The 1,101,187-nt window shown below is 39.6% G+C and overlaps 2 protein-coding genes and 10 pseudogenes across 5 annotated transcripts; 9 read left to right on the forward strand and 3 right to left on the reverse strand.

Annotated features, from left to right (window-relative positions):
* Window positions 1-18,649: 18,649 nt before the first annotated feature.
* Window positions 18,650-23,218, forward strand: LOC137239392 (ubiquitin carboxyl-terminal hydrolase 5-like; annotated as a pseudogene).
* A 276-nt stretch (window positions 23,219-23,494) lies between these two features.
* On the forward strand, window positions 23,495-24,588 carry LOC137239398 (ATP-binding cassette sub-family F member 2-like; annotated as a pseudogene).
* A 15,679-nt stretch (window positions 24,589-40,267) lies between these two features.
* Window positions 40,268-44,032, forward strand: LOC137239403 (ubiquitin carboxyl-terminal hydrolase 5 pseudogene; annotated as a pseudogene).
* Window positions 44,033-44,869: 837 nt separating this feature from the next.
* Window positions 44,870-45,408, forward strand: LOC137239406 (ATP-binding cassette sub-family F member 2 pseudogene; annotated as a pseudogene).
* Window positions 45,409-75,490: 30,082 nt separating this feature from the next.
* On the forward strand, window positions 75,491-784,586 carry LOC137236981 (trypsin-1). 4 transcript variants are annotated; one of them, XM_067760092.1, is made up of 4 exons: window positions 75,491-75,697; window positions 76,623-77,268; window positions 443,168-443,554; window positions 784,075-784,586. In XM_067760092.1, exons 2-4 carry the CDS (start codon window positions 76,995-76,997, stop codon window positions 784,428-784,430), a joined length of 1,017 nt encoding a protein of 338 aa, XP_067616193.1. In that variant the 5' UTR covers window positions 75,491-75,697; window positions 76,623-76,994; the 3' UTR covers window positions 784,431-784,586. The 4 variants fall into 4 exon arrangements, with proteins under 4 accessions (XP_067616193.1, XP_067616192.1, XP_067616191.1 ...); XM_067760091.1 differs by lacking the exon at window positions 75,491-75,697 and adding an exon at window positions 76,104-76,262; XM_067760090.1 differs by lacking the exon at window positions 75,491-75,697 and adding an exon at window positions 76,326-76,556.
* On the forward strand, window positions 203,423-206,688 carry LOC137238764 (NADH-ubiquinone oxidoreductase chain 5-like; annotated as a pseudogene).
* LOC137238765 (NADH-ubiquinone oxidoreductase chain 4-like) lies at window positions 211,493-216,788 on the reverse strand (annotated as a pseudogene).
* LOC137240611 (lymphokine-activated killer T-cell-originated protein kinase pseudogene) lies at window positions 289,590-291,206 on the forward strand (annotated as a pseudogene).
* Window positions 290,801-292,701, forward strand: LOC137238767 (zinc finger protein 436-like; annotated as a pseudogene).
* A 102,637-nt stretch (window positions 784,587-887,223) lies between the features above and the next one.
* Window positions 887,224-887,324, reverse strand: LOC137238974 (U6 spliceosomal RNA; annotated as a pseudogene).
* A 79,878-nt stretch (window positions 887,325-967,202) lies between these two features.
* Window positions 967,203-967,296, forward strand: LOC137238988 (U6 spliceosomal RNA; annotated as a pseudogene).
* Window positions 967,297-978,530: 11,234 nt separating this feature from the next.
* Window positions 978,531-1,087,720, reverse strand: l(3)80Fj (lethal (3) 80Fj). Its single transcript, XM_067760093.1, has 4 exons — window positions 1,087,566-1,087,720; window positions 1,087,394-1,087,496; window positions 1,086,375-1,087,336; window positions 978,531-986,482 (listed from the first exon to the last, which is right to left on the reverse strand). Exons 1-4 carry the CDS (start codon window positions 1,087,683-1,087,685, stop codon window positions 979,670-979,672), a joined length of 7,998 nt encoding a protein of 2,665 aa, XP_067616194.1. The 5' UTR covers window positions 1,087,686-1,087,720; the 3' UTR covers window positions 978,531-979,669.
* Between the last annotated feature and the right edge of the window lie 13,467 nt (window positions 1,087,721-1,101,187).

Consider the following 1,101,187-nt stretch of genomic DNA (forward strand, 5'->3'; position numbering starts at 1 on the left):
ACCAGGGTTGACTCTAGAATGCGTTTGTACAATATGGGTATCAAACGAAAGGTGTTAATAAGTGTTTTTAAACGGAGTGAGCCTTAGTTCTATAGGTGGACGCCTTTTCGGAATATCGTTATAAAAGTGGACCAGGGTTGACTCTAGAATGCGTTTGTACAATATGGGTATCAAACGAAAGGTGTTAATAAGTGTTTTAAAAGGGAGTGGGCCTTAGTTCTATAGGTGGACGCCTTTTCGGAATATCGTTATAAAAGTGGACCAGGATTGACTTTAGAATGCGTTTGAACAATATGGGTATCAAACGAAAGGTGTTAATAAGTGTTTTAAAACGGAGTGGGCCTTAGTTCTATAGGTGGACGCCTTTTCGGAATATCGTTATAAAAGTGGACCAGGGTTGACTCTAGAATGCGTTTGTACAATATGGGTATCAAACGAAAGGTGTTAATAAGTGTTTTAAAAGGGAGTGGGCCTTAGTTCTATAGGCGGACGCCTTTTCGGAATATCGTTATAAAAGTTGACCAGGGGTGACTCTAGAATGCGTTTGTATAATATGAGTATCAAATGAAAGGTGTTAATGAGTATTTTAAAAGGGCGTGGGCCTTAGTTCTATAGGCCTTTTCGAGATATCGCCATAAAGGTGGACCAGGGGTGAATCTAGAATTTGTTTGTACGATATGGGTATCAAATGAAAGGTGTTAATGAGTATTTTAAAAGGGCGTGCGCCTTAGTTCTATAGGTGGACGCCTTTTCGAAATATCGCCATAAACGTGGACCAGGGGTGACTCTAGAATTTGTTTGTACGATATGGGTATCAAAGGAAAGGTGTTAATGGGTATTTTAAAAAGGAGTGGGCCTTAGTTCTATGTGTGGACGTCTTTTCGAGATATCGCCATAAACGTGGACCAGGGGTGTCTCTAGAATTTGTTTGTACTATATGGGTATCAAATGAAAGGTGTTAATGAGTATTTTAAAAAGGAGTGGGCCTTAGTTCTATATGTGGACGCTTTTTCGAGATATCGCCATAAACGTGGACCAGGGGTGACTCTAGAATGTGTTTGTACGATATGGGTTTCAAATTAAAGGTATTAATGAGGGTTTTAAAAGGGAGTGGCCCTTAGTTGTATATGTGAAAGCGTTTTCGAGATATCGACCAAAATGTGGACCAGGATGATCCAGAACATCATCTGTCGGATACCACTAATTTATTTATATATGTAATACGACGAACAGTATTTCTTCCAAGATTCCAAGGGCTTTTGATTTCGCCCTGCAAAACTTTTTCATTTTCTTCTACTTAATATGGTAGGTGTCACACCCATTTTACCAATCTTTTTTTTAAATTATATTTTGCGTCAATAGACCAATACAATTACCATGTTTCATCCCTTTTTTCGTATTTGGTATATAATAATGCCTTTTTTTTTCATTTTTCGTAATTTTCGATATCGAAAAAGTGGGCGTGGTCATAGTCGGATTTCGGCCATTGTTTACACCAATACAAAGTGAGTTCAGATAAGTACGTCAACTGAGTTTAGTAAAGATATATCGATTTTTGCTCAAGTTATCGTGTTAACGGCCGAGCGGAAGGACAGGCGGTCGACTGTGTATAAAAACTGGGCGTGGCTTTAACCGATTTCGCCCTTTTCCACAGAAAACAGTTATCGTCCTAGAATCTACGCCTCTACCAAATTTCACAAGGATTGGTAAATTTTTGTTCGACTTATGGCATTAAAAGTATCCTAGACAAATTAAATGAAAAAGGGCGGAGCCACGCCCATTTTGAAATTTTCTTTTATTTTTATATTTTGTTGCACCATATCATTACTGGAGTTGAATGTTGACTTAAGTTACTTATATACTGTAAAGATATTAACTTTACTTTTAAAATTTGAATTTAAAAAATTTTTTTTTAAAAAGTGGGCGTGGTCGTTCTCCGATTTTGCTAATTTTTATTAAGCAGGCATATAGTAATAAGTGTAACGTTCCTGCCAAATTTCATCATGATATCTTCAACGACTGCCAAATTACAGCTTGCAAAACTTCTAAATTACCTTCTCTTAAAAGTGGGCGGTGCTACGCCCATTGTCCAAAATTTTATTAATTTTCTATTCTGCGTCATAAGTTCAACTCACCTACCAAGTTTCATCGCTTTATCCGTATTTGGTAAGGAATTATCGCACTTTTTCGATTTTTCGAAATTTTCGATATCGAAAAAGTGGGCGTGGTTATTGTCCGATATCGTTCATTTTAAATAGCGATCTGAGATGAGTGCCCAGGAACCCACATACCAAATTTCATCAAGATACCTCAAAATTTACTCAAGTTATCGTGTTAACGGACAGACGGACGGACATGGCTCAATCGAATTTTTTTTCGATACTGATGATTTTGATATATGGAAGTCTATATCTATCTCGATTCCTTTATACCTGTACAACCAACCGTTATCCAATCAAAGTTAATATACTCTGTGAGCTCTGCTCAACTGAGTATAAAAACGTATGGAAGAACATGAGTCAAATGATAGTAACGGCGTTATTATATATAACGCAAAGCGACGCGAGGAGTCACTTTCACCCAAGTGAAACCAAATTCGTATCATATGAGAGCATTCATTCACATTCAGACTCTCGGTGACTGGATGATTGTCTTACTTTTTTCGTATTGTGGCGAATATTAACACCGCTAAGGGATACTATCATCTCTAATCCAATACTAAGCAGTGACTTGCATGCACATCAAAGGGTCAATCATTATGTCTATATACATATATGTCCATACAAGCAGCGGAGAGCACAAACACATGTATATATCTGAGATACTCCCAAAAGTAAGCAATCGTCTGTGGAAGTATCACTCACATATACACGCGCATATGAGAAGCTATAACGTGCATCTGAGTTATAGCTGGTAAACAAATAGTAAATTCTAGAAACGCCTAGAAATATGGAAACGAGGAAACCGAATAGTATAAAAGCAGCGCCAGCTGAGGCATGGCAATCAGTTTGATTTAAGCACGCTATCTGTTGAGCAGTAGAAGTGTTATTGTGAAGTACTTTAAGAAAGCCCATATTGCATTATTGAATAGTGGAGTTATTTATTCAACAATTTAGTGATTCAGACGTTAGTAGAAGTTTGCAAATAACCGGAATTGCACTAAATTCGTTACAGTATTATATAGCGACGCAAAGTGTCACGAACATTCATTTTTGCTGTCAAAATATTCACTCGCTTCTGGGTCGCGTTTGCTTCATTCACTTAACTTTTTAATTGCCGTTTTTTTAAATCATTTTTGAGTAAATAATGAACAATCTTAACATTTCGTGAGAAAAAAGATTGAAATTTTCCATAGACAGCCGATGAAGGTTATATTTAGAGCTTCGTTCAATGTGGATGCATACTTCGTAAAATTTTACAGGAATAAAAGAAAGCCAAACCTATAAAAATTATAGCCAGGGACCCAAACTGTTAATCCTTTTGTAAGTCCGCCAGAAAAAATTATTGGTGGTATGGCCTGGAAGGTTCAATGTGGTCATATTAAATCGTTCCCGAGATCGTCCAGCTTATACCTTAATGGTGCTTGTTACTGGAACATGCCGTTTATATGACAAGTTTTTAACCGGACTTTTACGAGTCAACACAAAAAAAAAAAAAACACTATTAAAATGAGTCACTGATTATAACCAATAGTTATACTATGGTTTTGTCACTGTCTTTCCTCACGATTCTTATTTTCTTAGTTTTATGTCAAACACTAATTCTGAGTAACTGATATTGTTTTTGTTGCTTTTTCGGCCTTTGAATTGTAATAATTTTAATAATCTTAAGCGAGCTCTAGGCCACACATTACATAAAATACACACACTTGTTGTATATATTTAGCGATATATTTAGGTCGAAATTTCGATTTTAATTTGAAATCATCTTCAGGACTGAAAAATGTTGTTATAATATTAAGAAATAAACACATAAAACCAAATTGCACAAAAGTATCTAATAATATACCTACATTCTTAACTAATCCTAGTCGACTAACTTAATATTTACAGTCAAGAACAGAGGAATATGAACACAAAAAAGGTAAACAATTAGAAACACCGCTATGGTAAACAAAATTTGATACAAACAACAATACATGAAATGGTAAAATGTATATGTACATATATATGTATAAGAGAAGCTTCCAAATAAATAAGTATAATACAAGACGAAGATGAGGATAAAAAAACGAATTGATGGGTCTCTCAGCATTTCTGGCTGCTGTGCGTGGGCAACTCCACCGTAAGTGCCGGCCTTGAAATTCATGCGAGTTTCATTGCGAGTGCCGATAATATACAATATCTCTAAAATTTAGCGTTTATGATGTGATTTTTGTTGTTGTAGTGTCCCAAAGGTTTACAATGCTGAGAAAGAGCTGTTTGGTTGTCATTATAGTGATCGCGATTTTTAATATTGGATTTGTGCACGGAAATCCTCGTTTTTAGTCTGGTAGTGGTCCCAATATATACCTTAGGGCAAGGTGCCTGGGATCTGTAACCGTTGCATTCAGTTTTGTATATAACGTCGGATTTCTCGTATTTTCCGATCTTACTCTTCGGGTTGCTATATGTTTGTTGCAAAGTGTTGTGATATTTGAAGGCAATTTGAAAAATTTCCCTGTCGTATAGATTTGAATATTTGATTCTGTTAGATAGGCCATGTACGAAAATTGCCGATTTATATATCCTTTCGTGCGTAATTGTTTTGTTTTTACTCGTTTCGAAATGATCGCGTAGGTACCGATTAATTAGATGAGTGGGAAATTCATTACTTTCTAGGATTTTTCTTATTATTTCTTTATTTTTCGCGTGGTACATCTCATCACTGATTGAGAGGACTCTTGCCGTATTAACTATTGTTGTTTTGTCATCCTTGGAATGAAAATTCAACAATCTCCCGGAGGCTGTGGGTTTTTATACCAATCAAATGAAAGGATGTTATCTTTTCTTACAACGAACTGTCTATCACTCTCAACTTCTACTGTAAATTTTATGGACTTGTTGTAGGAATTTAGTTCGACCAGCATTGCCTCTATCGCGTCAGTTCGCCCAATAGCAAAAAGATCGTCTATATATTTACTGAGAAGGCGTGGTGTATGGGGTGATTTTTCTTCAAATTTGCATAGTAATTCTCCTATTACGATGTCTGCTATAACCGGCGATGCGGGCGACCCCATAGGCATTCCCGCACGTTGTTCGTAAACCTTGTTGTTACATTGGGGGCTTGGATATCATAAGTGGTTCCAGGCTCTGGATCAGGGACTGTTATCAGTCTTAGACCGGCTATAGTGACGAATGTCATGCGTTATTAGTTATCATGTCCTGCACGAGGTGCCCCTGCTTCTACGGATAATGGCGGATATAGAGAGGACAAATCGATAAAACCCGCACCCCTGAGTCATTGTGCCGAGCACAGGGGAGGGAGGACTCTTTAAGAGTGAAGATCGCTACACAACGGTGACGAACTGGATTGTTTAGGGCTTTTCATTATTGACATTAGGTAGGGTGAAACCTGCTCATGCACCTGCTCACGTCCCGTTAAATCCGTGGCGGGTCTCAAGGTACGTTCCGGCTCCGTCACCGTTAAGTTGGTGGTGTAAGTGCGGTTGAAAATTTTCCCGCTTTGCGTCCGGTCTGGCTCTGAACGCATTACCCATAAGGTAATGCGTCGAAGAGCGGTTTTGATGGAAATCCGTCAAATCAATATTCAACACTCTAACGCGGCTCCCGCAAATTTTTTGCTCTGCCTTGAAAAAGGCGGAGTGGATATAGTCCTTGGCCAGGAGCCGTGGCTGAGTAGTAACGACAGTAAGATGGAAATTTCAAAACCTTGGTGCATGGGGAGGCAAGTAGGCCTAGATCCGGTGTGCTTGTTAAATAAGAGATTAAAGCTTTTATTCTCTCTAATTTCAGCAATGCTGACGTAACTACGGTCTGCCTCGAGCGAGGAAGTAATGAAATGTGGGTGGCCTCAGCGTACATACTCCACGGAAACGTAGAGGGACCACCACCTGCGATTCTGGGCGAAATCACCGCTGAAGCAAGGCGGAGAGGTGTTGGCGTGATCATCGGTGCCGATGCTAATGCCCATCATAGCATCTGGGGAAGTTCGGATAGCAACACTAGCGGTGATTCTTTATTTACTTTTATTGTAGATGAGGGACTTCGTATATGTAATAGGGGGAATGACCCGACTTTTTTTATTGCGGTAAGGGAGGAGGTCCTGGACCTCACCCTCGTTAGTAGAGAACTGGAAGGTCGGATATCTGGTTGGAGGGTTCTCAACGAGCACTGCTTCTCTGATCACCGATATATTCAGTTCTCGGTGAACGAAGAACGTCCCGGTAAAATATCTTTTAGGAACCCTAAAAGTACTAACTGAGACTTCTATTGTAGGAAGCTGGGAGAGCTATTGCCTGCGGCGCCTACCGTTAGTTCGGACCTGTCCGAATCTGAGATAGACGTTCTGGTGGAAAACTTTACCTCGGCAAGCAATAGCGCCTTTCAGCTGTCCTGCCCATTGAAAACTTACAGGGGGAAGAGCAAGCCGCCCTGGTGGTCGGATTCTCTTGACGACCTAAGAGCGTCCAGTCGGCGGCTCTTCAACAGAGCCAGGAGGAGTAAATTACCCTCGCACTGGGAGCTATATAAAGTGAGTCTTGGGATTTATAAATATGAAATAAGGATAGCCAAGGGGGATGCATGGCGAAGCTTCAGCGAGAATGAAGAAGCCTGCAATGAATCCGCGAGGGTTAGGAAAATTTTCTCTAGGAATCCCACTCCTCTGGGGTATCTGAGTTATGATGGTGGGGACTGGTCGATGAGTAGCGAGGAGTCCCTAAACCTTTTACTGCACAATCATTTTCCCGATGTCCCAAGAGCGCAGGGATCTTCGCCTGCATGGTCGGCGGTCGGTGGCCATGAAGAAGTGCCTGCCGTTCCATTACGGGAAAGTCAAATAACCTGGGCTATAGGGTCGTTCAAGCCCTATAAGTCTCCAGGCCCGGATGGAATCATTCCTGCGCAACTTCAAAAGTCTTTGGGGATTTTCTGCCACTGGTTGGCCATCATCTATACTAACTGCCTCAGGCTTAACTATATCCCGGAGTCTTGGCACATGGTTAGGGTTATTTTCATTCCGAAGGCCGGCAGAAGCTCTCATGTATCACCTAAGGATTTCAGGTCAATCAGTCTCTCGTCGCTTCTTCTTAAGATGTTTGAGCGGTTGATTGACCTGTACCTACGGGAAAGGATACCTCGGGGGTTACTGTCGGCTTCACAGCATGCGTACTGCAAGGGCAGATCGACGGAAACGGCTCTCCATTCGATTGTAAAACAAATAGAGGGGTCCCTAGAACACAAAGGGTATGCTCTGGGTGCGTTTCTAGACATCGAAGGGGCTTTTAACAATGTCTTACCGAGGGCAATCGAAAGAGCTCTGGTGGGTTTAGAAGTCTAAGCGGCTGTGGTTGAAATTATTATTAGCAAACTTCTGTTTGGCAGAATTGTCGCAGCGGGGTGTGGAGGGGCCATAATTAAGAGGAAGGTGTGCAGAGGCACGCCACAGGGGGGGTGTCCTATCTCCTTTCTTCTGCGTTGTGGTAGTCAACGAGCTTCTTGTGGAGCTGGAATCCAATGGTTGTCTGGTAGTTGACTATGCAGATGACCTCGCTATCCTAGTCAGAGGCAAGTTTCTGGGCACCGTGCGCGATGTTCTGCAGGGCTACCTGGATACTGTGCTAGGTGGGCTGAATCATGTATCATGGATTGGCGGTCAACCCGGGAAAAACGGAATTGGTTCTATTTACAAGGAGATATAAGGTGTCCGATTTCAGAACTCCCTCGATTGAAGGGGTACCGTTGGTACTTTCTGATAGGGTTAAATATTTGGGGACTCTCGCCAGGTGTAGTACACTGGCTTTATGGGATGGTGGTCAAACCGATTCTGCTATATGGGGTGCTGGTCTGGTGGAAAGCACTGTACACGGCGAGCACCTCCAAAATGTTAGTGTCAGTGCAACGGACGGCGCTCTCAGAACGACACCTACCTTGGCACTGAACGTCATGCTGAACATATACCCAGTAGATATTGCGGGAAAGGCGGCCGCGGCAAGGTCGTTGGTCAGACTTCGTGGTATGGGATATGGACTTTCTGACCGCGGACACTCTAGCCTTCTTACCAGTTTCGACTTTATCCCGGACAGAGCGGATTATTGTATGCCGATAACTGCCCCCTATACAACCTTCACCCGAGTCTTTCCACCGAGAAAGGAGTGGCTAAATTCAAGCCGCAAGTTTAAGTTGGCTGATCACTGCAGTGTATTCCAAGCGGAAGTTGCTGCGATTAAGGATGCGATGGATGGAATGCTATCCAGTGGTACTACGGTTAGGGAATTTCTACTCTGATAGCCAAGCGGCTATCAATGCCTTGAGCTCAACTATAGTGCGATCGAGGGTGGTCTGGGAGTGCCTGATCTCGCTTGCGATTGCATCGAACTATTTTACAATTAAGATTATCTGGGTACCGGGCCATAGTGATACCCCGGGTAACTGTCAAGCGGATCTCTTAGCCCGCATCGGTACAACTGAACCGGATGAGGATGGCTGTAGGGATTTCGGGATACCGCTGGCCACCTGTGGATTGCTCCTCCATAGCTGGGCCTCGAGTCAGCTCAGCAAACGTTGGGCGGACGCCACGTCTTGCAGGGTAGCAAGATCTTTCTGGCGGAAAGTGGATGGCCTGCTGAAATAATTGGGTTCACTAAGGCTCACCTATCAATGATCATTGGGGTTTTGACAGGGCACTGTCCTATGGGTATCCATGCGGTACGTCTCAATATACTGGAAACTCCATCCTGCTGCAGCTGTATGGAGGATGATGAGGTGGAATCACCAAAAAACTTTATGCTTGATTGCCCAGCTTTTGCCAGAACTAGGCGAAAGTACTTCGGTCGTGACTCACTTTGATCTCCCGAGGATTTATGCAAAGTTGAGATCGGTTTCATTTGGAGCTTTTTCGTTGCTACCCAACGATTCTCCAAGTAGCTAGATCTAAGTCACCGTTATTTGTGGTGTATGTGGTATCACAACGGATCTTCGTGTTGCCCAAGTGAGCTATCCTTCTCAGGGCAGCTACCACCTAACCTAACCTGTTGCTAAATTTAAAATATATATTTTCTTTGAAACAAAACCGTACCACTTCTAGAAAAAGTTATTTGGTTAAATTTGTGTGCATTTTGATAATATTCCATTTTGACGCAATGTTTCTAAAGCATGATCTACCGAGATGCTGGGGAATAATGAGACCACATAAAACGATACCAGGCTCTCGTCGTCAAATATATATGAGTTCTGAATTTTATTTTTGAAGTCAATCGCGTCTTTAACATTATATTTTGAGGTTTTTGTTACATTCTTTTAAATATTTACAGCAAATTTGCATAAATTGTACAAAGGTGAATTAATAGATGAACATATCGGTCTCAGGGGAATATCTTCTTTATCAATCTTCGGGAGGCCATACAATCTCGGTGCATTAGTTGTCCTACTCAAAAGACAATATTTTTCTTTCATATCTATCATTTTATTTTTAAATAGTTTATCAACAATTTCATTATTTTTGTCTTGTAGTTTGTTAGTAGGGTCCCGTTTTAGTACTCGATACCTTGAAATGTCAATGACTATGCTTTGTAGTTTTGCTTCGTAATCGGCCTTTTCCATAATAACAATCACGCTTCCTTTGTGCGCGTTAAGAACCAACAACTGTTTCATATTTTTAAGAAACTCCTTTGCCGACTGTAGGGTATTCAATATAAATTTATCTCTCGCGCTAACATCTGTATTTTGAGGTGGTCCCGTATTAATATCGTGAAATTGTTTCGCTCAATTTCTTGTTGTTCTTTGTCTTTAATCGTCTGTATACATTCTTCGCCATCTGCAATCATTTTAAATAAACGAAGGTCTTTCATTTTGTTGGCAAAGAAAATGTTGGGCCTAGTGGGAGAATCCACTGTACGTCGATGGGTATATTGGTTTGTGTGGTATTGCAAAACCATTGCGGTACGCTTTTTATGTTAAATAATTATTTTTGTTTTTCTCTTTATCATATTTGCTCGTTTGTATTCGTTTAATTTTTGTTAGATTTTGCGCCAAGACTTTCTCAATTTCGAAAAATATGGTCGAATCTGCGACTTTAAGTTCTTGTTATAAAATACTTTTAAATGTATTTACCTCTCTTCTTTTTTTCTTCTGTAGTTCATGCTGACTAACTTAATATTTAAAGCCAAGAACAGAGGAATATGAACAAAAAAAGGTAAACAATTTGAAACACTATGGTAAACAAAATTTGATACAAACAACAATACATGAAATGGTAAAATGCATATGTACATATATATGTATAAGAGAACCTTCCATATAAATAACTATAATACAAGACGAAGATGAGGATAAAAACGAACTGATGGCTGGTTACTGTTCTGCGTTATCAGCTGTCTGTATGCGTGGGCAACTCCACCGTCAGTGTCAGACTTGAAATTCAAGCGATTTTCGTTGTGAGTGCCGATAATATACAACACCTCTAAAATGTAGCGTTTATTGTAATGTGATTCTTGTTGTAAAATTTTCACATAATAAAAATCTGGAGAGTGTCCCAAAGTTTTACAATGCTGAGAAAGAGGTGTTTGGTTGTCATTATAGTGATCGCGATTTTTAATATTGGATTTGTGCGCGGAAATCCTCGCTTTTAGTCTGGATTTAGTGGTCTCAATATATACCTTAGGGCAAGGTACCTGGGATCCGTAGCCGTTGCATTTTGTATATAACGTCGGATTTCTCGTATTTTCCGATCTTACTCTTCGTGTTGCTGTATATTTGTTGCAAAGTGTTGTGATATTTGAAGGCAATTTGAAAATTTTCCCTGTCGTATAGACTTTAATATTTGATTCTGTTAGATAGGCTATTTACGAAAATTGCCGATTTATATATCCTTTCGTTCCTAATTGTTTTGTTTTTACTCGTTTCGAAATGAGCGCTTATGTACCGATTAATTAGATGAATGGGAAATTCATTATTTTCTAGGATTTTTCTTATTATTTCTTTATTTTTCGCGTGGTACATCTCATCTCTGATTGAGAGGACTCTTCTTATAACTATTAATGAAAATTTAATAATCTCCCGGAGGCTGTGGATTTTTTATACCAATCAAATTTAAGGATGTTATCTTTTCTTACAACGAGTGTGTCGAAAAATAGCAACTGTCCATCACTCTCAACTTCTAATATAAATTTTATGGACTTGTTGTAGGAATTTAGTTCGGCCGGCATTGCCTCTATCGCACCAGTTCGCCCAATAGCAAAAAGATCGTCTACATATTTACTGAGAAGGCGTGGTTTATGGGGTGATTTTTCTTCAAATTTTATAGTAATTTTTCCATTACGATGTCTGCTTTAACCGGCGATGCGGGCGACCTCATAGGCATTCCCGCACGTTGTTCGTACACCTTGCTATTAAATTTAAAATATCTATTTTCTTTGATACAAAACCGTACCACTTCTAGAAAAAGTTCTTTGGTTAAATTTGTCTGCATTTTGATAATATTCCATTTTGACGAAATGATTTCTAAAGCATGATCTACCGGGATGCTGGGGTATAATGAGACCACATCAAACGATACCAGGCTCTAGTCGTCAAATATATATGAGTTCTGAATTTTATTTTTGAAGTCAATCGCATCTTTAACATTATATTTTGAGGTCTTTGTTATATTCTTTAAAATATTTACAACAAATTTGCATAAATTGTACGGAGGTGAATTAATAGACGAACATATCGGTCTCAGGGGAATACCTTCTTTATGAATCTTCGGGAGGCCATACAATATCGGTGCATTAGTTGTCCTACTCAAATGGCGATATTTTTCTTTCATATCTATCATTTTATTTTTAAATAGTTTATCAACAATTTCATTATTTTTGTCTTGTAGTTTGTTAGTAGGGTCCCGTTTTAGTACTCGATATGCTGAAATGTCATTGACTATGCTTTGCAGTTTTGCTTCGTAATCAGCCTTTTCCATAATAACAGTCACGCTTCCTTTGTCCGCGTTAAGAACCAACAACTCTGCTATTTTTAAGAAACGTCTTTGCGTACTGTAGGGTATTCAATATAAATGTATCTCTCGCGCTAACATCTGTTTTTTTTTAGGTGTCCCGTATTAATTAATTGTGTGAAATTTTTCCGCTCAATTTCTTGTTGTTCTTTGTCTTTAATCGTCTGTATACAGTCTTCGCCATCTGCAATCCTTTTAAATAAAGGAAAGCCTTTCCTTGTTGTTGGCAAAGAAAATTGTGTGCCTAGTGGGAGAATCCACTGTACGTTTGTGGGTATATTGGTTTGTGTGGTATTGCAAAACCACTGCGGTACGCTTTTTATGTTAAGTAATTGTTTTTGTTTTTCTCTAAGTTTATGATATTTGTTCGTTTGTATTCTTTTAATTTTTGTTGTTAGATTTTGTGCCAAGACTTTCTCACTTTCGAAAAATATGGTCGAATCTTCGACATTAAGTTCTTGTTGTAATTTAATTTTCAGTGTATTTACCTCTCTTGTTTTTTGCTTCTGTATTTCATGCTATAAGGTTAAGGAGCTTATTTGCTTATTTGTTAAATAATTCGATACTAAATTTGTTGTTTTATTTGAGATTCTGTTATTGTTGATGTTACAGTTGATGATATAAACTATGTTCTTAGTGGCATTGTTAATGAAGTTTGGTATAATCCCATTCTTTCTACATCTAACAAAGAACTTGATCGACTCCGTCAACCTGCTATGTTGTTGTACGTTGTGCTGATACTATTTCGTACATTTGTTGGTTTTATTTATATACTTATGTTTCAGATTTCCGTAGATGTTGTACGTGTTTTTGTTGTTATGGTGTACTCTCCGTCCCATAATTGATATTGTTTTTGTTGCTTTTTCGGCCTTTGAATTGTATTAATTATAATAATATTAAGCGAGCTCTAGGCCACACATTAAATAAAATACACGCACTTGTTGTATATATTTAGCGATATATTCAGGACTGAAAAAATGTTGTTATAATATTAATAAATAAACATATAAAACCAAATGCACAAAAGTATATAATCATATACCTACATTCCCGACTACTCCTAGTCGACTAACTTAATATTTAAAGTCAAGAACAGAGGAATATGAGCACAAAAAAGGTAAACAATTAGAAACACCGCTATGGTAAACAAAATTTGATACAAACAACAATACATGAAATGGTAAAATTCATATGTACATATATATGTATAAGAGAACCTTCCATATAAATAAGTATAATAACAGACGAAGATGAGGATAAAAAACGAATTGATGGCACTCTCAGCATATCTGGTTACTGTTCGACGTTATCAGCTGTCTGTATGCGGCTGTCTGTATAGGCAACTTCACCGTCAGTGTCAGACTTAAAATTCATGCGATTTTCGTTGTGAGTACCGATAATATTGTAACGAATTTACTGCAAATCCTCTTATTTGTAACCTTCTGCTAAGTTCGAATCACTAAAGTGTTGAATAAATAACTCCAATATTTAATATTGCAAAATGGTCTTTATTAGACTACTTTCAAAATCACACTTCTATTGCTCGAAAGATAGCGTGTTTAATTAAATCTGATTACACTGCTATTGCTCGCTAGATAGCGTCTTATATCCGACTGATTCTCGTGCCTCTACTGTTGCTGCCTTTTATAGTGTTTGGTTGCCTCGTTGACATTTCTAGGCGTTTCTGTTCTAGAATCTACGAGTTGGTTATCTGCTATAATTATAACTACAGATGAACATGTATGGCTCTCAAATGCCCGGGTATTTGTGAGCCGCACTTCCACAATCATAATTGCGTATCTCAGATAAGATATCTGCATGTGTTTGTGCGTTGCTTCTCCGCTGCGTGTACGTAAATATGTGTAGACATAATGATTGATTCGTTTATGTACATACAAGTATAGCAGCTTGCTTTATTGTTGTTGTGGTTTTATTTACTTAGTATCAGATTAGTAATGGGAGTATCACTTAGCGTCACTAATATTCGTCACACTGCGCTCCACCTAATTCTGATCGTCCGATCAGACAAATCTCTCGATGGAACCGCTGCTAGCCTCTCCAAATGAACCACCCTTCTTTTTCGTGGTTTCCTAATTGTTTATATACGGTAGATGACATCACTGACCCTCTTTACACCTCTGTACGGTCCTTCCCAACTGCACCAAAATTCGGATGGAACACCTTTCCGCCGGTGAGGGTTGTATAGCAGTACCAAATCTCCCTCCCGAAAACCTTCCGAATTATTTTTCTTGTCGGAGCTGTGTTTCATCTTACTACTCATATACCTAGGCCTCGTATAATCAGTATCGTTCCCACGTTTCACAAGAGTAGTGCCCCACGGCTTGAAACTACCCTCGCATTCTTTCTGGGAAATTCGTTCCTTCGTTTTTGTGCGTATATTTCGTTTTGATAATGCCAGTGCTTCTCTCGCATGTACTTTTGATTTCATTTTATTTGGCCCATTCGATCCATCAACCTTTGCCTTTGACTTTCGTGGTCTTTGTCGAGTTTTCTCTACCATTACTCGATTAATACTGAACCTTTTCTACAAACTGAAGTTAAGTGGTATATCCTGGTTCTTATAACGCATAATCCTTCTCTGCATGTCGATCCTGATGTCATGGTCAACTAAAAAGTCCACTCCCAATATGACTTCATCAATAATCTCCGCTACAACGAATTTGTGTAGAACCATGACCTTCCCAATTAAGACTTCACAGATCACTTCTCCCAGGACTTGGTTATACTCGCCAGTGACCGTACGCGACCTTGCCTCAGGTAATGGCTTTACTCTCCTGTAGACCAAATCAAATCGAATCAAGGAATGAGATGCGCCCGTATCTATAGTCAGTAGACGTTCCTTGCCATCCACATTCCCTCTGACGGTAAGACTGTTTGATTTCCTTCCAATTTGCGACACAGATATCACAGAACATTCAATAGCTGGGGCAAGTTTTCGATCTTTACATCTGACTCACTCTTGCTTGTCTCCTCCAGCTTTGCGTTTAAGGCCACCCAAGTTGTAACTACCAAGACCGGTGCTGCAATGACGAGCAATGTGCCCTGGCTTTCCACACTTAAAGCATTTGACTGCATCATTATTCTTCTCTTGCGTACTCTTCAACGCTTCCAAAATTGTGTCTACCACCTCTGGTCTTTCTACTTCGTCTACTGACGTCTTCTCAAATTGAAGCTTGAATACCTCGAAAGGAACAGAGCCGTCAAAAGAGTTTTTACCTTCGGATTGCTCGCTGGAACAGCTGGGCGGTTTAGTTGTAACTGTTGCATAAGACCTTTCAACCCTTCTATCTCTGCATCAATTTTGTCCTCGAGTTGTAAAATTTTTTCATCCTGCTCTTCCAGTTTCGCAAAGAGCTGCGATGATACCTGTTCCGAAATTCTTATAGATATTCCAAATATACGTGCCTCTTGCGCTTCCAGTTGAGATGACATATATGTCTTCTGTTCTTCCATTTGAGATGACATTCGCTATGCCATTTCTGAAAAGTGCGCCTCCTGTGACTCCAGCTGAGATGCCATTGTCGATGTTTGTGCAGATATTGTGCTCGTCACTGTCTCCGGTGTTTTGTTTTTTTCTTCCATTTTTGTTTTTGTTTTGTCGCTATCATAATGAAAGACATACTCATCGTCATTGATTCCTTCAAATACCATAGCTACAATTAGTCGTTTTTGTAGCTGGGATTTATCGTCAAAAGTAGCCAATCCACGGACTTCCAACTCCTCCTTCAGTTGCTGGATCGTCAATTCACTCAACTTTGACATGCCCAGGTTGTATTCGAAGTCTTCGGAATTTACTCAGCAATTCCTCTTCTGACACCAACTGTAAAGAATTTACTGCAAATCCTCTTATTTGCAACCTTCTGCTAAATGGTCATATGCGCGTGTATTTGTGAGCGACACTTCCACAATTATAATTGCGTATCTCAGATAAGATATCTGCATGTGTTTGTGCGTTGCTTCTCCGCTGCGTGTGCATACATATTTGTAGACATAATGATTGATTTGTTTATGTACATACAAGTGTAGCAGCTTGGTTTACTTGGTCACTTATATTCGTCACAATATACAACACCTCTAAAATGTAGAGTTTATTGTTGTATTATAACTATTGTTGTTTTGTCATGCTTGGAATGAAAATTCAATAATCTCCCGGAGGCTGTAGGTTTTTTATACCAATCAAATGTAAGCATGTTATCTTTTCTTACAACGAGTGTGTCCAAAAATAGTAACTATCCATCACTCTCAACTTCTACTGTAAATTTTATGAACTTGTTGTAGGAATTTAGTTCGGCCAGCATTGCCTCTATCGCGTTAGTTCGCCCAATAGCAAAAAGATTGTCTACATATTTACTGAGAAGGCGTGGTTTATGGGGTGATTTTTCTTCAAATTTGTATAGTATTTCTTCCATTGCGATGTCTGCCATAACCGGCGATGCGGGCGACCTCATAGGCATTCCCGCATGTTGTTCGTACACCTTGTTATTAAATTTAAAATATCTATTTTCTTTGATACAAAGCCGTACCACTTCTAGAAAAAGTTCTTTGGTTAAATTTGTCTGCATTTTGATAATATTCCATTTTGACGCAATGATTTCTAAAGCATGATCTACCGGGATGCTGGGGAATAATGAGACCACATCAAACGATACCAGGCTCTCGTCGTCAAATATATATGAGTTCTGAATTTTATTATTGAAGTCAATCGCACCTTTAACATTATATTTTGAGGTTTTTATTATATTCTTTAAAATAATTACAGCAAATTTTCATAAATTGTACAAAGGTGAATTAATAGATGAACATATCGGTCTCAGGGGAATACCTTCTTTATGAATCTTCGGGAGGCCATACAATCTCGGTGTATTAGTTGTCCTACTCAAAAGACGATATTTTTCTTTCATATCTGTTCGGCCTGGGCGCGTCTGAAACTGGCAGTGGGTAGGCGCACACGGATCGATCTCGGAATGGATGGGTCACTCGAAATAAATAAAGCAGAACGCAGAGAGGATTTCCTCGTTATAAAATAATATTTAATTCGAAAGTGAAAAAAAATATACAATAGATATAATGTTACCTTTAGGTCGAAAGTGATGACGGTGATCGTGGGCGATGTGTGCTGGTTGGCGGGCGATCGAAAAAGAGGCCGGTTGTCCCGTTGATGACAACCGCTAAGCCGCGATAAAGGTCCTCTGGTGTTAAGAAGGGGAAAGCCACACACACAATCACCCCCACAGATACGTGCATGGGTGCAGACAACCTGCACACAAACATGCATGTGTATGAAACGCATGCATGTGCATGCATGCACACAAATGCGGGCGTGAGAGGGTTGGTGGTTGGAAGTGTTATTAAAACATTAGGGAGGTGCGCCGTCAATCAAGTAAAAGTTAGGCATTGGGCCTAAACATGCCGCCCCCTTGCGGTACGCAACCTCACACTCCTCCAAGGATCACCGACCGTAAAGAAGAGGAAAAAATAAAAAACTTTAACTAAATTAACCTAACGACGGCCAGTCCGCCGGCTTGGCAGCACGCACGATGAGTTGCATAACGTGCATGCTTGATTGCTGATGCCTCGGTCATTCGCCACTCTTCCCGTCCTGGTTAGAGGTTGACGAGCCATCGTTGCCTAAAGCTAGGGATAGAGCAAAGCAGTAAGAAGATATATGTACATGTTGATATTTCTTGCCGTTTAAAGAAAGCCTCCATTTATTTCAAAAAAAAAAAAAAAAAAACGTACGATTTAAATGTATGAACTTAAATAATAGGCTGACATGTCGAAGACTTCAGACTGGTTAAGTGTGAAACAAAAGATTTTTTTTTCACTCCATCAAATTTATATTGAATATCAAACATGGAAATATGCTTGAGTATTTAAATAAAAATATAGCATTAGTTGAGCAAACTCACAACATAAATACGAGGAACAAACATAATTCAAATTGCCGTTTTTTAGAACTGAAATTGATCCACAGAATATTTTCTACAAGGGTCTGAAAGCTTACAATGATCTGCCTTTGGATGTAAGAAGTTGCAAGCAAATAACAGTATTTAAAACAAAATTATGTGAAAATTGTAAAACCTTAGCTATAAGATTAAAAAACTGTAATATATTCTAATTTACGAATTAGGCTTCTGGCCGTAATGAATAAATAATAATAATAATAATAATAATAATAATAATAAAAATAAAAAGTAACCCCTAAAGTGTAGTAGTACCCAGCCGATTATAGGATTTTAATTTTTAATTGGGTTTAACTGAATGAGCTTAGGAAGATGCAAAACCTTTTCAACTATCTCCTGCGGGAAAGTCAGATCAGCTGGGTTCCCGAGAGCACCCACCCAAATATAGCGCTCTGCGCGAGCAGGGATCCGAATGAGGGCGGCAAAACTCCTGGTGTTATCACCTCGGCGTACACGTCGGCGCCAAGAACCAGCCGGATCGGTGTGGAGGCATACAACTCTGGGTCTGCCAGGCGGATATGTTCATATGGAGTCGCCGTGCTGAAGTCGATGCAGTGGGATGGACTGACGCGCTGAAAATCGCGGATGCACACCGCGTAGATCATCACCGTCTTGCTGTTGCCGTATTTCTCGCGGAATCGGATAAAACAGCCGAGCTCTCCGGCGGCGTGGGTGGTCGGCAGTGATAAATCCTGCGCCAGGCTGCGGTCGATCGTTGTGCGGGGGGAACATGCATCAATAAGTGCACGAAGAAGATGTAATCGCACCCCGGCTTCCAGATTCACGACCGCAGTCGGCGTAAAACTAGCCATCGGTCACAAAGTGGGACTCGAGGTAGTGTTGCTGATGGGATTACCATTACGGAATGTCGTATGGAGAGGTAGCTGGCGCGGCCGTGGGCCAGTCTACGCTCTTGGTTGCTGTCATTTTAAGTGGAGTTCCCCGTACGTTGTCGCTGGCGTGGCCGAACAGCCAGTCGACGTTCGTGGCTGATTGGATGATTCCGCGTGCGTCCTTTATTGAGTGAGCGGGAAGGCCGTGGTTCCGCGCCACTCTGGCTCCGTCTTTCATGGGCTAACAGGGGTCGGAACGGCCGTGGGTTCGATCCCCCCATGTACGGTTGTGGCGACTTTGTGATTGTTTCCGCCTGGTGATTTTCCGGTGCGTCGCGATAAAATGCTGACTCAGAAGCGTGAACGAATCGGATGTCGACCGTCATATGGAGGGCACAGCTTGGGGTAGCGAGCGGCCTGGCGCTCGGTTATTTTGCGCTACGATGCGTAGCGAGTAATTCTATGCAGAGAATATGGAAGAAAAACAAAAGGAAACGCGTTTACTTATTATGACTGTGGTACGCGTTCGGTGGCGAGTGGTAATTGTAGTAGGGTGATGGATATTTTCTCTGTTGCTGACTTTTTCAGAGTAACGGCGTTATTTTGTAAGGTGAATGAGTTTATTTGCCCTTTTGCTTTCGTAAAGTAGGCCTTACATGTGGAAATATCGTTTAAAGATCACAATAAAACTCCTAATCGGCTGAAGATTTCCGATCTGACGTGTCAGAGTGGCTTGCTACACGACGGTTTTGTATATGCACGTTGCACGTACCATTATGCTAAATGGTATGTGCCACCCTGTCGCATGTTTCTTTTTTCAGCTGATAGAGCTGATGTGATGAATTCTAATTAATTTATAGCCGGAGAATTTATATGTAGGTATATAGTTTTGTCATTGGCATAAGCTAGGGCCATAGAGAGAGCTGAATTTTTTTCATTTCGGGACCTTTTCATTTCGGGACCTTTTCATTTCGGGACTCTTTAACTACGGGACTCGGATTTTTTGTACCGAAGCCTTAATCATGACTGTGTGTGATGTTTGTTGTTGAAAACAACAAGTCCTGCCCCCAGAACCAAGCAGCACGGACGGCAACAAAATCAAAAAATAAAAAAAAAATGTTGTTGTTGTTTGCTGTAAGTGAGGGCATAATTAATTTTGAAGGAGGTTTTTGCCCTTATGTTTGTGCGTAAGTATGTGTTGGGACTGCCCGAGGCGTCAGTGTTGGCAAAAAAAGCGATCCCGATTTAGTTCCGCTTGCGGGTTTTCGGTACCAGCGTGCGTCTTTTAATGCATCACTAAAAATAGTGAGGGCCGAACAATAGGCACATAGGTATGTATATATACATACGTTGGTTATACGTGTACCAACAGCCAGTGCACGGACTTTACCGCATTGGGATATTTATCTACTTTTGGACCCATTTTACTTTTCTACTACTTCTATCATCAAATCCCCAAAATCTACAAACATTTCAATCGATTCGCAGTGAAGCTGAACAGACTCAAAACAAGAAACAAATTTGTTTATGAAATAAATGTCGTAAATGCGCACGCAAATAATTTTTTAGCGCTATTGTCCGTGTGAATAATCTTCCGAATAACATGTCCTCATCGGTTATTTTGTGGCAGTATTTTTGTACATTGGAAAATTGTTGTTGTAATTGGACGTTGTGGCAAAGTTTCGTGAGTGTTTATAGCTCGAAATACACAAAAAAGGCAAGTATCATAAGCTATGTATCTACACATTTACATGGATTTTGGTTTTGTTTGCAAATTTTTTGTTGAGAGTGTGATTTCCATGAAATGTGCTTTATTTCGTTTTGACAACAAATTATGAATTGTTTTGTACAAATAAAAACTGTAATTTTGTTTTCCTACCAAAATCTACCAACTAATACTATTTGTATTATATTTTTCGTCTACCAACATTTTGCCTTTGAAAGTCCGCGCACTGGTACCCAGCAGCAACGACCAAAAAGTTGAACATTCAAACATACAGATGTATAGAAATAATGTGAACATTCAAACGTACAGATGTATAGAATATAAGTTTCAATGGTATCGAAACAAACGGGAAGCAAATCGACCGATTCACTGATTCTCTTCTCCGTTACTTCATTCTTTTGAAATTTACGGCGCGTGGGCAGCGTATGCTATTTGTCGACGAGAAAAAATTGGTAAGTAACTTTCATATTTTCTTTTATTTCTTATTATAAATTAATTTTCTTGTATTTTCCCATTATTAATTTATTTTATTTTATTTTTCAGGTGGAAAGGGCCAGGACACCGGGATGATTGGGGTTTTTGCTAGTTTTTCTGTTTTTTAGGTTACCGGCATCGCAAAAGGGGTGCTCCAACTGCGGCGTCGGCCACACTTCCGTCAGTTGTCACACTTTTGCGATGCCCATTGATGGTTTTTTCTGTATTTTCAGGCTATCTACCGCGGCTTGCCACAGAGAACAGCCTGAAAAATCGGAAAAAATGTAAATTAGGCGAAACGCAATCTGCAGGACCACAACCTGCTAAAAAATCTCATTTGATTGACAATTAGAAAGAATTTTTTTTTTTTTTTGGTTTCACTGACGCGTATATCTTAATTTGCTGAGTAATTGCAAAAATAATAAGGTTTATAGCGCTTTATTTCCATTAGATGCATACGTTGTACAACAACATTTTATTGTTGTGCACGAATATTCTAAGTAGAAAGCGGTGGAATTGCTATAAAAACATTTAACAAAAATTCGATTACCCAACGAAAATACACAGATCTATAAGGATGAATGTGTCTACTCGTATGATACACCGGAAACTCGCACGGCTATACGTTAGCTAAAGCATCTTTCTTAATTTTGGCGTAGCTTATGCTAAACCGCTATGTTGAAAGGACTGGTACTGCAGTATTTTTACATATACATCGCATTAAAACCACCCAAGGATGGTGCGGTTAGTGGTATTGGCGCTGGTGAAGGTGGGCCAGAGCGCAAAATAACGCGATGGGCCCTTGGCGTAGATGGTGGCTATAATGATGAGACGAAAAGGAATGATATTAAGGATACCTTGAGCATTATCGTAAGGCCTGATTTGTGTAGGAAATTGCAATACCCTGCTGAACAATTATCGCTAATTGTAACACAAAGCGTTGCAGCATTACTGACGCCGTCGGGTATCCAACGATTCGGATACGTTATTGTAGCTAGATGGGGGAAAAATATACCACCATCGGGTTGGAAATGCGAAAAGTGTGATTTAAAATAATGTGTGGTTAAATTCAACTGATGGTTCAATATTGTGTGGACGTAAATTTTTTTTTCGGCGGCTCAGGGGATAATGATTATGCTGCTGAGCATTACCGCGAAGTGGGCTATTCTCTAACTGTAAAATTAGGTAAAATTTCAGCTGATGGCAAATCTGATGTTTTTTTCATATCCTGAAGATGATATGGTTATTGATACGCATTTAGAAAAAAACATATAGCACACTTGGCATTAATATGACTGCTAAAATCAACGAATAGGCGAATGGTCGTGGTTGACAGAAGGTGATGGTGAGCTCCAACCGCTTGCTGGTCCTGGTTATACGGCTATGCGGAATTCGTGCTATATCATTGGCATGATGCAGGCAATATTCACTCTCCCCGATTTCATTAAACGTTATGTGGGTGAAGGTGTTGACAAATATTTCAATGCAATGATCCAGCCTGTCGCCTCCACAAGCCTCACATGGGAATGTCTTTCCCGGCACATTGGATATTTTTTTGTGATTTCAAGATACAAATGTTCAAGTTAGGAAATGGTTTGTGATCTGGTAAAAATAGCAGCATTTCGCAAAATTCACTCGGTTCAAAGTGTACAGGCATTTGATCGGCAATGTTCAAAAATGTTATTGGAAAAAATCATCCCGATTTTAGTACAAATAACAAAAAGACGCCTATGGCTTTTATTTACATCTCATCAACGGAACTCACGCCATGAAAAGGTCCAGTGGATTCGCTCACCATCAACTTCGAAGAGCGTGTGGAATGTATGATTAATAAAAAGGTGAAGTATACACGACGTGATGAGTATTGTCTGCTACTACAAATCCCACTGGAAAAGGCTACGAATTTTGATGAAGTGAAAGAAGAAAGTGGAGCGTAAGAATGCTGCGAGTGCAACCATAAAATGCCACTGCACGCTTGCTTCGATCGCTTCTTAGCATCAGAAGTACTTGATCAATTCTATTCATCTTGTTGCAAATTGTGTGACAAACCCTAAAAAACAAAAACTTCAAGCAAAAACCAACGTTGCTATTGGAAGTATACCAAAAATTTTATATCACCAAGCTTGGACTTCAGCTGACACGAGTACTTACGCCTGTGTTAATTTGAAGCACTGCTACTCACCGAAGTTGATGAGCTGACAAAGGATTCTCAACCTGCCTTACGTCTTACAATGGGAAGGTATGGTAAAAACATATGTACAGTTCGTTAACTAAATGTCTTTTGTTTCATCAAGGAGAATTACAATTCCGTGTTAAACAATATCTTTACAATGTTTCCAATTACACATGGTGGCCTGTGCCGAAGATCGTCTACGTTAGATGACAATAGCCTTGCTGGAAGTACAATTTATCCAAACGTAACTTCATTACCACCTACGCATACACCAAGCCGGGAAATGGTTATCACTGCATACCGAACACCAAGCAGTTATAGCGACTAACAAATTATCTAGGCGTGGTGGGCAGTTAGATAGGGAGATAGTGCGGCGCGCTCAGAATCTGGTGTTAGTCGGGCATTCGCATGAGCTACCCAAGTATGGAGATAAAGTGAGTGAGTTAACTAGGTATTTATAAATTTAACATCCAATTTAAATTTTTACCGCTGTATCTCGTTACTCGCCGATGAATTGTAACCAAGATATCCTCCATTCTTCCGCAGATAAATCTATACGAATTTATAAAAAAGTGTCCGACAAAGTGCGTTTCCTTCGCATTTCGGTTTGGGTTTGAGGACTTATTGCGAACCTTTTTTCATCTTTTCTATATTACGAGTCGGCAGACATATTCGTATGCTCATTTCGCATTCTCAAATTCCTTCTATGGGGTTTCATAAAATGCATCAATTCCTACACCGGTTATTATGGGGAAGGATTCAGTTTTCGTTACCCTGATAGCACTCCATATGGCTCTATAACAATTTATAGTTTGGTATAGATGTAGATACGAGCTTCACTTCTATTCAACTTCTGGATGCAGAATTGGTACCAACTTCTGGTGTGATGCGTAAAGGTTCACATTTACCTATTGCATGCTGTCATTAGCATTTGCATGAATTACTCGACTTGGATCCAAGTCCATTAGAGTATAGATACCTGAATTCCCAGAAGTTAAAGAGAAGTCAGAAATGGGAAAAGTTATTGGACGCGACAATTGATGATCCTAACAACAACTTGGATCTGGTACCAATCGATGCCTTGGCTGCTGCTATTAATGATTTTGAAGATGGCATGGTGTTAGATAGTCTCGATATCCGAATGATCGATGAGGTTGCTGAGGAAATTTGGAAAATGAAACTAAATGGAAGGGTAAGGTTCTGGATTTTAAAGTGCATTTTCAAAATGAATTTGCCAATGAACCTATTTGACTTACATTCGTCAATTTTATTGATTTGATAAGAGCAGCACATAAGGGAGGGGGGCGGGGGTGGGGTTGCGTGTTCTTGTTCGGTGAAGCGATAATTATATGAATCTATCAATCCCTTCTTAACTATGAGTGACCCCTCTTTACCATATTTCCTTAATCCGGTTCACCATTTAAGAGCTAGTGGCCACTAAGCACTTAGGTGATTGAATGTTGAATACAATTTGATCACTATTTTTGAATAAATGACTTGGAAAATTTCAAATTATATTCATAAACGTTTTTTCCTCAGAGAGAGAATGGCCGCATTTAAACCATTTCTTGGATTCTCCAACAACCCATTAAAATTGCGGCCATTCTTCAGTTAGTGTCTGCATGAATTTCAGAATTAGTGCGTAGAACAAATATCAGCGTTTTGTACGTTGTTCGAGAAAACTAGCAATTATCTGAACTAAAATCTTGATTGCTAAACTTAACAGATATGAACGATATTTGTTTGTTCAAATTTCGATAATTATCTGTAAATTTATTACGTTTGGGCTATTGTCTAAAATTGCCCCTTTGTGAAGCTTATTAGGGCGGTATTTCTCATAAGGAGTGTCATGAACTACTGCAATTTATAATGGGCCGAGTACATTTATGTTATGTGGCAAATAGATGATCTGCTTTAGGGTTCTGGCGTCCTCGCTCGGGGTGAGCGAGTGAATTTTGGGTTAGATTTTTGTTGAAAATTTAAAATATAGAATGGGCTGAATGCCCTTATGTTCCGGTGGCAGATAGCGGATCTGTGTTAGGATTCTGGTTGGCCTCGTCTTTGTTTTCTGTGGCGGTAACCGATCTGCATTAGGGTTGGTTGGACTCGTTTCGGGTGAAAGTCTGTGAGGGGGGGGGGGGGGGCGTGGGGGTTACTCGATAGGAAGGTGGAATTTGGAAAGAGGGAGGAACGGAGAGTTATGAGGAGCTTTTGGGCTTCTCGCAATCCATCTCCTCCGTTGGAAGAAGGATCAGTTTGACCAAAGGTCGTCTGACTTGACCCTTCTCGGTTATGAGGTCGACTACGCGAACTCGGTTATCTTCGCCGGGGTGTACGTTGACGACTCGACCCAACCTCCATTCGTTTGGAGATAAGTTGTCCTCTTTGAGGACAGCGAGATCTCCCACTTTTATATTTTGTTTGAGATGCTTCCACTTCACTAGTTTTTGAAGTTCTGATAGATATTCCACCTTCCATCGTTTGCAGAAAGTGTGGTGGAGGGCTTTGAGTTTCTGCCACCGATTGATCATCGAAGCAGAGCTCTCACTCGCATCTGGTTCTGGCGGAGCCAGTAGGTGGCTGCCCGTTAGGAAATGTCCTGGGGTCAGTGGTTCCAGGTCCGTTGGGTCATTAGATGACGGGCTCAGCGGTCACGAGTTCAGGCAAGCCTCGATCCGGCAGAGAAGTGTATGGAATTCCTCGAATGTGAATTTGGGTGGTGAGGCTATCTTCTTGAAGTGGCTTTTAAAACTTTTCACTCCGGCCTCCCACAGCCCTCTCATATGGGGAGCATCCGCAGGGATGAAGTGCCACGTTAGATACTGGTGGATGTATTTGGAAATAGTCATATCTCTGGTGTCAGAGATGAAAGTCTTAAACTCCGCTCGTAAAGAGCGTGAAGCTCCGAAAAAATTTGTACCGTTGTCGGAGTACATATTCTTTGGACATCCGCGTCTAGAGATAAAACGGGCAAATGCCGCTAAAAATGATGGGGTACCGAGGTCACTAGTGGCCTCCAGATGAATCGCCCGTGTGGAAAAACACACAAAGAGGCAAACATAGCCTTTGGATAGGCGACACCCCCTGCCGCGGTAGCTTTTGATTTCGAAAGGCCCCTCGAAATCTACCCCGGTATTGGTAAAGCGCAGGTAAAAGTAGTCCGTTCGCAGGAAAGGATACCCATAAGTTGGGACTGCGCCTGGTTTCGGTGAATGATACAGGTTTTGCAATTGTGGATGATGGCTCTGATCATGGTTTTGACATTCGGTATCCTGTATTGGGTTCGGATGAGACGGAGCATGGGCTGGTTCTCGCCATGAAGGGAATCATGATGAAACATCATGAATGTAAGGCGAGACAGCCTACAATTGTAAGGCAAGATGATCGGATGACGCTCGTTGTATGACATGTCTTTTGAAGCCCCTAGACGCCCCCTGTTCTAATAATATCATCTTTGTCGATGTATGGGTCGAGTGACAGTATTACACTATTTCGATCAATAGGTTCCTTATTTTTCAATTTTAAATATTCTGTACCGTAAAATTGTTTCTGACAGACTCGTATTAATGCTTAAGTCGTTGCTTAATCTCACCGGCTGAGATTATACACGACTTTTCGTGGAACATTGCTTTAGTTTTACGATTCGTTCTTTTATAGAATCTCCTAATATAGGATAGAATTTTCAAAGCCCTGGGCAGATTTGAAAATTGGTATAGAATATCTATTTGATCTACCCTTGTCGTGGCATATGTTTGTGCCCTCTTCTCCTCAACGGACGTTATGTATTCGGTGTCTTGTGCTGGCCAGTGGGAATTGTCTTCTTGCAGCCAAGAAGGTCCCTGTCACCCCAACGAATTCTTGACCAAATCTGGTGCAAGTAGTCCTCTGCTTCCTAGATCCACTGGATTAGATTCCGAGTCCACGTGAAGACAGTCCTTGCTACCGACCATATTGATGATCTTAGTTATTCGGTGTGCGACGAAGGTCGACTAGGAACAGGGCGGATAAGAATATCCATGCGAGTACGATGGTTGAATCCGTCCAGAGGTGAACTTTTGCTGGTCCCAAATGAATGTTTCGGAATATTTATTCCATGATTTCTGCGAGCAGCACGGCGCCGCAGAGTTCTAAACGTGGTAGCGAGATGGTTTTCACAGGAGCTGCTCTAGTTTTTGCTAAAAGTAAGTGTATGAAAACCTGATCGTCTCTTTTCACGCGCATGTATACCGCTGCCGCATATGCTTTCTCGGAAGCGTTGTGAAGTTTTCCCACCGTTCTAAGGTAGTTGGGGAGACCGGCTCGTCCCACCCGGTGCCTTCTAACCAGATATTCTGCATTAGGATTTTTTCCACTATGACCATTGGTGCAAGCCAGCCTAAAGGGTCGAAAAGTTTGGCTATAGCGGATAAGATTGCGCGTTTGGTGATATTCTCGCCATTCTCTAAAGCTCCTGCTTTGAAGTAAAACATGTCTGAGTGCGCGTTCCATCGTATTCCGATTGCCTTCACCGAGCTAGCCTCTTCGAACGCTAGGAAGTCCTCGCTGAGCAGATCCGTTTTGGGGATGTCCTGAAGGATTTCCTCACAATTTGATGTCCACTTGCGCAATGGAAAGCCAGCTGAGTGTAATGCTTCGCGAATCTCGTTTCTTGCTCTGATGGTTGACGCTATTGTATGTCCTCCAGATAAAACGTCGTCGACATATATACTTTCTCGTAATATACCCGCTGCTATTGGGTGGGTATTTTCTACACCATCAGCCAATTGCAGAAATGACCGTATCGCGAGGTAGGGGGCGCAATTTACACCAAATGTGACAGTCTTTTGTTCGTAAAAGCTGATGGGTTCTTTGGGGGATGTTCGATGTACAATTCTTTGAAAGTTGGCGTGAGTATCGGTCACCCAAATTTGCCTTAACATCTTTTCTATGTCACTATTAAAGACTAAGCGGTACAGTCTCCAACGTACAATTAAAAAGGGCAAGTCTGTTTGGAGTACTGGACCTGGGTAGAGTATGTCGTTTAGACTAATGCCATTTGCCGTTGGACTTGACGCATTGAACACGACGCGCACCTTGGTAGTGGTACTTTCCGCCTTTACCACGGCGTGATGGGGCAGGAAATAATTATCCGAATCGTCGGATGGTATATTATTCTTGATTTTTCTCATATGTCCAAGCGTTTCGTATTCTGACAACACCCGAACATACTCTTTCCCTAACTCTTGGTTTTTCAGTAATCGCCCCTCATTTCTGAAGAACTGTGAACATGCGCGCTTTAGGGACGGTCCTAATTTAATATTCTCAATGTAATCCTGCCTAAATGGTAGCGAAACTGGATACCTCCCATGTTCATCACGTTTTGTCGTTTCCTTAAATAACTGTTCACAATACCTTTCTTCTTCATTAAGCATTTTATTTTTGGGAACATTTTCTACCTCCCAGAAAGCTTTTAATTGGTTGTCCAACGCAACCTCGTTTTAAAATGACACGATGCTCTTCGTTGGACTCGGTGCTTCTATTCGACCGGTTAGTATCCAACCGAACACTGTCTCTTGGGCCAGAAGTGTATTAAGTACATTTTTTTTCAGACCGCTCATTATAATTTGGGGATATGTGTCTCCATCAAGTATGAGGTCTACATCTTCGTTAACGTAGAACCTCTTTTCTGCCAGAAACAAGTCTGGGAATGCCAGCATAGTCATGGTGTTGATATGGCAGAATGACAGATTCCCAGTAAGTTTGGCTAGAATCAGAACTGGAGTAGTCAAGCTGAAGCATGGATCCACAGGTGAACGTAATTTGATGGTGGATGCCTCTCTAACAAGTGCAGATACTGCATTGGTGATGCCTGACACTTGGGCATGCATTTTCCTCGCAGGCAAATTGATTCTGCGTTTCAGTCTTTCTGTCAAGAAAGAATATTCAGACCCTGAATCAATTAATGTCCGCGCGGAGAAGTCGGTACCATTATGGTGAATGTGTATTCGAACAGTTCCTAATAGCACGCCTGTGCTGGAATTTGCATGACAGGATTTTACATTCTGGTTTGCAGATTGTCGCGCCTGTGCTGATGTTGTTGGGATATTATCCGCATCTTTGAAAGGATTGCGTACAGCAGTTTGCTGAGATGTATCCGCATGCAGGAGCGTGTGGTGACGATAGTGGCATTTGGAACAGTTGTAGGAACTGGTGCACTTCGTCACGGTGTGTCCTGGGGATAAACAATTCAGCCAGCCACTTGTGGATTTTATAAATTTAATCCTTTCTACTGGGGTTAGCTCGCAAAAGCGAGAACAATTTCGTAATCTGTGCTCAGGGGATTTGCACATTTTACAAATTGATTTAATTGTTTGCTTTGATACTTTTGTTTGAAAAGCACCAAGTCTTTTCGTAGGGGTTTCTGTCGATTGTAGCGACGTGTTTGGTTTTTGCACTTTCGAAGTGGCATGCCCTGTAAAACCAGACACTGTTTCAAGTGTCTGAAACCGATTAGAAAGGAATTTATCCATATCCTCCCACTTGTATATGTCAATTTTATGGTCTATATTTGGCTCCCAAAGAGCCAACGTGCTCTCTGGTAACTTGGTTGAGCAGGGATAAGTGAGGATTGCATCTCAATTGGAAGTGTCAATTTTGTGGCATTTGAGGGCGAAATACAATTATTTATATCATTTTGCAGCTTTTTTATTGAACTGCCACACTCACTTTCTACCTTTTTTAAGTTAAATAAAATTTGTGTTCTCGTATCTTTCACACAAGTTTTTCCAGGCCATCTCGAAACCTTCATTGGTGAGAGGGCATTTTTTAAAGATGTCTTTTGCTTCGCCCTGCGTTTTGTTGTTGATATAGAATAACTTTTCCACCCCTTTTAAGCTAGAATTGTTTATATATATTGCCGTGAATAGGTCACGAAAAGTTGGCCAAGACAGATAACCCCCTTTAAAAACTTCCGTGTCGCAAGCAGGGAGGCGAATTTTATGCCCATGACATGCATGCTGACATGCTACGCGGTTTCGTGTTCGTCGCCAAGCCTAAAGGCTAGGGGCCTGCCAAAATGCTGTCCCCAGAATACCATCTATATAATGAGGCGAAAGTACTCCCCATTAGGAAGATAAATGAAATGCTAACCAAACAGTTTCTGTTGAATACCCAGAAACCTGAAACTGGTCGGTCCTCTGTCACTTGGTCATTTTCCCTTACCACTCACCTTCACCTAACCTTTCCGCGCACAAGCGCAGCACCAACATCAAACTAAAAACTTTCGCCCTCCATTATGAAAAGATCTAAAATTTTCATCCAAACATAATTCTGATAAATTTTAATGTTTCACTAAAAACACTCACCAAGTTACTCTTCTTATCCAATGGCGACGCTGCAGTTGAGTAGCTGAAACAAAAAAAAAAACTCAAACATACATATGTGCCTATGACCACACTCAAGGTAGCTACCCTCAAACACTCAGCCAAGATCACTCGCTGTTGATCTTTGATAATGAGTGCTTTGGTAGTATCAAATCTACCAGCGTGCTGATAAAATGCTAAGACAACAAAAATAGTGTATTCTACCAAAAAATGTCTTTGGTGCGGAAGGCCATTAACGTTCATAATCTTGGGTGTGTGAGGTTAACAAAGATTATATTGGGATTGACATGCCAATAATCATAAAAAAGTAGGTACAAAAAATATATAAAAAAAAATGGCAAAAATTTAAAAATTTGGAAATTCTAATTTGGTGCTAACATAGGTAGCAGAAACCATGTGCAAAAGAAAAATGTGTATAGGGTAGAAGATGGAGATATAAACATACCAAGAAAAATTAAATGTCCAACTGACGAACAAAATGAAAAAAGGAAGAAAACGGTGAAAAAAAAGAAAAGGTGGAGGCGAAAGTGTCACCATGAACTTATAGAATATAGTGTTAACGTGAAACCCAAAAATTACACATTTTCGAAAGAAAAATGCTTGGCCCCTGAAATATAATGCTCCTTTTTGTCCATTTCCTACCAACTAATTATGCCCCTTATGACAATGTTTGCATAACAATTGTAATAACATAAAACAACATATATAAAAACAATAATATTATCCGATGTGATGCCGGAAAGCTCCTCCCTCCGCCGGTGTTTGTTGTTACTTGTCTTACCGGAGTATGCGAACGTAGTCCCAAAAATATGCAAATGTAGCTACCAGCTTTGTTGTGATTTTTGCCATTGTTTTTCCCTATTGTCGTTTGGCGAAAATCGTCTGGTACCCTTTTTTCTTGTCGTATGTGTTGACGTGGCTGTTGTTGTGGTTGCGTCTCAATGCTGCCGGTGAAAAGTGCTATCGATGTTGCCAATTTTTGTGTTTTTGCAGTTGTTGTTGTGGTGTGCGCATGCAACGAATTAAATATAATGTAGTGTTTGTGGGTGTGTGTGGTACTTGTTGTTGGGCGGTATATCGCCAATAAAAAATAGGCGATGGCTGTGGTTGTTGTTGTTCTTGCACGACACCGCCGGTGCGAAATTTTATGTTTTAAGTTACCAAGTTCTTGTAGATATATACAGGTGGTGGTTGGTGTTGAATGAATAAAAATGAAAAAATATATGTGGTTGTTGTGTGGTTTTTCGCGCCGTCTAAGTGAGCAAATGGGTGGTGTTGTTGTAGGCGTGCTGTGCCGTCTGTTTAAAAGGTGATGCAGTTGTGGTTGTTGCGGCCGTGGGTTGCCAATATAAAAATGCTATAGTGGTTGTTGTTGTGGAGCGCGCTACCAAATTAAAATTTTAGTGTAGTGCGTGGCAGTTGTTGTTGAGCGGTATGTCACCGAAACCAGCGCCCAGTGGGTCTTTTCCAACCGAGATTAAATTGTGTGCTCTTTCGCAACATATGCTTGCTGGAAACAGCTATCCCTTTTTACGTATCGCGGAAACTTTCGACGCGCACCAATTTTTCAAAATTGCGATTAAATTCGCGCACTACAAACTGTGTGTAATTTTTCCCCTTCTTATAGCCACCGCCGTGGTAGGAAACGTTACCCAGAACCGGAAAATTTTTACCATCACATGCCAAATTTTCTTTTCGGCTTTCCCGTATTTCCCATCTATACCATCAGGCACTCATACATTCACACGCTTACCGCTCCACAAAATGAACACTTACACAGATACATTTTTTGGTTCGTGCCTTGACCGCTCGCACTGACGCATTCACACGCTCATAGCCTTACACACATACACATCCCCATACATAATACAGAACAAAACAAACACATAGGTGCATGGCATTCATCAATGTTGCTAGGTTGTTAGTAACATAGTGACTGCTGCTAACAACCTGATTCCAACGCGCAACATCTTATTTCCGCTGCAACATTGTGTCTACTGTAGGTACAATATTGAATGTTGTCAATACGTGATGTCATTAGATTAGTGGCAACATTGCGGCTAAGACACGGAATTGGACACAAACCACATAAATACATAGACACATATACACGCTGCCACTCATTTAAGCCAGTATGGAGACAGGCTGTCGTTACAGGCTCGTAACCGCCGATGGTGCCTGCACTATGGAGCGTGTGCGTAGAAAATTATAACGCAGCCTGTTAAGTATTATTTTCCGCGTCCAACGTGTGGCCTCGACTCAATGCGGGGCCTATTTTTTTCACGGCTTTAAACTTTTGTTCTGTTTACTTACAAACTAAATCACTTGGCTAATGCTACTACTTAAACCTATATCACAGGTGCTACTCTACATATCTAATGGTAAATAAAATATCACAGATAAAAACTAAATTAAAAATATAAAAAAAAAAAAAATAAAATAAAATATCACGGTTAGCCGAAAAATTATGAAAAAAAATTTTATGAAGTAAAATATCACAGATGGCGGAAAAATTATAAAAAAAATTTATAAAAAAAAAATATCACTGATCCTGTAGTTAAGTAGGTACAATAAATAAATAAATAAAATAAAAAAATAAATAAATGCAAAAATAATCAAATAAATAAAAAGGTAAAAAAAAAATAATAATAAAAATAATTTAATAATATAATCACATATGTCAATAAATTAATAAATACAATTCGTCAATAAATAAATAAATAAAATTACTAGCACTACAAAAAACATTAAACTATTTTGTCTTTAGCGTGGTATACGCCGATCCTTTTCCCATTACTATCGCCAATTTCACACATCGAGTTCCCGATTACATTTAAAACTATACATTTGATTTGTTTCGGGACTAACTTGGACCTGTAATTGTCAACTTGGGAGCTTTGTTTGAAGTTTCTGCGGTATACCACTTGTCCAATCTAAAACTTTACATCTCTACTTCTAGTGTCATATGTCTTTTTACTCCTGTCATGGGCCAACTTCAGCTTTTTCATGATTTTGTCTCTGATGAGCTGCATTCTATCGCTGGATGCTTCTATTTCACAATCAACATCCTTAACCGCCGCCAACTTCCGGTATAGCTCGTATGATGCAGCATGCTGTATCATAGGCATACCGAAAGAGGCAAAATAAGGCGGAGTGTGTAACGCTGCGGAGGGCAAATGCAGCATCGCTGATGCATTTGTCCCAATTCTTTTGATTCTCCTTTATAAAGGATCTAATGATCTGCAGAACAGATCTATTCACCCTCTCCGCAGCATTACCCTGTGGCGAATAAAATGCCGTTTTTATGTGTTTGGTGCCATACTTTTCCAGAAAGTGGTTGAAAACTTTTGACACAAACTGCTTCCCATTGTCTGAGTGGACATACTCAGGCACACCAAACACATGGAAGACATCCCTCTCCAAGAACTAAACGACTTCCGCTGAAGTTCCCCTTCTCATCGGTTTTAAAACCACAAACTTCGAGAAATGATCTAAACACACGAAGACAAACACATTACCATCACTAGAACGTGGATAAGGACCCATAAAATCAATGAATAAACGTTGGAAAGGTCGCTCTGTGAGCTTTTGTTTACCCATCATCGGTTGTTTGAAAACGTTTTGTGTCTTGTTGATTTTGCAAGATTCGCATACATCTGTGACCATTCCTGGCCAGTTTTGCGTATACCGCCATGCCCAGCAGATGGTGAGCTGTGAGACGCCTCTACCAGCCCCGGTCGCAATTCCAACGGTACCCAGAGTTTCCAGGTCTGGTCCGCTAGAAGATCGTCCCCCCTGTCGAATTGCGTCCGTTTCTAAACGTAACCGTCCTATATGTATAAGTCTGGTAACTTGTCCTTGTTCTCGGTCACCGTCTTTTTCAGCTCCGTATACTCCTCCGACTCGAAGCACGATGCCTCGAGACACACGTCTATGGCTCTGTCGTTCGTCAGGATTTCGTCCATGTGCATTCGTGAGAGTGTGCCGGGAACCACGGTTTGAGCACCTTTTCGATGTTGAATATCGAAGTCATAACCCTGGAGTTTCAAACTCCACCTTGCCAACTCCCAGAAAGATCTTTCTGATTGATGGGCCATTTGAGGCTGGCATGATCAGTTATGATGGTGAGCGGGGTTCCCTCCACGTAAGGTCGGAATCTCTTGACTCTCACGATGGCGGCGTAGCATTCAAGTTCCCTAATGCTGTAATTTTTCTGCGCCTTATTTAATTTTGCCGAAACGTAGGCAATAGGTCTTTCGTTCTGGTTATCGTCCAGCTGAAAGAAAACCCCTCCCACTCCGTCAGTCCATGCATCACATTGAATATAAAATTTTTTGTTGAAGTCAGGATGTGCGAGAACCGGTGCAAAAATCAAACTCTTCTTTAAAATTTCAAATGACTTCATTGGTTCGTCCGTCATTGCAAATTTCTTTATTTTGTCCGTTTTGAGGCAGTCGTGCAGCGGAGCTGCAATTGTGGCGTAGTCCTGTATGAAACGTCGGTACCAGACCGACATACCCAGGAACTGGAAAGTCCCTCACAGCTGTCACTTTATTGGCGTCTGTCTTAATACATCCATCCCCGACTACGTATCTTAAATAACGAACCTCTTTGAAACAAAACTTGCTTTTTTCGACATTAATCGTTAATTTGGCCTCGCGAAGACACCGAGCGACCTTTTCCAACAACCACACATAAGACTCGAAATCTACCGAACACACTAACAAATCGTCCAAATAAACAAAAACACATTCACGTCAAGCGGCCGGAAAGACCTTGTCTATTAGACGACACATTCGTTGTGCTGCATTATACAACCCAAAAGGCATGACAGTAAATTGGTATAAGGGTCAGCCAGGGACAGTGAAGGCAGACTTTTCACGTGATTTCCTCTCGAGGGGAATCTGCCAGAAAGCATCCTTCAAGTCGATTGCGGAAATATATCGTATATTTTGTAGCCGGCTGAGGATTCCATCGATGTGGGGAAGGGGTAGGCATCCTTAATTGTTCCTTCGTTGACTTTGCGAGCGTCCAGGCACAGACGGTTTTTCGTCCCTTTTATTACCAGTAATACCGGTGAATTCCAGCTGCTGTTGGACTCCTCGATCACTCCCAAGCTTATCATACGATCTAACTCTGCGTAAATTAGTTTTTGAATAGCTGGTGAAATCGGGTAATGGCGCTGCTTTACTGGCAGATTCTCGTCAACGACCTCGATGACGTGTTCCTCCTTATCTGTTTGTCCTAACCCCAATACCGCGAAGGACGAGAATCGGGCCTCTAAACGCTCCAACATTGCATTTTGCTCCGGCGTTAAAACGTGCTGCACACCGTCGAAAGACAAGTCGAGGACGAACTTTTATTTGGTTTTTGTGCTTCTGCCGGGTTTTTCACATAGTGATCCACCGGCATACCGCACGAAAAACACAACATCAAGTGGAAGGGAGAAGCAGAAAAGGAATTCACAGTCGACTTAGACGCAGGACTAACAGAAGGACGAACACTATTGGGGTTGGCTGTGGTTTGGTGTTGGGGTAAGTATTGGGATTGGTGTTGGGGTGGGCGCTTAGGCTTCCTATCAAAAGCTTCGACTTTTGTTTCCCCTAACTGCTCTGGCTGTTCAAAATGAATTTCATTAACGACCCTCGACCTACTTTTATTTTCTTTAATAAGCTTTTCGACTCTGTTGCATTCCGACTTGAGCTCCGCCAAGGAGTCCATTTTTATGGCGAAGGTCAAGTTGGCCAGGTACGGTTTGAGGTTGCCCCTGATTATGCCAACCAATTCCCTCTCAGGGATCCTCTTCCGCAAAAGGAACGTCAGGTTGTGGACTTCGCTATAAAATTCGTCGAAAGCTTCTGCGGGCTGCTGTTTCCGTTCCATTATGTCACGGCTTATTTCATAGTCGGACTCAGCAGACTTGAAGTGGCTTAGCATCTCGGCCTTCAGCTCGAAGTAGCCGAAATCGGGCTCATCTGTATGGTCCTCTAGGACCTGCCAATACCACTTCAAGGCACCCCCGGAAACCAGACTATGAAAGTCCGTGAAAAGCTGGAAGTAGGAAATAATGTGTTGCTCCCGCATGCGTTCAACCCGAAAGATGAAGCTTTCGACGCTTATACCCTTATCGGTCCCATCAAATTTGATGTGCCATTTTTCCAAATCCAACTTTTTCCACCTTGGAGGGTCACTACCATCTCGCTCAGTAATCCGACTGCCACTCGGAATGCCGAGGCTCGGGCGTGGATGCCACAGCGGACCGATGTCCCACCGCGTGACTGGATGCCTCCATCTCTGCCCCGCGACCACCAAGATGATCGACATTGGTCTTGATGCTTCGCACTTCACCCGCCATTTGGACCACCAAATGTTGTTGTTGCGCCATCATCGCTATCATGCGGCTCATCTGTTCAACATTGGTTGCATGCTCATTAGCGTCGGTGCGAGGAGCATTTAGGCAGCCTTGAACCATTGCTGGTGCGTTTCGCGATGGAACATCGCCCCCCTGTGCACCCACGCTCTCGCAATCGGACATTTGGCACACCAAATCGATTTTCTGCCAGAAGTTCAAACTGTCCCCTGTCTCGTTAAAGGAAACTCCGTTCGCGAAATAGACCCTAAGCGGACGTTCAGGGCCAAACGATCCAAAAATCCGCGACGCGCACCTAGTAAAATAGTCCGTAGGGACGAAGTCTATGGGCCGCGGAATCCCCGTGTCAGTTTGTGAGAAAAGTGAACCAGCAATCTGGTTTTCAAGAGCCCTGGCACGACTCCTTGTAACACGCCTATTGGAATCTAAAATTCCCAATCCCCCAAAAGGTCTTTCCTCCTTATTTGTCCCGGCTTTGGTCAGACATTCACTGTCTGCAGCGGCAACAACTTTTTACCAAAAATCCAAAAAAACGCGAGAAGAATGAAAAAATAAAAAGAGCGAACTAGAGATTTTGTCCCGGACACCCTAATACCTCCCAGGATGCGATATTCCCGCCGCAACCCAAAAGGTAAAAAAAAAAATTATCCGAAAAAGAAAAAAAATGAGATGCAAAGAAAATATTCCGGTAAAACAATCTGTTTGTATTTGCAGATCCAAATAATAAAAAAGTAAATATAAGATAAACAATAGGTCTAAATTCACCCAAAACCCAATAAAAAAAATGTATAAATACGGGATATTAAATAATCGATATAAAAGTTACAATAAATGTATATAAAATTCAATTCAATTATTAAGTAATATGTTTGTGTGTATGTCTGTAGGTGTATTGTATTTCAAGTAATGGTGTATATGCAACAAAAAAAAGGATTAAATTTTATGCCTTAAATGGCTAGCAAGCTGATTCATAAAAATTGACCCCAAACCAATAAAAAATAACGGGGGGGTGTATATAAAAAGAATATTCAAATTCGAGGTCATAACAAATTATAAGAAAAAATGTAAATAGGAAAAATGCTCCAGAATCCCGAAATAAAAAAACCCAAAAGTACACCGCTAATTATTCTTTGAATTCTTGAACAACTATCAAAATATTAAAATTAAATAAAAATAACAAAGTTTGATAGTATTCAGGCACTTTGTTAGTGGTTGTGTTTGTAGTGGAAAACCCAAACCCAAAAATTTTAAAACACAGTTTCAAAAAAAATGTTTGGAAACAATCCTAATAAGAAAATAATCAGTAAAATAAAAAAATAACAATTGTTTATAACCTCGAAACTTCAAAAATATTAAATTTTGAATTTGAAATAAAAAGTTACCAAATGAAATTTAATGTATTTGTATTGGTGTCCGTGGTGCTGCCTTGGCGAAGGTTCAGTAAACATTAAAGATTCATGAGAGTGCATGAAGAAGTAGATACATTTAAATTCAATTCAATACAAAATACCTACGACTAATAGGAAAAGTGTCTGAACTCGAATAAAGAATTAAAATTTGTGGGGCCGCCCTAATGTAATATTATTAATAGGAGCTAATTCTAAATCCTAAAGATACAAATTCAAGCAAAATAAAATAAGAGGGCGAACAAAAAAAAAATCAAGAACCCTAATCCCTGACCTACCGCAACCGCTCATAGGCTGACATGTCGAAGACTGCAGACTGGTTAAGTGTGAAACAAAAGATTTTTTTTTCACTCCATCAAATTTATATTGAATATCAAACATGGAAATATGCTTGAGTATTTAAATAAAAATATAGCATTAGTTGAGCAAACTCACAACATAAATACGAGGAACAAACATAATTTCAAATTGCCGTTTTTTAGAACTGAAATTGATCCACAGAATATTTTCTACAAGGGTCTGAAAGCTTACAATGATCTGCCTTTGGATGTAAGAAGTTGCAAGCAAATAACAGTATTTAAAACAAAATTATGTGAAAATTGTAAAACCTTAGCTATAAGATTAAAAAACTGTAATATATTCTAATTTACGAATTAGGCTTCTGGCCGTAATGAATAAATAATAATAATAATAATAATAATAATAATAAAAATAAAAAGTAACCCCTAAAGTGTAGTAGTACCCAGCCGATTATAGGATTTTAATTTTTAATTGGGTTTAACTGAATGAGCTTAGGAAGATGCAAAACCTTTTCAACTATCTCCTGCGGGAAAGTCAGATCAGCTGGGTTCCCGAGAGCACCCACCCAAATATAGCGCTCTGCGCGAGCAGGGATCCGAACGAGGGCGGCAAAACTCCTGGTGTTATCACCTCGGCGTATACGTCGGCGCCAAGAACCAGCCGGATCGGTGTGGAGGCATACAACTCTGGGTCTGCCAGGCGGATATGCTCATATGGAGTCGCCGTGCTGAAGTCGATGCAGTGGGATGGACTGACGCGCTGAAAATCGCGGATGCACACCGCGTAGATCATCACCGTCTTGCTGTTGCCGTATTTCTCGCGGAATCGGATAAAACAGCCGAGCTCTCCGGCGGCGTGGGTGGTCGGCAGTGCTAAATCCTGCGCCAGCCTGCGGTCGATCGTTGTGCGGGGGGAACATGCATCAATAAGTGCACGAAGAAGATGTAATCGCACCCCGGCTTCCAGATTCACGACCGCAGTCGGCGTAAAACTAGCTATCGGTCACAAAGTGGGACTCGAGGTAGTGTTGCTGATGGGATTACCATTACGGAATGTCGTATGGAGAGGTAGCTGGCGCGGCCGTGGGCCAGTCTACGCTCTTGGTTGCTGTCATTTTAAGTGGAGTTCCCCGTACGTTGTCGCTGGCGTGGCCGAACGGCCAGTCGACGTTCGTGGCTGATTGGATGATTCCGCGTGCGTCCTTTATTGAGTGAGCGGGAAGGCCGTGGTTCCGCGCCACTCTGGCTCCGTCTTTCATGGGCTAACAGAGGTTGGAACGGCCGTGGGTTCGATCCCCCCATGTACGGTTGTGGCGACTTTGTGATTGTTTCCGCCTGGTGATTTTCCGGTGCGTCGCGATAAAATGCTGACTCAGAAGCGTGAACGAATCGGATGTCGACCGTCATATGGAGGGCACAGCTTGGGGTAGCGAGCGGCCTGGCGCTCGGTTATTTTGCGCTACGATGCGTAGCGAGTAATTCTATGCAGAGAATATGGAAGAAAAACAAAAGGAAGCGCGTTTACTTATTATGACTGTGGTACGCGTTCGGTGGCGAGTGGTAATTGTAGTAGGGTGATGGATATTTTCTCTGTTGCTGACTTTTTCAGAGCAACGGCGTTATTTTGTAAGGTGAATGAGTTTATTTGCCCTTTTGCTTTCGTAAAGTAGGCCTTACATGTGGAAATATCGTTTAAAGATCACAATAAAACTCCTAATCGGCTGAAGATTTCCGATCTGACGTGTCAGAGTGGCTTGCTACACGACGGTTTTGTATATGCACGTTGCACGTACCATTATGCTAAATGGTACGTGCCACCCTGTCGCATGTTTCTTTTTTCAGCTGATAGAGCTGATGTGATGAATTCTAATTAATTTATAGCCGGAGAATTTATATGTAGGTATATAGTTTTGTCATTGGCATAAGCTAGGGCCATAGAGAGAGCTGAATTTTTTTCATTTCGGGACCTTTTCATTTCGGGACTCTTTAACTACGGGACTCGGATTTTTTGTACCGAAGCCTTAATCATGACTGTGTGTGATGTTTGTTGTTGAAAACAACAAGTCCTGCCCCCAGAACCAAGCAGCACGGACGGCAACAAAATCAAAAAATCAAAAAAAAAATGTTGTTGTTGTTTGCTGTAAGTGAGGGCATAATTAATTTTGAAGGAGGTTTTTGCCTTTATGTTTGTGCGTAAGTATGTGTTGGGACTGCCCGAGGCGTCAGTGTTGGCAAAAAAAGCGATCCAGATTTTGTTTCGCTTGCGGGTTTTCGGTACCAGCGTGCGTCTTTTAATGCATCACTAAAAATAGTGAGGGCCGAACAATAGGCACATAGGTATGTATATATACATACGTTGGTTATACGTGTACCAACAGCCAGTGCACGGACTTTACCGCATTGGGATATTTATCTACTTTTGGACCCATTTTACTTTTCTACTACTTCTATCATCAAATCCCCAAAATCTACAAACATTTCAATCGATTCGCAGTGAAGCTGAACAGACTCAAAACAAGAAACAAATTTGTTTATGAAATAAATGTCGTAAATGCGCACGCAAATAATTTTTTAGCGCTATTGTCCGTGTGAATAATCTTCCGAATAACATGTCCTCATCGGTTATTTTGTGGCAGTATTTTTGTACATTGGAAAATTGTTGTTGTAATTGGACGTTGTGGCAAAGTTTCGTGAGTGTTTATAGCTCGAAATACACAAAAAAGGCAAGTATCATAAGCTATGTATCTACACATTTACATGGATTTTGGTTTTGTTTGCAAATTTTTTGTTGAGAGTGTGATTTCCATGAAATGTGCTTTATTTCGTTTTGACAACAAATTATGAATTGTTTTGTACAAATAAAAACTGTAATTTTGTTTTCCTACCAAAATCTACCAACTAATACTATTTGTATTATATTTTTCGTCTACCAACATTTTGCCTTTGAAAGTCCGCGCACTGGTACCCAGCAGCAACGACCAAAAAGTTGAACATTCAAACATACAGATGTATAGAAATAATGTGAACATTCAAACGTACAGATGTATAGAATATAAGTTTCAATGGTATCGAAACAAACGGGAAGCAAATCGACCGATTCACTGATTCTCTTCTCCGTTACTTCATTCTTTTGAAATTTACGGCGCGTGGGCAGCGTATGCTATTTGTCGACGAGAAAAAATTGGTAAGTAACTTTCATATTTTCTTTTATTTCTTATTATAAATTAATTTTCTTGTATTTTCCCATTATTAATTTATTTTATTTTATTTTTCAGGTGGAAAGGGCCAGGACACCGGGATGATTGGGGTTTTTGCTAGTTTTTCTGTTTTTTAGGTTACCGGCATCGCAAAAGGGGTGCTCCAACTGCGGCGTCGGCCACACTTCCGTCAGTTGTCACACTTTTGCGATGCCCATTGATGGTTTTTTCTGTATTTTCAGGCTATCTACCGCGGCTTGCCACAGAGAACAGCCTGAAAAATCGGAAAAAATGTAAATTAGGCGAAACGCAATCTGCAGGACCACAACCTGCTAAAAAATCTCATTTGATTGACAATTAGAAAGAATTTTTTTTTTTTTTGGTTTCACTGACGCGTATATCTTAATTTGCTGAGTAATTGCAAAAATAATAAGGTTTATAGCGCTTTATTTCCATTAGATGCATACATTGTACAACAACATTTTATTGTTGTGCACGAATATTCTAAGTAGAAAGCGGTGGAATTGCTATAAAAACATTTAACAAAAATTCGATTACCCAACGAAAATACACAGATCTATAAGGATGAATGTGTCTACTCGTATGATACACCGGAAACTCGCACGGCTATACGTTAGCTAAAGCATCTTTCTTAATTTTGGCGTAGCTTATGCTAAACCGCTATGTTGAAAGGACTGGTACTGCAGTATTTTTACATATACATCGCATTAAAACCACCCAAGGATGGTGCGGTTAGTGGTATTGGCGCTGGTGAAGGTGGGCCAGAGCGCAAAATAACGCGATGGGCCCTTGGCGTAGATGGTGGCTATAATGATGAGACGAAAAGGAATGATATTAAGGATACCTTGAGCATTATCGTAAGGCCTGATTTGTGTAGGAAATTGCAATACCCTGCTGAACAATTATCGCTAATTGTAACACAAAGCGTTGCAGCATTACTGACGCCGTCGGGTATCCAACGATTCGGATACGTTATTGTAGCTAGATGGAGGAAAAATATACCACCATCGGGTTGGAAATGCGAAAAGTGTGATTTAAAATAATGTGTGGTTAAATTCAACTGATGGTTCAATATTGTGTGGACGTAAATTTTTTTTTCGGCGGCTCAGGGGATAATGATTATGCTGCTGAGCATTACCGCGAAGTGGGCTATTCTCTAACTGTAAAATTAGGTAAAATTTCAGCTGATGGCAAATCTGATGTTTTTTTCATATCCTGAAGATGATATGGTTATTGATACGCATTTAGAAAAAAACATATAGCACACTTGGCATTAATATGACTGCTAAAATCAACGAATAGGCGAATGGTCGTGGTTGACAGAAGGTGATGGTGAGCTCCAACCGCTTGCTGGTCCTGGTTATACGGCTATGCGGAATTCGTGCTATATCATTGGCATGATGCAGGCAATATTCACTCTCCCCGATTTCATTAAACGTTATGTGGGTGAAGGTGTTGACAAATATTTCAATGCAATGATCCAGCCTGTCGCCTCCACAAGCCTCACATGGGAATGTCTTTCCCGGCACATTGGATATTTTTTTGTGATTTCAAGATACAAATGTTCAAGTTAGGAAATGGTTTGTGATCTGGTAAAAATAGCAGCATTTCGCAAAATTCACTCGGTTCAAAGTGTACAGGCATTTGATCGGCAATGTTCAAAAATGTTATTGGAAAAAATCATCCCGATTTTAGTACAAATAACAAAAAGACGCCTATGGCTTTTATTTACATCTCATCAACGGAACTCACGCCATGAAAAGGTCCAGTGGATTCGCTCACCATCAACTTCGAAGAGCGTGTGGAATGTATGATTAATAAAAAGGTGAAGTATACACGACGTGATGAGTATTGTCTGCTACTACAAATCCCACTGGAAAAGGCTACGAATTTTGATGAAGTGAAAGAAGAAAGTGGAGCGTAAGAATGCTGCGAGTGCAACCATAAAATGCCACTGCACGCTTGCTTCGATCGCTTCTTAGCATCAGAAGTACTTGATCAATTCTATTCATCTTGTTGCAAATTGTGTGACAAACCCTAAAAAACAAAAACTTCAAGCAAAAACCAACGTTGCTATTGGAAGTATACCAAAAATTTTATATCACCAAGCTTGGACTTCAGCTGACACGAGTACTTACGCCTGTGTTAATTTGAAGCACTGCTACTCACCGAAGTTGATGAGCTGACAAAGGATTCTCAACCTGCCTTACGTCTTACAATGGGAAGGTATGGTAAAAACATATGTACAGTTCGTTAACTAAATGTCTTTTGTTTCATCAAGGAGAATTACAATTCCGTGTTAAACAATATCTTTACATTGTTTCCAATTAAACATGGTGGCCTGTGCCGAAGATCGTCTACGTTAGATGACAATAGCCTTGCTGGAAGTACAATTTATCCAAACGTAACTTCATTACCACCTACGCATGCACCAAGCCGGGAAATGGTTATCACTGCATACCGAACACCAAGCAGTTATAGCGACTAACAAATTATCTAGGCGTGGTGGGCAGTTAGATAGGGAGATAGTGCGGCGCGCTCAGAATCTGGTGTTAGTCGGGCATTCGCATGAGCTACCCAAGTATGGAGATAAAGTGAGTGAGTTAACTAGGTATTTATAAATTTAACATCCAATTTAAATTTTTACCGCTGTATCTCGTTACTCGCCGATGAATTGGAACCAAGATATCCTCCATTCTTCCGCAGATAAATCTATACGAATTTATAAAAAAGTGTCCGACAAAGTGCGTTTCCTTCGCATTTCGGTTTGGGTTTGAGGACTTATTGCGAACCTTTTTTCATCTTTTCTGTATTACGAGTCGGCAGACATTCCTATGCTCATTTCGCATTCTCAAATTCCTTCTATGGGGTTTCATAAAATGCATCAATTCCTACACCGGTTATTATGGGGGAGGATGTCAGTTTTCGTTACCCTGATAGCACTCCATATGGCTCTATAACAATTTATAGTTTGGTATAGATGTAGATACGAGCTTGACTTCTATTCAACTTCTGGATGCAGAATTGGTACCAACTTCTGGTGTGATGCGTAAAGGTTCACATTTACCTATTGCATGCTGTCATTAGCATTTGCATGAATTACTCGACTTGGATCCAAGTCCATTAGAGTATAGATACCTGAATTCCCAGAAGTTAAAGAGAAGTCAGAAATGGGAAAAGTTATTGGACGCGACAATTGATGATCCTAACAACAACTTGGATCTGGTACCAATCGATGCCTTGGCTGCTGCTATTAATGATTTTGAAGATGGCATGGTGTTAGATAGTCTCGATATCCGAATGATCGATGAGGTTGCTGAGGAAATTTGGGTTTGCGAAAATGAAACTAAATGGAAGGGTAAGGTTCTGGATTTTAAAGTGCATTTTCAAAATGAATTTGCCAATGAACCTATTTGACTTACATTCGTCAATTTTATTGATTTGATAAGAGCAGCACATAAAGGAGGGGGGCGGGGGTGGGGTTGCGTGTTCTTGTTCGGTGAAGCGATAATTATATGAATCTATCAATCCCTTCTTAACTATGAGTGACCCCTCTTTACCATATTTCCTTAATCCGGTTCACCATTTAAGAGCTAGTGGCCACTAAGCACTTAGGTGATTGAATGTTGAATACAATTTGATCACTATTTTTGAATAAATGACTTGGAAAATTTCAAATTATATTCATAAACGTTTTTTCCTCAGAGAGAGAATGGCCGCATTTAAACCATTTCTTGGATTCTCCAACAACCCATTAAAATTGCGGCCATTCTTCAGTTAGTGTCTGCATGAATTTCAGAATTAGTGCGTAGAACAAATATCAGCGTTTTGTACGTTGTTCGAGAAAACTAGCAATTATCTGAACTAAAATCTTGATTGCTAAACTTAACAGATATCAACGATATTTGTTTGTTCAAATTTCGATAATTATCTGTAAATTTATTACGTTTGGGCTATTGTCTAAAATTGCCCCTTTGTGAAGCTTATTAGGGCGGTATTTCTCATAAGGAGTGTCATGAACTACTGCAATTTATAATGGGCCGAGTACATTTATGTTATGTGGCAAATAGATGATCTGCTTTAGGGTTCTGGCGTCCTCGCTCGGGGTGAGCGAGTGAATTTTGGGTTAGATTTTTGTTGAAAATTTAAAATATAGAATGGGCTGAATGCCCTTATGTTCCGGTGGCAGATAGCGGATCTGTGTTAGGATTCTGGTTGGCCTCGTCTTTGTTTTCTGTGGCGGTAACCGATCTGCATTAGGGTTGGTTGGACTCGTTTCGGGTGAAAGTCTGTGAGGGGGGGGGGGGGGCGTGGGGGTTACTCGATAGGAAGGTGGAATTTGGAAAGAGGGAGGAACGGAGAGTTATGAGGAGCTTTTGGGCTTCTCGCAATCCATCTCCTCCGTTGGAAGAAGGATCAGTTTGACCAAAGGTCGTCTGACTTGACCCTTCTCGGTTATGAGGTCGACTACGCGAACTCGGTTATCTTCGCCGGGGTGTACGTTGACGACTCGACCCAACCTCCATTCGTTTGGAGATAAGTTGTCCTCTTTGAGGACAGCGAGATCTCCCACTTTTATATTTTGTTTGAGATGCTTCCACTTCACTAGTTTTTGAAGTTCTGATAGATATTCCACCTTCCATCGTTTGCAGAAAGTGTGGTGGAGGGCTTTGAGTTTCTGCCATCGATTGATCATCGAAGCAGAGCTCTCACTCGCATCTGGTTCTGGCGGAGCCAGTAGGTGGCTGCCCGTTAGGAAATGTCCTGGGGTCAGTGGTTCCAGGTCCGTTGGGTCATTAGATGACGGGCTCAGCGGTCACGAGTTCAGGCAAGCCTCGATCCGGCACAGAAGTGTATGGAATTCCTCGAATGTGAATTTGGGTGGTGAGGCTATCTTCTTGAAGTGGCTTTTAAAACTTTTCACTCCGGCCTCCCACAGCCCTCTCATATGGGGAGCATCCGCAGGGATGAAGTGCCACGTTAGATACTGGTGGATGTATTTGGAAATAGTCATATCTCTGGTGTCAGAGATGAAAGTCTTAAACTCCGCTCGTAAAGAGCGTGAAGCTCCGAAAAAATTTGTACCGTTGTCGGAGTACATATTCTTTGGACATCCGCGTCTAGAGATAAAACGGGCAAATGCCGCTAAAAATGATGGGGTACCGAGGTCACTAGTGGCCTCCAGATGAATCGCCCGTGTGGAAAAACACACAAAGAGGCAAACATAGCCTTTGGATAGGCGACACCCCCTGCCGCGGTAGCTTTTGATTTCGAAAGGCCCCTCGAAATCTACCCCGGTATTGGTAAAGCGCAGGTAAAAGTAGTCCGTTCGCAGGAAGGGATACCCATAAGTTGGGACTGCGCCTGGTTTCGGTGAATGATACAGGTTTTGCAATTGTGGATGATGGCTCTGATCATGGTTTTGACATTCGGTATCCTGTATTGGGTTCGGATGAGACGGAGCATGGGCTGGTTCTCGCCATGAAGGGAATCATGATGAAACATCATGAATGTAAGGCGAGACAGCCTACAATTGTAAGGCAAGATGATCGGATGACGCTCGTTGTATGACATGTCTTTTGAAGCCCCTAGACGCCCCCTGTTCTAATAATATCATCTTTGTCGATGTATGGGTCGAGTGACAGTATTACACTATTTCGATCAATAGGTTCCTTATTTTTCAATTTTAAATATTCTGTACCGTAAAATTGTTTCTGACAGACTCGTATTAATGCTTAAGTCGTTGCTTAATCTCACCGGCTGAGATTATACACGACTTTTCGTGGAACATTGCTTTAGTTTTACGATTCGTTCTTTTATAGAATCTCCTAATATAGGATAGAATTTTCAAAGCCCTGGGCAGATTTGAAAATTGGTATAGAATATCTATTTGATCTACCCTTGTCGTGGCATATGTTTGTGCCCTCTTCTCCTCAACGGACGTTATGTATTCGGTGTCTTGTGCTGGCCAGTGGGAATTGTCTTCTTGCAGCCAAGAAGGTCCCTGTCACCCCAACGAATTCTTGACCAAATCTGATGCAAGTAGTCCTCTGCTTCCTAGATCCACTGGATTAGATTCCGAGTCCACGTGAAGACAGTCCTTGCTACCGACCATATTGATGATCTTAGTTATTCGGTGTGCGACGAAGGTCGACTAGGAACAGGGCGGATAAGAATATCCATGCGAGTACGATGGTTGAATCCGTCCAGAGGTGAACTTTTGCTGGTCCCAAATGAATGTTTCGGAATATTTATTCCATGATTTCTGCGAGCAGCACGGCGACGCAGAGTTCTAAACGTGGTAGCGAGATGGTTTTCACAGGAGCTGCTCTAGTTTTTGCTAAAAGTAAGTGTATGAAAACCTGATCGTCTCTTTTCACGCGCATGTATACCGCTGCCGCATATGCTTTCTCGGAAGCGTTGTGAAGTTTTCCCACCGTTCTAAGGTAGTTGGGGAGACCGGCTCGTCCCACCCGGTGCCTTCTAACCAGATATTCTGCATTAGGATTTTTTCCACTATGACCATTGGTGCAAGCCAGCCTAAAGGGTCGAAAAGTTTGGCTATAGCGGATAAGATTGCGCGTTTGGTGATATTCTCGCCATTCTCTAAAGCTCCTGCTTTGAAGTAAAACATGTCTGAGTGCGCGTTCCATCGTATTCCGATTGCCTTCACCGAGCTAGCCTCTTCGAACGCTAGGAAGTCCTCGCTGAGCAGATCCGTTTTGGGGATGTCCTGAAGGATTTCCTCACAATTTGATGTCCACTTGCGCAATGGAAAGCCAGCTGAGTGTAATGCTTCGCGAATCTCGTTTCTTGCTCTGATGGTTGACGCTATTGTATGTCCTCCAGATAAAACGTCGTCGACATATATACTTTCTCGTAATATACCCGCTGCTATTGGGTGGGTATTTTCTACACCATCAGCCAATTGCAGAAATGACCGTATCGCGAGGTAGGGGGCGCAATTTACACCAAATGTGACAGTCTTTTGTTCGTAAAAGCTGATGGGTTCTTTGGGGGATGTTCGATGTACAATTCTTTGAAAGTTGGCGTGAGTATCGGTCACCCAAATTTGCCTTAACATCTTTTCTATGTCACTATTAAAGACTAAGCGGTACAGTCTCCAACGTACAATTAAAAAGGGCAAGTCTGTTTGGAGTACTGGATCTGGTTAGAGTATGTCGTTTAGACTAATGCCATTTGCCGTCGGACTTGACGCGTTGAACACGACGCGCACCTTGGTAGTGGTACTTTCCGCCTTTACCACGGCGTGATGGGGCAGGAAATAATTATCCGAATCGTCGGATGGTATATTATTCTTGATTTTTCTCATATGTCCAAGCGTTTCGTATTCTGACAACACCCGAACATACTCTTTCCCTAACTCTTGGTTTTTCAGTAATCGCCCCTCATTTCTGAAGAACTGTGAACATGCGCGCTTTAGGGACGGTCCTAATTTAATATTCTCAGGGTAATCCTGCCTAAATGGTAGCGAAACTGGATACCTCCCATGTTCATCACGTTTTGTCGTTTCCTTAAATAACTGTTCACAATACCTTTCTTCTTCATTAAGCATTTTATTTTTGGGAACATTTTCTACCTCCCAGAAAGCTTTTAATTGGTTGTCCAACGCAACCTCGTTTTAAAATGACACGATGCTCTTCGTTGGACTCGGTGCTTCTATTCGACCGGTTAGTATCCAACCGAACACTGTCTCTTGGGCCAGAAGTGTATTAAGTACATTTTTTTTCAGACCGCTCATTATAATTTGGGGATATGTGTCTCCATCAAGTATAAGGTCTACATCTTCGTTAACGTAGAACCTCTTTTCTGCCAGAAACAAGTCTGGGAATGCCAGCATAGTCATGGTGTTGATATGGCAGAATGACAGATTCCCAGTAAGTTTGGCTAGAATCAGAACTGGAGTAGTCAAGCTGAAGCATGGATCCACAGGTGAACGTAATTCGATGGTGGATGCCTCTCTAACAAGAGCAGATACTGCATTGGTGATGCCTGACACTTGGGCATGCATTTTCCTCGCAGGCAAATTGATTCTGCGTTTCAGTCTTTCTGTCATGAAAGAATATTCAGACCCTGAATCAACTAATGTCCGCGCGGAGAAGTCGGTACCATTATGGTGAATGTGTATTCGAACAGTTCCTAATAGCACGCCTGTGCTGCAATTTGCATGACAGGATTTTACATTCTGGTTTGCAGATTGTCGCGCCTGTGCTGATGTTGTTGGGATATTATCCGCATCTTTGAAAGGATTGCGTACAGCAGTTTGCTGAGATGTATCCGCATGCAGGAGCGTGTGGTGACGATAGTGGCATTTGGAACAGTTGTAGGAACTGGTGCACTTCGTCACGGTGTGTCCTGGGGATAAACAATTCAGCCAGCCACTTGTGGATTTTATAAATTTAATCCTTTCTACTGGGGTTAGCTCGCAAAAGCGAGAACAGTTTCGTAATCTGTGCTCAGGGGATTTGCACATTTTACAAATTGATTTAATTGTTTGCTTTGATACTTTTGTTTGAAAAGCACCAACTCTTTTCGTAGGGGTTTCTGTCGATTGTAGCGACGTGTTTGGTTTTTGCACTTTCGAAGTGGCATGCCCTGTAAAACCAGACACTGTTTCAAGTGTCTGAAACCGATTAGAAAGGAATTTATCCATATCCTCCCACTTGTATATGTCAATTTTATGGCCTATATTTGGCTCCCAAAGAGCCAACGTGCTCTCTGGTAACTTGGTTGAGCAGGGATAAGTGAGGATTGCATCTCAATTAGAAGTGTCAATTTTGTGGCATTTGAGGGCGAAATACAATTATTTATATCATTTTGCAGCTTTTTTATTGAACTGACACACTCACTTTCTACCTTTTTTAAGTTAAATAAAATTTGTGTTCTCGTATCTTTCACACAAGTTTTTCCAGGCCATCTCGAAACCTTCATTGGTGAGAGGGCATTTTTTAAAGATGTCTTTTGCTTCGCCCTGCGTTTTGTTGTTGATATAGAATAACTTTTCCACCCCTTTTAAGCTAGAATTGTTTATATATATTGCCGTGAATAGGTCACGAAAAGTTGGCCAAGACAGATAACCCCCTTTAAAAACTTCCGTGTCGCAAGCAGGGAGGCGAATTTTATGCCCATGACATGCATGCTGACATGCTACGCGGTTTCGTGTTCGTCGCCAAGCCTAAAGGCTAGGGGCCTGCCAAAATGCTGTCCCCAGAATACCATCTATATAATGAGGCGAAAGTACTCCCCATTAGGAAGATAAATGAAATGCTAACCAAACAGTTTCTGTTGAATACCCAGAAACCTGAAACTGGTCGGTCCTCTGTCACTCGGTCATTTTCCCTTACCACTCACCTTCACCTAACCTTTCCGCGCACAAGCGCAGCACCAACATCAAACTAAAAACTTTCGCCCTCCATTATGAAAAGATCTAAAATTTTCATCCAAACATAATTCTGATAAATTTTAATGTTTCACTAAAAACACTCACCAAGTTACTCTTCTTATCCAATGGCGACGCTGCAGTTGAGTAGCTGAAACAAAAAAAAAAACTCAAACATACATATGTGCCTATGACCACACTCAAGGTAGCTACCCTCAAACACTCAGCCAAGATCACTCGCTGGTGATCTTTGATAATGAGTGCTTTGGTAGTATCAAATCTACCAGCGTGCTGATAAAATGCTAAGACAACAAAAATAGTGTATTCTACCAAAAAATGTCTTTGGTGCGGAAGGCCATTAACGTTCATAATCTTGGGTGTGTGAGGTTAACAAAGATTATATTGGGATTGACATGCCAATAATCATAAAAAAGTAGGTACAAAAAATATATAAAAAAAAATGGCAAAAATTTAAAAATTTGGAAATTCTAATTTGGTGCTAACATAGGTAGCAGAAACCATGTGCAAAAGAAAAATGTGTATAGGGTAGAAGATGGAGATATAAACATACCAAGAAAAATTAAATGTCCAACTGACGAACAAAATGAAAAAAGGAAGAAAACGGTGAAAAAAAAGAAAAGGTGGAGGCGAAAGTGTCACCATGAACTTATAGAATATAGTGTTAACGTGAAACCCAAAAATTACACATTTTCGAAAGAAAAATGCTTGGCCCCTGAAATATAATGCTCCTTTTTGTCCATTTCCTACCAACTAATTATGCCCCTTATGACAATGTTTGCATAACAATTGTAATAACATAAAACAACATATATAAAAACAATAATATTATCCGATGTAATGCCGGAAAGCTCCTCCCTCCGCCGGTGTTTGTTGTTACTTGTCTTACCGGAGTATGCGAACGTAGTCCCAAAAATATGCAAATGTAGCTACCAGCTTTGTTGTGATTTTTGCCATTGTTTTTCCCTATTGTCGTTTGGCGAAAATCGTCTGGTACCCTTTTTTCTTGTCGTATGTGTTGACGTGGCTGTTGTTGTGGATGCGTCTCAATGCTGCCGGTGAAAAGTGCTATCGATGTTGCCAATTTTTGTGTTTTTGCAGTTGTTGTTGTGGTGTGCGCATGCAACGAATTAAATATAATGTAGTGTTTGTGGGTGTGTGTGGTACTTGTTGTTGGGCGGTATATCGCCAATAAAAAATAGGCGATGGCTGTGGTTGTTGTTGTTCTTGCACGACACCGCCGGTGCGAAATTTTATGTTTTAAGTTACCAAGTTCTTGTAGATATATACAGGTGGTGGTTGGTGTTGAATGAATAAAAATGAAAAAATATATGTGGTTGTTGTGTGGTTTTTCGCGCCGTCTAAGTGAGCAAATGGGTGGTGTTGTTGTAGGCGTGCTGTGCCGTCTGTTTAAAAGGTGATGCAGTTGTGGTTGTTGCGGCCGTGGGTTGCCAATATAAAAATGCTATAGTGGTTGTTGTTGTGGAGCGCGCTACCAAATTAAAATTTTAGTGTAGTGCGTGGCAGTTGTTGTTGAGCGGTATGTCACCGAAACCAGCGCCCAGTGGGTCTTTCCCAACCGAGATTAAATTGTGTGCTCTTTCGCAACATATGCTTGCTGGAAACAGCTATCCCTTTTTACGTATCGCGGAAACTTTCGACGCGCACCAATTTTTCAAAATTGCGATTAAATTCGCGCACTACAAACTGTGTGTAATTTTTCCCCTTCTTATAGCCACCGCCGTCGTAGGAAACGTTACCCAGAACCGGAAAATTTTTACCATCACATGCCAAATTTTCTTTTCGGCTTTCCCGTATTTCCCATCTATACCATCAGGCACTCATACATTCACACGCTTACCGCTCCACAAAATGAACACTTACACAGATACATTTATTGGTTCGTGCCTTGACCGCTCGCACTGACGCATTCACACGCTCATTGCCTTACACACATACACATCCCCATACATAATACAGAACAAAACAAACACATAGGTGCATGGCATTCATCAATGTTGCTAGGTTGATAGTAACATAGTAACTGCTGCTAACAACCTGATTCCAACGCGCAACATCTTATTTCCGCTGCAACATTGTGTCTACTGTAGGTACAATATTGAATGTTGTCAATACGTGATGTCATTAGATTAGTGGCAACATTGCGGCTAAGACACGGAATTGGACACAAACCACATAAATACATAGACACATATACACGCTGCCACTCATTTAAGCCAGTATGGAGACAGGCTGTCGTTACAGGCTCGTAACCGCCGATGGTGCCTGCACTATGGAGGGTGTGCGTAGAAAATTTTAACGCAGCCTGTTAAGTATTATTTTCCGCGTCCAACGTGTGGCCTCGACTCAATGCGGGGTCTATTTTTTTCACGGCTTTAAACTTTTGTTCTGTTTACTTACAAACTAAATCACTTGGCTAATGCTACTACTTAAACCTATATCACAGGTGCTACTCTACATATCTAATGGTAAATAAAATATCACAGATAAAAACTAAATTAAAAATATAAAAAAAAAAATAAAATAAAATATCACAGTTAGCCGAAAAATTATGAAAAAAAATTTAATGAAGTAAAATATCACAGATGGCGGAAAAATTATAAAAAAAATTTATAAAAAAAAAATATCGCTGATCCTGTAGTCAAGTAGGTACAATAAATAAATAAATAAAATAAAAAGATAAATAAATGCAAAAATAATCAAATAAATAAAAAGGTAAAAAAAAATAATAATAAAAATAATTTAATAATATAATCACATATGTCAATAAATTAATAAATACAATTCGTCAATAAATAAATAAATAAAATTACTAGCACTACAAAAAACATTAAACTATTTTGTCTTTAGCGTGGTATACGCCGATCCTTTTCCCATTACTATCGCCAATTTCACACATCGAGTTCCCGATTACATTTAAAACTATACATTTGATTTGTTTCGGGACTAACTTGGCGCTGTAATTGTCAACTTGGGAGCTTTGTTTGAAGTTTCTGCGGTATACCACTTGTCCAATCTAAAACTTTACATCTCTACTTCTAGTGTCATATGTCTTTTTACTCCTGTCATGGGCCAACTTCAGCTTTTTCATGATTTTGTCTCTGATGAGCTGCATTCTATCGCTGGATGCTTCTATTTCACAATCAACATCCTTAACCGCCGCCAACTTCCGGTATAGCTCGTATGATGCAGCATGCTGTATCATAGGCATACCGAAAGTGGCAAAATAAGGCGGAGTGTGTAACGCTGCGGAGGGCAAATGCAGCATCGCTGATGCATTTGTCCCAATTCTTTTGATTCTCCTTTATAAAGGATCTAATGATCTGCAGAACAGATCTATTCACCCTCTCCGCAGCATTACCCTGTGGCGAATAAAATGCCGTTTTTATGTGTTTGGTGCCATACTTTTCCAGAAAGTGGTTGAAAACATTTGACACAAACTGCTTCCCATTGTCTGAGTGGACATACTCAGGCACACCAAACACATGGAAGACATCCCTCTCCAAGAACTAAACGACTTCCGCTGAAGTTCCCCTTCTCATCGGTTTTAAAACCACAAACTTCGAGAAATGATCTAAACACACGAAGACAAACACATTACCATCACTAGAACGTGGATAAGGACCCATAAAATCAATGAATAAACGTTGGAAAGGTCGCTCTGTGAGCTTTTGTTTACCCATCATCGGTTGTTTGAAAACGTTTTGTGTCTTGTTGATTTTGCAAGATTCGCATACATCTGTGACCATTCCTGGCCAGTTTTGCGTATACCGCCATGCCCAGCAGATGGTGAGCTGTGAGACGCCTCTACCAGCCCCGGTCGCAATTCCAACGGTACCCAGAGTTTCCAGGTCTGGTCCGCTAGAAGATCGTCCCCCCTGTCGAATTGCGTCCGTTTCTAAACGTAACCGTCCTATATGTATAAGTCTGGTAACTTGTCCTTGTTCTCGGTCACCGTCTTTTTCAGCTCCGTATACTCCTCCGACTCGAAGCACGATGCCTCGAGACACACGTCTATGGCTCTGTCGTTCGTCAGGATTTCGTCCATGTGCATTCGTGAGAGTGTGCCGGGAACCACGGTTTGAGCACCTTTTCGATGTTGAATATCGAAGTCATAACCCTGGAGTTTCAAACTCCACCTTGCCAACTCCCAGAAAGATCTTTCTGATTGATGGGCCATTTGAGGCTGGCATGATCAGTTATGATGGTGAGCGGGGTTCCCTCCACGTAAGGTCGGAATCTCTTGACTCTCACGATGGCGGCGTAGCATTCAAGTTCCCTAATGCTGTAATTTTTCTGCGCCTTATTTAATTTTGCCGAAACGTAGGCAATAGGTCTTTCGTTCTGGTTATCGTCCAGCTGAAAGAAAACCCCTCCCACTCCGTCAGTCCATGCATCACATTGAATATAAAATTTTTTGTTGAAGTCAGGATGTGTGAGAACCGGTGCAAAAATCAAACTCTGCTTTAAAATTTCAAATGACTTCATTGGTTCGTCCGTCATTGCAAATTTCTTTATTTTGTCCGTTTTGAGGCAGTCGTGCAGCGGAGCTGCAATTGTGGCGTAGTCCTGTATGAAACGTCGGTACCAGACCGACATACCCAGGAACTGGAAAGTCCCTCACAGCTGTCACTTTATTGGCGTCTGTCTTAATACATCCATCCCCGACTACGTATCTTAAATAACGAACCTCTTTGAAACAAAACTTGCTTTTTTCGACATTAATCGTTAATTTGGCCTCGCGAAGACACCGAGCGACCTTTTCCAACAACCACACATAAGACTCGAAATCTACCGAACACACTAACAAATCGTCCAAATAAACAAAAACACATTCACGTCAAGCGGCCGGAAAGACCTTGTCTATTAGACGACACATTCGTTGTGCTGCATTATACAACCCAAAAGGCATGACAGTAAATTGGTATAAGGGTCAGCCAGGGACAGTGAAGGCAGACTTTTCACGTGATTTCCTCTCGAGGGGAATCTGCCAGAAAGCATCCTTCAAGTCGATTGCGGAAATATATCGTATATTTTGTAGCCGGCTGAGGATTCCATCGATGTGGGGAAGGGGTAGGCATCCTTAATTGTTCCTTCGTTGACTTTGCGAGCGTCCAGGCACAGACGGGTTTTCGTCCCTTTTATTACCAGTAATACCGGTGAATTCCAGCTGCTGTTGGACTCCTCGATCACTCCCAAGCTTATCATACGATCTAACTCTGCGTAAATTAGTTTTTGAATAGCTGGTGAAATCGGGTAATGGCGCTGCTTTACTGGCAGATTCTCGTCAACGACCTCGATGACGTGTTCCTCCTTATCTGTTTGTCCTAACCCCAATACCGCGAAGGACGAGAATTGGGCCTCTAAACGCTCCAACATTGCATTTTGCTCCGGCGTTAAAACGTGCTGCACACCGTCGAAAGACAAGTCGAGGACGAACTTTTATTTGGTTTTTGTGCTTCTGCCGGGTTTTTCACATAGTGATCCACCGGCATACCGCACGAAAAACACAACATCAAGTGGAAGGGAGAAGCAGAAAAGGAATTCACAGTCGACTTAGACGCAGGACTAACAGAAGGACGAACACTATTGGGGTTGGCTGTGGTTTGGTGTTGGGGTAAGTATTGGGATTGGTGTTGGGGTGGGCGCTTAGGCTTCCTATCAAAAGCTTCGACTTTTGTTTCCCCTAACTGCTCTGGCTGTTCAAAATGAATTTCATTAACGACCCTCGACCTACTTTTATTTTTTTAATAAGCTTTTCGACTCTGTTGCATTCCGACTTGAGCTCCGCCAAGGAGTCCATTTTTATGGCGAAGGTCAAGTTGGCCAGGTACGGTTTGAGGTTGCCCCTGATTATGCCAACCAATTCCCTCTCAGGGATCCTCTTCCGCAAAAGGAACGTCAGGTTGTGGACTTCGCTATAAAATTCGTCGAAAGCTTCTGCGGGCTGCTGTTTCCGTTCCATTATGTCACGGCTTATTTCATAGTCGGACTCAGCAGACTTGAAGTGGCTTAGCATCTCGGCCTTCAGCTCGAAGTAGCCGAAATCGGGCTCATCTGTATGGTCCTCTAGGACCTGCCAATACCACTTCAAGGCACCCCCGGAAACCAGACTATGAAAGTCCGTGAAAAGCTGGAAGTAGGAAATAATGTGTTGCTCCCGCATGCGTTCAACCCGAAAGATGAAGCTTTCGACGCTTATACCCTTATCGGTCCCATCAAATTTGATGTGCCATTTTTCCAAATCCAACTTTTTCCACCTTGGAGGGTCACTACCATCTCGCTCAGTAATCCGACTGCCACTCGGAATGCCGAGGCTCGGGCGTGGATGCCACAGCGGACCGATGTCCCACCGCGTGACTGGATGCCTCCATCTCTGACCCGCGACCACCAAGATGATCGACATTGGTCTTGATGCTTCGCACTTCACCCGCCATTTGCACCACCAAATGTTGTTGTTGCGCCATCATCGCTATCATGCGGCTCATCTGTTCAACATTGGTTGCATGCTCATTAGCGTCGGTGCGAGGAGCATTTAGGCAGCCTTGAACCATTGCTGGTGCGTTTCGCGATGGAACATCGCCCCCCTGTCTCGTTAAAGGAAACTCCGTTCGCGAAATAGACCCTAAGCGGACGTTCAGGGCCAAACGATCCAAAAATCCGCGACGCGCACCTAGTAAAATAGTCCGTAGGGACGAAGTCTATGGGCCGCGGAATCCCCGTGTCAGTTTGTGAGAAAAGTGAACCAGCAATCTGGTTTTCAAGAGCCCTGGCACGACTCCTTGTAACACGCCTATTGGAATCTAAAATTCCCAATCCCCCAAAAGGTCTTTCCTCCTTATTTGTCCCGGCTTTGGTCAGACATTCACTGTCTGCAGCGGCAACAACTTTTTACCAAAAATCCAAAAAAACGCGAGAAGAATGAAAAAATAAAAAGAGCGAACTAGAGATTTTGTCCCGGACACCCTAATACCTCCCAGGATGCGATATTCCGGCCGCAACCCAAAAGGTAAAAAAAAATTATCCGAAAAAGAAAAAAAATGAGATGCAAAGAAAATATTCCGGTAAAACAATCTGTTTGTATTTGCAGATCCAAATAATAAAAAAGTAAATATAAGATAAACAATAGGACTAAATTCACCCAAAACCCAATAAAAAAAATGTATAAATACGGGATATTAAATAATCGATATAAAAGTTACAATAAATGTATATAAAATTCAATTCAATTATTAAGTAATATGTTTGTGTGTATGTCTGTAGGTGTATTGTATTTCAAGTAATGGTGTATATGCAACAAAAAAAAGGATTAAATTTTATGCCTTAAATGGCTAGCAAGCTGATTCATAAAAATTGACCCCAAACCAATAAAAAATAACGGGGGGGGGGGGGGGGGGGGTGTATATAAAAAGAATATTCAAATTCGAGGTCATAACAAATTATAAGAAAAAACGTAAATAGGAAAAATGCTCCAGAATCCCGAAATAAAAAAACTCAAAAGTACACCGCTAATTATTCTTTGAACCCGAACAACTATCAAAATATTAAAATTAAATAAAAATAACAAAGTTTGATAGTATTCAGGCACTTTGTTAGTGGTTGAGTTTGTAGTGGAAAACCCAAACCCAAAAATTTTAAAACACAGTTTCAAAAAAAATGTTTGGAAACAATCCTAATAAGAAAATAATCAGTAAAATAAAAAAATAACAATTGTTTATAACCTCGAAACTTCAAAAATATTAAATTTTGAATTTGAAATAAAAAGTTACCAAATGAAATTTAGTGTATTTGTATTGGTGTCCGTGGTGCTGCCTTGGCGAAGGTTCAGTAAACATTAAAGATTCATGAGAGTGCATGAAGAAGTAGATACATTTAAATTCAATTCAATACAAAATACCTACGACTAATAGGAAAAGTGTCTGAACTCGAATAAAGAATTAAAATTTGTGGGGCCGCCCTAATGTAATATTATTAATAGGAGCTAATTCTAAATCCTAAAGATACAAATTCAAGCAAAATAAAATAAGAGGGCGAACAAAAAAAAAAAAAATCAAGAACCCTAATCCCTGACCTACCGCTCAAGTAAACATAAGATCAAATATGTACAAAGCAAAAGTAGGTCATAAAAGCAAAAGAATTTACGTGTATCTGAAAACAAAAGTTATGTATGTAAGTGCAAATGTACGTGTTAAGTATTTGAAGTCACACGGCAACTCTATCAGCCCTTGGCATTCTTGCTTGTTTTCCTTTGTGCTACTATTTGCTACTTCTCAAACTGCACTTATGTACTTATGTATAAAACAATAACCTTAGCTGTACCCTATATGAACCTATGTATATACGCACATACATATATATGTATGTGGACAACTATGTACTGGAGATTTGCAAATAAAATTATTATACGGAGAGGCGTGAATCAGAGAAGACGTTCCTTTTTCTTTACTCGGTAACATTTGGCATTCCTTGCGGGGATACAAGCTCGCGACCTTTGAAAAGTCATAGGAAAAATCACGGCCGTATAATTAACTTAAAAAATAAAGGCCTTTCGAACGATTCTTGTGTAGATTACACGCAGATTATTCGCAGGTATCTACACTTTGCTCTACCCAAGCTACGTACATTCCAACAATGCGATAATTGCTGCTCTACACATAACGGATACATACTGTGGAAATATCACGTGATTCTAATTGGATATTTTTATACTTCAAGCTTGAAGCAACATTTTAGCTCTACGCCGGTATTCTGGAAATTTTTTGCACGTCCACAAAGCGGTACATAGCACCATGAAGACTTTAATAAAGCAACAAACATGTGTTGCAAATTTAATCATGAATTTCATGGCAAATTTACGCAAAACAGCCAAAACCAAGCAAACCAAAGGATTCTTAATCGGTCGTCGTTCGCTGCTTTGCCAATACTGGGAAAAATATGTAAAGGGGTACGATGACGTATCAAGTGCTGCTGAAGACGCCACAACCAGTGAGCTGGCTCAACCGATTTTGGATGCTTACATTGAAATCGAGCGTATTTACACGGAAACATTAGGAGAGCTGAACGACATGATTGAGGCAGCAACTAATTTTCTACCATTTTAGAGTCACAGAATGCGACAACAACCACGCCACTTGACGTGCAGTTAAGTCAAAGACTACCACCAATCAAAATCCCACCGTTTGACTGCTCGTTTCTACGTTGGTATCCTTTTAAGGATTTGTTTACATCAATTGTTATCCAAAGTCGAAACCTATCCAACACGCAGCGCTTACAGTACCTAAAGGACAGTCTCACCGGTGAAGCTAAAACCTCATTGGATAATATCGCAACAACAGACGCTAACTTTACTGTAGCTTGGGAGCTCCTAGAACGCAAGTTTGACAACAAGCGGATCATTATCAATGCACATCTCACCGAAATAATGACACTGACACCAATTCGGAAGGAATCAGCTGCGAGCTTGCGATCATTAATTGACAAGGTCAATGCATCGTTGCGTGCATTGGAACAACTTGGGCGTCCAATTGCACATTGGGACGATTGGTTGATCTATACGGTTGTACACAAATTGGACAGTGCCTCGGTGCGTGCTTGGGAGCTATCTATTTCTGCCAAGAAAACACTTACAACCTTTGAGGAGTTTCGCCAATTTATCGAAAACCAAACCAAATCATTAGAAGTTACGCAAAGTTTTTCGGACTCTAAGCCAAACAGTCTACCATCTAAGGACGATCCGAAATCGAAACAGCCGAGTGTGAAGACGTATCACACCACCACATCAAACTGTCCTTGCTGTGCGGGCAAGCATTACTTCCTTTTATGTACAAGTTTTCGAAACCAAACGCCACAACAGCGCTACAAGGTAGTACAACAGTCGAAACTATGCTCAAACTGCTTACGACCGAATCATAAGTGCCAACAATGCCCTTCAACCGGCCGTTGCCAAAAGTGTAATTTGACTCATCACACAATGCTCCGTGAGTATTACACGAATACCTCTTCAAATCAGTTCAGCTCTATGCCACCTAACTCAAACAAACGGCCGATATCTACACACAACGCATCAATCGCCCAGGAGACTTCATATGATATTCCTTCAGTGCTACTCGGCACAGCATTAATTGAAGTAAGTTCTGACAGCGGTCACACAATGGTGTTCCGTGCCTTACTAGATAGCGGAGCCGAAGCAGCGTTTATCAGCGAGTACGCTGTAACCCAATTGAGGTTACTAATGTCGCCGCTGCCCATACCATTAAATGGTGCAAATGGCGAAAGATTGACCACAACGACTGGCTCGGTTGAGTTCACGCTACACTCGACTACATCTACATTTGAAAAGCGTTGCCATACGCTTGTATTACCACGCGTGGGAAACCCATGTTCATCCGTCAGCAGACCTCCCGAGCAATTCACAACCTTTTGCCAACTTGAGCTTGCTGATCCTAACTTCCATATGTCTGGAGCTATAGACGTAATTCTAAGTGCAGGTGACTATGCTGCTATCATACTTAACGATATAAAACATTGTCCAAACTCAAACATAATCGCGCAAAAAACACAATTAGGATGGGTCATCTTTGGTAGATTGCCAACACAAGACAGTCCTTTCCTCAAACCCGCTTATGATTGTTACTCCTCTCGTTTAGAGCTTGACGAGCTTATTCGTCGGTTCTGGAAGCAAGAAGAGGTAACGGTTCAACAAACCCTCACCAACGATGAAACACTTTGCAATGCCATCTTTGAGCCAACCACCCAACGCACTGCAACAGGTCGGTATGCGGTACGACTTCCTGTCAAAAATGAGTCGCATCTCACTGAACTCGCATCAACTCAAGGAGCTGCACTATCCCTTTTGATGTGTGCTAAAAGACTCCAGCACAACAACTAAGCTACGCGTAGTGTTTAAATCATCCAAGTGCAGTGAGTCAGGACTGTCATTGAACGATTGTCTGTACACCGGTCCAAAATTACAAGGTGATCTCGCCTCTATTGTTTTGAACTGGCGAAGGTACCGTATCGCATTCACAGCGGATATTGAAAAAATGTACAGGCAAATACAGGTTCATGCCGACGACGTTGACCTGCAACGCATTTTATGGAGATATGACGACCGGGAGCCAGCTTCAACCTTTCGCTTGTTAACGGTTACTTATGGCACCAATTGTGCGCCGTTCCTTGCGATGAAGGTGCTGCAGACGCTCGCTAAAGACGAAGAACATAGATTCCCACTCGCTTGCAACACTCTACGACAAGAATTCTATGTCGACGACGTTCTGTCTGGTGGTGAAACCATAGCTGGCGTCAATCAACTCAGGAGCGAATTACAACAACTTCTGCTAGCTGGAGGATTCAAGCTTCGTAAGTTTAACTCAAATTGTCCTGGCGTTCTTTATGAAATTGACCCTACCGATCGTGAGGAGAAGGGCTCCCATGAGCTTGGTATGGAAACTGAATCCAAGGCACTAGGAATTGTTTGGATGACACACGCTGATAGCTTCACTTACAGCATAAAACTCAACCCTGTCGATCGGCGGGTCACCAAACGAGAATTCCTCTCGGATATCGCTAAGTTATTTGATCCGCTGGGGTTTCTGTCTCCAGTGCTTATCAAAGGGAAAATATTATTTCAACATCTTTGGACCTTTGGAATCGAATGGGATGAGGAATTGCCTATTTCAATCCAAAGCGAATGGGATTCGCTTTGCAAAAAACTACCGAACTTACGCACTCTAAGAATTCCACGCTGGATACACACATCTGGCAATACCACTTCGCTGAAATACCATGCATTTGCAAATGCATCGACACAAGCTATTGCCGCGGTGGTGCACTTAAATGTGGTTTCGGAACTTGGCATACACATAACACTGCTTATAGCTAAAACTAAAGTAGCACCACTTAAAAGGATGACCATACCAAGGCTTGAACTCTGCGCTGCCCTTCTGGCATCCAAGCTTATCGCGAAGGTTCAGGAAGTACTTAAACTTCAAAAAGTCGCCACATATCTTTGGTCCGACTCAACCACGGCACTTGGCTGGATCAGATCCGATCCCGGCAACCTGAAAGAGTTTGCGTGCAACAGGGTAACTCAAATCCATGAAATTACGTCTAATGAACAGTGGAGATATGTGCGCACAGATGACAATCCAGCTGACTGCGCATCGAGGGGAATATCGCCGAATCAGCTAATAAACCATATACTCTGGTGGACTGGTCAACCATGGCTACGCTCACCTGAAGACGGATGGCCACAACTGAACCCAGGAACTCCTAATACACTACCAGAAACTAAATCTGTTAAAGTGCTAAACACGCAACCGGCTGATGTTTCCATTCTCGAAAGGTATTCGGATCTTGATAAGGTGCTTGTTATAACGGCCTGGTGTCAGCGTTTCATTGCTATTACCCTTGGGTGGCCACACTCCACAACACCATACTGCCTATGGACTGAACGCTACGCCGCGCTGAAATCATGGATCAAACGAGTACAGCAAGAAGAGTATACCATTGGAGTGGGACAGCTACGTGCAAGCAAGAGCATAGAGAAAAAGAGCAAACTGGTTAGCCTAGATCCCTTTCTGGACTCAGAAGGTATATTACGTGTTGGTGGGCGGCTCAAAAACGCTGATTTATCATTAAACGAGCGACACCCAATGATTTTACGAAAAAACAGCAGCTTAACTGTTTTACTCTTTAAACATGCACACAAACAATTACTCCATGCTGGAACGCAAGCGACACTGAGCCACATCAGACGACGATTCTGGGTGATAAACGGCCGCGATGCAGTCAAAGGTATAATCAGGAATTGCCTGCCTTGTTTCCGACAGTCCTGTAAACCACAGACGCAGCTGATGGGCCAATTACCCGCTCCTAGATGCAATATTTCCGTACCATTTGGGCACACCGGTGTGGACTACGCAGGTCCATTTCATATCCGTACTACCAAGGGGAGAGGGCATCGTGCATACAAAGGATATGTAGTCGTACTGGTCTGTCTAGCAACAAAGGCCTGCCATCTAGAGCTTGTCAGAGACATGACAACCGAATCATTTACCGCTGCGCTGAACCGATTCATTGCTACGAGGGGACTCTGCACCGACATGTACATCGATAATGGTACCACCTTCATAGGCGCCAACACCCTTTTGGTCAGCGAAAGAAAAGCTCTGCAAGCACAACTTAGAGCAGCTGCATTATACACATCGCGTCGCGAAATTAACTGGGACTTTATACCACCTGCTGCTCCAAACTTTTGGGGGCTTTGGGAGGTGGCGGTGAAAAGCATGAAGGTGCATCTGAAGCGAGTAGTTGTGACCACTACATTGACATTTGAGGAGTTTTACACAGTCTTAAAACAAATCGAGGCCTGTTTAATTCGCGGCCATTAACTGCCATAACGGACGATCCCAACGATCTCACGGCGTTGACTCCGGGCCACTTTTTAATCGGCAGAGCCTTAACCAGCAACCCAGGGGCGTGTTCGCTCAACGCCAAGATGACTCACGTAAGCAGGTGGAAACAATTAACACAAATGTACCACGATTTCTGAGCACGGTGGTCGAGCGAATATTTACAAGGGCTTCAAGCGAGAAACAAATGGCAGCACCAACAAAGTGAAATAGCCATCGGACAACTCGTGTTGATACGAGATGAACGGTTGCCACCTACGCAATGGCCCTTGGGTAGAATAGTGGATATCCATCCGGGGTCAGACGGCATCGCTCGAGTCACTACTGTCAAAACAAAATCAACCACCCTTAAACGACTAATCACCAAACTCTCGATCTTACCTTTTGCAAATAGTATAGCAGACGGTGGGCGGTCTGTGTTAACATGATTTCGTCCCAGTTTCGGACGAGGTGGGCGGAATGTTAAGTATTTGAAGTCACACAGCAATTCTATCAGCCCTTGGCATTCTTGCTTGTTTTCCTTTGTACTACTATTTGCTACTTCTCAAACTGCACTTATGTACTTATGTATACAACAATAACCTTAGCTGTCACTTATATGAACCTATGTATATACGCATATACATATATATGTATGTGGACAACTATGTACTGGAGATTTGCAAATAAAATTATTATACGGAGAGGCGTGAATCAGAGAAGACGTTCCTTTTTCTTTACTCGGTAACAGGACGTTTGTGACGTTCTTCATGCATGTACATATGTTCGTTGCAATCTGTTTTTATTTTTCTGATTTGCTAATTCCTCTTCTATTTTTGCAAGAGCAGGAATCTGTGCTAACACATGTATATACACTTAAACAGTTGTATTTTGACAATTTTTAATGTTTCACTCAAAACACTCACCAAGTTACTCTTCTTATCCAATGGCGCCGCTGCAGTTGAGTAGCTGAAACAAAAAAAAAAAAAAAAACTCAAACATACATATGTACCTATGACCACACTCAAGGTAGCCACCCTCAAACACTCATCCAAGATCACTCGCTGGTGATCTTTGATAATGGGGGCTTTGGTAGTATCAAATCTACCAGCGTGCTGACAAAATGCTAAGACAACAAAAATAGTGTATTCTACCAAAAAATGTCTTTGGTGCTGAAGGCACACTAACGTTCATAATCTTGGGTTTGTGAAGCTAACAAAGATTATATTGGGATTGACATACCAATAATCATAAAAAAGTAGGTACAAAAAATATATAAAAAAATGGCAAAAATTTAAAAATTTGGAAATTCTAATTTGGTGCTACCATAGGTAGCAGAAACCATGTGCAAAAGAAAAATGTGTATATGGTAGAAGATGGAGATATAAACATACCAAGAAAAATTAAATGTCAAACTGACGAACAAAATGAAAAAAGGAAAAAACGGTGAAAAAAAAGAAAAGATGGAGGCAAAAGTGTCACCTTTAACTTATAGAATATAGTGTTAACGTGAAACCCAAAAATTACACATTTTCGAAAAAAATTGCTTGACTCCGGAAATATAATCCCAGCAAACACAGTTTCTAACGTTAGAGAAATATTGTAGTTTTTCATTAGAATTCTAATGTGTTCTCTAATGCATTTCGAATCGAAAAATAGGTTAGAGAACTAGGATAGAATTCGACCGTGAAACGATTCGAATAACACTAGAAATGCGATGTTATGATTATTGTTACAGTTATCGATTATTTCCACGACATGATCGGTCATCCTTAGTGTTATACAAACATAATAAAAATAGTGAAAATTTGCGTGGAAATATTATAAGCTGCGAAAGAAGTTTTTCTTTATTTATAATAATAATTACAAGTAAGTGAAAATGGATCAAAAAAAGTTAAAAAGGGAAAGCGAGCAGATTATTGAAGTGCTATTTGAATGGCATGAAGAAAACGCTTCCTCATCCGTACCTCAAACCAATGGCGAGCTCAATCCTGGGGAAATAAGTGGAAGCGAAAATTTTAACACTGAAACTAGTACTGAAAACTGTGAAACAGACTATAGGATTTTGAATTATTTTTACTTTATTATAATTTATAAGCTTATAACCAAATAAAAGTACTGAAACAGTGAAAATTTCGCTGATTTTAAATAACTGAACTTAATTGCGCATCAGTTCAAAATTCTCATTAGAAACCCATTAGCAATTGACGTTAGAATTCGATAAGAATTTAAACCCTTTTCTCGATATCGAGAACGAAGTCCCCTTTTTGTAGAGAATGCTATAATTCGCGACAGTTTCGCAAATCTTCCCCTAACCTTTACCTTAGAGAAATACATTAGCATTCGATTCGCCTTCTAATCGTTTTCTAACCTAAATGTTTGTTGGGATGCTCCTTTTTGCCCATTTCTTACCAACTAATTATGCCCCTTATGACAATGTTTGCATAACAATTGTAATAACATAAAACAAAATATATAAAAACAATAATATTATCTGATGTAATGCCGGAAAGCTCCTCCATCCGCCGGTGTTTGTTGTTACTTGTCTTACCGGAGTATGCGAACGTAGTCCCAAAAATATGCAAATGGAGCTACCAACTTTGTTGTGATTGTTGCCAGTGTTTTTCCCTATTGTCGTTTTGCCAAAAATGGTCTAGTACCCTGTTTTCTTGTCGTATGTGTTGACGTGGCTCTTGCTATGTTTGCGTCTCAATGCCGCCGGTGAAAAGTGCTATCGATGTTGCCAATTTTATTGTGTTTTTGCAGTTGTAGTTGTGGTGTGCGCATGCAACGAATTAAATATAATGTAGTGTTTGTGTGTGTGTGTGGTACTTGTTGTTGAGCGGTATATCGTCAATAAAAAATAAGCGATGGCTCTGGTTGTTGTTGTTGTTGTTGTACCAAGTTCTTGTAGATGATTCAGTTGTTGTTCTTGTTGTGGTTTGTGCCGTCAGTTATTGTAGACCGACGTTGCCGGTGGAAAAATGTTGTGTGGGATGTTACCAAGATGATGTAGTTGTTGAGGGCGGTATGTCGCCAATATAAAAATGTATACAGGTGGTGGTTGGTGTTGATTGAATAAAAATGAAAAAATATATGTGGTTGTTGTGTGGTTTTTCGCGCCGTCTAAGTGAGCAAATGGGTGGTGTTGTTGTAGGCGTGTTGTGCCGTCGGTTTAAAAGGTGATGCAGTTGTGGTTGTTGTGGCCGTAGGTTGCCAATATAAAAATGCTATAGTGATTTTTGTTGTGGAGTGCGTTACCAAATTAAAATTTTAGTGTAGTGTGGGCGGTATGTCGCCGAAACCAGCGCCCAGGGGGTCTTTTTCAACGGAGATTAAATTGTGTGCTCTTTCGCAATATATGCTTGCTGGAAAATGCTATCCTATTTTATGTATCGCGGAAACTTTCGACGCGCACCAATTTTTCAAAAATGCGATTAAATTCGCGCACTACAAACTGTGAAATTTTTTTTTCACTTTCGTTTAAAAGCGCGCACTTCACTTTTGACTATCACCACTAGACTTGCACTGGACACTGTTAAAACAAGACTTTGGCCCGTTGACTAAATTTTCCCCTTCTTATAGCCACCGCCGTGGTAGGGAACGTTACCCAGAAACGGAAAATTTTTACCATCACATGCCAAATTTTCTTTTCGGCTTTCGCGTATTTTCCATCTATACAATCAGGCACTCATTCATTCACACGCTTACCGCTCCACAAAACGAACACCTACACAGATACATTTTTTGGTTCGTGCCTTGACACGCTCATAGCCTTGCACACATACACATCAACATACATAATACAGAACAAAACAAACACATAGGTGCATGGCATTCATCAACGTTGTTAGGTTGTTAGTAACATAGTGACTGCTGCTAGCAACCTGATGCCAACGCGCAACATCTTATTTCCGCTGCAACATTGTGTCTACTGTAGGTACAATGTTGAATGTTATCAATACGTGATGCCATTAGATTAGTGGCAACATTGCGGCTAAGGCACGGATTTGGACACAAACCACATAAACACATAGACACATATACACGCTGCCACTCATTCAAGTTAGTATGGAGACAGGATGTCGTTATAGTAGCTCTCCCAGCTTCCTAAAATACAAGTCCTGGTTAGTACTTTTAGGGTTCCAAAAAGATATTTTACCAGGACGTTCTTCGTTCAACGAGAACCTTATGTATCGGTGATCAGGGAAGGAGTGCTCGTTGAGAACGCTCCAACCCTATGTCCGATCTTCCAGTTCTCTACTAACCAGGGTGAGGTCCACGACATCGTCCCTTCCCGCAGTTACAAAATTCGGGTCATTCCCCCTATTACATATACAAAATCCCTCATCTAAAATAAAAGTAAATAAAGATTCACTTCTAGTGTTGTTATCCGCGCTTCCCCAGATGTTATGGTGGGCACTAGCATCGGCACCTACGATCACGCCAACGGTGATTTCACCCAGTATCGCAGGTGGTGGTCCCGCTACGTCCCCATGGGGCACGTACGCTGAGCCACCCACATTTCATTACTGCCCCGCTCGAGGCAGACCGTGGTTACGTCAGCATTGCTGAAATTGGAGAGAATAAAAGTTGTAATCTCTTTTTAACAAGCACACAGGATCCAGGGCTACCTACCTCCCCATGCACTAAGGTGTTGAATTTACCCTCCCTAATCCAGATCTCTTTCCGCCGTTACTACTCAGTCACGGCTCCTGGACAAGGACTATATCCACTCCGCCTTTTTCAAGGCAGAGCACCAAATTAGCGCAAGCCGCCTTATTTTTTGCCAGCCTGGCAACCTTGGTGCATGTAAGGAAAAGTTTCTGATCGATCTTCTATATTCTGAAATTTGTTCAGTTTTGTGTGACGCTATATTAATATTTTCAAGTTAACAGCATTAAATATAGCCACATTAAGGGAGGCCTTTGGAGGAAAAGTTGTCTACATCCCAGCATGCGTATATGAAAGGGAAGTCCACGGAGACAGCCTTTCATGCAGTTGTCCCCCAGATCGAGAAATCCTTGGCGCTAACGGAATTCACACTCATGGTTTTCCTCGACATTGAGGGAGCTTGTAACAAATACGCCCTCTGCGATAACTGATGAACTAACCGGCTTGGGCTCGATTCGGGGCTAGTGAAACTTGTACAGCAGTTACTGTTGCGAAGAAAGGTTCATGCCGACCTAGCGGGTTCAACGGTGGTGTGGGCTGCCACACTTAATTAGCTCTTGGTTCCTCTTGAGAAGGAAGGATGCAGCAAGGTAATCGCACATGCCGATGACCTCGCCCTGTTAGTTAGCGGAAAGTTTCCGCAGACACTATGCGATATAGTGCAAACTAATCTGAGACGCGGCCACCGTGGTGTGATGGTAGCGTGCTCCGCCTACCACACCGTATGCCCTGGGTTCACAACCCGGGCAAAGCAACATCAAAATTATAGAAATCAGGTTTTTCAATTAGAAGAACATTTTTCCAAGGGGTCGCCCCTCGGCAGTGTTTGGCAAGCGCTTCGGGTGCATTTCTGCCATGAAAAGCTCTCAGTGAAAAATTATCTGCCTTGCAGATGCCGGTCGGAGTCGGCATAAAACATGTAGGTCCCGTCCGGCCAATTTGTAGGGAAAAGCAAGAGGAGCACGACGCAAATTGGAAGAGAAGCTCGGCATTAGATTTCTTCGGAGGTTATCGCGCCTTACATTTATTTATTTATTAGGCTGAGACTGGTGGAGGCATGGACCAGGAGTAGAGGTCTATCGGTTAATTCAGTCAAAACTGAACTGGTTTTGTTCACAAGGAAATATAAGATTCCTGTGTTGCAGCTGCCGGTGCTAGCGGGTACGAACCTGACGCTTAGGGACTCTGCCAAATACCTAGGAGTAATTTTCGATAGGAAACTATCCTGGAGGGAAAACGCTCAGGGGCGTGTGAGGAAAGCAACGGTGGCACTGTACAGCTGTAGGGGAGCTGTTTCACGAAGATAGGGTAATCGCCGGATATTACCCTGTGGCTCTACACTGCTGCGATAGGAACCTATAACAAAAATTTGGTGATGATTGAAGTGTCGAAAATACGTTTCCATAGCGAACATACACACACACACAAACACACACAGAATTTGATTTTTATACAAATAGATGTAGACTGAAGCTAAAAAAATTTTTTAACGGCGGCAGATTACTAAACGTCCAAACGGCAGAACAGCCAAACTTAACAATGCAGTCAAACTTTAGGTGTTAAAATAACTTAAGTTTGTACGGCAGCCACAGCTCTGAAAAATCCCATTTGTAGGGAAGGTGCCACGCCCCTTTTTTCCCAATTCCACAATTTACTGGAGGCGTTCGGACTTAGCGTCATATAGCTCCTTACCGATTTTCATTATCCTACCGACTTACTTACTACACCCAGAGATATGCAGTATGATATATTCCATTTGTATTTGAGGTGCCACGCCCCCTTTTTCCCAATTCCACATTTTCTTGGGGATGTTAAGGATTGACCTCATAAACTCCTTACTGAATTTCAATGTGCTGGCATGTATACCTTCAAAGTTATGCAGTATCAAAGATTCCATTTGTTTGCGAAGTGCCATTCCCCTTTTATATATCGCAATTCTTTTTAGCCTAAAACCTTCCCAAAATTTGGTGATGATTGAAGTGTGGGAACTACGTTTCCATAACGAACATATATACACACACACACAGATTCTGATTTTTATATATATAGATAATACTTTTTGTACAAATGTTATACTTTACCAGTCGACCATTTTCGTTTTGTGTCCATTTTAAATAAAAAATAAATAAATAGAGTGCTGAAGATTTGTTTGACGGATTTCCATCAACACCACTCTTCTTCTGCCCCCATCCTAGGCGGATTCGCTCTCATAGGCTAGGAGATCCTCCTCCCTACCAATGTCAGTAATGACACTTAAAACACATATAATTGGGACGAGCTTATCCCGCACAATATGTACTCTTACAATTCGACACTACACATGTCAATGAATTATTCCCCTTTTGAGCTTGTATTTGGCAAACCATGTGCAATACCGAATGAAATAGTAAACACTAAAGAAGAAGTGTACAATATAGACAGTTATTTCAATGAGTTAAAACTAAAGCTTAGATATGCACATGACAATGCTGCCAAAAACTTGCAAGAAAGAAAATTAAGGGCTTAAGAAGGACAAAAAAAAGTAAATAAAGCAAATATTAAAGCCAATGATTATGTTTACTTGAAAACAGCACTGTAACTAATTTTGGGAAATTTTGCTTATTTGAAACTTTCTGCTAACGTTCGAAACGCTAAACTGTTGAATAAATCACTGCAATATTCAGTATTGTAAACTGGTATTCATTTAGATTACTTTTGGAGTACTACTTTACAATTATACTACACAACCAATAGCGTGTTTAAATCAAAACTGATTCGTTATTACTCAGCTTGCGCTGCTTTTATACCCTCTGTTGCCTCGTCCGCATATTTCTCCAAAGGTCTAGACGTTTCACCTTATAGAACACTTGTATCACCTGCTTGGTAATTCAGTTATATGTGTGTGTATGTGTGAGTAAGAACTTCGGCTGATGATTACAGGTGTGTGTGTGAGATATCTCTTCACTTCGAGCTACTGGTTATGTGTGTGCATGTAGTTCTCGTCGCCTTCCACGTATGTGTATAAATGATGATTGATGTGTTCATGTACACAAATTTAGCTAGTTTTCTTGTGTACATGTACATAAGAGTGGCTGCTTCATGTTTTTGTTGTTGCGTGATTATTTAATAACAGCCTAGTGATGTTGACATTCGGCCTTAATGCCCAAACTTAGGAAAAAAAAATTTAAAAGTTTTACTAGCCGTAAAATGCTGTTAGTATCATTTTGCATTTTCGCAGAATTATAGTTCTTAATATTATTTTAGATCTGAGGAAAATTCATTACCGAACACTTTTCTTTTAAAATGTTGCTTACAGCCTTATTAACACAAATTTGGCAATATATTTATAACACGTCACAACATTATCATTATAGATATATAAGTGCAATGTACGAAAAATTTACAAAAACTCTAAATGGGCCGTACTTTTTTATTAAACTCTTCACAAAACTTTTAATATCAAAGCAAACAAAAACAGCCTCCGAGTTTAACGAAAATTTGGCAAAACATTGTTTATATGACACTAACTCTTTTACAGTTGCTTACGGCAGACGATATTTGCATATGTAAAGGTAGTGTAATGATGCAATATACCGGACAGGTGACGTCAATATTACAAAATGGAGTTGCATTTGACAGTGGTCGCCCTCCTATATTAAAGTGTAGCTTATTGACGTTTTTGCAGCACTGATTTTTTCAATATCATAAAAAAATACTGTATTAATAAATAAATAAATATATTATAACCTCCGAAGAAATTTAAGGCCAAGCTTCTCTTCCAAACAGCATCGTGCTCCTTTTAATTTTTTCTACAAATTGGTGGGACGAGACCTACTTGTTTCACGCCGAATTCGAACGGTATCTGCAAAGCAGATGAGTTTTCAGTGAGAGTTTTTTATGGCAGATATACGATCGGAGTGCTTGCCAAACACTGCATAGGGGAAACCCCAATTAGAAACATTCTCTTTTAAATAACAAAACTTGTTCCTAAAATTTTGAGGTTGCTTTGCCCGGGGCGTGAGCCTAGGACCTTCGGTGTGGTAAGCGGAGTATGCTAACATCACACCACCGCGGCCTTTCTGTAATATGAAGTCATGTGCAGGAAAATAACGCCTGCGGTGTATTTCCTTTTGTGGGAGGGTTTTCCTGCGAAGAAATGGAAAAGTGTTAGTTGATGGAACTGAAAAGCTAGATCTTCAGAATATCACATTGTCCACAACTAAGGAATATGAAAACATACTGCTGACGTCAGTGAGGTGATTTTCAATCTGCATTAACAACATGAAAATGAGAATGCGTCACAGGAGGCTTGTAATACGATAACTCGGGATTGACGTATTATACGGTCCAAAAACCCATTATATATCTATGTTAACTAAGCGGTGAGGTAGGCTCATTGAACAGAAAGAATTGGCTGGTGTAAAAATAGCTGCAGAGGTTTTACAGCAACAATGCTTCAACAAATCAGAGCTATTAGATTTACCTAATGGGAAAAAATCTTTCCTCTTCCCGCTCTTGCTCTTATCCAAGTTTAACTCTCAGTTATATATTTTATCTTATTCTTCATCTTCCTGTTTACCTCGTTTTACTACTTTGCCTTAAATCATCACCTTTTTTTTACTTTTACTCTCATTCTACCTCTTGTTCTCTTTACTTTTCCGATTTCACTCCAACTTCCTCTACTTTCTGTTCCCATTTCCTTTGTTTTCTCTTCTCTTTTCTATAATTTCTCTGTTTCCAATGTGGATACATGTAGAGTTTAGTTTGTTCCGCATATATCATTACTAAGGTAGTACAGAAGCAAAAATTTTGTCTCAGTAGTACTTTAAAATTCAACACTGGATTATGAAGGACTTAATTTTTTTTTCTTGTACTACTGACTTAACCTGTGCGGTTTTATTACGTCATGAGTAGTGTGTTCCAGCTTACATAATATTTAATGTTCGTGACATTACTCTTTAAATCAGAGCCGGCCAAAAGTTGCACATTGTGCAATTTCAGTTCGTATTTTCACACAGACACTAACGATGTGCGATCACGATCGTTTGTTTTCGCTTGTCACTAATTAAAATCAACAGTGAATGCAAAAGGAAAAGTCCATGCTCTTTTTTGGGCACATAATAAAAACAATATACTGCAAGGTTAAAGTGACTTTTAATACGTTTTAGTTAGTATTATTAAGTTTCTTTGAACATACATATTAATATTGACAATTTAAACATTAATAATTAATAACAATTAATTAGTTATTAATAAATATTGACAATTCAATATAAGTACCTTTTTGTACGTTCTACTTACTTAGTTTTATTAATTTTTATACATTTTTTTTTATTGAATAACTTTATGTTTTGAAAATATATATTTCTATCTTTACATTTACTTTGTTTTATAGTTCATTCTTAATGAAAAAGTGATTTTTTTAAGTAAACTTTGCATTGAAGAAACACCATACCTTCTTTTATAAAAAAGTTTTATCTGGCTAGCCCGACCTCCGCGTTCTTAGTTATATGAGTATAAGTAAATATTGTTAGGATTAGCTTGAAATCAAATAACCAGAGTCCTTTTTAATTTCGAACTTCACAGTCCACATTTTCTTTTAGCACACTGTGTGGAGTTGTCACTCAATTTTTACACACACTTATGCAATTGTTTTAGTATTTGTGTGGCCGGCTCTGCTTTAAATGTATCTCTGATATATATGGGCACCAGAGGTCTGCTTTGAGTACTATTAAAATTAGTACACTTAGTAATGAGCCAAAAAATTGTGTCTAAATGTGTATTTAGTCAAGTACAGACAAATACTATGAGTGACTAGCACATAAAATAGAAAACACATACGAGTGCCCAGCAACACGTATGTCACATACATATATGACATTGTTGAGTATAAACTGAAATCATAGTCGCTTTAACTCAGTATCATGTTGGTTTCGTGTGTAATACACTGTATACTCCGTTTAATATCGGTTTTTCTTTAGCGCTGTATTCAGTTTAGTTTCGTGTACATCATTGTTTACTATATAGTTTGGCAGCTTAAGTAGAGGTTATGTTGCGAATAGAGTGGAAGGCAGTGGACTAGGCAGTCGAATGTCATATAATGAAGGAATGGTGTTCGGAGATTTTTCAAAGTTAAAAAAAAAATGATAAAAGCTTTAATATAAATAAAAATATTGTTTTAATAACAACAAAAATGCCATATATATTCTGTATACATAAATTTGTAAGTATTATCTCACTTGAAAATTTGAATTAAATAATCTAAAGTTTTGTTTTGAAACTGAGTCGAGACCTGTGCGTGTGAATGTGCGAATTTTCACCGATCAGCTGTTAGTTGCGCTACTTGGTAAAATTTAGAATGGTGTACATCGTTGCGTTGCTAGCGTCAGAAGACTTGTATGACTATGTTCATTTTATTGTACTAATAGTCATACTGATTCAAATTAGTGTTTTCGTATAACACAGTTGACTTTCTTGCTCAATAAGACAATTGAGTACTGAACTGCTTCGTGGCTTATGAGCGGTTATTCATTTTACTAAGCATGACTATGTTAATGTGTTTTAGTGGATATAAGTGCTTGATATTCTTTGTTTGTGTACTCACTAATACAAATTTTGTGGTTAGTCCACTATTAACCTTAAAACATGAATAATTGCAGCTCACTGATCGGCACACACGCTGGGTCTCACCCAAACATAGACTTCCTTACTTGTTGATAAGGAATTTTGGGATGGGTGTTTAGTTAAAAATTTTATTGCAGTACATATTATTTGTCCCGTTTTTGGAAGTTAGTATCTAGAAAAAATTGAGCTCAAGGTTGGATTTTTACAGTTAAATGTGTATTTGATTTGGGTTTTATTTGTCAATGTTTCGACTTCAGTCTGAAGTCATCCTCAGGACTGTTAACTTAGTTATTGCAGTATATAGACAACATATATTCGCCGTTTTTTCATATTTCTTCAGTATATTAGTATTATCATTCCAATCTAAAACCTATCAAGTTGAGATTGCCTTATTAAGAGTAAATGAATTTTAGTTCCTTTGTTTAATACAAAGTTCAACATGTTTTGTGCTGTGAATAGTTCAGTTTTCATAACAATTTTTTACACAATTAATTAAAATGTTCGTTATTTGTAATCTTTTACAGCCAAAATCCGCAATCCTTCTAGATATTAGCAATGAGCCGGTCGGATAATCGGATATACAAGATATACAAATGGGTCGGATAAATTCGACAACATTTTTTTATATTTATATACATATGTATATTTTCGAATAAATTTCAATAAATTTTTGTAGCCATCATAGCCTTATATCAAAACTAGATTTGCCAACTCAACAGATTATTTTAAAGGGCCAGTGTCGCCATGCTTATTATAACTCCAATGCAGATTTTATATTGGACGTTATATAATTCACTGTAAATTAATGCGTAAAAATTGGAATACTACTCGTTAAATGCTTTTATGAAAGTAAATGATTAACTTAATTAGTACATTAAATCGGACATGTAAAATGAATGACACGCCAAAAAATGCATAATATGAAAATATTGGTCATTTTATTTTTGGGTTTAGTGATATTTGCATATCATTCTCCAACAAGTGGAGAATCTTACCATTCAAAAGAAAAGGGGGTAAATTCCTCAATAATTTTAAAGACAAATAGAAGGGGTAAATTCCTCTTCGATGCAATATTCCGAGTTAGCGTAGGACTTTCACAAGCATTTGGCTACGACGGAGAGGAATATTCTGATTACAATGACGATATTAATATCAAAACATGTGAATGCGGTAAGTCGCTGATCACTTTTTAAAGTGCCTCTAATTATTAATGCGGGTTGACTCAGTTTTTTCTATACGTTTCCTCCGGTTACCATAAATTTCATCGAAAAAGGGACCAGCATTTGTTCTCCTTTATTGGTACACAAGCAATGTAATCAACAACCTGATATATGCTTTCGTATTTAAAAAAAAAAAACGCAGTCATTCAAAATGTGTGCGATCGACCTATCCCAACAGCAAAGTCGTAAACTAAAGTTTTGTTAACAATGACATGTCTCAGACATTCTGTTGAAAAGGTGTACGACCCTCAGCGATATCATTAATAAAGTCGTATCTCGGAAAGCCTGCTAAACAGCTATGGAATCGTAACATACGATAAGGGATCGAAAACTTATTTCACTCAAGCGATAAATATTAGGCTATCCAACTATTTAAAAATAATAATAATATATTATAGATCCAGAGAGTACGCGGTGACCCTAGTTCACATAGTTCATTAATCCCACACACCGTTTCGGAGCTATTGTGATTTAAAAAACGGCATTCGATCACGGATCGTAAGTTACGATTCGGCCCCTGCGGTCCCATTTTGAAAATTTCCAGTTGGGAAAATTTCTAGTTGTTATTATTTATTAAATTTATTTCCATTTTATTTTTATTTTATAAAATAGTGTACCGATTAAAGTTCTTTGCGAACTTTGAAAAGGAAATATATTAAATTAAATGCGTGTCTCTTCTGTCAAAAAATGTTTTTTTTTTGTTTACGTATAACACAAAAATGGCTTCATCGAAAACAATAAGTATTACAAATTTATATTGCTCAACGTATTGTATTTTTACATTTCTAGCACCGACTGATAACAAAAAGAAAACTTCGAGGACCTTATTTTGCGCACAAACTCCAATTCTTGATGCTGTTTGGTTTTAATAAGCAGATTTAAAAAAAATTACATATGCTGCCGCTGAAGTACATGTGTGAAGACTCAGTAAATTAAGAATGCAATTTTGCAAGTCTTCGGTACATTTTCCGGTATTGCCATATTTATAGATGCTAACTTTTTCCCAATACGGAAATTGTAGTTCTTTATCCGTTAATCGTTGTTACCAATACAAATATTTCTTGTTTCAAAGTTCTTAGTTTTTATACAAGTTTTTTAAATTTTCAAAGCTACGTACCTTACATGGCTTAATACCTCTTTGTGTTGTGTGTGAAAAAATTATATATACGAAAATGACCACTTTCAAAACTATTTCCAAAAAATCCTCTTACTTTTTGTATGTCACTCCAATACACAAACTCTTAACATAACACAAATATTTGAAATTATTTATAAAATACACAACAATTTTGAATTTTAAATCTTTGAAAATGTTTTTTTCTTGTACATGCATTAAAAAAAAAAATAATAAAGAAAACCCTGCAAAAATGCAAACTTAAATTTTGCGAATCATCTGCCGTAATTGTTTGTAGTTTCCAATAAAGCGGTGTCACTGAAAATGACCAGCGGCTCTTTCGTGGTCGTTATATATAGACCGGTACCGCTTTTGTAGAAAACCAAGCCTTCAACATTTGGTTATCACCTTCTGAAATTTCAATCGCTTTTACAGTTAAATTAAATTTAGAAACTATATATAAGGTGAGGCGACAAGCCATCCACATAAGTATGTGATGAAATTTTTATTTGTCAAAAACACCTTCTTTGCCCGCCTTGGCGTTAAAGTCGCCTAGCACGACTTTTGTATCATGGCGGGGCAGTGCTTGTATGTGCGTTTTAATCGTTCATAAAAAGCGTCTTTCACCCCATCGTCTTTATCCTCTGTCGATGCATAGGTGCAGATGAATGATATATTAAAAAATTTTGCTTTTATTCGGATAGCGGCAAAACGTTCGTCCACAGGCTTGAACGCCAATACTTGGCGACAAAGTCTTTCTCCCACCATGAATCCAACGCCGTAACTGCGCTTATTTGTAAGGCCATTCCAATAGATGTTACAATTTTTAATCTTCTTCCTTCCTTGCTTCGTCCAACGCATTTCTTGGATGGCGGTGATGTCAGATTTTGCTTTGATGGGGACATCAACCAGCCCGACATCTGCACCAATCCTATTCATGAAGCGGGCGTTCCAGCTGCATGCCCTCAAATCATTATCCTTCAAACGTTTGCATTGGTCGTCATCAGTAAAATGTTGTCTTTTCATCCGAGGGTTGTTTTTTCCTTTTAGTGGAGTGTGGTTTGACGTGGCGGGTTCCAAGCCCAGCGCACAACCCGCTCAGCGGGGATGAAAGTATTATTTGTACGTTTATATAGCGAGCCGCTTGATCTAATGGTGGACAGACGCTGCCAATGAAAGAACCCCCAACGAGCCCCTAAACGAGTATATCAGAGTCGCCTAGCCAGGTTGTCACCTTCTCATATTAGCTCACCACTAAACAGATGTAGTGAGACACCGGAAGTAGTGAGCTGCTTGAACCGCATACAAAAGAATAGCTCTAGCCATTCCCAGGTGAATGGCGGTCAGAAGCTTTCCCCACTTTCGCGGACTCTTACACACCACTCCACCCTCCCCAAAACCAAACGATTTACCGCAATCGCGGCAGTTCCTCTACACTCTGTTAAAATTGTGATACGATACAGAACGTAACTCGTCAAAACAATATTGTCTCTCACACGATCAGTAATTTAAACGTCACGGTTGCCACTGTGATCGATTTGGACCAAAAACGGCTTTGGATTGGATTGGAATGGTTCCAATCCCGCTTAGTCCGTTGGTCCCTTTACCAAAAAGATTCTAATTCTTACTGTGGTAAAAATGCTCAGCACTGCCCAATAATTTGGTCCATTGAGTGTCGATATATCTGAAATCGATTTTCACTAACCCACATCCAAAAATAATTGACTTTAGTGCAATTCTTACCACATTTGCGAGAAGTGTCGCATGGCAAAAATTTGCTTAGAAACAAGGAAAGTTTCGGATTTTAGGGCGAAAACTGTTCGTTGATTCATGATGAAACAACGGAATTATCAGGAAAGAAAGGCTCGGCCCAAACCCCTCGAAGGTATGTGGTGCCTTGTAGTTTTTTTCTTCCACCTTCTGATGCGGCCAATACGAAGGGCGACGAGTTGACTGGATTGAAAACTAAATTAAAGATTACCTCTTATTCGTTTTGTATTATGGGCGCATGCCCTCCCCGCATTTATATTCAGGGTATGTATTTGGCCCCACAGACGGGAAGTTCAGCCTACACAATTAAACTTCTCCTAATGATATGAGGCTGATTGACTTTGCCTGTGCTCGAAACATGGTCATATCCAGCCAATACAAAAAAAAAAAAAAAAAAAAAATAACAAAAAAATTATAATCCAGGGGAAAACAAAATAAAGTAAGTGAACAGCGAGTAAAATGCCACATAACCGCACCATCCTAAGGGAGGAGGATCCCTGCAAACTCAGCAAACCCCAACCCATCAAATCAGCCAACGGCAGCAAAAGCTATCGCAGACCCAAGCTGCCCAATCCCAACTTCACGAACACAACATGAACAAAACTCGCTACTAAAAACTCCCTCAAACTCGAAATTCCCAATCTCTGCTGGGAGCGCTGGAAGTGTTGAGCAGCAGATAGAGTTTCTCCAGCAACAATTGTAACTACTCTATAGTCAACAACAACAAAAAGTCCACAACCCACCCAAAAAGTCACTAGCCCGACTCCAGCAGCCAACGAATGGAAGAACGTACTACTCTCTAAACGCCAACGTGAGAGTACAGAGTAAAAAAAAAACAGGCCAAGTTCGAACAATATTGGCTTGGTAAGCGCCAAGTAGATGCCCCAGATACGGAAAATAGCTTTGCCGTTCTTGAAGACGGAGAGCAAGCCAACCCAAAGAGAAAGAACTGAAACCTCCCACAATTTTCGTCGACAAAGTCAGTAATATATCTCCAATGATGAGTTTATTACAAGAAATTGCCCCAAACTCGTTTCACCTAAAGCTAATAGGTAACGAACAAGTCCAAGTCCAGGCATCATCTCCCGATGTCTACAAAACTATCGTGACCCAATTAGAACTAAAGGACACATAGTTCTTTAGATATAAATCAAAACAAGAACGTTCATTTAAAGCAGTTCTTAAAAATATGCACTTCTCGATAGATAACAAAGAAATCGTAGACGCACTCAAAAATTGTTGCCACTCCGTTACTAACATATGGAACATGAAGCACAGAATCACCAAAAAGCCGCTACCTATGTTCATAATGGAGCTCAAACCTGACACCAACAATAAAGAAATTTACGAAATTAAAAGTCTCTTACATAAAAAAATTGTATTCGAGCCCCCACACCCAAAGTGTGAAATACCCCAAAGTACTAACTGCCAGCAAAATAGGCATACGAAATCGTACTGCCGTCGAAAACCGATATGTATAAAATGTGCTGGTAGCCACATGTCTGCAGAATGTAGTCGCAAATCCAAGTCTGATGATGTCAAATGCGCTTTATGCGAAAGTAATCACCCAGCCAATTACAAAGGATGCGCGGCCTATAAAAACTTACAAGACATAAAATACCCATCACTGAGAAAAAAAAACTCACCCAAATACTGTTGACTTACATGGAAAAGAGAAATCCAATCAAAAAGTTGCATTCTCGGGCCAAGCCATCCCAACCAGCAACACCATATCGTATGCTCAAGCCTTAGAAGGGCCCCAACCCAGATCAAACTTACAAAACATAAAATACCCATCATGGAGGAAAAAACTCACACAAGTACTGTTAGCTCACATGGAAAAGAGAAATCCAAGCAATAAGGTGCATTTTTAAGTTAACTCAACCCAACCAGCAACACTCTATCGTATGCTCAAGCCTTAGAAGGGCCCCAACCCCGCTCAAACTCTAGCACTGCTAACTCCAATAACGTAGACGTATCTACCCCAACCCAAAAGGGTAATGAAATGCGGGAAATGATCGCTCTATTGAAACAAGTTATGCAGAAAATCACAACAATGATTATACTTCTTGTCACCCTAACTACTAATAACTGTTCACCCACGACACCTTAAAGATCACTATACGCGACCCCTTAAAGATCACTACCAATGGCCTTTCCAAGCATTTACTTGAAGTAGTGAGTTAAATTAGTTTATATGTATACATATTTCAAATAACTAACTATAACTTACTGTTCCTCCATTTTATTTAATATAATATAGCAGCTCTTTCTGAGCGGTTCGCGTCAGCTCCCTTCTGAGCACCTTTCGTAAATTATCGCGCATATAATTATACATATCACCTCTTAATATCAAATATGTAACTATAACTCTTAAGATCGTTTACTTAATGTTTTACACTGTACATTCGTTTTGTATAAGACATACTATTTGTAAATATACTGCTATTTGCTATTTAGTCTGTTTAAATTGCTCAATTTGTAGACTATTAAATAAAAAAATAAAAATAACAAAGTCCTGCTTTACTCAGCCATCATAAAACCCATTTGGACATATGGAATACGACTATGGGGAAATGCAGCAAACTCAAACATAGAAATTCTCAAAGATTCCAATCGAAAACCCTTAGAATGAATTGCCATTATGTGACTAACAACCAGCTACACAGGTATCTAAAGGTTCCAACTATAGCTGAAGAAATCAAAAGGTATGCTATTTCAAACAACACGAGGCTTCTAACTCACCCCAACCCATTCATTCTAGCCCTGTCAGCAAGAGCACCTAGTTTCACGCGCTTCAAAAGAAAGTCAATCGCGGATCTTCAACACTGACGAATTCATGCCCACCAAGTTTATTAAGTTGTATTAATGAATTCTTAAAAAAAAAAAAATAAATAGATGCACTACTGAGTGCAATCCATCCATGTCCACCCAAGTTTATTAAGTTGTATTAATGAATCCTTAAACAAAAAAATGGATGCACTACTGAGTGCAATTCATCCATGCCCACCAAGTTTATTAAGTTTTATTAATTATGAATTACTTTTAAAAAACCACAAAACTGTTAAATGTATTCTATGTATACAGTTGGAAAAATATATTGCATGCTAAAAAAAAAAATCCAGAACGATGTCCATGCATAAAAATATACCTTATGTTACATGGCTGTCCCTCGATCGAAATACTTGCAATCAGATCGACCACGTTGCGATAGACGGACGGCATACCTGCAGTGTTTTAGAAGTGCGCACGATCCGAGGACCTAACATCGACTCGGACCATTATTTCTTCGCTAAAACCAAGGAACAAAAAACACAAGGAAAGCTAGACGTCGAAAGGCTGCAATTGCTACCGAATTCCAATGATTTAGCAACACGACCCCCACACCTGTTCTCTGAGAGCACAACTCAACCCGACGGCATGCAGGAGCAGTGGGAGCATATCTCCAAAGCACTTCGTACTGCCGCCGAAGAAAAAATGTGTTACCGGCGACTGCGGAAAAACAAGTGGTACGATGAAGAATGCCGCGTTGCAACCGAAAGAAACAACGCTGCCTACAAGGCTACGGTAAAAGCGAACGCAACAGGAGGAGTATGTGAATGCTATAGCGAGTTGAAAAGGGAGCGATGCGCCTTTTTAGGAAGAAAAAAGCAGAGGCAGAAAGGCGTGAGTGTGAGGATCTTGAGCTACTAGCTACAAGAAATAACGCTCGAAAATTTTACCAAAAAATTCGGCGACAGACGGAATCCCGCAATCGATGATGATGGAATAAATGTCCCCCACCCGATTATGAAGCAGTCAGAATAGCAATAACCAGATTGAAAAACAACAAGGCCCCGGGCGCTGATGGATTGCCTGCGAAGCTATTCAAACACGGCGGCGAGAATTTGGTAAAGCGCATGCATTTGTTGCTTCGCAAGATATGGTCGGACGAGTGCATGCCCGACGATTGGAATCTAAGTGTTCTTTGCCCAGTCCACAAGAAAGGGATACTGCAAACTGCGCCAACTATAGCGGAATCAGCCTTATTAATATCGCATATAAGGTCCTATCAAGTGTATTGTGCGAAAGATTGAAGCCCACTGTGAATCGGCTGATTGGGCCTTTTTAGTGTGGCTTTAGACCTGGTAAATCTACCATCGACCAGGTTTTCACAATGCGCCAAATATTGAAAAAAGAACCGCGAAAAAAAATCAACACACATCACCTCTTCGTCGATTTTAAAGCCGCTTCGAGAGCACGAAAAGGAGCTGCCTATATGCCGCTATGTCTGAATTTGGTTTCCCCGCAAAAATCATGCGGCTGTTAAAAATGACGTTGAACAACACCATCATCTAAGTCAGAATGGGGAAGGACCTCTCCGAGCCATTCGAAACTAAAAGAGGTTTCAGACAGAGTCACCCCCTATCGCGCGATTTCTTTATTTTGATGCTGCATAACTTGACCGCTCTGGAAGAAATATTCTATAAAAGCGTGCAATTAATGGCATATGCTGACGACATTGATATCATCGGCCTAAACACTCGCGCCGTTAGTTCTGCTTACTTCAAACTGCAAAAGAAGTACCTGCTGCCATCGAGCAAAAAGTGAGCGCAAAGGCGCCTTGGAAACCACGCTACTGTTGGCAGCCAAGTCGAAATCTTGCCCTGGGGGGCGCCAAATGCTCCACAAAGCAGAACTTCCTGGATGTTTTGTATTTTTGTTATAACGGACATCTGGAAAAAATTTTCTATACTAAAAAATGCATGCATATATCAGGAGCATTTACGACAGGTTGTGGAATAATTGAAAATATATCTATATCTTTTTTTTTTCTCACGTTCAGCGTTACGGTGGGAATTATTAAAAAATGCTTTAACAAAAACTGTCAGACGTGAATCTGAAACACGATGGAGCGCCAGAATACAAGCGGTTAGCGTGATCGTCGATGGGCTAAAGATTGTAGTAGAATACTTAGAACAATTAGCAGACGACACTAACACCACAAGTAACACCAGAAGCGGCGGCCACGGTGGTGTGATGGTAGCGTGCTCCGCCTACCACACCGTATACCATGGGTTCACATCCCCGGGCAAATCAACGGCAAAATTTTATAATTATTATTATTATTTATTGTTAAAATATAATCAAAATTACAAATTAATCTAATTTATATGCACTAGCTACCAGGGCTATCGGCTTAAACAGGTTTAAAGTTTGATTGAAGGCATCACGTATTAGATATTAAATGAGATGAAAAATGTTTAGTTCTTGAAAAAAATTTGACATTCTTATAATATTCTGTTCGGAGAGAACAGATAGAATATGGATTTGGTCTGAGTCTCCGAATGTTGACGAACGTATGGCGGATAGGCCAAGACAATGTAGAAGTAAATGGCATATGGTTAAGCTGTTGTTATTGCAGAAGTTGCAGATGGCTGCGGAGTCTTTGTTATGTGGTGTTGGTGAGTCAGATGTGTATGACCCAGCCTCAGGCATACAAAGCATCGATTCATCCAGGTTTTATGCGCAGGTGGGAATTTAAAGCTCTCGAGTATATTTTTATTTATTTATGTTGTACTAAGCAGATTGTACCTGTGGAGGCACGATTTTAAAGCAAGTTTTGCGGCATTGTCAGCTTTTTGATTTCCGAGTATGCCCGAATGTCCAGGGATCCACATTAGTTTAGTTTATGGTGTATTTTTAATTAACAGTTGTTGCAGGTGGAATATTGGGCCAGCCTGTCATTGTATGTTTTTTGCAGCGGTAAACACTGATTGACTGTTCGTGCATATTAAGGTCTTTTGCTTACTTTTTACGAGATTTAGCGCTGAGACTATGGCCTGCAATTCGGCGTCGAATATGCTAGCGTAATCCGTAAGTATTCCGTGAGAGAGGGTTTTTCCATTTTCGTTCGTAACTGCGAATGCAGTGCCATGGCTTTGCTTGGTGCCATCTGCGAACAGTAGGTTCCAGTCGCTCTCTTTCAGCGGGTTTACAATTCCCAAGAATGCTTGCTTATATATAGTACTGTTGGTGCTCTGCTTCTTTAGTTAACAAAGATTTTCGATAAACATTTGTGAATCAAGTGCCCAGGGTGGTAGCTTGGTTTCCTGGATTGTCATTGGAGCTATTTGTAAACTTAAAGTATCTGCGGGCCCTTTTATCTCGCCTAAGGCTGACTTATGGGTCAATGGTCGCTTTCTTCTGTCGAGTAATTTAAGTTCATGGTGAAGTATGTGAGTATTGTTGCAAAATAGCTTGTATATTATACGAATTCTGAGATAGTTAGTGCAAACTTCAATTGCTTGAAAGCCTCCTTCGGCAAGCAAGTTTTTGATAGGTGTTGTCCTAAATGCGCGTAGACTTCTCGGTACTGCAGCGTGGAATGGTGCTGTGATTTTATTAATGCTAGACTTCGTACATTTACCGTATATTTTTAAACCGTAATCTATTTTGGATTGGATTATTGATTTTGTTATATTATTTGGGAGTGTTCGAGAGAAAAGTTCTTTGAAAGCTTTATGGACCTCTACGCGTTGACGATGGCGAGTACCGAAGAAGATTTAATGAGGAGCTGTACGAGCTATACGCAGATATCAACATAGTCCAGGGAATTAAAACGCAGCGGCTGCGCTGGCTAGGCCATGTTATGCGACTGAAAGATGATGCTCCCGCCAAGAAAATGTTTCTATCGGAACCCGCCTATGGAAGCAGAGGTAGAGAGCGGCCCCACTCTGTTGGAAGGACCAGGAAAACGATTTAAACTGCCTTGGTATGACCAATTGGCGCCGGTTGGTGGAGCGAAGGAGCAACGGGCGTGCCTTGTTTGGCGGCCATAACCGTTTAGACGGTTAAGCGCCAATTAAATAAGTAAGTTTGTGTGCACAAAGCTTTTCCTTGATGACAAGTATTTTACAATGGTAGCTAGTTCACTTCTTAGTTTAATACAGTAGTGCTTATAGCTAAGTTTATTGTCAAATATGACACCTAGTATTTTTATGTTATTTACATTGGCTATGTTGTTTATGTTATATTTGATGTTGATGTTATTACAATTATGTTTTCTACAAACATGAAGGTGCTTACATTTCTCAAGGGAATGTGAGCACCTGAGTGTCGTGACCATTCCTCTGAAGATTCTAAAGCCGTTTTAAACGAAGTTTCGATATCACTTTTTGTCTTATTGTTGGATATCGAGAATAAGTCATCGGCATACAAACAGTATTTAATGTTACGTTGGAGGTTCATGATTTTGCCAACTCCTTCAAAGGCTATTAAGAAAAGGGTTACAGAGAGTGGAGATCCTTGGAGGATTCCATTGTGTTGAGTGTAAATGGAAGAAATGTGGTTGTTTGCCTTGCAGCGAAATTTTCGGTTACTTAGAAATGATTTATTATAGTTAAATATTTTGGGTCCCACTCGCCACTCTTGAAGTTTCCTGAGGACCATGTGGCCTCAGATCTTGTCAAAAGGGTTGGCAATTGATTTTGGCAGTACAGATGAGTGATTTTTTGAGGAAAATTGTTTGGAGAGATAATGGTCTAAGAAAAGTAAAGCATCTAGCGTGCTGACGCCGGCTTTAAATCCGACCTGAAATGATGATAAATGTTTTTTGGTTGTTAAGAACCATATTAACCTTTTTGATATAGTTTTCTCCCTTATTTTGCTCATACATGATATTAAGGAAACGGGGCGGTAACTTTCTATAAGCGAGGGGTCTTTTTGTGGTTTCAATATAGGGACAACTATAGCCATCTTGAAGCTTTGGGGGGATAATTCCGGTGCTATATATTGAATTGTATAGTTGAAGTAGTCTTTGTTTACAAGAATTAGGGGTATGCTTCAGCATTTCATAATTTATTTGGTCAAACCCAGGTGACTTTCATTTGCATGTTTTTAAAGCCGACTCGATTTCCGAGAAATTAATGGCGTTTTCAAGGTAGAGAGCAAGCTCGTCAGTTGTGTCCGCTGCACGCATGTGTGGAATGCTGTGCGCGGAGGCTATGAGCTGTGGCGAAAAGTTGGAAGTTTCGAAAGATTTTCATATTTTATGTGCAAACTCTGATGAAATTGATAGTGGATTTGTGATGATAGTGTTATTTATCATTAATGAGGGGATATCATGGGGACTGTATCTTCCCGTGAGAGTTTGTATTCCTTTCCATATTTTTTGGGTAGAGCAGGTAGGGTTGAGTTCTTTAGTGAAATCTTCAAAACTTTTGGTTTTTGCTTGTCTCTTTTCTCTGTTAAATCGAGCGTTGCACTTTTTGTAAGTTATCAGAGAGTCGAGACTAGTCATTTCGTAGCTTGTTCAGTTCTCGAGACCACCATGGGATATTTCTTGACGCTTTTCGCGGGTTAGTCCGATGTATTGCTAAGTTGGTTGCCTCTCTTATAGCCCTTTGAGTTATTGCGGCTTCTTTATTTGGGTTATTGTTGTCGAAGTCGGGTAGAAGCTTGTCATTTAGCACTTTTACAAATTTTTCCCAGTTGGCTCTCTTAGTATTATATCTAGAAGGTCTGGTAGGGTTGGGAGGATTCTGGGTGGAGATTGCCAGGGAGAAAACTATCGGAAAGTGGTCGCCGTTATGAAGATCTAGAGTATAGCAGGTTATAATGGGAAGTAGTTGTGGTGAACAAATGGTTAGGTCAACGTGTGTAAAGGATTTATGGGTGGAGAAATGTATAGGACTGTTGTTATTAAGGACACATAAATTCGAGGCTGGGATAAAATCTTCAATTATTGTACCTCGGTGTTTAGCGCTTGGTGACCCCCAGAGAGGGCCCCAGCCATTAAAATCACCGCATATTATATTTGATTTGGTTGGATATATGCAGAAATTATGGTGATAGGGTATTGAACGTTGAATTCTACTGCAACTGCTGATATGTTGGAAGTAATGTTGACTCTTCTATGTTTAAGGTTTCTGTGAATTAATATGCCACCACCTTGTTTGGCGAGGCCGATGTTATGGAATTTATGGAAATACGTTATGTACTGCTTTGGGCAGTATGATGAGTGGGTGTGTTTGATATGGGTTTCTTGTAGGCCATTCGTGGTTTGCGATCTTTTAAAAGGGTGCCCAATTATAGGTAATTATTTTGATAGCCTTTGATATTCCACTGGAGAATATCAACAACCATTAATAATATTAACTTTACTATTAGATTTATGTTCTTGCGAAAATAGTCTATATTTCGGGCTCTGGGAGCTCGCATTTTATATCGTTTTGTGTTTTAGATATTGAGGTTAAAAGAGATTGAACTATTGTGTTAGGTTGAGTTGGTTCAATGTGTGTGTTGTTGTAGGGATGGTGTGAACGAAGGAGATTTGAGTATGGAGTAGACGAGGAGGAAATGGTAGGGGCGGTTGGGGTTTCAGTGATCGTTGTTACTATTGTTTTGACTGCAGTTCATGGAGCTAACAGGTAGGGTGGTTGCGGATTGAGCGTGAGAAACAGTAGAAATATTTGTGGGTGAGTACATTCTGTGTTGTCCGTTTGATTTTTCTGAGAGAGATTGAGTAAAGAGATAATATTTGTAGAAGTGTGGGAGTGAGTGTGATTAGAGAAAAGAGTTTGAACTTTAGGTAAAGGGTCGGAGTTAGCAATCAAAGAGTTGGTAGTGGATTGGTGAGGTGATGGGAGTTAAGTGGCTGAGCGGTAGCGGTGGAGTTGTCAGCTGAAGATGTTGAATCGGGTTTGCTGAGAAAGGGAGAAGGCTGCACTGAGCCCAGAATTGCTGAGTAAGATTGTGATTGAGTTGAATTAAAGGGATTTTGCTGTTTATATAATCGTCTTGCTTCAACAAAATGGCATTTGTTCTGTGTTTTTATTTTTAATATTTATTTCTCTTGGAGGTATTTTTGGCAGTCTCTTGCTGAGGCGGGGTGGGGTCCAAAATAATCTGGGCACATTGCGCGTTGGCATGGTTCTTTGCTGTGAGGTGGAAAATTGCAGGTTTCACAGGTAGTGTTGTTTTTGCATCTTTTCATGGTGTGACCCAGTAGTTGGCATGATCAGCATCGCATGGGAGTGGGGAAGTATTCCTCAACTCTCACTGAGTACCATGCTATGTCAATAGTGGGGGGAACTTTATTTATTATTTATTTAATATTTCCTCCTCGTCTGTATGAGCTAAATTTTTATCGAAAATGGTACCCTTGCAAGTATTCAAGGAGTCGTGGAAGGCAATAGATACGGAACATAGGCCACCAAAGCTCTTGCAATTAATAAATTTATCCGCGACGCTTAGAGATTTTGTTAAAATCAGCAAGCTTTCATCGCGTAGAATACTTACTGAAAGGTATTCGATGCTTATGCCTTGGATAGCTTTTTGTTTGTCAAAGACACTGTACTTTCACAGAGGGTTAGCCTCATCAGTGGATTTGATCACAATGAATTTCGGGTCATTGCAGTGATTATTGTGTGTCACTTTTGATAGTGGTCGGAATGGGGCTTTTGTATTTTTTTTTTCTTTTTGCCTTCGGGGAGGTTGACATACTTTCAGAAAGTATGTCAAATCGATTCCCCGAAGGAATCGTGGACCATTTACCCATATACAACACTCAGTGATATATTTTAGTGTATGATATAAGCTGGAGTAATTTAGTTTATGTCGAAAAACTAATTGAAAAGCACGTGTTTGTCACACTTATGCCCACGAAAATTTGTTCAACTACGGATCACACTTGCTTAGCACAACTGCACTGAAAGAGTTAGTCGGTGACTGATCAAAATTTTAGAAATAAGGTTTTTCAATTAGAAGAAAATTTTTCTAAGCGGGGTCCTCCCTCGGCAGTGTTTGGCAAGCGCTGCGAGTGTATTTCTGCCATGAAGAGCTTTCAATGAAAACTCATCTGCTTTGTAGATGCCGTTCGGAGTCGGCATAAAAACATGTAGGTCCCGTCCGGCCAATTTGTAGGGAAAACGAAGAGGAGCACGACGCAAGTTGGAAGAGAAGCTCGGTCTTAGATCTCTGCGGAGGTTATCGCGCCTTACATTTATTTTTAATTTTCATTTAACACCAGAAGTCAAGCGACAGTTCTATTGCAAAATATACTAACTTTTAATTTCATAACATTAGTTCATTTCTGGTATGAAATCTTAGGAGGATTGATCGTGTGCAGCTCAGATTACAAGATGAATTTTAGGAAAGCACATCTTGATCTAAAAACATTAGCGACTGAACTATCCGAAATTCGGGACACTCTCTTTGAAGAAGCAATAGAAAAAGCGAAGTATCTTTGTGAAAAATGGGATATTGATATAGTAAAACGTGTAAGACGGCAAATGCCCGGGTAGAGATGTTGGTCTTTCCGCAGAATGTGAAATTTCTCGCGTTATGAAAAATGTTCTCGATCGTCTCAACAAGGAATACGCACAAGATTTACACCACATGATCTTAATTTAAGATTTGGATTTCTCTTAGGCGTTGGAAATTTGTTAAACAAGGATACTAACGACGAATAAGAACTTGGATTAATTTTGTAATACAGATTTTGACGGAACAGAACTTTTTCTCAAATTTTTGTGAAAAATTAACTGCTATTTATACTTTCTCCAACCTTTTGCTGCGCAGAGCTGAGAATGCCGTGCGACAGTGATCGCACGTTGCATATTCTGCTGTTGCTAAATCAAAGCATTTCGCAACACAACGAAATTTGGCTATTTCGTTGTGTTGCGAAATGCTTTGATTTAGCAACAGCAGAATATGCAAAAGTTGCTGACGTTGTAATGAACTGTGGGAATGATTTGGCGACACCGACGGGTGATATGTTCTACCTGTTGGAAGTGGTGACGATATGTGTGTGTGGCAAATACCTGTGTGCGCAAGGTTGCTTACGCAGCGCGCGTGTATTTTATTTTCCAGCTGTGGGAATTTCTAAATGGGCAGCGGATGAATATGTTAACTCTTCCCTCCTCAAAGATCCCGCAGATTTGGCGACTGAGATTTGTCGTGTTGTTCCCTAACCCGAAAGCTTCTGTTTGGTAGTGATATCTTAAACTCAGGAATTTTGATACTTGACGTTAGCTCCCTCCAGATTACCCATATGAGAATAGTGACCAGAATTAATATTACAAATTCGGAGGACATCACTAGGTCTGTCTTCCTTCCAAGAAATTGCAAGAGCTTAATGTTGCTTATAGTCATTTCCTGAACAAGGTTGATGTCCATTGCTAGGGTCTTATTCCTGATGTTGGTTAGAACGTGTGGTAGGAGCTGAACTGCTGTTCTAGTTATCCTCCAGTAATTTCGGTTGTTAGTTGTGACGGACTCGTTGTTCATCTGTAATATAAAAGAACCAAGGATATGACTCAAGGTTTTACCTGACCCTATGCTTTCATTGAAATTGTTGGGGTAAATTGTGTCTTCCTTGATGATTTCGATCGAGGGCTCGTTGCAGGTAAGGCAACGACAGCTGGCTTCTCCCTCTTTAATGAGTCGAGGTAAACAATCCTCTGCCGCTGATAAGTGTAACGAATTTTGTTCGCAAATCATAGCTGCGGTAAAATGCAAGCAGCTTCCTTTGACGCCGTACGTCTTTAATTTCAGAGCCTCGCAATTCTCGAAGGTGCGCCTTTATATTTAATAGTTGCCAATTTAGCATATCTGTCGTTGAATCGGGTTAATTTAGATTGATGATAGCTTGCTCTAGTCGGCCAATAATTTTGTCGAATTTTTCCAGATCTATAGTATGAATGAGTTTAAAATTTCCATCTATGATCCATCCGTATCCCTCGCGTATCGTTACAATAAGTTACTCGATGTTGAATATATCGTAATCTAGCGCAACAGCGCAGAGGTGGATGCTGTGGGTTTAAATTATGTTTTCGTGAACTTACATACTTTTAAATATTACCCGCAATAAATTCTTATACATAAGCTAGTAAAATTAATAACAATAAGGTATAAGAATTAACATTTCAGATGCTTGGTTTTTTTATGGCTTACTTGTTACAAAAGTTTTCAAATTTTTTTATTGGTTGTGTACTTTTACATATGGTTTGCATGCTTGTAATGGAGCAAGCGTCAATTGCTTTAATTAATAGTTTTACAATCTTTGCTAAATTAAGCTTAAAAGCTAATGCCTTTTTATTTTATTTTGTTTTTTTCTTTGAGAAAGGATACATTGGATTTGTAAAATGACTGGGGTCGTTAGGTTCATTGGGCTCATTAGGTTCATTGGGTTTATTGGATTCATTAGGTTCTTTGGATCAGACCCAGGAAGGCCATGGTTGATGCAAAGGATGTAATAGTTGCATGTTGTATTCAAATGGGACCAGTATAACTCATTTACTGGTAACTGGGACAACCTCAAACCGTGGACTTGCCACACTCTAAAACTTTTGTATGAAATTAAGATTAAAATGGAGGTAAATTCCTGTTGAAATAATTTGGTGTGAAAATACCCATTTTTTGTACGTTATCATGTTGAAAATAAAAAAATGGATGATATTACTATAAAAAAGTGTAATATTTTGATTTACACCCATACACCCAACCATAGACAAGACAAGTAGGCCCAAAGCTGTAAGACAGATGGACCCTAATAGCGAGGTAGCAACTACCTCGAAAGCTGCGAGTCAGAGGGAAGTTCCAGCTACGGAAGTAGGAGATAAGCCAAAGGGAGATAACGCTAAGACTCCGGCTTTCTCGGAGGTGCTAAAGGGAGTTAACGCTAAGACTCGGGCTTTCTCGGAGGTGCCAAAGGGAGATAACATAAAGACTCCGGCTTTTCCCGAGAAGGTGAGTGATGTGGCAAAGCAGTGAGAGCTTATTAGCTTAATACTTAATATGATGAGGGAATAGTCAAGTAAGCCCCTTCCAACCTTTGATTCGGGGGGATGGTATAATGGTGTGAAAATGATAGCGTGCGACAACATCGCGAGCTTGCGGTGGCTGGAGGAAGTGGTTTCAAACCTCCAAAGGCAAGGCACGAACACGCGGTTTGAGGTGGTGGATAAAGCGCAAATCTCCACGGTCTCAAAAGTTAAGGTATGGATACCACGCGTGATGAAGACGGAGTATACACTGCGACTTCTGTAGAATCAGAATCCCAACATACCGACACAGGATTGGAAGGTACTCACTGTATCTCGGCCTACCGAGGAAGGTCAGATCTACATCTTCCAAATAAACAAGCAGGTGGAGGACATTTTGTACACGCAGCTTGCCAAATGTCCTTTGGCACTGGCAAAATTTACATGCGACTTAGGAAAGAAGTCCCGAGGATAAAAATCTTAACACGCTAGAGGTTTGCGAAGTCGAAAAGTACCTCAAAAGCCTAAGGGGAAAAAGACAGGCGGAGGTCCCCGACGTCACCACTAAGGTGTTAGAAGGGGACCAACCGCCAAATGGTGCTGTGACTCGCACAGAGGAACACCCGGCACAACAGTTACGAGAGCCTGAAGGGAGCCTCGAATACTCTAAACCAAAAGGGAAAGGGGAGGAATACGACGTGACGACGAAGGTGCAGGAGGGGGACAAACAGCCCAATGGTGCTGCGGGTCCTACAAATAAACCTCCAACATAGTAAAGTGGCGTCGAGCGAACTCCTCCTGACAATTGAGGAGGGTTCGTTTGACGTGGCGCTGATCCATGAGCCGTGGCTCTCATCGGGAGGAAAGGTTTCTGGACATATCGCGCGCGGGTTTGGCGTTTACTACGCGCAAACGGAAGGACGGGTCCGAGCTGTAGTAATGGTAAGGAAACAGCTGAAATCATATATGCTGCCTAATTACACCACTAAGCACCTCACAGTGGTGGCCGTTGACCAAAAAAATAAGCGGGCATTTATCCTGGCGTCCTGCTACATGGCCCATGCTGCGGAGATTCCACCTATGGAGTGCAAAAGGCTAGTACAGGAGGAAGGGCGAAAAGGGCGGTTGGTCATAGGTGCAGATGCAAATTCGCACCACAATGCGTTGGGAGGAGCAGTTAGGAACGAGAGAGACGAATCTCTATTTTGTTACATCGTGCAAACCAATTTGCATATAGCCAACAGGGGAAATGTCCCCACATACATTGGTCCAACATCCAGCAATGTTCTGGATATTACATTGAGCTCCGAGCGTGATATATCAAAGTATGATTGGATGGTTCTTCATAGACCATCCTTCTCCGACCATGCGTATATCAGCTTCAACATCCCCCTAAAGAGGGTAGAGAAGGGGGGAACCGTTAGAAACTCTATGTCAACGAACTGGACTAAATTCCAGAAACAGGTAGAAACAAAGCTGGGAGAACCCAAAGAGGTTGCCAATGTGGAGGAACTGGAGGAGTCGAATGAATTCCTAACAAGGACGCTTATGACTGCGTATAACAAAGCTTGCCCTCTAAGAAGATTCAGAGGAAAAGCAAAGCCGCCGTGGTGGAGCAATGAGCTGAGTCTTCTAAGAAGACAGGTAAAAGAAATGTTTAGGCTCGCAAAGACCGCGGAAAGCGAAACGCGTCGGGACGTGCACAGGGATCTATTGAGGATCTACAAGCGAGAAATTTCCAGAGCGAAGATAATCTCATGGAAAAGTTTCTGTACGGACATAGGAGTGCTCCAGCGAAACAGCACGGTTGAAAAAAGTCCTTCCAAGGGGAAACAATAAAGAAATAGAACGGGGAATGGTCACGCAATAGTGAGGAATCCCTTGAGGTGCTTCTCGACACATATATCCCATTGGGAGACGATTTAGAAGAGCCAGCAGATATCACTCACACTTCGATCACGGAGCGGGTAGTGCGGGGCTTGGTGATCGATACCAAGATCGAATGGGCAGTGAAAACGTTTTGTAAGTTTAAATATCCGGGCCCATACGGTATATTCCCGGTCATGCTACAAGTTTCAAGTACGGCGGTCGTGGAATGGCTTGAAATAATATTCGATGGGTACATAAGGCTGAATCATGTACCGCACTCTGGGAGAACTGCTCGTGTAGTTTTCCTACCAAAAGCGGGGAAGATCGGTCACGTGTATCCCAAAGACTATAGACCCATTAGCTTAACGTCATTTCTGCTCAAAACCTTTGAGAGGCTGATAGATGTGTACATAAAGTCCAACGTGGATGAAAAGCTGCTCTCCACAACACAGCATGCGTACACCAAAGGTGTATGCTTTAGGAGTCTCCTTGTACATTGCCGGGGCATTCAGTAATGTTTCTAAATGGGCGATTATGGATGGTCTTAATTACATTAAAGTACATCTCGCATTAATCAGATGGATCGGCTGCAGGAAGATTACATCACAATGGAGATTGTACGAGGCAACCAAATCAGTGGACAAGGGCACGCCGCAGGGAGGCGTGCTATCACCTCTGCTGTGGACGCTAGTCATCAACCAATTGCTCAGGCGATGCGATGAGGGACCCGTAAAACTTACGGCTTACGCAGATGACGTTGCAATTGTCATAAGTGGAAAGTGCCTTCTAACGATTAATTCTTTGGTGGATCGGGCGCTTCGGGATATATACCTGGGCGTCTAATGTCGGGTTGAAATTCAATGCGGAGAAGACGGATATGGTATTGTTTACAAAGAAGTGCAAGGTCCCAAATTGAACCAGGCCTAAGTTAGGAGGGGTGACTTTACAGTAGAAACCTTGCACCAAATATCTAGGAATCATCCTAGACAGTAAGCTGTCATGGAAGCTTAACGTGGAGGAGAGGATGAAGAAGGCTTCAACGGCACTTTATGCATGTAAAAGAATGCTGGTGTGTACGTATGGCCCCCTCATTGTCATTGGGTTTTTACAGTGATTGTAAGCCCTATTCTAAACTATGGAGTTCTTGTTTGGTGGAAAGCCACACAAAAAACAACATACCTCAAAAAATTAGAGGGTGTATTCAGATTATCGATGCTTAGCATTACGAAAAAAACCCCGACGGCTGCACTGTATGCCATTCTGCACATTCCACCTGTAGACCTGGTAGCAAAGAACATAGCATTAACAACTGCAAACAGGCTCGGTGCCTCGGGCAGCGTGAGCGCCGACCGTATGGTCATAGTAGTATAGCGTCATCAATCACAAGACGAGCAGACTACCTGATTCCTTATCTGCGCTTCGAGGGAGATCTTAAGGCCACAATAGAGGTGGACGGTTGGCGCAAGGGTGCGTAACTGGGGGACGAAGCCATACATGTATACACAGATGGTTCCAAAGTAGTGGAAGGAGTAGGGTCTGTGGTATACTGTGCTAATCCGGAAATAAGCAGACCCTAAAAGCTGCCGGATTACTGTAGAGTTTTCCAAGCGGAAATATTAGCCGTAACCAAAGCACTAGAAACCCTGGAAGAGAATAGCTTAAGCTTCAACCGTGTTAACTTTTATATTGACAGTCAAGCTGCAATTAAGGCAATAATCTCGCACAGCACAGCATCTAAATGGGTGTTAGAGTGTAAGCAGTCTCTAGAGAGAATCGGAACAGGGAGAAGCATACATCTGTATTGGGTCCCAGGGCATATGGGAATAGGTGGGAATGAAAAGCGGACGAACTAGCTAAAAAGGACGCATCCCTTGAAGCTTGCTCCGTAGGCGTCCCAATTAGACTGGGCGAGATTAAGCGAAGGCGAGAGGTGCACATGATCGACCAAGCGGGAGAGGCGTGGGTTCAAGCGCGGGGCTGTAAAGTGTCGAAGATTATGTGTAGGTCTTACAATCTTAAACTGACAAAGTTGCTTCTATCATTAAAAAGAGAGGACTGTAGACTCATGACGGGTATTCTGACTGGACACTCCCTTCTGGCCTCACATGCCTTTAAATTAGGCTTGGTTAGTGATAGCAGATGTAGGAAGTGCGAGTTGCAGGAAAAAACGATCGAGCACGTTCTGTGCTCGTGCCCTGCACTTGCCAGGCTAAGACTCCAGCTATTGATACAGCTGTCCTAGGAAGCTTCTAGTATTTTCCAAGAGGACGGAGTTATTTAAAACATAGGTTCTGGTTTTTGATAGGATTTTTCTGTTTTGGTCGTTAAAACAAACTTCTGGTAACACTACGGACTCAATCAGTCTATGTGAGGTCCTCATGGACCGGCCAGCTCAATCTAACTTAACTTTGATTTACACCCGAAAATTACGTAGTTTTACGCCAGAAGTGTGCAAAAGAATACATGCTTTGTAGTTTCGCACAACAATGTGTAAATTTCGGTTACCTATTATCGTATTTTGCCTCAGGTAACTGTAAATTTTCATTTTCGGTGAAATCGTCGCGTTTGTCACCTCGTGGTGGAAAAAAAGTGAATAAGCTTTAAAATATAATTATATATGGGTGAATAAGCTATAAAATATATGTAATTATAAATAAATGTGTACAAAGCAGTTCTGCTAATTAAGGAGTTATCATTTGCATTTATATGCGCATAGGGAACTGAGTTCCAATTTTTTTGAATGTTTGTTTCCAAAATGCAATAAAAAGTTTTCAAGCTACAATGCCTATGCATTCCATTTTTCAAAAAAATCATTCTGCTAAAGACGCCGTGGTTGAAGGTGTCGCCACTGTGTACCACAAATTCAATTGTTCGACGGCTTCTTGCGACTTTTTCGCTACAAACATACAAGAAGTATATTCACATATTAAAATTAGGCCCTTAGTGTTTAAAAACGCGCCCTTAGGGTGTAAATATAAGCAACTGGTGCGTACAATTTTTGGCATATAGTGTCTAAAGTATTACACATTTTTTGCGTAAAATTAAAAAAGAGATTTGTAAAAATAAAGTTGTGTAATATTACACATTTATAGTGGTTAAAATGTAACCTACAATTTTTATAGTAAATTTACGATTTTCGCTTTAGAGTGCAGATCCTAGCTTGGCAGGATCGTGGTAATTCCTCGATGAAAAGTAAATTTTCGGTGAACATATGTTGCATAGTGTATTCAAATAATATGTTCAAATTATGAGAGTTTGCAACGCCCGACCCCGAAAGTACGAACTTGCCACCTCCTATTCTGGAAGAAACCCTTGGCAAGTCGGTTCAAAGAAGGAGCAATTGCATCAAAATATGTTGCACAGTGTATTCAAATAAAATATTCAAATTAAAAAAGCTGGCAACGCCCCGACCCCAAAAGTACCAACTTGCCACCTCTTGTCCTGGAAGAAACGCTTGGCAAGTCGGTTCAAAGGACACGGTATGCTTGAACTATGTTTTATTCCGAAGTCATACTATCTCGTTTTTTTTGCGGATTCCTTCTTTGTGAGTTAAATTAAGGTCAGACATAAAAGTTTACGAAAATTCCCCGATCGCTTTTTGAGAAAATTGCATTTTAGTGCATCATCATGTAATATGAATAACACTGCTTGGCAGTGAAAATATTCTCTTTACGAGATATACCTCAATTCGTTGGTCTAGTTGAGCACATAAAATCTGCATACTTAGGATTTCTAATAGAGCCTCAAATTTTGGATTTAGGGATCAAAGACCCCTTTTTTATAGGTTGATTCATATATTATTCTACAAACACAACAACAGTATACAAACTGTTAATTTGTAAAATTTCATATATATGGCTTGTACATAATTAGCATGGATGAAATGTGCAACTTATTCTTTGCACTGAATCAGCCCAATTACGCTAGGCTGATTTAAAAATAGAAATTTCAACTTTTATTCAAGAATTCAAACGGGGAGCGTTTGGTGTAAAGCGCACAAAAAATAAATTTGCTAGACCACCGGTGGACCTTACCCCTGAACAAACCATCGATGCTAATGCAGCAAACACGTGAACAGGTATAACCCACTGCACAAATTCGATTTCAGCCAGGCAACGATGGGCTCTTAGTCACAGTATGCGAACCAAAGTATTATCTACGTATTACAACAGGCCGTACTTACAAACAGTGATGATATTCATATGCATTGCAAAATAGTCGAATCTAAAAGGACTGAAATAATCTAGAAAGCATAATTTCGGTTGTGAAAAAGGCAATAAATCCATTTCCTTCTAATAATCACAAGGGTTTTAATATATCCACTGGTAGAGCAGCTTCGTCTGAAGTTGCAGACTTCCTTCTAAACGTCGTGTCAGTGAAGAAAAAACAGAAGGTACCTTTTATTGAAAATGTTTCTGCGGCACCGGGTAGTTTTGAAAAACCGAATAAGTGGAATATAATTTCCAATTTTTCCTCTCAGTGTGCAAAAAGGAAAATTTGAAGTAAAGATGGAAGCAAAACGGCTTTGATTAAGAAGGAAAGAGCTGTTTTTGGAAGGCTTTTGGGTATAGCTACAAAACAAAGTAGATATTGAATTTTGTCCCACTTTTCCATTAGCTCCAGTACCTCCAGCATTATTTCAGTATTCGGGAGAAATTAATCGTACCGAAAAATCAGCTTTGGCAAAACTTTTGACATCTCGCGACAACCCAGTGTGTCCCCCTTTTGTTAATAAGGATATAATCGACGGTTCCTCTTTTTTATATCATCTTGGAACCTCACTCCCACAAGCATGCGGAAAGTTGGTCGAATCCATCTTGCAAAGAGTATATAGCACTTCGTCAACAGAAATTCATCTAGTCATCGATAGATACTTTCATCCATCTATCAAAAATCTTCAAAGGCAGACGCGTAAAGAATTTGACGTTCCATTGACTATACGTGGCCCGCTTCAACCACGACCAAATGACTTTTTAGCTAGCTTGAAAAATTTTCTTTTTAAATAATCTTAGCAACTCATTGCGAAAATGAGGAAATGGCGGTTGTTCTGCAAGACAAGAGAGCTTTCATAATAGTTGAGGAACAGTGCTTTTCGTTTTCCGTTTCAAAAAACCATCTTGTTAAAAAAGTGGAAGGAAATTTAGAATGCCAGCACGAAGAGGCTGATACCAGAATAATGTTTCATATATCAAAATTGGTGTGATGGTAGCGTGCTCCGCCTATCACACCGTATGCCCTGGGTTCAACGCCCGGGCAAAGCAACATCAAAATTTTAGAAATAAGATTTTTCAATTAGAAGAAATTTGTCTAAGCGGGGTCGCCCCTCGGCAGTGTCTGGCAAGCGCTCCGATTGTATTTCTGCCATAAAAAGCTCTCAGTGAAAACTCATCTGCCTTGCAGATGCCGTTCGGAGTCGGCATAAAACATGTAGGTCCCGTCCGGCCAATTTGTAGGGAAAAATCAAGAGGAGCACGACGCAAATTGGAAGAGAAGCTCGGCCTTAGATCTCTTCGGAGGTTATCGCGCCTTACATTTATTTTTTTTTTTATATCAAAATTGGCGCCCAACTCAAAAGTTCTCTTAAAAGCATCGTACACTGATGTTCTGATTATTTTACTAAGTATTTTATACAAAGTTCCTGACAAGCAAATTTGGCTGGCTTGTCCTCAATCAAGGAAAAAGAATCGCATCCTAGATCAAGAGTGCATATAGTGCTCGGAGCTAGCCTCCATCCTTGGTTATACATTATTCTTAGCTCTGCCAGCATATCATGCTTTCACTGGATGTGATTATACAGCGCCGTTTTTTAATCGAGGGAAAGCGAGGCCTTATAAAATTTTGGAAGGTAATACACTTTTTCAACAAGCGTTCGCTTCTCTGACTGATCCAACCGATGTATGTGATGAAAAAAATATGGAAGTTCTACAAGAATTCACTTGTAATATGTATAATGTGAAATGCTGCGCCAGTGTTCACAATGCAAGGTTACAAATTTTCCAAAGGATGTACGGAACAACAAAAGATAATGAAAAATGTATGAAGAAAATTAGGGGCTTTGACTCAAGTACTATTCCACCATGCTGGAAATCCCTTAAGCTAAATTATTAATGACAGCTTACGTCAGTTCCATATGGCTAAACGCGACTGAATCAACTTGTGTTAAGTTTCCTGTGGAAGAATGTGGTTGGTTTAATGAATTTTTAAACCACGCTGGATCGACGGTGAATCGGTACCTCTTGATGTTGATGAGGTGTTGAGATTTTCTGTAAACAGTTTGGAAAAAAACGTGGAGACTGAAGACTTCGATGAAATAGTGTTGGCCGGAGATGAATCTGATATAGAATAAGTACTTTTCGCAAATGTGATCTTTATTGGCATTGCAGCTCGCTAGGTAGGGAAAATTGGTTTTCATATGCATATAACTATATAACAAAGGCGCAGACTAATGTAAACATTTTTTCTTTAATTTACGAATACGATGAAATAACCAACATCATCGTGTTTGAAATATGCAGTTTTTTCCTGCCACGTGTATGAGAAACTATGAATACACTATGCAACATATTTTCGCTGAAAATTGACTTTTCATCGACGAATTACCACGATCCTGCCAAGCTAGGATCTGGCAAGTCTACAGTTTGAATTTGCCCCAAATACCACTAAATGAGTTATACTGGTCCCATTTGAATACAACATCCAACATGTTTTTTGCAGTGGGCTCCTGGACTATAAGTTGGTTAGTGATTAGTAATCGTTAGTATATTAATTTTTAATTTTAGGCTGGAAGGCTCGTGTTGATCCCTTTTAGCCTTAAGCGTTGATGATTGCAAATGACCCACTCATGGCACGAGTGACTTCACATTAACTAAAGCGATAGAGACCCCATTGTAGAGGTGAACAACCACTTGATTGGGCTTTTGACACCTTCTCAACTGCAAGATAGAACCTGCATCCTGGACCACCGCCTTTTGACCAATGTTATCTTAGACTTTCTTGGCGTCAACTGTTTGGAATTGTTTACCACTTTCAATTACAATAGTTGCATTTCTATTTTCTGCAATATATTTTATATATTGGCTTATGTTTGCCTTTTATTTGTTGGCTATAAATACGCCATCCCCGGATTCAAAGTTTCGGGGCTCTGTACCCTAGGCTTAAGGGTTCCTTGTTTCTTTCTCATGCAATACCAAGGCTTTTATATTTTCATGGATTGTCTCCCTAAAAATTTCCAAATTTTGATAGTTTGTTATAGCTGTTCTTTTAAAAAATATATCAACCGGTTTTTTCGTAGTTACAGAATGTATAGAGTTATTGTATCTGTCCACAGCGATGCACACCCGTTCCTTTGGAGAAAGTATACTATTATCTGCAGCGATGCAGCGATATATCTCAATTATAGTTGAGTGCAGTCTTTCTACCTGCCCGTTTGCCTCACTTCGCTGTGTTCGAGTTTCTATACCAAGAGACCTAATATAATTCAATTCGAGAGGGGACAGGAATCTTCTCTCGTTGTCCATCACTAATACTCTTGGTACTGAAAAATAGTGTAAAACATCTGTTAACTTTCTACGGAGATAAATTGAAGATTTATTTTTGAATGGAAAAAATTTGGCAAATTTTGAGAACTTATCGATACAGCTTAAAAATGTCTGCTTCTCGATCTCGATATTTTGCTTTGCTGGGTGCCTGTCGTATTTATTTAATTTGCAGACGTCACACTGGGCGACGTATTCCCTAATCTGCCTAGCCATAGTCGGAAAATAATATCTTTCAAGGATTTGCCCCCTATTTTCCTTGCAATTCCTGTGTGCTCGGCAGTGCTCCTGTTCAATGATGTTAGCAATTCTGTCTGATCCTGTGACGTTTTCGACAACTCGCTAAACCTATGGAACTTGCTAATATAAATGTTCTGCAATAAGTAGAGGAATACTTCCGGGATTTTTATCCCATTTACAACATTGACATTTTCATTGTGAAAAAACCTGTTTTGCTTATATCAGATTCCTTTGTGGTTATTTGGTGGAACCCAGAATGATTGTATAATATCTAGACTTACCTAAACTGCATAAAGTTGCGTTAATATCAGGAATAAGGTAGGTATCGGGAATGGTTACGGCGTTTAGCATTTTATAATCAATAACCATACGGTATTGTTTCTCAACGTTTGGTTGAGTTTTTTTGGGACTGCCCAGATCGGGGAGTTATATGGGCTCTTTGATTGTCGGATCACGCCTTCTTCTAATAACTCTTTGATTTGCCTGTCGACCTCTCCTATCATGCAGGATGGGTATGTATATTTTTTGCAATAAATCGGATCAGGTGTTAATGTCTTGATTTCTGCACGGACACTGGTGTCTATTAATTTCTTCCAATTAATGGGCAGGAAAAGATCCCCGAATTTCTCTATAAGATTGCTGATTGTTGATTGAATAGTTCACTTGGCAAGATACGCGAGCTTAAGGGGGTTTTAAATTCATTAATTTCTAAAATATTGTTTTTCCTATCGACAATAGCTCCGATATCTTTTAAGGTATGGTCACCTATTATCCTGTGAAAAGAGCTTAATCTCGGAAGCACAAAAAACGTTATTCCCTCTCCCAGCCCTCACTAGGGTGGCCACCTTTTCGTTGGTGTGAGGGCTTAGCCGAACTCCATAGCGCCCGACTATGAAGCGGAACTGTTTAGGACTGGCATCTACGCCATTTCGCCTCATAGGAGGGCGGCGGGATGTCGGTATCTAAGAAGTGCCAACCCCCTAATCCAGGGTGTTATGAGGACTGTGCCTATTTTACGATTTGCAGCCAGGGAATAAATTTCGGCTGTATTCGAACTGAGCCTTTCCGATACCGGGACACCTCGGGAAGTATTAATGGCCTTACCATATTAAGGGGCGCTGCGCCCGTATATAATACTGGACCGCTGTAATAAGGACGGAGATAAGAGGAGGACTGAGTCGCAAGCCAAGGACGACAAATACGAATTAAGCAATGCGTCGGACTCGGGGAGCGAGAGTAGTGCTGATTCAATGAACTCCGTGTTGGAAAATCATACTAATGAATACGGCGTAGAAGAGTGGAGAAGGGTACGGAGCAGAGGAAGTAAAAGAGCTCTTTTGCAGTACCGTGCAGCACTAAGAATTGTTCAGCTCCTGGGAGCAGTGGTCGACCCAACAGAAGTGGAGATCGAGCGCTGGGAATGGGCCCATGAGACGGTGGAAGTAGGTCTAAGGCAGTTCAAAAGGTTTGCTGCGAGAAATCCTCGTTTCTGCAGCCGATACGAGGAACGTGGTACAATGGTGTGAAGAAGGTGGATAAAGCGCAAATCCCCACGGTACCAAAAGTTAAGGTATGGATACCATGTGTGATGAAATCGGAGGATACACTGCGAATTCTGCAGAATCAGAATCCAAACATACCGACACAGGATTGGAGGGTACTTACTGTATCTCGGCCTACGGAGGAAGGTCAGTTCTATATCTTCTAAATAAACAAGCAGGCCGAGGATATATTGTACACGCAGCTTGGCAAAATGTCCTTTGGTACAGGCAAAATTTACATGCGACTCGGGAAGTCCCGAGGATAAAAACCTCAATAAAATAACTTTAAAAATTAAAATAAAATAAATCTAAAAAATAAAAATTTATAAAATTTATAAAGATTTATTATATGAAACAAATTATACTTCATCCAACCATTCATGCAAGCTTTCAATTAAAATACTAATGATTATGCTACCTTTGCACAGTTAAATTACTGCGGCCATTAAACATTTTTCATTGGGTAGGTTAGACTTTAAAAATAACTCAAAAATACATGTTTTTGTTAAACAGGTGAGTAACATATTTGCCGAGTTCTTTATGTAAATTTTCCATTACTTATATATATATAATTTAATCATTATTTCTTTTTAAATAAAATTACAAAAATTTTTTTATAAAAAATTAAAATATAAATAAATAATATTTCAATAAAATAAATTTGAACAAAATTAATAATAATTGCTAATTCGAAGCATATATTTTAATAATTAATTTATTTTGTTTATAATAATTTACAAGATCGCGGGTTTGAATCGAGCTCAAGGTCTAACAATAATTATTTTATCATTATTATTGTTATGATACATTTTTCTTAATTGAAAAAACTTTTTAAATTAGAATATAAGAAAGAAAAAATTTAGACAACTGTCAAAGCTCGTCGTATAGATCCATTTCAGGAGCTGCTAAATTCCTTCATCGGAAACGTTTAGGCGCCGCTGCTATAACGATTCAGCTATCACAGCGGTTGTTTGTTTGTCTTCATTATTTCTACTTATATCCTGGTTCTTGCCAATTGATATTCACATCACTGCGACATCTGTTGCAGAATAGGTGTGAAAATTGGACTTGTTTGATGGCAATGATGCCATAGTGTCATATTTTATTGACACTTTTGCTCCGTTCTCTGGTATGTATTAACAATTTTTGTTGTTATATCGGCCTACTGATTTGTAAGATCGCGGGTTTGAACCGAGCTCAAGGCCTAACAATAATTATTTTATCATTATTATTGTTATGATACATTTTTCTTAATTGAAAAAACTTTTTAAATTAGAATATAAGAAAGAAAAGCACGTGTTTGTCGCACTTATGCCCACGAAAATTTGTTCAACTACGGATCACACTTGTTTAGCACAACTGCACTGAAAGAGAATTAGTCGTTGACTGATCGAAATTTTAGAAATAAGGTTTTTCAATTAGAAGAAAATTTTTCTAAGCGAAGTCGCCCCTCGGCAGTGTTTGGCAAGTGCTCCGAGTGTATTCCTGCCATGAAGAGCTCTCAGTGAAAACTCATCTGCTTTGTAGATGCCGTTCGGAGTCGGCATAAAAACACGTAGGTCCCGTCCGGCCAATTTGTAAGGAAAATGAAGAAGAGCACGACGCAAATTGGAAGAGAAGCTTATTCACATTACATTTATTTTTTATTTTTATTTAACACCAGAAGTGAAGCTACAGTTCTATTGCAAAATATACTAAATTTTAGTTTGATAACATTAGTTCATTTCTGGTATGAAATCTTAAGAGGATTGATCGTGTGCAGCTCAGATTACAAGATGAATTTTAGAAAAGCACATCTTGATCTAAAATCATTAGCGACTAAACTACCCGAAATTCGGACACTCTCTTTGAAGAAGCAATAGAAAAAGCGAAGTATCTTTGTGAAAAATGGGATATTGATATAGTAAAACGTGTAAGACGGCAAATGTCGGGATAATCGGGTAGAGATGTTGGTCCTTCCGCAGAATGTGAAATTTCTCGCGTTATGAAAAATGTTCTCGATCGTCTCCAACAAGGAATACGTACAAGATTTACACCACTAAATGATCTTAATTTTAGATTTGGATTTCTCTTAGACGTTGGAAATTTGTTAAACAAGGATACTAACGACGAATAAGAACTTGGAATAATTTTTTAATACAGAGATTTTGACGGACCAGAACTTTTTCTCCAATTTTTGTGAAAAACTAACTGCTATTTATACTTTATCCAACCTTTTGCTGCGCAGGGTTGAGAATGCAGTGCGACCGTGATCGAGCGTTGCCTTGACTTCCCACGGTTGGCTATTTCGTTGTGTTGCGAAATGCTTTGATTTAGCAACAGCTCAATATGCAAAAGTTGCTGACGATGTAACGAACTGTGGGAATGATTTGGCGACATCGACAAGTGATATGTTCTACCTGTTGAAAGTGGTGAGGATATGTCTGGGTGGCAAATACCTATGTGCGCAAACTAGCTTACGCAGCGCGCGTGTATTTTATTTGCCAGCTGTGGGAATTTCTAAATGGGCAGCGGATGAATGTGTTAACTCTTCCCTCCTCAAAGATCCCGCAGATTTTGCGACTGAGATTTGTCGTCTTGTTCCCTACCCCGAAAGCTTCTGTTTGGTAGTGATATCTTAAACTCAGGAATTTTGATACTTGACGTTAGCTTCTTCCAGATTACCCATATGAGGATCGTGACCAGAATTAATATTACAATTTCGGAGGACATCACTAGGTTTGTCTTCTTTCCAAGAAATTGCAAGACCGTAATATTGCTTATAGTCATTTCCTGAACAAGGTTGATGTCCACTGCTAGGGTATTATTCCTGATGTTGGTTAGAACGGGTGGTAGGAGCTGAACCGCTGTACTAGTTATCCTCCAGTAATTTCGGTTGTTAATTGTGACGGACTCATTGTTCATCTGTAATATAAAAGAACCAAGGATATGACTCAAGGTTTTACCTGACCCTATGCTTTCATTGAAATTGTTGAGGTAAATTGTGTCTTCCTTGATAAATTCGATCGAGGACTCGTTGCAGGTAAGGCAACGACAGCTGGCTTCTCCCTCTTTAATGAGTCGACGTAAACAATCCTCTTCCGCTAATAAGTGTAACGAATTTTGCTCGCAAATCATAGCTGCGGTGAAATAGATCACTACGCTTGCCAAGTCAAGCATGTGATCGTACGAAAAAGATGATGAATACAAACATAAATAATAAAAACCAACAACAAAAACAAATTGAAGGAAAAGAGATGAGGTCAAATGCTAAAAGCGGCGGTAACAACAAACGCCGAAGAGAAAAACAGGGCGAGAGAACTTACTCCCTGAGTCATCTAAACCTGACGGCGGAAGAACTTGCCCTTTTCGAGGAGCATGCCAGAGACGACGATGACCAAACGTCCGGGAGCGAGACGGTGAAAAAGGTAAAGAAGGACACGGCAACCAGACTCCAGCGCCAGAGTGGGCAGAGCACCACCAAGACGGTCAGCGAGGACAAACAACACCACGTTGGGTCAATCACCACCGTGAAGAATGTCATGGCCAACAAAAGTGAACAGCACAGTGGGCACAGCACCACGAAACCAGAGAGCAGCGCCAAACCACACCACGGTGGGTTAATCACCACCAGTGGGCCAAGCCGAGCAGAGGCTAAGAAGAGCGATAGGAGCCCGGAAAAGGGGTACCCATCCACCCAAGAAAAAAGCACACTCAGCTACAGCCACTGCGAAAACCGGCAAAGAAGAACCCGAGGGGATAGGGAAGAGCAGCGGGAGAGTCGCAAACGCTCACCCTCTAGAGATAGGCATCGACACAGCAGCAGAGAATCAGCGGCCAAAAGACATCTGGGTGAAGAATGTGACCGCGAGTACCCAGGGGGACGAAAACGATCCAATCCAAGGGACGAGAAGGTCGAGCGAGACAGAGGAAGGAAGAGGTCATACACGGGACATGAAAGTCGTTCGCCGAATAAGAACGCAAATGCCAGAGCAAGGTCATCGTCGTCCGCGGACTCTGGCACAGAGCGGCATCATGGTGCAAGCTGGCCCGAACTGGGAGAGCCAGGTGGCTTTGACGACCCTAGAAGAATCGGGCTAAGTGGAGCGGGTAAGAAGTGGTATCTTCGGTACCTAAAGCAAGGAAGGACTCCGGACAGTACACGCGAGAAGGCACTGCAGCACATGAGGCCAAGTAAGAAAAACCCGCCCGCCCGGAAATCAGGGCGTGGCGAGCGAGAAATGGCGAGGGGCGAGCATGCATCGCATCACCGCGGGTCATATAACCGCGGGCACCAACAAAGCCGTAACAACAAACAGAGCGCTCCCGCTGACAACCTGAGAGGAGGTCAGGGAAGACGGGAGGATGCACCACAGTCCAGGGGACAGAGGGCTTACCCCACACCTTCCACCTCGCGTAGGGCGAATGCGCCGCCGCCAGCACCTGGTGCATCAACTTCACAAGTGAGGCCAAGAATGCAAGGCTACTCGGATGCTTTAAAGGGCATACGAATGGCGGTGCTTCCAAGGCAATATCCGGCGGAGGTCCTGAGCCAGGAAGAGCTGACGCGGCTGCAGGATACCATAATGATTGAGGTATCGAAGGGTTGGGGAAAGCAATCTCTGGCCTTCTGCGGTGTATATTTTAGACCAGGACTACTCCTTGTAGACTGCAAGGATGAGCAAACAGCCGAATGGCTGACTAATATCACACCAACTCTACAGGGTTGGGAGGGCCCTGCCCTTATTACGAGGAAAGGGGATGATATACCACCGACGCATACCGTCACTATGTATCTCCCCAGGAGCAATGATCAGGAATTCGCGCTTAAACTGCTGAAGGCACAGAACACATTCTTAAATGTCGCGTTGTGGCGTATAATCAGCAGCAGTGCCGAGGAGGGAGGCCTACGGGTAAACGTAGCTATCGACGAGGCATCATTTATAAAAATAAAAGAAGCTGGTTTCAAGGTGAACTACCGGTTTAGCTTTGTCCCGGTCAGACCCTGGAAACAAAAAGCCCCAGCTAGTGTGGAGCAAACCCACTCACAATCGCAGATCACTGGGGAGCAAATCCCAGAGGCACCAACAACATCCACCCAGTGCCCAGCCAGCGTCTCCTCAGCCATAGGCGCAACACCCGGGTTAATCACCGGTCAGGAGCCTACGCAAACGCAACCTCCCTCAACACAGGAGCTACTGGAAGGGCTGAATTTAGAGAACCTAGGTTTAGAGGACAAAGGAGAGGAAACCCTGCGGCTGTCCGGTGAGGACGAGCTGTTAAGGTTTCAGCTCTGAACGACCCACACACAAAGGTTGCCCAGATCAACCTGCACCATGCTAAGGCTGCTTCGGCAGTAATAGCACGCAGGTTCGCCTCGGAAGATCTGGGCATAGCACTCATCCAAGAACCTTGGGTGTATAAGGGTCAGGTGAGAGGACTAAAAGAGAGAAATAATAAGGTAATTTGGGATCTTTCTCAGGAAAGACCAAGAGCGTGTGTAGTGCTTAACAATTCCATTAACTACTTTTGCATTACAGAGTTTATGAGTCAAGACCTCGTAGCAGTTCAGGCGGTGATGGAAATACAGGGAGAGCCAAGGAACATCGTCTTCGCAGCGGCCTATTTTGCGGGAGATAACCACGAGGTCCCTCCAGAGGGTGTGAAGAAACTGACGGAATATTGCAGACGGGCAAAATTACCGTTAATTATGGGATGCGACGCCAATGCGCACCACGAGGTATGGAACAGCTCAGACACCAATTCAAGGGGTGAGTGCGTTCTTGAATTTATTATTAGTAATGACCTAAGTATATACAACGTTGGGAATTCACCAACCTTCATCACTAGGTCTAGAGAGGAAGTCCTGGATATAACCCTGGGTAACGATTTGGCTGATGAGCTGGTCTCGGGATGGGGGGTTTCCTCTGAACCCTCCATGTCGGACCATCTTATTATCCAGTTTGTCATCGGGGCTATACCTCTAGAAGGACCACCAAAGCGAAATCCCAGGAACACAAACTGGGATATGTTTAGAAATACAATACAGGAAAATCTTGCCACTATAGAGAATAGGAACAGAGGAACAAGTTATATGGAATTAGAGATCAGGGTTAACAACTTCAACAGTGTGATTATTGAAGCGTATAACTCTAGCTGTCGTGAATCAAAGGGCCCAGGGAGTAAAACCCCCTGGTGGTCGAGGAAGCTCCCGGAAATGAGGAAAACCGTGCGCAAACTCTTCAACCAAGCGAGACGCACGGGAAACTGGGAGCAGTACACAGCAAATCTAACAACATATAACAAAGAGATTAGGAAAGCTAAAAGAGAGAGCTTCAGGAGATTTTGCGAGGGCATAACAGAAGTTCCAGAGGCAGCAAGGCTTCATAAAGCCCTAGCCAAGGACCAAAGGGAGACGCGATTATCGATGAAACTCCCCGATGGAACCTATACAAGGACAGAGGAGGAAAGAGCACATGCCCTGCTTGCAGCGCACTTCCCGGACGCATCCTCGGAAACCTCGCCGGAGGAGGTTCGAGAGGTAAGACCGACACCCACAGATTGGAACCTCGCCAAAGAACTCTTCAGCGACAGCACAGTTAAGTGGGCAGTAAGGTCTTTCCAGAGCTACAAATCTCCGGGAGTGGATGGCATATATCCAGCCTTTCTGCAGCAGGGAGAGGAATTGATCCCACACCTGGCCAGGATTATGAGGGATAGCCTCGCACTGGCATACATCCCAACAGTGTGGAGAAGAGCAAAAGTGGTCTTTATACCTAAAGTGGCAAAAAAGGACTACTCTAGCCCAAAGTCCTTTAGGCCTATAAGCCTGACATCATTTGCTCTGAAAGCAATGGAGAAAATTGTAGACCACGAGATCAGATCAAAGGTTCTCGATAGAATGCCACTACATCGAGATCAGCATGCATATAGGACAGGCAGGTCGACAGAAACTGCATTGTATCAACTGTCCACAGAAATCCAAAGTGCGTTCGAGTGCGGGGAGATAACGCTATGCGCATTTTTGGACATAGAGGGGGCTTTCGACAACACGACACACGAAAGTGTGAATCGGGCACTCGAGAGAAGAGAGATACAACGTCCAATCCGTATGTGGATAAACGCCTTATTGCGTACGAGGACTGCCGAAACCTCAAGTGGGGACGGTACAGTAGAGATCAAAACAACGAAAGGATGTCCGCAAGGGGGCGTCCTGTCACCCCTGCTGTGGAGCCTGGTAGTAGATGAACTTCTACAGAGGCTCTCAGAAAACGGAATCCGATGTCAGGGGTACGCGGATGATATTGTTATCATTGTAAGGGGCAAATTTGAGAGCACCCTTTGCGACATAATGCAAAGGGCATTGAGGCTAACGAAAGAATGGTGTAATGAGGTAGGGCTAAGTATCAACCCTAACAAGACATCCATTGTGCCCTTCACCAGGAAAAGAAAACTGGAAGGGATTAGGCAAATCACAATGGAGGGAGTACAGATGGAGTACACGACTGAGGTGAAATACTTGGGAGTCACGTTTGACTCTAAGCTCTTATGGAGGAAACACGTCGACAATACCATATCAAAGGCTACAAGAGCAATAATGGTGTGCAGACGTATTGCAGGAAGATCCTGGGGATGCAGCCCAAAGATCCTAAGATGGATGTACACTATGATAGTGAGACCTATCATAGTGTACGGAGCAGTTGCGTGGGCATCAAGGACAACCATGTTGACCGTACAAAAATCACTCACGAAGCTTCAACGCTTAGCGTGTGTCTGCATTACGGGAGCTATGCGAACATGCCCGACGGCAGCAATAGAGGTGCTGATTGAGTTAACGCCTCTACATATAATAATTGAGCAGGCAGCCAGGAGAACTTTAGTAAACATAGCTAAAGAGGGATATGGAAGAGGCAAAGTGATACAGTCACGGAGCATGGCAAAGCTGCAGGAGCAGATTCCACTTATCCAACTTCCCAGAGATGATACGAGGAAGATAATTAAGTTTGAGAAGCGCTTCAAAATAGAGCTGGGGAACAAATGTACGTGGGACACTTCCAGGATTGAAGCGCTTCACCAGGAACACACCATAATATGGTACACCGATGGCTCGAAGACACCGGAGGGCATAGGAGCGGGGATTGTCGGCCCCCGAACCAAAATATCCCTACCACTCGGAAAATATCCGAGCATCTTCCAAGCCGAAGTTGTTGCCATAAGCCGGTGTGCAGAGATAAACTTACAGCGGGGATATACCAACGAGAAAATCGCTATACTCAGCGACAGTCAAGCTGCACTCAAGGCATTATCATCAGTTGAAATTAAATCATCAACAGTCCTTGAGTGCGTAGAGAGGTTAAACAGTCTAGGAGTTAATAACACCATCAGTCTAGCATGGGTACCTGGACACAGGGGAGTGGATGGTAACGAGCGAGCGGACGATCTTGCCAGGTTGGCAGCGGCCGGAAAGCCAATAGGTCCCGAGCCTATGGTCCCAATAGGGTCACATACAATAAGGGAGGAATTTAGACAAAAGGAGGCGTGCCTCAGAGAACAACACTGGCGTGAAAGTCCAGGACTTCGGCAGGCAAAGGCACTAATAGGAGGGTACAATTCAAAGCGATATAAGGCTATGATTAATCTCCCAAAAATTAGCCTTAGGATTTTAACAGGTATACTCACAGGTCACTGTAGGCTAAATAGCCATATGCATAAATTGGGTATATCGGCTAGTAGCCTCTGTCGATTCTGTGATGCCGAAGATGAGTCTGCAGAACACATCCTGAAGGAATGTGATGCAGTCGCGAGACGAAGGCTTAGGATCCTAGGATCATCCAAATTAGAAAATAGTCACATACATTCTCTGAAGCCAAGAACCATTCTGGATTTTATCAGAGAACTCGGCTTGGATGAAGTGTTGTAAAGAGAATGAGGGCACAATAGACCAATAGGTCGCAGTGCTTAACCTCACAACATCTATCTATCTATCTATCTAGCTGCGGTGAGATGCAAGCAGCTTCCTTTGACGCCGTACGTCTGCTGTTTGTTGACCAGGATTGTTGGGTAATTCAGTTCCACTTGATGCCCAAGTTGAGTAACAGCTCGATCGATTAGATGATTATATCTTGATTCCATTACTTTCGGAATTGACAACACGTATATTAGAAGGGATCCGTTGGTATTGCTTTCTGTATTCAATGGCCTCGATTACGTTGCTGTATCGAAGGACCTCAATCTAGCTGATGAGTCGATTAAACTATTCCTTACTTAAGAGGTTGGTGTTAACCACACCAGCTTTGGTCATTTGGCAAGCGCGGACAAGCTAGTGAATGTTTTCCTTAGGATGATAATCTTAACTTGAGTTTCTTGTAGGGTGTGGCCGAACTTTGTGCGTCCTTTGACGTCGTTTGTTGCAGAGACGACTTCGTTGATCACCTGCAACAACACGTAAGTGAGTCGTTTTAAGTATTCCAGAATTTACCTGATATTGTTGCTCGTTGTTGTTTATAACGGTGTCTTGCCTTCGAAGGATCTGGTCCTAATCGGTTGCATCTGGCGAGCCGGCGATCCATTTCCATGCCGACCCAATCCATTTGATCGAACGCTTTGGTTTGGTCATTTCAGAGCCTCGCAATTCTCGAAGGTGCTCTTGCAATTAATAAATTTTTCCGCGACGCTTAGAGATTTTGTTAAAATCAGCAAGCTTTCATCGCGTAGAATACTTACTGAAAGGTATTCGGTGCTTATGCCTTGGATAGCTTTTTGTTTGTCAAAGACACTGTACTTTCACAGAGGGTTAGCCTCATCAGTAGATTTGATCACAATGAATTTCGGGTCATTGCAGTTATTATTTTGTGTCAGTTTTGGTAGTGGTGGGAATGGGGCTTTTGTATTTTCTTTTTTCCTTTTTGCCTTCTGGGAGGTTGACATACTTTTAGAAAGTATGTCAAATCGATTCCCCGAAGGAATCGTGGACCATTTACCCATATACAACACTCAGTGATATATTTTAATGTTTGATATAAGCAGGAGTAATTAAGTTTATGTCGAAAAACTAATTGAAAAGCACGTGTTTGTCGCATTTATGCTCACGAAAACTTGTTCAACTACGGATCACACTTGTTTAGCACAACTGCACTGAAAGAGAGTTAGTCGGTGACTGATCAAAATTTTAGAAATAAGGTTTTTCAATTAGATTAAAATTTTTCTAAGCGGGGTCGCCCCCCGGCAGTGTTTGGCAAGCGCTGCGAGTGTATTTCTGCCATGAAGAGCTCTCAATGAAAACTCATCTGCTTTGTAGATGCCGTTCGGAGTCGGCATAAAAACATGTAGGTCCCGTCCGGCCAATTTGTAGGGAAAATGAAGAGGAGTACGACGCAAATTGGAAGAGAAGCTCGGCCTTAGATCTCTTCGGAGGTTATCGCGCCTTACATTTATTTTTTATTTTTATTTAACACCAGAAGTGAAGCTACAGTTCTATTGCAAAATATACTAACTTTTAGTTTCATAACATTAGTTCATTTCTGGTATGAAATCTTAAGAGGTTTGATCGTGTGCAGCTCAGATTACAAGATGAATTTTAGAAAAGCACATCTTGATCTAAAATCATTAGCGACTGAACTCCCCGAAATTCGGGACACTCTCTTTGAAGAAGCAATAGAAAAAGCGAAGTATCTTTGTGAAAAATGGGATATTGATATAGTAAACGTGTAAGACGGCAAATGCCCGGATAATCGGGTAGAGATGTTGGTGTTTCCGCAGAATGTGAAATTTCTCCCGTTATGAAAAATGTTCTCGATCGTCTCCAACAAGGAATACGTACAAGATTTACACCACTAAATGATCTTAGTTTTAGATAAGCAAGGATATTAACGACGAATAAGAACTTGGATTAATTTTATAATACAGATTTTGACGGAACAGAACTTTTCCTCCAATTTTTGTGAAAAATTAACTGCTATTTATACTTTATCCAACCTTCTTCTGCGCAGGGCCGAGAATGCAGTGCGACCGTGATCGAGCGTTGTCTTGACTTCCCACGGTTGGCTATTTTGTTGTGTTGCGAAATGCTTTGATTTAACAACAGCTTAGTATGCAAAAGTTGCTGACGATGTAACTAACTGTGGGAATGATTTGGCCACATCGACCGGTGATATGTTCTACCTGTTGAAAGTGGTGACGATATGTCTAGGTGGCAAATACCTATGTGCGCAAAGTTGCTTACGCAGCGCGCGTGTATTTTATTTGCCAGCTGTGAGAATTTCTAAATGGGCAGCATATGAATGTGTTAACTCTTCCCTCCTCAAAGATCCCGCAGATTTGGCGACTGAGATTTGTCGTCTTGTTCCCTACCCCGAAAGCTTCTGTTTGGTAGTGATATCTTAAACTCAGGAATTTTGATACTTGACGTTAGCTTCCTCCAGATTACCCATATGCGGATCGTGACCAGAATTAATATTACAATTTCGGAGGACATTACTAGGTTTGTCTTCCTTCCAAGAAATTGCAAGAGCTTAATGTTGCTTATAGTCATTTCCTGAACAAGGTTGATGTCCATTGCTAGGGTCTTATTCCTGATGTTGGTTAGAACGGGTGGTAGGAGCTGAACTGCTGTTCTAGTTATCCTCCAGTAATTTCGGTTGTTAGTTGTGACGGACTCGTTGTTCATCTGTAATATAAAAGAACCAAGGATATGACTCAAGGTTTTACCTGACCCTATGCTTTCATTGAAATTGTTGGGGTAAATTGTGTCTTCCTTGATGATTTCGATCGAGGGCTCGTTGCAGGTAAGGCAACGACAGCTGGCTTCTCCCTCTTTAATGAGTCGAGGTAAACAATCCTCTGCCGCTGATAAGTGTAACGAATTTTGTTCGCAAATCATAGCTGCGGTAAAATGCAAGCAGCTTCCTTTGACGCCGTACGTCTGCTGTTTTTTCACCAGGATTGTTAGGTAATTCAGTTCCACTTTATGCCCAAGTTGAGTAACAGCTCGATCGATTAGATGATTTTATCTTGATTCCATTACTTTCGGCATTGACAACACGTATATTAGAAGGGAGCCGTTGGTATTGCTTGCTGTATTCGATGGCCTCGATTACGTTGCTGGATCTCAATAGACCTCAATCTAGCTGATGAGTCGATTAAACTATCCCTTGGTGTTAACCACGCCAGCTTTGGCCATTTGGCAAGCGTGGACAAGCTAGTGAATGTCTTCCTTAGGATCATAATCTTACCTTGAGTTTCTTGTAGGGTGAGGGTGAGCCTTGTGCGTACTTTGACGTCGTTTGTTGCAGAGACGACTTCGCTGATCACCTGCAATAACACGTAAGTGAGTCGTTTTAAATATTCCAGTATTTACCTGATATTGTTGCTCGTTGTTGTTTATAACGGTGTCTTGCCTTTGAAGGACCTGGTCCTAATCGGGTGCATCTGGCGAGCCGGCGATCCTTAATGTTGCTTATAGTCATTTCCTGAACAAGGTTGATGTCCATTGCTAGGGTCTTATTCCTGATGTTGGTTAGAACGGGTGGTAGGAGCTGAACTGCTGTTCTAGTTATCCTCCAGTAATTTCGGTTGTTAGTTGTGACGGACTCGTTGTTCATCTGTAATATAAAATAACCAAGGATATGACTCAAGGTTTTACCTGACCCTATGCTTTCATTGAAATTGTTGGGGTAAATTGTGTCTTCCTTGATGATTTCGATCGAGGGCTCGTTGCAGGTAAGGCAACGACAGCTGGCTTCTCCCTCTTTAATGAGTCGAGGTAAACAATCCTCTGCCGCTGATAAGTGTAACGAATTTTGTTCGCAAATCATAGCTGCGGTAAAATGCAAGCAGCTTCCTTTGACGCCGTACGTCTGCTGTTTTTTCACCAGGATTGTTAGGTAATTCTGTTCCACTTTATGCCCAAGTTGAGTAACAGCTCGATCGATTAGATGATTTTATCTTGATTACATTACTTTCGGCATTGACAACACGTATATTAGAAGGGAGCCGTTGGTATTGCTTGCTGTATTCGATGGCCTCGATTACGTTGCTGGATCTCAATAGACCTCAATCTAGCTGATGAGTTGATTAAACTATCCCTTGGTGTTAACCACGCCAGCTTTGGCCATTTGGCAAGCGTGGACAAGCCAGTGAATGTCTTCCTTAGGATCATAATCTTACCTTGAGTTTCTTGTAGGGTGAGGCTGAGCCTTGTGCGTACTTTGACGTCGTTTGTTGCAGAGACGACTTCGCTGATCACCTGCAATAACACGTAAGTGCGTCGTTTTAAATATTCCAGTATTTACCTGATATTGTTGCTCGTTGTTGTTTATAACGGTGTCTTGCCTTTGAAGGACCTGGTCCTAATCGGTTGCATCTGGCGAGCCGGCGATCCATTTCCTTGCCGACCCAATCCATTTGATCGCACGTTTTGGTTTGGTAATTTCAGAGCCTCGCAATTCTCGAAGGTGCGCCTTTATATTTAATAGTTGCCAATTTAGCATATCTGTCGTTGAATCGGGTTAATTTAGATTGATGATAGCTTGCTCTAGTCGGCCAATAATTTTGTCGAATTTTTCCAGATCTATAGTATGAATGAGTTTAAAATTTCCATCTATGATCCATCCGTATCCCTCGCGTATCGTTACAATAAGTTACTCGATGTTGAATATATCGTAATCTAGCGCAACAGCGCAGAGGTGGATGCTGTGGGTTTAAATTATGTTTTCGTGAACTTACATACTTTTAAATATTACCCCCAATAAATTCTTATACATAAACTAGTAAAATTAATAACAATAAGGTATAAGAATTAACATTTCAGATGTTTGGTTTTTTTATGGCTTACTTGTTACAAAAGTTTTCAAAATTTTTTATTGGTTGTGTACTTTTACATATGGTTTGCATGCTTGTAATGGAGCAAGCGTCAATTGCTTTAATTAATAGTTTTACAATCTTTGCTAAATTAAGCTTAAAAGCTAATGCCTTTTTATTTTATTTTGTTCTTCCTTTGAGAAAGGATACATTGGATTTGTAAAATTACTGGGGTCGTTAAGTTCATTGGGCTCATTAGGTTCATTGGGTTTATTGGATTCATTAGGTTCTTTGGATCAGACCCAGGAAGGCCATGATTGATGCAAAGGATGTAATAGTTGCATGTTGTATTCAAATGGGACCAGTATAACTCATTTACTGGTAACTGGGACAACCTCAAACCGTGGACTTGCCACACTCTAAAACTTTTGTATGAAATTAAGATTAAAATGGAGGTAAATTCCTGTTGAAATAATTTGGTGTGAAAATACCCATTTTTTGTACGTATTCATGTTGAAAATAAAAAAATGGATGATATTACTATAAAAAAGTGTAATATTTTGATTTACACCCATACACCCAACCATAGACAAGACAAGTAGGCCCAAAGCTGTAAGACAGATGGACCCTAATAGCGAGGTAGCAACTACCTCGAAAGCTGCGAGTCAGAGGGAAGTTCCAGCTACGGAAGTAGGAGATAAGCCAAAGGGAGATAACGCTACGACTCCGGCTTTCTCGGAGGTTCTAAAGGGAGTTAACGCTAAGACTCGGGCTTTCTCGGAGGTGCCAAAGGGAGATACCATAAAGACTCCGGCTTTTCCCGAGAAGGTGAGTAATGTGGAAAAGCAGTGAGAGCTTATTAGCTTAGTACTTAATATGATGAGGGAACAGTCATGTAAGCCCCTTCCAACCTTTGATTCGGGGGGATGATATAATGGTGTGAAAATGATAGCGTGCGACAACATCGCGAGCTTGCGGTGGCTGGAGGAAGTGGTTTCAAACCTCCAAAGGCAAGGCACGAACACGCGGTTTGAGGTGGTGGATAAAGCGCAAATCTCCACGGTCTCAAAAGTTAAGGTATGGATACCACGCGTGATGAAGTCGGAGTATACACTGCGACTTCTGTAGAATCAGAATCCCAACATACCGACACAGGATTGGAAGGTACTCACTGTATCTCGGCCTACCGAGGAAGGTCAGATCTACATCTTCCAAATAAACAAGCAGGTGGAGGATATTTTGTACACGCAGCTTGCCAAATGTCCTTTGGCACTGGCAAAATTTACATGCGACTTAGGAAAGAAGTCCCGAGGATAAAAATCTTAACACGCTAGAGGTTTGCGAAGTCGAAAAGTACCTCAAAAGCCTAAGGGGAAAAAGACAGGCGGAGGTCCCCGACGTCACCACTAAGGTGTTAGAAGGGGACCAACCGCCAAATGGGGCTGTGACTCGCACAGAGAAACACCCGGCACAACAGTTACGAGAGCCTGAAGGGAGCCTCGAATACTCTAAACCAAAAGGGAAAGGAGAGGACTACGACGTGACGACGAAGGTGCAGGAGGGGGGCAAACAGCCCAATGGTGCTGCGGGTCCTACAGATAAACCTCCAACATAGTAAAGTGGCGTCGAGCGAACTCCTCCTGACAATTGAGTAGGGTTCGTTTGACGTGGCGCTGATCCATGATCCGTGGCTCTCATCGGGAGGAAAGTTTTCTGGACAAAGCGCGCGCGGGTTTGGCGTTTACTACGCGCAAACGGAAGGACGGGTCCGAGCTGTAGTAATGGTAAGGAAACAGCTGAAACCATATATCCTGCCTAATTACACCACTAAGCACCTCACAGTGGTGGCCGTTGACCAAAAAAATAAGCGGGCATTTATCCTGGCGTCCTGCTACATGGCCCATGCTGCAGAGATTCCACCTATGGAGTGCAAAAGGCTAGTACAGGAGGAAGGGCGAAAAGGGCGGTTGATCATAGGCGCAGATACAAATTCGCACCACAATGCGTGGGGAGGAGCAGATAGGAACGAGAGAGACGAATCTCTATTTTGTTGCATCGTGCAAACCAATTTGCGTATAGCCAACAGGGGAAATGTCCCCACATACATTGGTCCAACATCCAGCAATGTTCTCGATATTACATTGAGCTCCGAGCGTGATATATCAAAGTATGATTGGATGGTTCTTCATAGACCATCCTTCACCGACCATGCGTATATCAGCTTCAACATCCCCCTAAAGAGGGTAGAGAAGGGGGGAACCGTTAGAAACCCTATGTCAACGAACTGGACTAAATTCCAGAAACAGGTAGAAATAAAGCTGGGAGAACTCATAGAGGTTGCCAATGTGGAGGAACTGGAGGAGTCGAATGAATTCCTAACAAGGACGCTTATGACTGCGTATAACAAAGCTTGCCCTCTAAGACGATTCAGAGGAAAAGCAAAGCCGCCGTGGTGGAGCAACGAGCTGAGTCTTCTAAGAAGACAGGTAAAAGAAATGTTTAGGCTCGCAAAGACTGCGGAAAGCGAAGCGCGTCGGGACGTGCACAGGGATCTATTGAGTCTCTACAAGCGTGAAATTTCCAGAGCGAAGATAATCTCATGGAAAAGTTTCTGTACGGACATAGGAGTGCTCCAGCGAAACAGCACGGTTGAAAAAAGTCCTTGCAAGGGGAAACATAGACCAGGGACTAATAAATAAAGAGAACGGGGAATGGTCACATAATAGTGAGGAATCCCTTGAGGTGCTTCTCGACACACATATCCCATTGGGAGAAGGTTTAGAAGAGCCAGCAGATATCACTCACACTTCGATCACGGAGCGGGTAGTGCCGGGCTTGGTGATCGATACCAAGATCGAATGGGCAGTGAAAACGTTTTGTAAGTTTAAATATCCTGGCCCATACGGTATATTCCCGGTCATGCTACAAGTTTCAAGTACGGCGGTCGTGGAATGGCTTGAAATAATATTCGATGGGTACATAAGGCTGAATCATGTACCGCACTCTTGGAGAACTGCTCGTGTAGCTTTCCTACCAAAGGCGGGGAAGATCGTTCACGTGTATCCCAAAGACGATAGACCCATTATCTTAACGTCATTTCTGCTCAAAACCTTTGAGAGGCTGATGGATGTGTACATAAAGTCCAACGTTGATGAAAAGCTGCTCTCCACAACACAGCATGCGTACACCAAAGGTGTATGCTTTAGGAGTCTCCTTGGACATTGCCGGGGCATTCAGTAATGTTTCTAAATGGGCGATTATGGATGGTCTTAATTACATTAAAGTACATCTCGCCTTAATCAGATGGATCGGCTGCATGTTAAATTGCAGGAAGACTACTTCACAATGGAGATTGTGCGAGGCCACCAAATCAGTGGACAGGGGCACGCCGCAGGGAGGGGTGCTATCACCTCTGCTGTGGACGCTGGTCATCAACCAATTGCTCAGGCGATGCTATGAGGGACCCGTAAAATTTACGGCTTACGCAGATGACGTTGCAATTGTCATAAGTGGAAAGTGCCTTCTAACGATTAATTCTTTGGTGGATCGGGCGCTTCGGGATATTCATACATGGGCATCTAATGTCGGGTTGAAAGTCAATGCGGGGAAGACGGATATGGTTTTGTTTCCAAAGAGGTGCAAGGTCCCAAATTGGACAGGCCTAAATTAGGAGGGGTGACCTTACAGTAGAAACCTTGCACAAAATATCTAGGAATCATCCTAGACAATAAGCTGTCATGAAAGCTCAACGTGTAGGAGAGGATGAAGAAGGCTTCAACGGCACTTTATGCATGTAAAAGAATGCTGGTGTGTACGTATGGCCCTCTCATTGTCATTGGGTTTTTACAGTGATTGTAAGCCCTATTCTATACTATGGAGTTCTTGTTTGGTGGAAAGCCACACAAAAAACAACATACCTCAAAAAATTAGAGGGTGAATTCAGATTACCGATGCTTAGCATTACGGAAAAAACCCCGACGGCTGCACTGTATGCCATTCTGCACATTCCACCTGTAGACCTGGTAGCAAAGAACATAGCATTAACAATTGCAAACAGGCTCGGTGCCTCGGGGCAGCATGAGCGCCGACCGTATGGCCATAGTAGTATAGCGTCAACAATCACAAGACGAACCGACTACCTGATTCCTTATCTGCGCTTCGAGGGAAATCTTAAGGCCACAATAGAGGTGGACGGTTGGCGCAAGGGTGCGCAACTGGGGGACGAAGCGATACATGTATACACAGATGGTTCCACAGTAGTGGAAGGAGTAGGGTCTGCGGTATACTGTGCTAATCCGGAAATAAGCAGATCTTATAGGCTGCCGGATTACTGTAGAGTTTTCCAAGGAGAAATATTAGCCGTAACCAAAGCACTAGAAACCCTGGAAGAGAATAGCTTAAGCTTCAACCGTGTTAACTTTTATATTGACAGTCAAGCTGCAATTAAGGCAATAATCTCGCACAGCACAGCATCTAAATGGGTGTTAGAGTGTAAGCAGTCTCTAGAGAGAATCGGAACAGGGAGAAGCATACATCTGTATTGGGTCCCAGGGCATATAGTTGGGAATGAAAAGCGGACGAACTAGCTAAAAAGGACGCATCCCTTGAAGCTTGCTCCGTAGGCGTCCCAATTAGACTGGGCGAGATTAAGCGAAGGCGAGAGGTGCACATGATCGACCAAGCGGGAGAGGCGTGGGTTCAAGCGCGGGGCTGTAAAGTGTCGAAGATTATGTGTAGGTCTTACAATCTTAAACTGACAAAGTTGCTTCTATCATTAAAAAGAGAGGACTGTAGACTCATGACGGGTATTCTGACTGGACACTCCCTTCTGGCCTCACATGCCTTTAAATTAGGCTTGGTTAGTGATAGCAGATGTAGGAAGTGCGAGTTGCAGGAAAAAACGATCGAGCACGTTCTGTGCTCGTGCCCTGCACTTGCCAGGCTAAGACTCCAGCTATTGATACAGCTGTCCTAGGAAGCTTCTAGTATTTTCCAAGAGGACGGAGTTATTTAAAACATAGGTTCTGGTTTTTGATAGGATTTTTCTGTTTTGGTCGTTAAAACAAACTTCTGGTAACACTACGGACTCAATCAGTCTATGTGAGGTCCTCATGGACCGGCCAGCTCAATCTAACTTAACTTTGATTTACACCCGAAAATTACGTAGTTTTACGCCAGAAGTGTGCAAAAGAATACATGCTTTGTAGTTTCGCACAACAATGTGTAAATTTCGGTTACCTATTATCGTATTTTGCCTCAGGTAACTGTAAATTTTCATTTTCGGTGAAATCGTCGCGTTTGTCACCTCGTGGTGGAAAAAAAGTGAATAAGCTTTAAAATATAATTATATATGGGTGAATAAGCTATAAAATATATGTAATTATAAATAAATGTGTACAAAGCAGTTCTGCTAATTAAGGAGTTATCATTTGCATTTATATGCGCATAGGGAACTGAGTTCCAATTTTTTTGAATGTTTGTTTCCAAAATGCAATAAAAAGTTTTCAAGCTACAATGCCTATGCATTCCATTTTTCAAAAAAATCATTCTGCTAAAGACGCCGTGGTTGAAGGTGTCGCCACTGTGTACCACAAATTCAATTGTTCGACGGCTTATTGCGACTTTTTCGCTACAAACATACAAGAAGTATATTCACATATTAAAATTAGGCCCTTAGTGTTTAAAAACGCGCCCTTAGGGTGTAAATATAAGCAACTGGTGCGTACAATTTTTGGCATATAGTGTCTAAAGTATTACACATTTTTTGCGTAAAATTATTTGTAAAAATAAAGTTGTGTAATATTACACATTTATAGTGGTTAAAATGTAACCTACAATTTTGATAGTAAATTTACGATTTTCGCTTTAGAGTGCAGATCCTAGCTTGGCAGGATCGTGGTAATTCCTCGATGAAAAGTAAATTTTCGGTGAACATATGTTGCATAGTGTATTCAAATAAAATGTTCAAATTATGAGAGTTTGCAACGCCCCGACCCCGAAAGTACGAACTTGCCACCTCCTATTCTGGAAGAAACCTTTGGCAAGTCGGTTCAAAGAAGGAGCAATTGCATCAAAATATGTTGCACAGTGTATTCAAATAAAATATTCAAATTAAAAAGCTGGCAACGCCCCGACCCCAAAAGTACCGACTTGCCACCTCTTATCCTGGAAGAAACGCTTGGCAAGTCGGTTCAAAAGACACGGTATGCTTGAACTATGTTTTATTCCGAAGTCATACTATCTCGGTTTTTTTGGGGATTCCTTCTTTGTGAGTTAAATTAAGCTCAGACATAAAAGTTTACGAAATATCCCCGATCGCTTTTTGAGAAAATTGCATTTTAGTGCATCATCATGTAATATGAATTACACTGTTTGGCAGTGAAAATATTCTCTTTACGAGATATACCTCAATTCGTGGGTCTAGTCGAGCACATAAAATCTGCATACTTAGGATTTCTAATAGACCCTCAAATTTTGGAGTTAGGGATCAAAGAACCCTTTTTTATAGGTTGATTCATATAATATTCTACAAACACAACAACAGTATACAAACTGTTAATTTGTAAAATTTCATATATATGGCTTGTACATAATTAGCATGGATGAAATGTGCAACTTATTCTTTGCACTGAATCAGCCCAATTACGCTAGGCTGATTTAAAAATAGAAATTTCAACTTTTATTCAAGAATTCAAACGGGGAGCGTTTGGTGTAAAGCGCACAAAAAATAAATTAGCTAGACCACCGGTGGACCATACCCCTGAACAAACCATCGATGCTAATGCAGCAAACACGTGAACAGGTATTACCCACTGCAAAAATTCGATTTCAGCCAGGCAACGATGGGCTCTTAGTCACAGTATGCGAACCAAAGTATTATCTACGTATTACAACAGGCCGTACTTACAAACAGTGATGATATTCATATGCATTGCAAAAGAGTCGAATCTAAAAGGACTGAAATAATCTAGAAAGCATAATTTCGGTTGTGAAAAAGGCAATAAATCCATTTCCTTCTAATAATCACAAGGGTTTTAATATATCCACTGGTAGAGCAGCTTCGTCTGAAGTTGCAGACTTCCTTCTAAACGTCGTGTCAGTGAAGAAAAAACAGAAGGTACCTTTTATTGAAAATGTTTCTGCGGCACCGGGTAGTTTTGAAAAACCGAATAAGTGGAATATAATTTCCAATTTTTCCTCTCAGTGTGCAAAAAAGAAAATTTGAAGTAAAGATGGAAGCAAAACGGCTTTGATTAAGAAGGAAAGAGCTGTTTTTGGAAGGCTTTTGGGTATAGCTACAAAACAAAGTAGATATTGAATTTTGTCCCACTTTTCCACTAGCTCCAGTACCTCCAGCATTATTTCAGTATTCGGGAGAAATTAATCGTACCGAAAAATCAGCGTTGGCAAAACTTTTGACATCTCGCGACAACCCAGTGTGTCCCCCTTTTGTTAATAAGGATATAATCGACGGTTCCTCTTTTTTATATCATCTTGGAACCTCACTCCCACAAGCATGCGGAAAGTTGGTCGAATCCATCTTGCAAAGAGTATATAGCACTTCGTCAACAGAAATTCATCTAGTCATCGATAGATACTTTCATCCATCTATCAAAAATCTTCAAAAGCAAACGTGTAAAGAATTTGACGTTCCATTGATTATACGTGGCCCGTTTCAACCACGACCAAATGACTTTTTAGCTAGCTTGAAAAATTTTCTTTTTAAAGAATCTTAGCAACTCATTGCGAAAATGACGAAATGGCGGTTGTTCTGCAAGACAAGAGAGCTTTCATAATAGTTGAGGAACAGTGTTTTTCGTTTTCCGTTTCAAAAAACCATCTTGTTAAAAAAGTGGAAGGAAATTTAGAATGCCAGCACGAAGAGGCTGATACCAGAATAATGTTTCATATATCAAAATTGGCGCCCAACTCAAAAGTTCTCTTAAAAGCATCGGACACTGATGTTCTGATTATTTTACTAAGTATTTTATACAAAGTTCCTGACAAGCAAATTTGCCTGGCTTGTCCTCAATCAAGGAAAAAGAATCGCATCCTAGATCAAGAGTGCATACATTGTTCGGAACTAGCGTCCATCCTTGGTTATACATTATTCTTAGCTCTGCCAGCATATCATGCTTTCACTGGATGTGATTATACAGCGTCGTTTTTTAATCGAGGGAAAGCGAGGCCTTATAAAATTTTGGAAGGTAATACACTTTTTCAACAAGCGTTCGCTTCTCTGACCGATCCAACCGATGTATGTGATAAAAAAAATATGGAAGTTCTACAAGAATTCACTTGTAATATGTATAATGTGAAATGCTGCGCCAGTGCCCACAATGCAAGGTTGCAAATTTTCCAAAGGATGTACGGAACAACAAAAGATAATGAAAAATGTGTGAAGAAAATTAGGGGCTTTGACTCAAGTACTATTCCACCATGCTGGAAATCCCTTAAGCAAAATTATTAATGACAGCTTACGTCAGTTCCATGTGGCTAAACGCGACTGAATCAACTTGTGTTAAGTTTCCTGTGGAAGAATGTGGTTGGTTTAATGAATTTTTAAACCACGCTGGTTCGACGGTGAATCGGTACCTCTTGATGTTGATGAGGTGGTCAGATTTTCTGTAAACAGTTTGGAAAAAAATGTGGAGACTGAAGACTTCGATGAAATAGTGTTGGCCGGAGATGAATCTGATATAGAATAAGTACTTTTCGCAAATGTGATATTTATTGGCATTGCAGCTCGGTAGGCGAAAATTTGTTTTCATATGCATATAACTATACAACAAAGGCGCAGACTAATGTAAACATTTTTTCTTTAATTTACGAATACGATGAAATAACCAACATCATCGTGTTTGAAATATGCAGTTTTTTTCCTGCCACGTGTATGAGAAAATAAGATTACCCTTCATGCAAAATTTCAGGTTGGTAAAAGATGTAACATATAGTGCACCACCTTTGAACCGATTTGCCAGGGGTTTCTTCGAGGATATGAGGTGGCAAGTCGGTACTTTTGGGGTCAGGGCGTTCCCTGCTTTCATAATTTGAATATTTTGTTTGAATACACTATGCAACAAATTTTGAGGCAATCCGACTTGCCAATAGTTTCTTCCAGGCGTTACCAGTTCTCATAATTTGAACATTTTATTTGAATACACTATGCAACATATTTTCGCTGAAAATTGACTTTTCATCGACGAATTACCACGATCCTGCCAAGCTAGGATCTGGCAAGTCTACGGTTTGAATTTGCCCCAAATACCACTAAATGAGTTATACTGGTCCCATTTGAATACAACATCCAACATGTTTTTTGCAGTGGGCTCCTGGACTATAAGTTGGTTAGTAATTAGTAATCGTTAGTATTTTATTATTAGTAATTTTTGTTTTTTTTAGTATTTTAATTTTTAATTTTAGGCTGGAGGGCTCGTGTTGATCCCTTTTAGCCTTAAGCGTTGATGATTGCAAATGACCCACTCATGGCACGAGTGACTTCACATTAACTAAAGCGATAGAGACCTAACTGTAGAGGTGAACAACCACTTGATTGGGCTTTTGACACCTTCTCAACTGCAAGATAGAACCAGCATCCTGGACCACCGCCTTTTGACCAATGTTATCTTAGACAATAGTTGCATTTCTATTTTCTGCAATATATTTTATATATTGGCTTATGTTTGCCTTTTATTTGTTGGCTATAAATACGCCATCCCCGGATTCAAAGTTTCGGGGCTCTGTACCCTAGGCTTAAGGGTTCCTTGTTTCTTTATCATGCAATACCAAGGCTTTTATATTTTCATGGATTGTCTCCCTAAAAATTTCCAAAATTTTATAGTTTGTTATAGCTGTTCTTTTAAAAAATATATCAACCGGTTTTTTCGTAGTTACAGAATGTATAGAGTTATTGTATCTGTCCACAGCGATGGACACCCGTTCATTTGGAGAAAGCATACTATTGTCTGCAGCGATGCAGCGATATATCTCAATTATAGTTGAGTGCAGTCTTTCTACCTGCCCGTTTGCCTCACTTCGCTGTGTTCGAGTTTCTATACCAAGAGATCTAATATAATACAATTCGAGAGGGGACAGGAATCTTCTCTCGTTGTCCATCACTAATACTCTTGGTACTGAAAAATAGTGTAAAACGTCTGTTAACTTTCTACGGAGATAAATTGAAGATTTATTTTTGAATGGAAAAAATTTGGCAAATTTTGAGAACTTATCGATACAGCTTAAAAATGTCTGCTTCTCGATCTCGATATTTTGCTTTGCTGGGTGCCTGTCGTATTTATTTAATTTGCAGACGTCACACTGGGCGGTATTTGGTGGAACCCAGAATGATTGTATAATATCTAGACTTACCTAAACTGCATAAAGTTGCGTTAATAACAGGAATAAGGTAGGTATCGGGAATGGTTACGGCGTTTAGCCTTTTATAATCAATAACCATACGGTATTGTTTCTCAACGTTTGGTTGAGTTTTTTTGGGACTGCCCAGATCGGGGAGTTATATGGGCTCTGTGATGGTCGGATCACGCCTTCTTCTAATAACTCTTTGATTTGCCTGTCGACCTCTCCTCTCATGCAGGATGGGTATGTATAGTTTTTCAATAAATCGGATCAGGTGTTGATGTCTTAATTTCTGAACGGACACTGGTGCCTATTAATTTCTTCCCATTAATTGGCAGGAAAAGATCCCCGAATTTCTCTATAAGATTGTTGATTGTTGATTGAATAGTTCACTTGGCAAGATATACGCGAGCTTTAGGGGGTTTTAAATTCATTAATTTCTAAAATATTGCTTTTCCTATCGACAATAGCTCCGATATCTTTTAAGGTATGGTCACCTATTATCCTGTGAAAAGAGCTTAATCTCGGAAGCACAAAAAACGTTATTCCCTCTCCCAGCCCTCACTAGGGTGGCCACCTTTTCGTTGGTGTGAGGGCTTAGCCGAACTCCATAGCGCCCGACTATGAAGCGGAACTGTTTAGGACTGGCATCTACGCCATTTCGCTTCATATGAGGGCGGCGGGATGTCGGTAACCAAGAAGTGCCAACCCCCTAATCCAGGGTGTTATGCGGACCGTGCCTATTTGACGATTTGCAGCCAGGGAATAAATTTCGGCTGTATTCGAACTGAGCCTTTCCGATACCGGGCCACCTCGGGAAGTATTAATGGCCTTACCATAGTAAGGGGCGCTGCGCCCGTATATAATACTGGACCGCTGTAATAAGGACGGAGATAAGAGGAGGACTGAGTCGCAAGCCAAGGACGACAAATACGAATTAAGCAATGCGTCGGACTCGGGGAGCGAGAGTAGTGCTGATTCAACGAACTCCGTGTTGGAAAATTATACAAATGAATACGGAGTAGAAGAGTGGAGAAGGGTACGGAGCAGAGGAAGTAAAAGAGCTCTTTCGCAGTACCGTGCAGCACTAAGAATTATTCAGCTCCTGGGAGCATTGGTCGACCCAACAGAAGTGGAGATCGAGCGCTGGGAATGGGCCCATGAGACGGTGGAAGTAGGTCTAAGGCAGTTCAAAAGGTTTGCTGCGAGAAATCCTCGTTTCTGCAGCCGATGCGAGGAGAAAGAAGCGTCGAATGGCAGAATGAAGAGGCAACGTTCGGCGAACGTGGTACAATGGTGTGAAGAAGGTGGATAAAGCGCAAATCCCCAGGGTACAAAAGTTAAGGTATGGATACCATGCGTGATGAAGTCGGAGGATACACTGCGAATTCTGCAGAATCAGAATCCAAACATACCGACACAGGATTGGAGGGTACTTACTGTATCTCGGCCTACGGAGGAAGGTCAGTTCTATATCTTCTAAATAAACAAGCAGGCCGAGGATATATTGTACACGCAGCTTGGCAAAATGTCCTTTGGTACAGGCAAAATTTACATGCGACTCAGGAAGTCCCGAGGATAAAAACCCCAATAAAATAACTTTAAAAATTAAAATAAAATAAATCTAAAAAATAAAAATTTATAAAGATTTATTATATGAAACAGATTATACTTCATCCAACCATTCATGTAAGCCTTCAATTAAAATACTAATGAGTATGCTACCTTTGCACAGTTAAATTACTGCGGCCATTAAACATTTTTCATTGGGTAGGTTAGACTTTAAAAATAACTCAAAAATACATGTTTTTGTTAAACAGGCGAGTAACATATTTGCCGAGTTCTTTATGTGAATTTTCCATTACTTATATATATATAATTTAATCATTATTTCTTTTTAAATAAAATTACAAAAATTTTTTTATAAAAAATTAAAATATAAATAAATAATATTTCAATAAAATAAATTTGAACAAAATTAATAATAATTGCTAATTCGAAGCATATATTTTAATAATTAATTTATTTTGTTTATAATAATTTACAAGATCGCGGGTTTGAATCGAGCTCAAGGCCTAACAATAATTATTTTATCATTATTATTGTTATGATACATTTTTCTTAATTGAAAAAACTTTTTAAATTAGAATATAAGAAAGAAAAAATTTAGACAACTGTCAAAGCTCGTCGTATAGATCCATTTCGGGAGCTGCTAAATTCCTTCATCGTAAACGTTTAGGCGCCGCTGCTATAACGATTCAGCTATCACAGCGGTTGTTTGTTTGTCTTCATTATTTCTACTTATATCCTGGTTCTTGCCAATTGATATTCACATCACTGCGACATCTGTTGCAGAATAGGTGTGAAAATTGGACTTGTTTCATGGCAATGATGCCATAGTGTCATATTTTATTGACACTTTTAACACGTAGGTCCCGTCCGGCCAATTTGTAAGGAAAATTAAGAGGAGCACGACGCAAATTGGAAGAGAAGCTTATTCACATTACATTTATTTTTTATTTTTATTTAACACCAGAAGTGAAGCTACAGTTCTATTGCAAAATATACTAAATTTTAGTTTGATAACATTAGTTCATTTCTGGTATGAAATCTTAAGGGGATTGATCGTGTGTAGCTCAGATTACAAGATGAATTTTAGAAAAGAACATCTTGATCTAAAATCATTAGCGACTGAACTACCCGAAAGCAATAGAAAAAGCGAAGTATCTTTGTGAAAAATGGGATATTGATATAGTAAAACGTGTAAGACGGCAAATGTCGGGATAATCGGGTAGAGATGTTGGTCCTTCCGCAGAATGTGAAATTTCTCGCGTTATGAAAAATGTTCTCGATCGTCTCCAACAAGGAATACGTACAAGATTTACACCACTAAATGATCTTAATTTTCGATTTGGATTTCTCTTAGACGTTGGAAATTTGTTAAACAAGGATTCTAACGACGAATAAGAACTTGGATTAATTTTATAATACAGAGATTTTGATGGAACAGAACTTTTTCTCCAATTTTTGTGAAAAATTAACTGCTATTTATACTTTATCCAACCTTTTGCTGCGCAGGGTTGAGAATGCAGTGCGACCGTGATCGAGCGTTGCCTTGACTTCCCACGGTTGGCTATTTCGTTGTGTTGCGAAATGCTTTGATTTAGCAACAGCTCAATATGCAAAAGTTGCTGACGATGTAAAGAACTGTGGGAATGATTTGGCGACATCGACAAGTGATATGTTCTACCTGTTGAAAGTGGTGAGGATATGTCTGGGTGGCAAATACCTATGTGCGCAAACTAGCTTACATAGCGCGCGTGTATTTTATTTGCCAGCTGTGGGAATTTCTAAATGGGCAGCGGATGAATGTGTTAACTCTTCCCTCCTCAAAGATCCCGCAGATTTTGCGACTGAGATTTGTCGTCTTGTTCCCTACCCCGAAAGCTTCTGTTTGGTAGTGATATCTTAAACTCAGGAATTTTGATACTTGACGTTAGCTTCTTCCAGATTACCCATATGAGGATCGTGACCAGAATTAATATTACAATTTCGGAGGACATCACTAGGTTTGTCTTCTTTCCAAGAAATTGCAAGACCGTAATATTGCTTATAGTCATTTCCTGAACAAGGTTGATGTCTACTGCTAGGGAATTATTCCTGATGTTGGTTAGAACGAGTGGTAGGAGCTGAACCGCTGTGCTAGTTATCCTCCAGTAATTTCGGTTGTTAATTGTGACGGACTCATTGTTCATCTGTAATATAAAAGAACCAAGGATATGACTCAAGGTTTTACCTGACCCTATGCTTTCATTGAAATTTTTGAGGTAAATTGTGTCTTCCTTGATGAACTCGATCGAGGACTCGTTGCAGGTAAGGCAACGACAGCTGGCTTCTCCCCCTTTAATGAGTCGACGTAAACAATCCTCTTCCGCTAATAAGTGTAACGAATTTTGCTCGCAAATCATAGCTGCGGTGAGATGCAAGCAGCTTCCTTTGACGCCGTACGTCTGCTGTTTGTTAACCAGGCTTGTTGGGTAATTCAGTTCCACTTGATGCCCAAGTTGAGTAACAGCTCGATCGATTAGATGATTATATCTTGATTCCATTACTTTCGGCATTGACAACACGTATATTAGAAGGGATCCGTTGGTATTGCTTTCTGTATTCAATGGCCTCGATTACGTTGCTGTATCGAAGGACCTCAATCTAGCTGATGAGTCGATTAAACTATTCCTTACTTAAGAGGTTGGTGTTAACCACACCAGCTTTGGTCATTTAGCAAGCGCGGACAAGCTAGTGAATGTTTGCCTTAGGATCATAATCTTACCTTGAGTTTCTTGTAGGGTGTGGCCGAACTTTGTGCGTCCTTTGACGTCGTTTGTTGCAGAGACGACTTCGTTGATCACCTGCAACAACACGTAAGTGAGTCGTTTTAAGTATTCCAGAATTTACCTGATATTGTTGCTCGTTGTTGTTTATAACGGTGTCTTTCCTTCGAAGGATCTGGTCCTAATCGGTTGCATCTGGCGAGCCGGCGATCCATTTCCATGCCGACCCAATCCATTTGATCGAACGTTTTGGTTTGGTCATTTCAGAGCCTCGCAATTCTCGAAGGTACTCTTGCAATTAATAAATTTCTCCGCGACGCTTAGAGATTTTGTTAAAATCAGCAAGCTTTCATCGCGTAGAATACTTACTGAAAGGTATTCGGTGCTTATGCCTTGGATAGGTTTTTGTTTGTCAAAGACACTTTTGGTAGTGGTGGGAATGGGGCTTTTGTATTTTCTTTTTTCCTTTTTGCCTTCTGGGAAGTTGACATACTTTTAGATAATTAAATAAAATTTTTCTAAGCGGGGTCGCCCCTCGGCAGTGTTTGGCAAGCGCTGCGAGTGTATTTCTGCCATGAAGAGCTCTCAACGAAAACTCATCTGCTTTGTAGATGCCGTTCGGAGTCGGCATAAAAACATGTAGGTCCCGTCCGGCAATTTGTAGGGAAAATGAAGAGGAGCACGACGCAAATTGGAAGAGAAGCTCGGCCTTAGATCTCTTCGGAGGTTATCGCGCCTTACATATATTTTTTATTTTTATTTAACACCAGGAGTGAAGCTACAGTTCTATTGCAAAATATACTAACTTTTAGTTTCATAACATTAGTTCATTTCTGGTATGAAATCTTAAGAGGATTGATCGTGTGCAGCTCAGATTACAAGATGAATTTTAGAAAAGCACATCTTGATCTAAAATCATTAGCGACTGAACTCCCCGAAATTCGGGACTCTCTCTTTGAAGAAGCAATAGAAAAAGCGAAGTATCTTTGTGAAAAATGGGATATTGATATAGTAAACGTGTAAGACGGCAAATGCCCGGATAATCGGGTAGAGATATTGGTGTTTCCGCAGAATGTGAAATTTCTCCCGTTATGAAAAATGTTCTCGATCGTCTCCAACAAGGAATACGTACAAGATTTACACCACTAAATGATCTTAGTTTTAGATTTGGATATCTCTTAGACGTTAGAAATTTGTTAAGCAAGGATATTAACGACGAATAAGAACTTGGATTAATTTTATAATACAGATTTTAACGGAACAGAACTTTTTCTCCAATTTTTGTGAAAAATTAACTGCTATTTATACTTTATCCAACCTTCTTCTGCGCAGGGCCGCGAATGCAGTGCGACCGTGGTCGAGCGTTGTTTTGACTTCCCACGGTTGGCTATTTCGTTGTGTTGCGAAATGCTTTGATTTAGCAACAGCTCAGTATGCAAAAGTTGCTGACGATGTAACTAACTGTGGGAATGATTTGGCGACATCGGCAGGTGATATGTTCTACCTGTTGAAAGTGTTGACGATATGTCTGGGTGGCAAATACCTATGTGCTCAAAGTTGCTTACGCAGCGCGCGTGTATTTTATTTGCCAGCTGTGGGAATTTCTAAATGGGCAGCGGATGAATGTGTTAACTCTTCCTTCCTCAAAGATCCCGCAGATTTGGCGACTGAGATTTGTCGTCTTGTTCCCTACCCCGAAAGCTTCTGTTTGGTAGTGATATCTTAAACTCAGGAATTTTGATACTTGACGTTAGCTTCCTCCAGATTACCCATATGCGGATCGTGACCAGAATTAATATTACAATTTCGGAGGACATTACTAGGTTTGTCTTCCTGCCAAGAAATTGCAAGAGCTTAATGTTGCTTATAGTCATTTCCTCAACAAGGTTGATGTCCATTGCTAGGGTCTTATTCCTGATGTTGGTTAGAACGGGTGGTAGGACCTGAACTGCTGTTCTAGTTATCCTCCAGTAATTTCGGTTGTTAATTGTGACGGACTCGTTGTTCATCTGTAATACAAAAGAACCAAGGATATGACTCAAGGTTTTACCTGACCCTATGCTTTCGTTGAAATTGTTGGGGTAAATTGTGTCTTCCTTGATGATTTCGATCGAGGGCTCGTTGCAGGTAAGGAAACGACAGCTGGCTTCTCCCTCTTTAATGAGTCGAGGTAAACAATCCGCTGATAAGTGTAACGAATTTTGTTCGCAAATCATAGCTGCGGTAAAATGCAAGCAGCTTCCTTTGACGCCGTACGTCTGCTGTTTTTTCACCAGGATTGTTAGGTAATTCAGTTCCACTTTATGCCCAAGTTGAGTAACAGCTCGATCGATTAGATGATTTTATCTTGATTCCATTACTTTCGGCATTGACAACACGTATATTAGAAGGGAGCCGTTGGTATTGCTTACTGTATTCGATGGCCTCGATTACGTTGCTGGACCTCAATAGACCTCAATCTAGCTGATGACTCGATTAAACTATTCCTTGGTGTTAACCACGCCAGCTTTGGCCATTTGAAAAGCGCGGACAAGCTAGTGAATGTTTTCCTTAGGATCATAATCTTACCTTGAGCTTCTTGTAGGGTGCGGCTGAACCTTGTGCGTCCTTTGACGTCGTTTGTTGCAGATACGACTTCGCTGATCACCTGCAATAACACGTAAGTGAGTCGTTTTTAATATTCCAGAATTTACCTGATATAGTTGCTCGTTGTTATTTATAACGGTGTCTTGCCTTTGAAGGACCTGGTCCTAATCGGTTGCATCTGGCGAGCCGGCGATCCATTTTCATGCCGACCCAATCCATTTGATCGCACGTTTTGGTTTGGTCATTTCAGAGCTTCGCAAATCTCGAAGGTGGCCTTTATCTTTGATAGTTGCCAATTTAGCATATCTGTCATTGAATCGGGTTAATTTAGATGGATGATAGCTTGCTCTAGTCGGCCAATAATTTTGTCGAATTTTTCCAGATCTATAGTATGAATGAGTTTAAAATTTCCATCTGTGATCCATCCGTATCCCTCGCGTATCGTTACAATAAGTTACTCGATGTTGAATATATCGTAATCTAGCGCAACAGCGCAGAGGTGGATGCTGTGGGTTTAAATTATGTTTTCGTGAACTTAAATACTTTTAAATATTACCCCCAAGTAAATTGCTTTACTTAATAGTTTTACAATCTTTGCTAAATTAAGCTTAAAAGCCAATGCCTTTTTATTTTATTTTGCTTTTTCTTTGAGAAAGGATTCATTGGATTTGTAAAATTACTGGGGTCGTTAGGTTCATTGGGCTCATTAGGTTCATTGGGTTTATTGGATTCATTAGGTTCTTTGGATCAAACCCAGGAAGGCCATGGTTGATGCAAAGGATGTAATAGTAGGGGAGCCGACTGCAAAAAACATGTTGCATGTTGTATTCAAATGGGACCAGTATAACTCATTTACTGGTATCTGGGACAACCTCAAACCGTGGACTTGCCACACTCTAAAACTTTTGTATGAAATTAAGATTAAAATGGAGGTAAATTCCTGTTGAAATAATTTGGTGTGAAAATGCCCATTTTTTGTACGTATTCAAGACAAGTAGGCCCAAAGGTGTAAGACAGATGTGCCCTAATAGCAAGGTAGCAACTACCTCGAACGCTGCGAGTCAGGGGGAAGTTCCAACTACGGAAGTAGGAGATAAGCCAAAGGGAGATAACGCTAAGACTCCGGCTTTCTCGGAGGTGCTAAAGGGAGCTAACGCTAAGACTCCGGCTTTCTCGGAGGTGCCAAAGGGATATAACACAAAGACTCCGGCTTTTCCCGAGAAGGTGAGTGATGTAGCAAAGCAGTCACTGACTGTAGCGCTGGTTGATCGTAGCAGGCCTTTCGGACAAATGACTGCTGAAAGGTGGAGATCTGTAGAAATGGAAGTTATTAGCTTAATGCTTAAGATGATGCGGGAACAACAAAGTAAGCTCCTTCCAACCTTTGATTCGGAGGGATGGTATAATGGTGTGAAAATGATAGCGTGCGACAACATCGCGAGCTTGCGGTGGCTGGAGGAAGTGGTTTCAAACCTCCAAAGGCAAGGCACGAACACGCGGTTTGAGGTGGTGGATAAAGCGCAAATCTCCACGGTACCAAAATTTAAGGTATGGATACCATGCGTGATGAAGTCGGAGTATACACTGCGACTTCTGTAGAATCAGAATCCCAACATACCGACACAGGATTGGAAGGTACTCACTGTATCTCGGCCTACCGAGGAAGGTCAGTTCTACATCTTCCAAATAAACAAGCAGGCGGAGGATATTTTGTACACGCAGCTTGCCAAATGTCCTTTGGCACTGGCAAAATTTACATGCGACTCAGGAAAGAAGTCCCGAGGATAAAAATCCTAACACGCTAGAGGTTTGCGAAGTCGAAAAGAACCTCAAAAGCCTAAGGAGAAAATGACAGGCGGAGGTCCCCGACGTCACCACTAAGGTGTTAGAAGGGGACCAACCGCCAAATGGTGCTGTGACTCGCACAGAGAAACACCCGGCACAACAGTTACGAGAGCCTGAAGAGAGCCTCGAATACTCTAAACTAAAACGGCAAGAGGAGGACTACGTCGTGACGACGAAGGTGCTGGAGGGGGACAAACAGCCCAATGGTGCTGCAGGTCCTACAGATAAACCTCCAACATAGTAAAGTGGCGTCGAGCGAACTCCTCCTGACACTTGAGGAGGGTTCGTTTTACGTGGCTCTAATCGGGGGGAAATGTTTCTGGACATAGCGCGCGCTAATTGCTCGACATGCTGCCTAATTACACTACTGAGCACCTCGTAGTGGTGTCCGTTGGGCAAAAAAATAAGCAGGTATTTATCCTGGCGTCCTGCTACATGGCCTATGCTGCGGAGATTCCACCTATGGAGTGCAAAAGGCTAGTACAGGAGGAAGGGCAAAAAGGGCGGTTGGTCATAGGCGCAGATGCAAATGCGCACCACAATGCGTTGGGAGGAGCAGATACGAACGAGAGAGGCGAATCTCTACTTTGTTACATCCTGCAAACCAATTTGCATATAGCCAACAGGGGAAATTTCCCCACATACGTTGGTGCAACATCCAGCAATATTCTGGATATTACATTGAGCTCCGAACGTGATATATCAAGGTGTGATTGTATGGTTCTTGATAGACCATCCTTCTCCGACCATGCGTATATCAGCTTCAGCATCCCCCTAAAGAGGGTAGAGATGGGGGAACCTTTAGAAACCGTAGTTCAACGAACTGGACTAAATTCCAGAAACAGGGAGAAGCAAAGCTGGGAGAACCCAAAGAGTTTGCCAATATGGAGTAACTGGAGGAGTAGAATTAATTCCTAACAAGGACGCTTATGACTGCGTATAACAAAGCTTGCCCTCTGAAAGCAGAGGAAAAGCAAAGCCGCCGTAGTGGAGCAATGAGCTGAGTCTTCTAAGAATACAGGTAAAAGGCTCGCAAATACCGTGGAAAGCGAAGCGCGTCGGGACGTGCACAGGGATCTATTGAGGATCTACAAGCGTGAAATTTCCAGAGCGAAGAGAATCTTATGGAAAAGTTTCTGTACGGACATAGGAGTGCTCCAGCGAAACAGCAAGATTGAAAAAAGTCCTTGCAAGGGGAAACATAGTAAAGGGACTAATAAAGAAAGAGAACGGGGAATGGTCACGTAATAGTGAGGTATCCCTTGAAGTGCTTCTCGACACACATTTCCCATCGGGAGACGGTTTAGAAGAGCCAGCAGATATCACTCACACTTCGATCACGGAGCGGGTAGTGCCGGGCTTGGTGATCGATACCAAGATCGAATGGGCAGTGAAAACGTGTTGTAAATTTAAATCGCCGGGCCCATACGATATATTCCCGGCCATGCTACAAGTTTCAAGTACGGCGGTCGTGGATTGGCTTAAAATAATATTCGATGGGTGCATAAGGTTGATTCATGTACCGCACTCTTGGAGAACTGCTCGTGTAGCTTTCCTACCAAAGGCGGGGAAGATCGGTCACGTGTATCCCAAAGACTATAGACCCATTAGCTTAACATCATTTCTGCTCAAAACCTTTGAGAGGCTGATAGATGTTTACATAAAGTCCAACGTGGATGAAAAGCTGCTCTCCACAACACAGCATGCGTACAGCAAAGGCAAGTCGGTAGTCACCGCATTGCATAGAGTGGTAATAAGTATAGAGAAATCCCTAGAATATAAGGAGTATGCTCTAGGAGTCTCCTTGGACATTGCCGGGGCATTCAATAATGTTTATAAATGGGCGATTATGGATGGTCTTAAATACATTAAAGTACATCTCGCCTTAATCAGGTGGATCGGCTGCATGTTAAATTGCAGGAAGATTACATCACAATGGGGATTGTACGAGGCCACTAAATCAGTGGACAGGGGTACGCCGCAGGGAAGGGTGCTATCACCTCTGCTGTGGACGCTGGTCATCAACCAATTGCTCAGGCGATGCGATGAGGGACCCGTAAAACTTGCGGCTTACGCAGATGACGTTGCAATTGTCATAAGTGGAAAGCGCCTTCCAACGATTTGTTCTTTGGCGGATCGGGCGCTTCGGGATATTCATACCTGGGCATCTAATATCGGGTTGAAAGTCAATGCGGAGAAGACGGATATGGTCTTGTACTGTATGCCATTCTGCACATTCCACCTGTAGACCTGGTAGCAAAGAACATAGCATTAACAACTGCAAACAGACTCGGTGCCTCGGGGCAGCGTGAGCGCCGACCGTATGGCCATAGTAGTATAGCGTCATCAATCGCAAGACGAACCGACTACCTGATTCCTTATCTGCGGTTCGAGGGAGATCTTAAGGCCATAATAGAGGTGGAGTTTGGCGCAACGGTGCGCAACTGGCGGTCGAGGCGATACATGTGACACATATGGTTCCAAAGTAGTGGAAGGAGTAGGGTCTGTGGTATACTGTGCTAATCCGGAAATAAGCAGATCCTACAGGCCGCCGGATTACTGTAGAGTTTTCCAAGCGGAATTATTAGCCGTAACCAAAGCAGTAGAAACCCTGGAAGATAATAGCTTAAGCTTCAACCGTGTTAACTTTTATATTGACAGTCAAGCAGCAATTAAGGCAATAATCTCGCATAGCACAGCAACTAAATGCGTGTTAGAGTGTAAGCAGTCTCTGGAGAGAATCGGAACAGGGAGAAGCATGCATCTGTATTGAGTCCCAGGGCATATGGGAATAGATGGGTATGAGAAAGCGGACAAACTAGCTAAAAAGGACGCATCCCTTGAAGCTTGCTCCGTAGGCGTCCCAATTAGACTGGGAGAGATTAAGCGAAGGCGAGAGGTGCAAATGATCGACCAAGCGGGAAATGCGTGGGTGCAAGCGCGGGGCTGTAAAGTGTCGAAGATTATGTGTAGGTCTTACAACCTTAGAATGACAAATTTGCTTCTATCATTAAAAAGAGAGGACTGTAGACTCATGACGGGTATTCTGACTGGACTCTGCCTTCTGGCCTCACATGCCTTTAAATTAGGCTTGGTCAGTGATAGCAGATGCAGGAAGTGCGGGCTGCAGGACAAAACGATCGAGCACGTTCTGGGCTCGTGCCATGCACTTGCCAGGCTAAGATTTCAGCTATTAGGAGTGATACAGCTGTCAGATCTAGAACCAGCAGGGGGTTTAACTCCTAGGAAGCTTCTAGTATTTGCCAAGAGGACGGAGTTATTTTATAACATAGGTCCTGGTTTTTATTTATTTATTTATTTTTTGTTTAAGCCTTTGGATTACAATTCTTACAGACTAGAATATAAAATTTACTTAAAAATATTAAGAACAATATACTTATGGTTCCGTATGAATCCAACTACTTATAGAACTGAATACAATGTTATCAAAAAATTTGCTTTAGGGAGCGACAAGTCCAAAGCAACTGTGCTACTCAGGGAGTCAAACTCACGAATAGCGCGATTTATAGGCGCATTATTAGCACAGTTGGTTATAAAGTTATCACCATAGAAAGGATAAAAATTCCGGAGAGTGCGTTGCGGGACATTGAAATCAATCTTTTCCAACAAACATGGACAGTCAATGGACCCGTTAATAATGCCATACGTTAAGGGTAAGCAAAGTATGGATCTACGACTTTCAAGAGACTTCAAACTTAAGAGCATAAGACGAGCCGAATAAGAAGGGATGGGTTCTCAGAAGTTTAACGGCCGAAGGGCGTATTTCAGAAAAACTTTCTCTATTCTCTCAATTCTGTTTATAGCTGTAATATTACTTGGTCTCCAAATAAAAGCAGCATATTCTAAACGAGACCTGATAATATATAGAGCAGTTTCATAATATAGGGATCAGAAAATTTCGAGCTATTGCGTCTAACAAAACCAAGCATGGAGTATGACTTGGAAGTTATGTAATTTATATGGCTGGTAAAAGAAAACTTAGTATCAAAGATAACGCAAAGGTCCTTAATCTCACTAACGGATTGAAGATCACAATTAGATATACTATATTTTGTAAGATTACTTGGTCTCCAAAAAAAAGCAGCATATTCTAAACGAGACCTGATAAGTGATGTATAGAGCAGTTTGATAGTATAGGGATCAGAAAATTTCGAGCTATTGCGTCTAACAAAACCAAGCATGGAGTATGACTTGGAAGTTATGTAATTTATATGGTTGGTAAAAGAAAACTTAGTATCAAAGATAACGCCAAGGTCCTTAAATTCACTAACGGATTGAATATCACAATTAGATATACTATATTTTGTATTCAAAATTTTAACGGACTTAGACAAGGTCATTTGAAAACATTTAGACGTGTCAAAGACAGACGATATTTCTCGCACCACAGATGTAGCTTATTGATGTCGTTTTGTAACATCACGGCATCCTCTGGTGCCGGGTTTTGGTGATAGGGTTTTTCAGTTTGGTCGTTAAAACAAACTTCTGGTAACACTACGGACTCAATCAGTCTATGTGAGGTCCTCATGGACCGGCCAGCTCAACTTAACCTATGCTTGATTTACACCCGAAAATTACGTAGTTTTACGCAAGAAGTGTGCAAAAGTATACATGCTTTGTAGTTTCGCACAACAATGTGTAAATTTCGGTTACCTATTATCGTATTTTGCTTCAGGTAACTGTAAATTCTCATTTTCGGTGAAATCGTCGGGTTTGTCACCTCGTGGTGGAAAAAAAGTGAATAAATTTTAAAATATAATTATAAATGGGTGAATAAGCTATAAAATATATGTAAATATAAATAAATGTGTGCAAAGCAGTTCTGCAAATTAAGGAGTTATCATTTGCATTTATATGCGCATAGGGAACTGAGTTCCAATTTGTTTGAATGTTTGTTTCCAAAATGCAATAAAAAGTTTTCAAGCTACAATGTCTATGCGGTACATTTTTCAAAAAACTATTATGCTAAAGACGCCGTGGTTGAAGGTGTCACCACTGTGTACCACAAATTCAATTGTTTGACGGCTTGTTGCGACTTTTTCGCTACAAACATTCATGAAGTATATTCGCATATTAAAATTAGGCCCTTAGTGTTTAAAATCGCCCTTTTAGGGTGTAAATGTAAGCAACTGGTGCGTGCAATTTTAGGCATATAGTGTCTAAAGTATTACACATTTTCCGCGTAAAATTAAACAAGAGATTTGTAAAAATAAAGATGTGTAATATTATACATTTATAGTGGTTAAAGTTTTGCCTACCATTTTGGTAGTAAACTTACGATTTTCGCTTTAGAGTGCAGATCCTAGCTTGGCAGGATCGTGGTAATTCCTCGATGAAAAGTAAATTTTCGGTGAACATATGTTGCATAGTATATTCAAATAATATGTTCAAATTATGAGAGTTTGCAACGCCCCGACCCCGAAAGTACGAACTTGCCACCTCCTATTCTGGAAGAAACCCTTGGCAAGTCGGTTCAAAGAAGGAGCAATTGCATCAAAATATGTTGCACAGTGTATTCAAATAAAATATTCAAATTAAAAAAGCTGGCAACGCCCCGACCCCAAAAGTACCAACTTGCCACCTCTTATCCTAGAAGAATCCCTTGGCAAGTCGGTTCAAAGGACACGGTATGCTTGAACTATGTTTTATTCCGAAGTCATACTATCTCGGCTTTTTTTGCGGATTCCTTCTTTGTGAGTTAAATTAAGCTCAACACTAAAAGTTTACGAAAATTCCCCGATCGCTTTTTGAGAAAATTGCATTTTAGTGCATCATCATGTAATATGAATTACACTGTTTGGCAGTGAAAATATTCTCTTTACGAGATATATCTCAATTTGTTGGTCTAGTCGAGCACATAAAATCTGCATACTTAGGGTTTCTAATAGACCCTCAAATTTTGGAGTTAGGGATCAAATACCCCTTTTTTTACAGGTTGATTCATATAATATTCTACAAACAAAACGATAGTGTACAAACTGTTAATTTGTATAATGTTATATATATGGCTTGTACATAATTAGCATGGATGAAATGTGCAACTTATTCTTTGCACTGAATCAGCCCAATTACGCTAGGCTGATTTAAAAATAGAAATTTCAACTTTTATTCAAGAATTCAAACGGGGAGCGTTTGGTGTAAAGCGCACAAAAAATAAATTAGCTAGACCACGGGTGGACCTTACCCCTGAACAAACCATCGATGCTAATGCAGCAAACACTTGAACAGGTATAACCCACTGCACAAATTCGATTTCAGCCAGGCAACGATGGGCTCTTAGTCACAGTATGCGAACCAAAGTATTATCTACGTATTACAACAGGCCGTACTTACAAACAGTGATGATATTCATATGCATTACAAAAGAGTCGAATCTAAAAGTACTGAAATAATCTAGAAAGCATAATTTCGGTTGTGAAAAAGTCAATAAATCCATTTCCTTCAAATAATCACAAGGGTTTTAATATATCCACTGGTAGAGCAGCTTCGTCTGAAGTTGCAGACTTCCTTCTAAACGTCGTGTCAGTGGGGAAACAACAGAAGGTAACTTTTATTGAAAATATTTTTGCGGCACCGGGTAGTTTTGAAAAACCGAATAAGCGGAATATAATTTCCAATTTTTCCTCTCAGTGTGCAAAAAAGAAAATTTGAAGTAAAGATGGAAGCAAAACGGCTTTGCTTAAGAAGGAAAGAGCTGTTTTTGGAAGGCTTTTGGGTATAGCTACAAAACAAAGTAGATATTGAATTTTGTCCCAATTTTCCACTAGCTCCAGTACCTCCAGCATTATTTCAGAATTCGGGAGAAATGAATCGTACCGAAAAATCAGCGTTGGCAAAACTTTTGACATCTCGCGCCAACCCAGTGTGTCCCCCTTTTGTTAATAGGGATATAATCGACGGTTCCTCTTTTTTTATATCATCTTGGAACTTTACTCCCACAAGCATGCGGAAAGTTGGTCGAATCCATCTTGCAAAGAGTATGTAGCACTTCGTCAACAGAAATTCATCTAGTCATCGATAGATACTTTCATCCATCTATCAAAGATCTTCAAAGGCAAACGCGTGAAGAATTTGACGTTCCATTGACTATACGTGGTCCGCTTCAACCACGACCAAATGACTTTTTAGGTAGCTTGAAAAATTTTCTTTTTAAAGAGTGCTTCGTGAGAATCTTAGCAACTCATTGCGAAAATGACGAAATGGCGATTGTTCTGCAAGACAGGAGAGCTTTCATAATAGTTGAGGAACAGTGTTTTTCGTTTTCCGTTTCAAAAAACCATCTTGTTAAAAAAGTGGAAGGAAATTTAGAATGCCAGCACGAAGAGGCTGATATCATAATAATGTTTCATATATCAAAATTGGCGCCCAACTCAAAAGTTCTCTTAAAAGCATCGGAGACTGATGTTCTGATTATTTTACTAAGTATTTTATACAAAGTTCCTGACAAGCAAATTTGGCTGGCTTGTCCTCTATCAAGGAAAAAGAATCGCATCCTAGATCAAGAGTGCGTACATTGTTCGGAACTAGCGTCCATCCTTGGTTATACATTATTCTTAACTCTGCCAGCATATCATGCTTTCACTGGATGTGATTATACAGCGTCGTTTTTTAATCGAGGGAAAGCGAGGCCTTATAAAATTTTGGAAGGTAATACACTTTTTCAACAAGCGTTCGCTTCTCTGACTGATCCAACCGATGTATGTGATGAAAAAAATATGGAAGTTCTACAAGAATTCACTTGTAATATGTATAATGTGAAATGCTGCGCCAGTGTCCACAATGCAAGGTTACAAATTTTCCAAAGAATGTACGGAACAACAAAAGATAATGAAAAATGTATGAAGAAAATTAGGCGCTTTGACTCAAGTACTATTCCACCATGCTGGAAATCCCTTAAGCAAAATTATTAATGACAGCTTACGTCAGTTCCATGTGGCTAAACGCGTCTGAATCAACTTGTGTTAAGTTTCCTGCGGAAGAATGTGGTTGGTTTAATGAATTTTTAAACCACGCTGTTTCGACGGTGAATCGGTACGTCTTGATGTTGATGAGGTGTTGAGATTTTCTGTAAACAGTTTGGAAGGAAATGTGGAGACTGAAGACTTCGATGAAATAGTGTTGGCCGGAGATGAATCTGATATAGAATAAGTACTTTTCGCAAATGTGATCGTTATTGGCATTGCAGCTCGCTAGGCGAAAATTTGTTTTCATATGCATATAACTATACAACAAAGGCGCAGACTAATGTAAACATTTTTTCTTTAATTTATGAATACAGCCATGTTGGTTATTTCATCGTGTTGGAAATATGCATTAATAAATAATCTCTAAACCGTATGCGAATATAATCCTTAGTATTAAATCCTTTTGAAATAGTGCAACAACTGTGAATTTAAAACCTGAAAATTTTTTTTCCTGCCACGCGTATGAGAAAATAAGATTACCCTTCATGCAAAATTTCAGATCGGTAAAAGATGTAACATATAGTGCACTACCTTTGAACCGACTTGCCAGGGGTTTCTTCCAGGATAGGAGTTGGCAAGTCGGTACTTTTGGGGTCGGGGCGTTCCCTGCTTTAATAATTTGGATATTTTGTTTGAATACACTATGCAACAAATTTTGATTCAATCCAACATGCCAATGGTTTCTTCCAGGCCTTGCCAGCTCTCATAATTTGAACATTTTATTTGAATACACTATGCAACATATTTTCGCCAAAAATTGACTTTTCTTCGACGAATTACCACGATCCTGCCAAGCTAGGATCTGGCAAGTCCACGGTTTGAATTTGCCCCAAATACCACTAAATGAGTTATACTGGTCCAATTTGAATACAACATCCAACATGTTTTTTGCAGTGGGCTCCTGGACTATAAGTTGGTTAGTAATTAGTAATCGTTAGTATTTTATTATTAGTAATTTTTTTTTTTTAGTATTTAAATTTTTTGTTGGAAACGCTTTCCTCTTTTTTTTCTTTTTCTTTTTGTTTTTTATGTGTGCCACGAAGAGTGGTGTATAATATTAAAATTTCATTAAGCATTATTTGCTTTGAGATATGTTGTTCAAAAAATTTTCTTTGCATGGGGAGGTAGGCTGGAAGGCTCGTGTTGATCCCTTTTAGCCTTAAGCGTTGATGATTGCAAATGACCCACTCATGGCACGAGTGACTTCACATTAACTAAAGCGATAGAGACCCCATTGTAGAGGTGAACAACCACTTGATTGGGCTTTTGACACCTTCTCAACTGCAAGATAGAACCTGCATCCCGGACCACCGCCTTTTGACCAATGTTATCTTAGACTTTCTTGGCGTCAACTGTTTGGAATTTTTTACCACTTTCAATTACAATTGCATTTCTATTTTCTGCAATACGTTTTATATATTGGCTTATGTTTGCCTTTTGTTTGTTGGCTATAAATACACCATCCCCGGATTCAAAGTTTCGGGGCTCTGTACCCTAGGCTTAAGGGTTCCTTGTTTCTTTCTCATGCAATACCAAGGCTTTTATATTTTCATGGATTGTCTCCCTAAAAATTTCCAAATTTTGATAGTTTGTTATAGCTGTTCTTTTAAAAAATATATCAACCGATTTTTTCGTAGTTACAGAATGTATAGAGTTATTGTATCTGTCCACAGTGATGGGCACCCGTTCCTGTGGAGAAAGTCTACTATTGTCTGCAGCGATGCAGCGATATATCTCAATTATAGTTGAGTGCAGTCTTTCTACCTGCCCGTTTGCCTCAATTCGCTGTGTTCGAGTTTGGTATATTTCTATACCAAGAGACCTAATATAATCCAATTCGAGAGGGGACAGGAATCTTCTCTCGTTGTCCATCACTAATACTCTTGGTACTGAAAAATAGTGTAAAACGTCTGTTAACTTTCTACGGAGATAAATTGAAGATTTATTTTTGAATGGAAAAAATTTGGCAAATTTTGAGAATTTATCGATACAGCTTAAAAATTGCTGCTTCTCGATCTCGATATTTGTATTGGTGTGCGTTGGATATGTGGCTTTGCTGGGTGTCTGTCGTATTTATTTAATTTGCAGACGTCATACTGGGCGACGTATTCCCTAATCTGCCTGATCATAGTCGGAAAATAATATCTTTCAAGGATTTTCCCCCTATTTTCCTTGCAATTCCCGTGTGCTCGGCGGTGCTCCTGTTCAATGATGTTAACAATTCTGTCTGCTACTGTGACGTCTTCGACCACTCGCTGAGTGATCTTAATCCTATACCTATGGAAGTTGTTAATATAAATGTTCTGCAATAAGTAGAGGAATACTTCCGGGATTTTTATCCCATTTACAACATAGACATTTTCATTGTGAAAAAAGCTGTTTTGCTTATATCAGATTCCTTTATGGGTACTTGGTGGAACCCAGAATGATTGTATATCTAGACTTACCTAAACTGCATAAAGTTGCGTTAATATCAGGAATAATGTAGGTATCGGGAATGGTTACGGCGGTAAGCCTTTTATAATCAATAACCATACGGTCGGTATTGTTTCTCAACGTTTGGTTGAGTTTTTTTTGGACTGCCCAGATCGGGGAGTTATATGGGCTTTTTGTTGGTCAGATCACGCCTTCTTCTAATAACTCTTTGATTTGCCTGTCGACCTCTCCTCTCATGCAGGATGGGTATGGCTAGTTTTTGCAATAAATCGGATCAGGTGTTGATGTCTTGATTTCTGCACGGACACTGGTGTCTATTAATTTCTTCCCATTAATGGGCAGGGAAAGGTCCACGAATTTCTCTATAAGATTGTTGATTGTTGATTGAATAGTTCACTTGGCAAGATATACGCGAGCTTAAGAGCTTAAGGGGGTTTTAAATTCATTAATTTCTAAAATATTGTTTTTTCTATCGCCAATAGCTGCGATATCTTTTAAGGTTTCGTCACCTATTATCCTGTGAAAAGAGCTTAATCTCGGAAGCACAAAAAACGTTATTCCCTCTCCCAGCCCTCAATAGGATGGTCACCTTTTCGTTGGTGTGAGGGCTTAGCCGAACTCCATAGCACCCGACTATGAAGCGGAACAGTTTAGGACTGGCATCTACGCCGTTTCGCCTCATAGGAGGGCGGCGGAATGTCGGTGACCAAGAAGTGCCAAACCCATAATCCAGGGTGTTATGCGGAACTTACCTATTGGACGATTTGCAGCCAGGGAATAAATTTCGGCTGTATTCGAGCGGAGCCTTTCCGATACTGGGTCACCCCGGGAAGTTTTGATGGCCTTACCATAGTAAGGGGCGCTGCGCTCGTATATAATACTGGACCGCTGTAATAAGGACGAAGATAAGAGGAGAACTGAGTCGCAAGCCAAGGTCGACAAATACGAATTAAGCGATGCGTCGGCCTGGGCAGCGAGAGTAGTGCTGATTCAACGAACTCCGCGTTGGAAAATCATACAAAAGAAAACGGAGTAGAAGAGTGGAGAAGGGTACGGAGCGGAAGAAGTAAAAGAGCTCTTTCGCAGTACGGTGCAGCACTAAGAATAGTTCAGCTCCTGGGAGCAGTGATCGACCCAACAGAAGTGGAGATCGAGCACTGGGAATGGGCCCATGAGACAGTAGAAGTAGGTCTAAGGCAGTTGAAAAGGTTTGCTACTCGGTTCTGCACCCGGCACGAGGAGAAAGAAGCGTCGAATGGCAGAATGAAGAGGCAACGTTCGGCGAACGTGGTACAATGGTGTGAAGAAGGTGGATAAAGCGCATATCCCCACGATACCAAAAGTTAAGGTATGGATACCATGCGTGATGAAGTCGGAGGATACACTGCGAATTCTGCAGAATCAGAATCCAAACATGCCGACACAGGATTGGAGGGTACTTACTGTATCTCGGCCTACGGAGGAAGGTCAGTTCTATATCTTCTAAATAAACAAGCAGGCCGAGGATATATTGTACACGCAGCTTGGCAAAATGTCCTTTGGTACAGGCAAAATTTACATGCGACTCAGGAAGTCCCGAGGACAAAAACCTCAATAAAATAACTTTAAAAATTAAAATAAAATAAATCTAAAATTAAAAATTTATAAAATTTATAAAGATTTATTATATGAAACAGATTATACTTCATCCAACCATTCATGCAAGCCTTCAATTAAAATACTAATGATTATGCTACCTTTGCACAGTTAAATTACTGCGGCCATTAAAAATTTTTCATTGGGTAGGTTAGACTTTAAAAATAACTCAAAAATACATGTTTTTGTTAAAAAGGCTAGTAACATATTTGCCGAGTTCTTTATGTAAACTTTCCATTACTATATATATATATATATATATGTATATATACTAATTTAATCATTATTTCTTTTTAAATAAAATTACAAAAATTTTTTTATGAAAAATTAAAATATAAATAAATAATATTTCAATCAAAATAAATTTGAACAAAATTAATAATAATTGTTAATTCGAAGCATATATTTTAATAATTAATTTATTTTGTTTATAATAATCTACAACATCGCGGGTTTGAATCGAGCTCAAGGTTCTAACAATAATTATTTTATCATTATTGTTATGATAAAATTTTTCTTAATGGAAAACATTTCTTAAATTAGAATATAAGAAAGAAAAAATTGAGACAACTGCCAAAGCTCGTTGTATAGATCCATTTCGGAAACTGCTAAATTCCCTCATCGGCAACGTTTAGGCGCCGCTGCTATAACCATTCAGCTATCACAGCGGTTGTTTGTTTGTCTTCATTATTTCTACTTATATCCTGGTTCTTGCCAATTGATATTCACATCGCTGCGACATCTGTTGCAGAATATGTGTGAACATTGGACTTGTTTCATGGCAATAATTCCATAGTGTGATATTTTATTGACACTTTTTCTCCGTGCTATGGGATGTATTAACCATTTTTGTTGTTATATCGGCCTACTGATTTGTAAGATCGCGGGTTTGAATCGAGCTCAAGGCCTAACAATAATTATTTTATCATTATTATTGTTATGATACATTTTTCTTAATTGAAAAACATTTTTAAATTAGAATATAAGAAAGAAAAAATTTAGACAACTGTCAAAGCTCGTCGTATATTCAGCTGTCACAGCGGTTGTTTGTTTGTGTTCACTATTTCTACATATATTCTGGTTCTTGCCAATTGATATTCACATCAATCGAGCTCAATTAATTGAAAAAATTTTTTAAATTAGAATATAAGAAAGAAAAAATTTAGACAACTGCCAAAGCTCGTTGTATAGGTCCATTTCGGGAACTGCTAAATTCCTTCATCGGCAACGTTTAGGCGCCGCTGCTATAACCATTTTTTCAATAAAGAAACATTTTTCATAACAATAATAATGATAAAATAATTATTGTTAGGCCTTGAGCTCGATTCAAACCCGCGATCTTACAAATCAGATGGCCGATATAACAACAAAAATTGTTAAAAAAATACGATAATTTACTTTAAAGGTTATCCCTTAAAATATTAAAATTTTTAAATTTATTTATTAACAAAATAAATAAATAAATAAAAAATTACTAAATAAAAAATATTTCTAAAAAAACTTGACATATTTTTAAACGAATAACATTTAATTTCTAATAATCTATTCAAATTAATACATTATATTTCATAAATTATTAACTCTTATAAAATCGAGATTTGTTTAGGCCGATAAGCTAAATATCTCGTACCACCCTAATGCGCACTTTTTATTGTCTAACCGTTGCACAAAAATGCATGTTAGGGTCCCAAGTAAGGGGAAACTGAACGAAAAAGCCTATGATCGGCCCGTCCTATATAAATCTTAGTTACTTTCCGTTTTTCTTTCCTTTTTGACTTTCACGAACTGCAGTCAAGAGCAACGGAGCAACTACCACATCGAAGGTAATTTAAAGTTAAATACATACCTTTCATATTTTTATAATTTATTATATAAACATAATAAAACCAACTGTAACGAATTTAAACTAATTTATTTTCATTTTTGTGTCTACCGTCTCATTCCCATAATGGACTCATTCCGGAGCATAAGCCCGTAAAGAGTGCCCCGGCTTGACATTTGGCCCATCTCCCCATAGTAAAGCGAACCAGCACATACCTGAAATACAGTCCACAACAACGGAATTGCTATATTGCTAAACCCGGCTTAACACAACAACTTTTTTCGTCACTACAATACATCACCATATTCATAAAATCAAAGGTACGTGGGTGTTCAATTGCACTAAGATATTTTTGAGATAATTAAATAAGGTTTTGTGAGAAAATTTTATTCACGAGTGCGTGGAAAACAGACAACGTTTTTTTAGTGTTGAGCAAGTGATTTCATTTTTTGTGCAACAGAAGTGTGCTAGTGTTTGTTTTAGTTAAAAGGTGGCACGCAGCATCTTTGCAAGTATCCCCCCAACAAAAGGTAAGAATAATCGATGCAGAAACGGATTTTTGGTGCATTGCTTTTTCATTTAACATAACTAACATAACATTTACTCCACAAACACTGCACTCAGATTTCATAACCACACTTTTTCGTAAACATCTCACGTTTTTTTCACTTGACTTTTTAAATTTGTTGCACAAAAAGATTACTTATCTTGAAAACACATTGGTAGTACATAGTACAACATTATTAGGCACGTATTTTTTTTGTCAACATAAATACAATAAATAATAGGATAATTTATAATATACACATACTTATATACATTTTACGCGCATTTGCTATATAAACAATAAAATATTTAAAAATCCAACAAAAACAATTATATTGTATCGGCTGACTGAAACTTGTCGTTTGGGCCAAATTCCTTCTTAGTTCCTCTTGTCACTGCCTTGGCCATTTCGTAGTAAATACTACTAAACCACCAGCTGTTCTCAACCATCTCAAACATTTATATCTTAAGCTGTCCATACATTATTCTCCAAAATTGCTGAAGCAGTAATTGACTATGAGACAGATAACAGCGCCACAAAAGATGCCAACAAGCATACTCTTTTGATACAACAAGAAGAGTTGAAAGGCATGTGGCAGGCTACCAAAAAGGCTTCTGACGATTTAGTGAAACAAGAGGATTTTCAAAAGAAGATAATAAGGCCGTAAAAAAGAAACACAAACTATCCATGAATAGTTATATAAAATGTATGTCTGCTATAACGGCCCAATTAGAAATCCTGAATAAAGCAGAAAGAGAGAACCTGGACAGTCAACCCGGAAAAAGACCGAACGCAAACACCATGTTCGCCTAATTTCATGCGAGACAGAGGTTTTTAAAAGTGACTATCTCTCTTGGCCATCTTTTCGAGACATGTTCCCGGATATATATATACTAAAAACTAGGACCCCGATGGGGTTGAAAAATTATGTCATCTCACCAACAAAACCCAGGGTGAAGCCAGAGATATAGTAAAAAAATGTCCTCTAACAAATGAGGGTTTTATTATGGCCTGGAAAAACTTGTGCGAGAGATACGAAAATAAGCGTATCCTCGTAAATGCGCAATTAAACATTATTTTCAACCTTAGTCCAATTGAAAGTGAGCGTGGTAGCTCCGTAAAAAGACTGCAAAGAGATATTAACGATTGCATATCATCCCTCACGTGTCCCCAAATTGATATTTGTAATTGGGATGCAATAATTATTTATCTCTGTTCCACAAAATTACCAGAAAATACTCTGGCACTTTGGGAACAAACCATCGAACAAAAGAGTAGCTTGCCAAAATGGGAGGATATGGACAAGTTCCTATCTAGCAGGTTTAAAACCCTGGAAATATTATACGGTTTGAAGGGTAAGGTGAAGGCACAGAAGCCGCAACCTACACGTCACGAAACCCCCCCCCCCCCCCCCCCCCCCCCCACCCCCCGAAGAAACTTGGTACACTCCAAGCAAGTGTAGCCAAGTTCATTTGTAAAATGTGCCGCACTAATGATCATAAGTTGCGCACCTGTTCACGTGTTTTAAAGCTTACACCCAAGGATAGATTAAACTTTATAAAAAAGGAAAATGGCTGTCTTAATTGTCTAAGTTGGGACCATACTGTGTCGATGTGTATAAGCGCATACAATTGTAATAAATGCCACTCACGACATAACACGCTCCTACATCTGCAGACAAATCAGCAAAAGACAACTGCACATCGGAATTCATCATCGGAACAGCATTATTCCGACGATATACCCTCGACTTCCAAGCAGGCCCAAACTAATCGGGAGAAAAATATATCCGCTGAGAAGCAAATAAATACTGTAGTGTCTTGTCATGCGAATGCTACTTCCGGCGTGCTTCTCGGTACGGCACGCGTCAATATCCACATCAATGGCACAGATTTTTCCGCTAGGGCACTTATCGATTCTGGCTATGAGTCTTCCTTCATTACTGAACGACTCAAACGCAGAATCAAGCGTCCGGATAGAAAGATCCGAGCTCAAGTTTCGGGCATCACAGATTCCAGCGTTGCGCAAATTAAAGAAGCATGCAACATAGACGATCGCCAGTTGATCCAATATTCCGCATACATGCCACGGTGCTAGTTTTAGCCAAACTGACTGGTAATCTGCCATCCTGTCATATCAGCGCTATGACTGTGCAGGCATTTCCAGATTTAGTTCTAGCGGATAAAAGGTTCTATGTAAACGAAGAAGTAGATCTGATATTGGGAGGCGATTTATATCCCAAATAATTCTTAGCGGCCTAAAGAAAAATGTAATGAGCGCGATTTTGGCACAAGAAACTGTGTTTGGCTGGATATTAACCGGCCGCACAGAAGCACAAAATCCAACCAATAACACAGTAGCGTATCATAGCAAAGTTACCTTAGATAAACAACTATCGGCTTTCTGGGAGTTAGAAGACATCCCTGCAAATAAAGCTATGAGCGCAGACGATAAATTTGGTGAAGATTTATTTGAGAAACCTACGCAAAGGCACGAAGATGGAAATATATCCCCTTCCAACAAGAATTTCCTGCAATTATATGCTTAGGCCCTTCTCTTAAAAGAGCGTGCTCTCAATTCTTCCGAAATGACACACGGCTTCCAAAAAATTTTGAGTTGCAAAAAGAGTACACAAGGGTTCTAAGCGAATATGAGACATTGCGACATATGTCAAAAATTGGTTGGAGCATATCAGCAGATGCAATCGACAACTATTTCCTACCACACCACGCTGTCATAAAAGCCGAAAGTACCTCCACGAAGGTCCGTGTTGTCTTCAATGCCTCTCGCCCGACGGCTAATGGTAAAAGCTTAAATGACATTTTACTTCCGGGTCCAATACTTCAGGCAGATCGTCCAATACTTATTCTACGCTGGAGATTCTATTAATACGTGTTTAACTCAGACATCGAAAAAAAGTTTCGACAAAAATGGGTGAACAATGATGATACCAAGTATCAGCGTATAGTTTTCCGTGCCAGCCCAAAAGAACCTACTAATCTATATGAGATAAAAGCGGTTACATTCGGTATAAACTGCGCACTTTATCTCGCGATACATTGCTACAATTAGCAGACGATGTCGAAAGCTCTCTCCGTGTGGCTTCCAACATTCTGCGAAAATGTATGTATGTGGACCACGTGTTAGCGGGAGGGCACACAATCTAAACAACCATAAATGCAAGAGACGAAATCACTGAAGCTCTAAATTCAGCAGGATTTCCTTTACGAAAATGGACATCCAACTGTGAAGAAATTCTGAATGACATCCCTAAGCAACATCTACTCAGTGAGGACTTTTTGGCATTCGAAGATACCAGCACAGTAAAAGCTCTTGGAATACGATGGAACGCGCATAGCGACTTATTTTACTTTACCGCAAGGCCATTGGAAACAGACCAGGAACTTACAAAAAGGGAAGTACTATCAGCCATCGGCAAACTCTTGGACCCCCTAGGATGGCTCGCGCCAATAGTAATCATAGCCAAAATACTTATGCTAAGTATTTGTTGGAAGGTACGGGTTGGGATGAGGTAGTTTCGACCACAACGCTGGAACGCTGGAAGAACTTTACTCAACACTACCATGAACTAGACAATATCAAGATTCCGCGCTGGGTGTATTTTTCGCTGGGAGACAGCATCGAACCCCACGGTTTCTGTGATGTGTCTGAAAAAGCCTACGCAGCCACGGCTTACCTCAGGGTCAATAAAGATGGCAACGTTTTTGTTAACTTGCTTCTAGCAAAAACCAACGTAGCCCCTGTAAAAACGGTATCACTCCCTAGGTTGGAACTCTGTGGTGCCGTACTTTTGGCGGAAATGTTGAATTCAGTCATCAACAACCTCAACATAGGGCAGGCTGAAACGTATTTTTGGACGGACTCAACAATCGTTTTGGAGTGGATTCGAAAGCCGCTATGTTCATAGTCTACATTCGTCGCCCATCGCTTAACGAAAATAGTCGAAAAAATGGGAATTAGAAATTGGCTACATCTGAAGTCAGCTGCCAACCCAGCTGACTTAGCCAGCAGAGGGTTACCGGCGTATGAATTGATAAAAAAATCTTTGTGGTGGCAGGGGCCCTCTTGGCTACAAGAGGGCGAATCCCATTGGCCTATACAAGAGGGCAACTACGACATAACAATAGAGAAAACAAGTAAGGAAGGCTAAGTTCGGGTGTAACCGAACATTATATACTCAGTTGAGAGCTATGGAGACAAAATAAGGGAAAATCACTATGTAGAGTAACCCTGGAATGTGTTTGTATGACATGTGTATCAAATGGAAGGTATTAAAGAGTATTTGAAGAGGGAGTGGGGCATAGTTCTATAGGTGGACGCCATTTAAGGATATCGCCATAAAGGTGGACCAGGGCTGACTCTAGAATTTGTTTGTACGATACGGGTATCAAATGAAACGCGTTAATGAGTATTTTAAAAGGGAGTGGGCCTTAGTTCTATAGGTGGACACCTTTTCGAGATATCGCCCTAAAGGTGGACCAAGGGTGACTCCAGAATTTGTTTGTACGATATGGGTATCAAATGAAAGGTGTTAATGAGTATTTTAAAAGGACGTGGGCATAAGTTCTATAGGTGGACGCCTTTTCGGAATATCGCCATAAAGGTGGACCAGGGGTGACTCTAGAATTTGTTTGTACGATATGGGTATCAAATGAAAGGTGTTAATGAGTATTTTAAAAGGGTGTGGGCCTTAGTTCTATAGGTGGACGCCTTTTCGAGATATCGCCGTAAAGGTGGACCAGGGGTGACTCTAGAATTTGTTTGTACGATATGGGTATCAAATGAAATGTGTTGATGATTATTTTAAAAGGGAGTGGGCCTTAGTTCTATAGCTGGACGCCTTTTTGAGATATCGCCATAAAGGTGGCCCAGGGGTGACTCTAGAATTTGTTTGTACGATATGGGTATCAAATGAAAGGTGTTCATGAGTATTTTAAAAGGGCGTGGCCCTAGTTCTATAGGTGGACGCCTGTTCGAGATATCGCCGTAAAGGTGGACCAGAGGTGACGCTAGAATTTGTTTGTACGATATGGATATCAAATGAAAGGTGTTAATGAGTTTTTGAAAGGGCGTGGGCCTTAGTTCTATAGGTGGACGCCTTTTCGAGATATCGCTATAAGGGTGGACCAGGGGTGACTCTAGAATTTGTTTGTACGATATGGGTATCAAATGAAAGGTGTTGATGATTATTTTAAAAGGGAGTGGGCCTTAGTTCTATAGCTGGACGCCTTTTCGAGATATCGCCATAAAGGTAGACCAGGGGTGACTCTAGAATGCGTTTGTACAATATGGGTATCAAACGAAAGGTGCTAATGAGTATTTTAAAATAGAATGGGCTTAGTTCTATGGGCTAATTTATTTATATATGTAATACCACGAACAGTATTCCTGCCAAGATTCCAAGGGCTTTTGATTTCGCCTTGCAGAACTTTTTCATTTTCTTCTACTAAATATGGTAAGTGTCACACCCATTTTACAAAGTTTTTTCTAATATTCATATTCAGTTTATTCATATTCATATTCAGTTTATTCAGTCTATGATTTACATCTTACAGACTAGATATAGAAATTATAAAAAAACAAGTAAGGAAGGTTAAGTTCGGGTGTAACCGAACATTACATACTCAGGAGCTATGGTGACAACATAAGGGAAAATAACCATGTAGGAAAATGAACCGAGGGAAACCCTGGAATGTGTTTGTATGACTTGTTTACCAAATGAAAGGCATTAAAGAGTATTTTATGAGGGAGTGATGCTTAGTTCCACAGGTGGACGCCGTTTCGAGATATCGCCATAAAGGTGGACCAGGTGTGACCCTAGAATTTGTTTGTACGCTCGCTAATTTTTATTAAGCGTACATATAGTAATAGGAGTAACGTCCCTGCCAAATTTCATCATGATATCTTCAACGACTGCCAAATTACAGCTTGCAAAAGTTTTAAATTACCTTCATTTAAATTAAAGGTATTAATGAGGGTTTTAAAAGGGAGTGGTGGTAGTTGTATAGGTGGTCGCCTTTTTGAGATATCGCCATAAAGGTGGACCAGGGGTGACTCTAGAATGCGTTTGTACGATATGAGTATCAAATGAAAGGTGTTAATGAGTATTTTAAAAGGGAGTAATTCTTAGTTCCATAGGTGGACGCCGTTTCGAGATATCGCCACAAAGGTGGACCAGGGGTGACCCTAGAATTTGTTTGTACAATATGGGTGTCAAAAGAAAGGTGTTAATGAGTTTTTTAAAAGGGAGTAATCCTTAGTTCCATAGGTGGACACCGTTTCGAGATATCGCCACAAAGGTGGACCAGGGGTGACCCTAGAATTTGTTTGTACAATATGGGTGTCAAAAGAAAGGTGTTAATGAGTATTTTAAAAGGGAGTAATCCTTAGTTCCATAGGTGGACGCCGTTTCGAGATATCGCCACAAAGGTGGCCAGGGGTGACCCTAGAATTTGTTTGTACAATATGGGTATCACAAGAAAGGTGTTAATGAGTATTTTAAAAGGGAGTAATCCTTAGTTCCATAGGTGGACGCCGTTTCGAGATATCGCCACAAAGGTGGACCAGGGGTGACCCTAGAATTTGTTTTTACAATATGGGCATCAAACGAATGGTGTTAATGAGTATTTTAATAGGGAGTGGGCCTTAGTTCTATAGGTGGACGCCGTTTCGAAATATCGCCATAAAGGTGGACCAGGGGTGACTCTAGAATGTGTTTGTACGATATGGGTATCAAATTAAAGGTATTAATGAGGGTTTTAAAAGGGAGTGGTGGTTGTTGTATAGGTGGTCGCCTTTTCGAGATATCGCAATAAAGGTGGACCAGGGGTGACTCTAGAATGCGTTTGTACGATATGGGTATCAAATGAAAGGTGTTAATGAGTATTTCAAAAGCGAGTAATCCTTAGTTCCATAGGTGGACGCCGTTTCGAGATATCGCCATAAAGGTGGACCAGGGGTGACCCTAGAATTTGTTTGTACAATATGGGTGTCAAAAGAAAGGTGTTAATGAGTATTTTAAAAGGGAGTAATCCTTAGTTCCATAGGTGGACGTCGTTTCGAGATATCGCCATAAAGGTGGACCAGGGGTGACCCTAGAATTTGTTTGTACAATATGGGCATCAAACGAAAGGTGTTAATGAGTATTTTAAAAGGGAGTGAGCCTTAGTTCTATAGGTGAACGCCGTTTCGAAATATCGCCATAAAGGTGGACCAGGGGTGACTCTAGAATGTGTTTGTATGATATGGGTATCAAATTAAAGGTATTAATTAGGGTTTTAAAATGGAGTGGTGGTTGTTGTATAGGTGGTCGCATTTTCGAGATATCGACATAAAGGTGGACCAGGGGTGACCCTAGAATTTGTTTGTACAATATGGGTATCAAAAGAAAGGTGTTAATGAGTATTTTAAAAGGGAGTAATCCTTAGTTCCATAGGTGGACGCCGTTTAGAGATATCGCCATAAAGGTGGAGCAGGGGTGACCCTAGAATTTGTTTGTACAATATGGATATCAAAAGAAAGGTGTTAATGAGTATTTTAAAAGGGAGTAATCCTTAGTTCCATAGGTGGACGCCGTTTCGAGATACCGCCATAAAGGTGGACCAGGGGCGACTCTAGAATTCGTTTGTGCAATATGGGTATCAAACGAAAGGTGTTGATGAGTATTTTAAAAGGGAGGGACCTTAGTTCTATAGGTAAACGCCTTTTCGAGGTATCGCAATAAAGGTGGACCAGGGGTGACTCTAGAATGTGTTTGTACGATATGGGTATCAAATTAAAGGTATTAATGAGAGTTTTAAAAGGGAGTGGTGGTAGTTGTATATGTGAAGGCGTTTTCCAGATATCGACCAAAATGTGGACCAGGGTGACCCAGAACATCATCTGTTGGATACCGCTAATTTATTTATATATGTAATACCTGCCAAGATTTTAAGGGTTTTTTATTTCGCCCTGCAGAACTTTTTCATTTTCTTCTACTTAATATGGTAGGTGTCAAAACCATTTTATAAAGTTTTTTCTAAAGTTATATTTCGCGTCAATAAACCAATCCAATTACCTCACCATGTTTCATCCCTTTTTTCGTATTTGGTATAGAATTATGGCATTTTTTTCATTTTTTGTAATTTTCGATATCGAAAAAGTGGGCGTGGTCATTGTCGGATTTCGTTCATTTTTCATACCAAGATAAAGTGAGTTCAAGTAAGTACGTGAACTAAGTTCGTTAAATATATCTCGATTTTTGCTCAAGTTATCGTGTTAACGGCCATGCGGAAGGACATACGAACGACTGTGTATAAAAACTGGGCGTGGCATCGACCGATTTCGCCCGTTTTCACAGAAAACAGTTAACATCATAAAATCTATGCCCCTACCAAATTTCAAAAGGATTCGTTAATTTTTGTTCGACTTAGGGCGTTAAAAGTATCCTAGACAAATTAAATGAAAAAGGGCGGAGCCACGCCCATTTTGAAATTTTCTTTTATTTTTGTATTTTGTTGCACCATATCAATACTGGAGTTGAATGTTGACATAATTTACTTATATACTGTAAAGATATTAAGTTTTTTGTTAAAATTTTACTTTAAAAAAATTTTTTTTTTAAAAGTGGGCAGGGTCCTTCTCCGATTTTCCTTATTTTTATTAAGCGTACATATAGTAATAGGAGTAGCGTTCCTGCCAAATTTCATCATGATATCTTCAACGACTGCCAAATTACAGCTTGCAAAATTTTAAATTACCTTCTTTTAAAAGTGGGCGGTGCCACGCCCATTGTCCAAAAGTTTACTAATTTTCTATTCTGCGTCATAAGTTCAACTCATCTACCGAGTTTCGTCGCTTTATCGGTCTTTTGTAATGAATTATCGCACTTTTCCGGTTTTTCGAAATTTTCGATATCGGAAAAGTGGGCGTGGTTATAGTCCGATATCGTTCATTTTAAATAGCGATCTGAGATGAGTGCTCAGGAACCTACATACCAAATTTCATCAAGATACCTCAAAATTTACTCAAGTTATCGTGTTAACGGACGGACGGACATGGCTCAATCAAATTTTTTTCGATCCTGATTGTTTTGATATATGGAAGTATATATCTATCTCGATTCCTTTATATATGTACAACCAACCGTTATCCAATCAAACTTAATATACTCTGTGAGCTCTGCTCAACTGAGTATAATTAGATATAGAAATTATAAAAAAAAATAGTAAAAAATTATAATATGCATTGATAATAGCTAAAGAAAGTATATGCATAATAATAGAAAAAAGTTAAATTAAATATCTAAATATAAATGCAAAAGTATTTGGGACTTGAAAACATCCCTCGACTGAGAGAAATCAATATTTAGCCATCTCGAAAGTTTATTGAATTCTGCGAAGAATAGGATCGAAAAGGACATAGTTCATTCTGAAAGAGGCCACATAAAAAGGTAGGGAAAAACAAAGTGATCTACTGGGCACATTGAACGTGGTTTTCCCGAGCAAGTCAGGGCAGTTTACCAAACCTGCCACGAGATCAAACACGAACATAAGCCCGTGCAGGGTTCTTCTAGAGTGCAGGGGTTGCAGGTTAATCAACGTACACGGAGACACATAAGAAGGCAGCGGATCCACGAAATGAAGAGATCCAAGCCCAAACCGAACAAATCCTTTGAACCCTTTCAATTCTAGCCGCATGACAGCTTTAAATAGGGTTCCAAATAATAGAAGCATACTCGAGCTTTGAGCGAACTAAGGAAATATATAAAGTCTTCCTGGTATAGGGATCCTTAAAGTCCTTAGCATAACGACGCAGGAAAGCAAGGTTTCTATAAGCTTTCGGAAGAACATAGCAGATATGATTAACAAAAAAAAAATTAGTATCAAATACAACACCAAGATCAACAAATTCGTTGACTGCATTCAAGAGACTGCTTTCTAAATAGAAATGTGAGACAAAATTATTACTGGACTTCGAGAAAACATGTGAAAACATTTTTTAACGTTTAGGTAGAGCATGTTAGTATTACACCAGTCAACTAGATTATTCAGGTCACGCTGCAAAAGGAAAACATCTGATGGACTATCAATCCTACAAAAGATCTTCAGGTCATCAGCATAAAGTAGAAAATTGGAAAACTGAAAGCAAGCACCAATGTCATTGATAAAGAGAACGAAGAGCGGCCCAAGGATACTACCCTGAGGAACCCCAGAGGTTGCCACAAAAGTGTGCGACTTACAATTCTCAATATCAACACAAAGGGATCTATTAGACAGATAAGACTTCAACCAACTCAAGAATTCCGAATGGAAACCTATGAACTCCAATTTCTTCAGTAGAAGCTGATGAGACACCTTGTCAAATGCCTTGGAAAATTCTGTATATATGGTATCCACCTGCGAACCGACTTTAAAGGCTGATATGCAAAAGTTCGAAAAAGAAGTCAAATTAGGGCCGTGGAGCGACCAGAAACAAACCCATGCTGGCGCGGATCTATAATGCTCTTAACAACAACGAAAAGTTTTTCCTTAATAATTATTTCGAAAAGCTTAGAGCTAACTGAAAGCTTAGCAATGGGTCTGTAATTAGAGACATCATTCTTATTTCCAGACTTAAAGATCGGCGTGATTGACGCGGACTTCCACCTGTCAATAAATAATCCAGAAGATAGAGAAAAATTAAATATGTAGCAAAGCGGAATGCATAAAGTTGAGCTACAATGCTTCAGAACAAATGCACAAAGTCCATCAGGATCACATTTTAGCGAGGGCTTTAACATGCACATAGCTTTACTGACATCCTGCACAGATAAAGACAGTGAACCGAAATCTATGCGTTCAAATAAGTATGCGCTAGAGCGGAGGGTATCCTGAATAGTAACTTCATCTTCGAAATTAGATTTGAAAAATTCTGAAAAAAATTCAACAGTGTCATTTAGAGACTGTGAGCAATTTTCATTGTACTTCATGCAAATAGGAATATTGGAAGAACCACGCTGGGACCGAATAAAATCCCAAAATGCTTTTGGATTTTCTTTCAACTCCGATTCTACCTAACTCATATACTGATTATATAAAAATTTATCAAGGACATTGAACTCCTTCACACTGTTTAAATACTGATCTCTAAGAGCAGAATTCGAAGAATCAGCCTTGTACAATTTTTCGTATTTATTACGTTTGTTTTTCAACTTTTTGAGAGTAATATTGTACCAAAGTAATTTATGTATTTTGGGGACTCGCCAAGGCACCTTATCAGAAAAAACCTGAGCCAACGTCCCCAAGAAAATCTCGAAACAGACACTAACATCATTAGACTGCAAAATAGTTTCCCAGGGTATATCACCAAAAGTATTATTTAGTTCACTAAAGTCTGTTAACCGAAAATTAAAAGAATGGTTACTTAGACCCGAAGAGATCGGGATGGAATCAATATTAAAAAGGGTAATGACGAGCGGAACATGATGCCTATCAGGTTCTCACAACGGAAAAATGCTTTCAGAGAGGCTAAAAATCGAATTCTCATCAACAAAAACAAGATCCAAAAGCTTAGCAAGTGCATTAAATACATTATTAATTTGAATGAGATTACAACTTAAGAGGCTATCTATAAAATTTATATAAAGAGTACGCGTAACATTAGCCGGAAACATAATACCATTATTTTGGAGATCTAACCAAGTAAAATCGGGTAAGTTAAAATGCCCGAGTATACAAAAATGAGCATCACAGTTAGCGATTCACTTGGAAGCTACCACAGATCTTAGTACCCCTACGTTTTTGGCTGCCCTTGACAGATTTATCGGCAGACGAGGATGTCCGAAAAATATTTACTATGACAATGGCACTAACTTTCTCGGAGCTGCCCGTCGTTACGATTCGAATTTAAAGCGCTTATCGCAGAAACGAGGGATAAAACTATAACTAGGTATAGCCATCAAACGCTTTCGTGGCATTTCATTCCTCCTGCCTCTCCACACATGGGAGGATTGTCGGAGGCGGGAGTAAAAAGTTCTAAAACCCATTTTAGGAAAATGGCAACGGGGCACAAGCGCACCTACGAAGAGCTTACTACCATACTGTGCCGAACTGAGGGGGTGTGTGGAATAACGGTACAACTCAAAAAAAAAAAAAAGTGAAAAACCTTAACAATACAGGTAAAAATAAATTTATAATAATCCTACTTGGTAAGATTTTAGATAGTATGATTCTTTGATAAGAAAAAGTAATAAATTTTATATATGCATAATTTTATTAGAAAATGGATGATTTCTTTTTTTTTGAGTTATACCGTTATTCCATAGATCGAATATAAAATATTTTTTTGAGGTACTTTATTAAGAAAAATAGTAGATATATTAATAAATAAAAAAAAATAAATAAATGTAAGGCGCGATAACCTCCGAAGAGATCTAAGGCCGAGCTTCTCTTCCAATTTGCGTCGTGCTCCTCTTGATTTTTCCCTACAAATTGGCCGGACGGGACCTACATGTTTTATGCCGGCTCCGAACGGCTTCTGCAAGGTAGACGAGTTTTCACTGAGAGCTTTTCATGGCAGAAATACAATCGGAGCGCTTGCCAGACACTGCCGAGGGGCGACCCCGCTTAGAAAAATTTTCTTCTAATTGAAAAATTTTATTTCTAAAATTTTTGATGTTGCTTTGCCCGGGAGTTGAACCCAGGGCATACGGTGTGATAGGCGGAGCACGCTACCATCACACCACGGTGGCCGCAGGTTAAATACATTATATTCTATTATTTAGAAATGCTTATAACTATTTGTTATTTCAATTTTTGTTGTTATATCGGCCTACTGATTTCTAAGATCGCGAGTTTGAATCGAGCTCTAGGCCTAACAATAATTATTTTATCATTATTATTGTTATGATATATTTTTTCTTAATTGAAAAAAATTTAAATTAGAATAGAAGAAAGAAAAAATTTGGACAACTGCCAAAGCTCGTTGTATGGATCCATTTCGGGAACTGCTAAGTTCCTTCATCGGCAACGTTTAGGCGCCGCTGCCATAAGCATTCAGCTATCACAGCGGTTGTTTATTGGCCTTCATTATTTCAACTTCTATTCGGTCCTTGCCAATTGATATTCACAACACTGCGACATCTGTTGCAGAATAGTTGTGGAAATTGAACTTGTTTATGGCGATGATGCCGTAGTGTCATATTTTATTGACACTTTTTCCCCGTGCTCTGGGATGTATTAACAATTTTTGTTGTTATATCGGCCTAGCGATTTGTAAGATCGCGAGCTTCAATCGAGCTCAAGGCCTACCAATAATTATTTATCATTATTATTGTTATGACATATTTTTTCTTAATTGAAAAAATTTTAAATTAGAATAGAAGAAAGAAAAAATTTGGACAACTGCCAAAGCTCGTTGTATGGATCCATTTCGGGAACTGCTAAATTCCTTCATCGGCAACGTTAAGGCGCCGCTGCTATAAGCATTCAGCTATCACAGCGGTTGTTTATTTGCCTTCATTATTTCTACTTCTATTCGGTTCTTGCCAATTGATATTCACAACACTGCGACATCTGTTGCAGAATAGTTGTGAAGATTCGACTTGTTTATGGCGATGATGCCATAATGTCATATTTTATTGACACTTATTCCCCGTGGGAATTTAGCAGTTCCCGAAATGGATCCATTTGTTATTTTTAGCAATCTTTTGTTTTTTACTACTTTTATCATTTTTAAACTTTTTTCTATTTTTAAAAATGGAGTTCTCTGTCTGCTTAGTCGGTTTTGAAACCACTTCAATTCTTTTATTTTTCAGTTCTTTCTGGTCTACGACATTGAATATACTTTCATACCATTTCGATGCTTCACTACTGCAAAATTTTATTAGAGCGTTATACCGTTTTTTCCACAAATGAAGCTAATATCTTTGTTTAAATACCACTATTATTATTTAAGATTAATATGGTATGTGTATGTAATCGTGCTCTTTTTATTTATTTGATTTATGGAAAAACGGTACAACTCGACTTATACCATTATTCAAAACATCCCCTCAATTGAGGGATGCCTCAATCCCGCCCAATTAGCCCATCCTCAAACGAACCCACTGACCTGGAGCCTCTAACCGCAGGCCACTTCCTAGTAGAGGGCCATCTGTTAGCTCAGCCGGAACTTGATTCCAACGAGAATCCTGCCTCCGTAGTAAACCGGTGGCAGAAACTTAAAGTTTTACACCAACACTTCTGCAAGCGTTAGAAAAACGAATATATTTTTGAGCTACAAAAGCGCAAAAAAAAGGAAATATCCCAAGACAAATATAAAAACTGGGGACCTTGTAGTAATAAAAGAGGACAATCTCCCTCCTAACGAATGGCGATTAGGCCGAATAGCCAACGTCCACCCTGGTCCCGATGACCGGGTTAGAGTTGTCGACATCACAACTGAAAGGGGCGAAGTGACGAGGTCACTTACCAAGTTGGTTTTACTTCCACCGGATAACACGGAAAAGCCAGAAGAAACAGACCCACCGCTCTCGTTCCTACCTAACGAGGCTCTTTAGGAACACAACGCAGAAGGAAGAACCAATCTGCCACTGAGAATACTCGTTATATATTCATGTAGTTTTGTTTGCCCGACATAGATGAACAGAACTGTGTTTTAGTCACTATGAACCAATATTTTATTTGACGTAGAAAGTTTCTTTTGAATGGAAAAAATTTGTTGAAAGTTTCTAAGAAATATGCGAGAAATACGCCATTAAAAGCCTAATTTAAATTTTTTAAGTTAATGCTTGGAAATCCGGATTGTTTCATATCCTTCTACTTCCTCATAAAAAAGGGTCAAATCGCGATTAAGGAATATTTTTCTTAAAATATCACACACAAAATTAAATTAATGTCTTAGTGAAAACAAACACGAAACCTTAATAGGCCTAATAAAACCCTGTGTATCTTCATTTTTAACCAGTTTATTTAATGTTGCGGTATTACATGCTTAGTATGTACCTATGTATTAATGTTTTGAAATAACAGACCGATGATAGTACTTGGTTTTTTTTCTTAACAAATGGACACCAATTTAATTCGATTTACAATTAAAAATTTTCATCTAAGCGTAAAAAGCATTTGTTGTTAAAAGTACTGGCATACACATACAATATTTGTCTCATTAGAAATAGCGTCGACCACCGTGGTGTGATGGTAGCGTGCTCCGCCTACCACACCGTATGCCCTAGGTTCAAACCCCGGCAAAGCAACATCTAAATTTTAGAAATAAGATTTTTCAATTAGAAGAAAATTTTTCTAAGCGGAGTCGCCCCTCGGCAGTGTTTGGCAAGCGCTCCGGATGCATTTCTGCCATGAAAAGCTCTCAGTGAAAACTCATCTGCCTTGCAGATGCCGTTCGGAGTTGGTATAAAACATGTAGGTCCCGTCCGGCGAATTTGTACGGAAAATCAAGAGGAGCACGACGCAAATTGGAAGAGAAGCTCGGCCTTAGATCTCTTGGGAGGTTATCGCGCCTTACATTTATTTACTTTTTTTTTTTTAGAAATAGCGTTGGGGTTTTTTCCGTTAAATTGTGTGTGCAATCCTAATTTTTGCAATTTTAATTCGAAACAAATACCTATCTGTATATTGTTATTTTTTAGTTTAAATCGGTGCGAGGATAGTACAGTCGAATGACACTGCATTTTACGTCTAATCCTTGCTTGAAATAAGAATATCAGCGCCACGGCTGCGAAGCGCCAAGGCCACCGCTTCGTAGAATGGACCATAGGTGAAACAGTAACCAAATACAATAAATAATAAAAGTAAATGTACTTGAGCGATGATAATATTTTAGTTACATGACCAGATTTCCAATGGTCCAATTCATGACCGAGCACCGCCAATACTTCTTCATTGGTGCAACCTTTACCCTTGTCTTCCTCTTTCAAATCAGCATCATCTGGTTTACCTTTGTTGAGTAGTAATGTATCAAAAAGTACAATACACCTGGAGTTCAACAATTCATAGAAGTATGCATTACTCTGTGATGAACGTTTTGAACATTCCACAACATGTAATTTCTTTAATGGAAATTTTTGCGTAGCGGCAAGATCTTCAATAGATTGACGTAGTGGTCCCTTTTCTAATGGTGTATACTTATCGAATACAGGTTACACCTGTAAATACCCATAACCAAACAAAGAATTGGTCGCCACTATTTTGTACAATCCAAACTTATTATTTCTTGAGCAATTTTTGTTGCAAACACATACAGCATCAAAGGTTGATGCGAGTTATTTAACTGACGAGAACACAGTACTCCTTGGATTTTTCGTCTATTGGCACTTTAATACAATCACATATCCGTCATTTTAATACACGGGCACTCAAACTGCACAATTTAATGTTAGGTCATAGTCATATTTGCTACCACATTTTGTATTATCTATATAACAAAATTACCAAGCGAAATTTTCGACGCCCGAGACAAATCGTCCAATCTCTCGCCACCCGACCGCAGTAAAAAAACCGACTCAAATAATTTTTTAAGAGTTATAACCGAAACCTTTTTTCAGGAAAAATGGGTCGCATCCGTGCATTAAAACAGCATGCTGAGGGTTCATCAAGCCTGAAAAAAAGTGCCATATTTGTGAAGAAAATCACCCATACGTCCGTGCCCCATATACCGTGCCAAGACACCAGAGGAATGACTACGCGAAGCCCCAAAAGGGTCATTCTCTGGAAATTGTCTGGCTATGGACCATTTCACTAGGGAATGCACAAGTCAAGGGAAATACCGTCGGTGCGGTAAGAAGCACCACTCAACTCTCCACCTAGAGGACAACAACGAAGAACTAAACCTTCTTTGGGAAGCGCGCAGCAAACCTTGGAGCACGCAAATAGCCGAAAAAGAAGACGACGACGTAATCTCTTTATACGCCTCGGATATTGGAACGGAGACCAGGCCTCTTCGTCCTGAAACCCAAACAAATCACGACGTATTTCCGTCCGGAGCGGAGACACGGCCTCTTCGCCTGGCCCTTACCAGGGGATTGGAGATTAGGTCTCTCCGACCCCGCTTACAACACGAACGCCAACATCCTACCCGACAAAATAAAGTCACCAAGCGCGGAGTGGAGTCAAGGCCTCTCCACCTGCATCGACAGCAACATGGGAAGTGTATAAGTAATTCACGCCAGCTTCATAAGCCGACAACCTTTCGCAACGGTCTAATAGGACAACACACAGCCAGTCAACCAACATTGCGGCTAACTCTCGCGATTGCACCCACCGCAGTGGCAAGAGTAGAAGCCATGGGACGTCTCCACGGGGAAAAGTGTCTATAAAATATGACACTATGGCATCGTCGCTATAAACAAGTCCAATTTTCACAACTATTCTGCAACAAATGCGCAGTATTGTGAATATTAATTGGAAAGATCCGAATAGAAGTAGAAATAATGAAGGCAAATAAACAACCGCTGTGATAGCTGAATGCTTATAGCAGCGGCGCCTAAACGTTGCCGATAAAGGAATTTAACAGTTCCGAAATGGATCCATACAACGAGCTTTGGCAGTTGTCCAAATTTTTTTTTCTTCTATTCTAATTTAAAATTTTCTCAATTAAGAAAAAATATGTCATAACAATAATAATGATAAAATAATTATTGTTAGGCCTTGAGCTCGATTCAAACTCGCCATCTTACAAATCAGTAGGCCGATATAACAACAAAATTGTTAAAACATCCCAGAACACGGGGAAAAAATGTCAATGAAATATGACACTATCATCGCCATAAACAAGTCCAATTTTCACAACTATTCTGCAACAGATGTCGCAGTGTTGTGAATATCAATAGGCCAGAACCGAATAGAAGTAGAAATAATGAAGGCAAATAAACAACCGCTGTGATAGCTGAATGCTTATAGCAGCGGCGCCTAAACGTTGCCGATGAAGGAATTTAGCAGTTCCCCGAAATGGATCCATTTGTTATTTTTAGCAATCTTTTGTTTTTTACTACTTTTATCATTTTTAAACTTTTTTCTATTTTTAACAATGGAGTTCTCTGTCTGCTTAGTCGGTTTTGAAACCACTTCAATTCTTTTATTTTTCAGTTCTTTCTGGTCTACGACATTGAATATACTTTCATACCATTTCGATGCTTCACTACTGCAAAATTTTATTAGAGCGTTATACCGTTTTTTCCACAAATGAAGCTAATATCTTTGTTTAAATACCACTATTATTATTTAAGATTAATATGGTATGTGTATGTAATCTTGCTCTTTTTATTTATTTGATTTATGGAAAAACGGTACAACTCGACTTATACCATTATTCAAAACATCCCCTCAATTGAGGTATGCCTCAATCCCGCCCAATTAGCCCATCCTCAAACGAACCCACTGCTGGAGCCTCTAACCGCAGGCCACTTCCTAGTAGAGGGCCATCTGTTAGCTCAGCCGGAACTTGATTCCAACGAGAATCCTGCCTCCGTAGTAAACCGGTGGCAGAAACTTAAAGTTTTACACCAACACTTCTGCAAGCGTTAGAAAAACGAATATATTTTTGAGCTACAGAAGCGCAATAAATGGAAATATCCCAAGACAAATATAAAAACTGGGGACCTTGTAGTAATAAAAGAGGACAATCTCCCTCCTAACGAATGGCGATTAGGCCGAATAGCCAACGTCCACCCTGGTCCCGATGACCGGGTTAGAGTTGTCGACATCACAACTGAAAGGGGCGAAGTGACGAGGTCACTTACCAAGTTGGTTTTACTTCCACCGGATAACACGGAAAAGCCAGAATAAACAGACCCGCCGCTCTCGTTCCTACCTAAAGAGGCTCTTTAGGAACACAACGCAGAAGGAAGAACCAATCTGCCACTGAGAATACTCGTTATATATTCATGTAGTTTTGTTTGCCCGACATAGATGAACAGAACTGTGTTTTAGTCACTATGAACCAATATTTTATTTGACGTAGAAAGTTTCTTTTGAATGGAAAAAATTTGTTGAAAGTTTCTAAGAAATATGCGAGAAATACGCCATTAAAAGCCTAATTTAAATTTTTTAAGTTAATGCTTGGAAATCCGGATTGTTTCATATCCTTCTACTTCCTCATAAAAAAGGGTCAAATCGCGATTAAGGAATATTTTTCTTAAATATCACACACAAAATTAAATTAATGTCTTAGTGAAAACAAACACGAAACCTTAATAGGCCTAATAAAACCCTGTGTATCTTCATTTTTAACCAGTTTATTTAATGTTGCGGTATTACATGCTTAGTATGTACCTATGTATTAATGTTTTGAAATAACAGACCGATGATAGTACTTGGTTTTTTTTTTCTTAACAAATGGACACCAATTTAGTTCGATTTACAATTAAAAATTTTCATCTAAGCGTAAAAAGCATTTGTTGTTAAAAGTACTGGCATACACATACAATATTTGTCTCATTAGAAATAGCGTCGACCACCGTGGTGTGATGGTAGCGTGCTCCGCCTACCACACCGTATGCCCTAGGTTCAAACCCCGGCAAAGCAACATCAAAATTTTAGAAATAAGATTTTTCAATTAGAAGAAAATTTTTCTAAGCGGAGTCGCCCCTCGGCAGTGTTTGGCAAGCGCTCCGGGTGCATTTCTGCCATGAAAAGCTCTCAGTGAAAACTCATCTGCCTTGCAGATGCCGTTCGGAGTTGGTATAAAACATGTAGGTCCCGTCCGGCGAATTTGTACGGAAAATCAAGAGGAGCACGACGCAAATTGGAAGAGAAGCTCGGCCTTAGATCTCTTCGGAGGTTATCGCGCCTTACATTTATTTACTTTTTTTTTTTTAGAAATAGCGTTGGGGTTTTTTCCGTTAAATTGTGTGTGCAATCCTAATTTTTGCAATTTTAATTCGAAACAAATACCTATCTGTATATTGTTATTTTTTAGTTTAAATCGGTGCGAGGATAGTACAGTCGAATGACACTGCATTTTACGTCTAATCCTTGCTTGAAATAAGAATATCAGCGCCACGGCTGCGAAGCGCCAAGGCCACCGCTTCGTAGAATGGACCATAGGTGAAACAGTAACCAAATACAATAAATAATAAAAGTAAATGTACTTGAGCGATGATAATATTTTAGTTACATGACCAGATTTCCAATGGTCCAATTCATGACCGAGCACCGCCAATACTTCTTCATTGGTGCAACCTTTACCCTTGTCTTCCTCTTTCAAATCAGCATCATCTGGTTTACCTTTGTTGAGTAGTAATGTATCAAAAAGTACAATACACCTGGAGTTCAACAATTCATAGAAGTATGCATTACTCTGTGATGAACGTTTTGAACATTCCACAACATGTAATTTCTTTAATGGAAATTTTTGCGTAGCGGCAAGATCTTCAATAGATTGACGTAGTGGTCCCTTTTCTAATGGTGTATACTTATCGAATACAAGTTACACCTGTAAATACCCATAACCAAACAAAGAATTGGTCGCCACTATTTTGTACAATCCAAACTTATTATTTCTTGAGCAATTTTTGTTGCAAACACATACAGCATCAAAGGTTGATGCGAGTTATTTAACTGACGAGAACACAGTACTCCTTGAATTTTTCGTCTATTGGCACTTTAATACAATCACATATCCGTCATTTTAATACACGGGCACTCAAACTGCACAATTTAATGTTAGGTCATAGTCATATTTGCTACCACATTTTGTATTATCTATATAACAAAATTACCAAGCGAAATTTTCGACGCCCGAGACAAATCGTCCAATCTCTCGCCACCCGACCGCAGTAAAAAACCGACTCAAATAATTTTTTAAGAGTTATAACCGAAACCTTTTTTCAGGAAAAATGGATCGCATCCGTGCATTAAAACAGCATGCTGAGGGTTCATCAAGCCTGAAAAAAAGTGCCATATTTGTGAAGAAAATCACCCATACGTCCGTGCCCCATATACCGTGCCAAGACACCAGAGGAATGACTACGCGAAGCCCCAAAAGGGTCATTCTCTGGAAATTGCCTGGCTATGGACCATTTCACTAGGGAATGCACAAGTCAAGGGAAATACCGTCGGTGCGGTAAGAAGCACCACTCAACTCTCCACCTAGAGGACAACAACGAAGAACTAAACCTTCTTTGGGAAGCGCGCAGCAAACTTTGGAGCACGCAAATAGCCGAAAAAGAAGACGACGACGTAATCTCTTTATACGCCTCGGATATTGGAACGGAGACCAGGCCTCTTCGTCCTGAAACCCAAACAAATTACGACGTATTTCCGTCCGGAGCGGAGACACGGCCTCTTCGCCTGGCCCTTACCAGGGGATTGGAGATTAGGTCTCTCCGACCCCGCTTACAACACGAACGCCAACATCCTACCCGACAAAATAAAGTCACCAAGCGCGGAGTGGAGTCAAGGCCTCTCCACCTGCATCGACAGCAACATGGGAAGTGTATAAGTAATTCACGCCAGCTTCATAAGCCCACAACCTTTCGCAACGGTCTAATAGGACAACACACAGCCACTCAACCAATATTGCGGCTAACTCTCGCGATTGCACCCACCGCAGTGGCAAGAGTAGAAGCCACGGGACGTCTCCACCTTGTCAGAGCCCTCATTGACGCCTGCTCACCAAATACAATCATGCCATCCGATTTGGCATATGAATTAGGATTAACCCCGTCCACGATCAGTGATCAAGATAGCTGTACTCTGCGTCAAGAGAAGCATGGCCAAAAAATAAACGTATATCCACATACGCTACCCTAGTCCCATGTTATCAGAGGGTGTCGCCAGGGGGCAATCTGGACTCGTCGATAGCCAGCAGATACACCCACATTCGGCTGGCAGACCCTCAATTTTATAGGTCGACGCTTAGTTCTTGGAGCGAACATCTACCGATAAATCTTATTACCTGGCCTCCTACCGACCACATTCGGACCTCTTCTAGCCCAAAGCACGATATTTGGGTGGGTACTCTCCGGAGTCACCAATTTCAAAATTTTTTTTAGCATTAAATTTAAGGTTTTATAAATCATTTCTTTTTTTCAAATAATGAATATTATATGAGGCGACTAAACGCAAAACCTGATATTTTAAATTTTTGAATTAATATTTAAATTGCGACAATATTGCATCGCCTATGCCACATTCTTTTTTTTGATAAAGACATATTGGATAATGCAATTGAATTTAATCCGCGTATGTTTTCTTATATTCTAGTTTTACAACATTCACAGCTTTCGAAATGGTAGTTTCTGTGGCTGCCCTATACACATATGTTTTCTTGCTGCAAGGGGGCCGGGATGCTTAGGCCGATAAGCTAAATATCTCGTACCATCCTAATGCGCATTTGTATTGTCTAACCGTTGCACACAAATGCATATTAGGGTCCGAATTAAGGGGAAACTGAACGAAAAAGCCTATGATCGGCGGGTCCGATATAAATCTTAGTTACTTTTCGTTTTTCTTTCCTTTTTGACTTTCAAGAACTGCAGTCAAGAGCAACGGAGCAGCTACCACATCGAAGGTAATTTAAAGTTAAATACATACCTTACATATTTTTATAATTTATTACATAAACATAATAAAACCAACTGTAACGAATTTAAACTAATTCATTTTCATTTTGGTGTACTTTGTCTCCCGTCTCATTCCCGTAATGGACTCATTCCGTAAAGAGTGCCCCGGCTTGACAAGATTAATAATATTATTATTAATTATTTAATAAACCCTGATACACATGGTACAAAAAATTAATTTTTCTTATTAAATAAAAAATTTTCAAATTATTTCAATAATATTTCACAATACAAATAAATTATAATTAAATTTATTTTTTCATTAAAAAATGCCCAAAACACTAATTTGTATAATTAATTTTTATATAAATTTAATATTATAAATTTAATATTAATACTAATAAGCAAATCATAAATAAATAATTATTAGATTCAATTTATATTGATTTGCACAAAAATCAATTTAAATGAAATACTTTACTTAATATGCTTTAAATTGTCATTCTAGATACACCTTCCGATACATCTACTATGTTACGACTTCTCTTACTTTAGAATAAGAGCGACGGGCGATACTTTAGAGCTAAAGTCAACTTTTTTATCTTCAAATTTTACAACCAAATCCAATTTCATTAAACATTTCAAACTTAAATTCATTTAAATAATTTTATTGTAACCCATTTCTACTTAAATATAAGCTACAACTTGATGTGATATAAATTTAAATACAAATTCTTGAAAATTATTATTCTAATAAAATATTCTAACAACGACGGTATATAAACTGAAAACTAATTTAAGTGAGGTACATCGTGGACTATCAATTCCTCTGAATAGACTAAAATACCACCAATTTTTTAAGTTTCAAGAACATAGCTAATACTACCTTAATGAAAATCAACTACATTTTTTATAATAGGGTATCTAATCCTAGTTTAATAATAAAATTTCTAAGAATAAATAAAATTAAATTTAAAAATTATTATAAATTTAAAATTTCACTTAATAAATCTATATATATTTTTAATATATACCTTTCATCGAAAAATGTTTACTTGTATTATTTGTATAACCGCGAATGCTGCACAAATTTAACCAATACTAAATAAAATTACTAATTCCAATTTTAATTGATTACTGAGAATAAAATTTAAAATATTAATTATTAAATTAAATAATAATTCATAGAAATATTTACATATAAAATAAATTTATAACAAAAAAATAAGCCAAAATAAAACTTTATATTCAAATATAATATTTATACAAATCATAAATATAATTAATACATATTAAATCTAAATAATGAAAATAATTTATTTAAATTATAAAAATAAAAATTGCGAAAATGATCAATAATTCTTGAATTTTGGATTTTGTAAAAAAAAAATTTTATATTTATAAAAAATTAAAAATTTTAAAATTAAATATTTTAAATTAAAAATTAATTTTAAAAATAGTAAATAATCAAAATTAAATTTTATTTTTTTAATCAACTAATTATTTTCAAATAAATCTAATATAGTACTTAGCTTCCCGCAAAAATTTTTCCCATACATTTATTTAATAATAATGTTAGAAGTTTTACTCCTTTGAATAAAAAGACAGAGTCTATTTTGATGTTTACAAAGCAGTGGTTTAATGAGAACTGAAAGTTGTGTCTTTACATTACGAACTTAGAAACTACAATTCAAAGATTCATAGAAAAACGAAAAACGTATAATGTTGCCAGACTGGAGAATAATAAAGTATTTGGCTTATTCTTTCAACACTTCTTCTTAAGCAAATATCTTTATAAAATTAAGCAAATATATTTAATTAATTTAATCCAAGAGATTTTACAAAGTTGCAATGATTTTGCTTACTAAGACTTTTAGTTAAAATGTCATTTTTATTAGTTGAAACATATTCTAATTTAATTTCATTTGACTCTACTTTTTCTCGTATAAATTGGTATTTTATATCAATGTGTTTAGTCCGCTTATGATGAATGGGGTTACGTGCTATATGTTGCGCACTAATGTTGTCACCGTATATGATCATCGAATTTCTACTGTTATACCCAATTTCTTTAAGCAATCTGTTGAGGTAGACTACCTCTTTTGCAGCCGCTGATAAGGCTACGTATTCAGCCTCGGTGCTGCTTAAAGCCGTTACATTTTGTTTTGTTGAAGCCCAAGAGAAAGCACTGCTTCCTAAGTAGAATACATACCCTGAATATGACTTTCTATCGTTTGGATCATTACCCCAATCTGCATCAGCGTATCCCTACACGGGCTCATCAGACTTGCGGTATACGATGTTTAAATCTGACGTACCTGATAGATATCTCAACATGTGCTTTGCTGCGGTTTCGTGCTCAACATGTGGGTTTGTGTTACGTTAAGAAAGCTTGCTTACAGCGTGCGTAATATCAGGTCGACTAAGCACTGCTAAATACATAAGAGAACCGATTAATGATTGGTATTCTGTAGTATTTACCTTTGAACATTTTTTGTCTTGACAGCCCACTTGGAAACCTAGATCGAGTGGAGTTGCGACTACCCTAGAGTTTTGCATGCCATATTTTACAAGAACGGTTTTGACTTTTTCTGTGAAAAGTGAATCGCGCCTCTGTTGCCCTCTCGCTGCACTTCCAAACCAAGAAAGTATCGTATAGCACCACCAACTTGCATGTGAAATGTAAACGCTACCTTCTTCTTCTTAATTTCAGCTATATCGCTTGCACCTAGACCCATGATGATTAAGTCATCAACGTAAACTGCGATATAACTATATTCCTGCTGGTTTTGTTTAAAATATAAGCAGCGCTCACTCATGCATCTTTTAAAAGCGATGCCTTTTAAAACTTCGTCGAGCGTGTTGTTCCAAGCACGTGCGGTTTGTTTTAGCCCATAAATCGTCTTTCGTAATTTTAGTACTTTATTTGGATATTGTTTGCTTATAAAATTTTCGGGTTGCTTCATATAAACATCTTCATGAAGCTCACTATTAAAGTATGCATTGGAAATATCCCCTTGATGTATATATAATTGTTTCGCCTTCTATAGTTTTTCGTGAATGAATGATCCAAAAACGTTTGCGGATAAATGCTGACGTTAGTTGGATACACCCATGGAGTGTTGATTTATGAGCAAAATCAATGAGAAGATGTATAAGTCGATGATTTTTTGGAAGGATAATTGGATGTCTTTCCTGGTAAGGCAATTGCGATTGACTTAAACGGCCTCTCACACGAATAATTTTGTTATCGTCCAGGAATGGTATTAGGCTGAAAAGGTCACTTTTATTTTGCACCATTTCATGCTTGGCTTGCCCCTTAATTTCGCCATAATAGCATTGGGTTTGAACAATTTGTACCAGCCGAATGAGACTATTTTGCAACTCCGTGGCTGTTAGTGGACTTCGTAATCGAATTTCCGAAGGATTTGTGAGATTGTATTTAACTCGTAATAGCATGGCTGTGATCCTTAATAAACGAGTATAAGATGAGTACCGCTCAAACAAGGGCAGTTTCTCATTGGCTACAATGGCCACGTTGACCATGTGTTCGACGTCTTCTTCATCCTCCAAAAAGATCCAATCCGAGGCAGGCCAGGTTTCTTTCGGATTGCACAACCAAGTGGGGCCGTGCCAATATAGATCACAATTTATAAGCTGTATTGCTTTCAAGCCTCTTGATGAATGGTCGGCGGGGTTTTCATGCGTCGAAACATGATGTCATTGTTTCAAATACGATTCGGTATGAATGAGCCCTACGCGATTTGATACGAATACAGGCCATCGGTTTATGTCGCCCCTTATCCAGGACAAAACGATGGTGGCGTCAGTCCAATAGTATACTTTAATTCGGTTCGCATTTATGGAAATGTGTTTAAGTACCCATTTGACAAGTTTTATGCTTAAAACTGCTGCACATAGTTCGATACGAGGAATACATATAGGTGGTTTTGGGGTTACCTTAGTTTTGCCTGTGATAATATTAGTATGGTAGTTACCTTGAGAATCTTGCACGCGTAAATATACATTGGAAGCATACGCTTGTGTGGAACCATCACTGAATGCCGGAAGTTTTACAAGTTTGGTTGTGGAAGGTGAATAATTTAGCCATCGTGGAATTTGAATTTCGTTTATCGCTTGCAGATCGCAGACCATCTGTTCCCACTCAAGGATCAACCTCTTTGGGAGTTGTTCGTCCCACTCTAAATTGAATAAGCACAGATGCTTCAAAAATATCTTGGATGTGACAATGATCGGATTAATCAAACCCCAGGGATCAAAAAGTCTCGATATCTGAGAAAGCACAGAACGTTTTGTAACACCCTGTTGGATCTTTTTTCGGTACCAAAAATAAAGGACTGTTATAATTTGAAAAACTGGGTTCGATTAAATCATTCTGTAATAGGTTTTCGACTTGTTTATTTATTTCTTCGCGTTGTGTGTATGGCAAACGGCAATTTTTAATATAGACAGGAGTTTTGTCTGTTAATCTAAGTTTTTGTTCGTAGAAATTATTAAGCGTCATTAAGTCGGTTTTTAATGCAAAAATATCAGAATATTTCAAACATAAATCAAGTAATTTCTTTTTAGTGTAAGAAGGCATTTGTTTTGCCAAAATTGATTTAAGCTCTTCTATGCGTTTTGAATCGATAGGTGTATCATTTATGCGATAGACATTGAAGTTTTTAATGCCTTCAGTTTGAATATTGAAATATTTTACGTACTTGACCTCGTCGGTGGTGTTGATAACTTTTATTATTGGATTTTTTGTATCAACGATACATTTTGCTGTGAAAACACCGTTACAGAGTTCCTGAGAATCTACAAACTAAAAACACGAAAACCTCGCATCTTTGTGGAATTACAAGAGTATTTGTTGAAGTGCTATGCAAAATTGAAATATTTACCTTTTCTGTCCCTTGTCCGAATGTAGTTGTGTCATTAGCATAACTGATTATGCACTTGTTAGTTTTTAGAAAGTCTTTCCCTATTATACCGTCCGAAGGAATATTAAAGTTGTCATTGACAACGTGAAGAGTCAGAGGAAAAAATGTATTTGATGCAATTATACTTGTATTAGTTGTTCCTAGTGTTGTTACCGTGTCTGTTGTTACGCCTGTTATATTTATTACGTTACTATTGTTTACTTCTACATCGTTTGCCAAACTGGAAATTTTTATTAGTGAAATGTCTGCCTGTGAATCTACTAGAAAAGAACATATTTTATGTGAATCGCTACAAGCGACTTCGACGAAATCGGAAAAATTTCAATTTAGACAATATATTGATTGAGAAGTATTTAGTCGAATTGCTCCTGCTCCCTCAGTGTTCGCGCCTGAGGGGCTTCGGCATTTAAATAACGAACATTGGCTGAGTTTCTAGAATTTGAACCCTGATTATTGGAATTTCTGTTATTTCCGGACCGATTATTATTCCTATTGTTGGAATTGCTATTGCCTCTATTGTAATTGCGATTACTGCCTCTGTTATAATTGTTATTTCGGAAATTTGTATTATTGTGTTGCCTATTTGCGTTATTGTTAAATCGAAAATAACTATTGTTGTTGTATCTGAAATTACTGTTGCCTCTGGAATTTCCACGGAAATTATTATATCTTATTGGACGTGACCGAAACGCTAACACTTGCCGCTCTTTAACTTCCTGTTCTCGCTCTATAATCATTTTCGCTACTACGTCTTTTGAATATTTGAAGGTTGTTGACGCAAGGATTGATTTCACCATATCTGACCTACTATTTAATCTACAAACGCTAATGATTTGTTCAACTGCCATCTCATGGCCTTCGTCATACCTTCAATGATTAGACATCGCTCTAACGAGTCAGAAAGCTCTTCTACCTGCTTTGAAATCTCTGAAAAATTGTTATTTGTTACTCTTAAGGCTGCGATTTTTCCCGCGACAACTTTCGAGTGGTCTGGCCTAATTTCACTACATAGCGCTTCTTTAATTTGGTTGACTGATTCTATATGCGTGGGTAGGGCTTCGCGAGCTTTGCCTTCGAGCTTGGATTTTAAAAATGCAATAAAAGTGGGAGCTAAATTTTCGTTAGAGAATACTTCCATTAATTCAACTTTATTTATAAACGAGCCAAGTGCTAACGGGTCTCCACTGTAGTTGTCTCGCATAATCGAGGCACAAGTATTAATAAACGATTTTTCTCCTCGATTGTGGCCATGGTTGTAATGTTAAGAATCGGAGTTACAATAGAAAAACTAGAATTTGGAATTACAGGTTGATCAGTAAATCCTAAAAAGTCTGCACTCAGGGATAATTTATAATTATGTTCACTTGTTAAGGTATCAGTTGACGATGCACTTGAAGATGAATCAGAATCAGAATTATCGGAATCTAAATCTTGTTCTGAGTTTTTGGAATCTAAACCTTGCTCTGAATTTTTGGAACTTGAACCTGAATGTGAATTTTTAGAAACTACCTTCCCGTTTCTTAGGTCCATACGTATTGAAACGAAAGGACGAAATATTATGATTTTATTGAAACAAGATATCTGGAATTTGTTTATGAAGATTGAATAGGGATTGAATTTAAAGGAAGTTAAATTTGAATGAGAGGATTATTCGAGAATGGATTATGCTTGATTAGAGAAGTTATGCAGAATTGCAAGACAAGTGGGTTTTGATAGAGTAAAGCTGAAAGAATTATCCGATAATTTAACGAAAACCTGAATTTTGATTATAGAACTGATTTAAGTTGAGCTCAAAAGGAAATTATGAAAGTACTTTTAAAGGAAATTTATGAAAACATAAGGAATTTGTGAAAGTATGTATTTTTGAAAGCTTTTAGATTTTACAATACAGTTGGTTAGCGAATACTTATTGCAGAAAGTTGGAATTTCGAATTTGAAATGAATGGTAAAATTATAATTTTTAATTGAATTTTTATTATTTAAATGCAAAGATTAAAGAATGGCAAATAATTTCATATAAGGCCTGAAACGGACGCACCGCTTTTATCAAAATTGTATGGTTTTATTTTTATAGATACGGGTGCACCGCATCTTTTCAACATTCTAATATAAATGTCCTCGGACGCACCGGGATTTAAAAAAATTTATGTCATGTTTATACGCGGACGCACCGCGTTAAAATCAAAAAATATTTGGTTTTCCACGGAACCACCGTTTACGCAAAAAAAAAATCTCTTTGGTTTTTTACGGAACCACCGCTTTAAGAAAAATTGTAATCATATTATTAAAAAATTTTAGATATTGAAAATTAACATTTTTTGTTTTGATTTAATTTAATTAATTAAGATATGTTTGTAAGTATTGTATGTTTTGAAAAATATTTGACAATTGAAGAATAGTTATATAAAGAAAATTGAAAAATATTATTTTATAACAAAATGAATAGTAAAAATTTTCTCACACCATACCAATTGCTGCTGACCTCGATTGGTTGCTTGCTGTACCTGTTGTTCAGCAGCTGGTGCTGCTGTTCTGCTGCTGCTGTTGGATGGCGTGGCTTACTTTTTCCGCTATTTTTTATGTACGGTGGTTTGCCGTTATGCTGGTGGCGTGGCTTGTGCCGTTACTAAAATGGCGTGGCTAGTGCCGATTTTCTACTGAATTTAGTACAGTTTATGCCAAAACTAATATCTAATTTTTACTCTTTCTTTTTTTTTTTGAATAATATTATTTCTGCTTTGATTAGTTCGTTGTATTATTAATTTTGAAAATTCTAATTATTTCCGTCTTTTATTAAGTTTTTATATTATGCGTGTATACTGTTTCTCCTAAATGTTCTTATTTGAATCCATATAAAGATTTATCATTTTTCACTCAGTAGCCACTGCCAAAAACCACCGCCACTGCCATGTACCATTTTTTGTTGATTTCATAAAAAATTTACTTTTTGCGAATTTTTAAATGTGTTAATATTTTTTTTTGTTGATTTTCTGATTTTAAATTTTTTTGTAGATTTTTCTCAGTTTTATAGATTTTTTGTAATGGTTTTAAATTTTGTATTTTTTTTAATGGGGTTTTTTTTAAATTTTTGTATTTTTTTTTTGTAGATTTTTTTCAAATTTTTTAAAAAATTTTTTTTTGTAATGGTTTTCAATCTTTTGTACTTTTTTTGATTTTGAACTTTTTGTGCTATTTTTGATTTTATATTTTTGTAGAATTTTTAAACTTGTATTTTTTTGTAGATTTTTCAATGTTTTAAAAATTTTTTTTGAAGGGTTTTTGTAAATTTTGTATTTTTTGGTATTTTTTCAAATTTTTATATTTTTTTTGTAATGATTTTTAGTGTTTTATATTTTTTTGGTATTTTTTTTTGATTTTAAACTTTTTTGTAGATGTAGTTTAAAATTTTTCTGTATCTGTTTTTTTGTAATTTTCGATTTTATAAATTTTTAGAAATTTTTGCAAATTTTTTTATTTTAATTAATTCCGCATATGTTGGGAGGTTTTCCTCCTTCCGGCCACTCACCGCATTTACAGGGCTTCGGCCCACGGTCGCCATATTGAGGATCCATATTCGGATCCTGCAGAAACGTTCTGCGCGCACTTCCCACTGTTTTCCTTCTAATTTCTTTTTATTAAAACACAGTTTAATTTCCTTTAGTTTCTTTAATATAAAAAATATAGTTTTTTATATATAAAACACAGTTAATTTCCTTTTAGTTTCTTAGTATGTAAATATATAGTTTTCACACGTTCGGGTATAACTTTTAATTTCTTTAAATGAGCGTGATCTAACTTTCTTTAAAAATCGCGTTGTATCAGGTTGCCGGTTCACTTCAAACTGAAAACTACCGCTAACGCAACTCTGTAGCTCGGCAGTTTTTCTTTACGTTGCTTAGCAACGAAATTAATGATGGTGTCGAAATAAATCATGGCGTCGAGCAACGGCAGTTTCAGCCAATCAGAAACTCTCCGAGTTGCTCGACTTTAACAATTTTAGTGATGCCAAGTGCATCTGATGTATGGATGCATCTTGCACATTTCTAAAGAGGGTTGCCGTCTACAATTTATTTTAATGCAATTTACTATGGCACTACACTGTTGTTAACTTATATTCAGTAACTTAACCATCTGCATTGCGCCAAAATATTCGTTGGTATTCAGAATATTCTTCTTGCATATCTATACAACGAAACATTTTTTCAATATCGGCCGTAATTACATAAACATGCAGACGCCAGTTCAATAAAACAGCTGGTAGGTCGTTCAAAAGGCGAGGCCCACTACACAGAATGTTGTTTAATGATTTCCCACAAGAAGACCTGGCTGACGCATCAAAAACAATCCGACACTTTGTTGTCAAACTATCTTCCTTCATCACGGCGTGATGGGGCAATTTACAACACGAGTAAGATGGTTGATTGTTGTAAAGTTGCAAATGTTGTTCTTCGTTAGTCTGAACAGACATTATTTGATTGAGGTCGAAAAATTCTTTAATTGTTGCAGTGTATTGGTCTTGGACCTTGATGTTATTGTTAAACTTACGCTCGAGTAAATAAAAACGATTAAGTGCATTTTGCCGAGTCTTGCCTAACGTCAAATTCGAGTCAAAATGCGTATTCAATGGTAAGCGTACTAAGTATTTTCCGTTTGCCTGACGAATTGTAGACCTGCAATAGTATTCTTGACACCATATCTCTTCTGGAGTATGTTGTTCTTCAGTTGGAATACTTTCAAGTGCATTGAACTTCTTCACGAGCGCATCCAAATCTTCCAAGCAAATGTGCGAACAGTTTGTTGTACTGCTAAATTTATAAGGGGTTGAAATTGGTATCGCCTTACCCGATATAATCCAACCAAATGCTGTTTGTTGGGCGATGGGCTCGTCGCTGCGGCCCTTTCGTAGTCCTTCCATTATCAAATCCGAAAAAAGGTCTGAACCAATAAGTAAATCAAGAGGTAGTGATCGATAAAATTCCGGGTCTGCCAATTCGAGATCACGTAAGTGAGGCCAATCATGATATGATATGGTTGTGATTGGTAAATTCTCCGTAACGTTTTTAACGATTGAAGCTGTGACGTCTAGCTGGAAGTTTGCAGCAATTCGTGATTTTATTGTAAATTGTGTGATATATCTTCCAGATGTTTGCTGACCATTTGTTAGTTTTATGCTAGTTTTGGTGGGACAGCGTTCCAATTTAAGGGTGTCTGCAGCTCGCTCACTGACTAGAGCTCCGGTGGAGCCTTGATCGATTAACGTGCGCAATAAAACTGTTGAGCCGTCATGACGGGTAACCTTAACCACTGCTGTGGGTAAAAGTACATTTGGTTTAGAAGTGAACATGATTGCGTTGGACAGTAGTGGACTGATTTCGGAGCTAATATTATTGGTATTAATAGTACGCTTATGTGATGACGTGGTAGACGACGTTGCTGCAGTATGTGAAAAAGATGATGGATTGTTTATGGTTTGAGGAAAATGCAATAATGTGTGGTGTCGTTTGCCACATTGTTGGCAGTTCCGATTGCTTGGACATGTGGAAACCAAGTGTGTGGAACTAAGACAATTGACGCAAAGCCTGTTGGTGTCAACGATAGTTTTGCGTGCAAAACAATCCATGGCTAGAAATTTGGGACAACGTCGAGTTATGTGACTCTCTTTACACAAGATGCAACTAATGCCTTTGCTATCAATAGAGCTAGAAATGTGGTTAACCCTTGAATTACGACTAAATTTTAATCTTTGAGTTGGTTGTGAAGGTAAACTCAACCTTTGCTGTGCCGCCGATTTTGAATCACTATTATTTGATTTTAGCTCAAGGAATTCGAGCGTCCGATAGCGAACCTCAATAAAATCGCAAAACCTTTTGAATGTTGGAATCTCTTTGGAATTCCCCAATTCCTGTTCCCAAAATTGATTGGTTTCCCTAGGTAGTTTACTAATAAGAAAGTGTACAAAGACTTGATCGCAGGCATCGACATCGACCTTTAAATTGCGTAGTGTACTAAAACACGATCGGGACGTGTCGATTAAATGCTTTAACTTAGTCGAATCTTCCTTGGCCACGATGGGTTGGCAATAAAACAGTTGCATACAATGTGCATTACTAAACGAACCTTCGCGCTGTTCGGACGTGTTTCTAAGCGCTCGCTTGTGTTTTTGTAAATTCTAAATCATTTTTGATTGTTTTTGCTTTAGTTCAATACGTAATACAAAATGCCGTGTATTTGTGGAAATAGGGTCGATCGCGGTCAACCTAAAATTCAATGCGCTAAGTGCAGTGAACTTTTTCATTTGCATTGTACCGGTGTTTTGCCTACCGATCTCGAATATTTGAGTGAAACCAATAGTGCTTATTATTGCAAGGTTTGTGCATGTGAACGACGTCGCTCTATTCGCTCGCCACCCCCCACTGTCAGTGCTACATCAACAATAAATACAACTGAAAATACAGTAATTGATTTGTCTGCGCTGTGCAATGACTCAATTGTCGATGCTGTAAACAATGATAATGAGCGAAGTGTTGCTAATAATGTTAATATTGAACAAACACTAGTATCTTTAGTGAGTGAAATTAACCTGCTTAAAGCTAAGAATGCAGAGCTCATAACCGCACTGAAGTTATCACTCGACGATGGCCATCGTTTGCGTGCTCAAATTAGCGATTGGCAAGCAGAGATTCGCTCTGATTTTAAATACCTTAATGACAACAACACTGCTGTCGCAAATGATGTGAAAGTCTTGAGAGAAGATTTTGCGAAGTTTCATGTTAAACAGCCATTGCCTTTGAACAGCTTTCGTTTTCGCTCTTTGTCTGACACTCATCTTCATGGCGCTTCATCAACACATTCTAACATACATAGAACATCATTAAATATTAATGAGATAAATTCTGCTCCTGTATCTAAAGCGGTGGTCAACAGCATTGGTCGCGCTAAAGCTAGTACCTATGCTTCTTCTTTAGTTAAAAATAATAATAACAATGACACGCACAACAAAACTGCAAACAATACTACATTAAAAACCAATAACACAAAGCATGCTGTTGAGTCACAGTATGTTGATGAGGGTAATAAAGGCAAACGTGCAGGTGTTAGCAAACGTCGTAAGAAGTCGACCACAGTGGGTTCGTCAGCTGCATCTACATCAACTTCTGCATCTACATCAACTTCAACATCAATTTCTGCTTCGACAGTGGGCTCATCACCTGCATCTACGTCAACTTCTGCATCCACATCAACATCTATTTCTGCTTCGACAGTTTCCGTGGTGCAACCTGTTGGTCCTAGGGAGGTGACTGCCGTTCCGCCTCGCAGAGCAATTTTTGTTTCTCGGTTGCATGCTTCATTGACTGTCGATGATATTTCAAATTATATATGCTCTAAACTTAATATTAATAATTCTAGTGTTGAAGTTTTCAAATTTAACTTTAAATATGAAAGGGAAATTTCATCTTTTAAAATAACTGTGCCACACCTTTATGTTGATAGTGTTCTTGACAGTTCTTTTTGGCCGGAGCATTCTGTGGTGCATTTGTACAAGAGAAATACCAATATAGTGCCAAAAAACTCTATTACCTTCACCGCGGGTACAGCAAAAAAGTAGTCACCGACTCACTCTCTATAGTCGTTCATTACCAAAATGTTCGTGGTTTACGATCTAAATTAAATACCTTTTTTCTTAACAGTTTCGCTTTTACAGCGCAGGTTGTTGCTTTCACCGAGACCTGGTTAAAACCTGACAATTTTAACGCTGAGCTTTTTTCAAGTAACTACGTCGTTTACCGGCGTGATCGTATATCTAGAGCAGGCGGTGTTCTTATTGCTGTGGACTCAAGTCTTTCATCCGAGTTGCTGTTGTCGGACAACGCATTTGATATTGAGTTTATAGCAGTAAAGATTTCAATGCGATGTTTTAACTTATATATTTGTTGCTCATATATTCCGCCCCGGTCGGATATGTATGTTTACAATTGCCATAATTTAGCTATTCGAAACTTGTACTCTCAGTTGCGAGACAAAGATCGCTTAGTCGTTCTTGGTGATTTCAACTTACCCTCGGTAAATTGGATTAGCTTGAGCGACTCAAACACTTTGACTCCCACCTGTCAGCATGATTTCGTTAAGACTATTTTAGATACATCTCTCGTACAGATCAACAATGTTTTAAATTGTAAAAACAAGATTCTTGACCTGGTATTTGTGGATGAATCAGTGGGTATTGCTCTCAATCGTATTTCTCCTTTATCTTTTCCAGAAGATCCCTTACATCCTACGCTTGAAATAGAAATTGATATTATTCAGCCCCCTATGGAGCTGTGCTTTACAAAATTAAAATCTCGATCCCGCTCAAGATGTTTTTATAAGGCGGACTTCATAAAACTCAACGAATTGATTGCTACTCATGACTGGTCAGATCTTTATTCGAGTAAGGACGTCAACTCAGCGACTTCATTATTTTACGGTATTCTTGATGGCTTCTTTGAAAGCTGTGTCCCCCTTCGATGTGTTAGTGCTGGAACAAGTAAACCACCTTGGTTCACAAGACAACTTATTAGACTCAATAATGTTAAATCTAGGCTTTATAAACGTTTCAAGAGATCAGGATCGTCTGCCGATTTTTCTAAATATTCGGTTGCTCGTTGCAACTTTCATTGTCTAAACCAACAATGTTATAAATTGTACTTAAGCAGTTGCAAATTTCAATTTTTCAACAATCCGAAAAGATTTTTCAGTTTTGTTAATTCCAAGAGGAAAACATCTGGTTTTCCAGCTACTTTTTCTTTTGGTTGCAAGAATGCTAGTTCTGATAATGATATTGCGGAATTATTTGCAGAATTCTTCAGGTCGACCTACTCATCTAAACGTTTTCAACCCGGTCAACACTCCTACAACTTGGAAAGTTTTAATTGCATTCCTAATCCAGTAATTGATAAGAATACTGTTCTTCAGAGCCTTCTCGGTTTGAAACCGATTTTTTCTCCGGGTCCAGATGGCGTTCCTAGTTGTGTACTCAAATACTGTGCAGTTAACTTATCTGAGCCGATACATAAATTATTCCAATTATCTGTGGAATCTGCCACTTTTCCATTGATTTGGAAGAAATCATTTATTATACCTTTACACAAAAAAGGTAGTAGGTCTAGTATCGAGAACTATAGAGGTATAGCTAAGCTTTCAGCTATTCCCAAAACATTTGAGCGAATAATTACATGTCAACTTCAACACATGTGTAGCTCCATATTATCGCCCTGCCAGCATGGGTTTGTGCCGCGTAGATCAACTACTACCAACTTGCTAGAGTTTACTTCTTTTGTAATGGATGGATTTTTAAACAATAGGCAAACGGATGTGATCTATACCGACTTCAGTAAAGCGTTTGACTCTGTCAATCATGAGCTTTTAGTTTACAAACTTGATTTACTTGGATTTCCAAAGCATTTGCTTGCATGGCTCGAAAGCTATCTCGCGAATCGGACTCAACAAGTTTTGTTTAAAAACAGCTTTTCTAGGTTGTTTGATGTAACGTCTGGTGTGCCTCAGGGTAGTCATTTGGGTCCGTTACTTTTTACCTTGTTTATAAATGACTTACCACAAACTCTCATACATTCCCGAACTCTTATGTATGCAGATGATGTTAAACTTTGTTACTCATACTTGCCTTCGGAGTCTTCCCGTGTGGAGTTTCTTCAGGCAGACTTGGACTCATTTCAATGTTGGTGTACTGCAAATTTACTAGTTTTGAATTGCTCGAAGTGTAAACTAATGACATTTCACCGAGTGAAGCCAAGTTTGACATCGTATACGTTAAACAGCACGCCTTTGGAGCGTATATCTGTCGTAAGTGATCTAGGCGTTCTTTTTGATCCTAAACTGACTTTTAATACGCATATCTCATCAATGGTAAGCAAAGCAACGGGTATACTCGGTTTTGTGAAGCGATGGGCTAAGGAGTTTAATGATCCGTATCTGACTAAGACCCTCTACACATCGTTGGTACGACCAATCTTAGAGTATTGTTCGTGTGTCTGGTGCCCAGGGTATCAAAACTTTATAAAGCGTATTGAGTCAGTACAGAAGCAATTCATTATATTTGCACTACGTGGTCTTAACTGGGATTCTAGTGTGAATTTGCCACCATATAGAAATAGGCTTCTCCTTATAAATCTGCCAACTTTAGAAAATCGAAGAACTTTACTCGGGGTAATGTTCATTCACAAGCTCATTATGGGCGAGATCGACTCATCTGATCTTGTTAGTCGACTAAATTTTGCTGTTCCTGGTAGAACGTCCAGGCACTTTGTGCCTTTTTATTTACCACTTTGCCGGCAAAATTTTGCCAAAAATAATCCACTGCGAAGTTGGTGTTCGCACTACAACAACTTGTATAACTGCATCAGTTTTGAATGTTCGTTTTCCGAGTTGCATAATTCAATACTGTCACGTCTGGCCTGATATTTTGTACTTTCTTTCCTATGTATGGTTGAATTTAAATATTTTTAATTATAACATTAATTTTATGTTTTATATATCTTAGTAGTCGACCGCATTGTGTCTGTGTCGACTTTAATCCAAATAAATTAAATTAAAAACTCGGGGATTGTTGTAACGACCCAGCAGAGTTTCCCATGTAAGGTTGTAGTTATCATTTGTCAACGGCAACTTCATAATGTCGTCATCAAAACCAATAGGCCAAGCAAGTCGGAGATAATTGAACTTTTCTATGCTAGCGATTTGAATGTTATTATGAATCAAGCGGAGATATGCATCGTGGAATGCAGGCCAGTCCTTGTAGGAACCGCTAAAGCTTGGGACTGTTAACTTTGGTAATCGAACGGCCGGTGATATTGTCTCGTTGCGTGCAATCTGTTGGTTATTCGATTTGGTTTGATCCGCAGTAGGCATAAATGTAATGGGGTATTTAGTTTTGAATGCTTCAACTATGTCACTTCGAGCCGATACATAGAGCTCCTCAAAATTAGTGGCGAATTCGTTGGCATAATAATCATGCTCAGTATCGAGGTCCGATCGAAGAAGTTTTACGTGATTTTTCTCGAATTTGTGGTAGCACTCAGTCAAGGTGGCAATTCTAATTTCAAAGTACGTAATGGTTTTTCTCGATTCGGGATCCTTTTTAAAGTTTTTGAGGGCACTTTCGACTTGGCGTTGCAGGTCCAGCTGCATAGTATAAACTTCTTCTGGTGACATCTCGTTCCTCATTTCTAGAAAAAACTGAAACCCTCAAGCACTCAAGCAACAATAAGCACACACTGACATCACAGCGGTCACTTGAAAGCAGGCTTGCATAACCAACGAACCGATATCATTTCGTTACGATAATCAACGTTAATAAACGAAACAAAGTCATTTCGTTTAACGTTAATTAACGTAACGAAATGATATCGGTTCGTTGGTTAAGCATGCCTGCTTGAAAGTCAACGAGTTCAGCACGTAAAAGACGCCGATTTGTTCTCGATGTATCACTATTGTTGTTTCCAGGTAAAACACTCAGCCTTGTTGTTATGGAATGGATTATGGCTTCAATGCCCTTCACGAATGCCAATGTCAAACGTATGATGATATGTTTGTAAAATGCCTCACCCGGGGCACCAAAATGTTTGTGCGCAACTTGCAAAGATAAAACAACAACACGTTTTAAGTCCAATGGTTGGTTTATTAAATTTATTAAATTTGGTACAGAGTAAACTAATTTATTTGCCTACAGTAGAATGACGACTGAGTTTTACTGTTTTTCAATTATCTCCGCTAGCTGTGCAAAATGAGCTTATGATTATCCAAAGTATATGTACATAAGCACACACATATAGCATGTTAAGAGAGGTGCATTTATCCGCGATGAGAACTCTATCCGCCGCTGCGTTTTACGTGTTGTTGCTGCATGGCGCTCATTCCTATTTTGGTTAATTTGGCAAGTTAGGGTACGCTCACACATGCCGCCCCCTATGCCATATCCATGGCATACGAAACTTCTTTGTGCTTAAAAGTCCGACTCCCCGAACAGGTGTGATAGAGGCTTGTCAGTGGATGTGGGCTAGTTCTAATGTTCTATTTGGTGTCATCTGCTATGGAAGGAAGGAAAGGGTATTCAGAGTGTGTTCTAATTTGAGTGCTCATAGGGTGTTTCAATGGGCAAGCGGCAAATTTTTGAGACGCAACGTTTGTAACTTCCATTGTTTGTGCGGACGGTGACAACGCGCACTAAGCCGTCGCTTCCCGGATGGGTGTCGATGACGAGATCATTCACTTTCAAGTTTGGTTGTTGGTTGCGCCACTTTGGCCGGGATTGTAGATGACTAAGCCAATCTGAAGACCACCGCTTTCAAAACTGCTGAATTTGTTGCTGTAATTTAATATATTGACGAGTAGGTGATATTTCTAAATTTGCTGGTTCGGGTGGAGCAAGTTACGAGTCGCCGATCAAAAAATGACCGGGAGTCAAGACGAGCAAGTCGTCACTATCTGATGTTAGTTCACACAGCGGTCGAGAATTCAAGCACGATTCAATCCTGCCCGTACTGTTGATAGCTATTCAAACGTGAGTGGAGTACCATTGCAAATATGTTTAAGATGATGTTTTAGGGACTTTACATTCGACTCCCCACATCACTTTGCAGGGATTCGCGGAATTTTTGTGCTTGTAATTTGAGTAGCCGTGAAATTTTTTCCACAGTCACTATACAAATCGTGACAAAGACCACGGCGACCAATAAATCGTTGCAGAGCGCACAGAAAATCATAAGTTGACATAACTGAAACTGCTTCGATGTGGACAGCCTTAGTTGTTAAGCAAAGGAAAATGGCAATGTAGCCTTTATATGTAGTGTGATGCTTTAAGGTCGATGGCTCCCGTGTAATCGACGCCTGTGGCTAAAAATGGACGAACGTTGATAGCAACTCTTGCTTGTGGCAAATCACCCATTAACTGTGTCGAATGTTGCGGCCTCTGACGAAAACCACAGACGATGCATTTTTGATGAAAGCAGCCTTCTGCAAATCTAATATCACGCCTTTCTATGACTACACATTTTTGGCGAACCGATACGACTTTCTGTACAAGAATATCCCACAAATGTATATTCTTTACTATTGGCAGCAAACTTGCTTTTAATGGTTTTATCTAGTGCAAAAACCCTTGACTCTAAAACTCGTAAATGTTTGGCTGAAGGTTTGCGTTTATGCCACACTTCAAATGGTATACTATTATTAAGCGCTTGCGTTGGACACCGATTACGGATATACACTGCGGTTTGAACCGCCTCTGATCACAAGAGCTCGTCTAGCTTTGCATGAATTAATAAACTTTTTGCCATATCTACGATTGTGCGGTTCGCCCGCTCTGCAAGACCGTTATGTTGGGGTGTGTATGGCACTGTTAATTGTCTTTTAATTCCGCATTTTACCAAAAAATTATCAAATTCATTATTTATATATTCCCTGCCATTATCACTATGCAAGGCTTTTATTTTACTACCGGTTTGGCACCCTACATATTGTGACGAATATTAGCAACATTAAGGGATACTAAGCAGTCACTTGTATCTACATAAATGAATCAATCATTATGTCCACACATATGTACGTCACGTAGCGGGGAGAAACGCGCAAACCCATGCATATATCTTATCTGAGATGCTCACAAAAGTAGGCAATCACTTGTGCAAGTTCACTCACATATACACGCGCATATGAGAAGCTATAAAGTGCATCTGTAGTTATAGCTGGTAATTTTATAGCTGGTAACAAAGTTAAATTCTAGAAACGCCTAGAAGAACGCGAACGAGGAAATCACAGAGTATAAAACGAGGTAAAGCTGAGAATTAGTAATCAGTTTGATTTAAGCACGCTAACTGTTGAGAAGTAGAAATGTTATTGTGAAAATATTCTAATAAAGACCAGTTTACATTATTGAATATTGGAGTTATTTATTTAACAGTTAAGTGATTCGAACGTTAGCAGAAGGTTGCAAATAAGAGGAATACCACTAAAATTCGTTACAATATGGTTTAAACTCCTTGAACTTTTCAAAAACTTAATTTTTATTGTGCATAAAATAAACAAAAATTTTACTGGAATACTCGTCGATGAAAGTGACGAAATATTTCTTGCCACCTAACGATTTGACGTTCATGGGGCCACACACATCCGTATGCACAAGTTCAAGTTTGCTCTTCGATATTCTCGCATTTGTTTGCGTAAATGGTAAAGCACATATCTTTGCTTGATTACACGTTCCCACGGACACACATCCGTATGCACAAGTTCAAGTTTGCTTTTGGATATTCTCGCATTTGTTGGCGTAAATGATAAAGCACATATCTTTGCTTGATTACACGTATCGCGCACAAGATCACTGTCATATATTTGTTTTAAACTTTGCATATTTAAGTGACCAAAGCGATTATGCCACTTTGCAATTAGTGAGCTATCATTTAGTAAACAAACAATATTTCTTTTCTCTTCATTCTGATATACATATAAATTGTTTACTCGTTCTGCTTGTAGCACTGTTTGGTGTTTCTTGTTTTGTATTATTGCATGTAGATATTGTCGAACTACTGTCGAATACTGCGCTGCCTTGCTTACCAACAGAAAATTCATAAGCAGAGATGGGACAAACAACACATCATTCAACACAATTTTATTGTTTTCTATTTTTAGCAATACTGAACCTATTCCAGATGATTCTGTAAACTTATCTGCTGCTAACATGACATGAGAATTCTTTTCAGTATACGATGTAAACAAATTGCTTCGGCACTCACTTGCACGATGACCTTATTTTTGACAATTGAAACATTTCCACTTAAAACGCTGTTCGTCTTTTTCTTTTTTACTATTTACTTTGGCTTCATTCTTGTCGCTGTTTGTACTACCATAGTCATGCCGCTTTTGTGTCATGTTTTTACTTGTATGTGCGTAGGCTGCTTGTGTGCATTCTCGATCATCTTTTTATTGCCTTCGCGTTCCCTCTTCTAAAATTTTCGACTTCACTACGTGGAACATCGGCAACTTGTCGCGCGTTTCAATAGCGACAACGAAGTTCTCCCATGAATTTGGAAGGCTTGAAAGCAACATTATGACTTTCAACTCGTCATTTATTTGAATGTCCAATTCGGCTATTTTGTCGACTGTTGCCACAAACTCACTTACATTCCGTACTACATTATCGCCTTGTTGCATGTTTAAGCGTAACAGCTTTTGATACTGCTGAACTTTTTTCGCTGGACCGACTGGCAAATGAATGTCGCGCAATTTTTGCCATGCCTCTGCCGCTGTTATGCACGTATTTATGTGCATTTACTGCGTCGGTTTTACATTTAAAATTAAACATGCCAAAGCCTTTTGATCTGTGGTTTCCCATTTAGGGATTTCTTCGTTGGTAGCATTTTCTGCTTTTTCATACTTTCCGCATACAACGTTCCACAATCCGCCGTAATGAGTACACTTCGTATGGACACTGACCACACGTCATAGTTGTCATCCCCCAATTTCTCTATTTGGAGGTGTAAACTCTTTTTGTAATTTTTTTACGCGTATTTATTTCGCAAGTACGTATGTATGTATTAAAAATCAAAACTTTTTCGATCTATTAACGCGATCGTTTTATTGTTCACGCAATTAATTAATTTAATTTAATAGAGTTCTCGAATTCACTTTGGACTCTGGGCCCATAACCTTTGTTAGAAGTTTTATTCCTTTGAAATAAAAAGAGTCTATGTTTACAAAACAGTAATTTAATGGGAACTGAAATTTGTATCTTTACATTACGAACTTAAAAGATACAATTCAAGGTATCATAGAAAAACGTATAATGTTGCCAGACTGGAGAATAATAAAGTATTTGGCTTATTCTTTAAACAAATAAAAAATATAAACTGAAAATAGTCAATAATTCTTAAATTTTAATTTCAAATAAATAATTAATAATTAACCCCTAATTAATTATTAATAAATATTTAATAAAACAAATAAAATTTATGAAAATGATCAATAATTATTAAATTTCAGTTTCAAATAAATAATTGATAATTAACCCGAAATTAATTATTAATAAATATTTAATAAAACAAATAAAATTAAAAAATGATCAGTAAATGACCAGTAATTTCTGAATTTTAATAAAAATCCAATTTATAACAAAATATAAAATAAAAATTTATCAATAATTTAAAAAAATCTAAAATTTCTATATTCAATAAAATAAAATAATTTAATTCTAAATTATAAAAAATTAATACTTTAAAATAATAAATAACTATATTTAATAATTAAAATTAAACTTTTTTTAATCAATTAATTATTTTCAAATAAATAATCTAATATAATACATGCTTAGCTTCCCGCAAAATTTTTCCCAAAGATCTATTTAATAATAAAACATATAAACTATGAAAATGATCAATAATTCTTAAACTTTAATTTAAAATAAATAATTAACAATTAACCCCAAATTAATTATTAATACATATTTAATAAAACAAATAAAATTAAAAAATTATCGTAAATAATCAGTAATTTTTAAATTTTAATAAAAATCAATTATGTAACAAAATATAAAATAAAAATTAATCAATAATTTAAAAAATCTAAAATTTCTATATTCAATAAAATAAAATTATTTAATTTTAAATTATAAAAAAATAATACTTAAAATAATAAATAACTATTTAAAAATTAAAATTAAATTTTTTTTTTTAATCAATTACTTATTTTCAAATAAATAATCTAATATAGTACTTAACTTCACGCAAAAAGTTTTCCCATAGATTTATTTAACAAAAAAATATAAACTATGAAAATGATCAATAATTCTTAAATTTTAATTTCAAATAAATAATTAATAATTAACCCCTAAATAATTGTTAATAAATATTTAATAAAACAAATAAAATTTAAAAAAATTATCAGTAAACAATCAGTAATTTTTAAGTTTTAATAAAAATCAATTTATAACAAAATATAAAATAAAAATTAAATCTAAAACTTCTATATTTAATAAAATAAAATTATTTAATTTTAAATTATAAAAAACTAATATTTAAAAATAATAAATAACAAAATATAGTACATAAAAAATTTAATTTAATAATCTATAAAAATCAAATAAAATTTATAAATAAATAATTTAAAAATTTTAAATTTCATTATAATACAAATTTTTAAAAATTATTATTTTTCATCATACCTAAGAGATATACTATAGAGATCAATAAATATCTATATATATATAAATATTTAATATATTGATAGATGCATATAAATTTTGTCCAAAAAAACTCTAAAATTCTGAAATAGATATTATTTCTGTGAAATTTGATTATTATTATTATAATTTATTATTAGAAATTTAATAAATTAATATATTAAAAATAAATAACCGATATACATCTATATTAAAGTTGTGATTTTAACTCTCATACCTATATATATTGTATTATATATTTTGTTATCTAAATAAAAAAAATTTAAAATTTTACAAAAACCGATTGTAATTATTTAATAAATAATATATTTAAAATAAATTTCACACAATTTAATAATTTTAAAAAAGATAATTTTGTATTCTAAAAAATACAATAAAAATCCGTCTATTTGAACTTAATGAATTGTCTGAAAGGATAAATAATGTAATTTAATTACACTCATTATGTTTAATAAAATTAAACTATTCCTAAAAGTATCAACAACTAAAATATAAAATGATAAGCGAATAAAGCTACTGGGTTCATACCCCCTTTATAAAGGTTATAAATCCTTTTCTTGTTAATTTTTAATAATTCTGCAAAAATTATATTTTTTTCGATATTATTAATAAGAACAATAATTACAATTTCATCAAATTCTTGATTAAGAGCTTGAATAGGTATAGAAATTAATTTATTATCTTTTATACCGCTAATAACATATAGTAATAATAATAATCTAATATCTACAGAAGCTTCTTTAAAATATTTCTTAATTCAAACAATTGCATAAGCAATTTTATTATTTTGTATTATTATGATATACCTAAATATTTTATTAATACAAAACGATTATTTATTTAGTAAACGAATTTTTATTTCTTCTTTATTATTAAAAAGAGGTACAGCTCCTTTTCAGTTTTGATTTCCAACAATTATAAAATGATTATCATGAAATAATAATTTAATTTTAAGAAAATGACAAAAAATTGCCCCTATGATATTAATTTCTTATGTAATTGATATCAATTTTACAAATATTATTAATATATCAATCATCACTGGTTCCTTAGGAGGATTAAATCAAACATCTTTTCGAAAATTAATAGCCTTTTCATCTATTAATCATTTAGGATGAATATTAGCAGCAATACAAATTAATGAAATATTAGGAATTACATATTTCTGGTTTTATTCATTATTATCATTTAGAGTAATTTTTTTATTCAAAAATTTTGAAATTTATTATATAAATCAATAATTCAATAAATTTTTTAATTAAAAAATTTTAAAATTTATTTTACTATTAAATCTACTATCTATAGGAGGGTTACCTCCATTTATTGGATTTTTACCAAAATGATTAGTAATTCAACATTTAATTGTAAATAATCAATATTTATTAATAATAATTATAACAACATTAACATTAATTACATTATTTTTCTATCTACGATTATGTTTCGCTGCATTCATATTAAATCATTATGAAAATAATTGAATATTTTTAATAAAATCAAATAATTTTTTTATTAAATGAATATTGATTATTTCATTTATTTAAACATTTACTTTAATCTTAATTTCTATAATTCATCTTCTATTCTACTAATATTTTAAGGTTTTTAAAACTAATAGCCTTCAAAGCTATAAATATTAGTAGACTCTTTAAGCCTTAGTAATTTAATTACTCCTTTAGATTTGCAATCTAATATCATTATTGACTATAAAGCTTTAATTAAAAAGAAATATTCTTATAAATAGACTTACAATCTACCGCCTAAAATTCAGCCATTTAATTATATTATTTGATCTATCCATTCATAAGTCGCATTTAATCGCGACAATGGTTATTTTCAACAAATCATAAAGATATTGGAACATTATATTTTATTTTTGGAGCTTGAGCAGTAATAATTGGAACTTCATTAAGAATTATTATTCGAGCTGAATTAGGTCACCCAGGAACTTTAATTGGAAATGATCAAATATATTATTTAATTGTTCCATTAGAACAATGTAATAATTTTCTTTATATTTATACCAATTATAATTGGTGGATTTGGAAATTGATTAGTACCTCTTATATTATGAGCCCCTGATATAGCATTCTCTCGAAAAAATAATATACGTTTTTGATTATTACCTCCGTTCCTTACATTATTACTGATTAGTAGCATAGTAGAAAACGGGGCTGGAACAGGTTGAACAGTATACCCCCCTCTTTCATCTACTATTGCACATAGGGGAGCATCTGTTGATTTAGCTATTTTGTCTTTACATTTAGCTGGAGTCTCTTCTATTTAAGAGCAGTAAATTTTCTTACTACCGTTATTAATATACGATCACCAAGTATTACATTTAATCGCATCCCTTTATTTGTATGAGCAGTAGTATTAACTGCTCTTTTACTTCTTCTACCTTTACCGGTACTAGCAGGAGCTATTACTATATTATTAACAGATCGAAATTTAAATACTTCATTTTTTGATCCAGCAGGTGGTGGAGATTCTATCTTATATCAACATTTATTTTGATTTTTTGGTCGTCCAGAAGTTTATATTTTAATATATGTGTTTTGTAGTGCGATCGGTTAAAAAATGTATATATGTATTTTTAGTTGAATTTTCCTTTTTCCATAGGCTAATCCGATCTAACCGCTGATTAGTGCAAATGAAACATTCCTTTATTTTTCTCGACGTTTCGCTAAAACTTTTTTAGCATCTTCAGGGGCATTTTTATTTTATTTGAAAAGAAATTATAAATGTAAGTTTTAATTCAAGAGGCCATTACAAACATACCTACTTGGCAGATACATACATAGACATTCGCGTAGATACATATATAGACATATAACATAGTCAATAGACTCACAATATATAATTTAAATTAAAAATTGCACAATTTTACATTAAAAAAGTACACTTATTAAACATGAAAAACATAAAAATAAAAATATTGGTACCACCTCTTGTGGTAGTGTTGTCAATACTAAAGTCTAAATTCTTTTTGTGTATCATGTAAATATAAAACATATGACGAAGCTATTTGATCCGTATCTTCCTTCTTATTTATTGTTTTATCTCTTTTTTGCAGTATCCTAAGGCTTTCCAGTGTGTACCTAGTTTTTTCCCTCTTTTCTTTGTCTAAAATTCTTGTGTTGGCAAAATCAGCTGTGTGTCCAGTGTCTGTTATATGTTGCGATAGGGCGGTGCTGTTTTTTTTTGTTTTTTGATGTCCGCTTTATGTTCTGCTAACCTGGTACCCAAGGCTCGCTTTGTCGTTCCAATGTACACTTTGTCGCAGCTTTCGTTTTCTTTTCCCTTACATTGTATTTCGTAAACAACATTGCTCTGTTGTTGGATATCGATGGCACTTTTTGTTTTTGTATAGACTGACGACAAAGTGTTGTTGGATTTGTATGCAAATACGATGTTCTCGTCTTTCTTAAATTTGGGGTCAATGTTTTCGCTCAGCTTAGGTATGTAAGTGACGCTATAGTATTGTTTGACAGTGTTAGCTGTATCTTTGGTTTCTTTGTTATGGCTTTGCACATTTATTTTCGCAAGTTTCGTTTCAATTAATTCGCTTGTTAAGTGTTCGGGATAGTTGTTGTTCTTCAGGATCGCTCTGATTTTCTTTATGTTCGCCTGGTGAAATTGCTTATGACTTATTGCTAATATTTTGTCTATTAGATTGTTGGCAGTATTTATTTTATATTTTTTGGGTTGTGATGAAAGATAATTTATGAGCCGTCCAGAGGAAGTTGGTTTGGAGTGCCAGTCTAGGAGGAGTTCTTGGTGTTTTCTATAAATGCGTACGTCCAGAAAAGGGATGCTTTCATTTTCTTCCATTTCAAAGGTGAATTGGAGTTTAGTATGGTACTTGTTTAGAGTTTTTAGGACTATATGCACGTCATTTCGTTTGATGATTGCCAAAATGTCGTCAACATATTTTGCTATGAATTTAATGTCAATATTTTGTTTGGATTTTAGCTCCTAGAGGGTATTGTCCAGTAGATCGTCCATCACGCAGTCAGCTGTTGTTGGGGGAAGGGGGTTTCCCATGGGCATTCCGAAGATCTGGGAGTAGAGCTTATTATCATACATAACGTAGTTATTGTCCTTGAGGCAAAAGTCAAGCATGTCTTGAAATTTATTTTTTGGGATATTTGTCATATTTTTAATCTTGTCCCATTTGTTCATTATGATCCTGGTTGCTAAATTCGTTAGTAAATTGGTAAACAGAGACACTACATCAAACGAAACTAGTACATCATCTTCACACACACACATGTTCAATCATTTTTCTTTAAGCTCAAACGAATTTTTGATATTGTATTCTTTGGATATTGTTTGCGTCGAAGGTTGTATGTTCTTTTGTTTTCAGCTTTCATATTCAAAATCTGCTTTTTTGCATGTTGCCTAGCCTCATCTCTCATATTTAGGTATTTTTTCGAATTTCTTCTTCTATTAAATTTTTGATATTAACGTCGTCGCTTGTTCGCATCTTAACACCTGTCAACAACTCGAATGGGGTCATGTCGATGCTTCGATTATATGTGGAGTTAACGATTTGCTGTACCCTGTCAGTGTACTTATACCACTTACTTAGATCGTCTTTGCTTAGCTTTGATAGAACGCTTGATATAACGCCATTCAATCTCTCCACTTGGCCATTAACACGTGGAAGCCCAGTGGTTATTTTGAAATGCTGGATGTTTTCGTCTTCGCAGTATTTTCGAAAATCGTCAGACGTAAATGCCGAACCACGGTCCGAGATAATCTGAACGGGGTTACCAAACGTCATTCTCTGTAATTTTAAACGGCTAATTGCTTCTTGTGCTGACGTTGACTTGGTAGGATATAGCCAACAAAATTTTGTAAAGGAATCGATAACGGCAAATATGCGTTTGTACGACTCTTTGGTAGACTCCAACGGATCGAGGAAATCTATATGGTACGTATGAAGCGGTGTTTCACCCTTGTGTAGCGGATGAAGTTCCCCCTCTTGCTTGCCTAACTTTCGGTTTGAGACAATGCAAGCAACACAGTTAGCTATATGCTTTGGAATGAAAAACTCTCGACAAATCAGATCTTTAGTTTTTCTCACGGCAAAATGGCCCTTCTCGTGTTCACGTCTAATCACGTCTCGTTGCATACACTTCGGTGCTACCACTACCTCAGTGTCGTCGATCAATTTGTGGAGAATACCTTAATTTTGGAAATAGTCGTTGTACGTCTTCTTCTCTTGAATAATCTCAGTAATAGCTTTTAATTCTTCATCTTGCTGTTGAGGGCGTCGTAACGAGCTTAGTAAATCTACATCACTTAACTTCATAATCTGGTAGCGGCTTAAAGATCTATGTGCCTCATTAGAATACCCTTGCGATGTTCTACCTGGTAGCCGTATTCTTTAAGGAATAGGATCCAACGCGCTACTCTTGTGCTTAAATCCTTTTTCTCCAACGTTTTCGTAAAGCCATTACAGTCAGTTACGAGTTTAAAATGTAAACCAAGTAAATACACACGAAATTTTTTCAATGCTAATATTTCTAGTTCATAGCTTGAGTATTTACGTTCTGCGTCAGATGTTTTCTTGCTCATGAAATATATAGGATGCAATTGATTATCGTCAGGAAATTTTTGGAATAGCACAGCACCATAACCGTCTATGGATGCGTCGGTATGGACTTCAGTCTCATACTGTTGATTAAATATACCTAGTACCGGGTTTTCACTGAGTACTTTCTTCAGTCTGTCGAATGCTGTGATTTGCGTCTCCCCTATTACGAACTTTTGATCTTGTTTAGTTATATCTCTAAGCGGTTTAGCGATGACAGAAAACCCAGGAACGAATTTTCTAAAATACCCCGCAAGGCCTAAAAAGCTTTGCAACTGCTTGATATTTTTTGGTATTGGAAACTTAAACAAAGCGTAAATTTTGGAAGGAGATGGGTCAATTTTTTGACCCTCAATTGCGTGACCAGAAACTCTACACGCTTTTTCAAAAAATTACACTTTTTCAGATTGATTACTAGTCCATAGTCTCTACATTGATTTAGTACTTTCTCTAAATTACACAAAGCCTCGTCTTCGCTTTGCGCAGGGATAATGATGTCGTCGATGTAGGGTAGTGCGATTCCCTGTCGAGATAAATCACGGAATATTGCATTAACGTGCCTTTGGAACACACACGGAGAGTTTGACAAACCGAATGACACTTTACAAAATTGATATTGTTCATTGTTCGTCACAAATGCCGTATATTTTTGACTAGGTTCAGAAACTGACACGTGAAAAAACCCGATTTTCAAATCTATGGTACTAAAATATTTTCGCATTTTGAAGCCTACCGTAACATTGACCACAAATTTAAGAGACACGAGAACATCGTATTCGCATACAAATCCAACAACTCTTTGTCGTCAGTCTATACAAAAACAAAAAGTGCCATCGATATCCAACAACAGAGCAATGTTGTTTACCAAATACAATGTAAGGGAAAAGAAAACGAAAGCTGCGACAAAGTGTACATTGGAACCACAAAGCGAGCCGTGGGTACCAGGTTAGCAGAACATAAAGCGGACATCAAAAAACAAAAAAACAGCACCGCCCTATCGCAAGATATAACAGACACTGGACACACAGCTTATTTTGCCAACACAAGAATTTTAGACAAAGAAAAGAGGGAAAAAACTAGGTACAGACTGGACAGCCTTAGGATACTGCAAAAAAGAGAGAAAACAATAAATAAGAAGGAAGATACCGTTCAAATAGCTTCGTCATATGTTTTATGTTTACATGATAAACAAAAAGAATTTAGACTTTAGTATTGACAACACTACCACAAGAGGTGGTACCGATATTTTTATTTATATATAGTCTATGTATATATCGGCGCGTGATTACCATGTAGGCATGTTTGTAATGGCCTCTTAAATTAAAACTTACATTTGTAATTTCTTTTTTCACCAGAAAATAAAATGGAAATGCCCCTGAAGATGCTGAAAAGTTTTAGCGAAACGTCGGGAAAAATAGTGGAATGTTTCATTTGCACTAATCAGCGGTTAGATCGGATTAGCCTATGGAAAAAGGAAAATTCAACTAAAAGTATGTTTATATTTTAATTTTACCTGGACTTGGAATAATTTCCCATATTATTAGATAAGAATCAGGAAAAAAAGAAATCTTTGGTTCTTTAGGAATAATTTATGCTATAATAGCAATTGGATTATTAGGTTTTATTGTATGACCTCATCACATATTTCCAGTAGGAATTCTTTCCCGATGAAATTTTTTATGAAATTTTATTTTAATATCTTTACACAAAGAATTCAAAACTTTATTAGGACCAAAAAGTTACTCAGGATCCACTTTTATTTTTATTTCATTATTTTCATTAATTTTATTAAATAATTTAATAGGATTGTTTCCATATATTTGTACAAGAACTAGACACTTAATTTTTACATTAACTATAGCACTACGTTTATGAATATGTTTCATAATTTATGCTTGAATTAATAATACTCAACATATATTTACTCATTTAGTTTCTCAAGGAACACCAAGAATTTTAATATCATTTATAGTTTGTATTGAAACTATTAGTAATATTATTCGACCAGGAAATTTAGCAGTACGATTAACTGCTAATATAATTGCTGCCCATTTATTATTAACTTTATTAGGAAATGCAGGACCTTCTATTAATAATATAATTATATTATTGCTATTAGTTAGTCAAAAAAATGATTTTGAGATAAATATTGTAATGATATTAATTATATTAGCAACTATAACTAAAAGAGCTCAAATTCCTTTTTCTTCTTGATTACCTACAGCAATAACTGCTCCTACTCCTGCTTCTGATTTAGTACATTCTCCAACTCTTGTATCTGCTGGAGTATATTTATTAATTCGTTTTAATATTTTATTATCAGGTTCTTTATTAAGATGTATTTTATTATTATTATCTGGATTAACTATATTTATACCTGGATCAGGTGCTAATTTTGAATTTGATTTAAAAAAAAATATTGCTTTATCAACTTTAAGACAGTTAGGTTTAATAATAAGTATTTTATCAATAGGTTTTATAAAATTGGTTTTTTTCATCTATTAACTCATGCTTTATTTAAGGCATTGTTATTCATATGTGTAGGTGCTATTATTCATAATATGAATAATTCTCAGGATATTCGTTTAATAGGGCGGTTAAGAAGTTTTATACCTTTTACTTCAAATTGTTTTAATATTGCAAATTTAGCTTTATGTGGAATACCTTTTTTAGCTGGATTTTATTCTAAGGATATAATCTTAGAAATGGTTTCTATAAATTATTTTTCAACTGGTTCAACTGTATGTTATTCATTTCGTTTAATTTATTAATCAATATTTGGTGAGTTAAATTGTGGTTCTTTAAATATACTGAATGATGAAGGATGAATTACGCTTCGAGGTATAATCGGATTAGCAATTATAAGAATTTTAGGGACTAGAATATTAAGATGATTATTATTTGTTACTCCTTATATAATTTGTTTACCTTTTTATATAAAATTTATAACATTATTTATTTGTTTTTTAGGGGGGATATTAGGTTATTTAATTTCTAATGTTTCTTTATTTTATTTTAATAAATCTTTAAATAATTGTTTAATTATTAATTATTTTTGTTCTATATGATTTATACCTTATACTTCTATTATTAATTATCCTTTAGTATTAGAAAATATAGCTTGTAAATCTTTTGATCAAGGTTGATCTGAAGTTTTAGGTAGTAAACATTTATATAATAATTTAATTAAATATTCTCAATGACTTTTTGTTTTTCATAATAATAATTTAAAAATTTATTTAATATTATTTATTTTATGAATTATTATATTAATAATTGTATTATTAATATTTTATTCAAATAGCTTAAATTTAGAGTATAACATTGAAGTTGTTAAGGTAATTATGTATGTAGTGAATAAGTTATAGTAATAATAATGAAATTTATAAACAAATTTTTTTAATTTTACAATGAAAATGTAATGTTTTTATTAAACTATATAAACTATAGAAGTATAAATTGAATTAAACCATTAAAAGATAAAAGATAGCAGCTTTTTCTTGATCATCTTACTTCTTTAATTGAAGTTTATGATCTCATTTTTATCATTAACATGATAGGCCTCTCTTTGGCTTCAATTAATAATATAAATAAAGGTATAAATGTTACCTAAGGTTAGGTCGAAACTAAATGCAATAAAATTGCTTCATTATTCAAGGTAGATTGAAGATAAATACTTTTTGAATGCAAATCAAATGTTATTTTTAACTACAACCCTATTATACTATATAATTATTTTGATCAATTTAATATTCCTTTATTTCATTCATGATAAAGTCCAATAATTAAAATAAATGTAATTGAAGTAATAGTTCATATAAAAATATTGGATAATTTAATAATTATAATTATATTACATTTATTTAAAAAAATTTAATTGAAGCAATAGTTCATATGAAAATATTGGATAATTTAATAATTATAATTATAGGTAAAACTAATGCAATTTCTACATCAAAATTAAAAAAATAATGGTAGTTATAAAGAATCGTAAATAGAAAGGCAATCGTGATGATGATTTTGGGTCAAGTCCGCATTCGAATGGTGAACATTTTTCTCGATTTCTTAGGATTTTTTGATAAAATAGATGATATAATTATAATAATTGTTGTGATAATTATAATTAATATTATTACTGTTAAAATTAAATAAATTATCTATACTACTGTTATTAGTTGTTATTTGTAGTCTTTATAATTGGAAGTCAAATATACAATTATATTATATAGATAAATAAATTATTAATTTCCTCATCAATAAATTGAAATATATAATACTTACTAGTCATACAATATCTACAAAATGTCAATATCAAGCAGCTGCTTCAAATCGGAAATGATGATTTTTTGAAAAATGATAATTCAAATGACGAATTAGGAAAATTAATAAAAAGGTTTTTCCAATTAATACATAAATTCCATGGAATCCTTTTGATATAAAAAATTTAGATCCGTAAATAGAATCTGCAATTGTAAATGGGGCTTCAATATATTCATAAGCTTGAAGAATTGAGAAATAAATTAATTCCTAATAAAATTGTAAAAAATAGTCCTTGTGTAGTTTGTGAGTAATTATTTTTTATTAATCTATGGTGAGCTCATGTAATTGTTACACCTGATGTTAACAGAATAATAGTATTTAATAAATTAATTTGTTTATTGGCCGTTAATGAATAAATATATATATTTTTCTGTTGGTGAGCTCTAGGCCTCTTTTAAATAAAACAACTCGGTTCGAATAATTAAATACATACAAGCAACAAACCGAGTTGTTTTATTTAAAAGAAGCCTAGAGCTCACTAACAGAAAAATATATATATTTATTCATTAACGGCCAATGAACAAATTAATTATGTCAAAACGGAGAGCACACCGAGAGGTAAACGGCAACACAAACGTTTACAAAAACATCAAAAATGGTTACAACAACAAAACCAAGAGAAGTATTAAACAATACCAACGCAACACACAGCAAATCGCGAGAATATCAGAATCAACAAAGTTCCTGGAGAGATGTAGGAGAAATAGAGTTCCACCGAGTTTCATAACCAATGCAACCAAAACCATTCTTTACACTATTAACAACAATATCAATAGCCACAAAATACCAACAAAACTATCGAACACCGTAAATACATACATGGAGAGGATCGGGTACAAACTTTTAAATTTACTAATCACAATAAAACATGAAATTCTACGGCGAAAAGGAAAAGAGGTAAATAGGTTAAAAACACTAATAACACAATCCCTTACAACACACGATGCCACGGCATTCTTTAAAAGCGAAGAGCTTTTGACGAATGCTCTCAAGAACAACATGAAAAATACACAGGTGAGCAAGTACGAACATCTAAAGCAAAAACAAGAAAAAAGTTTTAACATTAGGGTGATACCTGAATATATATGTAACACGACGGATATACAAATACCGACAAATATCATGTGGCTTCTTTCCCTTGGTCCCAAACATGCTCTGCCCACGGTGGTTAAAGAATTCCCGTTATTCAAATTGATAGCAGATGGGGAAAATCACATTCAAACTATTAAAGAAAAAGATAAACAGGAAATCGAAAGGAAAAACTTGACGGCACTTCTACAGAACCACATTAACAAAACAATAATTTCAGCTAGAGACAAATTCACGGTAGACACACTGCGCGCCACCAAACAATTTTTGAAAAAGAATGAACAAATCTTAGTTCTCAATGCAGATAAGGGAAATGTCACAGTGTTAATGGACAGAACTGAATACGACATAAAGATGCAGAAAATTGTTAATGATATTTCCATGTACAAAGTATTAAAACGCGATCCTACCAATCAGCTTCAAGGGAAAAACAACGATATAGTAGATAAATTATACAACAACAAGGTCATTGATTTAAAAGAAAAGGTTAGTCTTAATTGTAAAACTTCCTATCCCCCCCCCCCCCCCCCCCCCCCCCCCCAAGCAACAAACCGAGTTGTTTTATTTAAAAGACGCCTAGAGCTCACCAACAGAAAAATATAAGTATTTAATAAAGGAATTTGAAAAGGATTAAAAGGTTTAATTCCTATAGGTGGTCATGAAATACCTAATTGAATTGATGGGGCTAATCTTCTATGAAAAAAGCTCAAAAAAATGATAAAAAAAGAACATTTCAAGGACTTCACACTTTATCTGTAACACTAGGAATTCGATGAGGAATAATTTTATTTATTTTATCAGAAAATACATTTTTTTATAAGTTTTTTGAGCTATTTTTCATAGAAGATTTGCCCCATAAATTCAATTAGGTATTTCATGACCACCTATAAGAATTAAACGTTTTAATCCTTTTCAAATTCCTTTATTAAATACTATTATTCTGTTAACATCAGGTGTAACAATTACATGAGCTTATCATAGATTAATAAAAAATAATTACTCACAAACTACACAAGGACTATTTTTTACAATTTTATTAGGGATTAATTTATTTTTCAATTCTTCAAGCTTATGAATATATTGAAGATCATCATCACGATTACCTTTCTCTTTACAATTTTTTTTAACTACAATTATTTTTTTAATTTTGATGTAGAAATTGCATTAATTTTACCTATAATTAAAATTATTAAATTATCCAATATTTTTATATGAACTATTGCTTCAACTAAAATTTTTTTTAAATAAATGTAATATAATTATAATTATTAAATTATCCAATATTTTTATATGAACTATTACTTCAATTACATTTATTTTAATTATTGGACTTTATCATGATTGAAATAAAGGAATATTAAATTGATCATAATAATTTTATAGTATAATAGGGTTGTAGTTAAAAATAACATTTGATTTGCATTCAAAAAGTATTTATCTTCAATCTACCTTGAATAATGAAGCAATTTTATTGCATTTAGTTTCGACCTAACCTTAGGTAACATTTCTACCCTTATTTATATTATTAATTGAAGCCAAAGAGAGGCCTATCATGTTAATGATAAAAATGAGATCATAAACTTCAATTAAAGAAGTAAGATGACCAAGAAAAAGCTGCTATCTTTTATCTTTTAATGGTTTAATTCAATTTATACTTATGTAATTTATATAGTTTAATAAAAACATTACATTTTCATTGTAAAATTAAAAAAATTTGTTTATAAATTTCATTATTATTACTATAACTTATTCACTACATACATAATTACCTTAACAACTTCAATGTTATACTCTAAATTTAAACTATTTGAATAAAATATTAATAATAAAATTATTAATATAATAATTCATAAAATAAATAATATTAAATAAATTTTTAAATTATTATTATGAAAAACAAAAAGTAATTGAGAATATTTAATTAAATTATTATATAAATTTTTACTAATTGAAACTTCAGATCAACCTTGATTAAAAGATTTATAAATTAAAAAGGTCAACAAATTATATAAGGAGTAACAAATAATAATCATCTTAATATTCTAGTCCCTAAAATTCTTATAATTACTAATCCGATTATACCTCGAAGCATAATTCATCCTTCATCATTCAGTATATTTAAAGAATCACAATTTCACTCAACAATTATTGAATAATAAATTAAACGAACCAGTTGAAAAATAATTTATAGAAACCATTTCTAAGATTATATCCTTAGAATAAAATCCAGCTAAAAAAGGTATTCCACATAAAGCTAAATTTGCAATATTAAAACAATTTTAAGTAAAAGGTATAAAACTTCTTAACCGCCCTATTAAACGAATATCCTGAAAATTATTCATATTATGAATAATAGCACCTACACATATAAATAACAATGCCTTAAATAAAGCATGAGTTAATAGATGAAAAAAGCCAATTTTTAAAACCTATTGATAAAATAATTATTATTAAACCTAACTGACTTAAAGTTGATAAAGCAATAATTTTTTTTAAATTAAATTCAAAATTAGCACCTGATCCAGGTATAAATATATTTAATCCAGATAATAATAATAAAATACATCTTAATAAAGAATCTGATAATAAAATATTAAAACGAATTAATAAATATACTCCAGCAGTTGCAAGAGTTGGAGAATGTACTAAATCAGAAACAGGAGTAGGAGCAGTTATTGCTGTAGGTAATCAAGAAGAAAAAGGAATTTGAGCTCTTTTAGTTATAGCTGCTAATATAATTAATATCACTACAATATTTATCTCAAAATCATTTTTTATAAATTCTAAATAAAAAATAAATCTTCACCTTCCATAATTTAATATTCAAGAAATAGCTAATAAAAAAGCAGCGTCACCAATATGATTTGATAATACTGTTATGCATTATAAGATTTAAAATTTTGAAAATAAATTCCTAAACAATAAGAGACTAATCCCAACTCAACCTAATAAAATTCAAATTTAATTAGGAGAAATAGCTAATAACATTATTGATATAACAAACATAAAAACTAATATAATAACACGATTAATACTTAATTCATTTATTATATATTCCTTTCTATAATAAATTAAAAAAGAACGAATTATTTTTACAAAACACATAAATAATAATCTTATTCAAACAAATAAAAAATTTATAACAATTCTAAAAGGATTTAATCTAACAATTTCTCATTCCAAAAAATAAATTAAATCTTTTAATAAAAAATTTAAACTTATAAAAAAAATAAAAATCTAAAATTAATTAATAATAAAAATCCAATATTACAAATAGATAATTTTTTCACAATTTAAAATGATCACATCATATCATTGACATCACAAATCAATATTTTAATTAAACTATTTAAATTATTTTAAAATAAAATTATACATATATCTCTTTTTAAAATCAATATATTTAATGGAAATCAATGTAAAAATAAAAGGAGATATTCTCGAATTTTACCTACTCTAAAAGAATATAAACCAGAAAATTTTTTCCATGCTGAGTATAAGCATATAAATACAAAGTGTAACAAACCCCAAAAAAAGATATTAATGATAATATAATTATACTTAACCAAGACTATTTAATAATTTTATCTAATAAAGAAATTTCTCCTAATAAATTCAATGATGGAGTAGCAGATATATTACAAATACACAACAAAAATCATTATAAAGTCATTCAAGGTATAAAATTAATAAACCTTTATTAATTAGTAATCTGCGACCACCTAATCGTTCATAGGTAATGTTTGCTAAACAAAATAAACCAGATGAACAAAGACCGTGCGCAATTATTAATACATAAGCACCAGATAATCCTCAATAATTTAATGTTAAAATACCTCTTAAAACAATTCTTATATGGGAAACAGAAGAATAAGCAATTAAATATTTTAAATCAGTTAGACGTAAACAAACTAAACTAATCAAAAATCCTCCAACTAATCTAATTCTAATAAAAATATAATTGTACTTAAATCCAATAAATTGCAGAAATGAAAAAAATCGTAATAAACCATAACCTCCTGATTTTAATATAATTCCCGCCAAAATTATTGAACCTGAAACAGGAGCCTCTACATGAGCTTTACGTATTCATAATTGAATTAAAAATATAGGTATTTTTACTAAAACAACATCATTAATGATAAATATAATAACTCATAATTAAATAAATATTTATATAAGTTTTTATAAAAATTGTTTCGAGCTCTAGGCCATGTATATGTAAATTGAAACACCAAAAATGCTTGTTTTACATATAAATTTTATATTTGTCAAATTTATTTTTATCAGTTTAATTTTATCGATATTTCGATTTCAAACTGAAATCATCTTCAGGACTGAAAGGCATGTAAAAACAAAAACATATTAACACATAAAACATAACAACATTCCATAATTTTTAACTTACACTCTTGAGTGCACCTAATCGACTAATTTAACAAATCTTAAAATAAACAAGTACAAGGGAAAACGATAAACAAAAAAGTAAACATCTAAAGAACCGTAATAATAAACAAATTTTTACATAAACAACAATACGTTAAATAATATGCAGTAAGTGGCGCTCAGCACATTAGCGTTGGGACAGCGTATTTGGAACGACACTTTTCTCACGAGGAATTGTAGTTGTTGTAATCAACCGACGATAGGCTGCCGCGCAGCCTTCTACATCTGCCTTAAAATTTATTCTTTGATCTCTTGGTGTATTGATAATATGAAGCATTTCTAATGTGTATCTTTTGTTGTAATGCCTCTCTTGTTGAATTACTGCTACGTTGTTTAAATCTGGAGAGTGCCCGGTTAGTCTGCAATGTTGTGTCAAAGCTGTTTTATTATCATTAGCGTGGTCCCGATTTTTGATATTAGATTTATGCGCGGAAATCCTTGTCTTTAGTTTTGATTTTGTAGTCCCGACATATACTTTATTGCATACGTGGGACCCGTCGCCGTTACATGAAATTTGGTATATTACGTCAGATTTCTCGTATTTTTCGATTTTGTCCTTTGTGTTGCTAAAAATTTGTTGAACGGCATTGTTGTAAGTGAAGGCCATTTTGAATTTTTCGTGGTCATACATATTGGAATATTTTAGCCTGTTGGACAGTCCAGGGACATATACGGACGTTTTATATATTTTATTTCTATTATTATTTATTCGATTGGTACTTGATTTTTCAAAATAATCGCGGATATAACCTTTTATGAGATATATCGGAAAGTCGTTGCTTTTAAGCATTTTTACAATAATCTCTATATTTTTATTATGGTATATTTCATCACTGATGGTCAGCACTCTTCGAATACAATTTTTTGCTGTGTTTACTATAGTTGGTTTGCTGTGTTTCGAGTGGAAATTAATCAATCTGCCTGACGAAGTAGGTTTTTTATACCAGTCAAAGTATAGTTTCTTGTATTTTCTTATCACCATAGTGTCTAAAAATGGTAGCTGGCCATCCTTTTCAATTTCATGGGTAAACTTTTTTGATTTATTATAACTGTTTAAGTTCGTCAGCATATCCTCTACAGCATCAATTTTTACGACGGCGAATAGATCGTAGACGTATTTAGATAAAAAGCGGGGTTTATTAGGAGAGTCTTCCTCGAATTTACTCAGTAATTCATCCATTACTAAGTCTGCAATGACAGGTGAAGCTGGTGACCCCATTGGCATTCCCTACCGCTGTTCATATATTTTATTATTTGGTTTGAAATATCGGGTTTCTTTAATGCAAAATCTCACAATTTCCAAAAACAATTCTTTACTAATACTGGTTGGGCTTTTAATTGGTTCCATTTAGATGCTATAATATCCAAAGCATGGTCGACTGGAATGCTGTGAAACAAGGAAACCACATCGAACGAAATCAGACGATGAATCGTTTATATAAGTATCTTTTACCTTGATTTTGAATTCTACCGAATCTCTAACATTGTACTTCGAAATTTTTGTTAGATTTTTGAGAACATTAACAACATATTGGCATAACTTATAAGACGAGGAGTTAACAGACGAACATATAGGACGCAGGGGTACGCCTTCCTTATGAATCTTGGGAAGACCATATAACCTTGGAGCGTTTGCCGTTTTACTTATTAGACGATATTTCTCCTTCAAATCAATTATTTTATTTTTAAATAGTTTCTCAACAATTTCGTTATTTTTATCCTGTAACCTATTGGTAGGGTCACGTTTTAATACGCGATAAGCCGAAATATCATTCACGATTTGTTGTATTTTCTTGTCGTAGTCTGATTTGTCCATCATAACTGTGAAATTCCCTTTGTCGGCATTCAAAACTAATAAATTTTTATTTTCTTTGAGAAAATTTTTCGTTTGGTGTAGTGTGTCTAAAATAAACTCGTCCTGCGCGTTGTTTTTTGACTTGTTTAAGTGATCTCTTATTAATGTGGTAAAATTGTTCCGCTCAATTTCTTGCTCTTCTTTCTCTTTAATAGTCTGTATACAGTCCTCTCCGTCAGCTATCAGTTTAAATAGTGGAAACTTATCATTGGTTGTTGGTAACGAGAACTTTGAACCTCAGGAGAGTAGCACTGTGTGTCTGTCGGTATGTTTGTGTTTGTCGTATTACAAAGCCATTCCGGCACGCTTTGGATATTAAGCGATCGTTTTTGAACGTCTTTAAGCCTCTCGAATTTGTTGGTTTGTATGTTCTTTACCTTCGTTTCTAAAATATGTGTTAAGGTTTTCTCACTTTCGAAAAATGCGGTCGCGTCTTCCGTATCAAGTTTTTGTTGTAATTTATTTCTTATGCTATTTACGTCGACGATCTATTCGCCATCGTAAAAATTGATGCTGTAGAGGATATGCTGACGAACTTAAACAGTTATAATAAATCAATAAAGTTTACCCATGAAATTGAAAAGGATGGCCAGCTACCATTTTTAGACACTATGGTGATAAGAAAATACAAGAAACTATACTTTGACCGGTATAAAAACCTACATCGTCAGGCAGATTGATTAATTTCCACTCGAAACACAGCAAACCAACTATAGTAAACACAGTAAGAAATTTTATTCGAAGAGTGCTGACCATCAGAGATGAAATATACCATAATAAAAATATAGAGATTATTGTAAAAATGCTTAAAAACGACGACTTTCCGATATATCTCATAAAAGGTTATATCCGCGATTATTTTGAAAAATCAAGTACCAATCGAATAAATAATAATAGAAATAAAATATATAAAACGTCCGTATATGTCCCTGGACTGTCCAACAGGCTAAAATATTCCAATATGTATGACCACGAAAAATTCCAAATGGCCTTCACTTACAACAATACCGTACAACAAATTTTTAGCAACACAAAGGACAAAATCGAAAAATACGAGAAATCTGACGTAATATACCAAATTTCATGAAACGGCGACGGGTCCCACGTATGCAATAAAGTATATGTCGGGACGACAAAATCAAAATTAAAGACAAGGATTTCCGCGCATAAATCTAATATCAAAAATCGGGACCACGTTAATGATAATAAAACAGCTTTGACACAACATTGCAGAGTAACCGGGCACTGTCCAGATTTAAACAACGTAGCAGTAATTCAACAAGAGAGGCATTACAACAAAAGATACACATTAGAAATGCTTCATATTATCAATACACCAAGAGATCAAAGAATACATTTTAAGGCAGATGTAGAAGGCTGCGCGGCAGCCTATCGTCGGTTGATTACAATAACTACAATTCCTCGTGAGAAGAGTGTCGTTCCAAATATGCTGTCCCAACGCTAATGTGCTGAGCGCCACTTACTGCTTATTATTTAACGTATTGTTGTTTATGTAAAAATTTGTTTATTATTACGGTTCTTTAGATGTTTACTTTTTTGTTTAACGTTTTCCCTTGTACTTGTTTATTTTAAGATTTGTTAAATTCGTCGATGAGGTACACTCAAGAGTGTATGTTAAAAATTATGGAATGTTGTTATGTTTTATGTGTTAATATGTTTTTGTTTTTACATGCCTTTCAGTCCTGAAGATGATTTCAGTTTGAAATCGAAATATCGATAAAAATAAACTGATAAAAATAAATTTGACAAATATAAAATTTATATGTAAAACAAGCATTTTTGGTGTTTCAATTTACATATACATGGCCTAGAGCTCGAAAAAATTTTTATAAAAATTTGCAAAATAAAGGCCGAAATAGAATAAAAGTATTTATATAAGAAATAAAAATTTAAATTTATAAAAGTATTATATAAATAAAAAATACTAATTAATATAGGTAAAGAAACAAACAAAGTATAAAATAATAAATAAATTGCAGCTTTTAAACGCTCAGGTTGATAACCTCAACCCAAAATCAAAAATAATATAAGAAATAATCTACTTTCAAAAAATAAATAAAATGTAAATAAATAATAAATATTGAACTAAAAGTTAAAATTAAAAATATCAATAAAATTAAAATATTTAATAAAAATAAATTCTTATAATTATTTCATTTACTAATTATCCAACTAGAATTTAATATAAGGACACAAATCCAAACTCTTAATAAAATTAATCCGTTTGAAAAAATATCTATACATAAAATATAAGAAATATTTATAAAATAATTAAAACTAAAATTAATTAAAATTAGTATAAATATTATTAAAAATAATAGTAACTGAACCATTTGTAACTAGCATTATGCATTATGCTCTTCCATGCCAATGCGTTTTTATGCATATACCGACCGCACACATTCATATTGCATTCATATTACAATATCGACCCACATAAATTATGTTCACCCCAACACAGCGGGATTTCACCATCACATACAAATGCCGACGGCAAGACCCACATCTGATTACGTTTAACTGGCACATTGACCAATTCGTTAATAGCGTGACTGAATGTCAATAACAGTTTGTCAATGTGCTTGCCAAAATATTTATGTGTACATAATGACAAATATCTAAAATTAGTTCAAACTAATATGCTGACACAGAATATATGTAGATACCTTTACCTTGTAAGTATTAGTGTAATTACGTATGTGTAAAATAGGAAATTGTGTATAAAAAGAAAAACATTTCTTCAATAAAGACAATCAATTTTTAACGCTACTCATCAGCGTTCCTCGTTCATTTATTGTAAGTTTTACATGGCGATCCTGCCAGTTCGGCCCTTAAGCATACAATTTACTTAACAAGCGAAAATTGCTTAAACGATCTGACTGATCAGAGATCCTGCAAATTTTTTTTTTTTGTTTGTATAAAAAAGGGAAAAAGGATCACGCGTTGTAACGCGTACAGCAGTAGTGCTAGAATACTGCATTCCTCCTACCGATCCAGTAATTTAAAAAAAAAAGGATATAAATCAGGATCCAGACGATGAATTAAATGGCGCCCCTCTGCAGAAGAATCAAATGCTATTGCATTATCCAACAATACAGGACAACCAAATGCCATTGCAAAAAACTTCAAGCAACAACAATAGCTACAGATAGACAAAGCATAATAGAGTGGAATATTATCATAGATGGACAAAGCATAATCAAGCAGAATGACAACATCAGCAAACCGCGGATATTTTGGTAAGGGCAAAACAACGTTCTGACTGGCAGCAAGTTTTATAAGTATATTTAAGTTTAGAATCAATTGAGCGGCCTTTTGTTTTTGCGATTAGGAATTTTTTTTAAAAAGTAGGACTAGTTTAATTGAAAGGAAGTTTGAAATTTTAAGTTAATTCTTTTTTATTAAAATTTAAAGAAAAACGTTGAAAAAAAAGTAAGGAAATATAAGGAAAATTAAAATATATTTCAAATATTTTGTTAAAAAAAATCTGTTCATTATGAAAGAAATTACATCTAATTAGGCAAGCAAATTGGAATGCTCAGGTCGTCCTCATAAAACCCCTTAAATGTGGAATTTTTTTATGCTTATTGATGTTTTCCCAAGATAGAAATGAACAAATTTATGAGGCACCATCTGAAGAAAAAATAAAAGCAAAAAAATCGTACAAATGTATAAACAAAAATACCACAATAAAACCAGAAACGATAACAAAACATTTAAATATAATCTTAGAAGCACTAAATAATATAGGACAGATGATCAATACAGTAAATCACATACTCACCAAAGAGCACCAAAAAGAAGCCTTCGAATTTTTTTTCCAACGTTCGGGACAAATTGGTATCTTTATTAGCGAGACACAAGATAGATATAACCATACCAACCGCAGTAGAGAAAAAACTTCAGGTTGATTTTAGCTCAATTTTATCGGAACTTTCCCGTAGCCGGACCCCATCACCTTATTTGAGCCAGACTCCGTCCTTGGAAGAACAAAAGCCATTACATATACCAAATATAAACGTCAAAATGGCACAAACAGTAGTAGAATTTATCAAAACCGCTTCATCAGTGCTACCAGAATTTGATGGTAAGCCTGAAAATTTGCATAGGTTCCTAGATGCCCTTGATATCCTCGACCAAATCAAGGATAATCACGAAGCCTTAGCAATAACGATGATAAAAACAAAACAAAACGGCACAGCAAGAAGTTTTTTTTAGCAATGAAAGTACAATTGCACAAATAAAGCTAAAATTAAAAACTGCAATCAGTGGCAGTTTTGACAGCAAAACTCCTGAATATCCAACAGCGCAGTAAAACCGCAAACCAATACATTGCGGAAATAGAAAAAATGACTAAGTCATTGGAGGGAGCCTATATCTCGGATGGACTAAATCCAGACTTGGCAACCAGATATGCTACTCAAGCAGCAGTCAAAGCCATGTGTAAGAACTGCTTAAATGATAAAGTGAAAATTATTATGCAAGCGGAAACTTTCACAACAATGAACGATGCGATTTCACAAACAGCTGCACGGGAATAACAGGCAGCTCAAACACTATTTCGAATATAAGACATCAAAGTCAATACCGGAGTAATTTCCGTGGGGGTTACCGAAATAGTAACTACGGAAGTTATAGAGGCAGAAGGTTCAGACCACAACCAAGGTATAACAATACCACAAGACCAAATAATAATTCCCAAAGGGTCGCAACACAAAATGGAAAATAGAAATTATAGCCAGACACGTAACGTACGCAACTGTAAAATATGTGTACTAAATTTACACTTAAATAGCTACGTATCCACTAAAGCGACTCTAAGTAACTCAGTTTCAAACCTCCTAGTAGATACAGGAGCAGATATTTCAATCATAAAAAAGAATCAAATAGATAATCATACACAAATAAATACAACACAAATAATAGATTTAAAGGGCATAGGTCAAGGCATAACGAGCACATTAGGCACAGTCAAAGCGGACTTAAAAGGTGATGGCCTCTTAATTTATCATAAATTTCACGTCGTAGAAGACGACTTCCCAATACCATGCGATGGAATCGTAGGTTTAGACTTTATAAAGAAATATAATTGCATTCTAGATTATGGCAAAACAGAGGATAAACTAATCTTAAGACCATATGATTTCCCCCAAACAATAACAATGCACCTGACAAATTGTCTGTCCGTTAATACAATTACGATCCCTGCTAGATCTGAAGTCGTTAGACAAGTCACAGTAAACACTGATAATAAGAACATCTTCATACCCCATCAATAATTATCTGAAGGCATTTTAATAGCAAACACAATCACAAATAAAGACCAAACTTTCGTCAGAATTATCACCACAACTATTCAAAATTACAAAATTAATATTGAAAATTTAGATGACTATAGTATATATACACTAATTGAAACAAGCACACACAATAAAAATAGTAATGATACAGAAAAATTAAAAAGACTAACCAAAAACTTTCCAAAATTTGTCAATTCTCAATTAACATCATTATGCATAGAATTTATAGACATATTTGCACTAGAAACAGAACCAATTTCCTCCAATATATTTTATAAACAAAAACTTACTTACTTACTTAATTGGCGCTCCTTCGCTCCGCCTACATTTACATAAAAAACTCTAGATTGCCTCAGACACAAAAAGGGGAGATAAGCAAACAGGTTAATAAGTTGATCGAAGATGACATAATAGAACCCTCCACATCAAAATACAACAGCCCAATCTTATTAGTCCCTACAAAACCACTTCCGAGGCATACAGAAAAATGATGGAGATAGGTTGTTGATTATAGACAGGTCAATAAAAAGCTAGCAGCGGATAAATTTCCACTCCCAAGAATTGATGCCATTCTGGACCAACTTGGAAGAGCGAAATATTTTTCATGTCTAGGCCTTATGTCAGGTTTCCATCAAATATAATTAGACCCGTACTCTAGGGATATAACTTCATTCACAGCCGAAGACGGCACAAACAGATTTAAAAGGCTACCGTATGGATTAAAAGTAGCACCTAATTCGTTCCAAAGAAAGATGACATTAGCGTTCGCAGGCCTCAAACCTTCCCAAGCATTTCTCTACATGAATGATTTGGTTGTATTAGGTTCTACTGAAAAACAAATGTTAATAAACTTAAGAGACGTGTTCTCCACCTGTAGGAAATAAAACCTAAAATTACATCCAGATAAATGCCTATTTTTTAGCCACGAAGTAACTTACTTATGACATTAATGCACAAGCAAGGGAATATTACCCGACCCAAGCAAATTTCAAACAGTTCAAAACTATCCAACACCAAAAAGAGCAGATGAAGTTAAAAGGTTCGTAGCGTTCTGCAACTATTACAGAAGATTTGTACCCGAACTTCGCAGAATACTCAAGAAAACTAACTAGGCTTTGCAAAAAGAATGTTTCCTTCGAGTGGACGGAAGAATGCAAAAAAGCTTTTGTCTACCTAAAGGAAGCATTAATTAGTCCAAAACTTTTACAATACCCAGATTTCAATAAAGAATTCTGCATAACAACAGACGCCAGTGGGTATGCTTGCGGAGCAGTCCTTAGCCAAGAACACGACGGCAAAGAATTACCAATTGCTTACGCTATTTGCTAAATGCTAGATCTTTCACAAAAGGTGAAACTAACAAAGCTACAATAGAGTAATTCTTTGTATTGGCCATAGTCTATGGCAAAAAATTCCTAATTAAAACCGACCACCGCCCTTTAACATGCCTTTTCTCCAAGAAGAGCCTTTCATCTCAGTTAACACGAGTAGGACTCGATTTAGAGGAGTATGATATTGAAGTGGAGTACATTGCTGGAAAATATCACTACGTCGCGGACGCATTGTCTCGCATTAACATAAAAAACTTAAGACAAATGTCAGTGGAAGCATGCAAAGTAATAAAAGGCGCAACTTGTTCTGATCTAGCAGCTAAAAATACTAAAAATAATATTAAATATTAAAAAGTCACACAAGAGAACCCCAAAATATATGAAGCGCTAAATAAATTTGAAGTAAAAAGACATGTCAGGCTCGTTCCCGGGAAAGTTAAAGAAATTTTGCATAAATATCACGACGATCCTATTAGTGGTGGCCACCCAGGAATAAATCGCATGATAAAGAAAATGAAGCAAAAACAACTGCATCCACTGCAAAACGAATAAAATTAATAAACATATAAAGGAACCAATGACAATAACGGATACACCTCCGAAGGCTGTTGATATTGTACAAATCGATACGGTCGGACCGTTACCAAAATCGATAAATGGAAACGAATATGCAGTTACCTTTATATGCGATCTAACCAAATACTTGGTAGAAATCCCAATCCCAAGCAAACATGTGATAACAGTTGCTAAAACTGTATTCGAGAGCATTTCATTTTGACTTATGGTTGCATGAAAACAATCATAACAGATATGGGAACCGAATATAAAAATAGCTTATTCGAATAACTGTGCGAAATGCTAAAAATTGAGCATAAAAACTCAACACCATACCATCATCAGACTTTGGGCACTGTAGAGCGTAGTCACAGATCGATTAATGAATATGTACGTTTATACATATCCAGTGACAAAGATGATTGGAATGAATACCTCAGGCATTTCGCGTACTGTCACAATACGACGTCATTGACCGTACATGGGTATTGTCCTTTCGAGCTTATATTCGCGAAAAAACCCCCAACCTACGAACTTCCAGCCCAGTGTATAATCACGAGGCACATGATAAAGAAATAAAATACAGACTACAAATAGCGCAGCAACGAGCTAGGAAATTAGTCCAGGAGGCCAAAGAAAAACTAAAAACAAACTATGATAGAAGTAGATAAAGTAAGGAAATAGGTATAGGTGACCTAGTGTTAGTTAGAAATGACCCGGGCCATAAGTTAGATAATAAATATAAAGGACAGTATAAGGTAAAGAATATTTATGAAAACAACAATTTCAAATTAATATCACGTAGAATAGGAAATAGTGATAGGAACAATAAAGATAAGGAAATAATATTCCATAAGAATAGGCTTAAACCAATATAAAATATCTGCTAGTAACTCACACAACTTAACAAACAAAAAAAAAAAAAAAAAAACAAAAGAGTTTCAACATAAGCATCCCACTTTACTTGTAAAAAAAAAAGAGGACAAAACAAAAGCCAATAGAATATGTTCAAAACAAAAATCAGCATAATAGATACATATGTAAAGAACATGTAAACAAACAAAAGCAAAGAACACATAAACACACATATCCCTTTTGGCATCAAGTTACCATTACCTAATAAAGTGTGACCACAAAATGATTAAATATTAAAGAATATTTTGTAAACACAAGCGGATTTTAAGTGGGTCGACACACTTGAAAGTCGATTGTGTCAAACGAATTTCAATAGGTAACATGATACAATACCTCAGTCACAATAATAACTATACAAACACGCCAAAGAAGAAAAAAAAACAAAATAGCATGATATAAAAAAAGGAAACAACGAAAGTCAGCATATTAAAAACAAATGTAAACTAATGTAAACAAATAAAACCGGCATAAACAAACTCACTACTGTCAACATCAAGAATACAAACGCAATTATAATTTTTTTAAACTCAAGCAAAAGTCAAGTGGGTCATTAAATCTCTGGAATAGTCACATACAATTGTCTCCAATTAAATATGAGTCTTTCTAAGGTGGATGGTGTAGCATTATGCATTATGCTCTTATATGTCAATGCATTTTTTATGCATATATAAATGTTGACCTCACACACACGATCCACATAAATTATGTTCACTCCAAAACAGCGGGATTTCAACATCACACACAAATGCCCACAGCAAGACACATATCCGGTTGCGTTTAACTGGCACATTGACCAATTCGTTAATAGCGTGATTGAACGTCAATAACAGTTTGTCAATGTGCCTGCCAAAATATTTATATGCACATAATGACAAATATCTAAAATTAGGGCAAACTAATATGCTGACACATAATATATGTAGATACCTTTAGCTTGTAAGTATTGGTGTAATTACGTATGTGTAAAATAGGAAATTGTGTATAAAAAGAAAGGCATTTCTTCAATAAAGACAATCAATTTTTAACGCTACTCATCAGCGTTCCTCTTTCATTCATTTCAAGTTTTACATGGCGATCCTTCCAGTTCGATCATTAAGCATAAAATTTGCTGAACAAGGGAAAATTTCTTAAACGATCTGACTGATCAGATCCTGCCAAGTTTTTTTTGTTTGTATAAAAAACGGGAAATCGGATCACGCGTTGTAACACGTACAGCAGTAGAGCTAAAATACTTTAACGCGTATAGCAGTAGAGCTAGAATACTGCATTCCTCCCACCGATCCAGTAATTAAAAAAAAAGGATATAAATCGGATCCAGACGATGAATTAAATGGCGCCCCTCTGCAGAAGAATCAAATGCTATTGCATTATTCAGCAATATAGGACAACCAAATGCCATTGGAAAAAACTTCAAGCAACAACAATAGCTACAGCTAGACAAAGCATAATCGAGTGGAATATTATCACAGGTGGGCAAAGCGTAATCAAGCAGAATGACAACATCAGCAAACCACGGATATTTTGATAAGAGCAAAACAATATTCTGACTGGCAACAAGTTTTATAAGTATATTTAAGTTTAGAATCAATTGAGCGGCCTTTTGTTTTTGCTTAGGAATTTTTGATGTTGTTTTTATTTTTATTTTCGGCCTTTCAAAAGTTATATCAAGAAGAATTTCCGAGCTCTAGGCCACACATATATATTAGTAATAAAAATGCAATTGATTATACCATATATGTTGTATTTATTTATTTGGTCGATTTTTTTCATTTGCATTGTACCGGTGTTTTGCCTACTGATCTCGAATATTTGAGTGAAACCAATAGTGCTTATTATTGCAAGGTTTGTGCATGTGAACGACGTCGCTCTATTCGCTCGCCACCCCCCACTGTCAGTGCTACATCAACAATAAATACAACTGAAAATACAGTAATTGATTTGTCTGCGCTGTGCAATGACTCAATTGTCGATGCTGTAAACAATGATAATGAGCGAAGTGTTGCTAATAATGTTAATATTGAACAAACACTAGTATCTTTAGTGAGTGAAATTAACCTGCTTAAAGCTAAGAATGCAGAGCTCATAACCGCACTGAAGTTATCACTCGACGATGGCCATCGTTTGCGTGCTCAAATTAGCGATTGGCAAGCAGAGATTCGCTCTGATTTTAAATACCTTAATGACAACAACACTGCTGTCGCAAATGATGTGAAAGTCTTGAGAGAAGATTTTGCGAAGTTTCATGTTAAACAGCCATTGCCTTTGAACAGCTTTCGTTTTCGCTCTTTGTCTGACACTCATCTTCATGGCGCTTCATCAACACATTCTAACATACATAGAACATCATTAAATATTAATGAGATAAATTCTGCTCCTGTATCTAAAGCGGTGGTCAACAGCATTGGTCGCGCTAAAGCTAGTACCTATGCTTCTTCTTTAGTTAAAAATAATAATAACAATGACACGCACAACAAAACTGCAAACAATACTACATTAAAAACCAATAACACAAAGCATGCTGTTGAGTCACAGTATGTTGATGAGGGTAATAAAGGCAAACGTGCAGGTGTTAGCAAACGTCGTAAGAAGTCGACCACAGTGGGTTCGTCAGCTGCATCTACATCAACTTCTGCATCTACATCAACTTCAACATCAATTTCTGCTTCGACAGTGGGCTCATCGCCTGCATCTACGTCAACTTCTGCATCCACATCAACATCTATTTCTGCTTCGACAGTTTCCGTGGTGCAACCTGTTGGTCCTAGGGAGGTGACTGCCGTTCCGCCTCGCAGAGCAATTTTTGTTTCTCGGTTGCATGCTTCATTGACTGTCGATGATATTTCAAATTATATATGCTCTAAACTTAATATTAATAATTCTAGTGTTGAAGTTTTCAAATTTAACTTTAAATATGAAAGGGAAATTTCATCTTTTAAAATAACTGTGCCACACCTTTATGTTGATAGTGTTCTTGACAGTTCTTTTTGGCCGGAGCATTCTGTGGTGCATTTGTACAAGAGAAATACCAATATAGTGCCAAAAAACTCTATTACCTTCACCGCGGGTACAGCAAAAAAGTAGTCACCGACTCACTCTCTATAGTCGTTCATTACCAAAATGTTCGTGGTTTACGATCTAAATTAAATACCTTTTTTCTTAACAGTTTCGCTTTTACAGCGCAGGTTGTTGCTTTCACCGAGACCTGGTTAAAACCTGACAATTTTAACGCTGAGCTTTTTTCAAGTAACTACGTCGTTTACCGGCGTGATCGTATATCTAGAGCAGGCGGTGTTCTTATTGCTGTGGACTCAAGTCTTTCATCCGAGTTGCTGTTGTCGGACAACGCATTTGATATTGAGTTTATAGCAGTAAAGATTTCAATGCGATGTTTTAACTTATATATTTGTTGCTCATATATTCCGCCCCGGTCGGATATGTATGTTTACAATTGCCATAATTTAGCTATTCGAAACTTGTACTCTCAGTTGCGAGACAAAGATCGCTTAGTCGTTCTTGGTGATTTCAACTTACCCTCGGTAAATTGGATTAGCTTGAGCGACTCAAACACTTTGACTCCCACCTGTCAGCATGATTTCGTTAAGACTATTTTAGATACATCTCTCGTACAGATCAACAATGTTTTAAATTGTAAAAACAAGATTCTTGACCTGGTATTTGTGGATGAATCAGTGGGTATTGCTCTCAATCGTATTTCTCCTTTATCTTTTCCAGAAGATCCCTTACATCCTACGCTTGAAATAGAAATTGATATTATTCAGCCCCCTATGGAGCTGTGCTTTACAAAATTAAAATCTCGATCCCGCTCAAGATGTTTTTATAAGGCGGACTTCATAAAACTCAACGAATTGATTGCTACTCATGACTGGTCAGATCTTTATTCGAGTAAGGACGTCAACTCAGCGACTTCATTATTTTACGGTATTCTTGATGGCTTCTTTGAAAGCTGTGTCCCCCTTCGATGTGTTAGTGCTGGAACAAGTAAACCACCTTGGTTCACAAGACAACTTATTAGACTCAATAATGTTAAATCTAGGCTTTATAAACGTTTCAAGAGATCAGGATCGTCTGCCGATTTTTCTAAATATTCGGTTGCTCGTTGCAACTTTCATTGTCTAAACCAACAATGTTATAAATTGTACTTAAGCAGTTGTAAATTTCAATTTTTCAACAATCCGAAAAGATTTTTCAGTTTTGTTAATTCCAAGAGGAAAACATCTGGTTTTCCAGCTACTTTTTCTTTTGGTTGCAAGAATGCTAGTTCTGATAATGATATTGCGGAATTATTTGCAGAATTCTTCAGGTCGACCTACTCATCTAAACGTTTTCAACCCGGTCAACACTCCTACAACTTGGAAAGTTTTAATTGCATTCCTAATCCAGTAATTGATAAGAATACTGTTCTTCAGAGCCTTCTCGGTTTGAAACCGATTTTTTCTCCGGGTCCAGATGGCGTTCCTAGTTGTGTACTCAAATACTGTGCAGTTAACTTATCTGAGCCGATACATAAATTATTCCAATTATCTGTGGAATCTGCCACCTTTCCATTGATTTGGAAGAAATCATTTATTATACCTTTACACAAAAAAGGTAGTAGGTCTAGTATCGAGAACTATAGAGGTATAGCTAAGCTTTCAGCTATTCCCAAAACATTTGAGCGAATAATTACATGTCAACTTCAACACATGTGTAGCTCCATATTATCGCCCTGCCAGCATGGGTTTGTGCCGCGTAGATCAACTACTACCAACTTGCTAGAGTTTACTTCTTTTGTAATGGATGGATTTTTAAACAATAGGCAAACGGATGTGATCTATACCGACTTCAGTAAAGCGTTTGACTCTGTCAATCATGAGCTTTTAGTTTACAAACTTGATTTACTTGGATTTCCAAAGCATTTGCTTGCATGGCTCGAAAGCTATCTCGCGAATCGGACTCAACAAGTTATGTTTAAAAACAGCTTTTCTAGGTTGTTTGATGTAACGTCTGGTGTGCCTCAGGGTAGTCATTTGGGTCCGTTACTTTTTACCTTGTTTATAAATGACTTACCACAAACTCTCATACATTCCCGAACTCTTATGTATGCAGATGATGTTAAACTTTGTTACTCATACTTGCCTTCGGAGTCTTCCCGTGTGGAGTTTCTTCAGGCAGACTTGGACTCATTTCAATGTTGGTGTACTGCAAATTTACTAGTTTTGAATTGCTCGAAGTGTAAACTAATGACATTTCACCGAGTGAAGCCAAGTTTGACATCGTATACGTTAAACAGCACGCCTTTGGAGCGTATATCTGTCGTAAGTGATCTAGGCGTTCTTTTTGATCCTAAACTGACTTTTAATACGCATATCTCATCAATGGTAAGCAAAGCAACGGGTATACTCGGTTTTGTGAAGCGATGGGCTAAGGAGTTTAATGATCCGTATCTGACTAAGACCCTCTACACATCGTTGGTACGACCAATCTTAGAGTATTGTTCGTGTGTCTGGTGCCCAGGGTATCAAAACTTTATAAAGCGTATTGAGTCAGTACAGAAGCAATTCATTATATTTGCACTACGTGGTCTTAACTGGGATTCTAGTGTGCATTTGCCACCATATAGAAATAGGCTTCTCCTTATAAATCTGCCAACTTTAGAAAATCGAAGAACTTTACTCGGGGTAATGTTCATTCACAAGCTCATTATGGGCGAGATCGACTCATCTGATCTTGTTAGTCGACTAAATTTTGCTGTTCCTGGTAGAATGTCCAGGCACTTTGTGCCTTTTTATTTACCACTTTGCCGGCAAAATTTTGCCAAAAATAATCCACTGCGAAGTTGGTGTTCGCACTACAACAACTTGTATAACTGCATCAGTTTTGAATGTTCGTTTTCCGAGTTGCATAATTCAATACTGTCACGTCTGGCCTGATATTTTGTACTTTCTTTCCTATGTATGGTTGAATTTAAATATTTTTAATTATAACATTAATTTTATGTTTTATATATCTTAGTAGTCGACCGCATTGTGTCTGTGTCGACTTAAATCCAAATAAAAAAAATTTAATTAAATATTTCGATTTCAATTAGAAATCATCTTCAGGGACTTGTGAATGCACCTTGTCGACTAATTAGTATGTGTGGCCTAGATCTCGGAAATTCTTCTTAGGAATTTTTTTTAAAAAGTAGGACTAGTTTAATTGAAAGGAAGTTTGAAATTTTAAGCTAATTCTGTTGTATTAGAATTTAAAGAAAAACCTTGAAAAAAGGAAGGTCTAATAAAACCCCTTAAATGTGGAATTATTTTATGCTTACTGATGTTTCCCCAAGATAGAAATGGACAAATTTATGAGGCACCATTTGAAGGAAAAATAAAAGCAAAAAAATCGTACAAATGTATAAACCAAAATATCACAATAAAACCAGAAACGATAGCAAAACATTTGAATATAATCTTAGAAGCACTAAATAATATAGGACAGGTGATCAGTACAGTAAATCACATACTCACCAAAGAGCACCAAAACGAAGCCTACCAATTTTTTTTCCAACGTTCGGGATAAATTGGGATCTTTATTAGCGAGACACAAGATAGATATAACCATACCAACCGCAGTAGAGGAAAAACTTCAGGTTGATTTTAGCTTAATTCTATCGGAACTTTCTCGTTGCCGGACCCCATCACCTTCTTTGAGCCAGACTTCGTCATTGGAAGAACAAAAGCCATTACATATACCAAATATAAACGTCAAAATGGCACAAACGTTTCATCAGTGCTACCTGAGTTTGATGGTAAGCCTGAAAATTTGCAGAGGTTCCTATATGTCCTTGATATCCTCGACCAAATCAAGGAGAATCACGAAGCCTTAGCAATAACGATGATAAAAATAAAACTAAAAGGCATAGCAAGAAGTTTTATTAGCAATGAAAGTACAATTGCACAAATAAAGGTAAAATGAAGAACTGCAATAAAAGGCGAGTCAGTGGAAGTTTTGACAGCAAAACTTCTGAATATCCAACAGCCCAGTAAAATCGCAAACCAATACACTGCGGAAATAGAAAAAATGACTAAGTCATTGGAGGGAGCTTATATCTCGGATGGACTAAATCCAGACTTGGCAACCAGATATGCTACTCAAGCAGCAGTCAAAGCCATGTGTAAGAACTGCTTAAATGATAAAGTGAAAATGATTATGCAAGCGGGAACGTTCACAACAATGTACGATGCGATTTTGTTAGCTGACCTAATCATGTGAAGACGATTTCATAGCTTAAAAAGGGACATTAAACGGAAATGTGAAACTTCTCAAGACCAAAATAATGACATATTATTTTAAAAATCGGACGTCAAATAACCAAGTTACAACGAAAAAACCTTTTAGGCTGTATTTCGAAGGATCAAAAAAAATTTAAAAAAATTTTTCCGAAACCCTCTCAACATAATCTTCAAATTTAGGGCGGATATAAGCAACCTTTTTTTCGACCCAGTCTAGTGACCCCCTATCGTGCGATTTTTTTTTTGATTCTGGAGAAAATTATACTAGCTGCAGAACTTAACCGCACTGGAACAATATTCTATAAAAGCGTGCAATTACTGGCATATGCTGATGACATTGATATCATCGGCTTAAACACCCGCGCTGTTAGCTCTGCTTACTCCAAACTGAAAAAAGAAGCGGTAAAGATGGGTTTGATGGTGAATGAGGACAAAACGAAGTACCTGCTGTCATCGAGCAAAGAGTCAGCGCATACGCGCCTTGGCAACCACGCTACTGTTGGCAGCCATAATTTCGAAATAGTAAAATACTTCGTTTATTTGGGAACCAGCATCAACACTAGCAACAATATCAGCACTGAAATCAGCAATAAATGCTACTTTGGACTAGGTAGGCAATTGGAAAGTAAAGTCCTCTTTCGGCGAACGAAAATCATACTCTAGAAGTCACTTATCGTACCCGTCCTGCTATATGGGGCAGAAGCATGGACCATGACAACAGCAGATGAAGCGGCTTTGGGAGTGTTCGTGAGAAAAGTTCTTCGAAAAATTTATGGACCTCTACGCGTTGGGATCGCGAGTACCGAAGAAGATTTAATGATGACCTGTACGAGCTATACGCAGACATCAACATAGTCCAGCGAATTAAAACGCAGCGGCTGCGCTGGCTAGGCCATGTTATGCGAATGAAAGATGATGCTCCGGCCAAGAAAGTGTTTCTATCGGAACCCGCCTATGGAAGCAGCGGTAGAGGGCGGCCCCCACTCCGTTGGAAGGACCAGGTGGAAAAGGATTTAAATTCCATTGGTGTGAACAAATGGCGCCAGTTGGCGGAGCGAAGGAGCGACTGGCGCGCCTTGTTGGACGGCCATAACCGTTTAGACGGTTAAGCGCCAATTTAGTAAGTAAGTAAGTATGTAATTATCTGAAGTCATTTTTATAGCAAACACAATCATAAATGAAGACCAAACTTTCGTCAGAATTATCAACTATTCAAAATTACAAAATTAATACTGAAAATCTAGATGACTATAGTATATATACACTAATTGAAACAAGCACACACTATAAAAATAGTAATGATACAGGAAAATTAAAAATACTAACCAAAACTTTCCAAAATTTGTAAATTTCCAATTAACATCGTTACGCATAGAATTTATAGAAACAGAACCTATTTCTTCCAATAATTTTTATAAACAAAAACTACATTTACATAAAAAAATATAGATTGCCTCAGACACAAAAAGGGGAGATAAGCAAACAGGTTAATAAGTTGATCGAAAATGACATAATAGAACCCTCCATATCAAAATATAACAGCCCAATCTTATCTAGGGATATAACTTCATTCACAGCCGAAGACGGCACATACAGATTTAAAAGGCTACCGTATGGATTAAAAGTAGCACCTAATTCGTTCCAAAGAATGATTAAATTAGCGTTCGCAGGCCTCAAACCTTCCCAAGCATTTCTCTACATGGATGATTTCGTTGTATTAGGTTCTACTGAAAAACAAATGTTAAAAAACCTAATACTATTTTCACACAGACGGCTTATTGAATAATAAAGGCAATTTTCTACATTAAGACGCTTATTGAGCTCAATCTTCCCTACAAAATTCGAATCTATTATTATTTCATTAGTAGCTAATCGAATGCCTAATGAAGTCAAAAGCACAATGCAACTCTGTTGGTAGCGTTCCGCTTCCGTTTCCGCTTCTTAGTTTTTGGTGTGGTCAGTGCTTAAAAATGTCATTTGTCAAAGCAAATGTCATTGTCTGCATGGTGGAACGGTACAAGGTGGCCGCATCGAACAGCTGATTATAACGTTTTTTATTTGATTTGATACATCAACTACCGGCGCAGTACGATTTTGACATTTGTCCATCGAATTTACAAGTACATGGAATTTTTTTTATTTGTAGGTATGTCACCATGCTTCCACCTTGTGTCGTTCCGCCATGATTGTCTGTCTCATCCTTCATACTAATCGAGCAGTTACTTCTGTGTGAAAGCAAAAAATTTACGATTTCATTAGCAGGTGAAATGAGATCATTAAGTATCTGTGTGAAAACAGTATAAGAGACGTGTTCTCCATCTGTAGGAAATACAACCTAAAATTACATCCAGATAAATGCCTATTTTTTAGCCAGGAAATAACTTACTAGTGACATAAATACACAAGCAAGGGAATATTATCCGTCCCAAGCAAATTTCAAACAGTTCAAATCTACCCAACACCAAAAAGAGCAGATGAAGTTAAAAGGTTCGTAGCGTTCTGCAACTATTACAGAAGATTTGTACCCGAACTTCGCAGAATACTCAAGAAAACTAACTAGGCTTTGCAAAAAGAATGTTTCCTTCGAGTGGACGGAAGAATGCAAAAAAGCTTTTGTCTACCTAAAGGAAGCATTAATTAGTCCAAAACTTTTACAATACCCAGATTTCAATAAAGAATTCTGCATAACAACAGACGCCAGTGGGTATGCTTTCGGAGCAGTCCTTATCCAAGAACACGACGGCAAAGAATTACCAATTGCTTACGCTATTTGCTAAATGCTAGATCTTTCACAAAAGGTGAAACTAACAAAGCTACAATAGAGTAATTCTTTGTATTGGGTCATAACCTTCTTCAGACCATAAGTCTATGGCAAAAAATTCCTAATTAAAACCGGCCACCGCCCTTTAACATACCTTTTCTCGAAGAAGAGCCTTCATATCAGTTAACACGAGTAAGACTCGATTTAGAGGAGTATGACTTTGAAGTGGAGTACATTGCTGGAAAATAAAACTACGTCGCGGACGCCTTGTCTCGCATTAACATAACAAACTTAAAAGAAATGTTAGTGGAAGCATGCAAAGTAATAAAAGTCACAACTAGATCAGCAGCTAAAAATACTAAAAATAATATTAAAAATAAAAATGAAGAAAGTCACACAGAGAACCCCAAAATATATGAAGCGCTAAATATATTTGAAGTAAGAAGACATGTCAGGCTCGTTAAAAGTAATTATACTGCAGTAGGCAAATTTATAGAAGAATGTACCAAGGTTCTCAAATATCTAAGAATAACACTAACCGCAGAGGTTGTACATGTGACAAATCCCGGGAAAGTTAAAGACATTATGCACAAATATCATGACGATCCTATTAGTGGTGGCCACCCAGGAATAAATCGCATGATAAAGAAAATCAAGCAAAAATATAGCTGGAAAAACATGAGAAGTGACATAAAGAAATACGTAAACAACTGCATCTACTGCAAAACGAATAAAATTAATAAGCATATAAAGGAGCCAATGACAATAACGGAGACACCTCCGAAGGCTTTCGATATTGTACAATTCGATACGGTCGTACCGTTACCAAAATCGATAAATGGAAACGAACATGCAGTTACTTTTATATCCGATCTAACCAAATACTTGGTAGCAACAGTTGCTAAAGCTGTATTCGAGCATTTAATTTTGAAACAATAATAACAGATATGGGAACCGAATAAAAAAATAGCTTGTTCGAAGAACTGTGCAAACTGCTGAAAATTGAGCATAAAAATTCAACACCATACCATCATCAGACTTTGGGCACTGTAGAGCGTAGTCACAGAACGTTTAATGAATATGTACGTTCATATATATCCAGTGACAAAGATGATTGGAATTAATACCTCAGGTATTTCTCGTACTGTTAAAATACGACGTCATCGACCGTACATGGGTATTGTCCTTTCGAGCTTATATTCACGAAAAACCCCGCGACCTACGAACTTCTAGAAGAAAATAAAATAAGCCCAGTGTATAATCACGAGGCATATGATAAAGAAATAAAATACAGACTACAAATAGCGAAGCAACGAGCTTGAAAATTAGTCCAGGAGACTAAAGAAAAACAAAAAACAAACTATGATAGAAGTAGCTACACTGAGGAAATAGGTATAGGTGACCTAGCGTAAGTTAGAAATTACCCTGGCCATAAGTTAAATAATAAATATTAAGAGTAAATAAGGTAAAGAATATTTATGAAAACAAAAATTTCACATTAATATCACGTAGAGTAGGAAATAGTGATAGGAACAATAAAGATAACGAAATAATAGTCTATAAGAATAGGCTTAAACCAATATAAAACATCTGCCAGTAACTCACACAATTTAACGACAAAAAAAAAAAAAAAACAGTTTCAACATAAGCATTCCGCTTTACTCGGCAAAAAACAAAAAGAGAACAAAACAAATGCCAATACAATAGGTTCAAAACAAAAATCAGCATAATAGATACAAAAATATATACAAATCCATTTTGGCATCAAGTTACCATTACCTAGTAAAGTGTGACCAGAAAACGATTAAATATTAAAGAATAATGTGTATACAAAAGCGGATTTTAAGTGGGTCGACACACTTGAAAGTCGATTGTGTCAAAAGAATTTCAATAGGTAACAAGATAAAATACAATACAATCACAATAATAAATATACAAACACGCCAAAGAAAAAAAAAAAACGAAATAGCATGATATGAAAAAAAAGGAAATAACAAATTAAAATTTGTAAACTAGTTTAAACAAATAAAACCGGCATAAACAAACTCACTACTGTCAATATCAAGAATACAAAAGCAATTATAATTTTTTTAAACTCAAGCAAAAGTCAAGTGGGTCACTAAATCTCTGGAATAGTCACATACGATTGTCTCCAATTATATATGACTCTTTTTAAGGTGGATGGTGTAGCATTATGATTATGCTCTTCTATGCCAATGCATTTTTTGTGCAAATATAAATATCGACCTCACGCACACGACCCACATAAATCATGTTCACTCCAACACAGCGGGATTTCAACATCATATACAAATGCCCACAGCAAGAACCATATCCTGTTACGTTTAACTGCCATATTGACCAATTCGTTAATAGCGGAACCGAACGTCGATAACAGTTTGTCAATGTGCCTGCCAAAATATTTATATGTACATAATGGCAAATATCTAAAATGGGGACAAACTAATATGCTGACACATAATATATGTAGATAACTTTAGCTTCTAAGTATTAGTGTAATTACGTATGTGTAAAATAGGAAATTGTGAATAAAAAGAAAGGCATTTCTTCAATAAAGACAATCAATTTTTAACGCTACTCATCAGCGTCCTCTTTCATGTTTTCAAGTTTTACACATTCAATTAAAATTTTTTATAAAACAAATAGGAAATACAAAAATTAATATAAAAATAAATTTTAACATTATAACAAATTAAAAGATTGAAAATAATCATTACCATAAGTTCGAATTAATGAAACTAAAATTGAAAGACCTAATACCCCTTCACAAACTCTAAAAGCTAAAAAGAAAATTCTAAAAAATATTCTAGAATCTATTAAATTTAAATATATAACAATTTAAAAAAAAAACCCAAAAAATATATTTTAATCTCAACAATATTTATAACTAATGCTTACGATTAGAAAGAAAAATTAAAAGTTTAATTAAAAATAAAATAAAAGGTAATATATAAAATTATTAGCATTTGTTTTAATTGCTATTGGTCTTATAAATCAAAGATAATTTTTTTAACTTCAATAAAAAAGAAACTTCTTTATGATTAATCTCCAAAATTAATATTTTTATAAACTACTTTTTGTATCAAGTATCTTTTTTGTTTTCACGTTAATTTCCAGATTAATTTTCATTCAAATAAATCACCCATTAGCTATAGGATTAATGTTACTCATACAAACATTACAAATTTATACATTAACAGGAATATTATATAAAACATTCTGATTTTCTTATATTTTATTTTTAATTTTTTAGGAGGAATATTAGTATTATTTATTTATGTTATTTCACTAGCATAAAATGAAATATTTTCATTATAAATTAAAATAACAATTTCATGTATTATAATATTTATTATTATAATAATAATTTTAATTTTCTTAGATAAAACTTTTATCGTAAATTAATAAAAAACAAGTAAGGAAGGTTAAGTTCGGGTGTAATCTAATATTACATACTCAGTTGAGAGCTATGGTGACAACATAAGGGAAAACAACCATGTAGGAAAATGAACCGAAGGAAACCCTGGAATGTGTATCAAATGAAAGGCATTAAAGAGTATTTTATGAGGGAGTGGGCCATAGTTCTATAGGTGGACGCCGTTTCGAGATATCGCCACAAAGGTGGACCAGGGGTGACCCTAGAATTTGTTTGTACAATATGGGCATAAAACGAATGATGTTAATGAGTATTTTAAAAGGGAGTGGGCCTTAGTTCTATAGGTGGATGCCGTTTCGAAATATCGCCACAAAGGTGGACCAGGGGTGACTCTAGAATGTGTTTGTACGATATGGGTATCAAATTAAAGGTATTAATGAGGGTTTTAAAAGGGAGTGGTGGTTGTTGTATAGGTGGTCACCTTTTCGAGATATCGCCATAAAGGTGGACCAGGGGTGACTCTAGAACGCGTTTGCACGATATGGGTATCAAATGAAAGGTGTTAATGAGTATTTTAAAAGGGAGTAATCCTTAGTACCATAGGTGGACGCCGTTTCGAGATATCGCCATAAAGGTGGACCAGGGTTGACCCTAGAATTTGTTTGTACAATATGGGTATCAAAAGAAAGGTGTTAATGAGTATTTTAAAAGGGAGTAATCCTTAGTTCCATAGATGGACGCCGTTTCGAAATATCGCCATAAAGGTGGACCAGGGGTGCCCTAGAATTTGTTTGTACAATATGGGCATCAAACGAAAGGTGTTAATGAGTACTTTAAAAGGGAGTGGGCCTTAGTTCTATAGATGGACGCCGTTTCGAAATATCGCCTTAAAGGTAGACCAGAGGTGACTCTAGAATATGTTTTTACGATATGGGTATCAAATTAAAGGTATTAATGTGGGTTTTAAAAGGGAGTGGTGGTTGTTGTATAGGTGGTCGCATTTTCGAGATATCGCCATAAAGGTGGACCAGGGGTGACCCTAGAATTTGTTTGTACAATATGGGTATCAAAAGAAAGGTGTTAATGAGTATTTTAAAAGGGAGTAATCCTTAGTTCTATAGGCGGACGCCGTTTCGAGATATCGCCATAAAGGTGGGCCAGGGGTGACTCTAGAATTCGTTTGTGCAATATGGGTATCAAACGAAAGGAGTTAATGAGTATTTTAAAAGGGAGTGGGCCTTAGTTCTATAGGTGGACGCCTTTTAGAGGTATCACAATAAAGGTGGACCAGGGGTGACTCTAGACTTTGTTTGTACGATATGGGTATCAAATTAAAGGTGTTAATGAGTATTTTTAAAAGGGAGTGGGCCTTCGTTCTATAGGTGTTCGCCTTTTCGAGATATCGCCATAAAGGTGGACCAGGGGTGACTTTAGAATATGTTTGTACGATATGGGTATCAAATGAAAGGTGTTAATGAGTATTTTAAAGGGCGTGGGGCGTAGTTCTATAGGTGGACGCCTTTTCGAGATATCGCCATAAAGGTGGACCAGGTGTGACTCTAGAATGAGTTTGTACGATATGGGTATTAAATTAAAGGTATTAATGAGAGTTTTAAAAGGGAGTGGTGTGAAGGCATTTTCCAGATATCGACCAAAATGTTGACCAGGGTGACCCAGAACATCATCTGTTGGATACCGCTAATTTATTTATATATGTAATACCTGCCAAGATTTTAAGGATTTTTTATTTCGCCCTGCAGAACTTTTCCTTTTCTTCTACTTAATATGGAAGGTGTCACAACCATTTTAAAAAGTTTTTTCTAAAGTTATATTTCGCGTCAATAAAACAATCCAATTACTTTACCATGTTTCATCCCTTTTTTCGCATTTGGTATAGAATTATGGCATTTTTTCATTTTTCGTAATTTTTCATACCAAGATAAATTGAGTTCAAGTAAGCACGTGAACTAAGTTCATTAAAGATATGTCGATTTTTGCTCATGTTATCGTGTTAACGGCCATGCGGAAGGACATACGAACGACTGTGTATAAAAACTGGGCGTGGCATCAACCGATTTCGCCCGTTTTCACAGAAAACAGTTAACATCATAAAATCTATGCCCCTACCAAATTTCAAAAGGATTGGTTAATTTTTATTCGACTTATGGCGTTAAAAGTATCCTAGACAAATTAAATGAAAAAGGGCGGAGCCACGCCCATTTTGAAATTTTGTTTTATTTTTGTATTTTGTTGCACCATATCATTATTGGAGTTGAATGTTGACATAATTTACTTATATACTGTAAAGATATTAAATTTTTTGTTAAAATTTTACTTTAAAAAAGTTGTTTTTTTAAAAGTGGGCGTGGTCCTTCTCCGATTTTGCTAATTTTTATTAAGCGTACATATAGTAATAGGAGTAACGTTCCTGCCAAATTTCATCATGATATCTTCAACGACTGCCAAATTAAAGCTTGCAAAGTTTTAAATTACCTTCTTTTAAAAGTGGCCGTGGCACGCCCATTGTCCAAAATTTTACTAATTTTCTATTCTGCGTCATAATTTCAACTCATCTACCAAGTTTCGTCGCCTTAGCTGTCTTTTGTAATGCATTATCGCACTTTTTCGGTTTTTCGAAATTTTAGATATCGAAGTGACTTCGTTTCGTTTATTAACGTTAAGATCGTCAAATTAACGTTAATTTGACGTTCTTAACGTTAATAAACGAAACGAAATGACTTCGTTTCGTTTATTAGCGTTGATTATCGTAACGAAATGATATCGTTTCGTTCGTTAAGCATGCCTGCACCACAGCAGAGAGAGACGCCGCCATAAGGTGCGACAGGGCACAGACGCCAAATACTAACGGGATCCGTTTAACGGAATGCGGCCGGACCGTTAAAGCCCGCCACCATAGACGAGGATACCGCAAGATAATCTAAGTGAATTTGCAAATGAAGTATACAGACACGTTTTCTTTTATATTATAATCAATAAAATGAAGTAGTATATTAAATCGATTTGCAAGGTGCCCCTTAAATACAAATTTATTGTAATACCGAAAAAGCAGATGACGGAGGTGGTGAGCCGAAGACACTAATCCTTCCGGCCGCAAACGAAACCACGACCGGGGGTAAACCACAGCAGTACCCACTGCAATTTCCTCCACGGAATACGCGACCCGCGCTGTTTAAGCCGCCTCCATCCCCATTAGACGGCGGCAATTCGTATGCGCAGCCGTGCGCGGTGAATGGAAAGGCGAACGAACACCCACCACTGCCATCTCGCATGAACAAGATTCCATTCGCTAGTCAAGTAATATTAGCCGGCAATCGCGGACGCGTTCCTGTTTTAACGTGCCATTAGCATATATATATATACATTTATAATATATATTTTTTTTAGTGTAGAAAATGTGTTGAAGTGTTAAAGTTTTAACAAAATTAAAATATCTTTGTTGAAACTAATTTATGATTATTAAAGAATTTAAGAAATTGAAAGATTTATAACGTTTAAGAAAAAACCTAAATCTTTTATTTAGTGAAGAGTGTGGAGAAGAGAGACCCAAGTTTGTTCATGGTCCTTCGCAGCCATCTTTGTCCCGCCCTAAAAATTAATACAAAAAAAATTTTTTTTTTATTAATCGAATCTTCGTTCGTAAATAAATAAATAACAAATACAAAAAATTAGTGCAGTGAGTGCATAAAAACCACACATTTTTAAACAAAATTTAAATAAATTTAAAAATTATATAAATCAAAGCTTCACAAAAACTACAGTGTGTGCTTAAAAATATACGTATCTATACATACAAAAAACATATAACTATAAAGTAAAAGTGAAAGGACGGTGTGTGGTCAAAATATACACATATCTATAAAAAACAACAGAAATAAGAAATCTACGAATAAAAAGTGTAAAATCTGTTTATATATACACACAAAAAAATTGCAAAAAAATTTATATACATATGCACTTATACATTTCCAAAAAAAAAAAAAAAACAAAAATTTTTTATTTAAAAAAAAATTAAGTTTTAATAAAAGAAGAAATTTATTACTTAAGAATTTCAAAAGGAAAAACATTTTTGGTAATCAAAAAATCATATAAAATCAACTTTACAAGAAGCCAAGCAGCAGCAACAGCAGCCAGCTAATCAATCATCAACAAGCGACCAGGCAACAACAACACCATAAGGAGCAGCATAAAACATACAGGAATCGGTGAGTAGGCGGTTTTTTTATTTTTCATAAAAAACATAGAAAATAATAGAAATTGTTTCCACAAAAGTTATATTATTTTTGTAAACTGCAAAAACATATATATATATATCCACATATATACATGAATATTGTGCAAATTTTCTTACCGTTGGTTTTACTGCAACCTTTTTGCAACCAAAAATTGGTAGAAAATATTCCGCTATACCAATTATATATATATATATATGTATACAATTTTCTAGTGGTATTTAACCAACAAAAAAATTGCAGTTTACTTGCCTACTCAAACCCACTGTGCAAGAACAACATCAGCAAAAATTTCTTCTACAGCTAAGTTTACCGTTGTTCGCACAGAGCGTTGAACTTGGCGATACAGTTCAATTTCCAAGTCACTTTTGCTGCTTCGCAGCGTATGTACATACATACATATATGTACAAATAATTTCAAGTTGCTTTTCCAGCATTCGTCCTTCTCCACTCAAAGAACATCATACGTGCTTACTCACATGTCCAAGTCGCTCTTCCAGCGACGTTCTCCCAGCACGTATAGCTACATTATAACGAGAGTTGTTACTGCTGATCAAATTTCTCAACCACTCTCACTATAGCAATTTTTTCATCTTTCTTTGCTGCATTCTCCCAACAGTGCAATCAAGCGCACTCAGCTTCACAAAAGAAACGCGACATTAAACCGACGAAGAAGTGAATCAAAACAAACTCTGTTTGTAAACAAAAACAGAGCAGCTCCTTTATTCACGTGCATACGTTCGCACAAACAAACATATATACATACGTTTATATATTGCGCATGTACATCTGTACTTATTCTAGCGCATACAACTAAGTTTGAGATATATTCGTCCCTATAGGAACTTTCAAAAAAAATATTCGTACAAACTTCAAAGTACATATTATTATTTTCTAATATATACATGCATACATATATATACCAATAATTTACAAATACACGTTTATTTCCACACGTATATTTACACGTATGTATAAGTGGAAAGTGTTTGTGTGTTTTTTTTTTTATTTATTTTTTTTTTGGTGTTTTTGTCAAAACATTATAAAATTTAATTCAGCATTTCGCGAATTTTAATCCTTTAAGGGGCGTCCCGTTGTCCGCGCTTGACTTAAAAAAAAAAACACAAACACCACCACCAATTTAAATTCCCTTTTTAAATTTTCTGTGGCACGAAGAGTACTTCCATCTTCGAAATCTGCGAGCGTTCCTTGAGCGGACAAATATTTTATTCGGTTTTTTTTTGGTAAAAACCAAAAAGTTTGCGTAAAATGCCTCAGTCCCTCAAAAACGTCCGAAATCGGGACAAAACAAAAGGTGGCCCAAAGGAAGAAACGGCCAAAGAAAGGTCAACATCCCCCCGCCGGAAATCCAAATCAGTTGACCCACCCGCGCAAAAGTTCATCACGGAAAGTGACAATCTGATGAAATACTGTGCAAAATTTAAATAAGGACTGATTCATGATCACACTGAATCATATCTCATGATAAAGGATAAATCATTAGATGATTATTGGGCACGGCTTCAGTCGGTTTACGATCTGGAATTTTCGAAACCAGACGAAAGTTTCCCTGAAGACTTCAAAAGTTCAGTACAAGGCAAACAATGCGCCTGCCTTGATATGTGTGAAGTGACAAAAGCAAAGATTGCTTATCAACTTTCGTTGATCAAAATGATGGCAACGCCGAGTCCAACACTCCGCGTGGAACAGCCCTCGGCGGAGGCAAATATTTACCTCAAAGTCCCAGCATGCGACACGGAGACCTTTTATGGTGGCTATGAAGAATGGCCCTCTTTTCGTGATATGTTCACAGCGGTGTACATTAACCACCAAAGGCCCTCCCGTGCCCAGAAATTGTACCATCTCCGGTACAAAACGCAAGGCAAAGCCGGCTCCATCATTAAACAATATCCGTTGAGCAATGATAACTTTGACCTTGCCTGGGAAGCTTTACGGTCACGATACGAATTGACAACCAGATCAAATCCTTACTGACCCTTTCCAATATTCATTCCGAAAACAGTGAGCAACTTCAGAGATTGCTAAATACAATCAACAACTGTCTATCCGTCCTTCACTCCCAAGAGGTTAGGACAGACAGTTGGGATCCGATTCTGGTGTACATTTGTTCGTCAAAGATCCCCGAAACAACCCTGCCACGAACGATCTCTCTCTTCTCGAAGAAATCTACCCTCATGGTCGCAAATGAACGACTTTCTCACCTCGAGATATGAAGTCGTTGAGAGATTCAAAAGGCTTCAACCAAGCAAACAAAAACCAGTCGCTCATCAAAATTCTGCGCAAAACAGGTCCTTCAACAGGACGCAAACCCTTGTGGCAGCATCTAAGAAGGAAACTGGCCAATGTTGCAACTCCCCGCACCTTATTAGATTCTGTCCACGATTCAAACGAATGTCTGTGCAAAACCGGACACAATTCGTAAAACAAGCTAAGCTGTGTACAAACTGCCTTAGCGGCACTCATATCATTAATGAGTGCACGAGCAAGTGGTCATGTTCGACATGTCATCAACGGCATCACACGCTGTTGCATGCGATCCCACAAGCTCTCCACCCCGCGAACGAATGCACCAAACGTGCAGCACACAACTGCTGAGTCAATATCTCCTGTTCGAAGAACGCAGAATAGGTGCGATTCTAGCGAACTACCGTGTTGTTCAAAACTCGCACCGGTTCAATCATTGCATGCAGCCAATGATAACCATATTCTCCTTCCTACTCTATGGTCGCAGTGGAACACGAAGAATAATTATTTCAACTAAGGGCCCTAATCGATCAGGGCTCGGAAAGGACTTTAATTTCCTCGAAAGTTCAAAAATGGTTGAAACTTCCATTCGAACATTCAAAGTTCGGAATCTCTGGCATGGGAGGACAGACAAGTCGTACAAAAGTCCCCCAAACTTTGTCCTTTGACACTGGTTGCATCCAAAGCCATGAAAAGGATAAAGGCTCATGCCATTGTGTTGCCGCAAAAGACAAAAAATCTGCCAACATCCACCATTAGTCGAAAAATCTGGCAGCAGTTCCAACTCGTTGAGCTCGCTGATCCTAGTTGCCACATACCAGGTCAGAATGACATGGTCACTGGCAGCGACATACTTCCACAAATTCTGCTGGAAGGTATAAAAAGGTGTGCGGTAGCATACTTGTGCAACAAACCATTTTTGGTTGGATTCTCAGTGGTCCAATAATTGAAAATATTGTGTTATTCTCGATACAAGTCCAAATATCAAACGAGACACTCCGTTCTCAATTGAGAAAATTTTGGGAAGAGGAGGAAATGCCACAAGCTCCACAGATATCCCCCGAGGATCAAGCGTGTGAGCAGATATATCAACAACCACGACACGTGCACCAAACGGTCGATACGTTGTGCGACTTCCATTCAAGAAAGAGTTTCCAGAAAAACTCTCCCTCCGCAAATCCCGCCCGGCTGCTCTGCAGCAGGAGAGATCGCTTCAGAAAAGGGGCGACTTAGGTACAATGTACAACAATGTGTTGCAAGAATATCTCGACCTTGATCACGTGGAATATACCAACCTATGCGAAACAACTTCGAATGGCAAGGTCTTCTCATTCTACTTGCCACATCATGCGGTATTCAAACCTGATAAGGTCACCGCCAAAGTTCGTGTGGTGTTCAACGCCTCAAAACAATCTGGGTCAGGCAAATGCCTGAATGACGTTTTATACACTGGTCCAACTCTCCAACCAGATCTCATGCTACTAATTCTACAGTGGCGCCTGCATAAGTATGTGTTCAATGGAGACATTGAAAAATGTACTGTCAGATCATCATACACGAGGACGACAAAGATTTTCAACGAATCCTATTTCTCAAATCGGCCAACTCCAATGTTAGCGAATTCAATCTAAAAACGGTTGCATTCGGCGTCAATTGTGCACCATATCTCGCTATTCGTACGTTGCATCAACTATCCGATGACACGAAAGAGATATTCCCGTTGGCTGCAACTATCCTCAGGACGCAAACGTATGTCGACGACATCCTATCAGGAAGTCATACCATCGATAATGCCACTGAATCACTCGTTCAAGTGATAAAAGCTCTAAAATCAGCTGGTTTCATACTAAAGAAATTAACGGCTAATCACCCGGCCATATTAGAACAGTTTCCGAAGAAAGATCTTCTATACTCTAACTTCTTGAAATTTGTGAGCACTTCCAATAGCAAAACTGTTGGCATTCGATGGAACGCGCTCACGGATAAATTTTCATACACCATTCTGCCGGAACACACCCCAAATGCGGTCACAAATCGACTAATTTTATCTTCTGGTGCAAAACTTTTTGACCCGGCAAGATGGCTGTCGCCAGTAATGATCCAGGCCAAGATGCTTCTCCAAGAAATCTGGCTGGATGGCAGCGATTGGGATGAAAGCGCCAAGCCCGCAACATTATCAAAATAGCAATATTTCGCAGAGAATCTGCCAGCCATTTGCCACATCGAAATCTCTCGATGGGTTAATGTCGTTCCAGGGCAAAATACCCATATCCACGGGTTCTGTGATGCTTTGGAAAAAGCATATTGCGCAGCGATTTACATCCGCACACATGTGGGCAACCACACAAAACTGGCTTCAACTGTTCGAACAAAGCTCGACTTACAAGCATGCAACACATTCTTATGGTCAGATTCTGAGATTGTACTAGCATGGCTAGAAAAATCTCCATCGACCTGGAAGACTTATGTCGCCAACCGTACCTCTCAAATTCGAGAATATCTTCCTAGCAGCACCTGGCGCCATGTATCTAGCCAAGACAACCCTGCTGATCTTGGCACACGTGGTTGCAGGCCGCATGATTTGGTAGGCCCCTCCCTTTGGTGGCACGGACCACAATGGCTTTCTTGCCACATTTCAGCATGGCCAAAGCCGAAAAAAGGTAGCGCTTCTCCACCCGAGAAACGCAAGGTCGAAGCATATCACGCACTCGAGGAAGAGGACGATATTCATCAACGTTTCTCCTCATACTATCGAGCTCTCCGTGTGATTGCATAAATGTTCCGCTTTGCGAACAATGCCTGCAACAAATCAAAATCGGTGGCAACAACACATAATCCCCATCTGACCCATAAAGAGTTGCAACATACAAAAACGCGGCCATTTCGGGGCGGAAAAGAGCGCCCTACAAAAAAAGATGCCAATAAGCAAATGGGGTTCCCTTCTGGCTCTTTACCCATTTCTTGATGGATACGGACTCCTACGTATCGGTGGAAGACTGGAACATTCTATAATGCAATAAAACGAGAAGCATCCAGTAATCCTTCCTCCGGATTCAAAGCTCTCCCAGTTGTATCTAGAGTTTTTACACCGCCTCTTCTTCATGCAGAAATACGGTTAATGCTCCAAATGGTGAGGGAAAAGTACTATATACCAAAACTAAAGCCTCTTATAAAGAAATGCATTTTTCAATGCAAATGGTACACGCTTTTCAAACAGAAAACGCGCACGCAAATAATGGCAGCTCTACCACCTGAGCGCTGCAATTTCTCACTCCCCTTTTCCACAACAGGAGTAGACTTTGTAGGTCCATTCCAAATAAAAGCATCGGTTCTGAGATCGACCACTACCATAAAAGGGTACGCGGCTGTGTTCGTCTGTTTTTCCACAAAGGCAGTACACCTCGAGCTATGCTCGGACCTTACTACCGAAGCATTTCGAGCAGCATTCGCTCGATTCGTTGGCAGACGAGGTTATCCCTCAAAAGTGATGAGCGACAATGGTAAAATGTTAATTGGCGCTCAACGCGCACTCGAACGCGACTTCGTTAAATTTCTTAACGAATGCTCCGCGGACATTGTGCAGAAATATGCCCCCAGGGAATAAACTAGCAGTATATTCCACCCAGTGCTCCTCATATGGGCGGCTTGTGGGAATCCGCTGTAAAAAGTTTTAAAACCCGCTTCAAAAAAATCGCTGCTCCCACAAGTTTACATTCGAAGAATTCACGACGCTGTTGGTACGTATTGAGGCAGTTCTAAATTCGAGGCCTCTAACCCCAATATCCCAGGAACCACCTGACTTCACAGCGCTTACTCCGGGCCACTTCATCCGAGGTGCACCGCTACTAGCCATTCCTGAGCCAAACGCGGAAGACCTCTCCTGGATAAATCGATGGGAAAAACTAAAATCGCTTCATCACCAATTCAGTCGACGCTGGAAAGAGCATTATCTGAAGGACCTTCAGAAACGCTATAAATGGCAAACGCCACAGCGAAATCCTCAACCAGGCGACCTCGTCGTAATTAAAGAAGATTCGCTCCCACCCACCGAGTGGCGTCTGGGACGAATCGAGAATGTTTGCCTAGGCCCTGACAACCATATTCGGTTTGTAGAGGTTCGCACCAAAAATGGGCTTGCCATGCGCCCCTTAGTTGAACTGTATTTCCTTCCAATGGAGCACTCTTCGAGCACAGCGCTATAACTTATATACATTTTCCTTGTATAATTAACTTTCAGTGTTAACTTTCCGTTTATCAACCGCTGTATCCAACTACTTCTCGTTTTTCTGTCTGCTCTTATACTTCCAGGACGACACCCATCTGGCTCCCACGGCAGAGACCGACAGCTGCCTTCAGTGTCGGCTCTGCTACTGCTACCACGCGCAGCGGATCGAACAAGAGAAGAAACCAGGGCAACCCCTAAACCCGAACCAACGGCCAAGCGCATGATGGCGCGCACCCCAGCAAGTCGGAAAACGGCGAAACACTGCCATTGGCACCTTAGATACCCCGCGCCTTACCAAAACTACAGAAGGTGCTTACTAGCACCTCCCTGCAGGGCGGAAAGGAAGCTTAAGCCGCCTCCATCCCCATTAGATGGCGGCAATTCCTATGCGCAACCGTGCGCGGCGAATGGAAATGCGAACGAACACCCACCCCAGCCATCTCGCATGAACAAGATTCCATTCGCTAGTCAAGTACTAATAGCCGGCAACCGCAGACGCGCTCCTGTTTTAATGTGCCATAAGCATATATATATATATATATACATTTATAATACATATTTTGTATAGCGTAGAAAAAGTGTTGAAGTGTTAAAGTTTTAACAAAATTAAAATATGTTTGTTGTTCGGCCGGGGTGCGTGTGCTTCTGGAGGTAGGTCGGCGCACCGGGGTCGATCTCAAGCAGAATATGCGTGTTGGAAATAAATAAGCGAAGACGAGATTTCTCGTTATAATTGGATGTTTTATTGGATGTTATACAATTTAACAATATTACCTTTTGAACAGTTGTATGAAGCGGCGGAGATCGTTGGCGGCAGATGCGTGCTGTACGGCAGTCGGAATCCAAGAGAGCGGTTGTATAAAAAGCTACAACCTTTTACCCGCAAAATCCTCCGCTTTGGAGGGGAAAGGCACCCACACATCAACCCCGACATGCATATGCATGAGTGCTGACAAAAAACATACATACACGTGCATGTACATGCATGTGGCGGTGATGGTGTGGCTGGTTATAATTAAGTCGAGTATCGATTCGCAGAGTTGCATTGGGGGGATCGCAAACAGATGCGGAAAAGTTAGGCATCCTGCCTAAACATGCCGGCCCCCCTTGCGATACGCAACATCGTTTTCCGCCACTGACCTCCGCTGAAACGAGAAAAAAATGAATACAAGACTTACACACTAAACTTAATCTAAATGATGAGTTCGCCAGCTGCGCGGGTGGCCGGGAATCCTTCCCGACTTGTTCAGCATGCCACCTAAGCTAGGATGAAAATAAACATTAGAAGTGGAGGAAAGTGAATATTTCTTGCCTTTGATTATACATAAATCTTAAATATAGAAATTCAGAACGTAATATATGTATAGTCGATGGCCAGTAAGGCTGGACGAAGAGGTCTCCGTTCTAGAATGGCACCATTTTTTGTTATTCTTTGGTTTTTGTTGTTCCGGATGGAGAGGACGAGGCCTCCGTTCCAGATTTGCAGTCCTTTGGTTGGACGAAGAGGCAGAGGTCTCCGTTCCATACTCGCAGGTTTTTGAAGTTTCTCTGGGCTGGACGAAGAGGCCGAGGTCTCCGTTCCAGCGTCTAACGTATCGCGTCGCTCTCGGGGCGACTGTGGCATTTTTGGATGTGTTAGGGCGAGCGGTCGTGAGGTTGGTTGGGTGAAGCGCGTTCTCGCTACCGTGCGTATATATTATAAATTATGTATTATATTATTATTTAGTGCTGTCGGAATGGACGTGATTTCGAGCAGCTCATGCACGTTAAACAAAACTCGTAGGATTGCGGTGTGTGGGAGGTTGGAACGGACGTGGTTCCAAGCCACCCGCGCAAAACTACTTGTTTTGGTGATAAGCGTGGGAGGTTGGAACGGACGTGATTCCAAGCCACCCAGCCAAAATTATTGCTTATTTATTTAGTCAGTAGATATTTTATGATTGCGTGTTGGCGGTGTCTGGAAGCGAAACTTTTCTATTCCGCGCAACGGAGTTGCGATTTGTAAAGATAAACTGTGATTTTATAAAAAAGGTATATTAAAATAAGTAGATCAAGTGCCAAGTGCTCTTCACGACGGGTTCTATCTGCCTGTACCTTTATGCTACATGTTAAGTGCAACCCTGTCGTGTGCTTATTGGTCAGCTGATAACTAGTGTGGTGAGTTCGTAGAGTGAATATTTGTATATGTATATACCTTATGTATTGTTTCGTTGCACTAATGCCGTAGAAAAAATTTACTTTATCTCATTTCGGGACCTTTTAATTTCGGGACTTTTTAATTTCGGGACTGGATTGTTTTTGTCCCGAAGCCCTTACTCTGACAGTTTGTGATGTTTGTCGTTGAAAACGACAAATCCTGCCCCAGCCAGAAAAAAAAAGCAATACCGACAGCAAAAAAATCAAAAAACCAAAAAAAAAAATTTTTTTTTGTTTGGTTTTTTTTTCTTTTTGTGGATGAGAGCATAGTTATTTTTAAATGAGGGTTTTGCCTTTATTTTTGTGCGTAAGTATTTTTTTTTGGACTGCCCGAGGCGTCAGTATGGGTAAAAAAATGCCGATCCCTATTTTGTGGTTTGCGGGTTTTCGTTACCCGATTGCCTCTTCTGATGCAACACTAATATGATATACCGAACCAAGTAGGCATACATACATACATATGTACATACGTTGGTTACAAATATGCCAACGGCAAAAAGACAAAGCAAATGAACATTCATTTCGTGTAGAGAATGGAATTGAAGTAAACGGTAAATAATTTTGCCGTTTCTTCATTCATTTCATTTTTATGCGTGGCTGGAGTAAAAGGGTAAGTAGACGATGATTTTTAATTTACTTAATACTAATCATCTTCCTTTTATTTATTCTAGATTAGCTTTTATCAAGTTTGGAATACGGTCTTGCCTCTTTCGGTACTGCAGTTATCATTAATTTGGAACCTTCATTTACTTGGAATTACGCCGACTGGTCGATAGGTAAAGAGAAAAACTGCAATTTTGGAAGGTACATTCTCTACCCCTAGTGTGATATATTTAGATTTGTATCCATACATCTCCCCGGGTTATTGCATTATATGATCGAATTGTATTGTTTTAATGGATTTCATGAAGCGCTGGAATGGTGGACAAGGGTATAGTGTATATATGTGCGCTGTAATCGCACGAAAAAATGCTTAAATTTAACTTGGCATACCACATCTTATATTTTCAAGTTATACATCAATCCCGAAGGGAAATGCGCAACTTATAAAGTCCTTGGTGTCACACGTTTTTTTTTTTTTTGCGACATGTCATAGCTGCGTAGGCACGTCTAAATTGTTAACCTGGCACTTTCACCATAGATAATTAAGATCTCTTGCCATATCATACATGATATATACATTAATTTTAGATTGTGAAGATTGGTATGCTTTGGAGTGCAACAGATTGAAAGAGTGTCATGCTGCTGGCCAAGAAAAAGAATTTTCTTTCGCAGCGGCGCTAGAAGAATCGTACTTCACAGATGTGATAAGCAGAAGCTCTGATGGATTTGATTTATCATTTTTTCAATACATTTGGGTGCATATTTGAGTTTACTTACTAGTGGTGTTATTCGTACATATCATGTAATATGTTCGTAATGAACATTTTTTAGTTCCATGTGCACTGTATGAAGTACGAAAGATGCGGGATATTTATGGACGGATCTCTACTGCACATGAAATAGTAAAGGATAAAAAAGATTCATTTTGCGAAATGGACTACATGAGTAAACGGAGCACAATTGATCAAAATTTGGAACAGTTAGTTGTAGACATACCAGCATATATATTGATTATGGACAATCTCTCTGACCGAGTTTACGAAAAGTTGGGTTGGAAGGAGTTTAAGTTCTGTTTCAAATTAACAACGAGCCAAATCAATGGCGTAATTGTTAAGCTTTTTGATCATAGGTCTACGCTTCGTGATTCCATTAGCAACGTATGTAAGCTGGTGCAAAGTCACGAATTTACACAATCACTTATCGATTTAGGACTCTTGGAATCTTTTAATGTCTTAGAGCATGAGCTAAAGTTAGCCGATCAAGATAATAATATGGAGGAAGATACCGAGAGTTTAACGATGGAACGTAAACACTCATATGATTACAAAAATGTTAAATTGAACTTGACAAAACATTTGTGTGAGCCACCCATTGCAGTGAAAAGCAATTTATTGAAAAATGCTTTACGACTTTTGCATTCCGCACAACTAGTTGATGTGGAATTCGAAATTCACACTAATATGCAGAATAATGTACTGCTGTCTGGCATAACCATATTCGATAAGGACCTGAAAATATCTAGCAAGTGGCCATTTAGTGAGACTTAATAGAACATACTCATAGGATTCATGGGTTTCGTCACCTAACATAACTAAATTTTAACGGAGTGCGAATGCAAACCCTTTTGACCTTTTTATGCAGACTTCCTTACTTTATATAGCTTGATGGATATGTATAAACATGCGTTTAGTCCTTTATATAAAGGCATACGCATTAAGTCATACGTTTTCACAATTTGTATAAATGCAAAGCTTAGTATGTAGAAGTTCATCTTCGTGAAATAAACAGAAAAATTTTGCGTTTAAATGCCATTCTAAAGCGTATATTGTTTAAACATTCTTAACGAATTTCTTAGAAATCAAGTCAAGATCTTGTTCTTGTATATATCTCATATCGAATTGATCTATACAAAAGATAATTACCTTTCCAGTTTAACTTTAAATATTTTCTGGTTGTAGGTACGAAATATTAACTCTAGCGACGGATCTGTATATCTGTACATGCGTTTCTTTTCGATCCCACAATAGTTTTCCTCTTTATTCTATATTTAATGTTTGAGCACATTTTACATTTGTTGTAAAAATGGATATATGTACATTAATATATTTTTTAAACTATTTTATATCATATTTCTATTCCGTATTATGCAGTATGAGTTGATATATGTATATTGTTTGAAAATTTAATATATTTTTAGTTACATATGTGTATCAACACAGAATTTGTTTATAGTGTAAAATCTTATTTCTTCATTGATGTCTACAATTTTTGTGGTTGCATTATTCTGCTTTGCTGCTGCAGTTGTTTTTTTTTTATTATTAAACGTGGCTATTAGGTGGCGGTTTTGGGTGTCATCCTTCGTGTGGCTCCTCTCGCCACTACCAACTAAGGGAAACTTTGCGCCAGTCTGCTACTTCCCCCCACCAGTGGTAAGGGGTAGCAGATACTGCGTGAAGTAATATAATGAAGTGATAACCCCTTTTTTTTGTTAAACCTCGTTCAATTCTGGCACTTCCCCCCACCAGTGCTAAGGGGTATCGGATCCTGTTCGAGGTACGGGAAATATCCACCCAGTGGTATGCACTCCCGATTTCAACGACCTTTTGTAAGTCTGGTACTTCCCACCACCAGTGGTAAGGGGTACCGGATACTGCTTAAGGTCAGGGAACCTTTTCCTTTCCAACTTTTTGTTTGTTTTGTTTATGGTGAACCTGTTGCACACCCTGATGCCCGTTGCCCAGATATGTGTCAAATCAGCACTGGAAAGTAGCCGCAATGCTATGGGACATAGGTTTTTTTGTTTGGATAATCCGACTCCATGCCCTGTTTGAAGCATTGAGACGTATTTGGCACTCCAGTTGCGCGATGAGCAGGTGGTGGAATAACCCCTTTTTTTCTTAAAACAGGTAGATACATTGGATTTGGGAATCTTGCACGAGCAGGGCGTAAACTATCGGGAGCGTTTGGCGGGTCGTTGACGACGAAAGCATGGACCGTAAGTAACGCTCAGTCACCCCGCCAGTCAATTAATTGATTAAGTAATTAATTTTTAGGTAAGCGGAAAACGGGGTTTGAGCGAGGATTGGAACCTATGGAGGTTTTAGGGGTGACGATTTTGGACGGTCAGCTGATGCTGTTAATGAGGTGGAGAGGGATGGGAGAGGCCGAATGGGTGCCGGCTAAAGAGGCCAACGTCATCTGTCCGCAGATAGTGATCGCCTTTTACCAGGCGCGGCTCACCTGGGATGATGACGAGGCTGTCACCTCAACAAGCGGCGACCTGGCCGAGTAGGGTAGCTTCGTAATCCCCCGTTTTTTTTTTTGTGATGACCGATTAAGTACAAAAGTTGAATGTGATATGTGTTTTGGATTTTGAAAGATCGCGACAATAGATCTAAGGTTTAATTAATTGTCTTAGTGACAAGCAGCATCTGAAATTTATTTTGATCTGAAATAAACATATTTTTTGCCGAACGCGGCTTCATTGAACTTAAGTTTTGTTTTGGTGACAAAATAGCGGCCCAAGAGATAGCGAAAGCCTCCTGGCTCTGGGTCAACCGAGGGATGGGGTTTTAATTTATTTCCAGCAAGGTGGGGACATGAGCAGGGTCCTCGATAGAGGTTGAGCGCACCTTTTTCAGGATCGTTCATGCTCTATAATAAGATTAGAAGGAAGACTTGAGCTAGGTTAGAGCAATGCCATTGTTGTGAGTCGGAGACTCAATATCCTCACAAAACACCAGTCACTGGGCAGGATAGCGTACGACTGGATGCCGTAAATTGAAGAATGGGGTGCCGCAGCAAAAGTTCAGCAGATACCGGTTACCGGAATTTCGAGGACGATAAGGAAACGAGGGTGAGTATGATTTTGATCTTTTACTAAGATAGCTTAATCGATGTATGCCGAGCTGGTTATTACTGATTTTTTTGATTTTACTGGGTGTCGCTGGGTTCAGTTGGCCTCGTGCCTGTGGCCGAGTGGTAGTATATGCTGTGGCAGATCGGTACTGCGTTAGGGTTCTGCTGTCCTCGCTCAGGGGGGGCGAGTGAATTGTGGGTTTGCTTTTTGAAAATCTAGAGATAATGGGCCGAAGGCCTTTGTGGTTTGTGCAGATAGCGAATCTGCGTTAGGGCGTTTCTGGTATCCTCGTCAGGGGATGACGAGTGGATGGGAATGGTTTCTTGTGTCCTCGCTCGGGGTGAGCGAGTGAATTTGGGTTGTTTTTGTCAAAAATTAGGAAAAATAAGGGTTTGGTGGCAGATGGGCTATCTGCATTAGGGGGTTTTCTGTTGAGGGGGCCCTCGGTTAGTATCGTTAAAGCACATAGAAAAAAATGTTTTTTTTTGTTTGCGAGCTTTTGGTTAGCTCTCCCGCGTCTTCGTACGTCTCGCTCCCTTTCCCCATTGCCCATTAGTAGTCAGGTTTAGGATTCCCCCCGGTAGACTCGGCACGAGACCGGGGGTAGAGAATAAAATAAAGGTGTAGGATCGCGCTCCGGTACACTCGCACCATCACGAGACTTGGGGGTTGATTATGATTAGGGCCTCGGGAGAGACACAAGCTTAGGGATAGAGGGACACGAAGACGCGGTTTCCTTAATAGGCTTTCTATGATATCACCAACCGTGGGCCTCTCTATGTAGTCGGGGGAAATATAATTTTGGGGTTTGGTAAGGCGGAATTTGGCCCCTTACATTTAATCCTCCTTGTCGTGGGACGGAAGGAGTACCAATTTCGTAATTGGTTTAGTTATTTGTCCCTTGTTCGTATGAACGACAACAACACGCACACGGTTATCAGAGCCTGGGTGTGTGTTGACGATTCTCCCCATTCTCCACTCTAAGTCCGCGGGTTTTAGATTAGATTGTGGATGTTTCCACTTGTATCGTTTCTGGATCTCGGTGAGATATTCGGTTTTCCATCGCTTGCAGAAAGTGTGATGGAGGGCTTTGAGTTTCTGCCACCGATTGATCATCGAGGCCGGGCTCTCGCTAGCATCCGGCTCTGGCGGGGCCATTAGATGGCTGCCAGTGAGGAAATGACCTGAGGTTAGTGGCTCTAGGTCCGTTGGGTCATTGGATGCCGGGATGAGCGGCCGCGAGTTCAGGCATGCCTCGATGCGGCACAAGAGGGTATGGAATTCCTCGAAGGTGAATTTGTGTGGTGAGGCTATCTTTTTGAAATGGCTTTTGAAGCTTTTCACTCCAGCCTCCCACAGCCCTCCCATATGGGGAGCGCCCGCAGGGATGAAATGCCACGTGAGTGACTGGTGGCTGTACTTTGAGACAGCGTTCTCTCGCGCTTGTGAGATGAAGGTCTTGAATTCTGATCGTAAGGATCGTGACGCTCCGACAAAGTTCGTACCATTGTCGGAGTACATATTTTTCGGGCATCCGCGCCTCGATATGAAAAGGCAAATGCCGCTAGAAATGATGGTGTGCTGAGGTCAGTAGTGGCCTCCAGATGAATTGCTCGTGTGGAAAAACATACGAACAGGCAAACATAGCTTTTGGATAGTCGACACCCTCTGCCGCGGTAACTTTTAATGTCGAAGGGTCCGGCGAAGTCGACTCCAGTATTCGTGAATGCGCTGCTGAATGTCGTGCGTTCGCGAGGGAGAATACCCATAAGTTGGGTCTGAGCACGCTTTCGGTGTATAGTGCAAACTTTGCAATTATGAATGGTTGCCCTAATCATGGTTTTGATGTTAGGTATCCAGTATTGGGTGCGTATCAGACGTAACATGAGTTGGTTTTCCCCATGCAGACTTTGCTGATGAAACATTAGGAGTGTCAGACGGGATAACCGGCAGTTATATGGGAGGAGGATTGGGTGGCGTTCATTAAAACCTAAGTCCTTTGACGCCCCGAGTCGCCCTCCTACCCGAATGATGCCATGTTGGTCTAGATAGGGATTAAGTGAGAGTATTGTACTTTTCCCTGCAATTGGTTTTCCGGCCTTTAGATCATTATATTCGGAACTATAGTGTTGTTTCTGATAGATTTTAATTAAGAGTTCGGTTACTGATTTGATCTCATCAGGGGAGGTTAAAGGTGACTTGAACTGAAGGGATTTTTTTGTTTTGGGGTGAGTCGTTCGGTAGAACCTCATAACGTATGAGAGCACCCGTAAAGCCCTAGGTAGGTCTGAAAAACGTTGGAGAACATCGGTAGTATTTACTGTTGTTGTTGCGCAGGTCTTCGCCCTCTTTTCCTCTACGGAGATGATGTAGTCATTTTCTTGTGCTGGCCATTGGGAAGTGTCTTCTTGCAGCCAAGAAGGTCCCTGCCACCACAACGAATTGTTGACCAATTCAGACGCCGGTAATCCTCTGCTACCTAAATCTGCTGGGTTAGACTCTGAGTTCACGTGCAACCAGTCCTTATTTCCGACCATGTCGATGATCTTGGTGATCCGATGTGCGACGAAGGTTGACCAGGAACAAGGCGGTTTCCTTATCCATGCGAGGACGATCGTTGAATCCGTCCACAGGTGAACTCTCACTGGTCCCAATTTAAGGTTCCTGAAAATTGATTCGGTGATTTCCGCTAACAGCACGGCTCCGCACAGTTCCAATCGCGGAAGAGAAAGAGTTTTCACTGGGGCTACTCGGGTTTTGGCTAGAAGCAGGTTTGTCCAGATGTCGTTATGCGTTTACACGTGCATTTAAACGGCTGCTGCGTAAGCCTTCTCGGATGCGTCACAAAATCCATGGATCTCGATGTCGGTTCCTGGAGAAAAGTTGACCCATCTAGGTATCCTGATTTTATCGATTTCATGGTATTGGTCGGTGAAGGTTTTCCATCGTTCTAGCGTACTGCTCGATACTGGGTCGTCCCAAGCGGTGCCTTCTAACCAAATACTCTGCATGAGTATTTTTGCCACAATAACCAATAGCGCAAGCCAGCCTAAAGGGTCGAAAAGTGTGGCGATAGCGGATAGGACTGCTCGTTTGGTGATGTTTTCGCCATTTTCTAGGGTTCCTGCGTTGAAATAAAATACGTCTGAGTGAGCGTTCCATCGTATTCCCAGGGCTTTTACCGAACTAGCCTCTTCGAACGCTAAGAAATCCTCGCTGAGCAAATCCGTTTTGGGGATGTCCTTTAGAATTTCTTTACAATTTGAAGTCCACTTGCGTAATGGAAAGCCAGCTGAGTGTAGGGCTTCGCGAATCTCGTTTCTTGCTTTGATGGTTGACGCTATTGTGTGTCATCCAGATAAAACATCATCTACGTACATACTCTCTCTTGGTATGCTAGCCGCTGTAGGGTGTGAATTTGCTACGTCGTCAGCCAGTTGTAGGAGTGTTCTTATCGCGAGATATGGAGCGCAATTCACTCCGAAGGTAACCATCTTTAATTCGTAAAGACTAATAGGGTCATTCGGGGAAGTGCGATGCACAATACGTTGAAATTTGGTGTGATTTTCGTTCACCCAAATTTGTCGATATATCTTTTCGATGTCGCTATTGAAGACGAAACGGTATAGTCTCCATCGTAAGATAAGGATGGGTAGATCGGCTTGTAGAACTGGGCCTGGGAGGAGAATATCGTTCAGGCTATTACCGTTGGCCGTAGGGCTCGATGCATTAAATACTACGCGTACCTTTGTAGTGGTACTTTCCGCTTTAATAACGGCGTGGTGGGACAGGAAGTAATGATCCGAATCGTCGGATGTGATATTCTTTTTTTCTTTCTTTTCTTATCTTTCATCTTCATTTAATATTTTATTTTTGGGTACATTTTCTACTTCCCAGAAAGCTTTGAGTTGGTTGTCTAACGCAACCTCGTTGTAGAAAGACATAATGCTCTTCGTTGGATTCGGTTATTCGATACGACCGGTTAGTATCCAACCGAACACTGTCTCTTGGGCTAAGAGTGTGTTTAGCACATTCTTTTTTATACCGCTCATTATAATGTGGGGATATATGTCTCCGCCAAGTATGAGGTCTACGTCTTCATTGACGTAGAACCTCTTGTCTGCCAGAACCAAATCTGGGAATGCCTGCATAGTCATTGCGTTGATATGGCAGGATGGGAGATTCCCAGTGAGTTTGGCTAGAACTAGAACGGTGTAGTCAGGTTGAATCAGGGGTCCACTGGTGAACGTAATTCGATTTTGGACGCTTCTTTCACCTGCGCTGACACCGCATTTGTGATGCCTGAAACTTGGGCATGCATTTTCCTCGCTGGCAAATTGATTCTGCGTTTCAGTCTTTCTGTTATAAAAGAACATTCAGACCCAGAATCAATTAATGCCCGCGCGGAGAAGTCGGTACCATTATGGTGAATGTGTACGCGAGCAGTTCCTAATAGCACACCTGTGCTGGAATTGGCATGGCAGGATTTGACATTCTGGTTCGTAAAGGAAGGTGGTTGTCCCGATTTCTGTCTTTTCCGTGCCTGTACCGAAGTTGATGGGATATTATCGGCATCTTTGAAAGGGTTGCGCACCGCCGGTTGCTGAAGTGTGTCCGCATGCAGGAGCGTGTGGTGACGAGAGTGGCATTTGGAACAGTTGTACGAACTGGTGCACCTCGTCACTGTGTGTCCTGGGGATAAACAATTCAGGCAGCCATTTGTGGGTTTGACGAATTTAATCCTTTCTACCGGGTTAAAGTCGCAAAAACGTGAACAGTTGCGTAATCTGTGCTCCGTAGATTTGCACATTTTATACATTGATTTTGTTGTTTGCTTGATTACTTTTGTTTGAAAAGCACCAAGTCTTTTTGTAGGGGTTTCTGGCGACTGGCGCGACGTCTTTGACTTTTACACTTTAGAAGTGGCATTCCCTGTAAACCCAGACACGGTTTCAAGTGTCTGAAAACGATTTGACAAGAATTTGTCCATATCCTCCCACTTGGATATGTCCGTTTTGTGGTCAATGCTCTGCTCCCATAGAGCCAACGTATTCTCGGGTAATTTTGTCGAACATAAATAAGTAATAATCACATCCCAATTTGAAACGTCAATCTGATGTGTTTTTAAGGATTCTAAACAATTATTTATGTCGCGCTGTAAAGTTTTGATTGAGTTGCCGCACTCGCTATCTATCTTTTTTAGATTAAACAAAATTTGTAGTTGTGAGTTTACGAGAATCCGTTTATTCTCGTATCTCTCACGTAGGTTTTTCCAGGCTGTTTCGAAGCCTTCATTTGTCAAAGGACATTTCTTGACAATGTCCTTTGCCTCACCTTGGGTTTTTTGGTTAAGGTGGAATAACTTTTCTACCGGTCTTAAGCGACTGTTATTTTTATAGATGGCCGTGAACAGGTCACGAAACTTTGGCCAAGATAGGTAGTAGCCCTTGATTACCTCAGTATCGCAAGCTGGCAGGCGGATACTGTGTTCGCGCGCGCGTTCTCCCTCAGGTTTGACTGCCCTATCTTTTTCCTCCTTCAATTTGGCTTGAAGTTCAGCCATGTTCGACATGCATCGCAAGAATACGGCATATGCCGCTTTATGCTTGATCTTTACCGCTGCAATTTTCTTTGCGTCGAGCGTGTCAGAGCCAAGCAACTCCTCTAGAGCGTTCTCTGCTTTTTCCCACTTGGCTTGCAACTCTTTTTGCTGTATTGCAAGAGTGTGTACAGTGTGCAGAGCCGCATTGATATCATTAAAATCGGCCTCGAATTCGATTATTCGATCGGCCAATCTAATGTAGCAGTCCATGTGCATGGTTGAAAAGTGGAGAACGAATTAACCACGGGATATAAAGCTTGAAAACCTGAGCGAATCACCCAATCAACAACTACTAAAATTACGCAAAATTTATTTATTACTCTTAATTTGTATATTTTTGTTTGACTTTGCAGGTTATTTGTGCCTTAAAACAGAGAGCAGGGGAGAGCAACACCGATGTGTACTGTGTAAAGTAAAGAGGGGCCGCTCGCCACTTCAACCTTCAATTTTGTTATAAAATAAGTGCGCGCGTTGATATAAACTCGACGAAAAGTGTGAAACCGTGAAATAAATCTTATGCAATAAAGAACAAAACTGTGTAACAAGATTAATTAGAGAAATTAGTGAAAATAATAGTGACGCAAAAGAAATAGAATTTTGCCGCAGTCGAATGGCGTGAATTTTTTTGAAAGTGAGGTTATGTGCACCTCTTCCCTGTGCTTTGTCTGGAGAGCCTTACTGCTGGTGGAGGGACAGACCAGATAGTCATAAGGAATCTTAAACGACGTCAATGCAACACGTTTGCACTTATTTTCCTTTTTGGCACTACACAGTTTTTTCACACTTTTCGCGGTTAACTACAATCACGAATGCACTTTAGATCGATTTTTCGCACTTTTATTTATTATTTTAACCAAAAAAATGTGGCAAGAAATATTGCACTTACTCTGGCTTTTTATGGCGATTTATATAGTGGTGCTTATGTGGCAAGATGGCTTGATGTGTTGCAGTGGCTTTAGCTGGCTGTCGCTTGCTCAGTGTTTTTGCAAGATGTTGTTAGTCAATTGTAGTGTATCACCACAATAATTTACCACCAAAGTGTATAACCAAGCGCGCATATAATGGTTTTGTACGGATGTGGACTGGATATAGGTACTGTATTCCAAATTCCTGGTGAGGATGGACCAAATGTTCGGCCGGGGTGCGTGTGCTCCTGGAGGTAGGTCGGCGCACCGGGGTCGATCTCAAGCGGAATATGCGTGTTGGAAATAAATAAGAGAAGACGAGATTTCTCGTTATAATTGGATGTTTTATTGGATGAAGATAATGTTATACAATTTAACAATATTACCTTTTGAACACTTGTATGAAGCGGCGGTGATCGTTGGCGGCAGATGCGTGCTGTACGGCAGTTGAAATCCAAGAGAGCGGTTGTATAAAAAGCTACAACCGTTGACCCGCAAAATCCTCCGTTTTGGAGGGGAAAGGCACCCACACATCAACCCCGACATGCATATGCATGAGTGCTGACAAAAAACACACATACACGTGCATGTACATGCATGCACATGCATGAGTCGGTGATGGTGTGGGTGGTTATAATTAAGTCGAGTATCGATTCGCAGAGTTGCATTGGGGGGATCGCAAACAGATGCGGAAAAGTTAGGCATCCTGCCTAAACATTTGTTGAAATTCATTTATGATTATTAAAGAATTTAAGAAATTGAAAGATTTATAACGTTTAAGAAAAAAAATCTAAATCTTTTGTTTAGGGAAGTGTGTAGCGAAGAGAGACCCAAATTTGTTCACGCGCAACCGTACATACCATCGGGAATAACAGCACCAGCCATCAATTATACATCTCAGCTAACTGAAGCACCCATCACCGACCAAGTGCGGGAGTGGTCAGTAAATTACGACGGTGGGCGGGACCCGTTAGCGTTCATCGAACGGCTAGAGGAGTTAGCCGAAGTGTACGCGCTTAACGTGGATCGCCTGCCCGAGCTACTAGAGGGCGCCGGGCTACATTGGTTTCGCAATAATAATGCGCACTAGGGAAGGTGGACAAGCTTCAAACAGGATTTTTTATGTTTCTTCCTGCCATTCAGGTATTGCGAGCGTCTCGAGGTTGCCGTATGCCAACGAAGGCAGCATATCAGGGAGAAGTACAAGGATTACGTGCTATCGTTACAGAGCTTGATGAGACACGCAGGGTACACCAGCGAACAGCGGCTTGAACGAATCTTCCGTAATAGCCACCCCAATTACCTACTTTGTATCCGTCGGAAGGATTTCGCCAATCTCGCAGAACTCTTAACCCTTGCCGAGGAATACGAAAGCATACACGAGGGCTATCGAAGACCGCAACCTGTACCCAACCACCACCACAACCACCGAACATACCGCACCACTCGCCTCCAGGCAATCAGAGATTCGACTCCAGCAACGTAAGCAGGAGGTCCTTGTCTTGTGCCTCCAACGTCAGGGAAATGACAGAGGGCTTCACGGAGAACAAGGCGCGGTGAGCCGAAAAAACCCAGCGCCGAATCGACAGTAGCAATGTACCAAGAGCAGCGCCGCCTTTACGCCGTAGCCAGGCTCGGCGCGGAATCAGCCGAGGCGGTCATCGAGACAGGGGCATCGAGAAGTTTCGTTTCGAGCAGCTTTGCAGAACAGGTGGTAAACTCTGGGAGCAGAGAAATGGTGAGAGTGGCCATCAATATAACGGCGGCATAGGGGACTAACAACACAAACTTCGACGCACTGCTACAACAAAAACAACAACGCTATAAGGACTAAGGTGCGCCTCGGAGAAGCGTCACACCACCCAGTTTTACACGTCATGCCCGGAGCAATCGATGGCATCACACTGGCCCTAGATACGCTAGGGAGCATAGGAACCACCATATCCTGCGGAGGACGTCACTTCGCGCTATTCAGTCCAGTCACACATCACCAGCCGAGCCGACACAGATCACGGAGGTTGTAACGCCACCAAGCGAGGACAATAATAACATAGATGATAGGATCAACGGTGCCTACGATGAGAGCATGAGTGGGGTGACGACAATAGCCGAGCACAGGATTGTCCTGACGGACGACCGCCCTATCAAGCAACGTTACTTCCCACGCAACTCAGCTATGCAGACCATCATCAACAACGAAATTAACGAATTACATCAGAAAGAATGCATCGAGCCATCCTGTAGCCTACACAGTGCACGAATCGTACTAGCCAAAAAGAAAAACCGGAAGTGGAGGTTTTGCGTGGAATATCGGCAACTCAACGCCCGATCCGTACCTGACGCGTACCTCTTACCAAGAATACAACATATACTGGACAAGCTACGGCGAGCAAAGTATATCAGCAGCTTGGATTTGAAAAATAGCTACTGGCAAATACTTATGCCGTCCGGCCTACACTCCGCACCTGCAACGTTCCGAAGAGCGCTAGATTAGGTTATCGGACCGGAGATGGAACCCTACGCTTTCGCATACCTCGATGACATAATCATCATAGGATCCACCTTGGAGGAGCACATTCGCAACTTGAAGGAAGTAATGCTACGACTGCAGCGCGCCAACCTCCGAATAAATCCTATACCTAGGACACGTAATAAGTGACAGGGGAATTCACACCGACCCCGAGAAATTTGCAGCCATCAAAGACCTGAAACCACCAACGAACGCGAAAGAGGTGCGTCAATATCTTGGTATAGCATCTTGGTTCGTGCCCGACTTCGCCACGATCAGCCAGCCATTCACAACCCTGCTGAAAAAGGGCAAACACTGGAGGTGGGGGCCGAACAACAGGAAGCCTTCGAGGTCTTAAAGGAAAAACTCACGGAAGCACAGATACTTGCCTGTCCGGACCTCACCAAGTCCTTCACCTTACAAGCTTTCTTTCATTGGCGTTTCTGGTATAGAACTAAAATGGTTTCAAGACTTCCTAATTAACAGATACCAAAGAACAGTGATTGGAACTTCCGTATCGGATAAAAGGGAGGTACCTGTTGGTCTACCTCAAGGGTCTGTGCTGGCACCCATACTGTTCAATATATATATTAATGATATAACTAGCTCCATTAAGCGATGTGAAATAAAATTGTTTGCTGATGATACATTGCTGATGATAAGTGGGAACAATATTACTGAAATATATGCTAAGCTGCAAGAAGATCTTAACAGCGTATATGGTTGGTTATGCGTAAACAGACTAAAAGTGAATGTCTATAAAACGAAATTTATGGTTATATCTAGACGCAATTTTCAAAACAGTGAGCTACAAAACTTAAATATAAATAACGAACTAATTGAAAAAGTCAGCACCATAAAATACTTGAGAATAAAAATATATGATAAGCTGAATTTCAACGAGCACGTGGATTATACGGTAGGAAAAATAGCGAAAAAGTTATATTTTAGACAACGAACCTGCAAATATTTAAATAGAAGGTATAAAATCATCGTCTACAGATCTATAATCGAAGCACATTTTATTTAGTGCCCAACTATATTTTTCATCTTGCGAGATAGTCAAATATAAAAGCTACAAAAGCAACAGAACCGAGCTATGAGATTCATTCTCAAAAAAGGGTATGACACATCTATCAGAGACATGCTATGCTCTCTTAATTGGCTTAGCATTAGACAGCAACTTTTTTATTATACCATAAATTTTATTAAAAACATAATAGAAGCAACTTTGCCTACGTATTTGAGGACTAATATAATATATGTAAAAGATATGCACTCTGTAAATACTCGTAATAAAAATGATTTTAATCTGCCGGCTTATACAACTGAAACAGACAAATGTAATCTGTATTATAAAGGTCTTAAATCCTACAATGAACTACCGAATGATATTAAATCATGTAATTCCAATATATTTAAACAAAAATTGTACAATTATTGCAGAACACTACCAATTTAGTGCTGGACAGGCGGGCTTCCATAGCATCGATAGAAGTGCAGCGAAACTATACTGCTATGTAGCGCCAAGACTTCCAAGCTCTTGTACGCATACAAAAAAGGTTGCCGAAACACATACTGAAACGCATCACTCGATTAAGTCAGTGCATCGCCATGCAGATGTTGCCTTCGCACTTTACTAACATGCGTAAAATGCCTACATACTACACAAGCACAACACTTTGTTCGCATGATCTGGAAGTCTCCCATCCATAATACTCCAAGGTAGGACATAGATGTAATTTTCTATATTGCATAGTCCAGAAGACAATTATAAACATGTAAAATAGATTCAAGTTAGGCTTAGGAAAGCCGTAATAAATAAATACATTACATTACATTACAAACGGACGTAAGCAATGTCGGGCTGGGTGCCGTAGTGACACAGGACTTGGAAGGCGGAGAACGCGTGATCGCCTACGGCAGCAGGAAACTCAACGAGGCGGAAACCAACTACTCGCCCACCGAGAAGGAATGCCTCGCGATCGTCTGGGGAATACGCAAGATGCGACCATACTCAGGTACCGATTCAAGGTAATTACGGACCATATGTCCCTAAAGGGGCTAAACTCCATAGTGCCCCGGCCGTGTAGCACGATGGGCCTCGGAGCTTCAGCATCACACCTTCGACATCGTGTACAGGAAAGGAAAGATGAATCTGGTATCGGACGCACTATCAAGACAGCCACTGGAGACCCAACGACTGGCAACGAAAACAGAGCGACCATGCAAGTTGTGGCACAAGCGCGTGAACAAAGTGCACACTAACCCAGAGAAATATGCTGACTACATAATACAAGAAGGACAACTGTACCGCCATATTCCCTGGCGGTCACACGATGAAGAAGCGGTCCCTTGGAAATTGTGTGTGCCCACACCACTGCGACAACGAGTATTAGAAGAAACCACGATATCCCAAGCGCTGGCCACATGGGCATCCGCCAGATGGTAGCGCGAATTGCCAACCGATACTACTGGCTCGGCATGTTTCGGGACATCAGTCGTCGATACGTACGACAGTGCGAGTCTTGCCAGAAGTACAAGGAAGCACAGCAAAAGTCGGCTGGAAAGATGCTCACACAGGTGGCCCAAGAACAATTCGCCACGGTATGCGTCGATTTCATCGTACCACTCCCACGATCCACACACGGGAACACGATGCTATTAATATTTTTCGACCGCTTCAGCAAATGGGTGGAACTGATCTCCATGAGGCGTGCTACAACCTTCACCACGCATTCAGAGAACGCATCCTCGCACGATTTGGTCCTCCCAAGATAATAATATCGGACAACGGCGATCAGTTAACCAGTATAATGGGGCAGCGTTACCTCAAAGAAATGGGGATACGAAAATTCACGGCGCCCTACATCCCGCAAGAAAACACAACGGAACGGGTGAATAGAACAGTCAAGAGAATCATAGCACAACTCACCAGATCACAGCACAACAGATGGGAGGACCTTCTCCCACAGATGGAGCTGGCCATCAACACCAGTGTGACCGCGTCCACAGGATACAGTGCAGCCTTCCTCGTACAAAGGCGGGAACGCGACTACCGGGGGCATTGTTTGACGAGGTCAACCTGGGGACGGGCACAGCTACCACCATGGCAGAAGATAAATCCGACAAAATGCAAGAGGCATTCAGAATAGTGAGGCAGAATATGGAACGAGAGGCGGCAGACCAAGCACGGCACTACAATCTACGGCGGAGAAAGTGGACCTCCGTAGTCGGCGAACTAGTGCTCGAAAAGGAACAGCATCTCTCCAATCCTAGGATATGTATCACCAGTGATACTCAAAGTATGAAAAACCAACGGCGGGAAGGAAAAAACGGTCAACATTGCGGAACTAAAGGCATATCATGCAGCAGAGACCATCGCGAGAAATTAAAATAAATTCCAAAAAAAAAAAAAACTAGTAATTAATATCGAGGGGAGGATAGGCAAACATCGGTCATTCTATCGTAAACCAAAGAGCTGCCAACAACGTTTTCTTTTGCTACGAATATCTTCTGTTCAACAATTTTCAACGGAGAACTAGAACGCTAAACTAACCAACAGCGTCAAGCGTATGCGCCAGCGCTACGAGGAGGAGGAGGAAGCGAAGCGTCCTAGGGTTGTACTGCTGGAAGGAACTACAGGCGCCGACGTCAACAACATTCGCGCAACTACACGTGCAAATACGTACGCTGACGTCGCACGCACGACTACACCAGCAAACACTACTGGCGCCGACGTCAACAACATGCGCGCAACTACACGTGCAAACACGTACGCTGACGTCGTACGCACCGCTACACCGTCAAACACTACAGGCGCCGACGTCAACAACATGCGCGCAACTACACGCACAACTACACCGTCAAACACTACTGGCACTGACGTCCACTAAACGCGCGCAACTACACGCGCAAACACGTACGCTGACGTCGCTCGCACGACTACACCGGCAAACTCAGCAGGCGCCGATGCCAAAACACGAACACTGAATCAGCCGCAGCCGCAACTTATGCGGGTACCAACATCACATGCGCAGCGGAAGCAGCCACACGGGCAACCGAACTTATAGTACGAACCACACGCATGTCGAAATGGGAGGAAGCCGCGGCCAAGGCCCAACAGCCACTCTAAATAGGATAGACGTGGAGACAGGGCAGTTGCCGGCAATCATCGAGCTTCCCTCGGGTGAGGAGACAGCTCCACGAGAACAACAACGGTTGCCGGCAATCATCGAGCTCTCCTTGGGTGAGGACACAGCTCCACGAGAACAACAACAGTTGCCGGCAATCATCGGGCTCTACTCGGGTGAGGACACAGCTCCACCGGAATAACAAGAGTCGGAAATCATCGAGCTCTCCTCGGATGAGGACACAGCTCCGCCGGAGAGGGAACCGCCAAGGACAATATTCGGACAACAAAATACGACTCTCATCCCGTTCGTGATCTGGCATCGGACCCAGAAGAGGAACATAGGGGTAACTAACGACGCATATACCGCTGGGTCCGGAACGTCGACATGTTTGGCAAGAGCGTGATCTTCGCGTCCCACAACGCAGCCAAACACTGGTACCTGCTCGGTCTGGCGAATGCAGCAGTCACACACCACGTCACTGACACGGAATGCTGCCAGGAGCGGTACGTATGGGGAGAGGACTCGATGCACAGGGCCAAAGTTCCGCGCGCAATGCAGGCTTGGGTGGATTTCCTCCGGTGGGAATACATGCAGCGGTAAGGACATGACGGGCCCAGGAGCTAGTACTCGAGATACCACAACAATACAACAACAACAACTGCGGCGTCTACGTCGCTGAAAACATGGAAAGGGTATTGCGATGCACGGGGAGCGGAAGACATGGCGAGCCAGAAGCGCATAGAAATGCTGACCCGGTACCTACGGGACGGTCGAAATCCCAAGCAGATGACACAAACCACCACATAACACCCTCACACAGTTCCATAACCAAGCACCGAAGACAACACTCACTCCCCACGAACCCTAACACCGGACACAGGAACGAAGCCACGACCGACAACAGAAGGCCAACAAGTAGTGACGATCGAGGTCCAAGACGCGGATGGACCGAGGCTGGACCTGTTCCCGGAGATAGAAAGAATACCGAGGGCTGACTCTCCGAAGTGGGAGGGGGGGGCGTGTGAGGACCAAATAAAACCTCATTAATTTGGCCCACATCATATGAATCACAACCATTAACACAACATTAACACAAAAGGCTCTAACAACACGACAAACCAACAAGTCTCAGCAACACAACGAGCGGTCGCAACACTTATCAGCAACACGACAAACCAACAAGTCTCAGCAACACAACGAGCGGTCGCAACATTTAACAGCAACACGGTGATCATGGCAACGCAACCATCTGAGCTAGCAACACCAAACGCAACAGCCATAAAAGGAGCGACACAGCAGCACAGTAGTCAGTTAGCACGGAGCTGTGGTCGTGACCGCAGCTACCAGTGAAACGTACCTCAAATGTGTCGGTTCTACCACCAAGATGGATCGTATCATAGGAGTGATTCGTGGCCTCAAGTTGTGAATGTTTCGGTTCTACCACCAAACACCACTTGAGACTTCGTAAGCAACGGCCCTACCACAGTAACGCGCACCCGAGAACAGGCGACGTCCACCCGTCTGCGGCGACGGTGACCGCGCCACCGCAGCCATACGCCAGCATACGACGTTGGCCACAGCAAAGTCACGCCAACATACGACGCGGTCACAACAGCGCTACGTAAACACACTACGCTGGCCGCAACAGCACTACGTAAACATACTACGTTGGTCACAGCAGATTCACGATAACCTACGACGCTGGCTGCAGCAGCGCTACGCATACTACGTTGACCACAGCAGAGTTACGCAAATACACGACGTCAACCATACTAGAGTTACACACATGCACGCAGACGCACCGACATAAACCGCAGCCGAGACAGCGCAGTCGCTAGCCGTACGAGAGACATGCCGACGCAGGGCGTCAGAGAAACACATTTTCACACACCCAGGCAACGACCAGAAAGGCGTCCTAACGGGACGATCCTAACGGGACACGAGGACCGTTAGCCCACCACTAATAATAGAGCAAGCATAACGCGCAGTGAAGAACATATGCATACCTTTATTTTATTACATTCTTTTCGTTATAGTTATAAAATATATAGAGTTAAAGAAATAAAGTGAATTATATGTGAAAACGATTTGCAAGGTGTCCCGAATTACAAATTTATTGTAAGTGAACCTTGGACATGGCGAGTATACCCCAACGAATAAAACACCATTAATTTGGCCCACACAAAAGGACCCCACAACATATTCAACACAGCTTTAACACAATAGCCAGTCACTAAAGGCCCTAGCAACACGACAAACCAAAAAGTCTCAGCAACACGACTAGCAATCACAACACTGAATTGCAACGCAACAAACTAACAAGTCTCAGCAACACAACGAGCGTTCGAAACATTTAATAGCAACACGGCAACCATGGCAACGCAACCATTTGAGATAGCAACGCCAAACCTAACAGCTATAAAAGGAGCGACACAGCAGTACAGCAGTTAGTTAGCACGGAGCTGTGGTCGTGACCGGAGCTACCAGTGGAGCGTCCCTCGAAGGTATCGGTTATACCATCCGGAGAGATCGTTTCATAGGAGTGAGTCGTGGCCTCAAGTGGTGAATGTGTCGGTTATACCACCAAACACCGCTTGAGACTTCGTAAGCAATGGCCCTACCACAGTAACGAGCACCCGCGAACAGGCGACGTCCGCCCTTCTGCGCCGACGGTGACCGCGCCACCACAGCCATACGCAAGCATACGACGTTGGCCACAGCAGAGTCACGCCAACATACGACGCGGGCCACAACAGCGCTACGTAAACACACTACGCTGGCCGCAACAGCACTACGCAAACATACTACGTTGGCCACAGCAGAGTCACGATAACCTCCGACTCTGGCCGCAACAGCGCTACGCAACCACACTACGCTAACATACGACGCTGGCCGCAACAGCGCTACGCAAGCATACTACGTTGACCGCAGCAGAGTTACGCAAATACACGACGTCAACAATACTAGAGTTACAAACACGCACGCAGACGCACCTATATAAGCCGCAGCCGAGACAGCGCAGTCGCTAGCCGTGCGAGAGACATCCCGACACAGGGCGTCACAGAAACACATTTACACACATCCAGGCAACGACCAGCAAGGCGTCCTAATGGATACGAGGACCGTTAGCCCACCACTAATCATAGAGCAACCATAACGCGAAGTGAAGAGCATATGCATACCTTTCTTTTATTACATAATTTTCATTATAGTTATAAAATATATAGAGTTAAAAAAATAAAGTGAATTATATGTGAAAACGATTTGCAAGGAGTCCCGAATTACAAATTTATTGTAAGTGAACCTTGGACACGGCGAGTATACCCCAAGCACTTATTGAAGAAGCACCTGGGCAGGAAAAAAGCTTCGTTACAATATATACACAAAAGTCAGTATAATCACATTTAATCAATAATTTCAGTGTAAAAAATATTTGTGACTTTTAATTTAAAAAGAGGTACAGGTGTCCAGCGTGAGTATTACTTTGTATACAGCAATGGTGCCGACAAATAATTTATATGGCGACCGTGGACCGTGCCGCAAAATGGCGGCCACTCGAAAAAAATGTGTGCGAGAAGAAAACGTGGCATATATTTGCGGATGGCTACTGAAAACAATTGCCATTTAATAAAAACAAAAATTTAAAATGCTTTCAATAAAATCAAAAAATTTGGAAAATTGTCCAAAAATGTGGAAATTTAAAATTCTTTAAAAATCTAAAAATTGAAAAATTAAAAAAAAATTATAAAAATTTAAAAACCAAACAAAAATAAAAAAATTTTAAATCATTAAAAAAAACAAACACAAAAAAAAAAAATTTAAAACCCGCACAAAATTTTTTTTTTAAAATGTGGAAACCCACAAAAAATAATATTATATAAATTCGAAAATTTCAAAAAAAAAAAAAAAAATACAAACAAAACTTAAAGGCTGAAAAGCAATAATGCGCTTAATTTTCTAATTACAAATTTTTCTACAAAAGCTTTTCATACAATACAGAACTATTACTATCGTCAAACAAAATTTACTATTACTAAAATATTACATAAACAAAAAAAAATAAAAACCAAAACACAGATACATTTATAAATTTACTTTTATATTATTTGCTATGAATTTATTTAAAAATAATATGGGCCAAAGTTGGACAAAACCAAACTTAAAATTAAATTTTTTAATGCATCTACTCAATTAAATTCCTTTTTTTCTCCTTTTTCCCATTCGGTAGGTACTGGTTAACGCAATGACGCAAATGCGTATTTCAATAATAATTCATTTATTTAAGTTGAAATCACTTAAAGCTAACAATTTAAAGAGTCTGGGTGATACTTCGAATATCAAATAAAATATTGATAATTGAAAGATTATAATTTCGTCACTGGAGCATGTAACATGATATGAGTATGAAAGGTAGAATATTGGGTGAAGGTTAATGGTCCGCTCAGATACCAACCAAAAACATTATTTTGGGCAAGCAAACTTCCAAAAACTAAATGTTTTATTCCCTGTAGGAGCATCTGGGGTATAAGGTCACTGCCATGACAAGATCAATGTGACCGGGTGTGTAAAAGTATGGATACGCAAGATCTAAATCTTGAATTTCAGAAAGATTTGGTTTTGATAATTTAAATTGAGGGAAGAGAACTGTCAGCTGTTTTAGACGATGTCGTTTATATGGATACGTGTGTGATTGAATTTCGATACTAACTTGAGTTGGCAGACACGATTAGCATTTTCTACTACTTTTCTGCCCATACCAGTGACTGAGAAGTTTTCTTTATAGGTAGGTAGTTGTAAACGGTGTTGTATTTTTTCGGATACGAAAGTTTTTCGTGAACCTTGATCAATTTTTGCTCGTAGTACGAAGATGGAACCCCTGTGTTCGATGCTCACAAGGGCTGTGGGAAGAAGGGGTTTCTCGCTGTTAGTGAATAAATTAGCCTGAACTTTGGAGTCAGGTTTTTTGGGAGAAGGCGACTCTTCCCAATTGCCCTCGGTTAGAGTGAAGATTGGATGCCTGGACTCTTGGGAAGATTCGGTGTGTAGTAGATTGGTTGCATTTTTTGCAGGTGTGCTAGGCGTGGCCTTTGGTTCGGGCTGGTTGATTATGGTAGGGTGTAACCTTGTGTGATGGGGAAGGCACTGGTACAATTGGTAGATGAATGGTTGTAAGCGAAGCAATTCGTGCAAAAAGTATATCTTTAACAAATTTGGCACGCTCCGGTACGCGCAGTTTTCGGAATTCGGAGCAAGATTTCAAGGGATGTATTTCGATGCACAATTTGCAAGTAAGCCCAAGTTTTCCTTGAGAGTGATAAGATTGGATTTTAGGCGAGGATTTCGATGGGAACGAAGTGCGTGATTTAGTGCCTTTATATTCATGTAGGCATTCAACCAATTCGTAACGCTTGTCAGAAACTGGTTCATCTGGGTCCAGTTAGGAAGTTCCTTTCTAGAATCTAGCGACTGTTCCCACAGATACAGTGTTTCCTCTGGTAGCTTGGAGGAACATAAATAAATTAAAATAAAGTCCCACTCGGAAACGGAAATTCCTTGCGAATTTAGGATCACAATACAATCATTGATGGTATTCTGTACCTTTTGAATTCCTTCGCTATTTTCCGAGGTAACTTGAGGAATGATGAAGAGCAATTTCATTCTGGTCTATTAAGATTCGTTTGTTTTCGAATCGGGCTTTTAGCGCTCCCCATGCTAATGATAAATTGTCATAGGACAAAGGGTATTACTTTAAAATCGCGCCTGCCTTTCCTCGAGTCATATTTCGCAAATGATAGAGTTTCTGTGTCAGTCTAGGACGGTTGAGATAAACGGCCGCGAACATGTCACGAAAGAATGGCCACTCCTCATAACTACCGTAAAAGATTCCTGTATCACAAGGTACCATCTTGATACACGATGCCGAGTTGGGATCGAAAGGCAGAGACTGACGGGAGGAATTACCTGACTCCGTTGGATTCCCACGGAGGACTTTTAATTTATCCAATATATGCGATTTACAGATGTAAAAAGAGTCAGCACAAAGCTGAAATTTGTTTCGGGCTTCCTCTTTATACTCTCCAGAAACTACGCTTTCTTCAGCTACGCAGACAGTCTCATAGGCGTTTTTCAGCGAAGTAAAACGACCGTTGAGGTCTTCCAACTTAACCACCAGTAAGGACGGACCCCTTGATCATCGGGGTCTTCTTTTTAAAATTGTTGCAAAATTTCACCACATTGTTGGAGTCGAAGATAAATTTAGACATGATTTATGTTGAAGAAGGCATGATTGGAGACTGTATCCAGGTTTTGATTTGACAAAATATAAGTTGGATGGAGAGTACTTGAGTTCGCAATTAGTCTTGTGCACGAAACTTCGGGTTGATGATGGGAAAGTTCGACACTACAGACGCAAGCCGAAAAACAATTATTCAGAAACTGGACTTGCCGTCTGTTACTTGAAGGGTTTAGATTTATAATAACGATTTTTCGAAACTGAATGAACACTTAACCGGTTTTGCGCTGTTCGCCAAGGGATTCACAAAAAACTAAGCAATGTTAATTGGGGAACGCCCCGCTGATATCGAAGGTATTTCACTCAAAAACTTAGCAATGCTAGTTAAGGAACGCCCTGCTGATATCGATGGTAAAACATGAAATATACGTGTGATGTTAAATGTTTCTGTGATATAAAATATTTGTGTGATGTGTAAATAAACGTAGTATGTATAGAATCTATGAATAATGATGAAAATATGGATAGTATTGGGTAGTACACGTTATACGCAAAATAACGTTGTTCTGGTTGGATGCAAGCTACTTAATAACGCATTTATTCACGTGCTGGATTGCGCAAGAATTAATATGAATCTCTTTCAATTAACTAAGTGATTAATTTGGTTTATCACTCATTGAATTAAAACGGCTAAAGAAAAACAAAATCAAGTTTGTTGCTTTGCCTCAATATTCAAACATATGTATGAGTGCAATTATAAACTTGTCGACAGAACTTAACATGTATGTAAATATATTTACATAAATGTTTTCAAGGTTTGATTTAGGAATTCTCTTAAAAGTAGATTTGATGATCTTTGAAGAGAAAAAATGTTATAACACTCGCTAGTTATGCAAAAAGCAGGGTGGATACTTGTTTTAATTTTTGCACCAATGTGTTGGTATATGTAAGTAAACATAAGCCAAAGGGAGACCGGCTGCGTCGCTGTTAGCGCAAGCGTAAGCTGCGAACGAGAAAACCAAAGAAAATCTTGGAAATAGTGCTAAACGAAAAAAATGGAATGCAGCAACAAAGAAGCACATATATTGTATATCATTATAATGGTTCCCGTTAAATCTGACGGACTTAGTTGCTGCTATATATGCACTTTCTTGAATAGGAAAAAAAATTGCAATTTATGTGCGTATTCGGACCATTTTCATGTTAATCTAGGTGACTATTCTAAAACCGAAAACGCTGGAGATGCTCCTTTCCTTGCTTTTCACCACGGTAGGGTTTTTTGAACGAGAGCCAATACTTTGTGCGCTGTGCGGCTTACCACCAAATAAGTTTAGGTGTATAGATATAAAACAATGTTTCCACGAAACTTCACTCCAGGTTTCTTTATACACTTGTTTAGATTTTTCAAACGTTTTAAAACCTATTAAACCTTTTAACATTAGAAAAACTGACCAGAAAATTTTTTGTTAGCAAACGGGCATAGTCAAAGATCGAATGATGAGAAATTCTAAAGATGGGAAAATAGTAGAATGGTAGAAATGCTGTGCCTTTTGTTTTGCGTTGCCACTGTTTCAAATTTGGCTCGCAAGGACCAATGTTTAACGCAATGACGCAAATGCGTATTTCAATAATAATTCATTTATTTAAGTTTAAATCACTTAAAGCTAACGAATATCAAATAAAATATTGGTAATTCAAGGATTATAATTTCAACAACTGAACGAAGCTCTGTTAACAGTTGTAGTTATTGATGAAAGCGTTTATGATGTTTTGCCAAATGGTTTGGCACTGATTGGAATACTATCGCGCAAGTATATCACCGAGAGTGGGAGAGTTTGATAATTATGTGAACTAAAAACTTACGTGAGTGTTTGGATAATTCCTTTTACTATGAGTTTGCTTAATGGTAACTTGCTTTTGGATATCTTGTGGATTGATTATAACTTGGTTGAATCAGGGTTCACGTGATGTGGTAGATGTCCTTTGATGGTACTGATTGCTTAATCCAGATGATTTGTAGATGATTAGTACACTTATTGATCCGGTGGCTTGGTAGATGTACGCTGATAGCAACAGGTAAAACAAGAGAGCGAGATGATGCATCGCATTCGTATTTATAGGATATATTATTGATGGAAGGCAACTCATGCATATGACGACTGGAAGTATTGGATGGCAACTCAAGTCTACTTTACAGCCAGGGTTGTATGAGCGCAAATCATACGACTAGTTAGGTGAACGCAAGTCACAGGTGGGGTTGGGTGATAAAAAGTCAATAAAGAACAGGAATATCATTTGCTATTTAAGTGAGCACAACTCACTTAAACAGGTACATTTCAACTGTTTTAGTCACAAACTCAAAATATGTAAAACTTCGTTGGTTCTAAATACAATTTATAAATAAAAAATTCTAATCATTGTAAACTTTCACAAAAACATAACTTTGTAAAATGTTCATTGTTTGGGATTTTTTTTTTTTGGTTTTTGCCCAAATTTCCCATATACGTATGTACGTTTTCAAGCGTAACATTTTATTTTGCCAACATAAATATGAGTTGGACGTGAAAGTTTTTGATAAATTTGATTTAAAAGCGTTGCGTCCGTTATACAAAAACAATTTGATAAATTTGACTAAAAAGCGGTGCGTCCGTAATACAACAACAACTTCAGAATTTTGAATAAAAGCGGTGCGTCCGAGATAAAACAACAATTTTGGAAATTTGATTAAACGCGGTGCGTGCGCGTTACACCTGAATTCGTAAACTTGATCTTTAAATTTTTTTTTTTTTAATATACATAAATTTGGTAAGCCCATAGTAACTTCGATATTTTTCAAATTTCACTTTTTCCAGTATATTACATAACTTTCAAGGTAAATTCGTTATAATTACTTAAAGTTTCTAATTCCTTCAATTTTATATAATTTCTTCAAATTTAGAACCATTTTATATTTTCGCTATCAGCGACCCACATTTTGCTTCGCGCATTAGCCTGTGCTGTTCAATTTAAAAATTTTCTTCGCATTTTCCTTACGTGTCCGAGTCCGTCAATTCGTCAACAGCTTCAAATACCACAATGGGTGCAAGAGACTCCTTATCTGGAGACTTCTTCGGTTTTGATAACTCAGCTTCTAAATCAACTTCTACTTCCGATCTAAATCTTACACATTCCAAAATGGCAAAAACAGATGAAAAGAAATCATGCATTACTTCGTGTGCCTCAATAATGCGATATAATTACAGTAGCGATTCACTATCACTTGCCTCATTCATCGATAAAATTAATAGAAACATTAACTGACACAGCTCTAACTCCTACATTTATTGCATTTCTAAAGCCAAACTCGAAGGTAAAGCGCGCGAAGCCCTAACAACACAGATAGATTCAGTCAGCCAAATTAAAGATGCGTTACGTAATAAAATTAGGCCAGACAACTCGAAAGATGTCGCGGGCAAAATAGCGGCTTTGAGAGTAAACAACAACAATTTCATAGAATTTTCAAAACAGGTAGAAGAACTTTCAGACTCGCTAGAGCGCTCTCTGATAATCGAGGGCATGACGCAGGCAAAAGCTCATGAGATGGCGGCTGAGCAAACAATTAACGTTTGTAGGTTGAATAGTCGCTCAGACATGGTAAAGTCTATAATTGCTTCAACTACTTCTAAAGATTCTAAAGACGTAGCAGCAAAGATGATAATAGAATGCCAACAAGAGGTAAAAGAGCGTCAAGTTTTAGCATTCCGGTCATGCCCAATAAGATCTGGTTTCAGTGGAAACTTAGAGGTCACAGCAATTTCAGTTATAATAATAATACCAATTTTAGATACAGGCAAAATAATAATACCAATTTTCGCAATACTTGTTATAATAGAGGCAACAATAGGCTTAACAATCACAACAATACCAGTAATGGCAATATCAGTCGATCAACAAATAGTAGAAATTCAAATAATCAGCGTTCGAATACTACTAGAAATTCTGCCAATGTTTCTTTCCTTAAACGCCGAAGCCCCTCAGGCGCGAACACTGAGGGAGCAGGAGCAATTCGACTAAATACTTCGCAATCAATATATTGTCTAAATTTAAATTTTTCCGATTTGGTTGAAGTCGCTTGTAGCGCTTCTCATAAATTATGTTCCTTTCTAGTAGATTCACAGGTAGACATTTCATTAATAAGAATTTCCAGTTTGGCAAGCGGCAATAGTGGATAACAGCAACGTAATAAATATAACAGGCGTAACAGCAGATACAGCAACGACACTAGGCACAGTTAGTACAAGTATAATAACATCAAATAAATTTTTCCTCTGACTCTTCACGTTGTGATAACTTCAATATTCCTTCGGACGCTATGATAGGGAAAGACTTTTTAAAAACGAACAAATGCATAATCAATTATGCTAATGACACAATTACATTCGGACAAGGGACACAAAAAGTAAATATTTCAATTTTGCATAGCACTGCAACAAATACTCTTGTAGTTCCTCCAAGATGCGAAGTTTTTCGTGTTTTTAGTTTGAAAAGTCCTACAAATGCAGTTTTTTTAGTTTCGCTTGAACTTTGCAACGGTGTTTTCACAGCAAAATGAATCATTGATACAAAACCCCAATTATAAAAGTTATAAACACCACCGACGAGGTCAAGTACGTAAAAAGTTTCAATATTCAAACTGAAGACATACAAAACTTCAATGTCTGTCGTATAAATGATACATCTATCGATTCAAAACGCATAGAAGAGCTTAAATCAATTTTAGCAAAACAAATGCCTTCTTATGCTAAATAGAAATTATCCGATTTGTGTTTGGAATATTCTGATATTTTTGCACTAAAAAACGCCTTAATGATACTTAATAATTTTTACGAACAAAAACTAAGACTAACAGATAAGGAACCAGTATACATAAAAAACTATAGATTGCCATATTCACAGCGTACCGAAATAAATAAACAGGTCGATAATTTGCTAAAAAATAATTTAATTGAAGAAAGTTCCTCAAATTACAATAGCCCATTTATCTTAGTACCGAAAAAAGACAAATTGCAGACAAATTTCCTTTGACTCGTGTAAACGATACTTTGGACAACCTTGGTCGAGCGAAATAATTTTCGACTTTGGATCTTTTTTCTGGTTTTCACCAAATCCCATAGCATAAAGATTCAAGAGACATAACATCATTTAGTACAGATCGCGGAGCTTTTCGTTGGAAAGTCTTACCGTTTGGTCTAAACGTTGCCCCTAATTCCTTTTCAAGAATGATGTCAATAGCATTTTCCGGTATATCACCTAACCAAACATTCATGTATGTAGACGATGTTATATTTGTTGTTGTTGTTGTAGCGATAAGGTTGCTCCCCGAAGGCTTTGGGGAGTGTTATCGATGTGATGGTCCTTTGCCGGATACAAATCCGGTACGCTCCGGTACCATAGCACCATTAAGGTGCTAGCCCGACCATCTCGGGAACGATTTATGTGGCCACATTAAACCTTCAGGCCATTCCCTCCCTCCCTACCCCCAAGTTCCATGAGGAGCTTGGGGTCGCCAGAGCCTCGTCTGTTAGTGAAACAGGATTCGCCGCGGATAGGTGAGGTTGACAATTGGGTTTGGAGAAGCTATATATTGCGCTGGCAACCTAAAAGGTTGCGCTACACAGCCCTTTTAATCTGGTATTTTAGTCGCCTCTTACGACAGACATACCTACCGCGGGTATATTCTGATCCCCTAACCCGCTGGGGGTTGGATGCAGTGAAGCGCACCATTTAAAAAATTTAGAAAAAGTGTTCGAGACTTGCAGGAAGTTTAATTTACGGCTTAACCCTATCAAATGCAATTTTGTTCGATCTGAGGTAACATTTTTCGGGCATAAGTGCTCAGCAAAGGGTCTGTTACCTGATGATTCGAAAATTGAAGCGATTATACAATATTCTAAGCCCTGTGACAAAGATGTAGTTAGAAGATTCGTTGTATTTGTCAACTACTATAGGAGATTTATACCAGATTTTGCTACAATAGCAGCACCATTAAGCCGTTTGAGCCGAAAAAATTTCGAATTTAACTGGGATACCTCATGTGAATTAGCTTTCGAAAAACTTAAGCGCAGCTTAATGTCACCAAAACTATTGCAATATCCAGACTTCACTAAGGAATTTTCAATAACAGTAGATGCTTCAAAGAATGGTTGCCGTGCGATACTTAGTCAAAATCACAATGGTAACGATTTACCAATTTGTTTCGCTTCAAAAGCATTTAACAAATCAGAACAAAATAAAGCAATTATAGAACTAGAACTTCAATATACTTCGCAATCAAACAGTTTCGACCATACGTCTATGGTACACATTTCAAAGTTAGATCAGACCATCGGCCGTTAGTTTATTTATTCATTATGAAGGACCCTTCATCTAAATTATAGAGAATACGTTTAGGACTCTCTGAGTATAATTTCATAATCGAATACATAAAAGGTAAATCAAATGTAGGCGCTGATGCCCTATCACGTATAACAATAGATGAACAAAAAAAATCGACGAAAAATGTATTAGCAGTACAAACAAGATCTATGACAAAACAAAAAGAGGAAGCACAGCTACAGAACGGCGACCAACAAACACAACCAGAAACATTACAAGTTTACAACAAATACGCCTAGAAATGGTAAAATTAAAAATATACAAATATGCGCACATTTAAAACATAAAAAGCTCGAGTTACTTAATTTTGCGGTTGTTAACAAAATAGCGAATCTAGATAAGCTACTTTTGAGGTCGGAATAAACGCCGGCAATCACAATATTAAGAAAATAGAATGGCGAAAGGATGATACAATTTTTCATGAATTCAGTAAACAACACAACAAAAACATTTAACTATTATATTAACGGAACCAGTTGAAACAGTAACTGACGAAGACAAAAAACCTTAAACTCATGCAAATTTACCACAATGACCCATATACGGTTTTCTATAACAAATTTACACCATTTGAGCTAATATTCGGTAGAAAAGCTACCTTGCCAAATGAGTTAACAAAAGAGAAAATCGATCCAATTTACAACGTTGAAAATTATGCTAACGAAGTAAAATACAGAATGCAAAAATCTCATATTTTAGCAAAAGAACTTATTGATAAACATAAACACAGAAATAAAAAATGTACGATAGAAATGCTCGCCCAATAAATGTAAATAAAAATGACATGGTATTAGTTCAAAAAGAGCCTCGTGATAAACACAAAAATGTACATAAAGTCCATACGAAGTGACTGAGGTAGACGGTGTTAATGTATAGAGTTTTGAAAAAGCTAAAACCAAATTAAAAACCATCCACAAAAATCGTAAACAGAAAATTACTTAAAGAAATTAATAAATGAATTCTGATTTATATTTAATCAGATTTAAGATTTTACAAATACTAAAATGTTCTTTTTCAAATTATATAAACCTTAAAAACGGTTATGTACTTTTAAACTATATATAATGAAAATCTAATACCTAATAAATTTAGATTCTGCAAACCAATTTGCAGATAGCCAACAGGGGAAATGTCCCTACATACATTGGTCCAACATCCAGCAATGTTCTGGATATTACATTGAGCTCCGAACGTGATATAGCAAGGTATGATTGGATGGTTCTTGATAGACCATCCTTCACCGACCATGCGTATATCAGCTTCAGCATCCCCCTCACGGTAGGTTTGAGACTAGCCGATAATAAAAAGTAAAATGCTCGCAATCTGGCCATGGTACATGATTTCTGAAGGCTTTTAGATGATATAAAGCTTAAATGAAAATCATCCGATCGGCCGTTTTTTTCTTAAGTTGAAAAAAGTAAATTTTTTTATAATCCAGTAGAATATTTTTTTTTCATCGAACTTGATTACATATCACTATATGAATGTGAAAAAGTACATAAATAACAATTTTTAGTTTAAATATGCAGAAATATACATTGCTTAAATATTATTTTTATAAAGGTAATATATATTGTATCGTTATTGAAAATATTTTACATCATTTCGTAGGCAATAAATAACGTTACAGATGTCTGCTATTATATTCACAAACGGCCTTTAACAAATTTTCGGAATACCTATCATTAGTTTTCTGAACTTTGTATTTTTTTCAAATTTTTTTGAAGTCAACTTCTGATTCGACAGCTTGTTCCGAGAAAAACCCCACACCCTTGTCATGTCTTTTACAAAACCGTTCCACTTGGAAAAAAACGGCGTGAACTTTTGGGGTCACATTGGTACCTAGATCTTTGTAGGTGGCTCGAAATATAGAAATATTTTGGCTGTAGGTAGTTTTCCTTTCAGTCGAAAAACAAGAGTCAACAACATTATTGAAATCTGCAAAACATTTGACATACTTCATGCAGCTAAAATTGATCGTTTGTTCACAAAGCTGACGTAGAATATCAACTTTGTTAAGCAAAACTTTGCAAGTGTTTCCGGAAAAGCCTGAATTTCCATACATTATATATCGACTTACATTGCATTTTTTTGCCCACAGTTCAGCAATGTCTTGATAGTTTTTATGGATATTATCAAATAGGTAGTTTACAACACCTATCAGCAAATGTAATTCTGGAGGTGAAATTAAATCAATTATTAATTTATCTTTGTTGTCTGAAATCATAGAGGAATGTGAACAATTATAATAATTTTTGCAATTTTGTTTTTTGCTACCACGATTTTTCCAAGCTTCGAAGTTTGACATGCAACTTCCGATAATTCGGAGTTTTCCGACACGATCTAATTCATCTTTGGGTACAATACACCACGTGCATGGATAGCTGCTACTATGCGGCATTAATCCAACTAAAATATTTGTTAGTTTTAGATCAGCTGCAATTGATCCATCAAAATCTTTCAATAGCAACAAATTCCATAAAAGAGATAAATTATTATAATTCTCTTCAGAAAACTCCATTATCCAATTAATAACTTATTCACTCCCGAATATTTTAAAATTTTTCCAACACTTCCAGTACTATACGTCTGTCTTTTCTGATTGTTTTGGCCCAATGAATCTTGATCATACGACTTAATCGATAAGGTTATATTAAGGAATCCCTCACCACTATCTGCACCCAATTTCAGTGTACATTAGCTACTCCTTGGCTTGCTTTAAAGTCCTTGATGAGTTTCTGCACATTCTTGCTAAATAGAAGTTCTTCTTCAACAACAGACTCCTTTCCTTTTTTCGATACAGTAAACTGGAACTTTTTAACATCGAAATGAGAATCAAGTGAATGATTTAACATTTGTAACTTTTCTATGAAGTTTGGTTCGATTATTTTTCTTTTTCTTGTTGACATACGCAGCGACCGAGCAATACCAAATGTAGAATTGGTTGACAGTCCAAAATGAGTACTTATTTGAGGTATACCTTTCGCAGATATTAAATATTCTTCTTTTGTTTCATTGGATGAAGAAGCAGAACTAACAGTGACTTGAATGGGTTTGTGATTTTTCTAGACAATTTAGTTCCACTGTGCTTTTTGGGACCTGATTAATCAACTTTTTCGTAATAATATCTGCTGCCCAATAATTGATAAACAACTTGCACATTTACGGTTCAAATAATTTAGTTTACTTATTTCTTTTTTGATTGACTAGAAAACTTAATGTCTTACACAATTTACATTCACATGAGGTTCCAGCCCTTGACCGAGTGTTATACGGAATATGGTAGTCGGAATAATCGGGTACTTTTTTTCTTCAGATACAACTTCTTTCTATAATTTCCACACAATGCTTTCGGCACTCGCTCGTCACTGCTCCTATACACAACATGTTCATTTATTTTCTGTTCTAAAGTAACAGTTATTTCAAAAAAAAATCCTTTTCATTGTTTTACACTATAAGTACAGTTTCAACCGATTTTCAGTGTGAGATAAGTGACAGTTTTTTTATGCGTGATTATTTTCATTTTAATAGGAACGATAATGTAAAGAAATTAAAATCCGGAGTAATTTCAGTCTTCTTTTTCGCTTTAAATCAAACTCAAAAACACTTAACATATCATTTTATTTCAAACTTCTTTTTATATTTCAACAAAAGCATACTTGATATCTAAAAATATTTCAATAAACAAGTGAACAAGTGTATTTTTGTGAAAGTATTTCACAATAAGCAAGCAATTAGTACCTGAATGTAGCATCTTATTACATGGATCCTCGACTTATACTAAAATAAACGTAAACAAACCAAATGCTAAAAGCTTACGTTTACATATTTTAATTAACGGTAAAATTTGTGTTATCTTTATAAAAATAATATTTAAACAATGCATATTTCTGCATATTTGAACCAAACAATTTTTTTTTATGTAATATTTTCAACCCGATTATAAAAAAAATTACTTTTTTCAACCTAACAAAAAAACGACCGATCAGATGATTTTCATTTGAGTTTTTATATCATCTAAAAGCCTTCAGAAATCATGTATCATACCCAGATTGCTGGCATTTTACTTTTTATTATCGGCTAGTCTCAAACCTACCGTGCCCTAAAGAGGGTAAAGAAGGGAGGAACCTTTAGATACACTAGGTCAACGAACTGGACTAAATTCCAGAAACAGGTAGAAACAAAACTGGGACAAACAAACTGGTAGAAACAAAGAGTTTGCCAATGTGGAGGAACTGGAAGGGTCTAATGAATTCCTAACAAGGACGCTTATGACCGCGTATAACCCTCTAAGAAGATTCAGAAGAAAGCAAAGCCGCCATGGTGGAGAAATGAGCTGAGTCTTCTAAGAAGACAGGTAGGTAAAAGAAATGTTTAAGCTAGCAAAGACCGCGGAAAGCGAAGCGTGTCGCGACAAACACAGGGATCTACTGAGGATCTACAAACGTGAAATTTCCAAGGCGAAGAGAATCTCATGGGAAAGTTTCTGTACGGACAAAGAGTGCTCTGGCGAAACAGCACGGCTGAAAAAAGTCCTAGCAAGGGGAAACATAATCCAGGGGCTAATAAAGAAAGAAAAGGGGGAATGGTAACGTAATAGTGAAGAATCCCTTGAGGTGCTTTTCGGTACACATTTCCCATCGGCGGATGGTTTAGAAAAGCCAGCAGACAGCACTGACACTTCGATCACGGAGCGGACAGTTCCGAGCTTGGTGACCGATACCAAGATCGTATGGGCAGTGAAGACGTTTTCTAAGTTTAAATCGTCGGGGTAAGATGGTATATTCTCGGCCATGTTATACCTTTCAAGTAGAGTGGTCGCGGAATGGTTTAAAATAATATTCGATGGGTGCATAAGGCTGAATCATGTACGGCACTCTAGGAGAACTGATCGTATAGCCAAAGGCGGGCAAGATCGTTCACGTGTATCCCAAAGACTATAGACCCATTAGCTTAACATCATTTCTGCTCAAAACCTTTGAAAGTCTGAAAGATGTGTGCATAAAGTCCAACGTGGACGAAAAGCTGCTTTCCACAACCCAACATTTGTACACGAAAGGCAAGTCGGTAGACACCGCATTGCATAGAGTTGTAATAAGCATAGAGAAAGCCCTGGCATATAGGATGGATCGGCTGAATGTTAAATTGCAGGAAGATTACATCACAATGAGGATTGTACGAGGCCACGAAATCAGTGGACAAGGGCACGCCGCAGGGTGGGGTGCTATCACCTCTGCTGTGGACGCTGGTCATAAATCAACTGCCCAGGCGATTCGATGAGGGACCCTTAAATTTTACGCTTCGGAATATGCATACCTGGGCATCTTATACTGGGTTGAAGGTCAACGCGGAGAAGAAGAATATGGTCTTGTTTACAAAGAGGTACAAGGTCCCAAATTGGACAAGGCCTAAGTTAGGAGGGGTGACTCTACAGGAGAAACCTTGCACAAAATATTTAGGAATCATCCTAGACAATAAGCTGTCATGGTAGCTCAACGTGGAGGAGAGGGTGAAGAAGGCCTCACTAGCACTTTATGCATGTAAAAGAATGCTGGGGTGTACGTGCGGCTTATCGCCCTCTTTTTCTCATTGGTTTTTTACCGCGGTTGTAAACCCTATTCTATACTACGGAGTTCTTTTTTGGTGGAAACCAACACAAAAAACAACCTACCTCAAAAAATTAGAGGGGGTATGCAGACTATCAATGCTTAGCATTACGGGAGCCCTGAAAACAACCCCGATGGCTGCACTGTGTGCCATTCTGCACATTCTACCTGTAGACGTAGCAAAGAACATAGCGTTAACAACTGCAAACAGGCTCGGTGCCTCTGGTCAGCTTGAGCGCCGACCATACGGCCACAGTAGTTTAGCGTCATCAATCACAAGACGAACAGACTACCTGATTCCCTATCTGTGCTTCGAGGGAGATCTTAAGGCTACAATAGAGGTGGACGGTTGGCACAAGGAAGTTCAAATGGCGGACGAGGCATGATTGGAGACTGTATCAAAGTTTTGATTTGACAAAATATAAGTTGGATGGAGACTACTCGATTCTTATTTTCCATGGTGCAAATAAAACACGATTATTCCACCTTCAGCCCGACGGTTCGCCAAATTCCCTTGGCATTTTCAAGGGCATAACGCTATATTTATTTTTTTTTCCAAAAAACAACAAGGTACATAAGTTTTATTAATTTTACATGTATATAGTTGTATGACAAATAAAATGTGGTGGTTGAAATTATATTAGAACATTTAAAACTGAACTAAACAAACAATCAACAGTATAAAAAAATGGAAAGAGATCGATACCATCTTGTTTGGTACACTTGTCACACTGACACTGACTACTTGAGTTCACAATTAGTATTGTGCACGAAACTTCGGGTTGATGATGGGAAAGTTCGACACTACAGACGCCAGCCGAAAAACAATTATTTAGAAACTGGACTTGCCGTCTGTTACTTGAAGGGTTTAGATTTATAATAACGATTTTTCGAAACTGAATAGGTTTTTAACCGGTTTTGCGCTGTTTGCCAAGGGATTCACAAAAAAAAAACTAAGCTATGTTAATTGGGGAATGCCCCGCTGATATCGAAGGGATTTCATCCTAAAACTTAGCAATATTAGTTAGGGAACGCCCTGCTGATATCGATGGTATTTCACACAAAAGAACTTAACACGGTTTATTAGGGAATGACCCCCAAACTCACTGAAATATACGTGTGATGTTTATGTTTCTGTGATATAAAATATTTGTGTGATGTGTAAATAAACGTAGTATGTATAGAATCTATGAATAATGATGAAAATATGGATAGGATTGGGTAGTACACGTCATACACAAAATAGCGTTGTTCTGGTTGGATGTAAGCTACTTGATAACGCATTTATTCACGTGCTGGATTGCGCAAGAATTAATATGGATATCTTTCAATTAATTAAGTGATTAATTTGGTTTATCACTCATTGAATTAGAACGGCTAAAGAAAAACAAAATCAAGTTTGTTGATTTGCCTCTGTTTGCGGGGGGAATGTGGCGCCCAGGTCATGGGGCGCGATCGCACGCAAATAAAAGAAATAGAAAAGAGAAGAATTAGTACCGATTCGTTACAATTTATTTATAAACGATAAATATTTTACAATAATTATTTATACAAGTGAAGCACTCACAAACTTCCTGGACGTCAGGAAGTTTAATTAATTTCACAATATAAATAGCAATTCCGAGTGAATATGCCGTAGTGCAGTTAGGAAGAAATTAATCGAATTACCAAATGCACTTAACACGTTCAAATGTATGCCAGTGATTAATTGCAAATAGAAAGTTAAAAATTAAAATTTAAGTGACAATGGCAAGAAGTTTAATTATACGAAATAAGTTCACTTGGCAGTTCACAATTTAGAACACAGTTTAAATTTTACGATGTACACTCAAAAAAAGTTAGGAAACTCACCTTGGGCTGGCTGCTGGCTCGTTGACGTTCCAAAATAGAAAAAAGGATTTAAAAACGAAAAAGGTCCGCACCACCTGCCGATAGGTAACTTTCGTCGAGTTTTTCCCCTTTGAAGTTGGCGCTCGGCGGGGGTGGGCCGTTACCGGTAAATAATAATATTGCCAAAAAATGTGCATTAGGGTGGTAGTGAATATTTAGGCTGATGGCCTAAACATGCCGGCCCCCTTGCGGCGAGCAACTCGAAAGAGCAAAAGAAAAAACTGGTGAGTACGCCAGCAACCTTCCCAAGGCAGGATAAAATAAGTAAATTAAAACTATGATGTGTATGTATCGTTGGATCGTAAGTACGATCTCCGGCTGACATCCGTGCTCGCAGTAATGCAGCCTCGCTGAACTGTGGATGAAAAAGAAAAGCGTTAGTATTCAAGTACGTGGGGTTGCTTGGTTTAAAATGCACCTTGTGGTATAGTTTAAGGTTTTATAGTGGGTGGGCTCCGGACACGACGAGGCCGAATATTGTGGCTTGGGTGAGGAGCAGCTTCATGAACTGGAATGGGGCCGCTACCGACGGGTCCAGATTTGCCGTGGGGTTTAACCTGGCATAGTTTGCTATTACGGTGGCTTGGGTCGTGATCTTTCCCGCTACCCCATACTTCCCTCGAAGAACGATGGTGCACCTCGAAAGACGTGCGGTATTGTTACGCTCCAGGTGTAGATCCTTGCACAAATTGGCATCGATAATGCTGATGGGAGCGCAGGCATCTAACAGGGCGCGGACCAGGTGTAAACGGCCTCCTGCCTCAATTCGGACTATGGCTGTCGGCGCGATGGCGATCAATGCTCGAGTTATAGTCGGTGCCGCTAAATTGTCCCGGAGTCGACCACTTCTGAAGCCGGTTGGGGTTGTTGTTTGGCGCGCGAGGGTGGTTGTGGTACCCTCCTTGCATGGTTGATACGGGGCCGCTCTGCCAGTGGAGCGTCGGGTCGAGCGGAACGGACGCGGCTCCGCGCCGCCCCGGCGCCTACTGGCATTGCGGTGCGATGGGCGGAAAGGACGGGTCTCCGCGCCATCCCCGTGTTCTATGTGTCTCTGATTGCTTTTCTGCTTCTCATGCTGAAGCAGTGGTCGGAAGGATCGTGCTTCTCCACTGGCCGTTGGGGCGATGGCTAAGGCGGCTGCACTTCTCGTGAACTCTTCCATCTCCTTCTCCTCCTCTTCTACCTGTTGGGCCCACGATCGTGTGTCCTCGGTGATGTTGATCGATAGCACCTCGTCGCTTTCGTCGTCGTCGCGCTCTTCGCAAGGGATCGGGGGTGGCCGTGCTTGCTCGTCCTCCATGTGAAGCGTAGTGTGGTGTGGTTCACGGCAGTGGCGGCAACGGTCGTTGCTAGGGCATATCTCTAACCGATGGAACGGCGATAGGCAATTGGGGCAGTACCGGTGTATTAGGACGGCCCGGAGGCGTTCTTCTGCCGACATTCCCCTGTACCGCGGGCATAGTCGTATGCCGTGGTTCTTCTGGCACAACCGGCAGGAGACGGTGAAGGAGTCAACGCGTTGCTCCGTCTTGTTGCGTTTGACCGAGAAACCCGTCATTCTGGAACGGGAACTTGTTATTATTTGTTTTGCATTTTAAGGGAGTTGGGTGGCGTATGCGCGGAGAGTAAAAGCTTAATTGGTCGAGCTTGTGGTTGGCGTACTCGGGTTAAGGGTTTATTGGGATGAATAATCTGGTTAAGTTATTCTGCCGATGTAGTGACGTGTACTGGTTGAACCCACTGTTAGGTTTAGTAAACTTTGATTGACATACGCCTAAAATGACCTTTCGTTTTGAAATTAGTTTCATCAGAATGAAAATGCTGATATTGAAAGCCACCAACAGTAAGATTAAGAATTGTTAAATATAGACTTAGGGCAAACTATATTTTTTGGTGTTTGCCTAAGGCAGGCAATACGCGACAATATACGGTATATCACGGTAAACCCGTGTGTTGTCCCGGCTCCTTGTAATTGCCCTACAAAAATTTGGTCACAAAACTTACCCACGCCCATGCAAATGTGACTATGAATATAACTTATGAATGACTGTAAAATGACTAGTCAAATAACGTCGTGCAGATAAAATGTGCAACAGATGTAAAGAGGCCTTTATTCGCTATTTGGGAACACTCTTTGTGTTGATTTGGGCCATGTTGTGTGAGAATCACAAATTGTGGTGTGTTTGTTGATTTCAACACCACCCTGGCAGGGATAGCCTACACTATCGAGTGTGGTAACTTGTAGAGCTGTCAGCTGATAACTCTTCCACTCACTGGAATGAGGCAGTTGTGCGGTGCTGCCAATTTGGCAGCGTAATGAGACATAATGGTCATGTCATGTATTATTTAGGGAAAGCTCGCGTCAGAGTCCTGAAGCGACATAAAATTTATAGTCTTCGAAAAAGTTTAATTTCTTCCTTGTTTGTAGTATCGAAAGCATATATGACACTACGTTATTCTTGCTTGGAAATTATTTCGGTCTCGAGTGGTTCACCTTTTGTTTTCACCACAAAGTTGATTTTGAATGTGTTTTTATGCACCAAATTGTCAGACTAAAACAAAATTTTCATTTGTTGGAAAAAGGTAAAGTTGTTCGGGTACTAACACTAGAGTTTGTTGGATCCCGCGGATCCGACTTGTGATCCCATGGGATCGCGCGCAATGTGTACAGCGTAAGAAACGAAAAAAGCAAATGTCATCGAGTGGCAACCTTGTTTCGTTCATTCAAAAATGTCATTCATTCATGGGAGTGAGTATACACACATTTTAGAATGAATTTCCAGGAAACGTGGATTTTTTCTTATTCACTTGCTAGCTCGACTAATACCATCTTTTTCTCTTCTCTTTTCAGATTGCCGTCCATTTACATATAGTAGAAATATAAAACTGACATTCTAATCTGATGATACGAATACTAACTAATAATACTATTAGTACTGCGCAATTAGAAGGGGATCGTAAACGAAAATTTAAGGCCAATCCATTGATGAATTATTTTGTTTTACTAAGTACTGTAATAGGTTTACAAGCAATAAGATAGTAATCTCCGAAAAATTACCACAATGGAGACTCCACAACGTTTGAAACGAAATATACACTTGCAGAATATCCAGGAATTAAGTACACCTCTGCGAACTCCACCATCACCCTTTGTGAAGAATCTTGGCTATGGCACAGGAGTTAATGTCTATAAGTTGGAGCGTTCACCAAAATGTGGCCAAATGCGTTCACCATGGGCTGTGAAGCGTATTTCTTAAACGATACGAGCAAATAAAACACTCAGCTTTCTTCAATGCACGCATTCACGAAGAAGCAGAAATTTTACGAAAGCTATCTCATCCAAATATAGTTGGTTTTCGTGGTACTATCAAGGGTGCGGATGGTGTAGAATCGTTAGCACTGGAGTGTTGCAAAACGTCATTGGGCTCCATATTGGAAGAACCTAACGATGATAATTTAGGGCCATTGCCCGCGAAGTATACGCTTAAAATGATAGTTGATATGGCAAATGCTTTAGATTATTTACACAACAAAGCCAAATTATTACCCGGAGACTTAAAATCATTGAATGTTTTGGTTAAAGGCGATTTCGAAATGTGTAAATTGTGTGATTTTGGTGTAAGCTTACCATTAGATGAAAATGGAATAATTGATTTCACCAAACATCCACATTTGCGTTATGTAGGTACAAATATATGGTGCGCACCTGAGGTCATAGACGAATTGGAAATTATTGATTGTAAAGCTGATATATTTAGTTTTGGACTAGTTATTTATGAAACCATTGCCCTTGTACCGCCACACACACAGATACATCTAAAAATGACGAGGAGTGTAACAATATGAACCATAATGACACGGCGAAAAGTGAATCGATTGATGAAAGTAGCACATCCATATCAGATCAGGATAATACAGATATACTGGAACAAGCATGTGGCACACGACCACCACTACCACAAACATTCGAATTAACAGACGACTTCAATGCGATAATAGAAATATTGTATTGTTGTACAAATGATTTGGCTGAAGATAGACCGACAGCTAAAATCATTTTGACCATGTTGACGACAGAAAAAAACGTCAAGGTTATGGCTAATTCTAATGAGTAGTGCATATGCATAATAATGTGTGTAACATATAAGGAGTTGAAAATAAAGTTCATCTATTGCAGGCAATGGATTGGGTGATATTTATAGTTATTTGACACGCATTGTAAAAGATCGTTCTTGGGATTATGCAAAGGAAATGTTCACCGATGAAACGCCTGAGGAGCTCATTGTGGAAAGTGTGCGCGCAAGACTGTTAGACTATTTGCCTCAAGAACTACCGTACAATTTGCAAAGCGCAATCGAGTATTATTTGGAGGAAAATGGTCACACCAATCCGACAGTCATTGGCGACAATGTTGTCAGCGACAAACCGAGCAGCAAGTACTCGATGGGGTTAGCGGAGAAAGGGTGGTGTGTATATACAAAGTTTGCGTGCCAATGATATCCAAATGTTGACTTCAAGTAAAAAACCCTGAGCAGTTGCTGCCGACTCGTATTTGCAGTGATTGTACACATAAACTTTTGCACTCGTATGATTTCATTGGTACAATACAACGTTCAGAATCTTTTATTGGCCAATATCAAAATACACAGTCCAAGGAAGAAAGGCCAAGCACAGGAGTATTTATAATTCCATATATAGAGGATGATAGTTGCGAAGCTATTGATGGTGTGTGCTTATTGGCCGAGAATGAGGATGATAAGGATCTAGCACAGGCTATTGAAAGCTCGCCTGACGAGAATGCGAATAATTGTAGCCTTGCTCAACAATCTGAGAAAGTAGATCAGGTTAAAGCAAGAAGCACTATATCAGCAGATGAAAATGTAAGCAACAGTACAAAAAGAAGTCAAGGGTTATCGATCGGATCACGATTGGGAACATTTGTGACATCTCACTGGCGGAAATGCCCACACTGCCAGCGGGTATTTGCCAGAAATATGACATTGGAAAAGCATATAAAAACTGCGCACACCAATGTATCTGCTGAGCATATCGCTGCGGTGGCGCCCAAGCCAACCGAGGAAAAGCCAATTGTATGCGAACTATGTCCACGTACTTTTGCACGTCAATTTGCACTTGAACGTCACGTTCGTGCAATGCATTCCGGTGATGGTGATCTAGAACACGATACAAAGTCAAAAATATAAAACTTATAAGCGTGAGATTTGCCCATATTGTGGACGTAGCTTTGCTCAAACTAGCATAATAATACACATACGACGTCATACAGGAGAAAAGCCTTATAGGTGTGATGAATGCGAAGAAGGATTTCCTCGTCGACAGGATTTAGTTGTGCATAAGAGACAGCATACCGGTAAACGACCGGCTGTTTGCCCCATATGTGGAAAGCCATTTATATGACCAAATAAATTATCAAGGCACATGCGAATACATACAGGACTACGACCGTACAAATGTTCAGAATGCGAAAAATCTTTTACACAATCCAATGATTTGCGCATTCATATCCGGCGCCATACCGGGGAAAAGCCTTATAAATGTAACGTGTGTGGTGATTCTTACATAAGTGGTACTGCACTTAAGACACATCGTATGACGAGTAATCATGCGCCGCCTGGTAATGTGCAAGATGATCCATATGCTAAATGTCGTTTGAACAAGATCATCAACTTTGAAATTACCTCATGATTGAATAACCCAAATGCTGAAGAAAGATCTCCATGTCTTGATGATTATTAATGAGGATTTACATAAACGCTCATTTTTCGATATACCTTCGATGTAAACCATGGTGAGACTGTAGTTTTTAGTAGCTTAATAACTAAACCAAATATTTAACAGCAAACATTTTTTTTTGTTGTTTTCTCAATAGTATAAGTAAAGTTTTTCAAAGAAAATAAATTAAAGCGCAATAAATGCCAGCGCTGCGGCAGCCGCAGCTAAGACGCAGATCAGGATCGTGTAAAACTCATTATTTCTCAGCTGTGCATAATTGCCATTCGGGTCACCTGGCCTGCCAAGCTTTTGGTGGTTGAGGTAGACCAGTGCCCAAACACAAAGATGATGTGGGTGAACGCGAATACAATCGTCTACTCCAGTCGTGCTCTGGAATGGATCAGTAGACTACAAGAAAATCTGTAACAAGGAAGCACGCTCACCACTTGACACTCCTAGCAGAGACCCAACGAGCTGCTGTCGCAAATCAGGAGCATATGTCAGGATTGCTGACATCAATAAGAAATTGCAAGGATATGCATGCAGAGCTTGGGTTGCAAATCTTTTCGAGACATTTTGAATAGTTTCAAGGTAAATTTTAATTTTTTTTTCCAAATTATTTTTTCGCAGCTGTTGGGACATATTTTTTTTCTTTTTGACTGCTTATTTCAGTGAGAGGTGATTGGCATATGGTACATAGCATGGAGTGTGCTGCTCAATCATGATGTGCCCGGGGCGAATACGATATTGGCATCAGGGTTGATGGCTGAGATGTGGACACACAATTGCATGTGCTTTCCCGACGCGAAAATATAACCCCAGCATTGGATCCGGAGGTAAATGAAAATTGTGCTGTCTAGGTGTCACCGGTTTGGGGTTTAATAAAGGTGTATATAGTGACCTATGGGTTGTCCCTCCTACCGTTTCTTCAATGCTGATACCTCAACGATAGGGCAGTTACGGTGACAAAAAGGGGAATTGTGTTGAGTTGCTATTGTGGGGTTGGTCATCGCCTCGAATGAACACTGGTACTTTGCGTTAACCATGTAGTCTTTGTGTGAAGAAAGGATATCGTTTACGGCCTCCTAATCCCCATTTAATACCTCGTATTTGTACGTAAAATCCGTTAACGTTGTTAATGGAGAACTGAGAAGAAAGAAAAAAATGTTCACTATGCCAACCTGCTCAGCATCGCGTTGATTAAATTCGGAAGTTCATCGAAGCCAATAATTAATAATCAAATATTATTACCTTTGCTGATGAAAACTGAGTATAGTTTTTCAATAATTTTTGGGATCATCCTTGAATCAGATTTGTTTATTTTAGGTGATCAATAGTCCTTTAACCATTTTCCATTCAGCCTTCTGACTGATTAATGAAGCTTCTACGTGTTGAAGTTTTACTTCTCATTGAAGATTTTATTTGGTCTGAGATATGAATCAGAAATGATTATTTAAGCATAATCACATTTAAGATACATTTTTTTCTTCTCGACAATAAATTAACTTTTGAACCTAAAATACTTTTGAATCGGAACGTTTTTAATCATCCTGGGGGATGATGTTTGAATGTTTTGGGTCGCTGGATATTCTGGTGGTGATATGAATAAATTTTTTCCCTTTTTTTTATCCTGCCTTGGGAAGGCAGCTGGGTTATGGGGTTTGTTGGCCTCGTTCGGGGTGAACGAGAGCTGGGTTATGGGGTTTGTTGGCCTCGTTCGGGGTGAACGAGAGCTGGGTTACGAAGTTTGTTAGAACGGTTGGGAGTTACAGATCTTCCACCCCCTCACTGGGGGGTGGTAGTAGGACCAATTTAGTGATTGGTCTGGTGGTTTGTCCCCTTGCCGTATCCAGTTCGACGACTCGAACTCGGTTATCGGGGCCATAATGAAGGTTGGCTATCCGACCTAGTCTCCATTCGTTAGGGGGCAGATTATCCTCCTTAATGACGACTAGGTCTCCCTGTTTAAGGTTTGATTGTGGATGCTTCCACTTAACGCGCTTCTGCAATTCGGTGAGATACTCCGTTTTCCACCGTTTGGTTTGATGCAGCGCCTTGAGTTTTTCCCATCGATTGACGAGTGATGCGCGATTCTCGCTGACGTCGATCTCGGGTGGCGGTAGTAGGTGGCCCCCGACTAGAAAGTGCCCGGGGGTAAGTGGCTCCAGGTTGGACGGGTCATTTGAAGATGGGCTTAGGGGTCGGGAGTTGAGACAGGATTCAATCCTACACAGGAGGGTGCTAAACTCCTCGAGAGTAAATTTATGATCCGATGCGATCTTTTTGAAATGAGTTTTGAAACTCTTGACCCCCGCTTCCCACAGCCCGCCCATATGAGGAGCAGCTGCTGGTATGAAATGCCATGTCAGGGTTTGGTGGGCATATTTAGAGAGGGTTTGGTTGCGCGCATCAACGAGGAATGCCTTGACCTCTGAGCGGAGAGCCCTTGACGCGCCGACAAAGTTCGTTCCGTTGTCGGAATAGAGGTTTTTCGGGCATCCTCGTCTAGCGACAAACCGGCTAAATGCTGCGAGAAACGCGGCGGTGCTGAGGTCGCTAGTCGCCTCCAAGTGGATCGCCTTAGTCGCAAAGCAGACGAATAGGCAGACGTATCCCCTAGACATGCGGCATCCTCGTCCGCTGTAAGACTTGATGTCAAACGGTCCGGCGAAATCCACCCTGGTGTGGGTAAATGCCCTGCTAAAGGTGGTACGTTCCGCAGGGAGAATTCCCATGAGTTGCGTGGGGGAACGTTTGCGGAATAGCGTACAGGCCTTGCAGTTGTGGATGATGGATCGGATCATGTTTTTGACCCGAGGTATCCAATACTACGTGCGTAGGAGCCGCAGCATTAGTTGGTTTCCACCATGTATGGAAATAGTGTGGACAAACTGGACTAGGAGACGGGTGAGTCGGCAGGCGTAAGGGAGGATCATCGGGTGACGCTCGTCGACGGCAACGTCCCTGGATGCGTTGAGACGGCCCCCCACCCGAAGGGCACTATCTTCGTCGATAACGGGGTCTAGGGAGAGGATCTCGCTTTTGGCCGCGATGGGTTTTCTAGCTCTCAGAGAGTTTATTTCTTCGGCATAGTGGTTGGTTTGGGATATCCTGATGAGGCGGCTAGTCGTAGCCTTGATTTCGACAGGCGAGATCTGGTGCGACTCTGCTTTAAAGGACGATTTAGTTTTTGGATGGGTTCTATTGGCGAATCTTACCCGCAACGCTCTTGATAGATCGGAAAACCGATCAAGAATATCCTCGCTATTTTTGAGGTTCGTTGCTGCATGCACTTGTACTCGTTTTTCTTCGATGTTTGTGTGGTACTCCTGTTCGCCTTGAGATGGCCATTCCGCCTTGCCTTCTTTCAGCCAAGAAGGTCCCTGCCACCACAAAGAGTTGTCAACTAGGTCCGTGGCTGGAAGTCCTCTGCTGGATAAGTCCGCTGGATTTGATGCGGACTCGACATGATGCCATGCTTTCGTTCCTACCTTCTCCACGATTTTTGTCACCCTGTGAGCTACAAATGTTGACCAGGAACACGGGGGTTTTCGAATCCATGCTAGGACGATGGTCGAATCTGTCCATAGGTGACTGTTAAATTTGCTTAAATTCAGGTTCTCCATCACGGTTTCCAAAGTCTCAGCCAGCAAGACGGCACCGCATAACTCCAATCTTGGTAGTGAAATTGTTTTTACTGGTGCCACCCTCGTTTTTGTCATGAGTAGACTAACGTATGTCCTATCGTTGATCTTAGCTCGCACGTAAACCGTAGCTGCGTAGGCTTTTTCGGACGCGTCACAGAAGCCGTGAATTTCTATATCGTTGGTTGGGGTGAAGTGCACCCACCGAGGTATACGAATCCGGTTAATGGCGGGGTACTCCTGCATAAAGGTTTGCCACCGATCTAGAGTGGTTTTGGATACCGGCTCATCCCAATCCGTCCCCTCCAGCCAAATGTTCTGCATTAATATCTTGGCTACGATGATAACTGGAGCAAGCCAGCCTAACGGGTCGAAGAGTTTGGCGATGGCCGATAGGATCGCCCTCTTTGTTAAGGTATCCTGGTTTTCGATTGGTTTCGCTGCGAAATAAAAATAGTCGGAATGCGCGTTCCAACGGATGCCTAGGGTTTTTACCATGCTCGCGTCCTCGAACTCCAGAAAGTCTTCCGTAAGCCTGTGAGGTTTGGGTATGCCCTGTAGTATCCTACTGCAATTAGAGGTCCACTTTCGCAGAGGGAATACTGCTGACTTTAATGCAGCTGTGATTTCATCGCGAGCCGCGATTGCTGCCTCGATGCTATGCCCCCCTGCAAGGACGTCATCGACGTACATACTGTTTCGCAAGATGTGCGCTGCGGTTGGCAGGGATGCCTCGACGTCATCAATAAGTTGATGTAGGGTTCTGATCGCTAGATAGGGGGCACAGTTTACCCCAAAGGTTACCGTGTTGAGCTCAAACACGCCGACAGGGTCCTCTGCTTTGAGTCGAAAAACTATTCTTTGGTATTGGGTTTGATTGTCCTTTACCCAAATTTGCCTGTACATCTTCTCAATGTCGCTTTTGAAGACGTACTTGTAGAATCTCCATCGGAGGAGTAGTATTGTTAAGTCAGATTGAAGTACTGGGCCGGTGTGTAGCACATCGTTCAGGCTTGTGCCATTGGATGTCGGGCACGACGCGTTGAATACGACAATTACTTTAGTCGTTGTGCTTTCTTCTTTGATCACCGCATGATGCGGTAAGAAATAGCAATCAGTTGATTGTGGTGGTACTACGGTGTGCACCTTAGACATGTGCCCTAACGTGACGCATTCTGTCAGTACCCTATTGTATTCCGTCTGTAGGGCCGGTGTCTTGGCTAGGCGTGTCTCGTTCCGATAGAACTGAGAGCAGACGCTCTTGAGAGATGGGCCCAAACAGACGGTTTTTGGGAAGCTTTGTTTGAATGGAAGGGCGACGGTATATCTTCCATCTGAATTCCTTTCCGTTGTGTTTTTATATAGTGCCTCGCAATAGGCATTATCTTCGGTCAGGGCCTTTTTTTTAGGTACGTTTTCAAGTTCCCAGAAAGCGGCTAGCTGCTTGTCTAGGCTAATTTCATTGAAAAAGGATACTCGTGTATTGGTTGGGTGAGGTGCATCTGCACGACCGGTTAAAATCCAACCGAAGACGGTTTCTTGGGCGAGAAGCGTATTTAGAACGTTCTTCCGTATACCGTTCAGTATTATCTGGGGGTAAATGTCGCCTCCAAGTATGAGGTCGACTGGTTCATTAATGAAGAACCTCTTATCCGCCAGAATCAGATCAGGGAACGCTTGCCGAGTCGTTGCGCTCACTTGGCAAGTCGGAAGGTCCCCTGTTAATTGAGGCAGGACTAGGGCCACTGTATTGATGCTTACTAAGGGGTCTCTAAGCGAACCTAGCGTAATCGCACATGATTCCTTTACCTGTGCAGATGGTGTATTATTTATTCCTGATACTTGCACATGCAGACGTTTGGATGGAAGGTTTATTCGCTTTTTTAGTCTTTCTGTTATGAAAGAGCATTCGGACCCAGAGTCTATCAGCGCTCTGGCAGAAAACTTTACTCAATTATAGTGTATATTGACACGTGCTGTTCCTAATAACACCCCTTTAGTGGTGTTAGCATGACACGAAGAGACGTTATTAGCATTATCTTGCCTTTTTTCAGACTCCATCCTTGCCCTAGCCTGTTGTGAGGTTGAAGGTGTATTGTCGGTGGTGTTTTGAGTCCACCTTCGAGTAGTTGTCTTTGGTTGTGCTGTCGGAAGATGGAGCAAGGTGTTGTGCCTTGCATGGCACGTGCTGCAATTAAATTGGCTAGTGCATCGTGTCACGGTGTGTCCACCCGACAGACAATTCAGACAGTAACTATTGTTCTTGACAAATTCGATTTTCCCTGACGTAGACAACCTACGGAATTTTTGGCAATTTCGTAATTTGTGCTCCGTACTGTTGCACATCTTACATGCCGATTTTGGTACGCTGGCTTGGTAAACCCCAAGTTTTGTAGAATTTTCCCTAGAATTCGAATTTTGACTTTTGGGTGCATTTGTAGTTTTGTTACCCCTAAGATCGGAAACCGTCTCTAATGTCTGGAAGCGATTGGACAGGAATTTGTCCATATCCTCCCATTTCGGGATATCTGTCTTCCGTTCTACGGTCTGTTCCCAAAGAGCCAATGTAGATTCAGGGAGTTTTGTGGAGCATAAGCAGGTTATGATTGCATCCCAATTTGTGATGTCAATATTATGACATTGTAGCGCAGAGATGCAATTGTTTATCTCCCGTTGCAATTTTTTGATTGAAGTTCGACACTCCTGCTCGACTGCCGTCAGATTAAATAAAAGTTTTAATTGTGTGTTGACGAGGATACGTTTATTTTCGTACCTGTCGCTTAGATTTTTCCAGGCGGTTGCAAAACCCTCGTTTGTTAATGAGCACCTGCCCACGATTTCTTTTGCCTCCCCTTGCGTTTTTTGTTTTAAATAATATAATTTCTCGACATCTTTCAGATCGGTATTATGGATGTATATCGCCGTGAACATATCTCTAAAGGCTGGCCAGGAAAGGTAGTCGCCTTTAAATACATCGGTGTCACAAGGTGGCAGCCGCATTTTATGTCCACGGCGTGAAGAGTCTTCATCCTTTGCTTCATCCTTGGCCAGCTGTGGGGTGATGGCTTCGGCTTCAGCCGCCACAGCAGACATGCATTGCAGGTAGCATGCGAAGCAACTTTTATTCTTCTTTCTTAGTGAGCTGAGCTCGTCTTTGGACAGCTCAGAATTGCTGAGAAGACTTTCATATGTGGACTTGGTCTTCTTCCATAGTGCCCTTAGCTCCTCTTGCAGTAGTGCAAGGGTGTGCTTGTTCCGAGATTCGGCCGGGGTGGAGTTGAAATCTTGTTCAAACTCGGCTATGGAATCAGCCAATCTAATATAAGTCTCAATTGATTTTATTAATTTGAATATCTTGATTCTTTAAAGTTGTCGAGCTTGAAGGCAAAAGACTTAGTGGCGTTGGTGTGTGTTCAACCGCAGCAAAAATTATAAGAGTGTTTTGTTTTTTGTACGTAGCCCAGCTATCAATCCTGCTGTGAGTAAAATCTAAAAAATACACGGATTTCAACTCCGATCGGATTGTATGTGTTAACACAGAAAGCAATCTTATGTGAATTTAGTGATAAGAAAAAATTGAATCAGATGTAAATCTTGACGTGGTGTAATGTGTGGCCAGTGATATGAACCACTTATAGAGATCCTCACGAGGATTATGTAAGCCACAGATAGAAATCCTGACGAGGATTTAATGTGTATACAGTGTTATAGATAGAAATCCTAACGAGGATTTAATGTGTATATAGTGATATGCAGCACAGATAGAAATCCTGAAAGGTTCTAGTGTGTACAAAGTGATATCAAACACAGATAGAAATCCTGACGAGGATTTAATGTGTCTACAGTGATGTGCAATGCAGAGAAGAGAATTCGTCTGCAAATATTTAATGTGTCTAAAGGGTGTGTTGGACACAGATATTTTCTGAAAACTTAGTGTGTCTAAAAAAAGTTTAAAAACGCAGATGTAATCCCGATGTGGATATAGTGTGTCACCTCGAGATTTGAACCACAAATCGAAATCCTGTGGATTTAATGTGTGTAATTCTAGAAATTTGAACCACAGATAGAAATCCCGACGAGGATTTAATGTGTATACCTAGTGATGTGAAACACAGATAGAAATCCTGACGAGGATTTAATGTGTATATATTAATGTGTGAACGCGGATGAGTATCCCCGAGTAGCCAACCAGGGTATCTTTCCCAACAAAAGAAATAATTTTTGTATATTCAACTTGACATGGAAAACATACAATTTTAAGTATTTATTAAGAAGAAAAGTGATAAAAAATACAGCTATATAATATAAAGCGATCAGTATAAATTGTGTGATCAAGCCACTAGCCACCCAACGTAGTGATACTTTTTGGCTTTTGGTAATATTTCAGCTCGCAAACTGATTACTAAAGTGACTTCCGTGATAGACAAGCTAAGGCTATCAACCAAGTGAAAATATGGTTCCTGACTAGGAAGTTTTGTCAACGTCTGTGACGACGAGGGGTACAATACAGTGCAGTGATGAATGTGAAAAAAAACTAAAAAAAATTCACTGACTGTCTGCCTTGAGCGGTGTCGAGTAACCCTTACCACTGGTGGGGGGAATTACCCGATCGTCAAAAGGCGATTGGTGTGTTTAAAAACACGAAATTTAGCAATTTCACTTGCTTTGCCTTTATTATCTCTAACACGGAATGCACTTTCCGTGCGTAAAATCACGCAACTAATAAAACGAAAAAAAAAGGTTTTTGTGCAACCAAGCAACCACGTACGTACCTTAAGGTTTTATGTGTTGATGTGAAGTGATGATAATGTGTTTTCGATGTGATGCGAATGGACTGTATGAGTGATAGCAATATAACGATGATGTGATAAATGGACTGTATGCGATAATAATGGACTGTGGCTGTTGAATGTGATGTTATGATGATGATGTGATAATGTGATGTAGATGAGTGGACTGTTTGATATGCTGATGATGTTTTAATGCTAATGGACTGTATGTATGTGTGAGATGACGAGTTGGTATACGCTGCTCGTTCGTTTTGATGGCCAACTTTTTTTCACTGCTGGTTGATTTTAATACTTTTATAAATAATTTTCTTGCTTGGTTAATAATTTCCAATTATTCCGATGGGCTGATTCTGGGGTAAATCACCTATGTTGTCTTCAAATTTTTGATTTTCTCGGCGCGTAAGGACCAATGTTGCGGGGGGAATTTGGCGCCCAGGTCATGGGGCGCGATCGCACGCAAATAAAAGAAATAGAAAAGAGAAGAATTAGTACCGACCCTTACAATTTATTTATAAACGATAAATATTTTACAATAATTATTTATACAAGTGAAGCACTCACAAACTTCCTGGACGTCAGGAAGTTTAATTAATTTCACAATATAAATAGCAATTCCGAGTGAATATGCCGTAGTGCAGTTAGGAAGAAATTAATCGAATTACCAAATGCACTTAACACGTTCAAATGTATGCCAGTGATTAATTGCAAATAGAAAGTTAAAAATTAAAATTTAAGTGACAATGGCAAGAAGTTTAATTATACGAAATAAGTTCACTTGGCAGTTCACAATTTAGAACACAGTTTAAATTTTACGATGTACACTCGAAAAAAAGTTAGGAAACTCACCTGGGGCTGGCTGCTGGCTCGTTGACGTTCCAAAATAGAAAAAAGGATTTAAAAACGAAAAAGGTCCGCACCACCTGCCGATAGCGAACTTTCGTCGAGTTTTTCCCCTTTGAAGTTAGCGGTCGGCGGGGGTGGGCCGTTACCGGTAAATAATAATATTGTCAAAAAGTGTGCATTAGGGTGGTAGTGAATATTTAGGCTGGTGGCCTAAACAGCCTCAATATTCAAACATATGTATAAGTGCAATTATAAACTTGTCGACAGAACTTAACATGTATGTACATATATTTACATAAATGTTTTCAAGATTTGATTTAGGAATTCTCTTAAAAGTAGATTTGATGATTTTTGAAGAGAAAAAATGTTATAACCCTCGCTAGTTATGCAAAAAGCAGGGTGGATATTTGTTTTAATTTTTGCACCAAGGTGTTGGTATATGTAAGTAAACATAAGCCAAAGGGAGACCGGCTGCGTCGCTGTTAGCGCAAGCGTAAGCTGCGAACGAGAAAACCAAAGAAGCACATATATTGTATATCAGTATATGGAAACTAACGGTTCCCATTAAATCTGACGGACATAGTTGCTGCTGTATATGCACTTTCTTGAATAGGAAAAAAAATTGCAATTTATGTGCGTATTCGGACCATTTCCACGTTAATCTAGGTGACTATTCTAAAACCCAAACCGCTGGAGATGCTCCTTTCCTTGCTTTTCACCACGGCAGGGTTATTTGAACGAGAGCCAATACTTTGTGCGCTGTGCGGCTTACCACCAAATAAGTTTAGGTGTATAGATATAAAACAATGTTTCCACGAAACTTCACTCCAGGTTTCTTTATACACTTGTTTAGATTTTTCAAACGTTCTAAAACCTATTAAACCCTATAACATTAGAAAAACTGGCCAGCAAATTTTTTGTTAGCAAACGCGCATTGTCAAAGATCGAATGATGAGAAATTCTAAAGATGGGAAAAGAGTAGAATGGTGGAAGTGCTGTGCCTTTTGTTTTGCGTTGCCACTGTTTCAAATTTGGCTCGCAAGGACTAATGTTTAACGCAATGACGCAAATGCGTATTTCAATAATAATTCATTTATTTAAGTTGAAATCACCTAAAGCTAACGCATATCAAATAAAATATTGGTAATTCAAGGATTATAATTTCAACTACTGAACGAAGCTCTGTTAACAGATGTAGTTATTGATGAAAGCGTTTATGATGTTTTGCCAAATGGTTTGGCGCTGATTGCAATACTATCGGCCAAGGATATCTTTATACACACACGCAAGGTTTCACCGAGAGTGGGGGATTATGATAATTATGTGAACTAAAAACTTACGTGAGTGTTTGGATAATTCCTTTTACTACGAGGTTGCTTAATGGTAACTTGCTTTTGGATATCTTGTGGATTGATTATAACTTGGTGGAATCAGATTTCACGTGATGTGGTAGATGTCCTTTGATGGTACTGCTTGCTTAATCCAGATGATTTGTAGATGATTAGTACACTTATTGATCCGGTGGCTTGGTCGATGTACGCTGATAGCAAAAGGTTAAACAAGAGAGCGAGATTATGCATCGCATTCGTATTTATAGGATATATTATTGATGGAAGGCAACTCATGCATATGACGGCTGGAAGTATTGGATGGCAACTCAAGTCTACCAACAACGTTACACCTGAATTCGTAAATTTGATCTTAAATTTTTTTTTATATACATAAATTTGGTAAGCCCATAGTAACTTCGGTATTTTTCAAATTTCACTTTTTCAAGCATATTACATAACTTTCAAGGTAACTTCATTATAATTCCTTAAAGTTTCTAATTCCTTCACGTTTATATAATTTCTTCAAATTTAGAGCCATTTTATATTTTCGCTCTCAGCGACCCACATTTTGCTTCGCGCATTAGCCTGTGCTGTTCAATTTAAAAATTTTCTTCGCATTTTCCTTAGATGTCCGAGTCCGTCAATTCGTCAACAGCTTCAAATACCACAATGGGTGCAAGATACTCCTCATCTGGAGACTTTTTCGGTTTTGATAACTCAGCTTCTAAATCAACTTCTATTTCCGATCTTAATCTTATACATTCCATAATGGCAACAACAGATGAAAAGAAATCATTCATTACTTCGTGTGCCTCAATAATGCGAGAAAATTACAGTACCGATTCACTATCACTTGCCTCATTCATCGATAAAATTAATAGAAACATTAACTGACACAGCTCTAACTCCTACATTTATTGCATTTCTAAAGCCAAACTCGAAGGTAAAGCGCGCGAAGCCCTAAAAACCAAGATAGATTCAGTTAGTTTCGTTTGAACTTTGCAACGGTGTTTTCACAGCCAAATGAATCTTTGATACAAAAAACCCAATTATAAAAGTTAAAAACACCACCAACGAGGTCAAGTACGTAAAAAGTTTCAATATTCAAACTGAAGACATACAAAACTTCAATGTCTGTCGTATAAATGATACATCTATCGATTCAAAACGCATAGAAGAGCTTAAATCAATTTTAGCAAAACAAATGCCTTCTTATGCTAAATAGAAATTATACGATTTGTGTTTGGAATATTCTGATATTTTTGCACTAAAAAACGCCTTAATGATACTTAATAATTTTTACGAACAAAAACTAAGACTAACAGATAAGGAACCAGTATACATAAAAAACTATAGATTGCCATGTTCACAGCGTACCGAAATAAATAAACAGGTCGATAATTTGCTAAAAAATAATTTAATTGAAGAGAGTTCCTCAAATTACAATAGCCCATTGATCTTAGTACTGAAAAAAGACAAATTGCAGACAAATTTCCTTTGACTCGTGTAAACGATACTTTGGACAACCTTGGTCGAGCGAAATAATTTTCGACTTTGGATCTTTTTTCTGGTTTTCACCAAATCCCATTGCATAAATATTCAAGAGACATAACATCATTTAGTACAGATCGCGGAGCTTTTCGTTGGAAAGTCTTACCGTTTGGTCTAAACGTTGCTCCTAATTCCTTTTCAAGAATGATGTCAATAGCATTTTCCGGTTTATCACCTAACCAAACATTCATGTATGTAGACGATGCTATAGTCATTGGATGCAGTGAAGCGCACCATTTAAAAAATTTAGAAAAAGTGTTCGAGACTTGCAGGAAGTTTAATTTACGGCTTAACCCTATCAAATGCAATTTTGTTCGATCTGAGGTAACATTTTTCGGGCATAAGTGCTCAGCAAAGGGTCTGTTACCTGACGATTTGAAAATTGAAGCGATTAAACAATATTCTAAGCCCTGTGACAACTACTATAGGAGCTTTATACCAGATTTTGCTACAATAGCAGCACCATTAATTTACATTTACGCACTTAATTTTGCGGTTGTTAACAAAATAGCGAATCTAGATAAGCTTCTTTTGAGGTTGGAACGAAACGCCGGCAATCACAATATTAAGAAAATAGAATAGCAAAAGGATGATACAATTTTTCATGAATTCAGTAAACAACACAACAAAAACATTTAACTATTATATTAACGGAACCAGTTGAAACAGTAACTGACGAAGACAAAAAACTGAAACTCATGCAAATTTACCACAATGATCCGATATCAGGCGGTAATTTCGGAAACAAAAAACTATACGCGAAAATACGCACTAAATACTACTGGAGAAATATGACACACGACATTGCCAAATTTGTTAAAAATTGCGAAAAATGCCTACTAAACAAAGTAAAACCAAAAATTTAAGAAAATTTGGTGCTCACACCAACTCCTGGTAAGCCTTTCGAAATTGTTGTTATAGACACGATAGGACCTTTGCCTGAATCAAACAATGGGAATAAGTTCGCTATTACCATGATGTGCGATTTAACCAAATACCTAGTTACAATAGCTATACCGGATAAAACTGCAAAAACAGTTGCATCCGCAATTTTCGAAAGTTTTGTCTTAATGGCATAATTTCATTTATGTATTTCATTTATTAAAATAATGAAATCAATTAAATCCGATTTAGGAACGGAATTTAAAAATGAAATTTTCTCGGAATTCACCAAGCTTTTAAAAATTAATCACAATTTTTCTACATCCTATCATCACGAAACCGTTGGTACTATTGAAAGAAACCATGGAGTATTTAATGAGTACTTACGAGCTTACCTTAATGATAGTTATCCTGAGTGGTATGTCTATATAAAATACTTAACATTTTTGCATAATACAACCAAGCCCATATACGGTTTTCGATAACAAATTTACACCTTTTGAGCTAATATTCGGTAGAAAAGCTACATTGCCAAATGAGTTAACAAAAGAGAAAATCGATCCAATTTACAACGTTGAAAATTATGCTAACGAAGTAAAATACAGAATGCAAAAATCTCATATTTTAGCAAAAGAACTTATTGATAAACATAAACACAGAAATAAAAAATGTACGATAGAAATGCTCGCCAAATAAATGTAAATAAAAATGGCATGGTATTAGTTCCAAAAAGAGCCTCGTGATAAACACAAAAATGTATATAAAGGTCCATACGAAGTGACTGAGGTAGACGGTGTTAATGTAAAGAGTTTTGAAAAAGCTAAAAACAAATTAAAAACCATCCATAAAAATCGTAAACAGAAAATTACTTAAAGAAATTAATAAATGAATTCTGATTTATATTTAATCAGATTTAAGATTTTACAAATACTAAAATGTTCTTTTTCAAATTATATAAATCTTAAAAACGGTTATGTACTTTTAAACTATATATAATGAAAATCTAATACCTAATAAATTGTTAATACCTAATAAATTTAAATTCTGGAAACCAATTTGCAGATAGCCAACAGGGGAAATGTCCCTACATACATTGTTCCAACATCCAGCAATGTTCTGGATATTACATTGAGCTCCGAACGTGATATAGCAAGGTATGATTGGATGGTTCTTGATAGACCATCCTTCACCGACCATGCCTATATCAGCTTCAGCATCCCCCTCACGGTAGGTTTGAGACTAGCCGATAATAAAAAGTAAAATGCCCGCAATCTGGCTATGGTACATGATTTCTGAAGGCTTTTAGTGATATAAAGCTTAAATGAAATCATCCGATCGGCCGTTTTTTTCTTAAGTTGAAAAAAGTTAATTTTTTTATAATCCAGTCGAATATTTTTTTTTCATCGAACTTGATTACATATCACTATATAAATGTGAAAAAGTACATAAATAACAATTTTAATTTAAATATGCAAAAAACAGCGTGAACTTTTGGGGTCACATTGGTACTTAGATGTTTGTGGGTGGCTCGTAATATAGAAATATTTTGGCTGTAGGTAGTTTTCCTTTCAGTCTAAAAACAAGAGTCAACAACATTATTGAAATCTGCAAAACATTTGACATACTTCATGCAGCTAAAATTGATCGTTTGTTCACAAAGCTGACGTAGAATATCAACTTTGTTAAGCAAAACTTTGCAAGTGTTTCCGGAAAAGCCTGAATTTCCATACATTATATATCGACTTACATTGCATTTTTTTGCCCACATTTCAGCAATGTCTTGATAGTTTTTATGCATATTATCAAATAGGTAGTTTACAACACCTATCAGCAAATGTAATTCTGGAGGTGCAATTAAATCAATTATTAATTTATCTTTGTTGTCTGAAATCATAGAGGAACGTGAACAATTATAATAATTTTTGCAATTTTGTTTTTTGCTACCACGATTTTTCCAAGCTTCGAAGTTTGACATGCAACTTCCGATAATACGGAGTTCTCCGACACGATCTAATTCATCTTTGGGTACAATACACCACATGCGTGGATAGCTGCTACTATGCGGCATTAATCCAACTAAAATATTTGTTAGTGTTAGATCAGCTGCAATTGATCCATCAAAATTTTTCAATAGCAACAAATTCCATAAAAGAGATAAATTATTATAATTCTCTTCAGAAAACTCCATTAATCCAATTAAGAACTTATTCACTCCCGAATATTTTACAATTTTTCCAAGACTTCCAGTACTATACGTCTGTCTTTTCTGATTTTTTTGGCCCAATGAATCTTGATCATACGACTTAATCGATAAGGTTATATTAAGGAATCCCTCACCACTATCTGCACCCAATTTCAGTGTACATTAGCTACTCCTCGGCTTGTTTTAAAGTCCTTGATGAGTTTCTGTACATTCTTGCAAAATACAAGTTCTTCTTCAACAACAGACTCCTTTCCCTTTTTCGATACAGTAAACTGGAACTTTTTAACATCGAAATGAGAATCAAGTGAATGATTTAACATTTGTAACTTTTCTATTAAGTTTGGTTCGATTATTTTTCTGTTTCTTGTTGACATACGCAGCGACCGAGCAATACCAAATGTAGAATTGGTTGACAGTCCAAAATGAGTACTTATTTGAGGCATACCTTTCGCAGATATTAAATATTCTTCTTTTGTTTCATTGGATGAAGAAACAGAACAAACAGTCACTTGAATGGGTTTGTGATTTTTCTAGACAATTTAGTTCCACTGCGCTTTTTGGGACCGGATTATTCAACTTTTTCGTAATAATATCTGCTGCCCAATAATTGATAAACAACTTGCACATTTACGGTTCAAATAATTTATTTTACTTATTTCTTTTTTGATTGACTAGAAAACTTGCTTATAAAACAACTTAATGTCTTACACAATTTACATTCACATGAGGTTCCAGCCCTTCACCGAGTGTTACACGGAATATGGTAGTCGGAATAATCGAGTACTTTTTTTCTTCAGGTACAACTTCTTTCTATAATTTCCACACAATGCTTTCGGCACTCGCTCGTCACTGCTCCTATACACAACATGTTCATTTATTTTCTGTTCTAAAGTAACAGTTATTTCAAAAAAAATCCTTTTCATTGTTTTACACTATAAGTACAGTTTCAACCGATTTTCAGTGTGAGATAAGTGACAGTTTTTTTATGCGTGATTATTTTCATTTTAATAGGAACGATAATGTAAAGAAATTAAAATCCGGAGTAATTTCAGTCTTCTTTTTCGCTTTAAATCAAACTCAAAAACACTTAACATATCATTTTCTTTTCAAACTTCTTTTTATATTTCAACAAAAGCATACTTGATATCTAAAAATATTTCAATAAACAAGTGAACAAGTGTATTTTTGTGAAAGTATTTCACAATAAGCAAGCAATTAGTACCTGAATGTAGCATCTTATTACATGGATCCTCGACTTATATTAAAATAAACGTAAACAAACCAAATGCTAAAAGCTTACGTATACATATTTTAATTAACGGTAAAATTTGTGTTATCTTTATAAAAATAATATTTAAACAATGTATATTTCTGCATATTTGAACCAAACAATTTTTTTTTATGTAATATTTTCAACCCGATTATAAAAAAAATTACTTTTTTCAACCTAACAAAAAAACGACCGATCAGATGATTTTCATTTGAGTTTTTATATCATCTAAAAGCCTTCAGAAATCATGTATCATACCCAGATTGCTGGCATTTTACTTTTTATTATCGGCTAGTCTCAAACCTACCGTGCCCTAAAGAGGGTAAAGAAGGGAGGAACCTTTAGACACACTAGGTCAACGAACTGGACTAAATTCCAGAAACAGGTAGAAACAAAACTGGTACAAACAAACTGGTAGACACAAAGAGGTTGCCAATGTGGAGGAACTGGAAGGGTCTAATAATTTCCTAACAAGGACGCTTATGACCGCGTATAACCCTCTAAGAAGATTCAGAGGAAAAGCAAAGCCGCCATGGTGGAGAAATGAGCTGAGTCTTCTAAGAAGGCAGGTAGGTAAAAGAAATGTTTAAGCTAGCAAATACCGCGGAAAGCGAAGCGTGTCGGGACAAACACAGGGATCTACTGAGGATCTACAAACGTGAAATTTCCAAGGCGAAGAGAATCCCATGGGAAAGTTTCTGTACGGACAAAGAGTGCTCTAGCGAAACAGCACGGCTGAAAAAAGTCCTAGCAAGGGGAAACATAGTCCAGGGACTAATAAAGAAAGAAAAGGGGTAATGGTAACGTAATAGTGAAGAATCCCTTGAGGTGCTTTTCGATACACATTTCCCATCGGGGGATGGTTTAGAAAAGCCAGCAGACAGCACTAACACTTCGATCACGGAGCGGGTAGTTCCGGGCTTGGTGACCGATACCAAGATCGAATGGGCAGTGAAGACGTTTTCTAAGTTTAAATCGTCGGGGTAAGATGGTATATTCTCGGCCATGTTATATCTTTCAAGTAGAGCGGTCGCGGAATGGTTTAAAACAATATTCGATGGGTGCATATAGCTGAACCATGTACCGCACTCTTGGAGAACTGATCGTATAGCCAAAGGCGGGGAAGATCGTTCACGTGTATCCCAAATACTATAGACCCATTAGCTTAACATCATTTCTGCTCAAAACCTTTGAAAGTCTGAAAGATGTGTGCATAAAGTGCAACGTGGACGAAAAGCTGCTTTCCACAACCCAACATTTGTACACGAAAGGCAAGTCGGTAGACACCGCATTGCATAGAGTGGTAATAAGCATAGAGAATACCTGGCATATAAGATGGATCGGCTGCATGTTAAATTGCAGGAAGATTACATCACAATGAGGATTGTACGAGGCCACGAAATCATTGGACAAGGGCACGCCGCAGGGAGGGGTGCTAACACCTCTGCTGTGGACGCTGGTCATCAACCAACTGCTCCGGCGATTCGATGAGGGACCCGTATATCTTACGGCTTACACAGATGATGTTGCAATTGTCATAAGTGGAAAGTGCCTTCCGACAATTAGCTCTTTGGTGGATCGGGCGCTTCGGAATATGCAAACCTGGGCATCCAATATCGGGTTGAAGGTCAACGCGGAGAAGAAGAATATGGTCTTGTTTACAAAGAGGTACAAGGTCCCAAATTGGACAAGGCCTAAGTTAGGAAGGGTGACCCTACAGAGAAGCCTTGCACAAAATTTCTAGGAATCATCCTAGACAATAAGCTGTCATGGAAGCTCAACGTGGAGGAGAGGGTGAAGAAGGCCTCAGCGGCACTTTATGCATGTAAAAGAATGCTGGGGTATACGTGGGGCTTATCGCCCTCTTTTTCTCATTGGGTTTTTACCGCGATTGTAAACCCTATTCCATACTATGGAGTTCTTGTGTCCTACCTCAAAAAATTAGAGGGGGTATGCAGACTATCAATGCTTAGCATTACGGGAGCCCTGAAAACAACTCCGCTGGCTGCACTGTGTGCCATTCTGCACATTCTACCTGTAGACGTAGCAAAGAACATAGCGTTAACAACTGCAAACAGGCTCGGTGCCTCTGGTCAGCTTGAGCGCCGACCATACGGCCACAGCAGTTTAGCGTCATAAATCACAAGACGAACAGACTACTTGATTCTCTATTTGCGCTTCGAGCGAGATCTTAAGGCCAAAATAGAGGTGGACGGTTGGCTTAAGGGAGCTCAAATGGCGGACGAGGCATGATTGGAGACTGTATCAAGGTTTTGGTTTGACAAAATATAAGTTGGATGGAGAGTACTTGATTCTTATTTTTTTATAAGCTGATCTGATCTATTAATTTCCATGGTGCAAATAAAACACGATTATTCCACCTTCAGCCCGACGTTTCGCCAAATTCCCTTGGCATTTTCAAGGGCATAACGCTATATTTATTTTTTTTTCCAAAAAAAAACAAGGTACACACGTTTTATTAATTTTACATGTATATAGTTGTATGACAAATAAAATGTGGTGGTTGAAATTATATTAGAACATTTAAAGCTGAACTAAACAAACAACCAACAGTATAAAAAAAGGAAAGAGATCGATACCATCTTGTGTGGTACACTTGTCACACTGACAGTGACTACTTGAGTTCACAATTAGTATTGTGCACGAAACTTCGGGTTGATGATGGGAAAGTTCGACACTACAGACGCCAGCCGAAAAACAATTATTTAGAAACTGGACTTGCCGTCTGTTACTTGAAGGGTTTAGATTTATAATAGCGATTTTTCGAAACTGAATAGGTACTTAACCAGTTTTGCGCTGTTCGCCAAGGGATTCACAAAAAAAACTAAGCAATGTTAATTGGGGAATACCCCGCTGATATCGAGGGGATTTCACCCAAAAGCTTAGCAATGTTAGTTAGGGAACGCCCTGTTGATATCGATGGTATTTCACACAAAAGAACTTAAGACGGTTTATTAGGGAATGACCCCCCCAAACTCACTGAAATATACGTGTGATGTTAAATGTTTCTGTGATATAAAATATTTGTGTGATGTGTAAATAAACGTAGTATGTATAGAATCTATGAATAATGATGAAAATATGGAAAGTATTGGGTAGTATACGTTATACACAAAATAACGTTGTTCTGGTTGGATGCAAGCTACTTGATAACGCATTTATTCACGTGCTGGATTGCGCAAGAATTAATATGGATATCTTTCAATTAATTAAGTGATTAATTTGATTTATCACTCATTGAATTAGAACGGCTAAAGAAAAACAAAATCAAGTTTGTTGCTTTGCCTCAATATTCAAACATATGTATAAGTGCAATTATAAACTTGTCGATAGAACTTAACATGTATGTACATATATTTACATAAATGTTTTCAAAATTTGATTTAGGAATTCTCTTAAAAGTAGATTTGATGATTTTTGAAGAGAAAAAATGTTATAACCCTAGCTAGTTATGCAAAAAGCAGGGTGGATACTTGTTTTAATTTTTGCACCAAGGTGTTGGTATATGTTAGTAAACATAAGCCAAAGGAAGACCGGCTGCGTCGCTGTCAGCGCAAGCGCAAGCTGCGAACGAGAAAGCCAAAGAAAACCTTGGAAATAGTGTTAAACAAAAAAATTGAATGCAGCAACAAAGAAGCACATATATTGTATATCAGTATATGGAAACTAACGATTTCCATTAAATCTGACGGACTTACTTGCTGCTATATATGCACTTTCTTCTTATGTGCGTATTCGGACCATTTTCTTGTTAATCTAGGTGACTATTCTAAAACCCAAAGCGCTGGAGATGCTCCTTTGCTTGCTTTTCACCACGGTAGGGTTAGTTGAACGAGAGCCAATATTTTGTGCGCTGTGCGGCTTACCACCAAATAAGCTTAGGTGTATAGATATAAACCAATGTTTCCACGGAACTTCTCTCCAGGTTTCTTTATACTCTTGTAAAGATTTTTCAAACGTTTTAAAAACTATTAAACCTTTTAACATTAGAAAAACTGACCAGAAAATTTTTTGTTAGCAAACGCTATGCGCGATCGAATGATGAGAAATTCTAAAGATGGGAAAAGAGAAGAATGGTAGAAGTGCTGTGCCTTTTGTTTTGCGTTGCCACTGTTTCAAATTTGGCTCGCAAAGACCAATGTTTAACGCAATGACGCAAATGCGCATTTCAATAATAATTCATTTATTTAAGTTGAAATCACTTAAAGCTAACGAATATCAAATAAAATATTGGTAATTCAAGGATTATAATTTCAACAACTGAAAGAAGCTCTGTTAACAGATGTAATTATTGATGAAAGCGTTTATGATGTTTTGCCAAATGCTTTGGCGCTGATTGGAATACTATAGCGCAAGGATATCTTTATACACAAACGCAAGGTTTCCCCGAGAGTGGGGGAGTTTGATAATTATGTGAATTACAAACTTACGTGAGTGTTTGGATACTTCCTTTTACTATGAGATTGCTTAATGGTAACTTGCTTTTAGATATCTTGTGGATTGATTATAACTTGGTTGAATCAGGTTTCACGTGATGTGGTAGATGTCCTTTGATGGTACTGCTTGCTTAATCCAGATGATTTGTAGATTATTAGTACACTTATTGATCCGGTGGCTTGGTCGATGTACGCTGATAGCAACAGGTAAAACAAGAGAGCGAGATGATGCATCGCATTCGTATTTATAGGATATATTATTGATGGAAAGCAACTCATGTATATGACGACTGGAAGTATTGGATGGCAACTCAAGTCTACTTTACAGCCAGGGTTGTATGAGCGCAAATCATACAACTTAGGTGAACGCAAGTCAGGGTGGGGTTAGTTAGGTTTTCACAAAAACATAACTTTGTAAAATTTTCATTGTTTGGGAAATTTTTTTTTGGTTTTTGCCCAAATTTCCTATATGGCCAATTTTCCGGCTGCTAACGTTACATTCGCATGGAGTTTTTATTTAGTTTATTCGAGATAATAACAAAAATGTTAGAAACGTCCAAGGTTCTGCTACTTATGCTATCAGATAGACCTTTACCTTCATTATACTCAGTTGAGCAGAGCTCACAGAGTATATTAACTTTGATTGGATAACGGTTGGTTGTACAGGTATAAAGGAATCGAGATAGATATAGACTTCCATATATCAAAATCATCAGTATCGAAAAAAAATTTGATTGAGCCGTGTCCGTCCGTCCGTCTGTCCGTTAACACGATAACTTGAGTAAAGTTTGAGGTATCTTGATGAAATTTGGTATGTAGGTTCCTGGGACCTCATCTCAGGTCGCTATTTAAAATTAACGATATCGGACAATAACCACGCCCACTTTTTCGATATCGAATATTTCGAAAAATCGAAAAGGTGCGATAATTCATTGCCAAATACGTATTAAGCGATGAAACTTGGTAAGTTAGTTGAACTTGTGACGAAGAATAGAAAAATGGTAAAATTTTGGACAATGGGCGTGGCACCGCCCACTTTTAAAAGAAGGTAATTTAGAAGTTTTGCAAGCTGTTATTTGGCAGTCGTTGAAGATATCATGACGAAATTTGGCAGGAACGTTACTCTTGTTACTATATGTCTGCTTACTAAAAATTAGCGAAATCGGAGAACGACCACGCCCACTTTTAAAATTTTTTTTTTTTAATTCAAATTTTAAAAGAAAAGTTAATATCTTTACAGTATATAAGTAAATTATGCCAACATTCAACTCCAGTAATGATATGGTGCAACAAAATACAAAAATAAAAGAAAATTTCAAAATGGGCGTGGCTCCGCCCTTTTTCATTCAATTTGTCTTGGATACGTTTAATGCCATAAGTCGAACAAAAATTTACCAATCCTTGTGAAATTTGGTAGAGGCTTAGATTCTAGGACGATAACTATTTTCTGGGAAAAAGGGCGAAATCGGTTGAAGCCGCGCCCAGTTTTTATACACAGTCGACCATCTGTCCTTCCGCTCGGCCTTTAACACGATAACTTGAGCAAAAATCAATATATCTTTTCTAAACTCAGTTCACGTACTTATCTGAACTCACTTTGTATTGGTGTAACAAATGGCCGAAATCCGATTATGACCACGCCCACTTTTTCGATATCGAAAATTACGAAAAATGAAAAAAATGCCATAATTATATACCAAATACGAAAAAAGGGATGAAACATGGTAATTGTATTGGTCTATTGACGCAAAATATAACTTTAGAAAAAAACTTGGTAAAATGGGTGTGACACCTACCATATTAAGTAGAAGAAAATGAAAAATTTTTGCATGGCGAAATCAAAAGCCCTTGGAATCTTGGAAGGTATACTGTTCGTGGTATTGCATATATAAATAAATTAGCGGTACCCCACAGATGAAGTTCTGGATCACCCTGGTCCACATTTTGGTCGATATCTCGAAAACGCCTTCACATATACAACTAAGGGCCACTCCCTTTTAAAACCCTCATTAATACCTTTAATTTGATACTCATATCATACAAACACATTCTAGAGTCACCCCTGGTCCACGTCTATGGCGATATCTCGAAAAGGCGTCCACATATAGAACTAAGGCCCACTCCTTTTTAAAATACTCATTAACACCTTTCATTTGATACCCATATCGTACAAACAAATTCTAGAGTCGCCCCTGGTCCACCTTTATGGCGATATCTCGAACAGGCGTCCACCTATAGAACTAAGGCCCACGCTCTTTTAAAATACTCATTAACACCTTTCGTTTGAAACCCATATCGTACAAACGAATTCTAGAGTCACCCCTGGTCCACCTTTATGGCGATATCTCGAAAAGGCGTCCACCTATAGAACTAAGGCCCACGCCCTTTTAAATACTCATTAACACCTTTCATTTGATACCCATATTGTACAAACGCATTCTAGAGTCACCCCTGGTCCACGTTTATGGCGATATCCCGAAAAGGCGTTCACCCATAGAACTAAGGCCCACTCCCTTTTAAAACACTTATTAACACCTTTCGGTTGATACCCATCTAGAGTCGCGCCTGGTCCACGTTTATGGCGATATCTCGAACAGGCGTCCACCTATAGAACTAAGGCCCACGCTCTTTTAAAATACTCATTAACACCTTTCATTTGAAACCCATATCGTACAAACGCATTCTAGAGTCAACCCTGGTCCACTTTTATAACGATATTCCGAAAAGGCGTCCACCTATAGAACTAAAGCCCACTCTCTTTTAAAATACTCATTAACACCTTTCATTTGATACCCATATAGTACAAACAAATTCTAGAGTCACCCCTGGTTCACCTTTATGACGATATCTCGAAAAGGCGTCCACATATAGAACTAAGGCCCACGCCTACTTAAAATACTCATTAATACCTTTCGTTTGACACCCATAGTGTACAAACGCATTCTGGAGTCACCCCTGGTCCCCTTTATGGCGATATCATGAAACGGCGTCCACCTATGGAAATAAGGATCACTCCCTTTTAAAATACTCATTAACACCTTTCATTTGATACCCATATCGTACAACCACATTCTAGAGTCAACCCTGATCCACCTTTGTGGCGATATCCCTAAATGGCGTCCACCTACAGAACTATGGCCCACTCCCTCTTAAAATACTCTTTAATACCTTTCATTTGATACACATGTCAGAAAAACACTTTCCTGGGTTACCCTCGGTTCATTTCCCTACATGGTTATTTTCCCTTATGTCGCCACCATAGCTCTCAACTGAGTATGTAATGTTCGGCTACACCCGAACTTAACCTTCCTTACTTGTTTTAGGAGTAAAATTAGTTTGATGGCTACTATACCGTAAAATTTATAAGCGCGTGAAACGCACTGCTAACGTTACATCATTTGGAAGTGAGATCAAGATACAGATCGTGTTTGGTTTAATTTCTGCGAACTTGCTGAGACAATCATCCAAATTTTACTTCATGTTATATAGCAAGGATGCCACAAGGTCATGGCATACCGCTTTACCAAAATATTTAGGATTTTTTAACGTAATTTAACATAAAATAAGGCACAGCTTTCGTTACACAAAGCACTGCTAACGTTACACGTGCGAAAACTGAGTATCTCTACATATAATAAAATTGTAATCGCTGATCTCTGTACATTGCAGATATAAAAAAAAGGAGCCAGTGGAATCCAACTGAACAGTTTTTAAAATTTCTGTCGGTCTGACTGTCTGCCTGTCCTTATGTTTGTGCGCGGGTCACTAAAAATTGGAATGATGGAATTGCATTACTTGATGTCTACTTTAAGATTTAAGGTATCCCTTATTTCGATAGCTCAATCAGTTTTGGAGTTATCGACCAATATGTGGACCAATGGTAATCCCAAATGTGTTAGTACAATATGGGTATCAAATAAAAGGTGCTGATGAGTGCTGCAATAAGTAATTCTATTAAGTTCAATATCTCGAATGGTTTCGGTATCTCCATAAATATTAGAGGGAAATGGATAAGGTTTGGAAGATTCATTGAGACCTTCATCCTAATTTTACTTTATGATATATCGCAAGGGTGTGACAAGGCTGGTTGTGATTGCATTACACAAAGCATGGAACGTTACAGTTACGAAAATTGAGTAAACAAAATAAAGATAAATAATTTTATAGCTTTTGGAAATTTACTTTTAATGCTGATTATTTGTATTATTTGGTTATAATTCTTTTTATATGTACCCTTGTTTTGATGTAGGAAAAGTACTAACTTTGCCATTTATTGCTTGAATTTGGTGAGCGTTTGAAATATTTTGTACATTTTTGGCTTTTGAAAACAACTGAGCTTCTTCGATATCATTATTTATATTAACAAATTCGTCATTCTTTACTGCTTCAACCACGATTTTGGATGTCGTCAAGTAAACAGCGTTTTTAAAATCTACTGCACAGTTAACGATTATATTTCGGGCTATGACATGTTTGCTTACAATGGTTTTTACTGTAGCCCCTATTCCATCCACACAGCCTTTGCCATGCGAAGTAGCAAAATAATTCCAAAATATTTTTATTCCAAATTTTATTTCCAAGTACGGAATTAAAGCAGCAATGAACTTGTTTTCGAACTGAGAAGACGGGCCATCACTCCAAATTTTTAAAATTTTAAGCGATGATGGTAGACTTGAAAGTAATTTCCATAGATAAGTAATGAGCGTTTGTACTTCGTCCTGTGCTTCACAAACATAATTTTCGGCGAAATCTATTTGAAGAAGAACTTCGCCAACTAACGCCGTGCTTAAAGCTCTCGGCCGATCAAATTCGTTGAATGTTAACGCCAGCTCACGTTTGTTAAATCTATGTTTTAAAAACTGTGGCCATAACTTATTTACATAATTAATTAACTCATCCCTAATTCCACTCTTCTCCTTCTTATCTACCCGCTTCGTTGAAACATCTTTTTGCCATGCCGACCATTTAAGCGTTTAAGTAGACGGAGTGTTTAGTACAAATTCGTCCATCTTAGATACGAATTTTCCAGAGCATTTTTCACAATTACCATACCAACATGCTATCGAGGACTATTTGCACAGAAAGTTGTTAACAAAACCATTGTCATAATTAGGTATGTTTTGAACTTTTTTAGTGTTTAGTATTAAGTATTTATGTTGTGTGGCATGTTATTTGCTAGCTTCACATACTGTGACCGTGTCCGAGTAAAATGAGATAAGGAACAAGTATCTGCAATAAAATTAACAATAAATAAGAAATTTAAAAAGGTGTACAAGTATGAGCCACAACACCTCTTCCTTTACTTATTTAGTCTTCATCAAATAATGCAAATGCTTCTCTGATTGATAGAAGCATATGCCTTGTTGGTAGTAGAACCTTATCCCTAGTATTGGCGCACTGGTATTTTTTAACGTCCCGAATCTTTGGCGAAGTGTGTGAAATATCATCCCTTTCATAAAATTTGGTGATGTCAGAATTGATTTCCACGTTTGGAGAACAGGTCTTTTTTGGAGGGATCAGTTCACCCGACAATTTATTTTTTTCCCAGTTTTCCAAACTTAAAATTATTCTCGAAAGAACTTCTGTTTTTTTTCGTTCGCGAACGTGGAAGAGCTTGAACTGCTTTAGAGACAGCCTTTCCTAGCGACTGGACAGATTTTTAGGCCGTGTGGCGTTCACTCTTATCATCGTCGCTGACAGCTACATTTTCATGATTGACTTTAGCCAATCTCATTCTTGCCCGACACTTTCTTACCCTCTCACGAACAGCTTCTCGATTTGCTTTTTGAATTTCATTCATGGCTTTCAGTGGTAATTTTTTCACATCTGCTTTTTTCCCTATATTTCTTCATTAATGCCGCTTGTTTTTTGTAGTCCCCATATTGAGGCGAGTTCTTCAGGTTTTCTTTATATTTTTTATTTTGCTGAGCTTTCCTCTCCTGTGTAAGAGAACGGAAAGGAACAATTTTATTTTAAATAAAAAATCATTGCTAACGTTACATATTATTTAAGCTAACAATATCTTCAAATGTTTGGAAATTTACCTTTTTTTAATTGGAACGTGAGATATACATATAGTAATAAGAAAATATATAAACAAATTAAATTAAAACGTATTTTACAATGTTTTAAAAAAACTTTTTTGGTTTTTCACTGCTAACGTTACATACGATTTTTGCGGCACATTTATTTTTCACATAACTGCTAGTTGGAACATAGCTTTTTTAAAAAACTTTACGTGTTATGATATTATAGCTAATTTTCTAATATATAAAACTTGAACGGCTAAATTTAGTCGCACCAAACACGTTACATTTACCTTTTTGTTTGCTGAACTACTTCCGACCATATTTTTTTTTTTATTCACAACGTTTTATAAAAAGAGCGAAAAGTTTAATTTAAAACGACTAAACTTGAATGACACTATTTTCAACAGCTACTATAATATGTCATGAACCCCGCAAGACTCCAGTGCTTGCAATATTTGACAAAAAAAAAACTTCTTGGTTTACTTTCCCAGAATATCGGTCATATACGTATGTACGTTTTCAAGCGTAACAATTTATTTTGCCAACATAAATATGAGATGGACGTGATACTTTTTGATAAATTTGATTTAAAAGCGTTGCGTCCATTATACAAAAACAATTTGATAAATTTGACTAAAAAGCGGTGCGTCCGTAATACAACACCAACTTCAGAATTTTGAATAAAAGCGGTGCGTCCGTGATAAAACAACAATTTTGGAAATTTGATTAAACACGGTGCGTGCGCGTTACATCTGAATTCGTAAATTTGATCTTAAATTTTTTTTTTAATATACATAAATTTGGTAAGCCCATAGTAACTTCGATATTTTTCAAATTTCACTTTTTCCAGCATATTACATAACTTCCAAGGTAACTTCATTATAATTCCTTAAAGTTTCTAATTAGTTCAAGTTTATATAATTTCTTCAAATTTAGAGCCATTTTATATTTTCGCTCCCAGCGACCCACATTTTGCTTCGCAAATTTTCTTCGCATTTTCCTTACATGTCCGTGTCCGACAATTCGTCAACAGCTTCAAATACCACAATGGGTGCAAGAGACTCCTTATCTGGAGACTTTTTCGGTTTTGATAACTCAGCTTCTAAATCAACTTCTACTTCCGATCTAAATCTTACACATTCCATAATGGCAACAACAGATGAAAAGAAATCATTCATTACTTCGTGTGCCTCAATAATGCGAGAAAATTACAGTACCGGTTCACTATCACTTGCCTCATTCATCGATAAAATTAATAGTAACACTTACTGATACAGCTCTAACTCCTACATTTATTGCATTTATAAAGCCAAACTCGAAGGTAAAGCGCGCGAAGCGCTACCAACACAGATAGATTCAGTCAGCCAAATTAAAGATGCGTTACGTAATAAAATGAGGCCAGACAACTCGAAAGATGTCGCGGACAAAATAGCAGCTTTGAGAGTAAACAACAACAATTTCATAGATTTTTCAAAACAGGTAGAAGAACTTTCAGACTCGCTAGATCGCTCTCTGATAATCGAGGGCATGACGCAGGCAAAAGCTCATGAGATGGCGGCTGAGAAAACAATTAACGTTTGTAGGTTGAATAGTCGCTCAGACATGGTAAAGTCTATACTTGCTTCAACTACTTCTAAAGATTCTAAAGACGTAGTAGCAAAGATGATAATAGAATGCCAAAAGGTGATAAAAGAGCGTCAAGTTTTAGCATTCTGGTTTCAGTGAAACATTAGAGGAAACTTTAGAGGTCACAGCAATTTCAGGTATAATAATAATAACAATTTTAGATACAATGGAATTACAAACAGGCAAAATAATAATACAAATTTTCGCAATACTAGTTATAATAGAGGCAACAATAGGCCTAACAATCACAACAATAACAGTAATGGCAATAGCAGTCGATCAACAAATAGTAGAAATTCAAATAATCAGCGTTCGAATACTAGAAATTCTGCCAAAGTTTCTTTCCTTAAACGCCGAAGCCCCTCAGGCGCAAACACTGAGGGAGCAGGAGCAATTCTCAATCAATATATTGTCTAAATTTTATTTAAATTTTTCCGATTTCGGTGAAGTCGCTTGTAGCGCTTCTCATAAATTATGTTCCTTTCTAGTAGATTCACAGGCAGACATTTCATTAATAAAAATTTCTAGTTTGGCAAGCGGCAATAGTGGATAACAGCAACGTAATAAATATAACAGGCGTAACAGCAGACACGGCAACGACACTACGCACAGTTAGTACAAGTATAATAGCATCAAATAAATTTTTCCTCTGACTCTTCACGTTGTCAATGATAACTTCAATATTCCTTCGGACGGTATAATAGGGAACGACTTATTAAAAACGAACAAATGCATAATAATGACACAATTACATTCGGACAAGGGACACAAAAAGTAAATATTTCATTTTTGCATAGCACTTCAACAAATACTCTTGTAATTCCTCCAAGATGCGAAGTTTTTCGTGTTTTTAATTTGAAAAGTCCTACAAATACAGTTTTTGTAGTTTCGCTTGAACTTTTCAACGGTGTTTTCACAGCCAAATGAATCATTGATACAAAAACCCCAATTATAAAAGTTATAAACACCACCGACGTGGTCAAGTACGTTAAAAATTTCAATATTCAAACTGAAGACATACAAAACTTCAATGTCTGTAAATGATACATCTATCGATTCAAAACGCATGGAAAAGCTTAAATCAATTTTAGCAAAACAAATACCTTCTTATACTAAATAGAAATTATCCAATTTGTGTTTGCAATATTCTGATATTTTTGCACTAAAAAACGCCTTAATGACACTTAATAATTTTTACGAACAAAAACTAAGGCTAACAGATAACTTGTGTAACTTGTGTATACATAAAAAACTATAGATTACCATATTCACAGCGTACCGAAATAAAAAACAGGTCGATAATTTGCTTAAAAATAATTTAATTGAAGAAAGTCCCTCAAATTACAATAGCCCATTGATCTTAGTACCGAAAAAAGACAAATTGCAGACAAATTTTCTTTGACTCGTGTAAACGATACTTTGGACAACCTTGGTCGAGCGAAATAATTTTCGACTTTGGATCTTTTTTCTGGTTTTCACCAAATCCCATTGCATAAAGATTCAAGAGACATAACATCATTTAGTACAGATCGCGGAGCTTTTCGTTGGAAAGTCTTACCGTTTGGTCTAAACGTTGCTCCTAATTCCTTTTCAAGAATGATGTCAATAGCATTTTCCGGTATATCACCTAACCAAACATTCATGTATGTAGACGATGTTATAGTCATTGGATGCAGTGAAGCGCACCATTTAAAAAATTTAGAAAACGTGTTCGAGACTTGCAGGAAGTTTAATTTACGGCTTAACCCTATCAAATGCAATTTTGTTCGATCTGAGGTAACATTTTTCGGGCATAAGTACTCAGCCAAGGGTCTGTTACCTGATGATTCGAAAATTGAAGCGATTAAACAATATTCTAAGCCCTGTGACAAAGATGTAGTTAGAAGATTCGTTATATTTACCAACTACTATAGGAGGTTTATACCAGATTTTTCTACCATAACAGCACCATTAAGCCGTTTGAGCCGAAAAAATGTCGAACTTAACTGGGATACCTCATGTGAATTAGCTTTCGAAAAACTTAAGCGCAGCCTAATGTCACCAAAACTATTGCAATATCCAGACTTCACTAAGGAATTTTCATTAACAGTAGATGCTTCAAAGAATGGTTGCCGTGCGATACTTAGTCAAAATTACAATGGTAACGATTTACCAATTTGTTTCGCTTCAAAAGCATTTAACAAATCAGATCAAAATAAAGCAATTATAGAACTAGAACTTCAATATACTTCCCAATCAAACAGTTTCGACCATACGTCTATGGTACACATTTCAAAGTTAGATCTGAACATCGGCAGTTAGTTTATTTATTCATTATGAAGGACTCTTCATCTAAATTATCGAGAATACGTTTAGGACTCTCTGAGTATAATTTCACAATCGAATACATAAAAGGTAAATCAAATGTAGGCGCTGACGCCCTATCACGTATAACAATAGATGAACTAAAAAACTGGACGAAAAATGTATTAGCAGTACAAACAAGATCTATGACAAAACAAAAAGAGGAAACACAGTTACAGAACGAAGACCTACAAACACAACCAAAAACATTACAAGTTTACGACAAATACGCCTATAATTTTTCAAAAAGAATCCCAAGGCAAATCAAATATAAATTATGATAGAAATGGTAAAATTAAAAATATACAAATATGCGCACATTTAAAACATAAAAAGCTCGAGTTACTTAATTTTGCGATTGTTAACAAAATAGCGAACACAGATGAGCTACTTTTGAGGTTGGAACGAAACGACGGCAATCACGATATTAAGAAAATAGTATGGCAAACGGATGATACAATTTTTCATCAATTCAGTAAACAACACAACAAAAACATTTAACTATTATATTAACGGAACCAGTTGAAACAGTAACTGACGAACACTAAAAACTTAAACTCATGCAAATTTGCCACAATGATCCGATATCAGGCGGTCATTTCGGACACAAAAAACTATACGCGAAAATACGCACTTAATACTACTGGAAAAATATGACACGCGACATTGCCAAATTTGTTAAAAATTGCGAAAAATTCCTACTAAACAAAGTAAAACCAAAAATTTAAGAAAATTTGTTGCTCACACCCACTCCTGGTAGGCCTTTCGAAATTGGTATTATAGACACGATAGGACCTTTGCCTGAATCAAACAATGGGAATAAGTTCGCTATTACCATGATGTGCGATTTAACCAAATACCTAGTTACAATAGCTATACCGGATAAAACTGCAAAAACAATTGCATCCGCAATTTTCGAAAGTTTTGTCTTAACCTATGGCATAATTTCATTTATTTTTTTCATTTATTAAAATAATAAAATCAATTAAATCCGCTTTAGGAACGGAATTTAAAAATGAAATTTTCTCGGAATTCACCAAGCTTTTAAAAATCAATCACAATTTTTCTACATCCTATCATCACGAAACCGTTGGTACTATTGAAAGAAACCATGGAGAATTTAATGAGTACTTACGAGCTTACCTTAATGGTAGTTATCCTGAGTGGGATGTCTACCTAAAATACTTTACATTTTTGAATAATACAACCAACCCCATATACGGTTTTCGATAACAAATTTACACCATTTGAGCTAATATTCGGTAGAAAAGCTACCTTGCCAAATGAGTTAACAAAAGAAAAAATCGATCCAATTTACAACGTTGAAAATTATGCTAACGAAGTAAAATACAGAATGAAAAAATCTCATATTTTAGCAAAAGAACTTATTGATAAACATAAACACAGAAATAAAAAATTTACGATAGAAATGCTCGGCCAGTAAATTTAAATAAAAATGACATGGTATTAGTTCAAAAAGAGCCTCGTGATAAACACAGAAATGTATATAAAGGTCTATACGAAGTGACTGAGGTAGCGGTGTTAATGTAAAGATTTTTGGCAAAGCTAAAAACAAATTAAAAACCATCCATAAAAATCGTATACAGAAAATTACTTAAAGAAATTAATAAATTAATTCTGATTAATATTTAATCAAATTTAAGATTTTACAAATACTAAAATATTCTTTTTCAAATTATATAAACCTTAAAAACGGTTATGTACTTTTAAACTATATATAATGAAAATCTAATACCTACTAGTAATATAATTAGTAATATGACTAATAATATAATTATTAATCAAAAGTTTACAGTAAGTAATAATAAGTTTCTATCAAGATTAGTAGCAAAACAGCTAGAGTAGAAAATTAAACTTGCCACAAATTTGATATGGATGCACGATTTAAAGGGGGGAAGAATTAAGTAATTTAAAGAAATCTCGTTCCTCCAAATCAATTAACATCACTGCAGGGTAAAAGGATTTTTGTAAGACTGATCACCTTACAAAAATCATTTCCCTAGGGGTGGTGTAAAGGCACCACTAACGATATGGCAACGCATTTTAAAAGAGTGACATATCGGTAGTGGGCTGGAATGCCGTTATTCTCAATGGAATGGCATAACGGCATATTGGAAAATTGGAAAGACAATTTCAATATATAGATACCCGCCGTTGAACACGCACATATATTCGAAAGTGATTGCGTATAAATTCCAATTTATAAAATGTATTATATTTAATAAATATAACAGTATATATATACACAAAACTCAGTATAATCACGTTTAATAAATAATTTAGGTGTACAATATATTTGTGACTTTTAATTTAAAAAGAGGTACGCAAAACGACAGAGTTATTTTATAACATAGGTCCTGGTTTTGATAGGGGTTTTCAGTTTGGTCGTTAAAACAAACTTATGGTAACACTACGGACTCATTCAGTCTATGTGAGGTCCTCGTGGACCGGCCAGTTCAACCTAACCCAACCTCTCCCAGACCAATATCTTTAATTAATTAAATTTTTTCTTTAATAGGAATATTACAGTCGGCTGATCACACGATAAAAGATTTGTCGACCGGTTTGCGTTGTTTCAGTACTGTTGCTTTAATGAACTTTTTGTTTGCACCCGTGTCGACTAGAAAATCTAACTTGTGGTCATCAGGCGGCATTAGATGGCCCTTGAACAAAAAATTATCCTTATTGGAAGTTTCCATGTATTCTTTGTTGTCCTCCTTGGCTTCTACTTTGGTGGCACCTGTCGTAACGTTGAATAGCTTTTGCTGTTTCCTGGAAGGAATGCGTTCGTTCTGTTCATGTAGTTAACCCTCCGAGACTGGACTGAACTGTCTACGTCCATTTTCTCAGCAGGCTGAGTTTGCCTCTGGGTGGAGACTAGATTGCGGCTCTGGGCGTATGGGCGATCCCTCCTATCAAAATGTGAGCGGCGATCCTGTTGACGCCAAGTTGCTTTAGGTGGGATTGGTGGAGGCCTGCTTCGGAACGATATGTTTGGCCTTTGGTTGGACACTGTAAGAGGGAAGGGAAAAATTGCGGTAATTAGAGTTGTGCCTTCTCGTTCATTTCAGAGATTCAGTTCTTTCGTTTTTTTCTGATGAACGAACAAGTTATTCGTTTTGTTCATCAGTTCCTTTTTTCCACGTAATTTGTTCACTGCTGCTCACACCCACGAAAATAGTAACAAGTATAGATGGGGGTGTGTATGCAGCAATGCTTTGTGTAGGTATATTTAAATGTGTTATGCATAAATAAGTTAATATATATATATATATTAGGCCGGGTCGATTCGTGGGGAGGCAAAAAATCGCCCATTGCTCTGTGAAAACCATATTCTTGGGATCAAAATAAGAAACTTTGCCGAAGGAACCATACCTCTAAAACGAATTCTGATGTCCCCCAATTTGGGTCGAACTTTTGGGTAGGGGCAAATTTTGAAAAATTCCACTTTGACCCATTTAGAGTGCTCCAATCGAGTCCAAATGTATGACCGACCCCCACTAACTTTGGAGGCCCGACTCACCGATGCCAGTGGCACACCCCCTGGAACCCCCTGGGGGTTCACCATACAAACATTTCAAAAAATCGCCGGTTTTGCATTTTACATGAAAAAATCAGCGAAATGCCTATGTTTTTTCTTTTTGGAGTTTATTTTTCTCTTTAGAAAATTATTTAGTCAGAACATATGTAAATGAAAAAATGAATTTAACTTAGTAATAGAAAAGAAATAAAAAAAAAATTTTGAAATTAGCGTTTTTACAACCCTTTTAAAACCAAGGCATCACTGTGATGCATTTGCATGTCGTAAACATAGTTGTGTGGGTTTTTTATTCAACCTTTTTAAAAAATGAAGGTATCACTGTGACAAAATTGCAGATCGTAAAATTGCTTGTGTTGTTTTTTTAAGCCACCACAAGACACAGCAGGTAGAATTGAAATTATCATTTCATTCTTATTACCTCGCCTCGTAGACCATATATAACGCAACAGTTTTTGTGAATGCATTAAGTCGTTGTGAAGAACTCAAAGTGTCAAGTGCTAATTTCAGATACAAAAATATTTCAAAAAAATAATAAGTGAAGTGACCATTCCAAATCAAAAAGTTTACAATGAATCCACTGTCCTCTACACCGCAAGATGAAGCAACTACATCAACAACTATCGAAAACCCAATGAGTCATATACCCAAGCATGATGTTACTGTTTTTGGTGTGTCTACTGATTTAACTGATCTTAATTTACCAACCCATCTGGATATCTTGAGATATTATTTTTTCTTAAGCGAACGTGCTAAAACAGAACAAAAAAAGTTTTCCCATAAATCATTCACTATTCAAGTACAAGATAAGTTGATTGGAATTTGGGAAAAACTTGGTATGGAAATAATGCTGAAAAAAAGTGTATTTAATAAATTGCTTGACAAATATCAAGAGCAAATCAAGAGAAGAAACAACACCCAACAATTTACAGAGTATGTAAAATCTCTGGAAACAATTTTTTACTTGTGAAACTCTACCGGTAAGTTATTGGTATCACTCATTTATTATAATTGTCAACCATTTTTAATTATTTTATTATTATATATTTTCAAGTGGTGGACGGCTTCTAAAAAGATGAGTTGCAAAATATGCCCCCTGCTCCAGAAAAAATTGAATTTTCCACCGATTCGTAGTACTTATACGACATGTCCCATGCAATTTCTAGCGGCGTGGTTCCGGTGGATCTGGCTAACATCAAACCAGGGAAAATTGTACATTCTCGGTGGCTCACCAAGGCCGCTAGATTATTGCGATTATATGTGACAAGGGAAAATCCAGATGCAAATTTAAAAATTCTGGTTGAATTTATAATTAAATGTTATGTGCCAATGTACTTCAATATCAAGTATTACAGCACTGTCGTGTAAGGCAGTGCATTATTTTTCAAGTTCATTGGTTGGTCACGATTTCTAGAACCTAGTTTACGCAAAATTGTCAATCAAGTAATTAAAGATAATTCATTTTATGTGCATTCGGAAAATATCTTATGAATGTTGTTTGATGATAGCAAAGAAAGGCGCGACTGTGCCATCAAGAAAATTCTACGCTATCGAACCGATGTTGACGAGCCAATGGAACTTGCAGTTTATAAAAAACCAGATATAAACTTTAATTGCACAAGTTATACGGAAATGATCAATTTGAATGATATAAATATCGTATGTGAACCACCATTCACGCGAAGCATTCCGTACGATACATTGAAACAATATTTAAATCAAGATGATCCACCGTTCAATGATCCAAAAATTCCATCACACATACAAGGAACGGAACGACATGTTCAATTGCTAGCTAGCGTTTCCAAACGGGTTATACCGAAAAATGTAGAGGCTGTTATGGCGACGACATTAGAGAGCCGTGCGAAATTGCCCAGACTTGAAAGTAAAAAAGACTTCAAAAAAGTTTTTTTTTTAGTTTCTTTTCTATAACTCACTTAATAAATTTTTTCATTTACATATGTTCTGACTAAATAAATTTCTTAAGAGAAAAAATAGATATTATTATAAATAAATAATAAATATTATTATAAATAAATAAATAAAAATAAAGAAAAAACATAGCCATTTAGCTGATTTTTTCATGTAAAGTGCAAAACCGGCGATTTTTTGAAATGTTTGTATGGTGAGCCCCCAGGGGTGTTCCAGGGGGTGTGCCACTGGCATCGGTGGTTCGGGTCTCCAAAGTTAGTGGGGGTCGGTCATACATTTGGACTCGATTGGAGCACTCTAAATGGGTCAAAGTGGGATTTTTCAAAATTTGCCCCTACCCAAAGGCAGAATTCGTTTTAGAGGTATGGTTCCTTCGGCAAAGTTTCTTATTTTGATCCCTAGATTTTCACAGAGCAATGAGCGATTTTTAAATCGACCCACCCATATATATATATATATTAACTTATTTATTCATAACACATTTAAACATACATATATATATATATATATATATATGATATAATTAACTTCAAAAAAAGTTACAAATTTCGGAAGATCCAGGAAGTTGAAAGAGTACAGACACAAATTATAAATATGAACTTTCCAAGTTTAATAAATGTGATAATTAGTTTCTTAATTAGTTTTTTACATATCTATTTGTAGCAGTGCCACACATATCTTTAGTGTAAGTGTCATCATCGACATTCGTGCTCACTGTGAATTTCTACGTATGTATGTATGAATTTACAATGTTTGCGAACGAGAAGAGAGAAAGAATAACATTAGCAAAAACGAACTAAAAGAACAAATAGAACTTAAATCTAATATCTAGTTCACTTGTTCAGTTGAGATACCCAGTTAATTGAACAAATTCAGAACGAAGGACCCAGCTCTAGCGGTAGTTCACGTTTTGGATTTCAAGTCAAGCTGAGTAAGCTTCTGGCAGAGTCAAGTGTTGTTGGATCTAAAGCATCTTGGATACTTCCGCATTCAACCTCCGTATAAATACTTCGAGTGTCCTCGTGGACACGTACTGTCCCTTCTGTGTAGGATTCCGTCTTGGTCTTGTTAAGGATCAAGGAAAATTGGTGGTTCACTGCTGCATAGAACGCATCAATTCTAGATCCCATTTGTTGCAATTGATGCAGCTGGTGTTCTAGCATGCGTATGTCGCGTTTGTCCGCATAGTGCAGCGAAAGACACTCCTTAATCTTAGACCAATTATTATCGAAGATATTATAGGAAACCAGTGCGGCATCTGACGCGTCGCGGACCTTTTGGCGAATATGTTGGGGTATTGCCCTATAGATAGGCTTACCCCTTACAACCTTGAAGTTTGCAATTATAGCTTCGACGGCGTGTATCCAGGGTACGTATTGTACTGGATTCCCATCGAAAACCTGTAATTCCTTCACACAATCAGCAAGGCGGCTGATTTCCCTGAGGTCGGCCTGCGATGCAGGAGCCTACACGACAGGCGCCTCGGTAGCGCATGAAACTGCATTATACGAGTTGGATCTAGCGTTGATTTCATTTAAATGCGTAACTCGTCTATCCAAACTATAATTTTTTTCTTATAAGGCGTCAAAGGCCCCGTAAGGTTCGTGACCGTAACCTTTAATTCTTCCATAGCTATTAGTCTTTTCAAATTTACACAAAATTTTATTTAATTGAAATTACCTCATGCGGTGGAACACCCCAAACTTATTTATTTCTTACTTGGTTGTACACTTACAAAATGGGTGTCCACATTGGACGATCTACTAAGTAAGCCCCTTTGATCGAAATTTTTTTAATAATATCTTTGGTTTAATGTTATCCTCTGGGATTCCTGATTATTAAAAGGGCCAACTTACCCAGACGGCGGCCACCGTGGTGTGATGGTAGCGTGCTCCGCCTATCACACCCTATGCCCTGGGTTCAACTCCCGGGCAAATCAACATCAAAATTTTAGAAATAAGATTTTTCAATTAGAAGAAAATTTTTCTAAACGGGGTCGCCCCTCGGCAGTGTCTGGCAAGCGCTCCGATTGTATTTCTGCCATGAAAAGCTCTCAGTGAAAACTCATCTGCCTTGCAGATGCCGTTCGGAGTCGGCATAAAACATGTAGGTCCCGTCCGGCCAATTTGTAGGGAAAAATCAAGAGGAGCACGACGCAAATTGGAAGAGAAGCTCGGCCTTAGATCTCTTCGGAGGTTATCGCGCCTTACATTTATTTTTTTTTTTTTAACTTACCCAGACAAATCAAACCAGAGATTTAAACTTTTACAACCTTTATTTCACAAACACTTAGCACAACTATTAACGGCTATCCCCAATCACCCAACAGCAACTGCCCCCCCCCCCCCCCCCCCCCCCTCACCCGGTGCAACTAACTAACTGTGGAAACGATTTGCCGACATCGACATGGGATATCGTCGGTACAATGCCAAAGTCACGAATGTGCCATTTTTGTTTTAACAAAATATTATATATGTCAAATTTTGCAAAGCAAAACAACGAATGTGCATTTTTTGAAAAAAAAAAAATTTATTATAAAATTAACATTTTTCAATTAACAATACTTAGTTTTACAAAAGTAAACCTCCCAATAGTGGTTGAAAAATACAAAATCAAATCTCTATTTATTAAATCTCTATTTTTAACGATGCCTTCGTTTCAAACGCGTTTTTCTCAAAACATCAAATATGCACATTCGTGACTTTGCAATTGGACCGACGATATATTATACCTGTTGAAAATGCTGACGATATGTCTGGGTGGCAAATACCGATGTGTGGAAAGTTGCTTACGCAGCGCACGTGTATTTGCTAGCAGTGGGAATTTCTATGTGGGCAGCGGCTAAATGAACTTTTGTGACGTAAATATGTATTTTAGTACTGAGTAGCATTATTTAAGTCATGAAAAGCTTACCTTTGCTTTTGTTAAGGTTTGGTCTCCTCGAAAGCGGTGCCGCTTTATAGCGGCCTTACATAACGGTAGAGTACGTTGTCAAAAATGTTGCAATGTAAAATTAATTTAATGTAATTATACTCAGAGCGGTGAAATTTAGTCAATTATTGGAAATTATTTATAAAATACACAACATTTTTGAATTTTAAATCTTTGAAAACGGGTTTTTTTTTGTACATGCATTTAAAAAAAAAAAAACCTGCAAAAATGCAAAATTAAGTTTTGCGTATCGTCTGCCATACTCTTTGTAGCTTCCTGCAAAGCGGCGCCGCTGAAAACGACCGGCGGATCTTTAGCGGTCGTAATATAGAGGCACCGCTTTTGGAGAAAACCAAGCCTGCAGAAATTGCCGCCCATTATATATTTGGTTATCACCTTCTGAAATATATATAAGGTGAAACGACAAGGCGACGTTAGTCTGTGATGAAATTTTGACTTGTCGAATGCCTATTTCAACATCGTACATTGTCAGCATAAAAGCACTGAAGATTATAGGAAAATGAGTAGGGAAAACCCTATCGTTCATCACTTCAGAGTCTAAATCTGATCCAAGAATCGAGCTAAAGGAATCCGCAAACAGATTTCTAGAATCAAGTAATGAGTTTGATTGCAATTGTAAAATGCAGCGGAAGAAACAATAGAACATGATTTTTTAGATTTAGCATAGCGCCAAAAAGCTTCGAGATTCTGCTTCAAAGTTACGTACATATTTAAGCGTTAGGTGTTTACTAAAAAATTTAAACTGTTTAAGTAAATATATTTTGTTTATTGATGTTAGAGAAAAATTACAAAGTTTAAAAACGGCGATGGTTACTAGGGTATATTTCTGAATTTCACTTCTTCATCAACTATCTTTTAGGGAGCTGACTATTGAGCTCCAAATCTCCAACATTTTTTTTATACCCGTGTAAACACAGATGCCTTTATCTACTCAGTCATATGAGTGCCCCGCTGCTCGCTTTGTAATTGGTCTCTAAGTATTGCCTTTTTGTTGCTATTCCTTTATACACAGTGATTTGCCCCATCCAATAGGTGCGACCGATCGCAAATTGTCATCAAAATCCTCTAACGGAAGTCCAAGGAAAATTGAAGTTTCAACAGGGGTGGACCATGGTGAGATGGTTGGTGTCATGTGGGGACACATAGCAAGCAGGACTTACATTATGTGTGTTGGGGTTGATTCTGGATAGTTAAGGGTTTAACCTGTTACAGTATACAGATCGAAGTTGTGCTAGCATGACACGCGTCACCCTGGCGAGAGTGCGTTCCCCTTCTCCGAGTTCTGGGTATTTTTCCTTAAGAACTGATTTCGCCAAGCAATTTCTGGCATAGAGGTACGACGCCTATTTGTGGATATCACTGAGGAGCTGTTTTTATTTTTTTTGCCTCATACGGCTGTGTTGTCAGGTTCCATATTTCCTCATAATGCTTACGGAGATGACCTCTTAAGCCCCTGGGAGGTGTGGCTGTTCAAATAAGATGTCTGTTGGGATGCCCAAGTTTCTATGTATTCAACAGAAACTGTTTGTTCAGCATTTGATTTCTCTCCTTAATGGGGAGTACTCTCGCCTCTTTGTGTAGCTGGTGTTCTGGGGCATAAAAAGACAGCACATAGCGGTTCTGAAAGCAGTGTTTTGGTTGGACTGTATTTTCTTCCAGTGAGTAACTTTTAGGCTTAGCGACCATGTCGGTGTCGCATAGCATGCAATCGGCCGACCAATTGCTTTGTAAGTAGTAATAAGCAATTTTATGTCTTTACCCCCAAGTGCTGTCGGCAAGAGATTTGAGGATTTTATTATGGCACTGGATTTTAGGTATAATTTCGGTTGCATGCTCGCCAAAATGTAGATCCTGATCGACCGTCACACCCAATATATGTGGGTGTAAAACACCATTTGCCGTGTCCGTGTTGAAAATAAGGTCGCTGAGGATTTGGTTGGTGATAATATCAGGCTTCGCGGAGCTTAAAAAAATGGAGAGATCGGGAAAGTAACTTTTTATTTTATTACAAAGCTCATCGATGTTTGGGTATGAACCTGTGGCCATTATTGTGCAGTCATCGGCGTAGGATACGATAGTGACTCCTTATGGTAGCGAAGTTAGTATCGATATGCAGAAGTCAAGCAAAAGTGGGGATAGTTCACCACCCTGTGGTACCCCTTGTATCTGGGTTCGATGTTATGTTATCAATTGCACCGATGCCTGCCGACCAGACAGATAATATGCGGCCCACCTTTGGAAACTTGGAGGAAGGGAGGGCCCTTCCAAATATTGCAGAGATGGGCCGTGGTTGACCGGAACAAAAGCTTTTGAAAGGCCTAGTGCAACAAGTGCTGTTCTTTGGTGGGGTTTTTGATTTAAGCCGCAATATATCTGCGTGTTAATGACGTTTATCGCGGTTTTCGAAAGCCATTCTGATGATTAGAACTTCCAGTTTCTTGGCTACTGGTGATAGGAGAGATATCGCACGACTAGAACTACATTAGCTGGTTTGCCAGCCTTTAACAGCGGAACCACCCTAGCCGTTTTCCATTTTTCGGGGAGGACGGGATAGGTTGCAGACATGCGCTAGATGATGGCATGGCTATGCTGTCTGGGCCTACTGCTTCAGATGGTTTAGCATGAACAACGGTATGTTCAACCTCTTTAGTGGTTGGTTAATTGGGGACGCGCTGTGCTTATGCTTGTGTGCGCGTCTGTTGGCCCGCCGCCTGGCTTTGTCAGCTGTAGACTAGGTTACACATTGTTGGCAGTTTTTTTTGCAGCCGATAACACTTTATCGCCGAAAGCGATGGATATTTTGTCACTGTGCTTAGTCGGGCAGCAAAACGATTTTCTTTATAAGCAACAGCTGGTTTAGGTGAACACTTATTTGTGATGACAATAAAGTTTTGTTCGTAGACCAAACAAATAAAGTAATAAGCCAATATATGTATCAACCCATGAAAAGGGGTTTTTGGTCCTTAACTCCAGAGTTTAAGGGTATATATTTAGTACGTAGGGTTTATGTGCTCGACTGGACCTACAAACTGCGGAACATCTCGCCAAGAGTATATTTTCACTGTCAAGCAATGCAATTAATGTTACATGATGATACACTAAAATGCAGTTTTATAAAAAAGCACTTATAGAATTTTCGTAAACATTTTTTTTCTGAGCTCATTTTAGCCCTCCCTATAGCAGATACCTATTGAGGAAGCTGAGCGGTTTAGGGCCTGCACCTACGCCGTTTCGCTTCACAGCAGGGCGGCGGTATGCCGGTTACCAAGAACTGCCAACCTACTAATCCAGCGTGTTATGCCTATTTGAATGGAGTCTTCGCGATACCGCGACTCGGACGACCTCACCACGGTTTTTATGCCCATTTTTAATATCAGATCGCTGAGCCCGCCATGTCGGGCAGGTAGTTGTACGACCAAGATGGGCTCAAAAACTTTTAAAGAAATTAAGGATGAGATGGAAAAGGTGATGGCGTCGCAAGCCGGGGAAGAAGAAATCGCTATCAGCGATCTTTCAGGCGTGGAAAGCGATGATAGTATGTATTCAGTGCGCTCCGTAAGGAGCGGTCCACCAGCCCAGACAAGGAAGTAATTTTAGCAGGGTAACAACGAGATATGGAGCTAAAGAAAACCCTCTCACCATACCGGGAGCATTAAGAATAATGCAGAGCTTAGGTCCAGTGGTTAACCCAACAACGATGAGAGGGACCGCTTGGCTAGTGCCAGATATACAGTGAAAGAATTTCGAAAACAGCTCGCTGACGAAAAGAGACCACCAATCCTAAATTTTGCAACCGCCCAGAGAGGCAGGAGGCAGCGATCGGTTGAACCTAACAAGCATTCTTTTAAGAGGCAGAATGGGGAGGTCAAACGCCCCAGTCCCGGTACCAGGAGGTGAACCAGCCGGAAGGACTGTAGCCAGACCTGAAAATCTGCAAAACGGATGGAGAGGGGAGAAGCTGGGAAGCCATGTACCTCAAAAGCTAAGTAAAGGGAGGTGACGATCAGACTCCAGCTGACTCGGAGATACTAAAGGGAACTGACCCTGAGACTCCGGCTTTCACCGAAAAGAAGGTGAAAAAAGCTGCGAAGCAGTTCCTGACTGTGGCACTACTAGATTGGAGCAACTCCAATGTGCAGACGTCAACCGAAAGGTGCAGTTCCGTGGAGGGGGTCTGATAAGTGTCATGATCAAAATGATGCATAGTGAGCCAAATAAAACGCTACCATCCTTTGAAACAGCTATATGGCATAATACGGTCAAACTGATGACCAGCATCAATAACGCGACTTTAGAATGGCTGCAGAGAGTTCCACCACACTTTCAAAAATAAAAAGGCGCAAAGTTCAAGGTAGTGGATAGAGCACTGATCCCCAGGATACCAAAAGATCTATATTGGGATACCCCGAGTAGTGAAGGCGAAGGATGCGGTTGACACGCTGCAGCGTCAAAACTCGAATATACCAACACGGGATTGGAAAGTTCTTCATGTATCTCGACTCGTGGAGGGTGACGAGTACTACATCCTCCAAATTATTTATTTATTTATTTAAATATAGTAATCTTTGAAATACAATGTTCCTTATAGACTACATAACGAAATAAATATATTTACAAAATAACTGTTTAAGTTAAAAATGTATTTAATTGTAATTTAATTTAGATTTTTGAACTGAGAAATCTATATTCAAAGAATTTGAGAACAAATTAAACTCCCGTAAGGTTCTGATGAAAGGAGCATAATGTGCCTAGTTACCATGGTATCCTGTGACAAGATTTTTTCTTAGGGTGGTACAAAAGCTTCACAAGTTTCTAATACGATGTTTTTAAAGGTCTAAAAACATTCGACTACCCCGAACCCTCCGTATAGCACAGGCCAGTCAATAGAGCATAGTTCATTATTCAAAAGCATTAAGTTACGAGTATTAAAATTAAAATTAAAATCAGCCAACTTGTTTGTTCAATGGAGTGATGGGAAGTCATAAAAATCAATTTTCAAAACAAGAGGAACATGATGTTGACTGGCATAAGACAAAGGTTCAGAGCACTCGTCCAATGAGAAATTCATGGTACCCGTTATAAAAATAAGATCCAAAAATCTCATTAATTTATTACAAAAATGTCTGTTTTTATGATTTAATCGGGGATGCCTGTATTGCTTTTTTAAATGTATGAAAGCATTTATTTGAAGCAATTTTTTATTTTTTTTATTTTATAATTTATTTAATAATTTGGGAAAAATTTAAACAACGTGACATCAGGACGGACAAGGCGACAGCTGTTTCGATTATACATTGTAAATCTCTTCAAAGCCTTTTCTCCCGGGAGTGGGAGTCGAACCCGCACTCCTATGATAGTTGAAATGGTTACAAACGCATTTAGCTACGTCATGCCTTAGTTGTTGTAAAGTTTTTCCCAATTGCCTTCTTTTTGCATATTTTAATCTTTTACACATTGCATACTTCGTATGCAATTATGTGTTAAAGCTATGCTTGGTACGGCGGTTTTCAAAGAAACTTTGTTTTTTTTTGCTGTTTTTGTTCTATTTATAGAACTACAACGAATTAAGCAATTTTGTCTGTTTGTATGATTTAATCGGGGATTTCCCGTATTGCTTTTTTAAATGTATGAAAACATTCATTTGAAGCAATTTTTTAATTTTATAATTTATTTAATAATTTGGGAAAAATTTAAACAACGTGACATCAGGACGGACAAGGCGACAGCTGTTTCGATTATACCTTGTAAATCTCTTCAAAGCCTTTTCTCCGGGAGTGGGAGTCGAACCCGCACTCCTACGATAGTTGAAATTGTTACAAACGCATTCAGCTACGTCATGCCTTAGTTGTTGTAAAGTTTTTCCCAATATTAAATAAATTATTACAAAAATTATTTATTTGAATTAGGTCTATGCTTAAAAATGTATCTACCAGATAAGTTTCACAAAAGCTAGATTTATTATCGGCATGGGATGTAAAAATCACCCAGTACACAAAAATTGTCATCAGACTAATTATTCTTATAAACTAGAGCTATTACATTATCAAGATGAGGTTTATAAAGTATGTATATAAAGTAAGCTAGCGCAAGGACTAAACACCTTGAGGGCAAGTCCAATTCCGCGGCAGCCGGCAAAACTAGCCCCAAAGAGGGAAAGCAGCGTCCGACTGAGCAAGCACAGGAGGCCCGTACCACGCCTGTACCGGGCACCTCTCGCCAGCAGGTTGGAAACAGCACTAAGTCCTACACGGACAAAAGTACTACCTCTACCGCTGCAAAGCTATCTCGCAAGCCATCTGAACCCCTTGAGGGTTCCAAGGCAAATAAGCGAGTCCCCATTTCGGTCCGCAACCAGCGGAACATCCGCAACGCCGCCAAAATCGTTGAGAGACTTGGAAACTCTCCCAGCGACAAGTTGACGGCAGAGCAAATAAGTTCTCTGGGCTGGGCCAGCAAGATTATTGCTGCCAAGAAGAGCAGCATTAACAATTCCATCCCCAAAAGTACTGTGACTACCTCTTCTGCCACCCAACAAACTTCTGATCCGAAGATGCCGGCCTTTAAGAGACAACGGTCTATGGGAAATGCCTCGAGCATTCCCAAAAGGTAGAGTCTTTCTTCCTCTACTCCCCCAGCCCTCACCAAAACCTTCAGAGAGGTGGCTAAGGCCAACATTACGCTGGCGATTCTGAACCGCGGTCATCCGGATGAGAAAATGACCCCGGATCACGGAAGGATGTCATTAACGGCCTTCACAGGATCTTTAAGGACATCATGACCAAGTATCAGGGGCCGGCTCCCACTATAAGCCTCAGCCGAAGCGCACCCGCAACCGCCACAATGAATCTGGAGGACCTGTGCAACACCTTGAGTGGACATGGAGCCGATGTCGAACTGGCACGCAGCACTCCGGATCCCGACAGCGATATACTCTGAGATGGCGGACCTGTTCTTTACTAGCATGGACGAGCAACTTCTGCTGGAATCCGATCCGTCGGATGCCGAATTCGACGATACTATCGTGGAGGAGGTATCCGACGATGCAAGTCAGCCAAGGATGTACCTTGATGCTGAAACCGACCTTTAACGGGCGCGCAGGTACTGCAAATAATTCTGCACCACTCTAAGGCAGTCTCGGCTGCCCTAATCTTACCCCTCAGCACAACATATGAGGACGTCGTTCTAGTCCGCGTGCATCGAGTCGTTGGCAGCAAGGTCTGTGGGCTCTTTTCTAAGGACTACCAGTTGGTGATACCGCCCGTGACAGGTCGAATCAGATCTTGCATTCTAATAAAGAAAACTCTAGTATTTATTCTACCATCTCTTTTTAGCGACGAGAACTTTACCTGCATTAGCCTCGAGCTTGCTCAACCTGTTCTATATCCCCACTGAATTGACCAAGGCAAAGATAATCTTCATACCCAAAGGAGGCAGGATATCTTGCAACAGTCCAAATGATTTCAGACCAATTAGTCTAACCTCCTTCCTCCTAAAAGTTCTAGAACGATTGCTGGACGATTATATTAGACGATCGGCAAATCAAGCACTAATCTCCAACAACCAACACGCCTACTCTATCACCACTAAGATAGAGAAGAGACTTGCCTTTAAAGAATTCACTCTAGGTATCTTTCTCGAAATAGAAGGAGCCTTCGACAACGTTCTCCCAGCAGCGGTCACAAAATCTCTACGTTCACTAGGCGTAGAAGAGCCTCTTGTGGAATTCGACGAGCTCCTTCTAAACAAGAGAAGCATTATCTCTGAGCTGGGCAACTCATCGTTAATAAGGTACACCAACAGAGGAACCCCCAGGGAGGCGATCTTTCTCCTCTACTATGGAAAGTGACGGTGAACGCTCTGTTATCTATACTACAGCCCACCGGATGCCAAGTCATTGCATATGCCGATGACATAGCCTTGACAGTTACAGGCAAACACCTTCCGGTGCTTGGCGAACTCTTGCAAAATGCTCTTAATCTAACAAATACTTGGTCTAGGGAAGGCGGACTCAGAATCAGCGGTGAAAAAACTGAGATGGTGCTTTTTACCCGCAAACGCATTATACCGGAATTTACCCCAACCAATAGCACAAATTATGCTGTTGTGTCACAGTCTGTTGATGCGGGTAATAAAGGGAAAGTTACAGGTATTACGTCGTAAGAAGTCAAGCACTGTGTGTTCGTCAGCTGCATCTACTTCAACTTCTGCATCTACATCAACTTCTGCATTTACATCAACTCCAACTTCAATTTATGCTTCGACAGTTTCTGTGGTGCAACCTGTTGGTCCTAGGGAGGTGACTGCCGTTCCGCCTTGCAATGCAATTTTTGTTTCTCGGTTACACGCTTCATTGACCGTTGATGATATTTCAAATTATTTATGCTCTAAACTTAGTCTTAATATTTATAGTGTTCAAGTTTTCAAATTTAACTTTAAATATGAAAGGGAAATTTCATCTTTCAAAATAACTGTGCCACACCTTTATGTTGATAGTGTTATTGACTGTTCTTTTTGGCCGGAGCATTCTGTGGTGCATTTGTACAAGAAAAATACCAATATAGTGCCAAAAAACTCTATGACCTCCACCGCGGGTACACCAAAAAGTAGTCACCGACTCATTATCTATAGTCGTTCATTACCAAAATGTTCGTGGTTTACGATCTACGATTATGATTTTCGTAACAGTTTCGCTTTTACAGCGCAGGTTGTTGCTTTCACCGAGACCTGCTTAAAACCTAACAATTTTAACGCTGAGCTTTTTCAAGCAACTATGTCGTTTAACGGCGTGATCGTATATCTAGAGCAGGCGGTGTTCGAATTGCTGTGCACTCAAGCCTTTAATCCGAGCTTTTGTTGCCGGATAACGCATTTGATATTGAGTTTATAGCAGTAAAGATTTCATTGCGATGTTTTAGCTTATATATTAGTTGCTCATATATTCCGCGCCGGTTGGATATGTATGTTTACAATTGCCATAGTTTAGCTATTCGTAACTTGTACTCTCAGTTGCGAGACAAAGATCGCTTAGTAGTTCTTGGTGATTTCAATTTTCCCTCGGTAATTGGATTCGCTTTAGCGACTCAAACACTTTGACTCCCACCTGTCAGCATGATTTTTTAAACAATATTTTAGATACATCACTCCACAGATCAACAAGTTTTTAAATTTTAAAAACAAAATTCTTGACCTGATATTTGTGGATGAATCGTATATCTCCTTCATCTTTTCCAGAAGATCCCTTACATCCTACGCTGGAAATATCATTTGATATTATTCAGCCTCCCAAGGTGCTGTGCTTTACAAAATTAAAATCTCGATCGCGCTCAAGATGTTTTCATAAAGCAGCCTTTATAAAGCTCAACGAATTGATTGCTACTCATGACTGGTCGGATCTTTATTCGTGTATTCTCAGCGACTTCATTATTCTACGGCATTCTTGATGGCTTCTTTGAAAGCTGTGTACCCTTTCGATGTGTTACTGCTGCAACAAGTAAACCACCTTGGTTCACAAGACAACTTATAAGACTCAATAATATTAAATCTAGGCTTTATAAACGTTTCAAGAGATCAGGATCTTCTTCCGATTTTTCTAAATATTCAGTTGCTCGTTGAAATTTATCTGAGCCATTAATTTATCTGAGTCGATACATAAATTATTCCAATTATCTATGGAATCTGCCACTTTTCCATTGATTTGGAAGAAATCATTTATTATACTTATCTTGTTTGGTTGATTTTCCGACAGGGTGGATAAATGATGTATATTGGAACGATTTTCCGTCATCCCTTGTCAAATTTGGTTTTGAGACAAACCGGTTTCGGCGTTGTGCCATCATCAGTGTCGATTTTCGTTCTGATCTGTTGTTGTCATTTGTCCTGTATTTATAGTTCGTAGGTATATGAGCAGGTATTGTCAAATTGATGCTTGTGTATATTTAGTTATGTGTATGTGTTGTGTGTTCGTTCAGAACCGAGGGTGGTTTACTAATCGATTTGTGTGGCTGACTGGGGTAGGTAGAAATCTGTGATTTTAGTCGTTTGACCTTCTTTGTCGGTTTTTTGTTTTGGTGTGTTAATTGTTTTGTGTTTATTTGTTGTTGTGCGTTTGTCTGTTGTACCTGTGTGATTAAGTTGTTTCCTGTAAACAAGTTTTAAAGGCTCGAATATTGTGTCAGAAATGGTGTTTATCTGTTCGTTTATTATTCTACCGTCGAATGTTTTCTGTTTGTAGATTTCCATGTTTTCGAGTACGTTAAGACGTCGGCCCTTTTCTTGTATGTGAAGAACCCTAACTGTTTTATTTATGTTTGCTGGGGAACATTCATTCTCGACCATGTGATTCGCGAAGTTAGACTCGGGTATAATGTTTGGATTCCGTATTTTTTTGTTGTAATCTCTAATATGTTCTCTGAACCTCGTTCTTATTTGCCGTCCTGTTTGTCCTATGTAACTATGCTGGCATCCGCAGGTAAGCTTGTATACGCCGTGGCTGCTAAACGGATCCTCTGAGTTAATGTTAGTTCTTAGTTTTCGCCCTAGATTGTTCGATGTTTTGAATGCTGTGTTAATGTTGTATTTTTTAAAGAAATTTGCCAATTTATATGTTGCTTTTCCAGTATATGTCATAGTCGTCCAGCTATTATTTTCTTTTTCATTATTTCTTTTTGGTTCTCCATTTGTCGTTCTGAACTTATCTACTAGTGCTTTTTTATATCCGTTGTTTGCAGCGATATTATATATGACCTCAAGTTCTCTCTTATATGCCTCTCGTGTAAGAGGTGTTCTTTCAAGTCTATGTACCAAGTGCCTTAATGCTGCATTTTTATGATGTTGAGGGTGATTTGAGGTATTGTGTATTATTGTGTCGGTGGCCGTTGACTTTCTATATATGTCATAGTTAAATCTTTTGGCTTCTTTATCAATATTTATCGTGAGGTCTAGATAGTTGATTCCTCCGTCTTTTTCGGTTTCCATTGTAAATTTTATATTGCCGTGCTGTTTGTTGAGGTACTCCAGTACGAGCTCTTCGTTATTAGTAGTTAAAACGCATATTATGTCATCCACGTATCTAGCATAAAATGACACGCCTAATTTGGAATTCAGCTCCTGTATGTACTTTTCTTCCAGATTTTGCATGAACACTTCCATAATAATTGCTGATGTGGGGCTTCCCATTCCAAGACCGTTTGTTTGTCTATATATTTTATTGTTGAATTTAAAATAGTTTTGACGTAAAGTGGTTCTTAGCGTATTTGTGATTTGCATACTTTTCACTTTGTTTTTTGTGTTGTGAACTATTGTTGAGCTAACTATGTCCAAAGTCTCCGATAGTGGTATAGATGGGTATAGATCTTTTATGTCAAAAGATACCAATTTGCTGTTTCTTGTTAGCTCTACGGTCTCGAGTCTCTCTATTAGTTCTGTTGTGTTAGCTATTGCATATTCGTTCCTTAGCTCCAGAGTGTCTATCAAGATCGTTTTTAAATATTTGGACAGTTTGTAACATGGTGCCGATTTAAAATTAATGATGGGCCTCATTGGCGTGTCCGGCTTGTGGATTTTTGGTAGCGCAACCAGTGGAGGAGCCGAAGGGTTCATTTGGACCAATCTATGTGCCATGTTAGAATCTACTATATTTGTTGCATTTTTTATAGCAACTTTGATTTGTTTTTGGTATTCATCTGTGGGATCCTCTCTCATTCTACGACATTTCATTTCCTCTATGAGATCCTCGGTTTTGGATATATATTGCTCTTTTTCGATTAGCACAGTGGTGTTTCCTTTGTCCGCTTTCGTTGTGACAATATTGTTTTTCTTTAGTTTATGCCGTAGATTCTTTATTGTTTTCTCCTCTGTATTCGGTTTTTGTCGTTCCTGTGCTTTCACCTCCTTTCTTATGATTTCCCTGCACATGTGTCTTGCGTGCTCCTGTTCTTCCTGTGGTATCAATGATATTGCGATCTCCGCATCTACAATCGCTTGCTCCGTTTTTCTTACTGTATTCTGGTCCATGATATTGTGCTTCAGGCCCTTTTCGAGAAGTTGTGCCTCTTCCTTGGTAATGGCCACTGTTGTGAGGTTAACGAACTTGTCATGAAACTGGTGAGTGTTTTGGTTTTGGTTACCCTCTCGTCGTCCTGCCAGCTTGTCCAATTTTCGGTTCAGCGACCTGTATTTTTGTTGTAGTTCCTGATCGACCTCTGTCTTAATGCGGTCGAAGCATTCCATTAATACAGTCGTAGGTAGTTGTTCTGCCAATCTTAAATGGATAGATAATAACTCGGCATTTATCTCATCCTTCTTCGAGTATAAGCTTTCCAACTCATATTTTAAAAAATCCTTTTCCGCTTTTCTAACTGTTTTCCTGCTAGATTTGGTATTTGCCTTTATTGTTATTTTTGCGAATTTCGGAGTAACATTCAATTCCAGGCATTGTTTGTTGAACCAAATGCTCGCCTTTGCTTTATATATTTTCAGTAGGCGTCGCTTGTAAATTGTTAGTAGTCCGTTCGCGTTCAAGTTAAAAGCCTGACAAGCAATAACTGACTTATCTTGTTTGGTTGATTTTCCGACAGGGTGGATAAATGATGTATATTGGAACGATTTTCCGTCATCCCTTGTCAAATTTGGTTTTGAGACAAACCGGTTTCGGCGTTGTGCCATCATCAGTGTCGATTTTCGTTCTGATCTGTTGTTGTCATTTGTCCTGTATTTATAGTTCGTAGGTATATGAGCAGGTATTGTCAAATTGATGCTTGTGTATATTTAGTTATGTGTATGTGTTGTGTGTTCGTTCAGAACCGAGGGTGGTTTACTAATCGATTTGTGTGGCTGACTGGGGTAGGTAGAAATCTGTGATTTTAGTCGTTTGACCTTCTTTGTCGGTTTTTTGTTTTGGTGTGTTAATTGTTTTGTGTTTATTTGTTGTTGTGCGTTTGTCTGTTGTACCTGTGTGATTAAGTTGTTTCCTGTAAACAAGTTTTAAAGGCTCGAATATTGTGTCAGAAATGGTGTTTATCTGTTCGTTTATTATTCTACCGTCGAATGTTTTCTGTTTGTAGATTTCCATGTTTTCGAGTACGTTAAGACGTCGGCCCTTTTCTTGTATGTGAAGAACCCTAACTGTTTTGTTTATGTTTGCTGGGGAACATTCATTCTCGACCATGTGATTCGCGAAGTTAGACTCGGGTATAATGTTTGGATTCCGTATTTTTTTGTTGTAATCTCTAATATGTTCTCTGAACCTCGTTCTTATTTGCCGTCCTGTTTGTCCTATGTAACTATGCTGGCATCCGCAGGTAAGCTTGTATACGCCGTGGCTGCTAAACGGATCCTCTGAGTTAATGTTAGTTCTTAGTTTTCGCCCTAGATTGTTCGATGTTTTGAATGCTGTGTTAATGTTGTATTTTTTAAAGAAATTTGCCAATTTATATGTTGCTTTTCCAGTATATGTCATAGTCGTCCAGCTATTATTTTCTTTTTCATTATTTCTTTTTGGTTCTCCATTTGTCGTTCTGAACTTATCTACTAGTGCTTTTTTATATCCGTTGTTTGCAGCGATATTATATATGACCTCAAGTTCTCTCTTATATGCCTCTCGTGTAAGAGGTGTTCTTTCAAGTCTATGTACCAAGTGCCTTAATGCTGCATTTTTATGATGTTGAGGGTGATTTGAGGTATTGTGTATTATTGTGTCGGTGGCCGTTGACTTTCTATATATGTCATAGTTAAATCTTTTGGCTTCTTTATCAATATTTATCGTGAGGTCTAGATAGTTGATTCCTCCGTCTTTTTCGGTTTCCATTGTAAATTTTATATTGCCGTGCTGTTTGTTGAGGTACTCCAGTACGAGCTCTTCGTTATTAGTAGTTAAAACGCATATTATGTCATCCACGTATCTAGCATAAAATGACACGCCTAATTTGGAATTCAGCTCCTGTATGTACTTTTCTTCCAGATTTTGCATGAACACTTCCATAATAATTGCTGATGTGGGGCTTCCCATTCCAAGACCGTTTGTTTGTCTATATATTTTATTGTTGAATTTAAAATAGTTTTGACGTAAAGTGGTTCTTAGCGTATTTGTGATTTGCATACTTTTCACTTTGTTTTTTGTGTTGTGAACTATTGTTGAGCTAACTATGTCCAAAGTCTCCGATAGTGGTATAGATGGGTATAGATCTTTTATGTCAAAAGATACCAATTTGCTGTTTCTTGTTAGCTCTACGGTCTCGAGTCTCTCTATTAGTTCTGTTGTGTTAGCTATTGCATATTCGTTCCTTAGCTCCAGAGTGTCTATCAAGATCGTTTTTAAATATTTGGACAGTTTGTAACATGGTGCCGATTTAAAATTAATGATGGGCCTCATTGGCGTGTCCGGCTTGTGGATTTTTGGTAGCGCAACCAGTGGAGGAGCCGAAGGGTTCATTTGGACCAATCTATGTGCCATGTTAGAATCTACTATATTTGTTGCCTTTTCAATCTAGGGCGAAAACTAAGAACTAACATTAACTCAGAGGATCCGTTTAGCAGCCACGGCGTATACAAGCTTACCTGCGGATGCCAGCATAGTTACATAGGACAAACAGGACGGCAAATAAGAACGAGGTTCAGAGAACATATTAGAGATTACAACAAAAAAATACGGAATCCAAACATTATACCCGAGTCTAACTTCGCGAATCACATGGTCGAGAATGAATGTTCCCCAGCAAACATAAATAAAACAGTTAGGGTTCTTCACATACAAGAAAAGGGCCGACGTCTTAACGTACTCGAAAACATGGAAATCTACAAACAGAAAACATTCGACGGTAGAATAATAAACGAACAGATAAACACCATTTCTGACACAATATTCGAGCCTTTAAAACTTGTTTACAGGAAACAACTTAATCACACAGGTACAACAGACAAACGCACAACAACAAATAAACACAAAACAATTAACACACCAAAACAAAAAACCGACAAAGAAGGTCAAACGACTAAAATCACAGATTTCTACCTACCCCAGTCAGCCACACAAATCGATTAGTAAACCACCCTCGGTTCTGAACGAACACACAACACATACACATAACTAAATATACACAAGCATCAATTTGACAATACCTGCTCATATACCTACGAACTATAAATACAGGACAAATGACAACAACAGATCAGAACGAAAATCGACACTGATGATGGCACAACGCCGAAACCGGTTTGTCTCAAAACCAAATTTGACAAGGGATGACGGAAAATCGTTCCAATATACATCATTTATTATACCTTTGCACAAAAAAGGTATAGGGTCTAGTATCGCGAACTATAGAGGTATAGCTAAGCTTTCAGCTATTCCCAAAACATTTGAGAAAATAATTACATGTCAGCTTCAACACATGTGTAGCTCCATATTATCGGCCTGCCAGCATGGTTTTGTACCGCGTAGATCAACCACTACCAACTTGCTAGAGTTTACTACTTTTGTAATGGATGGATTTTTAAACAACAAGCAAACGGATGTGATCTACACCGACTTCAGTAAAGCGTTTGACTATGTCAATCATGATATTTTAGTTTACAAACTTGATTTACTTGGGTTTCCGAAGCATTTACTTGTATGGCTCGAAAGCTATCTCGCGAATCGGACTCAACAAATTTTGTTTAAAAACAGTCTTTCAAAGTAGTTTGATGTAACGTCTGGTGTGCCTCAGAGTAGTCATTTGGATCCGTTATTTTTTACCTTGTTTATAAATGACTTACCACAAACTCTCATATATTCCGAACCCTTATGTATGCGGATGATGTTAAACTTTGCTACTCATACTTGCCTGCGGAGTCTTCCCGCGTGGAGTTTCTTCAGGCAGACTTGGACTCATTTCATTGCTGGTGTATTGCAAATTTACGAGTTTTGAACCGCTCGAAGTGCAGACTAATGATATTTCACCAAGTGAAGCCAACTTTGACATCGTATACGTTAAACAGCACGCCTTTGGAACGTATATCTGTTGTAAGTGATTTAGGCGTTCTTTTTGATCCAAAACTGACTTTTAATTTTATTTCATCAATGGTAAGCAAAGCAACGGGTATACTCGGCTTCGTGAAGCGATGGGCTAAGGAGTTTAATGATCCGTATCTGACCAAGACCCTCTACGCATCGTTGGTGCGACCAATCTCAAAACTTTATAAAGCGTGTTGAGTCGGTACAGAAGCAATTCATTATATTTGCTCTACGTGTTCTTAATTGGGATTCAAGTGTGCATTTGCCACCATATATAAATAGGCTTCTCCTTATTATTCTGCCAACTTTAGAAAATCGAAGAACTTTACTCGGGGTAATGTTCATCCATAAGCTCATTATGGGCCAGATTGTCTCCTCTGATCTTGTTAGTCGACTAAATTTTGCTGTTCCTGGTAGAACGGCCAGGCACTTAATGCCTTTTCATTTACCACTTTGACGGCAAAATTTTGCATTACAACAACTTGTATAACTGCATCAGCTTTGAATGTTCGTTTTCCGCGTTGCATAATTCAATACTCTCACGTCTGGTCTGATATTTTGTACTTTCTTTCATATGTATGATAGAATTTGATATATACATTTGTATTTAATTGGTAGCCACCGTGGTGCGATAGTAGCGTGCTCCGCCTACCACACTGCATGCCCTGGGTTTACACCCCGGGCAAAGCAACTTCAAAATTTTAGAAATAATAAGCGGGTTCGCCCCTCGGCAGTGTTTGGCAAGTCGGAGTCGGCATTAAATATGTAGGCCTCTTCCGGCCAATTTATAGGGAAAATCAAGAGGAGCACGACGCAAATTGGAAGAGAACCTCGGCCATAGATCTCTTCGGAGGTTATCGCGCCTTACATGTATTTAATTATTTTTAATTGTAACATTAATTTTGTTAATATATATCTTAGTAGTCGACCGCATTGTGTCACAACAATAAATCAAGCTGCAACTCTTGTATACGTAAACAAATCAATCATCATTTACGCGCATACATACAAGGCGACGGAGGTATACTCACAAGCGCATGTAGTCATCGGCCGAAGAGGTGCTCACATATACACACGCATATGGCTACAATCCCATTGGGGACTTTTGTGGCCAGCCTCACAAAAAAATAACTTTAAGCCAATTTTTCTAGCTTGGTTTATAGCTAACCCCCAATTAATGAAGAAATCAAACAGTTAGAAATAATTTCCTTTGATTTTTTCAACCTGATTTCTAGTCAACCCTAAAGTCATGCAGAAACCAACCAATTGTCTTTTATTTGACACTAAAGTCATGCAGAAATCAACAAGTTAAGAACAAAATTCTTAACAGTTTTTTTAGGCTTACTTTTAATTAGCCTAAAGTCATGCAGAAGTAAGCCACTAGAAAATAAAATTGATCACCTCTTATAAATTTTTCTATGTTGATTTTTAGTTAATTACAAAGTCATGCAGAAGTAAATAATAAGAAAATAAAATTCTTCTCGTTTTGTACGTTTTTACAGACAGACTTTTAGCTAACCTAACAGTTTATAATAGAACTACTCTGCTTTTGTTAGCTTTGAGAATTAGTTCTCAATGCGTTAACTCTCAGTAACTTCAAAACAAACAAAAAATAAAATTTGGTGAAAGAAAATATTCAATAATTGCATTATTAAACTAAATAAAAGTTAATAAAAATATAATCGTATAAATAATAAATTGTTAATATTGTGAATCATGAGGGGGTGCAGCAAGAGAAACCTACGAAGGCTGTTTAAAAAAGAAAGAGAAGTATATGTTCAAAAATTACAAAAGCCAAATAGTGCACATGTGCAAAAACCAAACGGTGACGGTTATGAAAATGTATGCGGTGAGAATGTGGTTTTTGAAATAGAGAATGAACCAAAAAAATTATTAAGGGACAAGATAAGAGATTGGTATTTTTTACATAGGCCTACTAGAGAATGCCTTGAGGACCTTCTAGCGATTTTAGTGGGGGAGAATTTAAACGTACCATTCAGTGCAAAATCGTTTAGTATATGTCGAGAAAAGCTGCAGTTGCGTAAAATATCTTATGGAATATATTGCCATTTCGGGCTATTAAAGCAATTGCGTAAAGTATTGGTTTTCGCAAACAATGTAGAACAACTTCTAGTAGACATTAACATTGACAGTCTACCACTGTTTAAAAGTTCCAGAACTCAGTTCTGGCCAATTCTGGTTAACATTGCTAATGTGTCCGAAGTGTCAGTGCTTCCAGTTGGTGTTTAAATTGGTACAAAAAAACCATTAAATATAAACGAATTTTTATCGGAACTTATACAAGAACTAATAGAGAGTTTATTTGAAGCTGGAGTAGTTGTCGGAGATAAGGTTGTTCCTCTCAGAGTAATAGCAATTACTTGCGGCGCTCCCGCAAAGGCATTCATATGTGGCATAGTTAGCCATGTGTCTAGTCATGGTTCCACAAAATGCAAGGAGGTTGGGAAAAAAATTGGCAAGGTTCTGACTTATGCCACAGAGTCTGGGGACCTTATTTCTGACAATGACTTTAATTGCCGAAAAAACTTGAGTCATCACCAAAAACAATTCGATAAAAATAAAACTCCTCTTGAATTAATCAATTTTGCAAAGGTTTCTCAAGTACCACTTGACCCAATGCATCTTTTAGATTTAGGCGTTTGTTACGTGGCTGACTGTTTGGGTGGTGAGGAGAGGCGGCAAGCAGGTATGCTTGCGGGCCCAGGCTAGCTCGTCGTCTTGGGCGGGGTATTGCACCACCGACCTCACCCGCAGCCACATGAACAAAATTTGGGTTCATACCTGCATGATGAAAAAAAAGGATGAAAGAAAAGCTGAAGAAGATATAAATAGACGTGAGGGGCAAAGTTATAGAGGGGAAAGCATGAGGGGCAGAAAAATATGAAGGCCTGTCCTGTCAGGTGGAGTCTACCCTCCCTCTGCAGTGCAACTTGCACTGCACCGTGGGCACTGTGCTGACTCCTGTTTACCTTACAGTGCCCCAAGCCTGACATGAGTCTGTCCCCTGTCACTCAGTCATTTTCCCTAAACACTCACCTTCACCTAACCTTTCCGCGCACAAGCCCAGCACCAACACCAACTTAAAACTTTAGCCCTGCATAATGAATGTATTAAAATTTCATCCAAACATAATTCTTATAATTTATTTACAAAATTTTTGGTTTACAAATTACCGACTAACACCCTACTACCAGTTCAATAATTTTACTGAAACTTTAAACTCAAAGTTTACTACAAAATAATTTTCCAAGGGTTTCAAAAGTTTACTCAAAGCGACAATAAAAAAATTGCTCAAACTTAATGCTAAATTTTATTACTGGCGAACATTAAAAATTCATTAGAGTGCAAGAACCAGTAAATTCATTCCAAATTCAATTCTATAAAAAAAAATACCTACGACTAATAGACAAAGTGTCTGGCCTCAAACAAAAAAATTTAAACTTTTAGGGCCACCCTAATGCGATATTATTAATAGGAGCTAATTCTAAAGATACAAATTCAAATAAAATAAAATAAGAGGGCGAATAAAAAAAATTCAAGTACCCTAATCCCTGACCTACCGCAACCGCTCAAATAAACATAAGATCAATTATGTACACAGCAAAAGTAGGTCATCAAGGAAAAGAATTCATGTGTATATGCAAACAAATGGTATGTATGTAAGTGCAAATGTACGTTTGTGACGTTTTCCATGCATGCACATATGTTCGTTGCACTCTGTTTTTATTTTTCTGCTTTGCTAATTCCTGTTCTATTTTTGCAAGAGCAGGAATCTGTGCTAACACATGTACATACAACTAAACAGACGTATTTTGATAAATTTTTATATTTCACTCAAAACACTCACCAAGTTACTCTCCTTATCCAACGGCGCCGCTGCAGTTGAGTAGCTGAAACAAAAAAACTCAAACATACATACGTACATATGACCACGCCCAACCACTGATCAAGATCGATCGCATACGGTCTTGGATGTGAGCGTATTAATAGTGATAAAGTCATAGCCGTGCTGACAATATATAAAAAAAAAACGTGAGTGAAAGAAAAGAAAAATTCGAAAGAAAAAAAATTATAAGAAAAGATTCAACAATTTTTCAGGTGTTTAAAAGCAAGCTCCTGAGGCTAAATGTGCGGAAGTCAGGGGTAAGTTTGTCGGAAGCGTTCCGGCAAAGAAGTATGTATGTGCGATCTGGGCAAACCAAATTAGTAAAATAAGTAAGTTCAAAATTGCATAATTTCGACTTAGTCCAAAAAAAAACATGTGCGGAAGTGGAACTGTGGGCAGAGCACACCGATAAAGATCGGCGTACTCAGAACATAGTAATTAACGAAAAAAAGGAGTGTAAAGAATCAAAAAAAATAAATGAATTTAAATAAATGTCAGAAGAAAAGGAAAAGTGTGAGTGAAAAATTACTCAACAAAAATTTAAAAAGTGAAGTTAAATTACTTAACAAAAAATTTACTTCGAAAAATTTTCAATTTAGAAACCAACAAAAGTAAAGCTCGAAGCCTTTCGCTTTCTTCACACCTTTTTTTTCGCACCAAAATCTATATCCCAAAAGGAACATACATATGGATAGAAGTATACATATATAAAAAGGTATGCGTTAAATACAAACGTGTCACTTGTTACAAGGACAGAAAAGAAATTTTGAAGTTAAATGTTGGTGATTATTTCTGCTGCTGCCGTGGTGTTGTGTTTTGTTGTGAAATGGTGTTGTTGTTGGCCTCTGGAGACTGACCGAGCTGATGCAAATTTATTATGTTGAGCAGGGATGAAGATGGAGTTGTTGTGGTTGTAGTTGTTGTGGTGATATATCGCCGATATAGAAAATAAATACCGGTTGTGGTTGGTGTTGCGCCGCCAATATAACAAGAAAATGCTGTAGTGGATGTTGTTTGCCGGTACGAATGTAGTTGCTGTTGTTGCTGCGTTCTAACCCCGCCAATAAGGCATGTTTCTGAAATTGCTTTGCCGTCGGCTAAGTAATAAAGTGTGGTGCTTGTCGATGGTAGTAATTGTTGTTGTGCGGTATTTCGCCAAGTACAATGTATTTGTTTTTGGGCGGTACGCCGCCAATGTACGTGCCCAGTGGGTCTTTCCCAACGAGAAATCAATTGTGCGCTGAAATTAAATACAAAGGAAAACCTATTTAGAAATTCAAAAGTAAAAGCGTATCTATGTACATGTAGATAATTGCCTACGGATATCTTGTCTGCATAGTCATATATTCATCTACATACATATATTTGTATGCAGAGATGTATATGTCGATGCAAGTTTTCTTTTGGCTTGCTTGGGAACTAGGCTATATAGAAGCCAACTTCCCAGTGGGCATGCCAGGTTGGGAGAGAGAGTTAAAACACGGAAAGGTTACACTTACCTGGTTTTATAAATTTTGTTGGCGAATGGAAACTGCCGGACTAGGGTGTAAGTAGGCCTCGCAACTCCGCGCACTAAAAACTTTTCCAGGACTTTTCTGACGTCTTTAAATAACGCGCACTAAAAACTTTTAAACCTTTTGAAAAGGTCTTGCTAACTTGGCACTTCACACTTTTTTAGTTTATTTATTTTTTTATTTTTTTTTCCACTTCACTTCACTTGCACTGGGCACTGTTACAAGGAAAAGTTTGCCCGTTGCCTAGCTTGATGCCCTTTTATAGCCACCGCCGTGGTAAAGAACGTTATCCAGAAACGGAAAATTTTTACTATTACATGCAAACTTTCTTTTCGGCTTTCCCCTATTTTCCATCTATACAATCAGGCACTCATACATTCACACGCTTACCGCTCCACAAAACGAACACCTACACAGATACATTTAGTTCGTGCCTTGACCGCTCGCACTGATGCATTCACACGCTCATAGTCTTGCACAAATACACATCCACATACATAATACCGGACAGAACAAACACATAGTTGTTACATACCATTCGTCAAGGCTACTAGGTTGTTAGCAACATGGTGAAATTTTACTTATTATAACAACATGATGCCAAGCGCAACATCTTATTTCCGTTGCAACATCTTATTTCCGTTGCAACATTGTGTTCACTATAGGTACAATGTTGTCAATGTTAATGTTATTATGTTAATATTATTTTAATGGCGACATTGCGGCCACTGCACGGACCTGGACACAAAACACATAAACACATAGACACATATACAGGCTGTCGTTACAGGCTCGCAACCGCCGATGGTGCCTGCACTATGGAGCGTGTGCGTAGAAAAGTTTAAACGCAGGCTGGCAAGTATTATTTCCCGCGTCCAACGTGTGGCCTCGACCCACGACTCAATGCCGGGCCTATTTTTTCACGCCTTTAAATTTTGGTTCTGTTTAACTACGAACTATATCACTGGGCTAATGCTACTACTTAAACGTATATCACAGATACTACTCTACATATCTAATAGTAAATAAAATATCACAGATAAAATAAAAAAAAATAAATAAATAAAAAAAATAAAATAAAATAAAATAAAATATCACAGATGGCAAAAAAAATGTATATAAAAAAAATTACACAGATCAAATAGTCAAGTAGGTAAAAAAAAAAATAAAAAAATAAAATAAAAAAAAAAATAAATAAATGCAAAAATAATCAAATAAATAAAAAGGTCAAAAAAAGATAAATAAAAATAATTTAATAATATAATCACATACGTCAATAAATTAATAAATACAATACGTCGATAAATAAATTAATAACATAGAACAAGAGTACTAACACTACAAAAAAAATATTAAGCTATTTTGCAAAAATGTCTTTAGCGTGGTATACGCCGATCTTTTTCCCACTACTATCGCCAAGCTCGTACATTGAATTACCTATAGAATTAAGTACGATACACTTTACTTGTTTCGGTGCTAATTTAGCGTTATAATTATCAACTTGGGAGCTTTGTTTGAAGTTGCGGCGATATACCACTTGTCCAATCTGAAACTTTATATCCTTACTCCTGGTGTCGTAGACCTTTTGACTTCTATCGTGGTCCAGCTTCAGATCCTTCATAATTCTATTTCTTATGAGCTGCATCTTATCACCAGCCGTATCTATCTCCACGTCACCATCCTTCAACGCCGCCAACTTTCGATATAGCTCATATGATGCAGCATGCTGTATCATAGGCATACCGAAAGTGGCATAGTATGGTGACATGTTGATGGCTGAGTGAGTAACGCTGCGTAGGGCAAATGCGGCATCGCTGACGCATTTGTCCCAGTTCTTTTGGTTGCCCTTTATGAAGGACCTAATTATCTGCAGCACCGATCGGTTGACGATTTCTGCAGCGTTACCCTGAGGTGAATAAAATGCAGTTCTCACGTGTGTCGTGCCGTATTTCTCCAAAAACTCTTTGAATATTTCCGAGACGAATTGTTTGCCGTTGTCCGTATGGACATATTCGGGCACACCAAACACGTGAAAGACTTCTTTCTCTAAAAATTTTATAACCTCAGCTGAAGTGGCCCTCCTCATAGGTTCTAAGAACACAAACTTAGTAAAGTGATCTAGACAAACAAAGACATACACGTTACCATCACTAGAACGAGGATAAGGACCCATAAAATCAATGAATAAACGTTGGAAAGGTCGCTCTGTGAGCTTTTGCTTTCCCATCATGGGTTGTTTAAACACGTTTTGAGTTTTGTTAGTTTTGCAGGTTTCGCAGTCTTTTACATGGGCGCATACGTCGGTGACTATTCCTGGCCAATAATATTTTTGACGTAGTCGGGACAGTGTCTTGTGGATGCCACCATGACCAGCGGACGGTGAGCTATGAGACGACTCTACCAGCCCCGGTCGCAATTCCGACGGTACCCAGAGTTTCCAGGTCTGGTCCGCTAGAAGGTCATCCCCCCTGTCGAATTGCGTCCTTTTGTAAACGTAACCGTCCGATAAACACAAATCCGGTAACTTGTCTTTGTTCTGGGTCACCGTCTTTTTCAACTCCGTATACTCCTCCGACTTGAAGCACGGTGACTCGAGACATACGTCGATGGCTCTGTAGTTAGTCTGTATTTCGTCCATGTGCGTTCGTGAGAGTGTGTCGGGAACCACGTTTTGCGCACCCTTTCGATTTTGGATATCGAAATCATAACCCCGGAGTTTCAAACTCCACCTTGCCAACCTCCCAGAAAGATCTTTCTGATTCATGAGCCATTTGAGGCTGGCATGATCAGTTATGATGGTGAACGGGGTTCCTTCCACATAAGGTCGGAATCTTTTAACACTCACGATCGCAGCATAGCATTCTAGTTCTGTTATACTGTAGTTCTTCTGCGCTTTATTTAGTTTTGCCGAAACGTAGGCAATCGGTCTTTCGTTCTGGTCATCGTCTAGTTGGAACAAAACCCCTCCCACTCCGTCCGTTGATGCATCACATTGAATATAAAAACGACGTTTAAAGTCAGGATGTGTGAGCACCGGTGCCGAAACCAAACTCTGCTTTAAAATTTCAAATGATTTCATTGCTTCTTCCGTCATTGCAAACTTTTTGATTTTGTCTTTCTTGAGGCAGTCGTGCAGCGGGGCTTCAATAGTCGCATAGTCCTGTATAAAACGTCGGTACCAGCCCGATATACCCAGGAACCGTCGTAGTTGCTTCGGGGTTTTCGGAACTGGGAAGTCCCTCACAGCCACCACTTTATTGGCGTCTGTCCTGATACATCCATCCCCGACTACGTACCCTAGATATCGAACTTCTTTGAAACAAAGCTTGCTCTTTTCGACATTAATTGTTAACTTAGCCTCGCGAAGACACCGAGCGACCTTTTCCAATAAACACATATGGGACTCGAAATCTACAGAACAAACTAACAAATCGTCAAGATAAACAAAAACACATTCACGTAAAGCGGCCGGAATGACCTTGTCCATGAGACGACACATTCGTTGTGCTGCATTGCACAACCCGAAAGGCATGACGGTAAATTGGTAAAGGGGTCGGCCAGGGACAGTGAAGGCAGTCTTCTCACGTGATTTTCTCTCGAGGGGAACCTGCCAGAAAGCGTCCTTGAGATCAATTGCAGAGATATATCTCGTGTTTTGTTGGCGGCTCAAAATTCCATCAATATGTGGTAAGGGGTATGCGTCCTTTATAGTTCTTTCATTCACTTTGCGAGCATCTAGGCACAGCCGGTTCTTCGTTCCTTTAATGACCAGTGATACGGAGGAATTCCAACTACTGTTGGACTCCTCGATGACTCCCATGTCCAACATTCGATCTAACTCTGCGTATATGAGTTTTTGTATGGCCGGCGAAATTGGATAATGGCGTTGCTTGACCGGCAGATTCTCGTCCACCACCTCGATGACGTGTTCCTCTTTGTCTGTCCGGCCTAACCCCAGTACCGCGAAGGACGGGAATTGGGTCTTCACGCGCTCCAACATATCATCTTGCTCCGGCGATAACACGTGCTGCACAGCGTCAAAAGACAAGTCACCCTCGACGGGCACAAGCTCCGCCACACTGGCAGCATTCACACTACCACTCACACCCTTACTCACAACACTCAGACCGAAAGCCTGCCAAAAACCTATCCCAAAATATACTTCCTGTTGTAGATCAGGAACTATCAAGAATTCTAATTCCCTGGTCGTATTATCCCACTCGACTGGTAACTTTATGACCCCTACCACGGCGGTTTCCTCCCCGTTCGCGGTTCGGATATTTTGACCCCTGATTGGCACAATAAAGGCCTCTTTACCGTACAGGAGTGCCGCTGAGCCTTTTCCTAAACAGCTGGCACTCGCCCCTGAGTCCAAGAGAGCTAAAACTTCCCTACCTCCTATCGCGGTTTTTGCAAAAAATCTATTGTCACCTTTTACAGTGACAATTGTCGCGACAATTTTGCTGCGCAACTTCTTAAAATATCTCCTTTTCTCCCTCATCTTATGAATCTTCTCAAAATTTCTCTTTTTCCTATTAGTACTTATGGTTTCACAAAATATCCTTCTTCTTGCTTCTTCATACTCTATCTTTCTTTGGTGTAAACCCTTTACCTCGCGTTTTTCCACCGTCCCTGGTGGTTTCCTAACCTCCTCTCTCTGTTCTATTTCTTCTTTCTTCAAAATTTTTATTTCAGGTCTGCCGGGTTGCCTAACTCCTGGCTGGAGTCCCCGGTCAACTCCGCCAGCCTCGGGTTTCCCTGTTTGGGCTTAAACACGCAAAAGGACGAATCACTTCCACACGCAAAACAGACCATATTGTGGAACGAGAACGAACATTTATTTGGTTTTTGTGCTTCTGCCGGGTTTTTCACAAAGTGATCCACCGGCATACCGCACGAAAAACACAACATCAAGTGGAAGGGTGATGCACAAAAGGAATTGACGGTACAGTTGGACACGGAAGGACTAACAGAAGGACGAACACTATTGGGATTGGCTGTGGTTTGGTGTTGGGGTAAAGATTGGGATTGGTGTTGGGGTTTCCTATCAAAGGCTTCGACTTTTGTTGCCTCTCCTAACCTTGACTGCTCAAAATCGACCTCGTTAACTACCCTAGTCCTACTCTTATTCTCTTTAATTAGTTTTTCGGCTCTCTTGCATTCCGACTTGAGCTCCGCCAACGAGTCCATTTTTATGGCGAAGGTCAAGTTGGCCAGGTACGGTTTGAGGTTGCCCCTGATGATGCCAACCAACTCCCTCTCAGGGATCCTCTTCCGCAAACGGAATGTCATATTGTGGACTTCGGCATAAAATTCATCAAAAGCTTCCGCGGGCAGCTGTTTCCTTTCCATGATTTCACGGATGATTTCATAGTCGGACTCGGCAGTCTTGAAGTGGCTCAGCAGCTCGGACTTTAGCTCAAAGTAGCCAAAGTTCGGCTCCTCCGCATGGTCTTCAAGGACCTGCCAATACCACTTCAAGGCACCGCCGGAAACCAAACAATGAAAGTCCGTGAAAAGCTGGAAGAAGGAAATATTATGCTGCTCGCGCATCCTTTCCACCCGAAAGATGAAGCTTTCGACGCTTATACCTTTACTTGTTCCATCGAATTTGATGTGCCATTTTTCCAAATCTAACTTTTTCCACCTTGGAGGGTCACTACCATCTCGCTCAGTAATCCGACTGCCACTCGGTACACCGTTGCGGGTAGCAGGCTCCCCCCTACGGTTCTGAGGCTCGGGCGTGGATGCCACAGCGGACCGATTTCCCACCGCGTGACTGGATGCCTCCATATCTGCCACGCGACCACCAAGATGATCGACGTTGGTCTTGATGCTTCGCACTTCACCCGCCATTTGCACCACCAAATCTTGTTGTTGCGCCATCATCGCCATCATGCGGCTCAGCTGTTCAACATTGGTTGCATGCTCATTAGCGTCGGTGCGAGGAGCATTCATGCCGCCGTTAACCATTGCTGGTGCGTTTCGCGATGTAACATCGCCCCCCTGTGCACCCACGTTGTCGCTATCGGACATTTGGCACACCAAATCGATCTTCTGGGAAAAATTTAAACTATTTTCCGAGTTGTTGAACGACACCCCGTTCGCGAAAGAGAGCCTAATCGGGCGTTCAGGGCCAAACGAACCGAAAATCCGCGAAGCGCACATATTGAAATAATCCGTAGGCACAAAGTCTATGGGCCTCGGAATCCCTGTGTCAATTTGCGTGAAAAGTGAACCAGCAATCTGGTTTTCAAGAGCCCTGGCACGACTCCTTGTAACACGCCTATTGGGATCTAAAATTCCCAATCCCCCAAAAGATCTTTCCTCCGTATATTTTTCCCGGCCTTGGTCAGACATTCACTGTCTGCAGCGGCAAAAACTTTTAATCCAAAAACCCAAAAAAACGCAGGAACAATCGAATAAATATATATAATACCTCCAAGGAATCGATATCCCGACCGCAAACCAAATGGAAAAACAAAAAGACAAACAAATTATGCGAAAAAGAAAAAAAAAAAAATGAGATGCAAGGAAAATGTTCCGATAAAAACAATCTGTTTGTATTTGCAGATCCAATAAATAATAAAAAAAGTAAATACTATAAGGTGATAGGTCCAAATTCCCCCAAAACCCAAAAAAAATATATATAAATGAAGGATATTAAATAGTAGATATAAAAATTGCAATATATATATGTACATAAAAATTCAATTCAATTATTAAGTAATAGGTTTGTGTTTATGTATATATGTGTATGGTAATTCAAGTGATGGTGTATATGCAACAGAAAAAAAGAATTAAATTTTATGCCTTAAATGGCAAGGAAGATGTCTTATAAATATTGACCCCAAACCAATAAAAAAAAATAACAGGGGGGTATATAAAAAAAAATATTCAAATTCGAGTTAATAACAAATTATAAGAAAAAATATAAATAGGGAAAATGCTCCAGAATCCCAAAAAAAAAAAAAAATCGAAAGTACTAGTTACGCTAACTATTCTTCGAACCCGGACAACAATTAAAATATTAAAATTAAATAAAAATAGCAAAGTTGGATAGTATTCAGGCACTTTGTTAGTGGTTGTATTTGTAGTGGATTACCCAAACCCAAAAACTTTAAAGCACAATTTCAGAAAAAAATGTTTGGAAACAATCCTAATACGAAAATAATCCGCAAAAATATAAAAAAAAACACAAAAATAATTTATAACTTCGAAAATATTTAATTTCGAATTCGAAATAAAAAGTTAACAAATGAAATTTAATGTATTGGTATTGGTGTCCGTGGTGCTGCCTTGGCGAAGGTTCGGCGAAAGTGGTTAGTCCGTCTCTATTTATTTGAAGTCTGGTCAATCGTGCTGTCCGTGGAAGTGTTGCAATTCACGTTCAAGAACTTATTCCTATGTGTGGATGCCACACCTCCTACGCCTAAATATCGTGGCGACGACTGTAAACCTCACTTACCGGCAGTGCTGGACTCCCGGTAAGGTAGCTTGAACAGCTCGCCACGATCTCCTACCTAAGTCCGTCTCTAGCTAAGTGTCATACCAGTTACCACTTTGTTGAGCTGTTGAAGTTCAACAAAGGAACCCTGAAATGGACACTCAGCTAATCCCTATCCTCTGGTCATGATGACACTTGTCGATCAGGTGAACCCAATCGGCGTTGCCATCATGACTGTCTCTGTTCTGTCAAAAGACGGAAATAAGGATTGGGTTTGAAAGGAACATAGGATAAAAAAAAAACAGGAAACCTGAAATAGAAGTGGGAAAATTAAGGAATAGTGAAAAATAGAGTTAGTTGAAAAAGGTTGGAGATAAAAAGAGGATCGGGCTATTATCGTTGGAAATACAAGAGCTAAAAACTGGACGCAAATATTGGAAACAAAACAAAAATAAAAGCGGAACTTGAAGGATTAATGGAGAATGAAAAACTGCAAAGCAAACTACAAATTTAAAATTGATTTGCAAAAAAAAAAAAAAAAACAAAAAAATATGGAAAGTCAAAAAACTAAAAAGGTGATCGGGCTATTTCCGTTGGGCGCCATTGTTACGTGGCTGACTGTTTGGGTGGTGAGGAGCGGCGGCAAGCAGGTATGCTTGCGGGCCCAGGCTAGCTCGTCGTCTTGGGCGGGGTATTGCACCATCGACCTCACCCGCAGCCACATGAACAAAATTGGGGTTCATACCTGCATGATGAAAAAAAGGATGAAAGAAAAGCTGAAGAAGATATAAATAGACGTGAGGGGCAAAGTTATAGAGGGGAAAGCATGAGGGGCAGAAAAAGGTGAAGGCCTGTCCTGTCAGGTGGAGTCTACCCTCCCTCTGCAGTGCAACTTGCACTGCACCGTGGGCACTGTGCTGACTCCTGTTTACCTTACAGTGCCCCCAAGCCTGACATGAGTCTGTCCCCTGTCACTCAGTCATTTTCCCTAAACACTCACCTTCACCTAACCTTTCCGCGCACAAGCGCAGCACCAACACCAACTTAAAACTTTAGCCCTGCATAATGAATGTATTAAAATTTCATCCAAACATAATTCTTATAATTTATTTACAAAATTTTTGGTTTACAAATTACCGACTAACACCCTACTACCAGTTCAATAATTTCACTAAAACTTTAAACTCAAAGTTTACTACAAAATAATTTTCCAAGGGTTTCAAAAGTTTACTCAAAGTAACAATAAAAAAACTGCTCAAACTTAATGCTAAATTTTATTACTGGCGAACATTAAAAATTTATGAGAGTGCAAGAACCAGTAGATACATTCCAAATTCAATTGTATAAAAAAAATACCTACGACTAATAGACAAAGTGTCTGGCCTCAAACAAAAAAATTTAAACTTTTAGGGCCACCCTAATGCGATATTATTAATAGGAGCTAATTCTAAATTCTAAAGATACAAATTCAAATAAAATAAAATAAGAGGGCGAATAAAAAAAATTCAAGTACCCTAATCCCTGACCTACCGCAACCGCTCAAATAAACATAAGATCAATTATGTACACAGCAAAAGTAGGTCATCAAGGAAAAGAATTCATGTATATATGCAAACAAATGGTATGCATGTAAGTGCAAATGTACGTTTGTGACGTTTTCCATGCATTGCTTTGCCGTCGGCTAAGTAATAAAGTGTGGTGCTTGTCGATGGTAGTAATTGTTGTTGTGCGGTATTTCGCCAAGTACAATGATTTGTTTTTGGGCGGTACGTCGCCAATGTACGTGCCCAGTGGGTCTTTCCCAACGAGAAATCAATTGTGCGCTGAAATTAAATACAAAGGAAAACCTATTTAGAAATTCAAAAGTAAAAGCGTATCTATGTACATGTACATAATTGCCTACGGATATCTTGTCTGCATAGTCATATATTCATCTACATACATATATTTGTATGCAGAGATGTATATGTCGATGCAAGTTTTCTTTTGGCTTGCTTGGGAACTAGGCTATATAGAAGCCAACTTCCCAGTGGGCATGCCAGGTTGGGAGAGAGAGTTAAAACACGGAAAGGTTACACTTACCTGGTTTTATAAATTTTGTTGGCGAATGGAAACTGCCGGACTAGGGTGTAAGTAGGCCTCGCAACTCCGCGCACTAAAAACTTTTCCAGGACTTTTCTGACGTCTTTAAATAACGCGCACTAAAACTTTTAAATCTTTTGAAAAGGTCTTGCTAACTTGGCACTTCACACTTTTTTAGTTTATTTATTTTTTTATTTTTTTTTTCCACTTCACTTCACTTGCACTGGGCACTGTTACAAGGAAAAGTTTGCCCGTTGCCTAGCTTGATGCCCTTTTATAGCCACCGCCGTGGTAAAGAACGTTATCCAGAAACGGAAAATTTTTACTATTACATGCAAACTTTCTTTTCGGCTTTCCTCTATTATCCATCTATACAATCAGGCACTCATACATTCACACGCTTACCGCTCCACAAAACGGACACCTACACAGATACATTTGGTTCGTGCCTTGACCGCTCGCACTGATGCATTCACACGCTCATAGTCTTGCACAAATACACATCCACATACATAATACCGGACAGAACAAACACATAGTTGTTACATACCATTCGTCAAGGCTGCTAGGTTGTTAGCAACATGGTGAAATTTTACTTATTATAACAACATGATGCCAAGCGCAACATTTTATTTCCGTTGCAACATTGTGTTCACTATAGGTACAATGTTGTCAATGTTAATGTTATTATGTTAATATTATTTTAATGGCGACATTGCGGCCACGGCACGGACCTGGACACAAAACACATAAACACATAGACACATATACAGGCTGTCGTTACACGTTATGAGAAAGATGTCACAAATGGGCAAACAGAAAAAATATTTAATCATCTAAAGTCCTTGCGAAAATATATTCCCAAAGAGTTTGTTCGTTTACCCAGGGGATTTGAGGAGTTGGCGAATTTGAAAGCAACTGAATATCGCCAATTCCTTTTATATACAGGAGTTTTGGTTTTAAAAAACTACGTACATGAAGATTTTTACTATGAGTTTTTATTACTTCACTGTGCTTCTCGTTTTTTTCCTACCCTAGGACTTGTCAAAAGAAGCCGATAACGCTCAAGTTATGCTCGAACTTTTTGTAGAAAACTTTTTAGTAATTTTTGTGACCTAGGGTTTCTAAAGGTTTCTCCCTTCTCTACCATCTTTAGGGGGATGCTGAAGTTGATATACACATGGTCGGAGAAGGATGGTCTATCAAGAACCCTCCAATCATACCTTGATATATCACGCTCGGAGCTCAATGTAATATCCAGAACATTGCTGAATGTTTGATCAATCTATGTAGGGACATTTCCCCTGTTGGCTATCTGCAAATTGGTTTGCAGGATGCAACAAAATAGAGATTCGTCTCTCTCGTTCGTATCTGCTCCTCCCCAAGCATTGTGATGTGCATTTGCATCTGCGCCTATGACCAACCGCCTTTTGCACCCTTCCTCCTGTACTAGCCTTTTGCACACCATCCGGAACCTCCGCAGCATGGCCCATGTAGCAGAAAGACAGGATAAATGCCTGCTTATTCTTTTGCTCAACGGCCACCACTACGAGGTCCTCAGTAGTGTAATTAGGCAGCATATATGAATGCAGCTGTTTCCTTACCATTACCAAACTGCGTGTACAAAATATCCTCCACCTGCTTGTTTATTTGGAAGATGTAGAACTGACCTTCCTCGATAGGCCGAGATACAGTAAGTACCTTCCAATCCTGTGTCTGTATGTTCGGATTCTGTTTCTGCAGAAGTCGCAGTGTATCCTCCAACTTCATCACGCATGGTATCCATACCTTAACTTTTGGTACCGTGGGGATTTGCGCTTTATCCACCACCCCAAACCACGCGTTCGTGCCTGGCCTTTGTAGGTTTGGAACCACTTCCTCCAGCCACCGCAAGCTCGCGATGTTGTCGCACGCTATCATCTTCACACCATTATACCATCCCCCCGAATCAAAGGTTGGAAGGGGCTTACTCGGTTGTTCCCGCATCATCTTAAGCATTAAGCTAATAAGCTCCCTTTCCACAGATCTCCACCTTTTGTCTGCATGTGTCCAAAAGGACTGCTACGATCAACCAGCGCCACAGTCAGTGACTGCTTTGCCACATAACTCATCTTCTAGGGAAAAGCCGGAGTTTTAGTGTTATCTCCCTTTGGCACCTCCGAGAAAGCGGAATATTAGCGTTAACTCCCCTTAGCATCTCCGAGAAAGCCGGAGTCTTAGCATTATCTCCCTTTGGCTTATCTCCTACTTCCGTAGTTGGAACTTCCCTCTGACTCGCAGCTTTCCAGGTATTTGCTACCTCGCTATTGGGGCCCATCTGTCTTACAGCTTTGGGCCTACTTTGTCTTATCTATGCGACTGCCCTGCCTCGCGGATCTAGGACTGGGTCCTTTCTGCCTCGTGAAAGCAGGCTTGTCGTCTTCCGCCGAATGTTGCCTCTTCACTCTGCCATTCGAAGCTTCTTCCTCCTCGTACTGGTTGCAGAACCGAGGGTTTCTCGCAGCAAACCTTTTGAACTGCCTTCGACCTACTTCTACCGCCTCACGGGCCCATTCCAAGCGCTCGATCTCCACTTCTGTTGGGTCGACCACTGCTCCCAAGCATTGTACAATTCTTAGTGCTGCACGGTACTGCGAGAAAGCTCTTTTATTTCCTCTGCTCTGTACCCTTCTCCACTCTTCTACTCCGTTTTCATTTGTGTGCTTCTCCAACACGGAGTTCATTGAATCAGCAATACTCTCGCTCCTCGAGTCCGACGCATCGCTTAATGCGTATTTGTCGTCCTTGGTTTTCGAATCAGTCCTCTTATCTTCGTCCTTATTACAATCAGGTAATGAGTCGTTCATCTTGGTCGTACGACCACCTGCCCGACAAGGCGGGCTCAGCGGTCCAGTATTATATACGGGAAAAGAACCGTCCGCCACAGCAGCGCCCCTTACTGTGGTAAGGCAATCAATACTTCCCGAGGTGGCTCGGTATCGGGAAGGCTCCGTTCGAATACAGCCGAATTTATCCCCTGGCTGCAAATCGTCCAATAGGCACGGTCCGCATAACACCCTGGATTAGGGTTGTAGGTATAACAGAATTAAATGTTATTTAAAGCGTTATTTTCTAGATTACATCGAGATCAATCCTTGCTGAAATTGCACTAATCTGAGTACGCTTTTTGGAGAGAAATTTCAGCATTTGACAGAAACACTAAAGGAACTGAAAGGTATAAATTGCTGTTGTTAAAATAATTATGTGTATGTGCATGTGTTGTTTGTTTATAATTATATTAGATACTGTAGTCTTGCAAAATGTAGTTACTATGGAAGCTTTGGCAACTCAGAAAGTGTTGTCAGAAAGGCTTTTGCGACAGGAAAATGACAATAGCGATGTCAGAAAAACTTTCCCCATTAAAACCATGGATGAGATGGACCGTCTTCATAGTGCCATAGCGGAGGGAAACCGAGCTATTTATGTAAGCATACTTTTTTTTACCGTGACATTTTAATATAGTTTCTTTGGTTATGAAATCCCTTATTAATGATTTTTAGTTTTTATGTTCTTGAGCTCATTAAGTACAATTTCTTTTTCAACAGAGGCAATTCGTTCAGTATCCACAGAAGGTCCCGAAACTTCTTTACGGACTGCTATGAAAGTTATTAAAAAACACCATTTCCATGCCATTCATAATAAAAATAAAAATAAAACATAGATATAATTTTAGATTATAAACGTTAATTGAGCATTTTATTGTTTGTTTTAATTGTTAAACTGTATAAATTTTATTGTTTTTTATTACTTTTGTTATGAATATTTGCACAATATTTTAAATTTATAACAAATAAATTTAGAAATTGTAATTAAAAAGCTTGTAGTACTTTTTTTACGATTGGGTAGCAATAAAATCTGCCAAAAGCTATAGAAAGATTTTTCACTATAAGCTAATTAAAACTAGTTTACTTTAAGCTATGCCGAAGTAGTGAGCTAAAAGCCATATCGAAGCTGTCTGACTAAAAATCTATTTTAAAAAGCTAACTAAAATTTATAATAACCTAATTAATTAGCTTTAAAGCAAGTCAAAAAAGTGAACGAAAAATGTTCCTAAAATAGTTAACTTTTAATTGACCTCAAAAAGTTGTCTTGTAGTCAGCTGGAAGTCATGCAGAAGAAAGCACAGCTGACTACCTTCTAGGTTATGGCCATGTAAAAATAGTCAGATAGTTTCATATAAAGTAGTCAACTTTTCAAACAGCGCTTCCAAAGGCCGTCGGTTCTATGTACCGGAGCGACTCGGGATTTTTCCTGACCAAGGACTGCCATTTCAGTTTAACCCCATTTAATTTGTTGCGTCCTTCCAACAAATTGTCATCCTCCCAGCAGCTCCTTGCAGCGGGACTGCTCCAAATTCTCTTGCTCCGGGAAGGTATCGAACCCAATCCGGGTCCGTCTCCTGACCCCGGTCCTGAGAAATGGTTTTGCTGCATCTGCCGGAAAAGAATCTTTTTAGGACGGTCATACTCTTGTCAGTGTGGCTCGTGTAAGGGATGGTTGCATCGGACAGGTTGTTGTGGGCTAGACCCCAAAACCAGACGTCCACGTAACTTCTATAAATCTTTTGCGGCTCCTTTCTGTTGACGTCCTGGGACGTCCCGTAGTCTGCGCCTCAGCCCTATGCACTTCAGAATTCTGCAGTTAAACTGTAATGAATTAACTGGGAAGATAACGGAGATAGTCGACTTCATGAAGCGGCACAACATCCTTATTGCTGCGATTCAAGAGACTAAACTCACAGCAAGATCTGCATTGCAGACCTGTTCTGGGTATAATGTCCACAGAAAAGGTCGCAAGAGCGGAAATGGAGGCTGCCTCGCGTTTATCTTACACCACACTGTGCAATATCATATATTTGATCCCGACATCGACCGCAGGGACGATCAGCATTATCTGTCCGCTCGGGCGATGCAAATCTAGAAATCATCAACATCTACATCCCTCCTGTCACCTGTTGCCCCAGTGCATACCACCCTCATATCACCGGCGTACTCACTAGAAGCAATCGCATTATCTTAGGCGATTTCAATGCCCACCACGATCTATGGCATTCAAGTTTGCGGGTGGACAGTAGGGGTGAGATGTTAGCGGATCAAATAGAAGAACCGACGTTCTGCACTATAAACGGAGACGCCCCCACACGTATGGTAGGAAGCTGTCACAGTTCGCCATATATTTCAATCGTGAGCGCAGAACTCGTAAACTGCGTCGACTGGCAGGCGATGGTAACATTGGCATCCGACCACCTGCCTATACTTATTTCGTTCGAGCGTCCCGCCGACTTCATCGTTGAAGAAAAACGCACTGTCATTAACTTTAAAAAATTAAAGTGAAACGAATACAAATCCTATACAGACAACCGCTTTGCTGCCCTCCCTATCCCAACGGATGTCCGCCAAGGGGAGCGTGCTTTCCGCAAGGTCATTGAATCCGCCTCGGCTCGTTTCATTCCCGCCGGTAGAATTCCCGAAATTCGGCCCCACTTCCCGGCAGAGGCCGCAAGTTTAGCGAGAGAACGTGACCTTATAAGACAGCTCGATCCCGGCGAACCCCAAATAAGGGACATAAACCAACGCATCAGATTGCTTGTGGATGAACACAAGCGGGCGAAATGGGAGGAGCACCTAAGAGGTTGTATCCTCTCTGCCGGTGTAGATAAGCTTTGTTCCACTATAAAGTCCCTATCGAATCCGTCTAGGCACAATGACAAAGTTTCCTTCGCATTTGGCGACAAAGTGCTGTAATATGCGAAAAAATGCGCGAGCGCTTTCTGCCGACAATACATAATGCATTCTACGGTCGACAAAAAAAGACGGAGGGCCAACAGACGCGCACGTAAACATAAGCTCAGCGCGTCACCAATTACCATCACCGCCAAAGAGGTTGAGGATGCAGTCGGTCATGCCAAACCATCCAAAGCAGTGGGCCCAGACGGCATAGCCATGCCGATGCTTAAAAGCCTAGGGAAAGAGGGCTTCAAATATTTAGCACATGTCTTCAACCTATCTCTCTCCACCTTTGTCATACCCGAAAAATGGAAAATGGCCAAGGTGGTCCCGCTACTAAAGCCTGTGAAACGAGCTAACATAGGAGAGTCATATCGCCTGATATCTCTCCTATCGCCAGTAGCCAAGACGCTTGAAGCCATTTTGCTCCCCCACTTCAAAGCAAATTTGCCTAGCCTGTCATCAGCATGGCTTTAGAAAACTCCATAGCACCACCACCGCGCTAAAAAGTACCCACTGGAAGAAGCTACAGGCCTGCCAAAATACTGCGCTCAGAACCGCCACGGGCTGTCTTCTTATGTCCCCAGAACACCATCTACATAATGAGGCGAGAATACTCCCCATCAAGGAGAGAAATGAGATGCTAACCAAACAGTTCCTGTTGAATACCCAGAAACCTGGGCATCCCAACAGACATCTGATTGATGAGCCAGCACCGCTGTAAAAGGTTTGAAATAAAATAGACTGCGTTGTGAGTGATCAAAGCTCAATGCTTAATTGCTCTTTTATTCAAATGTTTTCAGCTTATTTATACTAAATTATTCTAACATAATCTTACATACATATTTACATTTAAGCATACATACTAACATACATATTTACCTTAAGCATACATACTTACATACCTGCATACAACTTCATACAAAATATGTACCTACACACCTGTGTTGAATTGTGACTTCTGTGGGAAATGCAACGTTCGCAAATTTGCTTGAATGCATATTTGTTTGGTTGTGTGTTGTACACACACCTGTATTAAATCGTGTGAATGGCTATGTCAGCAAGAATTGAAAATGCTTTTTATGTGTTGATGAACGTTTAGACTATTTTTGTTACAGGGCAGCTAATTTAAATATTTGGCCTTAAATTGTTAGCTGTTTACATTACATCTCCCTTTTTTTAGAATGCTTATGCATTTGGAGAATGCATGAGCATTCAAGTATAAATTAATTCTATATTTTGTATTTTATGTTTGTAGGTTGAAAATTTACTTATTCTATTAATTTAAGTCTATTTTTGTGAATTATTATTTTCTTACTATGCTATTCTCTATGTTACTGGGAGATTTTCGCTTATCCTCATTTCCTATTCTAGATGGGATTAAAGTGTCATTATTTTTACTATCGATATTTTCATCTTTATATGGAATTAGAGTAAAATTATTGTTTCTATTGATCTTTTCTACTCTAAAGGGCCCTTTATATCTATTATCTAACTTATGTCCTGATTCATTTTTTACTAACACTACGTCTCCTATATTTATTTCCTTATAGTGAGTATTTTTATCATAACTAATCTTTTGTTTTTCTTTAGCCTGTTTTACTAATTTATATGCTCTATCTTGCGCTATTTGTAACCTATACTTAGTTTCTTTGTTGTAAGCCTCATAATTGTATAATGGGCTTACTGTGTTTTCTCTTAAAAATTTGTAAGTCTGGGGTTTTTTGGCAAATTTATGAACCGTATGGACAATAATTATGAACCGTAGATGGGGTAGTATTGTAACAATTTAAGATATTCATCCCAATCATTTTTGTCAATGGATATGTAGGAACATACGTATTCATTGAATGTTCTATGACTACGTTCAACTGTGCCTAAAGTTTCATGGTGGTAAGGTGTTGACGTTTTATGGTTTATTTTTAGAAGTTTGCATAATTCTTAAAATAAGCTATTTTTATATTCGCATCCCATATCTGGTATAATTGTCTTCATGCAACCATAAACTAGGATAAAATTTTCGAATATCGTTTTGGCTATTGTTTTTGCGTATTTGCTGGTATTGGTATTGTAACTAAATACTTAGTTAAGTCACATACTATAGTAACTGCATATTCATTTTCATTTTCCGACCTGGGAAGAGGGCCTATCGTATCTATTTGTACGGTGTCGAACGCTTTTGTGAGCGTTTCGGTTATAATCATAGGTTCTTTCAAGGTTTTTATTATTTTATTTTTATTGCAATGAGTGCATTTTTTGATATATTTTCTGATGTCGTTTTTCATTCCTTTCGAATAGTATTTTTGTTTTATTTTATTTGTCATGCGATTTATTCCTGGGTGGCCACCAAAAACAGGATTGTCATGAAATTTGTGAAGAATTTCTTAAAGTTTTTCATTATTTTTCACGCGCATAACCAATTTCTTTAAATGTGTCTACCCGGGCATAATTATCTTTAAACAATTTGTCTCCTAAGGACAACTGTATTTTTCTAATTCCTAAATTGCCGGCTTTTTTTGTAAGCCTCTCAAAGAATTGACCTAAATCAATCTTCGCCTCAACAATTAGATTTTTTATATTAATTTCGCTACAAATTTTCTTTTCTTTTTTGAAACGTAATTTCGGAGGATCGAAAACGAGCTGTACTAGTCTCTTTACTTCACATTTATTTAGCGCTTCAAATATTATTGGGTTCTCTTTGTGACTACTGGAAACTTTATTGTTATAATTTTTCTTAGTTTCCGATCTAGTCGTAACTTTTAATATTTTACACGCTTCTACCGATATTTGTTTTAGGTCTTTAATATCTATGCGTGATAATGCGTCGGCTACATAATTTTCTTTACCTGCGATATACTCCACCTCGAAATCATATTCTTCCAGATCTAATCTGATTCGAGTTAATTTTGATGACGGATTTTTCATCGAAAATAGGAAAGTTAGGGGTCTGTAGTCTGTTTGACCAAAAATTGTCTACCGTAAACGCATGGTTTAAATATGCTATGGCCCAATGAATGGCTACTAACTCTTTCTCAATTGTTGCTTTATTTATTTCTCCTTTAGAAAATATCTTGATGCATAGGCAATTGGTAATTGTTTTCCTTCATAATATTGGCTTAATACTGCTCCGCAAGCATATCCACTTGCGTCAGTTGTTATACAAAATTGTTTATTGAAATCGGGATATTGAAAGATATTCGGGCTTATTAACGCAGCTTTCAAATAGTCAAAGGATTTTTTGCAATCCTCTGTCCAGTCGAAAACTACATTTTTCTTGCAAAGTCTTGTTATTATTTTAGAATATTCTGCAAAATTTGGGATAAATCTTGTGCAATAATTGCAAAATGCCACGAATCTTTTCGCCTCATCCCCATTTTTAGGTGTTGGGAAATTTTTAACAATTTCGAATTTATTGGGGTCTGGCAAAATTCCTTTGCTTGTACATTTATGACCAAGGTAAGTTATTCTTGGTTGAAAAATAAGCATTTATGCGGATGTAATTTTAAATTATATTTTCTACAATTTGTGAAAACATCTCGTAAATTTTTAATCACATGATTTTCGGAGCATCCTAATACGACTAAATTGTCCATGTATTGGAATGCTTGTGAAGGTTTTAAGTCTGCAAATGCCAATGTCATCATTCTTTGGAATGAATGCGCTGCTACTTTAAGGCCATACGGTAGTATTTTAAAACGATAAGTACCGCCTACCACACCCTATGCCCTGGGTTCACACCCGGGCAAAGCAACATCAAAATTTTAGAAATAAGGTTTTTCAATTAGAAGAAAATTTTTCTAAGCGGGGTCGGCCCTCGGCAATGTTTGGCAAGCGCTCCGAGTGTATTTCTGCCATGAAAAGCTCTCAGTGAAAACTCATCTGCCTTGCAGATGCCGTTCGGAGTCGGCATAGAACATGTAGGTCCCGTCCGGCTAATTTGTAGGGAAAATCAAGAGGAGCACGACGCAAATTGGAAGAGAAGCTCGGCCTTAGACCTCTTCGAAGGTTATCGTGCCTTACATTTATTTATATCAAAAACTAAAACTAACATAAAAACTTAAATTAAATTTAGTTTACAATATAAATTCAAACAATATGGAATCAAAAGTTTAAGATTTGAAGAGTTAAAAGTATAATAGTATTATTTAAAATACTCATTATTAACTTTTTAAATTGCATTGGGTTGCTGACCAATTGTAAGTAGGGGAGTAATCGATTCCAAATTAGAAATGTTGATCTGAAAAAGCAGTGTCGTGTTCTATTTGAATAATACGGTTTCCTCTTTCTGACCTTAAGAAGTTTAGTTTTCGGTAAAGATAATCCGGTTGTCGTGTGTATATTATCCTACGAAGGTATATATATATCTTGCAATACTATTAAAAGCTACATTTAATTTACGCCTACTGGTTGCGTCATATAGTAATGTCTGTATTAAATATGATTTAGCCAGAAGCATTCTGACATCCAGTGGTATGAACCATTGGCTACACCACAAACTTCTTAACATCCCCTACATTTTGCCGGTTGTGATGATAATGTGACCATTTCAGTGAAGGTGTTTATTAAATGTGACACCAAGATTTTTTACTTTATCCACGTATTCAATTTTAAACTCGCCCAGAACTAAATCGGGAAAAGATGTCACAATTTGTGTTTTTTGGTGACCAATATATATTTAAACTTGCTTGGATTGAGACATAAACCGTTACTTGCAGCCCAGGTTCTTACACTGTCCAAGTCAGCATTAACTTTGCGTACACAATCATCAATATCTGATGCTTTACAGCTTATATAGAGTTGTACATCGCCAACGTACATTTGAACATTGCAGTGTTGTAACTGACTCGAAAGATCATTTGCATAAGCAGTATATAATAATGGACCTAAAATAGATTCTTGAGGTACACCTTTTGTTAAGTCGACACTACTAGACATTTTATCACCATGGAAAGCCGATTGTGATCTGCCTCTTAAATAAGAAGTCATCAGTTTCGCAGCTGTAGGCGAAAAATTAAGTAATTTGATTAATTTTAATATCAGAATTTCATAATTAACGGTATCAAAAGCCTTTGAGTGGTTCAAGAGAATAAGAAAAGCTATTTTATCATTATCAATTTGTGATCTTAAATATTCTGTAACATCAATCAAAGCAGTTGCACAACTATGATGTGGTCGAAACCCAGATTGTCTGGAAGTCGGTAATTTGCTATCCTGAAAATATTTATTGATTTGGTTATGCATTACGCGTTCAAGTATCTTAGACAGAAAGGGAAGTATAGCAATATGCCGAAACTCATTTTCTGTTTTGGGTATAGGTACGATTTTAGCATGCTTCCATTGAGTGGGATATATTGATTTTGGCATTATAGAATTAAACAGGTGGGTGATATATGGTAAAATAATAGGAAATACAATTTTTATAAATTTTGGATGCACTCCCTCACAGCCAACAGCATTGGACTTGATGCTTAGAAAACTTTGATCATTTATATTGGCATGGTTCTTGTAATAAGCAATATCAGCCATAGACGTTGGCAAATTCGTAAATTTGCTGTGTAAATCATTAACATCTAAATCTGAACTATCTACAACTTTTCCAATAATTCCAACATTACGTAATTCACTCCATCTCGCCTTACTATATAAGCAATTTTTAAATTTTGTTTTATAGTATAATGTTTTGGCAATTATAATGCTTGTATTGACTTTATTTCTTATTGCGCGTAAAGCAGCATGCAGTTCAGAGGTTTTAAATCTCTTCCATCTTGCGCTAACTATATTACGTTGTGTGTTTTCCTTTTCGTTTTCATGGGAACAAATTCTTCGAAGAGTTGTTCAATATTTTCTTGGACAAACTGAAGTTGATCATCTACAGACGGCATATAATATATGCAATCCCAATCAACCTGTGAAATTTTATCGCATAAGGCAGAAAGATCTATATTCTTAAAATAACGATAGCTATAGTCTTCATTAACCTTTTTTTAATTGAAAATCGTAAATGATGAATAGGAGATCATGTTTGGAAAACACAGGTGCATATATTTGTTCAAACAGCAGAATTTTTGACAATGAATTAGTAAGGAATATATCCAGAAGCGAATTTGAGTTAGAGGTGTAGTGAGTAGGTAAAGTTTTGTTAAAAATATCTAGGCCAATAGATTTTATTTCATCTGAGAAAGAAGAATCTACGAGAATGTTGCTATTAAAATTGCCTGATATTATAATATTATTATACCCCACTGTGATATTGGACAATTCGAAAAAATTCTTCTGAATTAAAATTTTTGTTTGGCCTATTTACATTGCCAAGCAGTATTTTTCATTTCCGTTATATAGTTCTCAGAAAATGAATTCAATTTGATCGCCATCTGTTGATTTAGCTTTAAGTTTGCATCTAAGATTATTTATAACATGGATGGCAACATTGCCGGTTTTTTTGTCCTTTTTACCATTTTTTTGCTTTCTATCAGCCCTGAAGAGCTTGTATCCTTGCAATTTATAGCATTCATCTTTTACTTTGTCATTGAACCATGTTTCAGAGACACATCCTATCTCCAAATTGGAACACCCGAATATATAACGAAACTCATCTATTTTAATCGTTAAACGTTGAACATTAATATGAACACCGCTTAAGCCATTTTTAAGTTTAGTAAATACGCGAACCATGTTATATATATTGAATTTGGATTCCAAATTATCGATCTCATAAAACATCTGTTTTATACCAAACAAATGTATTAGGTGGTAATATTTTATTATGGTATAACCATTAATGGTTTTTACTCTTTTATATATGGCAAGCTCAATTTTATTTTTATAAATTCCTGCTTTTATGTAGCAACTTGTTGCTCCAGTATCAATTAAAATTTAAAAATGTTTACATATAGCTTTGTCATATTGCAGGATATATGCAAGCTTAGCTTTGATCTAAAAAATTATCCTCATCAATATTACTAACGCGTTGCGCTTTGTTTGATGGTTGAACACTTAACTGTGCACTAGCATGTGGTCTTTTATCGGCCACATTACTCTGATTATTTGAAAAGTTATTATTTCGATAATTACTTTGAATATTATTTGGCATTTGTTGTAGTCGGTTTTGAATCTGGATACTCCGATCGACATCCATAGGTGTCGGTCGAGGTTGATCATGCATGCAAAGGACGGTTTGGTTGTAATCAATTTGTGGTTGGCTTCGCCCCAACCGTAAATTTTTGCCAAAGTTATTTCTTCGAGGTTGGCTTTGCGCAAATCGTAAATTATTATTAAAATTGTTGTTAAAATTATTTTGTTGCCTACCCTTAACTATGTCCGAAAAAGTTGGTGTTTTTCCAAACTGTAATGCGAAATTCGCTCGCATATTATTATATTCAAGCTCCTGAGCTTTCGCAAGAGCATTTGGCAAATCACTTGGCGAAAGTGAAAACAATACTTGGGATAAATTGCCATTTAATTCCGTAATAAATATTCGTAACGCATCGCGCATATTTTTAGAATTTAATTCTTTGGTCTGATCCGTAGATCATTATCGTTTTATTTATAAGTAAGGTTAATTTTTTCGTTCATTTTATTATATTATTCAATGATAGTGTTATTGCCCTGACGCAATATACTCATCTCCTGTCCTATAATCCGTCACTGTTGCTGTCCTTGTAAGGTTCTCGATTTGTCTTTTCAAATCCGAGACCTCCAATCTAAGAGAAGCATTGGTAGCTGCTATCAATCTGTATATAATTGCCTCATTATCTCCATTTACTGCCATCTTAGAAAAACTCTCTATCAAACTGTACAGAATGTCGCACAAACCAATAAAATAATTTCCCCTTAATTTAGTTCAAATTAATAAAATAACTTTCTCTTCAATCTTTGTTCTTCAAATATGGACACTTTTTATTTCATGGTTATTACCACAATAATTGCAATAGTAAAGTCTTTCGTAACGGGGCAGACTTGGTTTACTGCTCATACAAACGTTTAATTTGTTTTACAATTTTATGTAAATATTCTTAGTTATAATTCCTTTCTAATTCCATATCTAATAAACAAACAGCGAGTCACTGTAGTTGTCCACTTTTATCTGGATTTGCTGATGATATTAAAGAAATGTAACTGGGTGCGCTCTGATGTATGTTTCAATCATAGATAGGCAGTTTCAACTACCATTAAATCACCACTTTGGTTTCAATGCAATTTTTGTTTCCCATGAAGATATTTATTTTCCTTTGTTTATTTAAACATATCTCTTAGCACAGGGAATTTCATAGGTTTTTGTTGTTGTTGTTGATTTTTTTTAATGTTTTTATTTTTTTTTTCCTCCTTCTGAGGATACTTATTCTTTATTTAATCCTGATTAAAACGTTTTCTTTGTTTATTTAAACATATCCCTTAGCACAGGGAATTTCATAAGTTTTTTGTTGTACTTTATTTTTTCTCCTTTTCTGAGGATACTTATTCTTTATTTAATCCCGATCAAAACTTAAAGTTATTTCTTCGCGGATTATATTTTTTGGTTTTTATTTTTTCTCCTTCTGAAGATACTTATTCTTATATCTTATTTACTTACCACTATATAAAATTGTTTTGTGCTTAAGTTCTAAGTAATGTGGAGCTTAAATATTTACTTAAAACTAATTTCATCATACGATGAAATAGGTTTAAGCGGCAGTTACCCACGAACGTACGTAGAAAAAACATGTCAGCTGACACGACCTAAATTATGAGTGTGCAATGTAAACGAAAACTCACCGACGTTCAACGCACGTACGTACGTAGACCGGAACGTAGAAATCAAAATAATTTTGATTTCTTCCGTAAGATCGTGTCAGCTGATCGCTCTCTCACAAGACAGAGTTGCCTATTAATATTTTATGTGCTATGTTTGGACCAATTGCAGTTATTATACAAAAAGGCCTAATTATTGTTTCAAATTTTGTTGAAATATCCTAAAATTATTACATAAAATTGGAGGTTACAAACAAATGAACTAGAAATTCTTATTCAGTATTTGTTTCTGCCATTTGCACCATGAAAAATTGTAGTTCCGGTCAATGTTCTGGTCAATGGCAACAATGCTTTGCTGTAAACAATACACACAGAAATATGTTATGTACATGTACACAGACGCACACATTGATTCCTACGGGCTTGTGGGTTCGGCTAAACGTGTTTTGTACGACAAACGCCCGTACGTAGGGCACACGTCGGTGGGTAACTGCCGCTTTAGCCTTGAAATGGCTTTCCTTGAAAAATCAATAGAAATAGCCAACTGGATATTTGAGTTATTATTTACTTTAGCTTTTCCTGTTTAGATTAAAAATGTAGAGCTTGGGATATTTGAGATATTATATACTTTAGCTCTTCCTGTATAGATTAAAAATCAGTGTGGCAAAGACATATTTGACGCATGTGCCTAAGTGGCTCAATGAAGCTACATTTGTTTACTTGGCGGTTAAGTGCTATGGGTGAATGGTGGCGTTAACTTGCATACTCTCCGAACAAGGATTAAGACTGATTGTCTTCATTATCGTTCTTAACTCCTAATCGGTAATTAAATGGCTAACTTTCTTGTATGAATTTATCCCTTCTATAATGGGTAATTATCAACAAATTTCAGAAAAAACTGATACTTTTTCTTAGACTTTGGCCGTCACTCCAGTTGAAAGAGTAACATGAAAGAAACGTAAAAAACACGTAAGCAAGTATAAACGCAGGTTTCGTAATGAAACGAATATTCAGATCTTATCACCTGTTTTCCTTTATTCCGACAAAGTCAGCATGCATATTTCAGTGGTTTGTTTATCATACTTATGGCCGTTTTCATAAAAGCCGATTACCACTTTATCGGAATTTAATCGCTGATTTGACTGAAATTGGTTTTCACCATGGCCGGTTATCACGAATCAATCGATTAAAAGCCCGATTAACTTTACCGGCGATGGATGGCCGGTTATCTGCTAATCGAGCAAAATTTGACGGCTGTCAGCTGTTTACAAAATAAAATTTACGGTAAAATTTTACAAAAATTGTAAATTGTGTGAAAATGGTGTATTTTATTAAACAAAATAAAACCGTACACAATTGTTAAGTACTTATATATTTGTTACACACCAAAATGTTTTTGGTATTTGTATTGATTGGAGTACAACATACATTTGGTGTACAACCTGGCATTATAGAGTTCCCTGTGATCCGAGCCATTCAACCTAGAAGCGGAAAAACAATTTATGAACAAAATAATGGAGCATAATATCGAGCTTGACAATTTATCCGGTTGGGCTCCCTGCGCTTTACAAAAAAAAAACACGTACATTTGGAACTAGAGAAAACTTTTTTGAGAAGTATGACGATCACACCTTTGTTCAAAGGTTTCGTCTCTCCAAAAGAAGTGTTTCCAGTGTTTTAGACAAACTTTAACATAACATACGAAATTACACTGAAAGGGTTGTAGTATATTTATAATGGCATCGCTTATATTAGTAAGATTCGTTATACAGAAATCGAGCACTTAGCCCATTAGAAATGCTATTGTTAGCCTTACGTTTCTATGCACCAGGAAGCTTTTTGATAACAGTAGCTGATTTCTGTGGAGTGAGTGTAGCCACTGCAAGCCGGGTCGTAAGAAAGGTTTCAATAGCAATTGCAGAAATTTCCGCGGAATACATCAAAATGCCTAAAACCAGTATGGAACTGGAAATTACTGCTCGTAGTTTCCACCGCATTGCTAGTTTCCCCAAAGTCGTTGGCTGCATTGACTGTACCCATGTGAAAATCCAATCACCAGGTGGAGAGAATGCGGAAATATTCCGAAATCGAAAGGGGTATTTTTCGTACAATGTGCAAGCAGTTTGCGATGCAGATCTCGTTATTAGAGATATTGTTTGTCGATGGCCTGGTTCCGTGCATGACTCAAACATTTTTAATAACAGCCGTATTAAACACCGATTTGAGCTAAACGAATTTAAAAACGGTTTTATACTAGGAGATAGTGGGTATGGTGTAAATAGATACATGATGACTCCACTTTCACATCCCAACACTGACGCGGAACGCTTGTATAACGAGTGGCAAATACGTACGGGAAATTGCATAGAGAGGTGCTTTGGTGTGTGGAAACGTCGCTTTCCAGTGCTTTCCATAGGATTGAGGATTTCGCAAGAAACCGTAATGGCAGTCGTTTTTGCATGCGCTGCTTTACATAACATCGCTCGGAAAAACGGCGATGCAGACCCCTCCGAAGAAGATAGTTGTAGCACTGAAGGGTCTACTGAAACTATATATGAATACCACTCGACAGAAAGTCAGGAAGCCTCCTTTATGAGGTCGAGCTTGATCAGGGATTATTTTGCAAGGTTAGTATATAAGTCAACTCTTTAAAGCCAGGAGTAACATACATTTAAAATTTTTCCAGGTTATAAAGTCTCCAAACATAGCGGTGAACTTGCATGTAGATTTGCAAGCCTTGCAACAAGAACTCGAAGAAAAATATGAAATTATCAAAACGATTTTCCACTCACTCAAGTAGCAGCCGTTGAGGATCGAAAGAACATACTGCACCAGTCCAACTCGCTAGTAACACCGTATGAGGAAATGCAAAATCAACTTATAATTCAGAATTGTAGTATAAATCTAAATAAATATTTAATAACACAGACCACATCCTCCAACAAAGTACAAGCGATCGCTGTATTAAATGCAATATTGGCTGCTGATTTCCTACAATCAAGATTGCCTGTTTCCTAGCAAATTGAATTCGATGAAAATCTACATTAAAAATTTATAGAGCTACATACAGAAGCTCATATATATGGCAGTAAAGCTCATACAAGTCATAATTAAATTAATATCGGTACATGCCGTTGGCAGCACGGGAAGTACCATAAATCTCCAGAAGAACTTTTTTGTCTTCCTATTAAGACACATCAACATCTTCGGAAATAACACAGCAAGCACCAGCGAGATATCAATGGTAGAGAAACACCAGCGACGCAAGCACTTTCACGACACAATTTCTATGGACTTCAACGCAATGCCGACGGTGTGTACTGAAGAAGATGTAATGATGAGCTGTATCAGGTTTACGCAGACATCGTATTCAAAGTTATCTTTAGTTAAACACATTTTCCATGTATACGTATATAGGTAGATAGGATTAATTTAATTCATTTTTCATAGTAGTATACATAGTTGTTTTTAATAAGCTTAAATAAAATAAATGAATTAATATTTTATAAAAAGCAAAGATTTTATTCGTAAAGTATATTTACATAAGGGTATTTTATAATTTTGATTTAAAATATAGCGTAATCTATAGCAGAAGTTGAATAAGTAAAATGTCTATGACTTACACAGAATTCAGGATATTGGATAAAACTTTGAAAAATTTTTATTGAAAATTGAAACTTTTTTATCTGAATTTCAAACAATTTTTTTTAGTATGCAGTTTTGTAACTCATTCAATTTTAATATAATAGTGTACACTTTAGAAGTACTTCAGAAGTATGCCCCAATTTTCAGATTTTTTTTGTAGAAGAAGGTGTTGAGTGAACAAAAAGTGATTTTTCAATCAAAACGGATGGAACAGAATACTCAACACAAAAATCTGAAAATTCGGGTTTACTTCTGAAGTACTTCTAACGTGCACATTATTATATTAAAATTGAATGAGCTACAAAACTGCATACTAAAAAAATTGTTTGAAATTCAGATAAAAAAGTTTCAATTTTCAATAAAATTTTTTCAAAGTTTTATCCAATATCCTGAATTATATGAGCAGGAGTTTACATATGTACACTTTTCAAGAAATTCTTTTCATAAACAAATTGCGAAATTATATTTAAAGAAGTAACTTTGCGGAAAATTGCAATTTCGTTTTGCAAAACGTTGTATACTTTAGCTTATAGGACACACTGCTAATATCTTTTGCTGAATAGCCTCAATATTGGAGAATAAAAAAACCGACGCGGTCTTTTGCGAACAGAAACGGAAAGTATGGGAGCAAATAGATCGCGCTTTTGAGGCTCAGATGGACGTCAAACGTGGAGCGAAAAATTTAAAGGAAAAGTATGAGAACATGAGACGGAAAGCCAGAAAGTCCCTGGCAGGGGAGCGACAGGAAATATATAGAACTGGTGGTGGTCGTAACCGGAGCTACGTGGTAGTAGATAGCAAACAAAAAGTAAATGTAATCTAAAAATACTACATAAAAAGCTAATAAAATAAGGATGCTCATAATCTTTTGCAAATTGTCTAGCGACGTAGCATTTATGTCATATTTACACAAAAAATTTCAAAATTCATGTACTTTTGAAGTTTATTGTGTAAATAAGCTATGTTACTAGACCGTTTGTACCAGACCGTGAGCAGCCCTAATATGAAAATTAAATTTTTTGAACGCTATTCCCAGCCGTCGACTTATGCTACTTTGGTTGCCTCTTACTCGACATTTAATTTACATCATTTATCCACCCTGTCGGAAAATAAACCAAACAAGATAAGTCAGTTAATTTAGCTTTTTTTAAATTAATTTGGAGTAGTTCCATTTCGAGCATATGTTTCTCCTTTGCCCACTGATGCCTCTCGACCGCCCTCTTATTCTCCTCCTCCTAAAATTCTTGTTGGCGGTCAGTTGTCTTTTTTCCGTCCCTATGCACCGCTAGTTTCTCCGAGAGTGTCGTATTGAGCTGCGTCGGATTCCACGAGCTCCAATCGGTTGCAGTGGTCTACAAAATTATAAATTTAATAAAGAGAAAAATGATAAATATACTCTACTACATTTTTTAAGGTCTCAACTGCCTCAAATATAGGCTCCTCGATGTTCCTCATGGACTCCTCCAAAATTTCTGAGGAAGCTTGGCCACTCTTGGCTTTTCCATTGCTTCTATTTCGTATGTTATAACTGAAATAATACATTATTAGATACATTTTGGTTTAACAGAAATATACAACGTCTTACCATCGCACCTATTTGCCATCGTAACTATTTGCAAAGCCAGTTGCCGTCTGGCCCAACAACGCCGCTAATCTTTCCGTATTTGGGTCCACGTAGCTCCGGTTACGACCACCACCAGTTCTATATATTTCCTGCCGCTCCCCTGCCAGGGACTTTCTGGCTTTCCATTTCATGTTCTCATACTTTTCCTTTAAATTTTTCGCTCCACGTTTGACGCCCATCTGGGCCTCAAAAGCGCGATCTATTTGCTCCCATACTTTCCGTTTTTGTTCGAAAAAGACCGCGTCGATTATTTTATTCTCCAATATTGAGGCCTGCTGCTCAGCCAAAGATATTAGAAGTGTCTCCCCTGCTGATGTAAAATTTGAAGACGGGGCTTATTTTTACTTCCTTTGAATTCCATTTTACAATTTTTTTTAACTTTGAATTACTTTTTATATACTAAAAAATAGTATTTACTTTGATTTAAGCAAAACAAAAATCAGCGGTTTACCTATTCACAATGCAACTTTTTCTTTATTTATTCACAATGAGCGGTGTAATCGGCGATAATTTAACCAGGGGCCCTATTCAGTAACTGTGAGTTTTAAAATGTACACTTTTTCTTCATATAATTTGTATGAAAGAAAAATGTACATTTCAAAACTCATAGGCCTTGGTGAAAACGAAATTCTCATTTCAGAATATCAGCGGTTAAGCAATCATTGTTTAGATATACCGCTTACCGGCTTTTATGAAAACGGCCCTTAACTGCCTTTGATTTGTAAGTAGATTTTAAAATACTTTTAGAAATAAAATACACTGTATTAGCCACTAGCAGAATGTTTTAAATGAAAAGATAAACTAAACTTTGTATTCCACAACAGAATATAGAATTTTGCAGAAAACTAATTTCCTTGAGAAAATTAGTACGAAAAATGGGGCAAACAAGATTTATGATATATGAAATAATACCGAAAAATAGAGCTGCTGAAAAAGTGAGATTATGTAAATGATTTAACCTTTATTATTGCACTACAATAATCTTGTTCCTAGGGATGGGACATGTTTGACGATATTGTGAATTTAATGATTTTTTCTAAAAGGGAGGTTTGAGTTTTTATGAGTCTTTTTTAATAATCATTAGAAAAGAAGACCCTTTCTGGGAGTATGACTTTTTGCAGCGCTAAACAATCGTCAGATTTTGACGTTGAACCATCTGTTTTTTTTTTGTTGAACGTGATAAATCCTGTAAAGAAAGTTTAAAAAGAGCTTCTCGTCCAATTTGCGGTTTGATACTCTTAATTTTCTTTCTAATGGGCCAGTGTGCTTACCTGCATTTCGAATGGATCCCAAAACCATTGTGAATGAAACTAAGTGTGATATCTTATCTGTCAACTGCCTGACAGGATGTTCAATATGGCTACTTTTTAGCGTTTTGACAGGGTGTTCAATATGGCGGCGCCTATCTTCAGCGGGTGATAGAAAGAGATACAGAATGAGACAGCGATAGTCAATTACAAATCAGGTGATCCAATCGCAAATATGGCTAACGCTCTCGACAGAGCCAATCATAGCAATAAACTAAAAATGTTCAAAGAAATCGAACTGTTGATGCCATTACTTAATTCAGTGTATAAGTTATGTCGATGAATGGCGATTGTCCTATTTTCTACCCTTTTCAGCCCAAGCCCATGCAAAATTACAAAAATTGTGTCAAAAATTTGAATTTGATTTTTATATAATTACCTACATACATGGAAACTTTGTGCGCCTAATATATTTTCAACATTTAAATATTTCATTTCAATGTTTGAATGCTACAGTGAGAACAGAAAGAGACAATTTTTTTTGGTCTGTTTTGTTTATTTTTTTGAATACTCATTATTTAACTGCAGTTAAGTAAGACTTTTTCTCTTTTTTTAAAAACGAATCATATCTCTGCTATAGATAACGTTACGAAGGAGATTTGTAAAATATTAAAATTAATAATCTTGCCAAATAAACATCTAGCTTTGATGCAACCTTTCGCGAAGGCAGGATTATGTTTGCTTTTATCCTAGAAAAGATTCAAACATACGAGACGTTAAAAGATTTAAATTTCTAATATTCGGCCAACTCCGTGATGAGGTGGTAGCGTGCCCCGCCTATTACACTGAAGATTCTGGGTTCACGGCCTGGACGAAGCAACATCAAAACTTTAAAAACACGTTTTTCAATTAAAAGAAAGCTTTTTTTGAGCGGGGTCGCCCCTCGGCAGCGCTCCGAGTGTATATCTGTCATGAAAAGCTTCTCAGTGAAAACTCATCTGCCTTGCAGATGCCGATTGGATTAGGGATAAAACATGTAGGTGCCGTCCCGTCAATTTGCAGGAAAATTGGAAATTCGAAAAAAGCGCGGCCTTAAATCCCTTCGGGGGTTATCGCGCTTTATTTTTATTTATTATCCGACTTAAAAATATAACGATATTGTAATGATGTTTCTTCGGGAAACATTCTCATCATATTTTTGGAATGAAAAAAACTCAATTGAATAAAAACGCCACTTATTTTGTTGGAAATAACAGGTTTTATTTTTAGTAGCTTTAAGGTTTTCGGGACATTTTCACCAAGTGCAGAAATCGTCTTCCATTCCGTCAGTAACAAAAAGGCCTTTTGAATGAAAGGTGTAGTCAGTATTTTTTGTCGAGTCGTCGACGATAAGTTAGATGTATGTACTTCTTTCTATATTGCCGGCAAGAGCCTAGTGCCGACGAATAGATTTAAAAGAAATATACCTATGTATATATATTTTTTGTTCAATGGGACATTAATTAATCACACGTTCACTGAAGGCCAATGTAGCTAGAGTGCTGTTAAATTAAAAATAAAATATTTTATATTATTCTAATAAATAATAATAATAATAATAATCACACGTTCACAATACACTCATAAAACGGTACTAACCTGCCTTGAATTGTTATATTAGTTCCTTTTTCTTGCAAACGGGCTTGAAAGAAACGCTTCAATTAGTTAAACAGTTTCATCATGGCGGAGTCATATAGGTGGTGGAAGTTGATCAGCTAACTAGTTTTTTTATTTTAGCTGCTTTGAGATTTCTCCTTCTGGCGTAGTACGTTTTTGACACTCAGCCAGAGAATTAATAAAACAAAATACAAGGAATGCGTGTATGTACATTACATTCGCTCGGTCACAATAGTACCCTTTTTTTGGTCGGCTGTTGATTAATCGATTTAATCTCAAACCTCTTAGCCAACTGAGCTGCTTATTTTGTGTTGTTGCTTTCTATGCAATTCGCTAATCTAAATTGCGTTTTGTTTCCACTAGCCTGCAAAAAAGTGGGTTTGTTTTCTGTATTTTTAAATTGAGTAGGTAGATATGTTCGTTACTACCAATGTAGAATCCCAGCAAAAACTGCCTAACGCATTCACGTATACAAATGCAAAGTCTTCAGCTGTCATCTCCTCTACAACAAAAAAAAGTTTGTTCTGGCTATGGCGGAACTATACAAGGTGGTAGCACGGCGACAGCTGATTGTTCTTTTTTAATATGATTTGATACATCAACTTCCGGCGCATTACGATTTTGACATTAGTCCATCGATATACAAAAACAAAGTACATGGAAGTTTTATTTAAGTTTGTTGGTATATCACCATGCTACCACCTTGTATGATTCCGCCATGGTTGTGGCTGAATGTCAGAGAGGGAAGGCGAGATATCATTTTTGCATTATTGTCTATTGTATGCATTCCCACTCATTTCTTTTGCTTTGTGACAGATAGGACGCGTCAAAAAATATTAATAATAGGGGGACTCATGATAGCATATAAACTTATAAGGTGTAAAATTATATTCATTTACACACGCTGTTATATGAACGCACCTAGTAATACTCTTGATAAACTTGATTGTTTATCAGCTGTATTATTGCCGAACAACATTTTTTGATTGTTATACAAATTAAAAAATGCCAGGACTAAGTGAAAAATCAAAACTAAAACGCCTTTACTTGCTGATGTTGGAGATTTTTGATGAAAATGCCGTCTGTAATGTCTGCAAGGTCGCATTCCTTTGAGTTTACCGCGTTTACACAATGAAATGTGCGCGTAAATTTATACAAATTGTGTAAATGATTTTTCATACAAAATTTGACAGCTCGTGCGTAAACTAGATAAATTTATACGTTTACACACTTTATAAGGCATTTATAGGGTTACATGAGTCCCCCTAATATTCAATTTAATTAAAAGTTTAGTGCACGTCTAAATATATTAAATGGGTCTGACGAAACAATACTTGGCTTATCGGCCTATAATAGATTTAATATACGTTTTAATATCATCAATAGTTGCCGATCTAATGTAAATTTTGGTGAATATACAATACAATTGAAAGCCGATATGCACTAGCCGCAGCTGCTGAAAATGTTGTTATTTGGAATTTGGGGTAAGTAAGAGGTGGAATGCAAATTATTTATGTAATTAAACTGAAACTGATTTTGCGTTTACTTTAGATTGGCTCTACGTGCATTGACGCTGTGATGAAATGGCATAGTGAGCGGTAGCCTTGATACGGAATTAATTGTGGTGGATATTGCAGAACAGGCGGGACGTCAACGTCTCATTGGTCATAATGCGCCCATAACGGACGCACATTTCTTACAACATTTTGCTGCAGAACAAAACATTATTGTTAGCTGTTCAAAGAACACTCAGATAAAATTTTGGAATTTAGAAACGCAAACTTCAAAACTATTGTAGACAACCAACAGAAGTTTGGGCATTAGCATTGGTGGATAAATTTATGATTGCCGGTTGTTAAATTTTAAACTTAATTAATTTTAACATAATATTAAATTTTGTAAATTTTTTAATTTATTTTAATAAAAATTTTATCAAAAAAAGTTTAGTGTTATTTTGTTCGTTATAGATGCGTTAGGACTATGGGATAAATACAACAGCTAGATAATATGATATTTATGCCATAACGCTAACGCATAGATTTATGACATTCGTTGCTGTATAAATCATGTTATGTATATATGGCATATGAATAGCATATTGAAAAGAGAAAAATATATGAAAGCTTAATAGCAGAATTTAGTGAACATAAAAGAGAAGGCTGCTCACATGTATAGAAAAATATATGTGAGGATTTGTCACTCTGTCTTAACAAACTGATGTAAACTTTTTGAATTTCTCACGCATAGTTTTTGTAGCACTATGGATAATTTAATGCATTATATAACAAGTAGCGTTCTAACTGGGATATGACATACGTACATGATTCTAATTTAAACGCATACAATTACAAGAATATCAAGTTAAACGGGGTTTTCAATACTTTAAACGTTTGTGTGACTAATTTACTATTGTTAAAAACATATGATTTGTAATTGTTTTATAAGCTATGCAATGAAATAAACCTTACTCTGTTCAAATTTAAGAAATTTTATAAATTTCTGTATATGGTCTTAAAATTTTGCAGCAGACTGTACAAAGGTAATTTTATTGAATTTGGTTTATAGTTGTTTACATATAAATTCTGAGCTCCCGGTATATTGAATTGAATATTTGACACATTATAAACAAAATCTTTGGCAAATATGGCATATACTGCTATAACGACCATGCAAGGTTTCTTCAATGGGCTTAACTGAATTTTACTCAAAAGTGATGAACAGTAAACAGTCCTAGAAATGATCCCAATAATTAATGAGCATGATGGAAAGGATCGTCTCGTTTCATGCGATTTGAGATCCATTCAATGACATTAAAATACATACGATAGTAATAGTTCTAAAAAGTTTAAAGATCGGAGAGCAGAAATGATACCAATTATAACTGAGCACGATAAAATGAATCAACTGCTTTCAAGTGAGTTTAGATCAATCAAAGGGCGCCAAAATCCATACGATGGTTCTGAAAAGTTTAAAAATCAAAAAGCAAATACGAAAACTGTTTTCACTCGCTCAAGCCGATTTGACAGTCCAATTTGAGAGGGCCTCCATTTGACAGCTACGTACTCCAGCCTTGACTTGTCAAAATCGTCCTGACCTTAGAGTGTACGGGTTAGAATTGCAGCGCAATTTTGAAGTACGAATTGGAGCATTCAATAAGACATAGTTATGACATAGTTAACACGCATAGTGAAATTAAATCTGCATTAAAAATTGCAACTTACAGCGGGCAATACTATAGGAAGTTCCAAGGGAATATTCTGATTTTGAAACAGTTACATGGAAACACTTTTTACTTTAATTTAGCTCCAAGTAAAATATACATTATTAACAAAAGACATTATTGTAACAAAATTTGAGCGCAAAAGTTAGTAACATTAGGGTATTCTTATTTTGTTTTATAATACAGCATACAGCAGAAATATTACACATGCAATGGCGCTTAAGGTAATTGTATGGTTTTATTTAATTAAAAGGAAATGGGTTATGGTTAAAACTTAAAATTTTTCTTATAAATGATGGTGCCACGGCCATTTCCCAATATTTTAGTTCATTGTTCTTTTTTTCTTTATAAAGTCAACCAACGTTTCAAGTTTCATCACTTTATCTGTTTTTGGTAATGAAGTAATGCATTTTTGGAATTGTTTCGAAATTTAGATAACTTTTTTTGGTTAAGTGGCCACACTCGCCAACCCATTTCATTTTTCATAAGGTATATAAATAGTAGCCTCTACCCGCTTCGCAAGGCAGTCGGTTCTATGTACCGGAGCGGCTAGGGATTTTTTCCGACCAAGGACTGTCATTTCAGTGTAACCCCATTTAATTTGTTGCGTCCCTCCCACAAATTGTAATCCTCCCAGCAGCTCCTTGTGGCGGGACTGTTCCATATTCTCTTGCTCCGGGAAGATATCGAACCAAATCCGGGTCCGTCTCCTGACCCCGGAAAAGAATCTTTTTAGGACAGTTATACTTTTGTCGGTGTGTCTCGTGTAAGGGATGGTTGCTTCGGACAGGTTGTTCTGGGCTAGATCCCAAAACCAGACGTCCACGTTACTTTCTCTTCTTTCCTGGCTCCTTGCTGTTCACGGCGTAGGGCGTCCCGTAGTGTACGCCATATCCGCATTGCTGCGATTCACGAGACTAAACTCACAGCAAGATTTGCTCTGCACACCTGTTTTGGGTATAATATCCACAGAAAAGATCGCGAGAGCGGAAATGGAGGCGGCCTCGCGTTTATAAGACGGAGATGAGACGCCCCCACACGTATGGTAGGAAGCTGTCACAGTTCACAGATATATCAATCGTGAGCGCAGAACTCGTAAACTGCGTCAACTGGCAGCCGATGGTAACATTAGCATCCGACCACCTGCCTATACTTATTTCGCTCGAGCGTACCGCCGACTTCATCGTCACAGAAAAACGCACTTTCATAAACTTTAAAAAAGGAAAGTGGGACGAATACAAATCCGTTACAGACAACCGCTTTGCTGCCCTCCCTATACCGATTGATGCCCGCCAAGGGGAGCGTGCTTTCCGCAAGGTCATTGAATCCGCCTTGGCTCGCTTCATTCCCGCCGGTAGAATTCCCGAAATTCGGCCCACTTCCCGGCGGAGGCCGCAAATTTAGCGAGAGAACGTGACCTTATAAGACAGCTCGATCCCCGAGACCCCCAACAAGGGATATAAACCAAAGCATCAGATTGCTTGTGGATGAACACAAGCGGGCGAAATGGGAGGAGCACCTAAGAGGTTGTATCCTCTCTGCCGGTGTAGGTAAACTTTGGTCCACCGTAAAGTCAATATCGAATCCGTCTAGGCCCAATGACAAAGTTTCCATCCCCTTTGGCGATAAAGTGCTGTCGGATGCGAAAAAATGCGCGAGCGCTTTCTGCCGACAATATATAATGTATTCCACGGTCGACAAAGATAGATGGAGGGCCAACAGACACGCAAATAAACATAAATTCAGCGCGTCACCAATTACCATCACCGCCATAGAGGTTGAGGATGTCATCGGTCATGCTAAATCATCCAAAGCAGTGGCCGCAGACGGCATAGCCATGCCGATGCTTAAAAGCCTAGGGAAATAGGGTTTCAAATATTTAGCGCATGTCTTCAACCTGTCTCTTTCCACCTTTGTCATCCCCGAAAAATGGAAAATGGCCAAGGTGGTCCCGCTACTAAAGCATGGGAAACCAGCTAACATAGGAGAGCCATATCGCCCGATATCTCTCCTATCGCCAGTAGCCAAGACGCTTGAAGCTATTTTGCTCCCCTAGTTCAAAACAAATTTGCAGCTAGCCTACCATCAGCATGGCTTCAGAAAACTCCATAGCACCACCACCGCGCTAAATGCCATTATCACTCAGATAAGTTGCGGTTTACCTAAATCAAAACCCCCACCATAGAACAGTTCTCGTTGCGCTAGACCTATCAAAAGCTTTTGATACGGTCAACCATGGCACGTTACTGCAAGACCTGGAAGGGTCTACCCTTCCCCATGTCTTAAAAGGTGGACCGCAAATTATCTGGGTGGTCGGCAGGCATCGGTGCAATTTAGAAACGAAACATCAAGACCAAGAAGAATTAAACAAGAGGTGCCACAGGGTGGTGTTCTTTCCCACTTTTGTTTAATTTCTACATATCTAAGCTACCTTCACCACCAGAAGGAGTTACTATCGTTTCCTACGCCGATGACTGCACAATAATGGCCACAGGCCCAGGCCCACAGATCGATGAGCTTTGCAACAGAATAAACGGATACCTCCCTAATCTCTCCTCGCGAAGCCTGGCATTATCTCCGACTAAATCCTCCGCGACCTTATTTACAACATGGACGTCCCAAATGTCGACCATTTTGAACATCCACGTCGATGGCACTACGCTACCGACTATCCTACACCCCAAAATCTTGGGTGTGGCGTTTGATCAGGATCTACATTTTGGTGAGCATGCAGCCGCAATTATACCGAATATCCAGAGCCGTAATAAAATCATCAAATCCCTTGCTGGCAGTACTTGGGGAAAATACAGAGAAACGCTCATTACCACATACAAAGCAATTGGCCAGCCGACTGCATGCTACGCGTCCCCTATATGGTCGCCAAGCCTAAAAATTACTCACTGGAAGAAGCTGCTGGCCTGCCAAAATACTGCTCTCAGAACCGCCACGGGCTGTCGTCTTATGTCCTCAGAACACCATCCACATAATGAGGCGAGAATACTCCCCATCAGGGACAGAAATGAGATGCTAACCAAACAGTTCCTGTTGAATACCCAGAAACCTGAGTATCCCAACAGGCATCTGATTGATGATCCAACACCGCCTAGGGGCATAAGGAGTCATCTCCATAAGCATTATGAGGAAATACGGCACCTGAGAACTCAGTCGTATGAAGCAAAAAAACACAAGTAGGTCCCCAGTGAACTCCACAAACAGGCGTCGGATCTTTATGCCAGGAATTGCGCGGTGAATCTAGTACTCAAAGAACAGTACCCAAAACTTGCGGAAGAGGAACGCATACTCCCCAGGGAATCGCGAGTCACTCTAGCCCTTTTTTTGGTGGGTTTGTATTTTAAACGCTATATGATTCCTGAAACAATCCCGAATTAGTCTCGAAATAATTGCAAAATTATACCGAAAACAATTTGGAGACTGTCCATAAATTATGCCAAAATAGTCTCGATTTGATGCCGAAATGAGACGAAATCATCCCGAAATAGTCAAAAGATGGTCCCGAAAACAATTCCATAATGATCCGATAATAATCTCGAAACCATTCCGTAATAGTTTCGAAATAATTCTAAAAACAATCCTGAAATAAATCCCCAATGATCTGAAATATTCCCGAAATGACCCCGATATAGTCTCAAAAATAATCCCAAATTATTCGAAGATTGTCCCGAATTAGTCCAGAGATAATTGCGAAATAGTCTGCAGATAGTAGTGAAATTATCCCGAATTAATCCCGAAAACAATCCTAAATAGATCTTGAAAGAGTTCCGAAATTATCCTGAAATTGCCTCGATACAATACAAATGCTCTGGAGATAGTCGCGAAATGATCCCGAAATGATGTGAATATTGTTCTGAAATGATCCCGAAATTGTCCCGTTAAAATCTCGAAAATAATCTGGAAATAGTCCTGTAGTATGTCGTAAAATTAATTTTGCTTACAATACATTAAATTCATTTTTACATACATAAATACATTTTGTCGTGTGCCATTCCCAAAATAAAGAGTGCAATCAACTCGAACCCAGTACGTATTCATGCATTTCTATATGCATGATTCATATTTGTTTACGTTTGTTAATCAGTTGCATTTCCCAACGGACTAAGTACATACGTATATATGTATATGAATATACATAAATAACATTAAAAACACACGAGTTTAGGTTTAACCGAATTTTGATCACCTTTTATTCACTTCAAGTGCTTAAACAATAATGATTCTTAATTTTAATTCTACGATATCATCACCCACACTTCGAGCTCATATCTCTGGTATAAGAGGCGAAATGTGGGAGAGACGTTTTGGAAGTGTAACGACACACGTACATATGTAGTCGACATATATACGTATATATGTCACTCCTCCAACTTTAAAAATGTCCCTAGCTCTTAACTAGAGTACTTATATTTATATTAACAATAATTTCCTATTCATCCTATTCACTGTATTTTTCTTTTGTATGTTACGAAGTTATTACGGTAAGACGATTGATTAACATAGCTTAAGTTTAAGATTAGTGATAATGTTTATAAAAAATAGTAAAAAGCTGAAATAAATAAAAAAATTCATTTATTCAATAATTTTTTTTCTTCCTTTTAAACTGATTTTTATACTTTCTAGCTATTTGATTTTTAAATTTTACAATATGATGCTCCCCATCTTCTTCTGTTTTTAACAATCTTACTTGTCTATATGGATTACATATTTTATCTAGTCTTTTTCTTGCATTTACAGCATTTACAAAATTAGTATCAATTTCTTTTTCTTGCCTGTATTTATTAATATTTTCAATTCTCTTTTCTTTCATTGATTGGAGATCATTTTTGGGCGACTCTTTATTGAAAAATATATTATAAGGAATTTCGCCAGTTGTTGAGTGAATAATTGTGTGATTATAGGTATAAAGTACTTGCTCGATTTCTAAATATTTCAATTCTTTGTCTTCTGATGTATTTATTATTCTTAATTTCTGTTTTCCCCGTTGTTACTTCAATTAGTATGTTTAACTGATCACACCATTGCTTCATGTTTAAATTATTAAGGCCCTGACCTTTGTCAATTTTCATAATTTTGGGAGGTCCCATAGTATTAAATACTTTTAGCAACCCTCTTTTCGTCTCAAGCCAGTTGAGTGCTTTTACCTTCTCCACCATAGCGAATTTAGAAAATATATCTATACAAGTCAAATAATATTCATTGTGCCATTTCCAAAAATCTAAAACAAATTTTTCTCTTATAGTTTTATTTGCAATATGGTCACTTTTACAGTGATTACAAAGCTCACAACTATTAATAATGTTTAAAATTTCTTTCACATAGTTGGGATAATAATATTTTTCTTTAAAACATTTTGCTACTTTCTTTAAAACATTTTGCCTTGCTGAAGTCCACCTACATATATGAATTTCTATAACAATAGATTTTAAATCGGAAAATTCTAAGACATTTTTCAATTCTTTGGTTGTTCTATAAACTCTATTTCTCTTACTACTTATCAAACTTTTATAAATATTTTGAAGTTTAAGAAAATTGTTATCATCTGGCATGTATAAAACAGTTTTATTCTTTAACAAATAAGTTTTAATTATTTCTTTTATATGTTCCTCGGTTAATTCTTCGTAGGTTATCAGGGTATGAGTATTATTAAAAAATAGTTTTTCTTTGGCAACTGCTTTCATTTCCTCTTATCAGCTTAACTTGATTTTAAACAGGTTTAATGGACTTTCTGTTATTTGTATATAACTTTCCTGTCTTCTTGAGCTTAATGAATTGTTGCACAATCTCATCTTCCTCAGCATTGCATTCCTCTATTTTAATGCGAGATAAAGCATCTGCAACGTGATTTTCCCTTCCCGGAATGTATTGTACGTCAAAGTCGTACTCATTGAGGCGAATCTTCCTCCTTTGCAACTTGGCATTTGGCTCTTTTAAATTGTGTAACCATTGAAGTGGTATATGATCGCTATTTATAGTAAACTTTCTACCCTACAAATATGGTCTAAAATATTTAGTGGCCCAAACCATTGCTACCTACCATTCTGTGGTAGAGTAGTGAAGCTCATGTTCGTTCAGAGTGCGGCTCGCAAAGCAAATAGGGTGGCTTTGTCGGCTTAACACTGCACCTAAGGTGACGTTAGAAGCATCTGTAGTCAGCGTAAATGGCTTTTCATTTGGATACACTAATATAGGATCTTCTGTAATCAAAATTTTAATGGTGTGAATTGCTTTTAGATATTCTTCGTCCTGCGCATTTATCAAACAGTTTGTAAGCGGTTTGGTAATCCTTGCAAAATTTTTATTGAATTTGCGATAAAAACCCGCCAAACCCAAGAACTGTTTGATTTTCTTTTCGGTTCGCGGTACAGGATAATTTAGTATCGCCATAATTTTATTCGGGTTTGGCTTTATGCCTGACGGAGTTACTACATGCCCTAAAAACTCTGTTTCATGTTTCAGAAACTCACACTTATCAAGCTGTACTCCAAGGTTAGCGTCAGTCAATTTCTGGAAAACTTTATCGAGCGATTCGATATGCTCCTGAAGCGACGTGCTAAATACCACAATATCGTCTAAGTAGACCATACAGTTTTTCCCAATTAACCCTTCCAACACTGTGTTCATCAGCCTTTGGAATGTGGCCGGAGCATTTTTCAGCCCAAATGGCATGCGCACAAACTCATAATGCCCGCCTTGGGTAGAAAACGCAGTTTTCTTTCTGTCGGCTGAATCCATCTCAATTTGGTAGAAACCCTGCGTCAAATCCAAGGTGGAAAAATACATACATTTACCCAGCTTGTCTAGGATTTCATCCAAGTTTGGCATGGAGTACCTATCATCTACGGTTATTGTATTTAACTTACGAAAATCGAAAGCTATTCTCCATTTCTGTTTACCAGAGTGATCCGGTTTTTTAGGCACAACCCATAGCGGTGCAGAGTATGGAGAATCACTATGGCATATTATCTTTTGTTTCAGCATTTCCATTATTTGCCTATCTACTTCCGCTTTGTGCACTTCCGGATATCGGTAGGACTTTATATAGATGGGGTGTTCATGAGTGGTTTTCACTTTATGTTTTATTTTGTGAGTGAAAGTTAGCTGATCTCCTTCTTTATAAAAAATGTGTTTAAATTTTTTCAGTAAGACATTGACCTATTTACGTTCTTCGGCATTTAAGTGGCTCAATCTAAATTTTGTTTCTTCGTTGTTATCATTTATAATATTTAAATTATTGTTAAAGTTTTCAAGGGAGTTATTGTTACTAAACAATGTATAAATCCTCCCAGTTAAATTGATTGTGCTACTTTGCAGATTAATTTTCGAATTAAGTTTTTTAAGTATATCAAAACCTAAAGTCCTTCGTATTTGTCAGAAAAATTATATACATAAAACTTTAAATTATGCCTGGCAAATGCAATTGTTTCCTGCACTTTGTCTAGAACAACTTTTCCAGTTGACGTTTATAGAATAATTGGCTTTACCTTTGTAGCTTCATTGCTTAGTATATACGGGTTAATTAAACTTACTGATGAACCCGTATCTATTAAAAATTTGATTTCTTTGTCGTTGCTGAATGCGTTTTTAACGATTTCAACTATCGTAGGAGTGCGGGTTCGACTCCCACTCCCGGGAGAAAAGGTTTGAAGAGATTTACAAGGTATAATCGAAACAGCTGTCGCCTTGTCCGACCTGATATCACGTTGTTTAAATTTTTCCCAAATTATTAAATAAATTATAAAATTAAAAATTGCTTCAAATAAATGTTTTCACACATTTAAAGCAATACGGGCAATCCCCGATTAATTCACATAAACAGACAACATTTGGTTAATTCGTTGTAGTTCTATAAATAGAACAAAAACAGCAATAATACCACGTTTCTCTGAAACCGCCTTACAAACATGCATAGAACAAGATGTAACGTTGTTTAAATTTTTCCCAAATTATTAATTAAATTATAAAATTAAAAATTGTTTGAAATAAATGTTTTCACACATTTAAAGCAATACGGGCAATCCCAGATTAATTCATATATACAAAGATTGTTTCTTTCGGGTAAGGCGCAGTTCGAAACCACCTTTATTAAGTTTATCACTGTTAAAGTAATGTGAAGCTCGTGAATTAGTTTTAAGATCTCTTATATTCATAAGCGTCATTCTCTTTTAAAATTTTTATTGCCGATTTTACACTAGTTGCTAAGTTGGCGTTAATCAACGCAGTTAAATGGTTTATATAATTCTCTTTTAAGAGTTTTAAAACTTAATTGTTCTAACTCATTTATCAAAAATGTCTTAGTTGAACTACTTTCTCTTTTTAATTTACGCCTCCCCTCGTAAAGTACGTAAAATGCAATTGAAGTAAAATGCTCGCTCTGCCGGTTGCGTTGGTACGACCTCACACATTATGGAGTCAATACTATCAACATACAGTGCTAAGTAATTTGTATCACCATCAAAGGGCTGAATTAACTTAATATTTTGCATAACCCTTTTTTGTTGTTCTTCAGCCATGTTTGTTGTTTTTGTTTCAACGTTAATATTTAAAATTCGTAAATACTCGCCCAAAATTTCTATCTCTTTATTTAAGTCCTAATACTCTTTTTGAAAAAAAAAAATGGCAGCACCGTGCAAATGTAAATCAAGTTATCAATGCTCAAAATATGTAATTTTGTTGCTACTAATTATTGCAGTTTGCATCGCACGTATTTTTGTTTCTCAAGTCGGTCAATTACAACACTAACGACATTAAGAGAGAATGCACATATGTTGCACTACTTGTATTTGTTTCACTCAAAGCGAAGCGGTCCGTCATTTTTGTCGCCAACATTAGGTTTGCGGAGATTACGAAAAAATCTAAGAAGCCATGCTGTTACACATATAGGTTGATTGTAAGAAGAATATCGAAGTATGAACGACTGCCTTATACGTTAGTATCTTAGTCGGTTTTTCATCTGTCATTGTGCGATTTCTTCGCGGTTGATGAAGGAAACAGGCCAAGTCGATTTATCTTTCCGCAACCAAGCAGGCCCTTGACCCCAAACTTCGTATTGTTGCAACTGGGTTGGGGTTAAACCCCTTGTTGCGAGGTCGGCCGGATTGTCTTGAGTTTTTACATGACGCCATTGACTTGGCAAGCTACTTGATACAATTTTATAAACGCGATTCACCACGTATATTTTCCATCTATTCCCATCACCCGTGATCCAGTATAAAATGTAAGTTGCATCAGTCCAATAATATGTTGGGATTTTACTACAGCGCTGTTGTAAATGTTTTTCTGCCCACTTGGCTATGGTTGTAGCCAATACCGCTCCACATAGCTCGACTCGTGGAATTGTAATTGGATTACTGGGTGTGACTTTGGATTTGGACGTAATCAGATGGGTATGAATCCCACCGTGCAGATATTGTATTCGTAAATATACGGCCGTTGCATAAGCAACTGATGAACCATCGCAGAAGGCATGTAGTTCCAAGGAATGAATGTTTGAAGTGTAGTTAAGCCATCGAGGTATGGCAATCTCCTCTAAATGAGGAAGCTCCGCAACGAAATTGCGCAAAGCGATTGCAACTGAGGACGGTAGCTCTTCGTCCCAGTCTAGACTCGACTGTTTTCCGTCGTGGCGCATCAATTTAAGAGTCCGAGTGGGTCGAATATTCGGGCTATAGTACCTAACACCGATCGTTTAGTCGCTAATATAAAATGGGAAAATGTAAATGGGAAAGGAAAACGTAAGTAAGTCGTTATTGGGCTGCCAATGCAATCCAAGAGTTTTAACGGTTTGAACTAAATGATTGATGTTCCGTGGGAATGGATTGCAATAAATCAGGCGTATTGCTTGACCACTTTCGTAGTTCCATACCGGCATATCGGAGGGCTAAAATAAGTTGGTTGCGCATTCGCATTGCTTTAGCGACGGTGTCACTGCCACTGAGTATATCCTCTACGTAAATATCCTTCAGTAAAATGTCCCCGGCTAGGGAAAAACGCTCTTTCTCATCGTGTGCAATTTGGTGAAGAACCCTTACTGCAGTATATGGAGCTGAGGCCGTGCCGAAGGTAACCGTGGTGAGGCAGTATTATTGCAGAATTCGTTGTTAATGCACATCATCTGGATGCATGTCAATGCATGGGTACATCTTTTGGATGTCAGCTATAAAAACAAATTCGTGTAAACGCCAGTTAAGAATAAGTGAGGTAGGTCATTTTGCAATGGTGGACCAGTGCACAACAAATCATTTAACGAACGGCCATTTGACGTTTTTGACGAAGCATTTTAAACGATTCGAATTTTAGTGGTGGAGTTATCCATCTTGAGAAATGCGTGATGTGGTAAGACGCAGGAGCTAAAAGAAGGCTTATTTGTTTCAGTCAGCGAATAATGCTGTTTTTCGCTGGACCTCGCTGGAATGATTTGGCTAAAGTGAAAGTAGTCGTCTATCCCTTCCGTGTTTTGAGAACGAAATGTATCGTTGAGCTGAAATTTACTCTCCAGTTGTAAAAAACGATTGACTGCGATTTGTCTGGATCGGCCTAAAGTTTATTTGGGTCGTAGATTGATTTTAATGGAAGTCGAACAAGTTACTTTCCATTAGCTTGTCTCACATGGGTTTTGCAAAAAACTCTTCGCACCATTTGTCTTGCTCTGACATTCTGTTTTCAGCAGGCGCTTGTTCGCTGTCGTAGAATTTTTGCACAAGCACTTCTAATTCAATGTTAGTATGATTGCAGCGCACCTTGATAGCAAGAGGTGGGGAAAAATCGATTCAACCCAGCAAAATCCAGCCGAGATGGGCTCGTTGAGCAATCGGCTGATTGAGCGCACCGATCCTCATTTCCGGTAGTAAGATTTGCACAATTATGTCAGCGCCAAGAATGACGCAAATTTTCTTAGGCTGATAGTATAAAGGGTGTAGGGTGGAGCCGTGTGTAGAAGTCCACGAAAGTGGGGAAAGCTTCTGACCGCCATTCAACTGTGAATAGCCAAAGCGATTCTTTTGCATACGGTTCAAGCAGTTCACTACTGCCGGTCGCTTGTGGCCAAGTATCATCAGGGTAGCCGCTAAACACTCATTTAGCGGTAAGCTAATGTGAAAAGGCGACAACCTGGCTAGGCCACTCTGACATAATCGGTTTAAGGGCTAGCCGGGGAGATCTCATCGGCAGCTTCTGTACACCTCTAGGTGCGGCTGCAAGCAGGCGTCTGTCTTGGAGCAAGCGGCTCGCTATATAAAGGTGCAAGTAATATTTTCACCCCCGCTGAGCGGGTTGTATGCTGGGCTTCGGATAAATACACTCTCTATTGATGACGACCATGGCAATCGTTTGAAGGACAATGAATTGAGGGCATGCACCTGGAACGTCTGCTCCCTGAATGGGTTTGATGCAGATGCCCGGCTGATTGATGTCCTCGTCAAAGCAAAATCTGACATCACCGCCAAGAAATGCGTTTGACGAAGCAAGGAAGAAAGAAGATCAAAAATTGTGACATCTGTTGAAGTGGCCATACGAATAAGCGCAGTTTCGGCGTCGGATTCGTGGTGGGAGAGAGACTTTGTCGCCAAGATCTGGCGTTCACACGTGTGGACGAGCGTCTCGCCGCTATCCGAATAAAAGCAAAATTTTGTAATATATCATTCATTTGCGCCCATGCGCCGACAGAGGACAAAGACGATAAGGTGAAAGAACAATTAGAATGCACATACGAGCGTTGCCCCGTCATGATATAAAAGTCGTGCATGGCGGCTTTAATGCCAGGGTGGGCAAAGAAGGTGTTTTTGGCCCTACAGTCGGAGAGTTCAGCTTACACAATGAAACTTTTCCTAACGGACTGAGGCTGATTGACTTTGCCTGTGCTCGAAACATGGTCATATCCAGCACGAGGTTCATGCATAAAAAGATACAGCAAGCTACATGGCTACATGGCCTGATCGAAATACTCGCAATCAGATCGATCACGTTATGATAGACGGACGGCATGCCTCCAGTGTTTTAGATGTGTGCACGATCCGAGGACCTAACATCGACTCGGACCATTATCTCGTTGCAGCCAAAATACGCACCCACCTCAGCGCGGCTAAAACCAAGGAACAAAAAACACAAGGAAAGCTAGACGTCGAAAAGCTTCTGTTTAGAATTACTCCTTGGAATGCTTTACCAAACGTCATCAAACAAATGAAACGTTACGTCCCGTCAACTGAAGGAAATTTTATATTGACTGTATGGCAGCACTGCCACATACATAGATGTACCAGTATTTTTCTCTCTATTTTGTGTCATATCATTTTGCGCTTGTAATTTTCGTAGTTCATCTTTCTTAATAAACGGTTCAATCTGTTCAGTTATATTATACTAAATTCCGCGGTACAGTTATTGCTAACATTTTGGTGCCTCGTGTGAGGACGGAGTATTTGTTGGTTAAGTACAAACTGGCAGAATTGAAATTGCGTTCATCGGCAGTCAAATCAATAAGGCGCATTCTTGAGCGCGTAAATAGGGAGACAGTCGACGATTTGGATGTATTTCAGCTGGAACAGGGGCTGAAAGTGCTAGAATCACATTTTGCCCGTTTTACGGAGAATCACGACCACCTAATTGGATTAGCTGAAAGCGCGGAAGTTGCGGCACATGAAGCCCTGTGGGAAGATACCGAGCAGGTGTATGCAGAAGCGTGCAGCAAACTTAATCGCATCATTGCCGCATGCAAAGAGAAATCACTGCCCACATCAAATGCGCTTACACGCAACAGCCCTACTGCAAGCTTAGAAGGTTGCTTGTTGGATCTAAAACTTGATCCATTAGCTATTCCACAATTCGATGGTGACATGTGAAAGTTGTTGGCGTTTAAAGATGCCTTCGAAACATTAGTCCATCGGGCTTCCTTCCCAGAAGCATTTAAGTTGGGCAAACTTCGACAAGCTGTTAGTGCCAGCGGAGTGCCATTAATCGGAGGAATCTACTCAGGCGGCAACGAAGAGGTGTGTAAGGCTCTTAAGGAGCGCTACGGCAATAAGAAGAAACTTGCGGAGATACACGTGTCACGTTTCCTTAACCTCAAAATAGCTACAGATGAATCGGCTAAGGCATTACTTGCTATCGTTGATATGGTGTACGAAACTCTTCGTGCCCTGCGCGTAATGGAAATCCCTGTTCAACAGTGGGATGCTTTGGCGGTACCAATTGTGGTATCGAAATTACCAGCGCTAACGAAGAGATATTGGTCCATGAAGTGTTCGACGCATGAAATACCAACTCTAGACGATTTACTTAAATTTGTGGGGAGACGCGCTTATAGCATTGTTCCAGAACCATCCAGTGGGCAATCTGCGCGACAACAACGAGAAGTGAAATCTCACATGGCATCCACTGAGGTTGAACAATGTGCACATTGCCAAGGTGCTCATCGAATCACAAGTTGCCCCGCTATCACACCAGTGGGGACAGATGCGCGCTTTGAAGCAGTCAAAACTTTAAAGCTATGCTACAATTGTCTACGTAGTGGTCATTCGTCACGTCAGTGCCCCTCTGGTGGTTGTAGAAGCTGTGGCCTTAAGCACAACACGCTTTTATGTCGTGACAAACTCAACAAGACGGCTTTGCCTGCAGTGCCAGACGAGGCTAGTGATCAAGCGAAGCCAAATCGCACATCATGACTAACCATACCTGTGAAAGCCTGCGTTGCGCAATCCCACGCAATCACTCTTTTGGCAACAGCGCGTGCATATGCATTTGGGGAAATCTTAATTCAACGCGTGGCTCGTATTTTATGTGATCCGGGATCGCAAGTATGCTTCATAACGGATCGCTTGGCAATCTCTTTGCAGCTATATCGTCGTAAATGTTATGTAAATGTGGAAGGCGTCGGGGTTACAGTAAACACCCGAGCAGATGGTAGCACAACGCTCACACTTAAGTCGACAATGAAGGATTTCAGCATACAAGTTGAAGCACTGGTGTTACCGTCCATCACCTTTGAGATTCCCGCAGTAAAGGTTAACGTAAGCCAGCGGTCACATTCGAAAGGACTCGATCTGGCTGATATAGGGTTTGCTACGCCAGGAGCAATCGACGTTCTCATCGGGGCAGATGTATGGGGACAAATCTTACAGGGTGAGGCCATCGATGCACGACCAGACGAACCTTGCGCCCAGCGTACACACTTTGGATGGATGGTATTTGGCTCTGCAACAGTATCTTCAGTTTCCAATGTTTCATCGCTTTCGTTTAAGATCGTCGTTGGCGAAGATGACGTTCGCCTAGAAGAACTGGTGCACATATTTTGGAAGATTGAAGAGGTTCCAATGGCAGATGAATCTGACGAAGATGAGTGTGGTAAGATATTTGGTACCACACACTCCCGTATACACGACGGACGTTATGGTGTACACCTGCCCTTGCGGCGCGACGCTCCACAGCTGGGAGAGTCTTTCTCGTTGGCCATGCGCTAGTTCGAGTGGCTGGAACGACGCTTAGTTTCAGACCCTACACTGAGAGAAAACTACGTAAAATTCATGAGAGAGTATGCTACTTTTGGCTATATGGAGAATGTAGAATCACCGTCGCAGTAGCCGTGAAATTTCGAGTCGCATTTAATGCTTCGGTGCCGACCACTACTGGTTTATCGCTCAACGACATTCAGCTGGTGGGCCCAACAATCCAGGACTCGCTAATCAACATCCTGTTGCGTTTCCGGCGTTATCAAGTGGCAATTACTGGTGACATTGAGAAGATGTTCCGCCAGGTTTTGGTGGCGCCGGAGCATCGAGACTATCAGAGAATCATATGGCGAGAGCCTCCTTCCGACGAACTGAATCGTTTGAAAACAGTCACGTATGGCATGGCGTGCAGTCCATACAACGCTGTTCGTGCTTTACAACAATGCGCACATGATAACTACTCGACCGTTCCTGATGCTACGAAAGCGATCATCGCGCGTGAAGAGATGCTATATTCGTTCTACGTTGATGATTTTTTAACAAGTTGCGACAATGTCTCCCAAGCCGTTGACCTAGCGTTGAACGTGGACACCATTCTATTCAACGGTGGATTTAAGCTAAGGAAGTGGAATTCCAATGATAGTAAGCTTTTGTTTTATTTATCTAATAACCCGTCTCTTTATAGTTACACGTTCACGGCGTCTGTGGGAGCGGTATTGGGATTGAGGTGGGATTCGGTATCCGATCAGTTATTCTACCATGTCGATCTTAATCAAGCAAGTCAGATACCTACAAAGCGACATGTGCTCAGCGAGGTGGCACGTCTTTTCGATCCTGTTGGACTGATAGCACCAGTAATCATAACAGGAAAGCTATTCATTCAGAGAATGTGGTCTGCGGGTCAATCTTGGAACTCGCCTTTACCCGAAGAACTCCGTGACGAATGGCTCAAGTATCGCTCTACTTTGGAGGGCCTTAGCGAAATCCGCATCAATCGCTGATTGGGCATGGTTCGGAATAATCAACCCACGTTACACGGGTTTTGTGACGCCAGTTCACAAGCATATGCTGCCACAGCTTCTACAACCACCAGAGGGTAAAAATCAATATTTTAAAGTTACTAATATTTATTGAGTAGAGATTCTACTAAAAAATTCAGATCAAATAAAAGTTTTGCTTTTAAACACGCGTGCCGGTAATTCAATGGCCGAATCGAATAAGAAAAATTTACAAAAACAATGCAAAGAGTAATTAGCGAACAATGTAATGGCAAAATGTCAAAACTAAGTGTAGGTAAACGCTAATGAAATTATTGCAGTATTAAGTGTTGTAGAATGCAAGTTATGATACAAAATGTTTTGTTATTACAATTCAAATAATAGTATAATTGATAAATCAAAATTAAATGATGTGGGTACGCCACATTACTCCCCTCTTAGATGCCAGGCCCAGTTGCGACGAAAGCCGGCTTCAGCCTATCGATCGTGATTTTGACATGTTTTCCGTTTATTTCCACAGTGTAATACTTTGAAGACCTACGTAGAACTTTATAGGGACCTTTGTACGGTGGCGAGAGCGATGGTCGAATAGAGTCATCTCGAATAAAGACTTGCTCGCATGTTTCCAGCGACCGATGTACAAAAACTTTTGGTGTTGAATGCCACGCTGCGTCTACAGGTTTTAGATCGTGCATGACCCGTCGAAGTGTAGCAAGCATCTCGTGTTCGCTGTTTACTGGTTTGCTCTCTACCCAGAACTCTGAAGGTAGCCGAAGTGTGGTTCCGTAAACTAGCTCAGCGGGGCAAGCCATTAAGTCGTTTTTAAACGTTGACCGCAGTCCTAATAAAATTAAGGGCAGATATGCCGTCCAATGCTCGTGCTTATGGCATAGTATGGCCGCTTTAAGTGTACGGTGCCATCTCTCTACCATACCATTTGCTTGAGGATGGTAAGGCGTTGTGCGTAGATGATTCACTCCTAAGCGTTTCAGGAGTTCTTGAAAAAGAGCGCTTTCGAACTGCCTGCCCAAATCCGACGTAATATTCTTAGGTACACCAAAGCGGGAAATCCATTCGCTTAGCAATGCCTTCGCTACTGTTGGTGCTGTGATGTCTGGGATGGGAATGGCGTCAGGCCATCTCGTAAATCTATCGATCACTGTAAGGCAATATCGGTTGCCATCACATAACGGGAATGGTCCGACGATGTCAATATGAAGATGAGAAAAACGCTGCTCTGGCATTTTCACTTGCTGTAGTCTTGCTCTGTTGTGGCGAACAATCTTTGACCGTTGGCAGTGGATACAATTGCGTGCGAACTCTCTACTGTCGCGCTGAATGGAAGGCCAAACGAACCGTTCAGACATAAGGCGTGCAGTAGCTCTTGTGCCTGGGTGTGATAATCCATGAATCGAACGCAAGACATTTAACCTGAATTTCTTCGTAATGAATGGTCTCGCCATGTCGGTCGAAAAATCGCAATATATTTTTTTTGAACTAAACGGGATACTAAACTGTTTTAGCTTGAGTGAATGAGATTTTGCACCTGACAGCATTGAAAGAAGTTCATCATCTGTTTCTTGGTCCGTAGATAATTGGTCATAGTCAATGGGCTTGTAATCGATTAAATCTATGCGCGACATCAAATCGGCAACTGCGTTGTTTTCTCCCTTAACGTGACGAATGTCAGTAGTTATTTGTGAGATGAAATCAAGCTGCCTAACTTGACGATCAGATGCCTTCTCGGGGCGCTGATGAAATGCGTACACTAATGGTTTATGATCGGTATAAACGTGGCACTCTCTGCCTTCCACCATGTACCGAAAATGACGAAGGGACAAATACAACGCTGTAAGCTCGCGATCATACGTGCTATACCGCAACTCGGCTTTTGAAAATTTTCTAGAGAAAAATCCGAGTGGTTGTATGTGGCCGCCCACTACCTGATTCAATACAGCTCCTGCGGCGAAATTTGAGGCGTCTACCCATAATGATAATGCGGCGTTAGGGACAGGATGAGCAAGCATAACACAATCCGCCAGTTGCTGTTTGCATGCTTCGAAATTGCGAGAAGCTTCTTCGGTCCACATTAGTATTGTAGAGTCGTTACGCTTGTTTGCACCTATCATGTCGAACAGAGGACCTTGTATGTCCATTGCCCGTGGAAGGAAGCGCCGGTAGAAGTTTAGCATTGCAAGAAATCGCTTTAACTCTTTCGCTACTGTTGGTCGTTTGAATTTTAATAGAGTCTCTACGCGACTTTTCAGTGGCCGTATGCCATCCTTTGTAATAGAGTGGCCCAAAAACTCAAGTGTTGAAACGCCAAGCTCCGATTTGGCTACGTTGATTGTGAGATTATGCTCGCGCAGTCGTTTAAATACCTGTTTCAAATGGTCGCGGTGTTCGTCAGACGATTTTGAAGCAACACAAACATCATCGAGATATGTGAAAACAAAGTTGAGGCCACGAAATACTTCATTTATTAAGCGTTGAAATGTTTGGGCTGCATTTCGCAGGCCGAATGTCATCTTTGTAGACTCGTATAAGCCAAATGGTGTGGTTATGGCCGTTTTGCAGATATCATCAGGGTGTACAGGCACCTGATGAAATGCCTTTTGTAGGTCTATTTTCGAAAAAATTGTATTACCTGTTAATACATTTGCGAAGTCCTGTAGAAACGGGAGAGGGTATCGGTCCGGTATCGTTTGTGCATTTAGCAAACGATAATCGCCGCAAGGTCTCCATGTGCCATCAGCTTTTCGCACCATATGGAGTGGACTAGCCCAACTACTGCTTGACGGACGGCAGATTCCAAGTTTCAAAAGAGAGTCGAATTCAGCGCGAGCAGCTGCTAGTTTTTCGGGTGATAGTCGGCGTGGGCGTGAAAAGACTGGCTGACCTTTCGTTATAATTCTATGTACAACAGATGAATTTGTAGACGCACCCATTGGACACGGCCGAGTTATGTCCACAAATTCTTGCAAAACATCAGCAAAGTTTGATTCCATGTTAACTGTTTTAACACTCAACGTGAGCGTTCTGTAAACTGCGCATATTGATTTTAACTCGGTTTTACTGTCTCTTAAGCAACCACCCTTTAAGTCGACTAATATGCCATAGTTACTCAAAAAATCTGCACCGATAATGGCATGGGATACGTCTGCTATCAGGAAATTCCAAACGAATTCTCGCAGCAAACAATTTCAATTCGGTGGTGTTGACTCTAGCTGTCTTCGTATTTGGCGGTATCACTGACACATCAGCGCCAGTATCAATAAGAAATTCAATTTTGGATAATGGGTCAAAAATACGAAGCCGGTAGTTGTTGGCGATTTCAGGTTGTTTGCCGGGACCTGAAAACGCTGCAGCTGAGCAACCTCATTGATTTGTCGGCTTTTTATCGAAGGTGCATGGTTGACGGCACTTCGTTGCTTTGTCTGAAAATGTTCGGTGGTACCAACAAAAGGTTTCTGAAGAGGCTTGTTGATCGTTGAGTCGCACCTTTTTCGTTCGTGAAGTCGATCGAGAACGATGGCGACGATCCTTCAAGCTCAAATATTTTTCAACATTTCGAGCTAACTCAGCAATTTCACTTTTGAGGTTAGAAATGTCTGTATGTGTGGACACAGCATCCACGTGACCGCTTTGCCAACCAATGGACTCTACAATGGAGTCGGCAATTTTAGTTTTTTCGTCGAGTGGCACTTTTGCAGCAATTACAGCTGCTTGCACATACGGTGGGAGGCGCGTTACCCACAAGTCGTGCAACAAACTGTCGTTTAGAGTGGTTCCGGCAACACGCCTCATTTCACTAAACAGCTCACTAGGTTTGCGGTCACCAAGTGGCATGTCTTTCAGCACCTTTTGCAGGCGACGTTGCTGGCTATCTGCAAAGTGGTCTATAACCTTTTGCTTTATGTATTTAAATTTCTCAACTGCCGGCGCTGCTTCGATTGTTGGTTTGAGCTCAAGTAATTTGTTAGGTGGCAGGCTCGCTAATACGATATGAAATTTTCTGGTATCAGAATACACGAGTGATGCATGAAACCAGAACTCCAGGGCGTAGAAATAGGCTTCGATGTTATCTTCATTCATGTGTGGCAAGGGAATACGTGGCACTGTGCTAAAATTTTCGGTAAGATTGTTATTATCCCCACCGCTGCCACCAACTTGCATGCTGTCGTTTAATGGCATGTTGAGGGAAAATCCAAATGAGGAATTGCCGGCGGTATCAAGTGCACCTAATTAGTGAGGTTACGTTGCTCCGCTACACTAAGGCCGTCGCAGGCACTCAAGTAAAAAATGCGATATTCGTACAAAGATTGCTGGAAAAAGAACTCACCAACGTGCGGGGTCACCAATTTAGTAAAAATCAATATTTTAAAGTTACTAATATTTATTGAGTAGAGATTCTACTAAAAAATTCAGATCAAATAAAAGTTTTGCTTTTAAACACGCGTGCCGGTAATTCAATGGCCGAATCGAATAAGAAAAATTTACAAAAACAATGCAAAGAGTAATTAGCGAACAATGTAATGGCAAAATGTCAAAACTAAGTGTAGGTAAACGCTAATGAAATTATTGCAGTATTAAGTGTTGTAGAATGCAAGTTATGATACAAAATGTTTTGTTATTACAATTCAAATAATAGTATAATTGATAAATCAAAATTAAATGATGTGGGTACGCCACATATACATCCAAACAAATGACGCGGATGGTGTCCGCTTATCATTACTAACTGCACGAACAAAGGTAGCATCATTGAAAGGTGCGACTATACCCCGCCTAGAACTTTCGGCTGCGCTTCTTTTGGCTGAGACCTTGCATAATGTGAGAGGTGGTTTGCGTTTGGACGCATCTCCGTACATTTTATGGTCAAATTCGGCGATCGTATTGTGCAGGGTGAAGAAGCACCCAACAACACTAAAACTATTCGTATCAAATATAGTTCGCAGGATTCAAGAGCTAACATCTCCCGATCGCTGGTACCACGTTCGCTCAGCACAGAACCCTGCCGATTGCGCAAGTAGGGGCATCACTCCAAAGTCATTGCTGAATCGTCGGCTTTGGTGGCGTCGGCCAGTCAGCCGAGCAAGAATTTCTACTTAGTCAAGACGAATCAGAAGTACATCGTAGTGAAATGCGCATCGTTTCAGGAGTGGCTAGTCTTCCTTCTGCCTATCCACTAGCAACTCGACGCCTAGATGATCAGGTCATACCATTGGACGAACGATTCAGTTCCATGCAGCGATTATTGGGTACGATGACCATCATGCTGCGTTCTGCGTTGGTTGCGTAGATATCGAGACCTTCGCCAACCTGTCATAAGTGCTAGAGAAAGAGACGACGCATTGGATGTTTTGATTCGCATTGAGCAACAGAGACACTTCAAAGTCGAAATGAATCAGTTGAAGACTGCTTCAAGTTTGTCACCTTCCAATAAATTAATCTCATTAAATCCATTCATAGATGAGCATCAGATGTTACGTGTCGGAGGTCGGCTCGCTAAGGCAGATTTAGAGCAAAATCAACGTTTTCCTATAATTCTTCCGAAATCGACTCCATTAGTTCAGCTTATAATACGACAAGCCCACGAGACCACGCTCCATGGTGGAACTCAGCTGATGCTGCATAACTTACGACGCAGGTATTGGATATTGAATGCTAGACAGGCAGTCAAAACTTCTATACCCAGATGTGTGGTGTGTCGTCGTCATCGAGGTCAAGTGTTCCAACAGCAAATGGCTTCGTTACCCGGGCAGAGAGTTAAGGCTGGACAACCATTCGTTTCATCTGGAGTAGATTACTGTGGACCGTTCACTTTGCGTATCGGTGCGAAACGCTCTCGTACTCTCGTTAAAACGTATTTGGCAATATTTGTATGCATGGCTACTAAGGCCGTTCACATAGAAGTGGTTGACGACCTGTCCGCACAAGCCTTCATCGACGCATTCACCCGCTTCATCAGCCGTCGTGGTCCGTGTTGTGATTTATACAGTGACAACGGCATGCCTTCGTAGGCGCTAATCGACTTCTCCAAGAAGATTTTTCGGCATGGCAAGGCGCTTATACTCAACACTCCTTAGCGAGCACAGGGACGAATTGGCATTCCATCACACCGAGCGCTCCTCGTCAAGTTGGCCTTTGGGAGGCCGCTGTCAAGAGCGCTAAACGTCACTTGGTCCGCTGTGTTGGTTCGCAAACTTTGTGGTATGGTCAATTACAGACTTTAGCCGCACGCATTGAGGCATGTCTGAATTCTCGTCCGATAACTCCGCTCTACAATGATCCTCACGACAAACTTGCATTAACACCCGCGATTTCCTTATCGGCGCTCCGCGTCTTGCTGTTCCAGAACCGGACGTACGCCATATTCCAACCAACCGCTTGAAGCAATGGCAATGGGTCAGAAAAGTGCACCAAGAGTTCTGGCGGCGATGGAGTGAGGAGTACCTGACCACACTTCAACGGCGCAATGGGTCGTGTTACAGAAGTCCATCCTGGTGACGACGGTGCCATACGCAATGTCACCTTGAAGACTGCCAATGGAATTATGAAGCGATCGGATTTTACTTCCTCCCATGCGGCATGTGTTTCAACTGGTAGTTTGGTTGTTAGGTAATGTGCAATCCAATGATCACATTCCTCAATTGGAACCTTAAGCCGTTTAAATTCATTGCCACACACATTCGCCACATTAAGCAAGGTTATGTCGTCTGCCTTTTCTTTAACGAGAACTGGTAAATTGTATAACGTATTCATATGATGGGAAATATTATACGCGGATTGTTATAACATTTTAATTACAACTCCCATCTATCAAATGTCTACATTTTTAAGCAATTTTTTGCAGGAATTGCCGTTAAAAGAAGACTGTCCGAAGTAAACTTCACGATGTACATGGCATTCTTTAACCCATTCATTACTTTCTATTTCAAATTCTTTTAACATAATTTCATAAAGTTTATTTATAACGCCAAGTAAGAGATGAAGTTCAGGAGGTGGAATCAACCATTATATTATTTCAGTGTCTTCATCAAAATCAAAGAGTGGCTTGTTAACACAATTTTTAAAAAGTGAGCGTGTTCTTTTTAACCTCCGTTTTCTTCCCAAGTTTTAACATATGAATATGCGATTTCGCGGTTGGCTTTTTTTGACACTAGGCACCTCCTAGAATAAGCCCACAGAAAAATTTCCCGGGTGGTCGGCAGAAAATTTAGAATTTTTTAAAACCCACCGTAATTTAGGGGAGGACATTACCAACTTTTTTTTTCGACCTAGTCTAGTGTTTATGTTCAACTTATTATTGCTGTATGAATACTTTTAAATTTTAATTGTATTTTTATATAACTCAATATACAGAGTTTAGAATGTATGTAAAATTGTGCCGGTATGTATGCGGTGAAAAATTGCCAGTATGTATAATATATTGTGTATAGAAAATGTTGCTGAGGAACGAAGTTGGCTGCTTAGCCCAAACTTTATTTTACAAACTATGCCGCATTAAACTGAGTTGGCACTTTATTGTACAAACTATGCCGCGTCCCATTAATTTGGAACTTTATGGTAATGAAAAGATGAATGTTGTTCGTTGCGTATTGTACAGAAGACAATTTGTTAGCAATGAATTTAAGCAATATTGCGAAGATAACAACATTACCTTAATCACAACATCACCATATTGGCCTCAGGCAAACGGCGAAGTTGAAAACACGAATAGGTCGTTGGATAAGCGATTTAAGATTGCCCATTCAACTAAAAGTAACTATAAAAAAGAAATCGACAAATTTATATTTATGTAAAACGTCACTCCTCATGGAACTGCGGGATCAGCACCAAGTGTACTAATGTTTGGCAGGGTCATTCGCGACAAGATACCAGGAATACAAGATATATCCGATGACATCTTAGACTCAGCGGCAAGGGATCTAGATATGATCAATAAACAAAAGGGGGAAAAGAAAGGGGATACAGGTCGTAGAGCGAGAATACCTGATATAGTACCTGTAGACAAGGTTTTACTACGAAATATTGTGCCTTCACATAAACTCACGTCCATGTTTGACTCTACCGAATATGAAGTTTTGGAACGTTACGCAAATGAAGTAGTAGTAGTAGTAGTAGTAATGGCAGATGGAAGACGCATTCGCAGAAACGTAAGCCACATTAAAAAGATACCAACCCAAGCTCTAACACCTGAAGCTACCGCTCCTTGTACAGTTATACCTTCACCAAACCTTAGAATGCACAATGAACATTCCCTCGAAACTCCGACGGTAGGCGAGAAAACTAAGGAACTCAACATACGCTTGAAGCTAACTCCGGAGAGTTAAGAGCGAGAGCCTACTACATATACATATACATATGTAAATAATTTTTAGTATATCATACTTATTGGAGCGATCAACACGTTCAATAAAGCAGCGAGTATAATACGAATTATTTGGTTACTCCTTTTACAATAAAGGTAGGTTGTTGCAGGTATGTATGACCTCTTGCGCCACGCCCCCTTCCATGACCGCTCTTTGCCGGGTTCTTGCGGGTTATTCGCAGCTAACCCAGCGTTCATCCTCCAACTTATTATTATTTTGATTGTTATTATTATTATTATAGTAATATTTCTTTTGTTTTCTTTACATGGAAGGGAGAAATGCTTTATGGACTAACCAGGTTGAAAAGCTTCAGTGCTACACTTTGTAGCAGGGAGCCTCTCTCTTCTTCTCACTTAAATCTAACCTAGCACGGCTCCGCACCTGGGGCTGTTTACCATAACTTCGGGTACGCGCTACGTGAGCTCTTTGGCTACTCTCACGTTATTGGGCTATGCAACAATTAATGCAACACCGCTTCGCGGGGAAAATATTTCTAGTGTATCTGCTGACCACGTCCATCTTTCACTTCCGCAGGTCATCTTATGGATGACACTGTCACGGGCTACGTCGGCTAGTGTTATCTCCACCTTTCTCCGTTGTTGTGCGAAGTGATCGCATTCGAAAAAGGTGTGTCGAGCGTCGTCTATGAGCCAAAAATATGAGCAGTTTAGATTTTTAACCTTTCCCTTTCTGCGGAGATATTCCCGCAAAGAGCCGTGGCACTTAAAAACTGTATCACCTAGAAGTTGCCGTCTCCTGGTGACCGCTCTAACCATGGCTCTAACACGGAAATCAGTCCCATGGCCAACTTGCCTGTAGCTCTATTGCAGCGTCGGATAGATTTTATATTACTATAGTTATTATTTTTGTAATTATGTTTTCTTATTTGTGTTGCGAGGAAAGAGAAAATGCTTATGCACTTTACCGGGTTGCTAAGCCTCGGTGTTATGCACTAAACGGGTCGTTAAGCCTCGGTGTTATGGGTGAGGCTGAGCTCAGGGCTCCACCGGGGTCGTAAGGTGACGGATCGCAACAGAGGTATAGTAGGTAAGTTGCGAATAACCAGGGGGGCTTGGCAAAAAATTCTTAGGTTAGGTTAGGTTAAATTGGCTGCCCCCCAAAAATGTGAGGGACACACTCAGGCCGGCTGGCCCATTGTGATATCACTGTGTGGGCTATAGCCCCTCCTCGTTTAGATGTGTAGGAATTTGATCCAATTTGACCTTCTGATTTAGCGTAGAATATTTTCAATTTCCGCAGAGCCAAGTTTTGCTAAGCACTCGATGAAATACTTATTCAGACATGCCATACGTACACTGGCCAGAGCAGGGCATCTACAGTGATCAAAGCTCTCTATCTCCTCTTCATCCCTGCAGCTCCGACAAAAATCGTTGGTTGGAATTCCCACGCGTTCGCCGTGTATTCTCATCAGGCAGTGGCCCGTTAGTATCCCGATCAGTGAACGTAGGGAGAGACGGTTGAGATTAATGAGGAACCTAGTTCGATTCTCATTTATGCGAGGACAGGTTTGTTTGGACACCTCGCATGTGGGTTCCAGCGTCCATCTGGAATTCGCCATCTTGGTGAAAAATGATGTTAGCTAGTATTTGCACGCAGCAAGAGGGGGCAATGTCCCTTTGCTGGCTTAACTCTGTCTGTTCAGTAGCCTTCCTCGATAGTTCATCGGCAGCACAATTCCCGGTTACACGATATGACCTGGGACCCATACAACGGCTGTCTCGCACCGCGATGCAAGTTCGTTTAGGGTCTGTCTACATTCTATTGCTAATTGAAGTGTGCTTGCCTTGGAGGGCTTTTATTGCCGGTTGACTGTCCGTTAATTCCGCCTTGAAGACGCTACAGTGGCTTGGCAGCCCTATGCTTAGGGAAAGTGAAATATCCTCTGACTTGATTCCACTGCCCACGTTACCATTGAGCTCGGAAGATGCTTGGTGAAGATGGTCGTGCACTCTGGGTCTAGGTTAGTGGCGTTATCCCATACGTGCCTCTCTGAGATTCTGATTGAGAACTTGTTGTCCATAGAGAGGATCGATGTGGTGTAATCTAGTTGACGTAAGTTTTCGGTGATGGTTCCCAAAATGCGTTGCAGCTTGCTTGGAGTTTGCCATATAGGTCTACCGGAAGGAGGTTGAGCATGACATCTAGAGACCACTGTCCCTCATCCAGTCTTCCACAATGTTCAGAGGGCTCTGCAGTAGCTCGGTTAGAGTTTGGAGGTGTTTACTGGTTACTGTAAGTGCGATATCATCTGCGTAGGCGATTACTTCAGAACCAGTTTTTTCAAGACTCTTCAGTAGGGTGTTCACCGTTAGGTTCCACAGAAGAGGAGATAGCACGCCTCCTTGTGGGGTGCCTCTGCATGCATATGTTATGGAAGATTCTCCCAGACTTGATTGGATAGTCCTTTTCGTTAGAAGCTGCTTCACGAATTCCACTGTCGGCGGTTTCATCCCCAGATTCAGTAAATAATCGATAATGGCTTTTGAATATACATTATTGAACGCTCCTTCTATGTCCAGAAAGATACCCAGAGAAGAGTCCTTGAAGGCAAGCCCTTTATCTATCTTAGATGTGATAGCGTGGAGGGCTGTTTCCACGGATTTGCCTTTCGAGTATACGTTTTGAGGAATTGAGAGGGTTTGGGGGTGCCGGTTACTCCTGATGTGCCTGTGCGGGGGCCTTTCTAAGGTTTTGAGGAGGAAGGATGTAAGGCTGATAGGCCTAAAATGATTCATCTTTTTATGGGAGACCCTTCCTCTAGAAAGGGCCATACACACCCTATGAATCTTGGTGGCAGGGAAGGGCGTGCTGCTCTAAAATTTCTGTGAGCATCCGCAGGATCGAGTCCAGGAAGATCCTGATGGCAACAACTGGAAACAAGTGTAGGAAAAAACTTCTACTACTTCTTCATCACGTTAAAACATTGGTAGGTCTCCAAGTACGTTGGAAGGCACGTCACCATAAGGTTGGCGGTGCAGGCTCTGCTGAGATGACTCCTGACCTACGCCGGATTCTGACTCTGTACACAGACTTTCATAACCACCTGTTTCAACCCTCGCGTGACCTCCCTGCACTTGAAAAGATAACCACGGGAATCTAAAACGGCGAAGCTAGCGGCTTGGAGTGTAGACCCTACTGAAAAGATATGTGCCGAATATATGAAATACATAATGATATCGATGGTAAAAGTTAAAGATTTCAAAGGGGCGGCACAGTGGTCCTATCGCCGGTGATAGAAGCCCCTACCAACGCGGCACTGGTCAGGAAAAATCGCGAGTCGCTCACTGATGATAATATAAAATTTCAAAATGTTGTCGATACTATTTCTAAAATTTTTGATATTATTAACCCTCCTCCTCTTTTCAATAAATATAATACAATTAAAAAGATTTTATGCGAAAGATTTTCTCTTAGTGAAGAAAAAAGATTAGAAGAATTATTTCCAAAAACACTCAGAGAAAAACGCCATTCTAAAATTGAGCACCACCGGACTCAATTCAATCTTTTCATGCTCTTACCTTTTTGTTCTTGAGAAACGAACTACCTGTTCTTAAAACAACCTAGTTCTTCAACTGACAGCCATTTTCTTGAAAGAGAACGGCTGGTCTTAAGGTATGAACAAATGTTTTATTAACTTATTTTAATAAATTAATTTATTAAATTAAATAAAAAAAAATAAAATGGTATAATTCGTGTGTACTACAATCTTAAATTTGGCACAAACTATCAAGCAGTTGTAGTGGCCCAGCGGCTATGATGTTGCGGTTGCGATCGTGTAGCGCCAGTTCGTTCACCGTCAAACTCTGAAGTTTTTTAAAACAATTTTTTTATTCTATTTTTTTAACTCTTATCTTTCGTTGAGTTCCATTCACATATGCACAGGTAATTCTCAGTCTTTTTATGCAACGTATTAAATATATATTCAGATTGTATCATCAAATAAGAAGAATTTCTCTTTTGGAATTTTAATAATAGTTTTTTTTGTTATTAATAGTTTTCATTAATGACAAAAAGCTCCTCTTAAAATAAGCCTAACGGTCATGAGTTAAGAAAAAACGTACTTAACAAACTTTTGTCGACGAAACGGTTTTGTCTCTGAGTATATTCTTTCCAAATTATACTAATTCAATTAAAACACTACGCGAGGTAAGCCAATATTGATGAATACTTTTCTTTTTATTTCCGAACGAATGCTCAAATTCAAAACATCATTAAGTTGCATTTTTACGCTATCGATTTCAACCACAAAAAAATTTGGGGCACTTATTCCCTTTTTGCACTGAAACTCTTAACAATAAAAACGTATTTGTATCATACTAAGAGGTTCTGTGAACACATACACTTGCATACTAACATTATATATTTACAAATTGTAAAAGAAGCCCTAATAATTAATTTTGTAATTTAATTTTGAGTTTTGTTGTAACAACTAGTTTTAAATTCAACGTCAACTGTTCTGTCGTTTTTCTCCATTTCATATTTTTGGACGCATTCCCTTTATCCACTGAAATACTCATCTTTTTATGGGAATCATTCGTGGCCTTTAAAACCCTCTGCACAAATAAGAACGTCATTACATATTTTATATGCCATTGCAAAATCATAAATACCATTGCAAAACACAAATACAATGACTAGAAATTTAGGTATGTTGATTGATTAAAATTTTCTTCAAATAAATATTCTATTTCCGGTGAACGAATGTCAGACAATTCAAACTACAAGAGTGACATTAAACCTTTTCAATTTTCAAATTAATTTCAAGATTATTTTTATATGATAACAATTTTAATATAAATTATTTAAATTTACTTATTTTTATATAAAAATAAATATTTTATTTAAATTGTTAACTCCCTTTCCAAACAAATTTTAAAATATTTTCTAGTTTTTCAAATATTTTAAATAAATATTTTAAAATTTTTTAATATTTGAATAGTTTTTACTCTTTTTAAAATATTTTAAATTAAAATATTTTTAAATTAATTGATATTTTTTAAAATATATTGATATGCTTTCTCGTTCACCCATACGCACTCGTACATTCACACATTCTGAAAATCAAAAGAATGATAATACAAACAACACAATGAATCAAGAGGCAACACAAAATTCAATTACAATACCAAATACAAACCTGAATCAAAATTTAACACACAATTCAAACATTCATACAACACAAAATCTTGTTTCAAACATAACACATGAAGATAATTTTATAAATATTCCTTCTTCTGAATCAATTAAACTACCCCAGTTTTGGCAAGAATTCCCTGATGCCTGGTTTTTACTTATTGAAGGACAATTTGAAATTAATAATATCACTGATGATAATTTAAAATTTCAAAATGTTCTAGATACTATTTCTAAATTTTTTGATATTATTAACCCTCGTCCTCTTTTCAATAAATATAATACAATTAAAAAGATTTCATGCGAAAGATTTTCTCTTAGTAAAGAAAAAAGATTAGAAGAATTATTTTCAAAAACTGAATTTGGTGATTGTTCACCATCTCAATTATTCAGATTTATGAAATCACTTATAGGTTCTGACTCCATTGTTAGCCAAGAATTACTCTTTAAATTGTGGATTCGTAAATTGCCACAGGAAATACAAATTCATTTGACTTCCAGTAATAATCAAAACAGAGATGAAATTATTATTTTGGCTGACAAACGTTGATTTAATCAACAAACCTCATTCTTTCAAATCTCCTGTAGTTTCGAGTTTAAATAATAATATTTTAGAACAAAGCATTAAAAATTTTACTGAATTAACTACGGCTATTTATTAAAATTTAAATAAAATTTCTAACGATATTAATCAATTACAAATCCGTTCAAGATTTAAAGAAAGAAATAGATCTAAATCACGAAATTCTTCGAGTTCCAGAAATTTCTCAAACAATCGTAATTTTAATTCACAAACAAATATTTGTTGGTATCACCAAAAATTTAAGAATAATGCTTTCAAATGTATACCTCCATGCAATTTTAATCAAAATAACAAACAAAATTTAAATTAAAACGTTCCATTATGACGGTGGTTAAAACCTGCTCGTCACCTATTCATATTTGATAAATTTAACAAGGTTAGGTTAAGATGGCGTGTGTGGGCTGTACCGACACTTCCACTCGGAGACATTTTTGGCAATTGTGAGTGCCCTCAGTAAATACAGGTTGTCGGCAAATTCGTTTAGCCCCATTACCTCCTAGCGGTCCACAACGAACCACTTGCTTTCCCTGATGAACCCAAGATAAAGCGAGACGTCCACCTTCCCAACCTCTGCCAGGCTGTCGAAGAAGCGCGAGCCCAGAAATCTGAGCCTTCTTCTTTGAAGCTCCGGGCATCGGCAGGGAAAGTGGTAGATCGACTCCTCTTCCTCCTCAACCTGACAGCTTCTGCAGAGGGAGCTTGTTGGTATTTGCCACTGTCGGAGAATTGGTGCGATAGCACAATGACCTGTGATGACACCCGTAAGTACCCTCACCGCAGATTTGTTCAGTTTGAAAAGGAAGCTGGTGCCCTTTCTATCCAAGCATGGCCATAAGGACTTTGAGACTTCGCAGTCAAACCTATTGGTCCATAGCAAGTCGATTCTCCCTAGGAGATAACTTATATTTAAGTCGGAACCTTTCCTAGCCATCTCATCCGCGATTTCATTCCCTTCAATGCCGCTGTACCCAGGGACCCAGCAAAGGGACACATTGAGATGACTTAGAGAAGCCAAAGAGGCTCTACAGGCTCTAAATTTAACAAACTTAATTTTCTTATTGATACCGCGCAGTTGTATCTGTTATTCCTTTTTCAAAATTCAAAATTTACAAAAGAGATTCAGATCTTTCATTAATTGCAGTTAACGGTTCTTCAATCGAAACTTTCGGTACAAAAATTCTTAAAATTGATTTAGGTTTAAGAAGAGATTTGAATTTCTCTTTATTATCGCGAATATTGAAACACCTATTTTAGGAGCAAACTTTTTAGAGAAATTTGGAATTATTTTTAATATGAAAAATAAAGAAATTATGGATTCTACAAAAAAAATTAGGGTTTCTGGATTTTCTGATATTTTCTTACTCGAAAATAAGTTTTCAAAATTACTTAATGAATTTCCGTCTATTACCTGTGAGCCAGATTACACTAAAGAAGTGAAACACCATACGGTTCACAGGATAGAAAGAAAAGCTGTTTTACCATTTTCGAAACCCAGACGTCTTGATCCAATCAAACTTAAAATTGCTAAAGCTGAATTTGAATTTCTAGTTATCGCGCCTTAAAATTTTTTTTAATCACTTCACTAACAAAACCTTTTCGGTCGGCTAATTAAATTTTTGAACTTAAGAGAAACTTGTTAAAGTAGAAGTTTTTTAATTATGGCTTTTCCTAACTCGCAAAATAAAAAATAGCAAAACTTAAGCGGGATATTCAAAAAGAGTCGCCTATTTTATTCGAAAATTGGAGGGATTTATTGAAACGTATTCAAAAATTTTAAGGGCAGAATCGGTATACCACATAATGTTGAAAAGGTTGAAAAAATTACAAAAAGTGTAAATTCATTTTTAAAATGTTTTCAAATAAAGAACAATTACAAAAAGTATTTTCAATGTTTCAACAGCACTTTGTAGGGTCGATTATGTAAAGCTGCATGACGCGCGATATAAATTGTGTTGCCCGAGTCCTGCAACCCAAAAGTCAAAAATTAATTTCCCCAAAAAATCAAAAAACACATTTTTAAAATTTCAGAATCTTAAGAACAGTAGAAGCAATAAAATATGTTTATTATAAATTTCGCCAAACCCTTGGGCGTTCCTCAAAAGCATCCTAAACATAACAAATTGACCAAGTATAACTCAAAACTCAAAAGTTCTTCCAGCTATGAAACGCCCCAAAACTCAAATGAGTACTTTTATTTGTGCATAAACAAATGGTAAAAAATTGCTCACAATCCAGGACTCGCTAATCAACATCCTGTTGCGTTTCCGGCGTTATCAAGTGGCAATTACTGGTGACATTGAGAAGATGTTCCGCCAGGTTTTGGTGGCGCCGGAGCATCGAGACTATCAGAGAATCATATGGCGAGAGTCTCCTTCCGACGAACTGCGCATATATCGTTTGAAAACAGTCACGTATGGCATGGCGTGCAGTCCATACAACGCTGTTCGTGCTTTACAACAATGCGCACATGATAACTACTCGACCGTTCCTGATGCTACGAAAGCGATCATCGCGCGTGAAGAGATGCTCTATTCGTTCTACGTTGATGATTTTTTAACAAGTTGCGACAATGTCTCCCAAGCCGTTGACCTAGCGTTGAACGTGGACACCATTCTATCCAACGGTGGATTTAAGCTAATGAAGTGGAATTCCAATGATAGTAAGCTTTTGTTTTATTTATCTAATAACCCGTCTCTTTATAGTTACACGTTCACGGCGTCTGTGGCAGCGGTATTGGGATTGAGGTGGGATTCGGTATCCGATCAGTTATTCTACCATGTCGATCTTAATCAAGCAAGTCAGATACCTACAAAGCGACATGTGCTCAGCGAGGTGGCACGTCTTTTCGATCCTGTTGGACTGATAGCACCAGTAATCATAACAGGAAAGCTATTCATTCAGAGAATGTGGTCTGCGGGTCAATCTTGGAACTCGCCTTTACCCGAAGAACTCCGTGACGAATGGCTCAAGTATCGCTCTACTTTGGAGGGCCTTAGCGAAATCCGCATCAATCGCTGATTGGGCATGGTTCGGAATAATCAACCCACGTTACACGGGTTTTGTGACGCCAGTTCACAAGCATATGCTGCTGTTATATACATCCAAACAAATGACGCGGATGGTGTCCGCTTATCATTACTAACTGCACGAACAAAGGTAGCATCATTGAAAGGTGCGACTATACCCCGCCTAGAACTTTCGGCTGCGCTTCTTTTGGCTGAGACCTTGCATAATGTGAAAGGTGGTTTGCGTTTGGACGCATCTCCGTACATTTTATGGTCAAATTCGGCGATCGTATTGTGCAGGCTGAAGAAGCACCCAACAACACTAAAACTATTCGTATCAAATAGAGTTCGCAGGATTCAAGAGCTAACATCTCCCGATCGCTGGTACCACGTTCGCTCAGCACAGAACCCTGCCGATTGCGCGAGTAGGGGCATCACTCCAAAGTCATTGCTGAATCGTCGGCTTTGGTGGCGTCGGCCAGGTTTCATAGAACTTCAGTCAGCCGAGCAAGAAATTCTACTTAGTCAAGACGAATCAGAAGTACATCGTAGTGAAATGCGCATCGTTTCAGGAGTGGCTAGTCTTCCTTCTGCCTATCCACTAGCAACTCGACGCCTAGATGATCAGGTCATACCATTGGACGAACGATTCAGTTCCATGCAGCGATTATTGGGTACGATGACCATCATGTTGCGTTCTGCGTTGGTTGCGTAGATATCGAGACCTTCGCCAACCTGTCATAAGTGCCAGAGAAAGAGACGACGCATTGGATGTTTTGATTCGCATTGAGCAACAGAGACACTTCAAAGTCGAAATGAATCAGTTGAAGACTGCTTCAAGTTTGTCATCTTCCAATAAATTAATCTCATTAAATCCATTCATAGATGAGCATCAGATGTTACGTGTCGGAGGTCGGCTCGCTAAGGCAGATTTAGAGCAAAATCAACGTTTTCCTATAATTCTTCCGAAATCGACTCCATTAGTTCAGCTTATAATACGACAAGCCCACGAGACCACGCTCCATGGTGGAACTCAGCTGATGCTGCATAACTTACGACGCAGGTATTGGATATTGAATGCTAGACAGGCAGTCAAAACTTCTATACACAGATGTGTGGTGTGTCGTCGTCATCGAGGTCAAGTGTTCCAACAGCAAATGGCTTCATTACCCGGGCAGAGAGTTAAGGCTGGACAACCATTCGTTTCATCTGGAGTAGATTACTGTGGACCGTTCACTTTGCGTATCGGTGCGAAACGCTCTCGTACTCTCGTTAAAACGTATTTGGCAATATTTGTTTGCATGGCTACTAAGGCCGTTCACATAGAAGTGGTTGACGACCTGTCCGCACAAGCCTTCATCGACGCATTCACCCGCTTCATCAGCCGTCGTGGTCCGTGTTGTGATTTATACAGTGACAACGGCATGTCTTCGTAGGCGCTAATCGACTTCTCCAAGAAGATTTTTCGGCATGGCAAGGCGCTTATACTCAACACTCCTTAGCGAGCACAGGGACGAATTGGCATTCCATCACACCGAGCGCTCCTCGTCAAGTTGGCCTTTGGGAGGCCGCTGTCAAGAGCGCTAAACGTCACTTGGTCCGCTGTGTTGGTTCGCAAACTTTGTGGTATGGTCAATTACAGACTTTAGCCGCACGCATTGAGGCATGTCTGAATTCTCGTCCGATAACTCCGCTCTACAATGATCCTCACGACAAACTTGCATTAACACCCGGCGATTTCCTTATCGGCGCTCCGCGTCTTGCTGTTCCAGAACCGGACGTACGCCATATTCCAACCAACCGCTTGAAGCAATGGCAATGGGTCAGAAAAGTGCACCAAGAGTTCTGGCGGCGATGGAGTGAGGAGTACCTGACCACACTTCAACGGCGCAATGGGTCGTGTTACAGAAGTCCATCCTGGTGACGACGGTGCCATACGCAATGTCACCTTGAAGACTGCCAGTGGAATTATGAAGCGATCTGATTTTACTTCCTCCCATGCGGCATGTGTTTCAACTGGTAGTTTGGTTGTTAGGTAATGTGCAATCCAATGATCACATTCCTCAATTGGAACCTTAAGCCGTTTAAATTCATTGCCACACACATTCGCCACATTAAGCAAGGTTATGTCGTCTGCCTTTTCTTTAACGAGAACTGGTAAATTGTATAACGTATTCATATGATGGGAAATATTATACGCGGATTGTTATAACATTTTAATTACAACTCCCATCTATCAAATGTCTACATTTTTAAGCAATTTTTTGCAGGAATTGCCGTTAAAAGAAGACTGTCCGAAGTAAACTTCACGATGTACATGGCATTCTTTAACCCATTCATTACTTTCGATTTCAAATTCTTTTAACATAATTTCATAAAGTTTATTTATAACGCCAAGTAAGAGATGAAGTTCAGGAGGTGGAATCAAGCATTATATTATTTCAGTGTCTTCATCAAATTCAAAGAGTGGCTTGTTAACACAATTTTTAAAAAGTGAGCGTGTTCTTTTTAACCTCCGTTTTCTTCCCAAGTTTTAACATATGAATATGCGATTTCGCGGTTGGCTTTTTTTGACACTAGGCACCTCCTAGAATAAGCCCACAGAAAAATTTCCCGGGTGGTCGGCAGAAAATTTAGAATTTTTTAAAACCCACCGTAATTTAGGGGAGGACATTACCAACTTTTTTTTTCGACCTAGTCTAGTGTTAGTGTTCAACTTATTATTGCTGTATGAATGCTTTTAAATTTTAATTGTATTTTTATATAACTCAATATACAGAGTTTAGAATGTATGTAAAATTGTGCCGGTATGTATGCGGTGAAAAATTGCCAGTATGTATAATATATTGTGTATAGAAAATGTTGCTGAGGAACGAAGTTGGCTGCTTAGCCCAAACTTTATTTTACAAACTATGCCGCATTCAACTGAGTTGGCACTTTATTGTACAAACTATGCCGCGTCCCATTAATTTGGAACTTTATGGTAATGAAAAGATGAATGTTGTTCGTTGCGTATTGTACAGAAGACAATTTGTTAGCAATGAATTTAAGCAATATTGCGAAGATAACAACATTACCTTAATCACAACATCACCATATTGGCCTCAGGCAAACGGCGAAGTTGAAAACACGAATAGGTCGTTGGATAAGCGATTTAAGATTGCCCATTCAACTAACAGTAACTATAAAAAAGAAATCGACAAATTTATATTTATGTAAAACGTCACTCCTCATGGAACTGCGGGATCAGCACCAAGTGAACTAATGTTTGGCAGGGTCATTCACGACAAGATACCAGGAATACAAGATATATCCGATGACATCTTAGACTCAGCGGCAAGGGATCTAGATATTATCAATAAACAAAAGGGGGAAAAGAAAGGGGATACAGGTCGTAGAGCGAGAACACCTGATATAGTACCTGTAGACAAGGTTTTACTACGAAATATTGTGCCTTCACATAAACTCACGTCCATGTTTGACTCTACCGAATATGAAGTTTTGGAACGTTACGCAAATGAAGTAGTAGTAGTAGTAGTAGTAATGGCAGATGGAAGACGCATTCGCAGAAACGTAAGCCACATTAAAAAGATACCAACCCAAGCTCTAACACCTGAAGCTACCGCTCCTTGTACAGTTATACCTTCACCAAACCTTAGAATGCACAATGAACATTCCCTCGAAACTCCGACGGTAGGCGAGAAAACTAAGGAACTCAACATACGCTTGAAGCTAACTCCGGAGAGTTAAGAGCGAGAGCCTACTACATATACATATACATATGTAAATAATTTTTAGTATATCATACTTATTGGAGCGATCAACACGTTCAATAAAGCAGCGAGTATAATACGCATTATTTGGTTACTTCTTTTACAATAAAGGTAGGTTGTTGCAGGTATGTATGACCTCTTGCGCCACGCCCCCTTCCATGACCGCTCTTTGCCGGGTTCTTGCGGGTTATTCGCAGCTAACCCAGCGTTCCTCCTCCAACTTATTATTATTTTGATTGTTATTATTATTATTATAGTAATATTTCTTTTGTTTTCTTTACATGGAAGGGAGAAATGCTTTATGGACTAACCAGGTTGAAAAGCTTCAGTGCTACCCTCTGTAGCAGGGAGCCCCTCTCTTCTTCTCACTTAAATCTAACCTAGCACGGCTCCGCACCTGGGGCTGTTTACCATAACTTCGGGTACGCGCTACGTGAGCTCTTTGGCTACTCTCACGTTATTGGGCTATGCAACAATTAATGCAACACCGCTTCGCGGGGAAAATATTTCTAGTGTATCTGCTGACCACGTCCATCTTTCACTTCCGCAGGTCATCTTATGGATGACACTGTCACGGGCTACGTCGGCTAGTGTTATCTCCACCTTTCTCCGTTGTTGTGCGAAGTGATCGCATTCGAAAAAGGTGTGTCGAGCGTCGTCTATGAGCCAAAAATATGAGCAGTTTGGATTTTTAACCTTTCCCTTTCTGCGGAGATATTCCCGCAAAGAGCCGTGGCACTTAAAAACTGTATCAGCTAGAAGTTGCCGTCTCCTAGTGACCGCTCTAACCATGGCTCTAACACGGAAATCAGTCCCATGGCCAACTTGCCTGTAGCTCTATTGCAGCGTCGGATAGATTTTATATTACTATAGTTATTATTTTTGTAATTATGTTTTCTTATTTGTGTTACGAGTAAAGAGAAAATGCTTATGCACTTTACCGGGTTGCTAAGCCTCGGTGTTATGCACTAAACGGGTCGTTAAGACTCGGTGTTATGGGTGAGGCTGAGCTCAGGGCTCCACCGGGGTCGTAAGGTGACGGATCGCAACAGAGGTATAGTAGGTAAGTTGCGAATAACCAGGGGGGCTTGGCAGAAAATTCTTAGGTTAGGTTAGGTTAAATTGGCTGCCCCACAAAAATGTGAGGGACACACTCAGGCCGGCTGGCCCATTGTGATATCACTGTGTGGGCTACAGCCCCTCCTCGTTTAGATGTGTAGGAATTTGATCCAATTTGACATTCTGATTTAGCGTAGAATATTTTCAATTTCCGCAGAGCCAAGTTTTGCTAAGCACTCGATGAAATACTTATTCAGACATGCCATACGTACACTGGCCAGAGCAGGGCATCTACAGTGATCAAAACTCTCTATCACCTCTTCATCCCTGCAGCTCCGACAAAAATCGTTGGTTGGAATTCCCACGCATTCGCCGTAGATTCTCATCAGGCAGTGGCCCGTTAGTATCCCGATCAGTGAACGTAGGGAGAGACGGTTGAGATTAATGAGGAACCTAGTTCGATTCTCATTTATGCGAGGACAGGTTTGTTTGGACACCTCGCATGTGGGTTCCAGCGTCCATCTGGAATTCGCCATCTTGGTGAAAAATGATGTTAGCTAGTATTTGCACGCAGCAAGAGGGGGCAATGTCCCTTTGCTGGCTTAACTCTGTCTGTTCAGTAGCCTTCCTCGATAGTTCATCGGCAGCACAATTCCCGGTTACACGATATGACCTGGGACCCATACAACAGCTGTCTCGCACCGCGATGCAAGTTCGTTTAGGGTCTGTCTACATTCTATTGCTAATTGAAGTGTGCTTGCCTTGGAGGGCTTTTATTGCCGGTTGACTGTCCGTTAATTCCGCCTGGAAGACGCTACAGTGGCTTGGCAGCCCTATGCTTAGGGAAAGTGAAATATCCTCTGACTTGATTCCACTGCCCACGTTACCATTGAGCTCGGAAGATGCTTGGTGAAGATGGTCGTGCACTCTGGGTCTAGGTTAGTGGCGTTATCCCATACGTGCCTCTCTGAGATTCTGATTGAGAACTTGTTGTCCATAGAGAGGATCGATGTGGTGTAATCTAGTTGACGTAAGTTTTCGGGGATGGTTCCCAAAATGCGTTGCAGCTTGCTTGGAGTTTGCCATATAGGTCTACCGGAAGGAGGTTGAGCATGACATCTAGAGACCACTGTCCCTCATCCAGTCTTCCACAATGTTCAGAGGGCTCTGCAGTAGCTCGGTTAGAGTTTGGAGGTGTTTACTGGTTACTGTAAGTGCGATATCATCTGCGTAGGCGATTACTTCAGAACCAGTTTTTTCAAGACTCTTCAGTAGGGTGTTCACCGTTAGGTTCCACAGAAGAGGAGATAGCACGCCTCCATGTGGGGTGCCTCTGCATGCATATGTTATGGAAGATTCTCCCAGACTTGATTGGATAGTCCTTTTCGTTAGAAGCTGCTTCACGAATTCCACTGTCGGCGGTTTCATCCCCAGATTCAGTAAATAATCGATAATGGCTTTTGAATATACATTATTGAACGCTCCTTCTATGTCCAGAAAGATACCCAGAGAAGAGTCCTTGAAGGCAAGCCCTTTATCTATCTTAGATGTGATAGCGTGGAGGGCTGTTTCCACGGATTTGCCTTTCGAGTATACGTTTTGAGGAATTGAGAGGGTTTGGGGGTGCCGGTTACTCCTGATGTGCCTGTGCAGGGGCCTTTCTAAGGTTTTGAGGAGGAAGGATGTAAGGCTGATAGGCCTAAAATGATTCAGCTTTTTATGGGAGACCCTTCCTCTAGAAAAGGCCATACACACCCTATGAATCTTGGTGGCAGGGAAGGGCGTGCTGCTCTAAAATTTCTGTGAGCATCCGCAGGATCGAGTCCAGGAAGATCCTGATGGCAACAACTGGAAACAAGTGTAGGAAAAAACTTCTAACGTGGCTTATATCGTCATCGTTTTCATCACGTTAAAACATTGGCAGGTCTCCAAGTACGTTGGAAGGCACGTCACCATAAGGTTGGCGGTGCAGGCTCTGCTGAGATGACTCCTGACCTACGCCGTATTCTGACTCTGTACACAGACTTTCATAACCACCTGTTTCAACCCTCGCGTGACCACCCTGCACTTGAAAAGATAACCACGGGAATCTAAAACGACGAAGCTAGCGGCTTGGAGTGTAGACCCTACTGAAAAGAAATGTGCCGAATATATGAAATACATAATGATATCGATGGTAAAAGTTAAAGATTTCAAAGGGGCGGCACAGTGGTCCTATCGCCGGTGATAGAAGCCCCTACCAACGCGGCACTGGTCAGGAAAAATCGCGAGTCGCTCACTGATGATAATATAAAATTTCAAAATGTTGTCGATACTATTTCTAAAATTTTTGATATTATTAACCCTCCTCCTCTCTTCAATAAATATAATACAATTAAAAAGTTTTTATGCGAAAGATTTTCTCTTAGTGAAGAAAAAAGATTAGAAGAATTATTTCCAAAAACACTCAGAGAAAAACGCCATTATAAAATTGAGCACCACCGGACTCAATTCAATCTTTTCATGCTCTTACCTTTTTGTTCTTGAGAAACGAACTACCTGTTCTCAAAACAACCTAGTTCTTCAACTGACAGCCATTTTCTTGAAAGAGAACGGCTAGTCTTAAAGTATGAACAAATGTTTTATTAACTAGAACAATGTTCTTATATTAAGAACAGTGTTCTTAAATTAAATAAAAAAAAAATAAAATGGTATAATTCGTGTGTACTACAATCTTAAATTTGGCACAAACTATCAAGCAGTTGTAGTGGCCCAGCGGCTATGATGTTGCGGTTGCGATCGTGTAGCGCCAGTTCGTTCACCGTCAAACTCTGAAGTTTTTTAAAACAATTTTTTTATTCTATTTTTTTAACTCTTATCTTTCGTTGAGTTCCATTCACATATGCACAGGTAATTCTCAATCTTTTTATGCAACGTATTAAATATATATTCAGATTGTATCATCAAATAAGAAGAATTTCTCTTTTGGAATTTTAATAATAGTTTTTTTTGTTATTAATAGTTTTCATTAATGACAAAAAGCTCCTCTTAAAATAAGCCTATCGGTCATGAGTTAAGAAAAAACGTACTTAACAAACTTTTGTCGACGAAACGGTTTTGTCTCTGAGTATATTCTTTCCAAATTATACTAATTCAATTAAAACACTACGCGAGGTAAGCCAATATTGATGAATATTTTTTATTTTTATTTCCGAACGAATGCTCAAATTCAAAACATCATTAAGTTGCATTTTTACGCTATCGATTTCAAACACAAAAAAATTTGGGGCACTTATTCCCTTTTTGCACTGAAACTCTTAACAATAAAAACGTATTTGTATCATACTAAGAGGTTCTGTGAACACATACACTTGCATACTAACATTATATACTTACAAATTGTAAAAGAAGCCCTAATAATTAATTTTGTAATTTAATTTTGAGTTTTGTTGTAACAACTAGTTTTAAATTCAACGTCAACTGTTCTGTCGTTTTTCTCCATTTCATATTTTTGGACTCATTCCCTTTATCCACTGAAATACTCATCTTTTTATGGGAATCATTCGTGGCCTTTAAAACCCTCTGCACAAATAAGAACGTCATTACATATTTTATATGCCATTGCAAAATCATAAATACCATTGCAAAACACAAATACAATGACTAGAAATTTAGGTATGTTGATTGATTAAAATTTTCTTCAAATAAATATTCTATTTCCGGTGAACGAATGTCAGACAATTCAAACTACAAGAGTGACATTAAACCTTTTCAATTTTCAAATTAATTTCAAGATTATTTTTATATGATAACAATTTTAATATAAATTATTTAAATTTACTTATTTTTATATAAAAATAAATATTTTATTTAAATTGTTAACTCCCTTTCCAAACAAATTTTAAAATATTTTCTAGTTTTTCAAATATTTTAAATAAATATTTAAAAATTTTTTAATATTTGAATAGTTATTTACTCTTTTTAAAATATTTTAAATTAAAATATTTTTAAATTAATTGATATTTTTTAAAATATATTGACATGCTTTCTCGTTCACCCATACGCACTCGTACATTCACACATTCTGAAAATCAAAAGAATGATAATACAAACAACACAATGAATCAAGAGGCAACACAAAATTCAATTACAATACCAAATACAAACCTGAATCAAAATTTAACACACAATTCAAACATTCATACAACACAAAATCTTGTTTCAAACATAACACATGAAGATAATTTTATAAATATTCCTTCTTCTGAATCAATTAAACTACCCCAGTTTTGGCAAGAATTCCCTGATGCCTGGTTTTTACTTATTGAAGGACAATTTGAAATTAATAATATCACTGATGATAATTTAAAATTTCAAAATGTTCTAGATACTATTTCTAAATTTTTTGATATTATTAACCCTCGTCCTCTTTTCAATAAATATAATACAATTAAAAAGATTTCATGCGAAAGATTTTCTCTTAGTAAAGAAAAAAGATTAGAAGAATTATTTTCAAAAACTGAATTTGGTGATTGTTCACCATCTCAATTATTCAGATTTATGAAATCACTTATAGGTTCTGACTCCATTGTTAGCCAAGAATTACTCTTTAAATTGTGGATTCGTAAATTGCCACAGGAAATACAAATTCATTTGACTTCCAGTAATAATCAAAACAGAGATGAAATTATTATTTTGGCTGACAAACGTTGATTTAATCAACAAACCTCATTCTTTCAAATCTCCTGTAGTTTCGAGTTTAAATAATAATATTTTAGAACAAAGCATTAAAAATTTTACTGAATTAACTACGGCTATTTATTAAAATTTAAATAAAATTTCTAATGATATTAATCAATTACAAATCCGTTCAAGATTTAAAGAAAGAAATAGATCTAAATCACGAAATTCTTCGAGTTCCAGAAATTTTTCAAACAATCGTAATTTTAATTCACAAACAAATATTTGTTGGTATCACCAAAAATTTAAGAATAATGCTTTCAAATGTATACCTCCATGCAATTTTAATCAAAATAACAAACAAAATTTAAATTAAAACGTTCCATTATGACGGTGGTTAAAACCTGCTCGTCACCTATTCATATTTGATAAATTTAACAAGGTTAGGTTAAGATGGCGTGTGTGGGCTGTACCGACACTTCCACTCGGAGACATTTTTGGCAATTGTGAGTGCCCTCAGTAAATACAGGGTGTCGGCAAATTCGTTTAGCCCCATTACCTCCTAGCGGTCCTCAACGAACCACTTGCTTTCCCTGATGAACCCAAGATGAAGCGAGACGTCCACCTTCCCAATCTCTGCCAGGCTGTCGAAGAAGCGCGAGCCCAGAAATCTGAGCCTTCTTCTTTGAAGCTCCGGGCATCGGCAGGGAAAGTGGTAGATCGACTCCTCTTCCTCCTCATCCTGACAGCTTCTGCAGAGGGAGCTTGTTGGTATTTGACACTGTCGGAGAATTGGTGCGATAGCACAATGACCTGTGATGACACCCGTAAGTACCCTCACCGCAGATTTGTTCAGTTTGAAAAGGAAGCTGGTGCCCTTTCTATCCAAGCATGGCCATAAGGACTTTGAGACTTCGCAGTCAAACCTATTGGTCCATAGCAAGTCGATTCTCCCTAGGAGATAACTTATATTTAAGTCGGAACGTTTCCTAGCCATCTCATCCGCGATTTCATTCCCTTCAATGCCGCTGTACCCAGGGACCCAGCAAAGGGACACATTGAGATGACTTATAGAAGCCAAAGAGGCTCTACAGGCTCTAAATTTAACAAACTTAATTTTCTTATTGATACCGCGCAGTTGTATCAGTTATTCCTTTTTCAAAATTCAAAATTTACAAAAGAGATTCAGATCTTTCATTAATTGCAGCTAACGGTTCTTCAATCGAAACTTTCGGTACAAAACTTCTTAAAATTGATTTAGGTTTAAGAAGAGATTTGAATTTCTCTTTATTATCGCAAATATTGATACACGTATTTTAGGAGCAAACTTTTTAGAGAAATTTGGAATTATTTTTAATATGAAAAATAAAGAAATTATGGATTCTACAACAAAAATTAGGGTTTCTGGATTTTCTGATATTTTCTTACTCGAAAATAAGTTTTCAAAATTACTTAATGAATTTCCGTCTATTACCTGTGAGCCAGATTACACTAAAGAAGTGAAACACCATACGGTTCACAGGATAGAAAGAAAAGCTGCTTTACCATTTTCGAAACCCAGACGTCTTGATCCAATCAAACTTAAAATTGCTAAAGCTGAATTTGAATTTCTAGTTATCGCGCCTTAAAATTTTTTTTAATCACTTCACTAACAAAACCTTTTCGGTCGGCTAATTAAATTTTTGAACTTAAGAGAAACTTGTTAAAGTAGAAGTTTTTTAATTATGGCTTTTCCTAACTCGCAAAATAAAAAATAGCAAAACTTAAGCGGGATATTCAAAAAGAGTCGCCTATTTTATTCGAAAATTGGAGGGATTTATTGAAACGTATTCAAAAATTTAAGGGCAGAATCGGTATACCACATAATGTTGAAAAGGTTGAAAAAATTACAAAAAGTGTAAATTCATTTTTAAAATGTTTTCAAATAAAGAACAATTACAAAAAGTATTTTCAATGTTTCAACAGCACTTTGTAGGGTCGATTATGTAAAGCTGCATGGCGCGCGATATAAATTGTGTTGCCCGAGTCCTGTAACCCAAAAGTCAAAAATTAATTTCCCCAAAAAATCAAAAAACACATTTTTAAAATTTCAGAATCTTGAGAACAGTAGAAGCTATAAAATATGTTTATTATAAATTTCGCCAAACCCTTGGGCGTTCCTCAAAAGCATCCTAAACATAACAAATTGACCAAGTATAACTCAAAACTCAAAAGTTCTTCCAGATATGAAACGCCCCAAAACTCAAATGAGTACTTTTATTTGTGCATGAACAAATGGTAAAAAATTGCTCACTAGGGTAGGTGAGGGCTTAGCCGAACTCCATAGCGCACGACAATGAGGCGGAGCACTTTATGACGTGCATATAAGCCGTTCGCCTCACGGCGGGATGTCGGTGACCAACAACTGCCAACCCCCTAATCCAAGGTGTTATGCGGACCGTGCCTGTTGGACGATTTGCAGCCAAGGGATAAATTCGACTGTATTCGAACAGAGCATTCTCGATACCGGGCCACCTCGGGGAGTATTGATGGCCTTACCACGGCAAGGGGCGCTGCTGTGGCGGACGGTTCTTTCCCCATATATAATACTGGACAGCTGAGCCCGCCTTGTCGGGCAGGTGGTACGACCAAGATGAACGACTCATTACCTAATTGTAATAAGGACGATGATAAGAGGAGGACTGAGTCACAAGCCAAGAACGACAAATACGCACTAGGCGATGCGTCGGACTGGGGGAGCGAGAGTAGTGCTGATTTAATGAGAAGAGTACGGAGCAGAGGAGTGGAGATCGAGCGCTTGGAACAAGCTCATGAGGCCGTAGAAAAAAGTAGAACTAACTCGAAGGCTGCGAGTCAGAGGGAAGTTCCAACAAACGAAGTAAGAGATAAGCCAAAGGGAGATAACGTTAAAACTCTGGCTTTCTCGGAGGTACTAAAGGGAGCTAAGACTTCGGTTTGCTTACGAGGTTCCAAAGGCAGATATAACTAAGACTCCGGCTTTTCCCGAGAAGATGAGTGATGTGGCAGTCCTTTCGGACAGATGACTACTGAAAGGTGGAGATCTGTAGAAAGAGAGCTTATTAGCTTAATGCTTAAGATGATGCGGGAACAACCAAGTAAGCCCCTTTCAACCTTTGATTCGAGGGCTGGTATAACGGTGTGAAGATGATATCGTGCGACAACATCGCGAGCTTGCGGTGGCTGGAGGAAGTGGTTCCAAACCTCCAAAGGGAAGGTACGAACGCGCGATAATGCGCAAATCGACACGGTACCAAAAGTTAAGGTGTGGATATCATACGTGATGAAGTCGGAGGATACACAGCGACATCTGTAAAATCAGAATCTGAACATACCGTCACAGGATTGGAAGGTACTTACAGTATCTCGGCCATCTTCCAAATAAATAAGCCGGCGGAGGATATACTGTACACTTAGCTTGGCAAAATTTCCTTTGGTACAGGCAAAATTGATATGCGACTCAGGAAAAGAAGTAGCAAGGATAAAAATCCTAACACGCTGGAAGTGGGAGAAGTCGAAAAGGACCTCAAAAGCCTAAGAAAAAAAGGATAGGTGGAGGTAGACGACGTCACCACGAACGTGTTAGAGAAGGACCAACAGCCAAGTGGTGCTGCGAGTCGCACTTGGCACATCAGTTACGAGAGGCTGATGGGTACCCCGACCACACCAAACCAGAAGGGCAAGGGGAGGACGACGACGTCACGACGAAGGTGCTAGAGGAGACAAACAGCCCAATGGTGGTGCGAGTCCTATAGATAAACCTCCAACACAGTTAAGTGATGTCGAGCGAACTCCTCTTAACCCTTGAGAAGGGTTCGTTTGACGTGGCGCTGATCCAGGAGCCGTGGCTCTCATCGGGAGGAAAGGTCTCTGAACTTATCGCGCAGGTATTTGGCGTTTACTACGTGCAAGCGTAAGAACGGGTGCGAGCTGTAGTAATGGTAGGGAAACAGCTGCATTCATATATGCTGCCTAATTACACTACTGAGGACCTCGTAGTGGGGGCTGTTGAGCAAAAGAATAAGTAGGCATTTATCCTGCTAGGTGACTCATACTGCGGAGGTTCCACCGATGGAGTACATGAGGATAGTACAGGGCGAAGGGCGCAAAGGGCGGTTGGTCATAGGCGCGGATGAAAATGCGCACCACAATGCGTGGGGAGGAGAAGATACGAACGAGAGAAGCGAATCTCTATTTTGTTACATCTTGCAAACCAATTCACAGATAGCAAACAGGGGAAATGTCGCTGCATATATTGAATATTGCATTGAGCTCCGAACGTGATATATCAAGGTATGATTGGATGGTTCTTGATAGACCATTCTTCTTCGACCATGCACATATCAGCTTCAGCATCTCCTAGGTAGGGTAGAGAAGGGGAGGACCTTTAGAAACCTTAAGTCAACGAACTGGACTAAATTCCAAAAGCAGGTAGAAACAAAACTGTGACAACCCAAAGAGGTGGCCAATGTGGAGGAACTGGAGGGGTGTAATGAATTCCTGACAAGGACCCTTATGACTGCGTATAACAAAGATTGCCCTCTAAAAAGATTCAGAGGAAAAGCAAAGCCGCCATGGTGGAGCAATGAGCCGAGTCTTCTAAGAAGACAAGTAAAAGAAGTGTTAAACTATCAAAAACCGTGGAAAGCGGAGCGTATCGGGACGAGTACAGGGATCTACTGAGAATATACAAACGTGAAATTTTCAGGGCGAAGAGAATCTCATGGACGGAGTCCTAGCAAGGGGAAACATAGTCCAGGGACTAGTAAAGAAAGATAACGGGGAATGGTCACGTAACAGTGAGGAATCCCTTGAGGTGCTTTTCGAAACACATTTCCCATCGGGAGATGGTTTAGAAGAGAAAGCAGACAGCACTCACACTTCGATCACGGAGGGGGTAGTGCCGGGCTCGTTGACCGCTACCAAGATCGAATGGGCAGTGAAGACGTTTTCTAATTTTAAATCGCCCGGGCCCAGATGGTATATTCCCGGCCATTCTACAAGTTTCAAGTAGAGCGGTAGTGGAATGGCTTATCATGTACCGCACTCTTGCAGAACTGCTCGTGTATCTTTCCTACCAAAGGCGGGGAAGATCGGTCACGTACATCCCAAAGACTATAACAGCATTTCTGCTCAAATCCTTTGAGAGGCTGATAGATGTGTACATAAAGTCCAAAATGGATGAGAAACTCCCCACGGCTCAACATGCGCACACCAAAGGCAACTCGGTAGACACCTCATTGTACAGGGTGGTAGTAAGCATAGAGAAAGCCATGGAATATAAGGAATATGCTCCTCTTAGACATTGCCGGGGCTTTCAGCAATGTTTCTAAATGGGCGATTATTGATGGCCTTATTTACATTAAAGTACATCCACCGTTAACCAGATGTATTGGCTGCATGTAAATGGCAGGAAGGTTACATTACAATGGGGTTTTTACGAGGCCATGAAATCAGTGGACAGGGGCGTGCCGAAGGGAGGGGTGCTATCACCTCTGCTGTGGGCGCTGGTCATGAACCAACTGCTCAGGCGATTCGATGAGGGGTCCGTAAAACTTACGGCCTACGCAGATGATGTTGCAATTGTCATAAGTGGAAAGTGCCTTCCAACGATTTGCTCTTCGACGGATCGGGCGCTTCGGGACATTCATACCTGGGCATCTAATATCGGGTTGAAAGCCAACACAGAGAGGGCCGATTTGATCTTGTTTACAAAGAGTTACAAAGTGCCAAATTTGACCAGGCCTAAGTTAGGAGGGGTGACCCTACCGGAGAAACCTTGCACAAAATATCGAGGAATCATCCTAGACACTAAGCTGGCATGGAAGCTCAACGTGGAGGAGAGGCTGAAGGAGGCCTCAACGGCAATTTTTGCATGTAAAAGAATGCTGGGGTGTACATGTAATAAGTATGGTAATTGGAGTTAAATAAAACAATCTTTAGCTCTAATTGAACTTGATAGCGCGTTTTATTTTCTAATGTTCTTTTTGTGTAGATACGATACAGGTTGAGGTCCAACTGGGGCAACTCGTTCTCAGCTGTCAAATACATTGATGGGTGCGTTCAGTTCTAAGTGACATCTAGTGGCAATAATCTTATTACACTAGTGGCTAACAATATTATTACACGCTTTCTTTTTTATGGTGAGTGTTTAATGTAGAACAGAGAATGAAGTATGCGAGTTTCTTAAATCAATTCCAACCACCTCTGAGGTGGACGACTAACACGACCACTAAGCGTCCTCTTAACTGATGGATCATACCTGTTCACCATTTCGGGTATCTCTGGATCCCTTACCGACTCTGCTTCTGACTCTGAACTACCAGCGGTTTGATATTCATCCGATGAGGCATTCCTATCGTTCAGCACTGGTAGAACTTGTTCATCCACATTACACTCAAGTGGTTCTTTGCCTTTATTAACTTTGTGCTGTACGTTTCGCCCCGCTGGCTCGAACTATTTCAATTGGTTTCAAATTATGTGACTTGCTTCCATGACATCTCACATTTTCCTCAAACATTGCTTCTCCCCCATTCACCTCGTTATTCCTTGTTTTAGCAATAAATCGTCTAAAATGATTCTCAAAATTATCCTTAATAATGTATGATCGACCATTTACATTACTGACAATGGTCCCATAATTCTTTTCCTTTCCATTTTTCTTAAAGATAACGAGATCACCCAAATTTAACTCGGGCAGTGCTTTTGCATTCCGGTCATAATAATACTTTTGCTTTTCTTTTTTGGTTTTTGATTTTTCTTCGACAGTTTCCTCACTTAAATTGCTTCGAGTCAACAACGAATCTGCAATTGGCATTCTCGTCTTGACCTGCCGCCCGAAAAACAACTGAACTGGTGGCCATCTTATGCTTGCTACAGGAGATGTATTATATTCTAATATCCTATATTGATAATTTTATGTATCCCGCTCTTCAACACAACGCTTCAAAATATTATTCCCGCGAATTAAATGGTACATTATCCGATTTAATTACTGTTGGATACCTAAACTTTTCAAAGTTACACTTTAAGTTCTCGATGATGTGCCGCGACATTTTGTTCTTTAAATGTTCCACAATTATATAACCCGAATATGCATCCATCACTGACAAAAAATCTTGTCCAGTATACTCAAACAAATCCATCGACACCATCCGAAACGGATACCTCAATTATTCCTCCTGAACCAGTTCTTCCTTTTGATGGTTACGTGTAAATTTTTCACAAATGGTACAAGATGTTACCATCTGCCTTATCTGACTGTTCATGCTAGGCCAATAATAATGCATTCTTGCACATGCAAGAGTCTTTTCAATTCCAAAGTGGGGTACATGTAACCATTTACCCAGTTTTCCTTGTAACTCTTTTGGAATTACCAGCCGATGATCTCGAAATAACAGTCCATTCTCAAAATTAAGTTCATTCTTGAATTTGTAAAACGCAGGACATAGATTGTTCAGTATATGATAATTTGGCCACCCATCTCTACATATCGACGAATTCGTAAACAGGTCTCATCACGCTCAGCGATTGAACGGTATAACTTGTAGTTTTGTTCCAACAAACACGCTGATTTAGTGACCGAATGAATAATTCCAGTTAATTCTGGCTCCTCTGTGCCCTCAGACAATTTAGCAGTCAGCCACAAGCATTTCTTTACCCGGCTTGTAAACAACAGTCATCTTTGGGTATTTCAAAAGTGACATGAGCATTCGTTGAAGCCGCATTGTCACATCATCTATATCCCGCTTGACCAATGTTTCCAACGGCTTATGATCGCTTTCAACCACAAATTCACGACTACGCAAGAAATAATGAAATCGTTGTCATGCGAAAACTATTGCCAACAGCTTCTTTTCGATCTGAGCCCATTTTTGTTCGCTTTTACTTAGTTTTCGAGACGCATATGCCACACATCCTAATCCATCCTTAGATGTATCAGTTTGCACAATGACTGGCAACTTTGGATCATAAATAGCCAACACCGGTTCCGACGTTACTCTTTCAAGCAGACTTTTAAATTCTCGATCATGATTTTCTGTCCATTCAAATTTTATATCGTTTCGCGTAAGATTCCGTAAATGTGCCGATTGTTTGGACAAATTTGGAATAAATTTAGCCAAATATTTAAGAATACCCAAAAACTCTCGACACGGCGGCCTTATCCGTCGGTTTTTTCGTGTTTAAAATCGCATCCCTATACTTTAAATTCACCTTGACTTTCCCTTCAAACAAAATGTGACTCATAAATGCTACCTCAAGATTACGATATTGAATTTTATCAGGATTAAATTTAATGTTATATCCACGCGCTCTTTGCATTACTTTATTCATGGTTCGATCATGTTCTTCTTCCATTTTGACACAAATACCGACATCATCAAAATAAATTATCACTCCTTCTATACCTCCCACCATTTTGACCATTTCGTGCTGAAACAATTCGGGTACAAAATTTAACCCAAATGGTACACGGTTAAATTTACAACGACCAAATGGAGTCATAAACGTGGCTAAATCGGAACTCGCTTCGTCCAATTTCATCTGCCAATAGCCACTTTTCAAATCTAACACCGCAAAAGCGCGTTTATTCGTCAACACAGACGTTAAATCATCTATCGTCGGAACAAAAAGTGTTAACTCTTGATACACTCGTTGAGTAGTTTCGGATCTAAACAAATACGAAATTCCTCCGAGTTTGGCTTTTCGACTATTTGCAAATTACTGACCCAGTCATTTGGGTAATTAACAGGTGATATGATTCCCTCCTGGACGATTTTCTCCAATTGTAACTTCAATCTTTCGAATAATGGGTTTGATATCCGGTTTTTATAGTGGAGGACTGGTTTCGAGTTTTCTTTCATGTTTATCGAAAACGTTCCCGGAAATCTACCCAACCCTTCAATATCTCGATTGTTTTTTAAGAATTCCTCTTTTGTTTTTGACAAACTAGCTACAGACCCTGCATCCATTTGTTTGACTAATCCAAATCGTTCGCTTGATTCGAGACCGAGTATCGGTTCCCATACATCATCAACAACAATAAATTGAGAAAACTATTCAGTTTCTAGCTTTTTATCTACGCTTTTTAATCTCACTGTTTCAAAAACATTTACTCTATTTCCATTTTAATCAAAATTTAATACTTTTCGTTTATTCTATAAATATGATCTACTTTAATAATCTTCTTCGCACTACCATCAATGATTTGTATATAATTACCTGAGTTACCCCAGTCTATTGAATGTTGATGTTGTTTTCCATTGCTGTTGTTGTTCTGTTTGCGGCCTCCACTTCTGTTTTCTGCTTGGGTTGTGTTGTTGTCTGTTTGCATGCTTTTTGCCTTGCAAAAACGTTGAAAATGGCTCTTACGTCCATATGATCGACAATTGATGTGTTTAGCTTTGCATGACTGTAAATGATTCGCCGTGAAATCCTTACCACAGTTGTAGCACTTACGTATTATTGCATCTATTGCCTCCTTTGGTTCATTGTCTAACACGCTGTTAACACTTTGTTGGATATGTGCGTTCAACATAACCTTATTTTCTTTCGCTGCTTCATACGTTTTACAAATTTCAATGACTTTATTTAATGGCTCATTCTTGCCGTTCAATAGCTTCAACTGTAACATTTTATCATTCACTCTAATAATGATTCGATCTTTCAACATTCGCTCTTCATATTTTAATTCGTTTCCGCAGTCGCATTTGATATTGAACTCACAAAACTGAATTTACCTGCGCAGTTCCGTTTCAAACTCCGCGAACGGTTGCTTTTCTTTCTGCAAGATATTGTTGAACTTGAACGATTCCATGGTTGTATTTTTCTTTGGTATGCAATATCCATTGAAAGCTTTCAACACATCATTTATGAGTGCTGGTCGACTACTGCGGTAGTATTTCGATCACCATGTGCAACAACAATACTCTCTCCGATAATTACATCTTCCGTTCCATCGTTTGGAAATAAAATGTTATAAGTTTCCCAATCAACCATAAAAATGTTGCAATTTTTGTAGATTCAGTTTCCGTTGCTTTACCAGTAGCCCGCATGTACATCAAAAATTCATTTTTCCATGGACGCCATTCATTTGGCCCATTTGTACAATCCAATTCCTTTGGTAACCGATCGTTAGACATGTTTAAACGTTAAATGCTTGCTTGTCGATGAAATATCACCCAATATTTGCTGTATATCTAGTTACGATGATGACTCTGTGATCATATCCACGTTTCAGATAACAAAAAAAAAATAAATGTAAGGCGCGATAACCTCCGAAGAGATCTAAGGCCGAGCTTCTCTTCCAATTTGCGTCGTGCTCCTCTTGATTTTTCCCTACAAATTGGCCGGACGGGACCTACATGTTTTATGCCGACTCCGAACGGCATCTGCAAGGCAGATGAGTTTTCACTGAGAGCTTTTCATGGCAGAAATACAATCGGAGCGCTTGCCAGACACTGCCGAGGGGCGACCCCGCTTAGAAAAAATTTCTTCTAATTGAAAAATCTTATTTCTAAAATTTTGATGTTGCTTTGCCCGGGAGTTGAACCCAGGGCATACGGTGTGATAGGCGGAGCACGCTACCATCACACCACGGTGGCCGCTCAGATAACGATGCTCCTAAAATCCATGGATTTTCCAACTACTGGTAGGTATTGCACGCTATTTTACAACGTGGCGTTGCCCTTATACGTTCCTCTCTTCAGTACTGTTTTACTAAATAAAATACGCTCTCCAAATGCGATCCACAACAGTTTTAGTGTTTTTTCCATCTGACACCATGTAATAAGTATGGTAATTGGAGTTAAATAAAACAATCTTTAGCTCTAATTGAACTTGATAGTGCGTTTTATTTTCTAATGTTCTTTTTGTGTAGATACGATACAGGTTGACGTCCAAATGGGGGACCTCGTTCTCAGCTGTCAAATACATTGATGGGTGCGTTCAGTGCTAAGTGACACTAGTGGATAAAAATATTATTACAGTACGTGGGGCTTATCGCCCTCTCTTTCTCATTGGATTTTTACCGCGATTGTAAGCCATATTCTATTCTATGGAGTTCTTTTTTGACGGAAAGAAACACAAAAAACAACCTACCTCAAAAAATAGAGGGGGTATGCAGACTATCAATTCTTAGCATTACGGGAGCCCTAAAAACAACCCCGACGGTTGCACTGTATGCCTTTCTGCACATTCCACCTGTAGACCTGGTAGCAAAGAACATAGCGTTAACAACTGCAAGCAGGCTCGGTGCCTCGGGGCAACTTGAGCGCCGATCATACGGCCATAGCAGTATAGCGTCATCAATCACAAGACGAACAGACTACCTGATTCCCTATCTGCGCTTCGAGGGAGATCTTAAAGCCACAATAGAGGAGGACGGTTGGCGCAAGGGTGCTCAAATGGCGGACGAGGAGAAACACAGATGGTTCCAAAGCAGTGGAAGGAGTAGGGTCTGCGGTATACTGTGCTGATCCGGAAATAAACAGATCCTACAGGCTGCCGGATTACTGTAGCGTTTTCCAAGCGGAAATATTAGCCGTAACCAAAGCAGTAGAAATACTGGGAGGGAATAGCTTAAGATGCAACCGTGTTAACTTTTATACTGGCAGTCTCGCATAGCACAGCATCTACATAAATGCGTGTTAGAGTGAAATCAGTCTCTGGAGAGAATCGGGACAGGGAGGAGCATACATCCATATTGGGTCCCAGGGCATATAGAGATGGGAATGAAAAAGCTGATGAACTAGCTAAAAAGGGCGCATCCCTTCAAGCTTGTTCCACAGACGTCCCAATTCGGCTGGGCGAGATTAAGCGAAGGCGAGAGGTGCACATGATCGACCAAGCCGAAAAGGCGTGGGTTCAAGCGTTGGGCTGTAAAGTGTCGAAGATTATGTGTAGGTCTTACAAACTTTGACTAACAAAGTTGCTTCTATCATTAAAGAGAGAGGACTATATACTTTTGACGGGTATTATGACTGGACACTGCCTTCTGGCGACACATGCCTTTAAATTAGGTTTGGTAAGCGATAGCAGATGTAGGAAGTGCGGGTTGGAGGAGGAAACGATCGAGCACGTTCTGTGCTCGTGCCCTGTACTTATCAGGCTAAGACTGCAGCTATTGGGAGTGATACAGCTGTCAGATCTAGTACCAGCAACTGGCATAATTCCTAGGAAATTTCTAGTATTTGTCAAGAGGACGGAGTTATTTTATAACATAGGTCCTAGTTTTTGATAGGGTTTTCAGTTTGTTCATTAAAAGAAACTTATGGTAACAACACGGACTCATTCAGTCTATGCGAGGTCCTCATTGACTGGCCAGTTCAACCTAACCATGGTCAAAAAAAGCCTAAATCCAACAATATTTTAATTTTTTTTATATATTGTTAGTATACTCACCTATTACAATGATCATAACTATTCCTGCTCTTTTTTTATTTTAGATTGCGGCAACTCTAATGAAGAAATCAGAATAGTTGGAGGTAGACCCACAGGAATAAATCAGTACCCATGGGTGGCACGCATAGTCTACGATGGAAAGTTTCATTGCGGAGGATCTTTACTTACCAAAGATTATGTTTTAACTGCAGCACATTGCGTTAAAAAGCTCAGAAAATCTAAAATAAGAATAATATTCGGTGATCACGACCAACATATTACTTCAGAATCAAATGCTATTCAAAGGGCAGTAACGGCTATCATTAAACATAGAAACTTCAATCCTGATAGCTATAACAACGATATAGCGTTATTAAAACTGCGGAAGCCACTAACATTTTCAAAAATTATAAGACCCATTTGCTTACCGCGCTATAACTATGACCCAGCAGGTACAATGAGAGAAATAATGAAGTTCAACCTTTTGTGTACTCAGGCCCAGGTTTTCAGTGCGAGGTTAAACTTTAGGTAAAATTGACTAGAGTTTATCTTTGCCCCTTTGGTTTGCATAGAATTTCAGTTTCTATCTCAACTGCTAAGTAAATTGTTAAGTCCACTATAACTGAAATTGAAACTCGCTCTGAAAAACTTGGCCATACTTAGTGTATCTGATTTAATTGTAACCAGTGCTTTTATCAAGTTAGATTTAGCCTTTTTTCGGAAATTTTTTAGCTTTTTTGGAAAATTTTATAAAAGCTAGATAAACATTTGGGTGAATATTCAATAGAAAGAACACTGAATGCGTTTGAGCTGGATATTAAAAATTTTAAGAGCGATCATTGGGCATCAGAATGAATGAGCATAAATCAGATGCGAAAAATATGAAAACGACTACAGCGGACTTCGATAATTTAAGATTTTGGATATAGAGAGGAGAGAAGACACGACTAACACTCGAACTTTAGAGAAGACGTAAATAATAGTTAGTTATTTTATTTATTATATTACAACAAAGAATTACAAAAGTAGAAATTGTAAGACTATACTTTAAAATAATAAATAATGGATCTTAGACAATAACATTAATTGTTGTGTGTCTACATAGCACATATAGTTAAAAACAATAGTTTAAGCAAATTCTGTTACAATAAGTTCCCTACATTTAACGCAACTACTTATATAAGAGCTTAGAGAGTGATAGTTACCACCACTAAGAATAGTTAAAACCTTTTGCAGGTCCAAAACTTTCTCACCAAAACATTAAAAACGGATATCTTTGTAAATAGGACATATCCCAATAAAATGAAAGGTGTTTTCAGCAGTACATAAGTTGCAAACCGAGCAGTTTACAGAAGTGACATTTTTAAAAGCTCTTGCATTGAGGTTTAGCAAGCCATCCCTAGCCGGAAAGATCACACTTATGGCGTAGGCCGAAAACTCATCGGAGACGTAAGTAGCGTCCATAGGAATCAAGAACGGGTAAAGATCGTGTGACCTAGATTGCAGTGCACTCTCGGTGTAGCTAGCAAACTCTTTTTGCAGCAATCTCTCTAGTACTACAGGAATTCGCAGTTTTAGCGCTGCAGGCGAGAAATCACGCTGAGGGTCCATATCAACAATTACATAAACATTTTCCCAGTTTTTCACCCAGTACGAGCCTTGACGCACTGTCTCCTCAGCTACAATGCGGTGCAGTCTATTTGGTGATAAACTAAAACAGCGCGCAATATAATACACGTGTGTGCTTAAAGTATGGTAGAACAGCGAACATAAACCTGATTCGAGGTGCAACATATAGTTTGGAGTGTTAGATGGGAGAAATATTAGCTTTTTATAAAGAACCGCAGGAATTTCTCTACGGACTCAAACTTATCAACCATAAAACGTGATAGACCTGGACGCCAGTTCGAAAATTTACATCTTTTGCGAGATGGGATGGATTTAGAGAGATTAACTGTCAACCCCCACCGTCAACCCCCACCGTGGCGGCCACCGTGGTGTGATGGTAGCGTGCTCCGCCTATCACACCGTATGCCCTGGGTTCAACTCCCGGGCAGAGCAACATCAAAATTTTAGAAATAAGATTTTTCAATTAGAAGAAAATTTTTCTAAGCGGGGTCGCCCCTCGGCAGTGTTTGGCAAGCACTCCGGGTGTATTTCTGCCATGAAAAGCTCCCAGTGAAAACTCATCTGCTTTGCAGATGCCGTTCGGAGTCGGCATAAAACATGTAGGTCCCGTCCGGCCAATTTGTAGGGAAAATCAAGAGGAGCACGACGCAAATTGGAAGAGAAGCTCGGCCTTAGATCTCTTCGGAGGTTATCGCGCCTTACATTTATTTATTTTTTATTTATAACTGTCAACCCCCACTGCTTACTGTAAAGGTAAAGCGCATCCATGGTTCAATTATGTACAGGTTGGCTCATCTCATCAGCTGATTTTATTTATGTCATTGCATGATCGAAGGGATTGTCAAAAGGAGATGGCAAACTCAAAATAAAACCAACACATTAGCAGCATTTTACTTACACATAAAAAAACTGCTAAGTTTTATGTTTCCATTCCATACCATTCGCACCAACACCAATACACAGATTTTGACAATTTGAACAGACATGTTTTGTTGCTTTACAGATGAGCCAACCTGTATATAGTTGAACCATGAGCGCATCTATCATTTTCTGTAAATCTGTCGCAGTCTGCCAGAAGCACAATATCGTCAGCGTACAAAAGAACTTTAACTACAGCGTCAGCAACTTTTACACCATAGGGGAGAAAGTCACTTAATTCATTAATATATAAATAGAACAGAGCTGGACTTAGCATACACCCTTGCCGTACACCCTGTTTAACAGAAAATGGTTCCGAACGCGCTCCATCCATCCAAACCTGACTAGTTGTATCTTCATAAATTAAACGAAGTACCTCAATAATATGACTAGATAGACCGACCTGGGCAAGCTTGTAGAAAAGCAAATTCCGTGGAACTGTGTCAAAAGCATATGAAAAATCGACAAAGAAAGCGAAGGTTTGAGGTATCCTTAGCATTTTTATCTGAAACCTCCAAAATTACGCAAAGCGGAATATGATCAGATTATTCTCTTTTGCTAACTGAAAGGCTCTTAACGGCTGGTAGAAGCTCAAACGAAGATATAACGTAGTCTATAACAGAACACCTTATAGCACTGCAAAATTTTAATTCGCCATTCATATCACCGGATGACCTACCGTTTAGTATAACTCCGCCCGCATCCTCGACAAAGTTTAGTAGCTTTTTGCCTTTAGCATCTAGAACTACATCCTTAGATTTTCTGCTTACAACAATTGATGTTCACCTACGCGCGCATTTAAATCACCCAAAACACAAAAAGAGACCGGTTGCTGTGAAGCGAAAAAGTTCTCTAAGAGTTTAGAATCATCAACCCATTTGTTGCACTTGAGATACTGAGGGACTAACCACTGTACGTTTACCAACAGTACAACACACTCAGAAAGACTAAGACATTTTAAATTGTAAACATCTTCCAAACTCCTCTTAAAACCAAAAAGACACCCTCCGCTAGCGCGACCAGCAACATGCGTCTTAACCGCATCTACCCAATGTAATACATAATCTTTAAAATGGTGACAAAACCTGTCCTCGTAAACAACATGAGTCTCAAATAAGAAAACGATATCGAATGGTTTTATATAATTAAAAAAGTTTTTAAATTTAAGCTTACTACGAAAGTTGGCGATATTGTATGATAACACTTTAATTTGTGGTACCGTCTTGGGTTGACTAACAGTATTACCACTCCTCATGTTTGCACCATCAGACCGGGCAACGGTTAGTTTTTGCTGTCATCTTACTTAAAATGCCATCATACGTTATATCTAGTTTCCTCAGGTTTTCTCCATAGTAACTCCGAAGTAAAGCCTCCGCCGGTTCACCGTCACACATTAGGAATTTGTTTGCGCTAAACGCCATCCACTTTTGGTTTATGCACATAGCATCATTTCTTACATATATGCTCTGAGAGCGGTCCAGCTTCCAAAGATCTTTTTTTAATTGCAGCAATACTTTCTTGCTCTGTTGTTTTGAAGCATTGAGATCCTTCTCTAAAAATATAGACGACCCCGACAGTTTTTTTGCCCTTTTGAGCACATAGGTAGCCATCTCTTCAGAAGCAAACTCGGCAATCACGCCCATTATTTGATTTTGAATGTACAGGCGACGCGCATCTGGGACTTGTACATGTTGCAGATTCAGCCTCTCAATACATAGCTTTTCTACCGCTTTTTTTTGGTGAGTCCTTTGGAATACCTCTTACTACAACGTTGTTCCTTTTTCTGTCATCAATAAGTCAGTTTAATTCCACCCTATTCAATTCCCGATTGTGCTTAATTTGCGTTAGCTAAGCTTTCAGTGCCTCATTTTCAACTTTGAGGTGTTCGATTTGAGCCCCCACTGTCTGCTTTAGCTCATCAATGCCGCTTTTCGTCGCTAGCCTTTCAAGCTTTCTGCTTACATTGCTTTCTATAATTTTAATAACAGACTTTATGTCATGCAACGACAAGTCAGGGGAACTGTCGCCCACCTTGCGCTTTGCAGCTTGCGACGTAGGTGTGCGTTGCATTTTTGTTTGCTTGTGATGTTATTTGGTAGCCCTGGCTATATGAGAGTCTATAACGCAGTCCAGGGGAACAGCTCATATTGTCTATTGCTTTATTTAGGTTTGTTTTGAACGCGCCTTACAATTCGTTGATTTTGTGTAATAACTATTTTTGCTTCTTTTATTGTTTTTTTTTTTTTTTTCACGCGCCAGAAATTTACGTTATTTGTAATTACATATATATACTAAATCAAGTTTAAACAAATTACAAAACTCCCAAAAAGAGCAAAAGCCGACACAAAACATGCACACTCCAAAAGTTGGCACACCAGGCGACACCACGGAAAACAAAACAACTTAAATCTCAAGCTCAGAACACCAAAACAAGGCGACTTTCAATGACACCAAAACCAACACGTCCGACTACTCTTAGCGATGAATGTAAATAATACAAACGGAGCATACACAACTGCCATCAAATGCAATGGACGCAGTCGAAATTTTTAATTATGCTAATTTCTTTATGTCGTTGAATGAATGGTTTTGTTAACAGATGTTAAATGTAAAAAAAAAGGACAAAATTGTATTTCCAATGTAATTGTATTATGTTAAATGTAAGTGAACTGTAGGAAAATATGTTATTGCTTGATGTTAATTATTAATAACCTTTTAATGTTTGTTTTTTCGTTTTATGTTTTATTAGAATAAATAAAACTCCCTTATGAAAATGGTAAAAAAAACATCAAAACGCGTAGGAGAAGAAGAAAAAAACATAGTTTTTGGCTTTTTATTTAGCGGCCGAAAAGCTTTTAGAAAAATTAATAAAAATTGTACTTTAGCCCAAATCACTAATAATAAAATAATCGGAGAGCTAAACCGAAGCACCTATAGAACATAAAACTAGTAAAATGAAGCACTTTTTCAAACATATGAAATTTAAGTATGACGCGACTACTAACTATATCATCAAGCAATACATACAAAAACTTATGAAACAACGACAAAAGATTAAAGTTTTTACTCCAATATAAAGATTTCGGAATTACGCCTGTACACTTGAAGGGTAAGACCAACAAAATTGTTAATGGGTTTAAATTAGACAAAACAAGGAAGGAAATGGAGAAAATACAAAAACAATTTATAAGGAAAATTTTACATCTGGAAATAAAGGAAGCAAACATCCAAATAAATATTACAAGTACGGATATTTGGCACATTAGGGAGGACCTCAAAAATAGATTAGAAGAGGAAGATTTTAGTTCGGTATTAGCGAACCAAAAACAGCTCGCAGATAAAATAGCCATCAGCACAGAGGAGCAGCTCAGTTCGAAATTACAAAACCATATCAAGAAAATTTTTGAAATGTTGGGCTTACGAACCATTGAGGACTGGCTGGTAAAAAAAAAACGACATAATACTACCCCGAGAGTCGTTGGTTATTGTCAATGGGAAAAAATTCGCACTGTCAGTTTCTAGGAAAACGTTTTCACCCATACACCTGATCGTTGATATTGCCTTGTTATTCAAGCGATGGAAGATGAGAGACAAGAGGACACACTGAGATGCACTGTGGCTACAAAAATAATAAAAACTGATCCTGCGCAAAAATTAGTACGGAAAAACAACAACCTCATAAATGAAATCTACAAACAGGAAAACATATCTTTAAAATTTAAGATGCAACTAACTTGCACTGCGGCTACAGCGCCAAGATTGTATGGACTTCCGAAGATCCATAAAGAACAAACTCCACTTAGACCAATATCATCTTCTGTAGGTGTACCATGCTACAAACTCTCAAAGCACATTGGACAAACATTAAAGAACATAATCTGTGGTACCCTCAATGTCAAAAATTCTCTCCAACTAAAACACAACCTCCAAGAAATTACCAAACCGGAAAATGAAATTCTAATATCGCTTGATGTGGTGTCCCTTTTTACAAACATTTCCATACTATTAGCTATTCACACAATAATGAGAAAATAGGAAACACTAAAAAAATACACTACTTTAACAAATAAACAATTTCAAACTTACCTCGAATTCTGCTTGAGGGACAACATTTTTTTATAAGATGGCTGTTCAATAACCAATCAATGTACCCTATAACTTCTACGCCCATCTTCGCAGCAGCAATTCAATATATTTTGATATGATCTTGCCTTTGTGCTAACATATGGACACACTAGTTTACATACTTTAGGCGCATCTATCAAATCTTTACATAGTCAGCATACCCACTCATGCAGTGCAATGAACACACAACCGAACATTAAGATGAATATGCTAATCGTTAAGTGAAGTTGACAAACATACAAAACACATTTCTTTGTTTGTTACGGTACAGCTGTCACGTCATACTAAAAGGGTATTTAAGACCTGTTTTGTTATTATTAAGTGGATTCGCAAATGTTGTTGTTCTTGTAGCAGTGCTTCGCCCCATCCAATAGGTGCGGCCGATCACAAATTGTCATCAATATCCTCTAATGGGAGTCCAAAGAAACTTGCTGTTTCAAAAGGGGTAGACCATAATGAGAGGGGTTTTAGAGACGTTGGTTCGATATTACAATTAAAGAGATGGTTGGTGTCATGTTGGGACACATTGCAAGCGGAGCATACATTTTGTATGTCGGGGTTGATTCTGGATAGGTAAGAGTTTAACCTGTTACAGTATCCAGATCGAAGTTGAGCTAGAGTGACTCGTGTTTCCCTCGGGAGTGTGCGTTCCTCTTCCACAAGTTTTGGGAACTGTTCTTTGAGTACTGGATTCACCGGGCTATTCCCGGCAAAAAGGTTCGACGTCTGTTTTTAGAGTTCACTGAGGACCTGCTTGTGTTTTTTGGCTTCATACGGCTGCGTTCTCAGGTGCCGTATTGCCTCATAGTGCTTACGAAGATGCCTCCTTAAGCCCCTAGGCGGTGTTGGCTAATCAATAAAATACCTGTTGGGATGCCCAGGTTTCTAGGTATTCAACAGGAACTGTTTGGTTAGCATCTCATTTCTCTCCCGTACCCGAGTATTCGCGCCTCATTATGTAGATGGCGCTCTGGAGACATAAGAAGACAGCCCGTTTCGATTCTGAGAGCAGTATTTTGGCAGGCCTGCAGCTTCTGCCAGTGAGTAGTTTTACGGCTTGGCGACCATATAAGGGATGCGTAGCATGCAATCTGCTGACCAATTGCTTTGTAAGTAGTAATGAGCTTTTCTTTAACTTTTCCACAAGTGCTGCCAGCAAGAGATTTTCGGTACAATTGCGGCTGCATGCTCACCAAAATGTAGATCCTGATTAAACGTCACTCCCAAGATTTTGGGGTGTAGGACAGTCGGTAGCGTAGTGCCATCGACGTCGATCTTCAAAATGGTCGACATTTGGGACGTCCAAGTTGTAAATAAGGTCGCGGATGATTTAGTCGGTGATAAAGCCAGGTTTCGCGAGGCAAAAGACTGGAGAGATCAGGGAGGTAGCCGTTTATTCTGTTGCAAAGCTCATTGATCTGTGGGCCCGGGTCTGTGGCCATTATTGTGCAGTAATCGGCGTAAGAAACGATAGTAACTCCTTCCGGTGGCGAAGGTAGTTTTGATATGTAGAAATTAAACAAAAGTGGCGATAGGATACCACCCTGTGACACCACTTGTTTAATTCTTCTTGGCTTCGATTTTTCGTTTCTGAATTGCACCGATGCATGCCGACCACCCAGATAATTTGCGGTCCACCTTTTATGACATGGGGAAGGGTAAGCCCTTCCAGGTCTTGCAGTAACGTGCCATGGTTGACCGTATCAAAATCTTTTGACAGGTCTAGCGCAACGAGTACTGTTTTATGGTGGGACTTCTGATTTAAACCTCAATTTATCTGTATGCTAACGGCATTTAGCGCGGTGGTGTTGCTATGGAGTTTTCTAAAGCCATGCTGATGACAGGTTAGCTGTAGGGGAGCAAAATGGCTTCAAGCGTCTTGGCTACTAGCGATAGGAGAGATATCGGGCGATATGACTCTCCTATGTTAACTGGTTTCCCAGGCTTTAGTAGCGGGACCACCTTGGCCATTTTCCATTTTTCGGGAATGACAAAGGTGGAAAGAGACAGGTTGAAGACATGCGCTAAATATTTGAAACCCCCTTCCCTAGGCTTTTAAGTATCGGCATGGCTATGCCGTCTGGGCCCACTGCTTTGGATGGTTTAGCATGACAGCCTCTTTGGTGATGGTAATCAGAGACGCGCTGAATTTATGCTTATGTGCGTGTCTGCTGGCCCTGAAAGGTGTCCATTTTGGACACCATGAAATTGCTCTGCCCACACACACTCACCCAACAATAAATGAACAAATTTATTTGAGTTTATATTTAAGTTGTTTTATTTAGTTTTTGTATTTAATTTGTATAGTATTTCTTTACAAAGAAAGGGGGGGGGGGGGGGCAGGCCCTTGAGGTATCCTTAGCATTTTTATCTGAAACCGCCAAAATTACGCAAAGCGGAATATGATCAGATTATTCTCTTTTGCTAACTGAAAGGCTCTTAACGGCTGGTAGAAGCTCAAACGAAGATATAACGTAGTCTATAACAGAACACCTTATAGCACTGCAAAATTTAAATTCGCCATTCATATCACCGGATGACCTACCGTTTAGTATAACTCCGCCCGCATCCTCGACAAAATTTAGTAGCTTTTTGCCTTTAGCATCTAGAACTACATCCTTAGATTTTCTGCTTACAACAATTGATGTTCACCTACGCGCGCGTTTAAATCACCCAAAACACAAAAAGAGACCGGTTGCTGTGAAGCGAAAAAGTTCTCTAAGAGTTTAGAATCATCAACCCATTTGTTGCACTTGAGATACTGAGGGACTAACCACTGTACGTTTACCAACAGTACAACACACTCAGAAAGACTAAGACATTTTAAATTGTAAACATCTTCCAAACTCCTCTTAAAACCAAAAAGACACCCTCCGCTAGCGCGACCAGCAACATGCGTCTTAACCGCATCTACCCAATGTAATACATAATCTTTAAAATGGTGACAAAACCTGTCCTCGTAAACAACATGAGTCTCAAATAAGAAAACGATATCGAATGGTTTTATATAATTAAAAAAGTTTTTAAATTTAAGCTTACTACGAAAGTTGGCGATATTGTATGATAACACTTTAATTTGTGGTACCGTCTTGGGTTGACTAACAGTATTACCACTCCTCATGTTTGCACCATCAGACCGGGCAACGGTTAGTTTTTGCTGTCATCTTACTTAAAATGCCATCATACGTTATATCTAGTTTCCTCAGGTTTTCTCCATAGTAACTCCGAAGTAAAGCCTCCGCCGGTTCACCGTCACACATTAGGAATTTGTTTGCGCTAAACGCCATCCACTTTTGGTTTATGCACATAGCATCATTTCTTACATATATGCTCTGAGAGCGGTCCAGCTTCCAAAGATCTTTTTTTAATTGCAGCAATACTTTCTTGCTCTGTTGTTTTGAAGCATTGAGATCCTTCTCTAAAAATATAGACGACCCCGACAGTTTTTTTGCCCTTTTGAGCACATAGGTAGCCATCTCTTCAGAAGCAAACTCGGCAATCACGCCCATTATTTGATTTTGAATGTACAGGCGACGCGCATCTGGGACTTGTACATGTTGCAGATTCAGCCTCTCAATACATAGCTTTTCTACCGCTTTTTTTTGGTGAGTCCTTTGGAATACCTCTTACTACAACGTTGTTCCTTTTTCTGTCATCAATAAGTCAGTTTAGTTCCACCCTATTCAATTCCCGATTGTGCTTAATTTGCGTTAGCTAAGCTTTCAGTGCCTCATTTTCAACTTTGAGGTGTTCGATTTGAGCCCCCACTGTCTGCTTTAGCTCGTCAATGCCGCTTTTCGTCGCTAGCCTTTCAAGCTTTCTGCTTACATTGCTTTCTATAATTTTAATAGCAGACTTTATGTCATGCAACGACAAGTCAGGGGAACTGTCGCCCACCTTGCGCTTTGCAGCTTGCGACGTAGGTGTGCGTTGCATTTTTGTTTGCTTGTGATGTTATTTGGTAGCCCTGGCTATATGAGAGTCTATAACGCAGTCCAGGGGAACAGCTCATATTGTCTATTGCTTTATTTAGGTTTGTTTTGAACGCGCCTTACAATTCGTTGATTTTGTGTAATAACTATTTTTGCTTCTTTTATTGTTTTTTTTTTTTTTCACGCGCCAGAAATTTACGTTATTTGTAATTACATATATATACTAAATCAAGTTTAAACAAATTACAAAACTCCCAAAAGGAGCAAAAGCCGACACAAAACATGCACACTCCAAAAGTTGGCACACCAGGCGACACCACGGAAAACAAAACAACTTAAATCTCAAGCTCAGAACACCAAAACAAGGCGACTTTCAATGACACCAAAACCAACACGTCCGACTACTCTTAGCGATGAATGTAAATAATACAAACGGAGCATACACAACTGCCATCAAATGCAATGGACGCAGTCGAAATTTTTAATTCTGCTAATTTCTTTATGTCGTTGAATGAATGGTTTTGTTAACAGATGTTAAATGTAAAAAAAAAGGACAAAATTGTAGTTCCAATGTAATTGTATTATGTTAAATGTAAGTGAACTGTAGGAAAATATGTTATTGCTTGATGTTAATTATTAATAACCTTTTAATGTTTGTTTTTTCGTTTTATGTTTTATTAGAATAAATAAGACTCCCTGATGAAAATGGTAAAAAAAAACATCGAAACGCGTAGGAGAAGAAGAAAAAAACATAGTTTTTGGCTTTTTATTTAGCGGCCGAAAAGCTTTTAGAAAAATTAATAAAAATTGTACTTTAGCCCAAATCACTAATAATAAAATAATCGGAGAGCTAAACCGAAGCACCTATAGAACATAAAACTAGTAAAATGAAGCACTTTTTCAAACATATGAAATTTAAGTATGACGCGACTACTAACTATATCATCAAGCAATACATACAAAAACTTATGAAACAACGACAAAAGATTAAAGTTTTTACTCCAATATAAAGATTTCGGAATTACGCCTGTACACTTGAAGGGTAAGACCAACAAAATTGTTAATGGGTTTAAATTAGACAAAACAAGGAAGGATATGGAGAAAATACAAAAACAATTTATAAGGAAAATTTTACATCTGGAAATAAAGGAAGCAAACATCCAAATAAATATTACAAGTACGGATATTTGGCACATTAGGGAGGACCTCAAAAATAGATTAGAAGAGGAAGATTTTAGTTCGGTATTAGCGAACCAAAAACAGCTCGCAGATAAAATAGCCATCAGCACAGAGGAGCAGCTCAGTTCGAAATTACAAAACCATATCAAGAAAATTTTTGAAATGTTGGGCTTACGAACCATTGAGGACTGGCTGGTAAAAAAAAAACGACATAATACTACCCCGAGAGTCGTTGGTTATTGTCAATGGGAAAAAATTCGCACAGTCAGTTTCTAGGAAAACGTTTTCACCCATACACCTGATCGTTGATATTGCCTTGTTATTCAAGCGATGGAAGATGAGAGACAAGAGGACACACTGAGATGCACTGTGGCTACAAAAATAATAAAAACTGATCCTGCGCAAAAATTAGTACGGAAAAACAACAACCTCATAAATGAAATCTACAAACAGGAAAACATATCTTTAAAATTTAAGATGCAACTAACTTGCACTGCGGCTACAGCGCCAAGATTGTATGGACTTCCGAAGATCCATAAAGAACAAACTCCACTTAGACCAATATCATCTTCTGTAGGTGTACCATGCTACAAACTTTCAAAGCACATTGGACAAACATTAAAGAACATAATCTGTGGTACCCTCAATGTCAAAAATTCTCTCCAACTAAAACACAACCTCCAAGAAATTACCAAACCGGAAAATGAAATTCTAATATCGCTTGATGTGCTGTCCCTTTTTACAAACATTTCCATACTATTAGCTATTCACACAATAATGAGAAAATAGGAAACACTAAAAAAATACACTACTTTAACAAATAAACAATTTCAAACTTACCTCGAATTCTGCTTGAGGGACAACATTTTTTTATAAGATGGCTGTAACCAATCAATGTACCCTATAACTTCTACGCCCATCTTCGCAGCAGCAATTCAATATATTTTGATATGATCTTGCCTTTGTGCTAACATATGGACACACTAGTTTACATACTTTAGGCGCATCTATCAAATCTTTACATAGTCAGCATACCCACTCATGCAGTGCAATGAACACACAACCGAACATTAAGATGAATATGCTAATCGTTAAGTGAAGTTGACAAACATACAAAACACATTTCTTTGTTTGTTACGGTACAGCTGTCACGTCATACTAAAAGGGTATTTAAGACCTGTTTTGTTATTATTAAGTGGATTCGCAAATGTTGTTGTTCTTGTAGCAGTGCTTCGCCCCATCCAATAGGTGCGGCCGATCACAAATTGTCATCAATATCCTCTAATGGGAGTCCAAAGAAACTTGCTGTTTCAAAAGGGGTAGACCATAATGAGAGGGGTTTTAGAGACGTTGGTTCGATATTACAATTAAAGAGATGGTTGGTGTCATGTTGGGACACATTGCAAGCGGAGCATACATTTTGTATGTCGGGGTTGATTCTGGATAGGTAAGAGTTTAACCTGTTACAGTATCCAGATCGAAGTTGAGCTAGAGTGACTCGTGTTTCCCTCGGGAGTGTGCGTTCCTCTTCCGCAAGTTTTGGGAACTGTTCTTTGAGTACTGGATTCACCGGGCTATTCCCGGCAAAAAGGTTCGACGTCTGTTTTTAGAGTTCACTGAGGACCTGCTTGTGTTTTTTGGCTTCATACGGCTGCGTTCTCAGGTGCCGTATTGCCTCATAGTGCTTACGAAGATGCCTCCTTAAGCCCCTAGGCGGTGTTGGCTAATCAATAAAATACCTGTGGGGATGCCCAGGTTTCTAGGTATTCAACAGGAACTGTTTGGTTAGCATCTCATTTCTCTCCCGTACCCGAGTATTCGCGCCTCATTATGTAGATGGTGCTCTGGAGACATAAGAAGACAGCCCGTTTCGATTCTGAGAGCAGTATTTTGGCAGGCCTGCAGCTTCTGCCAGTGAGTAGTTTTACGGCTTGGCGACCATATAAGGGATGCGTAGCATGCAATCTGCTGACCAATTGCTTTGTAAGTAGTAATGAGCTTTTCTTTAACTTTTCCACAAGTGCTGCCAGCAAGAGATTTTCGGTACAATTGCGGCTGCATGCTCACCAAAATGTAGATCCTGATTAAACGTCACACCCAAGATTTTGGGGTGTAGGACAGTCGGTAGCGTAGTGCCATCGACGTCGATCTTCAAAATGGTCGACATTTGGGACGTCCAAGTTGTAAATAAGGTCGCGGATGATTTAGTCGGTGATAAAGCCAGGTTTCGCGAGGCAAAAGACTGGAGAGATCAGGGAGGTAGCCGTTTATTCTGTTGCAAAGCTCATTGATCTGTGGGCCCGGGTCTGTGGCCATTATTGTGCAGTAATCGGCGTAAGAAACGATAGTAACTCCTTCCGGTGGCGAAGGTAGTTTTGATATGTAGAAATTAAACAAAAGTGGCGATAGGATACCACCCTGTGACACCCCTTGTTTAATTCTTCTTGGCTTCGATTTTTCGTTTCTGAATTGCACCGATGCATGCCGACCACCCAGATAATTTGCGGTCCACCTTTTATGACATGGGGAAGGGTAAGCCCTTCCAGGTCTTGCAGTAACGTGCCATGGTTGACCGTATCAAAATCTTTTGACAGGTCTAGCGCAACGAGTACTGTTTTATGGTGGGACTTCTGATTTAAACCTCAATTTATCTGTATGCTAACGGCATTTAGCGCGGTGGTGTTGCTATGGAGTTTTCTAAAGCCATGCTGATGACAGGTTAGCTGTAGGGGAGCAAAATGGCTTCAAGCGTCTTGGCTACTAGCGATAGGAGAGATATCGGGCGATATGACTCTCCTATGTTAACTGGTTTCCCAGGCTTTAGTAGCGGGACCACCTTGGCCATTTTCCATTTTTCGGGAATGACAAAGGTGGAAAGAGACAGGTTGAAGACATGCGCTAAATATTTGAAACCCCCTTCCCTAGGCTTTTAAGTATCGGCATGGCTATGCCGTCTGGGCCCACTGCTTTGGATGGTTTAGCATGACAGCCTCTTTGGTGATGGTAATCAGAGACGCGCTGAATTTATGCTTATGTGCGTGTCTGCTGGCCCTGAAAGGTGTCCATTTTGGACACCATGAAATTGCTCTGCCCACACACACTCACCCAACAATAAATGAACAAATTTATTTGAGTTTATATTTAAGTTGTTTTATTTAGTTTTTGTATTTAATTTGTGAAGTATTTCTTTAATCTTAGTATTTATAGTTTGTTCACGTTTAGTTAAACTAATTTTCACAAATTGTATTCTTATTTTTAGGTTATAGTCTTTATGTTTAATTCCACACGTTATCTTTTCGCACGACTGCACTCTTTCTTTTCCCAGCAACGAATTGAATTTAAATTGCCATTTTGCTAACTTTGCTGAATCCAATTCGCCCTGCTGAGTACAATTGCCGCTGCTGTCCAGCAACAGCTGACAGTGATGCCAGTTGCACTCAGAGGTGTATTCAATGCGTGAAGGCTGGGCAACGCAGTGCGGTTATACCACCTTTCCTTAGAAAAAAGAAGAATCTGACAAGTTGATCAGATTTGTCATATTCTTCTTGCTCCTATGACTTAAATTGTTTTGATTGAATGAATGTATGATATTAGGGTGTTCCTCCCCTTTTTTCATTTTCAATCAAAAGCTTTTTTTTTTTCTTTTTACATATGAAATTTTGTTAATATAATAATACGAATTCAATTACTTATGTGTAAATTATTTTCTAATTTCTATTGCATTAAATTAATGTATTATATATATTTATTTGCATGCCAATTGAAATTTTTGTTTTCGTATATTAATATAAATTTTAATTTGAGATTTCATGCTTCAATAACAGAGTAATGAAAATTTAAAATTAGTTACAAGTTAGATTGTAAATTTGTATTAAAAAAATTTCAGTTTACCTTATTGATTCGGTTTTTGTGAACGGGTTTTTCCTTTTTATTTTTCTCATCTAACACCGTGACATTAACTCCATCAATTTTTGTGATTATATATGGTCCTTGGTAAATACTTTCGTGTTTATTTCTAGTTTCTTTTTGTACTACTACCTTATCGTTTATATTAGTAGCTAACGGGCGCGCCCTCTTATCATATAGATCCTTATTTTTAATTTTATGTTTATTAATTAAATCTTTTGCTATTTTATGTGTTTTTTGTAGTCTATATTTTACTTCTTTTGCATAATTTTCAACATTGTAAATTGGATCGATTTGTTGCTTTTGAAATTCATTTGGTAAGGTAACATTTCTACCGAATACTAATTCGTATGGAGTAAATCCATTATCAAAAACTGTACTAGGAGTTGTGTTATAAAAAATGTAAAATATTTCAAATAAACGTCCCATTCGGCGAAGTTATCATTTAAAAAAGCTCGTAAATATTCATTAAACACCCGATGATTTCTTTCAATTGTACCTAGGGTTTCATGATGGTAAGCTGTAGAAAAATTATGTTCCATTTTTAGGAGTTTAGTTAATTCAGAGAAAATTTCATTTTTATATTTGGTTCTTAAATCGGTTTTAATTGATTTCATTATGCCATAAATGAGGATTAAGCCTTCAAAAATGGCAGTTGCAATTGTTTTTGCTGTCTTATCAGGGATTGATATTGTAACTAGGTATTTGCTTAAGTCGCACATAATGGTAACAACGAACCTATTCCCATTATTCGACTCAGGCAAAGGTCTTATTGTATCTATAACAACGACATCGAAAGGTTTGCAGGGTGTTGGTGTAAGCACCACATTTTCTTTGGTTTTAGGCTTGATTTTATTCAAAAAGCACTTTTTGAAATTTTTGACGTATGTGGCAATATCACGGGTCATACCTTTCCAATAATATTTTGTACGTATTTTTGCGTAAAGCTTTTTATTTCCGCAGTGACCACCTGATATCGGGTCATTGTAGTAAATTTCCATTAGTTTAAGTTTTTTGTCGTTGTCCGTAACTGTTTCGACAGGCTCTATTAATAGTATTTGTATATTTTTTAAAATTGAATTCCCTGTACTTTTAAAATTTGAAATAGAAAAATATTTAAATAACTGATCATCTTTTTGCCATTCTGCTTGCTTAATATTGTGTTTACCAGCTTCTTTTTCAAGCTTCAAAAGTAATTCATCTAATTGCATTATTTTGTTAGTACACACAATATTAAGATACTCGAGTTTTTTATGTTTTAAATGCGCATATATTTTTAAATTGATTTTATCATTATCGTTGTCATGACAAATTTGGCTTTTTATCCTATGAATTTTCTTGGAAAAATTATATGAAAATTTGCCGAATACCTGTAATTTGACATTTTCTTCGTTTATGTCCTCAGCCGATTGTTGTAGGTGTTCGTGACGTTTCGTCATAGACCTCGTCTGTACTGCTAAAATTTGATTATTGGAATTTTTAAGTTCTTGAATTGAAATTCGCGTTAATGCGTCTGCACCTACGTCAGATTTTCCTTTAATATATTCTATGGTAAAATTTTATTCGGACAATTCCAAACGGATTCTGGAAAGTTTCGACGACGGATCTTTCATATTAAATAGGTAAACTAGTGGACGATGATCTGATTTAACTTTGAAGTGTGTGCCATAGACATATGCACGAAATTGCTTTATTGCAAAATATATTGCCAAAAGTTCTAATTCTATTATTGCTTTATTTTGTTCCGATTTGCTAAAGGATTTTGAAGCAAAACAAATTGGCAAGTCGTTACCATTATGATTTTGACTCAGTATCGCACCACAACCTAACTTTGAAGCATCAACCGTAATTAAAAATTCTTTGGTGAAATCTGGATATTGTAATAGTTTTGGAGAAATCAGACTTTTTCTTAGTTTTTCGAAAGCTAACTCACATGCCGTATCCCAATTAAATTCAACCTTTTTCCTACTCAATCGATTGAATGGAGCTGCTAAAGAAGCGAAATTTGGAATAAATCTCCTATAATAATTTGCAAATGCCACGAATCTTCGGACAGCGTATTTACCGCGAGGCTTAGGATACCTTTTAATTGCTTCAATTTTTGAATCGTCTGGTAGCAACCCATTTGCTGAGCATTTATGCCCTAAGAAAGTTATTTCAGGTCGAAGAAAATTAATTTTTTTTTGGGTTAAGTCACAAGTTGAACTTCCTACAGGTCTCGAAAACTTTTTAGAGATTATTGAGATGATGTGCTTCGCTACATCCAATTACTATTATATCGTCTACATACATAAAGGCTTGGTTGGGTGAAATACCAGAAAATGCAATTGACATCATTCTTGAAAATGAATTTGGAGCCACGTTTAAACCAAATGGTAACACCTTCCATCGAAAAGCTCCGCGTTCAGTACTAAAAGATGTTATGTCTCTTGAATTTTTGTGGAGTGGAATTTGGTGAAAACCCGAAAAAAAGATCTAAAGTAGAAAGGAATTTCGCACGGCCAAGGTTATCTAAAATATCGTCTACACGTGCCAAAGGAAATTTATCGGCAATTAACTTTTTATTGACAGCCCTAAAGTCAACGCACATTATATACGATTTTTGGCGATTTAGGTCTTTTTTCGGTACCAAAATCAAGGGACTGTTATAATTCGAACAACTATTTTCGATCAGATCGTTTTCCAATAATTTATTAACCTGTTTATTTATTTCTTCGCGCTGAGAGTATGGTAGGCGGTAATTTTTAATGTATACTGGTGTCGTATCGTTTAGTCTTAGTTTTTGTTCATAAAAATTGTTTATTGTCATTTTATCATTGTCTAGCGCAAAAATATCGGAATATTGTAAACATAAGTTAATAAGCTTATTTTCAGCATAATTAGGTATTTGTGTTTCTAAAATGCTTTTAAGTTCTTTAATACGAATATCTTGTTTTACTGGCTTATTGATTTTATAAACGTGATAATTGGAAAGTTTTTCTGTTTGGATGTTGCAGTTATTTACGTATTTTACACTATTTTTGGTGTTTATTACTTTAATGATCGGATTACTAGTATCAACTATACATTTCGCTGTGAAAAGACCGTCATATACCTCTTGGGAATCCACGAAAAGTGGTTCTGAGTCTTTTTCCAAGGCGAAAATTCTGTGAAGGATGGGAAGTGCGATCTTTTCATTGCCTATCCAGAAGGAAATGCAATTTGGTGCATAGCTGATATCGCATTTATTTGATTTTAGGAAATCCTTACCAAGTATTCCATCTGATTGAATGTTGATATCATTGTCTACCACGTGCAACGTATGTTTGATATAAAAATTTGAAAAGTGTAAGTTAGTTGTAAAAGTACCTAATGTAGAAACTGTATCTGTAGTTACTCCAGTAATATTAATTGTATCATTGTTATTAATTGACAAATTTTTGTTAAGAGAAGAAATTTTAATTAACGAAATGTTGGCTTGTGTATCGACTAGAAATGTTCAAAATTTGTTAGAGCCAGTAATATTTATTTGTATAAAATCGGAATAATTTAAGTTAAGACAATAAACGTTTTTAGAAGAAAAACTGTGAGATGAATGAGTTAGTAATTTGTCTCGTCCTCCCTCAGTGTTCGCTCTTAAGGGGCTTCCCTGTTTAAAGTCCGGACACTTGCATTTTACCTCTATTATTGGAAGTGTTAGAACCGTTATTATTGCTAGTACGACTATTGTTGCTATTATTATTATTAGACTGATGCCGATTTCCGCCTCCAGAACGGAAATTTTGCCGTTGATTGCCGCGATTGAAGTTGCTGCCATAGTTACTGTTACTAAAAGGTGGTCTATTTTGTCTATAACTGTTAAAGTTACGACTTTGATTTTGGAAATTTTGACCTCGGTTATTACTTTGAAAATTTCTGAAATTGTTATTGTTCCGCGGCCTAAATGCTAAAACTTGGCGTTCTTTTATTTCAATTGATTGCTCTACAATCAGTTTAGCTACTACGTCCTTGGAATCAGAAAAATTGGTTGAAGCGAGGATTGATTTGACTAAACTGGTTTTTGCGTTCAATCGGCAAACGTTAACTGTTTGCTCGATGGCCATTTCATGGGCTTTGGCCTGAGTAATCCCTTCGATAATGAGCGAACGTTCTAGAGAATCAGACAATTCCTCGACGCTTTGTGCAAAATTGGTGTAATTATTATTATTAACTTGCAAAACTGCAATTTTTCCGGCCACAACTTTGGAGTTGTCGGGTTTTATACGCTTACGTAGCGCTATTTTTATGTCATTAACTGAAAGTATTTGAGTTGGTATTGCTTCTCGAGCTTTACCATCGAGTTTGGATTTAAAATATGAAATACAAGTGCCAGTTAACTTTCGTCGACTAATTCTTCGATTAACTCAATTTTATTAATGAAAGATTCAAGACCTAGAGGCTCACCGCTATAATTTTCACGCATAATACCAGCACACATGCTGATAAACGATCTTTTTTCCTCAGGAGTTTCCATATTTGTATCGTAATTAGGAGGATTTGAAATATGTGTTTCGGGCAATTCCTCAAATTCGTGAAATTCTCCGGACAAAGAAAGTCTAACAATAAGGTTTTTGATTGTACTAGGCGAAAATGTGGTTGAGCCTTCGGAAACTGGGCTTTTAAAATCAAGAATTTCGGAATCGGAACTTTCGGAACTAAAATTTTTGGAATTGGAATCTGAATTTTCAGAATCTGAGGCTTGCTCTGCAATTTTGGGAACTACTTTCTTGTTTCTAAGAAACATATGTAGTAGGAAGCAAAGAAGAAATATTTAAACTGATTAAAGTCGAACTTGTAGAAATTGCTTACGAAAAATTAGCAGAAATTGTAATTGAATTGAATGTTTATGTGAAATTGAAAAAATTATTCGGCAATTTAATGAAAGGCTGAATATTTAGTGATAAATTGAATGTATATTGAAGTAATTGAATTTAATTTGATTTCAAAGGAAAATATTTTATACTTATATTTAAGAATTCATGAGCTTAACACCGGCTTATAATAATTGAATTTCAATTAATATGTTTCCTAAGAGAAACTGAAAAGAAAGAAATATTTACTGGCATATTGCGATAGAACCATTTCGAAAACCGCCAACGTAATCATCATCAGGCAATTTTGTAATGTTATCAAAGGTTTCACTGGGATTCGAACCGTGAATCACATGGTGAAACTGCAGTTGCCTTAACCAATAGGCTATCCTGCTGGTATTTGTTTTCATGCTTAATTCAGTTTTTCTCATTTCTACACTAACAACACAATAGAGACATTTTGTCTCTATATTAATTTGTGTGCCATGTAGATTTGTTTTTGTAAAGTTCTTCTTCGTTGCGAATGAGAAGCTTTGTAAACTCGGGCTCTGTTTTACATATTTATGTATGTTTGTTTAATGGTGTGTTAAGTTTATACTTATATTTAATAACTCATGAGCTTAACACCGGCTTATAATAATTGAATTTCAATTATTATGTTTTCTAAGAAAAACTGAAAAGAAAGAAACATTTACTGGCATTTTTGTAATGTTATCAAAGGTTTCACCGGGATTCGAACCGTGAATCACATGGTGAAACTGCAGTTGCCTTAACCACTAGGCTATCCTGCTGGTATTTGTTTTCATGCTTAATTCAGTTTTTCTCATTTCTACCCTAACAACACAATTGAGACATTTTGTCTCTATATTAATTTGTGTGCCATGTAGATTTGTTTTTGTAAAGTTCTTCTTCGTTGCGAATGAGAAGCTTTGTAAACTCGGGCTCAGTTTTACATATTTATGTATGTTTGTTTAATAGTGTGTTCAGTTTATACTTATATTTAAGAATTCATGAGCTTAACACCGGCTTATAATAATTGAATTTCAATTATTATGTTTTCTAAGAGTAACTGAAAAGAAAGAAACATTTACTGGCATATTGCGATGGAACCATTTCAAAAACCGCCACCATAATCATCATCAGGCAATTTTGTAATGTTATCAAAGGTTTCACCGGGATTCGAACCGTGAATCACATGGTAAACTGCAGTTGCCTTAACCACTAGGCTATCCTGCTGGTATTTGTTTTCATGCTTAATTCAGTTTTTCTCATTTCTACACTAACAACACAATTGAGACAAACATACAAAAATATGTAAAACTGAGCCCGAGTTTACAAAGCTTTTCATTCGCAACGAAGAAGAACTTCATGAATTCTTAAATATAAGTATAAACTGAACACGCCATTAAACAAACATACATAATTATGTAAAACTGAGCCCGAGTTTACAAAGCTTCTCATGTCTTAATTGTGTTATTAGTGTAAAAATGAGAAAAACTGAATTAAGCATGAAAACAAATACCAGCAGGATAGCCTAGTGGTTGAGACAACTGCAGTTTCACAATGTGATTCACCGTTCGAATCCCAGTGAAACCTTTGATGACATTAAAAATTGCCTGATGATGATTACGTTGGCGGTTTTCGAAATGGTTCCATCGCAATATGCCAGTAAATGTTTCTTTCTTTTCAGTTACTCTTAGAAAACATAATAATTGAAATTCAATTATTATAAGCCGGTGTTAAGCTCATGAATTTTTAAATATAAGTATAAACTTAACACACCATTAAACAAACATACATAAATATGTAAAACTGAGCCCGAGTTTACAAAGCTTCTCATTCGCAACGAAGAAGCACTTTACAAAAACAAATCTACATGGCACACAAATTAATATAGAGACAAAATGTCTCAATTGTGTTGTTAGTGTAGAAATGAGAAAAACTGAATTAAGCATGAAAAAAAATACCAGCAGGATAGTCTAGTGGTTAAGGCAACTGCAGTTTCACCATGTGATTCACGGCTCGATTCCCGGTGAAACCTTTGAAAACATTACAAAATTGCCTGATGATGATTACGTTGGCGGTATTCGAAATGGTTCCATCGCAATATGCCAGTAAATGTTTCTTTCTTTTCAGTTTCTCTTAGAAAACATAATAATTGAAATTCAATTATTATAAGCCGGTGTTAAGCTCATGAATTCTTAAATATAAATATAAACTGAACACACCATTAAACAAACATTCATAAATATGTAAAACTGAGCTCGAGTTTACAAAGCTTCTCATTCGCAACGAAGAAGAACTTTACAAAAACAAATCTACATGGCACACAAATTAATATAGAGACAAAATGTCTCAATTGTGTTGTTAGTGTAGAAATGAGAAAAACTGAATTAAGCATGAAAACAAATACCAGCAGGATAGCCTAGTAGTTAAGGCAACTGCAGTTTCACCATGTGATTCACGGTTCGAATCCCGGTGAAGCCTTTGATAAGATTACAAGATTGCCTGATGATGATTACGTTGGCGGTTTTCGATATGGTTCCATCGCAATATGCCAGTAAATGTTCCTTTCTTTTCAGTTTCTCTTAGAAAACATAATATTTGAAATTCAATTATTATAAGCCGGTGTAAAGCTCATGAATTCTTAAATATAAGTATAATCTGCACACACCATTAAACAAACATACATAAATATGTAAAACTGAGCCTGATTTTACAAAGCTTCTCATTCGCAACGAAGAAGAACTTTACAAAAACAAATCTATTTGCATATTGGGTTTTCGGTACAGCCCCCAAACCATGATTTTCATATGTATTTATACATTTTTTGTAACTTTTACATTTTTTTATTTTTTGTAATTTTTAGTTTTTGAAAAGGTTTTTGAAATTTTTATATTTTTTTTGCGTTTTTTAGTTTTTAAAGAACAGTTTTTTGTGTGTAGTTTCTAGAGTTTTTACATTTTTTTTTGTAAATTTTTTGCATTTTTATGTTTTTTTTTGATTTTTATTTGATTTTATTATTTTTTTGTACATTTTTAAATTTTTTTACTTTTTGATTTTAAACTTTGCTTGTAGCTTTTGTTTTTATAACAATTTTGTGTATATGTGTATTTTTTGTAATTTATTAATATTTCATTTTCTTCCGATTTTGTAATTTTTTGTATGTTTTTTTGATTTTATTAAGAAAATTTTTTGGTTTCTCACTTTAATTAGTGGTACACCCACGCCTGTTGGGAGGTTTTGGCTACGTGCGATATATGCAGGCCTTCGGCCCACGGTCGCCATTGCAAGGCCTGGCGTCACGGTCGCCATGAAAGGTGTCCATTTTGGACACCATGAAAATGCTCTGCCCACACACACTCACCCAACAATAAATGAACAAATTTATTTGAGTTTATATTTAAGCTGTTTTATTTAGTTTTTGTATTTAATTTGTATAGTATTTCTTTAATCTTAGTATGTATAGTTTGTTCACGTTTATTTAAACTAATTTTCACAAATTGTATTCTTATTTTTAGGTTATAGTCTTTATGTTTAATTTCACACGTTATCTTTTTGCACGACTGCACTCTTTCTTTTCACAGCAACGAATTGAATTTAAATTGCCATTTTGCTAACTTCGCTGAATCCAATTCGCCCTGCTGAGTACAATTGGCACTGCTGTTCAGCAACAGCTAACAGTGATGCCAGTTGCACTAATAGGTGTATTCAATGCGTGAAGGCTGGGTAACGCAGTGCGGTTATAGCCCTCCGTCTATCTTTTTCGACCGTAGAATGCATTATATATTGTCGGCAGAAAGCGCTCGCGCATTTTTTCGCATCCACCAGCACTTTATCGCCAAAGGCGATGGAAAGTTTGTCATTGTGCTTAGACGGATTCGATGGGGACTTTACGGTGTACCAAAGTTTACCTACACCGACAGAGAGGTTACAAACGCTTAGGTGCTCCTCTCATTTCGTCCGCTTGTGTTCATCCACAAGCAATCTGATGCGTTGGTTTATATCCCTTGTTGGGGGTCTCGGGGATCGAGCTGTCATATAAGGTCAAGTTCTCTCGCTAAATTTGCGGCCTCCGCCGGAAGTGGGTCCGAATTTCGGGAATTCTACCGGCGGGAATGAAGCGAGCTAAGGCGGATTCAATGACCTTGCGGAAAGCACGCTCCCCTTGGCGGGCATTAATCGGCATAGGGAGGGCAGCAAAGCGGTTGTCTGTAAAGGATTTGTATTCGTCCCACTTTCCTTTTTTAAAGTTCATGAAAGTGCGTTTTTCTGTGACGATGAAGTCGGCGGTACGCTCGAGCGAAATAAGTATAGGCAGGTGGTCAGATGCCAATAATACCATCGGCTGCTAGTTGACGCAATTTACGAGTTCTGCGCTCACGATTGATATATCCGGCGAACTGTGACAGCTTCCTACCATACGTGTGGGGGCGTCTCCGTTTATTGGGCAGAACGTCGTTTCTTCATTTTTATCCGCCAACACCTCACCCCTACTGTCCGCCAGCAAGTTTGAATGTCATAGATCGTGATGGGCATTGAAATCGCCTAAAATAATGCGATTGTTGCCAGTGAGTGAGACGCTGATGTTAGGGCGGTATCCACTGGGGCAACAGGTGGCAGGAGGGATGTAGATGCTGATGATTTCTATGTTTGCATCGCCTGACCGGACAGATAAGCCTTGACGTTCTAAGACACTGTCCCTGCGGCCGATGTCGGGATGAAATATATGATATTGCACAGCGTTGTGTATAATAAACGCGAGGCCGCCTCCATTTCCGCTCTCGTGATCTTTTCTGTGGATATTATACCCAGAACAGGTCTGCAGAGCAGATCTTGCCCCTTGGGCGTGAACAGCAAGGAGCCACAAAAGATTTATAAAAGTTATGTGGACGTCGGGTTTTGGGATCAAGCCCAGAACAACCTGTCCAATGCAACCATCCCTTACACGAGACACACTGAACAGAGTATGACCGTCCTAAAAAGATTCTTTTCTGGCAGATGCAGCAAAACCATTTCTCAGGACCGTGGTCAGGAGATGGACCCGGATTGGGTTCGATACCTTCCCGGAGCAGTCCCGCTGCAAGGAGCTGCTTGGAGGATGACAATTTATGGGAGAGACGTAACAAATTAAATGGGGTTACACTGAAATGACAGTCCTTGTTCGGGAAAAATCCCGAGTCGCTCCGCTACATAGAACCGACTGCCTTGGGAGGCGTGGATTCGCAAATAAAGAGTATCAGTGGGGAGAACATTTCTTCTATCGTTAGTAAAGTCAATTGTATAATCGCAGAGCTGGATCAGGCGAGTTTATATTTAGTTAATTTGCTAACACGGGTTTGGCATTGTTCTGTTCTGCAAAAACACGGTACTTGGGCTTAAAACCAAGAGAATCAATATGCACAAATTAAAGGCTAAAGGAGCCCTGTTGAAGGGAGCCGTCACGTGTATATCTACATTTCTGACGTCGACTGGCTTTGATCAGCCACTAGAAGATTGGGAGTGCCGTTTGGAGCGCCTGGAAGAAGTGTGGGCGAGTAGAAGAGTATTGTAAGCCTTTATGATAGAGAGGAGTGGTGACGAGGAGGATCTTATGGCAGAGATAGAGGCTAATTTGGAAGAGTTTGAGGAGCGCGTGCTTACTTTAAGTAGCAAATTAGGACTGCATATCACTGAAAAAACAAATAGGGCGGCGAATACAGCGTCAGTTTTCGAGTCGACAAGGCCGATACCGCAGTATCAACTATTTTATCATCTCAGACAGAGATCCTGAACAATCTGGCAAGACAGGTATCATAATCCAAACTAAGCTTTCTGCCTAAACTGAAAATAAAACAATTCTCTGGTATCCTATCAGCGCAGTTCACAACAACAGCTTAAGAGTTAATTAGTAGAACCGGCATATGATGTTACTGGACATTTTCCAGAATCAAATAAAAATTATCCAGAAGCCTGGAGCAAACTTTATTCACGCTACCACAAATTGGGTTTCATTGCCAAAGCACAGATAACAAGGTTTATAAACTTGCCGCCTTTGAGCAGTCAATAAGCTAGTTACTTGCGCAAACTATACGATAATGCAGATGAGTTTGTGAGAGGCCTGCGTGCCTTGGGCGAAGATGCAGAGAAACGCGATATTTGGCTCATCAATATCATTTTATCAAAATTGGATTCGACTACAATTCAAGAATGGGCTAAGTTTAGCAAATCCAGTATTGATTTTCCTTGCTTTAATGAATTTCAAAAGTACCTAGATACTACGTGTTTGGCGTTAGAATCTGCTACAACAACACCTACAGCTAATGCACGTAACCGCATCAAACAACGGTTGACGTTCAAACGCGATGCATAAAGTGCAATGCCTCGCAAGAATTATCACAATCCAGTGCATTCTTAAGCATGAATGTTAAAGAAAGGCGAGAATTCGTTGGGAATAAACGTGTTTGTTATAATTGCTTGAAGGTGGGCCATATATCCAAAATTGTCGTTTCTGTCGGACTTGTCGTAAGCGTTATAACAGTCTTTTACATGAGGAAAGAACCTTAATTCAGTCAAAGCAGGAATGGAGGCAAAAGCTGTGAACATTAATTTCAACACACTACCTGAAATTAACACGCTTCCTCCGACGGCAGTGTGCAAAGTCCAGGATTGCTATTGTGAGCAACAACAATGCCGGTTGCTGCTAGATAGTGGTGCCGAGAAAACCATTATCAGTGAAAGTTGTGTACGACGCACAGTGTTCCGACTATAAGGCGGCAGGTGGAAAATGTCATAGTGACAGATAAAAGCGAAAGCATGTTTATGTGAGAGGTCAATTACTAAAAGTCGTGTACGCAAAATTTCGAGTAATTAGCTGCCACCAATCTTCGACAAACGGTGCAATTGCGTGCAAATTTGTGAAATCCGGGTGATATTGATTAATCGATTTAAGTGCGTTAGCGGTAATAAATTTTATATAAACCGTAATTTTTAAACGATATCTATTCAGTACGAGTCATGGATAATCCAGGTAAAATATTTATCATTAAATTTGATGTTTTTTTTTTTCTTAAAAAAAAACAACAAGGAATTGTAAATTTTTTAGATTAGTAGCAAAAAAAGTGAGTACCCATTAGTAACTCAATAGAAGTAGATTCATATTGTAGATAATTTTATCTAGGTTCTGCTCATATAAGCCGATGGTAGCGCACGGATTTGCAAAAATGAGTAATTTTGAATTTTTTAAATTTTTCGATTTTCTGTTCCAACTTATATAATTTCACGAAACGAATTTTTCCAATTGTGGCAAAGCTACCCTAAAAATTAAAGACTTGAAAAATATATAGTAGCATACTTACAAAGATTAACCTTTGTATATCCGATAGTGCGAAAGATGAACTATAAGAAACATAAAATTGTTGATGTTGAAAATTGATAAGTATTGGAATTTCGCTGGTAAACGGATTGAGCGGTTCTCTTCTAAGTATGTGCAATGGTTGAATGGTGAGGATATTTTTTTTTTCCTGGAGGAACCAGATGCTCATTCGTATGCTGCTGAAGAAAATTTTACAAAAGAACTACAATTGGGTCGACCCTCAAAGGACTTCCATGACTGTGGGCAGAAAACTAAAATATAAAGAGTAGAATTTATACTTAACAGTTACACTTTGGAGGAAATTTTGTTCGCTGCCGAGCACGCTCTTAGGCTCGCAAGGAAAAAATATGCTGCTAGCATTATCAAAGACATAAGCAATGACTTAATAAAATAAAATGTAAATATAAGGCGCAATAACCTCAGAAGAGATCTAAGGCCGAGCTTCTCTTCCGATTTGCGTCGTGCTCCTCTTGATTTTCCCTACAAATTTGCCGGACGGGACCTACATGTTTTATACCGACTCCGGACGGCAAGGCAGATGAGTTTTCACTGAGAGCTTTTCATGGCAGAAATACACCCGGAGCGCTTGCCAAACACTGACGAGGGGCGACCCCGCTCAGAAAAATTTTCTTCTAATTTAAAAACCTTATTTCTAAAATTTTGATGTTACTTTGCCCGGGGTGCGAACCCAGGGCATACGGTGTGGTAGGCGGAGCACGCTACCATCACACCACTGTGGCCGCCGTCCAGGTAAATGCTCCAAAACAAAGGTGTCTCTCTGATGATGAAGCGATAGGCCTCTACCTTGACGCTAAATTAACTACCAATAGCTTTAAATTATTGAGAAATGCAGCTCTGGGTGTAGATTACGATGTCTTTCCATCGTTCTATAGTTTAACGAAATCTAAGAAAATGTGCTTTCCACCTGACGAAAGTCATGTGGATGAGATTTCTGCTAGTTTTACATTGCAATCTTTGCCTGACATAACCACTAAGCGCGTCTTAGTGCCCCTTTCTGGAGCTGAGTCCAATCAGCAACATTTATTTGCAAATGGAACTTAGATGGGAGTTCAGGCCTGTACAAGCAAAAGTTTGAAAATGCTGCTGCAACTGACGAGTACTTATTTTTAATTTGTTTCGTGCCTTTAAAGCTTGTGTTAAATGATGACTACGATAATCCAATTTTGATAAATTCCAAACCCTCATCAACACGATATTTTCGTCCAATCAAATTTATTTTTCAAAAAGAAACACCAGATTTGGAGAAACGCGGCGCAGATAATATAAGGACTCAAATTAACCAATTGAGGCCAACTGATTGTAAAAATTTCCTAGTGAAACATACTCTCCTCTCAACAATGGTTGATGGAAAAATATGTAACATACTCTCAGGAACGAAGGGTAATCAAAATTGTTACATTTGCGGTGCCAAACCTAGTCAAATGAACATACCAGTTGCTTCTTACATTGCAAAGACTGAACATTATGATTATGGGTTATCTACACTCCATGCGCTGATAAAAACATTCGAGTGTTTATTACATATATCATATAGATTGCCCCTAAAAGTTTGGCAAATCCGAGAAGGGAACCAAAGCTTATTTAATGAAAGAAAAAGCCAAATCAAGCAAAAGTTTAAATCTAAACTAGGCCTTAACATAGATGGAGTCAAACCTGGGTTCGGTACAACCAATGGTGGCAATACTGCCAGGTTTTTCGACAACTATGAAAAAACTACTGTAATTACTAGCCTTGATGGAAATCTAATACAGAAATTTTATATATTACTTACCGCGCTGGCGTCTGGGTATAAAATTAAAACAGACCAATTTAAAATCTTTGCGGAGGACACAGCAGCGTTATATCTCAATCTTTATTCGTGGTATTATATGCCAATCACGGTGCACAAAATCTTATATCATAGTGTTGACATAATCAAGCATATGACTTTACCTATAGGGACTTTGTCAGAGGAAGCGCAAGAAGCCCGGAATAAAGATTGCCGAAGATTTCCAAGTTTTTCGACAACTATGAAAAAACTGCTGTAATTACTAGCCTTGATGAAAATCTAATACAGAAATTTTATATATTACTTACCGCGCTGGCGTCTGGGTATCAAATTAAAACAGACCAATTTAAAATCTTTGCGGAGGACACAGCAGCGTTATATCTCAATCTTTATTCGTGGTATTATATGCCACTCACGGTGCACAAAATCTTATATCATAGTGTTGGCATAATCAAGCATATGACTTTACCTATAGGGACTTTGTCAGAGGAAGCGCAAGAAGCCCGGAATAAAGATGTTCGAAGATTTCTCGAATTCAATACTCGTAAGTATTCCCACTGCGCCATGAATACAGACTTGCTTACAGTGCTGCTGATCTCATCTGATCCAAAGATCAATCAATACAGAAACAACATTGAAACTAGATCTAAACCACTTCCGCTTGAAATTAGGAACTTACTAGTTTTACCCGACTCGTCATCACTATCTTTTGCAGATCACCATTCAGGTATGATAAGTAGCGGGGATGTCCATTGTCCTGATTCAACGGAAACACAGGATATATCGACAGATTAAAACGTGTGTTAAAAAATATATGTATATACAAATACCGCTTATTTTGTTCGAGGAAGTTGTTCAAGCTAAAAATAACTATTTGTGGTAGAAGTGAATGCAACCCTACATATATGAAACTTTCATTACTCTATCTAAAATTGGATGGGGTACAAAACTGCATTTTCGAAAATTTTCTAAAAACTCCGAAAAAAGTTGCAAATTTTGATGATATTTTTTTGAAGCTCGATTAAGTTTCTAGAACTTCAAAAGTTCTTATCATGTGGTTTCTATTTGCGATTCCACTATATTTCGAACAAAAATTATTTAAATAAAAAAAATTTAATAAAAAAAAAATTTTTAAATAAAAAAGAACTTCGCTACTATTTTTTCGAACAAAACTGTATGTGTTAAATATTAAAGGTGTTATCTGTTTAAAAGAGTCAGACACGGTTGTTAGTTTTGAAATATTTATTTACAGTAAATACATAAGTGAATGATAACCTTATATAGAAGTATGTTGTAGTTGTATTTTTATTAATTAAATGACTGTTGAGCAAATCTGAAACAAAGTATAATTACCGTTACAATAAAAAGGATTTAAAGGGTAAGAGTTGGGGGAAAAAATGTATATATAGACACACACACTCAAATTTTTAGTATTGGAAGCATAGGGCTTCTGTATAATCCAATTTCAGTGGTTAAGTTAATATAGGAGCACAACTATAATGGTTTTGACTTTTTTCCACCTAACTCCATACAGTCGAAACACTGTGCGATGATTGGTTCTGCGACAACAACGCTACTACAGGTATTTGCACATGGATGGGTATCGCTGCACATCACATCTAATGTCGGTGGGGGTTCTTTTAAAGTTGTGGCTTTGATAATGCCAACCGTCGCGTCATCTATGCCAGCACATCAACTGGAAGAGAATCAATATTCATCGTTCCTATCATTGGAATTAGCTGATCCCCAATTTTATGTTCCGTCGGCTACTGACTACTATTGGGGAATGACAGGTTCTTTGAAATTCTAATCGGCATGCATTTTCAACCAAAGTAGTCTGGATCGTAGGGGGAGATTTAGGTCATAGTACCAAGTAAAGTAGCGTGGGAATTTTCTTTAACCATTTTGATATCGACAATGCTCTTACACAATTTTGGGAATCGGAAGAGATTATTCAGGATGCCGTTCATTATACAGGCGATGAGAAAAAAGCAGAGAGGTCATTTTTAAATACGTACACTAGAACACGTGAGGGTAAATTCAGTGTTGAGTTACCGTTTAAAATGCAAGAACTTGAGTTTGGGAATTCTTTCGATCTGGCTCTAAAGAGACTCGAAAGCACAGAGCGCAAACTTTCACGATATCCGGAGTTACGCTCACAATACTGGACTTTTATGACCGAATATAAGACACTTAATCATATGGAAAAAATTTCAGATTCACAGATTACAAAACCTTTAAATAAGTGCTACTATTTGCCTCATCACTCAGCCATTAAATCTGAGAGTACCACAATGCGATTGAGGGTAGTTTTCGATGGATGGGGACACAATGGCAATCAATCTCCGCTTAATAACGTTTTGCTTGCCGGGACATCACTATTACGTGAAATGTTTTCAGTTAGTTTGCGATTCCATCAGCATCGATTCATTATATCTGGAGACGTTGAGAAAATGTATCGGATGATTTGGGTACATGATTATCATAGAGACTATCAACGAAATTTATGGCGTAGCTCGCCTCAGGAGCCCGTAGAACATTACAGGTTAAATACAGTTACCTATGGTACATCCTGCGCACTATACCTGGCAATGAGAGTTCTTAATGAACTTGCTCATACTTCACGGGAGGCATTTCCATTGGCTTCTCGAATTATTTTAAAGGATTTTACATGGATGACGTTATGACAGGTGCAGAAACGATTGCTGAGCTTTTAGAAATACATACGGAGTTAATAGCACTTTTAAAAACTGCCGGCATGAATTTACGGAAGTAAATACATGCGGGAGATGTCGCAACTATCCTTTGAGCCAAAGAATGCCTTGAAGCTGCTTGGGCTGAAATGGAATCCAGTCAGTGATGTGTTTGGGTTTCGCGTGTCACCATCAAATACAACTATCATTACAAAACAATCGATTTTATCAGATGCTGCCCGCATATTTGATCCCTTAGAATTTCCAACACCAACTAAAGTATTAATTAAGATATTTTTTCAAGAGCTGTGGTTGCGTAGCTAGAGTGGTCGGAGGAAGTTCCAGCTAATATATCGGGTCGTTGGATTAAGCTGAGGAATACGCTTTCGTCGCTGAATAATTTACAAATTCCAAGAAGATGCTTATTAAAAAGTGGTAAGAATGAGCTTCATGGTTTCTGTGATGCATCGCAGATTGCATTTGCTGCAGTCGTATAAATCCGCTCAGAGGTCGAAGGAAAAATCACCACTCGGCTTGTTGCTGCTAAGAGTCGTGTAGCCCCGCTTCAAATGGTAGCGGTGCCATGACTCGAGTTGTGTGGTGCGTAGCTTTTGTGCCGATTGATGAGTACAGTTATTGGGGCGTTAGAACTCGATAATAACGTCTATTTGTGGACAGACTCTTCAACAGTTTTAATTAAACTGGCTGTCGGATGTGCCAAAACGCTGGTCAGTATATGTGGGAAACAGAACATCAGATATTTTAGTTTCCTGCGCGCGATCACAACAGTGGAATCACGTTCGCCCTGCAGATAATCCAGCAGATCCCGCTTCCAGAGGTGTCTGGCCATTGTAACTCAAATCCTTATCTATTTGGTGAATGGCCCCGTTTGGTAAGCTAAATCTAAAGATTGCTGGCCTCGATCTAAATCGAAGCTAGATGTACCACAAGTCGAATCGGAAGAGCGTAAGCATCCATGTTATTCTGTTACTAAAATATATTTTATATCCACAGAGCAGCACGTGATTTTGGGTTCAATGTTAAAACATATATCGATGTGGTCTCGGTTTATTCTCTACGTTTCATCGGTTTGTTACGCAGACAAAAATACAATCCATTTTTGTTTTGGTTTTTGTTTCCATTTTTGTCCGCACTTGAAATGCATGAGGCTTTCAGCTTTATATTTCGTATTGTCCAAGAGAAAATGTTCACAATTGACATCGCTGCCTTAAAGGAAAACAGGTCTGTAGCATGTACAAGTAAATTATCCTGTCTTACGCCTTTTCTAGACCATGCTGGTGTATTTAGAGTGGGTGGTCGCATAAAAAATGCATTTGCTTCGCTCGATATTAAGCATCCAATAATTTTATGTGGTAAACACATCGTCACTGAGATGATTGTTAAGTATATTACTTACTTACTTAATTGGCGCTTAACCGTCTAAACGGTTATGGCCGTCCAACAAGGCGCGCCAGTCGCTCCTTCGCTCCGCCAACCGGTGCCAATTGGTCACACCAAGGGAGTTTAAATCGTTTTCCACCTGGTCCTTCCAACGGAGTGGGGGCCGCCCTCTACCTCTGCTTCCCTTGGCGGGTTCCGATAGAAACACTTTCTTGGTCGGAGCATCATCTTTCATTCGAATAACATGGCCTAACCAGCGCAGTCGCTGCGTTTTAATTCGCTGGACTAAGTTGATGTCTGCTCGTACAGCTCATCATTAAATCTTCTTCGGTACTCACCATCGCCAACGGGTAGAGGTCCCTAAATTTTCGAAGAACGCTTCATCTGCTGTTGATCATGCTTCTGCCACATATAGCAGGACGGGTACGATAAGTGACTTGTAGAGTATGATTTTCGTTCGCCGAGAGAGGACTTTACTTTTCAATTGCCTACCTAGTCCAAAGTAGCATTTATTGGCAAGATTGATTCTTCGCTGGATTTCAGTGCTGATGTTGTTGCTAGTGTTGATGCTGGTTCCCAAATAAACGAAGTCTTTTACTATTTCGAAACTATGGCTGCCAACAGTAGCGTGGTTGCCAAGGCGCATATGCGCTGACTCTTTGCTCGATGACAGCAGGTACTTCGTTTTGTCCTCATTCACCATCAAACCCATCTTTACCGCTTCTTTTTCCAGTTTGGAGTAAGCAGAACTAACAGCGCGGGTGTTTAGGCCGATGATATCAATGTCATCAGCAGATGCCAATAATTGCACGCTTTTATAGTATATTGTTCCAGTGCGGTTAAGTTCTGCAGCTAGTATAATTTTCTCCAACATCAAATTAAAGAAATCGCACGATAGGGGGTCACCCTGTCTGAAACCTCGTTTAGTTTCGAACGGCTCGGAGAGGTCCTTCCCAATTCTGACTGAGCTGATGGTGTTGCTCAACGTCATTTTGCACAACCGTATAAGTTTTGCGGGGAAACCAAATTCAGACATAGCGGCATATAGGCAGCTCCTTTTCGTGCTGTCGAAGGCGGCTTTAAAGTCGACGAAGAGGTGATGTGTGTCGATTCTCTTTTCACGGGTTTTTCCAAGATTTGACGCATTGTGAACATCTGGTCGATGGTAGATTTACCAGATCTGAAGCCGCACTGATAAAGTCCAATCAGCCGGTTCCCGGTGGGCTTCAATCTTTCGCACAATACACTTGAAAGGACCTCATATGCGATATAAAGAAAGCTGATTCCACGATATTTGGTGCATTTTGCAGTATCCCCCTTCTTGTGGACTGGGCAAAGAACACTTAGATTCCAACCGTCGGGCATGCTTTCGTCCGCCCATATTTTGCTAAGAAGCTGCTGCATGCGCCTTACCAACTCCTCGCCGCCGAACTTGAATAGCTCCGCAGGCAATCCATCAGCGCCCACGGCCTTGTTGTTTTTCAATCTGGTTATTGCTATTCTAATTTCGTCATAATCGGGCGGGGGGACATATATTCCATCATCATCGATTGCGGGATCGGATTCTTCATCTCTGCGCGGTGAATTGCTGCCTCCATTTAGGAGAGCAGAGAAGTATTCCCTCCATAATGTAAGCACTCTCTGGACATCAGTTACAAGGTCGCCGTTTTCATTCCTACAGGAGTTTGCCCCGGTCTTAAAACCTTCCGTCTGTCGCCGTATTTTTTGGTAGAATTTGCGGGCGTTATTCCTGGTGGCTAGCAGCTCAAGCTCCTCGCACTCACGCCTTTCTGCTTCTGCTTTTTTCTTCCTGAAAAGGCGCCTCGCTTCCCTTTTCAACTCACGATAGCGTTCACACACTCCTCTTGTCGCGCTCGCTTTTAACGTAGCCCTGTAGGCAGCGTCTTTTCTTTCGGTTGCAACGCGGCATTCTTCATCGTACTAGTTGTTTTTTCGTGGCCGCCGGTAAACAACTTTTTTCTCGGCGGCAGTACGAAGTGCTTTGGAGATATGCTCCCACTGCTCCTGTATTCCTTCAGGATGAGTTGTGCTCTCAGAGAGCAGGTGTGAGAGTCGAGTTGCGAAATCATTGGCAGTCTGTTGTGATTGAAGCTTTTCGACGTCTAGCTTTCCTTGTGTTTTTTGTTCCTTGGTTTTAGTCGCGCTGAGGTGGGTGCATATTTTGGCTGCAACGAGATAATGATCCGAGTCGATGTTAGGTCCTCGGATCGTGCGCACATCTCAAAAACTGGAGGCATGCCGTCCATCTATCACAACGTGATCCATCTGATTGCGAGTATTTCGATCAGGAGACAGCCATGTAGCTTGATGTATCTTTTTATGTATGAAACTCGTGCTGGATATGACCATGTTTCGAGCACCGGTAGAGACAATCAGCCTCAGTCCGTTAGGAGAAGTTTCATTGTGTAGGCTGAAATTTCCGACTGTAGGGCCAAAAACACCTTCTTTGCCCACCCTGGCGTTAAAGTCACCAAGCACGATTTTTATATCATGACGGGGGCAGCGCTCGTATGTGCGTTCTAGTTGTTCATAAAAAGTGTCTTTCACCTCATCGTCTTTCTCCTCTGTCGGCGCATGGGCGCAGATGAATGATATATATCAAAAATTTTGCCTTTATTCGGATAGCGGCGAGATGCTCGTCCACAGGCGTGAACGCCAGCACTTGGCGACAAAGTCTCTCTCCCACCACGAATCCGACGCCGAAACTGCGCTTATTCGTATGGCCACTCTAATATATGTCACAATTTTTGATCTTCTTTATTCCTTGCTTCGTCCAACGCATTTCTTGGATGGCGGTGATATCAGATTTTGCTTTGACGAGGACATCAACCAGCCGGGCATATGCACCAATCCCATTCAGGGAGCGGACGTTCCAGGTGCATGCCCTCAATTCATTGTCCTTCAATGCCATGGTCGTCATCAATAGAGAGTGTATTTATCCGAGGCTTGTTGTTATATTTCATTGGAGTATGGTTTTATGGCGGCCACCGTGGTGTGATGGTAGCGTGCTCCGCCTATCACACCGTATGCCCTGGGTTCAACTCCCGGGCAAAGCAACATCAAAAATTTTAGAAATAAGGTTTTTCAATTAGAAGACAATTTTTCTAAGCGGGGTCGCCCCTCGGCAGTGTTTGGCAAACGCTCCGGGTGTCTTTCTGCCATGAAAAGCTCTCAGTGAAAACTCATCTGCCTTGCAGATGCCGTTCGGAGTCGGCATAAAACATGTAGGTCCCGTCCGGCCAATTTGTAGGGAAAATCAAGAGGAGCACGACGCAAATTGGAAGAGAAGCTCGGCCTTAGATCTCTTCGGAGGTTATCGCGCCTTACATTTTTTTTTTTTTTTTTTTTTTTTATGGTTTTACGTGGCGGGTCCCAAGCCCAGCGTACGACCCGTTCAGCGGGGGTGAAATTATTACTTGGCACGTTTATATAGCGAGCCGCTTGCACCAAGACAGACGCCCGCTTGCAGCCACACCTAGAGGTGTACAGACGCTGCCGATGAGATCTCCCCCGGCTAGCCCTTAAACCGATTATGTCAGAGTGGCCTAGCCAGGTTGTCGCCTTCTCCCATTAGCTCACCGCTAAACGGATGTTTAGCGGCTACCCAGAGGATACTTGGCCGCAAGCGACCGGCAGTAGTGAGCTGCTTACACCGCATGCAAAAGAATCGCTCTGGCCATTCCCAGGTGAATGGCGGTCAGAAGCTTTCCCCACTTTCGTGGACTTCTACACACGGCCCCACACTCCTTGTTAAGTATATACATTTGACGAATCTACACGTTGGTACCTTGCAATTAATTTTTTTAATAAGGCAAAGGTACTGGATCCTAGGCGCTCGCAATATCGCCCGTCGAACTGTACACAATTGCATCATTTGCTTCAAACTACGTAAAATTACGCAAAGGACGATAATGTTTGATATACCTAGAGAGCGAGTACATTTTCAACGTCCATTCAGCCAGGTGGGATGTGATTATGCAGGCCCCTTCTTAATTAAGGTAGAAGTAGGTAAAGTGCCACTGAAGGTTAAGGGCTACATTTTACTCTTCGTGTGCTTCGTCACAAGAGCTATTCATTTAGAGATCGTGGAAGATTTGACAACGGAATCATTTATAGGAGCATTAGACCGTTTTATATCACGGCGTGGAAACCTCTGGAAGTATGGTCGGACAACGCAACAAATTTTGTGGGTGCGAAACGTAAGATCGACGAAATGCAACAAATTATGGAAAGGCAGTTTAATTGCGATAGAACAGCTGACTTCTTTGCAAAATATGGTATTACCTGGCGATTTATACCACCTTCATCACCACATTTTGGGGGGTTATGGGAAAGTGGGGTTAAATCAGTTAAAACCCATTTAAAGTGCGTAATTGGAGAAACCTCATTGACACACGAGCGTTTTTATACCTTAATAACAAGAATTGAAGCACTTCTCAATTCTAGGCCTTTGTGTCCCAGCAACGAGGGGGGAAATAAATCCACTTACTCCAGCGCAGAATATTCAATAACCAATCGACGCACCCTATAACTTCTACGCCCATCTTTAGCAGCAGCAATCCAATATATTTTGATATGATCTTGCCTTTGTGCTAACACACACACTAGTGGACACACTAGTTTACATACATTAGGCGCATCTGTGTACTTCACAATGAATAAAATGAAAAAATAGCAACAATGACAAAGCGAAGGAAAAAGGAAGTTCAAATAAGCGCAGTGCTAAAAATAAAAATAAAAACAATAAGAACAATGGAGATAGCATTGGTGTGTTGGCGGCCGAAATTGGTGCGCTCAAAGCTGTAGTGAGTTCGTGTACTTTGCCCTCAAAACACAAAAACAATGCTAAGCCTCTATCTGCACTAGATCTGTGCACTTTCTCGCCGTTGTCTTCTGGATTGCATTCGCAGTATTCGGCTGCCCCTCTCAATTCTCCTCTACAAGGCCCACAGCTACATTTAGCTGATATTGCATCGATCCTAACACCTACACCCCTCTCTGTGCTGATTCCACCTTCTTTTTTTATCAATTGTTTTGTCGCCGTGCGCTGTGTCAGTGATGCCAGGCTGTCTATTGCTGAAAATTTGGGCGCCACTGGTTCAAACAATTTCACCGCCCCCGATAATATACACACTGTCACCCCAAATGCTAATAATGATACCGTCGCCACTTCAAGTACCTCTTGTGCTGTAAATAATGGCAAGCCTCATTACGCTAATTTGTGTCTGCTGATAAAGCTGATAAAACTAATAATTATGTAAATACTGGAGTGCAACCTCAGGCCTCCAAAGCCGCCTCATAGGTCGATATTTGTATCACGCATCGTTGACAGAAGGTGACATAATTAAATATATTGTGTCCAAGCTTGATTCTAAACCTATTAAATTAAGCGTTTACAAATTTAATTTTAAGTATGAAAGGGACATCTCGTCTTTCAAAATATCAGTGCCTGATGCATACTTTGTCAAAATTCTTGAACAGTCTTTTTGGCCGAAACATTCGGTGGTACATTTGTTCACAAAAAAGGCAAATGTAAGAAATTCGAAAAACTTACCGGTCTCGGCAAGAATACCACGGACGTAAATATCGGTTTGTCTTATATATCTATTCATTATCAGAATGTTCGTTGCTTAGGTTCCAAATTGAGTGCCTTATTTCTAAACAGTTTTTCGTTCACAGCGCAAGTGATAGCCTTTGCTGACTTAAGGAAGATATTTATAACTCAGAGATTTTCTCGTGTAACTATGTCGTGTATAGGCGCGATCGTGTATCTAGAGCGGGTGGTGTCCTTATAGCCGTAGACTCTAGCCTACCGTCAAACTTACTGTCGTTGGACAATGACTCTGACATTGAATTTATAGCAATTAAGATCTCATTACGTAGTGCCAGTCTATTTATTTGCTGCTGCTATATTCTGCCACGTTCGGATATGCATGTTTATACTCAACATAGCTTACCTATACGTAGTGCTTAATCTCAGTTGCGAGATAGGGACCGCCTGGTGGTGCTTGCTGACTTCAATTTGCTTACAGTAAGTTGGATTGGTAACAATGGATTAAACTTTTTGACGTCCATCACTCAGCACGATTTTTCTAAAAGCGTGCTTTTTATACATTTACTACAATCAAACAATATATTAAATTGCAAAAATAAACTGCTGGATTTGGTATTTGCAGATGACCCTGTGGGTATTGCCCTCAAGCACTTGAGATAATGCTTGATTATGCTCAGCCTGTGTTGTTTGATGCAGCAAAAGTTATATCTAGTTTTCGATCAAGATGTTTTTATAAGCATATTTTAATATGCTGAATTATCTTATTTCCACCTATGACTGGTCGGATCTATATGCTTGTATTGATGGCGAGTCAGAAACTTTTATTTTTTACAGTTCTATCGATAGTTTCTTTGAATGCTGTGTGCCTCTTCGTCATGGCAATGCTGGAACGGGCAAACCCCGTGGTTTTCAAGACATCTTGTAAGACTATATAATAGTAAATCTAGGCTATATAAACGGTTTAAAATATTAGGATCATGCTCCGATTTTTCTAAATATTTAGTTGCTAGATCAAACTTTCATCGTCTTAATCAGCAGTGCTATAAATGATAATTTAGCCGGTGTAACCCTTAATTTTTTAACAAAACCAAACAATTCTTTAGCTTTGCCAATTCCAAGAGAAAAACTTCAGGATTTCCGTCTGCTTTTGCCTATTGATGTAAGAACGCCAGCTCAGATGATGATGTTGCCAACTTATTTGCTGAATACTTTAAGTCGACCTATTCATCTGAGCTTTTTCAATCAGATCTCTATCCGTACACCTTAGAAAGTTCCAATTATATTCTAGATCCTGTCATAGATAAATATACTGTTCTAAATTGAAACCAATTTTTTCTCCGGGTCCAGATGGTGTTCCTAGTTGTGTTCTAAAGTTCTGCGCTGACAATTTATCTAAGCCGATCCTTAAATTATTTACACTATCTCTTGAATCTTCTATATTCCCTTCAATTTGTAAGCAATCATTTATTGTTCCCTAGCATAGCTAAACTTTCGACTATTCCTAAAATGTTTGAAAAGATTATCACCTGCCAAATTGAATATATATGTAGTTCTATATTATCACCCAGCCAACATGGTTTTGTGCGCAGAAGATCAACCACAACCAACTTGTTTGAGTTCACCTCTCTAGTCATGGATGGATTTTTATTCAATAAGCAAACCGATGTTATTTATACCGACTTCAGCAAAGCATTTGATTCTGCTAATCATGAGCTTTTAACTCATAAACTGGACTTACTGGGTTTTCCGAAGAATTTATTACTTTGGCTTCGCAGCTGTCTCTTAGATAGAACTCAGCGAGTTCAAAAACAGTCTCTCAGAGTTGATAGAAGTAACTTCTGGTGTGCCTCAGGTTAGCCATTTGGGTCCATTACTTTTTACCCTCTTTATAAATGACTTAGCTATCTATGGGTATCTCGCATTCCCGTACTCTAATGTATGCAGATGATGGAGAACTATGCTATACATACTTGCCTTCTGACTCTTCTCGTTTGGATCTACTTTAGGCCGATTTGGACTCATTTCAATTATGGTGTACAGTAAAAATTTGAACTGCTGCAAATGTAAACAAATGACATTTCACAGAGTCAACCCAGTTTTAAAATCCTATATGATAGATGGTACTCCCTTGGAGCGTATATCTGTAGTATGTGACCTAGGTGTTCTTTTTGATGCGAAATTGAGCTTTAACATGCATATTTCATCTATCGTAAGCAAAGCATCGGGTGTACTCGGATTTATTAAAATATGGGCTAAAGAATTTGATAATCCTTATTTAACCAAGACGATTTACACATCATTGGTTCTCCCAATACTTGGGTATTGTTCCTGTATTTGGTCCCCGGGGTATAAAAATCATATAGATCGAATTGAATCGGTACAGAAGCAGTTTCTAACCTTCGCTTTACGTGGTATTAACTGTGAATCAAATCATCATCTTCCGGCATATAGAAATAGACTTCTTCTCATTAGTCTGCCAACTTTAGAGAATAGAAAAACATTACTTGGGGTAATGTTCCTTCATAAACTGATTATGGGCGAGATAGACTCCACTGACCTTGTGAGCAGACTGAATTTTTCTGTTCCTGCGAGTACTACAAGACACTATGTACTAGGCCGGGTCGGTTTGTGGGGAGGCGAAAAAATCGCCCATTGCTCTGTGAAAATCATATTCTAGGGATCAAAATAAGAAACTTTGCCGAGGGAACCATACCTCTAAAACGAATTCTGATGTCCCCCTGGGTCGTAGGGGCAAATTTTGAAAAATCCCACTTTGAAATGCCTATGTTTTTTCTTTTTGGAGTTTATTTTTCTCTTTAGAAATTTATTTAGTCAGAACATATGTAAATGAAAAAATGAATTTAACTTAGTAATAGAAAAGAAATTAAAAAAAATTATTAGAAATTAGCGTTTTTACAACCCCCTTTTAAAAGCAAGGCATCACTGTGATGCATTTGCATGTCGTAAACATAGTTGTGTGGTTTTTTTATTCAACCGTTTTAAAAAATGAAGGTATCACTGTGACACAATTGCAGATCGTAAAATTGTTTGTGTTGTTTTTTTTAAGCTACCACAAGACACAGCAGGTAAAATTGAAATTGCGCCTACCCAAAAGTTCGACCCAAAGGAGGGGGGACATCAGAATTCGTTTTAGAGGTATGCTTCCTTCGGCAAAGTTTCTTATTTTGATCCCTAGAATACGATTTTCACAGAGCAATGAGCGATTTTTAAATCGACCCGCCCTACTATGTACTCTTTCATTTACCAATTCTCCTGCGTAATTTTGCCAAATATAACTCTCTTCGCAATTGGTGCTCGCGCTATAATGAACTGTACAACTGTATTAGTTTTGGGTATTCGATTACTGCTATCCGTAAGGGAATACTCTCACGTCTGGCATGATATTTTTCAAAGATCTTTAAGTAAGATGTCAATTTTATTTCAATATTAATTTTAACTAATTTTGATTTTTGATTTGATTTATGTATTAATTAAAATTTAACATATTTAATTTGATTGTTTATTATTTAAGTTTTTACTTTAAATTCTGTTTTTACACTTATGTTTTTTTTTGCCTTGTTATTTGTATTTTATCTTATATCCAGTAGTCGACCGCTTTGTGTCTGTGTTGATTTTAATAAATAAATAAATAAATAAATAAAAATATCAAATACATAAATAAGTATGTAGACGATATATTTGCAATAATTACGACAAAGGACGTGGAAGAAATTTTAAAAACTTTTAACGCACAACACCCAAAAATCCAATTCACGATAGAAAAAGAGAAAGAAAAGAAATTGGCCTTCCTAGGAAATAATAAAATCGGATTAAAAGTTAAAAGCGAATTGGTATGCAAAAGCTGTAGCATCATCGCGAATGATTAACTATCATTCTAATCAACCGTGGATGCAAAAAAGATACACGGCAATCAACTTTATAAAGAAAGTACGCGACTTAAGTGATCAGGAGTTCATATCTGCAAATAACCGAAAAATTAAAAATATTTTATACAAAAATGTTTACCCTAATAAATTAATAGACACATGGCTAGCAACAACAAAAACAATCAGCACTAACAATAGCAAAACGAACGTCGTCAAGAGTAGACGTGTTTCGGTGAGTGTGGGGTGCGCGCATTTGAACGTTTCGTCTTACGAACCTTATTCTAACTATATTTGTTGCCAAATTTGCAAACAAAAAGTTGACCGCGAAGACATTGGCAAAGTCAGCTGTGCGGATTGTAAATGTATATTCCATTGACTGTGCTACAACTTGGCCGAAGCTGACATGGAATACATGAAATCTAACAATGTCAATCAATATGATGGATGTATGATGTAACAAAGACCGTCGGAAATCGATGCAGATGCTGCCCCTTGGGCCAATTGAGATTACTTCTGTGTCGCCTACTGCGTACGCATCTACACGTTTGGAGCAGCAACAACAAACAATTCCAATTGGACAAGGAAATACACCACACCTAAATCAAATAAAAACACATATGCAGAAAGACAAAAGTGACCCAACCTTGTGAAAACTCGGATAACAGCAATGAAACAATTACCCATCAGTTATTATATGAAGAGATTGTAGCGCTAAGAAGTGTTAATACCGCAATGCTTAACACACTGAGTATGCTTGCTGACGAAAACAAAACACTAAAGGCAAAGGTAAACAAGTCAGAGGGTACTATAAATTGGAGAGACCAGAGAGACTACGATAATGCAATACAAATTACTGGTATCCCACAAGAATATAGCAACAATGCTGAAGTATGTATACAGAAAATTATAGTGGATACTCTGGGTGTATAAATCTCACCCACAGAGATTGACAAAAGCGGGGTGAAAAGCATGAACAAAAAAAAAAATTACTCTTCGCGCCCCCGTAATGTTAAATGTGCGCACTTCTCTTCTAATAACACGAAAAATAGGTAGTCAGCAAGAAAAAAAGCACGAAAGGTGACAGTGCGGCTGTTTGATGAATCCAACAACTACAGGATTTATATAAATGATACTGTCATGTGTTTTAATCAAGCTCTGTTTACCGCTGGGTAGAAGCTAGAGAAAGAGAAATGCTATAAATATTTATTGTTAGGGAAATCTAGTTTTCTATTGAAAAAGGCAGAAAATGAGGGGGTTATCAACAACAGAACATTCGATGACTTAAAATCTGTTTTTAATTAGACAGTTTGTTTTTTTTCTATTTATCTTATTTTTGTATTCTTTAAACTACATACATACATACATCTTGCATCGATGTTCGGTAACATTCTGATTAATGATAACCCAAGCATCACTAGGAATACAATTTTGCAATCGCCCTCAGCAATTTCTAACGACTTGTTAGTTTTGCATCAGAATATACGTAGTCTAAGAAAAAACTTTGATGTATTCCTTAGTAATATCGATGCATTATGTTCTCAACCAGATATAATATTTCTAACAGAAATTTGGATTTATTCTTTTGAAGCAAGTGATTACAGAATTCCTCATTATAATTTTTATGCAAATGCAATCGATGACTACAGTGCAGGAGGTGTTGGAGCTATTGTGCGCGAAACTTATGATTGTACCTCAGTAAATAAGAGCCTAAAATGTGCGGATATGTTACAGCTATCCTTGAGCATCAGGGGTGAGCAAGTTGATTTCCTGGGAGTATATAGGCTACAATCTTTTCCTATTTCTTTATTTCTTGATGAATATTCCAGTTTCGTGGTGAATGAAAAAGCTGTAAATTTATTTATTTTTGGTGATTTCAATTTAGACCTTTTGCATGATTGCTATTCTACTGATAGCTATTTGGCATTAATGGCTGAAAATGGTTTGACATCGTATGTTAATGAACCCACAAGACTGATGTCAGGTACCTGCAATGACCATGTTTTTTGCCGCTACACAGCCTTCGTTAAAAATTGTACCAGTCTTAATATGGATTTGCAAGTAACTGATCACACGATGACCGGTTTACTGATAAAAAGACCTGTTTTCGGCAAACCAAAGGTTAACTATGCTCATCAATCTTATGTGAAAGTTAATTTTACCATGCTAAACCAAAAACTACGCTTCTAAAGTTGGTCGAATGTCTTAGCTGAAAATGACATATCGGTTGCTTACACTATATTTTTAGAAACATTAAAAACACATATTCATAACTGTTCGAAGACTGTAACTGTTCGAAAGCAAAACTTGAGACCCAAACTTTGGATTACTCGGGATCTTTTACAGATAATGAGCTCAAAAACAAACTAAGAAGAAAGTGTCCTAAGTATCCCAGTAACAGAAGGCTTCGTACAAGGTACAATAAATTCTGTAATCGTACAAATAAGGTCATTCGCTTGACGTGGGACAACTTACTAGAAAGGAATGGGGCGTTGTCAATAATTTTCTAAATCGAAACGGTATGGGGGGCCATGAGCCAATTGTATTACGTGCTGGAAATCAATTGAGTACAGATACAGTAGAGGTAGCAAATAAATTTAACCAACACTTTACAACGGTTGGTAATTCAATGTCAAGAAGCTGTGATTGCCAATTTGCGGAAAGTCTACCATCGTGGCATGATGTTTCAAATAGTTCCTTTTTTAACCACAAACCTTCGAAATTATAAAAATTATTAAATCTCTGAAAAACTCTAGATCTTGCGGTGAGGATGGTATTTCCAATATATTGATAAAAAAGATATCTCTCAATATAGTTGATATATTGAAACATTTATTCAACACAAGTATTACACAGGGTATATTTCCTGATGGTCTGAAATGTGCAATTGTAATTCCTATTTTCAAAAAGGGGGATAAAATGGACGTAAATAATTACAGACCGATATGGCTACTCTATGCGATATCTAAAATATTTGAAAGGGCGGTCAAAAACAGAATTGTAGACTTTCTATATAACCTAAATTTTTTTAGTGCTATGCAGTTTGGGTTTCACTCCGGACGCTCTGCTGGACTTTTGCACGAATGTATACAAAACTCTGGATGGGAAAAGAAGTTGTGGTGGTTTTTTGTCGATATAAAAAAAGCTTTGGATATGATCGATAGAGACATACTCTTGAATAAACTATATTTTGCAGGTTTCCGTGGCTTTATGCATAAATGTTTTACGTCGTATCTTTCAAATAGACTACAAAAAGTGAAGATAGAAAGCAACTACAGTAACTTGCAGCTACGGAGTTCCGCAAGGTTCTGTTCTTAGATAAATACTGTTCCTGATCTATATCAACTCAATCTTTGACCTTCCACTGAAAGGCAAAACCACTGATTTTGCAGACGACCTTGCCATTGCGTACAGTACAACAAGTTACTTTGACTTGATTTGTGATATTAATTATGATTTAGATTTGCTGAGAGCTTGGTTTGGCTCGCACAAATTGCTTGTAAGTAATAAAGCTAAGCTTATGTAAGTTAACATAAATAACACCGAAACTTTCTAATTATCTCACGCTATGCAGCTGCACTCCAAGTCACACGTGTATCACATAATTGCTGACATCATGTCTGGACATCAGACACCACAATCAAGACCAACTGTTTCACAACTTCATAACATCACGTCTGTTCATCGGAAACTTACAACCAAGGCCAAATATTTCACAGCTTCATTAGACTGCGACGCCGCCGCAAAGACTCTAACGGAATTGAGGAATATAATTAGATACTAGTAATTGTTGTATTCAGTCCTAATTTTGATGTGAAGTAATAAGGTCACTGGCTAACAGCCAAATAAAAATCTTTTTTTATTAAAAGTTAGTGCGGTGTAAATAACTGGCGCCCAACTCTAAGGGATCCAGTCGCGAGTGCCTACATAAGACAACCCTCAAGGCTTGCTGTAGCCTTTGCAAAGGACCAACGGACTCACACCCCTTACCCACACTTGAGGAAAGGGCGGCGCGCGTACTGAGTGGAATCTTCAAGACCCTAAGTAACAAGAAAGTAAAAAGGACCATAATGAATTCCCGGCGTGCTACAATAGTCATGTAAGAGTAATAATTTTAAAACATTAATGTAAACAAGAAATGAAAATTTTAAGAAAATGTTAGTGCTTTAGACAAAATAAAAAAAATAGCTTTTAGACTTGATTGTGAAATGAAAATTTTAGTGCTTTAGACAAAATAAAAAATAATAATTTTAGACTTGATTGTGAATTGAAAATTTTAAGAAAATTTTAGTGCTTTAGACAAAATAAAAAAGAATAGTTTTAGACTTGATTGTGAAATGAAAATTTTATGAAAATTTTAGTGCTTTAAACAAAATAAAAAATTATAGTTTTAGACTTGATTTTGAAATGAAAATTTTAAGAAAATTTTAGTGCTTTAGACAAAATAAAAAATAATAGCTTTAGACTTGATTGTGAAATAAAAATTTGAAGAAATTTTTAGTGCTTTAGGCAAAACAAAAAATGAATAGTTTTAGACTTGATTGTGGAATGAAATTTTAGTGCTTTGGATAAAAAAAAGGAATAGGGTTTTAGACTTAATTGTTACAGAAATGCTTTAGATAAAAAAAGTATTGCTTTAGACTTAGTGTAAGTGAAAATATTGAGAAAATTTTAGTGCTTTAGGTGCGAGAGGTTTAGACCATTTTTTTCTTTTACTCAATTTCAGATAAAATTAAAACTAAAAATATAAGTATAAAAGTTCCACAAAAGCATCACAAAATTAGTGTTAAAATGGCTCTTAATAATCTAGCGGGGTCATCCTTGCTGGGCAATGCAGGCGCACCTGCACCAGCAGCACCACCACACCCCCTAATAACAACGCTGTACAGACGGCTGCCTCCTCTCCCGAATTTAGACCCTAGTTTAGAGGTATCGTTAGGGACTTGGTGAGGGAGATACTGTGTACACACGAGAACAGGATGCTTAAGGATATACTTCGCCCGGCACAAAACCCCATAAACGACCAAATTATAGAGGAAAGGTATAGAGGCAATCTGTCCGACATGGACAAAGTTCCAGACGTTGTGAGGTCCTTACGCGAATTCGGTGGTAACCCAGCCGAGTTCAGCAGTAGGTGTGGAAAGGGTACTGAAAATTTACGAGCCAAGTGTAGGGTCGCCAAAATACTTCGGCATACTCAGCGTTATTCGCAATAAAATTGTAGGCAGTGTAGATGCGGCACTGAAATCTTACAACACCCCTCTGAACTGGAAAGCAATTTCCAAGTGCCTTACTATGCACTACGCCGATAAGAGGGACCTCAGCACGCTCGAATAGCAGATGACTTGCCTAATACAATGTAGGAAATCTATACAGGAGTTCTATGGCGAGGTCTACTCCCACCTTTCGCTCATACTGAACAAAATATACTGAATGGAGATCGGCGAAGAGTCTATGCACGTCCTACCTCACACATATCGCGATAAAGCACTGGGCACCTTCGTTAGGGGTCTATCGGGCGACCTTTCGAGACTTCTAGGCATGAAGGAGCCCGCCGATCTACCCGAAGCCCTGCACCTGCGTATTAAATTGGAGAACCAAAACTTCAGGGCACCACATGCCAATAATCAGTATAATAAACGACCTATTTTATCCCCAGCATTATTCGGAATGCAACACCAACAAAATTCAGCAATTCCTCCAAGGAAGAATCCTAGCCAGCCTTTGTCATTGAAATCAGAAGTCGAAAGGCAAATAGGTAAGCTCTTGGAGGATGGCATTATAAGACCATCTCGCTCACCCTATAATTCACCCGTTTGGATAGTAAATAAAATACCAGATTCCCTGGGTGATAGATTATCGGAAATTGAACTCCGTAACAATAGCAGACCGCTACTCCATTCCGGAAATTAATAACGTCCTTTCCCATCTAGAAGGCAACAAATTTTTCTCGGTCATTGAACTAAAAAGCGGCTTTTACCAAATTCCCTTAAAAAATTCGGATATAGAAAAGACCAATTTCTCCATAAATAATGGGAAATACGAGTTCACTCGTCTACCATTTGGCTTAAAAAATGCCCCTAAATTTTCCAAAGAACACTGGACGACATTTTACGAAACTACATCTAAACGCTCCCAGTCTTTCCAAATGAACCACTTTCATTTTGATTCGTGGTTTCCCAATTGTTTTCATGCGGTAGATGACATCACTGATCCTCTTAACAACTTTGTATGGGCCTTCCTAACTGGACCAAAATTTGGATGGAACACCTTTCCGCCGGTGAGAGTTGTATAACATTACCAAATCTCCCTCCACGAACCCTTCCGAATTGTTCTTCTTGTCGTAGCTGTTCATCTTAACGCTCACTATCTAGTTCGTTGCCACACACTCTGTTGTTTGGCCACTGAGCTACTTCGCACAGCTTGATCTTGACGGATTGACTTTGCATGATAGTTCACAACAATAGTGCGGCCTGGCTTGAAACTACCCTTGCATTCTTTCCTTCGTTTTTGTGCGTCCATTTGGTTTTGTCAATGTCAGTGTTTCTCTCGCAGGTATCTTTGATCTTGTTTTCTTTGGCCCATTCGTTCCATCAACCTTTGCCCGATCTACTGCCTTTGGCTTTGGTGGTATCTTTCGAGTCGCATCCACCAGCACTCGCTTACTGCTGAACCCTTTCTCCAAACTGAAGTTGAGTTGTATATCCTGGTTCTTATAGCGCATAATCCTTCTCTGCATATCGATCCTGATATCATGGCCAACTAAGAAGTCCACTCCCAATATGACTTCATCAGCAATCTCGGCCCCAACGAATTTGTGTATAACCATGACCTTCCCAATGAAGACTTCACAGATCACTTCTCCCCGGACTTGTTTATACTCGCCAGTGACCGTACGAAACCTTGCTCCAGGTAATGGCTTTACTCTCCTGCTGACCAAATCAGATCGAATCAAGGAATGAGATGCGCCCGTATCTACAGTAAGTACACGTTCTTTGCCATCCACATTCCCTCTGACGGTAAGACTGCTTGATTTCCTTCCAATTTGCGACACAAATATCACAGGACTTTCAATAGTTGGAGCTAGCTATCGATTTCTACATTTTACTCGCTCTTGCTCATCCCTTCCAGCTTTGTTATTAAGACCACCCATGCTGTTGAAACCACTAGGATCAAGGTCCGGGTTTCCCGCATTTGAAGCATTTGATAACTATTTCACTAGGCTATTGCGATCTTTTGAGCGCCTCCAATATTGTGTTCATCCAGTCTGGCCTTTCTACTAGAGTTGGCAAATATCCGTGTACCTGTGATTTTGTTACAGGTACTGAATGATCACAGTTGAACACTGTGACTGCTTCTGAGGAATAGCCGTGACTGACTGACTGTGATAGCATCTGCACTTCGTTCACAATCACGTTTACATATAATCTCAATCACATGAGTCAATGAATCTGTGATTCGTGCTGCGACTAATTAGCAGCAGATGGCGCAGTCGCCATGTAAAATCATGCATGTATATGTATTTGGAATGGACATTTTTTTTGCATTCTGTTTTGAATACGGTTTCTATTGATGTGAATACGTCTGTTACTTACGTTCCGAAAATCGTTTAATTTTGAATTCTCGTACTGACTGGACTGGAGCGATTTGAAGTCTAGCACTTTAAGCTTAAAGTTTTATAAAAAGTATTTATGAAAGATGTCGTTAAAAAATCCAAAACCAGTTTCCTACGGCAGTTTTTTTAAAAGGTGGATCATTCTTTTGCCACATGCAATATTAGCAAAAGCAAAATATTTTATAAAACATCGACAAGTAATTTGAAGAGACATATGATTCGGAGGCATCCGACCGTACAACTGGAAGAGCTTGTGGTAAATTTTAACGACTTCCAAGCTTTGTTAATGTCCCTGTGTATGCATGCATTTCCCTTTGCAGGATAAACCTCAACCTATCGAAATTGAACCTGTCATTGATATCACCGAAGAGCAGCCATCAACTTCCAGTGCAGCACCAAAACGGATGACACAATGCAAAATTATAAAAAACTATCGCCCAGTTTCAAAAGAGGGTTTGAATAGCAAGCTTCTGCAGTTATTTACTGTAGACTTACAACCATTCAGCGTTGTAGACGACAGAGGGTTCAGGGAATTTGTGAAATCTTTGAATCCTATGTACGTACTCCCAAGCAGACGGGTAGTTTCCAAAACCATGATTCCTGCTTTGTACGAAGAGTGCAGACATAAAATGCAAGGAATGAAACAAAGCGGCAACCAATTTTGTATTACAACGGATTTTTGGACTTCAAGAAATGTTTCTAGCTTCATTGCTGTGACAGCGCATTTTGTATCACCGGAGTTTGACCTGAAATCCATACTATTGTCGGCTTCAGAGCTCAATATTAATCATACGGCCGAAAACTTAGCTAACGCGATACACAAAATTTTTTGTGACTGGAATGTAGAAAGAAAAATTTTGCTTTCTGTTTCCGATAACGCCAGTAACATAAAATGTGCCCTTACAACAAAGTTGAATTGGAAATATTTTGGATGTATGGTTCATACAATGAATTTGATTGTTAAAGATTGGTTGCGTGTAACGGAATTTGCTAGTTGCTGAAATAATCGATAAGATCAAAGGTATAGTTACCTATTTTAAGAAAAGTTCTTCAGCCAACGAAGCTTTTCTGAGCTATCAACGAAACAGTGGCAGGGACCCGTTGCAGCTGATTCAACAAGTTGAGACTAGGTGGAACTCTACTCTTGCAATGATGGAACGATTCGTTGCGCTTGAGGAAGTAGTAAAATGTACGCTAGTTATTTTAAACAGGAGCCTTTTAACCTTGTCCAGTGAAGAATGGCAAATAGTCAAAGATTTATGTATAATATATCAACCATTCAAAGACGCTACATTAACCATAAGTGGCGTAACGTATTGTACGGGATCCCTGGTAATGTCGATTACAAATGGTTTTCAGGACGTCTACAGGCATTTGCTAACAAAAGTTTGGCCCGATCCTGTGAGCAAGGTTATAGACATTTTTGTAAATGGGATTCGGGAACGATTGGGCAATATCCAAAAAGCAACATATTTTCTGTAGCTACATTTTTGGATCCTAGGTTTAAATTATTAGCATTGACGGATGAATTAGCTGCAGAAAATTGTAAAAAAATTGTGAAAAGTAATCTTATGGAACTGTACAGGGCAGAATCGGCTCCCTTGTCTGAGAGTGTAGACAAACCTGCAGAATATTTTCTTTCCATTTGGAGCTCTTTCGATCAATGTGCCAACCAAAATAGACCGAAAGGTAGTGCTGAAGCAAAAAGCATCATTGAAATGCAGCGGTATTTAGAGGATGTAATAGTTTCCAGAACAAACAATTCATTTCAGTGGTGGCGCGATGCTATCGTCTCTAAGCCGATGCTAAGCAGTGACGTGAGTGCACATCAATAATTCAATCATTATGTATCTACATAAACGAAACAATAACTGCGTCTACATATATGTACCATGTACGTATACGAGCAGCGGAGAGTCAATGCACTAATACATGCATATATCTGAGAAGTTTGAGAGCTACTGGACTAATAGATTCTGGAAGCGCCTAAAAGATGTATAAAATTGTGCAATTTTAGTTATAGCTGAGAAGTTTGAGAGCTCATGAACAATGCTAGTAGATTCTAGAAAAATGCGAACGAGGAAACCAAAGAGTATGAAAGGCGACAGATGTAGAGGCGCTGTAATTCAGTTTCAGTTGAGCTATCAATCAAGTTTGATTAAGCACGCGATCTGGCGGCCAATAGTAGAGTTTCATTTGAGTTATCAATCAGTTTGGTTATTAGCGAGTAGCAAAGTATAAGTGTTATTGTGAAGTACTTTAATAAAGGCCATTTTTCCATTGTTCAATATTGGAGTTATTTATTCAACAGTTTAGTGATTCGAACTTAGCAGAGTATTGCAAATAAGAGGATTTGCAAGTAAATTCGTTACAATATGAATACCCTAAGCTAGCATATTTGGCAAGGAAATATTTATGGGCACTAGCATCTTCTGTTCCATGTGAAAGAGTTCTTTCGAAAGCAGGCCAAATAGTTAGTGACCGTCGCTCACGACTAAGTGAAAAAAAAACTGAGATGCTTATCTTCTTAAACAGTAATCAAAGTTTTTTATAACATTTTTAAATTAAACGCACCCAAAAAAAATATTTTACTAAGTTTGAGAGATATGTATATATATATAATTTTTTTCTGTATGTACGAATATATAAAATTGTTGTAGTTTTATTTCATAAAATATTTTTGGTACCTGTATTTAAATGTTAATTGAACTAAAGGCTGACTATAATAAAATAAAAAGAATTTTTATAATTACCACTTATTTATTTATTTATTTAGTAGTCTACAAATTTAACAAATAATCAGACTAAATATAGTTACAGATAAAATACAGAAGCATACAAATTGAACAAAGTTATATTATAAAATTTGTATATATATTATTAAATCAGTTGTAGGGATAGACTGTGATGCCAAGCAACAAGAATTGATTATTAGTGCTGTCGGATATAAGATGCCCGATTTCAGAACTCCCTCGATTGGAGGGGTACCGTTGGTACTTTCTGATAGGGTTAAATATTTGGGGATTGTTTTGGACAAGAAACTGTCCTGGAGACCCAATGTGGAAGATCGGGCCAGGAAGGCCGCCATTGCCTTGTACTGCTGCAGAGGAGCTATCGGGAAGGGATGGGGACTCTCGCCAAGAATAGTACACTGGCTTTATGAGATGGTGGTCAAACCGATTCTGCTATATGGGGTGCTGGTCTGGTGGAAAGCACTGGACACGGCGAGCACCTCCAAAATGTTAGTGCCAGTGCAACGGACGGTGCTGATCGGTATCAGTGGCGCTCTCAGAACTACACCTACCTACCGCCCTGAACGTCATGCTGAACATATACCCAGTAGATATTGCGGGAAAGGCGGCCGCGGTGAGGTCGTTGGTCAGGCTTCGTGATATGGGATATAGACTTTCTGACCGCGGACACTCTAGCCTTCTTACCAGTTTCGACTTCATCCCGGACAGAACGGACTACTGTATGCCGATAACTGCTCCCTATACAACCTTCACCCCAGTTATTCCAGAGAGAGAGGATTGGGGAAGAGGAATTATCTGGGGCATGGGACCGGTTAACTTGTTCACGGATGGGTCAAAGCTGGATGGAAAGGTTGGTGGGGGTGTCTTTTGTCAAGAGCTAAATTTAAGCCGCAAGTTTAAGATGGCTGATCACTGCAGTGTATTCCAAGCGGAAATTGCTGCGATTAAGGATGCGGTGGATGGAATGCTATCCAGTGCTACCACGGTTAGGGAATTTAACATCTACTCTGATAGCCAAGCGGCTATCAAGGCCTTGAGCTCAACTACAGTGCGATCGAGGGTGGTCTGGGAGTGCCTGACCTCGCTTGCGATTGCATCGAATTATTTTACAATTAAGATTATCTGGGTCCCGGGCCATAGTGATATCCCTGGTAACTGTCAAGCGGATCTCTTAGCCCGCATCGGTACAACTGAACCGGATGAAGATGGCTGTAGGGATTTCGGGATCCCGCTGGCCACCTGTGGATTGCTCCTCCATAGCTGGGCCTCGAATCAGCTCAGCAAACGTTGGGCGGATACCACGTCTTGCAGGGTAGCAAGATCTTTCTGGCCAAAAGTGGATGGCAGGAGGTCTGCTGAAATAATTGGGTTCACTAAGGCTCACCTATCAATGGTCATTGGGGTTTTGACAGGGCACTGTCCCATGGCTATCCATGCGGTACGTCTCAATATACTGGAAACTCCATCCTGCTGCAGCTGTATGGAGGATGATGAGGTGGAATCACCAAATCACTTTATGCTTGATTGTCCAGCTTTTGCCAGAACTAGGCGAAAGTATTTCGGTCGCGACTCACTTGGATCTCCCGAGGATATATCCAAAGTTGAGATCGGTATCATTCGGAGCTTTATCGTTGCTACCCAACGATTCTCTAAGTAGCTAGATATAAGTCACCGTTATTTTTGGTGTATGTGGTATCACAACGGATCTTCGTGTTGTCCAAGTGAGCTATCTTTATCAGGGCAGCTACCACCTAACCTATCCTATCCTAGTGCTGTCGGAAAGGACGTGATTTCGAGCAGCTGGCGTATATTTGTCCAGATGTTGCGATTTATTGTATTTTAAAAGACGTTGAACCCCCTAATTGTCCACCTCCTTGACCACCTTATCATGTATCTAAAAGCGAAAATTAAACATTTAATTCCTTTCATTATATATACAATGGTTTTTACAAATTATAAATAACGAGTACTCTACAACAACAACAACCTGGTACAACAACACCAACCCAAATCTTAAAATTAATAACTGACAACCCCTTTATTAATAGATGAAAAACGATTGCAAAAATCTCTTACTTGTTCGGCGCACAACCACAGATGCCCTTCCTTTAACAACAACTTGAGAAAATCGAAGCGCTCCTGTTTTTGCATATTATGCGGACAACGTCCATTAATACATAAAGTGTTCCGCTCAACATTCGGCATTTCAGCAATCATGTTGCCAATTTTATCCATATATGCAGTTAAACTTTTCGTAGCAAATATGATGAAAGTTTAATCATTTGGCAAACGTTCAATTACTTGTTGACGATTAAGTGTTTGTTGAGTGCGCGGAGCATGACTCGGCGATTAAACATACAAGCAACAAATTTCGCGTATTAAACGCTTGTAATGCTTGACCTAATACTTCTGGAGGTATTTCCAGGCTATGGGCAAGCGTTCAAAAAAGCTTTAACACCTTCTCAGCCTTTAAACCATTCTTATCGTCCACGGAAAAGCGCCTTATTAGCTCGAGAAGCCGTTCACGCTGACGTTTACTAGCGGCGGCTATGCTAGCCTATAGTAAGAAAACATAGTGAAAATTTTACAATTATTCTTAAATATCAATTAATATTAATTTTGTATTCATATATTTTGAAAGTTTCTATCTACCTGGAATGATTCAAACAGATGATCTAATTGTTCGGGCGTAAAATCCCAAGCTAATTTCGCCAAAAGGTCATGCACATTCTTAACAATTGCTTCATGTTTGCCAGCTGTGCACGCCATACTGTATCCAAATCTTCAAGTGTTAAGGCGTGTTCTTTTATAAGAAATAGTATTATGTTGCTGTTGTTGTAGCGATAAGGTTGCTCCCCGAAGGCTTAGGGGAGTGTTATCGATGTGATAGTCCTTTGCCGGATACAGATCCGGTACCCACCGGCAGCACAGCACCATTTAGGTGCTAGCCCGACCATTTCGGGAACGATTTATATGGCCACATTAAACATTCAGGCCATCCCTCCCTCCCCACCCCTAAGTTCCATGAGGAGCCTCTTACGACAGGCATACCTACCGCGGATATATTCTGACCCCCTAACCCGCTGGGAGAGAAATTGTATTATCTTCTACAGCTTTTCAACATATTGTAGCTGAGCAAGGCGTCTTTCGAGCACAAAACATCAGAAAGTTTGTTATAATTCTAGTACCAAATAAAATCGCAATGAAAAGGCCAATATTTTTATATTAAATTGTTTACGTGTACTTACGCTCTGCCGTCAACCAATCCATCTCATCATCGGGCAAACAATGTTGTTGTTGTTGTTGTGTACGATGTGAATATGAGCTTAGCACTATATTAATTTCATTTAGTGCATTCATTTTACCATTGAAGCTAGATACTTGTAATAGGCGCAATATCATTTTGAGACGAAACATTTCCAGATCACGTAAGAAATCCTCTTGTCCAGGCAAACGACTTGCTAACACACGTGCCGACTTTACAATACCATTAATATAATCGTTCCACCCCTCCGGTTTGGCTTCACGCCTCAATTCATCATAATAAATCCAGCATAACATTCTAAATTTGCATAAGGTACTTAGCAATGGTTGCAGGTGTCAACAGCTGCTCGTAGCATTGTTCAAATCAATGCAAGTGTCAATTTTTGTTATCCTGGCTCTCGTCGGACGTGCCGCCTTTTGTTTGCTCTTGATTGCAGACCACAATGATACAGTTCCAACCAGTCCTTTTGGATTTTTTATTTTATTAAATATGACACTGTCATTTCGATGACAGTATCAAATGTTACATGTGTTAGTGGAGAGCAAAAAAAAGCTTTGAATATGTACGTGAACTAGTCACCAACCACCGTCTTGAAGGGTATCTCTTCCTCTTCCTATGTCACAGTCACGGATAAAATACGCTGTGACTGAGAGGTCACAATTACAGGTAACATTATTCCTCAAAAATCACGGGATCTGCCAACATTACTTTCTACCTCCACACGGCGTGCATTGAATGCTAGCTTACACAGAAGCGATGCTGTTTCCTGAATCAGAGCATGTGATACCGTTTCAGCAAATGTCAGCTTTGGGTTTGCGTATGTAGCTCGCTTCGTTTCCCCGTCCCGTATGCCATTTATAAAACTCTAGATTTTACCCTCTCGGTGTATTCCACGGGTTCATCCGCATTTGCGAGATGAGCCAATCTTTCAACATCCGAGGCAAACTCCTGCAAAGTCTTATTAGCTCTTTGGTGACGGTTTTGCAACTCAATTTGGTATATCTGTTTTCTATGCTCGCTTCCACATCGCCTCTCTAGAGCACTCATCAAAGTTTATTAGTTGTTCCGGTCTCTCTCGGAAGTCGTCTTAAGGTTTTCAGCAGCAGATCCTTTCAATGGCACGAATAGTGCTGCAGCTTTATCTTCAGCATTCGAGTTGTTCACTGCTGCGGTCTTCTCAAAATGTAGCTTAAAGACCTGGAAAGGAACAGAACTTTTAAAGGTGGTGTCTCTACCTTTGGATTACTCGCTGAAACTGCTGGGCGATTTAATTGCAACTCCTGTATACGACCTCTCAAAGCTTCTATCTCGGCATCCATTTTGTCCTCGAGCTGTACAATTTTTGTATTCTGTGCTTCTAACTGCGAAGACATTTGTGCCACCTGCAATGTTAAGCGCTCCTCTTGTGCTTCCATCTTGGATGTAATCCGTGTCGGCATTTCTGAAATACCGGTTGCCGGTTGTGTTCAATCCACGGTTCTCCAACTCCTTTTTCAGTTGCTGGATCCTCAATTCACTTAACTTTGCCATGTCCAAGTTGTATTCGAAATCTCCGGAATTTATTCAACAATTCCTCTTCTGACACCAATTGTAACGAATGTAGAGTAATTCTGTTTATTTGCAACCTTTTACTAACGTTCGAATCACTAAACTGTTGAATAAATAACTCCACTATTCAATAATGCAAAATGGCCTTTATTAGAGTACTTCACAATAACACTTCTACTTCTCGACAGATATCGTGCTTAAATCAAACTAATTCATCGTGCCTCAGGTAGTGGCGCTTTTATACTTTTTGGTTTCCTCGTTGACATATTTCTCGGCATTTCTATTTCTAGAATTTGCTACTTGTTTACCAGCTATAAAATTACCAGCTATAACATAACTACAGATGCACGTTATAGCTTCTCATATGCGCGTGTATATGTGAGTGATACTTCCACCGATGATTGCCTACTTTTGGGAGTATCTCAGATATATGCATCTGGTTGTGCCCTCCGCCGCTTGTATGGACATATGTATAGATATAATGATTGATTTGTTGATGTGTATACAAGTCACTGCTTAGTATTGGCTTACAGATGATACTATCCCTTAGCGTTGCTAATATTTGTCACAATATTTTTCTTAGCTACAATGCATGCTCTAATTTTACCCTCTTCTGATGCAAGTAGACGTTAGTCCTCTAGCCCTAATCTGCAAACCCTGCGCCTAACCAGCCAGGGTTCTTGGATTAGAGCTATGTCCACTCCGTTTTCCTGTTAGATCGAGGAAGGCGGAAGCTGAGTAGTGCAAACTAATCTGCACCACCGCGAGCTTCTCCCTTTGTGGCATAGCAGACGGGTAGTTTCCAAAACCATGATTCCTGCTTTGTACGAAGAGTGCAGACATAAAATGCAAGGAATGAAACAAAGCGGCAACCAATTTTGTATTACAACGGATTTTTGGACTTCAAGAAATGTTTCTAGCTTCATTGCTGTGACAGCGCATTTTGTATCACCGGAGTTTGACCTGAAATCCATACTATTGTCGGCTTCAGAGCTCAATATTAATCATACGGCCGAAAACTTAGCTAACGCGATACACAAAATTTTTTGTGACTGGAATGTAGAAAGAAAAATTTTGCTTTCTGTTTCCGATAACGCCAGTAACATAAAATGTGCCCTTACAACAAAGTTGAATTGGAAATATTTTGGATGTATGGTTCATACAATGAATTTGATTGTTAAAGATTGGTTGCGTGTAACGGAATTTGCTAGTTGCTGAAATAATCGATAAGATCAAAGGTATAGTTACCTATTTTAAGAAAAGTTCTTCAGCCAACGAAGCTTTTCTGAGCTATCAACGAAACAGTGGCAGGGACCCGTTGCAGCTGATTCAACAAGTTGAGACTAGGTGGAACTCTACTCTTGCAATGATGGAACGATTCGTTGCGCTTGAGGAAGTAGTAAAATGTACGCTAGTTATTTTAAACAGGAGCCTTTTAACCTTGTCCAGTGAAGAATGGCAAATAGTCAAAGATTTATGTATAATATATCAACCATTCAAAGACGCTACATTAACCATAAGTGGCGTAACGTATTGTACGGGATCCCTGGTAATGTCGATTACAAATGGTTTTCAGGACGTCTACAGGCATTTGCTAACAAAAGTTTGGCCCGATCCTGTGAGCAAGGTTATAGACATTTTTGTAAATGGGATTCGGGAACGATTGGGCAATATCCAAAAAGCAACATATTTTCTGTAGCTACATTTTTGGATCCTAGGTTTAAATTATTAGCATTGACGGATGAATTAGCTGCAGAAAATTGTAAAAAAATTGTGAAAAGTAATCTTATGGAACTGTACAGGGCAGAATCGGCTCCCTTGTCTGAGAGTGTAGACAAACCTGCAGAATATTTTCTTTCCATTTGGAGCTCTTTCGATCAATGTGCCAACCAAAATAGACCGAAAGGTAGTGCTGAAGCAAAAAGCATCATTGAAATGCAGCGGTATTTAGAGGATGTAATAGTTTCCAGAACAAACAATTCATTTCAGTGGTGGCGCGATGCTATCGTCTCTAAGCCGATGCTAAGCAGTGACGTGAGTGCACATCAATAATTCAATCATTATGTATCTACATAAACGAAACAATAACTGCGTCTACATATATGTACCATGTACGTATACGAGCAGCGGAGAGTCAATGCACTAATACATGCATATATCTGAGAAGTTTGAGAGCTACTGGACTAATAGATTCTGGAAGCGCCTAAAAGATGTATAAAATTGTGCAATTTTAGTTATAGCTGAGAAGTTTGAGAGCTCATGAACAATGCTAGTAGATTCTAGAAAAATGCGAACGAGGAAACCAAAGAGTATGAAAGGCGACAGATGTAGAGGCGCTGTAATTCAGTTTCAGTTGAGCTATCAATCAAGTTTGATTAAGCACGCGATCTGGCGGCCAATAGTAGAGTTTCATTTGAGTTATCAATCAGTTTGGTTATTAGCGAGTAGCAAAGTATAAGTGTTATTGTGAAGTACTTTAATAAAGGCCATTTTTCCATTGTTCAATATTGGAGTTATTTATTCAACAGTTTAGTGATTCGAACTTAGCAGAGTATTGCAAATAAGAGGATTTGCAAGTAAATTCGTTACAATATGAATACCCTAAGCTAGCATATTTGGCAAGGAAATATTTATGGGCACTAGCATCTTCTGTTCCATGTGAAAGAGTTCTTTCGAAAGCAGGCCAAATAGTTAGTGACCGTCGCTCACGACTAAGTGAAAAAAAAACTGAGATGCTTATCTTCTTAAACAGTAATCAAAGTTTTTTATAACATTTTTAAATTAAACGCACCCAAAAAAAATATTTTACTAAGTTTGAGAGATATGTATATATATATAATTTTTTTCTGTATGTACGAATATATAAAATTGTTGTAGTTTTATTTCATAAAATATTTTTGGTACCTGTATTTAAATGTTAATTGAACTAAAGGCTGACTATAATAAAATAAAAAGAATTTTTATAATTACCACTTATTTATTTATTTATTTAGTAGTCTACAAATTTAACAAATAATCAGACTAAATATAGTTACAGATAAAATACAGAAGCATACAAATTGAACAAAGTTATATTATAAAATTTGTATATATATTATTAAATCAGTTGTAGGGATAGACTGTGATGCCAAGCAACAAGAATTGATTATTAGTGCTGTCGGATATAAGATGCCCGATTTCAGAACTCCCTCGATTGGAGGGGTACCGTTGGTACTTTCTGATAGGGTTAAATATTTGGGGATTGTTTTGGACAAGAAACTCTCCTGGAGACCCAATGTGGAAGATCGGGCCAGGAAGGCCGCCATTGCCTTGTACTGCTGCAGAGGAGCTATCGGGAAGGGATGGGGACTCTCGCCAAGAATAGTACACTGGCTTTATGAGATGGTGGTCAAACCGATTCTGCTATATGGGGTGCTGGTCTGGTGGAAAGCACTGGACACGGCGAGCACCTCCAAAATGTTAGTGCCAGTGCAACGGACGGTGCTGATCGGTATCAGTGGCGCTCTCAGAACTACACCTACCTACCGCCCTGAACGTCATGCTGAACATATACCCAGTAGATATTGCGGGAAAGGCGGCCGCGGTGAGGTCGTTGGTCAGGCTTCGTGATATGGGATATAGACTTTCTGACCGCGGACACTCTAGCCTTCTTACCAGTTTCGACTTCATCCCGGACAGAACGGACTACTGTATGCCGATAACTGCTCCCTATACAACCTTCACCCCAGTTATTCCAGAGAGAGAGGATTGGGGAAGAGGAATTATCTGGGGCATGGGACCGGTTAACTTGTTCACGGATGGGTCAAAGCTGGATGGAAAGGTTGGTGGGGGTGTCTTTTGTCAAGAGCTAAATTTAAGCCGCAAGTTTAAGATGGCTGATCACTGCAGTGTATTCCAAGCGGAAATTGCTGCGATTAAGGATGTGGTGGATGGAATGCTATCCAGTGCTACCACGGTTAGGGAATTTAACATCTACTCTGATAGCCAAGCGGCTATCAAGGCCTTGAGCTCAACTACAGTGCGATCGAGGGTGGTCTGGGAGTGCCTGACCTCGCTTGCGATTGCATCGAATTATTTTACAATTAAGATTATCTGGGTCCCGGGCCATAGTGATATCCCTGGTAACTGTCAAGCGGATCTCTTAGCCCGCATCGGTACAACTGAACCGGATGAAGATGGCTGTAGGGATTTCGGGATCCCGCTGGCCACCTGTGGATTGCTCTTCCATAGCTGGGCCTCGAATCAGCTCAGCAAACGTTGGGCGGATACCACGTCTTGCAGGGTAGCAAGATCTTTCTGGCCAAAAGTGGATGGCAGGAGGTCTGCTGAAATAATTGGGTTCACTAAGGCTCACCTATCAATGGTCATTGGGGTTTTGACAGGGCACTGTCCCATGGCTATCCATGCGGTACGTCTCAATATACTGGAAACTCCATCCTGCTGCAGCTGTATGGAGGATGATGAGGTGGAATCACCAAATCACTTTATGCTTGATTGTCCAGCTTTTGCCAGAACTAGGCGAAAGTATTTCGGTCGCGACTCACTTGGATCTCCCGAGGATATATCCAAAGTTGAGATCGGTATCATTCGGAGCTTTATCGTTGCTACCCAACGATTCTCTAAGTAGCTAGATATAAGTCACCGTTATTTTTGGTGTATGTGGTATCACAACGGATCTTCGTGTTGTCCAAGTGAGCTATCTTTATCAGGGCAGCTACCACCTAACCTATCCTATCCTAGTGCTGTCGGAAAGGACGTGATTTCGAGCAGCTGGCGTATATTTGTCCAGATGTTGCGATTTATTGTATTTTAAAAGACGTTGAACCCCCTAATTGTCCACCTCCTTGACCACCTTATCATGTATCTAAAAGCGAAAATTAAACATTTAATTCCTTTCATTATATATACAATGGTTTTTACAAATTATAAATAACGAGTACTCTACAACAACAACAACCTGGTACAACAACACCAACCCAAATCTTAAAATTAATAACTGACAACCCCTTTATTAATAGATGAAAAACGATTGCAAAAATCTCTTACTTGTTCGGCGCACAACCACAGATGCCCTTCCTTTAACAACAACTTGAGAAAATCGAAGCGCTCCTGTTTTTGCATATTATGCGGACAACGTCCATTAATACATAAAGTGTTCCGCTCAACATTCGGCATTTCAGCAATCATGTTGCCAATTTTATCCATATATGCAGTTAAACTTTTCGTAGCAAATATGATGAAAGTTTAATCATTTGGCAAACGTTCAATTACTTGTTGACGATTAAGTGTTTGTTGAGTGCGCGGAGCATGACTCGGCGATTAAACATACAAGCAACAAATTTCGCGTATTAAACGCTTGTAATGCTTGACCTAATACTTCTGGAGGTATTTCCAGGCTATGGGCAAGCGTTCAAAAAAGCTTTAACACCTTTTCAGCCTTTAAACCATTCTTATCGTCCACGGAAAAGCGCCTTATTAGCTCGAGAAGCCGTTCACGCTGACGTTTACTAGCGGCGGCTATGCTAGCCTATAGTAAGAAAACATAGTGAAAATTTTACAATTATTCTTAAATATCAATTAATATTAATTTTGTATTCATATATTTTGAAAGTTTCTATCTACCTGGAATGATTCAAACAGATGATCTAATTGTTCGGGCGTAAAATCCCAAGCTAATTTCGCCAAAAGGTCATGCACATTCTTAACAATTGCTTCATGTTTGCCAGCTGTGCACGCCATACTGTATCCAAATCTTCAAGTGTTAAGGCGTGTTCTTTTATAAGAAATAGTATTATGTTGCTGTTGTTGTAGCGATAAGGTTGCTCCCCGAAGGCTTAGGGGAGTGTTATCGATGTGATAGTCCTTTGCCGGATACAGATCCGGTACCCACCGGCAGCACAGCACCATTTAGGTGCTAGCCCGACCATTTCGGGAACGATTTATATGGCCACATTAAACATTCAGGCCATCCCTCCCTCCCCACCCCTAAGTTCCATGAGGAGCCTCTTACGACAGGCATACCTACCGCGGATATATTCTGACCCCCTAACCCGCTGGGAGAGAAATTGTATTATCTTCTACAGCTTTTCAACATATTGTAGCTGAGCAAGGCGTCTTTCGAGCACAAAACATCAGAAAGTTTGTTATAATTCTAGTACCAAATAAAATCGCAATGAAAAGGCCAATATTTTTATATTAAATTGTTTACGTGTACTTACGCTCTGCCGTCAACCAATCCATCTCATCATCGGGCAAACAATGTTGTTGTTGTTGTTGTGTACGATGTGAATATGAGCTTAGCACTATATTAATTTCATTTAGTGCATTCATTTTACCATTGAAGCTAGATACTTGTAATAGGCGCAATATCATTTTGAGACGAAACATTTCCAGATCACGTAAGAAATCCTCTTGTCCAGGCAAACGACTTGCTAACACACGTGCCGACTTTACAATACCATTAATATAATCGTTCCACCCCTCCGGTTTGGCTTCACGCCTCAATTCATCATAATAAATCCAGCATAACATTCTAAATTTGCATAAGGTACTTAGCAATGGTTGCAGGTGTCAACAGCTGCTCGTAGCATTGTTCAAATCAATGCAAGTATCAATTTTTGTTATCCTGGCTCTCGTCGGACGTGCCGCCTTTTGTTTGCTCTTGATTGCAGACCACAATGATACAGTTCCAACCAGTCCTTTTGGATTTTTTATTTTATTAAATATGACACTGTCATTTCGATGACAGTATCAAATGTTACATGTGTTAGTGGAGAGCAAAAAAAAGCTTTGAATATGTACGTGAACTAGTCACCAACCACCGTCTTGAAGGGTATCTCTTCCTCTTCCTATGTCACAGTCACGGATAAAATACGCTGTGACTGAGAGGTCACAATTACAGGTAACATTATTCCTCAAAAATCACGGGATCTGCCAACATTACTTTCTACCTCCACACGGCGTGCATTGAATGCTAGCTTACACAGAAGCGATGCTGTTTCCTGAATCAGAGCATGTGATACCGTTTCAGCAAATGTCAGCTTTGGGTTTGCGTATGTAGCTCGCTTCGTTTCCCCGTCCCGTATGCCATTTATAAAACTCTAGATTTTACCCTCTCGGTGTATTCCACGGGTTCATCCGCATTTGCGAGATGAGCCAATCTTTCAACATCCGAGGCAAACTCCTGCAAAGTCTTATTAGCTCTTTGGTGACGGTTTTGCAACTCAATTTGGTATATCTGTTTTCTATGCTCGCTTCCACATCGCCTCTCTAGAGCACTCATCAAAGTTTATTAGTTGTTCCGGTCTCTCTCGGAAGTCGTCTTAAGGTTTTCAGCAGCAGATCCTTTCAATGGCACGAATAGTGCTGCAGCTTTATCTTCAGCATTCGAGTTGTTCACTGCTGCGGTCTTCTCAAAATGTAGCTTAAAGACCTGGAAAGGAACAGAACTTTTAAAGGTGGTGTCTCTACCTTTGGATTACTCGCTGAAACTGCTGGGCGATTTAATTGCAACTCCTGTATACGACCTCTCAAAGCTTCTATCTCGGCATCCATTTTGTCCTCGAGCTGTATAATTTTTGTATTCTGTGCTTCTAACTGCGAAGACATTTGTGCCACCTGCAATGTTAAGCGCTCCTCTTGTGCTTCCATCTTGGATGTAATCCGTGTCGGCATTTCTGAAATACCGGTTGCCGGTTGTGTTCAATCCACGGTTCTCCAACTCCTTTTTCAGTTGCTGGATCCTCAATTCACTTAACTTTGCCATGTCCAAGTTGTATTCGAAATCTCCGGAATTTATTCAACAATTCCTCTTCTGACACCAATTGTAACGAATGTAGAGTAATTCTGTTTATTTGCAACCTTTTACTAACGTTCGAATCACTAAACTGTTGAATAAATAACTCCACTATTCAATAATGCAAAATGGCCTTTATTAGAGTACTTCACAATAACACTTCTACTTCTCGACAGATATCGTGCTTAAATCAAACTAATTCATCGTGCCTCAGGTAGTGGCGCTTTTATACTTTTTGGTTTCCTCGTTGACATATTTCTCGGCATTTCTATTTCTAGAATTTGCTACTTGTTTACCAGCTATAAAATTACCAGCTATAACATAACTACAGATGCACGTTATAGCTTCTCATATGCGCGTGTATATGTGAGTGATACTTCCACCGATGATTGCCTACTTTTGGGAGTATCTCAGATATATGCATCTGGTTGTGCCCTCCGCCGCTTGTATGGACATATGTATAGATATAATGATTGATTTGTTGATGTGTATACAAGTCACTGCTTAGTATTGGCTTACAGATGATACTATCCCTTAGCGTTGCTAATATTTGTCACAATATTTTTCTTAGCTACAATGCATGCTCTAATTTTACCCTCTTCTGATGCAAGTAGACGTTAGTCCTCTAGCCCTAATCTGCAAACCCTGCGCCTAACCAGCCAGGGTTCTTGGATTAGAGCTATGTCCACTCCGTTTTCCTGTTAGATCGAGGAAGGCGGAAGCTGAGTAGTGCAAACTAATCTGCACCACCGCGAGCTTCTCCCTTTGTGGCATATAGCCCGGCAGCCGGCACAAAGACCTTAAGGGAGCCCAGCCCAAAGCTAACCACCCCATTAAGCCTCTTTATGGCTTGCAGTGATGTTTGATCGATTTCGATCAGTAGGTCGCTGCCCGACCTCGTCTTGGAAGGGGTCACCGAGACCACCTACCGTTGGTTTGCCCTTAGCTCATTGTTCTGGTTGCCCAGTAGTTTCAGTATAGACTCCGTTGCCATTACTGGAGGTACATCCATACTGAGACCACCGGAAGAAGCGGTAAACTGGAGAGAGGGATCACCTCCAACAGTGCTCCCGGCCAATGGTCGCCCAAGCCGTGGACTGCCATAGTTAAGAAATCCAAAGATTTCTTGTTGCAGCAGCCGACGACCTTGACGCCCTTCTGCCTACCCGCCCGATCGAAGATTCCTCGCTTTAAGCCTCGAGCATCCTTTCCATCAGATTGCCCTCTGCAAGCAGCCACTTTTCCGGCGTTATCTTCCGTCCGGTTTGATTTTGTCGATGATGGCTACTTGAAGACCTGAGGGCAGTCGAAGGTAGGGTGACGTTTCCGCTTTTTCAACTCCTTTTCTGGTCCTCATGGGATTTGATTCTTTTCCGGCTTTGTGCGCCCATCGATCCGGACGAGGATGTTTGGTTAGCGTCCTTGCCCTGGTCTTCTGTCACTTTCCTGCCGTCAGATTTAGCAGCGTTAGTTGCCTTGAACTTTGCTACTACCTTCCTGTATTTCTTAATAAGTGCCTTTCCTCTCACAGTGAGAGTGGCAGCGTCTTTCTGCTGCATCTTCCGAAGGTAGTACGAAGAGTTTTTATAGCCCTTCTGGGCTTTCTGCTTCCTTTTTCCTTCTCTGACTCTGACCCTTTGTCCTCCGCAATTTCTGACGTATGGGCTGGGTAATTCAGCAGAATTCTCTCAGCCTCGTGGTTTATTTTATCGTCGTCGCTCACCAGTGATGATAGTTCATCCTCGGAGTCTGACAATGATAAGACTCCTCAACCATACTTAACGCTTCCCCCAGGCAGGCTGAGCTCAGGCCAAGGGGGTCACTGCTGGCGGTCAGTGAATGGCCTATTAATTAGGTTAGCTGCGAATATCAAATAAGCAGCCCTCGACCAAGAGCGTGTTTGTCAAATTAAGACTGAGCCCAATAAGGTCTTAATTAAGGTAGACTGGAATCAACGATTTGGATATGCTTGTTAAGGGCTGGCTGACTGTGATATTCGGAAATTTCAGTACACGGCTTGACACACCGTCGAAATACCTTCCCGGTTAATGTCCCATTCGTCTCCGTCCCGTTAAAACCTTGGCAGGCTTTGGGGTACGTTCAAATTCCGTCATCATTAAGTTGGTGGTGCAGGTTCGGTTGAGATCCTCCCGATTAATATTGATCTGGCTTTGAACGTAGTATTCATGAGGGACTGCGTCAACCTTCACGTGGCCTCTCTGCCTTCGCATAGACAACCACGGGATTCATATAGGTAACTGCACATTAGCACCAAGATAGCGGTCTCAAGTGGGGACACAATTAAATAGATGATGAACAACAACAATAATAAAATAAAAAACCAAATACAGGAGAAAGAAATGGCGTTCAATCCATGCGTAGGACGGAAGCTACCTCGCTCTCCAGAAGAGCGTGGCCATCGGCTGGGAGCCTTAACAATACGTCGCAAGTCGTAACGAAATCCAAAGGAGCGGAGGCCGAAAGCAACCAAGGAGCGTCGTCGCCGGCTGCTAAACCGAAGCTATGCAAAAAGAGCTCCGACAAAAAGGCCCTAACAAGCACACCAACATTAAGTGAGCTAATTAAGCAGGCGTCAGCTGCGTTAAATCAGCAAAACCTCCTGGAGAAAAAAAGATGACCAAGTTAGGCAAGGCTATTGAGGACGTGATAAGGCGTAATAATATACACGCGGAAATCGAGCACTTGGCCTCCGTAATATAAGTGCTGTACATCGAGTCGGCCCTAGAGGTAAAGAATTTGGAACATAAGCTACGTGTAAGTGAAATTTCCAAGGATAGAAGGCCATCAGCCCCAGGAAAGCGACCGAGGAACAATTCGTACTCGACCAAGGAGAACAACGTGGTCAAACCAACTACTACACCAAAAGACGCCATGCCAGGGCACGTGGGTAGTCGCAAACGACGGCAAGAAAAAGAGAAGCCTGAGCGGAAAGAGGACAATGCAGCCCAGGCGGGAGAGTGGTAGTTAGTTAAAAAGATGAGCAAGAAAAAGCACTTAAGGCTAGGCCGGACGCAATCATCATTTTCAAGGCCGGAGATGCGACGTACGCCGACATATTGCGTAAAGTGAGAAGGTGCGGCGAATTAAAATCACTTGGTGATGACGTCAAAACGATTAGAAGAACGGCGAAAGGAGAGCTGTTATTAGAGCTGAAACAATCGCAAAATGGGAAAACAAGCGCCTACCAAGCAGAAATTGAAGCGGTACTAAAGGACTCTGCTAACGTTATAAAAAAGTCCCAAATAGTCACACTACAGTGCAGAGATCTCGATGAGATTACTACGCCCAATGCAACATCAAATTTCCAGATGTGACTCCCAAAAAAGCATACACACAGGGTACAATGGCACGATGTCGGCACTTATAAGCCTTACAGCGGATGATAACAGGGCTGTCCTTAGTACGCAAAAAATCCGGGTAGGATGGGTTTCCTGCCGAATTAGAGAAGTCAAGCAAGAGAAAAGTTGTTACAGGTGCTGGAGATATGGGCACATAGCTCAGAAATGTAACGAGACTGTCAGGAAGGTCATAAGACTGCAGGTTACGAAAACGCACCGAAATGTACGCTATGTGGGGAACAACATTCGGCAGGCAGTCTCATGAGGGTATTGCAGCTCAATTTAAACCATTGCGAGGCAACCCAAAAGCTATTATCTAAAACAGTCTATGAAGGAGGATATGACAGTGGTACTTTCGGAACAATACAAAAATCGCCAGGAGCAGGGTTAACACTCAAATGCGACAGGGAAATCCTCAATTTCTCTAGCAGCGAAATGGCAATACGAGCAAAATGGTCCATAAGCAACGTCTACACACACAGCGACCCTAAAGCTATTAGCGTAGAGCTGCTCGAAAAATCCACGAACGGTAGCAGCAAAACATCGGCAAAGTAGGAAATGGAAACAGCACAATCGATTCACAAATATTTGATATTATCTGGAAGGATGCCATAGTACGAGGGTCGCACGCGGAAGACCAGTCGTTTCAAATTGCTAAATCGCTATGTATGGCATGTGATGCTGCCATGCCCAGAAGTCGCGGAAAAGCCCAGTGTACTCCGCTATATTGTCGAAATGATGAAATTGCGGAAGAGCGTAGAAACGCACAAAGGTTAGCGCAGAGGGCACGCTCATCACCACGATATGTGGAGTTACACAGCACCTATGTTGCACAAAGAAAGGCACTTAAAAATGCCATAAAAAAGAGCAAGAAGTTGTGCTTTAGGGAACTGCTGGATAATGTCTACCTAGATCCTTGGAGATCAGCCTACAGAACTGTGATGACCAAAGTTAAAGGACCGATATCACAGTAACCTACGTGCCTGATACTTATTAAAACTATTGTTGAAACACTTTTCACGATGAAAGATCGCTGGACTTTTCCAAGCGGGGATCTCGAAAATACGGAAATTCCGAAAATTATAGAGGTGCTGGACGCTGCAAAAAGATTTGCTGATAACCAGGGCAACCCAAAGTATGCAAACGCATATTATTTATCAGGCAAGTAAGCAACAAATCAATCAATTTGTATACATTTCTCGACGAAACATGAAGTTTGAGCTATACTACAAAGAGCATATTTTTGCATATTTAGCAGTAAATGCATATTTTGCAAAAAATGCTTATTTATGAGCATATTTTGCAAAAAAATATGTACCGTATTTATTTTTGAAGGCCAACCCTAATAATATAAATTTGAGTAATAACTACAATAAGGAACACTGTATCAAAAATGAAATAAACAAGACGAATGCAGCATCAGACTCTGTATGTACATAATTTTTGTTATGAAAATTTTCTTTTTCATGAAAGTTTTTATATTTTAGAACATGGGAGGACCCAAAGTTAAACATGCAACGAAGCTTGCCTTATATGTACAGCGTTTTCCAGATTTTCTGACTGATGGTCGAGCTCTCTTGTGTAAGGTGTCCAACAAAACTGTTGCGTCAGATAAATTATATTCTGTTAAACAGTATTTGGAAGGGAACCTACATAAGACTCTCCAGGCCAAGAAAACGAACGAAATTCAGCAAATGTTTACACAAAATTCCATTGTTTCACAGAGTGAGCAGTTCGCGAAAGATATGTGTGAAGCTTTTTTGTGTGCTGACATTCGCTTGAACAAAATGAGAAATAATAGTCTAAGAATGTTTTTTGAAAAATATATGGAGAAAACTATACCATCGGAAACTACATTACGACGTAATATTGATCGGATTTATAAGTCAACAATTTCTAATATAAATAATCATGATTCAATTACTAGAGGTTTGTTTTCTAATGACGACAGAGCTTACACTCCCAAATTTAAAAATCTGGTCGGGTTGCTTTTACGAAGTAAGGAAAACGGGGAATAATTCAATCCCCTTCAGCCAAAATTGTGGTAGAAAAGTACTTTTGGGGGAAATAACAGAATTTGTTTGAAAACTACTGTACGTTAGAATTTTATTCAAAAATACATAGGCATTTTTGAGACAAATTCTGAAATTGGACACTTTTTGGAAAATATTTTTAGATAGGTCGATTTTGAACAGGCAGCTGACATGGGATACTCCACTCAGCAGCCGCAATTAACTGACAAAAAGAAATAAAATAAAATGGCTTATTCTCTTAGAACTCTATATTCCGGCCTTGACTTTTGCAGAAGAATTAAGCTTTTGTGAGGTCCTGTTACACATACAAATTCGGAAAGCTCTTTTCGGTTAAGTAATCATGGAAGTGTTCCAGATGAACCGTTAATTTAGAATTTTCGGAACACGTTAGTTTGATACTAACTCACGAGGTCCGAATATATCAAATAAGTATCTACATCATATTCCAAATATAAACCGATTCCAAAAATTCTTAAATGGAGATGAATGTTCCGAACATATGAAATGAATAAATTAACATGCTCAATGAGTACATTTCGTTATGGCATCTCCATTATTTACTAATCAGATTTTTACGTGAATCGATTTACTTGTCGAGTTTTTAACGTTGAACGATGAATTTTGAATTGGTTTAGATTTCGTATGTTCATAGGTTTACAAAAGTGCACGATTCCTTGGTGTCCGTACTTTTCATAAAATTACCTACATATGTTCACCCCAGACCTGTTAAATTTGAATTAGAATTAGTAATCAATTAATTAGATGCCTATTTTATTGGCCAGTGATTATTTCAATTGTTTTCCGTAAAAAGCAATTACTAATTGATTACCATTAGAAAAAAATCAAAAAAAAATCATGAATTTTTCCGATTATTGAAAAAAAATCAAAAAAATCAAAAATAATCAAAAGTAATCAAAAAAGGCCCTTTTGATTACTTTTGATTATTTTTGATTTTTTCGATTTTTTTGATTTTTTTTTTGATTTTTTTTGATTTTTTTTTGATTTTTTTTGATTATTTTTAATTATTTTTCTGCTTTGTTGAAAGAAAAATTCTCGTTTGTTGCATGCACGGAATAATTTCTACATACAAGTACATTTTAGGATGCAATATTAAATCGTAACCGCTTATCGAGGCAAATATATACATGCACCATATAGGATAAGTATATACACGTGCATAATTTGCTACACTCATTATCAAAAATAATAACGTTATGGTTCATCCTTAAGTAAAGCCAATTTTGTTTTGTATACAAAAGTAATATATCCACTATTTTGGATTACGTTATGGCTATGCACTGATTGTTTTGTACATACCAGAACATTGGAGGATGTACCGGTATATCGTGAGCGCTTATGCTCATACAATAGGTATGAGTAATACTACTTAGGTTGATAGATTCACTTCCAACTGGAGCGATCCTCTAAGTTGTTGTAGGGTTTTCTACTTGAGTTAAATATACTTTATTTTTGTAAATTATTTTTGAATTATTTTATTTTGTATATTATTTCAAAATGAAAATTTTATGGATAGTTATTTGAAAAATTAAAAATGTAAAGACATTTAGATTAAGTAATAAACAAAGATTTATTAAAATATATAGTTATTACTATAGTTGTCATTCATCATCATGATTAGCTGTCTAACCGAAGGTTGTTATGTCCCAGATAAATTTACTAACAGGTGTCCATGTACATTAGATTAAAGTTTCTTTTTATTTCCTTTTGATTACGTCTAGGATATTTCCTATAAAATCTTAAGTTTTGCATAGGGAACCATATTTTTAGTATTAACCACGGAAATTACAGAAAAGTGAGGTTTCGTACTAATCTAATGTACATGTTCAATGGTACAGTTAGGAAATGTAAGCTGTGGTAATTTCATGTTATTTTTTATTAATTTTATATATATGTGTTTTTGTAAGCATAAAAATTGCATAAGTTGATGTTTTAAAAGGAAATAGTGATGTTATGAAATGTGTATCTAATTAATAATTATTTGAATCAATTACAAATGTTTTCATTAAATTAACATTGCCAAAAATAACTATATTTCGATGGAAATTAAAACTTAAAAGAAAGTAAAATAAGAGGTATATTCATTATCTAAAAGTTGTTTTAGTCTTTATAACAAATTTGCATTTGCTTTCAGTAAAGTTAAGGTTTCGAATGAAACGTCCGACAAAGACTGACGCCTTCGAGCATTTATAACTCCTGCAAAGGAAAATAGTCGCTCAACAGGAGCAGAAGAAGTTAAGGGCGCGTTGAAGAGTTTTGCAGCTTCTTTCAACGCACTTCGTGTTTTCCAAATGTCCGTGCTAGTACATGAATCACCCAGATAGCTATACAGCTCATTTTGTACCAAATTTTTCAGCCCACCTTTTGTTGGAGAACATTGCCCCACACTGGAAATATTTTCGTCGTCTGGAAAAAAAAAGAATTAACCTTTTAAAATAGGTATTTTCAATTTGATATGCACATGCAAATGTGCGTATATATACCATCGTCATCAAAACTGAAATATGCACTCCGCATTGTAGAACACTCTGTTTTTATGTAATTGTTAAGGAAAGAAATTTTTCCATTGTGGATGTGCAAATTTATTGTTTGCAATACTCTTCTTAAAATGTTTTCTTCGCTGGCTTCTTTGTTGTCCTTTTGCAATACTCTTAACCAGTTTAACTTAACATCAGGTGTCAAAACCGATGCAGTGATGGCAATGTTTGCTTCAGATGACAATTTAAAAAAAATATCGAATCGTTGCCTTAAACGCATCTCCAGTTTTCCAGCAATAAAACAGAGCAGATTCTTATTTAGTTTACTTATTTTCATTAATTTGTTACTTAAGTCATAAGTATAGGTAAAAGATATCCATAAAATACATTTTCTTCGCCTTGTAAAAAGTCCAAAGCTTCGGAAAATGGCTTCATTAAAGATATAAAAGACTCCAAATAATCAATCTCCTCTAACGATATATGCGGAAGACTTAGTCTATCGTTAAGGTCGTCCAGAGTTTCTATTTAATAAAGAAGCTTTGCAACAGAATCGTAGAGGGAGTTCCAGCGTGTAACCACTGGTACAATCAACGAACAGCCTAAAGTCTCTATAATTATTTCCGAGGACTTTGGCAACTTACATTTCTTCCACAAATTATTGCACTTTTCAAAAACCTGTAAAAAAAGTGCGTTTCAATTATGTGATTATCGAAAACATACTTAGAGTGACGAGTGGGACTTATGATAAACAAGTTAAATAAGAAACGAAAAATGTGTAATTTTTGCTTTGGACGCACTATATTAAGTGGGATCTATTCAATCTAAAGGTAATAATGTGGCCACCATTGTATAAAGTTATCACCACAGAGCCGCCGAGACAAAATCCGGGCCCGGGGGCAAAATAAATACGGGCCCACATACTAAAATGAACAAATTCTCAAAATCAAATTTACCACCTTTTACATATTTAAATGCATTTGTATATACATGTATATTTAAGCGTATACATGCATACATGTATATTAACCTGGGTCGATATGTTAAGTTAAACGATATCGCGCCATCGATTTTTCGATAGGATTAGGGCTCAGGGAAAAAAAGTTCCACTACGCATACCCAAAAAAATAAATTTCGAGCCTGTGAAAAATATATGCCTCGATAAGCGGTTACGATTTAATATTGCATTCTAAAATGTACTTGTATGTAGAAATTATTCCGTGCATGCAACAAACGAGAATTTTTCTTTCAACAAAGCAGAAAAATAATTAAAAATAATCAAAAAAAAAATAAAATAAAAAAAAAATAAAAAAAAATCGAAAAAATCAAAAATAATCAAAAGTAATCAAAAGGGACTTTTTTTTATTACTTTTGATTTTTTTTCAATAATCGGAAAAAATCATGATTTTTTTTGATTATTTTTTTTAATTAATTGAAAAGTAATCATTAAAAATAGAAAATAATTGCAAGTAATCATTAAATGGCGTTTAAAGAAAATAATCAATGGAACGGCTAATCATTATTTAACAGGTGAACTTCACCCACACTAATAGATCATGGCATAGTTGATAAATTCATCATAAAATTGAAAAAAATTGTTCTAAGGAATTATTCAGTTCAGTACTTATCGGGTGTTTGTAAACTGATTGATTTTTATTTCTACTGCTAATATTTTTCGAAAAATTGCAAAGACACAATACAGTTAACGGATGCCAATTCTATTTGGGGCAAAATGGCTGCAATTGTCAAAAAATTTGTCAGCCGAGCAAACCTCTCGTGATTGAATCATGATCAAGAATGAAGTGAAAGTTTAGTTTTTATGCGTTTCTACTGACAGTGTTGGCCGCTACGTAGCAAATGTGTTAATTGGTATCTTGGATATAGAAAAATCATTGAAACAGGTGTTGCTGAACACACTTAAACTTGAAAAGCAGATCATGCTGCGATTGCATGTCTGATCGATGATTCCGTTAAGCTCTTGGATGAATACACCATCAAGGACAAAATTTTGCGCTGTATAACTGATGCAGCACAGTACATGACTAAAGCAGGCAAGGTTATATCAGTATCCTACCCAAAGCTTACGCACTTAACATGTTTAGCCCACGCACTACATTGTGTTTGTGAGAAAATTAGGGATCAGTACCCTGATGTTGACAAGTTAATTTCAAATGTGTAAAATATATTTCTAAAAGCGGCTTCACGCTTAACACTTTTCAAATAAATTGAGCCACATTTGCCATTACCACCGCATCCTATCGTTACACGTTGGGGAACTTGGATGCAAACTGTTCGATATTATGTGGAAAACTTTGAAATATGAAACGAGCACGAGTGCATTAAAATTGCCCAAGATTTGCTATCTTATGCTACGGTGCGACAACGAATAATTTTTATTCAATAAAATTTTGCATTCCTAGCCAGTTCAATTACAGAACTCCAAACGACCGCTTTGTCACTCTGCGAACAAATGGAAATAGTCCTACGTGCCAAGGAGTTATTGATGCCGTTGGTGTTACAACAGTGCAAATCAAATTCACAGAGGTATTACAAAAAAATAGAGGTTTTACAGTGTTACAGAAAATAGGTTTAGATCAAGTAAATAACTCAAACGATGTTTTTGAAAAGTCTACAGTTGATGAAACTTTAGCTGTTAAGTATGCGCCGATTACTTCGGTTGATGTAGAGTGGAGTTTTTCAATATATAAAAACTTGTTCCGGGACAACAGACAAAATTTTAGTTTTGAAAATCTTGCGAAATCCCTTGTTAATCTATTTAAATAATACTTATAACACGTCATGTTCCACTGACGTTTCCACGAGGAAAGACTCGCCTTGCATAGAGTTTTTGGGGAGGAACCTACCACATGGAATTTAGTATCACAAATGTGCAAGAGGAAAGAGTGCTAGACTGCAGAAATCAATATAGCATTTATAGTCATGACACGCCTGATGGATGCTGAGAGTGAGCGCAGAGAAATGCGCAGGCGAAGCAGTGGCGATTAAATCGACACTCAGAGCAAATAGCGGGAACCTGGTGACAGAGAAAACAGTAGGCTCTTAAAAAATTAAAAATATGGAACGCCACCCTGAAGTAATGCGAAAGTGGTACCGGATGTGCGACGGTTCCAAAACGGGGCTATTTTTTGGTCTACGGACACATGTTTGCTGCGACGGCAGCAACTATGGTGCGTTAGGCATTTTTCAGCCATCCCGAAAAAAATATAGCATCTGCTAACTATTTTTATTTTTTTATAAACCCTCACTAGGGTAGGCACCTTGTCGTTGGTGTTAGGGCTTAGCCGAACTCCATAGCGCCCGACTATGAGGGGACCTGTTTAGGACTGACATCTACGCCGCTTCGCCTCATAGGAGAGCTTCGGGATGTCGGTGACCAAGAACTGCCAACCCCCTAATCCAGGGTGTTATGCGGACCATGCCTATTGGACGATTTGCAGCCAGGGGCTAAATTCGGCTGTATTCGAACGGAGCCTTCCCGATACCGGGCGACCTCGGGAAGTATTAATGGCCTTACCACAGTAAGGGGCGCTGCTGTGGCGGACGGTTCTTTCCCCGTATATAATACTGGACCGCTGAGCCCGCCTTGTCGGACAGGTGGTCGTACGACCAAGATGAACCACTCATTACCTGATTGTAATAAGGACGATGTAAAGAGGAGAACTGAGTCGCAATCCAAGGACGACAAATACGAATTAAGCGATGCGTCGGACTCGGGGAGCGAGAGTAGTGCTGATTCAATGAACTCCGTGTTGAGGAAGCACACAAATGAAAACGGAGTAGAAGAGTGGAGAAGGGTACGGAGCAGAGGAAGTAAAAGAGCTCTCTCGCAGTACCGTGCAGCACTAAGAATTGTACAACACTTGGGAGCAGTGGTCGACCCAACAGAAGTGGAGATCGAGCGCTTGGAATGGGCCCATGAAGCGGTAGAAATAGGTCGAAGGCAGTTCAAAAGGTTTGCTGCGAAAAACCCTCGGTTCTGCAACCGGTACGAGGAGAAAGAAGCGTCAAATGGCAGGATGAAGAGGCATCGTTCGGCGGACGGCGACAAGCCTACTTTCAAGAGGCAGAAAGGACCCAGTCCTAGAGCCGCGAGGCAGGGCAGTCGCATAGACAAGACAAGTAGGCCCAAAGCTGTAAGACAGATGGGCTCCAATAGCGAGGTAACAACTACCTGGAAAGCTGCGAGTCAGAGGGAAGTTCCAATTACGGAAGTAGGAGATAAGCCAAAGGGAGATAATGCTAAGACTCCGGCTTTCTCGGAGGCGCTAAAGGGAGTTAACGCTAAGACTCCGGCTTTCTTGGAGGTGCCAAAGGAAGATAACACTAAGACTCCTGCTTTTCCCGAGAAGATGAGTGATGTGGCAAAGCAGTCACTGACTGTGGCGCTGGTTGATCGTAGCAGTCCTTTCGGACAAATGACTACTGAAAGGTGGAGATCTGTGGAAAGGAGCTTATTAGCTTAATGCTTAAGATGATGCGGGAACAACCAAGTAAGCCCCTTCCAACCTTTGATTCGGGGGGATGGTATAATGGTGTGAAGATGATAGCGTGCGACAACATCGCGAGTTTTCGGTGGCTGGAGGAAGTGGTTCCAAACCTCCAAAGGCAAGGCGCAAATGCGCGGTTTGAGGTGGTGGAAAAGCGCAAATCCCCACGGTACCAAAAGTTAAGGTATGGATACCATGCGGGATGAAGTCGGAGGATACACTGCGACTTCTGCAGAATCCGAACATACCGACACAGGATTGGAAGGTACTTATTGTATCTCGGCCTACCGAGGATGGTCAGTTTTACATCTTCCAAATAAACAAGCAGTTGGAGGACATTTTGTACACGCAGCTTGGAAAAATGTCCTTTAGCACTGGCAAAATCTACATGCGACTCAGGAAAAGAAGTCCCGAGGATAAAAACCCTAACACGCTAGAGGTGGGCGAAGTCGAAAAGGACCTCAAAAGCCTAAGGGAAAAAAGACAGGTGGAGGTCCCCGATGCCACCACGAACGTGCTAGAAGAGGACCAACCGCTAAATGGTACTGTGACTCGCACAGAGGAGCAGCCGGCACAACACGAGAGGCTGAAGGGGGCCTCGAATACTCTAAACCAAAAGGGCTAGGGGAGGAGACGACGTCAAGAAGAAGGTGCTGGAGGGGGACAAACAGCCCAATGGTGCTGCGAGTCCTACAGATAAACTTCCAACACAGTAAAGTGGCGTCGAGCGAACTCCTCCTAACCCTTGAGGAGGGTTCATTTGACGTGGCGCTGATCCAGGAGCCGTGGCTCCCATCGGGAGGAAAGGTTTCTGGACTTAGCGCGCGCGGGTTTGGCGTTTACTACGCACAAATGGAAGGACGGGTGCGAGCTGTAGTAATGTTAAGGAAACAGCTGCATTCATATATGCTGCCTAATTACCCCACTGAGAATCTCGTAGCGGTGGCCGCTGAGCAAAAGAATAAGCAGGCATTTATCCTGGCGTCCTGCTACATGGCCCATGCTGCGGAGATTCCACCTATGGAGTGCAAAAGGCTAGCACAGGAAGAAGGGCGCAAAGGGCGGTTGGTCATAAGCGCAGATGCAAATGCGCACCACAATGCGTGGGGAGGAGCAGATACGAACGAGAGAGGCGAATCTCTGTTTTGTTCCATCCTGCAAACCACTTTGCAGATAGCCAACAGGGGAAATGTACCTACATACATTGGTTCAACATCCAGCAATGTTCTGGATATTACATTGAGCTCCGAGCGTGATATATCAAGGTATGATTGGATGGTTCTTGATAGACCATCCTTCTCCGACCATGCGTATATCAGCTTCATCATCCCCCTAAAGAGGGTAGAGAAGGGAGGAACCTTTAGAAATCCTAGGACTAAATTCCAGAAACATGTAGAAAAAAAACTGGGACAACCCAAAGAGGTTGTTAATGTAGAGGAACTGGAGGAGTCGAATAAATTCCTAACAAAGACGCTTATGACTGCGTATAACAAAGCTTGCCCTCTAAGAAGATTCAGAGGAAAAGCAAAGCCGCCATGGTGGAGCAATGAGCTGAGTCTTCTAAGAAGACAGGTAAAAGAAATGTTTAATCTCGCAAAGACCGCGGAAAGTGAAGCGTGTCGGGACGAGTACAGGGATCTACTGAGGATCTACAAGCGTGAAATTACCAGGGCGAAGAGAAACTCATGGAAAAGTTTCTGTACGGACATACAGTGCTCCAGCGAAGCAGCACGGTTGAAGAAAGTCGTAAAAAAGGGAAACATAGCCCAGGGACTAATAAAGAAAGAGGACGGGGAATGGTCACGTAATAGTGAGGAATCCCTTGAGGTGCTTCTCGATACACATTTCCCATCGGGAGACGGTTTAGAAGAGCCAGCAGACATCACTCACACTTCGATCACGGAGCTAGTAGTGCCGGGCTTGGTGACCGATACCAAGATCGAGTGGGTAGTGAAGAAGTTTTCTAAGTTTAAATCGCCGGGCCCAGATGGTATATTTCCGGCCATGCTACAAGTCTCAAGTAGGGCGGTCGTGGAATGGCTTAAATAATATTCGATGGGTGCATAAGACTGAATCATGTACCGCACTCTTGGAGAACTTCTCGTGTAGCTTTTCTACCAAAGGCGGGGAAGATCGGTCACGGTAATCCCAAAGACTATAGACCCATTGGCTTAACATCATTTCTGTTCAAAACCTTTGAGAGGCTGATAGATGTGTACATAAAGTCCAACGCGGATGAAAAGCTGCTCTCCACAACACAGCGTGCGTACACCAAAGGCAAGTCGGTAGACACCGCATTGCATAGGGTGGTAATAAGCATAGAGAAATCCCTGGAATATAAGGAGTATGCTCTAGGAGTCTTCTTGGACATTGCCGGGGCTTTCAATAATGTTTCTAAATGGGCGCTTATGTATGGTCTTAATTACATTAAAGTACATCCCGCCTTAATCAAATGGATCGGCTGCATGTTAAATTGCAGAAAGATTACATCACAATAGGGATTGTACGAGGCTACGAAATCAGTGGACAGGGGCACGCCGCAGGGAGGGGTGCTATCACCTCTGCTGTGGACGCTGGTCATCAACCAACTGCTCAGGCAATTCGATGAGGGACCCGTGCAACTTACGGATTACGCAGATGACGTTGCAATTGTCATAAGTGGAAAGTACCTTCCAACTATTAGTTCTTTGATGGATCGGGCGCTTCGGGATATTCATACCTGGGCATCTAATGTCGGGTTGAAAGTCAATGCGGAGAAGACGAATATGGTCTTGTTTACAAAGAGGTACAAGATCGCAAATTGGACCAGGCCTAAGTTAGGATGGGTGACTTTACAGGAGAAACCTTGCACAAAATATCTAGGAATAATCCTAGACAGTAAGCTGTCATGGAAGCTCAACGTGGAGGAGAGGGTCAAGAAGGCCTCAACGGCACTCTATGCATGTAAAATAATGCTGAGGTGTACGTGGGGCCTATCGCCCTCTCTTTCTCATTGGGTTTTTGCAGCGATTGTAAGCCCTATTCTATACTATGGAGTTCTTGTTTGGTGGAAAGCCACACAAAACACAACATACCTCAAAAAATTAGAGGGGGTATGCAGACTATCGATGCTTAGCATTACGGAAGCCCTGAAAACAACCCCGACGGCTGCAACCAGGCTCGGTGTTTCGGGGCAGCTTGAGCGCCGACCATATGGCCATAGTAATATAGCGCCATCAATCACAAGACGAACAGACTACATGATTCCCTATCTGCGCTTCGAGGGAGGTCTTAAGGCCACAATAGAGGTGGACGGTTGGCGCAACGCAAATGGCGGACGAGGCGATACATGTGTACACCGATGGTTCCAAAGTAGTGGAAGGAATAGGGTCTGCGGTATACTGCGCTGATCCGGAAATGAGCAGATCCTACAGGCTGCCGGATTCCAAGCGGAAATATTAGCCGTAACCAAAGCAGTAGAAAACCTGGAAGAGAATAGCTTAAGCTGCAACCGTGTTAACTTTTATATTGACAGTCAAGCAGCAATTAAGGCAAAAATCTCGCATAGCACAACATCTAAATGCGTGTTAGAGTGTAAGCAGTCTCTGGAGAGAATCTGGACAGGGAGAAGCATACATCTATATTGGGTCCCAGGGCATATGGGAATAGATGGGAATGAAAAAGCGGACGAACTAGCTAAAAAGGGCGCATCGCTTGAAGCTTGCTCCGTAGATGTCCCAATTAGATTGGGCGAGATTAAGCGAAGGCGAGAGGTGCACATGATCGACCAAACGGAAAAGCCGTGGGTTCAAGCGCGGGGCTGTAAATTGTCGAAGATTATGTGTAGGTCTTACAACCTTAGACTAACACAGTTGCTTCTATCATTAAAAAGAGAGGACTGTATACTCATGACGGGTATTCTGAACACTGGCTTCTGGCGTCACATGCCTTTAAATTGGGCTTGGTCTGTGATAGCAGATGTAGGAAGTGCGGGTTGGAGGAGGAAACGATCGAGCACGTTCTGTGCTCGTGCCCTGCGCTTGCCAGGCTAAGACTCCAGCTATAAGGAGTGATACAGCTGTCAGATCTAGAAGCAACGAGTGGCTTAAGTCCTAGGAAGCTTCTAGTATTTGCCAAGAGGACGGAGTTATTTTATAACATAGGTTTTTGATAGGGTTTTTCAGTTTGGTCGTTAAAACAAACTTCTGGTAACACTACGGACTCAATCAGTCTATGTGAGGTCCTCATGGACCGGCCAGTTCAACCTACCTACCTACCTATTTTTTATGAAATTGGGGTAAAAATGAATTAAAATTATTGTAAAAACTTCGAAAATTCAAAAAATAACAGTTTTTTAATATCTCGACCCTTGCGTCACCTGGCGGCGATTTTTTTCATATATTAGCCTAATCGGAGCACAAATACTATTTTTAGAAATATTTCCATCCATGCGCCACCTACCGGGAGTTTTTTCACAAGGCAATTTCTTTTCCCGTATTTAGTATGTGTTCCCAATATGGACCTAATCTGTGTACAAATACAATTTTTTTAAATATTTCCATCCATGCGCCACCTATCTGAAATTTTTTTGTCTTATTATTGCATTTTCATAGAGTTCTGAACCATATTCCAAGTTTCAAGCTTGTAGCTTATCGGGAAGTTACTTAAATTTTGATTACAAAATTCTGTTCGCTACACAGAGTTAAGCTTAATAAAACCCTTTAAAAATAACGGCTTTTATTTATTATATTCTATTAGACAAATGAGTGATAATCTTAAATTATTTTCTTACTTCAAACCTTTCACTAATATGTATATTCCTTATTCAATTTTTAAGCTCAAGTGAGATGAAATAATTTTTTGTCAGTGGATGTCTATTGTTAATTTTGTTTTCTAAAAAAATAGCGAAATCAGCGAGCAAAAATGGCGCTGGCATGTAAACAAACCCAGTCGGGCTTGATAGCTTTCAAAATTTACGTATCGCATTGTTTTCTTACATCTCCTTTTCTTCTTTGTTACATTTAAAAATACTTCTACGTGCTTTCAATTAAATAAATCAAACAAAGCATCATTGTTTTCGTACAGGTGACCCAAAAATATAACCAAGAATATTACTTCAAAAGTCATTTTACACGAAATTATCGCAGTTGTGTTCCTAATGGGAATAGCAGAATACATTCCTATGCGATGCGCTTGCCTAAGCGTTTTACAAAAACAATTGCGTGAAAGCGCTTAGGGGTGACGACTTCTGCACTGATGCCTTTATGCCATTTGTACCAAACGTAACGGGAAGCTTAGTCAATGCACAGAGACATCACACCCCTAGATCTAGTGGAAAGTAACTATCAAATCTTGGTTTATTTTAAGTTATGCACACAATGCCGAAGACTTTGTAAATCGAAAAAATGTTATTTTAAATTTCAGAGTAGCTTGTTTTTTTTTTTTTTTTTTTTTTGATAATGACTTTTACTTTTGACATTATACTTATATACATTGTAACGTGCTTTACAGATGTTGCTGAATTTCGATACATAGGTATTTGCTAGTAACAGTATTCAAGACTGTCACAGATGTGACTCTTACTTTATAAAGATATCATTAACATGCTCTAATAAACGAATTCAATTTACTTGTGCATGGTGAAATAGACAGAGGTCCAAAATTACAAAATATTAAATCACTGATTAGCATAGTTAACCATATCAAGAAATGCTGAAATAAATGTATTGCAAAGGCAAGCTTAAATCTGCAAGTGAAATAGTCTCGCAGTCTGAAAATATATTATATATATATTTGGGGAAGATCAAGAAATGCCGGGCCTTTGAATAATACAAGCACATTTTATGTGTGTTTGTTATAAAGAGGAACACTGAGCACAACTATTTGACGTCTACCGTTTCAGGTTTTTAAACGCATTTTTCTCCACCTTCACTGCACTGCAATCTACAAGAAGCACTTCCTTATATTCCTTATTTATGTGGCAATTGATTTCTACTTAAATTTAAAAAAATTGTGCTTATTTTTGTAGAAAATACCAAAATACAGTTTTACAATATAAAATGTCAAAACATTGAGTCAGAGTTACCGTCGCTATTGAATGTGAGAACACATTTTGGATTTATGATTGGAAATTATTCTTTTGGAAATAATATTTTTTTCCAAATATGTTTTATGAATGTATTAACTCATTTATTCGCGTTTCTTATTTATTTCAATCAGAACTGAAGCAATTAAAATTTAATTTCATTGATTTGGGGCAAAATTCCCCTAATAAAACTTTTTAGAATCAAACAAATTGTTTAAAATGAAATATGGCAGCCCGGTTATTTATAACTATTTTGACACCTTCAAACGAATCACAGGTATTTTAGCCATCAAAAGTACGAAAGTATCAACCCCGAAAGCGGATATTTAAATGGAAGTGGATAAAAAAGTGATTGCAATCAACAAATTTTGCAATCACTCGTGAGTGGGAGTGCTCTCGATGCATTCACAATCACGATGAATGCTTTTTTTACAGGCAGGCAATCACTAACGGAATTTTTGAATGGAAAAAATTAAATCGCATTCAAACTTGGCTTATATATTTGAAATCACCCAATCGTATTTGTAAAACGAATCAATCTTGATTTATAACTGTATTGATTGAATCATTTTACAGCTCTGGCATGGAATAATATAAGTGAAGGTATCTTCATAAGACCTTGCTGCTTCGTGCTCCTGGCATGCGTTGAAAATGCGGTACTCAAATTGTATCTGTAAATGTGGACCAGTCGAAGAGAATCGTATAACTAAAGAGAGCAAGAAAATGTATGAGTAAGGTGAGGTTTACTGTATAGCGCAGTTTATGCGCTACAAAGTTAGCGTCGAACGATCACGCTATCGCTGAGATTTTTCCGCATTCCAGCTTATTCCGCAAGAGGTTGTTCAATTGTAAGATTTGCGGCTCTGTATATTTAACAATTATAATTAAATATATCAATTGAATTGAGGAAAGGAAGAAAGTTTTTATTATTATTTTTTTTTTTGAAATGCACATCTGTGTGGATTTCAGTTTTAAAAACCCTTTTTGACAAGATTTTAATATTCAAGACCGCATAAAGTCAAGGTGAAATTGACAACTTAAATATTTAGTTTTTGTAGGAATTCTTATTTTTAAAAAACTTCAAACAAGCGAACCCTTTATGGGCTACTGATATATTTTGCATCGTACGAGAATAATTTGTTATGACCGTAAAAGGGATTAATAAAAATTTTTTGGAGGTAGTGTTGTTTGGAAGGTTTACGGAAATTTGCATTGTTTTAGAGGCCAAACAAAGTGTATCCCATCGTGAAATGGATACTAAGTTCTCGTTCAACTCATCTCTTACTCGGCGGATACTGCCAAAATGGCCGGACAAATAAAGATGAATATCGTCAGCATACGCATTCATGTTTACATGGCGACAAACTAAAAATAAGTCGTTTATAAAAAAATTTAATAATAGTAAGCCCAAGATAGATCCCTGTGGGACACCACATGTTATGATTTTAAATCTTTAAGCTATTGTACTGCTTTTGCCTCTTTGACATCTGTTTGTAAACTCTTCAGAAGAGACACAGGAGCCCTACCAAACCAAAAGTAAAATGCAAGCTTAGCGCAGAGTAGATCATCCGAATGGAATACCTAAGAGAAGTCAACCAAGTAAGGATAAATCACCTCTGTCATAAGCTATTCTCAAGTCGTCAAAAATGTTAACCTTAGCGGTTGAGCATCCATGATCTGCTCTAAATCCAGATTGGTAAGAAGGCATAAGTTTTTGGAAGATATGTAAGCTGAAATTTGCTCAGACAACAAGACTCAGAGAACATCCCCGCATTTTTTTTCGCAACAGGGTATATAGAGGTTATTTTCCACAAATTGGGAAAACCAAATGTGGTTACACAATGATTAATAATGTGTGTAGGATTGCTAATTATGTAAGGCATAACAAAAGAAAAGCATTATAATAATCGCTGAATTCTGGAAATGTGGCACATTATATATACTCCTACGGATATACGTACGAATTTTAAAAGTGATACGGATCACAGTGCACAAGGCTTCAGACAACTCATCAAAAATAGCTAGAAGCAATGATGAGTCTTTTTTTTCGTGTTCTGTCCTACCACCTTTGTATGTTCTCTCGCCATACAACAACAACTAACCTGTTGGTGATAAATATGTTTTGAGCGTCGCTTACAGTTTATTAATTCATATATGGTTGTTATACTCAGTTGAGCAGAGCTCACAGAGTATATTAACTTTGATTGGATAACGGTTGGTTGTACAGGTATAAAGGAATCGAGATAGATATAGACTTCCATATATCAAAATCATCAGGACCGAAAAAAATTTGATTAAGCCATGTCCGTCCGTCCGTCTGTCCGCTAACACGATAACTTGAGTAAATTTGGAGGTATCTTGATGAAATTTGGTATGTAGGTTCCTGAGCACTCATCTCAGATCGATATTTAGAATGAAAAATATCGGACTATAACCACGCCCACTTTTTCGATATCGAAAATTTCGAAAAACCGAAAAAGTGCGATAATTCATTACCAAAAACGGATAAAGCGATGGAATTTGGTAGATGAGTTGAACTGATAACGCTGAATAGAAAATTAGTAAAATTTTGGACAATGGGCGTGGCACCGCCCACTTTTAAAAGAAGGTAATTTAAAAGTATTGCAAGCTGTAATTTGGCAGTCGTTGAAGATATCATGATGAAATTTGGCAGGAACGTTACATCTATTACTATATGTATGCTTAATAAAAATTAGCAAGATCGGAGAACGACCACGCCCACTTTAAAAAAAAAATTTTTTTAAGTCAAATTTTAACAAAAAATGTAATATCTTTACACTATATAAGTAAATTATGTCAACATTCAACTTCATTAATGATATCGTGCAACAAAGTGCAAAAATAAAAGAAAATTTCAAAATGGGCGTGGCTCCGCCCTTTTTCATTTAATTTGTCTGGGATACTTTTAATGCCATAAGTCGAACAAAAATTTACCAATCCTTGTGAAATTTGGTAGGGGCTTAGATTCTGGGACAATAACTTATTTCTGTGAAAAAGGGCGAAATCGGCTGAAGCCACCCCCAGTTTTTATACGCAGTCGACCGCCTGTCCTTCCGCTCGGCCGTTAACACGATAACTTGAGCAAAAATCGATATATCTTTACTAAACTCAGTTCACGTACTTATCTGAACTCACTTTGTATTGGTATAAAAAATGGCCGAAATCCGCCCACTTTTTCGATATCGAAAATTACCAAAAACGAAAAAATTCCATAATTCTATACCAAATACGAAAAAAGGGATGAAACATGGTATATGGATTGGTTTATTGACGCAAAATATAACTTTGGAAAAAAACTTTGTAAAATGGGTGTGAAACCTACCATATTAAGTAGAATGAAATGAAAAAGTTCTGCAGGGCCAAATAAAAAACCCTTGAAATCTTGGCAGGAATATTGTTCGTGGTATTATATATATAAATAAATTAGCGGTATCCAACAGATGATGTTCTGGGTCACCCTGGTCCACATTTTGGTCGATATTTGGAAAACGCCTTCACATATACAACTACCACAACTCCCTTTTAAAAGCCCCATTAATACCTTTAATTTGATACCCATATCGTACAAACCCATTCTAGAGTCACCCCTGGTCCACCTTTATGGCGATATATCGAAAAGGAGTCCACCTATAGAACTAAGCCACACGCCCTTTTAAAATACTCATTAACACCTTTCATTTGATACCCATATCTTACAAACATATTCTAGAGTCACCCCTGGTCCACATTTATGGCGATATCTCGAAAAGTCGACCACCTATAGAACTAAGGCCGCTCCCTTTTAAAAACACTCATTAACATCTTTCATTTGATACCCATATCGTACAAACAAAGTCTAGAGTCACCCCTGGTCCACCTTTATGGCGATATCTCGAAAAAGCGACCACCTATACAACTATCACCACTCCCTTTTAAAACCCTCATTAATACCTTTAATTTGATACCGATATCGTACAAACACATTCTAGAGTCACCCCTGGTCCACCTTTATGGCGATATCTCGAAAAGGCGTCCACCTATAGAACTAAGCCCCATGCCCTTTTGAAATACTCATTACACCTTTCGTTTCATACCCATATTGTACAAACGCATTCTAGAGTCACCCCGGGTCCACCTTTATGGCGATATCTCGAAAAGGCGTCCACCTATAGAACTAAGGCCCACTCCATTTTAAAATGCTCATTAACCCCTTTCTTTTGATACCCATATCGTACAAACATATTCTAGGGTCACCCCTGGTCCACCTTTATGGCGATATCTCGAAACGGCGTACACCTACGGAACTAAGGATCCCTCCCTTTTAAAATACTCATTAACACCTTTTATTCGATACCCATATCGTACAAACAAATTCTAGAGTCACTCCTGGTCCACCTTTATGCCGATATCTCGAAAAGGCGACCACCTATAAAACTACCAACACTCCCTTTTAAAACCCTTATTAATACCTTTAATTTGATACCCATATCGTACAAACATATTCTACATTCACCTATGGTCCACCTTTATGGCGATATCTCGAAAAGGCGTCCACCTATAGAACTAAGGCCCAATCCTTTTTAAAATACTCATTAACACCTTTCGTTTGATACCCATATTGTACAAACGCATTCTAGAGTCACCCCTGGTCCATCTTTATGCCGATATCTCGAAAAGGCGACCACCTATACAACTACCACCACTCCCTTTTAAAACGCTCATTAATACCTTTAATTTGATACCCATATCGTACAAACACATTCTAGAGTCACCCCTGGTCCACCTTTATGGCGATATCTCGAAAAGGCGTTAACCTATAGAACTAAACACCACGCCCTTTTAAAATACTCATTAACACCTTTCGTTTGATACCCATATTGTACAAACACATTCTAGAGTCACCCCTGGTAAACCTCTATGGCGATATCTCGAAAAGGCGTCCACCTATAGAACTAAGGCCCACTCCCTTTAAAATACTCATTAGCACCTTTCGTTTGATAGCCATATTGTACAAACGCATTCTAGAGTCACCCCTGGTCCACCTTTATGCCGATATCCCGAAAAGGCGACCACCTATACAACTACCACCACTCCCTTTTAAAACCCTCATTAATACCTTTAATTTGATACCCATATCGTACAAACACATTCTAGAGTCACCCCTGGTCCACCTTTATGGCGATATCTCGAAAAGGCGTTAACCTATAGAACTAAGCCAAACGCCCTTTTAAAATACTCATTAACACCTTTCGTTTGATACCCACATTGTACAAACGCATTCCAGAGTCACCCCTGGTCCACCTTTATGCCGATATCTCGAAAAGGCGACCACCTATACAACTACCATCATTCCATTTTAAAATGCTCATTAACCCCTTTCATTTGATACCCATATCGTACAAACAAATTCTAGGGTCACCCTTGGTCCACCTTTATGGAGATATCTCGAAAAGGCGTCCACCTATGGAACTACCAACACTCCCTTTTAAAACCCTTATTAATACTTTTAATTTGATACCCATATCGTACAAACACATTCTAGGTTCACCTATGGTCCACCTTTATGGCGGTATCTCGAAAAGGCGTCCACCTATAGAACTAAGGCCCAATCCCTTTTAAAATACTCATTAACACCTTTCGTTTGATAGCCATATTGTACAAACGCATTCTAGAGTCACCCCTGGTCCACCTTTATGCCGATATCTCGAAAAGGCGACCACCTATACAACTACCACCACTCCATTTTAAAATGCTCATTAACCCCTTTCATTTGATACCCATATCGTACAAACAAATTCTAGGGTCACCCTTGGTCCACCTTTATGGCGATATCTCGAAAAGGCGTCCACCTATGGAACTACCAACACTCGCTTTTAAAACCCTTATTAATACTTTTAATTTGATACCCATATCGTACAAACACATTCTAGATTCACCTATGGTCCACCTTTATGGCGATATCTCGAAAAGGCGTCCACCTATAGAACTGAGGCCCACTCCCTTTAAAATACTCATTAACACCTTTCGTTTGATAGCCATATTGTACAAACGCATTCTAGAGTCACCCCGGGTCCACCTTTATGCCGATATCCCGAAAAGGCGACCACCTATACAACTACCACCACTCCCTTTTAAAACCCTCATTAATACCTTTAATTTGATACCCATATCGTACAAACACATTCTAGAGTCACCCCTGGTCCACCTTTGTGGCGATATCTCGAAAAGGTGTTAACCTATAGAACTAAGCCCCACGCCCTTTTAAAATACTCATTAACACCTTTCGTTTGATACCCACATTGTACAAACGCATTCCAGAGTCACCCCTGGTCCACCTTTATGCCGATATCTCGAAAAGGCGACCACCTATACAACTACCATCACTCCATTTTAAAATGCTCATTAACCCCTTTCATTTGATACCCATATCGTACAAACAAATTCTAGGGTCACCCTTGGTCCACCTTTATGGCGATATCTCGAAAAGGCGTCCACCTATGGAACTACCAACACTCCCTTTTAAAACCCTTATTAATACTTTTAATTTGATACCCATATCGTACAAACACATTCTAGATTCACCTATGGTCCACCTTTATGGCGATATCTCGAAAAGGCGTCCACCTATAGAACTAAGGCCCAATCCCTTTTAAAATACTCATTAACACCTTTCGTTTGATAGCCATATTGTACAAACGCATTCTAGAGTCACCCCTGGTCCACCTTTATGCCGATATCTCGAAAAGGCGACCACCTATGCAACTACCACCACTCCATTTTAAAATGCTCATTAACCCCTTTCATTTGATACCCATATCGTACAAACAAATTCTAGGGTCACCCTTGGTCCACCTTTATGGCGATATCTCGAAAAGGCGTCCACCTATGGAACTACCAACACTCCCTTTTAAAACCCTTATTAATACTTTTAATTTGATACCCATATCGTACAAACACATTCTAGATTCACCTATGGTCCACCTTTATGGCGATATCTCGAAAAGGCGTCCACCTATAGAACTAAGGCCCACTCCCTTTAAAATACTCATTAACACCTTTCGGTTGATAGCCATATTGTACAAACGCATTCTAGAGTCACCCCTGGTCCACCTTTATGCCGATATCCCGAAAAGGCGACCACCTATACAACTACCACCACTCCCTTTTAAAACCCTCATTAATACCTTTAATTTGATACCCATATCGTACAAACACATTCTAGAGTCACCCCTGGTCCACCTTTATGGCGATATCTCGAAAAGGCGTTAACCTATAGAACTAAGCACCACGCCCTTTTAAAGTAATCATTAAAACCTTTCGTTTGATACCCATATTGTACAAACACATTCTAGAGTCACCCCTGGTCCAACTCTATGGCGATATCTCGAAAAGGCGTCCACCTATAGAACTAAGGCCCACTCCCTTTAAAATACTCATTAACACCTTTCGTTTGATAGCCATATTGTACAAACGCATTCTAGAGTCACCCCTGGTCCACCTTTATGCCGATATCCCGAAAAGGCGACCACCTATACAACTACCACCACTCCCTTTTAAAACCCTCATTAATACCTTTAATTCGATACCCATATCGTACAAACACATTCTAGTCACCCCTGGTCCACCTTTATGGCGATATCTCGAAAAGGTGTCCACCTATAGAACTAAACCCCACGCCCTTTTGAAATACTCATTAACACCTTTCGTTTGATACCAATATTGTACAAACGCATTCTAGAGTCACCCCTGGTCCACCTTTATGGCGGTATCTCGAAAAGGCGTCCACCTATAGAACTAAGGCCCACTCCCTTTAAAAATATTCATTAACCCCTTTCATTTGATACCCATATCGTACAAACAAAATCAAGGGTCACCCCTGGTCCACCTTTATGGCGATATTCGAAACGGCGTCCACCTATTAAACTAAGGATCACTCCCTTTTAAAATACTCATTAACACATTTCATTTGATACCCATATCGTACAAACAAATTCTAGGGTCAACCCTGATCCACCTTTATGGCGATATCCCTAAATGGCGTCCACCTATAGAACTATGGCCCACTCCCTCATAAAATACTCTTTAATACCTTTCATTTGATACACATGTCATACAAACACATTCCAGGATTACCCTCGGTTCAGTTTCCTACATGGTTATTTTCCCTTATGTTGTCACCATAGCTCTCAACTGAGTTTGTAATATTCGGTTACACCCGAACTTAACCTTCCTTACTTGTTATTGTTAAATTTTCTTTATCATTACGGTTCTTTAATTGTTTGCATCTTGTCTTAGGTGCTTCTTATATTGTTTTCATCTTCATGTTTAAAATTAGTCGATAAGCAACAATCGTATGACTAATTTGTTAATTTTTATGTGCATTTAATGTTTTTGGTGTAATATTTATCTTAATTTCCAGTTCTGAAGATGACTTCAAACTGAGGTCGAAATATCGACAACATAAATATTGTATATGCAAAATTAAAATTGGTTTTGATATATATATATATATATATTTGTGTCGCCTAGAGCTCGAATACAAGTTTTTAATAAACACCAGCACTAAGGCCGGTAATAACTACAAAAGAAACACCAAGCATTACCATTTTTGTTAATGTGTATAACTTTTCACTAACGAGTGAGTTGCATATTTCTCTGCGACGAGTGTAGCGACTTCCTTGAGGAAGGTGGTGAACTCCCTTTGTAATACGCGTTGTGCGCCCACGAACGTCTTTCCGCCACGGCGGCCAGTAAATCGGGCAAAGGCTGCGCTGAAGGCGTTCGTGGTAGGATCAGAACACACTTCTAAATGAACAGCCTTTATGGAAAAGCATACGCACATACGAAGCTCGGCGAAGGGGAGAAGTTTTTACCATAAATGGTCCAGCAAAGTCGACTCCTTTTGTATGGAAGGGTAGGGAATATGTTGACCTCTCGGGTGGCAAGGCTGCCATTATCTGCGTTCTCATCTGCTCTTTGTAGACGGTGCTTGTTTTGCAGTGGAAGATGAGCTTTTTTGCCTTTTGCTTCAAACGTGGAATGTAGTACTGTTGCTGTACCATTCGGATCATAAGCTATTTTTCGGCCTGCAGCAGGTTCGAGTGGAGGAAGTCCAACAGAAGAGAACAAAATCGAGAGGTTGGGTGGTGAGATATATCCTTTCACCACGAAGTCGATGCCCTGATAAGCCAATTAGGTCCTTCCCACCATAATGGACATTTGACTAAGTCCTCAGGCTTGCAGCCTCGAGTGCCCAAATCCGCCGGCTTATCGTTGCTGGAAACGTGTCTCCAACTGGCGTTGGCAACGTTTTTAATAATTTCCAATGTCCTTTAGGTGACGTACGTTTTCCAGGTATGGGGTAGTTTTTCTAACCATGTCAGTACGATGGCAGAATCGCACCAGAGAACGAGTTCGTGTTGGTGTAGAGTCAGCTCACTTCGTAGCTGTTTCACTAATTTGGAGAGTAAGACTGCTCCACAGAGTTCCAACCGTGGAAGACTCACGGTTTGAAGGGGTGCTATTTTGCTCTTAGCAGCTAGCCAATGGGATGGAAAACTAGTTTCATGGGTTTGTACTCGTAAGTATATACAGACACAAACTGCTTTTTCCGAAGCATCTGAAAATCCATGCAGCTGGATAAGTTTACTGGGGGAATACTGTACCTACCTAGTGATTTTAATATCTCTGGTGTGAGGTAAATTTTCGTAAATTGAAGTAAATTTTTAGAGAGCCCCTGGCTTCACGTCTTCATCCCAATCCGTTCCTTCCATCAAAAGCTGCTGAAACAACATTTTTTCAAGAATCATTATTGGCGATAGCCATCCGGCCGGGTCAAACAGTTTCGCAACTGCTGATAAAATCTTCCATTTTGTAGTCGTGTTTTCTGCTAATGGTGGATCATACGTGTAGGTGAAGTTGTCGGTTAGCGCGTTCCACTGAATTCCAAGGGTTTTTTTAGAACTCGAATCGTGGAATTTATGAAATTCGACGTATAGCAAATCAGGGTCGGGAACGGGTTTTAAAATTTCAGGGTGATTTCCCGACATCAAAGGGAACCCTGCCAATTTTAAGGCTTCGATAACTTGAGTCATGGAGTTCAAAGTGGACTCTATATTATGACCGCCTGACAAAATATCGTCAACATACGTTTCATTTAATAAAATGTTTTTACCGAGCGGATATTTGTCATGACAGTCATGGGCGAGTTGGTGTAGGGTTCGAATTGCCAAATACGGTTTCAATTCGATGAAAATCTTTATCTTCTTCATGGATGAGTACCTGGCGATACATTTTCTCAATATCGCCGTTGAAGACAAACTTATAAAGTCGCCATTTAAGTATAGCGAGCATTAAGTCATTTTTTGGTATGGGGCCTGTATGAAGCACGTCGTTCAACGAGTTGCCAGAATGTGACATTTTTGATGCGGGGAAGACAACTCGCACTTTTGTGGTTATGCTGTCGGGTTTTATGACAGCATGATGGGGTAGATAAAACGGTAGATATTTACTATCTCTACTTATCTCTTTTTGGGAGGCGAGTTCCATGTGATCCATGGTTAAATATTCATTAAGGACTTCAAAATATTTGTCTCTTAATTCGGGTTTTCCTTCGAGGGTTCGTTCGATACTGATGTACTGCTGTTGTGCTGCGGGTCGTGAATGACCGAGTACTAGATTGACTGGAAATTCTATATTGAACGGCAGCTTGACTCTGTAGCGTCTGGTTTTCCGATAGAGTGCTTCGCAGTATTCGTCATCTGCAGATCGTTGTTGGGTTTGGTGAACTTCTTCCTGTTCCCAAAATTGTCTCAAAAGTTGATTAAGGGGGTTATCGGTGCATTCCGTGACATGAGTATTGAAGGTTGATACCTTCTCAGCTACAGGGCAGCTTAATATCCATCCGAATATGGTGTTTTGGGCAAGTAATGTTCGACTCAGATTCCGTAGGAGCCCTTCGGTGAGGATTTGTGGGGGATATCGCTGCCTATTAGCACATCGATTTTCGATGGTATCGAATACTGTGAATCGGCTAACGGTAAACGGGATAGTTCTGCGAGATCGATGCTTGAAACTCTGACTGTGGACAAGAACTTAGTTAGTTTCGGCAAAATGAATGCTTGTGTGTCTATCATTTGGGTTAAGTCTGCTGAACAGAATGTTATCTGACACATTTTATTGGCATTTTTCACAACCGTTCCACCCATTCCAGATATCTGGTGGAGAGACTATTTTGTGGGTAGACCAAAAATCTTTTGTATACGGGATGATACAAAAGTTTTTTTGTGACCCTTGGTCTATTAGGGCACGAATTTTATGAAATACACCAGCAAAGTATACTGATACTACTGCTGTTGGTAGTAGGGTGGTTCCATGATTACTCGAAAAGAGTGTGGAAAACGGTTTTTTGTCGTAAGACTGTTGGGTGGAGGCTCTTGCGGCGGCTTTCGATGTTGAGGCTCGTTCGTCGTCCGTTCTCCTAGGGCTGCCGGCTTGAGCTCTGGGGTTTGGTTGTGATTGTTGGGATTTGGGCTTCAAGTGGAGTAGCGAATGATGACGCTTTTGGCAATATACGCACGAGAAATTACTTTTACATTCGTTCTTGGGGTGTGACGTTGATAAACAGTTTTCACAGTAACTATTTTCTCTCACAAATTTGATTCAGTCTGTTACCGATAAATTCCTAAACCTAACGCAAGATTTGACTGCATGGTTTTGATTGCCTATTGAACTCCGTGTGCTATGCATGGGTTCTATTATTATTAGATTGGGTCGTGTTTTGATTCACCATTCGTGGTGTAAAACTCGATAATTGGGGTTTCGCCTTGCCTGGTCTATAGCAGAGATATGCTTTGAGTACTAATAAAATTAATGCACTTAGTCACGAGCCAAAAAATTGTGTCTAAATGTGTACTTAGTTAAGTACAGGCAAATACTATGAGTGATTAGCACATAAAATAGAAAATACATACGAGTGCCCCGTAACACATATGTCTAATACATATATGACATTGATGAGTATAAACTGATGTCAAAGTCGCTTTAACTCAGTAGCACGATGATGTCGTGTGTAATACATTGTATACACTTCATTTATCATCGGTGTTACTTTGGCGCTGCATTCAGTTTTGTTTCATGTACATCGTTGTGTTGCTAGCCTCAGAAGACTGATATGACTTTATTCATTTTATTGCACTATTAGTCTTACTTATTCCAATTAGTGTTTTCGTATGACACAATTGACTTTCTTGCTCAATAAGACAATTGAGTACTGAACTGCTTCGTGGCTTATGAGCGGTTATTCAGCATGACTTGATATTCTTTGTTTGCATACGCACTAATACTCATTTTTTGGTTAGTCTACTAATAACCTTAAAAGATGAATAATTGCAGCTCACTGGTCTATAGGTACTTTATGTTTCTAGTACCTCGTAGCAGATACGGATGATATGACCAAAGTGGGAGTTCTTTTCGGGAGCTGACGGATTGTTCCCATAGTGAAAGGCTTTCACTGGGCAGCTTGGATGAGCAGAGGTAAACGAGGACGGGATTCCTTAGGTGTTAAGGGTTGACATGCAGTTGTTGATTGTTGTCTGCATCTTTTGGATTTATTCTCCGTTTTCCGCGAATATTGTGGCATGTTGAACAGCGTCTTCAGTTGATTGTCGACGAGTATCCTTTTGTTTTCGTGCCTAGATCTAAGTGCTTTCCAGGCAAGCTCGAAATTATCATCGCTCAGTGGGTATGAACAATAAGGCTCGCTTGCCCTTTTGTTTTCAGGCGCAGGTGGTATAATTTTTAAGTGGCTGATAGTTTAGGGCGGTGTTTATAATCTGCCATGAACATATCTGTAAAGGGTGGCCAGTCTTCGTATCCACCATGAAAGACCTCGGTGTCGTATGGTGATACTTTCAAATAAAAACTATTTGCGTTTGAATCATTTATTGGGTGGGCGGCTATTTGTTGTTGGTTGGTGCTAGCGGTGCTGAAAATGTATATGGCTTCTAAAATTTCAGATTTGCATATTTGGTAAGTTTCCATGCATTTAGAAAATTGTTGCTCAATCGAGCCGCTGACATCTGAATAATTATCTGAAAAACTTACTTCTCGATGGGACTCTAGCACCTTTGCCCATATTTTATCTAGGTTTTCTAATTTGACCTTAAGCATACACTCTGATAAACGAAATATTATATATGTCGAATTTTGCAAAGCCAAAACGAATGTGCATTTAAAAAAAAAATAATAATGAAAAAATTCAGATTTTCAATTAGCATTACTTAGTGGTTTACAAAAGTAAACTTCCCAATAGTAGTTTAAATATACAAAATTAAAGGTATATTAATTAAATCTCTATTTATAACAATGTCTTCAAGGTTTGAAACGCGTTTTTCACAAAACAACAAATATGCACATTCGTGACTTTGGCATTGGACCGACGGATATGTACTTGTCTCAGCGCTTCTGAGTATAAGTAATGTGGGTATATACATACGTATGTATATCATAAATAACACACCTAGAATGTTGAAATTGTATGGCTCTTGATACAAAATGGGGCGTGGCACCGCCTCTTGTGATAAAATCAGTTTTTACAAATAATCATAAATCAACAAACGTGAAAACCCATCATACCAAAAATTCAATAGGAGGGTTGCCTTTCTAATAAGAATGCTTCGAAGAAAAATTAACGAAATGGGCAAAGGATCAAGTCCACTTTTATATTGTGGCGAATATTAGCATCACTATGCAGTTAGTAAATAATCACAACAACAAAAACAGCAAGCAGCCACACTTACATAAAAGGCGCCGAAGAATATTTCACACACATAACCAGCAGCTTAAAGCAATGCGATTATCTCACCTACACATATATAGTCATCGGCTATGTGCAGAAGTTGTTACTCACACATACACACAAAATTTGTTAGTATGTCAATCGAGTAAGTCGTGTTTTTTGGTGCTCTGAAATATTTGCATGTGTTCCTTGTAAATCCTACGAAATTTGCCAAAAGTTATTAGCCAATCGGTGTATGTGCGTGCTGTGAACTCTTTTTGTCGCCTAAAGCAAAACACGTAAGAACGCTCGAAGAAAAATCAATAAAAATAACCAATAAATAATCATGTCTGCACCACCACGGAGAAATCCCGGCGAAAACCTGTCCCCCCCCCCCCCCCCCCCTACAACTCCTCTTTCGTCTTCGTCACTCACACATGAGTGGATAGAGCCTAAGCTTGAACAGCAAACTGAGCAGTTGACAGCAGTTGTGTCAAAAGTGGAGGAAAGAATTATGCAGAAGATAAGTGGGATGGTAGCTGAAACAGCAAATCTTAAAATGACCGTTGCTGCAGTAGAAAAAAGAGTTGTTGTTCTCAAAAATGCTGTTGGTGATGTTTTCTCTATGTGCAGAGGACTGACGTCTGCTAAGGCACAGATATGCGCTCTCGAAAGCAGCTCAGTTACTGCCGATGTTATGACAAATGGCATCCCAAAAGAACGTGGTGAGTGTTTGAGTGAAGTTTTTGGGAGAATTTGTAAAGCAGCTGAGCACAAACCTCCACCACTCCGCGACGCTTTTCGGCTGCGAAACGTGAAAAGCAAAGGGCAAAAATATGCTAATGTTTGTCCTATTGTTGTGAAGCTGTTCACAGCAAATGATCGCAATCAGCTGTTGAAATCAATAGCTCTATGCTGCAAAAATATAGAGAAATCGTTGTCACTCTCTGATGTGGATATACCGGGATATAGTTCATGAGAGTTTACCCAAAATGCAGCGCGAAATTATGGCGTATTCATCAGAGCTTAGGCGGAAAAAACAATTAGCGGCAGCATTTTTTATTCGTGGAAAAGTCTTTGTGAGGTTAAGGAGCGGGGATGAGATGAAACAAGTTAGCAGCAGAGCCGAACTTCATGCTCTTATTGGCGTCAAACCGAAGTAACAATGTTTTTGCACTATATGTATTATAAGCAAGTGTATAATTATTTAAGCTTAGTAATTAAGTCACTTATATGTTGTTTCTTTTCTCCTCTCTTCCCCTTGCTGTCTCTACACTATTTGTTTACATTCCCATTTTTATGTTCTCTGCTAATTTTCTTGCTTCTTTCATCTGCTCTTCTGTTTTCTTTTTACTCTAAACTTGTATATGTCTTTCTAAGCTGCGATCATATTTTATCTCTGTTGTGTTATATTGTTTTTGTGTTACATGAATTTTGTAGTTGCTCTTTCAAACATTCGGTGTTATGGATTTAAACCCCTATAAGGACATCGACTGGCAACATTAATGGAAGTCATAAAGCTTTAATAGAAATTTTATGCCTCCAGTTCAATGGATTTAATGTTATACATTTTAACGCGAGAAGTCTCAACAGTGAAAAGTTGGACTATGTTAGGGATATTTTTAGAAACTCTCGAGTTGATGTCATTTGTGTGTCGGAAACGTGGTTTAACCCTGCTATTTCTGACTTTCATTACAGTATTCCCCACTTTAATTTAATATGGCATGACCGCTCACACAGAAGAGGCGGAGGTGTGGCAATTTTTTGTAGGTCTAACCTATCAATTAAAACCTTGGCAGTTTAAAATCCCACTGAAACGGAATTTATTATTGCAGAAATTTCTAACAACGGAACTAAAGTATTAGTATCATGTGTGTACAACCCTCATAAGTGTTGCATGTTAGATTCCTTTTTTGTTGTTTTATCTACGTATATAATTGATTATGAGCGTTATGTTATATGTGGTGACTTTAATGTAAACCTTCTTTTAAGTGACTCTTACACAGCTAAACTACTTGACCATGTATCTACTGCAGGTCTCACTGTAGTAAACAGATTCATCCCAACGAGATATGCCAACAACTCTAGTCCTAGCCTATTAGATCTTGTTATTACATCCCGTTCTGACAATGTTTTAAAATTTGACCAAATGTTTTTTATATCGGGCCATGACTTGCTATTTTGTTCACTTGACGTGTCATTTAATTGTACTAATTGTAGTACTTTCGTGTATCGTGACTTGAAGTCGGTGAACGTCAGTAATTTGCACGCTAGTCTGTCCTATGTCAATTGGTCTGAATGTTGGTTATATGAGACTGTAGACGAAAAACTTGATTTTTTAAATACAAATTTAACCCAATTATTTAATGAGCATGTACCCCTTAGAATTTTTAAAACCTTAAATACATCTTGCCCCTGGTACAACAATGTAGTTAGGTCAGCAATAAAAACTAAAAATAGATTATATGCCAGATGGAGAAGAACTAGAACAACATATGATTGGGCACAGTATAAGATTGCCCGTAACAAAGCAAACATAATTATAAAAAATGCAAAGAGAGTGTATTGCGATGCCAAACTTATTCCGTCGTTACCGACAAGGGAACTCTGGAGCAATTTGAAAAGGCTGAATGTTAATGGTGAAGCACAGGAGGAATGTAAAATAGACTCCAATGTACTGAACATTTACTTCGCAAGTGCCAGTAGAGATATGCCCATTCCCCAGCACAGATATTTGTAGAAAACCTTAGACCAAATGAAAATTTTCAATTTGAAGGAGTAACCGAGTCTGAGGTATTAAAATCCCTCACTATGGTTAAATCAAATGCTATAGGCAATGATGGGATATCTCTTAAGTTTGTGAAACTAGCATTGCCGTTTATTATAGGAACTCTGACTCATATAATAAATCACAGCTTCACAACTACGGTTTTCCCAACGGAATAGAAAAAGCTGTCATAATACGTATTCAAAAAAAGAGGAATGCCACGAGCCCAAGTGATTATAGACCGATAAGCATACTGCCATCTTTTTCGAAAGTGTGTGAATCCTTAATGGCAATACAAATTTCTGCTTTTGTAAAACGGAATAAACTACTGCAATCTGGATTTCGGCCCAAACACAGCTGTTCTACGATAAAAATAATGGACGACATAAGGATGGAGTTCGACAAAGGACATCTTACACTCCTCTGCCTTTTAGACTTTTCGAAAGAATTTGATTTAGTGAATCATGATATTCTTTGCAAAACTCAAGTATTTTTTCGGGTTTTCTGATAGTGCTCCAAACTTTATGGTTAGCTACCTTGCCGGAAGAACTCAGACAGTGACCTGCAGCTCTACGTCCTCTATGTCCAGTATCGTTACCTCTGGTGTATCGCAAGGATCTGTTCTTGGTCCCCTTTTATTTTGTCTTTTTGTCAATGATGTATTCTCTGTGTGTCAGCATGTACAGGTTCACGCCTATGCTGACGATATACAACTGTATTTGTCCAGTCGTGTCGGTCTTGTTGAAGATTTGTGCTATAAAATTAATTGTGATCTGTCATCTATTTCATCTATTTACACTCCTCTGCCTTTTAGACTTTTCGAAAGAATTTGATTTAGTGAATCATGATATTCTTTGCAAAACTCAAGTATTTTTTCGGGTTTTCTGATAGTGCTCTAAACTTTATGGTTAGCTACCTTGCCGGAAGAACTCAGAAAGTGGCCTGCAGCTCTACGTCCTCTATGTCCAGTATCGTTACCTCTGGTGTATCGCAAGGATCTGTTCTTGGTCCCCTATTATTTTGTCTCTTTGTCAATGATGTATTCTCTGTTTGTCAGCATGTACAGGTTCACGCCTATGCTGACGATATACAACTGTATTTGTCCAGTCGTGTCGGTCTTGTTGAAGATTTGTGCTATAAAATTAATTGTGATCTGTCATCTATTTCACAATGGGCTACTGTTAATTGTTTTTGCTTGAATGCTGTTAAGTCATATGTGTTGCCTATAAGTAGCATGTTACGTGGCTGACTGTTTGGGTGGTGAGGATCGGCGGCAAGCAGGTATGCTAGCTCGTCGGAAAGTTAAGAGGGGGAAAAGGATGAAGGCCTGTCAGGAGGAGTCTACCCTCCCTCTGCAGCGCAACTTGCACCGCACCGTGGGCACTGTGCTGACTCCTATCTACTTACAGTGCCCCCAATCCTGACATGAGTCCGTCCGTCCGTCAACAAGTCATTTCCCTATGTTCACCTTTACTTACCCTTGTCGCGCGCAAGCGCAGCACCTACACCAAATATTTAAATTTAGCCCTGCATGACAAAAAAAGGAAACCTATAATTCAACCATACATTATTTAAGATTTATTAACAATTCAAATATTCTTTAACCTCTACGTAACAATAAGTTATGATTGATTTAAAAGAGAAAGGAAATAAAAAAAAAATAGTCTACGATTTCAAACAAAAACCCTAAATAAATCTTATCTTAATTGGCCTTATCTCACCCTAATACTACGACTACTATTTCAGTTGCCAATAATTCAAAATAAGCAAAAGCGATTACCAATAATATATAAACAAAAACTTAAGCTACGTTGATGTCTGATTACAAAATATTTAACTTCCAATTCACAACGAAACACCGTAAATATAAAAGCAAAACAAATTAAGTTGTTGTTGTTGTTGTTGTAGCAATGCTCGCCCCACCTAATAGCCGCGACCGATCACAAATTGTCATCAATATCCTCTAACGGGAGTCCAAGGAAACTTGCCGTTTCAGCAGGGGTGGACCATAAGGAAAGGGGTGTTAGAGGCGTTGGTTCCACATTACAATTAAAGAGATGGTTGGTGTCATGTGGGGACACATTGCAAGCAGGGCATACATTTTGTATGTCGGGGTTGATTCTGGATAGGTAAGAGTTTAACCTGTTACAGTATCCAGAACGAAGTTGAGCAAGAGTGACACGCGTTTCCCTGGGGAGTATGCGTTCCTCTTCTGCGAGTTCTGGATATTTTTCTTCAAGTATTGGATTCACCGGGCAATTCCCGACATAAAGGTCCGACGCCTGTCTATGGAGTTCACAAAGGACCTGCTTGTGTTTTTCCGCTTCATACGGCTGGGTTCTCAGGTGCCGTATTTCCTCAAAATGCTTACGGAGATGACTCCTTAGGCCCATAGGCGGTGCTGGTTCGTCACTCAGATGTCTGTTGGGATGCCCAGGTTTCTGGGTATTCAACAGAAACTGTTTGGTCAGCATCTCATTTCTCTCCCTGATGGGGAGTATTCTCGCCTCATTATGCAGATGGTGTTCTGGGGACATAAGAAGACAGCCCGTGGCGATTCTGAGAGCAGTATTTTGGCAGGCCTGTACTTTCTTCCAGTGGGTGGTTTTTAGGCTTGGCGACCATATGGGTGACGCGTAGCACGTAATCGGCTGGCTAATTGCTTTGTATGTGGTCAAGAGCGTTTCTTTATCTTTTCCCCAGGTACTGCCAGCAAGGGATTTGAGGATTATATTACGGCTCTGAATTCTTGGAACAATTGCGGTTGCGTGCGCACCAAATTGTAGATCCTGATCAAACGTCACACCCAAGATTTTGGGGTGTAGAACAGTCGGTAGCGTAGTGCCATCGACGTGGATGTTCAATATGGTCGACATTTGGGGCGTCCATGTTGTAAATAAGGTCGCGGAAGATTTAGTCGGTGACAATGCCAGGTTTCGCGAGGCGAAAAACTGGAGAGATCAGGGAGATAGCCGTTTATTTTATTGCATAGCTCATCGATCTTTGGGCCTGGGCCTGTGGCCATTATTGTGCAGTCATCGGCGTAGGAAACGATTGTGACTCCTTCCGGTGGTGAAGGTAGCTTAGATATGTAGAAATTAAACAAAAGCGGGGATAGGACACCACCCTGTGGCACCCCTTGTTTAATTCTCCTTTGTTTTGATGTTTCGTTTCTGAATTGCACCGATGCCTGCCGACCACCCAGATAATTTGCGGTCCACCTTTTAAGATATGGGCGAAGGGTGGACCCTTCCAGGTCTTTCAGTAACGAGCCATGGTTGACGGTATCAAAAGCTTTTGATAGGTCTAACGCTACGAGAACTGTTCTATGGTGGGGATATTGATTCAAACCGCAATTTATCTGGGTGCTAATGACATTTAGCGCGGAGGTAGTGCTATGGAGTTTTCTGAAGCCCTGATGAGGGGCAAGCTGCAAATGTGCTTGGAAATAAGGGAGAAAAATGGCTTCAAGCGTCTTTGCCGCTGGCGATAGGAGAGATATCGGACGATATGACTCACCTACGTTAGCTGGTTTCCCAGGCTTTAGTAGCGGGACCACCTTGGCCATTTTCCATTTCTAGGGTATGACAAAGGTGGAAAGAGACAGGTTGAAGACATGCGCTAAATATTTGAAACCCTCTTTCCCTAGGTTTTTAAGCATCGGCATGGCTATGCCGTCTGGGCCCACTGCTTTGGATGGTTTAGCGCGACCAATGGCGTCCTCAACCTCTCTAGCGGTGATGGTAATTGGTGACGCGCTGATTTTGTGTTTATGTGCGTGTCTATTGGCTCTCCGTCTATCTTTGTCGACCGTAGGATGCATTATATATTGTCGGCAGAAAGCGCTCGCGCATTTTTTCGCATCCGACAGCACCTTATCGCCAAAGGCGATGGAAACTTTGTCTTTGTGCTTAGTCGGATTCGATAGGGACTTTACGGTGGACCAAAGTTTACCTACACCGGTAGAGAGGTTACAACCTCTTAGGTGCTCTTCCCATTTCGCCCGCTTGTGTTCGTCCACAAGCAATCTGATGCGTTGGTTTATATCCCTTATTTGGGGGTCGCCTGGATCAAGCTGTCTTATAAGGTCGCGTTCCCTCGCTAAGCTCGCGGCCTCCGCCGGGAAGTGGGGCCGGATTTCGGGAATTCTCACGGCGGAAATGAAATGTGCCGAGGCGGATTCAATGACCTTACGGAAGGCACGCTCCCCTTGGCGGGCATCAGTCGGGATAGGGAGGGCAGCAAAGCTGCTGTCTGTTGCAGATTTATATTCTTCCCACTTTCCTTTTTTGAAGTTTATGAAATTGCGTTTTTCGGTGACGATGAAGTCGGCGGTACGCTCGAACGAAATAAGTATGGGCAGGTGGTCGGATGCCAATGTTACCATCGGCTGCCAGTTGACGCAGTTTACGAGTTCTGCGCTCACGATTGAGATATCTGGCGAGCTATGACAGCTTCCTACCATACGTGTGGGGGCGTCTCCGTTTATTGTGCAGAACGTCGTTTCGTCTATTGGATCCGCCAACATCTCACCCCTACTGTCCGCCCGCAAGGTTGAATGCCATAGGTCGTGATGGGCATTGAAATCGCCTAAGATAATGCGATTGTTGCCAGTGAGTAAGGCCTCGATATTAGGGCGGTATCCACTGGGGCAACAGGTGACAGGAGGGATGTAGATGTTGATGATTTCTAGATTTGCATCGCCTGACCGGACAGATAGGCCTTGACGTTCTAAGACATTGTGACTGCGGTCGATGCCAGGATCAAATATATGATATTGCACAGAGTGGTGTATAATAAACGCGAGGCCGCCTCCATTTCCGCTATCGCGGTCTTTCCTGTGGACATTATAACCAGAACAGGTCTGCAATGCAGATCTTGCTGTGAGTTTAGTCTCTTGAATCGCAGCAATGCGGATGTTGTGCCGCTTCATGAAATCGACTATCTCCGTAATCTTCCCAGTTAGTCCATTACAGTTGAACTGCAGAATTCTGAAGTGCATGAGGGGTGACGCCGCCACTCTAGGGGTAAGTGAGGGGTGACTACGCCTAGTTTGTGGAAGGCCAGGACGCAATTGCTGTTGTGGCCTTGGGACTGGGCGCCCTTGGGCAAGCATTGGGGTACCCGGATGATTTGGGTTTGCGACCTGGCAACATGGCGCGATGAAACCCGTCGAGGGGTTGCCGTCGCGGAGACCAGAACATCTAGGAAAGTGGCACCACCCAAGGCAGGAGCTGCATTGAGCGGATGTCGCAAACCTATATATTTTGTGCTGGTAGACGGTGCAAACGGAGGCAGGGACTAAGAGTCTGTTTCCCTGACCTGCACGATTGCTGCCAGAAAAGAGGGGGGGAGAAGAAGACGGGGGCAGGGGCTGATGCTCAGCATTGCTACCAGCTCTACTACGAAGGTAGTAGTTATGAGTGGTATCAGCTGTTTGAGTTGTTGGCGCCGTGGGGCGCGAGCAGCAGCGGGTACTTGTTGTGGCTTGCTGAGCAGCGAAGCTGCTGGAAGGTAGTGGGGATACGCTTAGGCGTAGACTACGGGACGCCCTTGGGCGTGAGCAGCAAGGAGTCACAAAAGATTTATAAAAGTTACGTGGACGTCGGGTTTTGGGATCAAGCCCAGAACAACCTGTCCGATGCAACCATCCCTTGCACGAGACACACTGAATAGAGTATGACCGTCCTAAAAAGATTCTTTTCTGGCAAATGCAGCAAAACCATTTCTCAGGACCGGGGTCAGGAGACGGACCCGGATTGGGTTCGATACCTTCCCGGAGTAAGAGAATATGTAGCAGTCCTGCTGCAAGGAGCTGCTGGGAGGATGACAATTTGTGGGAGGGACGAAACAAATTAAATGGGGTCACACTGAAATGACAGTCCTTGGTCGGGAAAAATCCCGAGTCGCTCCGGTACATAGAACCGACTGCCTTGGGAAGCGAAAACAAATTATATAAATGGCCACAAGGCTAATTCAAAACATTTCATGTGGGGACCCACCCTAATATGCTACTTTCCGTATGGAATTTTATAGATACAATTTCAGGAAAAAAATTCAATGACAATATTCCTTACGCTAGTAACAAAGAAACTGACAAAACAAACAAAGCCCTATTCCCTGACCTAACTCAACCTATAAATGTAACAAGAAAGGAATGTATGTACAACGGGACGAATTACTAGTTTTGCATATAAAAAGAATGACAAAAAGAAATCGAAATTATAGAAATATATACGTATCAAAATATGTATATGCAAACATAAATTTCCACGAAATTTTGCATGCATATATACTCAAATAATAATGCAAATTGTAGTTGTTTTACTCACTTACCAAATCACTCAATTCGTTGAGGGCGCCTTCACGTGGTTGAGTAGCTAAGCTGGAAAGAGAGGAAAACACTCAAAGCATGTACGGTCAATACTCAACACCCATTCAGCTGTTGCTTTATTGATCACTCGCTGTTGCTTATGGGTAATGAGTGAATTGGTAGTATCGATTCTACCAACGTGGTGATCGTCTTAATTGCAATTTGTGTGCAGGATGTAAAAAAAAAATATTTGCAACTTTTAATGTTGCACCAACAAATGTTTAGGTAAGAATTACCAAAACATCAAAACTTCGTAATTTTGAGTTAGCCGCCGCGACTAACTAGGAAACGCGAGTATACCGAAACTAGAGCACGTGACCATAAAAAATAATGTCAGAAATAAAGCAGGATTAAATGAAAGGTAAAAGAAAAAAATGAAGTGAACAATGCGCAAAAGGAAAAACATGAAAATTGGAAGCAAAAATGAAACCAACTAAATGGTGGGAAAAAAGGGTAGAGGGATTTTTTTTTTTGTACAAGCTGAAGTGAATTTATGATAAAGGAAAAATAAAAAATGGAAAGTTTGAACAAAAAGAAAACTAAATGAATTTATAAAAAAGGAACACGAGTGAATGCACACTAAAAGAAAAAAAAGGAAAGCTATGAAATTTTTATGTAAGAAAACTAACGCAAACGACATATTTTATGATAAAAGAAAATTATGTGGCAAAATAATTTTTCCCCCCAAACTTCACAAAAATTATGAAAATAGGTAATTAGTCTACAGTAGTCTAAATCTACAACAATCTAAAAAATCAAAAATGACTCCGTGATCCGTGCCCTCTCGGACGTCGGGACTGCTTCTTCTCCACCTGGTGTTGTTGTTGTTGTCGCCGTCTCCAAATGTTGCTGGTTTTATATAACAAGGTTGGTGGTTGTTGCTTTTCGTTACCTTTCTTCTTGTTTCGTGGTTAATTGTCAACCATGACTTTTGGGCAGAATTTCGCCGGTGTATAAGTAATATCGACTGGTGTTTTTGTTGTCGTTACCAAAATTTGCTGGAACTATGGGCCGGTGAATACGAGTATAAATGCTTGAGTTATGGTAGTTGCTGTTGCTGCAGAACTTTGTGCATGTGTGTATGTTGCCAATGTTAGTGGTGCGGTTTGTGGATGTACGCCTTGTTCCCGCTTATCATCGAACCATGTTGTGAGGAGGTACTATCACAAATTATTGTTGTAGTTGTGGTCATGGCTTAGTACCAAAAAGTATCAGGTCTAATGTCCGTTGCATAAAAACATTGTATCTTGAGGTTTACGCCGCCAAATCGGGTTTCGAGCTGCCAAAGCCAGTGCCCAGTGAATTCTCTCCAACCCAAATGAGGTGTTCTAAAAAAATTATTGGTAAAAAAGATTATTCCTTAAAAAAAACGTTCATGGTAATGAAGACACCGGATTCATTTATGTACATACATATATCTGTATGGAGGTGGGAATGTACGCATGCAAGTTTGCTTTTGGCTTGCCTGAAAAAAATTGGCGATATGAAAGCCAACTTCCCAAGGGGCACGCCAGATAGACAGTAAAAAATGTTGGTGCCACTTACCTCAGTCTCCAGGCTTAGCTGCACCAAAAATAGCAATATAGGGGGTTTAGTTCCCCAGAACTTTCCGGACTCCGTGCGCACTATCAACTGTTCCGCGGAAACTTTTCTGGCGGCTTCAAAATCGCGCACTAAAAACTTATTTTCCTTTTTTTCTTTTTAATTAGGAAAAGTATTTATCTAACACTGGACACTTCACTTCGCAATTCACACCAAGCACTGAAATAGAACTTTGGCCCGTTGCCTAACGTTATGCCCTTTTATAGCTGCCGCCGTGGCAGCGAACGTTACCCAGAACGGGAAACTTCTTTACATGTACATTCTTTATATGTATAAAACTTTCTTTCGGCTTTCCCGTATTATCATCCTTATACTTTCACACTCATGCATTCATACCTAAACGCTTGTACGAACTAACACTTACATACTTAGCAAGACAACACAAACACATAGATATACAACATTCGTGCCCTGACCGCTCACACTGATGCAAACATATACGTGTATAACATTTGTGTACAGACCGCAATGTAGCTAGGCTGTTTACAACATGGTATCTCGTAGATCAGAGCCGGCAAAAAGTTGCACATTGTGCAATTTGAGTTCGTATTTTCACACAGACAATAACGATGTGCGATCACGATCGTTTGCTGTCGCTGGTCACTCACTAAAATCAACAGTGAAAGCAAAAGGAAAAGTCCATGCTACTTTTTGGGCACATAATAAAAACAATATGCTGCAATGTTAAAGTGCCTTTTAATACGTTTTAGTTAGTATTATTAAGTTCCTTTGAAGACACATATTAATATTAACAATTTAAATATTAATAATTAATAATAATTAATTAATTATTAATAAATATTGACAATTTAATATAAGTAACTTTTTATACGTTCTACTTAGTTTTATTAATTTTTATATATTTTTTTTATTGAATAACTTTATGTTTTGAAAATATATATATATCTATCTTTACATTTACTTTGTTTTATAGTTCTTTCTTGATGAAAAAGTGATTTTTATGTAAATTTTGCATTGAAGAAAAACCATACCTTCTTTTATAAAAAAGTTTTATCTGGCTAGCTCGACCTCCGCGTTCTTAGTTATATGAATATAAGTAAGTATTGTTAGGATTAGCTTGAAATCAAATAACCAGAGTCCTTTTTAATTTCGAACTTCACAGTCCACATTTCCTTTTAGCACACTGTGGGGAGTTGTCACTCAATTTTTACACACACTTATGCAATTGTTTTAGTATTTGTGTGGCCGGCTCTGTCGTAGATGATGCCAATGGGCAACATTTTACTTCCGCTGCAACATTGCGACAGACACTTAACCTAGGAACATGTTGTCGTATCTTTGAGCCAGTGTGGTGAAAGGCTGTGTTGTTGTTGTTGTTGAAGCGATAAGGTTGCTCCCCGAAGGCTTTGGGGAGTGTTATCGATGTGATGGTCCTTTGCCGGATACAAATCCGGTACGCTCCGGTACCATAGCACCATTAAGGTGCTAGCCCGACCATCTCGGGAACGATTTATGTGACCACATTAAACCTTCAGGCCATTCCCTCCCTCCCTACCCCCAAGTTCCATGAGGAGCTTGGGGTCGCCAGAGCCTCGTCTGTTAGTGAAACCGGATTCGCCGCGGATAGGTGAGGTTGACAATTGGATTTTGGAGAAGCTATATATTGCGCTGGCAACCTAAAAGGTTGCACTACACAGCCCTTTGAATCTGGTATTTTAGTCGCCTCTTACGACAGGCATACCTACCGTGGGTATGATCCCCTAACCCGCTGGGGTGTGAAAGGCTGTCGTTACAAGCAGTGTAGTGCATGTAGAAGATATCTCAAAGTTGTTGCTGATTTAGTATTTACTGAAAAGGTTAAAAATTTGGGATTTGTTGTAAACTCTACGATGACTTGCTCAGACCATATAAACAAAGTTGTAAGCAAAGTGTATATTGTTCTACGTACAGCTTCATTTACGCCTCTTGAGACGAGAAAGAAACTGGCACTTCAACTAATTCTACCCCACATCACCTATTATGAGCTTGTATATAGCAAGCTAGATTCGGCTTCGTCGCACAAAATTGATATTGCGTTTAACAATGTTACGCGTTACGTCTACGGACTCAAGAGATATGATCACATCACTGCATGGAAGACCAAAATTCTGGGGTGTACTATTTCCAACTATCTTGCTGCTGGAAATTGTTGGAATACCTTTACGTTAAATTAATGCTAACAAGATCCAGAAGGCATCAAACTCTGATAATCCCTAAATATAAATACCTGTCCTCTTCACGGCTTTTCTTCTTTAATGCTGCTAGGCTCTGGAATTCAATTCCAGAAGATGTCAAAGCTGTTATGGGTAGATGTAACTTCAGAAGGGTAATTCACAATTATTTTATTTCTACAGTGTGAATGTGATTGCGATCTGACTTGCTCTATGCATATTTCATTCCTTTATTTTTCCTTTTACTACATTTTTCAAATTCTAACTTTAAAATTACAAACATAATAATAATATTAAATCTGTTTTGAATTTAAAAAACCACGTTTACTTGCGAATTGTAATAGACCTAAGTTTTCAAAAATTTTTTTTTTTGAATTTCCACTTTTGTATTGTACTTTAAAAGACTCAGTCTTACATTTACACCCACACATTCTAAATAAATATTAAAATACACATGCATATAGCTAAATAACTAACTATGCGATACAACTGTTCCATGTTCGTGAAAAGTGGAGACCTTAGGAGAAATATGCGAACGAGACAGAGGAGAGTGTATAAAAGCAGCGAAAGCTGAGGAATAACTAATCAGTTTGATTTAAATACGTTATTAGTTGTGAAGCATAATTGTGAGGTACTACTACCAAAGTAGTCTAAATAAAGACAATTTTGCAATACTTAATATTTATTCGACAGTTTAGCATTATGAATGTTGGCGGAAGGTTTAAAATAAGCGGAATTTCCCAAAATTCCTTAAAATATAAAAAATTTTTAAAAGGGTCACGCCCATATTTATTAAAAGACTTTTGAAAGGGTTATATACGAATATAATAAGCTTAAATTTGCGAAAATAAGCTTAATATTAATGGTGTTATACTTTCTAAATGGAACTATAACAAAAAGTGGGAAAATATTAACATTTTTGAAAATGGCACTGCCCCGTTTTGACTAAGAAATTTTCTATGTTTCGGGAGCCATAACTCGAAGAAAAATTAACATGTATTAAAATTGGGAACACATACTTTCCTTATAGCATGATCGGTTAAAAACCACAACCACTTTTATATAACAGAGCATTAAAATGTCGTAGACTAGATTAATAAGCTATATCTTAGCGAAAACTAGTTTTGTATCAATGATATTTCACTTACCAAGTTTTACTGTAAGAGGAAATTGGGAGAATTTGTTTGTTACTGGAGTCTCTAGAAAAAAATCCTTCATAACAAAATTCGAAAAAGTAATTTAACTGAAATAAACTGTACACTTGAAACTCACGCTGAGTATATAATATTCGGTTACACCCGAACCTAGACACCCTTACCTGTCCTAATTAGCTATTTGCTTGTTGCTGTGATGACATGCGTTTAAATATGGTTTGTAAAATTTTGCAGTTTGAAATTTACATTTTCTGTCAACGTTTTTTCTCTATATTTATTTTTTTTCATTGTGTGGGTGCAAAATTTTATCAAATCATCCTAAGTAGCGGAAACGAGCAATTACTCTGCAGTTTTATTTAATGTCCTTATTTTCTCACATTTCTTCCCACTTGACTTTGTCATTTAAATCTGATTACATTTCTTTCACTTTTATCCATGCACATTAAATTTTATTGCTATGGACTCGATCATTAAAATTTTATTTCACACAAATACAAATGCAAAACAAAGTGACGCACTTACATATTGATACTTAAATACATACATATTGCAAATGTTAAAATGGTGCGTCTTCAGTTTCTAAAGACTTCATTTTCTTGGTTTTTCAATCCCTTTATTATTGACATTAAAAAAAAAAAAAAACAACAAAAAATGTATTAAACGGTACACCTCTGAGGAGATTTAGGCCGAGCTGCTTCACTTTCCTTTTCATTTATTCCTACAAATTGCCGCCAAATGCAAGCAGACGAATTTTCGCAATAAAGCTTTTCATCGGATTGTTTGCCAAACTATTTCTTAGGGACGGGCACACTCCGAAAAATTGTTTTTTCATTGCAAAAAAATCTTTTCTAAAGTTTTTGATGCTCCTGGGCCTTGATTTCAGGAGCTTTAGTGTGGTAGACCATGCTACCAGCACACCACGGTGTTCTACGTAGATATTTCAGCCTCTGAAATTTCAGCAAATATCGGGAGAAAGCAGGGCTATTTATAGCCTTGGTATTTTTATACTCAGTTGAGCAGAGCTCACAGAGTATATTAAGTTTGATTGGATAGCGGTTGGTTGTACAGGTATAAAGGAATCGAGATAGATATAGACTTCCATATATCAAAATCATCAGGATCGGAAAAAAATTTGATTGAGCCATGTCCGTCCGTCCGTCCGTTAACACAACAACTTGAGTAAATTTTGAAGTATGTTGATGAAATTTGGTATGTAGGTTCCTGAGCACTCATCTCAGATCGCTATTTAAAATGAATGACATCGGACTATAACCACGCCCACTTTTTCGATATCGAAAATTTCGAAAAACAGAAAAAGTGCGATAAGTCATTACCAAAGACAGATAAAGCGATGAAACTTAGTACGCGGCGTAAGTTGTGACGCAGAATAGAAAATTAGTAAAATTTTGGACAATGGGCGTGGCACCGCCCACTTTTAAAAGAAGGTAATTTAAAAGTTTTGCAAGCTGTAATTTGGCAGTGGTTGAAGATATCATGATGAAATTTGGAAGGAATGTTTCTCCTATTACTATATGTACGCTTAATAAAAATTAGCAAAATCGGAGAAGGACCACGACCACTTTTAAAAAAAAATTTTTTAAGTAAAATTAAAAAAAAAATTTATTATCTTTACAGTATATAAGTAAATTATGTCAACATTCAACTCCAGTTATGATACGGTGCAACAAAATACAAAAATAAAAGAAAATTTCAAAATGGGCGTGGCTCCGCCCATGATGATACCTCCAAGTGGCTTCAAATATCTGACCTTGCGACTAATTAATGTTCATAGCAAAAAATAAGCCTACTGGAAACTTGATGCATTTGAATGGAATAATGTGTTGGTATTAGTGGTGGGGTGACATTAGGCCAATGGACACCACGTGACGACCACTTCAAGTGACAATAAAACCAACTGGCTTTATGGACTTTCTTGGTTTGACTTTATGACCATTAGTAAATTTCGTTGGCCATTTAGTTGAAAATATTCTTGTTATTTCGGAAGAATCATCGCCCGTCCAGCTTTTAATCTAATTTTGCACACCGCAGTCGGAAATTTGGAATAAAACACCGCGAGAATTTTATTCAATATTTTCACTTCCTTTCATTTTTTTAAAGAAATCCACACTGGACCAGTATTAAATCCCATTATCCAATAAATCGAGGGATAATGGAATAACAAGGTACGCAATCCAAAATTTGGAATAAAAACTCTAGCGATATATTTTTCCAAATTTTCTTTAAACTTCTTCCAACTTGCGTCGTGCTCTTTGACTTTTCATTGAGAAGATTTTCAGAAGATTGGCAGAAATACACTCGGAGTGCTTGCCAAATCACTGCCGAGGGGCGACCACGCTTGGAGAAAGTTTCTTCTAATTGAAAAAAAAAAATTTGTTTCTAAAGTTTTGATGTTGCTTTACCCGGGGCGTATAACCAGGATCTTCGCTAACACCACACCACGGCGGCCTTCTTCTTCTTATCTCAGAGAAAACCTCATTGGCACAGTTTTTCTTTCAATTTTTCACTACAATCAACTAAAGGAAAAAAATGCTCAGGATCCAAAAATTTGGAATAAAAAAAATTTCTTTTCACTTGACCGAACAAAGATATAGCGAAAACAATAATACATTACTGTTGTCATTAGAAAGAAAATTATTTTCCTTATGGCCACTTTAGAAAACAGATATGACTTTAAGACTATTTTGGAAAAGCAGGGTGTCAATAACGTTGGCATTGTATCAATGTGAAATTTGACGTTGTGAACATTTTATATGGCCAGAAGGTCAATTGTTATTATAGCCGCTGACTTTGTGTCACCGCTATATTTTGGATTGAACGTATTTGAATTTTGTGACCGCCCGCCCGGCGGTTTACTACTTATACGAATATAAGAATATGAGAATTAGTAGTCTTTATTAAATTATATCCCCACAGTGCGATTTTTATCATTCGCCCATATAATAAAACTTCATGGGGTTTTCACTTTCGTTCACGCCATTTAGTTAATTCCTAAGCGCCACATTCATTTGAAGAAAATATTAATTTCGTACAAACACATTCTAGAGTCACCCCTGGTCCACCTTTATGGCGATATCTCGAAAAGGCGTTAACCTATAGAACTAAGCACCACGCCCTTTTAAAATACTCATTAACACCTTTCGTTTGATAGCCATATTGTACAAACGCATTCTAGAGTCACCCCTGGTCCACCTTTATGCCGATATCCCGAAAAGGCGACCACCTATACAACTACCACCACTCCCTTTTAAAACCCTCATTAATACCTTTAATTCGATACCCATATCGTACAAACACATTCTAGTCACCCCTGGTCCACCTTTATGGCGATATCTCGAAAAGGTGTCCACCTATAGAACTAAACCCCACGCCCTTTTGAAATACTCATTAACACCTTTCGTTTGATACCAATATTGTACAAACGCATTCTAGAGTCACCCCTGGTCCACCTTTATGGCGGTATCTCGAAAAGGCGTCCACCTAAAGAACTATGGCCCACTCCCTCATAAAATACTCTTTAATACCTTTCATTTGATACACATGTCATACAAACACATTCCAGGATTACCCTCGGTTCAGTTTCCTACATGGTTATTTTCCCTTATGTTGGCACCATAGCTCTCAACTGAGTTTGTAATATTCGGTTACACCCGAACTTAACCTTCCTTACTTGTTATTGTTAAATTTTCTTTATCATTACGGTTCTTTAATTGTTTGCATCTTGTCTTAGGTGCTTCTTATATTGTTTTCATCTTCATGTTTAAAATTAGTCGATAAGCAACAATCGTATGACTAATTTGTTAATTTTTATGTGCATTTAATGTTTTTGGTGTAATATTTATCTTAATTTCCAGTTCTGAAGATGACTTCAAACTGAGGTCGAAATATCGACAACAAAAATATTGTATATGCAAAATTAAAACTGGTTTTGATATATATATATATATATATTTGTGTCGCCTAGAGCTCGAATACAAGTTTTTAATAAACACCAGCACTAAGGCCGGTAATAACTACAAAAGAAACACCAAGCATTACCATTTTTGTTAATGTGTATAACTTTTCACTAACGAGTGAGTTGCATATTTCTCTGCGACGAGTGTAGCGACTTCCTTGAGGAAGGTGGTGAACTCCCTTTGTAATACGCGTTGTGCGCCCACGAACGTCTTTTCGCCACGGCGGCCAGTAAATCGGGCAAAGGCTGCGCTGAAGGCGTTCGTGGTAGGATCAGAACACACTTCTAAATGAACAGCCTTTGTGGAAAAGCATACGCACATACGAAGCTCGGCGAAGGGGAGAAGTTTTTACCATAAATGGTCCAGCAAAGTCGACTCCTTTTGTATGGAAGGGTAGGGAATATGTTGACCTCTCGGGTGGCAAGGCTGCCATTATCTGCGTTCTCATCTGCTCTTTGTAGACGGTGCTTGTTTTGCAGTGGAAGATGAGCTTTTTTGCCTTTTGCTTCAAACGTGGAATGTAGTACTGTTGCTGTACCATTCGGATCATAAGCTATTTTTCGGCCTGCAGCAGGTTCGAGTGGAGGAAGTCCAACAGAAGAGAACAAAATCGAGAGGTTGGGTGGTGAGATATATCCTTTCACCACGAAGTCGATGCCCTGATAAGCCAATTAGGTCCTTCCCACCATAATGGACATTTGACTAAGTCCTCAGGCTTGCAGCCTCGAGTGCCCAAATCCGCCGGCTTATCGTTGCTGGAAACGTGTCTCCAACTGGCGTTGGCAACGTTTTTAATAATTTCCAATGTCCTTTAGGTGACGTACGTTTTCCAGGTATGGGGTAGTTTTTCTAACCATGTCAGTACGATGGCAGAATCGCACCAGAGAACGAGTTCGTGTTGGTGTAGAGTCAGCTCACTTCGTAGCTGTTTCACTAATTTGGAGAGTAAGACTGCTCCACAGAGTTCCAACCGTGGAAGACTCACGGTTTGAAGGGGTGCTATTTTGCTCTTAGCAGCTAGCCAATGGGATGGAAAACTAGTTTCATGGGTTTGTACTCGTAAGTATATACAGACACAAACTGCTTTTTCCGAAGCATCTGAAAATCCATGCAGCTGGATAAGTTTACTGGGGGAATACTGTACCTACCTAGTGATTTTAATATCTCTGGTGTGAGGTAAATTTTCGTAAATTGAAGTAAATTTTTAGAGAGCCCCTGGCTTCACGTCTTCATCCCAATCCGTTCCTTCCATCAAAAGCTGCTGAAACAACATTTTTTCAAGAATCATTATTGGCGATAGCCATCCGGCCGGGTCAAACAGTTTCGCAACTGCTGATAAAATCTTCCATTTTGTAGTCGTGTTTTCTGCTAATGGTGGATCATACGTGTAGGTGAAGTTGTCGGTTAGCGCGTTCCACTGAATTCCAAGGGTTTTTTTAGAACTCGAATCGTGGAATTTATGAAATTCTACGTATAGCAAATCAGGGTCGGGAACGGGTTTTAAAATTTCAGGGTGATTTCCCGACATCAAAGGGAACCCTGCCAATTTTAAGGCTTCGATAACTTGAGTCATGGAGTTCAAAGTGGACTCTATATTATGACCGCCTGACAAAATATCGTCAACATACGTTTCATTTAATAAAATGTTTTTACCGATCGGATATTTGTCATGACAGTCATGGGCGAGTTGGTGTAGGGTTCGAATTGCCAAATACGGTTTCAATTCGATGAAAATCTTTATCTTCTTCATGGATGAGTACCTGGCGATACATTTTCTCAATATCGCCGTTGAAGACAAACTTATAAAGTCGCCATTTAAGTATAGCGAGCATTAAGTCATTTTTTGGTATGGGGCCTGTATGAAGCACGTCGTTCAACGAGTTGCCAGAATGTGACATTTTTGATGCGGGGAAGACAACTCGCACTTTTGTGGTTATGCTGTCGGGTTTTATGACAGCATGATGGGGTAGATAAAACGGTAGATATTTACTATCTCTACTTATCTCTTTTTGGGAGGCGAGTTCCATGTGATCCATGGTTAAATATTCATTAAGGACTTCAAAATATTTGTCTCTTAATTCGGGTTTTCCTTCGAGGGTTCGTTCGATACTGATGTACTGCTGTTGTGCTGCGGGTCGTGAATGACCGAGTACTAGATTGACTGGAAATTCTATATTGAACGGCAGCTTGACTCTGTAGCGTCTGGTTTTCCGATAGAGTGCTTCGCAGTATTCGTCATCTGCAGATCGTTGTTGGGTTTGGTGAACTTCTTCCTGTTCCCAAAATTGTCTCAAAAGTTGATTAAGGGGGTTATCGGTGCATTCCGTGACATGAGTACTGAAGGTTGATACCTTCTCAGCTACAGGGCAGCTTAATATCCATCCGAATATGGTGTTTTGGGCAAGTAATGTTCGACTCACATTCCGTAGGAGCCCTTCGGTGAGGATTTGTGGGGGATATCGCTGCCTATTAGCACATCGATTTTCGATGGTATCGAATACTGTGAATCGGCTAACGGTAAACGGGATAGTTCTGCGAGATCGATGCTTGAAACTCTGACTGTGGACAAGAACTTAGTTAGTTTCGGCAAAATGAATGCTTGTGTGTCTATCATTTGGGTTAAGTCTGCTGAACAGAATGTTATCTGACACATTTTATTGGCATTTTTCACAACCGTTCCACCCATTCCAGATATCTGGTGGAGAGACTATTTTGTGGGTAGACCAAACATCTTTTGTATACGGGATGATACAAAAGTTTTTTGTGACCCTTGGTCTATTAGGGCACGAATTTTATGAAATACACCAGCAAAGTATACTGATACTACTGCTGTTGGTAGTAGGGTGGTTCCATGATTACTCGAAAAGAGTGTGGAAAACGGTTTTTTGTCGTAAGACTGTTGGGTGGAGGCTCTTGCGGCGGCTTTCGATGTTGAGGCTCGTTCGTCGTCCGTTCTCCTAGGGCTGCCGGCTTGAGCTCTGGGGTTTGGTTGTGATTGTTGGGATTTGGGCTTCAAGTGGAGTAGCGAATGATGACGCTTTTGGCAATATACGCACGAGAAATTACTTTTACATTCGTTCTTGGGGTGTGACGTTGATAAACAGTTTTCACAGTAACTATTTTCTCTCACAAATTTGATTCAGTCTGTTACCGATAAATTCCTAAACCTAACGCAAGATTTGACTGCATGGTTTTGATTGCCTATTGAACTCCGTGTGCTATGCATGGGTTCTATTATTATTAGATTGGGTCGTGTTTTGATTCACCATTCGTGGTGTAAAACTCGATAATTGGGGTTTCGCCTTGCCTGGTCTATAGCAGAGATATGCTTTGAGTACTAATAAAATTAATGCACTTAGTCACGAGCCAAAAAATTGTGTCTAAATGTGTACTTAGTTAAGTACAGGCAAATACTATGAGTGATTAGCACATAAAATAGAAAATACATACGAGTGCCCCGTAACACATATGTCTAATACATATATGACATTGATGAGTATAAACTGATGTCAAAGTCGCTTTAACTCAGTAGCACGATGATGTCGTGTGTAATACATTGTATACACTTCATTTATCATCGGTGTTACTTTGGCGCTGCATTCAGTTTTGTTTCATGTACATCGTTGTGTTGCTAGCCTCAGAAGACTGATATGACTTTATTCATTTTATTGCACTATTAGTCTTACTTATTCCAATTAGTGTTTTCGTATGACACAATTGACTTTCTTGCTCAATAAGACAATTGAGTACTGAACTGCTTCGTGGCTTATGAGCGGTTATTCATTTTACGAAGCATGACTTGATATTCTTTGTTTGCATACGCACTAATACTCATTTTTTGGTTAGTCTACTAATAACCTTAAAAGATGAATAATTGCAGCTCACTGGTCTATAGGTACTTTATGTTTCTAGTACCTCGTAGCAGATACGGATGATATGACCAAAGTGGGAGTTCTTTTCGGGAGCTGACGGATTGTTCCCATAGTGAAAGGCTTTCACTGGGCAGCTTGGATGAGCAGAGGTAAACGAGGACGGGATTCCTTAGGTGTTAAGGGTTGACATGCAGTTGTTGATTGTTGTCTGCATCTTTTGGATTTATTCTCCGTTTTCCGCGAATATTGTGGCAGGTTGAACAGCGTCTTCAGTTGATTGTCGACGAGTATCCTTTTGTTTTCGTGCCTAGATCTAAGTGCTTTCCAGGCAAGCTCGAAATTATCATCGCTCAGTGGGTATGAACAATAAGGCTCGCTTGCCCTTTTGTTTTCAGGCGCAGGTGGTATAATTTTTAAGTGGCTGATAGTTTAGGGTGGTGTTTATAATCTGCCATGAACATATCTGTAAAGGGTGGCCAGTCTTCGTATCCACCATGAAAGACCTCGGTGTCGTATGGTGATACTTTCAAATAAAAACTATTTGCATTTGAATCATTTATTGGGTGGGCAGCTATTTGTTGTTCGTTGGTGCTAGCGGTGCTGAAAATTTATAAGGCTTCTAAAATTTCAGATTTGCATATTTGGTAAGTTTCCATGCATTTAGAAAATTGTTGCTCAATCGAGCCGCTGACGTCTGAATAATTATCTGAAAAACTTACTTCTCGATGGGACTCTAGCACCTTTGCCCATATTTTATCTAGGTTTTCTAATTTGACCTTAAGCATACACTCTGATAAACGAAATATTATATATGTCGAATTTTGCAAAGCCAAAACGAATGTGCATTTAAAAAAAAATAATAATGAAAAAATTCAGATTTTCAATTAGCATTACTTAGTGGTTTACAAAAGTAAACTTCCCAATAGTAGTTTAAATATACAAAATTAAAGGTATATTAATTAAATCTCTATTTATAACAATGTCTTCAAGGTTTGAAACGCGTTTTTCACAAAACAACAAATATGCACATTCGTGACTTTGGCATTGGACCGACGGATATGTACTTGTCTCAGCGCTTCTGAGTATAAGTAATGTGGGTATATACATACGTATGTATATCATAAATAACACACCTAGAATGTTGAAATTGTATGGCTCTTGATACAAAATGGGGCGTGGCACCGCCTCTTGTGATAAAATCAGTTTTTACAAATAATCATAAATCAACAAACGTGAAAACCCATCATACCAAAAATTCGATAGGAGGGTTGCCTTTCTAATAAGAATGCTTCGAAGAAAAATTAACGAAATGGGCAAAGGATCAAGTCCACTTTTATATTGTGGCGAATATTAGCATCACTATGCTGTTAGTAAATAATCACAACAACAAAAACAGCAAGCAGCCACACTTACATAAAAGGCGCCGAAGAATATTTCACACACATAACCAGCAGCTTAAAGCAATGCGATTATCTCACCTACACATATATAGTCATCGGTTATGTGCAGAAGTTGTTACTCACACATACACACAAAATTTGTTAGTATGTCAATCGAGTAAGTCGTGTTTTTTGGTGCTCTGAAATATTTGCATGTGTTCCTTGTAAATCCTACGAAATTTGCCAAAAGTTATTAGCCAATCGGTGTATGTGCGTGCTGTGAACTCTTTTTGTCGCCTAAAGCAAAACACGTAAGAACGCTCGAAGAAAAATCAATAAAAATAACCAATAAATAATCATGTCTGCACCACCACGGAGAAATCCCGGCGAAAACCTGTTTCCCCCCCCCCCCCCCCCCCCCTACAACTCCTCCTTCGTCTTCGTCACTCACACATGAGTGGATAGAGCCTAAGCTTGAACAGCAAACTGAGCAGTTGACAGCAGTTGTGTCAAAAGTGGAGGAGAGAATTATGCAGAAGATAAGTGGGATGGTAGCTGTAACAGCAAATCTTAAAATGACCGTTGCTGCAGTAGAAAAAAGAGTTGTTGTTCTCAAAAATGCTGTTGGTGATGTTTTCTCTATGTGCAGAGGACTGACGTCTGCTAAGACACAGATATGCGCTCTCGAAAGCAGCTCAGTTACTGCCGATGTTATGACAAATGGCATCCCAAAAGAACGTGGTGAGTGTTTGAGTGAAGTTTTTGGGAGAATTTGTAAAGCAGCTGAGCACAAACCTCCACCACTCCGCGACGCTTTTCGGCTGCGAAACGTGAAAAGCAAAGGGCAAAAATATGCTAATGTTTGTCCTATTGTTGTGAAGCTGTTCACAGCAAATGATCGCAATCAGCTGTTGAAATCAATAGCTCTATGCTGCAAAAATATAGAGAAATCGTTGTCACCCTCTGATGTGGATATACCGGGATATAGTTCATGAGAGTTTACCCAAAATGCAGCGCGAAATTATGTCGTATTCATCAGAGCTTAGGCGGAAAAAACAATTAGCGGCAGCATTTTTTATTCGTGGAAAAGTCTTTGTGAGGTTAAGGAGCGGGGATGAGATGAAACAAGTTAGCAGCAGAGCCGAACTTCATGGTCTTATTGGCGTCAAACCGAAGTAACAATGTTTTTGCACTATATGTATTATAAGCAAGTGTATAATTATTTAAGCTTAGTAATTAAGTCACTTATATGTTGTTTCTTTTCTCCTCTCTTCCCCTTGCTGTCTCTACACTATTTGTTTACATTCCCATTTTTATGTTCTCTGCTAATTTTCTTGCTTCTTTCATCTGCTCTTCTGTTTTCTTTTTACTCTAAACTTGTATATGTCTTTCTAAGCTGCGATCATATTTTATCTCTGTTGTGTTATATTGTTTTTGTGTTACATGAATTTTGTAGTTGCTCTTTCAAACATTCGGTGTTATGGATTTAAACCCCTATAAGGACATCGACTGGCAACATTAATGGAAGTCATAAAGCTTTAATAGAAATTTTATGCCTCCAGTTCAATGGATTTAATGTTATACATTTTAACGCGAGAAGTCTCAACAGTGAAAAGTTGGACTATGTTAGGGATATTTTTAGAAACTCTCGAGTTGATGTCATTTGTGTGTCGGAAACGTGGTTTAACCCTGCTATTTCTGACTTTCATTACAGTATTCCCCACTTTAATTTAATATGGCATGACCGCTCACACAGAAGAGGCGGAGGTGTGGCAATTTTTTGTAGGTCTAACCTATCAATTAAAACCTTGGCAGTTTAAAATCCCACTGAAACGGAATTTATTATTGCAGAAATTTCTAACAACGGAACTAAAGTATTAGTATCATGTGTGTACAACCCTCATAAGTGTTGCATGTTAGATTCCTTTTTTGTTGTTTTATCTACGTATATAATTGATTATGAGCGTTATGTTATATGTGGTGACTTTAATGTAAACCTTCTTTTAAGTGACTCTTACACAGCTAAACTACTTGACCATGTATCTACTGCAGGTCTCACTGTAGTAAACAGATTCATCCCAACGAGATATGCCAACAACTCTAGTCCTAGCCTATTAGATCTTGTTATTACATCCCGTTCTGACAATGTTTTAAAATTTGACCAAATGTTTTTTATATCGGGCCATGACTTGCTATTTTGTTCACTTGACGTGTCATTTAATTGTACTAATTGTAGTACTTTCGTGTATCGTGACTTGAAGTCGGTGAACGTCAGTAATTTGCACGCTAGTCTGTCCTATGTCAATTGGTCTGAATGTTGGTTATATGAGACTGTAGACGAAAAACTTGATTTTTTAAATACAAATTTAACCCAATTATTTAATGAGCATGTACCCCTTAGAATTTTTAAAACCTTAAATACATCTTGCCCCTGGTACAACAATGTAGTTAGGTCAGCAATAAAAACTAAAAATAGATTATATGCCAGATGGAGAAGAACTAGAACAACATATGATTGGGCACAGTATAAGATTGCCCGTAACAAAGCAAACATAATTATAAAAAATGCAAAGAGAGTGTATTGCGATGCCAAACTTATTCCGTCGTTACCGACAAGGGAACTCTGGAGCAATTTGAAAAGGCTGAATGTTAATGGTGAAGCACAGGAGGAATGTAAAATAGACTCCAATGTACTGAACATTTACTTCGCAAGTGCCAGTAGAGATATGCCCATTCCCCAGCACAGATATTTGTAGAAAACCTTAGACCAAATGAAAATTTTCAATTTGAAGGAGTAACCGAGTCTGAGGTATTAAAATCCCTCACTATGGTTAAATCAAATGCTATAGGCAATGATGGGATATCTCTTAAGTTTGTGAAACTAGCATTGCCGTTTATTATAGGAACTCTGACTCATATAATAAATCACAGCTTCACAACTACGGTTTTCCCAACGGAATAGAAAAAGCTGTCATAATACGTATTCAAAAAAAGAGGAATGCCACGAGCCCAAGTGATTATAGACCGATAAGCATACTGCCATCTTTTTCGAAAGTGTGTGAATCCTTAATGGCAATACAAATTTCTGCTTTTGTAAAACGGAATAAACTACTGCAATCTGGATTTCGGCCCAAACACAGCTGTTCTACGATAAAAATAATGGACGACATAAGGATGGAGTTCGACAAAGGACATCTTACACTCCTCTGCCTTTTAGACTTTTCGAAAGAATTTGATTTAGTGAATCATGATATTCTTTGCAAAACTCAAGTATTTTTTCGGGTTTTCTGATAGTGCTCCAAACTTTATGGTTAGCTACCTTGCCGGAAGAACTCAGACAGTGACCTGCAGCTCTACGTCCTCTATGTCCAGTATCGTTACCTCTGGTGTATCGCAAGGATCTGTTCTTGGTCCCCTTTTATTTTGTCTTTTTGTCAATGATGTATTCTCTGTGTGTCAGCATGTACAGGTTCACGCCTATGCTGACGATATACAACTGTATTTGTCCAGTCGTGTCGGTCTTGTTGAAGATTTGTGCTATAAAATTAATTGTGATCTGTCATCTATTTCATCTATTTACACTCCTCTGCCTTTTAGACTTTTCGAAAGAATTTGATTTAGTGAATCATGATATTCTTTGCAAAACTCAAGTATTTTTTCGGGTTTTCTGATAGTGCTCTAAACTTTATGGTTAGCTACCTTGCCGGAAGAACTCAGAAAGTGGCCTGCAGCTCTACGTCCTCTATGTCTAGTATCGTTACCTCTGGTGTATCGCAAGGATCTGTTCTTGGTCCCCTTTTATTTTGTCTCTTTGTCAATGATGTATTCTCTGTTTGTCAGCATGTACAGGTTCCCGCCTATGCTGACGATATACAACTGTATTTGTACAGTCGTGTCGGTCTTGTTGAAGATTTGTGCTATAAAATTAATTGTGATCTGTCATCTATTTCACAATGGGCTACTGTTAATTGTTTTTGCTTGAATGCTGTTAAGTCATATGTGTTGCCTATAAGTAGCATGTTACGTGGCTGACTGTTTGGGTGGTGAGGATCGGCGGCAAGCAGGTATGCTAGCTCGTCGGAAAGTTAAGAGGGGGAAAAGGATGAAGGCCTGTCAGGAGGAGTCTACCCTCCCTCTGCAGCGCAACTTGCACCGCACCGTGGCACTGTGCTGACTCCTATCTACTTACAGTGCCCCCAATCCTGACATGAGTCCGTCCGTCCGTCAACAAGTCATTTCCCTATGTTCACCTTTACTTACCCTTGTCGCGCGCAAGCGCAGCACCTACACCAAATATTTAAATTTAGCCCTGCATGACAAAAAAAGGAAACCTATAATTCAACCATACATTATTTAAGATTTATTAACAATTCAAATATTCTTTAACCTCTACGTAACAATAAGTTATGATTGATTTAAAAGAGAAAGGAAATAAAAAAAAATAGTCTACGATTTCAAACAAAAACCCTAAATAAATCTTATCTTAATTGGCCTTATCTCACCCTAATACTACGACTACTATTTCAGTTGCCAATAATTCAAAATAAGCAAAAGCGATTACCAATAATATATAAACAAAAACTTAAGCTACGTTGATGTCTGATTACAAAATATTTAACTTCCAATTCACAACGAAACACCGTAAATATAAAAGCAAAACAAATTAAGTTGTTGTTGTTGTTGTTGTAGCAATGCTCGCCCCACCTAATAGCCGCGACCGATCACAAATTGTCATCAATATCCTCTAACGGGAGTCCAAGGAAACTTGCCGTTTCAACAGGGGTGGACCATAAGGAAAGGGGTGTTAGAGGCGTTGGTTCCACATTACAATTAAAGAGATGGTTGGTGTCATGTGGGGACACATTGCAAGCAGGGCATACATTTTGTATGTCGGGGTTGATTCTGGATAGGTAAGAGTTTAACCTGTTACAGTATCCAGAACGAAGTTGAGCAAGAGTGACACGCGTTTCCCTGGGGAGTATGCGTTCCTCTTCTGCGAGTTCTGGATATTTTTCTTCAAGTATTGGATTCACCGGGCAATTCCCGACATAAAGGTCCGACGCCTGTCTATGGAGTTCACAAAGGACCTGCTTGTGTTTTTCCGCTTCATACGGCTGGGTTCTCAGGTGCCGTATTTCCTCAAAATGCTTACGGAGATGACTCCTTAGGCCCCTAGGCGGTGCTGGTTCGTCACTCAGATGTCTGTTGGGATGCCCAGGTTTCTGGGTATTCAACAGAAACTGTTTGGTCAGCATCTCATTTCTCTCCCTGATGGGGAGTATTCTCGCCTCATTATGCAGATGGTGTTCTGGGGACATAAGAAGACAGCCCGTGGCGATTCTGAGAGCAGTATTTTGGCAGGCCTGTACTTTCTTCCAGTGGGTGGTTTTTAGGCTTGGCGACCATATGGGTGACGCGTAGCACGTAATCGGCTGGCTAATTGCTTTGTATGTGGTCAAGAGCGTTTCTTTATCTTTTCCCCAGGTACTGCCAGCAAGGGATTTGAGGATTATATTACGGCTCTGAATACTTGGAACAATTGCGGTTGCGTGCGCACCAAAATGTAGATCCTGATCAAACGTCGCACCCAAGATTTTGGGGTGTAGAACAGTCGGTAGCGTAGTGCCATCGACGTGGATGTTCAATATGGTCGACATTTGGGGCGTCCATGTTGTAAATAAGGTCGGGGAAGATTTAGTCGGTGACAATGCCAGGTTTCGCGAGGCGAAAAAACTGGAGAGATCAGGGAGATAGCCGTTTATTTTATTGCATAGCCATCGATCTTTGGGCCTGGGCCTGTGGCCATTATTGTGCAGTCATCGGCGTAGGAAACGATTGTGACTCCTTCCGGTGGTGAAGGTAGCTTAGATATGTAGAAATTAAACAAAAGCGGGGATAGGACACCACCCTGTGGCACCCCTTGTTTAATTCTCCTTTGTTTTGATGTTTCGTTTCTGAATTGCACCGATGCCTGCCGACCACCCAGATAATTTGCGGTCCACCTTTTAAGATATGGGGGAAGGGTGGACCCTTCCAGGTCTTGCAGTAACGAGCCATGGTTGACCGTATCAAAAGCTTTTGATAGGTCTAACGCTACGAGAACTGTTCTATGGTGGGGATATTGATTCAAACCGCAATTTATCTGGGTGCTAATGACATTTAGCGCGGAGGTAGTGCTATGGAGTTTTCTGAAGCCCTGATGAGGGGCAAGCTGCAAATGTGCTTCGAAATAAGGGAGCAAAATGGCTTCAAGCGTCTTTGCCACTGGCGATAGGAGAGATATCGGACGATATGACTCACCTACGTTAGCTGGTTTCCCAGGCTTTAGTAGCGGGACCACCTTGGCCATTTTCCATTTCTAGGGTATGACAAAGGTGGAAAGAGACAGGTTGAAGACATGCGCTAAATATTTGAAACCCTCTTTCCCTAGGTTTTTAAGCATCGGCATGGCTATGCCGTCTGGGCCCACTGCTTTGGATGGTTTAGCGCGACCAATGGCGTCCTCAACCTCTCTAGCGGTGATGGTAATTGGTGACGCGCTGAGTTTGTGTTTATGTGCGTGTCTATTGGCTCTCCGTCTATCTTTGTCGACCGTAGGATGCATTATATATTGTCGGCAGAAAGCGGTCGCGCATTTTTTCGCATCCGACAGTACCTTACCGCCAAAGGCGATGGAAACTTTGTCTTTGTGCTTAGTCGGATTCGATAGGGACTTTACGGTGGACCAAAGTTTACCTACACCGATAGAGAGGTTACAACCTCTTAGGTGCTCTTCCCATTTCGCCCGCTTGTGTTCGTCCACAAGCAATCTGATGCGTTGGTTTATATCCCTTATTTGGGGGTCGCCTGGATCAAGCTGTCTTATAAGGTCGCGTTCCCTCGCTAAGCTCGCGGCCTCCGCCGGGAAGTGGGGCCGGATTTCGGGAATTCTCACGGCGGAAATGAAATGTGCCGAGGCGGATTCAATGACCTTACGGAAGGCACGCTCCCTTTGGCGGGCATCAGTCGGGATAGGGAGGGCAGCAAAGCTGCTGTCTGTTGCAGATTTATATTCTTCCCACTTTCGTTTTTTGAAGTTTATGAAATTGCGTTTTTCGGTGACGATGAAGTCGGCGGTACGCTCGAACGAAATAAGTATGGGCAGGTGGTCGGATGCCAATGTTACCATCGGCTGCCAGTTGACGCAGTTTACGAGTTCTGCGCTCACGATTGAGATATCTGGCGAGCTATGACAGCTTCCTACCATACGTGTGGGGGCGTCTCCGTTTATTGTGCAGAACGTCGTTTCGTCTATTGGATCCGCCAACATCTCACCCCTACTGTCCGCCCGCAAGGTTGAATGCCATAGGTCGTGATGGGCATTGAAATCGCCTAAGATAATGCGATTGTTGCCAGTGAGTAAGGCCTCGATATTAGGGCGGTATCCACTGGGGCAACAGGTGACAGGAGGGATGTAGATGTTGATGATTTCTAGATTTGCATCGCCTGACCGGACAGATAGGCCTTGACGTTCTAAGACATTGTGACTGCGGTCGATGCCAGGATCAAATATATGATATTGCACAGAGTGGTGTATAATAAACGCGAGGCCGCCTCCATTTCCGCTCTCGCGGTCTTTCCTGTGGACATTATAACCAGACCAGGTCTGCAATGCAGATCTTGCTGTGAGTTTAGTCTCTTGAATCGCAGCAATGCGGATGTTGTGCCGCTTCATGAAATCGACTATCTCCGTAATCTTCCCAGTTAGTCCATTACAGTTGAACTGCAGAATTCTGAAGTGCATGAGGGGTGACGCCGCCACTCTAGGGGTAAGTGAGGGGTGACTACGCCTAGTTTGTGGAAGGCCAGGACGCAATTGCTGTTGTGGCCTTGGGACTGGGCGCCCTTGGGCAAGCATTGGGGTACCCGGATGATTTGGGTTTGCGACCTGGCAACATGGCGCGATGAAACCCGTCGAGGGGTTGCCGTCGCGGAGACCAGAACATCTAGGAAAGTGGCACCACCCAAGGCAGGAGCTGCATTGAGCGGATGTCGCAAACCTATATATTCTGTGCTGGCAGACGGTGCAAACGGAGGCAGGGACTAAGAGTCTGTTTCCCTGACCTGCACGATTGCTGCCAGAAAAGAGGGGGGGGAGAAGAAGACGGGGGCAGGGGCTGATGCTCAGCATTGCTACCAGCTCTACGACGAAGGTAGTAGTTATGAGTGGTATCAGCTGTTTGAGTTGTTGGCGCCGTGGGGCGCGAGCAGCAGCGGGTACTTGTTGTGGCTTGCTGAGCAGCGAAGCTGCTGGAAGGTAGTGGGGATACGCTTAGGCGTAGACTACGGGACGCCCTTGGGCGTGAGCAGCAAGGAGCCACAAAAGATTTATAAAAGTTACGTGGACGTCGGGTTTTGGGATCAAGCCCAGAACAACCTGTCCGATGCAACCATCCCTTGCACGAGACACACTGAATAGAGTATGACCGTCCTAAAAAGATTCTTTTCTGGCAAATGCAGCAAAACCATTTCTCAGGACCGGGGTCAGGAGACGGACCCGGATTGGGTTCGATACCTTCCCGGAGTAAGAGAATATGTAGCAGTCCTGCTGCAAGGAGCTGCTGGGAGGATGACAATTTGTGGGAGGGACGAAACAAATTAAATGGGGTCACACTGAAATGACAGTCCTTGGTCGGGAAAAATCCCGAGTCGCTCCGGTACATAGAACCGACTGCCTTGGGAAGCGAAAACAAATTATATAAATGGCCACAAGGCTAATTCAAAACATTTCATGTGGGGACCCACCCTAATATGCTACTTTCCGTATGGAATTTTATAGATACAATTTCAGAAAAAAAATTCAATGACAATATTCCTTACGCTAGTAACAAAGAAACTGACAAAACAAACAAAGCCCTATTCCCTGACCTAACTCAACCTATAAATGTAACAAGAAAGGAATGTATGTACAACGGGACGAATTACTAGTTTTGCATATAAAAAGAATGACAAAAAGAAATCGAAATTATAGAAATATATACGTATCAAAATATGTATATGCAAACATAAATTTCCACGAAATTTTGCATGCATATATACTCAAATAATAATGCAAATTGTAGTTGTTTTACTCACTTACCAAATCACTCAATTCGTTGAGGGCGCCTTCACGTGGTTGAGTAGCTAAGCTGGAAAGAGAGGAAAACACTCAAAGCATATACGGTCAATACTCAACACCCATTCAGCTGTTGCTTTATTGATCACTCGCTGTTGCTTATGGGTAATGAGTGAATTGGTAGTATCGATTCTACCAACGTGGTGATCGTCTTAATTGCAATTTGTGTGCAGGATGTAAAAAAAAAATATTTGCAACTTTTAATGTTGCACCAACAAATGTTTAGGTAAGAATTACCAAAACATCAAAACTTCGTAATTTTGAGTTAGCCGCCGCGACTAACTAGGAAACGCGAGTATACCGAAACTAGAGCACGTGACCATAAAAAATAATGTCAGAAATAAAGCAGGATTAAATGAAAGGTAAAAGAAAAAAATGAAGTGAACAATGCGCAAAAGGAAAAACATGAAAATTGGAAGCAAAAATGAAACCAACTAAATGGTGGGAAAAAAGGGTAGAGGGATTTTTTTTTTGTACAAAAACAGAGCTGAAGTGAATTTATGATAAAGGAAAAATAAAAAATGGAAAGTTTGAACAAAAAGGAAACTAAATGAATTTATAAAAAAGGAACACGAGTGAATGCACACTAAAAGAAAAAAAAGGAAAGCTATGAAATTTTTATGTAAGAAAACTAACGCAAACGACATATTTTATGATAAAAGAAAATTATGTGGCAAAATAATTTTTCCCCCCAAACTTCACAAAAATTATGAAAATAGGTAATTAGTCTACAGTAGTCTAAATCTACAACAATCTAAAAAATCAAAAATGACTCCGTGATCCGTGCCCTCTCGGACGTCGGGACTGCTTCTTCTCCACCTGGTGTTGTTGTTGTTGTCGCCGTCTCCAAATGTTGCTGGTTTTATATAACAAGGTTGGTGGTTGTTGCTTTTCGTTACCTTTCTTCTTGTTTCGTGGTTAATTGTCAACCATGACTTTTGGGCAGAATTTCGCCGGTGTATAAGTAATATCGACTGGTGTTTTTGTTGTCGTTACCAAAATTTGCTGGAACTATGGGCCGGTGAATACGAGTATAAATGCTTGAGTTATGGTAGTTGCTGTTGCTGCAGAACTTTGTGCATGTGTGTATGTTGCCAATGTTAGTGGTGCGGTTTGTGGATGTACGCCTTGTTCCCGCTTATCATCGAACCATGTTGTGAGGAGGTACTATCACAAATTATTGTTGTAGTTGTGGTCATGGCTTAGTACCAAAAAGTATCAGGTCTAATGTCCGTTGCATAAAAACATTGTATCTTGAGGTTTACGCCGCCAAATCGGGTTTCGAGCTGCCAAAGCCAGTGCCCAGTGAATTCTCTCCAACCCAAATGAGGTGTTCTAAAAAAATTATTGGTAAAAAAGATTATTCCTTAAAAAAAACGTTCATGGTAATGAAGACACCGGATTCATTTATGTAGATACATATATCTGTATGGAGGTGGGAATGTACGCATGCAAGTTTGCTTTTGGCTTGCCTGAAAAAAATTGGCGATATGAAAGCCAACTTCCCAAGGGGCACGCCAGATAGACAGTAAAAAATGTTGGTGCCACTTACCTCAGTCTCCAGGCTTAGCTGCACCAAAAATAGCAATATAGGGGGTTTAGTTCCCCAGAACTTTCCGGACTCCGTGCGCACTATCAACTGTTCCGCGGAAACTTTTCTGGCGGCTTCAAAATCGCGCACTAAAAACTTATTTTCCTTTTTTTCTTTTTAATTAGGAAAAGTATTTATCTAACACTGGACACTTCACTTCGCAATTCACACCAAGCACTGAAATAGAACTTTGGCCCGTTGCCTAACGTTATGCCCTTTTATAGCTGCCGCCGTGGCAGCGAACGTTACCCAGAACGGGAAACTTCTTTACATGTACATTCTTTATATGTATAAAACTTTCTTTCGGCTTTCCCGTATTATCATCCTTATACTTTCACACTCATGCATTCATACCTAAACGCTTGTACGAACTAACACTTACATACTTAGCAAGACAACACAAACACATAGATATACAACATTCGTGCCCTGACCGCTCACACTGATGCAAACATATACGTGTATAACATTTGTGTACAGACCGCAATGTAGCTAGGCTGTTTACAACATGGTATCTCGTAGATCAGAGCCGGCAAAAAGTTGCACATTGTGCAATTTGAGTTCGTATTTTCACACAGACAATAACGATGTGCGATCACGATCGTTTGCTTTCGCTGGTCACTCACTAAAATCAACAGTGAAAGCAAAAGGAAAAGTCCATGCTACTTTTTGGGCACATAATAAAAACAATATGCTGCAATGTTAAAGTGCCTTTTAATACGTTTTAGTTAGTATTATTAAGTTCCTTTGAAGACACATATTAATATTAACAATTTAAATATTAATAATTAATAATAATTAATTAATTATTAATAAATATTGACAATTTAATATAAGTAACTTTTTATACGTTCTACTTAGTTTTATTAATTTTTATATATTTTTTTTATTGAATAACTATGTTTTGAAAATATATATATATCTATCTTTACATTTACTTTGTTTTATAGTTCTTTCTTGATGAAAAAGTGATTTTTATGTAAATTTTGCATTGAAGAAAAACCATACCTTCTTTTATAAAAAAGTTTTATCTGGCTAGCTCGACCTCCGCGTTCTTAGTTATATGAATATAAGTAAGTATTGTTAGGATTAGCTTGAAATCAAATAACCAGAGTCCTTTTTAATTTCGAACTTCACAGTCCACATTTCCTTTTAGCACACTGTGGGGAGTTGTCACTCAATTTTTACACACACTTATGCAATTGTTTTAGTATTTGTGTGGCCGGCTCTGTCGTAGATGATGCCAATGGGCAACATTTTACTTCCGCTGCAACATTGCGACAGACACTTAACCTAGGAACATGTTGTCGTATCTTTGAGCCAGTGTGGTGAAAGGCTGTGTTGTTGTTGTTGTTGAAGCGATAAGGTTGCTCCCCGAAGGCTTTGGGGAGTGTTATCGATGTGATGGTCCTTTACCGGATACAAATCCGGTACGCTCCGGTACCATAGCACCATTAAGGTGCTAGCCCGACCATCTCGGGAACGATTTATGTGACCACATTAAACCTTCAGGCCATTCCCTCCCTCCCTACCCCCAAGTTCCATGAGGAGCTTGGGGTCGCCAGAGCCTCGTCTGTTAGTGAAACAGGATTCGCCGCGGATAGGTGAGGTTGACAATTGGATTTTGGAGAAGCTATATATTGCGCTGGCAACCTAAAAGGTTGCACTACACAGCCCTTTGAATCTGGTATTTTAGTCGCCTCTTACGACAGGCATACCTACCGTGGGTATGATCCCCTAACCCGCTGGGGTGTGAAAGGCTGTCGTTACAAGCAGTGTAGTGCATGTAGAAGATATCTCAAAGTTGTTGCTGATTTAGTATTTACTGAAAAGGTTAGAAATTTGGGATTTGTTGTAAATTCTACGATGACTTGCTCAGACCATATAAACAAAGTTGTAAGCAAAGTGTATATTGTTCTACGTACAGCTTCATTTACGCCTCTTGAGACGAGAAAGAAACTGGCACTTCAACTAATTCTACCCCACATCACCTATTATGAGCTTGTATATAGCAAGCTAGATTCGGCTTCGTCGCACAAAATTGATATTGCGTTTAACAATGTTACGCGTTATGTCTACGGACTCAAGAGATATGATCACATCACTGCATGGAAGAAAAAAACTCTGGGGTGTACTATTTCCAACTATCTTGCTGCTGGAAATTGTTGGAATACCTTTACGTTAAATTAATGCTAACAAGATCCAGAAGGCATCAAACTCTGATAATCCCTAAATATAAATACCTGTCCTCTTCACGGCTTTTCTTCTTTAATGCTGCTAGGCTCTGGAATTCAATTCCAGAAGATGTCAAAGCTGTTATGGGTAGATGTAACTTCAGAAGGGTAATTCACAATTATTTTATTTCTACAGTGTGAATGTGATTGCGATCTGACTTGCTCTATGCATATTTCATTCCTTTATTTTTCCTTTTACTACATTTTTCAAATTCTAACTTTAAAATTACAAACATAATAATAATATTAAATCTGTTTTGAATTTAAAAAACCACGTTTACTTGCGAATTGTAATAGACCTAAGTTTTCAAAATTTTTTTTTTTTGAATTTCCACTTTTGTATTGTACTTTAAAAGACTCAGTCTTACATTTACACCCACACATTCTAAATAAATATTAAAATACACATGCATATAGCTAAATAACTAACTATGCGATACAACTGTTCCATGTTCGTGAAAAGTGGAGACCTTAGGAGAAATATGCGAACGAGACAGAGGAGAGGGTATAAAAGCAGCGAAAGCTGAGGAATAACTAATCAGTTTGATTTAAATACGTTATTAGTTGTGAAGCATAATTGTGAGGTACTACTACCAAAGTAGTCTAAATAAAGACAATTTTGCAATACTTAATATTTATTCGACAGTTTAGCATTATGAATGTTGGCGGAAGGTTTAAAATAAGCGGAATTTCCCAAAATTCCTTAAAATATAAAAAATTTTTAAAAGGGTCACGCCCATATTTATTAAAAGACTTTTGAAAGGGTTATATACGAATATAATAAGCTTAAATTTGCGAAAATAAGCTTAATATTAATGGTGTTATACTTTCTAAATGGAACTATAACAAAAAGTGGGAAAATATTAACATTTTTGAAAATGGCACTGCCCCGTTTTGACTAAGAAATTTTCTATGTTTCGGGAGCCATAACTCGAAGAAAAATTAACATGTATTAAAATTGGGAACACATACTTTCCTTATAGCATGATCGGTTAAAAACCACAACCACTTTTATATAACAGAGCATTAAAATGTCGTAGACTAGATTAATAAGCTATATCTTAGCGAAAACTAGTTTTGTATCAATGATATTTCACTTACCAAGTTTTACTGTAAGAGGAAATTGGGAGAATTTGTTTGTTACTGGAGTCTCTAGAAAAAAATCCTTCATAACAAAATTCGAAAAAGTAATTTAACTGAAATAAACTGTACACTTGAAACTCACGCTGAGTATATAATATTCGGTTACACCCGAACCTAGACACCCTTACCTGTCCTAATTAGCTATTTGCTTGTTGCTGTGATGACATGCGTTTAAATATGGTTTGTAAAATTTTGCAGTTTGAAATTTACATTTTCTGTCAACGTTTTTTCTCTATATTTATTTTTTTTCATTGTGTGGGTGCAAAATTTTATCAAATCATCCTAAGTAGCGGAAACGAGCAATTACTCTGCAGTTTTATTTAATGTCCTTATTTTCTCACATTTCTTCCCACTTGACTTTGTCATTTAAATCTGATTACATTTCTTTCACTTTTATCCATGCACATTAAATTTTATTGCTATGGACTCGATCATTAAAATTTTATTTCACACAAATACAAATGCAAAACAAAGTGACGCACTTACATATTGACACTTAAATACATACATATTGCAAATGTTAAAATGGTGCGTCTTCAGTTTCTAAAGACTTCATTTTCTTGGTTTTTCAATCCCTTTATTATTGACATTAAAAAAAAAAAAACAACAAAAAATGTATTAAACGGTACACCTCTGAGGAGATTTAGGCCGAGCTGCTTCACTTTCCTTTTCATTTATTCCTACAAATTGCCGCCAAATGCAAGCAGACGAATTTTCGCAATAAAGCTTTTCATCGGATTGTTTGCCAAACTATTTCTTAGGGACGGGCACACTCCGAAAAATTGTTTTTTCATTGTAAAAAAATCTTTTCTAAAGTTTTTGATGCTCCTGGGCCTTGATTTCAGGAGCTTTAGTGTGGTAGACCATGCTACCAGCACACCACGGTGTTCTACGTAGATATTTCAGCCTCTGAAATTTCAGCAAATATCGGGAGAAAGCAGGGCTATTTATAGCATTGGTATTTTTATACTCAGTTGAGCAGAGCTCACAGAGTATATTAAGTTTGATTGGATAGCGGTTGGTTGTACAGGTATAAAGGAATCGAGATAGATATAGACTTCCATATATCAAAATCATCAGGATCGGAAAAAAATTTGATTGAGCCATGTCCGTCCGTCCGTCCGTTAACACAACAACTTGAGTAAATTTTGAAGTATGTTGATGAAATTTGGTATGTAGGTTCCTGAGCACTCATCTCAGATCGCTATTTAAAATGAATGACATCGGACTATAACCACGCCCACTTTTTCGATATCGAAAATTTCGAAAAACAGAAAAAGTGCGATAAGTCATTACCAAAGACAGATAAAGCGATGAAACTTAGTACGTGGCGTAAGTTGTGACGCAGAATAGAAAATTAGTAAAATTTTGGACAATGGGCGTGGCACCGCCCACTTTTAAAAGAAGGTAATTTAAAAGTTTTGCAAGCTGTAATTTGGCAGTGGTTGAAGATATCATGAAGAAATTTGGAAGGAATGTTACTCCTATTACTATATGTACGCTTAATAAAAATTAGCAAAATCGGAGAAGGACCACGACAATTTTAAAAAAAAAATTTTTTAAGCAAAATTTAAAAAAAAAATTTATTATCTTTACAGTATATAAGTAAATTATGTCAACATTCAACTCCAGTAATGATACGTTGCAACAAAATACAAAAATAAAAGAAAATTTCAAAATGGGCGTGGCTCCGCCCATGATGATACCTCCAAGTGGCTTCAAATATCTGACCTTGCGACTAATTAATGTTCATAGCAAAAAATAAGCCTACTGGAAACTTGATGCATTTGAATGGACTAATGTGTTGGTATTAGTGGTGGGGTGACATTAGGCCAATGGACACCACGTGACGACCACTTCAAGTGACAATAAAACCAACTGGCTTTATGGACTTTCTTGGTTTGACTTTATGACCATTAGTAAATTTCGTTGGCCATTTAGTTGAAAATATTCTTGTTATTTCGGAAGAATCATCGCCCGTCCAGCTTTTAATCTAATTTTGCACACCGCAGTCGAAAATTTGGAATAAAACACCGCGAGAATTTTATTCAATATTTTCACTTCCTTTCATTTTTTTAAAGAAATCCACACTGGACCAGTATTAAATCCCATTATCCAATAAATCGAGGGATAATGGAATAACAAGGTACGCAATCCAAAATTTGGAATAAAAACTCTAGCGATATATTTTTCCAAATTTTCTTTAAACTTCTTCCAACTTGCGTCGTGCTCTTCGACTTTTCATTGAGAAGATTTTCAGAAGATTGGCAGAAATACACTCGGAGTGCTTGCCAAATCACTGCCGAGGGGCGACCACGCTTGGAGAAAGTTTCTTCTAATTGAAAAAAAAAAATGTGTTTCTAAAGTTTTGATGTTGCTTTACCCGGGGCGTATAACCAGGATCTTCGCTAACACCACACCACGGCGGCCTTCTTCTTCTTATCTCAGAGAAAACCTCATTGGCACAGTTTTTCTTTAAATTTTTCACTACAATCAACTAAAGGAAAAAAATGCTCAGGATCCAAAAATTTGGAATAAAAAAAATTTCTTTTCACTTGACCGAACAAAGATATAGCGAAAACAATAATACATTACTGTTGTCATTAGAAAGAAAATTATTTTCCTTATGGCCACTTTAGAAAACAGATATGACTTTAAGACTATTTTGGAAAAGCAGGGTGTCAATAACGTTGGCATTGTATCAATGTGAAATTTGACGTTGTGAACATTTTATATGGCCAGAAGGTCAATTGTTATTATAGCCGCTGACTTTGTGTCACCGCTATATTTTGGATTGAACGTATTTGAATTTTGTGACCGCCCGCCCGGCGGTTTACTACTTATACGAATATAAGAATATGAGAATTAGTAGTCTTTATTAAATTATATCCCCACAGTGCGATTTTTATCATTCGCCCATATAATAAAACTTCATGGGGTTTTCACTTTCGTTCACGCCATTTAGTTAATTCCTAAGAGCCACATTCATTTGAAGAAAATATTAATTTGGTTTAAATGTTTTTATACTCAGCTAAGCAGAGCTCACAGATTATATTAACTTTGTTCGCATAACGGCAATCCGTAACGGCATAAACTAATTGAGATAGATATAGACTCCTATAGATCAAAATGATCTGGGCGAAAAAAGAAATTAATTTAGCCATGTCCGTCCGTCCGTAAACACGATAACTTGAGTAAATTTTGAGGTATCTTGATGGTATGTGGGTTCCTGGGCGCTCAACTCAGATCGCTATTTAAAATGAACGAAATCGGACTGCAACCACGCCCACTTTTTCGATAATTCATTACCAAAGACGGATAAAGCGACGAAACTTGGTAGGTGGGTTGACCTTATGACGCAGAATAGAAAATTAGTAAAATTTTGGACAATGGTCGTGGCACCGCCCACTTTTAAAATAAGGTTTTTTTTTTTTTGATATCATGATGAAATTTGGCAGAAACGTTACTCATATTACTATTTGTGTGCTAAAAAAAAATTTGCAAAATCGGATGGCGAACACGCCCACTTTTAGAAAAAAAAAATGTTTTTTTTTAATCAAATTTTAACAAAAAATTGGATATCTTTACAGTATATAAGTAAATTATGCCACCTTCAACTCCAATAAAGATATGGTGCAACAAAATACAAAAATAAAAGAAAATTAATGGGCGTGGCTCCGCCCTTAATTTGTCTAGAATACTTTTAATGCCATAAGTCGAACAAAAATTTACCAATCCTTGTGAAATTTGGTAGGGGCATAGATTCTATGACGATAACGGTTGAAGCCACGCCCAGTTTTTATACACAGTCGACCGCCTGTCCTTCCGCTTGGCCGTTAACATGATAACTTGAGCAAAAATCGATATATCTTTCCTAAACGTACTTATCCGAACTCACTTTATCTTGGTATAAAAAATGGCCGAAATCGGACCGTAACCACGTCCACTTTTTCGATATCGGAAATTACGAAAAATGAAAAAATGCCATAATTCTATACCAAATATGAAAAAAGGGATGAAACAAGGTAATTGGATTGGTTTATTGATGTACAGTATAACTTAAAAAAAAATTTGTAAAATGGGTGTAATACCTACCATATTAAGTAGAAGAAATGAAAAAATTCTGCAGGGTGAAATCAAAAGCCCTTGCTCTTGATTTATTGGCAAACAAAAACTGTGGTGTACCAACAATAACTTCCTGTTTTCAATGCCAATGCTCTTGATTTATTGGCAAAGTGTATATGTAACAGATGATCTGCTTTTGTTGCTTCCTTCTATTATGTGGTTACATATGGTCATGCACTTACTTTGTTGAGGGTGGGTTTTTGGCTTAAGCAAAAAGACATATAAGTGCGCGTGGGTGCTATGGGTGCATATACTTGTAGGTTTGTATGCAAAATTTTCTTGGGTGCACCGGTAAAATAAACTTTAAGAAAAATGGCTTAAATATATCAAAGTTCGTTGCTATGGGCTTATTATAAAATATGTATATTTTATGCAATATATGTTATGAAGTGGGTTTTGTCGAAGGCTGAGGTAACACTCAGTCAATCCAGGGTCAAGTAGAGGTCCCACAAACCCCCACTTAATAAGAACACAGTTGTTATGTGTTAAACTTAGCATCTCCAAGTCCTCTTACAGTAGAGCCTTCAACATCAAAGGCACCTCCAACAAAACTAGCAGCTAGAAAAAATATTGAACCTGCAAACCGTTCTCAGGCGACTGAGCATGGAACTAGGAAGTTGGTTGTAGTCCCTCCTAAAAATCGATATTCGTGTCAAGATTCGAGAGGGATACTACTGAGGAGGATCTGAAATCGTATATCTTCTCAAAAAGGAAAACCCATGACGTAACAATTCGGAAATTTAATTTTAGTTATGAAAGAAACGTATCTTCCTTTAGATTAGATGTACCTATTGACCATTTTGACACTATCTTGAGTAACGATTTTTGGCCCTCTGGGGCACTTGTGCGGGAATTTGAATATAGGCGGAATAAGAGTGTTCCAAAGTTAGCAAAGATCCCTGTTAATAACACTGAGTTAAAAAACTGAACTGCTTTAGATATACTTTACCAAAATGTTAGAGGCTTAAACACCAAGTTAACAGAACTGTTTTTAAAATCATTTAATTCAAGCTACGATATAATTGCTTTAACCGAAACCTGGCTGAAACCTCATGTTTTTAACTCAGAGATCCTCTGTAATGACTACCAAATATATCGAAATGACCGCCTGAACAGGGTTGGAGGTGGAGTTCTGCTTGCTGTACACTCTTCAATACCATCTGAAGAGATTTGCGTAACCGCCACCGATACAACTGAGTTCTTGTGCATACGCACACAACTAGCAAATATCCACATTTATTTGGCCATCTGTTATATCCAGCCATCTTCTGAACTGTCCATTTATATGCATCACATTTCCTTGCTAAGAACTGTTAATTCGATGCTGAAGCCTTCCGATTCCATTATTGTCTTGGGTGACTTCAATATGCCACACATATCATGGTGCATCTCTGACTTTAATATCGTACCAGTTTCGTCAAAGTCTTCCAACAATGAATTTCTAGACGGAATGTCTGAGCTGTGCCTTCAAGAAATCAACATCCAATCGAATAAATTCGGAAGAGTGTTAGATTTAGCCTTTGTGGATGATGAATCTAAATATTCCATTAGTCGATGCGAACCCATTATTGAACCTGAAGATGCTTACCACCCTTCCCTCAAAATAGTTTACGAAGTTGTAAATTATGCTTGTAACAGCGGAAATAAACGATACAACTCCAGTTATCGCTTCGACTTTGCGAAGGCCAATTTTAAAAAATTAAATCGTGATCTATCTCGAATAGTGTGGCCAATATTTAATGCTGATGTGGAGCAAAGCGTTTCTCACTTTTACAATACCATTTACTGTCTTTTTGAAAAATACGTACCTAAGCGGATTTGTGTACATTCCGATACAAGCCAAGTATGGTTCACTAAAGAGCTGAAAATTTTAAAGAATAAAAAGTCTCGATCTTTCAAGTTGTTCAAAAAGACGGGTTTACATAACCATTACTTACAGTACTCGATTCTACGCTGCAAGTATTTTCAATTGAACAAAAAGTGTTACAAAGCTTACCTTTGTAAAATGAAAAGAAATATAACTTGCAACCCGAAGGAATTTTACGGATTCGTAAACTCTAAACGCAGGGTGAAAGGGTTTCCATCATCCATGAAATTCCAAAATAATAATTCCAGCGATGATCAAGAGATCGCCGACTTCTTTGCGGAATTTTTCAAATCAAATTACTCTATTGAGACCAACGTTTCACCTAATGAATACCCATACCATATTGATTCATGTTATTCAATCAGAGCTCCATTTATATCTTCAGAAGATGTATTATCTTATTTAAAAACTTTAAAAGTATCATATTCATACGGCCCCGACAGGATCCCGACACACTTTCTTAAAAAATGTGCTGCAAAAATCTTGATGTACGCAGACGATGTAAAACTTTTCAAATCATGTGCCTCGGTTGAGGAACATTCCTTGCTGCAAATGGATTTAAATCACTTGGTTACCTGGTGCAATGTAAATTATATGCCGCTCAATCTCAAAAAATGTAAATGCATGTGTTTTTCTCGGAGAGTTTCGTCACTAGCTTCATATACAATTAACAACTATAGTCTAGAAACTGTAAATAATTTTATTGACTTGGGAGTCATGATGGATTCCAAACTTAGTTTCAATCTTCATATTAATGCTACAGTGAATAAAGGCAAAGGTGTTTTTGCATTTGTTAAACGGTGGTCAAAAGAATTTAACGACCCTTACATAACTAAAGCACTTTTTACAACATTAGTTAGGCCAATATTAGAATACGGCTCGATAATTTGGAATCCGCGTTATCAAGTCCATGCAGACAGTCTCGAATCAATACAAAAACAATTTTTACTATTTGCCTTAAGAAATTTCCAATGGAACTCTTTAACTAATCTTCCACCTTATACTAATCGATTAAAGCTTATCAATCTTCCAACTCTTGCTAGTCGAAGGGAAATTCTTCGTGTAATATTTATGACAAAACTTTTAAATGGATCAATTTCGAGCCCATTCCTTCTGAATGAAATTAACTTTTGCGTTCCCTCTCGGACATCGAGACACTTCAAACCTCTTCTGCTAAAACAATGTAGAACGAATTTCGAACAAAATGAACCTTTTCGGCGTTTATGCCAAGATTATAACTCTCACTCAAATACATTTGATAGCTCGGACTCCCTTCTTTCTATAAAAAAAGATTGTTCTCACCTCTCTAAATTAATGTTTAATACGTTTGCTTCTGTTCTCTTTAAGTATTACGCTTGGATGATGAAATTTTTTCTGTAGCTGAGCAGTCTCAGATCGTGACGCTTGACAAACCGCTGCCCATTAAAGACTCGGCAAAATAAAAAAATAAAATAAAAAAAAATAATGACGAATACACGCACACACACACGGCTTGACGGGTAGTGAAGGCACCAGCTTTCCGTGCAAAGATGGCGGGGGAGGGAGGCGAGCGGCGGCTAACGGTCGTTGTAGCAGCAGAGGGGTCGGTGTGGCGGTCGAACGGCGGGATCAGCACGGCGGCCGGACGGCGGACAGTATTAGCGGACAGATTGGTACAGCGGTATGCTGTGGCGGGATTAGCACGGCGGCTGGACGGCGGACAGTATTAGTGGACAGATTGGTACAGCGGTATGCAGTGGTGGGATTAGCACGGCGGCTGGACGGCGGACAGTAGCGACGGTTGCGGGTGGCGGCTTCCTGCGAGGACGCTGTGTCAGTGGCGGCGGCGGAGGGACCAGCGAGGAATTAATAGAATTGTGGTTAGTGCCGGTCCGCCAGCTGGACGCCACCGCCTCCATGCCCGCACGATGGCAGGGCTGGACGCAGAGTTGTACCAGCCGGAACTCCGTAGGCCGATCCGTGGGCTGAGGGGAAGTGCACCTTACGACACAGCGGTAGCCCCTTTAGCTGCTGGACCGGTCTACGGCCGGAGCTGGGGCGGAGGGGAAAATGGTCGGATGGTCATAAGGTGGCGAGACCCCCCCACTTAGCTGGGACACGGGCGAGAAAACCATAAAGGCGACAACCCTTTGTCCTCGCAAGCAGGGGTGACCTGCTCCCTGACCGCGCCCTTTCCACTCCGTGGTGTGGATGGCTCACTCGCTTTTAGTTCTGGCTCGCTAGCTGGACACCACCGCCTCCATGCTTGCACGATTGCAGGGCTGGACGCGGAGTTGTACCAGCCGGAACTTTGTAGGTCGATCCGTGGGGTGAGGGGAAGTGCGCCTTGATGGCACAGCGGTAGCCCCTTTAGCCGACGGGTCGCTCTACTGCCTGAGCCAGGACTGAAGGGAAGGGATCTGTTTGCCGAACGGCGGCGAGCCCCCCCCCTTACTTAGCTGGGACACGGGCGAGAAAACCATAAAGGCGACAACCCGTTGTCCCGCCAACAAGGGGTGACCAGTGTCGTGGCGGCACCCCCTTTCCCTCTGGAGGTGGGATTGGCTCATTCGCTGGACATCGCTCAACCCGTGGTTGCACACTAAGGTAAGGTGCGGGGGGCGGTGCACCAGCCCTGTCCTTGCCGGTTAGTAGGCTGCGAAGGGAAACTGGGCCAGAAGGCACCACGCTACGCAGCTGCCGAACCGGGTCGGCTGGAGCCTTAGCTTAGAGGAAGGGGCGGGGTAGCCTCAAGGCGGCGGACCCCCTTACTTACCTGGGACACGGGCGAGAAAACCATAAAGCCCACAACCCGTTGTCCCCGCAAGCAAAGGGTGACCAGTGCCAAAGCAGCACCCCTCCTGGGTTCTCAGATGCCGTATTTCCTCAAAATGCTTACGGAGATGACTCCTTAAGGCCCTAGGCGGTGCTGGTTCATCAATCAGATATCTGTTGGGATGCCCAGGTTTCTGGGTATTCTACAGGAACTGTTTGGTCAGCATCTCATTTCTCTCCCTGATGGGAAGTATTCTCGCCTCATTATGCAGATGGTGTTCTGGGGACATAAGAAGACAGTCCGTGGCGATTCTGAGAGCAGTATTTTGGCAGGCCTGTAGTTTCTTCCAGTGGGTGATTTTTAGGCTTGGCGACCATATGGGTGACGCGTAGCACGTAATCGGCTGGCTAATTGCTTTTTCTGTAGTCATGAGCGTTTCTTTATCTTTTCCCCAGGTACTGCCAGCGAGGGATTTGAGGATTTTGTTACGGCTCTGAATTCTCGGAACAATTGCGGCTGCGTGCTCACCAAAATGTAGATCCTGATCAACCGTCACACCCAAGATTTTGTGGTGTAGGACAGTCGGTAGTGTAGTGCCATCGACGTGGATGTTCAAAATGGTAGACATTTGGGACGTCCATGTTGTAAATAAGGTCGCGGAAGATTTAGTAGGTGATAATGCCAGGTTTTGCGAAGCGAAAAAACTGGAGAGACGAGGGATGTAGCCGTTTATTTTATTGCATAGCGCATCGATCTTTGGGCCTGGGCCTGTGGCCATTATTGTGCAGTCATTGGCGTAGGAAACGATTGTGGCTCCTTCTGGTGGTGAAGGTAGCTTAGATATGTAGAAATTAAACAAAAGTGGGGATAGGACACCACCCTGTGGCACCCCTTGTTTAATTCTCCTTGGTTTTGATGTTTCGTTTCTAAATTGCACCGATGCCTGCCGACCACCCAGATAATTTGCGGTCCACCTTTTAAGACATGGGGGAAGGGTAGAGCCTACCAGGTCTTGCAGTAAAGAGCCATGGTTGACCGTATCAAAAGCTTTTGATAGGTCTAGCGCTACGATTACTGTTCTATGGTGGGGGTATTGATTTAAACCGCAATTTATCTGGGTGCTAATGGCATTTAGCGCGGTGGTGGTGCTATGGAGTTTTCTGAAGCCATGCTGATGAGGGGCTAGCTGCAAATTTGCTTGGAAATAAGGGAGCAAAATGGCTTCAAGCGTCTTTGCCACTGCTTATAGGAGAGATATCGGACGATACGACTCACCTATGTTAGCTAGTTTCCCAGGCTTTAGTAGCGGGACCACCTTGGCCATTTTACATTTCTCTGGTATGACAAAGGTGGAAAGAGACAGGTTGAAGACATGCGCTAAATATTTGAAACCCTCTTTCCCTAGGCTTTTAAGCATCGGCATGGCTATACCGTCTGGGCCCACTGCTTTGGATGGTTTAGCACGACCAATGGCGTCCTCAACCTCTTTAGCGGTGATGGTGATTGGTAACGCGCTGAATTTGTGTTTATGTGCATGTCCATTGGCTCTCCGTCTATCTTTGTCGACCGTAGGATGCATTATATATTGTCGGCAGAAAGCGATCGCGCATTTTTTCGCGTCCGACAGCACTTTGTCGCTAAAGGCGATGGAAACTTTGTCTTTGTGCTTAGTCGGATTCGATAGGGACCTTACGGTGGACCAAAGTTTACCCACACCGGTAGAGAGGTTACAACCTCTTAGGTGCTCCTCCCATTTCGCCCGCTTGTGTTTATCCACAAGCAATCTGATGCGTTGGTTTATATCTCTTATTTGGGGGTCGCCTGGATCAAGCTGTCTTATAAGGTCACGTTCTCTCGCTAAGTTTGCGGCCTCCGCCGGGAAGTGGGGCCGCATTTCGGGAATTCTCCCGGCGGGAATGAAATGTGCCGAGGCGGAGTCAATGACCTTACGGAAGGCACGCTCCCCTTGGCGGGCATCAGTCGGGATAGGGAGGGCAGCAAAGCGGTTGTCTTAAAGGATTTATATTCTTCCCACTTTCCTTTTTTTGAAGTTTATGAAAGTGCGTTTTTCAGTGACGATGAAGTCGGCGGTACGCTCGAGCGAAATAAGTATGGGCAGGTCGTCGGATGCCAATGTTACCATCGGCTGCCAGTTGACGCAGTTTACGAGTTCTGCGCTCACGATTGGGATATCTGGCGAGCTATGACAGCTTCCTACCATACGTGTGGGGGCGTCTCCGTTTATTGTGCAGAACGCCGTTTCTTCTATTTGATCCGCCAACATCTCACCCCTACGGTCCGCCCGCAATTTTGAATGCCATAGATCATGATGGGCATTGAAATCGCCTAAGATAATTCGATTGTTGCCAGTGAGTAAGGCCCTGATATTAGGGCGGTATCCACTGGGGCAACAGGTGGCAGGAGGGATGTAGATGTTGATGATTTCTAGGTTTGCATCGCCTGACCGGACAGATAGGCCTTGACTGATCAAATATATAATATTGCACAGAGTGGTGTATGATAAACGCGATACGGCCTCCATTTCCGCTCTCGCGGTCTTTCCTGTGGACATTATACCCAGAGCAGGTCTGCAATGCAGATCTTGCTGTGAGTTTAGTCTTTGAATCGCAGCAATGCGGATGTTGTGCCGCTTCATGAAATCGACTATCTCCGTAAACTTCCCAGTTAGTCCATTACAGTTTATCTGCAGAATTCTGAAGTGCATAAGAGGAGACGCCGCCTCTGCGGGTAAGTGACGGGTGACTACGCCTGGGTTGTGGAAGGCCAGGACGCAATTGCTGTTGTGGCCCTGGGACTGGGCGTCCTTGGGCAGGCATTGGGGTACCCGAATGATTTGGGTTTGCGACATGGCAGCATGGCGCAATGAAACCCGTCGGGGAGTTGCCGTCGCGGAGACCAGAACATCTTGGAAAGTGGCACCACCCAAGGTAGGAGCTGCATTGGGCGGATGTCGCAAACCTATATATTCTGTGCTGGCAGACGGTGCAAACGGAGGTAGGGACTAAGAGTCTGTTTCCATGACCTGCACGATTGCTGCCGGAAAAGAGGAAAGTCGCTGTGAGGAACAGGAGTATCACGTGAGGCCTGGCCGAGCGGATGTATGTGTGCCGTTATGCCGGCTTTGCCGGTGTGTATGCGTGCGTCGTTTTATTAACATTTTTTTTTTTTCATAAAATATACAGAGTCATTCCACTTATACCTAACAAAGTTGATTCAGAAAAAAAAATGTTTACATATCAGGTTTAATTACAATTTCATTGTTCTTAAAACTAACAGAATATTTAATTTTAAAATAATGCGAAATTCATGAATATTATAAATAAGTTGCCATCCTTCTTTTTCTTCTTCCATCCTTGACATATTGGCATTGTTCTTGTCTTCCTCGTGTTGTGATTGCATTATGGCCGAATACCGTAATATATGAACCCGAAAAAAATGTGGTTCCCTTTGATTTTGACTCGGTTGACTGGCCACTGGTACTGCTCCCTCCGTGTGCACCCGCTCTAACATCGCTTTATTTCGCCGAAATTTATGTCTGCTGAAGATGCTTTTGTACCCTCTTTGCTGACTGTAGTTACTGCAAATGCCATTTTTGGAGTCTCCTACTCCCATGTGCGGTGGTTGCTCAGGAACGGTGATAACTCTTTTCCGCCGAACTGCTTCCTATTGTCGGTGGGGAAGGTTTTCAGACAACCAAGTCGGTATAAGACCTTTTCTTGTAGCGCTTTGAGCACGCTTGCCGTTGTTGCTTGGCGCGCCCGAATTAACCCCACCCACTTGTAGAATTTGTAGATCATGGCGAGGAGGTAAGTGCTTCTTTGCTTGGAACGTGGTAGTAGTGGCACGAATTTGGCGGTTACTATTTCCCATGGCTGCGGATATGGTTGCTAATAATCTCACCGGGCTCTCCTCTGTCGCCTTTTATTGTGTAAAATATGTCTGGTTCGGTGTTTTTTAACGGGCGGCGGGGGAGCGCATTGCATATCGCGTTCGGCGCTCTTTTTCGGTAATCTTCATTGGCGTTGTATGTTTGTATAGCCGGGTAACGGGGGAAGAAGCCTTGCTTCAGCGGTCGGTTATGTTTACGGATGGTCGAATATTCGGCTGTGGTAATTGGGCTACCGGTTTTACTCAATCGCTTCTGGTGGTGCTCCAGTTTTTGACCATTGTTCACGTGATCCCGGCTGGTCATTGCACATAGTGTGTCTAGCTCGGCTGATCTCCTGGTCAAGGTAACTTCTAACGGCTGACCATCTAGCGTGAGGGTGATTCCCCTTTCTCGTAGAAAGTCCATTCCTAAGATCATCCGTTCTGCCAGGTTCGGGATGACGGACATCATTGTTTTAGCCGTTCGTCCTTGGTACGTAATCCTTGCTGGGTACGAATTCGAGCTATAGGCACACGTCTGGTCTGCCAATTGGACGCTCCGCTTGTGAAGATGTGGTTTGATTTTGTTCGTCTCCAGGTGGTTTCGTATTGACTCGTCGACGTATGAGAGGGTGGCGCCGGTGTCTACTAGCACGCGCACGCTCATGCCCTCGATGGTTATCTTATGTAGAGACGGTCATCTACTTGCATTTCGGCAGCGGGATTGCAGGCTGGTGCTTCCATAGAATTCTGAAGTGCATAAGGGGAGATGCCGCCACTCTGGGGGTAAGTGACGTGTGACTACGCCTGGGTTGTGGAAGGCCAGGACGCAATTGCTGTGGTGGCCCTGGGACTGGGCGTCCTTGGGCAGGCATTGGGGTACCCGGATGATTTGGGTTTGCGACATGGCAGCATGGCGTAATGAAACCCGTCGGGGGGTTGCCGTCGCGGAGACCAGAACATCTTGGAAAGTGGCACCACCCAAGGCAGGAGCTGCATTTGGCGGATGTTGCAAACCTATATATTCTGTGTTGGCAGACGGTGCAAACGGAGCTAGGGACTAAGAGTCTGTTTCCCTGACCTGCACGATTGCTGCCGGAAAAGAGGAAAGCCGCTGTGAGGAACAGGAGTATCACGCCAGGCCTGGCCGAGCGGTTGTATGTGTGCCGTTATTCCGGCTTTGCCGGTGTGTATGCGTGCATCGTTTTATTTACATTTTTTTTTTTTCATAAAATATACAGAGTCATTCCACTTATACCTAACAAAGTTGATTCAGAAAAAAAAAATGTTTACATATCAGGTTTAATTACAATTTCATTGTTCTTAAAACTAACAGAATATTTAATTTTAAAATAATGCGAAATTCATGAATATTATAAATAAGTTGCCATCCTTCTTCTTCTTCTTCCATCCTTGACATATTGGCATTGTTCTCGTCTGCCTCGTGTTGTCATTGCATTATGGCCATTCGGTATTCGGTAATATATGGGCCCGAAAAAAATGTGGTTCCCTTTTTATTTTGACTCGGTTGACTGGCCACTGGTACTGCTTCCTCCGTGTGCACCCGCTCTAACATCGCTTTATTTCGCCGAAATTTATGTCTGCTGAAGATGCTTTTGTACCCTCTTTGCTGACTGTATTGGCCGCACAAATAATGCTTGGCGGCTTCCTCTCACATAACTTGACGGCATTCTGGATATGTTTTTGTCGGTGGATTGGTTGGTCGAAGGGCATAGGCAGTCCCTGGAAAGGATGTTGTCTTGTCCACACCTGGAGCAGAACATCCTCCAGCGGCCCCTGCATTGGAAGCGGTGGTGTCCGCGTTTCTTGCAGCGCCAGCAGCACTCCTTGCTATCGTACTCCGTTTGAAGATGATACAGGCTGTAGATCGCCATTTTGCCCTTTTTCGCTTTCTCGATTTTTAGAAGTTCATATTCTTCAGTTATTTCCAGGAGCTCATCGATCGTCTTAAACTCGCTGAGCTTGACGAAGAGGCGGTATTCAACGCGTAGGCCATCGTATATTTGTTCGATGTGGTTTTCCTTACACATTGTCGGGTGCTGGCGGATCAGTGTTTCTAATGCGAGGATGTAGTCTTTGGCTTTTTCACGGCCGTGTTGCTTGTGTTGTCGGATGGCCTCTTCCAAATGTCGAAGATGACGCTTGGGCAGGAAAAAATGTTGCACCTCCGTTCGAAAATCGCTCCATTGGTTGATTTGTTGCTTACGGATGCGGTACTATTGGAGTGCCTTTCCACGTAGAAGTTCCGGCAGCGTTGGGAGGAGCCGGTCGACGGGGATGCGGTAACATTCGGCAAGCGCCTCTATCCTCTCCAGAAATTCGTGCAGCGGCTCTTCACCCGAAAAATTCAAATCCCAGCGGCGAACGGTGTTCATCAGCTCACCGTCGCTCATATTGTCTCGCTTCGGTGGTGCGCGTTCTCTCTCATGCGCATGCGGTTGGGGACTATGAATCTGGATCGAAGGGCTCGGCTTTGTTGTTGGCTGGGGTAGCATAACGGATTTCCCCTCTTCTTCATTCACTTCCCTTTCCAGCTCTTTTAGCAGGTCTTCACTTGATTTTCTCGCGCGTTTCGCTCGTACGTAAATGCTCAGTGCGCGGCACAGCTCGGCTACGGTTTGGCCTTCCACGGGGATTTGGTGTTGCTTACACTCCTCTATCAGCCTCTCCCTTTTCAGTAAGTAGATCCAATTGAGTGAGTCGGTATTCCGCGTCGTAACTTCGGGGCCGGTGGGTTTGTTGTTTCTGCTGGTGTGTTCGTCGAACCCGCTCCGGTAGTGTTGGTGGTTGTTGTATTTGGTTTTCCACGTCCGTCTGCGGAGGATGGTCGCTGCTCGGGCGCCATTTATGAGGTGGGTTTTATCGAAGAATGAGGTAGCACTCAGTCAATCCAGGGTCAAGTAGAGGTCCCACAAACCCCCACTTAATAAGAGCACAGTTGTTATGTGTTAATGGCGAATACACGCACACACACACGGCTTGACGGGTAGTGAAGGCATCAGCTTTCCGTGCAAAGATGGCGGGGGAGGGAGGCGAGCGGCGGCTAACGGTCGTTGTAATAGCAGAAGGGTCAGTGCGGCGGTCGAACGGCGGGATCAGCACGGCGGCCGGACGGCGGACCAGTAGCGGCGGTTGCGGGTGGCGGCTTCCTGCGAGCACGCTGTCTCAGTGGCGGCGGCGGAGGGACATGCGAGGAATGAATAGAATTGTAGTTAGTGCCGGTCCGCCAGCTGGACCCCACCGTCACCATGCCCGCACGATGGCAGGGCTGGACGCAGAGTTGTACCACCCAGAACTCCGTAGGCCGATCCGTGGGCTGAGGGGAAGTGCACCTTACGACACAGCGGTAGCCCCTTTAGCTGCTGGACCGGTCTACGGCCGGAGCAGGAGCGGAGGGGAAAAGGGCCGGATGTTCATAAGGCGGCGAGACCCCCCCCCCCCCCCAATTATCTGGGACACGATCGATAAAACCATAAAGGCGACAACCCGTTCTCCTCGCAAGCAGGGGTGACCCGTTCCCTGACAGCGCCCTTTCCACTCCGTGGTGTGGATGGCTCACTCGCTTTTAGTTCTGGCTCGCTAGCTGGACACCACCGCCTACATGCTTGCACGATAGCAGAGCTGTACGCGGAGTTATACCAGCCGGAACTTTGTAGGTCGATCCGTGGGCTGAGGGGAATTGCGCCTTGATGGCACAGCGGTAGCCCCTTTAGCCGACGGGTCCCTCTACTGCCTGAGCCAGGACTGAGGGGAAGGGATCTGTTGGCCGAACGGCGGCGAACCCCCCCCCCCCCCCCCCCCCTTACTTAGCTGGACACGGGCGAGAAAACCATAAATTCGACAACCCGTTGTCCCCGCAAGCAATGGGTGACCAGTACCAAGGCAGCACCCCCTCAACTCAGCTAGTCAGGAGGAGTGACTGGGTTGCTTAATAAAGCAACCACTTCCTCTGACTAACCTGCGAGGAATGAAGTGACAACAGCAAATTCATTCTCTTTTATACTGCTTCTGCTATGATGCGAGTGAGAAATGAACCGCTAATTGGGTACTGCAGTTTGCCATTTACTGTGAGTTGGCGTACTGTGTGCATATTATTGCTATCGCCAAATGCTATTCGCATGCATTGGTATGTAGCTGTTGCTGTTGGCTACCTGTTAATGTACTATGTATGTATACTCTCAGGCGTAGTTGAAAAAGGGTTAGAGTGGGGGTCTCAGGCGTAGGAGAAAAAGGGTTACAGTGGGGGTCGTACTATTGTAACGCTACGTTACAGTCCCCCTCCCACTTCGGTTGACGGAAAGCTGCTGTGAGGAACAGGAGTATCACGCCAGGCTTGGCCTAGCGGTTGTATGAGTACTGTTATGCCGGTGTGTATGCGTGCATCGTTTTATTAACATTTTTTTTTTTTTCATAAAATATACAGAGTCAATCCACTTATACCTAACAAAGTTGATTGAGAAAAAAAAATGTTTACATATCAGGTTTAATTACAATTTCATTGTTCTTAAAACTAACAGAATATTTAATTTTAAAATAATGCGAAACTCATGAATATTATAAATAAGTTTCCATCCTTCTTCTTCTATTTCCATCCTTGACATATTGGCGTTGTTCTCGTCTGCCTCGTGTTGTGATTGCATTATGGCCATTCGGTATTCGGTAATATATGGGCCCGAAAAAAAATGTGGTTCCCTTTGTATTTTGACTCGGTTGACTGGCCACTGGTACTGCTCCCTTCGTGTGCACCCGATCTAACGTTGCTTTATTTCGCCGAAGTTTATGTCTGCTGAAGATGCTTTTGTACCCTCTTTGCTGACTGTATTTACTGCAAATGCCATTTGTGGAGTCTCCTACTCCCATGTGCGGTGGTTGCTCAGGAACGGTGATAACGCTTTTTCGCCGAACTGCTTCCCATTGTCGGTGGGGTTTCGGACAACCAAGTCGGTATAAGACCTTTTCTTGCAGCGCTTTGAGCACGCTTGCCGTTGTTGCTTGGCGCGCCGGAATTAACCCCACCCACTTGTAGAATTTGCAGATCATGGCGAGGAGGTAAGTGCTTCTTTGCTTGGAACGTGGTAGTAGTGGCACGAATTTGGCGGTTACTATTTCCCATGGCTGCGGATATTGTATGGTTGCCAATAATCTCACCGGGCTCTTCTCTGGTTCGGTGTTTTGTAACGGGCGGCGGGGGAGCGCATTGCATATCGCGTTCGGCGCTCTTTTTCGGCAATCTTCATTGGCGTTGTATGTTTTTATAGCCGGGTTACGGGGGTAGAAGCGTTGCTTCAGCGGTCGGTTATGTTTATGGATGGTCGAATGTTCGGCTGTGGTAATTGGGCTACCGGTTTTACTCAATCGCTTCTGGTGGTGCTCCGGTTTTTGGCCATTGTTCATGTGATCCCGGCTGGTAATTGCACATAGTGTGTCTAGCTCGGCTGATCTCCTGGTCAAGGTAACTTCTAACGGCTGACCATCTAGCGTGAGGGTGATTCCTCTTTCCCGTAGAAAGTCCACTCCTAAGATCATTCGTTCTGCCAGGTTCGGGATGACGGACATCATTGTTTTAGTCGTTCGTCCTTGGTACGTAATCCATGCTGGGTACGAATTCGAGCTATAGACACACGTCTGGTCTGCCAATTGGACGCTCCGCTTGTGAAGATGTGGTTTGAATTTGTTCCTCTCCAGGTGGTTTCGTATTGACTCGGCGACGTATGAGAGGGTGGCGCCAGTGTCCACTAGCGCGCGCACGCTCATGCCCTCGATGGTTATCGTTATGTAGAGACAGTCATCTACTTGCATTTCGGCAGGGGGATTGCAGGCTAGTGGTTCCATAGACTTCTTTGGCCGCACAAATAATGCTTGGCAGCTTCCTCTCACATAACTTGACGGCATTCTGGATGTGTTTTTGTCGGTGCATTGGTTGGTCGAAGGGCATAGGCAGTCCCTGGAGAGGATGTTGTCTTGTCCACACCTGGAGAAGAACATTCTCCAGCGGCCCCTGCATTGGAAGCGGTGGTGTCCACGTTTCTTGCAGCGCCAGCAGCACTCCTTGCTATCGTACTCCCTTTGAAGATGATACAGGCTGTGGATCGCCATTTTGCCCTGTTTCGCTTCCTCGATTTTTGCAGCTCATATTCTTCAGTTATTTCCAGGAGCTCATCGATCGTCTTAAACTCGCTGCGCTTGACGAAGAGGCGGTATTAAACGCTGTTCGATGTGGTTTTCCTTACACATTGTCGGGTGCTGGCGGATCAGTGTTTCTAATGCGAGGATGTAGTCTTTGGCTTTTTCACGGCCGTGTTGCTTGCGTTGTCGGATGGCCTCTTCCAAATGTCGAAGATGACGCTTGGGCAGGAAAAAATTTTGCACCTCCGTTCGAAAATCGCTCCATTGGTTGATTTGTTGTTTACGGATGCGGTACCATTGGAGTGCCTTGCCACGTAGAAGTTCCGGCAGCGTTGGGAGGAGCCGGTCGACGGGGATGCGGTAACATTCGGCAAGCTCCTCTATCCTCTCCAGAAATTCGTGCAGCGACTCTTCACCCCGAAAATGCAAATCCCAGCGGCGAACGGTGTTCATCAGCTCACCGTCGCTCATTTCGTCTCGCTTCGGTGGTGCGCGTTCTCTCTCATGCGAATGCGGATGGGGACTATGAATCTTGATAGAAGGGCTCGGCTTTGTTGTTGGTTGGGCTAGCATAACGGATTTCCCCTCTTCTTCATTCACTTCCCTTTACAGCTCCTTTAGCAGGTCTTCACTTGATTTTCTCGCAGGTTCCGCTCGTACGTAAATGCTAAATGCGCGGCACAGCTCGGCTACGGTTTGGCCTTCCACGGGGATTCGGTGTTCCTTACACTCCTCTATCAGTCCCTCCCTTTTCAGTAAGTAGATCCAATTGAGTGAGTCGGTATTAAGCTTCGTAACTTCGGGGGCCGGTGTGTTTGTTCTTTCTGCTGGTGTGTTCGTCGAACCCGCCCCGGCAGTGTTGGTGGTTGTTGTATTTGGTTTTCCACGTTCGTCTTCGGAAGTGGGTACCTGCTCGGGCGCCATTTATGAGGTGAGTTTTGTCGAAGGATGAGGTAGCACTCAGTCAATCCAGGGTCAAGTAGAGGTCCCACAAACCCCCACTTAATAAGAATACAGTTGTTATGTATATTGGAACGATTTTCCGTCATCCCTTGTCAAATTTGGTTTTGAGACAAACCGGTTTCGGCGTTGTGCCATCATCAGTGTCGATTTTCGTTCTGATCAGTTGTTGTCATTTTTCCTGTATTTATAGTTCGTAGGTATATGAGCAGGTATTGTCAAATTGATGTTTATGTATATTTAGTTATGTGTATGTGCTGTGTGTTCGTTCAGAACCGAGGGTGGTTTACTAATCGATTTGTGTGGCTGACTGGGGTAGGTAGAAATATGGATTCCGTATTTTTTTGTTGTAATCTCTAATATGTTCTCTGAACCTCGTTCTTATTTGCCGTCCTGTTTGTCCTATGTAACTATGCTGGCACCCTCAGGTAAGCTTGTATACGCCGTGGCTGCTAAACGGATCTTCTGAGTTAATGTTAGTTCTTAGTTTTCGCCCTAGATTGTTCGATGTTTTGAATGCTGTGTTAATGTTGTATTTTTTAAAGAAGTTTGCCAATTTATATGTTGCTTTTCCAGTATATGTCATAGTCGTCCAGCTATTATTTTCCTTTTCATTATTTCTTTTTGGTTCTCCATTTGTCTTTCTGAGCTTATCTTCTAGTGCTTTTTTATATCCGTTGTTTGTAGCGATATTATATATGACCTCAAGTTCTCTCTTATATGCCTCTTGTGTAAGAGGTGTTCTTTGTTATGTGTTAATGACGAATACACGCACACACACTGCTTGACGGGTAGTGAAGGCAGCAGCTTTCCGTGTAAAGATGGCGGGAGAGGAAGGCGAGCGGCGGCTAACGGTCGTTGTAATAGCAGAGGGGTCGGTGCGGCGGTCGAACGGCGGGTTCAGCACGGCGGCCAGACGGCGGACAGTATTAGCGGACAGATTGGTACAGCAGTATGCAGTAGCGGGATTAGCGCGGCGGCTGGACGGCGGACAGTATTAGCGGACAGATTGGTACAGCGGTATGCAGTGGTGGGATTAGCATGGCGGACAGTATTAGCGGACGGATGGATGTAGTGGTATGGACGCAGTGACGGTGCCAGCGAGCTGGTTGGACGGTGGTGAGGTAGCAGCGGATAACGGTCGTCGTAGCAGCGGCGCAACGGTGGTAGGATAGCGACGGCAACAACGGTCGTCGGAGCAGCGCCGCAACGGCGGTAGGATAGCGAGCGGCTTACGGTCGTCGTAGCGGCGGCGCAACGGCGTGGGATAGCGACGACAACAATAGGGCAACGGAGCGAGTACCAGTGGCGTGGCCAAGGCGAGGTGTCGGTGCAAACTTTCTGCCTGATTACCTTTAGGGGGGGGGGGGGGGGGGGGTGACCAGTAGCGGCGGTTGCGGATGGCGGCTTCCTGCGAGCACGCTGTCTCAGTGGTGGCGGCGGAGGGACCTGCGAGGAATGAATAGAATTGTGGTTAGAGCCGGTCCGCCAGCTGGACACCACCGCCTCCATGCCCGCACGATGGCAGGGTTGGACGCAGAGTTGTACCAGCTGGAACTCCGTAGGCCGATCCGTGGGCTGAGGGGAAGTACACCTTATGACACAGCGGTAGCCCTTTAGCTGCTGGACCGGTCTACGGCCGGAGCAGGGGCGGAGGGGAAAAGAGTCGGATGGTCATAAGGCGGCGAGATCCTCCCCCCCACTTAGCTGGGACACGGGCGAGAAAACCATAAAGGCGACAACCCGTTGTCCCCGCCAGCAAGGGGTGACCAGTGCCGTGGCGGCACCCCCTTTCCCTCTGTAGGTGGGATTGGCTCGTTCGCTGGACATCCTTCACCCCGTGGTTGCACACTAAGGTAAGGTGCCCGGGGGCGGTGCACCAGCCCTGTCCTTGCCGGTTCGTAGGCTGCGAAGAGAAACTGGGCCCGAAGGCACCACGCTACGCAGCTGCCGAGCCGGGTCGGCTGAGCGGGGTAGCCCTAAAGCGGCGGGCCCCCCCTTGCTTAGCTGGGACACGGGCGAGAAAACTATAAAGGCGACAACCCGTTGTCCCCGCCAGCAAGGGGTGACCATTGCCGTGGCGGCTCCGCCTTTCCCTCTGTAGGTGGGATTGGCTCGTTCGCTGGACATCGCTCACCCCGTGGTTGCACACTAAGGTAAGGTGCCGGGGGGCGGTGCACCAGCCCTGTCCTTGCCGGTTCGTAGGCTGCGAAGAGAAACTGGGCCCGAAGGCACCACGCTACGCAGCTACCGAACCGGGTCGGCTGGAGCCTTAGCTGAGAGGAAGGGGCGGGGTAGCCCTAAGGCGGCGGGCCCTCCCTTACTTAGGTGGGATACGGGCGAGAAAACCATAAAGCCGACAACCCGTTGTCCCCGTAAGCAAAGGGTGACCAGTGCCAAGGTAGCACCCCTTCTACTCAGCTAGTCAGGAGGAGTGACTGGGTTGCTTAATAAACAACCACTTCCTCTGACTAACCTGCGAGGAATGAAGTGACAACAGCAAATTCATTCTCTTTTATACTGCTTCTGCTATGATGCGAGTGAGAAATGAACCGCTAATTGGGTACTTCAGTTTGCCATTTACTGTGAGTTGGCGTACTGTGTGCATATTATTGTTATCGCCAAATGCTATTCGCATGCATTGGAATGTAGCTGCTGCTGTTGGCTACCTGTTAATGTACTATGTATGTGCCTTTAAATTAGGCTTGGTCAGTGATAGAAAATGTAGGAAGTGCGGGTTGGAGGAGGAACTGATCGAGCACGTTCTGTGCGCGTGCGTTGTACTTGCCAGGCTAAGACTCCAGCTATTAGGAGTAATACAGCTGTCACATCTAGAAGCAGGAAGTGGCTTAAGTCCTAGGAAGCTTCTAGTATTTGCCAAGAGGACGGAGTGATTTTATAACATAGGTCCTGGTTTTTGATAGGAATTTTCAGTTTGGTCGTTAAAACAAACTTTTGGTAACACTACGGACTCGACCAGTCTATGTGAGGTCTCATGGACCGGCCAGTTCAACCTAACTTAACCTGTTTTCAGCTTCGGAGCAATGCCGACTATAATACGCAACCGGCTGCCACGTTTTCGTATCGTGTGCCTGCAATAGTACACCGGCAGGACCAACGCTGCTAGCATCGGTATGTACTTCGTGATTAGCAGAAACATCATATAACGCTAGCACTGGGCTGCGTGTAAGTTTGTTAATCAGTTCTTCGAATGCATCTTGTTGTGGATCGCCCAACAAAAATTGTTTACTTCAGCTTTACAAAGCAGACTAGTGGGCGGTTTTGAGATGAAATAGTCTTGCGTCATCCCAAAACGTCGACTCGTAGGTGCTTGCACCCTCCCCCACATTGGAGTGGAGCCTACTCGCGTTGACACCTGGTAACGCTTCGGCGGCGAATGCGAGCGGCGACCCGTTTCTCCTCGCTTCAACCAGAATTCCCTTCTTCTCCCATCTCCCATCCGCACTCCGTTTCCCCTGGGCCAAGTTTTTCTATAAACAGGTTCTATTTTTAGTTCAAGACCGGCCATACGTGGCGAAGAGTCACACCCTGAATAAGGTGCCCAAGCATTGCTAACAAATATGGCGGATCTAAAGAGGACAACTCGATAAAACCCGTAATTCCGAGTGTCATATGAACCGTGCTCATGGGATGAATGGCACTACGATAGAGTGTGTTAAAACGGTGGCCTACAAATATCTGACGCCCTCTGGATGTAAATAGTCTTGCTAGGATATTGGAGGCTATGTCGCAGCTGACCTACCTTCCCCCATACTTTATGGATCAAAATAATATAAAAAACAACCAAAATGGAGTTGAACAGCTCCCAATAGATCAGGCCGATTGGGATCTTTCGGTGCAAGCCGAATCAGCTGTCGCCACAGTCTTGCCGGGGCCAAATAGTCTCCTGCATGACGTGGAGATGGCAGACGTGGGGACTCTGCAGGATGCAAATCGCGTAGAGTCACAATCCACAGTCTCGACGGAGGATGAAGAGAGGCTCCTTGCCTCTCCGGCAAAAAGCGATCAGCCTGGCCGGAATGCAGAGCGAGATCGGCTAAGTGGTGCCGCTTGAAAACGTCGCAAGCGATTATTGGCCAGGGGGATTAGCTACAATGAATCCAGGGGACTTTCCAAAGAACTCTTGGGCTCGGTCCGTGGTGAGGGGTCAGCCAAGAGATGCCGCTCAGATAGCTCAACTCCACCAGAGAGAGAGCCCAAAAAGATGTCGCTGCCCACAGCTGGAAATACAAAAATATTGTCAAAACCTGTGGAAAGCTGTGCATCAAATGTCGAAGCAACCATGCCTCCCCATCGTGATGCAACAGCCAAGCAGTCGGCAACTTTCAGGGATGTCCTGAGTGGGGTAAGGCTGGGCATTATACCTCCAGAAAATCCAGCCATGGTCAGGGGAACTGAAGGCCATCCTGGGAGAGGTGATGAGCCAAAAAGATGGTGCTATAAAGCCCACCTTTAGCGGTTGCATACCTCGCATAGGCTGGCTTTCTATCCGCGGATTGGCTAAGGGCTATCGCCCCAAAGCTCACTGCATGGCAAGGTGCCAAGCCGAAGGTGGTATCTGATGCGGATATACCACGTCGCATCATTCTCGTGGGGTACTTTAAGGAAGAGGAATTCCCCTCAAACGACGACATCTTGAGGTTAGATGAGGCCCAAAATGTCGGCTTGAGTACCAGAAACTGGAGAATCCTCAACCGGATTCGAAAGTCCACGGTGGCGGAAGTTATTATAGCCGTCGATCCGTTGTCTGCGGAGCTACTAAAGCAACGCAACTACTTGATTTGCTGTGGGTTTAACAGGGTCAAGTTAAGGCACAAAAACAAGCCATCCCTGCCTCTGGTAAATATAAATACTAGCGGCAGTGACAATAAGGGTGAGGGGTATGATACGGTTGACGGTGACAAAGCGCGCTGTTCGAAGAAACAGAAGGTATCTAGTAGGCATTTACCTACTGAACAGTAGAATTTGCCGAGTTAATCGGACACCCCCCAAAAACCTTCTCAAGAAGAGCCCAGGCCTTATGGGTATAGAGTTGGCCCGCAGAGGCCAAACGAGGCAGCGACACTCCGCCAGCTTGTCCCCCAAAACCCGGCAACAAGGCAACAACCTCGTGGGAGCCCCAATGTCAGGAAAGGGAACAAAAAAGGACGATGACGAACGGCTGACGAAGCCGTAATGTTGCTTAACAATAGCGCAAGGAAGGTGGCTACACGTGGCCGCAAAAACCATAAATAGTGTCTCCCCTCCCTATCAAAGCCCAAAAGCAAAGATGTTTGAAATGCTCTCAGGTGAATCTTTACCATGCCAAGGCAGCCTCAGACGTCCTAATTAAAAAATTTGCAGAAGAAGGTCTGATAATAGGCTTCATCCAGGAGCCCTGGATTCAACACGGTGCCGTAAAAGGCCTGAGCAATACTGATGGTAAGTTCATTTATGCCAACAGTTCTCGCCCAAGAGCGGCGATGCTTTTAAGCAACAAACTAATGTTCCTTCCAATTTTACAGTTTATGACGGCTGATCTCGTAGAAGTTTGGGCTAAAATGCCAACCCCAAGAGGCGAACAAGAAGCAATCTTGCCCTCTGCCTACTTTCCGGGGGAGGAAGAAATGGCCCCAACAACCGAAACAATAGCACTCATCAAATACTGTCAGCAGAGTGGCACACCATGGATCCTCTGCTGTGACGCAAATTCCCATCATACAACATGGGGTAGTGCGAACATAAACAACAGGGGTGAGTACCTCCTTGAGTTTATCAGTAGTAATAATATAAGCATTATTAATCGGGGCAATGAACCCACCTTTGTAAATGCTATTAGAGGGGATGTTTTAGATCTTACTCTGTGCAGCCATAATATGGCCAGCACCGTCACTAACTGGCATGTTTCAGGAGAGGAATCAATGTCGGACCACAAACACATTGTATTTGACATTGGTCACTTTCCGGAACACATGCCAGCTTTTAGAAATCCCAGGAAAACGAACTGGGAGATTTTCCGTTTTATTATTGAGGAAGCTGATAACAGCTAACAGTGACCTATAACCACCGTGCAGGAGTTTGAGAAGGAAGTTGAACAGCCCCACTCAGACATTAAAACAACTTTCAATGAGAGTTGCCCCCAAGGAAAGATACGTACACAAGGTGATTTGCATTGCTGGAACAAAAAGCTTGGGCAGATAAGATGCCAGGATAGGAAGCTGTTCAATAAAGTGAGAGCTACGGCAACTGGGATTCATACAAAGTCTCTCTAACATCTTACAATAAAGAACTTAGGAAATCTAAAAGGGCTACCTGGAGAGAACATTGTGAAAAGATTAATGATTTTCCAGCAGCGATTCGACTGCAAAAAGCCCTTTCTAGAGATCACAGAAAAATAATTGGCACGTTGAAAAAAACAGATGGGAGCTACACCACGCGGCCGGAAGAGACGAGCAAACTATTACTCGAAACACACTTTCCTGACTGCACAGCAGGCTATCAATCACCACCTATAATGGCAGATTTGCCAACCACCAGTGGTAATGAAAAAAGCCTAGGAACAAAGCTCACCACTGTGAAACGAGTGCAATGGGCTCTGTCTAATTTTAGCCCATTGAAGTCATCAGGACCGGATGGGGTCTACCCTTGTCTGTTACAGCAAGGGATAAAGCATATAGCCCCAGTCCTTTCCACTTTATGTAAGGCATCACTACTGCTCGGCCGTATCCGAGCAGGTGGGCAGAGGTCAAGGTAGTTTTCTTACCAAAGCCAGGGAAACCCGAGCAACTGCTCTCGTCGTATCGACCAATAAGCCTGAGCTCGTTCCTCCTAAAAGGTATGGAGAAAATCTTAAATCAGGATATTTGGGAGGTCAATCTAAATAAACTCCCTCTGTGTAGGAATCAGTTCGCCTACCAGTCAGGGAAATCGACGGAGAGAGCTATTCATAGTCTCACGGTAAAAATCGAAAAGGCTCTAGAGACAAAAAATATAGCCCTCTGCGCTTTTATTGATATATCAGGGGCTTTCGATAACACAACACATGAAGCTATCGAACAAGCTATGATTGACAAGGACATAAGCCCTATAATAATACGATGGGTGCTGTTTATGTTAAAGAATAGAAAAATCCATTTGGAACTGGGAGAGACAACTGAATCAATTGCGGCCACAAGAGGCTACCCACAAGGAGGTGTGTTCTCCCCTCTCCTGTGGACCCTGGCCATTGATGACCTCCTTCAGTTAATGAAAACCAAGGGATTTTACACACAAGGATATGCAGCTGACCTAGTTATTTGCATCAGAGGGATGTACGAATATACAATATCAGATTGCATGCAACAAGCCCTTTGCATCATAGAAACGTGGTGCGATACCAAAGGCTTGTCTATAAGTTCTAACAAATCTGTTATAGTGCCTTTCACACGGAGAAGGAAAGTATCCATCCCAGATTCTTCCCTGGGTGGTACAAAAATACAATTCTCAATGGAGGCTGGATAGAATGCTCACGTGAAATGCCCATTTGGATGCTATCCTAAACAAGGCAACAAGAGCTTTCTTCGCCTGTACCCGTCTCTACGGAAAAACATTGGGGATTTTTCCAAAAATGGTATATTGGGCATTTAATACTGTCGTAAGGCCAATAGTCATCTATGCTTCCCTAGTTTGGTGGCAGAAGGCCACGCAAAGAAAGACAACAGCTAAACTAAGCCAAAACTAGGAAATCCCCCATTACAACTGCGTGACGTAATGTCCCCTAAGCTCAGAACCTCACGGAACATTGAAGTATCCATTGTGGACAGGACCCACTGGGAAATAGGGAATCCTTATAACGACCATGACTCAGCGGTCTGGTACACGGATGGATCGAAATTCGATGACGGAATAACGGGAGCTGGCATCTATAGGCCAAACTTCAAAAAATCGATACCAATGGGATGTTACCCCACCATATTTCAGGCAGAAATTCATGCAATAAAGGTCTGTGGTACAGAATGTCTGCGGAGAGGCTCAACATCGAAGAGCATCTGCATTATGTCGGACAGCCAGGCGGCACTGCGTGCCTTGCAATCCAACACAGTTACATCGAAGCTAGTGGATGAATGCACTGAAATGCTTAATGCCATGGGAGCCAAAAACAAGGTTTTGTTGGGATCGGTTCCCGGACATTAGGGACATGAAGGTAATGAACATGCAGATTACCTAGCAACCCTATGTGATATGGAGTAAAAAGCCTGAAGAGAGCCTCCAGATTCAAAATTAGGCTGAAAGGTTTTGCACAATAAATCTGCACAAAGGTCGCAGTGCTTCTAGACCTATCAATAATAATAATAATAATAGTCCTGTACGAATCTTCGAACAAAATCCCGTAAGACCCAAAAATCGTCATAATTCCGTAAGGTTGGTAGGTTGCGAGTAATTCTGCATGAGAGAGATTTTCTTAGTACCTGGCGTTACACGCTTTTCGTTTACAATATGGCCTAGGTGTTCAACTTCAGTAGCTAAGAATTTACATTTTGCTAAATGTAGCGTTAAACCGCTCTCACGCAATAATTCAAGGAACTTGTGTAGGCATTCTAAGCCATATTCAATAGTTTTATTTGGTATGATGACATCGTCGAGGTATGCCATTGCTTCGCTGGAAGGCATCTTTGCAATCAATCTATTCATGATCGATTGAAAGACCGCGGGTGCGTTTACCAACCCAAATGGCATTCGGTTGAACTCAAAATGTCCATCATTCGTAACGAAAGCCGTAAATTGTTTTGATTCTATTTCGATTCGGTGATACCCCATTCTCAAGTCAAGTGTAGTAAAATAACAAATACTTGCCAATTGCGCAAACTGCTCCTCCATAATAGGCATCGAAAAATACATTTTTTTGGTAATTTTATTTAGACAACGATAGTCGATGCAGAGCCGATGCTCACCGTTTTTCTTTTCGACCAACACAATTTGTGAGGCGTACGCGGAATTAATAATCGTTAATATATTATTCCATTTTCCGCGTTCGGCACTATTAAGATGCGATAATTCGTTTAGTTAAAATATGCGTTCTAATCGACAATTTCCATTTTCGATCACTAATAGTTTTCCGTCTTGACATAAAGTATCTTCGCCAAGTAAAATATTTTCGTTTATCAATTCGTCATCTACCACTAACGCACAAACTTCTTGTTTAATGTTATCAATTTCAATATTAACGTCAATTTTTTCTTTGCATATACATTCACCACCACCGAACCCTTCTAGCACAATTTGTTATATGACCATTAAGGTTTACATTTTTCACAATACCATCACTATTCTTTATTACCTTAACCTTTGCTTTCTGATTTTCAGTACACTTTTCAGTAGTATGATTCATTCGATTGCATTTTCCACATCGCGGCTTCTTTTGTTTTTCTGGACAATTTTTGGAGAAATGGCCAAATTTCACACAGTTGTAACATTTAACGTTACCAACGTCCTTTTGTTCAACACGCGCACTGTTTGATCCACTTTGTACGTGAGCATATTTGGTTTGTTATGGATACGCATTTACAATGGAAGCAGTAAGGAAGGCGGTCGGCATGATGTTGTGGTGCACAGTGGCTAGTCATTGTCGGCTGGGGCGGGTCCTTGCCAACCTTACTGTTCCTGCGCCATAAACAGAAAAAAGTTCCTATCAAAACGAACAGCTGTCAAAATCAAAAACCCTGATAGAAGCGCAGAGACCGACTCAAAACGCTTATAAATTCAAACTAAAATAACATCCGGCCGAATCGGATGTCACGGACAGACCGTTAAACATTCAAAAATTCAAATTCAAAAAAAAAACTGACGCAAAAAAAAAAACTACCGAACCGGACATGGCCGGTTACTAACGCTGAAAATCAAATTCAAAAAAAACTGCTGAAAAATAAAATTGCAAAAAAAAAGCTGAAAATTAAAATGAAAAAGAAATGGGCCGAATATACAGAGGGGCGCCGCGGGTGATGTTGCGACGCCCGGTGCTTAGCCCACCCTCGAAAACCATGGCCACCGACGCACCTAATTTTCGGTGGTCCCTTACCTGTATGCCCTAAGTGCCTTCTAAACAAATAAGGAAGTCAGCATTCCCATTTTAAATACAATTTATTTATAATTCATGGCAATTACTGCTTATTCCTTATGATTATGATTAAATTTACATAAGTTTAAAGGTAGGTACGTTAAAAGTTAATGAAATGATGCCGTACAAAAAAAGGAGATTCACCAAGTGTGATTAGTAACATAAACACCTATATTTATATTTCTTTCTTTTGGCGTAAAACTGGGTTTAAATCAAGGTAATATTTACCTCGTACTAAATTCAAGAATGATTAGACCATCACAACTTAAATGTATGCATGTATATAAATGGAAGCTTCCTTATACTTGCTCACTTCGTTGTGGGCATATGTAGAATATCATTGTTTTTATTTTTAAATTTCCTCCTTAATAAAATTTCGTAATGGAGGCAGAACAAAAAATTTCATTCGACAACTAAACTAGTAAGGTCATTGTTAACTTTTGTTTCATTTAAGGATATGTGCAAGACTTATTATTAATACAAAATTAGATGTTAAAATTTACAGTGATGCTCACTAAACTAGCACTCTTGTTCTGTACATTCAAATTTATAGTAGTGATCACCGAAGCTACATTTTTTTTTCATTCTTTACAACAGTCAAAACTTTTTATCCAACTGGTATATTACTTTAATATAATAATGCCGAGCTGATAGCCATAGCGGCTAGTGCTCTTTTTGCGTTATTCTTAAAATTTATTTTAGACCTAAATATATAGAGATAATAATCGTAAAATAGCTAATGAAAAGTCCCAAATCTAGTTAACCGTATAAAGCTCGTAAACATACGTTGAAACCCATCTAATTTACGAGATTTCCAAGGTTAATGATTAACTATCATATATATAATTTCGTTCCATACAACAATGAGAATTTTGCTTTGAAAATGATAAAAATTGCGTATCATTTTTGCTGCAATTTTATTGCTCGCAGGTGTATGTACGACATCCTACATTCTACGAGCCTTTACATATTACAATCTAACACACGGTTCAAAACAATTTATCTAACCTTTTAACTCGGTAAAATATGTCGAATACAAAATCAAAACATTTACAAGCGAATTATCTAAATGTTGTACATAGTTTTGCTTGCTTTAGCTATATGACCATTTCATATAGGGTGGTGTGTATGCTTTGGTTATTCCTCATCGACCTGGTGCCGGTGGCAAACCTTCTTGGTTTCGTAAAAAAAACTTATAGAGCTATTCATAAATTCACTCAAACGTAGGCAAAATATAAAGGAACGGACTCACCGCTTTACCCGCTGATATTCACAGTCGCAGTTGGCCTGGCCGCAGGCCTAGGTTCGCTTCCCGGTGGTTGTCACGGTAGCCGATATATTGTAGCCCGTATGGTCGTAGCTGATAAAGATTCGGCTATATTGTTGTAGCCGTTACAGTCGCAGCTGATAGGATTGCGCTAGTATTATTATAGCCGTTATAGTCGTAGCTGATAGGATTGCGCTAGTATTAGTATAGCCGATATGGACGTAGATGATGAATGTGCGGCTAGTATTGCTGTCGGTGGTACCGCCTGTTGTAGGTGTTACATTAGTGGCCGCAGGCCTATGCTCGCGGCTTCGCTGTTTGCGTTGCAGCTGGCGGTGGCGGTACGTCTGGTGGTTGTGCGCTCGTGGTTGGCGCTAATGGATGGGTTGGGGGAGATACTACTGATGGTGACGCCCGTGATAATAGTAGGTGCCGTTGGTGGTGGTGGGCGCTTTGGGTCAAGGTAACCGGGTGAACCGGCTGGCGTTAAAGCTCCGCGCTACCCTGTACGAGCCGGATGACTTGGCTCTTTGACGTCGATTGTATTATACGGCGGCGTACTGCTGGCCCTGGAGGCGGAGGTGGTGTCGAACGCTTTTCCGCAGGTGGTGTAGTGTTCTTAGTAAACGTAGAGGAAGAGGTTTATCTCGCTAAGTATGACTGCGAACGCCGACCTACTTCAACTGGACCTTGTGTCCACACAACATAACCTGTATAGCGTTTATTATCACCCAAAATAGCCGCGTAAAGCGAGATTTATCGCAAAGAACTGTTTCGGTGCTTTGCGCTATTGACTCTTTCCTCGTTTTTAGACAGTTCCTTGGGTAAGTGCACAGCCGGCGAGGATGTTTTTCGATTCTTAACATTTTTACGTACCTCCACACACTTATCTTGCCGGAAACTTAATCTCATCTTTTTCGCTAGTGATGGCCGGTCTGTCTTTTTCTTGTTTTTCGATATTTTTTTATCGCAACTTTCGCCCCATCCCCAGTCGCTAGGTGTGTTCGCACGAAAACGCTCCCAAGTGGACCGTAACCGTAGACCATAACACCAGACTGTAACAAACCTGCTTCGCTTTGAAGACCTGACGATGAAGCGAACAGGAAACCGGATCCGCTGTGGGAAGCCACTGCCAAGGTCTCCGATGCCAATCAACGTGGGGCACGACTCACGCCTGAGATAAGAGTCTCAAAGTCCTACTACGAAGCTAGCCGGGCAACATAGGTCTATCAAAAAAAAAAGGTTAAGTCAAGTTGGGAATTAATTCTGTTTCCTAGTTTGAAAGGGCTTTGCGGCAATTAGACATTTGTTATGGAGAACTCGTCAAAACTCCGAAAGATGATTTCTAGTGGTTAACGCCCCCACAGAAAGGCAAAACAAAATAAAAGGTGTAGACATTTTGATATGGAGAACTCGTCCAAACTCCGAAAGGCTAGTGGTTATCGCCCCCATGGAAGGCCAAAAAAAAATTTGGGTAGACATTTTGATAAAGGAGAACTCGTCCAAACTCCGAAAGGCTAGTGGTCATCGCCCCCACAGAAGGCCAAAAAAAAAATTTGGATACTCAATGGGAACGCTGACATCCCATTCCCCGAAGGCACTCGGGCTACAGAAAAAAAGAAAAAAAAAAACACAAACTCATTCATTCTTGTCCCTAGTGCTCCCAACCGCAACGCATAAGGGGGTCTTAAGGACCTGCCTCTGGGACTGGTTGGGGCCACTAGGGTCAATGTCCTACACACACAGGTTGGTCCCAACACACCCAGCCGCAACGCAGAGGCGGTCTCTGGGGACGCGCTAGTGGGACTGGCTGGGGGTGCTGAGGCCTCCCGTTCATTCACCCGGGACACCCCTCCTGCCTCCGCCGCTATGGTTGGAGCGCCTTCAATGGCCGCTCCCCAGACTGGTGGGACAGGGAAGGGTGTCACTTTGAATCCCAGCTCAACCCGTCACGATCCAGGTGGCACTATGTGTTGCCACCTGAGACGTGGGATGAACTGGGGTCCTACAACTCACACATACCATTCATACTAAACGAACACAAATTCGGCAAAAGAGAATTGATATATATAAAAAAAAAATTTTACGTTACAGAAAAAAATTATAAAAAATCCCAATTAGCGGACATATATTCTCCTAAGCCGACTAACGGACAACATTCCGGGAAAATAAAAACCCCAACTACAAAAAAAAATAAAGTGCGTGCAGCACTGCCTCATCGGGTGAATACAAAATCCCGATAACTGACGTTAAGTCACGTGGCTCCGTTAGCCACTGCCCCCGATAACCAGCCCGGACAACCTGATCCGTCTAACCATCCCACCGCAACGTAGGTGGCAGCTGCTGTGGCTGCTCACTCGGACTGGTGGGATGGTCAACCTCACAGGTTGACCCGACTGACCCTCGCGGCCAGCGCCTCAGGTGCCACGTTGGGCGCCATCTGTTATGGATACGCATTTACAATGGAAGCAGTAAGGAAGGCGGTCGGCATGATGTTGTGGTGCACAGTGGCTAGTCATTGTCGGCTGGGGCGGGTCCTTTCCAACCTTACTGTTCCTGCGCTATAAACAGAAAAAAGTTCCTATCATGCCTATCAAAACGAACAGCTGTCAAAATCAAAAACCCTGACAGAAGCGCAGAGACCGACTCAAAATGCTTATAAATTCAAACTAAAACAACATCCGGCCGAACCGGATGTCACGGACAGACCGTTAAACATTCAAAAATTCAAATTCAAAAAAAAAGTGACGCAAAAAAAAAACTACCGAACCGGACATGGCCGGTTACTAACGCTGAAAATCAAATTCAAAAAAAAACTGCTGAAAAATAAAATTGCAAAAAAAAAGCTGAAAATTAAAATGAAAAAGAAATGGGCCGAATATACAGAGGGGCGCCGCGGGTGTTGTTGCGACGCCCGGTGCTTAGCCCACCCTCAAAAACCATGGCCACCGACGCACCTAATTTTCGGTGTCCCCTTACCTGTATGCCCTAAGTGCCTTCTAAACAAATAAGGAAGTCAGGATTCCCATTTTAAATACAATTTATTTATAATTCATGGCAATTACTGCTTATTCCTTATGATTATGATTAAATTTACATAAGTTTAAAGGTAGGTACGTTAAAAGTGAATGAAATGATGCCGTACAAAAAAAAGGAGATTCACCAAGAGTGATTACTAACATAAACACCTATATTTATATTTCTTTCTTTTGGCGTAAAACTGGTTTTAAATCAAGGTAATATTTACCTCGTACTAAATTCAAGAATGATTAGACCATCACAACTTAAATGTATGCATGTATATATTAATGGAAGCTTCCTTATACTTGCTCACTTCGTTGTGGGCATATGTAGAATATCATTGTTTTTATTTTTAAATTCCCTCCTTAATAAAATTTCGTAATGGAGGCAGAAAAAAAAAATTTCATTCGACAACTAAACTAGTAAGGTCATTGTTAACTTTTGTTTCATTTAAGGATATGTGCAAGACTTATTATTAATACAAAATTAGATGTTAAAATTTACAGTGATGCTCACTAAACTAGCACTCTTGTTCTGTACATTCAAATTTATAGTAGTGATCACCGAAGCTACACTTTTTTTTTATTCTTTACAACAGTCAAAATTTTATCCAAATGATATATTACTTTAATATAATAATGCCGAGCTGATAGCCATAGCGGCTAGTGCTCTTTTTGCGTTATTCTTAAAATTTATTTTAGACCTAAATATATAGAGATAATAATCGTAAAATAGCTAATGAAAAGTCCCAAATCTAGTTAACCATATAAAGCTCGTAAACATACGTTGAAACCCATCTAATTTACGAGATTTCCAAGGTTAATGATTAACTATCATATATATAATTTCGTTCCATACAACAATGAGAATTTTGCTTTGAAAATGATAAAAATTGCGTATCATTTTTGCTGCAATTTTATTGCTCGCAGGTGTATGTACGACATCCTACATTCTACGAGCCTTTACATATTACAATCTAACCCACGGTTCAAAACAATTTATCTAACCTTTTAACTCGGTAAAATATGTCGAATACAAAATCAAAACATTTACAAGCGAATTATCTAAATGTTGTACATAGTTTTGCTTCCTTTAGCTATATGACCATTTCATATAGGGTGGTGTGTATGATTTGGTTATTCCTCATCGACCTGGTGTCGGTGGCAAACCTTCTTGGTTTCGTAAAAAAAACTTATAGAGCTATTCATAAATTCACTCAAACGTAGGCAAAATATAAAGGAACGGACTCACCGCTTTACCCGCTGATATTCACTGTCGCAGTTGGCCTGGCCGCAGGCCTAGATTCGCTTCCCGGTGGTTGTCACGGTAGCCGATATATTGTAGCCCGTATGGTCGTAGCTGATAAAGATTCTGCTATATTGTTGTAGCCGTTACAGTCGTAGCTGATAGGATTGCGCTAGTATTATTATAGCCGTTATAGTCGTAGCTGATAGGATTGCGCTAGTATTATTATAGCCGATATGGACATAGATGATGAAGGTGCGGCTAGTATTGCTCTCGGTGGTACCGCCTGTTGTAGGTGTTACATTAGTGGCCGCAGGCCTATGCTCGCGGCTCCGCTGTTTGCGTTGCAGCTGGCGGTGGCGGTACGTCTGGTGGTTGTGCGCTCGTGGTTGGCGCTAATGGATGGGTTGGGGGAGATACTACTGATGGTGACGCCCGTGATAATAGTAGGCGCCGTTGGTGGTGGTGGGCGCTTTGGGTCAAGGTAACCGGGTGAACCGGTTGGCGTTAAAGCTCCGCGCTACCCTGTATGAGCCGGATGACTTGGCTCTTTGACGTCGATTTTATTACACGGCGGCGTACTGCTGGGCCTGGAGGCGGAGGTGGCGTCGAACGCTTTTCCGCAGGTGGTAGTGTTCTTAGTAAACGTAGAGGAAGAGGTTTATCTCGCTAAGTATGACTGCGAACGCCGACCTTCTTCAACTGGACCTTGTGTCCACACAACATAACCTGTACAGCGTTTATTATCACCCAAAATAGCCGCGTAAAGCGAGATTTATCGCAAAGAACTGTTTCGGTGCTTTGCGCTATTGACTCTTTCCTCGTTTTTAGACAGTTCCTTGGGCAAGTGCACAGCCGGCGAGGATGTTTTTCGATTCTTAAAATTTTTACGTACCTCCACACACTTATCTTGCCGGAAACTCAATCTCATCTTTTTCGCTAGTGATGGCCGGTCTGTCTTTTCCTTGTTTTTCGATATTTTTTTATCGCAACTTTCGTCCCATCCCCAGTCGCTACTTGTGTTCGCACGAAAACGCTCCCAAGTGGACCGTAACCGTAGACCATAACAGCAGACCGTAACAGGTTTTAGCATCATTCATCAGCTTGTTTTGGATTTACATTCGTTACCGGTTTTATCTCGTTATGCGTAGAGTATTAATTTGTATCTCGTAAGAAATCTGTGCAGCGCATATAATTATTCGAAATTTTCTTTTTCAGATCTAAATTGTTTACACCATGTATAAGCCTTCGTTCTTTGAGCCTTCGGTCCTTAAAGCTTGCATTTTAAAATAAAATTCATGCGTGGTTTCATTGCGTTGTCTTTTCGTTCCCGACATTTCGATATGTACGTCCGCGCTATTTACCGTATATGGAAAGTCTTCCAAAAATCGTTTAAAAAATTTTTGCCACGACACGAACATTTCTTGTAATGCATATACCCAGTACTTAGCTGGAGCTCGCATGTTTTGTTGCACAGCACAAATTAAAATGTTTTCATTCCAACAATAAGCATTTTTTAGCGTTTCAACTCGTGTAGTGTATTGAACCGAATTTAGTGAACTTTTCGATACCGGATTAAATTCAGACAATAGCCCTACCACGTCGCGGACTTTGGAAAAAGGGATTTTTAACTAACGAAATAGGTTGCTCGGGTTGCACAGTAAATGGAACTGTAGTATACGGTGGCACTACGCGTGGTGCATTGTTAAAATTTGGATGATGCGTGTTTTGCGCTTGTGTGTACACACTTTGTGATGGACACGACCCACATGTTTGGCTATTTGGAGCCTGCATTACATTGCTTACACTTTGTGGTGGAGACGAACGACAATTCTGACTAACTGGAACCTGCATTACATTATTTACACTTTGTGCATAATACCCGTGATATGCAACTGTGCTTGTAGGAACTGTAACCGATTGAAACACGGCTCTTTCCACTGGTGAAGATACTCGCTGTGGTACGAAATTATTTCCTTTATTTCTACACTCTTCTTGGTTATGCATTTGTAAATTAGCGATGGTTTTCTCTATTTCTGCGATTCATTGCATAAGCATCGTATGTTCATTTGCAGTTTCGAAGTGATCTTCACTATAAAATAATTCAAGCCTTTCTATTAACACTGCTTTATTTCCCGTACACGAAATTTTTACGTCTTTGCACTTTTGACGAAGTTGATTCACTTTTAATTTTCGCAATTCCTCAATCGTTTGTTTTGATTACTCTATTCGCTTTTAGACAATTATTATAGGTACATTTGTTTTTACTTGCCCTACCGTATGCATATTGTAACGAAGCTTTTCCGTGCCCCGTTGCTTCTTTGATATTTGCTGGGGTATACTCGCCGTGCCCAGGGCTCGTTTACAATAAATTTTTATTAAAGGGGCACCTTGCAAATCGATTTAATATAAAAAACTTCACTCTCTTTATTGGTTCTAAATTCTATAATATAAAATAAAACGTGTTTATATACTTCATTTTCAATTTCACTTGGATTATCTTGCGGTATCCTTGATTGCGGTGGCGGGCCTTAGTGGTCCGGCCGTATTCCGTTAGCTGGGTCCCGTTAGTATGTGGCGTCGGTGCCCTGACGCGCCTTATGACGGCGTCTCCCTCTGCTGCGGTGCTCTGTCGCGCCTTACGTCGGCGTCTACTTGTATTGCTGAGGCGATGCTTTGTCGCCGTGTTCCGTTAGACGGATCCCGTTAGTATGTGGCGTCGGTGTCTTGACGCGCCTTACGTCGGCGTTTACTTGTATTACTCTGCTGCGCCTTGCGTCGGCGTCTATTTGTATTGCTGGTTGCTGGGTGATTCTCTGCCACGCCTTGCGTCGGCGTCTACTCGTATTTGCTGGGCGATACTCTGTCGCGCCCTACGTCGGCGTTTACTTGTGTTGCTGAGGCGATGCTCTGTCGCGCCCTACGTCGGCGCTTACTTCTATTACTCTGTCGGTGTACCTCTGCTGCGCTCTGCCGCCGCGCTTGGCGCTGGCTTAGCCTGGCTGCGATATGCGTCGCCGCGTTGACGTGACCTCTGTCGGCGTACCTCTGCTGCCGCGGTTGACGTTTGGCTGAGCGCGGGATCACGATGCTGTGGAGCGTTGTAGAGCGGTCAAAAACCTGCTTACCCACAATCTTCAGTCCACGACTTTCTCCTATGAAACGCACTGGCTTGCAATGGTCAAAACCGATATGCCTTCCAGAGCGCTCCAATAGTAGCTCCGGTCACGACCACGGCTCCGTGCTGACTGACTGCTGGTTTACGTGCGTTGCCGATCTGTTGCGGCCTCTGCCGGGGTACTTCTACTGACGGAGGTGAGCGGGTGTCACCTGTCGCGGTTGCGCGTTACTCTGGCGGGGCCTTTGGTCGCTGGGGGTGATGCGTAGAGAAGGTCAACCGCAATCACCATTCCACGACTCGCTCCTATGAAGTGGATTCCTATTGCATAGAGAAGGTCAACTGCAATAGGGATATACTTCGCTAGTAGCTCTGGTCATGACCACAGCTCCGTGCTGACTGACTGCTGTGCTGCTGTGTCGCTCCTTTTATGGCTGTTGTGTTTGGTGTTGCTAGCTCAAATGGTTGCGTTGCCATGGTCACCGTGTTGCTGTTGAATGTTGCGAGCGCTCGTTGTGTTGCTGATATTTGTAGGTTGGCCGTGTTGCTGTTAAATGTTGCGACCGCTCGTTGTGTTGCTGAGACTGGTTGGTTGATCGTGTTGCTAGAGCCTTTTGTGGCCACTTGTTGTGTTAATGTCGTGTGAAATATGTTGTGGGGTCGTTTTATGTGGGCCAAATTAATGAGGATTTATTTGGTCCTCACACTCCCCCCCCCCCCCCCCCCCCCCCCCCACTTCAGAAATTTAGCCCTCGGTGCCCAGTATTCGTATGCGGGCCCTGCCTTTTACCACCGTGACGGTGTATTCCCGTGTGCGAAAACTTACGCGGGAGCGTCCTTTGCCTTCGGCGATGCGTCGGAAAATATCTCGCACTCTTTCTGCAATTTTCGGGAATTGGTTTAGCGTTGGTCCCATCCGCGTCGTGGGCCTCGATTATCACCTCTTGGTGGCCTGCTGTTGTTTGTTGTGGCTCTGTTTCGGCGTCTGGTGCTACCGGTTCAGTGTTGTCTTCCGGGATTGGATGTAATGGTGCGTGCGACGTCAGCGTACGTGTTTGCGTGTGTAGTTGCACGCATGTTGTGGACGTCGCCGCCTGTGGTGTTCGGTGGTGTGATGTTACGTGCGACGTCAGCGTACGTGTTTTCGCGCATAGTTGCACGCGTGTTGCTGACGTCGGCGCCAGTAGCGCTTGGTGGTGTAACGTTGCGTGCGACGTCAGCGTACGTGTTTGTGCGTGTGGTTCCACGCGTGTTGCTGACGTCGGCGCCGGTAGCTCCTTCCAGCAGTACTACCCTGGGGCGCTTTGCTTCCTCCTCCTCGTAATGCTGGCGCATACGCTTGACGCTGTTGTTTAGTTTGGCGTTATGGCTCTCCATCTTAGGTTGTTGGTTTTTTTTTTCTTTTTTTTTTTTGGAAAAGAAATTCGTAGCAAAAGAACGTGTTGTCACCTCGGTGGTTTGCGATAGAATGACCGGTGCTTGCTTATCCTCCCATCCTTCATATTAATTAGATTATTTTCCCTGAATTTATTTTAATTTCCCGCGGTGGTCTCTGCTGCATGATATGGCTTTAGCTCCCCAATATTGACCGTTTTCTTCTTCCCGCCGTTGGTTTTTCGTACTTTGAGTATCACTGGTGATACATATCCTAGGATCTGGTAGGGTCCGTCATATTTGGGGGGCCAACTTTGCCGCGAAATTTTCGCCGGCCTTGGAGAGGTGGTGTTCCTTTGCGAGCACTAGTTCGCCGACTACGGGGGTCCATTTTCTCCGCCGTAAATTGTAGTGCCGTGCTTGATCCGCCGCTCAGATTTCTCTTCTGCCATTGTGGTAACTGTGCCCGTCCCCAGGTTGACCTCGTCAAACAATGCCCCTGGTGGTCGCGGTTCCCGTTCTTGTACGAGGAAGGCTGGACTGTATCCTGTGGACGCGGTCACACTGGTGTTGATGGCCAGCTCGATTTCTGGGAGGACGGTCGTCCCATTTGTTGTGCTGTGACCTGGTGAGTTGTGCTATGATTCTCTTGATTGTCCTGTTCGCCCGTTCCGTCGGGTTTTCTTGCGAGGTGTAGGGCGCCGTGAATTGTTGTCGTATCCCCATTTCCCTGAGGTAACGCTGCAACATTGTGCTGGTGAACTGGACGCCGTTGTCCGATATCAGTATCTTGGGAGCACCAAATCTTGCGAGGATGCGTTCTCTGAACGCACGGCGTAGGCCTTCTGCTGTCGCACGCCTCATGGGGACCAGTTCCACCCATTTGCTGAAGCGGTCGAAAAATACTAGTAGCATCGTGTTCCCGTGTGTGGATCGTGGGAGTGGTCCAACGAAATCGACGCATACCGTGGCGAATGGTTCTTGGGCCACTTGTGTGAGCATCTTTCCGGCCGGCTTTTGCTGTGTTTCCTTGTACTTCTGGCAAGACTCGCACTGTCGTACGTATCGACTGATGTCCCCGAAACATGCCGGGCCAGTAGTACCGGTTGGCAATCCGCGCTACTGTCCGGCGGATGCCCATGTGTCCAGCGCTTGGTATATTGTGATTTTCTTCTAATACTCGTTGTCGCAGTGGTGTGGGTACACAAAGTTTCCTAGGTACCGCTTCCTCATCTTGTGACCGGCAGGGAATATGGCGGTACAGTTGTCCATCTTGTATCATGTAGTCAGAATATTTCTCGGGCTTAGTGCGCACTTCATTCACGCGCTTGTGCCACCACTTGCATGGTCGCTCTGTTGTCGTTGCCAGTCATAGGGTCTCCAGTGGCTGTCGTGATAGTGCATCCGCTACCAGGTTCAGCTTTCCTTTCCTGTACTCTATGTCGAAGGTGTGCTGCTGAAGTTCCAAGGCCCATCGTGCTATACGGCCGGAGGGGCTTTCGATGGAGTTTAGCCACTTTAGAGACATATGGTCCGTGATTACCCTGAATCGGTACCCTTCCAAGTATGGCCTCATCTTGAGTATTCCCCAGATGATCGCGAGGCATTCCTTCTCGGTAGGCGAGTAGTTGGTTTCCGCCTTGTTGAGTTTCCTGCTGGCGTAGGCGATCACGCGTTCCCCGCCTTCCAAATCCTGTGTCAATACGGCGCCTAGCCCGAAATTGCTTGCGTCCGTTTGCAAGGTGAAGGTCTTGGTGAAGTCCGGACAGGCAAGTATCGGTGCTTCCGTTAGTTTTTGCTTTAAGACCTCGGAGGCTTCCTGATGTTCGGCTCCCCACTTCCAGTGTTTGCCCTTTTTCAGCAGGGTTGTGAGTGGCTGGCTGATCGTCGCGAAGTCGGGCACGAATCGTCGGTACCAAGATGCTATACCGAGATATTGACGCACCTCTTTCGCGTTCGTTGGTGGTTTCAGGTCTTTGATGGCTGCAACTTTCTCGGGGTCGGTGAGAATTCCCCTGTCGCTTACAACGTATCCTAGGTATCGAATTTCTTTCTTGAAAAACTCTCATTTCTCCGGATTTATTCTGAGGTTGGCGCCCTGTAGTCGTATCATCACTTCTTTCAGGTTGCGAATGTGCTCCTCCAAGGTGGATCATATGATGATTATGTCATCGAGGTAAGCGAAAGCGTAGGGTTCCATCTCCGGTCCAATAACCTGATCTAGTGCTCTTTGAAACGTTGCAGGTGCGGAGTGTAGGCCGAACGGCATAACGCGCCACTGGAATAACCCGCGTCCCGGTACCGTGAAAGCTGTATAGGGACGGCTCTGGGGCTCTAGTGGTATTTGCCAGTAGCCATTTTTCAAATCCAAACTGGTGATATACTTCGCCCGTCGTAGCTTGTCCAATATATGTTGTATTCTGGGTAAGGGGTACGCGTCGGGTACGGATCGGGCGTTATGCTGCCGATAGTCCACGCATAACCTCCACTTCCCGTTTTTCTTCTTGGCTAGTACGATTGGTGCGCTGTGTGGGCTACAGGATGGCTCGATGCATCCTTTCTGAAGTAATTCGTCAATTTCGTTGTTGATGATGGTCTGCATAGCTGGGTTGCGTGCGAAGTAACGTTGCTTGATAGGGCGGTCGTCCGTCAGGATAATCCTGTGCTCGGCTATTGTCGTCACCCCACTCATGCTCTCAAATTTTCGGAGTTCTTCTGCCAGAAAACTGTGCACTCGTTCCGCCGCGTCCTCATCGTATGCCCCATTGATCCTGTTGATCCTATCATCTATGTTATTGCTGTTCTCACCTGGTGGCGATACCTCCTCCGTGATCTGTGTCGGCTCGGCTGATGGCAATGTATGCTGTGTGACTGGCCTGGATAGCGCGAGGTGACCTCCTCCGCAGGATATGGTGGCTCCCATGCCCCCTAGTGTATCTAGGCCCAGTATTATGTCGTCGATTGCTCCGGGCATGACGTGTAAAACCGTGTGGTGTGACGCTTCTCCGAGGCGTACCTCAGTCCTTATGGCGTCGAAGATTGTGGTGTTAGTCCCGTTTGCCATCGTTATTTTGATGGCCACTCTCACCATTTCTCCGCTCCCAGAGTTCACCAAACGTTCTGCAAGGCTGCTCGAAACGAAACTTCTCGACGCCCCTGTATCGATGACTGCCTCGGCTGATTCCGCGCCGAGCCTGGCTACGGCGTAAAGGCGGCCGTGCCCTTGGTACATGGTTACTGCCGATTCGGCGCTGGGCCCCTTGGGCTCACTGCGCCTTGTTCTTTGTGAAGCCCTCTGACGTCGACGGCAGCATTCGATTGTGCGTATATCACTGCGGCCACACTCCCAGCAAAAAATTTTCCGTGGGTTTCGGCATCTATACGCGTAGTGTCTTTGTTCACCACATCTCCTATATACGTTGTTGGGGTCAAACCTCTGATTGCCTGGAGGCGAGTGGTGCGGTATGTTCGGTGGTTGTGGCGGTGATGGGGTTACAGGTTGCGGTGGTGGAACCAAAGTTGTGTCACCTACGACGTGTCGCGTAACTTCGCGGCGATGTCTCTCTGATGGTCGTCGATAGCCCTCATGTATGCTCTCGAATTCCTCAGCAAGGGTTAAGAGTTCCGCGAGGTTGGTGAAATCCCTCCGACGGATATAAAGTAGGTAATCGGGGTGGCTGTTACGGAAGATTCGTTCCAGCCGCTGTTCGCTGGTGTACCCTGCGTTTCTCATCAAGCTCTGTATAGCTAGCACGTAATCCTTGTACTTTTCCTTGTTATGCTGCCTTCGTTGGCGTATGTCGTCCTCGAGACGCTCGAAATACCTGACTGGCAGGAAGAAACATAAAAAATCCTGTTTGAAGCTTGTCCACCTTTCCCAGTGCGCATTGTTATTCCGATACCATTGTAGCGCGGTGCCCCCTAGTAGCTCCGGCATACACTTCCGCTAACTCCTCTAGCCACTCGATGAACGCTAACGGATCCCGTCCACCGTCGTACTTTACTGACCACTTTCGCACTTGGTCGATGATGGGTGCGAACACAACGGTCGGTGCTTGAGTTACCTGAGACGTATAATTTATGGCTGATGCCCTTGTCCCTGATGGTAAGTACGGTTGCGCGCGTTGCGTATTCCGTGGAGGAAATTCCAGTGGGTTCTGCTGTGGTTGACCCCCGGTCGTGGTTCCTTCTGCGGCCGGAGGGATTGGTGTCTGGGAGGTGCCGTTGGCTGGTACTGCTATTCCTGATAATAAGTTCTTTTGTGGGGGTGCTGTGTTCGTGGGAGGAAACGCGAACTGGTTTCGCTCTGCTGGTCTATCTGTGTTGTTCATGGTTTCCCCTCCGTTTGACGGAATCGGTGTCTTAACCTCATTTAAGTCACTCGTGTCTGTTCCCTTATAAGCGGCTTCTATGGATAACAATTTTTCCTGTATTTCCACGTCAACATTTGCTTTGGAAGCCAGAGCTGCTATGCGCTTTTGGATCTCCCGGGTGGTGCCTGTGTGCTCAATACCCAATTCCTATGCGATGGATATCAGCTGCTCCTTTGAAATGTTGTCTAACCACGTGGTATCAATCTGGTCGGCCATATTACGGTTAGGTTTCTAGTCAGGAATGTTCCTTCTGACGTTGTACGATTTGCAGGGTCCCTGCTCGGGCGCCAATTGTAACGAAGCTTTTCCGTGCCCCGTTGCTTCTTTGATATTTGCTGGGGTATACTCGCCGTGCCCAGGGTTCGTTTACAATAAATTTGTATTAAAGGGGCACCTTGCAAATCGATTTAATATAAAAAACTTCACTCTCTTTATTGGTTCTAAATTCTATAATATAAAATAAAACGTGTTTGTATACTTCATTTTCAATTTCACTTGGATTATCTTGCGGTATCCTTGATTGCGGTGGCGGGCCTTAGCGGGCAGGCCGTATTCCGTTAGTATGTGGCGGTCCCGTTAGTATGTGGCGTCGGTGCCCTGACGCGCCTTATGACGGCGTCTCCCTCTGCTGCGGTGCTCTGTCGCGCCTTACGTCGGCGTCTACTTGTATTGCTGAGGCGATGCTCTGTCGCCGTGTTCCGTTAGACGGTTCCCTTAGTATGTGGCGTCGGTGTCTTGACGCGCCTTACGTCGGCGTTTACTTGTATTACTCTGCTGCGCCTTGCGTCGGCGTCTATTTGTATTGCTGGTTGCTGGGTGATTATCTGCCACGCCTTGCGTCGGCGTCTACTCGTATTTGCTGGGCGATACTCTGTCGCGCCCTACGTCGGCGTTTACTTGTGTACCTGAGGCGATGCTCTGTCGCGCCCTACGTCGGCGCTTACTTGTATTACTCTGTCGGTGTACCTCTGCTGCGCTCTGCCGCTGCGCTTGGCGCTGGCTTAGCCTGCCTGCGCTATGCATCGCCGCGTTGACGTGACCTCTGTCGGCGTACCTCTGCTGCCGCGGTTGACGTTTGCTGAGCGCGGGATCACGATGCTGTGGAGGACGTTTGCTTACGAGGGAGCAAGCGTGATCTAAAGCATTGTAGAGCGGTCAAAACCTGCTTACCCACAATCTTCAGTCCACGACTTTCTCCTATGAAACGCACTGGCTTGCAATGGTCAAAACCGATATGCCTTCCAGAGCGCTCCAATAGTAGCTCCGGTCACGACCACGGATCCGTGCTGACTGACTGCTGGTTTACGTGCGTTGCCGCTCTGTTGCGGCCTCTGCCGGGGTACTTCTACTGACGGAGGTGAGCGGGTGTCACCTGTCGCGGTTGCGCGTTACTGTGGCGGGGCCTTTGGTCTCTGGGGGTGATGCGTAGAGAAGGTCAACCGCAATCACCATTCCACGACTCGCTCCTATGAAGTGGATTCCTATTGCATAGAGAAGGTCAACTGCAATAGGGATATACTTCGCTAGTAGCTCTGTTCACGACCACAGCTCCGTGCTTACTGACTGCTGTGCTGCTGTGTCGCTTCTTTTATGGCTGTTGTGTTTGGTGTTGCTAGCTCAAATGGTTGCGTTGCCATGGTCACCGTGTTGCTGTTGAATGTTGCGAGCGCTCGTTGTGTTGCTGAGATTTGTTGGTTGGCCGTGTTGCTGTTAAATGTTGCGACCGCTCGTTGTGTTGCTGAGACTGGTTGGTTGATCGTGTTGCTAGAGCCTTTTGTGGCCACTTGTTGTGTTAATGTCGTGTCAAATATGTTGTGGGGTCGTTTTGTGTGGGCCAAATTAATGAGGATTTATTTGGTCCTCACAATATGTATATACGACCAATACAGCTATTGCGATGCTGTCGTATGTACTGCATGTACACTGTAATGCAGCAATGGACCAATTCATGTTTCTACACGAACATATTGTAAGCCGATCATTGCTCGTTTTTAATGATTGTACACGATGTTTAATGGACTGTGGGTACTCCATGGATTACTCTGATGTCATGCGGAGCTGGAGTATATGGTCCAGTCCTAAGATATCGTAATGTTAATTGGAGCATATTTTTTTATGAATTGTGGTTATTTTGGAGCACTCGCTTGGTCCATAGCGAGTACTCCATACATGCATGCATGGAGTACTCGCGATTTTTGCAGGGAAACTTCAATATCAAATATCGTAACTGATGATTGTTCGTTTCCACTACACTGCCGTATGCTTGTGAGTGAGAAGCAATTTCAATACTACCCTGCAAAAATCCCGAGTACTCCATGCATGCATGTATGGAGTACTCGCAATGGAACAACCGAGTGCTCCAAAATTAACCACAATTCATACAAAAAATATGGTCCAATTAACATTGCGATGTCCGAGGACTGGACCATATACTCCAGCTCCGCATTACATCAGAGTAATCCATGGAGTACCCACAGTCCATTAAACATCGTGTAGTGATTACAATCATTAAAAACGAGCAATGATCGGCTTACAATCGTGTAGAAACAAGAGTTGGTCCATTGCTGCATTACAGTGGAGTATAATGGTAAGTACTCCAGTGGACCACATGGTCCAACGATTTTTGCAGGGTAAATTTGTATAACATAGCCGACGTTTGTTTGTTTTCACTACTCTGCTGTATGCTTATGAATGAAACACAAAACTCGTATATCGTAAACGGCGTTTATCTGTTTTCACTAGTCTGCCGTATGCTATGAGTCAAATCAAAACAAGTATATCGTAGTCGACGTTTATTTGTTTTCACTACTCTGCTGTATGCTTATGAGTGAAATAAAAAACTCGTATATCGTAGCCGACATTTGTTTGCTTTCACGACTCTGCCGAATGCTTATGAGTGAAACAGACAACTTCTTACACCCGATGGTTTTAATCTAATGAATTCGCGGAACTTGCCAGAAGCTCAAATCACACACAGAAGATTGGGCATTCACGAGTTCAAAATTGCTTCGTTCTGCGCACCTACGTCACACTGGACGCCTTGAGCGAATGAAAGAAAGAAAGAAAAAAAACAAAAGCAAAAGGAAAATGACGCAAAAATTGCCCATAAAAAACAGCTGATCTTTTGTTTACTTGCGCAATGTGCAATCTTGTATGATTTATGGTCAGAAGAGTCTCAAATGCGAATATGAGCCCTTCAAAAATCGCGAGTACTCCATGCATGCATGTATGGAGTACTCGCTATGGACCAACCGAGTGCTCCAAAATTAACCACAATTCATAAAAAAAATATTGTCCAATTAACATTGCGATGTCCTAGGACTGGACCATATACTCTAGCCCCGCATTACATCAGAGTAATCCATGGAGTACCCACAGTCCAATAAACATCGTGTAGTGATTACAATCGTTAAAAACGAGCAATGATCGGCTTACAATATGTTTGTGTAGAAACATGAGTTGGTCCATTGCAGCATTACAGTGGAATGAAATGGCAAGTACTCCAGTGGACCACATGATCCAACGATTTTTACAGGGAGGCCCCATTTGATTTACACTGAATATTATTAATTCTTTTAAACCACCTCTTTTTTCTTCGTTTCTTTTTTTTTTTTTTTGTAGGGGTTTAATCCCATTTTGAACATATTACCTTACCTTTCGTGTGATATTTGTTCCACATAATTTAATTAATTAAAAAGATAAAAAAAAATATGTAATTGTATGTTAATTACTTACTTACTTAATTGGCGCTTACCCGCGTAAACGGTTATGGTCATCCAACAAAGCGGGCCAGTCGCTCCATCGCTCCGCCAACCGGCGCCAACTGGTCATACCAAGGGAGTTTAAATCGTTTTCCACCTGGTCCTTCCAACGGGGTGGGGGCCGCCCTCTACCTCTGCTTCCATAGGCGTGTTCCGATAGAAACGATTTCTTGGGCGGAGCATCATCTTTCATTCGCATAACATGGCCTAGCCAGCGCAGCCGCTGCGTTTTAATTCGCTGGACTATGTACTCGCAATCGCCAACGCGTAAAGGTCCATAAATCTTTCGAAGAACATTTCGCTCGACACTCCCAAAGCCGCTCCATCTGCTGTTGTCATGGTTCATGCTTCTGCCCATATAGCAGGACGGGTATGATAAGTGACTTGTAGAGTATGATTTTCGTTCGGCGAGAGAGGACTTTACTTTTCAATTGCCTACCTAGTCCAAAGTAACATTTATTGGCAAGATTGATTATTCGCTGGATTTCAGTGCTGATGTTGTTGCTAGTGTTGATGCTGGTTCCCAAATAAACGAAGTCTTTTACTATTTCGAAATTATGGCTGCCAGAAGTAGCGTGGTTGCTAAGGCGCGTATGCGCTGTCTCTTTGCTCGATGACAGCAGGTACTTTGTTTGTCCTCATTCACCATCAAACCCATCTTTACCGCTTCTTTTTCCAGTTTGGAGTAAGCAGAACTAACAGCGCGGGTGTTTACGCCGATGATATCAATGTCATCAGCATATGCCAGTAATTGCACGTTTTATATAATATTTTTTCCAATGCGGTTAAGTTCTGCAGCTAGTATAATTTTCTCCAGCATCAAATTAAAGAAATCGCACGACAGGGGGTCACCCTGTCTGAAACCTCGTTTAGTTTCGAACGGCTCGGAGAGGTCCTTCCCAATTCTGACTGAGCTGATGGTGTTGCTCAACGTCATTTTGCACAGCCGTATAAGTTTTGCGGGGAAACCAAATTCAGACATAGCGGCATATAGGCAGCTCCTTTTCGTGCTGTCGAAGGTGGCTTTAAAGTCGACGAAGAGGTGATGTGTGCCGATTCTCTTTTCACGGGTTTTTTTGGCGCATTGTGAAAATCTGGTCGATGGTAGATTTACCAGGTCTGAAGCCGCACTGATAAGTTCCAATCAGCCGGTTCACACTTGAAAGGACCTTATATGCGATATTAAGAAGGCTGATTCCACGATAGTTAGAGCATTTTGTAGTATCCGCCTTCTTGTGGACTGGGCAAAGAATACTTAGATTCCAACCGTCGGGCATGCACTCGTCCGCCCATATTTTGCTAAGAAGCTGCTGCATGCGCCTTACCAACTACTCGCCGCCGTACTTGAATAGCTCCGCAGGCAATCCGTCAGCGCCCACGGCCTTGTTGTTTTTCAATCTGGTTTTTGCTATTCTAACTTCGTTATAATCGGGCGGGGGACATATATTCCATCATCATCGATTGCGGGATTGGGTTCGTCACCTATGCGCGGTGAATTGCTCCCACCATTTAGGAGAGCAGAGAAGTATTCCTTCCATAATCTAAGCACTCTCTGGACATCAGCTACAAGGTCGCCGTTTTCGTTCCTACAGGAGTTTGCCCCGGTCTTAAAACCTTCCGTCTGTCGCCGTATTTTGGGTAAAATTTTCGGGCGTTATTCCTGGTTGCTAGCAGCTCAAGTTCCTCGCACTCACGCCTTTTTGCTTCTGCTTTTTTCTTCCTGAAAAGGCGTATCGCTTCCCTTTTCAACTCACGATAGCGTTCACACACTCCTCTTGTCGCGCTCGTTTTTAACGTAGCCCTGTAGGCAGCGTCTTTTCTTTCGCTTGCAACACGGCATTCTTCATCGTACCAGTTGTTTTTTCGTGGCCGCCGGTAACCAATTTTTTCCTCGACGGCAGTACGAAGTGTTTTGGAGATATGCTCCTTCTGCTCCTGTATTCCTTCAGGATGAGTTGTGCTCTCAGAGAGCAAGTGTGAGAGTCGAGTTGCGAAATCATTGGCAGTCTGTTGTGATGGAAGCTTTTCGACATCAAGATTTCCTTGTGGTTTTTGTTCCGAGGTTTTAGCCGCGTTGAGGCGGGTGCGTATTTTGGCTGCAACGAGATAGTGGTCCGAGTCGATGTTAGGTCCTCGGATCGTGCGCACATCTAAAACATTGGAGGCATGCCGTCCGTCTATTACAACCTGATCGATCTTATTGTGAGTATTTCAATCAAGAGACAGCCATGTAGCTTTATGTATCTTTTTATGCATGAACCTCGTGCTGGATATGACCATGTTTCGAGCACCGGCAAAGTCAATCAGCCTCAGTCCGTTAGGAGAAGTTTCATTGTGTAGGCTGAACTTTCCGACTGTAGGGCCAAAAACACCTTCTTTGCCCACCCTGGCGTTAAAGTCGCCAAGCACGACTTTTATATCGTGACGAGGGCAGCGCTCGCATGTGCGTACTAATTGTTCATAAAAAGTGTCTTTCACCTCATCACCTTCCTCCTCTGTCGGCGCATGGGCGCAGATGAATGATATATTAAAAAAATTTGCTTTTATTCAGATAGCGGCGAGACGCTCGTCCAAAGGCGTGAACGCCAGCACTTGGCGACAAAATCTCTCTCCCACCACGAATCCGACGCCGAAACTGCGCTTATTCGTATGGCCACTCCAATAGATGTCACAATTTTTGATCTTCTTTCTTCCTTGCTGCATCCAACGCATTTCTTGGATGGCGGTGATGCCAGATTTTGCTTTGACGAGGACATCAACCAGCCGGGCATCTTCACCAACTCCATTCAGGGAGCGGACGTTCCAGGTGCATGCCCTCAATTCATTGTCCTTCAAACGTTTTCCATGGTCGTCATCAATGGAGAGGGTATTTATCCGAGGCTTATTGTTATATTTCATTGGAGTATGGTTTAACGTGGCGGGTCCCAAGCCCAGCGCACAACCCCCTCAGCGGGGTTGAAAATATTACTTGCACGTTTATATAGCGAGCCGCTTGCTCCAAGACAGACGCCCGCTTGCAGCCGCACCTAGAGGTGTACAGACGCTGCCAATGAGATCTCCCCCGGCTAGCCCTTAAACCGATTATGTCAGAGTGGCCTAGCCAGGTTGTCGCCTTCTCACATTAGCTCACTGCTAAACGGATGTTCCAGAGGATACTTGGCCGCAAGCGACCGGCAGTAGTGAGCTGCTTGAACCGCATACAATAGAATCGCTCTGGCCATCCCCAGGTGAATGGCGGTCAGAAGCTTTCCCCACTTTCGTGGACTTCTACACACGGCTCCACCCTTAATGTTAATTAATGAATTTTAAAAGTATTCAAGTTTTACACAAGTTCGAATATTCATGCGTTTTGTTCTACGACTCTTCGGCAACTAGCGCTCTCCTTCGGTTAACCAAGCGGCTGTGGGAGTTGAATATTTTACGAGGATGCAGGGTTGCATGTTTTTGTACTTGACACGATGATCTCGTTTTATTGGCAATATCATCCAAACAGGACTCAAAAAAAAAAGCGCTTATATATAAACTTGATCTTACTTACGAAAGTTTATCAGAAATTAGGTACTGATATTTAGAACTAAGAGAAACTGATAAATTTGTTTATGTCAATAGTACCATAAAAGAGAAGTTATGTAGGCAAGTTAACACATGTAGCAATAAGAGTAAATAATAGGCGAAGAAAAGAGAGTGGGTGGGTATAAATATGTAACTCAGGCGATACTAGTAATATTTATCTAATTAGTGCATAAGACTGAATCATGTAACGCATTCATGGAGAACTGCTCGTGCTGTTTTCCTACCAAAATAGGGAAGGATCTATCATATGTATCCCAAAGACTACAGTCCCATTAGCTTAACATTATTTTTCCTCAAAACTTTGAGAGGCTGATAGATGTGTACATAAAGTCAAACAGGAACAGAACGAGCGTGGTGTCATTATCAGTTGCTAGTTTTCAACTTGAAATATGTTTACGTGAATAATTTAAATATTTTTGTTTCTTTTTCTTTTCTTTCTTATTTATTCTGCTTGTTATATTTTGGTCACAGACAACATTTTACGGTAAATATGGTCATATATGTATATTCATGAAATGGAGAGTTCACAAATTTAATATAAATTAATTATGTACACATATCTCAATTGGAAACCCAACATTAAAAATCGGAAACTTAGAATCTTCATAATTGCACAATGATAACATTAAAACCCGGAAAAAAGTCTAAGTGCACTTAATGAGTTTTTATATTGAACTGTTTATTCACTTCACTTAATTATTTTGTACTTTAAGTATTATATTTTTTTTAAATTTTTTTAGTAAACTCTGCCTTATTTCCCATTACATATTTTTTTATATTTGTATTTTATTTTTTATGAAGGTATCCTCTATTCTATTCGAAATTTTCGTTTTGTGTCACACTGAGGTTCATATTTATATAAAATTAAACTTTGTGGGGAGGCAAAAAAATCGCCCATTGCTCTGTGAAAATCATATTCTAGGGATCAAAATAAGAAACTTTGCCGAAGGAACCATACCTCTAAAACGAATTCTGGTGTCACCCAATTTGGGTCGAACTTTTGGGTAGGGGCAAATTTTGAAAAATCCCACTTTGACCCATTTAGAATGCTCCAATCGAGTCCAAATGTATGACCGACCCCCACTAACTTTGGAGGCCCGACCCACCGATGCCAGTGGCACACCCCCTGGAACCCCCCTGGGGATTCACCATACAAACATTTCAAAAAATCGCCGGTTTTGCACTTTACATGAAAAAATTAGCGAAATGCCTATGTTTTTTTCTTTTTGGAGTTTATTTTTCTCTTTAGAAATTTATTTAGTCAGAACATATGTAAATGAAAAAATTAATTTAACTTAGTATTAGAAAAGAAATTTAAAAAAAATATTAGAAATTAGCGTTTTTACAACCCTTTTAAAACCAAGGCATCACTGTTTTGCATTTGCATGTCGTAAACATAGTTGTGTGGGTTTTTTTATTCAACCGTTTTAAAAAATGAAGGTATCACTGTGACACAATTGCAGATCGTAAAATTGCTCCGCAAGATGAAGCAACTACATCAATAACTATCGAAAACCCAATGAGTCATATACCCAAGCATGATGTTACTGTTTTTGGTGTGTCTACTGATTTAACTGATCTTAATTTACCAACCCATCTGGATATCTTGAGATATTATTTTTACTTAAGCGAACGTGCTAAAACAGAACAAAAAAAGTTTTCCCATAAATCATTCACTATTCAAGTACAAGATAAGTTGATTGGAATTTGGGAAAAACTTGGTATGGAAATAATGCTGAAAAAAAGTGTATTTAATAAACTGAATAAATTGCTTGACAAGTATCAAGAGCAAATCAAGAGAAGAAACAACACCCAACAATTTACAGAGTATGTAAAATCTCTGGAAACAGTTTTTTACTTGTGAAACTCTTCCGGTAAGTTATTGCTATCACTCATTTATTATAATTGTCAACCATTTTTAATTATTTTATTATTATATATTTTCAGGTGGTGGACGGCTTCCAGAAAATTAAGTTGCAAAATATGCCCCCTGTTCCAGAAAAAATTTAATTTTCCACCGATTCGAAGTACTTATACAACATGTCCCATGCAATTTCTAGCGGCGTGGTTCCGGTGGATCTGGCTAACATCAAACCAGGGAAAATTTTACATTCTCGGTGGCTCACCAAGGCCGCTAGATTATTGCGATTATATGTGACAACGGAAAATCCAGATGCAAATTTAAGAATTCTGGTTGAATTTATAATTAAATGTTATGTGCCAATGTACTTCAATATCAAGTATTACAGCTCTGTCGTGTACGGCAGTGCATTATTTTTCAAGTTCATTGGTTGGTCACGATTTCTAAAACCTCGTTTACGCAAAATTGTCAATCACGTAATTAAAGATAATTCATATTATGCGTATTCGGAAAATATCTTGTTATCAATGTTGTTTGATGATAGCAAAGAAAAGCGCGACTGTGCCATCAAGAAAATTCTACGCTACCGAACCGATGTTGACGAGCCAATGGAACTTAGAGTTTATAAAAAACCAGATATAAACTTTAATTGCACAAGTTATACGGAAATGACCAATTTTAATGATATAAATATCGTATTTGAACCACCATTCACGCGAAGCATTCCGTACGATACATTGAAAGAACATTTAAATCAAGATGATCCACCGTTTAATGATCCAAAAATTCCATCACACATACAAGGAACGGAACGACATGTTCAATTGCTAGCTAGCGTTTCCAAACGGGTTATACCGGAAAATGTAGAGGCTGTTATGGCGATGACATTAGAGAGCCGTGCGAAATTGCCCAGACTTGAAAGTAAAAAAGACTTCAAACAATAATTTTTTTTAGTTTCTTTTCTATAACTCACTTAAATAAATTTTTTCATTTACATATGTTCTGACTAAATAAATTTCTTAAGAGAAAAAATAGATATTATTATAAATAAATAATAAATATTATTATAAATAAATAAATAAAATAAAGAAAAAACATAGCCATTTAGCTGATTTTTTCATGTAAAGTGCAAAACCGGCGATTTTTTGTTTGTATGGTGAACCCCCAGGGGGGTTCCAGGGGGTGTGCCACTGGCATCGGTGGGAAAGTTAGTGGGGGTCGGTCATACATTTGGATTCGATTGGAGCACTCTAAATGGGTCAAAGTGGGATTTTTCAAAATTTGCCCCTACCCAAAATTTGCTCCCACAAATTGGGGGACATCAGAATTCGTTTTAGAGGTATGGTTCCTTCGGCAAAGTTTCTTATTTTGATCCCTAGAATACGATTTTCACAGAGCAATGAGCGATTTTTAAATCGACCCACCCTAATATATATATATGTAGTTTATATGGGTGATATAGGCCTACTGGGGAACCGAGCACACAAAACTAACATCGGTGGCGCGCCAACGGCGTACCTCCCGGGTCGTGTGGAAAAAGCACACTGTCAATTAAATTTCAAGTCATTTCAGCATAATTCTATGACAATTTCATTTGATTTTACATATTTTTTATATTTTTGTTTAAAGAGCTGCAAAACGTTATAATTACATTTGAAGAGTTTGTAAAAAATTTAAGAAAATTCAAACAAAAAGTTTAAAGTCTTAGGTCAAATTCAAACTTTTAACGAAAACTTTATGTATGTTAGTGCAGTTTGCTATGCATAGCCAGAGTTGAAAAAAAATAAAAGACGGTCGAATTTCGACCACGGGCGATACTAGAAATATTTAATTGGTGCATAACACTTAATCATGCAATGTATTCTACTAAAAGCGGGAAAGATCGGTCATATGTATCCCAAAGATTACAGTCCCATTAGCTTAACATAATTTCTGCTCAAAACACTTGAGAGACTGATAGATATGTACATAAAGTCAAACAGGAAATTTCTATTTTATATGTTGTATCGTATAAGTTGCTTAGCACTCTTAAATTAAAATTGTTTAACACAATATACACCCCTATTATGAACTCATACGTTACACGATAAACGCTTGCAATCTGTTCTACCGTATTATGAAATAAATTCTAGCGTGTGAAACCCGATCGTTAGCGTTTATCGTTTATCGTGGTATTGCCATACGCTAACTATCGCATAAGCTGTTCAATTTTCTACGCTAGCTATCGTTGATAAATTTTTCCACGATACGTTGGGAACTATTTAAATAAAAGGTTATGTTTTGGTTTTATTGGTCTGTAAATAATTAATTATTATATTAATTTGTTGTCTTCAGAAATTTGCAAAGTGCATTGATGGCCTGATGCGTTAAAACGTCAAGCCTTCAATGTGTGGATCGCTGATGATAAACCGTCATGGGTTTTGAAATAGTCGGCTATACGGTCTATGAACTTTGTTTTTTCTAATTTACTCGTTTTCTATTTATAATTATTGAATATAATATAAGTTGTAAAATATACATTTTACAAAAATTATAAAGTTGGTCTTGAAGACAACAAATTAATATAATAATTTAAATAAAAGTAAATATAAAATTATTACATAATCCAAAAGAAGCATCTCTCAATTGTCTTCTTTCTATGGCAACTATGCAAGTTTCGTCAATTTCTTCATTTGAGTTTATATAAAAGGTAACAGAGGTTGAATAAAACATTTAATTATTACAGCTTTTAAAAACTTTTGCCGCTTTCACGTACAAGACAAATGAATTGTTAGTATTTACGTTTTGTTTTGCTATCTGTTCCGTATAGATTCACAAAAATTTGTAAACAAAACTCTGCTGTCATTCACAATAGTACATCTATCGGGCGTGTGGAAATCGCAACATGAAAGCTAATTTTTTACGATACGCTAGCAAGCGTTTATCGTCTATCGTATGAAAATTCATAATAGGGGTGATAGATACGTACACCCAAGGCAAGTTGGTAGACTCGCCATTGCATAGGGTGGTTAGGTTAGGTTAGAGTGGCCACCGGTGCGAGCACCAGTGCACTTAGGCCCAAAAGTAGCCATTGTGATACCACGTGGATCTCTCCCCTACTCAAACCAACAGGTCGATTCAGTAAATGTCAGGAATTTCTTAGGTTCCAAGTTAGCCAGATCACAAAGATCGTCAAAGAAGGGAGATCCCAGAAATTCCTTCCTCCTGCGCCAAAGCGGCGCAAAATGCTTGACTGTTTCTATCTACTCTTCGTCTTTGCAGCTCCTGCAGTATCATCATAAGGGGCACCCAGCCGTTGTGCATGCTTCCCGATTGCTATGTGGCCGGTTATAAGTCCAACCACCAGAGATATGTCCACCTTCTAAGAAGAAGGAGGCTTCTTGTACATCTCGCGTTCCATTCAGGCCACACGAGCTTAGTGTGGTAGCAGAATACGAGATTACTCCATCTCACACCCGCTTCCCTAAGGAAAATTCCTTTCAAAGTGAGCTTACAGGTAGCGAGCGGCATGCTCAATCCCTTCCAGAACGACTAAAGCGGAACGGATGTGCCCCCTCTTGCAAGTTCGTCAGCCATCTCATTGCCCGGTATTTCTGAGTGTCCAGGTACCCACACCAGACTGGGGGAAGTTTGCTCAGCGATCTCGTTAAGAGATTTGCGGCACTTCTCCACTGTCCTGGACTTACATGTGACCGACCCAAGCGCTTTTAGTGCAGCCTGTCTGTCAGAGTAAACACAAACAGTATTACAGTTGTGAACAGCGTTCCTCAGATCAACGGTCTAATTTATAGCAGCCACCTCCGCCTGGAAGACGCTGCAATGATCGGGTAGGCTAAAGGATATGTTCCACCCTAGTTGAGGTGCAAAGACCCCACTGCCCACCTTTTTACCCAGTTTAGAGCCGTGAGTATAAATCTGCAGCCTATCGCTCAGGTCCGGCGACTCCTTCGACCAATAATCCCTATCCGGGATAACAACCTCGTACTTCATATCCAAAAATGCAGTCAGAGCGCAATAGTCCGACGAAGGCGAATCCAGATTCTTAAGGATGGCTGCATGGCTAACCACATTATCTCTCCAGCTGGATAACTCCCTCAGCCGCAGAGCAGAAAAGGCCGTACATTGCTTGGCCATTAAATCTATTGGCAACACCTTAAAAAGAGTGTCCAGCGCTTCCGCAGGGGTGGTATGTAGAGCGCCCGCCACGCAGACTAGAGCACTTCTTTGTACCTTCTGCAGTGTACAGCCACAGGTTAATATCCGGCGATAGTCCCCATTTTGGTGCAACAGCTGTACAGTGCCACCGTTGCTTTCCTCACAGCGTTTTCCCCACAGGATAGTTTCATATCCAAAATTACTCTCTAGGTATTTGGCAGAGGCCCTAAGCTTCAGGGTCGTACCCGCTAGCACCGGCAGCTGCAACGCAGGAATCTTATATTTCCTAGTTAACAAAACCAGTTCAGTTTTGGCTGCATTGACTGATAGACCTTTACTCCTGGTCCAGTCATCCACCAGTCTCAGCTTAGTTTTCATTAGATCGCATAGTGTCTGCGGAAACTTCCCGCTAACTAACAACGCGAAGTCATCTGCAGACGCGATTACCTTGCTGCATCGGTACTTCTCAAGAAGAACCAGGAGCTCCTCAAGTGTGGCAACCCATAGAATTGGAGAAATTACCCCGCCCCCCCCCTGCGGGGTGCCTCTCCGTATGTGTTTGACCACCGTTGAACCAGCTAGGTCGGCATGAACCTTTCTTCGCAACAGCAACTCTGAACAAGTTTCACTAGCTCTGAATCGGTCCCCAAGCCGGTTAGTGCATCAGTTATCGCAGAGGGCGTAAAGTTGTTAAAAGCTCCAATATGTCGAGGAAAGCTATGAGTGTGAATTCCTTGAACGCCAAGGATTTCTCGATCTGGGAGACAACTGCATGCAAGGCTGTCTCCGTGGACTTCCCTTTAATATACGCATGCTGGGATGTAGACAACTTTCCCTCCAAGGACTCCCTTAATGTGGAATAGGGTGGTTATAGACATAGAAAAAGTTTTGGAATATAACGAGTATGCTTTATTGGTGTTCTTAGACATTTCAACAATGTCTCTAAATGGGCGATCAAAGAGGGCTATTGTTGGTGATTTAGAAACAAATATCGCCATATATAATTTTATATAGAACAAAGGCAGGAATAAGTTCTCCATATAAATATTTTCCTGCAAGTGTCCTGTGAGAGACTTTTAATATGACGAAGTGACTTTTTGAAAAAAAGCCTAAAAGGATTTCAGCCATTTTTGAAAAATTATATTACTCAATAAAGTCATCTTACATTAGAATATGCATCAGAATATATTGCCTAGTCCTTGTTCTTCAAAAAAACTGGAAACCAAAGATGGTTACAATGATTCAGCATAAGCTCAGAGGATACAGTCAAATTATACCTACTTCGTGGACTTTGACCAAATTTTATAGAAAAGGGACTCATACTCAGTGTGAAAAATCCGTAAGAAAAGTTAAAAGGCAATAAAGGTCATACACCATTTTTTGGTGCATTTTTCAGATTAATCGTCTGAAGACTGAATCATATACCGCACTCTTGGATAACTGCGTGTAGCTTTTCTACCAAAGGAGGCGAAGATCGGTCATAACTTTGTAACCCAACGACTTCAGGCTTAACATCACTTCTGCGCAAAACCTTTGAGAAGCTGGCAGATGTGCCTTTGTGGTCATCTTATGACTTGACGGGGATTTCAACAATATCTCTGAAGGAGCAATCATGGACGGTCTTTTTTTGTCTTTCTTGGACCGCCCTAACGTCCCTAACGCTCCCTCAAATGGCCCAATGAAACCAGTTTAATCCTTATCATGTGTTCACACCCCGTAGAACAGTCGCACTATGGGGTAAATGGAAAAAATTTTCTCAGCATCAAATTTCTCTGTAACGCCTTAGGATAGAGTTATCAAACAAAAAAAGCTTGGTAGGCACATTCTTTGCCGATATGAGAAAAATCAAGTGTTGACGATTTTTAGGTACTTCCGTTATATAAATGGACAATACGAAACGATATTAAAATTTTAGCATAACCACGGTAAACATTTTTATGAGGAACAATAATGTAAAGGGGCAGCGCACATTGCCGGACTTATTACATCGGTTAATATTATATCGAAATTGCACTCCATCTTTATATATTTGTTCCTCATAAACATTTTTTGTGGTTTTGTTGAAATTTGAATATCAAAGCTCGCCAAGATTATGTCTTTGTTTAAAAAGATATTTCCGTTTCTTTTGGTCCATTTATATAAAGGCAATACTGACAATTTTTTTATCTTCCTTTTATTTTCTCCTTTTATTGCACTGTCAAGGTGACCTGAGCTATCTGTAAGGTTTCATGTTTCTAGCTCAATGAGCAGTTACTTAAAAATCGTTGTCAAGGTTTCATAATTCAAAAAGGACTTCTAGTACCTATAAATATCTCAAAAACTTTATCATATAGAAAACTGTTTTATCCTTAATATTACAACCTTAAAAAGCCCGAAGTTTCATTCAAAATTTCAGGTCTCTGGGGTTTTGGGAAGTTCCTTAAAACTCATAAGCAAACTTTCCAATTCAGACGTTTTTTAATTTTCGCGATCCCTGGACTTGATATTGCATAGTCATGGGGATCTGGAATATGTTCTTAGTCTCAAAAATCTAGCTCCACAGGAAGTTACTTAAATAGCAGTCGCAAGATGCCACATGTTGTCAATGGACTTATTAACAGCCCTATCCCAAAAACCTTCCCAGAATATCCCCAAAATAACCTCGGGAGGATCCGATGGAGTCCCCAAAACCATCCAGGAATGTCCCCCAAATGACCTCGAGGGAGTCTCCAAAGCCATGCCGAAATGACCCCGAAAAAACCCCGCGGATTATTTTTTCCTATTCCCATTTCGGGTTTAGCAGCATAGAATGAGACATACCGCTCCAATTGTTCATACGAAGCACGTTCCACTATTGATTTCCTCGAAAAAACCATGAATTTAAAATATTTGTTACAAAAAATAATGAACAATATTTAATTCCATTTCACGATTATTCCATTTGGCGATTGTTGCACTAAACAGTTGATTTCGGTTTACTTTATTTAGGTCACCACAGTATGGTGAAAGCACAGGTCGTAGAGCTTTTTAGAGTTTTATGCGCAGAATAGAAATATTTGTCAACTTGATAAAAATCTTGGTAATAGGGTGTTTAGGCCGATGATATCAATGCCATCAGTATATGCCAGTAATTGCACGCTTTTATAGTATATTGTTACAGTGCGGTTAAGTTCTACAGCTAGTATAATTTTCTCCAGCATCAAATTAAAGAAATCGCACGATAGGGGGTCACCCTGTTTGAAACTTCGTTTAGTTTCGAACGGCTCGGAGAGGTCCTTCCCAATTCTGACTGAGCTGATGGTGTTGCTCAACGTCATTTTGCACAGCCCTATAAGTTTTGCGGGGAAACCAAATTCAGACATAGCGGCATATAGGCAGCTCCTTTTCGTGCTGTCGAAGTCGACGAAGAGGTGATGTGTGTCGATTCTCTTTTCACAGTTTTTTTCCAAGATTTGGCGCATTGTGAAAATCTGGTCGATGTTAGATTTACCAGGTCTGAAGGCGCACTGATAAGGTCCAATCAGCCGGTTCACGGTGGACTTCAATCTTTCGCACAATATACTTGAAAGGACCTTATATGCGATATTAAGAAGGCTGATTCCACGATAGTTGGTGCATTTTGCAGTATCCCCCTTCTTGTGGACTGGGCAAAGAACACTTAGATTCCAACCATCGGGCATGCTCTCGTCCGCCCATATTTTGCTAAGAAGCTGCTGCATGCAGCTTAACAACTCCTCGACGCCGTACTTGAATAGCTCCGCAGACAATCCATCAGCGCCCACGGCCTTGTTGTTTTTCAATCTGGTTATTGCTATTCTGACTTCGTCATAATCGGGCGGGGGGACATATATTCCATCATCATTGATTGCATGATCGGGTTCTTCATCTCTGCGCGGTGAATTGCTGTCTCCATTTAGGAGAGCAGAGAAGTGTTCCCTCCATAATCTAAGCACTCTCTGGACATCAGTTACAAGGTCGCCGTTTTCGTTCCTACAGGAGTTTGCGCCGGTCTTAAAACTTTCCGTCTGTCGCCATATTTTTTGGTAAATTTTCCGGCGCTATTCCTGGTGGCTAGCAGTTCAAGCTCCTCGCACTCACTCCTTTCTGCTTCTGCTTCTTTCTTCCTGAAAAGAGACGCCTTTTCAACTCACGATAGTGTTCACAGACTCCTCTTGTCGCGCTCGCTTTTAACGTAGCCCTGTAGGCAGCGTCTTTTCTTTCGGTTGCAACGCGGCATTCTTCATCGTACCAGTTGTTTTTTCATTGCCGCCGGTAACCAATTTTATCCTCGGCGACAGTACGGAATGTTTTGGAGATATGCTCCCACTGCTCCAGTATTCCTTCAGGATGAGTGCTCTCAGAGCGCAGGTATGAGAGTCGAATTGCAAAATCATTGGCAGCCTGTTGTGATTGAAGCTTTTCGACGTCTAGCTATCCATTAAAACTGTCCTCGCTTAATTCAGCATTTTTTCCGTATATTCATACGGAAGACGTTCTAAGACATCTGGAAGGCCTAAGAATTCCCTATTCTAGCGGACCTGATGACATTCCGTCTCTTGTGCTAAAAACGTGTGCTGAATTTCTGTATAAACCTCTTACAAGTCTTTTTAACGCATCCATAAAGCAAGGGATATTTCCCAGAAAATGGAAAGAGTCTTTTATAATACCACTTTACAAAAATGGGAATAGATCATTAGTTTCAAATTATCGAGGAATAGCAAAGCTTAGAGCTATACCCAAACTTTTTGAATCGATCGTCACAAAGCAACTATATCATAGGGTATCCTCAATCATTGACTTGTCTCAACATGGATTTTGCTCGGGTAAATCTACCGTGACTAACTTGCTTGAGTTCACAACTTATGTGCTGAACGGATTTAAGGTTAATAGCGAAATTGATGTAATTTATACTGATTTTAGTAAAGCTTTTGATAAAGTTTCCCATTCACTTCTTCTGTTCAAACTCGATCGTTTTGCTTCCCACCTTTTTTCTATCTTGGATATCTTCATACTTGATGGATAGAAAACAAACAGTTATATTTAATAACTGTAGGTCAGAAGCTATAAATGTTACTTCTGGTGTTCCTCAAGGCAGCCACCTTCGTCCAGTGCTGTTTCTGCTTTCATTAACTTAACGACCTTCCAAATGTTTTGAAGTACTGCAAGTCGCTAATGTACGCTGATGGTGTCAAACTTCTTATGCCTATCCGCTCACCTGTGGATAGATCAAATCTACAATCGGATCTGAATAGCCTAGTCGAATGGTGTAGTGTAAATGTAATGTCACTAAACCTGCCGAAGTGCAAGTTCATGTGCTTTACAAGGAAATCATATAAATCCTACGAGTATATGATTGATGATTACACAATTAACCAAGTCTTTAGTTTTGTAGATCTTGGGGTTATGATGGACCCTGAACTCGACTTTAAATTGCACATAGAAGGCTGCGCGAACAGAGCCAAAGGGACTTTGGCGTTCGTCAAACGATGGTCTAAAGAATTCGATGACCCATATATTACTAAAACTCTCTTTATACCTTTGGTGCGGCCAATATGAGAATACGCTTCGATAATCTGGAACCTTCGTTATAAGACGCACTGCGACAAATTAGAGTCGATGATTTTTGCGCTAAGGGACTTATGATGGCACCCCCCAAGGATTATGCCTCCCTACTCCTGCCGTTTAAAACTTATTCAGCTCCCTACGTTACAGAGTCGTAGGGAGATGATAGGTGTGATATTTGTAGTAAAACTTATTAGAGGGATGGTAAATATTTAACGTTCCCTTTTGACCATCTTGACATTTTCAACCGCTTCATATAAGCACATGCAGATCGAATTTTGAAATGCACGAACCTCTTCCTTGTCTGTGTACTGACTTCAATAAGTACTGCAAAAACATTGCTACGGGTGGCACACTCTACGTAATAAAAAAATATCTGCTGAATACCTTAAATACGCAATGATTTGGGTGGGTGGACTGGAATCACGTCCTTTCCAACCTCCCAATCTTATCACCAGCTCCAGTAACTTTGGGGGGTGGCTTGGAATCACGTCCTTTCCAACCTCTCACACATCGCAGCCCTACTTGTTGTGTGTCAAATATATGTACATCAGCTATCAAAGCAGGTGTCCCGCAAGGCTTAATCCTTGGCCCGCTCTTGTTTAGTATGTTTATTAACAACGTATTTTCGGTGTGTAAATATGTTAGTGCGCATGCGAATGCTGATGACATTCAGTTATATCTTTCAAATCGTATCGGTCTTGTAGAAGATTTATGTTATAAAGTAAATAACGATCTGTCTGCTATATTGTGCTTGCCGCAAAAAAATGTTTTATGTTTAAATGCAAGTAAATCATATGTTGTACCCATATGTAAAACCGAAATAGATCCTGATGGTATACCACCTTTAGTAATTGGTACATCCACCCTTGAGGTCACTCACAAAATAAAGAACCTTGGGTTTATAATAAATAATAAACTTAGCTGTGGTGATCATGTTAACAAATTGGTAAGCAATGTTTACTTTATTCTGCGTAGGTTGAGAATGTATGCAGCGTTTACGACACAAGGGACACGTAAAAAACTCGCGGTACAATTGATTGTGCCCCATTTTACGTACGCGGAATTAGTATATAGTAAACTTGATTCGCTATCAGCAAATAAGGTAAATGTAGCCTTCAACAATGTTACACGGTACGTTTATGGCATAAGTCGTTATGCTCACATATCACCATGGCACGACAACATTTTGGGTTGTAGTATTATGCAATATTTGGCCGCCAGGAACTGTATTTTCATGTTTAAGTTGCTGGAAAGGAAAACCCCTAAATATCTGTATGACAAAATTCAATTAACCAGATCTCAGAGATTAAACAGCTTAATAAACCCGAAATATAGTACACTCATATCTAGCCGAATGGCTTTCATTAGTGCAATTAAAATGTGGAACAGGATTCCAGAAAATTTAAAATTACAACTAAAAGAAGCAACTTCAGAAAGCTAATATACAAATATTTTAGTGACCTCGATATGACGCTGGCCTCTTAACTAAAAATAAGCTGCTAATATCTTAATCTCTATTCTCTGTCTCTCTCTATTTTCTAAATTTCACTTACTATCTATATCATTTACAGCCTTAAATTGTTAAGTGCCATTGCATTAGTATTAAACTTGAATCATATATTTTATTTTATCTTTTAAGTAATGTTTTTTTAAATATAAATACTAAATAATAGAATGTATCCCATTGTTGATGTACATATAAAAGACTGACTAGTCTTAGTTGTACAATGAAATTAATTAAATAAATGTAATGTAAATATAAAAAACAATCATCATCGAGCCTTTTACGTTTCTTAACAAGTTTTATTTACATTTTTGTAAAAATTCTGTTATAAATTAATAAAAAAATAAAATGAAAATATTTTTCCGCCAACAAATTTGGAACTTAGAAAAACGGAACTAAGATCGAAATACAGAATGCACAAAATCGAACGATTCGAAGTTGGATCGAAAGAGATTGGAACACAGAATACCAAAATTCCCAAATCGGAAAAATTCCAATCCAAGTCGAAATGCAGAATAGGGCTGATTGACAATTTGCCAAGTGCACAGAATGGGGCCGTAAGTATCTCTAAATAATCGGCCCCTGTTCAATATGGAAAACTCCTTAATCCTTATTATTGTAAACTAATAGAGCCCAAAGCTTCATTCAAAGTTTCATGCCTGTATGTTATCACTAATTTCCTTAAAACTAGAAAGTCAGATTTCCACGTTCGGAATTTTTTTTCATTTATGTTGTATTGTTATGGGGTTCTGAATAATGTTCTTAGTTTCAAGAATCTAGCTGTACAAGAAGTTACTCAAACAGCTGTAAAAAAAATGCTAAATATCTCCATCCCAGTCCAATAATTAAAACTTGTCGACCATAAATATTACGGGAAGTTATTCAAATGGCGGTCGCAAAATTTCTCGTGTTGTAAATGGACTTTTCGATATTTCTAAATATCTCGATTCCTGTCACATCGATAAAACGTTTTTATCCTTAGCATTTCAACGCAGTAAAGCCCGAAGCTATGTTCAAAGTTTCAGGTCTCTGAGCTGTCGGTAATCCCTTATAACTCGAAAGCAAAATTTACAAGCTCGGAAGATTTTTTAAATTTTTACGATCTGGACCTCGTAACAAAAAATGTTTTCCTATTATATATTGCAATGTCATCGGATTTTGAAGTATGTTTTAAAAATCTAACTCTTCGGGAAGTTGCTCAAATAGCGGTAAAAAAAGCCACATTTTTCAATTGGACTTTCTAAATATCTTGATTCCTGTTCCATATATATAACTCTTTTTTCCTAAATGCTACAACCCAATAAAGCCCAAATCTTCGCTAAAAGTTTCACATCTCTGAGTTTTCAACAAGTTCCTTCAAACTCGAAAGCAAAACTTTCAAGTTCGGACGGCGGAAAATTCAAAATCAAATAATTTTCAAAAATTTCTTAGCAATCCTTTTTTTATTCCTTAATATTAGTAAGCTGAAAAAATTCAGAATGCGCATTTCTGTAGGTAGCCTGTATTTAGAATATGTATGTGAATATAAGTGAACTGCATCAATTTTTAACCCCTCTGGAACAATATTCTATAAAAGCGTGTAAATACTGGCATATAATTATGGCATTGATATCATCCACCTTAATACCCGCGCCGTTAGTTCTGCTTACTCCAAACTGGAAAAAGGAGCGGTATAGATGGGTTTGATGGTTAAATGAGGACAAAACGAAGAACCTGCTGTCATCGACCAAAGAGTCAGCGCATATGGGCCTTGGCAACCACGCTACTGTTGGCAGCCATAATTTCGAAATAGTAAAAGAATTCGTTTATTTGGGAACCAACATTAACACTAACAACAATATCAGCTCTGAAATCAAGCGAAGAATCACTCTTGCCAATAAATGCTACTTTGGACTATGTAGGCAATTGAAAAGTAAAGTTCTCTCTCGGCAAACGAACATCATACTCGTACCCGTCCTGCTATATACATATATGGTGCAGCAGCATGGACCATGACAATATCAGATGAAGCGGCTATGAAAGTCTTCGAGAGAAAAGTTATTCGAAAGATTTATGGACCTCTACGCGTTGGCGATGGCGAGTACCGAAGAAGATTTAACGATGAGCTGTACGAGCTGTATGCAGACATCAGCATAGTCCAGCGAATTAAAACGCAGTGGCTGGCTGGCATGTTATGCGAATGAAAGATGACGCTCCGGCCAAGAAAGTGTTTCTATCGGAACCCGCCTATGGAAGCAGAGGTAGAGGGCGGGGTCCCACTCCGCTGGAAGGACCAGGTGGAAAACGATTTAAACTCCCTTGGTGTTACCAATTGGCGTCGGTTGGCAGTGAAAAGAAGCGACTGAATTAAGGGTGAAGAATTAAGGGTGTAAATAAGCATCAATTTTTGTATAAAAAACATAAGGCGCGATATATCTTCGAAGAGAAATTAGGCAGAGCTTCTGTTCCAATTCGCATCGTGCTCCTTTTAATTTTACCTACAAATCTGAAGGACTGGACCTACAAGTTTTACGCCAAATCCGAACGACATTTACAGGGTAGATGAATTTTCACTGAGAAACTCCATGGCAGAAATACACTTGAAAAAAGTATTCTAATTTATTTATATATATGTCTCTAACTTTTTGATTTGTAAGGTTTCATGTTTCTAGCTAAATGAATAGTTACTTAAAAATCGATCGCAAGATTAATTTTTCTTTTAAAGGCCATTTAATGATTACTAGCCATTATTTTCCATTTTTAATGATTACTTTCCAATTGATAAAAAAAAAATTGGGATTTTTACGATTATTGAGAAAACTCAAAAATAAATAAAAAAAAAAGCCTTTTTGAATGCACGGCATAATTTCTACATACAAGTACATTTAAGGATGCTGTTATCGACAAAACACTCAGCCCTTTCTGCATTTCGACTTGGATTGGTCTTTTTTCGATTTGGAAATTTTGGTATTCTATGTTGCAATCTCTTTCGATTCAACTTCGAGTCGTTCGATTTTGTTTATTCTGCATTCCGGTCGTAGTTCCGTTTTTTCTAAGTTGCAAATTAGTTGGCGGAAAAATATTTTCTTTTTATTTTTTTATTAATTTATAACAGAATTTTAACAAAAATGTAAGTAAAACTTATTAAGAAACGTAGAAGGCCTGATGGTGATTGTTTTTTATATGTTTCCAGGTAAAAACAACATGTCGATGCCGAAGTCCTTGGACGTGTTTGCCCCGCAAAAGTATCTAACACATACTTGAATGCATCCCTATTAAGTCGAAAGTTTTTTTTGAACCTAAATAAGAAAATATGTCATTAAACTTTACCACTTTTAAGTTAAATTTTTTACAATTACAATTTGTCACTCATCTCAAATGGATTACACAAATCTCGCAATATTTGCCTTTCCATTCTCGCCTGGCCATTTAAATATGCGTTGCTTTCCAACTTCACAAATAATGCCGCGGCTATTGATTCCATTATAATAGACAGCTATAATTTGTATCTGTTCGTTGGGTCCAGTTATATGCCAAAGTAAGCTGCCGGAGTAGTGGAAGGTGAAGCAAAAATGTAAACAATCCTTGCGGAAAGAATAAATAAATCTTCATAAAGTATTTTAGGCCAGTGCAATGAAATTAGCATCCATACAATTCAGAAAATGTCAACAATGTTCGTGCAGGAATCCGTTTTAACAAAACTTGGTGGCCACGGCAGGGAGTTGGCCAAAAGGACGACAAAAACACTCTTACAATTATGAAAGCACTTCACTCAAAAAAATATAACACGGCGACAATATATTCTATTGCTTTTTTTGTACAAAAGGGCGTGGATAATAAAATATAAACTTAACACCGGCCGGTGTTAAGCTCATGAATTCTTAATAATAAGTATAAATTGAACACACCATTAAAACAAACATAAAATATAAACGTTTTTCAGTGTTTTTTTACAAATTTTATTTAATTTATTTTGTTCCAACGTTCGCACATTCCGTACAAACAGCTGATTTCGAAAACTCATTTGCTCTTCCTCTTCTCGTTATGATTCCGTCGTAATGAAGAATACCCAACTTCGATTAAAGCGGAGCGTAGAACGGGAACATAATCGAAATGCAGAATAGGGGTGACTATGGCCGAGCAATAAGCAATGCCTAAGTCGCTTGGTATGGAGTTCTAGCTTGTTTATTTATTATCACAAAATTCATACCCATACGCATACGTTTCACATATAGGTATATATTTATTTATTTATTTATATAATAAAGAATGGCTGTATCGTTAAGACATAGTCTTTAATAGTACATCAACTCATAGGTAAATACAAGAATTACAAAAAATAATAACTTAAAAATATTTATATATAACTCATTGCGTATGTTTATATTAGAATGTATGAGAATTAAGCACGGTACTTGTTGGAGAAAATAACATTTTACGTCAAAGAAGTAAGGACTTGGAATAGCACACAGAGATAGAAATAGAAATAGGAGAGGGCGAAACCGCAGTTACATTCACCCATTAGTACCAAGGTAATTCTGTATAACGATCTTATAGTTACCTCGATTTATGATTGCCGTAATATATTCAGGAATGGAGTTCCATAGTCTCACAGCATGAACAAAGAGCAACAGCGAAGAAGATAAGTAGGAGTATTTATGGAGAATTAAATTATGATGCATATTAGAACTTGTGAATTTTAGCTTCTCGTAAAGATAGCTAGGAGTTTTGTATTAAATAAGCTTATACAAGAATATACAGTTTCTAGCTGCAAGATAATCTAAGATACTGCATCCCAGAAGTTTATTCTTCCACAAGGAGATGTGGTCATATTACTTTAAGCCGTAGACGTAGCGGGTAACGTTATTGAACAGCACTAGAATTTTATGAGACGAGACAGAGTCCAGCTTACTATATACAAGATCGGAATATGTAATATGAGGTAGGATTAATTGCACAACAAATTTTCTTCTTGTGTCTAACGGTGCAAACGAGGCTAACATTCTTAGCCTGCGTAAAACAGTGTACACGTTGCTTACAACTTTGCTTATATGGTTCGAACAGCTCAGCGACGAATTCATAATAAAACCAAAATTTTTTATCTTATCAGTAAACATGAGACAGTTATTACCAACAAAAAGCTGGGGAATATCTTCAACATGGACAGTAACTACTATTACTGATGGGTAACACATACGACTTAGACGCGTTTAGACGGAGACAATTTTTCTGGGCCCATTCAGAAATGGCTAGGAGATCACAGTTTATTTTAAAGCACAAATCCTCGACAAGACCAATTCGACTGGACAAATACAACTGAATGTCATCAGCATAGGCATGCACACTGACATACTGGCACACAGAGAACACATCATTAACAAAAAGACTAAACAAGAGTGGACCCAGTATAGACTCCTGTGGAACTCCGGATTCAACACCACTTGAGGACGAAGACCCAGCTCTATCTTTTGTCTTCTGAGATCTTCCTTTAACAGCACTATTAGAAAATGCAAATTAGTATTTCAGCTTTTTACAAAGTAGATCATGGCTTACCAAGTCAAATGCCTTAGAAAAATCCAAAAGGCAAAGAAGAGTCAGATCTCCATCATCCAATTTTATACGAATGTCGTCCATTATTTTCACCATAGCTGTAGCACAGGTGTAAACCCTGACAGTAAAGGAGATAAAAGATTATATTTTTGTATAAACGATGATATTTGAGAGGCCATTAAAGACTCACACACTTTAGAAAAGGTCGGCAAAATATTTATCGGCGTGTAATCAGAAGGGTTAGTAGGAGTATTATTCTTCGCAACAGGGACTATGATAGCCATTTTCCATGCAGAAGGAAAAGATGAGACAATGAAAATATGATTAATTATATGTGTTAGCGTTCTCAAGATGAAAGGCAATACCAACTTAACAAATTTTAGGGAAATTCCGTCCTCTCCAACTGCATTGGACTTAATGGCCATGACTGAAGTAACAACTTCTGTCTCAGTGACGCCAACGAAATTGAACTCCTCACTCAGTTCATGCTGCACTGTGAAGTCTTGGGCCGGAGGACTATCACTGTTTTACTTGCGCTATTAAAATATTCATTTAGTACATTAGGGTCAATACTACATTCTGACTTCAGTCTTCCATGTACATTCAAGTTTCTAAGATTGCGCCATAAATCTTTTTATGAAACAGAATTTACGCTTGGCCTCTCTGGCTGTGGCAGTAGCTCTGTTACGGGCGACCTTATACTGTGCCCAAGCAACGTCAGTTTTGGTTCTCTTCCATTTTGAGTGAAGCCTATTACTCACTTTAAAAGCTAATTTAACACTATGATTGTACCAGGGACAAGACATATTCTTAACATGAGCACTAGGAAGAGGAACATGACTACAAAAAACATTATTTAACGTCTTATTTAAAAAATCAAGTTTTTCGTCTCGTGACGGTAGAAACCAGCAATCACCGCAGTTAATATTAAACAGGTCACTGAAAGGACACCAACGTTAACATTTTTCAAATCACGATACAAAAAGTTAACAATCTAAGGAGAATAGTTAAACGCAACATCAAAAGCACAAAAAAGAAGATCTTGGTCAGAAATAAAACACATTTGGTCAGGTTTAAGGAAATGGTCAAGATTAGAGGTGATTAGAAGGTCCAACAGCGAGGAATTACAATTATTGTAGAACCTTGTTGGTATAGTCATGTTTACTGCTTAAAGGCCTGCAGTAGAGACATGGTCCAATAGCTTCGTGGAATACGGGTCTTTTACAAGGAGATTTACGTTAAAGTCAAGTAAAAACGCAGAGAGCTCAGTAAAAAAGTAATATAATATGAAACACTTATGAGGGTTATATACACAAGCAACTAGTACTTTGCAACGCCATCTGAAATTTCAGCAACACTAAATTCGGTTTCCAGGCTCTCCGATGTAAATAGAATTTTTATATTAAGGCTAGATTTGCTCCTTACATAGTCAAGTTTGCCACAACTAAGGCTACGCCCGTTAAAATGTCTCCCCTTAAAGCCTATTGACTATTTGCATAAAATATTAAGCATAAATCTTTAGGTTGCCTTCAATGCCAAAGCGGCGCAAAATGCTTGACTGTTTCTATCTACTCTTCGTCTTTGCAGCTCCTGCAGTATCATCATAAGGGGCACCCAGCCGTTGTGCATGCTTCCCGATTGCTATGTGGCCGGTTAAAAGTCCAACCACCAGAGATATGTCCACCTTCTAAGAAGAAGGAGGCTTCTTGTACATCTCGCGTTCCATTCAGGCCACACGAGTTTAGTGTGGTAGCAGAATACGAGATTACTCCATCTCACACCCGCTTCCCTAAGGAAAATTCCTTTCAAAGTGAGCTTACAGGTAGCGAGCGGCATGCTCAATCCCTTCCAGAACGACTAAAGCGGAACGGATGTGCCCCCTCTTGCAAGTTCGTCAGCCATCTCATTGCCCGGTATTTCTGAGTGTCCAGGCACCCACACCAGACTGGGGGAAGTTTGCTCAGCGATCTCGTTAAGAGATTTGCGGCACTTCTCCACTGTCCTGGACTTACATGTGACCGACCCAAGCGCTTTTAGTGCAGCCTGTCTGTCAGAGTAAACACAAACAGTATTACAGTTGTGAACAGCGTTCCTCAGATGATCAACGGTCTAATTTATAGCAGCCACCTCCGCCTGGAAGACGCTGCAATGATCGGGTAGGCTAAAGGATATGTTCCACCCTAGTTGAGGTGCAAAGACCCCACTGCCCACCTTTTTACCCAGTTTAGAGCCGTGAGTATAAATCTGCAGCCTATCGCTCAGGTCCGGCGACTCCTTCGACCAATAATCCCTATCCGGCATAACAACCTCGTACTTCATATCCAAAAATGCAGTCAGAGCGCAATAGTCCGACGAAGGCGAATCCAGATTCTTAAGGATGGCTGCATGGCTAACCACATTATCTCTCCAGCTGGATAACTCCCTCAGCCGCAGAGCAGAAAAGGCCGTACATTGCTTGGCCATTAAATCTATTGGCAACACCTTAAAAAGAGTGTCCAGCGCTTCCGCAGGGGTGGTGTGTAGAGCGCCTGCCACGCAGACTAGAGCACTTCTTTGTACCTTCTGCAGTGTACAGCCACAGGTTAATATCCGGCGATAGTCCCCATTTTGGTGCAACAGCTGTACAGTGCCACCGTTGCTTTCCTCACAGCGTTTTCCCCACAGGATAGTTTCATATCCAAAATTACTCTCTAGGTATTTGGCAGAGGCCCTAAGCTTCAGGGTCGTACCCGCTAGCACCGGCAGCTGCAACACAGGAATCTTATATTTCCTAGTTAACAAAACCAAAAGCTCCAATATGTCGAGGAAAGGTATGAGTGTGAATTCCTTGAACGCCAAGGATTCTCGATCTGGGAGACAACTGCATGCAAGGCTGTCTCCGTGGACTTCCCTTTAATATACGCATGTGTGGTTATAAACATAGAAAAAGTTTTGGAATATAACGAGTATGCTTTATTGGTGTTCTTAGACATTTCAACAATGTCTCTAAATGGGCGATCAAAGAGGGCTATTGTTGGTGATTTAGAAACAAATATCGCCATATATAATTTTATATAGAACAAAGGCAGGAATAAGTTCTCCATATAAATATTTTCCTGCAAGTGTCCTGTGAGAGACTTTTAATATGACGAAGTGACTTTTTGAAAAAAAGCCTAAAAGGATTTCAGCCATTTTTGAAAAATTATATTACTCAATAAAGACATCTTACATTAGAATATGCATCAGAATATATTACCTAGTCCTTGTTCTTCAAAAAAACTGGAAACCAAAGATGGTTACAATGATTCAGCATAAGCTCAGAGGATACAGTCAAATTATACCTACTTCGTGGACTTTGACCCAATTTTATAGAAAAGGGACTCATACTCAGTGTGAAAAATCCGTAAGAAAAGTTAAAAGGCAATAAAGGTCATACACCATTTTTTGGTGCATTTTCAGATTAATCGTCTGAAGACTGAATCATATACCGCACTCTTGGATAACTGCGTGTAGCTTTTCTACCAAAGGAGGCGAAGATCGGTCATAACTTTGTAACCCAACGACTTCAGGCTTAACATCACTTCTGCGCAAAACCTTTGAGAAGCTGGCAGATGTGCCTTTGTGGTCATCTTATGACTTGACGGGGATTTCAACAATATCTCTGAAGGAGCAATCATGGACGGTCTTTTTTTTGTCTTTCTTGGACCGCCCTAACGTCCCTAACGCTCCCTCAAATGGCCCAATGAAACCAGTTTAATCCTTATCATGTTTTCACACCCCGTAGAACAGTCGCACTATGGGGTAAATGGAAAAAATTTTCTCAGCATCAAATTTCTCTGTAACGCCTTAGGATAGAGTTATCAAACAAAAAAAGCTTGGTAGGCACATTCTTTGCCGATATGAGAAAAATCAAGTGTTGACGATTTTTAGGTACTTCCGTTATATAAATGGACAATACGAAACGATATTAAAATTTTAGCATAACCACGGTAAACATTTTTATGAGGAACAATAATGTAAAGGGGCAGCGCACATTGCCGGACTTATTACATCGGTTAATATTATATCGAAATTGCACTCCATCTTTATATATTTGTTCCTCATAAACATTTTTTGTGGTTTTGTTGAAATTTGAATATCAAAGCTCGCCAAGATTATGTCTTTGTTTAAAAAGATATTTCCGTTTCTTTTGGTCCATTTATATAAAGGCAATACTGACAATTTTTTTATCTTCCTTTTATTTTCTCCTTTTATTGCACTGTCAAGGTGACCTGAGCTATCTGTAAGGTTTCATGTTTCTAGCTCAATGAGCAGTTACTTAAAAATCGTTGTCAAGGTTTCATAATTCAAAAAGGACTTCTAGTACCTATAAATATCTCAAAAACTTTATCATATAGAAAACTGTTTTATCCTTAATATTACAACCTTAAAAAGCCCGAAGTTTCATTCAAAATTTCAGGTCTCTGGGGTTTTGGGAAGTTCCTTAAAACTCATAAGCAAACTTTCCAATTCAGACGTTTTTTAATTTTCGCGATCCCTGGACTTGATATTGCATAGTCATGGGGATCTGGAATATGTTCTTAGTCTCAAAAATCTAGCTCCACAGGAAGTTACTTAAATAGCAGTCGCAAGATGCCACATGTTGTCAATGGACTTATTAACAGCCCTATTCTGTGCACTTGGCAAATTCACCATCTTGCTTATTTGTCAAGTTTGACAATTTATCAAGTAATTGCTATTCTATGTAAAAAATAAAAAGATTTTTCGCTCACTAATTGTCAATAAGTCAAACGCTCTTGATAATTTAATTTATACGAATAAATTTAAATTAGAATTCTGTTATTGTGTGATCGAGAGAAAATGGAAGAACATTCATTACTTTTGCTTTATTGTTGTGGGAAGATCCTCCTGGGGTTTTTGGGGTAATTTCAGGATGGTGTTTGAGACTCAATAGGGGTCCTCCCGGGGTCATTTAGGGGTCGTTCTGGGATCTTTTTTGGGACTCTCTCGGGGTCATTTTGGGGAGATTCCGGGATGGTTTTGGGGACACCTTCGGGGTAATTTGGAGGAAATTCTGGGATGGTTTTGGGGACTCCCTCCGGGTCATTCTGGGATGGTTTTGGGGACTCCCTCGGGGTCATTTGGGGGTCATTCCTGGATGTCTTTGGGGACTCCATCGGGTCCTCCCGGGGTCATTTGGGGGACATTCTGGGATGGTTTTGAGGACTCCATCGGGTCCTCCCGGGGTCATTTGGGGGACATTCTGGGATGGTTTTGTGGACTCCATCGGGTCGTCAAGGCGCCATATAGTGGTCATCCCAAAAATTCCCCAATGACCCCCAAAATTACCCCGAGGGAGTCGGCAAAAAGATACCAGAATGTCCCCCAAATCACCCCGGGAGGACTCCAAAAAGATCCCGGAATGTCCTCCAAATTACCCCGAGGGAGTCCCAAAAACCTTCCCAGAATATCCCCAAAATAACCTCGGGAGGATCCGATGGAGTCCCCAAAACCATCCAGGAATGTCCCCCAAATGACCTCGAGGGAGTCTCCAAAGCCATGCCGAAATGACCCCGAAAAAACCCCGCGGATTATTTTTTCCTATTCCCATTTCGGGTTTAGCCGCATAGAATGAGACATACCGCTCCAATTGTTCATACGAAGCACGTTCCACTATTGATTTCCTCGAAAAAACCATGAATTTAAAATATTTGTTACAAAAAATAATGAACAATATTTAATTCCATTTCACGATTATTCCATTTGGCGATTGTTGCACTAAACAGTTGATTTCGGTTTACTTTATTTAGGTCACCACAGTATGGTGAAAGCACAGGTCGTAGAGCTTTTTAGAGTTTTATGCGCAGAATAGAAATATTTGTCAACTTGATAAAAATCTTGGTAATAGGGTGTTTAGGCCGATGATATCAATGCCATCAGTATATGCCAGTAATTGCACGCTTTTATAGTATATTGTTACAGTGCGGTTAAGTTCTGCAGCTAGTATAATTTTCTCCAGCATCAAATTAAAGAAATCGCACGATAGGGGGTCACCCTGTCTGAAACTTCGTTTAGTTTCGAACGGCTCGGAGAGGTCCTTCCCAATTCTGACTGAGCTGATGGTGTTGCTCAACGTCATTTTGCACAGCCGTATAAGTTTTGCGGGGAAACCAAATTCAGACATAGCGGCATATAGGCACCTCCTTTTCGTGCTGTCGAAGTCGACGAAGAGGTGATGTGTGTCGATTCTCTTTTCACAGTTTTTTTCCAAGATTTGGCGCATTGTGAACATCTGGTCGATGTTAGATTTACCAGGTCTGAAGGCGCACTGATAAGGTCCAATCAGCCGGTTCACGGTGGACTTCAATCTTTCGCACAATATACTTGAAAGGACCTTATATGCGATATTAAGAAGGCTGATTCCACGATAGTTGGTGCATTTTGCAGTATCCCCCTTCTTGTGGACTGGGCAAAGAACACTTAGATTCCAACCATCGGGCATGCTTTCGTCCGCCCATATTTTGCTAAGAAGCTGCTGCATGCAGCTTAACTACTCCTCGACGCCGTACTTGAATAGCTCCGCAGACAATCCATCAGCGCCCACGGCCTTGTTGTTTTTCAATCTGGTTATTGCTATTCTGACTTCGTCATAATCGATCATCATTGATTGCATGATCGGGTTCTTCATCTCTGCGCGGTGAATTGCTGTCTCCATTTAGGAGCACTCTCTGGACATCAGTTACAAGGTCGCCGTTTTCGTTCCTACAGGAGTTTGCGCCGGTCTTAAAACCTTCCGTCTGTCGCCATATTTTTTGGTAAAATTTCCGGCGCTATTCCTGGTGGCTAGCAGTTCAAGCTCCTCGCACTCACTCCTTTCTGCTTCTGCTTCTCTCTTCCTGAAAAGAGACGCCTTTTCAACTCACGATAGTGTTCACAGACTCCTCTTGTCGCGCTCGCTTTTAACGTAGCCCTGGAGGCAGCGTCTTTTCTTTCGGTTGCAACGCGGCATTCTTCATCGTACCAGTTGTTTTTTCGTTGCCGCCGGTAACCAATTTTATCCTCGGCGACAGTACGGAATGTTTTGGAGATATGCTCCCACTGCTCCAGTATTCCTTCAGGATGAGTTGTGCTCTCAGAGCGCAGGTATGAGAGTCGAATTGCAAAATCATTGGCAGCCTGTTGTGATTGAAGCTTTTCGACGTCTAGCTATCCATTAAAACTGTCCTCGCTTAATTCAGCATTTTTTCCGTATATTCATACGGAAGACGTTCTAAGACATCTGGAAGGCCTAAGAATTCCCTATTCTAGCGGACCTGATGACATTCCGTCTCTTGTGCTAAAAACGTGTGCTGAATTTCTGTATAAACCTCTTACAAGTCTTTTTAACGCATCCATAAAGCAAGGGATATTTCCCAGAAAATGGAAAGAGTCTTTTATAATACCACTTTACAAAAATGGGAATAGATCATTAGTTTCAAATTATAGAGGAATAGCAAAGCTTAGAGCTATACCCAAACTTTTTGAATCGATCGTCACAAAGCAACTATATCATAGGGTATCCTCAATCATTGACTTGTCTCAACATGGATTTTGCTCGGGTAAATCTACCGTGACTAACTTGCTTGAGTTCACAACTTATGTGCTGAACGGATTTAAGGTTAATAGCGAAATTGATGTAATTTATACTGATTTTAGTAAAGCTTTTGATAAAGTTTCCCATTCACTTCTTCTGTTCAAACTCGATCGTTTTGCTTCCCACCTTTTTTCTATCTTGGATATCTTCATACTTGATGGATAGAAAACAAACAGTTATATTTAATAACTGTAGGTCAGAAGCTATAAATGTTACTTCTGGTGTTCCTCAAGGCAGCCACCTTCGTCCAGTGCTGTTTCTGCTTTCATTAACTTAACGACCTTCCAAATGTTTTGAAGTACTGCAAGTCGCTAATGTACGCTGATGGTGTCAAACTTCTTATGCCTATCCGCTCACCTGTGGATAGATCAAATCTACAATCGGATCTGAATAGCCTAGTCGAATGGTGTAGTGTAAATGTAATGTCACTAAACCTGCCGAAGTGCAAGTTCATGTGCTTTACAAGGAAATCATATAAATCCTACGAGTATATGATTGATGATTACACAATTAACCAAGTCTTTAGTTTTGTAGATCTTGGGGTTATGATGGACCCTGAACTCGACTTTAAATTGCACATAGAAGGCTGCGTGAACAGAGCCAAAGGGACTTTGGCGTTCGTCAAACGATGGTCTAAAGAATTCGATGACCCATATATTACTAAAACTCTCTTTATATCTTTGGTGCGGCCAATATGAGAATACGCTTCGATAATCTGGAACCTTCGTTACAAGACGCACTGCGACAAATTAGAGTCGATGATTTTTGCGCTAAGGGACTTATGATGGCACCCCCCAAGGATTATGCCTCCCTACTCCTGCCGTTTAAAACTTATTCAGCTCCCTACGTTACAGAGTCGTAGGGAGATGGTAGGTGTGTTATTTGTAGTAAAACTTATTAGAGGGATGGTAAATATTTAACGTTCCCTTTTGACCATCTTGACATTTTCAACCGCTTCATATAAGCACATGCAGATCGAATTTTGAAATGCACGAACTTCTTCCTTGTCTGTGTACTGACTTCAATAAGCACTGCAAAAACATTGCTACGGGTGGCACACTCTACGTAATAAAAAAATATCTGCTGAATACCTTAAATACGCAATGATTTGGGTGGGTGGACTGGAATCACGTCCTTTCCAACCTCCCAATCTTATCACCAGCTCCAGTAACTTTGGGGGGTGGCTTGGAATCACGTCCTTTCCAACCTCTCACACATCGCAGCCCTACTTGTTGTGTGTCAAATATATGTACATCAGCTATCAAAGCAGGTGTCCCGCAAGGCTCAATCCTTGGCCCGCTCTTGTTTAGTATGTTTATTAACAACGTATTTTCGGTGTGTAAATATGTTAGTGCGCATGCGAATGCTGATGACATTCAGTTATATCTTTCAAATCGTATCGGTCTTGTAGAAGATTTATGTTATAAAGTAAATAACGATCTGTCTGCTATATTGTGCTTGCCGCAAAAAAATATTTTATGTTTAAATGCAAGTAAATCATATGTTGTACCCATATGTAAAACCGAAATAGATCCTGATGGTATACCACCTTTAGTAATTGGTACATCCACCCTTGAGGTCACTCACAAAATAAAGAACCTTGGGTTTATAATAAATAATAAACTTAGCTGTGGTGATCATGTTAACAAATTGGTAAGCAATGTTTACTTTATTCTGCGTAGGTTGAGAATGTATGCAGCGTTTACGACACAAGGGACACGTAAAAAACTCGCGGTACAATTGATTGTGCCCCATTTTACGTACGCGGAATTAGTATATAGTAAACTTGATTCGCTATCAGCAAATAAGGTAAATGTAGCCTTCAACAATGTTACACGGTACGTTTATGGCATAAGTCGTTATGCTCACATATCACCATGGCACGACAACATTTTGGGTTGTAGTATTATGCAATATTTGGCCGCCAGTAACTGTATTTTCATGTTTAAGTTGCTGGAAAGGAAAACCCCTAAATATCTGTATGACAAAATTCAATTAACCAGATCTCAGAGATTAAACAGCTTAATAAACCCGAAATATAGTACACTCATATCTAGCCGAATGGCTTTCATTAGTGCAATTAAAATGTGGAACAGGATTCCAGAAAATTTAAAATTACAACTAAAAGAAGCAACTTCAGAAAGCTAATATACAAATATTTTAGTGACCTCGATATGACGCTGGCCTCTTAACTAAAAATAAGCTGCTAATATCTTAATCTCTATTCTCTGTCTCTCTCTATTTTCTAAATTTCACTTACTATCTATATCATTTACAGCCTTAAATTGTTAAGTGCCATTGCATTAGTATTAAACTTGAATCATATATTTTATTTTATCTTTTAAGTAATGTTTTTTTAAATATAAATACTAAATAATAGAATGTATCCCATTGTTGATGTACATATAAAAGACTGACTAGTCTTAGTTGTACAATGAAATTAATTAAATAAATGTAATGTAAATATAAAAAACAATCATCATCGAGCCTTTTATGTTTCTTAACAAGTTTTATTTACATTTTTGTAAAAATTCTGTTATAAATTAATAAAAAAATAAAATGAAAATATTTTTCCGCCAACAAATTTGGAACTTAGAAAAACGGAACTAAGATCGAAATACAGAATGCACAAAATCCAACGATTCGAAGTTGGATCGAAAGAGATTGGAACACAGAATACCAAAATTCCCAAATCGGAAAAATTCCAATCCAAGTCGAAATGCAGAATAGGGCTGATTGACAATTTGCCAAGTGCACAGAATGGGGCCGTAAGTATCTCTAAATAATCGGCCCCTGTTCAATATGGAAAACTCCTTAATCCTTATTATTGTAAACTAATAGAGCCCAAAGCTTCATTCAAAGTTTCATGCCTGTATGTTTTCACTAATTTCCTTAAAACTAGAAAGTCAGATTTCCACGTTCGGAATTTTTTTTCATTTATGTTGTATTGTTATGGGGTTCTGAATAATGTTCTTAGTTTCAAGAATCTAGCTGTACAAGAAGTTACTCAAACAGCTGTAAAAAAAATGCTAAATATCTCCATCCCAGTCCAATAATTAAAACTTGTCGACCATAAATATTACGGGAAGTTATTCAAATGGCGGTCGCAAAATTTCTCGTGTTGTAAATGGACTTTTCGATATTTCTAAATATCTCGATTCCTGTCACATCGATAAAACGTTTTTATCCTTAGCATTTCAACGCAGTAAAGCCCGAAGCTATGTTCAAAGTTTCAGGTCTCTGAGCTGTCGGTAATCCCTTATAACTCGAAAGCAAAATTTACAAGCTCGGAAGATTTTTTAAATTGTTACGATCTGGACCTCGTAACAAAAAATGTTTTCCTATTATATATTGCAATGTCATCGGATTTTGAAGTATGTTTTAAAAATCTAACTCTTCGGGAAGTTGCTCAAATAGCGGTAAAAAAAGCCACATTTTTCAATTGGACTTTCTAAATATCTTGATTCCTGTTCCATATATATAACTCTTTTTTCCTAAATGCTACAACCCAATAAAGCCCAAATCTTCGCTAAAAGTTTCACATCTCTGAGTTTTCAACAAGTTCCTTCAAACTCGAAAGCAAAACTTTCAAGTTCGGACGGCGGAAAATTCAAAATCAAATAATTTTCAAAAATTTCTTAGCAATCCTTTTTTTATTCCTTAATATTAGTAAGCTGAAAAAATTCAGAATGCGCATTTCTGTAGGTAGCCTGTATTTAGAATATGTATGTGAATATAAGTGAACTGCATCAATTTTTAACCCCTCTGGAACAATATTCTATAAAAGCGTGTAAATACTGGCATATAATTATGGCATTGATATCATCCACCTTAATACCCGCGCCGTTAGTTCTGCTTACTCCAAACTGGAAAAAGGAGCGGTATAGATGGGTTTGATGGTTAAATGAGGACAAAACGAAGAACCTGCTGTCATCGACCAAAGAGTCAGCGCATATGGGCCTTGGCAACCACGCTACTGTTGGCAGCCATAATTTCGAAATAGTAAAAGAATTCGTTTATTTGGGAACCAACATTAACACTAACAACAATATCAGCTCTGAAATCAAGCGAAGAATCACTCTTGCCAATAAATGCTACTTTGGACTATGTAGGCAATTGAAAAGTAAAGTTCTCTCTCGGCAAACGAACATCATACTCGTACCCGTCCTGCTATATACATATATGGTGCAGCAGCATGGACCATGACAATATCAGATGAAGCGGCTATGAAAGTCTTCGAGAGAAAAGTTATTCGAAAGATTTATGGACCTCTACGCGTTGGCGATGGCGAGTACCGAAGAAGATTTAACGATGAGCTGTACGAGCTGTATGCAGACATCAGCATAGTCCAGCGAATTAAAACGCAGTGGCTGGCTGGCATGTTATGCGAATGAAAGATGACGCTCCGGCCAAGAAAGTGTTTCTATCGGAACCCGCCTATGGAAGCAGAGGTAGAGGGCGGGGTCCCACTCCGCTGGAAGGACCAGGTGGAAAACGATTTAAACTCCCTTGGTGTTACCAATTGGCGTCGGTTGGCAGTGAAAAGAAGCGACTGGCGGGCCTTGTTAGATCATAATCGTTTAAACGGTTAAGCGCCAATTAAGGGTGTAAATAAGCATCAATTTTTGTATAAAAAACATAAGGCGCGATATATCTTCGAAGAGAAATTAGGCAGAGCTTCTGTTCCAATTCGCATCGTGCTCCTTTTAATTTTACCTACAAATCTGAAGGACTGGACCTACAAGTTTTACGTCAAATCCGAACGACATTTACAGGGTAGATGAATTTTCACTGAGAAACTCCATGGCAGAAATACACTTGAAAAAAGTATTCTAATTTATTTATATATATGTCTCTAACTTTTTGATTTGTAAGGTTTCATGTTTCTAGCTAAATGAATAAAAATAAAAAAAAATAAAAATAATAAATAAATGAATAGTTACTTAAAAATCGATCGCAAGATTGATTTTTCTTTTAAAGGCCATTTAATGATTACTAGCCATTATTTTCCAGTTTTAATGATTACTTTCCAATTGATAAAAAAAAAATTGGGATTTTTACGATTATTGAGAAAACTCAAAAATAAATAAAAAAAAAAGCCTTTTTGAATGCACGGCATAAGTTCTACATACAAGTACATTTAAGGATGCTGTTATCGACAAAACACTCAGCCCTTTCTGCATTTCGACTTGGATTGGTCTTTTTCGATTTGGAAATTTTGGTATTCTATGTTGCAATCTCTTTCGATTTAACTTCGAGTCGTTCGATTTTGTTTATTCTGCATTCCGGTCGTAGTTCCGTTTTTTCTAAGTTGCAAATTAGTTGGCGGAAAAATATTTTCTTTTTATCTTTTTATTAATTTATAACAGAATTTTAACAAAAATGTAAGTAAAACTTATTAAGAAACGTAGAAGGCCTGATGGTGATTGTTTTTTATATGTTTCCAGGTAAAAACAACATGTCGATGTCGAAGTCCTTGGACGTGTTTGCCCCGCAAAAGTATCTAACACATACTTGAAAGCATCCCTATTAAGTCGAAAGTTTTTTTTGAACCTAAATAAGAAAATATGTCATTAAACTTTACCACTTTTAAGTTAAATTTTTTACAATTACAATTTGTCACTCATCTCAAATGGATTACACAAATCTCGCAATATTTGCCTTTCCATTCTCGCCTGGCCATTTAAATATGCGTTGCTTTCCAACTTCACAAATAATGCCGCGGCTATTGATTCCATTATAATAGACAGCTATAATTTGTATCTGTTCGTTGGGTCCAGTTATATGCCAAAGTAAGCTGCCGGAGTAGAGGAAGGTGAAGCAAAAATGTAAACAATCCTTGCGGAAAGAATAAATAAATCTTCATAAAGTATTTTAGGCCAGTGCAATGAAATTAGCATCCATAAAATTCAGAAAATGTCAACAATGTTCGTGCAGGAATCCGTTTTAACAAAACTTGGTGGCCACGGCAGGGAGTTGGCCAAAAGGACGACAAAAACACTCTTACAATTATGAAAGCACTTCACTCAAAAAAATATAACACGGCGACAATATATTCTATTGCTTTTTTTGTACAAAAGGGCGTGGATAATAAAATATAAACTTAACACCGGCCGGTGTTAAGCTCATGAATTCTTAATAATAAGTATAAATTGAACACACCATTAAAACAAACATAAAATATAAACGTTTTTCAGTGTTTTTTTACAAATTTTATTTAATTTATTTTGTTCCAACGTTCGCACATTCCGTACAAACAGCTGATTTCGAAAACTCATTTGCTCTTCCTCTTCTCGTTATGATTCCGTCGTAATGCAGAATACCCAACTTCGATTAAAGCGGAGCGTAGAACGGGAACATAATCGAAATGCAGAATAGGGGTGACTATGGCCGAGGAATAAGCAATGCCTAAGTCGCTTGGTATGGAGTTCTAGCTTGTTTATTTATTATCACAAAATTCATACCCATACGCATACGTTTCACATATAGGTATATATTTATTTATTTATTTATATAATAAAGAATGGCTGTATCGTTAAGACATAGTCTTTAATAGTACATCAACTCATAGGTAAATACAAGAATTACAAAAAATAATAACTTAAAAATATTTATATATAACTCATTGCGTATGTTTATATTAGAATGTATGAGAATTAAGCACGGTACTTGTTGGAGAAAATAACATTTTACGTCAAAGAAGTAAGGACTTGGAATAGCACACAGAGATAGAAATAGAAATAGGAGAGGGCGAAACCGCAGTTACATTCACCCATTAGTACCAAGGTAATTCTGTATAACGATCTTATAGTTACCTCGATTTATGATTGCCGTAATATATTCAGGAATGGAGTTCCATAGTCTCACAGCATGAACAAAGAGCAACAGCGAAGAAGATAAGTAGGAGTATTTATGGAGAATTAAATTATGATGCATATTAGAACTTGTGAATTTTAGCTTCTCGTAAAGATAGCTAGGAGTTTTGTATTAAATAAGCTTATACAAGAATATACAGTTTCTAGCTGCAAGATAATCTAAGATACTGCATCCCAGAAGTTTATTCTTCCACAAGGAGATGTGGTCATATTACTTTAAGCCGTAGACGTAGCGGGTAACGTTATTGAACAGCACTAGAATTTTATGAGACGAGACAGAGTCCAGCTTACTATATACAAGATCGGAATATGTAATATGAGGTAGGATTAATTGCACAACAAATTTTCTTCTTGTGTCTAACGGTGCAAACGAGGCTAACATTCTTAGCCTGCGTAAAACAGTGTACACGTTGCTTACAACTTTGCTTATATGGTTCGAACAGCTCAGCGACGAATTCATAATAAAGCCAAAATTTTTTATCTTATCAGTAAACATGAGACAGTTATTACCAACAAAAAGCTGGGGAATATCTTCAACATGGACAGTAACTACTATTACTGATGGGTAACACATACGACTTAGACGCGTTTAGACGGAGACAATTTTTCTGGGCCCATTCAGAAATGGCTAGGAGATCACAGTTTATTTTAAAGCACAAATCCTCGACAAGACCAATTCGACTGGACAAATACAACTGAATGTCATCAGCATAGGCATGCACACTGACATACTGGCACACAGAGAACACATCATTAACAAAAAGACTAAACAAGAGTGGACCCAGTATAGACTCCTGTGGAACTCCGGATTCAACACCACTTGAGGACGAAGACGCAGCTCTATCTTTTGTCTTCTGAGATCTTCCTTTAACAGCACTATTAGAAAATGCAAATTAGTATTTCAGCTTTTTACAAAGTAGATCATGGCTTACCAAGTCAAATGCCTTAGAAAAATCCAAAAGGCAAAGGAGAGTCAGATCTCCATCATCCAATTTTATACGAATGTCGTCCATTATTTTCACCATAGCTGTAGCACAGGTGTAAACCCTGACAGTAAAGGAGATAAAAGATTATATTTTTGTATAAACGATGATATTTGAGAGGCCATTAAAGACTCACACACTTTAGAAAAGGTCGGCAAAATATTTATCGGCGTGTAATCAGAAAGGTTAGTAGGAGTATTATTCTTCGCAACAGGGACTATGATAGCCATTTTCCATGCAGAAGGAAAAGATGAGACAATGAAAATATGATTAATTATATGTGTTAGCGTTCTCAAGATGAAAGGCAATACCAACTTAACAAATTTTAGGGAAATTCCGTCCTCTCCAACTGCATTGGACTTAATGGCCATGACTGAAGTAACAACTTCTGTCTCAGTGACGCCAACGAAATTGAACTCCTCACTCAGTTCATGCTGCACTGTGAAGTCTTGGGCCGGAGGACTATCACTGTTTTACTTGCGCTATTAAAATATTCATTTAGTACATTAGGGTCAACACTACATTCTGACTTCAGTCTTCCATGTACATTCAAGTTTCTAAGATTGCGCCATAAATCTTTTTATGAAACAGAATTTACGCTTGGCCTCTCTGGCTGTGGCAGTAGCTCTGTTACGGGCGGCCTTATACTGTGCCCAAGCAACGTCAGTTTTGGTTCTCTTCCATTTTGAGTGAAGCCTATTACTCACTTTAAAAGCTAATTTAACACTATGATTGTACCAGGGACAAGACATATTCTTAACATGAGCACTAGGAAGAGGAACATGACTACAAAAAACATTATTTAACATCTTATTTAAAAAATCAAGTTTTTCGTCTCGTGACGGTAGAAACCAGCAATCACCGCAGTTAATATTAAACAGGTCACTGAAAGGACACCAACGTTAACATTTTTCAAATCACGATACAAAAAGTTAACAATCTAAGGAGAATAGTTAAACGCAACATCAAAAGCACGAAAAAGAAGATCTTGGTCAGAAATAAAACACATTTGGTCAGGTTTAAGGAAATGGTCAAGATTAGAGGTGATTAGAAGGTCCAACAGCGAGGAATTACAATTATTGTAGAACCTTGTTGGTATAGTCATGTTTACTGCTTAAAGGCCTGCAGTAGAGACATGGTCCAATAGCTTCGTGGAATACGGGTCTTTTACAAGGAGATTTACGTTAAAGTCAAGTAAAAACGCAAAGAGCTCAGTAAAAAAGTAATCTAATATGAAACACTTATGAGGGTTATATACACAAGCAACTAGTACTTTGCAACGCCATCTGAAATTTCAGCAACACTAAATTCGGTTTCCAGGCTCTCCGATGTAAATAGAATTTTTATATTAAGGCTAGATTTGCTCCTTACATAGTCAAGTTTGCCACCACTAAGGCTACGCCCGTTAAAATGTCTCCCCTTAAAGCCTATTGACTATTTGCATAAAATATTAAGCATAAATCTTTAGGTTGCCTTCAATGCCGGAGATGTATTTCCTACTGGGGCTTAAGATCATCAAGTTATGAGATAACTACAAAATACCTACGGCACAATAACAGCTTTATGAACAGATAAGTGTTATTGCGTCCAATTAAATTGAGAAAAAAGATAAAATAGGATGATATTACAATTAAACGCGCTAAAAAAGAAAATAGAGGACAACATATTAATTCAGTTATAGAAATAGAGCATAAATATTATGAGGCCATTATGAGACATAAGAAAATTAATGTTGGATGGGATCGCTGCCCAGTTTATGACGGTCAAACTGTAAAAAGTTGCTACAAATGTTTAGGGTTTAACCACATAGCTGCCAATTGCACTCTGAAAGAGAGATGTAGTATATGTCTGGGAGAACATGGGGCAGATAAATGTCAGGAGAGCATGCCCATTAATAAATGTGGTAATTGCGTAGATGCCAATAATCAATTAGGTTTTAAGCTCAATATAGACAATAACATAATGAGCCACGACTGTCCAGTTTATCAAAGGAAACTTAAGCTGGAAAAACAATGAGTTGGTTTTTAGCAACCAAGACGTACAAGCCCAGTAATAAATGTTTTTGATTTGAAATGTGTCTACTTAAATATTTGTAGTTTGTTAGCAAATAAAGCAGAGCTCGAAAAAATGATAGAAGAAGTGGATCCGGACATTGTTGTATGCTCAGAAACACGTATAACTTCAGATACTCTTGATTCTGAAATTAATATTGCACCGTATACATTAATTCACTACGACTCTCATAGTAGACATACGGGAGGGGTCGTTCTATTACTGAAAAAGGAAATCAAGTACAAAGTCAGGTTTAATCGATCAATTGATAGAAATGTATGGTGTGCTATAGTAAAATTAAAGCAAGTGGACATTAAGTGGCAAATAGGTGTGTTGTACCCTTCCCCAAGCTCTAGTGACAGTGAATTTTTAAATCACGTAGAGAGTATTTTATCAGAAGTATTAGAATCAGGTACGAATTCCCTTCTAGTTGGAGATTTCAATATAAACTTAAATATTAACTCTTCGAGTAGCTACAAACTGAATGAGATTTGTACACGTAGCGCAATGAAACAAAAAATAAATTTCAATACAAGAGTCGCGGAAACTTCTCAAACAAAAATAGATTTATTATTTGCAAACGCTGATATACTGTCTTGTGTAAATCTTGAAGACCACATAATATCCGATCACGAAACTATTTCATTTCATAGTAATTCAAACCCGTTACGAAGAGCCATTTCATCAACATCCTGGGAGAATTATTCTGCCGATAACTTGACCACTCTACTGAGGAATTGCGATCTCAGTTTAATAAGAAGCATGAATGTCAACGACATGGTCAACTATATAAATACTTGTTTACTAGATTGTATGGGAGTACTAAAGTTTGACCCTCACTAGGGTAGGCACCTTGTCGTTGGTGTGAGGGCTTAGCCGAACTCCATAGCGCCCGACTATGAGGCGGAGCTGTTTAGGACTGACATCTACGCCGTTTCGCCTCATAGGAGGGCGGCGGGATGTCGGTGACCAAGAACTGCCAACCCCCTAATCCAGGGTGTTATGCGGACCGTGCCTATTGGACGATTTGCAGCCAGGGGATAAATTCGGCTGTATTCGAACGGAGCCTTCCCGATACCGGGCCATCTCGGGAAGTATTTATGGCCTTACCGCAGTAAGGGGCGCTGCTGTGGCGGACGGTTCTTTCCCCGTATATAATACTGGACCGCTGAGCCCGCCTTGTCGGGCAGGTGGTCGTACGACCAAGATGAACAACTCATTACCTGAATGTAATAAGGAGGATGTAAAGAGGAGGACTGAGTCGCAATCCAAGGACGACAAATACGAATTAAGCGATGCGTCGGACTCGGGGAGCGAGAGTAGTGCTGATTCAATGAACTCCGTGTTGGAGAAGCACACAAATGAAAACGGAGTAGAAGAGTGGAGAAGGGTACGGAGCAGAGGAAGTAAAAGAGCTCTCTCGCAGTACCGTGCAGCACTAAGAATTGTACAACGCTTGGGAGCAGTGGTCGACCCAACAGAAGTGGAGATCGAGCGCTTGGAATGGGCCCATGAAGCGGTAGAAGTAGGTCGAAGGCAGTTCAAAAGGTTCGCTGCGAGAAACCCTCGGTTCTGCAACCGGTACGAGGAGGAAGAAGCGTCGAATGGCAGAATGAAGAGGCAACGTTCGGCAGAAGGCGACAAGCCTGCTTTCAAGAGGCAGAAAGGACCCAGTCCTAGAGCCGCGAGGCAGGGCAGTCGCATAGACAAGACAAGTAGGCCCAAAGCTGTAAGACAGATGGGTTCCAATAGCGAGGTAGCAACTACCTCGAAAGCTGCCAGTCAGAGGGAAGTTCCAACTACGGAAGTAGGAGATAAGCCAAAGGGAGATAACGCTAAGACTCCGGCTTTCTCGGAGGCGCTAAAGGGAGTTAACGCGAAGACTCCGGTGTTCTCGGAGGTTCTGAAGGAAGATAACACTAAGACTCCTGCTTTTCCCGAGAAGATGAGTGATGTGGCAAAGCAGTCACTGACTGTGGCGCTGGTTGATCGTAGCAGTCCGTTCGGACAAATGACTACTGAAAGGTGGAGATCTGTGGAAAGGGAGCTTATTAGCTTAATGCTTAAGATGATGCGGGAACAACCAAGTAAGCCCCTTCCAACCTTTGATTCGGGGGGATGGTATAATGGTGTGAAGATGATAGCGTGCGACAACATCGCGAGCTTGCGGTGGCTGGAGGAAGTCGTTCCAAACCTCCAAAGGCAAGGCACGAACGCGCGGTTTGAGGTGGTGGATAAAGCGCAAATCCCCACGGTACCAAAAGTTAAGGTATGGATACCATGCGTGATGAAGTCGGAGGATACACTGCGACTTCTGCAGAATCACAATCCGAACATACCGACACAGGATTGGAAGGTACTTACTGTATCTCGGCCTACCGAGGATGGTCAGTTCTACATCTTCCAAATAAACAAGCAGGCGGAGGATATTTTGTACACGCAGCTTGGCAAAATGTCCTTTGGCACTGGCAAAATTTACATGCGACTCAGGAAAAGAAGTCCCGAGGATAAAAATCCTAACACGCTGGAAGTGGGCGAAGTCGAAAAGGACCTCAGAAGCCTAAGGGAAAAAAGACAGGTGGAGGTCCCCGACGTCACCACGAACGTGCTAGAAGAGGACCAACCGCTAAATGGTGCTGTGACTCGCACAGAGGAACACACGGCACAACATTCACGAGGGGCTGAAGGAGGCCTCGAATACTCTAAACCAAAAGGGCAAGAGGAGGACGACGACGTCAAGACGAAGGTGCTGGAGGGGGACAAACAGCCCAATGGTGCTGCGAGTCCTACAGATAAACCTCCAACACAGTAAAGTGGCGTCGAGCGAACTCCTCCTAACCCTTGAGGAGGGTTCGTTTGACGTGGCGCTGATCCAGGAGCCGTGGCTCTCATCGGGAGGAAAGGTTTCTGGACTTAGCGCGCGCGGGTTTGGCGTTTACTACGCACAAACGGAAGGACGGGTGCGAGCTGTAGTAATGGTAAGGAAACAGCTGCATTCATATATGCTGCCTAATTACACCACCGAGGATCTCGTAGCGGTGGCCGTTGAGCAAAAGAATAAGCAGGCATTTATCCTGGCGTCCTGCTACATGGCCCATGCTGCGGAGGTTCCACCGATGGAGTGCAAAAGGCTAGTACAGGAGGAAGGGCGCAAAGGGCGGTTGGTCATAGGCGCAGATGCAAATGCGCACCACAATGCGTGGGGAGGAGCAGATACGAACGAGAGAGGCGAATCTCTATTTTGTTACATCCTGCAAACCAATTTGCAGATAGCCAACAGGGGAAATGTTCCTACATACATTGGTCCAATATCCAGCAATGTTCTGGATATTACATTGAGCTCCGAGCGTGATATATCAAGGTATGATTGGATGGTTCTCGATAGACCATCCTTCTCCGACCATGCGTATATAAGCTTCAGCATCCCACTAAAGAGGGTAGAGAAGGGAGGAACCTTTAGAAACCCTAGGGCAACGAATTGGACTAAATTCCAGAAACATGTAGAAACGAAACTGGGACAACCCAAAGAGGTTGCTAATGTAGAGGAACTGGAGGAGTCGAATGAATTCCTAACAAGGACGCTTATGACTGCGTATAACAAAGCTTGCCCTCTAAGAAGATTCAGAGGAAAAGCAAAGCCGCCATGGTGGAGCAATGAGCTGAGTCTTCTAAGAAGACAGGTAAAAGAAATGTTTAAACTCGCAAAGACCGCGGAAAGCGAAGCGTGTCGGGACGAGTACAGGGATCTACTGAGGATCTACAAGCGTGAAATTACCAGGGCGAAGAGAAACTCATGGAAAAGTTTCTGTACGGACATAGAGTGCTCCAGTGAAACAGCACGGTTGAAAAAAGTCCTAGCAAAGGGAAACATAGTCCAGGGACTAATAAAGAAAGAGAACGGGGAATGGTCACGTGATAGTGAGGAATCCCTTGAGGTGCTTCTCGATACACATTTCCCATCGGGAGACGGTTTAGAAGAACCAGCAGACATCACTCACACTTCGGTCACGGAGCTAGTGGTGCCGGGCTTGGTGACCGATACCAAGATTGAGTGGGCAGTGAAGACGTTTTCTAAGTTTAAATCGCCGGGCCCAGATGGTATATTCCCGGCCATGCTACAATTCTCAAGCAGGGCGGTCGTGGAATGGCTTAAAATAATATTCGATGGGTGCATAAGACTGAATCATGTTCCGCACTCTTGGAGAACTGCTCGTGTAGCTTTTCTACCAAAGGCGGGGAAGATCGGTCACGTGTATCCCAAAGACTATAGACCCATTAGCTTAACATCATTTCTGCTCAAAACCTTTGAGAGGCTGATAGATGTGTACATAAAGTCCAACGTGGATGGAAAGCTGCTCTCCACAACACAGCATGCGTACACCAAAGGCAAGTCGGTAGACACCGCATTGCATAGGGTGGTAATAAGCATAGAGAAATCCCTGGAATATAAGGAGTATGCTCTAGGAGTATTCTTGGACATTGCCGGGGCTTTCAATAATGTTGCAAAATGGGCGATTATGGATGGTCTTAATTACATTAAAGTACATCCTGCCTTAATCAGATGGATCGGCTGCATGTTAAATTGCAGAAAGATTACATCACAATGGGGATTGTACGAGGCCACGAAATCAGTGGACAGGGGCACGCCGCAGGGAGGGGTGCTATCACCTCTGCTGTGGACACTGGTCATCAACCAACTGCTCAGGCAATTCGATGAGGGACCCGTAAAACTTACGGCTTACGCAGATGACGTTGCAATTGTCATAAGTGGAAAATGCCTTCCAACGATTAGTTCTTTGATGGATCGGGCGCTTCGGGATATTCATACCTGGGCATCTAATGTCGGGCTGAAAGTCAATGCGGAGAAGACGGATATGGTCTTGTTTACAAAGAGGTACAAGGTCCCAAATTGGACCAGGCCTAAGTTAGGAGCGGTGACCTTACAGGAGAAACCTTGCACAAAATATCTAGGAATCATCCTAGACAGTAAGCTGTCATGGAAGCTCAACGTGGAGGAGAGGGTCAAGAAGGCCTCAACGGCACTCTATGCATGTAAAAGAATGCTGGGGTGTACGTGGGGCCTATCGCCCTCTCTTTCTCATTGGGTTTTTACAGCGATTGTAAGCCCTATTCTATACTATGGAGTTCTTGTTTGGTGGAAAGCCACACAAAAAACAACATACCTCAAAAAATTAGAGGGGGTATGCAGACTATCGATGCTTTGCATTACGGGAGCCCTGAAAACAACCCCGACGGCTGCACTGTATGCCATTCTGCACATTCCACCTGTAGACCTGGTAGCAAAGAACAAAGCATTAACGACCGCAACCAGGCTCGGTGCTTCGGGGCAGCTTGAGCGCCGACCATATGGCCATAGTAGTATAGCGTCCTCAGTCACAAGACGAACAGACTACATGATTCCCTACCTGCACTTTGAGGGAGATCTTAAGGCCACAATAGAGGTGGACGGTTGGCGCAAGGGTGCGCAAATGGCGGACGAGGCGATACATGTGTACACCGATGGTTCCAAAATAGTGGAAGGAGTAGGGTCTGCGGTATACTGCGCTGATCCGGAATTAAGCAGATCCTACAGGCTGCCGGATTACTGTAGCGTTTTCCAAGCGGAAATATTAGCCGTAACCAAAGCAGTAGAAACCCTGGAAGAGAATAGCTTAAGCTGCAACCGTGTTAACTTTTATATTGACAGTCAAGCAGCAATTAAGGCAATAATCTCGCATAGCACAGCATCTAAATGCGTGTTAGAGTGTAAGCAGTCTCTGGAGAGAATCGGGACAGGGAGAAGCATACATCTATATTGGGTCCCAGGGCATATGGGAATAGATGGGAATGAAAAAGCGGACGAATTAGCTAAAAAGGGCGCATCCCTTGAAGCTTGCTCCGTAGACGTCCCAATTAGATTGGGCGAGATTAAGCGAAGGCGAGAGGTGCACATGATCGACCAAGCAGAAAAGGCGTGGGTTCAAGCGCGGGGCTGTAAAGTGTCGAAGATTATGTGTAGGTCTTACAACCTTAGACTAACACAGTTGCTTCTATCATTAAAAAGAGAGGACTGTAGACTCATGACGGGTATTCTGACTGGACACTGCCTTCTGGCGTCACATGCCTTTAAATTAGGCTTGGTCAGTGATAGCAGGTGTAGGAAGTGCGGGTTGGAGGAGGAAACGATCGAGCACGTTCTGTGCTCGTGCCCTGCACTTGCCAGGCTAAGACTCCAGCTATTAGGAGTGATACAGCTGTCAGATCTAGAAGCAGCAAGTGGCTTAAGTCCTAGGAAGCTTCTAGTATTTGCCAAGAGGACGGAGTTATTTTATAACATAGGTCCTGGTTTTTGATAGGGTTTTTCAGTTTGGTCGTTAAAACAAACTTCTGGTAACACTACGGACTCAATCAGTCTATGTGAGGTCCTCATGGACCGGCCAGTTCAACCTACCTACCTACTAAAGTTTGAAGAAAATAGTACGGTAAAGTTAAAAAATAAATGGTATGACCAAGAAATGACAGAATTGAATACACTAAAATACCGGTTGCACTCGCAAGCTAGAGCAACGACTGACTATACCGAATACAACATGGTCGCGAAGTACTACAAAAAACTAATCAAATTTAAAAAGATTAAATACATGGAGAATAATATTGATATCAATAGTTCAGATAGCAAGCTAATGTGGAAGCATCTTAAGCATGCTGTAAACTTAACGGGGCCACAAGAAAAGATCTTGACGGTGATCGTAAAAGGTGTGACATATGATACACCTCGCGATATTGCTGAAGCATTGAACTCCTTCTTTATAGATAGCATTGTTGATATAAACAGGGAAATTGAAGTTGTTCAACGTCAGGACGACTTCCAATTTACAGCTAGGTCATGTTTAAAATTCGAAGAAATTACGGTTGAGGATGTTACACGTATAGCAAAAAGGTTCAAAAATAAAACTGGGGGGAAAAATTTACTTTCAGAAGGCGTAATTAAAGATTCGGTATCGTACATGGGTTTCTTCTGTGCAACCGCTATAAACAAATCCATGACTACTGGAATAGTGCCAGACATGTGGAAAATTTCGACAATAGTACCAATTAGGAAAGTAAAAGGTTCAATAATGGCAGAAGAACTAAGGCCGATAAATACATTGCCGAACATAGAAAAAATTCTAGAAATTGTAATAAAAAATCAACTGCTTACTTAGAAAATAATAAAATCCTTATAAAGGGGCAATCCGGTTTCCGAGAAAGGCACTCTTGCGAGACGGCCTTAAATTACAACATATCTAGCTGGAAGGAAGAGCTGAGCCTGAAAAAACATATAGTAGCAGTTTTTTTTTTTTTTTTTTGAAAAGAGTGTTCGAAACAATTGATAGGAATATAATGCTCGATAAACTACAAAAAATTTGTATTAGGGAAAATGAATTGCAGTGGTTTAGAAGCTTCTTATCAGACCGGAAACAAAGAACAACCATCGAGTCAGTAGTCTCATCCGAGGCACAAGTGGACATAGGTTTACCACAAGGGTCGGTATTAGCACCAATCCTGTTCAACATTTACATAAACAATATATCATCAGCACTGAAATATAGTAAAATCAGGTTGTTTGCAGATGATGCGCTACTTGAAGTAAATGAAACGGACATTTCAATAGCCAGGAGCAAAATGCAAGAAGATTTGGACTCATTGTATAGATGGCTTTGCATTAATAAACTCAAGCTTAACGTTAACAAAACTAAGTTCATGGTTTTATCTAGGACGACCAATAAAGAATCACTTAATTTAGATCTAAAAATAATGAATACAAGCATTCAGGATGTCAAAATATTTAAGTACTTAGGGATCCTGATTGACAATAAACTGAGGTTTACGGATCATATTGATTATATTGTTGCCAAAATGGGCAAAACAATTGGATTTTGGAAGAGATCGTGTAAACTTATTAGTAAGAAATATAAGTTGAAAGTATATAGATCCATCATAGAACCGCACTTCTTATATTGCCCTACAATATTCTTTATTGCCAATGAAACACAAGTAGACAGGTTACAAATTATGCAAAACAAAGCTATGAGATTTTTATTAAACGTGAGGTACGACACTTCCATAAAGAGTATGCTTGATGCACTAAACTGGTTGAGTGTGAAACAGTTGATATTTTACCATAGTATGAAATTTGTATTTTATATCAAGCATGGTAAATTACCAGCCTACCTAAGTGAAAAACTTGTTTATGTGAATGAAACCCACTCTTACATAATCAGGGAAAATAATAATTTTAGATTACCTCTTCTCAAAACAGAAATGGACAAGCAAAATATATTTTACAAAGGCCTGAAATGTTTTAATGAACTACCTAATCATGTTAAAAATTGTGAAAACTTAAACACCTTCAAAAAAAGTTTATTAGAATATTGCAAAACCCTTCCAATAAGATAAAATATTTTGTATCTGTATTTCATGTTACTGATCCTTGAGCGTACATGGCAATCCAAATAGACACAGAGGAATCTTATGCATCAGGTCAAAAACATATATCGCTCGCAATCAAATTGGGAAAGAATTCCGGAAAATATCGTCCCAGACAAACAGTTGGAGTGTTCATGTGAATCACGTATATTCCTACAACAATGATTTATTATAGTTGGTTGTGTGTACATAAAAGCTGGTACAGGGAGGATTGGAAACGCGTCCTTTCCAACCGTCCGATAAGAGTGGCTCGCTCTGCTGAGCTGCTATCATTTTGGGTTGACCGGAATCAAATGCATTCCGACAGCATAAATAATAAAACTGTGTAATCATACGTCTTGGAGTAGGGCAGGATTGAGAACATGTCCTTCCAACCTCCAAATGAGATGACTCCAAGACTCGCCCGTTGGGACCACCAGTTCCCGTGCTGATCGGAATCTCATGCATACCGACACCCCAAACGCTAGAAATCCTATTATTATTAAAATATATTTATAACTTGTAATAATCTAAGTTTTAGGCTTAAAACGCCGTAATAATAAATAAATAATAATAAGTGACATGAGAGCGATAATAAACAGACAACAGGTGAGTGCTAAAAGAGCATTCACTTCGGATCTGCTGCTCACTAGCTTTCGCTCCTCATTAGCTATAATGTGCACATAAATTTTGCCACGGTTGGAGAACGCAGAGGCCAATTTTCTTTTACGTTCTGATCAGAGACATATGGCATCAGATCGCGACCAGTCTAAGGTAAGCTCTCGTGAACATAAATAGAGCCATTTCCAGGCAAATCAACATCAAACAAAGCCAGTGATCTCTTCCTCGCCTTGCAAAAAGCTGTGGACACTGGTCATCAACCAACTGCTCAGGCAATTCGATGAGGGACCCGTAAAACTTACGGCTTACGCAGATGACGTTGCAATTGTCATAAGTGGAAAATGCCTTCCAACGATTAGTTCTTTGATGGATCGGGCGCTTCGGGATATTCATACCTGGGCATCTAATGTCGGGCTGAAAGTCAATGCGGAGAAGACGGATATGGTCTTGTTTACAAAGAGGTACAAGGTCCCAAATTGGACCAGGCCTAAGTTAGGAGCGGTGACCTTACAGGAGAAACCTTGCACAAAATATCTAGGAATCATCCTAGACAGTAAGCTGTCATGGAAGCTCAACGTGGAGGAGAGGGTCAAGAAGGCCTCAACGGCACTCTATGCATGTAAAAGAATGCTGGGGTGTACGTGGGGCCTATCGCCCTCTCTTTCTCATTGGGTTTTTACAGCGATTGTAAGCCCTATTCTATACTATGGAGTTCTTGTTTGGTGGAAAGCCACACAAAAAACAACATACCTCAAAAAATTAGAGGGGGTATGCAGACTATCGATGCTTTGCATTACGGGAGCCCTGAAAACAACCCCGACGGCTGCACTGTATGCCATTCTGCACATTCCACCTGTAGACCTGGTAGCAAAGAACAAAGCATTAACGACCGCAACCAGGCTCGGTGCTTCGGGGCAGCTTGAGCGCCGACCATATGGCCATAGTAGTATAGCGTCCTCAGTCACAAGACGAACAGACTACATGATTCCCTACCTGCACTTTGAGGGAGATCTTAAGGCCACAATAGAGGTGGACGGTTGGCGCAAGGGTGCGCAAATGGCGGACGAGGCGATACATGTGTACACCGATGGTTCCAAAATAGTGGAAGGAGTAGGGTCTGCGGTATACTGCGCTGATCCGGAATTAAGCAGATCCTACAGGCTGCCGGATTACTGTAGCGTTTTCCAAGCGGAAATATTAGCCGTAACCAAAGCAGTAGAAACCCTGGAAGAGAATAGCTTAAGCTGCAACCGTGTTAACTTTTATATTGACAGTCAAGCAGCAATTAAGGCAATAATCTCGCATAGCACAGCATCTAAATGCGTGTTAGAGTGTAAGCAGTCTCTGGAGAGAATCGGGACAGGGAGAAGCATACATCTATATTGGGTCCCAGGGCATATGGGAATAGATGGGAATGAAAAAGCGGACGAATTAGCTAAAAAGGGCGCATCCCTTGAAGCTTGCTCCGTAGACGTCCCAATTAGATTGGGCGAGATTAAGCGAAGGCGAGAGGTGCACATGATCGACCAAGCAGAAAAGGCGTGGGTTCAAGCGCGGGGCTGTAAAGTGTCGAAGATTATGTGTAGGTCTTACAACCTTAGACTAACACAGTTGCTTCTATCATTAAAAAGAGAGGACTGTAGACTCATGACGGGTATTCTGACTGGACACTGCCTTCTGGCGTCACATGCCTTTAAATTAGGCTTGGTCAGTGATAGCAGGTGTAGGAAGTGCGGGTTGGAGGAGGAAACGATCGAGCACGTTCTGTGCTCGTGCCCTGCACTTGCCAGGCTAAGACTCCAGCTATTAGGAGTGATACAGCTGTCAGATCTAGAAGCAGCAAGTGGCTTAAGTCCTAGGAAGCTTCTAGTATTTGCCAAGAGGACGGAGTTATTTTATAACATAGGTCCTGGTTTTTGATAGGGTTTTTCAGTTTGGTCGTTAAAACAAACTTCTGGTAACACTACGGACTCAATCAGTCTATGTGAGGTCCTCATGGACCGGCCAGTTCAACCTACCTACCTACTAAAGTTTGAAGAAAATAGTACGGTAAAGTTAAAAAATAAATGGTATGACCAAGAAATGACAGAATTGAATACACTAAAATACCGGTTGCACTCGCAAGCTAGAGCAACGACTGACTATACCGAATACAACATGGTCGCGAAGTACTACAAAAAACTAATCAAATTTAAAAAGATTAAATACATGGAGAATAATATTGATATCAATAGTTCAGATAGCAAGCTAATGTGGAAGCATCTTAAGCATGCTGTAAACTTAACGGGGCCACAAGAAAAGATCTTGACGGTGATCGTAAAAGGTGTGACATATGATACACCTCGCGATATTGCTGAAGCATTGAACTCCTTCTTTATAGATAGCATTGTTGATATAAACAGGGAAATTGAAGTTGTTCAACGTCAGGACGACTTCCAATTTACAGCTAGGTCATGTTTAAAATTCGAAGAAATTACGGTTGAGGATGTTACACGTATAGCAAAAAGGTTCAAAAATAAAACTGGGGGGAAAAATTTACTTTCAGAAGGCGTAATTAAAGATTCGGTATCGTACATGGGTTTCTTCTGTGCAACCGCTATAAACAAATCCATGACTACTGGAATAGTGCCAGACATGTGGAAAATTTCGACAATAGTACCAATTAGGAAAGTAAAAGGTTCAATAATGGCAGAAGAACTAAGGCCGATAAATACATTGCCGAACATAGAAAAAATTCTAGAAATTGTAATAAAAAATCAACTGCTTACTTAGAAAATAATAAAATCCTTATAAAGGGGCAATCCGGTTTCCGAGAAAGGCACTCTTGCGAGACGGCCTTAAATTACAACATATCTAGCTGGAAGGAAGAGCTGAGCCTGAAAAAACATATAGTAGCAGTTTTTTTTTTTTTTTTTTGAAAAGAGTGTTCGAAACAATTGATAGGAATATAATGCTCGATAAACTACAAAAAATTTGTATTAGGGAAAATGAATTGCAGTGGTTTAGAAGCTTCTTATCAGACCGGAAACAAAGAACAACCATCGAGTCAGTAGTCTCATCCGAGGCACAAGTGGACATAGGTTTACCACAAGGGTCGGTATTAGCACCAATCCTGTTCAACATTTACATAAACAATATATCATCAGCACTGAAATATAGTAAAATCAGGTTGTTTGCAGATGATGCGCTACTTGAAGTAAATGAAACGGACATTTCAATAGCCAGGAGCAAAATGCAAGAAGATTTGGACTCATTGTATAGATGGCTTTGCATTAATAAACTCAAGCTTAACGTTAACAAAACTAAGTTCATGGTTTTATCTAGGACGACCAATAAAGAATCACTTAATTTAGATCTAAAAATAATGAATACAAGCATTCAGGATGTCAAAATATTTAAGTACTTAGGGATCCTGATTGACAATAAACTGAGGTTTACGGATCATATTGATTATATTGTTGCCAAAATGGGCAAAACAATTGGATTTTGGAAGAGATCGTGTAAACTTATTAGTAAGAAATATAAGTTGAAAGTATATAGATCCATCATAGAACCGCACTTCTTATATTGCCCTACAATATTCTTTATTGCCAATGAAACACAAGTAGACAGGTTACAAATTATGCAAAACAAAGCTATGAGATTTTTATTAAACGTGAGGTACGACACTTCCATAAAGAGTATGCTTGATGCACTAAACTGGTTGAGTGTGAAACAGTTGATATTTTACCATAGTATGAAATTTGTATTTTATATCAAGCATGGTAAATTACCAGCCTACCTAAGTGAAAAACTTGTTTATGTGAATGAAACCCACTCTTACATAATCAGGGAAAATAATAATTTTAGATTACCTCTTCTCAAAACAGAAATGGACAAGCAAAATATATTTTACAAAGGCCTGAAATGTTTTAATGAACTACCTAATCATGTTAAAAATTGTGAAAACTTAAACACCTTCAAAAAAAGTTTATTAGAATATTGCAAAACCCTTCCAATAAGATAAAATATTTTGTATCTGTATTTCATGTTACTGATCCTTGAGCGTACATGGCAATCCAAATAGACACAGAGGAATCTTATGCATCAGGTCAAAAACATATATCGCTCGCAATCAAATTGGGAAAGAATTCCGGAAAATATCGTCCCAGACAAACAGTTGGAGTGTTCATGTGAATCACGTATATTCCTACAACAATGATTTATTATAGTTGGTTGTGTGTACATAAAAGCTGGTACAGGGAGGATTGGAAACGCGTCCTTTCCAACCGTCCGATAAGAGTGGCTCGCTCTGCTGAGCTGCTATCATTTTGGGTTGACCGGAATCAAATGCATTCCGACAGCATAAATAATAAAACTGTGTAATCATACGTCTTGGAGTAGGGCAGGATTGAGAACATGTCCTTCCAACCTCCAAATGAGATGACTCCAAGACTCGCCCGTTGGGACCACCAGTTCCCGTGCTGATCGGAATCTCATGCATACCGACACCCCAAACGCTAGAAATCCTATTATTATTAAAATATATTTATAACTTGTAATAATCTAAGTTTTAGGCTTAAAACGCCGTAATAATAAATAAATAATAATAAGTGACATGAGAGCGATAATAAACAGACAACAGGTGAGTGCTAAAAGAGCATTCACTTCGGATCTGCTGCTCACTAGCTTTCGCTCCTCATTAGCTATAATGTGCACATAAATTTTGCCACGGTTGGAGAACGCAGAGGCCAATTTTCTTTTACGTTCTGATCAGAGACATATGGCATCAGATCGCGACCAGTCTAAGGTAAGCTCTCGTGAACATAAATAGAGCCATTTCCAGGCAAATCAACATCAAACAAAGCCAGTGATCTCTTCCTCGCCTTGCAAAAAACAGCGATCGACTTTAAGAGTTGATTGCGCTCGTGAGGAGCGAAGAGCTTGAAAATTATGAGGGCATTTTTGCCGTCGTTGCTTGTTGCATTTCGCAGTCGGAATGCATCTCGCATAGGTGGCGGTTTTTGCTGCGCTCCACTACAGACCTTTTCAAAAATTTTAGGCAGACACTCATTAGCTTCATGAGGAATGCCGTTCACTACAATTTCCGTTGAAACTGCGCTGCTTTCTAATGCACTGATTTGAGTCTGAGGGGCGTGCAGCTCACCACGAAGAGAAATAATGTCAATGCACGTGCTCTCAACCTGAGATACTCTTTTTTCAAATGCTGATAGTTTCAAATTTGCCATTTCAAATGCTGATAGTTTCAAATTTGCCATTTCAGCAGTCAACTCACCAAACTTCTGCATAACTCTCTCCTCTGATTTCTGCATTACCGCCGTCAGCTCTTCAATTATGGAGATTCTGAGTTCTTTTAATTTTCAAATTACCTTTTCAACTATCTTCTCTAATCGCTCAGACATAGCTGGTGATGGTGTGAGGGGTTTCGGAGGGTGCTGTTGTTGGTTTTCGTAGAGAATTTTTTCGGTCAGACATAATGTAAACAACAGCTGGCGCTTATGCAAATAAGGTAAATAAGCTAGCAGGAAAAATATCAGGAACCAATAACAGCAGATGACCACTTCAAATTACACAGTATTTGGAAATTTTTTTAAGATGCTTTCCGAGGAAAACACAATTATTCAGGAGCACCACAAAAAGACGTCTTACTCGTTCTACATTACTCGTTATATACTTTACTATTTTGAAGTTTCTCTTCTCATTTGCATACACGTAAACTTGAACATTCATTTACTATGTTATTTACTAAATATTTACTAAAAACTGACCGTAATATCAGGCCACTTTGACCGGCATAAAAATCATTTGACTTTTGTGCAGTTAGTTAGAGTCGCAAAAATATTACTAAAGAACACAAAAGTTTTGAAGCGCTCACGCTGCTAAAAAAAAATGGGTTTTTATTTTCTTATAAAATAGTTCGACTGTCGCGCTTAAAAATACGCGCAACAAATCTTCAAAACTGTTTTCTTTTACGTCTATTAAGTTCGCGAACCGACTCTTGATTAAATCGCCGCCATCTCTGCAACTGGTATATCGTACAACCAGCCGAAAGCATTTCCATCCATGCGGCAGGTAGATATGCGAACGTCTCAAGGCCTACAGGTGCCGTTGTACACCGAAATGTGTAGGAATCTGCAGCTCGAAATATTGGAAGAAGAAATGAAAATTCAGCAGTTATACTTAGATAACAAATATAAGATTCTTTCGCAATGTGCTGAGTCGCCTTCTTCAAATGCTTCGAGTTTACTGCCCATCAACTGGCCTACAACTGAAAAGCTAGCAGCGAGGCAGGCTATCCCCAAACAGCTTCCCGTCTTCAACGGCGCCCCGAAGAATGGCCTGTGTTTATTAGTTTCGGAAACAGCACCACTGTTGCAGGGTACAAATATGCTGAAAATTTAATTAGGTTGCAAGCGAGTCTTAAAGGTAAGGCGCGAGGGATGGTGAAAAGTAAATTATTTTTACCAGCGATGGTTCCCGAGGTCATAAGGCCCTTAGAATGTGTTTTGGTAGACCTGAGCGTATCCTTGAGCGCGCAATATGTAAAGATCCAGCTTTGCCAGCACTCAAAGATAAGCTGGAAGGCCTTATCGAATTTGCACTTTGTGTCAGAAATATTTGCTCCACAATGGAAAGTTGCCAAATGCATGCGCATTTGCATAACCCGCCGCTAGTAAAGGAGTTATTTGATAAGCTTCCCAATAGCCAAAAGTTGAATTGGGCAACCAAAGGACGACACGATTCCTGTCGTGAAACAGTTCAGCGACTGTATAGCCAGGCCGAAGCAGCCAGTACTGCCGTCTCCTTGCACCAACTAAAAGCAATGCTACGGTCAACACGCACACAATCGACGCAAACCCGTCCATCCTATAGCTACTCGTAATGTACAAAAGGGTAAACAATGCATAATATGCAAAAGCTCTTCCCACAATGTGACTCAATGCGATGTTTTTAGAAGTTTACCACTCCAGCGTAAGTGGGAGGAAGTGAAACCAAAGAGTCTATGCCGCGAATGCTTGAATCCGTATAGACGCAAATGTACTTTAAATAAGGTTTGTGGAGTAGATGGCTGCACTATAAAACACCATCAGTTACTACATAAATCAGTCACGATATACCCAGTGCCGTGAGTACAAACGTGAATAAACCGTCTGACGGACAGATAAATGCACACAGAAGTGATCGCGAACGAATGCAACCACTCTCCAAAATCATTCCAGCTCAAACTTATTCAAAGAAAAAAGTAGTGGAAACATTCGGATTCTTAGAGGAAGGTTAATCCGTGACGCTAATGGAAAAGAGAATCCTAAATGAACTTGGTTCGGAAGGTGACCGAGACCCTATTTGTGTGAGGTGGACAAGCAACACAACTCGTGTTGAAGAAAATTTTCTAAGGGATGCTGTAGAAATTTCCAGTGTGAATAATGACAGAAAGTATACTTTAAAAAATATACACACTTTCGACGATCTGGATATTCCAGCTCAGTCAACTGATGCATCCGCGATGGTGCGCTAGTATCCATATTTAGCAGGATTGTCAATTGTATCATACACGAATGTGAAGCCCTCATTGTTAATCGGTGTTGATAACTGGAAATTGGCAATTCCTCTCAAAACCAGGGAAGGAACATGGTTCCAACCCATAGCGTCAAAGCCGTCTTTGGGATGGACATTACAAGGGTGTAATTCAAGATAAACTGGCGAATATCGACTAAGCGTGCACACGTGCGATTGTCAAAAAAAATACGACGAGTTATACGAGAGTGTGAGAGAATACTTCTCATTAGAGTAATCCAAACCTACTCAGCTGCTATCGGAGGAGGATACTAAAGCCGTAAGTATTGTGAGCAATACTTTTCGAAGGGTCGACAATCACTTCGAATTTGGGTTGTCATGGCTAACCTCAGATGTATTGCTGCCAGATAGCTACGCTTATGCCATGAAGCGATTACTATGTTTGCAAAGAAAATTCGTTAAATATTCCGTGCTAAAATCAAATATTCCGTGCTAAAATCAAATATCCAAGCTGAAATCAATAACTTGGTTTCAAAATGTTACGCAATAAAGTTTTCCCAGATATACTGCTGTTGCAAAGGATAAAATATGGTACCTGCCTATCTTCATTGTAAAAAATCCAAATAAACCTGGTAAGTTACGACATAATTTGCTACACTTATTATATAAAATAATGTAGGAAGGAAAACAGGAATTTGTCTAATAGTAAAAAAATGTTAGATTCATAGGTTGGCGTACAAAAGCTTTCATTTAGCAGCGATCCTTTATGATTTCATCCTTGAGTCTAGCCCAATTTGTTGTATCCAAAATTAACATGTCCTCTATTTTGGATTACGGTATTTTGATTATTATCTGATTATTTTGTAGATACAAGTACATTGGTGGATGTAACGGTATATTAGCTGTGTTGTTTTTTTTTACATCTATGTACGTTTACGCTTAAACTTTATATGGACTGCTAAGCGTCAAACTTTAAATACACCTCTGAAATTGTTACGCATGAAACTAGTACTACTGAGTTCAATACGCATTATTCCCAGATGTAACAGAAATATGTGTCTTTGTTTCACCTCAACACTAATTATATGTATCACCACTAAAAATGCTGTGTATCCACTATTCATCGCAACCGATTCAGCTATATTTTATACATTACGGCCACCAGAGGTTTGTGTCTTCGATTTTAGGTACACCTTGTTATGCAGCTAGTTATTTAACCACTGCTGCAAGATGGGTCTCCTAATCATAATAAGCGTTTTTTTGTGCGCAAACGTAAAGGTATACGCGTGTAAAAGAACACGGCTATTAACTAATAACCTGGCACGACACAAACATAACGATGGCCGGGCTTTGGATACTCGATCCGCGATATAACACTAGTCTCAGAAAACCTGCTGCTGGATGGAGAGTTAAAGAGGACCTGATTGGCAGTGGCCACTACTACATCACTTTCCACCCTTGCTACATCCTCCGCATCAGTAGTTAAACTATGAAACCTTGAAAAGCACCTGGCGGAATAGCCGCGGAGGCAATTAGCCTAGCTGCAAATAATTGCGCAGAAATTTTGTTGCACTTTTAGATGAAATGTCTGGAAGAAAGAACTTTCCCCACCATATGGAAGACAGCACGACTTGTTTTCATTCCAAAAGGGAAAGGAGATCCCAACTCTTTATCATCCAACTATCCGCTGTGTATGTTGGAAACAGCAGGGAAATTGATGGAGGGCCTCCTAAAGCAATTTTGAGGGACTACTTAATAGGCAGGTATCTAATGCATGAAACCACTCGCGGCAAAAAAAAGGTAAAAATAACCGGTGGAGATGCCCAGAGTTTGATACTAGTCCCGATCTCTGGAATATTACTTACGACAGTCTTCTTCGATTGTACAAGCCAGAAAGCACATTCTTCGTTGCTTTTGCAGAGGACGTGGCAGATGTGACAACAGCACCACGCTTCCAGCTGGCGCAAAAAATTTATGACAAACATAGGTGGTCCAAAGCCATGTATAAGGAAGCTGCTTGCATCAGCCTCAAATTCTATACTCTTATACGGTACAGAACTCTGGGCGAACGCAATGAAATACTGGAAGAACCGAATCGCCCTCATCTCTTTCAAACGAAGAGGGCGCTGTGAATAACTTCTGCTTACCACACGGACTCGGCTGAAGCTGTCCTGGTCGTTGCAGGAACTATACCGATATATCTTCACGCTGAGTAAAGAAAATCAATATACAACAACGGATCGGAAGCGAGTAGAGCTGCTGTTGCCATGCAAGCGCAAGAAGAATCGACTCGGCGACGGCAAGAACAGTGGAGCAACAGCACCGTAGGAAAGTGGACTAGGGAACTAATCCCTGAACTGAATCCATGGTTGAAGCGACCACACGGAGAGGTAGACTTTTACCTGACTCAGTGTCTATCCGGACACGGTCACTTTCGCAAATATCTGCACAGAATGGGCAAGGTTGACAGCCTGTACTGAGAGAAAATAGACGATGTACGCCACATCATCTTCGAATGCGGGCACTTCTCCGATCACCGAGGGAGGGTAGAAGATATACTTCGCGACCTATTCCCAGGCAGTCATCAATAACATGACCTGCCGAAGCGACAGATATGATACGGTGTGCACATATGTGAGGCATATACTTATCAGTAAACGAGAAGACGGATGCCCAGCCCATTAGCGTGAGAGTAGCCATGTAGCTCACATAGCGCATACATGCACCCTAGGGAATGCTAAATGAGGTCTCAGATACGGGGATTTGCGCGGGGCGTTGGAGTTAACGTTTTAGTGGGCATCCTCTTCATGAAGGAAGGTCGTCCACCACTCGGAGAGTCTCGCAGTGAGGCTTAAATATCCCGGTCAGTGCAAAGTAAAAAAAACCTAAAAAATAAAAAAAACACACATTCCAAATTTGGCAACCCAGTACTACCTGTTAATACTTTTGGAAAAGACAATTTTTAACAAAGTAACTAACTCTCCGACTAAATTAAACAGAAATAATACAAAAATTCTTTTAAATAACAAAATGTACTAAAAACTACTAATAAACGGTACAGATATAATACAGATGTAACATAAAGTCAAAAATAGAAAATTTTGTACGATTATAATCACGCCATTGAATAACGGCATATAACCTACGCCACTAGCCAACTGTAAAACATCGCCATTTTTAAACGCCACCACCACCAGCAATTAACATCAGCAGCAGCAGCGACAATAGCGGACACAAGCAGCAGCAGCAGCAATATCGGAAATAGGCAGCAACACCAGCAGCGAGGCATCAGTTGAAGCAGCGAAACAAGTATATATGTATATGTATTGATAAATTTTTGCCTACAGTTTTTTTTTTATAACGCATATATGTATGTATAGAAAACAAAAAATTTCTTTTTATGCGGTGCGTTACAATATATATATACATTTTGGATTTTTTTACTAAAACGATAAAGTGGTGCGTTCTAAATTTAACTACGTCAGTTTCCAACAATTTTTAAATTTTCGAAGCATTTTATAAAGTCCAACATTTTCACCAATTTCTTCAAATTTTTCATGTTTTCAAAATTCTAAATTAAAAATTCATCAATTTATTTTACAAATTCACATATTTTCAAGCTTTCATTCTTCAAATTTGCAATTCATTTCACAAACCTTCTATTTAAAATTTCAAATTTCGGATTTTCCATTTTTCATATTTTGATTTACTTCAAGTAAAAGAAAAATTTTTTTTTATATATACGCCCATTTTCCAACATAATATTAATTTTCACCATATAAGACTGTTGAACTAGATAAGCAGTTTGTAACGTGTAAATTTTGGATTTTTGATATATGCGGTGGTTCCGTTAAAAACCAATAAAGTTTTTTTTGATATATGCGGTGGTTCCGTTAAAAACAAATTAAGATTTTTTTTTTGATATAAACGGTGGTTCCGTGAAAACCCAATTGAGATTTTTGGAATAAAGCGGTGCGTCGGTGATTACCACATTTTTGAGATTTTTACCAATTCATACCTATATACCTTTGAGCCATTTTAAATTCAATTACTTTTTACAGATTTTCCATACAAGTATACTGCAGTTTCAATAAAATGTTAAATTATTCATTAGCCACTATTCACCTGTAAATCAGTCCCTTTTACAAAATTTTTTTTCTTTTTCCTCAACATTTCAGCTTGAAATATAAATTCAGACATTCAAATAAGTACTTCATTGGTTTGCTAATATGAGCATTTGTGGCCATAAATTAAAACAGGGTATATTTGTTCTTCCCGACGCGTTTCGACGTTACCTTACGTCTTCTTCTTTGGGGATCTGTTTAATGTTAAGTATATAAAATTAAATACATTAAACTTTGTTTTAGGATATCTAACAATAAACATAAAACTGGCACATCACTTAATACTTATTTAGCTACTTACATTAATATTCACATTAATAATTATTTGTTTCAGGTACTAATATAATTTTTGCACAAATTTATTAACATAGGTACATTAAAATGACATTTGTTTATTTTTTACATTCTCTTGCATCTCTGTATAACTGAGTAGCGCTGCTTATGTTGTCAAAATCCTCTTTGAAGTTCATCGCGTTTTGTAGTTGTTGTTGAATGCGAATACTTTCCAGCGTCATTCTCGTTTTCTCTCTCCGTTCAATGTCTAAAATTTTAACATTTGAGAAATCCGCTACGTTTTTGCTCTTTGTAAGGTGTTGTGCTAGACCGGTCGACGTTTTTTTGATTTCTGCATCTTTCTTATGTTCCTTAATTCTTATACCTAGTTGCCGTTTTATTGTACCGATGTAACATTTGTTACATTTTTCGTTTTCGTTACCATTGCAAGTTATTTTGTAAACAACATCTGTTTGTTCTTCTTTTGTAATTGGGTCTTTAGTTCTAGTGAAAATTTGTTTGAGCGTGTTATTTGGTTTATGCGCGTAATTAATGTTTTTGTTATTTATAGTTTTATGTAATATTTCATAAATAAAATTATTTGGCGACCTTTATGTAACTAAACTTTGTTGTTAGGCTGGCTTTAGGTCAACTTTCGTAAAAATAAAACACAAGTGTTTTTCTTTTCTAACCAATATATTTCGGTTACTCCACGGTAACCGTCCTCAGGGTAAAACTGTTGATGAACATAAATAAAACACAAATTAACAAACTTCAAACGTAAGAAAATAATAAAAAATCAATTAATTAAAAAATAATAATAAAAATACATTATTTTTCACATACATTAATTTTCACGTCTGCCCTGTGTGACGCGGAGTTTGGTACTGTTTATTAGTTAATAAGTGCTTATATATATGCGCGCAGTCGGAGCTATCACTCTTAAAGTTAAGTCGTATATTCGACGGTGTGTTTACTATATGTAACATCTCCAATGTAAATCTCTTATTGTAATTTCGTTCTTGTTGGAGAATTTTCGCGTCGTCGAAATTAGGCGAATGCCCACTAGATGAACAGTGGGCCATTAGTGCTGTTTTTGGGTTATCAGTTGTATGACATAATTTGAAATCCGATTTATGTTGTGAAAGTCTGGATTTAAATTTCAATTTTGTTGTGCCTACATAGACACTCTTGCACGGCTCTCTGCCACTTCCTTTACACGGAATTTGGTACACAACATTGCTTTTTTCGTTTTGTGGTATTTTTGACTTTGTGTTATTAAATAAATATTTTAAAGTATTAGTCGGTCTATGAGCAATTTTTATTTTTTCCTTATTGTAACAATCCGATTTTCCAAGGCGCTCGGAGAGTTGAAGTACGTACGTGAGAGATTTGAAAATGACTGACTTTTGTAGTTTTTGTTGACTAATAGCATGGTTTACTCTACTTAATAATTTTTTAATTGTGTATGTTGGAAAATCGTTGTTCTTTAAAGTTGTAAATATTTCTTTCTTTATTTCATTGTGGTAAATTTGGTCCGAAGTCTGTAACATCCGCTTTATACAGTTCAGACAAGATCAATGACAAAACGGCAAAACGACAATAACCTTCCTCGGAAAACAGACAAAAACGACGAAAAACAACTTACTTTACATGTGTACGACAAATTTTCATTTAATTTTTCAAAGAGATTCCACTAATAAGGACTGAAATTACGTACGATAAAAATAATAAAACAACAAATTTGAAAATTTTTGCGTATATTGAACATAAAAAACTGGATTTACTTAGTTTTGAGCTTGTTAACGAAATAATGACTTTAGAGAAATTACTTTCCAGGCTTGAATCAGAAGCCGGCAAACACAAATTTAAGCAGATTGAATGGTCTAAAAACGATATTTTGTTCGAACATTATACTATTAAAAATTTCAAAAATATTGGAAATAAAATTTTAAAATCATTAGAAATTATTTTAACAGATCCAGTGGAGAGAGTAACAGATGAAGATACAAAATTAACACTAATGAAAATTTACCATAACGATCCCATTTCTTGTGAAAAGACTTTACGCAAAACTACGAACAAAATTCTATCGAAATATATCAAAAATTGTAAAGATTGTCTAATGGTGTGTTCAGTTTATACTTATATTTAAGAATTCATGAGCTTAACACCGGCTTATAATAATTTAATTTCAATTATTATGTTTTCTAAGAGAAACTGAAAAGAAAGAAACATTTACTGGCCTGGACCTATTCGAAAACCGCCAACGTAATCATCATCAGGCAATTTTGTAATGTTATCAAAGGTTTCACCGGGATTCGAACCGTGAATCACATGGTGAAACTGCAGTAGCCTTTTAACCACTAGGCCATCCTGCTGGTATTTGTTTTCATACTTAATTCAGTTTTTCTCTTTTCTACACTAACAACACAATTGAGACATTTTGTCTCTATATTGATTTTTGTGCCATGTAGATTGGTTTTTGTTAAGTTCTTCTTCGTTGCGAATGAGAAGCTTTATAAACTCGGGCTCAGTTGTACATATTTATGTGTGTTTGTTTAATGGTGTGTTCAGTTTATACTTATATTTAAGAATTCATGAGCTTAACACCGGCTTATAATAATTTAATTTCAATTATTATGTTTTCTAAGAGAAACTGAAAAGAAAGAAACATTTACTGGCATATTTCTTTCTTTCAGTTTCTCTTACTTACATTTACTGGCATATTTCTTTCTTTCATAATAATTGAAATTAAATTATTATAAGCCGGTGTTAAGCTCATGAATTCTTAAATATAAGTATAAACTGAACACACCATTAAACAAACACACATAAATATGTACAACTAAGCCCGAGTTTACAAAGCTTCTCATTCGCAACGAAGAAGAACTTTACAAAAACAAATCTACGTGGCACACAAATCAATATAGAGACAAAATGTCTCAATTGTGTTGTTAGTGTAGAAAAGAGAAAAACTAAATTAAGCATGAAAACAAATACCAGCAGGATGGCCTAGTGGTTAAAAGGCTACTGCAGTTTCACCATGTGATTCACGGTTCGAATCCCGGTGAAACCTTTGATAACATTACAAAATTGCCTGATGATGATTACGTTGGCGGTTTTCGAAATGGGTCCATCGAAATATGCCAGTAAATGTTTCTTTCTTTTCAGTTTCTCTTAGAAAACATAATAAATTAAATTATTATAATACGGTGTTAAGCTCATGAATTCTTAAATATAAGTATAAACTGAACACACCATTAAACAAACACACATAAATATGTACAACTGAGCCCGAGTTTATAAAGCTTCTCATTCGCAACGAAGAAGAACTTAACAAAAACCAATCTACATGGCACACAAATCAATATAGAGACAAAATGTCTCAATTGTGTTGTTAGTGTAGAAAAGAGAAAAACTGAATTAAGCATGAAAACAAATACCAGCAGGATGGCCTAGTGGTTAAAAGGCTACTGCAGTTTCACCATGTGATTCACGGTTCGAATCCCGGTGAAACCTTTGATAAATTACAAAATTGCCTGATGATGATTACGTTGGCGGTTTTCGAAATGGGTCCATCGCAATATGCCAGTAAATGTTTCTTTCTTTTCAGTATCTCTTAGAAAACATAATAATTGAAATTAAATTTTATAAGCCGGTGTTCAGCTTATGAATTCTTAAATATGTGTAAAGATTGCTTTTTAAACAAGGTTAAACCTAAAACAAAAGAAAAACTTGTTTTAACACCAACTCCTTGTAAACCATTCGATATACTAGTAATTGACACAATAGGACCTGAGTCCAAATATGGTAACAAGTTCGCACTTACCATGATTAACATGACTAAATACCTGGTAACAGTCGCTGTGCCAGACAAATCGGCAAAAACAATCGCTTCAGCAATTTTTGAAGGATTCATTTTAACATACGGCACAATTAATGCCATAAAATCAGATTTAGGTAGAGAATTTAAAAATGATTTTTTCGAAGAATCAACAAAACTTTTAAATATTAAACATATTTTTTCAACTACATACCATAACGAAACAGTTGGTACAATTGAACGTAATCATAGAGTTTTTATAAATACTTACGTGAATATTTGAAAGATACCTTTTTTGATTGGGATGTTTATTTAAAATACTTTACTTTCTTACACAATACTACGAGTAGCACAGTTTTCGACAATCAATTTTCGCCTTTCGAGTTAGCTATTGGGAAAAAGGCAACTTTGCCTAATGAATTAAGTAAAGAAAAAATTTACCCAATCTATAATGTCGAAAAATATGCCAAAGAAGTTAAGTATAGAATGCAGAAAACGCACAAAATGGCACAAAACCTAATAAATAAAAATAAGTTACAAAGCAAAAATCTATATGTAAAAACGGCTCGTCCGTTAGTTGTCAAAATCGGAGATAAAGTACTCTTACTGAAAGAACCACATCATAAACACGAAAATATTCATCAAGGTCCGTTTATCTAAATATATAAAAAACACGTATCACACTTTTGAGGCCAATGGACTCCTAAACTACTGAACCGATTTTAAATTTGTTTTGCACCCCGTGTGTAGTTTGATCTAAATTGAAATATAGGATAGGTTATATCTAAGTTTATAGTCGCAATATTATTTTATTTCAAATTTTTTTATTTGTTTATACGTAATAATAAAATGTTACGTATACGCAGTGGTGCACCTCTTTTCAGTTGGTATGTATATATTTGTGCACGTGCTTATTTAACTTTTCATACATATAATATATATATATATATATATATATATATATATTTAGCACATCACCAGGGCCGGCGAGGGGGGCCCGGGGTTTCTGAGGGGGCCCGCGATTTGAGGTACTAAAACATTTTTTTAATATAGGAGAGTCTTTAGTTGTTCCTTGTGCAATTTTTGAGCCGAATTTCAAAAGCAACGAATATCTGCATTTCGTTTTAATATTATAGTTAAGTGAGAAAAATAAAAATCTATATATATTAAACTTACTCGGAGTGGGACTGGGACTGGGACTGGAATAAAATACATACCACCCTCTGGGACAGGCAATAAGGGATGCAGAAGAATGAGAAGGAAGTGAGAGAACAGAAAAGAGAGAAGGAGATTGAGAAAGAGATAGAATGAGACGAAGATGGAGATAGATGAAGCGAAAAAGACGGAGGGAGGAGTGAAGTGCCACGAAGGCACCAAAATGTATATAAAAAGAAAAATAACACACAATTTTGTACACCCAAATGAAAAAATGTAAATCATCAAAATTATTCATACGTGTATAAGCTATCAAACGTATAGCACAAGCTGAAAAACAACAAAAGTTAACTACATATATAAATTGTAAATATACTGATATTAAAATGTAGATATTGTACAAAGAAAAATTCAAACAAAAAAAAAAACAAACAACAAGCAGAATATTTTAAACAAAAATGTAACTAAAATTCAAGTATTTTAGTTCAAAGTTCCTTTTTCAATCAGTAGCAAGAATGGTTCCGAACCAACGAATTCAAAAGGGGAGGAACACCCTAATGTAAATATATTCGTTTGTTCGCAACAATTTTTACAAGTTTATGGGCAAGAAGAATGTAACAAAACTGATCACTTTGTCAATTCTTCTTTTCCCCAAAAAGGATGATGTAAGGGTAAAATTCCCCATATCACCTTGCCACAGTAACATCTGTCAACACCGAAGCTCTCAATGCTAAGATGTCATTGTGAATACCATAAACAGAAAGAATAAAAGACACCATAATATGTTATAAGCTATTATAAGGTAGCATGTAAGAAAGAATAAGATATATGTGGGGTGAAACATGAAAATGACGATTGGCAAGAGTGGCATCGGGTGAAACATGAAAATGACGATTGGCAAGAGTGGCATCGGCATTTTCATGTTTCACCGCCATCATTTTAAATTTTGACCCACAAGAGTTCGGTAGTAAATTCGGCAATTTTATTATTTAAATACAAAAGTATATCTTACTTTAAAATTGGAAAATTCAAGCGTTTTAATTACTTGCGATTCGGGTTATTAAAAGTAAAACCCGCAACCCAACCATTTCGGGCATTATTAAGGAAGCACCTATATGGAGGCGGCGTCCTCCACGAAGACTGGCTGCCATCAACTTGCCGACATTGGGATAACCTCCAAGAATTCACAATATCGCCAAACGTGCCCCTACATAGCGCTCCACTAGATGTGCCAAGTAACATGTCGTTGAACCAGTCCTGTGTACTAGCCGCCGGAACTTCGATTGTCGTGCCCAGTGTACCCTTAAATGTCTCGTTATGTAATACGTCATCACATGTGTCGTGTACTTCACCTATCAGTACACCGTTTGTAGTTCCGTCATGTGTCCAGTCAAATATGTCAAGTGTTTCCAACAGAACGCTTTCCAGTACGCCGCCGTCCACTGCCACAGTATCAATGTCGCCACCTAGTGCTCCCACAAGCGCGCCGCCATATAACGATCAGCCAACTAGTATGTTTGCCGCCATGCCAACAACAACAAGTACATCACATAAGAAAGTTAATATTTTTGAACCAAGTCCTAGCCCGATTTACCAGGTAAGCGAACTCTCCACTTACTGTAATAATGCCCATGTCAGTGTTGGTCCGGGTATCACCACCCCGGTCATAGTCGACGTACATAAGATCGTCTCCTTGTCTGACGGTACCACCTCTGCCAACGTCAACGCCGCCGCCTCTGTTGATGGAAACGCTGCCACCTCTGCCAATATATACGCCGCAGCCTCTGCCAACGGAAACGCTGCCAGCTCTGCATAGTTTGTCAAGGTGATCATAAACCTGCTGAGTGTAGACGTCTGCTCGAAGACAATGTACCGCAGCGCTGGAAACTGGTAAAACGATTACGTCTTTATTTTAGCTGTCTTTGGCCTGTTCACTCTACTCGCGACTGCCGCCGCCGCAAACCTTGTTCAGTGAAAGGTTGCTCTAAGTTCAACAATCGTTTGTTGTGTGTGTGTCAGGGTGATCAGCCAGCCAAATCTCAATCGCCTGAATCACCGAGCCCTAACAATTCGGTCCTCAACTGCTCCGCACGCGCTAATGCAAACCTGCTATTTAGAGTGATTCCTGTTACGCTCTACGGACCAAATAAGCGACTCAATACGTATGCACTAATCGATGAAGGATCATCGATTACGATGATGGACGACTCTTTGGTAAAGGAACTTGGACTTCGCGCCAAAAAACGTCACGTAGAAATTCAATGGTTTGGAGGTAACGCCGTAAATCAGCCCGTCGCCTTGGTTGATTTGTTTGTCAGTGGTTTGGGAATGCAGAAACGTCATATGCTACGGAACGTCCATGGTTAAGCCAATTTGAGCTTGCCAATGCAAAGCCCCAGTCAGAGTAATATCCGTAATGCCGAAAAGTATCAAGGTAAAATGCCGGTACAGCCGTATCAATGGGTAACGCCTAAAGTTTTAATTGGACTAGACCATTGCCATCTCGGTCTGCCTACCCAAGCGACGACGACGAACCATAAGGGACCATACGCAGCGTTTACAGATCTCGGTTGTGTCATATTTGGACCGTCGACCACTTCGCCGCCAAGTAAGCTGTCTTGCCTTCACGTCAACGTATCAGACTGCCAGATGCATAACATGATAAAGGACTATTTCAGCGTCGACACATTTGGAGTAAGCTGCACCGCCGATTGAAAGCGCAGATGATATGCGGGCAAAACGTATTCTTGAAGAAACTACAGTGAAGTTGAATGGTAGACTAAAAACCGGGTTGATGTGGAAGCACGACAGGATCGAGCTACCAGACAGTTACAGCATGGCATTGAGACGCCTTGTGGGCATCGAACGACGTATGGCTAAGAATAACGAGTTTGGCAAGGCCTACCAAAATATCATCGAAATGTATGTCGTCAAAAATTATGCGCGCAAGCTGCTGCCACGTGAAGCCGCGGAAACAACTGCAAGGACTTGGTATCTTCCGCACTTTGGGGTGGTAAACCCCAAAAAGCCAGGAAAACTGCGATTGGTGTTCGATGCAGCAGCGACGTCAAATGGAGCTTCGCTGAATTCCCAATTGCTTAAGGTCCTCAGCAGTATCGCTCTCTGGTGTCAATTCTATTTCATTTAAGAGAAGGTGGTGTTGCAGTATGCGCAGACATTCAGGAGATGTTTCACCAAGTCGTAATGCGCCCGGAAGATCGTTGCTCACAGAGGTTTTTGTGGCACGATGGTGATGGTCAGAAAGCTCCCGGTGTTTACGAAATGAGAGCCATGGCGTTCGGTGCGGCATGCTCCCCGTGTTCGGCCAACTATGTTAAAGTGAGGAACGCATTAGAACATACAAATCAAGATCGACGTGCAGTTAAAGCTATAATCGAACGCCACTACGTTGATGACTATGTGGACAGTTTCGATACCGTCTCCGAAGCCATACATATCTCGGAACAGGTTCGTCAAATACACAAAGGTGCAAGTTTTCAGTTGCGGAAATTTAGGTCCAATGCCCGTGAAGTTGTTGCTGCATTCGATGGTCAAACCACAGCATTGTCAATCAAGTCAAAGGAATCCAACACATCGGAGAAGGTTCTGGGGATGACGTGGCTACCACAAAGTGATACATTTACGTACCGGCCGGAATTTCATGAATATTGTGCATCTGTAATCAGTGGCTATATTACGCCAACGAAACGATTGCTATTGAGGGTAATAATGTCCATCCTCGATCCATTGTGACTCTTGAGCCACTTAACTATAACAGCTAAGATTATGGTGCGTGAGATTTGGAAGCGAGATCTAGGGTGGGACGAGCCAGTTACACCGGAAGTTAGCGCCATTTGGTTCCAATTTCATAGAAAAATGTTGAATGTATCAGATTGCCAAATTCCACGTCACTACTTCTACAAAGGAAAGCCAGAGTCCTTGCAACTATATGTATTTGTTGACGCTAGTGAGGATGCCATTGCGGCTGTAGCATATTGGAGGTGAGAGACCTCATAGGGTGATGTAGCCGCTTCAATCGTATATGCCAAAACTATAAGTTCCCCTCTGAAGCCGCTCTCCATCCCCAGACTCGAGTTGCAGGCGGCATTACTGGGATCGCGCATGATGTCGACGATAGTGGAGGAGCATACAGTGCGAGTAAACAAAATTGTGTTTTGGAGCGACTCGAGGACCGTCGTCAAGTGGATAGTCAGTGAGTATTGCCGCTATAAACCTTTCCTAGCCCATCGGGTCGTCGAAATTCTGAGTGTGCCAAAGCCGTCGGATTGGAGATGGGTACCCACAAAGGAAAACGTTGCCGACGAGGCCACTCGAGTTCACAACGACGCAAATGTGGGCCCGTCCTCTCGATAGTATACGGGTCCAGCGTTTTTACATCGGCGTGAGAGTCAGTGGCGAACAGATACTTCGCATGATACAGCTACAGAGGATCAAGAAGAACTGCGCCCTAAATTTACGCTTTTAGCTATTAAACAAATTTGTGTTGATTTTGAAAGGTTTTCAGCGTATACAAAACTGAAAAGAGCCGTCGCCTGGGTTGTACGCTTCACTAATAAATCCAAGTCAACCACCCGACAAGCCAGCAGTACATTGCAATACGGGTTGACTGCTTCAGAACTTGAATCAGCAGAGCATTTATTGTGCCGCCAAGTGCAGAATGAAGCCTTTGGCGACGAGATAACTCGGCTGAAGAATTGCGTCGCCGTGGCAGCTAACAGTCCACTGTACGCTCTTTCGCCGTCCATAGATGCTCATGGACTCCTGCGGGTCAGTGGTCGCTTGAATGAAGCCAGCTGGTTGGCATAGGACGCGAAACATTCGATAATCCTACCGTCAGAACATCCCGTAACAAAGCTTATCATCTGCCATGAGTAGAGCCGTATGAAGCACTTGAACACCGAGGCACCAATTTGTATGATACGACATAGATTTTGCATCCCGAATCTAAGAAAGGTCCTTCGTGGAGTCATAGCAGGGTGTAACACATGCAAAATTAAGAGGGCGAAGCCGCAGGCACCGCAGATGGGACAACTTCCGGAGGATCGAGTTACTCCATATGTGAAACCGTACACGTACACCGGCTTGGACAACTTTGGGCTTATAAGCGTCAGTTGGGAGGCGCACAGAGAAGAGATGGGTGGCCTTGTTCACATGCCTGACGATGAGGGCTATCCACTTTGAGGTTGCATATGACCTTTCAACGGACGGATTTATCTTTGCTTTGCGCAACTTTATGAATAGAAGAGGGGTTCCAAAACAGATACGATCGGATAATGGGAAAAATTTTGTCGGTGTGGACGGCGAGTTAAAGCGTTTCAAAGATGTGTTTGATTGCTACGAATTACAGAGCGAGCTGTCAAGTAAGAGCGTTGAGTGGGTATTTAACTGTCCTGAATATCCATCGGCAGGGGGTGCTTGGGAACGCATGGTGCAATGCGTGAAGAAGGTACTGCGTCATACAAGGAAAGAGGTACTTTCAGAGTTGGTTGAATGGAGCTGAGAATATAGTGAACTCTCGGCCACTAACATATTTACCCGTTGACCCACAACCAGAGGAGCCTTTAACCCCCAACCATCTTTTGTTGGGTAGCGCCAACCCCAAGCTGCATGGAGCCGCCGGAGAAGTACTGTTCCCTACGTAAGCAGTGGCATATCGTCAGGCAGATGCGAGATCGATTCTGGAAGAGATGGGTAGAGGAATACTTGCCAACACTGACCAGGCGGTCAAAGTGCTGTTCGCCTACAGACCCGCTGCGAAGGGGACTTGGTACTAATTTGTGACCCCACAAGGAAAGAGTGGCGTCGTGGCAGTATCCAAAGAACATACCCTGGCAAGGATGGTCAAGTTCGGAGGGCAGACGTGCTGATACCTACTGGTTCGGTTCAGCGTCCTGCATCAAAGCTGGCAAAGCTCGACATGGTGGTGAATCCAGCGCGATTGACGGGGGCGGGGATGTAATAGATTGAATTATTTGAAATGTAAACAACCTTAAGTTACCAAATGTATACTTCACCACAAATGCATCTCTGTATAGTTGTCCTTTGCTCACCCAGCTCTTTCTCCTTTGTTCCGTCATTCGCATATTCCGTTACTTTGAGCGGTATAAATTGATCTACAAAATTTCGTCATTGGAAAATTACCACACGTAGCGAACGGACGGAGAAAGATACTGGGGTAAGTAATGTGTCTAATTTATTTATATTTTAGAATTCATGAGCTTAACACCGGCTTATAATAATTGAATTTCAATTATTATGTTTTTCTAAGGAAACTGAAAAGAAAGAAACATTTACTGGCATATTGCGATGGAACCATTTCGAAAACCGCCAACGTAATCATCATCAGGCAATTTTGTAATGTTATCAAAGGTTTCACCGGGATTCGAACCGTGAATCACATGGTGAAACTGCAGTTGCCTTTAACCACTAGGCTATCCTGCTGGTATTTGTTTTCAGGCTTAATTCAGTTTTTCTCATTTCTACACTAACAACACAATTGAGACATTTTGTCTCTATATTAATTTGTGTGCCATGTCGATTTGTTTTTGTAAAGTTCTTCTTCGTTGCGAATGAGAAGCTTTGTAAACTCGGGCTCATTTTTACAGGTTTATGTATGTTTGTTTAATGGTGTGTCTAATTTATTGTCAAATTGAATGTTACATAACCTGTTTTTACACAGAAATATACGAGCTTGAATATAGAAGATTGAATGCTGCAATTCATGTTCATCCCAAAGCCGAATTATTTGCTACGAGACAGACATGGTCAATATTGGAGGTGATTAGAAGGTCCAACAGCGAGGAATTACAATTATTGGCGTACCTTGTTGGTATAGTCATGTTTACTGCTTCAAGGCCTGCAGTGGAGACTTGGTCCAATAACTTCGTGGAATACGGGTCTTTTACAACGTGATTTACGTTAAAGTCTCCACATATAACATATCGTTCATACTCAAGTAAAAACGCAGAGAGCTCAGTAAAAAAATAATCTAATATGAAACACCTATGAGGGTTATATACACAAGCAATTAGTACTATGCAACGCCATCTGTAATTCCAACAACAATAAATTCGGTTTCTAGGCTATCCGATGTAAATAAAATTTTTATATTAAGGCTATATTTGCAATAAATTGCAACGCCCCCTTCTTACAAGTTCGGTGTTGTTGTTGTTGTAGCAATATTTCGCCCCCCCCCCCCCTAATAGCTGCGACCGATCACAAATTGTCATCAATATCCTCTAACGGGAGTCCAAGGAAACTTGCTGTTTCGACAGGGGTGGACCATAATGAAAGGGGTGTTAGAAGCGTTGGTTCTACATTACAATTAAAGAGATGGTTGGTGACATGTGGGACACATTGCAAGCGGGGCATACATAAGAGTTTAACCTGTTACATTATCCAGAACGGAGTTGAGCCAGAGTGACTCGCGTTTCCCTGTGGAGTATGCGTTCCTCCTCCGCAAGTTTTGGGTACTGTTCCCCGAGTACTGGATTCACCGGGCAATTCCCGGCATAAATGTCCGACGCCTGTTTGTGGAGTTCACCAAGGACCTGCTTGTGTTTTTTGCTTCATACGGCTGAGTTCTCAGATGCTGAATTTCCTCAAAATGCTTACGGAGATAAATCCTTAACTCCCTAGGCGGCGCTGGCTCATCAATCTGATGTCTGTTGGGATGCCCAGGTTTCTCAGTATTCAACAAGAACTGTTTGGTTAGCATCTCATTTCTCTCCCTGATGGGGAGTATTCTCGCCTCATTATGTAGATGGTGTTCTGGGGACATAAGAAGACAGCCCGTGGCGGTTCTGAGCGCAGTATTTTGGCAGGCCTGTAGCTTCTTCCAGTGGGTAGTTTTTAGGCTTGGCGACCATATAGGGGACGCGTAGCACGCAAACGGCTGGCCAATTGCTTTGTATGTGGTAATGAGCGTTTCTTTGTCTTTTCCTCAAGTACTGCCAGCAAGGGATTTGAGGATTTGAGGATCGGAACAATTGCGGCTGCGTGCTCACCAAAATGTTGATCCTGATCAAACCTCACACGCAAGATTTTGGGGTGTAGGACAGTCGGTAGCGTTGTGCCATCGACGTGGATGTTCAAAATGGTCGACATTTGGGACGTCCAAGTTGTAAATAGGGTCGCGGATGATTTATTCGGTGATAATGCCAGGTTTCGCGAGGCGAAAAAACTGGAGAGATCAGGGAGGTACCCGTTTATTCTGTTGCAAAGCTCATCGATCTTTGGGCCCGGGCCTGTGGCCATTATTGTGCAGTCATCGGCGTAAGAAACGATAGTAACTTCTTCTGGTGGCGAAGGTAGTTTTGATATGTAAAAATTAGACAAAAGTGGGGATAGGACACCACCCTGATGCACCCCTTGTTTAATTCTTCTTGGCTTTGATATTTCGCGTTCTGAATTGCACCAATGCCTGCCCACCACCCAGATAATTTGCAGTCCACCTTTTAAGATATGGGGGAAGTGTAGAGCCTTCCAAATCTTGCAGTAACGTGCCATGGTTGACCGTATCAAAAGCCCACAATTTATCTGGGTGCTAATAGCATTTAGCGCGGTGGTGGTGCTATGGAGTTTTCTAAAGCCATGCTGATGACAGGCAAGCTGCAAATTAGCTTTGAAGTGGGGGAGCAAAATGGCTTCAAGCGTCTTGGCTACTGGCGATAGGAGAGATATCGGGCGATATGACTCTCCTATGTTAGCTAGTTTCCCAGGCTTTAGTAGCGGGACCACCTTGGCCATTGACAAAGGTGGAAAGAGACAGGTTGAAGACATGTGCTAAATAACCCTATTTACTAGTTCGGCCATGTCGTACGAGTTTAAAATTAGGTATATTATATATTACAATAAAAGTCGGTAATATCAGATGTAAACCACGTTTCTGAAACACATATGACATCAATATCCAACCCTTCAAAAAAGCTCCTTACATAGTCAAGTTTTGCCACCACTAAGGCTACGCGCGTAAAATGTACCATCTTAAAGACTTTTGACTCTTGTCATAAAATATTTAGCATAATCTTTTGGTTGTCTTCAATGCCGGAGATATATTTCCTACTGAGGCTTAAGACCATCAAATTGTGAGACAACTACAAAATACATACAGCACAATAAAAGCCATGGCGGAACGATACAAGGTGACAGCATGCATGGGACAGCTGATTATAAACTTTTTTTATTTGATTTGCTACATCAACTTCCGGCGTAGTACGATTTTGACATTTGTCCATCCAATTTACAAAAACAAAGTACATAAAATTTTTATATATGTTTGTAGGTATGTAACCATGCTGCCACCTTGTATCGTTCCGCCATGATAAAAGCTTTGTGAACAGATAAGTGTTACTGCTTCCAATCAAATTAAGAAAAGAGGTAAAATAGGATGATAATAAGTGACATGAGAACGATAATAAACAGACAACAGGTTTACATAAAGCGAGAGAGGAAAATATAAACAGAATAATAAGCAAGGAAGATTTGAATAGAAAAGGTGAGATTATAAAATAAAAAAAATCATAACATAATACAACTGAAGCATAATACTGACTAAATAAGACATACATATGTATATTATTTTTTGTTATTGGGTGTGAGTATTAATAAGCGCATTCACCTCGGATCTGCTGCTCACTAGTTTTTGCTCCTCATTAGCTTTAATGTGCGCATAAATTTTGCCACGTTTGGAGAACGCAGAGGCCAATTTTCTTTTACGTCTCTGATCAGAGACATATGACATCAGATCGCAACCAGTCTTAGGTAATCTCTCGTGAACATAAATAGAGCCATATCCAAGCAAATCAACATCAAACAAAGCCAGTGTTCTCTTCCTCGCTTTGCAAAAAACAGCGATCGCCATTAAGAGTTGATTGCGCTCATTAGGAGAGAAGAGCTTGAAAATTATGGGGGCATTTTTACCGTTGTTGCTTGTTGCACTTCGCAGCCGGAATACATCTCGCATAGATGGCGGTTAGTGCTACGCTCCATTACAAACCTTTTCAAAAATGTTAGGCAGACACTCGTTTGCTTCATGAGGGATGCCATTCACTACAATTTCCGTTGAAAGTGCGAAGAGAAATGTCAGTGCACGTGCCCTCAACCTGAGATACTCTTTTTTCAAATGCTGCCAGTGATAGTTTCAAATTTGCCATTTCAGCAGTGAACTCACCAAATTTCTGCATAACTTTCTCCTCTGTTTTCTGCATTACCACCGTCAACTCTTCAATTATGGAGATTCTGAGTTCTTTTAATTTTCTCTCAACTATCTTCTCTAATCGCTCAGACATAGCTGGTGATGGTGTGAGGGGAGTTTCGGAGGGTTTTGTTGTTGGTTTTCGTAGAGAATTTTTTCGTTCAGACATACGGCCCGATTCTGTGCACTTGACAAATTGTCAATAAGTTGACAAAGTAATCAAGATTTTTACCAAGTTGACAAATATTTCTATTCTGTGCATAACTTGACAACTTTAAAAATCTCTACGACCTGTGCTTTTCACCATACTGTGGTAACCTAAACAAAGTGAACCGAAATCAGCTGCTTAGTGCAACAATCGTGAAATGGAATAAACGTAAGAATTAAATATTGTTCATTATTTTTTGTAACAAATATTTTAAAATCATGGTTTTTTTAAGGAAATCAGAAGTGGAACGTGCTACGCATGAGCAATTGGAGCGACATGTCTCATTTTATGCTGCTAACCCCGAAAAAGGAATAGGAAAAAAAAATCCGCGGGGTTTTTTCGGGGTAATTTCGGCATGACTTTGGAGACTACCTCATGGTCAATTGGGGGTATCCAACTCTTCAAAAATGCTCCATACATAGTCAAGTTTGCCACCACTAAGGCTACGGGCGTTAAAATGTGCCCCCTTAAAGCCTTTTGACTATTTGCATAAAATATTAAGCATAATCTTTTGGTATATTTTTTGGAGATATATTTCCTACTGGAGCTTAAGACAATCAAGTTGTGAGACAACTACAAAATACCTACAGCACAATAAAAGCTTTGTGAACATATAGGTGTTACTGCGTCCAATTAAATTAACAAAAAAGATAAAATAGGATTATAATAAGTGACATGAGAACGATAATAAACAGACAACAGATTTACATAAAGCTAGAGAGGAAAATATTAACAGAATAATAAGCAAGGAGCATTTGAATAGAAAAGGGGAGATTATAAAATAAAAACAATCATAATACAACTAAATCATAATACTGACTACAGAAAACATACATATGTATATTAATTTTTGTTATTGGTTGTGAGTGCTCCTCATTAGCTTTAATGTGCACATAAATTTTGCCACGTTTGGAGAACGCAGAGGCCAATTTTCTTTTACGTCTCTGATCAGAGACATATGACATCAGATCGCGACCAGTCTTAGGTAAGCTCTCGCTTACATAAATAGAGCCATATCCAGGCAAATCAACATCAAACAAAGCCAGTGATCTCTTCCTCGCCTTGCAAAAAACCGCGATCGACTTTAAGAGCTGATTGCGCTCATGAGGAGAGAAGAGCTTGAAAATTATGGGGGCATTTTTACCTTCGTTGCTTGTTGCACTTCGCAGCCGGAATGCATCTCCCATAGGTGGCGGTTTGTGCTGCGCTCCATTACAGACCTTTTCAAAAATTTTGGCAGACACTCATTTGCTTGAATGATGGGGTCATTCTGGGATGATTTTGGGGACTCCCTCGGGGTCATTTGGGGGACATTCTGGGATGGTTTTGGGGACTCCCTCGTAGTAATTTGGGGACATTCTGGGATGGTTTTTGGGACTCCCTAGGGGTCATTTGGGGGGCATTCTTGGATGGTTTTGGGGACTCCCTCGGGGTAATTTGGGGTACATTATGGGATGGTTATGTGGACTCCCTCGGGGTCATTTGGGGGATATTCTGGGAGGTTTTTGGGGACTCAATCGCGTCCTCCCGGGGTCATTTGGGGGACATTCTGGGACGGTTTTGGGAACTCCCTCGGGGTAATTTAGGGTACATTCTGGGATAGTTTTTGGGACTCCCTCGGGGTCATTTTGGGGGTCATAGTGGGTCATAGTGGGATGGTTGGGATGACCACTATATGACGCCGGGACGACCCGATGGAGTCCCCAAAACCACCCCAGAATATCCCCTAAATTACCCCGAGGTACTCCCCAAAACCATCCCAGAATGTCCACCAAATGAACCCGAGGGAGTCCCCAAAATCATCCCGGAATGACCACTAAATGGCGCCGGGTCGACCCGATGGAGTCCCCAAAACCATCCCGCAATGTCCCACAAATTACCGCGGGAGGACCCGATGGAGTCCCCAAAACCATCCCAGAATGTCCCCCAAATGACCCCGGGAGGACCCGAGGAGGATCTTCCCACAATAATAGCAAAAGTAATAAATGTTCTTCCATTTTCTCTCGATCGCACAATAACAGAATTCTAATTTAAATTTATCCGTATAAATTAAATTATCAAGAGCGTTTGACTTATGGACATTTTGTCAGCGAAAAAGCTTTTTATTTTTTACATAGAATAGGAATTATTTGATAAATTGTCAAACTTGACAAACAAGCAAGATGGTGAATTTGTCAAGTCCACAGAATAGGGAAGATAATGGAAATAAAAGCTGGCGCTTATGCAAATAAGGTAAATCAGCTAGCAGGAAAAATATCAGGAACAGCAGATGACCACTTCAAATTACACAGTATTTGGAAATTTTTTAAAGATGCTTTCCGAAGAAAACACAATTATTTAGGAGCACCGTAAAAAGACGTCTTACACGTTTGACATTACTCGTTACATACTTTACTATTTTGAAGTTTCTCTTCTCATTTGCATACATGTAAACTTGAACATTCATTTACTATGTTATTTACTATCACTGTTTTTACTTGCGGTTTTAAAATATTCATTTAGTACATTAGGGTCAAATCTACATTCTGGCTTCAGTCTTCCATGTACATTCAAGTTTCTAAGATTGCGCCATAACTATTTTGATGAAAGGGAAGGGTTCAACTTAAAATTACAGAATTTATGCTTGGCCTCTCTGGTTATGGAAGTAGCTCTGTTTCGGGCGGCCTTGTACTGTGCCCAAGCAACGTCAGTTTTGGTGCTCCTCCATTTTGAGTGAAGCATATTACGCACTTTAATAGCTAATTTAACACTATGATTGTACCAGGGACAAGACAAATTCTTAACATGAGCACTACGAAGAGGAACATCACTACAAAAAACATTATGTAACGTCTTATTTAAAAAATCAAGTTTTTCGTCTAGTGACGGAAGAAACCAGCAATCACCCCAGTTAATATTAGACAGGTCACAGAAAAGTACACCAACGTTAACATTTTTCAAATCACGATACAAAAAGTTAACAATCTCAGGAGATGATCAGAGATAAAACACATTTGGTCAAGTTTAAGGACATGGTCAAGGATAGAGGTGATTACAAAATCCAACAGCGAGGAATAACAATTATTTGCGTACTTTGTTCGTATAGTCATGTTTACTACTTCAAGGCCTGCAGTAGCGACATGGTCCAATAGGTTCGTGGAATACGGGTATTTTACAAGGAGATTTGCGTTAAAGTCTCCATATATAACATATCGTTCGTACTCAAGTAAAAACGCAGAGAGCTCAGTAAAAAACGAATTTAATGTGGAACACTTATGAGGGTTATATACACAAGCAACTAGTACCTTTGCAACGCCATCTGAAATTTCAGCAACAATAAATTCGGTTTCTAGGCTATCCGATGTTGATAGAATTTTTATATTAAGGCTAGATTTGCAATAAATTGCAACACCTCCCCCTTTCTTACTAGTTCGGTCATGTCGTACGAGTTTAACATTAGGTTTATTGTAATAAAAGTGGGGAATATCAGATGTAAACCATATGACATCAATATCCAACTCTTCAAAAATGCTATTTACACAGTCAAGTTTGCCACCACTAAGGCTACGCGCGTTAAAATGTGCCCCCTTAAAGCCTTTTGACTATTTGCATAAAATATTAAGCATAATCTTTTCGTTGCCTTCAATGCCGGAGATATATTTCCTACTGGGGCTTAAGACCATCAAGTTGTGAGACAACTACAAAATACCTACAGCACAATAAAAGCTTTGTGAACAGATAAGTGTTACTGCGTCCAATTAAATTAAGAAAAAAGATAAAATAGGATGATAATAAGTGACATGAGAACGATAATAAACAGACAACATGTTTACATAAAGCAAGAGAGGAAAATATTAACAGAATAATAAGCAAGGAACATTTGAATAGAAAAGGGGAGATTATAAAATAAAAACAATCATAACATAATACACTAATAATGAAGCATAATACTGACTAAAGAAGACATACATATGTATATTAATTTTTGTTATTGGTTGTGAGTGCTCCTCATTAGCTTTAATCTGCTAATTTCCACGTTTGGAGAACGCAGAGGCCAATTTTCTTTTACGTCTCTGATCAGAGACATATGACATCAGATCGCGACCAGTCTTAGGTAAGCTCTCGCTTATATAAATAGCGCCATATCCAGGCAAATCAACATCAAACAAAGCCAGTGATCTCTTCCTCGCCTGCAAAAAACAGCGATCGATTATAAGAGTTGATTGCGCTCGTGAGGAGAGAAGAGCTTGAAAATTATGAGGGCATTTTTGCCGTCGTTGCTTGTTGCATTTCGCAGCCGGAATGCATCTCGCATAGGTGGCGGTTTATGCTGCGCTTTATTACAGACCTTTTCAAAAATTTTAGGCAGACACTCATTTGCTTCATGGGGGATGCCGTTCACTACAATTTCCGTTGAAACTGCTCTGCTTTCTAATGAACTGATTTGAGTCTGAGGGGCGTGCAGCTCACAACGAAGAGAAATAATGTCAGTGCACGTGCTCTCAACCTGAGATACTCTTTTTTCAAATGCTGCCAGTGATAGTTTCAAATTTCCCATTTCAGCAGTCAACTCACCAAACTTCTGCATAACTCTCTCCTCTGATTTCTGCATTAGCGCCGTCAGCTCTTCAATTATGGAGAATCTGAGTTTTTTTAATTTTCAATTACGTTTTCTACTATCTCCTCTAATCGCTCACACATAGCTGGTGATGGTGTGAGGGGAGTCTCGGAGGGTGTAGTTGTTGGTTTTCGTAGAGAATTTTTCCGTTCAGACATAATGTAAATAACAGCTGGCCCTTATGCAAATAAGGTAAATCAGCAGGAAAATATCAGGAACAACTCACAGCGGATGACCACTTCAAATTACACAGTATTTGGAAATTTTTTAAAGATGTTTCCGAGGAACACAAAATTATTTAGGAGCACCACAAAATGACGTCTTACTCGTTCTACATTCCTCGTTATATGCTTTACTATTTTGAAGTTTCTCTTCTCATTTGCATACATGTAAACATTAACATTCATTTACTATGTTATTTACTAAATATTTACGAAAAACTAACCAATTTGATCGGCATATAAATCATTTCACTTTTGTGCAGTTAGTTAGAGTCGCAAAAATATTACGAAAGAACACAAAAGTTTTAAAACGCTCACGCTGCTAAAAAAAATGTGTTTTTATTTTCTTATAAAATAATTCGACTGTCGCGCTTAAAACCAAACCTTCAAAACTTTTTTCTTTTACGTCTATTAAGTTCGCGAACCGACTCTTGATTAAAGCGCCGACATCTCTGCAACTGGTATATCGTACAACCAGCCGAAAGCATTTCCATCCATGCGGCAGGTAGATATGCGAACGTCTCAAGGCCTGCAGGTGCCGTTGTACACCGAAATGTGTAGGAATCTGCAGCTCGAAAGATTGGAAGAAGAAATGAAAATTCAGCAGTTTTACCTAGATAACAAATATAAGATTCTTTCGCAATGTGCTGAGTCGCCTTCTTCAAATGCTTCGAGTTTACTGCCCATCAACTGGCCTACACCTGGACAGCTAGCAGCTGCAAATTTAATTAGGTTGCAAGCGAGTCTTAAAAGTAAGGCGAGAGATGGTGAAAAGTAAATTATTTTTACCAGCGATGGTTCCCGAGATCATAAAACCCATAGAATGTGTTTTGGTAGACCTGAGCATATCCTTGAGCGCGCAATAAGTAAAGCTCCAGCTTTGCCAGCACTCAAAGATAAGCTGGAAGGCCTTATCGAATTTGCACTTTGTGTCAGAAATATTTGCTCCACAATGGAAAGTTGCCAAATGCATGGGCATATGCATAACCCGCTGCTAGTAAAGGAGTTATTTGATTATCTTCCCAATAGCCAAAAGTTGAATTGGGCAGTCCAACCAAAGGACGACACGATTCCTGTCGTGATACAGTTCAGCGACTGGCTATACAATCGGGCCGAAGCAGCCAGTACTGTCGTATCTCTTGCACCAATTAAAAGCAATGCTACGGCCAACACGCACACAATCGACGCAAACCCGTCGCATCCTGTAGCAACTCGTAATATACCAAAGGGTAAACAATGCATAATATGCAAAAGCTCTGCCCACAAAGTGACTCAATGCGACGTTTTTAGAAGTTTACCACTCCAGCGTAAGTGGGAGGAAGTGAAACCAAAGAGTCTATGCCGCGAATGCTTGAATCCGCATAGACGCAAATGTACTTTAAATAAGGTTTGTGGAGTAGATGGCTGCACTATAAAACACCATCAGTTACTACATAAAATTAGTCACGATAAACCCAGTGCCGTGAGTACAAACGTGAATAAACCGTCTGACGGACAGATAAATGCAAAAGCAGTGATCGCGAACGAATGCAACCACTCTCCAGAATCATTCCAGTTCAACCTTATTCAAAAAACAAAGTAGTGGAAACATTCGTATTCTTAGAGGAAGGTTAATCCGTGACGCTAATGGAAAACAGAATCCTAAATGAACTTCGTTCGGAAGGTGACCGAGACCCTATTTGTGTGAGGTGGACAGGCAACACAACTCGTGTTGAAGAAAATTTTGTAAGGGCTGCTGCAGAAATTCCAGTGTGAATAATGGCAGGAAGTATACTTTGAAAAATATACACACTTTCGACGATCTGGATCTTCCAGCTCAGTCAACTGATGCATCCGCGATGGTGCGCTAATATCCATATTTAGCAGGATTTCCAATTGTATCATACACGAATGTGAAGCCCTGATTGTTAATCTGTGTTGACAGCTGGAAATTGGCAATTCCTCTCAAAACCAGGGAAGGAATATGGTTCCAACCCATAGCGTCAAGGCCGTGTTTTGGATGGACATTACAAGGGTGTAATTCAAGACAAACTGGCGAATATCGACTAAGCGTGCACACGTGCGATTGTCAAAAAAAAAATACTACGAGTTACACGAGAGTGTGAAAGAATACTTCTCATTAGAGTAATCCCAACCTACTCAGCTGCTATCGGAGGAGGATACTAAAGCCGTAAGTATTGTGAGCAATACTTGTCGAAGGGTCGACAATCACTTCGAAGTTGGGTTGCCATGACGAACCTCAGATGTATTGCTGCCAGAAAGCTATGCTTATGCCATAAAGCGATTACTATGTTTGCAAAGAATATTCGTTAAAGATTCCGTGCTAAAATCAAATATCCAAGCTGAAATCGATAACTTGGTTTCAAAATGTTTGGCAATAAAGCTTCCCAGACAGATACTGCTGCTGCAAAGATTAAAATATGGTACCTGCCTATCTTCATTGTAAAAAATTCAATAAACCTGGTAAGCTTCGACATAATTTGCTACACTTATTATATAAAATAATTTGAGATCGAAAACGGGGATTTTTCTAACAGTAAAAAAATGTTAGATTCATAGGTTGGCGTCCAAAAGCTTTCATTTAGCAGCGATCCTTTATGATTTCATCCTTGAGTCTAGTCCAATTTGCTGTATCCAAAATTAACATATCCTCTATTTTGGATTACGGTATGGCTATGCACTGATAATTTTATAGATACAAGTACATTGGTGGATGTAACGGTATATTAGCTGTGTTTTTTTTTTTTACATCTATGTACGTTTACGCTTAAACTTTATATGGACTGCTAAGCGTCAAACTTTAAATACCACCTCTGAAATTGCTACGCATGAAATTAGTACTACTAAATTTCAAAACGCATTATACTCAGATGTAACTGAAATATGTGTCTATGTTTCACCTCAACACTAATTCTATGTATCACCTCTAAAAATGTTGTGTATCCACTATTCATCGCAACCGATTCAGCTATATTTTATACATTACGGCCACCAGAGGTTTGTGTCTTCGATTTTAGGTACACCCTGTTCTGCAGCTAGTTATTTAACCACTGCTGCAAGATGGGTCTCCTAATCATTATCTAAGTGAGTATACGCGTTTTTTTGTGCGCAAACGTAAACGTATACGCGTGTAAAAGAACACGGCTATTAACCAATAACCTGGCATGACACAAACATAACGATGGCCGGGCTTTGGATACTCGATCCGCGATATAACACTAGTCTCAGAAAATCTGCTGCTGGATGGAGAGTTAAAGAAGACCTGATTGGCAGTGGCCACTACTACATCACTTTCCACCCTTGCTACATCCTCCGCATCAGTAGTTGCACTATGAAACCTTGAAAAGCACCTGGCGGAATAGCCGCGGAGGCAATTAGCCTAGCTGCAAATAACTGCGCAGTGCTTATGTTGCACTTTTACATCAAATGTCTGGAAGAAAGGTCTTTCCCCACCATATGGAAGACAGCACGACTGGTTTTCATTCCAAAAGGGAAAGGAGACCCCAACTCTCCATCATCCAACTGTCCGCTGTGTATATTGGAAACAGCAGGGAAATTGATGGAGGGCCTCCTGAAGCAATTTTAAGGGACTACTTAATAGGCAGGTATCTAATGTATGAAACCACTCGCGGCAAAAAAAAGTTAAAAATAACAGGTGGAGATGCCCAAAGTTTGATATTAGTCTCGATCTCTGAAATATTACTTACGAAAGTCTTCTTCGATTGTACAAGCCAGAAATTACATTCTTCGTTGCTTTTGCAGAGGACGTGGCAGATGTGACAACAGCACCACGCTTCGAGCTGGCGCAGAAGATTAATGACAAACACAGGTGGTCCAAAGCCAAGTATAAGGAAGCTGCTTGCATCAGCCCCGCATTCTATACTCTTATACGGTGCAGAACGCAATGAAATACCGGAAGAACCGAATCTCCCTCATCTCTTTCAAACGCAGAAGGGCGCTGTGAATAACTTCGGCTTACCACACGGACTCGGCTGAAGCTGTCCTGGCCTTTGCAGGAACCATACCGATATATCTTCACGCTGAGTAAAGAAAATCAATATACAACAACGGATCGGATGCGAGTAGAGCTGCTGTTGCCATGCAAGCGCAAGAAGAATCGACTCGGCGACGGCAAGAACAGTGGAGCAACAGCACCGTAGGAAAGTAGACTAGGGAACTAATCCCTGAACTGAATCCATGGTTGAAGCGACCACACGGAGAGGTAGACTTTTACCTGACTCAGTGTCTATACGGACACGGTCACTTCCGCAAATATCTGCACAGAATGGGCAAGGTTGACAGCCTGTACTGTGAGAAAATAGACGATGTACGCCACATCATCTTCGAATGCGGGCACTTCTCCGATCAGCGAGGGAGGGTAGAAGAGATACTTCGCGACCTATTCCCAGGCAGTCATGAATAACATGACCTGCCGAAGCGACAGATTTGATACGGTGAGCACATATGTGAGGCATATACTTATCAGTAAACGAGAAGAGGGATGCCCAGCCCATTAGCGTGAGAGTAGCCATGTAGCTCACGTAGCGCATACATGCACCAGAGGGAATGCTAAATGAGGTCTCAGGTACGGGGATTTGCGCGGGGCGTGGGAGGTAACATTTACATGCACCCGAGGCAATGCTAAATGAGGTCTCAGGTACGGGATTTGCGAGGGGCGTGGGAGGTAACGTTTTAGTGGGCAGCCCTTCATGAAGGAAGGGAGTCCACCCATTTCTGAACTCGGCAGTGTGCTCCGCCTACCACACCGAAGATCTTGGGTTCTCGCCCCGGTCCAGTAGGTCCCGTCCCGCCAATTTGTAGTAAAAATTAAAAGGAGCAAGACGCAAATTGAAAGAGAAACTCGGCCTAAAAACTCTTCGGAGGTTATCGCGCCTTAAATTTGTTTACACTTTTGCAGAAATTTGATAAAATATCAAAAAACAAGTGTGATGGGGTTTCGGTGGCGGCAATATAGTGATCCAACTTGATGCTGGTATCTTGAATCATGAGCACATCTAAATGACCGTAGTCATGCCGTTCGTTTGAAGTATATTTCAAAGAGATTTTCTAGATATTGGCGAAGGTTTAAAAACGGTTAAGTTGCCGTGATTTACTGTATTTCTGATAAGTCTATCCCTACGAGTACTGTTCTGTGGTGGGATTCTTTATTAAATCTGCACTTTATCTTAGCGGTGATGGTGAGATGTAGTTTTAAAAAAATTGGTGATGATTGGCAAGTCGCAGGTTTGCGGTGAAATAAGGTGGCAGGCTTCGAGTATCTTGGCAACTGGCGATAGGAGAAACATCGGACGATATGATTCTCCTACGTTAGCGGTTATCTGGCTTTAGTAGTGGTACCACCTGCGGCATTTTCCATTTTTCGGGATTGCAAAAAATGACAGGTTGAAGACATGCGCTAGATAATTGAATCCCTCATTGGCAAGGTTTTTTAGTATCGACATTGCAATACCGCCTGGGCCAACGCTTTAAATGGTTTAGCATGTTTGTTAGCTTCTTCAACCTCTGTGGCGGTGACGGTAATAGGAGACATGCTATGTTTTTGTTTATTTGCTCATCTGGTGGCCTGCCGTTTAGATTTGTCAAATGAGGAATGCATTACATATTTCCACCAAAAAGCGCTCGTTCATTTCTTCGCATCCGACAGCACTTTATCGCCGAAGGCGATATATATCTCGACGTTGTTATTAGTCGGGTTTTATACGGACTTTAGGGTAGAGGTTACAGTTTTTTAAGTGTTCCTCCCATTTCGCACGCTTGTGTTTGTCCACAAGTTGCCTGATGCGTTTGCTGATGTCCCTTATTTGGGGGTCACCAGAGTCACGCGCTGTCGCTGAGGCTGCGGGTGCGGAAAGGAAGGTACGACCGGATTTCCGAAATTATTACAGCGGTCATAAAACGAGCCGACGCGGATTCAATGACCTTGCAGAAAGCATGCTCCCTTTGACGAACATTATTCGAGATTGGGATGGCAGCAAAGTGATTGTCTGTATATAATTTATACTCCTTACACTTTCCTTTTTTGAAATTTATGCAAGTGCGAGCGAAGAGTATGGATAAGTGGTTGGATGCCAATGTTACCATCGGCCAGTTAACGTAGTTTCCAGCTCCTGCGCTTACGGCGGGCTATGACAGCTTTCTACCATACGTGTGGGGGCGTTCCCGGTTTTCATGCAGAACGGCGTATATTCACTTTCATCCGCCACCATCTCACCCCTGATATCTGCTGCTTAATTAGAATGCCAAAAACCAGGGTGGGCATTAAAATCGGCTAGACGCGATGATTTCAGGGAAGTATCCACTGGACCGGCAGTTGACAGGAAAGATCAAGATGTTGATAATTTCGTAATTTGCATCGCCTGATTGGACAGATACGTTCCAGGAAACTGTTCCTGTGGCCGATGTCGGGATCAAATATTGCACTGAGTGGTGGGTAATAAATGCGAGTTTATTCCATTCCTTTCGTACGATCTCTTCTATGGACGTTGGTCTACAAAGCAGATCTTTAAATTTACGTTTAAACACTTGAGCCGTGCGGTTGTGTTTTTTATAAGCACCGTGGTAATTTTTGCTTTTTAATTGTTATGTCGTCTTGCGCCAAATGTTTGGCCCCCTGCGGTCTATTTCGCCTACGCCTGGTATCGATTCGAATAAACGGGTCCTACGTTGATACAAAAAAGGAAGGGCGGGTGATAGTGTTGTTGCGCACTCAACCAAAGTGCAAAAGCCTTCTGCTGCTCCACATGTGCATTCTAATGGTGCTGTTGTTGCTGCTCATACTGTAACTTCAATTGCAGTGTCGCTTGGTAATAATACTGGTTCTACTGCTTTTGGTACTAATGCTTTTGTTGGTGCTGTGGCTCTTACTAAAGCGCCTGCTGATAATACCGGTTTGACTGGTTCAGCTGATAACTCTAACGACGTTGCTGATGCTGTTTCTGCTGCGCCTGCTACTATTGCTGGTTTTAATGGTTCTGTTTTAAATGAAGCTGTTACTTCTGTCGCGACTAATGCAAAAGCTAGTACGCATGCGGCCGTTAACCCTACTTCTAATTTACTTTCTACTGATTTATTAACTGCGCCTGGTGCCGAAACTGGTTTGGCAAGTATTAGTTCAGCTCCTGAAAAATCATCAGCTGATGATGCGCAGTGGTCTACTGTTGCGAAAAAACGTGCCAAAATAAAGCTCAACTCAGGCGTCGCATAATTGGCTCCAACAATGATACCGAGCTTGGCGTAAAGATTGGTCGCAAATGGCTGCGCCTATCATCGTCCATGCCTAATGTTACGTCTGATGATATAATCACTTACGTTGCTGAACATGCGGATATAGATAGTAATTCGATTTTATGCTCTAATTTAATTAGAAAAGGTAATGATCTTAACAAAATTAAATTCGTAAACTTTAAATTTGGCGTTTCTCAAATGTAACAAGCTGTTGACCTATATCATGTGGCCATCAAACGTTGCTGTTCGTCTTTTTGATTTTTTTCATAAAAATACATAGCTCCTACGCTCTTGGTGGTAGTAAAATTTGTATTTACTATCAAAATCAGAACCAAAACTAAGTCTATCTACACCGTGTCATCTGAGGTAGACTATGATTGTTTCGTTCTTACTGAAACTTGGCTAAATGAAAATTTTTTTGATGCGGATTTTTTCAATCCGGCTCGTTTTAATGTATTTCGCAAGGATAGAGACTATGCAAAAAATGGTTTTAGTAGAGGTGGTGGTGTACTCATTGCTGCACGTAAATACTTTCAAGCTTCATTGTTTCATTTACATAACACTGACTCTTTGCTGCATCAACTTTGCATTAAATTGCAGGGCGCTGTGGGTTCCTGTACATTTGTGTGTCTTATATTCCGCCCGGTAGTTCTGATACCCTATATAAGGCTCATGTGGATAATATTTTGGCTGTGCATGATTTAATTGGAACAATGAACTTTGTATCCTGGGGGACTTTAATTTGGGTAATAATTCACGGAGCTCTTTGGGTGGTAATGCCGTTCTAACTTCATCGAATGTTACTACTGTCTCTGAGTCATAACTTATTGATAATTTTCAATGTATCGGAGAAGTACAGATTAATAGCTTTCTAAATTTACTAGACAGAATCTTAGATCTAATATTTGTAAGCTATAATATTAACCATAAGCTCTCGATAGCAGCTAGTTACATCTCACCTCCAAATCAACATCATAGACCATTGATGCTGGAGCTTGAGGTCTATCAATTTTTCGAACCACCAACTTGTGATACTAGAGCTGCCTGTAATTTTGATGAGTTAAACATTTTGTTTGATTTGAACTGGGACCATCTTTTTGGAAATGCAGATGTAACTAGATGTTATGATATTTTTAAGTCAACAATTTATGACATCTGTGTGAATAACATCCCAACCCATAGAGCAACAAAAAATAAACGTCCGTGGTTCTCCATAGAACTCAAACGGTTAAGGTATTTAAAGAATAAGTTCTATAAAAAGCATAAACGCTCTACCAATGCCAATGTTCGTAAGCGCTACATATTTTACAGAGCTGAATTTAATCAGCTCAATCGATTTTTGTATCGGCGGTACATTCATAATGTTGAAAACAGTATTAAATATAAACCTAAATTTTTTTGGAGCTACATTAAGTCGAAAAAGAATTGTTCGGATATACCGACATCGGTCCACCGTAGAGGTGTTTCGGCCAACTCAATTTCGGAAGCGGCTGACTTATTCGCTGAATTATTTTCCTCCAATTTTGTTACGGATAATATAATAAAATTTACTTCTCCGTGAAACATCTACTATGTCCTCAGCAGCACGGATTCGTTTCGGGTAGATCTTACTTACTTACTTAATTGGCGCTTAACCGTCTAAACGGTTATGGCCGTCCAACAAAGCGCGCCAGTCGCTCCTTCGCTCCGCCAACCGGCGCCAATTGGTCACACCAAGGGAGTTTAAATCGTTTTCCACCTGGTCCTTACTACGGAGTGGGGGCCGCCCTCTACCTCTGCTTCCATAGGAGGGTTCCGATAGAAACACTTTCTTGGCCGGAGCATCATCTTTCATTCGCATAACATGGCCTAGCCAGCGCAGCCGCTGCGTTTTAATTCGCTGGACTATGTTGATGTCTGCGTATAGCTCGTTAAGCTCGTGATTAAATCTTCTTCGGTACTCGCCATCGCCAACGCGTAGACGTCCATAAATCTTTCGAAGAAATTTTCTCTCGAACACTCCCAAAGCCGCTTCATCTGCTGTTGTCATGGTCCATGCTTCTGCCCCATATAGCAGGACGGGTACGATAAGTGACTAGTAGAGTATGATTTTCGTTCGCCGAGAGAGGACTTTACTTTTCAATTGCCTACCTAGTCCAAAGTAGCATTTATTGGCAAGATTGATTCTTCGCTGGGTTTCAGTGCTGATGTTGTTGCTAGTGTTGATGCTGGTTCCCAAATAAACGAAGTCTTTTACTATTTCGAAATTATGGCTGCCAACAGTAGCGTGGTTGCCAAGGCGCGTATGCGCTGCCTCTTTGCTGGATGACAGCAGGTACTTCGTTTTGTCCTCATTCACCATCAAACCCATCTTTACCGCTTCTTTTTCCAGTTTGGAGTAAGCAGAACTAACAGCGCGAGTGTTTTGGCTGATGATATCAATGTCGGGTAGATCTACCATAACTAATTTGGCTGCTTTTACTGAAGACGTTTGGAGTCCTTTCAAAAGGGCTACCAATCCGACGCGGTATATACCGATTTTTCTAAGGCTTTCGATAGGGTATCGCATCGAATACTACTGGCAAAACTTGATTGCTTGGGCTTTCACTCTGAGTTTTTGAAGTGGATCTCTTCTTACTTAGAAAACAGAAGTTGTGTCGTTCGGCTAGATAATGTGTCGTCTTTTCCATTCGTAGCAACTTCTGGTGTCCCCCAGGGTAGCGTTTTAGGTCCGCTACTATTTGTCATATTTATTAATGACCTATCATCTTGCTTTTCAAAGTGTAAGTTTCTTCTTTATGTAGATGACTTAAAAGTTTACCTTGAAATCAAGTGCGTGGATGATTCTTTAATCTTACAAAGTGAGCTTAGAAACGTATACCATTGGTGTGTCCGTAATCTTCTTTTCCTAAATATTGGTAAGTGTCATTGTACCACTTATGCTAAAGGTTCTGGTTTATTTCCTACATCGTATAGTGTCGCAGACGTTCAATTAAAAAAGTTAATTGAAATTAAAGATTTAGGTGTGTAATTTGATACCAAGCATACTTTTACCACTCACATAAGCTATATAGTTTCTAAAGCTTACGCGATGTTGGCCTTCATCCACCGTAACTGCTCATCATTTTCAGATCCTTATATTCCTAAACTATTGTACACATCCTTAGTGAGATCGAGGTTGGAGTATGCGGTATTTGTGTGGAGAACTTTTCATGCTGTTTAAGTCAAGAGGTTTGAGTCTGTTCAGAAAGCTTTGCATTGCGGTCGATGAATTTTGCAGACCCTATACCATCATATCACTCTCGCTGTTTACTGATAAGCCTTATGTCACTAGACTCCAGGCGAACTCTGTTGTCATTGTGTGTTGTCTTTGATATCGTTCCTTGGCGTTTGATTTTAGTTGTAGTAAATTTACATTTAAGTTAACTATAATTTTTATATAACGTAGGTAAACTTGAAGTTTTGTACACTAACAGTCTGTAAACACCTTGTTTGTTGATTAAATAAATAAATAAATGACAGCCCTAAGTCCGGAAAAATCCCCAATCGCCCCGGTACATAGAATCGTCTACTGTGAAAGGCGAATCGGTTAATCGTCAGAAATTTTTGTGTGTACAGTATGGAATATTAAAAGAAGAACCTAATACCGTAGTTTTTATATACATGCCGACCGATATATGAACAAAGGTACACAGGACACATTTAATGTTTTGAAAAAAATGTTGTACATTTATTATGATTTATTATGATTATGTGCCTTACTTTTTTTCTAAATGAGGTGGACGTTTTTCCGAGTCAGGGGTTGGCATGTACTTTCCGGCGATTTATAGATAAAGCACGGATTTTTTTTTCCGAGTTGTTGATAGGCGGAGGTTTGTTAAGCGTCGAAATCTAAACTCCTGGAAATGATATATACATCTATTAATAGTTCTGCACTGCCTCAAAAGAAGAGGTTTGTAATGTCTTGACGCTCGTAATGGGACATTCGATCAAAAGAAAGGGGCTAGACATCAGTTAATTCAGTATCCAAATTTCCGGATCTAAAAGCCGCCAGCATCTCCAAATGTACCACTCTTATACTACGTGGTTTCCCAATGGTTTGTATGCGGTAGATGGTGTCACTGATCTTCGTCACAACTTTTTACGGGCCTTCCCAACTGCACCGAAATTTGGATGGAACACCTTTCCGCTGGTGAGGGTTGTATAACAGTACCAAATCTCCCTCCAAAAAACCTTCCGAATTATTGTTCTCATCGTACCTGCGTTTCATCTTATTACTCATTATCCTTGATCGTTCCCTCGCACTCTGTTGTTTGGTAAATGAACTACTTTGTGGAGCTTGCTCTTGACGGATTGGCTTCACATACTCAGTATCGTTCCGACGTTTCCCAACAGAAGTGCACGCTGGCTTGAAACCACCCTTGCATTCTTTCTGGAAAATTCTTTCAGTCGTTTTAGTGCGTTCATTAGGTTTTGTCAATGCCAGTGTTTCTCTCGCATGTACTTTTGATTTCGCTTTATTTGGCCCATTCGATCCATTAACCTTTACCTTTGACTTTCGTGGCCTTTGTCGAGTCTTCTCCACCAGTACTCGATTACTGCTGAACTCTTTTTCTAAACTGAAGTTAAGTGGCACATCCTGGTTCTCATAGCGCATAATCTTTCTCTGAATATCAATCTTGATGTCATGGTCAACCAAGAAATCCACTTCCAATATAAATTCATCAACAATCTCCGCCACAACGAATTTGTGTAAACCCACGACCTTCCCAATTAAGACTTCACATATCACTTCTCCCCGACTTGGTTATACTCGCCAGTGACCGTACGCAATCTTGCTCCAGGTAATTACTTTACTCTCCTGTAGACCAAATCAGATCGAATCAGGGAATGAGATGCGCCCGTATCTACAGTCAGTACACGTTCTTTGCCATCCACATTCCCTCTCACGGTAATACTGCTCGATTTTCTACCAATTTGCGACAGAGATATCACAGGGCATTCAATAGCTGGATCTAGCTCTCGATCTCTACATCTTACTCGCTCTTGCTCATCCCCTCCAGCTTTGTTATTAAGACCACTCATGCTGTTGCAAGCACTAGGATCAAGATGCAATGTGACCGGGCTTCCCGCATTTGGTAACTCTCTCACTTCGCTTTTGCGATCCTTTCAGCGCCTCCAATATTGTTCTTTTTTTTTTTTGTACACTTTTTTTTTTTTGAAGTATAATATATATGTACATTTGTATGGTTATGTGCTTGTGCTTATGAATAATGCTTTGCATCAAGTGTTATTGACATTTGATGACATTTGATTTTACACATCAGAATTTTAAGTGTGTCGACCCACTTAAAATCTGTTTATGTTCACAAATTTATTATGAAGTAACAGTCACTTGATGCCAACATGGGTTAGTATTTATTATTTACATTTTCTTCCTTACATATCTATAGTGTTGAGTGAATTGGAATGCTTATAGTGCGATTTTTTCGGTTTCTTTTTTTTTTCAAATTATATGTGTTATGTACTAGTGAATATTCTATACTAGTTTAAGCCTATTTTTATAGATTATTATTTCTTTTATTTTGATTGTACTATCTCTATTTCCTATCCTATTAGGTGTTAACGTATAATTATTATTTCTGTCTATACTTTTTACTTTATAACATCCTTTGTATCTATTATCTAGCTTATGAGATGTTTCTTCTCTAACTAACACTAGGTCGTCTAATTTTATTTTCTTACTGGCGCTACTTTTATCATAATTAACTTTTTGTTTTTCCTTAGCTTCTTTCACTAATTTTCTTCACATAGCTCTTTGTTGTGCTATTTGAAGTCTATATTTAACTACCTTGTGATAAGCTTCGTTATTGTACAATGGACTTATCTTATTTTCGTCTAGGAATTCGTATGTCGGGGGGTTTTTCGCAAATATAAGCTCGTAAGGACAATACCCGTGTACGGTCGATGGGGTCGTGTTGTAACAGTACGCGAAATACTTGAGGTATTCATCCCAATGATCTTTGTCACTGGATATGTATGAACGTACATATTCATTAACCGTTCTATGACTACGCTCTACAGTGCCCGAAGTTTGATGATGGTATTGTGTTGAGTTTTTGTGCTCAACTTTTTCCAGTCGAAGGAAACCAGAGAACGGACAAAATCACAGATTGCTTGATTTCATCATACAACAAAATTTCTATTCACATTTAATCATGCGAATATACTCAGAAATGATTAAACTCAGCATCTCTGCTTGCTTGACTCCATTGGTATAATTGCGCACCAATGATCGAACATGTTATACATAAGAATGTATGATCAAACGAAGGCTGGTGTAGAATAAATTCAAATCACGACAATCAGTAATGATTAGTTCGGCATACAAAGAATACTTTGAGCAATGTCAGACGACCAAGTGTTTGTGTTAGAACAAATTAATAAAAGTATTTACACCTTGTCGCCGCGACGCAAGGGCAAAAGTGTGATACGGAGTATATCATCTGAAATTATTAAAGACGACGGAACTATTTTGGAGGGTTATGTACACTGCCGAACGTGCTTAAAACTAATTAAATATTCACCAAAGCAATCGTCAAATTTGGGCCGTCATAAATGCTGCTAGTTACTGAAAGAAACTAAATGCTTAAAAAGAGTTTCCACAGAGGAAAAAATACAACCATTTTTACGTGTATAGAATGGAAAAGTAACGACATGCAACCATTTTCGACTGTTAGCGGTTCCGGATTAATAAAGCTAACAAAATGGCTTATTAAAATTGGAGCAAAATATGGAGAAAGTGTCCAATGTTGAAGACTTACTTCCAGATCCCACAACTATTTTGCGGAAGGCACAGAAGCTAGCAGATGAAAAAAGAAAAGAAATCAGTGGTGAAATATCCGAAATTGTTCAAAGCGGTGGTGCATCCGCTACAATCGACTTCTGGACGGATAATTATGTGCAAAGGAATTTTTTGGGAGTTACCTTGCACTACCAAAGAAATTTAAAATTATATGACGTCGCCTTGGGTATGAAGTCTATGGACTTCGAACGTTCCACCGGTGTTAACATTTTGAGCAAGTTATAGAATAGACAATATATATGAGGTTAAATTCCTAACGGACAGAGTTTCAAACATAGTCAAAGCTTTGGAAGATAATACTCGTTTAAAATGTAGCAGTCATTTGCTTGCAAATACTTTGGAATGCTCTTTTAAGGAAACGAAAGAGCTGTGCGGGCTTGTACAATCTTGCAAAAACAATTTTAAATATTTTAAAAAGGCACACTTACAACATCAGCTGAAAACCTCTTTGAAAAGTGAATGTCCCACCCGCTGGAACTCAAATTTTAATATGTTTAAATCTATTGTAGACAATTGATTCCATATTAATGAAATACTTCAGGAAAAAGGAGAAACCCAACGACGAATGCTGCTAATCAGCATCTCAACGCCTAAGGAGTTAGTTGTCTTATGCAGTGATTTCGAAATTAAATTCAAGAAGCTTCAACTTTGCAGCTCTCCATCATTATGTTTCGTTATACCGTCAATTCAAAAAATTCAGAATTTCTGCGAGCCTAAAGATACTGATGTTACAGCTATATATCACTGAAATATAACATAATTAAAAACGTTGACAACACTTGGCTTACGCATATCAATTTATGGCATAAAACGGCTTTTATTATTTTGTTACGCTAATTTCGCTTGTTACTTTACTTTTCTACTTTTCCAGCGTTGTCCAGTCACGGTTGCACATATTCATACACATTGAGTACTTCATTTTGCTTTTTCCTTCTGATCAATTTAATCGTTGTTGAATCAAACGAACAAACGCCTGAATTGATTAAATTCGGAGAAAAATGTATAAATTCGCACATGCATGAAGCTGCAAGTGATTTGGTTGATTTCAAATCAATGGCGAGTATGTTCATTTGAACAAGTTGTATCGTTGAATTTGATCATGTTGCGGAATGAAAGCCAACTAGGTTGTGTTCGAATTTATCCGTTCTCTGAAGGAAACATTGTTTTTGCAAACCATAGTTACTTTTCTTGAGTATTCTGCGAAATTCGGTACGAATCTTCTGCAATAATTGTAGAACGCTACGAATCTTTTAACTTCATCTGCTGTTTTTGGTGTTGGGTAGTTTTCAACTGTTTCAAATTTGCTTGAGTCGGGTAGTATTCCCTCGCTTGTGCATTTATGTCCTAAATAAATTACCTCTTGGCTGAAAAATAGGATGTAATTTTAAAAAATCTGGATGTAATGTAAAAAAAATCTGAATGTAATTTTAAGTTGTACTTCCTACAAGTAGAGAAAACATCTCCTAAATTTTTCAACATGTGTTTTTCGGAACACCCTAGTACCACTAATTCATCCATATAGAGAAATGCTTCGGATGGCTGAGGCCTGCAAATGCCAGTGTCATCATTCTTTGTAATGAGTTTGGTGCTACTTTTAATCCATAGGGTAGTCTTTTGAATCTATATGTACCATTTTCTGCTGTGAATGAGGTTATATCTCTAGAATCTGGCTATAATTCTATTTGGTGAAAACATGACATAAAGTCTAGGCATGAAAAATATTTTGCTCCTCCAAGTTGGTCTAAAATATCATCAATTCTTGGAAGTGGGAATTTATCCGTTGCTAATTTTTTGTTTCTTGTCTGTAGTCAACTACCAGTCTCCATCTTTTTTTTTTGTGGTGGTCATCTTTCATGTGAAGTTTTTGCTTGTAAAAATTATTAGAGGAAATTGGTTCTGTTTCTAGGGCAAATATGTCTATGAATTTTGTGCATAATGAAGTAAATTGAGAATTGACAACTTTTTGGAAATTTTTAGTTAATCTTTTTAATTTTTCTGTGTCATTACTCGGTTTATTGTGTGTGTTTGTTTTAATTAAATTGTAGTCATCTAAATTTTCAGTATGTATTTTGTAATTTTGAATAGTTGTGTTTTTATGTCGGGTGTTAATAATTCTGACAAAAGTTTGATCTTTATTTGTGTTTGTGTTCGCTATAAAAATGCCTTCAGATAATTGTTGATGGGGTATGAAGATGGTTTTATTATCAGTGTTTACTGTTACTTGTCTAATGACTTCAAATCTAGCAGGGATCGTAATTGTGTTAGCAGGCAGATAATTTGTTAGGTACATTGTGATTGTTTGGGAAAATCATATGGTCTTAGGATTAGTTTATCCTCTGTTTTGCCATAATCTAGAATACAACTATATTTCTTTATAAAGTCTAAATCTATTATTCCATCGCACGGTATTGGAAAGTCGTCTTCTACGACGTGAAATTTATGTTAAATTAGAAGGTCATCACCTTTTAAATCAGCTTTAACTGTGCCTAATGTACTGGTTATACCCGGACCAATGCCCCTTAAGTCTGTTATTTGTTCTGGATTGATTTTTGCATGATTAAGTACTTGATTCTTTTTAATTATGGAGATATCTGCTCCTGTGTCTACTAAAAAATTTGAAGTTGAGTTACTTAATGATGTTTTTGTATATATATAACTATTTAAGTGTAGATTTAGTACACATATTTTCCTATCTACTGATTTTGAAGTGGAGTTTCTTGGTTTTCCTGCTGGGTACAATTTCGCACGTTGTACTGTCTGTTGTCATTTTGGGTTTGTGGTCCTCTTTGAGCATTGTTATTTGTTCTCGAATTATTGTTGTATCTCGGCTGTGATCTAAATCTTCTGCCTCGGTAATTCCCATAGTTGTTACTTCGGTAACCTCCGCGGAAATTACTTCGATATTGATTTTGTTGCCGTATATTTAAAATTGTGTTCGAGCTGCCTGTGATTTCCGTGCAGCTGTTTGTGAACTCTGAAATTGCGTCGTTCATTGTTGTGAACGTTCCCGCCTGCATAATCATTTTCACTTTATCATTGGAGCAGTTCTTACACATAGCTTTGACTGCTGCTTGGGTAGCATATCTCGTTGCCAAGTCTGGGTTTAATCCGTCCAATGACATAGTTATCTTTTCTATCTCCTCAGTGTATTGGTTTACAGTTTTGCTACGCTGTTGGATATTCAGGAGTTTTGCTGTCAAGAGTTCTACTGATTCGCCTTTGATTGCAGTTTTTAATTTAAGTTTTATTTGTGTCATTGCATTCTCGTTACTTATGATATTTCTTGCCCTGTCTTTTAGGTTGGTCTTTATCATGGTTATCGCTAAGGCTTCATGATTATCCTTGATTTGGTCTAGAATATCAAGGGCATCTAAGAAACTGTGCAAATTGTCAGGCTCGCCATCAAATTCTGGCAGCACTGATGAGGCAGTTTTGATAAATTCTACTACTGTTTGTGCCATTGGGATATGTAGTGGTTTATGTTCTTCCGCTAATGAATTTTGACTTAATGTTGGTGAAAGGGTGCGGTTTCGTGAGGCTTCGGTTAGAACTGAGCTAAAATCAACTTGAAGATTTTCCTCTATAGTAGTTGGTATGGGTAATTCTATGTTGTATCTCGCTAATGAGGATACTAATTTGTCACGTACGTGTGAAAATAATTGGTAAGCTTCGTTTTGGTGTTCTTTAGTGAGTATATTATTTACCTTATTGATTACCTGTCCTATATTATTTGGGGCTTCTACGATTGTGTTAAGTGTTTAATTATAGTTTCTGGCTTTATCGTGGTATTTTTATTTATGCATTTATATGCCCTTTCCGCTTTAATTTTTTCTTCTGATAATTTGTGAATTTCTTGCCATTTACTCATTTTATTTAAATGTTTTCCTTACCAGATTCATAGCTAGATATTGCTATCATTATGCCTTGAGCTAGTTTAGTCCACCAAGGCATTTCAATGAATTTTCCTAACCATTTTCTATCAAGTTGAATAAATTGGACAAAGAATAAGTTTTTTTTTTGTATTTTAGTTTATTTTCTTTAATTCTTGGATTTTTTCTTTTAACTTAATACTATCTGCTGTATTTGTTGTCACGTTCAAAATTCTGTAAGTTTTAGAGTTAGCAGGGTATTTAAGAAGCTTTACGAAAACGCCCTAAGCATTCCAATTTACTTAAGTATTGAATTTTTATTTATTTTACGTTTAATTAATTCTTTTTTTTTATTTTTACATATATTTTTTCTTCTGTTTACATTATTTCTAATATCTCCTATTATAATAAAAATAAATCCTCAGCAAAAATATAATTTTTGCCAATGGTTAAGCGTCACAGGGCCGCTCAACTTATTCTAAATTTTATACTTATGTTGTTGCTCGTTTTGCTGTCACGCCGCCAATAGACATCAACTGTGAAGATATTTCCCGTACTGTGTTTTCTGGTATAGTGTATTCCAATTCTTCTATCCTCGCTTGCTGCAAATTTATGTTGTTGTTGGTCCTCAATCCTTAATCGTATACCACTTCTTCTATGCTCGCTTGCTGCTATGCATCATAGTGATTTTTATTTTGGGTTATACTCAATTTTTCCTCTGGTGACTTCCTTCACTTCCTTTGCCATCCAATCTCATTTATGTGTTTTTTTTTTTTTTTGAGCTGGTAGGATCGAAGGGGAGTCCTTCTTGTTTTGTAACACGATGCGAGAAAGTTAATTGTCGCGAGCTGGCGGGTTCCTCTGACCAGCTAGATCTTTAGCAGTTTTGCCAAATATTGATCTAGACTGGCAGGATCGCCATGTAATGTAAGCCAGTTAAATTTAAACAAAAGGATTTTGCTGGCGCTAATGTTCAGCGCAGACATCAATGCATGATTAATTTTTATTAACAAATGCTTTCCCTTTTAATAGGAATTTTTCTTACAATACTATTACAATATTTTTTTACAATATTTACACACTAAAAAAAACTACATTCTATTTCTATATACCTATTCAGTGCAATATTCTTATTACCTGATTACCTGTCGCACCGACAAACCGACGCTGTCAATCAGTTATGTTTATGGGTTAAGCAACGGTAAATGGATATGGCTCCCCGCTGGGTTCAATGTAACTTAACTATGCTGCTATGATTGTGCCGCTATGAGTATTTTGTGTGTGGTCGAAAGTGAAATTCAAGTACAAATATCTTTTATTGTGGTAATGCCACACTACCCACTCTGGCCTTTCTACTTCCACACGGCGTGCTTTGAAAACTGGCTTACACAGAAGCGACGCTGTTTCCTGAATCAGAGCTTGTGAAACCGTTTCTGCGAATGTTGTCTTTGGGTTTGCGTATGTAGCTCGCTTTGTTTCGACGTCTCGTATGCCATTTATAAAGCTCTGAATCTTTACCCTTTCAGTGTATTCCACAGGAGCGTCCGCATTTGCAAGATGAGCCAATCTTTCAACATCCGAGGCAAACTCCTGCTAAGTCTCATTCGCTCTTTGGTGACGGTTTTGAAATTCTATTTGGTAGATTTTTTTTCCTGTGTTCACTTCCGTAACACCGTTCTACAGCAGCCCTCAATGCTTCATAGTTGTTCCTCTCCCCTTCGGGAATCGTCTGTAGGATTTCGGCTGCTGCCCCTTCAATGCTACGAATAGAGCTGCGAATTTATCTTCAGCATACCAGTTGTTCTCTGTTGCGGTCTTCTCAAATTGTAGCTTAAAGACCTGGAAAGGAACAGAACCGACAAAGGATGGTGTTTTTACCTTTGGATTACCTGCTGAAACTGCTGGGCGATTTAGTTGCCACTCCTGTATATGATCTTTCAAAGCATCCATCTCTGCCTCCATTTTATCTTGTCGTTCACTAAAATCCTCCAGCTGCGATGAGACTTTTGTTTCCTGTGTCTCCAGCTTCGTTGAGATACGCTCTTCCTGTGCTTCGAGTTGTAATGTTACGCATGCCTCTTGCTCTTTTAATTGTTCTGCAATTTGTGACGCCATGTGTGTTTTCTATTCATCCAATTGTGCTTCAATCTTCGATGTGATGCGTGTCTCCTGCGATTCCAGTTGGGATGACAGTTGTGGCGACATTTCTGACATTTGCGACGACATTGATGTTACTGGCGATGTTTGTGCAGATATTGCAGCCAAAATCATGTTCAAGTCTGTGCTCGTAACTGTCTGCGATGTTTCGTTTTTCTCTTAAATTTTTGTTGTTGTCTCGTCCCCATCAGGATAAAAGACATACTCGTCCACATCAATTCCTTGCGACTCCATTACCTCTCGTCTTATTGCCGGTTGTATTCAATCCACGGTTCTCGACTTATTGCCGGTTGTATTCAATCCACGGTTCTCCAACTCCTTTTTCAGTTGCTGGATCCTCAATTCACTCAAATTTGCCATGTCCAAGTTGTATTCCCAATATTCGGAATGTATTCAACAATTCCTCTTCTGACACCAATTGTAAAGAATTTACTGCAAATCCTCTTATTTCCAGCCTTCTGCTCAATTCGAATCACTAAACTGTTGGATTAATAATTGTTGAATAAATATTTAATAATACAAAATGGCCTTTATTAAAGTTCACCACAACTGATAATACTGCTATTGCTCGACAGATAGCGTTCTTAATCAAAACTGATTCTCGCGCCTCTACAGTGTTCGCCTTTTATACTGTTTGGTTTACTCGTTGACATTTCTAGGCGGTTCTGTTCTCGAATCTACTAGTTGGTTATCTGCTATACGTTTTTCAGCTATAACTACAGATGCACAATTTTTATAGCTTCTCTCACAGCTCATGCGCGTGTGTTTGTGAGCGACACTTCCACAATTATATTTGCATATCTCAGATAAGATATCTGCATGTGTTTGTGCGTTGCTTCTCCGCTGCGTGTACGTACATATGTGTAGACATAAATATTGATTCGTTTATGTAGATACATAATGATTGATTTATGGATTGCATACAAGTCACTCTTAGCATCGGCTTAGAGATGACAGTACCCCTTATTCTTGCTAATATTCGTAACAATATATTGAAGGAGCAAGATTTTTATAAGCAGCAAATCAGCATCAACTTAACGGATTAAAAAAAAATAATTTCTTTCTCGAGTGAAGCGGCTAATTTTTGTTTTATAAAGTTAACTTTAGTTATTTTAAAAGTTAGTTTATGTGTTAAAAAGTAAGGTTTGTATGCCTTGTCTAACTGGTGAGTCTTTTTATGATTTTAATATACTTATATTTAAATTGGTGTAACGGAAAACACTTCGGTGTCTGATGAGTTAGACGGGCTTTTTTCTGGGTCCAATCCTTCCGTAAAATGGTTTGGGGAGGGGAGGACTCAGAGAAGGGTGCGTAGTGGGGTAAAAAGACAAAATAGCCAAAAAGTGACAAAAATTTGGACAGTGAGATCGACAGTGACGCAGATAACAGTAGTGGAAAAAGACTTATTAAAAAAAGGTAGGACAGAGCAAATTAAGATACCTTTTCAAGGTACAATTTTATCGAAAGGTGTACCTAAAACACATCAAAATTAAACTATAGAGAATAAAAATGTGGACAAAAATATGGACAGGGGCATAGACAATAACAACAAAAATACTAAAGTTGATTTGAATAAAGATTTGGTGGAAGATATAAGTGTAACAGAGGGTACTGTGCCGAATGTAGAGCTAGCTGTAACTGTTGAAGATTCTAATACACAAAATATAGGGATGAATGATATTGAAATGAATACAGTTGTGCAGACAGATACTGTTATGTATAAGGAAAATCATAAAGGGGAGTTTTGGGTCCTGTTTGATACATCAAAAAGTTCTTTGTTCAATAATGAAACGGTAAAAAATGGTCTTTATTTTTATCAAGAGATTTTACATTTTAATATAATAGGTATTAAATACATTATTGCGGTAGGTCATTTTTTATATAAAGCTTCATTCAGCTCATATCAAAGAGCCAATCAATGCTTAGATAATAAAACCTGAAAGAAAAGGAAATTAGATCTTTTATCCCAAGAAATATGCTACCCTGTAGGAGTAGTCACTCAAATTCCATTGGAATTTACGAATACTGATATCATGGAAAATATTGAATCACAACTTAAAGTTATGGAGATTTCTAGAATTATAAAGAGAGATCCAAATAAATCAGAGCAATTTTCACCAACGTATGCTGTAAAGATTATTTTTGAAGGCAGTGAGTTGCCGGAATTCATTAAAATTTTTTGTGTTATGCTGAAGGTTAAACATTATATCCCAAAAGTGCGCCAATGCTATAATTTTATATGGGCTTACAACGACTGAATTTTTTTTATAAAAATAATAGTTTAAAAAAACTAAAAACACGCTTTTATGGCAAACTGAACTAAAAAATAGAAAATAATTTTCAATTAAAAAGAAGTTATATAACAGTAGTAGAAGGTCAAACAATCGCTTATAGTTAATCACCTCAAAATAAAATTATAATAAAATTTAAGTTATTAACAGAAAATTTAATTCAGGGTAAAAAGCGTGGGGTGCATTTGACTACATTTCATATCTTTCCTCTCAGATAGTTGCCAATAGAATGATTGTAACATTCAATATCAAGCACCCCACGATTTTTACTGTGAATTAAATTACTCTTTTAATAACTTAAATTTTATTATAATTTTATTTTGAGGTGATTAACTATAAACGATTGTTTGACCTTCTACTACTGTTATATAACCTCATTTTAATTTAAAATTATTTTCTATTTTTTAGTTCGGTTTGCTATAAAAGCGAGTTTTTTAGTTTTTTTAAACTATTATTTATTTTTAATTTTTTAGTTCAAGTAATTTTAAAAGTTTTAGTCGAGAGTGATGAAACCTCGAAACGCCAGCCGTCCATGGATGAATCCAACCCCACGGCACCGAAAAGGGCCAAGAAGCAGAGAGGCTGGACGCGGTCTTTCGCCGAAATTTCCAAGGGTCGGCAGATCATTGGCATTATAGACGAGAGCAGCGAAGATGGCAGGATCCCGAAACAACAGTGGAAGTAGATCGAGGCCGCGCTCGCTACGGTGGCCGTTAAGGTTAAAAAGACAACCCTGGTGCACCGCCATCTTACACCGATGCAAGGTGGTTCCAGGGCAATGTCAAGCTAATTGCCTATGACGACGCCAGGTCGATCAACCTATATATAGGGCCGCCGTCACGCTGATAGGGGTGGTATATCCGGGCGCGCGCCTCAAGGTAGTGGAGGCGCGTGATATGCCCCCACGCCCAAGGGCTAGAGCCTGGGTTCCAGTGACGCCAACGGACCCAACTGCCATCGTGTAGCTGCTCCAGTAGTGCAATCCGCCACAGGTTTGGAAGTAAACCCGGATAAAACCGAGCTTGTTCTCTTCACGATGAGGTACAAAGTACCAAATCTTACATCGCCAAGAATTGGCGGTACGTTCTTAGCGATTAGCGATCAAGTCAAGTATTTGGGAGTCTTTCTGGATAGGAATCTATTATCAAGTGACCATATAGTGGACCAATCCAAGAAGGCAGCAGCAGAGCTGTTCACCGTGCAAGAGGGCAATTGGCACCACCTAGGGATTCTCCCTTAAGGTAACCTACTGTATTTACACAGGAACTGTGCGCCCGATTTTTCTTTATGGTGCCTTGGTCTGGTGGCCTGCACTAGCTAAAGTACCTACCTTAAAATGCTCCAAAAGGTGCAACGGAGTTCGGAGCACTGCATTACCGGGGCTCTCGGGTCCACTCCAGATTCCGTTACATACATACATGGATACATAGATAGATACAGGCCAAGCTAATAAAAGCGTGTTAAACAGGGCTGCAGTATGCTCTTTCGTAGATGTGCCATGCATCCACTTCTATCATTAATAAAGGAATGCGTTTTTCGCATTATGTGCAAGGTTTCAAATTTATGGACATTTGGGGTGGTCACAAGTTCAATTGACCTTATGTCCGTTAACCTTATGTGACCCCACCATCATATTATTGCATTGTCATCGAGCCTTGATACGTGTACAAAGTTTCAATCAAACTTATGGCCATTCAAAGTGGTAATAAGGCCAATTGACCTTATGGCCGTTGACCTTATGTCACCTCACCATCACATTAATGCATTGTCATCGGTCCTTGATGCGTGTGCAAAGTTTTAAATTAATCAGACTTCTAGAAACCCGTGAAAATTTAGCTCAAAGATTCCGTTACATATATACAGGCCAAACTAATAAAAGCGTGTTAATTTATTTATTTATTTATTTATATATATATATTAGTTTGAGAAGGCACTAGCGGCTAAGACTATCGGCCTGAAAAGCGTGTTAAAAAAGGGCTCCAGTATGCTCTTTCGTAGATGTGCCATGCATCCACTTCTATCATTAATAAAGGAATGCGTTTTTCGCATTATGTGCAAGGTTTCAAATCTATGGCCATTTGGGGTGGCCATAAGTTCAATTGACCTAATGTGCGTTAACCTTATGTCACCCCACCATCACATTATTGCATTGTCATCGAGCCTTGGTACGTGTGCGAAGTTTCATTCAAACTTATGGCCATTCAAAGTGGTAACAAGGCCAATTGACCTTATGGCCGTTGACCTTATGTCACCACACCATCACATTAATGCATTTTCATCGACTCTTGACACGTGTGCAAAGTTTCAATCAAACTTATGGCCCTTCAAAGTGGCAATAAGGCATTGTCATCGGTCCTTGATACGTATGCAAAGTTTCAAATTAATCACACTACTAGAAACCGGTGAAAATTAAGCTCAAAAATTCCGTTATATACAGGCCAAGCTAATAAAAGCGTGTTAAAAAGTGATAGATGGAAGAGTGCATTTGGTGACTGATAGCCAATAATTTTTTTTTTTTAGATTAGATTTATTCATTCTTTCAATAAGTTTGTTACATATATGTATACAATAGGAACTTAACTTAAAAAAAATATTAATAAATTAAAGAAATTTAAGGCATTCAGTAAAATAGTATGCAATTTTAGTGTTGAGTGCCGTCACAAATTAAGATTAATGAACATATACGATATGTGTGGGGTGAAGGTAAAGATAATCCATAAGTTCAATGAGTTAAATAATGAAAATAATAAAGCATTAAAAATAACAATTTTGGTTTCAGTTCACTAAGTGACAGGGTTCAGCAAAGTTTTGATCTCGTCGTGTGACAGCTCTAATAAAAATGATTTAACATTTTTTAAAAATTCTCGAAATTCCTAATGACACGCATAGTCGCAGGTATCTTATTGAAGACTTTACAAGAAACGATAGTAAAGAAGTTATTAAAATGAGTAGTACGAGAAGTGGGAACAACAACAAGTCCCAGTGAGTTTTGCCTTAAGTTATAATTATCAGAGAAGAGGCTGTGTAAATATCCACAGCGAATAAAAAATATTTTTAACGTTTTATAATAGTACATGTGCTTTACCGGAAGAATTTTCATTTCCCTGAATAAGTCCATGCTGTGGTGAAAACGGTTAACGTTGCATATCTTCCTTATGAAAAATTTTTGAGTAATAAGAAGTTGCTGGATATTATTGTGAGAAGCACCCAATCAATCACTGAAACAACTGCCAATCTTAACTTTTTGCGCTCTTCCTGATAAGTAAGATTTCAACCAGTTATACATAAAGCCACGAAAGCCCACGCAGTGTAATTTATTTAACAAGATTTGGTGATCTACCATATCAAATGCTTTCGTGATATCTACGAATAGGCCAGCACAGTTCTTTTTTTGTCTAACTCGCTATATATAAAGGAACAAAAGTTCAAGAGGGCATCTTCGGTGGAACGTCCACATCGAAAACCAAATTGCATCGGGCTGAAAAAATTTTTGTTGTTAAGAAATTCAAGAATTCTACGTTTAACAAGCTTTTCAAAAGTTTTCGAGATGGAAGAGAGTAAAGAAATTGGTCGGTAATTGTTTATATCTTTTTTGTCACCCTTTTAAAATAAGGGAATGACTACAGCACATTTCAAGTCAGTAGGAAAAATTCCAGAAAAGATACTTTTGTGAAAACAAATAAACTAAAATATTGACTAAATTTAAAGCGATATTTTTCAAAACCTGATTGGAAATTCCATCAGAGCCACAGGATCTGGAGTTATCTAAAGAATTAACTGCCTTTAATATTTCAGCGCCGGGAAAAGGTACAAAGTAAAAACTGCTGCCTGAGGTCGAAAATATAGGGTTAATCATCGAAGTTTCGCATGTGCCTGCAATTGTGTGAGTTAGACCGACTGAAGAAAAGTGACAGTTAAAGATATTTGCTACAATTTTGGGATCAGAAATGTTTACACCACTTTGTAATAAAATAATTGATGAGTCGACTGATTTAGAACCCCGATTAAAAATATTGTTTATTACCTTCCATTCCTTCTTTGGGTTCCCATGCGATGCTTTGAACTCGTTTCTATAGAAACTGTCGCGTTCAAAACGGACTTCTTTCCTTAACTTTTTACATAAGCCTCTATACCGATTACGAATCCTCGTATTGGACGAATATTGAGCGCACTTTCTCCCAAACTTATTTTTAAGGCGGATGGTTTTAACCAACCGCTTGCTGATCCAAGGCTTCAACTTTATTTCAGACCTAGGTGGAGTGAAAGAAAAGCTTGCTGCCTGTATATGGCTAATAAAGATATTTAAGAAGATTTGGTATGCATCAGAAACGTTATCTTCAGCATAAACTAAGAACCAGGACTCAAACCGTAGGCTTTGATTGAGGGAACCGAAATTAATCCTGGTGAATTTAGAATTTGCATTACTGCTATTCGGGGTTGTTTTTTTGCGTGTAATGTTTATTACTAAGCCTGTCATAGAATGATCTGTAATGTTGGGATTGAGATTTATACCAGTAACAATATTAAATATATAACTGCTGCTGCGAACAAATACATGGTCGAGACAGCTCCCAGAAACACTACGAGTAGGTTCATTTAAAAAGGATGTTAGCCCATGATTAGTCATAAGCATTAAGTACCTATCAGTTATAGCATTTAGGTTGAGGATATCTAAATTAAGGTCACCTAGAATAAAAAAGTTACCAGAATTTTCACTGCAAAGAAGATTTGAAAACTCATCCAAAAATGTCTGAGTAGCGACCGAGTGTAGCCTGCAGACACACATGAAACTGAAAACTTTGGAATCCAACCTTAAAGATATCTTTAAAATGTCAGCACTCGTAATATCATATTCTAAGTATTCACAATCGTAATTACTTCTTACAAAAACTCCAACACCACCCGCTGAATATCGGTCATTTGTATTTGCAAAGAAAGTATAGCCAGGTATAGTAAAGTCACGTATTTCGTGACAGTATATCCATATTTCGGAAACTAAAATTAAATCCGGCTTGATTTTAAATAATACCAAATTACAGAGCAACAAATCAAAATTTTGCCGAAAACTGCGTATGGTTTGATGGACAACAACAAAAGAGTCACTAGTATTACATAATAAATTTAAATCTTTGATTGGGCTGATTACGGAGTGGCTGTTATTATTTAAAAAATCGATAGAGACCATTTAATTTATTATTAATAAAAAGAAAAAAGGAAAACTAACTCACTTCTGACAAATCGTCAAAAGTTCTTAAATAGACAACCACGTCATTATCAGCCTTTTTCATCAAAATACTGCCATTCTTAACCCACAGATATTTATAACATTTCTCTTTTTTTATTTTTTTTGCCACTGTGAACAGAGCTCGATTGTAGCTGGTGAGGCTGTCGTTAATAAATATATTGCTTTTGTTTGTATCACCAAGAACTTCGGTGTTAATTTTCTCTTCATCTTACGTTTGCTCGACATTATTTTACTCTTCATTTCAGCTGAAGCAAAGTGCACTCGCACCACATTTCTCAAATGAGAAGATTTAGTTCCCTGCTTTATTTTTTTTACATAGCATCTGCTTATGTCGTCAGAAGTGACAGTTATGCCAAAAGCAGAGCCTAGAAGATTTTTTGTGACTTCACTTGCATTGTCACTTGTTAGGTGCGGCACACCAACAATGTCCACAGCACTGCTGAGCAGTTGCTGTTCTCTCCAGTTCAATAAACCTTCCAGCTTGCTCATTCTATCGCACAATTTTGCGTTTTCCTCTTTGAGCTGCTTCACTATGCTGAGGAAATCAGAGTTTTCTTTCTTTAAGCCCACGAGTTCTTCACACAGCAATTGCAATGTTATTTCTTTCGCACCTGTATGGTAAATGTCTCTTTACTCCCGTTTCTATTAATTTTTATCGCAAAACTAGTCTTGACAATAATGGATGCTTACTACGAGCTTCCATATTTTGCTATGAGCTTTAATTTAATTAAAATAAATAATAGTTTAAAAAAACTAAAAAAACACGAACTAAAAAATAGAAAATAATTTTCAATTAAAAAGAGGTTATATAACAGTAGTAGAAGGTCAAAAAATCATTTATAGTTAATCACCTCAAAATAAAATTATAATAAAATTTAAGTTATTAACAGAATAATTTAATTCAGAGTAAAAAGCGTGGGTTGCATTTGACTACATTTCATATCTTTCCTCTCAGATAGTTGCCAATAGAATGATTGTAATATTCAATATCAAGCACCCCACGCTTTTTACTGTGAATTAAATTATTCTTTTAATAACTTAAATTTTATTATAATTTTATTTTGAGGTGATTAACTATAAACGATTGTTTGACCTTCTACTACTGTTATATAACCTCTTTTTAATTTAAAATTATTTTCTATTTTTTAGTTCGGTTTGCTATAAAAGCGTGTTTTTTAGTTTTTTTAAACTATTATTTATTTTTACTTTTTTAATTCAGGTAATTTTAAAAGTTTTAGTCGAGAGTGATGAAACCTCGAAACGCCAGCGGTCCATGGATGAATCCAACCCCACGGCACCGAAAAGGGCCAAGAAGCAAGGAGGCTGGACGCGGTCTTTCGCCGAAATTGCCAAGGGTCGGCAGATCATTGGCATTATAGACGAGAGCAGCGAAGATGGCAGGATCCCGAAACAACAGTGGAAGTGGATCGAGGCCGCGCTCGCTACGGTGGCCGTTAAGGTTAAAAAGACAACCCTGGTCCACCGCCATCTTACACCGATGCAAGGTGGTTCCAGGGCAATGTCAAGCTAATTGCCTATGACGACGCCAGGTCGGTCAACCTATATAGGGCCGCCGTCACGCTGATAGGGGTGGTATATCCGGGCGCGCGCCTCAAGGTAGTGGAGGCGCGTGATATCCCCTCACGCCCAAGGGCTAGAGCCTGGGTTCCAGTGACGCCAACGGACCCAACTGACATCGTGTTGCTGCTCCAGTAGTGCAATCCGCCACAGGTTTGGAAGTCAACCCGGATAAAACCGAGCTTGTTCTCTTCACGAGGAGGTACAAAGTACCAAATCTTACATCGCCAAGAATTGGGGGTACGTTCTTGGCGTTTAGCGATCAAGTCAAGTATTTGGGAGTCATTCTGGATAGGAAGCTATTATGGAGTGACCATATAGTGGAGCAATCCAAAAAGGCAGCAGCAGAGCTGTTCACCGTGCAAGAGGGTAATTGGCACCTCCCGGGGATTCTCCCTTAAGGTGACCTACTGTATTTACACAGCAACTGTGCGCCCGATTCTTCTTTATGGTGCCTTGGTCTGGTGGCCTGCACTAGCAAAGAGTACCTATCTTAAAATGCTTCAAAAGGTGCAACGGAGTTCAGAGCTCTGCATTACCGGCGCTCTCGGCTCCACTCCTGATTCCGTTACATACATACATGGATACATAGATACATAGATAGATACAGGCCAAGGTAATAAAACGTGTTAAACATGGCTCCAGTATGCTCTTTCGTAGATGTGCCATGCATCCACTTCTGTCATTAATAAAGGAATGCGTTTTTCGCATTTTGTGCAAGGTTTCAAATCTATGGCCATTTGGGGTGGTCATAAGTTCAATTGACCTTATGTCCGTTAACCTTATGTCACCCCAGCATCACATTATTGCATTGTCATCTAGCCTTGATACGTCTGCAAAGTTTCAATCAAACTTATGGCCATTTAAAGTGGTAATAAGGCCAACTGACCTTATGGCCGTTGACCTTAAGTCACCACACCATCACATTAATGCATTGTCATCGGTCCTTGATACGTGTGCAAAGTTTTAAATTGATCAGACTTCTAGAAACCGGTGAAAATTAAGCTCAAAGATTCCGTTACATAGATACAGGCCAATCTAATAAAAGCGTGTTAAAAAAGGGCTCCAGTATGCTCTTTCGTAGATGTGCCATGCATCCACTTCTATCATTAATAAAGGAATGCGTTTTTCGCATTATGTGCAAGGTTTCAAATCTATGGCCATTTGGGGTGGTCAGAAGTTCAACTGACCTTATGTCCGTTAGCTTTATGTCACCCCACCATCACATTATTGTATTGTCATCGAGTCTTGATACGTGTGCAAAGTTTCAATCAAACTTATGGCCATTCAAAGTGGTAATAAGGCCAATTGACCTTATGACTGTTGACCTTATGTCACCACACCATCACATTAATGCATTGTCATCGGTCCTTGATACGTGTGCAAAGTTTTAAATTAATCAGACTTCTAGGAACCGGTGAAAATTAAGCTCAAAGATTCCGTTAACTAGATACAGGTCAATCTAATAAAAGGGTGTTAAAAAATGACTCCAGTATGCTCTTTCGTAGATGTGCCATGCATCCACTTCTACCATTAATAAAGGAATGCTTTTTTCGCATTATGTGCAAGGTTTCAAATCTTTGGCCATTTGGGGTGGTCATAAGTTCAATTGACCTTATGTCCGTTAACTTTATGTCGCCCCACCATCACATTATTGCATTGTCATCGAGCCTTGATACGTGTGCGAAGTTTCACTCAAACTTATGGCCATTCAAAGTAGTAATAAGGCCAATTGACCTTATGGCCGTTGACCTTATGTCACCACACCATTACATTAATGCATTGTCATCGACCCTTGACACGTGTGCAAAGTTTTAAATTAATCAGACTTCTAGAAACCGGTGAAAATTAAGCTCAAAGATTCCGTTACATAGATACAGGCCAATCTAATAAAAGCGTGTTAAAAAAGGGCTCCAGTATGCTCTTTCGTAGATGTGCCATGCATCCACTTCTATCATTAATAAAGGAATGCGTTTTTCGCATTATGTGCAAGGTTTCAAATCTTTGGCCATTTGGGGTGGTCATAAGTTCAATTGACCTTATGTCCGTTAACTTTATGTCACCCCACCATCACATTATTGCAGTGTCATCGAGCCTTGATACGTGTGCAAAGTTTTAAATTAATCAGAATTCTAGAAACCGTTGAAAATTAAGCTCAAAGATTCCGTTACATAGATACAGGCCAATCTAATAAAAGCGTGTTAAAGGGCTCCAGTATGCTCTTTCGTAGATGTGCCATGCATCCACTTCTATCATTAATAAAGGAATGCGTTTTTCGCATTAAAAGAAATTAATAAATTGGGAGATTTTAATGCGCGTAACTCTAGATGGGGTGATAATTTTACATATCCAAAGGGTAAAATATTGGCTAATGAAGTTGATAAAGTTAACTTAAGATGTTTGAATGATGGACCTAAGACTCTTCCCAGTGGTGGACCGGTTTTGGATCTATCATTCATTAATATGAATAGATATGTAGGGTAGTATTGTCATCATGCTTATGTTGGTGGAAGTAGACATCTTTCAATTGTTATACAGATACCTAATATAGAAAAGAAACCAAACTACTTTTTATCTCAACATAAATTTAAAAAAGCATTAAATGAATTAACCTTCACTGACTTGGAGTCTTTTCAAAAAGCCTTTGGGGGTGCTAGGAAAAGATGTACTATTGATTTGAACAAAGTAAAACGAACTCCGAAAACCTGGTAGTGTGAAAGGCTTAGAACTTTATATAGGGTTTTGTTAGCTGAAAGGAAAAAGCGAGTCTTACAAATAGAATAGTTGACATACAAGATGCAGTAAAGGCAATTGACGAATGGAAAGTAGCTGTTACAGAGGAGGAAAGAAACAATTTTTTAAGCAAAATTGAGGAAGTAAATTCTAATCCAAATAGTAATGAATCGTGGAGATTTATATCGAATATTAATGGCAGAGAAGGAAATAAATTTGATATTTGGAATGATAAAAATAATTCTATTTACGCTTGTTGAAAAATAAATCGATTCAGTGTATGAATGATATCAGGGATGCACCTTAACGTTAAGCTAATCGTTTATCAAAAAATTTCCACCGTTTCCGTTGAAACACTTCGAAATATTATCGATAAAGAAATTATCAAGATAAATTGTATCTCGTTTTTAACCGAAACGAAAAGCCTTCGCTAACGTTAACAAAAACGTGATACTTTATGTATGAACTGTGCTGGCAATGCTATAGCCATGGTGAAGCCTTAAGGTTGTAACAGCGAGCGGACATACACACACAAACTCCATGTAATTTGTTTGTGTAATTCGTTGGTGGTAATGTCAAAAATACTGTGAGAAATATTCGTAATGTCAAAATTCATGAGTAAAGTTGCAATCTGCTTGGCTAATGTTTTCACCTTTAATGACTCCGCCATCAATCAGCTTTTCCAGCATAGCTTGAAATTAATAATCATCATAAACGATTTGATTTCGTTTTGATATGGCAGAAAACGAAACAAAATCATTTCGTTAATTTGACGTTCTTAACGTTAATAAACGAAACGAAATGACTTTGTTTCGTTTATTAACGTTAATTATCGTAATGAAATGATTGTGAGGATAAAATCCCCCAAATTAATTTTTAATAATCATCTGGCAACATCTCAACATTGTTGCTCACAATGATAGTTAATTGTGAATGTTACAAATAAAATGAATACAACACAACACATTATGGCATAATCCATTGTAATAAAGTATGTAAGAGAGAATAAGATATATGTGGGGTGAAACATGAAAAACGACATGCAAGAGTGACATCGGCATTTTTCATGTTTCACCGCCATCATAATTTTTCCAGCAACTTGACGAGCAAGACGTGCTCAAGTTTGTACGTGATTTATTAAAAACGAATTATTTCTTTAATAAAAAGTATTTTAAATTTTGATTAAAAAGTGTAGTCGACTTTTTTAATGCGGCACCGTATCTGGCGTAGGAGACCGCCACGCGATCTTAGGTAATACGGCATCAATGGCGAATACATGGAAGCGGCGCCCTCCAAGAATAGTGTGGAGGCAATCGAGGGTGAGTTTCGTGCGGCTAGCGAAGCCGTACTCAACATGGCGACCGTGAGGCTGGAGCCCGGTCTTTGCTTGCTGTTATTTTTGCATCGGAACGAACCGGACGTCTAGTAAGTGGTGAGTGAGAAATTTTTTCAAGTGGACAGAAGGCAAAAGTGTGTGTGGTGCGATAAACGTGCAAAATTAAAAATTCAATTTCCTAATAAATTTCAATACTTAAATTGCTAATTAAAATTCTAACCTACGGCTTAATTTTCCAAATAAATTCAACTAAATTTCTTCTAAATAAATTTTCAATAAACTACAACACAATTTTCTAATTAAAATTCAACCTAAAATTTTCCAAAATAAAATTTCACTAATCTACGATATATTTTTCTAAATGGAATTCAACTAATTTTTAACACATAATTTTCTAAATACATTTTTAATAAACTACCGTGCAATTTCCTAATTAAAACTCAATAAAACCTCAATATGCAATTTTCTAAAATACAATTCTACTAAAGTACGATATAATTTCCTACATAATTTTCTATCTAAATTGTACTAAACTACGATATAATTTCTTAAAATAAAATATAACAAACCTAAAATATGTTCTTCTAGTACAAATTTAAACAATTCTACGATTCAATTTTACAAATCATATTTAAAAACGACAATACAAATTTTCTACATTAAATTAATTAACCGCAAAAACAATTCCACTGATCAAAATTTAACAAAAGAAAAATTCAACAAAATTAAGATACAATTTAGTAATGAAAATTCAACGCACAATTTCATAAATTTTCATAACGGCACTCGCACCACGCCACGCATAACGGCGAAGGTAACGGCACCCAACAACATACAAAATTCTCCACCACCACCAACTTTAACACACGAATTCACACACCAGTAGCAACAACAACACCAGCAGCAACAACACCAGCAGCGATTCAGGTCGGCCAGCGCAGCAGCCGCAGTGACAAAAATAAGTATACATATATGTATTAAACATTCTTTTGCCTACGGGTACTTTTCTTTAAAATTATATATGTATGTATATTAAAAATTAAAATTTCATATTAAATATCTCCGTATTCCAACTAAATTAACTTCTCATTCAATATAAATTTTGGATTTTTTTTGACAATACATAAGTGGTTTTCGGAAAAACCAATCAATTTTTCGGTGCATGCGGTGGTTCCGTTAAAAACCAAATTTTTTTTATTACATGCGGTGGTTCCGAGAAAAACCAAATTGAGATTTTTTTGAATAAAGCGGTGCGTCCGTGAGTACATTTTAAGATTTTACCTATTCATATACATAATTTTGAGCCATTTTAATATCAATTACTTTCATAGATCTTTCATAAAAATTCACTGCAGTTTCAATTAATTCCTCTACTAAATTGTTAAATATTTCCTTAATTTTTTTTTTCTCTTCGCTCTTTTTCCTCAACAATTTAACTTCGAATATAAATTCAACATTCAAGCAAGTGCTTTAGTAATTTCATATGTACAACCTTAGAAGTGGTAGACAAGTGGAAAAAACTTCAGATTCAGAATCCGATTCAGACAAATCAGGCTCAAGCTACGAAAGTCTAGCCTCATCTTCGACCGAAAAAGTCACAAACCAGGAAAATAGATTTTCTTTATCAACAGATTTTCCAGGCTTCGAAAATTCTTCCATTAAAAATTCAACTTCTAATTTAGCTTCAAATCTTAACGATTCAAATAGTGAAATTTTAACTTCTTCTACTTTAAAACAAAATCCTAACGATCCAATTAGTACAAACGTGGCCTCATCTTCTGCTAATTCAGCTCCAGATCTTAACGATCAAATCATGGCAACTCCAGAGGAAAAGAGAATTTTTATTAACACATGTGCTAATTCTATTAGAGAAAACTACAGTGGTTATCCACTAGCACTTGGTTCTTTTATAGACAAAATTGAATTACTCGAACAATTCGCTACTGCAGATTTAACCGATACTTTCATAGCGTTCTTGAAATCAAAATTAGAGGGTAAAGCTCGTGAAGCAATACCAACACAAGTAGCTTCAGTCAACGAAATTAAAACAGCTCTACGTAATAGGATCAAACCAGACAACTCGAAAGTTGTAGCAGGGAGAATTGCAGCGTTGCACGTTAGCGGTAACAATTATACAGATTTTGCCAAAAAAGTTGAAGATTTAGCTGACTCACTTGAGCGGTCTCTTATTATTGAAGGGATCACTCAAACGAAAGCTCATGAAATGGCAGTCGAACAAACTGTTAACGTGTGTCGTCTAAATGCAAAATCCAATTTAGTAAAAACCATTTTAGCCTCAACGGCATTTACTGATCCGAAAGACGTAGTAGCAAAATTAATTGTAGAACAAAACAACGAAGTAACTGAGCGTCAGGTTTTAGCTTTTCGATCACGTGGTAACAGTACATTTAGAAATTCACGTGGTAGCTATCGAGGTTTTTACCCAAACCGCGGCTATACTGGTTATAGAAATAATAACAGTTCATTTTCACACAACAGTAATTATAACGGTAATAATAATCAAAGATACAGGAATTATCACGGAAATAGATATCAAAATAATCACAATAATAATGCGCGTCCAAATACCAACTCTAATCCAAACAATAGTAACAACAATTCGAGATCAGCCAATGGTAGAGGTCGAAACGCAAACGTTCGCGCTTTAAACGCCAGTGCCCCTCAGGAGCGAACACTGAGGGAGGACGAATTAAGCGAGTAAGCGAACTTCCCTCACCAATAGCCATCTATTGTTTAAATTTAAATTACTCTGATTTTATAGAATTACAACTAAACGAGTCACAAAAATTTTGTTCTTTCTTAGTAGACACTCAAGCGGACATTTCCTTAATAAAAATATCATGTCTAGACAGAAATATTCCCTTAAATACGAACGACATTATTAACATTACCGGAGTCACTTCTAATTCAGTTTCTACTTTAGGTAAAATTACCACAAATTTAAATTTTTCAAACTTTTCTATTAAACATACTTTACACGTAGTAAATGAAGACTTTAACAAATGCATTATTAATTATGAAAGAAATAGTATTTCCTTTTGGGTAGGCAATGAAAAAGTCGCGATACCAATCCTACACGGAACAGAAAGCGACAGTTGTATCATTCCACCAAGATGCGAAACATTCAGACTTTTTGATTTAGGAAATTCACCCGAGCCACTTTTCGTGGACTCGCAGGAAATCGAAAAAGGTGTTTTCACAGCTAGGTGCATTGTTAATTCCAGTAACCCAATTATTAAAGTTATAAATACCACGGATGATATAAAGTGTGTCAAAAGAAAAAGTATTCGAACAGAAAAACTTTCAAACTACAATGTTTATACAATTAACAAGACAGAAACAGAAGACAAACGTACGAAAAAACTAACTTCGATTTAAAAAAAATCAAATACCTCAACATGCTCATAGTAAATTAATTGACCTTTGCATAGATTATGCCGACATTTTCGCTCTTTCCTTTAATTCAAGCTGAACAAACAAATGTATGTGCATGCAACCAAAAATGGTACTATATTTTGACATAGGATTAGTGTATGTCTTTCACCAACCAAACATTGTAAATAAAAATAAAATATATAGCGCAGTTAGGTTTTACTAAGAACCGGTTCAAAATTTTGCGTTCTGGTGTTGCCAAACTATGTATGTGGAAAACTCAGTAAATCATAAATGAAACTAGGCAATTTTGTTAGTGCTATTTTTATAGATGCTTACTTTTTCCCTTAACGTTTAAAGTTCATATCAGAGCATAGATTCAGTAAGTGTGAGTTTTGATCCCAGGCCTTAGGGGTTCTGCTAGCACCTACGTGAATAATTTTATACAAAACATTTCTTCCGAAATCAAATCTCTTTTGCGTTTGCTTCCTTCTGTCTTCGAGTTAAAATATTTCTTGTGCCAAGATACTTAGTTTTCAATTACCTTTCGTGGCTTAACACCACAATAGTCCTGGAATTCCTTGAACTCATTGAGCTGGGTGAGAAAGATTTAAATATCAACGTGCCAAACGAGAAGTAATGCAGTAAATGCGCTTCCCAAGGCAGTCGGTTCTATGCACCGGAGCGACTCGGGATTTTTCCCGACCAAGGACTGTCATTTTAGTGTGACCCCATTTAATTTGTTGCGTCCCTCCCACAAATTGTCATCCTCCCAGCAGCTCCTTGCAGCAGGACTGCTCCATATTCTCTTACTCCGGGAAGGCATCGAATCCAATCCGGGTCCGTCTCCTGACCTCGGTCCTGAGAAATGGTTTTGCTGCATCTGCCGGAAAAGACGGACGGTCATACTCTGTTCAGTGTGTCTCGTGCAAGGGATTGTTGCATCGGACAGTTTGTTCTGGGCTTGATCCCAAAACCCGAAGTCCACGTAACTTTTATAAATCTTTTGTGGCTCCATGCTGTTCACGCCCAAGGGCGTCCCGTAGTCTACGCCTAAGCGCCCCCCACTACCTCCCAGCACCCCCGCTGCTCAGCAAGCCACAACAAGTACCCGCTGCTGCTCGCGCCCCACGGCGCCAACAACTCAAACAGCTGCTACCACTCATAACTACTACCTTCGTAGTAGAGTCGGTAGCAATGCTGAGCATCAGCCCCTGCCCCCGTCTTCTCCCCCCCTCTTTTCCGGAAGTAATCGTGCAGGTCAGAGAAACATACTCTTAGTCCCTACCATCGTTTGCACCGTTTGCCAGCACATAATATATAGGTTTGCGACAACCGCCCAATGCAGCTCCTGCCTTGTGTGGTGCCACTTTTCTAGATGTTCTGCTCTCCTCGACGGCAACCCTCGACGGGTTTCATTGCGCCAAGTTGCCAGGTCGCAAACCCAAATCATCCGGGTACCCCAATGCTTGCCCAAGGACGCCCAGTCCCAGGGCCACAACAGCAATTGCGTCCTGGCCTTCCACAACCCAGGCGTAGTCACACGTCACTTACCCCCAGAGTGGCGGCGTCTCCCCTTATGCACTTCAGAATTCTCCAGTTAAACTGTAATGGACTAACTGGAAAGATTACGGAGATAGTCGATTTCATGAAGCGGCACAACATCCGCATTGCTGCGATTCAAGAGACTAAACTCACAGCAATATCTTCATTTCAGACCTGCTCTGGGTATAATGTCCACAGGAAAGACCGCGAGAGCGGAAATGGAGGCGGCCTCGCGTTTATCATACACCACTCTTGCAATATTATATATTTGATCCTGGCATCGACCGCAGGCACAATGTCTTAGAACGTCAAGGCCTATCTGTCCGGTCAGGCGATGCAAACCTAGAAATCATCAACATCTACATCCCTCCTGCCACCTGTTGCCCCAGTGGATACCGCCCTAATATCAGAGCCTTACTCACTGGCAACAATCGCATTATCTTAGGCGATTTCAATGCCCATCACGATCTATGGCATTCAAACTTGCGGGCGGACAGTAGGGGTGAGATGTTGGCGGATCAAATAGAAGAAACAACGTTCTGCACAATAAACGGAGACGCCCCCACACGTATGGTAGGAAGCTGTCACAGTTCGCCAGATATCTCAATCGTGAGCTCAGAACTCGTAAACTGCGTCAACTGGCAGCCGATGGTAACATTGGCATCCGACCACCTGCCCATACTGATTTCGCTAGAGCGTACCGCCGACTTCATCGTTACCGAAAAACGCACTTTCATAAACTTCAAAAAAGGAAAGTGGGAAGAATATAAATCTTTTACAGACAACCGCTTTGCTGCCCTCCCTATTCCCACTGATGCCCGCCAAGGGGAGCGTGCCTTCCGTAAGGTCATTGAATCCGCTTAGGCACGTTTCATTCCCGCCGGGAGAATTCCCGAAATCCGGCCCACTTCCCGGCGGAGGCCGCAAACTTAGCGAGAGAGCGTGACCTTATAAGACAGCTTGATCCAGGCGACCCCTAAATAAGGGATATAAACCAACGCATCAGATTGCTTGTGGACGAACACAAGCGGGCGAAATGGCAGGAGCACCTAAGAGGTTGTAACCTCTCTACCGGTGTGGGTAAACTTTGGTCCACCGTAAAGTCCCTATCGAATCCGACTAAGCACAAAGACAAAGTTTCCGTCCCCTTTGGCGACAAAGTGCTGTCGGATGCGAAAAATGCGCGAGCGCTTTCTGCCGACAATATATAACGCATTCTACGGTCGACAAAGATAGACGGAGAGCCAATAGACACGCACATAAACACAAATTCAGCGCGTCACCAATCACCATCACCGCTAAAGAGGTTGAGGACGCCATTGGTCGCGCTAAACCATCCAAAGCAGTGGGCCCAGACGGCATAGCCATGGCGATGCTTAAAAGCCTAGGGAAAGAGGGTTTCAAATATTTAGCGCATGTCTTCAACCTGTCTCTTTCCACCTTTGTCATACCCGAGAAATGGAAAATGGCCAAGGTGGTCCCGCTACTAAAGCCTGGGAAACCAGCTAACATAGACTATATCTCTCCTATCGCCAGTAGCAAAGACGCTTGAAGCCATTTGCTCCCTTATTTCCAAGCAAATTTGCAACAAGCCTCTCATCACCATGGCTTCAGAAAACTCCATAGCACTACCACCGCGCTAAATGCCATTAGCACCCAGATAAATTGCGGTTTAAATCAACACCCCCACCATATAACAGTACTCGCAGCGCTAGACCTATCAAACGCTTTTGATACGGTCAACCATGGCTCGAAAACATCAAAACCATGGAGAATTAAACAAGGGGTGCCACAGGGTGGTGTCCTATCCCCGCTTTTGTTTAATTTCTACATATCTAAGCTACATTCACCACCGGAAGGAGTCACAATCGCTTCCTACGTCGATGACTGCACAATAATGGCCACAGGCCCAGGCCCAAAGATCGATGCGCTATGCAATAAAATAAACGGCTACCTCCCTGATCTCTCCAGTTTTTTCGCCGCGCGAAACCTGGCATTATCACCGACTAAATCTTCCGCGACCTTATTTACAACATGGACGTCCCAAATGTCGACCATTTTGAACATCCACGTCGATGGCACTACACTAACGACTGTCCTACACCCCAAAATCTTGGGTATGACGTTTGATCAGGATCTACATTTTAGTGAGCACGCAGCCGAAATTGTTCCGAGAATTCAGAGCCGTAACAAAATATTCAAATCCCTCGCTGGCAGTACCTGGGGAAAAGATAAAGAAACGCTCATGACTACATACAAAGCAATTAGCCAGCCGATTACGTGCTACACGTCACCCATATCGTCGCCAAGCCTAAAAATTACCCACTGGAAGAAACTACAGGCCTGCCAAAATACTGCTATCAGAATCGCCACGGGCTGTCTTCGTATGTCCCCAGAACACCATCTGCATAATGAGGCGAGAATACTCCCCATCAGGGAGAGAAATGAGATGCTGACCAAACAGTTCCTGTTGAATACCCAGAAACCTGAGCATCCCAACAGACATCTGATTGATGAACCAGCACCGCCTAGGGGCTTAAGGAGTCATCTCCGTAAGCATTTTGAGGAAATACGGCACCTGAGAACCCAGCCGTATGAAGCGAAAAAACACAAGCAGATCCTTGGTGGACTCCATAAACAGGCATCGGACCTTTATGCCGGGAATTGCCCGGTGAATACAGTACTTAAAGAAAAGTATCCAAAACTCGCGGAAGAGGAACGCATTCTCCCCAGGGAAACGCGTATCACTCTTGCTCAACTTCTTTCTGGATACTGTAAAAGGTTAAACTCTTACCTATCCAGAATACACCCCGACATACAAAATGTATGCCCTGCTTGCAATGTGTCCCCTCATGACACCAACCATCTCTTTAATTGTAATGTGGAACCAACGCCTCTAACACCCCTTTCCTTATGGTCCACCCCTGTTGAAGCGGCAAGTTTCCTTGGACTCCTGTTAGAGGATATTGATGACAATTTGTGATCGGTCGCGGCTGTTAGGTGGGCGAAGCATTGCTAAAACAACAACAACAGAAGTAATGCATAGAATTTCTTTGTATAAATTTTGAAAGTGTTAGCCTCACGGCAGACTGCTCACTATAATCAATGGTCGCCGAAACCAAAACTGTGGCTGTGTGAGTAAAACTAAAAATCATCTTATTGGTGGTGGTTTAGTTGTTGATGAAAAATCAATGAGGTAGGACGTATGCACGCATGTTTGCTAAACACAAAAAGTAATTCGAAATATGCTATATATAAATACCACTTTATTGCTTGAGCCTTAGGAAAAATTTAAACAAAATAAATTGCTAACATTAAACCATGAAAACATTCTGCGCATGGGCGTTTGTTTGCAAAATATCTTTTCGCAAATGCGCAAATAAACAATGGCCTCACCCGATGTTGTTACTCTGCTTGTTCAGCGACAACTAATGCCGAATAAAGACGAAAGAGAATAAAATTAAGTGTGAAGTGGCGCCAATAATTATTCAACTAAATGGTGACCAATGCTATAACCCTGCAAAAATTGCGAGTACTCCATGCATGCATGTATGGATTGTCTATATTATTGTTCTGGTACATTTTATTGACTGAGCAATTTTTTATGGTGAGAGTTCCATTGAAGTAAATTCAAAATTATATGGGGGCTAACGAAAGTGTGGCGAATTTTTGGGCAATATTGTGAATTTTTACCTGAGTGGAAAAGAAAGAAAAGTGCCAATCGTAGCTACTGCCTAAAAAGGACCAAAATTGAAGAAAAGCGACCAGCGGACCAAATGGGGTTGGAAGGGACCATTTTTGGTCCAAATGGACCAAAGTGGCAACCGTGAAAGCGAAGAAAACTACCTTTCAAATTTCTCCACAGACACTGATGAGTTTTTCGGTGATGATAGCGTTACCACTTGGGCCAGAATCGCGGATAAAAGAACTGGTAACCATATTCGGTTACATAATATTCTGGGTACTAGTTCACCGGTAACGCTCAGAATCGGAGCGTTAGAGAAAAAGAATCCACGGCAGGTGGGGCTGATAAAATTACGTATGATAATATAAAAAATTTATCAACTGAAGCTAAATATAAACTTTTTAAGCAGCTTGAACTTCATTTTCAAAATAATATAGTTAGAGGTAGCTGGGGGATTATTAAAATAATACCTATTCCTAAACCAAATAAAAGTCTAGAAGATATTAGAAATTTTCGTCCTATTTCTTTAATATCTGTAGTTGTTAAAAGTTTATACATGTTACTGAAAGAAGAAATAGTTAATATAAATATGATATTACACCACAAACAAGTTTTGCATATCGTAAATTAAAATCGGCTACAATGTGTATAAATGAAATGCTTCATTTCATTGCGGACAAAAAACAGAATAAAGAAAAAGTAATGATATGCTTTATTGATATATCTGATGCATATAGCTGTGTAAATCTTAACACATTTCATTCTATTTTACTAAATAGTAATGTCGATTTAAAAATATGTAATTGGATTTAAAATTTTTTTTCGAAACGTATACTTACTCTTGGTAAACAATCAGTAGAAATAAACAATGACTTCCTCAAGGTAGCTGTTTATCGCCTACACTTTTTAATATTTACACTGCTAAATTACATAACATTAATGATGATAGTACTTTGCTTTTTCAATATGCTGATGATCTTGCAATTGTTTGTCATGGAAATAAGGAAAAAAATAGTTTGTATAATTTAAAAAATAAGATAGAAAATTTAAGAAGTCTTTGTAACTCACAGCATCTCACTTTCAATATTAGTAAAACCAAAATTATGTATATGTCAAAGATAAAGAGGAATTTTCATATATCCATTAATGGTACTCATATTGAACAAGTTGTGAATATTAAAAGGTTGGGTAGAACTTTAGTTCTAATTCAACTATCAAGGATCATGTAGCCTATATAAAAAAAACACTATTTCTGCTAAAAATCTTATTAAAAAACTTACTACTATTAAAAATGGTATTAAACCTTCAACAGCTTTAAATATATATAAAACTTATGTTAGATCTAAAGCTGAATATGCATATACTACTTTTGAGAATATTCCTAAAACATATAATAAGCAACTTCAGACTGTACGAAATGATACCCTTCGAAGGTGTTTGGGGGTTCCACCCCAACACTCCAATTTACATGAGATATGCGTTAGCCTGTGAAATTTCTCAAGCTAAAAGAGCCATATGGCTCTCTGAAAAGGAGCTTGTAAAACAATGGTTCATTAATCCGAATTTGAAATTAAAGATACAGAATAACATACTCAATAAGTCAAGCTATAGTAATACATATTATAAATTTATTGATATTTTCAATCAAACTAATACTAATATAAGTTTTGAAAAACATTCAAATATTAATTTCATTGCGTCTGAGCTACACAGCTCTAAATCTCAATTCTCGAATACTGAACTTAAGTCTTTTTTTTTTTAGAAAATATAATTTCTATCAAAATCTAGGTTTTCGGATATTGGCCACTGAGGCGTCGGTTACAGAAAGTAAAGTAGGTTGTGCGGTATTTGATACTAAACTTAATATTTCTTATTTATATAATCTCAATGATAATTATGCATCAACGTTTGCTGAACTTGTTGCCATTAGGCAACGATTATTATTTCAATTAAATATCATTTTAAAAAAGTATGTATATTTTGTGATAGTTTACAAGCCGTCAAAGCTCTGAACTGTAATGTAACCATTAATTTTTTAATTGTTGAAATCCATAATATCATTAGTAATTCAAGTATTGAGGATATTGTAATTATTTGGGTATCTAGCCATATGGGTATAATTTGTAATGAAAAAGCTGATTTGGCAGCTAAAACTGCTGTAGCAACTGGTACTACTCTGAATACTGATCTTACACCCAATGAAGCACTCATGGGAATAAGCAAAGCTCTCTGGTATGAGCTGAAAGAGGAAAATTTAGGTTCATGCAAAGACTGAGAAGTTGAAATTATAAATTTTGTATCTATTAAAGAAAGAACTCCATGGTTCAAATCTAAAAAGTTTAATTTTAATACGTATGATACTAAACTATTAAACAGATTACTAATTGGACGTACATATGGAAGAGATTATCTTGGCAAATTTAAAGCAAATATTTCAGATCAGTGTAATGTATGCAATACTATACAAACTGCTGAACATCTTGTTGTCCATTGCATCAAGTTTGATGGTGTAAGAAACAAGTATAACATTTTCAATAAATTTAATACATTATTTGAATTATTTTATACGAAGAATGTGGTTAATTACAATGATTTGTTATCCTTTTTAAATGAAACCAGGTTAGACAAGGTACTGTAATGCGCTTGTTATAGTTGTTATGTTATACTGAAATGTATGCAAAAAATTACGAAAAGAAATATATGTATGAAGACAGATAAATAATTGGTTAAAGATTTTATAGATATAATCAATAAGAAGTAATCTTGAAGTAAAGTACAAAATAAAATATATGTTCAAGATTGTAATATATGGTCTAATTTAAAAAAACATATATAAATTATTTATATCTTATTAAGTCTATTTGATCTAAGTTAAAATTATATGCGAAGTTTTGCTTTTCTTGTAAATATTTTACTTTGTTTGAATTTGTTTTAATTTCTTGTAAGTATTGCATTTGTCTTGCTGCTTGTGTTAAATATGTATTCAACTTAAAATTAATAATAAAATGTTAAAAAAAGTATAATCAAAAAAGAAAATAAATAATTTAAAAAAAATTTTAAATAAGAAAAACTTACAGTTATAAAAAAAATATATATAACTATTATATATTAAAGTAAAAACGAATATTAAAATATAAGATTTACAAAGGAGGAAAAAGAGTGGAAAAAATCTAAGTATAAAAAAAATAAAGAAAAAAAATATATACATATATATAATTAATATATATTCATCATAGGTATGATATATAAGGTTATGTATCGGAGAGTTTTTTGTGTTCTTTTATTGAAATATATTCATTTTATTTGTATGCTGCTCACTTTTGAGACCATCAAACAACTTTTCAATGGAGGAACTATAACATGCCCGCCATGCAACTTTTAAAATCACATCAGAAACCTACATTTTGAATATTTTGTGCTCATCTCATGCTAACATATTGTTTGCTTACATACATACATACATATCATCTGACGTTCAAATGGTTTCAATTTTGGTGAAGGTTTAGTCAGCTGTCATATTTGATAATATACACATGTATAAATTTGAAGATTTTTCTCATTGCTGTACTCCATGATTCAATCACAAGAAGTTCATTATATAAATTATCAACTTTTGCCTAAAACTGGATTTACATAAAGGAAAATAAAACTTTTGTGCGACGGATATTTACGTTGCAACATGTGTTAGCTGCTTAAGCAGATCTAAATGTTGCAAGTATATTACCCTTATACGTTTGTTAACCTGACGATTTAAGAGGCAATTTAAGGGTCCTCTTGCCATCTACTGAAATTGGAAGATTCAATTCCTAAAACCGGAAAAAAAAATACTTCGGATAAAATTAAGATAACCTGGCATTTTAAGGGCTCTTTTAAGCACCTTGCCATTCGACGCTTGCGAATGCAGTGTCAATTAAAACCTGTAACTTCACAGTATATAAAATAAAAAAGAAGCGAAGCGAAAAGGATTTTTTTCTCAAATATTTATTTGCACAATCGTATGGCATCACAACAATGTTGGATTTTTTTTAAGCGCGTCTCAATTTGCACAACCGTGCAGTGTCAAAAGCAATCAACAATTAAAAATCAAGCCACTTGGCGACACAATGAAAGACGGTTTTTTTCTTTCACCTTACATTTTCATGCATACATACACATGTCTATACGTGTAGAATAATAAGCAATTGGAGAGTTTCCCCTTTTATTCAAAGGCAAACAGTTATTAAGGCAGCATTGCCTTCTTTTTATCCTTTCGTTGTTTCGCAAAAATTAAGTATACATATGTATATGCCCTGACGGAAATAATAAGTCAGTTGAAAAAATATATATATTATAAATTAGTTTTTAAACAACCAACTTTAAACTACTTTAAAACAAATGCAGCGTGAGGCAGTTTCGTTTTTACGTACATAGTGTGTCCAATGTACATACATAATTACATAGTATATTCTTTTGTGTTTCTAGGTTAGGATTACGATTACATTATTACACTGGAAACAACTCGAAAAAACTGCCAATGAATTTTACTTTTACATTGCACGAATTGGTGTGTAATTTTGGGTAAAAAAACCAAAGCGTCGCATTTCCTCATTCAAATCGCATTTTCCAAATCACACATTCCATCGTATTTGGCCTGCAAATTCTAAGGTTTCCGCCCGCAAAATCAACACTGTTTATATATCACATAGTTCGCATAGAACTGAAGCATATTAGTCTTCCACACGAACAACGAAGTATGTTAGTCTTCCATGCAAATAACGAACCACGTTAGTCCTCCATGGGACCGACGAAATGTTTTCGGCATTTCTATACATTGTCGAAAACCTGGGGCGTGATTTATAGTATTTCACCATTCCGAGTTGGCGCGATTTAAAAGAATAACCCTTAGCTGATACAAAACTGGCTACGCGATCCCAAGTATTTCTGCGCAGAACATATGTTTGCATTTTTTTTTGGAACACCCTAATGTGATTACAACAACCACATGGAAATGTGTAATTGTAAATACGTATGTGATTTTGGCGAAAAGTGGGGATTTTTTGGGGATAACATAGGGCGAACGGGGAATTAGCTGCACCAAATAGCTGGCAGCACCGGTGTTTACAGTTTCGCGTCAATTGTGATTTATTGCTTTTAAGAATAGTTTGCGATTTCAACAAGTGCGTGTATTTATGCATAAAAAGTGTTTTAATTAATAAAACATAGTTCGCGGACTGAATTAAGTGTATTTATTTCTAAATAAAAAAGTAAATTAAATAAATAAAAAAAAGGTGAAATGAGCAGTGGTTGCAGCAAAAGACATCTGAGTAGGCAAATCAAGAAGCAAAAGGAAAAAAACTTTGCATTGCTTGATCAATATACATTGGAAAATGATAGTGAATTTTCTTATTGCACGGAAAATCAAGAAAGGAAAAGCTGTGGACCTGAAAATGCTAGTTTTGAAGAAGAAACTACAGATATTCTTGTCGATAATGTGCAAAGCTTCAGGGAAAAAATAAAAAGGTGGTTTTTGAGGAATTCATTATCCCGCCAGCGTTTGGAGGAACTACTGCTGATTTTGAAGGAAGAGAATATGGACGTTCCTCTGAGTGGTGCGACGCTTGTTGGAAAAACTTCTAATAGAATTATAACGAGTATAAGCCCTGGAGTTTATTGGAATTTTGGTGTAGAAAATCAAATACTTAAAGCTACAAGTGAAGTGATTATTTTACCTAAAATTATTGTTAACATTAATGTCGATGGACTCCCATTATTTAAGAGTTCAAGAGCTCAATTGTGGTCCATTTTGATGAAAATTATGAATGCAGTCAATATTTCGACATTTTGTGTCGGAGTGTATTTTGGTTATAAAAAACCAAATGATATTGAGTTTCTCATACATTTGGTAAATGAACTTAAACATTTAAAATCAAACGAACAAAATTATTCCATTTGAAGTATGGGGGCTTATATGCGGTATATGCGATGCGCCAACTAAAGCCTTTGTGTGTAGCGTTCCTTCCCATTCATCAAGTCAAATTGAAAAAAAATCGATGATACCCTTACTTATTCTACGAAAGTGGGTTTTTATTGTCAAATGAAGATTTTCGCTCAAGAAAATATTTGAAGCACGACCAAAAGTTTTTCCGCAATATCAAAACGCCTTTCGAAAATATTGACTTTAAAATGATAACTGGTACTTGACCTTTAGACCCCATGCATCTCTTAGATTTTGGAAATTTTTGACACGAATACATCATGATAAATGCAAATACAAATTAAATAAAGAAAACAAAAACATTATATCCGAGCACTTGGTGTCTTTAAGAAAAAGTGTGCCGAAGGAATTTGTTCGGAGATCTCGAAGCTTTGGTGAACTTCCTAAATGGGAAGCAATAGAATTTAGGCAGTTCGGTCTATACACGGGTGTAATTGTTCTCAAAAACAAGGTTGACGAGGATGTATATAATGCATTTCTGCTGTTATTCTGTGCTTATCATTTTCTATCTTACCCGAAAAGTTGCAAAGAAAATATTCCGAGAAGTCAAGATATGTTTCAATTATTTGTTGTGAAATTTGCAAAAAATTTTGGAAAAAATAGCATATCTCACAATGTTCATGGACTTTTACATATAACGGATTCAGTACAGGAATTTGGAGATTTAGCAGGATTTTCAGCGTATCCGTTTGAAAATTATCTTCAAATATTGAAAAAATATGTGAAAAAACCTTCGAAAATATTATAGCAAACAAATAAAGGAATCGAAAACGAAGAACTTGTTATTAAAAAACGGGAAATTGAGGTCAAATATAAAAAGAACAGAATAATTGGTATTTCATATCGCTATTATTTTATAAGTGCCGTAAGCCCTGACAACTTACCAATAAAAGTGATTGGTTTTAAAAAAATTTACAACAAGTATTTATTGACTGGGCAAAAATTCACCAAAATTGAGTTTCGTTGAAGAACCTACTGATTCTCTCAGGTCCCTGGGTATTTGTTTGACAGATACTGAAAGTTTGGATTGTGAAGAGGATTTTCCAGCTGTTCCAAGTCACTCACAAGTTTGTTGGTTTGCCATTTGAAAATCAGATTCTCTTGCTGCCAATGCAACATTGCTCAACTTAAGAAATGAGAATGCTTAAAAGAAATTTTAATTTAAATGATTCCGAAAAAACGGTACCAAAAACCAAAAAACGAAAAGCTAATCAGATGCCAGTTGCTCCAATTTTGAAGAGTTACGTGAATTTATGAAAACGGAACTCGAAAACATGAAAGGTAAATACAAACATATGTAAACATTTCTGTTTGTACATTAGGGTGAAGGTCAAAAATCTATTGCAAATTGATTTTTAGGGACCATCCTAATATACATACATACACACTTAGCGACAGTAAATTATAACCAAAATGTAAACGAAAATTCAAGCTACATTTCACGAAAAATCTATACAAAAAACTCAGGAAAAAAGGTTAGACTTATTCGTATTATTATTCGTATAATATGAGGATTGTATTTACATTTTGAATCTAATTAAAAAAATAAAATAAATGTAAGACGCGATAACCTCCGAAGAGATCTAAGGCCGAGCTTCTCTTCCAATTTGCGTCGTGCTCCTCTTGATTTTCCCTACAAATTGGCCGGACGGGACCTACATGTTTTATGCCGACTCCGAACGGCATCTGCAAGGCAGATGAGTTTTCACTGAGAGCTTTTCATGGCAGAAATACACCCGGAGCGCTTGCCAGACACTGCCGAGGGGCGACCCCGTTTAGAGAAATTTTCTTCTAATTGAAAAACCTTATTTCTAAAATTTTGATGTTGCTTTGCCCGGGGTTTGAACCCAGGGCGTACGGTGTGGTAGGCGGAGCACGCTACCATCACACCACGGCGACCGCCGTGTATGTATGTACACAACTGTGCATGTATAAATATGACCTTTTTTATAATGGAGGTGTTAGCTCGTCAAACTATTATGATCAAATCTGTGGTTATACAAGGAAACGATGAACTTCCTATTGGCAAATCTTTCCCAATACATAACGAGGAAGCTTTAGTAATCTATATATATAAAAAGAAGTGTACATTTTGATTGTCACTCCATAACTCGAGAACGGATAGAAAGATTGCCATGAAATTTTTAGGATAACTTAATAGGAACCCGGAGAGTGTTTGTGAAAAGTATTTTTTTCGGGAAGTGGACCAGGGACCGATTTATTCTAAACTGTCGTATATATGGCTCGATTTGCCTGAAATTTGGTATGTAGGTAGCGTTATATCTAGAATAAAATGTCGGATAATTTTTCTTCCGGTAAGTGGACCAGGATACATATTGGTGACTAAGGTCTCGAGAAATAGGACAAAAGGTGGACCCGGGCGCCCCTAGAATGTGTTTATACAATATGGATATCAAATGAAAGCTGCTGATGAGTGATTTAGTACAGGGTAGTTTTCATACCTATTGGTGACTAGGGTCCCGAGATATAGGCCAAAACGTGGACCCGGGCACCCCTAGAATGTGTTTATACAATATGGATATCAAATGAAAGCTGTTGATGAGTGCTTTAGTACAGGGTAGTTTTCATACCTATTGGTGACTAGTGTCTCGAGATATAGGCCAAAACGTGGACCCGGGCACCCCTAGAATGTGTGTTTATACAATATGGATATCAAATGAAAGCTGTTGATGAGTGCTTTAGTACAGGGTAGTTTTCATACCTATCGGTGACTAGGGTCTCGAGATATAGGCCAAAACGTGGACCCGGGCACCCCTAGAATGTGTGTTTATACAATATGGATATCGAATGAAAGCTGTTGATGAGTGCTTTAGTACAGGGTAGTTTTCATACCTATTGGTGACTAGGGTCTCGAGATATAGGCCAAAACGTGGACCCGGGCACCCCTAGAATGTGTGTGTATTTTGGATATCAAATGAAAGCTGTTGCTGAGAGCTTTTAAGTAATTTTCATTGTGATATTCGATTTAGTCGCATCAACCTGGCAAAACTGATAAATATGCATGCGAAGCCGAAATAAAGACATGAATTAATAATACCTACATACCTATTTACATACGTCCTATTCGATTTGCCTGAATTTGGTATATAAATTTGCCTATATTAGTATTTCCGATGCTTTTTTCCGGGAAGTAGACCAGAGACGGACTGGGACTGGGATTAGGACTGGTACTGAGACTGAGACTCGGAATGGGACTGGAACAGAATACATACCCCCCTCTGGGACTGGCAATACGATATGAAGAATAATGAGATAAACTTGAGAGAAGATAAAAGAGAGAAGGAGATGGAGACTGAGGAAGAAATAGAATGAGACGAAGATGGAGATAGATGAAGCGCAAAATACGGAGCGAGGAGTGAATACAAAGATTAGGAAAAAGTGTAGAGGTGCGAGGGAGAGTTAGACGGAAAAAGCTTATTAAAATGTATGCAGATATAAAAATTTAGGGCAGAACAACATCTGCCGGGTCTGCTAGTAGTCGATAAACAAATAAACGAGGAAAACAGAGTTTATAACGTCGTTCCCGTGGAAGAATAACACTATTTATGGAAAAGTGCATAAAAAAACTTAATAGTGTTAGTATTCTATGGGAACTAATGAGATAACGTCATAATTCAAAAAATGTATTTCTCAGAGCTCTTTAAAGCGTAAATGATTCTCAAGCGCTCAAATTTCAAGAAAACAAAATATAATTTTTACATGGAATTTACTTCAGAATTCGTATATTTTTGGGTTATGGCACTATTTAAGTTTAGGACTGATATTTATGTGTGCATATCGCTAACAAATGATTGTATTATTATTTTACATCTTGCAGGTAAAAGGAATGAAGTTGTTCATGAGAGGAAACCCTAAAAAAAAAACATTTATCAGTGCTTAGTCAAGATGTCATAATTAAATATAACTTAGATGGTACACACGGAAAGAAGAGGCTAAAGGATCATGCAAATTTTTATTCTGTGTTGAAAGGTATAAAGTATTTTGCAATTATTCTTGAAACTTCCTCTTCAACTATTACTTTAATACATTTCTAGAATCCTTTTGAGTGGGCGAAAATGATCCTGGAGACATGATTCGTAAGGCTATACAAGCTATAAAAAAGCAGTATTTTCAGAGTGCATGAAGAAAAACAATCGGCATCCTAACAAGCTTTACATTTAAAAAATCACTTCACTCACTATTTTTTTTTTTACTACCACCGAATATTGAATTTTCATTATAAAAATTTTCAAGTATTCCATGCAAAATGCATATGAAATGAATACTTTAAAAAAGCTATAAAACAACTTGCTTACATAGCTTTCAAGCTGTCTAATAAAAGTCACATTTAATCTAACTTGAATTTAATATTTAGGTCTTACCCACTTAAAAGTTAGTAATTGATAAAAAAAAAATTCATTTCACAAAAAATAAGCGCTATTGCTTAACTCTTAGAGGTGTATGAAGAAGAAAACTTTTTATATTCTTAAAGTTGGAACTTTGACCTTTCGAAAACTATATATAAATTGTGATTATCATAACTACGAGACAAATTACAGCCATTTTAAAATGACTAAATTTGTGATGCTGAACTTTTTGGAGTAAAATTTTAGATCTTATAATCGCAATTTTTATGTAGTTTTGGTAATGTGAAAGTTTCATATTTAAGAATATATAAAGCCTTCTTGAAAAAAAGTTCAAAAATTCGGTTTGTATGGGAAAATTAAAAGAAGGATAGCGACTTCTAATAATCGCGCTTATTTTTCGTGAGGATTATTTATTTTATCAAATACTAACTTTTGAGATGGTAAGACCAAATGTCGACCATATTGAACATCCACGTCGATGGCACTACGCTACCGACTGTCCTACACCCCAAAATCTTGGGTGTGACGTTTGATCAGGATCTACATTTTGGTGCGCACGCAACCGCAATTGTTCCAAGAATTCAGAGCCGTAATAAAATCCTCAAATCCCCTGCTGGCAGTACCTGGGGAAAAGATAAAGAAACGCTCTTGACCACATACAAAGCAATTAGCCAGCCGATTACGTGCTACGCGTCACACATATGGTCGCCAAGCCTAAAAACCACCCACTGGAAGAAACTACAGGCCTGCCAAAATACTGCTCTCAGAATCGCCACGGGCTGTCTTCTTATGTCCCCAGAACACCATCTGCATAATGAGGCGAGAATACTCCCCATCAGGGAGAGAAATGAGATGCTGACCAAACAGTTTCTGTTGAATACCCAGAAACCTGGGAATCCCAACAGACATCAGATTGACGAACCAGCACCGCCTAGGGGCCTAAGGAGTCATCTCCGTAAGCATTTTGAGGAAATACGGCACCTGAGAACCCAGCCGTATGAAGCGGAAAAACACAAGCAGGTCCTTGGTGAACTCCATAGACAGGCGTCGGACCTTTATGTCGGGAATTGCCCGGTGAATCCAGTACTTGAAGAAAAATATCCAGAACTCGCAGAAGAGGAACGCATACTCCCCAGGGAAACGCGTGTCACTCTTGCTCAACTTCGTTCTGGATACTGTAACAGGTTAAACTCTTACCTATCCAGAATCAACCCCGACATACAAAATGTTTGCCCTGCTTGCAATGTGTCCCCACATGACACCAACCATCTCTTTAATTGTAATGTGGAACCAACGCCTCTAACACCCCTTTCCTTATGGTCCACCCCTGTTGAAACGGCAAGTTTCCTTAGACTCCCGTTAGAGGATATTGATGACAATTTGTGATCGGTCGCGGCTATTAGGTGGGGCGAGCATTGCTACAACAACAACAACAACAGAGGGTAAGACCTAAAAAGATATTTTTTTTGCATCACCTTAATATAGGTACGTACCCCTTTCATAATTATAAGGTCGCTCATATTGGCATGTTCTTTTTAGATATTTTTTAAAAGTTAAACAAATTTTTCTTCAATTTTTTTTTTTAATTTTAAATAAAAAAAGAAAGAAATACCTTTTTCTAGCCTAGTAGTTTGACGGAGTGTAACTCTTAAGTGGTAGACAAATTTCTTCTATTTTAAAGAATTTTTTCATTGGTGATTTTGGGAACTTTTCCCCTCCTTCATTTCTTATTCTAAAAATTAAAATAGATTTTGTACCACTTAAGAGTCTTACTTTGATTTTTAACATTTAAAAAATATCCACAAAGTCTAGAACGTACATTTACACTGCTCCTAATTTACAATTCTATTAGGAAAAAATGAAAATTAAAACGAACTGATAAAAATGTTAGGAACATGTTATTAGGAGCGACCTTATTATTATGAAATGGGGTATATATTTAAGTTTTTAAAAAGAAGTTACTTTTGAATTGAATTAAAACAAACAATTTTTGAGTTATTTAATAAAGCTGACATTAAAACTAACTTGACTTAAGTATATGTTTAAGTTTTTGAAAAGAAATGAATATTAAATTGGTTTAAAATTAAATGTTTTTCCGTTACTCAATAAATGCCATATTAAAGCTAACTTCAATTTAACATATTTTTAAGTGGTGGCAATGTAGCTGAATTTAAGTTGGTCTAAAATAAATATTTTTAAAATTAATTGAATAAATAATGTTAAAAAATCAACTTTAAACGAATATATGTTTGTTTTTTATTTAAATGACATATAAAGTAATTGTAAATAAATGCAGAATAAGGCAATTTATTGCTTCCTATGACATCACCGTGTTAAGTCAGTTCGTCGCAGGGAAAAAAGTCAGAATTTCAATTAGTTATTGTTGAAAATATAGTAGTTTGTAAACTGCTTTTAAAGTACTTAAATTTCCTGCAGGGTGGTTGCCATTAGAACAGAGAAAATACACTGCGAGAAATAATATACTTTACAGCTCGGCCAACCTGACACATGATCGACCTCGATCATACTAACTAATAATATTCTTAAAACTAATATCTGGTATATTTCTTAGGTAAAAAATTTAGTTAATCATTAATTAATAAACTGCATATATTGCTCTTTGTTATTCATCTATTGCAACATCTACAAGCTGATCATTCCTCCTCCATAGTCGTATAAATCGTGCTCAATAATGCCGTTATATGGCAGTTACGTGACCTGACAATTTTCAATGTCTCTAATAACATATCTATCATTTGGAAGTGCTATAATATATGGACCTTTGAACTTCGGTATAAGTTTTTTGTTACACCAACTGTACTATCAACATTCTTTATCATGACGTATTCGCCAACCTCGAAATCTCTAGCAGGTCTGTTATTTTTTAAAAAATATTTCTCGTTGCGCCACTGGGATGCCAGTATAGCCTCATTCGCTTCCTGTCTACAATTAGTTAGATCGCATTGCCCAATATCCTGTTGTTCGCATAAGAATTCAGTAAATTCATCAACATTGGGTCCCTTTTGGATGGTCCCAAAAAGTAAATTGGAGGGAGTTTTACCGGTTGAGCTGTGTTCTGTGTTATTAATGGAAAATTCAATCGTACTTAACTTTGAAACCCAATCGGCATGTTGAATTGGCTCACTTAGTTTACTAAGCATAGGAGTTAAAACTCTGTTTACTCTTTCAACCTGATCGTTTGCTTGTGGCAATCCAGTGGCAACTTTAACATGATCTGTATTATTTTTCAATAGAAACTCATTCAACTCAAGGGATGTAAAACAGGTTCCCCATCCGATATTATCCTGGATGGTCGACTATAGTACTGAAAATATTTGTTTAAAGACTCGACGACTTCTTTAGTACTAGTTGAGTTAACTGGGTACAGTTTTACAAACTTGGTGAAAGCATCAGTTACCACTAGCAAGTATTTTCGTTTTGACTTTAAAGCGGAAAGGGGTCCTAGATGGTCTATATGAATAGTATCGAAAGGTATTGGCTTCTTAGGAATACTGTGAATATTCCATTCGTTTACTCGGCCAGGTGCTGAATATACAATGCATTTTAAACATTTTTTTATAAATTTATCAATTTTGGACCTCATTTCCGGAAACCAATAGTGTAGTTTTATTTGATTCAAAGTTTTATCTACCCCAAAGTGGACAATTTTCTTACGTATATAGCGAATACGAATATTATCTTCCATCTCTCGGGGAACATAAAAATATAACTGACCTTTCATATCTTTTCTATAAACTAGCCCGTTTTGAAGATCAAAAAGTTTCGATGGCTCCTTTTCCAATCTATCCCGTATTTTAACTATATCAGGGTCTCGACTTTGGGTTGCCTGCAACTGAAACTCTAAATCGTCTTCGTTTACAGCAAAAACTACCTCGCTTCGACTGAGAGCGTCAACGTGATCCATTTTAGCGCCACCTCTATGTTCCACAGAATAATTATTATTCTGTAATTCAAGAGCCCATCTCGCAATATGTGGGTTAAGCGTCTTTTTGCTTAAAGTAAGCGTAAGTGAATTACAATCCGTGATATTCTTAAAGGGATTCCCTCGAGATAGACTCTAAAACGTCGCAAAGCATAAATGATTGCTAACGTTTCTAGTTCGAAACTATGATATTTACTGTCAGTACTAGTAGTTCGCTGTGAGAAGTATAAAATTTGATGCAACTTTCCATCTGATTGACGCTGTAACAAAATAGCACCATAACCTTGAGCACTTGCGTCGCAAGCAAGTCGGTCTCATTTTTGGGATTATATATTGACAAAACTGGAGGATCGGTGAGCCTCGCTTTAATTCAGCAATCGCATTCAAAGAGGCTTTGTCAAGCTCAAATTTTGAATTTTTCTTCAGCAACTCATACAATGGTTTACCAATTTTTGAAAACTGTGAAACAAATTTCCTAAAATAGGAACATAGGCCAATAAATGAATGCAATTGTTTTAAAGTTTTTGGTAATGGAAATTTCACGACAGGTTGTTTGTGTTCCTGACTTGGATTAATACCCTCATAACTAAGTACTGAATGCTGCTGACAAAACTTACATTTTGACAATTTAAGTTCAAGACCATGCTTGGCTATCTGCTTCAATACCGATTCCAACAAAGCAAAGTGTTCATCTAAATCCACTATGGCTAGCAATATGTCATCCATATAAACGATTAAGAGGCCCTTTGAAATGAAATCTTTCAAAATAAAGGAAATAAATCTTTGAAAAACGGAAAGCGCGTTTTTAAGACCGAATGGCATCATTACGTACTCAAATTGGCCACTTGGTGTAACAAATGCTGTATATTTTATTGATTCCTCAGTTACTTTTACTTAGTGAAACCCACTTTTTAAGTCCAATAATGTAAAATATTTTTTTTCTCCTAAATACTCCAGACAATCTTCGATGAGAGGAAGAGGATAATTATCTCTAACAGTTATTTTATTTAAATCCCTATAGTCAATACACATACGAGTTTCACCACTTATTTTTTACTAACACTATTGATGGCGTATATGGGGAATCACTATGATGAATAATACCTTTATCTAAAAGCTCTTGCACAATCTTCTGAACTTCAAATTTATCTTTATAAGATAGTCTTCGAAGACGTGAATAAACTGGTTGTTCAGAGGTCAACTTAATTGACATTTCATCGGGTTTTGTACTTGACTCCTTTGGATATTCTAGATAACAATTATGAATAATACGATTAATTTCTAATACGATTAATTTCTAAGCGGAATCAATATTATAATCACTGGCACTGCTACTACAAAAGGCTTCAACATCAATCGCGCATGTAATATTCCCTTCAATAAAGGAAAAACAATCTTCGTCCCATTCTTCGCTTAAAGTTTCACTATGCAATTCTTCAACAATACTGGCCCTAACGGCGCAATGAGCATCCCCTATAAAAGAATATCTAAACAAGCTATCTGCGGGAATACCTCCATAGATATTGACATCAACAACAGGAGTTAAGGAATGATCAACAGGACAATCAATATAACAATGTTTCAAATTATCTGGAACCTCAACAATATTATCTATTGAAGACACACTTGAATTCGACTCATTTACATAATTCCAACTAGAGCTCGTTACAATTTAACATATAAAGTTTAATATTAAATAATTTGAAAAAATCTCTTCCGAGAAGTAATGGCTGAGACAAAATGCCATCCGAAACAATAAATAATGAAATTATTTTAGATTTTCCATTGAGCAAAATCTCACAGCCAATTTTTACAAAAGTTTTTAGTTTATTGCCACCTAGGCTGTAAAAATTTGATATGATTAATTCATCGGCACTTGTATCAAAGGGCTAAAGCATCTTGCTTATAAAGCTGGCAGGACTACCACCTTCAATCAAAGAAATACACTTCATAAACTTTTTATTGTTCATGTTCCGATTAGAAAAAGCAATACTTACGGTTTGATATGGTTCAACATTAGACATGTTATCCTCATGGGTTGGTTCCTCATATACAGCGTTCACGGTTTTCATTGTTGGCTGCTTGCACTGATTAAGCATATGATCTTTGCTGCCGCAGCGGAAGCAGGAGCCTTTAACACGCTTTGGTTCTTTGCACTGATGTGAGAGGTGTCCATATTGCAAGCAATTGAAACATCTTGTGGACGATACTGTCTTACTGCCACCTTCTGAAGTCTGCACCTTTTTTTGTTGTATTGTCATTTGTTTTCTTTTTGTCGTATTTAAGGAGGAGTTGCTGGGGCTCATCTAAGTTTTTTTCTATGTACAATATTGAGGTATAAGCGTGTTGTCAAGCAAACCCTCAATCACTGAAATGATTATTTCATCTTCGTTTAAATTTGCCTGCGCTGCGATCTCCTTTATCTATAGCATATAAGCAATAATGCCTTCATTAGGTGAGCGCCGGCGTCGGTACAGCTCCTTATATTAGTCGAGAGATTTCGATGAAATTGCTTTACAAGTGCAGCTTTTAACTCGCAATAATTCGATGCAATCGATGTGCGCAGAAAAATGGCCGCTGTACCCGACAAAAAGCGACGCATGCACATATATTTAAAGTTGTCATCTTTATGTCCAACTTTTACTGCATTTTCAAAATCGTTGATCCACTTTCCCACTGGATATGCGTTATCCCCAGAAAATTTTGGCACCATCCATCGATACGCTGACGTGCACTAGTAGCATCTAATTCCATCGCTTGCAATTCTTTTTGTAACAATAGCATTTTATTGCGTTTCTCTAGCACTGCTATTTGTTCATCCAAGTTTTCTGCATCATCGGTTTCTCATTACCGTCATCATCATGAGATTCGCCGCCGGCAGCAGCAGCAACCGGAGTCCGAATCATCTTCTTCCAACAAGGCACGTAGTTGTGACACGGTAGCAGTAGCTGGATACTCAAAGCCCACCTTTTCCAGGGCGTTTTGTAACTCCAATTTTGTTAAACGGGTTATATTCAGACCCCACACCTGAAGAAGCGAAGCGAAAAGGATTTTTTTCTCAAATTATTTATTTGCACAATCGTATGGTATCACAACAATGTTGGATTTTTTTGAGCGCGTCTCAATTTCCACAACCGTGCAGTGTCAAAAGCAATCAACAATTAAAAATCAAGCCACTTGGCGACACAAAGAAAGACTATTTTTTTCTTTCAGCTTACATTTTCATGCATACATACACATGTACATACGTGTCGAAAAATAAGCAATTGGAGAGTTTCCCCTTTTATTCAAAGGCAAACAGTTATTAAGGCTTAACGAAGCATTGCCTTCTTTTTCTCCTTTCGTTGTTTGGCAAAAATTAAGTATACATATGTATATGGTTGCCATTAGAACAGAAAAAATACACTGCGAGAAATAATATACTTTACAAACGAAAAAAAGAGAGCCAAAAACCGTTCTTGAATTGTAAAATTTGTTGCTTTCGAATTGAAATGGAGTGTTAGCGCAAAATGAACGTAGTCAACGTGACTATATCCGGCATAGGATCAACGATAATAGCAAAATACTTGGCTTTCTTGATCTAATATATTTTCCCTCACGTGCTTTGCACAAATTTCTATAAACTCGTTCTGATTGTCTGGGGAAAGATAGTGAACTTGTAAAGTTTGTGCTGCTGTTGTGAAATCCTAACTTTCCCCAAATGACCTCTAAGTATCGGATAATAATGGCTTTTCAGTTTTAAGATGCCCAAAAAATTTCCATTGTTTCGTTCACGAAGATATGTATATACTTTCGCCTCCGAAAGCTAGGCCTCTTTCACCCAAAAATAAAATAGGGTCCAAAATTCTATATAAAATTTCTTTCCACTTTTGAGTTTCAGTGATTAGCTGTTTATTGATAAGTGTATCAATTGTAGCCTCCTTTTGAATTAGATTTTGTAAAGATCGCCATTGAATATAGCATTTAATATGATCTTGAATATTTTCGTGTGCTGGCAGTTTATCGCATAGCTTCTTCCCGCCTGCCAGGACAACAAATTTAAGGTCGCTTTAAAGTATTGGTGCTTAACAGATGACATAGTAGGCAGCAAAAAGAATTGCTACTGGCACTCCACACCAACCAGTCACGTTCCACTTTGTCTCCATTTGGCAAGATTCTGTTTAACAACGAGGTAGGAAAGGCCTCAACATGACAATCACGTGGAAAAATAACAAGACACTTTTGATGACCTCGACGAATTATTTCTTTGACTTCTTCGTTTAAATAATCTGGACTTTGATACAGAGTTGGTGGTATTGTTGGAAGACTTTTTGAAGATGAACCTTCATCAGTGTCACCACGAAAACTTTACGATTTCGGATTCATGTAAAAATACATTTTTGTTTTATGTTTTTATTGTCTCCTCACTGTTCGAAGACCCAGGCAAAAAATCGTTATCAATAGTCGAATCGGCTGCGGAACCTAAATGGTTTTCAGCCAGCTGCCAAATGAAATATTTGTTCTTAAATTTTAAGGAAAAGGATTTTTCTAATTATTTTTATAATATTAAAACGAATCGTTGCTTTTGCAATTCGGCTTAAAAATTGCACATGGAACAACTAAAGACTCCTGAATTAAAAAAAAAAAATGTCTTAGTACCTCTAAATCGCGGGCCCTCAGATAGCCCAGGCCCAGGGGGAATCCTCCCATTCCCCCTCCCCTTTCGTCGAGCCTAGGTACAGATATCATTAATAAATAGCAAGAGGAGAATTGGACCGAGATGGCTGCGCTGTGGGATGCCAGAGGGAACCTTAATGACATTTGTAAGAGTATTTTTAAAATTTACTTGTTGCTTTCTACCGCAAAGACACGAAGATATGCACTGGGTGAGACCAAGTCGATCGAGCTTGTGTATAAGCAAGGAATGCGAAACTTTATCAAATGCTTTACTGAAATCAGTGTAAATAACATCGTTGTGAAGATTTTCTTTAAATCCATCGGAAACATGAGTTGTGATTTCAAGAAGGTTGGTGATGGTAGATTTGCCTTTACGGAATCCGGATTGGAAAATGTTAGCTGATTGGTAACAATGGCTTCAAATACATTTGGGATGGCAGACACTTTTGCAATTCCTCCATTATTTTCTACACATGACCTACTGCCGTTTTTGTGAAAAGGTATGAGAAAATATTCCTTCTAAGCAACATGAAAAACACTATGTTTTAGTGACATCATGTTGAATAAATGAGTTAGGGGCTGATAAAGGTATTCAACGCATTTTTTAATAAAACATGTGGGAATTAGGTCTTGACCGTATTTTTAAGATTCTTTCATAGACGTTAGATATGTAAAAACCTCCTCTGGAGATATTGCTGGAATATTAATTGCGTTAAGTGAGTTAAGTTGAAACTCCTGTAGGAACGAAAACGGCGACCTTGTACTTAATATCCAGAGAGTGCTTAGATTATGGAGGGAATACTTCTCTGCTCTCCTAAATGGTGGCACCAATTCACCGCGCATACTTGAAGAACCCGTTCCCGCAATCGATGATGATGGAATATAAGTCCCCTCGCCCGATTATGACGAAGTTAGAATAGCAATAACCAGATTGAAAAACAACAAGGCCGTGGGCGCTGATGGATTGCCTGTGGAGCTATTCAAGTACGGCGGCGAGGAGTTGGTAAGGCGCATGCATCAGCTTCTTCGCAAAATATGGGCGGACAAGTGCATGCCCGATGATTGGAATCTAGGTGTTCTTTGCCGAGTCGGCAAGAAGGGGGATACTGCAAACTGCACCAACTATCGCGGAATCAGCCTTCTTCATATCGCATATAAGGTCCAGTCAAGTGTGTTGTGCAAAAGATTGAAGTCTTCCGTGGATCGGCTGTTTGGACCTTATCAGTGCGGCTTCAGACCTGGTAAATCTACCATCGACCAGATTTTCACAATGCGCCAAATCTTGGAAAAAACCCTCGAAAAAATAATCGACACACATACCTTCTTCGTCGATTTTAAAGCCGCCTTCGACAGCACGAAAAGGAGCTACCTATATGCCGCTATGTCTGAATTTTGTTTCCCCGCAAAACTTATACGGCTGTGCAAAATGACGTTGAGCAACACCATCAGCTCAGTCAGAATTTGGAAGGACCTCGCCGAGCCGTTCAAACACTAGCAACAATATCAGCTCTGAAATCCAGCGAAGAATCACTCTTGCCAATAAATGCTACTTTGGACTAGGTAGGCAATTTTCCTCTCTCGGCAAATGAAAATTGTACTCTACAAGTTACTTATCCTTCCCGTCCTGCTATATGGTGCAGAACATCATATGAAACGGCTCTGGGAGTGTTCGAGAGAAAAGTTCTTCGAAAGATTTATGGACCTCTACGCTTTGGCGATGGCGAGTACCGAAGAAGATTTAACGATGAGCTGTACGAGCTATACTCAGACATCAATATAATATCCAGCGAATTAAAACGCAGCGGCTGCGCTGGCTAGGCCATGTTATGCGAATGAAAGATGACGCTCCGGCCAAGAAAGTGTTTCAGCAGAGGTAGAGCGCGGCCCCCACTTCGTTGGAAGGACCAGGTGGAAAACGATTTATACTCCCTAGGTGTGACCCATTGGCGCAGGTTGGCGTTTAAAAGGTTAAGCGCCAATTAAGTAAGTAAGTAAGAGTTAAGCTGAAACGGGTGTTCATTAGACAAAGAAATAAATTCAGCGGAATAGTTAGATTTGAAAAATTCTGCAAAAAAGTTAAAGAAATCATCACGGTATTTTATACCAAAAGGAAACCCTTTAACCCTAAGTTTAGAGTTTACGAAATCATAGAAAGCTTTCGGATTGCTAGTTATTTTATTTTTCATTGTACAGAGATAGGTATTGTAACACATTTTATTTAATTCAAAATATATATGAAGCAATATAGAGTACTTCAAATAGTCGGAGTGTGAACCCGTATTTTTGTACAACTTAAAGGAACACGATTTTTTGTTTTTTAAAGATTTCAGTTCTTTGGTGTACCATATTTGGACTAGGTCAGTGGAAACACGTTTACGCTTAGGTACCTGTCTTTCCAGAATAGACTGAATGATGGTATTGAAGGCAGAAACGTTTTAGTCATAATCTGCACCGTATTTGGGCCAAACTACTGTAGATAACATTTTTTTGTTCAATTTATTAAAATTAGCCTTCGCGAATTCAAATCTAAAACTAGAGTCGTACTCTGTGGTAATGCGACTTCGAGAACTTTTTTCCAATTTGTAAACTATTACCAGGGAAAGATGGTAATGGTCTTCAGGTACAGTAAGAGGTTTGTCCTAAGAATGGATTTTGGTGTATCAACAACAAATACCAAATGAAGTACCCTCCCGAACATGCTTGGCAGTATATTTATTTGTCTAAGGCAAAGTTCAGTTATTTCGGCTGAAAAGTCGTTGCTGAACAATTTGGAAGAAACCGGTAATATCATGGTCACATATGGTCCATGATTAAAGTCACCCAAGGCAATTATCGAATCAATAGACTTCAACACTGAATTGATAGCTTTAAATAACGAAATATGATTCATATACACCGAGCGATCAGATGGTGGGATATAGCAGATGGCAATATAGGTAAAACCTATTCCCAGCTGAATTGTAATGCACTTAAATTCAGTAGCTTTATAACAGGTAAATTAATCTCAGCGAAAGGTATAGAAGAATGTACCGTGCACAAAATGCCACATGCAACTCTGTTCAAGCGGTCATTCCTATATACTTGGAATCAATGCAAGGAACCTCCGAATTAAATATATGAGGCATTAGCCAAGTTTCAGTAAAAGCGATTATATTGTAATTACAGTTAAATGATTTCAAGTACAGTTCAGTTTGTTTTGTGTTTAGACCTCTTCCAATTTGATAAAATATATTAAGGACAGATTTAATATTTAGTTTTTTGCTGCATTATGATTATCCAGGATAATTAAAATTATATTTACGAATAGTCATGTTTTTGGATTTAAGTTTACTTATAATGTACGACTTCAGGTCCTCTTCTGTAGTATCTCGCTCGAACCTGGACACGAAAATCGACTTTTAAATAGGGACAGTAATCAATCTACTAGCCAGCGGTTCAGATTCCGCAGAGAGGTTTCGAGGAACCTGGTTCCTTTTTGTGGAGGGTACAGTAGATAAGCTGAAGCAGCCTCTTATGTCGATGGCTGAACTCCAAAGGACCTCGGTAAGAACAGATTTATCAATTCGAGAGTTGGGGGTGGAAGAACTGCAGGAGGAACTTTGGGATCGGTATCCAAGGCCAACGCACTCCCTTATCGTTATCATTATGTGCGTCAACCACTCTTTCTGACAAACCGGTGCACTTCATATGGGCAAGCCCATCGCGAAGCCAGCATACCATGAAGGGATAGGCAGTTAGGCGGTTTGGATATAGACAAGAAAACTTAAAGAGGGTGAAGAAGAAATATATATATTAATGCTGCAGAAAACCGAGAATTATCAAAATAGGAAAAGTCTGAATATTAATTGACAACGGATTATACAGAAAAAATACAACCGTTTGAAAGTAGCTACTAGAAAGAGATACGCTGTATGAGCAGTTTGAGATGCAATAACACTAAACAAATCACGCAAACAGCTGTGACACTGAGGGAAAATGTGCACGCAAAAATTAAAACTAAAAACAAAATACGCTTTTAGAAACTGAAGCCTATCAACAGCAACAACATAATGCAAAAACACTCGGCAATTCAACTGCAAGTAAATATGCGTGTATATGCAAATTGATGAAAATTTAAATTTTTGATATTAAAAAGTTAAGAAAAAGCAATTGAAATTTTATTTATTAATTCAGCGTACATAATTATTGCACTTCACCAACTATGTCAACAATAAAACTACATTTAGTTTTCACTGGTACACGTTGGCTCGTTGTTTTGCGCAATTTCTCGGACGATGGATAATGTTCTGTCTGCTCTTGACCATAGTAGTCGGGTAACACTCCTTCTCAGTTGGCCATAATTTGCCATCATGCAGCTTAGTTTCCTTCATTAGCAGTGATGGTAAAGGTCACCATAGTGACCCATTCAACTTCTCCAGTAAGAGGATGTTAATTCGATGAAGCTAACTTTTTTGGGGTTGGAATTTATATAAGGTACCACGATTTTCAAACTTTTGTTGATTTGTAGGGGTAGAGGGGGTCCTAAAAATCACAAAATTATCACCCGCAGTTCTAGGAAACTCTTAGTTTATGAAATATAAGCTTTTTAATTTCCAAATTTAGTAAAATTTCAACTTAAGTCCTGCACTTAAAATTTGGGTCGCACATGATAGTGGTATCAAAAGACTCGTATTTGCGTCAAGATTCAGAATCCGAAAGCAGAAACTATATTTCGTATCTCGTTTAAAGGTTATTCGCGGAAAACACGTCGGTACTATTGTCGCTTTTTTGTTGTTGCAATTAAACAAACGAAAACAAATTAAGGTGGTGAATAGTGTTGCCAGCTCCGCAACAATATCTTTTTATATTGGTACAACATTATAAGGTGTTGGCACGTCAACATAAATGCAAACAAACATACACTACCAATGTATTTTGTTTTTGTAAAACACTTTTAATAATTTGTAGTCTAATATTATTTGGGGTGCTGCGCAGAAGGTGTACTACGCAAAAGGACATCAACGTGGCGGTTGCCACGGTTATACCACGCACACGGACTTGGCATGGCGTAGCCCATGGTTATTTTTTATAAGCGCGGCCGAAGGCCGCCTATGTAGAAAGGTGTTCTACGCAGAATTACCGTTGGAATCAGCATAAAAATCTCTATAAAGTCCGATTTTTTATGTTTTTTTTTTTTACAAATGTATGTATTCTGCAATTGCTCGAATTAAATACATTAATTTCAAATTATTCAGAGAATTACAAAACAAAATACATTGATAGTGTATGTTTGTTTGCATTTATGTCGACGTGTCACCACCTTATAATGTTCTACCAAGATAAAAAGATATTGTTGCGGAGCTGGCAACACTATTCACCACCTTCATTTGTTTTCGTTTGTTTAATTGCAACAACGAAAAAAGCGACAATAGTACCGACGTGTTTTCGCGAATAACTTTTAAACGAGATAAGAAATATAGTTTCTGCTTTCGGATTCTGAATGTTGACGCAAATACGCGTCTTCTGATACCGCTATCGACATGTGCAACCTGAATTTTAAGTGCAGGACTAAGTTGAAATTTTACTAAATTGGGAAATTAAAAAGCTTATATTTCATAAACTAAGAGTTTCATAGAGCTGCGGATGATAATTTTGTGATTTTTAGGACCCCCTCTACCCCTACAAATCAACAAAAGTTTGAAAATCGTGGCATCTTATTTTTTTACCAACGACATTCTCATCCCACATTGAAGTTAACTCGGAAAGCATGATTTTAATTTCATGCAGCAGAGCGAAAAAACATGAGCTAAAGGAAAATGAGGTAAGAATTGCCCATAAAAAAGAGATGATCTAATGTTTACAAGCGCAATTCGCAATCTTCTTGTGTGATTTGTGGTCGACTATAAAGCATCCTCCCTTTCTGGTTTTCCGCAACATAGGTTATGTTGTAGGGTTGAACTTCGCACTGCCATATAAATGCTCACCTGTGGAGGATATGATCGTTGTCTCGGAGTTAGCCCGGGAGCGATTTAGTTTAGCACCCCCCGAGTTCGGGATTTAACTTGGTATCAAATGAAAGAGGGAGTTCTCCCGATCACAAATATATATATTTTAAAGTTCGCAAACTTATAATTTAAAAGTTATTTGTTGTTTAAGTTTGCAAATTTCTATACAACTTTTATATGTGTATACGTATATATATTTTTTGACATTACAAATCTGTGCTGCCACATCTAAAAAACGGAACGAGTGAAGAATCGAAAAATAACATATAAAAATACCTTTCATCTGATGTATATATATCTTTAACTTTTCTAGCCTTTATTTACCAAAAATTTGAAAAAGCTCTTTTGCATTCGTGAACGAGCTGATATTACCTTATAACTCTTATGTTTATTGTTATGTTAGCCGATCCAACACCGGCTGCGCCATGCACAGTAATTCTGCGTAGTAAAAATGAGTAGTAAAAATATATATTTTCCTTTTTCTTTATTAACTGAAAGGTGGTAAGGTAATATTTATATTTGTTTTTTTTTTGTTTATGTGGCAGCACAGCTTTGTAATGTCATCAATAAAATATATATATATATATATATATATAAATGTGCATGTTGCTACAAAAGCGCGATTGATTTAATAAAAACATTTATAATAAGTAAAAACAATGCAAAAATGAAATGCGAAATATACAAAAATGCAATTTAAGTTTATCGTTGCCAATTTATATACATATGTATGTGGATTAAGGTTTTGAAAGATATGTAATTTGTAATTTAAAGTGCTATAGAAATTTGCTAAATTTGCAAACTTTAACAACAAATAACTTTTAAATTATAAGTTTGCGCACTTTAAAATATATATATTTGTGATCGGGACAACTCCCTCTTTCATTTGATACCAAGTTTTACCCCGAACTCGGGGGGTGCTATTTGTTATGGTATACGCATTTTCTGTGGAAGCAGTAAGGAAGGCGGTCGGCATGATGTGGTGGTGCACATTGCCTAGTCATTGTCGGCTGGGGCGGGTCCTTGCCAACCTTACTGTTCCTGCGCCATAAACAGAAAAAAAGTCATATCATGCCTATCAAACTAGCAGCTGTCAAAATCAAAAAACCCTGACAGAAGCGCTGAGACCGACTCAAAACGCTTATAAATTCAAACTAAAACAATATCCGGCCGAACCGGACGTCACGAACAGACCGTTAACATTCAGATTTAAAAATTCAAAAAAAACTACACGCAAAAAAAAATTATCGAACCGGTCACGACCGGTTACTAACTGCTGAAAATTAAAATGAAAGCAAAAAGTAAAATAAGCAAAAAGGGTTATAAAGTTTGGATACAAATTCCAATAATTGGGGCTCTCTTACAAAATTATTATGTTGTTGTAGTAGAACTTATTTTTTTGAGTGTAACAAAATATCAATTTGGTATAATGGCATAGTATAATGATAATAATATGTAATATGTACTAAGAAAATTTGTTATAAAAGCAATAAAGATGAAATTGTGATAGCGCTATGTATTATATGCACGTATATTATTTTCATCTGGTTGTTCGAACGATATTGCTAGCAATAGTGATTCATATGTATATATATATATATATATTGTATTTGTATGATATAAGAAAAGAAAGTTTAAATCTTTTAGCCAATTCGTGCATAATCGACCAATGGCTGCGGTCGAAAATTTTTTTTCTAACAAATTATGGATCGCTAAAACGTTTCACGCGATAAAGACGGCTTATTATGAATAAAATTTATAGAGCCAACTTCAAATATTTTAAAGCGACAAAATATATTACTAAAATGATAAAAAAAAGATGTATGCCCTTTTTGTAAAGCTAAGGTTTAGGTAGGTATTATGTAAATTGAATTATACTCGTAAATTGCTGAATACATTTTTAGTTATATTTAAAGAGTTTTGTTCAATATAATGTATATAAGATGCACTCTCAAATAAACGGAGTATGTTTGAATTAGTTTTGAGCGTTTTAACAGGTAATTGCTGCTTAACCTGACTGAGACAAAACTGCCTTTTTATTTGTGAACAAACCTTTAAAATGTGTAAATAATTTTGTATATTAAACTGTTGTTGCATTCTTTAATATCTTGTCAAGTTTCAAAACATAAGTATTCATGTAATAATTATTTTGGTTAGATAATTAATACAAGCTAAACTTAAATAGTGGAAATCATTTATGTGTATTTTTTTTTTCTTCCCACTCCAACCTAGTATGTTTGCATGTAGTGTATTTAATGAAATAAATATGAACGAAGAAAACAATTTTATATATGTAAATTTAAAAACTAATTTTAAATACAACTTTAGCTTGGCGTTCCAAGCGCCATTTTTTCTGCTTTTTCATTCAAATCAAAATTTTTTTATTTTCTTAATTTTTTTTGGAACGAATTCACCCAAGTCAGGTTGCAGGCCATTGGTGTTGGCTCTGCCGTTGTCGTTGTCGTTGCAGGTTGGTGTTGGTACTGTTGGTGGTTGTTGCGCTCTGGTCCGAGGTAATCGAATGAACCTGGTGGCGATAAAGCTTCGTGCTGACCTTTACGATCTGGATGACTTGGTAATTTTGGCGTTAGTTGTATTACGCGGCAGCGTACTGCTGGCCCTGGAGGCGGAATTGGTGTCGGACGCTTTTTTCAAAGGTGGTAGTGTACCTCGTAAACGTAGAGAAAGGGGTTTATTCTCGGATACCAATGGTTCACATCAACAATTAGTTTAGTGCCGTCCGAATCCGAATCGGAGTCACTAGAACTTTCCTCACAAATCACAAATGCCGGAAACTCATGGCAATTTTCGCTCGTTGTGGTTTCTCAATTTTTCAGACTTCTTCTTGCTTTGTCATGCCGGAAACTCATGGCAATTTTCGCTAGTTATCGCCGGTCTGTTTTTTTTTCTTGTTTTCGATACTTTTGTATCGCAACTTTCGCCCTATCGCCAGTCACTAGGTGTGTTCGCGCGAACACGCTCCCAAGTGGTCTGTAACCGTAGACCATAACAGCAGACCGTAACATCTGTTATGGATTCACATTTTCTAAGGGAAGCAGCAAGGAAGGCGGTCGGCATGATGTGGTGGTGCACAGTGCCTAGTCATTGTCGGCTGGGGCGGGTCCTTGCCAACCTTACTGTTCCTGCGCCATAAACAGAAAAAAATTCCTATCATGCCTTTAAAAAAAAACTGACGCAGCGCAGAACTAATTCAAAACGCTGGAAATTCTAAACAAAACGACATTCGGTCGAACCGGATGCCACGGACAGACCGTTAAATTCAATTCAAAATTCAAAAATTCAGAAAAAACTAAACGCAAAAAAAATCACCGAACCGGAAACGACCGGTTACCAAACTCTGAAAATCAATAAAAAAAAACCGCTGAAAATTAAAAAGAAAACAAACAAAAAGAGCAATGGGCCGAATATATATAGGGGCGCCACGGGTGGTGTTGCGACGCCCGGTGCTTGTCCCACCCTCAAATCCATGGCCACCGACGCACCTAATCTTTCGGTGGCCCGTTACCTGGTAACCCTAAGTGCCTTACAAATAAACAAGGAAGTCAGCATTCCCATTTAAAATTACAAAATGAAAAATCATTGGATTATTAGCTAAATTTCTGATATAAACTATACTCTCTAACAACAAAGGTATTCAAATTAATTTGCTTATATTTTGTTAACCAAAAATATATATAAAGTTCTGTTTTGGTTACTATCATAAGGGGTTGGTGGGTGTGTTGGGTGTTGGTGTTGTTGGTTGCGAGTGTATATAAGTTACATCCATACATACTTGTTCTATACACATAATATTTTAGTGTTATATAGTTTAGCCCCTTATTCATTTTGGCCTTAAAGTACATTGTTACAATAAAGACTTATTATTTGCTTTTTTTTTCACTTACAAAAATTATTATGTTGTTATAGTAGAACTTATTTTTGGGTGTAACAAAATATCAAATTGGTATAATGCTAATGCGCATAGTATAATGATAATAATATGTAATATGTACTAAGAAAATTTGTTACAAAAGCAATAAAGATGACATTGCGATAGCAATAGGTATTACGTGCACGTATATTACTTTCGTCTTGTTGTTCGAAAGATATTGCCCGCAATATGGATTCATATTGTTACGAATATTAGCAAAACTAAGGGGTGCTGCCATCTCTAAGCCGATGCTAAGGAGCGCCTTGCATGCACATCCATAGATCAATCATTATGTATCTACATAAACGAATAAAACATTATGTCTACACATATGTACGTACACGCAGCAGAGAAGAGATGCTCCCAAAAGTATGCAATTGTAATTGTTGAAGTGTCGGTCACAAATACACGCATATGAGAAGCTATATACGTGCATCTGTAGTTATAAATATATGACGGCAACTAAGCAAATTCTGGAAGCGCCTAGAAGATGCCACGAGGAAATCACAGAGTATAAAAGCACCAGCGGTAGAGGCGCTATAAGCAGTTTCGATTAAGACGATATCTAGCGAGCAATAGCAGTATTATTTTGAAAGTCAGTTTCATTTAAGCTATCAGTTTGGTTATTAAGCCAGCGAGTTGCAAAGTATAAGTGTTATTGTGAAGTACTTTAATAAAGGCCGTTTTTCCATTATTCAATATTGGAGTTATTTATTCAACAGTTTAGTGATACGAACTTAGCAAAAAGGCAAATAAGAGGATTTGCAAGCAAATTCGTTACAATATATATATATATATATATATATATATATATCGCATTTGTATGATATAAGAAAAAAATTAAATTGAAATCCTTTTGCCAATTCGTGCATAATCGACGAATGGCTGCTGTCGCAAAAAAAAATTTCTTTAAATTTATGGTTGAGCTCCAAAAATGGAACGCTAAAACTTTTCAAATACTACAGACCGCTTTTCTTATGACTAAAAACTTATCGAGCTAACTTCAATCATTTTGAAGCAATAAAAAATATCATTAAAATGAAGAAAAGGAGATGTATGCTCCTTGTTGTATAGCTAACAATTTCGAGTATTCAATAATACAATTTGACAAAAAAATCGACCCCTGTTAAATAGTTCAACCGGACTGTATAGAACCCTCTAAGTACCACTTAGAAGTTTCTTTAACTACCCTGCAAAAACGCTCTCGTCATTCCATGTCATTTGACCAGACACTCTACAGTCATAGGTTATGTTCACAGTCACATCTGCATAAGCGTGGGTAAGTTTTATGACCAAATTTTTTGTAGGGTAATTATATCTAAAGTTATACTTTGCTGGTACTTACATGGCCGTCAGAGTACGTACCATGGGTCTCTGCCGGCGTGGTTACCGGTGATGTTGTTGTTGCTGGTGAAGGTGTCGCTGTCGTCGGTTATGGCGCGCGGTCTTGGGCGCGCTGTGTTGGTACTGTTGTTGGTTGTTGCGCTCTGGTCCGATGTAATCGAATGAACCTGGTGGCGATAAAATTTCGTGCTGACCTTTACGATCTGGATGACTTGGTAATTTTGGCGTTAATTGTATTACGCGGCAGCGTACTGCTGGCCCTGGAGGCGGAATTGGTGTCGGACGCTTTTCGAAGGTGGTAGTGTACTTCGTAAACGTAGAGAAAGGCATTTATCTTCGGATAACAAGGGTTCTCATCACCATTTAGTTTAGTGCCGTCCAAATCCGAATCGGTATTACTAGAACTTTCCTCACTAGGTGTGACTGTGAAACGCCGACCTACTTCAACTGGATATTCTATACGTGGAGCTTGTGTCACCACCACACAACCGTTGTAAGGTTTATTACCACCCCGAAATAGACGAGTAAAAACGAGGCTTGTCGGAATATACTGTGTCGGTACTTTGCGCTATCGAATCTTCCTAGTTTCTGGGCATTTCCCGGTTTATTCTTTGGTAGTTCGGTTAAGGAATCGGCCGGCGGTTCCTCGTTGCAGCTCCTTGGTTCTTCACAATACTCTCTTGGAAATATGTCCGGCACGCGAGGGTGTTTTGCGATGAGTTGAATATAGTTGGGGACATGCAGTTGAGGTAAGCAATAGTGCTAATGAAGCAGTCTCTGAGCTTGACGCCTTTGGTGTTGAAGTTGTGTCCTAGATGCTATACGATCCTTTTGGTATGGTCGCAGGGCCGCCAAAATTTGGGCTGAAGCAAATCGCAATCTTCTCGTTGGTATAACGCCTTATAGGACTAGTTTTACGATAAACCTTTTTGGTTTTATAAAAATTTTCGATTAACTGCGCAAGTAAAAAGCTAATTCTTGCGTTTTCTCCCGGGCGGAAAACTCGTGGCTATCTTTTCTTTCCTTTTTTTTTTATTTTCTTACTCTTTTTGTGTTTCTACGGCCGGAAACTCGTGGCTTTTTTCGCTAGTGATCGCCGGTCTTTTCTTTCTTGTTTCGATACTATTGCATCGCATCTTTTTGGTCCCATCAGTAGTCAGGTGTGTTCGCACGAAAACGCTCCCAAGTGGACCGTAACCGTAGACCATAACAGCAGACCGTAACATATTCTAAAATTTTCCCGTTAGCCCTCGGAAGAATAGAACCTGATGAGCCCGAAAATGTTCGATTTAGCCTAAAACAAGTTTTATTAGAAAAATCAGGCCCTAATGATTATAAACAATCTAATAAGTTTCATAAAGCCGTAAAATCTTTAAACCTAAAGAACGTCTTTATTAAGAAATCCGACAAGGGAAACTGTGTTGTTGTGATGAATGAAGATGATTATAACAATGGTATGCGTGCTTTGATTGAGGAAGGGAAATATGTCAAAGTAAAAAATCCCCTTCCAAAAACGAAGAGAGAAGTTGTGGAGCATCGAAAAAAGTATGCCAAACTTTTCGGCCGTCAGTGGGACATGAAAATGCATAAGTCGTATGTGCGGGTCCCCTGTTTATATGGACTATACAAGGCGCACAAACCGTGCAATACATTTCGACCAATAATTGCCCGTTTTACTTCCCCTACGCTTAATATAGCCAGATGGCTGAGCAATTATTTTAATAGTCTCAAAAGCTTTGACGAATTTTCCATAAAGAATTCCTTTGGAATTAATATCGAAAATGAAAGATGCACGATTGAGCTCAAATGAATGCTTTGAGTCATTCAATATATCCTCGTATTTCTCCAACGTGCCGAAGAAAAGAGCCTTGGATGCGCTACTTGTTCGGCTCGATAGACAAAACATTAATCCCTCGGTCGCCGTTGCTTCATTTGAACTCACTGTTTTATGCGTGAACCAGTAATTTTTCCACTTTAGGGGCGAATTTTTCGAGCAAACCGATGGCTTAACAATGGGATTAAATATAAGCCCTTCTTATCCAGCCTTTTTATTAACCATGTCGAAGAACAATTAATCCAGAGCTCACTTTTCCCACGGGTATATTTTCGATATGTAGATGATTGCGTGGTCGTTAATGAGAAGGAGCAAATAGAAAACAAGCTTAACGTATTTAATTCAATTGATAATGCTATACAGTTTACATATGAAACTGAAGAAGATAATGAGCTTCCTTTCCTTGATCTCAAAATTATACACAGTATCGAAGGATTTATCGAATTCGATATTTATCGAAAACCCACATCCACTGAGCGCTTCATTCCAATTGAATCAAACCACCACTACTCCCACAAGTTGGCAGCTTTTAATTCAATGGCTCATCGCCTTGTAAATGTACCGCTCAGTTGCAGTGCATTTAAAAGAGAAGATAATAAGTATAGCTGAAACGAATGGGCAGTACCAGCATCATCATACAGCAAATTAAGAGACACCAAATAAAAAAGGCGGCCACCGTGGTGTGATGGTAGCGTGCGCCGCCTATCACACCGTATGCCCTGGGTTCAACTCCCGGGCAAAGCAACATCAAAATTTTAGAAATAAGGTTTTTCAATTAGAAGAAAATTTTTCTAAGCGGGGTCGCCCCTCGGCAGTGTTTGGCAAGCGCTCCGGGTGTATTTCTGCCATGAAAAGCTCTCAGTGAAAACTCATCTGCCTTGCAGATGCCGTTCGGAGTCGGCATAAAACATGTAGGTCCCGTCCGGCCAATTTGTAGGGAAAATCAAGAGGAGCACGACGCAAATTGGAAGAGAAGCTCGGCCTTAGATCTCTTCGGAGGTTATCGCGCCTTAAATTTATTTATTTTTTTAAATAAAAAAGGAAAGTAGAGAATGCACCTCGTTTTTCGAGGCAGTGGGCAAAAATGATGGCAACCCTATTTGTAGTATCGCGTACGATGCACATTATTTTAATAATATTAAAAAAGTTTTCAATATAGCACACGTTAAGGTTGTTCCAAAAACTAAGACAAGGCTAAAGTCTATGCTTAAATCGACGAAGAACAAGTGTGACAGTTTAGATAAGCCGGGAGTTTATTCGGTCACATGCTCACAAATCAATAACTACGGATATGTATGTGGCGCCAAATACATAGGCCAGTTGACTCGCACTGTACGTACCAAGATGAGCGAACATTTGAAGTACATCAAAAATATCGAACCGAAAAGTGGAATCGCGGAGCACGCTTTATTGAAAGAGCACGCATTCAGTGAGGATGACTGTAAAGTGATCAAATCTGAATCTAATATCAATAAATTAAATAATCTTAGAATCGTTACATATTTATGTAAACAAAAATGCCGCGGTGAATCGGGATATTGGCCCACTGTACTCTACTCATTTTTCAGTCATACAGTAAACTTATGATTTGCTTGCTATTGTTATTGTTCTTGGCATTGCACATTTTCTCAATACTTTTGTTATAGGTACTGTATGTACTGTATTTAGTAAATTATGTTTGCATATTTATAATATTTATGGACTTATTTTGCGATATATGTATTAGACAATGTTTAGTTGAACACTACCAACTGAAGATGGCACCACGCGAGAGCCGAAACAATTTTGTATTGTAAAGAATTATTGTTTTTATAATACAATAAAAATATATTAAATGACGAAAAGGAATTTTTTGTGTTTTTCTGCTTCACAAAATATTTGCGTCGCTTAGCCCTCAAAACAAACATATAAAAATGTGAGTACAGAGAGAATTATAAATTTTTTTAAAACGTCATTTGCCTCTCACCGGTTACCTTGTAATATTTGTATCAAGAAGCAAACAATGCATTCGCATGATTTAATCACTTGAGGATTTTTGCAATAAATAATTATCAGAAGAAGAACGAAATAAAATTAAAAGCTCAAACGATATTTTATTCCAAATTTTTAGCTGCAGAGTTTTTTCCATGGATCTTAAAAACAAATTTTTACAAATAAAAAAATAAATAACAAAAAATTGGAATAAAAAGTCGCGCGAACAATGAAAGGGCACACGAATACCCCAAACTTGATACATGTTGTACTACCGCTAATTCTAAGTTTTTCATTGTAGCATTTTTTTGTAATTTGTTTCAGGTCGAATAGGAATAGTGGTTGGATGGGGCCGTACGTCAGAAGGAGGAGACTTACCTTCAATTGTAAATCAAGTAAAGGTGCCTATAATGTCAATTAATGAATGTCGAAAACAAAAGTACAAAAGTAGCAGAATAACATCCAGTATGCTTTGTGCTGGAAGACCAAGTATGGATTCCTGTCAAGGTGACAGCGGGGGCCCACTTCTACTCTCAAATGGTATAAAATACTTTATTGTTGGCGTCGTTTCATGGGGTGTTGGTTGCGGAAGAGATGGGTATCCAGGTGTTTACACAAGAGTTAGCAAATTCACACCATGGATTAAAACTAATTTACGCGAAAGTTGCTTATGTTCTTAGTAACTTAGTAAAAGTCATATATTTAAAAAAAATTACCAGTTTTACATTTCAAAAAATGATTAAAAATAATTGTTAGCCAGTGTTATAATTCAAAAAATAAAAACAAAAATGGACGCCAGGCGTCAACAAAAAAAACTAAACACAGGATTTTATAGACACAAATCATACGCCTTTTTATTACTTGCATTTTTAAAAACCCAGGTTTGCAATGAATCTAGATTTAAAACTGATAGGATGATTAAAAATACCTCTTAAGAAATTCATATAAGCAACACATAAGCCTTTTAGACCTACTAACAAAGATTTGGGCGAAATCTGTGATTATTGCGAGGGCGCTCAATGCAATTTTAGTTTCATTTACGGTGGGTTTCATCCTTGCAATAAGCAGGGCATCTGAAATAAGGCTTGCTTTATGTAAGTAGTCAACGAAATCGCATCTTGACAACATTATGGCGATAATTTTGATACCTTTAATTTAGAAATAGCAAAGGACTTAATTTATCAGGAAGCTAATCTTGACAACATGTTCTATATTGGACTAAGAGCTCGAAAACAATTTTTTCGCATGAGTGTGATTTAGAGACTGATCAAAACAATGGACGAATGCAATTCGGCGAATGACGGACGGTTTCAAGACCTATATGCAGAGCGTACTTAGCTAATGGAGGAAACGCTTTTTCTCATTGCTCACAGCAAGGTACAAAATAACGCCGATTACCCAATTCCATAAGATGGAACGTACCATTGGACAGTAAAGAAATAAAATGGAATATTCCGGTTATTAAATAACATTGGCCTGGGAAGCTATTCACAATCTGTCAATCAGATCAAAAATGGATCCAAAGAGTTGGTTAAAATCGTGTATTAACTCTTTTGCACTATATGGAAAATATTGATGCACACAACACCTTTTGTTCCCCATCGCGAAGGAGTTCCAATTAAGAACAACGAAAACGCTTACACGGTATACGTTGTTCTGCCCTAACTTAAGTCTATCTGCATAAATTTTAAGAATTTTTTACCTCCCACGCGTGCGTATTTAAGTTAAGATAAGACTTCTCTCATTGCTGCACAGCAAGGAATTGGGTAATTACCATAAGATGGAACGACCATTGAACTATAAGGAAAGAAGAAATGTAATATTCCGGTTGACAAATAATACTGGCCTAATAACATTTGCAAAACTTGTCAATCTATGCAAACAAGAAGATATAGAGCGTTTAAAATCGCGCATTAAAGCCCTGGCAAAGTTGACGTATCCATATCCATATAACACAGCCGATACAACCAACCTTATGGAAATCAATGTAATTAGTCAATAGTGCCATACCATAACGCCCTATCCTTAACCATACCATAGCCAACCAATTGGTTTTTGCTTTTCGTCATATCCATAACCTAAACATCTTTGAGTTGGTGAATTTATTAACGTTTTGTATATTTTATTTATTGGTTTGGATACGTTTTAACTATGAGACCTATTGTTTGTGGTAATTGTTTGTAATTTTTTGCATTTTCTTCATTTTAATAAAAATTTTACGATTTTTAGGTTAAAGTACCAATAACTGATGCTAATTGATATGGATAAAAAATGTGTTTATGACTATTGTTTTATGACTTTGTCAACTTTGCCAGGCCCTTTACCTCTTTTGCAAAATGTGGTCGTACGATGGCACGTCTTTCTTGCTTATAAGGAAAGCGATCACGCAAATTACTTCAGTAACAGCACAACCGTATGCTCAGATATTTGAAGAGATTGATGCCCACAACACCCTTATATTGCAATACTATTAAGAACAAAAGAAAAAATCAACTTATTGTTGAGCATTTATCGTTCATAATAATTTTTAAGCAACGTTTATTATCGTTTGATAATTAGCACAAAAGCATCTTTTTTTACCGCTAAGTTTTTCCATGGTAGCATTTTTTTGTAATTTGTTTCAGGTCGAACAGTTGGATGGGGCCGTACGTCAGAAGTAGGAGACTCACCTTCAATTGTAAATCAAGTAAAGGTGCCCATAATATCAATTAATGAATGTAGAAATCAAATGTACAAAAATAGCCGAATAACATCCAGTATGTTTGTGCTGGAAGACCAAGTATGGATTCCTGCCAAGGTGACATCGGGTCCACTTATGCTCTCAAATGGTATAAAATACTTTATTATTGTCGTCGTTTCCTGGGGTGTTGGTTGTGTTTGCACAACAGTTAGCAAACTCACACCATGGATCAAGACTAATATACATACCTGGACGTTGCTTTTGTTCTTAGTACTTCGTAAAAGGGATACATTTAAAAAATATTATTTAGTTTTCTTTTTCAAAAAATGATTAGAGATAATTGTTAGCCAGTATTATAGTTCAAAAAATAATAACAAAAATTGGACGCCAGTCGTCAATAAAAAAACTAAACACATTCCTTGTTTTTTATAAGACCCAGGTTTACAATGTATCCAGAATTAAAACTGAGAGGATGATTTTAAATATACCTTCTTTCGAAATTCATATAAGCAACATATAAATCTTTTAGAGCTATTAACAAAACTTTGCTGTCTTATAAGGTCACGCCTTATCGCTAAGGCTGCGGCCTCCGTTGAAAGGTATGGCCGGAGTTCCGGAATTCTTCCAGCGGGCATAAAACGAGCTGACGTGGATTCAATGAGAGAAGTATGGGTAGATGGTCGAATGCTAATGTTACCATCGGCTGCCTGTTTACGCAGTTTACAAGTCCTGCACTTACGATGAAGGATCCGGCGAGCTATGACAGCTTCCCACGATATGTGTGGGGGCGTCTCCATTTATTTTATCTCAAATCAAAAAATCGTGTTGTTCATCAAAATCGCCTAGTGAATAGGGCACTGATATCAGGCCAGTATTGACTGGAGCAGCAGGTGACAGGATTTAGATGTTGATAAATTGTATATTTGCGTCGCTTATCCAGATGTCGGGATTAAATAGATTACATTGCACTGAGTGGTGGGTGATAAATGCGAGTCTGCCTCCATTTCCTCTCAAATGATAATTATGTTTATAACATAACGTTGTGCGCTTGACGTGTTCGGACGTGTTTTTCACTTGCTTGCCTTGATTTGGTTTTTCTTTTTTTATTTTCAATTTTATAATTGTCAATTAATAATCCAAGCATGGATGATTATTGTGGAAAGTGCGACAAAGCCTTTGGAATGAGCGAAGCTGTTGCAGTACCTTGTAATGGATTTTGTAAAAAACGTTTTCATAGCACTTGTTGTGCGGGCCAATAACAGAATACGACGTTAAACTGTCTAAGGGTTTTGATGCAGTGCTAGCCTCTCAAAAGCTTGGCCTCGAAGCTATAATGACTGCATTTGAAATGAAGTTTAAAGACCTGGTTGGGCAAAATTATGACTTAAAAATATTTTTAGTATTGGTTTCGCGCCAAAAGATACAAAACCTCCAGCCAAAAACAATAACAGTACGAAAGTCAAAACGAATGGGCAAAACAAAAGCAATGCTAATAGCGATAATTCAAGTATTGGTGTTTTGGCCGCGGAAATCGTTGCACTCAACAATGGCGTTGTGAGGTTTTATTGCGCCTTGGGTAAAATATTTTTTTGGCGCCCAACGCTTATCCTCACTTAGATAATGCTTAGGAGACCCATCTAGCGGCAAATAGCTACAGAACATGTTGTACCGAAAAGCATATACACAAACCTCCGTTGGCCATACTGTATATCCTGTATGCTGAATCGGTTGCGATGAACAGTGGACACACACCATTTGTTGGGTAATACAAAGAGGTGAAACATAGACACGTATGTCAGTTGCAGAGTATAATATTGAAATTTAGAAGAACCTGTTTTCTGCGCAGCAATTTCAGAAGAGTAGATGAAATTTAACGCTTAGCAGTCCATAAAAAGTTTAAGCGTAAACGTATATAGATGTAAAAAAATAAATAACACAACTTATAACACATTTGTAAAACTAATATCTATTTGCAAATTTTCCTTGCCTTTGAGGAAGCAAATATATCAATGGTTTCATCAAAATTTATCATTTCAAAGTTTTTCTATTCCCATACTTAATAATGTTAGGTCACTTAGGCGATGTTGCTCCATCGTTGACCGTAAATATGTCAAAATCAGTTTTCATTTGCTGAATGAACGTTCGCAGCTAGCAATTGATACTGAGATATTCAAGAGTATTTGAAGTGCCACTCCCAAGTTTGGAAAAATATCTTCTCCATACGAAGTCATAAAAGCAAGTAATTCTAACGGAGTTTTAGGTCAATTTCTTTTCTACTGCGAAGTAATATGTGACAGATTTCGATAAAAAGTTCCGTTCCAAAGAAATCTTTATTATAAAGTTCAACCAAGTTCTAACAATTTATTTCTAAGTCGTTATTATCCTTGTTTAACAAATCTAAAATTAAGGTCATTTAGTCATGTAAATCTTGTACGTATTTCTTGTTGCAGACGATCGAGAACACTTTCCATAACGCGAGAAATTTCACATTCTGTGGAAAGACCAACATTTCTAGCCGATTCTCCAGGCATTTTGCAGCGCCTTCTTACACGTTTCACTGTATGAATATCCGATTTTTCAGAAAGAGACTTCGCTTTCTCTATTGATTCTTTACAGAGAGTGTCCCGAACTTCGGATAGTTCAGTCAAATTTAAGATCATAATACGCTTCTCTAAAATTCATTCCCGGATCTTGTAATCTGCGCTGCACGATCAATCCTCCTTAAGATTTCATACCAGACATGAACTAATTTTATGAAAGTAAAATTTGGTATATTTTGCAACAGAACTATAGCTTCGCTTCTGGTGTGACTTATGGTGTTATTGTCCTCTGCTAATTGTTCTAAGTGTTCTACTACATTCCCTTGCCCTTCGACGATAACCCTAACCGCTTGTATTCTGGCGCTCCATAGTGTTTCAGATTCACGTTTGACAGTTTTTGTTAAATCATTTTTTTAATTCCCATAGTAACGTTGAACGTAAGAAAAAAATATGTATATGCTTTCAATTATTCCACAACCTGTCGCTAGTGTTCTGGGTATATGCATACATTTTCTAGTATGTATAGAAATTTTTTTCCAGGATTGAGTTATAATAAAAATAGAAATTATCTAGGAAGTTCTGCTTTGCGGACCATTTGGCGCCCCCTGTGAGTAGCGCCATAAAAATGCCTAGAAGGAGCGAAAAAAGTAAAATAATAGCTGCGATTTGTCAAAAATATACATATGCCGTCATCATTGTGGAAGGGAGTAAGTAATCCAACACTTCCTTTGTGCTTTTTTTACGTGTTGATTGTAGGTGATGAAGACGAGCAGGAAGATATCGATGAAAGGTTCAGACTGAATATGATGCTATTGCCAAACAATCGCCGAGGTGTCCATTTAGGAATTCCTAAGTCAAACCAATGGGAGCTGAATGTATTGGAGCATTTAGATTAAAATAGATTTTGCCAAATGTTGCGCGTAAACCAAACAGAGTTTGACCACCTTTTTAACTTAGTAAAACATGATGATGTGTTTCGGAGTGATAACTACACAGTACAACTTCCGATTGAACTTCAGCTTAAAATCGTACTTTATAGGTTGGGATCTTCAGGTGAAGGACATTCGATCCGTAAAATGGCATCCTTGTTTGGTGTTGGAGATGGCGGTACTATTCGAATCGTAACTAGGCGATTTTTTCAAGCCATACTCAATTTAAAGGGTAGATTTTTATTCTGGCCTAATGAAAGGGAGCGTTTAAAGTTGATTGCAGCCACAGAAAAAGAAATGCCTGGATGTGATGGATACATTGATGGCTCAGAAATTAAATTGGCCAAAGGCATCATGAGATCTTTTCCGTAAGCGCCAGTACTCCATCAAAATTCAAGTAATTTTTAATTATCGCTTACGCATAGGGCCAGCTACACTAGGTTACCCGGGTAGTGTCCACGATGCAAAACTGTTTTCGGACTCCTTGCTCTCAAAACACCCACATAGGTTTTTGTCGACATCGCAATGGATTGCCGGTGATAGTGCATATCCACTGAAATCATATCTACTGACTCCATTCCGCCAAAATAATACAGAATACACTAGAGAGGAGCGAGAAAAATGTAAAAAATACTTCTCAAAATATCGCGTGCGAATTGAAAATTGTTTCGGGTTTGTGAAAGAAAAATTCTCTAGCCTGAAAGAACTCAAGTTCAGTTTGCACACAATACAAAACAAAACAGGTTGCAATGATTGGATAATGATATGCTGTATTTTGCACAACATTTTCATAAGCTTCAACAATGAGGATCAAGAATGTAGTTTAGAGCCAACTGCCAACTTATTACCGTTAACGAACCTTATGGATAGTTTATTAAACTTTATTCAAAATCAACCCAGTAATTAATGCTACTATCCAACTCCTCTATCATGTCAATAAAAGCTGGTTACTACAAATATTTTTACTTATAGCAGAGCTATCAAACCCATACCCACTTGTAGCATTTTTTTTTTTTACCCTGAAGAATAGGCACAGATACAAATTGACACTCTTAATCTAAAAAAAATTATCATAGCACTCCCATAAGCCCTCACATTCATATAAAAGTGCCTGAATTTCTAAAAGTAAAAAGAAAAATCACTTCCATATAAAACCAAGGCACTTCGGTATGATTTTAAAATTTACAACTAACAAATTGACAACAAAAAGTTAAAAAAAAAACATTGTAGGGGAGTGCCCCTAAATCCCCAAAAACAAGGTAAAAAAAAAAATCCAAATACATAATCCCCAAATTTAAAATCCCATAACCAAAATCCCCAACACAAAATCCCCGCCCTTTTTTTGAGGCTAAATCCCCAAACCTTTTTTGAGGAAATATCAAAAAACCTCGAACAGAAAATCACAAAAATTTTAATTAAATCATAAGGTAAAGTTCTGACGCGTATAAACATAATAAGGTATTTATATATATGTAAGTATGACTATAAACATAAAGTAAAATGATGGGGAATAACCTAACGGTACACGTTCTATTTGCATTGTGTTTTCATATCTTCTTTCTGTTCTAACCATGTCAATGTTATATTGCGAATTTGACGACAACTTCTTATGTACATCAGTGGCACAGAGGCCACTGCCGTGCAAAAGTCGTCGGTTCAATGCCAGATCACGGATTTAAATTTCATTTTCTATTTATTTAATTTTGGTTTATATAATATTATTTAGTATTAATTTATTATTAAAAATACTGTGAAAAAATATTAAAAAATTTAAATGAAAAACCTAGATCTGGTAGTGAACCGACGATGAGAAAATATCGCAAAATAAGCATAATATCATTAATATAGCTATTGAATAGAAGGAAACTACGAAAACAAACTGCAAAAGTTCTCAAAATAATTGAAAAAAGGAATATTCAAAACGTTACAGATCTCCATCGCCTAAATATCTTCTTGGAGAAAAAATTCCGTTAAAGTATAAGTTTTGTTTGTCAAATGAATTTCTATCGCCTTATTAACTGCAAAATGTATCGAATTAGCTACTTCTTGTAATGCAATTTATACATAAAAATATATATATGTACATATGTATTGTAACGAATTTTCTGCAAATCCTCTTATTTGCCCTTTTGCTAGGTTCGTATCGCTAAACTGTTGAATAAATAACTCCAATATTGAATAATGGAAAAATGGCCTTTATTAAAATACTTCACAATAACACTCGAACTGTGCAACGAATAGCTTAATAACCAAACTGATAGCTTAAAAGAAACTGACTTTCAAAATAATACTGCTATTGCTCGCTAGATATCGTCTTAGTCGTAACTGCTTGACAACTCAAATCAAACTGAATTCCAGCGCCTCTACATCTCTGATTTCCTCGTTCGCATCTTCTAGGATCTACTAGCATTGTCCATGAGCTCTCAAACTTCTCAGCTGTAAATACAATTGCACAATTTTATACATCTTCTAGGCGCTTCCAGAATCTACTAGTCCAGTAGCACTCAAACTTCTCAGCTGTAACTACAATTGCACAATTTTATAGTTTTTCTCATTGCATGCTTATAGGAGTATCTCAGATAAATGCATGTGTTAGTGCATTGACTCTCCGCTGCTCGTATACGTACATGGTACATATATGTAGACGCAGTTATTGTTTCGTTTATGTAGATACATAATGATTGAATTATTGATGTGCATTCACGTCACTGCTTAGCATGGGCTTAGAGACGGCAGCACTCCTTAGTTTTGCTAATATTCGTAACACTGTCCTCCACCTAAGTCTGATCGTCCCGATTAGACAAATCTCTCGATTTAACCGCTGCTAGCCTCTCCAAATGAATCACTTTCATTTTGGTTCGTGGTTTGCCAATGGTTTGTATGCGGTACACTACATCGTTGATCCGTTTTACAACTTTGTATGGGCCTTCCCAGTTACACTGCAATTTCGGGGACAACCCTTTTTTTCGTTGTGGGTTGTATAGCAGCACCAAATATCCTTCCTGAAACCCTTCCGAATTAATTGCTTTATCGTACCTCGCTTTCATCTTGTCACTCATAAACTTTGCTCGTTGCCTTACCAGATCGTGTATCTCTCTCAGCTCTTCTTCCAAGACACCAGTGGATTTCTTGACATTCCTCTCCGTACCGGCATCTATCCCATACTTCAAATCAGCTGGCAGTCGAAGGTCATTGCCAAAAATTACCTTTGCAGGAGTTTGGCCCGTTGTGTCATGTACTGCCGATCGGTAGGCCATCAAGAATAACGATATGTGTGTATCCCAGTCCTTATGGTACTTGTCTACTACTTTCCTTAAATGCTCCTCCAATGTTCTATTGAAGCGTTCCACCATACCATCGGACTGAGGATGCAATGCAGTTGTCCGTGTTTTTCGAATGCCCAACTTCTTGCACATTTCTTGGAACACTGCTGATTCAAAATTCCTGCCTTGGTCAGAATGTAACTCCATTGGTACACCATACCTTGCAACCCATTCGTTTTTAACCACTTCTGCCACTGTTTCTGCTTCTTGGTTTGGGATTGGGTATACCTCTGGCCATTTACTGAAATAATCCATAACCACCAGTACGTATTTGTTTCCGCGGTTGCTAGTAGGAAATGGACCTGCGACATCCATGGCGATCCTTTCAAATGGTGCACCTGAAATATACTGCTTCATCTGGCCATGACTTCGGATTTTGGGCCCCTTCGCTCTGTTGCATACCTCGCAGTTGGCAATCCACTCGGTGACCGACTGACGGCAACCAACCCAATAGAATCTCTGCTTAATTTTCTCGAGTGTCTTCGTGATTCCAAGATGATCTCCACTTGGACCATTGTGCAGCTCGCTGAGCACATCAGGAATCCTATTCCTTTGAACAAATATCAGTTTCTTCTTGCATTGACCATCCTCACTCTCCCATACTCGATGCAAGCAACCGGATATCAATTCTAAACTGTTCCACTGTGCCCAATATTACTTCGCAATGGGACTCTCTGCTGACATCTCCTCTCTGCTTGGTCTTTCGTTTCGTTCGAGCCCTTGCATAACATGTGACAGATCTGTATCCTCTAGCTGACACTTTCTTAGTTGTTCCTTGTCCCATTCATCCGTACACGTTATAGTCATTAGCCGGACATCTATAATGTCTTCTTTAGCCTCGGCCTTTGAGCAGTGCTTGCTTTCCAGACTACATGGTCTTCGTGACATTGCATCAGCATTTCCATGGGTACTACCTTTTCGATGCTCAATGGAAAAGTCATAGCTTTGTAGTCGCTCGATCCACCGTGCCAATTGTCCTTCCGGATTACGGAACTGCAGAAGCCATTTCAACGCTGCGTGATCTGTCCTGATACGGATTCGCTGGCCGTAGAGGTATTTGTGAAAATGTTTAATGCACTCTACCAATGCCAACAGCTCTCTCCGTGTAACGCAATAGTTCCTCTCTGGTTTTCCAATTGAACGGCTGTAATATGCAACTACCTTCTCTTGTCCATCGACCAGTTGTGATAAAACGCCTCCTATAGCATATCCGCTCGCATCTGTATCTAGAATAAACGTTGCTCCTGGAATCGGGTAAGCCAACATTGTGCACAACCGCTCTTTCAATGTTTGGAAAGCTACTTCTTGCTCCTTCTTCAATTCAAAAGCTTTATTTTTTCTTGTTAGCTCGTGGAGACTATGGGCTACGCTGGCAAAATTTGGTACAAATCGGCGGTAATATGTGCACAGCCCAAGGAAACTTATCAATTCATGCAGATTCTGTGGTCTTGGCCAATCCTTTACAGCCTTTATCTTTTCATTCGCTGTACAGACACCTTCTGTCGTTACCTTGTGGCCCAAATAATTTACTTCCTTTTTAAACAGCGTACACTTTTTGGGACTTAACTTCAGACCAGCGCCAGCTATTCTGTGGAAAACTTCCTCCAAGTTCTTAAGATGTTAATCAAAATTCTTGCCCAATACGATGATGTCGTCCAGGTACACCAAGCATGTTTTCCAATGTAGTCCAAAAGGCATCACTGTAAATTGCCAAAGACCATCCCCGACACTGAAGGCTGTTTTCTCTTGATCTTCCTCCTTCACCTCAACTTGCCAGTAGACGCTCTTCAAGTTCAGTGTGGAAAACCATTTCGTACCAGATAGCGAGTCCAGAGTGTCGTCAATTCTTGGCAATGGGTAGCTATCCTTTTTCGTAACGTCATTCAACTTCCGGTAGTCCACGCAAAACCTCATTTTTCCATCCTTCTTCTTTACAAGTACTACCGGTGAGCTCCATGGACTAACTGATGGTTCAATGACGCCGCTGTCGCTCATTTCTTGTATGATTTGACTCACAACTTCCCGCTTCGCCAGTGGAACACTACGTGGCGCTTGACGGATCGGCCTCGCGTCTCCAGTGTCAATTTGATGTTTTACAACATTGGTGCGGCCTGGTTTGGAACCATCCTGGTCAAATATATTCGCGTACTTTAGGAGCAGCTGTTTTGCCTTATTCTGATAGGCTTCCTCTAGCCCCTGCGTCCATGCCGTGATGTCATTTGAAAGATCAGTATTACTAGATGAAACGTGTTCCTGGAGCTGTTCACAGTTAATAACTAATTCAGCCTCTTGGCATCTTCCCAAAATAGCTCCTTTGGTCAAATTAAATGGTGACTTGAACTCATTGAGTACTCTTACCGGAATACGTCCATCTTGTTTTGTCATAGCCAGGGTTTTTCCTACAAGTATGTTCTGTGCTGATTTGTCTGCTACTTCGACAACCCACAATTTGTTTGTCCCACAATCTCCATCAACCTTTGCCCAGATGACTGCTTCGGATTTTGGTGGTATTTGCTGACTCTCTTCCACCAGCACTCGTTTACTGCTGTAGCCTCTCCCGTAGCCGAAATTAAGTGGCACATCCATGTTCTTATATCGCATCGTCTTGCTTTGCATATCGATCTTGATGCCTTGGTCGATTAAGAAGTCCATTCCAATTATGATTTCATCAACAATATCTGCCACTATAAAATTGTGTAGTACCGTGACGTTCCCAATTGCTACTTCACATTCTACTTCTCCAATTACCTGGGTGTCCTCTCCCGTGGCTGTAGGTAATCTTGCTCCATGCAATGGTCTTATCTTCTTGTTGACTAAATCCGCTCGAATGATGGAATGAGATGCACCCGTATCTACAGTCAGTAAACGTTCCTTTCCATCCACATAACCTCCGACAGTAAGATTGCTCGACCTTTTTCCAATTTGTGAGATAGAGATTATGGGGCATTCAATTGAGGGAGTCAGCTGTCGCCCCTTGCTGCTGACTCGCTTTAGTTTAACGATTGATTTGTCTTGGAGATTTGCTCATCTCCTTCTGCTCTGCGTTTACGACCACCCACATTGTTGGAACTGTTAGGGTTGATGTTGCAATAACGCGCAATATGCCCTGGCTTTCCACACTTAAAGCATTTGACTGCATCATTATTCTTCTGCTGCGTACCCTTCAATGCTTCCAAAATTGCGTCTACCCAGTCTGGCTTTTCCACTTCCACGCGATGAGCTTTGTACGCTGGCTTACTCAAAAGCGAGGCTGTTTCCTGAGTCAGCGCATGCGATACCGTTTCAGCAAATGTTAGTTTTGGATTCGCATGTGTAGCCCGCTTCGTTTCCACATCTCGTATGCCATTTAGGAAACTCTGGATTTTTACCCTTTCAGTGTATTCCACGGGTGCGTCCGCATTTGCGCGATGAGCCAATCTTTCACCATCCGAGGCAAACTCCTGCAAAGCCTCATTCGCTCTTTGGTGACGGTTTTGCAACTCGATTTGGAATATCTGTTTCCTATGCTAGCTTCCATAACGTCTCTCAACAGCGGCCATTAATGCTTCATAGTTGTTCCGCTCTCCTTCGGGAATCGTCTGTAGGATTTCGGCTGCTGGCCCTTTCAATGCCACGAATAGAGCTGCGACTTTATCTTCAGCATTCCAGTTGTTCACTGCTGCGGTCTTCTCAAACTGTAGCTTAAAGACCTGGAAAGGAACAGAACCGTCAAAGGATGGTGTTTTTACCTTTGGATTGCTTGCTGAAACAGCTGGGCGGTTTAATTGCAACTCTTGTATACGACCTCTCAAAGCATCCACCTCGGCTTCGATTTTTTTCTCAAACTGCGTTATTTTCTCGTCCATACGCGCTTCGAGTTTTGATGATATACGCGCCTCTTGCGCTTCGAGTTGTACTGTTATGCGTGCCTCTTGTTTTTTCAGTTGTGTCTCCATCTTTGATGTAATCTGTGTCGACATTTCTGCCGTTTATTGTGCTTCAATCTTCGATGTAATCTGTGTCGACATTTCTGACATACGCGTTTCTTGTGCTTCAATCTTCGATGTTATGCGTATCTCCTGCGATTCCAATTGTGATGACATATATGTTTTCTGTTCTTCCAGTTGTGTAGAAATTTGTGTTTCCTGTGCTTCAATCTTCGATGTTATGCGTGTCTCCTGCGATTCCAATTGAGATGCCACTGTCGATGTTTGAGCAGTTATTGCAGCCAATATCATGTTAAAGTCTGTGCTCGTAACTGTCTGCGAGGTTTCGTTTTTCTCTTCAATTTTTGTTGTTGTTTCGTCCCCATCAGGATAAAAGACAAACTCGTCCACATCAATTCCTTGCGACTCCATTACCTCTCGTAGCCGTGCTTGAAGTTCGATCTTATTGCCGGTTGTATTTAATCCACGGTTCTCCAACTCCTTTTTCAGTTGCTGGATCTTCAATTCACTGAACTTTGCCATGTCCAAGTTGTATTCCCAATCTTCGGAATTTATTCAACAATTCCTCTTCTGACACCAATTGTAACGAATTTTCTACAAATCCTCTTATTTGCCCTTTTGCTAGGTTCGTATCGCTAAACTGTTGAATAAATAACTCCAATATTGAATAATGGAAAAATGGCCTTTATTAACCCTTTCACTTCATCTTTTTTGTTTTTGGTTCTAAAAATCCAATTTAGTCAAATAACTGCAATCGCAAGTTAAAAAAAATTTTTTTTTTTTTCGAAATAGGTTTTTGAGCATGATGCCATATGGCATCAATTTCCTTAAGGGGAGAAAAAAGTTCCACAGTAAATATTTTTTTACAAGTGTTTATATTTATTCAAAAAGTATTTTCTATGTTTACATTTCAGTTTTTACATTAACAAACTTAAAGTAAAATGGAATTATATAAAAATTCAATTTAAAAACATAGGTACATACATAAATAATATATAAAATATGTATACATACATAAAAATAAATAAATTTATTTGGGAAGTGTTTTTATTTTTTCAAAAAGTATTTTTTAAGTTTACATTTCAGTTTTTACATTAACAAACTTAAAGTAAAATGGAATTATATAAAAATTCAATTTAGAAACATATGTACATACATAAATAATATATAAAATATGTATACATACATACATAAAAAGTAAATAAATAAGAAAAATTCATTCAAAACTAAAAACCATATTATTGAAAAACTGCTACTGATACTAGATACTTACTTTCTTATTCTGTTACTTAACTTAACAACTGTGAAACGTTTTAAAGCAGTTTCGTGTTCCGTTGAGCATGCATAAGTGAACGTTGCATTTTGAACACATAAATCTCGAATATCCTGTACACTCCTTGATTTTACACCTCCGCTTTTCCACGGTATGTTCCGGCCAATGATGAAATCCATCATATCGTAGAGAAAGAGATGGAGCTGTTTCATATTGTTGTCTGGAAGTCGTTGGACTGCTTGTTGCTGATAAGGATGGACTAAATTCATTATCCTCTATAACAGTTGATTTGGGACGCCCGTGCTTTCGTTGATATGTTTGCTGAGCTGATAGCGCCAGGAGACCATCTGCGATGTCATTTCGGGATGCCAAAAGATCCATCCACTCTTTCGAAGCGATATGGTTGTTTTCACAGTCCATTTTGTATTCTAACCAGGCATTACAAACCGCAAGGTCAATAAAATGATCAAAAACTTTGAGAGTCCATTTTCTAGAACGAATAGAAATTCGGTACAGCGAGACTAGAAAGTCCATCTTATCTACGCCACCCATGTTTTTGTTGTATATAGCAACGATGTTTGGCTGCTGGATCTCAATTATTTTTTTTTCTTCACTACAAAATATTGGAACTTTATTTATACATTCCGTTCCATAAATAGCTGAGGCAAGTGTAACAACTCCTCCATCAAGCCATTTTAAAACAAAAATGTTGTTATTTCGTTCTATTCTGTAGTCATAACCGCCACGGCCTATTTTTTTAAGATCTTTTTCGGAAGAAAGAGGAGCTTTGCACATCCTATTACCCCGAATTGTGCCAGTTGGACAAATTTTCTGTTGCTGCAAAAATTTGATCAAATTCAGAGTTGTGAAATAATTATCAAAGTAAATTTAAAATTTTTATTTTTAGGAAACGTCTTTGATAAATGAATAACAAAAGCCCAGTTTTAAGTCTCCTACAATTGTATTTTTCCCTTGATAAATCTCCAAATCATAGATCACACCTTTTGAGCTACAAAGACAAAAAATTTTTATTCCCCATTTAATGGGTTTCTTTGGCATATATTGTCGAAGCATAGTTTTTCCTTTGAATGGAACCATCATCTCATCAACGCAAACATTTTCATCTTTAGGAATCGCATACAATTTTTTATAGAACACTTCTAATAGGGGGCGAATTCTGTGCAATTTATCATCTGAAGTCTGATCAAGAACAAATTTGAAGTTGTGACGCAGAAAATGAAATCTTACTCTTGACATACTTTCACGAAAACAGGGAATCTCCGTAGTTTTTGACCAATACATCTCTAATCGAGGGTAGCTAATTGTACCAATCATAATTTCGAGCGCTAAAAATTTATAAAACTCTTCTTTTTTAAATTAACTGATTTCCCATTGTTCAAAAGCGAGACCTGGTTCGTTGTATCAACCACTTTTTCAACGAAGTCCTCTGTGAAATACTCCAAAAAATATTCTACAGGTGTTTTAGGCATTTTTTTTGGAATATATTCCGTAAAACTTACATCTGGAACATGCCATGTCTCTTTTTTCCAACGGAACACATCAATTTTTTTAAAAGGCCCATCAGAATCGTGATAATCTACACTTGCTGTACAAGCTGCCAGATTATCTTCTTCAAGATTTCCGACACCTATTTCGTAAGGCCCTGGTCGAGATAACTCTTCTTCTACGAAGCTTTGATTTCCTTCAAGAGCATCAAACAAATCTAATAACAAATCAGGTTCCTCCGAATCTTCTAAATCAGAGATATCAGACTCATCAAAGTTATTTAGAATTTTTTCTATTTCGGAATCTTTAATTTTTCTTGCCATTTTCGCAAAAGTAATCTTTACCATCAACAGTTCAACTTATAACGACAAATGTTTCTGCCGAATTAAATGCGCCATTCTTGTGCATGCCAATGTTACATTTTTATGTACCTCTAAACGAAATTGATACCATATGGCATCAAGTAAAGTTTGAAAAATTTTACAAGGCTACAGAATTTTTTAAAAAAAATATTAATTATGCAAAAAGTTTCCACAATTCCTTAGTTATATTATTGCATTTAATTGCGTTGGAAAATATTTGACGTTTGGAAAAAAATGGGAATTTCTACAAGGATGTTTCCACGAAAGATTTTAGTGATGTGGTGGGCATCACCAAAAAAAATTTTTTTTTGCTCTAAACTGCTCAAAAAAATAAAACTAAGAAAACTGAATACTCCTAAGGGTTTAATAAAATGAATTTTCAATAAAAATATTTAATATTTGAGTCGGTTTTGGTTCCACAGCGCCTCAAAGTGGACTGTTGCCATATGACATCAATTTCGCGAAAGGGTTAAAATACTTCACAATAACACTCGAACTGTGCAACGAATAGCTTAATAACCAAACTGATAGCTTAAAAGAAACTGACTTTCAAAATAATACTGCTATTGCTCGCTAGATATCGTCTTAGTCGTAACTGCTTGACAACTCAAATCAAACTGAATTCCAGCGCCTCTACATCTCTGATTTCCTCGTTCGCATCTTCTAGAATCTACTAGCATTGTCCATGAGCTCTCAAACTTCTCAGCTGTAAATACAATTGCACAATTTTATACATCTTCTAGGCGCTTCCAGAATCTACTAGTCCAGTAGCACTCAAACTTCTCAGCTGTAACTACAATTGCACAATTTTATAGTTTTTCTCATTGCATGCTTATAGGAGTATCTCAGATAAATGCATGTGTTAGTGCATTGACTCTCCGCTGCTCGTATACGTACATGGTACATATATGTAGACGCAGTTATTGTTTCGTTTATGTAGATACATAATGATTGAATTATTGATGTGCATTCACGTCACTGCTTAGCATCGGCTTAGAGACGGCAGCACTCATTAGTTTTGCTAATATTCGTAACAGTATTTATAATTTATAAAAACAAAAAATTTCCGGTGTTTATCTGCAATGCAATGAATTTAAAATTTTTTTGTTATGTAAATACTATATTAATTGTATTTATAAGTTATTGCGTCTTTTCTTTAATGTGCCCATTAAATATTTATGAAATCATCAATATTGAAGTGCTAATTTGGAAATAGAATAAACATAACTATTCTTTTTCTGTGTGAAAAACATTCAAATTACGTTTAAAATTGTGACGATTTTTAACCTAATTTGAATGTTTTTCACACAGAAAATGGGGATTTCGTGTTGGGGATTTTGATTATGTGTTTTGATTTTGGGGATTTTGATTTGAGGATTTTGATTTGGGGATTTAGATTTTGGGGATGAAGGGGGTAACCCATTTGTAGCACTGAAAAAAGGGTTTGAATAACTTATACTTTTCAATCAGCTGTGTGTTTTTTATTAATAAAAAAAAGTTAAACTAAAAAATATTTTCATACGTATATAAGGACATGATTTAATGCAGTTTTCATTTAAACTTCAGTTTCAATTCCTCCATAGCCAAACGTTCTTGCATTTCAAGTTCAAGAATTTTCAACTTTTCTTGGCTTTGGAGTTGCTTTTCTTAAAAAATTTCTTCATTTCGTGCCTGGTTTTCCTTTAGCTCAAACTCTCTTTGCTTAAGGGTAAATTCATTTTCCCTTATGACCAACTTCTTCTCTCTTGCTATAGTTTCTGCTCCAATTTCTGCTTCTTGAATGCCATTGCTTCAGCTTGCACCTTCATAATGTCCGAAGCTGCTGTCCGGCTGTATATACCTTTACAGCTCATGCCTGCTGTTGGACTCTGGGAGCTCGTGGTTGGTGTCATGCTAGAAGAGCATACTGGAATATGAGAGCTTTCCGTAATATGTACCGGCCTTTGCGATTCGGTTTCAAATATTTGGCACTCTTCAATCACTTCGGTTAATGGGCCTCTTCAATTAAATTTGCCGTTGTGTCATCGATTATGGTAGACTCGCAAATCCGGCTTCCAAAAATGTTATCCAGCTCGTAAAAAAATGTGCACATTTTTAGCAAAGTTCCTTGGAAAAAATGTTAGCTATTGAAATTAATCGGCAAAGAAATATTTTAAGAAATCTTTTAAAGGTATCGCCAGTCATGTTCCCTGCTCCCGTCGATCCCTCCCATGCTTTGGCTTTATTGTAGCCCGACCTCATGTTCTGCACTTTTGCACGCACCAGCTTTCACTCCATTGTGACATTTTTCTCCTCGCAAAACCGCTTATAGTAAACTTGAGCGGATGGCTTCTGCAAAATAAATGTATGCACGTATGTATATATGTATATTTCCACATAATTTTATTTTAATTCTGTGCAAACAAAAACAAACCTCAAGTAGCTGATTTTCCAGTAAAAATTAAATAAGACACTTCTCATCTGCCACCGTCCATCTCCGAGTTGGGTGGCAGCGAATACGCTTGCGTTTGACCTGGAATAAAAAAGTATTTAAAAAGCCAAATGAGTTTGCATTTAAAAAAATATTATTTACTTTATTATTTTGCCCTAATTCCATTCTTCTGTTTTATTAATTCATACCAGTAATTACTTCTGATTTCGGTCTTGCACAAATTGTAAAAATGATGGTAAACAAAATCAGCTGATCGTATAGCATACAAAAATAGCACACTAAACATACCTTTCAAGGTTGTATTGAAACAGGAATATTTGTGCATGTGAAACAAAAACAACAGTTTTACAAATGTGCTAATACAATAGCATGATTAAAGGAATACGATGAATACTACATATTGTGACCTCCCTAATTATCTAGCTGTTGTACTTATCCCATAGACCTAACGCATTTATAACGAAAAAATAACTCTTAAATTTTTTTTAATAACATTTTTATTAAAATGAATATTTGTTTAAAAATTGAAAGAATTTTATAATACATACAAAGACCGTAGATTACACCAATGACGCCAACTATAACGAAATCACGATGAAAGCAAAGGCTATTAATTTCCGCCTGTGCGGCTTGCGGGAAGATGTGCACTTTGGAGCGTGGTGCATCGGTGTTCTCAAGATCCTGTAGACTGTAGGATGACAAGATTTTTTTTATCAGTTTTAAGTACTTTTTTATATCTCGACTACTTACTTTGTACAAAAATATTCCCAAAGCGATTACCGGCAAACAAAAATCGGCCATATTCTGAAATCTTTGTGAAATAACATTATTATACATAGCTTTCAACTTTAAATCCCTCTTTGTTTTATATTATAACAGCTTTTGGGCGCCAATAATTGGATAAATAAAAGCAACTAGTGTTATAAAATTAGGTTTTTTTCGTTTTTTTGAATGCTATAAATATTTGTTATTTAATCGGTCTTGACATTTGTCCACAACGGCTTTGATGTGCAATTTGGCATGAAAACAAAACAAATGAGTGGGAATGCATACAATAGACAATAATGCAAAAATTATATCTCTCCTTCCCTCTCTGACATTCACCGAAACCATGGCGGAACCATACAAGGTGGTAGCATGGTGGCATACCTACAAACATAAATAAAAGTTCCATGTACTTTGTTTTTGTAAATCGATTGACTAATGTCAAAATCGTAATGCGCCGGCAGTTGATGTATCAAATCATATTAAAAAAAAAGAACGATTCAGCTGTCACCGTGCTATCACCTTGTATAGTTCCGCCATAGCCAGAATCACAAATAACACTGGTCGACGGCCAAAATTTACCATAAAAACCGTTATGAAATTCGTATTTAAAACCACACCCTGATTTCGAAAATCGAGTTCATTTTTGATTCTATGGTACCATTTTTGAGATATTTGCAATTTACCGTTATTAGAAAAAACCAAAAAGATGGCTCCCTTTAATTACGTATATCTCACGAACGGGTCAAGGAATTGTAAAAAAGTTTACAGAATCGGAAATGCATCATACATTGTTTTTTGCTCAACCAGATAGTTTTCGAGATATTAGCTTATCATTTCAGATTTTTGTTTTTTTTTATGAAAAAATATGAAAAAATTACTATTTGCGAGGGCAGCATTCCAAACCCACAACTTTTTTCCAGATATTTTTTCTTTACGTAAAGCTCTGTTTAATTAGAAAAAAGATAAGCTATCATCGAAGAAAATCGATGAAAAAACTACGTAAGTTATAAGCGATCAAATAAAAATACCCAGGTTGCGCAATTTCAATGTATACCTCAAAACGTATGTATGGTATAAAGAAGAGTGAAATATCTAGCTATGCTCTGTTTCTATTAAGTTAAAAGTTCAATTTATGAATGAAATTACCCATATTTTTAACTATTTTTTAAATTTATTTATGTTTATACTATATTCTAACAATCTTTATCTTAATTTGATTTTACTATGTAGTCGAAATAATCATGTGTTCTACTTTGACGCTTATTCAGTTTAGGATCGGTTTCTCTTATGAGAAACCAGCAGTAATCACCCATCATTACGACGTCCCAGAATCCTTGATATCGATTCTCAATTAATTTCATTTGCTGATGAAACCTTTCGCCATGTTCGTCACTTTCGTCGCCAAGATTTGCCGGAAAAAAGCTCAAATGTGAGTACAGAAAGTGAACTTTTAATGACATATTTTCGCCTGGAAAGAAAATATTAGTTAGGTAAACAAGTTATAGAATTTTGGGAAATTCATTTTAATAAGCCTTTAATATTTACCCATTTTCGCATAATTATTGATTAAGTCGTTCACTTTCTGCTCGTAGTTAGGGCTTTTGTGTCTACCGAGAAAAGAAGCAACGACCTTTTCAAAGGATTCCCACGCTGCTGCCTCAACTGGTGAGAGTAGTCCTTTGAATTGATTATTGTTAATCAACTTTTTTATTTGTGGTCCAACAAAAATACCTTCCTTTATCTTCGCTTGAGAAATATCTGGAAAAGTTGTTTTCAGATAGTCGAATGCTTCGCCTTCTTTGTCCAAAGCCTTAACAAAGTTTTTAATGAGACCGAGCTTGATGTGTAAGGGTGGAAGTATGATTTTCTCTTTCTTGACAAGAGGGGTGTTTTTGATGTTATCCACACCAACGGTAAACTCGACTCTTTCCGGCCAATCCTTTCTGACGTAGTGGTCCTTACGAGCTCGGCTATCCCACTTGCAGAGGAAGCAGCAGTGCTTGTTGTAGCCACTTTGTAGAGGGCATAGCATTGCAACGACTTTGAGATCAGAACATATTTTCCAATCATGCTCTTCATATTTGATAAATTTGAGTAGTTTTTGCATTTCCTCGTAGGTTTCCTTTGTATTTACTGCATGCGCGATCGGGATAGAAGGCTTTTTGTTACCAATATGCAATAATACAGCCTTTAAACTCAGTTTATCGCTGTCTACGAACAATCGTCACTCTTTTTAATCATATGTTTGACCAAACTCTTTGAATAAACCAGGAATGTCGTCGCAGTAGCATATACTGTCTTTCTTGGTATAGTGTTTGGAAAATGGTTCGTGACGAGTTCTACAATATATAACCTTAACATCGGATGACACAAATTTAAATTGTTGCATAAGAGAAGTGTGGATCTCGGCCTTTTCCTTTGATAGTTCCAAATCTCTTATCCAATGATTAAGTTGTGCTTGTGACAGAACGTTTCTCTTGTTTCCCATGCAAAATTCAGTACAACTTGATTCCCCGCACTCAGATATTACTGTTGACAATGGAACTGGATCCGCAACTGCCGTTGTATGTAGTACTGGTAATGTCACTGTAGGTACGCTGGCATAGGTTACTCTTCTTGATCTTCCAACACCAAGTACTTTTGTTTGATAAATATAACACTATTTTGAATGGCAAGTAGGTTCTCTGCATATCTTTGGTGTATCAAATTTTATTTGTTGTCCTGATTCCGACTGAATCAATTCTACTCGACACGATGTACACAAAGTGTTCGGTGTCCATGGTTTTTCAGCATTTTTAGGCTCAATGCCAAAATACTTGGAGTATAAAGTTTTCATATGATCTGAGAACACTCGTCGTCGCCCTATGATAGTATATTGGCCACACGTGAAACAGAACATATCTGGATCGTTATTACACTCAAATTCTTTCGTCCTTTTACTCATTTTATTTTTTTTAATAAATCATGGTTTTGAAATTCGACTTATGAACTGAACTATCTCCAGCGAGCCTTGCAGATGTTATGAAGTTTCAAGGCGCATTAACTCATATTTATACTCGGAACAAGAATAAAATTGAAAAAATCAAATCTTACCTAATCAGAAAGGTTCCTTTTTATACGAAGCCGGGTAAAGAAAATACTACCTGCTTTAGATGTGCGCTTTAAAAATTTTCTGTGTCTTATAATTTTGAAAATCTACCTGCATACTTAACCATGTGACGGGAATACATGTTTATAGCTACATGCCTAGAGCAGGTTTCGAACCCAACCACTCTTCCTTTCGATGCAACCACTCTATCTACTATAAAACAATTCGAGTATTAAAAGTACTATTTGATTTATTTGAGGAAAAAGTATTATCATTTTTATGGTGTTATTCGTTTATCCGAATAATATCCCATTTGCACTTTATACCTTTAATATATGTATGTATACATACATTGAAGTTGCGCAACCTGGGTATTTTTATTTGATCGCTATATTTGATATTATTATAACTTACGTAGTTTTGCATCGATTTTCTTCGATGATGGCTTATCTTTTTTTAATTAAACAGAGCTACGTAAAGAAAAAATATCTGGAAAAAAGTTGTGGTTTTGGAATGCTGCCCTCGCAAAAAGTAATTTTTTTTATAATTTTTCATAAAAAAAACAAAAATCCGAAATGAAAAGCTAATATCTCGAAAACTATCTGGTTGAGCAATAAAGAATGTATGATGCATTTCGTCTTTCCGATCCTGTAAATTGTTTTGCAATTGCTTGACCCGTTCGTGAGATATACGTAATTAAAGAGATCCATCTTTTTGGTTTTTTCGAATAACGGTAAATTGCAAATATCTCAACAACGGTACCATAGAATCAAAAATGAACTCAATTTTCGAAATCAGGGGGTGATCTTACATACGAATTTCATAACGGCGTTTCTGGTAAAGAGAAAAAGTTGAAATTCGTGGTCCAGTGTAACACACAGAGATTGCGCATTCACGAGTTCAAAATTGCTTCGTTCTTCGCACCTACGTCACACCTGACTGCTTGAGCGAATGAAAGAAAGAGAGAAAAAACAAGAGCTAAAGGAAAATTACGTAAAAATTGCCCATAAAAAATCTTGATCTTTTGTTTACATGCGCAATACGCAATCTTGTGTGTGTGATTTGTGAGCCAGAACAAACTTTTTTTTGTTTTAGAGGAGATGACAGCTGAAGACATTTTTAGCATATACCGGGTCATTGCCTGCAAGTTTTAATTTTTGCTCATAGAAGTTGTTTAAAGGGGTTTTGTCCGTATCAAGAGCGAAAATGTCGGCATAATCTATGCAAAGGTTTATTAGTTTATTCTGAGCTTGTTTAGGAATTAGTCTTTTTAGAATTGAAGTTAGTTTTTGCGTACGTTTGTCGCCGGTTTCCGTTTTGTTGATAGAATAAACATTGTAGTTTGAAAGTTTTTCTGTTCGAATACTATTTATTTTCACATAGTTTATGACTCTAATTATTGGGCTCCTGGAATTAACAATTCATTTCGCTGTGAATACACCCTTTCTAATTTCCTACGAGTCCACGAACAGTGGATCGGGCGAATCTCCTAAATCAAAAAGTTTGAAAATTTCACATCTGAAAATTTCACTTTCTGTTCCGTGGAGGATTGGTATCGCGACTTTTCCATTAGCTACCCACAAGGAAATAATATTTCTTTCATAGTTAATAATGCATTTGTTAAATTTCAGAAAATTTTTACCGAATATGCCATCGGACGGAATGTTAACCTCTTCGTTTACTACATTTAAAGTATGTTTAAGAGAAAAGTTTGAAAAATTTAAATTGACGGTAATTTTACCTGAAGTAGAAACTGAATTGGAAGTGGCACCGGTAATGTTAATTGTGTCGTTTGTATTTAAGGAAATGTTTCTGTCTATACATGATATTTTTACTAAAGAAATATCGGCTTGAGTGTCTAATAAGAAAGAACAAAATTTTTCTGACTGGTTAAGTTGTAATTCTATGAAATCTGAATAATTAAAATTTAAACAATAGATGCCTATTGGTGAGGCAAAATCGCTTACTCGCTTAGTTCATCCTGCCCCAGTGTTCGCTCCTGAGGGGCACTCGCGTTTAAAGCGCGGACATTTACCTCTACCATTTGGCGACCTTGAATTGTTAGCTCTATTGTTACTGTTATTTGAATTTGAATTTGAACGTGTGTTACTATTGTTGTTATTTTGGTACCTATTTTCGTTAGCATATCGATATCGTCGACTATTGTTTTAATGAACTGTTGTACTATTGTAAAATGAACTATTATTTCTATAACCAGTATAGATAGCTGCGATTTGGGTAAAAACCACGATAACTACCACGTGAATTTCTGAATGTATTGTTACCACGCAATCGAAAAGGTAAAACCTGGCGCTCTTTTACTTCGTTATTTTGTTCTAAAATTAGTTTCGCTGCTACGTTTTTCGGATCAGTAAATGCCGTTGAGGCTAAAATAGTTTTGACTAACGCTCCGATTCTAGTGTGGTAACAACATTCTTCACCATGGTAACGAAATAATGTGGCAACTTTTACACCCTTTAGGTATTCTACCCGCGAAAGTAGCCGGATAATTTTTTACCCACAAAAGTAGGTGGTTTCATCGAAATAACCACACAACAGCTGTTGGTTAGAAAGAGGCAAAACTGAAAAATAAAGAATTATAAGCGCAAATAAGTAAAAATAATAGTAAATAAAATAATTAAAAAAAAATTTTAAGTTAAACGGTTTTATTGAAAACAATACTTACATGAAATAATAATAATACGAAAAGCTAGAAAATAATTAGGTAGGTCCTAGGTACTAGTCATCACACTCCTTATCAATCTAGGGCGTTGATCAGACAATTAAATAAAAGTGTTGGACGCGTCATATTTCTATTGATAGTCATAAGTAAAACCAAATGAACCTTAATCAGGTTATGCTACGCCTCACATTTTTAGAAATTTCACGCGCTCAACGCTTTTATTTAATTGTCTGATCAACGCCCTAGATTGATAAGGAGTGGGATGACTAGTACCTAGGACCTACCTAATTATTTTCTAGCTTTTCGTATTATTATTATTTCATGTAAGTATTGTTTTCAATAAAACCGTTTAACTTAAAAATTTTTTTTTAATTATTAAACGGTTTTATTTAGCTTGAGTTGACAGGTCAGCCGTTGTGAACGAATTTTGTAATTGAAATTTAAGTAACTTCCCGATAAGCTACAAGCTTGAAACTTGGAATATAGTTCAGGACCCAATGACAATGCAATAATAAGAAAAAAATCGCCGCTAGGTGGCGCATGGATCGAGATATTCACAAAAATCGTATTTGGGGTCCGATTTGGCTCATATTTGGAACACATAATACCTGCAAGGATAGAAATCGACCTGTGAAAAAAAATCGCCGCTAGGTGGCACATGGATCGAGATATTCACAAAATTCGCATTTGTGGTCCGATTTGGATCATATTTGGAACGCATAATACATGTAAGAATAGAAATCGACCTGTGAAAAAAAATCGCCGCTAGGTGGCGCATGGATCGAGATATTCACAAAATTCGTATTTGTGGTCCGATTTGGCTCATATTTGGAACACATAATACATGCAAGAATAGAAATCGACCTGTGAAAAAAATCGCCGCTAGGTGGCGCACGGATCGAGATATTCGCAAAATTCGCATTTGTGGTCCGATTTGGATCATATTTGGAACACATAATACATGCAAGAATAGAAATCGACCTGTGAAAAAAAATCGCCGGTACGTGGCACATGGATCGAGATATTCACAAAAATCGTATTTGTGCTCCGATTTGGCTCATATTTGGAACACATAATACATGCAAGAATAGAAATCGACCTGTGAAAAAAAATCGCAGCTAGGTGGCGCACGGATCGAGATATTCGCAAAATTCGCATTTGTGGTCCGATTTGGATCATATATGGAACACATAATACATGCAAGAATAGAAATCGACCTGTGGAAAAAAATCGCCGCTAGGTGGCGCATGGATCGAGATATTCACAAAAATCGCATTTGTGGCCCGATTTGGCTCATATTTGGAACACATAATACATGCAAGAATAGAAATCGACCTGTGAAAAAAAATCGCCGCTAGGTGACGCATGGATCGAGATATTCACAAAAATCGTATTTGTGGCCCGATTTGGCTCATATTTGGAACACATAATACATGCAAGAATAGAAATCGACCTGTGAAAAAAAATCGCCGGTACGTGGCACATGGATCGAGATATTCACAAAAATCGTATTTGTGCTCCGATTTGGCTCATATTTGGAACACATAATACATGCAAGAATAGAAATCGACCTGTGAAAAAAAATCGCAGCTAGGTGGCGCACGGATCGAGATATTCGCAAAATTCGCATTTGTGGTCCGATTTGGATCATATATGGAACACATAATACATGCAAGAATAGAAATCGACCTGTGGAAAAAAATCGCCGCTAGGTGGCGCATGGATCGAGATATTCACAAAAATCGCATTTGTGGCCCGATTTGGCTCATATTTGGAACACATAATACATGCAAGAATAGAAATCGACCTGTGAAAAAAAATCGCCGCTAGGTGACGCATGGATCGAGATATTCACAAAAATCGTATTTGTGGCCCGATTTGGCTCATATTTGGAACACATAATACATGCAAGAATAGAAATCGACCTGTGAAAAAAAATCGCCGCTAGGTGACGCATGGATCGAGATATTCACAAAAATCGTATTTGTGGTCCGATTTGGCTCATATTTGGAACACATAATACATGTAAGAATAGAAATCGACCTGTGAAAAAAATCGCCGCTGGGTGGCGCATGGATCGAGATATTCGCAAAAATCGCATTTGTGGTCCGATTTGGCTCATATTTGGAACACATAATACACGCAAGAATAAAAAGCGACTTATGAAAAAAATAGCCGATAGGTGGCGCAAGGATCGAGATATTAACAAAAATCGTATTTGTGGTCCGACTTGGCTCATGCTTGGAACACATAATACATACAAGAATAGAAAGCGACCTATCAAAAAAAAAATCGCCGCTAGGTAGCGCAAGGATCGAGATATTCACAAAAATCGTATTTATGGTCCGATTTGATTTGGTCCATATTTGGAACACATAATACATACATGAATAGAAAGCGACCTATGATGCCCGATTTGGCTCATATTTGGAACAAATATTGCATACAGTCCAGTAGAAGTGACATCAAAATATTTTGGAGTTGGAGGAGGGACAAGCATACGTGGCGCAGTCGAGTAAAGTCTTTGGAAGGATTATGTATTGAGGACTTAGGTTGTAAAAAAATGTAAGGAAAGAGTCCTTGTAATAATGAGTCACTAAATGAACTAAATAGAATGAGAAATAACAGGCAATTAAATAAAGACTAAAAACTTGAAAATAAAATAATTTAAAAAAATTTTTAAGTTAAACGGTTTTATTGAAAACAATACTTACATGAAATAATAATAATACGAAAAGCTAGAAAATAATTAGGTAGGTCCTAGGTACTAGCCATCACACTCCTTATCAATCTAGGGCGTTGATCAGACAATTAAATAAAAGCGTTGGGCGCGTGAAATTTCTAAAAATGTGAGGCGTAGCTTAACCTGATTAAGGTTCAGTTGGTTTTACTTATGACTATCAATAGAAATATGACGCGTCCAACGCTTTTATTTAATTGTATGATCAACGCCCTAGATTGATAAGGAGTGTGATGACTAGTACCTAGGACCTACCTAATTATTTTCTAGCTTTTCGTATTATTATTATTTCATGTAAGTATTGTTTTCAATAAAACCGTTTAACTTAAACATTTTTTTTTTAATTATTTTATTTTCAAGTTTTTAGTCTTTATTTAATTGCCTGTTATTTCTCATTCTATTTAATTCATTTAGTGACTCATTATTACAAGGACTCTTTCCTTACATTTTTTTACAACCTAAGTCCTCAATACATAATCCTTCCAAAGACTTTACTCGATTGCGCCACGTATGCTTGTCCCTCCTCCAACTCTAAATATTTTGATGTCACTTCTACTGGACTGTATGCAATATTTGTTCCAAATATGAGCCAAATCGGGCATCATAGGTCGCTTTCTATTCATGTATGTATTATGTGTTCCAAATATGGACCAAATCAAATCGGACCACAAATACGATTTTTGTGAATATCTCGAACCTTGCGCCACCTAGCGGCGATTTTTTTTGATAGGTCGCTTTCTATTCTTGTATGTATTATGTGTTCCAAGCATGAGCCAAGTCGGACCACAAATACGATTTTTGTGAATATCTCGATCCTTGCCCCACCTAGCGGCTATTTTTTTCATAAGTCGCTTTTTATTCTTGCATGTATTATGTGTTCCAAATATGAGCCAAATCGGACCACAAATGCGAATATCTCGATCCATGCGCCACCTAGCGGCGATTTTTTTTCACAGGTCGATTTCTATTCTTGCATGTATTATGTGTTCCAAATATGAGCCAAATCGGACCACAAATACGATTTTTGTGAATATCTCGATCCATGCGCCACCTAGCGGCGATTTTTTTCACAAGTCGATTTCTATTCTTGCATGTATTATGTGTTCTAAATATGAGCCAAATCGGACCACAAATACGATTTTTGTGAATATCTCGATCCATGCGCCACCTACCCAGCAAACACAGTTTCTAACGTTAGAGAAATATTGTAGTTTTACATTAGAGTTCTAATGTAGTTCTCTAATGCATTTCGAATCGAAAACTAGGTTAGAGCACTCGATTAGAATTCGACTGTGAAACGATTCGAATAACACTAGAAATGCGATGCTATGATTATTGTCACAGTTATCGATTATTTGCACGACATGATCAGTCACAGTGTTAAAAAAAATAAATAAAAATAGTGAAAAATTGTGTGGAAATATTATAAGCTGAGAAATGAGTTTTTCTATTTATAATAATAAATACTAGTAAGTGAAAATGAATCGAAGAAAGTTAAAAAGGGCTATTTGAATGGCATGAAGAAAACGCTTCCTCATCCGTACATCAAACCAATGCCGAGCTCAATCCTGAGGAAATAAGTGGAAGCGAAAATTCCAACACAATAACTAGTACTGAAAACTGTGAAACATACGATAGGATTTTTAATTATTTTTATTTTATTATAATTTATAAGCTTATAACCAAATAAAAGTATCTGATATAATGAAACAATGAAAATTTCGCTGATTTTAAATAACTGAACTTAATTGCGCATCACTTAAAAATTCTCATTAGAAACCCATTAGCAATTGACGTTAGAATTCGATCAGAATTCTAACCCTTTTCTCGATATCGAGAACGAAGTCCCCTTTTTGTCGAGAATGCTATAATTCGCGACAGTTTCGCAAATCGTCCTCTAATTTTCTACCTTAGAGAAATACATTAGAATTCGATTCGTCTTCTAATCGTTTTCTAACCTAAATGTTTGTTGGGTAGCGGCGATTTTTTTTCACAGGTCGATTTCTATTCTTGCATGTATTATGTGTTCCAAATATGAGCCAAATCGGACCACAAATACGATTTTTGTTAATATCTCGTTCCATGCACCACCTAGCGGCGATTTTTTTGTCACAGGCCGATTTCTATTCTTGCATGTATTATGTGCTCCAAATATGAGCCAAATCGGACCACAAATGCGAATTTTGCGAATATCTCGATCCTTGTGGCACCTAGCGGCGATCTTTTTCTTATTATTGCATTGTCATCGGGTTCTGAACTATATTCCAAGTTTCAAGCTTGTAGCTTATCGGGAAGTTACTTAAATTTCAATTACAAGATTCGTTCACAACGGCCGGCCTGTCAACTCAAGCTTAATAAAACCGTTTAAAAAGTGCTGCCTCTTGCTATACATATTTTTTTACATTATGTACTTTCACAGAATAAATTACAATATACCTATGTAGAAACTTATCATGCATAATATGCATATACACATCGTTCCGTTTATTCGTTAACCTCGTATCTACAAGTGAGACATTTTCGGTAAAGCGATCACGGTTCCCACACCATGTTTTCATTGGGAACCAAAATTCATCGAAAAAAGGACCAAATTTTTGTTTTAAATATATGTGCATGCAACCAAAAATGGTACTATATTTTGACATAGGATAAGTCTATGTCTTTCACCAACCAAACGTTGTGAACTTAGTTTTGGTCACATATGTAGCTCTTGGTTCTAGCATTATTTTGTTGATTCCAATGAAATATGAAATAATTAAAAAAAATTTTTAAGTTAAACGGTTTTATTGAAAATAATACTTACATGAAATAATAATAATACGAAAAGCTAGACAATAATTAGGTAGGTCCTAGGTACTAGTCATCACACTCCTTATCAATCTAGGGCGTTGATCAGACAATTAAATAAAAGCGTTGGACGCGTCATATTTCTATTGATAGTCACCTAGCGGCGATTTTTTTTCACAGGTCGATTTCTATTCTTGCATGTATTATGTGTTCCAAATATGAGCCAAATCGGCCTCAAATACGATTTTTGTGGATATCTCGATCCATGCGTCACCTAGCGGCGATTTTTTTTCACAGGTCGATTTCTATTCTTGCATGTATTATGTGTTCCAAATATGAGCCAAATTGGACCACAATAACGATTTTTGTGAATATCTTGATCCATGCGCCAACTAGGTGCGATTTTTTTTTCACAGGTCGATTTCTATTCTTGCATGTATTATGTGTTCCAAGCATGAGCCAAGTCGGACCACAAATACGATTTTTGTGAATATCTCGATCCTTGCGCCACCTAGCGGCTATTTTTTTCATAAGTCGCTTTTTATTCTTGCATGTATTATGTGTTCCAAATATGAGCCAAATCGGACTACAAATACGATTTTTGTGAATATCTCGATCCATGCGCCACTTAGCGGCGATTTTTTTTCACAGGTCGATTTCTATTCTTGCATGTATTATGTGTTCCAATATGAGCCAAATCGGACCACAAATACGATTTTTGTGAATATCTCGATCCTTGCGCCACCTAGCGGCTATTGTTTTCATAAGTCGCTTTTTATTCTTGCATGTATTATGTGTACCAAATATGAGCCAAATCGGACCACAAATGCGATTTTTGCGAATATCCCGATCCATGCGCCACGTAGCGGCGATTTTTTTCACAGGTCGATTTTTATTCTTGAATGTATTATGTGTTCCAAATATGAGCCAAATCGGCCACAAATACGATTTTTGTGAATATCTCGATCCATGCGCCACCTAGCGGCGATTTTTTTTCACAGGTCGATTTCTATTCTTGCATGTATTATGTGTTCCAAATATGAGCCAAATCGGACCACAAATACGATTTTTGTGAATATCTCGATCTATGCGCCACCTAGCGGCGATTTTTTTCACAGGTCGATTTCTATTCCTGCAGGTATTATGTGTTCCAAGCATGAGCCAAGTCGGACCACAAATACGATTTTTATGAATATCTCGATCCTTGCGCCACCAAATCGGACCACAAATGCGATTTTTGCGAATATCTCGATCCATGCGCCACCTGGCGGCGATTTTTTTCACAGGTCGATTTCTATTTTTGCATGTATTATGTGTTCCAAATATGAGCCTAATCGGACCACAAATACGATTTTTGTGAATATCTCGTTCCATGCGCCACCTAGCGGCGATTTTTTTGTCACAGGTCGATTTCTATTCTTGCATGTATTATGTGTTCCAAATATGAGCCAAATCGGACCACAAATGCGAATTTTGCGAATATCTCGATCCTTGCGCCACCTAGCGGCGATTTTGTTCTTATTATTGCATTGTCATCGGGTTCTGAACTATATTCCAAGTTTCAAGCTTGTAGCTTATCGGGAAGTTACTTAATGTTCAATTACAAGATTCGTTCACAACGGCCGGCCTGTCAACTCAAGCTAAATAAAACCATTTAAAAAGTGCTGCCTCTTGCTATACATATTTTTTTACATTATGTACTTTCACAGAATAAATTACAATATACCTATGTAGAAACTTATCATGCATAATATGCATATACACATCGTTCCGTTTATTCGTTAACCTCGTATCTACAAGTGAGACATTTTCGGTAAAGCGATCACGGTTCCCACACCATGTTTTCATTGGGAACCAAAATTCATCGAAAAAAGGACCACATTTTTGTTTTAAATATATGTGCATGCAACCAAAAATGGTACTATATTTTGACATAGGATTAGTCTATGTCTTTCACCAACCAAACGTTGTGAACCTAGTTTTGGTCACATAGCTCTTGGTTCTAGCATTATTCTGTTGATTGCAATGAAATATAAAAGAATTAAAAAAAAATTTTTAAGTTAAACGGTTTTATTGAAAATAATACTTACATGAAATAATAATAATACGAAAAGCTAGAAAATAATTAGGTAGGTCCTAGTTACTAGTCATCACACTCCTTATCAATCTAGGGCGTTGATCAGACAATTAAATAAAAGCGTTGGACGCGTCATATTTCTATTGATAGTCATAAGTAAAACCAACTGAACCTTAATCAGGTTATGCTACGCCTCACATTTTTAGAAATTTCACGCGCCCAACGCTTTTATTTAATTGTCTGATCAGCGCCCTAGATTGATAAGGAGTGTGATGACTAGTACCTAGGACCTACCTAATTATTTTCTAGCTTTTCGTATTATTATTATTTCATGTAAGTATTGTTTTCAATAAAACCGCTTAACTTAAACATTTTTTTTTAATTATTTTATTTTCAAGTTTTTAGTCTTTATTTAATTGCCTGTTATTTCTCATTCTATTTAGTTCATTTAGTGACTCATTATTACAAGGACTCTTTCCTTACATTTTTTTACAACCTAAGTCCTCAATACATAATCCTTCCAAAGACTTTACTCGACTGCGCCACGTATGCTTGTCCCTCCTCCAGCTCCAAAATATTTTGATGTCACTTCTACTGGACTGTATGCAATATTTGTTCCAAATATGAGCCAAATCGGGCATCATAGGTCGCTTTCTATTCATGTATGTATTATGTGTTCCAAATATGGACCAAATCAAATCGGACCACAAATACGATTTTTGTGAATATCTCCATCCTTGCGCCACCTAGCGGCGATTTTTTTTGATAGGTCGCTTTCTATTCTTGTATGTATTATGTGTTCCAAGCATGAGCCAAGTCGGACCACAAATACGATTTTTGTGAATATCTCGATCCTTGCGCCACCTAGCGGCCATTTTTTTCATAAGTCGCTTTTTATTCTTGCATGTATTATGTGTAACAAATATGAGCCAAATCGAACTACAAATACGATTTTTGTAAATATCTCGATCCTTGCGCCACCTGGCGGCGATTTTTTTGATAGGTCGCTTTCTATTCTTGTATGTATTATGTGTTCCAAGCATGAGCCAAGTCGGACCACAAATACGATTTTTGTGAATATCTCGATCCTTGCGCCACCTAGCGGCTATTTTTTTCACAGGTCGATTTCTATTCTTGCATGTATTATGTGTTCCAAATATGAGCCAAATCGGGCCACAAATACGATTTTTGTGAATATCTCGATCTTTGCGCCACCTGGCGGCGATTTTTTTGATAGGTCGCTTTTTATTCTTGTATGTATTATGTGTTCCAAGCATGAGCCAAGTCGGACCATAAATACGATTTTTGTGAATATCTCGATCCTTGCGCCACCTAGCGGCTATTGTTTTCATAAGTCGCTTTTTATTCTTGCATGTATTATGTGTTCCAAATATGAGCAAAATCGGACCACAAATGCGATTTTTGCGAATATCTCGATTCATGCGCCACATAGCGGCGATTTTTTTTCACAGGCCGATTTCTATTCTTGCATGTATTATGTGTTCCAAATATGAGGCAAATCGGACCACAAATACGATTTTTGTGAATATCCCGATCCATGCGCCACCTAGCGGCGATTTTTTTCACAGGTCGATTTCTATTCTTGCATGTATTATGTGTTCCAAAATGAGCCAAATCGGCCACAAATACGATTTTTGTGAATATCCCGATCCATGCGTCACCTAGCGGCGATTTTTTTTCACAGATCGATTTCTATTCTTGCATGTATTATGTGTTCCAAATATGAGCCAAATTGGACCACAATACCGATTTTTGTGAATATCTCGATCCATGCGCCACCTAGGTGCGATTTTTTTTTTTCACAGGTCGATTTTTATTCTTGCATGTATTATGTGTTCCAAATATGATCCAAATCGGACCACAAATGCGAATTTTGCGAATATCTCGATCCAAGCGCCACCTAGCGGCGATTTTTTTCATAGGTCGATTTCTATTCTTGCATGTATTATGTGTTCCAAATATGAGCCAAATCGGACCACAAATACGATTTTTGTGAATATCTCGATCCATGCGCCACCTAGCGGCAATTTTTTTTCACAGGTCGATTTTATTCTTGCATGTATTATGTGTTCCAAATATGAGCCAAATCGGACCACAAATACGATTTTTGTGAATATCTCGATCCATGCGCCACCTAGCGGCGATTTTTTCACAGGTCGATTTCTATTCCTGCAGGTATTATGTGTTCCAAATATGAGCCAAATCCGACCACAAATACGATTTTTGTGAATATCTCGATCCATGCGCCACCTAGCGGCGATTTTTTTTCACAGGTCGATTTCTATTCTTGCATGTATTACGTGTTCCAAATATGAACCAAATCGGACCACAAATAAGATTTTTGTGAATATCTCGTTTCATGCGCCACCTAGCGGCGACTTTTTTCACAGTACGATTTCTATTCTAGCATGTATTATGTGTTCCAAATATGAGCCAAATCGGACCACAAATACGATTTTTGTGAATATCTCGATCCATGCGCCACCTAGCGGCGATTTTTTTCACAGGTCGATTTCCTTTCTTGCATGTATTATGTGTTCCAAATATGAGCCAAATCGGACCACAAATGCGAATTTTGCGAATATCTCGATCCTTGCGCCACCTAGCGGCGATTTTTTTCTTATTATTGCATTGCCATCGGGTTCTGAACTATATTCCAAGTTTCAAGCTTGTAGCTTACCGGGAAGTTACTTAAATTTCAATTACAAGATTCGTTCACAACGGCCGGCCTGTCAACTCAAGCTAAATAAAACCGTTTAAAAAGTGCTGCCTCTTGCTATACATATTTTTTTACATTATGTACTTTCACAGAATAAATTACAATATACCTATGTAGAAACTTATCCTGCATAATATGCATATACACATCGTTCCGTTTATTCGTTAACCTCGTATCTACAAGTGAGACATTTTCGGTAAAGCGATCACGGTTCCCACACCATGTTTTCATTGGGAACCAAAATTCATCGAAAAAAGGACCACATTTTTGTTTTAAATATATGTGCATGCAACCAAAAATGGTTCTATATTTTGACATAGGATAAGTCTATGTCTTTCACCAACCAAACGTTGTTAACCTAGTTTTGGTAACATAGCTCTTGGTTCTAGCATTATTCTGTTGATTGCAATGAAATATAAAAGAATTAAAAAAAAAATTTTTAAGTTAAACGGTTTTATTGAAAATAATACTTACATGAAATAATAATAATACGAAAAGCTAGAAAATAATTAGGTAGGTCCTAGGTACTAGTCATCACACTCCTTATCAATCTAGGGCGTTGATCAGACAATTAAATAAAAGCGTTGGACGCGTCATATTTCTATTGATAGTCATAAGTAAAACCAACTGAACCTTAATCAGGTTATGCTACGCCTCACATTTTTAGAAATTTCACGCGCCCAACGCTTTTATTTAATTGTCTGATCAGCGCCCTAGATTGATAAGGAGTGTGATGACTAGTGCCTAGGACCTACCTAATTATTTTCTAGCTTTTCGTATTATTATTATTTCATGTAAGTATTGTTTTCAATAAAACCGCTTAACTTAAACATTTTTTTTTAATTATTTTATTTTCAAGTTTTTAGTCTTTATTTAATTGCCTGTTATTTCTCATTCTATTTAGTTCATTTAGTGACTCATTATTACAAGGACTCTTTCCTTACATTTTTTACAACCTAAGTCCTCAATACATAATCCTTCCAAAGACTTTACTCGACTGCGCCACGTATGCTTGTCCCTCCTCCAACTCCAAAATATTTTGATGTCACTTCTACTGGACTGTATGCAATATTTGTTCCAAATATGAGCCAAATCGGGCATCATAGGTCGCTTTCTATTCATGTATGTATTATGTGTTGCAAATATGGACCAAATCAAATCGGACCACAAATACGATTTTTGTGAATATCTCCATCCTTGCGCCACCTAGCGGCTATTTTTTTCATAAGTTGCTTTTTATTCTTGCATGTATTATGTGTTTAAATATGAGCCAAATCCGACCACAAATGCGAATTTTGCGAATATCTCGATCCATGCGCCACCTAGCGGCGATTTTTTTTTCACAGGTCGATTTCTATTCTTGCATGTATTATGTGTCCCAAATATGAGCCAAATCGAACCACAAATACGATTTTTGTGAATATCTCGATCCTTGCGCCACATGGCGGCGATTTTTTTGATAGGTCGCTTTCTATTCTTGTATGTATTATGTGTTCCAAGCATGAGCCAAGTCGGGCCACAAATACGATTTTTGTGAATATCTAGCGGCTATTTTTTTCATAAGTCGCTTTTTATTCTTGCATGTATTATGTGTTCCAAATATGAGCCAAATCGGACAAAAAATACGATTTTTGTGAATATCTCCATCCTTGCGCCACCTGGCGGCGATTTTTTTTGATAGGTCGCTTTTTATTCTTGTATGTATTATGTGTTCCAAGCATGAGCCAAGTCGGACCACAAATACGATTTTTGTGAATATCTCGATCCTTGCGCCACCTAGCGGCTATTGTTTTCATAAGTCGCTTTTTATTCTTGCATGTATTATGTGTACCAAATATGAGCCAAATCGGACCACAAATGCGATTTTTGTGAATATCCCGATCCATGCGCCACCTAGCGGCGATTTTTTTCACAGGTCGATTTCTATTCTTGCATGTATTATGTGTTCCAAATATGAGCCAAATCGGACCACAATAACGATTTTTGTGAATATCTCGATCCATGCGCCACCTAGGGGCGATTTTTTTTTCACAGGTCGATTTCTATTCTTGCATGTATTATGTGTTCCAAATATGAGCCAAATCGGCCACAAATACGATTTTTGTGAATATCTCGATCCATGCGCCACCTAGCGGCGATTTTTTTTCACAGGTCGATTTCTATTCTAGCATGTATTATGTGTTCCAAATATGAGCCAAATCGGACCACAATAACGATTTTTGTGAATATCTCGATCCATGCGCCACCTAGGGGCGATTTTTTTTTCACAGGTCGATTTCTATTCTTGCATGTATTATGTGTTCGAAATATGATCCAAATCGGACCACAAATGCGAATTTTGCGAATATCTCGATCCATGCGCCACCTAGCGGCGATTTTTTTTTCACAGGTCGATTTCTATTCTTGCATGTATTATGTGTTCCAAATATGAGCCTAATCGGACCACAAATACGATTTTTGTGAATATCTTGATCCTTGCGCCACCTAGCGGCGATTTTTTTACAGGTCGATTTCTATTCTTGCATGTATTATGTGTTCCAAATATGAGCCAAATCGGCCCCAAATACGATTTTTGTGAATATCTTGATCCTTGCGCCACCTGGCGGCGATTTTTTTTGATAGGTCGATTTCTATTCTAGCATGTATTATGTGTTCCAAGCATGAGCCAAGTCGGACCACAAATAGGATTTTTGTGAATATCTCGATCCTTGCGCCACCTAGCGGCTATTTTTTTCATAAGTCGCTTTTTATTCTTGCATGTATTATGTGTTCCAAATATGAGCCAAATCGGACCACAAATGCGAATTTTGCGAATATCTCGATCCATGCGCCACCTAGCGGCGATTTCTTTTCACAGGTCGATTTCTATCCTTGCATGTATTATGTGTTCCAAATATGAGCCAAATCGGACCACAAATACGATTTTTGTGAATATCTCGATGCATGCGCCACCTAGCGGCGATTTTTTTTCACAGGTCGATTTCTATTCTTGCATGTATTATGTGTCCCAAATATGAGCCAAGTCGGACCACAAATAGGATTTTTGTGAATATCTCGATCCTTGCGCCACCTAGCGGCTATTTTTTTCATAAGTCGCTTTTTATTCTTGCATGTATTATGTGTTCCAAATATGAGCCAAATCGGACCACAAATGCGAATTTTGCGAATATCTCGATCCATGCGCCACCTAGCGGCGATTTTTTTTCACAGGTCGATTTCTATTCTTGCATGTATTATGTGTTCCAAATATGAGCCAAATCGGCCCCAAATACGATTTTTGTGAATATCTTGATCCTTGCGCCACCTGGCGGCGATTTTTTTTGATAGGTCGATTTCTATTCTAGCATGTATTATGTGTTCCAAGCATGAGCCAAGTCGGACCACAAATAGGATTTTTGTGAATATCTCGATCCTTGCGCCACCTAGCGGCTATTTTTTTCATAAGTCGCTTTTTATTCTTGCATGTATTATGTGTTCCAAATATGAGCCAAATCGGTCCACAAATGCGAATTTTGCGAATATCTCGATCCAAGCGCCACCTAGCGGCGATTTTTTTTCACAGGTCGATTTTATTCTTGCATGTATTATGTGTTCCAAATATGAGCCAAATCGGACCACAAATACGATTTTTGTGAATATCTCGATGCATGCGCTACCTAGCGGCGATTTTTTTTCACAGGTCGATTTCTATTCTTGCATGTATTATGTGTCCCAAATATGAGCTAAATCGAACAACAAATACGATTTTTGTGAATATCTCTATCCTTGCGCCACCTGGCGGCGATTTTTTTTGATAGGTCGCTTTCTATTCTTGTATGTATTATGTGTTCCAAGCATGAGCCAAGTCGGACCACAAATACGATTTTTGTGAATATCTCGATCCTTGCGCCACCTAGCGGCTATTTTTTTCATAAGTCGCTTTTTATTCTTGCATGTATTATGTGTTCCAAATATGAGCCAAATCGGACTACAAATACGATTTTTGTGAATATCTCGATCCATGCGCCACCTAGCGGCGATTTTTTTTCACAGGTCGATTTCTATTCTTGCATGTATTATGTGTTCCAAATATGAGCCAAATCGGACCACAAATACGATTTTTGTGAATATCTCGATCCTTGCGCCACCTGGCGGCGATTTTTTTTGATAGGTCGCTTTTTATTCTTGTATGTATTATGTGTTCCAAGCATGAGCCAAGTCGGACCACAAATACGATTTTTGTGAATATCTCGATCCTTGCGCCACCTAGCGGCTATTGTTTTCATAAGTCGCTTTTTATTCTTGCATGTATTATGTGTTCCAAATATGAGCCAAATCGGACCACAAATGCGATTTTTGCGAATATCTCGATCCATGCGCCACCTAGCGGCGATTTTTTTTCACAGGTCGATTTCTATTCTTGCATGTATTATGTGTTCCAAATATGAGGCAAATCGGACCACATATACGATTTTTGTGAATATCCCCATCCATGCGCCACCTAGCAGCGATTTTTTTCCACAGGTCGATTTCTATTCTTGCATGTATTATGTGTTTCAAATATGAGCCAAATCGGACCACAAATACGATTTTTGTGAATATCTCGATCCTTGCGTCACCTAGCGGCGATTTTTTTTCACAGGTCGATTTCTATTTTTGCATGTATTATGTGTTCCAAATATGAGCCTAATCGGACCACAAATACGATTTTTGTGAATATCTCGTTCCATGCGCCACCTAGCGGCGATTTTTTTGTCACAGGTCGATTTCTATTCTTGCATGTATTATGTGTTCCAAATATGAGCCAAATCGGACCACAAATGCGAATTTTGCGAATATCTCGATCCTTGCGCCACCTAGCGGCGATTTTGTTCTTATTATTGCATTGTCATCGGGTTCTGAACTATATTCCAAGTTTCAAGCTTGTAGCTTATCGGGAAGTTACTTAATGTTCAATTACAAGATTCGTTCACAACGGCCGGCCTGTCAACTCAAGCTAAATAAAACCGTTTAAAAAGTGCTGCCTCTTGCTATACATATTTTTTTACATTATGTACTTTCACAGAATAAATTACAATATACCTATGTAGAAACTTATCATGCATAATATGCATATACACATCGTTCCGTTTATTCGTTAACCTCGTATCTACAAGTGAGACATTTTCGGTAAAGCGATCACGGTTCCCACACCATGTTTTCATTGGGAACTAAAATTCATCGAAAAAAGGACCACATTTTTGTTTTAAATATATGTGCATGCAACCAAAAATGGTACTATATTTTGACATAGGATTAGTCTATGTCTTTCACCAACCAAACGTTGTGAACCTAGTTTTGGTCACATAGCTCTTGGTTCTAGCATTATTCTGTTGATTGCAATGAAATATAAAAGAATTTAAAAAAAATTTTTAAGTTAAACGGTTTTATTGAAAATAATACTTACATGAAATAATAATAATACGAAAAGCTAGAAAATAATTAGGTAGGTCCTAGTTACTAGTCATCACACTCCTTATCAATCTAGGGCGTTGATCAGACAATTAAATAAAAGCGTTGGACGCGTCATATTTCTATTGATAGTCATAAGTAAAACCAACTGAACCTTAATCAGGTTATGCTACGCCTCACATTTTTAGAAATTTCACGCGCCCAACGCTTTTATTTAATTGTCTGATCAGCGCCCTAGATTGATAAGGAGTGTGATGACTAGTACCTAGGACCTACCTAATTATTTTCTAGCTTTTCGTATTATTATTATTTCATGTAAGTATTGTTTTCAATAAAACCGCTTAACTTAAACATTTTTTTTTAATTATTTTATTTTCAAGTTTTTAGTCTTTATTTAATTGCCTGTTATTTCTCATTCTATTTAGTTCATTTAGTGACTCATTATTACAAGGACTCTTTCCTTACATTTTTTTACAACCTAAGTCCTCAATACATAATCCTTCCAAAGACTTTACTCGACTGCGCCACGTATGCTTGTCCCTCCTCCAGCTCCAAAATATTTTGATGTCACTTCTACTGGACTGTATGCAATATTTGTTCCAAATATGAGCCAAATCGGGCATCATAGGTCGCTTTCGATTCATGTATGTATTATGTGTTCCAAATATGGACCAAATCAAATCGGACCACAAATACGATTTTTGTGAATATCTCCATCCTTGCGCCACCTAGCGGCGATTTTTTTTGATAGGTCGCTTTCTATTCTTGTATGTATTATGTGTTCCAAGCATGAGCCAAGTCGGACCACAAATACGATTTTTGTGAATATCTCGATGCTTGCGCCACCTAGCGGCCATTTTTTTCATAAGTCGCTTTTTATTCTTGCATGTATTATGTGTTCCAAATATGAGCCAAATCGGACCACAAATGCGAATTTTGCGAATATCTCGATCCATGCGCCACCTAGCGGCGATTTTTTTTCACAGGTCGATTTCTATTCTTGCATGTATTATGTGTACCAAATATGAGCCAAATCGAACTACAAATACGATTTTTGTGAATATCTCGATCCTTGCGCCACCTGGCGGCGATTTTTTTGATAGGTCGCTTTCTATTCTTGTATGTATTATGTGTTCCAAGCATGAGCCAAGTCGGACCACAAATACGATTTTTGTGAATATCTCGATCCTTGCGCCACCTAGCGGCTATTTTTTCACAGGTCGATTTCTATTCTTGCATGTATTATGTGTTCCAAATATGAGCCAAATCGGGCCACAAATACGATTTTTGTGAATATCTCCATCCTTGCGCCACCTAGCGGCGATTTTTTTTGATAGGTCGCTTTCTATTCTTGTATGTATTATGTGTTCCAAGCATGAGCCAAGTCGGACCACAAATACGATTTTTGTGAATATCTCGATCCTTGCGCCACCTAGCGGCCATTTTTTTCATACGTCGCTTTTTATTCTTGCATGTATTATGTGTTCCAAATATGAGCCAAATCGGACTACAAATACGATTTTTGTGAATATCTCGATCCATGCGCCACCTAGCGGCGATTTTTTTTCACAGATCGATTTCTATTCTTGCATGTATTATGTGTTCCAAATATGAGCCAAATCGGACCACAAATACTATTTTTGTGAATATCTCGATCCTTGCGCCACCTGGCGGCGGTTTTTTTGATAGGTCGATTTTATTCTTGCATGTATTATGTGTTCCAAATATGAGCCAAATCGGACCACAAATACGATTTTTGTGAATATCTCGATCCTTGCGCCACCTAGCGGCTATTGTTTTCATAAGTCGCTTTTTATTCTTGCATGTATTATGTGTTCCAAATATGAGCCAAATCGGACCACAAATGCGATTTTTGCGAATATCTCGATTCATGCGCCACCTAGCGGCGATTTTTTTTCACAGGCCGATTTCTATTCTTGCATGTATTATGTGTTCCAAATATGAGGCAAATCGGACCACAAATACGATTTTTGTGAATATCCCGATCCATGTGCCACGTAGCGGTGATTTTTTTCACAGGTCGATTTCTATTCTTGCATGTATTATGTGTTCCAAATATGAGCCAAATCGGCCACAAATACGATTTTTGTGGATATCTCGATCCATGCGTCACCTAGCGGCGATTTTTTTTCACAGGTCGATTTCTATTCTTGCATGTATTATGTGTTCCAAATATGAGCCAAATTGGACCACAATAACGATTTTTGTGAATATCTCGATCCATGCGCCACCTAGGTGCGATTTTTTTTTTCACAGGTCGATTTCTATTCTTGCATGTATTATGTGTTCCAAGCATGAGCCAAGTCGGACCACAAATACGATTTTTGTGAATATCTCGATCCTTGCGCCACCTAGCGGCTATTTTTTTCATAAGTCGCTTTTTATTCTTGCATGTATTATGTGTTCCAAATATGAGCCAAATCGGACTACAAATACGATTTTTGTGAATATCTCGATCCATGCGCCACTTAGCGGCGATTTTTTTTCACAGGTCGATTTCTATTCTTGCATGTATTATGTGTTCCAATATGAGCCAAATCGGACCACAAATACGATTTTTGTGAATATCTCGATCCTTGCGCCACCTAGCGGCTATTGTTTTCATAAGTCGATTTTTATTCTTGCATGTATTATGTGTACCAAATATGAGCCAAATCGGACCACAAATGCGATTTTTGCGAATATCCCGATCCATGCGCCACGTAGCGGCGATTTTTTTCACAGGTCGATTTGTATTCTTGAATGTATTATGTGTTCCAAATATGAGCCAAATCGGCCACAAATACGATTTTTGTGAATATCTCGATCCATGCGCCACCTAGCGGCGATTTTTTTTCACAGGTCGATTTCTATTCTTGCATGTATTATGTGTTCCAAATATGAGCCAAATCGGACCACAAATACGATTTTTGTGAATATCTCGATCTATGCGCCACCTAGCGGCGATTTTTTTCACAGGTCGATTTCTATTCCTGCAGGTATTATGTGTTCCAAGCATGAGCCAAGTCGGACCACAAATACGATTTTTATGAATATCTCGATCCTTGCGCCACCAAATCGGACCACAAATGCGATTTTTGCGAATATCTCGATTCATGCGCCACCTAGCGGCGATTTTTTTTCACAGGCCGATTTCTATTTTTGCATGTATTATGTGTTCCAAATATGAGCCTAATCGGACCACAAATACGATTTTTGTGAATATCTCGTTCCATGCGCCACCTAGCGGCGATTTTTTTGTCACAGGTCGATTTCTATTCTTGCATGTATTATGTGTTCCAAATATGAGCCAAATCGGACCACAAATGCGAATTTTGCGAATATCTCGATCCTTGCGCCACCTAGCGGCGATTTTGTTCTTATTATTGCATTGTCATCGGGTTCTGAACTATATTCCAAGTTTCAAGCTTGTAGCTTATCGGGAAGTTACTTAATGTTCAATTACAAGATTCGTTCACAACGGCCGGCCTGTCAACTCAAGCTAAATAAAACCGTTTAAAAAGTGCTGCCTCTTGCTATACATATTTTTTTACATTATGTACTTTCACAGAATAAATTACAATATACCTATGTAGAAACTTATCATGCATAATATGCATATACACATCGTTCCGTTTATTCGTTAACCTCGTATCTACAAGTGAGACATTTTCGGTAAAGCGATCACGGTTCCCACACCATGTTTTCATTGGGAACCAAAATTCATCGAAAAAAGGACCACATTTTTGTTTTAAATATATGTGCATGCAACCAAAAATGGTACTATATTTTGACATAGGATTAGTCTATGTCTTTCACCAACCAAACGTTGTGAACCTAGTTTTGGTCACATAGCTCTTGGTTCTAGCATTATTCTGTTGATTGCAATGAAATATAAAAGAATTAAAAAAAAATTTTTAAGTTAAACGGTTTTATTGAAAATAATACTTACATGAAATAATAATAATACGAAAAGCTAGAAAATAATTAGGTAGGTCCTAGTTACTAGTCATCACACTCCTTATCAATCTAGGGCGTTGATCAGACAATTAAATAAAAGCGTTGGACGCGTCATATTTCTATTGATAGTCATAAGTAAAACCAACTGAACCTTAATCAGGTTATGCTACGCCTCACATTTTTAGAAATTTCACGCGCCCAACGCTTTTATTTAATTGTCTGATCAGCGCCCTAGATTGATAAGGAGTGTGATGACTAGTACCTAGGACCTACCTAATTATTTTCTAGCTTTTCGTATTATTATTATTTCATGTAAGTATTGTTTTCAATAAAACCGCTTAACTTAAACATTTTTTTTTAATTATTTTGTTTTCAAGTTTTTAGTCTTTATTTAATTGCCTGTTATTTCTCATTCTATTTAGTTCATTTAGTGACTCATTATTACAAGGACTCTTTCCTTACATTTTTTTACAACCTAAGTCCTCAATACATAATCCTTCCAAAGACTTTACTCGACTGCGCCACGTATGCTTGTCCCTCCTCCAGCTCCAAAATATTTTGATGTCACTTCTACTGGACTGTATGCAATATTTGTTCCAAATATGAGCCAAATCGGGCATCATAGGTCGCTTTCTATTCATGTATGTATTATGTGTTCCAAATATGGACCAAATCAAATCGGACCACAAATACGATTTTTGTGAATATCTCCATCCTTGCGCCACCTAGCGGCGATTTTTTTTGATAGGTCGCTTTCTATTCTTGTATGTATTATGTGTTCCAAGCATGAGCCAAGTCGGACCACAAATACGATTTTTGTGAATATCTCGATCCTTGCGCCACCTAGCGGCCATTTTTTTCATAAGTCGCTTTTTATTCTTGCATGTATTATGTGTAACAAATATGAGCCAAATCGAACTACAAATACGATTTTTGTGAATATCTCGATCCTTGCGCCACCTGGCGGCGATTTTTTTGATAGGTCGCTTTCTATTCTTGTATGTATTATGTGTTCCAAGCATGAGCCAAGTCGGACCACAAATACGATTTTTGTGAATATCTCGATCCTTGCGCCACCTAGCGGCTATTTTTTTCATAGGTCGATTTCTATTCTTGCATGTATTATGTGTTCCAAATATGAGCCAAATCGGGCCACAAATACGATTTTTGTGAATATCTCGATCTTTGCGCCACCTGGCGGCGATTTTTTTGATAGGTCGCTTTTTATTCTTGTATGTATTATGTGTTCCAAGCATGAGCCAAGTCGGACCATAAATACGATTTTTGTGAATATCTCGATCCTTGCGCCACCTAGCGGCTATTGTTTTCATAAGTCGCTTTTTATTCTTGCATGTATTATGTGTTCCAAATATGAGCAAAATCGGACCACAAATGCGATTTTTGCGAATATCTCGATTCATGCGCCACATAGCGGCGATTTTTTTTCACAGGCCGATTTCTATTCTTGCATGTATTATGTGTTCCAAATATGAGGCAAATCGGACCACAAATACGATTTTTGTGAATATCCCGATCCATGCGCCACCTAGCGGCGATTTTTTTCACAGGTCGATTTCTATTCTTGCATGTATTATGTGTTCCAAAATGAGCCAAATCGGCCACAAATACGATTTTTGTGAATATCCCGATCCATGCGTCACCTAGCGGCGATTTTTTTTCACAGATCGATTTCTATTCTTGCATGTATTATGTGTTCCAAATATTAGCCAAATTGGACCACAATACCGATTTTTGTGAATATCTCGATCCATGCGCCACCTAGGTGCGATTTTTTTTTTCACAGGTCGATTTTTATTCTTGCATGTATTATGTGTTCCAAATATGATCCAAATCGGACCACAAATGCGAATTTTGCGAATATCTCGATCCAAGCGCCACCTAGCGGCGATTTTTTTCATAGGTCGATTTCTATTCTTGCATGTATTATGTGTTCCAAATATGAGCCAAATCGGACCACAAATACGATTTTTGTGAATATCTCGATCCATGCGCCACCTAGCGGCAATTTTTTTTCACAGGTCGATTTTATTCTTGCATGTATTATGTGTTCCAAATATGAGCCAAATCGGACCACAAATACGATTTTTGTAAATATCTCGATCCATGCGCCACCTAGCGGCGATTTTTTCACAGGTCGATTTCTATTCCTGCAGGTATTATGTGTTCCAAATATGAGCCAAATCCGACCACAAATACGATTTTTGTGAATATCTCGATCCATGCGCCACCTAGCGGCGATTTTTTTTCACAGGTCGATTTCTATTCTTGCATGTATTACGTGTTCCAAATATGAGCCAAATCGGACCACAAATACGATTTTTGTGAATATCTCGATGCATGCGCCACCTAGCGGCGATTTTTTTCACAGGTCGATTTCCTTTCTTGCATGTATTATGTGTTCCAAATATGAACCAAATCGGACCACAAATAAGATTTTTGTGAATATCTCGTTTCATGCGCCACCTAGCGGCGACTTTTTTCACAGTACGATTTCTATTCTAGCATGTATTATGTGTTCCAAATATGAGCCAAATCGGACCACAAATACGATTTTTGTGAATATCTCGATCCATGCGCCACCTAGCGGCGATTTTTTTCACAGGTCGATTTCCTTTCTTGCATGTATTATGTGTTCCAAATATGAGCCAAATCGGACCACAAATAAGATTTTTGTGAATATCTCGTTCCATGCGCCACCTAGCGGCGACTTTTTTCACAGGTCGATTTCTATTCTTGCATACATTATGTGTTCCAAATATGAGCCTAATCGGACCACAAATACGATTTTTGTGAATATCTCGTTCCATGCGCCACCTAGCGGCGATTTTTTTTGTCACAGGTCGATTTCTATTCTTGCATGTATTATGTGTTCCAAATATGAGCCAAATCGGACCACAAATGCGAATTTTGCGAATATCTCGATCCTTGCGCCACCTAGCGGCGATTTTTTTCTTATTATTGCATTGCCATCGGGTTCTGAACTATATTCCAAGTTTCAAGCTTGTAGCTTACCGGGAAGTTACTTAAATTTCAATTACAAGATTCGTTCACAACGGCCGGCCTGTCAACTCAAGCTAAATAAAACCGTTTAAAAAGTGCTGCCTCTTGCTATACATATTTTTTTACATTATGTACTTTCACAGAATAAATTACAATATACCTATGTAGAAACTTATCCTGCATAATATGCATATACACATCGTTCCGTTTATTCGTTAACCTCGTATCTACAAGTGAGACATTTTCGGTAAAGCGATCACGGTTCCCACACCATGTTTTCATTGGGAACCAAAATTCATCGAAAAAAGGACCACATTTTTGTTTTAAATATATGTGCATGCAACCAAAAATGGTTCTATATTTTGACATAGGATAAGTCTATGTCTTTCACCAACCAAACGTTGTTAACCTAGTTTTGGTAACATAGCTCTTGGTTCTAGCATTATTCTGTTGATTGCAATGAAATATAAAAGAATTAAAAAAAAAATTTTTAAGTTAAACGGTTTTATTGAAAATAATACTTACATGAAATAATAATAATACGAAAAGCTAGAAAATAATTAGGTAGGTCCTAGGTACTAGTCATCACACTCCTTATCAATCTAGGGCGTTGATCAGACAATTAAATAAAAGCGTTGGACGCGTCATATTTCTATTGATAGTCATAAGTAAAACCAACTGAACTTTAATCAGGTTATGCTACGCCTCACTTTTTTAGAAATTTCACGCGCCCAACGATTTTATTTAATTGTCTGATCAACGCCCTAGATTGATAAGGAGTGTGGTGACTAGTACCTAGGACCTACCTAATTATTTTCTAGCTTTTCGTATTATTATTATTTCATGTAAGTATTGTTTTCAATAAAACCGTTTAACTTAAAAATTTTTTTTTAATTATTTTATTTTCAAGTTTTTAGTCTTTATTTAATTGCCTGTTATTTCTCATTCTATTTAGTTCATTTAGTGACTCATTATTACAAGGACTCTTTCCTTACATTTTTTACAACCTAAGTCCTCAATACATAATCCTTCCAAAGACTTTACTCGACTGCGCCACGTATGCTTGTCCCTCCTCCAACTCCAAAATATTTTGATGTCACTTCTACTGGACTGTATGCAATATTTGTTCCAAATATGAGCCAAATCGGGCATCATAGGTCGCTTTCTATTCATGTATGTATTATGTGTTGCAAATATGGACCAAATCAAATCGGACCACAAATACGATTTTTGTGAATATCTCCATCCTTGCGCCACCTAGCGGCTATTTTTTTCATAAGTTGCTTTTTATTCTTGCATGTATTATGTGTTTAAATATGAGCCAAATCCGACCACAAATGCGAATTTTGCGAATATCTCGATCCATGCGCCACCTAGCGGCGATTTTTTTTTCACAGGTCGATTTCTATTCTTGCATGTATTATGTGTCCCAAATATGAGCCAAATCGAACCACAAATACGATTTTTGTGAATATCTCGATCCTTGCGCCACCTGGCGGCGATTTTTTTGATAGGTCGCTTTCTATTCTTGTATGTATTATGTGTTCCAAGCATGAGCCAAGTCGGGCCACAAATACGATTTTTGTGAATATCTAGCGGCTATTTTTTTCATAAGTCGCTTTTTATTCTTGCATGTATTATGTGTTCCAAATATGAGCCAAATCGAACAAAAAATACGATTTTTGTGAATATCTCCATCCTTGCGCCACCTGGCGGCGATTTTTTTTGATAGGTCGCTTTTTATTCTTGTATGTATTATGTGTTCCAAGCATGAGCCAAGTCGGACCACAAATACGATTTTTGTGAATATCTCGATCCTTGCGCCACCTAGCGGCTATTGTTTTCATAAGTCGCTTTTTATTCTTGCATGTATTATGTGTACCAAATATGAGCCAAATCGGACCACAAATGCGATTTTTGTGAATATCCCGATCCATGCGCCACCTAGCGGCGATTTTTTTCACAGGTCGATTTCTATTCTTGCATGTATTATGTGTTCCAAATATGAGCCAAATCGGACCACAATAACGATTTTTGTGAATATCTCGATCCATGCGCCACCTAGGGGCGATTTTTTTTCACAGGTCGATTTCTATTCTTGCATGTATTATGTGTTCCAAATATGAGCCAAATCGGCCACAAATACGATTTTTGTGAATATCTCGATCCATGCGCCACCTAGCGGCGATTTTTTTTCACAGGTCGATTTCTATTCTAGCATGTATTATGTGTTCCAAATATGAGCCAAATCGGACCACAATAACGATTTTTGTGAATATCTCGATCCATGCGCCACCTAGGGGCGATTTTTTTTTCACAGGTCGATTTCTATTCTTGCATGTATTATGTGTTCGAAATATGATCCAAATCGGACCACAAATGCGAATTTTGCGAATATCTCGATCCATGCGCCACCTAGCGGCGATTTTTTTTTCACAGGTCGATTTCTATTCTTGCATGTATTATGTGTTCCAAATATGAGCCTAATCGGACCACAAATACGATTTTTGTGAATATCTTGATCCTTGCGCCACCTAGCGGCGATTTTTTTTTACAGGTCGATTTCTATTCTTGCATGTATTATGTGTTCCAAATATGAGCCAAATCGGCCCCAAATACGATTTTTGTGAATATCTTGATCCTTGCGCCACCTGGCGGCGATTTTTTTTGATAGGTCGATTTCTATTCTAGCATGTATTATGTGTTCCAAGCATGAGCCAAGTCGGACCACAAATAGGATTTTTGTGAATATCTCGATCCTTGCGCCACCTAGCGGCTATTTTTTTCATAAGTCGCTTTTTATTCTTGCATGTATTATGTGTTCCAAATATGAGCCAAATCGGACCACAAATGCGAATTTTGCGAATATCTCGATCCATGCGCCACCTAGCGGCGATTTTTTTTCACAGGTCGATTTCTATCCTTGCATGTATTATGTGTTCCAAATATGAGCCAAATCGGACCACAAATACGATTTTTGTGAATATCTCGATGCATGCGCCACCTAGCGGCGATTTTTTTTCACAGGTCGATTTCTATTCTTGCATGTATTATGTGTCCCAAATATGAGCCAAGTCGGACCACAAATAGGATTTTTGTGAATATCTCGATCCTTGCGCCACCTAGCGGCTATTTTTTTCATAAGTCGCTTTTTATTCTTGCATGTATTATGTGTTCCAAATATGAGCCAAATCGGCCCCAAATACGATTTTTGTGAATATCTTGATCCTTGCGCCACCTGGCGGCGATTTTTTTTGATAGGTCGATTTCTATTCTAGCATGTATTATGTGTTCCAAGCATGAGCCAAGTCGGACCACAAATAGGATTTTTGTGAATATCTCGATCCTTGCGCCACCTAGCGGCTATTTTTTTCATAAGTCGCTTTTTATTCTTGCATGTATTATGTGTTCCAAATATGAGCCAAATCGGTCCACAAATGCGAATTTTGCGAATATCTCGATCCAAGCGCCACATAGCGGCGATTTTTTTTCACAGGTCGATTTTATTCTTGCATGTATTATGTGTTCCAAATATGAGCCAAATCGGACCACAAATACGATTTTTGTGAATATCTCGATGCATGCGCTACCTAGCGGCGATTTTTTTTCACAGGTCGATTTCTATTCTTGCATGTATTATGTGTCCCAAATATGAGCCAAATCGAACAACAAATACGATTTTTGTGAATATCTCGATCCTTGCGCCACCTGGCGGCGATTTTTTTTTGATAGGTCGCTTTCTATTCTTGTATGTATTATGTGTTCCAAGCATGAGCCAAGTCGGACCACAAATACGATTTTTGTGAATATCTCGATCCTTGCGCCACCTAGCGGCTATTGTTTTCATAAGTCGCTTTTTATTCTTGCATGTATTATGTGTTCCAAATATGAGCCAAATCGGACCACAAATGCGATTTTTGCGAATATCTCGATCCATGCGCCACCTAGCGGCGATTTTTTTTCACAGGTCGATTTCTATTCTTGCATGTATTATGTGTTCCAAATATGAGGCAAATCGGACCACATATACGATTTTTGTGAATATCCCCATCCATGCGCCACCTAGCAGCGATTTTTTTCACAGCTCGATTTCTATTCTTGCATGTATTATGTGTTCCAAATATGAGCCAAATCGGACCATAAATACGATTTTTGTGAATATCTCGATCGATGCGCCACCTAGGGGCGATTTTTTTTCACAGGTCGATTTCTATTCTTGCATGTATTATGTGTTCCAAATATGAGCCAAATCGGACCACAAATACGATTTTTGTGAATATCTCGATCCTTGCGCCACCTGGCGGCGATTTTTTTTGATAGGTCGCTTTTTATTCTTGTATGTATTATGTGTTCCAAGCATGAGCCAAGTCGGACCACAAATACGATTTTTGTGAATATCTCGATCCTTGCGCCACCTAGCGGCTATTGTTTTCATAAGTCGCTTTTTATTCTTGCATGTATTATGTGTTCCAAATATGAGCCAAATCGGACCACAAATGCGATCCAAGCGCCACCTAGCGGCGATTTTTTTTCACAGGTCGATTTCTATTCCTGCAGGTATTATGTGTTCCAAATATGAGCCTAATCGGACCACAAATACGATTTTTGTGAATATCTCGTTCCATGCGCCACCTAGCTGCGATTTTTTTGTCACAGGTCGATTTCTATTCTTGCATGTATTATGTGTTCCAAATATTAGCCAAATCGGACCACAAATGCGAATTTTGCGAATATCTCGATCCTTGCGCCACCTAGCGGCGATTTTTTCTTATTATTGCAATGTCATCGGGTTCTGAACTATATTCCAAGTTTCAAGCTTGTAGCTTATCGGGAAGTTACTTAAATTTCAATTACAAGATTCGTTCACAACGGCCGGCCTGTCAACTCAAGCTAAATAAAACCGTTTAAAAAGTGCTGCCTCTTGCTATACATATTTTTTTACATTATGTACTTTCACAGAATAAATTACAATATACCTATGTAGAAACTTATCATGCATAACATGCATATACACATCGTTCCGTTTATTCGTTAACCTCGTATCTACAAGTGAGACATTTTCGGTAAAGCGATCACGGTTCCCACACCATGTTTTCATTGGGAATCAAAATTCATCGAAAAAAGGACCACATTTTTGTTTTAAATATATGTGCATGCAACCAAAAATGGTACTATATTTTGACATAGGATAAGTCTATGTCTTTCACCAACCAAACGTTGTGAATCTAGTTTTGGTCACATAGCTCTTGGTTCTAGCATTATTCTGTTGATTGCAATGAAATATAAAAGAATTAAAAAAAAAATTTTAAGTTAAAAGGTTTTATTGAAAATAATACTTACATGAAATAATAATAATACGAAAAGCTAGAAAATAATTAGGTAGGTCCTAGGTACTAGTCATCACACTTCTTATCAATCTAGGGCGTTGATCAGACAATTAAATAAAAGCGTTGGACGCGTCATATTTCTATTGATAGTCATAAGTAAAACCAACTGAACCTTAATCAGGTTATGCTACGCCTCACATTTTTAGAAATTTCACGCGCCCAACGCTTTTATTTAATTGTCTGATCAACGCCCTAGATTGATAAGGAGTATGGTGACTAGTACCTAGGACCTACCTAATTATTTTCTAGCTTTTCGTATTATTATTATTTCATGTAAGTATTGTTTTCAATAAAACCGTTTAACTTAAAAATTTGTTTTTAATTATTTTATTTTCAAGTTTTTAGTCTTTATTTAATTGCCTGTTATTTCTCATTCTATTTAGTTCATTTAGTGACTCATTATTACAAGGACTCTTTCCTTACATTTTTTTACAACCTAAGTCCTCAATACATAATCCTTCCAAAGACTTTACTCGACTGCGCCACGTATGCTTGTCCCTCCTCCAACTCCAAAATATTTTGATGTCACTTCTACTGGACTGTATGCAATATTTGTTCCAAATATGAGCCAAATCGGGCATCATAGGTCGCTTTCTATTCATGTATGTATTATGTGTTGCAAATATGGACCAAATCAAATCGGACCACAAATACGATTTTTGTGAATATCTCCATCCTTGCGCCACCTAGTGGCGATTTTTTTGATAGGTCGCTTTCTATTCTTGTATGTATTATGTGTTCCAAGCATGAGCCAAGTCGGACCACAAATACGATTTTTGTGAATATCTCGATCCTTGCGCCACCTAGCGGCGATTTTTTTTTGATAGGTCGCTTTCTATTCTTGTATGTATTATGTTTACCAAGCATGAGCCAAGTCGGACCACAAATACGATTTTTGTGAATATCTCGATCCATGCGCCACCTAGCTGCGATTTTTTTGTCACAGGTCGATTTCTATTCTTGCATGTATTATGTGTTCCAAATATGAGCCAAATCGGACCACAAATGCGAATTTTGCGAATATCTCGATCCATGCGCCACCTAGCGGCGATTTTTGATAAGTCTATTTCTACTTTTGCATGTATTATGTGTTCCAAATATGAGCCAAATCGGACCACAAATACGATTTTTGTGAATATCTCGATCCTTGCGCCACCTGGCGGCGATTTTTTTTTGATAGGTCGCTTTCTATTCTTGTATGTATTATGTTTACCAAGCATGAGCCAAGTCGGACCACAAATACGATTTTTGTGAATATCTCGATCCTTGCGCCACCTAGCGGCTATTTTTTTCATAAGTCGCTTTTTATTCTTGCATGTATTATGTGTTCCACATATGAGCCAAATCGGACCACAAATGCGATTTTTGCGAATATCTCGATCCATGCGCCACCTAGCGGCGATTTTTTTTCACAGGTCGATTTCTATTCTTGCATGTATTATGTGTTCCAAATGTGACCCAAATCGGAATAAAAATACAATTTTTGTGAATATCTCGATCCATGCGCCACCTAGCTGCGATTTTTTTTTCACAGGTCGATTTCTATTCTTGCATGTATTATGTGTTCCAAATATGAGCCTAATCGGACCACAAATACGATTTTTGTGAATATCTCGTTCTATTCTTGCATGTATTATGTGTTCCAAATATGAGCCAAATCGGACCCCAAATACGATTTTTGTGAATATCTTGATCCTTGCGCCACCTGGCGGCGATTTTTTTTGATAGGTCGATTTCTATTCTTGTATGTATTATGTGTTCCAAGCATGAGCCAAGTCGGACCACAAATACGATTTTTGTGAATATCTCGATCCTTGCGCCACCTAGCGGCTATTTTTTTCATAGGTCGCTTTTTATTCTTGCATGTATTATGTGTTCCAAATATGAGCCAAATCGAACCACAAATGCGAATTTTGCGAATATCTCGATCCATGCGCCACCTAGCGGCGATTTTTTTTCACAGGTCGATTTCTATCCTTGCATGTATTATGTGTCCCAAATATGAGCCAAATCGAACAACAAATACGATTTTTGTGAATATCTCTATCCTTGCGCCACCTGGCGGCGATTTTTTTTTTGATAGGTCGCTTTCTATTCTTGTATGTATTATGTGTTCCAAGCATGAGCCAAGTCGGACCACAAATACGATTTTTGTGAATATCTCGATCCTTGCGCCACCTAGCGGCTATTTTTTTCATAAGTCGCTTTTTATTCTTGCATGTATTATGTGTTCCAAATATGAGCCAAATCGGACTACAAATACGATTTTTGTGAATATCTCGATCCATGCGCCACCTAGCGGCGATTTTTTTTCACAGGTCGATTTCTATTCTTGCATGTATTATGTGTTCCGAATATGAGCCAAATCGGACCACAAATACGATTTTTGTGAATATCTCGATCCTTGCGCCACCTGGCGGCGATTTTTTTTGATAGGTCGCTTTTTATTCTTGCATGTATTATGTGTTCCAAATATGAGCCAAATCGGACTACAAATACGATTTTTGTGAATATCTGGATCCATGCGCCACCTAGCGGCGATTTTTTTTCACAGGTCGATTTCTATTCTTGCATGTATTATGTGTTCCAAATATGAGCCAAATCGGACCACAAATACGATTTTTGTGAATATCTCGATCCTTGCGCCACCTGGCGGCGATTTTTTTTGATAGGTCGCTTTTTATTCTTGTATGTATTATGTGTTCCAAGCATGAGCCAAGTCGGACCACAAATACGATTTTTGTGAATATCTCGATCCTTGCGCCACCTAGCGGCTATTGTTTTCATAAGTCGCTTTTTATTCTTGCATGTATTATGTGTTCCAAATATGAGCCAAATCGGACCACAAATGCGATTTTTGCGAATATCTCGATCCATGCGCCACCTAGCGGCGATTTTTTTCACAGGTCGATTTCTATTCTTGCATGTATTATGTGTTCCAAATATGAGGCAAATCGGACCACATATACGATTTTTGTGAATATCCCCATCCATGCGCCACCTAGCGGCGATTTTTTTCACAGCTCGATTTCTATTCTTGCATGTATTATGTGTTCCAAAAATGAGCCAAATCGGACCATAAATACGATTTTTGTGAATATCTCGATCGATGCGCCACCTAGGGGCGATTTTTTTTCACAGGTCGATTTCTATTCTTGCATGTATTATGTGTTCCAAATATGAGCCAAATCGGACCACAAATACGATTTTTGTGAATATCTCGATCCTTGCGCCACCTGGCGGCGATTTTTTTTGATAGGTCGCTTTTTATTCTTGTATGTATTATGTGTTCCAAGCATGAGCCAAGTCGGACCACAAATACGATTTTTGTGAATATCTCGATCCTTGCGCCACCTAGCGGCTATTGTTTTCATAAGACGCTTTTTATTCTTGCATGAATTATGTGTTCCAAATATGAGCCAAATCGGACCACAAATGCGATTTTTGCGAATATCTCGATCCATGCGCCACCTAGCGGCGTTTTTTTTTTTCACAGGCCCATTTCTATTCTTGCATGTATTATGTGTTCCAAATATGAGGCAAATCGGACCACAAATACGATTTTTGTGAATATCCCGATCCATGCGCCACCTAGCGGCGATTTTTTTCACAGGTCGATTTCTATTCTTGCATGTATTATATGTTCCAAATATGAGCCAAATCGGCCACAAATACGATTTTTGTGAATATCTCAATCCATGCGCCACCTAGCGGCGATTTTTTTTCACAGGTCGATTTCTATTCTAGCATGTATTATGTGTTCCAAATATGAGCCAAATCGGACCACAATAACGATTTTTGTGAATATCTCGATTCATGCGCCACCTAGGGGCGATTTTTTTTTCACAGGTCGATTTCTATTCTTGCATGTATTATGTGTTCCAAATATGATCCAAATCGGACCACAAATGCGAATTTTGCGAATATCTCGATCCAAGCGCCACCTAGCGGCGATTTTTTTTCACAGGTCGATTTCTATTCCTGCAGGTATTATGTGTTCCAAATATGAGCCTAATCGGACCACAAATACGATTTTTGTGAATATCTCGTTCCATGCGCCACCTAGCTGCGATTTTTTTGTCACAGGTCGATTTCTATTCTTGCATGTATTATGTGTTCCAAATATGAGCCAAATCGGACCACAAATGCGAATTTTGCGAATATCTCGATCCTTGCGCCACCTAGCGGCGATTTTTTCTTATTATTGCATTGTCATCGGGTTCTGAACTATATTCCAAGTTTCAAGCTTGTAGCTTATCGGGAAGTTACTTAAATTTCAATTACAAGATTCGTTCACAACGGCCGGCCTGTCAACTCAAGCTAAATAAAACCGTTTAAAAAGTGCTGCCTCTTGCTATACATATTTTTTTACATTATGTACTTTCACAGAATAAATTACAATATACCTATGTAGAAACTTATCATGCATAACATGCATATACACATCGTTCCGTTTATTCGTTAACCTCGTATCTACAAGTGAGACATTTTCGGTAAAGCGATCACGGTTCCCACACCATGTTTTCATTGGGAATCAAAATTCATCGAAAAAAGGACCACATTTTTGTTTTAAATATATGTGCATGCAACCAAAAATGGTACTATATTTTGACATAGGATAAGTCTATGTCTTTCACCAACCAAACGTTGTGAATCTAGTTTTGGTCACATAGCTCTTGGTTCTAGCATTATTCTGTTGATTGCAATGAAATATAAAAGAATTAAAAAAAAAATTTTAAGTTAAAAGGTTTTATTGAAAATAATACTTACATGAAATAATAATAATACGAAAAGCTAGAAAATAATTAGGTAGGTCCTAGGTACTAGTCATCACACTCCTTATCAATCTAGGGCGTTGATCAGACAATTAAATAAAAGCGTTGGACGCGTCATATTTCTATTGATAGTCATAAGTAAAACCAACTGAACCTTAATCAGGTTATGCTACGCCTCACATTTTTAGAAATTTCACGCGCCCAACGCTTTTATTTAATTGTCTGATCAACGCCCTAGATTGATAAGGAGTGTGGTGACTAGTACCTAGGACCTACCTAATTATTTTCTAGCTTTTCGTATTATTATTATTTCATGTAAGTATTGTTTTCAATAAAACCGTTTAACTTAAAAATTTGTTTTTAATTATTTTATTTTCAAGTTTTTAGTCTTTATTTAATTGCCTGTTATTTCTCATTCTATTTAGTTCATTTAGTGACTCATTATTACAAGGACTCTTTCCTTACATTTTTTTACAACCTAAGTCCTCAATACATAATCCTTCCAAAGACTTTACTCGACTGCGCCACGTATGCTTGTCCCTCCTCCAACTCCAAAATATTTTGATGTCACTTCTACTGAACTGTATGCAATATTTGTTCCAAATATGAGCCAAATCGGGCATCATAGGTCGCTTTCTATTCATGTATGTATTATGTGTTGCAAATATGGACCAAATCAAATCGGACCACAAATACGATTTTTGTGAATATCTCCAACCTATCGCGCAACTAGTGGCGATTTTTTTTGATAGGTCCCTTTCTATTCTTGTATGTATTATGTGTTCCAAGCATGAGCCAAGTCGGACCACAAATACGATTTTTGTGAATATCTCGATCCTTGCGCCACCTAGCGGCTATTTTTTTCATAAGTCGCTTTTTATTCTTGCATGTATTATGTGTTCCAAATATGAGCCTAATCCGACCACAAATACGATTTTTGTGAATATCTCGTTCCATGCGCCACCTAGCTGCGATTTTTTTGTCACAGGTCGATTTCTATTCTTGCATGTATTGTGTGTTCCAAATATGAGCCAAATCGGCCACAAATACGATTTTTGTGAATATCTCGATCCATGCGCCACCTAGCGGCGATTTTTTTCCACAGGTCGATTTCTATTCTTGCATGTATTATGTGTTCCAAATATGAGCCAAATCGGACCACAATAACGATTTTTGTGAATATGTCGATCCATGCGCCACCTAGGGGCGATTTTTTTTTCACAGGTCGATTTCTATTCTTGCATGTATTATGTGTTCCAATTATGATCCAAATCGGTCCACAAATGTGAATTTTGCGAATATCTCGATCCAAGCGCCACCTAGCGGCGATTTTTTTTCACAGGTCGATTTTATTCTTGCATGTATTATGTGTTCCAAATATGAGGCAAATCGGACCACATATACGATTTTTGTGAATATCCCCATCCATGCGCCACCTAGCGGCGATTTTTTTCACAGCTCGATTTCTATTCTTGCATGTATTATGTGTTCCAAATATGAGCCAAATCGGACCATAAATACGATTTTTGTGAATATCTCGATCGATGCGCCACCTAGGGGCGATTTTTTTTCACAGGTCGATTTCTATTCTTGCATGTATTATGTGTTCCAAATATGAGCCAAATCGGACCACAAATACGATTTTTGTGAATATCTCGATCCTTGCGCCACCTGGCGGCGATTTTTTTTGATAGGTCGCTTTTTATTCTTGTATGTATTATGTGTTCCAAGCATGAGCCAAGTCGGACCACAAATACGATTTTTGTGAATATCTCGATCCTTGCGCCACCTAGCGGCTATTGTTTTCATAAGTCGCTTTTTATTCTTGCATGAATTATGTGTTCCAAATATGAGCCAAATCGGACCACAAATGCGATTTTTGCGAATATCTCGATCCATGCGCCACCTAGCGGCGTTTTTTTTCACAGGCCCATTTCTATTCTTGCATGTATTATGTGTTCCAAATATGAGGCAAATCGGACCACAAATACGATTTTTGTGAATATCCCGATCCATGCGCCACCTAGCGGCGATTTTTTTCACAGGTCGATTTCTATTCTTGCATGTATTATGTGTTCCAAATATGAGCCAAATCGGCCACAAATACGATTTTTGTGAATATCTCAATCCATGCGCCACCTAGCGGCGATTTTTTTTCACAGGTCGATTTCTATTCTAGCATGTATTATGTGTTCCAAATATGAGCCAAATCGGACCACAATAACGATTTTTGTGAATATCTCGATTCATGCGCCACCTAGGGGCGATTTTTTTTTCACAGGTCGATTTCTATTCTTGCATGTATTATGTGTTCCAAATATGATCCAAATCGGACCACAAATGCGAATTTTGCGAATATCTCGATCCAAGCGCCACCTAGCGGCGATTTTTTTCACAGGTCGATTTCTATTCCTGCAGGTATTATGTGTTCCAAATATGAGCCTAATCGGACCACAAATACGATTTTTGTGAATATTTCGTTCCATGCGCCACCTAGCTGCGATTTTTTTGTCACAGGTCGATTTCTATTCTTGCATGTATTATGTGTTCCAAATATGAGCCAAATCGGACCACAAATGCGAATTTTGCGAATATCTCGATCCTTGCGCCACCTAGCGGCGATTTTTTCTTATTATTGCATTGTCATCGGGTTCTGAACTATATTCCAAGTTTCAAGCTTGTAGCTTATCGGGAAGTTACTTAAATTTCAATTACAAGATTCGTTCACAACGGCCGGCCTGTCAACTCAAGCTAAATAAAACCGTTTAAAAAGTGCTGCCTCTTGCTATACATATTTTTTTACATTATGTACTTTCACAGAATAAATTACAATATACCTATGTAGAAACTTATCATGCATAACATGCATATACACATCGTTCCGTTTATTCGTTAACCTCGTATCTACAAGTGAGACATTTTCGGTAAAGCGATCACGGTTCCCACACCATGTTTTCATTGGGAATCAAAATTCATCGAAAAAAGGACCACATTTTTGTTTTAAATATATGTGCATGCAACCAAAAATGGTACTATATTTTGACATAGGATAAGTCTATGTCTTTCACCAACCAAACGTTGTGAATCTAGTTTTGGTCACATAGCTCTTGGTTCTAGCATTATTCTGTTGATTGCAATGAAATATAAAAGAATTAAAAAAATAATTTTAAGTTAAAAGGTTTTATTGAAAATAATACTTACATGAAATAATAATAATACGAAAAGCTAGAAAATAATTAGGTAGGTCCTAGGTACTAGTCATCACACTCCTTATCAATCTAGGGCGTTGATCAGACAATTAAATAAAAGCGTTGGACGCGTCATATTTCTATTGATAGTCATAAGTAAAACCAACTGAACCTTAATCAGGTTATGCTACGCCTCACATTTTTAGAAATTTCACGCGCCCAACGCTTTTATTTAATTGTCTGATCAACGCCCTAGATTGATAAGGAGTGTGGTGACTAGTACCTAGGACCTACCTAATTATTTTCTAGCTTTTCGTATTATTATTATTTCATGTAAGTATTGTTTTCAATAAAACCGTTTAACTTAAAAATTTGTTTTTAATTATTTTATTTTCAAGTTTTTAGTCTTTATTTAATTGCCTGTTATTTCTCATTCTATTTAGTTCATTTAGTGACTCATTATTACAAGGACTCTTTCCTTACATTTTTTTACAACCTAAGTCCTCAATACATAATCCTTCCAAAGACTTTACTCGACTGCGCCACGTATGCTTGTCCCTCCTCCAACTCCAAAATATTTTGATGTCACTTCTACTGAACTGTATGCAATATTTGTTCCAAATATGAGCCAAATCGGGCATCATAGGTCGCTTTCTATTCATGTATGTATTATGTGTTGCAAATATGGACCAAATCAAATCGGACCACAAATACGATTTTTGTGAATATCTCCAACCTATCGCGCAACTAGTGGCGATTTTTTTTGATAGGTCCCTTTCTATTCTTGTATGTATTATGTGTTCCAAGCATGAGCCAAGTCGGACCACAAATACGATTTTTGTGAATATCTCGATCCTTGCGCCACCTAGCGGCTATTTTTTTCATAAGTCGCTTTTTATTCTTGCATGTATTATGTGTTCCAAATATGAGCCTAATCCGACCACAAATACGATTTTTGTGAATATCTCGTTCCATGCGCCACCTAGCTGCGATTTTTTTGTCACAGGTCGATTTCTATTCTTGCATGTATTGTGTGTTCCAAATATGAGCCAAATCGGCCACAAATACGATTTTTGTGAATATCTCGATCCATGCGCCACCTAGCGGCGATTTTTTTCCACAGGTCGATTTCTATTCTTGCATGTATTATGTGTTCCAAATATGAGCCAAATCGGACCACAATAACGATTTTTGTGAATATGTCGATCCATGCGCCACCTAGGGGCGATTTTTTTTTCACAGGTCGATTTCTATTCTTGCATGTATTATGTGTTCCAATTATGATCCAAATCGGTCCACAAATGTGAATTTTGCGAATATCTCGATCCAAGCGCCACCTAGCGGCGATTTTTTTTCACAGGTCGATTTTATTCTTGCATGTATTATGTGTTCCAAATATGAGGCAAATCGGACCACATATACGATTTTTGTGAATATCCCCATCCATGCGCCACCTAGCGGCGATTTTTTTCACAGCTCGATTTCTATTCTTGCATGTATTATGTGTTCCAAATATGAGCCAAATCGGACCATAAATACGATTTTTGTGAATATCTCGATCGATGCGCCACCTAGGGGCGATTTTTTTTCACAGGTCGATTTCTATTCTTGCATGTATTATGTGTTCCAAATATGAGCCAAATCGGACCACAAATACGATTTTTGTGAATATCTCGATCCTTGCGCCACCTGGCGGCGATTTTTTTTGATAGGTCGCTTTTTATTCTTGTATGTATTATGTGTTCCAAGCATGAGCCAAGTCGGACCACAAATACGATTTTTGTGAATATCTCGATCCTTGCGCCACCTAGCGGCTATTGTTTTCATAAGTCGCTTTTTATTCTTGCATGAATTATGTGTTCCAAATATGAGCCAAATCGGACCACAAATGCGATTTTTGCGAATATCTCGATCCATGCGCCACCTAGCGGCGTTTTTTTTCACAGGCCCATTTCTATTCTTGCATGTATTATGTGTTCCAAATATGAGGCAAATCGGACCACAAATACGATTTTTGTGAATATCCCGATCCATGCGCCACCTAGCGGCGATTTTTTTCACAGGTCGATTTCTATTCTTGCATGTATTATGTGTTCCAAATATGAGCCAAATCGGCCACAAATACGATTTTTGTGAATATCTCAATCCATGCGCCACCTAGCGGCGATTTTTTTTCACAGGTCGATTTCTATTCTAGCATGTATTATGTGTTCCAAATATGAGCCAAATCGGACCACAATAACGATTTTTGTGAATATCTCGATTCATGCGCCACCTAGGGGCGATTTTTTTTTCACAGGTCGATTTCTATTCTTGCATGTATTATGTGTTCCAAATATGATCCAAATCGGACCACAAATGCGAATTTTGCGAATATCTCGATCCAAGCGCCACCTAGCGGCGATTTTTTTCACAGGTCGATTTCTATTCCTGCAGGTATTATGTGTTCCAAATATGAGCCTAATCGGACCACAAATACGATTTTTGTGAATATTTCGTTCCATGCGCCACCTAGCTGCGATTTTTTTGTCACAGGTCGATTTCTATTCTTGCATGTATTATGTGTTCCAAATATGAGCCAAATCGGACCACAAATGCGAATTTTGCGAATATCTCGATCCTTGCGCCACCTAGCGGCGATTTTTTCTTATTATTGCATTGTCATCGGGTTCTGAACTATATTCCAAGTTTCAAGCTTGTAGCTTATCGGGAAGTTACTTAAATTTCAATTACAAGATTCGTTCACAACGGCCGGCCTGTCAACTCAAGCTAAATAAAACCGTTTAAAAAGTGCTGCCTCTTGCTATACATATTTTTTTACATTATGTACTTTCACAGAATAAATTACAATATACCTATGTAGAAACTTATCATGCATAACATGCATATACACATCGTTCCGTTTATTCGTTAACCTCGTATCTACAAGTGAGACATTTTCGGTAAAGCGATCACGGTTCCCACACCATGTTTTCATTGGGAATCAAAATTCATCGAAAAAAGGACCACATTTTTGTTTTAAATATATGTGCATGCAACCAAAAATGGTACTATATTTTGACATAGGATAAGTCTATGTCTTTCACCAACCAAACGTTGTGAATCTAGTTTTGGTCACATAGCTCTTGGTTCTAGCATTATTCTGTTGATTGCAATGAAATATAAAAGAATTAAAAAAATAATTTTAAGTTAAAAGGTTTTATTGAAAATAATACTTACATGAAATAATAATAATACGAAAAGCTAGAAAATAATTAGGTAGGTCCTAGGTACTAGTCATCACACTCCTTATCAATCTAGGGCGTTGATCAGACAATTAAATAAAAGCGTTGGACGCGTCATATTTCTATTGATAGTCATAAGTAAAACCAACTGAACCTTAATCAGGTTATGCTACGCCTCACATTTTTAGAAATTTCACGCGCCCAACGCTTTTATTTAATTGTCTGATCAACGCCCTAGATTGATAAGGAGTGTGGTGACTAGTACCTAGGACCTACCTAATTATTTTCTAGCTTTTCGTATTATTATTATTTCATGTAAGTATTGTTTTCAATAAAACCGTTTAACTTAAAAATTTGTTTTTAATTATTTTATTTTCAAGTTTTTAGTCTTTATTTAATTGCCTGTTATTTCTCATTCTATTTAGTTCATTTAGTGACTCATTATTACAAGGACTCTTTCCTTACATTTTTTTACAACCTAAGTCCTCAATACATAATCCTTCCAAAGACTTTACTCGACTGCGCCACGTATGCTTGTCCCTCCTCCAACTCCAAAATATTTTGATGTCACTTCTACTGGACTGTATGCAATATTTGTTCCAAATATGAGCCAAATCGGGCATCATAGGTCGCTTTCTATTCATGTATGTATTATGTGTTGCAAATATGGACCAAATCAAATCGGACCACAAATATGATTTTTGTGAATATCTCCAACCTATCGCGCAACTAGTGGCGATTTTTTTTGATAGGTCCCTTTCTATTCTTGTATGTATTATGTGTTCCAAGCATGAGCCAAGTCGGACCACAAATACGATTTTTGTGAATATCTCGATCCTTGCGCCACCTAGCGGCTATTTTTTTCATAAGTCGCTTTTTATTCTTGCATGTATTATGTGTTCCAAATATGAGCCTAATCCGACCACAAATACGATTTTTGTGAATATCTCGTTCCATGCGCCACCTAGCTGCGATTTTTTTGTCACAGGTCGATTTCTATTCTTGCATGTATTGTGTGTTCCAAATATGAGCCAAATCGGCCACAAATACGATTTTTGTGAATATCTCGATCCATGCGCCACCTAGCGGCGATTTTTTTCCACAGGTCGATTTCTATTCTTGCATGTATTATGTGTTCCAAATATGAGCCAAATCGGACCACAATAACGATTTTTGTGAATATCTCGATCCATGCGCCACCTAGGGGCGATTTTTTTTTCACAGGTCGATTTCTATTCTTGCATGTATTATGTGTTCCAATTATGATCCAAATCGGTCCACAAATGAGAATTTTGCGAATATCTCGATCCAAGCGCCACCTAGCGGCGATTTTTTTCACAGGTCGATTTTATTCTTGCGTGTATTATGTGTTCCAAATATGAGCCAAATCGGACCACAAATACGATTTTTGTGAATATCTCGATGCATGCGCCACCTAGCGGCGATTTTTTTTTACAGGTCGATTTCTATTCTTGCATGTATTATGTGTTCCAAATATGAGCCAAATCGGACCGCAAATACGATTTTTGTGAATATCTCGTTCCATGCGCCACCTAGCTGCGATTTTTTTGTCACAGGTCGATTTCTATTCTTGCATGTATTATGTGTTCCAAATGTGAGCCAAATCGGACCACAAATACAATTTTTGTGAATATCTCGATCCATGCGCCACCTAGCGGCGATTTTTTTCACATGTCGATTTCTATTCTTGCATGTATTATGTGTTCCAAATATGAGCCTAATCGGACCACAAATACGATTTTTGTGAATATCTCGATCCTTGCGCCACCTAGCGGCGATTTTTTTTGATAGGTCGCTTTCTATTCTTGTATGTATTATGTGTTCCAAGCATGAGCCAAGTCGGACCACAAATACGATTTTTGTGAATATCTCGATCCTTGCGCCACCTAGCGGCTATTTTTTTCATAAGTCGCTTTTTATTCTTGCATGTATTATGTGTTCCAAATATGAGCCAAATCGGACCACAAATGCGAATTTTGCGAATATCTCGATCCATGCGCCACCTAGCGGCTATTTTTTTCATAAGTCGCTTTTTATTCTTGCATGTATTATGTGTTCCAAATATTAGCCAAATCGGACCACAAATGCGATTTTTGCGAATATCTCGATCCATGCGCCACCTAGCGGCGATTTTTTTTCACAGGTCGATTTCTATTCTTGCATGTATTATGTGTTCCAAATGTGAGCCAAATCGGACCACAAATACAATTTTTGTGAATATCTCGATCCATGCGCCACCTAGCGACGATTTTTTTCATAAGTCGCTTTTTATTCTTGCATGTATTATGTGTTCCAAATATTAGCCAAATCGGACCACAAATGCGATTTTTGCGAATATCTCGATCCATGCGCCACCTAGCGGCGATTTTTTTTCACAGGTCGATTTCTATTCTTGCATGTATTATGTGTTCCAAATGTGAGCCAAATCGGACCGCAAATACAATTTTTGTGAATATCTCGATCCTTGCGCCACCTAGCGGCTATTTTTTTCATAAGTCGCTTTTTATTCTTGCATGTATTATGTGTTCCAAATATTAGCCAAATCGGACCACAAATGCGATTTTTGCGAATATCTCGATCCATGCGCCACCTAGCGGCGATTTTTTTTCACAGGTCGATTTCTATTCTTGCATGTATTATGTGTTCCAAATGTGAGCCAAATCGGACCACAAATGCGATTTTTGCGAATATCTCGATCCATGCGCCACCTAGCGGCGATTTTTTTCACATGTCGATTTCTATTCTTGCATGTATTATGTGTTCCAAATATGAGCCTAATCGGACCACAAATACGATTTTTGTGAATATCTCGATCCATGCGCCACCTAGCTGCGATTTTTTTGTCACAGGCCGATTTCTATTCTTGCATGTATTATGTGTTCCAAATATGAGCCAAATCGGACCCCAAATACGATTTTTGTGAATATCTTGATCCTTGCGCCACCTGGCGGCGATTTTTTTTAATAGGTCGATTTCTATTCTAGCATGTATTATGTGTTCCAAGCATGAGTGGTGAGTTTTTCGGTGATGAAAGCGTTACCACTTGGGCCAGAATCGCGGATAAAAGAACTGGTAACGATATTCGGTTACATAATGCTCTGGGTACTATTTTACCGGTAACGCTCAGAATCGGGGCGTAATTTCATTAACTGAAGTCACTTGCTTCGGTATTGCTTCACTGGCTTTTCCCTCTAATTTTGACTTTACAAATGCTATCAATGTACTGGTCAAGTTCGCTTCTGCTAAATCTTCAATCAAACTAAGTTTATCAAGAAACGACTCGAGATTTAACTGATCTCCATTATAATTTTCCCTAATTATCGACGCACAAAGGCTTATGAAAGATTTCTTTTCTTCTACTGTTGCCATTTTAGTAAAAACTGTATTAAAATCTATATTTTATGAACTAGTCGTTTCTGTGAGTGAATGTTTGATATTAGGTAACGAAGAGCTCTTTGAAATGTGAAAATTTACCGAAAGTTGGTTTTTAGCGTCTGAGTACTTTTCTTTAGATTCTATTTGCACCAGATCACTATACTAAATGAGGCTCAACGGATGGGATTCAAGAAGTTGTGTAGTGCAACTCTCTCAAGGGGTTGCCAGCGCAATATATAGATTCTCCAACCCAATTGTCACGCGGCCGCCGTGGTGTGATGGTAGCGTGCTCCGCCTACCACACCGAATGCCCTGGGTTCACACCCCGGGCAAAGCAACATCAAAATTTTATAAATAAAGGTTTTCAATTAGAAGAAAATTTTTGTAAGCGGGGTCGCCCCTCGGCAGTGTGTGGCAAGCACTCCGAGTGTATTTCTGCCATGAGAAGCTCTCAGTGAAAACTCATCTGCCTCGCAGATGCCGTTCAGAGTCGGCATAAAACAAGTAGGTCCCGTCCCGCCAATTTGTGGGAAAAATTAAAAAGAAGCACGACGCAAATTGGAAGAGAAGCTCGACCTAAAATCTCTTCGGAGGTTATCGCGCCTTATATTTATTTTATTTTATAACCCAATTGTCGACCTCACCTACCCGTGGCGAATCCTGATTCATTAACAGACGAGGCTCTGGCGACCCCAAGCTCTTCATGGAAGTAGGGGGTGGGGAGGGAGGGATGACCTTGAAGGTTTAATGTGGCCATATAAATCGTTCCCGAGATGGTCGGGCTAGTAACTTAATAGTGCTTTGTTACGTATCCGGCAAAGGACCACGCCCCCCCCCCCCCCCCCCCCCCCCTAAAGCCTTCGGGGAGTTGTGTTATCAGTTATACAACAAAACAACAACAATACGATCAACGTATCTAATGGAATTTCTATTTCACAATTTTAATTATCAAAACACTTCACTAGTAACTCCCTACAGTGCTCCAATTTAACTTGAATATCTTTAAGGTTGTTAGTTTCACTTTCCTTTGCAATTATAATAATATTATTATAAGTGGTTATGAGAGACTTTTTATACTCGTTAAGTTTTAGTTAGTTGATAATGAACGATTTGCCAAAATGCACTTTATAATTTTAATAAATGCCTCTTGATTTTCTTAAAATTTTTGCACGCAGTCTGTCATAACACAACAACCTTAAAAAAACACAAGCAACTGGCTTATCTAGTTCACCATATAAGATTGAAAAGTAAAATTTTGTTGGAAAATAGACGTATTGAAAAATTGCCTTTGAAGTAAAAAGAAAATTTCAAAAATGGAAATTTGGAAATTTTAAATAGAACATTTGTGAAATGAATTGAAAATTTGAAAAAAATGGAAGCTTGAAAATATGAGAATTTGTAAAAGTGGATTGAAAAATTTTTAAAATAGAAATGTGAAAATTTGTACAATAAATTGAAATTTAAAAAATGGAAATCTGAAGACATTTAAATTTGTAAAATGGTTCGAAAATTTTAAAAATACATATATACTTATTTTGCTGCTTCAACTGCTACTGACGTTCGCTTGCTAGGTGTTGATGCTGCTGCTGACAACAAAATTTTACCAGAGAGGATAGATAGAATAGAAAGAGACGTCATTTCATACTTTTTGCGAAATTTATTTGTAATGTCCCATTTGAGGGGTAATTTTAAATTGCTTCTACACATTTTCATGAGGTAGTTTTGATTGTTTTGAAGGATCGTATTAATTAAGCAATTCATCCTCTTTCCAACAAGCACAATATATTGAAACGAATTTACTGGAATTCCTCTTATTTGCAACCTTCTGCTATCCTTCGAATCACTAAACTGTTGAATAAATAACTCCAATATTCGATAATGCAAATGGTCTTTATTACACTACTTTCAAAATAACACTTCTATTTCTTGACAGATAGCGTGCTTAAATCAAACTGATTGTCGTGCCTCTACTGTTGCCGCTTCTATACTTTTCGATTGCGTCGTTCCATACTTCTAGGCGTTCCCAGAATTAAATTAGTTACTGCTATAAAATTATAACTACACATGCACGTGTATAGCTTCTCATATGCGCGTGTACATGTGAGTGACTCTTACACAGATAATTGCCTACTTTTGGGACCATCTCAGATAAGATATATGCACGTGTTTGTGCGTCTCTTCTCCGCTTCTACGTACAGATGTGTAGACATAACGAGTGATTCGTTTATGTAGATACAAGGACTGCCTGATTTAATGTTGTTGTGGCTTCATTTACTTAGCATCAGACTAGTGAGGTGAGTACCACTTACGGCCCTATTCTGTGCACTTGACAAATTGTCAATAAGTTGGCAAGTAATCAAGATTTTTATCAAGTTGACAAATATTTCTATTCTGTGCATAACATGACAACTCTAAAAAGCTCTACGACCTGTGCTTTTCACCATACTGCGGTGACCTAAATAAAGTAAACAGAAATCAGCTGTTTAGTGCAACAATCGCGAAATGGAATAAACGTAAGAATTAAATATTGTTCATTATTTTTAATTTATTTTCTTTTTTGGCCGTTAGTATTTACCGTTGTTGTTAATGTTGAGCTCAAGGCCGGATTAAATAAAACGCTTTTATTTTGTGTTTTTTTTTTTAAATTTAATGTCAATATTTCGACCTCAGTCTGAAATCTTGCAAGTCCAGCTTAAGATTCCTGATGATGACTTCAGACTGAGGTCGAAATATTGACATTAAATTAAATAAAAACAAAATAAATGCGTTTTATTTAATCCGGCCTTGAGCTCAACAATAACAACAACAGTTCATTATTTTTTGTAATAAATATTTTAAAATCATGGGTTTTTCAAGAAAATCAAAAGTGGAACGTGCTACGCATAAGCAATTGGAGCGATCTCATTTTATGCTGCTAACCCCGAAATGGAAATAGGAAAAATAATCCGCGGGGTTTTTTCGGGGTCATTTCGGCATGGCTTTGGAGACTCCCTCGGGGTCATTTGGGGGTTATTCCTGGATGGTTTTGGGGACCCCATCGGGTCCTCCTGGGGTCATTTAGTGGTCGTTCCGGGGTATTTTTGGGGACTCTCTCGGGGTCATTTGGGGGTAATTCCGGGATCCTTTTGGGGACTCTCTCGGAGTAATTTGGGGGACATTCCGGGATGGTTTTGGGGACTACATCGGGTCCTCCTGGGGTCATTTGGGGGTCATTCCGGGACGTATTTGGGGACTCCATCGGGTCCTCCCGGGGTCATTTGGGGGACATTCTGGGATGGTTTTGGGGACTCCCTCGGGGTAATTTGGGGGACACTCTGGGATGGTTTTGGGGACTCACTCGGGGTCATATGGGAGTAATTCCGGGATCTTTTTGAGGATTCCTTCGGGGTATTTTTGGTGGTCATTGGGAGATGGTTTGGATGACTACTAAATGACGCCGGGACGACCCGTTGGGGTCCCTAAACCATCCCGTTATGTCCCCCAAATTACCCGGAGAGAGTCGCCAAAACCATCCCGGAATGTCCCGGAATTACCCCTAACTGACCCCGAGAGTCCCCAAAAATACCCCTGAACGACCAATAAATGACCCCAGGAGGACCCGATGGAGTCCCCAAAACCATCCAGGAATAACCCCCCAGTGACCCCGAGGGAATCTCCAAAGCCATCCCAGAATGCCCCCAAATGACCCCGAGGGAGTCCCCAAAACCATCCCAGAATGCCCCCCAAATGTCCTCGAGGGAGTCCCCAAAACCATTCCAGAATGGCCCCCAAATGACCCCAAGGGAATCCCAAAAACCATCCGGGAATGTCCAACAAATTACCCCTATGGAGTCCCAAAACCATCCCGGAATGGCCCCAAATTACCCAGAGGGAGTCCCCAAAACCGTCCCAGAATGGCCCCCAAATGACCCCAAGGGAGTCCCCAAAACCATCCCGGAATGTCCAACAAATTACCCCTATGGAGTCCCAAAACCATCCCGGAATGTCCCCCAAATTACCCCGAGGGAGTCCCCAAAACCATCCCGGAATGTCCGCCAAATGACCCCGAGGGAGTCCCCAAAACCATCCCAGAATGTCCCCCAAATTACCCCGAGGGAGTCCCCAAAACCATCCCGGAACGTCCCCCAAATTACCCCGGGAGGACCCGATGGTGTCCAAAAAACCATCCCAGAATGTCCCCCAAATAACCCCGACGGAGTCCCCAAAACCATTCCAGAATGGTCCCCAAATGACCCCGAGGGAGTCCCCAAAACCATCCCAGAATGTCCGCCAAATGACCCCGGGAGGATCCCGAGGGAGTCTCAAACACCATCCCGAAATTACCCGCAAAAACCCCAGGAGGATCTCCCCACAATAATAGCAAAAGTAATAAATGTTCTTCCATTTTCTCTCGATCGCACAATAACAGAATTCTAATTTAAATTTATCCGTATAAATTAAATTACCAAGAGCGTTTGACTTATTGACAATTTGTCAGCGAAAAAGCTTTTTATTTTTAACATAGAATAGCAATTACTTGATAAATTGTCAAACTTGACATATAAGCAAGATGGTGAATTTGTCAAGTGCACAGAATAGGGCCGTTAGTGTCACTAATATTCGGCACAATATATTCATATAAACTTCTTAAAAATGTGTAGACAGCAATTTTCTAACCCCCGCCAATCAGGTACATTACAAATAAAAATTGAAATGACGTCTCTTATTCTATCTATCCTCTCTGATTTTACTTTTCAATCTTATATGGTGAAGTAGATAAGCTGTTGCTTGTGTTATGACAGAATGCGTGCAAAAATTTCAAGAAAATCTACAGGGATTTATTAAAGTTACAAAGTGCGTTTTGCAAAATCGTCCATTATCTACTAACGTAGTAAAACTTACCGAGTATAAAAAGTCCCTCATAACCACTTATAATAAATAATATTATTATAATTGCAAAGGAAAGCGAAACTAACAACCTTAAAGATATTCAAGTTAAACTTGAGCGCTGTAGGGAGTTACTAGTGAAGTTTTTTGATAAGCTAAATTATGAAATAGGAATTCCATTAGATCCGTTGAGCCTCATTGAGTATAGTGATCTGGTGCAAATAGAATCTGAAGTAAGTACTCAGACGCTAAAAACCAACTTTCGGTAAATTTTCACATATCAAAAAGAAGAAAAGAAAACTTTCATAAGCCTTTGTGCATCGATAATTAGGGAAAATTATAGTGGAGATCAGTTGCCTCTCGAGTCGTTTCTTGATAAAATTAGTTTGATTGAAGATTTAGCAGAAGCGAACTTGACCAGTATATTAATAGCGTTTGTAAAATCAAAATTAGCGGGAAAACCGCGCGAAGAAATACAGACGCAAGTGACTTCAGTTAATGAATTTAAAGTAGCATCAAACCAGACAACTCAAAAGTTTGAGCAGGGAAAAAAGCAGCGTTACATGTTATGAGGTGGGTTTGGTCAAAGGCTGAGGTATGCTCAAGTCAATCCAGAGTCGGATGGAGGTCCCACTTCCCCCACCTAAATAAATACACAGTAAATTAGTGTTTTGATTTCGAACACACACATACACGCGGATCTCAGGCTAAAATATCCACAACCTTGAATCCAGGAGAGAGAGAGATGTTCCCTAGGTAGTGTCGCTGAGAATATATTATAATCCAAGGACGACGGCTCTCCGCAGAGAGAGAGAGTACTAGCTAGCGGTGGCTCAGATGGTGAAGACGACGGTGGCTCCCGCCGAGGGGTGATAACGGCGGCAGTAATGACGGCGGTAGTTAGGATCACGCCCGAAGAGAGAGTATTGGATGTCGGTGGCTCTCACCAAATAGCTATGACAACGGGTGGCTAGACTCCGGGATGGGATGTCCGAGGATCGGGAAGGCGATGATGATCGTACCTACGGCGAAGTGTCGATATTAGTATGAGGCTAGTCTAACTAACTACAATATATTGCCTCGGGTATTCGGCTAGGGTAGTAGGGGAGTTTGTCCCGCCGCAGGCGTCGGGAAGTGTTCCCCTCTTACCTGAGCTGTACATCCGTGCATTACCCTTCCTCTGAGTAATAGGGGGTGTGAGCCCCGTCTTACTCAGAGGAGATGATAACAAAATATTAGGGTTTCCCAATATCCGGGGGGCGGTTGGGGGAAGTACCATCGGCAGAACCGACCTTGTAACTTAACGCCCCCCCTTCGACCCAAAGGGCGTCCCTGGAATATGGGTAAGGCTGCCCAATAGGCCTGGGGGAAGTACCATCGGCAGAACCGACCTTGTAACTTTACCCCCGTCGACCCAAAGGGAGCCCCTACAATGTATTTATATTGGCTCGGGCAGTGGGGAAACCCGCCCAGCCACTGGCGTTGGGACGGGTTTCCTTCCTACCCGAGAAGGCTGCTCGTGCATTACCTTTCCGATGAGTAATAAGGGGTATAAATCCCGTCTTACTCACCGGAAATGTGGGTAAACCTGCGGGGTGTCCGATAAGCAGGGGGCCGTACCATCGGTGGAACCGACCTTGTAACGCACCCTCCTAACCCAAAGGGCACCCCTTGTCGACCGCCAATGGCGGCCGACACGCACTTCACTTACCTACGGCGAAGTGTGCCTGGTGTATTCCGGCCAATCATTTTATTCATAGGTAACTATGAACACGGTGGGAATTATGCTCGCATTGTCGCGCACAGCGCGCCGCGAATGAAAATTCCCAAGCATTGTGCGTTCACCATCGCTGGCTTGCTTTGTGCTTTCGCGATGGTTGTTGGGCCAGTATGTATGTATATGTATGTCGGTACATACAATACTAGGGGTGGGCAGTAAATGGAAAATATAACGTTAGGGGTGGGCGCTAAATGGGAAATAGATATTGTGGCGTAGCATTTGCTACGTTACAATGTTAACAATAACGACTATACAGATTCTCCCAAAAAAGTTGAAGAACTAGCAGACTCACTTAAGTGGTCTCTTATTATTGAAGGGATAACTCAAGCGAAAGCTCATGCAATTGCAGTTGAACAAACGGTTATCGTGTGTCGCTTAAACGCAAGATCCGATTTATTCAAAACTATTTTAGCCTCAACGGCATTTTTTGTAATCAAAAAATCCTAAACGTTTTAATTAAACGGACGCAACGTTGTTATCAAAAAAATCCAAACTGTTTTATACAAAGGGACCCACCGTTGTAATCAAAAAAATCCAAAATATATAATATTTAATACACCGCATTTAATAAAAATTGTAATTTTTAGTACACATATATGTATTTAAAAAAAGACGTAGGAAAAAAAATTATCAATACATATATACTTATTTTGCTGCTTCAACTGCTGCCTGCGTCACTGCTGGTGTTGATTCTGCTGCTGATGTTCGCTGGTGGTGGTGGTGGTTGAAAAATGGCGATACTATGTCGTTGTTTAGTGTCGTGAATTTATATGCCATTATTTAATGTCGTGATTATATTCGTAGAAATTTTCTTTATATTATCTCCGTGCCTTTTTATTTGTAGGTTTTAGTTGGTTTTATTATTTTAAAGATTTGTATTATCTCTGATTAATTTATTCGTATAGTATTAGTTTCTTTTATTAAAAATTTCCTTTCTACAAGTATTTAGCTTTTTATTACTTCTGGTTCATTTATTTGTACTTTTTAGTACATTTTGTTATTTAAAATTTTTTGTATTATCTCTGTTTCACTTAATCGTAGTTTTTAGGAAATTTTTATTATTTAAACGATTTTTGTATTATTACGACATTGCTTTAGTCGTAGTTTTATTTTATTAATAACTTTTTTCTTTTGTTTCAATTTAAAATTTTGTCCTTTCACTGCCACTGCCCTCTTTGTAACTGCCCTCGCACAGAAATTCACACCACCTCCTACTTTCTCACGGTCGCCATGTTAAATATGTTTTACCAATTACACGGGTTGATCCAATTATAAAATTAAATACTTTTTCTAACTGGACACGTCCGTCCACTTTAAGATGCAAATTTATTCTCTTCCCCAGTTTTAATTTTCGTGACGTGGGCTGCAGTTGCATTTGACAGTCCGCGTTGCCAACTTTACGCGCCTGTCTAATGCAACTTAAGCCCCACGCACATAGACTACATTATATAATTCGCATAAGGGCTTATTTTGTCCTTTTTGACTAATAAGTTCGAAAGTGTAAATTTGTGCAAATAATCAGAAGTTTTTGTTAAACAAATGATATATAAATAGATATTATTAATATGGATTTTTTTTAAATATCTAGTGTTATTTATAAAAAAAAAAAAAAATAAAAATGGTTGCCGTTTATGAGTTTGCTGGTAGTGCTTGTCTGGAGCAAACTGAAATTGCTAGCAATGCTGTCGGTGTGAGTGAAATAAATACTGCGCTTCACAATAACAGCAGCTGAGAGGGAAATGCCTTCTTTTAAAATCTCAGTTCCTGACTCATTTTTTAATAGAGTACTCGATGCTTCTTTCTGGCCCGAACATTCTGTGGTACATTTGTACAATACAAAGTCGAATCGTTAGGTTCCGGTCCATGAGGACCTCACATAGACGGAATGAGTCCGTAGTGCTATCAGAAGTTTGTTTTAACGACCAAAATTAAAAACCATATCAAAAAACAGGACTTATGTTATAAAATAACTCCGTCCTCTTGGCAAATACTATAAGCTTCCTAGGACTTAAGCCACTTCCTGCTTCTAGATCTGGCAGCTGTATCACTCCCAATAGCTGGAGTCTTAGACTGGCAAGAGCAGGGCACGAGCACAGAACGTGCATCGTTTCCTTCTCCGACCCGCACTTCCTACATCTGCTATCACTGACCAAGCTTAATTTAAAGGCATGTGACGCCTGAAAGCAGTGTCTAGTCAGAATCCCGTCGTGAGTTTACAGTGCTCTCTTTTTAATGATAGAAGCAATTTTGTTAGTCTTAGGTTGTAAGATCTACACGTAATCTTCGACACTTTACAGCCCCGCGCATGAAACCACGCCTTTCCTGCTTGGTCGATCATGTCCACCTCTCGTCTTCGCTTAATATCGCCTAGGCTAATTGGGACATCTACGCAGCAAGCTTCAAGGGATGCGCCCTTTTTAGCTAGTTCATCTGCTTTTTCATTTCCATCTATTGCCATATGCCCTGGGACCCTGTTACTCTTATGAATGAGCCAGCAGCGACAGCATTCAGTTGCGGATGGAGAGTAAGGGGGGTGAGGGGATAAGCGACCATAATTTAATTGAAACCACCCCAGATATGCTTGGTACGCCCTCTGTAATGGGGTGGCGTACTGCCGGGACAAACTGGACTCTGTACGGGTTATACGTCGAACAGGAGGTGACTGCTACACCGCTCTACGTATTTGCAGAGCTCCCAGTTGATGAGCGGATTGCCCTCCTAAATGCATGTATCTGGCGGGTTAATGACAGCATGTTCGAAAGGTGGAAGAGGCAACGATTTCATCATGTCAAATGGTGGACGCGTGAACTAAACCAGAAGAGGAGATCTGTCAGGCGCCTGAAACGTCAGTTTCAACGCGCCCGGCAGATTGGTTCCGATGGTGTTTCCCAACTCAGAAGTCAATTAAGTGTGGAAATACGTGAGTACAAGAGGATGATTGTGGAAATTAAAGAAGACGAATGGCGCAACTTCGTGTCTGAAAATTCGAACGACCCCTAGGGTCAGGTCTATAAGATCTGCAGGGGTCGTCGCCAAACAGAAGTTAATTCCCTCCGTGTCGGCGAAAGAACACTATCAACATGGAGGGAATGTTCCGAGCTGATTTTAGAAGGGTTCTTTCCCAGGGCGGAGGTCCAGGTACCCCTCCTTGCACAGGAAGTACCCATACCTCCATTAGAAGTAGCAGAGTTAGAGTATGCATTTGGCCTGGTTCGGTCTAAGCGGTTTCCGGGTTTGGATGGGATAAACGGAGAAATGTGCAAGTGTTTGTGGAAGTTTATCCCGGAATACTTGGAAGCCGTTTACGGCAAATGCATATGGGAGGGTTACTTTTCACGTGAGTGAAAAGCGGCTAGGGTTGTCGTTCTCCTGAAGTCTCCTGACAAAATAAGGTCTTATCCTCGGTCTTACCGAGGTATCAGCCTTCTTCCAGTGCTTGGCAAAGTGCTGGAGAGAGTTATGCTTTGGAGGTGTTTAGACGGAGGAGACGTGGTGGTTGATTTGTGTGTGTGTCCGTGGATGGGGGGGGGGGGGGGGGGGGGGGGTTCTAACCCCACCTCACACTAGGTGGCCGGTCAGGAGTAGGTGGATACTCAACCGGAAGTGGCTTCGGCTGCGAAAGTCATACCAAGACTTTAAAGAGGTACCACGGAGAACCGATGGCTCGCGGAGTCCGCTCCGTTTCTGTTCATTGAGGTAGGCCCCTTTGGGAGCATCGTGGTGGCTGTGGTTGATATCCGAATGCGGTAAGAGTTGGTCAGCTCGAATGTGGAGTTGCATTGCAACCGGGTGCTACGACCCATAGAATGGAAGAGGTGATAGATAGGCCCCCAACCCCACCAAGGGGATGATGTGTCCACTCACATTATCGATTTGTACCAAGGTAAGCGAGCCTTGGGGCTGGTCAAACCTGCTTTGACCCGTGTACTTGGTGCATACGTGAGGTTAGGTCTTCAAAGACAGGTACTCACGATAAACCTACACCCGCTGTCCTGGGACCCTATATAGATGTATGCATGTTCCCTGTCCCGATTCTCTCCAGAGACTGCTTACACTCCAACATGCATTTAGATGCTGTGCCAAGCGAGATTACTGCCTTAATTGCTGCTTGACTGTCAATATAAAAGTTAACACGGTTGAAGGTTAAGCTATTCTCTTCCAGTGTTTCTATTGGTTTGGCTACGGCTAATATAACACATGTGTCGCCTCGTCCGCCATTTGAGTATACTTGCGCCAGCCGTCCACCTATATTGTGCCCTTAAGATCTCGTTCGACGGGAGCAGATAGGGAGTCAGGCAATCTGTTCGCCTTGTGATTCATGACGCTATACTACTATGGACGTATGGTCGGCGCTCAAGCGCCCCGAGGAACCGAGCCTGGTTGCAGTTGTTAGCGCTATGTTCTTTGCTACCAGGTCTACAGGTGGAACGTGCAGAATTTCATACAGTGCAGCCGTCGGGTAGTTTTCAGGGCTCCCGTAACACTAAGCATTTATTGTCTGCATTACCCCTCTAATCTTTTGAGGTAGGTTGTTTTTGTGTGGATTTCCACCAAACAAGGACTCTATAGTAAAGGATAGGGTTACAATCGCAAAGAAAACCCAATGAGAGAGAGGGTGATAAGCCCCACTTACACCCCAGCATTTCTTTATATGCATAAAGTTCCGTTGATGCCTTTTTCACCCTCCCCTCCACGTTGAGCTTCCGTGACAGCTTACTGTCTAGGATGATTCCTAGATAATTTGTGCAAGGTTTCTCCTGTAGGGTCACCCCTTCTAACTCAGGCCTGGTTCAATTTGGCACTTTGTACCTCTTTGTAAACAAGACCAAATCTACCTTCTCCGCGATATTCGATGCCCAGGTATGAATATCCCGAAGCGCCCCATCCGTCAAGGAGCTAATCGTCGGAAGGCACTTTCCACTTATGACAATTTCAACGTCATCTGCGTAAGCCGGTTTTACGGGTCCCTCATCGAATCACGTGAGCAGTTGGTTCATGACTAGCGCCCACAGCAGAGGTAATAGCACCCCTCCCTGCGGCGTGCCCCTGTCCGCCGATTTCGTGGCTTCGTACAGTCTCCATTGTGATGTAATCTTCCTGCAATTTTACATGCAGACGATCCATCTTGTTAACGCTGGATGTACTTTAATGTAATTAAGACTATCCATAATCGCCCGTTTGGAAACGTTGTTGAAAGCCCGGAAATGTCTAAGAAGACGCCTAGAGCATATTCCTTATATTCCAGGGCTTTATCTATGCTTACTAACACCCTATACAATGCGGTGTCTACCGACTTGCCTTTAGTGTACGCATGTTGGGCTGTGGAGAGCTTTTCATCCACGTTGGACTTTATGTGCACATCTGTTAGCCTCTCAAAAGTTTTGAGCAGAAATGATGTTAAGCTAATGGGTCTATAGTCTTTGGGATACACGTGACCGATCTTCCCCGCCTTTGGTAGGAAAGCTACACGAGCAGTCCTCCAAGAGTGCGGTACATGATTGAGCCTTATGCACCCATCGAATATTATTTTAAGCCATTCCACGACCGCCGTACTTGAAACTTGTAGCATGGCGGGGAATATACCGTCTGGGCCCGGCGATTTAAACTTAGAAAACGTTTTCTTGCCCATTCGATCTTGGTAGCGGTAACCAAGCTCGGCACTACCCGCTCCGTGATCGAAGTGTCAGTACTGTCTGCTGGCTCTTCTAAACCATCTACCGATGGGAAATGTGTATAGAAAAGCACCTCAAGGTATTCCTCGCTATTACTTGACCATTCACCGTTATCTTTCTTTATTAGTCCCTGGACTATGTTTCCCGTTGCTAGGACCTTTTCAACCATGCTGTTTCGCTGGAGCATTCTAAGTCCGTACAAAAACTTTTCCAGGTTCTCTTCGCCCTGGAAATTTCACGCTTGTAGATCCTCAGCAGATCCCTGTACTTGTCCCGGCACGCTTCGCTTTCTGCGGACTTCGCTAGATTAAACATTTCTTTTACCTATCTTCTTAGAAGACTCAGTTCATTGATCCACCATGGCGGCTTTGCTTTTCATCTGAATTTTCCTAGAGGGCAAGCTTTGTTATACGCAGTCATAAGCGTCCTTGTTAGGAATTCATTAGACTCCGCCAGTTCCCCCACATTGATAACCTCTATAGGTTGTCCCTGTTTCGTTTCTACCTGTTTCTGGAATTTAGTCCAGTTCGTTGACCTAGGGTTTCTAAAGGTTCCTCCCTTCTCTACCCTCTTTAGGGGATACTGAAGCTGATATACGCATTGTCGGAGAAAGATGGTCTAGAACCATCCAATTATACATTGATATATCACGTTCGAAATTCAGTGTAATATCCAGAACATTGCTGGATGTTGGATCAATGTATGTAGGGACATTTCCCCTGTTGGCTATCTGCAAATTGGTTTGCAGGATGTAACAAAATGGAGATTCGCCTCTCCCGTTCGTATCTGCTCCTCCCACGCATTGTGGTGCGCATTTGCGTCCGCGCCTACGACCAACCGCCCTTTACGCCCTTCGTCCTGTACTAGCTTCTTGCACTCCATTGGTGGAACCTCCGCAGCATGAGAGCCACAGCTCCTGGATCAGCGCCACGTGAAAGGAACTCTCCTCAAGGGTTAGGAGGAGTTCGCTGAACTACTGTGTTGGAAGTTTATCTGTAGGACTCGCAGCACCAATGGGCTGTTTTTCCCCCTCCAGCACCTTCGCCTTGACGTTGTCGCTCCCCGCCCTGGCCCTTTTGGCTTAGAGAATTCCAGGCCCCCTTCAGCCTCTCGTAAATGCTGTGCCGGGTACTCCTCTCGACTCGCAGCACCGTTTGGCTGTTGGTCCCCTTCTAACACTTTCGTGGTGACGTCGGCTTGATTTGCTGCGTCTACAATATATCTTCCGCTTGCTTGTTTATTTGGAAGATGTACAACTGACCTTCTTCCGTAAGCCGAGAAACAGTAAGTAACTTCCAATCCTGTGTCGGTATGTTCGGATGCTGATTCTGCAGAATTGCGCTTTATCCACCACCTCAAACCGTGCGTTCGTGCCTTGCCTTTGGAGGTTTGGAACCACTTCCTCTAGCCACCGTAAGCTAGCGATGTTGTCGCAGGCTATCATCTTTACACCCTTATACCACACCCCCCAATCAAAGGTTCGAAAGGGCTTACTTGGTTCTTCCCGCATCATCTTAAGTATTAAGTTAATAAGCTTAATTTTGCATGTACATTTTGCCTGTGCCAAAGGACGTTTCATTTCATTTCATTTCATTTATTAGGCATTTTCCTTATATCTATGAATGTGCATATTAAAATAACATCGTAAATGCAAACAATTTAATCTTATATATATGGGATATATGTACAAGTAGATATAGGAAAAGTTAAGACATTTTTATGCCAATTCAGCATAGAGACAAATGTCAATTATAGCAAATATAAAATATACAGTGGGGTGGACTGTTAATTAAAGTGATTAAATTATAAATATTTGTTTAATTTAATTATAGTATATAAAAAGATTCAGCTAAATTTCCAACAAACCCATGAATAAATGAAAGGAAAAGCAATTAAAATTATGAAGTATTTGTTATTATAAATGGTTTATGTAGTTGGCTGAAGCAAAACTTCGATTTCATTGTGTGCGAGGCGTAAGAGGAAGGACTTAACACTTTCTGTAAATTGCCGAAGATTCCGTAAAGTACGTATTTCGGTGGGAAGTATATTAAAGAGTTTTCGTGAAACAATTGGGTAAAACTTGATTGAATGTGTGGTTCTGGTCGAAGGTACAACGACTCTTTGCAGGTAGCCACATCTAATGAAAAAATTTTTAAAACTTTGAAATAATACAGGTCCTTGACTGGGATAATCCCTAGACTTCTAAAAAGTTCTCTCGATGGATGCAGCCGGTTAACATTAGATATTTTTCGAACAGCATACTTTTGCAATACTAGTAAGGGCTGGGTTTTGTTAAGGGTGGCGCCACCCCAACAGCTGATTCCGTATTTTAATTTAGAATGAAAGACCGCATAATAAACTATTTTGAGAAGATTGTTGGAACCGCACGTTTTGCCAAGCTGCGTGTACAATATATCCTCCGCCTGCTTGTTTATTTGGAAGAAGTAGAACTGACCTTCCTCCGTAGGCCGAGATACAGTAAGTACCTTCCAATCCTGTGTCGGTATGTTCTGATTCTGGTTATGCAGAAGTCGCAGTGTATCCTCCGATTTCATCACGCATGATATCCATACCTTAACTTTTGGTACCGTGGGGATTTGCGCTTTATACACCGCCTCAAACCGCGCGTTCGTACCTTACCTTTGGAGTTTTAGAACCACTTCCTCTAGTCACCGCAAGCTCACAATGTTGTCACACGCTATCATCTTCACACCCTTATACCACACCCCCGAATCAAACGTTCGAAAGGGCTTATTTGGTTCTTCCCGCATCATCATAAGCATTAAGCTAATAAGCTCCTTTTCTACAGATCTCCAACTTTCATTAGTCATCTGTCCGAAAGGACTGCTACGATCAACCAGCGCCACAGTCAGTGGCATCACTCATCTTCCCGGGAAAAGCCAGAGCCTGAGTGTTATCTCCCTTTGCCACCTCCGAGAAAGCCGGAGTCTTAGAGTTAACTCCCTTTAGAATCTCCGAGAAAGCCGGAGTCTTAGCGTTATCTCCCTTTGGCTTATTTCCTACTTCCGTAGTTGGAACTTCCCTCTGACTCGCAGCTTTCGAGGTAGTTGCTACCTCGCTCTTGGGGCCCATCTGTCTTACAGCTTTGGGCCTACTTGTCTTGTCTATGCGACTGCCCTGTCCTTTCTGCCTCTTGAAAGCAGGCTTGCCGCCTTCCGCCGAACGTTGCCTCTCCATTCTGACATTCGACGCTTCTTCCTCCTACCGGTTGCAGAACCGAGGGTTTCTCCCAGCAAACCTTTGGAACTGCCTTCGACCTACTTCTACGGCCTCATGAGCCGCTTTCAAGCGCTCGATCTCCACTTCTGTTGGGTCGACCACAGCTCCCAGACATTGGAAAATTCTTAGTTTTGCACGATACTGGGATAGAGCTCTCTTACTTCCTCTGCTCCGTACCCTTATCCACTCTACTACTCTGTTTTCATTTGTATACTTTTCCGACAAGGAGTTCATTGAATCAGCACTTCTCTCGCTCCCCGAGTCCGACGCATCGCTTAATGCGTATTTCGCTTCCTTGGCTTGCGACTCAGTCTTCCTCTTATCATCGTCCTTTTACAATTAGGTAATGAGTAGTTCATCTTGGTCACACGACCACCTGCCCGACAAGGCGGGCTCAGCGGTCCAGTATTATATACGGGGAAAGAACCGTCCGCCACAGCAGCGCCCCTTACCGTGGTAAGGCCATCAACACTCCCCGAGGTGGCCCGATATCGAGAATGCTCCGTTCGAATACAGCCGAGTTTATCCCCTGGCTGCAAATCGTCCAATAGGCATGGTCCGCATAACACCCTGGATTATGGGGTTGGCAACCGTTGATCACCGACTTCCCACCGCCCTCCTAAGGGACGAAACGGCGCAAATGCCAGTCCTAAACAGCTCCCTGTCATAGTCGGGCGCTATGGAGTTCGGCTAAGTCCTCAAACCAACGACAAGGTGCCTAGTGACGAAAAGTGGAACCATACTCTAAATAATTCAAAAAACTTGTCTGGCAATACTCCAGAGGTGGTACAAAACTAAATAGCGTTTTATCAAACAAAAACTTGACACTTAATATGTATTATTTGCTGACTCCAAGGATATTGAGTTTATTTGTGTGAGAGTATAATTGTTCTCAATCTACAAATATTTTAAAGCAATTTATATTCCCCTACATTCTGACATTACTTTATATTTAAATTATTCCTTAATGGTGAAATCTGTGTTCAGTACTGCCAGGGCCTGTGATTCTGTCTTTGCACTAGGCGATTTTAATCTGCCATGTGTGACGTGGAGTCTTATAGAAGGAATGCTAGTCCCTACTTCTTCTTGTTTTTGTTGTTGTAGCAGTGCTTCGCCCCATCCAATAGGTGCGACCGATCACAAATTGTCGTCAATATCCTCTAACGGGAGTCCGAGGAAACTTGCTGTTTTGACAGGGGTGGACCATAATGTGAGGGGTGTTAGAGGCGTTGGTTCCACATTACAATTAAAGAGATGGTTAGTGTCATGTGGGGACACATTGCATTCATACTTTGATATATCACGTTCGGAGTTCAATGTAATATCCAGAACATTACTGGATGTTGGACCAATGTATGTAGGGACATTTCCCCTGTTGGCTATCTTCAAATTGGTTTGCAGGAAGTAAAAAAATGGAGATTCGCCTCTCCCGTTCATATCTGCTCCTCCCACGCATTGTGGTGCGCATTTGCGTCGGGCGCCTATACCAACCGCCCTTTGCGCCGTACGTCCTGTACTAGCGTCTTGCACTCCATCGGTGGAACCTCCGCAGCATGGGCCATGTAGCAGGATTCTACGATAAATGCCTGCTTATTCTTTTCATCAACGGCCATCACTACGAGGTCCTCAGTAGTGTAATTAGGCAGCATATATGAATGAAGCTGTTTCCTTACCATTACTACAGCTCGCACCCGCTCTTCCGTTTGCGCGTAGTCAGCGCTAAGTCCAGAAACCTTCCCTCCCGATGAGATCCAATGGTCTGTTTTTCCCCCTTCGGCACCTTCGCCTTGACGTTGCTTAGAGAAATCCAGGCCCCCTTCAGCCTCTCGTAAATGCTGTGCCGGGTACTCCTCTAGACTCGCAGCACCGTTTGGCTGCTGGTATAAAAGATTAAAATGAAGTAATTGGTTTGGGGAGTTGTTAACATCAATGAGCGAATGCTTTTTATTCAAATATTGTCAGCTTATTTATAATAAATTATTCTAAACATATTCTTACATACATATTTACTTTAAGCATGCATACATACCTACATACATATTTACCTTAAGCACACATAATTATATACCTACATACAACTCGATACAAAATATGTACCTACACACCTGTGTTGTGAAATGCAACGTTCGCAAATTTGCTGTGAATGGCTATGTCCGCAACAATTATCAGATGCCTTTTTATGTGCTGATGAACATTTAGACTATTTTTGTTACAAGGTAGCATATTAGCTGATTTAAATATTTGGCATTAAATTGTTGGCTGTTTACACTACATCTCCCTTTTTTTTCAGAATGCTTATGCATTTGGAGAATGCATGCATGGTAAAGAATTGGCCTAAGTCAATCTTCGCCTCAACTATTTGATTATCTATATTTATTTCACTACAAATTTTCTTTCCTTTTTTGAAATATAATTTCGGAGGATCGAAAACGAGCTGGACTAGTATTTTTACTTCACATTCATTAAGCGCTTTATATATTATAGGATTCTCTTTGTGACTTTTCTTCTCTTCATTTCCATTACTGTTATTACTGGAATTCTTTTTAGTTTGCGATCTTGTCGTGACTTTCATTATTTTACATGCCTGTACTGACATTTCTTTTAAATCATTGATATCTGTTCGTGACAGAGCGTCTGCCACGTAATTTTCTTTTCCGGCTATGTACTTCACCCCTAAGTCATACTCCTCCAAATCTAACCTGATTCTAGTTAATTTAGATGAAGGGTTTTTCATTGAGAATAAACACGTTAAAGGTCGATGATCCGTTCTCACTGTGAATTTTCTGCCATAAATATATGGCCCAATGTATGGCCGCCAATTCTTTTTCGATCGTGGCTTTATTTATTTCGCCTTTCACCGCAAGCATAACTACCTACGTATCCTACCTATCAAAATTGGGATATTGTAGGATATTTGGACTAATTAATGCATTTTTTAGGTAGTTAAAAAATTTCTCGCAGTCGTCTGTCCAATTGAAAGTTCCATTTTTCTTACTAAGTCCTGTTAGAATCCTGGCGTATTCCGCGAAATTTGGTATGAATCTTCTATCTTAATTACAAAATGCGACAAATATTTTTGCTTCATCGGCATTTTTGGGAGTTGGGTAATTTTTAACAATTTTAAATTTATTTGTGTCTGGTATAATTCCAGTACTTGTGCATTTCTGTCCCAGATAAGTAACTTCCTGACTGAAAAATAGACATTTATCCGCATGTAATTTTAAATTATATTTTCTGCATGTGAAGAATACATACCGTAAATTTTAATCATATGTTTTTCGGAGCATCCTAATACGACTAAATCGTCCATGTATAAGAATGCTTGTGATGGTATTAGACCTGCGAATGCCAATGTCATCATCCTCTGGAATGAGTTTGGAGCTACTTTGAGGCCATAAGGTAATCTTTTGAAACGATAAGTACTGTTATTTGCCGTAAAGGATGTGACATCGCTTGACTCTGGGCTGAGTTATATTTGGTGAAACCCTGACATTAAATCTAGGCATGAGAAATATTTAGCTCTTCCCAATTGATCTGGAATATCATCTATTCTAGGCAAAGGGAATTTATCAGCTGTCAATTTTTTATTTATTTGTCTGAAATCAACAATAAATCTCCACCTTTTTTCTTCTTTGCCCGGAAGGGATTTTTTAGGTACCAATAAAATAGGACTGTTGTACTCTGTGGTTGATGGTTCAACAATATCATCTTGAATTAGTTTATTTACTTGTTTATTTACTTCATTCTTATGTGCTTGGGGTAGTCTATAATTTTTAATATACACAAGAGTGTTATCTTTCAGGTGCAACTTTTGTTTGTAAAAGTTGTTGGTCGTGATTGGTTCTGTTTCTAATGAGAATATATCAACGAATTCTTAGCATAATGTGTTGAGTGATTTACTAGCGAATGGCGGACAATTTTTATTCAATCTTTCTAACATTTCTTTATTATTAGCTTTACAGTTAGGTGTATTTTCAATTATTATATAAACCTCTAAACTTTCTGTTTTGATGTCATTATCTTGAATGATTGCATGCTTATCCGTTATATTTATTATTCTTATTAAAGCTTGATTTGAGTTTGCTATCGTGTTGGCTACAAAAATGCCAACAGTCAATTCTTGATGAGGTACTAATAGTTCCTTATTGTGACTATTGATATGAACCTGCCTAATTACTTCGGCTTTTGCCGGTATTGTAATGCTATTGATTGTTGGTCTATTTGTCATTTGTATTACTATATCTTCTGGGTAATCGTATGGTCGTAGTATTAGGCTGTCCCCATGTTTATTATAATGTTTATTGAGATATCCGCTACTGTATCTTTTAGGAACATTGAAGTTGACTTATTTAGTATTGGAAGATATGTCGCTGTTTAGATGCAAGTTGAATGTGCATATTTTATTACCGTTAGAATTTACTGTTGGAGTGGAGTTTGCTGGTTTTCCTGTTGGTTTATACTACGGAGATTGCTCGTGTTACTCTGATTGGATGATCTTGACTGACCTCCAAAATGCGTCTTGGGAAATTAATATTTTGTCTATTACTATTGTTATTATTATATCTGTTAGTATTCACGTAATATCTTCGGTTTTGGTTACCTCGATAATTATTATTTTGGTAGCTTATTCGGAAGTTACCTCGGTAATTACCTTGTAAGCGCGTCAGGCGTAACACTGTATTTGGGTTACCCGTGAGTACAGCTATTCGTGAATTTTGAAATAGCCTCATTCATTGATGTGAACGTTCCTGCTTGCATTATCAGTTTAACTCATTCGTTAGCCGAGTTCTTACACATGGCCTTTACAGCTGATTCTGTGGCATATTTCGTTACCACATCAGGTGCAAGACCGTCAGATATGTAAGCACCTTCCAACGATTTTGTTAATTTTTCGATTTCAGCAGTGTACTGGTTAGTTGTTTTACTGCGCTGTTGGACGTTCAGGAGTTTTGCCGTCAAAGCTTCTACAGATTCACCTTTAATTTCTGAACTCAACTTTTGCCTTATTGCTAGTATTGAATTTTCAGTGCTCAAAAGGTTTGTAGCTATTCCCTTGAGTTTTTTTTATCATGGAGACTGCTATGGTCTCGAGAGTATCCTTAATTTGTTCTAGGATATCTAGTGCGTCTAAGAAGCTATGTAAGTTCTCATGTTTACCATCAAACTCAGGTAGAATTGACGAAGCCGTTTTTAAAATTCTACTGTGGTTTGTGCCATTTTGTCTTTTCTTGTTTGGTAGCTTGGTGTCTCTGTTGAAATTTCCTTTTTTTTCCTGTTTTTCTTCTTCTTTTTGTTCTACTTGTGGTTCCTCTTCTAAATCGGAGGCTGCCTCCAGCAGGAATGTGCTAAAGTCTAATTCTATTTCCTTTTTGAAACTCGTTGGTACTATGAATTCTATATCATATCTTGCCAGTGAGGACACCAATTTGTGTCTAATGCTGGCAAAAATTTGATATGCTTGGTCTTTTCGATTGCCGTCTAGTTTACCGTTTAACTGTTGGATTGTTTTCCTATTCTGTTAAATGCTTCAAATATTATTTTAAGATGCTTTACTACTGTTTCTGCCTTTACTTTTGCAGAGCTCACAGAGTATATTAACTTTGATTGGATAACGGTTGGTTGTACAGGTATAAAGTAATCGAGATAGATATAAACTTCCATATATCAAAATCATCAGTATCAAAAAAAAATTTGATTGAGCCATGTCCGTCCGTTAACACGATAACTTGAGTAAATTTTGAGGTATCTTGATGAAATTTGGTGTGTAGGTTCCTGGGCACTCATCTCAGATCGCTATTTAAAATGAACGATATCGGACTATAAACACGCCCACTTTTTCGATATCGAAAATTTCGAAAAATCGAAAAAGTGCGATAATTCATTACCAAAGACGGATAAAGCGATGAAACTTCGTAGGTGAGTTGAACTTATGACGCAAAATTTGTAAAATTTTGGACAATGGGCGCGGCACCGCCCACTTTTAAAAGGAGGTAATTTAGAAGTTTTGCAAGCTGTAATTAGCCAGTCGTTGAAGATATCATGATGAAATTTGGCAGGAACGTTACTGCTATTTCTATGTGTACGCTTAATAAAAATTAGCCAAATCGGAGAACAACCACGCCCACTTAAAAAAAAAATGTTTAAGTCAATTTTAATAAAAAAAGTTGATATCTTTTTACAGTATATAAGTCAATTATGTCAACATTCAACTCCAGTAATGATATGGTGCAACAAAATACAAAAATAGAAGAAATTTTCAAAATAGGCGTGGCTCCGCCCTTTTTCATTTAATTTGTCTAGGATACTTTTAATGCCATAAGTCGAACAAAAATTTACCAATCCTTGTGAAATTTGGTAGGGGCTTAGATCCTAGGAAGATAACCGGTTTCTGTGAAAAAGGGCGAAATCGGTTGAAGCCACGCCCACTTTTTATACATAGTCGACCGTCTGTCCTTCCGCTCGGCCGTTAACACGATAACTTGAGCAAAAATCGATATATCTTTATTAAACTCAGTTCACGTTATTATCTGAACTCATATACAACTTTGGCTTTCACATATACAACTACCACCACTCCATTTTAAAACCCTCATTAATACCTGTAATTTGATACCCATATCGTACAAACACATTATAGAGTCACCCCTGGTCCACCTTTATGGCTATATCTCGAAAAGACGTCCACCTATAGAACTAAGGCCCACTCCCTTTTAAAATACTCATTATCACCTTTCGTTTGATACCCATATTGTACCAACGCATTCTAGAGTCAACCCTGTAGTGGAATTCACTAACTTTTTTAACGACATTTGCCATCGCTTTATTTACGAATCGATAACTATAACGATTTCGTTATTCAGTAGATATTTTGTATCGATATTCGTTTATCGACGATCAGCTGTGTTGTGAAATAAACGGCAAGTAAAGTGGCTGCGTTAAAAATCACGAAATTCATATTTCTGGCAATTTTAGTTAAAAAAGAAAATCGGAACTTTAATTAAATACTTTCAAACACGAAAAGCTGCTTTATATATAAATGGCATTTGAGTACAAGGCGTACGTTTTATCACAAGATGAAGAATTAGTAGGACCATCGCCAGTGGACAAACACCTTCTTAGAAAAGTAGTTTATCTCCCTGATAGACAGAGCTGACGGAAACTCCAACACATTCACAGAATTTTTGACATCAATAATACACTCGCATAAATTTTTCTTTTTATTCGTATGGAAAACCATGGTATGTATATGTATGCATACACGTATACAGAATGTTTACATCAGGTTTGTCATGTCGCCTCTAACAACCTGATAGAAACTTTGCTTTACGCCCTGATGTAAATTTCCATCAGTCATATCTGTCAATTGATGCCTCAAATGACTAACAGCTGTCTAGCAGGGCTATTCCACTTGAATGCAACGGAGTTTCGAATTCTGTACCGACTAACCCCAGACTTTGCCCATGATATTATTTCTCAACATGATGATCGATTAAGGGGTACAAGAATAACTACGATATCAACAGAGAAAAAAAAGAAATGAATACCTAATTTACTTACCTTTTGTTAAAATATGTAAAAAGTTTCACAATAATGACTATTAAAAGCAGTTAGCATACGGAGTTTATTTATTTTTGGCATTCCTTTTGTGCTTTTTGCATTTTTTAGGTTTCGCTAAGCTGTGCTGCCACCTTTCTACTATTAAAACGAAATTTAAATGTCATTTATTACGAGTCGTTAAAATTAAGTTAGTGAATAGTACAATCGATAAGGCAAGCGACAAAATCGTTAAGTAAAATCTCGACAAATCGCATCGTTATAAGTTAGTGAATTCCACTACTGGTCCACCTATATAACGATATCCCGAAAAGGCATCCACCTATAGAACTAAGGCCCACTCCCTTTTAAAATTCTCATTAACACCTTTCATTTGATACCCATATCGTACAAACAAATTCTAGAGTCACCCCTGGTCCACCTTTATGGCGATATCTCGAAAAGGCGTCCACCTATAGAACTAAGGCCCACTCCCTTTTAAAATACTCATTAACACCTTTCATTTGATACCCATATCGTACAAACAAATTCTAGAGTCACCCTGGTCCATCTTTATGGCGATATCTCGAAAAGGGGTCCACCTATAGAACTAAGGCCCACTCCCTTTTAAAATACTCATTAACACCTTTCATTTGATACCCATATCGTACAAACAAATTCCAGAGTCACCCCTGGTCCACTTTTATGGCGATATCTTGAAAAGGCGTCCACCTATAGAACTAAACCCACGCCCTTTTAAAATACTCATTAACACCTTTCATTTGATACCCATATCGTACAAACAAATTCTAGAGTCAGCCCTGGTCCATCTTTTTCTGGCGATATCCCCAAATTGCGTCCACCTATAGAACCATGGCCCTCTTAAAATACTCTTTAATACCATCCATTTGATAAACATGTCATACAAACACATTCCAGGGTTACCCTAGGTTCATTTTCCTACATGGTTATTTTCCCTTACTTTGTCTCCATAGCTCTTAACTGAGTATGTAATGTTCGGTTACACCCGAACTTAGCCTCCCTTACTTGTTATTAATACATTTGTAAGATTTTTCTCCTATCGTTTTTTATTCTATGAGTAGTTTAACGATATCTTCCCATTTGCCCATTGGGGATGGCAGTTAAAATTTAGGTAAACCTTATCTAAACCGTCGGCGCGGCTGGCATATCGCTTTTTTAGGAATTTATTATGAGTTGAGTAGAGTTTCAGAAACAAACTGATGCAATTAACTACGCAGATGATTATAATAATAGTATCTAGTGTCTCAGTGTGGTCTACTACTTGGACTGAGTTTACAACGTTCGCCGTTGGGTTTTCTAGTTTTTATTCTTGACCTCCCATCGTAAAAAAATATGAAGACAAAATTTTTTTTTTTTGCTTTTCTTTTATTAAAATATTTTTTTTTTTTTCAATATTTTAATCTGTTCTTCCCATAAATTTGACTTCCCTCCTATATAACTCTTCAGCTGTTGTTGCGTGTGGGTTTCTAACATTCCATAGGCATCTCAATAAGTTTCCAATGAATTTTCAACCAAATTAGAGTTTTTTCCTCATCTACAATTTTAATTTCATTTTTAAGGTCCTCAAGTGGGCCTTTTACAAGTTATCGCCACATACTCTGAAACTGGGCTCCAAAACTGCGTAAGCATATGTAACTATCCATACGACAGCGGTATGCAATGCTGCGTAAGCATGCGACCTAAAAGTAGGTCACACGCGCAACTACTCAATAGCTGACCATGCATTACTATTCATTGGAAATGAGGAAGTAAATAAAGCGACAACAACAACAAGAGGAATCACCTGTCAACCAACGTGACTTCATACGATAAGTAGAAATAAGAAATATATTGTAAAGTTAGTAATTTAGTTGCTATGATCAAATAAAGCACAACGACTTCGAGTGTCCAAAAAATTATATTTTTTTAGTCTCTCACTAGAGAAGCTAATAACTGGCACCCAAAGGCCCAGTCGCGTAAGTTTCCGCAAGTAGTAAAAGGCCCTCAAGTAGTGCCTCGCGATTCGTGTTATAAATAAGTGGCTCTAAAGAAGCGCCCAACACAACGAACATCCTAGCGGATAACTAAGTGGTCCTAAAGAAGCGCTCCAACGCACTGGACAGGAAACCCGGTGGTAAAGCTCGGAAGAACACAGCCACCAACCCGCAAAAGAAGCCAACGAGGCTGCCAATAGTATAAAGAATAAAATAAAATTAAATAATAAGTGAAATTTAGTGAAACTTGTAAAACTTTTGTTCAGCTAAGTACAATTTTTTTCATTTTTAATCTTTTTAATAAGTGCAAATTTAACAAACACGCAAAACAAAAAAAAAATAATAATTAAATATTTAAGTAAAATTTGTTAAGTTTAAGATAAAAGGTACAATCTTTTTAATAAGTGCAAATTTCAAAAGTGAAAATATAATAAAACTTAAACCCTCCCTTTTTTCTCAAAAATTCCTTCAATAATTTTTTCTCAAAATTTTACCAAATTTTTTTACCTTTTAGTGAATTTTTTTTTTTGATATACTTATTATTTCTCATGAACAACAGGCTCGTACGGCCTATAAAATAAAAATAACCTTTAGGATAATAATAAAACAACTCTGCGATTCACCACAAAAGGGACCCTCCGGAGATTGTTAAACTAAATCCACAAAAACATCACATAGCTAGCGAAAAGTATAAATTAAACAAATAATTAAAATGGCTCATAATAATTTGATGAAAGCCCCTATGCTAGGACCTGCAGGACCTGGCCGACATGGACAAGGTACCTGACGTGGTTAGATCCTTGCGAGAGTTTGGTGGAAACCCAGCTGAGTTCAGCAGCTGGAAGTAAAGTGTTGAACGAATATTAAGGATTTATGAGCCATGCGCAGGCTCACCGAAATATTTCGGCATCCGTAGTGTAATTCGTAATAAAATCGTAGGCAGTGCTGACGCAGCACTAGAGTCCTACAATACCCCACTTAACTGGAAGGTTATTTCCCGATGCCTTACCATGGCGGCCACCGTGGTGTGATGGTAGCGTGCTCCGCCTATCACACCGTATGCCCTGGGTTCAACTCCCGGGCAAAGCAACATCAAAAATTTTAGAAATAAGATTTTTCAATTAGAAGAAAATTTTTCTAAGCGGGGTCGCCCCTCGGCAGTGTCTGGCAAGCGCTCCGATTGTATTTCTGCCATGAAAAGCTCTCAGTGAAAACTCATCTGCCTTGCAGATGCCGTTCGGAGTCGGCATAAAACATGTAGGTCCCGTCCGGCCAATTTGTAGGGAAAAATCAAGAGGAGCACGACGCAAATTGGAAGAGAAGCTCGGCCTTAGATCTCTTCGGAGGTTATCGCGCCTTACATTTATTTATTTTTTATTTATATCAGCAACGGCCCGCACTTCCACCAAGAAAGAACCCTAATCAGCCATTCTACCCGCACCTTGCCCATCTACCTCAAGCAATCCCTACCTTTACCCGATCTTCCCAACAATTTCCCCAATACCAACAATTTCCTCAATACCAAAAATTCCCCCAATACCAACAATACCCAAAGAATCCGAACATTCAAACTCCCAATTACGCTCTGCAACAACCCCCTAGACCCAACCAGTTCAACAATCCTCCACCAAGACCCACCCAACCAAAACCCCCAGTCCCAATGTACATAGACGAATCTCTCAGGACAAAGAACGTGAATTACATGAATAGACCGACCAATAACTTCCTTGCCGGAAAACGGCCCACACCTCCTTCCAATCAAATGAGGCAAACTTTCAAACAAAACAGGGTAAATAAGATAGAAACAACAGAAACGGACTTAGGGCAGCAACCTGATGAACCAGATGAACAGACATTCCAGGATTACTACAACCAATACTCTGCACACGATAACAACACCATTGACAGCCTCCCTCAAGAAAACTCATACGAATTCTCCGACATTAATTTTTTAGGCTAACGAATTCCACGCTACCATATTTCCAATGCAAGGACAGTCGCGGGAAAGTTCTAAATGTCTTAATTGACACGGGTTCAAATAAAAACTACATTCAACCAAATCTCGCGAAAAAACGTATTCACAACGAGGAAATTTTTTATGCAACCTCAGTAGGAGGAAACGTTAAGATAACCCACCATACCTTTATCGGTTTAAAAGACGAGAACCTTAAATTTTTTATATTACCCACACTTATATCCTTTCACGGTATTCTCGGTAACGACAGGCTAAAACAATTAGAAGCCGTAATTACTTCAAAAAATCACATGCTAATAAAAAACAATAGGAAAATAACCATTAAACAACAAAAATCAAAATCAGTCAACAATATCGAAATAAGAACAGACCATCTTACGGATGAATAAACGGGAAAACTCCGAAATTTGTGCTACTCATACCCACAACTTTTTTCTGATCCGGATGAAAAATTAACGTACACTACCGCGGTAAAAGCCGAAATAAGAATTACAAACCAAGATCCGGTATATTCCAGATACTACCCATACTCAATGTCCCTTGAGGACGAGGTAGAAAAGCAAATATCAAAATTACTTGAGGACGGAATAATTAGACCATCTCGATCCCCATACAATTCTCCCATCTGGATAGTGACAAAGAAGTTGACGCATCTGGTATAAAAAAATACAGGATGGTAATATACTACCGCAAATTAAATTCAATCACAATACCCGACCGCTAACCAATCCCAGACACCAACGAAAGTCTTTCACAACTCGGAAAGAACAAATTCTTGACAGTTCTCGACTAGAAAAGTAGCTTTCATCAGATCGCTTTAGTTGAATCCGATATCGCAAAAACAGCTTTTTCAGTGAATAATGGTAAATACGAATTTACCAGACTACCTTTCGGCCTTAAAAATGCGCCTTCCATATTCCAACGAGCATTAGATGATATTCTTAGAGACTACATCGGAAAAATATGCTTTGTCTACATAGGCGATATCAGGACCCTACAAGATGCTAATATGAAAATTCAACTTGATAAATGTGAATTTTTCAAAGAAGAGGTTGAGTTTTTGGGATTTGTTGTCTCCAAAAATGGCAAAAAAACAAACCCAGCAAAAGTGAAAGCAATTTTAGACTTTCCACCGCCTCAAACTATAAAAGAACTTCGATCTTTTCTAGGACTTTCCGGTTATTACCGACGTTTCATTAAAGACTATGCAAAACTCGCCAAGCCCCTAACGGTACTTTTGAGAGGCGAGGAGGGACGTATGTCCAAAAATCTTTCAGCTAAAATAAAAATTTCTCTCGACAATAACGCAATGGAAGCGTTTAATAAATTTAAAAAATCACTAGCATCCTCTGACGTTATGTTACAATACCCCGACTTCGAAAAAGAATTTCACTTGACAACCGACGCATCAAACCACGCCATAGGAGCAGTCCTAGAGCAAGGTGGTAAACCCATAATGTTCATTTCCAGAACATTGACGAGGACCGAGGAAAATTACGAAACTAACGAAAAAGAACTTTTAGCCATAATATGGGCTTTAAAAACCTTTAGAAATTATTTGTATGGTTCAACCACAATAAAAATTTTTACAGACCATCAACCTTTGACATACTCACTCAGTAGCAGAAATACTAACAGTAAACTAAAAAGATGGAAATAAATATTGGAAGAATACAACTATGAGATAAAATACAAACCTGGCAGTACCAATATTGTCGCAGACGCACTTTCTCGACCACCACAACAAATAAATTCTTTGTCTGCAACCCAACACAATGACGAAAGTTCAGCCCAAAATTTAATACCGTATACAGACGCACCTATCAATGCATTTAAAAATCAAATTTTTATTTCTACTGGTGAAACCTCTTCATACCAATTTAAGTTACCTTTTCCCACTTACCATAGACATATTATTATTGAAAGAGACTTTACAGAAGAAACTCTTACCACATTGTTGAAAAGATATCTCAACCCTACAGTAACAAATTGCATAAAAACCGAAGACAACATTTTAGGGAAAATACAAACAATTTACCAAATTCATTTTAGCAAGTACAAAGTACGTTATACCCGAAAATTCATTAGAGATGTTACAAACGAATCAGAACAGGAAACGGAAATCATCTACGAGCATAATAGAGCTCATCGCAATCCCACCGAAAATAAAGCCCAACTCTTAGAAAGATGTTATTTCCCACAAATGAACGCCAAAATAAAAAGAATTGCAAAACAGTGCAAAATTTGCTTAGAAAAAAAGTATGAGAGACATCCAGTAAATCCTATCCTGAAACCAACTCCCATTCCTAATTACCCAGGTCATATAGTTCATATAGACCTATACCATACTAACAACAAAGTAGTGCTAACGGCCATGGATAAATTTTCCAAATACGCACATGCAAAAATCGTGCGCTCCAGAGCAACGGAAGACATAAAGGCCCTCTTAAGAAGTCTCTTGACAACATTCGGAATCCCATAAAATATCGTTATGGACAACGAAAAATCCCTAAACGCAGCCCTATAACCTTTATGCTAGAAAACGAATACAGTATTGAAATATTTAAAACTCCTCCATACAAAAGTTCTATAAACGGGCAAATAGAACGATTCCATTCCACACTTACCGAAGTGATGCGTTGCACTAAATCAGAAAACATCCACACCGACTTTAATAGAGCCATATTAAAGTATAACTATTCCATTCATTCCACTACCAAACGTAAACCAGTATAACTATTTTTCGGAAGAAGAGTAGGACCAAACACAATGACATTGGACAGAGAAAAAAATGTCCAAAATCTTAAAAATAAACAGGAAAAAGACTTACGACTTCATAATAAAGATAGGACCGAGTTCAGGACATACAACAATAACGGCGTTATTTATTTAAAAATAAACAAAAGAGTAGGAAACAAACTAACACCCCGATATAAAAAGGAAACAGTACTAGAAGACCAAGGCAACACAATTTTGGCACAATCTGGCCGCACCGTTCACAAAAGCCATATCATAGAAGAAATATTCCCGGATTATTATTTATCAATAGTTACAATGGACCCCTAAAAATAGACAGCAAAGAAATCAATCTGAATGGTACATTTTTGATCAAATACGATAATTGAAGCTTATCAATTGAAGACAAACATTTTGTTAATAAAAATCAACTGTTTGTAAAGCCCTTACCAGCAATCGCCAAATCGACAAATGTTACAGCGAATCTCGAGGAAGTTCTTTCCTTACAATATTTGAAAGAGCTCAATATAGCGAACATCCAAAAAATAGATGATGTCAACTTGAAATACAAAATAAGCATTTTCACATGCTCTTCGATAATAACGCTGACATTCAAGTCAATACTAGCAGTTCAAAGGAAACCCCCACTGTACCTACAAATAAAATGCCATCCAACGAGGACGCTGCATACTAGGGCGGGTCGATTTAAAAGTCGCTCATTGCTCTGTGAAAATCGTATTCTAGGGATCAAAATAAGAAACTTTGCCGAAGGAACCATACCTCTAAAATGAATTCTGATGTTTTTTTTAATTTCTTTTCTATTACTAAGTTAAATTCATTTTTTCATTTACATATGTTCTGACTAAATAAATTTCTAAATAGAAAAATAAACTCCCAAAAGAAAAAACATTTCAAAGTGGGATTTTTCAAAATTTGCCCCTACGACCTAAATGGGGGACATCAGAATTCGTTTTAGAGGTATGGTTCCTTCGGCAAAGTTTCTTATTTTGATCCCTAGAATATGATTTTCATAGAGCTATGGGCGATTTTTTTGCCTCCACACAAATCGACCCGGCCTACTGCATACTTTAAAGGGGGAAATTGGGCTCCAAAACTGCCCACATATAAATATGTAACTATCCATACGACAACAGTATGCAATGCTACGTAAGCATATGTAACTATCCATCGACAGCGGTATGCAATGTTGCGTACTATTCATTGGAAATGAGGAAGTAAATAAAACGACCACAAGAACAAGAGGAATCACCTGTCAACCAACGTGACTTCATACGATAAGTAGAAGTAAGAAATATATTGTAAAGTTAGTAATTAAGTTGCTATGATCAAATAAAGAACAACGAGTTCGAGTCGTCCAAAAAATTATATTTTTTTAGTCTCTCACTAGAGAAGCTAATAACTTACATAAGTTTTAATTTTCCTTGGTCTTTCCATAATTTTAAATCAATAGTGTTACAAAATTGTATTTTATTTTTTTTTCAAAACCCTAATGTTTACATTGCTGGATTCGGTTCTTTATTTTTATACTCAGTTGAGCAGAGCTCACAGAGTATATTAACTTTGATTGGATAACGGTTGGTTGTACAGGTATAAAGGAATCGAGATAGATATAGACTTCCATATATCAAAATCATCAGGATCGAAAAAAAATTTGATTGAGCCATGTCCGTCCGTCCGTCCGTCCGTCTGTCCGTTAACACGATAACTTGAGTAAATTTTGAGGTATCTTGATGAAATTTGGTACGTAGATTCCTGGGCACTCATCTCAGATCGCTATTTAAAATGAACGATATCGGACTATAACCACGCCCACTTTTTCGATATCGAAAATTTCGAAAAACTGAAAAAATGCGATAATTCATTGCCAAAGGCGGTTAAAGCGATGAAACTTGGTAGATGGGTTGAAGTTATGACGCAGAATAGAAAATTAGAAAGATTTTGTACAATGGGCGTGGCACCGCCCACTTTTACAAGAAGGTAATTTAAAAGTTTTGCAAGCTGTAATTTGGCAGTCGTTGAAGATATCATGATGAAATTTGGCAGGAACGTTACTACTATTCCTATATATGTGCTGTATAAAAATTAGCAAAATTGGATGAAGAACACGCCCACTTTTTAAAAAAAAATTTTTTTAAATTCAAATTTAACAAAAAATTTAATATCTTTACTGTATATAAGTAAATTAAGTCAAAATTCAACTCCCGTAATGATATGATACAACAAAATACAAAAATAAAAGAAAATTTCAAAATGGGCGTGGCTCCGCCCATTTTCATTTAGTTTGTCTAGAATACTTTTAATGCCATAAGTCGAACAAAAATTTACCAATCCTTCTCAAATTTGGCAGCGGCATAGATTCTATGACGGTAACTGTTCTCGGTGAAAATGGGCGGAATCGGTGGAAGCCACGCCCAGTTTTTATACACAGTCCACCGTCTGTCCTTCCGCTCGGCCGTTAACACAATAACTTGAGCAAAAACCGATATATCTTTACTAAACTTAGCCCAAGTACTCATCTGAACTCACTTTATCTTGGTATAAAAAATGGCCGAAATCCGACCATAACCACGCCCACTTTATCGATATCGAAAATTACGAAAAATGAAAAAATTTCCATAATTCTATACCAAATACGAAAAAAGGGATGAAACATGGTAACTGGATTGGTTTATTGACGCAAAATATAACTTTGGAAAAAACTTTGTAAAATGGGTGTGACACCTACCATATTAAGTAGAAGAAAATGAAAAAGTTGTACAAGGCGAAATCAACTGCCCTTGGAATCTTGGCAGGAATACTGTTAGTGGTATTGCATATATAAATAAATTAGCAGTACCCGACAGATGATTTTCTGGATCACCTGGTCCACATTTTGGTCGATATCGCGAGAACGCCTTCACATATACATCTAAGGGCCACTCGCTTTTAAAACCCTCATTAATACCTTTAATTTGATATCCATATCGTACAAACACATTCTAGAGTCACCCCTGGCCCGCCCTAATGGCGATATCTCGAAAAGGTGTCCACCTATAGACCTTATGTCCACTCCCTCTTAAAATGCTCAGTAACACCTTTCGTTTGATACCCATATCGTACAAACATTCTAGAGTCACCCCTGGCCCACCCTAATGGCGATATCTCGAAAAGGCGTCCACCTATTGACCTAATGCCTACTCCCTCTTAAAATGCTCAGTAACACCTTTCGTCTGATACCCATATCGTACAAAAATTCTAGAGTCACCCTTGGTCCACCTTTATGGCGATATCTCGAAAAGTCGTCCACCTATAGAACTAAGGATTACTCCCTTTTAAAATACTCATTACCACCTTTCATTTGATACCCATATCGTACAAACATTCTAGAGTCACCCCTGGCCCACCCTAATGGCGATATCTCGAAAAGGCGTCCACCTATAGACCTAATGCCCACTCCCTCTTAAAATGCTCAGTAACACCCTTCGTTTGATACCCATATCGTACAAACATTCTAGAGTCACCCCTGGACCACCCTAATGGCGATATATCGAAAAGGCGTCCACCTATACACCTAATGCCCACTCCCTCTTAAAATGCTCAGTAACACCTTTCGTTTGAAACCCATATCGTACAAACATTCTAGAGTCACCCCTGGCCCACCCTAATGGCGATATCTCGAAAAGGCGTCCACCTATAGACCTAATACCCACTCTCTCTTAAAATGCTCAGTAACACCTTTCGTTTGATACCCATATCGTACAAACATTCTAGAGTCACCCTTGGTCCACCTTTATGGCGATATCTCGAAAAGGCGTCCACCTATAGAACTAAGGATTACTCCCTTTTAAAATACTCATTACCACCTTTCATTTGATACCCATATCGTACAAACACATTCTAGAGTCACCCTGGCCCACCCTAATGGCGATATCTCGAAAAGGCGTCCACCTATAGACCTAATGCCCACTCCCTCTTAAAATGCTCAGTAACACATTTCGTTTGATACCCATATCGTACAAACATTCTAGAGTCACCCTTGGTCCACCTTTATGGCGATTTCTCGAAAAGGCGTTCACCTATAGAACTAAAGCCCATTCCCTTTTAAAATACTCATTACCACCTTTCATTTGATACCCATATCGTACAAACACATTCTAGAGTCACCCTGGCCCACCCTAATGGCGATATCTCGAAAAGGCGTCCACCTATAGACCTAATGCCCACTCCCTCTTAAAATGCTCAGTAACACCTTTCGTTTGATTCCCATATCGTACAAACACATTCTAGAGGCACCCCTGGTCCACCTTTATGGCGATATCTCGAAACGGCGTCCACCTATGGAACTAAGGATCACTCATTTTCAAAATACTCATTAACAGCTTTCATTTGATACCCATATCATACAAACATATTCTAGAGTCACCCCTGGTCCACCTTTAAGGCGATTTCTGGAAAAGGCGTTCACCTATAGAACTAAAGCCCATTCCCTTTTAAAATACTCATTACCACCTTTCATTTGATACCCATATCGTACAAACACATTCTAGAGTCACCCCTGGTCCATCTTAATGGCGATATCTCGAAAAGGCGTCCACCGATAGACCTAAGGCCCACTCCCTCTTAAAATGCTCAGTAACACCTTTCATTTGATACCCATATCGTACAAACAAATTCTAGAGTCAGCCCTGGTCCACCTTTATGTCGATATCCCTAAATGGCGTCCATCCATAGAACTATGGCCTACTCTCTCTTAAAATACTATTTAATACCTTCCATTTGATACACATGTCATACAACCACATTCCAGGGTTACCCTAGGTTCATTTTCCTACATGGTGATTTTCCTTATTTTGTCTACATAGCTCTTAACTGAGTATGTAATGTTCGGTTACACCCAAACTTAGCCTTCCTTACTTGTTATAATTATTATTCCTTAATCCCTTTATTTCTTGTTTTAGTTGAATTTTTTTTGCCTGAGTAGTGCTTAAATTTATTTTTTCATAGATCATCGCTATTGTTTTTCGAATGCCAAATTGCTTTCCTCCTCTTTTTCTTTTCAATTTGACCGGCTTTGGAACTTTGGGTTCCTCAATTTGTTGAATCCTATTTCTCTTTCTGTACTCCTCGATTGTTATTGGCTTAGGGCCTTGCTTGGGTTTCTCAGGTGTTTCGTTTTCACCTTCTTGTAAATTTAAATTTAGTTTAACTAATTTGTCGAAAATTTGGTCAAACTGGCTTTGATTGTTTGTCCTCTTCTGGGAACATAGCTCAATAATTAGTAACAAAAAGTTTTTACAGCAGAAATTTAAATTTTTGCTTGTCAATAGGCAGCCGTTAGGTTGCCCGAATATTTTCCTGCTTAAAATTAATTTTTAAATTGTCAAAATTAAGCTAATATACGTATTATACTTAATTATTAGCTGCTAGTCCTGAACGTTTCACGATTTCGGCGTCATCCGTGCGCAGAGGCCATGCTGATATTCTCTGTATCGTTCCAATGTGTGTTTTGTTGAGGTCTTCCAATTGCCGCAATTTTTACTTTTGGTGCCCGAATTTAATTATCATTTCTCTTCTTTTTTTCCTTTTTCAAGGCTTAGGCTATAATCGCCAGTCAAATCTTACCAATGAATTTGGCTGAATAATCAGCCAGTAGAATCATAGGCAGGATCGCCAGATAAAAGATTAAAATGAAGTAATTGGTTTGGGGAGTTTTTAACATCAATAAGCGAATGCTTTTTATTCAAATATTGTCAGCTTATTTATACTCAATTATTCTAAACATATTCTTACATACATATTTGCTTTAAGCATACATACTTACATACATATTTACTTTAAGCATACATACTTACATACCTACAAAATATGTACCTACACACCTGTGTTGAGTTGTGACTTCTGTGGGATATGCAAATTTGGTTTGGTTGTGTGTTGCACACACACCTGTAATAAATCGTGTGAATGGCTATGTCAGCAACAATTACACAAGTTTACAAATTCAGGTCAACTTTTGGATCTGAGCAGATAAGAGCGATTCTTAACTATATTTGATATGCTGAATTCGAATCTGCATTCAGTTTTTCAAGATTGATTCTAGTTTCCGAGATCTCGCATGATAGCACCATTGTGCTGTTATAGCAGCTTTTAAATCATGGCACTGCTTGATAAGTAAGTAAAAATGGCAGAATGTTCATAAAAGTATGAACATATAACTACGCCGCTCTAAAATAAGTAAATTTATACAGTCCACTAGAATTTAAGATAATATTGTCATACATACATACTTACAAAACAAACAGGATAAGGTACCTAAACCTATCACACATACACACACATATGTACACCCATACAGTCCACTTGAGGAAATATAAGTATAAACAACCCTCATACAAAACAGATGGTTTCTTAATAGAAGCAAACAATAGAATAAACTAAGAAGACATTAAAATTAGTCCTTTGTCTAACATTAGATGCACAAACGCACTTACAAGTATAGTTACGTTTAGGAACATAGTTTTAAGATTTAGTATATAAGCAAATGTAAAATAGTTTAAGACTCAGAATTAAAATATATTCTAAACCATCAACACCATTATATAAAAATAAAAATGCAGAGACAGTGTTGCAAAGTTGATCCAAATTGTTTTTTTTTACGTTTGTGGTGGTTATATGATTAAAAAAAGTGGCAAAATAATAACAAATGCGCTCAAAGATGCGTATCTGCACTACTTTGGTTTCAGAGTAGCAGACAGTCATAAGTCATGGATACCGAAATTTATTTGTAATGCATGCAAAACAAAGCTGTATAAGTGGTCATCGGGAGAACGTGAGTACTTTTCCTTTTCAATGCCAACGCTCTGGAGAGAACCTAAAAGCCATAAAGATGATTGCTACTTTTGTTTGATGAAAGTTACGGGTATAAATGCAAAAAAATTAGCAAAATATAATTATCCTGATGTATCATCAGTATCCAAGCCAGTTCCACGTACTGCTAATGATCCATTGCCAGTTTATCGAAGTATAAGTACAAACGTCCTGGAAACTTTAACTCCATCACCCCGAGCAGTGAAAGCGACTTTGTGATGGAAGGGCCACATTTAATTTTTCAAGATGAACTAAGCGATTTGATTCGTGATTTGAATTTGTCCAAACAAAAAGCAGAGTTGCTAGGATCACGGCTGCAGCAATGGAAAAATCTAGACTCTCGAACAAAAGTTACTGTATACAGAAACAGAAATGAGGCACTTCGACCGTTCTTCAAAAAAGAAGACAACATAAGTTTCTGTAACGATATTAATGGTTTATTTAATGAAATGAATTCACCCTACGATCGAAACGAATGGCGTTTATTCATTGATGGTTCCAAATACAGCCTAAAAGCTGCTCTTCTCCATAACGGGATTCCGATTGCTCATGCAGTACAAACGAAGGAATGCTACGAAACAATGCGGAAGATCCTGTGCTTCATCAAATACAATGATCATAAATGGAAAATATGTTGTGATCTAAAGGTATAAACATTAATTCCAATTAAATCGAAAACACTTATTTTTTATATTATTTCAACAGGTTATTGGCATCTTAACTGGGATGCAATCTGGATTCACCAAATTTTGTTGTTTCTTATGCTTGTGGGATAGCCGCGCAACTGAACATCATTATGTGAGGAAAGAATGGCAAAGCCTGGACAGCAAAACGTCTCCGCTGAACCACTTGTAAATCCACAAGACATTTTCCTGCCACCTCTTCACATTAAACTTGGTCTTATAAAGAACTTCGTCAAAGCATTAAACCGTGAAGGACCGGCTTTTCAGTACTTAGTCAAGTTGTTTCCTAAATTGTCATATGCAAAAATCAAAGAAGGAATATTTGTCGGACCTGATATTAGAAAACTAATGGCTGATAAAGAATTTACAAAATGTTTAACGCCCGATGAAGCAGCCGCGTGGGCATCTTTTCAAAATATCGTTCACCACTTTCTTGGTAATCACAAATCCCCTAATTTTGAGGAAATTATTGGCGATATGTTGGAAAATTATCTCAAGATTGGAGCTCGGATGTCTCTAAAGATGCATTTTCTGCATTCCCATCTCGATTTTTTTCCCGAAAACTTGGGTGATACAAGCGACGAACAGGGAGATCGGTTACACCAAGATCTAGCCAACATTGAAAGACGATACCAAGGATTTTGGGATGAAGGCATGATGAGCGACTATTGTTGGACTCTAATACGCGAAACAGATACTAAACAATACAAAAGGCAAAGTTCCACCAATCTTCATTTCTGATTTGTTACTTTTAAGTTAATAAAATGAATATTATTTGACAAAAATCTTTAAAAATGAATTTATTGACTGTATTAAAAACTAGAATCAATCTTAAAAAAAAGGAATGAAAAATCGGATTCAGCGTCATAAATTGTCTTAAAAACCACTTTTAGTTGCCTAGATCCAAAACCGTGTATACTTGTGTTATCAGATGCCTTTTTATGTGTTGATGAGCATTTAGACTATTTTTGTTACAGGGTAGCATATTAGCTGTTTAAATATTTGGCATTAAATTGTTGGCTGTTTGCACTTCTTCGTTCCCCTTCTAACACCTTCGTGGTGACGTCGGCTTGTTTTGCTACGTGTACAATATATCTTCCGCATGCTTGTTTATTTGGAAGATGTAGAACTGACCTTCTTCCGTAGGCCGAGACACAGTAAGTAACTTCCAATCCTCTGTCGGTATGTTCGGAAGCTGATTCTGCAGAAGTCGCAGTATATCCTCCGACTCAAACACGTATGGTATCCATACCTTAACTTTTGGTACCGTGGGGATTTTCAGTTTATCCACCACCTCAAACCGCGCGTTCGTGCCTTGCCTTTGGAGGTTTTGAACCACTTCCTCCAGCCATAGCAAGCTCGCGATGTTGTCACACGCTATCATCTTCACACCCTTATACCACACCCCCGAATCAAAGGTTCGAAAGGGCTTACTTGGTTATTCCCGCATCATCTTAATCATTAAGCTAATAAGCTCCTTTCTAAAGATCTCCACCTTTCAGTAGTCATCTGTCCGAAAGGACTGCTACGATCAACCAGCGCCACAGTCCGTGACTGCTTTTCCACATCACTCATCTTCTCGGTAAAAGCCGGAGTGTTAGTGTTATCTCCCTTTGGCAACTCCGAGAAAGCCGGAGTCTTAGAGTTAACTCCCTTTAGAATCTCCGAGAAAGCCGGAGTCTTAGCGATATCTTCCTTTGGCTTATTTCCTAATTCCGTAGTTGGAACTTCCCTCTGACTCGCAGCTTTCGAGGTAGTTGTTACCTCGTTCTTGGGGCCCATCTGCCTTACAGCATTGGGCCTACTTGTCTTGTCTGTGCAACTACCCTGCCTCGGGGCTCTAGGACTGGGTCCTTTCTGCCTCTTGAAAATAGGCTTGTCGCCTTCCGCCTAACGTTGCCTCTCCATTCTGCCATTCGACGCTTCTTCCTCCTCCTACCGGTTGCTGAGCCGAGGGTTTCTCCCAGCAAACCTTTGAAACTGCCTTCGACCTACTTCTACGGCCTCATTAGCCCTTTCAAGCGCGCGATCTCCACTTCTGTTGGGTCGACCACAGCTCCCAGGCGTTGGACAATTCTTAGTGCTGCACAATACTAGGATAGATCTCTCTTACTTCCTCTGCTCCGTACCCTTATCCACTCTACTACTCCGTTTTCATTTGTATGCTTTTCCAGCAAGGAGTTCATTGAATCAGCACTACTCTCGCTCCCCGAGTCCAACGCATCGCTTAATGCGTATTTGGCTTCCTTGGCTTGCGACTCAGTCTTCCTCTTATCATCGTCCTTATTACAATTAGGTAATGAGTAGTTCATCTTGGTCACACAACCACCTGCCCGACAAGGCGGGCTCAGCGGTCCAGTATTATATACGGGGAAAGAACCGTCCGCCACAGCAGCGCCCCTTACCGTGGTAAGGCCGTCAATACTTCCCGAGGTGGCCCGGTATCGAGAATGTTCCGTGCGAATCGGAGCCTCAAACCAACGACAATTCAAAAAACTTGTCTGGATATACTCCAGAGGTGGTACAAACCTAATAGCGTTTTATCAAACAAAAACTTGATACTTAATATTTATTATCAGAACGTTAAGGGGTTGAACACCACACTCACGGAATTTTTTTTTTCAGGGTCATGACATTTGTTATGATGTACTGGTATTTACCGAAACTTGGTTGAAACCAAGAGTGTTTAATGCTGAATTTTTACAGACTCCTTTGTAAGATTCATGAAAGATCGACTATCCAGAGCTGGTGGAGGTGTGTTAATAGCCGTTCACACTAGGTTTTCTGTGGAGGAAGTGAATTTTGCTGACTACGAGGATATTGAGTTTCTTTGTGTGAGAGTATAATTGTCCTCAACCTACAAATATTTTAAAGCAAGTTATATTCCCCTACATTCTGACATTTCTTTATATTTAAATCATTCCTTAATGGTGAAATCTGTGTTCATAACTGCTAGGGCCTGTGATTCTGTAATTGCACTTGGCGATTTTAATCTGCCATGTGTGACGTGGTGTCTTATAGAAGGAATACTAGTCCCTACGTCTTGTTGTTGTTGTTATTTTAGCAGTGCTTCGCCGCATCCAATAGGTGCAACCCATCACAAATTGTCATCAATATCCTCTAACGGGAGTCCAAGGAAACTTGCTGTTTTAACAGGGTGGACCATAATATGAGGGGTGTTAGAGGCGTTGGTTCCACATTCCAATTAGCGAGATGGTTGGTGTCATGTGGGGACACCTTGCAAGCAGGGCATACATTTTGTGTGTTGGGGTTGATTCTGGCTAGGTAAGAGTTTAACCTGTTACAGTATCAAGATCGAAGTTGAGCTAGAGTGCCTCGCGTTTCCTTAGGAGTGTGCGTTCCTCTTTCGAAAGTTTTGGGTACTGTTCTTTGAGTACTGGATTCACCGGGCAATTCCTGGCATAGAGGTCCGACGCCTGTTTGTGGAGTCCACTGAGGACCTGCTTGTGTTTTTTTGCTTCATACGGCTGAGTTCTCAGGTGCCGTATTTCCTCATATTGCTTACGGAGATGACTCCTTAAGCCCGTGGACGGTATTGGCTCATCAGTCAGATGCCTATTGGGATGCCCAGGTTTCTGGCTATTCAACAGGAACTGTTTGGTTACCATCTCATTTCTCTCCCTGATGGGGAGTATTCTCGCCTCATTATGTAGATGGTGTTCTGGGGACATAAAAAGACAGCCCGTGGCGGTTCTGAGAGCAGTATTTTGGCAGGCCTGTAGCTTCTTCCAGTGTGTAGTTTTTAGGCTTGGCGACCATATAGCGGACGCGTAGCATGCAATCGGCAGGCCAATTGCTTTGTAAGTGGTAATAAGCGTTTCTTTTTCTTTTCCCCAAGTACTGCCACCAAAATATTTGAGCAGTTTATTACGGCTCTGGATTTTCGGTACAATTGCGGCTGCATGCTCACCAAAATGTAGATCCTGATCAAATGTCACACTCATGATTTTGGGGTGTGGGACAGTCGGCAGCGTAGTGCCATCGACGTGGATGTTCAAAATGGTCGACGTTTGGACGTCTATGTTGTAAATAAGGTCGCGGAGGATTAGTCGTTGATAATAACGGGTTTCGCGAGGCGAAAAAACTGGAGGGATCAGGGAGGTATCCCTTTATTCTGTTGCAAAGCTCATCGATCTGTGGGCCTGGGCCTGTGGCCATTATTGTGCAGTAATCGGCGTAGGATACGATAGTAACTCCTTCTGGTGGCGAAGGTAGCTTTGATATGTAGAAGTTAAACAAAAGTGGGGATAGGACACCACCCTGTGATACCGCTTGTTTAATTCTTCTTGGTTTTGATGTCTCGTTTCTAAATTGCATCGATACCTGCCGACCACCCAGATAATTTGCGGTCCACCTTTTAAGACTCGGGGGAAGGGTGGACCTTTCCAGGTCTTGTAGTAATGTGCCATGGTTGACCGTATCAAAAGCTTTTGATAGGTCTAGCGGAACGAGTACTTCTGTGGTGGGGGTTTCGATTTAAACCGCAATTTATCTGGGTGCTAGTAGCATTTATGCTATGAAGTTTTCTAATGAAGATGATAGGCTAACCACAAATTTGCTTAGTAGTAGGGGAGTAAAATGGCTTCCATCGTCTTGGCTACTGGCGACAGGAGATATATCGGGCGATATGACTCCTCTATATTAGCTGGTTTCCCAGGCTTTAGCAGCGGGACCACCTTGGCCATTTTTCATTTTTCCGGAATGACAAAAGTGGAAAGAGACAGGTTGAAGACATGTGCTAAATATTTGGAACCCGCTTTCCCTAGGCTTTTAAGCATCGGCATGGCTATGCCGTCTGGGCCCACTGCTTTGGATGGTTTAGCATATCTGACGGCATCTTCAACCTCTTTGGCAGTGATGGTAATTGGAGACGCGCTGAATTTATGTTTATCTGCGTGTCTGTTGGCCCTCCGTCTAACTTTGTCGACCGTAGAATGTATTATATATTGTCGGCAAAAAGCGCTCGCGCATTTTTTCGCATTCGCCAAAGGCGATGGAAATTTTGTCATTGTGCTTAGACGGATTCGATAGGGACTTTACGGTGGACCAAAGCTTACCTACACCGGCAGAGAGGTTACAACCGCTTAGGTGCTTCTCCCATTTGGCCCTCTTGTGTTCATCCACAAGCGATCTGATGCGTTGGGGGTCGACGGGATCGAGCTGTCTTATAAGGTGAGGCCAAATTTCGCGAATTCTACAGGCGGGAATGAAGCGAGCCGAGGCGGATTAAATGAACTTGCGGAAAGCACGCTCCCTTTGGCGAGCATCAGTCGGCATAGGGAGGGCAGCAAAGCGGTTGTCTGTAAAGGATTTGTATTCATCCCACTTTCCTTTTTTAAAGTCTATGAAAGTGCGTTTTTCTGTGACGATGAAGTCGGCGGTACGCTTGAGCGAAATAAATATAAGCAGGTGGTCGGATGCCAATATTATCATCGGCTGCCAGTTCACGCAGTTTATGAGTCCTGCGATCACGATTGATATATGCGGTGAACTGTGACAGCGTCCTACCATACGTATGGGGGCGTCTCCATTTATTGTGCAGAACGTCGTTTCTTCTATTTGATCCGGCAACATCTGACCCCTACTGTCTGCCTGCAAGTTTGAATGTCATAGATCGTGATGGGTATTGAAATCGCCTAAGATAATGCGATTATTGCCAGTGAGTAAGGTGCGGATATTAGGGCGGTATCCACTGGGGCAACAGGTGGCAGGAGGGATGTAGATGTTGATGATTTCTAGGTTTTGCATCGCCTGACCCGACATATAAGCCTTGACGTTCTAAGACACTGTTCCTGGGGCCGATGTCGGGATCAAATATATGATATTGGACAGAGTGGTGTATGATAAACGCGAAGCCACCTCCATTTCCGCTCTCGCGATCTTTTCTGTGAACATTATACCCAGAACAATTCTGCAGAGCAAAGAGTTATTTTTAATAATTGCTGGTCTCGGCTCATAAACTTAATTTCTGGTGTTCCACGAGGCAGCCAACTTGGTCCAGTTTTGTTCCTGCTGTTTATTAATGACTTTCCAAGTGTTTTAAAATGTTGCTAGCCGTTGATGTACGCTGATGATGTCAAATTTGTAATGTCTATCCGCTTACCCCAGTGGCCACCTTGGTGTGATGGTAGCGTGCTCCGCCTACCACACCGTATGCCCTGGGTTCACACCTCGCGCAAAGCAACATCAAAATTTTAGAAATAAGGTTTTTCAATTAGAAGAAAATTTTTCTAAGCGGGGTCGCCCCTCGGCAGTGTTTGGCAAGCGCTCCGGGTGTATTTCTGCCATGAAAAGCTCTCAGTGAAAACTCATCTGCCTTGCAGATGCCGTTCGGAGTCGGCATAAAACATGTAGGTCCCGTCCGGCCGATTTGTAGGGAAAATCAATAGGAGCACGACGCAAATTGGAAGAGAAGCTCGGCCTTAGATCTCTTCGGAGGTTATCGCGCCTTACATTTTTTTTTTTTATCCGCTTACCCCTAGATAGAGAATTTCTTCAGGCGGATCTGAATAGTCTGAATAATTGATTTGTGTAATGTAAACGCCATTCCACTAAACCTACCTAAGTGTAAGTTCATGCGTTTTACAAGGAAGTCCTTGCAATCCCATGATTATGCTATTGGCTATTATATAATCAAGCAAGTAACTAAATTTATTGATTTAGGCGTTACAATGGACCCAAAACTGGATTATAAATTTCATATTGAATCTTGCGTGAATAGGGCTAAAGGTACTTTTGTTTTCGTTAAACGTTGGTCTAAAGAATTCAGTGACCCATACGTTACTCCAGGTTTTGTTACAACTGATTCCTGCACGAATAAAGTTGACATTTTCTGAATTTTGTGGATGCTAATCTCATTGCACTGGCCTAAAATACTTAATGAAGATTTATTTATTCTTTCCGCAAGGATTGCTTACGTTTTCGCTTAACCTTCCTCTACTCCGGCAGCTTTCTTTGGCATATAACTGGACCCAACGAACAGACACAAATTATAGCTGTCTATTATACTGGAATTAATATCCGCGGCATTATTTGTGGAGTTGGAAAGCAACTCATACGAAAATGGCCAGGCGAGAATGGAAAGGCAAATATTGTGAGATTTGTGTAATCCATTTGAGATGAGTGACGAATTGTAAGAAATTGATCTTAAAAGTGGTAAGGTTTAATGACTTATTTTCTTATTTAGGTTCAAAAAAAAACTTTCTACTTAATAAGGATGCTTTCAAGTAAGTGTTAGATACTTTTGCGGGGCAAATACGTCCAAGGACTTCGACATCGACATGTTGTTTTTGACCTGGAATCTTGCGTGAATAGGGCTAAAGGTACTTTTGCTTTCGTTAAACATTGGTCGAAAGAATTCAGTGACCCATACGTTACTCTTTATATCATTCACAGATTTTTTGAAGCAAAAATCAAAAAATTGGTTCTGGACCGCTTCCATCAAGACATTTCCTTTCAATTTTTGTAGCTACATGTAGATCTAATTATGAAATGCACGAACCACTTCGCTGTTTATGCCATGATTTTCACAAATACTGTAAAACTTTTTACGCCTGTGATAATATTGTACCAGTTATTGGAAACTTGTTTGCAAAATTGTGATTTCCTCATTATTTTTACATGTATGAACTCAAATTTATTCTGCATAAATTTTTGTCCACTATTGTATATTTATGTTTAACTGCTGTGAGGCAGGTAAAAGTCAGTAATTCTAGTCGTTTGACCGTCTTTGTGGATTTGTTGCTTTGGTGCGTTTATTGCTTTGTGTATTTATTTGTTCTTGTGTGTTTTTTGTTGATGTGTGTTTGCCTGTTGTACATGTGTGATTACTTTGTTTCTTGTAAACAAATTTTAAAGGCACAAATATTGCGTCAGAAATTGTGTTTGTATCTTTGTTTATTAGTCCACCGTCGAATCTTTTCTGTTTGTAGATTTTCATGTTTTCGAGTACCTTCAGACATCGACCTTTTGCTTGTATGTGAAGGATACTAACTGTTTTATTGATGTTTGCTGGGGAACATTCATTCTCGACCATGTGATTCGCGAAGTTCGACTTTGATAATCTCTAATGTGTTCTCTGAACCTCGTTCTTATTTGCCGTCCTGTTTGTCCTATGTACCTGTGTTGACATCCGCAGGTAAGCTTGTATACACCATGCTAAACGGATCCTCTGAGTTAGTGTTAATTCTTAGTTTTCGCCCTAAATTGTTCGATGGTTTGAACGCTGTGTTAATGTTGTCTTTTTTAAAAAAGTTTGCCAATTTATATGTTGCTTTTCCAGTATATGTCATAATCGTCCAGTGTTAATATTTTCCTTTTCATTATTTATTTCTGGTTCTCCATGCGTCCTTCCGTGCTTATCTGCTAGTACTTTTTTATATCCGTTGTTTGCAGCAATGTTATATATTACTTCAAGCTCTCTTATATGCTTCTTCTTCGAACTTTCAAATACAAGACAAACAACAACAAATGATCGGAACAAAAATCGACACAGATGATGGCACAATGCCGAAACCGGTTTGCCTCGAAACCGAATTTGACAAGGGATGACGGAAAATCGTTCCAATATACATAATTCATCCACCCTGTCGGAAAACCAACAAAAGAAAATAAGTCGGTTAATGTTTGTCAGGCTTTTAACTTGAACGCGAACGGACTACTAACAGTTTACAAGCGAGGCACATAGGTAGATTTTCAAGTTTTAGGCGGCCAAAAATATTTTATTGTCTATATCTTCTTAAAACTGTTTAATAAACGAAAAATTATAATAATTTGGATAATTAATGGGTTATGTTAAAAAAATAAATAGATATTACACTGTGTAAAACTAAAAAATTTCTGCGCAGTGAGGCTATTTTTCATGTTGTACAGCAAGAAGTGTAACAACTTAGTTCTGTCTTTATCTAGGGTGAATTTTTAATAGGTTTTATGAAAAATTATAATAATTTATATAACTAGTCGGTTATATTAGAATAGATATTACACTGTTAACACTGAAAAATACCTGCGCAGTGAGGCTATTTTTCATGTTGTACAGCAGCAAGGGTGTATCAAACCCTCTATCTAACCCCTTATCTGCAAGTATCTGCAGCTAAATTTAAAGCAGTTGGCAAGCTAATAGTGCCAAGTACCATGTTCAAAACTAATTTTGACTTGGACGGACTTGGAAACATAGCAAAACTGGTTTTGAAAACCAAAAATCAAAAAAACAAAAAACATTTTTTTAACATCCTAAAGAAAATAGGTTCTTTATCAATTTATAACTTTTAAAAATCACAAACACCATTAATAATGTTAGTATTTACCTGAAATATCAGAATTCATCACAATTACTCAATTCAATTGTCTTAAAACTTAAAATATTCACGTTAAAACATGCGATTTCAAATAGCTAAATTCCGATTACTTGACAGCTAACGCCAGATATGCGATGAATTGGAAGGGGTAGAATTATTGTTCCCCTGTCTATTCTTTAGCTGTGGGAGTGCTTTTTTTTTGTAATTGGGGCAACTTTCAGAAATTCAATTATGGCCGCCTAAATGTCTAAAATCTACCTATGTGCAACGCCTACTGAAAATACATAAAACAAAGGCGAGCATTTGGTTCAGCAAACAATGCCTGGAATTGAATGTTACACAAAAATTCGCTCAAATAACAATAACGGTAAATACCAAATCTAGCAGGAAAAAAGTTAGAAAAGCGGAAAGAGATTTTTTTAAATATGAGCTAAAAACCCTATATTCCAAGAAATATGAGATAAATTCCGAGTTACTATCTATACACTTAAGATTGGCAGAACAACTACCTACGACTTACCTACACCGGCAGAGAGGTTACAACCGCTTATGTGCTCCTCCCATTTCGCCCGCTTGTGTTCATCCACAAGCAATCTGATACGTTGGTTTATATCCCTTATTTGGGGGTCGACGGGATCGAGCTGTCTTATAAGGTCACGTTCTCTCGCTAAATTTGCGGCCTCCGCCGGAAAGTGAGGCCGAATTTCGCGAATTCTACCGGCGGGAATGAAGCGAGACGAGGCGGATTCAATGAACTTGCGGAAAGCACGCTCCCCTTGGGGAGCATCAGTCGGGATAGGGAGGGCAGCAAAGCGGTTGTCTGTAAAGGATTTGTATTCATCCCACTTTCCTTTTTTAAAGTTTATGAAAGTGCGTTTTTAAGTGACGATGAAGTCGGCGGTACGCTTGAGCGAAATAAGTATAGGCAGGTGGTCGGATGCCAATATCATCATCGGCCGCCAGTTGACGCAGTTTACGAGTCCTGCGCTCACGATTGATATATCCGGTAAACTGTGACAGCTTCCTACTATACGTATGGGGGCGTCTCCGTTTATTGTGCAGAACGTCGTTTCTTCTATTTGATCCGGCAACATCTGACCCCTACTGTCTGCCTGCAAGTTTGAATGCCATAGATCGTGATGGGTATTGAAATCGCCTAAGATAATGCGATTATTGCCATTGAGTAAGGTGCGGATATTAGGGCGGTATCCACTGGGGCAACAGGTGGCAGGAGGGATGTAGCTGTTGATGATTTCTAGGTTTTGCATCGCCTGGCTGGACAGATAAGCCTTGACGTTCTAAGACACTGTCCCTGCGGCCCATGTCGGGATCAAATATATGATATTGAACAGAGTGGTGTATGATAAACGCGAGGCCGCCTCCATTTCCGCTCTCGCGATCTTTTCTGTGGACATTATATCCAGAACAAGTCTGCAGAGCAGATCTTGCTGTGAGTTTAGTCTCTTGAATCGCAGCAATGCGGATGTTGTGCCGCTTCATGAAATCGACTATCTCCGTGATCTTCCCAGTTAATCCATTACAGTTTAACTGCAGAATTCTGAAGTACAACGGGGGAGAAGTCGTCACTCTGGAAGTGATGGGTGACTACGCCTGGGTTGTGAAAGGCTAGGACGCAACTGCTGTTGTGGCCCTGGTACTTGACGTCTTTGGGTAAGCATTGGGGTACCCGGTGTGTTTGGGTTTGCGGCCTGGCAACATGGTGTTATGAAACCCGTCGGAGGGTTGCCGTCGCGGAGACCAGAACATCTATGAAAGTTGGCACATTTCCAACGATAGCTTCGAAATTGCTACCATGTTTGAAGATTTCTTCGAATCTAGTTATTCAAATACCATTGAATTATCCTTTCAAATTGTATTCCCTGAATTCCCAGGCAGTACTATATATATATACTGATGATCATACTCATCTGGAACATCTAAAAATGTCTTACTCTTGTGGTCCAGATCATATTCCCTCAGTTGTGCTGAAATCTTATGATCGATACTTATAACGACCCCTAGCCTGTGTGTTCAATGCCTCCCTGAAGCCGGGGATGTTTCCCAAGTGGAAAGAATCTTTCATAATACCACTGCATAGAAATGGAAGTAGAACGTGTGTAATAAATTATAGAGGAATAGCTAAACTCAACACTATTCCTAAGCAACTTGAAGCGATTATCAAAAAAAAAACTTGCTTTTAGAGTATCTTCATTAGTTGACTTTTTACAACATGGCTTTTGCAAGGGTAAGTCTACGGTGTACAACTTGCTTGAATTTACAATCTTTGTATCCAACAGTTATAAGACTAAGGGCCTCATTCTCTATTGCGAAACGAATGTTCGTTTCGCCTCGGAGACGAATCGTTCGCCCGTTTGTATTTTGTATAACGATAAAGACTCAAAACGAAAACAGCTGACCCTTATTTGACGAAGACGTAAAAAGTGAAAATTCTATATAACGATATGTCAATAAATTAAAGAATTAAAATGTCAAATTCAAACGAAAATAAGTAAGTTATCGTTCGTTGAATTAAAAATGGATATAGCAGCTAAAAAGGGGTAATTTTATTATAAATAACTTATTTAGAGCAAATTTAAATTCATTTTTTTGTTTTTAGCAACAAGAAAACTAGCAGCTGAGCAACTGAGCCTGAGTTTACAAAGCTGCTCATTCGCAACGAAGAAGAACTTTACAAAAACAAATCTACAAGGCACACAAATTAATATAGAGACAAAATGTCTCAATTGTGTTGTTTGTGTAGAAATGCGAAAAACTGAATTAAGCATGAAAACAAATACCAGCAGGATGGCCTAGTGGTTAAAGGCTACTGCAGTTTCACCATGTAATTCACGGTTCGAATCCCGGTGAAACCTTTGACAACATTACAAAATTGCCTGATGATGATTACGTTGGCGGTTTTCGAAATGGTTCCATAGCAATATGCCAGTAAATGTTTCATTCTTTTCAGTTTCTCTTAGAAAACATAATAATTGAAAATTCAATTATGATAAGCCGGTGTTAAGCTCATGAATTCTTAAATATAAGTATAAACTGAACACACCAGTAAACAAACATACATAAATATGTACAGCTGAGCCTGAGTTTACAAAGCTTCTCATTCGCAACGAAGTAGAACTTTACAAAAACAAATCTACATGGCACACAAGTTAATATAGAGACAAAATGTTTCAATTGTGTTGTTAGTGTAGAAATGAGAAAAACTGAAATAAGCATGAAAACAAATACCAGCAGGATGGCCTAGTAGTTAAAGGCTACTGCAGTTTCACCATGTGATTCACGGTTCGAATCCCGGTGAAACCTTTGACAACATTACAAACTTGCCTGATGATGATTACGTTGGCGGTTTTTGAAATGGTTCCATAGTAATATGCCAGTAAATGTTTCATTCTTTTCAGTTTCTCTTAGAAAACATAATAATTGAAAATTCAATTATTATAAGCCGGTGTTAAGCTCATGAATTCTTAAATATAAACTGAACACACCATTAAACAAACATACATACATAAGTAAAACTGAGCCTGAGTTTACAAAGCTTCTCATTCGCAACGAAGAAGAACTTTACAAAAACAAATCTACATGGCACACAAATTAATATAGAGACAAAATGTCTCAATTGTGTTGTTAGTGTAGAAATGAGAAAAACTGAATTAAGCATGAATACAAATACTAGCAGGATGGCCTAGTGGTTAAAGGCTACTGCAGTTTCACCATGTGATTCACGGTTCGAATACCGGTGAAACCTTTGACAACATTACAAAATTGCCTGATGATGATTACGTTGGCGGTTTTCGAAATGGTTCCATAGCAATATGCCAGTAAATGTTTCATTCTTTTCAGTTTCTCTTAGAAAACATAATAATTGAATATTCAATTATTATAAGCCAGTGTTAAGCTCATGAATTCTTAAATATAAGTATAGACTGAACACACCATTAAACAAACATACATAGCAGCGTGCAGTTTGGAGTATTAGTAGGTGAATTGGAAGCCAATTTGGACCTGGCAAGAGGTGCTCCTCAATTCGGGGAAGACAAATCGAAATGCGATTTTAAATGAAATGAGGTAGCCAACAAAATTAATACTCTTGGCCCTCCAATAAGAACCGTGGTTGTGTGGAAAAAGGTAAGTGCGATATTTAAATTTATTTTTTACTACTAGCAACTTATCTGTAATCATTTTTGTTGTAGATCTGGGCTGACCTCAAGAGTAGGATAATGCGCGAAACCTTAATGCTACAGGTGGTGGTCCATTTTGCCACACAACACACATGGAAACTGAAAGTACTATTTACAGGATCTGGCCCATGTTAAAGGCAGCTGCACCGGCAGGACAAGTATTTGGAGTATCTTTCTCGCAAGAGGCAAGAATGGAAGCAGCAACAATAAAAACAACAGCAACAACAGCACCAGTAACTGCAACAATCTCAGCAACAACAGCACCAATCTCAGCAACAACAGACATCTCCACCACAATAACATTTTCAGACACACCTACAAATCCGACATAACCCTCTGCACAGAACATATCATCACAGACCTTAACAATATAACAACATCAACACACCGTTCACGAGGAACAAAAAGATTGTTCGAAAAAGCGTAGCGAAGTATGTAAAGGAGCAAGCAGAAGCTGGAAAAAGGCAATCTCAGGAGGTTAAAAAAATTGCCCAAGTTGTAAGCACCAAACGGATGCAATGAAATCTATTGCCGCAAGTTTGCAAAGCTTAGTTAAAATATTGCAAAATAAATAAATCTTACAAATAACACCCGTCTTTAGTACTATTAGAATTTGCCCAGTTTGTATACCACCTACAACAATAATAATCTTTCCTTTTTCTCAAATTAGGAATTAGCAGGATTATGGCGCATCTCTAAACAGTTTTAATAGACAAATGGAAGAGGATAATGAAATACGGAGGAGAAAGAGTGGGAGGAGTAAAAGGAGTAAGAGGAAGAAAGTACGATGGAGGGGAAGAGGAGAAAGAATAGGAAGCAGAAGAAAAGGAGAAGGAAGAGCAGGACGACGACGAGGGAGAGGAGAAAGCGGAGGGGAAAAAGGAAAAAGAGGAGGATTATGAAGAGGAGGAAAAAGAAAAGGAGAAGAAAAAGAGGGAGCTAAAGAGGAAGAGTAGAATAAGAGGAAAAGGAAGAGTGGGAAGAAGAGTAGGGAGAGATACGAAGAAAGAGTGGGAAGAGGAGGAAGAATATGAAGAGGAAGAGAAGGAATAGGGGAGGGGAGAAGAGTAGGACGAACACGAGGAAGAAAAAAACGGTAAGCGAAGAAAGGATAATTTTTAAAGTCTATACAAACCAGTCTTCAAACCTGTTTACTTATAAAAAAAACCGCGAATAATGTATATATAAAACTTTATTTGTTGCAAATTCTCCGCGATTTGTAGCCGAATATTTGTAGCAAGTGATTGCATATCTTACACAACTGCGTTGTTGCTGTTATCGTCCTCAATTAACGGTGGAAAGGGTAACTGATGCTTAAAGAAAATACAGGTGTTATGAATTGCACAACATACATAACGATTTGCTTTGCCTTTTCGGCAGAGTAATGCAGTCCACGCGAACCTATTATGCTCCGAAATCTATTCTTCAAACACTCCGATGCAGCGTTCAATAATATTTCTACCCTTTTTATGTCTCTCATTATACTGAATCTGCAATGCGCCACTGGGAGGGCGGAAAGGTGTCATTAAATATGGTTGTAGTGGATAGCCGGAATCGCATGTTCAGAAAACTCAATTAAGAATTTAACACTAATATTATTTATTTTAAGCCCACCGAGAAGCCAGGAGTTAGTTCTCCCACCGTTGTAAGCACATCTTAGCTGTTCTTCGACTACGCTATGTTTTCAAATAAAATAATCATGGTGGGCTCCGGGGTACCTTGCATCCACGTACGTAATCACCATGTTGTGGTCACAAACCTGTGAAGAAAAATATGTAAGGAAGGCTAAGTTGGGGTGTAACCGAACATTACATACTCAGTTGAGAGGGAGTGATGGTAGTTGTATATGTGAAAACGTTTTCGATTTATCGACCAAAATGTGGACCAGGGTGACCCAGACCATCATCTGTCGGGTACCGCTAATTTATTTATATATGTAATACCACGAACAGTATTCCTGCCAAGATTCCAAGGGCTTCTGATCTCGCCCTGCAGAACTTTTTCATTTTATTTTACTTAATATGGAAGGTGCCACACCCATTTTACAAAGTTTTTTCTAAAGTTATATTTTGCGTCAATAACCCAATCCAATTACCATGTTTCATCCCTTTTTTCTTATTTGGTATAGAATTATGGCATTTTTTTAATTTTTCGTAATTTTCGATATCGAAAAATTGGGCGTGGTCATAAGCGGATTTCGGCCATTTTTATACCAATACAAAATGAGTTCAGATAATTACGTGAACTGAGTTTAGTAAAGATATATCGATTTTTGCTCAAGTTATCGTGTTAACGGCCGAGAGGAAGGACAGATGGTCGACTATGTATAAAAACTGGGCGTGGCTTCGTCCTTTTTCACAGAAACCCGTTATCGTCCTAGAATCTAAGCCCCTACTAAATTTCACAAGGATTGGTAAATTTTTGTTCGACTTATGGCATTATAAAGTACCCTAGACATATTAAATGAAAAAGGGCGGAGCCACGCCCATTTTGAAAATTTCTTTTATTTTTGTATTTTGTTGCACCATATCATTACTGGAGTTGAATGTTGACATAATTTACTTACATATATACTGTAAAGATATTAACTTTTTTTTTAAATTTGACTTAAATTTTTTTTTTAAGTGGGCGTGGTCGTTCTTCGGTTTGGCTAATTTTTATTAAGCATACATATAGAAATAGCAGTAAGGTTCCTGTCAAATTTCATCATGATATCTTCAACGACTGGCAAATTACAGCTTGCAAAACTTCTAAATTACCTTCTTTTAAAAGTGGGCGGTGCCACGGCCATTGGCCATAATTTTATATTCTGCGTCATAAGTTCAACTCACCTACGAAGTTTCATCGCTTTATCCGTCTTTGGTAATGAATTATCGCACTTTTTCGATTTTTCGAAATTTTCGATATCGAAAAAGTGGGCATGGTTATAGTCCGATATGGTTCATTTTAAATAGCGATCTGAGATGTGTGCCCAGGAACCTACATACCAAATTTCATTAAGATACCTCAAAATTTACTCAAGTTATCGAGTTAACGGACGGACGGACATGGCTCAATCAAATATTTTTTCGATACTGATGATTTTGATATATGGAAGTCTATATCTATCTCGATTCCTTTATACCTGTACAATCAACCGTTATCCAATCAAAGTTAATATACTCTGTGAGCTCTTGCTTAACTGAGTATAATAATAACTGAAGAAATCTGAGATAAAACAGGAGGGAGAGGAAAAGGAGACAGAAGCAGCTAGATTTACAAATATAGTAAAAGGAAAAGTAAAGAAAGAGAGGTATACAATAAAACAATAAATTCACTGATACTTACTACCATGGCATTTAAACTGTAATATCCTTTTCGGTTATGACATAAATGCCTAATATGATCACAAGGTTACTTTATCCCCACATGGGTTCCATCGACACATTCTATGACGCCCGGGATACCACATAAGTTGAAAACATGTTCCTTCATGCTGTTCTCCTCATACCCCGTTTTTTGGAAAACTATCCATTTCTTGCAAAAATGCGCTTCAAAAACTATTAAACATTCCCCGATGACTCTTGCCACTGTCGGTTGGCTCATAGCCGAAACATGTTCATTTCCTACTGACTTTTGGTAACTTTCAGTGGCTAGAAATCTTAGAAATGTTGATAGTTTCAATTAAGAAAAAATTTATCATAACAATAATAATGATAAAAAATTATTGTTAGGCCTTGAGCTCGATTCGAACCCGCGATCTTAAAATCAGTAGGCCGATATAACAACAAAAATTGTTAATACATCCCAGAGCACGGGGAAAAAAAGTGTGAATAAAATATGACACTATGGCAGCATTGCCAACAAACAAGTCCAATTTTCACAGCTATTCTGCAACAGATGTCGCAGTGGTGTGAATATCAATTGGCACGAACCAGAATAGAAGTAGGATTAATGAAGACAAACAAAAAAACCGCTGTGGTGGCTGAATGGTTATAGCAGCGGCGCCTAAACGTTGCCGATGAAGGAATTTAGCAGTTCCCGAAATGGATCTATACAACGAGCTTTGGCAGTTGTCTAAAATTTTTTCTTTCTTCTATTCTAATTTAAAAATTTTTTCAATTAAGAAAAAATGTATCATAACAATAATAATGATAAAAAATTATTGTTAGGCCTTGAGCTCGATTCGAACCCGCGATCTTAAAATCAGTAGGCCGATATAACAACAAAAATTGTTAATACATCCCAGAGCACGGGGAAAAAAAGTGTCAATAAAATATGACACTATGGCAGCATTGCCAACAAACAAGTCCAATTTTCACAGCTATTCTGCAACAGATGTCGCAGTGGTGTAAATATCAATTGGCACGAACCAGAATAGAAGTAGGATTAATGAAGACAAACAAAAAAACCGCTGTGGTGGCTGAATGGTTATAGCAGCGGCGCCTAAACGTTGCCGATGAAGGAATTTAGCAGTTCCCGAAATGGATCTATACAACGAGCTTTGGCAGTTGTCTAAAATTTTTTCTTTCTTCTATTCTAATTTAAAAATTTTTTCAATTAAGAAAAAATTTATCATAACAATAATAATGATAAAAAATTATTGTTAGGCCTTGAGCTCGATTCGAACCCGCGATCTTAAAATCAGTAGGCCGATATAACAACAAAAATTGTTAATACATCCCAGAGCACGGGGAAAAAAAGTGTCAATAAAATGTGACACTATGGCAGCATTGCCAACAAACAAGTCCAATTTTCACAGCTATTCTGCAACAGATGTCGCAGTGGTGTGAATATCAATTGGCACGAACCAGAATAGAAGTAGGATTAATGAAGACAAACAAAAAAACCGCTGTGGTGGCTGAATGGTTATAGCAGCGGCGCCTAAACGTTGCCGATGAAGGAATCTAGCAGTTCCCGAAATGGATCTATACAACGAGCTTTGGCAGTTGTCTAAAATTTTTTCTTTCTTCTATTCTAATTTAAAAATTTTTTCAATTAAGAAAAAATTTATCATAACAATAATAATGATAAAAAATTATTGTTAGGCCTTGAGCTCGATTCGAACCCGCGATCTTAAAATCAGTAGGCCGATATAACAACAAAAATTGTTAATACATCCCAGAGCACGGGGAAAAAAAGTGTCAATAAAATATGACACTATGGCAGCATTGCCAACAAACAAGTCCAATTTTCACAGCTATTCTGCAACAGATGTCGCAGTGGTGTGAATATCAATTGGCACGAACCAGAATAGAAGTAGGATTAATGAAGACAAACAAAAAAACCGCTGTGGTGGCTGAATGGTTATAGCAGCGGCGCCTAAACGTTGCCGATGAAGGAATTTAGCAGTTCCCGAAATGGATCTATACAACGAGCTTTGGCAGTTGTCTAAAATTTTTTCTTTCTTCTATTCTAATTTAAAAATTTTTTCAATTAAGAAAAAATTTATCATAACAATAATAATGATAAAAAATTATTGTTAGGCCTTGAGCTCGATTCGAACCCGCGATCTTAAAATCAGTAGGCCGATATAACAACAAAAAGTTGATAGTTTCAACTGCACTGCCAAGTGAGTGTTACGGAACGAGATCGTTCTAGCCGTAGCTGGGCTTCACGATACCGTTCGGTTATGATGTTTACAGCAGCTGCATACATTTTGCTCTCAAACGGCGTTGGCGCACAATTTCCCGAAAACAAATTATAATTTACAATAACTTATCTTACTTTTTTTAATGTAAACAAACCCAAAATAAACAAATCAATTTTGTTTCCAGATTTATTCAATTGAGTGAAAAAACATGAAAAACTTTAAAAAACGTAAGTGATTTTAATAAGTTTCTGAATAAAATACATATGGCAACACATCATTTTACAAATGATTTCGCCTACACTTTAGCATATCGAAAGAAACGTAAAGGCCGAACGAAAATGAGAGAGAATACCATTGCTAGAATAAATTGTTAAGATACGAATCGTCCGCCTGAGCTATCGTTCGCAATACAGAATGATGCCCTAATTGTGAAGTTGATGTTATTAATACTGATTTTAGTAAGGCATTTGATGAAGTTTCTTATTCCATACTTTTATTCAAACTTGATCGGTTAGGATTTCCTCCATTGTTCCTCTCTTGGGTTTCTTCTTATTTGAAGGAAAGAAAACAAAGAGTTATTTTTAATAATTGTTGGTCTCGGTTCATAAGCTTAATTTCTGGTGTTCCACAAGGCAGCCACCTTGGTCCAGTTTTGTTCCTGCTGTTCATTAATGACCTTCTAAGTGTTTTAAAATGTTGCAAGCCGTTGATGTACGCTGATGATGTCAAATTTGTAATTTCTATCCGCTTACCCGTAGATAGAGAATTTCTTCAGATGGATCTGAATAGTCTGAATAATTGATTTGTGTAATGTAAACGCCATTCCACTAAACCTACCTAAGTGTAAGTTCATGTGTTTTACAAGGAAGTCCTTCCAATCCCATGATTATGCTATTGGACATTATATAATCAAGCAAGTAACTAAATTTTTTGATTTAGGCGTTACAATGGAACCAAAACTGGATTTCAAATTTTATATTAAATCTTGCGTGAATAGGGCTAAAGCTAATTTTGCTTTCGTTAAACGTTAGTCTAAAGAATTCAGTGACCCATACGTTACTCTTTATATCATTCACAGATTTTTTGAAGCAAAAAGCAAAAAATTGTTTCTGGACCGCTTCCAGCTTGTCAGAATGAACCTGATAATGGTTCAGAAACAATTTTTTGCTTTTTGCTTCAAAAAATCTTCCCCCTACTGCAACCGGTTAAAACTATTACAGTTACCCACGTTACAGAGCCGCAGGGAGATGCTTATTGCAAAACTAATAAGATGGCCGATAAATAGTTCATTTTTGCTTGGTGAAAACAAGTTTAATATTCCAATTAGGCCATCATGACATTTCCTTTAAATTTTTGTAGCTACATGTAGATCGAATTATGAAATGCACGAACCACTTCACTGTTTATGTCATGATTTTAACAAATACTATAAAAATTTTGACGCCTGTGACTCGTTTCCTAGTATTAAAAATATCTTTTAACTACATTAAATTTGTATTTTGAAATGAAGCAAAGAACGCTAAACCGTGATACTATTGTACCAGTTATTGGAAACTTGTTTGCAAAATTGTGATTTGATCATTATTTTTACATGTACGAACTCAAATTTATTCTGCATAAATTTTGTCCACTACTGTATATTTATGTGTAACTGCTGAGTGTTCATTCTGAACCGAGTGTGATTTTTACTGATCGATTTGTGTGGTTGACTGAGGCAGGTAAAAGCCAGTAATTCTAGTCCTTTGACCGTCTTTGTGGATTTGTTGCTTTGGTGCGTTTATTGCTTTGTGTATTTATTTGTTGTTGTGTGTTTTTTTGTTGATGTGTGTTTGCCTGTTGTACATGTGTGATTACTTTGTTTCTTGTAAACAAGTTTTAAAGGCACAAATATAGTGTCAGAAATTGTGTTTGTATGTTTGTTTATTATTCCACCGTCTAATGTTTTCTGTTTGTAGATTTCCATGTTTTCGAGTACCTTCAGACATCGGCCTTTTGCTTATATGTGAAGGACACTAACTATTTTATTGATGTTTGCTGGGGAACATTCATTCTCGACCATGTGATTCGCGAAGTTCGACTTTGATAATCTCTAATGTGTTCTCTGAACCTCGTTCTTATTTGCCGTCCTGTTTGTCCTATGTACCTGTGTTGACATCCGCAGGTAAGCTTGTATACGCTATGCTAAATGGATCCTCTGAGTTAGTGTTAGTTCTTAGTTTTCGCCCTAGATTGTTCGATGGTTTGAACGCTGTGTTAATGTTGTATTTTTTGAAAAAGTTTGACAATTTAAATTTTGCTTTTCCAGTATATGTCATAATCGTTCAATGTTAATATTTTCCTTTTCATTATTTATTTCTGATTCTCCGTGCGTCCTTCCGTGCTTATCTGCTAGTGATTTTTTATATCCGTTGTTTGCAGCAATGTTATATATTACTTCAAGCTCTCTCTTATATGCTTCTTCTTCGAACTTTCAAATACAAGACAGACAACAACAATGAACGGAACAAACATCGACACAGATGATGGCACAATGCCGAAACCGGTTTGCCTCGAAACCAAATTTGACAAGGGATGACGGAAAATCGTTCCAATATACATAATTTATCCATCCTGTCGGAAAACCAACAAAACAAAATAAGTCGGTTAATGCTTGTCAGCATTTTAACTTGAACGCGAACGGACTACTAACAGTTTTCAAGCGACGCACATAGGTAGATTTTCAAGTTTTAGGCGGTCAAAAATATTTTATTGTCGAAGATATATCTTAAAACTGTTCAATAAATGAAAAATTATAATAATTTGTGTAATTAATGGGTTATGTTAAAAAAATAAATAGATATTACACTGTGTAATAACTTAGTTCTGTCTTTATCTAGTGTGAATTTTTAATAGGTTTTATGAAAAATTATAATAATTTGTCGGTTATATTAGAATAGATATTACACTGTGTAACACTGAAAAATACTTGCACAGTGAGACTATTTTTCATGTTGTACAGCAGCAAGGGTGTATCAAACCCTCTATCTAAACCCCTATCTTTAAGTATCTGCAGCTAAATTTAATGCAGTTGGCAAGCTAATAGTGCCAAGTACCATGTTCAAAACTAATTTTGACTTGGGCGGACTTGGAAACATAGCAAAACTGGTTTTGAAAACCAAAAATCAAAAAAACCAAAAACATTTTTTTAACATCCTAAAGAAAATAGGTTCTTTATCAATTTATAACTTTTAAAAATCACAAACACCATTAATAATGTTAGTATTTACCTGAAATATCAGAATCCATCGCAATTACTCAATTCAATTGTCTTAAAACTTAAAATATTCACGTTAAAACATGCGATTTCGCATAGGTTAAAAAAATACCATAACACGCGTTTCAGAAATAGCTAAATTCCGATTACTGGACAGCTAACGCCAGATATGCGATGATTGGAAGGGGTAGAATTATTTTTCCCCTGTCTATTCTTAAGCTGTGGGAGTGCTTTTTTTGTAATTGGGGAAACTTTCAGAAATTCAATTATGGCCGCCTAAATGTTTAAAATCTACCTATGTGCAACGCCTACTGAAAATACATAAAACAAAGGCGAGCGTTTGGTTCAGCGAACAATGCCTGGAATTGAATGTTACACCAAAATTCGCTCAAATAACAATAAAGGTAAATACCAAATCTAGCAGGAAAAAGTTAGAAAAGCGGAAAGAGATTTTTTAAAATATGAGCTAAAAACCCTATATTCCAAGAAAGACCATATAAATGCCGAGTTACTATCTATCCATTTAAGATTGGCAGAACAACTACTTTCGACTTCATTAATGGAATGTTTCGACAGCATAAAGACAGAAGTTGACCAGGAACTACAAAAAAAATACAGGTCGCTGAACCGGAAATTGGATAAGCTGGCAGGACAGAGTATAACCAAAACCAGCAAACTCACTAGTTTCATGACACGTTCGTTAACCTCACAACAGTGTACATTACCAAGAAGAGACACTACTTCTCGAAAAGGGTCTGAAGCACAATATCATGGACCAAAATAAAAAAAGAAAAACGGAGTAGGCGATTGTAGATGTGGAGATCGCATATCATTGATACCACAGGAGGAACAGAGGCACGCAAGACACATTTGCAGGGAAGTAATAAAAAAGGAGGTGAAAGCACAGGAAGGATAAAAAGCTAATACAGAAGAGAAAACAATAAAGAATCTACCGCATAAATTAAGGAAAAACAAAAATGTCACAACGAAAGCTGCAAAGGAAACACCACTGCGCTAATCGAAATATACCGAAGAACTCATAGAGAAAATGAAATACGGTAAAATAAGAGAGGATCCCAAGGATGAATACCAGAAGCGAATCAAAATTGCTACAAAAAATGCAACAAATATAGTAGATTCTAACATGGCACATAGATTGGTCGAAATGAACCCTTCGGCTCCTCCACTGAATGCGCTACCAAAAATCCACAAGCCGGACACTCCAATGAGGCCCATCATTTATTTTAAATCGGCACCACGTTACAAACTTTCCAAATATTTAAAAACGACATTGAAAAATACTCTGGAGCCAATGGCGGATTTAACGGGCGGAAAATGGGACATCGCCGACTGGGCCCTCCTCAGAAATAGTCCAAAAGAGCCCTCAACCCTTCCTCCTCATGTAATGAGGTTAATCTCCATGGATAATTTGTATATGATTAGCCTTATAATTATAAACTTCACCGTCTTTCCACAATTTCGCAAAGAGCTAGAATTATTTTCCTTTTTTTGCCTACATAAAAATTTCGTAGTAAAATTACTTTTTCTCAACGTCCCGTTGAGGGCCCCCTTTTATGTAGGCGTTACACATAATTTGGCTCTAAATAACAATTTGAATATCTGTAGTGTTCTTGATCATATCGACAGTAGTTCATTGTGATATCTTATCTGTCAACTGCCTGACAGGATGTTCAATATGGCTGCTTTTAAGTGTTTTGACAAATTGTTCAATATGGCGGCGCATAGGACCGGCTATCTTCAGCGGGTGATAGAAAGAGATACAGAATGAGAAAGCGATAGTCAATTACAAATCAGGTGATCCAATCACTTTGGAATTTTGACGTCTATGCAGAAGATATCACACTTAGTTTCATTCACAATGACTACTGTAGTCACGTTAGATAATATGTTTATTGATCAAACGTAACATTTAATATATAATACTCTTAAAACCAATAATAATGAAATTTGGATGTCTCTGTGTAAACGCTCTTCTTCTACTAATTTTTCCGCGTCGTTCGTTGAGTTTAAGTATCCGTCATTAGCCCAAAACAGGTTGCCGTCATTCAGAAAAGTGAGCATGCTGCCACAGTAGCCCCCCAGGAGTGACTTCGATGCACCTGAAAAGTCACGGATCGTTGCACTGCCGACTTCTGGAGTATGTGCGCGATATATTTGGAAGTGGTTTTTTTTACTTCGTCTACTCGTACGAACACATGAGTACAACTGTGAATACTAGAATGTTTGAATGCTCGAGATCTATTGTGATTCGCGGTAGGTGACGAGCGGACTGTACGCATGAAGTTTCGAAATTCTTGGACAAAATGTTGTGGCTAAGGCACCATTTCGACGTCGATGAAGAATGCCCCTAGTAACCGGAGTGTTGTTCCGTAAAGCATTTCTGCTGTGCTGGCTTTAATGTCGTCTTTGAAACTTGATATTGATATTGGCGGCATCGGCAGTAAGAGCGGCGTTGGTAGTACTAGGATCGGCAGTGGCAGAATTAGCATCTGCTATATTGGGGCCATCGGCAGCATTAGCGTTTAAGATACTGGCGGCATCGGCAGTTGTTGTTGTTGGTGTAGCAGTGCTTCGGCCCACCCAATAGCTGCGACCGATCACAAATTGTCATCAATATCCTCTAATAGGAGTCCAAGGAACTTTGCTGTTTCAACAGGGGTGGACCATAATGTGAGGGGTGTTAGAGGCGTTGGTTCCACATTACAATTAAAGAGATGGTTGGTATCATGTGGGGACACATTGCAAACAGGGCATACATTTTGTATGTCGGGGTTGATTCTGGATAGGTAAGAGTTTAACCTGTTACAGTATCCAGATCGAAGTTGAGCTAGAGTGACTCACGTTTCCCTGGGGAGTGTGCGTTCCTCTTCCGCAAGTTTTGGGTACTGTTTTTTGAGTACTGGATTCACCGGGCAATTCCTAGCATAGAGATCCGACGCCTGTTGGTGGAGTTCACTGAGGATTTGCTTGTGTTTTTTTGCTTCATACGGCTGAGTTCTCAGGTGCCGTATTTCCTCATAATGCTTACGGAGATGACTCCTGAAGCCCCTGGGCGGTGTTGGCTCATCAATCAGGTGTCTGTTGGGATGCCCAGGTTTCTGGGTATTCAACAGCAACTGTTTGGTTAACATCTCATTTCTCTCCCTGATGGGGAGTACTCTCGCCTCATTATGTATATGGTGTTCTGGGGACATAAGAAGACACCCCGTGACGGTTCTGAGAGCAGTATTTTGGCAGGCCTGTAGCTTCTTGCAGTGGGTGGTTTTTAGGCTTGGCGACCATATAGGGGACACGTAGCATGCAATCGGCTGGCCAGTTGCTTTGTAAGTGGACATGAGCGTGTCTTTGTCTTTTCCCCAAGTGCTGCCAGCAACAGATTTGAGGATTTTGTTACGGCTCTGGATGTTCGGTACAATTGCGGATGCATGCTCACCAAAATATAGATCCTGATCAAACGTCACACCCAAGATTTTGGGGTGTAGGAGAGTCGGCAGCGTAGTGCCATCGACGTGGATGTTCAAAATGGTCGACGTTTGGGACGTCCATGTTGTTAATAAAGTGGCGGAAGATTTAGTCGGTGATAATGCCAGGTTTCGCGAGACGAAAAAACTGGAGATCAGGGAGGTTGTCGTTTATTGTGTTGCAAAGCTCATCGATCTGTGGGCCTGGGCCTGTGGCCATTATTGTGCAGTCATCGGCATAGGAAACGATAGTAACTCCTTCTGGGGGCGAAGGTAGCTTTGATATGTAGAAGTTAAAGAGTGGGGATAGGACACCACCCTGTGGCACCTCTTGTTTAATTCTTCTTGGTTTTGATGTTTCGTTTCTAAATTGCACCGATGCCTGCCGACCACCCAGATAATTTGCGGTCCACCTTTTAAGATATGGGGAGAGATATCGGGCGATATGACTCTCCTATGTTAGTTGGTTTCCCAGGCTTTAGTAGCGGGACCATCTTCCATTTTTCGGGAATGACGAAGGTGGAAAGAGGCAGGTTGAAGACATGCGCTAAATATTTGAAACCCTCTTTCCCTAGGCTTTTAAGCATCGGCATGGCTATGCCGTCTGGGCCCACTGCTCTGTGTGGTTTAATATGACCGATGGCATCCTCAACCTCTTTGGCGATGATGGTAATTGGAGTCGCGCTGAATTTATGCTTATGTGCGTGTCTGTTGGCCCTCCGTCTATCCTTGTCGACCATAGAATGCATTATATATTGTCGGCAGAAAGCGCCCGCGCATTTGTTCGCATCTGACAGCACTTTATCGCCAAAGGCGATGGAAATTGTGTCATATTTGTTTAGACGGATTCGACAGGGTCTTTCCGGTGGACCAAAGCTTACCAACACCGGCAGAGAGGTTACAACCGCTTAGGTGCTCCTCCCATTTCCCCGGCTTGTGTTCATCCACAAGCAATCTGATGCCTTGGTTTATATCCCTTATTTGGGGGTCGACGGGATCGAGCTGTCTTATAAGGTCACGTTCTCGCTAAATTTGCGGCCTCCGCCGGAAAGTGAGGCCGAATTTCGGGAATTCTACCGGCGGGAATGAAGCGAGCCGAGGCGGATTCAATGACCTTGCGGAAAGCACGCTCCCCTTGGCGAGCATCAGTCGGGATAGGGAGGGCAGCAAAGCTGTTGTCTGTAAAATATTTGTATTCATCCCACTTTCCTTTTTAAAGTTTATGAAAGTCCGTTTTTCTGTGACGATGAAGTCGGCGGTACGCTCGAGCGAAATAATTATAGGCAGGTGGTCGGATGCCAACGTTACCATCGGCTGCCAGTTGACGAGTCCTGCGCTCACGATTGATATATCCGGCGAACTATGACAGCTTCCTACCGTACATGTGGGGGCGTCTTCGTTTATTGTGCAGAACGTCGTTTCTTCTATTCGATCCGCCAACGTCTCACCCCTACTGTCTACCTGCAAGTTTGAATGCCATAGATCGTGATGGGCATTGAAATCGCCTAAGATAATGCAATTATTGCCAGTTAGTAAGGCGCTGATATTAGGGCGGTATCCACTGGGGCAGCAGGTGGCAGGAGGGATGTAGATGTTGATGATTTCTAGGTTTGCATTGCCTGAACGGACAGATAAGCCTTGTCGTTCTAAGATACTGTGCCTGCGGCCGATGTCGGCCGATGTCAAATAAATGATATTGTACAGAGTGGTGTATGACAAATGCGAGGCCACCTCCATTTCCGCTCTTGCGATCTTTTCTGTGGACATTATACCCAGAACAAGTCTGCAGAGCAGATCTTGCTGTAAGTTTATGCCCCTATTACGGTGTACAACTCAACTTAGTTGGGTTGTAATTAAAACAACTCAACTTGCAGACAACTCAACTCCCGTTTGGTATTACGAATTACAACTTATTTCAGTTGAAGTTGAATTGAGTTGCCAACTTCAGAAAGTGATGATTTGACAGATAAATGAACAGCTGATCAATTTGTGGCGGAAATTTTAGCATTTGCAAAATTGATTTTGTTATTACAAGATATTATATGATATGAAATCTATTTTATAATGACAAAAATGTTGATGATTGACATGTCGCGAATACGGAAAACATTCGCGTGATCTTTCCAATCCCTTGGAACTACCTAGCACCAAGTAAGAAATTGCTTAAGTGACAAGTGATGAGCTTCAAATGAAGTTAATTTGCAGATTTGAATAGAAGCATTTTGCTCCTTACTAAACAAAATTAAGAACCATTTCCACAAACGCTTTCGATGATTAATGATAAAAATAAATAAAATGGCAGCTATCAAAAATGCTGTGGAAATGATTTTGGTGTTGGACTGGTTTTAGATATTATTGAGGAGCATATTTGTGCGAAGTGGATTAAAACCCAAATAGCAAAAACTGTATTTTACTCTAAAACAGGATTCCCAGGAGTAGTGATTAGTATCAATGGGACTCACGTTCGCACAATTTCACCTATTTTGGCTGCATCCGAACTGCGGCCAGCCTCGTCCAACTTCGGAATGTCGCTCCATAAAGTTAAAAATTTATTCAATGTAATCCTTCGTTTAAACGTTGTTGATTGTTGTTTGATTAAAAGAGGCTTAACTACCCGCTTCAAATTTTTCTTTTTTTTGGTAACGTTTTATGAGCCCGTGCACCATCTAACTCTTATCAAAGGTGGTATCGAAAGACGCGTTTCGATCTCCGTTTTTAGGATTCGAAAGCGGAAATTAAAAATTTTATTTCTGTGGAAAAACATTTACTTAAACCCACAAAATGGCCCGAGAGGCTCCGAAATATGAGGCCGATCCACAGTTTTTTTTGCACAGAACATCTTTCTGCGTTGGCGGCATTTGGCCGCGCTTTGTAAAATAATCCTGGGTGGGTCCAAAGCCTTTCTTCATTAGTGTGTACAAAAAGTCTGGCAAAATACAACAACCACATGAAATTAGATTTTATTAGAAACAAAATTGTTAATTTTTGTTTTCGGATTCTTAAATCGGAGGTCGAAACGTGTCTTTAGATACCAACTTTGAACATTTTTGTTAAAAATAGGTGGTGAACCGTCTTGTAAAACGTTACATTTTTCCAAAACAACTGCAAATTGTATGAGACAACTGCTAGTAATCAGTTGTAAGATTTTGACGTCTTTGACAACTACACCAACACAAGGTTGTAAACGGTAATGCCACAAAAAGTTGTTAGACTAGACAACTCAACCGACATTTTTTTTGACAGGTTGAGTTGTAATCTGTAATACCAAATTGCGAAATTTCAACCCAACCAGAGTTGAGTTGTAAACGGTAATAGGAGCATTAGTCTCTTGAATCGAAACAATGCGGATGTTGTGCCGCTTCATAAAATTGACTGTCTCCGTGATCTTCCCAGTTAATCCATTAAAATTTAACTGCAAAATTCTGAAGTGCAACGGGGGAGACGTCTTCACTCTGGGAGTAAGTGACGGGTGACTACGCCTGGGTTGTGAAAGGCTAGGACGCAACTGCTGTTGTGGCCCTGGGACTGGACGTCTTCTGGCAAGCATTGGGATACACGGTGTGTTTGGGTTTGCGGCCTGGCAACATTGCCGTCGCGGAGACCAGAACATCTAGGAAAGTGGCACCGTTCAAGGCAGGAGCTGCATTGACCCTGACCCTGACCTACACGATTGCTGCCGGAAAACAGGGAAAGACGGGGGCAGGGGCTGATGCTCGGCATTGCTCCCAACTCTACTACGGAGGTTGTAGATATGAGTGGAAGCGGCCGTATGAGTTGGTGGTGCCGTGGGGCGCGAGCAGCAGTGGGTACTAGTTGTGGCTTGCTGAGCAATAGGCCTGTTGGAAGGTAGTGGATGGGAGCTAAGGCGTAGACTACTGGACGCCCTTGGGCGTGAACAACAAGGAGCCACAAATGAATTATAAAAGTTAGGTGGACATCGTATGGGGTTCACACCCCGCGCAAACCAACATGAAAATTTTAGGGGTTTCCAATTAGAAGGACATTTTTCTAGTGTTTGGCTAGCGCTCCTTGCAGCAGGACTGCTACATATTCTCTTACTCCGGGAAGGTATCGAACCCAATCCGGGTCCGTCTCCTGACCCCGGTCCTGAGAAATGGTTTTGCTGCATTTGCCAGAAAAGAATCTTTTTAGGACGGTCATACTCTGTTCAGTGTGTCTCGTGCAAGGGATGGTTGCATCGGACAGGTTGTTCTGGGCTTGATCCCAAAACCCGACGTCCACGTAACTTTTATAAATCTTTTGTGGCTCCTTGCTGCTCACGCCCAAGGGCGTCCCGTAGTCTACGCCTAAGCGCCCCTCCACTACCTTCCAGCAGCCTCGCTTCTCAGCAAGCCACAACAAGTACCCGCTGCTGCTCGCGCCCCACGGCGCCAACAACTCAAACAGCTGATACCACTCATAACTACTACCTTCGTAGTAGAGCTGGTAGCAATGCTGAGCATCAGCCCCTGCCCCCGTCTTCTTCTCCCCCCCTCTTTTCTGGCAGCAATCGTGCAGGTCAGGGAAACAGACTCTTAGTCCCTACCTCCGTTTGCACCGTCTGCCAGCACAGAATATATAGGTTTGCGACATCCGCTCAATGCAGCTCCTGCCTTGGGTGGTGCCACTTTCCTAGATGTTCTGGTCTCCGCGACGGCAACCCCTCGACGGGTTTCATCGCGCCATGCTGCCAGGTCGCAAACCCAAATCATCCGGGTACCCCAATGCTTGCCCAAGGGCGCCCAGTCCCAAGGCCACAACAGCAATTGCGTCCTGGCCTTCCACAACCTGGGCGTAGTCACCCGTCACTTACCCCTAGAGTGGCGGCGTCACCCCTCATGCACTTCAGAATTCTGCAGTTAAACTGTAATGGACTAACTGGGAAGATTACGGAGATAGTCGATTCCATGAAGCGGCACAACATCCGCATTGCTGCGATTCAAGAGACTAAACTCACAGCAAGATCTGCATTGCAGACCTGCTCTGGGTATAATGTCCACAGGAAGGACCGCGAGAGCGGAAATAAAGGCGGCCTCGCGTTTATTATACACCACTCTGTGCAATATCATATATTTGATCCTGGCATCGACCGCAGGGACAATGTCTTAGAACGTCAAGGCCTATCTGTCCGGTCAGGCGATGCAAATCTAGAAATCATCAACATCTACATCCCTCCTGTCACCTGTTGCCCCAGTGGATACCGCCCTAAAATCGAGGCCTTACTCACTGGCAACAATCGCATTATCTTAGGCGATTTCAATGCCCATCACGACCTATGGCATTCAAACTTGCGGGCGGACAGTAGGGGTGAGATGTTGGCGGATCAAATAGAAGAAACGACGTTCTGCACAATAAACGGAGACGCCCCCACACGTATGGTAGGAAGCTGTCATAGCTCGCCAGATATCTCAATCGTGAGCGCAGAACTCGTAAACTGCGTCAACTGGCAGCCGATGGTAACATTGGCATCCGACCACCTGCCCATACTTATTTCTTTCGAGCGTACCGCCGACTTCATCGTCACAGAAAAACGCACTTTCATAAACTTCAAAAAAGGAAAGTGGGAAGAATATAAATCTGCAACAGACAGCAGCTTTGCTGCCCTTCCTATCCCGACTGATGCCCGCCAAGGGGAGCGTGCCTTCCGTAAGGTCATTGAATCCGCCTCGGCACATTTCATTCCCGCCGGGAGAATTCCCGAAATCCGGCCCCACTTCCCGGCGGAGGCCGCGAGCTTAGCGAGGGAACGCGACCTTATAAGACAGCTTGATCCAGGCGACCCCCAAATAAGGGATATAAACTAACGCATCAGATTGCTTGTGGACGAACACAAGCGGGCGAAATGGGAAGAGCACCTAAGAGGTTGTAACCTCTCTACCGGTGTAGGTAAACTTTGGTCCACCGTAAAGTCCCTATCGAATCCGACTAAGCACAAAGACAAAGTTTCCATCGCCTTTGGCGATAAGGTGCTGTCGGATGCGGAAAAATGCGCGAGCGCTTTCTGCCGACAATATATAATGCATCCTACGGTCGACAAAGATAGACGGAGAGCCAATAGACACGCACATAAACACAAATTCAGCGCGTCACCAATCACCATCACCGCTAGAGAGGTTGAGGACGCCATTGGTCGCGCTAAACCATCCAAAGCAGTGGGCCCAGACGGCATAGCCATGTCGATGCTTAAAAACCTAGGGAAAGAGGGTTTCAAATATTTAGCGCATGTCTTCAACCTGTCTCTCTCCACCTTTGCCATACCCGAGAAATGGAAAATGGCCAAGGTGGTCCCGCTACTAAAGCCTGGGAAACCAGCTAACGTAGGTGAGTCATATCGTCCGATATCTCTCCTATCGCCAGTGGCAAAGACGCTTGAAGCCATTCTGCTCCCTTATTTCCAAGCACATTTGCAGCTAGCCCCTCATCAGCATGGCTTCAGAAAACTCTATAGCACTACCTCCGCGCTAAATGTCATTAGCACCCAGATAAATTGTGGTTTGAATCAATACCCCCACCATAGAACAGTACTCGTAGCGCTAGACCTATCAAAAGCCTTTGATACGGTCAACCATGGCTCATTACTGCAAGACCTGGAAGGGTCTACCCTTCCCCCATGTCTTAAAAGGTGGACCGCAAATTATCTGGGTGGTCGGCAGGCATCGGTGCAATTCAGAAACGAAACATCAAAACCAAGGAGAATTAAACAAGGGGTGCCACAGGGTGGTGTCCTATCCCCAATTTTGTTTAATTTCTACATATCTAAGCTACCTTCACCACCGGAAGGAGTCACAATCGTTTCCTACGCCGATGACTGCACAATAATGGCCACAGGCCCAGGCCCAGAGATCGATGAGCTATGCAATAAAATAAACGGCTATCTTCCTGATCTCTCCAGTTTTTTCGCCTCGCGAAACCTGGCATTGTCACCGACTAAATCTTCCGCGACCTTATTTACAACATGGACGCCCCAAATGTCGACCATATTGAACATCCACGTCGATGGCACTACGCTACCGGCTGTCCTACACCCCAAAATCTTGGGTGTGACGTTTGATCAGGATCTACATTTTGGTGCGCACGCAACCGCAATTGTTCCGAGAATTCAGAGCCGTAATAAAATCCTCAAATCCCTTGCTGGCAGTACCTGGGGAAAAGTTAAAGAAACGCTCATGACCACATACAAAGCAATTAGCCAGCCGATTACGTGCTACGCGTCACCCATATGGTCGCCAAGCCTAAAAACTACCCACTGGAAGAAACTACAGGCCTGCCAAAATACTGCTCTCAGAATCGCCACGGGCTGTCTTCTTATGTCCCCAGAACACCATCTGCATAATGAGGCGAGAATACTCCCCATCAGGGAGAGAAATGAGATGCTGACCAAACAGATTCTGTTGAATACCCAGAAACCTGGGCATCCCAACAGACATCTGATTGACGAACCAGCACCGCCTAGGGGCCTAAGGAGTCATCTCCGTAAGCATTTTGAGGAAATACGGCACCTGAGAACCCTGCCGTATGAAGCGAAAAAACACAAGCAGGTCCTTGGTGAACTCCATAGACAGGCGTCGGACCTTTATGTCGGGAATTATTCGGTGAATCCAGTACTTGAAGAAAAATATCCAGAACTCGCAGAAGAGGAACGCATACCCCCAGGGAAACGCGTGTCACTCTTGCTCAACTTCGTTCTGGATACCGTAACAGGTTAAACTCTTACCTATCCAGAATCAACCCCGACATACAAAATGTATGCCCCGCTTGCAATGTGTCCCCACATGACACCAACCATCTCTTTAATTGTAATGTGGAACCAACGCCTCTAACACCCCTTTCCTTATGGTCCACCCCTGTTGAAACGGCAAGTTTCCTTGGACTCCCGTTAGAGGATATTGATGACAATTTGTGATCGGTCGCGGCTATCAGGTGGGGCGAGCATTGCTACAACAACAACAACAACAGGAGCTTGGGGTCGCCAGAGCCTCGTCTGTTAGTTGAACAGGATTCGCCGCGGATAGGCGAGGTTGACAATTGGGTTCGGAGAAGCTATATATTGGGCTGGCAACCTGAAGGGTTGCGCTACACAGCCCCTTGAAGCTGGTAGTACGACAGTCATACCTACCGCGGGTATATTCTGACTCCCTAACCCGCGATAGTAACTCTTTCTGGTGGCGAGGGTAGCTTTGATATGTAGAATATAAAGAAAAGTGGGGATAGGACACCACCCTGTGGCACCCCTTGTTTAATTCTTCTTGGTTTTGATATTTCGTTTCTAAATTGCACCGATGCCTGCCGACCACCCAGATAATTTGCGGTCCACCTTTTAAGACATGGGGGAAGGGTAGACCCTTCCAGGTCTTGCAGTAACGTGCCATGGTTGACCATATCAAAAGCTTTTGATAGGTCTAGCGCAACGAGTACTGTTCTGTGGTGGGGGTTTTGATTTAAACTGCAATTTATCTGGGCGCTAATGGTGTTTAGCGCGGTGGTTGTGCTATGAAGTTGTCTAAAGCCATGCTGATGACAGGCTAGCTCCAAATTTGCTTTGAAGTTGGGGAGCAAACTTCTCTTTTCCTAGGCTTTTAAGCATCGGCATAGCTATGCCCTCTGGGCCTACTGCTTTGGATGGTTTAGCATGACCGACGGCATCCTGAAGCTCTTTGGCGGTGATGGTAATTGGAGACGCGCTGAATTTATGTTTATGTGCGTATCTGTTGGCCCTCCGTCTAAATTTGTCGAACGTAGAATGCATTATATATTGTCGGCAAAATGCGTTCGCGCATTTTTTCGCATCCGACAACACTTTATCGCCAAAGGCGATGGATATTTTGTCTTTGTGCTTAGACGGGTTCGATCGTATTGCCACTAGTTTTATAACATTTTTTGCAACAGTATCATATTGCTTTTTGGCAACACAATTTGTGTATATAATATGAAAAAAGATAACGTATCTTTCACATTGACTTTTGTAAGAATTCTTCAATATTCAGAGCCACCAACTTGTTAGGTGTTCATCTAATATAAACACAAATCTGACTAATGTCTGTAGTTTTATTTATCTTACCAAAGTTTTAGACGCTGGTAATTCTGCCGCTAGCAAAAGGAATAAGAAATTGGAACTCAGTACTCGATATTTAGAAAAAAACATCGATAATCGCACGGTAAACCTAGTACTCGATGTATCGATATTTATATCGGCACTTGTGCAGCTCTAGTTACAACCGCTTAGGTGCTCCTCCCATTTCGCCCGCTTGTGTTCATCCACAAGCAATCTGATGCGTTGGTTTATATCCTTTATTTGGGGGTCGCCGGGATCGAGCTGTCTTATAAGGTCACGTTCTCTTGCTAAATTTGCGGCCTCCGCCGGAAAGTGAGGCTGAATTTCGGGAATTCTATCGGAGGGAATAAAGCGAGGCGAGGCGGATTCAGTGACCTTGCGTAAAGCACGCTCCCCTAGGCGGGCATCAGTCGGGATAGGGAGGGCAGCAAAGCGGTTGTATATCAAGGATTTGTATTCATCCCACTTTCGTATTTTAAATTTTATGAAAGTGCGTTTTTCGCTCGCGCGAAATAAGTATAGGCAGGTGGTCGGATGCCAATGTTACCATCGGCTGCCAGCTGACGCACTTTACGATTGATATATCCGATGAACTGTGACAGCTTCCTACCATACGTGTGGGGGCGTCTCCGTTTATTGTGCAGAACGTCGTTTCTTCTATCCGCCAACATCTCACCCCTACTGTCTGCCTGCAAGTTTGAATGCCATAAATCATGATGGGCATTGAAATCGCCTAGGATAATGCGATTATTGCCAGTAAGGCGGTGATATTAGGGCGGTATTCACTAGGGCAACAGGTGGCAGGAGGGATGTTGATGTTGATGATTTCTAGGTTTGCATCGCCTGACCGGACAGATAAGCCTTTTCGTTATGAGTGGAAGCGGCCGTATGAGTTGGTGGCGCCGTGGGGCGCGAGCAGCAGCGGGTACTTGTTGTGGCTTGCTGAGCAATAGGGCTGTTGGAAGGTAGTGGATGGGCGCTAAGGCGTAGACTACTGGACGCCCTTGGGCGTGAACAACAAGGAGCCACGAAAGAATTATAAAAGTTAGGTGGACATCGGCGGCCACTGTGGTGTGATGGTAGCGTGCTCCGGGCAAAGCAGCATCAAAATTTTAGAAATAAGGTTTTCCAATTAGAAGAAAATTTTTCTAAAGCGATGTCACCCCTCGGTAGTGTGGCAAGCATTCCGGGTGTATTTCTGCCATGAAAAGCTCTCAGTTAAAATTCGTCTGCCTTGCAGATGCCGTTCGCAGTCGGCATAAAACATGTAGGACCCGTCTGGCCAATTTGTAGGGAAAATCAAGAGGAACACGACGCAAATTGAAAGAGAAGATCGGCCTTAGATCTCTTCGGCGGTTATCGCGCCTCACATTTTTTTTTTACGCGGAAGTCGGGTTTTGGGATCAGCCCAGAACAACCTATCGGATGCAACCATCCCTTGCAAGAGACACACTGACAAGAGTATGACCGTCCTAAAAAGATTCTTTTCCGGTAGACGCAGCAAACCCATTTCTCAGGACCGTGGTTAGGAGAAGGGACCGGATTGGATTCGATACCTTGCCGGAGCAAGAGAATATGGAGCAGTCCCGCTGCAAGGAGATGCTGGGAAGATGACAATTTGTGGGAGGGACGCAACAAATTAAATGAAGTTACACTGAAATGAGAGTCCTTGGTCGGGAAAAATTCCCAGTCGCTCCGGTAAATAGAACCGACTGCCTTGGGAAGCGGCGGCATCGGCAGTAGTAGCATCTGATTCATTGGCGGCATTGGCAGTAGAATTGGCATCATTATCAACGGCATCGGCGGTTCCGGGAGTAGAGGCTATTGTATTTGCTCCAGCTCCCACTACTCTCTGCAATAGGTTGCGTTGTGGCTGATGGGGGAAATTCCATCCCCGGCTTTTTGTAGCTCATTCGTCAATTTTTGTTTTGAGTTGGCCATTTTAGTTATCCAATAAATATAAATTTTTCCAAATGGGGTATGTGGTTGTCTCCACACCCGAGTTATAAAATTAACGATTTTATATGTATTTAAAGCAAATAACTCGAGATAATATTTCCTTGTAGAATAAAAGACGTGTTACGGTGTTCAATATTCCAGCGGAAATTCTTCATCTTTTTCCTTTATTGCTCATCTCGATGATTTGATAAGTTGGCAGTGGTTATAAATACTTATTATTTATCAATATACTACAATATTCAGCTTTTGGTATGCAAGCAGAGTTACAGTATGTTTATAGTACGTTTACAATTTACATCTTTACATAACAAACAAAAAAAAGGCTTGACAAAACTTATGCAACTCAAAGCTTTAAAAGCGAAATCGCGAAAACGGTTAAAGATTTAATGATGAAACTACCCTCTTGAAAAGAGAGCCAGTCTGAAAAGGCACCCTGATCTAAAAAGTAGTCGGGTCTCAAAACAGTGCTCCTTTCTTATAAGAATACATAATGCCAGGTGAGTTAACCACCCAAGAAATTTTAGGTCAAGCTTCTATTCCAAGTTGCGCCGTGCTCCCTCTTCTTTCCTAAAAATTAGCGGGATGGGACCTATATATTTCATCCCGACTCCGAATATTTTGTTATAAAAGACCGATTAAAGGATATACCGATTTCAACATCGTTATTGTTATTTTTGCAGCTCAAGCGCAAATTCTGTTTTTGAGAAAATCTTAATGAAGCACTTATAAGATAAAGCCTGAGACTATTGGCATGGTAAGAAAGCGCACTACTTCCATTCCAAGAAAAGTGAAGTATTGCAAGTTTTAGTTTAGTCATAGTGGGCCGCCAGATTTTGTGGAAACCGTTTAGGGTGGCGACTTTAAAAAGTTTGAAAATCATGGATCTAAACTAAACAAATATTACACAGAATCTTTGCAATAAATTTTAATAAGCGCCATAATAGAAGCCGGTGGACAGCAAAAAATGTTTTAAAAAAATATTACTTTTCAAATCGTTTTCAAAATTATATTACCCATTTGTAGCAACTGTACCTATTTGGGTACACCCTTTTGAAATATTGAAATTATTTTTTTTAAGGGCACACTTTTTATTCTTTAATTACTTTTCGAATTGTTTGTATCGCATTATTATGGGTATATCAGAGTGTGGTCTATTTCATAGCTTTTCGACCGATAGTTTTCGCTATTGCGTGCATGCACAAGAGCATGAAAAGAATTTTAAAGTTAGTAAAAGCAAATATTTTTATATAAGCCCCTTAAATTGCCCAAGAAGATTATAAAATAGTAGTTAATAACGCATTATTGTAATTAGGAAGAGCTTTAAAAGAAGGGTTTTATGAAATCCTTTGAAAACGCAAGAAGTATTAAAACAAAGGGAAAAATAAAAAAAAAAAACATATGTAAGGCGCGATAACCTCCGAAGAGATCTAAGGCCAAGCTTCTCTTCCAATTTGCGTCGTGCTCCTCTTGATTTTCCATACAAATTGGCCGGACGGGACCTACATGTTTTATGCCGACTCCGAACGGCATCTGCAAGGCAGATGAGTTTTCACTGAGAGGTTTTCATGGCAGAAATACACCCGGAGCGTTTGCCAAACACTGCCGAGGGGCGACCCCGCTTAGAAAAATTTTCTTCTAATTGAAAAACCTTATTTCTAAAATTTTTATGTTGCTTTGCCCGGGGTGCGAACCCAGGGCATACGGTGTGGCAGGCGGAGCACGCTACCATCACAACACGGTGGCCGCCAAACAAAGGGAAAAGCGGTTGATATTAAGAAAAGGAGCATCAAAAATCTACGAACGTTTGATGCTACAAAATATTTAGTGAATCAGAATTGCGATAATTGGAGCTACAAAAAATTGATAAAGCATTATCTTGGTCCAGTTTTGATTAACGGGATGGATGTCACTGCCTTCCAGCGTCACCAATTTGAATAAAGCTACTTTAATGATTAAAAATTTGTACTAGAGACTAAAAGATAACATATAACTGTCACATAAGGGCACTAAATCTAAGGAATGAGAAACGAGGAGGATACTGTAGCATTCATTCATTCAGTCATGTGAAAAACACATATTTTCGTTTTTCTTGAGACGCATTGATTGTTACATACAAGTAAAGGACTGAAGGTCCTTGAACAATAAAAAAATTAAAGGGCCAACTTGCCCTGCAATGAAACACAGAAAATTTAGATTTACAGTAATTTATTGAAATAGAACAAGCGGGTTAGTAGTCCACGATGCAACTGCCACTTTGATGCGCGCTGCTTCCTTTTATAGACTTTTGCTCTACTGCCTTGGGGTGCGCAGTATTTGGTACGCTGGCTTAGATCTTAGCTTTTCACGGTTGACCTGCACTGAGGGTATGCGCAAGTATTTCACAATGGTGTGAAACATAATTTGCTGACGCTACTGTCTGGCTCTCACTGTAGACATGCACTGAGGGCATGTGAAGTATTTCACAATCGAGTGAAACATAATTTGCTGACGCTACTGTCTGGCTCTGTTGGTATGATTCGTATTGCGTAACCATTAGTACGTAGTACTAATCATGAACTTGGTTTCCCAGAGGTGTATATGGTGAAATATCATTGGCCTTGAATTACGGTGTTGGGTTGCAAAATGGTATGACTGCAATTATGCTGATACAGCGGCACGTGTACAGGTAGAGTGTGGGAATGGAATATGTTGGGTGCTGCAGCGTGTTAACTCCTCCCCCTTTAAATATCTGCGTCCTGCAGATTAAATGGCGAAGGGGGTTTCTCGATCCTTCCACTAAGTCGGTTCTCGATTTGTATTTCGGGTAAGTGGATCCTTGCTATGAGTTTCCTCCAGATAAACCAAATTAGTATCATAAGTAGTAGTAGTCCTGATCCTTCGGATAGCATGAACCAATTCGTCTTAGATTTAAGGAGTTTCAATATTTTCAAGTTGTCTATTGCCATTCCATATATCAGATCGAGGTTAAAAGCCATGGTGTGGTTCGTGACACTAGTAGGATTGGTGGCAGCACCTGAACTCCTGAGGTGGTAATGCTTGAATATGTCTGGTTGTTGATCATTACCGTCTCATTGTGTACCTGTAGAATATAGGATCCGTTAAGATTAGCAGTGGTTTTAGCTGAACTTATGGTGCCAACGAAATTGTCCAGGAAAATTGTATCCTCTTTGATTATTTCGATGGTGGATGCGTTGCTTGTTAAGTAAGGGCAACTTGTTTCTACGCCCTTGAGGAGGCGCGCCAAATAACCGGCCTCCGGTAACAATTCCAAGGATTCCTTTCGCATACCATTGCAGAGGATAGGTGCAAACAATCTCCCTCTATGCCTTACGTCTCCCGTTTGCTTTTAAGGATAGTTTTGTAGGCCAAGTCTATCCGATGGCCCCTCCGAATATTAGTTCGTGTGATAAGATGTTTGAATCTTTCTTCAGCGAACTTAGGCAGAGATAAAACATACAGCCATAGCGTGTTGTTAGTGTAGATCGAGGGTTTACTATACTCGATGGCATCGATGGCATTACTGTATGGAAGTATGTCGATCTCGCCAACAAGCTGGTTAACTTCTTCCTTGCTTAAAAGATTGCTGTTGACGATGCCAGCCTTGTCCATTTGGCAGGTGCACATCATGTGATCGTCACAATGGTGTTTGCAATAATTCGTTAGTTTTCTTGAAGATTGCGTTATTTACCTTGTATTGTCTGTTATTGATTTGATTAAGGGAGTTCTCGTTGCTGAGGACCTTATCCCAGTCGGTGGCATCTGGTGATCCAGCTACCCATTTCCAGGCAGACCCTATCCAATTAATGGATCGCTTCGATCTCGCAAAGTTGTGCCCTCTTAGTTCGTTTAAGTGCATGTGAATTCTATTTAGTTGGAACAGTAGTACCTCCGTTGTTGTTGTTGTTTCATTGAGGTTGATTAATGAACGCTCCAGTTGAGCCGTTGCCAAGTCATAGCGCTCCAGATCTATTATGTGAATAAGCTTAAAGTATCCATCGATGATCCAACCGTACCCATCTCGTATAGAAGCCAATAGTGAGTCTATTTTAAATATCTCATAAGAGTGCGCGGTTGCGCAGAGGCAGATGCTATGAATTATAGCAATGTCAGTAAAAATTGTATCATCTTAGTGTCTATTTTGTTAAGCTAGTCTATGAAATTTCAAACATTCATTCATACAATAAATTTCTTGAGAATATTCTAGGAACTTATCCTAATTCGAGTTGCATAGTGGAAGGTGAATTAGTAAAAGCTGGTGAAGTCTATTATGTTAAGAATGTTTTTCTATTTCCATTAGTTGGGAACCCAGTAGTGAAGTAGTGGTTATATTAGTTGCAAGTTTCTAATTCGACTAGTGTTATTGGTTATGGAAAAATTTAGAATTGTTAATTTGTTAGTAAATTTCATGCATTTTGAGAGAGAATCTCCATTCCTCTTTTTTTTATTATATTTTTTCTTTATTTTTATCACTCCAGTGATAAACAAGGAATTGGAACACTATAACTTCAACGGCTACAGGCGCGTTAACGCTCGCATCCGGACCTCCGGATTCTAATGATCTTAAGCTTGTTGTTGTTGTTGTAGCAATGTTTCGACCCACCTAATAGCTGCGACCGATCACAAATTGTCATCAATATCCTCTAACAGGAGTCCAAGGAAACTTGCTGTTTCGACAGGGGTGACCCATAATGAAAGGGGTGTTAGAGGCGTTGGTTCCACATTACAATTAACGAGATGGTTGGTGTCATGTGGGCACACATTGCAAGCGGGGCAAACATTTTGTATGTCGGGGTTGTTCTGGATACGTAAGAGTTTAACCTGTTACAGTATCCAGAACGAAGTTGAGCCAGAGTGAATCGCGTTTCCCTGGGGAGTATGCGTTCCTCTTCCGCAAGTTTTGGGTACTGTTCACCGAGTACTGAATTCACCGGGCAATTCCCGGCATAAAGGTCCGACGCCTGTTTGTGGAGATCACCAAGGACCTGCTTGTGTTTTTTTGCTTCATGCGACTGAGTTCTCAGGTGCCGTATTTCCTCAAAATGCTTACGGAGATGACTCCTTAAGTCCCTAGGCGGTGCTGGCTCATCAATCAGATGTCTGTTGGGATGCCCAGGTTTCTGGGTATACAACAGGAACTGTTTGGTTAGCATCTCATTTCTCTCCCTGATGGGGAGTATTCTCGCCTCATTTTGACGATGGTGTTCTGGGGACATAAGAAGACAGACCGTGGCGGTTCTGAGAGCAGTATTTTGGCAGGCCTGTAGCTTCTTGCAGAGGGTAGTTTTTAGGCTTGGCGACCATATAGGGGCCGCGTAGAACGCAAACGGCTGGCCAATTGTTTTGTATGTGGTAATGAGCGTTTCTTTGTCTTTTCCCCAAGTACTGCCAGCAAGGGATTTGAGGATTTTATTACGGCTCTGGATTTTCGAAACAATTGCGGCTGCGTGCTCACCAAAATGTAGATCCTGATGAAACGTCACACCCAAGATTTTGGGGTGTGCGACAGTCGGTAGCGTAGTGCCATCGACGTGGATGTTCAAAATGGTCGACATTTGGGACGTCCAAGTTGTAAATAGGGTCGCAGATGATTTAGTCGGTGATAATGCCAGGTTTCGCGTGGCGAAAAAACTGGAGAGATCTGGGAGGTAGCCGTTTATTCTGTTGCAAAGCTCATCGATCTTTGGGCCCGGGCCTGTGGCCATTATTGTGCAGTCATCGGCGTAAGAAACGATAGTAATTCCTTATGGTGGCGAAGGTAGTTTTGATATGTAAAAATTAAACAATAATGGGGATAGGACACCACCCTGAGACACCCCTTGTTCAATTCTTCTTGGCTTTGATATTTCGTTTCTGAATTGCACCGATGCCTGCCGACAACCCAGATAATTTGCGGTCAACCTGTTAGGACATGGGGGAGGGGTAGACCCTTCCAAGTCTTGCAGTAACGTGCTATGGTTAACCGTATCAAAAGCTTTTGATAGGTCTCGCTACGAGTACTGTTCTGTGGTGGGGCTTCTGATTTAAACCTGGGCGCTAATGGCATTTAGCGCGGTGGTGGTGCTATGGAGTTTTCTAAAGCCATGCTGATGACAGGCTAGCTGCAAATTTGCTTTGAAATGGGGGAGCGAAATGGCTTCAAGCGTCTTTGCTACTGGCGAAAGGAGAGATATCGGGCGATATGACTCTCCTATGTTAGCTGGTTTCCCAGGCGTTAGTAGTGGGACCACCTTGGCCATTTTGCATTTTTAGGGTATGACAAAGGTGGAAAGAAACAGGTTGAAGACATGTGCTAAATACTTGAAAGCCTCTTTTCCTAGGCTTTTAAGCATCGGCATGGCTATGCCGTCTGGCCCCACTGCTTTGGATAGTTTAGCATAACCAATAGCACCCTCAACCTCTTTGGCGGTGATGGTAATTGGTGACGCGCGGAACTTATGTTTACGTGCGTGTCTGTTGGCCCTCCGTCTATTTTTGTCGACCGTAGAATGCATTATGTATTGTCGTCAGAAAGCGTTCGCGCGTTTTTTCGCCTCCGCCAAAGGCGATGGAAATTTTGTCATTGTGCCTAGATGGATTCGATAGGGATTTTATAGTGGACCAAAGTTTACCTACGCCGGCAGAGGTTACAACCGCTTAGGTGCTCCTCCCATTTCGCCCGCTTGTGTTCATCCACAAGCAATCTGATGCGTTGGTTTATATCCCTTATTTGGGGGTCGCCGGGATCGAGCTGTCTTATAAGTCGGGAATTCAACCGGCGGGAATGAAACGAGCCGAGGCGGATTCAATGACCTTGCGGAAAGCACGCTCCCCTTGGCTGGCATCATTTGGGATAGGGAGGGCAGCAAAGCGGTTGTCTGTAAAGGACTTGTATTCGTCCCACTTTCCTTTTTTAAAGTTAATGAAAGTGCGTTTTCTGCGACGGTGAAGTCGTCGGGACGCTCGAGTGAAATAAGTATAGGCAGGTCGGATGCCAATGTTACCATCGGCTGCCAGTTGACGCAGTTTACGAGTTCTGCGCTCACGATTGAAATATCCGGCGAACTGTGACAGCTTCCTACCATACGTGTGGGGCGTCTCCGTTTATAGTGCAGAACGTCGTTTCTTCTATTTGATCCGCTAACATCTCACTCCTACTGTCCACCCGCAAGTTTGAATGCCATAGATCGTGATGGGCATTGAAATCGCCTAAGATAATGCGATTGTTTCCAGTGAGTACGCCGCTGATATCAGGGCGGTATCCACTGGGGCAATAGGTGACAGGAGGGATGTAGATGTTAATGATTTCTAGATTTGCATCGCCCGACCGGACAGATAATCCCTGACGTTCCAAGATACTGTTCCTGCGGTCGATGTCGGGATCAAATATATGATATTGCACAGTGTGGTGTATGATAAACGCGTTAATCCATTACAGTTTAACTGCAGAATTCTGAAGTGCATAGGGGGAGAGGTCGACACTCTGGGTGTAAGTGACGGGTGACTACGCCTGGGTTGTGGAAGGCCAGAACGCGGTTGCTGTTGAGGCCCTAGGACTAGACGTCCTTGAGTAGGCATTGGGGTACCCGGTGTATTTGGGTATGGGCCTGGAAACATGGCGCATTGAAACCCGTCGAAGGGTTGCCGTCGCGGAGACCAGAACATCTAGGAAAGTGGCACCGTCCATGGCAGGAGCTGCATTGGGCGGATGTCGCAAACGTATATATTCTGTGCTGGCAAACGGTGCAAAGGGAGGTAGGGACTAAGAGTATGTTTCGCTGACCTGCACAGACCTACGCAGACTACGGGACGTACTAGGACGTAAACAGCAAGGAGCCACAAAAGATTTTTAGAAGTTACGTGGACGTCTGGTTTTGGGGTCTAGCCCAGAACCTGTCCGATGCAACCATCCCTTACACGAGACACACTGACAAGAGTATGACCGTCCTAAAAAGATTCCTTTCCGGCAGATGCAGCAAAACCATTTCTCAGGACCGGGGTCAGGAGACGGACCCGGATTGGGTTCGATACCTTCCCGGAGCAAGAGAATATGGCGCAGTCCCGCTGCAAGGAGCTGCTGGGAGGATGACAATTTGTGGGAGGGACGCAACAAATTAAATGGGGTTACACTGAAATGGCAGTCCTTGATCGGGAAAAATCCCGAATCGCTCCGGTACATAGAACCGACGGCCTTGGGAAACGTGATCTTAAGCTTCTCATTAACCTCTTGACCAATGTTATCTTATACGTCCTTTACATCCACTTTGTGGAATTTTTTTTCCACTTTCCGTGGTAATGGTCACATTTCTGTTCTCGGCAACGGCTTCTTTTTTGTAGAGTGCCTTTTGTTTCCCTTTTATTTGTTTCTTGGCGATGAATAATTCATCACCACTATTAAAGTTCCAAGGGGGCGAGCGGGTTATATTTTTCCTTGCATTTCTACTCTCTTGTTCGTGGAATAAGAGAGCCTTGATATTTGCGTGCGTTTGGTCCCTAAAGTCGCTTAGGCCTTGATAGTTTATTCTAGCCGTTCTGTTAAAGAATACATCCACCTGTTTTCTTTTTGTTATAAAGTGGATTGTATTGTTGTATCTATCTACAACAATCGCCACCCTCTCCTTGGGAGTCATTCTGGGAAGATCCTTAGACAAGCATCGATAAATTTCTATCAGGGTTGAATGTAGCCTTTCCACCTGGCCATTGGTCTCGCTCCGTTGTGTAGGCGTCTGGTAGATTTCAATCCCGACAGACCTAATGTAATTGAGAACGAGTGGTGTTAGGAATCCCCTCTCGTTTGTCCATGATCAAGGTTTTTGACACGGAAAAATAATGTAAAACATCGGTAAGTTTCTTTCGGATATAAATGGACAACTTATTCTTGATAGGGAACAGTTTGGCAAATTTCGAAAATTTGTCTATACAACTAAGGAACTTTTGTTTTTCGATTTCAAAAATATCCATGTGGATGACCTAACATGGGTGGCTGGGAATCGGTGTCGGTTGGAGATGAGGCTTAGCCGGATTCCTGTCATATTTGTTAAACTTGCAGACTTCGCACTGCTTAACGTAGTCCCTAATTTGTTTTGACATACCTGGGAAGTAGTATTTTTCTAAAACCTGTTCCCGATTTTCTTTCGGATTCCTGTGTGATCTGCGATGCTCTTCCTGGATTATATTGAAAATTCTGTCAGGGTTAGTTACATATTCCACTAGGCGCCACCTTTTTAATTTCGCATTATAATTGCGGCAGCTTAAGGAGAAGGTTAAAGGTTGATGATGGATATATATCCTTATCTTTTTGGCACCGTACAAATACGATCTCAAATTGTCTAATGCCCATACAATAGCCCACATATCCTTTTCGTTGGTGGCGTATTTTTCTTCAGTCTGGTTTAGAGAACGAGTAAGATATGCAATTGGTTTATCCGTACCTATATCCCACCGTGATATAACTGCACCAATTGCGTAGTTCGATGCGTCAATTGTTAGTTTAAAAGGCTTGCCGAAATCAGGAAATGACAGAACATCGGCGGAGGTCAGCACGCGCTTCAGGTCAGTAAAAGCTTGCAAAGCAGCGCTGTCAAGTTGTATTGCTACCTTCCTCGATGCACTGGCCTTTATTTGCATTCTGCCAACGCGTTAGGTTTGTTAATGGCATAGCTATTTTGGCATAGTCCCGAATGAACTTCCGATAGTAGGAGGTCATTCCCAAAAAACTTTTTAGATCCTTCAAATTGCATGGTGGCAAAATTGAGTTCATGGCCTCGACCTTTTTTGGATCGGGACGAACTCCTTCGGGAGTCATGATGTACCCTAAAAATTCAACCTCAATCTGCAGGAAATGTGTTTTTTCTAAACTCACTTTAAGATTGGATCGTAGCAATTGAGAAAATACCATTTCGACATTCTTCAAATGATCATCAACATCCTTACCAAACACAATGATATCGTCTATGTAAACATAGCAGATTTTGCCGATATATTGTTTCAATACGTCGTCCATCTTGCGTTGAAAAATGGCTGGTGCGTTTTTAAGGCCGAAAGGCAATCTCAAAAACTCATACTTTCTGTCCATCGTTGAGAAAGCAGTTTTTGGTATGTCGGATTCCTTCATAGGGATTTGATGGAACCCAGAAGCCAAATCAATGGTTGTGAAGTAGCGAGAGTTGCCAAGCTACACAAGGTGGCGTTTATATATCCGGAATAGGGTAGGTATCAGGGATCGTTACAGCGTTAAGCCTTTTGTAATCTATCACCAATCGGTACTGTTTCTCCCCATTGGGCTTAGGTTTCTTAGGAACCACCCAAATAGGAGTTATATGGGCTCTTGGATGGTCGGATAACTCCTTCTTCTAACAACTCGTACACGTGTCGGTGGATCTCTTCCCTCATACAAGAAGGATAGGGATATCTTTTGCTATAAATGGGTTCGGGGGTTGTCGTGTTGATTTCAGCTCGTAAGCAAGTGTCACCTAATTCCGTCCCGTTAAGGGGTAAGAAAAGATCGCTAAATTTATCAATAAGGTTACACAATTTTCCTTCTGTCTCAGGAGGGAGACCTTTAGACAACGTATAATTCACTTGCGTAGATGTGCGAGCTTTCAATGGAATTTTGTATTTGTTTACTTTCAGGATGTTCGGTTTCCTATCAACTATAGCGCCTATATCCCTAAGTGTGTCGTCTCCTATGATCCCGTCAAAGGACGTCAATCCTGGGAGCACAAAGAGGGTTGTCTCAGAGTCATTACTTATGTCTTTAAATAGTTTTAAATTAATTTTTTCTTTTATGAGCTGATTTTACGGAGAAAGGGGTTTCGACCAGATTACCTTGCTTTACGACCGTTCGGCTGATGAAATTTTTATTGGCACCAGTGTCGATGAGAAAATCTAGGATGCGGCCGTCAGCGAGTACGTACTCTATGTAAGGTACGCTAGATGGCTGTCGGATAAAAAATTCTCCTCCTATGCATCTTGTGCCTTCTGTAGGTAGTTATTCACTTCGTCGTTGTTGCTTTCTGTTTCTATGTTGAACAGCCTTTTCTGTTTCCGCGGAAGATTGTCTGACTTTGCACCTCGTTTAAAAGGATTTGGTCTATTCATATAATTTACCTTACGGGACTGGGTAGATTGGTCTACGCCCATTGGGACGATATGTCGTCCTAGGTGGTAGCGGAGGTGCCTTGTTGCCCTCTAGGCCATGCATGCGTTCTGGCATGGTGTTCATTGGTGCGATGATGCGATTATTGAATCGCGTAGTATGCACCGTGTAATTTCTTAAGTTTGTATTTTGTAACTCGAGGCACCTTGAATATGCCTCGGGTAGAGTCTTTGGACGCTGAACCAGGAGCATCTTCGAGAGATCCCCATTCAATCCGCGGATGAACACATCCAGCGCGCGGTTCCTGTACGTGTCTATAAGTACCCGCACTGTCTCCGGAGAATATTTCTCAGTTTTAAGTTTATTAATTATTAGAGCAAATTGGTGATTCACGGCTCCGAAGAGGTCATCGAGCCGTGAATCCTTTTGAGAGAGTTGGTGGAGTTGGTACTCAAAGGTGCAGATGTCTCGTTTGTCCACATAATGGAGTGATAGACATTCTTTCATGGCGGCCCAGTCAGTGTCAAAAATACTATAGGATACGAGGGCAGTATCGGCGGGCCCTCGTATCTTTTGGCGAACGTGTTGTAAAATTGCCCGATAGATGGGCTTATTTTTCACTGGCTCGAAATCCTTAAGGATACTTTCGACAGCGTTCACCCACGACACAAACATCGTTGGATTACCATAAAAAATTTGTAACTCTTTTACGGAGTCCGGAAGTCTCGAGATATCCTTTAATTCCGCCTTAGTTGCTGGAGCTCGAGGTTGAACTGGAGCTTCTACCGTTTCTCGATCCGGGGTAGCAGCTTCTATCGAAGCGATTCTGCTTTGGAGTGTGTTCAAGCACGATACACGCCTCTCCAGACCATTTATTTGGTCCATAAGTGCATTCACGGCACCTGTCAAATTTGTAACTTGTTGGCTTTTAATTCCTTTTTTAAATATAGCTTTAATTTAGCTAATTTTTTCTTTCACTTATTGGCTTTTAATTCCTTTTTTAAATATAGGTTTAATTTAGATAATTTTTTCACTTGGTTATCCTTCACTCCAATTCACTGGTCCCTGCTCGGGCGCCAGCAAAGGACTAAATGTCCTTGAACAATAAAAAAATTAAAGGGCCAACTTGCCCTGCAACGAAACACAGAAAAGTTAGATTTACAGTAATTTATTGAAATAGAACAAGCGGGTTAGTAGTCCGCGATGCAACTGCCACTTTGATGCGCGCTGCTTCCATTTATAAATTTGTTGCTCTGCTGCCTTGGGGTGCGAAGTATTTGGTACGCTGGCTTAGGCCCTAGCTTCTCACGGTTGACACGCACTGAGGGTATGCGCAAGGATTTCACAATCGTTTGAAACATAATTTGCTGACGCTACTGTCTGGCTCTCACGGTTGACATGCACTGAGGGCATGTGCAAGTATTTCACAATCGTGTGAAACATAATTTGCTGATGCTACTGTCTGGCTCTGTTGATATGATTCTTATTGCGTAACCATTAGTACGTGGTACTAATCATGAACTTGGTTTCCCACAGGTGTATATGGTGAAACATCTTTGGCTTTGAACTACGGTGTTGGGTTGCAAAATGGTATGACTGAAATTATGCTGATACAACGGCACGTGTACAGGTAGAGTGTGGGAATGGAATATGTTGGGTGCCGCAGCGTGTTAACTTGCATATTCATCCATTTTGTTCATACATACAGTCTACGTCTACGTCTCGTAATTAAGGCTTCTTCTATTTCAAATTCCTCATACACAATTTATTCCCACGACTCGCCATACGCTTAAACTGTATTTCTCATACTCCATTCCGATTTTGCTTAGTAACTATGCATTTCCCACCAAGCCGAATATATGCACTTCATATCTTGTACACTTAGTATGTAAGTATGTAATAATGTAAATATGTATGCAGGTAAATCATAAGAATTAATTAGAATAATTTTGTATAAATACTAAGGTAACCTCCCAAATAAAGACAATAATTGTTTTGACACAAAACCGAAAACAATAGTTTTACTTTTCCATACTATATGGCGATCCTGCTAATGATTCTGGTGGTTGACTATTCAGCCTAAGTTCATTAACAAGGATAAAACTGGCTGATTATTCAGCCTAAACGCTATAAAGAAAAGAAATTGAACAATAGTTTTTTTTTTTAATTACTGGTGGATTATTCATGAATAAAAGTAAACGGAACAGTGCGAGCAACAGTCACGTTTGAATTGGTATACAAAAGGATTCACAGCAAAGGAAGTTGGTACGAAAACGCAAATCTACGTCCTTAGCCAGTCAGAAATGTCCAATACGAAGCATGCGAGGTGGAATAATATTTAAGAAAGACGGTTTGAGAGTAGCAGCAGCAATATTCCAGCCAAAGGCATCATATATAACGTTTGAATTGGTATACGAAATGAATCACAGCAAGGGAAGTTGGTGCTAAACACAAATCTACGTCCATAGCCACCCAGGAAAGGCCAATGCGATTCATACGAAGTGGAATAATTAAAAGAGACGGTTTGAACAAAAAAAAAAAAAACAAAAAGAGGACAGCAATACAACGAGCTGCAAATATTTATTATAATAATAATTATAATAACTATTATTTTTAAGTAGGTAACACTAACAATATTCCGGCAACCTAACGGCTGCCTATTGACAAGCAAGAATTAAATTTTTTTCTGTAAAAACTGTTTTACTAATTATTGAGTTATGTTCCCCGAAGAGGACATACAAAGTCAAAATCAGTTTGACCAAGTTTTTAATAAATTGATTAAATTAAGTTTAGGTTTGCAAGAAAGTAAAAACGAAAAACCCGAGAAAGTCAAACAAGGCCCTAAGCCACTGACAATCGCGGAATACAGGAAGAGAAATAGAGTTAAAAAATTGAAGACCCTAAAGTTCCAAAGCCAGTCAAACTAAAAAGAAAAAGAGGAGGAAAACAGGCTAACCATAGGAGATCTATAGCAAAACTATACGAAAAAATAAATTTGAGTACAGATAGGGGAAAAAAATTTAATTACAAAAAGAAATAGAGTTAAGTAATATAAACAAAAAGAAGCATCAAATAATAGTAAAAGAGGACATTTAGGAAGAACTGATGAATAAATGAAAAATAAAGACAAACAAAAAAAATTTCTACACTCATATTTTTCACGATGGGAAGCCAAGACCTAAATTAAGTTTAGGTTTGCAAGAAAGTAAAAACGAAAAACCCGAGAAAGTCAAACAAGGCCCTAAGCCACTGACAATCGCGGAATACAGGAAGAGAAATAGAGTTAAAAAATTGAGGACCCTAAAGTTCCAAAGCCAGTCAAACTAAAAAGAAAAAGAGGAGGAAAACAGGCTAACCATAGGAGACCTATAGCAAAACTATACGAAAAAATTAATTTGAGTACAGATAGGGAAAAAAAATTTTATTACAAAAAGAAATAAAGAGTTAAGTAATATAAACAAAAAGAAGCATCAAATAATAGTAAAAGAGGACATAAAAAGCCAAGACCAGTAATATAAGCATTAGGATGTCGAAAAAAAATAATATAAAATATAGCAAAAGCTTTGATTTTAAATAACATGGAAAGAGTTAAGAAGCCTAGGACTTATGTAAAAGGCCCACTTGAGGATCTTAAAAATCAAATAGAAATCATAGATGAGGTAAAAACTTTAGTATGGTTGAAAAAATTCTGGAAAGATATTAATATGCCTGGGGAACCAACAATATGGAATGTAAGGAACCCAACAGCAACAACACCTGAAGAGTTATATAAGTACGAAGTCAAATATTTAGGAAGAACTGATGAATAAATGAAAAATAAAGACAAACAAAAAAAATTTCTACATTCATATTTTTCACGATGGGAAGCCAAGAATCAAAAATAGAAAAACCAACAGCAAACTTTGTAAACTCAGTCCAAGTAATAGATCATCCTGAGGCACTGGATACCATTAAGGTCATGCTTCTAATCATCTGTGTAGTTAGTTGCATTAGTTTGTTTCTGAAACTCTATTCAACCCATAACAAAATCCTAAAAAAGAGATATGCCAGCCGCGATGACGGTTTAGATAAAGTTTAGCAAATTTTTTTTTTTATCTACCATACCCAATGAACAAATGAGAAAAGATTTATAACTAATTAACGGAAGAAGAAATCAAGGCAGAAAAATCATATAAATGTATAAACAAAAATAATTCAATAAAGCCTGAAACAATAGCTAAACACTTAACAATTATTTTAGAATCGCTAAATAATTTTGGAGAATCAATACGTAAATTAAATCCCATACTCACAAAAAACCACCAGACAGAGGCACACCAAATTTTTTCGAGTGTAAGAGACAAAGTAGTATCTTCACTCGCAAGGTACAATATAGAAATAACAGTACCAACTACAGTTGAAGAAACCCATCAAATTGATTTCAATATCCTCTTGTCGGAGTCCTCCTCAAGTCAGACTCCATTAACTAAAGATACTCAAATAATAGAAGTTCCAAATACCACCACCAAAATGGTGGTGCGCTTCCCAAGGCAGTCGGTTCTATGTACCGGAGCGACTCGAGATTTTTCCCGACCAAGGACTGTCATTTCAGTGTGACCCCATTTAATTTGTTGCGATACCACTCATAACTACTACCTTCGTAGTAGAGTTGGTAGCAATGCTGAGCATCATCCCCTGCCCCCGTCTTGTCCCCCCCTCTTTTCCGGCAGCAATCGTGCAGGTCAGGGAAACAGACTCTTAGTCCCTACCTCCGTTTGCACCGTCTGCCAGCACAGAATATATAGGTTTGCGACATCCGCCCAATGCAGCTCCTGCCTTGGGTAGTGCCACTTTCCTAGATGTTCTGGTCTCCGCGACGGCAACCCCCCGACGGGTTTCATCGCGCCATGTTGCCAGGTCGCAAACCCAAATCATCCGGGTACCCCAATGCTTGCACAAGGACGCCCAGTCCCAGGGCCACAACAGCAATTGCGTCCTGGCCTTCCACAACCCAGGCGTAGTCACCCGTCACTTACCCGCAGAGTGGCGTCTCCCCTTATGCACTTCAGAATTCTGCAGTTAAACAGTAATGGACTAACTGGGAAGATTACGGAGATAGTCGATTTCATGAAGCGGCACAACATCCGCATTGCTGCGATTCAAGAGACTAAACTCACAGCAAGATCTGCATTGCAGACCTGCTCTGGGTATAATGTCCACAGGAAAGACCGCGAGAACGGAAATGGAAGCGGCCTCGCGTTTATCATACACCACTCTGTGCAATATTATATATTTGATCCTGGCATCGACCGCAGGGACAATGTCTTAGAACGTCAAGGCCTATCTGTCCGGTCAGGCGATGCAAACCTAGAAATCATCAACATCTACATCCCTCCTGCCACCTGTTGCCCCAGTGGATACCCCCTAATATCAGGGCCTTACTCACTGGCAACAATCGCACTATCTTAGGCGATTTCAATGCCCAGCATTCAAACTTGCGGGCGGACAGTAGGGGTGTGATGTTGGCGGATCAAATAGAAGAAACGACGTTCTGCACAATAAACGGAGACGCCCCACACGTATGGTAGGAAGCTGTCACAGCTCGCCAGATATCTCAATCGTGAGCGCAGAACTCGTAAACTGCTTCAACTGGCAGCCGATGGTAACATTGGCATCCGACCACCTGTCCATACTTATTTCGCTCGAGCGTACCGCCGACTTCATCGTCACCGAAAAACGCACTTTCATAAACTTCAAAAAAGGAAAGTGGGAAGAATATAAATCTTTTACAGACAACCGCTTTGCTGCCCTCCCTATCCCGACTGATGCCCGCCAAGGGGAGCGTGCCTTCCGTAAGGTCATTGAATCCGCCTCGGCAAGTTTCATTCCCGCCGGGAGAATTCCCGAAATCCGGCCCCACTTCCCGGCGGAGGCCGCAAAACACGTTACTGCAAGACCTGGAAGGGTCTACCCTTCCCCATGTCTTAAAAGGTGGACCGCAAATTATCTGGGTGGTCGGCAGGCATCGGTGCAATTTAGAAACGAAACATCAAAACCAAGAAGAATTAAACAAGAGGTGCCACAGGGTGGTGTTCTTTCCCACTTTTGTTTAATTTCTACATATCTAAGCTACCTTCACCACCGGAAGGAGTCACAATCGTTTCCTACGCCGATGACTGCACAATAATGGCCACAGGCCCAGGCCCAGAGATCGATGAGCTATGCAATAAAATAAACGGCTACCTCCCTGATCTCTCCAGTTTTTTCGCCTCGCGAAACCTGGCATTGTCACCGACTAAATCTTCCGCGACCTTATTTACAACATGGACGCCCCAAATGTCGACCATATTGAACATCCACGTCGATGGCAATACGCTACCGACTGTCCTACACCCCAAAATCTTGGGTGTGACGTTTGATCAGGATCTACATTTTGGTGCGCACGCAACCGCAATTGTTCCGAGAATTCAGAGCCGTAATAAAATCCTCAAATCCCTTGCTGGCAGTACCTGGGGAAAAGATAAGGAAACACTCATGACCACATACAAAGCAATTAGCCAGCCGATTACGTGCTACGCGTCACCCATATGGTCGCCAAGCCTAAAAACTACCCACTGGAAGAAACTACAGGCCTGCCAAAATACTGCTGTCAGAATCGCCACGGGCTGTCTTCCTATGTCCCCAGAACACCATCTGCATAATGAGGCGAGAATACTCCCCATCAGGGAGAGAAATGAGATGCTGACCAAACAGTTTCTGTTGAATACCCAGAAACCTGGGCATCCCAACAGACATCTGATTGACGAACCAGCACCCCCTAGGGGCCTAAGGAGTCATCTCCGAAAGCATTTTGAGGAAATACGGCACCTGAGAACCCAGCCGTATGAAGCGAAAAAACACAAGCAGGTCCTTGGTGAACTCCATAGACAGGCGTCGGACCTTTATGTCGGGAATTGCCCGGTGAATCCAGTACTTGAAGAAAAATATCCAGAACTCGCGGAAGAGGAACGCATACTCCCCAGGGAAACGCGTGTCACTCTTGCTCAACTTCGTTCTGGATACTGTAACAGGCTAAACTCTTACCTATCCAGAATCAACCCCGACATACAAAATGTATGCCCCGCTTGCAATGTGTCCCCACATGACACCAACCATCTCTTTAATTGTAATGTGGAACCAACGCCTCTAACACCCCTTTCCTTATGGTACACCCCTGTTGAAACGGCAAGTTTCCTTGGACTCCCGTTAGAGGATATTGATGACAATTTGTGATCGGTCGCGGCTATTAGGTGGGGCGAGCATTGCTACAACTACAACTACAACAACAACAACAACATTCACAGCAAAGGAAGTTGGTACGAAAACGCAAATCTACGTCCTTAGCCAGTCAGAAATGTCCAATACGAAGCATGCGAAGTGGAATAATATTTAATAAAGACGGTTTGACAGTAGCAGCAGCAATATTCCAGCCAAAGGCATCATAATAACGTTTGAATTGGTATACAAAATGAATCACAGCAAGGGAAGTTGGTGCTAAAAACAAATCTACATCCATAGCCACCCAGGAAAGGCCAATGCGATGCGTACGAAGTGGAATAATTAAAAGAGACGGTTTGAAGCAAAAAAAAAGAGGACAACAATACAACGAGCAGCAAATATTTATTATATTAATAATTATTTTTTAATATTTATAATAAAAATAATTATTATTTTTAAGTACATAACACTAACAATATTCCTGCAACCTAACGGCTGCCTATTGACAAGCAGGAATTCAATTTTTTGCTGTAAAAGCTTTTTACTAATTATTGAGTTATGTTCCCGGAAGAGGACATACAAAGTCAAAATCAGTTTGACCAAGTTTTTAATATATTGATTAAATTAAGTTTAGATTTGCAAGTAAAAACGAAAAACCCGAGAAAGTCAAACAAGGCCCTAATCCCCTGACAATCGCGGAATACAGGAAGAGAAATAGAGTTAAAAAAATTGAGGAACCTAAAGTCCCAAAGCCAGTCAAACTAAAAAGAAAAAGAGGAGGAAAACAAGCTAACCATAGGAGATCTATAGCAAAACTATACGAAAAAATAAATTTGAGTACAGATAGGGCAGAAAAAATTAAATTACAAAAAGAAATAAAGGAGTTAAGAATTATAAATAAAAAGAAGCATCCAATAAAAGAGGACATAAAAAACCAAGACCACTAATATAAGCATCAGGGTGTCGAAAAAATAATAATATCAAATATTGCAAAAAGCATTGAATTTAAATAACATGGAAAGAGTTAAGAAGCCTAGGACTTATGTATAAGGTCCACTTGAGGACCTTAAAAATGAAATAGAAATCATAGATGAGGTAAAAACATTAGTAGGGTTGAAAAAATTCTGGAAAGATATTAATATGCCTGGGGAACCAACAATATGGAGAGTTATATAGGTACGAAGTCAAATATTTAGGAAGAACTGATGAATAAATGAAAAATAAAGACAAAAAAAAAAATGTCTACATCCTAATTTTTCACGATGGGAAGCCAAGAATCACAAATAGAAAAACCAACAGCAAACTTTGTAAACTCAGTCCAAGTAATAGATCATACTGAGGCACCATTAAGGGCATGCTTCTAATCATCTGTGTAGTTAGTTGCATTAGTTTGTTTCTGAAACTCTATTCAACCCATAACAAAATCCTAAAAAAGAGATATGCCAGCCGCGACGACGGTTTAGATAAAGTTTAGCAAGATTTTTTTTTTATCTACCATACCCAATGAACAAATGAGAAAAGATTTATAACGAATTAACGGAAGAAGAAATCAAGGCAGAAAAATCATATAAATGTATAAACAAAAATAATTCAATAAAGCCTGAAACAATAGCTAAACACTTAACAATTATTTTAGAATCGCTAAATAATTTGGGAGAATCAATACGTAAATTAAATCCCATACTCACAAAAACCACCAGACAGAGGCACACCAAATTTTTTCGAGTGTAAGAGACAAATTAGTATCTTCACTCGCAAGGTACAACATAGAAATAACAGTATCAACTACAATTGAAGAAACCCATCAAATTGATTTCAATATCCTCTTGTCGGAGTCCTCCTCAAGTCAGACTCGATTAACTAAAGATACTAAAATAATCGAAGTTCCAAATACGACCACCAAAATGGCACAAACAGTAGTAGATTTCATCAAAATAGCATCTTCAGCCCTACATGAGTTCGATGGTAGGTCAGAGAATTTTAACAGTTTCCCAGATGCTCTTGATATTCTTGAACAATAAAACATTGATTAAGATAAAACTAAAAGGCTCGGCATGAAACCTTATTAGCACTGAAACACAATTCAAGAAATAAAGTCAAAATTGAAATCTGTTATTAAGGGTGAATCAGTAGAAGTTTTGACAGCAAAACTGATGAACATACAACAACGCAGTAAAGCTGCAAACCAGTATACTGCGGAAGTAGAAAAAATTACCAAGGCACTGGAAGGAGCCTACATATCTTATGGATTAAACCCAGACTTAGCAAATAGATATTCTACACAAGCAGCAGTCTAAGCTATGTGCAAGAACTGTTTTAACGACAAAGTCAAGATGATAATGCAAGCCGGAACGTTCACATCAATGAACGAAGCCATTTCCAAATTCACTAATAGTTGTACGGAAATAACAGGCAGCTCAAATACAATCATGAGCGTAAGGCAACAAAACCAATATCGTAATGGTTTCCATGGAGGATACAGAAATAACAACTACGGAAATTATCGGAATAGAAGATTTAGACCACCAAACCGATTCAACAACTTTAGACAGAATAATAACATTGGAAGTGGACAAACAGGTAGTCCTCAAAACAGAAATAGAAATTTCAAACAAACACGAAATACTGGCAATGTACGTAATTGCACCCAGCAGGAAAACCAGAACACTCCAACTCAACAGTAGATAACAAAAAAGTGCGTATACTTAATCTACACTTAAGCAGCTACATATTCTCCAAAACTAGTCTAAATAATTCACTTTCAACTCTCCTAGTAGATACAGGAGCAGACGTATCAATTATAAAAAAGGGTCAAATTGACAATAATGTCACAATGAATAATTTACAAATAACAGATCTAAAGGGCATTGGACAGGGAGTAACAAACACACTAGGTACAGTCAAAGCAGATTTAATAGGAGATGATCTTTTGATAGCACACAAATTTCACATAGTAGATGATAACTTTCCAATTCCAAGCGATGGAATCCTAGGACTGGACTTTATCAAAAAATATAATTGCATTTTAAATTATGGGAAAAATGAAGACAGATTAATTCTAAGGCCCCGCGATTTTCCACAAGATATAATAATTCAAATGACAAATACACCCACAATCAATACAATCTCAATACCCCCCAAAAAACAGAAGTAATTCGACAAATTAATATAAAATCTAACAACTCTGAACTTTTTATTCCCCATCAACAACTAAAAGAAGGAATCTTCATTGCCAATACAATAGTAAACAAATGTCAAACTTTCGAAAATCTTAATGATTAGGTACTAATCAAAAGCACTATAGAAAATAACTCTAATAACGAAGAAAAGTAGAAAGACTTAATAAAAAATGTCCGCAATTTGCTAGTAAACAATTAAATTCACTATGCTCAGAATACATAGATATATTCGCATTAGAAACAAAACCCATTACAGCCAACAATTTCTACAAGCAAAAATTACATATAAATTATAACTCCGTCTACATTAAAAATTACAGATTGCCGCAAGCACACAAAAATGAAATAAACACACAAGTAAACAAGTTACTTAAAGATGACATTATAGAGCCTTCAATGTCCGAATACAAAAGCCCAATCCTATTAGTACAAAAGAAATCGTTACCCTGTAATAAAGACAAAAGATGGAGACTAATCATTGACTACAGCCAAGTAAATAAAAATCTAACTGAAGATAAATTGACACTCCCAAGAATTGATGACTTTTTGGATCAATTAGGAAAAGCAAAATACTTTTCATGTTTAGATCTGATGTCAGGCTTTCATCAAATAGAACTAGACCCAAATTCTAGAGACTTTACTTCATTTACAGCAGCTAATGGAACTTACCGTTTCAAACGACTTATGGCTTGAAAGTAGCACCAAACTCATTCCAAAGAATGATGATGTTAGCATTCGCAGGTCTGAAACCCTCACACGCATTTTTATATATGGATGACCTAGTAGTATTAGGATGCTGCGAAAAGCGTATGATGATAAATTTACGGGATGTATTCTCAACCTGCGGAAAATATAATTTAAAATTGCACCCTGATAAATGCTTATTCTTTAGTCAAGAGGTTACTTATTTAGGACATCAATGCACTAGCAAAGGATTCCTTCCCGACCCAAATAAATTTGAAATTGTTCAGAACTACCCAACACCCAAAACACCTGATGAAGTCAAACGATTCGTTGCTTTCTGCAACTACTATAGAAGATTTGTACCAAATTTCGCAGAATATTTAAGAATATTAACTAGACTCTGTAAAAAGAATGTCTCCTTCGACTGGACAGAAGAGTGTCAAAAAGCTTTCGTTTATCTAAAGGAAGCATTAACTGGTCGAAAGATTTTGGCAATATACAGATTTCAACAAAGAATTTTGTATAACAGATGCTAGTGGTTATGCTTGTGGCGCAATCCTGGGTCAAGAATACGAAGGCAGTTGCCTATGCTTCAAGATCATTCACGAAAGGTGAAATTAATAAAGCTACAATAGAGAAAGAATTAGCAGCAATTCATTGGGCCATAACCTTCTTCAGACCATACGTATATGGCAAACAATTTCTAATTAAAACTGACCATCGACTCCTAACATACCTGTTTTCAATGAAAAACCCTTCATCAAAATTAATTAGAGTAAGATTGGATTTGGAGGAATATGACTTTGAGATGGAGTACATAGCTGGAAAAGAGAATTACGTAGCCGACGCATTGTCGAGAATAAATATTGAGAATTTACAAGAAATGTCAGTGGAGGCATGTAAAATACTAAAAGTCACTACAAGATCAGAGACTAGAAAACCAACTAGTAATAAGATAAATGAAGAAAATAAAAGTCACATAGAGAACCCTATAATATATGAATTGTTTATGCATTATTTTGTAATTATAATTTTCAAGCTCAAGAGCCCATCTTGATATTGGCGGCATCGGCAGTAAGAGCGGCGTTGGTAGTACTAGGATCGGCAGTGGCAGTATTAGCATCTGCTATATTGGGGCCATCGGCAGCATCAGCGTTTAATATATTGGCGGAATCGCCAGTTGTTGTTGTTGGTGTAGCAGTGCTTCGGCCCACCCAATAGGTGCGACCGATCACAAAATGTCATCAACATCCTCTAACAGGTGTCCAAGGAACCTTGCTGTTTCAACAGGGGTGGACCATAATGTGAGGGGTGTTAGAGGCGTTGGTTCCACATTACAATTAAAGAGATGGTTGGTATCATGTGGGGACACATTGCAGACAGGGCATACATTTTGTATGTCGGGGTTGATTCTGGATAGGTAAGAGTTTAACCTATTACAGTATCCAGATCGAAGTTGAGTGTGCGTTCCTCTTCCGCAAGTTTTGGGTACTGTTTTTTGAGTACTGGATTCACCGGGCAATTCCTGGCATAGAGATCCGACGCCTGTTTGTGGAGTTCACTGAGGATCTGTTTTTTTTTTTTTTTGCTTCATACGGCTGAGTTCTCAGGTGCCGTATTTCCTCATAATGCTTACGAAAATGACTCCTTAAGCCCCTGGGCGGTGTTGGCTCATCAATCAGATGTCTGTTGGGATGTGCAGGTTTCTGGGTATTCAACAGGAACTGTTTGGTTAGCATCTCATTTATCTCCGTGATGGGGAGTATTCTCACCTCATTATATAGATGGTGTTCTGGGGACATAAGACAGCCCGTGACTGTTCTGATAGCAGTATTTTGGCAGGCCTGCAGCTTCTTGCAGTAGGTGGTTTTAAGGCTTGGAGACCATATAGGGGACACGTAGCATGCAATCGGCTGGCCAATTGCTTTGTAAGTGGTAATGAGCGTGTCTTTGTCTTTTCCCCAAGTGCTGCCCGCAAGAGATTTGAGGATTTTGTTACGGCTCTGGATTTTCGGTACAGTTGCGGCTGCATGCTCACCAAAATGTAGATCCTGATCAAACGTCACACCCAAGATTTTGGGGTGTGGTAGAGTCGGCAGCGTAGTGCCATCGACGTGGATGCTCAAAATGGTCGACGTTTGGGACGTCCATGTTGTAAATAAGGTCGCGGAGGATTCAGTCGGTGATAATGCCAGGTTTCGCGAGGGGAAAAAACTGGAGATCAGGGAGGTAGCCGTTTATTCTGTTGCAGAGCTCATCGATCTGTGGGCCTGGACCTGCGGCCATTATTGTGCAGTCATCGGCGTATGAAACGATAGTGACGCCTTCTGGTGGTGAAGGTAGCTTAGATATGTAGAAATTAAACAAAAGTGGGGAAAGGACACCACCCTGTGGCACCCCTTGTTTAATTCTTCTTGGTTTTGATGTTTCGTTTCTAAATTGCACCGATGCCTGCCGATCACCCAGATAATTTGCGGTCCATCTTTTAAGACATGGGAGAAGGGTAGACCCATCCAGGTCTTGCGCTAACGTGCCATAGCTGACCGTATCAAAAGCTTTTGATCGGTCTAGCGCAACGAGTACTGTTCTATGGTGAGCGCTTTGATTTAAACCGCAATTTATCTGGGTGCTAATAGCATTTACCGCGGTGGTGGTGCTATGGAGTTTCCTGAAGCCATGCTGATGACAGGCTAGCTGCAAATTTTCTTTGAAGTGGGGGGGGGGGGGGGGCAAAATGGCTTCAAGCGTCTTGGCTACTGGCGATAGGAGAGATACCGGGCGATATGACTCTCCTATGTTAGCTGGTTTCCCAGGCTTTAGTAGCGGGACCACCTTGGCCATCTTCCATTTTTTGGGAATGACGACGTTGGAAAGAGACAGGTTGAAGACATGCGCTAAATATTTGAGACCCTCTTTCCCTAGGCTTTTAAGCATCGGCAAGGCTATGCCGTCTGGGCCCACTGCTTTGGATGGTTTAGCGGTACGCTCGACCGAAATAAGTATAGGCAGGTGGTCGGATGCCAATGTTACCATCGGCTGCCAGTTGACGTAGTTTACGAGTACTGCGCTCACGATTGATATATCCGGCGAACTGACACCTTCCTACCATACGTGTAGGGGCGTCTCCGTTTATTGTGCAGAACGTAGTTTCTTCTATTTGATCCGCCAACATTTCACCCTTACTGTCTACCTGCAAGTTTGAATGCCATAGATCGTGATGGGCATTGAAATCGCCTAAGATAATGCGATTACTGCCAGTGAGTTAGGCGCTGATAATAGGGCGGTATCCACTGGGGCAGCAGGTGGCAGGAGGGATGTAGGTGTTGATGATTTCTAGGTTTGCATCCATTACAGATTAACTGCAGAATTCTGCAGTACAACGGGGGAGACGTCGTCACTCTGGGAGTAAGTGACGGGTGACTGCGCCTGGGTTGTGCAAGGCTGGAACCCAACTGCTGTTGTGGCCCTGGGACTGGACGTCCTCGGGCAAGCATTGGAGGTTTGCGGCCTGCCAACAGTGCCGTCGCGGAGACCAGAACATCTAGGAAAGTGGCACCGTTCAAGGCAGGAGCTGCATTGACCCTTACCCTGACCTACACGATTGCTGCCGGAAAAGAGGGGAAGAAGACGGGGCAGGGACTGATGCTCGGCATTGCTCCCGACCTCTACGGAGGTTGTAGATATGAGTTGGTGGTGCCGTGGGGCGCGAGCAGCAGTGGGTACTAGTTTTGGCTTGCTGAGCAATAGGGCTGCTGGAAGGTAGTGGGGGAGCGCTAAGGCGTAGACTACTGGAAGGCCTTGGGCGTGAAGAGCAAGGAGCCACAAAAGAATTATAAAGGTTAGATGGACATCGGCGGCCACTGTGGTGTGATGGTAGCGTGCTCCGCCTACCACACCGTATGCCCTGGGTTCACACCCCGGGCAAAGCAACATCAAAATTTTAGAAATAAGGTTTTCCAATTAGAAGAAAATTTTTCTAAAGCGAGGTCACCCCTCGGGAGTGTGGCAAGCGTTCCGGGTGTATTTCTGCCATGAAAAGCTCTCAGTGAAAACTCGTCTGCCTTGCAGATGCCGTTCGCAGTCGGCATAAAACATGTAGGTTTCGTCCGGCCAATTTGAAGGGAAAATCAAGAGGAGCACGACGCAAATTGAAAGAGAAGCTCGGCCTTAGATCTCTTCGGAGGTTATCGCGCCTTACATTTTTTTTACGTGGAAGTCGGGTTTTGGGATCTAGCCCAGAACCTGCCGGATGCAACCATCCCTTGCAAGAGACACACTGACAAGAGTATGACCGTCCTAAAAAGATTCTTTTCCGGCAGACGCAGCAAAACCATTTCTCAGGACCGTGGTTAGGAGACGGGCCCGGATTGGATTCGATACCTTCCCGGAGCAAGAGAATATGGAGCAGTCCCGCTGCAAGGAGCTGCTGGGAGGATGACAATTTGTGGGAGGGACGCAACAAATTAAATGGGGTTACACTGAAATGACAGTCCTTGGTCGGGAAAAATCCCCAGTCGCTCCGGTAAATAGAACCGACTGCCTGGGGAAGCGGCGGCATCGGCAGTAGCAGCATCTGATTCATTGCCGGCATTGGCAGTAGAAGTGGCATCATTATCGACGGCATCGGCGGTTCCGGGAGTAGAGGCTATTGTATTTGCTCCAGCTCCCACTAATCTCTACAAGAGGTTGCGTTGTGGCTGATGGGGGAAATTCCACCCCGGCTTTTTGTAGTTCATTCGTCAATTTTTGTTTTGAGTTGGCCATTTTAGTTATCCAATAAATATAAATTTTTCCCAATGGGGTATGTGGTTGTCTCCACACCCGAGTTATAAAATTAACGATTTTATATGTATTTAAAGTCAATTACTCGAGATATTATTTCGTTATTGAATAAAAGACGTGTTCAATGTTCCAGCGGAAGTAAGTTCTTCCTCTTTTTCCTTTATTGCTCATCTCCATGTTTTGATAAGTTGGCGATGGTTATAAATACTTATTATTTATGAATATACTAAAATATTCAGCTTTTGGTATGTAAGCAGTTACAGTATGTTTACAGTACGTTTACAATTTACATCTTTACATAACAAACAAAAAAAGGCTTGACAACACTTATGCAGCTCAAAGCTTTAAAAGCGATATCGCGAAAACGGTTAAAGATTTAGTGATGAAATTACCATCTTGAAAGGAGAGCCAGTCTGAAAAAGCACCCTGATCTAAATGTTGTCGGGTCTCAAAACAGTGCTCCTTTCTTATAAGAATAAATAATGCCAGGTGATTTAACCACCGAGGGAGATATTAGGTCAAGCTTCTATTCCAAGTTGCGCCGTGCTCCCTTTTCTTTCATAAAAATTAGCAGGATGGGACCGACTCCGAATATTTTGTCATAAAAAACCGATTAAAGAATATACCGATTTCAACATCGTTATTGTTATTTTTGCAGCTCAAGCGCAAATTTTGTTTTTGATAAACTTTCTGAAGCACTTAAAAGATAAAGCCTGAGACTATTGGGATGGTAAGAAAGCGCACTACTTTCATTCCAAGAAAAGTGAAGTATTGCAAGTTTTAGTTTCGTCATAGTGGGTCGCCAGATTTTGTGGAAACCGTTTAGGGTGGCGACTTTAAAAAGTTTGATAACCATGGATCTAAACTAAACAAATATTACACAGAATCTTTGCAATAAATTTTAATAAGCGTCATTATAGAAGCCGGTGGACAGCAAAAAATGTTTTAAAAAAATATTACTTTTCAAATCGTTTTCAAATTTATATTACCCATTCGTAGCAACTGTACCTATTTGGGTACACCCTTTTGAAATATTGAAATTATTTTTTCTCTTTATCATCCATAATAAGGTGTGTTCCGAAAAGAAAGGGCATACTTTTTATTTTTTAATTACTTTTCGAATTGTTTGTATCGGATCATTATGGGTATATCAGAGTGTGGTCTATTTCCTAGCTTCTCGACCGATAGTTTTCGCTATTGCGTGCATGCACAAGAGCATGAAAAGAAGTTTACAGTTAGCTTAGTAAAAACAAATATTTTTATATAAAATTGCCCAAGAAGATTATAAAATAGTAGTTAATAACGCATTATTGTGTTTAGGAAGAGCTTTAAAAGAAGGGTTTTAGGAAATCCTTTGAAAAAGCAGGAAGTATCAAAACAAAGGGAAAAGCGGTTGATATTAAGAAAAGGAGCATCAAAAATCTACGAACGTTTGATGCTACAAAATATTTAGTGAATCAGAATTATGATAATTAGAGCTACAAAAAATTGATAAAGCATTATCTTGGTCCAGTTTTTCATTAACGGGATGGATGTCACTGCCTTCCAGCGTCACCAATTTGAATATAGCTACTTTAATGATTAACAATTTGTACTAAAGACTAAAAGATAACATATAACTGTCACATAAGGGCACTAAATCCAAGGAATAAGAAACGATGAGGATACTGTAGCATTCATTCATTCAGTCATGTGAAAAACACATATTCAGCCCAATTGTTGAATCCATCGTATACTCGATTTTCGTAGATTCTACGAAAGTACGTTTACAGAATCCATCGTAAGTTCGAAATTCCTAGAAAACCTTCACTGAACACACTCGAACTGTCAAATCTTAGAGTTTCGTACAAATTTTCTACGACGCGTATCAGCTTGCGGGGAAAAGTAAAATCATTAAAAATTCAGAATAAAAACAGGCATATTAAACAAATAAAATGTAAGTATATTATTAAAAGTAATATGTATACTAATTAAATTACAATCTATTGTTATAATAGGTCAAAAATTGTCACAACTCGCCAACAATGTTCCCCCTTACTTGACCTATTGCAGCAGCAACCTGAAATGGCGCAAGGCTTTACAAAGTGCCCAAAGGAGGAGGTTAACAAATTTCGGGAAAACATTGCAAAGGAGACAAATAGTCTTGCGCCACCAACAAAAGATGCATCTACGTGGACAAAAGTGATGCCTTTGTAATACGTATGCATGCATTGTATGTGATTTCATTGTTTGCTTTTGTTTTAGGTATATTTGGACGGAAGTCGTATGTAAAACGAAAACTCTTGGAAAATAAAAGGGCAGACAGCCACAGGAAGCGGATGAAATCGGTAACGTGACTTCACACATTTGGAAGAAGGCTGAAAAGAATTAAATTAAAATTAAATTACTAAAATATTTATTTTAATTTTTAAAGATGTTATAATAATGAAAATTATTAAAACAAACTATAAAACAAGATTACACCCTGAAACCTATATTTTTCGTAGAACTCCCTTTTTACACTACGTTTCTCTTCGTTGGTCATATCTAAGTGTATCAATTGTGGACATAGCCGCGTTTGGAAAATTAGTAAAGCATCTTTCAAAACTTTGGAAAACGTGGACTGAAACATCAGAGAGTCAAAATATTTTTCCAACTCCGTGCTGATAGCTACCTTCAGCAAAAAAAAACCTAATACCGATTCTAAGCGTATTATAGGACTCATTGAAGATGATCCACCGAACGCTGTACTTCCTTCATTTATTACACCGAGCACGTAGGTAAACGCTGCCTTGTTTACGCGGAAAGTTTTTATAAAACTAAATTTTTTAAAACCTTTATAAGTTCATTAAAACACGGATCCTTTCATTTACATGGCCTCTTCTAATCTCAAGACTCCTCGCAATTTTTAAATCACGTCTTTCTTGCTCATTTTCTTCTAACAAAACTGCAAATGATATGGAATCCATTTTAAGCACTAAACTTTTTTTTAAATGATACAATGCAATTTTAAACTAAAATTTAATTGTATATTTTTTATTTACAATCGCTCAGCTGACTTCGAATAGCCGAAATTTCACATTTTATGTTGGCAGCACTTTTTTCAGTTTCACATGAGTTCCGTGATAGCAAATTCTTCGTATTCGTAGCGGAGGGTTGTGTTCGTAAATTTTCTACGATGGATTCAAGAATAGGGCTGATTTTCGTTTTTCTTGAGAAGCATTGACTGTTACATACATTTTCATCCATTTTGTACATACATACAGTCTACGTCTACGTCTCGTAACTTAAGGCTTCTTCTATTTCAAATTCCTCACACACAATTTATTCCCACAACTCGATATACGCTTAAACTGCATTTCTCATACTCCATTCCGATTTTGCTTACTACGCATATCCCACCAAGCCGAATATATGCACTTCATATCTTGTACACTTAGTATGTAAGTATGTAATAATGTAAATATGTATACAGGTAACTCATAAGAATTAATTAGAATACTTTTGTATAAATACTAAGGTAACTTCCCAAATAAAGACAATAATTGTTTTGACACCAAACCGAAAACAATAGTTTTACTTTTCCATCCTATATGGCGATCCTGTTAATGATTCTGGTGGCTGACTATTCAGCCTAAGTTCATTAACAAGGATAAAACCGGTTGATTATTCAGCCTAAACGCTATAAAGAAAATAAATTGAACAATATTTTTTTTTTTAAATTACTGGTGGATTATTCATGAATAAAAGTAAACGGAACAGTGCGAGCAACAGTAACTGGTATAGAAAAGGATTCACAGCAATTTTCGCTTCCCAAGGCAGTCGGTTCTATGTACCGGAGCGACTCATGATTTTTCCCGACCAAGGACTGTCATTTCAGTGTGACCCCATTTAATTTTTTTCGTCCCTCCCACAAATTGTCATCCTCCCATCAGCTCCTTGCAGCAGGACTGCTACATTTTCTCTTACTCCGGGAAGGTATCGAACCCAATCCGGGTCCGTCCCCTGACCCCGGTCCTGAGAAATGGTTTTTCTGCATTTGCCAGAAAAGAATCTTTTTAGGACGTTCATACTCTGTTCAGTGTGTCTCGTGCAAGGGATGGTTGCATCGGACAGGTTGTTCTGGGCTTGATCCCAAAACCCGACGTCCACGTAACTTTTATAAATCTTTTGTGGCTCCTTGCTGCTCACGCCCAAGGGCGTCCCGTAGTCTACGCCTAAGCGCCCCTCCACTACCTTCCAGCAGCCTCGCTGCTCAGCAAGCCACAACAAGTACCCGATGCTGCCCGCGCCCCACGGCGCCAACAACTCAAACAGCTGATACCACTCATAACTACTACCTTCGTAGTAGAGCTGGTAGCAATGCTGAGCATCAGCCCCTGCCCCCGTCTTCTTCTCCCCCCCTCTTTTCTGGCAGCAATCGTGCAGGTCAGGGAAACAGACTCTTAGTCCCTACCTCCGTTTGCAACGTCTGCCAGCACAGAATATATAGGTTTGCGACATCCGCTCAATGCAGCTCCTGCCTTGGGTGGTGCCACTTTGCTAGATGTTCTGGTCTCCGCGACGGCAACCCCTCGACGGGTTTCATCGCGCCATGTTGCCAGGTCGCAAACCCAAATCATCCGGGTACCCCAATGCTTGCCCAAGGGCGCCCAGTCCCAAGGCCACAACAGCAATTGCGTCCTGGCCTCCCACAACCTAGGCGTAGTCACCCGTCACTTACCCCTAGAGTGGCGGCGTCACCCCTCATGCACTTCAGAATTCTGCAGTTAAACTGTAATGGACTAACTGGGAAGATTACGGAGATAGTCGATTTCATGAAGCGGCACAACATCCGCATTGCTGCGATTCAAGAGACTAAACACACAGCAAGATCTGCATTGCAGACCTGCTCTGGGTATAATGTCCACAGGAAGGACCGCGAGAGCGGATATGGAGGCGGCCTCGCGTTTATTATACACCACTCTGTGCAATATCATATATTTGATCCTGGCATCGACCGCAGGGATAATGTCTTAGAACGTCAAGGCCTATCTGTCCGGTCAGGCGATGCAAATCTAGAAATCATCAACATCTACATCCCTCCTGTCACCTGTTGCCCCATTGGATACCGCCCTAAAATCGAGGCCTTACTCACTGGCAACAATCGCATTATCTTAGGCGATTTCAATGCCCATCACGACCTATGGCATTCAAACTTGCGGGCGGACAGTAGGGGTGAGATGTTGGCGGATCAAATAGAAGAAACGACGTTCTGCACAATAAACGGAGACGCCCCCACACGTATGGTAGGAAGATGTCATAGCTCGCCAGATATCTCAATCGTGAGCGCAGAACTCGTAAACTGCGTCAACTGGCAGCCGATTGTAACATTGGCATCCGACCACCTGCCCATACTAAATTCGTTCGAGCGTACCGCCGACTTCATCGTCACCGAAAAACGCACTTTCATAAACTTCAAAAAAGGAAAGTGGGAAGAATATAAATCTGCAACAGACAGCAGCTTTGCTGCCCTCCCTATCCCGATTGATGCCCGCCAAGGGGAGCGTGCCTTCCGTAAGGTCATTGAATCCGCCTCGGCACATTTTATTCCCGCCGGGAGAATTCCCGAAATCCGGCCCCACTTCCCGGCGGAGGCCGCGAGCTTAGCGAGGGAACGCGACCTTATAAGACAGCTTGATCCAGGCGACCCCCAAATAAGGGATATAAACCAACGCATCAGATTGCTTGTGGACGAACACAAGCGGGCGAAATGGGAAGAGCACCTAAGAGGTTGTAACCTCTCTACCGGTGTAGGTAAACTTTGGTCCACCGTAAAGTCCCTATCGAATCCGACTAAGCACAAAGACAAAGTTTCCATCGCCTTTGGCGATAAGGTGCTGTCGGATGCGGAAAAATGCGCGAGCGCTTTCTGCCGACAATATATAATGCATCCTACGGTCGACAAAGATAGACGGAGAGCCAATAGACACGCACATAAACACAAATTCAGCGCGTCACCAATCACCATCACCGCTAGAGAGGTTGAGGACGCCATTGGTCGCGCTAAACCATCCAAAGCAGTGGGCCCAGACGGCATAGCCATGCCGATGCTTAAAAACCTAGGGAAAGAGGGTTTCAAATATTTAGCGCATGTCTTCAACCTGTCTCTCTCCACCTTTGCCATACCCGAGAAATGGAAAATGGCCAAGGTGGTGCCGCTACTAAAGCCTGGGAAACCAGCTAACGTAGGTGAGTCATATCGTCCGATATCTCTCCTATCGCCAGTGGCAAAGACGCTTGAAGCCATTTTGCTCCCTTATTTCCAAGCACATTTGCAGCTAGCCCCTCATCAGCATGGCTTCAGAAAACTCTATAGCACTACCTCCGCGCTAAATGTCATTAGCACCCAGATAAATTGCGGTTTGAATCAATACCCCCACCATAGAACAGTACTCGTTGCGCTAGACCGATCAAAAGCTTTTGATACGGTCAGCTATGGCACGTTAGCGCAAGACCTGGAAGGGTCTACCCTTCCCCCATGTCTTAAAAGGTGGACCGCAAATTATCTGGGTGGTCGGCAAGCATCGGTGCAATTCAGAAACGAAACATCAAAACCAAGGAGAATTAAACAAGGGGTGCCGCAGGGTGGTGTCCTATCCCCACTTTTGTTTAATTTCTACATATCTAAGCTACCTTCACCACCGGAAGGAGTCACAATCGTTTCCTACGCCGATGACTGCACAATAATGGCCACAGGCCCAGGCCCAGAGATCGATGAGCTATGCAATAAAATAAACGGCTACCTCCCTGATCTCTCCAGTTTTTTCGCCTCGCGAAACCTGGCATTGTCACCGACTAAATCTTCCGCGACCTTATTTACAACATGGACGCCCCAAATGTCGACCATATTGAACATCCACGTCGATGGCAATACGCTACCGACTGTCCTACACCCCAAAATCTTGGGTGTGACGTTTGATCAGGATCTACATTTTGGTGCGCACGCAACCGCAATTGTTCCGAGAATTCAGAGCCGTAATAAAATCCTCAAATCCCTTGCTGGCAGTACCTGGGGAAAAGATAAGGAAACACTCATGACCACATACAAAGCAATTAGCCAGCCGATTACGTGCTACGCGTCACCCATATGGTCGCCAAGCCTAAAAACTACCCACTGGAAGAAACTACAGGCCTGCCAAAATACTGCTGTCAGAATCGCCACGGGCTGTCTTCCTATGTCCCCAGAACACCATCTGCATAATGAGGCGAGAATACTCCCCATCAGGGAGAGAAATGAGATGCTGACCAAACAGTTTCTGTTGAATACCCAGAAACCTGGGCATCCCAACAGACATCTGATTGACGAACCAGCACCCCCTAGGGGCCTAAGGAGTCATCTCCGTAAGCATTTTGAGGAAATACGGCACCTGAGAACCCAGCCGTATGAAGCGAAAAAACACAAGCAGGTCCTTGGTGAACTCCATAGACAGGCGTCGGACCTTTATGTCGGGAATTGCCCGGTGAATCCAGTACTTGAAGAAAAATATCCAGAACTCGCGGAAGAGGAACGCATACTCCCCAGGGAAACGCGTGTCACTCTTGCTCAACTTCGTTCTGGATACTGTAACAGGCTAAACTCTTACCTATCCAGAATCAACCCCGACATACAAAATGTATGCCCCGCTTGCAATGTGTCCCCACATGACACCAACCATCTCTTTAATTGTAATGTGGAACCAACGCCTCTAACACCCCTTTCCTTATGGTACACCCCTGTTGAAACGGCAAGTTTCCTTGGACTCCCGTTAGAGGATATTGATGACAATTTGTGATCGGTCGCGGCTATTAGGTGGGGCGAGCATTGCTACAACTACAACTACAACAACAACAACAACATTCACAGCAAAGGAAGTTGGTACGAAAACGCAAATCTACGTCCTTAGCCAGTCAGAAATGTCCAATACGAAGCATGCGAAGTGGAATAATATTTAATAAAGACGGTTTGACAGTAGCAGCAGCAATATTCCAGCCAAAGGCATCATAATAACGTTTGAATTGGTATACAAAATGAATCACAGCAAGGGAAGTTGGTGCTAAAAACAAATCTACATCCATAGCCACCCAGGAAAGGCCAATGCGATGCGTACGAAGTGGAATAATTAAAAGAGACGGTTTGAAGCAAAAAAAAAGAGGACAACAATACAACGAGCAGCAAATATTTATTATATTAATAATTATTTTTTAATATTTATAATAAAAATAATTATTATTTTTAAGTACATAACACTAACAATATTCCTGCAACCTAACGGCTGCCTATTGACAAGCAGGAATTCAATTTTTTGCTGTAAAAGCTTTTTACTAATTATTGAGTTATGTTCCCGGAAGAGGACATACAAAGTCAAAATCAGTTTGACCAAGTTTTTAATATATTGATTAAATTAAGTTTAGATTTGCAAGTAAAAACGAAAAACCCGAGAAAGTCAAACAAGGCCCTAATCCCCTGACAATCGCGGAATACAGGAAGAGAAATAGAGTTAAAAAAATTGAGGAACCTAAAGTCCCAAAGCCAGTCAAACTAAAAAGAAAAAGAGGAGGAAAACAAGCTAACCATAGGAGATCTATAGCAAAACTATACGAAAAAATAAATTTGAGTACAGATAGGGCAGAAAAAATTAAATTACAAAAAGAAATAAAGGAGTTAAGAATTATAAATAAAAAGAAGCATCCAATAAAAGAGGACATAAAAAACCAAGACCACTAATATAAGCATCAGGGTGTCGAAAAAATAATAATATCAAATATTGCAAAAAGCATTGAATTTAAATAACATGGAAAGAGTTAAGAAGCCTAGGACTTATGTATAAGGTCCACTTGAGGACCTTAAAAATGAAATAGAAATCATAGATGAGGTAAAAACATTAGTAGGGTTGAAAAAATTCTGGAAAGATATTAATATGCCTGGGGAACCAACAATATGGAGAGTTATATAGGTACGAAGTCAAATATTTAGGAAGAACTGATGAATAAATGAAAAATAAAGACAAAAAAAAAAAATGTCTACATCCTAATTTTTCACGATGGGAAGCCAAGAATCACAAATAGAAAAACCAACAGCAAACTTTGTAAACTCAGTCCAAGTAATAGATCATACTGAGGCACCATTAAGGGCATGCTTCTAATCATCTGTGTAGTTAGTTGCATTAGTTTGTTTCTGAAACTCTATTCAACCCATAACAAAATCCTAAAAAAGAGATATGCCAGCCGCGACGACGGTTTAGATAAAGTTTAGCAAGATTTTTTTTTTATCTACCATACCCAATGAACAAATGAGAAAAGATTTATAACGAATTAACGGAAGAAGAAATCAAGGCAGAAAAATCATATAAATGTATAAACAAAAATAATTCAATAAAGCCTGAAACAATAGCTAAACACTTAACAATTATTTTAGAATCGCTAAATAATTTGGGAGAATCAATACGTAAATTAAATCCCATACTCACAAAAACCACCAGACAGAGGCACACCAAATTTTTTCGAGTGTAAGAGACAAATTAGTATCTTCACTCGCAAGGTACAACATAGAAATAACAGTATCAACTACAATTGAAGAAACCCATCAAATTGATTTCAATATCCTCTTGTCGGAGTCCTCCTCAAGTCAGACTCGATTAACTAAAGATACTAAAATAATCGAAGTTCCAAATACGACCACCAAAATGGCACAAACAGTAGTAGATTTCATCAAAATAGCATCTTCAGCCCTACATGAGTTCGATGGTAGGTCAGAGAATTTTAACAGTTTCCCAGATGCTCTTGATATTCTTGAACAATAAAACATTGATTAAGATAAAACTAAAAGGCTCGGCATGAAACCTTATTAGCACTGAAACACAATTCAAGAAATAAAGTCAAAATTGAAATCTGTTATTAAGGGTGAATCAGTAGAAGTTTTGACAGCAAAACTGATGAACATACAACAACGCAGTAAAGCTGCAAACCAGTATACTGAGGAAGTGGAAAAAATTACCAAGGCACTGGAAGGAGCCTACATATCTGATGGATTAAACCCAGACTTAGCTAATAGATATTCTACACAAGCAGCAGTCTAAGCTATGTGCAAGAACTGTTTTAACGACAAAGTCAAGATGATAATGTAAGCCGGAACGTTCACATCAATGAACGAAGCCATTTCCAAATTCACTAATAGTTGTACGGAAATAACAGGCAGCTCAAATACAATCATGAGCGTAAGGCAACAAAACCAATATCGCAATGGTTTCCGTGGAGGATACAGAAATAACAACTACGGAAATTATCGGAATAGAAGATTTAGACCACCAAACCGATTCAACAACTTTAGACAGAATAATAACATTGGAAGTGGACAAACAGGTAGTCCTCAAAACAGAAATAGAAATTCAAACAAACACGAAATACTGGGAATGTACGTAATTTCACCCAGCAGGAAAACCAGAACACTCCAACTCAACAGTAGATAACAAAAAAGTGCGTATACTTAATCTACACTTAAACAGCTACATATCCTCCAAAACTAGTCTAAATAATTCACTTTCAACTCTCCTAGTAGATACAGGAGCAGACGTATCAATTATAAAAAAGGGTCAAATTGACAATAATGTCACAATGAATAATTTACAAATAACAGATCTAATGGGCATTAGACAGGGAGTAACAAACACACTAGGTACAGTCAAAGCAGATTTAATAGGAGATGATCTTTTGATAGCACACAAATTTCACATAGTAGATGATAACTTTCCAATTCCAAGCGATGGAATCCTAGGACTGGACTTTATCAAAAAATATAATTGCATTTTAAATTATGGGAAAAATGAAGACAGATTAATTCTAAGGCCCCGCGATTTTCCACAAGATATAATAATTCAAATGACAAATACACCCACAATCAATACAATCTCAATACCCCCCAAAAAACAGAAGTAATTCGACAAATTAATATAAAATCTAACAACTCTGAACTTTTTATTCCCCATCAACAACTAAAAACAGGAATCTTCATTGCCAATACAATAGTAAACAAATGTCTAACTTTCTTTAGAATCATAAACACTACTGACAGTATCGCAATTATTCAAAACTGCGATATAAAAACAGAAAATCTTAATGATTACGTACTAATCAAAAGCACTATAGAAAATATCTCTAATAACGAAGAAAAATTAGAGACTTAATAAAAAATTTCCCCAATTTGCTAGTAAACAATTAAATTCACTATGCTCAGAATACATAGATATATTCGCATTAGAAACAAAACCCATTACAGCCAACAATTTCTACAAGCAAAAATTACATATAAATTATAACCCCGTCTACATTAAAAATTACAGATTGCCGCAAGCACACAAAAATGAAATAAAGACACAAGTAAACAAGTTACTTAAAGATGACATTATAGAGCCTTTAATGTCCGAATACAATAGCCCAATCCTATTAGTACCAAAGTAATCGTTACCCGGTAATAAAGACAAAAGATGGAGACTAATCATTGACTACAGACAAGTAAATAAAAAACTAACTGCAGATAAATTCCCACTCCCAAGAATTGATGATATTTTGGATCAATTAGGAAGACCAAATTCTTTTCATGTTTAGATCTGTTGTCAGGCTTTCATCAAATAGAACTCGACCCAAATTCTAGAGACTTTATTTCATTTACAGCAGATAATGGCACTTACCGTTTCAAACGACTTCTATATGGCTTGAAAGCAGCACCAAACTCATTCCAAAGAATGATGACCTTAGAATTCGCAGGTCTGAAACCCTCACACGCATTTTTATATATGGATGACCTAGTAGTATTAGGATGCTGTGAAAAGCGTATGATGATAAATTTACGGGATGTATTCTCAACCTGCGGAAAATATAATTTAAAATTGCACTCTGATAAATGCTTATTCTTTAGTCAAGAGGTTACTTATTTAGGACATCAATGCACTAGCAAAGGAATCCTTCCCGACCCAAATAAATTTGAAATTGTTCAGAACTATCCAACACCCAAAACAGCTGATGAAGTCAGACGATTCGTTGCTTTCTGCAACTACTATAGAAGATTTGTACCAAATTTCGCACAATATTCAAGAATATTAACTAGACTCTGTAAAAAGAATGTCTCCTTCGACTGGACAGAAGAATTGTAGTGTAAGCAGCCAACAATTCAATTTAATCCAAAATATTTAAATCAGTCTAATATTCTAACCTGCTACAAAAATAGTCTAAATGTTCATCAACACATAAAAATGCATTTGAGAATTAATGCTGACACAGCCATTAATAAACAGACGTGTACAACACACAACCAAACGAATTTGAATCCCAGCAATTTGCATTCCTGCAACTTGCAAGGTTAGCATTTCCCATAAATTTGCAGCTCATATATGTAGGTACATATTTTGTCCCGAGTAGTATGTAGGTATGTAAGTATGTATGTTTAAGGTAGTTATGTATGTAAGTATGTAAGCTTAAATGTAAATACACTCAGAGAAAAAATCGTTCTAAAACGAACGAAACAAGTTCAAAATTAAGAACATTCGTTGACAAAAGTCTGTTAAGTACGTTTTTTCTTAACTTGTGACCGATGGGCTTGTTTTAAGAACAGTTTTTCCAAGCACACCGTTCGTATTTTATGACCACTTTGGTATTGATGTGTGAACCTTCTGTGCTTGATTTAGGATTTTTCGTTCTCACGCTTCGAGAACGATTTGGGGCCGATTTAACATTTTTCGGTCTCAATTTAAGAACGGTTCGTGCTTGATCTTTGGTGGGAGGGAAAGTATTTTTTTAAATATATTTATTTAATTTTTATTAATAATAATATTTTTGTCATAAATAAAGAATATTTACAACAAAAAAATTGTTATTAAAATTCAAAAGTTTAAGAAAAAATGCATAATAAGCATTTTCTCATACATTTCTCTTATTGAGAAATTATTCTTATTTAAAGATGTAATCTGCATATATACTTAAAACATTTCATAACAAGTTTGAGAATTACCTGTGGATATGTGAATGTAACTGAACGAAAAATAAGAGTTAAAAAAAATAGAACAAAAAAAAAAATTGTTTTAAAAAATTCAGAGTTTGGCGGTGATCGAACTCGCGCAACACGATCGCAAGCGCAACATCATAGCCGCTGGGCCACTTCAACTGCTTGATAGCTGGTGCCAAATGGTGTATTTAACATTATAGTGCACACGGATTGTACCGTTTTTTTTTCTTGGGCTTGATTTAAGAACATCGTTCTCATTAATAGAACATTTGTTCATATTTTAAGACCGGCCGTTCTTTTTTCAAGAAAATGGTGTCAGTTCAAGAACAAGGTTGTTGTTTTAAGAACAGGTCCTTCGTTTTTCAAGAACAAAAAAGTAAGAACATGAAAAGCTTGAGTTGAGTCCGGTGGTGCTGGATTTTAGAACGGCGTTTTTCTCTGAGTGTAGATATGTAAGAATATGTTTAGAATAATCTAATATAAATAGGCTGAATTATTTGAATAAACACAATTCGACATTCATAATTCAAGCACTGAAGTATTCTTTGTTTTAATAGCGTTAGGGACCTTTCTACATGGCGATCCTGCCTATGATGCTACTGGCTGATTTTTCAGCCTAATGTCATAGCCGGCAGGATTTTTCTGGCTGATTACAGCCTAAGCCTTGTAAAAAGAAAAAAAAAAAAAGAGAAGGTGTTAAAGTCGGGCACCAATAATAAAAATTGAGGCAATTACTTCAACGGAAAATACACGAAGATTAGCATATTGTGGCAATTACGTCAACGGAAAATACACGAAGATTTGCATATTGTGGCAATTACGTCAACGGAAAATACACGAAGATTGGCATATTGTGGCAATTACGTCAACGGAAAATACACGAAGATTAGCATATTGTGGCAATTACTTCAACGGAAAATACACGAAGATTAGCATATTGTGGCAATTACTTCAACGGAAAATACACGAAGATTAGCATATTGTGGCAATTACTTCAACGGAAAATACACGAAGATTGGCATATTGTGGCAATTACTTCAACGGAAAATACAAGAAAATTAGCATATTGTGGCAATTACTTCAACGGAAAATACATTTAAATTGGAACGATATTAGCATAGTCCCAGAGCAAGAATGACACTGATCTCGTGAAGCGTACCACATTTTCAATGGTGATAAACAAGAGGAGCATGATAATTATAAGTATAATAAATACACTAGCTTAAGTATGAAGTCATTTCTTTAACCATTATTTAAAAAAAAAAAAAAATATTCGGGCAACCTAGCGCCTGCCTATTGACAAGCAAAAATTATATTTTTGCTGTAAAAAAATTTGTTTACTGCTTCTTGAATTATGTTCCCAGAAGAGGACATACAAAATCAAAGTCAGTTTGACCAAATTTTTTATAAACTAGTTAGACCACCGTGGTGTGATGGTAGCGTGCTCCGCCTATCACACCGTATGCCCTGGGTTCAACTCCCGGGCAAAGCAACATCAAAATTTTAGAAATAAGGTTTTTCAATTAGAAGAAAATTTTTCTAAGCGGGGTCGCCCCTCGGCAGTGTTTGGCAAGCGCTCCGGGTGTATTTCTGCCATGAAAAGCTCTCAGTGAAAACTCATCTGCCTTGCAGATGCCGTTCGGAGTCGGCATAAAACATGTAGGTCCCGTCCGGCCAATTTGTAGGGAAAATCAAGAGGAGCACGACGCAAATTGGAAAAGAAGCTCGGCCTTAGATCTCTTCGGAGGTTATCGCGCCTTACATTTATTTTTAGTTAGACAAAATTAAAATTTCCTAGAAGGTGAAAAGAAAACACCCGAGAAAATAAACCAAGGCCCTAAGCCAATAATAATTGAAGAGTATAGAAAGAGGAACAAAATTCAAAAAATTGAGGAACCTAAAGTTCCAAAGCCGGTCAAATTAAAAAGAAAAAGAGGAGGAGAGCAATTTGGCATACGAAAATCAATAGCCAAGATCTATGAAAAAATAAACTTAAGCACTAATCAGGCAGAGAAAATTCAACTAAAAAAAGAAATTAAGGAATTAAGAAACAATAGTTACAAACATAAAAAACCGAATACAACAATGTAAATATTAGGGTGTTGAAAAAAAAAATATATAATTTTGTAAAACTATTAATTTTAAATTATGGAAAGACCAAGAAAGATTAAAACTTATGTAAAAGGCCCACTTGAGGACCTTAAAAATGAAATCAAAGTTGTAGATGAAGAAAAACAGCTGGTATTTTTGAAATGGTGGTGGAAACTTATCGATATGCCTAGAGAACCAACTATGTGGAACGTACGAAACGCCAAGCAACAACACCTGAAGAGTTATATAGATTCGAGGTCAAATTTATGGGAAGAAAGGACTAATATATTAAAAAAAAAAAAGAAAAAAATTTTAAAAACCAAAAATTTTTTGTCTTCATATTATTTTTTTTTGGATGGGAGGCCAAGAATCGAAAATAGAAAAACCAACGGCAAACGTTGTAAACTCAGTCCAAGTAGTAGACCATACTGAAGCACTAGATACTATCAAAATCATGCTTCTAATAATTTGCGTAGTCAGTTGCATAAGTTTGTTTCTGAAACTCTACTCAACCCATAATAAATTCCAAAAAAAAGTGATATGCTAGCCGCCCAGACGGTTTAGATAAGGCTTAACAAAATTTTAACAGCCATCCCCAATGGGCAAATGGGAAGATATCGTTAAACTACTCATAGAAGAAAAAACGATAGGAGAAAAATCTGACAAATGTATTAATAAAAATACAAAAATTAAGACAGAAACAGTAGTAAAGCATCTTAAAATAATAGTTGAATCGTTTAACAAAATAAAAAAATAATTCAACAGCTAAATGGTAAACTCGACAGCAATCGAAAAGACCAAGCATATCAAATTTTTTCCAGCATTAGGGACAAATTGGTGTCCTCACTGGCAAGATATGATATTGACTTCATAGTACCAACGAGTTTTAAGAAAGAAATAGAAATAGACTATAACACATTCCTTCTGGAGTCAGCATCTGATTTAGAAGAATCAAAAGTAGAACAAAAAGAAGAAGAAAAACAGGAACAAAAAGAAAGTTTAACAGAGACGCCAAACTACCAAACAAGAAAAGACAAAATGGCTCAAACCACAGTAGAATTCTTAAAAACGGCTTCGTCAATCCTGCCTGAGTTTGATGGTAAACATGAGAACTTACATAGCTTCTTAGATGCACTGGATATCCCAGAACAAATTAAGGATACTCACGAGACCATAGCAGTCTCCATGATAAAAACAAAGCTCAAGGGAACAGCTAGAAACCTTTTGAGCACCGAAAACTCAATACTAGAAATAAGGCAAAAGTTGAGTTCAGCAATTAAAGGTGAATCTGTAGAGGTTTTGACAGCAAAACTCCTAAACATTCAACAGCGCAGTAAAACAGCTAACCAGTACACTGCAGAAATAGAAAAATTAACAAAATCGTTAGAAGGTGCTTACATATCAGACGGACTTGCACCTGATGTGGCAACCAAATATGCCACACAATCAGCTGTAAAAGCCATGTGTAAAAACTCGGCTAACGAAAGAGTAAAACTAATAATGCAGGCAGGAACGTTCACATCTATAAACGAGGCTATTTCAAAATTCACGAATAGCTATACTGAAGTCACGGGTAACCCAAATACAGTGTTACGCTTGACGCGCTCGCAAGGTAATTACCGAGGTAACTTCCGAAGAAGCTACCAAAATAATAATTATAGAAGTAACCAAAACTGAAGATATTACGGTAACACTAACAGATATAGCAACAACAATAATAATAGACAAAATAATAATATCCAAAGACGCAATTTTGGAGGTCAGTCAAGATCATCCAATCAGGGTAACACAAGGAACCTCCGTAATATAAACCAACAGGAAAACCAGCCAACTCCACCCCAACAGTAAATTCTAACGGTAATAAAGTATGCACATTCAACTTGCATCTAAACAGCTACATATCTTCCAATACTACCCTAAATAAGTCAACTTCGACGTTCCTGATAGATACAGGAGCGGATATCTCAATAATAAAGAAGGGTCAAATTGACAGTAATGTCACAATAAATAACTCACAAATCACAGATTTAAAAGGTATAGGCCGAGGCATAACAAGCACACTTGGAACAGTAAAATCAGATCTAACAGATGATAGTTTTTTAATACGACATAAGTTTCACATAGTAGAAGACAATTTCCCAATCCCATGTGATGGAATTTTGGGACTCGACTTCATTAAAAAATATAATTGCATATTAGATTATAATAAGATTGGCGACAGCCTAATATTAGGACCATATGACTACCCAGAAGATATAGTTATACAAATGACAAATAAACCAACAATTAATAGCATTACAATACCCGCTAGAGCTGAAGTAGTTAGACAGGTTCATATCAATAGTCACAATAAGGAACTATTAGTGCCTCATCAAGAATTGACTAAGGGCATTTTTGTAGCCAACACTATAGTAAACTCAAATCAAGCTTTAATCAGAATCATAAATACAACAGATAAACATGCAATCATTCAAGATTATGACATCAAAACAGAAAGTTTAGAGGATTATGTAATAATTGAAAATACACCTCAATGGAAAGATAATAGTAAAGAAAAGTTAGAAAGATTAAATAAAAATTTCCCACCATTCGCTAGTAAATCACTCAACACATTATGCTCAGAATTCATTGATATATTCTCATTAGAAACAGAACCAATTACGACCAACAACTTCTACAAACAAAAGTTGCATCTGAAGGACAACACTCCTGTGTACATTAAAAATTATAGACTACCCCAAGCACATAAGAATGAAATAAATAAACAAGTAAATAAACTAATTCAAGATGATATTATTGAACCTTCAACCTCAGAGTACAACAGCCCTATTCTATTAGTACCTAAAAAATCTCTTCCGGGCAAAGAAGAAAAAAGGTGGAGATTAGTGGTCGATTTCAGACAAATAAATAAAAAATTAACGGCTGATAAATTCCCTTTGCCTAGAATAGATGATATTCTGGATCAATTGGGAAGAGCAAAATATTTCTCATACCTAGATTTAATGTCAGGATTTCACCAAATAGAACTCAACCCAGAACCAAGAGATATAACATCCTATACAGCAGACAACGGTACTTATCGGTTCAAGAGATTACCTTATGGCCTCAAAGTAGCGCCAAACTCATTCCCGAGGATGATGACATTGGCATTCGCAGGTCTAAAACCATCACAAGCATTCTTGTACATGGACGATTTAGTGGTGTTGGGATGCTCTGAAAAACATATAATTAAAAATTTACGGGATGTATTCTCCACATGTAGGAAATATAATTTAAAATTACATCCGGACAAATGCCTATTTTTCAGCCAAGAAGTCACTTATCTTGGACATAAATGCACAAGTACTGGAATTTTACCAGACTCAAGCAAATTTAAAATTGTTCAAAACTACCCAACTCCCAAAAATGCCGATGAAGCAAAAAGATTTGTCGCATTTTGTAATTATTATAGAAGATTCATACCAAATTTCGCGGAATATGCCAGGATACTAACAAGACTTGTAATTTTCAATTGGACATACGACTGCGAGAAATCTTTTAATTACCTAAAAAATGCACTAGTTAGTCCAAATATCCTACAATACCCCAATTTTGATGAAGAGTTCTTTATTACAACCGACGCAAGTGGTTATGCTTGCGGTGCTGTGCTAAGCCAAGAATATGAGGGAAAACAATTGCCCATTGCCTATGCCTCAAGATCATTTACAAAAGGCGAAATAAACAAAGCCACGATCGAAAAAGAATTAGCGGCCATACATTGGGCAATTGTATATTTCAGACCATATGTCTATGGCAGAAAATTCACAGTGAAAACGGATCATCGACCTTTAACGTATTTAATCTCAATAAAGAACCCTTCATCTAAATTAACTAGAATCAGGCTAGATTTGGAAGAGTATGACTTTGGGGTGGAGTACATAGCAGGAAAAGAAAATTACGTGGCAGACGCTCTGTCACGAATAGATATCAACGAGTTGAAAGAAATGTCAGTACAGGCATATGAAATAATGAAAGTAACGACAAGATCGCAAACTAAAAAGAATTCCAGTAATAACAGTCATAAAAATGAAGAGAAGAAAAGTCACAAAGAGAACCCTATAATATACGAAGCGCTTAATAAATGTGAAGTAAAAAGACTAGTCCAGCTCGTTTTCGATCCTCCGAAATTATATTTCAAAAAAGGAAAGAAAATTTGTAGTGAAATAAATCAAATTGTTGAGGCGAAGATTGACTTAGGCCAATTCTTTACCAGGCTTATGGGAAAAGCCGGCAATTTGGGAATTAAGAAAATACAGTTGTCCTTAGGAGACAAATTGTTTAAAGATAATTATGCCCGGGTAGACACATTTAAAGAAATAGGTACCAAAGTTCTCAAAAATTTAACTATTGCATTAACTCCGGAGGTTGTGCATGTGACGGAAAACGATAAAATTAAAGATTCTTCAAAAATATCACGATAATCCTGTTAATGGTGACCACCCAGGAATCAATCGTACAACTAATAAAATAAGACAAAAATATTACTGGAAAAATATGAAAAATGATATCAGAAGATACATAAAGAAATGCGTTAATTGCAATAAAAATAAAATTTATAAAAATTTAAAAGAACTAATGATTTTAACTGAAACACCACCAAAGGCGTTCGAAACAGTACAAATATATACAATTGGACCTTTACCAAGATCATTAAATGGAAACGAATACGCTGTCACTCTAATATGTGATTTAACTAAATACTTAGTAGCAATTCCTATACAAAGCAAACATGCAAAAACAGTAGCCAGAGCCATAATCGAGAATTTCATATTAATTTATGGAAGTATGAAAACAATAATAACGGATATGGGATCTGAATATAAAAATAGCCTGTTTGAAGAACTATGTAAACTTCTCAATATTGAGCACAAAACATCTACGCCGTATCACCACCAAACTTTAGGCACGGTTGAACGTAGTCATAGAACTTTTAATGAATATGTGCGCTCATACATATCCATTAACAAAGATGACTGGGATGAATATCTCAAATATTTTGCATACTGTTACAATACTACCCCATCTACAGTCCATAATTATTGTCCATTTGAATTGATCTTTGGCAAAAAAACCCCAGACTTACAATTTCTACAAGAAAATACGGTAAGCCCATTGTACAATTATGAGGCTTACGATAAAGAAATTAAATATAGGTTACAAATAGCACAGGATAGAGCCTTTAAATTAGTAAAAGAGGCTAAAGAAAAACAAAAGATTAGTTATGATAAAAATATTCACTATAAGGAAATAAAAATAGGAGATGTAGTGTTAGTAAAAAATGAATCAGGACATAAGTTAGATAATAGATATAAAGGGCCCTTTAGAGTAGTAAACATCGATGAAAACAATAATTTTACATTAATCCCCTACAAGGTAGAAGAAATCGATGAAGAAGAAAATACTAATAATAAAAATTATGATACCTTAATCCCATCTAGAATAGGAAATGAGGATAAGCAAAAATTTAGTAGTAACATAGAGAATAGGCAAATAAAAATACACAAAAACAGACTTAAATTAGTAGAATAAGAAGATGTTCAACCTACAAACATTAAAATACAAAAGTAGAATTAATTTACGAAAATAGAATACTCATGCATTCCCCAAATGCATAAGCATTCTAAAAAAAAAACAAAGGGAGATGTAGTGTAAGCAGCCAACAATTCAATTTAATCCAAAATATTTAAATCAGTCTAATATTCTAACCTGCTACAAAAATAGTCTAAATGTTCATCAACACATAAAAATGCATTTGAGAATTAATGCTGACACAGCCATTAATAAACAGACGTGTACAACACACAACCAAACGAATTTGAATCCCAGCAATTTGCATTCCTGCAACTTGCAGCTCATATATGTAGGTACATATTTTGTGCCGAGTAGTATGTAGGTATGTAGGTATGTATGTTTAAGGCAGGCATGCTTAACCAACGAAACGATATCATTTCGTTACGATAATCAACGTTAATAAACGAAACGAAGTCATTTCGTTTCGTTTATTAACGTTAAGATCGTCAAATTAACGAAATGATTTCGTTTCGTTTTCTGCCATATCAAAACGAAATCAAATCGTTTATGTTGATTATTAATTTCAAACTATGCTGGCAAAGCTGATTGATGGCGGAGTCATTAAAGGTGAAAGCATTATCCAAGCTGATTGCAACTTTTCTCATGAATTTTGACAGTACGAACATTTCTCAGAGTATTTTTGACATTACCACCAACGAATTACACAAACAAATTACATAGAGTTTGTGTGTGTATGTGCGCTCGTTGTTGCCATTCAAACATAAAGTATCACGTTTTCGTTAACGTTTTTAACATTAACGAAAGCTTTTCGTTTCGGTTAAAAACGAGATACAATTTATCTTGATAATTTCTTTATCGATAATATTTCGAAGTGTTTCAACGGAAACGGTGGAAATTTTTTGATAAACGATTAGCTTAACGTTAAGGTGCATCCCTGGTTTAAGGTAGTTATGTATGTAAGTATGTAAGCTTAAATGTAAATAGATATGTAAGAATATGTTTAGAATAATCTAATATAAATAGGCTGAATTATTTGAATAAACACAATTCGACATTCATAATTCAAGCAGTGAAGTCTTCTTTGTTTTAATTGCGTTAGGGACCTTTCTACAGTATGTCAAAAAGCTTTCGTTTATCTAAAGGAAGCATTAATTAGTCCAAAGATTTTGCAATATCCAGATTTCAACAATTCGCTTATTGAGCTGCCCTAGATTACTCCATGTTAAAATATGTATTTCACTAATTAATGGCTTTTAATGACAGACTTTCATTTTTGTTTTATAAGTCTGCTCAAAATTAAACTAGAGCAATCTAGATGACAAATTTTCTGCATCAGCTTTTTTGTTACAGCAAAGAAAAATTGTTAGTTGTCAAAAGGAAAATTGTAATGCTGAATTCAAAAGCGAAATAATTCTTAAAAAATTAAATCAAATATAAATTTTGGTAAAAGTATAGAACAGGGGTCGACTGCTAATACGCGTCCAAAAATATCGAGCGAGCGATGCGTCAAAAGACGCATATTGACTTCGCCAACAATAATCCGAAGGCGGAAAAGGAAAGTTTTATCTCTGTCCGGAGATATTTGCAGTTGAAGTTGGCAATTTCCATGTGGTTGTTGCAATGTTGTTGTGTACTGAAAAATATTTTGTGTACAAAGGGATTTTGCACGCATTTAATTTTGACCCCACCCCATTGGTGGGCCGTCCAGGGTAATTTTTTCTAAGCGCCCGAACGCTGCCAACTCAGAAAGGTGGTCTGCGCAAAAAATACTATAGATCCTGTCCCCGGTTTCGGAGGGACCCGCGGTAACTTTTCGGTTTTTCGTTAATATCTTTTGAACGAGTTAAAATTTCAATTTCCCCCTTCGGATTATTGTTGTCGGGGTCAATATTTTTAGAAGCGTATTAGCAGTCGGCACCTGGTCTAGACTATTGCCTAAATTTTTAAAAGTTGAGAGTTTATTGAAATGCTTTCCTAATTTGGTGCATATTTTAGCCAGACCTAATTTTGCAACCAGCCACGAATCGGATGTTTGGAAATTTTTTCCTGAAAAGCGTTTCGTGAGATGTTTGCTTTGTTTGACGAGTCCACCATCTTGCCCTATTTTTTACAGCTGCAGAGCAGGGTTGAGCACTTTTTTTGGGTTCGATGAAGAGAGCCAAAACTGGAACGCAAAATTCCGAAAATTCGGACAAGTTGTAAGACTTTAGGATCCAAAATTTTGTACTGAAGTTTGTGGATAAACACGAAAGCGAGGTAATATGAAATAAAAACACATACTGGAAAAGGCTGTAGGCCTGTCAAAATACTGCTATCAGAACTGCCACTGGATGTCTCCTTATGACCCCCGCACACCACCTGCACACATTAAAGAGCACAACGAAATGCTGAACCGTCAGTTTTTGCTAAATTGTCTCAAACCGAACAGCATAGCAAACAACTGCTTAAGCTAGCCCCGCCTCCATGGGGGTTAAGGGAACATCTCCATAAGCACTAAGACGAGATCCGGCACCTGCCAACACAGCCGTTTAATCCAAACAGACATAAGTTTGGCCCTAAGCCAAATCCACACAGAATCGGTAAACGCTTTTGCCAGGGCGCGCCCAGTGAACACTGTTATTAATATGCAATATCCTACCCTTGCAGTTTCAACAGGGGTAGACCATAGTGAGAGCGGTGTTAAGAGGCGTTGGTTCCAGATTACAATTTAAAAAGATGGTTGGTGTCATGTGGGGCACTCCACATGCAGGACATACATTACGTATGTCGGGGTTGATTCTGGACAAGTAAAGAGTTTAAACTGTTACAGTATCCAGAACTAGGTTTGGCCAGGGTAGGTATGCCTGTCGTAAGAGGCGGCTAAAATACCAAATATATTCAAGGGGTGTGTAGCGCAACCCTTTCAGGATGACAGCGCAATATATAGCTTCTCCAAACCAATTGTCAACCTCACCTATTCGTGGAATCCTTTTCATTAACAGCCGAGGCTCTGGCGACCCCGAACTAGAGGGTCGCATGTGGTCATAACAAATCGTTCCCGAGATGATCGGGCTTGGTAACGGAACGTACCGGATCTGCATCCGGCGAAGGACCATCAACATAGATAACACTCCCCAAGGCCTTGTTGTTGTTGTTGTGGCAGTGATTCGCCCCATCCAATAGGTGAGACCGATCAAAAATTGTCATCAATATCCTCTAACGGGAGTCCAAGAAACCTTGCTTTTTCAACAGGGGTGGACCATAATGTGAGGGGTGTTAGAGGCGTTGGTTCCACATTACAATTAAAGAGATGGTTAGTGTCATGTGGGGACACATTGCAAGCGGGGCATATATTTAGTATGTCGGGGTTGATTCTGGATAGGTAAGAGTTTAACCTGTTACAGTATCCAGATCGAAGGTGAGTTAGAGTGACTCGCATTTCCCTGGGGAGTGTGCATTCCTCTTCTGCAAGTTTTGGGTACTGTTCTTTGAGTACTGGATTCACCGGGCAATTCCTGGCATAGAGGTCCGACGCCTGTTTGTGGAGTTCACTGAGGACCTGCTTTTGTTTTTTTTTTTTTTTGCTTTATACGGCTGAGTTCTCAGGTGCCGTATTTCCTCATAATGCTTACGGAGATGACTCCTTAAGCCCCTGGGCGGTGTTGGCTCATCAATCAGATGTCTGTTGGGATGCCCAGGTTTCTGGGTATTCAGCAGGAACTGTTTCGTTAGCATCTCAGTTCTCTCCCTGATGGGGAGTATTCTCGCCTCATTATGTAGACGGTGTTCTGGGGACATAAGAAGACAGCCCGTGACGGTTCTGAGAGCAGTATTTTGGCAGGCCTGTAGCTTCTTCCAGTGGGTGGTTTTTAGCCTTGGCGACCATATAGGGGACGCGTAGCATGCAATCAGCTGGCCAACTGCTTTTGTAATTGGTAATGAGCGTGTCTTTGTCTTTTCCCCAAGTACTGCCAGCAAGAGATTTAAGGATTTTATTACGGCCCTGGATTTTCGGTACAATTGCGGCTGCATGCTCACCAAAATGTAGATCCTGATCAAACGTCACACCCAAGATTTTTGGGTGTAGGACAGTCGGCAGCGTAGTGCCATCGACGTGGATGTTCAAAATGGAGACGTCCATGTTGTAAATAAGGTCGCGGAGGATTTGGTCGGTGATAATGCCACGTTTCGCAAGGCAAAAAAACTGGATAGATCAAGGAGGTAGCCGTTTATTCTGCTGCAAAGCTCATCCCCAAGGCTTTCGGGGAGTGTCCTTATCGCTACAACAACAACGACAGGTTTGGCCAGGGTGACTCGTGTCTCTCTAGGGACAGTGCGTTCTTCTTCTGCGGAGTTCTGGGTATTTTTCTTTGATTCCTGGCATAGAGGTTCGACGCCTGTTTGTGGATATCACTCAGGACCTGTTTGTGTGTTTTTTATATGGTCGACATTTGCAGTGTCCATGTTGTAAATAAGGTCGCCGATGATTTCGTCGGTGACAATGTCTGCCTTCGCGAGGCTCTCATTACAAGCTGTTATTATATATCGTACTCCAATACCAATCGCAAGCGTATCGTAATCCTAAGCTGCAATTAAGCTTTGGTGATATGTAGTATTTGTGGTATATTTGAAAGAGTTTATTAATTGATTTTTGCTTTTACTAGTACAATATATTGGGATTTGATGTATTAGCTTAAGAGCTATTAATTCACAAGCGTATCGTTATTCCAAGCTACAATAAAAATGTGGGGGTATGCAGTGTTTGTGGTATATTTGAAACAAAGTTTATTAATTAATTTTTGGTTTTACTTGTACAATAAGCTAGAATTTGATATAACACTTAGGAAGTTGTTGTATTAGCTTACGAGCTATCAATACGCAAGCGCATCGTTATCCCAAGCTACAATCAAACTGTGGTGGTATGGAGTGTTTGTGGTAAATTTGAAACAAAGTTTATTAATTAATTTTTGGTTTTACAATAATGAAGGATTTGATATAACACTAAGGAAGTTGTTGTATTAGCTTTCGAACTATTAATTGTATTTTATGTCTAATTCAATATCGATTCGTCGAGTTCTTCATTCTTCTCTGACGGCTGAGGTACAATTTTACTCAACACTTTGCTTACCACTTCAACAAGGGAATCTCTCGCACCTACTTCCAAAATTTGATATACAGAATTATATGTAGTATCATTGCCACGAAGGCGCATGATCGATACCAAAGCTATTTCTGAATTAGATTTAACATAACCTTTCTTTTCTTTAGTACCGTTAACGAGCATTGCTCCTAATAATTTAATAAGACATGGTCTTGTATCATATAATCTAATTCCATAGTCAGGTAGTTACATCTTTTAGCAACAACCTGTTTGATTTCATTACTCTTATGGTTCATAGCGCGAGTATAGCATGTGACGAGTGTTAAGATCTCGCAAGTAATATAATAATAAACATGCTATTTTGAGGGCTATGCTGAAAATATAATGTTTTTCTGATGAGATACTAGTGGTTATTACTTCTATTATTTTTGCCTCTGAATTCGGAAACATGACTGCGCAAGGACTCTCTTTTAGAGCTGCGAAAACTACAGTAATCCGCCCATGTCTCTTTGGCCCAACGCCGTTGCTATCACCAATATGTGATGGTCTTTAGAAGTTCAATAAATAAGAATTTGATAAACATGTAGGAAGTTGTTGTATTAGCTTACGAGCTTTTAATTAGCAAGCGTATCGTTATCCCAAGCTACAATCAATCTGTGGAGGTATGCAGTGTCTGTGGTATATTTGAAACAAAGTTTATTAATTAATTGTTTATTTTACTAGTACAATAAGTTAGGATTTGATATAACACTTAGGAAGTTGTTGTATTAGCTTGCGAGCTACTAATTGTATTTTATATTTAATTCAATATCGAATCGTCGAGCTCTTCATTCTTCTCTGAAGGCTGAAGTACAATTTTACTCAAAACTTTGTTTACCACTTCAACGAGGGAATCTTTCGCACCTACTTCTAAAATTTGGCATACAGAATTATATGTAGTATCATTTTCACGAAGGCGAAGGATTGATACCAAAGCTATTTCTGAATTAGATTTTACAATTCCGTTCTTTTCTTTAGTACCGTTAACGAGCATTGGTACTAATAATTTAATAAGACATGGACTTGTCCTGTATATATCTAATTCCATAGCCAGGTAGTTACAACTTTTAGCAACAACTTGTTTGATTTCATTACTCTTATGATTCATAGCGCGAGTAAAGCATGTGACGAGTGTAGAGGGATAGGTTTTATGCTTTCGCAAGTAATATAATAATAAACATGCTATTGTCCGGATGCCTATGCTGGAAATACAATTTTTCTCTGATGAGATACTAGTGGTTATTACTTCTATTATTTTTGTTTCTAAATTAGGAAGCATGACTGCGCAAGGGCTCTCTTTTATAGCTACAAAAAGTACAGTAAGCCGCCCATGTCTCTTTGGCCCATCGTCGTTGCTATCAACCAATATGTGATTGTCTAATAAATCAGCCACTTGCTGAGCAGTTAAGTGCTTTAGAAGTGCACCCAAACAACCAGAAGCTGCAATGCGAATAATGTCTTCAGATTGTCCTAGCATACTAAGTAGCGTAGCACATGTTTGCTTCTTAAAACAATCAGACATCTTCTCCCCACCTAAATTTATAATCAAGCGCATTGCAGCTAACATAGTTTCTCTTATGGATAAGTCATCGCTTAATTTTATACCACTATGAATTTCATTAAGTATCGGATCTGGGCGTGAATGTATAGCTACCAATTCTGACATGGCGTGTCCGGCTTTCATGCGTACAGTTCGATTCGAATCATTTAAAGATTTAAGAAAGGTTGTTTGTAGCTGGGGCAAAAATTGCTTCAACATCACTCCAACCTTTCGCAGTAAAACTGCTAAAGATTCCAACACAGCTGCTTTAACACCAGCATTAAATCGATCTCCTAGTATGCGAATTAGCGGTCCCGTTATTTGGACAACTGATGGTTGTAAGGATTGAGAACTTGTTAATGAAATAATTTCGCCTAGACCGTGAGCTGCATTTTCTTTTACATCTGGCATACCGTTTAAAATAGCTTCTCGAAAAATAGGCAAAATGGGACTTATTCCTTTTGGAAGGCAAAAGCCTGGTAATTCGGAGTCTTTCAAATCACTTGCCGCAAATCGAACAGCTAGCCTAACATCTTGTACATGTGATATTTGTTTAGCGGAATCTAAGCCTTTTACAACAGAGTTAAGGGCATCCCAAGATCTCTGCAAAATGTCACGATTTGAATCAGCCATCAAACGTAATAAACAACTCAATAACTGCGGCACATACTGAGAATAGTCTCCGGGAGAGTAAGTACAGAATGCAGAAAGTAAGCTTGAAGCGGACTTGCGTGTATTGACTGTGTCGGACCTTGCCGATTCTATCAAAGTATCCACTATCGTACGAATGCCAATTTCGTCTGTTACCGATAGTATCACCGCTTGGCAATAATCCAATTCTCTTTGCTCATAAGAAGTACCCTGAGCATCTGATAGCGCGTGAATCAAAGCATCTAATATTTTTGGCAAGTATTTTGTCAGTGCGTCACCTGCAACGGATACTAATACAGATAACGCCTTTGTATTAACTGGATATGTTGTTAATTGAGGAACCAAAAACGGCAGCACTACACGAGACTTAATTGTCATAACCTGGCGGAGGCCATCCAATGTATGATCTGCGATGGATGGATTCGGATCGTTCAGATCTTCTAACATTGTAGGTAATATTTCATCTAAAGCTCGTGGGCCAACAGTGGAATGTAACGATTCAAAGGTTTTAGCCGCAGCTTCTCTAACCTCTGGCAAAGGGTCAGATAGCGCTTTTCTTACTGTTGGAACTAAGCTGTTCACGAATGATAACACCATTTCTTTAGAAGTTGACGCCATGATTTCCGACAAGCCAATACAAACGCCTTGACGTTGATCTGCTTGCTCTGAATTGAGACCACTCTCTAAGATAGGTATTATTTCAGGAAGCACTCTTTCTCCCAATTTCCTAACTAGGTCCCCCAATGTTCGGGCAGCTACTTGTCGTTTATCGTAACTTGTACTAGCTAAGCAGCCCAGTAGTAAACCAAATAAGGTAGGTAAAATTTCTTTCAACGTGCGAGGAGTATTCGTCACAACTACTTTCCAAACATGTAATGCAGCTTGTCGTACCATCAATGATACATCACTACGTCCCATGTAAAGTCCGGAAAGAACTCGATTCCTTCTATCTTCACCCAAAAATCTTATTATTGCAGTATGCGACTGTTCCGTTCCAAAATTATCGTCTTCACTGGCTGTCTCAGTGGTCATTTTTCCAGATACACCTGATATCCTATATAGCAAGTCCCCTAATAGTTGAACCGAACTGAATCGAATTCTCCAATTATCATCAAACAAGCCTCTTTCTAATTCTGGCAGTAGAAGGGTGACGGCCGACTCGGCATATAAGTTAACTATTCTTTGTCCTGCTTTCAACGCAGTTTCCCGAACGTACTCATTTTCATCTGCTAGCGCTTTAAGGATTGGATTAATTATTTGGCCAATATATGGAGTGAATTCTTGGGGAAAAGATCCAGGCATATATATGAACATCATTATATAACCATCCTTAACATGAGGAGAAATATCTGTTCTCTCTGCCGTTGTGATAATATCCGGCATTAACTGATGTAATTTATCTACGCCTAACCCTCCTACGACCTCAGCGAGGCCTTGAGCTGCACCACTACGATCAACGCTGCTAGTCTCAGATGTTAACGTTTGCATCAACCATGGTAGCAGATCTTCGAAGGATGATTCGCCGATGCCGCGTACCATTGCTCCCAATGCCCGGGCAGATATTGCTCTCACTTCGGGCACAGGATCAAGTAAGGACATTTTAAGGCCCGGTATTATATTTGGTAAGTACGGGACTAAATCTTTTTGATCGGTTAGCGAGTACATGTTTCCAATAATTTGTGCTGCCATCTTCCTTGTTTCTGTTGATCTATCCATGAACGCCCTTTCCACAACAGGCATTATAAGCGCCAAGGACGGGGCATCAATAAAATGCACGAACTTTGTCTGAAGCAAGCTATGTAGGCAAAGCGAGGTATTTTTTGACGGATCTTCTAAAGCGGTCAATAAAATGGGAACGATAGCTTGGATTTCTGGATTTTTAATAACAGAACCAATCACTTTTAATGCATCAGCACCAGCTTCTTGCACTTTCGTGTGGGAATCACCAAGCACTTCTATTAGTTTTGGAACAATGCTGGGTAAGCATGACGAAAGTTGCTTTGGTGCACAAAAGGCCATTGCACCAAGGAGTTCCACAGAGGCAGTCTTTGTTCGCCACGAGTCTTCGTCTAAGGCATGTAACAGAGAGGGAAGTACAAGTTTAACGCCATGAGCTGATAGCTTTCCCATAACAACTTTTGCTGTATCGTCAGCGGCTTGCCTAACATATTGGGAGGAGTCCCCAAAACATTGCAATAGGTGAGGTAGTACATGCACAATGTATGGCTCAAATAAGCGGCCAAGAGTTGTACACAGCACCTCAAAAGCAAAAAGTGCTCCCTCACGCGACTTATAAGTTTTCTTCTCTTGAATATATGTTGTCAATTTAGCCATTATATCGAATTGCTTCAAAGACAAAATTCCTAAGCCCTTCACAATGCCGGCAATTCCATAAGCTGCACCTCGTCTCTCCCCGTATCTGTCAGACTTGACCAGTGACTGCAGTAGCTTCTTTATCATTTCTGGAGCCTTCTCTTTAACTGATGGAATAAGATGTGGTAAACAATTAGCTACAGATTCCTGTACTTGCTGAGACGGTGTTGATAGAGAAGCAATAAGTCTTCGTACTATGGGTTCTATTCGTTTATCATCAGCTTGTAGGTGCCGAGCTAATGACCCCATTAGGATTACCACAGCCTGTCTACTATTGTCGAAATGTTGAGATGTTGGTGCTTTATCTAAGAAACTTTCTAAGACAGGTAATAAAGTAACCAACGTTTCTTTTCCGTGTAAATCAACTATGCAAAGAGAAGCAGCAAGCATTTCTTTATAAACGCTTTCGTTACGATCTCCAAACCCTTCCAATACCATAAATTGCATAGCTTGGTTCACGTCCTCAACATCGAAATATGTGGCCACTTTGGAGATTGCTATTGCAACACCTCTTCTGGGCTCCCATTGATCGATGGCTGGTGAAACTTCACGATCAAATTGATCCAACTTTGCAGGAACCATCATTAGCTTTTCCTTATAAAGTTCAAGTAATGATTTTAGTATAAATTTTACTCGATGACAGTCAATCGAAAGCAAAGTTACCAAAGAAGCAGATACCGCCTTTTGTATATACAACTCTTTATGCGTAACTTCTACAAGAACATCCTCTAAGTTAGGGGTTGAAAATTTTGACATATCCCATAAATAGGCAGCTAAATCACGAATTTCTGTTGAAACGTCGTGTTTGGCAATCCATATTCTTAGTTTTAAACGAAAAATCAGATCTTTGTGAAAGTCGCATTGGTAAAAAATTGACTTCTTCATAATTTGAAGAGCTCTAAGTGAGACTTCCCTCACCGCTTGATTACCGCTTTGCAAAGAATCAAGAAGCAACTCAAGCTCCTCTTCACTAGCTGAAGCGCAATAACTATCCCCAGAACTTAAATTTGCAACCTCCAGAAGAGCAGCTACGGCTTTCGTTTGGATTCTACCGTGGTACATATTTATAAAATGTAGTAATAAATTTAACATTTCAGCACGGGGCATATATTTAGGGTGGTTGTAGTCTGTAATGTCACCAACCACTGTACAGCCCCTAATTTTAGAGTGTATTTCAATTATTTCGATTCCAATCAACAATAGTTCTTCGTTTTTCGAAATGGAATTTGTCGGTAGTGCACGTTTTATAAATTCAAATACATAAGCAAATGAAGGTGCGTTGAAATAGTGATAAGATATGCTTTGCTCCTCACCAATACCGTGGTTTGTTATGTACTCGTAAACATTAATCAAAGTTTTAATCATATTTTCATCCATATCGTTTGTAACCCATTCCTTTGGAAAAGCACACAGAGGTCTTTCTAACCATAAAGTCATCACTGCTAAATTTTTTCCTAGTTCAAAGCAGTCGGAAAAACATGATTCACGTATTATAAAATAGAGCTCTGAAAATGGTTTTGCTGCAAGGGGATTTCTCATTAGTTTTAGGATTTGAGTTATGAGTTCACGGAAATGCAAAGAAAATGCTTTAGGATTGCCGCTAAAAATCGCTTCAATAATGGATATAACATTGGCAATCTTATTACTAAGGAGTCCAATCCGATCTATTGTGTAATTTCCCTTTTCAGTTTGACTTCTTAAACCATCATGCTGTTTTGGAGGTACTTCGAACAAATTTTCCCGAAGTTTTAGTTTTTTTTCATATTCATTAAACTTTTCCATTTGACTTTTGTTGTTATTGCCATTGATTTGCGAAACTTTTTTATCAACCTTGGAATTTAAAAATGTTAAATACTCCTCCTCGGAAATAGGATTTAATTCTATACTTTTAAGGTCAGCTAAAACTGTCTTCATACATATTGGTAGAATTACTTCTGGGCTTAGGCGTACAACCGTGGCGATGGCATTTACATAAGACGCCCTTTGTTCAAATTTATCCATTAAAATATCTACAATGTCGTTTTTGTAATTTGAAAAGAACGTCTGAAGATCAAAATTAAAGCTGTCCTTCAAAATTGTTTCCCATAGATATGGCTCATTACAAACTACTGCTGGGTGATGACATATAAGAAGAGATTGTAAGGATAGCTTTTTGGCATCATTAATTGATATCTTATCAAAACTACAAAGTTGTTGCATTAATTCCACAACACTTTTCGTAGGAACTGAATTCTCTTCATTGCTTGTACTTTCGTATTTAAATTTTATACTATACAACTGTTTTTCCAACTCTATCATAATTTTTTGAGTGTACAATACGCCATCATATGAGTTAATTATATTTGGAACCAAACCCAAAGTGTAGGCTCTTACTTTCTGTGAGTTCGAAACTAAATTGTAAACCAAAGCTCTAAGTATCACTTCTTGCGGACCTTTCAGTCTATATGAATATTGTGTTAATAAATTTTCAGCCATTAAAGATACGTAACATAAAGTTTCAGGTGTTGCAGCAAACATAAAACGACCGGAAAAAAAAATTTGTTTATTCATGTCAAATACCATGTTCCAGAAGTTTCCCAAGATATTATTATTCGATGATCTTTCAGTTATCAGCAATATACATGCGGAACAAACTGCTTCACTTACGAGTGGAACTTGGGTGGGATTTTGTAATCCCTTTTCAACTAATGATAACAGAAGTGGCGTGATATTCAGTCCCGATTGTAATGTAGCATTTTTTAAAGTGGATAGAAGCCACTGTAGATATGCTACTCGTACCGACTGAGTCGTAGTTTTTAGTTTAAGTCCTCTATTAAAAATATCAATAACTACGCTTGGTAGTTCACCAACAAACTTCACCGTCCACAGACTGAACATTTCCAAAGTATGACATATAACCCGTTCCTGAATTTCCGAGATCAGCGCACACGAGAATAAATCCACAACGTGATGCAGAATCTCCAATGTCTCACTCTTTGAAACCGAATTGAAACTTAAATATCCCGCGCCCTGAAAAACAAAAAAAAAATATGCTTATAGTATATATATGTAGAAATATGTAAAATAATGATGAGAACGGTTCTTTAAACAAAAATTGTGTGCAAAGGAAAATCCAAGAGAGCAAAACCCTATTCCTATAATCTTAACAGATTTTAAAAGTGATCATAACATATTGTAACGAATTTACTGCAATTCCGCTTATTTCAAATCTTCTACGAAGGTTCGAATCACTAAACTGTTGAATTAATAACTCCAATATTCGATAATGCAAAATGGTCTTTATTAGACTACTTTCAAAATAACACTTCTATTGCTCGACAGATAGCGTGCTTAATCAAAACTGATTCTCCCGCCTCTACTGTTGCTGCTTTTATACTGTGTGATTTCCTCGTTGCATCTTCTAGGCGCTTCCAGAATTTACTTAGTTACTGGTATATAAGCCGTGTTTTTTTTCACACGCGTATACGGTTACGTTTGCGCGTAAAAAAAACGCTTATCCTTGCTTAGATAATAATGCTTAAGACCCATCTAGCGGCAGTGGTTAAATAACTACAGCTACAGCACATGGTGTACCGAAAAGCGGAGACACAACCCTCTGATGGCCATAGGGTATCACATACAGCTGAAACAGTTGCGATGAATTGTGGACACACATAGAATACATAGAATTAGTGTAGAGGGTGAAACAAAGTCATATATTTCAGTTACATCTGAGTATAAAGCGTATTGAAATTTCAGAGGTGTATTTAAAGTTTGTCGCTTAGCAGTCCATATAAAGTTTAAGCGTAAACGTATATAGAAGTAAAAAAAAAAAAAAAAAATTATAACTACAGATGCACGTGTGTAGCTCTCATATGCGCGTGTAGTTGTGAGCGACACTTCCACAATTATAATTGCATACTTTAGGGAGCATCTCAGATAAGATATCCGCATGTGCTTGTGCGTTGCTTCTCCGTTGCGTGTACGTACATATGTGTAGACATAATGATTGAATTATTGATGTGCATACACGTCACTGCTTAGCATCGCTTAGAGATGACAGTACCCCTTAGTGTTGCTAATATTCCTAACAATATTTTTTAGTAAAAAAGAACTTTTTGGGCACTTGTACCGTTGTTGTTGCATCGATAAAGACACTCCCCTACGCTATTCCAGCCCAAGTTCCCTGAGATACAGACCTTCGACTGCTAAAGAAACAGGATTCGCCACTGCTAGGTGAGGTTGACAATGGGGTTGGAGAAGCTATAATTTCCGCTGGCATCCCCCTGCAAGGGTCATAGGCCATATCGATTAACAAACTTCTTTATCTGAAAAGTGTAACGTAGCGTTACAATAACGTAACTCCCCCTGTATTCCCTTATTCATCTAAACCTGAACCTCCCTGTACTTATTTTTCCATAGCATATTCAACAACCACTAAATTGCAAACCAATGAAAAAGCACAATAATGGTGCGTCGACTTCTCAACCAGTTTCTATAGCATGGCCGAAAACCGCTTGTACTTATTGTTTTATAGCGTAGCCAACAACCACTAAAATAGCAAACCAATGAAAACCACAATAATGGTGCATTGAATTCTCAACCAGTTTGCGGCACCACCCATATAAACATTGAATTTGCATTTTTGCAATTCAGTCCTCGCAGGTGAGCCAGCGGGAGTGGTTGTCTTTTTAAAGACAAAATTGCCACTCCGGCTAGCTGGCCGAGTGGAAGGGGGCGCTGTCATGGCGCGGGTCACCCTCCACCAGAGTTGGACGACGCGAGTGGTGTCTTCGGACTATCCTTCCCTCCGTCGCCCACCCTGGTGTTGAGCGGCCCGCTGCCTTAATGACCAAATAACCACCCTCCCCCGCGGCCCGGACTGAGCGGAAGGGGCGCTGTCATGGCGCGAGTCACCCTTCACCTGGGCTGGACGACGCGAGTGGTGTCTTCGGACTATCCTTCCCTCCGTCGCCCACCTCGGTGTTGAGCGGCCCGCTGCCTTAATGACCAAATGGCCCCCTCCCCCCTCAGCTCTGATTTTAGTAGGCTGGCCGGAGCGGAGGAACCACTCCCTCTAGTTAGCTGGGGAGAAGAGGGTGCGGCCGTGGCGCGAGTCACCCCCTGCTGGACCAGGACGACGCGAGTGGTGTCTTCGGACTACCCTTCCCTCCGTCGTCCTGGCCTGGTAAGGAATGACCCGCCGCCTGAACGACCGCACGACCCCTCTCCGCAGCTCTGGTTTCGGCCGTGAGCCGATGCGTGCGCACAAGGGGCTACCGCTGTGCCGTTAAGGTGAACTTCCCCTCCGCCACGGGTCGACCCACGGCGTCTCGGCTGGTACAACCCCACCCCCCTTACGCACCTTCTACTAGTGTGCAAGTAGGGAGGCGGGGGTGTCCAGCGGTGAAACCAGCACTAACCCGAGTCCTCGCAGTTTCTCCCGCAGGTGACTGACCCCGCCGATTACCGAGCCTGCCGAAGACGTTCGATCAGCCCGATCCTGCCGAAGCCGACCGACCAATACAAGTCCGCTGGTACGCCCATCCTATCCCGCCCGGAACACGCTGCCGCTGTCCAGGTAAACCCCGTCGCCAGCCCATCTCCCCTCACCACGGCCCTGGTACGCGCTCCGTAGCCCACCACCGCATCGTCGCCCCTCTGGTGCCGCCGCTGCTACGACGACCGTTGGCCGTTCGCCATCCTACCGCCGTTAAGCCGCTGCATCCGTCGCGCCGCTGCTACGACGTCCGTTGGCCGTCCGACATCCTATCGCCGTTAAGCCGCTGCATCCGTCACGCCGCTGCTACGACGACCGTTGGCCGTCTGCCATCCTACTGCCGTTAAGCCGCTGCATCCGTCCCGCCGCTGCTACGACGACTGTTGGTCGTTCGCCGCCCTACCGCCGTTAAGCTGCTGCATCCCTCACGCCGCTGCCACGACGACCGTTGGCCGCTTGCCATCCTACCGCCGTTAAGCCGTCGCTTCTATCCCGCCGCTGCTTCCGTACCGCCGTACGAGTCCGTCCGTCACCCGACCGTTCAACCGCCCTACCGAACCTCCGTTAGACAGGCTCCGGAAGGCACGCTGCTGAACACCGACTCGCTCAATTGGATCTACCTACTTAGGAAGGAGAAGCTGATCGAGGAGTGTAAGGAACACCGAATCGACGTGGAAGGCCAAACCGTAGCCGAGCTGCGGCGCGCCCTGAGTACTTACGTGCGAGCGAAACGCGCCAGGAAATCCAGTGAAGACCTGTTGAAAGAGCTGGAACGAGAAGTGAACGAGGAAGAGGGGAAGTTCGCTACGCTACCCCAGCCAACAACAAAGCCGATCCCTTCAATCCAGATCCACAGCCCACAGCCGCACGGACGAAAGGGAGAGAACGCATTACCGAAACGAGACGAAATGAGCGACGGTGAACTTATGAATACCGTTCGCCGCTGGGACTTGCACTTTTCGGGAGAGGAGTCACTGCACGAATTTCTTGAGAGGATAGAGGAGCTTGCCGAATGCTACCGCATCCCCGTCGACCGACTCCTCCCAACACTGCCGGAGTTTCTACGTGGGAAAGCACTGCAATGGTACCGCGTCCGTAAGCAACACATACACCGCTGGAGCGATCTGCGGAGGGAGGTGCAAAATTTTTTTCTACCTAAGCGACACATACGACAGTTGGAAGAGGCCATCCGAGAACGCAAACAGCAGAGCCGAGAGAAGGCCAAGGACTACATCCTCGCACTGGAAACGCTGATCCGCCAACACCCGACGATGTGCGAAGAGAATCACCTCGAACGGATCTATGATGGTCTACGCGTGGAATACCGCCTTTTCGTCAAACGCAGCGAGTTTAGGACGATCGAAGAGCTCCTGGAGCTAACGGAAGAGTATGAGCTGTTAAGAGGCGAGGAAGCGAAACAGGGAAAAATGGTGGCCCACAGCCTATACCACCTACCCATGGAATACGACAGCAAAGAGTGCTGTTGGCGCTGCAAGGAACGCGGACACCACCGCTTCCAATGTAAGGGCCCCTGGAGGAAGTTCTGCTCCCGGTGTGGCCAAGAAAACATCCTCTCCAGGGACTGCCCATGCCCTTCGACTAGCCCAATTACCGAGAACGCATCCCGAACGCCGTCCAACGCTATTAAAGGAAGCCGCCAAGCACCGTACGTCCGACCAGAGAAGCCGAGGGAACCACCCGCCAGCAAATCAACCGCAAAAACACAAGTAGATGGCCGATTCTATATACCAGTGGTCATCGAGGACATGAGCGTGCGCGCACTAGTGGACACCGGCGCCACCCTATCCTATGTAGATGACACCGTACGGAAACACCTAGAAAAGAACAACATCAAGGCACGCCCCAACAAGCGAAGTATCCAGCTGGCAGACGAAACGTGTGTCTTTACCTCGAAATCCTACCCGGCAAGGATTCTGTATCAAGGACGAGCCACAGACGCGATGCTGTCCGTTATCCCAAACTTGGCCGAACAGGTAATCCTCGGAATGGACTTCCTAAGAAAGAGGGGAATCATCCTCACGCTGGATGGCCAGCCGCTAGAGGCCACCGTGACCAAGAGAGCACCCGAACTGGATACGCTATGTACATTGACGAGCCGAGAACACCTGAGCGACGAACAAAACACGGAACTGGGAAACTTCCTGGCGCATCACCAAAAGCGGTTTGGCGAAATAATCGGACCAAGCACTGCAGCCGAGCATACGATTCGTCTCAAACACAACCGACCGCTGAAGCAACGATACTACCCCCGCAACCCGGCCATGCAACAAGTAATCAACGAAGAGGTAGACGAGTTATTAGCCGGAGAAAGAATAGAACCATCACGAAGCGCGTACAGCTCGCCAATCGTGCTAGTCCGCAAAAAACAGGGCACGTGGAGGATGTGCATAGATTACCGTCAGCTCAACACCGCCAGCGAACCAGACGCTTACCCGTTGCCGCAAATTGGAGCCATTCTCGACCAGCTGAAAGAGGCGAAATTCATTTCTACTATTGACTTGAAGAACGGCTACTGGCAGATCCCGCTCGCCAGAGCATCTCGCCCATACACCGCATTTACAGTTCCTGGCAGGGGATTGTTCCAGTGGAAAGTCATGCCATTTGGCCTACACTCTGCTCCGACTACCTTTCAACGCGCTCTGGATTCGATACTTGGGCCCGAACTCCAACCAAAAGTTTTCGCCTACCTGGACGATATCATCGTATTGGGAGATACCTTCGAAGAACACTTGGCGATCTTGAGGGAAGTGTTCGAGCGCCCACAAAGACACAAGATGCAAGTAAACTTCGAAAAGTGCAGCTTCGTCCAGCAACAACTCCATTACCTAGGACACATCATCAGTTCGAAAGGAATTCACACCGATCCTGCAAAAGTATCCGCTGTACAGGAGATGCTCGCACCTAAAACGCTCAAAGAGCTCCGCCGTTTTCATGGACTCGCGTCTTGGTACCGCCGCTTCGTGGCAGACTTCTCTACGCTCGCCGCGCCGCTTAACCAACTGCTGAAAAAGGGACAAGTCTGGAAATGGGAGGCGCAACAAAATCACGCTTTCAAAGCACTCAAGGATAAGCTTTCCAGCGCGCCAATACTTTGTTGTCCGGACTTCTCTCGACCGTTTTTTCTCCAGACCGACGCGAGCGGAGAGGGCCTGGGCGTCGTGCTCTATCAACGCCATTCCGACCACAAGAACGTAGTAGCTTACGCCAGCCGAAGCCTAACCCAGCTGGAAAAGCGATACTCGGCCACCGAACAGGAATGCCTCGCCGTGCTATGGGGTATCCGTAAGATGAGACCGTACCTGGAGGGGTATCACTTCACCGTCATCACCGACCACATCTCACTAAAATGGCTGCACTCGCTCCAAAACCCTTCTGGGCGTCTGGCAAGATGGGCACTGGAATTGCAACAATATAATTTCGAGATAGAATACCGAAAAGGAGCACAGAACGTGGTAGCCGACGCACTCTCCCACTGCCCGCTACAACACGCCGATGACGACATTTTGTACACCATAACCAACGGGACAAACGACTGGCACGAGAGGAAAGCAAGACAGGTGCGGGAAAAACCTCAAGCACATCCAGATTACCAGATCGTGGATAACCGACTCTTCCGCCACATTTCCCCGAGAAATCAACTCTCGCGGTCACCGCAATGGAAGCTGTGCATCCCAGCCGACCGACGAAAGGACGTACTACAAGAAGTCCACGACGCCGCCGCCGCCGGACATCTCGGGGTGAAGAAGACGCTTAAGAGAGCACAACAGAACTATTACTGGCCCGGGATGTTCCGCGATGTTCTCAAACACGTACGGAAGTGTATCAGATGCGCAGAATACAAAGTCGAGCAAAGACGCCCAGCAGGATTGATGGCAACCATGCAATCATCACGGCCGTGGGAAATAGTAACCGCTGACTTCGTGGGACCACTGCCCCGTTCCAAGCAAGGAAATACTTGTCTCCTCGTCATGGTGGAGCACTCCAAGAAAGAGTCATATACCGATTTGGCTGCCCGAAAACCTTCCTCACCGACAATGGTAAACAATTCGTCGGGAAGGCATTAGCAGCGTTTTTGAACGACCACCGCATCGAGCACAAGTTTACGGCAGCTTACGCCCCGCACGAAAACCCCACCGAGCGAACCAACCGAGTCGTGAAAACCATGATAGCTCAGCGATGCAAGGACGACCACCGCACCTGGGACCAGGAGATTCCGCAAATAGCATTCGCGATAAACACGGCTAGCCACGAATCGACAACAGCATCAGCAGCAGAAATCAACTTCGGTAGAGACCTTACAGCACCGCAGCAAGTGCGCACGGAGGGAGCAGTACCAGCAGAGCCACCAACCGTACCACCGTCCATCACCAAGTTATGGGACGAGATAAAAGGGCACCTAGCCAAAGCTTCAAAGCAACAGAAAAAACACTACGACTTACGCAGACGGCAATGGAAGCCACGCATAGGCGAGCAGGTGATGAAAAGGGACCACCCACTCTCATCCGCGGCCGACAAATTCGCCCAGAAATTAGCACCAAAATTTTCCGGCCCGTACTTGGTGATGGAATATGTTTCCACGAACACGGTGAAAGTAGGCCACCCGGGGCAAACAAAGCAACAACACGCGCACTTGCAAGATTTAAAGCCGTACGAATTCTAAACAACCCTCGTTTTGCTTACTCATTGCAGGAACCAATCCGTCCAACAATGAGTCGAAAACAGCGGCAACCCACACCACCGGACTCACCGAAACCGATACGCCCGTGGCGCCCGCCGTTTGAGGCGACAGTGTGGCCGGCAAACAAACCGAAGATTCAGAGAATCCAAATTTTTCATGGGCCACCAATAGAGCAACTAATGGCCATAAAAGAAGACCCACAACCAGAGCCACAGGGACGGCGACACCGAATACATCGAAACGAAGAAAACGTCATACGAAGAGGGGCACCCCGATCCCGAACAATTTTTCGGGGAACTAAAGCTATAACGCCCGACAAAACTGAGCAAAAAATGCTGGAAATTCTATTGGAAGAACCAGCGCGTCAAGGTGAAGATGATGGGCGAGAACCGGGCGAAAGTCTCGCTGATGGGAATCAACCGAATGGTACAAGTCGAATGAGACATCAAGAGAAGAGGCCGCCGCATTTCTTTTTTATATTTTTATACCATCTACAAAAACTTGTTAGATTTAAGACAGAAATGAATTGTAAATTATTTTTCAAAAAAAAAAATATATATATATATATATAAATACATACATATCTACATAACATTAAAAGGGGAACAAGAGAAGTACGACAACGGATACAGTTTAGTACGACTCCACCACCGACAAAAAAAAAAAAAAAAAAAAAAAAAAACAGAAAAACAACAAAACAGTGGAACATTTTTTTTTGAACAATTACAATAACATTAACTCTGTTAGATATAAGTGGAATGACTGTATATTTTTGGGAAAAAAAAAATTTTTTTTTAAATAAAGTGCTTCGCCCACATGCACACCGGCACAAGACCTAGGCCATGCCTGGAGATCCATCTTTCCCCACCGCAGCTTTCCGTCAACCGAAGTGGGAGGGGGACTGTAACGTAGCGTTACAATAACGTGACTCCCCCTGTATTCCCTTATTCATCTAAACCTGAACCTCCCTGTACTTATTTTTCCATAGCATATTCAACAACCACTAAATTGCAAACCAATGAAAAAGCACAATAATGGTGCCTCGACTTCTCAACCAGTTTCTATAGCATGGCCGAAAACCGCTTGTACTTATTGTTTTATAGCGTAGCCAACAACCACTAAAATAGCAAACCAATGAAAACCACAATAATGGTGCATTGAATTCTCAACCAGTTTGCGGCACCACCCATATAAACATTGAATTTGCATTTTTGCAATTCAGTCCTCGCAGGTGAGCCAGCGGGAGTGGTTGTCTTTTTAAAGACAAAATTGCCACTCCGGCTAGCTGGCCGAGTGGAAGGGGGCGCTGTCATGGCGCGGGTCACCCTCCACCAGAGTTGGACGACGCGAGTGGTGTCTTCGGACTATCCTTCCCTCCGTCGCCCACCCTGGTGTTGAGCGGCCCGCTGCCTTAATGACCAAATAACCACCCTCCCCCGCGGCCCGGACTGAGCGGAAGGGGCGCTGTCATGGCGCGAGTCACCCTTCACCTGGGCTGGACGACGCGAGTGGTGTCTTCGGACTATCCTTCCCTCCGTCGCCCACCTCGGTGTTGAGCGGCCCGCTGCCTTAATGACCAAATGGCCCCCTCCCCCCTCAGCTCTGATTTTAGTAGGCTGGCCGGAGCGGAGGAACCACTCCCTCTAGTTAGCTGGGGAGAAGAGGGTGCGGCCGTGGCGCGAGTCACCCCCTGCTGGACCAGGACGACGCGAGTGGTGTCTTCGGACTACCCTTCCCTCCGTCGTCCTGGAATGGTAAGGAATGACCCGCCGCCTGAACGACCGCACGACCCCCTCTCCCCAGCTCTGGTTTCGGCCGTGAGCCGATGCGTGCGCACAAGGGGCTACCGCTGTGCCGTTGAGGTGCACTTCCCCTCCGCCGCGGGTCGACCCACGGCGTCTCGGCTGGTACAACCCCAGCCCCCTTACGCACCTTCTACTAGTGTGCAAGTAGGGAGGCGGGGGTGTCCAGCGGTGAAACCAGCACTAACCCGAGTCCTCGCAGTTTCTCCCGCAGGTGACTGACCCCGCCGATTACCGAGCCTGCCGAAGACGTTCGATCAGCCCGATCCTGCCGAAGCCGACCGACCAATACAAGTCCGCTGGTACGCCCATCCTATCCCGTCCGGAACACGCTGCCGCTGTCCAGGTAAACCCCGTCGCCAGCCCATCTCCCCTCTCACCACAGCCCTGGTACGCGCTCCGTAGCCCACCGCCGCATCATCGCCCCTCTGGTGCCGCCGCTGCTACGACGACCGTTGGCCGTTTGCCATCCTACCGCCATCAACCCGCTGCATCCGTCGCGCCGCTGCTACGACGTCCGTTGGCCGTCCGACATCCTATCGCCGTTAAGCCGCTGCATCCGTCACGCCGCTGCTACGACGACCGTTGGCCGTCTGCCATCCTACTGCCGTTAAGCCGCTGCATCCGTCCCGCCGCTGCTACGACGACTGTTGGTCGTTCGCCGCCCTACCGCCGTTAAGCTGCTGTATCCCTCACGCCGCTGCCACGACGACCGTTGGCCGCTTGCCATCCTACCGCCGTTAAGCCGTCGCTTCTATCCCGCCGCTGCTTCCGTACCGCCGTACGAGTCCGTCCGTTACCCGACCGTTCAACCGCCCTGCCGAACCTCCGTTAGTCGACGCTCCGCCCCCCCCCCCCTCTCCATCTTGCGACGGAAAGCTGGTGTCCGCCTAATATCTCCAGCCGTGTGTGCATGTGTTCGTAAGACATAAATATTGTGTATTTATTCATTAGGGGTTTGTGGGACCTTTACTCTACTCTGGATTGACTGAGCGTTACCCCAGCCTTAGACAAAACCCACCTCATAAAAGAAGGAATTCAAATTTGATCAAAACTCAGTAAAACTATAACTTTTTAAAGTTGTAACTTTAAAAGTACTAAAATGTTATTTTATTTCGGATAAGGGTGGGTGCGCGCAGCGTAACTTCCATATGTTCAGTTCAGGAATCAGTTCCCTGGTCCACTTTCCTTCGGTGTTGCTGCTCCACTGTTGTTGACAGCGTCGGACAAACTCTTCTATTACTTGCAATGCAACAGCATCACTACCCGCCTCCGATCCGTATTGGTATTTATTTAATTTTCGCAGCACAACAATTTGGCAAAATTACTTTATAGTGCTAGTCAGAACAACATAAGATGGCAAGAAAGCAACCTTTAGCTTAGCCTTACACAAAGAACAGAAATTATGAATAAAAGAGAGTTTGCTATAGTAGTACGTTATTCATTTATTTATTTATTAGTCTACAATTTAAAATTTATACAGACTAAAATGTTCAATTTACTTAAAATATGTGGTATATGCGATATAGATAACATGTTTATTCTACAATTTTATAAGTAGGACAGATTGTTGTGCATCAATTCTTATACGTATGGCCAAGCAGGCAGCCTTCGTGAGGATCTGTGAAGGACGAGAATTGCTCAGAAAGGAGCTGTGTGCCCATTAGGGAGCCGCCGTGTGAAGCGCTCATAAAGGAGCCAACGCGAAATACTCTGAGGGAGCTGTTTGCCCAGTATGGGGCTCTCGTGAGATGTAATGTATGTTGTAGATGACGCAGTGACCAGTACGTTTTTGTAATATATTTATTAGTCGTATGATCTTATCACACTTTTGTGTTTAGATTTCCCTGTGCGTGCATTAGATAAGCATTTTCTAATTTAAGTTAAATAGTATACTTTTCTTTATTAAGAAAGACGAGTCTGAAATATCGAATTTTTGGCCGTGCTTACATTAGATAAGCATTTTCTAATTTAGGTTAACTAGTATACTTTTCTTTATAAAGGCGAGTCTGAAATATCGAAATTGATGTAGTGCTTGTTGAAATCTAGACACAAACAACGAAAAGCTTCGTGCATTTAAAAATTAGATCTGCATGTACTTAGGAAGAGTGGTTGAAAATGCCTTGAAGGCCTCATAGGGACATTAATCTTTATCTCACTAAGTAAAAATGGGCTATTCACAATCCCTCCCAATAATTTCACCATGAACAATACATCCAACATTTCCCTGCGGCTCTCAAGGGGAGGAAGGTTAATAAGTTTCAACCGCCTATTATTGGATGGAAGATTTCTTGTTGGATCCCACGATAAATCAAACGTTAATAATAAGTTTTAATCATTATAGGTGGGGAGAAAAACAGGATAAGACATCATACAAGTACAGAAGATATGTGAATCAGTTATAAAACAAGATTAACTATTTTTGGAAATGCAGTGCATTAATTTTTAACTTTATTGTTGGAAAGGACAGTTGCCGTTCAGAAATTAGCATAGGTATTTAACATGTGTACGAAGCATTGAACTTATTGAGTTAAGAAATTGTAGCTTTCCAGGTTCATACATGTAGGTTATCTTACGTGAAGTAGTAAGTGTTCTAACCTTCAAAAGGTTGTCAAAGGAAATGTCTAGCAACTTATCAGAGTAATAGGAAACACGATCAAGTCCATTCAGCCTACATATGTACTTGGCAATGTTATTGTAAGCAAAATTAAGCTTCTTTTTACTCAAATGTTCACAGTGTGAAAAATCTCACAGCCATAGAGGATCGTAGGTATTAAGAACTCTTTACATAAGAGTAGTGGTATATGTAGCGGAGTCAAATACTGGGTCGACCACAGCGTACGAACATTCCGTATACTTTTTCTTCTAACTAAAGATATGGTCTTTCCATGTCAATATTTTGTTAAAAACTATACCAAGATTTCTTCGAAGAAAGACTCCGCCCCACTCTATGCATGCAAGAGGATGCTAAGATGCACGTGGGGACTATCACCCAAACTCTCTCATTGGGTATTTACGGCAATTTTCAAACCCACACTTTACTATGGGGTTCTTGTTTGGTGGACAGCCACATAAAAAAGCACGTATACCAAAAAAACTTGAGAGCGTAGCAGAGTGCCAATGATTAGCATAACGGGAGCCTTAAAAACTACCCCGACAGCAGCATTGCATGCCATTCTAAACGTCCCGCCTGCACACCTAACGGCCAAAAACATCGCGTTAGCAACGGCAACAATGCTTATGGCCTCGGTGCAGCTTGAGTGAGGCCATAGCAGTAAAGCGCCATCTCAAATCCGGCAAACGGAATATATGGTCCCATGCCTGAGCTTCTAAAGAGATATTGAGACCACAATTGAGCCGGAGGGTTGGTGCCAAATTAATGAAAGGCGTTGGGTCTGCTGTTTACTGTGTCACCCAAAAATAAATAGATCCTACAGGCTGCCAGATTACTGCAGCATTTTCAAGCGGAAATTTATAGCAGTGTAGTAGTCGCGTCAAATAATATATATTGCTGCGATTAAGGCAATACACATAGTACTTCATCAGAAGTGTTCTGGAATGCAAGCATTGGAAAAACTTCACTCAGGCCGGACCATACATTTTTACTTGGTTCCCGGTCATAAATGGATAGAAGGTAACGAAAAGGCGCCTCCCAAGGCAGTCGGTTCTATGTACCGGAGCTACTCGGGACTTTTCCCGACCAAGGACCGTCATTTCAGTGTAACCCCATTTAATTTGTTGCGTCCCTCCCACAAATTGTCATCCTCCCAGCAGCTCCTTGCAGCGATTCTCTTGCTCCGGGAAGGTATCGAACCCAATCCGGGCCCGTCTCCAGACCCATGTACTGAGAAATTGTTTTGCTGCGTCTGCCGGAAAAGAACCTTTTTAGGACGGTCATACTCTTGTCAGTGTGTCTCGTGCAAGGGATGGTTGCATCGGACAGGTTCTGGGCTAAATCCCAAAACCCGACGCCCTCGTAACTTTTATAAATCTTTTGTGGCTCCTTGCTGTTCACGCCCAAGGGCGTCCCGCAATCAGCGCATTACTGGCAATAATCGCATTATCCTAGGCGATTTCAATTCCCATCACGATTTATGGCATTCAAACTTGCAGGCAGACAGTAGGGGTGAGATGCTGGCGGATAGAAGAAACGACGTTCTGCACAATAAACGGAGACGCCCCCACAAGTATAGTAGGAAGCTGTCACAGTTCACCGGATATTTCTATCGTGAGCCCAGGACTCGTAAAGTGCGTCAGCTGGCAGCCGATGGAAACATTGGCATCCGACCACCTGCCTATACTTATTTCGCGCGAGCGTACCGCCGACTTCATCGTCACAGAAAAACGCACTTTCATAAAATTTAAAATACGAGAGTGGGATGAATACAAATCCTTGACATACAACCGCTTTGCTGCCCTCCGTATCCCGACTGATGCCCGCCTAGGGGAGCGTGCTTTACGCAAGGTCACTGAATCCGCGTCGCCTCGCTTTATTCCCACCGGCAGAATTCCCGAAATTCGGCCTCACTTTCCGGCGGAGGCCGCAAATTTAGCAAGAGAACGTGACCTTATAAGACAGCTCGATTCCGGCGACCCCCAAATAAGGGATATAATCCAACGCATCAGATTGCTTGTGGATGAACACAAGCGGGCGAAATGGGAGGAGCACCTAAGCGGTTGTAACTAGAGCTGCAAAAGTGCCGATATAAATATCGATACATCGAGTACTAGGTTCACCGTGCTATTATCAATGTTTTTTTCTAAATATCGAGTACTGAATTCCCATTTCTTATTCCTTTTGCTAGCGGCAGCGTCTAAAACTTTGGTAAAATAAATAAAACTACAGACATTCGTCAGATTTGTGTTTATTTTAGATGAATACCTAACAAGTTGGTGGCTCTGAATATTGAAAAATTCTTACAAAAGGTCAATGTGAAAGGTACGTTATCTTTTTTCATATTATATACACAAATTGTGTTGCCAAAAAGCTACGAAGTACAAAGCAGGGATGCACCTTAACGTTAAGCTAATCGTTTATCAAAAAATTTCCACCGTTTCCGTTGAAACTTATCGATAAAGAAATTATCAAGATAAATTGTATCTCGTTTTTAACCGAAACGAAAAGCTTTCGTTAACGTTAAAAACGTTAACAAAAACGTGATACTTTATGTTTAAATTGTGCTGGCAATGCTATAGCCATGGTGAAGCCGTAAGGTGCTAACAGCGAGCGAACATACACACACAAACTCCATGTAATTTGTTTGTGTAATTCGTTGGTGGTAATGTCAAAAATACTCTGAGAAATGTCAAAATTCATGAGAAAAGTTGCAATCAGCTTGGCTAATGCTTTCACCTTTAATGACTCCGCCATCAATCAGCTTTGCCAGCATAGTTTGAAATTAATAATCAACATAACCGATTTGATTATGTTTTGATATGGCAGAAAACGAAACAAAATCATTTCGTTAATTTGACGTTCTTAACGTTAATAAGCGAAACGAGATGAATTTGTTTCGTTTATCAACGTTAATTATCGTAACTAAATTATATCGGGTCGTTGGTTAAGCATGCCTGGTACAAAGTCAAGCATTAGGATCCATTTTGACAAAAACACTAACACTTTTGCAATATGATAATGTTGCAAAAAATGTTATAAAACCAGTGGTAATACGATCGAACCCGTCTAAGCACAAAGACAAAATATCCATCGCCTTTGGCGATAAAGTGCTGTCGGATGCAAAAAAATGCGCGAGCGCATTTTGCCGACAATATATAATGCATTCTACGGTCGACAAATTTATACTGAGGGCCAACAGACACGCACATAAACATAAATTCAGCGCGTCTCCAATTGCCATCACCGCCAAAGAGCTTTAGGATGCCGTCGGTCATGCTAAACCATCCAAAGCAGTAGGCCCAGACGGCATAGCTATGCCGATGCTTAAAAGCTTAGGAAAAGAGGATTTTGCTCCCCAACTTCAAAGTAAATTTGGAGCTAGCCTGTCATCAGCATGGCTTTAAAAAACTTCATAGCACAACCACCGCGCTAAACACCATTAGCACCCAGATAAATTGCAGTTTAAATCAAAACCCCCACCACAGAACAGTACTCGTTGCGCTAGACCTATCAAAAGCTTTTGATATGGTCAACCATGGCACGTTACTGCAAGACCTGGAAGGGTCTACCCTTCCCCCATGTCTTAAAAGGTGGACCGCAAATTATGTGTGGTCGGCAGGCATCGGTGCAATTTAGAAACGAAACATCAAAACCAAGAAGAATTAAACAAGGGGTGCCACAGGGTGGTGTCCTATCACCACTTTTCTTTATATTCTACATATCAAAGCTACCTTCGCCACCAGAAAGAGTTACTATCGCGGGTTAGGGGGTCAGAATATACCCGCGGTAGGTATGCCTGTCGTAAGAGGCGACTAAAATACCAGCTTCAAGGGGCTGTGTAGCGCAACCCTTCAGGTTGCCAGCCCAATATATAGCTTCTCCGAACCCAATTGTCAACCTCGCCTATCCGCGGCGAATCCTGTTCAACTAACAGACGAGGCTCTGGCGACCCCAAGCTCCTCATGGAACTCGGGGGTAGGGAGGGAGGGAATGGCCTAAAGGTTTAATGTGGCCACATAAATCGTTCCCGAGATGGTCGGGCTAGCACCTCAATGGTGCTGTGGTACCTGAGCGTACCCGATCTGTATCCGGCAAAGGACCATCACATCGATAACACCCCCCAAAGCCTTCGGGGAGAAACGTAATCGCTACAACAACAACAACAACAATCGTTTCCTACGCCGATGACTGCACAATAATGGCCACAGGCCCAGGACCACAGATCGATGAGCTTTGCAACATAATAAACGAAAAGTTTTTTCGCCTCGCGAAACCTGGCATTATCACCGACTGAATCCTCCGCGACCTTATTTACAACATGGACGTCACAATTGTCGACCATTTTGAACATCCACGTCGTTGGTACTACGCGCGCTTCCCAAGGCAGTCGGTTCTATGTACCGGAGCGACTCGGGATTTTTCCCGACCAAGGACTGTCATTTCAGTGTAACCCCATTTAATTTCTTGCGTCCCTCACACAAATTGCCATCCTCCCAGCAGCTCCTTGCAGCGTGATTGCTCCATATTCTCTTGCTCCGGGAAGGTATCGAATCCAATCCGGGTCCGTCTCCTGACCCCGGTCGTGAGATTTGGTTTTGCTGCGTCTGCCGAAAAGAATCTTTTTAGGACGGTCATACTCTTGTCAGTGTGTCTCGTTTAAGGGATGGTTGCATCGGACAGGTTGTTCTGGGCTACATCCCAAAACCAAACGTCCACGTAACTTCTATAAATCTTTTGTGGCTCCTTGCTGTTCACGCCCAAGGGCGTCCCGTAGTCTACGCCTTAGTGCGCCCCACTACCTTCCAGCAGCCCCGCTGCTCAGCAAGCCACAAGTACCCGCTGCTGCTCGCGCCCCACGGCGCCACCAACTCATACGGCTGCTCCCACTCACACCTACAATCTCCGTAGTAGAGTCGGAAGCAATACCGAGCAGCAGCCCCTGCCCGCCTTCTCTCCTCCTCTTTTCCGGCAGCAATCGTGTAGGTTAGGGAAACAGACTCTTAGTCCCTACCTCCTTTTGCACCGTTTGCCAACACATCCGACTAATGCAGCTCCTGCACTTTCCTAGATGTTCTGGTCACCGCGACGGCAACCCCCCGACGGGTTTCATTGCGTCATGTTGCCAGGCCGCATACCCAAATACACCGGGTACACTAATGCTTACCCAGGGACGTCCAGTCCCAGGGCCACAACAGCAGATGTGTCCTAGCCGTTCACAACCCAGGCGTAGTCACCCGTCAATTACTCCCAAGTGACGACGTCTCCCCCGTTGCACTGCAAAATTCTGCAGTTAAACTGTAAGGGATTAACTGGGAAGATTTAACCGAAAGAAGCCTTACAAAATTCCGAGGTATACACATGGCCTAAAACGACTTAAGAACCAGCGTAATAAGTGGCACAAAAAGTTCCTGTCATCTCAAGAACTAAATCATCTGACCCTGTACAAGCAGTTGTCAAATAAATTTAACTGCTTCAAAGCAAATTTCTTTATAAAAATAAAAACTATGTACTTGGGGTGGAAGCTACAATTAAATCTAACCCCAAACATTTTTGGCATTTTGACAAATCTAAAAGGGCTGGTGTTGGGTGCCTGCAACTGTATTTCTAGATAATAAACAAGGTAACTCTCCAATAGACATTGCTAATTTGTTTGCCGAATTTTTTCAATCCAATTTCACAATTGATGCAGTAGTTTCACGAAATGATCATAGTCACTCTAACCATCAGGCAATTTTGAATTTTGGCGATCTGCGACTTACCTCCAATGACATTATTAACGTATTAGAAGATTGAAAAACTCTACTCAAACTGATCGGGACGGATTAAGCGCTATCCTATAATTTTTAACCAGTCTCTTAGCTCCGGGATCTTTGCCGTATCACCCCAATCTTCAGACCAATATCTAAGTAATCTATTATTTCGAAACTCTTCGAAGGGATTGTCAAAGAAAAAATGTATTTCGCAGTGAAACACTGTATTCTGCCTAATCAGCATGGTTTTGTGGTTGGTCGGTCTGCAGTCACTAATTTAGCAGTGTTCAGTGAGTATTGCTTGAATGCGTTCTCATCTAGCCATCAAGAGGACTGTATCTAAACGGATTTCTCCAAGGCATTCGACAAGGTATCTCACAATTTGTTGCTACGAAAGTTAGCTGCGCTTGGATTCCACTCCAGGCTGCTCAATTTGTTGTGTTCCTACCTGATGAATAGATGCTGTAAGGTATCAATCGAAGGTGTATCCTCGAAGTTTTTTACTGCCACCTCTGGCGTACCCCAAGGGAGTATCCTAGGTCTTTTTCTCTTCCTTTTTGTTTATTAATGATATTGGCAAATGTTTCACTTCGTCAGAGTTCTTACTCTATGATGATGACCTAAAAGTCTATTCTACAATTAAAACGTTTGAAGATGCAATGTGTCTACAAGAAGCCAAATAGATTAGCACTCTGGTGCCGTGACTCGCATCTATTTCTTAATCTTAACAAGTGCTGTCATATGACGTTCGCAAAATTTCACAATGCTTTACCAACGACACACAGTATCTCAGGTGCTCCTCTTCAATCCCTACTCGAGATCAAGGACCTTGGGGTCATCTTCGACTCCCCGTTCTCTTTCAAAAACCATATTAATTACATTATCTCCAGTGCGTATCTCTCTCGGTTTCCTAAGGCGTAATAGCATAAATTTTTCAGATCCATATACCCTGAAATAGCTTTACTCAATGTTTGTACGCTCCAAACTTGAATATGCGGCCTTTATTTGTAGGCCGTACCATAAGTTTGAAATTGACAGAATTGAACGAGTACAAAAGGCTTTTCTCAAATTTTGTCTTAGATCTCTACAATTCTCCGACCCAATCCCTTCCTATACCTCCCGTCTGATGCTTATTAATTTTCAATCCCTAGAAATTAGAAGGACGACGCTTTCTTTGTCTCTGATTTATGGAATTATTACTGGTGACATTGATTGTCCATCCTTGCTGCGCTCTATTAACTTTCTTATACCAACTAGGTATCTACGGTTTTATTATCTATTTTATATTAAACTTACGTCCACCAACTATGCGCTATATGCTCCTATATTGCGTGCTCTGCGCGAGTTCAATGAGATCTCTAATTCAATTACGCTTGATTTTTCTTTTTCTAAATCTATTTTCCTTAACTTACTTAACTCTGCCTTGTAGTAATATTGTTAATTTGGTTTAGTCAGCAAGAACCGCTTTTGTTTTTGACTTTTCGGAAATAAATAAATAAAAAGATCACGAAGATAATCGATTTCATGAAGAGGTACAACATCCGTACACTCTGCTCTGCAGACCTGTTCTGGATATAATGTCCACAGAAAAGATCGCGAGAGCGGAAATGGAGGCGGCCTCACGTTTATCATACATACAATATTATATATTTGATCCCGACATCGGCCGCAGGGACAGTGTCTTAGAACGTCAAGGCTTATCTGTCCGGTAAGGCGATGCAAACCTAGAAATTATCAACATCTACATCCCTCCTGCCACCTGTTCCCCAGTGGATACCGACCTAATATCAGCGCCTTACTCGCTGGCAATAGTCGCATTATCTTGGGCGATTTCAATGCCCATCACGATCTATGGCATTCAAACTTGCAGGCAGACAGAAGGGGTGAGATGTTGGCGGATCAAATAGAAGAAACCACGTTCTGCACAATTATTTCCGCTATTACATCGCACGCCGCTGACCATTTTACCTTGCTTTGTAGCATGCATCCAACAATTGTTTCAGGAGTGTAATCCTCTCCAAATATTCTGCACAGTTTGCATCTCGAGCTATAGAACCTAGGACACTCGAAAAATACATGGTAAACATCTTCTACTGTATCGCCGCCGCAGTGATCGCATATGTTGTTAGGCTCGTGATTGAATCGGTGCAAATATTCCTTAAAGCATCCGTGACCACTCAGAAACTGTGTGAGGTAGAAATCCACCTCGCCGTGCTTTCTAGATATCCATATGTTAATATCTGGGATACATCGGTGTGTCCAACGACCATTTGTTGAGGCATTCCACCTGAGCTGCCAGTTCTGCACGCTTCGCTCTCGTGCTCCGTTACTTGAGCTTTGATCCCGATAAATCGTCGCTGCTTCTTTTGCTAATATGTCTATAGGACACATTCCTGCGATGATTAGTGCTGCGTCGTCAGAGACAGTTTTAAAGGCGCTACAGACGCGTAGTGCACACAGGCGGTAAGTCGACTTTACCCCGCGGAAGTATGAAATAATGAAGTGTCTACGAAGTCTTGAAAGGCTACGGCGCAGCAGCGAACATTGAACAGTCGAGTTGTGTGGGTGGATAACAAATTGCTAAGGTGGAGGGGATCGAGCTGAGCACGTATTGAATGCAAGGCCTCCGTACAATTAGCGGCGTGAGAATGATAACATAAGAAAATACCGTAATATATGTAGGTAAATGTAATAGCAAACCAGGCGACGGATTGGAGACAAGACCTCTTCAACCGTTCGAATACTGCCCCAGGTGAAGGAATAAAGCACGGATTGGAGACACGGCCTCTTCAACCGTGCGACCAAAAGCAGTCAACATACACGCAACAACAAACCTACGGATTGGAGACAAGGCCTCTCCAACCGTAGAAACAACGAGTATGAGGGTAAACGTCTCACATGCAATCAGAGTTTATACTCGGATTGGAGAGAAGACCTCTCCAACCGGTGGAAGCACGAGGAAAGCCCCGTTACGTATTGTGAAAAAAAAACAAAAAAAAAAAAAAAAATTCAAAAAAAAAAAAAAATTCAAAAAAAAAAAAATTCTATTTATACATATATAATTTATTTACACATATATACATATGTAAAAAACAAAACCCTACAATACAAGTAGTCGAACGCACAAGCATGCCACAAGCACTATATGCACAGTGTTTAAGGTAGGCTTGCAAATATTCGTAGAAGTGGTATGCGTCAAGCACATTCAGGTAGTAAGCAGGGCGTGTCAGTCCCAGCGTTAACCATACCGCGGCACTATCTAAGTACAGCAACGTGACCCCGACAGACGTAGAGCTTAGTGCTCAACCTACCTCCCGACGGAATACTTGACGGTAGTACCGGGGGGTAAATGGTACTCAGACGGTAGGAGGTTTAGTGCGGTTAAAGTCCCACACTGACTATGAGGCTTTCGATGCTTCCTCCTCGTAAAACAAAAAAAAAAAAAAAAAATCGTTCTGCACAATAAACGGAGACGCCACCACACATATGGTAGGAAGCTGTCACAGTTCGCCGAATATATCAATCGTGAGCGCAGGACTCGTAAACTTCGTCAACTGGCAGCCGATGGTAACATTGGCATCTGACCACCTGCCTATACTTATTTCGCTCGAGCGTGCCGCCGACTTCATCGTCACAGAAAAACGCACTTTCATAAATTCCAAAAAAGGAAAGTGGGATGAATACAAATCCTTTACAGACAACCGCTTTGCTGCCCTCCCTATCCCGACTGATGCTCGGCAAGGAGAGCGTGCTTTCCTCAAGGTCATTGAATCCGCCTCGGCTCGTTTTATTCCCGCCGGTAAAATTCCCGAAATTCGGCCTGATTTTCCAGCGGAGGCCGCAACCTTAGCGAGAGAACGTGACCTTATAAGACAGCTCGATCCCGCCGACCCCCAATATAAACCAACGCATCAGAATGCTTGTGGATGAACACGAGCCGGCGAAATGGGAGAAGCATCTAAGCGGTTGTAACCTCTCTGCCGGTGTAGGCAAGCTTTGGTCCACCTTAAGGCCCTATCGAATCCGTCTAAGCACAATGACAAAATTTTCATCGACTTTGGCTATAAAGTGCTGTCGGGTGCGAAAAAAATGTGCGAGCGCCTTCAGCCGACAATATAGAATGCATTCTTACTTACTTACTTAATTGGCGCTTAACCGTCTAAACGGTTATGGCCGTCCAACAAGGTGCGCCAGTCGCTCCTTCGCTCCGCCAACCGCCGCTAATTGGTCACACCAAGGGAGTTTAATTCGTTTTCCACCTGGTCCTTCCAACGGAGTGGGGGCCGCCCTCTACCTCTGCTTCCATAGGCGGGTTCCGATAGAAACACTTTCTTGGCCGGAGCATCATCATTCATTCGCATAACATGGCCTAGCCAGCGCAGCCGCTGCGTTTTAATTCGCTGGACTATGTTGACGTCTGCGTATAGCTCGTACAGCTCATCATTAAATCTTCTTCGGTACTCGCCATCGCCAACGCGTAGAGGTTCATAAATCTTTCGAAGAACTTTTCTCTCGAACACTCCCAAAGCCGCTTCATCTGCTGTTGTCATGGTCCATGCTTCTGCCCCATATAGCAGGACGAGTACGATAAGTGACGAAGCCTTTTACTATTTCGAAATTATGGCTGCCAACAGTAGTGTGGTTGCCAAGGCGCGTATGCGCTGACTCTTTGCTCGATGACAGCAGGTACTTCGTTTTGTCCTCATTCACCATCAGACCCATCTTTACCGCTTCTTTTTCCAGTTTGGAGTAAGCAGAACTAACAGCGCGGTTGTTTAGGCCGATGATATCAATGTCATCAGCATATGCCAGTAATTGCACGCTTTTATATTATATTGTTCCAGCGCGGTTAAGTTCTGCAGCTAGTATAATTTTCTCCAGTATCAAATTAAAGAAATCGCACGATAGGGGGTCACCCTGTCTTAAACCTCGTTTAGTTTCGAACGGCTCGGAGAGGTCCTTCCCAATTCTCACTGAGCTCATGGTGTTGCTCAACGTCATTTTGCACAGCCGTATAAGTTTTGCGGGGAAACCAAATTCAGACATAGCGGCATATAGGCAGCTCCTTTTCGTGCTGCCGAAGGCGGCTTTAAAGAAGAGGTGATGTGTGTCGATTCTCTTTTCACGGGTTTTTTCCAAGATTTGGCGCATTGTAAAAATCTGGTCGATGGTAGATTTACCAGGTCTGAACCCGCACTGATAAGGTCCAATCAGCCGGTTCACGGTGGGCTTCAATCTTTCGCACAATACACTTGAAAGGACCTTATATGCGATATTAAGAAGGCTGATTCCACGATACTTGGTGCATTTTGCAGTATCCCCATTCTTGTGGACTGGGCAAAGAACACTTAGATTCCAACCGTCGGGCATGCACTCGTCTACCCATATTTTGCAGCATGCGCCTTACCAACTCTTCGCCGCCGTACTTGAATAGCTCCGCAGACAATCCATCAGCGCCCACGGCCTTGTTGTTTCTCAATCTGGTTATTGCTATTCTAACTTCGTCATAATCGGGCGGGGGGACATATATTCCATCATCATCGATTGCGGGATCGGGTTCTTCATCTCTGCGCGGTGAATTGCTACCTCCATTTAGGAGAGCAGAGAAGTATTCCCTCCATAATCTAAGCACTCTCTGGACATCAGTTACAAGGTCGCCGTTTTCGTTCCTACAGGAGTTTGCCCCGGTCTTAAAACCTTCCGTCTGTCGCCGTATTTTTTGGTAAAATTTTCGGGCGTTAATCCTGGTGGCTAGCAGCTCAAGCTCCTCGCACTCACGCCTTTCTGCTTCTGCTTTTTTCTTCCTGAAAAGGCGTCTCGCTTCCCTTTTCAACTCACGATAGCGTTCACACACTCCTCTTGTCGCGCTCGCTTTTAACGTAGCCCTGTAGGCAGCGTCTTTTCTTTCGGTTGCAACGCGGCATTCTTCATCGTACCAGTTGCTTTTTCGTGGCCACCGGTAACCAATTTTTTCCTCGGCGGCAGTACGAAGTGCTTAAGAGATATGCTCCCACTGCTCCTGTATTCCTTCAGGATGAGTTGTGCCCTCAGAGAGCAGGTGTGAGAGTCGAGTTGCGAAATCATTGGCAGTATGTTGTGATTGAAGCTTTCCGACGTCTAGCTTTCCTTGTGTTTTTTGTTGCTTGGTTTTAGCCGCGTTGAGGCGGGTGCGTATTTTGGCTGCAACGAGATAATGGTCCTAGTCGATGTTAGGTCCTTGGATCGTGCGCACATCTAAAACACTGGAGGCATGCCGTCCGTCTATCACAACGTGATCGATCTGATTGCGAGTATTTCGATCAGGAGACAGCCATGTAGCTTGATGTATCTTTTTATGCATTAACCTCGTGCTGGATATGACCATGTTTCGAGCACCGGCAAAGTCAATCAGCCTCAGTCCGTTAGGAGAAGTTTCATTGTGTAGGCTGAACTTTCCGACTGTAGGGCCAAAAACACCTTCTTTGCCCACCCTGGCGTTAAAGTCGCCAAGCACGACTTTTATATCATGACGGGGCTGCGCTCGTATGTGCGTTCTAACTGTTCATAAAAAGTGTCTTTCACCTCATCGGCTTTCTCCTCTGTCGGCGCATGGGCGCAGATGAATGATATATTAAAAAAATTTTTGCTTTTATTCGGATAGCGGCGAGACGCTCGTCCACAGGCGTGAACGCCAGCACTTGGCGACAAAGTCTCTCTCCCACCACGAACCCGACGCCGAAACTGCGCTTATTCGTATGGCCACTCCAATAGATGTCACAATTTTTGATCTTCTTTCTTCCTTGCTTCGTCCAACGCATTTCTTGGATGGCGGTGATGTCAGATTTTGCTTTGACGAGGACATCAACCAGCCGGGCATCTGCACCAATCCCATTCAGAGAGCGGACGTTCCAGGTGCATACCCTCAATTCATTGTCCTTCAAACGTTTGTCATGGTCGTCATCAATAGAGAGTGCATTTATCCGAGGCTTGTTCTTATATTTCATTGGAGTATGGTTTTACGTCCGGGTCCCAAGCCCAGCGCACAACCCGCTCAGCGGGGGTGAAAATATTACTTACACGTTTATATAGCGAGCCGCTTGCTCCAAGACAGACGCCCGCTTGCAGCCGCACCTAGAGGTGTACAGACGCTGCCGATGACATCTCCCCTGGCTAGCCCTTAAACCGATTATGTCAGAGTGGCCTAGCCAGGTTGTAGCCTTCTCACATTAGCTCACCGCTAAACGGATATTTAGCGGCTACCCAGAGGATACTTGGCCGCAAGCGACCGGCAGTAGTGAGCTGCTAGAACCGCATGCAAAAGAATCGCTCTGGCCATTCCCAGGTGAATGGCGGTCAGAAGCTTTCCCCACTTTCGTGGACTTCTACACACGGATCCGCCCTCCCAATAATGCATTCTACGGTCGATAAATTCAGCGCGTCTTCAATTACAATCACCGCCAAAGAGGTTGTGACGCCATCGGTCATGCTAAACCATCCAAAGCAGTGGGTCCAGACGGCATAACCATGCCGATGCTTAAAAGCCTAGGGAAAGAGGGTTTCAAATATTTAGCATATGTCTTCAACCTGTCTCTTTCCACCTTTGTCATTCCCGAAAAATTGAAAATGGTCAAGGTGGTGCTGCTACTAAAGCCTGGGAAACCAGCTAACATAGAAGTCATATCGCCCTATCGCCAGTAGCCAAGACGCTTGAAGCCATTTTGCTCCCCTACTTCAAAGCAAATTTGCAGCTAGCCTGTCATCAGCATGGCTTTAGAAAACTCCATAGCACCACCACCGCGGTAAATACCATTAGCACCCAGATAAATTGCGGTTTAAATCAAAACGCCCACAATAGAACAGTACTCGTTGCGCTAGACCTATCAAAAGCTTTTGATACGGTCAACCATGGCACGTTACTGCAAGACCTGGAAGGGTCCACCCTTCTCACATGTCTTAAAAGGTGGACCGCAAATTATCTGGGTGGTCGGCAGGCATCGATGCAATTTATGCCCCTATTACGGTATACAACTCAACTTAGTTGGGTTGTAATTAAAACAACTCAACTTTCAGACAACTCAGCTCCTGTTTGGTATTACGAATCAGAACTTATTTCAGTTGACGCTGAATTGGTGTTGCCAACCTCAGAAAGTGATGATTTGACAGATAAATGAACAGCTGAGCAATTTGTGGCGGAAATTTAAGCATTTGCAAAAGTTTTAATTATATATAATTATAATATATGATATGAAATCTATTTTATAATGGCAAAAATCTTGGTGATTGACATGTCGCGAATACGGAAAACAGTCGCGTGATAATTCTAATCCCTTGGAACTACCAAGCACCAAGTAAGAAAACGTTTAAGTGACAAATGATGAGCTTCAAATGAAGTTATTTTGCAGATTTGAAACAAAACAAAATTAAGGACCATTTCCGCAGACGCTTTCGAGGGAAGGCTGTACCCCTATTTAAAAATTATGCGCCACACTCCGATTCCTTGCTGATGGCAGCTATCAAAATTGCTGTCGAAATGATTTTGGTGTTGGACTGGTTTTAGATATTATTGAGGACCATATTTGTGCGAGGTGGATTAACACCCAAACAGCAAAAATTTTATTTTACTCTAAAACAGGATGCCCAGTAGTGATTAGTATCAATGGGACTGACGTTCGCATAATTTCACTTATTTTGGCTGCATCCGAACTGCGGCCAGCCTCGTCCAACTTCGGAATGTCGCTCCATAAAGTCAAAAAGTTATTCAATGTAATCCTTCGTTTAAACGTTGTTCTTTCTATAAATGTGTACAAAATTGTTGATTATTATTTGATTAAAAAAGGTTGAACTACCGGCTTTAAATTTTTTTTTTTTTTTAACGTTTTATGAGCCCGTGTACCATCTAACTCTTATCAAAGGTGGTATCAAAAGACGCGTTTCGAACTCCGTTTTTAGGATTCGAAAGCGGAAATTAAAAATTTTATTTCTGTCGAAAAATATTTACAAAAACCCACAAAATGTCCCAAGAGGGTCCGAAATATGAGGCCCGATTCGCAGTTTTTTTGCACAGAACATCTTTCTGCGTTGGTGGCCTTTGGCCGCGATTTGTAAAAATAGCCCTGGGTGGGTCCAACGTCTTTCTGCATTAGTGTGTATAAAAAATCTGGCAAAATGGCACATGAAAATTTTAACCGAAATGATATGACAAAAAATTTAATTTTTAATTTTTCCTCTCGGATTCTTAAATCGGAGATCGAAAGGTGTCTTCTGATACCAACTTTGAAAATGTTTGTTAAAAATTAGGTGGTGAACCGTCTTCTAAAACGTTACATTTTTTTCAAAACAACTGCAAAATTGCATGAGACAACTGCTAGTAATCAGTTGTAAGATTTTGACGTCTTTGACAACTACTCCAACACAAGGTTGTAAACGGCAATGCCACAAAAAGTTGTTAGACTAGACAACTCAACCGAAATTTTTTTTGACAGGCTGAGTTGTATTCTAAACCAAGAATAATTAAACAAGGGGTGCCACAGGGTGGTGTCCTATCCCCACTTTTGTTTAACTTCGACATATCAAAGCTACCTTCGTCACCAGGAGTAAGGGATGGTTGCATCGGACAGGTTGTTCTGGGCTTGATCCCAAAACCCGTCGTCCACGTAACTTTTATAATCTTTTGTGGCTCCTTACTGTTCACGCCCAAGGGCGTCCCGTAGTATACGTTTAAACGCCCCCCCCCCCCCCCTCCCCCACTACCTTCCAGCAGCCCGCTGCTCAGCAACCCACAACAAGTACCCGCTGCTGCTACCACTCATAACTACTATCTCCGTAGTAGAGTCGTTAGCAATGCTGAGCATCAGCCCCTGCCCCGTCTTCTCCCCCCCCCCCCCCTGGCAGCAATCGTGTAGGTCATGGAAACAGAGTCTTAGTCCCTACCTCCGTTTGCACCGTTTGCCAGCACAGAATATATATGTTTGCGACATCCGTCCAATGCAGCTCCTGCCTTGGGTGGTGCCACTTTCCTAGATGTTCTGGTCCCCGCGACGGCAACCCCCCGAAGGGTTTCATCGCGCCATGTTGCCAGGTCGCAAACCCAAATCATCCGGGTACCCCAATGCTTGCCCAAGGACGCCCAGTCCCAGGGCCACAACAGCAATTGCGTCCTGGCCTTCCTAAATCCAGGCGTAGTCACCCGTAACTTACTACCAGAGTGGCGACGTCTCCCCCTATGCACTTCAGAATTCTGCAGTTAAACTGTAATGGACTAACTGGGAAGATTACGGAGATAGTCGATTTCATGAACCGGCACAACATCCGCATTGCTGCGATTCAAGAGACTAAACTCACAGCAAGATCTGCATTGCAGACCTGCTCTGGGTATAATGTCCACAGAAAAGATCGCGAGAGCGGAAATGGAGGCTGCCTCACGTTTATCATACACCACTCTGTGCAATATTATATATTTGATCCTGGCATCGAACGCAGGGACAATGTCTTAGAACGTCAAGGCCTATCTGTCCGGTCAGGCGATGCAAACCTAGAAATCATCAAAATCTACATCCCTCCTGCCACCTGTTGCCCCAGTGGATACCGCCCTAATATCAGAGCCTTACTCACTGGCAACAATCGCATTATCTTAGGCGATTTCAATGCCCATCACGATCTATGGCATTCAAATTTGCGGGCGCACAGTAGTTGTTGGCGGATCAAATAGAAGAAACGACGTTCTGCACAATAAACGGAGACGCCCCCACACGTATGGTAGGAAGCTGTGACAGTTCGCCAGATATCTCAATCGTGAGCGCAGAACTCGTAAACTGCGTCAACTGGCAGCCGATGGTAACATTGGCATCCGACCACCTGCCTATACTTATTTCGCTCGAGCGTACCACCGACTTCATCGTCACCGAAAAACGCACTTTCATAAACTTCAAAAAAGGAAAGTGGGAAGAATATAAATATTTTGCTGTCCTTCCTATTCCGACTGATGCCCGCCAAGGGGGGCGTGTCTTCCGCAAGATCATTGAACTCGCCTCGGCACGTTGCATTCACGCCGGGAGAATTCCCGAAATCCGGCCCACTTCCCGGCGGAGGGCGCAAACTTAGCGAGAGAACGTGACCTTATAAGACAGCTTGATCCAGGCGACCCCCAAATAAGGGATATAAACCAACGCATCACACTGCTTGTGGATGAACACAAGCGGGCGAAATGGGAGGAGCACCTAAGAGGTTGTAACCTCTCTACCGGTGTGGGTAAACTTTGGTCCACCGTAAAGTCCCTATCGAATCCGACTAAGCACAAAGACAAAGTTTCCATCGCATTTGGCGACAAAGTGCTGTCGGATGCGAAAAAATGCGCGCGCGCTTTCTGCCGACAATATATAATGCATTCTACGGTCGACAAAGATAGGCGGAGGGCCAACAGACACGCACATAAACACAAATTGAGCGCGTCACCAATCACCATCACCTCTAAAGAGGTTGAGGACGCCATTGGTCGCGCTAAACCATCTAAAGTAGTGGGCCCAGACGGCATAGCCATGCCGATGCTTAAAAGCCTAGGGAAAGAGGGTTTCAAATATTCAGCGCATGTCTTCAACCTGTCTCTTTCCACCTTTGTCATACCCGAGAAATGGAGAATGGCCAAGGTGGTTCCGCTACTAAAGCCCGGTAAACCAGCTAACATAGGAGAGTCGTATCGTCCGATATCTCTCCTATCGCCAGTAGCAAACCCCCCTTGAAGCCATTTTGCTCCCTTATTTCCAAGCAAATTTGCAGCTAGCCTCTCATCAGCATGGCTTCAGAAAACTTCATAGCACTACCACCGCGCTAAATGCCATTAGCACCCAGATAAATTGCGGTTTAAATGAAAACCCCCACCATAGAACAGTACTCGTAGCGCTAGACCTATCAAAAGCTTTTGATACGGTCAACCATGGCTCGTTACTGCAAGACCTGGAAGGGTCTACCCTTCCCCCATGTCTTAAAAGGTGGACCGCAAATTATCTGGTTGGTCGGCAGGCATCGGTGCAATTTAGAAACGAAACATCAAAACCAATGAGAATTAAACAAGGGGTACCACAGGGTGGTGTCCTATCCCCACTTTTGTTTAATTTCTAAATATCTAAGCTACCTTCACCACCGGAAGGAGTCACAATCGTTTCCTACGCCGGTGACTGCACAATAATGGCCACAGGCACATGCCCACAGATCGATGAGCTATGCAATGAAATAAACGGCTACCTCCCTGAACTCTCCAGTTTTTTCTCCTCGCGAAACCTGGCATTATCACCGACTAAATCTTCCGCGACCTTATTTACAACATGGACGTCCCAAATGTTGACCATTTTGAACATCCACGTCGATGGCACTACGCTACCGACTGTCCTACACCCCAAAATCTTGGGTGTGACGTTTGATCAGGATCTACATTTTGGTGAGCAGGCAGCCGCAATTGTTCCGAGAATTCAGAGCCGTAACAAAATCCTCAAATCCCGCGCTGATAGTACCTGGGGAAAAGATAAAGAAACGCTCATGACTACATACAAAGCAATTACCTAGCCGATTACATGCTACGCGTAACCCATATGGTCGCCAAGCCTAAAAATTACCCACTGGAAGAAGCTACAGGCCTGCCAAAATACTGATCTCAGAATTGCCACGGGCTGTCTTCTTATGTCCCCAGAACACCATCTGCATAATGAGGCGAGAATACTCCCCATCAGGGAGAGAAATGAGATGCTGACCAAATAGTTCCTGTTGAATACCCAGTTATAATAATTGAATACCCAGTTATAATAATTTTAAATTCAAGTTATGTACATGAAAAGATAGAAGAAAAGAAATAATACACTTTCTCGAAGCGCGGCTAGCGTGTAGAGACCTAAGGAAAAAAAAAAATACCCAGAAACCTGAGCATCCCAACAGACATCTGATTGATGAACCAGCACCGCCTAGGGGCTTAAGGAGTTATCTCCGTAAGCATTTTGAGGAAATACGGCACCTGAGAACCCAGCCGTATGAAGCGAAAAAACACAACCAGGTCCTTGGTGAACTCCACAAAGAGGCGTCGGACCTTTATGCCGGGAATTGTCCGGTGAATCCAGTACTCAAAGAAAAGTATCCAAAACTTGCGGAAGAGGAACGCATACTCCCCAGGGAAACGCGTGTCACTCTTGCTCAACTTCGTTCTGGATACTGTAACAGGTTAAACTCTTACCTATCCAAAATCAACCCCGACATACAAAATGTATGTCCCCGCTTGAAATGTGTCCCCACATGACACCAACCATCTCTTTAATTGTAATGTGGAACCAACGCCTCTAACACCCCTTTCCTTATGGTCCACCCCTGTTGAAACAGCAAGTTTCCTTGGACTCCCGTTAGAGGATATTTATGACAATTTATGATCGGTCGCGCTGTTAGGTGGGGCGAAGCACTGCTACAACAACAACAACAAGCGTAAAAGCGTTTATGGTACGGGCGGCTGTCCAGCAACAACGCACACCTTGACAGGTTCAGAGGAGAGGATGCTGTCGATGTTAAATTAAAAGGAGATGGATGGTATTCCAATGCTGCCGACTCAGATGCTGTGAAAGAGGATCGTAAGTTGCAGTAAAATTTTAGTTTTTTTGTTTGAATAATGATTTACTCTTCCAGGGGCGGAAAACAATGATCCCAGCCCAATTTGGAAACGCCTGCATCCGGTCCTGCCACCGTGAGAAAGAAGCTGAGCACACCAGTGTGGACGCCTCAAAAACAGTGCGAGAAGAATAATAAGAGGACATCTTGGGAGCATTTGGCTTCAAAAGCAAATGGACGGAAGCTAAATTGCAGGCAGAGGTTTCCCTGGCAAAGAGCGAAGAGGAGAGGGTGGAGCTCCAAATGAAAATCATGCGTGAGAGGCACGAGTTAGAATTTTCTCAATGAAAGGAGCGGCAGGCTTTATAAATGGAAATACTTCTTCTACTTAAACTTTATAATAAAAAACAAATTTCAACTATTCAAGTTCTATCCCAAAATTAATTGTTAACTATTATTTCTGATTTGTGTAGTAAAAGTCAAACCTCAAATTTTATTTTTTAGCTGGCCCTATCTGTAAGGGAGCAGAGTACCATGGCCAGCAGACCTCCGGATTCGATGTAGCCCACCACTTACTTTCACATGTAGCCATTCAGGTGAAAAGATCCTCGTAACCGTTGCCAGGAGTTTCGCCAAGCTAGGAAGCTGTTTAACACTTTGAGCCCCGCGTGCCCACCCATGGTCATTTTTTTTCTGCACCGGTGGACCGCGTGCTGACCGAGTGTTGTGCTTTAGTTGACAAGCTGGGACCAAAATTTGTTTACTTAGTTTTATTGATTTTTTGCAATTGGGGTGACCTTTTGATATTTATTTTTGATAAACCAAATGTATTTTTGTTGCTTCTTGTTTTTTTTTTGTGACCACCGGTGGTCATGTTGTCCCAGAATGTCAAAATACATATTGGGCTCAAGTGGCCACCAGTGGGCATACTCGATTTTTATACTTTTATGTATTTATCATTTTTATTTTTATGTTTTTTTCATTTATTTGTTTTACAGATTTAATTTAAGATGTCTAGGAAACCTTTAACACGTGATGACATTGTTGCCGAGCTCGAAAAATCGAGTGTAGATGAAGTTACAGGATTTTCAGATGATTCATTTGTTGATAATGACTTTGAGCCAGATTCTGAAAGTTCTGATTCAGAATCTGATGACGAAGATTTCGATGATAGTGATGAAGACATATCAATGGACTTGAATGAAGATCCTGACGAAGAAGTTCCTCTTGCAAAACTGATAAATAGTCGAACATGGGGGCCTGTTGGAGATCTTGACGTTTGTTGAGTCTCCGATGTGTACAGGCGTGAATCCTGATGTTGTTGATATGATGCGACCATCGACATCTAGAGATTCCTAAAGACACACATTGTGAGCAGTGTGAAGAAGCAATGTGTTTAGTGTGTTTTCAAAGCCACAGATAAATCATTATTAAATTTATTTTTTTTTCCTGAATAGTTTTGTAATAGTGATATTCATATTGTTTTTAATATAATATAAATCTTAATTTTTAAGTCCTAAAATGAATTTTTTGAATAGTTATATTGAATTGGACTTGTTTTCGTCGAGAAAGTTTTTTTTTGTAATGCTCTACAAGCAACATAAAATATATTTATCTAAAATATATAATATATTTCTTACTTTTTAAATCTTAAAATGAATTTTTCTTACCTAAATTTAATTCACTATTTTTTAGGCTTTGGCAGACCAAATTACAAAGTCCAAGTCAAAAAGGTTTACATCCTGGGACCGAACTAATTTTATTTCAATGGTAAATGTATGCTGAACGTTTCCACCCGTGATCACAATGTCGGTAAATCAAACACGACCTATGACCACGGGTGGTCACGATGTCCCATAATGTAAATCCAGCAATGCCCACGGGTGGTCACAGTGCCCCAAATCGTGAAAATATAAATGTCCACCGGTGGGGCACGCGGGGCTCAAAGTGTTAATAGAGCTGAACCCTCTGTATACCGGTATTTTCGAAACCCGATACTTTTGGAAAAATGTGTAGGCCTTTAACCATGTCATGCACATAGAGAGTTCGCGTCACAAATTTCATTATAATCGGTTATAGGGTCTATACAGGGCGCGTCTGAATCAAGAGTCAGTTCGAAAGTGGTAGTGAAAATATTTTAGTATTAGGTACACCGAAAAGACTCTGGTGTGACTCATGAAAATCAAACCCTATTAGATATTGACAGCAAGTCTACACGTACACAGATGACTCGCGAGTCGGACCCATCGTGTATAGACCTAATTAGGCTGTTCTCGAGTTTTACTAGCAGAAAAATGGCATTCAAAATATATAATAGTAGATATACATGGTATGTCAAAATTGTCGTCATGGGAACTATTTTATGCAGCAGGGCGTACCACAAGTTGGTGTTCTAACTACTTATAAGGCTATTGACTGGCCGGTCATTGATTACGCGGCCCGATATGGTTGCCCAACCTCTCTGATATCAACTGGAGGAAGTTGCAAGTCTGCCAAAACACTGCAATCAGAACTGCTAACGGGTGTCTGCTTATGTCGTCTGAGGCCCACCTTCATCAGAAGGCAAAAATGGTCAATGTCAAGCAGCGTAACAACTAAGCCGACAGTTTTTACTTAACTGCCATAAATTAGTTGGAATTAAAAAAAGGGGATAGAACGGATTCCAATGTCTTTGCTACTGGTGAAAGGAGAGATATCGGACGGTATGATTCTCCTTGATTTGTTGAATTCCCAGTATCACTCTTGCCTGTTTACATTTCTCTGGAATGACAGATTGATGATTCGCGTTAGGTAGCTAATTCCCTCATCGCCTAGACATTTTAACGTCAGCATGGACATGGTTGAAAATGTGCGTGAGGTACTTGATCCCTTCTTTGTCGAGGTGTTTAAGCATCAGCATGGATATCTCGTCCGGGCCTATTGCTATGGAAGACTTGGCTTCTTTGATGGCTAACGCAACCTCCTCGACGGTTATGTCAAGAGGCGCATCATGGTGTTTTTGCTTTTTGTGCGCTTTTCTGATGGCTTGTCGTTTAGCCTTGTCACCCGGAGGGTGCAGTATGAATTGTCGGCAGAAAACGCTCGGACCTTTTTCAGGCTTTGACAAAGTTTTATCAGCAAAAGTGATGGAAACATTGTTGTTGTATTTGGTCGGATTTGACAGTAGACCATAGTTTGCCGACACCTTCGGAGAGGTTAAGTCTTAAGTCTTAAGATGTTCCGTTTGTTTTGGTCGACCAATCGTTTGATTTCCCTAACTGGGAGCATTTTGGCCTCAGTATGTAAATGATGTTCAGAAGTCATAAGGTGGCACCCCGTGACTAGACTTGACGGTTTTCCAAAGATTACCCACTCCCAGGTTAACCTGGTTTGTTGCCGGTTGTGCTGCCTGACAGCATGGTGCAATGAACACACTCGAAGAGTTATTTCGGTTGCGAGTTCCAGAGCATCGTGCATGGCATCGACCAAGGCAAGAACTGCATTGGACCGAATCCTTGCGCGAATGAACTCTGAGCTGACAAACCGTGCACATTGTGTGAGGAACTAGAAGATGATGGTCTAGCCTCACTTGTGTGCTATTGTCGGGAGAAGAGGGGGTTGGGGATGGGTGTGGATATATGGACTGCAATTCGGCATTGCTTCTCGATATACTGCGGAGCTTTTATTAATGAGATGCTGTCGTGGAGGTAGTTGGTGGCGCTGTAGAGCGCGAGCTCCAGTGGGATATTGTTGTGGCCTGCTGGGAAGTAAAGACCGTACCACGTGGAACGTGACTATTAGCAGAAGTTGTTGGTCTTGAGGATACGCTTGATCGGCGAGGACCAGTGGACGCCTGTAGGCTAAGGCGTGGGCGTGTGCAGCAGGGAGCCACGAAGGTGTGCCAGAACTTGGTGAGTCTTTCAGGGGGAAAGAGGCCGAGCACCCAGAAGCGCTATGTAGCCACCCTTTGCATTTGACACATTGAGCTGAGTAAGATTGACTCAGTTGAATCTTTTTCCGACAGATGCAGCAGATCCATACAGGTCCTGGGTTGAGTTCAACACCAACTCTGAATAGAAGTATATGGAGTAGTCCAGCTGCATGGAACAGCTCCGATGATGACAATTTAGTGATGCGACGTAACAAATTAAACAGAGTTATACTGAATGGGGTGACAGCCCTTGGTCGGGTAAAAACCCGAGGCATTTCGGTGCGTAGAACCAGCTGTCTTGGAAATTGTTTGATTTCGTTGTTAAGTTTATTGATTTGGGGGTCTGCAGGATTTATAGCGCGCGCTTCATCGCGTTGTTGAACCAGTACTGATGCCTCGGCAGGGAAATTAGGACGCATGTGTTCTATTCTACCTGCCGGAATTTGGCGAGCAGCAGCCCTGTTGATGATACGGCGAAACGCTTTCTCCCCCGGTCGAACATCGGACGGAATTGGCTGTAAAACAAAGGTGTTCTCTGTGCATGCCTGAAAGGCTGTCCAGTTCGCTTTGTTGAAATATACGAACGTGCGGTCTTCGGAAATTATAAAGTCGGCAGGCCTGTCGACCGAGAGGATAATGGGGAGGTGGTCTGATGCTAAAGTTAGCATTGGTTGCCAATCTACGTTGTTTATTAGCCCTGCACTGACGATGGTGGTGTCAGGTGAGCTATGGCATTTATTGGCAAGGGTAATTCTTCGCTGGATTTCTAAGCTGACGTTGACGTACAACTTCGAACTCTCTGCTGCCAACAGTAGCGTGCCTATCAGTTGATGATACATACGCTAAAGTAAACGATTATCTCCTTACTGCCTCTCCAATATGTTCCAATGTAATTTTTAAATTTTAAGATTTTTGACTTGGCTCCCTTTAGATCTAAGTGTGCGATATGTAATACTAGCAGACTTGACAGATGTTATCCTGCCCGATAATATTTCTCCCCGTGCTTTTTTGAACTTTTCCGGTTTGGGATTACTCTTTACGTACAGCCAATAACTCCCTAACACTTTGATATATAAAAATTGTATACTCCCTACGCATTCGTAAACAATATTTGATTGCTTTCCGGACACAATTTGGCCTAAATTTGTTATGTTATACAGCCGTTTGTTATGTTATACATAATTTACTCCTTGTTAAAACTCTTATCATGACCTTTCATTTGATACCCATATCGTTCAAAGACATTCTTGGGAAACCCGGGGCCACTTTTTGACCAATGTCTCCAAAACCCAGGATCTTTTAGAAATGGGTTTAAGCCTATAATCATGTCGTACACATTGAAAGATTAAGTTCCAAATTTCATTAATATCGGTCGAGCAGTTCTCGAGTTTTGCGCACAGAAAGAAAACCTGTTTTTGCAGTAAGGAATAATAATATGATGGGCAAACGAAATATACTTCAATATTGTCTTATTATTGCATACAAATTAATTCAATTACAGTTGAGCAAAATATGTATCTATTATTGTTCTTCTGGTGTGGTCATTTCGAGAACGTCCTTCATTTGAGCGGTTTGGCGGGACTGTTAAAACATTAGTTACAGCATCGTTCATTTCCAGTGATAATTGTGGTGCAGATTTATCATTAAAGCGAATGCAAACATTATGGAGAACTAATGTAGCTACAATAATGTAAGGAACCGTAGTGACTTTCATTCGAATACCCATTGATAGCAAAGGAAATCTGCGCTTCCACACACCATATGAGCGCTCAATGCAATTACGTGTTCTTATATGGGACTCACTATACAAAATTTCTGCTCTATTTCTACAATTTGAAAGTGGCGTCAATACGGCGGTCGAGTTTTCATACCCACTATCAGCAAAAATAACTCCATTATGGAACTCCTTTTTTTCTAAACGGTAGGAAATGCGGAAGTTTTGAAAAATCCTCTAGTCATGGACAGATCCTGGCCATCGGGATACAATGTCCATTATATTAAATTTGCTGTCACATATTGTCTGCACATTGAAAGAAAAAACCCTTTTCTGTTACGAAAGGCTTCACCATCATCACCTGTATAGAAATGATATTATTATACATAGTTCTTTCGTTAGTACTCTTACCGTTGATGCCATTTTAGCTATTTTATAGCTAGATTTAGCTATTTTTTCGGCGTTTAGCTATAGAAATTCGGGTTCAGCTATTAGCTATTTTGTTATCTGTTTTTTAATCGAGTTAGCTATTTTAGCTAAACAAATTTTGTAATTTGCCAAATTATTTTAACAGAACTTTTTAGAATATAAATATCGACCGTGTGCACTCTGCCTTATGGCTATCAAATTGTTCAAAAGTTGGTAGCCCAATACATTTTTATTATATCGATTATTGGTATGTAATCGAATTGCTACTTCCAAATTTAATAGTCAATCGCTTATTCATGTGCACGTTTTTTCATAACAGACCGTCGAAATGGAAAGGTATTACAAATTAGCCGTTTTTGTATTGGAATTCTTTGCTTATTACACCTTTTTATTTTAGGAATGACAGCAGCGATAGCAGCACTGACGAAGAGCCGTGTACAAGTGAAAAGAGGTTGTATTTCCTTGGTGAATTGGTGCATTATTTTGTGTTTAATTTTTCACCATAGAAAGTACAAGCAAGGCTTTCGATCATCTTGGCACCCCATCGGGTTAGGGGATCAGAATATACCCGCGGTAGGTATGCCTGTCGTAAGAGGCGACTAAAATACCAGATTCAAGGGGCTGTGTAGCGCAACCTTTCAGGTTGCCAGCGCAATATATAGCTTCTCCAAACCCAATTGTCAACCTCACCTATCCGCGGCGAATCCTGTTTCACTAACAGACGAGGCTCTGGCGACCCCAAGCTCCTCATGGAACTTGGGGGTAGGGAGGGAGGGAATGGCCTGAAGGTTTAATGTGGCCACATAAATCGTTCCCGAGATGGTCGGGCTAGCACCTTAATGGTGCTATGGTACCGGAGCGTGCCGGATTTGTATCCGGCAAAGGACCATCACATCGATAACACTCCTCAAAGCCCTCGGGGAGCAACCTTATAGCTACACCAACAACAACAACATCATCTTGGTTGAAGGACAAACGATTTGAGAAGTGGATTAGCTACGATGGAGACAATATTGCTTGTAAATATTGTCACTGCATATTGAAGCCGAAGTTGTATGGCTTGATTTTACATGCGAAAACTAAAAAGCATGCAAATGCAATGTCTCCTTTTTCCCGGGGTATACAACCACCTTTACCTTTTCGATCAGTGACGGTAAATAACAGCGTAGTAAAGGCAGAATTAGCAAATGCAGTTTATATTGCTGCGCATACATCGATTTTATCTGTTGATCATCTGATACAATTACAAAGACATATATTTGACGATAGTGAAACTGCAGCCAGTTTAAAGCTTGGTAGGACAAAATGAAGCGCTGTCATAAAAAATGTATTATTTCCTCATTTCAAAAAATTATTAATGGATGACATTAACACAAATAAGTTTAGTCTGATAATAGACGAGTAACTGACATTAGCGTGAAAAAGTATCTGGGTATTGTCATTCGTTACTATAGCGAAAGTTCCAAACAAATTATAAATACTTTTTTAAAATTAGCTAAGCTAAAAGACTATACATCGGAGGGCATTGTTGAATCATGTCTTAAGTCGCTGGCAGAGTGCAATTTACGCATAGGAAATATGGTAGGTCTAGGAACGGACAATGCTAATGTTATGACCGGTGTCAATAGAGGTGTAATCGCTCGATTGAAAGGGCTCAATCCGAAAATAAAACTAGTACCATGTATTTGTCATTCGATACAGATAGCTGTCTCTACCGCATCCAAAATTATTCCTAGTGAAATAGAATTTCTTGTGGCAGAAACGTATAATTGGTTTTCCATGTCTGCTGCAAGACAAAATCAATACAGAGCCATTTTTTCTGCCATTAATGATGGACTGTAACCAATTCAAATTGTCAGGGCATGTGATACTAGGTGGTTATCTATTGAAGTGGCGATCAAACGATTAGTAGATCAATGGCTGGAGCTGCGAACACATTTTAAAATTGCTGAACTTAAGGAAACATGCCACAAAGCAAAGTTATTGGCATCTCTTTATAATGATACTAATTTAGCATATCTTCAGTTTTTAAAGCCGCTGCTAAGCGAAGTTCAGAAAGTTAATAAATTATTCGAATCGAATGATGCAGATCCCACAAAACTTTTTTCTGAGCTAGTTTTGTTGATCACTGATCTATGTAATCAAATAATATCTCCATGTAAAAATGTTGACCATTTGTGTTCTCCGCTTACAACATATTTAACTCCATTTCCACAATTTCATTATTCTTTTGAAGAATATATAAAATTAAAAAAAGACGAAGGTAGCATTGATGAAGATGCAGAACAATGCATTCGGAAATTTTGTCAGACTTTTATTATCTAGTTAATTGAGCAGCTACGTCAACGCCTACCACAAAATATCCAATCTTTGCTATAAAAAATGCTTTAAATGTTGTGAAGCCCAAAATATTTGATACGTTTAAGGCAGAAAAGGGCTCTTTTAACAAAGATGAAGTTACTGTTATAGAAATGCAATGGAAAAACTATATTCATGTCCATGGCAAGAGACCACTTCTACAGTAAAGTTTTGGATAGAGGTAAGAGAGTTTAGAAATGCCATTAATGAGAATCCGTTTGAGGAATTACAACAGTTCGTATTTAATTTGCTAATCCTACCGCTTACTAATGCGGAAATAGAACGAAGTTTTTCTGTAATGAATTTAATAAAAATTAAGGAATGGAATAGAATGCAGATTTTGATGTTAAACTCTTTATTAACTATAAGATACGGTCTTAAAAGACTTGGAAAATGTCATAACTTTAGTATACCTAGTGATCTCATAAAATCAATGAATTCAGGAAATATATACGATTCAACATGTGAATTAAACGAAGAAGATGATTTTGTTTTTGAACTGTGATTCAATTTCATTTTTGAATAAAACTTGAGTGATGTATATCAACTATTCGAGATTATAATTTATGTTACTATTGTAATTTAATTTATGTACATATGTACATATCGCTACCTTAATTCACAAAGGCCCTATCTACATAGGAATTGCATTGAAGACAGGGCCTTTGTGAATTAAGGTAACGATATGTATTTATAAAGAATATTTTCCATGACTGAATTAGTTTTTTTTTTTTTTGCTTTATAATAATCTAGTACTACAGACATACATATGTGGTGTAATTTAATGTGAAATAAAGGCTTATTTAGCTATTTTTAAAGAAACAACATTTAGCTATTTTTTTTGCTATTTTTTTTTTTTGTCAACTTAGCTATAAGCTCCAAAAATGTCTGGCAACACTGACTCTTACACGCGGAAAATTTGCAGTTTCTTTAAAAGCAGCCTGTATTTCCAAGCGCTCCTGTTCCGTTTGCGGAAATGTAACAAAATCTGGCATTAAGGATGCCAGATGATAGGATACTAGCGTAATGGCACGTGAAGCACCTGCTTTAGAAAGGCCGCAAAGGTCTGCCACAGTTTGCTGAACTGATCCTGATACATAAAACCGGAGTGCAATAAAAAGCATTTGATGTGGCTGCATTGCGTTGTTGCTGCCAAAGGACAAGTAATTAGGAAAAAGCATTTTAACCAGCGGGTTAGGGGATCAGAATATACCCGCGGTAGGTATGCCTGTCGTAAGAGGCGACTAAAATACCAGATTCAAGGGGTTGTGTAACGCAACCCTTCAGGTTGCCAGCGCAATATATAGCTTCTCCGAACCCAATTGTCAACCTCACCTATCCGCGGCGAATCCTGTTTCACTAACAGACGAGGCTCTGGCGACCACAAGCTCCTCATGGAACTTGAGGGTGGGGAGGGGGGAATGGCCTGAAGGTTTAATGTGGCCACATAAATCGTTCCCGGGATGGTCGGGCTAGCACCTTAATGGTGCTGTGGTACCGGAGCGTACCGGATCTTTATCCGGCAAAGGACCATCACATCGATAACACTCCTCAAAGCCTTCGGGGAGCAACCTTATCGCTACAACAACAACAACAACAACAAAAAGCATTTTATGTTAATTAATGCAATATTACCGTATTCTAAAGCAATTTTTTTCCTTTATTAATACCTATATGACACTACTTTATTTTCGTGTATTTTTTCTTGTATTTTATCTTCAATACAAGGAAAATACAACCTAGTTCATTAAAAACAAACGAGCCAGTTTGTATTGCTTGACATTCGGCTGTTTTTTCTTTATTTTTTCCTGACACATGAAAATTTTGTTTTTAGTTTGCATAAAAACACAATTAAAATTAACTTTCTTGTGAGAAAAGTGAACCATTAGAGACCGAAATAATTTTCACGTGTTATTTGCATTGTTTTTATTAAAAGTGTTAATGTAAAAATAAAATGTAAAATATAAACAAAAACATGTCATATTCACTAATTTTGGGGGAATAGTGGTCTCGATTTTTCATGATAGAAATTGTTTTTGTGTTTTGAAGTTCCGATAAAGTATCGTCAGTTTTTTTAGCTTGGAATCCAAGCAAAAATAAAGTAGTGTCATATATGCTTAAAGAAAAAACAAACCAAGCAGCATCCTTGCACATGCGAAATCGGTCACGAAAGTCAGCATCGTCATAATAATGGAAGAAGTCAGGGCGCTCTTTAATTATTCGTTTTCGTCGAAGAACGATTACCTGTAGAGCCTCAAAATCATTGTCACTTTCATCAGAATTTAGAATATCCATTAATATTTTATAATATTAATGTGCAAACACAAATAACCACAAATAAACCTTTTCAGAGAAATATGTCAAATGCCATAATAGCGGGGTTGCTATGGCTGCATAATTAAAAACGTATCATTACTGCCAATGAAATATCGTACTACAGCAGCACTGTCGAAAGTCAAGCATAAGTCAGCTGAGGCGTAGACTTATCTGTGACTTAGTTGAGTTTGATGATGAAAATTAATAAGTCAAAAAATTACTTTAGCTTAGTTAAGTCAGTTGGTGAAATCGGCCCTTAGTCCCTACCTCCCTCTGCACCGTCTGCCAGCACAGAATATATATGTTTGCGACATCCGCCCAATGGAGCTCCTGTCATGGACGGTGACACTTTCCTAGATGTTCTGGGGTCCGCGACGGCAACCCCCCAGAGGGTTTCATTGCGCCATGTTGCCAGGTCGCAAACCCAAATCAACCGGGTACCCCAATGCTAGCCCAAGGACGCCCAGTCCCAGGGCCACAACAGCAGTTGCGTCCTAGCCTTCCTCAACCCAGGCGTAGTCACCCGTCACTTACTCCCAGTGTGGCGACGTCTCCCCCTTTGCATTTCAGAATTCTGCAGTTAAACTGTAATGGACTAACTGGGAAGATAACGGATATAGTCGATTGCATGAAGCGGCACAACATCCGCATTGCTGCTATTCAAGAGACTAAACTCACAGCAAGATCTGCACTGCAAACCTGTTCATACACCACTCTGTGCAATATCATATATTTGATCCTGGCATCGACCGCAGGGACAATGACTTAGAACGTCAAGGCCTATCTGTTCGGTCAGGCGATGCAAACCTAGAAATATTCAACATCTACATCCCTCCTGCCACCTGTTGCCCCATTGGATACCGCCCTAATATCAGCTCCTTACTCACTGGTAACAATCGCATTATCTTAGGCGATTTCAATGCCCATCACGATCTATGGCATTCAAATTTTCGGGAGCACAGTAGGGGTGAGATGTTGACGGATCAAATAGAAGAAACGACGTTCTGCACAATAAACGGAAACACCCCCCCACGTATGGTAGGAAGCTGTCACAGTTCGCCAGATATCTCTATCGTGAGTGCAGAACTGCGTCAACTGGCAGCCGATGGTAACATTGGCATTCGACCACCTGCCAACAACAACCATCTGCCTATACTTATTTCGCTCGAGCGTACCGCCGACTTCATCGTCACAGAAAAACGCACTTTCATAAACTTTAAAAAAGGAAAGTGGGACGAATACAAATATTTTACAGACAACCTCTTTGCTGCCCTCCCTATCCCGACTGATGCCCGCCAAGGGGAGCGTGCCTTCCGCAAGGTCATTGAATCCGCCTCGGCACATTTCATTCCCGCCGGGAGAATTTTCGAAATTCGGCCCCACTTCCCGGCGACAGACAGCTCGATCCCGGCGACCGCCAAATAAGGGATATAAACCAACGCATCAGATTGCTTGTGGATGAACACAAGCGGGCGAAATGGGAGGAGCACCTAAGAGGTTGTAACCTCTCTGCCGGTGTGGGTAAACTTTGGTCCATCGTAAACTCCCTATCGAATCCGTCTAAGCACAATGACAAAGTTTCCATCGCTTTTGGCGATAAAGTGCTGTCGGATGCTAAAAAATTGGGGGAGCGCTTTCTGCCAACAATATATAATGCATTCTACGGTCGGCAAAGATAGACGGAGGGCCAACAGACACGCACATAAGTATAAATTCAGCGCGTCACCAATTACCATCACCGCCAAAGAGGTTGAGGATGCCATTGTTCACGCTAAACCATCCAAAGCAGTGGGCCCAGACGGCATAGCCATGCCGATGCGTAAAAGCCTAGGGAAAGAGGGTTTCAAATATTTAACACATGTCTTCACCCTGTCTCTTTCCACCTTTGTTATAACCGAAAAATGGAAAATGGCCAAGGTGTCGCGCTACTATAGCCTGGGAACCCATCTAACCATCTCTCCAGTTTTTTCGCCTCGCGAAACCTGGCATTGTCACCGACTAAATCTTCCGCGACCTTATTTACAACATGGACGCCCCAAATGTCGACCATATTGAACATCCACGTCGATGGCATTACGCTACCGACTGTCCTACACCCCAAAATCTTGGGTGTGACGTTTGATCAGGATCTACATTTTGGTGCGCACGCAACCGCAATTGTTCCGAGAATTCAGAGCCGTAATAAAATCCTCAAATCCCTTGCTGGCAGTACCTGGGGAAAAGATAAAGAAACGCTCATGACCACATACAAAGCAATTAGCCAGCCGATTACGTGCTACGCGTCACCCATATGGTCGCCAAGCCTAAAAACCACCCACTGGAAGAAACTACAGGCCTGCCAAAATACTGCTCTCAGAATCGCCACGGGCTGTCTTCTTATGTCCCCAGAACACCATCTGCATAATGAGGCGAGAATACTCCCCATCATGGAGAGAAATGAGATGCTGACCAAACAGTTTCTGTTGAATACCCAGAAACCTGGGCATCCCAACAGACATCTGATTGACGAACCAGCACCGCCTAGGGGCCTAAGGAGTCATCTCCGTAAGCATTTTGAGGAAATACGGCACCTGAGAACCCAGCCGTATGAAGCGAAAAAACACAAGCAGGTCCTTGGTGAACTCCATAGGCAGGCGTCGGACCTTTATGTCGGGAATTGTCCGGTGAATCCAGTACTTGAAGAAAAATATCCAGAACTCGCGGAAGAGGAACGCATACTCCCCAGGGAAACGCGTGTCACTCTTGCTCAACTTCGTTCTGGATACTGTAACAGGTTAAACTCTTACCTATCCAGAATCAACCCCGACATACAAAATGTATGCCCCGCTTGCAATGTGTCCCCACATGACACCAACCATCTCTTTAATTGTAATGTGGAACCAACGCCTCTAACACCCCTTTCCTTATGGTCCACCCCTGTTGAAACGGCAAGTTTCCTTGGACTCCCGTTAGAGGATATTGATGACAATTTGTGATCGGTCGTGGCTATTAGGTGGGGCGAGCATTGCTACAACAACAACAACAACAACAACAACCCATCTAACATAGGAGAGTCGTATCGTCCGATATCTCTCCTATCGCCAGTAGCAAAGACGCTTGAAGCCATTTTGCTCCCCTACTTCCAAGCAAATTTGCAGCTAGCCTGTCATCAGCATAGCTTCAGAAAACTCCATAGCACCACCACCGCGCTAAATGCCATCAGCACCCAGATAAATTGCGGATTAAATCAAAGCCCCCACCATAGAACAGTACTCGTAGCGCTAGACCTATCAAAAGGGTTTGATACGGTCAACCATGGCTCGTTACTGCAAGACCTGGAAGGGTCTACCCTTCCCCCATGTCTTAAAAGGTGGACCGCAAATTATCTGGGTGCTCGGCAGGCATCGGTGCAATTTAGAAACGAAACATCAAAACCAAGAAGAATTAAACAAGGGGTGCCACAGGGTGGTGTCCTATCTATCTATCCACTTTTGTTTAATTTCTACATATCTAAGCTACCTTCACCCCCAGAAGGAGTCACTATCGTTTCCTACGCCGATGACTGCACAATAATGGCCTCCCTGATCTCTCCAGTTTTTTCGCCTCGCGAAACCTGGCATTATCACCGACTAAATTTTCCGCGACCTTATTTACAACATGGACGTCCCAAATGTCGACCATTTTGAACATCCACGTCGATGGTACTACGTTACTGACTGTCCTACACCCCAAAATCTTGGGTGTGACGTTTGATCAGGATCTACATTTTGGTGAGCACGCAGCCGCAATTGTTCCGAAAATACAGAGCCGTAATAAAATCCTCAAATCCCTTGCTGGCAGTACTTGGGGAAAAGATAAAGAAACGCTCATTACTACATACAAAGCAATTGGCCAGCCGATTACGTGCTACGCGTCACCCATATGGTCGCCAAGCCTAAAAATTACCCACTGGAAGAAGCTACAGGCCTGCCAAAATACTGCTCAGAATCGCCACAGGCTGTCTTCTTATGTCCCCAGAACACCATCTACATAATGAGGCGAGAATACTCCCCATCAGAGATGCTAACCAAACAGTTCCTGTTGAATACCAAGAAACCTGGGCATCCAAACAGACATCTGATTGATGAGCCAACACCGCCTAAGGGCTTAAGGAGTCATCTCCGTAAGCATTTTGGGGAAATACGGCACCTGAGAACCCAGCCGTATGAAGCAAAAAAACACAAGCAGGTCCTTGGTGAACTCTACAAACAGGCGTCGGACCTTTATACCGGGAATTGCCCGGTGAATCCAGTACTCAAAGAAAAGTACCCAAACCTTGCGGAAGAGGAGCGCATACTCCCCAGGGAAACGCCTGTCACTCTTGCTCAACTTCGTTCTGGATACTGTAACAGGTTAAACTCTTACCTATTCAGAATCAACCCCGACATACAAAATGTATGCCCCGCTTGCAATGTGTCCCCACATGACACCAACCATCTCTTTAATTGTAATTTGGAACAAACACCTCTAACACCCCTTTCATTATGGTCCAGCTGTGTTGAAACAGCAAGTTTCCTTGGACTCCCGTTAGAGGATATTGATGACAATTTGTGATCGGTCGCAGCTGTTAGGTGGGGCGAAGCACTGCTACAACAACAACATCTGTGGGCCTGGGCCCGTGGCCATTATTGTGCAGTCATCGGTGTAGGAAACGATAGTAACTCCTTCTGGTGGCGAAGGAAGCTTTGATATGTAGAAGTTAAACAAAAGTGGGGATAGGACACCACCCTGTGGCACCCCTTGTTTAGTTCTTCTTGGTTTTGATGTTTCGTTTCTAAATTGCACCGATGCCTGCCGACCACCCAGATAATTTGCGGTCCACCTTTTAAGACATGGGGGAAGGGGAGACCCTTCCAGGTCTTGCAGTAACGTGCCATGGTTGACCGTATCAAAAGCTTTTGATAGGTCTAGCGCAACGAGTACTGTTCTATGGTGGGGGTTTTGATTTACACCGCAATTTATCTGGATGCTAATGGCATTTAGCGCGGTGGTGCTGCTATGGAGTTTTCTGAGGCCTTGCTGATGACAAGCTAGCTGCAAATTTCCTTTGAAGTAGGGGAGCAAAATGACTTCAAGCGTCTTGGCTACTGGCTATGCCGTCTGGGCCCACTGCTTTGGATGGTTTAGCATGACCGATGGCATCCTCATCCTCTTTGGTGGTGATGGTAATTGGAGTCACACTGAATTTATGCTTATGTGCGTGTCTGTTGGCCCCCCGTCTATCTTTCTCGACGTAGAATGCATTATATATTGTCGGCAGAAAGCGCTCGCCCATTTTTTCGCATTCGGCAGCACTTTGTCGCCAAAGGCGATGGAAATTTTGTCATTGTGCTTAGACGGATTCGATAGGGACTTCACGGTGGACCAAAGCTTACCTGCACCGGCAGAGAGGTTACAACCGCTTAAGTGCTCCTCCCATTTCGCCCGCTTGTGTTCATCCACAAGCAATCTGATGTGATGGTTTATATCCCTTATTTGGAGGTCGCCGGGAACTAGCTGTCTTATAAGGTCACGTTCTCTCGCTAAATTTGCGGCCTCTGCCGGAAAGTGAGGCCGAATTTCAATAATTATACCGGCGGGAATGAAGCGAGCCGAGGCGGATTCCATGCGAGCATCGGTCGGGATAGGGAGGTCAACAAAGCGGCTGTCTGTAAAGGATTTGTATTCAGCTCACTTTCCTTTTTTAAAGTTTATGAAAGTGCGTTTTTCTGTGACGATGTAGTCGGCGGTACGCTCGAGCGAAATAAGTATAGGCAGGTGGTTGTTGTTGTTGATGTTGTAGCGATAAGGTTGCTCCCCGAAGGCTTTGGGAAGTGTTATCGAAGTGATGGTGCTTTGCCGGATACAGATCCGGTACGCTCCGGTAACACAGCACCATTAGGGTACTAGCCCGGCCATCTCGGGAACGATTTATATGGCCCCGTTAAACCTTCAGGCCATCCCGCCCCCCCCCCTAAGTTCCATGAGGAGCTTACGACAGGCATACCTACCGCGGGTATGTTCTTACCCCCTAACCCGCTGGGGTTAGGCAGTTGGTCGGATACCAATGTTACCATCGGCTGCCAGTTGACGCAGTTTACGAGTTCTGCGCTCACGATTGAAATATCCGAAATTTCCAGTGAGTAATTCTTGAAACACAATGCCGAGCGACGACGATATACGCCGCGTCGGGCGATGACATTTTTCACATTATACCCCGACATTTCGTCTACTTAAAGCACAATGCCGAGCGAAATTGACGCTGTTTATTCAGAGTGGCCATTATTTTGAAATAAAGATGAAAACAATTAAAACTTTTTTAATTCTCTGCTTTAGCACTTGACTGCTAAAACAAGCCCAAAATGTTAATAAATTAACAAAACAAAACAAAAATGTTAAGAAATTAAATTAAAAATTATATGTAAAGAAAAAAAATTTGTTTTTGGATATTATGTTTTCTTTTTTATACTTAAAAAATTGAACAGCAGCAACCCTATGGATGTTTGTCGTAATCGCCCGGCGGCGACGATAGAAATAAATTTATCGTCGCAAAATGACGTCGCGTAAATTTCGCTCTTGGCGTTCATTGTGTTCACCTTCATGTAATTATGGGGATTCTATTTTTGACAAGCGATGTTCGTCGCGTTTATTTCGCGGCGTCAGGGCATTGTGTTTCAAGCAGGGGCTGATGCTCGGCATTGCTCCCGACTCTACTACGGAGGTGGTAGGTATGAGTGGGAGCGGCCGTATGAGTTCGTGGTGCCGTGGGGCGCGAGCAGCAGTGGGTACTTGTTGTGGCTTGCAGAGCAGCGGGGCTGCTGGAGGGTAGTGGGGGCCGCTAAGACGTATACTACAGGCCGCCCTTGGGCGTGAACAGAAAGGAGCCACAAAAGAATTATAAAAGTTACGTGGACGTCGGGTTTTGGGATTTAGCCCAGAACAACCTGTCCAATGTTCTTGTTGTAGCGATAAGGTTGCTCCCCGAAGGCTTTGGGGAGTGTTATCGATGTAATGGTCCTTTGCCGGATACAGATCCTGTACGCTACGGTTCCACAGCAGCATTAAGGTGCTAGCCCGACCATTTCGGGAACGATTTATGTGGCCACATTAAACCTTCAGGCCTGTCCGATACAACCCTTGCACGAGACACACTGACAAGAGTATAACCGTCCTAAAAAGACTCTTTTCCGGCAGACGCAGTAAAACCATTCTCAGGACCGGGGTCAGGAGACGGACCCGGATTGGATTCGATACCTTCCCGGAGCAAGAGAATATGGAGCAGTCCCTCTGCAAGGAGCTGCTGGGAGGATTACAATTTGTGGGAAGGACGCAAGAAATTAAATGGGGTTACAGCAATAGTTGTTGTTGTTGTTGTTGTAGCAATGTTTCGGCCCACCTAATAGCTGCGACCGATCACAAATTGTTATCAATATCCTCTAACGGGAGTCCAAGGAAACTTGCTGTTTCGACAGGGGTGGACCATAATGAAAGGGGTGTTAGAGGCGTTGGTTCACATTACAATTAAAGAGATGGTTGGTGTCATGTGGGGACACATTGCAAGCGGGGCATACATTTTGTATGTCGGGGTTGATTCTGGATATGTAAGAGTTTAACCTGTTACAGTATCCAGAACGAAGTTGAGCCAGAGTGACTCGCATTTCCCTGGGGAGTATGCGTTCCTCTTCCGCAAGTTTTGGGTACTGTTCCCTGAGTACTGGATTCACCGGGCAATTCCCGGCATAAAGGTCCGACGCCTGTTTGTGGAGTTCACCATGGACCTTCTTGTGTTTTTTTGATTCATACGGCTGAGTTCTCAGCTGCCGTATTTCCTCAAAATGCTTACGGAGATGACTCCTTAAGTCCCTAGGCGGTGGTGGTTCATCAATCAGATGTCTGTTGGGATGCCCAGGTTTCTGGGTATTCCAGGAACTGTTTGGTTAGCATCTCATTTCTCTCCCTGATGGGGAGTATTCTCGCCTCGTTATGTAGATGGTATTCTGGGGACATAAGAAGACAGCCCGTGGCGGTTCTGAGCGCAGTATTTTGGCAGGCCTGTAGCTTCTTCCAATGGGTAGTTTTTAGGCTTGGCGACCATATAGGGGACGCATAGCACGCAAACGGCTGGCCAATTGCTTTGTATGTTGTAATGAGCGTTTCTTAGTCTTTTCCCCAAGTACTGCCAGCAAGGGATTTGAGGGTTTTATTACGGCTCCGAATTTTTGGAACAATTGCGGCTGCGTGCTCACCAAAATGCAGATCCTGATCAAACGTTACACCCAAGATTTTGGGGTATAGGACAGTCGGTAGCGTAGTGCCATCGACGTGGATGTTCAAAATGGTCGACATTTGGGACGTCCAAGTTGTAAATAGGGTCGCGGATGATTTAAAAATAAATAAATGTATGGCGCGATAACCTCCGAAGAGATCTAAGGCCGAGCTTCTCTTCCAATTTGCGTCGTGCTCCTCTTGATTTTCCCTAAAAATTGGCCAGACGGGACCTACATGTTTTATGCCGACTCCGAACGGCATCTGCAAGGCAGATGACTTTTCACTGAGAGCTTTTCATGGCACAAATACACCCGGAGCGCTTGCCAAACACTGCCGAGGGGCGACCCCGCTTAGAAAAATTTTCTTCTAATTGAAAAAACTTATTTCTAAAATCAGTCAGTCTTCGACTAACACTCAAAGCGAACGGTAGTCTACCTATTCAACAAAAAGTCAATACACGATTTCTCTTTTGTGCTATATCCGCTCACCGTATACATAAATAAATACGCGAAACACGTGTCTTACTACAATTATTGAAGCAATATACCAGGAATATAAAATGGGCTACCCATCCAATTCGGAAAAAACTCAATCAAATACCCCAAACTTTACGTGGGATAAAACGAAAAATTCCCAATTCATGAACAATGGCCCCATATACTTAATTATGACCAGAACAAACAGCAACGAAACACTGGAAAATATTTCACCTTTTCTTGTAAAATAAGCCATCGATGCTACATGCGGCAGTGAAATAGAGGAGTGTAAAAAAACGCAAAGTGGTCAAATATTAATTAAAACTAAAAATAATCTGCAAGCCAACAAACTAACTTCACTAATAGCCCTAGACGACAACACAACAGTCGAAATTTCCGAACATAAAACCCTTAACCAAATAAAAGGTGTCATTTATTGCAACGCACTTAGAGGCCTTCCAGAAGACTATATTTGTGCCGAATTGGAAAACCAAAACGTGACCGAAGTTAAAAAAATATTAAAGAAATTTAAAGAAGAAATTGTCGAAACAGGTCTCATAACCCCACATTTAGCTCTACAAATATGCCCTCCGACATCAGAGTAGGCTACGAAAAAATACCAGTAAGGCCCTACATCCCCTTACCATTACGATGCAAAAATTGCCTTAGATACGGTCATCTGTAAAAGCGAAAAAATCTGCCAAAATTGCGCCAACAACCATCACATCAACGAGGAAAAGCAAGAGAAGTGCACCAACGAAGAAGCCTGCATAAATTGTATCAGACAAAATCTACAACCTGACCACACAGCAGTCGACAAAAAATGTCCAGTTTTCATAAAACAAAAAGAGATCCAGGCCATTAAAACTACCAAAAAAATTGACTTCAAAGCAGCCCTAAATATATACAACGAAAGACACCAGCAACACCCAACTATTTCTCGGAACCAAACACAAATAATAACCCAGCAAAACAACAAACCAACAGGAAAAAACGAAGTAAAATCTTCAAGCCACCTACAAAACACTACATCAACAAAACAACAACTTCCGCAACAAATTACTACAAGACGTAACCAGGTAGATTACTCCGACCTACCGGAACTAACAAGCGAATCCGATTACGAATCCGACGACCAACCAGATTTTCCAACATCCTTAAACAAAATCAAAACAACTAAGATTCTCCCAACAAAAGCTTCTAAACGACTTAAAGCGCAGCTAAAACGTGCACTCAACAGTAAAGAGAGAGACAATCAAAACAACAATACTAAAAAACAACTAAGAAAAAACACATAAACTAAATCTCCCTTCTTAATATCCTCTTCCTCCCCCTTCAATTCCCAACTTTCAACATGTCCACCAACATTTTACAATGGAACATACGAGGTCATACCGCCCTATATCCCCAAATTCATGTATAGCTAAATTGATGGACAAGATCACTGCCAACAGGTTATGGTGGTTCGTTAGCAATAACAAACCCATTCATGACAACCAAATAGGTTTCAAAAGAGGAAAGTCGATAACTGATGCTCTACTATATGTAGAGCACATGATTACCGACTCTCTCGCAAAGAAAAAACACGCATCCCTCATTTCATTAGACTTCACAAAAGACTTCGATAAAATAGGAATTCACTCTGTTATAGATCAATCATAGGAACAAGTGACACCACAAAAACGTCCACAATAATAATAGCAAACTACCCAGCATACACAACGGTATACACAGCTGAAATGCTTGCAATTTTATCAACCATAAATTACACAAAGGAAAACACGCCATCTGCTCTGACTCCCGCTCATCTTTAAAAGCCATCCAAAACATAAACAACAACGAATTCTACCCAAACATTTAGAAGTATGCTTATAGGCTTATTTCCGAAAATAACTCTAATTTGGATCCCTAGACACACAAACATACCCGGTAACGAATACGCAGACGAAGTCGCCAAACTAGCTGCAACTTTACATCCACATGGTACAAATTAAATAACACAAGAAAAACTAACGTAACCCAGTTCCCAAACACAAATACCCATCAAACCCTATCTACGACTATGACTACGACTCGGACACACAAAGATCTCCCATCAATACACACTCAACAACAACCTTCCCAACACCTGCACTTAATGTAGAAATAACACCCCTCTCACAATAACACACACCTTCCTCGAATGCCCATCCTTTCATCATTCTAGAAGCCAGACTTTCCAATGCCTTAATCCAACCCACTTCCTTAATATTCCCTCCATACAAAATATAGAAGTAGTTATAAAATTCCTAAAAATACAAGACTCTATTTCCAAATTAAAAAAAAAAAAAACAAAAAAAAATCTCCTCTTATATTTACAACAACAAAACTCTCAATTACAAAATGAAATATATGTAAATTCAAGTATATATAAAATTGAAATTATTGAAATTTTCTTAACTTGTAAATTTAATTACAAGTTACAGCTTTTTATAATAATAATAAATTAATCTTTAATTATAAGTTGAGCCGATAGCCATAGCAGCTAGTGCTCTTTTTCTCGTTAGTCTTAAAATTCATTTTAAGCCTAATATATAATAATAATAATAATATTTCTAAAATTTTGATGTTGCTTTGCCCGGGCTGCGAACCCAGGGCATACGGTGTGATAGGCGGAGCACGCTACCATTACACCACGGTGGCCGCCATGATTTAGTGGGTGATAATGCCAGGTTTAGCGAGGCGAAAAAACTGGAGAGATCAGGGAGGTAGCCGTTTATTTTGTTGCAAAGCCCATCGATCTTTGGGCTCGGGCCTGTGGCCATTATTATGCAGTCATCGGCGTAAGAAATGATAGTAACTCCTTCTGGTGGCGAAGGTAGTTTTGATATGTAAAAATTTAACAAAAGTGGGGATAGGACACCACCCTGAAGCGCCCCTTGTTTAATTCTTCTTGGCTTTGATATTTCGTTTCTGAATTGCACCGATGTCTGCCGATCACCCAGATAATTTGCGATCCACCTTTTAAGACATGGGTAGACCCTTCCAAGTCTTGCAGTAACGTGCCATGGTTGACCGTATCAAAAGCTTTTGATAGGTCTAGCGCTACGAGTACTGTTCTATGGTGGGGCTTCTGATTTAGACCACAATTTATCGGGGTGCTAATGGCATTCAGTTCGGTAGTGGTGCTATGGAGTTTTCTAAAGCCATGCTGATGATAGGCTAGCTGCAAATTTGCTTTGAAGTGGGGGAGCAAAATGGCTTCAAGCGTCTTGGCTACTGGCGATAGGAGAGATATCGGGCGATATGACTCTCCTATGTTACCTGGTTTCCCAGGCTTTAGTAGCGGGACCACCTTGGCCATTTTCCATTTTCGGGTATGACAAAGGTGGAAAGAGACAGGTTGAAGACATGCGCTAAATATTTGAAACCCTCTTTCCCTAGGATTTTAGGCATGGGCATGGCTATGCCGTCTGGGCCCACTGCTTTGGATGGTTTAGCATGACCGATGGCATCCTCAACCTCTTTTTGGTGACCTATTACCTTAGGGGTGCCACAGGGCTCGGTTCTTGGACCTATCTTGTTTCTAATATACATTAACTCACTATTCTCGTTGCCAATTGTTGGTAAAGTAACGGCATTTGCAGATGACCTTGCCATTACATATGGATCTACAAATGAATTTAATCTTTTTGCTGATATCAATCACGATGTTTTTATGCTGAGGTATTGGTTTGCTAGCCACAAAATCGTGGTAAGCAACAAGACAAAGTTGATGTATTTTAATCAATGCGGAAAGGAGTTACCTAGAAACGATATTTTCTTTCACGGCTCGAACTGTATGCGGTTTCGTACGTGTTCAAGTAATTGTACTCATCAAAACACTGTCAACACCTTTGACGAGACAATAAGTTGTGACAGTAATTGCTTTAACATTGATGTGGTCCCTAATTTTAAATATTTAGTAGTTATATTCGACCAAAGCCTAAGTTGGTCATCAAATATTTTTGCTTTGAAATCGTACATGTTGTCAGCGGTTCGTTCATTATTTAACATAAAAAGGCTGTGCTGAAATCGAATGTTAGCATTAATATATCATGGGCTAGTCCACTCAAAATTACAATATGGAATCAGTTGCTGGGGTGGAGCGTATGCTAGTAAGTTAAATGCGCTTTTAATCCTACATAAGTGCTTTATCCGAAAAATGTGTAACGCAGACCGTCTCTCACACTCTATGGACCTTTTCAAAAAATTTAACATACTTCCTATTCGACACTTTTATTATTACAAAGTTTTGAAATTTTTTTTTATAAGGAGTGGGTATTCACAAAGCCCGATATATAACCCTTACAGCCTAAGAAGTAGACCGTTATCAAGTGTAAAAATTCCTCGTTTTCGGACCACACTTTTCCGTAACTTTTACACAATCGTGTCATGTAAACTGTATAATAAATTACCTGCTGTAATACAACTCATTAGAAAACTTTCTAAGTTTATGAGGGAAGTGAAACGGTGGCTACTTGGTTCCAATCATGAGGGTGTGGAAATTCTGTTGCGACCCATCGTATAAATTCCGCTATGTAATATTAATGAAGTTTTTAGCTTTTTATGTAAGTACTTTGTCATTTATAGTATTTCCCTTTATTTAATATAGTATTTTTTTTTTTATTTAAAATAGATATTCTCTGGTCTTTACTTTAACTAGGGATTGTAGCAATTATATCTTGTGATTATTATGCGCCCCACAAACATTTATAATTATATTTAAAGGAAATGATATTTCCACTGCTTTTATTTCATTTCATTTCATTTATTTATAGACAGTATTAGCACAATAAGATCTTGTATGATCTTTTATAGTGCAACAATGGTTACATAATAATGAGTATAATTTTTTAAAACTTAAAACTTGAAAATGTATATATTATTCCATAAAGTAACAAAAGTGATAATATAAAAGTTTAACAAGAATTGTGACAAGGACATTTAGCAACAATGATTGACTAGATTAATAAGTGGCTAAACTAAGATTCTAATTTGTATAAACTTTACCAAAGAAAGAAAATATAACATTCTTAAGGTTGCTTCTACCTGAGCTATTGCGAACCGAGTTGGGGATAGAGTTCCAAATGCAGATAACATTGACAAAGAAAAGTCTTTCAGAGTTTAGATAATTGTAGCTGGGCACGATCAAGTCATTTATGCGAGCAGATCTAGAGAATGTTAGCTTTTTATATAAATAAGTAGGCATTTTATCAGCAATCACACGACACAAAAATATACGGTTCCTTGCCTTAAGATACTCAGATATTTCACAACCCAAGAGACTCGTTCGCCACGCTGATATATGATCATACTTAGCCAACCCGAAGACATACCGCATTAGCATTTAATGTCATTAACTATTTTCTTATTTGAATTTGTTACTTTTTTATATTGTACTACTTGGAAAATTGTACGTATTTATAAGAAAATAAAGAATATACAATACAATACTTATGTTTACGTGCATGCCTGCCAGAGATCTGCTTTGAGTACTAATAAAATTAGTGCACTTGGTCATGAGCCAAAAAATTGTGTCTAAATGTGTACTTAGTCAAGTACAGAAAAATACTATGAGTGACTAGCACATAAAATAGAAAATACATACGAGTGCCCCACAACACATATGTCCCATACATATATGACATTGTTGAGTATAAACTGATGAATCATAGCTGTATTCAGTTTAGTTTCGTGTACATCGTTGTGTTGCTAGCGTCAGAAGACTGATATGACTATATTCATTTTATTGCACTGTCAGTCTTACTTATTCCAATTAGTGTTTTCGTATAACACAGTTGACTTTCTTGCTCAATAAGAGAATTGAGTACAGAACTGCTTCGTGGCTTATGAGCGGTTATTCATTTTACGAAGCATGACTATGTAAATGTGTTTTAGTGGATATAAGTGCTTGATATTCTTTGTTTGTGTACGCACTAATACTCATTTTTTGGTTAGTCAACTAATAATCTTAAAAGATGAATAATTGCAGCTCACTGATGCCTGTTGGCCCTCCGTCTATTTTTGTCGACCGTAGAATGCATTGTATTGTCGGCAGAAAGCGCTCGCGCATTTTTTCGCATCCGACAGCACTTTGTCGCCAAAGGCGATGGAAACTTTTTCATTGTGCCTAGACGGATTCGATAGGGACTTTACAGTGGACAAAAGTTTACCTACACCGGCAGAGAGGTTACAACCGCTTAGGTGCTCCTCCCATTTCGCCCGCTTGTGTTCATCCACCAACAATCTGATGCGTTGGTTTATATCCCTTATTTGGGGGTCGCCGGGATCGAGCTGTCTGTCACGTTCTCTCGCTAAACTTGCGGCCGCCGCCGGGAAGTGGGGCCGAATTTCGGGAATTCTACCGGCGGGAATGAAACGAGCCGAGGCGGATTCAATGACCTTGGAAAAGCACGCTCCCCTTGTCGGGCATCAGTTGGGATAGGGAGGGCAGCAAAGCGGCTGTCTGTAAAGGATTTGTATTCGTCCCACTTTCCTTTTTTAAAGTTAATGAAAGTGCGTTTTTCTGCTACAATGAAGTCGGCGGGACGCTCGAGGGAAATAAGTATAGGCAGGTGGTCGGATGCCAATGTTACCATCGGCTGCCAGTTGACGCAGTTTACGAGTTCTGCGCTCACGATTGAAATATTCAGCGAACTGTGACAGCTTCCTACCATACATGCGGGGGCGTCTCCGTTTATAGTGATGATGATTTAGAGAATGTAGTGTTCGACAATTTCGTTATAGAATACGTAGATACGGCGAAAAACTTAGGTGTAATTTTTAACAAAACATTGACATGGAAAGACCATATTTTTAGAACGGTTGGAAAAGTGTATGGAATGCTTCGTACACTATGGTTAACACAGTATTTCACGCCTTTGCACATACGATTACTTCTCGCTAAAGCGTACTTAATACCTACGCTACTCCATGGTTGTGTGATTTACTCAAACTGTGACTATCTGTGCAAGAACAAACTAAATGTTGTTTACAACAACATTGCTAGATATGTTTATGGGTTGAAAAGACTTGACGACGTATCACAACATGCTGAAAGGTTGCTAAACATTTCTTTCGAAAATCTTTTAAAAGTCAAAACACTGTCCTTCCTCCATAAATTGATACACGCGAAGGAACCTGACTATCTATATCGTAAGCTTATTTTTCTGCATTAATCAAGATCGGTGCTTCTTCTTAAGCACATTAGATACCGCACGCTAACCTCTGAGCGCCAATTCTTTGTTACTGCAATACGTCTTTGGAACTCCCTACCTACAAGTCTTCGACTCTTAAGTAATGCTCTGCACTTCAAAAACTTCATTTTTTAACGACTCTTAAACTGGATCTCAAATTGTTGTTGTTAAAATGTTCATTTCTAAGTCCTTTTCCTTTCTCTGTGTCTTCTTCCTTTATTTGTTAAATACTATTCGATCTAAAACCAGCCAAAGGTTATCATCACTACTGCTGTCTTTTAATATTTAGTAACTACTTTTATTTAGTTTTAAGATTTACATTTACATACATAAATATTTCACTATTATCTGTTATATTTAATATAATTTGATTAATCTAATTTATTATTATTATAAATGTTCAATTTTTATAGCTCATGCTATTCATGACTAGCACTGTTAAATAATTTGTCAAAATTGTTGTGCTGGGAACAAATTTTCAAATAAATACATACATACATACATAGTGCAGAACGTCGTTTCTTCTATTTGATCCGCTAACATCTCACCCCTACTGTCCACCCTCAAGTTTGAATGCCATAGATCGTGATGATAATGCGATTGTTTCCTGTGAGTACGCCCCTGATATCAGGGGGGGTATCCACTGGGGCAACAAGTAACAGGAGGGATGTAGATGTTGATGATTTCTAGATTTGCATCGCCTGACCGGACAGATAATCCTTGACGTTATAACACAATGTCCCTGTGGTTGTTGTTGTTGTAGCAGTGCTTCGCCCCACCTAACAGCCGCGACCGATCACAAATTGTCATCAATATCCTCTAACGGGAGTCCACATTACAATTAAAGAGATGGTTGGTGTCATGTGGGGCCACATTGCAAGCGGGGCATACATTTTGTATGTCGGGGTTGATTCTGGATAGGTAAGAGTTTAACCTGTTACAGTATCCAGAACGAAGTTGAGCAAGAGTGACACGCGTTTCCCTGGGGAGTATGCGTTCCTCTGCCACAAGTTTTGGGTACATTTCTTTGATTACTGGATTCACCGGGCAATTCCTGACATAAAGGTCCGACGCCTGTTTGTGGAGTTCACCAAGGACCTGCTTGTGTTTTTTTGCTTCATACGGCTGGGTTCTCAGGTGCCGTATTTCCTCAAAATGCTTACGGAGATGACTCCTTAAGCCCCTAGGCGGTGTTGGCTCATCAATCAGATGTCTGTTTGGATGCCCAGGTTTCTGGGTATTCAACAGGAACTGTTTGGTTAGCATCTCATTTCTCTCCCTGATGGGGAGTATTCTCGCCTCATTATGTAGATGGTGTTCTGGGGACATAAGAAGGCAGCCCGTGGCGATTCTGAGCAGTATTTTGGCAGGCCTGTAGCTTCTTCCAGTAGGTAATTTTTAGGCTTGGCGACCATATGGGTGACGCGTAGCACGTAAACGGCTGCCCAATTGCTTTGTATGTAGTAATGAGCGTTTCTTTATATTTTCCCCAGGTACTGCTAGCAAGGGATTTGAGGATTTTATTTCGGCTCTGGATTCTTGGAACAATTGCGGCTGTGTGCTCACCAAAATGTAGATCCTGATCAAACGTCACACCCAAGATTTTGGGGTGTGGGACAGTCGGTAACGTAATGCCATCGACGTGGATGTAAAAAATGGTCGACATTTCGTACGTCCATGTTATAAATAAGGTCGCGGAAGATTTAGTCGGTGATAATGCCAGGTTTCGCGAGGTCAAAAAAACTGGAGAGATCAGGGAGGTAGCCGTTTATTCTGTTGCAGAGCTCATCGATCTGTGGGCCTGGACCTGCGGCCATTATTGTGCAGTCATCGGCGTATGAAACGATAGTGACTCCTTCTGGTGGTGAAGGTAGCTTAGATATGTAGAAATTAAACAAAAGTGGGGATAGGACACCACCCTGTGGCACCCCTTGTTTAATTCTTCTTGGTTTTGATGTTTCGTTTCTAAATTGCACCGATGCCTGCCGACCACCCAGATAATTTGCGGTCCACCTTTTAAGACATGGGGGAAGGGTAGACCCTTCCAGGTCTTGCAGTAACGTGCCATGGTTGACCGTATCAAAAGCTTTTGATAAGTCTAGCGCTACGAGTACTGTTCTATGGTGGGGGTTTTGATTTAAACCGCAATTTATTTGGGTGCTGATGGCATTTAGCGCGGTGGTGGTGCTATGGAGTTTTCTGAAGCCATGCTGATGAGAGGCTAGCTGCAAATTTGCTTGGAAGTAGGGGAGAAAAAAGGCTTCAAGCGTCTTTGCTACTGGCCATTGGAGAGGTATCGGACGATAGGACCCTCCTATGTTAGCTGGTTTCCTATGCTTTAGTAGCGGGACCACCTTGGCCATTTTCCATTTTTCGGATATGACAAAACCCCCTTTCCCTAGGCTTTTAAGCATCGGCATGGCTATGCCGTCTGGGCCCACTGCTTTGGATGGTTTAGCGTGACCAATGGCAACTTCAACCTCTCTGACGGTGATGGTAATTGGTGACGCGCTGAATTTATATTTATGTGCGTGTCTGTTGGCCCTCCGTCTATCTTTGTCGACCGTAGAATGCATTACATATTGACGCCAGAAAGCGCTCGGGCATTTTTCCGAATTCGACAGCATTTTATCGCCGAAGGCGATGGAAACTTTGTCATTGTGCTTAGACGGATTCGGTAGGGACTTTACGGTGGACCAAAGTTTACCCACACCGGCAGAGGTTACAACCTCTTAGGTGCTCCTCCCATTTCGCCCGCTTTTGTTCATCCACAAGCAATCTGATGCGTTGGTTTGCGGCCTCCGCCGGGGTGGGGTGGAATTTCGGAAATTCTCCCGGCGGGAATGAAACGTGCCGAGGCGGATTCAATGATTCAATGAATGATAGGGAGGGCAGCAAAGAGGTTGTCTGTAAAAGATTTGTATTCCTCCCACTTTCCTTTTTTAAAGTTTATGAAAGAGCGTTTTTCTGTAATGATGAAGTCGGCGGTACGCTCGAACGAAATAAGTATAGGCAGGTGGTCGGATGCCAATGTTACCATCGGCTGCTAATGTTACCATCGGCTGCCAGTTGACGCAGTTTAAGAGTTCTGCGCTCACGATTGAGATATCCGGCGAACTGTGACAGCTTCCTACCATACGTGTGGGGGCGTCTCCGTTTATTGTGCAGAACGTCGTTTCTTCTATTTGATCCGCCAACATCTCACCCCTACTGTCCACCCGCAAGTTTGAATGCCATAGATCGTGATGGGCATTAAAGTCGCCTAAGATAATGCGATTGTTGCCAGTAAGGCACTAATATTAGGGCGGTATCCACTGGGGAAACAGGTGGCAGGAGGGATGTAGATGTTGATGATTTCTAGGTTTGCATCGCCTGACCGGACAGATAGGCCTTGACGTTCTAAGACATTGTCCCTGCGGTCGATGCCAGGATCAAATATATGATATTGCACAGAGTGGTGTATGATAAACGCGAGGCTGCCTCCATTTCCGCTCATGCGATCTTTTCTGTGGACATTATACCCAGAACAGGTTTGCAGTGCAGATCTTGCTGTGATTTTAGTCTCTTGAATCGCAGCAATGCGGATGTTGTGCCGCTTCATGAAATCAACTATCTCCGTGATCTTCCCAGTTAATCCATTACATTTTAACTGCAGAATTCTGAAGTGCATATGGGGAGACGTCGTCACTCTGGGAGTAAGTGACGGGTGACTACGCCTGGGTTGTAGAAGGCCAGCGATTGCTGTTGAGGCCCTGGGACTTGACGTCCTTGGGTAGGCATTGGGGTACCTGGTGTATTTGGGTATGCGGCCTGGCAACATGGCGCAATGAAACCCGTCGGAGGATTGCCGTCGCGGAGACCAGAACATCTAGGAAAGTGGCACCGTCCATGGCAGGAGCTGCATTGGGCGGATGGCGCTGAGGCGCAGACTACGGGACGTCCTAAGACGTGAACAGCAAGGAGCCACAAAAGATTTATAAAAGTTACGTGGACGTCTGGTTTTGGGGTCTATCCCAGAACAACCTGTCCGATGCAACCATCCCTTATACGAGACACACTGACAAGAGTATGACCGTCCTAAAAAGATTCTTTTCCGGCAGATGCGGCAAAACCATTTCTCAGGACCGGGGTCAGGAGACGGACCCCGATTGGGTTCGATACCTTCCCGGAGCAAGAGAATATGGAGCAGTCCCGCTGCAAGGAGCTGCGGGGGGATGACAATTTATGGGAGGGACGCAACAAATTAAATGGGGTTACACTGAAATGGCAGTCTCCTTGGTCGGAAAAAATCCCGAGTCGCTCCGGTACATAGAACCGACGGCCTTGGGAAGCGATTACAGCAATAGTCAAGACCACTTCTGACCAAGGATATATAAAGTGCCTTCAACGTCATAGGGTCCTTAAAGTCACTGGTGTTACATCTACTGAACCCAACCATTGAAACAAATTTTTAAACAATGAAGTCAATGTGACTAGAAAGAGAACTTGGAATCAAAAATTATACCCAAGTCTTTACTCTCTTAACGACGACTAAGAGATTTAGAATTTAGTTTGTAGATAAAGTATGTGCCACAAAAATAAAACATAAAATAAGACACAACACAGCATTTGTTTGAATTTAAAAATTAATTACTGTCTAAGTACCAGTTTAAGTTGTTTTGTAGCCGAGCACAATTTGATTTGATAAGTTAGTTCTAACGGCGGACGGACGTATATTTTTAGAGTTGTTGTTGTTGTTGTTGTAGCAGTGCTTCGCCCCACCTAACAGACGCGACCGATCACAAACTGTCATCAATATCCTCTAACGGGAGTCCAAGGAAACTTGCTGTTTCAACAGGGGTGGACCATAGGGAAAGGGGTGTTAGAGGCGTTGGTTCCACATTACAATTAAAGAGATTCTTGGTGTCATGTGGGGACACATTGCAAGCGGGGCATACATTTTGTATGTCGGGGTTGATTCTGGATAGGTAAGAGTTTAACCTGTTACAGTATCCAGAACGAATTTGAGCCAGAGTGACACGCGTTTCCCTGGGGAGTATGCGTTCCTCTTCCGCAAGTTTTGGATACTTTACTTTGAGTACTGGGTTCACCGGGCAATTCCCGGCATAAAGGTCCGACGCCTGTTTGTGGAGTTCACCAAGGACCTGCTTGTGTTTTTTCGCTTCATACGGCTGTGTTCTCAGCTGCCGTATTTCCTCAAAATGCTTACGGAGATGACTCCTTAAGCCCCTAGGCGGTGCTGGCTCGTCAATCAGATGTCTGTTGGGATGCCCAGGTTTCTGGGTATTCAACAGGAACTGTTTGGTCAGCATCTCGTTTCTTTCCCTGATGGGGAGTATTCTCGCCTCATTATGTAGATGGTGTTCTGGGGACATAAGAAGACAGCCCGTGGCAATTCTGAGAGCAGTATTTTGGCAGGCCTGTAGCTTCTTCCAGTGGGTAATTTTTAGGCTTGGCGACCATATGGGTGACGCGTAGCACGTAATCGGCTGGCTAATTGCTTTGTATGTAGTCATGAGCGTTTCTTTATCTTTTCCCCAGGTACTGCCAGCAAGGGATTTGAGGATTTTGTTACGGCTCTGAATTCTCGGAACAATTGCGGCTGCGTGCTCACCAAAATGTAGATCCTGATCAAACGTCACACCCAAGATTTTGGGGTGTAGGACAGTCGGTAGCGTAGAGCCATCGACGTGGATGTTCAAAATGGTCGACATTTGGGACGTCCATGTTGTAAATAAGGTCGCGGAAGATTTAGTCGGTGATAATGCCAGGTTTCGCGAGGCGAAAAAACTGGAGAGATCAGGGAGGTAGCCGTTTATTTTATTGCATAGCTCATCGATCTGTGGGCCTGGGCCTGTGGCCATTACTGTGCAGTCATCGGCGTAGGAAACGATTGTGACTCCTTCCGGTGGTGAAGGTAGTTTAGATATGTAGAAATTAAACAAAAGTGGGGATAGGACACCACCCTGTGGCACCCCTTGTTTAATTCTCCTTGGCTTTGATGTTTCGTTTCTAAATAGCACCGATGCCTGCCGACCACCCAGATAATTTGCGGTCCACCTTTTAAGACATGGGGGAAGGGTAGACCCTTCCAGGTCTTGCAGTAACGAGCCGTGGTTGACCGTATCAAAAGCTTTTGATAGGTCTAGCGCTACGAGTACTGTTCTATGGTGGGGGTTTTGATTTAAACCGCAATTTATCTGGGTACTAATGGCATTTAGCGCGGAGGTAGTGCTATGGAGTTTTCTGAAGCCATGCTGATGGGAGGCTAGTTGCAAATTTGCTTGGAAATAAGGGAGCAAAATGGCTTCGAGCGTCTTTGCTACTGGCGATAGGAGAGATATCGGACGATACAACTCTCCTATGTTAGCTGGTTTACCAGGCTTTAGTAGCGGGACCACCTTGGCCATTCTCCATTTCTCGGGTATGACAAAGGTGGAAAGAGACAGGTTGAAGACCTGCGCTAAATATTTGAAACCCTCTTTCCCTAGGCTTTTAAGCATCGGCATGGCTATGCCATCTGGGCCCACTGCTTTGGATGGTTTAGCGCGACCAATGGCGTCCTCAACCTCTTTAGCGGTGATGGTGATTGGTGACGCGCTGAATTTGTGTTTATGTGCGTGTCTGTTGGCCCTCCGTCTAACTTTGTCGACCGTAGAATGCATTATATATTGTCGGCAGAAAGCGCTCGCGCATTTTTTCGCATCCGACAGCACTTTGTCGCCAAAGGCGATGGAAACTTTGTCTTTGTGCTTAGTCGGATTCGATAGGGACTTTACGGTGGACCAAAGTTTACCCACACCGGTAGAGAGGTTACAACCTCTTAGGTGCTCCTCCCATTTCGCCCGCTTGTGTTCATCCACAAGCAATCTGATGCGTTGGTTTATATCCCTTATTTGGGGGTCGCCTGGATCAAGCTGCCTTATAAGGTCACGTTCTCTCGCTAAGTTTGCGGCCTCCGCCGGGAAGTGGGGCCGGATTTCGGGAATTCTCCCGGCGGGAATGAAACGTGCCGAGGCGGATTCAATGACCTTGCGAAAGGCACGCTCCCCTTGGCGGGCATCAGTCGGGATAGGGAGGGCAGCAAAGAGGTTGTCTGTAAAGGATTTATATTCTCCCCACTTTCCTTTTTTAAAGTTTATGAAAGTGCGTTTTTCGGTGACGATGAAGTCGGCGGTACGCTCGAGCGAAACAAGTATAGGCAGGTGGTCGGATGCCAATGATACCATCGGCTGCCAGTTGACGCAGTTTACGAGTTCTGCGCTCACGATTGAGATATCTGGCGAACTGTGACAGCTTCCTACCATACGTGTGGGGGCGTCTCCGTTTATTGTGCAGAACGTCGTTTCTTCTATTTGATCCGCCAACATCTCGCCCCTACTGTCCGCCCACAAATTTGAATGCCATAGATCATGATGGGCATTGAAGTCGCCTAAAATAATGCGATTGTTTCCAGTGAGTAAGGCTCTAATATTAGGGTGGTATCCACCGGGGCAACAGGTGGCAGGGGGGATGTAGATGTTGATGATTTCTAGGTTTGCATCGCCTGACCGGACAGATAGGCCTTGACGTTCTAAGACGTTGTCCCTGCGGTCGATGCCAGGATCAAATATGTGATATTGCACAGAGTGGTGTATTATAAACGCGAGGCCGCCTCCATTTCCGCTCTCGCGATCTTTTCTGTGGACATTATACCCAGAGCAGGACTGCAATGCAGATCGTGCTGTGAGTTTAGTCTCTTGAATCGCAGCAATGCGGATGTTGTGCCGCTTCATGAAATTGACTATCTCCGTAATCTTCCCAGTTAGTCCATTACAGTTTAACTGCAGAATTCTGAAGTGCATGAGGGGAGACGTCGCCACTCTGGGGGTAAGTGACGGGTGACTACGCCTGGGTTCAGGAAGGCCAGGACGCAATTGCTGTTGTGGCCCTGGGACTGGGCGTCCTTGGGCAAGCATTGGGGTACCCGGATGATTCGGGTTTGCGACCTGGCAACATGGCGCGATGAAACCCGCCGAGGGGTTGCCGTCGCGGAGACCAGAACATCTAGGAAAGTGGCACCACCCGAGGCAGGAGCTGCATTGGGCGGATGTCGCAAACATATATATTCTGTGCTGGCAAACGGTGCAAACGGAGGTAGGGACTAAGAGTCTGTTTCCCTGACCTACACGATTGCTGCCGGAAAAGAGGGGGGGAGAAGACGGGGGCAGGGGCTGTTGCTCAGCATTGCTTCCGACTCTACTACGAAGATTGTAGTTATGAGTGGTAGCAGCTGTTTGAGTTGTTGGCGCCGTAAGGCGCGAGCAGCAGCGGGTACTTGTTGTGGCTTGCTGAGCAGCGGGGCTGCTGGAAGGTAATGGGGGGGCGCTTAGACGTAGACTACGGGACGCCCTTGGGCGTGAACAGCAAGGAGCCACAAATGATTTATAAAAGTTACGTGGACGTCGGGTTTTGGGATCAAGCCCAGAACAACCTGTCCGATGCAACCATCCCTTACACGAGACACACTGAACAGAGTATGACCGTCCTAAAAAGATTCTTTTCCGGCAGATGCAGCAAAACCATTTCTCAGGACCGAGGTCAGGAGACGGACCCGGATTGGATTCGATACCTTCCCGGAGCAAGAGAATATGGAGCAGTCCTGCTGCAAGGAGCTGCTGGGAGGATGACAATTTGTGGGAGGGACGAAACAAATTAAATGGGGTTACACTGAAATGACAGTCCTTGGTCGGGAAAAATCCCGAGTCGCTCCGGTACATAGAACCGACTGCCTTGGGAAGCGTATATTTTTAGAGTCATTAAAGAAAGCGAAAATTCTTAAGTTCTGTGCGTTATAAGCACACAAAAGTGGTGTAAACAATAAAGTTACAGCAGGTGATGTACCAACATTCAAAAAATAGTGTTTTTGTATACAAATAAACATTAAAGTGAAATTTTCAATTGGTAGGTAGGTAGGTTGAACTGGCCGGTCCATGAGGACCTCACATAGACTGATTGAGTCCGTAGTGTTACCAGAAGTTTGTTTTAACGACCAAACTGAAAAACCCTATCAAAAACCAGGACCTATGTTATAAAATAACTCCGTCCTCTTGGCAAATACTAGAAACTTCCTAGGACTTAAGCCACTTGCTGCTTCTAGATCTGACAGCTGTATCACTCCTAATAGCTGGAGTCTTAGCCTGGCAAGTGCAGGGCACGAGCACAGAACGTGCTTGATCGTTTCCTCCTCCAACCCGCACTTCCTACATCTGCTATCACTGACCAAGCCTAGTTTAAAGGCATGTGACGCCAGAAGGCAGTGTCCAGTCAGAATACCCGTCATGAGTCTACAATCCTCTCTTTTTAATGATAGGAGCAACTGTGTTAGTCTAAGGTTGTAAGACCTACACATAATCTTCGACACTTTACATCCACGCGCTTGAACCCACGCCTTTCCCGCTTGTCGATCATGTGCACCTCTCGCCTTCGCTTAATCTCGCCCATTCTAATTGGGACATCTACGGAGCAAGCTTCAAGGGAAGCGCCCTTTTTAGCTAGTTCATCCGCTTTTTCATTCCCATCTATTCCCATATGCCCTGGGACCCAATATAGATGTATACTTCTCCCTGTCCCGATTCTCTCCAGAGACTGCTTACACTTTAACACGCATTTAGATGCTGTGCTATGCGAGATTATTGCCTTAATTGCTGCTTGACTGTCAATATAAAAGTTAACACGGTTGCAGCTTAAGCTATTCTCTTCCAGGGTTTCTACTGCTTTGGTTACGGCTAATATTTCCGCTTGGAAAACGCTACAGTAATCCGGCAGCCTGTAGGATCTGCTTATTTCCGGATCAGCGCAGTATACCGCAGACCGTACTCCTTCCACTACTTTGGAACCATCGGTGTACACATGTATTGCCTCGTCCGCCATTTGCGCACCCTTGCGCCAACCGTCCACCTCTATTGTGGCCTTAAGATCTCCCTCGAAGCGCAGATAGGGAATCATGTAGTCTGTTCGTCTTGTGATTGATGACGCTATACTACTATGGCCATATGGTCGGCGCTCAAGCTGCCCCGAAGCACAGAGCCTGGTTGCGGACGTTAACGCTTTGTTCTTTGCTCCCAGGTCTACAGGTGGGATGTGCAAAATGGCATACAGTGCAGCCGTCGGGGTTGTTTTCAGGGCTCCCGTAATGCTAAAAATCGATAGTCTGCATACCCCCTCTAATTTTTTGAGGTATGTTGTTTTTTGTGTGGCTTTCCACCAAACAAGAACTCCATAGTATAGAATAGGGCTTACAATCGCTGTAAAAACCCAATGAGAAAGAGAGGGCGATAGGCCCCACGTACACCCCAGCATTCTTTTACATGCGTAGAGTGCCGTTGAGGCCTTCTTGACCCTCTCCTCCACGTTGAGCTTCCATGACAGCTTACTGTCTAGGATGATTCCTAAATATTTTGTGCAAGGTTTCTCCTGTAAGGTCACCCCTCCTAACTTAGGCCTGGTCCAATTTGGGACCTTGTACCTCTTTGTAAACAAGACCATATCCGTCTTCTCCGCATTGACTTTCAACCCGACATTAGATGCCCAGGTATGAATATCGCGAAGCGCCCAATCCATCAAAGAACTAATCGTTGGAATGCACTTTCCACTTATGACAATAGCAACGTCATCTGCGTAAGCCGTAAGTTTTACGGGTCCCTCATCGAATTGCCTGAGCAGTTGGTTGATGACCAGCGTCCACAGCAGAGGTGATAGCACCCCTCCCTGCGGCGTGCCCCTGTCCACTGATTTCGTGGCCTCGTACAATCCCCATTGTGATGTAATCTTTCTGCAATTTAACATGCAGCCGATCCATCTGATTAAGGCAGGATGTACTTTAATGTAATTAAGACCATCCATAATCGCCCATTTTGCAACATTATTGAAAGCCCCGGCAATGTCCAAGAAGACTCCTAGGGAATCAAGGGGTTGTGTAGCGCAACATATAGCTTCTCCAACCCAATTGTCAACCTCACCTTCGAGCGGCGAATCCCGTTTCACTAACAAACGAGGCTCTGGCAACCCCAAGCTCCTCATGGAACTTGGGGGTGGGGAGGGAGGGATGGCCTGAAGGTTCAATGTGGCCATATAAATCGTTCCCGAGATGGTCGGGCCAGCACCTTAATGGTGCTGTGTTACCGGAGCGTATCGGATCTGTATCCGACAAAGGACCATCACATCGATAACACTCCCCAAAGCCTTCGGGGAGTAATCTAATCGCTACAACAACAACAACAACAACTCCTAGAGCATACTCCTTATATGCCAGGGATTTCTCTATGCTTATTACCACCCTATGCAATGCGGTGTCTACCGACTTGCCTTTGGTGTACGCATGCTGTGTTGTGGAGAGCAGCTTTTCATCCACGTTGGACTTTATGTACACATCTATCAGCCACTCAAAGGTTTTGAGCAGAAATGATGTTAAGCTAATGGGTCTATAGTCTTTGGAATACATGTGACCGATCTTCCCCGCCTTTGGTAGAAAAGCTACACGAGCAGTTCTCCAAGAGTGCGGTACATGATTAAGTCGTATGCACCCATCGAATATTATTTTAAGCCATTCCACGACCGCCCTACTTGAGACTTGTAGCGTGGCCGGGAATATACCATCTGGGCCCGGCGATTTAAACTTAGAAAACGTCTTCACTGCCCACTCGATCTTGGTATCGGTCACCAAGCCCGGCACTACTAGCTCCGTGATCGGAGTGTGAGTGATCTCTCTGGCTCCTCTAAACCGTCTCCCGATGGGAAATGTGTATCGAGAAGCACCTCAAGGGATTCCTCACTATTACGTGACCATTCCCCGTTCTCTTTCTTTATTAGTCCCTGGACTATGTTTCCCTTTGCTAGGACTTTTTTCAACCATGCTGTTTCGCTGGAGCACTCTATGTCCGTACAGAAACTTTTCCATGAGTTTCTCTTCGCCCTGGTAATTTCACGCTTGTAGATCCTCAGTAGATCCCTCTACTCGCCCCGACACGCTTCGCTTTCCGCGGTCTTTACGAGCTTAAACATTTCTTTAACCTGTCTTCTTAGAAGACTCAGCTCATTGCTCCACCATGGCGGCTTTGCTTTTCCTCTGCTTTGTTATATGCAGTCATAAGCGTCCTTGTTAGGAATTCATTCGACTCCTCCAGTTCCTCTACATTAGCAACCTCTTTGGGTTGTCCCAGTTTTGTTTCTACATGTTTCTGGAATTTAGTCCAGTTCGTTGACCTAGGGTTTCTAAAGGTTCCTCCCTTCTCTACCCTCTTTAGGGGGATGTTGAAGCTGATATACGCATGGTCGGAGAAGGATGGTCTATCAAGAACCATTCAATCATACCTTGATATATCACGCTCGGAGCTCAATGTAATATCCAGAACATTGCTGGATGTTGGACCAATGTATGTAGGGACATTTCCCCTGTTGGCTATCTGCAAATTGGTTTGCAGGATGTAACAAAACAGAGATTCGCCTCTCTCGTTCGTATCTGCTCTTCCCCACGCATTGTGGTGCGCATTTGCATCTGCGCCTATGACCAACCGCCCTTTGCGCCCTTCCTCCTGTACTAGATTTTGCACTCCATCGGTGGGACCTCCGCAGCATGGGCCATGTAGCAGGACGCCAGGATAAATGCCTGCTTATTCTTTTGCTCAACGGCCACCGCTACGAGATCTTCAGTGGTGTAATTAGGCAGCATATATGAATGCAGCTGTTTCCTTACCATTACTACAGCTCGCACCCGTCCTTCCGTTTGCGCGTAGTAAACGCCAAACCCGCGCGCGCTAAGTCCAGAAACCTTTCCTCCCAATGAGAGCTACGGCTCCTGGATCAGCGCCACGTCAAACGAACCCTCCTCAAGGGTTAGGAGGCGTTCGCTCGACGCCACTTTACTGTGTTGGAGGTTTATCTGTAGGACTCGCAGCACCATTGGGCTGTTTGTCCCCCTCCTGCACCTTCGTCTTGACGTCGTCGTCCTCCCCTTGCCCTTTTGGTTTAGAGTATTCGAGGCCCTCTTCAGCCTCTCGTGACTGTTATGCAGGGTGTTCCTCTGTGCGAGTCACAGCACCATTTAGCGGTTGGTCCTCTTCTAGCACGTTCGTGGTGACGTCGGGGACCTCCACCTGTCTTTTTTCCCTTAGGCTTTTGATGTCCTTTTCGACTTCGCCCACCTCTAGCGTGTTAGGGTTTTTATCCTCGGGACTTCTTTTCCTGAGTCGTATGTAAATTTTGCCAGTGCCAAAGGACATTTTACCAAGCTGCGGGTACAAAATATCCTCCGCCTGCTTGTTTATTTGGAAGATGTAGAACTGACCATCCTCGGTAGGCCGAGATACAGTAAGTACCTTCCAATCCTGTGTCGGTATGTTCGGATTCTGATTCTGCAGAAGTCGCAGTGTATCCTCCGACTTCATCACGCATGGTATCCATACCTTAACTTTTGGTACCGTGGGGATTTGCGCTTTATCCACCACCTCAAACCGCGCGTTCGTGCCTTGCCTTTGGAGGTTTGGAACCACTTCCTCCAGCCACTGCAAGCTCGCGATGTTGTCGCACGTTATCATCTTCACACCGTTATACCATCCCCCCGAATCAAAGGTTGGAAGGGGCATACTTGGTTGTTCCCGTATCATCTTAAGCATTAAGCTAATAAGCTCCCTTTCCACAGATCTCCACCTTTCAGTAGTCATTTGTCCGAAAGGACTGCTACGATCAACCAGCGCCAGCGCTTCATTCTGCCATTCGACGCTTTTTCCTCCTCGTACCGGTTGCAGAACCGAGGGTTTCTCGCAGCAAACCTTTTGAACTGCCTTCGACCTACTTCTACCGCTTCATAGGCCCATTCCAAGCGCTCGATCTCCACTTCTGTTGGGTCGACCACTGCTCCCAAGCGTTGAACAATTCTTAGTGCTGCACGGTACTGCGAGAGAGCTCTTTTACTTCCTCTGCTCCGTACCCTTCTCCACTCTTCTACTCCGTTTTCATTTGTGTGCTTCTACAACACGGAGTTCATTGAATCAGCACTACTCTCGCTCCCCGAGTCCGACGCATCGCTTAATTCGTATTTGTCGTCCTTGGATTGCGACTCAGTCCTCCTCTTTACATCGTCCTTATTACAGTCAGTTAATGAGTCGTTCATCTTGGTCGTACGACCACCTGCCCGACAAGGCGGGCTCAGCGGGGAAAGAACCGTCCGCCACAGCAGCGCCCCTTGCTGTGGTAAGGCCATTAATACTTCCCGAGGTGGCCCGGTATCGGGAAGGCTCCGTTCGAATACAGCCGAATTTATCCCCTGGCTGCAAATCGTCCAATAGGCACGGTCCGCATAACACCCTGGATTAGGGGGTTGGCAGTTTTGGTCACCGACATCCCGCCGCCCTCGTATGAGCCGAAACGGCGTAGATGTCAGTCCTAACCAGCTCCGCCTCATAGTCGGGCGCTATGGAGTTCGGCTAAGCCCTCACACCAACGACAAGGTAACTACCCTAGTGAGGGATTTTCAATTGGTATTGTGCTAAAATATATTTTGCTTGTTTATATATATACATATACATATATATATATATATATATATATATATATATATATATATATATATATATATATATATGTGGGGTTCAAAAGGTATTAACACGCTCATTTCTTTAAAATTACGTCAAATTTTGTTTGTATTTCATTTATTTCGGTTTTACAATTAACATTTCAAGTTCGTATTGTTTTGCGTTGTACGCTACTATTTTAGGTTACATAGACACGTTTAGTTCACATTTACACATGTTTTAGTTCAAATTTATTTATTTAGTTAAACATTTTTACTTTGCACTTATGCTTCGGCATATACAAAAAAGAAGTTATTTTTACTTGCCGTGGCGCGTCCGATTCACTACTCAACTTCATATAAACTGTCCTCAAGCGCAAACTATGACTTTGAAATTTGTCTATTCGCTATTTTAAAAGTTCCGTTATCCCTTTGTTGCTTGTTTGCATTTTATCTTATTTATTCATGTTTCTGCAGTTAGTCCGTTGTCCGCCTGCAGTCGCTTTATGACATACAGTGTTGTAAAATGTCTTAATTACTTTAAGGCTCCCACATCCGGCCATCCTGAGTTTAGTTCGCCTCGAACGATGGGTCGAATGCTTTCATGTACTCCGCTACCGTTGTACTACGTCTTGGACCCTCGTGGTCTCCTACCTTCTCCACTTCGTATCTACCGTGATTCAATTTCTTGGTAACTCTATATGGTCCTAAGTATTTTGGTTTCAGTTTTAACCCTGCGCCGAACTGGGTACGCTTGATGGCTACCAGTTGGCCTAGTTTATACTATATTTCCCGTTTTCGTTTAGCGTTAAAATTTCTTTTGTTTTCTTCTTGAATCTTCTCTATGTTCTCTTTTGCCGTCTGTCGGACTTCATAACGTTCACTATCTATCTCTTCGACTCTAAGTTCTTCTAACATTTCCCTAAGTTCTGGTACATCCGCAACCCTCATTACTAACCCCGTTAGGATTCTAAAGGGTGAGAATTTTGTGGTTCTGGGAGGAGTATTATTTATAGCGCGTTGTACTCTATCTACATGTTTGTACCAGGACTTTGGATCGTCGACGCAGAGTTTAGTTAGCATTGGCAAAATAACTCTATGAATCCTCTCGACTTGACCGTTACCTCTAGGGACACCTGTGGCTATGTTTAAAAGTTGTATATCTTCGCTTACGCAATATTCCCTGAAGGAATTTGACGTAAACGCGGTACCCCGGTCAGAAATAATACGTTTCGGATTGCCGAAAACTGACGACTGCCCTTTTAGTATGTTGATCGCCGATTCTGCGCCCGTGTTCTTCGTCGGATAAAGCCATGTGAACTTTGAGAACGCATCGATTACAACAAATAGGTAATTGTATTGCTTGTTTGTCGTTTCCATTGGCCCTAAGTGGTCTACATGATAAGTACCCAATGGTTGGTCCTCCTTATTGATCGGAGTCAGAAATCCCTCTTTTTTCCCCGCCTTCGCTTCCGAGACAATACATTCCATGCACGATCTAACAAACTTTGCTACCTTCTTTGACAACTGTGGCATGTAATACTTTTTCTCGATTGCTTCTTGAGTTTTTTTGTTAGAAAAATGTTCCTGGTTATGCGCGGTTCGTATAATTTCGTCCTCCATCTGAGATGGGATAACCACTAACGTCTTAACTGGATCTTTGAATAAAATGTCATTGTATAGGTAATAATCTTCGTAAGGACCTGTTTCTAGTACTTTCCTAACTGCCTTAATCCAATCATCGTCCATCTGAGCTAACTTCAACCGATGACAATGTATCCTCCAATAGCAAGCACGACATTCTACTGAGCGCGTCTACATGTCTCATTTTTGTGCCGCTACGGTGTTCGATTGTGTAATCAAAATCCTGCAAATACAAAGCCCAGCGTGAAACTCTTAACGGTACATCACGCTTTTTTAACATTATCGTGAATGCATTGCAGTCGGTTACGATTTTAAATTTGATGCCTATCAGGTAAACCCTCCATTTTTTTAGTGCCTCAGTTATTGCTAAAACTTCCAACTCATACGAGTGGAGTGTTTCCTCAAATAGTTTAGTTTTCCTGCTCATATATTGCACAGGATGAAATTCTCTATCGTCGACGTCTCTTTGCAATAAAACCGCGCCATAGCCGTACATACTTGCATCTGTGTGGGCCTCAGTGACTGCTTTAGGGTTATATAAAGCTAAAACCGGGGCCGTAACCAAAGCTACTTTAAGTTGCTGGAATGCGGCTAGCTCCTCGTCTCCCATCTGAAACCTATTGTCTTGGCGGAGAAGCTCAGATAGCGGCTTTGCTATAATCGCGTAACCTTCAATAAAGCTTCTGAAATACGACGTTAACCCTAAAAAGCGCTGAAGACTTTTCTTTGAAGTTGGTACCGGAAAACCCTCTACTGCCTTTGTCTTTGCTAAACATGACTTAATTGTACTATTTTCTATCACATAACCTAAGAATTCAACTTTTTTCTTCAAGAACTGACATTTTTCCCATTTTATCTTCAAACCACTTGCGGATGCAACTTCCAGAACGAGTTCCAAGCTCTTCATGCCTTCCATTTCGTCTTTCGCCGGAATAATCAAGTCATCCATGTATACGACTACCACGCCTGATTGTATTAGAGGGCGTAATACTGCCGTTATGTACCGTGAAAAGACTGCGGGTGAGTTGGAAATTCCAAATGGGACATAGAGGAACTCGTATTGACCACTATGGGTCACGAACGACGTATATTTTCTGGAATCTTTCTCTATAGGCACGTGGAAGAACGCATTTGACAGGTCGAGCGTCGTGAAGACTTTGGCGCCTTGAAGTCGTTCTAAAACGTCGTCAATTAATGGCATAGGGAAATTGTCTCTATAGATTTTTTCGTTTAACTGGCGGTAATCGCAACAAAGTCTTTTACTTCCGTCTTTTTTCGATACCAAAACCACAGGTGACGCATATTCCGAAGAGCTGGATTGGATGATGCCTTCTTCCAGCCACTTCGCAATTTCGGCGTCTACCCAACACCTATCTTCATATGAAAGTCTCCGTGGCCTTTGATATACTGGCTTTTCATCGGTTAAAATGATCTTCATTTCTACTGGAGACATTTTACTTCTCACGGGTACATAACTTTTAACTAAAGACCTAATTTTTGCCTCTTGGAGTGCATCTAAGTGCGCCAGATCTAACTCTTTCTCTCTTTCTTGGCTTTCAGCCGTGCATATATTTCCAAATTCATTAAAAAGTTCGAACGTCTCTTCTTTTCTACCAACAACTGACTTAGTGTCCGTAGCTAATTTGCTATCAACGGCTGACTGTCCACCAGCAACTGCACTACTTCTTTCTATTGTTATTGGCTCACAACTCGCGGACACAGTTCCCCGTTTTCTAAATTGCACTTCATCATTCTTTATTACTATGTCCACCCATTTCAAAACGTCATTGCCAATAATAACACCGAATCTGGAATCTCTCTCGCGAACAACATGAAAGTTAATAACAACTGCGGAGTCATCAAACTCTACTTCGGTCTTAAACCCACCTAAAGTTATCAAGGCACTATCGGCTATACCGAATAGTTGATGCTTTTCGTTGGTTAACTCGAATTCGCCTAATGATACCAACACGTCATATCTAATCAAGCATAAATCACATCCTGTATCTATGAGTGATGAATGTACGAAGCTCCGAATTTTAATGTCTTTAAAAATAAGTCCACCCCGTGATACGGTTCTGCTTTTTGTACTCATCATGGTTGCATTAAGCGATTCTGCCTTCAACTCCTTTTTGGGGTTTTTACAATTCGACGCTATATGACCCAGTTGACCGCATTTAAAACAAGTGACTGTAGCCTGGGGACAATTACGCAAAATGTGGTTTGTTTCACCGCACCGAAAACAGCGTTTATCTTGTTGGTGTTGCGCTTGTTTTGGTAACTTCCCAGATTGTTCGCTTGATTTAACTGCAGCTGCTCGGCTACCTCCCCGGATTTTCTCGTAAACTCTTATTTGTTCTTTTAACTCGTTTATGTTTCTTGCCAGGTAGAGATTTGCCTTGTTGGACCTCGTATCTGGCAAGCCATCTATAAAATATTCGATTATGCTAACATCATCTAAATCAATCATTTTCCCTATTTCCATGAGGTTGTACAAGTACTCTTTGTAATCTTCGTTATACTGTTTTCGCCTATTGCGCAACATACGATGCACTTCATTCGCAGATACTGCTGAACCAAATTCTTCTTTTAACGATTTTTTCAAAGAGTCCCAGTCTTTTATACCTTTTTGGCACTGAACAAACATCTTAGCACCACCTTTTAGCAATTGCTTTGCATAAATAAATTTTTGCAATTCATTCCACTGCACTGCTGCAGCGTTCTCCTCAAAAAATTCTAACCACTTTTCTATTGATGCTTGGCCTGAACCTGAAAAACAAGACAAAGAATCTTCGATGTCACGAAGTGTGAAGGGTGTTCTAGTTGTTTCACGCACCCCAACGGCAACGGAGTGTACAGAGGAAGCATTCTCGAAGACTTCGTCTTCGTCATCGCTAAGCTCAATTCCATAATGCTCCATAAGTCTGTCTTGAAGGACTACCTTACGACCACTTGTGGAAAGCCCTAGTTCAGTGAGTTTGATTTTCAAATTACTTACGGTCAACCCTAATATTTCATCTCTATCCATTGTGCCACGGTAAGCTTTATAACTTTTTTTTGGTATCTACCTTGTTATAATGTATTGAAATGGATATTCTTATTTTTTGCAAAAATTAGTACTAAAAGCAATTCTACAATACAATCGAGTTAGTATATAAACTTATACTTATCGTTAGTTTGTCTCGACAGTGTTCAGCTTTCTCATTTGTAAGTGCGGCATCGGCTCGTATCAACAACTGCAACTTAGTAGGTGTAAAGTTTCTTCCATCAACTGCAACATAGGTTCGCCAAATATTATCACTTATCGGAATCGTAGATTTACTGCTGGGCTACTTCGACTTATTCGCCCATGTCAGTACAGTAACACATCAACGGTTGGGCTTTTACTTAGTCGCCCACAACAACAACATTTAGGTTTTACTGCTTGGCTACTCGACTTGTTCACCAACAACAGTACAGTAACACATCAACGGTGGGGCTTTTACTTAGTCGCCCACAACAACAACATTTAAGTTTTACTGCTTGGCTACTCGACTTGTTCACCAACAACGGTACAGTAACACATCAACGGTGGGGCTTTTACTTAGTCGCCCACAACAACAACATTTAAGTTTTACTGCTTGGCTACTCAACTTGTTCGCCAGCAGCAGTATAGCAACACTTCAAGGTTCGTGTTCCGTTGTTCATTAAACGGACGCCGCAAAGCGACAAAATTTATTATTTCTTTTTCACGCAAAATATGAGCGATGAGCATAACGGCTTTTCAACGATAGGGTTTTGCATATAGGCACCCCAATGTATAACTGTTCTATCGTATGACTTCAATTAAACCCCATATGAATTTTTGGTACAGTTTTATGCAGATATTGCTGCATTTCTAGCACTGAATTTTTCACAACGATCTGTGACAAGCTTTTTTTTTTTTGTATATACGTGTGTGGCTTAACGGCTGTAGCACAAATAATCGGACGGCGCATGAAATAAAAGTTTTTATTAAAAAAATTTTCGCACTTCTGACACCATTTGTGGGGTTCAAAAGGTATTAACACGCTCATTTCTTTAAAATTACGTCAAATTGTTTGTATTTCATTTATTTCGGTTTTACAATTAACATTTCAAGTTCGTATTGTTTTGCGTTGTACGCTACTATTTTAGGTTACATAGACACGTTTAGTTCACATTTACACATGTTTTAGTTCAAATTTATTTATTTAGTTAAACATTTTTACTTTGCACTTATGCCTAGGGCAACGAATTGGACTAAATTCCAGAAACATGTAGAAACGAAACTGGGACAACCCAAAGAGGTTGCTAATGTAGAGGAACTGGAGGAGTCGAATGAATTCCTAACAAGGACGCTTATGACTGCGTATAACAAAGCTTGCCCTCTAAGAAGATTCAGAGGAAAAGCAAAGCCGCCATGGTGGAGCAATGAGCTGAGTCTTCTAAGAAGACAGGTAAAAGAAATGTTTAAACTCGCAAAGACCGCGGAAAGCGAAGCGTGTCGGGACGAGTACAGGGATCTACTGAGGATCTACAAGCGTGAAATTACCAGGGCGAAGAGAAACTCATGGAAAAGTTTCTGTACGGACATAGAGTGCTCCAGTGAAACAGCACGGTTGAAAAAAGTCCTAGCAAAGGGAAACATAGTCCAGGGACTAATAAAGAAAGAGAACGGGGAATGGTCACGTGATAGTGAGGAATCCCTTGAGGTGCTTCTCGATACACATTTCCCATCGGGAGACGGTTTAGAAGAACCAGCAGACATCACTCACACTTCGATCACGGAGCTAGTGGTGCCGGGCTTGGTGACCGATACCAAGATCGAGTGGGCAGTGAAGACGTTTTCTAAGTTTAAATCGCCGGGCCCAGATGGTATATTCCCGGCCATGCTACAATTCTCAAGCAGGGTGGTCGTGGAATGGCTTAAAATAATATTCGATGGGTGCATAAGACTGAATCATGTTCCGCACTCTTGGAGAACTGCTCGTGTAGCTTTTCTACCAAAGGCGGGGAAGATCGGTCACGTGTATCCCAAAGACTATAGACCCATTAGCTTAACATCATTTCTGCTCAAAACCTTTGAGAGGCTGATAGATGTGTACATAAAGTCCAACGTGGATGGAAAGCTGCTCTCCACAACACAGCATGCGTACACCAAAGGCAAGTCGGTAGACACCGCATTGCATAGGGTGGTAATAAGCATAGAGAAATCCCTGGAATATAAGGAGTATGCTCTAGGAGTATTCTTGGACATTGCCGGGGCTTTCAATAATGTTGCAAAATGGGCGATTATGGATGGTCTTAATTACATTAAAGTACATCCTGCCTTAATCAGATGGATCGGCTGCATGTTAAATTGCAGAAAGATTACATCACAATGGGGATTGTACGAGGCCACGAAATCAGTGGACAGGGGCACGCCGCAGGGAGGGGTGCTATCACCTCTGCTGTGGACACTGGTCATCAGCCAACTGCTCAGGCAATTCGATGAGGGACCCGTAAAACTTACGGCTTACGCAGATGACGTTGCAATTGTCATAAGTGGAAAATGCCTTCCAACGATTAGTTCTTTGATGGATCGGGCGCTTCGGGATATTCATACCTGGGCATCTAATGTCGGGCTGAAAGTCAATGCGGAGAAGACGGATATGGTCTTCTTTACAAAGAGGTACAAGGTCCCAAATTGGACCAGGCCTAAGTTAGGAGCGGTGACCTTACAGGAGAAACCTTGCACAAAATATCTAGGAATCATCCTAGACAGTAAGCTGTCATGGAAGCTCAACGTGGAGGAGAGGGTCAACAAGGCCTCAACGGCACTCTATGCATGTAAAAGAATGCTGGGGTGTACGTGGGGCCTATCGCCCTCTCTTTCTCATTGGGTTTTTACAGCGATTGTAAGCCCTATTCTATACTATGGAGTTCTTGTTTGGTGGAAAGCCAGACAAAAAACAACATACCTCAAAAAATTAGAGGGGTATGCAGACTATCGATGCTTTGCATTACTGGAGCCCTGAAAACAACCCCGACGGCTGCACTGTATGCCATTCTGCACATTCCACCTGTAGACCTGGTAGCAAAGAACAAAGCATTAACGACCGCAACCAGGCTCGGTGCTTCGGGGCAGCTTGAGCGCCGACCATATGGCCATAGTAGTATAGCGTCCTCAGTCACAAGACGAACAGACTACATGATTCCCTACCTGCACTTTGAGGGAGATCTTAAGGCCACAATAGAGGTGGACGGTTGGCGCAAGGGTGCGCAAATGGCGGACGAGGCGATACATGTGTACACCGATGGTTCCAAAATAGTGGAAGGAGTAGGGTCTGCGGTATACTGCGCTGATCCGGAATTAAGCAGATCCTACAGGCTGCCGGATTACTGTAGCGTTTTCCAAGCGGAAATATTAGCCGTAACCAAAGCAGTAGAAACCCTGGAAGAGAATAGCTTAAGCTGCAACCGTGTTAACTTTTATATTGACAGTCAAGCAGCAATTAAGGCAATAATCTCGCATAGCACAGCATCTAAATGCGTGTTAGAGTGTAAGCAGTCTCTGGAGAGAATCGGGACAGGGAGAAGCATACATCTATATTGGGTCCCAGGGCATATGGGAATAGATGGGAATGAAAAAGCGGACGAATTAGCTAAAAAGGGCGCATCCCTTGAAGCTTGCTCCGTAGACGTCCCAATTAGATTGGGCGAGATTAAGCGAAGGCGAGAGGTGCACATGATCGACCAAGCAGAAAAGGCGTGGGTTCAAGCGCGGGGCTGTAAAGTGTCGAAGATTATGTGTAGGTCTTACAACCTTAGACTAACACAGTTGCTTCTATCATTAAAAAGAGAGGACTGTAGACTCATGACGGGTATTCTGACTGGACACTGCCTTCTGGCGTCACATGCCTTTAAATTAGGCTTGGTCAGTGATAGCAGGTGTAGGAAGTGCGGGTTGGAGGAGGAAACGATCGAGCACGTTCTGTGCTCGTGCCCTGCACTTGCCAGGCTAAGACTCCAGCTATTAGGAGTGATACAGCTGTCAGATCTAGAAGCAGCAAGTGGCTTAAGTCCTAGGAAGCTTCTAGTATTTGCCAAGAGGACGGAGTTATTTTATAACATAGGTCCTGGTTTTTGATAGGGTTTTTCAGTTTGGTCGTTAAAACAAACTTCTGGTAACACTACGGACTCAATCAGTCTATGTGAGGTCCTCATGGACCGGCCAGTTCAACCTACCTACCTATGCTTCGGCATATACAAAAAAGAAGTTATTTTTACTTGCCGTGGCGCGTCCGATTCACTACTCAACTTCATATGAACTGTCATCAAGCGCAAACTATGACTTTGAAATTTGTCTATTCGCTATTTTAAAAGTTCCGTTATCCCTTTGTTGCTTGTTTGCATTTTATCTTATTTATTCATGTTTCTGCAGTTAGTCCGTTGTCCGCCTGCAGTCGCTTTATGACATACAGTGTTGTAAAATGTCTTAATTACTTTAAGGCTCCCACATATATGTAACAGTGAAAACAGAAAAATAAAAGAGAATGGAGGTGTGCGATAAATGCCACAAAAAAATAAAGGGGGAGACAGGTGTACGATGTGAGGGTGTGTGTGGTAAAGGTTATTACAAAACAATTGCATGTGCATCTATGGACGAATATAGCATGAACTGCTTGCAAGGCTGCCAATTTTTAAGATTTATGTGCGATGGTTGTATGACATATATCTCCAATGTAGATGATGCCCTCAGAGAAATACTTTCTGTTTCAGAAATTAACAAAGTAAATTTAAGGGAGCAAAAGGGTGAACTTGAAAAGATGTTGAATGAACACAAAAGGGAGATAAGCGCATCCATAACGCACAGCGAAAGAGAGATGAAAAGAATTGTGGATAATATAAACAGGGGAACACGGAAAAATTAGAGTTGATTAAACATGTAGAGTCTTTGCAAAGCAAACAAAGAAATGCTTAATAAGATCAATATCCCAAATGAAGCGTTTAATAAGCAAAAGGAGGAAATTATTAAAAAGGTTGCAAACCAAAATAAAGCTGTTAAGGAAGTCAATTCATATGCCAATATTACTAAGGGAATTCCTCCAATAGTAAACGGAACTTGAATAAAATAGATCCATCCAATTTGAATATAGGTAGGGTACAAAATAGAAACAATGGTACAATAATTATTAGTGCAAAGTCAGCTAGTGATAAGGATAAAATTAAGGACACTCTAACAGAAAGACTAGATAAAAGTAAATGCAACATAGCTGAACCGAAAATATATTTTCCTAAAATCATGGTGACTAACATTAGTACTGAGCATCCTGAAGAGGAAATAGTTGGTAAGATCACCAACCAAAATGAGTTTTTGCGAGATGCTAAAATGAAATGTGTAAGAGTTATTAAATCAAGGAAGGAAAATAGAGCCTCATATATCAATGCAGTCATTGAGATTGAGCACAAATACTATGAAGACGTATTGAAATGCAAGAAAATCAATATTGGTTGGGACCGCTGTCCAGTTTACGATGCTCAAACGGTAAAAAGATGTTATAAATGCTTAGGGTTTAACCATATAGCGGCTACTTGTACACTTAAACAGAGGTGTAGTAAATGCAGCGGGGCACATAAAGTCGAACCCCAGCGGGTTAGGGGGTCAGAATATTCCCGCGGTAGGTATGCCTGTCCTAAGAGGCGACTAAAATACCAGATTCAAGGGGCTGTGTAGCGCAACTCTTCAGGTTGCCAGCGCAATATATAGCTTCTCCAAACCTAATTGTCAGCCTCACCTATCCGCGGCGAATCCTGTTTCACTAACAGACGAGGCTCTGACGACCCCAAGATCCTCATGGAACTTGGGTGTGGGGAGGGAGGGGATCGCCTGAAGGTTTAATGTGGCCACATAAATCGTTCCCTTAATGGTGCTGTGGTACCGGAGCGTACCGGATCTGTATCCGGCAAAGGACCATTACATCGATAACACTCCCCAAAGCCTTCGGGGAGCAACCTCGTCGCTACAACAACAACAACAACATAAAGTCGATGATAATTGCATAGATAGTAATAATCGGTTAGGTTTAAATATTAATACAGAACACAACATCATGAATGCCCAGTTTATTTAAGAAAACTTAAGCTGGAAAGACAATGCGTGGCCTTTTAGCCACCAAAACTAGCTGATCGGGGGATAAAAGCTTTTAACTTACAGTGCATTTACCTAAATATTTGTAGTTTTCTAGCCAACAATGCTGAACTCGAAAGAATTATAGAAGAGTTAGATCCGGACATCGTTCTATGTTCAGAAGCATGTATAACACCGGATGTTAGTGATGCGGAAATAAACATTCCTTATTATACAATGGTTCGTTGCGATTCCCACAGGAGGTGTAGTCTTACTATTAAAAAAAGGTATCGAGTACAAAGTCAGGTATAATAGATCTATTGATTTAAATGTTTGGTGTGCTATAATTAAATTAAAAAAGTTCGACATTAAATGGCAAATAGGTGTGTTGTACCATTCTCCAAGCGCTAGTGATATCGAATTTTTAAATCACTTGGAAGCTATACTTTCTGAGGAATAGGAGAGTGGTACAAACTCCTTGTTAATTGGGGATTTTAACATTAACATGAATGTTAATACCGCAACGAGTTCTAAGCTCAATGAGATATTTTCACGTAGCGCGATGAGGCAAATGGTGAATTTCAATACAAGTATTGCTGAACGGTCCCAAACGAGAATAGATCTATATGCAAATGCTGACGTACTGTACTGTACTAATCTTGAAAATCACAGAATTTCTGATTACGAAACCATTTCATTTGCTTTCAAAGTGTGTAATTCAAATCCTCTGCGGAGAATGATACCCACAATGTGTATGTATGTATGTATTTATTTGAAAATTTGTTCCTAGCACAACAATTTTGACAAATTATTTAACAGTGCTAGTCATGAATAGCATGAGCTATAAAAATTGAACTTTTATAATAATAATAAATTATATTAATCAAATTAAATCAAATATAGCGGATAATAGTGAAATATTTACATATGTAAATGTAAATCTTAAAACTAAAGAAAAGTAATTAATAAATATTAAAAGACAGCAGTAGTGATGTGGCTGGTTATAGATCGAATAGTATTTAACAAATAAAGGAAGATGACACAGAGAAAAGAAAAGGACTTAGAAATGAACATTTTAACAACAATTTGAGATCCAGTTTAAGAGTCGTTAAAAAATGATGTTAGCTCTTTTTTGAAGTGCAGAGCATTACTTAAGAGTCGAAGACTTATAGGTAGGGAGTTCCAAAGACGTATTGCAGTAACAAAGAATTGGCGCTCAGAGGTTAGCGTGCGGTATCTAATGTGCTTAAGAAGAAGCACCGATCTTGATGATTGCAGAAAAATAAGCTTACGATATAGATAGTCAGGTTCCTTCGTGTGTATCAATTTATGGAGGAAGGACAGTGTTTTGACTATTAAAAGATTTTCGAAAGAAATGTTTAGCAACCTTTCAGCATGTTGTGATACGTGGTCAAATCTTTTCAACCCATAAACATATCTAGCAATGTTGTTGTAAACAACATTTAGTTTGTTCTTGCACAGATAGTCACAGTTTGAGTAAATCATACACAACACAACACAACACAACACAACCATGGAGTAGCGTAGGTATTAAGTACGCTTTAGCCAGAAGTAGTCTTATGTGCAAAGGCGTGAAATACTGTGTTAACCATAGTGTACGAAGCATTCCATACACTTTTCCAACCGTTCTAAAAATATGGTCTTTCCATGTCAATGTTTTGTTAAAAATTACATCTAAGTTTTTCGCCGTATCTACGTATTCTATAACGGAATTGTCGATCACTACATTCTTAATCATTAGTGGGAAAAGACCGTCTATGAATAACAATACATTTTGACTTATTCGGGTTTATACATAAGCCATTCATATTAGCCCATGAAAATATTTGATTCAAATCGTGGTTTAAGTTACTTATGCACAAGCTAGTTTGATCACGAGGACAACACGTGAACAACTGCACATCATCAGCGTAGATATGAAAATTACAATACTTAAGGACATCGGGTAAGTCATTGATATACAGAACAAATAACTGAGGACCCAGTATAGAGCCTTGAGGGACGCCTCTTAAGACATGTAGGAAGTCAGACTTTTCACCATCTATACATACTGCTTGAGTCCTATCGCCAAGATATGATCTTATAAGACAACTGCATGACCAGAGAAGTTAAATAAGTTTACCAGCTGCCTACAGAGCAGAGTGTGGTCTACAGAATCAAAAGCTTTAGAGTGGTCAAGAAGTGTTAAGAAGGCAATGTAACTTTCATCCACTCGCTCACGAATTTCTTCTGTCACAGATAATAGTGCCGTTGTACAGCTCCGCTTTGACCTGAAACCAGACTGACTGCCTGACAGGAGCTTGTATTCATGTACATATGATACGATTTGCCCATGTAGAATACGTTCAACGACCTTAGAGAGGAAAGGGAGTATGGCTATTGGTCGATACTCATTATTTTGTTTACGGATTGGAATAACTTTTGCAGCTTTCCAGTATATTGGGAAGACACCGGTCATCAAAATTGAGTTGACCAAGTAATGTGGGGAAGGATTTTGGGAAGAATGACTTTTAAAAACTTTGAACATATACCATCAAGCCCTATTGCGTTGGACTTCACAGAAAGTATGGCTTGGACAACATCACAATTATCAACACAAACAAACTCGAACAAACAGTTCCTGTTGAATACCCAGAAACCTGGGCATCCCAACAGACAACTGATTGATGAACCAGCACCGCCTAGGGGCTTAAGGAGTCATCTCCGTAAGCATTTTGAGGAAATACGGCACCTGAGACTCAGCCGTATGAAGTGGAAAAACACAAGCAGGTCCTTGGCGAACTCCATAAACAGAACTCCATAAACAGGCGTCGGACCTGGCGAATCCTGTTTCACTAACAGACGAGGCTCTGGCGACCCCAAGCTCATGGAACTTGGGGGTGGGGAGGGAGGGAATGGCCTGAAGGTTTAATGTGGCCACATAAATCGTTCCCAAGATGGTCGGGCTAGCACCTTAATGGTGCTGTGTTACCGGAGCGTACCGGATCTGTATCCGGCAAAGGACCATCACATCGATAACACTCCCCAAAGCCTTCGGGGACCAACCTTATCGCTACAACAACAGGCGTCGGACCTTTATGCCGGGAATTGCCCGGTGAATCCAGTACTTAAAGAAAATTATCCAAAACTGGCGGAAGAGGAACGCATACTCCCCAGGGAAACGCCTGTCACTCTTGCTCAACTTCGTTCTGGATACTGTAACAGGTTAAACTCTTACCTATCCAGAATCAACCCCGACATACAAATGTATGCCCCGCTTGCAATGTGTCCCCACATGACACCAACCATCTCTTTAATTGTAATGTGGAACCAACGCCTCTAACACCCCTTTCCTTATGGTTCACCCCTGTTGAAACGGCAAGTTTCCTCGGACTCCCGTTAGAGGATATTGATGACAATTTGTGATCGGTCGCGGCTATTAGGTGGGGCGAGCATTGCTACAACAACAACAACAAAGGGCTAGTGTCAACATTAACACGCACGGAGTAGTTATCAATACATTCTTGGAAGAATTATTCTGCTGATAACCTCATTTACTTATTAAGAAACTATGATTTCAGCGTATTAAACAATATGCATTTCAATGACTCGGTTGAATATATAAAAACCTGCTTATCACACTGCATGGGTTTATTAACATCAGAACAAGACAGGATAGTGAGGTTGAGAAATAAGTGGTACGATCATGAAATGACCGAAATTAACAAATTAAAAATCCAATTGCACTCACAAGCCAGAAGATCTGGTGAATTTTCGGAATATAATACGGTTGCGAAGTATTATAAGAAACTAATCAAAAATCTAAAAAGATTAACTATATGGAGAAAAATATCGCCTTAAATTCTTCTGATAGGAAATTAATGTGGAAACACCTCAAGCAAGCAGTAAACTTAACTGAGGTGCGTGACAATATCGGGACAGTGATTGTAAATGGTATAAGATATGAAACACCCGAAGATATAGCTCAAGCATTGAATTCCTTCTTTGTTGATAGTATTGGTGACATAAATCGAGAAATCGAAACTTTTTATAGTCGCGACAGTGTGCAATACACGGTAAGCACATGTCTGAAATTCCAAGAAGTTACGGTTGATGATGTCATATTGGTTGCTAAAAGGTTAAAAAATCAAATCGGAGGAACAAATTTACTATCAGGAGTAATTTAGATTCGGTGTCATACATGGGACATTTCTATGCGGATATCATAAATAAATCATTAGTAGAGGGAACGGGATAACGATGGTATTAACAAAGCAGTAATCGATGGTATATTGGTAGAAGATGAACTTGCCTTGGTAAATGGCCTTAACAAATTTTTTATAAACAGTGTGATAGAAATAAATAACAATATAGAATATTTCGATATAGCACTCAATGGTAGTCAAGCCAATTCTGAATTTAAGTTTCCTAAAATAACGACTGATGAAGTTATAAAAATCCTGCAAGAGTTTGAATACAAAATAGGCGGCAGGAACATTCTGTCGGATGGCGTAATGAAGGACTCTATAGTGTATACAGGGTTTTTCTATGCCCAAATAATTAATAGCAGTTTGGAAGATGGTATTGTACCAGAAAAGTGGAAAATGTCAACGGTGATTCCAGTTGAAAAAATTAAAAAGACAATACAGCCAGAAGAGCTTAGACCCATAAACACCATACCAAGTGACGCTAAAATCCTTGAAGTGTATGTTAAGAATCAATTGGTAAAATATCTATACTTAAACAAAATACTTGTCAATCAACAGTCGGGTTTTAGGAAAAAACATTCGTGTGAAACAGCTCTTAACTTTGTGATATCGGAGTGGAAAGATGATCTAAATAATAAGAAGGTGGTGGTTGCTGTTGTTGTTGTTGTTGTTGTTGTTGTTGTAGCGATTAGGTTACTCCCCGAAGGCTTTGGGGAGTGTTATCGATGTGATGGTCCTTTGTCGGATACAGATCCGATACGCTCCGGTAACACAGCACCATTAAGATGCTGGCCCGACCATCTCGGGAACGATTTATATGGCCACATTGAACCTTCAGGCCATCCCTCCCTCCCCACCCCCAAGTTCCATGAGGAGCTTGTGGTCGCCAGAGCCTCGTCTGTTAGTGAAATGGGATTCGCCGCTCGAAGGTGAGGTTGACAATTGGGTTGGAGAAGCTATATGTTGCGCTACACAACCCCTTGAATCCCTGGTGGTGGTTGCTGTCTTTCTTGACCTTAAAAGAGCCTTCGAAACGGTAGATAGGGAAATCCTTATCAAGAAACTTCAACAAATTGATATTAAAGACATAGAGCTTGCTTCAGTTATTTAAAACATAGGAAACAGCGAACAGTTATAAAAACAGCGATATCTGATGTATTGGAAGTGCCCATTGGCTTACCACAAGGCTCGGTCCTAGCACCAGTATTGTTCCTAATATATATAAATGATATAGTTAATGCGATACAAGACTGAGATATCAAACTATTTGCGGATGATGCATTACTTATGATCAGTGATAATAATATTACTACTGCGGTATTAAAAATGCAAAATGATCTCAACAATTTATACACATGGCTATGTGCGAATAGGCTAAAGCTTAATATAAACAAAACGAAATATATGGTCATAACAAGGAAAAATATTAATGATGAGGACTTAAGTGGGCTAAAAATAAATAATGAAAGCATACAAAAAGTTAATAGCATAAAATATTTAGGGATTATAATTGATAACAAACTTAAATTTGAAGAACATGTAAACTACACAGTTGCGAAAGTCGCGAAAAAGATTGGTGTTGTGCAGAGATCTACCAAGTATATACAAGAAAAATATAAAATAATTATTTATAAATCTATTATTGAACCACACTTTGTGTATTGCCCATCGATATTATTCATAATAGCGGACAAAGAAATTGATAAGCTACAAAAGCTTCAAAATAGATGTATGAGGTTTATACTTAAAAAACGTAGAGATGCTAGAACGGTGGATATGTTAAAAAAGTTGAACTGGTTGTTGTTGTTGTTGTAGCAATGCTCGCCCCACCTAATAGCCGCGACCGATCACAAATTGTCATCAATATCCTCTAACGGGAGTCCAAGGAAACTTGCCGTTTCAACAGGGGTGGACCATAAGGAAAGGGGTGTTAGAGGCGTTGGTTCCACATTACAATTGAAGAGATGGTTGGTGTCATGTGGGGACACATTGCAAGCGGGGCATACATTTTGTATGTCAGGGTTGATTTTGGATAGGTAAGAGTTTAACCTGTTACAGTATCCAGAACGAAGTTGAGCAAGATTGACACGCGTTTCCCTGGGGAGTATGCGTTCCTCTTCCGCAAGTTTTGGATAATTTTCGTTAAGTACTGGATTCACCAGGCAATTCCCGGCATAAAAGTCCGACACCTGTTTATGGAGTTCACCAAGGACCTGCTTGTGTTTTTTCACTTCATACGGCTGGGTTCTCAGGTGCCGTATTTCCTCAAAATGCTTACGGAGATGACTCCTTAAGCCCCTAGGCGGTGCTGGTTCATCAATCAGATGTCTGTTGGGATGCTCAGGTTTCTGGGTATTCAACAGGAACTGTTTGGTCAGCATCTCATTTCTCTCCCTGATGGGGAGTATTCTCGCCTCATTATGCAGATGGTGTTCTGAGGACATAAGAAGACAGCCCGTGGCGATTCTGAGAGCAGTATTTTGGCAGGCCTGTAGTTTCTTCCAGTGGGTGATTTTTAGGCTTGGCGACCATATGGGTGACGCGTAGCACGTAATCGGCTGGCTAATTGCTTTGTATGTAGTCATGAGCGTTTCTTTATCTTTTCCCCAAGTACTGCCAGCGAGGGATTTGAGGATTTTGTTACGGCTCTGAATTCTCGGAACAATTGCGGCTGCGTGCTCACCAAAATGTAGATCCTGATCAAACGTCACACCCAAGATTTTGGGGTGTCGGACAGTCGGTAGCGTAGTGCCATCGACGTGGATGTTCAAAATGGTCGACATTTGGGGCGTCCATGTTGTAAATAAGGTCGCGGAAGATTTAGTCGGTGATAATGCCAGGTTTCGCGAGGCGAAAAAACTGGAGAGATCAGGGAGGTAGCCGTTTATTTTATTGCATAGCGCATCGGTCTTTGGGCCTGGGCCTGTGGCCATTATTGTGCAGTCATCGGCGTAGGAAACGATTGTGACTCCTTCCGGTGGTGAAGGTAGCTTAGATATGTAGAAACTAAACAAAAGTGGGGATAGGACACCACCCTGTGGCACCCCCTGATGAGCTATGCAATAAAATAAACGGCTATCTCCCTGATCTCTCCAGTTTTTTCGCCTCGCGAAACCTGGCATTGTCACCGACTAAATCTTCCGCGACCTTATTTACAACATGGACGCCCCAAATGTCGACCATATTGAACATCCACGTCGATGGCACTACGCTACCGACTGTCCTACACCCCAAAATCTTGGGTGTGACGTTTGATCAGGATCTACATTTTGGTGCGCACGCAACCGCAATTGTTCCAAGGATTCAGAGCCGTAATAAAATCCTCAAATCCCTTGCTGGCAGTACCTGGGGAAAAGATAAAGAAACGCTCTTGACCACATACAAAGCAATTAGCCAGCCGATTACGTGCTACGCGTCAGCCATATGGTCGCCAAGCCTAAAAACCACCCACTGGAAGAAACTACAGGCCTGCCAAAATACTGCTCTCAGAATCGCCACGGGCTGTCTTCTTATGTCCCCAGAACACCATCTGCATAATGAGGCGAGAATACTCCCCATCAGGGAGAGAAATGAGATGCTGACCAAACAGTTTCTGTTGAATACCCAGAAACCTGGGCATCCCAACAGACATCTGATTGACGAACCAGCACCGCCTAGGGGCCTAAGGAGTCATCTCCGTAAGCATTTTGAGGGAATACGGCACCTGAGAACCCAGCCGTATGAAGCGGAAAAACACAAGCAGGTCCTTGGTGAACTCCATAGACAGGCGTCGGACCTTTATGTCGGGAATTGCCCGGTGAATCCAGTACTTGAAGAAAAATATCCAGAACTCGCAGAAGAGGAACGCATACTCCCCAGGGAAACGCGTGTCACTCTTGCTCAACTTCGTTCTGGATACTGTAACAGGTTAAACTCTTACCTATCCAGAATCAACCCCGACATACAAAATGTATGCCCTGCTTGCAATGTGTCCCCACATGACACCAACCATCTCTTTAATTGTAATGTGGAACCAACGCCTCTAACACCCCTTTCCTTATGGTCCAACCCTGTTGAAACGGCAAGTTTCCTTGGACTCCCGTTAGAGGATATTGATGACAATTTGTGATCGGTCGCGGCTATTAGGTGGTGCGAGCATTGCTACAACAACAACAACAAGCCCCTGTTTAATTCTCCTTGGTTTTGATGTTTCGTTTCTAAATTGCACCGATGCCTGCCGACCACCCAGATAATTTGCGGTCCACCTTTTAAGACATGGGGGAAGGGTAGACCCTTCCAGGTCCTGCAGTAACGAGCCATGGTTGACCGTATCAAAAGCTTTTGATAGGTCTAGCGCTACGAGTACTGTTCTATGGTGGGGGTATTGATTTAAACCGCAATTTATCTGGGTGCTAATGACATTCAGCGCGGTGGTAGTGCTATGGAGTTTTCTGAAGCCATGCTGATGAGGCTAGCTGCAGATTTGCTTGGAAATAAGGGAGCAGAATGGCTTCAAGCGTCTTTGCCACTGGCGATAGGAGAGATATCGGACGATACGACTCACCTATGTTAGCTGGTTTCCCAGGCTTTAGTAGCGGGACCACCTTGGCCATTTTCCATTTCTCAGGTATGACAAAGGTGGAAAGAGACAGATTGAAGACATGTGCTAAATATTTGAACCCCTCTTTCCCTAGGTTTTTAAGCATCGGCATGGCTATGCCGTCTGGGCCCACTGCTTTTGATGGTTAGTTGAACTGGTTGAGTGTCAAACAAAAAATTTATTTTCATACCATGAAATTGATATTTAATATAAAACATGGAAATGTACCTGAATATTTAAGTAGTAACGTAGTTCTAGTGGAGCAAACACACAATATAAATACTAGAAATAGACATAATTTTAAATTGCCATTTTTTCGAACAGAAATAGATAAGCAAAACATTTTTTACAAAGGGCTAAAGAGTTACAATGAGCTCCCATTAGAAATTAAAAACTGCAATGAAATCTTACTTTTTAAGGCAAAATTATATGAATTTTGTAAAACTCTACCTATAAGATAGAATAGTACTATTTTATATCTTGAATTAGGCTTTAAGCCGTAATAAATAAATAACTAACTAACTAACTAATAGTGCCCGACGCATGGAAAATATCAACAATAGTGCCAATAAAGAAGGTAAAAACTTCATTAAAGGCAGAAGATCTGAGACCGATCAACACGTTGCCGAATTCGAAAAAATTCTAGAAACAGTAGTAAAAAATCAGCTCATAAGTTACTTGGAAATAAATAAAATACTAATTAAAGAACAATCCGGTTTCAGAGAAGGCCACTCTTGTGAAACGACTTTAAATTATGTAATATCGAGTTGGAAAGAAGAACTAAATCAAAAGTATACTTGCGGTTTTTATCGACTTAAAGAGAGCATTTGAAACTATAGACAGAAATACGATTAAAAAATTAGAAAAAATTGTAATTAGGGGCAACGAGCTGCAGTGGTTTCAGAGCTTTTTAGGTAACCGAAGACAAAAAACAGCCATTGAGTCGGTTGTCTCGGATGAGGTATTGACAGGAATTGAACTGCCACAAGGATCGGTTTTGGCACCGGTCCTATTTAACATACATATATATAAATGATATATCTTCGGCGCTAAAACATAGTAAAATAAGGCTGTTTGCGGATGACGCATTGCTCGAAGTAAGTGAAACTGATATCATGTTAGCTAGGAGCAAAATGCAGGAAGACTTGAACACCCTATACAGGTGGCTTTGTAAAAATAAGCTTAAACTTAATGTTAATAAAACCCATTTTATGGTCATATCTAGAGCGATGAATAAGGAATCTTGTAATATCGAGCTAAAGATAATGAACTCAAACATTAACGAAGTTAAAAATTTCAAGAACTTAGGGGTTCAGATTGATAATAAATTAAAATTTAATGATCATATTGATTATATAGTTGCCAAAATAGGCAAGAAAATTGGTTTTTGGAAGAGGTCATGCAAATTTATCAGTAGAAAATACAAACTGAAAGTGTATAAATCCATCATAGAGCCACATTTCATATATTTTGCCCACAATATTCTTTATGGCTAATGTAACTCAGGTAGATAAGCTACAAGTTATGCAAAATAAAGCTATGAGATTTATATTAAACATGATACTCCCATTAATAACATGATAGTAGCACTAAACTGGTTGAGTATAAAGCAGCTCATATTCTACCACAGTATGAAATTTGTATTTAATATTAAGCACGGTAAATTACCAACATACCTCAGCGAAAAGCTTATATATGTAAATGATGCACATTCATACGTAATAAGAGAAAACAATAATTTTAGATTACCTCTTTTCAAAACAGAAGTGGGCAAGCAAAATATATTTTATAAGGGCCTGAAATATTTCAATAAACTTCCTAATCACATAAAAAGTAGTAATAACTTCAATACTTTAAAAAAAAAGTTTATTGGAGCATTGTAAAACCCTTCCAATAAGATACAGTTTTTTTCTTTTATTTTTGTTTTACATGATATACCGATACTGGGGCGCGAAAAGGGAATGGTAATATTGGTAGCAGCAAAATACGATGCACCTGGCCCTAAGGAAAAGAAAATCAGTCGCCACCTGTAACTCCAGACAGTTCCAACAACTAATTTCGCTAGAATTCGGTATTTTCAGCCTATATTTACTGTTGCTGATCGGAATCACTCGCATTCCGACAGCATTAATATAACAATAAAATTATATGATGTGTAACCAAAATAAGGTCAAACAAAAGTTGGAGCAGGGGGGATTGGAAACACGTCCTTCTCAACCTCCCATTATATTTTGAGCTGTGCTGATCGGAATCTTCATGCATTCCGACAGCGTCTTTACTAAACAAAGTTGAGGGGTGATTGGGTCCACGTTATTTTCAATTTTCAACATCCAAAGACATATTTAGCTGTGTTGATCGGAGACCAATACATTCCGACAGCTTAAAATACAAATATAATTGAAAAATATAAGTTCCAAATTTTGTTGCCTTAAGCTGGGAGCACTGGAGGATTGGAAACGCGTCCTTTCCAACCTTCCTTAATTGACTGGCTCCCAGACTCGTCTGTTTGTCACGCCAGTAGATATGCTGATCGGAATCACATGGCATTCCAACAGCATATTCAATAGAAATAAGTGATATAATAATGAATTGTAGTTAGTAGTTTAAGTTTTAGGCCTAAACAGCCGTAATAATAAATAAATTAAATTAAAGAGTCCAGATCAAAACCGTTAGAAATAGTTTGACAAATAAATAGTATTCTTTGGAAAATATATAGTTTTAGTGTTATATGTCAATCATTAAAGCGGAGGAATGGTGGGGAAACATATTGAGTAAAAAGTGCTAAGTCAGGAAAAATATTTGTTTTGAGTGCTGAAATTGTGTGAAGTCATATAACAGCTGCCGGGTTAGCATCATAGTGGAATAACCAGGTGAAGTAAGCCGTCAATTGTCTCGCTGTAAATTCTTCTTTGTGCTGTCATTCGGCTATCTGAAAATTTTTCGCCAATGTTGTCCCCGAAAAAGTGTTGTTTTTTTGCATTTTTCAGGAGTAAAATAAGGTAGTTTTAGTACTTTTTTCACATAAACTAGTAGGTGAATATCGATGGACCTATATTGGATTTAATTGCAGATATTCATCATTTGAGTATCTTTCGTGTTGGCTTTCATAAGTAAGGCTATTACGTAAACTATTACGTTCATATTGTTGTTTCCATTATATGTAAGTATATAAATTGAAACAGGTCTTTGTTAAAATAAACTATTTGTATGCACGTCATATCCAACAAGGATTTTCGCCTCTGCAGCGCCACTGAATTCAACGCTACTGTTGGCAGCCATAATTTCGAAATAATAAATGACTTCGTCTATTTGGGACCAGCATCAATACTAGCAACAACATCAGCTCTAAAATCCAGCGAAAATCACTCTTGCCAATAAATGTTACTTTGGACTAGGTAGGCAATTGAAAAGAAAAATCCTCTTTTGTCAAGAGCTAAATTTAAGCCGCAAGTTTAAGTTGGCTGATCACTGCAGTGTATTCCAAGCGGAAATTGCTGTGATTAAGGATGCGGTGGATGGAATGCTATCCAGTGCTACCACGGTTAGGGAATTTAACATCTACTCTGATAGCCAAGCGGCTATCAAGGCCTTGAGCTCAACTACAGTGCGATCGAGGGTGGTCTGGGAGTGCCTGACCTCGCTTGCGATTGCATCGAATTATTTTATTTATTTATTTAAAGTCGACGCAAACACAAAGCGGTCGACTAATTATTGTAATAGACAGATATATATGTACAATACAGAGCCATTCTTAAAATTAAAAAATTCAAAAAAGGTACATAGAAAATTAGTATGTTATAAACATTTGACATCGCATTGTATAAGAAAAAATAAAATTAAAATATCAGGCTAAGCATAAGAGTATAGCAGTATGTAAAGCAGCAAACGAACATTCAAAGCCAATGCAGTTATACAAATCATTGTACCGCGAGCACCAATGGCGCAGGGGACTGTTTCTAGCAAAATTTTGCCGGAATAGAGGTAAATGAAAAGGCACAAAATGTCTGGACGCCCTAGCAGGAACCGCAATTAAGATTATCTGGGTCCCGGGCCATAGTGATATCCCGGGTAACTGTCAAGCGGATCTCTTAGCCCGCATCGGTACAACTGAACCGGATGAAGATGGCTGTAGGGATTTCGGGATCCCGCTGGCCTCCTGTGGATTGCGCCTCCATAGCTGGGCCTCGAATCAGCTCAGCAAACGTTGGGCGGATACCACGTCTTGCAGGGTAGCAAGATCTTTCTGGCCAAAAGTGGATGGCAGGAGGTCTGCTGAAATAATTGGGTTCACTAAGGCTCACCTATCAATAAGGTAGTTTTAGTACTTTTTTCACATAAACTAGCAGGTGAATATCGATGGACCTATATTGGATTTAATTGCAGATATTCATCATTTGAGTATCTTTCGTGTTGGCTTTCATAAGTAAGGCCGTGTTAAACTATTACGTTCATGTTGTTGATTTAGATTATGATTAGATTATTTATTTATTACGGCCAGAAGCCTAATTCGTAAATTTGAAAATATTACAGTTTTTTATCTTCTAGCTAAGGTTTTACAATATTCATATAATTTTGTTTTAAATACTGTTATTTGGTTGCAACTTTTTATATCCATAGGCAGTTCATTGTAACTTTTCAGACCCTTGTAGAAAATGTTCTGTTGATCAATTTCAGTTCTAAAAAACGGCAATTTGAAATTATGTTTGCTCCTCGTATTTATGTTGTGAGTTTGCTCAACTAATGCTATATTTTTATTTAAATACTCAGGTACATTTCCATGTTTGATATTAAATATGAATTTCATGGAGTGGAAAAAAATCTTTTGTTTCAGACTTAACCAGTCTAAAGTCTTCAACATGTCAGCCGTTCGTGTATCTCTAGGTTTCTGAAAAATAAATCTCATGCATCTATTTTGAAGCTTTTGGAGCTTGTCTACTTCTTTATCCGATATTATGAATAGAATGGACGGGCAGTACACGAAGTGCGGTTCTATAACTGATTTATATAAGATTATTTTGTACTTTTTCTGAATGAATTTCGTTGTTCTCTGCATCACTCCTATTTTATTAGCAACTTTTTTAATTGTATAATTTATATGATCTTCAAATTTGAGTTTATTATCAATTATTATTCCTAAGTATTTTATACTGTTAACTCTTTGTATGATTTCATCATTTATTTTTAGCTCGGCTATATCCTCCTCATTGATATTCCTCCTTGTTATTATCATATATTTAGTGTTATTTATGTTTAGTTTCAGTCTATTACCACACAACCATTTATACAAGTTATTTAGCTTATGTTGCATTTTGGCAAGTGAAGTATTAATATTATTTTCATTTATCATAATTAATGCATCATCCGCAAAAAGTCTAATTTCACAGCCTTCGATAGCATTGACTATGTCATTTATGTATATAAGAAATAATATAGGTGCCAATACTGAGCCTTGAGGTAACCCTATTGGTACCTCTAATTCATCCGACGTCACAGCATTTAAAACTGTTTTCTGCTTTCTCTGCTTCAAATAGTTGCAGAGCCATTTAAGTTCAATATCAGTTATGCCAATCCGTTGCATTTTTTTTTTTATTAATATCTCTCTATCCACCGTTTCAAAAGCTCTTTTGAGGCCAAGGAAAATTGAAACCACTACTTTTTTGTTGTTTAGCTCTTCTTTCCAATCAGATATCACGAAGTTCGGCGCTGTCTCACAGGAATGTTTTTTCCTAAATCCTGACTGTTGGTAGACTAGTATATTATTTACTTCAAGATGATTCACCAACTGATTCTTAACAACGACTTCGAGAATTTTATGTAAGTATATAAATTGAAACAGGTCTTTGTTAAAATAAACTATTTGTATGCACGTCATATCCAACAAGGATTTTCGCCTCTGCAGCGCCACTGAATTCAACGCTACTGTTGGCAGCCATAATTTCGAAATAGTAAAAGACTTCGTCTATTTGGGAACCAGCATCAATACTAGCAACAACATCAGCTCTGAAATCCAGCAAAAATCACTCTTGCCAATAAATGTTACTTTGGGCTAGGTAGGCAATTGAAAAGAAAAATCCTCTTTCGGAAAACGAAAATCATACTCTACAAATCAGTTATCGTTCCCGTCCTGCTATATGGTGCAGAAGCATGGACCATGGCAACATCAGATGAAACGGCTCTGGGAGTGTTCGAAAGATTTGTGAGCTGTACGAACTATACGCAGACATCAACATACATATACGAATAAAAGATAACGCTCCGGCCAAGAAAGTGTTTTTATCAGAACCCGCCTATGGAAGCAGAGGTCGAAGGCGTCCTTGGTGTGATCAATTAACGTCGGTTGGCAGAAAGGAGCGACTGGCGCGGCTTGTTGGACGGCCATAATCGGTTAAACGGTTAAGCCCAATTAAGTAAGTAAGCGCTACTGAAGGCTTTCGAGAAATGTTTTTGCCATTCCTGCATAAAGTACACCAAAACTTTCGTATTATACCTTATTTACGTAAAAACTTCGATAAAGCAATGTATTTCTAAATATAGTTACAAAAAATAAAAATTGTAACTCACTGTTGTTGTTTATACCACTACGATGAGAGGAATGTTACAGTTATGGATTAAATAATTTAGAATATATGAATCCGGCTCTATCGGATCAGTATTTTCTGTTTCTAGGGCGACTGCCGCGGAGCTAGTATATCCCCTGGCATATTTTAGGAATTAATAACTTGGTGACATTAGTAATACATCATTAATTCAACTGTCAGGAGTTTTTGGGGGATCTTCTGATCAAGTTTGTATCACATATTAGAAGTGCATATATTTAGTTCCGACTATCAACGACAAATCAACAGAGCAGACGGCAATACCAATACATTTTTAGGGATGGAAACACATTTAGAAGTATTATGGTCACTTCCAAGTGGGACTGTAAAACTTTTCACCGAACCCGAAACCCGTTTAAGTGCGCAAAGTTACTATAGTAGAACTATATAATGGATAACACCCTTTTCCGGTCTTTCGATGATAAAAATTGTAACTCACTGTTGTTGTTTATACCACTACGATGAGAGGAATGTTACAGTTATGGATTAAATAATTTAGAATATATGAATCCGGCTCTATCGGATCAGTATTTTCTGTTTCTAGGGCGACTGCCGCGGAGCTAGTATATCCCCTGGCATATTTTAGGAATTAATAACTTGGTGACATTAGTAATACATCATTAATTCAACTGTCAGGAGTTTTTGGGGGATCTTCTGATCAAGTTTGTATCACATATTAGAAGTGCATATATTTAGTTCCGACTATCAACGACAAATCAACAGAGCAGACGGCAATACCAATACATTTTTAGGGATGGAAACACATTTAGAAGTATTATGGTCACTTCCAAGTGGGACTGTAAAACTTTTCACCGAACCCGAAACCCGTTTAAGTGCGCAAAGTTACTATAGTAGAACTATATAATGGATAACACCCTTTTCCGGTCTTTCGATGATAGCTTCAACTTCAGTTAAAGTTGAGATTAGTTTACTTTAAGCGCATTATTGAATTTTATTGTTCAATACAATTTAAGTGTTTTTCTTTTTATTCCATGCCACACTCGCACTGGTCCTCTATATCCCCTTTTGTATTGGCGTTAGGTGACACTGGTGTGCTGGAAAAACTTGTTTCTGTAATTTTTCGTAGCAAACTATTAATTTTCCTGCTCCTATTTTTTCAAAGCGGGTAAAATTTTTACCCTCCTCCACCACTGAAAATACATCCCTACCGTTTCACATAGCGTAGATCTTCTGCCTTTGTTTATTTACTTCACCTGGTGATTCCACCATGGTTAGCATACATGATTTTTATTTATCGTTTTCAAGGCTTCTACCATGGTTCTACACTCAAAAGTATTGCAACCAAGGTATGATCATTCATAGTTCTGAAGAAAAGGTTATTTAAAAAATTCTTCACTTTTTCGTCTTCTGTAAAATTCGTAAAAGTTGACTTAGCACATTTTCACATTAAGCTAAAGATATATATATGCATTTTAATATTCATTACTAAAACCTAGTTAATAAAAAAAATATGAGCAGTCATTTAAGCTAAGATTATATATGTATGTAATAATGTAATGTACAAAGGGTTCAACAGATAATCCAGGCTGTTTGCTATTCTGAAGGGTTTTTTGTTTTTAACATTCGCCACTTGTATGAATTGGCAATGGTACAGACTTAAAAATATTTACCTGAACGAGGTTCATCCTGAATTCACACATCGTTATTTTACCGTTGTCTCCATTTAGTATAGCAAAAATGCCGTTAAGCAAACATGTTATAGCTTCTGCCCTGGCACATTTCTGAGACAATTCCTTTAAACATTCTAAAGATTCGTGCCTTACTTTGTCATCCTTACAATATAAGTTGTTTAGAAGAACTTTTCCTAATGGTGAAGCATATTGGCTTAAATCTATGTTCAACTCATGGAAGACGAACGCCATTAGCCCTATGGCGTCTTCTGGACTTCTAAGTATAGATTTATGTAGGGCAGGATATATATTTTTCTCGAATTCTTTCTGTGAAAGTTCTTGTATCAATGCTCGGCATGACACTAGTAAACAGGTATTAGGCTTTGTCTTATTACAAAGTATTCCTTTTACGAAGTGATCTACTATATTTGGCTTATATGTAAGAAACCAATTTTCATCATCAATTTTCTTCGCGAATCGTATAAGCAACATAAGTATTATGATAATATTACAGTCAGGTTCTTTTGCTAAAATGGTAGAGACGCAAGCTTTGTGCATATCTGAATCACGCCAACAATCGAAAAAAATTTTTTCGCTAATATCTGTTATTCGTGCATTGCTAGAAAGAAGTATATTCATATAAAACATGCCTTGGTACTCCAATAGCTTAGGATATTCGGCTTTAAATGTGTCAGAAGTTATTCTGGAATTTCTTATTACTAAGTCTGTCCATCCTAAGGCAACAAGGGAAAACTTGGCTGATTTGTGAGGCGGCAAGCCCGAGAGATCCTTGATTAAAATATTTCGAAATACTATGTTGAAATGCTCAACAGCCACGTCATAATGTTTCACAATATCCACAATAAGACTTCTAACCAAAAGTTGAGACGGCGAATCTTTATATTTCGCTAAAGTTGTGCCAATAACTTTACAGATCCCTTTTACAATCGACGCATTTAATCCTGGAAACAACCGTTTTAATTATTTTCTCTATTCATTTGCTTATGCATAAATCATACCGGGGTTACTAAGTACCAATGAAACATCTCGAAATAATGCAGTCCTTTCCTCTAGGCTGACATTAAGTACGCGATTAGGCAAATCTCGTAAAGCTTTAGATAACTTAAGGGGTAAACAAAAACATATAGTTACAGGGACAAATAATTATCATTAATAAAATTGTAAATTTACCAATGCCTCGACTTCCGCCATCTTTAAAGCGCAGAGCTGCAAAACTAGGGATGTTGCTACCGATAAATCGAATCCTAAAGCTGGCGACATTGGTGCTTTATCGGTAACTATATCGGTCATTGTCAATGATAACTAAAGCTTGAAACACAATGCACCGACGCCGCGAAATAAACGCGACGAACATCGCATTGTCAAAAATATAATCCCCAGATTTACATGAAGGTGGACACAATGAACGCCAAGAGCGAAATTTACGCGACGTCATTTTGCGATGATATATATATTTCTATCGTCGCCGCCGGGCGATGACGACAAACATCCCAAGGGTTGCTGCTGTTCAATTTTTTAAGTATAAAAAAAGAAAACATAATATCCAAAAACAATTTTTTTTTTCTTTACATATAATTTTTAATTTAATTTCTTAACATTTTTGTTTTGTTTTGTTAATTTCTTAACATTTTGGGCGTGTTTTAGTAGTCACGTGCTAAAGCAGAGAATTAAAAAAGTTTTAATTGTTTTCATATTTATTTCTAAATAATGGCCACTCTGAATAAACAGCGTCAATTTCGCCCGGCATTGTGTTTTAAGTAGACGAAATCGCTGGGCGTAATTTGAAAAATGTCATCGCCAGACGTGGCGTATATCGTCGTCGCTCGGCATTGTGTTTCAAGCATAAGTGTGATATCTTCTGCATAGACGTCAAAATTCCAATATGATTGGATCACCTAATTTGTGATTGACTATCGCTATCTCATTCTGCATCTCTTTCTATCGCCCGCTGAAGATATGCGCCGCCATATTGAACACTCTGTCAAAACGCTAAAAAGTAGCCACATTGAACAACCTGTCAGGCAGTTGACAGATAAGATATCAGACTTAGTTATCATTTACAATGGTATCGGAGACTTTATAACAGCTGATTCGACCAACCTTATGGGAATCAATGCAATCGATTATTGGGGCCGCTAAGGTCGTAACCGTATCGTAGCCAACCACCCTACACGACAGGTACCCGTTACCTAATCGATTACTTAATCGGCACCAATAACTTGTTCACCAAATATCGTCTTAATGACTTTTATAATGCTGTCGTGAAAAAGGTAACGCATGCGCTCTCTCAAAATAGTGTACGTGTGACTCGCTTTCTCGCTCTTACCTATTGTGTTTTCAACATTCCTTCTCGCTCGATGTTATTTACATTTTTAAGTTACTTCATCAGTTATGTTTTCGTTATCGCTAACCAAAACATATGCAACAACAACAACACGGGTAACTGGCCTATCGGTTACCTTCTGTCAAATCGCTTTTTCCATGAATGAAAGGCGTTCTTTATGTTCAGATAATATTTAATTATAAATAATACATATATACAATGTTTTTTCACAATTTAAATTATTCCCCTATTACTGTAGTGAACTTTACATATGTGTATATTGATATGTACAAGCTAATTAAGTACACTAACGTCTATTAATAGCTGTGCCCTTTCTGAAAATTTCGAAGCTCAGTGATGATGCCCAATTTTTCCTGCGCTGGTGGTGTTGTTCAACACGAGTTTGCAGAGCCATATGAGTTTTGTAGGGATAATACCGGAAGCCCCAATTCGTGCTATCAAAGTCGATTTACAGGTGATATTGATCCTTTGGTCCTGACCCTTTCCCATAGTATGCTTGTTAGCGCCTTATCTGTGGTACTAAAAAGGCGGGGGGATAGTTGTCGCAGTTTTCTTATAATTTGAGCAAATTTATGTTCTTCCTTCAGCTACAGCTGGAAATTTGGAATATTGCTATGCGCACATCATCAAAATCAAATTACCTAGAATGAGAAAGAAACTAATATCAGTAAGGATAGATTAAAGTTTTTAATATATTTAACCCGAAAAGTGTTCTATAAATAGGGCTCCACAATTAGCTCTTTTCTGAGAGGCCAAAGGCACAAGGGACTCAAGGAGATTTCAGATAACTAGAATCAGGGGTACCCGAAGATACTTCGCTGTTGCATTCATAGAGAACACAACATTATAACAAGGGATAATTGATTGATGTTACGAAGGAAATTAGACTTGCTACAAAAACAAACAAATGCAGATGACTGTTTAATTCTACAACAACAACAACAACTGTTTAATTCATTATTCGAAGTTCTTGTATGGACGTGCAGTATGAAAAATGCAAAGTACTGCTAAAACTGATTTCCCCGAGTAACCCGGGAATGAATTGATGTGACTACGCCTATCCTTCTTTAGCAGCAGGGTCTAGAACAAGTTCCCTGTTGGACAGGAAAATAAACGTTTGGTTATCTCCAAGTTGATCATATGCTATTACAGAATATACTCGTTTGCTGCATCCGACCAGTACATCCAACTTTCCCAGCTTTTCTGGGCTCAGCAAGTGTATCCTCCTGAATGGTGCATTTGTTGCACGCTGCTGCCTGGCCGCTCACCCAACAACACAAGACACGACGGAACTTTCCTTGGGACACCCAAGGTCACTAATGCTTCTCATGGCTCCAGCGGGTTAGGGGGCTTAGAGTATACCCGTGGTAGGCATGCCTGCGTAAGAGGCGATTAAAATACCAAATTGGTTTAGAGGGTTTTGTAGCGCAACCCGTTCAATGGGTTACCAGCGCAATATATAGCTTCTCCAACCCAATTGTGAACCTCACCTACCCGTGGCGAATCCTGTTTCTTTAACAGCCGAGGCTCTGGCGACCCCATGTTCCTTAAGGATCTACATTTGAAAGCGCTTAGTTAGCTGACATCGCTTACTTAAACGGTTGATTCTAAAGTAAAAACCAAAACAAAATATAGGTTAGGTTGAACTGGCGGGTTCATGACGACCTCACATAGACTGAATGAGTCCGTAGTGTTACCAGAAGTTTGTTTTAACGACCAAGCTAAAACCCCTATCAACAACCAGGACATGTTATAAAATAACTTCGTCCTCTTGACAAATACCAGAAGCTTCCTAGAACTTAAGCCACTTGCTGCTTCTAGGTCTGACAGCTGTCAGCTGGAGTCTTAGCCTGGCAAGCGCAGGGCACGAGCACAGAACGTAATCGATCGTTTCCTCCTCCAACCCGCACTTCCTACATCTGCCATCACTGACCAAGCCTAATTTAAAGGCATGTGACGCCAGAAGGCAGTGTCCAGTAAGAATACCCGTCATGAGTCTACAGTCTACAGTTTAGTGATAATGAAAATATAAGAATCAGTGTTTATGAATAACATATTTTAATTAATCTCTTACAACAACGGGATCGGTGGCTACATCGCCATGTAGATAGTGTGGTGTTCCACCTTGTATAAACGTAGGTACTGTATGTGCTCAACCGAAAAGCACATCCGAGCATTTTCAAGCGGAAATATTCGTCATAAGTTAGTGCGCTAAGCTGAACCTTCAGCGCTGATACCCCAATGAAACAATTGCCATACTCAGTCAGGCAGTCAGGCCCCACTAAAGGCATTTTCGGCGTTCGAAATAAAGTCAGCTCTGGTCCTTCAGTGCGTAGAAAAGCTAAATCAATTAGGAGCACACAACGTAGTACTGTTGCCCTGGGTCCTAGGCCACAGGGGAGTAGAGGGTAATGAGCAGGCGGACTCAGTGTTTAACTTATTGCGTCCCTCCCACAAATTGTCATCCTCCCAGCAGATCCTTGCAGCGGGTCTGCGCCATACTCTCCTCTTCCGGGAAGGTATGGACCCCAATCCGGGTCCTTCTCCTGACCCCGGTCCTGAGAAATGAGTTTGCTGCGTTTGCCGTAAAAGAATCTTTTTAGGACGGTCATATATATAAGGGCCTGAAATATTTCAATGAACTTCCTAATCACATAAAAAGTAGTAATAACTTCAATTCTTTTAAAAAAAAGTTTATTGGAGCATTGTAAAACCCTTCCAATAATATAAAGTTTTTCTCCTCTTATTTTTCACATGATATATCCGATACTGGAGCGCGAAAAGGGAATGGTAATATTGGAGGCAGCAAAATACAATGCATCCGGCCCTAAGGAAAAGAAAATCGGTCGCCACTTGTAACTCCAGACAGTTCCAACAACTAATTTCGCTGGAATTCGGTATTTCCAGCTGATATTTACTGTTGCTGATCGGAATCACTTGTATAACCGCACTGCGTTACCCGCCTTTACGCAACAAAACACACCCCTGAGCGCAAGTGGCATCGCTGTCAGCTGTTTCCGCAACAGCAATGCCAATTGCACTCAGCAAGGCCAATTGCATTCAGCAATGAAAAATTATGGCCGCTGAGCGTGGGTGAAAAACGAGCCCGATTGAATTCGTTTTTGGACATTTGCAGTGACCGGTCGTAAAATCTAAGTAGTGGAGAAAACTAAAGTAAAGATCTATAAAATAGAAAGACCGAAACCAAATTGTTAAACTAAAACATTTATTATAACCAAAAAAGTGTAATGTGAAATTAGAATAAATAACGTATAGTAAATTAATATGAAACACAATTTACTTTAAATAAACTAAATCTAACCAAGCATAAAAAAGCAGACTTATTGTTGTGTGTGTGGGAGCGGGTGTGTACATAGGGCTGCATACCCACAAGCGTGAGTATTATCCCGGCAAAAATGGTTGGTGTTAAAAAGTCAACCCTAAACTTGCATTCCGACAGCATTAGTATAACAATAAAATTATATAATGTGTAACAAAAATAACGAAAATAAGGCCAAACAAAAGTTGGAGCAGGGGGATTGGAAACACGTCCTTTTCAACCTCCCATTATATGTTGAGCTGTGCTAATCGGAATCTTCATGCATTCCGACAGCGCCTTTACTAAACAAAGTTGAGGGGTGATTGGATACACGTTATTTTCAATTTCCAACATCCAAAGACATGTTTAGCTGTGTTGATCGAAGACTAATACATTCCGACAGCTTAAAATACACATATAATTGAAAAATATAAGTTCCAAATTTTGTTGCCTTAAGCTGGGAGCACTGGAGGATTGGAAACGCGTCCTTACCAACTTTCCTTAAATGAGTGGCTCCCAGACTCATCCCTTTGTCACGCTAGTAAATATGCTGATCGGAATCACATGGTATTCCAACAGCATATTCAATAGAAATAAGTGATTATAACAATGAAGTGTACTTAGTAGTTTAAGTTTTAGGCGTAAACAGCCGTAATAATAAATAAATTAAATTAAAAAAATAAATACTCTTGTCAGTGTTTCACGTGCAAGGGATGGTTGCATCGGACAGGTTGCTCTGGGCTAGATTCAAAAATCCAGCGTCCTCGTACCTTTTATAAATCTTTTGTGGCTCTTGTTGTTCACGGCCTCATTACATTATGAGGAAATACGGCACCTGAGAACACAGCCGTATGAAGCTAAAAACACAAGCATGTCTTCAGTGAACTCCACAAACAGGGGTCGGACCTCTATGCCGGTGATTCCTGTACACAAAGAACAAAACTAGCAGAGGAGGAACGCACTCTCCCTAGGGAAACAAGAGTAGTCACTCTAGCTCAACTTCGAGCTGGATAACGTAACAAGTTAAACTCTTACCTATCCAGAATCAACCCCGACATACAAGTGTCCTGCTTGTAATGTGTCCCCACATGACACCAACCATCTCTTTAACTGTATTATGGAACCAACGCCTCTAACACTCCTCTCATTATGGTCCACCCCTGTTGAAACAGAAAGTTTCCTTGGACTCCCGTTAGAAGACATTGATGACAATTTGTGATCGGTCGCACCTATTGGATGGGACGAAGCACTGCTGTAACAACAACAGCAGGCGGACAACCCGGAAAGATAGGCAGCAACTGCATGACCCATCGATCCCGAGCCGTTCCTGGCAGTTGGCACACTCAATAAATGCCCCTAATAATAGAAGGGAGGGAAAAGAGAGAACACTGGCGCAATATGCCAGGCCTAAGTCAATCTAAGTTACTGTTAGGGGGTTACAGCACAACTCGATATAGGGCATTAATAGGCTTCTCAAAAAGATAACCTAAGAATCCTAACGGCTATTCTTACAAGACACTGTAGACTGAACAGTCACATGCAAAAGCTGGGTATAATATCGAACAACACATACCGATTTTGTGATGGATCAGCAGGCGGCGGACCATATCCTTCTAGATTGTGGCGCAATTTCAAGACGCAGGGCTAAGTTTATGGGCTCACCATGGCCAGAGCATTTACACATTTAATCCCTCAAGCCAAGAACACTGCTGGGATTCATCAAGGAAGTCGGCTAGGATGAGGTGCTGTGAATGAGATGTGCAAGTCACTGTGCAATCCTCAATAAATTATCTATCTATCCACGTTCCGGTAACAAGCACCATTGTGACTACATTAAACCTTCTAGGGATTGAATATTAATAATGACCGCAATGCGAAAGTCTGCTAAAATGTACCATTCTCCATGGAATGCTCGATATATAACTTTCCACGTTTTGAAACCGTGATGAAAGGAGCAAAATTTATTAAAATTTTAACTGGCTGTGGGCAGTAAGGTGTTGATGTCCTCTTTTAGCGCAATATAATGACAACTGCGACGCAGGGAAAATGACAAAAATCTTGTAAATCTACTGATAAAAATTAATTAATTCCTCCCCTTCTATGCAGTTCTATGCATATGTTCATACATATGTATTTTTCTCTCCAAACGCTAATTAAAAAAATTAATTGGTTTTCACATGAACTTCGAACTCTGTCGTATTTGCATTCTTCAGTTGATTATCAACAAAAGCATGACAAATTTTTTAATATGGTAGCCAATTTACTTACCCTTTCTGGTGCGATGATTCCTGGACATTCGGGCCTGACTAGACGCGATTTTTTTTTTGTCTTAAGGGAGCGTGCTTAACGCGAACCATATCATGTTATGGCACAACTTTGGTGATGCAACCAATCCGACATTTCTGCTTCTAATGCTTCTAGGATAGCAGCAGCAGCTCCCGGTGGCGCCACATAAATAACAGTTGCATGCCGATCAGTCGCCTTTTTTGCTCTGGCTACCTTTTCAATTTTAATTCACATTACATTATCTACTATTGCAATTTTTAATCAACACAAATCAATATAAATTACCGAAGCAAATACTGGCAAACCAAGATGCGTAGTTCCCTCCCTCCCCCTCCCCCCACTTTTTTTTTAGGGAAATACATCCAACCAGTTTGCTACCGTATTCCAAAGCATGTTGGTTGTAAAATGCCTTGTATCCTTGGCAAATTGCACGTGAATCTGCATTTAATTGTAGATTTCCTCTGATTTTGGCATATTCTGAGCTGCATCGCAACCCGGCGGAGATGCTATCTATTAGAATAATATAACATTTTTTTTTTATTTAAAAATGCACATACGTGTGAATGAAAATCAGAAAGCAAAGGTAGTAGTGCAGTTTACGGTACCCACCCTAAAGTTGGGCCAAGATTTTCGAGTGAGGTATCAAAAGACGCGTATTCATCTCGAGAAGGCGGAAAAGAAAAATTTTATCTCTGTCCGGAGATTTTTGCAGTTGAATTTGGCGACTTTAATGTCGTTGTTGTTGTGTTTGTACCCACAAAAAAAATTGTTCATTACCGTGGCGGCAGCCCAGGGTTATTTTTTATAAGCGCGGCCGAAGGCCGCCAACGCAGAAAGGTGTTCTGCGCAAAAATACTATGGATCCCACCCCCGGTTTTGGAGGGACCCGGGGGTCTTTTTTCGGTTTTTCGTTAATATCTTTTGATACCTCACTCGAAAAATTTGGCCCAAAATTTCGGTGGGTACCGTAAACTGCACTATTACCAAGGTAAAGCAAACATTGTTGTTGTAGCGATAAAGACACTCCCCGTTATCGACTTTGTTGGTCCTTTGTCGGATGCAGATCGGGTACGTTCCCGGAACAATTAAGGTACTAGCCCGACCATATCGAGAGCGATTTATTATGACATGAAACCTTGTAGGCCATCGCGTCGATTCTATACAACTTAATATGGTAACGATTTAAAAGACGGTGGACCACCTAATTTTTATCAAAAAATATCAAACGAGGAATCAAAAGACGCGATCGAGCTCCGTTTTTATTATTATTTGATATTTTTAAATTAGGTGGTGCACCGTGTTGTAAAACGTTACCCTTAAAATTATTTTGGGCGAAGGCCGCCAACGCAAAAAGATAGTCTCTGCAAAGAACTGTCATTTCGATGACAGCATGAAACGTCGATGTGTTAGTGGAGAGCGAAAAAAGCTTTGAATGTGTGGGTGAACTAGTTACCGCCGTCTTGTAGGGCAATTGGTTTTTGGTTTACCGTCGTAACGATAAACAGCTGATTACGTTAGGGATACGACTACAACGATACGACATACGGTACCAATAGCTATCATCCGGTGGCAAAATCCTGAGCCAGATAAAAAATTTTGCATGTAAATGCAACAACAACGATTTGAGCCAGATAAATCCAGATAGAAGTCTGGTTCAATTTAAGAGCCAGATAATTTGCTAATTACTTCTTTTTAGGTTGGCAATGCGGCCTTTAATATACCTACTTTTTCCAAAATAGATGTCTTCTTAGCCTTTCGCCGTATGAGTTAAATGAAAAACAGCGGCGACATCTGCCTATCACATTTCACATGTGCGAAAATTTCACGACATCTGCTTCTTAAGTCTCTCAATGATCCATAGCATTCCCGTGAGAATTGAGCATGAGCCGGAGCTCTAAAACTCACTTAAAGACGGCAAATGACTCCCGCTTTAGTTACGTTCCAATGAGACGTGAACCAGATACGGATAAAAATGTATCATGCAAATGGAACAACTACGTTGTGATCCTGATATCACTGGTTTACAGCCAAAATCCACCAGAGACGCCATTATGAAATTTTCTATGTAAAATCACCCCCTGATTCCGAAAATCAAGGTTATTTTTAATTCTATGATAACATTTTTGAGATATTTACGAATAACCGTTAAAAACAAAAAAAAAATATTGGGGCCACTTAATCATATATATCTCAAGAACGAATTGAGCAATTCCAAAACGTTTCGAAGCTTTTAAAAGGAAATAAATATTTGGTATAAACTGTGCATACAACAATTTTTGCTAGGCCCTGAAGATTCAAACATAACGAACAATCTTTACGGATTTTTTAAATTTTTTTTTGTAAGCATATACAAAAATTTGTAATAGGCGTGGAAGGATTTGGAAAACTTTTTATTTCTTTGCACATTTTTTTCTCTTTTAAGCTCTGTTTTATTACAAAAAAAATAAACTTTCATTCGACAAAATCGATGAACCAATAAAAAAGTTATAAGCATTCAAATAAATATATGTATCCATATAGTAAAACTTAAGTACCCTACAAATGATAGCATATGTATGTACATATGATTATGCCATAACTCTATGATCTTATTTTATAATTGAAAAAGTTGTGTGTCTTGTTTTGACGCCTATTTAGATTAGGGAGTGTGGGAAAATAATTTTTAAAGACATATTTACTCCTGAATGAAAATAAAAAAGTATATTAGATAAATACATAAATGACACATTAGTATATCATTATCTTAGGCTGGATTTATCTTTCAATTCAGAATAAATTTTTTGTTTAAATTTTTCTCGTTCTTGTTTGTTCGGAACTGGACGATGAATTCACAAAAATCCCTTCCCTTATTTTGCTTCTGAAATCTCTGGAGAGATTGTCTTTAAATGATGAAAAGCTTCGCCTTCTTTGTCCAAAGCCTTGAGAAAGTTTTTGATAAGGCCGAGCTTGATGTGGAGCTGAGGTAGAATTATTTTTTTCTTCTTTATAAGTGGGGAGTATTTTATGTTATCCACCGCAACTTGAAACTCGATTCGTTCAGGCCAATCCTTTATGATGTAGTGGTCTTGGCGAGCTCGGCTATCCCATTTGCATAGAAAGCAACAGTATTTTGTGCATCCACTTTGTAGACCACATAGCATTCCAACGACTTTAAGATCGGCACATATTTTCCAGGCATGTTCTTCGTATTTGATTAATTTGAGCAATTTTTGCATTATCTCACGTTTCCTTCCTATTTACTGCATGTGAGATCGGGATAGATGGCTTTTGGTTGCCAATATGCAATAATACGACCTTTAAACTTAATTTATTGCTGTCTATGGACAATAGCCACTCTTTTGAATCGTATGGTTCACCAAACTGTTTGAATAGACCAGCAATGTCTCTGTATAATATAGAGTATATAGTATAGTACTTGGAAAATTGTTCGTGACGAGTTCTGTAATATGTTACCTTAATATCGGATGAAACAAATTTAATTTGTTGCATACGAGAGGCGTATAGTTCGGCCTTTTCCTTTGACAATTCCATATCCCTTATCCAATCATTGAGTTGTGCTTGTGACAAAGAGTTTCATTCGTTTCCAGTTTGAAATCCAGTACAACATGATGCCGCGTAATCAGATACTGCTGTTGACAATGAAACTGGAGCCGGAACTAAAGTTAAATTTGATTCTGGCAATGTAGAGTCCGTTGAATTTAGTTCTGGTAATACCACTGTAGATACGCTTGCATAGGTTACTTTTCTTGACTTTCCAACCCCAAGTACTTTTGTAGTACAAATAAAGTAGTCCCTTGAATGGCAAGTTGGTTCCCTCCACTTCATTGGTGTAATAAATTTAATATGTCGCCTAAATAGATAGTTTCAGAAATTAGTCAGCTATGCATTAGTACAAATATAGCAGTCCCTTGAATGGCAAGTTGGTTCCCTCCACTTCATTGGTGTAATAAATTTCATATGTCGCCTAAATAGATAGTTTCAGAAATTAGTCAGCTATGCATTAAAAGGGAAAAAATGTCTAATTTTTACAACGCACCTTTTTGTTCCGGTTTCCGAAAAAATCAATTCGACTCGACATGTGGTGCACACAGTATTCGGTGACCATGGTTTTTCATTGTTTTTAGGCTCAATTTCAAAATACTTATAGTATGTAACTTTCAAAGGATTTGAAAACACACGTCGCATCCTTTTAACGATAAATTGACCGCAGATGAAACAGAACATATCTGGGTCATTTGTACACTCAAACTCTCGCGCCCTTTTACTCATATTAGGGGGGCTAATGTAACCTTATAAATGCCTTATAAAGTGTGTAAACTTATAAATTTATCTAGTGTGTAAACGAGCTGTCAAATTTTGTATGAAAAATCATTTACACAATTTGTATAAATTTACGCGCACATTTCATTGTGTAAACGCGGTAAACTCAAAGGAATGCAACCTTGCAGACATTACAGCAGGCATTTTCATCAGAAATCTCCAACATCAGCAAGTAAAGACGTTTTAGTTTTGATTTTTCGCTTATTCTTGGCATTTTTTAATTAGATTAGATTAGATTAGATTAGATTAGATTATTTATTTATTACGGCCAGAAGCCTAATTCGTAAATTTGAAAATATTACAGTTTTTTATCTTATAGCTAAGGTTTTACAATATTCATATAATTTTGTTTTAAATACTGTTATTTGGTTGCAACTTTTTATATCCATAGGCAGTTCATTGTAACTTTTCAGACCCTTGTAGAAAATGTTCTGTTGATCAATTTCAGTTCTAAAAAACGGCAATTTGAAATTATGTTTGCTCCTCGTATTTATGTTGTGAGTTTGCTCAACTAATGCTATATTTTTATTTAAATACTCAGGTACATTTCCATGTTTGATATTAAATATGAATTTCATGGAGTGGAAAAAAATCTTTTGTTTCAGACTTAACCAGTCTAAAGTCTTCAACATGTCAGCCGTTCGTGTATCTCTAGGTTTCTGAAAAATAAATCTCATGCATCTATTTTGAAGCTTTTGGAGCTTGTCTACTTCTTTATCCGATATTATGAATAGAATGGACGGGCAGTACACGAAGTGCGGTTCTATAACTGATTTATATAAGATTATTTTGTACTTTTTCTGAATGAATTTCGTTGTTCTCTGCATCACTCCTATTTTATTAGCAACTTTTTTAATTGTATAATTTATATGATCTTCAAATTTGAGTTTATTATCAATTATTATTCCTAAGTATTTTATACTGTTAACTCTTTGTATGATTTCATCATTTATTTTTAGCTCGGCTATATCCTCCTCATTGATATTCCTCCTTGTTATTATCATATATTTAGTTTTATTTATGTTTAGTTTCAGTCTATTACCACACAACCACAATTTGTATAACAATCAAAAAATTTTTGCTTGGCAATAATACAACTGATAAGCAATCAAGTTTATCAAGAATATTGCTAGGTGCGTTCATATAACAGTGTGTGTAAATGGATATAATTTTACACCTTATAAGTTTATATGCTTTCATGAGTCCCCCTATTATATTTTTAAGTAAATGAGGGTTATAAAGTGCAATTATAACCTGAACAGTATCCGGCGAGCCTTGCAGATATTATGAAGGAACATGAAGGCGCATGTACTATTATTTATACTTAGATCAAGTAAAAATTCAAGCCTACCTAGACAAAAAGGTTCCCTAGTTCTACAAAGAAAGCACTGCCTGCCCCAAAAATATGCTCTTGCTTGAAATGTACCAGGGTTTGAGAAAACGACGCTAACAGTTTTTTGTATCTAATAATCTACCTGCTAACTAACTGATATATGAATAATAACACATAGGTACCAGTAGGGTACTTAAGTATTAAATGGATATATTTACTTGAATGCTTGTAACTTTTGTATTAGTCCATCGATTTTGTTGAAAAAAAGATAATTTTTTTTTTGTAATAAAACAGAGCTTAGAGAGAGAAAAAAAAGCTGCAAAAAATAAAAGTTGTCGAGATCCTTCCTCGCAGAGTACACATTTTTTTATATTCTTACAAAAAAAAAAAAAATGGAAAAAATCCGCAATGATTGTTCGTTATCTTTGAATCTGCAGGGCCTTGCAAAAGTGTTGTATGCACAATTTATAGCAAAAACCTTTTAAAACCTTCAAACCGTTTTGGAATTCCTCAATTCGTTCTTGAGATATATATGATTAAGTGGACCCAATTTTTTTTTTTTTTGGAAAACCCATTATTTTTAAATATCTCAAAAATGTTACCATAGAATTAAAAATAACTATGATTTTCGGAATCAGGGGGGATTTTACATAGGAATTTCATAATGGCGTCTCTGGTGCTTTTTGGCTGTAAACAGGTGTTATTTGTGAATTAGGTTAGGTTAGGTAGAGTGGCCACCGGTGCTAGCACTTAGACCAAAAAGGTCCTATTGTGATACCACATGGATCTCTCCCCTACCCAAACTAACAGGTCGATTCAGCAAATGTCAGAAATTTCTTAGGTTCCAACTTAGCCAGATCACAAAGATCGTTAAAGAAGGGAGATCCCAGAGATTCCTTCCTCTTCGCCAAAGCCAGGATAGTCGCACAGAAAATGTTTGACTGTTTCTATCTCCTTTTCGTCTTTGCAGCTCCTGCAGTAGTCATTATAAGGAGAACCCAGCCGTTATGCATGCTTCCTGATTGCTATGTCGCCGGTTATAAGTCCAATCACCTTCTAAGAAGAAGGAGACTTCTTGTACGTCTCGCGTCCCATTCAGGCCACACGAGCTTAGTGTGGTAGCAGGATACGAGATTGTTTCATCTCACACCCGCTTCCCTAAGGAAAATTCCTTTCAAATTGAGCTTACA

The sequence above is a fragment of the Eurosta solidaginis genome, chromosome 1 (assembly GCF_040869045.1).
Source record: "Eurosta solidaginis isolate ZX-2024a chromosome 1, ASM4086904v1, whole genome shotgun sequence".
Lineage (NCBI taxonomy): Eukaryota > Metazoa > Arthropoda > Insecta > Diptera > Tephritidae > Eurosta > Eurosta solidaginis.

Excerpts from the sequence above, each read along its gene's own strand:
- LOC137236981 (XM_067760092.1), top strand. The coding sequence starts at position 76,995 with ATGACACGCCAAAAAATGCATAATATGAAAATATTGGTCATTTTATTT. Across the intron at positions 77,269-443,167 it reads TATCAAAACATGTGAATGCG|ATTGCGGCAACTCTAATGAA; the intron begins GTAAGTCGCTGA and ends TTTTTATTTTAG. Across the intron at positions 443,555-784,074 it reads CTATAACTATGACCCAGCAG|GTCGAATAGGAATAGTGGTT; the intron begins GTACAATGAGAG and ends AATTTGTTTCAG.